The sequence below is a fragment of the Sus scrofa genome, chromosome 5, assembly GCF_054392235.1.
Source record: "Sus scrofa isolate SSC_HxYL_T2T_F1_AM1 chromosome 5, Sscrofa_HxYL_maternal_Yorkshire_Landrace_v2.0, whole genome shotgun sequence".
Lineage (NCBI taxonomy): Eukaryota > Metazoa > Chordata > Mammalia > Artiodactyla > Suidae > Sus > Sus scrofa.
The window spans coordinates 22,492,258-23,645,690 of NC_139387.1; the positions used below are offsets into that span (position 1 = coordinate 22,492,258).

General features: G+C 36.1%; 69 protein-coding genes, 1 long non-coding RNA gene and 22 pseudogenes across 85 annotated transcripts in view; 36 read left to right on the forward strand and 56 right to left on the reverse strand.

The window, feature by feature from the left end:
* The first annotated feature begins 17,460 nt into the window (after positions 1 to 17,460).
* Positions 17,461 to 22,120, forward strand: LOC100524142 (olfactory receptor 9K2-like). The gene has a single exon (XM_084957834.1). It carries the CDS (start codon positions 19,909 to 19,911, stop codon positions 20,848 to 20,850), a length of 942 nt encoding a protein of 313 aa, XP_084813960.1. The 5' UTR covers positions 17,461 to 19,908; the 3' UTR covers positions 20,851 to 22,120.
* A 17,857-nt stretch (positions 22,121 to 39,977) lies between these two features.
* On the forward strand, positions 39,978 to 47,590 carry LOC100525165 (olfactory receptor 9K2-like). The gene has a single exon (XM_084957835.1). The coding sequence runs from the start codon at positions 40,248 to 40,250 to the stop codon at positions 41,286 to 41,288; it is 1,041 nt and encodes a 346-aa protein (XP_084813961.1). The 5' UTR covers positions 39,978 to 40,247; the 3' UTR covers positions 41,289 to 47,590.
* An 8,258-nt stretch (positions 47,591 to 55,848) lies between these two features.
* Positions 55,849 to 56,838, forward strand: LOC100512466 (olfactory receptor 9K2). Its single transcript, XM_003126219.4, has one exon. It carries the CDS (start codon positions 55,891 to 55,893, stop codon positions 56,836 to 56,838), a length of 948 nt encoding a protein of 315 aa, XP_003126267.4. The 5' UTR covers positions 55,849 to 55,890.
* Positions 56,839 to 76,906: 20,068 nt separating this feature from the next.
* Positions 76,907 to 77,902, reverse strand: LOC100737388 (olfactory receptor 9K2-like). Its single transcript, XM_005663867.3, has one exon. It carries the CDS (start codon positions 77,873 to 77,875, stop codon positions 76,907 to 76,909), a length of 969 nt encoding a protein of 322 aa, XP_005663924.3. The 5' UTR covers positions 77,876 to 77,902.
* Positions 77,903 to 86,583: 8,681 nt separating this feature from the next.
* Positions 86,584 to 87,519, forward strand: LOC100737424 (olfactory receptor 9S13-like; annotated as a pseudogene).
* Positions 87,520 to 95,578: 8,059 nt separating this feature from the next.
* Positions 95,579 to 98,359, reverse strand: LOC100737562 (olfactory receptor 9K2-like). The gene has a single exon (XM_084957837.1). The coding sequence runs from the start codon at positions 98,043 to 98,045 to the stop codon at positions 97,077 to 97,079; it is 969 nt and encodes a 322-aa protein (XP_084813963.1). The 5' UTR covers positions 98,046 to 98,359; the 3' UTR covers positions 95,579 to 97,076.
* Positions 98,360 to 106,236: 7,877 nt separating this feature from the next.
* On the forward strand, positions 106,237 to 107,172 carry LOC106510297 (olfactory receptor 9S13-like). The gene has a single exon (XM_013997599.3). The coding sequence runs from the start codon at positions 106,237 to 106,239 to the stop codon at positions 107,170 to 107,172; it is 936 nt and encodes a 311-aa protein (XP_013853053.1).
* Positions 107,173 to 130,333: 23,161 nt separating this feature from the next.
* On the reverse strand, positions 130,334 to 132,774 carry LOC100737467 (olfactory receptor 9K2-like). The gene has a single exon (XM_005663868.3). It carries the CDS (start codon positions 131,349 to 131,351, stop codon positions 130,401 to 130,403), a length of 951 nt encoding a protein of 316 aa, XP_005663925.3. The 5' UTR covers positions 131,352 to 132,774; the 3' UTR covers positions 130,334 to 130,400.
* A 5,102-nt stretch (positions 132,775 to 137,876) lies between these two features.
* Positions 137,877 to 870,720, forward strand: LOC146403204 (uncharacterized). Of its 3 annotated transcripts, none has more exons than XM_084955867.1 (3): positions 137,877 to 138,602; positions 825,657 to 825,881; positions 870,677 to 870,720. In XM_084955867.1, exon 1 carries the CDS (start codon positions 138,117 to 138,119, stop codon positions 138,555 to 138,557), a length of 441 nt encoding a protein of 146 aa, XP_084811993.1. In that variant the 5' UTR covers positions 137,877 to 138,116; the 3' UTR covers positions 138,558 to 138,602; positions 825,657 to 825,881; positions 870,677 to 870,720. The 3 variants fall into 3 exon arrangements, with proteins under 3 accessions (XP_084811993.1, XP_084811989.1, XP_084811992.1); XM_084955863.1 differs by lacking the exons at positions 825,657 to 825,881; positions 870,677 to 870,720 and adding exons at positions 595,648 to 595,721; positions 598,422 to 599,804 and having other exon boundaries at positions 137,877 to 138,597; XM_084955866.1 differs by lacking the exons at positions 825,657 to 825,881; positions 870,677 to 870,720 and adding exons at positions 180,356 to 180,517; positions 181,076 to 182,229 and having other exon boundaries at positions 137,997 to 138,597.
* LOC100512836 (olfactory receptor OR9H1-like) lies at positions 146,583 to 153,736 on the forward strand. Its single transcript, XM_003126221.3, has one exon. The coding sequence runs from the start codon at positions 146,583 to 146,585 to the stop codon at positions 147,528 to 147,530; it is 948 nt and encodes a 315-aa protein (XP_003126269.3). The 3' UTR covers positions 147,531 to 153,736.
* Positions 165,540 to 172,636, reverse strand: LOC100513011 (olfactory receptor 10C1-like). The gene has a single exon (XM_084957838.1). The coding sequence runs from the start codon at positions 170,502 to 170,504 to the stop codon at positions 169,563 to 169,565; it is 942 nt and encodes a 313-aa protein (XP_084813964.1). The 5' UTR covers positions 170,505 to 172,636; the 3' UTR covers positions 165,540 to 169,562.
* On the forward strand, positions 180,637 to 181,587 carry OR10A7 (olfactory receptor family 10 subfamily A member 7). Its single transcript, XM_021093110.2, has one exon. It carries the CDS (start codon positions 180,637 to 180,639, stop codon positions 181,585 to 181,587), a length of 951 nt encoding a protein of 316 aa, XP_020948769.1.
* On the forward strand, positions 191,435 to 193,873 carry LOC110260842 (olfactory receptor 2AP1-like). Its single transcript, XM_021093111.2, has one exon. It carries the CDS (start codon positions 192,932 to 192,934, stop codon positions 193,871 to 193,873), a length of 942 nt encoding a protein of 313 aa, XP_020948770.2. The 5' UTR covers positions 191,435 to 192,931.
* LOC110260843 (olfactory receptor 10A7) lies at positions 206,777 to 207,727 on the forward strand. Its single transcript, XM_085024865.1, has one exon. The coding sequence runs from the start codon at positions 206,777 to 206,779 to the stop codon at positions 207,725 to 207,727; it is 951 nt and encodes a 316-aa protein (XP_084880991.1).
* On the forward strand, positions 217,270 to 223,307 carry LOC110258864 (olfactory receptor 2AP1-like). Its single transcript, XM_084957840.1, has one exon. It carries the CDS (start codon positions 219,405 to 219,407, stop codon positions 220,368 to 220,370), a length of 966 nt encoding a protein of 321 aa, XP_084813966.1. The 5' UTR covers positions 217,270 to 219,404; the 3' UTR covers positions 220,371 to 223,307.
* LOC100623744 (olfactory receptor 6C74-like) lies at positions 232,124 to 233,059 on the forward strand. Its single transcript, XM_003360575.3, has one exon. The coding sequence runs from the start codon at positions 232,124 to 232,126 to the stop codon at positions 233,057 to 233,059; it is 936 nt and encodes a 311-aa protein (XP_003360623.1).
* On the forward strand, positions 251,551 to 252,749 carry LOC100623839 (olfactory receptor 6C74). Its single transcript, XM_003360576.3, has one exon. It carries the CDS (start codon positions 251,577 to 251,579, stop codon positions 252,516 to 252,518), a length of 942 nt encoding a protein of 313 aa, XP_003360624.1. The 5' UTR covers positions 251,551 to 251,576; the 3' UTR covers positions 252,519 to 252,749.
* Positions 258,544 to 267,510, forward strand: LOC100623928 (olfactory receptor 6C74-like). Its single transcript, XM_084957841.1, has one exon. It carries the CDS (start codon positions 265,697 to 265,699, stop codon positions 266,633 to 266,635), a length of 939 nt encoding a protein of 312 aa, XP_084813967.1. The 5' UTR covers positions 258,544 to 265,696; the 3' UTR covers positions 266,636 to 267,510.
* Positions 273,469 to 274,407, forward strand: LOC110258872 (olfactory receptor 6C74-like). Its single transcript, XM_021082114.2, has one exon. It carries the CDS (start codon positions 273,469 to 273,471, stop codon positions 274,405 to 274,407), a length of 939 nt encoding a protein of 312 aa, XP_020937773.1.
* Positions 292,135 to 293,073, reverse strand: LOC110258869 (olfactory receptor 6C74-like). The gene has a single exon (XM_021082112.2). The coding sequence runs from the start codon at positions 293,071 to 293,073 to the stop codon at positions 292,135 to 292,137; it is 939 nt and encodes a 312-aa protein (XP_020937771.1).
* LOC100154752 (olfactory receptor 6C3-like) lies at positions 308,912 to 309,850 on the forward strand. The gene has a single exon (XM_001927126.3). The coding sequence runs from the start codon at positions 308,912 to 308,914 to the stop codon at positions 309,848 to 309,850; it is 939 nt and encodes a 312-aa protein (XP_001927161.3).
* On the forward strand, positions 334,902 to 335,840 carry LOC100152670 (olfactory receptor 6C74-like). Its single transcript, XM_001926070.4, has one exon. The coding sequence runs from the start codon at positions 334,902 to 334,904 to the stop codon at positions 335,838 to 335,840; it is 939 nt and encodes a 312-aa protein (XP_001926105.4).
* On the reverse strand, positions 346,730 to 347,665 carry LOC100157506 (olfactory receptor 6C6-like). Its single transcript, XM_021082116.2, has one exon. It carries the CDS (start codon positions 347,663 to 347,665, stop codon positions 346,730 to 346,732), a length of 936 nt encoding a protein of 311 aa, XP_020937775.1.
* LOC100514232 (olfactory receptor 6C6-like) lies at positions 361,425 to 364,527 on the forward strand. The gene has a single exon (XM_021082104.2). It carries the CDS (start codon positions 361,425 to 361,427, stop codon positions 362,367 to 362,369), a length of 945 nt encoding a protein of 314 aa, XP_020937763.1. The 3' UTR covers positions 362,370 to 364,527.
* On the reverse strand, positions 369,718 to 370,883 carry LOC110258863 (olfactory receptor 6C6-like; annotated as a pseudogene).
* Positions 391,402 to 392,340, reverse strand: LOC110258871 (olfactory receptor 6C3-like). Its single transcript, XM_084955858.1, has one exon. It carries the CDS (start codon positions 392,338 to 392,340, stop codon positions 391,402 to 391,404), a length of 939 nt encoding a protein of 312 aa, XP_084811984.1.
* On the reverse strand, positions 399,420 to 410,685 carry LOC100153881 (olfactory receptor 6C6-like). The gene has a single exon (XM_084957843.1). The coding sequence runs from the start codon at positions 407,522 to 407,524 to the stop codon at positions 406,565 to 406,567; it is 960 nt and encodes a 319-aa protein (XP_084813969.1). The 5' UTR covers positions 407,525 to 410,685; the 3' UTR covers positions 399,420 to 406,564.
* On the reverse strand, positions 400,474 to 404,978 carry LOC146403205 (olfactory receptor 6C74-like; annotated as a pseudogene).
* On the reverse strand, positions 420,246 to 424,178 carry LOC146403206 (olfactory receptor 6C3-like). Its single transcript, XM_084955857.1, has one exon. The coding sequence runs from the start codon at positions 423,575 to 423,577 to the stop codon at positions 422,639 to 422,641; it is 939 nt and encodes a 312-aa protein (XP_084811983.1). The 5' UTR covers positions 423,578 to 424,178; the 3' UTR covers positions 420,246 to 422,638.
* Positions 435,584 to 436,555, forward strand: LOC100153519 (olfactory receptor 6C6-like). The gene has a single exon (XM_001927137.3). It carries the CDS (start codon positions 435,584 to 435,586, stop codon positions 436,553 to 436,555), a length of 972 nt encoding a protein of 323 aa, XP_001927172.3.
* Positions 440,776 to 443,383, reverse strand: LOC110258866 (olfactory receptor 6C6-like). The gene has a single exon (XM_021082109.2). The coding sequence runs from the start codon at positions 443,381 to 443,383 to the stop codon at positions 442,433 to 442,435; it is 951 nt and encodes a 316-aa protein (XP_020937768.2). The 3' UTR covers positions 440,776 to 442,432.
* On the forward strand, positions 462,502 to 463,437 carry LOC100157581 (olfactory receptor 6C2-like). The gene has a single exon (XM_001927159.6). The coding sequence runs from the start codon at positions 462,502 to 462,504 to the stop codon at positions 463,435 to 463,437; it is 936 nt and encodes a 311-aa protein (XP_001927194.2).
* Positions 469,841 to 472,905, reverse strand: LOC110258868 (olfactory receptor 6C4-like; annotated as a pseudogene). Its single transcript, XR_014803298.1, has one exon. The product of XR_014803298.1 is annotated as an olfactory receptor 6C4-like (transcript).
* Positions 482,446 to 483,381, reverse strand: LOC100154323 (olfactory receptor 6C2-like). 2 transcript variants are annotated; one of them, XM_084957845.1, is made up of 2 exons: positions 482,609 to 483,381; positions 482,507 to 482,564 (listed from the first exon to the last, which is right to left on the reverse strand). In XM_084957845.1, exons 1-2 carry the CDS (start codon positions 483,379 to 483,381, stop codon positions 482,507 to 482,509), a joined length of 831 nt encoding a protein of 276 aa, XP_084813971.1. The 2 variants fall into 2 exon arrangements, with proteins under 2 accessions (XP_001928749.3, XP_084813971.1); XM_001928714.3 differs by having other exon boundaries at positions 482,446 to 483,381.
* On the forward strand, positions 498,251 to 499,189 carry LOC100153110 (olfactory receptor 6C2-like). The gene has a single exon (XM_021091227.2). It carries the CDS (start codon positions 498,251 to 498,253, stop codon positions 499,187 to 499,189), a length of 939 nt encoding a protein of 312 aa, XP_020946886.2.
* On the reverse strand, positions 506,696 to 507,634 carry LOC100151915 (olfactory receptor 6C75-like). Its single transcript, XM_084957846.1, has one exon. It carries the CDS (start codon positions 507,632 to 507,634, stop codon positions 506,696 to 506,698), a length of 939 nt encoding a protein of 312 aa, XP_084813972.1.
* LOC100157159 (olfactory receptor 6C2-like) lies at positions 518,608 to 519,546 on the reverse strand. The gene has a single exon (XM_001928730.5). It carries the CDS (start codon positions 519,544 to 519,546, stop codon positions 518,608 to 518,610), a length of 939 nt encoding a protein of 312 aa, XP_001928765.5.
* On the reverse strand, positions 533,362 to 534,254 carry LOC146403207 (olfactory receptor 6C2-like; annotated as a pseudogene).
* LOC146403208 (olfactory receptor 6C2-like) lies at positions 548,889 to 556,638 on the reverse strand (annotated as a pseudogene). The gene has a single exon (XR_014804654.1). The product of XR_014804654.1 is annotated as an olfactory receptor 6C2-like (transcript).
* LOC100155959 (olfactory receptor 6C2-like) lies at positions 558,301 to 563,156 on the reverse strand. Its single transcript, XM_001928759.4, has 2 exons — positions 561,720 to 563,156; positions 558,301 to 559,450 (listed from the first exon to the last, which is right to left on the reverse strand). The coding sequence occupies exon 2, from the start codon at positions 559,261 to 559,263 to the stop codon at positions 558,301 to 558,303; it is 963 nt and encodes a 320-aa protein (XP_001928794.4). The 5' UTR covers positions 559,264 to 559,450; positions 561,720 to 563,156.
* LOC100513471 (olfactory receptor 6C2-like) lies at positions 564,717 to 569,192 on the reverse strand. The gene has a single exon (XM_084957848.1). The coding sequence runs from the start codon at positions 569,062 to 569,064 to the stop codon at positions 568,114 to 568,116; it is 951 nt and encodes a 316-aa protein (XP_084813974.1). The 5' UTR covers positions 569,065 to 569,192; the 3' UTR covers positions 564,717 to 568,113.
* On the reverse strand, positions 577,694 to 578,647 carry LOC100521089 (olfactory receptor 6C2-like). Its single transcript, XM_013997614.3, has one exon. The coding sequence runs from the start codon at positions 578,645 to 578,647 to the stop codon at positions 577,694 to 577,696; it is 954 nt and encodes a 317-aa protein (XP_013853068.3).
* LOC100625596 (olfactory receptor 6C2-like) lies at positions 585,793 to 589,225 on the reverse strand. Its single transcript, XM_084955859.1, has one exon. The coding sequence runs from the start codon at positions 588,408 to 588,410 to the stop codon at positions 587,475 to 587,477; it is 936 nt and encodes a 311-aa protein (XP_084811985.1). The 5' UTR covers positions 588,411 to 589,225; the 3' UTR covers positions 585,793 to 587,474.
* On the reverse strand, positions 594,790 to 599,950 carry LOC146403209 (olfactory receptor 6C2-like). Its single transcript, XM_084955862.1, has one exon. The coding sequence runs from the start codon at positions 599,137 to 599,139 to the stop codon at positions 598,261 to 598,263; it is 879 nt and encodes a 292-aa protein (XP_084811988.1). The 5' UTR covers positions 599,140 to 599,950; the 3' UTR covers positions 594,790 to 598,260.
* Positions 600,393 to 669,157, forward strand: LOC100738529 (olfactory receptor 6C2-like). Its single transcript, XM_084955855.1, has 3 exons — positions 600,393 to 600,623; positions 633,744 to 633,811; positions 664,929 to 669,157. Exon 3 carries the CDS (start codon positions 664,964 to 664,966, stop codon positions 665,912 to 665,914), a length of 951 nt encoding a protein of 316 aa, XP_084811981.1. The 5' UTR covers positions 600,393 to 600,623; positions 633,744 to 633,811; positions 664,929 to 664,963; the 3' UTR covers positions 665,915 to 669,157.
* LOC146403210 (olfactory receptor 6C68-like) lies at positions 609,443 to 610,381 on the reverse strand (annotated as a pseudogene).
* Positions 616,759 to 617,714, reverse strand: LOC110258870 (olfactory receptor 6C2-like; annotated as a pseudogene).
* On the reverse strand, positions 619,512 to 620,450 carry LOC146403211 (olfactory receptor 6C2-like; annotated as a pseudogene).
* LOC100512715 (olfactory receptor 6C68) lies at positions 633,586 to 634,599 on the reverse strand. The gene is given in 3 exon segments (XM_003126243.4): positions 633,586 to 633,828; positions 633,830 to 633,871; positions 633,874 to 634,599. Coding segments are annotated over 3 exon segments (936 nt in total). The 5' UTR covers positions 634,525 to 634,599.
* On the forward strand, positions 633,725 to 683,893 carry LOC110258988 (olfactory receptor 6C2-like). The gene is made up of 2 exons (XM_021082281.2): positions 633,725 to 633,811; positions 680,803 to 683,893. The coding sequence occupies exon 2, from the start codon at positions 680,838 to 680,840 to the stop codon at positions 681,783 to 681,785; it is 948 nt and encodes a 315-aa protein (XP_020937940.2). The 5' UTR covers positions 633,725 to 633,811; positions 680,803 to 680,837; the 3' UTR covers positions 681,786 to 683,893.
* LOC110258987 (olfactory receptor 6C2-like) lies at positions 643,175 to 645,654 on the reverse strand. Its single transcript, XM_021082278.2, has one exon. It carries the CDS (start codon positions 645,473 to 645,475, stop codon positions 644,537 to 644,539), a length of 939 nt encoding a protein of 312 aa, XP_020937937.2. The 5' UTR covers positions 645,476 to 645,654; the 3' UTR covers positions 643,175 to 644,536.
* On the forward strand, positions 672,928 to 673,540 carry LOC100738075 (small integral membrane protein 15-like). The gene has a single exon (XM_021082280.2). The coding sequence runs from the start codon at positions 672,951 to 672,953 to the stop codon at positions 673,173 to 673,175; it is 225 nt and encodes a 74-aa protein (XP_020937939.2). The 5' UTR covers positions 672,928 to 672,950; the 3' UTR covers positions 673,176 to 673,540.
* LOC146403212 (olfactory receptor 6C4-like) lies at positions 690,265 to 691,197 on the reverse strand (annotated as a pseudogene).
* On the reverse strand, positions 693,932 to 702,306 carry LOC110258989 (olfactory receptor 6C2-like). The gene has a single exon (XM_021082282.2). It carries the CDS (start codon positions 699,482 to 699,484, stop codon positions 698,546 to 698,548), a length of 939 nt encoding a protein of 312 aa, XP_020937941.2. The 5' UTR covers positions 699,485 to 702,306; the 3' UTR covers positions 693,932 to 698,545.
* On the reverse strand, positions 719,017 to 719,992 carry LOC100525397 (olfactory receptor 6C2-like; annotated as a pseudogene).
* LOC100519484 (olfactory receptor 6C2-like) lies at positions 726,228 to 730,956 on the reverse strand. 2 transcript variants are annotated; one of them, XM_084955861.1, is made up of 2 exons: positions 727,173 to 727,945; positions 727,071 to 727,128 (listed from the first exon to the last, which is right to left on the reverse strand). In XM_084955861.1, exons 1-2 carry the CDS (start codon positions 727,943 to 727,945, stop codon positions 727,071 to 727,073), a joined length of 831 nt encoding a protein of 276 aa, XP_084811987.1. The 2 variants fall into 2 exon arrangements, with proteins under 2 accessions (XP_020937936.2, XP_084811987.1); XM_021082277.2 differs by having other exon boundaries at positions 726,228 to 730,956.
* LOC100512207 (olfactory receptor 6C68-like) lies at positions 739,427 to 740,276 on the forward strand (annotated as a pseudogene).
* LOC110260846 (olfactory receptor 6C75-like) lies at positions 749,503 to 750,441 on the reverse strand. Its single transcript, XM_021093114.2, has one exon. The coding sequence runs from the start codon at positions 750,439 to 750,441 to the stop codon at positions 749,503 to 749,505; it is 939 nt and encodes a 312-aa protein (XP_020948773.2).
* Positions 759,976 to 760,911, reverse strand: LOC146403213 (olfactory receptor 6C2-like). Its single transcript, XM_084957849.1, has one exon. It carries the CDS (start codon positions 760,909 to 760,911, stop codon positions 759,976 to 759,978), a length of 936 nt encoding a protein of 311 aa, XP_084813975.1.
* LOC146403214 (olfactory receptor 6C2-like) lies at positions 774,431 to 775,369 on the reverse strand (annotated as a pseudogene).
* LOC100736637 (olfactory receptor 6C2-like) lies at positions 797,350 to 798,284 on the reverse strand (annotated as a pseudogene).
* LOC100512758 (olfactory receptor 6C2-like) lies at positions 804,367 to 805,302 on the reverse strand. Its single transcript, XM_084957850.1, has one exon. The coding sequence runs from the start codon at positions 805,300 to 805,302 to the stop codon at positions 804,367 to 804,369; it is 936 nt and encodes a 311-aa protein (XP_084813976.1).
* Positions 811,500 to 812,408, reverse strand: LOC146403215 (olfactory receptor 6C2-like; annotated as a pseudogene).
* On the reverse strand, positions 819,329 to 821,140 carry LOC100512943 (olfactory receptor 6C2-like). Its single transcript, XM_003135504.4, has one exon. The coding sequence runs from the start codon at positions 820,621 to 820,623 to the stop codon at positions 819,640 to 819,642; it is 984 nt and encodes a 327-aa protein (XP_003135552.4). The 5' UTR covers positions 820,624 to 821,140; the 3' UTR covers positions 819,329 to 819,639.
* Positions 828,287 to 829,233, reverse strand: LOC100154718 (olfactory receptor 6C2-like; annotated as a pseudogene).
* On the reverse strand, positions 831,425 to 840,702 carry LOC110260680 (olfactory receptor 6C2-like). The gene has a single exon (XM_021091772.2). The coding sequence runs from the start codon at positions 838,110 to 838,112 to the stop codon at positions 837,174 to 837,176; it is 939 nt and encodes a 312-aa protein (XP_020947431.2). The 5' UTR covers positions 838,113 to 840,702; the 3' UTR covers positions 831,425 to 837,173.
* Positions 844,471 to 845,412, reverse strand: LOC100152311 (olfactory receptor 6C2-like). The gene has a single exon (XM_084957851.1). It carries the CDS (start codon positions 845,410 to 845,412, stop codon positions 844,471 to 844,473), a length of 942 nt encoding a protein of 313 aa, XP_084813977.1.
* LOC146403216 (olfactory receptor 6C2-like) lies at positions 856,523 to 857,458 on the reverse strand. Its single transcript, XM_084957852.1, has one exon. It carries the CDS (start codon positions 857,456 to 857,458, stop codon positions 856,523 to 856,525), a length of 936 nt encoding a protein of 311 aa, XP_084813978.1.
* A 289-nt stretch (positions 870,721 to 871,009) lies between the features above and the next one.
* On the reverse strand, positions 871,010 to 874,510 carry LOC100513517 (olfactory receptor 6C2-like). The gene has a single exon (XM_084955868.1). It carries the CDS (start codon positions 873,737 to 873,739, stop codon positions 872,801 to 872,803), a length of 939 nt encoding a protein of 312 aa, XP_084811994.1. The 5' UTR covers positions 873,740 to 874,510; the 3' UTR covers positions 871,010 to 872,800.
* A 22,244-nt stretch (positions 874,511 to 896,754) lies between these two features.
* On the reverse strand, positions 896,755 to 897,686 carry LOC146403217 (olfactory receptor 6C2-like; annotated as a pseudogene).
* Positions 897,687 to 911,796: 14,110 nt separating this feature from the next.
* Positions 911,797 to 917,277, reverse strand: LOC110258128 (olfactory receptor 6C2-like). The gene has a single exon (XM_021081286.2). The coding sequence runs from the start codon at positions 913,235 to 913,237 to the stop codon at positions 912,299 to 912,301; it is 939 nt and encodes a 312-aa protein (XP_020936945.2). The 5' UTR covers positions 913,238 to 917,277; the 3' UTR covers positions 911,797 to 912,298.
* Positions 917,278 to 921,332: 4,055 nt separating this feature from the next.
* Positions 921,333 to 927,300, reverse strand: LOC100157938 (olfactory receptor 6C68-like). The gene is given in 3 exon segments (XM_084955896.1): positions 921,333 to 921,362; positions 921,365 to 923,260; positions 927,170 to 927,300. Coding segments are annotated over 2 exon segments (939 nt in total). The 5' UTR covers positions 922,274 to 923,260; positions 927,170 to 927,300.
* A 7,457-nt stretch (positions 927,301 to 934,757) lies between these two features.
* Positions 934,758 to 935,764, forward strand: LOC100737215 (olfactory receptor 6C3-like; annotated as a pseudogene).
* An 8,888-nt stretch (positions 935,765 to 944,652) lies between these two features.
* LOC100736743 (olfactory receptor 6C1) lies at positions 944,653 to 948,357 on the forward strand. The gene has a single exon (XM_021091759.2). It carries the CDS (start codon positions 946,344 to 946,346, stop codon positions 947,352 to 947,354), a length of 1,011 nt encoding a protein of 336 aa, XP_020947418.2. The 5' UTR covers positions 944,653 to 946,343; the 3' UTR covers positions 947,355 to 948,357.
* An 8,265-nt stretch (positions 948,358 to 956,622) lies between these two features.
* Positions 956,623 to 959,932, forward strand: LOC100620469 (olfactory receptor 6C3-like). Its single transcript, XM_084955881.1, has one exon. It carries the CDS (start codon positions 956,623 to 956,625, stop codon positions 957,577 to 957,579), a length of 957 nt encoding a protein of 318 aa, XP_084812007.1. The 3' UTR covers positions 957,580 to 959,932.
* The window catches only part of LOC110255239 (olfactory receptor 6C1-like), a 371,689-nt gene continuing 177,941 nt past the window's right edge, over positions 959,686 to 1,153,433 (reverse strand). For 3 of the 9 annotated variants that reach the window (XM_084955875.1, XM_084955874.1, XM_084955873.1), the window contains one exon: positions 1,112,982 to 1,116,826. In XM_084955875.1, the coding sequence (XP_084812001.1) occupies positions 1,115,869 to 1,116,826 (958 nt within the window). In that variant the 3' untranslated portion in view covers positions 1,112,982 to 1,115,868. Of the gene's footprint in view, positions 962,194 to 963,039; positions 964,825 to 1,005,777; positions 1,005,870 to 1,112,981; positions 1,116,827 to 1,153,433 lie in introns of those variants that run through there. The other 6 variants (XM_084955877.1, XM_084955878.1, XM_084955871.1 and 3 more) reach the window with 5 other exon arrangements.
* On the reverse strand, positions 970,113 to 974,113 carry LOC146403218 (olfactory receptor 6C3-like; annotated as a pseudogene). Its single transcript, XR_014803306.1, has one exon. The product of XR_014803306.1 is annotated as an olfactory receptor 6C3-like (transcript).
* LOC146403219 (olfactory receptor 6C6-like) lies at positions 980,907 to 986,067 on the reverse strand. Its single transcript, XM_084955916.1, has one exon. The coding sequence runs from the start codon at positions 984,913 to 984,915 to the stop codon at positions 983,980 to 983,982; it is 936 nt and encodes a 311-aa protein (XP_084812042.1). The 5' UTR covers positions 984,916 to 986,067; the 3' UTR covers positions 980,907 to 983,979.
* Positions 992,908 to 993,918, forward strand: LOC146403220 (olfactory receptor 6C6-like; annotated as a pseudogene).
* LOC146403221 (olfactory receptor 6C6-like) lies at positions 1,007,859 to 1,016,843 on the reverse strand. Its single transcript, XM_084957854.1, has one exon. It carries the CDS (start codon positions 1,008,816 to 1,008,818, stop codon positions 1,007,859 to 1,007,861), a length of 960 nt encoding a protein of 319 aa, XP_084813980.1. The 5' UTR covers positions 1,008,819 to 1,016,843.
* On the forward strand, positions 1,025,661 to 1,027,983 carry LOC146403222 (olfactory receptor 6C6-like; annotated as a pseudogene).
* On the reverse strand, positions 1,033,631 to 1,039,099 carry LOC146403223 (olfactory receptor 6C74-like). Its single transcript, XM_084955902.1, has one exon. The coding sequence runs from the start codon at positions 1,037,815 to 1,037,817 to the stop codon at positions 1,036,879 to 1,036,881; it is 939 nt and encodes a 312-aa protein (XP_084812028.1). The 5' UTR covers positions 1,037,818 to 1,039,099; the 3' UTR covers positions 1,033,631 to 1,036,878.
* LOC100627493 (olfactory receptor 6C1-like) lies at positions 1,041,876 to 1,108,334 on the forward strand. Its single transcript, XM_084955925.1, has 4 exons — positions 1,041,876 to 1,042,050; positions 1,042,190 to 1,042,229; positions 1,080,939 to 1,081,021; positions 1,104,213 to 1,108,334. The coding sequence occupies exon 4, from the start codon at positions 1,104,248 to 1,104,250 to the stop codon at positions 1,105,178 to 1,105,180; it is 933 nt and encodes a 310-aa protein (XP_084812051.1). The 5' UTR covers positions 1,041,876 to 1,042,050; positions 1,042,190 to 1,042,229; positions 1,080,939 to 1,081,021; positions 1,104,213 to 1,104,247; the 3' UTR covers positions 1,105,181 to 1,108,334.
* Positions 1,047,334 to 1,050,430, reverse strand: LOC146403224 (olfactory receptor 6C74-like; annotated as a pseudogene).
* LOC110260676 (olfactory receptor 6C74-like) lies at positions 1,061,624 to 1,071,192 on the reverse strand. Its single transcript, XM_021091763.2, has 2 exons — positions 1,069,479 to 1,071,192; positions 1,061,624 to 1,068,318 (listed from the first exon to the last, which is right to left on the reverse strand). Exon 2 carries the CDS (start codon positions 1,063,049 to 1,063,051, stop codon positions 1,062,113 to 1,062,115), a length of 939 nt encoding a protein of 312 aa, XP_020947422.2. The 5' UTR covers positions 1,063,052 to 1,068,318; positions 1,069,479 to 1,071,192; the 3' UTR covers positions 1,061,624 to 1,062,112.
* Positions 1,075,974 to 1,080,548, forward strand: LOC110260677 (olfactory receptor 6C74-like). The gene has a single exon (XM_021091765.2). The coding sequence runs from the start codon at positions 1,077,359 to 1,077,361 to the stop codon at positions 1,078,295 to 1,078,297; it is 939 nt and encodes a 312-aa protein (XP_020947424.2). The 5' UTR covers positions 1,075,974 to 1,077,358; the 3' UTR covers positions 1,078,298 to 1,080,548.
* Positions 1,080,939 to 1,142,979, forward strand: LOC110260570 (olfactory receptor 6C76-like). The gene is made up of 2 exons (XM_084955910.1): positions 1,080,939 to 1,081,021; positions 1,140,464 to 1,142,979. The coding sequence occupies exon 2, from the start codon at positions 1,141,653 to 1,141,655 to the stop codon at positions 1,142,586 to 1,142,588; it is 936 nt and encodes a 311-aa protein (XP_084812036.1). The 5' UTR covers positions 1,080,939 to 1,081,021; positions 1,140,464 to 1,141,652; the 3' UTR covers positions 1,142,589 to 1,142,979.
* LOC110260679 (olfactory receptor 6C6-like) lies at positions 1,080,940 to 1,081,929 on the forward strand. Its single transcript, XM_084955911.1, has one exon. The coding sequence runs from the start codon at positions 1,080,953 to 1,080,955 to the stop codon at positions 1,081,886 to 1,081,888; it is 936 nt and encodes a 311-aa protein (XP_084812037.1). The 5' UTR covers positions 1,080,940 to 1,080,952; the 3' UTR covers positions 1,081,889 to 1,081,929.
* Positions 1,087,326 to 1,091,296, reverse strand: LOC146403225 (uncharacterized). The gene is made up of 2 exons (XR_014803317.1): positions 1,090,828 to 1,091,296; positions 1,087,326 to 1,090,380 (listed from the first exon to the last, which is right to left on the reverse strand). It is a non-coding gene; the product is annotated as an uncharacterized LOC146403225 (long non-coding RNA).
* LOC100154757 (olfactory receptor 6C3-like) lies at positions 1,106,481 to 1,110,634 on the reverse strand. Its single transcript, XM_005655580.3, has one exon. The coding sequence runs from the start codon at positions 1,109,637 to 1,109,639 to the stop codon at positions 1,108,701 to 1,108,703; it is 939 nt and encodes a 312-aa protein (XP_005655637.2). The 5' UTR covers positions 1,109,640 to 1,110,634; the 3' UTR covers positions 1,106,481 to 1,108,700.
* Positions 1,128,937 to 1,132,333, forward strand: LOC100155964 (olfactory receptor 6C75-like). The gene has a single exon (XM_021091758.2). It carries the CDS (start codon positions 1,131,296 to 1,131,298, stop codon positions 1,132,331 to 1,132,333), a length of 1,038 nt encoding a protein of 345 aa, XP_020947417.2. The 5' UTR covers positions 1,128,937 to 1,131,295.
* Positions 1,150,693 to 1,153,433, forward strand: part of LOC106507488 (olfactory receptor 6C76) — a 4,683-nt gene continuing 1,942 nt past the window's right edge. The window contains exon 1 of the mRNA XM_084955887.1: positions 1,150,693 to 1,153,433. This exon is cut by the window's right edge and continues 1,942 nt beyond it. Coding sequence (XP_084812013.1) covers positions 1,152,234 to 1,153,175 — 942 coding nt within the window. The 5' untranslated portion in view covers positions 1,150,693 to 1,152,233 and the 3' untranslated portion in view covers positions 1,153,176 to 1,153,433.

Below are 1,153,433 nucleotides of genomic sequence, written 5' to 3' on the forward strand. Positions count from 1 at the left end.
TTGTGTGGTCAAGGATAATAGACTTGAGTGTGACTTGGGAAAGTCACTTAATTTGTTGAACATCCATTTCCAGATTGGTAAAATAAAGATGATATTTTCTGACTTATAGATTGATTATAGTTAGTGCTTTACAGTTTATGAAAATGTTTTACAAAAGTTACAACTTACATCATGTATAATGCTATGGTAGACAGTCAAGAGAGATTACTGATATGGGAATGCAAATTATACTAATAGGAGGATTTACATAATTAAGGATCTTAATCCTAACAAAATATCGAGGGATATTTAAGGTGGTTCTACCCACTTCCTAGGTTGGAAATCTGAGGTACAACATGAGAAATGATCACAGAACAAGTTGCGGTCAAAATGGAATTAGACTCATCATACTGAATTGTTTTTCAACCATTCCAATATACATAGTTGGCCCTCTGTATCTGTGAATTCTATATCCATGTCTACTGCAGACAAAAATCTTTGAAGAAAAATTCCAGAAAGTTCCCAAAAGCAAAACTTGAATTCACCCCATGACGGTAATTACTTACACAGTGTTTACATTGCATTAGGTGTTATAAATCATATAGAGATGATTTAAAGTATACAAGTGAGGTAAATCAGAAAGAGAAAGACAAATGCCATACGATATCACTTATAGCTGGAATCTAATACATGGCACAAATGAACCTATCTACAGAAAAGAAACAAACTCATGGACATGGAGAACAGACTTGTGGTTGCCAAGGGGAAGGGGGTGGGATGGACTGGGAGTCTGGGGTTAGTAAATGAAAAGTATTGCATCTGGAGTGGATAAGCAATGAGATCCTGCTGTATAGCACAGGGACCTACATCCAATCACTTGTGATGGAACATGATGGAGGGTAATGTGAGAAAAAGAATGTATATACATGTACAACTGGGTCACTCTGCTGTACATCAGAAATTGACAGATCACAATAAATCAACTATAATAAACATTTTTAAAAATGAAAATAAACTATACGAGAGGACATGCATAGGTTATAAGCAGATACTATCCCCTTGAGCATCTGTAGATTTTGGTATCCACAGGGGTCCTGGAACCAGTTCCTTGGGGATGTAGAGGGACAACTGTACTCCCTTATCAAAAGATAGTACAGCACTTGTTTCTTGACCATGCCTGAGCCTAAAGTGAGAATTCAATTATCCTGTGACCTCAGATAAGCAGAGACAGGACATTCCTCCCAAACTTTCCCACTCTCTTCATCAAGAATGTTTTGTGGGACCTATAAGACAAATTATTCCAAGTCCTAAGGAAGGTAAGGGGAAAAGAAACATTACTGCACATTACTGTGTTCTAATCAGTGACGTAACGGCGGGGTACTTCACATTCATCATTAAAAGTATAAGCCCAACAATAATTCCAAGAAAGAATGTAGTGAAAGAATCCAAATTATTTTACAATGGGAGAGACACTGAAGAATTTTCTGACATGAATTGTCAAATATTGGAAGAAGTGCTAAGTGGATCTTATGCAATTTTCTTTTCAATCAGTTTAGATCGTTATGGGGCAAATGAAACATGCCTAGTGATTATCATACATCCCTTTATTGCACCTTGCAGATATTGCCTTTTTTTAGAAATTGAAGGTTTGTGGCAACTCCGAGTAGAGTGGGTCCACCAGCACCATTTTTTCCCAACAGTATTTGCTCACTTTATGCCTCACTTTACGTCACATTTGTATGTACATTGTTTCTTTGGATATAATGCAATTGCATACTTCATAGACTACACTATAATGTAAATATAACTTTTGCGTGCACTGGGAAACCAAATAATTCTTGTAACTCCCTTTGTTGTGATATTCGATTTATATTGCGGGGTCTTGAACCTGCAATGTCCCCATGGTATGCCTGTATGTTAATGTAATATATACCTAGACTTTTGCTGTCCAATACAGTAGCAATTAATTACAGGCAGGTATTTAAATTTAAATTTATTAAAATGAAATAAAATAAAAATTCTGTTTACACGAGCCATATTTCAACGTTCAAGAGTCAAAAGTGGCTATGGCTACTTTACTGGACAGTGTAGATACTGATATGCAGAACAGGTATAGCAATGCATTAATGCAGAAAGTTTTGGACAGAACAAGATCCCCTCTAGATGAGAAATGGTGTAGTGAAGTGGATGAGACTGCAGGCTCTAAAAAATCAACGGATTTGGGCTTGAAACATAGCTTTCCCACTATTAATTCTATAATCTTGAGTAAGGTACTTAGCTTCTTTAAGCCTCAATTCACTGGTTTGAAGCAGGAGAATAAGAGAAGATTTTTCTCTCAAAAGGTTTTTATAAGGGTCAAAGGGCAGAATCCCAGGAAATTGGCAAACACTTGGCAAATGTTAACATAGTAACACACATCCTAGTTTTGAGAAAATGACTAGGTTTTGTTAGAAATAAGCATAAAAATGGTGTATACATGTTTGAGTTACTGGAGTTACAAAATAAACCAGGTGGGTGTGGGAGCTTCCCTAAAGTGGATATAGTAAAAATGTTATCCACTGTAAACTGTTACATTTAGAACGATGATCAATGTGGTCCTACTGTACAGCACAGGGAACTCTCTCCAAGAACACGGAGGAAGATAATATGAGAAAAATAATGTATATACATGTGACTGGGTCACTTTGCTGTACAGCAGAAATTGTACACATTGTAAATCAACTATACTTGAATAAAACAATTAAAAAATGTTATCCAAGAACATTGATTTGCTACCTCATTCAAAGTTGTACACCTGTGGATTCCTGTGACTTAGTACAGTGCCTCATACCCAGTAGTTCTATGGACCTTGGCTGAACTGGGGGAGAGAGGGCAGGAAGGAAAAATGAGATGACCCCATGCCTGTGTTTCTGCTAGACCATCATGTTGTTCATCAAACCAATACCCCTGCCTCTCCTGCCCCACTGAAAGTCATTGAGTGACCAACTTGACTGGTTTTCCCAGTGCAGAACTTTCCCTGTTTTAGAATGAAAGTCCTGCATTTTGGGAAATCCCTCAGGCCCAGGAAAACCAGGAAGGTTAATCACTTGACTGCATTTAGCCTGAACGAGAATCTGATAATAAAGTCAAATGAAAGGTTTATCGATTTCTATAGCTTAATATTACTTTACCATGAGCAACATCCATTCATTTTATAGTTAAGCTAAACAAATGAGGTTCAGCCAGAAAGTGAAAAAGCCAACTGATATCCAAATCGCTCCCATTCTGTTGTGGGGAAGGGGTTGGAAAATGAGAAGGTACCACAAGGAGATGTATCGGTTACAGGGAGCTGGGACTAGAGACAGAGGGGCAGGACCCAAGAAAAAAACTGCTTGCTGCTCAGTTTACATATTTTATTCCAGAGTCTCACTTCTCTTAGCGATAACCAGTATCTAGAGGCTCTGGGGTAGAGAAAGGACCTATGAAGGTTTTTTACATGATTAGGGGATAGAAGATAAGGTTCTAATCCAAGTTCTGCCCACTAACTGCTTGTCTGACTTTGGAAAAAGGCCTTAAGTTTTCAAAAATTCGATTTTCTCTTTGGAAGGTGAAAGGAAACTTCGGCTAATAGGATCCTGAAGTTCTTTCTAGAGCTAATGCTCAGGATTTCACATTCATCTTTCTTACCAGGGACAAATCAGTGTGGAAGCAGCATGATCGTGGGGACGTGCTGCCACCTCCTGGTATCTTGGGTTGTCTGCATGCATTAGTTGGGAACATTTCTGATTTATTTTACTACTATATTTTAATAGTACTATATTTTAATACTGTATTCTTCTAAAGGAACTCAGATATTTGCTTAATATTTAGAAGCTTTAGGATACAATACTTTATACTTGAGCTTTCATCTATGTACTGACCCTATATGTAATCACATATCATGTCTATAAACATTTTTTTTTAATAAAAAGATCAAGTCCATGATTTTTATTATAATATGTCTTGGTGTGGGCCTCTTTGGGTTCAACTTGTTTGGGGCCCTCTGTGCTTTCTGCATCTTGATATCAGTATCCTTTAGATTCGGAAAGTTTTCAGCCACAATTTCTTCAAATATATTTTCAATCCCCTTTTCTTTTTCTTCTCTTTTGGAGTTGCTATTATGTATAGATTGGCCCGCTTTATATTATCCCATAGGTCTCTTATATTGCTTTCATGGTTTTTTTTTTCCATTTGGTTTTCTGTCCGTTGTCCTGATTGGGTGACTTCCATTATTCTATCTTCCACGTCACTAATTCGTTCCTCTGCATTATTCGTTCTGCTCATTATTGCCTTTAGCTCAGTTTGCATCTCTGCAAATGAATTTTCTAGTTTTTCTTGGCTCCTCCTTATATTTTCTAGTTCCTTTCTGAGGGAATCTGCATCACTGTTCATATCCTCTCTTAATTCCTTCAGTATTTTCACTATCTCCCTTTTGAACTCAATGTCTGCCAAGGGGGAGGGGGAGGGAGTCGGATGGATGGGGTGCTTGGGGTTAATAAATGCAGACTATTGCCTTCTGAATGGCCTAGCAATGAGATCCTGCTGTGCAGTACTGGGAACTATGTCTGGTCACTTATGATGGAGCATGATAATGTGAGAAAAAAGAGTGTATACATGTATGTGTAACTGGGTCACCATGCTATACAGTAGAAAATTGACAGAACACTGTAAACCAGCTATAATGAAAAAAAATTAAAATCATTATATACAAAAATAAAAAGATCAGTCCACTTCATGAACTTATGGGATTTATTTTGCCATTTGCAGCAGCAACATGGGCGGACTTGGAGGACATTATGTTCACTGAAATAAGTCAGACGGATAAAGACAGTACTATATGATATCAATTATATGTGGAATCTAAAAAATACAGCTAATTAGTGTATATAACAAAAAAGAAGCAGACTCACAGATACAGAGAACAAATTAGTGGTCACAGTGGGGAAGGTAGGGAGGGGCAATGTATAGGTAAGAGAGTAAGACGTACAAACAATAAGTTTCAAGCATATATTGTAGGGAGTTCCCGTCGGGGCTCAGCGGTTAAAGAATCTGACTAGCATACATAAGGACACAGGTTTGATCCCTGGCCTTGCTCAGTGGGTTTAGGATCCAGCGTTGCATGAGCTGTGGTGTTGGTCACAGACGTGGCTCAGATCCTGCATTGTTGTGGCTGTGACGTAGGCCAGGAGCTACAGATCTGATTTGACCCCCTAGCCTGGGAACCTCTATATGCCATGGGTGTGGCCCTAAAAAAATAGCAAAAAAAAAAAAGAAAGATATATTGTAAAACATGGGAATATAGCCAGTATCTTATAATAACTATAAGTTGAGTATAACCTTTGATTCACTATATTGTTCCCCTGTGACTTTATATGTAATATTGTACAGCAACTATACTTTAGTAAAACAACAACAAAAACCTGAAAAATTCAGTTATTTTTATTATTATTTTTTTAATCTTTTTGTCTTTTGTCTTTTTAGGGCCACTCCTGTGGCATATGGAGGTTCCCAGGTGAGGGGTCTAATTGGAGCTGCAGCCACCAGTGTAAGCCACAGCCATAGCCACGCCAGATCCGAGCCGCACCTGCGACCTACACCACAGCTCATGGACACGCTGGATCCTTAACCTACTGAGCGAGGCCAGGGATTGAACCCGCAACCTCATGGTTCCTAGTCAGATTTGTTTCTGCTGCGCCATGATAGGAACTCTTCCAGTTGTATTCTTAAACTTAAACAAAGCATTTCTGTCATAGACATAAGCCAGTTTTTTTCTCCTGAGTAGTTTTTAGAAAATTCATTGTTCAGTATCACTCACACGCATCCCATTGTATAGAGAGCTTTGCTAGTGCAATGTCTTACTGCTGATAAGCATTTGGTCAGTATTTATTGTACGAGCTATTATGAGCAGATGTGACATGTACCGAGTGCCTTTTATGTGGTGGCATTCTCTAAGAACTTTACAAATATAGGTACTAAAATGTAGATCTAAGCACTTTAGAAGTATATTTGTAAAGGTATTCACTCATATCACTTCTATCTTGTATCTCTCTTCTCCAAAGTCTAATCAAGGAAGTTCTTACTGTGGAGTGGTGGGTTAAGAATCCAACTGCAGTGGCTCAGGTCACTGCAGAGGTACGGGTTTGATCCCCAGCTGTGGTGTAGGTCACAGCTGCAAATCAGATTCAATCTGTGGTCCAGAAACTTCCATATGTCACAAGTGTGGCCATAAAACAAACAAACCAAAGTCTAATCAAACTGAAGTGGGCTCTGGAGAAAACAGAACAGGGTAGCTGCCCTTTCAAGTTTGGGTCTTGGTCCTTGGGGCTCCAATGGCCCCACTCAGAGGAAAAGACACTTCAGGTTTGCTCTGCATAAAGTCACTGTGCCTTAAAAAACCCTGCACCTTGAGCCAAAAAACTGGCTGTTTTCCACCAGTAGCAATTGGTTGACTGGTGTGGGAGATTGTTGAGTTGGGAAGAGCTGCTGGCCACTTAATTGTTCATCTAAGCATGTGGTAAAATTACTCCTCCAAACTCCAACACGAACAGAGAAATGGTGCACAGTAGGAGCTCATTGTTGTATGCCACTTCTCTTTCTGTATATAGTGTCAAGCTTTTGGGGTAGAACATGATGGAAGATAGTATGAGAAAAACAATGTATATGTATGTATGACTGGGTCACTATGCTGTACAGCAGAAATTGACACAACACTGTAAATCAACCATACTCTAATAAAAATAAAATGAAATAAAAGGAAAAGTGGTAACCTAGAGTGTGAGATTAGGTCAGCAGGTCAAATTTGGGATTGGCTGATGTCACCTTATTTTGACTGGTATTGCATGTGGGTTAGGAGTAGTGAGGAAGGAAGAAAGTGATTTCATGTATCATTCAAGGACTAGAGAGTCAAGAAAAAGAGTAAGCCTGTGCTCAATTAGTTTTTGCTGAGACAGCCTCTCATTATATTTATTTTAATTCTTAATACAACTAAAATACTTCAAAAGTATGGAAAGTATTGAAAACAGTATGGCCATCTATTAGCTACCTCAATTTAGCAAATTTAACAATTTCTATTTTGGCTTCAAAGCTCTCTGTTTCTGTTTTTTTATTTTTTTTTTGTCTTTTGTCTTTCTAGGTCTGCACCTGCGGCATATGGAGGTTCCCAGGCTAGGGGCCAAATTAGAGCTGAAGCTGCCAGCCTACACCACAGCCACAGAAACACAGGATATGAGCCTCATCTGCAACCTATGCCACAGCTCACAGCAACACCAGATCCTTAACCCACTGAGCAAGGCCAGGGATTGAACGCATGTCCTCGTGGATACTAGTTGGGTTCGTTAACCATTGAGCCACGACGGGAATGCCTCTGTTTTTAAAATTAAACAATAAAGTCTTAAACTTTTGTCATTTTACTCTCTGTTTCATGCATAAATTTTTACTTTTGCTGTCTACATTTATAGATAATACATACTGTATTTAGTATAATTAACAGTTTATGAAAGTTATGTCCTTCTGTATATATGACTTCTTTTCATCAGTATGTTTGCAAGATGAACATATCCTGATATATACATATATGAGTATTTAAAGTTTATTTATATGAAAATCTGTAACATATGGATCAATAAATCACTCAACAAATATCGTATTGATCAGAATTTGTTTTTTAATTTTTTTATTAAAATGAAAATTTGTATACATCCGCTGTGCACATGTCTGAGAGCTTATTTGGTGTATATGCCTAGAAGTGTATGTATTTTCTACTTTGCTGGGTATTTATAAATTGCTTTCTAAATAGGTTGTGCCAGTTTATGCTTCAAGTATAAAACGCCCATTTTTCTTTATCCTCATTTGTCAGTTTGATAGGTGTAAGAAAGTAAGGATTTTAATATTTACATGATTATTGATGGTTTTGAGTGCAACTTAAAATTTATATTTGAGTTTCCTCTTATATGAATTGTCTAATATCATTAGCCCACTTATGTATTTAGTTGTTCCTTTTAAAAATAATTTTTAGTTATGAATTTATATGAAATAATTATGTGCTCTGAATAGTAATCCTTGGGTGGTTATGGGCACTGCATGTATCTTCCCCTAGCCTGCAAGCTGTTTTTAATATATCGTTTATAGTCTATTTGGTCATATAGATTTAAAAAAATTAAATATAGTCAAATTTATGAACTCATTACTAACTTAAGGATAGAAAGCTCATTTACTAAGTAAAAAACTCATAGGTAGAGAGTTCTAAACTATAATCGAATTCTTATTTCTTCCCGCCTGGGTTTAGGGAGATTCTCTTAGCATGTAGCTATCCCTAAGCCTTTTTTTTTTTTTTTTTCCAAACAAAGTAGAATTTGGCTTATGGCTCAGCCAGTGGGGAAGAGAAAGGAGGTGTGTGCAGGTGTGCCCTCATGAAGCTAGAAAACAGAGTCCTCCACAGGAAGTTTGACTTGTCTAGAACTCCAATCAGTGCTCCATGTCCATCAGTCTGGAAGTGTCTACCACAGTCCTTTGAAAACTGTTGGGATGGAAGTGTTCTAAAATTAGGTTGTGATGATGCCTGTAGAACTAGAAATATAATAAAACTCATTGAACTTAAAAAATAAAATAAAAAAGAAAATTGTTCTTATTTTTAAAATCGAAGCATAGTTAATGTATAACATTATATAAATTACAACACAGTGATTCACAATTTTTAAAGGTTATGCTCCACTTATAGTTATTTACAATATTTGGTATATTTCCCAGGTTGTACAATATATCCCTGTAGCTTATTTTATACATAGTAGTTTTAAAGGTAAACAGGATAGCACTTTGAGTAGGCTTGATCCTTGAAATGTAAATGTGTGTGCATGTGTGTGCGTGTGCGTGTGCGTGTGTGTGTGTGTGTGTGTGTGTGTACAGTATTTCAGGTCTTGTATGGATTCCCCTAATTTAATGCTTCTCTCACTTATTTGAAGTAAAGTTTACCCATTTGTAACCTCACTGACTGATTCCAGTTTTGACTTTGTTAGCACTTCAGTTATCTGCAAACAGTCTCTCTTGTTAGATAACATGCTGAAATTTCTCTCCCATCTGTCTTTCCAGTCATGTTATATGTACTGAATCAAATAAGAAATGTTTAGCAGCAAATAACTAAAGACTCACTGACAGGAGCTTAAACTTTAAGAGGTCTATTATTTCACATAAAAAAATTGCTGGAGACACCCTGATTCCAGGGTGGGTTCACTGGCATGAGGACCTCATTCAGGACACAGGTTCACCTCTACTTTCTGCTTTCCATCCTCAGCGGACAGGTGGGTAACCAAGAGTGGTGTGTCAAACAGTTTGGGCAGAACCAAGGTGGGTAGACCATTTTAATTTTTTTTTTTTTTTTTTTTTTTTTTTTTTTTTTTAAAACTGCATAACGATTTATTTGTTGTTGTTGTTGTTGTTATTATTATTGTTGCTATTTCTTGGGCTGCTCCCGCGGCATATGGAGGTTCCCAGGCTAGGGGTTGAATCGGAGCTGTAGCCACCGGCCTACGCCAGAGCCACAGCAACGCGGGATCCGAGCCGCGTCTGCAACCTACACCACAGCTCACGGCAACGCCGGATCGTTAACCCACTGAGCAAGGGCAGGGATCGAACCCACAACCTCATGGTTCCTAGTCGGATTCGTTAACCACTGCGCCACGACGGGAACTCCGACCATTTTAATTTTAATTCATTCTTAAGATAATCATTTATGAGCTCATATATTCAAAATTAAATTCAGTTTTTTTTTAAAAAACCTCATGTTGATAGGACTTTCTATTAAAATGGTTATGAGAGTCCTTAACACTGACATCCCCTTCTGAATTCCATTTATTCTCTGCATCTGATAACATAAATTAATTTTTGAGGCCTAAGTGATAGAATCAATGACAGTATAATAAAAGTCATGTAATAAATTCCTTATGAGGCTGTAATTCAGCATAGGAAGATTATCGGTCAAGAGAGTTTTCTAGGGATAACTGTTAAGGTTAAAGAAGAACAATTTGGATTTAGTAATTGCTAAATGATAATCTATTGGAATCCAATATTGAGTCCTATAAGATGGAATACTTAATAGGCCTTCTTGGCTCTGCAGCTTGGAGATTAGATGGAAGAATTAATGATTTATCTCACATCAGCCTGTGCCATGAACAATAAATAAATTTTTGTTGTGATTTAAAAAAAAGAATTAATATATTTTCCTCTCCTCCTTCTTATATTCACTTTAGCTGCTCTGAAATCTGTTTCTATTCATACCTAAATTAGATCTTTAAAAATGCTGAAATGATAAGATATTTGGTTTTTTTTTTTTTGGTCTAAAGACAATTTAATGCTAACATATTAAAAGGCTATTTCCAATGGCTTATGTGAACAATATATTCACAGACTAAAATATCCTGTATATCCCATGGTTGAATAACTGTGGTTCTGTTTGGTTTCTTTCTTTTTTTTCTTCTTAGGGCTGCATCTGCAGCATATGGAAATTCCGAGGACAGGGGTCAAATTGGAGCTGTAGCTGCTGGCCTACATCACAGCCACAGCAATGTCAGATCTGAGCCGCAGCTAGACAAAATCTTTGAAACACTACCTTTTTTCTTTTTTTGTCTTTTTGCCATTTCTTGGGCTGCTCTGCGGCATATGGAGATTCCCAGGCTAGGGGTTGAATTGGAGCTGTAGCCACCAGCCTATGCCAGAGCCACATCAACGCAGGATCTGAGCCGCGTCTACAACCTACACCACAGCCCAGGGCAACACCGGATCCTTAACCCACTGAGCAAGGCCAGGGATCAAACCCGCAACCTCATGGTTCTTAGTTGGATTCATTAACCACTGAGCCACAACAGGAACTTCTGAAACACTACTTTTTAATGCATCAGACAACAAAGTGGTCCTTGGGACACGAACAAGAGGAATATTACAAGGCTGCCCCAGATAACTGGCTTGAGAGATTTTAGCTCAGGGGGTAGGGAGAAGGAATCCAAGCAGAGGCTGGTGGGTTCACTGAGTTAAAGAGACAGAGCTGAGCATTCAGATGAACCAAGGCAGAGTTTGCAGGATGTAGTACTGCCGAGATGGGAGCAACAAAAAGAGGGGTTCCCTGGATAACTGCAGAGGGTTTCCCTCAAGTAATCAGAAGAATATTTACTAGCACATGCATGTGGGGGAAAACATCCAAAAGGATTCATAGCAACAGTACTTAACCATAAACAGTGCTTAGCACAGTGCCTGTTCTCACCAGACCTCACAATTAATGGGGAATTGAAGAAAGCACTTAGGAAGGTCTTGGCTCAATAGTAGAGAATAATTTGCCCAGACTGAGCACTGCTCTGGACTCATCTACAAACTCACAAAAACAAGACCCAACCTACTTACATCCCAGATAAAAGCTCAAGAATATCTATGGAATACAAAAACATACAGCATCAAGTAGGAAATTATGATACATAGAAAGAAGCAGGAAAACATGATCCACATGAAAATAAGCAATCAGTGGGAACTTGTCAAGAACTAAGATAGATGTCGGAATTAGCAGGCAAGGACCCTGCAATCATGACCGAATTCGATTCGTTCTAAAAGTTGTGGAGGAATGTGGAAGGTTTTTAAAAGACTCAAATCAAACTTCAAGCTTTTTTTTTTGTCTTTTTGCCTCTTCTAGGGCTGCTCCCGCGGCATATGGAGGTTTCCAGGCTAGGGATCGAATAGGAGCTGTAGCCACCGGCCTACGTCACAGCCACAGCAACGTGGGATTCGAGCCACGTCTGCAACCTACACCACAGCTCAGGGCAACGCGGGATCCTTAACCTACTGAGCAAGAGCAGGGATCAAACCTGCAATCTCATGGTTCCTAGTCGGATCCATTAACCACTGCGCTACAACGGGAACTCCCTCAAACTTCAAGCTTTTAAGATAGCACAATGTCTGTGATGAAAAATACACTGTGAGATTAACAATATATGTCAGAAGAAAAGATAGTGAGCTTAAAGAAATAGCAATAGAAGCTCTACAAAATGAAATACAAAGAGAAGATAATGAAAAGGCCATCAGTAATATGTAGGACAATTTTAAGTGTTCTAAGATGTGTGTTATGAGAGTACCTGAAGGAGGAGGGAACAGGAAGAACAGTAAAAGAAATTAAGGCTGAAAATTATACAAATTTGATGAAAACTAGAAATCCACACACCTAAGATCTGCAGCAAACTTTAAGGATAAGAAACATGAACAAAATTCCAAAGGCAATAGTTTGCATCTATTAACCCCAGACCATTGTTTGGAATGGATAAGCAATGAAATCCTGCTATATAGTACTGGGAACTGTACCGGAGTCTAACTTATGATGAAGGATAATGTGAGAAAAAGAGTGTATATATATATGTATGTGTGACTCGGTCACTTTGCTGTACTGTAGAAAATTGATAGAACACTGTGAATGAGCTATAATGGAAAAAATAAAAATCATCTAAAAATAAATAAAAAATAAAATCTCCAAAAAAAGAAACATAAAAAAATTATACTGAGACATATCATGATCATATTGCTCACCATGAATGATAAAAAGTCTCAAGAATGGGAAGAAAGAAAACCATACCACATGCAGAGGAATAAAGCTAAGGATGAAAGTGGATTTCTTATAGAAAGCAACACATGTGAGAATACAGTGGCGAGAAGTCTTTTAAGTGCCAAAAGGAAAAACTGTCCAACTAGAATTCTGCATCCAGTAAAAATAATTTCAAAAAATGAAGCTGAAATGACATTTTCAAACATGGAACTGCACAAAGGCTTTATCCCCAGCGGATCCACACTATAAGAAATGTTAAAGGAAATTCTTTTGACAAAAGGCAAAGGATACCAGATAGAAATATGGGTCTACATAAAATAATAAGAAACCCACTGGGAATAGCAATTACATAGGTAAACATGTAAGGATTTTCTTATTATTTAAACATCTTTTAAAAACAATTGACTGGGGGAGTTCCCGTCATGGCGCAGTGGTTAACGAATCCGACTAAGAACCATGAGGTTGCGGGTTCGGTCCCTGCCCTTGCTCAGTGGGTTAACGATCCGGCGTTGCCGTGAGCTGTGGTGTAGGTTGCAGACGCGGCTCGGATCCTGCGTTGCTGTGGCTCTGGCGTAGGACGGTGGCTACAGCTCCGATTCGACCCCTAGCCTGGGAACCTCCATATGCCGCGGGAGCGGCCCAAGAAATAGCAACAACAACAACAACAAAAGACAAAAAAAAAACAAAAAAACAAAAAAACAAAAACAATTGACTGAACCAAAGGTTGCAATGAATGGCTGAATTTATAACATGTCTAAGAAAAATGTATGATAAAATTAGCAAAAATACTGGGAGGAAAGAACTAGAAGTAGATTATATCAAGTTCTAATATATATGGATTGGTATAGTATTACCTGAAGATAGGTCATGATGAATTTATAATGTATACTATAAATCTTAAAGCAACCAGCAACATAATACAAAAAGCTAGAGCTAATAAATAAAGGAGAAAAATGGAATAATAAAAATATTCAACCCATACTAAAGCAGAAAAAATATGGAACAAAGGACAGATGAGAGAGTAGAAAACAAATACTAAGATGATAGATTTCCCAAATATCGCATATTTGAAAACAGAGTATCAGAGAGAAAAGTCAAATATCAAGGACAATATTAAAACAGATTTAGATGACAGAGTATGACTATGGATCTCCAAATACAAGCAGGTAGGAACAAATTACCAACAGTCTCATGACTTGAATATTACTAGCCTCTGTGAAGGAGAAAGCAAATGAAGAAATGAGACTTCTAATAGACATGAGAACAGAAAAACTCAAAATAGCCCATACATATTCACTGGGAATCGTGGCAGACCAATCTGAAACTGGAAGATGTTTTACGGAATCTAATATAGGAGTATATGCAAGGGACCAAGGGTAAGGTCTAGGGGCCTGTGGCACTCGAGCCGACGTCAACTTTCGAAACAGATATATGGCACAAATGAACCTTCCACAGAAAGGAAAATCATGGACTTGGAGAATAGACTTGTGGTTGCCAAGGGGGAGAGAGAGGGAGTGGGATGAATTGGGAGCTTGGGGTTAATAGATGCAAACTATTGCCTTTGGAATGGATTAGGAATGAGATCCTGCTGTGCAGCACTGGGAACTATGTCTAGTCACTTACGATGGAGCATGATAATGGGAGAAAAAAGAATGAATACATGTATGTGTGACTGGGTCACCATGATGTAAAGTAAAAAAAAATTATATTGGGGTAATAACAATTAAAAAATTAAAAATTAAAAAAAAATCCAGACAATTGGGCTTCATTTTAGGACACAGTCCCACGTTGAAAGGAAATGATCCCAATTCTTTACTTACTCCCTTTGTCCATGCTCCTTGCTATGAAATTGTGCAGTGCGCTCCCAACCAGGGAAGGCTGCTCTGCCTCATTCCTGGATTCAGCCAAGGGATCACTTGCTTAGGCCAATGAGATATTAGCTTGAAAAGTGCTGGTACATTTCTGCTTTCTCTTTTCCCTCTCAATGACCACTATAAGAACATGCCCAGGGTTGCCTGCTGGAAGAGAAGATACATCAGAGAAGAGACAGGCTGCCTTAATCATCCTAGTGAGGCCATCCTCAACCAGCCAGTCATCAAGACCAGCATAGCCAAGATCAGCAGAGTTGCCTAGTGGAGGACCCCTGTCACTTGAGGTTCTATGGCACTGAGGTTTTGTGGTTGCTCTTTATACATGATTTTTGCAAAGCTAGTCTATGAGTATGCTAAAGAAAATTTCATTTTTTTTTGTCTTTTTGTCTTTTGTAGGGCTGCACCTGCGGCATATGGAGGTTCCCAGGCTAGGGGTCTAATTGGAGCTGTAGCCACTGGCCTATGCCAGAGCCACAGCAACGCGGGATCCCAGCCATGTCTGCAACCTACACCACAACTCATGGCAACGCCGGATCCTTAACCCACTGAGTGAGGCCAGGGATCGAACCCACAACCTCATGGTTCCTAGTCGGATTCGTTAACCACTGAGCCACGACAGGAACTCCAAGAAAATTTCATTTCATCATTTTATCTTGGGCACTACATTCTAAGACTTTGATAACTGAAATTCAGCATACCATATATTAAGAATGGCTACAGTTCTACATGTTTATTTCCTTCAAGCTCATTACTTCTTTCATGACTTCCTGTTTCTCAGTGAAATAGGTACATTCTGATATCTTGGCCCTCAAACTTGTAACCTATCTAGAACCATGTTCTCGGTTTACCGGAGGTGACAGAGCTTTGAGATAATGATTGTCATCTGAATTCCAATAGATTTGCTTATTAGTAGACTTTTGCTGATTAATTTTAATTATGAATACACTGGTAACATGGTCTGCAATACATTTTATAGTGTAATATGCAAGACAGAAATCATCCAGCAGAGAGAAAGATACTAGGAGAAAGGAAGGAGAATGAACCTAGAGAATATAAGACCATGAGTGGTCATGTAAGAGCATCAATAGATAAATTCAGTGCGATTGTAGAAGGCAGAAAAAACTGAGGAAAGGAAATTATGTACAATATATTATATCAACCTTAAAACAAGTTTTTCTATCAAGAAGTCCTGTCCAAAGAGACCCAGAGATGGTTCAAGGGGAGTTGTAGGAGTAGATATTATTCTTTCTTCTTGTTTCTTCCTATGTGGCCCTCATGGGATGGACCTGAAATTTGCCTTTGTTATCACCCCATAATTGACTTATTTTTAACCTCCCTCAGAGGGACTTTTTTGCAGCCAATACATGATGTAATTACCTGAAAAAGTAACTAAGGGCACCAGGATGCCTCCTGTTGCATTCTCCCAGGTCATCAGGGACTATTGCCACTCACTGGTGATTTTATCTTTGCCCTACTTAAATTCTATCTGGCTTTCATATTTCTCATTCTAAGACCTGTAAGATAGGTCCTAATGCAGGGGAGGCATGTGCATGCAGTGTGACTCTTCAGATTCAGGTGCACTTTCTTTTCAGTTTCCATAAAGAAACGCTCATAGAAGGAGCCTTACTATCACTTCTTTCATAATTAGATAATTACATGGGATTTTTAGGCAAAAACACAACTAAGGAAATGAAAAGGACATTCTTAATTGAAGAATGGGATATTAATAATCTTTGAGCAGAGCCAAAAACTGAGAATAAAATTATATATTTCAAAACAAGATTTTTTTTTTTTTATATCTCATGCAAAAATTTCACTCTTAAAATATGCCTCCTTTTGGGAGTTCCCACTGTGGTGCAGAGGAAACAAATCCAACTAGTATCCATGAGGATTCAGGTTCGATCCCTGGCCTTGCTCAGTGGGTCAGGGATCCGGCATTGTGGTGAGCTGTGGTGCAGGCTGGCAGGTGTAGCTCTGATTCAACCCCTAGCCTGGGAACTTCCATATGCCATGGGTGTGGCCGTAAAAAGACAAAGAGCTTCCTTCTGACATTGCCTTTAATTTTCTTTCTATGGCTTTACAACCTTTTTTCCATTTCTAGGATTAAAACCAGTAACTTTAGCATCTTTACATCTACCACTAGAAAATCACTGAAGAAAAGTAAAGTAAGATATATTCAGGTAAGAGATAAAATAAATTTATGTTTATTTCAATCATATAATTAGTCATCTATGAGTATTTGTTATGCATAAAAACTATTTTATGCTTGGTAAAACTTACTTAGTACAAATGATAGAAAAGGTAGCATCCACCTTAAAAATCACATCCCATTTCCTGGAAGGCGAATTGCAACATTCAGTTTTTTTCATAACAATTTGAAGGTAGGGAAAGCAGAGAATGCATTGTGTTTGTACTTTGGGATGAGAAATCTTTTCTGATATTTGTATATCTCCTTCTTCTAGGTGGTATAGAGTAGGTGGCCCACAGTGCTCAGTGACTTAATGAATGATTGGATGTGTAAATACTGGTCTTTTTTTTTTTTTTTTTTTTGTCTTTTTGCTATTTCTTGGGCCGCTCCCGCAGCATATGGAGGTTCCCAGGCTAGGGGTCGAATCGGAGCTGTAGCCACCAGCCTACGCCAGAGCCACAGCAACGCGGGATCCGAGCCGCGTCTGTGATCTACACCACAGCTCAGGGCAACGCCGGATCGTTAATCCACTGAGCAAGGGCAGGGACTGAACCCGCAACCTCATGGTTCCTAGTCGGATTCGTTAACCACTGCGCCACGACGGGAACTCCTAAATACTAGTCTTGAAAAAAAAGATCTCGAAACAATTATTTTCTGGTCACTTCATACTGGCTGATATAGCTTCAGACAATATGTAATTTGGTTAATAAAACTGGGAATTACAAATAAAACAAAATTTGCTGCTAAAATAATGCCAGATATTTAGTTGTACTATGCAAATTTGATAGCTTTAACAAGATATTCTTATTTTCTTTAAAAATCTCTAATCTCTTTTCTTTTCTTTCTTTTTCTTTTTTTTTTTGTTTTTGTTTTTTAGGGCTGCACCCGCGACATATGGAAGTTCCTTCTTAGGCTAGGGGTCGAATTGGAGCTGTAGCTGCTGGTCTGTGCCACAGCCACAGTAACGCAGGATCCAAGCCATGTCTGCAACCTATATTACAGCTCACAGCAACACTAGATCCTTACCTGACTAAGCGAGGCTAAGGATCGAATCTGTGTCCTAATGGATACTGGTTGGGTTTTTAACCCACTGAGCCACAATGGAAATCCTAATCTCTGTTCTGTTCCATTACACTTACATGTGACATGATGCCCCAAATTCCACTATTAAATCTTCATGCCTTTAGCTCTAGTTTTACAATAATATTTATGTGCAGACATCCTTATAGACGTGAACATGGGCATCCAATGCTTTCCTCAAAAATACATTTAATTATTTCAGTGGATTTCTATTTGTAAATGGAGCAGTGGGGTAAAGAAAAGGTCTAAGAATTATATTACTGAGCTGTTACCTGTTTTTTCCCCTTGTGAACTAACTTGCTGATTTTTTTAGAAAGGTGAGTGTTGAGTGGAAAGGACAAAGATCAGGTGATAAGATGATAAGACCAAAAGGAGCTGAGGGATTTGGGCAGAGGATCAAAAAGACAGGTGGTCATGTTTGTGAGGGAAGATGGTTGTGGGCTATGGTGAGTCTGCCATAGATGACAAATCAAAATGAATGCTTTTTGATCATTAGCCATTTTGACAGCTACACAAGCTCTCCCTCTGTTGGGTGAGTTTAAATAACAATTGATTGTAAAGTGAATAAAAGAAAGACCTGGCTGTATCACTTTATCAAAGAAAACAGGAAGTTTCCAAATTTATAGCACAAACAAATCAGACTACTTAACTGTGACAGATTCAAAGTAATTTATTTTGAAAAATTTAATACATTTATAGATACCTCTCTAAATGCAGGCATCATAAAATTAATTTTCAAAATTGTTATTTTTCTTTCCTAACCCTCAATTTTAGTCAATACATTGTTTTGAAATTTCCCTTTTTTCCCTACTTGTACAGATGTTTAAGATCAAATTGTCTTTCTCTTTATGACTTACTTCATCAGTATGAGAGTCTCTAGTTCCATCCATGTTGCTGCAAATGGCATTATTTTATTTTTTTATGGCTGAGTGGAATTCCATTGTGTATATATACCATATCCTCCTAATTCAATCACCTGTCGGTGGACATTTAGGTTGTTTCTATGTCTTGGCTATTGGGAACAGTGCTGCAATGAACATGCAGGTCATGTGTCTTTTTAAGGAAAGTTTTGTCCAATATATGTCCAAGAGTGGGATTGCTGGGTCATGTGGTAGTTCTATGTATAGTTTTCTAAGGTACCTCCATACTATTTTCCATAGTGGTTGTACCAATTTACCTTCCCACTAAGGGTACAGGAGGGTTCCCTTTTCTCCACACCCTCTCCAGCATTTGTTATATGTGGACTTATTAATGATGGCCATTCTGACTGGTGTGAGGTGGTATCTCATGGTAGTTTTGATTTGCATTTCTCTAATAATCAGTGATGTTGAACATTTTTTCATGTGCTTATTGGCCTCTATACAGTACAAAATTGACAGAACACTGTAAACCAGCTATAATAGAAGAAATAAAAATAAAAAGGGGGAAAATGTAAAGGATGTAAAAATATAAGAAAAAATTAAATGGAGATAACAAAAACAAAACTAACCTATAAAAAAAGATCAAATTGACTTCTTGTCAGATTTACACAGAAACTTGCAGGATCCTTAGATTTTTCTCAGCAGTATGTCTGAGCTTTATCCACTTCAAGAAACTGAAGATACATTCATTCTCAAGGTTTTAGTTTTGGATACCCAACCAAATCTCTTGCTAACCTACTTCAAACTCTCACCAACTGTTTAGTTATTAACCTATTTTAATCTCTAATGTCTATTCATGGAGTTTAAAATCACTCCTTAACTTGATCCTTCTATTGTAAACTGGAAGCGTTATTGAGGATAAAGTGAATTTGAAATTACAAATTAAAAATGAGAGCAAATAGTTACTTGCTCAAAACCTTTAGTAATATTAGACATCGCATAAAGCAAGTGAGAAACTAAACAGGTATAAATACAAGATGCTTTATGTGTGAAAGTAATACATGTTATAATGGAAAGAGCACTGGAATGGGAGAATCACATTGGAAAACTGTGAGTTAGGCAACTTACACATTGTGTTCCGATGGGCAATTACAGTATACCTTGGAGTCAGTTCCTATAAAAGGGTGCAGCAAATCATACCTGACACAACAGGATGTCACAAAGGAGATGATAACACAAGTTTCAATGTCTTCTACAAGAGAAAAAGCATATCTTGCGATTCAAGGAAATAGGCAGAAAATTCCATTTTTAACCTTGTCTTGTACCTCTTAGCAGGTTCTTGCCATGGGTGACAAGGGAGCAGGCAACCATTCAGATGTAACTGACTTCATTCTTGTAGGCTTCAGGGTCCGTCCAGAGTTCCACATTCTCCTCTTCCTCCTATTCCTGCTGGTCTATGGCATGGTCCTTTTGGGGAACATTAGTATGATGGCAATCATAGTGACTGACTCCCAGCTGAACACACCAATGTATTTCTTTCTAGGCAATCTCTCCTTCATTGACCTCTCCTACTCCACTGTTATTGCACCCAAGGCCATGGTCAACTTCCTCTCTGAGAAAAAGACTGTCTCCTTTGTAGGGTGTGCTACCCAGTTCTTCCTTTTTGCCTTCTTCATTGTAACAGAAGGATTTATCCTGGCAGCCATGGCCTATGACCGCTTCATTGCCATCTGCAACCCTCTTCTTTACAGTGTCCACATGTCAAGACGTCTTTGCACTCAGCTGGTTGCTGGATCTTATTTCTGTGGTTGGGTCAGCTCCATCCTCCAAGTCAGTATCACATTCTCAGTGTCTTTCTGCGCCTCCCGAGTCATTGACCACTTCTACTGTGACTCTTACCAAATTGAGAAGATTTCTTGTTCTAATCTCTTTATCAATAAGATGGTATCTCTTAGTTTGGCTGCCTTCATTATTTTGCCCACAATAGTTGTTATTGTAGTTTCTTACATGTATATTGTAACCACAGTCTTGAAGATCCCCTCTAGTGAGGGGAGGAAGAAAGCCTTCTCCACTTGCAGCTCTCATCTGGGGGTTGTAAGCTTGCTTTATGGCACTGTCTCCTTTGTGTATCTCACACCTCCAAGCAATCCTGAACTTCGTAAAGTGGCTTCAGTATTTTACATATTGGTCACACCCATGCTAAACCCTTTGATCTACTCTCTCAGAAACAAGGATGTCAAACAAGCTTTGAGAAAAATCCTGTGGAAGAAAAAACCTTTATCCTAATTCTACTGCCTTGTGATGTCCTCATTAATGGGCCCATTAATAGTTTCATCCTGATTTGCTTTTAGTATGGGGTCAAGCTTGAGTTATTTGAAGATCTTTTAAATTGCTCATCTCACAGATGAATTATTTTCAGTGAAGGAGTACCACTCTATCATTCACTCTTCCCTAAGAACAGTGTTATAGCTTGTGCATCAATAAAATTTGTAGTCATTCTATAAACAGAAGCATTCTCACTCTTTCCAGGTAAACTTTATGAGGTGAAGGAAAAAATTTTAATCTTGTTGAATTTTTTCCTTTCGGCCATTTTTAGATGTGGGCAGAAAAATTGCTTCAGTAGGATGTTAAGTTCAGGAAGTGTAATCTCTTGTATTTAGAAGTGTCAACCCAAGGCAGGATGAATCTTGAATTGTAAATATTTAATTCTTCTATGAAATTTATTCACAGTTGCTTGATTTGGGGCCCATAGTTCTTGAATAAAAATCATTGTATTTATTCAAAATCATGGATTTTGTTTGTGCCATGATGAGTTTATCCGAACTCAATAAATCATTGGTGTTTAATTGTATATTAGTCTTATTCATTTAAAATATTGATTATTGTTGACTTATTATCATATCAAAGATATGGAGAAAGGTACCCCATGTTCAATCTTCTAAAAACAGGGTATACAAATCCACAAAGGAAAGTCTTTAGTACTGATGCTTGATTTTGAGGGGTCAAAACACCAGTTTACTGTATTTTGTTCTCTTTGATAATTACTATTTATATACACACAATTCTTGTTTGCTTTGTATTTGATATTTTAATTCTTTGTGATTTTTAAATTTTCCTAATATTTGTTTTATTGGTATTATACTTTAGTGGAACTATTTGTATTTTTAAAGTAATATCCCTATTGCCACATTGTTATAATTTTCCTGATTCAGGTTGTGCTTTCAGATGCAAACTGTAGGCAATTCAATTCTCTCAATGTAATAAAATAACAGAAAACACTGCTGAAGAACAGTGCCAAGGTTTTACTTCTATTGTATCTTCTTTATTTGTGCATTATGTGATAAATTTGTTGATGAAAAGATGCAGAAGGCAGAAGTGAGGGCATGTAGTATAAGATGTGCTGTTTAATGTGTGTTTGCCAATGTCTACAATTTTAGAATATATCAGTAAAGCCAATAAATTCTGAAAGATCCCAGTGATCATAGAGAGAACATAACCCCTTGCAGAGGTTAGAAAAAGAGGAGCAAATAGGAAGGGATGGGGACTGGTAGAGCAGAGTACCTTGGTACCTGTCATACTATTAATAGGCTTCTTCTCTAATTCTTAGGTGTTTCAACTTAGAAAGATTCTTTAACCAAACACTAAATCAATTTTTTTTTTCTCACAGGACAAAAGAGTTTTGGTACTATTCTGAATGTGGTTCTAGGACTCAAAAATGTTTTTTCTCATTACTAATATTTCCAATAAGTCAATTATTATTATTTCACCATCTCTGCACTGCAGCTATACACATCCATTTTTATTTGCCAAATGAGGTTCATTTTCAAAAACATTGAAATTTGGCTAATATAAGCAAGAGGAACCTATTAGAAGGGTATGTGGAATAGAAAAGTTAGGAAAACAGTCTTGTAATTGGGTAGAAACCAAGGAATCCCAATAAATTAATTGTAGGAGAATCTGCAACCAGAAGTCAGTCTCGCTGAATGCTACACCTGAACATGTAAACTCCAAGCGTTTTCAAGGTTTGTTTCCCCTTTCCTGTAAATTTAAATTCTAATACACTCTACTGTATAGGCCAAGTTTTGGGTATATGTCTGCCCCTTTAGAGGATGGCTGAACCCTTGACTATGACTTTATTTAATTAGGAAAAAACAGAATCTTTAAACATAATGGCACACCTATTAAAATGTCTTAAATCCTAAGAGGAAAAAAAAATATAAGATTGGGTCACTATGCTGCACAGCAAAAAATGACACAACACCGTAAATCAACTATACTCTAATAAAAATAAAGTAAAAATGGAATTTAACCTCCATACCAACCTTAAATCTGATAATGCTAAATACTGCAGAATAACAGGAAATCTCATTCAATTCTTGCGAAGATGGAAAATGGTCCAGCAGACAATTTGGCAGCTCCTTATAGGGTAAAGATAGACTAATTGCACAAACTAGAATCCATGCTCCTAGGTATTTATCCAATGAATTAAAAAACTTATATTCATATAGAAACTCTCACGAAAATCCAGGGGATTTTCAGAGTAGTGGAACTAATCTTATATAGTACTGCTGGGGTGGATACAAGACTTTATTATCTGTCAAAGCTCACAGAACTTTATAGCACAAAGAGTAAAACCTTACACATAGAACTGTAAATAACCAAGTAGGAAAGGAGACACCCAGATGAAATGTAGACTGTGATAAAATAATCATATAGCATCAAATATATGACATAATATCACACAAGAGAGTGGCAGCTGGGGGAAAGTGCAGGCCTAAGGAACTTTGCAAACCAGCTTTTTGGCTGCAAACTATGGGACTGATTACAAAAGGAACAGTGCATAAACACTGCAGGCTGATTGATAATGTTGTTTCTCACAGGGGTACAGGTTTACAATTGTGAAAACTTAGTGCATGTACACTGGGATTGAACAAATGAGAGTAAATGGACAGCAAATGGTGGAGAACACCAGGTTTCTCACTGCTGGAATGGGAGGTTACAGATCAGCAAAAGAGAAGGCTAAAATGAAAGGTGGTATGCGATTAGATTAGCTGGGACATCAATATGAGCACCTCTTTAGATAAAGATAGATGAAGATAGGTCAATGCTGAAATAATTATAGATATATTTGCATACAGATATACATTGCATATATACATCTAGACACATACACACATATATTCTTTCTGTTTGTTGAGAGGGTCTAATAGCAATGACATCTCAGTAGTAATAAGCACACCTAGGACCCCACCTGTGGTTACTAACACCATTCTCCAAAAAAAGGAACTAGGAATCATTGGAGAAATGGTTGATTCTAAGGCTAGGGCAAGGGCCACCAAAGATGAACTTGAAGTACCAGAAAGTAAGGGAGTGCTTCTTAAAAATCAAGCATTTAAAAAGGACATAGGAATCAATTTGGAAGAGCTTCAAATGACCAAAGCTAGAAAAAATTGAGCAAGACACAAAGAACATAGTATTGGATTATAACTCAAAGTACAAAATAAATATCCAGAGTCCATAAAAATAATGACTGAAGAAATAAATCAATCAGAGAGAAGAGAAAAATTTCTATACAGAAGAATTCCCAATAATTTATGTATATAGCTTCCAACATCAAGGAGGTGGAATTCTGCCTCCTTGAGTATAAGACGCTCCTGGTGAGCTGCTCAGAGAGAGTAACAAGTGGAGGATGTGGCAAATAACTTTGTAATGGAGAAATCAGAAAAATGCTTATCTCAGCTGGATGATCACAGTTTATACCCTCAGTGATGTCATGTTGACAGTATGCACTTGCTAATATGATGTGATTGTCTCTGTGATTTTTTTTTTCTCTCCAAACTCACACTCAGTTTATCCAGGACAAAAATATCAGACAAAACAAATGGAAGGATATTCTATCAAATGACCGATCAGCAACTCAAAACTGGTATGGTCATCCAAAACAAGAAAAGTATGAGAAATTGTCTGAATCAAGCAATGCCTAGAAGATCTGAGAGTTAATGTGGTGTGCTGGATGAAATGTCAGAACAGAAGAAGGTCATTAAGAGGAAAAAAGTCAATGACATATGAATCAAGTGTGGAGTTTAGTTAGTATTAATATACTATTCTTGCTTCCTAAGTTGTAACAAATATTCCATTTTTTTTTAAATTTTATTTTCCCACTGTACAGCAAGGGGGTCAGGTTATCCTTACATGTATACATTACAATTACAGTTTTTCCCCCACCCTTTCTTCTGTTGCAACATGAGTATCTAGACATAGTTCTCAATGCTATTCAGCAGGATCTCCTTGTAAATCTATTCTAAGTTGTGTCTGATAAGCCCAAGCTCCCGATCCCTCCCACTCCCTCCCCCTCCCATCAGGCAGCCACAAGTCTCTTCTCCAAGTCCATGATTTTCTTTTCTGAGAAGATGTTCATTTGTGCTGGATATTAGATTCCAGTTATAAGTTATATCAAGACATGGAAACAACCCAAATGTCCATTGACAGATGATTGGATTCGGAAGATGTGGTATATATATATATATATATATACATATATATATATATATATATACACACAATGGAATACTACTCAGCCATAAAAAAGAATGACATAATGCCATTTGCAGCCACATGGATGGAACTAGAGAATCTCATCCTGAGTGAAATGAGCCAGAAAGACAAAGACAAATATTCCATATTAATGTAAGGTTTTATCAATATGGGAAACTTGGGAAGGTGTACGTAGGAACTCTCCATACTACCTTCGCAATTTTTTTCCTGTAAATATAAAACTATTATAAAGAAAAAAGTTTATTTAAATGAAAGTCATTATCATATTTTTCGGAAGTGGAAATTAACATGAGGCAGACTAAATTAAAGGAAAAAAAATCCACTATTGTTCAAAAGTTTGAGAGACAACCTCAAAATGCTGATTCTGAAACATGTATTTCTGTTTCTGACATGAAGTGATCATTCTAGGGGCTGTCAAAAAAAAAAAAAAAAGAAAAAGAAAAGAAAAGAAAAAAGAAAAAAACCAAAAATGCCCAACTCTTTCTTTTTTTCTTTTTGTCCTTTTAGGGACACACCCATGGCAAATAGAGGTTCTTAGGCTAGGGGTCCAATTGAAGCTACAGCTGTTGGCCTACACCACAGCCACAGCAATGTGGGATCCGAGCCGTGTCTGTGACCTACACCACAGCTCACGGCAATGCCAGATCCTTAACCCACTGAGCGAGGCCAGGGATCGAACCCGAAACCTCATGGTTACTAGTCGGGTTCATTAACCACTGAGCCACTACAGGAACTCTGTCAACTCTAAATAGAGAAAAAAATCTTGTGACAATATATTTAGGATCAAGTTAGAAAATTTGGGTAATATCTATTTTTCTCTCTAATTTTTTATGCACCTATCTTGATATATATCTATGGAATAAATGGTAAATTTAACTACCATTAACACACACTATATGCAGTAGGAAAAATGAAGAGGAAAGAAAATATACGGTACAACAAGTAATGACAATTAGTGACTACTTCTGTTTTTATTTTTGAAACTGATCACAAGCCCATAGCTTGACTTTGTCCAGTGTTGCTTGGTGGTATGATAACATTGAGACTGGTTTCAGTCACCTGTGGCAACTAATTTTGTCCACCAATGTCCAATGTGTTCAATGTCACATTCATTACTAATTACCATTGGATATAGTATAAAAAGAGGTATCTTAGATCTTCCAGCCATCTTTCGTTCTCCACTTTATGGCACCTTCTCTATCCCTCTTGATATCCAGTCTATGCCACAATTTACTTCATCATCAACTGGCATTTAGAATCTAAAATCAATAAGTATGTTAATTGCTGCTTCCAATTCAACTGAAATACGTTATGCTCCTGGTGGAAGTATTTTTCCATTGGGTACTAAAATCACTAAGCCAACAGATACTAGAGATGTAGACATAGGAATCTGATATTTTAAATGGGTCTTTAGGTGCAAATGAGAGATACGACTCATATTCTTAGTCTTTATTCCTCAGAACAGTGTATTCTTGTTATCAGTGTGATAGTACTATGCACTGATCATATGATAAGAGAAAATAATTGGATAATGATAAATAGCCTTCTAATCTTATTACGATTTGTCTCCTACCTTAAGATGTAATAGGATCGTCAATAAATGATTCCATTTTATAAATTAATTTCTTTTCTTGAGTAGTCAGGTACTTGAGAAGACAAAGGCATTTGGATAGCAAGCTCGATTTTTTTTTCCCCAGTTTTTCATTGGGAACTCTCAAAGTGGCCATAAATATAGGTTAAGAAAGGGCCCCAAAATTTGGCAGAAGCAGGTAAGCTAGGAGTGTGAATAACTTGCTAATGGAGAAGAGACTTGTGGTTGCCTGATGGGAGGGGGAGGGAGTGGGAGGGATCGGGAGCTTGGGCTTATCAGTCACAACCTAGAATAGATTTACAAGGAGATCCTGCTGAATAGCATTGAGAACTATGTCTAGATACTCATGTTGCAACAGAAGAAAGGGTGGGGGAAAAACTGTAATTGTAATGTATACATGTAAGGATAACCTGACCCCCTTGCTGTGCAGTGGGGAAAAAAAAAAAAAAAAAAAAAAAAAAAAAAAAAAAAAAAAAAAAGAAATTGCTCATGATTTCAGATTTAGTTTCCAGGTCAACTTTTTAAAAAATGTGATGATAGATTATATCCAGAAATGTCTATCTTTGTGACCAGTTTACGTAGGCAGCTCAAGATACAGGGTTTTATCAATGCCTTATGAGGGGGCAATTAGATTTCACTAAAGCCATTTTGAAAACTGGAAACTTTTTCTCAAAATAGTATTTGATTTTTGAGGGAGACAAACCTTTGCTTCAAAACTTGTTTCTTTTTATTTGAAATCTTATTGAGGCACATATTGTGGGCTCCTTGGAGCGTACTGATCTGTGACAAAAAGTTGTAGCTCCTTTGGATTTACTAGACTAGAGGAGTCCAGTAACAAAGTCTGGAGCTTATTAAAAAATATTTGGCAGGTCAAATGCTTTTTTTTTCTTGATATGTCTTAGTAAGGACCAGAAACAGCTTGCTTTGAAGCTGGAATGACCAATGATATATACTCAATGGTCTGTCCTATTTCAGAAATATATCAACTCTCCATCTCTATGTCATAAGTTAGTTGGCAGGAATCTCGATCAGCGTTCCTTTCCATGAGATATCACACTGGTCCATACATTGATAACAACATTATGCTGACTGGATGTAGTGAGAAAGAAGTAGCAACTACTCTACTTACTGGTTAAAACATTTGTAGTAGAGGATGGGAATTAAGTTCAACTAAAATTCAGGGGGCTTCTACTTCAGCGAAGTTTCTAGGTGTGGGGCCTATCAAGATATTCCTTCTTCTAAAGTGAAGGACAAGTTGTTGCATCTGGCTCCTCCTACAACCAGTACAGTAAAGTGACACAAAGCCTAGTTTGCTTTTTTTTTTTTTTTTTTTTTTTTGGATTTTGAAGACAACATATTCCTCATTTGGATGTGTTACTGTGGCCCAATTACTAACTGACCCTAAAAGCTGCTAGTTTGGGGTGGGGCCCAGAATAGGAGAAGGCTCTGTAACAGGTTCAGGCTACTTGTGTAAACTGCTGTAGTGCTTGGACCATATGATGCAGCAGATCCAGTGATGCCTGAAGTGTCAGGGTCAGAGAATGATGCTGTTTGGAACTTTCAGTCTCCATAGGTAAAGCACAGCATAGACCCTTAGGATTCTGAAGCAAAGCCCTCCATCCTCTGTAGATAACTATTCTCCATTTAAGACACAGCTTTTGGTCTTTTACTGGGCCTTAATAGAGACTGAGCACTTAATACTCAGCCTCCAAGTTACCATGCAAACTCAGCTGCCCATCTCTAACTAGGTGTTTGTCTGACTCACCAAGCCTAAGGTTGGGCATGCACAATTGCACTCTATCAATGCAAGTGGTATATAAACGATCAGGCTCAAGCAAGCCCCAAAGGTACAAGTCCCTTGAAGAAGGGACCCACATTCCACGATCCCCACTCCTGCCACACTGTCTTCTCTCTCCCAGCCTGTACCTATGGCTTCACAAGGAATTCTCTATGGTCAACTGAAAGAGGAAGAGTCCAACCTTGTTTACAGATGGTTTTGTGTTATAGGCAGGCAGCACCTGAAAGTGGATGGTGGCAGCACTATGGCCCCTTTCTGGGACATCCCTAGAAGGAAAGAGGTAGAGGGAAAACCTCCCAATGGGCAGAACTTCAAATAGTGCTCCTGTGCATTAACTTTTGCTTAGAAAGAGAAAGGGCCAGACAAGTAGTTATATACAAATCCATGAGCTGTGGCTAATGGTTTCATTGGGTGGTAGGATATTCAGAAGAAAGATGACCATAAAATTTGTTAACAAAAAAAGTTCATGAGCGTTTTCTCCTTATTTTTCTATAAATATATGTGTGTGTATGCCTATCATGTGACATAAGATGTACTGATTTTATACAACAGTATTTATATATTGTTTTTATGGTTTTCCAGCTTAATTGAGATAAATTTGACATACAATATTGTGTAAGCTTAAGTTGCACAATATGATAATGTGATATGTATATATGTTAAGAAATGATTATCACCATAATCACCATAGTAACACATCTATCACCTCACACACAGTTACCTTTGGAAATTTTTTTGTAGTGAGAACATTTAAGATCTACTCTCTTTCAGCTTTCAGGTATACAATAAGATATTGTTAACTGTAGGCACCATACAGTATATCGAGACTCTAGAACTTATCCATAACTGGAATTTGTACCTTTTGAACACTGCCAATCATTTCCCCCACCTCTCAGCCCTTCGGCAACCATTATTCTATTCCATTACTATGAGTTTGGCTTTTTTAGATTCCACATACAAGTGAGATAATACAGTATCTGTATTTCTCTGACTTATTTCATTTAGCATAGTGCCCTCAAGGTTAATCCACATTGTTATGAATGGCAGGGTTTCCTTATTTTTAATGACTGAATAATATTCCACCATATATATATGTGTATATACATAAATCACACAATATTTATATATATACAGATATACATTTATGTATATACCTACATAAAAATCTGTCTATTTATATCTATCTCATATTTCTTTATCCGTTCAATGTAAATTGTTTTCATATCTTGACTATTGTAAATAATGCTGCAATAAACATGGGGGTATATGTATCTTTTTAAGATAATGATTTCGTTTCCTCTCAATATATACCTAACGTGGGGTGACTTGATTTTATGGCAGTTGTATTTTTAATTATTTGAAGATTTTCTATACTGCCTTCCATAGTGGCTGCCCCTTTTCTCTGTATCCTCACCAGACACTTATTATCTCTTGCCTTTTTGATAATGGCCATTCTAACAAGTGTGAGGTGATACCTCATTTTGATTTTCATTTTCCCGGTGATGAGTGATGCTATGCACATGTTCATGTGTTATAGGTCATCTTAAATTTTACCATAGTATGTACCTGTGTTTTTCTCCGTTAAGTATTATGTTTTGTCTTCTGTGAGCCTTTTTTGTTTGAAATTGTTTATATATTAGGGCTGCAACTGTGGCATATGGAGCTTCCCAGGCTAGGGGTCAAATTGGAGCTGTAGCTGCTGGCCTACACCAGAGCCACAGCAAAGCGTGATCCTTAACCCATTAAGCAAGGCCAGGGATGGAATCTACATCCTCATGGATACTTGTCAGATTCATTACCATTGAGCCAAAATGGGAACTCTCAATTCTGGCAAATTTTTAATCAGTGCAGTTTTTTTTTTTGCTGTGACATATGATTCACTTTATCTATTTTTTTTTTAGTTTGTATAATGCTTTTTATTTTTTTCCATTATAGCTGGTTTACAGTGTTCTGTCAATTTTTACTGTACAGCATGGTGAACCAGTTACACATATGTATATATTCTTTTTTCTCACATTATCATGCTCCATCATAAGCGACTAGACATAGTTCCCAGTGTTACACAGCAGGGTCTCTTTGCTTATCTATTCCAAAGGCAACAGTCTGCATCTATTAACCCCAAGCTCCCAATCCAGCCCACTCCCTCCCCCTCCGCCTTGGCAACCACAAGTCTATTCTCCAAGTCCATGATTTTCTCTTCTGTGGAAAGGTTCAGTTGTGCCATATATTCGATTCCAGATATAAGTGATATCATATGGTATTTGTCTTTCTCTTTCTGACTTACTTCACTCAGGATGAGGGTCTCCAGTTCCATCCATATTGCTGCAAATGGCATTATTTTGCTTTTTTTTTTTTATGGCCGAGTAGTATTTCATTGTGTATATATACCACATCTTCCTAATCCAATCATCTGTTGATGGACATTTGGGTTGATTCCATGTCTTGGCTATTGTGAATAGTGCTATAAAGAACATGTGGGTGCATGTGTCTTTTTTAAGGAAAGTTTTGTCCGGATATATGCCCAAGAGTGGGATTGCTGGGTCATATGGTAGTTCTATGTATAGATTTCTAAGGTACCTCCATACTGTTCTCCACAGTGGTTGTACCAGCTTACATTCCCACCAGCAATGCAAGGAAGGTTCCTTTTTCTCCACACCCCCTCAGTGCAGTTCTTAAACATTATTAAACTCATGTCTAGCCTGGAGATAAAAAATAATGAGATGGTGCGGTATGCTTTAAGTTCAAAAGAAACATCTATTTATTTTAAGATTATGTATTTCTTTCTTTCCCTCCCAATTGCTCTGTGGGAAAGAAAATAACATGAAAAAGTTATTGACAGGCAGAAAAGTCTTTCCTAAAAAATATTTACATAATGATGGTCTTTGACTCTTTGCTTCCACTTTTACAATGACAACTAAGAAACGAAAATTGTAACAACAACAACAAAAAATTACCAAAACTTGGCAAAGCCTGCAAGGCATCATGTCAAATGGGCAGAAAAAAGTTACTCAGAAGTTCCTTAAATTTAAATCTATTGTAAACTATTCTCTGCCTGAAAAAAAAAAAAAAAAAAACCATGAGTATAATAAATCCCAGTGGGGAGATTCTAGGTCTGTTTGATGGGATCAGTAATAAAGGAAGTTTTTGTGCCATAGTTAAAAATGTTAAAACTTCAAGAAGAGAAGTTATAAAAGCACTGGTGATTGGGAGATATGTTTCTTCTCTATACATAGTTTCAACTCAAATGTCACAGATTATTTATAGATACACAGGCACCAAGTGACTTTTCTGTGTCAGCTCATCTCTTCTAACTTTTGAAACTGATAAAGCTCCTGGACAAAACTTATTGGCACCAAAAATACTTAATCAATATACTGGACAATTGTTTATATTAGCCACATATTCTGATACCATTCCTAAAGAATTTACACAGTGTGGATAATAGACCCCAGATACAGAGACTAGAATTATTTCTTCTTCATAATTTGAAAAAAAATCTTTATTTCCTAAGATAGTTTTGATGTTTGCTATCTTTTTTCTTTTAAATACACGGATTAAATGAAGACTCATTACACAAGGAATGTATAGATATAAGATATAACCAGTGTTACAAGGTGTGGAAATCAACTTTCAGGTGAAATACTACTAGAAAATTATAGTCCAAAGGCAGTTCTAGCACACACTGTAAACCCTGAAATTTGGAGGTAGCTAAAACTTTGTGGCACAACTCAACCCCTCATCTGTGATGAGAATATAAGAGTCAAAAGATAAAACACTTAGAAATTACTGGGAGGAAAACTTGTGTGGTGCACCTCTCTCATGGCCAACGAGGGTTTAAAGTGTGATATGCTTCCACCTTAAACTGAAGTCAAGACTGAAGTTTGGTCCTTATGACTAGAAGAGCATACTATCTGTCTTCTAACATGAGTAGGATACAGTGCACAGGTTTCCACCTATTATTTGAAGGGGCAAGAAATCAGCGGGCTAATACCCTGTGGTGGAGGAAAGCAGATGTGACTAGACAGAAAGCTTTTGCCCCCAGAGTTTTTCAGTGTGAGGTGTGTGAGCTTTCTCTGTAAACTAGATGTGAGTTATGTACCTTTTCTAAGCTGCTGTTCAATACACCTTCTTAGGGAAAGGGATCACAGATCTCAGTGGAGAGAATCTGTTGATAGAGGATTTCCAAATGCTGAGGCAAGAAGACTAAGTAACTAGTGAGAATTTAAAGTAATTATTCTCACCAAGGGAACCACAGGGGAGAGTTGCTCAGGAATTGGGAAGGGGTTTCTGAAGAACTAAAAATAACCCATTAGTGAAACAGTCATTTTTTTCAAGATGTACTTGGCATGCGAGCAATTATGATAGATTGTAACAGTGTCCATCACATAAGAATTTTGCTCTCCTTGTTCCTTCCTGCACACTCATTACAAAATGTATACAGGATGGGAGATGAGAGTTCCCAGTAAAGGAAAGAAAGAACTGAAGTTTGGTCCTATTCTGCTATTGCAAGAGTCTTCTGTTCAGCAAATTCCAAAGATGTGATATGTTGCAGGTCATAAGCCAGGTGTTAACCCACCTCTTTTGTGAATTTTACCTCATGGTATAACATACATTCATACATGGTATATATTATGTGTTTCATATATCGTTCCTCTCTTTTAATCTACCGATCTACATTTACCTATAGAAAGTATCATGGAAAAATCTTCCGAGGCGGGTCTAATTCCAACTTTCATTAGCTTTTAAAATGATTAATACTTTTAATTGTAACACCATTAAATGAATCGTATCATGTGTCAAAGCTATTCCTATTCAAAACACATACAAATATGTAAATATATATAAAGCACGTTACACAAATAGGCTTATTTTCCAGACACGTCTACTGTTAACATTGAAGTTTCTGTATATAACTATATAAATGCTATTATTTACTATTTAAAGGGAATTATACAGCATAGATAGGTTTTAAATTTAATTTTACCTATTTATTAATTTTATTTATTAGTTACATTATTTTTATCATTAGTTTTCTAAGATCTTCATTGTTTTTTTACTTCAGGTCTGGGTCAAGCTGCATTTTTTTCAATATTTAATTACATAAACATTTAACAAAGTTCTATGTGCCAGAGATGGTTATGTTGTTTCAAAATTTCTATTTTGTTATTTTCTATTAATTACTCTGAGTCTTTTGTCACATTAGATTTCAATATTAAACATATAGAATAGAAATCTATTTTATTTCTTTTAAACTAATGTCATCCATTCTGTTATCTAGGGATTTTTCTTTTGTAGCTAATGTATTCAGTTAGTCATTTAAACATGTGTGCTGCTGTTCAAAGCATACATACCAGAGGAAGTGACCAGTAACATGCAAAGGTTCCATGTTCAAAAAATGTCTACTTGATTTTGCTCTGGATCTCTTTGTAATCAATCTAAAATTTGGTTACATTTTGGAAAAGATCCAAAACTAATGATAAAAATTCTGTTTATTTTCCTCTGAAGCTATCTCAAGTTACTCCATGCAGCAGTACAAGGGTTTTTTCATAAGCAAAAATTTTTATTAAGTTCTTCAGCTGTCAAGTAGGATACTATCTCATCTGTTCATTCAGATGCATCACCAGGATACTTCTACTTCAACATGGGATTTAGGTTGGGGAGAAGAGGTCTTCAGATGTGGATAACTAATGTAGCAGTAAAAAGAGGGAGAGAGGGATGACTCTGGGAGTGATTTTCAAGCAATAAATGAGAAATATTGATGACATTTAATATAGGGAATAGAATAAGTTTAAGTATCACCATTCCAGGCCTTCATTAGAAAATAGAATCTATCTTCCCAATTCTGAAAAGCTTAAATATCACACATATTTAGAGCACTTATGCTATTATCATCATTGTAGTTATTACAAATTGCATATTTCAATCAAGTTGAATCCTATATAAATCTTTTTATACAAACTGACCACACCGTCTTAGTGTTATACGAACCTTTTTTTTTGTCTTTATAGGGCCATACTCTGGCATATGGAGTTCCCAGGCTAGGGGTCTAATCGGAGCTACAGCTGTCGGCCTCCACCACAGCCACAACAACGCCAGATCCAAGCTGCATCTGTGACCTACACTACAGCTCATGGCAAGGCTGGATCCTTAACCCACTGAGGGAGGCTAGGGATCGAACTCTCAACTTCAGGGTTCCCAGTCAGATTCCTTTCCACTGTGCCACGACAGGAACTCCTGTTTGACAAATATTTTAGGGCAATATCCTTGGTTTTTATGGAAAGTGACTAGGACATGCAGCTATATGAAATCTTCCTTTGCATGTAGTATAAACATATTATTTTTCTCATAACAATAAACTCTGAAAAGAAACAAGCCCTGCATGCAAAGTTTCCTTTAGAATTTAGTGCTAAGAAAACTCTGTTTTGCAGTGATGGTACAGCACTTCAACAATACAAAATTTTAAAATGACGTACAAGTACTTTTCTACTCAACTCTATTGCCATACTTTAAAGAAGGTACCTGAACTAAGTCAGAAAATATTCTAGCTAGTCTATAAAAAGTGTGTTCTTTCATTGGTTTTGTGTGGTGTTGTCATTTTTTATTTTGCTGATGAAAAATACGATACAGTTGCTTAAGAATGTTGTTTCTGCAGCTAGAATTACTGGATTAGTATTTAGGCTACCTCTTGATATCTCTATAAAGATAAAAATAGTACACAAGAGGTTAAGACTAGTAGATAAAATTGTTTTGAACTTTAAAATATGCAGTTTATGTAAAGTGCTTAGAAAAATGCCTGACAAATATTGAGTTTTCAATAAATTTAATAAATTATTTTGTCACTGCTTTTGTTGCAAGTGACTCCAAAAATCTTTTCAGAATAAGCAAATACAAGCAAATTCAATGAATGAAAAATAAATGAGCATCTATGATGCACTCCATATTGTGGTAATTGCCATCTGGCCTTGTGGAGAAATTCATTCCATTTTAAAGTAGCTGAAAATCCAGTTGGAAATGTCATATAATACATGTTAAATAATCAAGTATAACTAGTTATTATAAAATGTAATAACTATAAATCATATTTTAAAAAGTAGGAAGAAGTGGTGTGAAAGCTGGTTACCTTAGCAAGACAATGGTATATTTGGGGGAGATGTTAACTGAATCTTAGATTTTGGTAGGATTCAGAACTAGACTCAAAGAAAGAGACTGGGGGATAATTTAAATCAGGATGTTAAGCCTAGATTGAGCAAGGTGAATGGATGTAAAGTGAATTATCCCATTTAATTTCATGAGGTTACAATTTGGAGAGTAATAGAAAGCCTAGTTTGCTCAATGGAAAATTAGGAACGAAATCTCTTAAGAAAGGAGTAGCATGATTAGTGTTTCAGAAAAACAAATTCAGAAGCTTAAAAAATATTATAAATATAATCATGTAGGAGTTTTAAAATCACATTTAAGTCGGATGAGGAAGTTGCAGTGAAAATAAAGAAAAAAGATGAATCTGAGGATTATCTGAAGTACTAGATTAAAAACATTCTCTTACGAGTTCCCATTGTTGCTCAGTGGGTTAAGGACCCAACATTGTCTCTGTGAGGATGCAGAGGTGATCCCTGGCCTTGATCAGTGGGTTAAGGATACAATGTGGTTGCAGTATATGCTGCAGATGTTGCTTGGACATGGCTGTGGTGTGGGCCACAGCTGCAGCTCCAATTTGACCCCTGGATCAGGAACTTCCATATGTTGCAGGTGCAACCATGAAAAGAATTCAAATTTTTCTTAGATAATAGAAAATAAGTGTTATTACTTACAAAAATTTGATAGCTAGGATAGGAGCTCATCAAAAGTTGTCACCATTAGCCAATGCAGATTGTGTGTGTGTGTGTGTGTGTGTGTGTGTGTGTGTGTGTTGGATGAGAGGGAGGCAGAGAACTGGGGATAGACCTATGTGTTTTTCTGTTGGGAGAGTAAGAACATAAGAATAACATCTTCATCTTTTCAATAAATCTATTGTCAACATTTGACATCAGACTAGATCTAATCTATCACCTAAATTATCACCGCCTAATTACTGGTGATTTATACCTTTTTATGGCAAATAAGACTGAAAGTTATTTTGCATATTGCATCATATTAATCTTGCAGTCAAAAGAGACCTTTAGTTTTGCTTTTGTCTTATTTTGATCCTTTGCTAAACCAACTGTTTCCTGTTCTTGTTCTGTGGATTCCCCCTATATCTTCTATCTCTCCAACTATTTCTTTCCAGATTGCAGTATTTTATATTTAACCTCTTTTTATATTTTAGACTGTTGGCTTTATCCTATATTTCTGTCATAAAAATCAGTTTAAATGGATCTTGCCACTAAAAAGAGAGCCTAATTGAAAATAAAGATGCTGAATCAAGAAATAAGAAAACTGTGGGAGCAATAGCGTATTTATCTTTTTACATTTTGAAAGGGTGTTATTTAGAGGATCAAATAGAGATAATCAATGTTCCTTTTGAGAACAGAATTTTTGGGAAGAGGCTCTAACAATCAGATGGGTTGAAGTTGGATACAGAGAAGCAAACTTCAATCTAAAGGAAAAAAAATTTTCTAACAAGGAATCTTGTACAAAATAACTTTGTCTTTGTCCCAAGAGTATTGTTCAAGTGAAGAAATCACACTGAGTGATCTCTTTTAGTCCTCATGGGATGGCCCTGGAGTCTGTCCTTGTTACAAAATTATAATTGACTTCTTTTCCAGTCCTCTCTCATAGGGACTCCTCCCTCTAAAGTTCTGAAAAACTTTGTGCTGCAATTCTATGAAATAGTTTCCTGGGACTGGAAAAAACTCTGACTACTATGGATTCTAGTTGCTACTATTTTTGTAGGTCATTAGGGACCAGGGAGTCTTGTTGCTTGTCTTAAATTTCCATTTTCCTCCCATTTTCATTCTAAGGCCTGTGAAACATGTCAGCATGGAGGCGAAAGAATTTCAGGCAGTTTGATTTCATGGATTCACTGGCACCTAGCTCAATTTTGACAGCAAAGTACCCATAATTCTCTAAGAAAACTAAAGAGATTCCTAGTCTATCATCTTCAGTCTGTGTTCAGGAAGACAGATACAAGAGGTTTTCAAAATTATTTTAAAGAACAGGTGAACTTTAATAATAGGTAATGGAAATTTCTGGACCTATAGACAATGCCACTAATGAAGAATGGTCATGCCATGCTTAAGAGGGTTGTTACTCTATTGGGAAGCACACAGTATCTGAGAGGTTTAATTTTGACATTGTCATTGATAGTTTTTACCCTTCAACCACATCTTCTTTCCTAGACTGAAATAAAAAAAATTTTGAATCTTTGCAGTTTCACATGAAAAAGTTCAGAAGATAGAAAAGAAATCTAAATTCAGGTAAGAAAAATTATCAAAAAATTATATCTATTTTAGTCAAATAATAAGAGAGCTAAAACTTTTTATATGATTAAAATATATTTTTCTCGAATTTCTAAATGTGTTGTTCCAAGAATGAAAGTTAATCAAGATGAAAGCAAACTTTGATAATAAATCATATTCCATTGCTTGAAGGAAGATCATGGTTAAATAGACTGGTAATATGATAACTGATATTTATTGTATTAATAATGTAGAGTCTATGATTTCTATAAAAAGAATCTTCCACTTCTTAGAAGAATAAAAATTATACAAATCCTCCATTGTCTATTTCGATTATTTCTTGCCTAATATGGACTCTTTATAATTCTTCTATGAACAGAGGTGAATCTTTTCATAGTCAATATTCTATAACTTTGTGTAAAAGAAACATGTATGAGGAGTTCTCTTGCAGCACAGCAGGTTAAGGATCTGGCATTGTCACTGCAGAGGCTTGGGTCACTGCTGTGGTGCATTCAATCCCTGGCCTGTGTTCTTCCACAGGCTGCAGGTTTGGCCAAAACCAAAAGAAACATAATCTATATTATTCTCTATACTCTATTATTCTAGGTTAGGTTATCCTTGAAATATTAACATGTTAGCTTTATTTACATAGCATCAAAAAGATAACATTTGACTTGGTGTAAGAACTAAACTTCTTCTCCATCTTCTATTCCATCTTCTCCTCCTCCTTTTTAAATAGGAGCAAAGGGCAAGGCCTCTTAATCTTGTGGCTCTTTGCAGAAACAAGTTACAAGTGAAATGACTTGAGCATGTTTTAAAAGTGCTTCTTATTTTAAGCCTTCTTTTTCCAATTGCAAACCAACATAGGATGATTGATGTTTGAAACTGCTCCATCCAACTTTGTGCCCAAGTTTCATTCTTTAAGTTCTAGAATAAAATATAACTGTCTTCATGTGGGTCAACCTATAAATTTAATTTATTCCCTCATCCCCCAGTAAAACCAAATTACTATACAATTATTTGAAAGGATTTCAAATATATGGTAGAGCACTGGAGAGGTGGTAAAGAATGAGAATATTATTTTGTTTAGTCATTTTTTTCTTCTTATTTGAACTGTTATGAATTAACTTCATGTCCTTTTTTGAGGAAGCTGTTGGGAGAAGCAACAAATGAAGGAAACAGAGAAGGTCATGAAGGCTTTAGGATCGAAGGGATTTTTGCAGATCATAGAAAAACAAAACAAAAAAATAAAAGCTCTTATAATGAGGGAATTTTGAGGGTATAAATGAAACTGCATATTTTCTGATTGTTATTCCATTAATTTTAAATTTAGCAAAGACATTTTGTGGCTTGTTTGCTGGTTTTTATCATTCATACCACTCCATGGAAGGATAAATGGCTCTTGGTTTAAATGTCACCAAAGAAGAAAAGATGTGTAAAGTTATCCTTAATTGCTAGACAATTTAATTGACAAGTGTATTATTTCATAGAGAAAAAACAGAAATATTTAAAATTAACAGAAGTTGTCTTGGTTGCTTAACAGGTCACCCAAATCCAAACAGGTTAATTTGGATGCTTCTAGAAAACCAATACTTATTTGTTCTTAAAGCTGCTGAGCTCTAACCATCAGGTTAAGAGTTCAGTAAAATTTGCTATCTAATTTAATATATTCTTTTACACCATCAATATTTTTCATGGTTCCTTACTTTGAAGCTGCTATTTTTTTCCTTTATTTAGAAAGTTTGAGATGACATGGATGTCTTGACAGATTTGTGTAGAGAAAACCAGGTTCAATAAACTTCATAAGACAAAAAATAAAAAGGTATCACTCACATTTTACTTCTAGATTTAAATAAAATTAGATTAGTTCCAGAAACTGAAGGCTGATTTAATTTTAAAAGATCTTTGAGTAAGACAATCAGTTCTTTAGTAATTCATTCGCTCTTTCTTTAAAGTAAGAGCTCTTTTTGGTAGAGAGATCATATTGCCTTGGAATGAACTTTTAGCTACTTTTGCCTTCATTTTTTAATTATTGTGTCGAAGCAAAGAGAAAAATGAGTATTAAGTGATAAATTAAAATTTAGGGAAGTTTCTTTTTTCTGAGTATGAGTTTATCAGACGTTAATATTTTGAAATCATAGATGACATCTCAAAAAATACCTCATTTGACAAGATAGAGAAATACAAAGAAGTGTCCAACTCCATTGTGTTGAAATTAACACCAGACTTGAATTCAAAATGTTTCAGCTTGAGTTCAAATTTCATTTTTAACCAGTGGTGTTCCTTTAGGCAAGTCAAACTGTTTCATGTTTTTTTTTTCTGCTCATATGGATAAGTTTAATGGGATGATGGATATGAAAGTATTATGTCAACTATAAAGACTTTTAAAAGGTGGAGTGCTGTTTGTGATAGCAGAGTAGAAACTTTGTTGACTTTCTCTTATGCCTTTAAGCAGAAGTTTGCCATGGGTGACAAGGGAGGAGACAACCATTCAGAAGTGACCGACTTCATTCTTGTAGGCATCAGGATCCGTCCAGAGCTTCACAGTCTCCTCTTCCTACTATTCCTGATTATTTATGGGATGGTCCTTCTGGGGAACCTTAGCATGATTGGCATCATTGTGACTGATCCCCGGCTGAACACACCAATGTATTTCTTCCTAGGCAATCTCTCCATCATTGACCTCTCCTACTCCACTATTATTGTACCCAAAGCCATGGTCAACATCCTGTCCCAGAAAAAGACCATATCCTTTGTGGGTTGTGTGGCTCAGCTGTTTCTGTATGCACTTTTCATGGTAACAGAGGCCTTTGTTTTGGCAGCCATGGCCTATGACCGCTTCATAGCCATCTGCAATCCACTCCTTTATACTGTCCGCATGTCCAGAAGCCTCTGTATCCAGTTGGTGGCTGGTTCCTATCTCTGTGGCTGGGTCAGTTCCATTCTTCAAATCAGTGTAACATTCTCAATGTCTTTTTGTGCCTCTCGAGTCATCGATCACTTCTACTGTGATTCAAACCCAATTGAGAAGATCTCCTGTTCCAATGTCTTTATGAATAAGATGGTGTCACTTAGTTTGGCTATCCTCATTATTTTGCCCACAATAGTTGTGATTGTAGTATCCTACATGTACATTGTGTCCACAGTTTTAAAGATCCGCTCCAGTGAAGGGAGGAAGAAAGCCTTTTCCACTTGCAGTTCCCATCTGGGGGTTGTAAGTTTGCTCTATGGGACTGTCTCCTTTGTGTATCTCACACCTCCAAATAACCCAGAACTTCGGAAAGTGGCTTCAGTATGTTACATTTTACTCACACCTATGCTAAACCCTTTAATCTACTCTCTAAGAAACAAAGATGTTAAAGATGCCATGAAAAAAGTCATATGGAAGAAGAAAGTTTTACTCTAAAATAAGCTTCCTCTTATTTTACTGTTTCTTGCATCATTTCGTTTTGCCTCCACATCTCCTAGACTTATGCATTTAAAGCTCAGGTTTAAAAGAAAGCAAAAGCAAAACCAAAAACCTTAACTGCTTTATTCAATAGCATTAATACTATCCGATAAAGAATGCTACAAATTCATTTTTCACTTTTCCTTAAGGCAAGGTTAAATCTGAAAGTTCTGGACATCCATGAAAATTTGCTGTATTTCTACAAAGACTTATTTATTTCTCACTCTCCAGGTAATATATGTATGTAAATGGAGAAGTATAAAATTCTATTGTGTGTCTTCGCTGTATGCCTAAGTAAAATTTAGAAAATACATAGTAGAACAATTCACTTGGAAACTGTGTTACTCAACTGGTTTATATGAAAATGACAGTATAAATGCTAGTGCTGTGGGTTTTTTTTTTTTGATGTCATGCCAAAGATGTGTGGACATGTGTATAAAATGAAGAGGAAAAATAAAGGTAAATTAACCAGTAATTTGAATTAAAGGGGCCAAAGAAGAAGAAACATGGGAAGACTGAATAGATTTGGTTTTAAATTATGGAATTTTGTTTGGTTTTCCTTGAATGGCAAGGTCATCCTACTTTGCTGTCATATGATGAGAACATTTTATGATGTTCATGATATTTTACAGCTCTTATCCTCTATTAGGATTATCCTTTCAGGTAATACAGCTTATTGGTATGAATATGCAATTAATGAAAGTACTCTGTTGAAATAAAGTCAGTTTGAAAATCTCAGTTAAAAAAATCTCAAGGCTTTACAATAACCTCTATGGATAGCTGGATTATACGTACATGTAAATGTTTGTGTGCATGAATGTGTGTGTTTGTCTATGTAGGAGGGTGTTTGGATTATTTGACTATGGGGTCGTTTAAAGATGTAATTAGTCCCAAATATCAGATATCAATTGGGAAGAGAAAGGTGGTTAAAGCAGCATCCTGCAGATTTGACAGGTATTAAGGGAAGCCAAGTTCCAGAGAAAGTCATGCCAGGTTACCATTTTCACACTTGACATAAAAAATGCTTTAGCGAAACAATTACAATGCCTAAGCCTAGACAACATTAAATTCTGGACAAGAGCTAAACCTAGGAAATAGAATATAAGTACCAGTTTTGTCTGTATACTTGGCATTGTGAAAGCCTAAAATATGGATCTTTGACTAGGTCTTCTATTTTTCTGTTTTTGTTTAGATGGAAAAGCCTGCTTTCATGACTGCATAGTGATATGCATCTGTATGGGTTAATGTTTATTAGGGTAAGAGATTTAAGAAATAATTATTCTTATTTAATAGATAAAGAGAGAAGCTAGGTGACTTAATGAATCAATGTTATGGTTATCTCCTTTTTTCTAAACCTGTGAATCTACCATTTTTCTTGGTGCTCAGGTGCTACCATTTTTCTTGATATTCAGAAAAATATCATTTGAGAGCAAAATGGGAATCCAAATCAGCTTGATAAACTGCTTCTTGGCACTGATTATTACAAGTCCAGAAAATACTCTTTTTAGATTTAGGTTTTGCTTATTTTCAATGCATGCCTATTAGCCTTAGAAGATCCTTCTTTGATATATCTAACAAATGTGGGTTATTAAGGACTACTGGGAAAAGCAATAAAATATTGAATAAGCATACAGCCTAGATTCATTTCCTTTAGGTTTTAGCCTGGTAGGCTATATTTTCTGTCTTGTAGCCATAACAGATTACAGTATTCCATTGTATAACCTCAAAAGTGGCATTGCTTAAACAACACCAAATGTCACAAGAAATCTGGAAAAGTTGAAAATCAAGGTGGAGTGCTTTCAAAGGTGTTAAATTAAGCTCACTCTTATTTTCTTTTAATTGCCATAAACATTTTTCTTGGTGAATTTTTTTCTGGGCTCACAGGCCTTATATGAAAAGTAGTGCCTAACCAAACTTCTTCTTCTTTTTTTTTTTTTTTTGGCTGTGCCCACATCATGTAGAAGTTCCTGGGCCAAGGATCAAACCTGCACTGCAGTTTTGGTCTGTGTCTCAGCTGTGGCAATGCAGATCCTTAATCTGCTTCGCCATGAGGGAACTTCCTCTTACCAACCTTTTGTTGGCTTTTATTGACAGTGTTTTCTTTTTCAATGATGTATGGATTGTTTATGAAATACTATCACATACCAAGAGAGTCTGAAGATTATATTCCGCATCATATACATTAAAAAAGGTATTTTTAGGGGATTTTAAAACTATACACAAAATCCATATGGACAAGTCTTTCAATAGAGATATGATGTTGAGATGTTGAAGAGAGCATTAGACATCTTGAATGCTCTTATTTGTATTGCATTGACTCATCTTCTCAAGTTACAGGTTTTTGGACATGGCAGATATCGATTGTCTGACAACATTGGGCGCTGCATTTTGTCTTTAAGTTTTATGTATTGTTAGTGTTTACCTAATGTTTAGTGTAATGACGCAGAACTTTGTGAAGGCATTTACTATAATATTTTCCATTGCCAGGATGCTAGGATTCTCTAACTCAGATAATACAAAACTAAAAATTTCATAGATATAAGTTAAAATTACTAAATTAAACATCTGTGGATAAGCACTAAGAGCTCCATTTGTTTTTCCTTAGGACAGTTTCAACTTTTATTGTGAGATTTAAATTGTGGTGATCGAAGTAGCTGAACTGATTAGATATTGCAAAAATGTTGTAATTTGAATTGATTTTGGACTGTTACTCTCATGAAGTAGGTATGAGATGTCACTTTACTTATTCCATAATACTGGTATAAGGCATAAAATCAATAAAAGTTTCTGAGTGTGTATAAGTTATTGTCCAAGTGATATCAGTGAGGACAAAGCTACTTACTGTCAAGGGCTGCAGAGGGATGGGAAGAAGAGGGAAAGGATGGGATTTCAAAAAAGCAAGGTCTCCTGGAACTGAAAATGACATGAAAAAGGAATCCACTTCAACATCATTTCTGAGCCCTGCACAGACAATACCAGACCCTTAAATCCACTGAGCCATAGCAGGAACTCCATGTAATTTCTTAATTATTCTAATTTGGTTAAAAAAGACACCCCCCCCCCAAAAAAAAAACTTTACCCAAAGACCAATTTTCAGATTTCTTACTTTTAAAGAATATGAGTTCTAGAACAAAATACCTTCTTCTTCCTTATCAACTTTGAAACAATCATCACTTATTCACATTATCGGGCACTGTGATTATTGGTATTGGTTTCGTCAACTGCATGTTTTAGGCATCTTCTGTGGCAACCTACATAAGTGAACTTTGGACGACTTAAGTAAAAGATGAATAGTTAGACATTTAAATTTTCCTTTGCTCTGGTTGCACATACACAATGATAAGCCTGGAGAGGGTGAGTCCCTAGGCAGCATTTCAGGAAGTTAGAAAGTAAAAGACAGACAAAAAAATCTTCAAAGAGTATCCAAACATGTCAAATGTCACACTACTGAAAATACTTCAAGAAAATTTAGGCTCTTTGTCCCCATGCTGGATAATTCTGAGACAGGATCTAAACAGCCCAGAAATCTACAGAATGTTTGGGCATATGCTTTTCTTTAGTCTTTGGTTACCCCAAAATTAGTCACTGAAATATGTAAAGAAGGTTTGTTGGGGGGACTTCAGTTCACACCTTACTCAAGAGCATCCAGCCTTCTCTTCATTCCAGGGACTCTGTATGAATCAACTCAGGTCTAAGAATTGAGATAACGGGATCTGAATCATGGGGCTCAAGTTGGCTTTCTGTTGATCATATCTAATCTCTCTCTCTCCCTCCATCCCTCTCTCTCTCAGAAGATTGTCTACTTACTTTATCCATAGGTACTTCATGTTTAGCTAACCTTAGTTGCAGACATCCATCCTTTCTGATGAATAAGCTAGAGTTGCTGCTAGCACGTTAACCAAATCTTCCTTTGGTCTCAGTCTGATGCCACAATTTGAACCCTCTCACTCTTCTAGTTTCACTGCTGTCAGGAAGGCCATTTTAACTTTAATGTCTAGAGAGAAGTTTCACAGTTTCTTTGAAAGTTGCTGTTGGCTTTGTCACTGGTGAAGGGAAGGTTTTCTGATGCTTCAGGAGCACCCAACTAGGGTATGAGACCAGAACATCTATGGTTAATCCTCCTTTGCACTACTGCCTCCTAATGATAGTGAATTTCTATGTCTATAATTTTCCCAAAGTGTCTCAACTTCTATTAGACAGACCCAGTATTAGGTAATGAATTGCGTTTATCAACCCAATCAACTATTAGACCTCTACTTATTTAGCACACTAATTGTGAAATCGTTGGTAAGTAAGAATTCTGCCCAGTATCTCCCTACTCCTCAAGTAAAAGAGCCCTAAAAATTCATTCATACCAAAATACTTTGCACTTTGCCAATATGTATCCAAAAACATACTGAAAAACTTAAGCCAGTCTCCTACACATTCCGCATCTGCTTTGGAGCAGTATTTGTGTCTCAGTATGCTGGATTCTGGTGCTAGTAACTGAACTTATAAAATGCAAATGAGGAGTGGAATTAAAGGGGAATTATAGCTCCTTCCTTCACGGAAACTTCTCCAGGAAAAGGAGTAGCAGCATCTTAAAGTAAGCAGGGAATAGCTCTGTCAGGGAGGTTTGCTTCCTTATGCAAAAGTGATTAGGGTAGACTTTCAAAAATGTCAGAATTTTGAAATATTTTAAGTAATATTACAAACCCAGGAATCCTTAGTTAATTTTATAACAGATAATTGGAGGAATGATTCAACATATTTTGTGTTCAGCAAACCAAAAACTCACACTCTGGGTTTAGTTCTCTGCAGTTTCATCTCTGCAGCTAAATATAGGAGATTATCTTATAATAGTGAGAGAAGTTGCCTATCTAAAGAGAAGTTAACAATCTGAGATCAGTTTTTGCTTTAATGTGTCAGTACTCATCTCACAGTTTGTTGCAGACTTTGAATTAACCATGCCACAATTATGAGATATACTGGTCCATCAGTTTCTTGCTTTCAGTGGATACATGATTTCATTTAACCATATGGTAAGTTATAGACAATTTTGCCAAAAGTTATGAACCATCAAAGTTCTACTCTCAATATAAAATAAAGTTTACTTTTATTATAATCATATATTTTTTTTGTCTTTTGTCCTTTTAGGGCTGCACCCGCGGAACATGGAGGTTCCCAAGCTAGGAGCTGTAGCCACTGGCCTACACCAGAGCCATAGTAATGCCAGATCCAAGCCGCATCTGCGACCCACACCACCATGGCAATGCCGGATCCTGAACCCACTGAGCAAGGCCAAGGATCAAGCCCACAACCCCATGGTTCCTAGTTGGATTTGTTTCTGCTGTGCCATGACCGGAACTTCATAATCATATTTTCAATCAGATAAGAAATTCCCAAACCCTAGTTTTCCCTGAACTGATTATATCCATGCACTCTCTGGTACTGATTTTGGATATTTGTTTAAAGCTTTGTGTGCAATTAACAGAAACCCAGTTAAGTAACCTAGGCAAAAGTTATTTATTAGAAGGGTAAGGTTAACCAATAGGTTAACAACAGAATTGATAGAATGGCAGAAATTTCAGATTTGAAACAGGGTAAAATGAAATGTACTGCAGAGAACAAAGAAGTAGGACATACAGGAATGCTCTAGCAAGAACCAATCCGAAAGGAGTGTCACAAGTTGGAAGTGTAAGTTTTAAGTGTTATCATTCCGGGTCACTCTGCTAAAACTTCAAATTCCAGAAAGGAAGTACTCTATTGCCCTTTCTTTGTTATTGGTCCATCTATTTTCCAAGGGAAGATGAGACACCTAAGTTGAGTCCAGTAGACTGTATCAAATTGGAAATGGTTAATGCCTTAAAATTAAATTAGGTGTTATAAAGGAAGGAAAAATGGAAAGCAGATAGCAAAAGAGCAATACATAGCCACCATGCAGTTTGTAGTTCATAGCACTTTTCATGAAAAAGAGACAAGATTTTTTCAGATCCCTTCCCATTATAGGTTATTATAGGATATTGAGAATAGTTCCCTGTGCTATACAGTAGGTCCTTGCTACTGTTTACCTATTTTACACATAATAATATGTATCTGTTAATTCCAAACTCCCAATTTTTCTTTCTTTCCTCTCCTCCTCTGCTATCCCTTTGGTAACCATAAGTTTGTTTTCTATGTCTGTAGGTATTTCTTCTGTTTTGTAAATAAGTTCATTTGTATCATTTTTAAAGACTCCACACATAAGTGATATCATATGATATTTGTCTTTGTCTGAATTACTTCACTTAATATGATAATCTCTAGGTCCAACCATGTTGCTGCAAATAGTATTATTTCATTCTTTTCTTGGCTTAGTAGTATTCCACTATATACATATATATATATATATATGTGTGTGTGTGTGTGTGTACATATATATATATATGTGTGTGTGTGTCTTTATCCATTCATCTATAAGTGGACACTTGAGTTGCTTCCATGCCTTGGCTATATAGTGCTGCTATGGACATTGGGTGCGTTTGTCTTTTCAAATTATGCTTTTCTCTGAATATATGCCAGGAGTAGGATTGTAGGATAATATGGCAACTCTAAGAAACCTCTATACTGTTCTCCATAGTGGCTGCACGAATTTACATTCCCACCAACAGTGTAGGAGGGCTCCTTTTCATCCACACGCCAGCATTTATGATTTGTAGACATTTTAATGATGGCCATTCTATCTGGTGTGTGGTGATACCTCATTGTAGTTTTGATTTGCATTTCTCTAATAATTAGTGATGTTGAGCATCCTTTCGTGTGCCTGTTGGCAATCTGTATACCTTCTTTGGAAAAATGTCTATTTAGATCTTCTTCCCATTTTCTGATTTGGCTGTTTGCTTTCTGATATTAAGCTATATGTGCTGCTTGTGTATTTTGGAAATCAATCCTTTGTTGGTAGCACCATTTGCAAATATTTTTTTCCCATTCTATGGGTTGTATTTTCATTTCGTTTATGGTTTCCTTTGCTGTGCAAAAGCCTTCAAGTTTAATTAGGTCCCATTCGTGTATTTATTTATTTTTATTTCCATTACTCTAGGAGACAGATCCAAAAGCACATTGTTAGAATTTTATGTCAGAGTGTTCCACTTATGTTTTCTTCTTGGAGTTTTATGGTTTCTAGTATTACATTAAGATTTTTAATCCATTTTGAGTTTATTTTTGTATATGGTGTTAGAGAATGTTCTAATTTCATTCTTTTACTTGCAACTTTCCAGTTTTCCCAATACCACTTATTAAAGAGACTGTCTTCTCTCCATTGTATAATCTTGCCTCTTTTTTTCAGATTGATTGACCATAAGTGTGTGGGTTTATTTGTGGGCTTTGCATCCTATTCCATTGATCTATATTTCTGTTTTTGTGCCAGTACCATTCTCTTTTGACTACTATTATCTTTGTGGTATAATCATAAGTCAGGGAGTATGATTCTTCCAGCTCCATTTTTCTTTCTCATTTATTTCGGCTACTAGGATCTTTTATGTTTCCATAAAAATTAATTTTTTTGTCCTAGTTCTATGAAAAATGCAGCTAGTAATTTGATAGGAACTTTACTGACTCTGTAGATTGCCTTGGGTAATATGGTCATTTTAACAGTATTGATTCTTCCAGTCCAAGGACACATATATCTTTCCAACTATTTGTGTTGTCTTCAATTTTTTTTTATCAGTGTCTTATAGTTTTAAGAGTACAGGTCTTTTGCCTCTTTTATTCTTTTTTGATGCAATGGTAAATGGGATTGTTTCCTTAATTTCTCTTTCTGACATTTCATTGTCAGATTTCTATGCACTAATTTTGTATCCTGCTACTTTACCAAATTTATTGATGAACTCTAGTAGTTTTCTGATAGCATCTTTAGGATTTTCTATGTATAGCATGATGGCATCAGCAAATGGTGATAGTTTTACCTCTTGTTTTACAATTGGGAATGCTTTCATTTCTTTTTCTTTCCTGATTGTTATGGCTAGGAATTAAAATATATGTTGAGTAAAAGTGTCAAGGGAGTTCCCGTTGTGGATCAGCAGGCTCAGAACCCCAATAGTATCCATGAGGATGTGGGTTAAGGATCCAGGATTGCCACTAGGTACAGGGTAGGTCACAGACTCAGCTCAGATCTGGCGTTGGTGTGGCTGTGATGTAGGCTGGTGCCTGAAGTTCTTATCTGACCCCTTGCCTCAGAACTTCCATATGTTGCAGGTGCAGCCTGCCTACCACCTCCCCAAAAGTGTCAAGAATGGGCATCCATATCTTGTTCTTGATCTTAGAGGAAATGCTTTAAGTTTTTTCACATTGAGAATGTTAGCTGTGGATTTATCATATATGGCCTGTATTATGTTGAGGTATGTTCCCTGTACGTACTTTATTAAGAGTTTTTTTTTTTTAAATCATAAATGGATTTGTAATTCTGTCAAAAGCTTTTACTACATCTACTGAGATGATCACATGATTTTTCTTCTTCAATTTAATATGGTGTATCACATTGATTTGTATATATTGAACTATTTTTACACACCTAGGATAAAAATCCCACTTCATCATGGTGCATACTTCTTTTAATGTATTGTTGAATTTGGTTTACTAATATCATGTTGAGGATTTCTGCATCTATGTTCATCAGTGATATTGGCCCATAACGTGTGTGTGTGTGTGTGTGTGTGTGTGTGTGTGTGTGTGTGATCTTTGTCTATTTTTGGTATCAAAATACTATTGGCCTTTCAGAATGAGTTCAGAAGCACTCCTTTGTCTGCAATTCTTTGCAATAATTAGAAAAGACTAGATGTTAATTCTTCTCTAATTATTTACTACACTTCACCTGTGAAGCCATATGGTCCTGGACTTTTGTTTGCTGGAATTTTTTTTTTTAAATTACTGATTAAATTCCATTACTGGTAATTGATCTGTTCCTATTTTCTATTTTTCCTTGGTTCAGTCTTGGGAGATTGAACCTTTCTAGGAATTTGTCCAATTCTTCTAACTTGTCCATTTTATTGGTGTATAGTTCACAGTAATGTCTTATGATCCTTTGTATTTCTGTGGTGTCAGTTGTAACTTCTTTTTCATTTCTGATTTTATTTTTTCAGACCTTCTCTTTTTATTTTACATTTTTTCCAGTTTTTTTTCAAAGAACCAGTCTTAGTTTCATTGATTTTATCTATTGTATTTTGTTGTTGTTTATATTTATTTCTGCTCTGATCTTTGTTATTTCTTTCCTTCTACTAAGTTTGGTATTTGTTTCTTCCTTTTCTATTTCTTTTAGGAGTAAGATTAGGTTTTTTATTTGAGATTTTTCTTCTTTCCTGTGGTAAGCTAGTATCACTCCTATACATCCCAGCAGCACACTCCCCCCTGGTTATCAGAGCTTTGTGATCTAGGCATGCCCTGTGGGTCCTTCTGTTGTGGAAGGCTGACCTACTGTCAGCTGTTTTTTAGACATGGCTGGCCCCTGGTCCAGTTGGTTGTCAGGCCCTGACTTCTGCAGATGTTTCCAGCTATTAGTTGGCAGGGCTAGATCATGAGGATATTGAGTGCAGAACCCCGGGAGGCCCTGGAGTTAGTGCTGGTTCACTGGTGGTAGGGCCAGGGTCCAGGGGATCCTGGAGCTGGTGCCCACCCATTGGTGGGTGAAGTCAGGTCCTGGGGCTAGTGTTGGCCCATTGGTGGGCAAAACCAGTTCCTGGGGTCTGGCTGCAGGGTCCAGCGTTTCCAAAGCTGGTGTTCCTGGCCAGTTCCTGGCATAGCTTGCTTCAAGGTCTGGGGTATCTTGAAACTTGAGTTGCCCTGCTGGTAAGGGGTACAGAATTCTGGGGAGGCTGGCTGATGGGCCCAATGTGTCTCAGAGCTGGTACTGGCCTGCTGGTGGATGAGGCTGGGCCTCACCCAGTCCTGGACCTGATGCTGACTGTTGCTGGATGGGCTTGCCTCTGCCATGGTAGGCTGCAAGGCTTTGGTTCTCTTGGGGCTGGTGTGTACCTGCCAGTCCCGAGCCCTGAATGGGCTTGTTGGGGGAGTAGGATCAGGGCCCAGGCAATTCTTGGGTGGTGCTTGTCCATTGATGGATGGAGCTGGGGTTCTGAAATTGGGCTGCAGGGCCCTGGGGTTCCTGAGTCTAGTGCCTGCACACCAGTGTGTAGGGCTGGTCCCTGAGCCCTCTGATGGGCAGGGTTATGTCCAAGGGAAGCTGTGGTCAGGGAGTCTTAAGGAAGCCCATTTTCTGGTGGAAGGAGCTATTTTCCAGCCCATTTAGTTGCTTGGCATACCAGTAGTTGTGCCTTCAGGCCAGAGGTGTGTCTGGGTCCTCAGGGAGCTAGAAGAAGGATTCCAAAATGGCACTTGATAGCACCGGTGTCCACATGGTAGAATGAGCTCCCCCAAATGGCTGCTGCCAGTGTCTATGTCCCCAAGGTGAACTCCTGTTGCCTCCTGCCTCTCCAGGAAACTCTACAAGCCTAGAAGGTAGCTGATCCAGGCTCTTTTCAAATTACTGCATCTATTTCTTACAACCCTCTGGGTCTTCTGGCACCCAAAGCCAAACTTTCTAGAGACTCATCTTCTCAACTTCCTAATGCAGGAATCCTGTGCTGGAGACCCTGATATGAAGCTCATATCTCTTGCTCCTTGGGAAGAACCTCTACAATTATAATTACTCTCCTATTTGTGAGTGGCTCACCTGGGAGCATGGGTCTTGGCATACTGACACTCTAATCCTTTCACCCTTTTTGTTGTAGTTTTTTTCTTTATACTTTAGTAGTGGTAGATATTTCCTGGCAAGTTCTGATTTTTTTTAAAAAAATAGCTATTCTTTAAACAACTGTAACTTTGATATGCTCATATGAAGAGGTGAGCTCAGGGTTTTCTTACTCTGCTATCTTGGTAAGTCTCTGCTCAAATTGCTAGGATTCAACACTATTGTTCTATATGCTATATTGCAATTGCTTTGGTGTAAGGCACTCACTTTATAAGAAGAGAAGTACGGCAATGTACTCATACCCACGAGAGTCAACAGAATTATCAGGCACCAAGTTCAAACAGAGTCAGATAAACATATACAATGATGGAATCACTTATTTAAGAGTCAGTTGTTGAACCAAGTGACTGGCAATATTTTACAAAGCTGGGTAACTGTCATCCAGGATATGGTCTGTGCTCTGCATCAGCAACCAATTTATGAAGCTATTTTTTTCATAATCGGACTATGATGAATTCAAGTACAATGAGTCAAAGTGGGAATGCCAACTATCACTACGAAACCTACTAACCTACTCTCAAACTGTTTTCTTTACTGCCTGAGACATTTGTCTTTGTTGAATTAGATTAGTTACTAGCTAACAGAAGAATGCTCTTACTAGGGGACACAGCAATTTCTCCAGCCTCCTGGGCATACATTTCACTGAACCACAGGTAAACCAAAATGCTTTGTATTCTTCTGGGTAACTGATACTGATGAGCAAAAAATATTAATAGAAAGGAGACAAGAAAGCATATGGTAATAACCCAGGGAATTCTCCAGGATGCCTCCTAATAAAACTGTTAATAAACAACTATAGCAATTCAACATGACAAGATTACAAACGCGCAGATCTTTTCATCAGTGAAGGTTTGCATCACCTCATAAAGTAAACAACTCCTTGATACAGCGGCTATCACCAAGGGTAATATGGAAAGAAAAATATCAACTATTGTCTTCAACCAGTTGCACATAGAAGGGCTTTAGGAACCCCCGTCATTTTCTTCCTTTTGACCCATTCCCCTTCCCTTATTTACAAGATTTATTTGTGGCAGTTAGCATAATGATTTAATTTGTATAAAATACACATTGGGATTTTTTACTGATGTAGAGCAGTTTAAGAAATAATTTTGAAGTGTATATGGTGACTGTTGAAAAATTATTAACCTAACATATGACCCCTGGATAAGCATCATTGACTCAAAGTTACAAAATGAACATATCTTCATATCTAGTCAATCATGATTTATCCTTTATTTAACCAATTAGAGGGCATTTGTTGGGCTTTGCCCTACATCTTAGTCATGCTATTGTAATATTTACTATTAATTAGTATTGACACAATATATTTAAAAATAAATAAAGGGAGGTGAGTGAAAATGAACTTTATGACTAGGGACAAAATTTCTCCATAAGTTATGTTTCATAGTATAATATTTCTTTTCCTATCTTTTTTATTTGCCTACTGAAAACTGTGCTGCAATGATAAATTGAGATGTTCTTTTTTAGTGAAGAAATTAAGATTGAAAGATATTTTTGGTTCCTCCCAAAGGATTCTCCCAACAAGAAAAAAGCTCTTGTATGTATTTTGGCTCCTATTAGGCTTAGACTCCTTTCCTCCCCTTTCTTTTCTTTTTTAAATCTAGAGTCTCTGTGTTCCTCATGGACTTTGACTCTTGAGCCTAGACACCTCAATAACTAATTTGTTTCTTTCTCTCCCAGGAGGACTATTTCTCAGAAGGTGAGGGAAACCTCAATGCTGCAATTACACTGTTATGCCAAAACCAAAGCTATTGTGAATAACTGCTGTTGATATTTTGGCAGATGCTTAGAGATTCCAGATGGTTCAAGTGTCTCTTCTTAGATATGCAAGGCAATCTATTTTCCTTCTTAAAAGCATTCAAGCCCCAAGACTGGAGAAGAGAGACTATCCTGCAGCTTGATTCCTCAGGTTCACTTTGCATAACTACAGAATATAATTCCTGGAAATATTTCAGTATTAGCAAAGCATCATTTGGAAAAATCACTGATCTCTCTACTACAAAGGATGATAACATTTTCCAACAACAACTAGTATAACATTTTTCCAATAACAACTACTAAAGGAGAGGTTAGTACTTTAAATAGAGCAAAAAGAAAAATAAGTCAATTTTCTCTTTGGGAAGAATATAAAATTGGCACTATGAATATGCATTTGGAAATTCTGGGGGAGGAGGGGTTTATTTTATCTAGACATAGTGATTTTTCAGGACACATAGTCGTTTGTTAACTTTACTCTTTCTGTAATTAAAGCAATAACAAGACAAATACAGAATTCTGCTGCTTCCTTTTATAGAATCTGACAAATTAGCAAATGATATAAGGTAAGTGTACATTTTAAAACATATGCGTTTTTAATAAATGATCAGTCACAAACTGAATACTTATTTATTGGCTACTCTGAGAAAAACTCCCTTTTCTAAGTATAACTGTTTTCAATCATAAAGACAGTAACAATAGAGCTTGATAGGAATAAATCTCAAAAATTAAAATGATCTATTTCCTTGCCTCTAGGCAAGATAAAGTAATATAAATAAAAATATTATTTTTCAAAAAATATTTCACAACTATTTCACTGTTTCTTTTCACTGCTTAAATAGCTTATACTTCCTCAAGTATAATCTATTTAAAATCTTGCTACTTTATAATATAATTATGTGCATATTTAATTTTTGATGGAGCTGATGAATAACAAAAATATAATAAACATCATGCCACCTTCCTGGAAGTTACATTTTTCTCAGGCAAAATATTACACTTCTCTCAGATTTCTTTATGAAAGGTGGTAGGTACTGTGCTATGATTAAGAGTATGGATTCTGGAGCCAGGTTTCTTGGCTTCAAAATCCAATTCGGACCCTAGTAAGTGCCGTTCAACATATATTCTTTTTCTTTCTTCCTTTCTTTCAATCTTTCTTTCTTTCTTTCAATCTTTCTTCCTTTCTTTCAATCTTTCTTTCTTTCTCTTTCTTTTCTTTCTTTCTCTCTCTCTTTCTTGCTCTTTCTCACTCTTTCTCTCTCTTTCTTTTTTTTTTTTTTAAGGCTGCACTCACAGCATATGGAAATTCCCAGGCTAGGGGTTGAATGGGAGCTGCAGCAGCCTGCCTACACCACAGCCACAGCAATGCAGGATCCCAGCCACATCTGCAATGTACACCATGGCAATGCTAGATTCTTAACCGACTGAGCAAGGCCAGGGATCAAACTCGCATTCTCAGGGATATTAGCCAACTTCGTTTCAAGTAGTCTTAAAAAAAGTAATTGCACCTTTCAAGTAGTCTTAAAATTCAGTCACTTTCTTTGTATCACCTGGTACTCAAGTCTCTCCAAACTAAGTTTTCCTAAATTACACTACTGAAGCCCCTAATATTTCCAAACCCAGACACCAAAATTGCTTCCAAAATGTGATTTATTAAAATATTTGTGTGCTTTACCAATCACTATTTCATGACACTGAATTTATTGCCTAAATCTTGAGTTAGAAATGTGGACAGAAGTGATACTTGCAAATGTGAGACGTTATTTGGGTGGAAAGGCATTGCATTAGACTCAGAGGAAGAAGACCAAATTCTACAACCTGAATTAAGGTATAAAACTAACATTTTGATTCCTCCTAAGTTGAATTGGTTTAAATTTAAGGCACAGTCATTTCTGAAGGGTAAAATAAATGATAATTATATAATAGTTTTGTAAATCCTAATACTGTAAGAGATTATTTGTAGCTCGGATGAAAGACAGAGTTCACTTGTTTATTTTGCCTTGTGCCTCTCAGCAGGTTTCTGCCATGGGCATGGGGGACAGGGGAACAAGCAACCACTCAGGAGTGACTGACTTCATTCTTGTAGGCTTCAGGGTCCGCCCAGAGCTCCACACTCTCCTCTTCCTGCTATTTCTTCTGGTCTACACCATGGTCCTTCTGGGGAATGTTGGCATGATGGCCGTTATTATGACTGACCCCCAGCTGAAGACACCAATGTATTTCTTCCTAGGCAACCTCTCCTTCGTTGATCTCTTCTATTCGTCTGCTATTGCACCCAAGGCTATGATCAACTTCTGGTCTCAGAGCAAGACCATCTCCTTGGCAGGCTGTTTGACGCAGTTCTTTCTTTTCACCCTCTTCATTGTGACTGAGGGCTTTCTCCTGGCAGTCATGGCTTATGACCGCTTCATTGCCATCTGCAACCCACTGCTCTACTCTGTCCACATGTCAACACGTCTCTGCACTCAGTTGGTGGCAGGTTCCTACTTTTGTGGCTGCATCAGCTCCATTCTTCAGACCAGCATGACATTTACCTTATCCTTTTGTGCGTCTCGGGCCATTGACCACTTTTACTGTGACACTCGCCCACTTCGGAGAATATCTTGTTCTGATGTCTTCATCCATAAAATAATTTCTTTCTCCTTATCTAGCATCATTATTTTGCCTACCATCATAGTTATTATTGTCTCTTATTTATATATAGTGTCCACAGTTCTAAAAATACGCTCTACTGAGGGGCGTAAGAAAGCCTTCTCCACTTGCAGCTCTCACCTAGGAGTTGTGAGTATTTTGTACGGTGCTGTCTTTTTTATGTATCTCACTCCTGACACTTTTCCTGAGCTGAGTAAAGTGGCCTCCTTATGTTATACCCTAGTCACTCCCATGTTGAACCCTTTGATTTACTCTCTGAGAAACAACGATGTCAAAGCGGCTCTAAACAAACTTTTAGAGAAGAAAAGTACTATTCTATGATTATTATTTCATAGATACTCTGGCTGTTTACTTTGTGCTGCTTCTGGCCATTAGTGAAAGTTACTCTCTTGAGCACCATGAAAATATCACAAGCCTCTTCAAGCTTAGGTATCCTTCCCATGTGTTACTATTTTTCTCTCTGAGACACGGTCAATCCTAAATGTCCTGGACATTGGAGACGATCTGGACATTAAAGAAGCATTTTTTGTTTTTGTTTTTTCAAGATGAATCATCCCACTGATCACAAATAACATTTAATTTCACTGAAGTTATTTCTATTTATTTTCATGGAGTACTGCTGAACACGATTTCTATATGTTACTCCAGTGTTTAAGCAGGTATTTTGTCTGGCGCTGGTCTTTGGAATTGCTCCTTCCCATACACAAAATCACTGGTCACTGACAAAAGTGACCAACTTATTTTTTAATATAAAATATTTCTCAATTTTATTAATAGTTTATCAACCATGTTAGCTGGTATTAACCTGAAAGACTACTAGATATTTCTCTAGCAAAGATTAGTTTATTTGGAATCAGCAGAGATTTGCAATTTGTGGTCTGTAATCATGACAAGCCACATGCAAGTCCCTGACAGCAAGGGGAGGAGAACAGTTTTACAGAGGGAAGAACAAGTTGGGAGGGTATAGTGAACAAAGAGCACAGGGATTTTCATGGGATAAATCTTTGCCAGAGAAGAAGATGAATTTTCTTGTTGTTGTAACTGTTCCAAAGGAACAGACCAAAGGCTGAAAAACCTAGTACCATTTCAGAGAAAAAAGCCTTGTTCCTGAAAGAATGGGTGGATAGCTAGCAACCTTAGAAGAAGCAGCCTCTGTTAGGGAATGGGCTAAAGGCTAGCCAGTTTCAGTGAAACAGTCTGCTCTCAAATCATACCAAAGTGCCAAACGAGTACTAGCCTAAGGAAAAACACCTTAACCCCAAAGACAAAGCTTTTACATAGATTCCAATAAAGCCTGGAGAGCTTCAAACACAGAGGGGGCAAGCTCAGGTCTAGAAGAAAGACACACCTTCACACTCCAAGGTTGGTGAGAAAAACAATGAGCAACAAGGGGCTCAAATTGTGGCTGCTATACCTGTTTGCTCACTAGCCCCAGAAATGTTGGGAGCCTTCTCTGGTCCCTGTATAGGCCACTGAAATATTGACCTGAAACAAAGAGACTGTCAGATATTTTTCCAGGACACATGGGTTTCTTCTGGAGCAAGAGAAAATTGCAATTCAGGGTCTGCAACCACGGCAAGACACATGCAAGTCTCTGAATAACAAGGGATGGATGGAGAATGCTTTTCTAGAGGAGAAAAGAAAGGTTGGGGGCTATAGTGAACAAAGAGTCTTTGGCTTTCCAATGGCTAGTTTCCTGCTGGGCTCTGCTTTTGGAGTAGGATATGAGAGTGCCCTGTTCTGATCTTCCAACTCTATTTAATTGAAGCCTCTGTTATTAATTTTTTATAATCGTTGAATTTTCACTTTGAATCAAGTGTTCTATCAAGAGGAAGTAATAATAAGAAGATACAATAAGTAACCTTTATTAAATATATTAACTTGGAAGATTGTATATTGAATGTGTCAAGAACTGTGGAGTGCTCTGCTGTTGTTGGACCCTAGCACAAATTACCAAAGTGGGAAATAGAGATATACAAACATTTTTGAGCAATTATTCCCTCAAATTGATCTTTATAATTTTTTTCTTATTAACTATTTAATGAATATTGAATAAAAGTATGAAAGTTAGACAGTCATCAAAATAGAGTGTGATCCAAAATTTACTTACTATGCCTCTGTATCTTTATTCCTTTGATTAATTTTATTTACTCCCTGTGCAATATGTTCTGGTCTTGTGGTAGGCTCAGGTATAAATAATCTCATTCTTTAGGGAATTTAGAACTTAATGTGAGAGTCATATCCTTGGCTGGGCACTTAATCCTATTCTTGGATGGCCAGAGATGTGCATGTGAACAATAGGTATGGAGACTGCAAGGTGGGGTGCCTGAGAGTGGGTGGCTGGTAATCGGGCAAAGTCTTTGGGCTAAGTGGAAAATACTTTTAGAGGGCAGAGTAATAGTCAGGAAAACTGCTATATTGGTTCATGTTATTGACAGGGCTTGAAGTATGCCCATGTAAATTTTAAAAAGCTTATTTAGAAACTGCAGGTAAAATACAAAGGACATATTAACTGATTACTATGAGGGGAATGTACCAAAGGAAGTATGTCTCATCATTTCTGAACTTGAATGATGTATGTGGTGATGGTATAAGTACATAAAAGGTAAAGGAATTCTCAGCAAACTACAAATAGAGGGGAATTTCCTTCCCTTGAAAAATAACATCTACTGAAAACCTAGAGCTAAGATCATATTTAATGGTGAGAAATTAGAAGCTTTCTTGCTAAGATTAGGAAATCCCCACTACAAAACCTTTACCACATTCAATTATAAGTCTTAGCTAATTCAGTAGACAAGAAAAGGAAATAAAACATTATGGGCTGAGTTTACAAACCTCATATGTTGATGTTCTAACCCCAGTTCTGCTGTATGTGACTACAGGATGACCCTTGAACAACATGGGTTTGAATTGCATGGGTCCACTTGTACATGAATGCTTTTTCAATAAATTCATTAGAAAAAAATTTGGAGGTTTGCCAAAATTTGTAAAAACTTGAAGACAAACTGTATAGCCTAGAAATACTGAAAAATTAATAAAAAGTTAAGTATATCATGAACGCATAAAATGTATGTAGATAACTATTTGATTTTATCATTTACTACTGTAAAATATATACTAATCTATTAGACAGTTAAAATTTATCAAAACTAATGCACACAAATATCTACAGATCATACTTGGCTCCATTCCCAGTTTTGACATATATAAAATACACAAAGATGCAGTATTAAATCATAACTACAGGAAATTAATTGGGGTACTTAATGAACCACTGTAATACTTTTATGGTCATCCCCTGCTGCTGTTGAGGTGAGCTCAAGTGACATAAGTATCTGCTTAAAACACCATGTGACACTAATCATCTCCATGTAAGCAGTTAATCTCTCCAGTAAACTGGTTACCACTGTAAAAAGTGGCATCTCCCAGTTCTCCTGGTTTTTTCGTGTCTAGTACAATACCATAAACCTTGAATAAGACCATGAGAAACCTACAAAGTGCCACTAGTGATGTTGTAAGTGCTCCCCCAAAGCAGAGAAAAGTCATCCTATTACAAGAAAAGTTGAATTGTTTGATATATACTAAGTATTGGCGTCTGTGGCCATGAGTGCCTGCCGTTTAAGATGAGTGAATCCAGTGTAAGGACTATTAATACAAAAAGAAAAAGAAATCGGTGAAGCTGTTGCTGCAGCTATGCCAGATCTGGAGACCTTCCACTTTGGTGAAATGCTTTATCTGACATTAAAAAAGTAGCTTTCATGCAGGTGCAGGACTGCTATAAGAAAGCCCTATTTACAGATTCTAATTGGACTTAAGAAAAGGTAAAGTTATTATATGACAACTTACAAAGCAAAAGAAGGTGAAGGATCTAAAACAGGAGAATTTAATGCCAGCAAAGGATCATTTGATAATTTTAGAAAGAGGTTTGGCTTGAAATGTGTCAAGATAACAGGAGAAGTAACTTCTGCTGACCAAGAGGTAGAAGATGAGTTCTCGGATGCCATTAAGGAAATTATTGAGGAGAAAGGCCTGAACCAGTTTTTTAATTTTTATTTATTTTTTGCTTTTTAGGGCTGCTCCCCAGGCACATGGAGGTTCCCAGGCTAGGGTTTGAATCGAAGCTGTAGCTGCTGGCCTAGACCACGGCCATAGCAATGCCAGATCCGAGCCTCATCTGCAACCTACACCATGGCTCACAGCAACACTGGATCCTTAAACCACTGAGTGAGGCCAGAGATTGAACCAGCATCCTCATGGATCCTAGTCAGATTTGGTTTCGCTGCACCATGATGGGAACTCCCTGAACCAGTTTTTAATGCTCTATTCTGTTAAAAAAAAAAAAAAACCCACAAAAGATATTTATTAGTAAGGAAGAGAAACAAACACTAGGATTTAAGGTAGGAATGAATAAGGTCACTTCACTGTTTTGTTCAAATGCATTCAGGTTTATGATCAGGACTGCCCTTATCTATAAAACTACTAACCCCCAAGTCTTAAAGAGAAAAAATAAATTCCAGTTTATGATCTTGTGGTTGTACAGCAAGAAGGCCTAGACAAGTTCCACCCCCCCCTTCTTCCCCCCTGGATTGGTTCCATTGATGCTTTATCCCTAAAGTCAGGAAGTACCTTGCCAGTAAGAGTCTGTGTTCAAAAATTTTTTGATACTGGACTGTGTCACTGGTTACCTAGACCCCAAGAGTTAAACACCAAAGCTGTCTACTTGCCCTCAAACACAATGCCTCTAATTTAGTCCCTAGATCAGGGGACAAATAAATTTTTAAGGCTCATTACACATGGTGCCCTATGGAAAGGACTGTCAATGCTACTGAAGAGAACCCTGATAGAGAGAACGTCATGAAAGTCTGAAAGGATTACCCTACTGAAGAGGCCATCATTGTCATAAGGAAAGCTGTGTAAACCATCAAGCCTGAAACAGTAAATTCCTACTGGAGAAAACTGGGTCCAGATGTTGTGCATGACTTCACATGATTTATGACAGAGCTAATCAAAGAAATCATGAAAGACAGTGAGAATATGGGAAAAAAGGTGGTGGTAAAGGGTTTCTGGATATGGATCTTGGAGAAATTCAAGACCTAATAAATACCACACCAGAGGAATTAACAGAAAAGGACCTGATGGAGAAAAGTGCTTCTGAAACAGTGCCAGATGATGAGGAAGAAGCTGTAGAAGTAGCAGTGTCAGTAGACAAATGGACATTAGACAATTCCACAAAAGGGGCCTGATTATTTAAGACTGCTTTTGACTTCTTTTATGATATAAATCTTTGTATTATACAGGAACTGAAACTAAAGCAAAAGCTGGAGGAAGGATTGCTAAGTATAGAAACATTTTTAGAGAAATAAAAAAGCAAAAATGTCAGACATTGCATTTCTGTCAAATGACTCAGTGTGCCTGCCTCTTTGGCCCCCTCTTCCACCTCTGTCATCTTGGCCAAAACCAACCCCTCTTCTTCTTCCTTCTCCTCAGCATACTCAATGTGAAGACAAAGAGGATGAAGGCCTGGATGACAATCCATTTCACTTAATGAATAATAATCATCACGCGGAGTTTCTTTGTGGCTCAGCGGTAACGAACCCAACTAGCATCCATCAGGGCACAGATTCGATCCCTGGCCCCACTCAGTGGGTTAAGGGTCTGGTGTTGCCTTGAGCTGTGATATAGGTCACAGATGCAGTGGAATTCCGTGTTGCTCTGGCAGTGGTGTAGGCCAGCAGCTGTAGCTCTGATTAGATCCCTAGCCTAGAACTTTCATATGTCATGGGTGTGGCCCTAAAAAGACAAAATCATCATCATCATTGTGCTGTAATACAGGTAATAAATTTATCCATTGTGTATGTGTCATTGTATGAAACTCTAATAATTACACAGCAAGAACTGTATGAAATATTTTTTGTGTCATCATCATACCTAAGTATTCATTATATAGGACACTGTGTGCGAGACTTGCATTAAAGTGGACGGCCTAGGCACACTCACCTTACATAGGCATAAGGTGAGGAATATTTAATATAGAATTAGTAATGTGTAATTTTCTTACTGTTTTATAACTTTGCTTTCAAAAACTATATCATTGTACAGTAGGTGTCTATCTCTCTCATAACTGGAGGAACTGCTTATTAGCCTACCATCACAGGCAAGTGAGCTTTAAATAATGTAACAATGTTTCCAGTACTATATTATGAATATGACTATCATAAAAAGTTTATGCTGATTCATTCATTATCTGTGTAAGCTAGGCTACTTGAAGCAATTATACTGATTACACTGCTATCCTAAAACAATCATATTGCTGCTTCTTTGTTATCAATACATGAATCCTTACACTGGTAAATAAATATGAATATCTTGTTCACATTATCTTTCCATTTTCTTTTTTCTTTCTGGCCACACTTGTGGCATGTGAAAGTTCCTGGGCCAGGGATTGAACCTGCACTGCAGTTGTGGCCTGTGTCACAGTCGAAGCTACAATGGATTCTTAACACTCTGCTCCACATGGGGACTTCTATCTTTTCATTTTTGGTGTCTATTGTTAGTAATATGTAGCATATCTACAATGTTTTGTTATCATTTGAGACAATACTGATGTGAGTACTGACAAGATGATTCATCTCTTAGATAGATGACCTAAGCTTACAGTATTGATGTACAGTGTAGTAGTGTAAATGCATTTTCTCTTCCTTATGACTTTCAAATAACATTTTCTTTTCTCTAGCTTATTTTATTGTAAGAATACAATATACAATTATTGTATATAATATGTATAACATAAAATACCTGTTAATTGACTTTTACATTATTGGCTAAGCTCTAGTCAACAGTAAGCTATTAGTAGTTAAGGTTTGGAGAAGTCAAAATTTATATGTGGATTTGTGACTCTCTGTGGGGGGGTCAGTGCACCTATCTCTGTGTTGTTCAAGGGTCACCTGTGTTTGGAGATAGAGCCTTAAAAGAGGTAATTGAGATAAATGTCTTGTAGGCTCTGAGCCAATCTGACTGGTATCTCTATAAGAAGAGGAGATTAGGACATACAGAGAGATACCAGGCATGAACATGCACCAAAGGATGACCATGTGAAGAGGAAGCAAGAGAGTGGCCATCTGCAAGTGAAGAAGAGATGTTTCAGAGAAAACCCGACGTGCTGGCACCTTGACCTTGGACTTCCAGTCTCCAGACCTGGAAGATAATAACCGTGTTATTTAAGCCACCCCATCTGTGGTATTTTTAAAATAAACTTCAGACAATGGAATCCTATTTAGCACTAAAAAGAAATGAGTAGCTAAGCCATGAAAAGGCATGGAAGAACTGTAAATGCATATTAGTAAATCAAATAATCCAGTCAAAGGCTTACATACTCTATGATTACAACTATATGACAATCTATTATAACTTTAAAGTTCAGAATAGTTAAAAAATACTTTCTATATTTTCATTTTTTTATTTTTATTTTTTAGTGACTTTGCTGGACTGATTTTATTGAATTCCTTTGGCTCTAAGAAGCCGCTGGTGTCACTTCTCAAAGGCACAACCTTAGGCTTGTATTCAGTCATTCTTAGGTGACAGTGGTTTTATCAGGGCTACTTTTGGCTGTGTCTTCCCATGGTCATTTGTTGAGTGATGTACCTCTGTAAGCTTCTTATTTAGCAGATTGCCTCCACTAATTCTTGTTAATTGTTTTTGAAAAAATTTGGGACAAATATTGCCCTATAGTCTAAGCTAATTAAATTTGATCCCCTTTGTGGTTGTCACATATAAAAAGAACGCATACAACTCAAGAACAAAAACCAAACAACCCATTTAAAACCAGAGTAGAGGACTCAGACATTTTTCCAAAGCAGACATACAGATGACCAACAGACACACGAGAAGATGTTCCATACCCCTAATTATTAGGATGATGCAAATTAAAACCACAATGAGCTATCACCTCATGCCTGTTAGAATGGCTATTATCAAAAAGGCAAGAAATAACAAGTGCCAGTGAAGCTGTGGAGAAAAGGAAAACCTCAGATGTTCTTGGTGGAATGTAAATTGGTGCAGTCACTATGGAAGAAAAATGGAGATTTCTCAGAAAAATTAAGACTAGAGCTACCACATGATTCAGCTATTCCACTACTGGCTATTTATACAAAGAATATACAAACACTAATTTGAAAAGATATAGGTACCCCTATGTTCATCACAGCATTATTTACAATAGTCAAGAAATGGAAACAACCTAAATGTCCATAAGACAGATACATGGATAAAGAAGATGTGGTGTATATATAGAATGGAATAATACTCAGCCAGAAAAAGATAAAACCTTGCAATTTTTGACAACATGGATGGACCTTAAGGATATTATACTATGTGAAATAAGTTAAATGGAGAAAGACAAATACTGTATGACCTCACTCCTATGTGGAATATTAAAAAAAAAAAAACCCAAACTAAATGAACAAACCAAACCAAACAGAAACAAAAATGTAGAGACAGGGAATGGAGAAGTGGTCACCAAAGGGAAAGAGGCCAGGGTTGGGGGTGGAGGGAGGGACGGGATCGACTGTATGGGGATGGAAACTAGATTTGTGTTGGGGAGCACTCTGTAGTATATACAGAATTAGAAATATAATTTAGAATTTTATAAACAAATGTTACCTCAATTAAAAACATATTAAAGTAAAAAATTATGAATCTTGAAATCTATCAGCTCTCACAAAAAACCCCCCTTTTTTTTGGTCCCCTTTGCAAGGATAGTCTTTAGGGCCAGTCCGTGAAGTTTGTTCCAACTCCAAGAGGTCTTTCTTGGTTTGTCTTCTATGGTTCTCTCTATTCTCTCTGGTAAGCTTAGAGTTGGTCTAAAGTTTGCTTTTGGCACTCATGGAGCTACCAGCTTCCCCTTTTTAAATATTTTTTTAAAAAATTAAAATATAGTTGATTTACAATGTTGTGCCAAATTCTGCAGTACAGCAAAGTGACTAAGTTATACATATAAATATATTCTTTTTTACATTCTTTTCTATCAAGGTTTGTCCCAGGAGATTGGACATAGTTCCTTGTGCTATACAGTAGGACCCTGTTGCTTATCTTTTCTAAATGTAATAGTTTGCATTTACTAATCCCAGACTCCCAGTCCATCACTCTCCCTCTCCCCTCCCCCTTGGCAACCACAAGTCTGTTCTCTGTGCCCATGAGTCTGTTTCTGTTTTGTAGACAGGTTCATTTGCGTCATATTTTATATTCCATAAATTATATCACATATAAGTTATATATAATATTTTTCTTTTCTTTCTGTCTTACTTCACCTAGTATGAGAATCTATAGCTGCATCCATGTTGCTGAAAATGGCATTATTTCACTCTTTTTTTACGGCTGAGTAGTCCATTGTACATAGGTAACATGTCTTCTTAATCCATTCATCTGTTGATGAACATTTAAACTATTTCCATGTCTTGGATATTATGTATAGTGTTGCTAAGAACACAGGGGTGCATGTCTCATTTTCAATTAAATGTTTGTCTGGATATATTCCCAAGAGTAGGATTGCTAGATCATATGGCAATTCTATTTTTAGTTTTCTGATACTGACTGTTTTCCATAGTGTCTGTACCAATTTATATTCACATGGTGTAGGAGGGTTCGTGCAAGGTGGTTCCTCATTGTAGTTTTTATTTGCATTTCTCTAATAATTAGTGATGTTAAGCATCTTTTCATGTGCATACTGGCCGTACATATATCTTCTTTGGAGAAAAGTCTCTTTAGGTCTTCTGCCCACTTTTTGACTGGGTTCTTCATTTTTCTGTTTTTGAGTTATATAGCTGTTTGTCAATTTCATAGTCTCCTATGCAAAGATCTCCCATTCTGTGGGCTGTCTTTTTGCTTTTTTATGATTTCCTTTGCTGTTCAAAAGCTTTTGAGCTTTTGAGTTTAATTAGGTCCCACTGGTTTATTTTCATTTTTATTGTCATTATTCTAGGAGGTGGATCAAACAAGATCTTGTGATTTATGTCACAGAGTGTTCTGTCTATGTTTTCCTCTAGGAGATTTATAATGTCTGGCCTTACACTTAGGTCTTTAATCCATTTTGAATTTATTTTTCTGTATGGTTTTAGATAATTTTGTAATTTTATTCTTTTACATGTAGTTTTTCAGTTTTTCCAGCACCACTTATTGAAGAGACTGTCTTTCTGCCACTATATGTCCTTGCCTCCTTTGGCAGAGATTAGTTGATGACAGGTTCTTGGATTTATTTCTGGGCTTTCTATCCTGATCTACTGATCTATATCTGGGAAACATTAAATGCAGCAACATTCACATCATAGGGGTTCCAGAAGAAGAGAAAGAGAAAGAGCCAAAGAGAACATTTGAAGAGATTATAGCTGAAAACTTCCCCATTATGGGAAAGGAAACACTCATTCAAGTTGAGGAAGCACAAAGAGTCCCATACAGGATAAACCCAAGGAGAAACACATTGAGACCCATAATAATCAGATTGACAAGAATTAAATACAAAGAAAAAATATTAAAAACCACAAGGGAAAAGCAACAAATAACATTCAAAAAAAATTCCCATAAGAACAACAGCTGATTTTTTTTTTTAGCAGAAACTCTACAAGCAGAAGGGATGGAAAGATACCTTTAAGGTGATGAAGGGGAAGAACCTAGAACCAAGAATACTCTTCTCATCAAGGATTTCATTCAGTTTGACAGAGAGACCAAAAGCTTTTCAGACAAGCAAAAGCTAAGAGAATTCAGCACCTCCAAACAAGCTTTACAACAACTACTAAAGGAATTTCTCCAGGCAGAAAAGATAAGGCCACAATTAGAAACAAGAAAATTACAAATGAGAAAGCTCACTGGTAAAGGCAAACATAATATAAAAGTAGGAAATCACCCATTGACAGATATATCAAAACTAGCAAGCATGAGAATAGGGGAGGGCAAATGCAGAACATTGAAAATGCATTTGAAATTAAGAAATCAGTAACCCAAACTAATTCTGTAAATATATAGATTGCCATATCAAAATCTAATGGGAATCACAAACCAAAAAAACTACAATAGGAGTTCCCCTCTGTGGTGAAATGGGATAGACAGTGTCTCTTCAGCACTAAGACACAGGTTCAATCCCCAGCCTGGTACAGTGGGTTAAAGGATCTGGTATTGCTGCAGCTGCCATGTAGGTCACAACTGCAGCTTGGATCTGATTCCTGGCCTGGGAACTCCATATGCTGCTGAGTGTCCAAAAAAGAAAAAAGACCCTACAATAAACACACATATAAAAGAGAAAAAGCAAACTAAATACAACACTAAAGATAGGAAATCACAAGAAAAGAGAACAAAAGAGGAAGGGAAGTAAAAAGCAACCTTACAAATGTTTCCTCAGGTCAGTCTCCCAAAGCAACAGAAATAAAAGCAAAAATAAACCAATGGGACCTAATCAAACTGACAAGCTTTTGCACAGCAAAGGAAACCAAAAAGAAAAAAAGACAGCTTACAGAATGGGAGAAAATAGTTTCAAATGATTCAACTGACAAGGGCCTAATCTCTAAAATATATAAACAACTTAACACAACTCAACAGCAAAAAAGCCAACAACCCAATGAAAAAATGGGCAAAGGACCTGAATAGACATTTCTCCAAGGAAGACATACAGATAGCCAACAAGCATTTGAAACAATGCTCAATATCCCTGATTGTTAGAGAAATGCAAAATGAAAACTACCATGAGATACCATCTCACACCAGTCAGAATGGCCATCATTAATAAATCCACAAATCACAAACGCTGGAGGGGCTGTGGAGAAAAGGGAACCCTCCTGCACTGCTGGTGGGAATGTAAGCTGGTACAACCACTATGGAGAACAGTATGGAGGTATCTTATAGTTTTCTATCTTATAGTTATATCTATATCTTCTCATTTTCTGTCTTATAGTTTTCTATCTAAACTACACACAGAACTACCATATGACCCAGCAATTCCATTCTTGGGCATATATCCAGACAAAACTCTCCTTTAAAAAGACACACGCACCCGCATGTTCACTGCAGCACTATTCACAATAGCCAAGACATGGAATCAACCCAAATGTCCACGACAGATGACTGGATTAGGAAGATGTGGTATACATACACAATGGAATACTACTCAGCCATAACAAAGAACAAAATAATGCCATGTGCAGCAACATGGATGGAACTAGAGACTCTCATCCTGAGTGAAGTAAGTCAGAAAGAGAAAGACAAATACCATATGATATCACTTATATCTGGAATATAATATACAGCACAAAGGAATCTTTCCACAGAAAAGAAAATCATGGTCTTGGAGAACAGACTTGTGGTTGCCAAGGGGGAAGGGGAGGGACTGGGAGGGACTGGGAGCTTGGGGTAAATAGTTTCAGAATGTTGCCTTCAGGATGGATTAGCAATGGGATCCTGCTGTGTAGCACTGGGAACTCTGTCTAGTCACTTATGATGGAACATGTAATGTGAGAAAAAAGAATGTATACATGTAAGTGTAAATGGGTCACCATGCTGTACAGTAGAAAAAAATATAAGAAATGATAAAAAAATTAAGTGAAAGATAAACACTGTATGATATCACTTATATGTAGAGTCTAAAATATGGCACAAATGATCAATCTACAAAACAGAAACAGATCATTAAATGGACTTGTGTTTGCTTGGGGGCAGGGGGCGAAGAGAAGGGGATACAGGGAGCTTGGGGTTGGCAGATGAAAACTATTACATTTAGAATGTATGGGTGATGGGGTCCTACTGTACAGCACAGGGAACTGTTTCAATTAGAACACAATGGAAAATTAAAAAATAATGCATGTGTGTGAGTGGCTGGTTCACTTTGCTGTGCACCAGAAATAGAAGGAATATTGTAAATCAACTATACTTTAATAAAAATATTTAAACTCAAAAAACGAAAAAAGACCTAAATAATAAATCCATAAAAATTTGTACATACATATCTATAATGACATGGAATCCCTGTATTCTTGTTTGCATTTGCCCAAATGGACATTCTATCATGGTGGGCTGAGAAAGGCGGGGGAGGGAGTGGGTCCTGGATCAAATAAGTATATTCATATTGGCTTTATTCATAACATCTAAAAACTAAAGCATTCCAACTGCCCATCAATTTATGAGTGAAAAAAACAAAATGTGGCATATATGTAAAATGTAAAATGGAATACTCTTCAGCAATAAAAAGAGTGAGTTAATATAAACATGACAAGGTAAATAAATATCAAAATCATTTTACTCAGTAAAAGAAGGCTGAGAGAAAAGAATGCATAATGTGTGCATATGTATTTATGTGCAAAAAATCAGATCACTGATTATCTGGGAATGGAGCTGGAAGGAGGCATGATTAAAAAGGGGGATCACGAATCTTTTGGAGGTAATGGAAGTGTTCTATATATTGATATGGTGATGGTTTCATTGATGTATAAAACTGCTGAAACTCACAGAAATGTGCATTCAACGAATACAGTTTATTTCACACTTATTATTTCTCGATAAAGTATTTGAGAAAAATAATAAGCAGAGCTGCATTTTAGGATCCAAGGAATTTCACCTTATAGCACTGACTCAAAAATGTTTTATTTTGAACTGAAGATTTAATTTTGTCCTAAAAAGCACGAAACTACTCAAGATAATAGAAAGTATTTATTATAGAAAATCTTTATGTTAAAAGTAAGTTAAAACCTTTTAATATAATTGTTAGCGTAACAGCAGTCAAGTGAGTTTTTACCACCATAAACACTATTATTTAAAGTAAAAATCTCTACAGTTGAGTTATGAAATTTATATGATTTAATCCTTCAAGTAACACAAAGATGTAGATACTGTTATTATGTACCCAATTTCACATATGAAAATTAAAACACAGAGATGTTATAAAACTTTCTCAAAGCTACATAGGCATAAAAAGAATCTGAAAGCTTAGTCTGACTCCTGAGCCTATTTTCTTAACTATTAAGATACCGATTAACTATGATTACACTTATACTGTCTTTCTCATTTTATGAGGTTGCATTTTCCCAGTTAGAGATACTTATATATTAGAAGGTATTTTTCACACCCTACCTTATTCTCACTTTGCCAACCATCAATTAATATTTAGCTTAATTTATCTGCCATTTAAAAGGTACTCCCTCTCTTCACCATCTCTAATAAGACTGCCTTTGTAAGGAAATATTGAAAGGGCTTCTCTAAACCAAAAAGAAAGGAAGGAAAGGGAAGAAAAAAGAAAAGAAAAAAAAAAAGAAGAACAGGAAGAACTAGGACTGAGGAAACCGCAATCAGAGAGAAGTCACTCAAATAAGCCAGCATACAGATTTAATCATGAACATGCTTCAAACAAAACAAAATTAAAAAGAAAAAAATAAAAAAGAGTCATCAAAACCATAAAATGTGGGCAAGGGATGTTAGGAAGTAAATAACCCTTTTTGTTTGTTTGTATGTTTCTCTTCTTAATTTTAATATAGTAATGAAGTGTTTGAACTTACAGGACCATCAGGCTAAAACACACAATTATGGGAAGGGGTTAGCATACTTAAAAAACAGGGCAACCACAAGCAAAAACCAAATATTGCATTTGCAAAAAATGAAAAAAAATACACTCAAGCAGACAATAACAGGAGACCATCCAACCAAAAAAAAAAAAGGAAGAATGGAGAACCATAGAATCAACTGGAACACGAAGTTCAAATGGCAATAAATAATCATCTATCAATTATCACCTTAAATGTCAATGGACTGAATGCCCCAATCAAAAGACACAGAGTGGCTGAGTGGATAAAAAGGCAAAAACCTTCAATATGCTGCCTACAAGAAACTCACCTTAGGACAAAAGATACATATAGATTGAAAGTGAAAGGGTGGGGAAAAATATTTCACGCCAATAGACATGACAGAAAAGCAGGAGTCGCAACGCTCATATCAGACAAAATAGACTTTAAAACAAAAGACATAAAGAAAGACAAAGAAGGACACTATTTAATGATTAAGGGATCCATCCAAGGAGAGGATGTTACTATCGTCAACATATATGCCCCAAATACAGGAGCACCCAGATACATACAACAAATATTAACAGACATAAAGGGAGATATTGATGAGAATACAATCATAGTAGGAGACCTTAATAGCCCCCTCACATCAATGGACAGATCCTCTAGGCAGAAAACCAATAAAGCAACAGAGATCCTAAAGGAAACAATAGAAAAGTTAGACTTAATTGATATCTTCAGGACACTACATCCAAAAAAACCAGAATACACATTCTTCTCAAATGCTCATGGAACATTCTCAAGAATCGACCACATATTGAGACACAAAGCGAATCTCAATAAATTTAGGAGCATAGAAATTATCTCAAGTATCTTCTCTGACCACAATGCCATGAAATTAGAAACCAACCATGGGAAAAGGAAAGAGGAAAAACCTACTCCATGGAGACTAAACAACATGCTACTAAAAAACCAATGGGTCAATGAGGAAATCAAGAAGGCAATTAAAAACTACCTTGAAACAAATGATAATGAAGACACAACCTCTCAGAATCTATGGGATGCTGCGAAAGCAGTGCTCAGAGGGAAATTTATAGCAATCCAGCCCTTTCTCAAAAAAGAAGAAAGATCCCAAATCGACAACTTAACCCTCCACCGAAATGAATTAGAAAAAGAAGAACAAAAAAGTCCTAAAGTCAGCAGAAGGAAGGCAATTATAAAGATCAAAGAAGAAATCAATAAAATAGAGACTCAAAAAACAATAGAGAAAATTAAGAAAACCAAGAGCTGGTTCTTTGAAAAGGTGAACAAAATTGACAAACCCCTGGCCAGACTCACTAAAAACAGGAGAGAAAGAACCCAAATAACCAAAATTATCAATGAAAAAGGAGAAATCACAACAGATACAGCAGAAATACAAAAAACCATAAGAGAATACTATGAACAACTGTATGGCAACAAGTTTGACAATCTGGAAGAAATGGACAATTTTCTAGAATCTTACAGCCTGCCAAAACTGAATCAAGCAGAAACAGACCAACTGAACAGACCGATCACTAGAAATGAAATTGAAGAGGTCATAAAATCACTCCCTACAAATAGAAGTCCAGGACCAGATGGCTTCACAGGTGAATTCTACCAAACATATAAAGAGGAATTGGTGCCCATCCTCCTTAAACTCTTTCAAAAGGTTGAAGAAGAAGGAAAACTCCCAAAGACATTCTATGAGGCCACCATCACCCTCATTCCAAAACCAGACAGAGATACCACCAAAAAAGAAAACTATCGGCCAATATCATTGATGAATATAGATGCAAAAATTCTCAACAAAATCTTAGCCAACCGAATCCAACAACATACCAAAAAAAATTATACACCATGACCAGGTTGGGTTCATCCCAGGTTCACAAGGATGGTTCACCATACGCAAATCAATCAGCATCATACACCACATTAACAAAAAAAAGGTCAAAAATCATATGATCATCTCAATAGATGCAGAAAAAGCATTTGACAAAGTCCAACATCCATTCATGATCAAGACCCTCGCCAAAGTGAGTATAGAGGGAACATTCCTGAATATAATCAAAGCCATTTATGATAAACCCACAGCAAATATAATCCTCAATGGGGAGAAACTGAAAGCCTTCTCACTCAAATCTGGAACAAGACAGGGATGCCCACTCTCACCACTGCTCTTCAACATAGTTTTGGAAGTCCTAGCCACAGAAATTCGACAAACAAAAGAAATAAATGCATCCATATAGGAAGAGAAGAGATCAAACTGTCACTGTATGCAGATGACATGACACTGTACCTAGAAAACCCTAAGGACTCAACCCCAAAACTCCTTGAACTGATTAATAAATTCAGCAAAGTGGCAGGATATAAGATTAACATTCAGAAGTCAGTTGCATTTCTGTATACCAGCAATGAAACATTAGAAAAGGAATACAAAAAAATGATACCTTTTAAAATTGTACCTCACAAAATCAAATACCTCGGAATACACCTGACCAAGGAGGTAAAGGACCTATATGCCGAGAACTATAAAACTTTAATCAAAGAAATCAAAGAAGATGTAAAGAAATGGAAAGATATTCCATGTTCCTGGATTGGGAAAATCAATATTGAGAAAATGGCCATACTACCCAAAGCAATCTACAGATTCAATGCAATCCCTATCAAATTACCCATGACATTTTTCACAGAACTAGAACAAACAATCCAAACATTTATAAGGAACAGCAAAAGACCCAGAATTGCCAAAGCAATCTTGAGAAACAAAAACCAAGCAGGAGGCATAACTCTCCCAGACTTCAAGAAATACTACAAAGCCACAGTCATCAAAACAGTGTGGTACTGGTACCAAAACAGACAGACAGACTAACGGAACAGAATAGAGAATCCGGAAATAAACCCTGACACCTATGGTCAATTAATCTTTGACAAGGGAGGCAAGAACATAAAATGGGAAAAAGAAAGTCTATTCAGCAAGCATTGCTGGGAAACCTGGACAGCTGCATGCAAAGCAATGAAACTAGAACACACCCTGACACCATGCACCAAAATAAACTCCAAATGGCTGAAAGACTTAAATATACGACAGGACACCATCAAACTCCTAGAAGAAAACATAGGCAAAACACTCTCTGACATCAACCTCATGAATATTTTCTCAGGTCAGTCTCCCAAAGCAATAGAAATCAGAGCAAAAATAAACCCATGCGACCTCATCAAACTGAAAAGCTTTTGCACAGCAAAGGAAACCCAAAAGAAAACAAAAGGACAACTTACAGAATGGGAGAAAATAGTTTCAAATGATGCAACGGACAAGGGCTTAATCTCTAGAATATATAAGCAACTTATACAACCTAACAGCAAAAAAACCAATCAATCAATGGAAAAATGGGCAAAAGATCTGAATAGACATTTCTCCAAAGAAGATATAAAGATGGCCAACAAACACATGAAAAAATGCTCAACATCGCTGATTATAAGAGAAATGCAAATCAAAACTACCATGAGATGCCACCTCACACCAGTCAGAATGGCCATCATTAATAAATCCACAAATAACAAGTGCTGGAGGGGCTGTGGAGAAAAGGGAACACTCCTGCACTGCTGGTGGGAATGTAAACTGGTACAGCCACTATGGAGAACAGTTTGGAGATACCTTAGAAATCTATACATAGAACATCCATATGACCCCACAATCCCATTCTTGGGCATCTATCCGGACAAAACTCTACTTAAAAGAGACACGTGCACCCGCATGTTCATTGCAGCACTATTCACAATAGCCAGGACATGGAAACAACCCAAATGTCCATCGACAGATGATTGGATTCGGAAGAGGTGGTATATATACACAATGGAATATTACTCAGCCATAAAAAAGAATGACATAATGCCATTTGCAGCAACATGGATGGAACTAGAGAATCTCATCCTGAGTGAAATGAGTCAGAAAGACAAAGACAAATACCATATGATATCACTTATAACTGGAATCTAATATCCAGCACAAATGAACATCTCCTCAGAAAAGAAAATCATGGACTTGGGGAAGAGACTTGTGGCTGCCTGATGGGAGGGGGAGGGAGTGGGAGGGATCGGGAGCTTGGGCTTATCAGACACAACTTAGAATAGATTTACAAGGAGATCCTGCTGAATAGCTTTGAGAACTATGTCTAGATACTCATGTTGCAACAGAAGAAAGGGTGGGGGAAAAACTGTAATTGTAATGTATACATGTAAGGATAACCTGACCCCCTTGCTCTACAGTGGGAAAATAAAAAAATTATAAAAAAAAGAGTGCCTTTGTTAAAGGCACCATAACCTCTGACTTGAACGACCACACACTTTCTGTGACTATCGTCTTCTCCTCTGAGTCTTTATCTTCCATAAAACTATCAATTTTTGTAAAATGTCAGCTTGAACTCTATACTATATTTCTTACAAATTCCCCAAAGCATGGCGTCTGTACTTTTATTTTATAGAATAAATGTCATGTTGCGTGGCTTGTCATCTTGTCATATGGGTCTGCATATTTCCATGAATTCCCTTTTTTTTTTGGTCTTTTGCCTTTTTAGGGCCTCACCCATGGAGATTCCCAGGCTAGTGGTCTAATCGGGGCTGTTGCTGCCTATCTATACCAGAGCTACAGCAACACCAGATCTGATCCACCTCTGTGACCTACACCACAGCTCTTGGCAACGCCGGATCCTTCACCCACTGAGCAAGGCCAGGGATCATACCCGCAACCTCATGGTTCCTAGTTGGATTTGTTTCTGCTGTGCCATGATGGGAACTCCCTATGCATTTCCTTTTAAGTCTCATCTCTCACTCCCAGTCTTGTGCATTAAAAATCACTTACTATAGTTTACCAGATGGTTATTTATTTTCCTTTGCACAGAAACTTGTATATTTCCTCTTGCTCAGTTCTGTCTTTAAAAAGTGCCCTCATGGCATCTTCCCTGATCAATTAGACAACTCACCTCTACAGGCTCCATTTCCTTTGTATTTTCTATATATGTCTTTATTCACTGGGTTTACTGTAGGCACATTATCCTCTCTTCAGATATTTCCTTCACCTATTAATTGTAAGCTTAAGTACAGAAATTATTTATACCTATATTTTCATAAGGCAAAGAGGTCAAAATTCAAAAATATCACTTTTCTGGATTAGTCTCATAAAGGAAGATATATATGTGTACATACACACACACACACACATACACGCATATAATATACAAAGGAATCATCTTTAATTTTGGTTTATTTTCATTACACTTTTCTTACTAAAAGGGAGATTTTTTTTTTAAGAATAACCTATCTGATCATATATAAATGTGTTAGTCATCCACCCTTGGACAATTAAGACTGGCTCACATGTGCACTGCAGAGTATCCGATACATTCACAAAGCATTCAACAACTTTTTAGTAAATCTGATATTTTGTTTTGTCTGCTTATTATATCAGATTGTGTTACCTCTACCAAGTACATACATGTCCTCATAATATATGCTACTGACTCAAAATAAAAAATACATCCCAAACACCAACCTTACAGAGTCAGCAGCAAGTTTGGAATACTTGTCTTCCTAGAAACAAATTACATGGCAATCATTATTTTCACCCAAAATAACACTGAAGTGCAAAGAAGATGTACATCATGAAAGAATGATGAAGTACTGATTCCACTTCAAAGTCAACAGCCAGACAAATACAATCCGAATGTGTTCTTTGGCTATAAGCCCATTAAATTCAAATAAACTCTTTAAATATCTCTAAGATAAATGGGTGCACCTTTTTTAGTTAATGCTTCCGATATTGTCACAATATCCCAGATTTTCAGTTATATCACTGTTAAAATGGAACTAAATAAAAATATTTTTCCCCCCAGGATCTTTCCCAGAGCCTCTTTGACATCTCTGTTTCTCAGAGAGTAAATCAAAGGGTTCAACATGGGAGTGACCAGGGTGTAACACAAGGAGGCCACTTTACTCAGCTCAGGATATCCATCAGGGATGAAATACATAAAAATGATGGCACCATACAGTACACTCACGACTCCTAGGTGAGAGCTGCAAGTGGAGAAGACTTTCTTACGCCCTTCAGCGGAGCGGATTTTCAGAACCGTGGACACAATATACACATAGGACACAACAATGACAATTATGGTAGGGAAAATGATAATGATGCACAAGAAAAAAGAAACCATCCTATGAACATAGAGATCAGAACAAGAAATCCTCTGAAGGGGACGGTCATCACAGTAAAAGTGGTCAATGGCCCGAGACGCACAAAAGGATAAAGTAAATGTCATGCTGGTCTGAAGAATGGAGCTGATGCAGCCACAAAAGTAGGAACCTGCCACCAACTGAGTGCAGAGACGTGTTGACATGTGGACAGAGTAGAGCAGTGGGTTGCAGATGGCAATGAAGCGGTCATAAGCCATGACTGCCAGGAGAAAGCCCTCAGTCACAATGAAGAGGGCAAAGAGAAAGAGCTGGGTCACACAGCCTGCCAAGGAGATGGTCTTGCTCTCAGACCAGAAGTTGACTATAGCCTTGGGTGCAATAACAGACGAATAGAAGAGATCAACGAAGGAGAGGTTGCCTAGGAAGAAATACATTGGTGTCTTCAGCTGGGGGTCAGTCATAATTACGGCCATCATGCCAACATTCCCCAGAAGGATCATGGTGTAGACCAGCAGAAAGAGCAGGAAGAGGAGAGTGTGGAGCTCTGGGCGGACCCTGAAGCCTACAAGAATGAAGTCAGTCACTCCTGAGTGGTTGCTTGTTTCCCTGTCCCCCATGCCCATGGCAGAAACCTATTGAGAGGCACAAGGCAAAATCAATGAAACTGTGGCTGTGAGTCTGGTGCCATAAATCCTCTCTAAACTGTAGAAATAAATTATTTACCACCTAATGAGATACTGCACACAAAACAATTTTAAGTTCAAGAGGATGCAAGAATTTGGATTAGAGTTTACTAGGCTCCTGAAACTAGTAAGCAATGAAAGAAGTTATTTGGTTATTTTATTTAAATCAGACCTTTGTAAGGAACTCAGTAAGAAAGTAGCTTATTTTCTTGTGTAATTTTACTTACTTTCTGAATTTCTAGTCTTAATATCATTATAATTATCTTTATCTAAAATAAGAGTACTGCATATTATTTAAAATAGAAGTACTGCATGTCATATAATCTCTATGATCGTGTTTGTAGTCAGTATAATATAAAAGTTAGAGTCTGAATCATTACATGGCAGTAATACATATATTTAAAAATATTTTACCTTATTTACCTCAATATATTTCGTTTCCATTATCTTTGTAGTCATCTTTGAAATAGACCAAAAATAGACATTATGGTTACGTGGAAAACAATAACATCAAAGAAATCACCAAGTGTCGATAAAATTCTCTCAAGCTATTCCCAAATATTTTTCCTTTCCTAGATCAAACCGTTTACCCAATAAATTCATTTTATTGCCTCGTGAAAAATATTTCATTTCCATGAACAGTTGTTTAATTTTAAAATAGCATAATCCTTTAGCCCTCTTTTGGAGCAGAGAAAGAAAGTGGTGACATTCCAATCCTTACACAGTAATGAATGACTTTCTACCAAGGCGGCATCAATTCAATTCAAAGGATTTCACTCTTTAGACAATGCAAGTAACCTTCAGTAATGCACATAAAGGAACGTTCCTTTCCTGAATTCTAGTATACTTTACGTCTTAAAATAATGATAAAGGGGTAAACTATATGGATGTTTAAGTACCATAGCAACGTTGTGTCATCCAGAGCCCAAGATCATGTCCAGATTTATCAACAGTGGTCTGTACGATGCCCTTAATTATTCTCACCCCTCTGAAGTCTTCCTCAGGATATTTCAGCATTGAGGTTTTGCTCATCCTCTGTGATGCATTCCACTGGGAGATGAGTAATCATGAAGTCAATTACAGTGGCATAAGTGTAGACTCCAGGGCTGTTGTCCATGAGGACTGCACTCACCTCAGGTCCAAACAGTTTAATGATAGTCCAAATACAAGAATTCTTCCTTCTCTAGTTGTACATATCCTTTGGGAAATTTTTCTGGACTTTCTTTTCTTCACTGCCAAAGAAGAGCTTGCTGGTATTATCAGAGCACACATATTGCTAGATAGTGAAGAAGAGATTTAAAAGTCTGTACTATATGAGAAATAGTTTTAGATAAATATTTTAAAATAATGCAGTAAATTATATCTTCTGTGATTTTAAAGGGACAAAAATTCACTCTAAAGTATGTCTACCTGAATTTCTCCCTGCAGGCACAATTCATGATGTGACAAATGTCCTCTAAATCATAAATCTAAAGTCACATAATGATTGCTCATGTTATGTTTTCCTATATTTTAATACCAAACAGTTAGTTAGAAAATATAATGGAAAAATATCATTCAATGAAATTATTTTTAAGTCCTTACTAAAAAATATTTTGAGATCAGAACTATATTTAAAAATTCCTTTAAAACCACACTATGCCTAAAAGACTGCATTAAAATTAAAGACATAATACTCTATTTAATAAGCCTAGTATTATAAAAATGGTCTTTTTAAAGAATATTTTTATAAGTCAGCTTTAATCATTTTTATAAAATCATTTTTTAATTAAAAGGTATTTTTAGCATTTGTATGAGGTTTTTTTTTCAGTGTACAGACAGGAAAATCATATGGAACCAAGCTTATCTTTAGTATAATGCAGTATTAGTAAAAGTTTAATCAATGTGGAAGAGAAAGCAGTTTAGCTATTTTATTAATTTATTTTTAAATGATTTTTATTTTTCCACTATAGCTGGTTTATTTAGGTATTTTATTTATTTATTTATTTGTTTATTTATTTATTTATTTATTTAGGGTCTTTTTGCCATTTCTTGGGCCACTCCTGTGGCATATAGAGGTTCCCAAGCTAGGGGTTGAATCAGAGCTGTAGCCACCAGCCTACGCCAGGGCCACAGCAACGTGGGATCCGAGCCATGTCTGCAACCTACACCATAGCTCACAGTAAGGCCAGATCCTTAATCCACTGAGCAAGGCCAGGGTATGAACCCGCAACCTCATGGTTCCATACAGATTTGCTAACCACTGAGCCACGACGGGAACTCCTATTTAGGTATTTTAAACAGAAGATAATAATTAAGGTTAGTTAAAATCTGTTGACCATGTCTTTGTCTTTTTGAAATAAAGTTATTCAGGTCCTCTGCCAGTATTTTTTAAAATTTCTCTTAATTTGAGTTGTATGAATTCTTTGGGTATTTTGGATATTAACCTCTTATCAGATACATTGTTTGCAAATCTCTCTCCCATTCAGGAGGCTCCCTTTTCATTTTGTTGACTGACGCTGCAAAAGCTTTTGGGTTTGATGTAATTCCGTTTGTTTTATTTTTGGTTTTGTTTCCCTTACTAGAGGAGACAGGTGAAAAAATATATATTGCTAATAATTAGCAATATAGACACTGAATGATATTGTCAAAGAGCATACTGCCCATGTTTTCTACTAAGAGCTTTATGGTTTCAGGTTTTACATTTACGCTTTTAATCTATTTTGAATTTACTTTTTCATATTGTATGAGAAAGAAGTCCAGTTTGATTTTTTGCCTGTAGCTTTCTGGGTTTCTCAACATCACTTATTGAAGTGTCTATCTTTTCCCTATTGTGGATTGTCATATACGGCCTTTATTATGTTGGGGTATGTACCCTCATTGTTGACCATTTTTATCATGAATGGATGTTGAACCTCGTCAGAATGTTTTTGCATCTATAGAGATGATCATGTAAATTTTATTTTCAATTAGTTAATGAGGTGGTCACACTGAATTGTTGATACTGAACCTTGCTTACATGCTGGGAATAAATTCCACTTGAAGATGATGCATGATCCTTTTAAAGTATTGTTGAACTCTTTTCTGTTAATATTTTGTTGAGGATTTTTGCATCTATGTACAACAGTGATATTGGGCTATACTTTTTTCTTTTTGTGGTCTCAGGTCTGGTTTTGTTATCAGGGTGATTTTGGCTTTACAGCATGAGTCTAGAAGATGTTTCCTATTCTTCAATTTTTTGGAATAGTTTGAGAATGATAGATGTTACCTCTTCTTTATTTTTTTGTCTTTTTGTCTTTTTAGGGCCGCACCTGCGGCATATGGAGGTTCCCAGGCTAGGAGTCCAACCAGAGCTTTTGCTGCCGGCCTACATCACAGCCACAGCAACACGGGATCCGAGGAAAGTCTGCGAACCACATCATAGCTAACTGCAACGCCAGATCCTTAACCCACTGAGCAAGGCTAGAGATCGAACCTGCAACCTCATTGTTCCCAGTTGGATTTGTTAACCACTGCGCCACGATGGGAACTCCTGTTACCTCTTCTTTAAATGTTGGGTAGCATTGACCTGTGAAGCCACCTGAGCTGGACTTCTGTTCGTTGACAGGTTTTTATTACTGATTCAATCTCATTACTAGCAATAAGTCTGCTCATAATTCTTTCTTTTTTTCCCCCCTTTTAAATTTTCTTTGGCTGCACTTGTACCATGTGGAAATTCCTGGGCCAGGGAATGAACCTGCACCACAGCAGTAACCTGAGGCACAGCAGTGACAAAGCTGGATGCTTTAGCTACTGAGCCACCTGGGAAATCCCTCCTCCTATTTTCTATTTCTTGATTCAGTCTTGGGAGATTACACATTTCTAGGAATTTGTCCTTGTAAGTTATCCATTTTATTGCCAAATAATTGTTCTTGGTAATCCTTATGATTGTTCGTATTTCTGTGATGTTGCTTGTAACATATTCTCTTTTGTTTCTGCTTATGTATGTTTGGGTCCTCTCTTTTTTCTGATGTGTCTGGCTGAAAGTTTACCAATTTTATCTTTTCAAAGAACCAGATATTAGCTGCATTGGTATTTTCTGTTTTTTAGTCTTTTATTTAATTCTGCTATGATCTTTATTACTTCTTTCTTATTACTCACTTTGTAGTAGTTTTCCTTTTTCTCTATTTTCCTTTTTCTAGTTCGTTTAGGTACAAGATTAGAGAATTAATTTGAGATTTTTCTTCTTAAATGAGATAGGATTACATCAGTATAAACTTCCCTCTTAGAACTTTGTTTGTGCTTCCTATAATTTGATCATCACTTTTTCATTATAATTTGTCTCCAGTTACTTCTGATTTCTTCATTGACTCATTGGTGATTTAGTCGCATATTTTTTCACCTCCACGTGTTTTTTTTTTCCTTATAGTGAATTTCTAGTCTCATACCATTGTGGTCAGAAAAGATGCTTGATAGGATTTCAAGCCTCTTAAATTTACCGAGACTTGCTTCGTGCCTAGTATGTGACCTATCCTGAAGAATGTTTCATGTACACTTGAAAAGAATGTGTATTCTGCTGTTTTTTTTTTAAATGAAACTTCTGTATATCTATTAATTGCATCTTACCTAAGGTATTACTTAAGAACCATGCTTTTCTTAATTGACTTTCCATCTGGAAGATCTTTTGAAGTAAGTAGGATGTTAAAAGTCTCCTATTCTTATTGTGCTACTGTCAGTTTCTCCTTTTATGTTTGTTAATATTAGATTTATCAATTTAGGTGATCTATGTTGAGTATATATATATATTTACAATTGTTATATCTTCTTGTTTGAGCAATCCCATTATCACTATGTAATATCCTTGTTTATTTTGTTACTGTACATTTTAAAGTCTATTTTGCATATTCCACCTTACCTTTGTCTTGTTCCATTGGTATGAAATACTTTTTTTCCATCTCTTCATTGTCAGTCTGTGTGTGTCTTTAGATTTTAAATGAGTCTCTTGTAAGCAGCATATATATGGGTCTTTATTTTAAATCCATTCTGCCACTTTATGTCTTTAAAAAATAATTTTTATTAACACATAGTTGAATTACAATGTTGTGCTAGTGTCAGATGTACAGCAAAGTTATTCAGTTATCTACATATATTATATATATTAATTTTTTTACATTCTTGCTCACTATAGGTTATTACAAGACATTTAGTTCCCTGTGCTATATAGTAGCTCTTGTTAGTTATCTATTTTATATATGGGATTATATATATTTGAATTCCAAACTCATAATTTATCCTTCCCTCCTTCCCCTTTTGTTAACAATAAGGTTGTTTTCTAGGTTTGTGAGTCTATTTCTGTTTTGTAAATAAGTACATTTGTATCATTTTCTAAGATTCCACATAGCGATGATACCGTATGATATTTCTCTTGGTCTTTCTTTACTTAGTGTGATAATCTCTAGTTGCATCCATGTTGCTGTAAATGGCATTACTTCATTATTTTTATGGTTGAGTAGCATTCCATTGTATATCAGTACCACATCTTCTCAACCCATTCACCCGCTGATGAGCATTTAAGTTGCTTACATATCGTGGTTATTGTGAATTGTGTTGCTATGAACATAGGGGGTACATGCGCCTTTTCAAATTAGCCTTTTATCCACTATATGCCCAGCAGCTGGATTGCAGAATCATACGTAACTCCATTTTTAGTTTTTTAAGGAACCTCAATACTGTCCTCCATAGCGGTTTCACCAATTTATAGTCCCACCAACAGTGTAGGAGGGTTCATTTTTCTCCACATCCTCTCCAGCATTTATTATTTGTAGACTTTTTTGATGATGACCATTCTGACTGGTGTGGGGTGATACCTCATTGTAGTTTTGATTTTCATTTCTCTAATAATTAATGCTTTTTTTTCTTTGCTTTTCAGGGCCCACCGGTGGCATCTGGAAGTTCCCAGGCTAGGGGTCAATTCAGAGCTTCAGCTGCCAGCCCATGCCAGTCGCAGCAATGCTGGGATCTGAGCCATGTCTGTGACTCACACCACAGCTCATGGAAAAGCTGGATCCTTAACCCACTGAGTGAGGCCAGTGATCTAGACTGCATCCTCATAGACACTAGTTGGGTTTGTTACTACAGAGCTATGATGGGAACCCCTCTAATAATTAATGATGTTGAACATCTTCTGTAATTTTTCTTTTGGCATTATGATACAAAAATACATTACTGTTGAGAGAGAAATTAGTCCTTGAGGGGGAATACCTTGCGAAGAGAAGGCCCACCACTCTAGCTTCCCTCCCCTTGAGAGAATTTCTCTCAGGACCCATCCCAGGTATATTTGTTGGTTTAATCCATGAAAAATACAGTAAAGAAAAAAATAAGCTACAACTTTTTGCTAGTATTTGTTCACCTTAGTAATTTGAGTCATGATCTTAATAGTGAAGAAATGCAATTGACATTATAGAAAAACTTCCTGTTAAATGAAGGTTTGCTTCTTTTTTCATACAGTTGTTTCCTCATGAATGAATAATATAGTACATATAGTAGAGGCCATATATATATATATATATAGATAGATATAGATATAGATATAGCAATGTAGTATATATAGTGTATATATACATTTACATATAGTATATATATATAGCATATATTTGGTACATATGTATCCACACATGTGTATCATATATATAGTGCATATATATATATATATATATATATATATATAGTATATATAGTAAGATGGGAAGTAGTAGCCATCCTTGAGAATATAATTTATATTTTAGTTATTTATCCTCAACACTCATCTCTTTAAGATAACTTTCTTTATGTGATTCTTTTCAGTTTCCCACTGAAACCATTAATTTTATGTAAAATAACTTTAAGGAAAATATGCACTTGGTAGTTGGCTGCTCTGTCAAGAGTTTATTTTGCCCATTCCTCTGTCTTGTAAAATCTATCAGTCATCATTTCTAAAAACCGCTAATTTTTTTAAAAAAGTCAATATTGTAACCGGACCAAATTGATTTTTAGTATACTTTCATAGCCTCAATGAGCCTTAAAATAATTTTGTAATTACTGAAACCATAGCAATAATACCACCAAAAATTGTAAGAAACCTTATGGAACATTTTATAACTTAGGTCATACATAATTTTTCTTAGTGTAATTATATAATATATATTTATTTATGCAAAATTATAAATTTTTATTTTAAAACTATAAAAGACACTTATGTAGTATATCATTTTTTCAATTAATTTTTTAGTTTTCTTTTAATTTTATGATATATTATTGAATAATAAGCCATTATGCTGCCCAAACTCATCATTCTAAGTAAGTCTCTTCAATCTGTTTTGGACTAAATTTCCACATTTATAAAATTAGACTAAAAGATACTTTTTTTCTAGCTCTTACTGTATTTTGCTAAGGACACTTTATGGTCATTATAGCAAAAACCTAAATAAACATGATGCAAGATTTCTGTTTATTTATTTATTTTGGCTTTTTAGGGCCGCACTTGTGGCATATGGAAGTTCCCAGGCTAGGGGTCAAATTGGAGCTGCAGCTGTTGGCCATAGTCATGGCTAGAGCAACACAGTATCCAAGCCGCCTCTGCGTCCTACACCACAGCTCAGGGCAATGCCGTACACTTAACCCACTAAGTGAGACCAGGGATCGAACCTGCATTCTTTATGGATACTAGGCGGGTTTGTTACCACTGACTCACAACCAGAACTCTGCAAAGTTGTTTAAATAAGTATTTCTTATTTTTTTTCTTTTGGAGCCACTTTTCAATTGTTCTATGTGACTTCTACCTTTCATATGCACCAATCTTTGTATTTCTAATTTGATGTACCTGCTTCTGGAAGGACAGAAAAATCTCTCTTAAAGATCGTAGAATTCTATGCTTGTATTCCGATCTGCAAAATCCAAAGTAAGCAAAAGAGTTAAGAAAGGAAGGAAGGTAGGAAAGAATGAAGTAAGGAAAGGAAGCAATAAAAGTCTGATTTCATTGCGTTTAGGAAGTTTAAGCAAGAATCACTTCTGTTTTCAGCAGACAAATACTGTGCCACTAAGAGTATATGTCACCATGGGGCAAAAATAATAGAAGAAACAAGGATATGATGTTAGTGTGTAAAAGGATGATGCTTTTGTCCGGATCTGAAGGATTTCTACTAAGATAACAAAGACAGATACAATATTTATATATTATTTTTCCATAATAGATAAATTAAAAAGTCATTAAAAAAATAAAATGAGATCATGAATTGAACAAATTTCACCCCAGGTAAAATCTTAAGTGGATTATAATGTCTGAGAAATAGTACTAAGGGAGGCAACTTTCAAGACCAATAAGCTGATAATAAATCCAGAAAGGAAAGGTTCTTATTTCCAGGTATTTTCTTAGAATCTACATTTTCTCAAAGCACACTTGGACTGCAAATGTGCACTATTTGCAAATTAAGCCAATCTGAAAAAGGCTAACCAATCAGATTGAACTCTTCACCAAGTAGACTTTTTAAAAATAGTAACCTCAAAAAAGTAACTTCTTTAAAACAGTATAAAATATTTGGAACAATGTCATGTGAAATGAATTTTCTGGTTCCTACTTATTTTCATTACAACAAGTATTCTGATCATTCATTTGTTTCATGTTTACCATATTTCCAGTTCCACACGTCTCAGCTATGAAGAGTGAATTTAATAGGAACTACTCAGAGGTGACTGAGTTTATTCTGTTAGGTTTCAGAACTCCTCCAAAGTTACAGATCCTCCTGTTTCTGGTGTTCTTGCTGATCTACATGGTCACTGTGGTGGGAAATACCAGCATGATAATTGTCATAAAGATGGACTCCAGACTTCAGACGCCTATGTATTTCTTCCTCAGAAACTTGTCCTATTTAGACCTCTGCTACGCCACGGTCATTGCCCCCAAAACTTTAGCCAACTTCTTGTCAAGTGAATAGAAAATTTCTTACAATGGCTGTGCAGTACAATTTTTCTTCTTTGCCCTGTTTGTCACAGCTGAGAGCTTCCTTCTAGCTGTTATGGCATTTGATCGATTCTCAGCTATTTGCTCCCCGCTCCTGTATCCTACGCACATGTCTCAGAAAGTCTGTGTTCAGTTGGTAACTGGATGCTATATCTGTGGCTGTATCAACTCCATAATACAAACAGGTTTCACCTTCAGTTTGCGTTTTTGTGTAGAAAACAGACTGGACCACTTTTTCTGTGACGTCCCAGCCCTCCTCAAGATCTCTTGTGTCGAAACCTTTGTGAATGAGGTTGTACTGTTTCTTCTCTCCGCTCTCATCATCATCACCACCACAACAGTCATTCTGCTTTCCTATGTGTACATCCTCTGCACTGTCTTAAGGCTTCCTTCAACCCATGGCAGGAGTAAGACCTTCTCCACCTGTGGCTCCCATATAGCGGTGGTGAGTCTGTTCTATGGGACTGTGTTCTTCATGTATGGCCAGCCTGGGGCCATCTCCTCGCCAGAGAAAAACAAGGTTGTGGCTGTGCTCTACACACTTCTAATACCCATGCTCAATCCTCTAATATACAGCCTCAGAAACAGAGATGTGAAAGAGGCTGTGAAAAGAATATTACACAGGAAATGATTCCCTCACTGATATTTGTAAAACTATTATCATTGGACAAGGTTTGTTTTTGATGGGTCTTAGTCATCTTTGTTTTTGTAAAATGGTGATATCAAAGATATTTATTTATACGGCAACAAATATTTTTCTAAGTTTTAAAAATTATATTTCTTATATGTATAGAGATCATTATTTTATTTGCTTGGAATATGTGAAAATATTGTATGTTTTCAAATTAGGATGTGATCATATGATAATAGTTTCATTTGATTTTACTTAAGTAGTAAATATTATGGGTTTCTTTTATTAATTAAAATGACATTATATATATATATATATATATATGTGAAGTGTTCCTTCCTTTTTTTATTATACAAAGCAAGTAATCCGATATATGTTTGGACAAGATGACAGCACCATTGTGTAAGTGGCACAATGGAATAATAATAGTTGGCTACATAGAACACTTTTGATAAAAGGTCTATCCTTTTCCAAAGATCCAGGTGTGTACTCTGAATATTATCATTCTTTACTACTCATATAAAAAGGGGGCCTGTAATATAGTATCAGGCTCAATTCTTCACATGGAAAACATCTGTCAATAGCATTTTAATTTTTATTTCCCCTTTTCTTAATATCGAATTATATATTTTATCATAATAAAAGCTGTTACATAAAAATCGGGTACTATATGACAGATATAATTTTAATCACAATTTTCAAATGAGGAAATTGAGACTAAATTACTTGGTGTAGCCAAAACTCTACACCAGTATGGCTTCAGCATTGTAATTACCCAAATATACCTTCCAAACCACATGGAATACTCTAAAAATGTATCCTCACAACCTAAAAATCATTTCTGAATGGATGTATAGATATGGAGCCAGACTAGGCAATTATAACGAACTTGACCATTCCCCTTTTATTATGTTCGTAGACATTATTCTGTGTTTTCAACATCTTAATCAATTTTTGGTGTAGAGCAGTAAGACATGTGCATATGATTCTATTTATTGGACTTGCCTCTCTTTTAAATTCTTAATATACTTAGGCACTGCAAATCAATTACTTTTTAACAATAATTTTTATATATAATTTTAAAATATTGGCTAATAAAAAGTTGCTTTATTTTTTTATTTTACTTTTTAAAATTTTTTTGTCTTTTTGCTATTTCTTCCGGCTGCTCCCGCGGCATGTGGACGTTCCCATGCTAGTGGTCGAATCTGAGCTGTAGCCACCAGCCTACACCAGAGCCGCAGCAACGCAGGATCTGAGCCGCGTCTGCGACCTACACCACAGCTCACGGCAACGCCGGATCGTTAACCCACTGAGCAAGGGCAGGGATCGAACCTGCAACCTCATGGTTCCTAGTCGGATTCGTTAACCACCGCGCTACAACGGGAACTCCAAAAAGTTGTTTTAAATATATGATGTAGACTGAGGTATAACATTCCTATCATCAGGGATGGAGAGCAAAGTCTGAAAGAATTCTGTACAACACAAACCTTTTAAAAATAATTTTTAACGTCCTTTAGTCTCACATATTTTAGTTACTTTCTCATAACTGACTTAGTATTACTTAGTATAAAACACTAGGTTTTGCCACTTGTTTGTGTTTTTATGCCTTTCTAAGTGCTTCTGCGTTCCACTGGACATATTAAATAACTTTGTATGCTTTTCTCATATTAATGTCTCATTTCAATCTGAATATCAGTCGCATCCAAAATTCTAGAATGTAGAGGAAAAATTTCACCTCCTCTACATTATCAAGTGCTTTTATGCCTCTATCGAGGTGATATAATTATTTTAATCCCTTTTTCTATGAGTGTGGTGAAATACACTGATTTTCTAAAGCAAAGCCAACTTTGTATTCCTGGGCTTTAATCAACTTATATCCCAACATATTATGTACATTATATACTACTGAATCAGTTTCCAAATGCTTTAAAATCCTACTTTAATATGGTAGAGGCATTTACAAAATATTTTTCCCTAAAAGTAACTGCCTAATTGTTGTGAAGTCAAAGATACGATCCAGGCAAAGATGTGCTCAACTGCTCGGGATTCCTGGACAGTTCTTGTTCCAGGAACAAACTCTGGCTGTAGCTGCAGTTTGCTGCCATCTGGTGGCTGCTGTCCACTCTCACCAAATCTAAGGCAAAGATTCTAGGTACTGTGATAGAGTGGAACTTCCAGAATAACGGTTAATAAATCCAAGTATTCTCTGAGCAAAGGAGCTTGGGTGAAGATAGGTAGAAATGTAAAAAGCCTCCAAACACTTTCCTGTCTCCCGAGATAAGCTGTCTCTGGCATTGTCAGCCCTTTTCCCCTCCCCTCCTTTTGTCCTTTTCCTCAACAAAAATAGATCCTATAAGATCTCATTCTCTATTTCAATAAAGGAATGAATAGAAAATGGAAAACATTTGCCGATTATGGTATATCTGAATTTTCTTATGCTGAGGTACATTTTCACAGGGTCTATCGGAATTTTATTTAAAATTGTCGTGTATATGTTCGTCATTAAGGAGAAGCATTGTTTGGTTTCCTCATCCTAATCACTGCACATTTTGGACTCGAGCTTGTCCTAACATCGTTAAAAGATGGGGATTTTTTTTCTCCTTTTGTGTTCTGAAGAGAAGCTCTTAAAACAGTGAAATTTCTCCCTCTTTCAAGGTTTGCAAGAACTGACAGGAGTTGTCATCTGAGAAGGAGTTTTTATTATAGAAAGAATTGGGATTTATGAATCAATTGTTTTAGTAGTTACCAAAAGGTGTGCTGGTCAAAATATTTAACAGCTTCTTCAGTAATTTTTATCTAAAATGCTTCTATATCAGTAAATAAATCAGTGATACAAAACAGCCTCTTCTACCAACATGGGTCATTCTAAGGGTTTCCAAATTATTGATTATTTTTACAAACTTCTGTGAGAAACATTTGGTTTGACGTGCTATAACTGAATGTTGCCTGGGGCATAGTTTACGTGAGAGGATAAGAATCAAGCAAACTATGACAACAGTTGTTGAAATTAAATTGAAAGTTATTAGATGATTGGTGTTTGAAAAAGTACAATTTTCGTTCAACACAATTGTTCATAAGGCTAAATCTTCTGCAGGCTTCTGCTTAACTAATATCAATTACATTTAATTTTTTAATAACTTATCTTGTTCCTGATCTTTAGATGAAGTTTTTCAGTATTTCATCAAGAATGATATTCTGTATAGGTTTTTTTAAATAGATACTCTTTATCATTTTATCAAGCAGAGGAAAACTTCTGCGAATTGTTATCAGGAATGAATGTTGGGTTTTGTCAAATGCTTTTACTCCATCTCTTGAGATGATTAAATATATATATATATGTAGTACATATATGACATATTTTCTTATATTTAATATATTTGTTAATACAGTAAATTACATTTACTTTTTTTTTTTTGTCTTTTTTCTATTTCTTGGGCCGTTCCCGCGGCATATGGAGGTTCCCAGGCTAGGGGTCGAATCTGAGCTGTAGCCACCGGCCTACTCCAGAGCCACAGCAACACAGGATCCGAGCCGCGTCTGCAACCTACACCACAGCTCACGGCAACGCCGGATCGTTAACCCACTGAGCAAGCGCAGGGACCGAACCCGCAACCTCATGGTTCCTAGTCGGATTCGTTAACCACTGCACCACGAAGGGAACTCCCATTTACTTATTTTTGAATGTTAAATCAGCTATGCATTCCTGAGATAACTTCTAATTTATCATAATATTTTTTGATTCTTTGTTGGACTGAGTATACTAAAATTTCTTTTAGAAATTTTGCGTCTATGTTCACTACAGATATTGCCCTATAGTTTACTTTCCTTGTTTTGTCACTGTCTGGCTTAATTCAAACTTTACTTTGGTTTCACAGAATAAATTAGGAAGCGTTCTGGAAGTATTCCTTTATTTTAAAACCTTGGGAAAATGTGTGTCAAGTTTTTAGCTAAGTTTTTTTACTTAAATGTTTGGCAAAAGTCACAAGGGAACTGAACTAGAGGTTTTCTTTGTGGGTAGCTCATAACTACAATTTCAATTTTTAAAGTTGCACTTGAAATAAACTGGAGCAATCGTTGGAGTTTCCACATTTCTTTTCTGTCTTTTCAGGAATCAGTGTTCGTCATTGCCTACTCTCCAATATCTTGGAAAAGAATATAAATGTATGTGTGTGGGGGGGGTTGATATTATAGTAAATCTTATAATTTTCAGAGTATAGCTCTTTTTCCTCCTTAGGTAGGTGTATCCCAAGGGTTTTTTTTTTTTTGATACTTTATTTCTCTTTCTGATTGTTGTTAATATATAGAAATTAAAGCTATTTCTGAGTATTAATTTTGCAACCTGCAACTTCACTGAATTCATTGATGACCACTAGGAATTCTCTGGTAGTGTCTTGGGATTTTCTATGAATAGTATCATGACACCTGTAAATAGTGACAGTTTTACTTTTCTTTTTGCAATTTGGATTACTTATTTCTTTTTCTGCTCTGATTACCATAGCTAGGGCTTCCAAAACTATGTTGAATAAAAGTGGTGAGAATGGGCATATCCTTGCCTTGTTCCTGATCTTATGGAAAATGCTTTCAGCCTTTCACATTTGAATATGATGTTAGCTGTGGGTTTGTCATATCAGGCTTTCCCTCCATGCCGACCTTCTGGAGAGTATTTATAATAAATGGGTTTCTGCCTTTTCTTTTGAAGAACAGACTTACTTTATTAAACTCAAATTATTTCAGGGATGGCATTTTGAGTCTTGGGATCATTTCTCTTATGAGAAAAAATGGGATCATTTTTCATCCCATCCTCAAAATTTCTATGATCCCATGTTATAAATGATTTGGGTGTTATCATTCATAATCTAAGAACAATTAGGAATCACCACAGCAGGAGTCAATCATGTGCCTTTACTTATTTTGGAAAATCTAAAGTCTGATCATCTCCATCTTTGAGTACCATGGTCTCAGGTCTTTTTTTTCTCAATAGGTATTGTTCATTCTCTTTTCTTGACAGTAAAGCTACATGGATTATCTCTAGTAGACTCCATTCTGCCACTCTTACACTTTCAGGAGGACAGCCTCTTCCATGCCTTAGTTATTATTTCCAGCAATCCAAGTGAGATTCTTTCAAATTTTGTTTTGCTGCAAAGAACTACAGTTTTCCATTTTTGTGGGCAAGCCTTTTTCTTTTTTTCTTTATTTTATTTTATTTTATTTTATTTTCCCACTGTACAGCGAGGGGATCAAGTTATCCTTACATGTATACATTACAATTACATTTTTTCCCCACCCTTTGTTCTGTTGCAACATGAGTATCTAGACAAAGTTCTCAATGCTATTCAGCAGGATGCAAATCAAAACTACCATGAGATACCACCTCACACCAGTCAGAATGGCCATCATTAATAAGTCCACAAATAACAAGTGTTAGAGGGGGTGTGGAGACAAGGGAACCCTCCTGCACTGTTGGTGGGAATGTAAACTGGTACAGCCACTATGGAGAACAGTTTGAAGATACCTTAGAAATCTATACATAGAACTTCCATATGACCCCGCAATCCCACTCTTGGGCATCTATCCGGACAAAGCTCTACCTAAAAGAGGCACGTGCACCCGCATGTTCATTGCAGCACTATTCACAATAGCCAGGACATGGAAACAACCCAAATGTCCATCGACAGATGATTGGATTCAGAAGAGGTGGTATATATACACAATGGAATATTACTCAGCATAAAAAAGAATGACATAATGCCATTTGCAGCAACATGGATGGAACTAGAGAATCTCATCCTGAGTGAAATGAGCCAGAAAGACAAAGACAAATACCATATGATATCACTTATAACTGGAATCTAATATCTAGCACAAATGAACATCTCCTCAGAAAAGAAAATCATGGACTTGGAGAAAAGACTTGTGGCTGCCTGATGGGAGGGGGAGGGAGTGGGAGGGATCGGGAGCTTGGGCTTCCTTTTTTCTTGTTATGAGTATTCTTAGAGCTTATATTACTGTTGCTATTTCAATTGTATCATTCTTCATAGTATATGTGAGATATAATCATGTTATATATATATATGCATATATATAGTTCTAGGTTTTATATATATTAATTTAGTTAATGTACACAGTAACTCTATGTGAAGGTAGCATATCTCCAGTTTACAGATGAGGAATACATATGATTGAGAAAAGAAATGAAATAGTGGAGATTATGAAAAGTATATGTGAAAGTAAGAAATTTAAATATGTTTAGCACCATGTATAGGTGAGAGTATACATTCAGTTCAAGTTGAATATATATATGTATATACACACACACACAAATACATACACACACATATATATGTGTGTGTATATACATACACACACATATATATGTGTGTGTATATACATACACACACATATATATGTGTGTGTATATATATGTGTGTGTATATATATACACACACATATATATGTGTGTGTATGTATATACACACACATATATATGTGTGTGTATATACATACACATAATGTCAACAGATTTATGTAAAAAGTCAAATAAAAACAGTTTGAGACAATGAAGATATATAAGATACTCAGGTAACTGTGAATAGAGTAATAACATTTTAATGTAGTTTAGAGTTGTTTTAAGGTATTTCATAAGTATGTAATATTTTACATATTTGTACATATATGTAAACACTGAATAAAAATTTATAAAAGAAATAATAAAATAATTATAATACTAGTAATTCAACTAGCATTATGCTATTAGTGGACTAAGAAATGCATATTAAAAAATTCCTTGCAAGTTTGAAGAGTAAAAAGAAAAAAGTCACATATGTTCTTTGTGTTCCTTGTTCAATTATTATCAAATTAGTAGGTATGTCATTTTTATTCCTAAATATTTTGGGTTAGGAATTTTTTTAGAGTTCGATATGAATCATAAAACCTATCTGTCATGTAAATGCACAAAATGGACCTGCACTCTTCGTGTATACCCAACCATCTCCTCCTAAGAGAAAAACATGGTTACGGCTGTGTCCTGTGTTCTTTTCATCCCTTATATTCTCTGATTTATAGTCTAAAGAATAGGGAGGTAGAAATGCTGTGAAAAGGATATTGTTGAGAAAAATACATTTTCATTGATCTCTAGCTATCTACAAAACTGAATACGAGGGATTTCCTACTGTGGGTCAGCGAGTTAAGGACCCAGCGTAGTCTCCATGAGGACATCGGTTCAATTGCTGGCTTCACTCAGTGGGGTCAGGATCTGGTGTTGCCAAAAGCTATGCCATAGGTCACAGATGCGGTTTGGATCCAGTGTTGCCATGGCTGTGGCACAGGCATGAAGCTGTAGCTCCAATTTTACCCGTAGCCCAGGAACTTCCATACGCTACAGGTGCTACCATGAAAAGAAAAAAAGAAAAAAAATAAAGACTAAACTTAATGGAATAGTTTCAAATAAAGGTTGAATAACCTTCTAAAGTTTCATCTATGCAATAGCAAATGTCAAAGATTTCATTCTTTATAAAAAAGAAAAATTAATATTACCATACACACCATATACATATGTATATATAACACATCTTCATCCACTCATCTATTGATGACCACTTAGGTTCCTGATATACTTTGGCTATTGTGCATAATGCTCCAGTGATCACAGGTGTGTATATATCTCTTTGCATTACTGTTTTCTCCTAGTTTGGTGAGATTTCTTGGGTTATGTTTAGATTCTTTTCCCATTGTTTTTGTGTATAGATTTTGCTTGGTGATTACCATAAGGGTCATATAAAACTACTAAAAGTTGCTATTTTAAGATGATAGCAACTTATGTTTGAATGTTGTCTCAATAAATTTTTACTTACCCCATATGTTACCTTTTTGGTGTTGTTTTTACATCTTTTTATTTTGTATATAGCGCAACCAATTATTCCAGTTTTCTTCATTTTACTACTCTTGTGTTTTAATCTTAGTAGCAGCTTGATAAATGGTTAAACCACTATTTTACTATATATTTGTCTTTACCTGTGAGATTTTTTTTTTTTTTTTTTTTTTTTTTTTTACTTTTAAATGTTCCCTTGTTAATAGATAGTATTTTCCTCTTCAGGTCAATGAAGGCCCTTTAACACTTCATATGTGGCCAGTTTAGTGGTGATGAACTCATTTAATTTTGCTTGTCTGGAAAACTTAATCTCTCCTTCAATTCTGTATGATAATCTTGCCAAGTAGACTACTTCTGCTTGGAATTATTTTCCTTTCATCCCTCTGAATATATCATGCCACTCAGTCCCTTCTGTCCTGCCAAGTTTAAGCTGATAATTTCATGGGCCACTCTTGCATGTAACAAAACGGGTGCTTTTCTCTTGCTACTTTTAGGATTCTCTCCTTATCATTAGTTTTTGACTTTTTTGGTTTGTTTGTTTCATTCACAGCATAAGGAAGTTCCTGGGCCAGGGGTCAAATCTGATCTGCAGCTGCAACCTATGAAACGGATGTGGCAACAATGGATCTTTACCCAATGACTACAATGTCACCTCCACCACCCCAGACACAGGCTGCTGCCGAGGGTTCTGCAAATAAACACTGCCCTTTGGCCCCCTCCTCCCTTGGAACACGCGCAGCCCACCATTGCCACTGCTGAGGGCCTCATGGCATGTTTCTGCCACCGCTTCTGAGGATCCTGTGACCAGGCACAATCCTTCACCCCCACCTACCCTGGGAATGCACAAGCCTTGACATTGCTACTGCCAGGGGCCCTGTGACTGGGTGCTGTATCCTCCTCCCTAGGAGTCACTGTCACCACAGAGGGCCCTGCAACCAGCCGCAGCCCTTGTCACCACTTCCCCATGGATCGCTGCCACTGCCAAGGGACTGGTGACCAGGTGGAACCCAAATGTGCCACCCATTGCCCCCAACTCCGTGGAAGCATCAGGTACCTGCATATACCAGTTTATTACATCATATTGTGTTACCTCTACCAAGTACATACATATCTACCTAACATGTTTTTGACTCAAGATAAACACTACCCCAAACAAAAGGCTTTAAGAGTCAAGAGCAAACTGAATACATTCTTCCTAGAAACAAATTACATGGCAATCTTTACCTTTACCCAAAATGAAGACGAAGGACAGAAAAAGTCCACTCCATATTCAATAGGCAGACAAATATACTTCCAAGGTATTCCTTGGCTATAAGCACATGGGTTTCAAATAATTTTTTTTTGTCTTTTTGCCATTTCTTGGGCTGCTCCCATGGCATATGAAGTTCCCAGGCTAGGGGTCAAGTTGGAGCTGTAGCCACCGGCCTATGTCAAAGGCACAGTAACTCAGGATCCGAGCCGCATCTGCAACCTACACCACAGCTCATGACAATGCCGGATCCTTAACCCACTGAACAAGGCCAGGGATTGAACCTGCAACCCTCATGGTTCCTAGTCAGATTCGTTAACCACTGAACCATGATGGGAACTCCTCAAATAAACTCTCTTAAGAATAAATATTTCTATGATCAAAGGGTATATTATTTGAATCAGCACTTCCCCAAATTGTTATCGTGCCCATGTCTTTCAGTTATATCACTGCTAAAATAAAGTGAAATAAAAACATTTTTCCGCTCAGGATCTTTCCCAGAGCCTCTTTGACATCTCTGTTTCTCAGAGAGTAAATCAAAGGGTTCAACATGGGAGTGACCAGGGTATAACACAAGGAGGCCACTTTACTCAGCTCAGGAAAAGAGTCAGGACTGAGATACATAAAAAACCCAGCACCATACAATATACTCACAACTCCTAGGTGAGAGCTGCAAGTGGAGAAGACTTTCTTACGCCCTTCAGCGGAGCGGATTTTCAGAACCGTGGACACAATATACACATAGGACACAACAATGACAATTATGGTAGGAAAAATGATAATGATGCACAAGGAAAAAGAAACCATCCTATGAACATAGAGATCAGAACAAGAAATCCTCTGAAGGGGACGGTCATCACAGTAAAAGTGGTCAATGGCCCGAGACGCACAAAAGGATAAAGTAAATGTCATGCTGGTCTGAAGAATGGAGCTGATGCAGCCACAAAAGTAGGAACCTGCCACCAACTGAGTGCAGAGACGTGTTGACATGTGGACAGAGTAGAGCAGTGGGTTGCAGATGGCAATGAAGCGGTCATAAGCCATGACTGCCAGGAGAAAGCCCTCAGTCACAATGAAGAGGGTAAAGAGAAAGAGCTGGGTCACACAGCCTGCCAAGGAGATGGTCTTGCTCTCAGACCAGAAGTTGACTATAGCCTTGGGTGCAATAACAGACGAATAGAAGAGATCAACGAAGGAGAGGTTGCCTAGGAAGAAATACATCGGTGTCTTCAGCTGGGGGTCAGTCATAATTACGGCCATCATGCCAACATTCCCCAGAAGGATCATGGTGTAGACCAGCAGAAAGAGCAGGAAGAGGAGAGTGTGGAGCTCTGGGCGGACCCTGAAGCCTACAAGAATGAAGTCAGTCACTCCTGAGTGGTTGCTTGTTTCCCTGTCCCCCATGCCCATGGCAGAAACCTGCTGAGAGGCACAAGGCAAAATCAATGAAACTGTGGCTGTGAGTCTAGTGCCATAAATACTCTCTAAACTGTAGAAATAAATTATTTACAGCTTAATGAGATACTGCATATAAAACAATTTTAAAGTCAAGAAGATGCAGGAATTTGCATTAGCATTCCCTAGGCTCCTGAAACTATTATTCTATTAAGCAGCAAAAGAAGTTATTTGGTTATTTTATTTAAATCATACCTTTTAAAGGAGTGCAGTAAGAAAGTAGCCTGTTTTCCTGTGCAATTTTACTCACTTTCTAAATTTCTATTCCGAAATATATTTATAATTATCTTTATCTACATGTATTGCATATTATTTAAAATAGGAGTATTGCATATCATCTCAGTGATAGTGTTCATAGCCATTATGATAGCTATGTTAGTGTCTCAATCATTACATGGCAGTAACAAATAATTTTAACATACTTTACCTTATTTACCTCAATATAGTTTCCAATATCGTTTTGCCATCTTTGATTTAGACTAAAAACCTATGATATGGATATGTGGAAAACAGTAACATCAAAGAAATCACTAAGTGTTGATGAAATTCTCTCAATCTACTCCCAAATATTTGTTCCTTTCCTCAGATCAAAACCATTTACACAATAAATTCATTTTACTGCCTCATTATAAATATTGCATTTCCATTAAAAGCTATTTAATTTAAAGATAGTATAATCATTTTGAAGCAGAGAGAGAAAGTGGTGACATTCCAATCCTTACACAGTAGTGAATGCCTTTCTACCAAGGCTGCATCAATTCAAAGGATTTCACTCTTTTAGACAATGCAAGTTAACTTCAGTAATATACATAAAGGAAAGTTCCTTTCCTGAATTCTACTACACTTTATATGTCTTCAAATAATGCTAATGGGGTAACCATGGACATTTAAGGACCATAGCAACCTTGTGCCATCCAGAGTCCAAGATCATGTGCCAGATTATCAACAGTGGTCTGTACGATGCCCTTAATTATTCTCACTCCTCTGCAATATCCTTCGGGATATTTCAGCATTGTGGTTTTGCTCATCCTCTGTGTGGATTCCATTGGGAGATGAGTAATCATAACGTCAACCATGGTGGCATAAGTGTAGACTCCAGGGCTGTTGTCCATGAGGACTGCACTCACCTCAGGTACAAACAGTTTTCATCATAGTCCAAATACCGGAACTCTTCCTTCTCTAGTTGTATATATCCCTTGGAAATTTTTCTGGACTTTATTTTCTTCACTAACAAGGAAAAATTTTTAAATCCCTAAAGCATACATATTGCTAAGTATATATAGAGAGATTTAAAAGTTTGTACTATATGTGAATCAGCTTTGGATAAATGAAATATTTTAAAATATGTACTAAATTATATTTTTTATGATTTTAAAAAGACAAAAATTCATTCTAAATTATGACTACCTGAATTTCTCCCTGCAGGCAGATTTCATGATGTGACAAATGCCCTCTAAATCACAAATCTACCGTCACATAATGATTGCTTATTTTATGTTTTCCTATATTTTAATTCAGAACAGTTCAAAATATAATGGAAGAAATGATAGCTTTCAATAAAATTATTTTTAAATCCCCAGTCAAAATATTTATGAGATCAGAATCTGTATTTAAAAATTCCTTGAAAACTATAGATGCCTGAAAGACTACATTAAAATTGAAGACATAATTCAGATTTTCAAGAAACAATACTCTATTACATAAGCCTAGTATTATACAAAATGTCCTTTTTGAAAAATATTTTTACAAGTCAACTTTAATCATTTTTATAAAATCATTTTTTAATTAAAAGATATTTTTAAAATATTTCTGAGTTTTTTTTTTCAATGTAAAGACAGGAAAACGTTATGGAACCAGAGCTTATCCTGAGTATAATGCAGTATTAGTAAACATTTAATCAGTATAGGAAGAGAAAGCAGGTGAGGTATTTTAAAGAGGAAAATATTAATTAAGGCTAGTTAAAGTCTGCTGACCATGTCTTTGTCTTTTTGAAATATCACTATTCAGATCCTCTGCCTGTGTTTGTTTAATTTTTTTTAAGTTGAGTTGTATGAATTTTTTGTATATTTTAAATATTAACCTCTTATTCAGATACATTGTTTGCAAATATCTCTCCGATTCAGGAGGCTCCCTTTTCATTTTGTTAACAGTCTCCTTCATTCTGCCAAAGCTTTTGGGTTTGATGTAGTCCCATTTGTTTATTTTTGGTTTTGTTTCCCTTGCTAAAGGAGACATTAAAAAAATATATTGTTAAGACCCAGCAATATAGATACTTAACAATATTGTCAAAAAGCATACTGCCTATGTGTTCTCCTTGGAGTTTTATGGTTTCAGGTTTTATATTTAAGTTTTTGACCTATTTTGAGTTTATTTGTTCATAATGTATGAGAAAGTAGCCCAGTTTGATTCTTTTGCAGGTAGCTATCTGGGTTTCTCAACTCCACTTATTGAAAAGTCTGTATTTTTCCCACCAACGATTATCCTATATTATGTTGAGATATGTTCCCTCATTGTTGACCATTTTTATCATGAATGGATACTGAAACTTGTCAAAATATTTTTGCACCTATTGATGTGATCATGCAAATTTTCAATTCTTTCTTTTTTTTTTTTTTTTTTTTTTTTGTCTCTAGGGCCACACAGGGCAGAAGGAAGGAAGTTCTTGGACTAGGGATCGAATCAAAGCTGTAGCTTTCAGCCTATGCCATAGCCACAGTGAGGAAAGATTCAGGCCACGTTGCAACCTTATATTAGAACTCAAGGCAGCAATGGATTCTTAACCCACTGAGCAAGCCCAGGGATTGAACCCGCCTTCTCATGGATACTAATTAGGTTCTTTACCTCTAAGCCACAATAGGAACTCTATATTTTTATTTTCAATTAGTTAATGAGGTGATCACACTGAATTGTTGATATTAACCCTTCCTTGCATGCTAGGAATTAATCCCACTTAAAGATGAGGCATGATCCTTTTACGGTGTTATTGAACTTTTTTTTTGCTAATATTGGGTTGAGGATATTTGCATCTATGAATAACAGTGATATTGGGCTATACTTCTCTTTTTTTGATCTCATGTCTCATTTTGTCATCAGGGTTATGTTGGCCTTGTAGAATGAGTCTGGAATTTGTTTCTTCCTCTTTAATTTTTGGAACAGATTGAGAAGGATAGATGATACTTCTTTGTTAAATGTTGGGTAGCATTCACCTGTGAAGCCACCTGGTCTGGACTTCTGTTTGTTGATTGGTTTTTATTACTGATTCAATCTCATTACTAGCAATCATTCTGCTCATATTTTCTTCTTATTCTTCCTTTCCTTTAAATTTTTTTGCTGCACTTTCACCATGTGGAAATTTCTGGGCCAGGGAGTGAACCTGCACTACAGAAGTAACCTGAGGCACAGCTGGATTAAATGACAAAGCTGGATCCTTTAGCTACTGAGACACCAGGGAAATCCCTGCTCCTACTTCCTATTTCTTGATTCAGTGTTGGGAGATTGTATATTTCTAGGAATTTCTCCTTTTCTCTTAAGTTGTCCATTTTATTGCTATATAATTTTTCTTAGTGATCTTTATGATACTTTTTATTTTTGCAGTGTTGTTTGTAACATATTCTTTTTTGTTTCTGATTATATATGTTTGGGCCCTCTTTTTTTCTGGTGAGTCTGGCTATAAGTTTACTGACTTTGGTAATATTTTCATAGAACTAGATTTTAGGTGCATTTGTATTTTCTTTTTTTTTAATCTTTTATTAAATTCTGCTCAATCCTTATTATTTTTTCCTACTGCTCACTTTGTAGTGATTTGTTTTCATTTATTTTTCTTTTTCTAGTTCTTTTAGCTATAAGATTAATTTGAAATTTTTCTTCTTACCTGAGGTAGGATTGTACCAGTATAAACTTCCCTCTTAGAACTTCATTTGCTGCTTCCCATAATTTGATCATCACTTTTTCATTTTCATTCGTCTCTAGTTACTTTTGATTTCCTATTAACCCATTGGTTATTCAGCAGCATATTGTTTCACCTCCACATGTTTTTGTTTTTGTAGTTTTTTTCTTATAGTTAATGTCTAGTCTCATACCATTGTGGTCAGAAAAGACACCTGATAGGATTTCAAGCCTCTTAAATTACTGAGACGTGTTTTATGGCCTATTTTGTGATCTATCCTGAAGAATGTTTCCTGTACACTTGGAAAGAATGTGTATTCTGCTGTGTTTTTTTTAAATGAAACTTTTGTATATCTATTAATTGCATCTCATCTAAGGTGTCCATTAAGAACCACGCTTTTTTTATTGATTTTCCATCCAGAAGATCTTTCGAAGTAAGTAGAATGTTAAAGTCTTCTACTCTTATTGTGCTATTGTCAATTTCTCCTTTTATGTATGCTAATATTAGCTTTATGTCTTTTGGTGATCTATGTTAAATACATATACATTTACAACTGTTATAACTTCTTGTTGAAGCAATCCCATTATCACTATGTAATATCCTTCTCTGTCTTTTTAGTATCTATTTTACAGTCTGTTCTGTCTGCATTGTCAGGTGTCTTTGTTCTTGTTCCCTTGGCATAAAATACCAATATCTCCTCACTTTCAGTCTCTGTGTGTCTTTAGATCTGAAGCGAGTCTTTTGTAGGAAGCATATATATGGGTCTTTATTTTAAATCCATTCTGCCACTTTATGTCTTTAAAATTTTTTTTATCAAAATATAGTTAACTTTACAATGTTGTGCTAGTTTCATATATAAAGTTATTCAGTTATATATGTATATTATACATATTAATTTTTTTACTTTCTCTTTCACTATAGGTTATTACAAGATATTGAGTATAGTTCCCCGTGCTATACAGTAGGCTACTGTTGGTTATCTATTTTATATATAGGGGGATATATATATATATATGTATACACACACACACACACACACACACACACACACACACACACACATATATATGTTAATCCCAAACTCCTAATTTATCCTTCTCCCTTACCCTTTTGTTAATTGTACATTTGTTTTCTAAGTTTCTATTTCTGTTTTGCAAATAAGTACATTTGTATCATTTTTTAAGATTCCACATATAAATGATAGTGTATGACACTTCTTTTTCTCTGTCTGGCTTTCTTCACTTAGTGTGATAATCTCTAGTTGCATCCATGTTGCTGAAAATGCATTATTTCATTATTTTTTACGATTGAGTAGTATTCCATTGTATGTAAGTACCACATCTTAATCCATTCATCTGTTGATGAGCATTTAGGTTGTCTACACATCTTGGCTATTGTGAATTGTGTTGCTATGAACATAGGGGCACATGTACCTTTTCAAATTTACAGTTTTCTCCAGATATATGCCCAGCAGTATTCAGTATGATACTGTACTTCAACTCTATTTTTAGTTTTTAAAGTAACGTCCATACTATCCTCCACAGTGGTGTTTTCATGAACTTATATTCCCACCAAGAGTGTAGGAGGGATCCCTTTTCTCCACATCCTTTTCAGCAGTTATTATTTGTAGACATTTTGATGATGACCATTCTGACTGGGGTGGGCTGATACCCCACTGCAGTTTTGATTTGCATTTCTCTAATAATCAATGCCTTTTTTTTTTTTGTCTTTTTTGTGCCACACCTGCAGCATATGGAAGTTCCCAGTCTAGGGGTCAAATTGGAAAACTGGAGCTTCATCTACCAGCCACAGCAAGGCTGGATCTGAGCCATGTCTCTTGGCAAAGCTGGATCCTTAATCCACTGAGTGAGGCCAGTGATCTAGTCTGCATCCTCATGGATACTAGTCAGGTTTGTAACTGCTGAGCCATGATGGGAACTCTAACAATTAATGGTATTGAGCATCTTCTTCTCTCATTTTTTTTGGCATTATGATGAAAAGTACATTACTGATGAGAAAGAACTTAGTCCCTGATGAATACCTTTCAAAGGGCGGGCCCACCATTCTGGCTTCCCTCTCTGTGAGAGAATTTCTCTCAGGACCCATCCCAGCTATATTTGTTGGTTTAATCCATGAAAAATAAAGATAAAGATAAGCTACATTTTTTTCTCGTATTTGTTCTCCTTTTTATTTTGAGTCAGTGATCTTAACAGTGTAAGAATGCAATCCACATTGCAGAAAAACATCACAAAAGATTTGCTTCTTTTCAATAATTTTGCTTCCTCATGAATGAATACTATAGTACATAGAGAAGAGGCTTTAATAAAATGGGAAGAACAGCCTCTTGAGAATATATTTCATATTTTATTTATTTATCCTCAACACTCATCTCTTTAAGATAACTTTCTTTACATCATTTTTTTCAATTTTCTACTGAAATGAGAAACTTTATGTAAAATATGAATTTTATGGAAAACATGCACATGTTAGTTGACAGCTCTGGCACAGTTTATTTTGACCATTCCTCTGCCTTCTAAAATCTATCAGTCAACCTTTCTATTAGCCTCCAATTTTCTCCAAAAAGTCAATAATGTAACTGGAACAAATTGATTTTTAACATATTTTTATAGCCCCAATAAGTCTTAAAATAACATTATAATTACTGAAACCATAGCAATGACAACACCAAAAATTGTAAGAAACATTATGAGACATTTTATATCTTATATATAATTTTTCTTACTGCAATTATATAACTTATAAATATATTTATTTATACAAAATTATAAATTTTTATTATTTTAAGATTGTAAAAGACACTTATGTAGTATGTCATTTTTCATTTTTTTTTGTTTTTTTTGAAAATTTTATGATAGATTATTGAATAATAAACCACTATGCTGCCCAAACTCATCATTCTAAGTAAGCCTCTTCAATCTTTTTTTGTATCCACTTCCCCATTTATAAAATTAGATGAAAAGTTACTTCTTTTTTCTACTTCTCACTGTATTTTATATAAGGACATTTTATGGTCATTATAGCAAAAAACTAAATAAATATAATGCAGGCTTGTTTGTTCAATTTTTTTTTGTTTGTTTTTAGGTCTGCCCCTGTGGCATATGGAAGTTCCCAGGTTAAGGATCAAATTGGAGGTACAGCTGCTGGCACATCCGCACCCACAGCAATGGGGGATTTGAGCCAACATCTGTTTCCTATACCATAGTTCATGGCAATGCCACACAGTAAATCCACTGAGAAAGGCCAGGGGTTGAACCTGCATTCCTTATGTATACTACACGGGTTCCTTACCTCTGAGCCACAACCAGAATTCTGCAAACTTGTTTAAATATGTATTTTCTCTTTTTTTCTTTTGGCGCTATCTTTCAATTGTCCCATGTGCCTTCTATCTTTCATATGTGTTGATCTTTATATTTCTAATTAGATGTACCTGTTTCTGAAAAGACAGAAAATTCTCTGTGAAAGATCTTAGAATTCTCTGCTAGTATTCAAATCTACAAAATCCAAAGTAAGCAAAAGAGAGAAGAAAGGAAGGAAGGTAGGAAGGAATAAGGCAAGGAAGGGAAATAATAAAAATCTGAATTCATTGTGTTTCAGAAGTATAAGCAAGAATCACTTCTGGTTTTAGCAAAGAAACATTGTGCCACTAAGAGTATACATCACCTTAGGGACAAAAATATAATGTTATTGTGTAAAAGGATGATGCTTTTGTCAGGATCCGAAGTCTTTCTCCTAAGATAACAAAGACAGATACATATGTACATATTATTTTTCTGTAATTGATAAATTAAATGATCATTAAAAAATAAAATGAGAACATGATTGAACAAATTTCACTCCAGGTAAAACCTTAAGTAGATGATAATATCTGAAATTTCATCCACTAAGGGAGGCAACTTTCAACAGCAATAAGCTGATAATAAATCCAGAAAGGAAAGGTTCTTATTTCCAGGTATTTTCTTAGAATCTCCATTTTCCCAAAGCACACTCGGTGTGAATAGCTGCACTATTTGCAATTAAGCCAGTCTGAAAAAGACTAACCAATCAGACTGAACTCTTCTCCGAATAGACTTTTTACAACTAGTAACCTCTTTAAGTTCACTGATGCTCTCTTTATAAAATATTGGGAGCAATATGATATGAAAGGAATTTTCTGGTTCCTACTTATTTTCATTACAACAAGTATTCTGATCATTCATTTGTTTCATGTTTACCATATTTCCAGTTCCACACGTCTCAGCTATGAAGAGTGAATTTAATAGGAACTACTCAGAGGTGACTGAGTTTATTCTGTTAGGTTTCAGAACTCCTCCAAAGTTACAGATCCTCCTGTTTCTGGTGTTCTTGCTGATCTACATGGTCACTGTGGTGGGAAATACCAGCATGATAATTGTCATAAAGATGGACTCCAGACTTCAGACGCCTATGTATTTCTTCCTCAGAAACTTGTCCTATTTAGACCTCTGCTACGCCACGGTCACTGCCCCCAAAACTTTAGCCAACCTCTTGTCAAGTGAAAAGAAAATTTCTTACAATGGCTGTGCAGTACAATTTTTCTTCTTTGCCCTGTTTGTCACAGCTGAGGGCTTCCTTCTAGCTGTTATGGCATTTGATCGATTCTCAGCTATTTGCTCCCCGCTCCTGTATCCTACGCACATGTCTCAGAAAGTCTGTGTTCAGTTGGTAACTGGATGCTATATCTGTGGCTGTATCAACTCCATAATACAAACAGGTTTCACCTTCAGTTTGCGTTTTTGTGTAGAAAACAGACTGGACCACTTTTTCTGTGACGTCCCAGCCCTCCTCAAGATCTCTTGTGTCGAAACCTTTGTGAATGAGGTTGTACTGTTTCTTCTCTCCGCTCTCATCATCATCACCACCACAACAGTCATTCTGCTTTCCTATGTGTACATCCTCTGCACTGTCTTAAGGCTTCCTTCAACCCATGGCAGGAGTAAGACCTTCTCCACCTGTGGCTCCCATATAGCGGTGGTGAGTCTGTTCTATGGGACTGTGTTCTTCATGTATGGCCAGCCTGGGGCCATCTCCTCGCCAGAGAAAAACAAGGTTGTGGCTGTGCTCTACACACTTCTAATACCCATGCTCAATCCTCTAATATACAGCCTCAGAAACAGAGATGTGAAAGAGGCTGTGAAAAGAATATTACACAGGAAATGATTCCCTCACTGATATTTGTAAAACTATTATCATTGGACAAGGTTTGTTTTTGAAGGTTCTTAGTTACTCTTGTTTTTGTAAAATGACTACATCAAACATATTTATACATACAGCAACACATAGTTTTCTAAGTTTTAGAAATTGTAATTCTATAATATAGGTACAGAAATCATTATTTTACTTGCTTAGAATGTGTGAAAATACTGCATGTTCTCAAACTATGTTTTGATAATGTGTTAAATATTTTCATTTCAATTTTACTGAAGAACTAAATAGCAAGAGCTTCTCTTACTTATTAAAATAACATATGTGAAATATTCTTTACCTTTTTTTATTATAGAAAGCAAGTAATCTGATATATGTTTGGACAAGATGACAGCTCCATTGTGTAAGTGGCAAAATGGAATATTAACAGTTGGTTACATGGGACACTTTTTTTTTTTTGCTTTTTAGTACCACATTCTTGGCATATGGAATTTTCCATTCTAGGGGTCGAATCAGAACTGTAACTGCTGGCCTACACCACAGCCACAGCAACTTGGGATCCAGGATACCTCTGCAACCTACACCAAGCTCATGGCAATGCTGGCTCCTTAACCACTGAGCGAGGCCAGAGATCGAACCCGCATTCTCGTGGATCCTATTCAAGCATTAACTGCTGAGTCACGAAGGGAACTGCCTATAACACTTTTGAAAAAAGGTCTATCCTTTCTCAAAGTTCCAGGTTGTGCACTCTGAGTATTATCATTCATAAAGTTACTACTCCTATAAAAATGGGGCCCATAATATAGTATCTGAAGATCAGTTCTTCACATGGAAAATATGTGTCAATAGCATCCCAAGTTTTATTTCCCCTTTTCTTAACAAAAAATTATATATTTTATTATAATAAAAGCTGATACATAAAAATCAGGTACTCTATCAAAAATATCATTTTAATTACTATTTTCAAATGAAGAAATTGAGACTGAATAAGTTGGTGTAGCCAAAACTCTACACCAGTAAGGATTTAGAATTGTAACTACCCAAATAAACCTTTAAAAGCACATGGTATACTCCAAAAATATAGTCTCATAACCTAGAAACCATTTCTGAATGGACATATTGATACGAAGCCAGTCTGGGAAGTGTAACAAATCTGACCATTCCCCTTTTATGATATACATAGGTATTTTCTGTGTTTCTACTTCAACATGTTAATCAATATTTGGTGTAGAGCAGTATAACATGTATACACGATTCTATCCATTCGTCTCTCCTCTCTTTTAAATTATTAATATACTTATGCACTGCAAATCATATAAGCACTTTTTAACATTAACTTTTTTATATGATTTAAAAATATCAGTTAATATAAAAAGCTTTTTTTTCTAGATGATGTAGGCTGAGGTAGAACATTCCTGCCATTAGGGATGGAGAGCAAGTCTGAGAGTATTCTGTACAACACAAGTCTTCCTCAAATAATTTTTATCTTCCTTAAGTCTCCTCACATATTTTAGTTACTTTCTCATAACCGACTTAGCATAACTTAGTATAAAGCATTAGGTTTTGCCACTTGTCTGGGTTTGTATGCCTTTATACGTGTTCTTGTGTTCCATTAGACATACTGGATAAGTCTGTATGCTTTCCTCCTATTAATCTGTCTCATGTCAATCTAAATATCAGGCCCACCCAAAACCCTAGAGTGCACAGGGAAAATTTCACCTCCTCTACATTATCAAGTGCTCTTATGCCTCTACTGAGATGGTACAACGATTTTTAACCCTTTCTTCTAGGAGTGTGGTGAAATACACTGATTTTCTAATACGAAACCAACTTTGTATTTGGGGAATCTAATCAGCTTTGTCACGACACATTATGCTCTTTATTTACTGATGAATCAGTTTCCTAATGCTTGAAAATGGTGGAAGCAGTTCCAAAATGCTTTTTAGTTTTCCACTAAAAGTAAGTGCCTAATTACTGTGAAGTCAAAGACACCATCCAGGCAAGGATGTGCACAGCTGCTCCGGATTCCTGGACAGTTCTTGTTCCAGGAGCTAACTCTGGCTGCAGCTGCAGTTTGCTGCCATCTGGTGGCTGCTGTCCACTCCAACCAAATCTAAGGCAAAGATTCTAGGTACTGTGACAGAGTGGCACTTCCAGGAAAACGGTTAAAAATTCCAAGTGTCTCCTAAGTTATGTGGCTTCCATGCACATCATATTGTCCTGAGCAGAGGAGTTTGGGTAGAAATACCTAGAAATGTGAAAAGCCCCCGAACACCTTCCTGTCTCCCGAGATAAGCTGTCTCTGGCATTGTCAGCCCTTTTCCCCTCCCCTCCTTTTGTCCTTTTCCTCAACAAAAATAGATCTTGTAAGACCTCATTCTCTATTTCAAGAAAGCGATGAACAGAAAATGGAAAACATTTGCCGATTATGGTATATCTGAATTTTCTTATGCTGAGGTACATTTTCACAGGGTCTATCGGAATTTTATTTAAAATTGTCGTGTATATGTTCGTCATTAAGGAGAAGCATTGTTTGGTTTCCTCATCCCAATCACTGCACATTTTGGACTCGAGCTTGTCCTAACGTCGTTAAAAGATGGGGACTTTTTTTCTCCTTTTGTGTTCTGAAGAGAAGCTCTTAAAACAGTGAAATTTCTCCCCCTTTCAAGGTTTGCAAGAACTGACAGGAGTTGTCATCTGAGAAGGAGTTTTTATTATAGAAAGAATTGGGATTTATGAATCAATTGTTTTAGTAGTTACCAAAAGGTGTGCTGGTCAAAATATTTAACAGCTTCTTCAGTAATTTTTATCTAAAATGCTTCTATATCAGTAAATAAATCAGTGATACAAAACAGCCTCTTTTACCAACATGGGTCATTCTAAGGGTTTCCAAATCATTAATTGATTATTTTTACAAACTTCTGTGAGAAACATTTGGTTTGACATGCTATAACTGAATGTTGCCTGGGGCATAGTTTACGTGAGAGGATAAGAATCAAGCAAACTATGACAACAGTTGTTGAAATTAAATTGAAAGTTATTAGATGATTGGTGTTCGAAAAAGTACAATTTTCGTTCAACACAATTGTTCATAAGGCTAAATCCTCTGCAGGCTTCTGCTTAACTAATATCAATTACATTTAATTTTTTAATAACTTATCTTGTTCCTGATCTTTAGATGAAGTTTTTCTGTATTTCATCATTAAGAATGATATTCTGTATAGGTTTTTCATAGATACTCTTTATCAAGCAGAGGAAAACTTCTGCGAATTGTTATCAGGAATGAATGCTTGGTTTTGTCAAATGCTTTTACTCCATCTCTTGAGATGATTAAATGTATAGATTTAATATATGATATATTTTGTTTATTATATACATCTAATGTATTTTAATTTCTTAACACAGTAAATTTCAATGAGTTATTTTTGAATCTTAGATCAGCTATGCATTCCTGAGATAACTTCTAATTTATCATAATGTAATATTTTTTGATTCTTTGTTGGACTGAATTTACCAAAATTCTGTTTAGAAATTTTGCACCTGTGTTTACCACAGATATTGCACTATGTTTTTCTTTTCTTGCTTTCTCCATACCTGGGTTAATACCAACTTTACACTGGTTTCATAGACTAAATTAGGCATTAGTCCCTTTTTTAAAATCTTGGAAAATTTGTTTCAAATTGTTCGTTAAATTTTTACCTAAATGTTAGTCTCTCCATCTCTCTTTTATTTTCCAAGTCGAATTAAACTACTTTTCCAATCCGCCTGAGTAGCAGGAAGGGAGATATTTTAGGTTTTTTTTTTTTTTTTAATTACCAGTCTAACTAGAGACTTTCATGTGTATGGCCAATAGCATATACCCGTTGCTTCTCATTGAACAATGAAGAGTTACTGATGGCAATTAATTCCATATTTCCTATGAATAAAGCTGTTCTATGGTTGATAAAGTTGTGTGAAAAGGCTGTATAATGTTCAAGGAAGAAAGTTTTCTATTTCTGTTCCTTCTTTTTTCCCGATTTAATTTAATTAATTTATTTTTTGTCTTGTTAGGGCTGCATCCACGGCACATGGAGGTTCCCAGGCTAGGGGTCTAATTGGAGCTGTAGCCGCAGGCCTATGCCAGAGCCACAACAATGCCAGATCCAAGCTGTGTCTGTGACCTACACCACAGCTCATGGCAACGCCGGATCCTTAACCCACTGAGCGAGGCCAGGGATCAAACCTGAAACCTCATGGTTCCTAGTCAGACTCGTGAACCACTGAGCCATATGGGAACTCTCCTTTTACTTTTTTAATTTTAATTTTATATTGGAGTATAATTGATTTACAATGTTGTGTCAGTTTCAGGTATACTGCAATGTGATTCCATTACACATATACACATATCCATTTTTTTTCAGATTCCTTTCCATACAGGTTATAGAATATTGAGCAAGTTCCCTGTGCTATACAGTAAGTCCTTGTAGATTATTTATTTTACATAACAGTATGTGCATATGTTAATCTCATACTCCTCATGTGTTCTCCCTCTGCCTTTCCTGTTTAGTAACCATAAGCTTGTTTTCTAAGCCTGTGAGTCTGATTCTGTTTTGTAAATAAATTGGTATACATGAATTTTTTAGATTCTACATATAATACACAATAGAAATATTGTATATTTGTATCACATGTTCCTTATCCATTCCTCCGTCAATGGACATTTAGGTTGATTCTGTGCCTTGGGTATTGTAATGATATAATGGTAATTGTTTTGTTCTCCATGAAGATTGGGATGCGTGTATCTTTTCGAATTATGCTTTTCTCTGGATATACGCCCAGAAGTAGGACTGCTGGATCATATGATAGTTTTATTTTTAGTTTCTAAGGAACCTCTGTACTGTCCTCCATGGTGACTGCACCACTTTGCATTCCCAGCAACAGGGCAGGAGGGTTCCCTTTTCTCCACACCCTCTTGACCATTTATTGTTTGTAGACTTTTTGATAATGGCTCTTCTGATTGAGGTGAGGTGATACCTCATTGTAGCTTTGAGTTGCATTTCTTTAGTAATTATTGACCTTGGGCATCTTTTCAGGTGTTTTGGGGCCATCTGTATGTCTTTTTTTGGAGAAATATCTGTTTAGATTTTTTGCCCATTTTTTGATTGCACTGTTTCTTTGATGTTGAACTCTGTATGTTTTGGAGACACAAGATCCCTTGTTGGTCTCTTCAGTTGCAAGTATTTTGTCCCCTTCTAAGGGCTGTTTCTTTGTTTTGTTCATGGCTTCCTTCATTATGCAAAACCTTTTAAGTTTAATTAGATCCCATTTGTTTATTTTTGTTATCTTATTTTCTTTTTTATAGGAGGTGGTTCAAAAAATGTTACTGCGCTTTATGTCAAAGAGCATTCTGCCTATGTTTTCCTCTAGGAGTTTTATAGTATCTTGGGCTCATGTTCAGGCCTTTAATCCATTTTGAGTTTATTTTTGTGCCCGGGGTTAGAGATGTTCTAACTTCATTCTTTTACATGTCGCTGTCCAGTGTCCTCAGCACCACATATTGAGGAGACTATCATTTCTCCCTTGGATAGTCTTGCCTCCTCTGTTACAGGTGCGGGTGCAGGGGTACATCTGGCTTACTGTACTGTTCCATTCATCCGTATTTCTTGTGTTTGCACCAGACCCATACTATTTTGATGACTGTAGCTTTGTCATGTAGCCCGAATCCTGGGAGACTGATCCCTCCAGCTCTATTTTCTTTCTCAGGATTGCTTTGACTATTCAGGATCTTTTGTGTTTCCATACAAATTGAAATTTGTTTTTGGTTCTAGTTCTGTGAAAACTGCCATTGGTAATTTGACAGTGATTGCACTGAATCTGTAGATTGCCTTGGGTAGTGTAGTCATTTTGACAGTATTGATTTTTCCAATCCAAGAACAAGTATAACCTGTTTGTTTCATCTTCAAGACCTTTCATCAGCACCTTATAACTTTCAGAGTACAGCTCTTTTGCTTCCTTAGTTAGGTCTATTCCTAAGGTTTTTATTTTGTTTTTTTTGTTTTTTTTTTTTTATTATTTTCCCACTGTACAGCAAGGGGGTCAGGTTATCCTTAGATGTATACATTGCAGTTACAGTTTTTTCCCCCACCCTTTCTTCTGTTGCGACATGAGTATCTAGACATAATTCTCAATGCTATTCAGCAGGATCTCCTTATAAATCTATTCTAGGTTGTGTCTGATAAGCCCAAGCTCCCGATCCCTCCCACTCCCTCCCCCTCCCATCAGGCAACCACAAGTCTCTTCTCCAAGTCCATGATTTTCTTTTCTGAGGAGATGTTCATTTGTGCTGGATATTAGATTCCAGTTATAAGTGATATCATATGGTATTTGTCTTTGTCTTTCTGGCTCATTTCACTCAGCATGAGATTCTCTAGTTCCATCCATGTTGCTGCAAATGGCATTATGTCATCCTTTTTTATGGCTGAGTAGTATTCCATTGTGTATATATACCACCTCTTCCGAATCCAATCATCTGTCGATGGACATTTGGATTGTTTCCATGACCTGGCTATTGTGAATAGGGCTGCAATGAACATGCGGGTGCACGTGTCTCTTTTAAGTAGAGTTTTGTCCGGATAGATGCCCAAGAGTGGGATTGCAGGGTCATATGGAAGTTCTATGTATAGATTTCGAAGGTATCTCCAAACTGTTCTCCATAGTGGCTGTACCAGTTTACATTCCCACCAGCAGTGAAGGAGGGTTCCCTTTTCTCCACAGCCCCTCCAGCACTTGTTACTTGATGGTGTCCTGTCGTATATTTAAGTCTTTCAGCCATTTGGAGTTTATTTTTGTGCATGGTGTGAGGGTGTGTTCTAGTTTCATTGCTTTGCATGCAGCTGTCCAGGTTTCCCAGCAATGCTTGCTGAATAGTCTTTCTTTTTCCTATTTTATGTTCTTGCCTCCCTTGTCAAAGATTAATTGACCATAGGTGTCAGGGTTTATTTCCGGATTCTCTCTTCTGTTCCATTGGTCTGTCTGTCTGTTTTGATACCAGTACCACACTGTTTTGATGACTGTGGCTTTGTAGTATTTCTTGAAGTCTGGGAGAGTTATGCCTCCTGCTTGGTTTTTGTTTCTCAGGATTGCTTTGGCAATTCTGGGTCTTTTGTGGTTCCATATAAATGTTTGGATTGTTTGTTCTAGTTCTGTGAACAATGTCATGGGTAATTTGATAGGGATTGCATTGAATCTGTAGATTGCTTTGGGTAGGATGGCCATTTTCACAATATTGATTTTCCCAATCCAGGAACATGGAATATCTTTCCATTTCTTTACATCTTCTTTGATTTCTTTGATTAAAGTTTTATAGTTCTCAGCATATAGGTCCTTTACCTCTTTGGTCAGGTGTATTCCGAGGTATTTGATTTTGTGAGGTGCAATTTTAAAAGGTATCATTTTTTTGTATTTCTTTTCTAATATTTCATTGCTGGTATACAGAAATGCAACTGACTTCTGAATGTTAATCTTATATCCTGCCACTTTGCTGAATTTATTAATCAGTTCAAGGAGTTTTGGGGTTGAGTCCTTAGGGTTTTCTAGGTATAGTATCATGTCATCTGCATACAGTGACAGTTTGATCTCTTCTCTTCCTATATGGATGCCTTTGATTTCTTTTGTTTGTCGAATTGCTGTGGCTAAGACTTCCAAAACGATGTTGAAGAGCAGTGGTGAGAGTGGGCATCCCTGTCTTGTTCCAGATTTGAGTGAGAAGGCTTTCAGTTTTTCCCCATTGAGGATTATATTTGCTGTGGGTTTCTCATAAATGGCTTTGATGATATTCAGGAATGTTCCCTCTATACCCAGTTTGGCGAGGGTCTTGATCATGAATGGATGTTGAACTTTGTCAAATGCTTTTTCTGCGTCTATTGAGATGATCATATGATTTTTGACCTTTTTTTTGTTAATGTGGTGTATGATGCTGATTGATTTGCGTATGTTGAACCATCCTTGTGAACCTGGGATGAACCCAACCTGGTCATGGTGTATAATTTTTTTGATATGTTGTTGGATTCGGTTGGCTAAGATTTTGTTGAGAATTTTTGCATCTATATTCATCAATGATATTGGCCGATAGTTTTCTTTTTTGGTGGTATCTCTGTCTGGTTTTGGAATGAGGGTGATGGTGGCCTCATAGAATGTCTTTGGGAGTATTCCTTCTTCTTCAACCTTTTGAAAGAGTTTAAGGAGGATGGGCACCAATTCCTCTTTATATGTTTGGTAGAATTCACCTGTGAAGCCATCTGGTCCTGGACTTCTATTTGTAGGGAGTGATTTTATGACCTCTTCAATTTCATTTCTAGTGATCGGTCTGTTCAGTTGGTCTGTTTCTGCTTGATTCAGTTTTGGCAAGCTGTAAGACTCTAGAAAATTGTCCATTTCTTCCAGATTGTCAAACTTGTTGCCATACAGTTGTTCATAGTATTCTCTTATGGTTTTTTGTATTTCTGCTATATCCGTTGTGATTTCTCCTTTTTCATTGATAATTTTGGTGATTTGGGTTCTTTCTCTCCTCTTTTTAGTGAGTCTGGCCAGGGGTTTGTCAATTTTGTTCACCTTTTCAAAGAACCAGCTCTTGGTTTTATTAATTTTCTCTATTGTTTTTTGAGTCTCTATTTTATTGATTTCTTCTTTGATCTTTATAATTGCCTTCCTTCTGCTGACTTTAGGACTTCTTTGTTCTTCTTTTTCTAATTCATTTAGGTGGAGGGTTAAATTGTCAATTTGGGATCTTTCTTCTTTTTTGAGAAAGGCCTGGATTACTATAAATTTCCCTCTGAGCACTGCTTTCGCAGCATCCCATAGATTTTGAGAGGTTGTGTCTTCATTATCATTTGTTTCAAGGTAGTTTTTAATTTCCTTCTTGATTTCCTCATTGACCCATTGGTTTTTTAGTAGCATGTTGTTTAGTCTCCATGGAGTAGGTTTTTCCTCTTTCCTTTTCCCATGGTTGGTTTCTAATTTCATGGCATTGTGGTCAGAGAAGATACTTGAGATAATTTCTACGCTCCTAAATTTATTGAGATTCGCTTAGTGTCCCAATATGTGGTCGATTCTTGAGAATGTTCCATGAGCATTTGAGAAGAATGTGTATTCTGCTTTTTTTGGATGTAGTGTCCTGAAGATATCAGTGAAGTCTAACTTTTCTATTGTTTCCTTTAGGATCTCTGTTGCTTTATTGGTTTTCTGTCTAGAGGATCTGTCCATTGATGTGAGGGGGGTATTTAGGTCTCCTACTATGATTGTATTCTCATCAATATCTCCCTTTATGTCTGTTAATATTTGTTGTGTGTATCTGGGTGCTCCTGTATTTGGGGCATATATGCTGACAATAGTAACATCCTCTCCTTGGATGGATCCCTTAATCATTAAATAGTGTCCTTCTTTGTCTTTCTTTATGCCTTTTGTTTTAAAGTCTATTTTGTCTGATATGAGTGTTGCAACTCCTGCTTTTCTGTCATGTCTATTGGCGTGAAATATTTTTCCCCACCCTTTCACTTTCAATCTATATGTATCTTTTGTCCTAAGGTGAGTTTCTTGTAGGCAGCATATTGAAGGTTTTTGCCTTTTCATCCACTCAGCCACTCTCTGTCTTTTGATTGGGGCATTCAGCTCATTGACATTTAAGGTGATAATTGATAGATGATTATTTATTGCCATTTGAACCTCGTGTTCCAGTTGATTCTATGGTTCTCCATTTTTTTTTTTTTTTGGTTGGATGGTCTCCTGTTATTATCTGCTTGAGTGGTTTTTTTTTTCTCATTTTTTGCAAATGCAATATTTGGTTTTGGCTTGTGATTGCCCTGTTTTTTAAGTATGCTAACCCCTTCCCATAAATGTGTGTTTTAGCCTGATGGTCCTGTAAGTTCAAACACTTCATTACTATATTAAAATTAAGAAGAGAGACATACATATAAACAAAAAGGGTTATTTACCTCCTGACATCCCTTGCCCACATTTTATGGTTTTGATGACTCTTTTTTATTTTTTTCTTTTTAGTTTTATTTTGTTTGAAGCATGTTCATGATTAAATCTGTATGCTGGCTTATTTGAGTGACTGCTCTCTGATTGCAGTTTCCTCAGTCCTAGTTCTTCCTGTTCTTCTTTTTTTTTTTTTTTTCTTTTCTTTTTTCTTCCCTTTCCTTCCTTTCTTTTTGGTTTAGAGAAGCCCTTTCAATATTTCCTTTAACCTGGGTTTTGTGTTGCTGTATTCTTTTTTTGTTTGTTGGGAAAAATTTTTATTTCCCCTTCTATTTTAAATGATATTCTTGCTGGATAGAGTATTCTAGGTTGCATATTTTTTCCTTTGAGCACTTTAAATATCTCTTGCCATTCCCTCCTGGCCTGTAGTGTTTCTGTAGAGAAATCAGCTGATAATCTTATGGGGGTTCCCTTGTAGGTAACATTCTGTTTTTCTCTTGCTGCCTTGAGGATCCTCTCTTTATCACTAACTTTTGCCATTTTTATTATGATGTGTCTTGGTGTGGGTCTGTTTGGGTTCAGTTTGTTTGGGGCCCTCTGTGCTTCTTGTATCTTGAATCCAGTATCCTTTAGATTTGGGAAGTTTCCAGCAATAATTTCTTCAAATATATTTTCCATTCCCTTATCTTTTTCTACTCCTTCTGGAATTCCTATTATGCGTAGATTGGCCCGCTTTATATTATCCCATAGGTCTCTTATATTGCTTTCCAGTTTTTTGATTCGGTTTTCTGTCTGTTGACCAGATTGAGTGATTTCCATTATTCTATCTTCCATATCACTGATTCGTTCTTCTGCATTATTCATTCTGGTTTTTACTGCCCCTAGTTCAGTTTGCATCTCTGCAAATGAATGTTCTAGTTTTTCTTGGCTCCTCCTTATATTTTCTAGTTCCTTTCTGAGGGTATCTGCATTACTGTTCATATCTTCTCTTAATTCCTTCAGTATTTTCACTATTTCTCTTTTGAACTCCAGGTCTGTCAGACTGCCGAGATCTGTTTCATTGTTGACTGTTTTAGGTGAGTTCTCCTGTTGGTTTGACTGGGGGTGGTTTCTCAGCTTCTTCATCTTGCTTGTTGTTTTCTTTCTCCTGAGGGAGTTGTACTCTCCATGATCGGGCAGTGTTTGCCTTGTCACTGCCGTGGAATATTTCCTGAGGGCTGGCATTGTTGGTCAATCTTTTTTGAGGCAGTGTGGCTTTTCTGGAGTGTTGATGGGGCTAACAGTGTTTCTTTGAAGCAAAGGAGGACTTCCTGAGGGCAGACAGGACTGAGAGGTCCACACCGCGATGGTAGCAGATTTCACTTGGCCATGCAGAGCTTGCTCTGGTGTTTTTAGGCTGTGGGGTTCTTGCAGGGGGTTGGCGGTGTTGGGCAGCTGCTCTTTAGGGGTGCATCACCCCCTGGGGGCTGGAGCAGCTATCTGGGGCACTGAGAACCTGAGAGGATCTTCCCTAGGGCAGCCCAACTCAGAAGGACAGCCTGAGAATGTAGGTGGATCTTTTCACAGTCTGGCTGAGCTTGTTGCAGCTTTTCTGGGCTGCAGGGGGTCCTGCCTGGAGCTGGCAGTCCTATGCAGCTGGTCCACTAGAGCATCCCCTGGGGGCTTGGGCGGGTAGCAGGGCCGTTGGAAACCGAAGAGGCTCCTCCCCGGGGCAACCCGACTCAGAAAAACCGTCCGAGAATTAGGCCGATCTATTCACAGCCTGGCTAAGCTTGTTCTAGCTTTTCTAGGCTGCAGGCCTTTTCTTGGGGGCTGGTGCTGTTTGGTGCTGCTCTGCGGAAGTGTAGCCCCTCCAAAGGGCAAGCAGGCCTGTGCAGGGACAGCCCCTGCGGTGGTAGGCTTCAGGCAATTGTTGAGGCCAGCCCTCCTGGATGGCAGGCAGCCCCAGGTCCGTGAGAGCGTAGGGCGTGGCGGGGGTAGGGGGAGGGGATGCACTGGGAAGCAGAGTTTTCAGCTAGCTAGCGGGCCTGTAAGCTTGCTGTGGCGTGGGGGGTATTCCATGGGGACCCACCCCTTCTTGTCTCCCCTCCCCAGCACGGGCGCAGACCAGGCTCTTCTCCCAGGTTCCCTCTGATGTGGCTTTCCCCTTCCCCACTCCTGGAGTATTGCTCCCTTCCTCTGCGACAGCTTTGTTTTCTAGTCTCCCAGGCAGTCTTTGCCCCGTCAACTGGTTTCTAGACCTCCCAAGCAGTTTCCGCTCTGCCCCGCCCCCCTAGCCCGGGGACTAATCTCTGGAGCCGAGGTCTCGGTGCCCAGCCCCCACCCAGGCGGCGCCCCCCGGCCCTTTCTCGGGGACTAACCTTCTGGGGCGAGGTCTCAGTGCCCAGCCCCCCTCCCAGGCATCCCCCGGCCCTTTCTCAGGGATTAACCTTCGGAGGTGAGGTCTCGGTGCCCAGCCCCCACCCAGGCGTCCCCAGGCCCCCTCTCGGGGACTAACCTTCAGAGGCGAGGTCTCCGTGCCCAGCCCCCACCCAGGCGTCTCAATTTTTGGTGACTCTGCCCGTAGTTCAGATGGTCCGTAGGGTTCTTGATCGGCTTTTCCGTACTCCAACTTACTGCTACACTCTTCTCTGCATCTGGAGATTCCTCCGGTTCGTTTGATCTTTCGCCCGGTAGGTGACTTTCCAGGGTGTGGGATCCCTTTCTCCTCCGCAGTTCCCTTTCGGGAGCCCCCGTCTCGCTCGGATTCGCCTTCTCTCACTCTCCTCTTTTCTCCTGTTCTGCCCAATGATGTCATGAATTTCTTGCCGTTATTGGAGTTTAGGTTCCTCTGCCAGTGATTGGTTGCTGTTCTGTGTGAGTCATTTATTCTGTAGATGTGCTTTTTTTGTTGTGTTTGTGGGAGAGGGCGAGCGTGTCTTCCTACTCCTCCGCCATCTTGTCCTCTCTCTTATTTTGGTTTTGATGCAATGTTAAATGGAATTGTTTCCTTTATTCTCTTTCTGATTGTTGTTAATGTATAGAAATGAAAGATATTTCTGTGTATTAGTTTTATATCCTGCAACTTCCCTGAGTCATTGATGAGCCCTAGTAATTTTCTGGTAGTGTCTTTGGGATTTTGTATGTATAATATCATGGCATCTGCAAATAGTGACAGTTTTACTTTTCTTTTTCCCATTTGGTTTATTTCTTCTCCTGCTCTGATTGACATGGCTAGGACTTCCAAAATTATGTTGAATAAAACTGGTGAGAATGGACATCCTTGTCTTGTTCCTGATCTTAGTCAAAGCCCTTCACATCTGAGTATGATGTGTGGCGTTGTAGGTTTGTCATATGGGGCTTCCCTCCATGCCCACTTTCTGGAGAGGTTTTTTTTTTTTTTTATCATAAATGGGTTTCTGTTCTTTCTTTTGAAGAATAGTCTTACTTTATGTAAGCCAAATTATTTTAGGGATGACATTTTGAGTCCTGGGATCATTTCCCTTAGTTCTCAGCATTAAAGTAGTTTATAGCTATTATAAGGTTTTGCAAAAAGTTTGTTACTATGCATAAAAATATATGAGAAATTAAAAAATAATTACAATACTAATTATGCACCAAGCATTACACTATTAGTTGACTAAGTGATACATATTAAAAATACCTTTAAGAATGACGGGTAAAAGAAATCACATATGCTCTTTATGTTCCCTGTTCAATAATTATTATTTTAGTAGGTATATCTTGTCATTTTTCTTCCTAAACATTTTAGGTTAGAAATTTTTTCAGAGTTTGATATGAATCATAAAACTTATCTGTCATGTAAATGCACAAAATGGACTTTTGCTCTTTGTGTATACCCCACCTTGGCACATCTCACAAGTGAAAAAGCATGGTTATGACTGTGTTCTGTACCCTTATCACCCCTTATATCCTCTGATTTATAGTCTAAAGAATAGGGATGTAAAAAGGTTGTGAAAAGGATATTGTTGTGGAAAATATCTTTTCATTGACCTCCAGCTACCTACAAAACTGAAGACTAGAGATTTCCCACTGTGGGTCAGCGAGTTAAGCATCCAACATAGCCTCTGTGAGGATGCCAGTTCAATCCCTGGCCTAACTCAGTGGGTTTAGGATTTGGTGTTGCCGCAAGCTATGGCATAGGTCATAGATCTGGTTTGGAACCAGTGTTGCCATGGCTATAGCATAGGACTAAAGCTACAGGTCCAATTTTACCCCTAGCCCAGGAACTTTCATATGCTACAGGTGCGGCCGTGAAAAGAAAAAAAGAAAAGAAAAAACTAAAGACTTAACTAAAATAAATATATTCAATAACTCCTTAAATTTTTTTTTGGTCTTGGCGTTCCCGTCATGGCTCAGTGGTTAACGAATCCGACTAGGAACCATGAGGTTGCGGGTTTGATCCCTGGCCTTGCTCAGAGGGTTAAGGATCCGGCATTGCCATGAGCTGTGGTGTAGGTCACAGACCACAGACGTGGCTCGGATCCTGCATTGCTGTGGCTCTGGCGTAGGCTGGTGGCTACAGTTCCCGATTGGATCCCTAGGCTGGGAACCTCCACATGCCACGGGAGTGGCCCAAGAAATGGCAAAAAGACAAAAAAAATTTTTTTGTCTTTTGTCTTTTTAGGGCTGAACCCATGGCAGACAGAGGTTCCCAGCCTAGGGGTTAAATTGGAGCTGTAGCTGCAAGTCTACACCATAGCCACAGCAATGCAGGATCCAAGCCACATCTGCAACCTACACCATAGCTCAGGGCAATGCTAGATCTTTAACCCACTGAGCAAGACCAGGGATCAAACCTGCATCTTCAGGGATGCTAGTCAGATTTCTTAACCACTGAGCCATGACAGGAAATCCATATTCAATAATTTTTAATGGAATAGTTTCAAACAAGGGTTTCTAAAGGTCCATCTATGATACCACAAATGTCAAGATTAGATTCTTTATAAAAGCAAATAATATTATTATACCACACACATGTACGTATATCACATCTTTATTCATTCCTCTATTAATGAGCACTTAGGTTACTTACATATTTTTGCCCTTATTTGAATAAAGCTCCAATGAATAGGGGTGTATATATCTTTTTCATTACTGTTTTCTTTTCTCATGGTTTGTGACCCTTTTCTGTGTTATCTTTATCTTCCTGTCCCATTGTTTTTTTTGTATAGATTTTCACTTTGTGATTACCATGAAGGTCATATAAAACAACTAAAAGTTGCTATTTCAAGGTGACAGCAACTTATGTTTGAATGTATTTTAGAGTATTTTTACTCATTCCATGTGTCATCTTTTTGTAATTTATACCTTTTTATTTTATGTATACCTCACTTAATTATTCTAATTATTCTTTAGTAGCTTTCTAAATGGTTAAACACTACTTTTACTATATATTTGCCTTTACCAGAGAGATTTTTTACTTTTAAATGTTTCCTTGTTAATAGATAGTACTTTCCCTTTTCACCTTAAAGGATTCCCTTTAACACTTCTTATGGGACCAGTTTAGTGGTGATGAACTTCTTCATTTTTGCTTTTCTGGAAAACTTTTTAACCCACTGAACCACACTGTCACCCCCACTACCCCAGAGACTGAGGTGCTGTCAAGGGTCCTGCACCCAGGCACTGCCCGTTGCTCCCCACCTCTCTTGGAACATGTGCAGCCACTGCTGAGGGCCTCATGGCCACTGCTTTTGAGAATCCTGTGACCAGGCACAGTCCTTCACCCCCACCTTCCCTGGGAATGCACATGCCTTGCCATTGCTCCTGGATGCTGCCTCCACCTCCTTGGGAGTTACTGCCACTGAAGAGGGCCCTGCAACTAGGTACATCCCTCTGTCTGCACTTCCCCATGGGTCAGTGTCACTGCCAAGTTACTGGTGACCAGGTGCCACCCAGATGTGCCACCCATTTCCCCCACCCCCTTGGAAGCAGCATGTACCTGCACAACCAAAATCAAGGGGATAATGGCCTCAACACACTTAAGAAAGAGACAGCAAGCATCCAAAGCAACAGCAGCCCTAATGCCAAAAAAATACTAAACCCATACTAGCTACCCAGGAGTGCTCCTGCATATAAATAGCCCTCCAGGATTACAGTAGATAATCGTTTTACCTAAACTAACAGAGTTAAGAAAAATATAAGCAAAATGAAGAATCACATGGAACATTCTCTGGGATTGACCACATACTGATGTGCAAAACTAACCTCAACAAATTTAAGTATATAGAAATTACCTTAAGCATTTAAGTATATAGAAATTACCTTAAGCATGAAGACAGAAATCAACCATAGGAAAAGAAATGAGAAAATACTGACTACATGGAGACTAAACAACATACTACTAAAAAACCAATGGGTCAATGAGGAAATCAATAAGGAAATTAAAAAAATACCTTGAGACAGATGACGATCAAAACACAACCATACAAAATCTATGGGATGCCACAAAAATAGTGCTTAGAGCCAAGTCTAGCAATACAGGTTTTTTCAAAAAAACAAGAAAAATCTCAAATCAACAACCTAACCTACCACCTAAAGTAATTAGAAAAAGAACAAATAAAACCTAAAGTAAGCAGAGGAATAAATCATAAGGATCAGAGAGGAAATTAATAGAGATTTAAAAAAATAGAAAAATCAATACAACCAAGGGCTGGTACTCTAAAGGGTAAACAAAATTGACAATCCCCTGGCCAGGATCACTAAGAAGAAATGAGAGAGAACTCAAATAAACAAAACAAAAAGTGAAACAGGAGAAGTCTTAATACTGCACAAATATAAAAAACTATAAGGAAATGCTATAAACAATTACATGCCAACAAATTTGACAACCTAGATATGGACCGCTTTCTAGAAACATACAGCCTACACAACCTGAATCAAGAAGAAATAGTTTGAACATCCTGATTACTAGAAGTGAAACTGAATATGTAGTAATAATAAAAAAAAATACCTACAAACAAAAGTCCAGGACCAGACGGCTTTACAGGGGAATTCTACCAATCTTACAAAGAAGAACTTGAATGAATCCTTTTCAAACTCTTCCAAAAGACTGAGTAGGAGGGTACAGCCAAAGACATTTCAAGAAGCCACCATCACCCTAATAAGAAAACCAGACAAAAATACCACCAAAAAAGAAAACAGGCCAATATCTTTGATGAATATAGATGCAAAAATTGTCAACAAACTTTTAGCAAACAGAATCCAATAACAAAAAAAAAATCATCTACCACAACTAAGTGGAATTCATCCAAGTTCACAAAGATGGTTCAATATATGCAAATCAGGAATTCCTATCATGTAGTGGTAACAAACCTGACTAGTACCCATGAGGATGCAGGTTTGATCCCTGGCCTTGCTCAGTGGGTTAAGGATATGGCATTGCCAAGAGCTGTGGTGTAGGTTGTAGATGTGGCTTAGATCTGGCATTGCTGTGGCGGTCGCATAGGCAGGCAAGTACAGTCTGATTCAACTCCTAGCCCAGGAACTTCCATATGCTGCAGCTGTGGCCCTAAAAAGACAAAAAAAAAAATTTACACAAATCAATCAATGTAACACACTACATTAACAAAAGAAAAGTAAAAAACATATGATCATCTCAACAGATACAGAAAAAAACATTTGATAAAGTTCAACATCCATTCACAATAAAACTCTTACCAAAATGGGTATAGAGAGAACATATCTCAACATAATAAAAGCCATTTATGACAAACCCACAGCCAATATAATACTCAATGAAAAAAAGCTGACAGCCTTCCCTCTAAAATCTGGAACAAGACAAGGATGCCCATTCTTGCCACTGTTATTTAACACAGTATTGGAAGTCTTGGCCACAGTAATCAGAGAAGAAAAAGAAATTAAAAATGTCAAAATTGGAAGGGAAGAGGTAAAATTATCACTGTTTGAAGATAACATGATACTTTATATAGATAACCTTAAGGACTTTACCCAAAAACTACTCGATCTGATAAACAATTTTCAGCAAAATAGCATGATAAAAGATTAACATTCAGAAATTGGTTGCATTTTTTACAATAACAATGAAATATCAGAAAAGGAATGTAAACAAAAACACCTTTTAAAATCACATAAAAAGGAGCTCCTATTGTGGCTCAGTGGTAACAAACCCAATTAATATCCATAAAGACATGGGTTCAATCCCTAGCCTCGCTCAATTGGTTATGGATCCGGTGAGCTATGATGTAGGTCGCAGACATGGCTCTGATCTGGTGTTGATGTGGCTGTGGTGTAAGCCAGGAGCTACAGCTCTGATTCGAACCCTATCTTGGGAACTTTCATATGCTGCAGGTGTGACTTTACAAACAACAACAACAACAAAATAATACACATGCACAAATACCTAGGAATAAAATTGACCAAGGAGGTGGAAGACATATATGGAAGTAAGACTTATATACGGAAGTATAAACATTAAACAAGGAAATTAAAGAGGATTCAAGAAATGGAAAGATATCCCATGCTCTTGGATTGGAAGAATTAATATTGTTAAAATGACCATGCTACCCAAAGCAATCTACAGATTTAATGTGGTCACTATCAAATTACCCATGATACTTCTTCACAGAACTAGAACAAATAATACAAAAATTTAAATGGAATTATAAAAGACCCAGAATTGCCAAAGCAATCTTAGAGGAGTGGGAAACAGAGCCAGAGGCATAACTCTCTCAAACTTCAGACAACACTACAAAGCTAAAATAATCAAAACAGTGTGGTATGGGTGTATAAATAGACATCTGGATCAATGGAACAGAATAGAGAGCCCATAAATAAACTCAGATACCTACAGTCAATTAATCTTTGTCAAAGGAAGCAAAAATATAAAATGGGGGAAAGATAGCCTCTTCAGCAAGTGGTACTGGGAAAATTGGACAGCTGCATGTAAATGAGTGAAATTAGAACACCCTCACTCCATGCATGAAAATAAACTCAAAATAACTTAAAGACTTAAACATAAGATATGACACCATAAAACTCCTACAAGAGAACATAGGTAAAACATTGTCTGACATAAATCATACCAATGTTTTCTTAGGTCAGTCTTCCAAGGCAAAAAATTAAATTCAAAAATAAACAAATGGAACCTAATCAAACTTACAAGATTTGGCACAGCAAAGGAAACCATAAACAAAACAAAAAGACAATCTACGGAATAGGAGAAAATATTTGCCAATGATGCAACCGAGGAGAGCCAGATTTCCAAAATATACAAACAACTCATACAACTCAACAACAACAGAAAACAACAGCCCAACTGAAAAATGGGCAGAAGATCTAAATAGACATTTCTCCAAAGAAGCATATCGATGGCCAGCAGGCACATGAAAAGATGCTCGACATCACTAATCATTAGGGAAGTGCAAATCAAAACTACAATGAGGTACCACCTCATACCAGTCAGAATGCCATCATTAATAAGTCTACAAATAACTAATGCTGGAGAGGGTGTGAAAAAAAGGGAACCCTCCTACACTGTTGGTGGGAATGTAAATCGGTATGGCCACTATGGAGAACAGTATGGAGGTACCTCAGAAAACTAAATATGGAACTACCATGAGATCCAGCAATCCCACTCCTGGTCATATATCTGAACAAAACTTTCATTCAAAAGGATAAATGCACTCCTATGTTCATTGCAGCACTATCCACAATAGCTAAGACATGACAACAACCTACATGTCCATTGACAGATAAATAGATTAAGTGGTATACTAGATATATATATATATAGATATATATATATATACACACACACACACACATGCACACACACACACACACTCACACACACACAATGGAATACTGCTCAGCCATTAAAGAAAGAATGAAATAATAACCATTTGCAGCAACATAGATGCAACTAGAGATTATCATACTAAGTCACGTAAATCAGAAGGAGAAGGACAAATACTATATGATATCACTTATATGTGGAATCTAAAACATGGCACAAATGATCCTATCTACAAAACAGAAACTGATTCACAGACATATAGAACAGACTTGTGGTTGCCAGCAGAGAGGGTGGAGGGAGTGGGATGGACAGGGAGTTTGGAGTTAGTTGCCACAAATGATTACATTTAGAATGGATAAGCAATGAGGTCCTACTGTATAGCACAGGAAACTATATCCAGTCTCATGGGACAGACCATGATGGAAAATAATATTTTTTAAAAAAGAATGTATTAAAAAGAGTAAGAAAAAGACAAAGAATAAGGATTTGCTATGCAACACACGGAGCTAAATTCAACGTATTATAATAACCTATAATGAAAAAGAGTCTGAAAAACTACATATACATAACAATCATTTTGCTGTATACCTGAAACTAAAACAATACTGTAAATCAATTAAATGTTAATTAAAAAATTCCAGTCTCTTGGGACAGACCATGATGGAAAATAATATGAAAAAAAAATAATGTTTATATAAGTGTGACTGGGTCACTATGCTGTAAAGTAGAAGTCGACACAGCACTGTAAATCAACTATATTCTAATAAAAATGAAATAATTAAAAACTCAGTTTCTCAGGAAAAAAGGTAAAACTACTAGTTATATAATAAACAAATCCTGAGGATGTAATATACAACATGATAATTATAGCAGTTTATAATATTTGAACATTGCTAAAAGAATAAATCTTCTCATCCCAAGAAAAAAATCTGGTATATGCGTACAATGGAAAATAGAATATTACTCAGCAATGGAAAGAATAAGCTGCTTATACATGAAAAAATAAGGAAATCTCAAAATCATTTTACTCAGTGAAAGAAGCCAGAGGGAAAAGAGCACATACATAATCCAATTACATATCATTCAGATCATTGGTTATCTGCAAATGGGTTTGGAGGAAACATCGATTGAAAAGAGGCATAATAAATCTTTTGGAAGTGAGGGAATGTTCTGTTATCTTGATGTGATGATGTTTTCATTTATGTAAATATTGTCAAAACTCACAGAATTGTGCACTTTGAATGCTTACTCTTTGTCTTACACCAATTATTCCTCAGTAATTGTTTTGAAAAAAAATAATGAGCAGATCCTTTTTTAGATCCAAGGCTTTGCATTTTAGAGCAATGACTCAAAAATACCTCTTTTTTTGAATGAAAGTTTAATTTTCACATAAAAAGTCATAAGCTACACAAAGGAATAGAAAAGGATTATTCACTTATTTATCATAATTATATATAATGTCTTTATAGTTTATGATAATAAACAATGATACATACTATCATTAATTAATTTATCTAGATATTTCTTATATAAAAACCTGAAAGTTAAAAGTAGGCTAAAACTTTTTAATATAATTGTTAGTGTAGCAGCAGCTGAGTGAAGAGTCAACACCATGAATACTATCATTTAAATTAAGAAAATTTCCTTAGTTATGACACTACAATTAGTTATAGGTATAAATTTAATGGGATGTCATGAGTTTAAAGAAGTAATGATGTTTTAGACTACTGTGGAATTTAGGTTACTTAGGCATGTTTTACTAGCACTCCTTTAGGAGTAAAATACAGAATCTTTCACACAACACTCTGAGTCCTATAATGGAATGATCCTTCAATGAAAGAGGCTCCTGATTTTTTAAAATTGCAGCTCACCTAAATCTCAGACACAGGGGCTTTGCCCACTGGATATTAGTAATCTTATATTAAACTGAGATAAAAGAGTTACTGCAAAGTCAAGACAGTTGACTGTCAAGCACATAGGCAAAACTGCAATTTGAAAGCTCAGTTCGAATCCTGAACTTACTTTCTTAACTCTTGATGATTAACTGTTATTACTCGCATTTTCCTCCTCATTTATAAGGCAGCATTTCCTCAGTGAGAGGTGCTCAAAAATTAGAAGTCATTATTCACTCCCACCTCATTCTCTTTTTATTAACCATCAAACAATATCCAGCTTAGTTTACCCACAATTTTAAAGATTTTCCCTCTCTTCACTGTCTCGTGTAAGACTTTCATTCCTAAACCACCATAATCTCTTACTTGGACAATCACACACTTCCTGGGATTATCCTCTTCTCCCATGAATATGTGTCTACCACAAGCTACCAGTGTGATTTTTATAAACTGCCAATTTGAACATAATACATCCTGTAAAAAATCCCCAGTGCACCCTGCTTCCTACAGAGTAAAGGCCATCTGCCTTGTTTTGTTATATAGGACTGTGTGATTTACACGAATTTCCTTTTGAGTCTCTCATTTCCTTTCTTGTGTATGAAAAACCAGGATTTAACTTCGATTAGTTCAAATATAGGTATTTATTTTCCTTGGCACAGAAAATTTTCTATTTTATCTTGCTCAAGTCCACTTATGTTTTAAAATGTACTTGTGAAGTTTTCCCTGCTCATTCAGATCACTCATCTTTAGAGGCTGCACTCTTCTTGTACTTTCTATGTATGCCTTTATTCAATGGGCTTTATTCACCATATGACATTGTACCTCTCTATTCAGCTATTTTCCCCTTAATTATTGTGAGGTCAAGTACAGAAATTACTTATCCCTATGAATTTTTATAGGACAAAGAGAACTTGAGAATTCAATAAATACTAATTTGATGAATGAATTCTAAGGCATATACAAGAAGATATGAATCTTCTGTACTCTTGCTTATTTTTATTATAGTTTTCTTGTGAAAGTGGAGAATATTCAAAAATAACTTATACGTTTAGTAGATATTCAAGGGGGGGAGAAATAATAAGGACGCAGGTCAGAGAAACCATGAAATGAATGTTATTCATTTAGCCTCTGGACAATTAAGAGTTACTTATATGCCATCTTTCAGACTCTGTGCACTGCAGACTACATGATTCTCTCACTAAATGTTCAAACAGATTTATTCAGTAAATCTGATATTTTGATCTTTCCTGTTTATTACATCATATGGTGTTACCTCTACCAAATAAATACTTATCCACCTAACATATGAGTTTAACTCAAGATGAATAATACATCCCAAACAACAACCTTTAAGAGTCAGGAGCAAAGTGTGAATACAGTTTTCCTCTAAACCAATTACATGGCAATCCTTACCTTTGCCCCAAATGAAGATGAAGCACAGAGAAAGTCATTTCACTCCAAAATCAACAGCCAGACGAAATATATCCAAAAGGAATTCTTTGGCTGTGAGAACATGGAGTTCAAATAAATAAACTCCCTTAAGAATAAATATTTCTAAGATCATTGGTTTTTTTTTTTTTTTTTTTGAGTCAGTGCTTCCCAAATTGTTATAATGCCAAGGTCTTTCAGTTCTATTACTACTAAAATAAAGTGAAATAAAAATATTTTCCCCCTAAGATCTTTCCCAGAGCCTCTTTGACATCTTTGTTTCTTAGAGAGTAAATCAAAGGGTTCAACATGGGAGTGACCAGGGTGTAACACAAGGAGGCCACTTTACTCAGCTCAGGATATCCATCAGGGATGAAATACATAAAAATGATGGCACCATACAGTACACTCACGACTCCTAGGTGAGAGCTGCAAGTGGAGAAGACTTTCTTACGCCCTTCAGCGGAGCGGATTTTCAGAACCGTGGACACAATATACACATAGGACACAACAATGACAATTATGGTAGGAAAAATGATAATGATGCACAAGAAAAAAGAAACCATCCTATGAACATAGAGATCAGAACAAGAAATCCTCTGAAGGGGACGGTAATCACAGTAAAAGTGGTCAATGGCCCGAGACGCACAAAAGGATAAAGTAAATGTCATGCTGGTCTGAAGAATGGAGCTGATGCAGCCACAAAAGTAGGAACCTGCCACCAACTGAGTGCAGAGACGTGTTGACATGTGGACAGAGTAGAGCAGTGGGTTGCAGATGGCAATGAAGCGGTCATAAGCCATGACTGCCAGGAGAAAGCCCTCAGTCACAATGAAGAGGGCAAAGAGAAAGAGCTGGGTCACACAGCCTGCAAAGGAGATGGTCTTGCTCTGAGACCAGAAGTTGATCATAGCCTTGGGTGCAATAACAGACGAATAGAAGAGATCAACGAAGGAGAGGTTGCCTAGGAAGAAATACATTGGTGTCTTCAGCTGGGGGTCAGTCATAATAACGGCCATCATGCCAACATTCCCCAGAAGGACCATGGTGTAGACCAGCAGAAAGAGCAGGAAGAGGAGAGTGTGGAACTCTGGGCGGACCCTGAAGCCTACAAGAATGAAGTCAGTCACTCCTGAGTGGTTGCTTGTTCCCCTGTCCCCCATGCCAATGGCAGAAACCTGCTGAGAGGCACAAGGCAAAATCAATGAAACTGTGGCTGTGAGTCTAGTGCCATAAATCCTCTCTAAACTGTAGAAATCAATTATTTACAGCTTAATGAGATACTGCATATAAAACAATTTTAAAGTCAAGAAGATGCAGGAATTTGGATTAGCATTCACTAGGCTTCTGAAACATTTATTCTATTGAGCAGTGAAAGCAATTCTTTGGTTATTTTATTTAAATCATACCTTTGCAAGGAATTCAGTAAGAAAGTAGCCTATTTTCTTGTGTAATTTTACTAACATTCTGAATTTCTGTTCTTAGTATATTTACATTAACATTATGTTTATCTAAATTAGTATTACTCACAAAATAAATTAGGAACATTACATTTTCTCTAAAACAGTAGTACATATAATATCAATGACAGTGTTTGTTGCCATTATGATAGACAAGTCAATATTTGAATTAGTATACAACACTAATAAATATATTTAAAATATTTTTTCCTCATTACAACCTCAATTTATTATTTCCATTATTACTGTATCCATCTTTGAAAATAGAATAAAATAGGTAAGTTATTGGTATGTTAAATGTATAAACATCAAAAAATCACTAAGCCTAGAGAAAACAAAATTATCTAAAGCTGTTTCCAAACATATCTTCATTTTCTCAGATCAAAGCTGTTCCCTCAAATAAATGCATTTTTATTGACTCATGATTAATATTTAATTGCCATTAGTAATTTTTTAATTAAAAATACCACAATCATTTAGCCCTCTTTTTGAAGCAGAGGGAGAAGGTGGTGGCCATTCCAATCCTTACACAGCAATGAATGACTCTACCAAGGCTGCATCAGTTCAAAGGATCTCACTCTTCAGGCAGGGCAGGCAAGCTTAAGAAAAATATGCAAAGGAAAGGTCCTTTCTTGAGTTCTAGTATGCTTTATACATCATAAATTAGGAATAATAGGGTAGCCATGAATATTTAAGGCTATCAACCTTGTGTCATCCAGAGTCCATGGTCATGAGCGAGAGCATCAACAGTGGTAGGTATGATGGCCTTAGTTATTTTTAGGCCTGTGAAACCTGCTTCAGGATATATCAGCACTGAGGTTTTGCTCATCCTCTGTGATGGATTCTACTGGGAGAGGAGCAATCATAAAGTCAATTATAGAGACACAAGTACAGGCTCTAGGGCTGCTGTCTATGAGGACACTGACAAAGAAAAACTTTGTTGTAATGGCCACAAGCAGGCAAATTGATAGGCATAGAGAAACACTGAAAAGTTTGCACTATTTGAGAAGTTTTAAATAAATAATTACTTAAAATTAGGTAGTAAATTACTTTTGCTATGATTCTAAAAGGCAAAAATCACTCCTTCAGATTATGGTTTCCCTGTATTTCTTGATGCAGATATATTTCATGGTATACAAATTCCCTCTAAATCACAAACTCAAAGTTAGATAATGTTCTGCTAATTTTATGTTTTCCTATATTTAAATAGGTTAGATAATATAATGGAATAAATGATTATATTAAATAAAATTATTTTAAAAATCTCTAGTAAAGTAGAGTAGTACTTATATTTAAAATTCCTTAATAGCTAATGTGTGACTGAAAGGCTAGATTAAAACCAGAGACATTATAATCTATTTAATAAGCCTAATATTATAAGGACGTAATTTTTCCTAAACATTTCCATAAGTTAATTATAATCATATTTTTAGAAAATCCCTTTTTAATTAAAAATTATTTTTAGAATTTATCTGGAATTGTTTTGATCTAAAGGTTGAAAAATGATATGGGGTCAGAGCTTCTCTTTATTATAATACAGTATTATTAAGAGTTTGGTCAGTATAGGAAAAGAAAGTTTAGGAATGTTAAACAGGAAAATATTAATTAGGTTGAAATGAAGCCTATGAAATTTGGAAAGTCTGGAGGAAATTCTAGCTGAAACTCTTGTAATGACTCTTAGAACAACATAGCCCTAATTCACAAGGGAGGCTACTATTGTAGGTACAACTTAAAAATATAGTACTGTTAACTGTGATCCAAGGATTAGATATATAGAAGCAAAAATATGCCACTACTTTCTCATCCCTCAAAAAAGCTTCTTTAGAAAGTTGGAGGCTCAACAAGGCTTCAGAGAAAAGTCCCCAGGTTTCCACAGCTTCCTAACTGGTAGAAAAGTCAAAAGGAATAGAATCCTCATTGATCCCAAACGCACTGTGCCCTTCCAAATTCTGAGTCTGTATGGATGTAACTGGTGTAGTAAAATCTGTGTCAAGAAACTTAGTAGGAGGAGACATTTTAATCTTTTAATATCACCAACTAGAAAGCACATGGAAAAGAGCTTGGTATCTAATCTGTAAAATCTACCAGAATCCAATATATTTTTTCTCATTCCTAAACTTCCCACAGTAGCATTAGCAATAACAACATTCTACTGCTTATGAATGCGTAAGAAACACTGACATTCACAGTAAATGGGATAAACCCTAACAAATTCAAAGACTGAAATCATTAAAGGTAAGGTTTGTGTTTTTGTTTTTGTTTTGCTTTTTAGGGCCACACTTGCGGCATATGGAAGTTCCCAAGCTAGGGATCAAAATGGAGCTACAGCTGCTGGCCTATGCCATAGCTACAGCAATGTGGGATTCCCAGCCCTCTGCCAGGGATCGAACCCTCGTCCACATGGATACTAGTTGGATTCGTTTCTGCTGCGCCACAATGGAAACTCCTAAGTGTATGTTCTTTGACATAGTCAGCTTAATAACAGATAACTAGAAAGCATGGACATTAAAAATAAACACCGCTTAGAAGTCCATGGAAAAAATTAAATCAAACCACATTTTGATTTAGTTTGAACTAAACTGTAATAAGTTATGATATATATAAACTTCTGTGGTGCAGAAAAATAAACACTTGCAGGATACATAAAGCCCTATAAGTATTATAAAGGAGAAAGGCAGGAACATAAATAGATTGTCTATCTTAATAACATGAAAGAAAAAACAGGCTGTCAAAAAAAGTAAAAAAAGGTAAATAATATAGATAAAAATTAGTTAAATGGAAATGTATAGACAGTATAGGATGTTTAAAGGGATTACTATTGGGTTTTTGAAAGATTAGTAGGATGATAAAACAATAGCCAAATTAGAGGTAATACAGCAACAATGAATTGCGAGCGACAGAAGTAAAAAGGGGCTATTATGACAAATCCTCCTGTTATTAAAAAAGAGTATTGTAAATATTTTTATCTGAAATTGATGATATTTAAAATAAAGGCATTTTAAATAAACATAATAATCTATAAATGATAAATATAATTTTTTTTGGCCGTGCGTGTGCCATGTGGAAGTTTCTGGGCCAGGGATTGAACCTGCACCACAGCAGTGACCTGAACTACTGCAGTGATAACACCAGATCCTTAACCGACTGTGCCACAAGAGAACACTGATAAATATAAATTTTAATATTTCTATTAATTAGAAGATACAAATTACTATATATAAAATAGGTAAACAACAAAGTCCTACTCTGTAGCACAGGAAACTATATTCAATATCCTATAACGGAAAAGAATATGAAAAAGAATATATAAGTATGTGTGTGTATATATAATATGTGTGTATATATATATAAAAAACTGAATCATTTTGCTGTACACCAGAAGCTAACACATTGTAAATCAACTGTACTTCAATAAAAAATATAAACAAATTAAATATTTTAAAAATCTATTAAAGAAATTAAATTTTTATTAATAATCTTCCCATGAAGAACGGCCCTTGCCTAAATAGTTTCACTAGTGCTTATAAGCCCATTCTTACATAAACTCTTTCAGGAATGGCCATAAAGGAAATACTTCTTCACTATATTTATGAGTCTGGAAAAAGTTTCACATAGAAAAGAAAAGAAAAAATAGATAAATATCTCCCAGAAGCTTTAATTCAAAAGGTCTAAACAGAATACTGACAAATAGAATACACATAAAGAATAATAAAATCTCACCAAAGTGTATGTTTATAGTACAAATGCAAAGATCACTTAACACTTAAAAAACGAATTTAATATGTTTCCACATCTACCTATAAAGGAATAACTACTACAAGATTTGCTTATGACAAAAAAATCAATTCTGGAGAAAATATATGAATGAACTGTTTTCAATTACTGGACAATGAGCAGTGAATGACTATAACTCCTTAGAGAAAGGAAATATATTGTTAGCACTATGACCCTTGAGCAGGGGACAGTGATGGAAGCAGAGCCTGATGTACTCAGAGTGAAGGAGTTGGGGGCTGAATTTTATTATTTTATTTTAATTTCCAGAAGCTCAAATTTTTAATCCAAACTTTAAAAGGTCAACCGGGCCCATACAAAGGCTGCTGGAAGCCCTGGTTTCTACAGGGTCGCTAAAGGGGAGTGGGCCACACGCCCATGTGATGGAAGACTGGGATGAAAGTGAATGGGTCATGAGGGGAAGGGAGAACGAAGGTGGGGCACACAAGATGGGGGAGGGGAGAGGGACTATTGATGAAAATATTTTTGTTTGAAAATCGCATCAAAGTAACAAACCTGACTTTCTGGTGTTTGCAGTTCTCCTGCCTAAGTCTGCCCCACTAAATTAGAGCAAAGAGCACCCCAGTCCATACTTTAGTCAGCCCAACACAGATCTCTATCTAAAAAACAACCAGGAGAAAGACCTATTTGCTTCCACATTCACAGGCCCACCAGGCCCAGGCCCCAGCCCAGCCCCAGTGATGAATTGCCACCTCCCACCACAGCCACTGAGGGTCTTTAGGGTGCCTCAAGAGAGATCTACAGGAGTACTGCTGCCTGGCCCACGGGCAGGTGCAGCCAGACACTGGCTTGGTTTCAAACAAGCTGGCTTTTTGGTTTCAAAAGAGCTGTCAAAACAGCAAACTGAGTTTCACAGAGGACACCAAGGTTTCCTTGGCAACATCCCCAATGGATCCCTGCCTTCTTTCATGAGGAGACTTGGAATACTCATGACAAGGATTCTGACAATTGTTGAGGCTGACTGTGTGCAGATCCTGACCTCCCTTGACCTTGCATGGATAAAGGGAGCACTGTGGTGCTTGTTATTACTATTATTAATTACTATTATATTTGGCTGCACCCATACCATGTGGAAGTTCCTGGGCCAGGGACTGAACACCCACCACAGCAGCCAGGTGGCCTGTATACAGAATTATAAAGAGAAATCCAAATTGTAGCCTTAGATTGCTAATCAGTAACAAAATATTCTTCTCATCCTAGTCCTGCCCTGAACTCAGAGAGTGAGAAGGGAAAGGAAAAAGTTAGGCTAGCATTCCACTTCCCTGGTCCAGTTCCGACCCCAGCCCCCAACTCAAGATTCCTGCAGAGACCACTTGGCCACTTAATCAAAGACAGCATGTCCAGTCCCCACTCCACCCTCCAGCTGTCACTCTGGGACAGAACAGTGCTTTAAGACCTATATGCATTTTCTCTGAACTAGGAAAGCTTTTAAAGAGAACCAAAAAGGGATTTTTAATCTCTACCTTCAGGCAAATAGTTCAGGCAGCAGCAACTGCACCAGAAATAGGAGCCAATCCTCCCCACTGCCCCCCTCCACCCCCCCCCCCCATGTAAAAGGACAAGGAAGCAGGGGAGGAGACAGCAGCAGGGAGGAGCCACTGATCAGAGGGCTGGGAAGGGGCCCTGGCTGCCCTGTTCCTACAGAGCCTTCTGCCCTAGGCCCAGCTGTCACAAAGGCGTGGAAGAAAGTAGCTGAGCTTTCTCGAGGCCAAAGATTCTCCTACCCACATCCTGGCCACCACCAACTGTGGCACTTCCGCTAAGGTGACCAACAGTTTACAAATCCCTTCAGAGGTCTTTATCTCCACCTCAAATGCAGGCGGTAGGGACCATCGTTTCCATTCTACAGATACGGAAACTGAGGCACGCGTAAGATGAACAGCTAGGATCCATTCCAAGCATACATGCCTTTGGGAAGTCTCAGAGCCTCAGCTGAGAAAAGTCCCTGGACCCTGGGAAGTGCTGGACTAATAGCAAACCAGGAAGGCTCCTAGCCCCGGGTCCTCTGGCCTGGCTCCTTCAGCCCCTTCCCAGCGGGCAGGCAGGCAGCAGGGAGAAGCCCAGGTGGAAGTCCACTCCCAGCGCACGCGCGAACACTGCTCAGGTTTGGGGCTGCCTGTTGCTCCAAGTAAGAGGGGAAATTTCACTGTCGCGAAATGGGCCTTTCATTCTCCCCCCCCCCCGCCCCCCATGAAAATCCTCCTACTCGAAAGGATTTCCAGGCTGGGATGCGGCGCCTCCAGCCAGCCCTGAAGGGTCAGACTCTCATATTCATGACGCCGCAGGAGAGAAACTTTTTCGGAGTCTGGCGGGTCCCGCGCCCACTGCGTTTTCGGAACGGGGATAGGACAGGCCTGCATCACTGAACCAGAAAATCACCTCCCAAAGCCTCACTGCGGGTGGGCTGGGCATCTCCAGGCCCGGAGTCTGGATGCCAGCTGGCGGAGGGGTCCGCAATGGCGGCCACTCGCAGAGCGAGGGCCTGTGGGCCTGAGACCCGCGCTGCCCCGCCGGGGCCGTCCTTACCTTGCAGGCCTTTGGAGATGCGTCCGTGGTGCCAGGGACTGACGCGTCGCGACGGCCTTGTCGTCTGAGGCCTTGTGAGGCCCAGGAAGACAGCAGCGGGGCCTGACGTGATGGTGGTGGTGAGGCCTGTCGCTGCTGACTGCGCTGGACATGCTGCTGCCCAAGTCTCGGGTTCTGGCCTCCGCCCCGCCGCCCGCCAGAGGCCGGCTCCAGCATGCCTGGCCGTCGATAGAGCTGCGGGAGCCGCCTCTGCGCGCTCCTAGTCCAGCAGCAACAGCTCCGGGAGCTCTGGGTTCTCGCGGAGCTGGGTCTCTCGGCGCGCCTGGAGCTCACGCTGCTTCCGCGGAGAGGGGCCACCTCGTGCCACGCGGCGCTGGCGTGGTGGCGCCCGAGGAAGCGCTGCCCCCCGCACGCCAGCTTGACCCCCCTCCTGCCGGTGGTCGTCCAGGAAGCCGCAGATTTCAGGCAGCTCAGGGTTGGCGTCCTGGAGCCCCTGGTTCACGTCGCACGCCAGGCCGCGGGGCTCGGACAGGAGGCCCGTCTTCCAGGCCGTTGGCGCTGCGGATTCCTCGGCGGTGTCACAGGAGCTGAGCCAGGTGCCTGAGGAGGAGCCGTTCCAGTTTTCTTAAAGGTCTGGTGAGTTTACTATTTAATAATTTCTTCTTTCAGTTTTCTTTTTCTGTTGCGATACAAAACTCCTTAATGACTGGTCAGGAGACATTTATGTCTCTTGCAAAGGGAATGGCCAGTGCTTTGGTTTTACACCCCAAGAGAGAATTTCTCTCAGGACCCATCACGGGTATATTTGTTGGTTTAATCAATTTTTAAAAAGTACAGAAAAACTAAAGAAAAAGAGGCTGCTTTTTTTTTTTTTTCTATTTGCTCATCTTAGCAAATTTAAGTCATGGTGTAAACAATGAGGAAATGCAATCCACGTTGCAGACTTACTCCTCATTAAACTAGTATTTGCTTGTTCGCATACTTTTGTTTAGTCGGGAATTACTTGATTTCGTTTTTGGTAGAGGGTTTCATTTACAGGGGTGTAAGAATCATATGCATTCATGGACTGCCTTATATATGTTTATTTGCAAAACTTTTAGATGGTTGTAGTTACATTTCTTTTTTTTTTTTTTTTAAAGTTTCTGTTGAAACCAGAAATTTGTTTATGTAACAAATGAAGTGACTTTAAGTCTGGAGAATTGTCATTTTATTTTCATGATACTGTGTTACTGTGGTTTTTCATGGTGTTCAATGAGTTGTTTCTCTGCTGGTGCATTTGAAGTAGTGACCTTCCTTCGGTAGATAAAGCTGCTTTTTAAAAAACTTGATTATATTGATTTAACAAGTTAGTAATTAGAGGTCTTCTTGATTGTTTTCATTAAGTGGTACTGTGGCACCAGTTTTCAGTTTCTCTTACCTGAAATGCCTCTGGTTATTAAAGAATCGGCATTTTCCACCCTCCACCCCCTCTGCCAGAGGTGTGGCCTGGTGCCCTCCTGGTGGCTGCTTGTGCCTCCAGGGTCACTGGTGTCTTGCTGCTGCTGGTGTTGCTGCTGCTGTGGCTGACATTACCACCTGGGGCACTGGGCTGCTGCCTTTGGGGTCTCCAGGGACACAGGCTCTACCGCCACAAGGGGAGGGCAGAAGTGCAGGGGGAACTGTGGTCATGGACCCCTCTGCTGCGTCTGGAGTTGTCAAGTTCACAGGTTCTGCTGCTGTGGGCAGGGGGCCAGAGTCATGGGTGCCTTGGTGGCCAAAGAAATAGGGTTGCAGGCTCTACTGCTGCCTGATTTCTGTGGCTGCAGATGCTATTGCAGCCTGGAGGTCTGAGTGAAGTGTGTCACCTTCCCTGTTACTTGGTTCTCTGGGACAGCTAGGGATCACGAGCACCAACTCCTGTCATGCCCTGGTTCTGCCTCCTCAGTGTACTCCAGTCTACCCCACTTTTGAATATGCAGATGTGTGGAGTTCTCTGCTGTCCCGTTGTGTTGAGTAGAGGCACATTTGTTGAATGATGGATGTTTTACTGGTTGTAGATTGAAGGGGAGACACATGGTGAGCCAAGTGCTCATTGAAATGATTGTATCTGGTGTATCTTGTTAAAACTTTGATTTTAAACTTTTTTAATATAGCATTTTATAGCTGTGGCTTTTAAAGGCTTAAGCTTCTACCCCCGCCGTATACGGTACTCACCATATTCTGAAATGATCTCATTTACAATACTTGTTTAGATACATTATTGTACTTTACTTTTGCCATTTTAATATCCTCGTTCTTTCTATGTTTTTTTTTGATATTTTTCTATAAAGTAAAAATTACCCACTCACTTTCATCTTTGAGAAATGTAAGCCTAGGAGTTATTTAGAATGGAGGACTTGGACTAGATAATTAAAGATTGAATTCCAATACTAATTTGGTGCTTTGAATCTAAATATAAGAAGAGGAGTTCCCATCGTGTCTCTGGTTAACGAATGCGACTAGGAACCATGAGGTTGAGTGTTCGATCCCTGGCCTCGCTCAGTGGGTTAAGTATCTGGCGTTGCCGTGAGCTGTGGTGTAGGTCACAGACCACAGACGTGGCTCGGATCCCACGTTGCTGTGGCTCTGGCGTAGGCTGGCGGCTACAGCTCCGATTAGACCCCAGGCCTGGGAACCTCCCTATGCCGCGTGGATATGGCCCTAGGAAAGATGAAAAAAGACAAAAAGAAAAAAAGAAAAGAAAAAAGAAATGTAAGCCTAAATTATATGTATCACTTGTGTTTATATATAGGAATTTATTCTCCCTTTATGTGTTTACCCTCTCCCATTTAAAATGTAATTTCCAAATATAGCTGATCTATATAATATCTATTTAGGACTACAGAAGACAGTATTATAATTTTTCTTCAACCGACAAATATAGTTAGAAAACTCAACAGAAGTAAAGCCTATTGTATTTACTCACAATATGGTATATCATCCACATATATATTATACTTTGGATTTCAGCTTTTCTATCTATTTATAAATCAGATTTCCTTTTCCTCATCAAAAATGTAATTCTCTTAAAATGAAGAATTGCTCACATTCATCATTATAATGTATTTTACTTCAGTTTTATAATTTTTTTATATTTTCTTATTTTATGTATGTTCTATTTTTTATGTTGTTTTAAAGAAAATAATACTTCTGCTATTTTTGAGGAGTATAAACCTATATTACCTCTCTTGTGTCTATAATTAGCAAATGTATCACATTTTTACCTTTCAACTTTAGATTCAACAAATTATTAAAACTCATCTTTTACTTTTAGAAATAGTATTGTTCTTTCAGCCTTGTAAACTTACACGCATCTGTCAGTTGTTCTTCTGTGTAAACAAATGATCTGGAATGCAACAGAATTTTTCCAGAAAATATTATTGTATCATTTAACATAATAGAAATAGAGGTCATTGCAATTTTATAGATTTTAAATTATATACTTTATATGCCCATATGTAGAAAAAGTTTATTATTTTAATTCTTAAAAATCAAGTCACACTTATTAGAATCCTGTATTTCTCTGTGCTGTATCATATTTTCTTTTGCATTTTAAATATGTCGTAATTATTTTTGTTTCCTACAATAACAACTGAATGTCTCCTTAGCAGACTATATCCTATTTTCAGAGGCTTTCCAAGGGCTTAGAGTCTCATTTTGACTAAAAAATTTCATTTATTTAGACAATGTAAAATTAGTAAGAAAAAAATTTTGTAAAACATGAGGAAACATAGTAAAAAAATAAGTAGAATGGTCTGATCCAGGCAAGGATGTGCAGAACTGCTTAGGATTCCTGTTCTGGTTCCAAAAGTAAACACTAGCTGCAGTTTGCTGCCATCTGGTGGCTGTTGTCCACTCTAACTCTAAGGCAAAGACTGTAGATACTGTAATAGAATGGAACTTCCAGAACAATGGTTCAGAATTCCAGTTATATCCTAGTTAACATGGTTTCCATCCCCATCATATAGACCTGACCAGGGGATGTTGGTTGGAAGTAACTAGAAATGTCAAAGCTCCCAACACCTTCCTGTCTCGGAGATGAAGTTGTCTCTGGCATTGTCAGTCAGTCCTGTTTTTCCTCCCCTCCTTTTGTTCTTTCTCTCTCTCTCTCACACACACACACACACACACGAAGTATATGTGTGATATAGTAAAAATGTTGGCTTACATATAGAGTACTGTGTTTTACATATGTTAACATACTTAATCGACATAGCAACTTTATGAGAAGGTAGTATTGTTATCTCCAGGCTGCAAATGAGGAACATAGGGGACTGGAAAAACAAATAAAATAATAGAGATTGTGAAAATAAGAAAAAAAATATGTTTGACACTCTGTAGTGGGGAGAGATTATAAATGTTAGTAGAGTCGATATGTAAATATTTGAAGCTTAGTAGATTTAATGGAGTTCCCTGGTGGCCTAGTGGCTAAGGATCCCGTGTTGTCACTGCTATGGCTCAGGGCACTGCTGTGGCATGGGTACAATCCCTGGCCCAGGAACTTATGCATGCTATGAGTGTGGCCAAAAAAAAAAAAGATTAATAGATTTAAGTAAAAACTCAAAATGAAAACAGTTTGAGACAATAAAGATATATTATACAAAAATACTCAAGTGACTGTAAACAATAATAGGATTTGTTATAGAATTTTAAATTAGTTGGTAGCTATCATAAGGTATTTTACAAAAAGTTTAGTATGCACAACAGATTTATAAAGTAAATACATATAATGCTAATAATGTATGAAGTATTATTATTAGTTGATTGAGTGAAGTATAGTAGTAGATACCTTGCAAATAAGAAGGGTTAAAAAAAGGTCACATATGTTTTTTGTTTTCATTGACCAGTTATTCTTGACTTACTATGTTTAACTTATTCCTAACAATTTTAGATTAGAAAATTTTTTAGTTTGATATAAATTATAAAACCTCTCCATTATATAAATGTACAAAATTTTTAAACAAAATTTTTAAAAGTTTTTGTAAAATCTCGTTTCTTCAAATATTATATATGTAAAATATATTATAATCTCAGAAGTTTCTTCGAATATTATATATAAAAAATATACTCTCCACTTTTGGGAGTTCCTGTTGTGGCTCAGAGGGTTATGAACCCGACTAGTATCCATAAGCATATGGGTTCAGTCCCTGGTCTTGCTCAATGGGTTAAGGATTTGGCTGTGGCATAGGCCAGCAGCCGCAGCTCCGTTTCGACCCCTAGTCTGAGAACTTCAATATGCTGCAGATGCGGCCCCGAGAAACAGCAAAAAACAAACAAACAAAAAAACACACCTCTCTAGTTTTATGCCATTCTTTAAAAGGTCTTTTAGTACCCAAGATGAAACTGTACATTTGAAGTGAAAACGTAAAGAAACTAAAAGCATGCCTGGGAATTGAGAATGAGCCTGGTTTATATAAGCAGCATTTAGTGATCTCGTTTTAGTATCCATTGTCCATTGGCATCAGAAAAATAAGAATGAATTAGATTTATTACTTGTTTGTGTTGAATAAAGACAGACATTTCTGAAAGTGCTATTTGTAAGACAATGCAACAAAGATGAAAAATATACTTTCAGAAGAATCTTTATAGTTAATAAATGGCTTTGATTGAGTGAGAATATTGCTATTCTGCCCAGAAGCAATAAGACCAAATTCACTGGTCCTCAAACTTCTATGTAGGGACTAACTTCATTAGAGTCAGTTAAGAATCTTAAATAAAATACATAAATGAATGCTCCCTGCACTCATCTCCTAATAGACAATTTTCAGTATTGAGACTAATTAAGAATGAGGTGTGATCCAGGAATCAGTATTAACAGCAAAGCAAAACAAAATCTCCCAAGCTGATTCTGAGATATGGGGAAGTTTGGTAAACACTGACCTAATTGACCTCCAGAGCTCTTTTTAGTTTTCAAAAATATCCCACATTTATATATGTATATATATATAATTCTAATTTACTTTTTTGTTTTTAAGAATAGTGATATGGCTAGATCAAAGGATGTAGAACTTATGGTAGGTAAAATGCAGCGCTTGCTTATGGTAGGAGGAATTTTCAGTTCAGTCTTTGCATAATATAAAGATATTTCTTAATGTCAAACTGGAGATTCAGTCTAAGATTCTCTTGGCTCTAATAAATAAAAATGAAGTACATGATACTTAGAAATAAATAGATCTACTTTTAGTGTTATCAGATAGTTGAATAAATATATACTGTTAAGCATGTTTGCAATTAACTGAGGTTTTTGTTTGTTTGTTTGTTTGTTTTTTGCTAGCACCTGCTGCATATGGAAATTCCCAGACTAGGGTTTGAATTGGAGCCGCAGCTGCTGGCCTATGCCACAGACACAGCCGCAGCTGCTGGCCTATGCCTCAGACACTGAGACCTACACCACAGCTCATGGCAACACCAGATCCCCAGATCCTTAACCCTTTGATCAGGGCCAGGGATTGAACCCGCATCCTCATGGATACTAGTTTGATGCATTTCCACTACACCACAATGGAAACTCCCAAAATGAGCTATTAAAATTCTTCAGTGAAGCTCCTTTTGGGATCTGCTGGATCTCAAGTAAGGTACCTGATTTTTAAAAATCACAACTTTTTCTGAAGATACATACTTAATTTAGCAAAACCTTTTTCTGTTCAGTCTGTCATATATCTTAATGAGCACTTTCTATTTCTCAGGCTCTACCTATTTCATGTAATTTATATACATCACTTAATTTAATCCTTTCAATACTATCCTGTATTGGGGTAGATGTTCTAAGACATGTTTTGCTGATATGAAAACTGAGGTTCATGGAATTTGAAAAATTAACCCAGTGAGTGCAAGATGTGGATTAAAACTCAATTTATGTGAATTAAAATGCTACAATTGTAACTAATAAGATACTTTTGAATTCATAAAAAATAATTAACAGAGGCAAAGTCAGTTTCATTTTTTCTGACTTTATTGTACTTTTAATTTTATAAAAATTTCCATTTAAAGTATGACTTCAACTATGATATTAAGTTCCAAATGGGACTTTTTTTTTGTTATTGCAGAAATTAAAGACATTAATAACACATATTTATGGCATAAAAATTCTTTCCACTTGGATTGAATTTTTCAGATATATTAAAATTATTGATGTTTTATCTACGTCTTCAGTGTTTGCTATTAAGCATTGATAGTTATTTAAAAAGCGAAAAACAGAACTTGTGCAATACATATTTTGTTTTCCCTGTGTATTCGAGTTAATGTCTTTTGTTTGATTAGCAATGTATGCAAAGAAAAAAACACTTCTCTGAAAAATTAATCTTGCACTTCAACCATAAAAGTTTACTTCCATATAAAAAGAATAATCATGTATCTAAGATGTTAATATTTGACTGTAAAAATAAAAGATGTGCTGACGTTTGGCTGCCAGAAAGGGAGCAGAGCTACTAGCACTCAGTTAAGTAGTAATGGAGTTGGTGGTAGAGGTTGAAGGGTATGGGGTTATTGTAGTGGTAAGAATTGATTTGTCATTTCAGAAGACTTTCTTTAAGATTGGTGCTTCATTCCACCTCATGAAACGCTAATCCCTTGTTTCCCAGCTTTTTCATATATAGAAGAATGCTTTAAGACAGCCAAATTAACTGCATCTCGGGGTGGGAAAAGTAATTGACCTAAGTTTTCACTTGATAACCATTACTACAACAAAAATAACTTTTAGGAGCTTGTTTGCTTGTTGGTTTATTTGGTTAATATTTATTATGCATTTAGGATGCTCTAGTAACTGCAAGTATTGCTTTTCACACTCAGTTTCGTGTTATTCTCACAACAATCCCCTAAACTGGATATTACTTCCCTTTGATGGAAGAGGACTTCAAACCATTGAAAAAGAGGTGATCTTAGATTCATTTAACCTGAAAGAGGTAAACTTTGGACTCAGTCCATTTGATTCCAAAGCTCTAAAAATGTCATATAATAACTCATAACATCACTAACCCAGATGTCCTTTGCCTGTCCACATTTACTATATCGTATTGACATTAAATATATTAGGAAAATTATATATGATATATTTGGGTACTGGTACTTCCAAAAGTAAAGCTATTTTGTCAGGTGTGTTGCTAAGACAACCTCATTTCCATTAGCATTTTTTTTCTCTCATTTGCAGCAACATGGATTGACTTTCAGCGTATAATGCCAAGTGAAACAAGTCAGACAGAGATAAACAGACATTGTATATCACTTATATGTGGACTCTAAAAAAATATGACAAACTAGTGAATATAACAAAAAAGAAGCAGACTCACAGATATAGAGGACAAACTAGTGGCTTCCTTTGGGGAGAGGGAAGAGGAGAGGGACAATACAGGGGAAGGAGAGGAACAGGTACAAACTACTAAGTGTAAAATATATTGTACAACAAGGGGAATAGAGCCAGTATTTAAAGATAACTCTAGATGCAGTATAACCTTTAAAGTTATGAATTGCTATATTGTACACTTGTTACTCATATAATATTGTACAGCAATTAGACTTCAATAAAAAAAAATAACCAAAAGTGGACAAGGCTTTCTGTAAGGTCCATGATCATCCAATCATTTTCTCAGACTGGTCTCAGCTATGAAGAGTGAGCTGAATAGGAATTACTCAGAAGTGACTGAGTTTATTCTGCTTGGATTCAGAACATCTCCAAAAATACAGATTCTCTTATTTTTACTCTTCTTGCTTATCTATGTGGTCATTGTGGTGGGAAATATCAGCATGTTAGCTGTCATTAAAATAGACTCCAGACTTCATACACCTATGTATTTCTTCCTCAGAAATTTGTCCTATTTAGATCTCTGCTACTCCACAGTCATTGCTCCCAAAACTCTGGCTACTTTCTTATCCAAGGACAAGCGAATTTCTTACAATGGCTGTGCAACACAGTTCTTTTTCTTTGCTCTCTTTGTTGGGACTGAAGGCTTTCTTCTAGCTGTGATGGCATATGATCGCTTTTCAGCCATTTGCTCGCCTTTCCTTTACCCTGTCCGTATGTCCCAGCAGGCTTGTGTTCGTTTGGTGATTGGCTCTTACATCTGTGGCTGCGTCAACTCCATGGTACAAACAGGGTTCACCTTCAGTTTGCATTTCTGTGGAGAAAACAGATTGGACCACTTTTTCTGTGATGTCCCAGCCCTGATCAAGATCTCATGTGTTGACACTTTTATGAATGAGATTGTACTGTTTATTCTCTCTGCTCTCATCATCATCACCACCACAGTGATCATTCTGGTGTCCTATGCATGCATCCTCTCCACCGTCCTAAAGATCCCCTCAACCCATGGCAGGAGTAAAACCTTTTCCACTTGTACCTCTCACATTACTGTGGTGAGTTTATTCTACGGAACTGTATTCTTCATGTATGCTCAACCTGGGGCCATCTCCTCACCAGAGAAAAGCAAGATTATAGCTGTGTTCTATACTCTTATCATCCCTATGTTGAATCCTCTGATTTATAGTCTAAGGAATAGGGAGGTGAAGAATGCTGTGAAAAGGATAGTGTTGAGAAAAGTATCTTCTCATTGACCTCCAGCAATCTATAAAACTGTAGACTAGACCAAAATGAATATATTCAATAATTTATATATAATAGTTTCAACTAAAGTCATCTACATTTTTGGAGATTTAAAATTTATTTTATTTTTTAACATCAATAGATTCTTTTAAAATGAATTTTTAAAAACTGTAGATTTTTCATATTCTTACATAATTATTTTATGGTATAATATCTGTTACATAGATTTGTTCATGCTTTTTTTTTAGATGTATTTAAAATAGCAACTCATGGATACAGTGCCACTAAACAAATGCATACATTGAATGTATTAATATAATATCTGAAACTATATAAAAATATATACAAACATCTATTTATCGATCTATATATCTGGGGGAGAGAGAACGATGGAGACACTATTGAAATTTCTATGGAATTTGTTTTATTCAAATCATAGTCAAGTTTGCCAGTGTCCAGTCTTAGCAAATGTTAATTGAAAGTGCCATGGTGAGGAGTTCCCGTCGTGGCGCAGTGGTTAACGAATCCGACTAGGAACCATGAGGTTGTGGGTTCGGTCCCTGGCCTTGCTCAGTGGGTTAACGATGCGGCGTTGCCGTGAACTGTGGTGTAGGTTGCAGACGCAGCTCGGATCCCGCGTTGCTGTGGCCCTGGTGTAGGCCGGTGGCTCCAGCTCCGATTCGACCCCTAGCCTGGGAACCTCCATATCATATGCCGCGGGAGCAGCTCCGGAAAAGGCAAAAAGACAAAAAAAAAAAAAAAAAGTGCCATAGTGATATAAATTATTGACTTTGTCCAAATAATTATACAAAGGAATAGTACAAAGTATTACATCTATAATATCCTTAAATCATCTAACCATTAGTGATTTCACTGAGGAGCAAAAAATAAAAACAAAAAATGTGATATGGTTGCTGTAAAACTATCTTGTAATGGGAGTCTTAATAACAAATGTTCAAAAATTTCTCCAGTACTGCTTGTACTTGTTGGTCTCATTGCTTTTATTAATTCTACCCTATCATTTTTATAATTTATATATTGATTGAAAATTTTTATTTTCTTCTAGATTTGAAAAAATGTTGACATGGAGTGACATAAAATACTATCTCATAATCCTTTTGACATCTGTGATTATCTATGCTTTTATTTTCATATAAAATAATTCCTAGAATTTTATTCTATTATTTCCTTAATTAAATTTGCCAAGAATTTGACTTTATGCCATTAGAATTTTGAGTTCCATATCATTATTTTCAAAGTAGTTTACAATGTGATATCTAGCTGTTACATAGGTTTGCTGTTCTAGTTTTATTTTGTTTAGATGTACTCAAAATTACAACTCTAGGAGCTCCTATCATGGCTCAGTGGAAACAAATCTGCTTAGTATCCATGAGGGTGCAGGTTTGATTCCTGGCCTTGCTCAGTGGGTTAAGGATCCGGCCTTGCCATGAGCTGTGGTGTATCTTGGATCTGGTGTTGCTGTAGCTGTGGCATAGGCCGGCAGCTAGAGCTCTGATTCACCCACTAGCCTGGGAACCTCCATACGCAGGTGCAGCCCTAAAAAAGACAAAACAAAATTTGCAACTCAAATACTGTACTGTTAAGTTAATAATTATACACATTGCATTCATTAATCAATATCTGCATATACATTTGCATGTCTACATAATTGTTTTAATTTATTTATCTAAGGTTTTCTAGTTTTGTTAACTTTTGTTTATGAAATCATTAGTTGAATGTTTGGTTGGTTTATATTCTGTTTTTACTTCAATGAGTTATGTTTAAAACTTTGGCATAGTTTTCAATGTAACTGTTTTTGCCTTCATTAAAATATAGTTTTTCTTTACATTTTTGATGTTCTCTTTCATTGAAGGATTGTTTGGGTGAGGTTTCTTAGTATAGTAGATCCATTTCAATACTGTGTTTTTATTGTTGATTTCTAGTTTTATTATTAAATTCAGAAGATTTGAACTCAAAAAACCTTTATGGTGGAATTTCTCTAGTCATAATGTTTGCTTGATTAGCTATTACATTTTTTGTAAATATTTCACAATTTAAGGAAAGTATGTATATTCTCTTACATATTAACAAACTGAATTTTAAATGTATTAAATATAATATAGATCATCATATGGCTAAGTTGTGCTTATGTCAGGTAGCCATTGATGGTTTAATATTAGTCAATGCAGAATTAAATTTAACATATTAACTAGTAAAATATTTTTAAAAGTATGGTCTCAAAGGATATAGAAAGAATATTTGATAAATTGTAGCACTATTTTATGATTTTAAAAACTTAGTAAAATTAGAAAAATAACCAAACTTTATTAAGCTGTTAAATTATATTTATACGAACTGAATGAACATACATTTTAAATGGGAAAATATTAGAAGTATTTTCTTTAAAATTAGGAAAAAGGCAAAATGGCCATTATTTCCAGATGAAGTTCATATTTTATTAGAAGTCTAGCAAATGCAGTACGGTAATAAATAGAAATTTAAAGTATAATGGGGAAAAGGCAGTCTCTTTAACAACTGGTGCTGGGAAAAGTGGACAGCTGCATGTAAATCAGTGAGACAAGAACACCCTCTTCACACCATGCACAAAAATAAACTCAAAGTGGCTTAAAGACTTAAACATAAGCAAGACACCATTAAAGTCCTAGAAGAGAGTATAGGCAAAACATTTTCTGACATCAACTGTACAAATGTTTTTCTTAAGTAAGTTTCCCAAGGCAATAGAAATAAAAACAAAAATAAACCAATGGGACCTAATCAAACTTACAAGCTTTTGTGCAGCTAAGAAGACCATAAAATAAAGAAAAAAGACAACGTATGGAACAGGAGAAAATAGTTTCAAAGGTTGCAACCGAGAAGGGCTTAATCTCCAAAATATACAAACAGCTCATACAACTCAACAGCAAAAAGCAAACAACCCAACTGCAAAATGGGCAGAAGACCTAAACAGACATTTTTCTAAAGAAGACATATGGATGGCCAACAGGCACATGAAAAAAATGTTCAACATCACTTTTATTAGAGAAAATGCAAATCAAAACTACAGTGGTGTACCACCTCACACTAGTCAGGATGGCCATTATTAACAAGTCTATAATTAACAAATGCTGGAGAGATTGTGGAGAAAAGGGAACCCTCCTGAACTGTTGGTGGGGTTGTAAATTGGCACAACCACTATTGAAAACTGTATGGAGATACCTCAGAAAACTAAATATAGAACTACCATACAATCCATCAATCCCATTCCTATACATATATCCAGACAAAACTTACATTCAACAAATACATGCACCCGCTATGTTCATTGCTACACTATTTACAATAGCCAAGACATGGAAACAACCTAAATGTCTGCTGACCAATGAATGGATTAAGAAGATGTGGTACATATACACAATGGGATACTACTCAGCGATAGAAAATAATGAAATAATGACATTTGCAGCAACATGGATGGAATTAGAGACTCTCATACTAAGTGAAGTAAGTCAGAAAGAGAAGGACAAATATCATATGATATCACTTATATGTGGAATCTAAAATATGGCACAAATGAACATATCTACAGAAAAGAAACAAACTCATGGACATGGAGAACAGATTTGTGGTTGCCAAGGGGGGGAGAGAGAGGAAGTGGGATGGACTGGTAGTGTGGGGTTAGTAGATGCAAACTACTGTATTTGAAGTGGATAAGCAATGAGATCCTGCTGTATAGCACAGGGAACTATATCCATATACTTGTGATAGAACATAATAGAAGATAATGTGAGAAAAAGAATGTATATATGTGTATAACTGATCACTTTGCTGTACAGCAGAAATTGACAGAACATTGTAAATCAGCTATAATAATTTTTTTAAATAAGTAAATTATAAGGGGTTAAATATAAGATTAAACTGTCATTCACATATGATAATTTACAAAGAAAATCTGAAAGAAGGGTGTCTGAATTAACATAAAAAATCAATTGAGGGAGTTCCCATTGTGGCTCAGTGGATTATGTAACCTGAATATTATCCATAAGGATATGGATTTGATGTCTGGTCTCATTCAGTGAGCTAAGGATCTGGCGTTGCTCTGAGCTGTGGTGTAGCTTGCAGTTGCAGCTTGGCTCCTACATTGCTGTGGCTGTTCATAGGCCATCAGTTGCAGCTTCAATTTGACCCCTAGCCTGGGAACTTCCATATGCCACAGATGCGGCCCTAAAAAGAAAAAACAATCAATTGCATGTCCACACAACAGCAATAAACAAGTAGTATTTTAAAAGACTGCGCCATTTACATGTGTATCAGAAATTATTGAGGATTTAGGAATAATTTAGCAAAAGATATAAAAACCTTAATGTGGAAAATTGTAAAATTATTTAGATCATGTGGTAGAAAAGTATTGTTCAAAGATTGCAAACGGGGAGGGAGGAGTGACAGCAGCAAGATGACCAAATAAGACATCTCCCTTTCATGTTCCTTCTGAACAATGGTAATTTGGCATCCATCCAGGTACAAAAGTGCTTCTGTGGGATGTTAGGGATCTAGGTAGGAGATTGTGAAACCCAGTCTGGAGAAGAGCCATATTCATTTGTTTGTTTGTTTGTTTATTTTTGCTTTTGGGACCTGCACCTGCAGCATACGGAAATACCCAGGCTAGCAGTCTAATTGGAGCTGCAGCTGCTGGCCTACACTACGGCCACATCAATGTGGGATCCGAGTCACATCTACAATCCATTCCAGAGCTCATGGCAGGCAATGCTGGATCTTTAACCCACTGAGAAAGACCAGAGATTGAATCTGCATCCTCACGGATTCTAGTCCAGTTTGTAACCCACTGAGCCACAACTGGGAACTCCTGGAGAAGAGCCGTTTTTAGACTGCAGGCCCACATCCAGGTAGCTAACTCACTGATGTCCTGGGAAGAGCTCCATAGCCCTGAGGACTGAAATACAGCTCCTTTTGGCTTTGCCCTGTTACCAGCGCCATACCCCAAAGGATGTGGATTGGAGGGATCATGGGTCAGGTAATAGGTACATAGACTTCAGTCCTGACATAGCCCATTGACCAGTTCTGACCCCTCTCAGCCACAGTCTGAAAGCACTCAAGGGAAGACCACCAAATTCAGTCAGGATGTAAATTCTGAAATTTCCCTGTTACTGGACTCCAGCTCTTTCCAGAAGGAATCCATAAACAGTCCTTTTAGCCCAGGGACTGGGCAGAAGACACTTTGGTCTGCACCTCTAGAGATCCTGAAAGTGTCCTATATTTGGATCCAGGCCCATCATAGCTGTAGGTATAGTATAGTCCTGTAGGTCAAAGGGACCAGTGGGAGACACTCCTCTCTGCCCATATATCTGGTATCTGCTGACTAAGGACCAACCTATGGACCCTGAAGTGGATCCTCATACCAGTGTCACTCTACTGAAGAAGCTACTGGATGCTAACCCATTTACCCAAGGACCAGACAAGACTGATGCCTTCCCAAACTCCTGTTAACATGCACAACATTCAGGGATCACACTATAGGCCTAATGACAGCCTTAAACTGGCTCCAATCCAGTATAACTGAGATTCTGGAGGAAATCCCATTAGCTCAGGAAACTTACAGGGAGGGAACTTTACCTGCCAAAACCCAGGCATAAAGACTGAAAGATGTGCATGCTCCTTCAAATGCACACACACCTATTCAAGGCTATATGGATAAGAATAAGATATACATGCCACCAAGCAAAGAACCTAATAAAACAAGGAAAAGGAATAGGCCAGAGTCTTTGTTGGGGTCCCTGTGAGAAAGGTAAGGTGGAACAGGGTGAACAGTTTAGGATTGGATATTTTGAAAAATTTTAGTGGATTTTGTGCTATAAAGGCTCTACCTAGTTTCCTGTCCCTGAGATGATTAGGACAGAGGAATATGTTCTGCTAGGTGTGTGAGCTCAATAGAGGTGTTATGGCTCTAGATTGGTTAGTTTAACCAAGAAGGTGAACAATCTATTGACTAAAAACAATAATGTTGATAAAAGAAATTGAAGAAGACAAATAATGGAAAGATATCCTGTGTTCATGAGTTGGAAGAATTAATTCTGTTAAAGAGTCCATACTATCCAAAGACATTGGTAGATTTAATGGAATCCCTGTCAAAATTCCAACCACACTTTTCCCACAGAGTAGAAGAAAAGCAATTTAAAAATTTGTATGGAACCAGAAAAGAAAATCATAGACTTGTGTAATAGACTTGTGGTTGCCAAGGGGGACGGGGAGGGAGTGGGATAGTGGGGGAGCCTGGTAGTAGATACAAACTATTTATTGCCTTTGGAATGGATTAGCAATGAGATCCTGCTGTGTAGCCATGGGAGAACTATTGTCTAGTCACTTATTATGGAGCATGATAATGTGTGAAAATTGAATGTGTACATGTATGTGTAACTGGGTCACCATTCTATACAGTAGAAAAAAATTGTATTGGGGAAATAACTATTAAAAAATAATAATTTAAAAATCAAAAAAATTTACAATAATGAAAAATTTTAAAAAATTTGTATGGAACCACTAAAGACCAGATATAGTCAAAGCAATCTTGAGAAAGAATAACAAAGGTGGAGACATCATTTTCTGATTTTAAACTATATTACAAAACTCTGGTAATCAGACCAGTAAGGTACTGACATAAAAACAGATACACAGACCAGTGGAATAGAATTGAGAGCTCAGAAATAAACCCATGCATATATTGTCAATTAGTGTTTGACAAGGAAGCCAGGAATAGTCAGTGGTGATAGAATAGTCTTTCCAGTAAAAGATACTGAGAGAACTGGATCTTCACTTGCAACAGAATGAAACTGGACCACTGTTTTACACCACTCACATAAATTAACTCAAAAATGGATTAAGGACTTAAATATAAAACCTGAAACTATAAAACTCCTAGAAGAAAATATGCAGGAAAAAAACTCCTTGACATCAAACTTGGCATTGACTTATTGGCTATGACACCAAAAACATAAGCAACAAAAGCAAAAATAAACAAATGGGAGTACATGAAAATAAATACTCTTCACAGCAAAGAAAATAAGTCAGACAGAGAAAGGCGAATACTGTATGATCTCATTTCCATGTGGAACTTCTTTCTCTCATAGAAACAGAGAATAGAATGGTTTTTGCCAGGGACTAGAGAGTGGTAGAATGGAATAATGATGGTCAAAGGATACAAATTTCAAGTTAGAAGGTGAATATGTTCTGGGGATCTAATACATATCATGTTGGCTGTCATTAACAATATTATATTATATAGTTGCTATGTTATATATTATATTGAAAGTTGCTAGTAGACTAGATCTTACCTGTTCTTACTCCACACCCCCAACCAAAGGCAGTTTATGTGAAGTTATGTCTGTGCTAAATAACCTTATTGTGGTAATTATTTCATGATACATACATGAATCAAGTCATTATGTTGAATGCCTTAAATTTGCACAATATATAAGTAAGTAATATCAAAATAAAGTTGGGGTAATAAAATATACACACAGCATGGTGCTGTGTGGAAAACAGTATTTTCCTCATAATTTTAATGTAAACACATGATCCAATTTAACTTTTCTGAAACTTTCAGCTGAAAGAAAAAATTCAAAGGAAAAATATTTCAGGGAATAAATGTAATTTTTGTCTGTTGTGCCTGGGGGAGTACAAGTTCCTTTTCTTAGTTAAAAAATAACAGAGAGAGAAAATATAAAATTAACACAAAGAGCTTCCGTTATGTAAGAGTATATATATATATATATATATGGAAATGTAATATAATTAAGAATTTTTTTGCCCATCCGAGAGTGCTCTATAGAAGTAAAATGGAGGCTAAAGAGTATAAAATATATACAAGCAGAAAGTTATATACTGAGCTTTTAAAAATCTGTGTGGAAGGCACAATCAACCAATATGAAATGATAAAAATATGTTAGCACAAATTTCACAGAAGAGCAACTGATGTGACCAATCATTGGGATGTTGTATATCAATAGTTATCAGGGAAATTCAAATCAAGATTATAATAAAATCCCATTTTACACCCATTCAGTGGGAGAAATGAAGTCTGATGATGGGGAGAGAACATGGTCTGTAGGTGCATTCTCCACAGGAGGGATGTTGTCCCTAAGGGAGAAAACTTGTCTCTTGCTTGTGATGGAAAAAAATCTTTTCTATGTATAATATTCTTATGTATCATATCCTTTCCATTTATATATAAAATAAAAATTCTGGTATTATATATATATACAAGCAGTTATACAGTATGTTTTTGATATTAAATTTCATGGTGATGATTACAAAAATATGCAAAAATTGTCTTGGAGTGATAATGGAAAAATTAAGATCGACTCTGCAGGTGGTCTACAGGCTCTATTTTCCATTGCATTTCGTACTGTAAATAATTGGTGGAGACAGTTTTGGAAGAGTTTGTCATTATTCCCTATGGTGAATCACTTATATATCTTTAACCCAGAAATTCTGTTCCTGAATAGAACCCCAAGAAAATATTGTGCACAAGTATTGGAGAAGATATGTATGAGGATATTCACAATAACAGAGCTACCAAACATAAATACAGAAACAAATAAAATGCTCATCAATAGGATTGGTGATCAATGAAACATGGAGTATTTATGAAGTAGAATATTATGGGAACAAGTTAATGATAACTATATCCACAGTGAAAGTGAATTTCAGCAAAAATATATTATAGCGAGAAAAGTTAGTCCTGAAACATTACATACAGTATATGCTATGTTTGAAGGCTGGTTTCCGTGTCATTCTGAAAAGTTCCTATTGATCTTTGTTATTTATTTTCTAGCATAAGTGATGAATTCATAATTATGTTAATATTCAATAAAGAAATGCACACATGCATACACATATATTCATAAATTTGTAAATAGAGATTTTTAATGAGGAATGTTAAAGATGAAAAATGTACCCTTTAAGTCTATAACACTATTACTAGGAAAAAAGGAAAAAAGATGTGGTACAAAACAAATACAATGGAATATTACTAAGCCATAAAGAAGAATGAAATGATGCCATTTGCAGCAACATGATAGACCTAGAAATTATCATACTAAGTGAAGTAAGAGGGACAGAGAAAGACAAATATATCACTTGTATGTGGAATTAAATGATACAGATGAACTTATTTACAAAACAGACTCAGACATAGAAAAGAAACCTATGGTTACCAAAGGGAAAGTGGAGGAGGAGTCACTTAGGAGTTTGGGATTAAAATATGCACATTGCTGTATCTAAAATAGATTACTAACAAGGACCTACTGTATAGCACAAGAAACTGTACTCAGTTTATTGTAATAACCTATAATGGAAATTAATATAAAAATTTATATGTATATATAATGTAAAAGAATGTATATATACACACATTTGTTTCAATTTGCTATACCCTTGAAAGTAACACAACACTGTAAATCAACCATATATCAGTAAAATTTTTAAGAAAGGAAAAACGCATTGAAAAATTGAAAAGAAATCTTATTTTGGTTTCTATGATTTTGTTATTATGCTGTACCACTACAGCATATATCATCATGTTCATAGTACTTTCAACTTTGGTACTCTACCTTTCATTTGTAATAGAATCAGAGTCAGGGCAGTTTGCATATATATATATATGAGAAATAAATGGTTGACAACCACAGTAATTCTCTATTCTAGCTTTTTATTATTTTCCTTTTCTTGATATTCATTTTAATTAATTAAATATCAATACTTAGCTTATTTATGTATTATTATTTTTGTAGAATAACACAATTTTATATTTTTAATGCAAGGTATTTAAAAATCATAGTATTTTCAATATTGGTGTATTTTCATTTGATAATTTTATACATACTACTACATAAAATTATTTTCTGTTATCTCAAATTGCAAGTTTAATTTCTTAATAGAATTAAGGATTATTTTAGGTTTTGTTTGCTTTGTTTCAAAATTTGTTAATTTGAAGAAATTTGAGAAATTTCCTTTTTTTCTCTTTTTAAAATTTTTTTCATGTTTTGCTACAGTTTTTTTGAAAATTTCATATTGCCCTATATTTATGTCTTATAATGTTATTTTTTAAACTTAATGTGTTATCAAATCAATCATTTTCTATGGACAACTTTGGGGAAATGTGTTTTATGTTTGATAAATTGTTTAATATATATGTAACAGAAATTCATTGACTTTTCTTATTTCCCATATTTTAATTTGTCTACTTATTCTGTTGCTAATTATAGGAGTATATAAATATTCTATAATATAGTTCTAATTACAGTCAAATTATCCTTATATTTAAATTTTTAAAAGTACATTTTCTATGCTGTTCATATGAGATACATATTTGTTACTGTTTCCCTCTTGTGGATTGAACCAAAAACCAGTGTGAAGAAGAAAAACATGGCAATTTTTGAAGACTCACTTAAATGTGATAACTTGTGAATGACAAGCAAAATTGTGACTCTAAAGTGAGTACTTTAAGGGAGTTGGCAAATCTCTTGTTTTAGATGTTTGTTTCATTTTCTGTAAAATATGATAGGTATCTGGTCATCTGTGTTGAATATGATTCATCCAGGGGCATAGAGCAGGAAACGGAGCGTGCATTAGTTTGCATAGATTTTTAAATTTAGTCTTTAAAATAGTCTGTGATATAAGATTGGAATCCTTGAGAATTTTAAATAAGAAACCCTCAAAATGTGTTATGACTAGCCCATGTGCACATTTCTTATTGGTGTCAATTTACCACTAGAATCTAGCTCTCTTTATTCCAAATTCCATGTTTTTTTTTTTTCCACAAAACCTTACACAAGATAGATTAGATAAGAAAAGATATTTCTTGATACTTATCGTTCCCCCCCCCCAAATCCTGAGGATCTGTGTAACTGGTAAGAGAATTTTCAGATTAATTTTTTTAGAAGAGAGTGTCCTCTTAATTATGCAAGAGGACCAAATCCCTGTATGATACCCTTTCATCTGAGGTGTCTAATGTGTCTTCTGGAGTTTATAGTAAAAAGAAAGTTACATCTTTAATGCAGTAAACCCTGGAGACCAATCAGAAACTCACATAGTACTTTTCTCTTGTGGCCATTAATCATCTGTATCCCTGGAGAGTATTTATAAGAATATTTTAAATTAAAGATGAAGTCATCCTCGGGGCAGCACGTTTGGAGCCAGTTCTACTCGGATGGCTTCCAAAGAGTGTGATTCCCCATGGATGTCTAAAATAACCCTGCATTTTCACAGCTAAGTGTGCCAGTTAGAGAGATACCTGGGAGAGATGGAATCATGCCTTAGAGAGGGTTAATTGAGAAAATGGGGCTCCATTTGTCTCAAGGTACAGTGGGGGTGTAGTGTAGCTAATTTCTCAAACTTCTTCAGACAAATTGATCTGTTTTGCCATAATTAGTTATAGGTTACACCAGGGCAACCAGGTGATTCCCACTGGTAGAGGAAAACTTTTGTATCCTGCTGTGAATTATCTTAAATAAAGCCCATGTAAAATAATTCAGAATTTTAATCAGTTTCATTGGGCCCTATTAAAAAGTAAATTTAGGCAAAGAACAAAATTAGAAAGAAATTTAGGAAATCTCTGCGTAGGTGATTATAAGGCAAGACAAGCTTGAACTACTTTTAAGTGGTACAGTAGATGTTTAAAAATATAGAGTTAGAGACAAGTATTTACTTATGTTTTTATGCTTGTCATACCCACAGATACACGCAAGAATCTCTTGGGTGAATGTCGGTCTTTTTGGTGTCGTTTCCAAAGAGTTCATATGTTAAAAGTAATTTTAGTGTATATGAAAACACTATTATTTTCTGACTCCTTCCATCTTTTTGTTTTTTAAAATCTATTTGAAAGAGTGATTTATAGCCTCCTGTTTAAACTTATTTTACATTTCTTAATGTCTGGAAGTTAGTTTAGAACTTATTTTCATTTATTATTCTTTCAGTGGAAATAGTGGTCTTATATTATTCATCAGGTTTAATAAATATAATCTACAAAAAATGGGGAACATAAAAACTCTTTCTAAAACTTTTTTCTTTATATATGGACAAATTTGAATCATTGTTTCTCTTCTAACACACACATGTAAAGTAATATTTTACCCAATTCACACACACATGTAAGGTGATATTTTACCCAATTTCTTGGGATTTTAAATATGCATACTTAAATATATAACTTAAAAATCAGTTTGAATAGCGAGATGCAATTAAACCATTTCTCTTGAGAGGCTATTATTGGGACAATTAAAGAAGATATTTCCAATAGTCAATCAGATAAACACACTATAATCTTTACTTCATTCAGTTAATGTACTCATTATTTGTATTCCCTTCAAGGTCACATATATAGATTATAAATGTTTTATGTATATAATTTCCTCAGGGTTATTGTTTGATTGACTAGATTGAGCAGTTGCTTTGAACTACATTAGAATATGTTGTAGTATGATGAAGTGTTCTGAACTAGTTCTTTTAACCAGAGCTGCTATACAAAGAATAATGAATTAATTTCATCACTCATGATTCTAGGATTTGATAGCAACTAAATATCAAAATCATATCACAAGCAACCTTAATAACAATTAATTATACACAGGATTTGAGGAATGGCTACCAAAAAAATCCTCCAAATCTTCTCAAAGACACCTACTATATTCAACCATCTGAAGGAGTTTTCTTCCCATCACCCACCAAGTGTTTGGAATAAGTCTGGGAAGATAATTGTGGGGAGGAATTCTCTGACTGTGATGATTTAAATTGATAGATTTGAAAAAGTGATTTGGTGAAACTGATGAGTCTAATTTACATAAAACAATATGTAAGGTATTTTTACTTATATTTTCGGAATAATTAAAAAGAAAAACAAAGCTCTTCATCAAAAATAAGACATTTTATGCCTTCTGAATGAACCTATTTCTAGACACTAAATATTTGAGCTATAATTAAAATGTTTCTTTTACATTTTCCAGAACCTCATATCATTTAGAGGTGGCGGATTGATTATTTTAAGCAAGAGAGATAATGTTTTAAAATTTAAAGCTTTTCCCTAAAGTAGATAGAGATTGTTGTTATTTTTAAGTAAGAGAATTTCAGGGTTTTTTTTTAATTTATTTTTTATTTTGGTAAGTTAGAGCCGCACCCATGGCATACGGAGGTTCTCAGGCTAGGGGGTCAAATCAGAGCTACAGCTGCCAGCCTACACCACAGCCACAGCAAGGCCAGCTCTGAGCCGCATCTGCAATCTACACCACAGCTCACGCCAATGCCGGATCCTTAACCCACTGAGCGAGGCTAGGGATCTTACCTGAAACCTCATGGTTTTTAGTTGGATTCGTTTCTGCTACGCCATGACGGGAACTCCAAGAATTTCAGTTTTGATAATAGGTTATCAGATGATTATGGGACAGAAACTGATTATTCTTAGTGACAAGTTTAATTGTATTTGTCTATCTTATAACATTCATGCATATAAGTTATCCCCCCAAAGATTGGAAACCATATTTCACCTAAAGATGGAGGGTGGTGATCAGCAAGGAGGGCGACAATGGAGATTTAAATTTTAGTTACCTTCCTTTAGTGTCTAACACCTTCAAATGCAAAATGTGTTGTTTTTTAGGTCAGGGATCGGCCGTAACTAATTTAACTTAAACAGTTCAAAGGGAATCCTTTGTATATATTTCCTAAATGAATAACTAATTAGGATATACTTGAATAGTTTCATCAATTGAGAATTTTGTATTTTTGAAAGTCAGCTATTTCAGTTTTAAGTGACGTTTTCTTCATACTAAGCAGAAGGGTGCTTTCCTCTAGGTTCTTCCCACTGTTTTTAATTCTACCCTTTTCATCTTTGAGAATAAATTAAGCCTCTTGTCCTTTTCATGTATAATGATAACAGACTTCGGTTTTCTTGTATAATATTCAGCTTCCCTAATAACTTCCATCAAACCTTAAATATCATGACCAAACATAGCATTCCTGATCACCCTTGTGTTCTGGCTGTATTATTTTATCTGGGTCTTTCAAATGTACTAACACTTAGAATTGAACAGAATGCTTATTTATTTATTTATTTATTTATTTGTTATTTTAAAAATATATCAGTATTTAATTTTTTTTGTTTTTTTATAATGATTTTTATTTTTTCCATTATAGCTGGTTTAAAAATACTTATTTAGTTTGTGTTCCTTGAAAGATGGAGATACAGTCTGAGAATCTCTTGGATTGAATATTTTGGAAATCACTGATGGAATTGATGATGAGAGACAGTAGCTGTCTCTCCTCTTAAGCAGCTTATAAGTTATTTTGTATATTATAACTTCTGGGAAGTTATAAATGCTATTTTAGGTAATTGAATTAGGAGACAAAAAATGAATCATTTGTAACACACTCTTCCTTGGATGTATGCACAAAACAAAGAAGCAGAGGACGGAATGACCCACTTTCTTTGGGTAAATTTTAAATAATTAAATGAGGTAATATGTTTAATAAAATCGCATATGTAATATTATCTTGAGAGGTAAAATTTCACAAAGTATCAGATTTAAAAAAAAAAATAAAGATATTCAGACTTGATCTATGTTCAGATACAATCACTACAAATTCTGTCTACCAGATGGCACTGCTGGAGGGGCTTTTCCATGGCCAAGTCCAGAGTCTTCCTAACTCTATACAGTGAAATAAACTGCCTCTGATTTTAACAAGCTGGTAGGATGGGACTATATCTATATGTCATTACCTTCCTTAAAGGCATTTATTTGCAAGTTAGTATCTTGAAATTATTATATTGTTTATATTGTGAACACATATAATTTGGTATTAAACATACAAAATCCTATTCTGGGTTATTTTCCTTGCTGCGAAATTGGTCAGTGTTGCCAGATTAGTCAATAATTATTAACCAGTATTTGGCGTCTGCTTTTCCATGGTGGCAATTGTATATGGAAATTGAGAAAACATTATTTTTGAGTCTTATCTAAGCATTATTTTTAAAAATTCAAAAATTAAAACAGAACGACAGTGCACATATCCACATCTAGGAAAGGTTCTAGACACTTTAGTCTGTGTATTTGGGAAATTTTTCTTAAGTCAGGTGATCTGTCACAAAGATTACTTTTGCATCATATAATTTGTTCTGTTTTTTCTTTCTGAGGAAAATAAGAAAACCTCATAAAATTACATGTATGTGTAACTGGGTCCCCATGCTGCACAGTGGGAAAAAAAAGTGTATTGGGGGAAATAACAATAAAAAAAAAATCCCTAGGAATCCTGCCAAATGGATGCCTCTGAATTGTTTATCCTATAATATATGAGTGACATTTGTTAGAGAAATTTGCATCATTCTTGACTTACTCTTAAAGGATTTATGGATGTTTGATTAAGTAATGGAATTTATTGAAATCTATTTTAATTCATGAAATTTGTGGGGAAAACCGCTGAATATTTTAACCATATAAAGACATATCAAGCTAGAAGAAGACTGTGTGGAAATAATTAATCTTTTCTAGAAGAGTAAAAAGGTAGAGTTAAAAAAAATAGCAGTTCTCTGTCTCTAGAACTTCAGTTAAAATGGCTTTTGAATTACTGAAGTTTTCATTTACTGGCGAGGAATGCCTCATCTCTGAAAGATGTAAGCAAATGGTAGAAGAGAGGGGATCATTATGGTCTCATGCAGTAGAGAATTGCAGAGTTTGTATGACTAAAGCTGGGTTTGCTGGCCTGCAAGTCATCCTGACTCAAGATAATGCAGCTCTGGGCAGTGTTTTCCTCCCATCGACATCATAGTCACATTCTCCTCTATCCTTTTGCTCCAGCCTTCGGGAGCTCCAGAGATATATTCCCAAGTTCAAGTCTAATGGAAAAGGTATTACTGTCTTCCATCAACCTAAATAAGAATTAGTTTGATTGGACCTTTCTGAGTCATGTATCAGACTTGGAGCCAGGACCCTCTGTGAGGGTCACACGCCCACCTGTGCTCTATGGTGCTAGCATGTCATCTAAGAACTGGGAAACTGTGTCCAATGAAAAAGAAGGCAAAGGGACAATGGTTACTAAGAAGATAAAAATTTGAAAAATATCTCTTACAGATTAGGATTAATAAAGGATATAGAAACGAAAGGATCCTGAAATGTATGATTAAATCGATTTCTTCCCTCCATCTCAGGGTTGGAGGAGTGTCAAGAAAATGTACAAATGGAGCATTTTATACACTTCTAATTTCCTATCAAATTTCTGAAATTACAAATACAAACTCACTAAGCTAATTTTGGGATTGGGGGTAAGATTAGGTATATTAATACCATATGACTGAATTGATACTCTGTATCCGTGTTGTCGCTTTAGCCTCTGGTTTCCCACCCTCCTTTTATGCTTAAGAAGCTTTATTTACCCTAACTAGTTTATTCTTCAAGTTCTAACTTCCTGAGTTCTCTGTTTCCATTATCAACAGAAAGCTTATATTTGGGATGAGGCCTAATCAGGCCCTGGGTATTTAGATAGTTGCCTGAACAAGTTATATGCTTTTCCAGTGTGCTTGCAAGCCTCATCACTACATCTATCTTATGACAATTGGGGAGTTTCCTATGAACAATTAACCAAAACATTTTAAGCATGTTTTATAAATGATTTTTCGTCATCTCTGCAATAAGCAGAAAGTGAAATACTACACCATTTAGCCACTTCTGAGTGTTAACCCTTAAGAAAAGAGTATAATTTGAAGAAAAAATGCAATAGCATGCTCTTTAAGATCATGAATTTGTCATTTATAAATGGCGCTACCATCGGTTAGTTTCTTAAATGCTCTGAAATAAAGATCATTATTTCATCTTTATAATGGAAATAATAATACCCTAATTGAAATATTGAGAGGTCCAAGGGAGATAGACTCTGTAAAACACTCAGGAGAATATCTGGCCAAATGAATATTTGGTCTAATTATTACTGTCCACCCTCTTTTAAGGAGAGGTAGCTTGAGGTGAGATCAACACTATGTTCTCACAATGGCCAGTTGTCTAATTATAGAGAAATATTTGAAAAGTACAAGGTCCTTGGAATAATGTTTGGAGAAGCAGTATAAACTTGAGTATCTTAAATGGGTTAAAATCTTGAAAATAACTATACCATTTTTTTCTTACTTGTATACAATGAAATTAATTGAATGTCTAGAGTGATTAGGCTGTGAATTAAATTCTGGAATACAGTAATAAACAAGACATGGCCCTGCCTCCAGAAGGCTACAGTTAAGGGAAAACACAGATATTAATAGAAGAAACACAACTAAATGAACACTTAAAGCATGTTAAATATGGAAAGAAAACACAGGACCCAATGAAAGCTAGGCAGTGTCATAAAATATGTAAATAGGAAGAAGGAATGTCATTATGGAGATAAAGGAAAAAGATTTCATAAATAAGTGATTATTGAGTGGAGATTTGAAGGAAGAGTGTGGATTAATTCTATGAAGAGATGAGTTATTGGAGAGGGAGATTCTAGGGAGAGGAAGCACGATGAACCTTCTGTGCATGATGAGATGGTGTTCAGGAAACTAGAAGGAGTCATTGAAACTGGAACAGAGAGAACATCATGCTAGATAAGGTCTGTGAGAATAAAAAGGAACCAACTCATACAGAGACATTTTGGTCTCTGTTTTACAACTATCACCATGACTAAGGTCAGTCAGACTGGCTGTAGAGGGGGAAATGATGACAGTTTGGACTATGCCAGAGAAATAAGGAGAAGTGAATGGGTTTTTATGGTTCCTGTGTATAATTGTCATTATTTTGTGATAGGTTGAACATGGTGACAAAGAGAGCTATGCTACAAGGACAACCTTGAGACTCCTGTCTTCCATACAGAGTGGATGGGATATTAGTTTGTGCTAAAAATGGAAAATTTTTACATAGTCTTCAAGGTGGGGTTCACGCATAAGTTTGCTTTGGGCATGTTCAGTTGAGATGCCTTGAATTTCCATGTGAGATATCAACTAGAAACTGGACTTCAAATTTCAGATTGGTGCTATGGGATGTTAGCGGTTAATGCACTGAAATTAAGATGAAGCAGAACATTTTATTTTTTGCCACAGCCATGGCATGTAGTAGTTCCCTGGCCAGGGATCAAACCTGTGCCGCGGCAGTGACCCAAGCCACTGCAGTTGCAATGCCAGATCTTTAATCCATGGTGCCACAAGAGAATTCCCCGTGGGGAGCATTTTAAATGTCATTGAAACATGTATAATACTGGAGACTACATATTATGAACCAGCTTCAGGAATTGATCTTTATGTTCTTACAAATCATTTACTGAAGGAGTTGGGTAAATATGAACTTTTGAGGACAAAATGGGGTTTAAAATGATAACTATCTTTAAAAGCTTTGCAGGAAACATTATGCTAATAAGCTTTTACCAAATGATATTTACAATTTCAAATATGCCCAACACCTGTTCTTCCTTTATTTTTGAAATGACAGCTCCTTGCAATAAAAATGTTTCTTGATATGTGCTCTTAGAATGGCAAACATCTCCTTCTTCTATAACGTGAGGTTTGGGTTTAATGTTTCTAGTATGCATTAAAGGCTTTCTTACTAAAATAGTTGAAAATTTTTGAAAGAGTAGTAAAAGAACTCTGAAGGTAAGGTAAGTTTTATGTACATTGTATTTTATGAATTGATAGCTCAGCATATTAATTATGAGAAAATTACCAATTTTCCATTGATAAGATCCTCATTGTTTTTGGTAAATTCTCGTACTTGGGAAATAGTGTGGGAATAGGTGATTCTAGTCATTCAAATTTCTGCTTAAGCTAGGGTATAACATAAATGCTATATGTAACAGGCTTTCATATAACAGAATCAAATATTTGTAACAGAAAGTTTCAATTCGTTAGGAAAACAACTATGGAATGGCTTTAGTTTTTCCCAATCAACTGTTTCATATGGCTCTTTTGATTCCCCCTCTTATATATCTGAACTCTCTCTCAGTTTTGGTAACTTTCAGATGTCTTTTAATTATTGACATTTAGTGAATTGGTATTTTAAAACTTTCATCACACTTACTTCAGAACTCAGCCAATGCCTAACAGTTTCTAGACCCTATGATGTCCGGTAAATGGATGCCAGGGATGATAAATAGGAAAAGGGCACATTTCTTTACTGAGTGAGAAAAAGGCAATCGTAGGGTGTAGTTTATAGTGAGATCCAGTTGTTGCTATCGAAGCTGTTAGATTTCCATTTTTCTGATTCTTTGATTTCTTCCATCAGAGCTTTATAGTTTTTCTCGTGTCGATTTTATACATATATCGTTAAGTTTATGCATAGGTTGATTATTTTTTTCAAGTATTCGCTACTACATTCCTTTCAAACCCTGCTTTTAGAGATTCCTACAGTGAACCTCAAAAGTGCAGCAATAATAGGGTGTGAAACAGTTCTCCCATTTTTGTTCATAGAGTCCCCAGAGTCCAGCAGGTGCAAGCAAGGTATGTCTAGAACATTCAGTCATTTGAAGCTCCACTCAAATGGGAGTACTTCAGCTGCTCCAGGGGCCACATTTCAGCAAGCATCCAGATGGTCCAACTGCACCTTTTAATAGGCATTCTGATTTCTACAGTGATTCTCTTTGAAGCACGCTCAACCTGCTCAATATGATTTGGTGAGCTTGAAGCCCCCAGCCCCTTCCCATCTAGTGTGAGAAGCAGAAGGGAAAAAGCTCGTCGTGAACCTGCAGTTTAACAAGTACAACTGTTCCAACTTACCTCACACCCTCCTCAGTCAGCTTTATATACAGGTGGCTGCCACCCCAGAGGTGGCTGGGGTGATCTTCTGTCTTTTTAGGAAACCCACTTATTATTGGCTCATCCACAATCTTTTCAGAATTTAAAGACCCTCTTTCCTTGAGCTTTGTGCTCTTCTGGAATGGCTAAACAAGTGAAAAAGGTCCATTCCACACATGTCCCATCTTAAAAACATAGTTCCTGTGAATGTAATATTGAATTTACTTTATGATTTAAAAAATGCTTTAATAATTAAAAAACAGAATGAGTCAGATTGTATCATGATGGGGGTCTTGTGGAGGTACTGACTACTGAAGATTCTGGTACTTAAAAAAATCAATTTGGTCCCTGGGAGAGATGTTAAGTAGTCTTGATGTGGGGGAGCTGTGTTGGGCACGTCTCCCAGAAGCAGGCATGGACTGGGAGGCATCTCATGGGTGTCCACAGCTTTCTATTATGTAAGCTCGAGATCTGCACACGTCTTTTTTCTGAGGTTGCTTTTTTGGAGCCTCTCCTCATTCTTCTAAACCAGCTGTCAGTGTTGATATGTCTCATGGTATGTGTGGAAAATGGTCTTTTAAATTTTTACCTTGAGGAGGAACTCCTTTGAAGCTCAAGCAATAACATGGCACTCAAGTTTGGTAAAGAGATTTCTCTCATCTCTTTTCCTGGGAATTCAGCCCCACTCTGAAATCCAGGAGAACTGGAGGTTGAGAAATACGTAGCCACTACTTCTGTCACAAGCATGGATTTCTGAATAGTTTGGTAATAAGTAGCAACAGTCAGTCTTCTCTAAGTGGTTTTGGAGAACAGTGAGTGTTTAAAAATGAGGGCAAAGCAACAGAAGAGATCAGACCCTCTGTTATGACTTACAGTTGTTAGATTAACCTATATGTTTGTGTGCACGCATGCATGGGCGTGTGCCCACATGTGCATGTGCACACAGGTGAAGTATTTGTTTTGTGTCTCAGAGACAACTAACTAAGGGACTGCTTTGGAAGGGGAGAACCTCTGCTATAACACAGCTCTGCCTGTGGAGCCTCAGTCTCTCCTCTTCTCCCTCCCATCTGAGGTTATCACACTGTCCCATGTGTAGTTACAAACACTCACTCTCAACTGGAGAGAACACATTCGCATTGTTCAGTCATGGTACAAATATGAGTATATTTGCCCAGCTTCTACTTCTGGTGGTGTTTAGTCTCCGAGTTTAAAATGTCCAGACGTGTAATTCTAATTGATAAATATTGCACAGTCTGACCATCACTGTCCTGAAACTTAGGACATGGGTGATGATGAGACTAGAATGATAATGTGAACAAAGCATTATACTGCATGTTCAATGCAGAGAAAGACATAAAACATAGTGACAAAAACACAACTACAGTTTAAAATGCATGCATAGTAGCACAGGATGAGGAAACAAGGGCTCATGGTAAACTGGACAGAGATAGCAAACAGCACAATTTCAAATGGGAGGCATCAACAAAGCCAGTTTCACTACAGGCAAGCTGTCACAAAAAAAGCACTGGATCTTTCCTGTTCCACTTGGCTGAGCACATATTTAACATACATTTCTCTAAAACCCATTCATTCATAAGAAAACCTATAAAATTAATGGATAACAGCAAAGGAAGAATCTAATTTTGGATAAGGAATCAGTGTCCCTCATTGAATTTCCTAGTTAAATACTCAGAGGGTGTATTATAGTATACATCACTCATCAATATTTGTTAACAGTTGATTATTGAAGATGTGTGATCATTAAGATGTGCAGAGAACAGAGTAATTAGGGGAGTGTACTCCACTTAAGAAGTTAAATTATACAATCTTATACTTGTCACTGAATTATATTAATTACTTCATATTCATTTTGAATTTTTTCCACTAAAACATTACATTTTCCGTAGTCAAATGGTATGAAACATACTAACCTTAATGCTCTTACCATTGAAGAAGGGAAATATGAATGGTGTCCAGGACACCGGAGATGCTCAGCAGTTTTGTTGATTGAATATGGTTGATTGAATAAATGATAAACAGTTTAAATCATTTAATAAATATAAGGTAAACAAAAGAGCCTACCAAATAATTCCCACTTTCACAAAAATACAACAAACAATCCATGTCTTTATTGGTTCTCGTGCTGTGAGTACCTTAGTGACAATACATATTAGAGGGGTCATGAAACCTTGGGTAACCTCTCTGTACCATAGTGTAAGTTTCAGCTATGAAGGCTGGTTTAGGCCATTTGCCTGAGAGAGTTCCTGTGCATTAGTTTTTGGAAGGCTTCCTTCACTTCCTTGTTCCTCAAGGTGTAAATAACAGGGTTCAGAGCAGGCGTGACCACCGTGTACATGAGTGCCGTTGCTTTGTCTGATGCTGGAGTGTGTGCAGTCTTTGGTTGGAGGTAGGTGAACAAGGCAGTGCCATAGAACAGAGACACAACCAGGATGTGAGAAGAGCAAGTGGAGAAAGCTTTGCGTCTGCCGGCTGCTGAGGGGATTCTCACGATGGTCACCAGAATGCGCGCATAGGAGCACAGGATGAGGAAACAGGGGCTCATAATGAACAGAACAGAAACAGCAAATATCACAATCTCATTACGGGAGGTGTCCACACAAGCCAGTTTCACCACAGGCATGATGTCACAGAAAAAGTGCTGGATCTCTCCTGTTCCGCAGAAGGGCAGAGTGAAGATCCATGTGATCTGGGCTGCCTCCACCACGACCCCAGTGGTCCACGAGGCTGCAGCCAACCTGAGACACACTGGAGGGCCCATCAGGAGCGTGTAATGCAGAGGGTGACAGATAGCTATGAAGCGGTCATAAGCCATGGCTGCCAGCAGGCAGCACTCTGTCAGTCCCAAGATGCTAAATACGTACATCTGGGCTGCACAGCCTCCCACGCTTATGGTCTTGGTCTCCACAAGCAGGTGCACCAGCATCTGAGGCACCACGCTGGTGATATAGCACATCTCCAGGAAGGAGAGGTTCACCAGGAAGAAATACATGGGTGTGTGCAGGGCAGGGGTGACCCTGATCAAGCTGATGATGATGAGGTTTCCTCCCACTGTGAACAAGTAAATGGCTAAGACCAGCACGAACAGCACGGGTTGTAACTCTGCCAGAGAGGAAAATGCCACAAGTGTGAATCTGGTGCAGAGGGACTGGTTTCCACTCATCCTCGGCCCCGAGCCAGACCTCTGTGGAGACAGCAGAGAGGGCACCTAATATGTGAGGGAATCCAGACGCCTAGCCTACGTCTCTATGGAAGTCCGAAACAGGAGCTTTCCTAGGATCACAGGTCCGACATGAGAACCTCTCCATAGGAAACCCTTGGATACCTGGCTAAAGCTTTCAGCACAACTGCCCAATTTCAATGCATGCAGACTTTCTTCCTGATGTGGAGTTTTGGATTTTCACAGAAAGTTACATAAAGTAATTTCTTTAAATGACATAATCTGATTTTTTATCTTATTGTTATTCTAAACATATGTACATTGTAATATAGACCCATTACTCTTATGTGAGTTATATATATATAATATTAGAATGAAGTCATTCTAATTGTAAAGGAGGCACATAAAACCCAAGTGTCTCGAGGAAAATATAAAGCCACTGTATTCTGGTCTTCTGGATTCCACGGTTTTTCCTGAAAGCTCTACTAACGTGTCAGGACTTGGGTATAATTCTAGTCATTCACCTATTCGTTTTCTTCCCTATTTGGTTTGAAAAGGATGAGATCATAAGTAGGCCACTAAAATCCATGGAAATCAAACTAACAAGATCTCCTTTCTGTAACCCTAATGTCATTTAAGAGGAAATTTTGAATGGGAGAACATACCTAGAACCACAAGGAACTTTCTGTTTCTGGTTGGGCTTCTAGATATCTTACAAGTCCAACGTATAACATGGGGAAAGAACAGACAGTATTTCTGTTCTAACTAGAGACCATAGGGATTTCATCCAGTGCACAGTTTAATTATGTTTTTCTCAGGAGGAATTTGTTCCGAAGCAGCAATGATGAAGATTAATATAAATTTGGTTTCCATTATTTGCATTTTCTATTGCTTATCTATTGCTGTTTAGTTACATCACTTAAATTACAATGGGAAAACTAAAATTTTCTCATTGATTTTCATCTTGCAATGCACATAATTACTGAACTGTCTGGATATTTTCCACAACCATTGCCTTTAAACTTCTGAAATACACAGTGACAGGTCAGGTCTTTGTGATGTCAGTAAACTCCGTATAGGACACAGAGTAGTCTCCATATACCCACAACAGCATTTACTTCGTTCATTGTCTATAATTAAATTTTAATAAATGCACCTAATTAGGGAAACAAAGTTCTTTAGATACTACATTTAAATGAGATCATATGGTATTTGTCTTTATATGTGTGGTTTACTTAGCATAATGCCCCCCAGTTAAATCCATTTGGTCACAAATGGCAGGATTTCCTTCATGTTTTTATGGCCAAGCTGTATTCTTCTTTAATATTGGTCTTGCAATTATTTTTTTCATAGAAAGTGGTAGACTACAGAATTGGAGAAAATACTTGCAAACCATATATTCAATAAGGATATCCCAAATATATAAAGAACTCAGGCAATTCACTAGCAAAAAATAAATTCATTTAAAACATAGACAAAGGACCTGAGTGTCCATTTCTCCAGAGGAGACGTATAAATAGCCAATATGAACTCAGGCAATTCACTAGCAAAAAATAAATTCATTTAAAACATAGACAAAGCCAATATGTACATGAAAAGGTGCCCAACATCCCTCCTCATTGAGATATCATTTCATATCTCGTAGGATAATGATTATCAAAAAGACAGAGATAACAAGTGCTGTGGTTCCCCTTGTGGCTCAGCAGGTTAGGAACAAGACAGAGTATCCATGAGGGTGCAGGTTTGATCCCTGACCTCACTCAGTGGGCTTCGGATCTGGTGTTGCTGCAAGTTGTGGCCATGGGTCGCAGATGTGGCTCAGTTTCAGTGTTGCTGTGGCTGTCGTGTAGGCTGGCAGCTGCAGCTCTCATATGATCCCTAGCTCAGGAACTTCTGTATGCCGCAGGTGCCACCTTAAAAAGGAAAAAAAGAGAGAGAAAATAAGTGCTGATGAGAAAAGGGTATCCTTGTGTGCAGTTGGCTGGAATGTAAATTGGCACAATCATGATGAACAACAGTATGGGAGTCCTCAAAATGTTTAAAATAGAACAACCAGATGATCCAGCAGTCCCTCTAGTGGGTATATAGTGAAAGGAAACAAAATCATTATTTCCAAAAAAAAAAAAAAAAAAAAAAAAAAAGATCTGCACTCGCACGTCCGTTGCAGCATTATTTGCAGTAACCAAGATATGAAAACAACCCGAGTGTGTGTCTTTGACATGTTTTTATAGTCAACCATTGATGTCATAAAACAAAATAAATTGCTGATTCTACGTTTTTCTATTTAATCTCCATCTGAACTCTGTGTTGACTCTTTCTCAATCTTTGTTGACTAGTTCTGAAACCAGGGAAGAGGATTAAAAATATGAAATGTGTATAGCTGGCCCTTGAACAACAGAGGTTTAAATGGCACATGACCACTTATATATGAAGTTTTTCAAAAAGTACCTGCTACATACCTACAACATGATCCTCAGTTGGTTGAATCCACAAATGCATAACTGCAGCAGATATGGAGAATGGACTTATGTGAAGTTATCCAAGGAGTTTTGACTTCCAGCAGGGGAGGAGTGGTGCTCGTTATCCTCTGTATTGTTCAAGGGTCACTCGTATGGTTGGGTATAGGATATTTAAAAATGAAAAGCTCTCTCTCACGCTGTTTCACATCTCTTTTTGCCCTGAATAACTTGGTAAGAGCCACACATTTGGTGAAGTCATGACCAGATGAGAATGAGCCCCACCCAGTTATAACAACAAAATACGGACTTCAGTTCTCATGGTAATTTCTTATATCCTTCTCTAATCTCATAGAACATGCGTTTATGAGTGGTGCTGAACACAAAAGACTTGGGATGAAAGAGTGGAAAATGGCAACAGCATTTTCTAAGGCAGAAAAGAGTATTTAAAGGAGTGATTACGTATACCAAATATTTCTGAGAAGTTGAGAAAAAATAGATTTGAGTCATCTGTTTATTTTTAGCTACACACTGGCCAGTGCCAACTTCAGTAAAAAATACTTTTGAAGGAAAGGTAAGAGAAAAAAAACAGATTCAAGTTATTTATGAATAAATAGAAGTTGAGAAATGGAAAAAAAATGGAAACAACATGTTGGAGACACTTGCCCATGAAAGGAGCGAGAAAGGCAGAGTGATTGCTACCTAAGGAAAAAAATAATAGATAAGACAAGACTACTTATGATTGTTGTTCACTGTGTTTTTAAGATGAAGAACCAGGAGCATATTTGTTAAATAGATTTGAAGGAGTCATCTAAAATAAAATCCCTATGTATGTCCCCTGCATACACATTTTGAAAATAGAGTGGCATAACCTTATTTTTAGGGTTACTAATTGGCCCAATTTCAGTATTGTTGTGTCTTAGGGAACAGAGAGGCCCATGGAGAGAAGGGAATAGCCTGTCAGTCTATAGAATAGTCACATTTCTCAAGTTTTCCATCTTCTACAGGTGCAGTTCGTGGTACCCCAAAACAATTACAGTAGTAAAAATCAGAGATTACTGATAACTATTCAGCACAATAAAATGAGATATGCTTGTATAGTTACAATATTGTATATTAGATTCTTAGAACTTACTTATCTTATAACTGGACATTTATATCCTTTGTCCAACATGTCCCCATTCTTCCTATCCACCACCCTGCCTCTGGAAACTATTATTCTATTTTCTGTTTCTATACTTTGGCTTTTTAAAATTCAGCATATAAGTGAGATTGTATCTTGACTGCAACCTCGTTAAAAGTTCTGAGACAAATATCCCCAGATAAACTGTTCCTGAACTCCAGAACCACAACAATTGTGAGGTAATCATTATTTATTATTGTTTTAAGTATTGAGGTATTTGGTTACATGAATTTCATCAAATGAAAATTCAAACCATATAATTGGGAATCTGTGTCTCTTTCACTTTTCAGACTTACTGTGCCTGCCACCTGGTAGGTGAGCCAACAAATCTATAGGTAAAGAATCATTGATTTGTTTCCAGGAAAATTCAGAATTATAACAACCATTAAGAATTCTCAGGCAAAATAATTAAGATGGACTACCCACAAGATGGCAGTAATACATAGTCAGTGAATGCCTTGTATAATCTGATTTTAGGAATTATTTAATAAAGAAGTGAAATACTCTTGAGTGGTAATTTGGACATCTACACAGGGAGCTATGTTTTACCTGAATTTGGTGGGGAGGGGTAAAGATATTCATTTAGGAACAGATAAGGCAGAAATAACTCCATTGAAGTTCACTTCATCTTTAGATCAAGGGGTTTTCATCATCTTCTTCTTGAGATCTAATAAAAATTTTAGTTAAAAATTTTGAAAACAAAGCAAAAGCCTGAGACATGGGTCAGTAATGCACCATCTTTAATGCTGATTTTTCTTGCCCAGTGTTACAAATATATCCTTCATATTATACATATTTACAATGTGTATCTATTTATATATTTACAAATATGTAATTTTACATGTTTACAACTATTTATTACATGAAATAAGGTATGCAAATTATAAAATGCTGATGAAAGAAATCAAAGGTGACACAAACAGATGGAAAGATACACCATGCTCTTGGATTGAAAGAATCAGTTTTGTCAAATGGGTGTGCTCACCAAAGCAATCCCTGGATTTAATGCAATCCCTATCAAGTACCAATGACATTCTTTACAGAACTAGAACAAAACATTTTAAACTTTCTATGAAAACACAAAAGACCCCAAATAGTGAAAGCAATATTGAAAAAGAAAAATGGCACTGGCAGAATCAGGCTTCCTGACTTCAAACTATGCTCTAAAACTACAGTTATCAAAACAGTATGCTGATGGCACAAAAACAGAAATATAGATGAGTGGAAGAGGATAACAAGTCAAGAAATAAACCCATGCACCTATAGTCAACCTATCTATGACAGAGGAGGCACGAGCATACAGTGGAGCAAAGACAGTCTCTTCAATAAGTGGTGGTGGGAAGACTAGACAGGTAAACATAAAAGAATGAAATTAGAACATTCTCTAACACCATACACAAAAACTCAAAATGGATTAAAGACCTAAGCATAAGCCCAGATGCTATAAAACTCCTAGAGGGAAACAGGCAGAACTTGACATAAATTGCAGCAAGGTCTTGTTTGATCCACCTCCTAGGATAATGACAATAAAGACAAAAATAAACCAGTGAGATCTATTCAAACTTAAAAGCTTTTGCACAGAAAAGGAACCATTTAAAAAATGAAAAAACCCATAGAATGGGAGAAAATCTTTACAAATGGAACAGCTTTCTAGGGATTAATCTCCCAATTATAGAAACATCTCATGGATCTTTATATTAAAAAAAAATCCAAAAAACCCAATCGAAAAATGGACAGGAGATCCCAACGATATTTCTCCAAAGAAGACATACAGATGGCCAAAAACACATGAAAAGATGCTCAACACCACTAATTATTAGAGAAATGCAAATAAAAACCTGCTGAGTAGCATTGAGAACTATGTCTAGATACTCATGTCACAACAGAAGAAAGGGTGGGGGAAAAACTGTAACTGCAATGTATACATGTAAGGATAACCTGACCCCCTTGCTGTACAGTGGGAAAAAAAAAAAAAAAACTAATGAGGTACCACTTCATACCAGTCAGAATGGCCATCATAAGTGAGTCTACAAATAAATGCTGGAGCGGGTGTGGAGAAAAGGGAAACCTTCTCCACTGTAGGAGGGAATGTAAATTGCTACAGCCACTATAGAAAACAATATGGAGGTTCTTCAGAAAAGTATATATAGAACTACCATATGATGCAGCAATCCCACTCCTGGACATATATCTGGACCAAACTTGCATTCACAAAGACACATCCACCCTTATGTTCATCGCAGCACTATTCACAGTAGCCAAGACATGGAGGCAACCTAATTGTCCATCAACAGAGGACTGGATAAAGAAGTGGTATATATATATACAATGGAATATTGCTCATCCATAACAAGAAGGAAATAATGACATTTGCAGCAACATGGATGGACCTAGAAATTATCATGCTAAGTAAAGTAAGTCAGGCAGAGAAAGACAAATATCATATGATATCACTTATATGTAGAATCTAATAAAAATGATACAGAAGAACACTTAAAAAACAGACTCTTGATTTCAAAACCAATCTTACGGTTACCATATGTGAAACCACTGGCAGGAGAGAGGCATTGGGACAGTGGGAAAAAAGAATGGATATATTCATAAGTATGACTGACTCACTTTGCTCTACACCTGAAACTGATACAGAATTGTAAATCAACTATACTCCAATAAAATTAAATTTTTTAAAAAAGAGAAAAATAGATCAATTATATGTTACAACTTTTTCTTTGAAAACATTGCATATTCATTTTACTTAATTATTATTTTGTTTTATTTTGTTTTTTAGGGCTGTCCCTGTGGTGCGTGGAAATTCCCAGGCTAGGGGTCCAGTCAGAGCTGTAGCCGCCAGCCTACACCACAGCCACAGCCACTCCAGATACTAGCTGCATCTGTAACCTACACCACAGCTCATGGCAATGCTGGATCCTTAACCCACTGAGCAAGGCCAAGGATTGAACCCACATCCTTATGGATACTAGTCAGATTTGTTACCGCTGAGCCACAACAGAAACTCCCCATTTTACTTATTTTAAAGGTAGATATATCGAATCAAAAATTAAAAAAGGGATTTTTAAACTATTATACCATTGTTACTTAGTTTACTTAGAAAATAAAGATTAAGACATATTAATTTCCACAAATGTAGGAAGCTTCCCTTTTACTTTTCCAGAAGGAAGCAAAATTAATAGTAGTAACATTTCCTATTTAGTTATTTGTTAAATCTGCTTTTCATGTATACTTTAAACTCATGGGGCTCTTTTGAGGGTTTTTGCCCTTTAAAGATTTTGTTAAACTTTTTGAATCATTCTCATTATGCTAATTTATGACTTTTAAGTTAACTTTATTATGAGTTCGTTCTACGACCAAAATAGTAAAATAACAAGAAGATTCCCGGCAGCCTTGTTAGCTCATTACAAAATACTTCAAAGCAGAATGTTATGTCTCTGCCCACTAAATTAAAACAGCCCTTGAAATTAAAAGGATAAAATATTCTAAGAATTAAAAATTTTTTATCTCTTTATGGCAATAGCCATGTTAATATTATAAGATATTGCTTTCATGGAAAAATATATGAATCTTGGTAATGTTTCCAGTTTTCTCATAGTGAACCAAATCAATAGTCAAACTATTGAAGGCATAAAACAGCAATACAGTACATGCCAGTTATCAGCTTAACTTGCTTAGTTTAATCGTTTAAAAAGATCATTATAAGTAAAATACGTGTTTGAAGTAATACCATTTTTAGTGAATTAAAAATAAAGTTCAAAATAATGTAAATTTCAAGGATGTGGTAGAAGTTCACTCTATCAGTTTTGGACCAAAATCTACTCCACAAAAAAATACAAAACCTTTTTCAAGGAAAGCTTAAATATATATTTCTCATATCGTCATGGCCTAGCAATGTGTGAAATCCCAGGGGATTGACCAGTGTGGCCTATACACCCACCACAAATATCTATTATTAAGAAATGCATATGGAACTGCAGCCGTTGTGATTGAAAGGAAATATAAGCAGTTACGTGAACATTCGATATTCTCTCCTATGAGGTAAAGCAGGTATTTAATTGGCAATGGTCCCTTCTATTAATATCCCAGGGATCATTTCCCTAAGGCCTGTCGCATTTTTAAAATATTGTTCCTAGGATATATCCACCACTTAATGCCAGTGCAAAGCAGCTAGTCTGAGCTATTTGCTTAATTCTGACCATTTTAGTTACAGATTTCAAGATCAGTTGACAGTGCTCACAAAATACTAACTTACCTTTTAAAAAAGGCGTTAAATTTGTAATGAAAGAAGTATGGAGTTTTATTTGGTAAGATATATCCGGCTACAACTTTATGATTTGTTTCTCAATTTCTTAAAAAGTAGTTTTATTCGTGAATCTATGCATGACGCAAAAGTTTTCAGGAAAATAACTATAGGTGTTTACATGTGAAAGAAGGAGTAACTCGATGCTTTCTTAAAGTAAAAGAAAACAGAAAATAGTAGAGGTTTTGTCTAGAGAGCTATAGAATGCTGAAGAAGAGAGTACTAAGAAAACATGGTTGATATTTAAGAAATGCTGTGGATTATAAGCATACAAAGTATTTTCAATTCAGATATTGGGCTTATTTGCTCTCCAACTTTCACGAATTTACATTTTGGGTTGTTAGAAGTGCTGTTCCAGTTAAAAAACTTTTTTCCTCTTTTTTTTTTTAGGGCCACACCTGCAACATATGGAAGGTCCCAGGCTAGGCGATGCAGAATCCAAGCTGCGTCTGAGGCCCACACCACAGCTCAGAGCAACGCTAGATCCTAAACCCACTGAGCAAGGTCAGGAATTGAACCTGCATCCTCATGGATACTAGTCGGGTTCATTTCCGCCGAGCCACAGGGGGAATTCCCACTAGTCGGGTTCTTAACCCGCTGAGCTACAATGGGAACTCCTAGTTAGAGACATTTAATGATGATCTCAGCTTTAGGTTGTACTCCAGATACTGATGATGTAGTTGCATTAATGCGTAATCATTGTTATGAGAAAACAGGTATTTGTGAGAAAGCAGCTAGAATTAGAGATAAGGCATATTTTCTAGAAAATGTTGAGGCTGGCTTGCTGAATGGGAAGTGAAAAAAACTCTTTGGCCTCATTAGGGCATAGCCAGTTAAATTAGTGGACTTAAGATGAATGTCATTAAATTATTAAAATTTTGTTCAGCAAATGAAAGAGCACATCCTATTCTATATAGCAGTCATGACAACTACAGATTGCAAATTTTTACAACAGACGTCCGTAAATCTGTGGTAGCAACTGCAACATCAGTGCTAATGGGTTTTATTTATTTTTTTTAGAGGATTTATGCAAAGTAATCCGTATCCTATTTTTTAGGATAAAAAAGTATCCTATTTTTCAGGATAGTGAGAGACTGAGAGGGATAGTTGGAGTTGCACTCTGTGACATTATAAAGCTCTAGTTCTCCAAAATCTTACTGAATTTAAAGTTTCCATGCAAGGTAGAATATGTACGATGGTAATTATCAAATAAAGGAATGACAGTTTTCTATGATAGCCTTGTTTGCATCTCTGTTTCACTTTGTTTTGTGATCTTCTGCTGGCTCACCCTCCTACACTCCCAGACTCTACTCAACACATGTTATTTTTATCAAAGTCACAGTGCAGTGGGAAGCAGAGCTCTTTTGATGGATAGAAATTGAAATGAGTGTTGGAAGGAGGACCTCTACTGCAAGTCAGATTTATTCAGGATTTTGCCTTTTTTTAAAAGCCCAACTCAAGTGATATGACTATACCTATGTGCATAGTAAGAAACTGGGGAAACCTGGGCCCAGTGAAATGAAATTATAGTCCATATTATGGAGCATATGGTCCCATGTCCAAAATCACATAAACTAGCAGTCCCACGAAAGCTATGGAAAAGCACCAAAGTCATAAGTACGTGATGCTTATGTGTTTGCTTATGTTTATTTAGTAAATTTTCCTCATGTATACATACATGTGTATGTACATGTGTGTGTGCACAGCGATGAATCTATGTGTGTGTGCGTGGTGGATGGAGTGGTGTCAAGTGCACTCCATTGAGTAGAAACAAGTCATTTATGTCATCTGAGACTAGAAAAGCTAAACTAGCCCATAATTTATCTCTTTGCATCTGCGGTACATTTTAAGATGACTCTGTCATTAGCCGTCTAAACTCTTTCTACTTGATCCTGAAACACAGCATGCCTCCCGATGATGAACATGAGCTGCAGACTATGATTCCAGATGAGAGAGAAGAACTGCATGTAGGTGGAAAGCAACTAGTAGGCTTCATGCAGAGAAAGAATTTCTTTTCCTCCGGCTTGGTCTCACTGTAAACATTCCACTTCAGAGAAATAAAATGGTAAGGACAATTGAGGATAGAGATGTATTTATGGCTTTTCCTAATATATTTGGGGTTATATTTAAAGACGAGCCTTTGGTGCACATGCTTTGGTTCTTAGAAGTAAGCTAGTCTAAGATATGATTTGTGAAAATCACACCCAAGTGACTCAATTTATTCTTCTCGGCTTCACAAACAACCCTGAAATGCAAGTTTCCCTCTTTGTTTTATTCCTGCTCATCTATTTGGTCACTTTGTTGGGCAACTTCCTTATTGTCACTGTTACCAGTGTGGATCCTGCTCTTCAAACACCCATGTACTTCTTTCTCAGAAACCTGTCCCTTCTTGAAGTCTGTTTCACCTTGGTCATGGTGCCGAAGATGCTGGTAGATCTGGTGTCCTCAAGGAAGAGCATCTCTTTTGTAGGCTGTGGTACCCAGATGTACTTCTTTTTCTTCTTTGGCAGCTCTGAATGTTTCCTCCTCTCCATGATGGCTTATGATCGCTTTGTGGCCATCTGTAACCCTCTCCGTTATTCAGTCGTAATGAATAGGTCGCTGTGTTTGTGGATGGCTCTAGGTTCTTGGATGTCTGGTGTTCCTGTCTCTATGCTGCAGACAGCTTGGCTGATGGCCCATCCTTTCTGTGGACCAAACACCATAGACCACTTCTTTTGTGATGGGCCCCCAGTGTTGAAACTAGTCACCCAGGATACAACCATGTATGAAATGCAAGCACTTGCCTCCACACTGCTATTTATCATGTTTCCCTTTTCCCTCATTTTGGTCTCCTACACCCGTATTATTAAAACCATCTTGATGATGCCCTCTGCTACTGGCCGCCAGAAGGCATTCTCCACTTGTTCATCCCACCTCATTGTGGTATCCCTTTTCTATGGAACGGCCAGCTTGACCTACCTACGACCCAAATCCAACCAGACCCCTGAGAGCAAGAAGCTAGTGTCATTGTCCTACACTGTCATCACACCTATGTTAAATCCTATCATCTACAGCCTGAGGAACAATGAGGTGAAGGGGGCAGTTAAGAGGACTGTCACTCGAAAAGTCTTACGGAAGTTAGATGTGCCTTGAATTCTCCTGTGTAGAGTTTCTGTAAGCAAAGTAGGAGCACCAGAACCCATGAACAAAAGCTTAAAAGGAGTGGGGAGTTTGCTCTTATTTTGTCAGGGTCAGTTACCATGATGGGTGAACCTTATTGTCGCCATTGGAGTCACAGTTCAAGTTGGGATAACTGCGAACATCTTTATGAAGGGATTATTGACAAATCGTGGGGCAGCTCATATGATGGAAATTCCATATCTCTTGAGCTGAAGGAGAAGGAGAAGAGGTAATAACTGGAGCCTGGAGAAGAGTAGTCATCTCAGCCTAATTCTGCTCTCATTCTCTCAAATGTACTGCTGGTGCATGTTCTTAATCAAACCAAAACTGGGACAGAGTGCAGGAGTGTCCACTGATGCCACATGTATGGGATAGGCATCTGGAGCACAAGTCAGAATGGAAAGTGATGAAGAGTAAATGAAACCATCTACCACAAACCATTGTATATTCTGCAGCTAATGTGATGCAAAGACTAATCATGTACTGTGTTTTGAATGAATTTTGAACAAAGATATTGAAAGGTGGAGATTTGTAATTCCCAAGGATTCCTGGTGCAAATTCTTTATATCTGTGCCTGGTTTAAATGAGGTTACTTAATAAAATAACCTTAGTATTAATATTTGGTGATATGACTTTGGACTTCTTTGATCATTGGATAAAACAGCCGTTAATTTGCATTAACCAGCTATGGGTTAGTGTTTTTTTTTCATTTTATTTATTTATTTTTTTTATTTTACTTTTTTTATATTTAGGTCCACAGCCATGGCATATGGAGGGTCCCAGGCTAGGGGTCAACTAGGAGTTACAGCTGCTGGCCTACACCACAGCCACAGTGACACAGGATCCAAGCCACATCTGCAACCGAGGCAACTCTCAGTGGGATCCTTAACCCATTGAGCAAGGCCGGGGATCGAACCGGCATCCTCATGGATACTAGTTGGGTTCGTTATTGCTGAGCCACAACGGAAACTCCTGGCTACTACTTAGAATTTAAGCATCACACTTCGCTTGACAGTATTGTAAAAGTGAAAGAGTAAAAGTTAATAATAGCTCACAAGATTTATCACGTTACTGCCTTCAACAAATGCACTTGCCGTGACCCAAGAGATAAGTTCTATTACACATTTATTCTTTATGAAAGACAAATTAGGATCAGAAAATTAATTTGGCAAGCAAAGAGTTATTGAGAGGTGGCCACAAGAATTTGATTACAGACCCTTCTGAATTTAAAATCCAATATGTTAACCTCTTAAAAATCTCTGGTCACATTTTCGTCATGTTATGTCCCCACTTACATGGGAATTTCAGGCATGAAATTGCTTTGAGACAGCAGAGAAGACCAAATGAGATTGAGTCAGTTTAATTTTGGAAAATCTCATGTTTCCACAGGGTATACTGGCTTTGAGTATGCAATTTATGTTTGATGATATCAGTTACTCTAAGTCTTCATTAGCCCATGTTTTTCTTGATTGTCCAACTTTCTCTTTAAGCAGTAACAACCCGCAATCATTCTTTGTCAATTTTCAGGAAAATTTAAAAGTCATTGCAGGTTTCCAGGTTGTGACAACTCTTTTGGTTTGTGATTCCCTGAGGTTTGCATCCATTGAATGTAATGGGAGTTTGGGGTAGGAAATACTGGTTCCTTAAAATCTTTCTCCTTCAACAGCCTTTTAATTCCACAAGCCCAACTGAGATATTTTGAAATTAATATTGCTGAGTTCAGTGCCCATCTGGTAAGACCGTTGCATTGGTTTCTTGCTAGTTATGTGTGATTCATTTGGAGGCCGTGAGATTATAAACTCAAGCGAGTAGTGTTTAATTAACTAGCAGATAAAACATAGGCTGAAATAAAACAAACAATATATGAAAAGAGCTTAAGGGAACACCTGATATATAGCAAGCACTATCTGATACTTGGCAGTATTCTTGTTAGAATAGCTTAGAAAATATAGAGTGGGCCCCACATATTGAAGGATGTATTTTGGTTAAGCAGACGTTATCTTCTGATTGAAATGTGAATTAAATTCTTCTTATAAGATGAAAGCAGAAAAGTTTATAAGTCATGCATCTATTGCATATCTTATGTGATTTTTAATCCATGACTTTCTGCAGGGAATTTATAGTATACTCACTGTGTGTTGAATAGTTTATTAACATAGATGTAAATTACAGAATGGCAAAATCTTCACGTAGACTATTTTATAAAACCCTTTCAACCCCAATTTACAAGTTGATTTTTTTTCTTTAACGTTCCTAAAGCTAATTAATAGAGTCATTATTATACCTAGAGACATGACTGAAAAGATTGATTTGGGGGAGGTCCCCTTGTGGCTCAGTGGTAATGAACCCAACTAGTATCCATGAGGATGTGGGTTTGATCCCTGGCCTCACTTAGTGAGCAGGGAATCAATGTTGCCATGAGCTGTGGTGTAGGTTGCAGACCTGGTTTGGATCTGGCCTTGCTGTGGCTGTGCCTTAGGCTGGCAGCTGCAGCTCCGATTTGACCCCCTAGCCTGGGAACTCCCATATGCTCTGGGTACGGCCTTAAAATAGACCAAAAAAAATAATAATAATAAGATTGAATTGGTGAGTTGTTCTCCCAAACAATTGCTAGCTAACATTTTCATCACCAGCAGTAATTTCAGGATTTACTTTGGGCCAAATATTAGTTTATCCTTGTTGCTGTGGTGGTATGACAGAGTTTTTTTTTTTTTTTTTTTTGTTATAATGAAGAAATGTTTTACATAGAGCCCTTCCTGTGTTTATAATGCCAAAGACCATTTCCAAATACGTGCCCCATATTCTTCTTTACAGGCAATTCTGGAAATATGTCCCCTAAATGTCTTTAAATTTAACTGTTAGATGTTGTCCTCAGAGACTGAATCTGGCACACATAATTGGTGGTTTAGTTTACATATTATCCAATGCTGTTACATATGTGGGAGCTGAGGTAAGAAGGAAAAGTGATCAAATGTACCTGATATTTCAGTGAGGTCTAAAAAGTCCATCTTGGGCTTATTTCAGTGACACTCAAGTCAAATTAATGAATCCAGTGCAATATATAATATAGCTTTGTATTTATATTTTAATGCGAAGTAAATAAAACTGCCCTACAAGAGTTTTAGATTTGTTTAGGAGACATAAAATAGGAACCATTAGCTAGTAAAAACGCATTTGTGTAACGAAGGCATAAAGCAAAATTCTCAATCTCCAGAATCAATGCAGTAATAGCAAATACATGCACATTTACTTTTATTTATTTCTCTTAATGGCTGCAGCTGTGGCATATGGAGGTTCCCAGGCTGGGGCTGGAATCGAAGCTGCAGCTGCCAGCCTGCGCCACAGCCACAGCAACGCTGGATCTGAGCCACATTTGCCACCTATGCCCCAGGAAGGGGAAACACCGGATCCTTAACCTACTAAGCGAGGCCAAGGATCAAACCTGCATCCTTGGGGATACTGTGTTGGGTTCTAAACCTGCTAAACCAGAACAGAACTCCCCCCCACACATTTGTAAACTCTCATTGTAAATTAATATTGTGGGAGTTCCTGTCATGGTGCAGCAGAAGCGAATCCAACTAGGAACCATGAGGTTTTGGGTTTGATCCCTGGCCTCGCACAGTGGGTTAAGGATCTGGCATTGCAGTGAACTGTGGTGTAGGTCGCAGATGAGGCTCGAATCTGGCGTTTCTGTTGCTCTGGCGTAGGCTGGCAGCAGCAGCTCCTATTAGACCCCTAGCCTGGGAACCTGCATATGCTACCGGTACAGTCCTCAAAAGACAAAAGACAAAAAACTACATAAATAAAATTTAAAGATAAATGAATATTGATAGTGGGTATAGTGGATGTTCAAATAGTAGAGAGAATAAAATTTATGTCCAATGATGAATCACTGTGGAATGAAACCTGTAGACTTAGGAGTCAGAAATCACTTATTTGAATTTGGAATCCAATACTTCCTAACAGTTTATCCTCCCTGAACGTTCACTTCTCCCCATTTTTGTAGCAAAGTCACTTGAGTTTTTACTGTGCTGCCACAATTTACTGGGTTCATAAAAGAGGGGACTGTGATTTTTTATGGATCACTTAGCCTCTGGAGTCTTCGTTTTATGATTCTTAGGGGAAAGTAGAAACCATCTCCTATGGAGAAAATGGGAAGAGCAGATAGACTATATTTGACCAGTCTCCCTTATAGCTAGTTTGTGGGTGTGTAAGCTAAACTCAATTAATCACATTTTTGAATTGTCATTTACCCATGCAAAAAAATGGGACAGTGAGGATTCACATGAAGCCAGTGGCTCCTCTTGTTCAGGGACAATGGAGATTGCAGTGGCTGTGGCAGGTTCCAGTGGCCAGGGCTGGGAATGCCAGCTGAAGTCGTGGCATCTAGAGTCTGGTTGTGCCACAGAAGTGTGTTTATGCAGCTGATTCTGGAGCATTAATTTGGGTCTTCACTGTGGTCCTGTTTATTCTTGTATTTCCCTTCCCATTTTGTATGTGGTATGCTTCTAAATATATTTTCAGTGTTTCTCCTATGTAAATCAATCATCAGGATTCATTTTAAGATTTTTAAATGAAGAATTCTAATGGATAAAAATCAGTCAGGAAACAAATGTCATTTGACTGAACCTATGTGTAAGTTTCATCAAGGTGGCTCACATGGAAGCCTTTTGGAAGGAACACTGTGAATCTAGCAGCAAAAATTGTTGCATATGTTGGTATATTCGGGATATACTTCTATGTAGAGATAGAACCTCCACGTCATCATAAATTAGATGTGGATACTCTTCTGTGTGTGTCACTGGGGCCTCTGGAAAGGCTGCAGAAACCGTTTTAAGAAGGGCTTTTAAATGTGACTTTAAACACTACAATGGTATTTTTTATTTTTAGATTAGTTGAATGTGTTTTCATTTTTTTTTTTTAAAGATTTTTGAATGTGTTTTCTCTGTATCCAGCCATTGGCAAATTTGGGGAAAAATGTCTTCTAGATTTTAAAAATGAAAACTTTTTCCGTCAACTTTTAAAGTCCTAGTGTGCACCAGAACCATATACGAACAAGACAAAAGCAACATGTGGTGGAAGACACACTAATCTTAGTTTTGAAAACCCTAAGATGCATATACATCATATACATCAACTAATATTTGACCAGAGAGCCAAAAATACTTAATGGAGGAAAAGCAGTCTCTTCAACAAATGGGGTTAAAAAACTGGATATTCATATGTAAAAACGAAACTAAATCCCTAACTTACCCTGCTCACAAAAATGAACTCAACGTAGGTTAAAAACTTGAATCTAAGACAATAAACCATAAAACTCTTAGCAGAAAATATAGGGCAGAAGCTTTTTTGACATGGGTCTTGACAGTGGCTTTTGGATGTGACACTCAAAGCAGAGCCAAACAAAACAAAACAAAACAAAAAATGAACAAGTTGGACTTCTTCAAACTAAAAAGCTTCTGCACAACCCAGTAAACACTCAACAAAAGGAAAAGGCAGCCAGAGACTGGGAGAAAATATTTTCAAGTTATGTATTTAGTAAGAGGTCAATATAGTATCCAGAATATGTAAAGAACCCCTACAACTCAATAGCAAAAAGACAGTCCAATTAAAAATGGGCAAAGAATCTGAACAGGTATTTTTCAAAAGAAGATATTCAAACAACCAGCCTTTGAGAGGTGCTCAGTGTCACTGATCATTAGCGGAATGCAAATCAAAATGACAGTGAGATACCACCTCATGCCTGTTAGAATGGCTGTTATCAAAACTTAATAGAGATAGCCAATGATGGAAGGAAGAGGAGAAAGGGAACGCTTGTGAACTCTTGGTGGAATTATCATCTGGTGCAGCCACTATGGCAAACAACATGGAGGTTCCTCAAAAAGTTAAAAATGCAGCTACCGTTTGATCCAGCAATTGCATGTCTGTTTATTTATCCCAAATAAACAAAACCACTGTGTTGAAGATATATCTGCACTCCTATGTTGACTTCAGCTTTCTTGACAATAGCCAAGCCATGGAAACAACATACGGGTTCATTAGAGATGAATAGAGAAGGAAAATGTGGTGTGTAGAGAGGCACGCACACACAATGGAACCCTAGAAAGCCATAAAAAAGAAGGCAATCCTGCTATTTGCGACATGGGTGGACTTCGTGGGCATCATGCTAAGTGAGATTGTCGGACAGTTAAAGACAAACACTGCATGATTTCACTTATATGTGGAATTTAAAGAAAACCAGACTGATGGAAAAAGAGATCAGACTTGTGATTGTTCAGAGGCAGAGGGTTTGGGTGGGGAAATGGGATGAATTTCGTCAAAATGTACAATGCCCAGTTGTAAGTACTGAAGATGTACAGCATAAGAACTATAGTTAATCTGCTACGTGGTATATTTGAAAGTTGCTAAGAGAGTAAATCCTAAAAGTTCTCAATACAAGAAAGAAATGATTTGTTTCATGACAATAGGAGGTGAACGATGTTAACTGAACTTATTTTATGTGTATCAAAACTTTATTCTGTACACCTAAATTCGTATGGTATTATATGTCAATTACATCTCAAACCGGAAGCAAAGTAAATAAATAAAACTAGTGAAATCTAAAAGTAAAAGCATACATGCTGTTTATGGTTATTTCATTAACTGTCTCAGCGACTTGCATCAAGATCAAAACTATCAAAACTTGATCATATGTAAAAGAGAAGTTTCTAGAATTATATAATACAAAAATCTGACAATAATAAATAGTATGGCATAAATTATAAATGGCAAAGTAGTTGGAGATGCGTTAGGATAAATATGGAAGAGAAGTTTAAATTTAAGTTGCAAGAGAAGCATAAAGTGCTTGCCATAGGAATGCAGATAGTGGAGGACAAAAAGAATGAAGAGATCTGAGCTTGCATGTTAATTGGCATTTCCTTTTTTTATGTACCTGTTTATAGATTGGGCTTTTATATAATGTATGAATTTCCAGACTTATGCTTCTAGTGGGAATCAAGGAGTTTGATTTCTCTTAAGTACTTTTCATAAAGCACACACACACACACACACACACACACACACACACACACACACACACCCTGATTATAAAAAACACTGGTAGGTGCCAAAAACTTCCATAGGCAGACAGAGAAGGTAGTAACTACTTCTTAAATAAGAAGCGTAGTTCTTATATTACGCAGAATAGAAATGCTGAAGCAGAGTTGCAAACGGAAAAGTGATTCAATGAAAGCAATTTTTAAAAAATTTGGTAGCATCCATGTGACCTAGAGTGAAAGAGCGAGCCAAGAGAACAGAGGGAGATGAGTAATCACTTGTCCTGTCACAATACTGAGTTTAGTGCTAAAGAAGTCACATGAGGAGATAATATACCAAAGGAGGAAAGCATGGTATTTTTGCGGGTGTAAATCCAGGGGTGTTGAAGAGTGCAGTTGCCATGTTTCCCTGAGAATATATTGAAATAATGAACATGAGTATGTGTGTGAGAGTGTGGTGTCAGATAAGCAACAAGTGGCTATCTGGAAGAAGTTCAACTTGCATATGATATTTTTTTCATATTTCTATTTTGTGTGTAATATGATTACAGTCATTTGAGCCATAGGTAAATTTAGTATGTGTGTGTGTATATATATATATATACTCTCTATCTACCTATATATTTATATATATGTATATTTATATAAAAGCACTGAATATTTATGTATTATATGGTTTATTTGGTACAGTGCTTATTTTATAGACCCGATTATTTTTAAATATATGGTTGGTTTCTATGCTTCATTATTTATTTCTCATAAATTGAATTTACACTGAAGATTTACAGATGTAAACTGGGGATTAGAGAAATCATCTATATAATTCTTTAATTACAATTTATCTATATAATTTATGAAGAATAAGACAGAGTTAGGAATATAATGATAAAGGTGACATTTTGTTTCATTTCATTTTTCTTGCATTTCCTTTGCCTCTAAACACTATTAACTATTTTGTTTGTGATGGTTGTATGTGGCTCCACATGATTCAATTAGAAGTATTAATCAGAATGATTTTTCAGGGAGAGATTTCCCTTAATGTTAGTCCCTGAAGGTGAAATGTTAGAGTGGACTCGATGTCCTTAACTGAACACTTAAGAGGGCCTTTCAAATAGTATATTTCAAATGCTTGAAAGAAGTGAAATGCTAACTTGGAGTTTGCTCACACTGTGACCTGTCAGCCTTCCCTTTTTCTATACTGAACTATTTGGGGGTTGATTCAGGGGAAAAGAATAGGTCCTTCAAAGACTATTTCTCGTAAAAGGTTAAGGAAGTATGACATCTAGGATGGCTCGTGGCTAAAGAAAATCGGTAGAAAATAAGATTCAGGTTAAAAGATGCAATCAATACATATTTATATAGGATTCTGAATATGTGCTAGTCACTTTCATACAGCATTCAGAAAAGTCCTTCCCTTAGAGGAGCTTACATTTTAATGAGGGTGATAGACAGTAAGCACATAAGCAAATAAAGAAGTAGTAGAATTTAGGAGTGATGTGAATAATAAAAACCTTCTCTGCATACAGTATCAAGGTTAATGTGTCAGACGGTGCCTAAGTGGTGGCTGTGTTGTGTGGCATGGTCAGGGACGCTTCCTCAAGGCATGCCTGTTTCTGAGATCCGAGTGACGTGAGGGACCTAGGCATGTGATGTCTGGAGAAAGAACACCACAGAAACAGGAACAGCAGGTGCAGAGTTGGCAATGCTCTTACTGACCAAGAAATACCAAGAGATACACTCCGAGCAAAATGAATAAGAAAAACAGGGATAGATAAATGCTAAGAGTAAGGGAAGGGTAACAAAGGCTTGGCAGAGGATTGCAACCTGCACAAGTGCTCTACATCAGGACTGCCTTTTACTTCTTTTTACCTGCTTATCTGACCCACCTTTGTTGGGAGGGAAAGCCAGGCTGTTCCTAAGGGTTTTGAGGCAGGCAAATTCTGATGGCCCAGGGATGGTTTCCCAGTGGGCCCTAAAACTTTATATTCCCCATTTCAGCCACTTCAGAAGGAGCTGATTTGGATCAAAAGTAGAACTGGTTTACCTGCTTAAGGTAGGCAAGGTCTGGGGACAGCTGCATTTAACTAGAGATGTAGCATCTTTTTATGGTGCTGTTTGTCTACCTCTCATGTTTGCTTGTTGACATAACTGCCCACACATTCTTTTTTTTTTTTTTTTTTTTTTTGGTGTGTGTAAAATTTTGACTGACCTAAACAAATACAGGTTAAAGTCTCAAAACATTACAGTTTAGAAGTGAACTGTATTTTCGGGCAGGAACTGCTACAGTGTACTCACACTGAATTAGAGGTTAAAGTGGTAAAATAAATCAAATCGCATTGTTTTCTGTTTTTTCCCATTTTTACTTTTCATGGATTCAGTTGTCTTAATTGTCCTTCTAAATGTAATTTAGAACAGTGCTCCATAAATAAATAGATAGATAGTTCTTAAAGCCTTGGTTTCACCACGGGAGGACACAGAGGCTAAACTTGAGAGTTATATATAATTCATTGTGGAGATGATTTTACTTTGAAAGAAGGAATTCATAACTAATGTTATCCAGCAATATTTGGGAATGTTCTTCAACATCTCCTCAACTCCAAATAAATCTTTTTTTTGGTCTTTTTTGTCTTTTTAGGGCTGTACGCATGGCATGTGGAGGTTCCCAGGCTAGGGGTCAAATGGGAGATGGAGCTGCCGGTTTACACCACAGCCACAGCGGCTCGGGATCCAAGCTGCATCTGCAGCCTACACCCCAGCTCATGGCATCGCCGGATCCTTAACACACTGAGCCAGGCCAGGGTTTGAACCTGCGTCCTCATGAATACTAGTCAAATGCGTTTCTGCTGAGCCACAATGGGAACTGCTAAATCTTTTTTTAAATCAGTGTCTTAGCAGCAAATCTTTTGAAGACACCTTTTTTTTGGGGGGGTGGGGGCAAATGAGTCTTATTTGCATGAAGTATTTATTCTTTGATCATATATGTATACAGGTGTATATAAAATATTATTGTTTTGAAAATAGCACCAATCTTAGTTTTAAAGGATTATCATCTTTTATGATGCTGAAATACATGTTTGTTATATTTTTTCTTTTATGGTATTTTGTTCTTTTTTAATTAGACGATGCTATTGTTCATTTGAAAATGTTTTTGCTCTAAGTTTTGAATTCTTTTATTTATATACTGTTTCTATATGTAGGAATTATCTACAGATTTTTTGGTCAAAATACTATTTAAACCATGAAAACTTCAGAATATTCATGTGCTTTTAGTGCATTAGACTGGGTTTGCTAATTTGTTGAGGATGTTTGTGTCTGTGTTCATCAGTGATGGTGGCCTGTGATTTTCTTTTTTTAGTGTTATCTTTGGTTTTGGTATCAGGGTGAGGATAGTCTTGTAGAGTGAGCATGGGAGTGTTCTTTCTTCTGCAATTTTGGGGAAGAGCTTCAGGCTCATCGGTATTAACGCTTCTGTAAATACTTGGTAGAATTGGCCCATGAAGCCGTCTGGTCCTGGACTTTTATTTATTTATGTATTTTTGGAAGTTTTTAAATCACAGTTTCAATGTAGGTACTTGTGATTGGTCTGTTCATCTTTTCTTTTTCTTCCCGGTTCCGTCTTGGACGGTTGTACCTTCATGAGAGTTTGTCCATTTCTTTTAGGCTGTCCACTTCATTGGCATGTAGTTGCCTGAAGTGGCGTCTTATGATCCTCCTTTTGACCTTCAGTAGATGCACAGAATTATTGTTCAAAATGATCAAGCTGAAATAAACAAAAACACAAAACAACAGAACCCAGAAAACAATCAAGTTCAGTTTTATTGCTGAGGTCATACCTTGGATTATGGGTATTTGTTGGCTAGTGAACTAAGAGATTAAAAGCTAATTTCAGAAATGCCAAAGAAAGCGTACTCTCAAGCTTTTCTTTAGATTTGTCTGTGCACATATGACAGTGTCCGATACTTTAGAGAGGGAACTTAGCATAGAAGGAATAAGAAGGAAAGTGCAGCAAGTGGGAAAATAATGAGAAACACCTATTAATACACTTTAGAAGGAATAGTTGAAAGTGTCCCTAAGAAGCAGAACCATTGTTCCCCATGAGTCAAAATAGGAAAGTGTCCAAATTGTTCCATTAGCCGATGTGTCATTTAAGAAATAAGGAGAGGGCGATTCTGAGTTTTCAAGTTTGCTTCCAAGTATTTTGAGTTTGCTAAAACCTGGAGACTTTTGTTTTATTCCAATCTTTATCATTACTATTATGTTCTCCAGTAATTTGTCTGAAGTTAATGATGGGAAACCAAACATCAGTGAGGGAGTTCATCCTTCTTGGATTGACAAGTGACGCCAAGCTTCAAGCTGTGATTTTCCTTTTTCTGCTCTTAACTTACATTTTAAGTATCACAGGAAACTTGACCATCATCTTTCTGACTCTGCTGGATTATCGCCTTCAAACTCCGATGTATTTCTTCCTCCGGAATTTTTCCGTTTTGGAAATATCTTTCACCTCCGTCTTTGTTCCCCAGATGTTAGTCACTATTGGAACTGGAAACAGGACCATCTCCTTTGCTGGTTGTTTCGCTCAGTATTTTTTTGCCATCCTTCTGGGAGCAACTGAATTTTACCTTTTAGCTGCCATGTCTTATGATCGCTACATTGCCATTTGCAAACCCCTGCATTACACAGCTATAATGAGCCGAAGACTCTGCTTTCAACTTGTGCTGTGTTCCTGGTTCTCTGGTTTTTTAGTCGTCATTGTGCCACATGCAATGACTCTCCAGCTGCCTTTCTGTGCCTCCAACATCATCAATCATTATTGCTGTGACTATACTGTACTGTTGCATTTATCCTGTTCAGACACACATTTAATAGAAGTGATCGAGTTTGTCCTTGCTTCCGTTACCCTCGTCTTCACCTTGATGCTAGTGATTCTTTCCTACACATACATTATCAGGACAATTCTGCGAATCCCCTCTGTTCAACAAAGAAAAAAAGCTTTTTCTACATGCTCCTCTCACGTGATTGTGGTCTCCCTTTCTTATGGAAGCTGCATCTTCATGTATATAAATCCCTCTGTAAAGGATGCAGCCACTTTTAATAAGAGAGTGGCTGTCTTAAATACCTCTGTTGCTCCTCTCTTGAACCCTTTCATCTATACACTACGGAACAAGCAAGTGAAAATGGCCTTCAGAGATATGGTCAGTAAGATAACAATTTTTTCCAGAAAGTAAGACTCCCTGACATTCATTATTAAAACAAATAACAAGTGTTTGGAAGACAGTAAATGTACATTATTGTCATTTAAAAATATGTTCCATATTAAATAATTAATATTTCTACCTGAACACTGATACAATAAAACTTCTTATTTAATTAAGCTGATTTTATCATAACTTTACTGTTCTTAAAAATTTAGAGGTGTGTGTGTGCATGTGCATCCTCTAGCCCTTGTGTGCTTTTTTTCTTCACTTGCGTCTCACTTTTAAAGAGCAGATTTGGAGGAAGTTAGAACTGGACATATACATTTTAATAGCCTGTATTTTTACAACCAGACTTTCTTAATGTTCATTACCGTATTGTCCTCCATCTCTCTCTTCGTAACTGAATGATTAAATACATACACTAAAAAATTTGCTTTAGCTTGTTAAAAATATCTTAGGTGATATATGAGTGAATCAACATAATTTAGTTGATTGTTTTCAAATTATAATATTCAGATTTAAAGTCTTTTCATAGTGGTTATTTAAAGAGAACCTAGGCCTATTCATTGAGGTAAGAAATTTCTAAGGAAGGGAAAATTAAAATATTTTTTTAACATTGATGGGGAAATGCTTACAGATGATTTATGCACAGATTAAACTGAATGAACCCATGAAAGCACTCAAGTGATGTTTCACATTTAAGCTAATTTGGAGTGTGTCATTATAACAGATTTCATATAATTTGGTGCTGTTCATGTCATCCTTCTGATTATCATTTACAGGAATATAAGATAAATCTACAATAACATTGTGTATGCTGTTAATGATGTTACAGCCTTAACTGATATTTTTTCCGAAATTTCATGCTAAACTTTAAATGTTTACAATCTGATATCCTTAGGCAGGGCCTCCATTGCAAGAAAAAGATGGCATTTACTGATCATTTATTGTCCGTATTGAATTTTGAGATATGGGCCAGATTCATAAGTAATTTTAAAACGTTAGGAAGCTCCAGATACTTCTACTGTAATCCCTTCAAAATTCAGATGAAGAAAATTGAGTCTGAGAGTTGTTAGCAAACTTTAACTAAGACACATAATTAATTGGTGCCAATTTTGTACTCTTGAATTGCTTTTAATACTGTAGAATCTACCATGTCGCAAAGAAGTTAGTAAAGTGATGTGTCTTGGGATAGGGTGCATTGCCTAAAGATAACGTTTTTAAAATAGTACACAAAACCAGTTTGTGGAATTGCTTTGGGAGATTTCACCATGAAAGTGAATCGAACATTTAAACCTAGTGACTGAACAGAACAGGCTGTATCTCACTCAGTTCTTCTTAGAGAGTAAGAGGAACAATAACTTGTTGAAAATACCACTATGTGCAGTGTCCTTTATTAGGAAATAGTGTTAAGTCTTCTGGCTCCTGCCTGACTTAGGTTGAAGCTGAGTGTTTATAAAAGATCAGAAATATGTAGTATAGGAATTTAGAAAATTGACAGACCTGAGGAAATTGTTTTATTGCATGCATTTTTCAAACTTTGATAATTTTCTGATTAAACTGGAGTCATGCATTAATAATTAATTTGGTAAATTTTTAAATTTATTCTTACATCCTAGACCTTTTTCCAAAGTGGTGCTATTTTGCTTCTAATAAAATGCTGACATTATGCTCAAATATGTGTTATCCAATAAAAATGTGATGTCAACAAGAGGAGTCTTGTTAGCATTATAATTACAAGGCTATAGCCATCTCTGTGCTGGTACAAAAGGTATCATTTAGATTAACTTCATTTAAGCCAAACATCCCTTCTTTCATTGTAGCGAATTACTGTCTTAGCACTCCTATTGTCAAAAAATCCATATCCTATAACTTATAGCAGTGGCATTGTGAGATTTCACATGAATAAAGCTGCCTTCTGCCAAAGTTTGCACTTGGGCATCTTAACATTGTTTGTGAAATTTCGGGATTTATGGCACCCATTAGCGTTTAAGTTCTCAGTGAAACTGTGAACCCAAGTTTAAAACATCAGTAGTTTAAATAGATATTAAACTTCATAAAGATAATTTTCTAATTGGGAGAAGGAGGTAAATATGAAGCAGTTAAGTCAATTAAGGAGAATCGTAGCATCCGCCAACCAACGACATTTTATCGGCTGACAGGCATTTAAAATCTTTGCCTATAAAACAGCAGCATAGCTAAGCCTTCAAAACACCTGAGCTGAGATTTGAAACATCACTCTTATAAGGTGAGAGGGAATGCATAGTTTGGAGCCCACATGGTGTAATTGCTAGATTAACAATATTGTCAGAGGAATGTAACAAATCATATCCTACATGACATAATATTTGCAATGTCATTGAAGGGTATGTCTGAAATTCCCAATATAGAAAACCAAGGAAAATGTGGCTTCTTCTCAAGGGAAAATAAAACCAGCAGACATCAATACTGAGATGGCTGTACTTAACTCTAAAGGGTTCAGACACGTGTCTGTAACTAGGCTCACTTAATGAATAAACTTCAGCAGAAAAATACAGGAAGGAACATGATAAAAACATTTATAACTGAAACGTACAATATCTGAGAAAAATCACTTATGGGCATAAAAGCAGATGAAAATGGTAAAGAGTCAGGGAACTTCAAAAAGTCCTAAGGGAGAGTGGCTCAGGTGGCACAGTAGGAAGACCTTGAGCTCACTGTCTGCCACAGAAGTACCAAAATAACCGTTTACAGAGAAACCATCGGTAATAATGACCTAATGACTAGCAGAAAAAGTTTTTTTTTTTAATTAAGAAATAACTTTAATAGTTACTGTTATCTTTAACAGACTGGAGTGAGAGGATAATAAGAATAACATTTGCATTTCTGTAAATATAAAAGATTTCATTTTGTGAATATTTTTTATTTATTTTTATTTATTTTTATTTTTTTATTTTCCCACTGTACAGCAAGGGGGTCAGGTTATACTTAAATGTATGCATTACAATTAGATTTTTCCCCCACCCTTTCTTCTGTTGCAATATGAGTATCTAGACATATTTCTCAATGCTACTCAGCAGGATCTCCTTGTAAATCTATTCTAAGTTGTGTCTGATAAGCCCAAGCTCCCGATCCCTCCCACTCCCTCCCTCTCCCATCAGGCAGCCACAAGTCTCTTCTCCAAGTCCATGATTTTCTTTTCTGAGGAGTTGTTCATTTGTGCTGGATATTAGATTCCAGTTATAAGTGATATCATATGGTATTTGGCTTTCTCTTTCTGGCTCATTTCACTCAATATGAGATTCTCTAGTTCCATCCATGTTGCTGCAAATGGCATTATGTCATTCTTTTTTATGGCTGAGTAATATTCCATTGTGTATATATACCACCTCTTCCGAATCCAATCATCTGTCGATGGACATTTGGGTTGTTTCCATGTCCTGGCTATTGTGAATAGTGCTGCAATGAACATGCGGGTGCATGTGTCTCTTTTAAGTAGAGCTTTGTCCGGATAGATGCCCAAGAATGGGATTGCGGGGTCATATGGAAGTTCTATGTATAGATTTCTAAGGTATCTCCAAACTGTTCTCCATAGTGGCTGTACCAGTTTACATTCCCACCAGCAGTGCAGGAGGGTTCCCTTTTCTCCACAGCCCCTCCAGCACTTGTTATTTGTGGATTTATTAATGATGGCCATTCTGACTGGTGTGAGGTGGTATCTCATGGTAGTTTGGATTTGCATTTCTCTTATAATCTGTGATGTTGAGCATTTTTTCATGTGTTTGTTGGCCATCTGTATATCTTCTTTGGAGAAATGTCTATTCAGGTCTTTTGCCCATTTTTCCATTGATTGATTGGTTTTTTTGCTGTTGAGTTGTATAAGTTGCTTATATATTCTAGAGATTAAGCCCTTGTCAGTTGCATCATTTGAAACTATTTTCTCCCATTCTGTAAGTTGTCTTTTTGTTTTCTTTTTGGTTTCTTTTGCTGTGCAAAAGCTTTTCAGTTTGATGAGGTCCCATGGGTTTATTTTTGCTTTGATTTCTGTTGCTTTTGGGAGACTGACCTGAGAAAATATTCATAATGTTGATGTGAGAGAGGGTTTTGCCTATGTTTTCTTCTAGGAGTTTGATGGTGTCCTGTCGTATATTTAAGTCTTTCAGCCATTTGGAGTTTATTTTTGTGCATGGTGTGAGGGTGTGTTCTAGTTTCATTGCTTTGCATGCAGCTGTCCAGGTTTCCCAGCAATGCTTGCTGAATAGACTTTCTTTTTCCCATTTGATGTTCTTGCCTCCCTTGTCAAAGATTAATTGACCATAGGTGTCAGGGTTTATTTCCGGATTCTCTCTTCTGTTCCATTGGTCTCTCTGTCTGTTTTGATACCAGTACCACACTGTTTTGATGACTGTGGCTTTGTAATATTGCTTGAAGTCTGGGAGAGTGATGCCTCCTGCTTGGTTTTTGTTTCTCAAGATTGCTTTGGCGATTCTGGGTCTTTTGTTGTTCCATATAAATGTTTAGAAAAAGTTTTTTTCCACAACTAAAGATATAAGAAGAAACCACAACAAGATGAATAGGAGGGGCAGAGACTCAGGGTAGTCAAGACACACACCCACAGTGAAGTGATTCACAAGTGGTTGATTAATCACCACTGCAGAGATTCTCCCCATGGAGCAAGGGCTGAGAGTCACACACTGGGCTCCGCAGCTCGGAAGTCCTGCACTGAGATGACAAGACCCAGAACATTTGGCATTTATATGGGCAATTAATCTCCAACAGTGTAGCCAAGAATATACAATCAGGAAAAGATAGTGGTATTGGGAAAACTGGACAACCACACGTGAAAGAATCAAACTGGTTTGCTCCCTCACACCATGTGCACAAATAAATTCAAAATGAAGTAACGCCTTTAGAAAGTCCTGAAACATAAAACTTCTAGAAGAAGACCTAGGCAGTTCTCTTTAATGTGGGGTCATAGCAGTAATTTGTGATAATTCTCCCAAGGAAAAGTATAGAAGGGCAAAAGTAAACATTGAAGTAAAAACTCCTTTTGCATGGTGAAGGCAACTGTCCACCCACAGAAATGAGCACCCTACTGAATTGAAGGTTATTACTAAGAATATATTCCATTGTTTGATATCCAAAATATACAACTCAGCATTAAAAAAACAATGACGTATTAAAACTTGGGGAGAGGATCTGAATAGACATTTTTCCAAAAAAGACATCCAGATGGCCAACAAGCACACGAAAAGATGGTCAGCATCAGTAATTACGAGGGCAATGCAAATCAAAACTGCCATGAACTATGCTCACACCTAGCAGAATGGCTAATATCTTTAAAACATCCGGTTACAGTTGTTGAGAGGATGTGGAGAAAAGGGACATTGTGTGCACTGTTGGTGGGGTTGTAATTAAGTGCAGCCACTATGGAAAACAGTATGGCGATCTCTCAAAAGATTCAAAACAGAGCTACCATATATGATCCAGAAATTCCACCCCCGACTATATCCAAATAAAAATAAAACAAAAACCAGAATATACCTGCATCCCTATGTTCTTTGCTGCATTATTTACCATAGCCACAATATGGAAGTAACCTCAGTGTCAGTCAATGAATGAGTGATAAAGAAGGTGTGGTATCTATATCTATAACTGTATTTTATCTGTGTTTCTATCTACCTGTCCTCAATATAGCTATACACTGGAATATTACTTAGCCATACAATAGAATGTAATGTGCCGTTTGTGACAACATGGATGAAGCTAGAAGATATTATGCTAAGGGTAGTAAGTCATAGAGAGAGAGAAAATGATGTATGATTTTACTTATATTTGTAATGCTTTAAAAATGAACAAATATAGCAAAACAGAAACAGAGTCATAGATACAGAGAACTGGTAGTTGCTAGAGGGGAAGGGGTGGAGGAAGGAGTGACATACATGAGAGAGATTAAGATGTACAAACTTTCAGTTTGAAAATGAACATCATGAGTATGCCATGTGGATTGTGGTATATATAGTCAGTAATTACATAGTATCTTATAATGGTGAGAGCTGACAACTAAACTTTTCATGGTGATCATTTTGAAATGTATAGAAAAATGGAATCACTGTATTGTGTTCCAGGAGCTAACATGGTGTTCTAGGTCAATAATACTTTAAAAACAAACAAACACACAAACAAACAAACACACCGCAACCCCGCATAAGGCTATCAGCTGATTTCTCAGAGAAAACTCTACAGGCCAGATGGGAATGTCAAGATATATTTAAATGTCTGAAAGGGAGGAATATGCAACCAAGAATACTCTATGCAGCAAGGCTCTCATTCGTATTCAGCAGAGAAATCAAAAGCTTTACAGATAAGCAAAACCTAAAAGAATTAAGCCTCACCAAGCCAGCTTTCTAACAAACACCAGGGGAACTTCTCTAGGTTGAAAAGAAAAAAAATGCCACGACTAGAAACAAGAAAATTATAAATGGGAAGGCTCACCAGTAAATGTAAACACAAAATAAAAGTAGGAAGCCATCCATAGACGAATATGTTATCCAAACCAGCAATCATGAGAAGAGGAAAAGATGAATGCAGACTACTGAAAAAGCTTTTGAAATGAAAAGACCAGCAACTTAAAACAATGTTGTGTATGTATAAAAAACAATTATATATCATCATATATTTTATTACATATTATTTAATATATATTAATATATAACAATTATGTTATTATAAAATTACATGTGTGTATATATATATAAATCTAGAGCAAAGCCTCATGGGAACAACAAACCATAAAACACCTGACACACCCATAAAAATGAAAAAGCAACTGAAATATGTCTGTAAAGAAAGTCATCAAGTCACAAGTGAAGAGAGCAAAAGAGGAAGGGAAACGTCCAATGGTACGAACTCCAAACAATTAAGAAGATGGCAATATGTACATGCATATTGATAGTTACCTTGAAGGAGAATGAATGAAATGCTCCAACCAAAAGACGTACACTGGCTAAATGGATACAAAAACAAGACTCATGGATATGCCGTCTACAAGAGACCCACACATACAAACTGAAAGTGAGGAGCTGGAAAAAACATATTCCATGCAAATGGAAATCAAAAGCGAGTGGAGTAGCAATACTCATATCAGACAAAATATATTTTAAAATAAAGAGTGTTACAAGAGACAAAGGACACTACCTTGATTGGTCGAGGGATAAATCCAAGACGAAGATAGAACAATTGTAAATATAAGTGCACCAACACAGGAGCAACTCCATATACATCAGGCAGTTGGTAACAGGCATAAAGGAGGAATCAACAGTAACACAATAATAATGGGTAAGAGTGGGGGAACTTTAATACCCACTTGCAGCAATGGAGAGATCATCCAGACAGAAACTCCATAAAGAAACACAGGCCTTAAAGGACACAGTAGACCAGACAGACTAAATTGGTATTTGTAGACCATTTCACCTAAAAGCATCAGAATACGCTTTCTACTCAAGTGCACATGGAACATTGTCCAGGATAGATCATATCTTGGGCCACAAATAAAGCCTCAATAAATTTAAGAAAACTGAAAGCATATCAAGCATTTTTTTCTGACTGCAAAACCACGAGACTAGAAATCAACTACAAGAAAAGAACTACGAAAAACAGAAACACACGGAGGCTAAATAATATGCTACTAAACAACCAATGGATCCCTGAAGAAATCCCCAAGAGGAAATCAAAAAATTTCTAGAGAAAATTGACCACGAAGAAGCCACCATGGTCCAAAACCTGTGGGATTCACAGAAGCAGTTCTAAGAGGGAAGTTTATAGCAATATAATCTCCCCTCAGGAAACAAGAAAAATCTCAAATAAATGGCCCAACCTTCCACCAAAAGCAACCAGAGAAAGCAACAAAGTTAGCAGAAGAAATTGAAGAGGGCAAAGAGATGGAAAGATATATCATGCTCTTGGATTGGAAGCATCAACATTGTCAAAATGACTGCACTGCTCAAGGCAATCTGTGGATTCAGTGCAATCCCTGTGAAACTACCAATGACATTTTTCACAGAACTAGAACAGAAAATTTTTTAGTTTGTAGGAAAACACAAAAGACAACGAATAGCTAAAGCAAGCTTGAGAAAGGAAAACAGAGCTGGAGGAATCAGGCTCCCCAACTTCAGACTTTACTACAAAGCTGGTCGTCAAACAGTATGGTACTCGCACAAAACCAGAAATGCAGATGAGTGGAATAGCATAGAAATCTCAGAAACAATGCATGCACCTGTGGCCAGTCAATTTATGACAAAAGAGGGGGTTCTCACTGTGGTGCAGTGGGCTGAGAGTTTGACTGCAGTAGCTTAGGTTGCTGTGGAGGTGTGGGTTCAATCCCCCACCCAGTGCAATGGGTTAAAGATTTGGAATTGCCACAGCTGTTGCTTGTATTCAGTCCCTGGTCTGGGAACTTCCGTATGCCACGGGTGCATCCATTAAAAACGAAACGAAACGAAACCAAACCAAACCAAAACAAAACAAAAAAACTACAACACTATAACCCAGAAAGCAGGAATATACAATAGAGAAAAGATAGCCTCTTCAATAAATGGTGGTGGGAAACCTGGACAGCTACATGTAAAAATGAAATTAGAACACTATCTGGCACCATGTACAAAAACTCAAAATGGATTAAAATCTAAGCATAAGCCTGGATACTATAAATCCCAAATATGTAAAGAACTCAGGCAATTCACTAGAAAAAACCAAATTCATTTAAAACATAGACTAAGGACCTGAGTGTACATTTCTCCAGAGGAGACGTATAAATAGCCAACATGTACATGAAAAGGTGCCCAACATCCCTCCTCATTGAGATATCATTTCATATCTCGTAGGATAATGATTATCAAAAAGACAGAGATAACAAATGCTGTGGTTCCCCTTGTGGCTCAGCAGGTTAGAAACAAGACAGAGTATCCATGAGGGTGTAGGTTTGATCCCTGACCTCAGTCAGTGGGCTGCAGATCTGGTGTTGCTGCAAGTTGTGGCATGGGAATCTGAGTCGCAGATGTGGCTCAGATTCAGTGTTGCTGTGGCTGTCGTGTAGGCTGGCAGTATGCTCCCTAGCTCAGGAACTTCTCTATGCCACAGGTGCGGCCCTAAAAAGGAAAAAGAGAGATAATGAGTGCTGATGAGAAAAGGGTATCCTTGTGTGCAGTTGGCTGGAATGTAAATTGGCACAATCATGATGAACAACAGTATGGGAGTCCTCAAAATGTTTAAAATAGAACAACCAGATGATCCAGCAGTCCCTCTAGTGGGTATATAGTGAAAGGAAACAAAATCATTATTTCCAAAAAAAAAAAAAAAAAAAAATAGATCTGCACTCGCATGTCCATTGCAGCATTATTTGCAGTAACCAAGATATGAAAACAACCCGAGTGTGTGTCTTTGACATGTTTTTATAGTCAACTATTGATGTCATAAAACAAAATAAATTGCTGATTCTACGTTTTTCTGTTTAATCTCCATCTGGACTCTGTGTTGACTGTTTCTCAATCTTTGTTGACTAGTTCTGATACCAGGGAGGAGGATTAAAAATATAAAATGTGTGCAGCTGGCCCTTGAACAACAGAGGTTTAAATGGCACATGACCACTTATAATGAATTTTTTCAATAAGTACCTGCTACATACCTACGACATGATCCTCAGTTGGTTGAATCCACAAATGCATAACTGCAGCAGATATGGAGGATGGAGTTAAGTGAAGTTATCCAAGGAGTTTTGACTTCCAGCAGGGGAGGAGTGGTGCTCGTTATCCTCTGTATTGTTCAAGGGTCACTCATATGGTTGGGTATAGGATATTTAAAAATGAAAAGCTCTCTCTCACGCTGTTTCACATCTCTTTTTGCCCTGAATAACTTGGTAAGAGCCACACATTTGGTGAAGTCATGACCAGATGAGAATGAGCCCCACCCAGTTATAACAACAAAATACGGACTTCAGTTCTCATGGTAATTTCTTATATCCTTCTCTAATCTCAAATGAATCTTGGTAATGTTTCCAGTTTTCTCATAGTGAACCAAATCAATAGTCAAACTATTGAAGGCATAAAACAGCAATACACTACATGCCAGTTATCAGCTTAACTTGCTTAGTTGAATCATTTAAAAAGACCATTATTAGTAAAATACATGTTTGAAGTAATACCATTTTTAGTGAATTAAAAATAAAGTTCAAAATAATGTAAATTTCAAGGATGTGGTAGAAATTCACTCTATCAGTTTTGGACCAAAATCTACTCCACAAAAAATACAAAACCTTTTTCAAGGAAAGCTTAAATATATATTTCTCATATCGTCATGGCCTAGCAATGTGTGAAATCCCAGGGGATTGACCAGTGTGGCCTATACACCCACCACAAATATCTATTATTAAGAAATGCATATGGAACTGCAGCCGTTGTGATTGAAAGGAGATATAAGCAGTTACGTGAACATTCGATATTCTCTCCTATGAGGTAAAGCAGGTATTTAATTGGCAATGGTCCCTTCTATTAATATCCCAGGGATCATTTCCCTAAGGCCTGTCGCATTTTTAAAATATTGTTCCTAGGATATATCCACCACTTAATGCCAGTGCAAAGCAGCTAGTCTGAGCTATTTGCTTAATTCTGACCATTTTAGTTACAGATTTCAAGATCAGTTGACAGTGCTCACAAAATACTAACTTACCTTTTAAAAAAGGCGTTAAATTTGTAATGAAAGAAGTATGGGGTTTTATTTGGTAAGATATATCCGGCTACAACTTTATGATTTGTTTCTCAATTTCTTAAAAAGTAGTTTTATTCGTGAATCTATGCATGACGCAAAAGTTTTCAGGAAAATAACTATAGGTGTTTACATGTGAAGGAAGGAGTAACTCGATGCTTTCTTAAAGTAAAAGAAAACAGAAAATAGTAGAGGTTTTGTCTAGAGAGCTATAGAATGCTGAAGAAGAGAGTACTAAGAAAACATGGTTGATATTTAAGAAATGCTGTGGATTATAAGCATACAAAGTATTTTCAATTCAGATATTGGGCTTATTTGCTCTCCAACTTTCACGAATTTACATTTTGGGTTGTTAGAAGTGCTGTTCCAGTTAAAAAACTTTTTTCCTCTTTTTTTTTTTAGGGCCACACCTGCAACATATGGAAGGTCCCAGGCTAGGCGATGCAGAATCCAAGCTGCGTCTGAGGCCCACACCACAGCTCAGAGCAACGCTAGATCCTAAACCCACTGAGCGAGGTCAGGAATTGAACCTGCATCCTCATGGATACTAGTCGGGTTCATTTCCGCCGAGCCACAGGGGGAATTCCCACTAGTCGGGTTCTTAACCCGCTGAGCTACAATGGGAACTCCTAGTTAGAGACATTTAATGATGATCTCAGCTTTAGGTTGTACTCCAGATACTGATGATGTAGTTGCATTAATGCGTAATCATTGTTATGAGAAAACAGGTATTTGTGAGAAAGCAGCTAGAATTAGAGATAAGGCATATTTTCTAGAAAATGTTGAGGCTGGCTTGCTGAATGGGAAGTGAAAAAAACTCTTTGGCCTCATTAGGGCGTAGCCAGTTAAATTAGTGGACTTCAGTAAATGTCATTAAATTATTAAAATTTTGTTCAGCAAATGAAAGAGCACATCCTATTCTATATAGCAGTCATGACAACTACAGATTGCAAATTTTTACAACAGACGTCCGTAAATCTGTGGTAGCGACTGCAACATCAGTGCTAATGGGTTTTATTTATTTTTTTTAGAGGATTTATGCAAAGTAATCCATATCCTATTTTTTAGGATAAAAAAAGTATCCTATTTTTCAGGATAGTGAGAGAGTGAGAGCGATACTTGGAGATGCATTCTGTGACATTATAAAGCTCTAGTTCTCCAAAATCTTACTGAATTTAAAGTTTCCATGCAAGGTAGAATATGTACGATGGTAATTATCAAATAAAGGAATGACAGTTTTCTATGATAGCCTTGTTTGCATCTCTGTTTCACTTTGTTTTGTGATCTTCTGCTGGCTCACCCTCCTACACTCCCAGACTCTACTCAACACATGTTATTTTTATCAAAGTCACAGTGCAGTGGGAAGCAGAGCTCTTTTGATGGATAGAAATTGAAATGAGTGTTGGAAGGAGGACCTCTACTGCAAGTCAGATTTATTCAGGATTTTGCCTTTTTTTAAAAGCCCAACTCAAGTGATATGACTATACCTATGTGCATAGTAAGAAACTGGGGAAACCTGGGCCCAGTGAAATGAAATTATAGTCCATATTATGGAGCATATGGTCCCATGTCCAAAATCACATAAACTAGCAGTCCCACGAAAGCTATGGAAAAGCACCAAAGTCATAAGTACGTGATGCTTATGTGTTTGCTTATGTTTATTTAGTAAATTTTCCTCATGTATACATACATGTGTATGTACATGTGTGTGTGCACAGCGATGAATCTATGTGTGTGTGCGTGGTGGATGGAGTGGTGTCAAGTGCACTCCATTGAGTAGAAACAAGTCATTTATGTCATCTGAGACTAGAAAAGCTAAACTAGCCCATAATTTATCTCTTTGCATCTGCGGTACATTTTAAGATGACTCTGTCATTAGCCGTCTAAACTCTTTCTACTTGATCCTGAAACACAGCATGCCTCCCGATGATGAACATGAGCTGCAGACTATGATTCCAGATGAGAGAGAAGAACTGCATGTAGGTGGAAAGCAACTAGTAGGCTTCATGCAGAGAAAGAATTTCTTTTCCTCCGGCTTGGTCTCACTGTAAACATTCCGCTTCAGAGAAATAAAATGGTAAGGACAATTGAGGATAGAGATGTATTTATGGCTTTTCCTAATATATTTGGGGTTATATTTAAAGACGAGCCTTTGGTGCACATGCTTTGGTTCTTAGAAGTAAGCTAGTCTAAGATATGATTTGTGAAAATCACACCCAAGTGACTCAATTTATTCTTCTCGGCTTCACAAACAACCCTGAAATGCAAGTTTCCCTCTTTGTTTTATTCCTGCTCATCTATTTGGTCACTTTGTTGGGCAACTTCCTTATTGTCACCGTTACCAGTGTGGATCCTGCTCTTCAAACACCCATGTACTTCTTTCTCAGAAACCTGTCCCTTCTTGAAGTCTGTTTCACCTTGGTCATGGTGCCGAAGATGCTGGTAGATCTGGTGTCCTCAAGGAAGAGCATCTCTTTTGTAGGCTGTGGTACCCAGATGTACTTCTTTTTCTTCTTTGGCAGCTCTGAATGTTTCCTCCTCTCCATGATGGCTTATGATCGCTTTGTGGCCATCTGTAACCCTCTCCGTTATTCAGTCGTAATGAATAGGTCGCTGTGTTTGTGGATGGCTCTAGGTTCTTGGATGTCTGGTGTTCCTGTCTCTATGCTGCAGACAGCTTGGCTGATGGCCCATCCTTTCTGTGGACCAAACACCATAGACCACTTCTTTTGTGATGGGCCCCCAGTGTTGAAACTAGTCACCCAGGATACAACCATGTATGAAATGCAAGCACTTGCCTCCACACTGCTATTTATCATGTTTCCCTTTTCCCTCATTTTGGTCTCCTACACCCGTATTATTAAAACCATCTTGATGATGCCCTCTGCTACTGGCCGCCAGAAGGCATTCTCCACTTGTTCATCCCACCTCATTGTGGTATCCCTTTTCTATGGAACGGCCAGCTTGACCTACCTACGACCCAAATCCAACCAGTCCCCTGAGAGCAAGAAGCTAGTGTCATTGTCCTACACTGTCATCACACCTATGTTAAATCCTATCGTCTACAGCCTGAGGAACAATGAGGTGAAGGGGGCAGTTAAGAGGACTGTCACTCGAAAAGTCTTACGGAAGTTAGATGTGCCTTGAATTCTCCTGTGTAGAGTTTCTGTAAGCAAAGTAGGAGCACCAGAACCCATGAACAAAAGCTTAAAAGGAATGGGGAGTTTGCTCTTATTTTGTCAGGGTCAGTTACCATGATGGGTGAACCTTATTGTCGCCATTGGAGTCACAGTTCAAGTTGGGATAACTGCGAACATCTTTATGAAGGGATTATTGACAAATCGTGGGGCAGCTCATATGATGGAAATTCCATATCTCTTGAGCTGAAGGAGAAGGAGAAGAGGTATTAACTGGAGCCTGGAGAAGAGTAGTCATCTCAGCCTAATTCTGCTCTCATTCTCTCAAATGTACTGCTGGTGCATGTTCTTAATCAAACCAAAACTGGGACAGAGTGCAGGAGTGTCCACTGATGCCACATGTATGGGATAGGCATCTGGAGCACAAGTCAGAATGGAAAGTGATGAAGAGTAAATGAAACCATCTACCACAAACCATTGTATATTCTGCAGCTAATGTGATGCAAAGACTAATCATGTACTGTGTTTTGAATGAATTTTGAACAAAGATATTGAAAGGTGGAGATTTGTAATTCCCAAGGATTCCTGGTGCAAATTCTTTATATCTGTGCCTGGTTTAAATGAGGTTACTTAATAAAATAACCTTAGTATTAATATTTGGTGATATGACTTTGGACTTCTTTGATCATTGGATAAAACAGCCGTTAATTTGCATTAACCAGCTATGGGTTAGCGTTTTTTTTTTTTTTTTTTTTTTTTCACTTTTTTTATATTTAGGTCCACAGCCATGGCATATGGAGGATCCCAGGCTAGGGGTCAACTAGGAGTTACAGCTGCTGGCCTACACCACAGCCACAGTGACACAGGATCCAAGCCACATCTGCAACCGAGGCAACTCTCAGTGGGATCCTTAACCCATTGAGCAAGGCCGGGGATCGAACCGGCATCCTCATGGATACTAGTTGGGTTCGTTATTGCTGAGCCACAACGGAAACTCCTGGCTGCTACTTAGAATTTAAGCATCACACTTCGCTTGACAGTATTGTAAAAGTGAAAGAGTAAAAGTTAATAATAGCTCACAAGATTTATCACGTTACTGCCTTCAACAAATGCACTTGCCGTGACCCAAGAGATAAGTTCTATTACACATTTATTCTTTATGAAAGACAAATTAGGATCAGAAAATTAATTTGGCAAGCAAAGAGTTATTGAGAGGTGGCCACAAGAATTTGATTACAGACCCTTCTGAATTTAAAATCCAATATGTTAACCTCTTAAAAATCTCTGGTCACATTTTCGTCATGTTATGTCCCCACTTACATGGGAATTTCAGGCATGAAATTGCTTTGAGACAGCAGAGAAGACCAAATGAGATTGAGTCAGTTTAATTTTGGAAAATCTCATGTTTCCACAGGGTATACTGGCTTTGAGTATGCAATTTATGTTTGATGATATCAGTTACTCTAAGTCTTCATTAGCCCATGTTTTTCTTGATTGTCCAACTTTCTCTTTAAGCAGTAACAACCCGCAATCATTCTTTGTCAATTTTCAGGAAAATTTAAAAATCATTGCAGGTTTCCAGGTTGTGACAACTCTTTTGGTTTGTGATTCCCTGAGGTTTGCATCCATTGAATGTAATGGGAGTTTGGGGTAGGAAATACTGGTTCCTTAAAATCTTTCTCCTTCAACAGCCTTTTAATTCCACAAGCCCAACTGAAATATTTTTTTTTATCTTTTTTTTTTTTTTTTGTCTTTGTTGTTGTTGTTGTTGTTGTTGTTGCTATTTCTTGGGCCGCTCCCGCGGCATATGGAGGTTCCCAGGCTAGGGGTTGAATCGGAGCTGTAGCCACCGGCCTACGCCAGAGCCACAGCAACGCGGGATCCGAGCCGCCTCTGCAACCTACACCACAGCTCACAGCAACGCCGGATCTTTAACCCACCGAGCAAGGGCAGGGATCGAACCCGCAACCTCATGGTTCCTAGTCGGATTCGTTAACCACTGCGCCACGACGGGAACTCCCCAACTGAAATATTTTGAAATTAATATTGCTAAGTTCAGTGCCCATCTGGTAAGACCGTTGCATTGTTTTCTTGCTAGTTATGTGTGATTCATTTGGAGGCTGTGAGATTATAAACTCAAGCGAGTAGTGTTTAATTAACTAGCAGATAAAACATAGGCTGAAATAAAACAAACAATATATGAAAAGAGCTTAAGGGAACACCTGATATATAGCAAGCACTATCTGATACTTGGCAGTATTCTTGTTAGAATAGCTTAGAAAATATAGAGTGGGCCCCACATATTGAAGGATGTATTTTGGTTAAGCAGACGTTATCTTCTGATTGAAATGTGAATTAAATTCTTCTTATAAGATGAAAGCAGAAAAGTTTATAAGTCATGCATCTATTGCATATCTTATGTGATTTTTAATCCATGACTTTCTGCAGGGAATTTATAGTATACTCACTGTGTGTTGAATAGTCTTATTAACATAGATGTAAATTACAGAATGGCAAAATCTTCACGTAGACTATTTTATAAAACCCTTTCAACCCCAATTTACAAGTTGATTTTTTTTCTTTAGCGTTCCTAAAGCTAATTAATAGAGTCATTATTATACCTAGAGACATGACTGAAAAGATTGATTTGGGGGAGGTCCCCTTGTGGCTCAGTGGTAATGAACCCAACTAGTATCCATGAGGATGTGGGTTTGATCCCTGGCCTCACTTAGTGAGCAGGGAATCAATGTTGCCATGAGCTGTGGTGTAGGTTGCAGACCTGGTTTGGATCTGGCCTTGCTGTGGCTGTGCCTTAGGCTGGCAGCTGCAGCTCCGATTTGACCCCCTAGCCTGGGAACTCCCATATGCTCTGGGTACGGCCTTAAAAAAGACCAAAAAAAAAAAATAATAATAATAAGATTGAATTGGTGAGTTGTTCTCCCAAACAATTGCTAGCTAACATTTTCATCACCAGCAGTAATTTCAGGATTTACTTTGGGCCAAATATTAGTTTATCCTTGTTGCTGTGGTGGTATGACAGACTTTTTTTTTTTTTGTTATAGTGAAGAAATGTTTTACATAGAGCCCTTCTTGTGTTTATAATGCCAAAGACCATTTCCAAATACGTGCCCCATATTCTTCTTTACAGGCAATTCTGGAAATATGTCCCCTAAATGTCTTTAAATTTAACTGTTAGATGTTGTCCTCAGAGACTGAATCTGGCACACATAATTGGTTGTTTAGTTTACATATTATCCAATGCTGTTACATATGTGGGAGCTGAGGTAAGAAGGAAAAGTGATCAAATGTACCTGATATTTCAGTGAGGTCTAAAAAGTCCATCTTGGGTTTATTTCAGTGACACTCAAGTCAATTTAATGAATCCAGTGCAATATATAACATAGCTTTGTATTTATATTTTAATGCGAAGTAAATAAAACTGCCCTACAAGAGTTTTAGATTTGTTTAGGAGACATAAAATAGGAACCATTAGCTAGTAAAAACGCATTTGTGTAACGAAGGCATAAAGCAAAATTCTCAATCTCCAGAATCAATGCAGTAATAGCAAATACATGCACATTTACTTTTATTTATTTCTCTTAATGGCTGCAGCTGTGGCATATGGAGGTTCCCAGGCTAGGGCTGGAATGGAAGCTGCAGCTGCCAGCCTGCGCCACAGCCACAGCAACGCTGGATCTGAGCCACATTTGCCACCTATGCCCCAGGAAGGGGAAACACCGGATCCTTAACCTACTAAGCGAGGCCAAGGATCAAACCTGCATCCTTGGGGATACTGTGTTGGGTTCTAAACCTGCTAAACCAGAACGGAACTCCCCCCCACACATTTGTAAACTCTCATTGTAAATTAATATTGTGGGAGTTCCTGTCATGGTGCAGCAGAAGCGAATCCAACTAGGAACCATGAGGTTTTGGGTTTGATCCCTGGCCTCACACAGTGGGTTAAGGATCTGGCATTGCAGTGAACTGTGGTGTAGGTCACAGATGAGGCTCGGATCTGGCGTTTCTGTTGCTCTGGCGTAGGCTGGCAGCAGCAGCTCCTATTAGACCCCTAGCCTGGGAACCTGCATATGCTACGGGTACAGTCCTCAAAAGACAAAAGACAAAAAACTACATAAATAAAATTTAAAGATAAATGAATGTTGATAGTGGGTATAGTGGATGTTCAAATAGTAGAGAGAATAAAATTTATGTCCAATGATGAATCACTGTGGAATGAAACCTGTAGACTTAGGAGTCAGAAATCACTTATTTGAATTTGGAATCCAATACTTCCTAACAGTTTATCCTCCCTGAACGTTCACTTCTCCCCATTTTTGTAGCAAAGTCACTTGAGTTTTTACTGTGCTGCCACAATTTACTGGGTTCATAAAAGAGGGGACTGTGATTTTTTATGGATCACTTAACCTCTGGAGTCTTCGTTTTATGATTCTTAGGGGAAAGTAGAAACCATCTCCTATGGAGAAAATGGGAAGAGCAGATAGACTATATTTGACCAGTCTCCCTTATAGCTAGTTTGTGGGCGTGTAGGCTAAACTCAATTAATCACATTTTTGAATTGTCATTTACCCATGCAAAAAAATGGGACAGTGAGGATTCACATGAAGCCAGTGGCTCCTCGTGTTCAGGGACAATGGAGATTGCAGTGGCTGTGGCAGGTTCCAGTGGCCAGGGCTGGGAATGCCAGCTGAAGTCGTGGCATCTAGAGTCTGGTTGTGCCACAGAAGTGTGTTTATGCAGCTGATTCTGGAGCATTAATTTGGGTCTTCACTGTGGTCCTGTTTATTCTTGTATTTCCCTTCCCATTTTGTATGTGGTATGCTTCTAAATATATTTTCAGTGTTTCTCCTATGTAAATCAATCATCAGGATTCATTTTAAGATTTTTAAATGAAGAATTCTAATGGATAAAAATCAGTCAGGAAACAAATGTCATTTGACTGAACCTATGTGTAAGTTTCATCAAGGTGGCTCACATGGAAGCCTTTTGGAAGGAACACTGTGAATCTAGCAGCAAAAATTGTTGCATATGTTGGTATATTCGGGATATACTTCTATGTAGAGATAGAACCTCCACGTCATCATAAATTAGATGTGGATACTCTTCTGTGTGTGTCACTGGGGCCTCTGGAAAGGCTGCAGAAACCGTTTTAAGAAGGGCTTTTAAATGTGACTTTAAACACTACAATGGTATTTTTTATTTTTAGATTAGTTGAATGTGTTTTCATTTTTTTTTTTTAAAGATTTTTGAATGTGTTTTCTCTGTATCCAGCCATTGGCAAATTTGGGGAAAAATGTCTTCTAGATTTTAAAAATGAAAACTTTTTCCGTCAACTTTTAAAGTCCTAGTGTGCACCAGAACCATATACGAACAAGACAAAAGCAACATGTGGTGGAAGACACACTAATCTTAGTTTTGAAAACCCTAAGATGCATATACATCATATACATCAACTAATATTTGACCAGAGAGCCAAAAATACTTAATGGAGGAAAAGCAGTCTCTTCAACAAATGGGGTTAAAAAACTGGATATTCATATGTAAAAACGAAACTAAATCCCTAACTTACCCTGCTCACAAAAATGAACTCAACGTAGGTTAAAAACTTGAATCTAAGACAATAAACCATAAAACTCTTAGCAGAAAATATAGGGCAGAAGCTTTTTTGACATGGGTCTTGACAGTGGCTTTTGGATGTGACACTCAAAGCAGAGCCAAACAAAACAAAACAAAACAAAAAATGAACAAGTTGGACTTCTTCAAACTAAAAAGCTTCTGCACAACCCAGTAAACACTCAACAAAAGGAAAAGGCAGCCAGAGACTGGGAGAAAATATTTTCAAGTTATGTATTTAGTAAGAGGTCAATATAGTATCCAGAATATGTAAAGAACCCCTACAACTCAATAGCAAAAAGACAGTCCAATTAAAAATGGGCAAAGAATCTGAACAGGTATTTTTCAAAAGAAGATATTCAAACAACCAGCCTTTGAGAGGTGCTCAGTGTCACTGATCATTAGCGGAATGCAAATCAAAATGACAGTGAGATACCACCTCATGCCTGTTAGAATGGCTGTTATCAAAACTTAATAGAGATAGCCAATGATGGAAGGAAGAGGAGAAAGGGAACGCTTGTGAACTCTTGGTGGAATTATCATCTGGTGCAGCCACTATGGCAAACAACATGGAGGTTCCTCAAAAAATTAAAAATGCAGCTACCGTTTGATCCAGCAATTGCACGTCTGTTTATTTATCCCAAATAAACAAAACCACTGTGTTGAAGATATATCTGCACTCCTATGTTGACTTCAGCTTTCTTGACAATAGCCAAGCCATGGAAACAACATACGGGTTCATTAGAGATGAATAGAGAAGGAAAATGTGGTGTGTAGAGAGGCACGCACACACAATGGAACCCTAGAAAGCCATAAAAAAGAAGGCAATCCTGCTATTTGCGACATGGGTGGACTTCGTGGGCATCATGCTAAGTGAGATTGTCGGACAGTTAAAGACAAACACTGCATGATTTCACTTATATGTGGAATTTAAAGAGAACCAGACTGATGGAAAAAGAGATCAGACTTGTGATTGTTCAGAGGCAGAGGGTTTGGGTGGGGAAATGGGATGAATTTGGTTAAAATGTACAACGTCCAGTTGTAAGTACTGAAGATGTACAGCATAAGAACTATAGTTAATCTGCTACGTGGTATATTTGAAAGTTGCTAAGAGAGTAAATCCTAAAAGTTCTCAACACAAGAAAGAAATGATTTGTTTCATGACAATAGGAGGTGAAGGATGTTAACTGAACTTATTTTATGTGTATCAAAACTTTATTCTGTACACCTAAATTCGTATGGTATTATATGTCAATTACATCTCAAACCGGAAGCAAAGTAAATAAATAAAACTAGTGAAATCTAAAAATAAAAGCATACATGCTGTTTATGGTTATTTCATTAACTGTCTCAGCGACTTGCATCAAGATCAAAACTATTTGGGACTTTCCTTGATCATATGTAAAAGAGAAGTTTCTAGAATTATATAATACAAAAATCTGACAATAATAAATAGTATGGCATAAATTATAAATGGCAAAGTAGTTGGAGATGCGTTAGGATAAATATGGAAGAGAAGTTTAAATTTAAGTTGCAAGAGAAGCATAAGTGCTTGCCATAGGAATGCAGATAGTGGAGGACAAAAAGAATGAAGAGATCTGAGCTTGCATGTTAATTGGCATTTCCTTTTTTTATGTACCTGTTTATAGATTGGGCTTTTATATAATGTATGAATTTCCAGACTTATGCTTCTAGTGGGAATCAAGGAGTTTGATTTCTCTTAAGTACTTTTCATAAAGCACACACACACACACACACACACACACACACACACACACACACACACACACACACACACACCCCTGATTATAAAAAACACTGGTAGGTGCCAAAAACTTCCATAGGCAGACAGAGAAGGTAGTAACTACTTCTTAAATAAGAAGCGTAATTCTTATATTACGCAGAATAGAAATGCTGAAGCAGAGTTGCAAACGGAAAAGTGATTCAATGAAAGCAATTTTTAAAAAATTTGGTAGCATCCATGTGACCTAGAGTGAAAGAGCGAGCCAAGAGAACAGAGGGAGATGAGTAATCACTTGTCCTGTCACAATACTGAGTTTAGTGCTAAAGAAGTCACATGAGGAGATAATATACCAAAGGAGGAAAGCATGGTATTTTTGCGGGTGTAAATCCAGGGGTGTTGAAGAGTGCAGTTGCCATGTTTCCCTGAGAATATATTGAAATAATGAACATGAGTATGTGTGTGAGAGTGTGGTGTCAGATAAGCAACAAGTGGCTGTCTGGAAGAAGTTCAACTTGCATATGATATTTTTTTCATATTTCTATTTTGTGTGTAATATGATTACAGTCATTTGAGCCATAGGTAAATTTAGTATGTGTGTGTGTATATATATATATATATACTCTCTATCTACCTATATATTTGTATATATGTATTTATATAAAAGCACTGAATGTTTATGTATTATATGGTTTATTTGGTACAGTGCTTATTTTATAGACCCGATTATTTTTAAATATATGGTTGGTTTCTATGCTTCATTATTTATTTCTCATAAATTGAATTTACACTGAAGATTTACAGATGTAAACTGGGGATTAGAGAAATCATCTATATAATTCTTTAATTACAATTTATCTATATAATTTATGAAGAATAAGACAGAGTTAGGAATATAAAAGGTGACATTTTGTTTCATTTCATTTTTCTTGCATTTCCTTTGCCTCTAAACACTATTAACTATTTTGTTTGTGATGGTTGTATGTGGCTCCACATGATTCAATTAGAAGTATTAATCAGAATGATTTTTCAGGGAGAGATTTCCCTTAATGTTAGTCCCTGAATGTGAAATGTTAGAGTGGACTCGATGTCCTTAACTGAACACTTAAGAGGGCCTTTCAAATAGTATATTTCAAATGCTTGAAAGAAGTGAAATGCTTACTTGGAGTTTGCTCACACTGTGATCTGTCAGCCTTCCCTTTTTCTATACTGAACTATTTGGGGGTTGATTCAGGGGAAAAGAATAGGTCCTTCAAAGACTATTTCTCGTAAAAGGTTAAGGAAGTATGACATCTAGGATGGCTCGTGGCTAAAGAAAATCGGTAGAAAATAAGATTCAGGTTAAAAGATGCAATCAATACATATTTATATAGGATTCTGAATATGTGCTAGTCACTTTCATACAGCATTCAGAAAAGTCCTTCCCTTAGAGGAGCTTACATTTTAATGAGGGTGATAGACAGTAAGCACATAAGCAAATAAAGAAGTAGTAGAATTTAGGAGTGATGTGAATAATAAAAACCTTCTCTGCATACAGTATCAAGGTTAATGTGTCAGACGGTGCCTAAGTGGTGGCTGTGTTGTGTGGCATGGTCAGGGACGCTTCCTCAAGGCATGCCTGTTTCTGAGATCCGAGTGACGTGAGGGACCTAGGCATGTGATGTCTGGAGAAAGAACACCACAGAAACAGGAACAGCAGGTGCAGAGTTGGCAATGCTCTTACTGACCAAGAAATACCAAGAGATACACTCCGAGCAAAATGAATAAGAAAAACAGGGATAGATAAATGCTAAGAGTAAGGGAAGGGTAACAAAGGCTTGGCAGAGGATTGCAACCTGCACAAGTGCTCTACATCAGGACTGCCTTTTACTTCTTTTTACCTGCTTATCTGACCCACCTTTGTTGGGAGGGAAAGCCAGGCTGTTCCTAAGGGTTTTGAGGCAGGCAAATTCTGATGGCCCAGGGATGGTTTCCCAGTGGGCCCTAAAACTTTATATTCCCCATTTCAGCCACTTCAGAAGGAGCTGATTTGGATCAAAAGTAGAACTGGTTTACCTGCTTAAGGTAGGCGAGGTCTGGGGACAGCTGCATTTAACTAGAGATGTAGTATCTCTTTATGGTGTTGTTTGTCTACCTCTCATCATGTTTGCTTGTTGACATAACTGCCCACACATTCTTTTTTTTTTTTTTTTTTTTTTTTTTTTTTTTTTTTTTGGTGTGTGTAAAATTTTGACTGACCTAAACAAATACAGGTTAAAGTCTCAAAACATTACAGTTTAGAAGTGAACTGTATTTTTGGGCAGAAACTACTACAGTGTACTCACACTGAATTAGAGGTTAAAGTGGTAAAATAAATCAAATCGCATTGTTTTCTTTTTTTTCCCATTTTTACTTTTCATGGATTCAGTTGTCTTAATTTTCCTCCTAAATGAAATTTAGAACAGTGCTCCATAAATAAATAGATAGATAGTTCTTAAAGCCTTGGTTTCACCACGGGAGGACACAGAGGCTAAACTTGAGAGTTATATATAATTCATTGTGGAGATGATTTTACTTTGAAAGAAGGAATTCATAACTAATGTTATCCAGCAACGTTTGGGAACATTCTTCAACATCTCCTCAACTCCAAATAAATCTTTTTTTTTTTGTCTTTTTTGTCTTTTTAGGGCTGTACGCATGGCATGTGGAGGTTCCCAGGCTAGGGGTCAAATGGGAGATGGAGCTGCCGGTTTACACCACAGCCACAGCAGCTCGGGATCCAAGCTGCATCTGCAGCCTACACCCCAGCTCATGGCATCACCGGATCCTTAACACACTGAGCCAGGCCAGAGTTTGAACCTGCGTCCTCATGAATACTAGTCAGATGCGTTTCTGCTGAGCCACAATGGGAACTGCTAAATCTTCTTTTTTTAAATCAGTGTCTTAGCAGCAAATCTTTTGAAGACACCTTTTTTTTGGGGGGGTGGGGGCAAATGAGTCTTATTTGCATGAAGTATTTATTCTTTGATCATATATGTATACAGGTGTATATAAAATATTATTGTTTTGAAAATAGCACCAATCTTAGTTTTAAAGGATTATCATCTTTTATGATGCTGAAATACATGTTTGTTATATTTTTTCTTTTATGGTATTTTGTTCTTTTTTAATTAGACGATGCTATTGTTCATTTGAAAATGTTTTTGCTCTAAGTTTTGAATTCTTTTATTTATATACTGTTTCTATATGTAGGAATTATCTACAGATTTTTTGGTCAAAATACTATTTAAACCATGAAAACTTCAGAATATTCATGTGCTTTTAGTGCATTAGACTGGGTTTGCTAATTTGTTGAGGATGTTTGTGTCTGTGTTCATCAGTGATAGTGGCCTGTGATTTTCTTTTTTTAGTGTTATCTTTGGTTTTGGTATCTGGGTGAGGATAGTCTTGTAGAGTGAGCATGGGAGTGTTCTTTCTTCTGCAATTTTGGGGAAGAGCTTCAGGCTCATCGGTATTAACGCTTCTGTAAATACTTGGTAGAATTGGCCCATGAAGCGTCTGGTCCTGGACTTTTATTTATTTATGTATTTTTGGAAGTTTTTAAATCACAGGTTCAATGTCAGTACTTGTGATTGGTCTGTTCCTCTTTTCTTTTTCTTCCCGGTTCCGTCTTGGACGGTTGTACCTTCATGAGAGTTTGTCCATTTCTTTTAGGCTGTCCACTTCATTGGCATGTAGTTGCCTGAAGTGGCGTCTTATGATCCTCCTTTTGACCTTCAGTAGATGCACAGAATTATTGTTCAAAATGATCAAGCTGAAATAAACAAAAACACAAAACAACAGAACCCAGAAAACAATCAAGTTCAGTTTTATTGCTGAGGTCATACCTTGGATTATGGGTATTTGTTGGCTAGTGAACTAGAGATTAAAAGCTAATTTCAGAAATGCCAAAGAAAGCGTACTCTCAAGCTTTTCTTTAGATTTGTCTGTGCACATATGACAGTGTCCGATACTTTAGAGAGGGAACTTAGCATAGAAGGAATAAGAAGGAAAGTGCAGCAAGTGGGAAAATAATGAGAAACACCTATTAATACACTTTAGAAGGAATAGTTGAAAGTGTCCCTAAGAAGCAGAACCATTGTTCCCCATGAGTCAAAATAGGAAAGTGTCCAAATTGTTCCATTAGCCGATGTGTCATTTAAGAAATAAGGAGAGGGCGATTCTGAGTTTTCAAGTTTGCTTCCAAGTATTTTGAGTTTGCTAAAACCTGGAGACTTTTGTTTTATTCCAATCTTTATCATCACTATTATGTTCTCCAGTAATTTGTCTGAAGTTAATGATGGGAAACCAAACATCAGTGAGGGAGTTCATCCTTCTTGGATTGACAAGTGACGCCAAGCTTCAAGCTGTGATTTTCCTTTTTCTGCTCTTAACTTACATTTTAAGTATCACAGGAAACTTGACCATCATCTTTCTGACTCTGCTGGATTATCGCCTTCAAACTCCGATGTATTTCTTCCTCCGGAATTTTTCCGTTTTGGAAATATCTTTCACCTCCGTCTTTGTTCCCCAGATGTTAGTCACTATTGGAACTGGAAACAGGACCATCTCCTTTGCTGGTTGTTTCGCTCAGTATTTTTTTGCCATCCTTCTGGGAGCAACCGAATTTTACCTTTTAGCTGCCATGTCTTATGATCGCTACATTGCCATTTGCAAACCCCTGCATTACACAGCTATAATGAGCCGAAGACTCTGCTTTCAACTTGTGCTGTGTTCCTGGTTCTCTGGTTTTTTAGTCGTCATTGTGCCACATGCAATGACTCTCCAGCTGCCTTTCTGTGCCTCCAACATCATCAATCATTATTGCTGTGACTATACTGTACTGTTGCATTTATCCTGTTCAGACACACATTTAATAGAAGTGATCGAGTTTGTCCTTGCTTCCGTTACCCTCGTCTTCACCTTGATGCTAGTGATTCTTTCCTACACATACATTATCAGGACAATTCTGCGAATCCCCTCTGTTCAACAAAGAAAAAAAGCTTTTTCTACATGCTCCTCTCACGTGATTGTGGTCTCCCTTTCTTATGGAAGCTGCATCTTCATGTATATAAATCCCTCTGTAAAGGATGCAGCCACTTTTAATAAGAGAGTGGCTGTCTTAAATACCTCTGTTGCTCCTCTCTTGAACCCTTTCATCTATACACTACGGAACAAGCAAGTGAAAATGGCCTTCAGAGATATGGTCAGTAAGATAGCAATTTTTTTCCAGAAAGTAAGACTCCCTGACATTCATTATTAAAACAAATAACAAGTGTTTGGAAGACAGTAAATGTACATTATTGTCATTTAAAAATATGTTCCATATTAAATAATTAATATTTCTACCTGAACACTGATACAATAAAACTTCTTATTTAATTAAGCTGATTTTATCATAACTTTACTGTTCTTAAAAATTTAGAGGTGTGTGTGTGCATGTGCATCCTCTAGCCCTTGTGTGCTTTTTTCTTCACTTGCGTCTCACTTTTAAAGAGCAGATTTGGAGGAAGTTAGAACTGGACATATACATTTTAATAGCCTGTGTTTTTACAACCAGACTTTCTTAATGTTCATTACCGTATTGTCCTCCATCTCTCTCTTCGTAACTGAATGATTAAATACATGCACCAAAAAATTTGCTTTAGCTTGTTAAAAATATCTTAGGTGATATATGAGTGAATCAACATAATTTAGTTGATTGTTTTCAAATTATAATATTCAGATTTAAAGTCTTTTCATAGTGGTTATTTAAAGAGAACCTAGGCATATTCACTGAGGTAAGAAATTTCTAAAGAAGGGAAAATTAAAATATTTTTTAACATTGATGCGGAAATGCTTACAGATGATTTATGCACAGATTAAACTGAATGAACCCATGAAAGCACTCAAGTGATGTTTCACATTTAAGCTAATTTGGAGTGTGTCATTATAACAGATTTCATATAATCTGATGCTGTTCATGTCATCCTTCTGATTATCATTTACAGGAATATAAGATAAATCTACAATAACATTGTGTATGCTGTTAACGATGTTACAGCCTTAACTGATATTTTTTCCGAAATTTCATGCTAAACTTTAAATGTTTACAATCTGATATCCTTAGGCAGGGCCTCCATTGCAAGAAAAAGATGGCATTTACTGATCATTTATTGTCCGTATTGAATTTTGAGATATGGGCCAGATTCATAAGTAATTTTAAAACGTTAGGAAGCTCCAGATACTTCTACTGTAATCCCTTCAAAATTCAGATGAAGAAAATTGAGTCTGAGAGTTGTTCTAAGGCACATAGTTAATTGGTGCCAATTTTGTACTCTTGAATTGCTTTTAATACTGTAGAATCTACCATGTCGCAAAGAAGTTAGTAAAGTGATGTGTCTTGGGATAGGGTGCATTGCCTAAAGATAACGTTTTTAAAATAGTACACAAAACCAGTTTGTGGAATTGCTTTGGGAGATTTCACCATGAAAGTGAATCAAACATTTAAACCTAGTGACTGAACAGAACAGGCTGTATCTCACTCAGTTCTTCTTAGAGAGTAAGAGGAACAATAACTTGTTGAAAATACCACTATGTGCAGTGTCCTTTATTAGGAAATAGTGTTAAGTCTTCTGGCTCCTGCCTGACTTAGGTTGAAGCTGAGTGTTTATAAAAGATCAGAAATATGTAGTATAGGAATTTAGAAAATTGACAGACCTGAGGAAATTGTTTTATTGCATGCATTTTTCAAACTTTGATAATTTTCTGATTAAACTGGAGCCATGCATTAATAATTAATTTGGTAAATTTTTAAATTTATTCTTATATCCTAGACTTTTTTCCAAAGTGGTGCTATTTTGCTTCTAATAAAATGCTGACATTATGCTCAAATATGCGTTATCCAATAAAAATGTGATGTCAACAAGAGGAGTCGTGTTAGCATTATAATTGCAAGGCTATAGCCATCTCTATGCTGGTACAAAAGGTATCATTTAGATTAACTTCATTTAAGCCAAACATCCCTTCTTTCATTGTAGCGAATTACTGTCTTAGCACTCCTATTGTCAAAAAATCCATATCCTATAACTTATAGCAGTGGCATTGTGAGATTTCACATGAATAAAGCTGCCTTCTGCCAAAGTTTGCACTTGGGCATCTTAACATTGTTTGTGAAATTTCGGGATTTATGGCACCCATTAGCGTTTAAGTTCTCAGTGAAACTGTGAACCCAAGTTTAAAACATCAGTAGTTTAAATAGATATTAAACTTCATAAAGATAATTTTCTAATTGGGAGAAGGAGGTAAATATGAAGCAGTTAGGTCAATTAAGGAGAATCGCAGCATCCGCCAACCAACGACATTTTATCGGCTGACAGGCATTTAAAATCTTTGCCTATAAAACAGCAGCATAGCTAAGCCTTCAAAACACCTGAGCTGAGATTTGAAACATCACTCTTATAAGGTGAGAGGGAATGCATAGTTTGGAGCCCACATGGTGTAATTGCTAGATTAACAATATTGTCAGAGGAATGTAACAAATCATATCCTACATGACATAATATTTGCAATGTCATTGAAGGGTATGTCTGAAATTCCCAATATAGAAAACCAAGGAAAATGTGGCTTCTTCTCAAGGGAAAATAAAACCAGCAGACATCAATACTGAGATGGCTGTACTTAACTCTAAAGGGTTCAGACACGTGTCTGTAACTAGGCTCACTTAATGAATAAACTTCAGCAGAAAAATACAGGAAGGAACATGATAAAAACATTTATAACTGAAACGTACAATATCTGAGAAAAATCACTTATGGGCATAAAAGCAGATGAAAATGGTAAAGAGTCAGGGAACTTCAAAAAGTCCTAAGGGAGAGTGGCTCAGGTGGCACAGTAGGAAGACCTTGAGCTCACTGTCTGCCACAGAAGTACCAAAATAACCATTTACAGAGAAACCATCGGTAATAATGACCTAATGACTAGCAGAAAAAGTTTTTTTTTTTTTTTTAATTAGAAAATAACTTTAATAGTTACTGTTATCTTTAACAGACTGGAGTGAGAGGATAATAAGAATAACATTTGCATTTCTGTAAATATAAAAGATTCCATTTTGTAAATATTTTTTTCTTTTTTTAAATTTTTTTTATTTTTTTATTTTCCCACTGTACAGCAAGGGGTCAGGTTCTCCTTACATGTATACATTTCAATTAGATTTTTCCCCCACCCTTTCTTCTGTTGCAGCATGAGTATCTAGACATAGTTCTCAATGCTATTCAGCAGGATCTCCTTGTAAATCTATTCTAAGTTGTGTCTGATAAGCCCAAGCTCCCGATCCCTCCCACTCCCGCCCCTCCCATCAGGCAGCCACAAGTCTCTTCTCCAAGTCCATGATTTTCTTTTCTGAGGAGTTGTTCATTTGTGCTGGATATTAGATTCCAGTTATAAGTGATATCATATGGTATTTGTCTTTGTCTTTCTGGCTCATTTCACTCAGGATGAGATTTTCTAGTTCCATCCATGTTGCTGCAAATGGCATTATGTCATCCTTTTTTATGGCTGAGTAGTATTCCATTGTGTATATATACCACCTCTTCTGAATCCAATCCTCTGTCGATGGACATTTGGGTTGTTTCCATGTCCTGGCTATTGTGAATAGTGCTGCAATGAACATGCGGGTGCACGTGCCTCTTTTAAGTAGAGTTTGGTCCAGATAGATGCCCAAGAGTGGGATTGCAGGGTCATATGGAAGTTCTATGTATAGATTTCGAAGGTATCTCCAAACTGTTCTCCATAGTGGCTGTACCAGTTTACATTCCCACCAGCAGTGCAGGAGGGTTCCCTTTTCTCCACAGCCCCTCCAGCACTTGTTATTTGTGGATTTATTAATGATGGCCATTCTGACTGGTGTGAGGTGGTATCTCATGGTAGTTTTGATTTGCATTTCTCTCATAATCAGCGATGTTGAGCATTTTTTCATGTGTTTGTTGGCCATCTTTATATCTTCTTTGGAGAAATGTCTATTCAGGTCTTTTGCCCATTTTTCCATTGATTGATTGGTTTTTTTGCTGTTGGGTTGTATAAGTTGCTTATATATTCTAGAGATTAAGCCCTTGTCTGTTGCATCATTTGAAACTATTTTCTCCCATTCTGTAAGTTGTCTTTTTGTTTTCTTTTTGGTTTCCTTTGCTGTGCAAAAGCTTTTCAGTTTGATGAGGTCGCATGGGTTTATTTTTGCTCTAATTTCTATTGCTTTGGGAGACTGACCTGAGAAAATATTCATGATGTTGATGTGAGAGAGGGTTTTGCCTATGTTTTCTTCTAGGAGTTTGATGGTGTCCTGTCGTATATTTAAGTCTTTCAGCCATTTGGAGTTTATTTTGGTGCATGGTGTGAGGGTGTGTTCTAGTTTCATTGCTTTGCATGCAGCTGTCCAGGTTTCCCAGCAATGCTTGCTGAATAGACTTTCCTTTTCCCATTTTATGTTCTTGCCACCCTTGTCAAAGATTAATTGACCATAGGTGTCAGGGTTTATTTCTGGATTTTCAATTTTGTTCCATTGGTCTGTCTGTCTGTGTTGATACCAGTACCACACTGTTTTGATGACTGTGGCTTTGTAGTATTTCTTGAGGTCTGGGAGAGTGATGTCTCCTGCTTGGTTTTTGTTTCTCAGGATTTCTTTGGCGATTCTGGGTCTTTTGTTGTTCCATATAAATGTTTAGAAAAAGTTTTTTCCACAACTGAAGATATAAGAAGAAACACAACAAGATGAATAGGAGGGGTAGAGACTCAGGGTAGTCAAGACACACACCCACAGTGAGGTGATTCACAAGTGGTTCATTAATCACCACTGCAGAGATTCTCCCCATGGAGCAAGGGATGAGAGTCACACACTGGGCTCCGCAGCTCGGAAGTCCTGCGCTGAGATGACAAGACCCAGAACATTTGGCATTTATATGGGCAATTAATCTCCAACAGTGTAGCCAAGAATATACAATCAGGAAAAGATAGTGGTATTGGGAAAACTGGACAACCACACGTGAAAGAATCAAACTGGTTTGCTCCCTCACACCATGCACACAAATAAATTCAAAATGAATTAAAGCCTTTATAAAGTCCTGAAACATAAAACTTCTAGAAGAAGACCTAGGCAGTTCTCTTTAATGTGGTGTCATAGCAGTAATTTGTTATAATTCTCCTAAGGAAAAGTATAGAAAGGCAAAAATAAACATTGAAGTAAAAACTCCTTTTGCATGGTGAAGGCAACTGTCCACCCACAGAAACGAGCAACCTACTGAATTGAAGAAGGTTATTACTAAGAATATATTCCATTGTTTGATATCCAAAATATATAACTTAGCATTAAAAAAACAATGACGTATTAAAACATGGGGAGAGGATCTGAATAGACATTTTTCCAAAAAAGACATCCAGATGGCCAACAAGCACACGAAAAGATGGTCAGTATCAGTAATTACGAGGGCAATGCAAATCAAAACTGCCATGAACTATGCTCACACCTAGCAGAATGGCTAATATTTTTAAAACATCCGGTTACAGTTGTTGAGAGGATGTGGAGAAAAGGGACATTGTGTGCACTGTTGGTGGGGTTGTAATTAAGTGCAGCCACTATGGAAAACAGTATGGCGATCTCTCAAAAGATTCAAAACAGAGCTACCATATATGATCCAGAAATTCCACCCCCGACTATATCCAAATAAAAATAAAACAAAAACCAGAATATACCTGCATCCCTATGTTCTTTGCTGCATTATTTACCATAGCCACAATATGGAAGTAACCTCAGTGTCAGTCAATGAATGAGTGATAAAGAAGGTATGGTATCTATATCTAAAACTGTATTTTATCTGTGTTTCTATCTACCTGTCCTCAATATAGCTATACATTGGAATATTACTTAGCCATACAATAGAATGAAATGTGCCATTTGTGACAACATGGATGAAGCTAGAAGATATTATGCTAAGGGAAGTAAGTCATAGAGAGAGAGAAAATGATGTATGATTTTACTTATATTTGTACTCCTTTAAAAATGAACAAATATAGCAAAACAGAAACAGAGTCATAGATACAGAGAACTGGTAGTTGCTAGAGGGGAAGGGGTGGAGGAAGGAGTGACATACATGAGAGAGATTAAGATGTACAAACTTTCAGTTTGAAAATGAACGTCATGAGTATGCCATGTGGATTGTGGTATATATAGTCAGTAATTACATAGTATCTTATAATGGTGAGAGCTGACAACTAAACTTTTCATGGTGATCATTTTGAAATGTATAGAAAAATGGAATCACTGTATTGTGTTCCAGGAGCTAACATAGTGTTCCAGGTCAATAGTACTTTATAAACAAACAAACAAACAAACAAACAGCAACCCCGCATAAGGCTGTCAGCTGATTTCTCAGAGAAAACTGTACAGGCCAGACGGGAATGTCAAGATATATTTAAATGTGTGAAAGGGAAGAATATGCAACCAAGAATACTCCATGCAGCAAGGCTCTCATTCATATTCAGCAGAGAAATCAAAAGCTTTACAGATAAGCAAAACCTAAAAGAATTAAGCACCACTAAGCCAGCTTTCTAACAAACACCAGGGGAACTTCTCTAGGTTGAAAAGAAAAAAAATGCCACGACTAGAAACAAGAAAATTATAAATGGGAAGGCTCACCAGTAAATGTAAACACAAAATAAAAGTAGGAAGCCATCCATAGACGAATATGTTATCCAAACCAGCAATCATGAGAAGAGGAAAGGATGAATGCAGACTACTGGAAAAGCTTTTGAAATGAAAAGACCAGCAACTTAAAACAATGTTGTGTATGTATAAAAAACAATTATATATCATCATATAATTTATTACATATTATTTAATATATAACAATTATGTTATTATAAAATTACATATATATATATAAATCTAGAGCAAAGCCTCATGGGAACAACAAACCAAAAAACAACTGACACACCCATAAAAATGAAAAAGCAACTGAAGTATGTCTGTAAAGAAAGTCATCAAGTCACAAGCGAAGAGAACAAAAGAGGAAGGGAAAAGTCCAATGGTAAGAACTCCAAACAATTAAGAAGATGGCAATATGTACATGCATATTGACAGTTACCTTGAAAGACAGTGAACGAAATGCTCCAACCAAAAGACGTAAACTGGCTAAATGGATACAAAAACAAGACTCATGGATATGCTGTCTATAAGAGACTCACACATACAAACTGAAAGTGAGGAGCTGGAAAAAACATATTCCATGCAAATGGAAATCAAAAGCGAGTGGAGTAGCAATACTCATATCAGACAAAATATATTTTAAAATAAAGAATGTTACAAGAGACAAAGGACACTACCTTGATTGGTCGAGGGATAAATCCAAGACGAAGATAGAACAATTGTAAATATAAGTGCACCCAACACAGGAGCAACTCCATATACATCAGGCAGTTGGTAACAGGCATAAAGGAGAAATCAACAGTAACACAATAATAATGGGTAAGAGTGGGGGAACTTTAATACCCACTTGCAGCAATGGAGAGATCATCCAGACAGAAACTCCATAAAGAAACACAGGCCTTAAAGGACACAGTAGACCAGACAGACTAAATTGGTATTTGTAGACCATTTCACCTAAAAGCATCAGAATACGCTTTCTACTCAAGTGCACATGGAACATTGTCCAGGATAGATCATATCTTGGGCCACAAATAAAGCCTCAATAAATTTAAGAAAACTGAAAGCATATCAAGCATTTTTTTCTGACTGCAAAACCATGAGACTAGAAATCAACTACAAGAAAAGAGCTACAAAAAACAGAAACACACGGAGGCTAAATAATATGCTACTAAACAACCAATGGATCCCTGAAGAAATCCCCAAGAGGAAATCAAAAAATTTCTAGAGAAAATTGACCACGAAGAAGCCACCATGGTCCAAAACCTGTGGGATTCAGCAGAAGCAGTTCTAAGAGGGAAGTTTATAGCAATATAATCTCCCCTCAGGAAACAAGAAAAATCTCAAATAAATGGCCCAACCTTCCACCAAAAGCAACCAGAGAAAGCAACAAAGTTAGCAGAAGAAATTGAAGAGGGCAAAGAGATGGAAAGATATATCATGCTCTTGGATTGGAAGCATCAACATTGTCAAAATGACTGCACTGCTCAAGGCAATCTGTGGATTCAGTGCAATCCCTGTGAAACTACCAATGACATTTTTCACAGAACTAGAACAGAAAATTTTTTAGTTTGTAGGAAAACACAAAAGACAACGAATAGCTAAAGCAAGCTTGAGAAAGGAAAACAGAGCTGGAGGAATCAGGCTCCCCAACTTCAGACTTTACTACAAAGCTGGTCGTCAAACAGTATGGTACTCGCACAAAACCAGAAATGCAGATGAGTGGAATAGCATAGAAATCTCAGAAACAATGCATGCACCTGTGGCCAGTCAATTTATGACAAAAGAGGGGGTTCTCACTGTGGTGCAGTGGGCTGAGAGTTTGACTGCAGTGGCTTAGGTTGCTGTGGAGGTGTGGGTTCAATCCCCCACCCAGTGCAATGGGTTAAAGATTTGGAATTGCCACAGCTGTTGCTTGTATTCAGTCCCTGGTCTGGGAACTTCCGTATGCCACGGGTGCATCCATTAAAAACGAAACGAAACGAAACCAAACCAAACCAAAACAAAACAAAAAAACTACAACACCATAACCCAGAAAGCAGGAATATACAATAGAGAAAAGATAGCCTCTTCAATAAATGGTGATGGGAAACCTGGGCAGCTACATGTAAGAATGAAATTAGAACACTATCTGGCACCATGTGCCAAAACCCAAAATGGATTAAAGATCTAAACATAAGACCGGATACTATAAAGCCTTAGAGGAAAACACAGGCAGAACACTCGACATAAATCGCAGCATAATCCTTTTTGATTTACCTCCTGGAGTGATGAAAATAAAAACAAAAATAAACACATGGGGCCTAATTAAACTTCACAGCTCTTTCGCAACAAAGGAATCCATGAACAAAATGAAAAGACAACCAAAGAGTGGGAGAAAATATTCGCAAGTGAATCAATCAACAACGGATTAATGTCCAAAATATACAAACATCTCATAAGCTTTATATCAACACAACCCAGTCAAATATCCTGCCGAATCTAAGGAGTCATTGTATGGATGCCTGGATGACTGGATGCCATAAAACTCTTAGAGGAAAGCATAGGCCGAGCACTCTCCAACATAAACCACAGCAATATCTTCTCAGATCCACCTCTTAGAATAATGACAATAAAAACAAAAATAAACAAATGGGACCTAATTAAACTTAAAAGTTTTTGCATAGCGAAGGAAACCCTAAAGAAAATGAAGACAACCCACATAATGGGAGAACATATTTGCAGATGAAGCGACCAATAAGGGATTAATCTCTAAAATATATAAACACCTCCTGCAGCTAAATACCAAAAAAAAAAAAAAACCCATCAAAAAATGGGCAGAAGATCTAAACAGACAGTTCGCCAAAGAAGACATGCAGATGATCAAAAAACACATGAAAAGATGTTCAACAGCAGTAATTATTAGAGAAATGCAAAACTATACTACTATGAGGTACCACCGTATACCAGCCAGAATGGCCATCATCAAAATGTCTACAAATAATAAATTCTGGAGAGGATGTATAGAAAAGGGAACCCTCCTACACTGTTGGTGGGAGTGTAAATTGGTACAACCACTATGGAAAATAGTATGGCAATTCCTCAAAAACCCAAAAATAGAATTACCTTTTGATCCAGCAATCCCACTCCTGGGGCATCTATCCAGAGAAAACCATGACGCAAAAAGATACATGTACCCCAACTTTCATTGCAGCACTATATACAATAGCTAAGACATGGAAGCAACCTTAATGTCCATCAACAAAGGAGTGGATAAAAAAGATATGGTACATATACACAATGGAATATCACTCAGCCATAAAAGGGAATGACATAATGGAATTTGCAGCCACATGGACGGACTTAGAAATTATCGTGTTAAGTGAAGTTAGTCAGACAGTGAGACACAAATAGCATGTGCTATCATTTATATGTGGAATCTAAAAAAAAAGTATACAATGAACTTCTTTGAAGAACAGAAACTGACCCACAGACTTTGACAAACTTGTCATTATCAAAGGAGACAGGTTGGTGGGGGAGGAATGAGCTGGGGTTTGGGATAAAAATGTTGTAACATTGGGATGTGATGATGGTTGCACAACTATAAATATAATAAAATTCATTTAGTGTTTTTTAAAATAAATACTAAGATGATGTTATTATACTTTGGTACTAACAGCAAGAATCTCCAGAGCCTTAAAGATTCCCTGGAGAAAAATTTATTTTTCAAATTCTCTCTGGTACGTTTTTATTAATTTATGAGTTTTCATTTTTATGTACCTTTGTTCACAGAGTTTATCCTACCTCTAAGGCTTTATTCTACTTCCTAATCTGTCTTCAATGACATGCTGAAGATCTAGCCTCTCTTTTAATATTCTTTCTTATAGAGTAGATATCCCCCAACTGATCCAAACCCCAGAGAAACCTTCCCTCCTATTAGAGTAAACTTGAGTCTTATTTACCCTTAAGCTTATGGAACACTATGCATTGCTATTTTCACACATGCATCCTGGCCTCTCAATACATTGGTAAACTGCAATAGTTAGGGACCTTGTCTTAATGACAAAATGCATTCTCCATGGACCTAGACATGGTTTAATAAATGTTTACTCTTAATAATGAAGTCATAAAAGAAGCAGAGCTGATAATGAAGTCATCAAAGAGGAAACATGCCTCAAGGGTTGAAATGTTTATACCCAGGAGTTTTAATGGAATTTAGCTTAATAAAAGCTTATGAAATTCTCAGCCACATAATCAACTTCATTTGAATTGGCTTAGTTTTTTACTTACAATGTTATTTCTGGGAAGACAGTATTACTTGTAAGAGTCCAAACACTTGCCCAGTCACTAATCATTAGAATAAAATTTACTGTATTCTCTCTCAGTAGAGATAAATTACAAATTTGCTGTCTTAAGTCTATACATCAGTTAAGAAGCCAAGAGCTAAATAGAGTTCACTGTCTCATTTGAAGAAAAATCCATCTTAATGGTAGGTTTTTCTCTTTATCATCTTCCCTTACTGTCTTACCTCTCTTCTACTTTTTTTTTGTCTGCCTTCTCTTCTTCTCAATTCCATTTTCCCTCTCTCTGAACACTGTTCACTTATTTTGCATTTCACTTTATTATTCTCTTCCAATTTTCATCAAATCTGTTCAGTTTTGTTCAATCAGGTTGTGCTCAGATAAGTTTAATATTAATCAGAATAGAAGGTGGTAAAAGAGAAGAGTGACAGCAAAAGTGAAGAGATAGAAATAGGGACAAAATGCATGACATTGATTTATATAAATAGATAATCAGAAAGGACTAAGACAAAGAGATTTAGTTGAGTAGATGTGGCAAAAGGCTAAACAACTGAAGAGGTATGGATATAATTATTCTGAATTACTTCCATTATGTATCTTAAGCCTAGAGCTGGATTTCTGTTTTCAACCATCACAAACATTTATATACCATTTGCTTCTCTATTGCCCTTACTGTCAACTCCTTGAGGTAATAATATTTATATAGTCATCAGTCATGAGTGTAAGTAGTATGACATTTCAGCCTTTGCGTATGGAAGAATGAAGAAAGTCATTTTTCATATACATGATCAGCTCTTTGCTTCATTATCATAAATATAACTAAATCAGAATATCAAGGTGGCAGATAAGATATTCTTTTATTTCATCAGACTTGTAGAAAATATTTGCTTTTTCTCAAAAGCAAAGTAACAGCTTTTGCAAAAGTTAATCTTACATTATATATATCCAAAAAATACCCCTCTAGTAATTACTCATATTTTATGTTGCTATCTTCATATTTTACCTGTAATTTTATATTTTTTTCTCACCATTTTTACCAGAGCAAAAGCAGATCAGAAGGCAACAATGGAAAACCATACAGCAGTGACAGTGTTTATCTTAGTAGGATTGACAGAGGACCCAAAATTGAAGATCGTGCTATTTATCTTCCTGCTTCTCACCTACTTGCTAAGCATCACAGGCAACTTGACCATCATTACCCTCACTTTGCTGGATTCTCATCTCAAGACCCCTATGTATTTCTTTCTTCGAAATTTTTCCTTCTTAGAAATTTCTTATACAACAGTCTGTATCCCAAAATTGCTTGTTAGCATGGCAACTGGTGACAGAACCATTTCCTATAACTGTTGTGCAGCTCAGTTATTTTTTGCCTTCCTTCTTGGTGCATCTGAATTTTATCTCCTGGCTGCCATGTCCTATGATCGTTATGTTGCCATCTGTAAGCCCCTGCATTATACTACCATCATGAGCAACAAAATCTGTACCCAGCTAGTCCTTAGCTCTTGGATGGCTGGTTTCCTCATCATTTTTCCAGGGCTCATTTTAGGCTTAGGCCTGGATTTCTGTGACTCCAATATCATTGATCATTTCTACTGTGACACTGCTCCTCTCCTGCAAATCTCTTGCACAGATACACATTTGTTAGAAATGATGAGTTTTGTCTTAGCTTTGGTGACTCTCCTGATCACTTTGGTGTTAGTGATTCTATCATACACATATATTGCCCTGACAATTTTGAAAATTCCTTCTACCAACCAGAGAAAAAAGGCCTTTTCTACTTGTTCTTCCCACATGATTGTCATCTCCCTCTCATATGGCAGCTGCATTTTTATGTACATTAAACCCTCGGTCAAACAGAGGATATCCTTAGTGAAGGGAGTTGCCATTCTCAATACCTCCGTTGCCCCACTTTTGAACCCTTTTATTTATACTCTAAGGAACCGGCAGGTGAAGCAGGCATTTAAGAACTTGCTACAAAGAGTTCTGTCTTTATTCAAGTAAAGTTGTAAGGAAGTATACCAGAAAAATTAGTAACTCAGGGCAATGGCAAAGGAAGTCCCTGGATTGGGTTCCAATTTTCTTATTGCACATCTAATATTTGTCTTTTCACTTCTTGTGAAGTGTCGTGGTACTTATATTAGGTGTTGTTTCACAGTAATGTCTTCCCTTTCAAAATACCAAAACTTTCCTTTTTGGTTCCATTATAAACATTCTCAAATATGACTGCTTTATTTCCCCTTTTTTCATTTAAAAATAGCAAATATTTGAAAGGTTATTTTAATCAACTTTGTGTATCATTTCATGGAAACTGTAAATTATTTCTATATTCATGTAGTTTATTTTGTTCCTAGATTTGATTTTCTATAAAATCCTAATAAGTTCAAAACAGTTATATAATGTGGCTTCTTTGAGATTTTGTTTTTCCCTGGCTTTATATCCTGATACACATTTTCTATTTTTTTAAAGATATTAAAAGTGAGAAGTTGAGATTAAAATATTAATATCATTGAGAATTTTAAAAAACACCCTATGCTAGTGTAATAAAAATCATACAGTATATTATATTGCATTTTGCAGTTGTTCTATATAGGTAAAAAATATTGAATCACATGTGCATACTAAATCTAGGTAACTTTGATTAAGAGTAAAATGCAGCCTAGAGAGATCATATTTGATACTTTACCAGCTCTTCCTTAGTCATATTGGAACTATGTTTCTTAGATTCTACATGATAACACAAATTATATAACTAATAATATGATAATACGCAGTTAATCTATTTTGGGATAAAAGTATAAAATACTGGATGAAACATGTAACATTTCTTATTAATTGATTTATATTATCATGTATATTTAATTTATACTCTTAGGAAAACAGCAAAATAGACCTCATGAATCCTTTTCTTTAGAAGCATGTAATTTAGTTATAAATAAAAAAATAGTTAAAACAGAAATAAGAAAATCACATCACTTTATTTAATTGTACCAGGTAGTTAAAGTGAGATCATAAGCATGTAAAGTTTAATTTAAAAAGGCTTTTGATAAAATTAAAATTGTATATTTTAAAATACTTAAAAAGCAGGTGTCTATAGGTAATTACCATTTTAAAGGAAATATAGGGAAATATAGGGCATGATGATCATGTTAAATAACATCATAATAATCCACACTATTCAGTTTAGAAAGTGGCATATTCTAAAAAGTTCCCTGGTAACCTAGTGGGTTAAGGATCTAATGTCACTGCATGTGGCTCAGATCACTGCTGTGGCACAGGTTAAATCCCTGGTCTGAGAACTTCTGCACGCTGTGGGCATGGGCAAAAAAAGAAAGTAGGTGTTTTTCTTTTTTTTTGTTTTTTTTTTTAGGGCCATACCCGCGGCATAAGGAAGTTCCCAGGCTAGGGGTTGAATTAGAGCTGTAGCTGCCAGCCTACACCACAACCACAGCCACGGCAATGTGGGATCCAAACCGTGTCTGTGACTTAATCACAGCTTATGGCCAGATCCTCCACCCACTGAACGAGGCCTGGAATCTAACTCGCATTCTTATGGATACTAGTCAGGTTTCTTAGCGCTTAGCCACAATGGGAACTCCAAAGTGGTGTATTCTATATTAAAATAACACAATTATGTCAACAAACCAAAAAACATAAAAATGATGCTAGGAGATATTATTCTAGATTTTTTTTAAATGAAGAAATCCATTAAATGAAACATAAGGACTTCAGATTGATACTAACAATCAAATAAACTACAAAGTGGCATTTTTAAGGGATTGGGTGATTTTAAAATATATAGAGTATGATAATGTCATGTTTTAAAATTTCTTGTCTGTTAAATAATGAGGTATGTAGGGATGAGATGATACGGTATCTGTTGTTTGTTTTAAAATTGTGCTCTAAAAATATTCGAGAGATATAAACTAAAAAAATCATAATGTTTGTAATAGTTGAAGCTGGATAATGGGTTCATGGGTGCTCATTATACTGTTATCCCTACTGTGCATATTAATAAATTTACATAACAAATATTTTATAATACAAATTAGCTGAGGAAAAGTTAGGTATATGACGTAGTTAAAGGTTCCAATTTATGTAATTTTTTCAACTATCTCCCAATCTATTTCACACATTTGATTAACTTATCCATGTGCTTTTCTTAATTTTCAAATATTATAGCAATAAAGAAGACTCTTGGGGTTAGTAAATGTAAACTATTACATTTAGAATGGATAAACAATTAGGTCCTACTGTACAGCACAGGTACCTGTATCCAGTCTCCTGATGGAAAAGAATATAAAAAATAATGTGTTTGTATATATACATATATACATATATATATATATGTATATATACACACACATACACATGTGTGTGTGTGTAACTGAGTCACTTTGCTGTATAGCAGAAATTGGCACACATTGTAAATTAACTATACTTTAATAAAAATTTTTTTAAAAGAAGACTCAGTATATAAGTGAAAAAGGGAGAACTAATGTATTAATTCAATGAAAAGTCTTATTCCTTTATGTATTGTTTACTGGAAATATTCCATACAATTCTAAACTCCGATCACCCCAATTTCTGCAACTATTGAACATGATACTAAAGATAGTTACACAGCAATAGTGGTGACAGACACTTTTTACTTATGAATAAGACTTCCCTTCCAAATCCCTAATAGTGGTCTGCTATATAGTAAGGTAGGCTAAAAATATTATTTAATATTATTTGGGTCATTAATAAGAACTAAGACTTTTATGCAGACATCATTTTCTGAATTTTCAAAATCAAAACAAACAAAACCTATAACATAAATTATCCTTATTTTATCTTGTAAAAAAATGAACTTCAAAGAGTTACAGTGTATCACCCCATTTTACATTGCTACTTAATAAGAGAAACAGTATTCAAATTCATTTCTCTTTGATTCCAAAGCCAATGTTCTATTCAGTACTAGCACTCCCTGATCAGTTTGCAGCAAAGAGTGGTTTTTAGAAATGCAATGATAGCAATGACTTCGGTGTAGGGATTGTGTTTTGAGGTGCAAAAGGATACTTTCAGGCTCTTAGACACTCAGGTGCAAAAAGAGACTCTTAGTAACCTGATGTAGTACCAGATACATCCAGTGGTATTGCAGTTTACTGTAGTGTCTTGTCATTTAATGCATGTGTCATGACATTTAAAAAGCTGGAAAGTATAATAGGCTTATACTTGAAGGATGCTTCTTCATGTTTACCATATGGCCTGGTATAGAGTTACATTGTTAAAGTTCATAGATACTTATTTCTGTATTCCCAGGATAATTTTATGGGAGAATCTCTCTCTCTTTCTCTCCGCCTCCCCCTCTCCCTCTCTTTCTCCCTCTTTCTCTCTCACACACACAGACACATATACATTTATCTTTAGCTCTATCTCAATCATTTTTTAAATTTATTTATATTGATGGAATGACTTCCATAAAGTATACAAGGATCCATAAACCACAGTTAGCCAATTAGGTCATTGGCCTCCCTGATTACTTCAAGTTTGCGCTTTAAACCTAGGCTTCAAAAATGATCATTTTCTTTCCATAAACAAGGTATCAATTAGTTGGGCATGAGGCCAAAGTCAGTTCAGTAAAACTCAATTCAATAAATGTATGTAAATATGAATGAGATTATGCTTTTGCTATAATTAGAGCTATAAAATATTAACCTGGATCATTGGGAGTCACTAAAGACAGCACATTTACATGACTATGAAGTCAGTAGAAAGGAAATCAGGGCCAAAAAAGAACTGGGAAAGTATAAATACCAATGACTTAATTTGATTTCCTGTAACCAACCTTAGTCAAAGCTAGCATCCCTTGGAATTTCAGGATGGATTTTTTTACACTCATAATGAAAGTGAGTCTATCCAATTGTCCTAATATATGTTAATCTCTGTACCACTGTGTACCTCTTAGTTCTTGTCAGCTTTCCAGAATTTTCTTGTCCTGATGAAACTAGAAATACAAATATATTCAGGATGTTAGTTAATAGCTTTTATCAATGCTTGGTAGGCTATGATATGTGTTTTTATTTTCATGGTGATATGATTATACTATTACTAGGGTCTGCTCACCCACACTCAGTAAAGCCAATCTGCTGACATTAGGCTGTGGTAAAGGAAAGTGCAGGCACTGAACAAGGAGTAGGGAATGGCTAGTGCTTAAAAAACTTACTCTTCCTATTGAGTTTAGGGAAGCAATTTTAAAGGCAAAGTGAGGGAGGGGAGTCCAGTCACAGGATGCATGATCAACTTGAGCATAATTCTCTGATTGGTCGATGAGGAGGTAACAGAACTGTGTCACATGGGTTAATATTATCAGTCCTCAGGCTCTAGCGGGTCTATGAGCTGTGTGCTCATGGTCATCATGCCACTGACTTTGTGCATATGTTAGAGGTTTTAGTATCTGTGAAATAACTGAGGAATGAACATCAGACACTCTTACCTAGGTCCTTCAGGGAGGAGCTAAAAGATTCTATGACTGCTATATGGTTATTCTGTTGTTAAATTTTTACCAGTTCTCCTGATCCAGCTATTTCTGTCACTGCATGTTCACAGTTCTTTGAATCATTAATTCATGAACCAAACTTTTTGACTCAGGAGAGGCCTGGGAGACTTCAGCTTTTCTACAAATAAGAGGCAGGCGCATGACACTGTGGGGGCTTGTCTGTCCTGGGAAGGCCACATAGGATCATAATCGGTTATAAAACAAGATATTTACATTAGCTTGGTAAAAGTTTTCCTAAATAAAAAAGTTTATTGTATAACAATCTGTCCTGAAAAATATCAACAAAACACTTGATGTCATTAGAGAGCAAAAACAGCACCTAGGATGTGAGAAGCCTGGCTCTTAGGGAGAAGGATACTTACTTAAGGATCCCATATACTCTAACAACTTTCTATTGGAATCTCTTGCTCTTTTGTATGTAGTTCATGGTAAATATACCAAATGATGGTGGGTGAAAGCTTTCTTCTCTCACATGAGGCTGGAGGGAAACAAATTGGAATCTTTACCTATCAATGTAACCAGAATTTTCTTGGAGAGAAAAGAACCTATATAAAAAGCAACTGAAAACTAATGATCCTGACATTTTGCAGTGTTTTTTTTTTTTTTTCTTTTTCCTGAACACATTTAGTCAGTCTTAATCCTCAAGCAACAGAAGCCTCAGACCACAAGAATAAAGCAGTAGCTAATGCATTAGGAATCTCAGAAGGGAGTTCCTTGATGTCTCAATGGGTTAGGGATCCAGCATTGTCACTGCTATGGCCCCAGAATTTCCACATGCCACGAGTGTGGCCAAAGGGGTTGGGGGGGAGAAGAAGAATATCAAGGCTTATCATAAAAGGCCACATTTTATCTTCAGATACTAGGAGACAGCAAGAATTTCTTCTAAGCCTTGATAAATACATAGGTTTTTATTTCAGAGGACTTAAATCTTATATGCTAAGAATAAACACAATGAATTCATCATTTCTCAAAAAAGCATGAAAAACAGATTGAATACTCTCATTCCTTGATTGAACAGGGTTGTCTGCCTTTACTTGTGTGCATAAACAAAATCAAGGGTATAGGAATATATCATCATCCAGAAGCGTTACCATTTGAATACAGTTTTTTTTTTTTTCTTTTTCTGTCTTTTTAGGGCTGCACCTGCAGCATATGGAAGTTCCCAGGCTAGGGGTCAAATCGGAGCTGTGGCTGCCGACCTATGCCACAGCCACAGCAACACAGGAATCTGAGCCATGTCTGTGACCTACACCATAGTTTGTGGTAACCCCATATCCGTAACCCACTGAGCGAGGCCACGGATTGAATCCACATTCTCATGGTTACTATTCAGGTTTGTTACTGCTGAGCCACAACAGGAACTCCTGCATACAGTTTTGAGTATTGCATAAAAAGTTACACTCATACCAGAATGAGATTCAAATGACCAAAAGTAATGTAAATAATAGAAGTAGAAGGAAACCCAAGAAGATCTACACATATTTAGTATACCATCTGTAAATAGCTAATATTTTCATTAAGGAGCTAAGAAATAATCATCTTAAATATTTGGTATATGGACAATAATTGATAAATATCAGAGCTGTTGAACGGAAAATAATTTATTTTAACCTATTAACTCTTTGGGATCATATATCAAACCTCTTCCATAAGATTCACTGTCTGACCTACAGTGGGGTCAGGATCCTGGAAGTGTTCTATCTTGATGATTCACTATTCCTCGTGTAATTTCTCATGGCTCCAAAGGACTTGCCATCACATCTGCATTTAAACCCTGAGAGGGGGTAATGAAGAAGAGGAGGAATATCCACTTTTATCTGAAAAGAATCCATGGAAGTTGAACAAGGCGTCTTCATTTACATCTTTTGGACAAAATTTAGTTACGTGGCCACAACAAGTTGCAAGGAAGCCGGTATATATATATTCTTTCACTATAGAAAAAGTAGAGGATGCTTAGTTATAAATATCAGTTTAAGATCCAGTAGAAAGTATCATAAAGACCATTTAGAGAAAATACAGCTTTCAGAAAAGAAACAGGTCGTATAGGACACGAAGTGACAGATGTGTCTGGAGAATTAACAATGGTGCATTTAGCCCAAAGCACACCTTTTTCCTGTGACTAAGTCCTCCATCTTACATAGTCACTTTTTATTACCAATTAAAATAAATATTTCTGTTCTGTTTCCAAAGCCCTATCAATATATTTGAGATTTCAAAACTTTAGTGTTTGGGAGGGCAAATATATACTAGGAGAATCAACACTGAATTCTCTGGACACATAGCTAAAGCAATTTTTTAAGATGTATATTCTGTTGTTAAAAATATGTAGTGCCTGAAGAGTACATTTGTATATAAATTTTGGATTCCTTTAGAATGGTTTCCTTGAATCTCATATCCCCCTGCGATTTCTTCATAATCTTTAGATGTTTTCCATCAGGATGCAGAAAACATAAATACTCCATAGGATCGAGTATTGAGTAATTTTATATGGCATTGTGTGTAATACTTAGAAATGTATTTTTTATCTATCTATCTATCTATCTATCTATCTATCTATCTATCTATCTAATCAATCATCTATCTATCTACAGCAGCACCTGAGGCATATGAAAATTCCCTGGCTAGGGGTTGAATAAGAGCTGCAGCTGAGTCCTCTGCCACAGCCACAGCAACACTGGATTTGGACCACATCTGCAACATATGCACCATTGTGAATTCACCAGAGAAACATCAGGTCCTTAACCCACTGAGCCACAGTGAGAATTCAGAGAAATTTATTTTAGATATAAATAAGTTGTAATGGGGACATTAAATACACCAGTCAAAAAAATCTTTAAAATCCTCAGATTACAAAGCAATTACATTTTACATTTTAAAGTTGCCATAAATAGATGAGAAAAAATAAGATAGAGAGGAATGGACTATCACTGCGCTGTGTTCAGTATGATAATGAAACACTTAAATATTGTAGCAGAGATGATTTTGTTAGAGTTCATCCCCGTGTATATCTTAAAAAAGATGTTGGAGATTTTAATCATTTTTTGCAGACTTCCTTAGGGCTCAAAATGAAGAAAAGATTGGTATGTCTAAAGTTTATAGACATTTCCTGTAGATATATTTTGACCCACTTCTGTTCTATTTTTACCATTAAGCACCTTTTTTTTTCTAACCTTTTGATTTAGGAAAAATGGTGACAGAGGGCATATGGAATACAGTGATAATTTAGTATTGAAAAACTGTTCTTTTAAAATTTATCTGATGTTCACAATATCCAATTAGCTAAACATCACTACATTCATGGGACTGATTTCTAATGGTTTCATAATGTCAATTTCAAAATATTTTTACAGTGTGTCTTGGGATTTTTTGGTGTGTGATTGTTAAATCTAGACAAAGTTAATTTGACATGGTAAAATTATGACTGGGTATATGCATTTATGCTATTACTGTCATTGAACTATTTGTGTAAATGAAAAAAATTATAGTAGATTGCTTAATAATTATATGGATGTATAAGGAATGTCTAGGAATAATAAAAGCCACTTCTTGTTGCATTTGTCTACATTATAAACATTATTTTGACAGCAAATATCAATCTTTTGTCTTAGAATTCTCATGTAAACTTCTGTAAAAATTACTAGAAACAACTTTTATTTGTCTTTTCATGCATATATATATATATATGTTTTTTTCAATAATGATTGATATTCTCAGTACAGGAAAACACTGTCTTCTGCCTTTTATAAAACCTTAATGTTGTGTGTGTTTGATTATGAAGATACCCAGGAAGAAAACTTAATCTTGATTCCCAATTTTTGGGCTATACAAATCTGAACACCTGGACCATCTCACATAATATATATTAAGTGTTGCTAATAGTTATATATAGTTAATATTTCATTAGTTACCTTCAAGTATCCTTGTGATAGGGAAATGCGAGCCTTCTGATATTTTGTCAACAATTCTGAGATTCATATGTTTTTGAAATTTACCGAATTCTCTGTCCTCATCTTTTGGTCCACACCAATCTCAAATTATTCATCTTGAGACTCTGTGACAGAGAGTAAAACATTAAGTGAAAATGATTAGAAGCAGTTGGAGAGAAATTTTATTGCTCCAGATTTTCTCTTTACAATATTTTTGCCAATTTTTACTTACTAAATTACATATTTTAACTTACTCATTTACCTATTTTAACTCAAAAACTACTTATTTACATATTTTCAATTTTCTTTTAACTGTTCCCTCAAACTCACTCTTCTCTCTAAAAATTCTTCTTACCACTCTAGGTTTCCATAAATCTTTGTCCTTTTCTTTCTCTTCTCTACCTCTTAAGCCTCCTACAACTTCCTGAGTACTTATTTATATATTTATATCTGCTCCAGTATCCTGTATTCTCATTTTCACTTGTTTTTAACTGGTCTACTTTCAGAATCACAACATGCAGAGGAAAACTCCAATTTCTTGTTACACAGACTGAAATTCCCAGACTATTTTTGCTGATATTGTTTTTGGGTACATAATGGGGAGTTTGAGGGTGGTAAAGAGATCGAGTGAAAGGGAATACTCTTAAGGACAACAAATAATCATGTTTCCTATGTCTTATATTCACTTATCTGAAATTGGATCTTATTAGTCATCAAAGTGAATGACACAAGAAATAAGCATTTGAGTTTGATTGAGTAAAACGGTATATCAGTGATGGCTAGGACTCTGTATGTATGTGTATGTGTGCATGTGCAAGTGTGTGTGTGCATGCATGCATGTGTGTGTGTGATAAATGCAAAACCTGGGCTGAAATACTTAAAATGACAGATATCATTTTGTTTTTATTAAGCAAATCTCTTGTTTTCCTCTTTAGTTCTTCTTTTGTGTTAATTTAATTTTATTGGAGTATAGTTGACTTACAATGTTGATTTGTTTCAGGTATAGAGCAAAGTGATCAGTTATACGTATAAATATATCCATTCTTTTTTGCCATATAGGTTTTACAAATAATTCAGTTGATTTTCCTGTGCTATACAGTAAGTTCTTGTTAATTATCTATGTTATATAGTAGTGTGAATATATTATTTTCACCCTCCCAATTCCTCCCCCTCCCCCCAGTAGTTCCACCTGTGGTAACCATGAGCTTAATTTTGAAATCTGTGAGTTTATTTCTGTTTTATAAATAAGTCTTTTTCTATCTTTTAAAAATTAGATTCCACATATAAGTGATATCATATATTTGTCTTTCTCTGACTTCGCTCAGTTTGGTAATCTCTAGGTCCATCCATGTTGCTGCACATGGATTATTTCATTCTTTTTTACAGCTGAGTACCACATCTTCTTTATCCATTTCTCTGTCAATGGATATTTTAGTTGCTTCCATGTCTTGGCTACTGTAAATAGTGCTGCAATGAACCTTGGGTGCATGTATATTTTCAATTATGGTTCTCTCTGGATATATGCCCAGGAATGGGATTGCTAGATAATATGGTTGTTCTATATTTAGTTTTTTAAGCAACCTCCATCTTATCTTCCATGGTGGTTGTAACAATTTACATTCCCACCGGCGATTAAGGGGGGTTCTCTTTTCTCCACACCCTCTCCAGAATTTATTGTTTGTAGACCTTTTAGTGATAGTCATTCTGACTGGTGTGAGGTGATACATTATTGTAATTTTTACTTGCATCTCTCTAGTAATTAGTGATGTTGAACATCTTGTCATGTACTTTTTGGCCATCTGTCAATTAGATCTTCTTATTTTTTGATTTTTTTTATATTGAGCCATAAGAGTTTTTAAATATATTTTGGAGATTAAGCCCTTGTTGGTCACTTACTTTGCCAAGATTTTCCCCCATGTATACATTTATACCTAAGTTTTTCAAACTTCCTCTTTGTTTATGAATTCTAGTTAGTGAGGAATATAAAATGTTTTTCATTTAAATTATATTTAATGTAGCATGCAGTGCAATATATATACCCTACTATTATTAAAAGAACAGATGAGAATTCAAAGAATAATGAGATTTTATGAACAATTTTATGCCAACAAATAGGTAATTTACATTAGATGGATAAAATCCTTATAAGACAAACTTCCAAGGCACCTAAGAAGAAATATATAAGTTTAATACCCTATATCTATTAAAGTGATTTCAAGACCAGAGGAAGACATCAGCAGACTTGAAATACAGACCAGCATTTCTGGTGAACACAGATACAAAATACTCAAAATATGTATTATATTATTTTTAAATGTATAAATAGAATTACACTCTGTGACCAGGCAAGATTTATTCCAGGTTTGTAAACCTGGTTTATCATTTGCAAATCAATTTATGTGATCTATGAAATCACTAATTTAAAAATAAAATCATTTGAGCATAAAAATAGATGAAGTATTTGAAAAATTCCAGTGTCCCTTTGTGATTAAAATTCTCAATAAACTAAGAATAGAGAAGAGCTTTTAAAAATTTTTAAAGAATATCTATAAAAAACCTACACCTTACGTAATATTTAATGTTAGCATTCTCCCCATACCAGAGGCATGATCCATGAAAAAACTCTTGAATAATCTAATTTTCATTAAAATGCCAAATGCTTATGAGGATGAGGAGCAGCAAGAACTCTCATTTATTGCTGGTTGAAATGCAAAATGGTACAGCCTCTCTGAAAGACAATCTGTCCACTCCTGCAAAACTAATCATATGTTTACTGTAATTTCTAGTAATCGTGCACCTTGATATTTATCCAAAGAAGCTGAAACTATGTCCACACTAAAACATGCATCCTGATGTTTTTAGCAGCTTTATACATAATTATAGAAAGTTGGAAGCAAATCAGAAAATCAGATACTCTCCAGTAGGTGAATAGATAAATAAGCTGTTGTACATCCAGACAGTGGAAAATTATTCCAGACTGAAAATAAGTGAGCTTTCAGTCTTGAAAATATATGGAGAGACTTTAAATGTGTATCACCAGGAAAGAAGCCAATAGGAAGAGGCTATATATTGAATGATTCCAACTATACGACATTGTGGAAGAGGTAAAAATATTGAGACAGTAAAAATATCAATGTTGTCAGGGGTTGTTAAAGGGAATGGGAATGAATGTGAGAAGAACAGTGTATTTTGGAGGCATTGAAAATACCCAAATATTGTGTTAAATGATGGATACTTGCCATTATGTATTTGTCAAAACCCAACAATAATACTCAATGCTACTTAATGTATAATAGCAAGAGTAATCATAATGTAACCTGTGGACTTTAGGTGACTATGATGTGTCAATGTAGCATCATCAGGTATAATAAATGTACCACTCTAGTGGGGGATGGTGATAATCATGAATGAAGACTATGCATGTGAGGACAGGGGATATATGGAAAATTTCAGAAAATCTTTAATTTCTTCTGAACCTTAAAATGCTCTAGAAGTAATAAAAACTCCCTAGTATCTAGACAGATGAAAAAATATCTGTTTTGCATAACCAGTTACACATTTTTCCGCATCTTATTGAGAATAAATTGAGTGTGCTATGCTGATGGAGAAGACCATCACAACATTTTGGAGTGGGCCAGGTACACACCACCTAAACACACAATCGAGGAATAGGAGTTCTCTTGTGGAGCAGAGGGTTAAGGATTCAGTGCTGTCACTGCAGTGGCTCGGGTCCCTGGCCTGAGAACTTCTGTATGCTGTGGGTGAGACCAAAAAGAAAAAATAATGGAGGAATATATAGGAATCCAATTTCTCAGTGTATCATGGAAACAAGAAGACAATGATATAATGGCTTCAAATTCTGAAGATACACACATATTCACACTCAATATTTTATACACAAAACACCAGTCATAAGCTAGACAGAATAAATATATTTTCCTGTCTTCAAATTCTAAAAAAAAATATCCATACTGCACATTACGGAGAAGTACTTTACCAATGTGAGGATGTAAACGATTAAACTGTTAAAGAAAAAGGTATAAATGAATGAATCAGAGGAGGAATGCTTTAGAAACTTAAGCTCACTTTCTCACCCTTTCACAGTCCATATTAATGCATTGACATCATTATCTAATGTAAGACTTTCAAATGTTAGATATTTTGGTGGCGATTGTTTAATAGTACTAACTCTTTCACTTTGGTTTCTCCACCTTTGGACTGAGCTCATGAATTTTAGGGTATCAGATAAGGAAAAGTTGAATAAGAGGTGTATATATCTTAGGAAAGTAGTTGTTGGAGATTTTCATTTTTCACTTTCTTTCCAATACTTCTATACAAATGGTCCATACAAATAATACCAGTAGAAAATATTTTGAAGATTTATTATAAAAACCAGAACTACTTCCTCTATAATTCCTCAGAGCTAGCCACTTACTATTTTGCTTCATTCTTTTGGTACATGTATTAATTTCAAATTAATGTGCATATTACTAGTAATTCATATGTTTTTAGATGAAGACGAAAAACCTGTAACTACACTTGGAAACAAGAGAAAGGTAAAATGTATTTGTGAGTATAGGAAACAGTCATTTCAATGTAAGCGATGTGCATCAGACCTACAAACAACACAGACTAGTATGGCTGGGGGCAAAAAGTGTTCCAGGACAGATGGTGCTGAGAAGAAAAATGAAGATGAGAGTTTGCCTCAGGTATTTGTATTTTTTGAGGACATAGCTGCACTTCTGGATTCTAGCCTGAGATGGGAATACTGAAGAGTGGCAGTTAAATAGCTATGCAATTATTTTAATTGAAAATTGATCCCAGTGGAAATAAAACATGGTTAAGTAGAGACACATAATGTATACCAAGATGTGGCTCGGCTTGAGAAGTAATTATGTTGTCAAAACAGTGTAAATTAGAATAAAAATAAAACTGATAATGACATTTATGAAAATATAATAAAAAGACAAGAAATAGAAATGAATTAGGAGAAGCAAAAGATGTAAGAAAAGAAAATGCTAATTTTTCATACTGGAAATCCAATAATTAATCTAAACTGAAAATATCTTTTAATATATGAAAAGGAATGCATATATATATATATATATATATATGTATGACTGGGTCACTTTTCTGTATAACAGAAATTAGGACAACATTGTAAATCAATCATACTTTAATAAAAATGAAAAAAATAAATAATGTCATTTAAGGACTAGTAATAGATATGAAAGGGGAAAAAAAACAATAATGGCAATTCTGGAAAATGACTTAGGGTAGATGAGGGCTAAGCCAGGAGGATACTAATTTTTATCAACAGAGTTCCAGAATTTTTGACTTTTTGAACTTTGTGTATGTATGCCTTAATGAAAACAAAAAGCTTGTGAGAAAATAGAATGTGTACATGTATGTGTAACTGGGTCACCATGCTGTACAGTAGAAAAAAAAAGTGTATTGGGGAAATAATTTAAAAAATAAAATAAAGCGATTTTATTGAAGTAGTATTTTGTGTTGAAGGAACACCACAATAATTGAGCCACTTTATATATATACACAATTCTACAGAAAGAGGCAAAATGAGGAGTTATCTGTATTAATATGTATATGGATTAGCCAAGACAAAGAGGGCAGCTAACCAGGAATTTAAGATCATTTATTCAATTGGAAAGTGATCCTTGTTGTGTGATGTAACACTTGGATGTATTTTTGTCTTTTTAAAACATTTATCTTAAAGTTATTTTCAAATGCTTCCACAGCTGTATAATTTTTAGTTTTCAGTGCACTTATTTGAAAATTGTGATGAGCTATATCAGAATATTTTTATAGAGATGATATTCTGAATTGAATGTTAAAAGATTAGCTCATCATTTTTCTCTATCTTCCCCAAATTTTCCCTATGCTCAGTTCTACTTTCTCTGTCTTATTTAGTGACTTTACCTTATTTCCTATTCCATCTTGGTCAGAATTCTAGAATAAACTTCAGCTGCTCTCCTGTCAAAATAATTCAATTTTGAATTCATCTACACATGTTTATTCAATTACCACTTAATACAGAGACATTCCAGAGCCTAAGTATGTATGGATGAAAAAATATAACAGACAAGTCCCTGATGCAACTGGAATTCTGTAGGGGATTAAAAGGTGAAGAAATGACATGTAGAAATAAATATGTTGTCAAAACAGTGTAAGGCATGAGATTAGAACTATTTTTCTTTTCACAAAGAGTTATGAAGCACAAATGGCTGAGATAAAGACTATGAAAAGGAAAATTTCTCTTTTCAAATGGTTACCCCTATGAAAAATGACTTTTTTAATGGAGATAGGTCATTTGAAGTCTGAAATTTAGAGGTAGAGTGAGAGCAGATATAGGGATAGAAGTGGCAGAGAGCTTGATGATTGGAACGAGTCAGTGTTGTAAATGATAACCTAATAAGTAAGGAATGAGTGGAAGGGCATAAAGATAGGACAGGCTGTGAGGACATAGACCAAGGATTCTTCGCTGGCTATTTAACAACCTACAGTTCAATTAGATTTCTTGACATAATGTACACATAGGCATGGCATAATCTAAATTAAATTTTATAGGACAAACTTTTATCTTCTCTGTAGGAAATGAATTGGATGAGGGAAGGAAGCAAAGATTATTTAGAAGGCTGTGACAGGCTGTTAATAAGATCAGCGGGAAGGTAATGGTAGATTGGATTGGAATAGTGGCAGACACCCCAACATAAATGACATCTTTCTTTTTTAAGATTTTTTTTTTTTGTCTTTTTGCTATTTCTTGGGCCGCTCCCGTGGCATATGGAGGTTCCCAGGCTAGGGGTCCAATCGGAGCTGTAGTCTCCGGCCTACGCCAGAGCCACAGCAATGCGAGATCCGAGCTGCGTCTGCAACCTACACCACAGCTCACGGCAACGCCGGACCGTTAACCCACTGAGCAAGGGCAGGGACCGAACCCGCAACCTCATGGTTCCTAGTCGGATTCGTTAACCACTGCGCCATGACGGGAACTCCTAAGATGTGTTTTTGTTATAGATGTACAAGGTAATTTAGTTTTCTTTAAAACTCCTATGGTTTACAACCTATTGCTGCCTCAAAAAATGTTTTGTTTTATTCTCAGTTGAGTTTACAGATTATAATTTCTCCAGTTAATCATTTTTCATATATTTTTAACATCCTGGTACATGTCCTCCAGGGTAAAGTTTCCTTTTTTTAAAAAAAAAAAAGTATTTTGAATCAGATAATCCTCATGAGACAAGTGGCAAAGTGCATAAAAAGGATTATACTTACAAAGTACAAAACAAGCAAATGGGCTTTTGATGTAGGACAGAACCATCTCAAAATAACAAAGAATCTGAAATCTCTTTTTAACTCTCCTTTCTAGACTATTAAAATATATTTGTTTTGTGTATAATCGCGATAAATATATTCCACTTTAAATACAATGTAATTTGGAGAACATTTCCTGTTTAAAACAAATAAGAAGCAATGAAACTAAGAAGTATCTTGCCATGCTAAAATCTTTGAGCTCATTCATTTGAGTGTGTGTTGCTAGAGCTAATGTGTTTTTGGATGAGAATACAAGATAAAAATATGGGTTAGCACAAAATCTCAAAACATGATGGATAGACAACATGAGGAATTGCCTCTGTCCTAGGACTCACATCAAAAGAAGAGTCAAGAATGAAATCGCTACTAAAGACATTAAGGTTTGGGAAAATGTCTGTTTTTTTATTTTAATTATAATAACTTTATTGCATGAAATTGGAAAAAAATGTTTGAAATAGTAAGGCATGAGATTAGAACTATTTTTCTTTTCACAAAGAAAACATTAAACGGACAGTTTTGAAAGTTACACTGAAGAACACAGTTTTAAATAAGAAATCTTTGAACTTTTCATTTCTTGGAATCTCACTTTGAATAGTGTTGTTCTTTATAGTATCCAACAGAATCTTAGGAATATTCTTTATTAAATGAATATGTTGTGTCCCTCAGATATTTATAAATGCATATTTAATTAGTATCAGGGTCAGAGTAAGTATTGGCGATTATGATACTGGGAAAACAGTTTAGTTCTGAATTGGTGAAATTATTGCTATATTTATCAAGCAGTCATACTGAGTTTAGTAGTATTTAAACATTTCTTGAACTGTTCAATTTTCATACTATAAAGGAATCTCTTGTCTCTTACCTATAAATTGTCAATGCAGTTACAGAACCCCCTGTGACTCTGAGAGTGGTGAGAAACAATGGCTATTTCACTTTCATGCAACAAGAATTTATTTTAGGAATATAGGAGGAAAAGTAATGTCACATAGTTTGTAGTATTTTTTATTTATTTAGAATGTTGTAAATTTAAATTTAGACTAGAGAGTAACCATATATGAATCCACTTCTGACATTATACTAGGGTACTCTATATATAAACTCATCATTATTAATTGATGTTTGCTTATGCTTTTCACCTTTTAAATAGACTAAATTTGTACTTCACAAATATCATTAATGAGTATAAATTTTACTTAAGTGGTCAGAATATGGACAATTTTAGAAAATGGTCCATTGAAAAAAATAGAAAGCAAAGGAAAAAAAGAAAGGTCTGAAGTGAAAGAGGGAAGTGGTGTGGTGTAATCACTGGAGATGTTTGCTTTTTTTTTTTTGCTTTTTAGGGCCGCACCCACAACATATGGAGGTTCCCAGGCTAGGGGTCCACAGCCACAGCAATGCCACAGCCACAGCAACACCAGATCCAAGCCGTGTTTGTGACCTACACCACAGCTCATGGCAACACCCGATCCTTAACCCACTGAGCAAGGCTAGGGATCGAACCTGCAACTTCATGGTTCCTAGTCAGATTTGTTTCCACTACACCACAATGGGAACTCCAGATATTTGCATATTTTTTAAAACCAGAACTGAAATATAGAAAACGTTAAGAAAAAAATACAGTTTAACACATGACCCAATATTCTTCCAAAGGAAAGTATTGTCATTCTGTAGAAAAAAAAATTGGTGGGATAGACTTTTGGGGTGACAAATATCAAGCCAGGTATGTCTGGCTAATATTTTATTATTTTAACAAGCTCATTTCCTAGAACCCTCCTCAGTCGCTGGAGATATTCAGTAAAATGTGCTATACAACATTATATACACTGTGCAGGAGAATACACTTGATACCTGCTTGGGTATATGTCAGAGAAGAGAGAGCAACCAGGGTGAATGGGATGAAAGTAAACTCAAATTTCCGGGAAAAATGGGAAAAGCAGAACTAAATGTGGTCCTGCGGATGTAAATCTTGAAGTGTATAGAAGTTTGGTGAAGGTAATGAATTCCCACTGGATATGGGCAAGGGATGTTTAGATCAAGTTATGTTAATTTTGAAAGGCAGATACCTCAGGTGAATTCTGACTTAACAGAATTATAAAGTCTTCCATAAAGTGTAATGAACACTGAAAGAAATGTTTGGCAAAGGAAAATGAATCATTCTTCTGTCAAATGAGAAATATGAAACTTCACTTTCCTCAAAGCAAATGGCTTTCTGAAGATCTTCTGAGGCTCTGTGTAGCTTTAGGATTGTATGACCCAAAAAGATAATTTCATTACTTTGTATTTTCATTAGAATAAAGAGAAATTATTCTTTTAATAAAAAAGAAGAATGAATCACCAGATGATGTAAATAATTTAATGTAAGCTAAATATTGGAAATATTTGCAAGTATAAAAGATACAAGTTAAATACTTTTTCTCTCTTTTTTTCTTTGCTTCTATTTCTGTATGACTTTATCAATGTTTTCCTTTAAGGATGCCTAGATTTATGACACTTTAGGAAAGAAAAACCCTCCCAGAGTTGCCTTGAGTTAGTCAAATTTTGAAGAAAAACTGTATGAGCAAAATTTTTATAGGCTGTTACTGCTGACCAGAAGAATACTGAAGGGGGTTGGCTGTGAGTAGCAACGTTTTTATGGAGGGTTTCAAGACAGTAGGATTCTCATTCAGCCTTTCCCCTTTGATTCTCACTTCTTCTTTTTTTTTTTTTTTTTTCATAGAAGTCAGCTATGAGAAACCACACAACAGTAACAACCTTTATTCTTCTAGGACTGACTGACGATCCACAATTACAGGTGGTTATTTTTCTTCTCCTTTTTGTTACTTACATGCTGAGTGTTGCTGGAAATCTAACCATCATCACCCTTACCTTGCTAGATTCACACCTCAAGATGCCCATGTATTTCTTTCTTCGAAATTTCTCATTTTTAGAAATCTCATTCACGACTGTCTGCATCCCCAAATTTCTTGTCAGTATGGCAACAGGCGATAGGACCATTTCTTACAACAATTGTGCAGCACAGCTCTTTTTCACTATTCTCTTGGGTGCCACCGAGTTTTTCCTCCTGGCCGCCATGTCCTATGACCGCTACGTGGCCATCTGCAAACCTCTGCATTACACGGCCATCATGAGTGGCAGAGTCTGCCACTTTTTAATCTTTGCTTCATGGTTGGCTGGTTTCATAATAATTTTTCCACCACTCCTTGTGGGTCTCCAGCTTGATTTTTGTGCAGCCAACACTGTGGATCATTTTTTTTGCGATGTATCTCCTATATTACAGCTCTCTTGCACAGACACAGATAAAGTAGAATTAATGATGCTTTTCTCAGCCATTTTGACACTCCTGGTTACTCTGGTGTTAGTGATTCTCTCCTACACAAACATCATCATGACTATTCTGAAAATACCTTCTTCTCAAAAGAGGAAGAAAGCCTTTTCTACGTGTTCTTCTCACATGGTGGTTGTGTCCATTTCTTATGGCAGCTGCATCTTCATGTATGTGAAACCCTCTGCAAAGGAAAGAGTGTCTTTAAATAAAGGGATAGCTCTGCTCAGTACTTCTGTGGCCCCCATGTTGAATCCTTTCATATATACACTGAGAAACAGACAAGTGAAAGATGCTTTTAAGCACATGATCAAAAAGATGGACGTTTTCTCAGTGAAGCAGTGAAGTGAACGAACTTTTCATATTCTTTTCCACTATGGTTTATCTCAAGATATTGAATATAGTCCCTTACAGTATGATTTTATTGCTTATCCATTCTATATACAGTAGTTTTCATCTACTAACCCTAAACTTCTACCCCCTTCTACCCCCTTTCCCTTGGCAACCGCAAGTCTATTCTCTATGTCTGTGAATCTGTTTCTGTTTAGTAAATAAGTTCATTTGTGTCCCTCTTCTACCCCCTTTCCCTTGGCAACCGCAAGTCTATTCTCTATGTCTGTGAATCTGTTTCTGTTTAGTAAATAAGTTCATTTGTGTCATATTTTAGATTCCACATATAAGTTTTATCATATGGTATTTGTCTTTTCCTTTGTGACTTATTTTTATTTCTTTTTTTTTCTTTTTTTTTTTTTTTGTCTTTTTGCTATTTCTTTGGGCCGCTCCCGCGTCATATGGAGGTTCCCAGGCTAGGGGTCGAATCGGAGCTGTAGCCGCCAGCCTACGCCAGAGCCACAGCAACGCAGGATCCGAGCCGCGTCTGCAACCTACACCACAGCTCACAGCAATGCCGGATCGTTAACCCACTGAGCAAGGGCAGGGAGCGAACCCGCAACCTCATGGTTCCTAGTCGGATTCGTTAACCACTGCGCCACGACGGGAACTCCCTGACTTATTTTTCTTAGTATGATCATCTCCAGGTCCTTCCATGTTGCTGCATATGGCATGTTTCATTTTTTAAGGCTGAATAATATTCCATTATATGTTATTTTATATCATTCACTGTAGCCATGTCTTGGCAATTGTGAATAATGCTGCTATAGCCATAGGGCTGTGTGTGTTTTTTTGATTTATAGTTTTGTGTGCATATACATCCAGGAGTAGGATTGCTATGTTATATGGCAACTCCAGTTTTTTGAGTAACCTCCATACTGTTTTCCATACTGATTGCACTAACTTACATTCTCACCAACAGTGCAGGAGGGCTTCCTTTTCTCCACATCTTCTTCAGCATATGTTATTTATAGGATTTTTAATGATGGCTCTTCCGACCAGAGCGAGGTTGTTGGTATCTCTTTATAGTTTTGATTTGCGTTTCTCTAATAATTAGCAATGATAAGCATCTTGTCATGTGCCTATTGGCCATCTGTGTGTCTTCTTGGAGAAATGTCTGTTTAGTTCTTTTGCCTATTTTTCAGTTGGGTTGTTTGTATTTTTGTTGTTGAGCTATTTGTGTATTTTGGAAATTAAACCCTTGCCAGTCACATCTTTTGCAAATATTATCTCCATTCTATAGGTTTTTCTTTTTGCTTTGTTTATGGTTTTCTTGGCAGTACAAAAGCCAGTGTGTTTGATTAGGCCCCATTTATTTGTCTTTGTTTTTATTTCTATTGCCTTGGGAGACTGACTTAAGAAAAAATAGGTGAGAATTATGTCATAAAATTTTGCCTGTGATATCCTCAAGAAGTTTAACAGTGTCATGTCTTATACTTAAGTCTTTAAGCCATTTTGAGTTTATTTTTGTGTATGGTGTGAGGGTGTGTTCTAACTTCATTGATTTATATGCAACTGTCCACCTTTTCCGACATATCTTGCTGAATAGACTGTGTTTTCTCGACTGTATATTTTTGCATTCTTGTCAAAGATTAATTGACCATAAGTATGTGGGTTTATTCTGGGTCCTCTATTCTGTTACATTGATCCATATGTCTGCTTTTGTGCCAACACTATGCTGTTATGATTACTATAGCTTTCTAGTGTTGTCTGAAGTCTGGGGCAGGTTATGCCTCCAGCTATGTTCTTTTTCCTAAAGATTGCTTTTGGCAATTCTGGATCTTTTATAGTTCCATATAAATTTCAGGATTATTTGTTCTAGTTCTGTGAAAAATCTCATGGGTAATTTGAGGGATCACATTAAACCTGTAGATTGCTTTAGGGAATTAATGTCCATGCAAGTTTTAATCTTAGTAGCAAAATAAAGTACAAATCTCTCTGTCCACATGTCACATAGGATGCAAATGAACAGTAAGATCTTTATAGAGAATTTCATATATTTTAAGGATTGACATAAATAAAATTGAGATTTTATTAGATTAGAGTACTTTATTTCTCTCTTTTTCTTTCTTTCTTTTCTTTTCTTATTTTGTCTTTAGGGCAGTACCTGTGGCATATGGAGATTCCTAGGCTAGGGGTCCAATCAGAACTGTAGCCACCAGCTGATGCCACAGCCACAGCAACACAGGATCCAAGCTGCTTCTGCGACCTATACCACAGCTCATGGTAATGCTAGATCCTTAACCCACCGAGCAAGGTCAGGGATCAAACCTGCATCCTCAGTGATTTAGGCATAAATACATACATATAGAGTGGTTGGTCATGTGCAAAGAAAATCATTTTCACCCTTTTCCTTTTTTATATCATTTCTCAGTGTAAATAAAATTTTTTTTCCCAAGAAGACACATTTAAATTCATATGGTGAATATTTATCTATCACTTAGTTTTTACACAGTGTACATAGTGGTGACCTTATGGGCAATTTCCGACTGGTAGGATTATCAATTTTTTCACTTATGAAATTTTTATACTTAACTTGTTACATCATTGAATTGTTTCAATACATTTTGAATGAAATATTACTTTATTATGCTTCCAGCTTAGCAGATAATTTAATATGAATTTTATGATAATTAATGAAATGCGTTGTCTAAATATTTAAATAAATATTAAATGGGACATTTAGAAGGGGAGAATATTCAAGAAAGTATTTCAACTAGGGACCATTTTTGTATAAGTGGTTTCCATAAAACCCTCATACTTTAAGAATATCTTATTTGACAACAGAAGTTGACACATAAAAGAAGTACTTCTCAACTTTCTATATTTGGCTTTCTTTTACAGATTTTTTTTAAAGGCATCATAACTTAAATTTATGTACACACACTTTTCCACATTGTAGATATCAACAATGTCCAAGAAAAGTATCTTCAAAATGTTTGCAATCTGGCATAAGCCAAGATTTCTCATATAGTCTTGTGAGCGTGCTTGTCTAAGTCTTAAGTTGTTGCCAAAAGCAACTATATGGAGTATTTATTTTGCATTTCTAAATATTAGTTTGCTTATTGACTATATTTATTCTTTAAAGATGAATTGGAAGCCTGTTTAACTCTTGTTGAAGTCTGATATATAGGCAAACATAAAAATAAAGACTATAACTTCCTCTTTTTCCTCCATACCCCAAAATAATTATGGATAACTTAGAGAAATTCAGAAACCTACCTTTAAACTTTTACTAGGTTTATAGCTATTTAGACTCATATAAGCCCTTTTAATCTTTCATTCCTAGACAATAGGTATGGAAAATGCAAAATAAAATAAAACTTAGGCCAATTATATGATGCCAAATGGATAGTAAAAGTAAAATTCCCTTTAATTGAAATTATGATTTGTGGAAAAATGTTACTTTTGTAAATAACAGACATAAGGTTGCATTTTATAAACATATGATTCTCAAATTGTGTTAGACGTAAAAATATTAAAAATTCACTTGAAGAGATGAGGAAAAGAACAAAGAAAACTAAAAATTTTAAAGGAAAGATACTGGAATTCCCCTTGTGGGCTAGCAGGTTACAAACCCAACTAGTATCCATGAGGATGTGGGTTCGATCCCTAGCCTTGCGCAGTGGGTTAAGATTGCCATGAGCGGTGGTGTAGGTCACAGATGCAGCTTGGATTCCACCATTGGAATAGCTGTGGTGTAGGCTGGCAGGGGCAGCTCTGATTCAACCCCTAGCTGAGAACTTCCATGTGCTGCAGGTGCAGCCCTAAAAAGGCAGATATAAATACATAAATACATAGAAAGAAATGAAGATCACAGCATAAATTAACAAAATAGAGACCAGAAATAAATAGAAATGGTCAGTGAAACCAAGCGCTTTAAAAGATAAATGAAGCTGATATACCTTTAGCCAGACTCATCAAGAAAATAGAAGGCTAAAATCAATAAAATGTGAAATGGAAGAGAAATAATAACGAACCACACAGAAATATGAAGGATTATAAGAAATTGCAAGAGCAATTATATGCCAATAAAATTGACAGCCCAGAAGAAGGGAGAAAATTCCTAGAAAGGTACACTCTCCAAGCCTGAGCCAGGAAGAAATAAAAAATATGAACAGACTAATTACCAATGATGAAATTGAATCGGTTAAAAAGACAAAAAACTTGCCACGAACAACTGTCCGGGACCAGGTGGGTTCACAAATGAATTCCACAAATATTTAGAGAAGAATTAATTCCTGTTCTTCTCAAAAATTTCAGAAGGAATGTTTCCAAACTCATTTTACAAGGCCAGCATCACCCTCATACAAAGACAAATTAAAAATATTGCAAATAAAGAAAACTATAGGCTAATATCACTGATGAGCATAGGTGCAAAAATCCTTAACAAAATGTTAGCAAACTTAATTGAACAATACATTAAAAAAACATACACCATGATCAAGTGCGATTTATTCCAGTGATGCAAAGAGAGTTCTATATCCGCAGATCAACCAATGCAATACATCGTATTAACAAATTAAAGAATTAAAATTATTATCTCAATAGATGCAGAAAAAGCTTTTGACAAATTCAACATTTATTTATGATAAAAACTCTCAAAAAACTGGATACAGAGAGCCCATTTATCAACAAAATAAAGGCCATGTATGACAAGCACACAGATAACATCACAGTAAATTGTGAAAATTAGATAACATTTCCCATAAGATTAGAAACAACACAAGGATGCCCACTCTTGCCACTGTTATTTAACATCCTATTGGAAGTCCTAGTCAGAGCAATCAGACAAGAAAAAGGACAGATTGGAAACAAGGAGGTATATTCTCACTGTTTACAAGTGACATGATGCTATAAATATATCCCAAATATACCATCTAATAACTAACTAGAATTCATCAATGAAATCAGTAAAGTTTCAGAATACAAAATTAACATGTAGACATCTGTTGCCTTTCTAAAAACTAACAACAAACTATCAGCAAGGGAAGCTAATAAAATATGCCCATTTACAATTGCATCAAAAGAAAAAAATATCTAGGAGTAAATCTAAGGAGGAGGTAAAAGACCTATTCTCAGAAAATTATGACATCAATGAAAGTGAAGATAACACAAATAGATGGAAATATGTACCATGCTTATGGACTGAAAGAATTAGTAACCATGATATTCAAGCAAATATACAAATTCAATGCAAGCTCTACCAGAATACCCATAGTATTTTTCACAGACCTGGAACAAATAATCCTAACATTTACATAGAATGAAGAAGGACCCAGAATTGCCAAAGTAATCCTGAGACACAAACATGGAGCTGGAGATATAACACTTCCAGATTTCAGAATAAACTATAAAGCCACAGTAATCAAAGCAGTGTGATATTGCCACAGACACAGAAACAGACACATAGATCAATAGAACAGAATAGGGAGGCCAGAAGTAAACCCACGCACCTGGATCAGTTTGCAACAGAGAAGATAAGAATGTTACCTCCTATTCTGGAGCATTCCTTCACACCATACACAAAAATAAACTCAAAATGGTTTAAAGACCTAAATAAAAGACATGACTCCATAAAACTCCTAGAAGAGAACATAGGCAGAATACTCGGACATAAATCATAGCAATATTTTCTTATAGCATTCTCCCAAGACCAAAGGAAAAAAAGGAAAAATAAACAAATGGGACCTGTTCAAACTTATAACGTTTGCTCAGCAAAGGGAACCATTGACAAAAGAACGAGACATCTTATGGAATAGAATGGGAAAAAAATATTTTCAAACAATGTGACTGATCAGGGGATAATGTCCAAAATGTACAAATATCTCATACAACTCAATATAAAAAACAATCCAATCAAAAAATGAGCAGAAGAACTGAATAGACATTTCTCCAAAGAAGACACACAGATGGGTAACAGGCACTTGAAAAGATGCTCAGCATTGCTAATTATTAGAGGAATGCAAATCAAAACCACAATGAGTTTTGACCTCACGCTAGTCAGAATGGCTGTCATCAAAAGGTATACAAATAATAAATGCTGGAGAATACGTGGAGAAAAAGGGAACTCTCATACACTGTTGATAGGAAGATAAATTAGTGCAGCCACTATGGAAAACAATGTGGAGGTTCCTTGAAAATCTAAAAATAGGTCTACTATGTGATTCAGCAGTTCTACTCCGGTGCTGAAGTAGAAAACTCTAATTCAAAAGATACACGCATTCCAGTGTTCACAGCAGCACTATTTCTAATAGCCAAGACAGGGAGTAACTCAAGTGCCCATCAACAGATGGTTATCTTAAGAACATGCAGAATATATATACAGGAATATAACTCAGACATAAAAACCAAAATATGTCCATTTGCATCCACATTGGTGGGCCTAGAGACGACATGACATTTAGTGAAATAAGTTGGAGAAAGGAAAATACCAGAGTACTACTTTCATGTGGAATCTAAAACATAATACATGTGAATCCATATACAATACAGAAAAAGACTCACAGACATAGAAAACAAACTTATGGTCACCAAAGTGGACAGAGAAGGAGGGAAGAAAAAAATTAGGAATACAGGATTAATGTATACAAGCTACTATGTAAAAAATAGATAAGCACCAAGGGTTTACTGTATATAGCACAAGAAATTATACTCATTATTCTGTAATATCCTATAATGGAATGGAATGTGCAAAAATACCGAATCACTATGCTGTACACCTGAAATTAATACAGTATTAATATTGCAAATCATCTATACTTCAATAAAAATGATTAAATAAATAAATAATAACTTCCACCCTCCCAACCTCACCTCTCCCAAATAAAAACAGAGAAAAAGTAAAGCTACCTAACTTCTCATCATTGCTGGGAGGAGTCCGTAGTGATAGATATTTTTAACTGATATCTTAATGTTATATTAGTTTCATGTGTATATCATAATAATTTGATATTTATTTACACTGAAAACTTATTTCCATAATATATCAGGTTAACATCCTTCACCGTACTTATGTATAATTTGTTTTTTGTGATGAGAATTCTTGATATCCTCTCTTAGCAACTTTCAGACCTGCAAGACAATATTATTAACGATAGTCATCATACTGTACATTGCATACCTATGACTTAGTTATTTTATAACTGGTAATTTTTACTTTTGACCCTCTTCACCCATTTTGACAACCCTCGAGTAACCATCTCTGGCACACATCATTCGCTGTATCTATGACGGTTTTTTTCCCCCTAGATTCCAGACATAAATGAGATCATCGGATATTTGTGTTTCTTTGCATGACTTATTTCACTTAGCGTAATGTGCTCAAAGTCTGTCTTGTAGTCAGAAATGAAGCTTGTCTTTTTCAATGGCTGATTAATATTCCACTGTATACGTATACGTCACATTTTCTTTATCCATTCATTCATGATGGGCACTAAGGTTGTTTCTATATCTTGGTGGTTGTAAATAATGCTATAATAAATATGAGGTGTTTATATCTCTTTGAATTAGTGTTTTCATTTTCTTTGGATAAATACCAGAAGTGGGATTACTAGATCATATGGTCATTCCCTTTTAAATTTTTGACAAACTAAAATATTTCCCATAGTGGCTGCCCTATTTACATTCCCACCAACAATGCATGATTGTTCTATTTTCTCCACATCTTTGCCAATACTTGTTATTTCTTGTCTTTTTGATAATAGCCATTCTAAAAGGTGTGAGTTGGTAATTTCATTATAGTATGGTTTGCATTTCTCTGATGACGAGAAATCTGAGTATGTTTTCATGTATCTGTTGGCCATCTGTATGTATTTTTGGAAAAATGTCTATTCAGCCCTTCCGCCTATTTTGACGCTTTTTCAGGTTAGAGATCAGCTAGTTACAGCTACACCATTGTGGTTCTTAATACTAATCTCTCGCAAGTGTTCAGCCCTCCAGAACATCTGAAGTTTGACAACATTTATTATGCAAACAACTCGGCAAAAATCAGTTTTCTTCTCTCTCATCTGTTTCTGATCCACACACCTTGGTACGAGGTTAGAGTCATTGAATTCACCCTCTCCCAGAAAGGAATTCTCTCCACTCATTTCTCCCTGGGTAGGGATCAGAATAGGAAGTTGGAGAGATATACACACCTATTTTGAAAATTCAGTATTCCATCTGGATCCTCCTTGGGAATGACATGTTTATTCCCCTGACAGCATTCCCGGATCAATCTGGTTGACACCCCTTCCAACTGGCAACACGAGGGTGGGAGGAGCTTATGGATTCGAGCTTAATTCTGGTTAAATTTTATAAAAACACACTTGTCCTTCAGTAACCTCTTTCAGAAAAACGATATGAGTATGTGGAGGGGATGTTGGAAACAAAGATGAAATTATAGCTATTGGAATGGGGTGCCAGATTTTATGCAAATGGAGAAAGAGAATAACCTGACATCTAGTGCTGAGAATACCTTAGACATCAGCAGGCATGAAGTGGGAAGGATATTAATGATCTTTGTCATCAAGAACTGTTTCTGGGGCCATTCTCTAGAATAAAAACACTCCACTGTAGATCTCTTGAACAGCTGCAAGCAACTTAATTTTTTTTTTTTGACTGGTCTTCCATCCTTATACAGAATAAAATAATTATGATAAAAGAGACATAGAAGAGCTCTCTAGCCCCTCCAGGATCTCACACCCACCCTCCTCACCTTCAGGAGAAATACCTCTGGATGTCTTTCCCACCCCTATTCTTAACCATGTGTAAGGCAAACAGATACCACATGTCTGATGGCATGAACAGAGAGACTCCGTTAGATTAAATCCATTTAAGCAGTCGAGTTACAAAATTGGGAGCCCTAGGCTTACTAACCAGCTGAAAAGTTATGTTGGAAATACTGGTAACTGGCAATCTGAAAGGGTATATGTTTAATTTGTGTGCACCCTGCAAAATTGTCAACACTTTCTTTCGAAGAACCACGTGCACTCCTGGGTTTGTATTTCTTGTGTGAAGGTTAGACACTGGACTGCCTCTCTTCTAAAATATTTGTGACTTGCAGCTTAGAAGTAAGGGAAGAGACCTGTAGCTCAACCAGAGAACTCAGCAGAGTGATGTACTTATGGGAGATTTCAACAGAAGTCAAGTTGGTTTAGAAATGAGGGAGGGCTTTGTTGGCAGGAAACTCCACACACAGTTCTAGATCTCTTGTGTTAACTCTTGTCTTAGACTGTGTTTTCCAGAAGGTTTTATAGGAAACAGCTTTGGCAGACTTTTGTTTTCCTTCAGAAAATTATCTTAAAGACATTGTCTTTTAGTTGGGCAAAGTTAGGCAGATTTTTCCCTTTAAAAGACTGGGAATTCACTAAGCTTGGGGCTCCCCAGCTGTGGATAGAGGTACATATTGTACACACCATCCCGTAAGGACCCCCATAGAATTTAGGGGAAAAGAGAAACTGATGAGACCATGAAACTCCTGTATTCTGCTGTGTAGTGAGTAATAAATTCTCTGTCCCTGAGGCAACAGGCTGTCTTTTCTGTCAATACCTGTGAAATGGTGGTGGGCTAGCCTGTTAGCCTCAAAGTAGAATAAAACTTGAGACTTTTCTTACATTTTAATAATATAATAGATAGAGTGTGAGAAAGCTAAATATTCCCATGGCTTAAAAATTAGTTTATTTTTTATCTCATTTAAATGTTCGGGCAGGTATTCCGAAACTCTTCATAAGGTGATTGTGTTTCTATGCTGATATGTGCTGTCATGGTGTCAGGAAATTGAGTGTGTTCTCTCCTGTTGATTCACCATTCCTAGTATGACTGCTTGTACTTCTGGTCAAAATACTTCCATCCATCTGCCTTATAACAGTGAGATGGGGTAAAGTGGAAGAGAAGAGCAAACTTTACTAAATGATATACCTGGAAGTTGCATAAAGTATCTTTATCCACATCTTTTGGACAGACTTTAGTCACATGACCAGAACAAGCTAAAAGTAAGGCTACCTGTATACATAGATAGATTCTATTAATATTGAAGAAATGGAGAGTGCTTAGTTATTATGAACTATTAGTTTACATTTTACTAGACAATACCTCATGGACTCTTTTGAAGAAAAAAACCCTGAAAAGAAAAATCTTTCCCCTTTCTACTTCAAAATCCTTATCTTTGTATCTGGGATTTCAAACCCTAAATGTGTGAAAGGGCAGTCATATAAAAGGGAAATCACACTGAATTCTCTGGAAACACAAAGTATGTTTTTAAAATGTGTGTATATATTTTTACTTTTTTAATTCATGTAGTTCCTGGGGAGAAGCCTTGTATAACAGAAATTTTTTGTCCTTTAGGAAATGGTGTTCATGAATTTCATTCTCCTGAGAATTCTCCATGATCGTCAGATATTTTCTTTTAGGGCACAGAATGCATAAATACTCCATGCTCTCAAGAGTATGTTAATTTGTATGGCACTCTGGGTAGTACTTAGAAAAGTATTCAGTATACAATAGAGAAATTAATATAGTAGCCTAAAAATCTGATAAAAGTTCTCATCAAACTATTTCCAACTTTGCAATATAGGCAGTAAAAATAATCACAGATTAGGGAGTGGAATGAAATCCAGAGAATATCAGTGTGCTCTGTTCATCAAGATGCTAAAGAAGCTTAATATTGAAGCAAAGATGTTTTTTCTGAATAAATATGTGTATATATCTTCTGTAAAAAAGACATTGAATTTTTAAGAGTTTTTTGGCAGAATGATTTAGGACTCAAAATATGGAAAGAATTGGTATGTCTAAAATATAAAGACAATATTTCTTATAATAATATTATAATTTGTGTAATATTATACATATGTATGTTTTTTACATTAGTTCTATTTTTACATTTAACTTTATTTTTTCCAACCTGTGAAATTCTGATTTAGGGAAAGTGGTGAAAGGAGAGTAATGCAACATAATTAAATTTAGTATTGAAATCCTTTTTATTTTTTAAATGTAGCTCATATTCACAATATTTATCACAGATAAACATAACTGCATTCATAGCCCTTCTTTCTAATGGTTCTTAATGTGATTTTTCTTTTTTTACAGTTTTGGTTGGTGGATAGTTGTTGTGTATGATTGGTGGAGACAGAGAAAGGATTTAACATGATAAATTTCTTATTAGATGATCTAGATATATGCATTGTACAATTGTTGCCATTATGGTAAATTGTGTAAATGGGATAATTTTATAATAACAGGTTGCAGCACAATTATCTGAATGTTCCAGGAATGTCCAAGAAAAATGTCATCTCTTTTCATTCATGGATGTCTGTATATTAATGCATATGATTTTGAATGCAAAATTCTAATTGTTGTCTTTAGTGAAACCATGCACATGCTCTTTACTTTATCTCTGTTTGGGCTATTTCCTCTCCTGGGTATACCTTCTCTCATTTCTTTTTCTAAATCTCTTTCAAAGACCTATTTTAGAACCCAACTTTCCTCCTATAAACGCATCTAAATCTAATGGAAACAATTTTTGTTTGTTTTATATGTTTATTTTTATTTACATATTTTTCATATAATGTATATTTTAGAAGTGGAAATAATTCTCTTTATGTCCTCAAGACAGAACACATTGGTTCAATGCTCATCACAAAATCTTAATCATCTTATGCTTTTGATGGTGAAGAAACCAAAGAATGAAATTTTCCTTAGAGAGATTGTTAAACACTTTTTTAAGGAAATACACAACATTCTGGCTTCTAATTACCTGTAGAAAATGTTGTACTTCTAAGAGGAGGACTTTAGAAAACACACACTCTCAATTAATCCTGATGTCCAATTTACTAGATGTGCAAACCTGAAAAAATTGACCTTCTCACTTAACATAAGCCAATGATGAGAATAGTTATCTCTAAGTAATATTTCTTTAAGTGCATGTTAGCCAGGCATTTAATATCCGTATAATGGGGAAAGATGTGCCTCTTAAAATTTGTATCACCCTACTATGTAATCGATAATGGATTGAAATTTACAAAATAATCTATTTTAGGCTATGTCGATCTCAAAATTATTCATGTTTTCAGTCCATATTTTAGACATAGAACAAAAATGTAAGTATAAAGAATGCAAACAGATGGAGAGAAATTTGACTGATAAACTTTACCCCTATTAATATTTATTTAATAACTTACACATTTTTGATCCTATTTTAATTTTTCCCTCAAACTCACTGCCCTACCCCCTAAAACCCTTCTTACCTCTCTTGGTTTCCATAGAGCTTTATCACTGTCTTCATTTTTCTCTTAACTTCCTCCACTTCATACAATTTCTTGTCATAATTATGTATTTCTCTTTGTTTCCGTATCCCTAACTCTTATTTCTCACTTGATTTCACCATGTCTGTCCTGAGATTCATACTGTTTCCCTAAAGAGGAAAACTGCAGTTTCTCATTATGCATACTGACATTACAGACTGTACTTGATTTTGTTTTTGGGTACAAACTGGAAGAGTGGGTTAGAGCAGAGATTAAGGAGATGGAAATAGTACTAAGAACAGAAGATAAAACTGTTTCCAATGCCCCATTTTAATTTACATTAAATTGGATCACGTTAGCCATGAAAGCAAGTGAGGCTAAAACCAGGCATTTGATTTCGGTTAGTTGAGTAAAATGAGAAAGTGTACCAGCTCTATTTATTGATGATGAATAGGAGTATATATGTGAAATGCAATACATAGGCTTGAAATGCAAATACGATTTTGATTCTAGTATGGAAACTTTCTTAATTGAATAGTAAATGGCATATATCTCAACTCTTGCATGATAGTGAGAGAAAAGGCATTTTTTTTTCTATGCTTTAAAAGTTCTCTCTAGTCCTGATTGATTTACATAAAACAGTCAACAATTACTACTGTTGTATAGGTTATTCTCTAGAAGAACTGCAATCTAAAGTTTTAATTAATCTGTCCAGATACTTTGCAAATGAAATGATTACTCTTGCTGTCAAAATCGTCTTTAAAACATGAGTGAGCATTGTGTTGCTGTACATGAAAAATTGCTTTGCAAACTTTACCATAAACAATGATCATCTCTGTTATTTTTCCATTGAGTTTATAACTTTTTCTTCCTTTTCTTCTATTCAGACATGGCATCGGTCAGAAAGCAGTAATGGGAAATCATACAAGAGTGATAGTGTTTATTCTGGAAGGTTTGACTGATGACCCACAGATGAAAGTTATATTATTTATCTTTCTTCTTCTCACCTACTTGCTAAGCATTACTGGAAATCTGACCATCATTACACTCACCCTGGTGGATCCTCACCTCAAGACCCCCATGTATTTTTTCCTTCGGAACTTTTCCTTTTTAGAAATTTCCTATACTACTACATGCATTCCTAAACTGCTGGTTATCATGGCAACTGGGGACAAAACCATTTCCTATAACAGTTGTGCCACTCAAGTGTTTTTTGCTTTCCTTCTTGGAGCATCGGAATTTTACTTGCTGGCAGCAATGTCCTATGACCGCTATGTTGCCATCTGTAAGCCCCTGCATTACACAACCATCATGAACAGCAAAATCTGCATTCAGCTTGTCCTCAGTTGTTGGTGTGCTGGCTTTTTTGTCATCTTCCCACCACTCCTCTTAGGCCTGCAGCTCGATTTCTGTGACTCCAACATCGTTGATCATTTCTACTGTGACACCACTCCCCTCTTACAGATCTCCTGCTCAGACACACAGTTGTTAGAGACTATGGGATTCGTCTCAGCTGTGGTGACACTTGTGGTCACGTTGATAATGGTGATAATATCGTATACCTATATTGCCTTGACCATTCTAAGAATCCCTTTAGCTAGTCATAGGAGAAAGGCTTTCTCAACCTGTTCTTCTCACATGATTGTGATATCCCTTTCTTATGGCAGCTGCATCTTCATGTACATTAAACCATCAGTCAAGCAAAGGGTATCTTTTTCCAAGGGAATTTCAGTGCTCAATACCTCTGTAGCACCACTTCTGAACCCTTTCATCTATACCTTAAGGAATGAACAAGTAAAGAAAGCCTTCATGAATATGATACACAGAATTATTTCTTTCTCAAACAAATGAATATGCTACTGTCCTATGTCTAAATGAAATTAGCAGAGGAGTATCAGACAACAGACAATGGTATATCCAGTGGTAACTTCCAATAGGTATTTCTTCCTTTTATCTCTCGTTTCTACAGTATTCATCTTTATCTCTTTCAAGCTTTATTTTCACACAAGTTTTGTGCTACAATTTTCGTCTTCTTTATATTCTTCAATAGAGCCTTCGTTCTCATCTCAATTCCTTATTTCTGTATATATGAAAGAAATTGAGATAATTTTTTTTTTTTGTCTTTTTGCCCTTCCTTGGGCCGCTTCCATGGCATATGGAGGTTCCTAGGCCAGGGGTTTAATCGGAGCTGTAGCTGTTGGCCTGTGCCAGAGCCACAGCAATGTGGGATCTGAGCCGTGTCTGCAACCTACACCACAGCTCATGGCAACACCGGATCCCCAACCCACTGAGCAAAGCCAGGGATCGAACCCACAACCCCATGGTTCCTAGTCGGATTTGTTAACCACCAAGCCAGGACGGGAACTCTGAGATAAATTTTTAACTTCCGTCTTTATCTCTCAATTCTAGTCAAGCCTAAAAAGTAACTTTTCATTTGAACTATATTTAAGGCAGCATGTGATTCCATGTTTATTACTGTCTTTTAGTTGTGATCATTTAATATCTACTTAAAAATCATATTCATTATCTTTGTGTAATACTAACAATTTCTTGGTGTGTATTCTCTTTAAAATAATTAAAAGAGACTTTTGATTGCTAAGAGGCAGGAGAAGGACTGAGAGTTTGGGATTAGCAGATGTAAACTATTATTATATATACGTATATGATGAATAAACAACAAGGTCCTACTATATAGCACAGGGAGCTATCTTGAGATAAACCATAACAAAAAAGAATATGAAAAAGGATATAAATGTACAACTGAGTCACTTTGCTGTTGGCAGAAATTACCACAACATTGTAATACTTCAATAAAATTTTAAAAAATAGACTCCCTTCAAAAAGTAATTAAAGGAAAATTGTAGTAGAAATTACTATAATATTGATACTCATCTTTAAAAATGTTTGCTTATTAAAATATGATTGTATTTAAATACATTCTTAGGAATTATTTATAAGAAAGCATATTTGAAGCTTACTATCTTAAGAGCAAAATAATAGAGAGGAAGAAAACTACATATAGCATGTAATTGAATGGACTATTTTCTATGCTTATCTGGAAATTGCAAAATCAACTTTATCTTAAAGGATGGTTGAATAATGAAAATAATTTCAAGAAAAGTGTACATTTAAACAAATTATTACATTTTTTATGTTTTAAGTATACTATTTTATCTATTTTGTGACAGTAAATCTAATGACCCTGAAACATTATCAAACTTTGAGAAATTTTAAGAGCACGAAAAATGAAAAATGTATTTATATAATATTTTGAGACAGTCTAATAAAAATAAAACCTCACACTCTCTGTATGTTCTGATCAATTTTGGTTCAGTTATGTGTTCATTGGAGTACATTTTTTAAAAACGCATTGTTCAAGGTAAAGCATTAATTTATCAGTAAGCTATTCTGAAGGACATATTTTAAATATCTGTCCTTTACTATTTATTTAACATAGAGAATGTTTTCTAATCCTTGATGAGGAAGACATGTTGAAACTAAGATATTCCCACTCTTACTTCTTCCTTTATCAAGGAAGATTAAAATTTTATCATCTGCCTTCTCTGTTATCTCAGTTTGTCTGTGAAACATCACTCTACAGTATTTCTGTTTGTACTACTACCATTGCCCTTTTTAATCCTGAATCTCCAGATAGGTAGCCACTGCTGTTTTTTAATTATTATTATTAAATTGTCTCTAACAATTAACACAACTTTAAAATACAGGTGCAGATTATTTCTTGAGAAGGCTTCCATGTGAAAGGCTAAAGGCTTTATCCATACATACTTTCACTTTTCTGCTCTAGTGAAGTAGACTGAACAACAAATATGTTATTAAGAGAAAACCTCAATGTCTTGACTACTCAATACATTGTAGAAATTGGTAGGTGTTTTTTGTAAATCATAATTTTGGAAACAATACTCTGATATAATAATTAATATCAGCATTATGCATAAGAGCAAAGATTGCTCAGTGAAGCTATTAGTAAGAGTGATCAAGAAAGCAATCTTACTTATAATTGCATCAAACGACTAAAAGAGAAAGACAAATACCATATGCTATCACTTATATCTGGAATCTAATACACGGCAGAAAGGAACCTTTCCAAAGAAAAGAAAATCATGGACTTGGAGAATAGACTTGTGGTTGCCAAGGGGGAAGGAGAGGGGATGGGAGGGACTGGGAGCTTGGGGTAAATAGATGCAAAATGTAGCATTTGGGATGGATTAGCAATGGGGTCCTGTTGTGTAGCACTGGGAATTCTGTCTAGTCACTTATGACGGAACATATAATGTGAGAAAAAAGAATGTATACATGTATGTGTAACTGGGTCACCATGCTGTACAGTAGAAAAAATATGCATATATAAATAAATGATAATAAATAAATAAATTAATTAAAAAAAAGAATAAACCAGGGAGGTAAAATACTTCTACTCTGAAACTATAAAACATTGATGAAATATATGGAAGATGATACAAATAAATGAAAACTATCCTGTGTTTATGGATTGGAAGAATGTCTTTAAATAATTAAAATTAATAATTTCAGTGAAGGGATAAGAAATTAACAATTCAAACAGTTGGTATTAAGAGTTCAAAGAATACTTAGCCAATAATTGGAAGCAGAACAGAGAATTGTTAGAGAAGATATACGGAACATAGTAAAGAAATTAAACAATTATGTCGTATCAGTCCAAGGAAACAGGTTTTGATAATAATGTAGATTTGCTAGAGTATGATGAAGACAAATATCACAGAGGTTTAAACCAAAAAATTAATTGTATCTTATTTGAATGTGTACACTAGTATGTCAAAACTCTTCCATAAAACCATTGTGTTTCTAAGCTGTATGGGCTATAATGATGTCAGGAACCTGAATGTGCTCTATCTTGTTTACTTGATATGTCTACTGTAATTGATCCTACTCATGGTTCCAAATGGCTTTGCCATCACATATGCATTTTAACAAATGGCTTTTCCATCACATATGCATTTTAACAGGGGTATAAGGATGAAGAGGAGAGAAGACTTTTAGCAAAGGATGATCCATGGAAGTTGCACAGGTATCTCTGCTTACATCCATGGGACAGAATTTAGTCACATGAACACAAGTTGCAAGGAGGGTGAGCAATATAAATAGATAAATATTCTAATAACAGAAGATGCTTCGTTATTATAAACTATTAGTTTGAGTCAGTAGATAATATCACAAAGACTTCTTGTAGAAAAAAACTTCCGGAAAAGAAACAGGTCATAAAAGACCTGAAATGTTAGGTAGTCTCGAGTATTACTAATGTTTCATTTATCTTGAGGTACAATATTTTCTTTGACAAGCTAATTTCTCTGTCTTATAATGTCACTTTTAATACTAACTAAAACAATCTTTTCTTTTTTGCTTCCAAATGCTTATTCGTGTATTTATTATTTCAAAAAGTGAGTGTAAGGGAGGACAAACATGGGACTCTTTACTTGAATTCTCCAGAGACATAGTTAAAGAAGATTTTCTAATAAATATTTTTATTTTTAAAAAATATGTAATACCTTGGGAGAACACGTGTGTAACATAAAAATATTTTATCCTTTGGGACTGATGTTCTTGTAGCTCATATCCTCCTGAGAATTCGTCATGATCTTTATGTATTTTCCTTCAGGGCACAAAAGCATAAATACTCCATGTGCTTCAGGTTAATCAGTTTTGTATGGCATTGTGGGTAATACTTAGAAAAGTATTCAGTACATAAATAAGTAAATTTACTACTGGGAAAATTTAACATACTAGTCAGATAATTTGAAAAAAAAAAAGAAAATAGCTAAACAAAGCATGTTCAAGGTTGCCATAAATAGATAAGAAATTAATGATCATAGATTGAGGAGTAGAGTGAGATCCATTCAGAGAGGAATGGAATATCAGTGAGCTCTATTCAGCAGGATGATAAAAAGAGTTAAACACTGAAGTAGAGATTCTTTTTTCTTAATAAATCTGTGTAAATATCTTCTTTAAACAGATGTTTGAACTTGTAAATATTTTTGCACACTGATTCAGACTCAAAAAGATGAAAAGAATTGGTATGTCAAATATTTAAAGACCGTATTTGTTATTAAATATGTTTTAACCCACTTTTGTTCTATTTTGGACTTTAAATATTAACCTCCTTTCTAAATTTCTTAATTTTGAATTTTGGAAAATGGTGAAAGAAGGCATATGGAGTGCAATGATATTTACTATTGAAAAACTTTTCCATTAAATTTATATCAGATGGCATATCTAAGACAACTCAACATAACTGCATTATGCCTGATTTCTATTGGTTTTGTGGTGTGAACTTTAATTTTTTAACAGTGTGTGATGGGAATGGTTGGAGTATGTAATTACCGAATTTAGACAAAGAAATAATTTGACATGGTATAATTCTGCTTTAGGTGTTTAGACATGCTTTCCTGCTATTGCTGCATCGAAATGTTTGTATAAATGAAGAAAAATTTATAATAGATTCCTTCATAATTATGTGAATCTAAAATAAATGTCAGGGAGTTCCTGTTGTGGTTCAGTGGTAATGAACCCAGCTAGTACCCATGAGGATATGATTTCGATCCCTGGACTCACTCAGTGGGTTAAGGATCCAGAGTTGCTGTGAGCTGTGGGGCAGTTCACAAATGTGGCTCGGATCTGGTGTTGCTGTGGCTGTGGCAGAGGCAGGCAGCTAAGCTCCAATTTGACCCCTAGTCTGGAAACTTCCATACCCTGCAGGTACGGTCCTAAAAGGACAAAACCCAAAAAACTAAAGGATAAGATAAAATAAATGTCAAGGAAAAATAACGGTAATTTATTTTACCCATATGTTTCTGCATTAATAACTACAGGATTTTGACAGCAGATCTAATTTCCTTATCTTAGATTCTTCCTATAAACTTCTCTTGATATTCCTGGAAACAACTTTTATTTGTCCTTAAAGGTTTATGTTTATTTATATACTTGCCTTTTCAAAAATAATAATAATACATGTTTCAGTGGTTTGGAAATAATAATCTGGACATCCACAATACAGAAAATATTATTTTATCTCGTTCCATCACAAAACTTTAGTAATTTTGTGTTTGATTATGAAGATTCTGATAAAGCAACCTTTCCTTAGAGATATCAGTTTTTTAATCAAAAAGCACTAAAATTATTTGTATAACATATTGCACTTTTAAGAGGACAGATTTAGAAAATACACTCTTTCAAACTTCAGCCTGATTTGCCAGCCGTACAACTCTCTGACTTAATATATGTCCAGTGTTGGGAAGAGTTATCCATGGTTAATATTTCATTAATTACATGTTAGTCATATATTTGAATACCTTATGAGTGGGAAATGTGTGTCTGCCAAAATTTTGTCAACATTTCTGTGATTCATTATGTGTTTCAAATTTACCAGATAGTCACACTCTTCATCTCTTAGGCTATGCTGACCTCAAAATTGTTCACTTATTTAATCGGTATTTTATACAAAGATTAAAATGGTAAGTATGGTAAACAGAAGCAGATAGAGAGAAATTTCATTGGTCAACATTTTTTTTGTTTTCGTTTGATTTTTTTTTTTTACTTAAAAAGGTGTATATTTTTACTTACTTACCATCTTTAACTTTTAAAATGTCCACTTGCTTATTTACATATTTTAATCATCTTTTAATATTTTCCTCAAACTCACTATCCTACCCCTAAAAATTCTTCTTACCTTTCTAGATTTATGTAAATTTTATCTTCATCTGCCTCTTCCCTTCACCTCTCATATCTCATACAATTCCTGAACATATAGATAAATATTTCTGTCCTCTCTTGTATCCTGTATTCTCATTTTCACTCTGTTTTACGTGGCCTATTCCCAGAAGTATAATATTCATAAGAAAACTACAGATTTAATAACATACAAAAATTATAAGAGTGTTTCTGCTGATTTTTATTTTGGAGTAAAAAGTAAGGAGAATGGGGTTGTTAACAGATTGAGGAAATGGAAATACTAAGATTAGGAAATTAATATATCACTGATGTCTTATATATACTTCTCTGAGGTTGGATGTCATAGCTATGATGGCAACTGGGGACAAATTTACAAAATGACACAAAAATCAGGCATTTGACTTGATTATTTGATTAGAATTGTAAAGGTGTACGAGGCACATGTGTGTATGTGTGCTTGTGTGTTAAATGCAAAATATGGGCTAATTTACTTGTAAATACATAATTTTTCTTTTATTATGCAAACTTCTTGATTCAACAGGAATTGGTATCCATTACACCTCATGCACACAATATAGAGTGAAAAAAATATTTTTCCATGTTTTAAAAGCCTCTTTAATTTCCCTCTAATTCATCACATAAAACAATTAACACTTGCGATCATTATTTGGTTATTTTCTAGTAGAATTGCAAACTGCAGATGGAATTCTCCGTCCAGATACTCTGGAAAAGCAAACTAATGTTATTACTGGTATGCCTTCTATAAAACGTGAATGAACTTTATGTTATTCTATCTGAAGTATCATTTTTCTAACTTTAAACATATTTTGAATGTTAATTTTTAATTGAAATGCCTTTCTTCTTTTGTTCCTTCATTTGTTTTTTCCTTCTGTCCTTTCCTTTATTCCTTTCTTTTTCTTTTTCTTTTTTCCTATGTAGACCTGGAAAAGTAAAGGAAATTAATGGGAAACCATACAAAAGTGACAGTGTTTATCTTAGCAGGTTTGACTGATGACCCACAATTGAAAGTTGTATTATTTATCTTCCTTCTTCTCACCTACTTGCTAAGCATCACTGGCAATTTGATCATCATTACACTCACCCTGGTGGATCCTCACCTCAAGACCCCCATGTATTTTTTCCTTCGGAACTTTTCCTTCTTAGAAATTTCCTATACTACTACATGCATCCCTAATTTCCTGGTTATGATGGCAACTGGGGACAAAACCATTTCCTATAGCAGATGTGCTGCTCAGGTATTTTTTGTCTTCCTTCTTGGAGCATCGGAATTTTACTTGCTGGCAGCAATGTCCTATGACCGCTATGTTGCCATCTGTAAGCCCCTGCATTACACAGCCATCATGAACAGCAAGATCTGCATTCAGCTTGTCCTCAGTTGTTGGATCGCTGGGTTCTTTACCATCTTTGTACCTCTCCTCTTAGGCCTGCAGCTCGATTTCTGTGACTCCAACATCGTTGATCATTTCTACTGTGACACAACTGCCCTCATGCAGATCTCCTGCTCGGACACACATCTCATTGAGACGGTGGGATTCATATCTGCTTCAGTGACTCTGGTGGTCACGCTGGTGATGGTGATAATATCATATACCTATATTGCATTAACGATTCTAAAACTCCCCTCAAGTAATCAGAGGAGAAAAGCTTTCTCAACGTGTTCTTCTCACATGATTGTGATATCCCTTTCTTATGGCAGCTGCATCTTCATGTATGTTAAACCTTCAGTCAAACAAAGAATATCTTTTTCCAAGGGAATTGCACTACTCAATACCTCTGTAGCACCACTTTTGAACCCTTTCATCTACAGCTTACGGAACCAGCAAGTGATAAAAGCCTTTATGAATTTGGTACACAGGGTTGTTTTTTTCTCGGAGAAGTGAATATACACTTTCACTATATATGAAAGAAAATAACATAGGAGTCACTTATAATAACAGTGTATCCATTTGTAACTTCAAATAGATATTCCCTTTTTTCCCTTTAATTTCTATGATATTCTTCATCTTTTTAAGCTTTATTTTCACAAAAATCTTAGTTCCGAAGAGTTAATTTTCTTTATATTCTTCAATAGATATCTTGCCTCATCTCACTTCCTTTTACTCCAGATATACGAACAAAATTGAGCTAATTTTTTTCAATCTCTCGTTTTTGAATTCAAAGATTTTCCTTTAAATTGTATTTAACGTAACATGCAATGTAAACACTATCACCATCCTTTATTTATACTTACAACCTCTTAAGATATCCATTTATATCTTTTGCAATTCTACCAATTTATTGGTTTACACACTGTTTCATAGAGTGAAAAAAAAATATTTTAGCAGAGATTTACCATTAGTGTTGAAGCTCAAATTAAAAATTGTTTGCCATTAAAAATATGATTCTTGTGGTGAAGTACTTTCCTTATAAATTAGTTTGTTTCTATTTGAGAATTGTTAAAATTTACAAATATTGCAATTATAGATGAAAATGTTTTAGCTTACCGGTTTAGTTTGAAAATTAATAATGAAATACAATAATTATTGGATGTTTCCATACCCAAAAAAACTGCCTTCAGTAACATGGAATGGGTCTAAAACTGCTTAGGATAACTTACAAATGAGGGTAAGAGTCTTCACTCAGTGTATTCATTCTTTGCAGATTGTCATGGCTATGGATAAATAGATATGTAAATATATCTCCTACCAGGGAAACCAAAAGAGGATAATAAACTAATCATTTCCCTAAGGATTTTTAACTGTAGGTCATTATTTTCTGGAATTTGGGCACTCAAATCAATGTCTGTGTCATGACTAACATTTTAATATATTAAGAATTTTTCAATATTTTTTTCACCGATACACATCATGTTTCCTGATTTTTTCCAGAAATGTGTATGCATCAGTCCATACATTTTATTTCATTTCCTTTTAATTTTGACTATAGATCTTGATTTTTTTGAAAAAAAAAATAGCAACTAAATTAGCATAATAAGATATAGCTAGGAACAAAGTATACATAGTATGTAAATCTTTTTTGTCAGGGCTGCACCCATGGCACATGGAAGTGCCCAGGCTAGGGGCCCAGTAGGAGCTGCAGCTGCCAGCCTACGCTACAGCCACAGTAATCTGAATTCTGAGCCTTATCTGTGACCTATACCATAGCTCATGACAATCCTTAACCCACTGAGCAAGGCCAGGGATAGAACTTGTGTCCTCAGGGATACTAATTGGGTTCATTACCACTGAGCCATGATGGGAACTTCCATGGTATGTAATTGACAGGACAGTTTTATAGATTTCTGTACAATTTGTTAATGAATAACTTACACGATACATGTCATGAATATTATTTTAGGGATAATGCACACAAAAACAATTCATTACATTTTCCTTGATCATTTATATATCTGCTTTTTCCATTTTGAGAAAATATATCTAATGATCCTGGAGTTCTGTTTAACTTTTTGAAATGTTAAGGGCACAATTTGTGAAAAAATATATTTGTAACATATTGAGTCAATTTTATACCACTAAAACCTAAGGCTCTTAGTATTCTTTTTAGTTTGAGTTCTGTTATATGGGAGCCAAAATGAGTTTGCTTCGAAAAGTACTGTTAAAGTGAAACCACTAATTTATAATGAAGCTGTTCTGAAGTGCTTTACTTACGTATTTTAAAATGTTTGCCATCTATTAGTTATTTAAAAGAGAGCATGGTCTACAACTCTTAATTAGAGTCTAACACTTTTAAATTAAAACGTCCCCATTCCCACCCTTCCCACTCCCAGGCAGCTTAAAATTACATCATCTGTCTTCTCCATTAATTCAGTCTATGACATATTACCTCATATTATATCTAATAGTACCATTACCATTGAACTCTGAATTTGAATCCCTAGATAGTTTAACAGTGCTTTTTTTTTTTTTTTTAAATTGGCTTTTGAGCAAGTAATACAACTTCTTAAATAGAGGTACAACTTATTTCTTAAAAGAGCTTCCACCTGAAATGACTAAAGTTCTTTACCCTGAAATGCTTTCAGCTTGTCTGCTCTAATGAGGAAAGCTGAACACAAACACAATATTAAAATAACATCCCTTTTTGACCATTCACTAAATTGCAGGTACTGGTAGGTGTTTTATAAGTAACACTGGAAACAGTGGTGTGATATAATAATTACTGGTGGCACTGGGCACAAGAGCAAAACTTAGCTCAGTAAGGACAAGATTACTTTGAAAGAGAGAACTAAACAATAGAAAAGTGAAAACTTAAACTCAGGAATTCTTAGTCTTCATTACTCCAGGAATTCTTAGTCTTCATTACTCCAAAATTAATTATGTAATGATTAGTGAAAGAATGCTAGTAGTAATGATTTGAAGTAATGATTAGTAAAAGAAGAAAAATAATACATGAAAGTGGGGGAGAAATGAATAAAATTAAAATTCTTCCTAACAGAAGCTTAAATTAAGTCCTTAGAGAACGCAATGAAATAAGTACGTAATAGAAGTTCTAACTATAGAGTATATAACACAATCTGAAAGAGTTAAATAACAATATGAAAGTAATGAGAATAGTTATATGGGTAAATACAGGACTCAACAATTTTTAAAAATTTTAATTTCCATCTTAAATAGATATTTCTCCAAGGAAGACATACAGATGGCCAACAGGTCATCTACTACTAGAGAAATGCAAATCAAAAGTACAGTGAGGTATCACCTCACACCAGTCAGAATGGCCATCATCAAAAAGTGTAAAGCAAGAAATGCTAGAGAGGGTGTGGAGAAAAGGGAACCCTCCTACACTGTTGGTGGGAATAGACATTGGTGCAACAACTGTGGAAAACAGTATGGAGGTTCCTCAAAAAACTGAAAAGAGAACTACCAGATGATCCAGCAATCCTACTCCTGGGCATATATCCAGAGAAAAGATACATGCGTTCCCGTGTTCACTGCAGCACTATTTACAATAGCCAAGACATGGAAACAACCTAAATGTCCATTGGTAGAGGAATAGACAAAGAGGACATGGTATGCATGTGTACACATATATACGATGGAATATTATTCAGCCACAAAAAGAATGGAAATAATGCCATCCTTGCAGTGACATGGATGGACCTAGAAATGATCATACTTGGAGAAGTAAGGTAGACAGAGAAAGACAGATGCTATATGATATCACTTACATGTGGAATCTAATAAATAATATAAATGAACTTATTTCTAAACAGAAACAGACTCACAGGCCTAGAAAACAAAGTTATGGTTGCCAAAAAGGAAGGGGGGCAGATAAATTAGGAGTATGGAATTAACACATAACATACTGCCATATAGATAAACAACAAGATTTTACTGGATAGTACAGGGAAATATATTTAATGTATTATAGTAGCCTATAATGGAAAGAAGTCTGAAAAAGGAATCACTTCGCTGTACATCTAAAACAACATTGTAAATCAACTGTACTTCCATAAAAAGAATTTAAACTTCAAGAATAATTCTGTTAGATATTATATACATTTTTTCCTTTTTTAAATAACAGTTTTATTGAAATATAGTTTACCTACCATAAAATTTACCCTTTTATAGTACAGCAAAGCTCCTTTTAGGAAAGAGTTCCTGCCTAGATCTGGGACTTTTTAGATAATTAAACACCTACAGTGGAACATCTGACCATGATCCAGCAGACGAGAATGTGACTTAAGCTGCTCATCACGAAGTGGACACTATATGATCCACAAATTCATGAGGTCAGATGTGACCAGCACTGGACTATCATTGAGAGGAAGTGATATATAGGATCAGGCACTGATGGGCACATCATTGTAAAATGCCTCGTGCTGGTAATGGCCACAAGTGCCCAGACATGACCTCGGATATGACCTTTGTTGTGTTTTCCTTGGGTCGAACCTCCCTTGTTTTTTGCCACTTTTATGAACCTCGTTTTCTAGCCTCTATTGTTCTTCTGGCCACCTCATATCTTTCCAGTAAATTCATTTTCAGCTTAAGTTAGCCAGAATTAATTTACACTCTTTGCCCCAAAGAGCCCTGATTAATATGAAGAGATGTAGCTTTTGGATTTTTTTTTAATTTTAGAAATTTTGCAAATTCAATTCACATGCAAAAAGACAAATGAATATATAAACTAGCATTTATGTTCATTTAGCACTTACCCTTAAATTTTAGTATTTATCACTGTAAATGTTGATAACAAAGTCTGGAGTTTTTTGGTACCTTGATTTTTTTCTTGATCTAGATGAAAGGACTTCTTAAATTTCTCCCATCTGTTACTGTTGTCTAGAATTCTGTTTTTCCTGACTTTGTCATACTTATTTCAGTTAGTCCTGTTTGTTTGTTTGTTTGTGAGCTAGGTTGAGTTTGATATATTTTTTATTCTGTTTACTCCTCTATCTTTCATTCTTAGAGTTACTTTTAAATTTTAAAGGGCCTATTTTATTTAACATCTGTAGAGTTAATAAAAACTATTCCTCTCTTCACAAGCAGTACAAGGGGCTTAAAACGCTTTAACTTCAATCAACCTTTGATCCAGTTTCACAAGGCATTGTTTCCCAATGTCTATTTCAAATCCATAAATCAGGTATTATTTTTGATTTGCACAGTGATCCATTTTTAGATTAACTATTTTTACAAGGTACCATGTTCATTACTTATTCTTGCATCTCGAATAGCCAAGACATGGAAACAACCTAAATGTCCATGGACAGATGAATGGATTAAGATGTTATACATATATACTATGGAATATTACTCAGCCATAAAAAGACAAATTAATGCCATTTGCAGCAACATGGATGGATCGAGAGATTCTCATACCAAATGAAGTAAGCCAGAAATAAAAAGACAAATACCATATGATCTCACTTATTTGTGGGATCTAAAACATGGAACAGATGATCGTATCTAAAAAAAAAAACAAAAAACAAAACAAAACAGATTATGGCCAAGAAGAGCCAATTCGGGGTTCCCAAGGGGAAAATGGGAGGGAGTGGGATCGACGGGCATTTGGGGGTGTTTTTTTGGATGCACACTGTTACATTTGGAATAGATGGGCAATGGGACCTACTGTACAGCACAAGGAAATGTGTGTGATTGGGTCACATTGTTGTACAACAGAACTTGATGAAACATTGTACATCAACTATACTTCAATAAAAAAAAGAGTTAGTATTTGTAAAGCACTCTAAAGAGAGCTCGGTACATACTAAGTGATCAATAAATATTAATCACTATTATGTTAGATAGTCTAGGTGAGCATACCCAGGAGACTTTACTATCAGCAAACATTCACTAAGGATGGTTTTAAAAGAAAGTATTCATTAAGCAGAAAGCTGATCCTAAATAGACAATCTGAGATACAAGAATAATGAACAGAATACCTTGTAAAAATAGTTAAATCTGTACATATTTTTTTCATATTTTATTGCAGTGTAGTTGACTTATGATGTTGCGTTAGTTTTAGCTGTACGGTAAAGTGAACCAGTAATACATAAGTTCTTTTCAGATTCCTTCCTATTTAGGTTATCCCAGATATTGAGTAGATTTGCCTGTGCTATACAATAGGTCTTTGTTAGTTATCCCTTTTATATATAGTAATGTGTATGTGTTGATCCCAAACTCTTAATTTATCCCCTCCCCTGTATTTCTTCTTTGATAACTAGAACTTTGATCTCAAAATGTTTCTATTTTGTAAATACGTTCTTTTGCATCATTTTTATTAGATTCCTCATATAAATGATATCATGTGATATTTTTCTTTCTCTGTCCGATTTACTTTGCTTAGTTATGATAGTATCTAGGTCTATCCCTGTTGCTACAAATGGCATTATTCCATTTTTTATGGCTGAGTAATATCCCACTATATGTATGTACCACACCTTCCCTTTCCATTCCTCTGTTAATGGACATTTAGTTTGCTTTCACATCTTGGCTTTCATGTAAATAATACTGTAATAAACATTGGGGTGTGTGTGTCTCTCCAAATTATGGCATTTTGCAAACATTCACTCAGGGGTGAGATTGCTGCATCATATGGTAATTCTATTCTTAATTTTTAAGGCACCTCCATACTGTTCTCCTTTGTGGCTGTACCAATTTACATTCCCACCAACAGTGTAAAAGGGTTCCTTTTTGTCCACACCCTCTCCAGCGTGTATAGTTTGTGGACTTTTTGAGGATGGGCATCCTGACCAGTGCAAAGTGCTTCCACGTTATAGTTTTGATTTGCGTCTCCCTGATAATTAGTGATGTTGATCATCTTTTCATGTGCTTTTTTGGCCACCTGTCTGTATTCATTGGAGAAATGTCTCTTTAGATCTTCTGATCATTTTTTATTATTATTTTTGTTTCTTCTATAAAAAGCTGTATGAAATGTTTATGTATTTTTGAGATTAATTCCTTGTCGGTCACTTCATTTGAAAAGATTTTTCCCATTCTGGGAGTTGTCTCTTTCTTTCTTTCTTGGGAGATATGGTTTCCTTTGCTGTGCAAATGCTTTTATTTTTTTTTTTTGTCTTTTTTTTTTTTTTTTTTTTTTTTTGTCTTTTGTTGTTGTTGTTGCTGCTATTTCTTGGGCCACTCCCGCGGCATATGGAGGTTCCTGGGCTAGGGGTTGAATCGGAGCTGTAGCCACCGGCCTACGCCAGAGCCACAGCAACGCAGGATCCGAGCCGCGTCTGCAACCTACCACAGCTCATGGAAACACCAGATCCTTAACCCACTGAGCAAGGGCAGAGACCGAACCCGCAACCTCATGGTTCCTAGTCGGATTCGTTAACCACTGCGCCACGACGGGAACTCCCGCAAATGCTTTTAAGTTTAATTAGGTCCCATTTGTTTATTTCTGTTTCTATTTTCATTCCTCTAGGAGGTGGATCAAAAAAGGTATTTCTGTGATCTATATCAAAGATTGTTCTACCTATGTTTTCCTCTAACAGTTTTATAGTATCTGGCCTTACATTTAGGTCCTTAATCCGTTTTGAGTTTATTTTTGTGTATGGTGTTAGAGAATGTTCTAATTTCTAATGTAAGGGCAGATACTATAAAACCATATCCGTTTTCCCAGCATCACTTATTGAAGAGACTGTCTTTCCTTCACTGTATATTCTTGCGTACTTTGTCATAGATTAGTTGACTATGGGTACTTGAGTTCATCTCTGGGCTTTCTGTTCTATTCTACTGATCTCTATTTCTGTTTTTGTGCCAGAACCATGCTCTTGACCACTGTAACTTTTTAGTATAGTCTGAAGTCAGGGATCCGGATTCCTCCAGCTCTGTTTTTCAAGGTTACTTTGGCTGTTGAGGGTAATTTGTGTTTCCACACAGATTAAAAAAAAATTAGTTTTAGTTCTCTGAAAATGTCATATACAAGAGAGTGGTTAACTGTTGTATGTTAGCCTTGTAGTCTATAACCTTACTATTATCATATTGTTCCAAGAGGTTGAGGTCAGTTTTTTTTTTTTTTTTTAGATTTTCTGCATAGACAATCATCTCATCCTCAAAGAAAGACCATTTTACTTCTTTCTTCTCAATCTGTTTGCCATTTATTTCCTTTTCTTAACTAACCACTTTACCTAGAACCTCCTAGGTAAAATGTTGAAAGTAGTGATTGGGGGCACATTCTTTGCTAGTACCTAATGTGTAGGGTACTACTTTAGGGAAAATGTTGAGTGTTTCAACATTATTTTAGGGGTTGAATTGAATCTGTAGCTTGCCTTGGGTAGTATAATCATTTTGACAATATTGATTCTTCCAAAACAAGAGCGTAGTACATTTTCCATCTCTTTGTGTCATCTTTAAGTTCCTTTATCAGTGTCTCATCATTTTTAAAGAACAAGTCTCTTGTCTCTTTATGTAGGTTATTCCTAAGTATTTTAATCTTTTTGATGTGATAATAAATGGGATTGTTTCCTCAATTTCTCTTTCTGATCTTTTGAGTTGTTAGTGTGTAGGAATGCAAGGGATTTCTGTGTACTAATTTTGTATCCTGCAACTTTACTGAATTCATTGATGAGCCCTAGTAGTTTTCTGATAGCATATTTAGGAATTTTTATATGTGGTATCATGTCATCCGCAAACACTGACACTTTTACTTTTTCCTTTCCAATTTGGATTCCTTTTATATCCTTTTCTTCTCTGATTACTGTGACTAGGACTTCCAAAACTATGTTGAATTAAAGCAATCAGAGTGGACGTCCTTGTCTTCTTGATCTTAGCAGAAATGCCTTTAGCTTTTCACTGTTGAGAATGATCTTAGCTGTGTTTTTGTCACATATGGCCACTTAACAATGGCACTTCCCCCCCTGTGGCTGCCCAGGACTCCTCTTCAAACATTCCTGGTTGTAGCCCTCTGTCCTCCCACCTCTCCAGGCTGTTTCCCCACAGTCAACATCAATCCTCTCCCAGGGCCTGTTCCCCAAACCCCGTGTTCTGTACCCAGCCCCCACCTGTATCCGTGGACCTGCAGTTCAGGCTGAGGCCTGCAGGGTGGTTGCACAGAATATCTATAAGAGTCTCCTTTTGTTCTTCCTGCCACAGACAAGCTGTTGTGCCCTCCACTCCTCTAAGCAGCTGAAACTCCTCTCCTTTCCCAACTGATCTCCGCACTGGCAAGGAGACTCCGTGTAGTGTGGGAAACGCTGCTATCCTTCAGCTCCCTTCCAGGGGTGCAGGTCCAGATCCACTTCCTCCTCTCTTTTGATTTGTTTTCCTTTCATCTTACGCAGTTACATAGATATATACCTCTTGTTCTTTTAGGTGTTTGAGTTCTTCTGCCAGTGTTCAGTAGGTGTTCTTTGAGGGTCATTCCATTTGTAGATGCATTCCTGATGTATTGTGGGGGAAGGTGAACTCCACATCCTCCTGCTCTGCCATCTTGACCCAGTTCTCCTACTTTGCCTATGTTTTCTTTAAGTTGTTTGTTTTCATGTGGTTGCATTCTAAGCTTTCTTTGTATATTTTGAAAGTAAGTTCTTTATCAGATGTGACTTTTGTAAATATTTTCTTCCACTCTGTTGACTGTCTTCTCCTTATCTGGCATTGCCTTTTGTAGACCAGAAATCTTCAAATTTAATGCTAATTACCTTATTCAAGAGTTCTTTCATGAATTGTGCCTTTGGTGTCCATCTAAAAAGTCTTCACCATGTCCAAGGTCTTCTAGATTTTCTCCTGTTATATCTTTTGGGATCTCTATAGCTTTACACTTAGATCTGAAATATTTTTTGAGTTAGCTTTTGTGAATAGTATGAGATCTGTGTCTAGATTCACTTTTTTTTTTTTTTTTTTTGCTTGTGGATGTCCATTTGTTTCATAATCATTTGTTGAAAAACTAGCTTTCCCTTAAACTCTTCTGTCAAAGACCAGTTGAGTATATTTATTTGGGTCTATTTCTGGATTCTCTGCTCTTTTCCCTTAATTTATTTGTGTACCATTTCTCTAGTATCACACTGTATTGATTCCTATAGCTTTATGGAACAGGTTGATGTTGGGTAAAGTCAGATGTCTAAATTTGTTCTTCTCTTTTAGTATTGTGTGTCTCTTCTGAGTCTTATGTCTCTTCATATATAAATTTTAGAATCAGTTTTTTGGTATTTGTAAAATAACCTGCTGCATTTTTAATCGAGATTGCACTGAATCTATAAATCAAATTGGAAAGAAAAGATGTCTGAACAATATTGAGTCTTCCAGTTCATGAGCATGGGATAGCTCTCCATTAATTAATTCTTTTATTTCATTCTTCAGTTTTGTAATTTTCGTCATATAGAGATTGTTATATATTATTAGAGTTATATCTAAGTATTTCATTTTTGTGGGTCATAATGTAAATGATGCTTTGTTTTTAATTTCAAATTCCATTTTTTTTTATTGCTGGTATACAAAAGAGTGGATGACTGTTGTATGTTTAACTTGTATTCTCTGCCTTACTATTATCTCTTATTGTTCCAAGAGTTTGGAGTCAATTATTTCAAATTTTCTACATAGACAAACATCTCATCTGCAAACAAAGACCATTTTATTTTCTTTCTTCTCAATCTGCATGCCATTTATTTGCTTTTCTTAACTTATTGTTTTACCTAGAACTTCCAGTACAGTGCTGAAAGTAGTGATTGGGGGAATTCTTTCCTAATATCTGATCTATGGGAAAAGTGTTGAGTTTCTCAACATTGAATGTTATGTTAGATGTAGATATTTTACAGATACTTTTTAAACTTTTTAAAAAGTTCTTCTATATTCTTATTTTAATGAGAGCTTTTAATTACAAGTTGATGTTGGAATTTTTCAAATACTTTTGTATCTGTTTATATATTCACATGAATTTTTTTTTCTTATTGATTTCATGGTGAACCAGGTTTACAAACCCGGAATAAATCCCACTTTGTCACAGAGTATCATCCTTTTTATACATTTAAAATCAATATAACATATATTTTGAGTATTTTGTATCTGTTCACAATACATATTGGTCTGTAGTTCAAGTTTACAGATGTCTTTCTCTGGTTTTGAAATTACTTTAACAGATAGAGGGTATTCAATTTATATATTTCTTCTTATGTCCCTTGGAAGTTTCTGTCATAAGGATTTTATCCATTTAATATAATTTTTCTATGTGTTGACATAAGTTGTTCATAATAACTCATTATTCTTTTAATACCTGTGGGGCCTGTAATGATGTCATCTTATCAATGCTAAAATCAGTTAGTTGTGCCTTCTCATTTCTCCATGATGATTGTGACCAAAGATACAGCAATTATATTTATCATCTAGAGATTTGTTTTTTGTCTTCACTGGTGTTTCTATAATTTTCTGCTTTCTATCTCATAGAGTTCTTCTCTGGTTATTCAGTGGTTATCGTACAGTATTTGGCAAATACTTCTGAAACAATTGGATATTCAAATATCATCAAATTAATTTTGATCTATGCTTAAACTATATTAAAAATTACTATAGTTCAGTACAAGTTGGTAGGATATTTTGCTGAGCATAAAGATCAGGTAAGGAAGTGGTTTGCAAACCCAAATAGAATATTCGTAGGACATTGGAACATAGAATAAAGCTCTCCAAAAGATGGGGAAGAGTAATGATCTACACCCAAGGAAATATTTTACTCTTTGGTTCCAGTAGTTATAAGGAATTTAAGAATATAGACCAGTGTAAATGAGATGTCCAAAAAGAGGAATTTGGGGGGAAGAAGGGTATTAAAAATTTTAAATAGGGATTCAGCATGTTAAGAGGATAAGTTCATCATGATTAACCTTCTAATTGTGAAATAGAAACAGGAAAATAACAATTTGCAGTAAAATTTAATCTGTCAGTTCAAGGCAAATGACCTCTATCTCCATCGTTGATTCTTATTCCCCTTTTATGAATCTTAGCAAAACTACAATAAGCAAGGGCAGTGAGTTGTTTTTTTCTGTAAAGCTGAAAACCAAAGAAAGGCACTTTTGCAGAATCCTAACCATGATAAAGTATTTATTTTCCCTTGCACAAAATGTCACCTGATAGCTAAGAGACCATCGTGTCCTAAGAAATATCCACTCTTTAGGAACTTGTATAGTTCCCAAATGCCTGAACACAATGCCCGATTGATTCCAGTTTGATTCCTTACTATATGAATTTTTTAAGAAAGTTATTTATTTATTTATTAGTCATGACCATGGCATGTGGAAGTTCCCAGGCCAGCAATCAAACCAGTTCCGTAGGAGAGACCTGAGCCACACAGTGACAATGCTGTATCCTTATCCAATAGGCCACCAACGAACTTTGTATGAATATTTTAAAGCAGTAATTAATTAATTAATTAATTTGTTGCCATGGTGTGCAGTGGCCTGATGTGGGATCTCAGTTCCCAGATGTGGGATTGAACCTGGGTTGCAGCAGCGAAGGGGCCAAGTCCTAATCAGGAGACCACTGGACGTTCCCAATTTATTTTAAAGAACATGCTGGTCTTTTGAATGATACTTTCTAATGATATTAAAGAAAGAATAATTGAACTATATCAGCCTCTTGGAATAGACCATGATGAAAACAATATAAAAAAAGTTTATATATATGTTATTACTGAGTCACTTTGCTGCACAACAGAAATTGCCATGACATTGTAAATCGGCTATACTTTCATAAAAAAAAAGAATGATTGAAATATGTTCTAAGTGTCACTGTCAACTATAACTCATGTTCCAAAGACTTTTCTTCAGCAAAAGACTTTTAAGTCCATGCTATAACTACATGTGTTATATTTCATTTTTCCATCCAGTTTCTGAAATTAACTTATAAACCCCGAAGAGTGTTCATTTCTTTTCCTCAATACAGAAAATCCCATTATGTTTTAATCAGTATCCTACTTTTTGTTAAATGTTTCAATCTGTATATAAATTTGATTTATTGTTTTATCTTTAATCCAATTAATAGGTTTATGCTTTCAAAATCTCTATTATATATAAGAAGAATCAATTACAGGAAAGAAACAGTTACAGGAAAGTAAAACAAAAAACAAAAATGCTTTCCTTTACCATCTTTCTTGTGATACTTGAGAGATTTTTGTATCATTTATAATTAATAATTCCTTTAACTCATTTCCTTTTTTTTTTTTTGGTCTTTTTGCCTTTTCTAGAGCCGCTTCCACATCATATGGAGGTTCCCATTCTAGGGGTTGAATCGGAGCTGTAGCTGCCGGCTTACGCCAGAGCCACAGCAACATGGGATCTGAGCTGCTTCTGCGACCTACACCACAGCAAACAGCAACGCCGGATCCTTTACCCACTGAGCAAGGCCAAGGATTGAACCCGCAACCTCATGGTTCCTACTTGGATTTGTTAACCACTGCGCCATGATGGGAACTCCTAACTCATTTCTTGTACAAATCGTAAGAAGGAGATCTATATGTACTAGTGATATTCAAAATCAGGATTAGGTATTTGTTGTCATTATTATACTGGCCAATTCCTCATGAGGCAGTGGTAGTCAATAATTTTTTATGATACTTTATTATTTTTGGAAATATCTACATTATTTTAACTCTCGGTTTTATATTTTTTATACAGTTGATTATTTTGACAATTACAAACTGTCTGGAACTATTCATACAGAAATTTTAAATATGTTCTAATAGAATTATCCTGGAAGTTAAATTTGTCAAAAATTGAGTCTTATCCATATAACTACCCATGTTACTTTTCACATTATCATTTAACTCTTTCATTTTCTATCACAGGTACTCTATATCCAGCATTTATATGGTGCATTTATTTAATTTTTTTCTCAAAGATCCCAATTTAAGCATCTCTTAGGAAGAATTTTAATTTTACTTACTTCCCCACTTTTCATAATCCACCTCTGTGTATTGTTTTTCTTTTCTTACTAATCACTTCTAATCATTACTACTAGTAGTCTTTTACCAATACTTATATAAATCAATACTCCTCGATAGGAATACTGAAATCTAAGTCTTCCTAAGCTTAAATTTTCATCATTCCATTTTTTAAGTCTGTCTTTCAAAACAATCTTATCCGTACTGAAATATATTTTGCTCCTATATGCAATATATAAAATTCTACTACTACTAATTATTATATCTGAATTCTAAGTCCCAAATTACACATAAGTGCCCGTAATTTAGTGAGTGGTCAGCAAAATGGAGATCTTATTTTTATACCATGCTTGCTGTTCAGCATCCTTCACTAGAGCAGAAAATCTGAAAGCATTTCAGGGTAAAGCATTTCAATGTTTCAGGTGCAAGATCACTTAAGCAATATGTTGTACCTGTATTTATGAAGCTCTGTTACTTCTTTAAGAGCCACTATTTCAAAAGAGAACTGTTAAGCTCCCTGGGGATTCAACTTCAGAAGCTAACGATCGTGGTTATTTTAGATGTAATATGAGGTGATATGTAAAAACTAACTGAAGTAGAAGAGAAGGCAGATGATGTAACTTTAATCTGCCTAGGCTTGGGAAGAGTGGGAATGAGGAAGCTTTAATTTAGAAGTGCTGTTGATCTAAACAGACAATTCTCCAAAGAAGACATACAGATGGCCGAGAAACACATGAAAAGATGTTCAGCGTCACTCATTATTAGAGAAATGCAAATCAAAAGCACGACGAGGTACCACCTTACACCAGCCAGAATGACCATCATCCAAAAGTCTACAAACAAGAAGTGCTGGAGAGGGTGTGGAGAAAAAGGAACCCTAGTACACTGTTGGTGGGATTGTCAATTGGTGCAACCACTGTGGAAAGCAGTATGGAGACTCCTCAGAAAACTAAACAGAGAACTACCATTTGATCCAGCAATCCCACTCCTGGGCATCTATCCAGAGAAAACCACGACTCACAAAGACACATGTACTCCAGTGTTCACTGCAGCACTATTTGCAATAGCCAAGACATGGAAACAACCTAAATGTCCATCAACAGAGGAGTGGATCAAGAAGATGTGCACATATACACAATGGAATATTACTCAGCCATTAAAAAGAATGAAATACCAGCATTTTTTTGCAACATGGATGGACCTAGAAACTATAATGCTAAGTGAAGTCAGCCATACAATGAGACACCAACATCAAATGCTTTCACTGACATGTGGAATCTGAAAAAAGGACAGACGGAACTTCTTTGCAGAACAGATACTGACTCACAGACATTGAAAAACTTATGGTTTCTGGAGGAGACAGTTTGGGGGGTGGGGGGATGTGCCGGGGCTGTGGGATGGAAATCCTGTGAAATCAGATTGTTATGATCATTATACAACTACAGATGTGATAAATTCATTTGAGTAATAAAAAAAATGAAAAAAAAATAGAAGTGCTGGTAGAACCTTACTAAGATTTGTAGAGTATCTTCTATATTAAATAAGTATTAGACGACAGACATTTAAAGATGTGTAAGTAAAGCATTTCAGAGTAGTTCCATGATAAATTAGGAGTTTGACTTGGATAGGATGTTTTCTAAGCAACTCAGAAGGACAGTGTGATCAATTTTAAATGTTATTCCTTGGAGAACAGTCTATTCAGGTCTTTTGCCCATTTTTCCATTGGTTGATTGGCTTTTTTGCTGTTGAGTTGTATAAGTTGCTTATATATTCTAGAGATTAAGCCCTTGTCCGTTGCAACATTTGAAACTATTTTCTCCCATTCTGTAAGTTGTCTTTTTGTTTTCTTTTTGCTTTCTTTTGCTGTGCAAAAGCTTTTCAGTTTGATTAGGTCCCATGGGTTTATTTTTGCTTTGATTTCTGTTGCTTTGGGAGACTGGCCTGAGAAAATATTGGAAGATGTACAGATGGCCAGCAAACACATGAAGAAATGCTCAATATCGCTGATTATAAGAGAAATGCAAATCAAAACTACCATGAGATACCACCTCACACCATTCAGAATGGCCATCATTAATAAGTCCACAAATAACAAGTGCTGGAGGGGCTGTGGAGACAAGGGACCCCTCCTGCCCTGTTGGTGGGAATGTAAACTGGTACAGCCACTATGGAGAACAGTTTGGAGATACCTTAGAAATCTATACATAGAACTTCCATATGACCCCGCAATCCCACTCTTGGGCATATATCCGGACAAAACTCTACTTAAAAGAGACACATGCACCCGCATGTTCATTGCAGCACTATTCACAATAGCCAGGACATGGAAACAACCCAAATGTCCATCGACAGAGGATTGGATTCGGAAGATGTGGTATATATACACAATGGAATACTCAGCCATAAAAAAGAAGGACATAATGCCATTTGCAGCAACATGGATGGAACTAGAGACTCTCATACTGAGTGAAATGAGTCAGAAAGACAAAGAAAAATACCATATGATATCACTTATAACTGGAATCTAATATCCAGCACAAATGAACATCTCCTCAGAAAAGAAAATCATGGACTTGGAGAATAGACTTGTGGCTGCACGATGGGAGAGGGAGGGAGTGGGAGGGATCGGGAGCTTGGGCTTATCAGACACAACTTAGAATAGATTTACAAGGAGATCCTGCTGAGTAGCATTGAGAACTATGTCTAGATACTCATATTGCAACAGAACAAAGGGTGGGGGGAAAAATGTATACATGTAAGGATAACTTGACCCCCTTGCTGTACAGTGGGAAAAAAAATAAAGTGTCAATAAAACAGTCCTATCAGGTGAAAAAATAATAAATGCTATTCCTGAAATCATATTCATATTCATGACACATATCCTTGAAGATCCAGCTCATTAACTAGTTATACAGAAACCTGTAAAATTGTCCTGTCACTTATGTACTGTATATATTTTCTTCTTGTTATAACTATCATTTTACTCTTTTAGTGTTTTTCAGACTTTTTTTTTCAAACCAAGATCCGTAGTTAAAATTGAAAGGAAATGAAAAAGAAGTTATGACCCAAAGCACACACACTTCTGAGGGAAAAAAAATGAAAATTATGTGTACCTCTGAAAACATTTTTTACTATATTTAAGATAGTCATAGTTTGGTCAAGGCAGAGAAATTGATTTGAGTTACCCAAATATTCACTTAATGACTTACAGTTCAACAAATACTTAATAAAAGCTTTAGTTTATTCTATCACTTTGGTTTCCCTGATAGGAGATAACAGCTATATAACTATGTATCTGTATCTATGTCCATCTGAAAAGAATAAAGACATTGACTAGCATTGTTTTCTTTATTTAACAGTTATTTACAAGCAGCCTTCAAAGAGTTCAGGTATCCCAAGTTACTTGAAGAGAGAATGTTGGGATATGGAAACACCAAATAACCACTATATTTCATTATTAATTATTTAAAAATAAGCCACACTTTTTCATCTATAATTTAAATGCTTATAAATGCTAACAATTCTCAAATAGAAACTAAAAAACTTTCAAATGGAAACTTTCTATGGAAAGTATTTTAAAACAATGATCAATAAACAAGTATTTTCTAACTTGAGCATTAACACCAAAAGCTAATAATTACTACACATTTTTTTATTTCATTAAATATTGTATGCACCAATGCATTGGTAGTATTGCAAAAAGATATAAATGAATATTAGTTTAAAGAATGTTGTTAAGTACAAATAAAGGGTGAAATTTATGTTTAAAATACATGCTACATTCGATTTAATTTAAATGAAAAATAGTTGATATTCTTGACTAACTAGAAATCTTAGACAGAAAGATGGTTTGAAAATTTAGATCAGGAATTCCTGTCCTGGCACAGTGGAAATGAGTCTGATGAATATCTATGAGGATGCCAGTTTGACCCCCGGCCTGTCTCAGTGGGTCGGGGATCCGGGATGCCGTGAGCTGTGGTGTAGGTCACAGAAGAGGCTCCAATCCCACGTTGCTGTGGCTGTGTCATCAGCCGGCACACACACACACACACACCAAAAAAAAAAAAAAAAGATCTTAGGTCAACTTTTTACAAATAATAAAGGAGAAGAAATGAGATGAGAAAAAAATCTCTATTGAAGAATATAAGGAAAATTGTCTTCACTGGAACAAACATATTTGTGAAAATAAAGCTTGAGAGAGAGAAAGACCAATGGCTAAAAGGAGGAAATATATACTGGAAGCTTTAGTTGGATACACTGTTATTATAAGCTCTTTTGTTTATTTCCTTTGCATATAGAACAAACATTCATCTTTTTGAGGAAGAAACAGCCCTGTGTGTCATATTCATGAAGGCTTTTTTCACTTGTTGGTTCCGTAGGCTGTAGATAAAAGGATTCAACAGTGGTGCTACAGAGGTACTGAGCACTGCAATTCCCTTGGAAAAAGATATTCTTTGTTTGACTGAAGGTTTAACATACATGAAGATGCAGCTGCCATAAGAAAGGGATATCACAATCATGTGAGAAGAACACGTTGAGAAAGCTTTTCTCCTCTGATTAGTTGAAGGGAGTTTTAGAATCGTTAATGCAATATAGGTATATGATATTATCACCATCACCAGTGTGACCACGAGAGTCACTGAAGCAGATATGAATCCCACCGTCTCAATGAGATGTGTGTCCGAGCAGGAGATCTGCATGAGGGCAGTTGTGTCACAGTAGAAATGATCAACGATGTTGGAGTCACAGAAATCAAGCTGCAGGCCTAAGAGGAGAGGTACAAAGATGGTAAAGAACCCAGCAATCCAACAACTGAGGACAAGCTGAATGCAGATCTTACTGTTCATGATGGTTGTGTAATGCAGGGGCTTACAGATGGCAACATAGCAGTCATAGGACATTGCTGCCAGCAAGTAAAATTCCGATGCTCCAAGAAGGAAGACAAAAAATACCTGAGCAGCACATCTGCTATAGGAAATGGTTTTGTCCCCAGTTGCCATCATAACCAGGAAATTAGGGATGCATGTAGTAGTATAGGAAATTTCTAAGAAGGAAAAGTTCCGAAGGAAAAAATACATGGGGGTCTTGAGGTGAGGATCCACCAGGGTGAGTGTAATGATGGTCAAATTGCCAGTGATGCTTAGCAAGTAGGTGAGAAGAAGGAAGATAAATAATACAACTTTCAATTGTGGGTCATCAGTCAAACCTGCTAAGATAAACACTGTCACTTTTGTATGGTTTCCCATTAATTTCTTTTACTTTTCCAGGTCTACATAGAAAGAAAAAAAAAAAAAAACAAGAAAGTGATACTTTCAATGCAAAGAATAACAGTGGTAACTAGTGTTGTCAGTAAAGTTAGCAAAATTCTATTTCAGATAGGATACACAGTGCTCATTCATGTTTTAACAGTGGCTATGCCAGAAGAGCAATAGTTGCATTTCCAGCGGTTCTGAACAGATAATTCAATCTTAACTTGGGATTCAGACACAGAATAACGTACATGATTGTAGTAAATGTTAAAGGGAATTTTGTGTTATTTTATTTTATTTTTTTGTCTTTTTGTCTTTTGTTGTTGTTGCTATTTCTTGGGCCGCTCCCGTGGCATATGGAGGTTCCCAGGCTAGGGGTTGAATCGGAGCTGTAGCCACCGGCCTACGCCAGAGCCACAGCAATGCGGGATCCGATCCGCGTCTGCAACCTACACCACAGCTCACGGCAACGCCGCATCGTTAACCCACTGAGCAAGGCCAGGGACAGAACCCGCAACCTCATGGTTCCTAGTCGGATTCGTTAACAACTGCGCCACGACGGGAACTCCGTAAATGTTAAAGGGAATTTTAAAGCATAGAAAATCCTATGACATTCTTGATTTTATTGCAGGAGTTCATATGAATGCCATTTACTTTTCAATTAAGAGCTTTGCTTAATAAAATAAAATGATACCTGTCATTTTAAAACCTCACCCGATGTTCTTTGTTTAACAGACACACATGCACACATTCATACACAGTCCTAACCATCATTGATAAACAGGACTAATATACCTAAATCATTTTTACTCATTCATCAAATTCAGGTACCCAATTCCTGTGTCATTTACTCTGATGACTAATGAGATCCAATCTCAGATACATGAACATGAGATATGGAGAATGTTTATTCGTTGTCCTTATTAGCATTTCCTTTTCCTCAGTCTCCTTGCTGTTCTCACATTTCCCATTTTGTACCCAAAACAAAATCAGCAGAAGTAGTCCAGAATCTCAGTCCATGTAAACAGCAATTGGAGTTTTCCTCTGCATATTGAGATTCTGCGAGTAGACCAGGTACAAATAAGTGAAAATGAGAATGCAGGGTATTGGAACAGACAGAAATAAATAAACATGTGCTCAGGAAGTTGTGGGAGGCTTTAAGGTAGAGAAGAGAAAGAAAAGGACAAAGATTTAAGGAAACCTAGAGCGATAAGTTTTTAGAGAAGAGTGAGTTTGAGGAAACACTTAAAAGAAGATTGAAAACATATAAATAAGTCCTTTTTAAATTAAAATAGTTAAATGAGTAAGTAAATTATGTAACTGAAAATATGTAAATAAGTCGTGTTTAAATTAAAATACTTAAACGAGTAAGTAAAATATGTAATGTAGTAAGTAAAAATTTGGAAAAAAAGTGTAAGGAGAAAACTGCGACCAATGAAGTTTCTCTCCAGCTGCTTCTAGTCTTTTCCACCCACCGTTTTATTCTTTTTCATAAGCAGAGACTAAAAAGATGAACAATTTGAGATCTGGGTAGTCCCAGAGATGAGGACTGAGAATTTGTTCAATTTCAAACACATATGTATCTCAGAATTGTGGACAAAAAGTTAAGGGAGTCATATTTCCCCATCACAGGGATGCTCAAATATAAGACTAACATTTAATTAAAGAAATATTAACTCTAGGTAACTATTCACAACACTGGGCATGTATTGAGACTGTTCTATTGTTCAGGTTTGCGTAGCTAACAAATTGAAGATCTGGATTAAGTTCAATAAAGTGTATTTCCAAAGTTGTCCTCTTAAAAGAACAACATTTTGCACCAATAGTTTTAGATCAGATATAGTGTATTTCTGTAACAAAGAAAATCTATCCAAGAGGTTTTCCTTCCTGGTTATTTTTATCATCACACATAAAAAGACTAACTCGTTATGATGGGCACTAGATAAGACAATGTTTTCTAGATCAGAAATATCAATACTATTATTTCCAAACTCTAAAACATACTTTAGTACTGAAAACACACACACATACATATGTATATACATATATATGTATAATAAGCATGAAAGGACAAATAAAAGTTGTTTCCAGTAGCATATACAGAAGTTTTTAGGGTAATTCTAAGGTAAAAGAAGTTATCTGCTTTCAAAATTACATTAATAATATAGACATATGCAACAAGATATGACTATTATTATTCCTGGGCATTTGTTATACATTCATATATTCATGAAGCAATGTATTATATATATTTTTTATTTACACAAATGGCTCAGTGGCAACAATTGGAGGAATGCGTAAATCTAAACACAAATCAGAATTTCACTGTGTCAAATGATTTCTTTTTCCAGAATTAAGACTCACACGTGGCAGACAATCCCAACACACGGTAAAAATATTACAACATTCACATTACACAACCATTAGAAGTTGGGCCTATGATTGTGATTGTGTTTAGCTGTGATAAATATTGCGAATTTCAGATAATTTTTCAAGGAGAAATTTTTCAATACTAAATTACCACGATATTCCATTTGCCTTCTTTCTTCATTTTCTGTAAATCCAAATGTAAAAGGTTAGAAAAGAAAGGTTCATACTTCACTATAAAAATACAACAGACAGGAAATACGGTCTTTAAATTATAGACATAGCAATTCATTTCATCTGTTTGAGTCCTAAAACAGTCTGCCAAAAATACTTAAAATCGCCAGCATGTTTTTTAAGAAGATAAATACAGAGATTAATTCTAACAAAATCATCTCTGCTTCAATATTTAACTCTTTTATCATCATGCTGAACACGGCACAGTGATGTCCATTCCTCTTTGAATGCATCTCAGTCTACTCCTCAGTCTGTGGTTGGTTTTTCTCATCTATGACAATTTTGTAAATGTAGATGCTTTGTAATTAGAACTTTTTTCTTTCCATATTTTTTGACTATTGTATTAAATTTTCCCATAAGACAACTTATTTGTATCTAAAATACATTTCTAAGTATTACCTACAGTGCTGTACAAAATTAATCAGCGTGATTCCATGGAGTACTTATGTTTTCTGTGCCCTGTTGGCAAATATCTAAAGATGATGAAAAATCTCAGGAGGATATGAGATTCAAGGAAACCATTCCCAAAGAATCAAAAATGATATGCTATACAAGAGTCTTCCCCAGACACTAAATGTTTTTAACAGTAGAATTATGTGCTTAAAAACCAAACCAAACCAAACCAAACCAAACCAAACCAAACCAAAAGACCCTGTTTTAACTACATCTCCCGAGAATTCAGTGTTGATTTCCCTAGTAATATGTTTCCCTTCCAACACATTCAAGTTTTGAAATCTCAAATATAATGACAGGGATTTGGAAACAGAAAGGGAAAACTTACTTTAGTTGGTAATAGCAAGTGACTTTATAGGACGGAGAACTTGGCCTGTCACAGAATAAAGTGCTCCTCAGGCCGGAGGCACCACTGTTAATTCTCCAGACACATCTACCACTTCGTGTCCTATGTGTCCTCAGTTTGTTTTCTCTAAAATAGTCTTTGTGATATTTCCTATTGGATCTTAAACTCATATTTCAGAACTAAGCATTGTCTTCCTTTTCTATAGTGAAGGAATATTCATCTCTGTATATACCCAGGTTCCTTGTCATTTGTCCCTGTGACTAAATTTTGTCCAAAGAATGTACATGAAGGAGCCTTATTCACCTTCTATGGATTGTCATCAGATAAAAATGGTTATTCATCTCTTCCTCTTTACCCCTCTCTGGAATTAAAAGCTGATATGATGGCAAGCCAACTGGAGCCATGAGTAATTATTACGAGGAATGGTGAATCATCAAGACAGAGCACATCCAGGATCCTGACCCCATTGTAGGTCCTATCACCAGAGACACACAACGATTTTTATCGAAGAGTTTCAACATGACAGTCCAAACCTTTAGGTAGATTAAATTAAATTACTTTTTGTTTAAACTTCTATTATTTGTCAATTATTGTCCAAATACCAATTGTTAAATCGTTTGTTTCTTAGCTCCTTAATGAAAGTACTAACTATTTACAGGTTGTGTGCTAAATATGTGTAGATCTTCTTAGGTCACTTTCTATACGTTTCATTTTCATGACTTTTGGTCATTTGAAACTTCTTCCATTATGCTTATAATTTTTTTTACGCTATTCCCAAAATTGTATGCCAGTGGTAAAGGGTCTAGATAGAGATTTATCTCCACAAATAAGATTTAATTTATGCACACAAGTAAAGGCAGACAACCTTGATCAAAACAAGGAATGAGATTATTCAGACCTGTTTTTCATACTTTTTGAGACATGATGGATTCATTGTATTTATTCTTAGGGTATAAGATTTAAGTCCTCTGAACTAGAAACCTACTTATTTACCCAGGCTCTTTCCAATTAGTAATCATAAATGGCAACATTTTGTTTTCAGAGACTAGGAGACAGCAAGAATTTCTTTTAAGATTTCTTAATCTGTTGGGTGCTGCTTTATACTTGGGGTCTGAGGCTTCCATTACTTGAGAATTAAGATAGATCAAATGTGTTTAGGGAAGAAACACTGAACAATGTCAGACTTACTAGTCTTCAGTTTCTTTTTTTTAAGATTTTTATCTTTTCTATTATAGTTGATTTACAATGTTGTGTCAATTTCTGCTGTACAGACCCAGACGTACATATACATGTATGTACGTATATACATGTATTGTTTTTTTCTCACATTGTCCTCCAGTTGCTTTTAATACAGGCTCTTTTCTCTCCAAGTAAATTCCTGCTATGTTACAGAGCGTTCCAGCTTTTCAAATGGCATGTCACATGTGTTAAAGGACAAGATACTGCTATAAATTTTAATATCAGCCAGAGGTAATCAGATTACTAAGAGTCGCTTTTATACCCGAGTGTCTGAGAGCCTGGAGTCTCCTTTTGCACCTCCAAACACAGTCCCTAAACTGAAGTCGTCATTACCTTGGCATGCTTATAAACCACTCTTTGCTGCAAACTGATCCAGGAGTGTCGGCACCAAATAGAACATTGGCTTTGAAATCACACAGAAATAAATTTGAATTTTGTCTCTCTCTTGCTAATTAGCAGTGTGATCCTGGGTAATTTATTGTAACTCTTTGAAATTCATTTTTCTCACAAGGTAAAGTAGGATAATTTATGTTACAAGTGGTTTGGTTGTGTTTTGTTTTGATTTTGAAGATTCAGAGAGTGCATATAGACACGAAGGATGATGCCTGGCATAGAAAGCTTAGTCCTTATTATAAGACCCAAATAATATTTTCTAGTCTATCTTACTCTACCAGCCTGCTGTTACAGGATTTGGAAGGGAAGTCTTATTCATAAATTAAAAAAAAAAAGTCTATGAGCACTAAGCCTGTGTGACTGTCTTTAGTATCACATGCAAAGTTGTAGTTGTAGAAATTGGGGTGTCTGGGGTTTAGAATTTTATGAGACTTTAGCAGGTAAACATTATAATGTTCAGGTAAACATTACGTAAAAGAGTAGGACTTTTCATAGAATTAATGCATTCGTTTTTCCTTTTTTTGCTTATATGCTAAAATAAGTCTTCTTTAGTGCTATAAGATTTGTAAACGTAAGAATGGGGCTAGATAGGAGTTCCCGTCGTGGCTCAGTGGTTAACGAATCCAACTAGGAACCATGAGGTTGCGGGTTCGACCCCTGGCCTCGCTCAGTGGGTTAACGACCCGGCGTTGCCGTGAGCTGTGATGTAGGTCGTGGACTCGGCTTGGATCCCGTGTTGCTATGACTCTGGTGTAGGCCAGTGACTGCAGCTCCGATTCGACCCCTGGCCTGGGAACCTGCATATGCCGTGGAAGCGGCCCAAGAAATGGCAAAAAGACAAAAAAAGACAAAAAAAAACTAAAAAAAGTATAATGGGGCTGGAAAAATTACTCAAGTGTATCAAATAAATTAGGAGATAGTTTAGAAAATTCTGCATATTGGAGCATGAGCCAGATTATATACCTTCTATCTAACTTTTCCTCAACTATTTTTTTATAAAATATTTATTATGTAAATTTATAAGTATATACCATAGAGAGAATAATATAAGGAATATTCATGAACCATAATTCAGCTTCAGCTGTTGGAAACATTACGCTATTTTTGTTTAGTCTGTATCTCTCTACTATTTTTAAGAATACAATTTTGAAACAAACAGCAGATATCGTATTATGTTATCCCTAATACTCCATTATTTAACAGTTAAGGGATTTTAAAAACAAAAGTCCAATGATATTATCGCACTCTACATGCTTAAAAATTACCCAACCCCTTAAAAAAATGCCACTTTGCAGTTTCTTTAGGTTTTAGCATTAATCTGAAGTCTCTGTTTCACATCATTTTGTCTCAATTTAAAAAAAAATTAGAATAATATCTCCTAGCATCTTTTTTCTGTGCTTTTGGTTTGTTGGAAAAATTGGATTATTTTCCTATGGAACATGCATGCCCCTTTCTAAACTGAATAGTTTGGATCCTTATGACGATGTTATTTAACGTGATCATCTGTGCCCTGTATTTCCTATAAAATGGTAGTTGCGTCTGATTTTTAAGTGGTTTTTAAATATACAACTTCAATTTTATCAGAAAACCTTGATACTGGCTACCTATGATCCCACTCTTATTATTGGTACGCTTAAACTAACATTTGATTTTCTGGTTTCTGTTAGAACTCTTTTTTTTTTTTATTTCCAGCTAGATTACATGCTTCTAAAGAAAAGAATTCATGTGGTCTATTGTTGTTTTATTAATAGTATACGCTGAATATACTATAATTAGCATATTTAGTATAAATTAATTTTAGTATTAATTAACAAGGAATATTACACTTTTCATCCAGTAGTTATATTATACCTTCAAATTAGTGTTAAAATATCTCAAAATAAATTAACTGGTTATTATTTTTTAGTATTGTTAGTAATATTATTGTGGTATTATGTAGACTCTAAGTAACAGGGTTAGTTCCAAGATGAATAGGAAAGAGCTGGGAAAGTATCAAGTGTGATCTCTTTAGGCTGCATTTTATGTTATCTTTCTATCTCTCTAATGTTTTCAGAGCATAATTTTAAAACAAATAAAAGACGCAATATACTGTCATCATACATGTTCCATTATTTAACAGAAAAAAAAATTTAAAACATAACTCCAATGACATTATCACATTCTACCTATTTTTTATGTGCTTGTCTTTTTAGGGCTGTACCTGAGGCACGTGGAGGTTCCATGGCTAGGGGTCGAATCAGAGCTGCAGCTGCTGTCCTACAGCAGAACCAGATCCTAACCACATCCATGGCCCAAGCCAAAGCTTGCACAATATCCAGACTCTTTAACCCACTGAGCAAGGCCAGGGATCAAATCTGCATCCTCATGGATAGTAGTTGGGTTCCTAACCCACTGAGCCACAATGAGAACTCCTCAGTCCACATATTTTGAAGTTACTTTAACAAGTATAGGATATTCAACTTATATTTTCCGCCTTGGGTGCTTTGAAAGTTCATGTTTTTCAAGGATTGTATCCATTTAATATAAATGATCTATTGTTGGCATAAAGTTGCTCGTAATAGCTCATTATTCTTTTAATATCTATAGGATCTCTAGTGATGTCAATCTTATCAATCTTAAAATCAGTTAATTGTATCTTTTCTGTTCTCCCTGATAATTTCACCTGGAGACATAGCAATTATTTTCACCTTCTAAAGATTTGCCTTTTGTCTTCACTAGTGTTTCTATAATTTTCTGCTTTCTATCTCGTAGAGTTCTTCTCCAGTTATTTAGTGGTATAGCACTGTGTTTGGCAAATACTTCCCAGACAGTTGGGTATCCAAACACCAACAAATTAATTTTGATCTATTCTCAAACTATGTTGAAAGACTAATCTAGTCACCCAGTTCCCATGAGGTGAGTACCAGTGGGTAGCACCCTTTGCTGTGCATAACGACCAGGTAATGAATGGTTTGCCAACCACAGCAGAATAGTCATGGGACAGAGGATCATGAAATTCTGAAACTCTCCTCAACATGGGAAAAAGTCAGTACTTACACTCTAGGCAATTGTTTAGTCTTTGGTCGCAATAGTTATCAGGAATTTAGGAATATAGATTAAATGAGATTTACATAAAAGAAGTTTTGGAGGAAGAATACATTAATTTTAGTTAGGGATTCAGCACCATAAAGAGGATAAGTTCTCCATCAAGCTCCTCCTTCTAATTGTGAAATAGGATCAGGAACCTAACCCTTTGCAGTAAAGTTTAATCTGTAAGTTTAAGCCAAATGAACTGTATCTTCATGATTGGCACTTATTTCGATGTTATGAATATTAGCAAAACTACACAGTAAATGTAATTAAAATAACAGCAGACATGGGTTTTTTTTTTAAGGCTGACAACCAAAGAAAGACACTTTTTCAGAATCCTAACCATGAGAGAATATTTTTTCCTTGCAGAAAATGTCACATGATAGCTAAGAGATCATCATAGCCTAAGAAACAGCTACTCTTTAGCAACTTGTGTAGTTCCTATTTGCCAAAACACAATTTTCCTGAATGTTTCTAATTTGGCATCTTACTTCCTGTATGAATATTTTAAAGAGCACATTAGTCTTTTGGATTACAGTTTCTGGTGATAATAAGAAAAATGTGTCAATTATAACCCATGTTCTAAAGACTTCCCTTCAATTATAAGGACTCGTAAGTTCCTGTTATATCCACAAAATGTTATATCTACATTTCATTTTTCCACCCAGTTTCTGAATTTAACTTCTAAAACCTGAAAAGTGTTTATTTCTGTTCGACATAGAAAATGTCATATATTTAATATTTGTAATCAGTCTCCTACTTTTTACTGAATGTATCAGTCTGAAAACATATTTTAGTATTGATCTTTAATCCAGGTAATCAGTTTATGCTTTTACAATCTGTTATATATAAAGAAAGAACTATAGGAAAGCTTAGTAAAATAGAAATCAAAGTTACTTTCTTTTAGGAGCTCCCTCTGGTGCAGAGAGTTCAGCAGCAGCTTGGGAATGCTGGGACTCGGGTTCAAACCCCATCCAGCACAGTGGATCTGGTGTTATTGCAGCTTAATTGGAGGTTGCGGCTTGGATCTGATCCCTGGCCTAGGAGCCCCATATGACATAGGGTGACCAAAAAAAAAAAATTACTTTCCTTAATCATCTTCCTTATGGAACATGGGGGGAATGTGTGTACATTTATAATTTATAATTCCTTCAGCTCATTTATTGTAGTACAAACCATGAGAAGTAGATCAGCATATCCAAGTGATTTTCAAAACCAGGGTCAGTTATTAGTTGCCATGACTATACTGGTCAATTCCCCATGAGGCTGTGGTCTTCAGTAATTTCTTACAATCAATCTTAATATGTTATTTTGGAAAAATCTACATTACGTTTAAATCTTTAAGCGCTATTTTTTTTACACACGATCATTTTGTCATTTCTAAACTGGCTAGATTTAGGCACATAGACATTTCTTAAAAATGTGTCTTAACAGAATAATCCTGGAAGTTAAAAAAATGTTGAAAATTGTTGAGTTCTGTACTTATGCATATATCCACCCATATTACTTTCATATTATTAACTCTCTCATTTTCTGTTACAGGTACTCTATATCTAGCACTTCTGTGATGTCCTTATTTAATCGCTATCTTGAAGGTCTCAATTTAGCATCTGTTAGGAAAAATTTTAATTTTTTTCATTTCATCATTTTTCTTGATCCACCTCCCTGTATTATTTTTCTCCTCTTAAAAATCATTACTTCTAATCATTACTACCAAAATCTTTTACAAATCATCCCGTAATTCATTACTCCTCAAGTGGTGCACTGGGAACTCGGGTTTCCTGAGTGTAAATTTTCACAATTCTGTTTTTTAGCTGTGCATGTTTCAAAATGATCCTTTCTAAACTATCTTTTGCTTCTTATTAGAATGCTAATACAAACTATTACATCCTAATGTTGTTTCCAGAATTATATATAAAACACCTACCAGTACCTGCAATTTAGTGAGTAGTCCACAAAATGGAGATCTTATTTTAATACCATGTTGTTCAGCTTCCCTCACTAGAGTAGAGAGGCGGAAAGCATTTCAGGGTAAGGCATTTCAGCATTTCAGGTGGAAGATGGCTTAAAGAATAAGTTGTACCTGTATTAAGAAAATGCATCACTTATGAAAGAAATGATTTTTAGAAACAGCATTATTAAACTACCTGGGAATTCAAATTCAGAGGCCAGTGGCTGTAGTTCTGTTATCTATCAGGATGATGGGATGTGTCACAGCCTAACCAAGGTGGCAGAGAAAACAGCTGATAATGTAACATTAATCTGTTTGGGAGTGGGAAGAGTGGGAATGGGGAAGTTTTACTTTAGAAGGGCTCAACCTTATTAAGAGTTGTAGTACATCTTCTATGTTAAGTAAGTAGTAGATAACAGACATTTAAAAATCCATAAGTAAAGCGTTTCAGGACAGCTAAATGTTAAACTAGGGCTTTAACTTGGATAGTATGTTTTTTAAGCAAATCCATCCTGGTTCACACAGAACCAAAACTAAAAAGAATATTGAGAACATCTTAAGTTTTACTTGTATAAGATTGTCTCAATAAGTTACATATTTTTTCACATTCTGTGAAATCATTTGATACATTTTCTCAAAATGGGAAAAGGAGCGTATAAATTATGAAGCAAAATGTAATCAATTCTTTTAAAAGATAATATTCTTGAAATTGTATTCGTGACACTTATCTTTTAAGATCCAGTTCATTAACTAGTTGTACAGAAACCTGTAAAACTGTCCTGTCACTTACATACTATATGTATTTTTCTCCCTGGCTATATATCATTCTGCTCTTTTAGATAGTGTTTTTCAAACATATTTTATGCAGGTCTTTGAATTTTTCTGCCAGTGTTCAGTAGGTGTCCTTGCGAGAACTGTTCCATTTGTGGATGTATTCCTGATGTGTCTGTGGGAGGACATGCACTCCACATCCTCCTGCTCTGCTGTCTTGACTCAGTCTCTCCTGTTACTGTATATTTTTAAATGTCTGGTTGGGTAAATTTTTTTCTCAGTTTTAAACATTTTATTGAATTATAGTTAATTCTTTTTTTTTTTTTTTTTTTAAGGGCTGTACCCACGGCATACAGAGGTTCCCAGGCTAGGAGTTGAATCTGAGCTGTAGCTGCTGGCCTATGCCACAGCTACAGCGATGCAGGATCCGAGCTTCATCTGTGACCTATCCCACAGCTCACAGCAATGCCGGATCCTCAACCCACTGAGCAAGGCCAGGGATTGAACCTGTGTCCTCATGGAGGCTATTCAGATTTGCTTCCGCTGAGCCCCAACGAGAACTCCTGAGTATAGTTGACTTAAAATGTTGTGATAATTTCTGGTGTAGAAGAACTTGATTCAGTTATACACATACACACATCCATTCTCTTTCAGATCTATTTTCCCCACATAGATTATATACCTCAGTGTGCCTGTGCCAACCCAAACCCCCAGACCATCCGCCTCCCACACACACACATACCTGTCTCCTTAGGTAACAGTAAGTTTTTCAAAGTCTGTGATTCTGTTTCTGTTCTGCAAATAGGTTCATTTGATAAATTTATATTTTTGTCTTATTTAATTGTTCAGACCGAAATGTTGAAACTCATATAAAAGAGTTGTGTTTTTCTGTTGGTATGGCCTACAATGGTGTCAGGAACTTGGATGTGTCCTATCTCGTTTATTTGCCATTCCTACACTAACTGGTCCAAATGGTGTGCCATCAGATCTGCATTTCAACCATGAGCAGGTAAAGAGTAAGGGGATGGAAATCTCTTTTAGCAGAGGCTAAACCATGGAAGCTGCACTAGCGTATCTCCATTTACATTCTTTGGAGAAGTTAGTCACATGGCCACAACAAATTGTAAGGAAAGCTAGCTATAGAAAGAGGTGGTAAGAATTCTATTAATTTAGAAGAAGTGGAGGATGTTTAGTTACTGTGAGTTTGGCTTAAGATCAAGTAGAAACTATCACAAAGACTATTTGGAGAAAAGCTTTCAGAAAAGAAGCTGAAGTTATAGAGGACATGAAATGTTAGGTGTGTATGCGGTATTAACATGTTGCATTTACCTTGAAGTACAATAAATTTCTGCATCTCTTTGTGTCACTTTTCATTACTAACTAATCTTTTCTGTTTTGTTTCCAAATGCTCATCTATACACTTGGGATTTTAACACAGAAGATGTGGAGGGCATACAGATGTTAGAGAAATCTAGATCAAAATCTCTGGAGGCAGAAGTAAAAAATTTTTTTTCAATATATATTTTAATGTTTAAAACTCTTCAGATCCTGGGAGTAATACCAGGGTAACAGAAATTTTTGATCCTTTGGGATTGGTGTTCTTAGATATCATACTCTCCTGAGTGTTTTCCATAATCATTAGATATTTTCCTTCAAGGCACAGAGAATGTAAATACTACATGGGATTAAGTGTTGAGTAAAAAGTTGCCAAAAATAGATGAGAAAAATATAATCATAAATTGAGAGATAGAGTGAAATCTATTCATAGAGGAGTGATTTATCAGTGTGCTCTGTTAAGCAAGGTTTAAAAAAAGGAGTGAAATATTGAAGTAGCGATGATTTTGTCTGAACAAATCTGTCTATATGTCTTCTTCAAAAAAGATGGGGATTTTAAGTATTTTTGGCAGACTGATTTAGGACTCAGTAAGATGAATAGTCTTGGTATGTCTAAGATGTAAAGATCGTATTTCCTGTTAGATGTGTTTTCACCTACCTTTGTTCTATTTTTGCCATTATTGTTAACCTCCTCTTCTCTAACTTTTGAATTACTGATTTAAGGGAAATTGTGAAAGAATATACAAGCCATACTATCATAATTTGGTACTGAATAACTTCTCCTGTTAAAAGTTTTTCTGACATCCACCATATCTAACACAAGTAAACATCAGTGCATTCATAGACATGACTTCTATTCGTTTTGTAATGTGAATTTTGTTAATAGTGTGTGTTTAGAAGACTTGGTGTGTGCAATTTTTTTTTCTTTCTCGGTCCTCCCATGGCATATGGACGTTCCCAGGGCCAGGGATCAAATCCAGGCTGGACCTGTGACCTACGCCAAGGCTGCAGCAATACTGGATCCTTAACCCACTGTGCCAGGCAGGCGATTGAACCCATACCACCGCAGAGACACCTAACCTGCTGTGCCACAGTAGGATCTCTGAAATTGTTGAAGCAATCTGATGTAGTATAATTCTGATTTAGGTCTTTAGATGTCAGCATTCTGGATGTATGCATTCTTACAATTGTTGACATTGAGTCATTTGTGTAAATGAAAAAAACATAATAGATTGCTTCATAATTATGTGAATGTGAAAGAGATGTCAGGAATAATAATAGCCATTTCTTTTACCCATATATGTCTGTCTACATTAACTACATTGTTTTGACAGCTGATCTCATTTCTCATTTTCTTATCTTAGCATCCCCCTGTCAACATCTCTGGATATTACTGGAAACAACCTTTAGCTCTGTGTGTGTGTCTGTGTGTATATGTATGTATGTATATGTGTGTGTGTGTATATGTATATGTATATATATACACACACAGATACACATGCCTGTATCCACAATACAAAAAACATTGTCTTAGCTGGTGCCCATCACAAAAACTTAGACATTTTTAGGGGTTTGTTGATGAAGATACTGAGGAAGAAAAATTTCTTTGGAGATACCATTAATCTTTTTTATGAAAGATATATGCTACATCTGATCTAAAATTATTTGTATAAAGTGTTTCACTATTTTTTTTTTTTTAGTCTTGTCTTTTTAGGGTAGCATCCGTGGCATATGGAGATTCCCAGGCTAGGGGTCGAGTGGAGCTACAGCTGCCGGCCTACACCACAGCCACAGCAATGCCAGATCCGGGCAGCATCTACAACCTACAGCACAGCTCATGGCAGTGCCAGATCCGCAACCCACTAAGCAAGGCCAGGGATTGAACCTGCAACCTCATGGTTCCTAGTCGGATTCGTTTCTGCTGTGCCATGATGGGAAGACAACTTTGGAAAATACATTCTTTCAAACTTCATCCTAATCTCCAATCGGCTAGCCATACAACCCTGAACAATAGGACTGTCACATGTAATGCATACCCAATGTTGAAAATAATTATCTACAATTAAATCTTGAATCGCATGTTTACTATATATTTGAATATCCTTATAACAGGGAAATGTATGCCTCCTAAAATTTTGTCAACACTTTTAAGATTCATTATGTGTTTAAAATTTAGCATATAGTCACACTTCATCTCTTAGGCCATGGTGTTCTCAAAATTGTTCATCTGTTTGTGTTTTATTAGACAAAGTTGGAAATGGTAAGTGTAAAGAGTAGAAGCAGATAGAAATTTTATTGCTGACATTTTTGACTTACTTTTATTTGCTAATTTTTCAAATTAGATTACAAATAGTTACTTACTAGTTTACCAAATTTCATTTAAAATTTAACTTATTTACATATTTTAATCTATTTTTAATATTTTTCTCCAATTAACAATCTTATCTCTAAAAATCATTCTTGCCTCTCTAGGTTTTTATAAGTTTCCTCTTCATATTGTCTTCTTTCTACTTCTCACACCTCATACAATTTCCTGAACACATACTGTATATTTTAATGTCCTATATTCTCATCTTCACCCTATCTACCTGGTATACTCTCAGAATCATTCTTGTAAGATGTATTGAAATTATTATAATGTCCCTGCTGATTTTGTTTCAGGTTACAAAGTAGGAAGTGTGGGAGTTGGTAACAGAGATCAAGGGAATGGAATTACTGATAAGGGCAGAAAATAAATACATTACTGACAACTCATATTCACTTCTCTGAGGTTGGATCTCATTAGCCGTGAAAGTAGATGACACATTCAGACATTTGAGTTTGATTAGTTGAGTAAAATGGTAAAAGTGTACCAGCCATACTTATTGATGATAAAGCTAGAAGGGGTGTGTGTGTGCGGGTGTGTGTGTGTGTATCAATTAAATGCAAAACATGGACTCATGTCCTTGTAATAACAGGTACCATTTTACTTTTATTACACAAACCTCTTATTGAAAAGGAAATGGCATTCATCCCTTCTTATGCAATATCAAATATGGAAAAAAGTATTTTTCTCTTCTTTAAAAGTCCCTCCAATTATCCTTCAGTTTATTCACAATCAACAATCAGTACTATCATGTAGGTTATTGGGTGGCAGAATTGCAAACTAAAGATTGAATTCTCTGTCCAGATACTCTGGAAATGCCAACTCTTGGTCTTCATGGCGTAAACAACTTTAAAATATGAATGAGGAGTTCCCGTCATGGCGCAGTGGTTAACGAATCCGACCAGGAACCATGAGGTTGCGGGTTCGGTCCCTGCCCTTGCTCAGTGGGTTAACGATCCGGCGTTGCCGTGAGCTGTGGTGTAGGTTGCAGACGCGGCTTGGATCCTGCGTTGCTGTGGCTCTGGCGTAGGCTGGTGGCTACAGCTCCGATTCGACCCCTAGCCTGGGAACCTCCATATGCTGCGGGAGCGGCCCAAGAAATAGCAACAACAACAACAAAAGACAAAAGACAAAAATAAATAAATAAATAAATAAAATATGAATGAGCATTTTATTGTTCTGTTTGAAACATCATTTTGCTAACTGCCTTAAACACTAGTAATCACTGTTGTTTTTCATTGGGATCATTCTTATCTTCATTTTTTTTCTTTTTTTCTTTTCTTATGTAGACCTGGAAAAATAGAGGAAAGTAATGGGAAACCATACAAGAGTGACTGTGTTTATTCTAGCAGGTTTGACTGATGACCCACAACTGAAAGTTGTATTATTCGTCTTCCTACTTCTCACCTACTTACTAAGCATCACTGGAAATCTGATCATTATCCTACTCACCCTGGTGGATATTCACCTCAAGACCCCCATGTATTTTTTCCTTCGGAACTTTTCCTTCTTAGAAATTTCCTTTACTACTACAAGCATCCCTAAATGTCTTGTAATGATGGTAACTGGGGACAAAACCATTTCCTATAACAACTGTATTATTCAGCTGTTTTTTGTCTTCCTTTTTGGAGCATCTGAATTTTACTTGCTGGCAGCAATGTCCTATGACCGCTATGTTGCCATCTGTAAGCCCCTGCATTACACAGCCATCATGAACAGTAAAGTCTGCATTCAGCTTGTCCTCAGTTGTTGGCTTGCTGGGTTCTTTACCATCTTTGTACCTCTCCTCCTGGTTCTAAAGCTTGACTTTTGTGCTTCCAACATTGTTGATCATTTTGGGTGTGACCCAACTGCCCTCCTGCAGATCTCCTGCTCAGACACGCATCTCACTGAGACCATGGGATTCCTCTCAGCTGTGGTGACACTTGTGATCACGCTTGTAGTGGTGATAATATCATATACCTATATTGTATTAACAATTCTAAAACTCCCCTCAAGTAGTCAGAGGAAAAAAGCTTTCTCAACATGTTCATCTCATATGATTGTGATATCCCTTTCTTATGGCAGCTGCATCTTCATGTATGTTAAACCTTCAGTCAAACAAAGAATATCTTTTTCCAAGGGAGTTGCAGTGCTCAGTACCACTGTTGCACCACTTTTGAGCCCTTTTATCTACAGTTTACGGAACCAACAAGTGAAAAGAGCCTTTGTGAATATGATACATAGGACTGTTTCTTTCTCAAACAGGTGAATATGCTATTGCTCTATGTGTAAAGGAAATCAACAAAAAAGTCTCTGTTAATAACAGTTTGTTTTTAGCTTCTTCCCTTTTTCTCTTTCATTTGGTATTGATCTTTCTCTCTTTTCACACTTTGTTTTTGCAAAAATCTTTGATCCAAAGAAGCTAATTTTATTTATAGTCTTCAGTAGAGAGTTTTTTCTCATGCAATTTCCTTTCCCTCTGATTATATGAAAGAAGTCAATCTAATTTTTTTAGTCTGTCTCTTTTGTCTCTGAATTCTAGGTAATCAAGACTGTAAGATATTTTTCATCCAAATTATATCTAATATAGCACAGAATGTAAATGTTACTGCCATCCTTTATTTCTATGTAGTTACTATCTAATTAAGACTAATATTTTTTATAATGGTACCAATTTATCGGTGTACACTCTAATGAAATGAAAGAAAATTGTAGCAGAGATTAGTGTTAATGTTCAAATTAGAAAATATTTGCTTTAAAAAAATGATTGTTATATTACTGTCCATATAAACTAGTTCTTTAGTGTCTCTTTGAAAATCATTAACATTTACACACATTCAGAAGTATTAACATTTGCAAGTATTTCAATTATAAATGAGAAAGGCATTATTTTACTGGTTTATTTTAAAAATCAATGATGAAATTCAATAGTTATTGAGTTTGGGGAATAGTTATACCCAATAAACTCTGTCTTCAACAACTTGGGATCCTTCTAAAGCTAGTTGTAGCATGAGTGTAAATGTTGGATTTAGGAGAACAATGCTAAAAAAATTTATTTATTCTTTTATGGGTATTGCAGCCATGGACATAAAGACATATAGCTAAATCCCCTACCAAGGAACCAAACAATAGAATTATCTAAAATTTCCCTTAAGAAATTCTGAAATGCTGGTAATAATCTGGATTTGGGACATCAAAGCAATTTCTGCATTTGACCAGAATTTTAAGGGCACGGAATGTGAAAAAAAGATATGTTTCATATTGAGATAATCTTATACAAGTAAAACCTAAGATGCTCTCAATATTATTTTTAGTTTTGATTCTGTTATGTATGAATCAGAATGAGTTTTCTTAAAAAAAATACTAAGTTAAATCACTAATCTATCATGGAGCTATCCTGAAATGCTTTACTTACAGATTTTTAAAAGTCTGTTATCTACTACTTACTTAACATAGATGTACTACAACTCTTAATAAGGGTCTAGCACTTCTAACTTAAAACATCTCCATTCCCCCTCTTCCCACTCCCAAGCAGATTAACGTTACATCATCTGTTTTCTCTGCCACCTTGGTTAGGCTGTGACGTATCCCTTCACATGGTATATAATAGAATGGTCTCTGAATTTGAATTCCCAAGTAGTTTCATAGTGCTATTTCTAAACATTATTTCTTTAACATGTGACACATCTTCTTAATTCAGGTACAACTTATTCCTTAAGCCATCTTCCACCTGAAATGCTTTACCTTGAAATGCTTTCAGGTTCTCTACTCCAGTGAGAAAAGCTGAACAACAAACTGATATTAAAATAAGATTTCCATTTTGTTGACTACTCACTAAATTACAGGTACTGATAGGTGTTTGTATACAATTCTGGAAACAGTGATGCGATATTATAATTGTTATTAGCATTATGCATAAGAGCAAAAAATAGCACAGTAAGAACAAGATAATTTTGAAAGATACAGAACTAGGAAATAGAATTGGGAAAAAGCAAACTCAGGAACCCTAGTTTCCAGTACACCAGCTGAGGTGTAAGAAATAATGTGATGATGAATCAAAGACTACCAGTAGTAATGATTAAACATAATGATTAGTAAAAGAAGAAAAAAATACTTGTGGATGGATCAAGAAAAATGGATTAATTAATAAAATTAAAATTATCCCTAACAGAAGCTAAATTGGGACTTGGAGTTGAATAATAGTGTAAAAGTAATATGCACAATAGTATAGACAAGTATAGAACTCAAGAGTTTTCCTCAATTTTAACTTCCAGTATAATTCTGTTTTGTAAATATAGCCTGTATTTTAACAATCTGTTTGGCAAATATAGCCAGTATTTAAATGGCAAAATAAGGCTTCAAGTGTAAAGAAAATGCAGAATTGAAAGAGTTAAAATCAATGAAGATATTTCAAAAAATAATAAAGATCAAAAAAATTATAGAGGACCACTGCCTCATGAGGAATTGACCAGCAAAATAATATCGTCAAATGCCTAATTCTGCTTTAAAAATCACTTGTTTAATCAGACCTACTCCAGTGGTTTGACAACAATACATGTGTTGAAGAAATTATGAGTTGTAAGTGGTGAATAACCCCTTACATATTATAAGGAAGATAAAATTAAAGAAGTATTTTTTATGTCTTATATTTAGCTTTCCTATAGTCATATATCTTTCCGTATGTAACATAGATTTAGGAAAGCATCAACTCATTTCTTGGACTAAATATAAATTGATTAAATAAGTGGGTATATCTATATATTTAACAAAAAAGAAGAAGAATTTAAAAACCATAAATAAATGAGGTTTGTCTGTAGGGTAAAAGAAATGAACACTTCAGGGTTATAAATTAAATTCAGAACTGAATGGGCAAATGAAATAATGAAACTATAACATTTGTAGCCATAATCTGGACTTAAACATCTGTTTTTGAGGGAGAGATTTTGGAACAACTAACTGCAAATTAGTTGGCACTAATACTTAAAATTTATTTCAATTAAATTTTCTTCTATATCATTAGAAAATGTAGTTCAAAATGCATATGTGTTTACTCCTTAAAATATTCACATGGTAGGAGTCAAACTGAAAACAGTAAGATGAATTGTGGCAAATAGTAACTATTCAAGTTATCAAAGAAGAGAGAAATCAGGATATCCTGATATGTAAACCAGTTTGTTATAGGACTTTAAATATCATGTGTTATTTATGCAGAAAAAGAATACATGCTCATGAGCAGGATTCTGAAAATGTGTTTTTCCTTGGTAGTCAGTTAAAAAAAAAACTTTATTACTTTAAAGTATTCATCTTTATTGTGTAGTTTTGCTAAGATTCATAAATGAGAAAAGCAGTTATTGGAGATAGAATTCATTTAGCTTGGCCTGACAGATGAACTTTCAGCAAATTGTTTTTTTTTTTTTTTTTTTTTTTCCTGTTTCTGTTTTGCAAGAACAGCAATGAGCATGATGGAGAACTTTTCCTCATTATCCTACTGAATCCCTTCCTAAAGATTTTAATGTATTTTTTTCCTCTAAAATTTCTCCTTCTTAAGAATCTCATTCACAGGGAGTTCCCATCATGGCTAAGCAGAAATGAATCTGTCTAGCATCTATGAAGACACACATTTGATCCCTGGCCTTGCTCAGTGGGTTAAGGATCCAGCATTGTCGTGAGCTGTGGTGTAGGTTGCAGACACGGCTCGGATCCCGTGTTGCTATGGCTGTGGCATGGGCCAGCGGCTACAGCTCCAATTTGACCCCTAGCCTAGGACCCTCCATATGCCTCGGATGCGGCCCTAAAAAGTCAAAGAAAAAAAAAAAGAATCTCATTCACACTGGTCTGTGTTCCTAAATCCCTGTGAGCACAGACTAAACAATTTTGTAAGGAATGAAGTAGTCAATTTTTCCCATCTTTTTCTTTTCTCCCTAAACATACTTGATTAATCCTAAGCATCAAGCAAGGAAAACTGAGAGCACAAGTGGAAAGCAGCACCTGCTGATGAAGAATCTCAAGAAATCCCTGCTGTTTGCTAGTGTCTGAAGACAAAATTTGACATTTATGATTTTCCAGGGTGCAAGTTCCTGGGTCAGTACCTAGACTCTTAGTTCACAACACTGAAATCATATATTCTAAGCAGAAGTACAATGAATGTATCATTTCTCACATAGCATGAAACACATATTTGAATAATCTCATTACATTTTGGTTATGCTTTTCTGCTTTAACCTGTGTGCTAGAATAAATAATATTTATAGAATTAATCATCACACAGTGCCTTTAACATTTGCATAAACTTTTGAAAATCCAGTAAAAAAAAATCGTAGTCATACCAGAGGGAGATACATAGCTCAAAATCCATGAAAATCACAGAAATAGAAAGAGACCCAAGAATAGACACATGTATTTACCTTACAGTTTGTAAATAATTAGAATTAATAATTTCAATAAAGAGCTAAATTACTAATGATTTTAAAAATTGATATTGAGTTCAAGGAATACTCAGCCAATATTTGGAAGCAGAGGAGGGGATCATGAAAGAAGACACAGGAAACACAGTAAAGAGATTAGACAAATATAAAATATCAGTCAAAGGAGACAGGTTTCTCTCACACAGATTTTCTAGAATATGAAGAATACAAATATCACAACAGTTTAAACAAAAATCATTTATGTTTATCTCATTTAAATGTTCAGGCTGGTATGTTGAAACATCCACAAAATCTTTGTATTTTCCTTATTGGCTTGGTCTACAATGGTACCAGGAATCTGAATTAGTTCTATCTTGTTTACTAACAATTCCTACTCTAATTGATTATACTCTTGGCTCCAAATGACTTGCCATCACATCTACATTTCAGGAGTTAGAGGGAATAAAGTGAAAGAAGAAAAAATCTTCCTTTATTAGAAGATGATCCCTGGGAATTGCACTGAGTATTTTCATTTATTTTCCTTGGACATAATGTAGCCACATGGCTTCAACAAGTTACAGGAATGCTAGCCATATACATAGATATATATGTTCTATTAAGATGGAAGTTTAGTCTACTTAGGTATCATGAACTGTTAGTTTAAGATACAATAAAAAAATTGCAAAGGCTATTTGACGAGAAGGCAACTTTCAGAAAAGAAACTGAGGTCATATAGGACATGAAATATAGGAGTGTCTGGAATATTAATAATGTTGCATTTAACTTGAGGTACAGTGTTTCCTTGAGAGGCTAAATTCTTCATCTTATAGCACCACTTTTTATTACTAACTAAAATTATGCTTTGCTTTTCTGCTTTCAAATTACCTATGTATTTGGGATTTCAAAACATAAGTGTTTGGGAGGACAAACATATTACAGAAACCTATACTGAATTCTCCAGGGAAACAAAGTACTTTCAATAATACAGGCTTTATTTTTTAAAAAATATGTAGTGCCTGAGAAGAACCCTGATACAACTTGTAAATTTTTGATGCTTTGGGATTGGTGTTCTTGGATGTCACATATCCTCCTGAGAATTCTTCATAATCTTTGGATATTTTCCTTCAGAGCACAGAAAGCGTTAAGTACACCATGGGATCAAGTGAAGACTGGCATTGTGGGTGATGCTTAGAAAGGTATTCAGTACATACATAAGTGAATTATAGTAATGGGGAAATTTTTGACACTAGTCAAAAAATCTGATGAAAAAAAGAACTGTTTAAACTATGTACAAAGTTTTCATAAATAGATACGGGTCTATTGAGGGATAAAGTGAGATCCACTCAGAGAAGAATGGAGTCTCAGTGAGCCCTATTCAGCATGATAATAAAGTAGTTAAATATTGAAGTAGAGGTGATTTTGTCTGAATAAATCTCAGTATATATCTTCTGTAAAAAGATATATGAGTTTTTAAGTGTTTTGGGCAGACTGCTTTGGGATTGAAAAAAGACAAAAGAATTGAAAAATGTGATATCCTCCTGGTTTATTTAAGGAGAAGAATGCTAACTCAAGGGACTTACTCTTTTCAGTTGGTCATTAATAAACATAAATAGATATATAATGATATCTCTTACCAGGGAAACAAAAATTATAGAATAAATATTTTCTTAAGGGATTATGACCTGTAGATCATAAACTGGAATGCTGATTTAGAGCAATTTCCATGTCATGATCAAAATTTTAAAATATTAAATATTATAAAAATATTTCCACACAAATTGTTTCATGATTTTTCTCAAGAAATGTGTGTGAATTGGACCATAAGTTCTTTTTCATTTCCTTTTGATTTTAACTATGTTCTTGATTGGAATGCAATGCATTTGACAAATACTATGTAAAAGAGCACAATTACCTAAATGTCCAATGACAAATGAATGGATTAAGAAGATAATGGTATATAGACATGATGGACTATTATTTGGCCATGAAAAGGACAGAAATAACAGCATTTGCAGCAACATGGATGGACCTAGAAACTATCATGACAGTGAGACACCAACATCATATGCTGTTGCTTATATGTGGAATCTAAAAATGTATACAATCAACTTCTTTGCAGAACAGAAACTGATTCACGGACTTTGAAAAACTTATGGGTTCCAAAGGAGACATGTTAGGGGATGGGGGGTTGGGCTAAGGTTTGGAATTCAAAAATTATAAAATTAGGGGTTGTGATGATTGTTGTACAACTATAAATGTAATAAAATTCATTGAGTGTACAAAGAAGACAAATACAATTTGATATCACTTATATATGGTGTCTAATATATGGCAAATTCAACCTCTGTACAGAAACTAATGGACATGGAGAACAGACTTGTGGTTGCGAAGATGAAGCAGGAGGGAGTAGAAGGGACTGAGATTTTGGGGTTAGTCAATGCAAACTACTGCATTTGGAATTGATAAGCAATGAGATCCTGCTCTATAGCACAGGGAACTATATCTGATCACTTGTGATGGAACATGATGGAGGATAATGTGAAAAAAAGAATGTATATAAATGTATAAACTGGGTCACTTTGCTATGCAGAGGAAATTGACAGAACACTGTAAACTATAATAAAAAATTAAAAATAAAAGAGCACAATTAAATATCTCTAGGTAGAAAAATACATATAGTATGGCACAATTAAATATCTCTAGGTAGAAAAATACATATAGTATGGAAAAATACATGTAGTATACTATGGGTTACAGTACAGTTTGTTAATGAACTAGATCTTAAATGATATGTGAGTCATGAATATGATTTCAGTAATCATAGTTATTTAAAGAACTGGTTACATGTTTTCCTTGATCATTTATATATTTACCTGTTTCAGTTTTGAGAAAATACATCTAATAACCCTCGAGCACTATCTAACTCTTAGAAATTTTAAGAACATGGAAAGCCAAAAAAAGCATTATAACATTTAAGACAATCCAATACAAGAAAAGCTTAAGGCTTTCTCAATATTCCTTTTAGTTTTGACTCTGCTTTGTGTCAATCAGCATGAGTTTGCTTAAAAAAATACCTTAGCAGTAAAATTCTGAAATGCTTTACTTATATATATTTAACTGTCTGTGATCTAGTAGTTATTTACCATAAAGATGTTCTATAACTTTTAATATGGGTCTACCACTTCTAAACTTAGACTTCCCCATTTCCACTCCCAGGCATCCTAAAGTCACATTATCTTCTTCTCTGACACTTTGGTTAGTCTATGACATGTCACCTCCTGTTATATCTAGTAGAACCATTACCAGTGACCTCTGGATTCTGAATCCCCAGGTAGTTTAATAGTGTTATTTTTAATTGAGTATTGAACATGTGACACAACTTCTTAAATACAGGTACGATTTATTAATTAAGACAGCTTCTACTTGAAATGCTGAAATGTTTTACTCTGACATGCTTCAGCTTTTCAGCTCTAGTGAGAAGAATGAGCAATAAATATCATAAAATTGGAGGAAGTAAGATGGCGGAAGAGTAAGAGGTCACACTCACCTTCTCCCACAAACACATCAAAAAACACATCTACGTGTAAAATGACTCACACAGAACATCAATTGAATGCTGGCAGAAGAACTTAAACCTCCAAAAAGGCCAAGAAACTCTTGACATAACCGAGTAGAACAAAAGAAAAAAAAAGAGAGAGAGAAGGAATCAGGACCACACTAGCCTTCCAGAGAGGGAGCTGTGAAGGAGAAAAGGAACCCACACCCTGGGAAGCTACCTAACCGACGGAAGGATCAGCCGAGTTGGAGGGATCTCAAAGTCACCAAGGCAAGTGCAGCAGCAGGTCTGAGATCGGAAAAGCAGAGTGAGAGCCGCACAGATTATCTGAACCACTGGCACAGACACCACAGCCTGAGATGCTCAGCTAGGGGCTGAGTGTTGAGACATAGGCTCCAGAGGTCAGTCCCTGGGAGAGGGTTGGGGTTGGTAGTGTGGAGACAGCCTAAGGGGCTAAGGAACAGTGTGAAGGGGAAGGGGAATGGTAAGCTAAGGGCTGGGGAGTGGAAATTCAAGGCAGAGGGAACCCAGGAGAAGGTCCGGACCCCCAGGAGAGACAAGGCGCCATTGTTGGGGAAGACCAGAAGAGGAAGGGCAGGCTGCCACAGGAAACTCCTTGAGCCAGAGCCTGTGTGTGGGCCTGTCAGCTTGCAGAAGGTGGAGCATGCCTGGTGTAGCCCTCCCCCCACGACCAGAAGCCGCTTGCTAGCCCACCCACATCTCCAGCAGCGGGAAGCCCCTTGCTAGCCCATGGCAGACCAGACCTGCAGGTGGCAGGAGCAAACCACTACAGTTATCCCTAACTTCAGAGGTGGGCATGACCCATCGCTGCTGGGGATACCTGAACAAAAATCAATTGCAGCATCAACCACCTCAGAGGGCATCACAGAGAAGGACATTATGAGAGACCACCACTTGAGGATGCTCTCACTGCACCAGGAGCACACCCGCCCTGCAGCTGCCACTGCCAAATGTTCCCTGGTGTAGCACCCCACAACCAAAAGATGCTTGCTAGCCCGCCCACATCTCCAGCAGTGGGAAGCCCATTGCTAGCCTGTGGTGGACTGGACCTGCAGGTGATGGAGGCAAACCACCACAGTTATCTCTGGCTCCAGAGGTGGCGGTGGCCCGACACCACTAGGGGTTGGTGAACAGGCACCACTTGCAGCCCCATTCAACTCAAGGGCATCACAGAGGAGTGCATTGTGACCAAATACCAACTCTTGATGCTCTCGCACCCTTGAGAACACACCAGCCCTGCTGCTGCCACTGCTGAATGTTCCAGGCAGTATCCATATGTCAGATCTCTGTTACTTCAGACAGATCACTTCATGCATGGTCTACAGGTGGTGGAGGCAAACCACTGCACTTATGAGTGATGCTAGAGGTGATCATGCCCCCCCTACCACTAGGGGTCCCTGAACCCTGCACCACCTGCAGTTCCAATCACCTCAGAGGAGGACATTGCAATCAAACACAAGCTATTGTTGCTCTCATGCCCCTGGGAACTCACACACTCTGCTACTGCTACTGCCAAATGCTCTGGTCACTTTGCATATCCTCCTAGAGCTCAGTACCACTTCCCAGAGCCCTGAAAATAGGAGCAGCCTGTGCCACCTTCATGCAGGTCTTTGCTTCTGCTGACAGCGCAATGACCAGGCACTAATTCCTGCCTAAAGCATCGCCTCCTTCTCCTTGAAAACACAGTGAGCATCCTGGGGATAACAGCCTGCTCACACCAAAGAAACAGACAGCAAGCATTAAAACCCCCACATCAAAAATAAATAGTAACACCCCCCAAAAATACAAAGGGGTATCCTTACATAGAAATAGCCTTACAAGACTACAGTTTGGCTTCCCCGAATTCACAGAAAAAGAAAAACACAAGCAAGAGGAAGAAGCTCAGAAATGATTCCCAGTTAATGCAACAGGAGAATTCACCTAAAGCATCCAGCAATGAAACAAACCTATGCAGTCTGACAGACTTTGGGTTCAAAAGGGAGATAGTGAAAATACTGAAGGAATTAAGAGAGGACATGAACAGTAATGCAGATTCCTTTAGAAAGGAACTAGAAAATATGAGGAGCCAAGAAAAACTAGAAAATTCATTTACAGAGATATGAACTGAGCTAAAGGCAATAAAGAGCAAAATGAATAATGCAGAGGAAAAAATTAGTGATGTGGAAGATAGAATAATGGAAATCACCCAATCAGGACAGCAGACAGAAAACCAAGTCAAAAAATATGAAAGCAATATAAGAGACCTATGGATAATATAAAGTGGGGCAATCTATGCATAATAGGAATTACAGAAGGAGAAGAAAAAGAAAAAGGGATTGAAAATATATTTGAAGAAATTATGGCTGAAAACTTAACAAAACTAAAGGATACTGATGTTAAGATACAGGAAACACAGAGGGCCCCAAACAAGTTGAACCCAAACAGGCCCACACCAAGACATATTATAATAAAAAATGGCAAAATTAAAGATAAAGAGATGATTCTAAAGGCAGCAGGAGAAAAGCAAAGCAAAATTATAAGGGAACCCCTATAAGGCTATCAGCTGATTTCTCTACAGAAACACTACAGGCCAGATGGAGTGGCAAGATATATTTAAAGTGCTGAAAGGAAAAAAATTGCAGCCTAGAATACTCTATCCAGCAAGAATATCATTTAAAATAGGAAGGGAAATAAAAAATTTTCCAACAAACACAAGCTAAAAGAGTACAGCAATATGAAAACCATTTTAAAAGAAATACTGAAAGGGCTTCTCTAAAAAAAAAAAAAAAAAAAAAAAACAAACAAACACTAGGATGGAGGAAACCACAATTGGAAAGCAGTTACTTAAATAAGCCAGCATAAAGATCTAAACATGAAGATGTTAAAAAAAAAGACATCAAAATCGTACAATGTGGGGAAGAGAAGTAAGAAAATATAGATTCTTTTTTTATTTTAATGATGTGTTTGAGCCTATATGACTATCAGGCTAAAGCAAACAGATGTAGGAAGGGGTTAACATACTTAAAAAACCAGACAACCACAAATCAAAACCAAACATTGCATTCACAAAAACTGAAAAGAAAAGTACTCAAGCATAAAAAAAATGGAAACCATACAACCAAAAAAAAAAAGAAAAAGAAGATGAGAAACATAGAATCAACTGGAAGAAAAGGTCTAAAATGGCAATAAACACATATCTATCAATAATTACATTAAATGTCAATGGACTGAATGCTCCAATCAAAAGACAGAGTGGCAGACTGAAAAAAAAAAAGCAAAATCCTTCAATCTGCTGTCTATAAGAAACTCAACTTAGGGCAAAGGATACATATAGATTGAAAGTGAGAGGATGGGAAAAGATATTTCATGCCAATGGACAAGACAAGAAGACAGGAGTTGCAATACTGATATCGGAAAAAATAGACTTTAAAATGAAGGCCATAAAGAAAAAGAAGGACACTATTTAATGATTAAAGGATCCATTCAAGAAGAGGATATTATAATTGTCAATATATATGCCGCTAATATTGGAGCACCCATGTACATACCACAAATACTAACAGACATAAAAGGAGAAACTGATGGGAATACAATCATAGTAGGAGACTTTAACACCCCACCCACATCAATGGAAAGACCCTCCAATCAGAAAATAAATAAGGCAACAGAGATCCTAAAGGATACAATAGAAAAATTAAACTTAATAGACATTTTCAAGGCATTATATACAAAAAAAATCAGAATACACATTCTCTCAAGTGCAAATGGAAGATTCTCAAGGATCATTCACATACTGGGGCACAAAGCTAACCTCAACAAATTTTAGAGTATACAAAAATTTTCAAGAGTTCCCGTCGTGGCTCAGTTGTTAACGAATCCAACTAAGAACCATGAGGTTGCGGGTTCGATCCCTGGCCTTGCTTAGTGGGTTAAGGAAATGATAATGAAGACACAACCACTCGAAATCTATGGGATTCTGCAAAAGCAGTGCTCAGAGGGAAATTCATAGTAATACAGGCCTTCCTCAAAAAAGACAAAAAATCTCAAATTGACAACTTAACCCACCATCTAAATGAATTAGAAAAAGAACAAACAAAACCTAAAACCAGGAGGGAGGAAATCATAAAGATCAGAGAGGAAATCAATAAAATAGATTGACAAAATCAATAGACAAAATCAATTAAACCAAGACCTGGTTTTTAGAAAAGGTAAACAAAATTAACAAATCTCTGGCTATACTCACCAAGAAGAGGCGAGAAAAAACCCAAATAAACAAAATCAGAAATGAAAAAGAAGAAGTCACAATGGATACTACAGAAATACAAAAACCCATGAGAAATACATATCAACAATTGTATGCCAAGAAATTTGACCAAAACTGAATCAAGAATAGATAAACTGAACAGATGAATCACTAGGAATGAAACTGAATATGTCATAAAAACACTCCCTACAAATAGAAATCCAGGACCAAATGGCTTCACAGGCAAATTCTACCAAACATACAAAGAGGAATTTATACCCATCCTCCTAAACCTTTTCCAAAAGTCAAAGAAGAAGGAATACTCTCAAAGACATTCTATGATGCTACCATCACCCTAACTACAAAACCAAAGATACCACCAAAAAAGAAAACCAAAGGCCAATATCTTTGATGAATATAGACACAAAATTCTAGCCAGCTGAATACAATAACATATGAAAAAGATCATACACCACGACCAGGCGAGATTCATCCCAGGTGCACAAGGATGGTTCAACGTATGCAAATCAATCAACATCATACACCACATTAACAAAAGAAACATCAAATACCACATGATCATCTCAGTAGATGCAGAAAAAGCATTTGACAAAGTTCAACATCCATTCATGATAAAAACACTTACCAAAGTGCATATAGAGGGAACATTCCTTAACATAGTAAAAGCTGTTTATGACAAAATATAATATAATATAATATAATATAATATAATATAATACTCAATGAAGAAAAACTGAAGCCTTCCCACTAAAATCTGGAAGAAAACAAGGATGTCCACTCTCACCACTGTTATTCAATATAGTACTGGAAGTCCTAGCCACAGCAGTCAGACAAACAAAAGAAATAAAAGGCATCCAAATAGGAAGAGAAGAGGTAAAACTGTCACTGTATGCAGATGGTATGATACTATACATAGAAAACCCTAAGAACTCAACCCAAAAACTACTTGAACTGATCAACAAATTCAGTAAAGTAGCAGGATATAAGACTAATATTCGGAAATCAGTCACATTTCTGTATACTAATAATGAAATATTAGAAAAAGAATACAAAAATTCAATGTCTTTTAAAATTGCATCCCCAAAATTCAAATATCTGGGAATAAACCTGACCAAGGAGGCAAAAGACTTATGTGCTAAGAACTATAAAACATTAATCAAGGAAATTAAAAAGGCTGCAAAGAAATGGGAAGATATTCCATGCTCCTGGGTTGGAAAAATTAATATTGTGAAAATGGCCATACTACCCAAAGCAATCTACAGATTCAGTGCAATCCCTATAAAATTACCCATGACATTTTTCACAGAACTGAAACAAACAATTCAAAAATTTATATGGAACCACAAATGACCCAGAATTGCCAAAGCAATTCTGAAAGACAAAAACAAAGCAGGAGGCATAACTCTCCCAGACTTCAGGAAATATTACAAAGTCACAGTCATCAAGAGACATACAGACCAATGTAACAAAATAAAGAACCCAGAAATAAACCCAGACACCTATGGTCAATTAATCTTTGACAAAGGAGGTAAGAACATAAAATGGGAAAAAGACAGTCTTTTCAGCAAGTATTGCTGGGAAACCTGGACAGCTGCATGCAAATCAATGAAACTAGAACACACCATGCACCCAAATAAACTCAAAATGGCTGAAAGACATAAATATAAGACAAGACACCATCAAACTCCTGGTATAGAATATAGGCAAAATATTCTCTGACATCAAACAAGCGAGGAGAACAGCTTATGCTCAAAAGGCCCAAGCTCCCTGATAATTTCAGGGAAGGGCTTTTAAAGGTAGTGTGATGGAGGCAGCCTGGGTGCATGTTCAGCCTTTTCTCTATTTGATCTCTGGTTGGTTGGTGTTGGGCAACAAGGGCAAGTTTCCAGGAGTATTAATCTTCTGGCCCCAACTAGTCTGAGGTCTGTGTCTTGGAGTCAGCAATTTTCTTCTTGGGTGGGGGGACTGGTTTCTATTAAAAACAACTTAGGAATGTGGGTCATATTTTTATATCCTTTAAAGGGAACTGGGGATTCAGTGACTCCGCTATTAATAGTCTAAATTGTTACCAGCCCAATAACTATTCTATGTTTCTATGTGTTCACATTTTCCTAATCAGTAACTCTTTGAGCCAGTCTTTTTGAGACTCAGAAAAGGCCTGGGAGACTAAAAGATATTCTTTTTCCTTGAAAAGTTGGAAAAACAGGGGCTCATATGTGGTTTCAGTATTAGTTGGTGAGATAACAAGATAGGGAAGAATTATCAGCCCTGAATGTAGAGAATAGAGATCCAGGAAAATAAAGTTGGCTTTTAGGTCCAATTTTCCCTGAGGGAATTACTGATTCAGAATTAATGACTGGGGGAATCAAGTGAAGGTCAGTGTTTTTGTTTTGTTTTATTGTGTTTTGTTTTGTTTTTCAGGTGTCTGGGTCCAGGGAGTCATAGATAGGGAAATTCAGAGGAACACCTCTAGTTTTAGGTTTGAGAAACTCTGGTGGGCAGACTCTCAGGTAGTTGAGCTTCAAATCATCTGAGTGTGTACACTGGACTGAGATTCTCCTGGATAACTAAGGGCATGTGGTACCTGGAAAAATCAAAATGTAGACATGTCTGGAGTAATTATCATCATTTTAAGCCACATTTGTTTTTCAGTGACACATCAAATGAACACACTGGAATAAACCCTGTGGTAATGGATTGATGTACTGGTGTCTATTCATTTTACTTGATATAGATAAATAGTGATAGACACAGATATATAGATAGATAAACAGGAGGAAATATAGGTATAAATATTTAACTGTATTGATATATAGATATATACACACACATTGATCTGTATGTTATAGATTCCTTTGATTATGTGTGTATATTTATTTTACAGAGAAAATTAAGTCCAGTGGAAACAAAATATTTTTTAATAAATTTCACCAAGATGTGACTCAGCTGGAAAAAAATTACACTGTCAAAATAATGTAAGTTAGAATGAAAATCTAACCAATAATTATAATAAAAACTCTTATGGAAAATTAAGAGGAAATGGAACAAGAAAAAAAATGAAATTGTGGGCAAGGAAACAAGATGGAAGAATAGAAAGATGCTGAGATCATTTCACCATACCAACACATCAAAAAATCACAGCCGTGTATAGAGAAACTCTCACTGAGAATGACCTGAAAGACTAGCAGAAGGTCTCTTCTACAACTAATGTTATAAAGCATGATCCAGACAGCATCTGGAAAGAGGGAAAAAGAAATGATCTAGTCAGGACCCAGGCCCTTTGAGAATGATCCAGAAGGGGAGGGAGATTTCATAGGTTCAAGGATCCTTTCTAGAGTTCTGAATGCCCTATTGGGCACCCCAGCCCTGGGATCAAGCACCAAGAAGATGAGCCCTCTTAGCTGTTTGAAAACCAGGAGGGCTTACTGGAGGTTTTTAGGAAACCAAGAAGAGTGTGTATAGAGACTTACTTGCAACCATTCCCAGTGCAGAGGCAACAGATTGAAAACTGCATGATGCTCTTGTCAGCCTGCCTGAACTGCCCCAGCATGCTTCCCAGATTGCACCTGGCCTTTCAGCTCTGGCACTGCACCAGTCAAGATGGAGACTGCTGTTGTACAGGAGAGAAACAGGGCTCATTCCAAACTGTGGCACAACCCTTCAGGCCCTAGCTGCAAGAGAGACCACCATTTAGCCTTGGAGAAGCTGCAGCTTGCTGCACCTGGCTCTGGTTCTAACCCCTCCAACACCAGCCTTACCCCACACCAAGGTGGTGGCTCCAAGCACACCCTGCGAGAAGATGTAACACATGCTCATTCCAGACCCAGCTGTCCCATCAAAACCCCTGGGCACACACAGACTGCACAGAGATGCTCCCACACAAGGACACAACTTTGTTCCCAGGGAAGGTAACTCTTTCATCTAATTTCATAGAAACAGAGAATGTTAAAATGAAAATACAGAGGACTATGTTCCAAACCAAAGAACAAGATAAAATCATGGAAAAGAATACCTAATGAAATGACGATAAAAAAATTATCAGGTAGAGTTTAAAGCTGTAGTAATAAAAATGCTCATTGAATCCAGGAAAAGAATAGAGGAACAAAGTGGGAACCTCAACAAAGAACTAGATAATGCAAAGTAGAACCAATCAGAGCTGAGGAATGCAATAATTAAAAGATAAAACTAGAGGAAATTTATAGCAGATGGGCTGGTAGATAGAATGGTGGAAATCCCTATTTTATTTTTTTACAGAAAAAGAAAACAAAATTCATTTAAAGTTAGGACAACATAAGGGAACTCTGAAACAACATCAAATATGCTAATGTTTGGATTATAGGGGTTGCAGAAGGAGAAGGGTGAAAGAAAGGAGCAGAAAATGTATTTGATTAAATTATGTGTGGATACTTTCCTAACCTGAAGAAGGAAGCATTATCCAAGTCCAGGAAGCACATAGAGTATCAAAAAGTTGACCCAAAAGAATCCACACCAAGACATAGCACAATTAAAATGGCAAAAGTTGAGAGTTCCCTTTGTGGCTCAGCAGGTTAAAGACCTCATGAGTATCCATGAGGATGCAGGTTCGATCCGTAGCCTCGCTCAGAGAGTTGAGGATCCCTTGTTTCCATGGCTGTAGTGTACACTTGCAGCTGTGGCTCTAATTCGACCCCTGGCCTGGGAACTTACATCGGCTCCAGGTGTGGCCCTAAAAACAACAACAAAAAAGTGCTTGACAAAAAACAAAAAGACACACACACACACACACTCAAAATTATACCTCCAAACTGACAAGTACATGAAAAACAACTTAAGACATAAATAATCAAATGCCAGAGAGACAAAGGAGATCTCTTGTATAAATGCAGTGCAGTATCCTGGATTAGATAGTGTTTTAGAAAAGGTAAATTTGTGAGAAATAAATGAAATACAAATAAATATAGGATTTTTGTTAGGAGTAATGCACAAATCCTCGTATTTTTTGTATGTTTATTTATTTATTTTGACAATACTGTGATGCTGATACAAAATATTTGCATTAGCAGAAACTGGCTAAATTTTCCCATATAAAAGAGTTTATGGGAAAAAAATCTTCCTCCCAAACCAACAAAAATTATTTGATGTAATTAGAAAGCAAAAACACCAACTAGGATTTGAGGAGCCACAGTTTTGGAGAGAAAGATGCCCAGTAAGAGGAATATATTCTCACCTATTCCAAAAGCCTCTTGTCCCTTCTAACATAATGGATAGTAAATGTCTGAGCAGAACATGGTGAGCCATTGCCTTTTTCACCTGCCATTGAGGAGAACCAAATGGGAATCCATACCTGTCAATGCAACCAAGACTTGTCTTGGATAGAAAAGATCCCCTGTAAAAGGAAACTGAAAGTTAATGAGCCTTATATTTAGCAGTGTTTTTCTTCCTAAACACATATGATAAGTTCTAAGTGTCAAGCAGTGGAAGCCTTATATCCCAAGTGCAAAGTGTCATCTAACTGATAAAGATTTGATATAGAAATCCCTGTTGTGTCCTAGTGTCTGAAGACAAAATTTCATATTTACCAGTTGCCAAAATGGAGGATCCTGGGTCAAAACCCAGACTTTGAGTTCAGAGCATTGAAATTTTGTACTCTATGAAGAAGCTCAATGAATCCATCACTTCTCTAAAAGCATGGAATGCAGAATTGAATAATCACATTCCTTGTTTTGGTCAAGATTATCTCCCTTTACCTGTGTGCCAGAATAAAATAAATCATGTTTGTAGGATAAATTATCAACCAAACTTGTAACATTTCCATACAGTCTTGCATATACATTAAATAATTCGCAAGCATACAGAAGGAAGGTTCAAATGATCAAAACCCATGAAAATAAGAGAAATAGAGAACGAAGATGATCTGCATATAATTACTGATAAATTTATACATAATTAGAATTAATTATTTCAATCAAGAGCTAATAAATTAAAGACAAATAATTGATATTAAGATTAAAAGAATATTTATCCAGTATTTGAAGGAAGAACAGTGGCTCATGAAAGAAGGCATATGTGACATAGTAAAGGAATTAAACAAATAGGAAATATCGATCTCAAGGAAACGATTTTAATAATGTAGATTTTGAGAATATGAGAAACACAGATATCAAAGAAGTCTAAACCAAAAATAATTTATTTTGGCCTTACTTAAATATTCAGGCTGGTATTCCTAAAATCATTGTGTTTTTATGTTGGTATGGTCTACAATCATGTCAGGAACCCAAGTGTGTTCCGTCTTTTTTATTCACCATTCCCATTGTGACTGATCACAGTCATGCCTCCACAATGGCCTGCATCACATCTACTTTTCCACAGGGAGGGGGATAAAGAGGAAGAGAAGGACAAATCCCTTTTACCAGAGGTTGAGCGGTACAAGTTGCCCAGGTGTCTCCATTTACATCCTTTGCACAGACTTTAGTCACAGAGCCACAAGTTGCAAGGTAGGCCAGGTATTTACATAAATAGTCTTATTAGTATAGAAATAGTGGGGAGATTGCTTATGTATTATTAACTATTACTTTAAGATCCAACAGAAAATCTCAAAATGAGTATGTGGAGTAAAGACATCTTTCAGAAAAGACACTGAAGTCATATAGCACATGAAATGTTAGGCGTGTCTGGAGTATGAATAATGTTGCATATATGCTATGGTACAAAGTTTCCTTGACAGGCTATGTTCTTCATATTATATTGCTAATTTTTATTACCAACAACAAAAAAATATTTTATTTTCTACTTCCAAATCCAACCTATGAGTTTGTGATTTCAAAACATGAGTGCATGGAGGGAAAACACATTTTATTTATTTTTTATTTTTAATTTTTTTTCCCACTGTACAGCATGGGGATCAAGTTATCCTTACATGTATACATTTTTCTCCACCCTTTGTTCTGTTGCAATATGAGTATCTAGACATAGTTCTCAATGCTATTCAGCAGGATCTCCTTGTAAATCTATTCTAGGTTGTGTCTGATAAGCCCAAGCTCCCGATCCCTCCCACTCCCTCCCTCTCCCTCCGGGCAGCCACAAGTCTATTCTCCAAGTCCATGATTTTCTTTTCTGAGGATATGTTCATTTGTGCTGGATATTAGATTCCAGTTATAAGTGATATCATATGGCATTTGTCTTTGTCTTTCTGGCTCATTTCACTCAGGATGAGAGTCTCTAGGTCCATCCATGTTGCTGCAAATGGCATTATGTCATCCTTTTTTATGGCTGAGTAGTATTCTATTGTGTATATATACCACCTCTTCCGAATCCAATCCTCTGTCGATGGACATTTAGGTTGTTTCCATGTCCTGGCTATTGTGAATAGTGCTGCAATGAACATGCGGGTGCACGTGCCTCTTTTAAGTAGAGTTTTGTCCGGATAGATGCCCAAGAGTGGGATTGCAGGGTCATATGGAAGTTCTATGTATAGATTTCTAAGGTATCTCCAATCTGTTCTCCATAGTGGCTGTACCAGCTTACATTCCCACCAACAGTGCAGGAGGGGTCCCTTTTCTCCACAGCCCCTCCAGCACTTGTTATTTGTGGATTTATTAAAGATGGCCATTCTGACTGGTGTGAGGTGGTATCTCATGGTAGTTTTGATTTGCATTTCTCTCATAATCAGCGATGTTGAGCATTTTTCATGTTTTTGCTGGCCATCTGTATATCTTCCTTGGAGAACAGTCTATTCAGGTCTTTTGCCCATTTTTCCATTGATTGATTGGCTTTTTGCTGTTGAGTTGTGTAAGTTGTTTATATATTCTAGAGATTAAGCCCTTGTCCGTTGCATCATTTGAAACTATTTTCTCCCATTCTGTAAGTTGTCTTTTTGTTTTCTTTTGGGTTTCCTTTGCTGTGCAAAAGCTTTTCAGTTTGATTAGGTCCCATGGGTTTATTTTTGCTCTTATTTCTATTGCTTTGGGGGACTGACCTGAGAAAATATTCATGATGTTGATGTCAGAGAGTGTTTTGCCTATGTTTTCTTCTAGGAGTTTGATGGTGTCCTGTCGTATATTTAAGTCTTTCAGCCATTGAGTTTATTTTTGTGCATGGTATGAGGGTGTGTTCTAAAACACATTTTAGAGAAATCTGTACTGAGATCTCTGGAGATGTAGTTAAAGCTGTTTCTTTTTCAAATTATACTTTTACTTTTAAAAATATTTAGTGTTTGCATAATGCTGTTTTGATCTTTTGGGATTAGCGTTCTTGGAGTTCATATCCTCTTGAGAATTCATCATAATCCTTAGTATTTTCCTTTGGAGCACTGAAAGCATAAAAACACCATGGGATCAAGTGTTGATTAATTTTATATGGTATAGTGGGTGATACTTAGAAAAAAGTAAGTAATTTACATCAATAAGTGAATTATACTATGGGAAAATTTAATAAACTAGTGCTAACAAAAGCATGTACATAGTTGCTCTAAATAGATTTAAAAAAAAATCACGCATTGAGAAGTTGAGTGAGATCCCTTCAGAAATGGATGGACTATCAGTTTTCTGTGTTCAGCATGGTGACAAAAGTGTTAAATATTTAGCAGAGATGCTTCTCTCTGAACAAATCAGTGTTTACATCTTCTTAAAAATACATCCAGTATTGTAAGCATTTTTGGCAAGCTGATTTAGGATGGAAAATCATGAAAAGAATTGGTATGTCAAAAACTTTAAAACCATATTTCCTATTAGATATGTTTTAACCCACTTTTGTTCTGTTTTTACCATTAAGTATTAACCTCCTTTTTCTAAGCTTTTAAGTATTGTTTTAGGGAAACAGTTGAAGGAAGGCATATTAATATTCAAAAACTTTTCCTTTTTAAGTTTATCTTACATTCAGTGTCTAACACAACTAAACATTTTTGCATTCATAGACTGACTTCTAATGGTTTTGAACTGTGAACTTTATTAATGTTTTTACAGTGTGCGTTGGGAAAAATTTCTGTGTGAAATTGTTGGAGTTTAGACAAAGATAAATTAATACCATAACATTTTGATTCAGGTGTTTAGATATATGCATTCCTACAATTGTTGAGTCATTTGTGTAAATAAAGAAACATTTAAAATACATTGCTTCATACTTATGTGAATATAAAATGGATGCCCAGGGAAATCAATAGTCTTTTCTGTTACTCATATTTATCTGCATTATTAATTTCATGATTTTTGACAGCAGATCTCATTGCCTTATCTTAGAATCCTCCTGTAAACTCCTCTGGATATTACTGGAAACAAATGTTATTTGTCCTTATATGTTTAATTTTACTTATATTTTTGCTTTTCAGTAATAATGTGCATTTAAGTATTTGCCTTTTCAATAATATTTTAGAGATTAGAAATAAAACCCTGATATTCTCAACACAGAGAAATTTGTCTTATCTCTGCTCATCACAAAACCTTAATCACTTTATATGTTTGATGATGAAGATACTGGGGAAGGAATATTTCCCTAGAGATATCATTAATCTTTTTGTTGTTGTTAAGGAAATACACTATATCTGGTCCAAAACTATTTGTACAAAATATTTAATTTTTAAGAAGGCAGCTTTAGAAAACACACTTTTTGTGTTACATCCTGAAACCCAATGTAATAGCTGTACAAACCTTAACAGTATAACTCTCTCAGTTGCTATATGTTTAGTTTTGAGACTAGTTGTATCTAGTTAATATTTCATTAATTACATGATATCCATACATTTGAATACCTTATGATAAATGTATGTCTCCTAAAATTTTGTCAATATTTCTGAGACTTATTGTGTTTAAAATTTACCATATATTCCTTATCTCTTAGGCATGTTGATCACAAAATTGTCCATCATGTTAGTCTGTATTTTAGACAAAGAGTAAAATGGCAAGTGTAAAGATTAGAATTAGATGGAGAGAAATTTCATTTGTCAACATTTTTTTCTTACAATTTTTATTTACTAATTTAACTTATGAAGTTACATATTTTAATTCCTAATGTACAAATTTTTGTTTTATTGAGTTTTAATTACTATTTACATATTTTTAATCTTTTAAAAAGTTTTTACTCAAACTCACTATATTATCAATAAAAACCCATCTTACCTTTCTAGGTTTCCATAAGCTTTGCCTATACCTTTCTCTCTTTTTAAATTAAAATATAGTTGATTTATAGTGTTCTGTCAGTTTCTACTATACAGCATAATGACCCGGTGATATGTACACATACATTATTTTTCTCATACTATCTTTCATCATGTTCTACCCCAAGAGATTAAACATAGTTCCCTGCGCTATAAGTAGGAACCCATTGCTTGTCCATTCTAAATGTAATAGCTTGCGTCTACCAACTCTAAACTCCCAATCCATTCCATTCCCTCCCCTCCCCCTGGCATCCACAAGTCTGCTCTCCATGTCTGTGATCTGTTTCTGTTTTGTAGATAGGATCATTTGTGCCATATTTTAGATCCCACATAGAAGTGCTATCATATGGTATTTGTCCTTCTCTTTCCAACTTACTTCACTTAGTATGAAAATCTCTAGTAGCATCCGTGTTGCTGAAAATGGCATTATTTTGTTATTTTTTATGACTGAGAAGTATTCCATTGTGTATATGAGACACGTATTCTTAATCTAGTCATCTGATAATGGACATTTAGGCTGTTTCTATGTCTTGGCTATTGTGAATAGTGCTACAATGAACACAGGGGTTCATGTATATTTTTGAATGAAAGTTTTGGCCAGATATATGCCCAGGAGTGGGATTTCTGGATCATATGGTAGTTCTGTATTTAGATTTCTGAGGTACATCTATCTATACTATTTTCCATAGTGGTTGTACCAATTTACATTGCCACTAGCAGTGGAGGAAGGTGTCCTTTTCTCCTCACTTACTTCAGCATTTTTTTTTGAAGACTTTAATGATGGTCATTCTGACTGGTGCAAGGTGGTATCTAATTGTAGTTTTTATTTGCATTTCTCTAATGATCAGGGATCTTGAACATTTGATCATGTGCCTACTGCCTAACTGTCTTTGGAGAAATATCTATTTAAGTCTTCTGCCCATGTTTTGATTTGGTTGTTTGACTTTTTGTTGTTGAGTTGTATGAGCTGTTTGTATCTTCTGGAGATTAGGCCCTTGTTGGTTGCATCATTTGCAAAGCTATTCTCTCTTCTGTTGGCTGTCTTTTCTTGTTTTAAATGGTTTCCTTTGCTGTGCAAACAATTTTGTGGTTAATTATGGCCCAATGGTTTATTTTTGTTTTTATCGTCATTATTCTAGGAGGTGGATCAAATAAGATATTGCTGTGATTTATGTTAAAGAGTGTTTTGTTCTGCTTATGTTTTCCTCTAGGAATTTTGTAGTATCTAGCCTTTATTTAGATATTTAATCCATTTTGAGTTTATTTTTGTGAATGGTGTTAGAGAGCATTTGAATTTCATTCTTTTACATGTAGCTGCCCAGTTTTCCCAGTACCACTTATTGAAGAGACTATCTTTCTTCCACTATATGTTCATGCCTCCTTTGTCATAGATTATTTGACTATAGGTGCTCAGGGTTATTTCTGAGCTTTCTATGCAGTTCCATTGATCTATATTTCAGTTTTATGACAGTACCATATCATTTTGATAACTATAGCTTTGCAGTATAGTCTGAAGTCATAGAGCCTGATCCCTCCAGCTCCATTCTTCTTTTTCAGTATTTCTTTGGCTATCTGGGGTCTTTTGTGTTTCCTTACAAATATCAAAATATTTTCTTCTAGTTCTGTGAGGAATGTCCTAGGTAATATGATAGGGATTGCATTGAATCTGTAGATTGCCTTGGGTAGTATAGTCATATTGAAAATATTGATTCTTCCAATTCAAGAGCATAGTCTATGTTTCCATCTCTTTGTGTCATCTACCTTTTTCTTCCTTTTAATTCCTCACAGCTCATACAACTTTCTGAACACATATTTACATATTTCTCTCTGCTCCTATATCCTGTTTTTTCTTTTCCACTTTATCTGGTCAATTTTAGAATCAAAACATGTAAAGGAAAACTCCTATATCTTGCTACACGTACTCAGATTACCAGGGTGTTCTTGCTTTTATTTTTTTGGGGGGTAATACAAATTGGGAAGGGTGGGGATGGTTACATAGATTTAGATAATGGAAATACTAAAAGGATAGCAAATAAATACATTACCCATATCTATATTAATTTATCTGAAAATGGCTCTCATTTATCGTGAAAGTAAATGATATATGAATCAGACATTTTATTTTGATTGAGTGAAATGGTAAAAGTGTAATAAACCTATATGTTGGTGATGGTTAAGGATTGTATGTTTCCGTGTCTGTGTGTGTTTGTGTGTGTAGCTGTTAAATACAAAACCTAGGCTGTTATACTCCTCTGACAGGTATTCATTTGCTTGTATTATGCAAACCTCTTAATTTAACAAGAAATGGCCTCTATCACAACTTTGGCCCAAAACTGAGTGGAAAATATTGTTTCTATGCTTTAAAAGTTCCTCCAATATTCCTTTAATTTATTTACATAAAATCAATAAACCATAGTATGATTATATATGTTATTATGTGATAAAATTGAAAACTAAACATTGAATTCTCTGTGCAGATACTCTAGAAATTCAAACTATTGCTCCTCTTGGCATAACAACTTTAAAAAACTGTGTAATTTTATTTTATTTTATTTTATTTTATTTTATTGTCTTTTTTTTTTTTTTTTTGCTATTTCTTGGGCCGCCCCTGCGGCATGTGGAGGTTTCCCAGGCTAGGGGTCGAATCGGAGCTGCAGCCACCGGCCTACACCAGGGCCACAGCAACGTGGGATCCGAGCCGCGTCTGCAACCTACACCACAGCTCATGGCAATGCCGGATCCTTAACCCACTGAGCAATGGCAGGGACCGAACCCGCAACCTCATGGTTCCTAGTTGGATTCGTTAACCACTGCGCCACAACGGAAACTCCATAATTTTATTTTAAATGTCACCTTGCTGACTTCTCCTTAAACAGTATTTATTCCTGTTATTTTCCCAATGAGATCACTGTTTTATTTCTTTCTCCTTTTTTTTTTTTTTCTCTATAGACGGGTAAGTAAAGGACATTAATGGGAAACCATACAAGAGTTACAGTGTTTATTCTAGCAGGTTTGACTGATGACACTCAATTGAAAGTTGTATTATTTATCTTCCTACTTCTCACCTACTTGCTAAGCATCACTGGAAATCTCGTTATCATCATACTCACCCGGGTGGATATTCACCTCAAGACCCCCATGTATTTTTTCCTTCGGAATTTTTCCTTCTTAGAAATTTCCTTTACTACTACAAGCATCCCTAAATGTCTTGTAATGATGGTAACTGGGGACAAAACCATTTCCTATAACAACTGTATTATTCAGCTGTTTTTTGTCTTCCTTTTTGGAGCATCTGAATTTTACTTGCTGGCAGCAATGTCCTATGACCGCTATGTTGCCATCTGTAAGCCCCTGCATTACACAGCCATCATGAACAGTAAAATCTGCATTCAGCTTATCTTGTGTTGTTGGCTTACTGGTTTTTTTATCATCTTTATACCTCTCCTCCTAGTTCTAAAGCTTGACTTTTGTGCTTCCAACATTGTTGACCACTTCCTGTGTGACCCAACTCCCCTCCTACAGATCTCCTGCTCAGACACACATCTCATTGAGACAGTGGCATTCATCTCAGCTGTGGTGACACTTGTGGTCACGTTAGCAGTAGTGATAATATCATATACCTATATTGTATTAACAATTCTAAAACTCCCCTCAAGTAATCAGAGGAAAAAAGCTTTTTCAACGTGTTCTTCTCATATGATTGTGATATCCCTTTCTTATGGCAGCTGCGTCTTCATGTATGTTAAACCTTCAGTCAAACAAAGAGTATCTTTTTACAAGGGAATTGCCCTACTCAATACCTCTGTTGCACCACTATTGAATCCTTTCATCTATAGTTTACGGAACCAACAAGTGAGAAAAGCCTTTATGAGTCTGATACACAGGATTGTTTCTTTCTCAAAAAAATGAATATGCTGTTCCTCTGTGTGTAAAGGAAATGAAGAAAGGAGCCTCTAATAATAACTATGTAATTGAATGTAGCTTCTATTTGTTGCTTCATTTCTTTAATATTCATCTTTCTTTTCACAGTTCATTTTCACAAAAATATTTATTCCAAAGAAGTTAATTTTCTTTACATTTTTCAAGAGGTGTTTTCTCATCTCATTTCTTTTTCCTCTGAATTTATGAAAGAAGTTGACCTAAGTATTTCAATGTCTTTTTCATCTATGATTATTAGCCAAGCATTAAAATATTTTTATTTAAATTATATATAACATACAATGTAAACATTATTACCATCCTTTATCTATACTTAGTTACAACCTACTTAAGACATTCATTTATGTGTTTTGTAATTTTACCAGTTTATTGGTACATACACTGTTTAATGAAATGGAAGAATAATGTGGCAGAGATTACCCACTAATGCTGATGGTCATATTAGAAAATGTTTCGCTTAAAAAATGATTGTTATGTTAAAACACTTTTTACAGAAACAGTTGTCTAGTTTCTCTTTGGAAATCAACTTTTACAAGTATTTCAATTTAGATGAAAAATACGTTGTCTTATTGGTTTAGTTTAAAAATTGATATTGAAATATAATAGTTATTTGGTGATTCCATACCCCAAAAACCTTCATTCACTAATTTGGGATACTGCTGAAACTTATTGGACACTTTCTAAATAACAGTAAATTAGGGCAATGATGCTGGCTCATTGTATTTATTCTTTTCAGATTTACATAAATATAGACATATAGTTATATAGCTATGATTCCTACCAGCAAAACCAAAACAGTAGAATAAACTAAACATTATCCTAAAGATTTTTAAACTAGGTCATTATCTGAATTTGACTCACTCAAACTGCTTTCTGTGTCATAACCAATATTTTAAAATATTAAAAAGAATAAGAATATATATGCAGATATATATCATGTTTCATGATATTTCCAGAAATATGTATGCATTAAGCTGTAATTTATTTTTAATTTTCTTTTGATTTTAACTGTGGGGTTTTGATTTGAGTAAGACATTGTTTTTTCCATTTGAATAAGACAGTTTTTTAAAATTTTATTGAAGGATAGTTGAACTATATTTTGTATAAGTTTCAGGTGTACAGAAGAGGAATCAATGATAAATATATATATTTATAAATGTACATGTGTATATATATATATGTATATGTATTTATCCATTCTTTTTCCCCATATAGGTTATGAAATAAAACATGTTTGAATAATACTATTTAATAAAGCAAAATAAAATATATCTTGGAAAAATTACTTATAGTTTGTAGTTTAATGAACAATTTTACAGATTTTTATACAACTTAATAAACTGCTCATAAAAAATATGAGTCATAAATATGATTTCAGTAAAATCATGGCTATTAAAATAATTGTTTACCTGTTATCATTTGTGTGCCTATCATTTGTGTGCCTATATTTTTCCAGTTAATGATCCTAGGGTACTTTTAACTTTCAGAAATTTTAAGAGCACAGAAAATGAAAAAAACACATGTAGCATATTGACACAATCCAATAGAAGTAAAACCTAAGGTTCTCTCAATACACTTTTTAGTTTTTATTCCGTTATGTGTCAACCTGGATGGCTTTGCATAAAAATACATACTCTCTGGATTAAAGCACTAATTTATCATTCAGGTATTATGAATGCTTTACTTATGTATTTTAAAATGTCTGTCTATAAATTTTGGAGATTAATCTCTTATGAATCGATTTTTTCTCCCATTCTGTGGGTTGCTTTTTCATTTTGTTTAGGTTTCCTTTGCTGTGCAGAAACTTTTAAGTTTGATTAGGTCCCATTTGTTTATTTTTCTTTTTACTGTCATTACTCTAAGTGGATCTGAGAAGATGTTGCTGTCGTTTATGTCAGAGAGTGTTTGGCCTATGTTTTCCTCTAAGAGTTTTATATTTTCTGGTCTTATATCTAGGTCTTTAATCCATTTTGAGTTTATTTTTGTGTATGGTGTTAGGGAGTGTTATAATTTCATTCTTTTCCATGTGGCTGTCCAGTTTTCCCAGCACCACTTATTGAATAAGCTGTCTTTTCTCCACTGTATATTCTTGCCTCCTTTGTCATAGATGAGTTGGCTGTAGGTGTGTGGGTTTAATTCTGGGCTTTCTATCTTGTTCCACTGATCTATGTTTCTATCTCTGTGCCAGTATCATACGGTTTTGATGACTACTGCTTTGTAGTATAGTCTGAAGTCAGGGAGCCTGATTCCTCCAGCTCCATTTTTCTTTTTCAGAATGTCTTTGGCTATTCTGGGTCTTGTGTGCTTCCAAACAAACTTTAAAATATTTTGATGGAGTTCTATGAAAAACATCCTTGGTAATTTGATAGGGATTGCATTGAATCTGTAGATTGCCTTGGGAAGTATAATCATTTTGATAAAATTGACTCTTCCAGTCCAAGAGCATATGTCTTTCCATCTATTTGTGTCATCTTTGATTTCTTTCACCAGTGTCCTATAGTTTTCAGAGTCCACGTCTTTTGTCTCTTTAGGTAGGTTTACACCTAGGTATTTTATTCTTTTGGATGTGATGGTAAATGGGATTGCTTCCCTAATTTCTCTTTCTGATCTTTCATTGTTAATATATAGAAATGCCATCGATTTCTATGTATTAATTTTGTATCCTGTGACTTTGCCAAATTCATGGATGAGCTCTAACAGTTTTCTGGTGTGTTTGGCCAAATTCATGGATGAGCTCTAACAGTTTTCTGGTATGGTCTTTAGGATTCTCTAGGTATAGTATCATGTCATCTGCAAATAGTGATAGTTTTATTTCTTCCTTTCCAATTTGGATTTCTTCTATTTCTTTTACTTCTCTGATTGCTGTAGCTAGGACTTCCAAAACTATGTTGACTAGTAGTGGCAAGAGCAGACATCCTTGTCTTATTCCTGATCTTAGTGGGAATTCTTTCAGCTTTTCACCATTGAGAATGATGTTAACTGTGGGTTTGTCATATATGGCCTTTATCATGTTGAGGTAGGTTCCCTATATGCCCACTTTCTGAAGGGTTTTTATCAGAAATGGGTGTTGGATTTTGTCAAAGGCTTTTTCTGCATCTATTGAGAGGATCATATGGTTTTTATTCTTCAGTTTGTTAATGTGTATCACACTGATTGATTTGCAGACATTCAAGAATCCTTGCATCTCTGGGATAAATCCCACTTGATCATGGTGTACAATCCTTTTAAAGTATTGTTGGATGTGGTTTGCTAGTATTTTGTTGAGGATTCTTGCATCGATGTTCATCAGTGATATTGGCCTGTAGTTTTCTTTTTTTGTGGTATCTTTGTCTGGTTTTGGTATCAGGGTGATGGTGGCCTCATAGAATGAGTTTGGGAGTATCCCTTCCTCTGCAAGTTTTTGGAGTAGTTTCAGCAGGACAGGTGTTAGCTCTTCTCTAAATGTTTGATAAAATTTATAAACACTTCCCATCACTCAAAACCAAAAAAACAACTCCATCAAAAAAAAAAATGGGAAGAAAATCTAAACAGACAGTTCTCCAAAGAAAACATACAGATGGCCAAAAAACACATGAAAAGATGTTCAGCATCACTCATTATGAGAGAAATGCAAATCAAAACCACTATGAGGTACCACCTTACACCAGCCAGAATGGCCATGATCAAAAATCTACAAACAATAAGTGCTGGAGAGGGTGTGGAGAAATAGGAACCATATTACACTGTTGGTGGGATTGTCAGTTGGTGCAACCACTGTGGAAAACAGTATGGAGATTCCTCAGTAAACTAAACAGAGAACTACCATTTGATCCAGCAATCCCACTCCTGGGCATCTATCCAGAGGAAATCATGACTCAAAAAAACACATGTACTCCAATGTTCATTTCAGCACTATTTGCAATAGCCAAGACATGGAAACAACCTAAATGTCCATCAACGGAGGAATGGTTCAAGAAGCTGTGGTACATATACACAATGGAATATTACCCAGCCATTAAAAAGAACAAAATACCAGCATTTTTAGCAACATGGATGGACCTAAAAACTATCGTGCTAACTGAAGTCAGTCAGACAATGAGACACCAACATCAAGTGCTATCACTGACATGTGGAATCTGAAAAAAAGGACACAATGAACTTCTTTGCGGAACAGATACTGACCCACAGACTTTGAAAACCTTATGGTTTCCAAAGGAGATAGTTTAGGGGGTTGAGAGATGCACTGGTGGTGTGGGATGGAAATCCTATAAAATTGGATTGTGATGATCGTTGTACATCTATAAATGTAATAAATTCATTGAGTAATAAAAAAAGAACAAAAAATAAATAAATAAAATGTCTGTCATCTACTAATTTACCAACGAGGATGTTCTGTAACCTAAGATGTCCCCATTCTCACTTTGTCCCACTCCCAGGCAAGTTAAAATTACATCATCTGTCTTCCCTGTTATCTCAGTTTGCCTATGAAAATTTACTTTACATTATATCTGTTAAAACCACTACATTGACCACTTTATCCTGAAACCCCAAATAGTTTACTACTGCTGCAATTTTTGGTTTGTTTTTTATTAAATTGGGCCTCTAACAAGTAGCACAACTTTTAGATACAGGTACAACTTATTTCCTGAGTGAGCTTCACCTAAAATGCTTTCAGTTTTTTGCTCTAGTAAAGTAAAAAGAATAAAAAATATATTAAAATAAGATCTTAATTTTGTTGACTACCACCTAAATTACCAACACTTGTAGGTGTTTTGAATAAATCATGTAATTATGGAAATAACAGTATAATATAATTATTATTAGTGTCATACATAACAGCAAAAGATAGTTCCATGAGACTAAGTTCAATTTGAAAGATACAAACTAAAAATAGTGAGTATTTAAACCCAGGAATGCTTCATGTTTGTTATTCCAATAGGAAAGCTTGATGTCTTTACACATTTATCTGAAGCCTATTCTCCAGACACTGCTTAGAAGTTTAGTAGAGGACATTTATTTTCTTTATATTTTGAGAATGTACACTGAAATACATTAATTATATTCCATTTACCCAGCTTGCAACAATCCTTACCTAAACTTTCCTGCTTTTCAGCTTTTAATAGCTTCTTGCCTCAAAATCAGTTAACTTGTCCTGATCCCTCTAAGTTCTTAATTTAAATATCTCCTTTCTTAAGAACATTGTATGTCTTTTCCAAGCACAGTCACTCAATTCTCTGGGAAAATTCACCACTGATATGTTGTCTTTGGAGTAAATAAATGGCTTCTATCCTATAAAGATCATTGTAACTTGACAATTATCTGCCCCCAAATTTAGCTGTTTTGAGTTAGCTTTTCCAAAATAAATTCTTTTTTCTTTTTACCTTTTTGTCTGTCTGTCTGTCTATCTAGGGCTGCACCTGCAGCATATGGAAAGTCCCAGGCTAGGGGTCAAATCAGAGCTAAACCATAGCCAAAGCAATGGGATCTGAGCCACCCCTGTGACTTACATCACAGCTGAAGGCAATACCAGATCCTTAATCCAGTGAGTGAGGCCAGGGATAGAACTTGCATCCTCATGGATACCAGTCAGGTTTGTTACAGCTCAGCCATGATGGTAACTCCCCCAAAATAAATTCTAGTAGATATGTTCTACTTTATCTGATTATGGTGATAGTGTTGTTTTTGTTCATTCATCAAATTAGTCTTCCTGAAGCTAAATAAAATGCCTATGATTAGAAGGCTCTTATTTGTTACTCAAAATAAAACTATGGATACTACCATGCTTTTTCTCAAGAAGTTTCTCAACTTATGATCAATTAAAAATGACGTAAAATTCTTTCTCCTTCAATTAAAAATTTTATTTGTGAATTTCTTATTTGAAAGACAATATTGATATTTTATTAAGGTGGAAATAATTTAAGGTTAAATCCTATTAGCATTAATAAATGATTAGAGTCTCTAAAAGGCACAGATAATCCATGCAAAAAGTAAGTCATAGGCAATAATCTGTTTTCTTCTGAATTTCACAAATGTATTTTCCTACAATTTAGAATGTATTTTTCATGTTTAAGGCTCTCTTTTTCAATATGGTATAATCACTATATTCAAATTTTTTTAAAAATCACTTCATTTTTTATTAATGGGTTATAATTTGAAATTTATAGTTGCAGATACTCTCTTTTCTCATTTAATTTACTAAGATTAAGTTATTTATGTTATTAATTGTGAAAAGTTGAATTAAACTTTTGATTGTGATCAAACTACTTGATATATTCTTTTCCTGGCAATCTGAATTTGAAAATCATTTGCCTATGTTTAACTCTTATTGCCACCATCACATTTTTATTTTACATTCTATCCTCGACTCTTTTATTGGTTTGCTGCTCACCAACTCAGTAACCTTTCCCTCTCAGAATCTACCTTTGTAAATTAATGAATCATCTTTTTAATGTCATTGTAATGAATATCAATAATATATAGAATGATTGATCACTGCCTTCTTAATATAATTTATTTGCCCTGGTTAAATGAGCCATTATTATGTGTGTTTCTCTGATCATAGAGTAGTTCTTATTTCTTTTGCTGGTTCCTCCTGTGACTGATTCCTAACTTATAGGATTTCCAGTACTCTAGGGTTCCATCTAAATGTCTTTATTCTCTTTTATACTCCACTGATTTTCTATAATGATGGATCACGTCTTACTAGAGACACATGCAGAGAGAGAAAGGGATAGAGAGAAACAACTGAAAATTTTCCAGAAGGATTGACAAATGCCAAAATATATGTTGAAGAAGCTCAGAGAACATAAGCAGGGGGACAATAAGGTACATCAGTTTAAAATTGATGAAGAACCAAGGCAAAAATGTTGAAGGCATTCAAGTGAAAAAAACGTATTACATACAGATGATCAAGAATAATATTTAAGCCTGGGTTCTCATCAGAAGCAATACAAGCCAAGACAATTGAGCGATAACCTAGAGTTGCACATACAAAAATGACGAGAAAGAAAAGGTTTCTCAGGCTAAAACTGAGGGACTGCATTGTCAACAAACCTACCCGACAAGAAATGATTTCCTATGGACGAAAACAAAATAACATAACTAAAAAAAATTTAAATGTTCTCAAAGAAATGAAGAGCTTCAAAATTGGAATAAAACAAGGTAAAATATAATACTTAATTGCTCCGAAATATATGTGACTAATACAGCAATGATAATATATCAAATGTCTACAGGAAATTGAAATATTTGGCAAAATGTCAAAAGGGATGGGGGGATGGACTGGGACTATATGGTTATAATTTCCCTCTCCCTCATTTGAACTGGGAGAATATTTTGAGGTAGACACAGATTATTTCGAAATATATATTCTAGACCACTGAACAAAACAAAAAGTTTTTAAATTCCTCACATATTGGCAAATTAGAAAACATTCTTTAAAATATACTATTAGGGTGTAAGTTTCAAGGGTACATTAAAAATTTATGGACATTGAATCCATAGTGATATAAATAAATATGAGAGAAGAAAGAAATCTTCCTTACTAATGAAGTCTGCGTGATAATGGCAAATACTTCTTCCAGAAATGGGGACTTATTTATCCCTCTCTCCTCCTTTGATATGGATTATCTTAGTGATTCACTTCCAAGAAAAAAGTATAAACAGGAAAAAAATAGCCTTTTTTTTTTTAAACTGGAAAACCTTTCCTTAAACAATTTATCAAGGAAACTGTAAACTTCTTTGTGTTGTTTTGTTTTTCACAAGAAAGGGTATTTTAAGGGTTGCATCGAGAAATGAATTGCAAATTAAAATTTTCCCATTTAGTAACCACTCACAGTGAGCCCAGAGGATGTTATAACAGCATTTATATTCTATACTTTGTTCATGTTTATGTGTGCTAGGCACTATTCTAAGTGACATAAAAACAAACAGTGATCTCAGTAATTTTGTCACTCATTCTTCTTACACAGATGACGAAAAAGAGGTGTAGAGAGTTTAACAATTTTTCCCATAATTCTAGTGGTTTTTAACTTACAAATTAAAGATGACTCCACATGTAGTTTTCTTAGCAAAACACACTGTCCTATCTAATCTATTTAAATTCCTCATGATTTTTTTTTTTTTGCTGATCCCAATTATTAAAAAATGAAACAAAATGAGTTTCGTTTGGGTTATCAAGGAAGATGACATTCCAGGTCCTAGTCCACAGCTACACTTAGTGAGGAAAAAACTGAGAGTGTTAAAATGATAATTAGTTCCTAATAAATGAGAGAACAAGATGAGTCTTCCAAAGGAAAAACAAACAAACAAACAAATAAAAACACATTAAAGCCAACCAATGGCTGAAAGGGAACCTGAATAAAGGCAAGAAAATTTAATTAAAACGTTTCACACAAATCCTTCTCCATTTTCTCTTGTGCCAATATCCTGAGGTATTTTCTTGAGGAAATACAGTAAAAAGAAATTTTCTGAGGACATGAGGGAAAAAAAATTACTTTTAATTCAGATAAAATTCATGTAACAAACATTTCACCTAAATGGTGAAATATTTAAAATACTATTTAAAATAGTTTTAGTATATTTACCATGTTGTGCAAGCATCACTATTATATAATTCCAAAGCATATTCATCATCAAGAAGAAATCTCACCTCCTTAAATAGCAATTCCCTTCCCTCTCCACAACCCTGGACAACCACTAATCTGCTTTCTGTTTCTATAGACTTGTCTATTCGAGACATTACACATAAGTGGAATCACACAGTATGTGGACTTTTGTGTCTGACTTTCTTCACCAGAAAAATGTTTTCAGGGATCATCCATGCAGTAACATGAATCTATACTTTTTTCCTTTGTCTGGCCAAATAATGTCTCATTGTACATATATACCACCTTTTGTTTATCTGTTCATCCCTTAAAGGATATTTGAGATGTGTCTACCTTTCAGCTATCATACCTGGTTCTTCTATGAATATTTGCATACAAGTTTTTGTGGAAATATGTTTTCAACTCCTAGAAATAGAATTTCTTATTTGTATGGTAACTCAATATTTAACTTTTTAAGGAAGTGCCAAACTGTCTTATAAATAGCTACACCACTTTACAGTCCCACCAGCAATTCTGTACATCATCAACACTTTTTATTTTATATGTATATCTTCACAGCTATGAAGTGGTATGTCATTGTGGTTTAGATTTGTGTTTTTTTAATGACTACCAGTCTTGGGTTTGGTAGCTTTTTTCTTTTTCTTTTTTTTTTTTAGATTTTGTTGAGGTAGAGTTGATTATAATGTTGTAGTTTTTAGTAGGTTTTTTTTTTAAGAGCTTATTACAAAGCAAACTCTCTGTGGATAGAGGCTTTCAGATATGAATATAATAAAGTTGACCTACTTTCCATGAAAAGCAGCTGGAAAATAGTGTTGGCTTAAAAATTGCAAAGTGAATCAGAACACAAACCTGAACTTAAATTATTTCTAATAGGGCCACATGGATAATAGTTATACCATCAAATGTCTTAGGGATTTTTTAAATTTGCATTTCTCTTATGTCATGTTATGTCCAATATGGAAACCTATATATTTTAGGGATTTCTTTGTAGATTTTTTTTTAATTGGACAGGATAACAATAAATCTCTTAAAAGGTATTAAAATACAAGTGAGTTTGTTCAGGAGTAAGCAGAGGAGAAGTCCCCAAAAGACCCAACTTTAAAAAAAAAAACAAAAAAATTGATTTCATTAATACCAGATATGCAAGTGTTTAGTAGTTCCCCCACTTTATTCTCCAAAATATCTCCAGAACCAGCTACCTGAGCTTAGCATACATGTCCACTATCGCATTTTACCTCTCAAGTAACTCAATGAATTTATAAGACTAGCTCTCCATGCTGTTTTCCTAACTCCAGCATCTAAAAACCTGTCCTCAATACAGTTAACACAGCAATCTTTCTAAAATAAAAATCTGGTCACAGAGATTCTTAGATTCAAATGAAAGCTCTCAATGAACCACCTGCCTCATAATCACCTACAGACCATAATTCTCCACTGTACTCCAGGCAAGATGAGAATAGTTTTTATGGATGAGAATATGGACTTTGCATTTAAAAAGCTAACCTGGTGGGTGATTCCTATTCATTCCATTTTTCAGGACTTTACACCTACCAGATAAAGTCAAGTATAATTTAGTCCATATACCTGTTTGTGATTTGAAGCCCCCCTTTTTTTTTTCTTTCCTTTTTAACTGTTGTCTCCACTAAGGCAACCATTGCCTCCAGGTCTTGAGAGTTCTAGATCAGATAGATGTAGATCTAGAGTCACCTTATACAGAGAGTCTCATATCATTCTGAAAGTAACCTTTTAAATTATTATACATGGCACCTATATTGTAACTAGAGAAACTTAGCAACAAAGATTATGAGAAGCTTGATTTGTCTTGTTTTAGGCTCACACATAGGTCTTGTTTTAAATCTTGGATGATTGGTCCAAAGGCTATTCTCAGAATTATCAGGCTTGTGATATTGGCCAGTGGCATATGAAGTACTTCCCAGAGCCCCAGTTATAGTACATGATGTTATACTCATGTCTATATAATTTTCTTATGATTAATTTGTGATTAAAATATGTTTCTTCTAGAAGTCAGTCCAATGTTTTGTAGAATAAATGATAAATAACGTCTCTGATGATAACTTGAAGAAAAAAAAAACTCTTATTGTAAAAAGTAAAGAATACTAATTATAAACATCAATAGAAAGAAAAGGTGTATTGTGCTGAAAGACTTAGTTAAAATTTTATAAGACTGAGTAATTGAAGGACAGATTAAGGAAACTAAAGAATGAATAACAACTTTTCATTTATATTTTCTCCAAGGTTTTATAATAATAAATCTTACTGAAACAGAACGGAGATCTTTTGGACTGTATCCTTGAAGGCTTGTTTCACTTGCTGGTTCCTTAGAGTGTAAATGAAGGGATTTAATAAAGGGGCAACTGAGGTATAGATAACAGCTACTCCTTTGGATAAAGTCACCCTTTCCTTTGCTGATGGCTTCACGTAAATAAAGATACAGCTGCCATAAGTAAGGGAGACTACAATCATGTGAGAAGAACAAGTGGAGAAAGCCTTTGACCTTTTTTGAGCAGAGGGAATTTTTAGAATGGTCTTGATAATATATGTGTAGGAAAAAATCACTGACAGCAACGTGACCATGAGTGTTATAGCAGCTGAGGCAAATGAAATCAATTCAATGATATGAGTGTCTGTGCAAGAAATCTGCAGCACAGGGGAAGTGTCACATATGAAATGATCAATTACTTTGGAAGCACAGAATTCCAGTTTCAATCCCAAGACCAGTGGTGGAAAGGTAATCAGAAAGCCAGCTGCCCATGAACTGAGTACAAGTTGATAGCACACTTTTTTGCTCATAATGATTGGGTAATGTAGGGGTTTGCAGATTGCTACATATTGATCAAAAGACATGGCAGCTAGCAGGTAAAATTCTGTAACACCTAATAAGAAAAAGAAGAATAACTGAGATGCACAACCATTGTAGGTAATTATTTTGTTTTTAGTTATGATGCTTATTAAGAATCTGGGAATGCAGACTGTGGTTAATGAAACTTCCAAGAAGGACAAGTTTTGGAGGAAAAAATACATGGGAGTCTTGAGGCGGGGATCCAGCAAGATAAGAAGGATGATGGATAAGTTCCCCATCACACTCAACATATAGTTTAGAAAGAGAAATATAAAAATCACAGTTTGTAACTGTGGGTCATCAGTCAGTCCTAGGAGAATGAACTCTATTTCTCTTGACTGGTTCTTCATTTCAGTTTTGAGTCCTATTAAATAGACGTAAAGAAACAACTAAAAAAGCTGATGTAACAGGACTTCGTAAGAACTACAGACATAGAAAAAAAAAACATACTCAGAAATGTAAATAAGTTTAAATGGTTGATCAATTTCACAAGACAAAGGATACCTAAAACTATATCACAGATTAACCTAAACATCGTCTATTTTGCTGCTCTATTTAAGCCACAGTTACATTTCTAACTATACTAAATTCTTTCTCCCCATTTCAACTTGAAAGACAATTCGAATTTTAGTTGACCATTTCCAAATGAGCTAGTTCCTCTTTACATATTCTAAATAAAGAGAACAAAAGTATTACTTGAAATGTCTTTTCTATGTGTATTTCCTAAATTTCCAAAAACGTTTTTATATCTATTAAATTATGCCAGTGTCAATTTGAAATGTTAATTTTAAAAATCCTTAGCTCATCAAAAGAGTTTTTAGATATATGAAGCTAGTGAAAATAATAACAGTTACATATATTCTCTATGACTGAAATACTCTAATTGATAGCATTAATTACTTATCCTAGTGATAACTGTCCATTTTTCTTTATTTTATTTCATTTAATTATCATCTCTCTCTTTGTTCTCTATACATTAATCTACTCGTAATCAATTGCATTTTATCAAGAAGTATTGAATATTGCCTCTATATACAAGTAGGAAAATACATGACATTTCAAAAGTCAGTGGAAAGTAACTGACTTATACTTACAAAATTGTTTTTATTTATGATATAGATATTTATTCCAAATTATGAGTAACTTACCGTATCCAGGATACAATGATACGATTTTTTTCCTCTGTGGGAATGTGATAGAAACAATGAGTCAAAATACTTATGAATATTTGTCCTTTTATAAAATACTCAATTCTTTCAAGAGGAAATGTAATTCTAGTGCTTTTCTGTTGAGTGTTCTAAACAGACATGAAAACAGAAAATATATTCATCCACTAATATCTTCCACTTTTACTTATACTCATTAAAATTATGAGACCCAAATATTAAGTATAATTAAATTTGAATCATCTTTTAGATCAAATAATATTCATTTTCTTTTTTAAGACTTATGCTTAAGCAAAGAAAAATATAAAATTTCTAACTGAAATGAAATGCAACGCTCTAAATGAAAAGATACTATAGGAAATCTTTAAGATGAAAGGAACCCAAATTTATAAAAAAGAATTATTGATTCCAATTGTACATTAGCAGAAGGTAGAGTTTTTATCATTTCACTCATAAGAGACGCAGGGGATTAATTGAAATTAAAAGAGAAAAGAAAAAAGAAATGCACTCTGGAGACTGCTTTCAGGAAAGACATACCAATTAAAAATTTTTTTAAGTAAAGAAAGGACAAGGAAAAGAACAGAAAACAGAAAGAAAACCCAGTGAGTTGCTTTGCATTTAAAACTGGAAGGACCTTCTCCCAAAAGCGAACTAGAAATGCTTTAAAATTAAAATACTTGATGCCAATAAGAATTTCAGATATTCCAGTTCCATGGCATGATATGGCCAGTTCTACTGGTGAGAAAGTTTATCCCAAACAGGAACCTCTGTCACGTTTCCAATAGGCAGTAACTTAGAATTTCATTAACTTGAATGTGACCCACCGCCAAAACTGAGTGGGCAGTATGAAATGGTTACCTGTTTACTTTTTTTGAAACTATGTGAAACATAAATGAAGAATACACAACAAATAAACAAGGAACATTAATTTCTGAGCCACTGATCTCCATTTGCTACTCAATCTAATAAGAGTGTGTATTTACAACAAAAAAGAATATTCTATGGAGAAATGTCTATTTAGATCTTCTGTCCATTTTTCAGTTTGGTTGTTTGGTTTTTGTTGTTGTTGAGTTGTATGAGTTGTTTGTATATTTTGGAGACTAGGCACTTGTCAGTTGCATAATGTGCAAAGATTTTCTCCCATTCTGAGGGTAATTTATTTATTTATTTATTTTTAATGGTTTCCTTTGCTGTGCAAAAGCTTTTGAGTTTGATTAGGGCCCATTGGTTTATTTTTGTTTTTATTGTCTTTATTCTAGGAGGTGGATCAAACAAGATGTCGCTGTGATTTAATCAAAGAGTGTTCTGTTTATGTTTCCCTCTAGGAATTTTAAAGTATCTGGCCTTATGTTTAGTCTTCAATCTGTTTTGAGCTTATTCCATTGTATTTATTTGATGTGCAATTTAAAAAAAAAAATGTCACTTAAGATGATGACCATTCCTCCAGAGATGTTTCACTTTTGATTTTGCTAGGTACCACATGCCCTTAGTAATTCAGGATAATCTCAGTCCAGTGCACACACACACACTGTGATGATTGAAGCTGAACTACCTAGTCTTGTAAGAATCTGCCTACCAGAGATTCTCAACCTAAAGCTAGAGGTGATCCCCCAGTCACTCAGAGGTGCCCTATCCCTGACTCTCTGGACCCAGGCACCCATCAAAAACACTGACCCTCCCTTCATTTCTCAGTCGTCACCTCTGAATCAGTAATTCCCTCAGGGAAAAGGAGACACAGAGGCCAAATTTATTTTCCTGGATCTCCAGTCTCTGTATTCTGCCCTCATAATCTCCCCTATCTTGTTATCTCTCCAATTAATATAAAGTACATGATTTTCATATTCCCATTCCTTCTGTTTGCCTAGTGAGGGTTGACATATATTCAAAGTTATCTGAAATTACATTCCTTCACAATGATGTTAATGACATTTTCCTAAAAATAGAGGGTTAAACCCATTTTCACATATTTCATGCACTGTGAAGTTAAGCCAGTTTTATATAGATAGGTTACTCTTTATAGTTTCATGGGAATATATATATATATTTTTTGGGGGGGTCTTTTTGCCATTTTTTGGGCCGCTTCCGTGGCATATGGAGGTTCCTAGGCCAGGGGTCAAATCGGAGCTGTAGCTACCAGCCTGCCCCAGAGCCACAGCAACGCGGGATCCAAGCTGCGTCTGCCACCTACACCGCAGCTCACAGCAATGCCAGATCCTTAACCCACTGAGCAAGGCCAGGGATTGAACCCACAATCTCATGGTTCCTAGTCAGATTTGTTAACTACTGAGCCACGATGGGAACTCCTCATGGGAATATTTTTATATATTGCAGGTACGAATCATTCTGCTGCAAATACTGCCTCTCAGTCTGGGACTTTGTTGCTTACATTTTCAATTTTTTCTGATGTTTTTGAAAAATTACCTCTCAGTAATTTCTCTGCCTTAAATGCCTTTAAATTCCAAATTTTAAATAATTATTTTGCTGTGTATACAATTTTAATTTGATGATTATTGATCTTTCTATATTTTTAAGATACTATTAAATTATCTTCGTATAGAAAATTACCATATGCCTCTAATCTACTTTTACTTTCTGACTGCCCTTCAAATCTTTTCTTTTTTACCTTTGCAGCTTCAGCATTTCATTGTGATTTATCTACTCATGGATTTTTTATTTACATTGCCAATATTTATTTGATTTCCTAAAGATGCAAGTTGCTTCTTTTATTACTTGAGGACAGTGAGCAACCAATATCTTGTACTGAAAAATTTCCCTATATTAGATATTTATTTTATACTTCTGGATATCCAAACATATGTTAGAATATTTCATTATATGTACAGTGTTTTGTGAACTCTTTCATATTTATATGATCTTGCCTTTTCCCAATATTCAAAATAATTTTTGGGATGATGTTGAGCTATTATATCAACAGGAAAATCAATTCTTGGTTTAATCTATATACAAAATTGTATTTCAATTGCTTTTCTTTTCATTTGAATAAGTCTATTTTTTCCAAAACCTTTTATTTTTCTTTTTCTTCTTCTTCTTATTAAAGTATAGTGTATTTACTAGCCAAGACACAGAAACAACATAAATGTCCATCAACATATGAATGGATTAAGAAGATGTGGTACATATATACAATGGAATATTACTCAACCACAAAAAGACAAACTAATGCCATTTGCAGCAACATGGATGGATCTCTAGAAACACTCATGCTAATTAAATAAGCCAAAATCTTTTCTTCACTATTCTCTTATCCCTATATGAAATTGCCTTACTCTATGTTAATTCTTTATGTGATTACATATGATTTTATAGATATTTGTGATTTTCCTTTTATTTTTATGGATCCAGTTGGTAGTTTATTGCTGCTGCTTAAGATCACTTATATTGACCTGCTATGCACATATTGAGTTATTTTACTCCAAGTACAATATTTAGAAAGGTATTTGTGTGTCTATTTGAGTTCTTTTAGGAGGATTGGCACTTGCTGCTGCAGATATTTGAGTGCTAATCATTAGACCCCTGTTAAATAAACTTTGATTGGTGGTTATCAAATTTTGGGGGTGTATTCAGTCTACTTCCACATATGTCTAAGGGTAGGGATGAGAATAGAAATTCTAAAGGAAGGTATATATATATACACATATATACACATATATACATATGTATATATGTGTATATCTAAGGTCAAGGGAGCAAGTGGCCACATCTATCTCTCTTTGGAAAGGATGTTATAATTTTTATTCAGGTTTTGATGAAGATGGCTTTCTCTACTTCCCACTCAATATATCTACATGCAACTCAATTAACTACTGCGTATGCAACCCACATGTGCTTTGTTACCCATTTTATGAAGTCCAGTAAAATCCAATTCCTGGTCCAACACTTGTTTCCTCTCTCATTCCCCTGATGATGATCTATTTCAAAACTCATTCACTCTATCTAAATAGTGCAGATTTCACTCACCTCCCACCAGCTCAGCCATTCACATTTTTAATTTCCTTTTTAATTTATTACAGAGTTTTTAGGGTTTTTGTATCAGGAAGATTTTGTTTAAGACATCTGACTGCCATATTTTAGAAAGTGAAAGCTTTTCTCCTTCCATGTGTTCCTAAGGCTGGAGTTTTATTAATATTATTGACACTCTCATTATGTATATAATGCCATTTCTTTTACTGAGCAGTGTATTCATTTTCTTAATCACAAATTTTGAAAAACATGGAGGGCTTAAAACTGTGAAAATTTATTCTTTCACGGCTCACTGCCCAGTGTGTGATATGAGGTTCACTGGACCAAAACCAAGGAGTTATCAGGGCTGTATTCCCTCCTGAGGCACCAGGGAGGCTCCACTTCTTATCTCTTCCTGCTTCTGGGGGCTGCTGACTTCCGCTGGCTTGTGGTCACATTCATTACCCAGCTGCTGCCTCTGTGTTCACATTGCCCTCTTCTGTCAGTGTCAGATATCCCTCTGCTTCTGTTTTATAAGGACACTTGTAATTGCATTTAAATTCCACCTGGATAATCCAAACAAGTCTCCCCATTTTAAGATCTTTAATTTATTCACATCTGCAAAGAGCTGTTTTGGATATCAGATAACATTTATAGGTTCTAGGGATTAGGTCCTATTATTTTGGGGGACCATTTTTAGCCTACCTCTAATATTACATTGTTATATTATGCCCTGACTCACAGATTTACTATTGTCATTATTCTTATCTTAATTAGCATGATAAGAATTAGTTGATTAATACGGAGGCTTAGATTATAGCCAGAGGTAAAGTTAAGATGCTTATGATGATTTCCTGTGGAAATCAACTTTCAAAAAAATAATATATCCTGATTGATAGCATCAGATTTGTTTTATTTAATTCTCCAAGTTTCTTTCCTTATCTTTATAGTCCTTAGGGAGTGTGATAATTAAATTGACAAATGATGGTATGTTTGGATACTGGTAAATGCTAAACATATACAAATATCTCACCAAAACTAAGCATACCTCTATACTAGAAAAATACTCTTAGTCTCACCTTTTAGCCAACTATGAAATAAATGCTGGAATGATCAATTAACTTCACAGTTATAGTAGAAGTACAATGTTTCAATCTGGGATTGGAAGGATTTCCACAGAGACTATCAGTGAGTGTTATACTGATTCATATCTTTTGAAAAATAATAGTTATTTGGTGGCATTTATTGATTTCTTTCTAATTGTGAAACTAGACAAATGCATTACTGTGATAAAGCAGAGAAGTTGCCAATAGGGTTAGAGGAAATTCCTTTTTGGCTGAATCTGCTGCCTAGTGAATCAGACATGAAACACTGCAAAATGTATATAACAAAACAGTAACAGAATCATATTTATAAAGGACCAACTGTTGTTTACCAGTGGATAAATAGAAGGGAATGGAATGAGATAGGAGTATGAGATTAAAAGATAAAATCTACTATGTACAAAAAAATAATAAGGGTATATTGAATATATCAGGGAAATGTATCCATTATTTTGGAATATCTTTAAAGGGAGTATGTCTTTATAATATTGAATCACTGAGTTGTACACTTGCCTATAATATAATATTATAAATCTATAGCAATAATGAATCAATCAGTTAATTAAAAACAAAACAAAAGGAGTTCCCCTCATAGCTCAGCAGTAATGAACCCAATTAGTATCCATGAGCACATGGATTTGAGCCCTGGCCTCACTCAGTGGGTTAAGGATTCAGCACTGCTGTGGCTGTGGTGTAGACTGGAAGCTAGAACTTGGATTTGACTCCTAGTGTGGGGGTCAATGCTGCTAGCACAGCCCTAAAAAAAAAAAAAAAAAAAAAAAGAGAGAGAGAGAAAAGAAAACATTTCACCAATCATATTAATATCTAACATAGTTCTTTTTTAATTCCAACAAAGAAAAAAATCAATGTTAAAGATGATCTTTAAAATTTAGAATATCTCCATTACAAGAAATTGTGTACAAAATTAGTAGAGAATACTAATAGTTATTTAAAACCTGATACCTAATACAAAAGATTAAAGTATATTGACTTTGAATATGAATCTATTTTAATCAAATACATTCTTTATTAGAGTTTACAAGTGTGTCATGAAAAGGAGTAGATCATTGAAATAATTTTGGGAAGATGTTGGCATAGGGAGCACCAGGTATCTGTCTCATCACCTACACAACAATAATAGCACTAGCAGAATCTGTGTCTTGTGATCAGTTTAACACTCTAAGGCTTACAATTTCCGGGGGAAGACTGGAATGAAAAATTGCTCTTAATTTCTGTAATTTTTGCTTTTAGCACAGTAACAGCTGCCCATCCCACACCTCCCCACCCATGGCAGGCAGCTATACACATGTTCTTGGTGCAGCTTGCACATGGCTTTCAGGAGCCGAGATGGGCAGAAGATTGTGTTCTTCAGATATTAAGGGTCTGTATTCTGATACCTGGCTTTGGCTTCTAATCACAGAGGTGCAGATAAAAGATGGCTATTGATGTTATATGTCCCCTTGGTTTTTTTGTTTGTTTGTTTGTTTTTCAGGACTTTTGTTAACTAAAAACTTTTATTTTTTAATTTTTTAAATGATTTTTTTTCCATATGGCTGGTTTACAGTGTTCTGTTGTAAGCTCTTTCTCTTTGACCGAATGACTTTCCCCTCTCCCCTTTGTATGCCAAGAATATTCTAAATTAAAATTCATATAAAGGAATATTTAGAAAGCAACTGTGCTTACCCAAGGAAAGGCACAGGCTAGAAGACAACTGAGAAGACCTCATGGTTATACTCAGAAAAAAAAAAAAAAAAAAGGAGTTCCTGTTGTGGGGCAGTGTAAACGAATCTGACTAGTATTACTATCAGGTATCAAATGCGGCTTTGATACCTGGGCTTATGCAGTGGCTCGGGTCCTGCATTGCTGTGGCTATGGTGTAGACCTGCAGCTATAGCTCCGATTCAACTCCTAGCCCCCTAGCCTAGGAACCTCCATATGCTACCCTAAAGAGCAAAAAATAAAAAAGCAAAGGAAAGTTTATACTCAGCCTGATACTTGGCACAGAGGATGCCCACAACAATCTAAACAAAACAAAAACAGAAAACAATAACAAAAAAACCAGCAGCTCTTGAGCAAGAGGAGGAATCTGAATCCCAGAGTTAGCACATTCAGATTCAAATGTCTAGTGCTCAACAAAAAAAATCACAAGTCATAAAGAGAAACAAGTATGGTTCATTCAAAACAAGTCAACAGAAATTGTCCCTCCAAAAGACTTAGTGGCAAATCTACTAGACAAAGTCTTTAGGACAACTGTATTAAAGATGCTAAAAAGGGAGTTCCCGTCATGGCGCAGTGGTTGACAAATCCGACTAGGAGCCATGGGGTCGCGTGTTCGATCCCTGGCCTTGCTCAGTGGGTTAAGGATCCGGCGTTGCCGTGAACTGTGGTGTAGGTTGCAGACTCGGCTCGGATCTTGCGTTGCTGTGGCTCTGGTATAGGCCGGTGGCTACAGCTCCGATTTGACCCCTGGCCTGGGAACCTCCATATGCCGGGAGAGTGACCCAAGAAAATGCCAAAAAGACAAAAAAAAAAAAAAAATGCTAAAAGAAACTAAAGGAAGATGTGGAGAAATCAAGAAAGCAATGTATGAACAAAATAGGAGCATTGAAAAATGAAATAGAAAACCTAAATGAAACCAAAAGGAAATTATAGAATGGAAAATTATAACTAAAATGTCATAAACTATATTATTTTTTACAAAAATATAAAACAACTCCAGCTTTGTTTATTATACCTACTTATAAAGATGAAATAAATACTGCACCCGAATTCAAAATAATTAATGTTCTTAAAAATACATGAGATATTTACAGAATTGACTATTAACTTAGCATAAAGAAAGTTCCAAAGCATCCCACAGGATTAAATTCTTGGATAAATATGTCATACAGACGTCTCCCTCATTCACAGGAAATACATTCCAAGATCCCCAGAAGATGCCTGAAACCATGGACAATACTGAACCCTAAACATATTATTTTTTTTCCCATACATTCATACTTATGAAAAGTTTAGATAATTGATTAGGCACAGTAAGAGAATATCCCAATTGCCAGCATCACTCTTGTGCTTTGAGGTCATTATTACGTAAAATGTGTTACTTGAACAAAAACACTGTGATCCTACAGCAGTTGATCTGGTAACAAGATGGCTTCTAGGTGATCAGTGAGTGTGTACTGAATACAGTGTGGATACTTTAGATAAAGGGGTGATTCACCTCTCAGGTGGGACAGGGCAGGGAGGTGTGAGATTTCATCATGATACTCAAAATGGCATTAAAATTTAATTAAAAATGTATGAACTGTTTCTGGAATTTTAAATTTAAATGTATATACCCACTTTTGGCTGGAGGCTACCAGATTGGATAATACCGATCTAAGTAATCTTAGCCATAGTCTAAAGGAAAGTAATAAATTACATTCAAAAATATTTGATAGGCAGATTATCAAATATTGAGATAGAAATTAACGCAAAATAGTTGACCTTTTTGGAGTGAATAGTTCATGAACTTCGACTAACATGCAAAGACCTCTACAATTAACATAGAAAACGTTTCCATTGCCCTGAAATGTTCCTTCATGACATTTCAGCAGTTAATCACCTCACACCCTTAGCCTTAGCCCCTGAACACACTAATCAGATTTCTGTCCGTATGGTTTACAGTTTTCCGGAATTAGAGAAATGGAATCATAAAGTATGTAGATATTTTACATGGATTCTTTACCTTAGAATAATATGTATAATATTCAGTTGTGTTTTTTATGTATCATTCATTTATCCCATTGTATTGTACCCCAGTTTTCTAAAGCATTCACCAGCAATGGACATTGGACTATCTCCAGGTTTGGGCATGAACATAAAATATATTTCATAGATAACATTTAGTTCACCTGAAGAATCAAAAAATTTCCTCAAAAATATACTCCAAGACTTGCCTTATTAATTCAATAATAAATTATCTTTAATTACTACTGATCAATAATATGTATACACCACTAGGAGCCATAGTGTAAAATGGTTTACAATAAAGTCTGAAACTGCTCTTCCTGCCATTTGGAAGCATAGCACTGTCTTGTGTTGCTGTAAACCAGCTTAAGATTTTCAAATGCTGACCCAGGGCAGAAAACTGCTGATGATTCTGTTAAAAATTTCATTGATTTTCCTAAATCACTTATGACACACCTCTAGGATACTTTCACTTTGGCTTTTATGTAAGTAGATTATAATGGAGTCTTTTATTACTAACAAGTAATACTTTGGAAACTCTGATCCCCAAAGAAAGTTTTTTTTTTTTTCTGTTTTATTTCAATAGATCCCTTGAGACTGTATTTAAAGAGAAAATTATAAAACTGTAGCATAAGTGTACGGAAGGTAAAGTGGAATAGCTTTCTTGGAGCAATTGCTTATCTTTCATCAGATGATGCCCTAAGTTTTTTCCAGTTGTTGCTTTTCATTTTATTTTATTTCACTTTAAAGAGTAACTATTTTGAGGTTTTGAATGAAAATGATTATGAAAACTAAACTTCGAAAGATGCAACTTATCTGGAATACAAGTTGGAGGTCCATTAAAATTTTTGAGATTTGAATTCTGAACCCCAAAGTGAGTACAGATTTGAGGGAATATGGAAATTCTTTGCAGAAGCACAGTATATAAACTTTGTCACCTCCCACTAACATCACCAGTTAGAAATACCCAGATTAGATAATAAAATATGATTGTAAAAGAGAGCGAATCATAATTATGTATATTAACATACAGCTCTTCCATGCACACATGGAGAACAATAGATAAACAGAGCAAAGAAGGTAAGTTTACTATAATTTTAGCTTAAGGTCTAAGTCAGAAATTAAGTCAAATGCACAGTTAAGTCAAACTTAGGGAGTTAATTTTGATTAGGGGATTATTATGTTGTAGTTTTTTAATGTTAGCATGGTTTTAAGGTTTGTAGGATAATAGTTATTATAATCTATTTCATTCACATACAATTGCATCTGAATTTCAGTGTCTCTGATTCTTATTATAAATTGTTTCCCTGGATAAAGGGATGTGAAGAAAATACAAAACTAAGCAACTCTTTTCTAAAATTTGAGGTGACATAATTCTAGAAGAATCTGTTAGAACCACATGGTAAAAGAAATTGTATGAATAACTCCTAGAACACACTTTTTCAAATCAAAGGCAGAATAAAGTCATAGTGAAACCATAAATATGTATATTTTATAGCAAAAGCTTGTGCCCACTTAGTAGCTAAAGATCACAAGTCTTCAGTTTCCATTAAAAACATTAAAGCTATTTACTAATCATGATTTTGATAATCACATTAAGCATTTAAAGTCTTAGTTTAATTTTATTTTTCAAATATAAAAAATATTAACAAAACAAATGAAAAAGAGTAAAGTTAACAAATAATGCTTGAATGATTCATTTCCTTTAAAAGTCCATAGGTAATATATATAATGAAATATACTAACATGTTTGATATAAATGGGACAGTACAACATTCTGATGGTAAATTGAATTCTTATAATAGCATAGGTAGTAATATAATTTTGTGGTATTCAGTATGGAAGAAGTAAAAAAAAATAGTGTCTGAACTTATGCATATACATATAGGAAAACCTCTCAAAAAGGTTAAAGGAAAAAAAGATATTTTTATTAAATTTTTTTGTCATGTTTTGCTTCATATGACATACATAGTGGAAAACAACTGTCCATTACAGAGAAAAACCGGTCAAAAGAAGTTTATAATAATAACTTGGACTCTCAGTACAGAGAAGATGTCAAAACTATTGGAAGTAAGGTTTTTAATTACTAAAATCAATATTACCTTAGTCATTGACCATCACAGGAATTGTTAAGTAATTCTAGATTCTGATTTTGAAAAAAACATATTGATAGTCATTTCTTTTTCAGTCAAATTTCTGAAAATTAGTGAATTAATATATAATATTATTTAAGCTTCAAGTGTATGACATAATGATTCATAATTTTTAAAGATTAAACTACATTTATAGTTCTAAAACATTAGACATATTTTATGCACTAAATCTTAGTAGCTTATTTAGTTTATACATAGTAATTTGTACCTCTTAACCCCCTACCTCTTTCTGGCCCCACACCACTTCCCTCTCTCCACTGATAACCATTAGTATGTTACATATATCTGTACTGCTTCTTTTTTGTTATATTCCACAGTTTGTTTTATTTTTTAGATTCCACATATAAATGATATCATATAGTATTTGGCTTTCCCTGTCTGACTTATTTCATTTAGCATAATACCTTTCAAGTCCATCCATGTTGTAGCAAATGGCAAAATTTCTATCTTTTTTAATGGCTTAGAAGTATTTCATTGCATAAAGAAGATGTGGTATACAGATCTGTCTATCTATCTATCTAGATATACAGGCATATATATATATATATATATATATATATATATATATATATATACACACACACACACACATACACACACACACACACATATATATGTTGATAGACACTTAGGTTGCTTCCATATCTTAGCTATAGTAAATAATGCTGCTGTGAACATTGGAATACATATATGTTTTGGAATTAGATATTTGGGTTTTTTTAAGATATATACCCAGGAGTGAAACTGCTGAGTCACAAGGTGGTTCTACTTTTAATTTTTAGATGAACCCCATACTGCTTTGCACAATGGGGCTGAGAAAATTTACATTTCCACCAAAAGTGTGCAAGGGTTACCTTTTCTACACAATCTCACCAACATTTGTAATTTGTAGTCTTTTTGATGATAGACATTTAGCAAATGTGAAATGACATTACACTGTGGTTTTAATCAGCATTTCTCTGATGATTAATGATGTTGAACATCTTTTCATGTGTCTGTTGTCCATCTGTATGTCTTCTTTGGAAAAATTGTATTCAGGTCTTCTGTCCATTTTTTAATCAGATTGTTTGGTTTTGTTTGCTTGTTTGTTTGTTTTCTAACCATACCTGCAGCAGGCAGAATTTCCTAGGCATGGGATCAAATTCACTGCATAGATATATCCAGAGCAACAACAATGACAATGCCAGGTCCTTAACCTCATGAACAATGAGGGAACTCCAAATTTTTTGTTTTTTGATGTTGAATTGTATGAGTTGTTTGTATATTTTGGATATTAACCTCTTATTGATCATATTATTGGCAAATATTTTGTCCCATTCAGTGGTTGTCTTTTTGTTTAGTAGATGTTTTCCTTTAGGTTTAATTCAGTCCAACTTTATTATTTTACTGTTGTTTCCTTGCTTTAGGAGACAGAGCCTTGATACTCAATTCTATGAAGACAAAACCAACTTACTGCATTTGCACAGGTTGAATAAAAGTTAAAGAAAAAATATATGTAACATAATTGATATTATTTTATTTAAATCATACATGCAGAGGAGAGTGCACTTGGTAGGAATGCTCATAAATGCAGGTTAACAAAAAATATCAAGTTCTAGAGGAAAAATAATGAAGAGAAGTAATGGAAAGAATTTAGAATTCACTGTACCATGTAATTATATGTTACTGACATTTCATACTGGAGAAAACATTTCCAAATGTATAAATGTGATGATATATACCTTTTTATGCTTTAAGTTACTGTATTTATTTGTATATATGTGTGTGTGTGTATATATATATATAAATTCATGAATGTATTTTTCAGTTAATATATGTATTTAGCTTATGTGTATTTTGTCTATATATATACTTAGGCCATTTACATACATTTAGGCTTATCTATCTATATATTTAAGTTTATATATACTTATCTATAGATTAATTAATATAATATTATATGCACATAGGTGTTCAATTTTTTGTGTTTTCCTGTAAAGTTTTGTTGTCTCCCATAGAGTAATGAAGAACCTATCAGTTGAAATAGATTTCATTCTCCTAGGGTTGACAGATGATCCACAACTGCAAATTATGATTTTCCTGTTTCTGTTTTTCAACTACGTCTTGAGCCTGATGGGGAACTTCATCATCATCCTCCTCACCCTCCTGAATCCCCATCTCAAGACCCCAATGTATTTCTTCCTTCGAAATTTTTCCTTCTTAGAGATATCATTCACGACTGTTTGCATTCCACGATTCTTGATAAGCATTCTCACTGGAGACAAATCAATTTCCTACAATGGTTGTGCAGCACAATTATTCTTTTTTCTTTTATTAGGAGTTACAGAGTTTTACCTTTTGGCTGCCATGTCCTATGACCGCTATGTTGCCATCTGCAAACCTCTCCGTTACCCAGTCATTATGAACAGCAGAGTGTGCCACCAGCTTGTCCTCAGCTCTTGGGTAACTGGCTTCCTAATTATATTTCCTCCTTTGGCCTTGGGACTTCAGCTGGATTTCTGTGCTTCCAAAATAATTGATCACTTCCTCTGTGATAGTTCTCCTATCCTGCAACTCTCTTGCACAGATACACATAACCTAGAATTGGCATCTTTTGTCTTAGCTGTGGTGACACTTGTCGTCACTTTGCTGTTAGTGGTCCTCTCCTACACATACATCATCAAAACCATTCTAAAATTCCCTTCTGCTCAACAAAGAACAAAGGCCTTTTCCACCTGTTCCTCACACATGGTTGTTGTCTCGATTACTTATGGGAGTTGTATTTTTATGTATATGAAACCATCAGCAAAGGAAAGAGTGACCTTAACTAAAGGTGTAGCCGTGCTCAATACATCTGTTGCTCCTTTACTAAACCCCTTCATTTATACCCTAAGAAATCAGCAGGTTAAAGAAGCTCTCAAGGATGTGCTTCAAAGGTTTTGTCAGTTTCAAAAAAAAATGAGATGAAAGGTAGGCATCAATAAGATGTTGTTGAAACATGAATGGAGGAATAGAGTACAAGTTTCAATACATTATATCTATGCCATTTCTTCCCCCAAAATGATTCGTATTGTATTCGGTTTACTCAGCCTTCCTGAGTATTTGCGCAAATATTGACACCTATGCGACAATAAAGATGGAAACATTTCCATTGTACCAAAGAGTTCCCTTCGCCTCTTCACCCTCATGCCTTCTTTTCTTCCCACTATTGGATCCAAGAACCCTCTGACATCATTTCAGCCACTGTAGATGAGTTTTGCCTTTTTTTCGGTTACTTTGGATGAGTTTTGCCTTTTCTGGAATCTCTTTAAAAGGAACCACAGAGTGTAAACTGTATGTCTGTCTTTCTCAACATAAAGTTTCTGAGGTCTACCCATATGCCAATGCTTATATCCTTGATTCATTCTTTTTTTTTTTTCTGGTTTAACTTAGAAGAATCCCTTGTGTCCTTTTGTCATAGCTTGCTTTCTCTCCCCTAGCCCACACCTTGGCATTCTTATCTAAGGAATCTCTCCTCAAGACTGAATCACTTGTTGTAAAACCCAAGTTAATGTGCCCCAATGCGCACTGTGGCCAAACAAAGGGAAACATTGGCATATCCAGCAGAGAAGGTTTTATTGCAAGGGCCATTCAATGGGTGGCTCACGTTCAAAAGATCCAACCTCACCAATGGGTTTCAGGGAAGAAGTTTTTACAGATAAAATTTGGGGAGAGGGCTGCAGTATGTAACCTCCTCCTCTGGTTGGTTGGTGGTGAGGTAACAGCATAGTGTTCCAAGAATCTCAGTCATTGGCCTTCTAGTTCCAACCAGTCTGTGATCTACGGGCCTGTTTGAACTCTGCCCAAAGTTTCTATCTTCTACCTGGGTGATGGTCTTAGTTCCTGTACAGGAACTCAGAGATATGTATCACTTTGTTCTCACATTGCCTGAGGAGGAACCAGGACCAGGCCTATCAGGCACTATTATTTATTTCTGTATTCCCCCACTCCCCTAATTGGTAACTATTTGGATTTGTCCTTTGAAACTCAGGGAAGGTCTAGGAGGCTGTGAGCCTTTTTCCTACAAACAAAACACAAGGTACCTGAAAAGGCTTTTATGCCTGAGAGGGCCTGACGGGGTCCTTCCTGACTTTGCATTTAGTTTGACCAGCGTGAAAAGTCAGTACATACTGTATTTTGAAATGCCTTTCTCTGAAAACCTCTATTGCCTCATAATGTCCTTTGAAATAACTTGTCTGTCAAAAGGAAATTTACTGAAACAGCTGCTCCTCTCTATCTTGGTGACTCTACTGCTCACATTCTGTTCTCCAGGGCATAGTCCCTAAAGGAGAAAGAGAGGAATGTGTCGAGGAACACTGCTGACTGTTTTGTACTCATTTGAGTTTATCCCAATTCTAAATATATCTCCTCTGATATTTTTTAATGCCACAGGTTCTAAGATGCAACTTCTTTTAAAGAGCTAGGAAAATCATGTTTGAATAATGTATAGAATTCTATGAAAGAAACTAATATCAAAGGTCTCAGATTGAAGCCCTGTAGAAGTGGTTCAGGAAAGCTTTGAGAGACATGGCAGTGGCTTTCAGTGATTTTTTCAGAAAGCACCAACTCATAGTCTTATCAGTAAAAGTGGTAGTTCTCCCTGACCAAGAATCCTCTTGGAATCTCACCTCTTCTCACCATGCTGACCACAAATATTTCTGAAGCATAATAGCCTCTGCTTCTCTCCCAGTTTCCCAATTTTGTAACAATACCTCTCATGAATAAACTGTAAAAAGAACCAAAGAGGGGAAAAGTCTCTGGGAAAAGGTATCTTGGTTTCTCCACTTTACTTAGAGAAGAGCTAAGAAAGTTGTAAATGGGAGTTCCCGTCATGGCACAGTGGTTAACGAATATGACTAGGAACCATGAGGTTGCAGGTTCGATCCCTGGCCTTGCTCAGTGGGTTAAGTAAGGATCTGGTGTTGCCGTGAGCTGTGGTGTAGGTCGCAGATGTGGCTCGGATCCCATGTTCCTGTGGCTCTGGCATAGGCTGGTGGCTACAGCTCTGATTAGACCCCTAGCCTGGGAACCTCCATGTGCTGCGGGAGCGGCCCTAGAAAAGGCAAAAAAAGAAAAAAAAAGACAAAAAAAATTGTATATGATGACTTGGCAACAGACAATTCAATCTAGATAACTTGAAAATAAACCAAAGACATGGTCTTAGATATTGCATTTATCACTGGCTCTGCCCAACAAGTGATGTTAGTATTGGGGGCAAGTTAGAGCAGATGAGTTCTCCTTGTACTTTATTATTCAACTTACCCCCATTAAATAGGACACTATTTAAAGATTCTGGAAATGTATATGATCATGAAATACAATTGTGAAAGTTTAAATCCATGTAATCCATTCATATTACTTCAGACACTTTGGGGACCCAGGTTGAAAATTATGTTTCTACAGGATTAAAGTGTTCTGATGATGGGAAGAATCAGAAAAAGAGTGAAAAAAGTAGGAAAATAAATTATATTGTATTAATGTAATTTTCCCAAGAGGCTCACACAGGTCTAGGTATTAATCTCTAGAATTATGTCTCAGTGAGAACAAGACATCTGCTACAAGCTCTTTTAGGATAAACTCTTTGTGCCCAGCAAATCCCAGACCCTGGAAAGAGAACTATGCTCATTGTTCGTTCATTCATTTATTCATTATCTCAACAAATACAGAGCTCTAAGAGCTTGAAATAATTACAGAGGAGGACATGCCAGAAATACTTGTAAAAATTAAATATTTGTAGCTTTTTTGATTATGGAGAGAGGGGTTCCTGGAATAAAAGTGTCTTAATAAGGAGATCTTAAAGCATATGATAGAGAATTATGAGTCTAGTGGATTGAGGACATTTTTTTCTTAAACATTCTTCTGTTTACTTCTTACTACTTATAGAAATAAAACAGCCAAAATCAACTAACCATGAGGAATTCAGGTTGCAACTATTAAACATTTAAAGATTCTTGCTAGTTCAGCAGGGCACTGTTAGCACCATGGAAGCATGACATTCCCTAAGATTTCATAAAGTCTGGAGAGATTTCCTTAACAATGTCCATATTTATGCTTGAACTATTTTGAATACCATGACCTTTGTTAGTAAATAAAAGGATTGAATTCAAGGCTACACATTCCATGACTTAAACTGTAATCTTGCTCCTAAAGGAATGAAATATGTTAACATGCAAGCTCTCAGAAGAAGTAGAAAGCAGAGTAGATCATTGAGAAAAACAATTTATTAGTATTAGAAGATTCTCAGAATCATTCAATGATAATATAATAATCAAACTAGTAATAAGTAAAAATGACTTGAAATGTGGGGTGTTAAATAAGAATTCCGCATTACCTGTGGATTGCTACAAAGGTGAAAACACAGGGCATGGTATATCAGATTCTCAGATAGCCACCAACCACTGGTACAGATCATATATGTTGAGCTTACCCACAAGTGGACTTTATAATTATGAACAAAGATGATGGGATAGAAAAATGTAATACTATCATCTCTTAAGGCAAGTTAGTAGATGAAGCAGGTGCACAAAGAAAATGTATTTTTCTTGTCTGGAAGCTGCTGAAATATGGACTATGCAGAGCCACACTGGTGTGGAAAGGGGAAGACTCTGTTCATTATTTCCTGTATCAGAATTAGTTAACATGTATTTTCCAGGTGAAAAAGAAACTGGAATTGAAAGACTGGCTATGAGAATTAATCTTACATCAGCTAATGATTTTAATTGACACTATGTTGTGGTGAAATAACTTTGGATTAATTTCATCCCTCGGTTTTAGTAAACAGTCAGAGATGTAGACAAAAGGCATGTATTATGTGGTATTTATTTTCTATGATGACTCATTTTGGGTCAGAACACTTTTCAAAAGGTGTACTGAAGTATGGTATGCAATGAACTGCATATATTTATAGCGTAGAGGTATAAGCTTTGCAGTGTATATAATACTTCCTATTTTCTAAGAATTACAGAAGTCTGAAACTATCAGTGCAGTCAGGATGATGAGCACATGTGATGATGATCATCTTGATTATATTCTGTGGTAAACTTGAACTTAAATTGTTGCCCATATTTTATTTGGTAATTCTTCTTATGATTATTGAATTTTAACATTCTTCGTGGATTCTAGATGCAAATACATATACATAAAAGTGTATCTTCATAATCAAAATCAGATAATGCTGTAATTTTACACTATGAAGATATAATACAGGCCTTCAGAAAATGAAGAACAGTTTTGTCTGAAGATCAGGCTGTTTCAGACATTCTGAAGAATATAAAATCCCATTTAGTTGAAATCTGGCCTTTCTTCCTACTTCCCACACCCATTTTTTTTTTCTCTCTCTCTCCGTCTTTTTCCATGCTTTTTTTATGTGTGTGTATGATCATCACAAATAAAACATGAAAATGTGGAAACTCTATGTCTCTCTAGAGAAAATGTGAGAATGGTCTTTAAGAAAAAAAAAATAATTCTTAGAATTACTGTAACTTCAGCATAAAATAGCTCCTGTCAAAGCAATGCTTGACCATTATCACATGCCCTTCTGCTTTTCCACTTGGAACACAGTCCTAGGCTGTCTGGCTGAGAGTGTTAAGTAAGGAGTAAGCTTTCCAATAACATGAGAATATAATTCTTGGAAAAGATTTAATTAAAAAAGATTCCTTGATATAGTTACTGGAAAATATGCACATAGGGCCATCCTTCTATCAAATAATTCAGTTGAGTTTCTCAAGGGGTTACTGGGAAAGTGGATGGAGGATGTTCCAGGACCTGAGATATGAGAACATCAGCACTCACATGTCACATTCTGAACAGTGAGGGCTCTGTCTTGTGGAGAGAAACTTCCATTATCAGTGGATGGAGGGAAAGGAAACTGTGACTATCATGTTACTAAACAAAATACTAAAGAACAATACACTGTAACAGTTATAATTTAGTTTCTGGATTAAAAAAAAATCTATGGTACTATTCCCAGAGATAAGATAAAATATTATTTTTCTTTATTTGGCTTTTTGAGAAGAAATTTGCTTACTGGTGAACACATATACACACATAAACAGACAAATATTTCTAAGGTTTTTCATCCATGCAGGAGTTTGTTATTTTCAAAACAGGACCCCAGAAAACCATGACATCTGAAGGGAGAAGGGTCTTTGAGCAAGAGGAATGATTGCAGGTTGAGGGAAAAACTTGGTAACACATCATTTCCCTATCAGATAAGTGGATAACTTATGAACTATTAACAATCTTTTAAAATGATTAGAATCTAAGCCATACTTTATATGTATTAAGTCAGAAATTCAACAAATAATAATTATTACAACAAAACATGTAAAATATCTCTGTTTCACCTCGATTTTCCATTTGCTTTAGAAATCTGGTCCTTTGTAGCTATATATGCATTTTTTTGGTAATTTCTGCATGACCTAAAACTTTTATGAGATAATTATAAAATGCTTACTTAAAATCATTCACTGTATATTTGGTGAATGTAGAAACTGGGAATGAGTAAGTATATGGACAGCTTAAACTCCATAAGAAGTAAGAGGTAAACAGAAGAACATTTAAGAAAAATGTGTCCTCAGTCCATTTAGACACTTATGATCCTCTATCATATGATATAAGATTTAAACATAATTATTTTATTAAGACGCTTTTTTTCTATGAACCCCTTTGTCTGTAGTCAATACAAAATACACATGAGTAAGAGAATGCAGAAATAAACAATAGTGCCTGGCTTATATGTCTATGCACTATTTCTGCATTCCTTCACTCATGTGCTTGTATGTCCAGTGATTGGATGTGCTTGTATGTTCCTCCTCAGGGGATGTACAGAGCAATTGATACATATCTCTGAATTCCTCTCTAGGAACAAAGGCCATCATCCAGGTGGAGGATGGTAACTTTGGGCTGATCTCAAACAAGCCCATAGATGCCAGACTGATTAGAACCAGAAGGCTGATGATTGGGACTCCCGGAACACTACCCTATCACCTCACCAACAACCAATCAGAGGAGGGTTACACACCCTGCAGGCCTCGCCCCAAATTTAGACTATAAAAACTTATTCCCTGAAATTCATAGGTGCATTCAGGTCTTTTGAGCACGAGTCATCTATTGCAACACCCTTTCTCTGCCTGAGACTCCAGTGTTTCCATTTGTTTGGCCCTACTGTGCGTCAGGGCACATGAACCTGGGTTCGACAAATGATTCAGTCGTGGGGAGAGATTCCTCAGAGAATAAGAATACCAAGGTGTGAGCTAGGGGAGAGAAAGCAAGCTATGACAAAGAACACCAGAGATTCTGCTAAATTACATCAGAAAAAAGGAATGAACTAAGAATGTAGGCGTCGACATGGGTAAACCTCAAAAAGTTATGTTGAGTAAGTGAAGCCAGACATAAAGTTTACACACTGTGGTTTCTTTCATAAGGAATTCTAGAAAAGGCAAAACTCATCTATAGTGGCTGAAATGACATCAGAGGGTACTTAGATCCAATAGTAGGAAGAAAAGAAGGCATGAGGGTGAAGAGGCAAAGGGAATTACTTGGTACAATGTAAATGATTCCATCTTTATTGTCACATAAGTGTCAATATTTGTGCAAATACATTGTTTTTAAAGTGATTGTAGTGTGTGCATTGGTGGTATAGTGGTGAGTATAGTGTCTTCCACAAAATGATTGGATGAGCTTGTATGTTTGGTATACTTAACAACTTTGATTAAATTGATACAATTAGAATGAATCTGAACATTTTCAATTTACAAATGCTTCAGAATATATGTAAAGATCCCAAACCCAGATGTAAACATATACCCTAAAGTTCTTTCATGGATCACCTCACTTGTAGGCCAAAAACAAGAGTGGTATACAAGCAACATGAATCAAAGTTCATTTATTTCTATAGAAAACAACTGAAAATGTTTACATATACCAAATTTAATAATTGTATCTCTCTAGGTAAAACTTATTAGTAGAATCTAAGTTGCACATTTTATATACCTAAAACTGTTGATTTCCTTTTATTTCTTTATTCATTTTGCAAAATTCTGCATAAATGGTAATTTCTCTTGGAAGGCTACATTGATCTTAGCAATTAGCACACATAGGTTGATATAATTAATGCAGTGTATCTTACAAGATTCATTTTAGAAAACAGTTCCTACATGAAGGTATCATTTATGAGAAGAAATATTTCTAGACAAAAATTGATTCAATATTTTCATTGAAGAAGTTGGTTTGGGGGAGTTCCCTGTTGGCCTAAGAAGTTAAGGAGTAGGTATTGTCATTGCTGTGGCTTGGGTTTGCTCCATCGGCTGGAAACTTTCACCTTTGCTGATGGTTTCATATACATAAAAACACAGCCCCCATAAGTAATAGAGACAATAACCAGGTGTGAAGAACAGGTGGAAAAAGCCTTTTTCTTTGTTGAACAGAAGGGAATTTTAGAATGGTTTTGATGATGTATGTGTAGGAGAGGACCACTAACAGCAAAGTGACAAGTGTCACCACAGCTAAGACAAAAGATGCCAATTCTATGAAACTTGTGCAAAAGAGCTGCAAGACAGGAGAACTGTCACAGAGGAAGTGATCAATTATTTTGGAAGCACAGAAATCCAGCTGAAGTCCCAAGGCCAAAGGAGGAAATATAATTAGGAAGCCAGCTACCCAAGAGCTGAGGACAAGCTGATGGCACACTCTGCTGTTCATAATGACTGGGTAACGGAGAGGTTTGCAGATGGCAACATAGCGGTCATAGGACATGGCGGCCAAAAGGAAAAACTCTGTAACTCCTAATAAAAGAAAAAAGAATAATTGTGCTGCACAACCATTGTAGGAAATTGATTTGTCTCCAGTGAGAATGCTTATCAAGAATTGTTATGAATGAAACCTCTAAGAAGGAGAAATTTTGAAGGAAGAAATACATTGGGGTCTTGAGATGGGGATCAGGAGGGTGACGAGAAGGATGATGAAGTTCCCCATCAGGCTCAAGATGTAGTTGAAAAACAGAAATAGGAAAATCATAATTTGCAATTGTGGATCATCTGTGAATACTAGGAGAATGAAATTGGTTCTTCATTACTCATTTGTAAGCCTTATCAAAAATTTACAGGAAAAGACAAAAAGTTGAACATATATATGCATATAATATTATATTATTTAACCTATAGATAAATATATATTAACTTCAATATATGTATAGATTAGCCCAAATATATGTTAATGACCTAAATATATGTAAACAAAATGCACATTATATAAAACATATATTAACCTCAATATACATTCATTAATACATATATGTACATATAAACCAGTAACTTAAAGCAGAAAAAGATATATATCATCTAATTTATACATTCGCAATTGGTTTCCAGTGAGAAATAACAATAACACATAATTATATGCTATGGTGAATTCTAAATTATTTCCATTAGTTCTCTTCTTCATGGTTTTTCCTCTATAACTTGATATTTTTGGTTAACCTGCATTTATGAGCATCCCTACTAAGTGCACTCTCCTCTGCATGCATAATTTAAATAATAATAATATCAATTAGGTTAAATGTATTTTTTTCCTTTCACTTTTATTCAACCTGTGTAAATGCAGTAATTTGGTTTTGTCTTTGTAGAATCTGTCTCCTAAAGCAAAGGAAACAAAAGTAAAATAAACAAGTTGTACTGAATTAAATTTATTTATTTATTTATTTATTTATTTATTTATTTTTATTTTCCCACTGTACAGCAAGGGGGTCAGGTTATCCTTACCTGTATACATTACAATTACAGTTTTCCCCCACCCTTTCTTCTGTTGCAACATGAGTATCTAGACAAAGTTCTCAATGCCATTCAGCAGGATCTCCTTGTAAATCTATTCTAAGTTGTGTCTGATAAGCCCAAGCTCCCGATCCCTCCCACTCCCTCCCCCTCCCATCAGGCAACCACAAGTCTCTTCCCCAAGTCCATGATTTTCTTTTCTGAGGAGATGTTCATTTGTGCTGGATATTAGATTCCAGTTATAAGTGATATCATATGGCATTTGTCTTTGTCTTTCTGGCTCATTTCACTCAGGATGAGATTCTCTAGCTCCATCCATGTTGCTGCAAATGGCATTATGTCATCATTCTTTTTTATGGCTGAGTAGTATTCCATTGTGTATATATACCACTTCTTCCGAATCCAATCCTCTGTCGATGGACATTTAGGTTGTTTCCATGTCCTGGCTATTGTGAATAGTGCTGCAATGAACATGCGGGTGCATGTGCCTCTTTTAAGTAGAGTTTGGTCCAGATAGATGCCCAAGAGTGGGATTGCAGGGTCATATGGAAGTTCTATGTATAGGTTTCTAAGGTATCTCCAAACTGTTCTCCATAGTGGCTATACCAGTTTACATTCCACCAACAGGGCAGGAGGGGTCCCTTGTCTCCACAGCCCCTCCAGCACTTGTTATTTGTGGATTTATTAAAGATGGCCATTCTGACTGGTGTGAGGTGGTATCTCATGGTAGTTTTGATTTGCATTTCTCTTATAATCAGCGATGTTGAGCATTTTTTCATGTGTTTGTTGGCCATCTGTATATCTTCTTTGGAGAAATGTCTATTCAGGTCCTTTGCCCATTTTTCCATTGATTGATTGGTTTTTTTGCTGTTGGGTTGTAGAAGTTGCTTATATATTCTAGAGATTAAGCCCTTGTCCGTTGCATCATTTGAAACTATTTTCTCCCATTCTGTAAGTTGTCTTTTTGTTTTCTTTTGGGTTTCCTTTGCTGTGCAAAAGCTTTTCAGTTTGATTAGGTCCCATGGGTTTATTTTTGCTCTAATTTCTATTGCTTAGGGAGCCTGACCTGAGAAAATATTCATGATGTTGATGTCAGAGAGTGTTTTGCCTATGTTCTCTTCTAGGAGTTTGATGGTGTCCTGTCGTATATTTAAGTCTTTCAGCCATTTGGAGTTTATTTTTGTGCATGGTGTGAGGGTGTGTTCTAGTTTCATTGCTTTGCATGCAGCTGTCCAGGTTTCCCAGCAATGCTTGCTGAATAGACTTTCCTTTTCCCATTTGATGTTCTTGCCTCCCTTGTCAAAGATTAATTGACCATAGGTGTCAGGGTTTATTTCTGGATTCTCTATTCTGTTCCATTGGTGTGTCTGTCTGTTTTGGTGCCAATACCACCCTGTTTTGATGACTGTGGCTTTGTAGTATTTCTTGAAGTCTGGGAGAGTTATGCCTCCTGATTGGTTTTTGTTTCTCAGGATTGCTTTGGCAATTCTGGGTCTTTTGTGGTTCCATATAAATGTTTGGATTGTTTGTTCCAGTTCTGTGAAAAATGTCATGGGTAATTTAATAGGGATTGCATTGAATCTGTAGATTGCTTTGGGTAGTATGGCCATTTTCACAGTATTGATTTTCCCAATCCAGGAACATGGAATATCTTTCCATTTCTTTACATCTTCTTTGATTTCTTTGATTAAAGTTTTATAGTTCTCGGCATATAGGTCCTTTACCTCCTTGGTCAGGTGTATTCCGAGGTGTTTGATTTTGTGAGGTGCAATTTTAAAAGGTATCATTTTTTTGTATTCCTTTTCTAATGTTTCATTGCTGGTATACAGAAATGCAACTGACTTCTGAATGTTAATCTTATATCTTGCTACTTTGCTGAATTTATTAATCAGTTCAAGGAGTTTTGGGGTTGAGTCCTTAGGGTTTTCTAGGTATAGTATCATGTCATCTGCATACAGTGACAGTTTTATCTCTTCTCTTCCTATATGGATGCCTTTTATTTCATTTGTTTGTCGAATTGCTGTGGCTAGGACTTCCAAAAGTATGTTGAAGAGCAATGGTGAGAGTGGGCATCCCTGTCTTGTTCCAGATTTGAGGGAGAAGGCTTTCAGTTTTTCCCCATTGAGTATTATATTTGCTGTGGGTTTGTCATAAATGGCTTTGATTATGTTCAGGAATGTTCCCTCTATACCCAGTTTGGCGAGGGTCTTGATCATGAATGGATGTTGGACTTTGTCAAATGCTTTTTCTGCATCTATTGAGATGATCATATGATTTTTGACTTTTCTTTTGTTAATGTGGTGTATGATGCTGATTGATTTGCGTATGTTGAACCATCCTTGTGAACCTGGGATGAACCCAACCTGGTCATGGTGTATAATTTTTTTGGTATGTTGTTGGATTCGGTTGGCTAAGACTTTGTTGAGAATTTTTGCATCTATATTCATCAATGATATTGGCCGATAGTTTTCTTTTTTGGTGGTATCTCTGTCTGGTTTTGGAATGAGGGTGATGGTGGCCTCATAGAATGTCTTTGGGAGTATTCCTTCTTCTTCAACCTTTTGAAAGAGTTTAAGGAGGATGGGCACCAATTCCTCTTTATATATTTGATAAAATTCACCTGTGAAGCCATCTGGTCCTGGACTTTTATTTGTAGAGAGTGATTTGATGACCTCTTCAATTTCATTTCTAGTGATCAGTCTGTTCAGTTGGTCTGTTTCTGCTTGATTCAGTTTTGGAAGGCTGTAAGATTCTAGAAAATTGTCCATTTCTTCCAGATTGTCAAACTTGTTGCCATATAGTTGTTCATAGTATTCTCTTATAGTTTTTTGTATTTCTGCTGTATCCGTTGTGATTTCTCCTTTTTCATTGATAATTTTGGTTATTTGGGTTCTTTCTCTCCTCTTTTTAGTGAGTCTGGCCAGGGGTTTGTCAATTTTGTTCACCTTTTCAAAGAACCAGCTCTTGGTTTTATTAATTTTCTCTATTGTTTTTTTGAGTCTCTATTTTATTGATTTCTTTTTGGATCTTTATAATTTCCTTCCTTCTGCTGACTTTAGGACTTTTTTGTTCTTCTTTTTCTAATTCGTTTAGGTGGAGGGTTAAGTTGTCAATTTGGGATCTTTCTTCTTTTTTGAGAAAGGCCTGTATTGCTATAAATTTCCCTCTGAGCACTGCTTTCGCAACATCCCATAGATTTTGAGAGGTTGTGTCTTCATTATCATTTGTTTCAAGGTAGTTTTTAATTGCCTTCTTGATTTCCTCATTTACCCATTGGTTTTTTAGTAGCATGTTGTTTAGTCTCCATGGAGTAGGTTTTTCTCTTTCCTTTTCCCATGGTTGGTTTCTAATTTCATGGCACTGTGGTCAGAAAAGGTACTTGAGATAATTTCTACGCTCCTAAATTTATTGAGATTCGCTTTGTGTCCCAATATGTGGTCGATTCTTGAGAATGTTCCATGAGCATTTGAGAAGAATGTGTATTCTGCTTTTTTTGGATGTAGTGTCCTGAAGATATCAATGAAGTCTAACTTTTCTATTGTTTCCTTTAGGATCACTGTTGCTTTATTGGTTTTCTGTCTAGAGGATCTGTCCATTGATGTGAGGGGGTAATTAACGTCTCCTACTCTGATTGTATTCTCATCAATATCTCCCTTTATGTCTGTTAATATTTGTTGTATGTATCTGGGTGCTCCTATATTTGGGGCATATATGTTGATGATAGTAACATCCTCTCCTTGGATGGATCCCTTAATCATTAAGTAGTGTCCTTCTTTGTCTTTCTTTATGTCTTTTGTTTTAAAGTCTATTTTGTCTGATATGAGCGTTGCGAATCCTGCTTTTCTGTCATGTCTATTGGCGTGAAATATTTTTCCCCACCCTTTCACTTTCAATCTATATGTATCTTTTGTCCTAAGGTGAGTTTCTTGTAGGCAGCATATTGAAGGTTTTTGCCTTTTTATCCACTCAGCCACCCTGTGTCTTTTGATTGGGGCATTCAGTCCATTGACATTTAAGGTGATAATTGATAGATGATTATTTATTGCCATTTGAACCTCGTGTTCCAGTTGATTCTATGGTTCTCCATTCCTCCTTTCTTTTTTTTTTTTTGGTTTGATGGTCTCCTGTTATTATCTGCTTGAGTGTATTTTTTTTTTTCATTTTTTGCAAATGCAATATTTGGTTTTGGCTTGTGGTTGCCCTGTTTTTTAAGTATGCTAACCCCTTCCCATAATTGTGTGTTTTAGCCTGATGGTCCTGTAAGTTTAAACACTTCATTACTATATTAAAATTAAGAAGAGAGACATACATACAAACAAAAAGGGTTATTTACCTCCTAACATCCCTTGCCCACATTTTATGGTTTTGATGACTCTTTTTTATTTTTTTCTTTTTAATTTTATTTTGTTTGAAGCATGTTCATGATTAAATCTGTATGCTGGCTTATTTGAGTGACTGCTCTCTGATTGTGGTTTCCTCAGTCCTAGTTCTTCCTCTTCTTCTTCTTTTTTTTTTCTTTTTTCTTTCCTTCCCTTCCTTTCTTTTTGGTTTAGAGAAGCCCTTTCAATATTTCCTTTAACCTGGGTTTTGTGTTGCTGTATTCTTTAAGTTTTTGTTTGTTGGGAAAAATTTTTATTTCCCTTTCTATTTTAAATGATATTCTTGCTGGATAGAGTATTCTAGGTTGCATATTTTTTCCTTTGAGCACTTTAAATATCTCTTGCCATTCCCTCCTGGCCTGTAGTGTTTCTGTAGAGAAATCAGCTGATATTCTTATGGGGGTTCCCTTGTAGGTAACATTCTGGTTTTCTCTTGCTGCCTTTAGGATCCTCTCTTTATCACTAACTTTTGCCATTTTTATTATGATGTGTCTTGGTGTGGGTCTATTTGGGTTCAATTTGTTTGGGGCCCTCTGTGCTTCTTGTATCTTGAACCCAGTATCCTTTAGATTTGGGAAGTTTCCAGCGATAATTTCTTCAAATATATTTTCCATTCCCTTATCTTTTTCTACTCCTTCTGGAATTCCTATTATGCGTGGATTGGCCCGCTTTATATTATCCCATAGGTCTCTTATATTGCTTTCCAGTTTTTTGATTCGGTTTTCTGTCTGTTGACCGGATTGAGTGATTTCCATTATTCTATCTTCCATATCACTGATTCGTTCTTCTGCATTATTCATTCTGGTTTTTACTGCTCTTAGTTCAGTTTGCATCTCTGCAAATGAATGTTCTAGTTTTTCTTGGCTCCTCCTTATATTTTCTAGCTCCTTTCTGAGGGTATCTGCATTACTGTTCATATCTTCTCTTAATTCCTTCAGTATTTTCACTATTTCTCTTTTGAACTCCAGGTCTGTCTGACTGCAGAAATCTGTTTCATTGTTGACTGTTTTAGGTGAGTTCTCCTGTTGGTTTGACTGGGGGTGGTTTCTCAGCTTCTTCATCTTGCTTGTTGTTTTCTTTCTCCTGAGGGAGTTGTGCTCTCCGTGATCGGGCAGTGTTTGCCTTGTCACTGCCGTGGAATATTTCCTGAGGGCTGGCATTGTTAGTCAATCTTTTTTGAGGCAGTGTGGCTTTTCTGGAGTGTTGATGGTGCTAACAGTGTTTCTTTGAAGCAAAGGAGGGCTTCCTGAGGGCAGACAGGACTGGGAGGTCCAGACCACGATGGTAGCAGATTTCACTTGGTCATGCAGAGCTTGCTCTGGTGTTTTTAGGCTGTGGGGTTCTTGCAGGGGGTTGGCGGTGTTGGGCAGCTGTTCCTCAGGAGTGCAGCACCCCCTGGGGGCTGGAGAAGCTATCTGGGTCACTGAGACCCTAAGAGGCTCTTCCCTAGGGCAGCCCTACTCAGAAGGACGGCCTGAGAATGTAGGCGGATCTTTTCACAGTCTGGCCGAGCTTGTTGCAGCTTTTCTGGGCTGCAGGGGCTCTTCCAGGGGGCTGGTGGTTCTGAGCAGCTATTCCGCGGGAGTGGGGAACCCCTGGGGGCTTGGGCGGGTAGCAGGGCCTCTGGAAACCCAAGAGGCTCCTCCCTGAGGCAGCCTGACTCAGAAAGACCATCTGAGATCTTTTCCCGACTCGGCCAGGCTTGTTGCAGGTTTTCTGGGCTGCAGGGGGTCCTGCCTGGAGCTGGCAGTCCTATGCAGCTGGTCCACTAGGGCACCCCCTGGGGGCTTGGGCAGGAGCAGGTCCGTTGGAAGCCCAAGAGGTTCCTCCCTGGGGCAGCCGGACTCAGAAAAACCGTCTGAGAATTAGGCCGATCTATTCACGGCCTGGCTAGGCGTGTTCTAGCTTTTCTGGGCTGCAGGCCTTTTCTCGGGGGCTGGTGGTGTTTGGTGCTGCTCTGCGGAAGTGTAGCCCCTCCAAAGGGCAAGCAGGCCTGTGCAGGGACACCCCCTGCGGTGGTAGGCTTCAGGCAATTGTTGAGGCCAGCCCTCCTGGATGGCAGGCAGCCCCAGGTTCAGCGAGAGTGTACGGCGTGGCGGGGGTGGGGGGAGGGGATGCACTGGGAAGCACAGCTTTCAGCTAGCTAGCGGGCCTGTAAGCTTGCTGTGGCGTGGGGGGTATTCTATGGGGACCCACCCCTTCTTCTCTCCCCTCCCCAGCACGGGCGCAGACCAGGCTCTTCTCCCAGGTTCCCTCTGAGGCGGCTTTCCACTTCCCCGCCCCTAGAATATTGCTCCCTTCCTCTGTGACAGCTTTGTTTTCTAGTCTCCCAGGCAGTCTCTGCCCCGTCAAATGGTTTGTAGACCTCCCAAGCAGTTTCCGCTCCGCTCCACCCCCCCCAGCCCGGGGACTAACCTCTGGAGTCGAGGTCTCAGTGCCCAGCCCCCACCCAGGTGTCCCCAGGCCCTTTCTTGGGGACTAACCTTCGGAGGCGAGGTCTCGGTGCCCAGCCCCCACCCAGGCGTCTCAATTTTTGGTGACTCTGCCTGTAGTTCAGATGGTCCGTTCGGTTCTTGATCGGCTTTTCCGTACTCCAACTTACTGCTACACTCTTCTCTGCATCTGGAGATTCCTCCAGTTCGTTTGATCTTTCCCCTGTGTAGGTGACTTTCCAGGGTGCGGGATCCCTTTCTCCTCCGCAGTTCCCTTTTGGGAGCGCCCGTCCTGCTTGGATTCACCTTCTCTCACTCTCCTCTTTTCTCCCGTTCTGCCCAGTAATGTCACGAACTTCTTGCCGTTATTGGAGTTTAGGTTCCTTTGCCAGCAATTGGTTGCTGTTCTGTGCGAGTCATTTATTCTGTAGATGTGCTTTTTTTGTTGTGTTTGTGGGAGAGGGCGAGCGTGTGCCCCTACTCCTCCGCCATCTTGTCCTCTCTCCCTGAATTAAATTTAAAAGGAAAATGTCAATAAAATGTAAAGACAACCACTGAATGGGAGAAAATATTTGCCAATAATATGATCAATAAGAGGTTAATATCCAAATTATATAAACAACTCATACAATTCAACATCAAAAAAATTATCTGGAGTTCCCTCATGGTGCATGATATTAAGGATCTGGCATTGTCATTGCTGTGGCTCTGCTTACATCTGTGGAGTGTGTTTGATCCCATGCCTGGGAAATTCTGCCTGCTGCACGTGTGGCCAGAAAACAAACAAAACCAAACAAACTTATTAAAAAATGGGTAGAAGACCTGAATAAAAATGTTTCCAAAGAAGACAGACAGATGGACAACGAACACATGAAAAGATGTTCAACATCCTTAATCATCAGAGAAATGCAGATTAAAACCACAATGTGATATCACTTCACACATGTTAAAATGGCTATCGTCAAAAAGACCACAAAAAAACAAATGTTGGTGAAATTGTGGAGAAAAGGTAACCCTTGTACACTTTTGGTGGAAATGTAAATTGTCACAGCCATTGTGGAAAGAGGTATATAAAAATTAAAGACAGAACTGCCTTATGACTGAGCAATTTCACTCCTGGGTATATATCTGAAAAAAACCCAAAATATCTAATTTCTAAAGATATATGTATCACAGTGTTCATAGAGGCATTATTTACAATAGCCAAAATATGGAAGCAACCTAAGTGTCTATCAACAGATGTAAGATATAAATGGTAGATGATAGCTAGCTAGCTAGCTAGATAGATAGATATAGATATAGATATGGAATACTACTCAGCCATTAAAAAGAATGAAATAGTGCTATTTGCACAACATGGATGGACTTGAATGGTATTATGCTAAGTCAAATAAGTCAGACAAAGAATTCAGATGCTACATGATATCATTTATATGTGAAAGCTAAAAAATAAAATGAACTAGGGAATATAACAAAAAAGAAACAGCACAGATATATAGAACATACTAATGGTTATCAGTGCAGAGAGGGAAGGTGGGTGGGGCCAGAGAGAGGTAGGGGGTTAAGTGGTACAAATTACTATGTATAAACTAAATTAGCTGAGATATAGTGCATAAAATATGTCTAATATTTTAGAACTGTAAGTGTAGTTTAATCTTTAAAAATTGTGTGTCACTATATTGTACACCTGAAACTTAAATATTATACATCAACTGTACTTCTCTAATTTTTTTAAAAAATTTGAATGAAAAAGAAATGAGTATCAAGATGGTTTTTCAAAATCAGAGTCTAGAATTACATTACAGTTCCTGGGATGGTCAATGACTAAGGCAATATTGATTTTAATAAAGATCCCACTTTAACAGTTTTTACATCTTCTCTGAACTGAGAGTCCACATTATTACTATCAGTTTTATTTTGATTGGCTTTGCTCTATGGTAATGGACAGTTACTTTTCACTATGTATGTCATATAAAGCAACACATGACAAAAACAAATCAAAATATTAATTTAATCAAAATATTGTCTTTTTTTCAATTAATGTTTTTGAGATGTATTCCTATATGTGTTACATAATTTCAGGCACTGTTTTTTTTTACCTCTTCCATATTGAAGACTACAAAATTATATTACTCCTTATGATTTCTATTATAAGAATTCATTTATCTTTAGAGTGTTTTATTATCCCATTTATATTAAACATGTTAGTCTATTTCATTATATATATCACCTATGGACTTTTTAAAGAAATGAATTACTCAAGCACTGTTTATTAAATTACTCTTTTGCATTTGTCATATTGATATTGATATACTATTTATCATTTTTTATATTTGAAATATAAAATTAATTACAGCAATTAGTAACATTTTAATAATAATCATTTATTATTATTAAAACAATACTATTTTAATAATTATTATTGAATACATTATTTTAATAATAACTATATTACATTAATTACATACATGCCTAATGTGATTTTCCAAAGCAGTATTATTAAATGGCATTAATATTTTTAATAGAAACTAAATACTTGTGTTCTTTAGCTACTAAATGTTCACAAGCTTTTACTGTAAAATATACATATTTATGTTCTTGCTATGACTCCCATCTTTGCTCTGCCTTTGATTTGAAAAGTGTGTTCTAGGAGTTAGTCATACAATTTCTGTTGCCACGTGGATCTAACAAATTCTTCTAGAATTATGTCACCTCAAATTTTAGAAAAGAGTTGCTCAGTTTTGTGTTTCCTTCACATCCCTTTATCCAGGAAAATAATGTATAATGAGAACCAGAGAAAATGAATCTCAGATGCAACTGTATGTGAATGAAACAGATTATAATAACTACTAACATACAAACCTTAAAATCACTCTAACATTGAAAAAATTATAAAAGATTATAAAATTTAAAAATTGTAAAACATAATAATTCCCTAGTCAAAATTAACTCCCTAATTTTGACTTATTTGACTTAATTTCTGATTTTGATGTTAAACTAACATTATAGTTGATTTACCTTCTTTGCTCTGATTTATCTATTGTTCCCCTTTGTGTGCATGGAAGAGCTGTATGTTAATATACATAATTATGATTTACTCTATTTTACAATCATATTTTATTATATAATCTGGGTATTTATAACTAATGATTTTTATGGGAGGTGACAATGTTTACATATTGTGCATCTGTAAAAATTTCCACATTCCCTCAAATTTGTACTCACTTTGGGGTTCAGAGCTTAAATGTCAACAATTTTAAGGGACCTCCATCTTGTATTCTAGATAAGTTGCATCTTGTGAAATTTTATTTTCTTAATCACTGTCATTCAAAAACCTCAAAATAGTTATTCTTTGAAATTAAATAAGATAAAATAAAAAGCAACAACTGGAAAAAACTTAGGGCATCTTCTGATGAAGGATATGCAGTTGTTCCAAGAAAGCTATTCCACTTTGTCTTGTGTACACTTATGCTGCAGTTTTATAATTTTCTTCTACAGTCTCAAGGGAAATAAAATAGAAACAAACAAAAAACCCTTTTCTTTAAGGATCAGAGTTCCCAAAGTATTACTTGTTAGTAATAAAAGACTCCATTATAATCTACTTTAAATAAAAGCCAAAGTGAAAATACTCCAGAGGTGTGTAATAAGTGATTTAGGAAAATCAATGAAATTTTTAACAGGATTATCATCAGTTTTCTCTCCTGGGTCAGCATTTGAAAATCCTAAGTTGGTTTACAGCAACTCAAGACAGTGTCATGCTTCCAACTGGCAGCAAAAGCAGTATTAGACTTTATTGTAAACCATTTTACACTATGGCTCCTAGTGGTGTATACGTATTATTGATCACTAATAATTAAAAATAATTCATTATTGAATGAATAAGGTAAGGCTTGGAGTATATTTTTGAGGAAATTTTTTGATTCTTCAGGTGAACTAAATGTTATCTATGAAATATATTTTATGTTCATGCCCAAACCTGGAGATGGGCCTATGTCCATTGCTGGTGAATGGTTTAGAAAATTGTGTTACAAACATACACTGGGATAAATGCATGATCCTTAGAAAACACAAATGAATAATTAGATAATTTATTCTAAGTGAAAGAATCCATATAAAATATCTACATACTCTATGACCCTATTTCTATAATTATGATAAAACTATAAACTATAGGGACAGAATCTGATCAGTGTGTTCAGGGGCTAAGGGTGAGAAGTGATTGACTATAGAAGTGTCATGAAGGAACGTTTCAAGATAATGGAAATATTTTCTATGTTGATTGTAGAGGTGTTTGCATGTTATTAAAACTATACACTCCAAAAAGGTCAACTTTTTTGCAGTTAATTTCTATCTCAATAGTCTGCCTATCAAATGTTTTTGAATGTAATTTATTACTTTCCTTTAGACTATGGCTAAGATTACTTAGATCGGTACTATCCATTCTGGTAGCCTTTAGTCAAAAGTGGGTATATACTTTTAAATTTAAAATTCCAGAAATAGTTCATAAGTTTTACATTAAATTTTAATGCCATTCTGAATAGCATGATGAAATCTCATGCCTTCCTTCCCTGTCCCACCTGAGATGTGAATCACCCCTTTGTCTAGAGTATCCACACTGTATTCAGTACACACTCACTGATCACTTAGAAGCCATCTCATTATCAGGTCAACTGCTGTAGAATCACAGTGCTTTTGTTCAAGTAGCGCTTTTAACTTAATAATGACCTCGAAGCACCTGAGTAGTGATGCTAGCAATTGGGATATTCTCTTACTGTGCCTAATCAATAAACTAAACTCTTTCATAAAAAAATATGTCTAGGGTTCAGTATTGTCCATGGTTTCAGGCATCTTCTGCAGATCCTGGAATGCATTTCCTGTGAATGGGGGTGGCTACTGTATGATGTAACATAAATGTGTTTTTGCTTCATAAATTAATTTACTAAATTAAAAGAAAAATAAATAAAATAATGAAAATAAAATAAATATTCAGTCACATTAGCCACACTTCAGATGTGTAAGAGCTATAGATGGCCATTGGTTGCCATAGTGAACAGCACTGACTTAGATAATGATTTTTAAGTTTTGTATTTCCTAAACATGAATTTAATTATATGACTTTCCCACAAATATTATCTTTAGATATCTCATAATTTTGATAATGCTACATATTCTTGTCACATGGTTCAAAATTTTCTCTAATTCCTCTCTGATTCCTTTCTTGACCAGTTGACTATGTTTATAAATATTACTTAATTTCCAAATATTTAGTGACTTTCTAGTCCTTTGTCTATTAATGATTCTTAGTTCCATTAAAACCATAACACATACATCCAAGAATTTAATCCTGTGGAATGCCTTTGGAACTTCCTTTATGCTATACTAATAGTCAATTCTGTAAATATTTCATGTATTTTTGAGAACATTACTTACTGTGAACTTGGGTTCAGTGTTTCACATTTATAAGCAGGTAAAATGAACAAAGCTGGAGTTTTTTATATTTTTGTAAAAAATTATATAGTTTATGACATTTTAGTTATTTTAATTTTCAATATTATAATTTCCTTTTGGTTTCTTTTAGGTTTTCTATTTCATTTTTTGATGTTTCTATTTTGTTCATACATTGCTTTCTTGAATTCTCCACATCTTCCTTTAATTCTTTTAGCAGCTTCAAGACAGTTGTCCTAAAACCTTTGTATAGTAGATATGCCACTAAGTCTTTTGCAGCGACAGTTTCTGTTGACTTATTTTGAATGAAGCATACTTTATTGCTTCTCTTTATGACCTGTGATTTTTTTGTTGAACACTAGACATTTGAATCTAATTTGTTAACTCTGGGATTAAGATTCTTCCCCTTGCTCTGAGCTGCTGTTTTTTTTGTTATTGTTTTCTGTTTTCATTTTGTTTTGATTGTTGTAGTCATCCTCTGTGCCAAGTATCAGTCTGAGTATAAATATAAGGTTTTCTCAGTTCTTTTCTAGCCTGTTCATTTTTCTGAGTATGCACAGTTACTTTCTAAATGCTCCTTTATATGAATTTTAATTTAGAATGTTCTAGACATATAAAGGGCAGAGGGGAAAGTCATTTCAGTCAGAGAGAAAGAGCTTACAGCTACAAGGAGATGAGTTATAGCAATAGCCCTCTGTCTTTTACCTGCATCTCTGTGACTAGAAGCCAAAGCCAGGTATCAGAGTACAGATCCCTAATAGTTGATGAATATTGGAGAAAGGATCTTTTACGCATCTTGGCTCCTGAAAGCTGTGTGCAAGCTGCTCCAAGAATAATGCGTATAGCTGTCTGCCATGAGGTTGGGAGGTGTGGGATGGGTGGCTGTTACTGTGCTAAAAGCAAAAATTACAGAAATGAAGAGCAATTCACTGCAGCCTTCTTAGATATAAGCTTTACTTAGAGTACCAAACTGATTATAAGACACAGACTCTGCTAGTGCTGTTGTTGTCTATGTAAAGTGACAGGTTCCTGGTACTCCCTATGCCAACAACTTCCCAAAATTATTTCAAAGATCTACTCATTTTCATAATACACTTGTACACTCTAATGAAGAACATCTTTAATTAGAATAGATTCATATTCAAAGCCAATATACATCTTTCCTTTGGCATTAATCAGTGTATCAGGTATCGGTTTTTTTTTTTTTTTTTTTTTTTTTTTTGGCTTTTTGCTATTTCTTGGGCCGCTCCTGTGGCATATGGAGGTTCCCAGGCTAGGGGTCGAATCAGAGCTGTAGCCGCCAGCTTACGCCAGAGCCACAGCAACGCAGGATCCGAGCCGCGTCTGCAACCCACACCACAGCTCACGGCAACGCCGGATCGTTAACCCACTGAGCAAGGGCAGGGACCGAACCCGCAACCTCACGGTTCCTAGTTGGATTCGTTAACCACTGCGCCACGACGGGAACTCCAGGTATCAGGTTTTAAATACCCATTATCTACTAAATTTGCACACAATTTCTTATAATGGATGCATTCTAAATTTTAAAAATCATCTTTAGCATTGATTTTTCCTTTGTTGGAAGTATAAAAAAACTATATCCATTAGGTATAAATATGGTTTGTTGAAATTATTTTTGTTTTGTTTTTAATTGATTGATGATCATGTTTGAATTATAATATTATAATGTATGACTTTCAGGTGTACAACTTAGTGATTCAATATTATATATACATACTCATTTAAAATTATTACAAAAGCAACAAGAATAAACTACTGAATAGTTCCACAAATATAAAAAGTCATATATATCTATAAAATCATATGTAATTATTTAAAGAATTACAAGAGGGTAAGGCAATTTTATGTTGCAATAAGAGAATATTGAAGAAAAGTTTTTGGAAAAAAATTGACTCTTTCGAATGAAAAGAAGAACAACTGAAATAAAATATTGTATGTAGATTAAACCAGGAATTGATATATTTGAAAGTTATTACATAAAAAGGAAAATATTTCTCAAAAATTATTCTGAATAGTGTGAAAAGGAAAGATCATATAAGTATGAAAGAGTTAACGAAACACTGTATATATAGTGAAATATTCTAACATAAGTTAGATTGGATATCCAGAAGTAGAAAATAATTAATTAATTTTTAAATTGTTATTATTTAAATTATTATTATAAAATCTTGGAGAAAATATAAATAAAAAGTTGTTACTCATTTTTTATTTTCCTTAATCTGTCCTTCAGTTGTTTAACCTTCTCATAATGTTTTTACGAAGCCTTTCATCTTTCTATTGCTGTTTGTAATAGGTATTCTTTGCTTGTGACAATAACAGTCTTTTCGTCAAGTTATCAACACGAATTTTAAATATCATTTACTCTACAAAACATGGTACTAACTTCCAGAAGAAACATATTTTTTTAACATAGGGATTTTTATTTTTCCCATTATAGCTAGTTTACAGTGTTATGTCAATTTTCTACTGCACAGCAAGGTGACCCAGTCACACATACATGTATACATTTTTTTCCTCACATTATCATGCTCCATCACAAGTGACCAGACAGAAGAAACATATTTTAATCACAAATTAATCTTAAGAAAATTTTATAGACATGAGTATAACATCGTGTACTATAACTGGGGCTCTGGGAAGTACTTCAAATGCCACTGACCAGTATCACAAGCCTGATAATTCTGAGAATAGACTTTTGGACCAATTAACCAAGGTTTAAAACAAGACCTATGTGTGAATCTAAAACAAGACAAATCAACATTCTCATAATCTTTGTTGCTAAGTGTCTCTAGTTACAATATAGGTGTCATATATAATGCTTAATTTAAAAGGTTATTTTGAGAATGAAATGAGCCTCTCTATATAAGGTTAGATATACATCTGATCTAAAACTCTCAAGAGACATTAGCTGCCCTGGAGGCAATGGTTACCTTAGTGGAGATAGCAGTCAAAAAGTAAAGAAAAAAGATGGCTTCAATCATAAACAGGTATATGGACTAAATTATACTCAACTTTATCTGCTAGGTGTAAAGTCCTGAAAATTAGGTTAGCTTATTTAAAGGCAAAGTCCACGTTGTCATGCATATAGTGTATTCTCAACTTGTCTGGAGTACAGTCGAGAAATGTGGTCTGTAGGTGATTATGAGGCAGGTGGTTCATTGAGAGCTTTCATTTGAATCTAGGAATCTTTGCGATCAGTTTTTTATTTTAAAGAGCTTGCTGTGTTAACTGTATTGAGGACGGGTTTTTGATGCTGGAGTTAGGAAGACAGCATGGAGAGATAATCTTGTAAACTCATTGAGTTACTTGAGAGTTAAAATGCGACAGTGAACATGTATGCAAAGCTCGGGTAGCTTGCTCCCTAGATATTTTGGAGAACAAAGTGGCACAAACTGTTAAACACTTGGATATCTGGTATTAATGAAATTACTCTTTTTCTTTTAAAGTTGGGTCTTTTAGGGACTTCTCCTCTGCTTACTCCTGCACAAATTCACTCATATTTTAATACCTTTTAAGAGTATTACTGTTATCCTCTCCAATGGAAAAAAAAAAAGACCTATAAAGAAATCTCTATCCATGTTGCTGCAAATGGCATTATTTTGTTCTTTTTATGACTGTGTATATATACCACATCTTCCTAATCCAATCATCTGTCAATGGAAATTTAGGTTGTTTCCATGTCTTGGATATTGTGAACAGTTCTGCAATGAACATGCAGATGCATGTGTCTTTTTCAAGGAAAGTTTTGTCTGGATATACGCCCAAGAGTGGGATTGCTGGGTCATATGGTAGTTCTATGTATAGTTTTCTAAGGTACCTCCGTACTATTCTCCACAGTGGTTTTACCAGCTTGCATTCCCACCAACAGTGCAGGCAGGTTCCCTTTTCTCCACACCTCCTCCAGCATTTGTTATTTGTGGACTTATTAATGATGGTCATTCTGACTGGTGTGAGGTGGTATCTTGTGGTGGTTTTGATTTGCATTTCTCTAATAATCAGTTATATTGAGCATTTTTTTCATGTGCTTGTTGGCCTTCTACATATCTTCCTTGAAGAAATGTCTATTCAGGTCTTTGTCCATTTTTCAATTGGGTTGTTGGCTTTTTTGCTGTTGAGTTTTATAAGTTGCTTATATATTTTAGAGATTAAGCCCTTGTCAGTTTCATCACCTGAAACTATCTTCTCCCATTCCATAGGTTGTCTTTTTTTTTTTTATGGTTTCCTTTGTTGTGCAAAAGTTTGTCAGTTTGATTAGGTCCCGTTGGTTTATTTTTGCTTTTATTTCTGTTGCCTTGGGAGACTGACCTAAGAAAACATTTGTCTGGTTGATGTCAGAGAATGTTTTCCCTATGCTCTCTTCTAGGAGTTTTATGGTGTTTTGTGTTATGTTTAAGTCTTTAAACCATTTTAAGTTTATTTTTGTGCCTGGTGTGAGGGTGTGTTCCAATTTCATTGATTTACATGCGGCTGTCCAGTTTTCCCAGCACCACTTGTTTCCATTTTATATTCTTGCCTCCTTTGTTGAAGATTAAGTGACTGGGTGTCTGGGTTTATTTCTGGGTTCTCTTTTCTGTTCCATTGGTTTCTATGTCTGTTTTGATACCACACCGCTGTTGATTAGAGAAATGCAAATCAAAACTACCACCTCCCACCTGTCAGAATGGCCATCATTAACAGGTCAACAAATAACAAATGCTGGAGAGGGTATGGAGAAAAGGGAACCTTATTACACTGTTGATGGGAATGTAAATTGGTACAACCACTGTGGAAGACAGTATGGAAGTACCTCAGAAAACTAAATATAAAACAACCATATGACCCAGCAATCCCACTGTTGGGTGTACATCCAGACAAAACTTTCCTTGAAAAAGACACATGCACCCACATGTTCATTGCAGAACTATTCACAATAGCCAAGACATGGATATAACGTAAATGTCCATTGACAGATGATTGGATTAGGAAGATGTGGTATATATACACAATGGAATACTACTCAGCCATAAAAAGAACAAACTAATGCCATTTTGCAGCAACATGGTTGGAACTAGAGACTCTCATCCTAAGAGAAGTCGGAAAGAGAAAGGCAAATACCCTATGATATCACTTATATCTGGAACCTAATATATGGCACAAATGAATCTTTCTACAGAAAAAAAACTCATGGACTTGGAGACCAGACCTGTGGTTGCCAAATGGGAGGGGGGGGGAGTAGGATGGACTGGGAGTCTTGGGTTAATAGATGCAAACTATTGCATTTGGAGTGGATAAGCAATGAGATCCTGCTACATAGCACAGGGAACTATATCTACTCACTTGTGATGGAGAATGATGGAGAATGATGTGAGAAAAAAAGTATATGCATATATGTATGACTGGATCACTTTGCTGTGCAGTAAATTGACAGAACAATGCAAATCAACTGTACTAGAGAAAATAAAAATCACAAAATAAAAAAATTAAATCTGTGTTACTTGTTAGAGACCCAATTTAATAAAAAAAATGCAGCAGTAGTAAACTACCTAGGGTTTCAGAATAAAGAGGCCTATGTAGTGGTTTTAGTAGATATGATGTGAAGTAGTACCTCATAGACTACCTGAAATAACAGAGAAGACAGGTGATGTAATTTTAACTTGCCTGAGAATGGGAAGAAGTGAGAATGGGGACGTCTTAGATTAAATGTACTAGATCCTTATCATCCTCTTTGGTAAATAAGTAGTAGATGGGACAGTTTAAAATACGTAAGTAAAGCATTCATTATACCTGAATGATTAATTAGTGGTTTAATCCAGAGATTATGCATTTTTATGCAAATTCATCCAGGTTGATACATAACAGAATCAAAACTCAAAAGATTATTGACAGAACCTCAGGTTTTACTTCTATTGGATTGTCTCAATATATTATATGTTGTCTTGGGGGTTTTTTTGTTGTTTTCTGTGTTCTTAAAATTTCTGAAAATTAGATAGTACCCTAGGATTATTATATCTATTTTCTCAAAATGGAAAAAGTTTAGGAGTTCCCGTCTTGATGCAGTGGAAGTGAATCCAACTAGGAACCATGCGGTTGCGGGTTTGATCACTGGCATTGTTCAGCGGGATGAGGATCCAGCGTTGTGGTGAGCTGTGGTGTAGGTTGCAGACACAGCTCGGATCTGGCGTTGCTGTGGCTCTGGTGTTGCTGTGGCTCTGGTGTAGGCCAGCAGCTACAGCTGTGATTAGACCCCTAGCCTGGGAACCCCCAAATGCCATGAGTGCGACTCTAAAAAGGACAAAAGACAAAAAAATAAATTAAAAGGTTAAAAATGATAATGAAAACATGTAACCAATTATTTTAATAGTCATCATTTTACTGAAATCATATTCATGACATATATCTTTTACAATCCAGTTTATTAAGTTGTACAAAAATCTGTAAAATTGTTCAGTAAACTTCGTACTATATGTATTTTCCCCTGCATTTTATTCTGCTTTATTAAGTAGTATTTTTCAAACAGGTTTTATTCCATAACCTATATGGGAGAAAAAGAATGGATATAAATATATATATACATTTATGCATATATATGTTTATAACTTATTTTCTCTGATGTACACCTGAAACTTATTCAATCCTCAACTGTCCTCCAATAAAATTTTTAAAAATGTTTTATTCAAATCAAGACCCATGGTTAAAATGAAAAGGAAATGAAAAAGAAATTATGGTTTAATGCATATATATTTCTAGAAAAAATTCATGAAACATGGTGTATATCTATGAAAATATTTTTATTGTTTTTAATTTTTTTTGTCTTTTGTCCTTTTACGGCCACATCAATGGCAAATGGAGGTTCCCAGGCTAGGGGTCTAATCAGAGCTATAGCTGCCAGCCTACACCAGAGCCACAGCAACGCCAGATCCAAGCCGTGTCTGCAACCCACACCACAGCTCACAGCAATGCTAGATCCTTAACCCACTGAGCAAGACCAGGGATTGAACCCACAACCTCATGGTTCCCAGTCAGATTCGTTTCTGCTGCTCCACAATGGTAACTCCTGTTTTTAATATTTAAAAATTTTGGTTATGACACAGAAATTGATTTGAGTCAGTCAAATTCAGACTATGACCTACAGTTTAAAAATTCTTAAGATAATGTTTAGTTTATTATACTGTTTTGGCTTTGCTGATAGGAATCATAGCTATATAACTACATATCTATATTTATGACAATCTGAAAAGAGTGAATACAATGGGTCAACATCATTACCCTTATTTACTGTTATTTACAAAGTCTCCAATAAATTTGAGCAGTATCCCAAATTATTGAATGGAGGTTTTAGGGGATGGATGGAATCACCAAATAACTATTGTATTTCAATATCAATTTTCAAACTAAACCAGTAAGACAACTAGTTTCTATGGAGAGTGATTTAACATAACAATTATTTTTTAAGAGAAATTTTTTCTAACTTGATCATTGAGATTAATGGTTAATCTCTACTACATTGTATTCCTTTCATTAAACAGTGTGTGCACCAATAAAATAGTGGAACTACAAAAAACATAAATGAATGTCTTACATAGGTTGTAAGTAAGTATAGTAAAGCATGGTAATAATGATTACATTATATGCTACATTAAATATAATTTAGATAAAAATAATTTAATGCTTGGCTAATAAAAATGAAAAGACTTTGAAAAACTTAGGTCAACTTCTTTCATATATTCATAGGAAAAGGAAATGAGAAAAAAATACCCATTGAGGAATATAAAGAAAATTAGCTTCTTTAGAGCAAAGATATTTGTGAAAATGACATGTGAAAAGAAAGATGAATATTAAAGCAATGAAAGCAAAAAATAGACATTACATTCAAAAACACTGTTTTTAGTAGAGTTTCCTTTGTTCCTTTCTTTTATACATAAAAAAGACAGCAAATTCATTTGTTTGAGAGAGAAATAACCCTGTGTATCATATTCATAAAGGCTTTTTTCACTTGTTGGTTACGTAAACTGTAGATGAAAGGATTCAATAGTGGTGCAACAGAGGTATTAAGTAGGGCAATTCCCTTGTAAAAAGGTATTCTTTGTTTGACTGAAGGTTTAACATACATGAAGATGCAGCTGCCATAAGAAAGGGATATCACAATCATGTGAGATGAACATGTTGAGAAAGCTTTTTTCCTCTGATTAATTGATGGGAATTTTAGAATTGTTAATGCAATATAGATATATGATATTATCACTACTGCTAATGTGACCACAAGTGTCACCACAGCTGAGATGAATCCCATAGTCTCAATGAGATATGTGTCTGAGCAGGAGATCTGCATCAGGGGAGTTGGGTCACACCCAAAATGATCAACAATGTTGGAAGCACAAAAGTCAAGCTTTAGAACTAGGAGAAAAGGTACAAAGATGGTAAAGAACCCAGCGATCCAACAACTGAGGACAAGCTGAATGCAGATTTTACTGTTCATGATGGCTGTGTAATGCAGGGGCTTACAGATGGCAACATAGCGGTCATAGGACATTGCTGCCAGCAAGTAAAATTCAGATGCTCCAAGAAGGAAGGCAAAAAAACATTGAACAAAACAGTTGTTATAGGAAATGGTTTTGTCTCCAGTTGCCAGCATAACCAACAATTTAGGGATGCATGTAGTAGTAAAGGAAATTTCTAAGAAGGAAAAGTTCTGAAGGAAAAAATACATGGGTGTCTTGAGGTGAATATCCACCAGGGTGAGTATAATGATAATGAGATTTCCAGTGATGCTTAGCAAGTAGGTGAGAAGAAGGAAGATAAATAATACAACTTTCAGTTGTGGGTCATCCGTCAAACCTGCTAGAATAAACATGATCACTCTTGTATGGTTTCCCATTAATGCTCTTTACTTACAAATATCTACATAGGATAAAAAAAATAGAAGGGAAAAAAACAGTGATCTCATTGGGAAAAGAACAGGGATAAATATTGTTTAAGCAAAAGTTATCGAAGTGACATTTCACATAAAAAACACAGTCCTCGTTCATGTTTTAATGATGGTTATGCCAGGAGGAGAAATAGTTTGCATTTCTAGAGTATCTGCACAGAGAATTCAATGTTTAGTTTCCAATTTTACCACATAATAACCTATGTAATTATATTAATGGTTCATTGACTTTATGTAAATAAATTCAAGGAAAATTGGGGGAACTTTCAACATGGAAAAATGCTTTTTCCACTTAGTTTTGGACAACAGTTGTGATACAGGCCATTTCTTGTTAAATTAAGAGGTTTGCATAATACAAGCAAATGACTACCTGTCAGAGGAGTATATCAGCCTAGGTTTTGTATTTAATAGTTACACACACACACACTCACACACATTATCTAAATCTCTGTTACCATCTCTACTCTTCCCAATATGTATCCCTCACCCCCCAAAAAAAAGAAAGAACATCCTGGTAATTTTAATGTGTGTAACAAGAAATAGCAGTTTTCCTTTATAGGTTTTGATGCTGAAACTAGACCAGATAAAGTGAAAAAGAAAAAAAATAGGATATAGGAACAGATGGAAATATATAAATATGTGTTCAAAAAGTTGTATGAGATGTGAGGAATTAAAAAGAAGAAAAAGGTAGATGACACAAACATTTGGAAACATAGACTATGCTCTTTGATTGGAAGAATCAATATTGTCAAAATGACTACTACCCAAGGCAATCTAAAGATTCAATGTAATCCCTATTAAATTACCAAGAACATCCTTCATGGAACTAGAATAAAATATTTTAAAATTTGTATGGAAACACAAAAGACCCCAAATAGCCAAAGCATTATTGAAAAAGAAAGACAGAAATGGAGGAATCTTGTTCCCTGACCTCAGACTCTACTACAAAGCTACAGTTACCAAAACAGTATGGTACTGGCACAAAAACAGAATTATAGATCAATGGAACAGGATAGAAGGCCCAGAAATAAACCTGAGAACCTTTAGTCAACTAATCTATGACAAAGGAGGAAAAAACATACAGTGAAAGAAGGAGAGTCTCTTCAATAAGTGGTGCTGGGAAAACTGAACAGCTACATGTAAAAAACAAAATTCAAATACTTTATAACACCATATACAAAAATAAACTCAAAATGGATTGAAGAACTAAATATAAGGCTAGATACTATAGAATTCCTAGAGGAAAACATAAGCAGAATACTATTTTACATAAATCACAGCAATATCTTGTTTGATCCATCTCCTAGAATAAAGACAATAAAGACACAAAAAAATCAGTGGACCTAATTAAAAGATTTTGCAAGCAAAAGAAACCATTTAAAAAAGAAAAGTTAACCAATAGAACTGGAGACAATGTTTGCAAATGATGCAACCAAAAAGGGCCTAATCTACAAAATACACAAACTACTCATACAACTCAACAAGGAAAAAAACAAACAACCCAATCGAAAAATGGGTAGAAGACTCAAATAGATATTTCTCCAAAGAAGATGTATAAATCACCAGTAGCCACATAAAAAGGTCCTCAACATCACTAATTATTAGAGAAATGCAAGTCAAAAGTACGACAAAGTACCACTTCACACCAGTCAGAATGGCCATAATTAAAATATCTTTGAAAAACAAATGCTGAAGAGGGTGTGGAAAAAAGGGAGCCCTCCTTGACTGTTTATGGCAACATAATTTAGTACAACTTCTATGGAAAATAGTATGGAGGTACCTCAGAAAACTAAATGTAGAACTACCATATGATGCAGCAATCCCACTCCTGGGCATATATCTGGTCAAACTTTCATTCAAAAAGATACATGCACTTCCGTGTTCTTTGCAGCACTATTCACAATAGCCAAGACATGAAAAGAACCTAAATGTCCATTATCATTTAATCCAGATGAATGGATTAAGAAGATGTGGTACACATATACAATGGAATACTACACAGTCATTAAAAGAATAAAATAATGCCCTTTTCCACAGCATAGACACAACTAGAAATTCTCATACTAAGTGAACTAAGTCAGGAAAAGAAAGACAAATAAAATATGAAATAATTTATATGTAGAATCTAAAATATGGCACAAATGGTTCTATCTACAAAACAGAAACAGATCACAGATGTGGTGAGCATCTTGTGGTTGCTGGTGAGCAGGGGGAGGGAGTGGAATGGACTGGGAGTTTGGGGTCAGTAGCAAACTACGACATTTAGAATGGATAAGCAATGGGTTCCTATGGTATAACACAGGGAACTAGGTTCAATCTCTTGGGGTAGAATATGATGGAAGATGCTATGAGGAAAAAATGTGTATATACATATCACAGGGTCATTTTGCTGTACAGCAGAAACTGACAACATTATACTAAGTCAACTCTAATTTTTTAAGAAAAGAGAAAAGTATAGGCAAAGCTAGAAAGGCAAGATGGATTTTTAGTGAAAACATAGTGAGTTTGAGTAAAAACGTTTTAAAAGATTTAAAAAAGTAAATAGTAATTAAAATTTAATAAAACAAAAATTTATAAATTAGTACTTAAAATGTATAACTTAGTAAGTGAAATTAGTAAATAAAAATTGTGAGAAGAAAATGTTGACCAATGAAATTTATCTTCATTTGCTTCTCTTCTTTAAACTTGCCATTTTACTCTGTTTAAAATACAGATTAAAATGATGAATAATTTTGTGATCAACATGCCTAAGAGACAAGGAGTTTTGGTAAATTGTAACTACATAATCAGTCTCAGAAGTATTGAGAAAATTTTAGGAGGCATATATTTCCCTATCATAAGGTATTCAGATGTATAGCTAACATGTAATTAAGGAAACATTAACTAACTACAACTGATTTCAACACTGAACATATATCAAGTGAGAGAGTTATATTGTTTAGGTTTGTACCGCTATCAAATTGGGTATCAGGATGAAGTTTGAAAAGTGTATTTTATAAAGCTGCCTTCTTAAAAGTGAAATATTTTGTATGAATACTTTTAGACCAGATATAGTGTATTTCTTTAACAAAAAAAGATTAATGATATCTCTAGGAAAATTTTCCTTCCCCAGTATCTTCATCATCACGCATATAAAATGATTAAGGTTTTGTGATGGACACTAGATAAGACAATTTATTTCTATGTTGAGAATATAAGGGTTTTATTTCTAATCTCTGAAATATTTATTATTATTATTATTGAAAAAGCAAATATGTAGTTATTATTGAAAAGGCAAATATGTAAATAAAAATAAACATATAAGGACAAGTAACATTTGTTTCCAGTAATATTCTGAGGAGTTTACAGGATTCTAAGATAAGACAATGAGATCTGCTGTCAAAATCATGAAATTAGTAATGCAGATAAATATGAGCAACAGAAAAGACTATTATTTTCTCTGGGCATTCATTTTACATTCACATAAGTTTGCAGCAATGTATTGTAAATGTTTCTTTATTTACACAAAATGACTCACCAACAATTATATAGGAAGGCATATATCTAAACACCTGAATCAAAATTTTGTGGTGTCAGAGTTCCTGTCATGGCTCAGCGGTTAATGAATCCGACTAGGAACCATGCGGTTGCAGGTTCAATCCCTGGCCTCGCTCAGTGGGTTAAGGATCCGGCATTGCCTTGAGCTGTGGTGTAGGTCGTAGATGCGGCTCGGATCCCGCATTTCTGTGGCTGTGGTGTAGGCTGGTGGCTACAGCTCCGATTAGCCCCCTAGCCTGGGAACCTCCATATGATGTGGGTGTGGCCCTAGAAAAGAACAACAACCACAAATTTATGGTGTCAAATTATCTTTGTCTCAACTCCAACGATTTCACTCAGAAATTCTTCCCAACACACACTGTAAAAACATTAATAAAGTTCACATTTCAAAATCAATAGAAATCAGCCTATGAAAGCAAAAATGTTTAGTTGTGTTAGATATTGTGAAAGTGAGATAAATTTAAAAAGGAAAAGTTTTTGAATACTAAATTATCAATGTATCCCATACACCTTCCTTCAATGGTTTCCATAAAACAATATTTAAAAGGTTAGATAAAGGAGGTTAATCTTAATGGTAAAAATAGAACAAAAGTGGATTAAAATATATCTAATAGGAAATATGATTTTAGAATTTTTGACTTGCCAATTATTTTCATATTTTTCAGTCCTAAATCAGGTTGTAAATAATATTTACAATTTCAGATGTATTTTAAGAAGAAGTAAACACAGATTTATTCAGAGAGAATCCTCTCTGATCAGTATTTACCTCTTTTGGCACCATGCTGAACAGAGCACACTGATGGTCCATCCATCTCTGAAGGGATCTCACTCAATTTCTCAATATGTGATTTATTTTTTTAATCTATCTAGAGCAACCATGTACAGGCTTTGGCTAGCATTTTTTTTTCTTCAGATTTTTTGACTAGATTTATTAAATTTTCCCATAGTATAATACTTATTGATGTAAATTACTTACATTTTTCTAAGTATCACCCACTATGCCATAAAAATTAATCAACACTTGATTCCCATAGAGTATTTATGCTTTCTGTGCCCTGAAGGAAAATACATAAGGATTATAGTGAATTCTCAAGAGGATATGAAACCCAAGAACAGTAATCCCAAAAGATCATGAAGGCATTATACAAGTGTTCTCCTCAGGCATTAAATATTTTTAAAGTGAAATCATATATTACAAAAAAAAAACAGTTTTAACTGTGTCTCCAGAGATCTCAGTATGAATTTCTCCAAAATTTGTTTTTCTTCCATGCACTCATGTTTTGAAATCACAAATGCATAGGTTGGATTTGGAAGCATAAAATAAAATACTTTTGTTGTCTTTGGTAATGAAAATTAATATAAGATGAAGAACTTAGCCTGTCAAGGAAACATTGTACCTCAGGATATAAGCAACATTGTTAATACTCCAGATACACCTAATATTTCATGTGCTATATGACTTCAGTTTCTTTCCTGAAAGCTGTCTTTACTCCACATACTCATTTTGATATTTTCTGTTGGATCTTAAAGTAATAGTTAATAATACATAAGCAATCTCCCCACTTCTTCTATATTAATAAGACTATTCATGTAAATGCCTGGCCTTCCTTGCAACTTGTTGTGGCTCTGTGACTAAAGTCTGTGCAAAGGATGTAAATGGAGACACCTGTGCATCTTCTACCGCTCAACCTCTGCTAAAAGGGATTTGTCCTTCTCTTCCTCTTTATCCCCCTCACTGTGGAAAAGTAGATGTGATGCAGGCCATTGTGGAGGCATGACTGCGATCAGTCACAATGGGAATGGTGAATAAACAAGACGGAACACACTTGGGTTCCTGACATGATTGTAGACCATACCAACATAACAACACAATGATTTTAGGAAAGTTTCAGCATACCAGCCTGAATATTTAAGTTAAGACCAAAATAAATTATGTTTTGGTCTAAACTTCTCTGATATCTGTGTTTCTCATACTTTCCCAAATCTGTATCATTTAAATCTATTTCTTTGGACTGATATTTCCTATTTAATTCCTTTGCTATGTCGCATATGCCTTCTTTCATGAGACACTCTTCTTCCTTCAATTATTGGATAAGCATTCCTAATACCAATTATTTAAGTCTTTAATTTCTTAGCTCTTTATTGAAATAATTAATTCTAATTATTTTATAAACTGCAGTAAATGTATGTATATCATCTTTTTCTATTTTTCTTATTTTCCTGGGTTGTGATCTTTTGAAACTTCTTTTGGTATGCTTGTGAATTATTTAATGTATATGCAAAACCGTATAGTCATTAAAAACTTGGATGATGATTGAGCCTACAAACATGATTTAATTTATTCTGGCACACGGGTAAAGGAAGATAACCTTGACCAAAACAAGGAATGTGATTATTCAATCCTGCAGTCCATGCTTTTAGAGACGTGACGGATTCGTTGTGTTTCTTCATAGAGTGCAAGATTTCAGTGCTCTGAGCTCAAAGTCTAGGTTTTGACCGAGGATCCTCCATTTTGGCAAATTGTAAATATAAAATTTTGTCTTCAGACACTAGAAGATAGCAGGGATTTCTGCCTCGAATCTTTATTATTTAGATGATACTTTGCACTTGGGATATAAGGCTTCCACTGCTTGACACTTAGAATTTATCATGTTTATTTAGGAAGAAAAACACTGCAAAACCTCAGGTTCATTAACCTTCGATTTCTTTTTACAGGGGGTATTTTCTATCCAACACAAGTCTTGGTTTGCATTGACAGGTGTGGATTCCCATCTGGTTCTCCCCAGTGACACATGAAAGAAGGCACTGGCTCACCATGTTCTTCCCAAACATTTACTACATGTTATGTTAAAAGGAACAAGAGGCTTTCAGAATATGTGGAGAATATAGTTCCTCTTACTGGGCATCTTTCTCTCCAAAACTGTGGCTCCTCAAATCCTAAGTGGTATTTTTGCTTTCTAATGACCTCAAGTCATTTTCGTTGATGGTTTGGGAGGCAGATTGTTCTTCCATAAACTCTTTTACATAGGAAAATTTAGCCAGTTTCCGCTAATGCAAATATTTTGTATTAGCATTCCACTTTGTCAAAATAAATAAATACATGTACCCCCCCATTTAAAAAACACCAAGAACACAAGGGTTGGTGCACTACTGTTAACTAAAATCCTAACTTTATTGTATTTCATTAGTTTTTCACTAATTTCCCTTTTCTATAATAACACTGTCTAATCCAGTTTACTGAACAGCATTTACACAGGAAGTCTCCTTAGTCTCCATTTGATTATTTCTGTCTTAACTTGTTTTTCATATACTTTCATATACTTCTCGGTTTGGAGTATTTGTGTGTGTGTATGTGGGTGTGGGGTGTGGTTGTGTTTTATTTTCTTTTTTTGTCAAATACTTTTAAAAATTATCTTCTACTTGGGTTTTTCTCTCTTTAACTTTTGCCTTCTTTTTCTTCCTTTTTTTTTTTTTTTTTGCTTTTTAGAGCCATATCTGGAATACATGGAAGTTCCCAGGCCAGAGGTTGAATTGGAGCCACAGCCGCCAGCTTATGCCACAACCATGGCAATGTGGGATCCTCAACCCACTGAGCAAGGCCAGGGATTGAACATGTATGCTCATAGATAATAGTTGGGTCTGTAACCTGTTCAGCCACAAAGGGATCGCCTGTCCAACTTTTGCCTTTTAATTGTGCTATGTCTTGGTTTGGGTCTCCTTGGGGTCAAATTTTTGATACTCTCTGTGTTTCCTGGACCTGTATAACGCCTCCTTCTTCAGGTCAGGAATGTATTCAGACATGATTTAATCAAATACATTTTCTGCTCTTTTCTTTCACCCTTCCCCTTCTGCAATCCCTGTAATCCAAAAATTAGTATGCACGATGTTACTCCAGAGTTCCCTTAATCTATCCTCATCAAAATAAATTTCATTTTCTTTTTGCTGTTCTAATAGATGAGTTTTACTCTTCTCTCTACCACATCATGTATGTATTTTTCTATATCAGATACTCTGCTGTAAGTTTCTTCAAGTTTACCTTTTGTCTAGTTTTTTGTTGAGGGTCTCACTTTGTCCTCTATTCTTTTCTTGGGTTCAGCGAGCATTTTTATTACAATAGCTTTAAATTCTATCTGGTAAATTTCTTATCTCCATTTCATTAAGTTTTTTTTTTTTTTCCCCCAGGACTTTATCTTGTTCTTTGGTTTGGAACATAGTCCTCTGTCTTTTCATTTTAACGTTCTCTGTTTCTATGAAATTAGATGAAAGAGTTACCTTCCCGGGGAACGAAGGCATGTCCTTGTATGGGAGCATCCCTGTGCAGTCTGTGTGTGCCCAGGGGTTTTGATGGGACAGCTGGATTTGGAATGAGCATGTGTTACATCTTCTCCCATGGTGTGCTTGGAGCCACCACCTTGGTGTGGGGTAAGGCTGGTGTTGGAGGGGTTAGAGCCAGAGCCAGGTGCAAAGTGGGGCTTCTCCAAGGTTATATGGTGATCTCCCCCATGGCCAAGAGCAGGGCTGGGGCCTGATGGGTTGTGCCACAGTTCAGAATGAGCCCTGTGTCTCTCCTGGATAGCAGCTGTCTCCATCTTGGCAGGTGCAGTGCCAGAGCCGAAGGGCCAGGTGCAGTCTGGGAAGCATGCTGGGGCAGTTCTGGCAGGCTGACCAGAGCACCAGGCAGTTTTCAATCTGTTGCCTCTGCACTAGGAATGGGAGCAAGCAAGTCTCTATACACACTCTTCCTGGTTTCCTGAAACCCTCTAGTAAGCCGTCCTGATTTTCAAACTTGCTAAGAGGGCTCATCTTCTTGGTGCTTGGTCATGTTCATCAGTGAAATCGGCCTGTAACTTTCCTTTGCTGTGCAAATGCTTTTAGGTTTACTTAGATGCCATTCATTTATTTTTGTGTTGTTTTCATTACCCTAGGAGGTGGATCAAAAAATATTGTACTGATTTATGACAAAAAGTGTTTTGCCTATGTTTTCCTCTAGGAGTTTTATATTATAAGACCTTACATGTAGGTCTTTAATCCATTTTGAGGGTTGTGTGTGTGTGTGTGTGTGTGTAGGTGTGGTTTTAGAGTAGAATTTCAAGAATGCTGTCCGTCCACTTCTATAATTATTTCCAGCTCTTAGAGCTCTAAAAGTATTTATTGAGGTGAATAATGAATGAGTGAAAAATGAACATAGTTCTCTAAGGTCTGGGATTTCCTGAGTATGAAGAATTTATCCTAGAAGATCTTGGAGCCGAGGTCTTGTTCCCCTGGGACATAATTTTAGAGATTAACATCCAGACCCATGTGAAACTCATGGGAAAGTTAAATTACTTTAATAGTAATGTAATTTACTTTTCTACTTTACCCCTCTTTTCCTGATTCTTCCTTTATCAGAAGATGTAGAGCAATCCTGTAGACACATAATTTTCAACCAGGGTGCCTAAGGTGCCCAAAGTAATAGGAACTCATTACATGGATTTCAAATTTCATAATAACGGAATCTTCAATAGTATCCTAGTTAATGGGAGTAAATTGAATAAGAAAGTGCAAGAGAAATCTCATCTGTTCTAACTTGCCCCCGATACTGACATCACTTGTTGGGCATTACCAGTGATAAAAGCAATTTCTAAGGCAATGTCTTTGGTTTATGTTCAAGTTATCTATATTGAATTGTCTGTTGCCGGCTCATGACATACAGCTTTCTTAGCGGTGCTCTACGTGGAGTGGAGAAACCAGGATACCTTTACCCAGATACTTTCCCCCTGTTTGGTTCTTATTTACAGTATATTCATGAGATGTATTGTTACAAAATTGGTAAATTGAGAGAGAAGCAGAGGCTATTATATTGGAGAAGTATTTGTGTTCAACCTGTTGAGTAGAGATGAGATCCCTAGTGGATTCTCAGTCCAGAAAAACTACCAACTTTACTGCTTAGGCTACAAATCAGTGCTTTCTCAAAAATTACCGAGAGCCACTGCCATGTCGCACAAAGCTTTCCTGAACCACTCTCTACAGGGCTTCAACCTGAGACCTTCGGTATTAGTTTCCCCAGTAGTAGTCTAAAAACCTTTGTACAAACACTGTTTTCTTACCTCTTCAAAATAAGTTGAGTCTTGGAATCTGTTACATTAAAAAATAGTAGAAGATGTAATTCCCAATGTGGCTTAGTTGAAACAAGCCAACTACTATCCATGAGGATGCAGCTTCAATCCCTTGCCTGGCTCAGTGGGTTAAAGATCTGGCATTGCCAGGAGCTGCAGTATGGGTCACATAAGCAGCTGGGATCTGGTGCTGCTGTGGTGTAGGCTGGCAGCTACAGCTCCAGTTTGACCCCTAGCCTGGGAACTTTCAGGTGTTGCAGGTGTGGCCCTAAAAAATAAAAACAAAATAAATAATAGAGGAAATTCATTTGTAATTTGGATGGACTCCTAAATGAGCAACAAAATGGTTGGTGGTTCATTTCTTTCTCATTAAGGGACAATTCCTGATGCTCCAACTGTGTTGGAGACTAGGAAGTGAACAGTAAAGGCACTAGGATATAAAAGAGTGACCTCTTTCAATCACTTTCCTTCTGACAGACAAACTATACTCCAGAAGCATAAAACAATAAATGTTTTCAGTGACTGTTATTTCAAAATATGATGTGGACTTTTTACACTAGTCAAAGTAAATATTTCAGTCTCAGGGAGAGATTCCTATGTGAATAAATATACCGAGATGTAAGAATAGGGTTGAGAATGCAAGCTATGAGAAAAGGATACCAGCGATTCTGCTAAATTACATCAACAAAACGGAATTAACTAAGGATACAGACATCAGCATGGGTAAACCTCAAATACCTTATTTTGAGTAAGAAAAGCCAGACATCAAGTTCATGCTTTGTGTGTTTTTAAAAAAATTCAAGAAAAGGTATAACTCGTCTATAGTGACTTGAAAGGGTGTTAGTGGGCACCTGGATCCAATGGTGGGATGACTCTGAAGGAGCAATGGGAATTACTGCACTGCTTAATGTCAAGCCTCTATTTTTATTGTTCCTTGAGTATCAGTATTTGCTCAAATCCATTATTTTAAAATTATAATATGTGCTTGCATGTATGATACACTTTTCCCAATTTTCAATTGTGGGTCATCTGTCAGTCCTAGAAGAAAAATTTCTATTGACTGGAGTAAAAAATGAAAAAAGAAATTGTGGTCTAGTTAATACACATATCTTGAGAAAAAATCATGAAATGATGTGTATCTATGGAAACCTTTTTTTTGAGGTTTTATATTTTATAATTTGGTCATGACGCAGAAATTGCTCCAAAAGAGCCAAATTCCAGTTTTTGACTTAAAGATCAAAATTCCTTAAGAAAATATACCTCTGGTAGGAGATACTACTATATATATCAATGTATCTTTCTTTATAATAAACCAAAAAAGAATAAATACATAAAGTTAGCATTTTTCTCCTTAAGTAAACCTTAACAGTAACAAATTTTTCAGCTATAATTTAGCACTTGTAATGTTAAAATTTCTCTAATAGAAACTAAATACTAGTTTCTATGGAAAATGTGGTAATATAATTGTTTTTTTACATAATAAAATTGGGGGGGTGGCTGTGTCCACAGCCATGAATTGAACCCATGACAAGGCAGTAACCCAAGCCACTGCAGTGACAATGCTGGATCCGATCCCTCTGAGCCATTAGAGAACTCTTAAGTAAACATTTTCTAATTCGAGCAGCAACACTAATGGTTAATCTCAACTATAATTTTCTTTCATTTCATTAAATAGAGTGTAAAAATAAATTGGTAGAACAACAAAACCATATAATTAAATGTTAGCCATAATTAGGCTGTAACAAAGTACCAATCAAGATGGTAATAGTATTATACAACATGCAACATTAAATAAAATGTAAATTAAACACATTTTATATTTTTGGCTAACTAGAATCTAAAAACAAAGGAAACAAAAAAAATAGCTCACTTTCAAATATTCAGAGAAAAAGGAATTGAAAAGAAACAAAATATCTATTGAAAAATATCAAAAAAAATCTTCCTTTGAACTAAGATTTTTTTGTCAAATAAAGCTTGAAAAAAGACAAAGATGAATATCGAAATGAATATATATAAAAAAGAAAATCTGTATAGAAAGCTACCATGAATACACTGCTATTATTAGAGACTCCTTTGTTCATCTGTGCAATAACATATTCATTTGTTTGAGAAGGAAATAACCCTGGGTATCATATTCATGAAGGCTTTTCTACTTTTTGGTCCATAAACTGTAGATGGAAGGGTCAAAAAATGGTGCACAGAGTGGGGCAGGGTGCACCACAGTTCCCTTAGAAAAAGATACCCTTGTTTTGAAGGGTTAACATACATGAAGATGCCCCTGCCATAAGGAAGGGATATCACAATCATGTGAGAAGAACATATTGAAAAAACCATTTTTTCCTCTGTTTACGTAAGGGGATTTTTAGAATTGTTAATGCAATATAGGTATATGACATGGTCACCGTTACTAACGTGACCACAGGTGTCACCGCAGCTGAGATGTATCCCATTGTCTCAGTGAGATGTGTGTCTGAGCAGGAGATCTGCAGGAGGGGAGTTGGGTCACGGTAGCAATGATCAGCAGTGTTGGAAGCACAAAGGTCAAGCTTTAGAACTAGGAGGAGAGGTACAAAGATGGTAGGGAACCCAGCAAGCCAACAACAGAGATGCACATTTTACTGTTCATGATGGTTGTGTAATGCAGGGGCTTACAGATGGCAACATAGTGGTCATAGGACATTGTTGCCAGCAAGTAAAATTCAGATGCTCCATAAAGGAAGAAAAAGAAAACAATTGGTCAGTATAGCTGTTATAGGAAATGGTTTTGTCCCCAGCTGCTGTCATAACCAACAATTCAGGGATGCATATACTAGTAAAGAGAATTTCTAAGTAGAAAAGGATTCTGAAAGAAAATATACATGGGTATCTTGAGGTGGCTATCCACAAGGCTAAGTATGTGTGCCCTTTTCCCCTCTCCTTCCTTTGAATGTCTAGGACATTCAAAAGTAAATGCATATACAGTGAAAATTAGAAAGTAAATCTGCATGCTCCAGAAGCATTGAATGGTAGTTTTCAGTGACAGTCATTTCAAAATATGATATGGACTTTTTACAGGAGTCAAAGTAAATATTTCATTCTTGGAGAGAGGTTCCTCAGAGAATAAGCACACCAAGATGTATGAATAGGGGAAGGAAACCAAGCTATAAGGAAAGGACAACAGAAATTGTCCCAAATTACATGGGAAAAATGGAATGAATTAGGGATGCAGGCAACGGCATGGGTAAACCTCAAAAATTTTATGTCGAGTAAGGAAAGCCAGACATCAAGCCAAACATGCTTGGTATGTTTTTAATAAAAAATTTAAGAAAAGGAGTTCCCGTCATGGCGTAGAGGAAACGAATCCTACAAGGAACCATGCAGTTGTGGGTTTGATCCCTGGCCTCACTCAATGGGTTGAGGATCCGGTGTTGTCCTGGGGTGTGGTGTTGGTGTTCGGCTACAGTTTGGATTAGACCTCTAGCCTGGGAACCTCCACGTGCTGCGGGTGCGGCCCTAGAAACACACACACATAAAAAAATAATTTAAGAGAAGACATAACTCATATATAGTGTCTGAAAGGATGTCACTGGGTACGGGAATCCGATGATAGGATGAGCAGAAATGACTGTGAAGAGGCTGAAGGAATTATTGAATTACTAAATGTAAATGCTCTCTATTTTTATTGTTCTATGGGTCTCAATATTTGTTCAATCTATTGGTTTAAAATTATTTTATGTGCTTGTATGATCAATAGACTTAATAAACTGGATTAAATTAGCAACTGGAATGAATCAGGACATTTTAAATTTACAAATGGAATAAAATACATGGAAAGCTCTCCAAACTCAAATATAAATAATTGTACCTTGAATTTCTTTCATGGGTTATCATTTGTAGGCCTAAGATTCTAATATTACATAAGCAAATTTAACCAAAGCCTGGAGTTCAATTATTTCTGCAGAAAAAAATAACTATTTAATCATTGAATCTCTCTAGGGGAAACTTATAGAATCTAAGTTCCTTTGCACAATTTATACCTCTGAATACAGCTACTTTAAAATATTTATTTCCTTATTTATCTTTAAGTGTTCAGTATCAATGGTGATTTCTCTTGGAAAACTATTTTGATCTTTAAAGTCAATCTGAGTTCTACCTTTTTTCATCATAAAATCACTTGCATCATATAATATTTATCAGGTTGTGAATTTGTCTTTCACAGTTTTAGCAGAGCAAAATATTAGAAGCAGATGCAATGCTTAGCAAGCAGCACACATATGTTGAAATAATAAGGCTCAGTTTTAGAAAGGAGTCAGCACAGTACATGATAGTGCATTGATGAGAAGACAGTTCTAGTCAGAGATGGAATTTAATATTCTGCTTGAAAAAGGCAGTTTACTAATAAAGAGTAAAATAGTCTCCTCAGAGAGAACAGAGAGAAGTGTAAAGATAAGGCAGACTGACTAAACCTAATGGCATAAATCATTAAAGGGAAAAATGGCATAGCTTTGAACTAATGAATTGAAAATTGTATTCCGTTTCCCCACTCATGTTTCAGTAACAACTTATTTATGTGTACATTTTGTTTCATTGTTTTGAAGATAACAAAACCTTTGAAGCATATCCTTGAGAGCGTCTTTCACCTGCTGATTCCTTAGAGTATAAACGAAGGGGTTTAGTAAAGGAGCAACAGAGGTATTGAGCACGGCTACACCTTTAGTTACGGTCACCCTTTCCTTCGCTGATGGTTTCATGTATGTAAAGATACAACTCCCATAAGTAAGAGAGACAACGACCATGTGTGAGGAACAGGTGGAAAAGGCCTTTGTTCTTTGTTGAGCAGAAGGGAATTTTAGAATGGTTTTGATGATGTATGTGTAGGAGAGGACCACTAACAGCAAAGTGACGACAAGTGTCACCACAGCTAAGACAAAAGCCATCAATTCTATGAAGCTTGTATCTGTGCAAGAGAGCTGCAAGACAGGAGAACTGTCACAGAGGAAGTGATCAATTATTTTGGAAGCACAGAAATTCAGCTGAAGTCCCAAGGCCAAAGGAGGAAATATAATTAGGAAGCCAGCTACCCAAGAGCTGAGGACAAGCTGATGGCACACTCTGCTGTTCATAATGACTGGGTAATGCAGAGGTTTGCAGATGGCAACATAGCGGTCATAGGACATGGCGGCCAAAAGGAAAAACTCTGTAACTCCTAATAAAAGAAAAAAGAATAATTGTGTTATACAACCATTGTAGGAAATTGATTTGTCTCCAGTGAGAATGCTTATCAAGTATCGTGGAATGCAGACTGTTGTGAATGAAATCTCTAAGAAGGAGAAATTTAGAAGGAAGAAATACATTGGGGTCTTGAGATGGGGATCCAGGAGGGTGAGGAGGATGATGACGAAGTTCCCCATCAGGCTCAAGATGTAGTTGAAAAATAGAAACAGGAAAATCCCAATTTGCAATTGTGGATCGTTTGACAATCCTAGGAGAGTGAAATCTATTTCCATTGATTGGTTCTTCATTTTTTTTTTTTTCTCTTCTCAAAGCTAGAGAAAACAAAAATGATGTTACAAGTTGGAAAACATTTTTCTTCACTCTCAGCCATCGAATTTTACTTATTCAGAAACACATCTGTGATTAAATGTTTTCTAAAATCTACTTTGTTTCCATCAAAATGAACATGCCAGTCAGTCTAAAGTCAGTTATCTTCATATAAATGCTGTGATTTTCCCTTGACAAGATTTAAGTTCTATTTACTACTTAATAGAGGATTTAGTCATTTGAAATTTAACTCCAGAGTTGAGTTAGTGTTAATCATTGACCCACCTTTAGAAAGCCTTACCCTAACAGACTATTTAAATATTCATATTTTTTATTTCCCGAATTTTGCAAATATCTCAAGTAATTTTGATGCCATTTATTCATCAAGTTTCATTTATATTTCTTTCTTATTTTTAGTAAAATTTTCTTTCAGTTAATTTTTTTAACTTCATCTTTGTTTTTCATCATTATGAGTGGTCTTTAAATTAAATATTTAAAAAATTCTCAGAATTAGCAATGCCTTAAATCTGTATGACTTAGGAAACAAAACAGACAAAGCTAAAATTAGTGTCCCTATATTTTTATCATTCTTTTACTTTACTTAATTTATAATAATCATATGTTACTTTCCCTAGTGCTGTACAGATTATGTTAAGAAGCTGTATCTTTTCATTTGAATATAAAATTATTTTAAATAATTGCAGTTCTTGTCACTAAGTTGTGCTACAGCAATATTTCATAGTTACTAATTATAATTTGGTCTTGCTAATTATATTCATTGTAGCAGAGCAAGACTGCTTTGTCCTAGCAAATTTTCGTAATTGGCAGACAATATTCAAAAAGCTTTCTTGGACATCCTGTCCTAGTGCAGCAGAAAGGAATCTGACTAGGAACCATAAAGTTGAGGGTTCAATCCCTGGCCTCGCTCATTGGGTTAAGGATCTGGCATTGCGATGAGCTGTGGTGTAGGTCACAGACTGGGCTCGAATCTGGCATTGCTGTGGCTCTAGCGTAGGCCAGCAGCTACAGCTCCGATTAGACCCCTAGCCTGGGAACCACCTTATGCTACAGGTGAGGCCCTAAAAAGACAAAAGACAAAACAAACAAAAACCTTTCTTTATGCCTTTTTAAATATGAGCTGTCATAGAAAATATCAAATATCACATATTTTCCTTTTCCTTTCTATTGAATTTATTCAAATATGTTCATTTACTTTTCTAGATAACATTATTCTTTACATAAACATATTATTTTTAAAGTTACTGAATCACTAGAATCTTTGTTTTAAACATATTTGAATGGTTGCCATCAGTTTTAATATGTTTACTAGTCATAAACAATATGGTAAGTTCTTATATTACAACATAAAAATATTTCTATTTGACTTTCTCTTCAGTTTTTCCATTAATTACTCACCTTTCATGATATTAAAAATCTGAATCTACATTTTTTATTCATTATATGTAAAAGTTTTATGACACTATAGACTAAATATAGCAAATAAATACATAACTTTTTTTTTTTTTTAATGGCTGTACCCAAGGCATATGGAAGTTCCTATAGTACAGGTGTGACAAAGCCAGATCCTTTAATCCACCATGCAGGGCTGGGGATTGAATCTGCACCTCCTCAGAGACTCAAGCAGCTGCAGTTAGATTCTTGACTCAGTGTGCCACAGCAGGAGCTCCTGGACATTACTTCTTTATTTCATTTCCTACTTTTTGTAATCTTCTAAGTTTTACTAAACACACTAATTGTCTTCAACTTTAAACTCAGTATAAATGTGCTTGCTAAATTTCTACAAGATGTAAAAAGTAGCTGCTGTCCAATTGTCCCTCCATGATGTACCCAATACAACCACAAATACACATTAGATAAAGCAAATGACTTAAAGACATCTGTGTATTGAGAGAAAGGCCCAGGCAAACATAAAAGTACATGTTACTGTATTTTTTATATATACATAGTGAAATGACATAGAAAATTTTAACTCTCCATCAAAAGGAATAGATCAAATAATATAAAGACAAAGTTAATTTCTTACTAGTACTTGCAAAAATTTTCCCCAATGTCTGATTCAGAAAAAAGGTTAAACTTAATATTTGACTTACCTTACACAGAGTATATTGAAATTTCTTTTTTGTTGTTGTTATGGTATATGTTAAGATATAGAGACCAACTAAATTAAGAGTGATGATTATCATTTCAAGACAGTAATCAATTATGAAAGGAAAAATACCCATTTGTCCTTCAGAAGGATTCAAATTAAACTTGAGGTGTTTTATTTATTTTTCAAAATATTTCACGTTTGTCGTTTAAGTTCACATTTACTATATCTCAGTATTCAGACACTAAAGAGCACTGACTTATCTCTAACACCTTTTCCATTTTGGTTAAATTTTCAGAAAGTTTCCTTAACCTTTAATAGAAAGTGTTATATCAAAGGTCAAAATCTAGAAATAAATACAACGTTTAAGTACATCTAAGCTTAACAGATTAAATTTAACAGATCCCCTGAGTCTAACTAAACTAAACTTTTATCTCTTAGCTTAATAAAGACACAAGGGAACCTACTGAAGTTAGCAAACATGATATGTAAAATCCTTCCCAAGAGGCTGGTATTAAGACGGTACTATTTAGTGCAAAATATCTACTCAGTTTTTTTGTTTGTTTCCTGATGTAGGAAATAAATAACAAAATCATCAATTGTTTCATAATCCTAAGGTATATGAGAAAAACCTGCTCATCTACTTTTCTTCAATGAGAAACTTTCTCTTGCTTACTAAAATAACTACACCAACAACAGGCCCATAGCAGACTTTAATGTTACAAATTGATTCAATCTTAAAATGAGGGGTTTTGTTGTACATTTACTGGAATGTTAAGGTTTTTTTGTTTAATTTTAAAAGTGCTTATTTTTGAAACATGAAAAAATAAGACTACGGTGGTACATTTAGTGTGTGACAGTGAGAGCCTATTCAGGAGAACTTAAATATCTGAAACACTGGGACTCTATTGCTATAAAAGAGTATGCTCAAAATATACAAATAATTGTGGAAGAGTTCAAGCTGTAAAATATTACAAAACAAAGTTTTCTGTGGCTTTGTCAAGCTCCCACAAAAGTCATCCAAAGCGCATAAAAAAAAAATACTGGTGTTAGAAAGAAAAATTGCTTTCTTAAGAATTCCATTCATTTCTTAAGGAAGCTTTGGGTCTATTACAGGACTTTAGAGTTAAATGGCAGCCCAGATACTTTTCTCTTATACAGAAAACACATCAGATCAATTCTTTGGAGGAAATCTATCCTTTCTCAGTTGATCTGTCTTTGAATCTTTGCTTAAAAAATCAATTATCTAAAGAGATGTTGTCTATTTCTGGACTTCCTATGATGTTCTATTGATCTATTTATTTGCTTTAGGACAATGCCACACTGCAGTGATTACTGTAGCTTTATAATAAATGTTAAAATTAGGTAGTGTTAGTTCTGCAATATCATTCTTTTCTAAAGTTCTCTTGGTGATTCTAGGTCCTTTGCATTTCTATGTGAATTTAAGAATCAGCTTGTCAGTTTCCACATGCACCCCAAAAAAACCAACTTCATGAGTTTTCCGTGAGATTGCATTGAACATACACATCAATTTCAAAGTAACTGACATCTTGAAAATAATGAGAGTCTGACCTACCAAAACTGTATCTGACCCATGAACATATTTTATCTCATTTAATGTTGAGTCATCTTAATTTTTCTCAGCCATGTTGTGTAGTTTTCAGTGTCATGTCTTACACATTTTGGATTGACACGTGCATATGTCAAGCTTTTATAAATGATGTTTGCATTTAAAAATTAATGGGCATATTATGTAGAAGTAGGATTAATTTTTATATTCTTTATTGTGCAAGTTTTTTAAAAACTCATTTACTAAACATGGTAACAGTTTTGTAGGCATCCTTGGATTTTCCCACTTCGACAAATTATGTCATCCAAGTCAAGTCGGTTTATATCTAATTTTTTCAATCTGAATGCCTTTTATTTTCCTAGACTTTTTGTACTAGCTAGAACTTCCATTTGAATGTTGAATAAAAGTGAGAAAAGTGAACATCCTTGTTTGTTTCCCTGATCTTAGAAAGGAAGTGTTATTTTTTTAACTTAAGTATGCTCTGAGCTGCAGGTTAATGTTAAGTCCTTCATCAGTTTAAGGGAGTTCTCTCATATTCCTAGACTGCTCAGTTTTTCCCAGCCATGGATATTGGCTTATCAGTATCAAATCATTCGTCTATTATGTTTAAATGATTTTTCTTTTGCTTGTTGATACAGTGAAATACATCTTTTTTTTCCAATATTAAACCAACAATGCATTACTGAGATAAAACTTATATTATCATTTTTATATTTTTGATGCAATTTGATATAGTTTTAAAATTTTCTATATCTGTATTCATGAAGATGTGAACTGTCTTTTTTTGGCACTTGCCACCAATCTCTACATGGAGTAAAACATGAGCCACTACAGTTGCTGACCTACAGCACCTCATGAGCAGAGCTCAGGCTGGAGACCAGGAGTGAGGCACTCTGTGCTCTGGGAAAACTGGAAGAACAGGTCTTCAGATAGTTAGATATTTTTAGGAGATTTTATGAGCCCAATTTTTGCTTCTCTTCATATCTAGAAAAACACTAAAATCCCTCAGTCATGACTGATGTCTGTGACTAGTAGTGACCTTCGCAAGACCAGCAGCAAACTTCTGCATGTGCATGGTTGCATGCACCTCCCCCTTTCACCTTTATGACTTATATATTGATATTTCCCCTTTCCTCTTTGGGGCATTTCAGATAGTTCTGAAATACTGCCTTCCAAGCTCAGTTAGTGGACAAAACAAACCTCTTTGAGAATAGCCACTCCCAAGGGTGGGCCAGTGAGCCCCTAGGGAACTCAAGGAAAGAAACAAAGACTGGCCCACAGCTGATGTGCATATCGAAGGAGTGATTCTTGTAAGCCCAGGCTTTTACTTCTTCCCAAAGAAACTGGTTTTCTGTAAATCTTCTGTAAAACTGGTTTTCTATAAATCTTTTCTTCCTACTACCTTCCCTTTGTTGCAAAACTCCTGTATCCTAGCTTCCCCCCTCACCTCTTCAAAGTGATTTCTCAGGGCTACCTAAAATGCTATCCCCTGGGGTTAAGTCCTAATTTCACCCCAAATAGAACTTAACTCTCAACTTTCAGGTTGTGCATTTTTTTTAAGTCAATATTTCCAACATCCCTTACTCACACTCCAATCTTTTTTTCTAAAAGATTTAGGTACTTGAGAGACAAATATATTTTTATGAAACCACCAGAATTAAGCTTGAATCCTCGAGGCCCTCTAGTAGCCTGGAAGGTGTGCCAACCAGGCTGATCTGGGAATGTTGTTAGGGGAAAGAAAAATGTTATTCCCAAGAATGATCTAGATGGAAGCTTGAATTTTTAAAATAGGACTGTAGAACTCCCCACCTCCTCTATCCTGCTTATTACCCAGGAGGAAGATACATGGAGAGAATTCCTTGATGGGAACAGTGGGATTCCCTGACCACACTTCCTTACCTGGGTGTGTGGATCAGGAAAAGATGAGAGAGATCAAGACATGGACACTGACTTTTGCTGAGTAGCTTGCACAGTAAATGTCAAACTGCAGATGTCCTGGAGGGCTGAATACTTGTCAGAGATTAGGCTAGAGCTTCCCTGAGTTCCAGGGGCAGATTCAGATGGTTACTAATTAGGGAAATGAGGGAATGCAGAAGCAAAGGAAAGGTAGTCAAGACACATAGTGTAGAGAAAGGGCAGCGCCTTCAGAGGATGTGCACAGAAATCTAATACCTCTGAGTTTTTCTTCAGGTGCTGGGTTCCCACCCAGGTGGAGGATGGTAACACAATCATGTGGACACAATCCTGTGGACCCCAGACTGGTTGTGAAAGGGCTGGAATAGGCACAGGTAGATGTAGAAGTCCCAATAAAGGATCCTAGAGAGGAAAACTTAGGGGACATTGGGAGATCACTATAAATTAATAAATTGCTCAAAAAAGCCATCACAACAGGGCACCCTTGCTTGACTAGTGGAGGTGTGAGAATTGCCTCAGGTCATTGGTTGGGGGTGGGATGAGGCCTCATTCAGATTCAGACCAAGGGCAGGAGTTTGAGGACCACCCTTCTGCTGATTTGAATACACACCTTACAGGGTACTAAGGAGAAGCTACTAGTCCTAGAAAGGAAGAGGCAGTCTTTCCAACCCCCACTTCCCTTGATTGCTAGAACTGTAGCCCACGAGATTGAATCCTTGGGGCAGAGCCTCCTTGCCTGCCCTCTTGCATCTCTCATCAGTGTCCTACCTAAATAAATCTATTTCTTGCCTATCACTTTGTCTCTTGCTGAATTCCTTCTGCACAGAGGCCTAAAGAACCTGAGCGTCTTTAAGTCCAGACATCGGGTGAGTGATTCTAGTTTAAAACATGGGTTCAAGTCCCAATCTGGGTTTTGGCCGGTTTCGAGTCCCGGCACATGGGTTCAAGTACCAATCTGAGTTTAGGCTGGGTTTGAGTCCTGGCATGTGGATTCAAGTCTCAATCTGGGTTCTGGCTAGGTTTCAGGCCCTTAGTGCAGTCAGTTTCAGTTGGAGCCAGGCTGAGGTTCCTAGAACACCACCCTTACCTCACCACCAAGCAATCAGAAGAAAATTATACACCCTGCAGACTGCCCCAGATATATATGCATTTAAAATTCTTCTCTGAGACCCACAGGGAGTTAGTACATATAAAGCATGAGCCACCTGTTTTCCTTCCTTGACTTTTTTTTTTTTTTACTGAAGTATAGTTGATTTGCAATGTTGTGTTAATTTCTGATGTTCATCAAAGTGATTCAGTGATACATATACACATATCCATTCTTTTTCAGATTATTAGTGTTTTTTTTTTGTAAAATTATTTTCCATGAGTCTTGCAATATACCTTTCTCTGCTCCAAAACTGACTTTTCAGTTTGCTTGACTTCACTGTGTGTTGAGCATAGGAACTTGGTTTGGACAATAACCTTGGTTTCCAATGATGAATGAATGGATAAAGAAAATGGGATATATATGTATGTGTGTGTGTGTGTGCATATGTGTATATATACACACATATATATAATGCCATTAAACAAGTTAAATCTTGGCATCTGTGATAACATGGGGTATTTGTGTATATTGTGAAATCATCACCACCATAAGTATAGTTAACATCCTTCATAGTTATAAATTTTTTTCTTGTGATGAAGACTCTTAAAATCTACTCTCTTAGCAACTTTCAAATATGCAAGATAGTATTATTACCTCTATTCCCTATGTTGTACATTGCATCCTTATGATTTAATTATTTATAACTGGAAGTGTATAACATTTGACACCTTAACCCATTTTGCCTGACAAGCACCAATCTGTTTCCTATATCTATGAACTTGCTTTTTTTCATTTCTTTTCTTTTGTTTTCTTTTATTTTTCTTCTTCTTCTTCTTTTTTTTTCTTTAGAGTCCACATACAGCAGACATCATAGGGTATTTGCCTTTCTCTGATATATTTCACTAAGCATAATGCCCTCAAGGTCCTTCCCTGCTGCCACAAATTCCAAGACTTTGTCCATTTTTAATGGCTGAATAACATTTCATAATTTTTGGTAACCTGTGTGTTCACTTTCATTTAGTTCAAAATTTTAAAATTTTCTTTTGAGATTTCTCTTTGTTCCATGTGTTATTTAGAGATGTTTAATCTTCATGCACCTGGGATTTTCCAATTCCCTTTCTGTCATTCTGTCTAATTTAACCCCATTGCTGTCTGAGAGCAGACCTTATATGATTTACATTCTTCAAAATTTCTTGAGATGTGTTTTATGGCCCCAAATGTGGTCTGTCCTGAAAAGTGTTCGCTGTTGTTGAGTTCATGTTTGTCGCTACTGATTTTTTGGTCTGCTGGATTGGTTCATTTAGAGATGAGCTTTGATCTCCCAACTATGATAGTGAATTTATCTATTTCTCCTTGACTGTCTTTCATTTTTTTTCCTTCCTGTAGTTTGATGCCCTGTTATGAGGTACATGCTCATTTAGAACTCTTATAAATTCATGGAGAAATGACCCCTTCATCATTATGTAATGCTCTTCTTTATCAATGATTATTCCTTTGTTTGAAGTCTGATCAGACTGCATTTAATACAGCCACTCCTGATTTCTTTGATTAGTGGTAGCATGATATATTTTTCTCCATCCATTAACTTTTTGTCTATATGTGTTTTTATATAAATTAATTTCTTGTATGAAACAAGAAATGGATTGTATATTTGATTCACTCTGACAATTGACAAGAGACCAGCTCAGCAGGTTGGGGCTGAAGAACAGGTGCCGTGAAACTTAAGGAAAAAAGTTAACATAAAACAAGACACAGAGACATTTATCTTAAGTAAAGGTGGGAACTGGGGGACTCAAGGTCTCAGAGACTAAGAATGCCTCCTCAAGAAACCACACTGCTTTTATTGTGTTCTTTAGGATTACATCAAGTGAGGAAGGAGCTATAGGTGCAGGATATAGTTTTTTTTTATTATTTTATAAGTTCTTTTATTATTTTAAAAGTCACATTGCTGGTAGATGGTTAAGCTTTTACTCTGACCTTTAGGCATTTAACAATCATTAGCATTTAAGGAAGCTTGGCGTCAGCTGTCTATGCATAGCATTCCAGAGAATCATCACTGTGCTTCTGCAAAGGGCGTGCCTATCTGTGGCAACCCAGCGTGCCTAGGTTTGCACCTTGGTTCTCTTTGCTAATTCATATTCTGCTAACTACAGCTCATAAACCACTTGGGGCCATGAGGTTCCTCTTTCTCTTATTCTTTAGAGGACATATCATGCTTGTACAAACAGCGTGCCTGTCTGCACAGGTCCTGTGTGCCTAGACCAACATATTATGTCCTCATTCAGCTGACCCTATGAATAACTTATGCGTTTAGGTCTTTGTTCTTAAGCTTAAGTCATTTACCAGCACTGTGACTGTTTTTCAAGCAGGAAGATGGGTAAAGTAAAGCTGGACAAGATGGAGTTTTCAGCAAAGAGGCTAAGAAAATATTGTAGAAACGTGTCTTGCGACAATATATGTATATGATATTATCACCATTACCAATGTGATACTGGAGTCACTGGAGCAGAAATGAATCCCACCCTTTGAATGAGATGAGTGTCTGAGCAGATCTGCGCCAGGGGAGTTGTGTCACAGTGGAAATGACCAACTATGTTGGAAACACAGAAATCAAGCTGTAGGCCGAAGGGGAGAGGTACAAAGACAGTTAAGAACCCAGCAATCCAAGAACAGAAGGCAAGCCAAATGCAGGTTTTACTATGCATCATGGTTGTGTAATGCAGGGGCTTAACAGATGGCAACACAGCAATCATTGTACATTGCTGCCAGCAAGTAACATTCAGATCTAAGAAGGAAGATTTGGAGTTCCCATCATGGCGCAGTGGAAATGAATCTGACTAGGAACCATGAGGTTGCGGGTTTCATCCCTTGCCTCTCACAGTGGGTTAAGGATCTGGCATTGCTGGTGTAGGTTGCAGATGAGGGTCGGATCTGGCGTTGCTATGGCCCTGGCGTAGGCTGGTGGCTGTAGCTCCGATTAGACCCCTAGCCTAGGAACCTCCGTATGCCATTGGTGCGGCCCTAAAAGGACAAAAAAGACAAAAAATAAATAAATAAAAAATAATAAGAAGAAGGAATATTAAAAAATGCTGGAGCAACACATCTGCTATAGGAGATAGTTTTGTCCCCAGTTGCCATCATAACTGGTAATTGAGGGATGTGTATACTAGTAAAGTAAATTTCTAAGAAGGAAAAATTCTGAAAGAAAAAATACATGGATGTTTGAGGTGAGGATCTACTGGGGTGAATTTGATGATGATCGAATTGCCAGTGATGCTTAGTAGGTAAGTGAGAAGTAGAAAGATAAATAATACAACTTTCAATTGTGGGAGATCCATCTTTGTGCAGCAGAAAGGAATCTGACTAGGAACCAGGATGTTGTAGGTTCAGTCCCTGGCCTCGCTCAGTGGGGTAAGGATCTGCCTTTGCCATGAGCTGTGGTGTAGGTTGCAGACGTGGCTCGGATCTGGTGTTTCTGTGGCTCTGGTGTAGGCTGGTGGCTACAGCTCCAATGAGACCCCTAGCCTGGGAACCTCAATATGCCGCGGGTGTGGCCCTAAAAGGACAAAAGACAAAAAAAAAAAAAAAAAAAAAAAAAAACTTTTAATTGTTGATCATCAGTTAAACCTGCCAAAATAAACACTGTCACTTTTGTATTACTGTCCTCTAAAAGAGGACATCTAAAGAGCACAATAAAAGCAGTGTGGTTTCTTGAGGCAGGGCGCTCTTTGTCCCTGAGACCTTGAGTCCCCGGCTCCCACCTTTACTTAAGATAAATGTCTCTGTGTCTTGTTTTATGTTAACTATTTTTCCTTCAGCCCAAGTGGCACCCAACTTGCCAGGGCCAGCTCAGCAGGATGGGGCTGAAGAACAGGTGCTGTGGAACTTAAGGAAAAATAGTTAACATAAAACAAGACACAGAGACATTTATCTTAAGTAAAGGTGGGAGCCGGGGGAGACTCAAGGTCCCAGGGACCAAGAGCGCCCTGCCTCAAGAAACAACACTGCTTTTATTCTGAGATCAAGTGAGGAGTGGCTATGGGTGGATGATACAGGGTTTGTTTACTATTGTATAAGTCCTTTTACTATTTAAAAAGCCACTTAGGTGGTAAAAGGTTAAGCTCTTACTCTGACCTCTAGGCACATAACAGTTCTTAAGCTTAAGTCACTTATGCCTTTAGGTCTTTGCTCTTAAGCTTAAGTCATTTATCAGCACTGCCGACTGTTTTTCCAAGAAGGAAGATGGGATAAAGTAAGACAAGAAGATGGGATAAAGTAAAGAAAGACAAGATGGAGTTTTCAAGGAAACATGTCTTGCAACAAAAATACCCAGTGCAATTTCCAGGGATCTTCTAGTGATAAAGGGAGTTTTTATCTTCTTCAGTTTATTCTGACTCTTGAAATGTAGATGTGATGGCAAGTCATTTGGAGCCATGAGTATGATCAATTACAGTAGGAAGTGCTAGTAAACAAGATAGAACTAATCCAGATTCCTGGTACCCCTGTAGACCAAGCCAACAAGGAAACACAATGATTTTGTGGATGTTTTGTCATACTAGCCTGAACATTTAAGTGAGAGAGACATAAATTATTTTTTGTTTAAACCATTGCGATATTTGTATTCCTCATACTCTAGCAAATCTGTTAGAAAAACCTGTTTCCTTTGACTGATGCGTTGTATTTATTTAATTTCTCTCCTATGGTCCCTGTGTCTTCTTTCATGATCCCTTATGCTGCTTCTGATTATTGGCTAAGTATTCCTTGAACTCAGTATCAATTTTTTAAATCATTAAATAATTTACTTCTTTATTGAAATTATTCATTCGAATTATTGACAAACTGTAAGGTAAATACATGTTTATTCTTGGGTGTCTTTCTGTTTCTGTGATTTTCATGGATTTTGGCCTATCTCCTGTGATGATTATGAAATTTTTTTTTACTGGATATTCAAAACTGTATGCAAATGTTCAAGGTGCTGGTTGATGATTAATTCTACAAATATAATTTAATTTATCCTAGTACAGGTTAAAGCACAAAAGCTTAACCAAAATGGAATGAATATGCGTTTCATGCTATGGGAGTAATGATGGATTCATTGTACTTCTGCTTGGAGTATATGATTTCAGTGCTGTGAACTAAAAGTCTAGGTACTGACCCAGGATCTTCCACTTTGGCAAATCATAACTGTCGAATTTTGTCCTCAGACACTAGGAAACAGCAGGGATTTCTTGAGATTCTTCATCAGTAGGTGCTGCTTTGCACTTGTGGTTTCTGGTTTGTTTGCTTGAACTTGGGATTTATCAAATATGTTTAGGGAGAAAATAAAAGGATGGGAAAAAATTGATCACTTATTCCTTAAGAAATTGTTTAGTCTGTGGTCACAGTGGTTATCAGAGGTTTAGGAATATAGACCATTGTGGATAAGATTATTAGGAAGAAGAAATTTTAGAAGAAAAAAATACATGAACATCTTGAGGAAGGGATTCAGCTGGACAAAGAGGAAGAGTTCTCCATCATGCTCAACATTGTTCTGACAAAACAGAAACAAGGAAAAAACCAATTTTCTGAAAGTTTCATCTGTCAGGCCAAGCTGAATGAACTCTATCTCCAATAACTGGTTCTTATCCCCTTTTATGAATTTTAGCAAAACTACGCAATAAAGATCATTAGTTTTTTAACTGACAGACAAAGGAAAACACTTTTTCAGAGTCCTGCTCAGGAGCACATATTTTTTCTGCCTAAGTATCACATGATATTTAAAGTCCCGTAACAAACTGATTTACAGATCAGGATATCCTAAGATTTCTCTCCTCTTTGATAACTTGAATGGTTCCTATTTGCTACAGTTTGTCTCATTGTTTTCAGTTTAATTCCTACAATACGAATATTTTAAAGAGTAAAAGCATATGTCTTTTGAATTATGCTTTCTAATGATATTGAAGAAAAAAATAATTGAAATAAATTCTAAATGTTAGTGCCAACTAGCTTTCAGTTAGTTGTTCCAAAATCTTCCCCTCAAAAACAGATGTTTAAGTCCAGTTTTATAGCTACAAATGTTGTAGTTTCACTGCTTCATATTCCCATCTAGTTCTGAATTTAATTTATAATCCCTGAAGTGCTCATTTCTTTTACCCTATAGAAAAACCTCATTCATTTATTATTTTTAAATTATTATTCTTTTAGCTAAACATATTGCTATACCCACTTACTTAATTTATATTTAGTCCAAGAAATGAGTCAATGCTTTCTAAAATCTATGTTATATATGGCAATAAATATAAATATAGGAAAGCTAAAGAAAACACAAATAAAAATTGTTAATTTTCTCTTCCTCATAATATGTAAGGGGGTATGCATCTCTTGTAATTTATAATTCCTCCAGCACATCTATTGATGTCAAACTACAGTAGTAGGTCTGATTCAACAAATGATTTTCAAAGCAGATTAGGTATTTGTTGAAATTATTTTGCTTGTCAATTCTTCATGAGGCAGTGGTCTTAGATAACTTTTTATGATCTTAACTGTATTATTTTTTGAAATATCTTCCTTGCTTTTAAGTCTTTTAATTCTACATTTTCTTTACACTTGAAGATTTATTTTGACATTTAAATACTGGCTATATTTACCAGATGAATTTTTAAAATATATATTCTAGCAGAATTATGCTGGTAGTTAAAATTAATGAAACTGTTGAGTCCTGTATTTATCCATAGGATTATACATACTACTTTTACACTATTATTCAACTCCAAGTCCCAGTTTAGCTTCTGTTAGGGATAATTTTAATTTTATTAATTAATCCATTTTTCTTGATCCATCCTCATATATGATTTTTTCCTCTTTTACTAATCATTACTACTAGTAACCTTTAATTCATCATGACATTATTCATTACTTCTCAACCGGTGGACTGGAAAACCAAGTTTCCTGAGTTTGCATTTTCACAATTTTATTTTCTAGTTCGGTATCTTTCAAAATGATCTTGTTCTTACTGGGTTACTTTTTGCTCTTATGCATAAGAATAATAACAATTATAATATCACATCATTGTTTCCAGAATTATATATAAAACACCTACTAGTACCTGTAATTTAGTGAGTAGTACACAAAATGGAGATCTTATTTTAATACCATGTTATTCAGCTTCCCTCACCAGAGTAGAGAGGCTGAAAGCATTTCAGGGTAAAGCATTTCTGCATTTCCAGTGGAATACGGCTTAAGAAATACGTTGTACCTGTGTTAAGAAGATGTGTCACTTGTTCAAGAAATAATTTTTAGAAACAGCGCTATGATACTACCTGGAAATTCAAATTCAGAGACCATTTTATTATATACCATCTGAAGGGATACGTCACAGCCTAACCAAGGTGGCAGAGAAGACGGATGATGTACATTCATGTGCTTGGGAGTGGAAAGAGTGGGAATGGGGACGTTTTAATTTAGAAGTGCTAGACCCTTATTCAGGTGGTAGAACATCCTCTGTGGTAAGTAGTAGATAACAGTCATTTACAAATCTATAAGTAAAGCATTTCAAGATAGTTCCATGACAGATGAGTGATTTAACTTAGTATTTTTTTTAAGCAAACTCATCCTGATTCAAACATAACAGAATCAAAACTACAGAGAATATTGAGAACATCTTAGGTTTTATTTGTATAAAATTATCTCCAATATGATATATATATATTTTTTCACATTCTGTGCTCCTAAAATTCTGGTCAAGCACAGAAATTGTTTTGATGTCCTGCATTTCAAAATTTCTTAAGGGAAATTTTAGATAATTCTGCTATTTGGGTCCCTTGGTAGGGGATTTAGCTATATATCTTTATGTCCATGTCTAGAACATTCAGAAAAGAATAAAAACATTTTATTAGCATTGTTTTCCTTAATCCAACATGTATACTCACTCTCCAGCTAGCCTCAGAAGGATCTCAAGCAGTTGAAGAGAGTGTTTATTGGGCATAACTATTCCCAAAACTCAGTAACTATTGAATTTTATTACTAATTTTAAAAATAAACCAATAAAAAATGAAGTTTCATGTGTAATTGAAATACTTGTAAATGTTGATTCTGAAATAGACACTAAACAACTAGTTTATATGGACAGTAATATAACAATCATTTTTTAAAGGTAAATATTTTCTAATTTGAACATCAACACTAACAACTAATCTCTACTAAAATTTTCTTTCATTTCATTAGAGTATACACCAATAAATTATTAGTATTACAAAAATATAAATGAATATTAGTCTTAAGTAAGTAGTAACTACATACAAATAAAGGATGGCAATAACATTTACATTCCATGCTACATTAGATATAATTTGAATGAAAAAGGGGAGAGGCTTAAAACAAACTTATTAATAGAGAGTGCTTTGTTCATTTCCTTTACACATAGCGCAAAAGCATATTCACTTGTTTAAGAAAGAAGCAACCCTATGTATCATATTCATAAAAGCTTTTTTCACTTGTTGGTTCCGTAAACTGTAGATGAAAGGGTTCAAAAGTGGTGCTACAGAGGTATTGAGTAGTGCAATTCCCTTGGAAAAAGATATTCTTTGTTTGACTGAAGGTTTAACATAAATGAAGATGCAGCTGCCATAAGAAAGGGATATCACAATCATGTGAGAAGAACACGTTGAAAAAGCTTTTTTTCTCTGATTACTTGAGGGGAGTTTTAGAATTGTTAATACAATATAGGTATATGATATTATCACCACTGCAAGCGTGACCACAAGTGTCACCACAGCTGAGACGAATCCCATGGTCTCAATGAGATGTGTGTCTGAGCAGGAGATCTGCAGGAGGGCAGTTATGTCACACCCAAAATGATCAACAATGTTGGAAGCACAAAAGTCAAGCTTTAGAACTAGGAGGAGAGGTACAAAGATGGTAAAGAACCCAGCAAGCCAACAACTGAGGACAAGCTGAATGCAGATTTTACTGTTCATGATGGCTGTGTAATGCAGGGGCTTACAGATGGCAACATAGCGGTCATAGGACATTGCTGCCAGCAAGTAAAATTCAGATGCTCCAAGAAGGAAGGCAAAAAACAGCTGAATAATACAGTTGTTATAGGAAATGGTTTGGTCCCCAGTTACCATCATTACAAGACATTTAGGGATGCATGTAGTAGTAAAGGATATTTCCAAGAAGGAAAAGTTCTGAAGGAAAAAATACATGGGGGTCTTGAGGTGAATATCCACCAGGGTGAGTAGGATAATGATCAGATTTCCAGTGATGCTTAGCAAGTAGGTGAGAAGAAGGAAGATAAATAATGCAACTTTCAGTTGTGGGTCATCCGTCAAACCTGCTAGAATAAACATGGTCACTCTTGTATGGTTTTCCATTACTTTCCTCTATTTTTCCAGGTCTATGTAAGGAAAAAAAAAAAAGGAAGGAAAAAGAAAAGAAGATAACAATGATCCCAATGAAAAATAACAGTGATTACCAGTGTTTGAGGCTGTTAGCAAAGTGATATTTCAAATAGAACAATAGAATGCTCATGCATATTTCAAAGTTGTTTATGCCATGAAGACCAAGAGTTTGCATTTCCAGAGTATCTGGACAGAGAATTCAATCTTTAGTTTGCAATTCTACCACAAAATAACCTATATGAGAGTATTGATTGTTGATTGTGAATAAACTGAAGTATATATGGAGGGACTTGTAAAGAATAGAAAATACTCTTTTCTATATTTGATATTGTACAAGATGGGATGAATGCCACTTCCCTTTCAATTTAGAGGTTTGTGGGTTTGATCCCTGGCCTCACTCAGTGGGTTAAGGATCCAGCGTTGCCCTGAGCTGTGGTGTAGGTCGCAGACATGGCTTGGATTCCACGTTGCTGTGGCTCCAGCATGGTCCTGCAGCTACATCTCCGATTAGACCCCTAGCCTCGGTACCTCCATATGCTGCTACAGGTGTGGCCCTAAAAGGACAAAAAAAAAAAAAAAAGAGGTTTGTGTAATAAAAGTAAAATGGTACCCATTATGACAAGGACATTAGCTCATGTTCTGCATTTAATTGACATATGCACCTCTAGGTATCATCAATAAAAACGGCTAGTGCACTGTCACCATTTTACTTAGCTAATCAAACTCAAATGTCTGAATGTGTCATTTACGTTCATGGCTAATGAGATGCAACCTCAGAGAAGGGAATGTGAGATGTCAGTAATGTTTTTTTTGTTTTTTTCCCTAATTATTAGTAATTCCATTCCCTTGATCTCTGTTACCAACCCCCACACTTTCTACTTTGTAACCTGAAACAAAATCAGCAGGAACATTATGATCATTTCAGTACGTGTTAGAAGAATGATTCTGAGAGTATACCAGGTAAATAGGGTGAAGATGAGAATACAGGACATTAAAGTATACAATATGTGTTCAGGAAATTGGATGAGGTGTGAGAAGTAGAAAGGAAACAATATGAAGAAGAATCTTATAAAAACCTAGGCAGGTATGAGTGATTTTTAGAGATAGGATAGCGAATTTGAGGAAAATATTTAAAATAGATTAAAATATATACATAAGTTTAATTTTTAAATTAAAATTGGTAAATCAGTAAGAAAAAAGTTGTAATTTAATTCGAAAAATTAGCAAATAAAAATAAGTAGAGACTGTTGGTCAATGTATTTTCCATATAACTGCTTCTATCCTTTCCACTTAGCATTTTCAACTTTGTCTAAAACACAAACTGAACAGCTGAACAATTTTGAGACCAGCATGGCCTAAGAGATGAAGAGTGACTATTTGGTAAATTTTAAACACATAGTGAATCTCAAAAGTGTTGACGAAATTTTAGGAGGCATACATGTCCCTGTCATAGGAATATTCAAATGTGTAGTAAACATGTGATTCAAGAACTATTAACTATTTTCAGTATTGGGTGTGTATTACACAGGACAGTCCTATTGTTCAGATTTGTATGGCTAGAGATTGGAGATCAGGATGAAGTTTGAAAGAATTTATTTCCAAAGTTGTCTTCCTAAAAGTGAATCATTTTACAAAAATAATTTTACACAAATATTTCTTTCATAAAAAAGATTAATGATATCTCCAAGGAAATTTTGTTTCCTCAGTATCTTCATCACCAAACCCCAAAAAATGTCTAAGGTTTGTGATGCACACTAGCTAAGACAATGTTTTCTGTACTGAGAATATCCAGGTTATTATTTCTAGTCTCTAAAACATACATTAGTATTGAACTAAATGTTGTCTCCAGTAATATCCAGAGATGTTGACAGGGGGGTGCTAAAATAAGAAAATGAGAAATGAGATTAGCTGTCAAAGTCATGTAGTTAATGATGTACATAGACAGATATGGGCAAAAGAAATGGCTATTATTCTTAACATCTATTTTACATTCGCATAACTATGAAGCAATCTATTATAAATGTTTTTTTTCATTTACACAAATGTCTCAATATCACCAATTAAGAATGCATATATCTAGGAGATCCCATCATGGTTCAGTGGTTAACAAATCCAACTAGGAACCATGAAGGTGCGGGTTCGATCCCTGGCCTTGCTCAGTGGGTTAAGGGTCCGGCATTGCTGTGAGCTGTGGTGTAGGTCACAGACACGGCTCGAATCCCACATTGCTGTGGCTGTGGCTGTGGCGTAGGCCGGCGGCTACAGCTCCGATTAGACCCCTAGCCGTGGGAGTGGCCCAAGAAAAGGCAAAAAGAAAAAAAAAAAAAAAAAAAAAAAAGGCGTATATCTAGAATGCAAATATCTAAAGACCTAAGTAAAAATTTTTACTATGTCAAATTACTTCATGTCTTAATTCAACAATTTCAGAGGTTCCACTGTGGCACAGCAGGTTAGTTGTCTCTGTGGTGCTGTGGGTTCAATCTTCTGCCTGGCAAAGTGGGTTAAGCATCCAGTGTTGCTGCAGCTGTGGCATAGGCCACTGCTGCAGCTCAGATTTGATCCCTGAACCCAGGACCGTCCATATGCCATGGGTGGCCTGAGAAAGGAAAAAACAAAACAAAACAAAACACAAGTACACACACCAACTCTTCTAAACACACACTATAAAAAATTTACAAAATTCACATTATAAAATGAATAGAAGTCATGTCTGTGAATGCAGTGATGTTTACTTGTGTTAGATATTGTAGATGTCATAAAAATTTTAACAGGCGAAGTTATTCAGTAATAAATTATGATTGTATTCCACGTATCTTCTTTCACGGTTTTCCTTAAATCAGTATTTCAAAGCTTAGAGAAAAGGAGGTTAATATATTATGGTAAAAAGAGAACAAAGGTAGATGAAAAACATATCTAATAGGAAATATGATCTTTAAATTTTAGACATACCAAGTCTCTTCATCTTTTTGAGTCCTAAATCAGTCTTCAAAAAATACTTAAAAGACATATATACATATTTCTTCAGAAAAAAATCATCTCTGCCTTAATATTTAACTCCTTTTTATTTACCATACTGAACACAACACATCGATATTTCATACCTCTCTGAATGGATTTCAGTCTCTCAATTTATCATTTTTTTTCTCATCTATTTTTGACAACTTTGTAAATGATTTATACTTAGAATTTTTTTTCAGATTTTTTGACTAGTGTGTTACATTTCCCCATTACTATCATTTAATTTTTATGTATTGAATACATATCTAAGAATTACCCACTATGACATATGAAGTTACTCAACACTTAATTGCATGGAGTATTTATGCTTTCTGCGCCCTGAAGGAAAATATCTAACAATAATGAAAAACTCTCAGGAGGGTATGACATCTAAGAACCCCAATCCCAAAGGATCAAAAATGAATATTTTACCCTGATTTTCCTCCCTGGAACTGAAGAATTTTAAAAGTTAAAATATATGTTGAAAAATTTGCTTTACTTCTGCCTCCAGAGACCTCAGTCTAGATTTCTCTAACATCTGTATGCTCTCCACATCTTAGGTTTTAAAATCCCAAACGTATAGATAAACATTTGGAAACAAAAAAGAAAAAATTATTTTAGTTAGTAATGAAAAGTGACACAGAGATGGAGAAATTTGTTTGTCATAGAAAATATTGTACATCAAGGTAAATACAACATGTTAATACCACATACACACCTAACATTTCATGTCCTATATAACTTCAGTTTCTTTTCTGAAAGCTTGTCTTTTCTCCAAATAGTCTTTGTGATAGTTTCTACTTGTTCTTAGGCCAAACTCATAATAACTAAACATTCTCCACTTCTAAATTAATAGAATTCTTACCATCTCTCTATATAGCTAGCTTTCCTTTCAGTTTGTTGTGGCCATGTGACTAAATTCTCCAAAGAATGTAAATGGAGATACCCCAGTGCAGCTTCCATGGTTTTCCTCTGATAAAAGAGATTTCCATCCCCTTGCTCTTTATACCTGCTCACGGTTGAAATGCAGATCTGATGGCACACCTTTTTGAACCATGCATTTGACCAGTTGGTGTCGGAATGGCAAATAAACAAGATAGGACACATCCAAGTTCCTGACACCATTGTAGGCCATGCCAACAGAAATACACAAATATTTTACATGAGTTTCAACATTTCAGTCTGAACAATTAAGATAAAAATATAAATGTATCAAATGATTAGAAAGAGAAACAGAAACAGTGTCTGTTTGCAGAACAGAAACAGACTCACAGACTTTGAAAACTTATTTTTACCCAAGGAGACAGGTGTGTGTGTTGGGGGTGGTGGTGCATGAACTGGGGGTTTGGGATTGGCAGAGGCATATAATCTATATGAGAAAAGAATCCAAAAGAGAATGCATGTGTGTACATGTATAACTGAATCACTTTGTTCTATACCAGAAGTTATCACAACATGGTAAATCAACTATACTTAAATAAAATGTTTAAAAATGAAAAAACATTACCCAACCAGACATTTAAAAATATATACTAACTGGAGAGACAGAATCAAGACAGCAGAGTAGGAGGAAGTGGAGTGCACGTCTTCCCACAGACACATCAGGAATATGTCCAAAATGCAAAAATTCTCACAAGGACACCTTCTGAACACTGGCAGAAAAACTCAAAGACCTGCATAAAATATGTTTGAAAAACACTATCTAAAAGAGCAGAATGACATATATCCAGGGAGAAAAATACATGTAGTATGTCAGTGACAAGAAAATTTAACAGGTTTCTGTACAACTAGTTAATGAACTGGATCTCAAAAGATAGGTTTCGTGAATACGATTTCAGGAATATTATCTTTTAAAAGTATTGATTACAATTTTGCTTCATCGTTTATATGTCTTCTTTTTCTATTTTGAGAAAGTGTGTCAAATGATCCAGGAGCAGTATCTAAATTTAGCAATTTTATATTTCACAGAATGTGAAAAAAATTTGGAACAACTTATTGAGACAATCTTATACAAGTAAAACCTAAGATGCTCTCAACATTCTCTTAAGTTTCGATTCTGTTATGTGGGTTAAAAAACATACTCTCCAAGTTAAACCCCTTATTTATCATGGAGCTATCCTGAAATGCTTTACTTATAGATTTTTAAATGTCTGTTATCTACCATACTTAACACAGAAGATGTACTACATCTCTTAGTAACGGTCTAGCACTTATAAATTAAAACTTCCCCATTCCCACTCTTCCCACTCCCAGGCAGATTAATATTATATCATCATCTGTATTCTCTGCCACCTTGGTTAGTCTGTGACATATCCCCTCACATGATGTCTAGTAGAACTACAACCATTGACCTCTGAAATTGAATACCCAGGTAGTATTGTGGTGCTGTTTCTAAAAATTATTTCTTGAAAAAGTGACACATCTTCTTAACACAGGTACAACTTATTTCTTAAGTGATCTTCTACCTAAAATGCTGAAATGCTTTACCTTGAAATGTTTTCAGCCTCTCTACTCTGGTGAGGGATGCTGAACAAAAAACATGATATTAAAATTAAGATTTCCATTTTGTTGATTACTCACTAAATTACAGGTACTGGTAGGTGTTTCATATATAATTCTGGAAACAACACTATGATATAATAGTTTTTATTATCATTTTAATAAGGAGAAAATGATAGTTCAGAAAGGATCATTTTGAAAGATACAGAGCTAAAAAAAAAATTGTGAAAATGCAAACTCAGGAAACCTGAGTTCCCAGTGCACCACTTGAGGAGTAATGAATTATGGGATGATTTGTAAAAGATTATTGGTAGTAATGATTAGAAGTAATGATTATTAAGAGGAGAAAAATAATACAGGGAGGTGGATCAAGAAAAACAGGGAAATGAAGAACATTAAAATTCTTCCTAACAGATACTAAAATGGAGACCTTTAAGAAACCAATTAATTAATTACATCATAAAATGCTAGATATAGGGTACCTATAATAGAAAATGAGAGAGTTAATAATATGAAAGTAGTATGGGTAGATATATGGATAAGTACAGAACTCAACAATTTTCAACATTTTTAACATCTAGGATTATTCTGTTGGACATATTTTTAAGAAGTATCTATATGACTAAATCTACACAGTTTAGAAATGACCAAACAATTGTAAAAAAATAACTCCTAAAAAGTTGAAAATAATGTATATTTTTCCAAAATAACATTAATATTGTAAGAAATTACTGAAGACCACTGCCTCATGGGAAAGTGACCAGTATAGTAATGGCAACCAATACCTGACCCTGGTTTTGAAAATCACTTGGATATGCTGATCTCTTTTTTTTTTTTTTTTTTGTCTTTTGTCTTTCGTCTTTTTAGGGCTGCACCCACAGCATATGGAGGTTCCCAGGCTAGGGCTCTAATCGGAGCTGTAGCTGCTGGCCTACGCTAGAGCCACAGCAATGCCAGATTTGAGCCCAGTCTGTGACCTACTCCACAGCTCATGGCAACGCTGGATCCTTAACCCACTGAGCGAGGCCAGGGATTGAACCCGCAACCTTGTGGATACTAGTCAGATTCATTTCCCTTGCGCCACAACGGGAACTCCCTGATCTACCTCTTATGGTTCCTACAGCAATAAATGAGCTGAAGGAATTATAAATGGTACACATATCCCCCCATGTATCATAAGGAAGATGATAAAGGAAAGTAATTTTTTTTGTTGTTGTTGCTGCATGGCATATGGAGTTCCTAGACCAGGGATCAGATCCGAGGTGCAGCATCCAACTAAGCTGCAGCAATGCTGGATGCATTGTGCCTGGTGGAGGATGGAACCCACATCCCAGAACTCCCAAATTGCTGCTGATCTTGTTGCACCCGTGGGAGCTCCTAAAGGAAAATAATTTTGATTTCTGTTTTACTAAGCTTTCCTATACTTCTGTCTTTATATATAATAGATTTTAAAAGCATAAACTCATTACTTGGATTAAAGATCAAATAATAATATAAATATGTTTGCAGATTGATAGATTTAGTAAAAAGTAGAAGACTGATTACAAATATTAAATATATGACATTTACTATGTTGAACAGAAATAAATGCCTTTGAGTTTATAAGTTAAATTCAGAACCTGGGTGGAAAAATGAAATGTAGATATAACATTTTGTAGCTCTAACAGGAGCCTAAGAGTCTATTATTGAAGGGAAGTCTATAGAAGATGGGTTATAATTGACACGTTTAGAATATATTTCACCTACTTTTTCTTATTAGCATTAGAAATTGTAATTCACATGATGAATGTGCTCTTTAAAATATTCATACAGTAAGTAAGGTGTCAAATTAGAAACATTCAGGTAAGTTGTGTTTTGGCAAATAGCAACTACACAAGTTGCTAAAGAGTAGCTATTTCTTAGGGTATGATGATCTCTTAGCTATCATGTGACATTTTCTGCAAGGAAAAAATATTCTCTCATGGTTGGGATTTCACAATGGTGTCTTTCTTTGGTTGTTAGCCTTAAAAAAATGGCTACTGTTATTGTAATCATCTTTACAGTGTAGTTTTGCTAACATTCATAAAATAGAAATAAGGGCCAATCATGAAGATACAGTTCATTTGGCTTAAACCTACAGATTAAACTTTACTGCAAGGTGTTATTTTCCTATTTCTATTTCACAAGTAGAAAGGGGAGCATGATGGAGAACTTATCCTCTTTATGGTGCTAAATCTCTAAGTAAAATTTTTAATGTATTTTTCCTCCAAAACTTCTTTTATGGAAATCTCATTCACACTGATCTATATTGCTAAATTCCTGATGACTATTGTGACCAAAGACTAAACAATTTCCTATAGTGTAAGTAGTGAGTTTTTCCCATGTTGGGGGGAGTTACAGAATTTCCTGTTGCTATGCCCTATGACTATTTCGTTGTGGTTGGCAAACCATTTTGTCAACCACAATAGAATAGTGGTTGGCACTACTGGCAACCAGTATTACTTGGTCATTATGCACAGCAAATTGTGCTGCCCACTTGTACTCCCCTCATGGGATTAATCTTTCCATATAGTTTGAACCTAGATCAAAATTAATTTGCTGGTGTTTGGATATCCAATTATTTTGGAAGTATTTGCCAAACACAGTGCTATACCACTGAATAAGTGGAAAATACCTCTGTGAGATAGAAAGCAGTGAATTATAGAAACCCCAGTGAAGGCAGAAGACAGATCTTTACAATAGAAATATAATTGCTATATCTCTAGTTGGATTATCAGGCTGAATTGAGACTTGTTCTTCATTATTCTTTTGTGAATCTTATCAAATCTACATAGGAAAAGAAGACTAAAAGTTGAACATGAGAGAGATATATAGATATATATGAATATGATATAACAATATAAATTAAAATATATATTAACCTATATATGTATAAATATATGACCCTACTTACAAATTTGCATAAATGAATATAAATTAATCTAAATGAATACATAAAATATATATTAAATAAAGTATATTTTAACTATATACTTAGGTAAACACATATCTCTGGGCAAAAGTTCTCTCCAATCTGAAATTGTCAATGAATCATAATTACAATCAATTCTAAAATCTTTCCCATCCATTCCTTCTCTTCATCATAATATTCTAAGTATTCTTCAGAAGCGTTTCTCTGGAACCTGAGTGTTTTTCGTTAATGTGCATTTCTGAGCATCCCTCCCAGGTGGACTCTACTCTACATATATTATTTAAATAAAAGAATATCAGTTATTTTATATGCATGTTCCTATTTTATCATTTTTATTTCACCTGTGCAATGCATTGAGTTGGTTTGTCTTTGTAGAATAAGTATTAGGACAATTTTAAAAAAAGATTGGAGTTCTGGTGGCTCATCAGGTTAAGGATCTGGCATTGTCACTGCAGTGGCCGGCATGCCTGCTCTGGTGTGGGTTTGATCCCTGGCCCAGGAACTTCCGCTGCCACAAGTGCAGCTAAAAATAAAAACAAAATAAAACAAAACAAAACAACACAGACTACGAGTTCCATTATAATTCTTGTGATGGTCAATGACTAAAGCAACATTTGTTTCCAGTAATCAAAAATTCTACTTGTAATAGTTTTGAAATCTTCTCTGCACTGAGATTACACCATTATTACAATCAATTTTCTTGACTGGCTTTGCTCTACTCAAATGGATACTCATTTTCCAGTACACAAAGCAAAATATTACAAAATGGAACACTTCAAGGAAAAATATTGTGTCATTTTACTTCAATTAAAGTAAAAATAAAGCACTATTTTTCTTTACATCTTCTATATTCTTTATAGACTATTGAATACCTCAGAAATTGTAATTTCCCTGCTTTTCTACATATAAGATTTCTATTTACTTCCATGTTGCACTAACCCCCTTCGTGTTAAATGTGTTAGTCTCTTTCATTATGCGCATTAAATATTTCTTTGATTTTTCGAAATCACTTATGACATCGTTCTGGGATACTTTCACTTCAGCTTTTGTTTAAAGTAGATTACAATGGTGTCTTTCCATTTGCAATAATTCGTTCTTTTGGAACTCTGATCCCCAGAGAAGAGATTTTTTTTTTCTTGTGTTTTATTTCAGTAGATCCCTTGGGCATGTAGTAATTAAAAAATAATAAAACTACAGCATTTTTATAAGCGCACGAAAGGCAATGCGGAATGTCTTTCTTGGAATAGTTGCTTATCTCTCATTATATAGTGCTCTGATGTAATTTTCAGTAGTTGCCTTTTATTTTGTGTTATTTCAGTTTACTTTGAAGAATAACTGTTTTGAGGTTTGGAATGGCAGCCAATGTAGGAACAAAATTTCACAAAATGCAATTTATGCAGTGCCGAAGATGGAAGTGTACTGAAGGTTGTAGTCTACTAAGGCTATTGGCACCTGATTTCTGAGTACAAAGTGAGTATGGATATGTGGAAGGAATGTGGAAAATCTTTACTAAAACAAATATATGCACATTGTCTCTTCCCATGAAAATCACTGATAATAAATAAACATTCAGGTTAAATAAAAACTATGATTGTAAAAGAGTAAAATCAAAATTTGTTATGTTAACTTACATCTCTTCCATGAACACATAGGGAATCAAGAGATCCAACAGATCCAAGAAGGTTAAGTCAACTATAATTTTAACAGGTTCAGAATCTGAAATTAAGTCAAATGCACAGTCAGTCAAATTCAGGGAGTTACGTTTGATTATGGAATTTTTAAGTTTAAAAATTTTATAATGATAGCATCATTTTATGGTTTGTGTATTAATAGGTGTTATAATCTATTTTATGTACACATGGTTGTATCTAATTTTCACTTTCTTTGAATCTCTTTATGAATTAAACATTGTCCTGGATAAAGTGATGTGAAGAAAATACTGGCAATTCTTCTCTAAAATCTGAGTCAATGTATTCTAGAACAGTTTCTTAGTCCCACATGGTAAGAGATATTGTATGGCTAAATATTAAAACACACCTCTTCAAATCAGATAAAAGGCAAAGATCGGAGTGATTGCAAGGATATAAATAAATATTGCTATAATAAACGCTTGTGACCACTTAGTAGCTGAAGACCAAATGTCTTTAGTTGCCATTAAAAACACTAAAGCTATTCACTAATATCTGCTTTGGAAAATCACATGAAGCAATGAAGACTTAGTTTTTCTTTCAAGTAAGATAAAAATTAATAAGTAGACAAGGTAGTACCATTAATAATGCAAGTGTAACACAATGCATCTAACAAAGATTGATTTAGTAAATCACTTCTTTTAATGCATATAATGAGAGAGACTAACACATTTAACATGAAGAGGGTTAGTACAACATGGAAGTAAATAGAAATCTTATATGTAGAAAAGTAGGGAAATTACAACTACTGAGGTATTCAAAAGTTTTATAGAGAATATGGAAATGTAAGTAAAACATCAGCCTAAATATGTATTCAAATAGAGGAATACATCTCAAAAGATTAATTGAAGTAAAAATGACACAGTGTTTTTCCTTGAAGTGTTCCATTTTGTAATGTTTTGCTTTATTTGCCACATATACTGGAAAATGAGTATCCATTTGAGTAGAGCAAAGCCAGTCAAGAAAATTGATTGTAATAATGGTGTAATCTCAGTGCAGAGAAGATTTCAAAACTATTACAAGTAGAATTTTTGATTACTGGAAACAAATGTTGCTTTAGTCATTGACCATCACAAGAATTATAATGGAACTCGTAGTCTGTGTTGTTTTGTTTTGTTTTATTTTGTTTTTATTTTTAGCTGCACTTGTGGCAGCGGAAGTTCCTGGGCCAGGGATCAAACCCACACCAGAGCAGGCATGCCGGCCACTGCAGTGACAATGCCAGATCCTTAACCTGATGAGCCACCAGAACTCCAATCTTTTTTTAAAATTGTCCTAATACTTATTCTACAAAGACAAACCAACTCAATGCATTGCACAGGTGAAATAAAAATGATAAAATAGGAACATGCATATAAAATAACTGATATTCTTTTATTTAAATAATATATGTAGAGTAGAGTCCACCTGGGAGGGATGCTCAGAAATGCATATTAATGAAAAACAACTTCCAGAGGAAATATTGTGAAGAATATTAGAATATTATGATGAAGAGAACTAATGGATAAGAAAGAATTTAGAATTGATTGTAGATGTAATTATCATTCATTGACAATTTCAGATTGGAGAAACCATTTTCCCAGAGATATATATTTACATAAGTATATAGTTAAATATAGATTTAGTTAATATATATTTATTTTATATGAATTTGTTTAGATTAATTTATATACACTTAGGCAAATGTATGTATTTACTAAAATCCCTATGTATTTATACATATATAGGTTAATATATGTTAATTTATATTGTTACATTCTATTCATATATATGTATATATATGTTTCATGTTCAACTTTTAGTCTTCTTTTCCTATGTAGATTTGATAAGATTCACAAAAGAGTAATGAAGAACCGATCAATCGAAATAGAGTTCATTCTCCTAGGATTGACAGATGACCCACAATTGCAAATTGTGATTTTCCTGTTTCTATTTGTCAATTACACATTGAGCCTCATGGGAAACGTAATCATTATTCTCCTCACCCTGCTGGATCCTCGCCTCAAGACACCAATGTATTTCTTTCTTCGTAATTTCTCATTTTTGGAAATCATATTCACAACAGTATGTATTCCCAGATTCCTGGTAACCATTGTGACTAAAGAAAAAACCATTTCATATAATAATTGTGTAGCTCAATTGTTTTTTACTCTTTTACTGGGAGTTACAGAGTTTTACCTTCTGGCTGCCATGTCCTATGACCGCTATGTTGCCATCTGCAAACCGTTGCATTACCCCATCCTCATGAATAGCAAAGTGTGCTATCAGCTTGTCTTCAGCTCTTGGGTAACTGGATTCTTAATTATATTCCCCCCATTGGTGATGGGACTCAGGCTGGACTTCTGTGCTTCCAGAGTAATTGACCACTTTATGTGCGAAACTTCTCCTATCCTACAAATCTCCTGCACAGATACTCGAGTCCTAGAACTGATGTCTTTTATCTTAGCTGTGGTGACACTTGTGGTCACATTGATATTAGTGATTCTTTCTTACACTTACATCATCAAGAACATTCTGAAATTCCCTTCCACACAGCAAAGGACCAAAGCTTTTTCCACCTGTACTTCCCACATGATTGTTGTCTCCCTGACATATGGTAGTTGTATCTTTATGTATATGAAACCCTCTGCAAGAGAAAGGGTAACTGTATCCAAAGGTGTAGCTTTGCTGTACACTTCCGTTGCCCCTTTACTAAATCCCTTCATTTACACCCTAAGGAACCAGCAGGTGAAAGAAGTCTTCTGGGATATGTTACAAAAGATGTATTTCCCCAAAAAAACTATTATAAAAAGGCCAAAAATAATAACCTTACCATAAAAGCAAACCAAAAATGTTTCGTGCATTTCTTCTGATCATGTTTTTCTGCCTCATTGCTTATCTCATGGAGGAGATGCTCTTGAAGAATCTTTTAGCTCAGCTTCCTCTTTACATTTTATTTTCCCTAATGACTATTTTTCACCCTGTTCTAATAACTTACTCCCTCAACCCATATTTCAGTTTTTAAATAATAACTCCCTATTGAATCTCTGTTTCTAGAAACTATGATTTGAATAAAATATGCCTTTTTAAATATACCTTGCTGTAAGTAATTTGTTAGCAACTAATTATCATATATTTATTGTGTATCTATCTTTTTGCAGACATTATGAGGGCCCAATGCTTACTTTAAGAAGCTTGCATTGCCTAAATAAATCAAAATCATAACCTCGACACTGCTATGCAGTATATAATGAGTGTCGAAGTAAAGGTCAACAAAAATATCCTGGGGCGTATAGGATGGCGTCTCTGATTTTGGGGGTCAGGGAGACGTGTTCAAAGCTTCACCACACCGTCTGGGACACTGCCCAGGATATCTAAACTTTTATGCCTCCGTTTCTTCACATGTAAAGTAGAAATACAACTCACACCTTAAAGTTCAGTAAATATATGCTATTAGAAATGCTTAGCACTCTGTAGAAGAAAACAGTTAATTTGAACTCTTCAAAAACATGCTGCCACTAATACTTCATATGGTTTTAAGAAGAGGTAATAACATGGAAGGACCTGTGTGCCAGAATAGCATTTTGGACTCAAATTTGATATATCAGTAATTTTAAGAGTTTTGTGTGTAACCAACCCTTAGGGAGTCTGATAAATGTAATTTTAAGTTATCACTTCTAATGTGCCCAAGACATTATGTCTAGGAAGTCATTCATTTATCATATGTTTTATACATACCCAGGTCTTTATTTGATGTACTTATCTTTATTTCATACTTAAAAAAAGGGAAGAAAAAGAGAGAGAGAATCATTGAAAGTACATGTGAGGTATGAGTTTTAACATTCATGTTTCCTGTTTGGGGAAGGTTATTCTTGGAAAATAATACTGATTATGAATAATGTTAGAGTCAAGAGTATAAATGAGGGAGCTGTTGCTTTCAGCTCTTGTGAAATATTGAAGTTTGGTATATAAATGTGACATTGGGCCTCCAACATGAGATCTTTAGGAAAAAAAAGAATGAAAGCTTTTTTAAAAAACTTTAGATTGTGGGGATAGTGGTGTGGGAGGAATATTACTCCTTCTTATCCACTCCCCATTTCCACACTCACCACACATACACTGAATAATTTTTAAGGAAACATTTTGTAATTATCTCATGAAAGTTTTAGGTCACACAGAAATTGCCAAAAAATGCATGTATAGCCTCAAAGGACCAAATTTTTCAATCAAATGGAGAATCAAGGTGAACTAAAAAAGAGATATTTTGTATCTTTCATTGAAATAATTATTATCGGTTGCATTTCTGGCTTAAAACATATAAACCATGGCTTAGATTCTAATTTTTAAAAAAAAAATTGTTCACAGTTCCTTAAGTCATCCACTCATCCGATAGGAAAATAATGTGTTACCAATTTTTCCCTCAACCTCCCATCACTCCTGTTGCTCAGAGACCCTAATCCCCTCAAATGCCATGGGTTCCTGGGGTCCTGTTTTGACAAATAATAAATACCTGTATGGATGAAAAAACCTTAGAAATATTGGTGTGTGTGTGTGTGTGTGTGGTGTTCACCTGTAAGTAAATTTCTTCTCAAAAAGGCCAAAACAAAGAAAAATAGTATTTTATCTTATCTGTTTGGGAGTTGTGCCAATGATTTTTTTAAACAGAAACTATATTATAACTGTTACTTTATGGTTCTTTAGTATTTTGTTAAGTAATATAATAATCAGATTTGCCTGTCCCTAAGCCGCAAATAATGGAAGTTTCTCTTCATTAAGACAGAGCCCTCACTGTTCAGAATGTGACATGTGAGTGCTGATGTTCTCATAGCCCAGGTCCTCCACCCACTTTCCCAGTAACCCTTTCAGAAGCTCTATCAAGGAGTATTTTTTAGTTAAACCTTTTTGAAGAATTATATTCTCATGTTATTGGGAAGCTTACTCCTTACTTAACACTCTCCGCTGGACAACCTAGGACTGTGTTCCAAGTGGAGAAGCAGGCATGCAGGTGATACTGGTCAGTCATTAATTTGACATTATCCATTTTATTCTAAACCCAGAGTAATTCTAAGAATTAAATTTTGCTCTTAAAGACGATTATCACATTTTTTCTAGAGAAACATACAGTTCCCAAATTTTCACGTTTTATTCGTGATGATCATACATTTACATAAGAAGAGCATTGAGAAAAGGGAGATGGGGGGATAAATGGGTATGGGAAGTAGAAAGAAAGGTTAGATTTCAAGTAGATGGTATTTTATATTTTTCAGAATGTCTGAAACAGCCTTATCTTCAGACAAAACTGTTCTCTGTTTTCCGAAGGCCCGTATTACATCTTTATAGTGTAAAATTACAGCATTATCTGATTTTCATTATGAAAATACACTTTATGTATATGTCTTTGCATCTAAAAGGCACAAAGAATGTTAAATTCAATAATCATAAGCATAACCCACATAAAATATGGGCAACAATTTAAGGATTAAGTTTGCCGCAAATAACATACAAATGGCAAATAAACATAATGAAGAGGATCCTCATTATTATGTGATCATTATCATGATTGTGGTGATGGTTTCACCCTAATAATTCTTGTAATATATATAATATATGATATAATTATAATATATGAAATATTGCATAAATTTCAAAGCTTATCACCATATACTCTATGTAAGTTCATTGCATATCATAGTTCAATGAATCTTTAAAAAAGTGTGTTTACCAAAAAATGAGTCATCATGAAAAATAAATCCCACATAATAAATATGTGCCTTTTCTCTATATCTCCCACTATTTTCTCGTATTGAGTTATTAAATTAATCCAAAGTTGCTTCATTGCAACATGGTGTCAATTAAAATCATTAGCTGATGTAGGATTAATTCTCAAAGCCACTCTTTCTCTCATCCCAGTTCCTTTTACCCCTAGGAAATATTTGTTAAATAATTCTGATCTGTGAAACAGTGAATATAGTCTTCTCCTTTGATAACACTAGCTTGGGGCTGCATATTCAAAATCTTAGCAACTTCTAGCCAAGAATGACACATTTTCTTTGTGCAGCTATTCCATCTCTTGATTTGCCTTATGAGGTTATCATAACTTTTCTATCTGACCCTCTTTGTTCACGATTATAATCAATATATCTGCTTATTGGTAAGCCCAGCATAAATGCATCTGGTAGCAGGTGTCAACGGCTATTTGAAAATCTGATATAAAATACCCTGTGTTTGGCCCTTTACAGCAATCTGTGGGTAATGGAAATTCTTATTTAACACCCCACATTTCAAATTAACTTGAGTGCAGTAACAGGGCTTGGTTATTTTGATTTACTACTAAGTGTGATTACTTTTATTACCATTTGAATGATTCTGAGACTCTTTTAATACTAATAAGCTATTTTCCCAATTATCTAGTCTTATAATTCTGTTTTCTATTTCTTCTGAGAGCTTCAAGTTAGAGATTTCACTCCTTTAGGAATAAAGTTAGGGTTCAGATCATGCAACATGTAGCCCTGAATTAAATCATTTTATTCACTAATAAAAGTCACACTATTCAAAATAGTTCAAATACAACTATGGTCATTATTAAGAAAGTCTCTCCAGAGTTTATGAAGTCCTAGGTAAAACAAACATTTACCTGGAATGCCAAGTCCACATGATGCTAACAGTGGCCCACTGGACTAGCAAGAATCTTTAACTATTTAATAATTGCAACTTCAATTCCTCATGTTTATTTGATTTGGGCAGCTCTAACTCCATAAGAAGTAAGAAGTAAATGGAAGAACGTTTAAGAAAAAAATGTCCTCAATACATTAGACAATTATGATCCTCTATTATATGGTTTAAGATCTAAACATAATTTTTATTAAGACACTTTTGTTCTGTGAACCCCTCTCTCTGTCATCAATACAAATACAAATGAGTGAGGGAATGCAGAAATAAACTTGAGTGCAGTAACAGGGCTTGGTCCTGGTTCCTCTTCAGGGGATATGCAGAGCGATTTGATACAAATTTCTGACTTCCCCTCTGGGAACTAAGGCCATCATTCAGGTGGAGGATGGTGACTTTGGGCTGATCTCAAACAAGCACATAGATGCCAGACTGGTTGGAACCAAAAGGCTGCTGATTGAGATTCCTGGAATACTACCCTGTTACCTCACCACCAACCAGTCAGAGGAGGATTATACACTCTGCAGCCCTCTCAAATTTTGCCTATAAAAACTTCTTCCCTGAAACCCACTGGTGTATTCAGGTCCTCTGAGCACGAGCCACCCATTGTACTACCCTTGCAATATACTTTCTCTGCCTGAGACTCCCGTTTGTTTGGCCCCTCTGTGCCTCAGAGCACATGAACTTGGGCTCAACAAATGATTCAGTCTTGTGGAGAGATTCCACAGAGAATAAAAATACCAAGGTGTGAGCTAGGGAGGAGAAAGCAAGCGATGACAAAGGACAGCAGAGATTCTGCTAAATTACATCAGAAAAAAGGAATGAACTAAGGATATAGTCATCCGCATGGGTAAACCTTAAAAACTAAGTAAAGCCAGACATAAAGTTTACACTCTGTGGTGTCTTTTAGAGATTCCAGAAAAGGCAAAATTCATCCGTAGTGACGGGAAAAAAGCAAAACTCATCTGCAGTGGCTGAAATGATGTCAGAGGGTACTTGGATCCAATAGTGGGAAGAAAAGAAGGCATGAAGGTGAAGAGGCAAAGAGAACCCTTTGGTACAATGAAAATGTTTCCATCTTTATTGTCACATAGGTGTCAATATTTGTGCAAATACATTGTTTTAAAATGACTGTAGCGTGTGCATTGGTGGTATAGTGGTGAGCATAGTGCCTTCCTTAAAATGATTGGTTGTGCTTGTATGTTTAGTATATTTAAGAATTTTGATTAAATTGATAAAATTAGAATGAATCAGGACACTTTAAATTTACAAATGGGTTAATGTATATGGGAAGACCCCAAGCCTAGATATAAAAAAATTATACCCTGAAGTTATTTCATGGATCACCTCACTTGTAAGCCAAAGACAACAGTGGTATAAGAGCAACTTTAACTGAAGACAGCAGTGGTATACAAGCAAATTGAACCAAATTTCAATTATTTCTATAGGAAGCAACAACTGAAAATGTTTACATATACCATATTTAATAATTGCATCTAAGTAAAACTTCTTTAATAGAATCTAAATTGCATATTTTATACATCTGAAACCGTTGATTTCCTTTTATTTCTGTATTCCACATAAATGGTAATTTCACTTGGAAGGCTACACTGATCTTACCAATTAGCACACATATGTTAATATAATTAATGAAGTATATCTTACAAGATTCATTTTAGAAAATAGTTCCGACATGAAGGTATCATTTATGAGAAGAGATATTTTCTAGACAAAAATTGATTCAATATTTTCATTGAAGAGGTTGGTTTTGAGGAGTTCCCTGGTGGCCTAAGAAGTCAAGGCCTGGACATTGTCACCATTGTGGCTCGGGTTCGATCCCTCTCCTGGGAATTTCCACATATCATGGGCACACTCCCCCTCCCCCCCAAAATTAAAATGGTCTATTCAGAAAGAGCAGAAAAAAGTAGAGATCAGGAAGGCTAAGTAAACCCAATACAATATGAATCATTTTGAGGGAAGAAATGGCATAGCTGTGAAGTAATGAATTTAAACTTGTACTCAGTTCCTCCATTCATATTTAACAATATCTTATATATGTCTACCTTTTGTCCCATTGTTTTGAAACTTTTGAAGCACATCCTTGAGAGCTTCTTTAACCTGCTGATTCCTTAGGGTATAAATGAAGGGGTTTAGTAAAGGAGCAACAGAGGTATTGAGCACGGCTACACCTTTAGTTACGGTCACCCTTTCCTTCGCTGATGGTTTCATGTATGTAAAGATACAACTCCCATAAGTAAGAGAGACAACGACCATGTGTGAGGAACAGGTGGAAAAGGCCTTTGTTCTTTGTTGAGCAGAAGGGAATTTTAGAATGGTTTTGATGATGTATGTGTAGGAGAGGACCACTAACAGCAAAGTGACGACAAGTGTCACCACAGCTAAGACAAAAGCCATCAATTCTATGAAGCTTGTATCTGTGCAAGAGAGCTGCAAGACAGGAGAACTGTCACAGAGGAAGTGATCAATTATTTTGGAAGCACAGAAATCCAGCTGAAGTCCCAAGGCCAAAGGAGGAAATATAATTAGGAAGCCAGCTACCCAAGAGCTGAGGACAAGCTGATGGCACACTCTGCTGTTCATAATGACTGGGTAACGGAGAGGTTTGCAGATGGCAACATAGCGGTCATAGGACATGGCGGCCAAAAGGAAAAACTCTGTAACTCCTAATAAAAGAAAAAAGAATAATTGTGCTGCACAACCATTGTAGGAAATTGATTTGTCTCCAGTGAGAATGCTTATCAAGTATCGTGGAATGCAGACTGTTGTGAATGAAATCTCTAAGAAGGAGAAATTTCGAAGGAAGAAATACATTGGGGTCTTGAGATGGGGATCCAGGAGGGTGAGGAGGATGATGACGAAGTTCCCCATCAGGCTCAAGATGTAGTTGAAAAACAGAAACAGGAAAATCCCAATTTGCAATTGTGGATCGTTTGACAATCCAAGGAGAATGAATTCTATTTCCATTGATTGATTTTTCATTACTCTTTTGTGAGCCTTATCAAAACTTTACAGAAAAAGAAGTCAAAAATTTGAACACATATATGCATATAATATTATATTAACTAATCCATAGGTATATATAAACTTAAATGAATATATAGATTAGCCTAAATGTTTGTAAATGACCTAAATATATATAAATGAAGAACACATCAGCTAAATATATATATTTACCTAAGTATACATTCATACATATATATGTGTATGTATAAATAGAGTAGCTTAAAGCAGAAAAAGGTATATATCATCTAACTTATACATTTGGAAACGGTTTCTCCAGTATGAAATGCCAATGCCATATAATTACATGCTATAGTCAATTCTAAATTCTTTCCATTACTTCTCTTCTTCATGGTGTTTCCTCTAGAACTTGATATTTGTTGTTAACATGCATTTATGAGCATCCCTACCAAGTGCACTCTCCTCTGCATGCATAATTTAAATAAAATAATATCGGTTATCTTAAATGTACTTTTTCTATCACTTTTATTCAACCCATGCAAATGTAGTAAATTGGTTTGCATTTGTAGGATTTAGTATCAATGATCTGTCTCCTGTTCCCATCGTGGCGCAGTGGTTATCGAATCCGACCAGGAACCATGAGGTTGCGGGTTCGGTCCCTGCCCTTGCTCAGTGGGTTGACGATCCGGCGTTGCCGTGAGCTGTGGTGTAGGTTGCAGACGCGGCTCGGATCCCACGTTGCTGTGGCTCTGGCGTAGGCCAGTGGCTACAGCTCCGATTCGACCCCTAGCCTGGGAACCTCCATATGCCGCAGGAGCGGCCCAAGAAATAGCAAAAAGACAAAAACAAAACAAAACAAAACAAAACAAAACAAAACAAAACAAAAAAAAAAGGATCTGTCTCCTAATGCATGGGAAAGAAAAGTAAAATAGTCAAGTTGGACTGAATTAAACTTAAAGGAAAACATCAACAAAACAAAAGGACAACCACAGGATGGGAGAAACATTTGCCAATAACATGATCAGTAAGAGGTTAATATCCAAAATATATAAATAACTCATACCATTCAATATTAAAAAAACAAACACTCTGGAGTTCCTTGTGGCTCAGCAGGTTAAGGTTCTGGCATTGACATTGCTGTGGCTCTGCTTACATCTGTGGAGTAGGTTTGATCTCATGACTGGGAAATTCTGCCTGCTGCACTTGTCGTCAGAAAACAAACAAAACAAAACAATCTGATTAAAAAATGGGCAGAAGACCTGAATAAAAATTTTTGTAAAGAAGATATACGGATGGATAACAGACACATGAAAATATGTTCAACATCATTAATGATCAGATAAATGCAGATTAAAACCACAAAAAAGTGATATCACTTCATACTTATTCAAATGGCTATCATCAAAAGACCACAAATAACAAAATGTTGGTGAGATTGTGGAGAAAAGGAAACCCTTGCATACTTTTGGTGGAAATGTAAATTGTCACAGCCATTGTGGAAAGAGATATGGAGGTTCTTCTAAAAATTCAAGATAGAACTACTATCTGACTGAGCAATTTCAATCCTGGGTATATATATCTGAAAAAAAAAAACCCTCTAATTCCAAAAGATATGTGTATCCCAATGTTTATAGCAGCATTATTTACAATAGCTATGATATGGAACAACCTAAGTGTCTATCAACAGATTATATAAATATAAATATATGTATATATATATATATATAAATACTACTCAGCCATTAAAAAGATTGAATTTTTTTCAATTTGCCACAACATGGATGGACTTGAATGGTATTATGCCAAGTGAAATAAGTCAGCCCAAGAAAGCCAAATGCTATATGATATAATTTATATGTGGAAGCTGAAAAAAATAATAGAAACTAGGGATTATAATGAAAAAGAAACAGCACACATACAGGGAACATACAAATGGTTATCAGCGCAGAGATGGAAGTGGGGTGGGGCCAGAGAGACATAGGGGATTAAGGGGTACAAAGTACTATATATAAACTAAATAAACTACTAGGATGTAGTACATAAAATATGTCTAATATTTTATAACTATAAATGTAGTTTAATCTTTTAAAAATTGTGTCACTATGTTTTACCCCTGAAACTTAATTAATATTGTACATCAACTGTGCTTCACTAATTTTTAAAGAAAATTTGAATGAAAAAGAAAATGAGTATCAAGATGATTTTTCAAAATCAGTCTAGAATTACATTACAGTTCCTGTGATAGTCAATGACTACGGCAATATTGATTTTAGTAATTAAAGATCCTAATTCTAATAGTTTTGATATTTTCTCTGTACTGAGAGTCCACATTATTACTATCAGTTTTTTTAGAATGGCTTTGCTGTACAGAAATGGACAGTTGCTTTCCACTGTGTATGTCATATAAAGCAAAGCATGACAAAAACAAACATTTAAATAAATAATTTAATGACTACAGTTGAGATGTGTTCCTATATGTGTCTGCATAATTTCAGGCACTACATTTTTTTACTTCTTCCATATTGAGGACCATAAAATTATATTACTCACCATGATCTCTATTACAAGAATTCCATTTCTCTTTAAAGTGTTGTAGTATCCCATTTATATTAAACATGTTGGTTTATTTCATTATATGTTACCTATGGGCTTTTAAAAGAAGTTAATTGCTCAAGCACTGTTTTTAGCTTTACTCTTTTGCATTTATCTTGTTCACATTGCTGTCCTATTTATTACTTTTTTATATTTGAAAAATAAAATTAAATTAGGACTTAACATGCTGAATTTGATTTTCTGAAGAAGCATTAGTAAATAGCTTTAATGTTTTTGAAAGGCAGCTGAAGACTTGTGATCTTCAGCTACTAAACAGTCACAAGCTTCTACTGCAAAATATACATATTTATGTTCTTGCTATGACACCCATCTTTGTTCTACCTATGATTTGAAAAGGTGTGTTCTAGGAGTTAGTCATACAATTTCTGTTACCATGTGGATTTAACAGATTCTTCTAGAATTATGTCACCCGAAATTTTAGAAAAGAGTTGCTCAGTTTTGCATTTTCTTCACATCCCTTTATCCTGGGAAGCAGTTTATAATGAGAATTAGAGACAATGAAACTCAGATGCAAATGTATGTGAATAAAATAGAATACAATAACTTTTAACACACAAACCTTAAAATCACTCTAACATTAAAAAAAATTTTAAACATAAAAATTCCCTAGTCAAAATTAACCACCTAATTTTGACATTTGACTTAATTTCTGATCTTGAAGTTAAGCTAAAATTTTAGTTGACTTACCTTCTTGGCTCTGTTTTATCTATTGTTCCCCCATGTGTGCATGGAAGAGATGTATGTTAACATACGTAATTATGATTTACTCTCTTTTGCAATCATATTTTATTATCTAATCTGGGCATCTATTACCAGTGATTTTTGTGGGCGGCGACAATGTTTACATATTGTGCTTCTGTAAAGAATTTGCACATTCCGTTAAATTTATACTCACTTTGTGGTTCAGAACTCAAATCTTAACAATTTTAAGGGACCTCATCTTGTATTCCAGATAAGTTGCATCTTGAGAAATTTTGTTTTCATAATCACTGTCATTCAAAACCTCAAAATAGTTATTTTTTAAAATGAAATAAAATGAAAAGCATCAACCGAAAAAAAAAAACTTAGGGTATCAGCTGATGAAAGATACACAATTTTCTCAAGAAAGCTATTCCACTTTGCCTTCTGTACACTTATTCTGAAGTTTTATACTTTTCTTCTTACTATGGTCTCAAAGGATCTATTTATATAAAACAGAAAAATACCCCAAAACATTTCTTTGGGGATCAGAGTTCCCAAAGTTCTTCTTGTTAGTAATAAAAGACTCCAGTGTAATCTACTTCCAATAAAAGCTGAAGTGAAAGTATCCCAGAGGTGTATCATAAGTGATTTAGGGAAATCAGTGAAATATTTAACAGCATTATCAGTAGTTTTCTGTCCTGGGTCAGAATTTGAAAATCCTAAGCTGGTTTACAACAACATAAGACATTGTCGTGCTTCCAAATGGCAGCAAAAGTAGTTTCAGACTTTATTGTAAACCATTTTACACTATGGCTCCTTGTGGTGTATGCATATTATTGATAAAGATCAATTAAAGATAATTTATTATTGGAGTTCCCGTTGTGACTCAGTGGTTAATGAACCCAATTAGTATCCATGAGGACGTGGATTTGATCCCTGGCCTTGCTCAGTGGGGTAAAGATCCAGAGTTGCTGTGAGCTGTGGTACAGGTCTCAGACACAGCTCAGATCCCATGTTACTGTTGCTGTGGTATAGGCTGGCTGCTTCATCTTTGATTTGACCCCTCACCTGGGAACCTCTGTGTGCTGTGGGTGTGGCCCTAAAAGGACAAAAGACAAAAAAAAAAAAGATTAATTTATTATTGAATTAAAAATGTAAGTCTTGGAACATTTTTTGAGGAAATTTTTTGATTCTTCAGGTGAACTGGGTTTTATCTATGAAATATAATTTATGTTAATGCCCAAACCTGGAGATGGTCCTATGTCTTTTACTGGTGAATGCTTTAGCAAGTTGTGGCACAAATGTACATTGAGACAAATGCATGATACATACACAAAAAAACAATTGAATATTTCATATATTATTCTAAGTGAAGAATCCGTATAAAATATCTACATATTCTATAACTCCATTTCTACAACTCTAGAAAACTGTACACTATAGGGACAGAAATCTGATCAGTGTGTTCAGGGGCTAAGAGTGAGACGTGATTGACTGGAGAAGTGTCATGAGGGAACAATTCAGGGTAATGGAAATATTTTCTATGTTGATTGTAGAGGAGTTTGCAAGGTAGTCAAAGTTCGTGAACTATGCACCCAAAAGTTCAACCTTTTTTTTTTGGAGTTATTTTCTGTCTTATTAATCTGCCTTTCAAATATATTTAAATGTAATTTATTAGCTTTTTATTTTATGGCTAATATTACTTAAATTTGTACTGTCCAATCTGGTAACTCTAGCCAAAAGTGGGCATATACATATAAATTAAAAATTCCAGAAATTGTTCATAAGTTTTACATTGTTTTAACGCCATTCTGAGTAGCATGATGAAATCTCACACCTTCCTGCCCTGTTCCACCTGAGATGTGAATCACGCCTTTGTCCAAAGTATCCACACTGTATTCAGTACACATTCATTGGTCACTTAAAGGTCATCTTGTTACCAGGCCAGGCTGCTGTGGGATCACAGTGTTTTTGTTCAAGTAACATTTTTTACTTAATAATGACCTGGAAGCATAAGAGTAGTGATGCTGGGAATTGGGATATTCTCTTACTGTGCCTAATAAATAAACTAAACTTTTTCATAAGTATGTATGTATAGGAAAAATATAAGTGTTTAGGGTTCAGTATTATCCATGGTTTCAGCCCTCTTCTGGGGATCTTGGATTGTATTTCCTTTGAATGGGAGAGACTACTGTATGATGTGACACAAATGTGTTTTGCTTCATAATTGACTAAATTAAAATAAAAAATAAAATAAGAAAATAAAAAAATTCAGTTCCTCAGGCACACTAGCCACATTTCAGATGCTTAAGAGTATTAGATGGCTATTGGTCACCATAGTAAAGAGCACTGACTTGGATAATGAGTTTTAAGTTCCGTGTTTCCTAAAGCGTTAATTTAATTACACAGCTTTCCCACAAATAGATCTTTAGCTATCTCATAATTTTGATAATTCTACATATTCTTATCACATGCAGCCATCTGAGCTGCGGTGTCAGACACCATTTTGGACAGACAGCCCATTGCAGGCTTCTTATCATTCCCATACCAGTTACCATTTGATTACAACTCAATGACAGACTCAAGAAGGAACCACCCTCTTGTTCTCAGTCAACCTCAAGAACCATAAGCAATAACAAGGTGATGTTTTACAACACAACCATTAGGAGCAACATAAAAACAGCAATTGATAACTGAAACAGCAGGGCAGAGAAAGGGCTACTTGGGATAAGAGGAATGAGCAGAAATTTAGCTATTTTCCCAAGTCTAGAGAAATCATATTGGACATTTCAGGGGCCAGAAGACATGTAATTTCTTTCTTTTTATGGTTGCACCTGCAGCATATGGAAGTTCCTGTGCCAGGGGTTAAATATGAACTGCCCCTGTGACCTATGACACAGCTGCAACAACACTGATTTGTAACCCACTGTTCTGGGCCAGGGATTGAACCCATGCCTCAGCAATGACCTGAGCCACTTAAGACAGATTTTTAACTCATTGCACCACAGCAGGAACTCCTTTTTTTTTTTTAACATTGTTTTGTAACATTATGTAATTTTCATATGTAAACGTTGCATGTCTAATTTTGTAGTCACTATAGCATACTAACCACCAAAAATTAATTTTTTGTGTGTATCTCTTGTAGTTTTTTGATTAGTGGTTACCATGGGGTTCATCTATGTTGATTTATAACCATATCTATGTTTTAAATATGTAGTCCTTTAAGTTCAATCACATTCTAAAAGATCTACATTTTTTTTACTCCCTTCACCCACATTCTGTTTTTGATGTCATATTTTACATCTTATGTTTAACCCTTTATTGATTTTTTAGTTATACTTGATTTTATAATTTTTTATCTTTCACTCTTCATATTAGCTTATTTAAGTTGTTGATCCTCAGCCTTTACTATATATTTGTCTTGACTACTAGGATTTTTCCTTTCTTATAGATACTTCTTGTTGTAGCCTTTTCTTTTCTACCTTAGAGAAGATCCGTTAACATTTCTTTTAGGATAGATTTAGTATTGATGAGCTTTAGTTTTTGCTTATCTAAGAAGTTCTTTATTGCTCCTTCAATGCTAAATGATAACCTAAGTCCCCAGGCCAGTGAGCAAACCTGCACCACAACAGTGACCCAGGCTGCTGCAGTGACAACACTGAATTTTTAACCCACTGTGCCACAAAGGAACTCCCCTTTTCAGCACTTTGAATGTATCTTGCCCTCCCTTCTGGCCTGCAAATTTTCTGCAGAAAAATTAACTGATAGACTAATGGGGGTTCCCTTTAAAATGACTCTCTGCTTTTTTCTTGTTGCCTTTAGAATTCTCTTTTCATTTTTAACTTTTTTTTTTTTTTTTTGGCCTGCACCTGTGGCATGTGGGAGTTCTTGGGTAAAGATAATTAGTGGTTAAAATTGATTAATGGTTAAAAATTCATTAATGGTTTAAAAAAATCTTAGCAAACTCAGAACAGAAATGTACTTCATTGATTTGTTTTTAAAATATCTACAGCAAGAGTCCAGAAACAAACCCATGCACATATGGTTAATTAATCTATGACAAAGGAGGTAAGACTATACAAGGGAGAAAAGACAATCTGTTCAAAAAGTGGTGCTGGGAACACTGGATAGTAACTGTCTCTCTCTGTAAAAGAATAAAATTAGAACATTCTCTACTACCATATACAAAAACCAATTTAAAATGTATTAAATACCTAAAAAACCATAAAACTCCTAGGGGAAAACATAGGCAAAACACTTTTTGACATAAATCGTAGGAATATTTTTCTGAATCTTTCTCCTAAATCAAAGAAAGTAAAGAAAAAATGATCAATTAAATTTCTTGATTAACAGAAAACAATAAAACAAAAACAAACAAACAAAAAAACCAAATGAGGCCTACTTTAAACCTTTTACACAGCAAAGGAAAACAACAAAAAAACAAAGAAACACATATATAGAAAAAAAAAACTAATGGCTTCTAATGGGGAGAAGGAAGGAGAGGGTGACCGTATGTGGGCAGGGGATAAAGAGGTAAAGAGGTACAAAGTACTATGCATAAAATTAGCTGCAAGAATATACTGTATAACAGGGATTATAGCCAATATTTTGAACTATAAATGGAGTATAACCTTTAAACATTGTGAGTCACTATATTGTACACATGTAACATATAATATTTTACATCAATTATAATTCATTTTGGGGAGTTCCCATCGTGGCCCAGTGGAAACAAATCTGACTAGGAACCATGGCTGTGGGTTCAATCCCTGGCCTGGCTCAGTGGGTTCAGGATCCAGCGTTGCTGTGAGCTGTGGTGTAGGTCACAGATGTGGCTCAGATCTGGGTTGCTGTGGCTCTAGCGTAGGCTGGTGGCTACAGCTCTGATTACCCCCCTAGCCTGGGAACCTCCTTATGCTGTGGGTGCAGCCCTAAAAAAGGCAAAAGACCAAAATAGAATTATACTTCAATTAAAAAATAGAGTTCCCGTTGTGGCGCAGTGGTTAACGAATCCGACTAGGAACCATGAGGTTGCAGGTTCGATCCCTGCCCTGGCAGGTTCGATCCCTGCCCTTGCTCAATGGGTTAACGATCCGGTGTTGCCGTGAGCTGTGGTATAGGTTACAGACGTGGCTCGGATCCCGCGTTGCTGTGGCTCTGGTGTAGGCCGGTGGCTACAGCTCCGATTGGACCCCTAGCCTGGGAACCTCCATGTGTTGCGGGAGCGGCCCAAAGAAATAGCAAAAAGACAAAAAAAGAAAAAAAAAAAAAGCTACAGTAAACACCATAGTGAAATATAGAATACTTGCTTATATCTCTTTTTATTGAGATAGAAATATGTTTATCATACATATTTATGCAAAAGTAAGTTAAAATGCTGTCTAATATTATACTTAAAATATATGTGTATATGTAAATATGGAGAAAGTGTGAAAGGACAATAACCAAAACAATAATGTTTATTTCTCAATGTTAGCTATTTCATGATTTGTGTTAGCCTTTTATCTCTATTTGAATTTTCTATATCATAGCTATAATATGCCTCTAATTTTAGGTAAAAATGCCTCTAATTTTTAGGTTAGTCATTACATTGCATAAGCCATGTCTGAACAAATAATAAGGAATATGTTTCTGATTTGCAAACAGAATCTTACTTTTCCATGTTGGGATTGAATTTGTTGTTATTACTTCATTTTTTCTCTCAAAAGACTTAATCCCATTGGTGCTGGCACTGGAATTCTTTTGCCAAAATTATATTTAGATTGAGAGAGACCTTTGAATCAGGGCCTCCAAGGACCTTTTATTCCCCAGTTGTTTTCTGTGAATATGTTGCAGATGGAGGATGTAAAGACCTTTAGTATAAAAATCTGTTTTTCCACAGACAATCAAATTGCCATACAGAAATCAGAACCCTCAAGTTTGTAGAGCTCATTGAAAGCATCTCAATTCCTCCTTGTTTTTTGAACTTTTTATCTTTCTTTCAGCTACTCAGTTTGCATAGAAAATTTTCCTAATTTAAAAATAGGATGGAATATCTTGTATTTCAGAGACCAAAACACATTCACAATACTCACAGTGGGTATGTGTGTGTTCCTAATGACAAGGGGCTAGCAATGAACTTCGAAGTTCTTACTATGTATTTGTGTGGAGGTTCACTTATATCATTTGAGGCAGTGCTTTCAAATGAAACAATGAAGAATGGGAAAGGTAAGCACTGGATGTTTTACTAGTCAGGAATCTTTCCATTTGTAACTGATGGAGAAGGTATTTATCTCATTCTATGTGATACATTTCATTCTGTGTAATATATTTCACTCCAGGAAAGGAAATTAAGTACCAAAGTTTTAATTTTTTTGATTTTTTTAAGGAAAACCAGCAATTTCTGAGTTTATTTAGAGAGGAATAAGCCCTTATCAGACTGAAAATGTCAGCAGGATTCATTTAAAGAATCATTAAATTGAGGGAGTTCCCGTCGCGGCGCAGTGGTTAACGAATCCGACTAGGAACCATGAGGTTGCGGGTTCGGTCCCTGCCCTTGCTCAGTGGGTTAACGATCTGGCGTTGCCGTGAGCTGTGGTGTAGGTTGCACACATGACTCGGATCCTGCGTTGCTGTGGCTCTGGCGTAGGCCGGTGGCTACAGCTCCGATTCAACCCCTAGCCTGGGAACCTCCATATGCCGCAGGAGTGGCCCAAAGAAATAGCAAAAAAGACAAAAAAAAAAAAAAAAAAATGGGGGGGGGCAGTTACCGTGGTTTGATTGCCATACAGACACAATTCCCCATATCTCTTACAATCTCTCACTTTGTCTATCACTCCACAGTTGCCTCTTTTATCTCTCAAGCATGCATCTATATACCTATTTATTTCATTTATCTTCATTATTAATAGTTCAGATTCCATTTTCCAAAATTTCCCTTTCTTTCCGTACAGTTTCATATCCTTGATACAGGGAATAGACCTTTCAGAGGATATTTGTAGGAAATGATTAAAAAAAGGAAAGCTGGTGTTCCCATCATGGCTCAGTGGTTAATGAACCCTGCTAGTGTTGATAAGGACACGGGTTCCATCCTTGGCCTTGCTCAGTGGGATAAGGACTTGGAATTGCCATGAGCTATGGTGTAGGTCGCAGACAGATCTTGGATCCCACATTGCTGTGGCTGTGGTATAGCCCAGTGGCTACAGCTCCAATTCAACCCCTATCCTGGAAACTGCCACATGCCATAAGTGCAGCCCTAAAAAGACAAAAAGACTAAATAAATAAATAAATAAGGGAAAGCTATTTAAAAATCAATCTAATCTGGTCCATGAGGATTTAAAAAAAAATGCTTGATTGAGAGAGGACTTAAAATTTTTTAACAATTGTGGTCAACAGAAATATAATGGAAGCCAAATTTGCAATTAAAATTTTTCAATAGTATCAATAAAAATGAAATAAAACAGTGACACTTAAAATGCGTGTTTTCTTTTATATCAGTATATCTAGAATTGTATAATTTCAGCATTATTCATGATGAAAGTACTAATGAGATATTTTATATTATTGTTTTCTTACAAAGTCTTCCAAATATTATGGGCATTTTACAGTTACAGCCCATCTCAATCAGACCAGGCACATTTTCAGTTCTCAACCTCCATATATGGCAAATTGTTGCTGTATTAGACAGTAAAGACATAAAATATTGACTGAAGACAGCAAAGAGTTGAATAGACCAATGTGTTAGATTAGGCATTGCATTGCTCTTGCCTAGATCTTAAGTGACTGTGTAGTTGGCCATTGGTCTTACTACCACATTGTTCAATAATTTGAGTAGATTTTGTATTAAGAAAGAGAAGAGGAGTTCCCATCGTGGCTCAGTGGAAACGAATCTGACTAGTATCCATGAGGACACAGGTTCGATCCCTGGCCTTGCTCAGTGGGTTAAGGATCTGGCATTGCTGTGAGCTGTGGTGTAGGTCGCAGACACGGCCCGGATCCTGTGTTACTGTGGCTGTGGTATAAGCTGGTGGCTACAGCTTCCATATGGCCCTTAGTGTGGGAACTTCCTTATACCATGGGTTCAGCCCTAAAAAGCAAAAAAAAAAAAAAAAAAAAAAAAAAAAGAGAGAGAAAGAGAGGACATCGGTTACCTGCTTGGACACTATGGCATGGGGGATAAATCCAGAATATTTGGTCATTTTTTTCTCTTCATCAGAGTGGATTTTAAAAGCATTATGTAATGTTAATATGGTATAAAATATTATTTAATAGGTACTGAGGAAAACGTCTCGTAAAAGGCTTTTCTTTGCCCATCATCTCCTAAAAATATTCTACAGCTTTCTATTACTAAGGTGAAAAATCCTACTTTAAAGTTTCATTTATTTGTTTACATTTAATATTTCTGTTTAAATGATTCTGGTTGTGAAAGGGTAAATCCCAGTATTTCAGCAAATTCTATCATACCAAACACTATGCCTATCACTGTTGTCAATAGATGCTGGTATAATGGTGACTATAAGCTATTTGAGTTTCTTTCCCAAGTGAAGGTTTTAGCTGGTGGTAAGTGAGGAGGAGACAAAATTTCAGGATATGTTAATTACTAGGAAGAAGACGAAAGACAGCCGGTGCCAATGTGGTGGTCAGGGAAGGGCCTGTAAGTTGGTGACATTTTAGCTGAGCCCACTGTGACAAGATGCATCCGAGAGTGTGCAGACAGAAGAAGAACAATCAAGGAAGACGCCTCAGTTTGTGCAAAGGCTCAAAGTAGGGCTGCCTTGAACATCGGAGAGAAAGCCAGGTAGATAACCAGGGAGTGGTCAGAGTGAAAAAGATCAGAGATGGCTAGGAGGTGTGGCTAGAGATGGATAGAGAGCTATTGTCACATTTTGTGTACGGAGGGATTATAGGAGCATTTGACATACAAATTGCTATTAAATATGGATTCTACATATATATGTATATTCATACGTATATAACATACATCTATCCATTTGTATCTATCAATTATCAAAATGTTAAAATTAAGATGACATTTCAACTATGTAATTGAACCTTATCCCATTGGGGAATGTGTAGATATGAAGGTAAGAGGACAGCATGGGGTCCTTTATCATTTGAAAGTTGGTATAAGAGAAGGATGTTGAAAGGAGGGAGCAGTGAGCTATGAATACTATCAGGAGTGAGGCAACAAAGAAGTCAAGAGGAAAAAAAGTCTTTGAGGAAAAGATGTTTAAGTATACTTGAATATGAAAAACTTGAGGATTGATGCCTGGTTACTTCATTTGTTAATAAGAAGTGAGAGGTTTCTTTGATAGAAGGCTTTTTGATGGCGTAGTAGGGTGGAGGTGAGATTGAAGTAGGAAGAAAGGTGAAATGAGGAATTTCTGCTTAAGAGATAAAATGTTTCAGTGATGGAAGATGAATCGGTTCTGGAGATCTGTTGTGTAACACAGTGACTATGGTTAATTCTGCACTGTATACTTAAAAATGTGTTGAAAGGAGTTCTCGTTGTGGTTCAGCAGGTTAAGAACCCAACAAGTATCCATGAGGATGTGAGTTTGATCCCTGGCCTTGCTGAGTGTGTTAAGCATCGAGTGCTGCCGCAAACTGCTTCAGCATAGTTCGCTGGTGTGCTGGGATCCCATGTTTCCATGGCTGTGGCATAGGCCTCAGGGGCAGCTCCATTCAACCCGTAGCTTGGGAAATTCCACATGCTGCAGGTGCAGTCCTAAAAAGAAAAAAATTGTGTTGAGAATGGCTCTCACATTGTTTTTATCACTGTGAAAATGTCACTGGAGAAGAAATAGTAAACATTAATGTTCCAATAACAACAAAAATTCTTTCCGTGAGAGAAAAAAAAAGGTGTACAGAGAGCAAGGGAATTAAAGACTGAAGATAATTCTTTGGAGGAACTTTTCTGTTAAATGGAGCGGAGAATGAGGTGATAGATAGGCAGTAAGGCAGTATGAGGGTTTTTCTCTTTTTATTTAGAGATAATTTCAAATTTACAGAAAACTTGCAAAATTAGTCATTGTGCCAAGAATAGATGACTATCTAGGTGTATCTACTGTTAATATTTTCCCCATTGACTCTATCACTTCCTATTTATCGCTCTTCATAATATTTTTATGACACATTTGAAGTTAAAATATGTATTTCATGGCTCTTTGATGCTTTACTACTAGATACTTCAGTGTATATGCCCTAAGAACAGGGATATTCATCTCAAAGCCACAGTGTGTATCAATTTCAGTAAGTTTAGCACTGATACAATTCTTTTATCTAATTTTCTATTTATATTTCCATTTTGCCACTGAACCAATAATATCCTTAATATGATTTTTTTCTCCCTTCTTCCCAGGATCCAGTCTTGTGTCAGGTATCGTATTTAATTGTCATGATTCTCTAGCCCCCTTTATTTGGAACAGTTCTACAGCCTATGCATTTTTTTGAGGCAAATTTTTTATTAGAGTACAGTTGATTTACAGCATTGTATCCATTTATGCTGTGCAGCCTAGTGACCCAGTCATACATATGCATACATTCCTTTTCTCATATTACCTTTCTTCATGTTCTATCCCAAGAAATTGTATATAGTTCCCTGTGCTGTATAGCAGGATATCATTGTTTATCCATTCTAAATGTAATAGTTTGCATCTATTAACCCCAAATTCCCAGTCCACTCCACTTCTACCTCTTCCCCCTGGGCAACCGCAAGTGTGCTATCCATGTCTCTGAGTCTGTTTCTGTTCTGTGGATAGGATCATCTGTACCATATTTTAGATTCTACATATAAGTGATATCATATGGTATTTGCCTTTCTCCTTCTGACTTACTTCATTTAGTATGAGAATCTCTGGTTCCATCCATGTTGCTGCAAATAGCATTATTTTGTTCTTTTTTATGGCTGAGTAGTATTCCATTGTGTATATGTACATCTTAATCCATTCATCTGATGATGGACATTTAGGTTGTTTCCATGCCTTGGCTATTGTGAATAGTGCTGCAATGAACATATGGATTCACGTATCTTTTTGAATGAAAGTTTTGTTTGGGTATATGCCCAAGAGTGTGATTGCTGATCATATGGTCATTCTATTTTTAGTTTTCTGAGGAACCTCCATACTGTTTTCAATACAGGTTGTGCAAATTTACATTCCCAACAAGAGTGTATGAAGGTTCCCTTTTCTCCATACCCTCTGCAGCATTTATTTTTTGTAGACTTTTGATGATGATCATTCTGACAAGTGTGAAATGGTACCTCATTGTAGTATTGATTTGCATTTCTCAAATAATTAGTGATGTTGCACATTTTTTCATGTGCCTCTTGGTAATCTGTATGTCTTTGGAGAAGAAAGTTCTTCTGCTCATTTTTCTGTTGGACTGTTTTTTATTGTTGTCGTTGATTTGTATGAGTTGTTTGTATATATTGGAGATTACGTCCCTGTTGGTTGCTTTGTTTGCAAAGATTTTCTCCTATTCTGTGGGTTGTCTTTTCTTTTTCTAATGGTTTCCTTTGCTGTACAAAAGCTTTTGAGTTTAATGATGTCCCATTGGTTTTTGTTTTGTTCTGTTTTCATTGCCATTATTCTAGGAGTGGATCAAAAAGATTTTGCTGTGATTTATGGCAAAGGGTTCAACCTATGTTTTCCAATAGGAGTTTTATAGTTTCTGGCCTTGCATTTAGGTATTTAATCCATTCTGAGTTTATTTTTGTATATGATGTTAGAGAACGTTCTAATTTAATTATTTTACATGACGCTGCCAAGTGTCCCAGCACCGCTTTTTGAAGAGATTATCTTTCCTCCACCACATCTTCTTAATCCTTTCGTCTGATGATGGACATTTAGGTTGTATATTCTTGCCTCTTTTGTCATATATTAGTTGACCATAGGTGCTTAGATTTATTTCTGGCCTTTTATCCTATTCCTTTGATCTGTATCTCTGTTTTTGTTCCAGCACCATAATGTTTTGATGACTATAGCTTTGTAGAATAGAGACAGACATTTTTGTACAATGCAATCTCCCTTGTCCTGTCCTATTCTTCCCCCACCCCCACAATAGAATTTCCTTAGTTTGGGTTTCTCTGATTGTCTCTCATTAGATTCATGTTATTCATTCTTAGCCAGAGTACTCTACAGATGGTATTATGTCATCCTCAGGGTGACCAATCTGATTCCCAGGTCAAGTTGTCCAATTTATCCATCATTACTTCCTTTGTAACTAATAAGCAGTCTATGAGAATATACCTCAAGACCATGCAAGTATCCTATTCCTCAACAAAAATTTCCCTTTAATTTGCATCTTTTGATGGTTTTTACCTGATTTGGTCTTTACAATAATGATTTCAAAAACTTTTCCTACTTTATCTGTATCTACCAGCTTGTCCTTGATGTTTTATAAGTAAGACCCCACCCTTTTCTTCCAAAATAATCCATTGATTCCTTATATGCTGTCATGAATTCCTAGTTTTCAATGGCTTATAGTTTACTACTGTACCTAATAATTTTGGTGCTCAAATTCCCACATTTGTCAATGGGCCCTCTTTCAAGCTGGCTTGTGCGGACTTTGTGACAAGTCCCATTGTTTATTTGAGCACTTCCTTAATTTTGGCATGATAAGGTGTTGCATGCTCATGTTGCACCTACTCTACCTCAGTCCTGGATAAGGCAAATTTTTAGGGAAAACTGGCTTACTTTGGTGGGGAACAGATGCCAAAATCTGGGCCCTTAGGTGAGCTAATTGCTACTGGGGTGTCTTTTCTTAGCTATTTTTAGTGGACTAAGGGAATGTAAGCATCGTGTACACATAGACTACAGCATACAAAATTATGCACATATATGCCTACAAATATCCTTGCACATATGCATATTTTTAAAATTTAATTTTATTTGGAGTATAGTTAACTTACAATGTTGTATAAGTTTCAGCAAAATGTATCAGCTATTATACATATATAGACATTCTTTTTTCCTATATAGGAAATTTACCACAAATCATTGAGTAGATTTTCTTGTGGTATACAATAGGTTCTCATTAATTGTCTGTTTTATACACTACGATGTATGTGTTATTCTCACCCTCCCAGTTCTTCCGTCCTATGAATGGCTTCATTCATGGTAACCTTAAGATTAGTTTTGAAATCTACGAATTTGTTTCTATTTTATAAACAAATTCTTCTATATCATTTTATTAGATTCCACATATAAGTGATATTATATATTTGTCTTTCCCTGACTAACTTCACTCAGTATGATAATCTCTAGGTCTATCCATGTTGCTGCAAATGACATTATCTCATTCTTTTTTATGGCTGTGTAATATTCTATTGTATATATATGTACCATATCTTCCTTATCCATTCCTCTCTTAACATTAAGGTCTCTTCCATGTCTTGGCTATTGTAAATAGTTCTGCAATGAACGTCTTTTCGAATTACGGTTTTCTCTGGATAGATGCCCAAGGAGTAGGATTGCTGGATCATATAGTATTTCTATATTTATTTCTTTAAGAAACCTCCATACTCTCCTCCATAGTGGTTGTACAAATTTACGTTCCCACCAAGAGTGTAGGAAGATTCCATTTTCTCCACACCATCTCCAGAATTTATTGTTTGTAGAATTTTCATGATGACCATTCTGACTGGTGTGAGGTGTTACCTCATTATAGTTTTGACTTGCATTTCTCTAATAATTAGTGATGTTGTTCCCCTTTTTATGTGTTTTTTTGGCCATCTGTCTGTCTTCTTTGGAGAAATGCCTATTTAGATTTTTGCCCATTTTTGATTAGGTTTCTTGGGTTTTTTTTGATATAAAGCTGCAAGAGATATTTGTATATTTTGGAGATTAATTCCATTTTCTCCTATTCTGTGGATTAACTTTTCATTTTTAAAAAATGGTTTCCTTCATCTATGCATATTTAGATTATTTAAACCTTCACATACACATTTTAGAAATTATTAGATTATATTGAGACCTGTAAGAACAGTTCATCCACTCAAGATTCTTTCTTGTTTGTCTCCAATCAGTATGTATCTTTCTAATTTCTTGGCAAAAACTCTGAAAATCACCCTTTTCTCATTTGCTCAGTCTGATAGTAAATCTAAAATATTTCAGCAATTTTGCCCATACTATTACAAAAACATTGCCCACTAAAAAGAGTTTAGGATTTATTTAAAATTCTTCCTGCCCTACCTCAGACCAAAATAGTGCAGATATAATCAGATATGTGTCTGGACTAGTCCTTTCTTTCCCCCTCATTGCTGTGATTATGGTGTATGAGATTAGGTATTGTGATACAAATGGGTGGATATTTTTCTATTTAATTTCAATTTCAGGTACTCCCTCCTATCTTTTTCTTTTTTCTTTTTTTTTTTTTTTTTTTTTGTCTTATTTTAGCTATTTCTTGGGCCGCTCCTGCGGCATATGGAGGTTCCCAGGCTAGGGGTCTAATAGGAGCTGTAGCCACCGGCCTATGCCAGAGCCACAGCAACGCGGGATCCGAGCCGCATCTGCAACCCACACCACAGCTCACGGCAACGCCGGATCGTTAACCCACTGAGCAAGGCCAGGGACTGAACCGGCAACCTCATGGTTCCTAGTCAGATTCGTTAACCACTGCGCCATGACGGGAACTCCCCTCCCATCTTTTTCAATTTAAATTTATTTTATTTTTGACTAGACCTATTAACATGTTTCTGAAGGTCAAAACTATATGACAATGACAAGAAATTTTATTCAAAGAATATGCGATAGTAGTGTTACTCTCTGATTAGTAGGATTTTTAAAAAAGGATTTTATAAGGAATACCAGAGCATGTTTTATGTTGATTAAATTAATCTAGGAGTATGGAGGAAATTAATGATGTAACACACACACACACACACACACACAGAGGTGCTACCTGAAAGCTAAATTCCTTCTTGAGGTGATTAGATATTGGCTTCAGAAAATTAGAAAAATATACCTGAGTGGAATTGCTGGATCACATGGTACTTCTGTATTTAGTTTTTAAGGAACCACTATAAACTTTTCCATAGTGCCTGCACCAATTTACATTCCTATCAACAGTGTGCGAGTGTCCTGATTTCTCCACACTCTTGCCAATATTTGTGTTCTTTTTGATGATGGCCATTCTGACAGGGGTGAGGTTATATCTCATTGAGTTTTTGATTTGCATTTCCCTGATGACTAGTGATGTTGAGCATCTTTTCATGTGTCTGTTTTCCATCTGTATGTCTTTAGAAAAATGTCTATTCAGATCTTGTGCCCATTTTTTTTCAGCTATTTTTTTTTGATATTGAGTTTTGTGAGCTCTTTATTTTGGATATTAACTCTTTATTAGAAATGTCATTTGCAAATATCTCATTCAATAGGTTGTCCTTTGGTTTTGCAATGGAAAGACTTTCAAGTTTAACTATAGGAACTTAAGAAAGTATTTTTTAAGAAAGAAAATTAGAAAAATAATATTGATACTTGTTTCCCAAGGACTATTATAAGCATGTTAAATGATTTAACTCATTTAAAATTCACAGTTACTCTATAATGTAGTATCATCATTAACCTCTTCTTACAGATTAGGAAGTTGGAAACAGACTGATAAATGACTTGTCCAAGGTTGCTCATGTAGACATATGATTTGCACTCACACAAATTGGTTCTAGCTTCTCTGTAGTATATTCAGTGGAGTTGAAGGCATCACTCCTGAAAATCTATGAAAGACTGTTTTTCAAGTTATAGAAGGAGCAGCATATGACTATTTTGTTATTTGTAGTCACAATTTGATTCTGTCATATTTGACATTGTTCCTCAGATGCAGTTTCTGTGACTTTTATGTGAAGATTGGGCAATAGTATGAAGACAGTGATGAGAAACCATTCAGCAGTAACAACATTCATCATACTGGGTTTGACAGATGACCCACAACTAGAAATTCTGGTTTTTATCTTTCTGCTGATCACATATTTGTTCAGTGTGATTGGGAATCTGACCATAATTTCTCTGGTCTTGGTGGATTATCATTTAAAAACAGCTATGTATTTTTTCCTTCAAAATTTCTCTTTCTTAGAAATCTCATTCACAACTGCCTGTGTGCCCACCTATCTGCACATCATATCAAGTGGGGACAAAACCATCACCATCAATGCCTGCTTCAGCCAAATCTTTTTTATTGCCCTCTTTGGAGCTACAGAATTTTTTCTCTTGACAGTGATGTCCTATGACCGCTACGTGGCCATCTGCAAACCCCTGCATTACATGAGCATCATGAACAGCAGAGTCTGTAGGAATCTTATCCTCTGTTGTTGGGTATCTGGCTTATTGATTATCCTTCCACCCCTTGGCCTGAGTCTCCATTTAGAATTCTGTGACTCAGTTATTGACCATTTTGTTTGTGATGCTTCTCCAATCCTGAAGAATTCCTGTTCAGATACATGGTTCATAGAACAGCTGGTCATAGTCTGTGCTGTGTTGACCTTCTTGGTGACCCTTGTGTGTGTCGTTCTGTCCTACATATACATCATCAGGACGATTCTAAGATTCCCATCTCTCCAGCAAAGGAAAAAAGCCTTTTCCACCTGTTCTTCCCACATGATTGTGGTTTCCATGACCTATGGCAGCTGCATCTTTATGTATATCAAACCTTCAGCCAAAGATGAAGTGTCCATCAATAAGGGAGTATCCCTGCTCACTACATCTGTTGCCCCTTTGTTGAACCCCTTCATTTATACCCTGAGAAATAAACAAGTAAAGCAGTCTTTCTATGACACTCTTAAAAGATTTGTGTTTCATTCAAAAAAGTAGCAGAACTGCATACTGGGAATTAAAATTAAATTAAAAGATATATCATGAGAATGTAGGTGGAAACGGAAGCCATGAGGATGACACATTTTGACAGACATTAAAGAGAACTGAGAAGAAAGAAAGCTGACAGTCCCAGCATCTGTGCATGGGCATTTCTCTTCTCCCTTAAACTGTTAAAACTTTCAATCTCTTCTTAACTGGTAATTCAATCAAGTCTTCATAATCATTTCAAATAAGCATTAGTCATTAGTCTTTCATGTCGCTATTCTGTACATGTCATTACTTTCCCCTTTTTGCTACACAACCACTTTTGAAGAGTCTTCCCTTTGTAGGAGGAAAAATGCATCAATTTGCAGGAAATGCAGACAACCTTCATCTTCATATCAGCTTTGTCAATGCTGTCCTCACAATAAATAACACAAGAATAGGTACAGAAATAAGAATACCATAATATTCCTTTCCCTTTCTTATCTGAATGTGTTAAAATAATGTAAAAACAACTGACACCCCCTCATCCAGCAATGCAAAGAGATGTTGCAATATAGCCCTTCAAGATTATTGAAAGATTTCCTCCTTCAGTAATTTTTCAAAGAAAACAAGAAAAGCCAGATGCAAAACAAAAACTATTGGCTTAAAGTCATCAGATTGCTGCTGAGAGTACAAGATTCTGCAAAGGTTGAAACTGTTGAAAAGTGAGGTGATTGTAGATGGATACTTTTGCCCTTAGAGGCATTTTCAGGTTCATGGCTATGTATGTTTTCTTTTGTTTATTTTTTTGTCTTACTTGTTTAAAAGTTAAAAATATACATTACATAATTAGTTTGTTATCATTTTATGTTTCATATTATTTGCATCATCCTTCTATGTTTGTCCTTTTATTCGAATATTTCTTTTAAAAATGTTTTCCAATTTGTCTTTTGATGAAAAGTTGGGGGTGACTGTTAAGGTTTTGCTCTTAGGAATCAAAAATGTTCACAGAAAATAAAGTCAGAGGCTTATATAAATACCTGGGAACCTCATTTGAGGGTAGAATTGACTTCTGGGACCACTGATAAGAGGGGATGGTTGTGTTAAAATGCTGTAGGCCCTACTGGGAGGCAACTGAACATGAGCCATAATAAGGTGGCTTTAAAGTGAGGGTCCCGAATTTCCTGTTGTCCTGAAGTGTGCTATTGTCCAGAAAAGAGCAAGAAAACCCTTGAGTCGTTTCTACAAATGAAGGTGTGTGGGAGTAAACCAGGGCTCTTCTGTTCTATGAATGGAATTTTTGTGTCAAGTATAATTCTACTTTGCCTTTTAGTTAACTGTGGGTTTTAGGGAAACACAATTGTTTGACTGAAAAGGAATTAGCTCTCTTCTCCTCTTGGGTGGTGGTTACATAAGTGTTTACAGTTTATTACATGGTACTTTTATGTCTTAGTTATTTTTTTGTATATTTAAAAATAAAAATTCTTTATGGAAGAAAATGTCCTTTGTGTGGCAAGCCTTCTGAGGTCAAATTTAAATGTAAAATTTCCTGTCAAATTTAAATGTCTGATTTCTCTTTTCTAAGTTAAAAATTTTATTATGGTTGACTTACAATGTTGTATTAGTTAACTGAAAAAAAGTGAATCAGTTATACATATATGTATATCCTTTCTTGTTTACTATATAGGTTATTACAGAATATGAGTAGATTTCCTTGAGATGTACAATAGATCCTTGTTAGTTATTGTTTTATTTATAGTACAGTGTATATGTTAATCCCATCCTCCTAATTTATTCCTCCCCCCATCATTTCCCCTTGGTAAACATAAGTTTGATTTTGAAATCTGTGTTGTTTCTGTTTTATAAAAAAATTCTTTTGTATCATTTTTATTAGATTCTACATATAAGATATCATATATTTGTCTTTCCTGTATGACTTACTTCACTTAGTATGATAATCTCTTGGGTCCATCCATGTGGACATTATTTCATTCTTTTTTATGGCTGAGTAATATTCCATTGTTTACATGTACCATATCTTCTTTATCCATTCCTCTATTGATGGAAATTTAGGTTGCTTCCATGTCTTGGCTGTTGCAAATACTGATGCAGTGAACGTTGGGGTGCGTGTACCTTTTTGAATTATGGTTTTCTCAGGGTATAAGCCTGAGAGTGGACTTGCTGGATCATATAGTAGTTCTATAATTAGTTTTTAAGGAATCTCCATACTGTTCTCCATAGTGGTTGTACAAATTTACATTCCCACCAAGAATGTATGAGGGTTCCCTTTTCTCCACACCTTCTCCAGAATTTATTATTTGTAGAATTTTGATGATGGCTATTCTGACTGGTGTGGGGAGATACCTCACTGTAGTCTTGATTTGAATTTCTCTAATATTTAGTGATGGTGAACATCTTTTCATGTGCTTTTTGGCAATCTGTCTGTATTCTTTGGAGAAATGTCTCTTTAGATCTTCAGACCATTTTTTGATTTTTGTTTGTTTGATATAAAGCTGCATGAGATATTTGTGCATTTTGGAAACTAATCTTCAGTTGCTTCATTTGCAAAGATTTTCTCCCATTCTCTGGGTCACCTTTTTTTGTGTGTGTATGTGTGGTTTTCTTTGCTGTGCAGAAGTTTTTAAGTTTAATTAGGTCCCATTTGTTTGTTTTTATTTTTATTACTCTAGGAGGTGGATTCAAAAAGATACCGATGCAATTTATGTCCAAGAGTTTTCTGTTTATGTTCTTCTCTAGTTTTATAGTATCCAGATTTATAGGGCATAATCCATTTTGAGTTTATTTTCAGGTGTGGTGTTAGAGAAAGTAAATGTCTGATTTCTTAAGGCATAAATGTTCCTTATCTATCTTGTCACAGCATACACAGAGATATCCATCTTTGCCTAGTATAGGACCTCTATTATTATTTCTTTTTGTTAATCTTCTCTTCACCTGTTACACCTATTATCTAGGTTTTGGTATATATTCTTGTCTTTTGGTGCCTGTCTATCTACCCACCTACATTTCTATTGAATCTGGTATCTTTATATTTTCTGTTATCTATCTAATCTCTTGTTTCCTGTTGTTTTATGAAAGAATTTATCAGAGCTGATATTCTAGTTCACTATTTTTGTTTTAGTTCTATGTCTCCTGGTATTAGCCTCATCTGTTTTATTCTTTATTTCTTTTATGTTTTTCAGCAGTATTTTTAACCTATATATTTTTATAATGTTTTATCCTTCATTTTACCAGTATCATTCTTATCTTTTTGAGAAAATTATACTTATTTTAAATTCTTGATGTTTCTGTTCTAATAATTCTTTGTGTCATATTATATCTTATGTATATTCTTGCCCCTGACTCCTACCTCCAGCCCACAGTGGATATAGTCCTCTGATTGTTGGTAGTTTTGGCTTGTGAACTTATGACTCTCCATAGCTTCCTCTATACAGTCTAGTGATGTTTATGTGCCAAATTTCATGAACTTATGGATGAATATAAAGGAATAAAAGGATGATCCTCAAGCTAGAAGGCCCAAGTCATTACAGAACTGTTCTTACTTTATATGGCTTCTCAAAAAAAAATCTCTTTTTTCCCTTTTGTATATTATTTTAAACTCTTTACGAGAAGCAGCATTGGCAGAAGACAACCTGTTTAGACTTGTAATTCCTGAAGTCACAAGCTGTGGAGGCTTAGGGAGAGAGGATAGAAGAATGAATGCCTGGCGTGGTACATTAGGCCTCACTCATTTTTATCATCTCCTCACCCTAGCACTGCTCTGAGATTGTCCTGAGAATACTAGGTAGGTAAAGCTGTTTCTTTTGATTCTTGTCTACAGTGGTGATAGGAAGGATAATCCACCAACTTACACATTTAGACAGTAACATTCCAAAAGTTCAGCTGCAGAATCAGTAAATTCATTTCTTTGGTTTTCTATGACTTGGGCTACATTCCAAGTAAGTATTAGCATAAAGCTACCTAGGTGAACAGTTTTAGAAAATCGTGACTTATCTTTTTTTTTTTTTTTTCCTTTTTCTTTTTTTGGACAAGCACGTTTAGGAGGTGACAGAGTCCTTCCCAAATTTATTTCTAGGTGCTTATGTTGTGAAGGCTGGGTGAAGCCCTGGCTAGTGTTCTTAAACTTTGACTTACACCGAATACTCCTCTTTATCTCAGCTTCATCCAAGGCACATGGAGTGGATGATTGTCCAGCCCTAACAAGCTGCTGCCGGTTGTTCTCTTGGCTTTATTTGAAGTGTATTGAGACCTTCACTGACCCGGCTATCAAAGGATGCAACTGGACATAAGAGGAGTGGAAATAAGCTAGCCTTGCTGCAAAGGGATTTCAAGTAGAATGGCTAACAATGTTTTAGTCCCAGTTATGTTAAACCAATCAATGAAAAACCTATTTTTACCAGTTTAGCCTAGCAACTCAACTGGCTTTCTTTCTCCTTTCTTCTCTTCCTTCCTTCCTTCACTTTTTTTTTGACCATGGCCACAGCATGTGGAACTACCCTGGGCTAGGGATGAAACCTGTGCCACAACAGTGACCTGAGCCACAGGAACACTGGATCCTTAACCCACTGTGCCACCAGGGAATTCCAAGCCTGAGTTTCTGGACAAGGATATTGGTTACCATTATCATTGTGTTATAATGGATATCATTTTTAAAACACAATAAATAATGGCGTAAATTTTTTTATACTTATTTAATGCTCAAAACTGTCATGTAAGATAGTCACTATTATTATCCACATTTTAAAATTGAGAAAAGTAAGCCCTAGGGAGGTAAAAAATTGTTGTAAGGAGACTCAGGTAGAAGGTTGGGCATCTGAGATTTGAACTGAAGCCTGTATTTTCAACCACTATATAGCATTTTGTTTCACTTCACCATAGATTTTGGTAGAAATGTGGATTTGGGAGAACTTGGTGACTCAGGGGTTGCTGTTTAAGAACATTTCTCTAATTAATAGCTCAGGGGATTTGGAATGAATTGAAAGTTATCACCAACACCTGGCTTAGCCACCAAGGAAACCCAGCTAATTCAAAATACCAATGGCTTTATATAAAAGGCTGTTTATTAAAAATATTATATATTCTTCAAGATTTTCTGTGGTTCTGGAAATTTTCTCTCACAATCAGTCCCATACAGTTTGTTCATTAAGTCCTCCTTCTGTTCAGAATTATTACTGCACATAAAACATGTGAATACATCACATCATGTTTGTACCCTAAATAGTAATTGGTATTCTGCAATGAATTAAGGTTATTACGGAACTATGTACAAGTATTCAGATTTCCAAAATGTCCTAGGTTCCATTGAAGTTGAGGCTGTATTCAAATTCAGTTTGTTGTTACCTTGAATCCATGTGTAGATTTTTGATAGGGTCGTTTATTCCTAGTTAGTTGCAAAAACTCATAATCTGGAACCTTCTGGGTATAAAACTGTATTGCTACTTTATATTCCTTTTCACTTTATGAATGAGGCATCCATGGCTTATGTGGGAAAAAATGCAAAAATTTGGGGAAAAGTTAAACAAATGAAGTCATATCACAGAATTTATCCTTTATAATACCTAACAAAGGAGACAAAAAGATGAAAATGAAGTCAAAATAGAAAGAAATTACTGGAGACTCTCAAAGAGAGAGTGTGGCAATCTCAGCCATTAACATAAAAACATGTCAGCTATGAAAACTGACATTTGTTTAGGAGGAGTGAGAGGAGTCTGACTTTGCCTCTAGAAATTTCTTCTAACCAAAAACTTCTAGATAATGGAGGTGTAAATTGACAAAATCTTGAGCATTTTTACCTCACTTGAGGAAAAGTGGACCAAATGCCTTTTTGTGTTTTATGGAAGAATGAAGTTGCAATGGCTTCAACTGAAAGATAAAGAAAAAGGTAAGGAGAATAAAAAATATCGACACTTTGAAAGAAGCATCAGAACTCCCTAATCAAGACTAATGCCCCAGCTAGATTTCCTTTAAAACAATGCTAATAATATACCTGCCTTTCTTAAAACTACTGGGGACTCGTCAATGTCCAACTAACTCCACACTTTATAATAAATACCTTTATGAGCTGGCCTCTCTCACTGTAATTTTTTATATTCCCATTCTTCTAAATGAGCAATCTGTTTTGCCTCTTAAATTTCAAGTAATTTCCAGAAAACAGTTAATGCTTCCCAATTACTCTATTTTGGGAGTCTCATTCATCCTTCTCTAATAACACCATATTATTTTATTTTCTGTAAACTTATGACATCAATTTACAGTTTCTACACATTCCTATCACAGTATACCATTGATTCCTTGAAATTAGGACTTTAGGTCTTTCATATTTTTATCCTCAAGTGCCAATGCAGCACTTGAAATAGAGTAGACACTGAATACATATTTATTAAATGAAACATATTTTCCTGGAAATATATCTTCTTTTTTAAAGCTTCACAATCTTTTTGATGGTGTCTTTGAATGCTTGCTTCACTTGCTGATTTCTTAGCGTGTAAATGAAGGGATTCAGCAACGGAGTAATTGAAGTAATGAGGACAGCTATTGCTTTGTTGAAAGAACCTTCTTCTTTTGCAGAAGGATTAATGTACATAAACATGCAGCTGCCATAAGAGAGAGAGATGACAATCATGTGGGAGGAGCAAGTGGAAAAAGCCTTTGTCCTTTGCTGGGCAGAAGGGATCCTCAGAATGGTCCTGATAATAAATGTGTAAGAGAGAGTCACCAGAACCAGAGTAACCACCAGAGTCACAACTGCCAAGAAGATGACCGTCAGTTCTAAGAGGCTTGTGTCTGAGCAGGCAAGCTCCAGGAGGGGACCATAGTCGCAGTAATAGTGATTCAGAACATTGGAGGCACAGAAATCCACCTGGCTCATCAGGAAGATTGGGGGAAAGATAGCTAGGAATCCCCCAAGCCAGGAGCAGAACACAAGCTGGATGCAGACTCTGCTGTTCATGATGGTCAGGTAGTGCTGGAGTTTGCAGATGGCCACATAGCGGTCATAGGACATAGAAGCCAGGAGGTAAAACTCCGTTGCCCCAAGAAATATAGCAAAAAAAATACTGCATCAAGCAGCCAGCAAAGCTGATGACTTTATTTCCTGTTGTCAAGCTGGTCAGAAATCTGGGAATAAAAATGGATGTGAAGCAAACTTCTAAGAAGGAGAAATTCCGGAGGAAGAAGTACATGGGGGTCTGGAGGTGGGGGTCTACCAGAGTGAGAATGATGATCGTCAGATTTCCTAGGACACTTAGCAGGTAGGTGAGGAACAGAAAGATGAATACCACCACCTGGACCTCAGGTTGATTTGTGAGCCCCAAGAGAATAAACTCAGTAAATGTGGTTCGGTTTTTCATTGTTGACCTTTAGGGGCTCTAAAGGGAAAAGGTGAGAATGATGAAAACCAATGTTTCTTGAGGTAGGAGAGGTAAAGCTGATTGTAATTGACCAAATCAGGTCAAATATAACTTTCCATTCAATTGGCCCAAACCTGTGTCCTGCTGGACTGGACTGGACTCCAGGGATGTCCCATATCTTGTGTAAGTGACCTTCATTCCCAGTCTTTCTGGTTTTCTTTTTCTTTTTTCTTTTGGGAGCCACACCCATGGCATATGGAAGTTCCCAGGCCAGGGGTCGAATTGGAGCTCCAGCTGCCAGCCTCCCCCACAGCCACAGACACATGGGATCTGAAGCACATCTGAGACCTAAACTACGTATGGATCACAGCAATGCTGGATCCTCTACCCACTGAGCGAGACCAGGGCTTGAACCCACATCCTCATGGATACTAGTTAGATTCGTTTCCGCTGCACCACAGTGGGAACTCCTATTGCCGGTCTTTGTAATTCTTCAAGTTGATCTATTCCTGGACATATCACAGAATTTGTTGCAGAATAATTACTCAATTTTGCTTCAGAAGAATAATTTTTGAACCTATCTTTCTCTCCCCAAATGTTTATGATATCTCTGCATTTAAGTCACTTTTATCTGAATTTATAAATCTCTTATACTTCTGTGCACTTGGTAGATACATATCCATCTGATTCTGTTCCTTCCCTTTCCCCTCCTCATGCTTTTTTCCCCTTTCTGTATCTTGCCTCCTCTCCCTGTACAATTTGATGTTTTAGTGGATACTTGCCATAATCCTCATCTCCATTACTATACAAATCTCTGACTCCCTTGTTTCAGCAAGCAACAGAAATTTCCCCAAGCAGATAATGCTGAAGATCTTGATGCATAATTGACTTTTTCGATAGCCTCACTTCTTTGGTAGGATGACTTTGTAATAGGGCTTTAGGACTCTTAAATCTTTTTAGTTCAGTATTCTCTCATTTTATTTTGACTACATGGACAAGTCTCAGCATTAAATCATATTAATCAGCATTTATTTATTTCTTTGCCATTTTCAAAGTCTCCTACACACTAATTGGGGGTATGTCTCTGAGAATAGAGATCTGGAGAGATCCACAGATAGTATCTCAGAGTATATATTTTTGTTGTTGTTCTTTTGGGGCCGCACAAACGGCATATGGAAGTTCCCAGGCTAGTGGTCGAACTGGAGCTGCAGCTGCTGGCCTACACCACAGGCACAAACATGCAGCATTCGTGCCATGTCTGTGACCTACACCATAGCTCACAGCAACGCTGGATCCTTAGCCCACTGAGTGAGGCCAGGGATCAAACCCGCATCCCATGGACACTAGTTGTGTTTATTACCTCTGAGCCACCACAGGAATGCCTCTCAGAGTAGGTTTTGCACAAAATCTTGAGGAATCCTCAGTGACAAACTAAGGGTGATAATTTATCATGCCTCAAATTTTCTTGGCATATAGAAACCAAGAAGAGGGATGTTGATGTTTCTGACAGTAAGAGTCCTTTGTAGATAAATTGATAATCCTCAAAGTAGGAAACTGTACGCATCTTTAGATTTTTCTGATTAAGAAGCAAAGACAATGTAAAAGGCCCCTCTAATTCACATGCATATGGCTGAGAAAAATCATATCTTGAAAATCATTCTTTGCAATTTCCCCATTGTTCTGTACAGCTTTTGGAGGCATTGCATTGACCTGTACCCCCTACAGCCGTGCCTTGCTTTTTTGTACTGACCTGTGGTCTTTGGCAAGTCCTGCATTTTCATCTGTATTTTCACAGTTGATTGATTTCATGATCCATGTTTTTAGAATAATAGCACCACTGACTTTAAAAACAGGCAATGCTTACACCTTAAACCTCTGAATGACTGCAGTAGGCTGTTTACCTTGTTGTTCCTAAGAGGGATGTCAGAGATGAGATGTGCCATGAGAGTCTCCAAGTAGCATAAAACTGAACGTGTTTTTCTTTTTATCAGCTTCCCATGTACTTTTGATGCTTCTCTTAATGGAAGTACCCAAGTTTGTGCAGCTTAACTAGGAAGGAAGGGTCTGACCTTCCATTCTATGAATCTAAACCAGAATCAAAACATAATTCCTTGGAGTCAGAGTCCTGCACTTGTGTAATAAAAAAGAAAAAAGCAAATAATCCCTCTGTCCTGGCAATGGTAGAGTTAGAAGAGGAAACTTTAATAGGTGGAAAATTACTTAATTGTGTTCTAAGAGAGGTTATTGTGAAATCCTTACAAGGCAAGACATGGGCTTCTTCGCATTTTCTATGTTAGCCAGAATGACACAGGTTTTATTTGCTCTTTTTAGAGCAGACACTTGGGAATCAATTTCCTAAAGAAGCTAAAGATGCCCTGTGGACCCAAGTTCAGAAGGTGCAAATAAACCTCAATTGTTACAACTTTGAGAACAAGTTGTTAACATGTGGCTGCAGAGAGAGGTTCCTGAGAGACCATGATAAGGGTTCCAGGAGAGAATCCGCTACCGCCCTGAGGTTTGTGAAGTTGAGGGCAATGGAGTGAGAGCCATGGGGATTGGCTTGCCTGCCCTAGCCATTGTTCTTATTATTTCCCCTTTAATAACTCATTTGGGCCAGTGCTTATATCTGATATAAATGAGTGTTTCTTCACAGTGAATGGCCACGACCTTAATGCCATGGTATCCTCCATTAAGATCTGCATACCTAGTATTGCTGGTATTAAACATATTGCTGGGACTCCCTCTGATCAGCAACTGGAAACTATTTTGCGGATTGAGATTTGGCTAATATGTTCTGTTCTATGTATAGGTCTACAGCCTCTCAGTAGAATTTGCCTTCACCTTTGAAGACACAACACATTTTTACTTTCCTCACTATGAGATATTTCAAAAGCCCTGCCAGTGCACTTAACTTTGTAGGCAAAAATTTAACCACATTCAGCTTATTCCCGGAACAGACATTATATTGATAACATTATCTGCAAAGAAATTCAAGTAATATGCTCACATGTATAAACAAACACTTGTCACAGAACTTTCTGATCAAGGTTGAGCCACACTGCATTCTGTAAAATTCAGGCCTTGCTATTTCCCTAAAATTTCTAAACTTTACTTATCAGCATGGGGATAAGTCATACTTGATGCACTAAGGAACTAATTCTTAGGTTCATCAGCACTTACTACTTTAAAGGAGTCTCAGCATTTACATGTTTAATTGGGTTTAAGAGGCAGCATATTCCTCATTTACAAATTTTATTGAAGCCCGTTATGCCCTTGCTCACAAACTGACTCATTTTGTTTTATTTTTCCTTTTAAAAATATAATTAGTCAATTGACTACATTACATTAATTCAGCGTAATGAGTTTTATGTATGTATATATATATATGACAAAATGACCACAAGACAATGTCTCATTGACATCTGTCATGATGACATAGTTACAGAATTTTCCCCTTGTGATAAGAATTTTTAAGATCTACTCTTTTTTAGCAGCTTTCAAATATGCAATACCATATTATTAACTATAGTTCCCATACTATCCATGACATCCTCATGACTTATTTATTTTACAATTGGAAGTTTGAACATTTTGAATCATTTCACCCATTTTTTCCCACCCCAGCCCCCACCTTTGGCAACCATTGGTCTGTTGTCTTCTCTTTGAATTGGGCTTTTTCTTTTTTAGATTCTTCATATAAGTAAAGTCAAACAATATTTGTCTTTCTCTGTCTCATTTATTTCAGTTAACATTTAAAGTCCATTCATGTTTTTGCAAATAACAAGGTTTCCCTATTTTTTATGGCTGAATATTTTTATATGTCATATTTTCCTTATCCATTCATCTGTCGATGGACATTTAGGTTGATTCTATATTTTAGCTATTGTAAATAGGGCTGCAATGAATCTGGAGACACACATCTTTTTGAGTTAATGTCTTCATTTTCTTCAGATAAATATCCAGAATTGGAATTGCTGGATCATATGATAGCTTTATTTTTTAATTTTTTGAGGAAATTCTCTGCTGTTTTTCATTGGCTCACTCTGGGCCACCCAACAATAGAGGCTCCAAATTGCAATAACAACAGGTACTTTTTTAGAGCTCTCCCCTCTTCTGCTCCTCAACAGAGACCCTTTCATTACAGGGGCTTCAACAGCCTTCTCTCAGTCCTTCCAGTCTGTGGATCAGCCGTGGTTTATGGACTTGAGGTGCAAAAAACTATCTTCCTTGGCTGCACCTTACACACTATTAGGATGGCGTCTGCTGGCTGTATAGTGAGCCCTTCTGGGAAGAAATGCTTTCACAAATCCTCAGCCTGTGACTCTTTGTAGTCAGCTGGCCACTGTGCCTTGGGTCCTTGAGGCAGCACCCCACAAACTTGGCATGGCCACAGAGGTCTCATGATTAAAATGAAAATGCCACATATAGAGCCAAACCTGGGCCCTCTAGCACATCCTCCCTACAGGAGGAAATGGTTTCCATGTCCTCAGTCCTTTGCTAGATGCAATGGTACCTGAAGAGGCCACCCTCTCTCATATCCACTGACCCCCTGAGGAGCCGTTGGGATCAACTGAGTGATCAGGAAATGGATTTTGTATACTTTATAGCTTCAGCACCACCATCACAAACAGTAGAGCCCCCGGAGAAGCTGCTACATTCTATTCCCTAACCAAAGATGGAAGCCAGGGGTCAGCACAGTCATCTTAATACTAGAGGATGTTCTGGCCAACAGTTGGCCCCTGTCCCATGCCTATAGGCTCTTGGGCCATTGCCAGCAGTAACGGTCTGGTCTGGCCAATGGTGGCAACCACAATTCCAAGCTGATTGCCCTTCTCTGTTGGGGAAAAGAACTCCAGGAATTTCTTGTCTCATGGATACCCCAAATACAAGTTAAGTCCACATGTGTTCTCCACATCCTAAAATTCAATTTTCAGAGACTCATTACAATGCACAGTTGGTAAATTGGCTTGGATTTCTGAGACGCATACGGTTACAACCTCAGATCTAATGTCACTAACTTTGCCCTGGGTAGTCTGTGGACACAGGAAATACCAGGCCATAGTGTGGCTTCTGCCCTGAAGGCCTGAGAAGAATGAAGGGGATGTTCCCTCTCCTGTGCCATCGATAATGTAGTGCCTAACCTATGCACCTTATGTGGGAAGATGTACCACGGCCCTTATAGTGGAGGAGGATTGGTTCCCTGGGAGACTGTTCCTTAGCCAATGGCAAATAGATTTTATGTGTCTTCTGAATAGAATGTTATTCTCTAATAAAAATTACACTAGGTTCCTCTTCTTTCCTATTGCCCAATTAAATACTCTACATTTATTTGTTCAAATAATTATGAAGCTTGTTAGATTTTCTTTTCTTTTCTTTTTGGGCCGGCACCCGCAGCATATGGAAGTTCCCAGGCTAGGTTAGGCGTCGAATTGGAGCTACTGCTGCTGGCCACACCACAGCCACAGCAATGCAGGATCTGAGCCATGTCTATGACCTACACCACAGCTCATGGCAACACCAGATCTCTGACCCGCTGAGCGAGGCCAGGGATCATCTTCGTGGATACTTGTGGGATATGTTTCCGCTGCACCATAGTGGAAACTCCCAAGCTTGTTAAATTAAACAGTGCTTCTCGCATTGCAGTCAAGCCTGTGGTAACAGATCCTTTGAATATAAGACTGCTTCATTGTGATGTTTACCCCCAGTCTTACCAAAATCCTACATTGCATTGGGAAAAGTTCCCTGGAACACTGAAAATTATTTATTTTTAATTTGGATCGATTCGCTTTGGTAACAATTTCATTGAATACATGATAAAGTTTCCCACTTTCTTCCCATAATTAGTGTTTTCAATTAACGTTAACATGAAGAGTTTGAAGACAACCTGTGCAAAACTACCTACACTCACTGTCACTATGGGACCTAGAAGAGTGATTGAGATTTGGGTTTTTCCTTCATCAACTCCCTATTTAGTAAATTTAAAAATATATTTGAGACACTTTGAACTTACATTTGGAACAAAGCTCATTCAGTCTTAATTCAGGACAGAGATTCAAGACGTGAATCTGTGTCCCCTCATCCCCCAAACTCTCCACCAAAAAGTGGCAAAAAAGACTTAAATAACAGGTAATAAGATGAAGTAACTTAACACTGATATTATTTGATTTCTATGATGCTAGAGTGTATTATTGGGTCGTGGTGTCTTTTCCGTCACCTCTTTTTCTTCCGTCTCTTTAGCAGTAACAGCTCCCTAACTGATGGTTATGTCTGTCCTTTCCAAAAGCTAAAGTGACCATGGCAGGAAAATTCTAATTTCATGTCCCTTCAGAATAACAACATATCGGAAATGAGCATTGATTACCTTTCTGCATAATTATAATAAACGGAAATTCACATTTTAAAACTGACTGAACTCACTCTCTGCCTGTAGTTGGAGAATATGGAAAAAGCTGTCATGACAAATTACACACTTACTTTTCTGATAGTTTTCTATCAGAGGCTTTTGAGGGAAACACAGTCTGAGGAGCACTGTGTTGGAGAGGAGGTTCGTGTCCACTTCTGCTTCCACTTTCACAGTCCACCTGCCCCAGCTCCCAGTCTCACCCTCCATACAAGCCTGTGCGAACACACACACACATACGATGCATAAGCATTTCTGTCTTCTTTTTAAAAAGAGACTCTAATTACACAATATATCAGATCTGTTGTCTCACAGTTCTCTGATGCGTTAAATATTTTTTAGCTTTCTACTTCTTTGTATGTTTTATACAGATAATTGTTACTGCTGTTTCTTCCATTTATCCAAAATTTTCCTCTGTAATATCTAACTGATATTAAAATCATTTGATACATATAGTGTCCTCAGATTGTGTAGTTTTCATCTTTATAAATTTGATTTGGCTATTTTTAAACAATTTTAATATTTTGCGTAAATATTCTTTTATATTCTTCAACATATGGGGTACAAATATAACTACTGTTTTAACTGTATTCTATTTTAACTATATCATCTCTGGCATTTTTGGGTCTATTTTTATTCATCGTTCTCCTCATTATAGATTGTATTTTCCTGTTTCTTTGCATGTCTGGTGAAATTTGATTATGTTAGGCATCATGCATCTTAACTTCTATGTTAATATGTGTTAATCTGGACAGAGACGTGTTTAGCCTAGGGATTTCTTTCCTCAATACTGAGGCAAATCCTTCTGAATAATACCCAGTAAATTATGGGATTTTTAATTCTGTTTGGTGTGAATAGGATCCATTTCCATTCTTATGTGAGCTCAGAATATTGTTCTTTACAATTCTTTGGTGATTCTTGTCTTAGGTAAGGTCCTTATGTCTATGTGCTGATCAGTACTCAGTTGAATGCTCTTAAGGGCCAAATAGATCACCAGTTATCTCTCTGCATGCCTCTTTCATGTGAACTTTAGCCTCCCTGGACCACCACCTGCATATTCTCGACTTTGGGCCTGATGGGCTCCTCCCCCAATGCACTGTCTCCAGGAAGTAAGCTGAAGTAACCATCTCTCAGATATCACTGTCCTCAATTGCCTATGTAAATTATATGGAAAATTGTGGTTTCATATATTTTGCTGGTTGTTTACTGGTTTAAATAGAGAGGACATATGTGTTCCCTGTTAATTATTTCAGCTTGAGCTCATTATCTTTTCATGCTTTCTTCCACATATTAAAATATTTTCTGAAGTTCTAGATTTTTGAAAATCTAGCATGACTAATAATCATAATTTGCTGATTTGCTTCAAAGTATTCTATAAACATTTCCTTTCTTTGATAATGATCAATATGTTTTATCTTAGATTCACAGATGTGGAGAACAAACTAATGGTTACCAGTGTGGAGAGGGAAGAGGGGAGGAGCATGACAGGGGTAGGGGTTGAGAGGTACAAACAATTATGTATGAAATCAGCTGTAAGAATATGTCCTATAACACAGGGAACGTAGTCAACATTTCGTATAACTGTAAGGAGTATAACCTTTAAAACTGTGAATCAGTAGTTACTGTTGTGGCTCAGCAGGTGAAGAACCAGACATGGTGTTCATGAGGATACAGGTTTGATCCCTGGCCTCACTCAATGGGTTAAGGATCCAGCATTGCTGCAAGCTGTGGCAAAGGTCACAGATGTGGCTCAGATCTGAACTTGCTGTTGGCTGTGGCTGTGGTATAGGCTGGCAGCTGCTCTCTGATTTGACCCCTAGCCTGGGAACTTCCTTATGTCCCAGATACAGCTGTAAAAATTAAATTTAAAAAATTAAAATTGTGGAGTTCCCATCATGCCTCAGTGGTAACGAGCCTGACTATATCCATGAGGATGGGGGTTCAATCCCTGGCCTCCCTCAATGGGCTAAGGATCTGTCATTGCTGTGAGCTCTGGTGTAGATTGCAGATGCAGCCTGGATCCTGCATTGTTGTGACTGTGGTGTAGACTGGCAGCTGCAGCTCTGATTCAACCCCTAGCCTGGGAACCTCCTTATGCCTCAGCTGTGTACCTAAAAAGCATATATATATATTAAAAAAAGCTGTGTATATAAAAAGCATATCAAGACCCATCCTCACCTTATGTCTTTGCTTTGAGCCCAAAACACAGTGTCAAGGTCAAAAAGCCTCCAGGGCAGTGGGTACACAGTATGGCCTGGAAGAAGTTACCATAAACATCAGAGGAATTTCAAGACTGCTAGTATATATCAACATAAACCTGAGGAATATCTATGGGAGTATAAAATAAGGGTTTGGGATCAGGGTAAGGTGAGAGTAACATTGGACAGAGTTGAATTTACTGATGTGAATGCTAGTCTCTCAAATGGTTGGACATGGCTCCACTTGGCCCACATGTGCCCTACAATGAATGACGTAAAAATTCCAGAACTTTCTCCCTATGCTGTTGAGGAAAGCATCCAAAGACTCTACTGGAGAAGATTTATTATGTAAGACGTGCTTGTCTACTCCCTAACAGAAGCCTAGAAAATTTCAAGGGATAGTCCATTCAACAACCTTTGAGAAATACATTGTTGACCAGGAGACTTGGCTTCCTAAACTGCTCTATGGTGACTGCTCTTAAAGTCCAGGGATGACAATGGGGAATAGCGGTTTTGAAAAGCGCTCTTTAAATTCAATGGAATGAGGGGACTCTGGAGATTCGGGGCCAGGTGGCAGCGCTTCAACTCAAGAGATAAAATAAGCATGGTTACCATAGTGGCCAATAGGGCTTAAAGATTTGATCTATAGTGATATCTGGTGTTGACTAAATGATTATACTGCCTCTAAGACTAAAATACATGGGCAGTCACAATGGGGAAAGAATGTTCTCTTCCATAAATGCTGGGATAAACTGGATATATACATGCAAAAGAGTGAAACTGGACCCATATTTACACCATACACAAACATCAACTCAAAATTAATTTAAGACTTAAAATGTTAATATCTGAACATGTAAAACTCCTAGAATAAAATGTAGGGAAAAACTCCTTGACATTGTCCTTAGCAATAATTATTTTTGGATATGACACCCAAAGCTCAAACAACAAAAGCAAAATTAAACAAGTGAGACAAATCAAACTAAAAAGATTCTGCACAGCAAAGGAAACAATCAGCAAAATGACAAGACACGAGTCTATGGAATGGGAGAAACAGAGCAAATATTTGCAAACCATATATTGGATATCCAAAATATATAAAGATCTCCTAAAATTCAATAACAAAACCCTCAACAACCTAATCTCAACAAAGGATCTGAAGACATTTTCCCAAAGACACATAAATGGCCATCAGGTACATAAAAAGATGTTCAGTATCACTAATCTTCAGGGAAATGCAAATTGAAAATTCAACAAGATACTGTCTCAAACCTGTTAGAATGGCTGCAGTAAAAAATATTACAAATGTTAATAACAAGTGTTCATGAGTATGTGGAGAAAAAGGAACCCTGGGATTCTCTTGGTAGGAATAGGTAAATTGGTATAGCCATTATAGAAAACAATATGGATTTTTTTTTCTAAAAACTAAAAATAATACTCTCATATGACACAGCAGTATTTCTTCTTGGGTATATATTCTAAGGCAACAAAAATCATGATTTCAAAGAGATAGCTGCATTCCCACATTTATTGCAGCCTTAGTAAATAAACCAAGCATGAGTAAACAGCCAAGATATGGAGACCACTTGAGTCATGGATGGATAAATGGGTAAAGAAGAGGAGGTATATACAAAGGAATATCATTCAGACAAAAAAGTAAGACCTTTCTACCAGTTTCAACAACATGACTAGAGTTTGAGGACATTATGCTAAGTAAAGTAAGTCAGACAGAGAAAGACAAATACTGTGTGATATCACTTACACGTAGAATCTAAAAAAGTGCATAGGAACAGAGACCAGATAGGTAGTTGCCAGAGGCCGGGGGAAATGGGTGAAGGTGGTCAAAGATACAGATTTCCAGTTCTAAGATAAATGAGCCCTGAGTTTCAAATGTACAGCATGTTGACTTTGATTAATGATACTATATTGTATTTAATGAAACTTGACAAGAGAGTAGATATTAAAAAATTCTCATGCAGAAAAGAAAATTGTAGAGCCATTATACAAAGCAGAGGTAATTGGTGTTAACTAAACATTATGATAATCTCTTTGCAATATATACATATGTAAAATCTTCATGGTATACAGCTTCAACTTATATGACATTATTTGTCGATTATATCTAATAAAATTAGAAAAAAAGGGCTCTAATGCCCAAAATAAAAGCGTTAAAAAACCAAAAAATATATCAGTTTAATGATAAATTAGTTTCATCTCAGTCTGTAGTAATGAGGTTCCATTAAAAAATGAGAGAGAGTTCCTGTCATGGCTCAGTAGTTAACAAGCCCAACTAGTATCCATGAGGACTAGAGTTTGATCCCTGGGCTTGCTCAGTAGGTTAAGGATCGGGCATTGCTGTGAGCTGTGGTGTAGATCACAGACATGGCTCAGATCCCGCGTTACTATGGCTGTTGTGTAGGCCAGTGGCTACAGCTCCGAATTGACCCCTAGCCTGGCAACCTCCATATGCCATAGGGGCAGCCCTAAAAAGCCAAAAGACAAAAATCAATCAATCAATCAATCAATAGAAAAGAGAAACAAATTATCTCTACCCATTATCCTGTTTTAGAAACAGTGGATGGTAGAATAGGAAGGAATCATGAGATAAATAATATTTGACCTGGAAAAGCTATACATTTAAAGAAACAATTGGAAAAAGACCACTCTTATTTTGGTTACTGCATTTTTGTGATTCAGACATAAGCATGATGAGGTATTATTGAGACCATCTGGAAATTTATTTTCATGCTCACTTAGAAGAGTGAACAACAATGAAAGGTCTATTTTTTTGAGCTTTATTGAAGTATAGTTGATTTAAAATGTTGTGATAATTTCTTCTGTATAACAAGTGACTCAGTTATGCATGTACCCACAGCCATTGTTTTTCAGAAAGGTGTATTTGAATTAAGGCTACAGTGCTTTCTTCAGTCCATGGTTCTCAGAGTAATAGAAAAGAAGCTTTGGTGGTAAGTTAGACTGTAAGTTCAGGACTGTACGGTTGATTTGAATTAGAACACAGTAAAAGATGAAATATTTATATGTGTAAATTTTAAATTTATACAATCTTTTTCATTTCCTAATTCTTTGAAAGAAAAGCCATCTTTTTTATTAAGTCCCTGAAGGCTTGTTTGACTTGCTTATTCCGTAGCGTATAAATGAAAGGGTTCATCAGAGGAATAACCGAAGTGTTGAGCAGGGACACCGCCTTATTAATGGCCACTCCTTCCTTTGCCGGTTTAATATAGATAAAGATGCAACTTCCATAGGTTATGGAGACCACAATGATGTGGGAAGAACAGGTGGAGAAAGCCTTTTTTCTCTGCTGGGCTGAAGGGAGCCTTAAAATGGACTTGATGATGTAGGTGTAGGACACAATCACACAGACGAGTGTGACCAGGAGGGTCAGCACAGCCATGATTAAAACAAGTTGTTCTACATATTGAGTGTCTGAGCATACAATCTTTAGAAGAGGAGATGCATCACAGCCAAAATGGTCAAGGAGATTGGAGTCACAGAAATCTAGCTCAACTCCTAGGCTGAGAGGTGGGAGTATGACAATTAACCCAATCAGCCAACAGCCAAGGACAAGAACGGTGCATATCCTTCCATTCATGATGGCGGTGTAGTGCAGGGGCTTGCAGATGGCCACATAGCGGTCATAGGACATGGCGGTTAGGAGAAAAAATTCTGTTGCCCCAATGAGGATGATGAAAAATAACTGGATGATACAAGCATTGTAGGTCACGCTTTTGTCCCCAGTTGTCATGCTGTACAGGAATCGAGGAACACAGACAGTTGTGAATAATATCTCTAGGATGGAGAAATTCCGAAGGAAAAAGTACATGGGTGTTTTAAGGTGAGAGTCCACCAGAGTGAGGAGGATGATGACCAGATTTCCAACAACAGTGAAAATGTAGGTCAGAAACAGGAATACCGAAAGAAACACCTGGAGTCGTGGGTCATCTGTTAATCCTAGTAGGATGAAGGAAGTGATAGCAGAATGATTTTTCATCACATTTGTCAGATACATAAGTCTGTATTAATAAATCATAAATTTTGAATCTGAGGAATAAAATGTAAAAATAATATTTCAATAAGCTATGTATTGAAAAGTAGTGAAACAAGCCAGTGGAAACACATTTTAGAATTTTCCCTTGGTAATCAATAATCACGATGTTAGTGAGTGCATCATGCTTCATTTCCTTGGACTCTGTTTTCCCTTGCTCTTCAGACTGTAGTTTATGAAAAATATTCATCTTCGGAATTTGGTTTATGGAAGTGTCCACTGCAGCCCAGGACAATTAAAAAGTAGACCTCCCAGTCCCCAGAGATTTGGCAGCCATCTTGGTCCTCCCGTCCTCAGTGTAGAGCAGGAGATCCACAAATGACCGTTAATATAAAAAATGGATAAAAATGTATTTTCCCACTTGTCATTACAGCACATCAACATATCATTCTCATACCTTAGAGCAATTACCATCAGTGGCTTAGTCATACTATTTTCTGTGCTTTGCAGCATTTGTCCCCTTCAAATAATTTCTTCATCCCCCAGCATCCTAGATAAGATTTTACTGTTTGGATGACCTGGGAGCAGTATCAGAGAGTTATCTGGAAATTTCCTGAGTCCCATCCTCTTCCAGCTTTCTTCTTTGCACTCCTTTCACAATAGATAATATGGTAAAATGTTAGAGTTTGTGTCTCTCTTGTGAATCAGTTTGACCAGCCTCTGTTTTGTTTCCTTCCTTGAATTCCTGTTTCAAAATCTGTCCATTGTCTAATGTCTCCCCCTTCCTAAGCCTTCCCAAACCCTAGAAAGGGGGATGTTTGATGGTTTCCCCCAGGGAACAGAATCCTGTCCTTAGGCTTTGCACTAAGATCCTTACAGAATCTCACTGGGGTTCTGTAGTTTATGCATAGACATTTTAGCTCCCAAATGCCTTCTGAGGCTGCTTTCCAACTCCCTTAATAACATAAAATCTACATCCTCCAAGATGCAGATGAGGGAGAATATTTCTTGGGGAAGCACTGCCTTCTTTGCCATGATTTCTTTCTCCGAAGACACACCTTACCATTGGGAATGTCGTTAATCACAGCTACCCTATCAGTGCTACAGGACATCTCTCTTTGTTCTCAGCAGCCTGGCCCAAGAAGAGACTCACATTCTGTGCTTATTCCCCCAAAGAACGGGTGTTGTCAGGCATTAACATTAACAAAGACTAAATATGACACAGAGAATAAATAAAACTTGCTATTAAGTGTGAATATTCTTAAAAGCTGAAAACCCACAATCCATCCTTAGGCGCTTCCCTACAAGGTTGCCTCCCTGTGTTGCTTCCTTTGAGGATCACGGCAAACAGCCATCATTTCATCACCTTCCAGGAAGCCCTTGAGCAGTTTTTCATTTCTCACATTTCTCCTCTATTCACTCACTCTCTCAGGGATGAGGGTATATTGAACTTCTAAGAAATATCAGCGCTGGAATTTAAGCCAGTTCAAATTGGATCCAAAGATTCCATGTTTCCAGAAACATTGTCATTTCAGAAGTTGGGGCAATTGCTCATCCTTAGTCAGTTCTAATAGTCACAAAATGTTAGCTTTTCAAATGATTCCTAACTGCAAATGATATCTCCAGGGTATCTGGGTTACTTCAGTAAAATGGCTAGATGGTATCTTCTTAGGAGATATCAATTCTTTTGTAATGTGATTTTTTTTATGCGATGTTTAAGATATTCCCTAGGAAATACCTTAAGTGCTCTTTCCCTCTTGGCCTAGGGAAGGCAACCTGTCTTTTCTATTAGGAGGATTGCCAGGATGTGATAGGATTTAGCAACACCTTCCTAGAAAAATCCTGCTGACCTTCTCTTGTAGCATAAAGGGTTCGCCTGAGTGTCGGCCACTTTTACATAAGGTGTGCCTGTGCAGGGATTGCTCTCTGAGGCTGATGTGGTGGTTTCCTGAGAGCCACACATCTTCCCACTTAGTGCCTCCAAAGTTGTCCTCAGCTCCTTCTTTCTACCCGTGGACCCCAATGCTCATGCTGCCCAATACACTGACTCCCACTTAACATTGCGGGGTGGTACACCGCTGCATACCATAAAAATATATAACCTTGTGCCTCAGTTCAGAGGACATGGTGGAATGAGATTTGCAAATAACTTCACACCACTGTTTGAATGCTTACTTTAAGAAGAAAATCATAACACAAAGGCAGTATATTTAATACTGTTGTTTTAGGCTATGACTGTTTCATTTCTTGCTATCAAGGAATCATTTTGAAATATGGAGAATTGTTATTTATTATTTTTGTCTTTAAAGATAATAGCATTACATTAATGCCAATAAAATAAAAACACATATTTATTCTCTACATTCATCTAGAAACAAAAGACAACTATAAGAAAGCAAGCAAGGCTTTCTAGAATCACATCACGCAGAGTTCCTCATTACTCATATCTTGTTGAATTTATTTACAATCTGTTTCTACATATATAGTTATATAAGGCAGTTATTTATACTTTGTGAAATTAATTTTATATGTAAATAATATTTGATATTTTCCTCACTTAACCTCACTTTATTCATGCAGTTGGTTTTAGAGTACTTACCATGTCTTTGCCTCATGTCATTAAATATTCTTTAAAAACACAGCTTTCAGAGTTCCCGTCGTGGCTCGGTGGGGTGTTATTGAACCCGACTAGGAACCATGAGGTTGCGGGTTCAATCCCTGGCCTTGCTCAGTGGGTCAAGGATCCGGCATTGCCATGAGCTGTGGTATAGTTTGCATATGCAGCTTGGATCTGGCGTTGCTGTGGCTGTGGTGTAAGGCTGGCGGCTACAGATCTGATTATATCCCTAGCCTGGGAACCTCCATATGCTGTGGGCTCGGCCCTAGAAAAGACAAAAAAACAAACAGCTTTTCATATTATATTCCAATATGTAAAGAAGAAAATGATAGTATTTTTAATATTGAGCATCAAAATTTTTTCCATTTTTTCTAAAATAATCTTTTAGTCGACATTCTTATATATAACTCTTTTCTTTTAAAACACATCAGAGTTCACTTTTAAGAACTGGTCAAAAAAGAAATATTGATTAAAGGGCTTCCCACATTTAGTGCTAAACTAGTCCTTTAAGAAATATGTGCCCATGTGTAGTTTCACTCTTTGTAAGTGAGAATCTTGATTTCCCGAAGCCTTAGGAATTTGAGAATTATTGCTTTGGAGATTGTTTTTAACGTATTTTACTAAAAAGATATCCTGATATTTGGATTTTATTGGTATATTTCTTGTAAGTGAGGTTTACCACTTTATTTTAATTATAGTCATTTCATTCCAAAATAATCATCATTATGTTTATCTGATCTTATGATGTTTTCAATTAATAACAAACGAACCTATTTTAAATCTTTTTTTGTGCAGTTGTGGGGTGGCTTCTGGTGCATGTGGAAGTTCCCAGGCCAGGTACTGAACCTTTGACACACCAGTAACCAGAGCCATAGCAATGACAATGCTGGATCCTTAACCCACTGAGCCACCAGAGAACTCCTTTTACTTTTTTTGCTGTTTTTACATTTTACATATGTGAGTTATTTGAGTGCACTAGTAAAAGAACAATTAACTTCAGAGGCTCTAAAATCCTAGAATGTAGTCTGACCTAATTAATGTAACTTTAATTATTATGGATTTGGACAGGACTGAGGCAGCCCAAGGGATGCACTGGAAATGTTTAAGGATAAGTTAAATAATCATTTAGCAGAGTGATGAAAAGGGGTGGTTGCCCCTTTGAAGCTGTTTATAACCCTCATGTTCTAAGAGACCATGAAAACATGAGGAATACCTTTTTGAGATTCATTTTTGGCCCCTCTCATTATGCCATGGCAGTGCCAACACTTCTGTGTACATAACTGGTCTTACCCTTAAGTCTAATCTCTTCCAAGATCACAACCCAAGAGTCATGTTCAGATTGATTACCATGTTACATAGAACAAAGTGGCAGCTCAAAGATTACTTTTCAAACTCTCTCTGAATATGAAGGTACTTCTTGGACTCAGATTCCAGCAGAAAGTTTTAAACTCACTGCCTTTCCCCAAGGGCTGCTTTTGCACACCTTCCATGGTTCTAGTTCTCAAGCATTCAGGTACATAAATGACAAACATTTCATACTTACTTTCTGGTGGTTCCCCATGACTTTTCAGGAAATTTAACTCAAAGTTCCTTTGTGAGTCTGAGAAACAGTAGGTGCTAGTAAGTATAATTTTGAGTTGACTTTGCCCTACTTTTAAGCCCTGCATACTCTTCCAGATAAGAGTGTCTGCAAATGCAAGGTAATGTGCACTGAGCTACCAAACATCACCACGTCGCAAATGGAATCTGATGAGAGTGCCTATCTCTCATGTGACTGTTATAAATACTTCCCTTAATGCTGTGACTGAAAGAATGGAAACAATGGTAAATAAATACTGGAAACTCTCCCTGGCTGTGAAGTGAAATGGGCTGAGTTTTTGAATACATTTTCCTTGATAGAAATGGCATGTGTTGGTTTTATATGCTTGAGTGCATAGGGAATAATTAAGGGAACAAACAAAAATGCCCTTAGTGACCCTATTCAAACCACTGATGAATATGTGGTAAAATTATCTTTGGCGGAAAAAGAAGAAAGAAATTAATCACCTCTCATATGGCAGGGTCCACAGAGATGAGAAATGAAAGCATAATAGCATCAGTTGCAGGGGAAAAAAATGTCAGATGATAAAATGACAATCAGATTCTCATCCTTTTTACATGGTCTAAACACTGGGGGTCAGCTGATGAATTTTGTTACAATACACCCTCATGTGATCTACTCAAGTCAGTCCTCCAAATATCTACTTCTTAGGTTTTTGTTTGTTTGTTTGTTTTGTTTTTTTAGGGCTGTCTCTATGTCCTGTGGCGTCTCCCAGGCTTGGAGTTGAATTGGAGTTGTAGCTTGCAGCTGCAGGCCTATGCCACAGCCACAGCAAAACCAGATCCTTAACCCACTGTGCAAGGCTGGGGATTGAACCTGCATCCTCATGGATGCTAGTCAGGTTCTTAACCCATTGAGCCACAACGGGAACTCCTTCTGCTCAGTAGTTGTTGGGTTTTTTTTGTTGTTGTTTTTTTTGTTTTCCCTTTTTAAAGGCTGGATGTGCAGCACATGGAAGTTTCCAGGTTAGGTGTTGAATGGGAACTACAGCTGCAGGCCCACACCATTGCCACAGCAATGCCAGATCAGAGCTGTCTGTGACCTACACCACATCTCTCACAATGCTGGATCCCCAACCCACTGAGCGGGGCCAGGGATGGAATCCAAATCCTCATGGATGCTAGTCAGGTTTGTTTCTGCTGAGCCACAGTGAGAACTCCTCATTAGTTTATAAGCCATCTTATTTCAATGTTTTGGAGAGTTAATATTTAATGATATCATTCTGTTCATCATGTAATCCAGTTCATCCATTGCTCTTATTTCAAGGTAGAACTAATCAGTATTGTCATATTAATCACTGTAATTTCATATTCAAAACATGCTGGGACTGTGTTACACACACACATGTCATTCTGCTTGTCAAGAACGCAGGGTCTGAGTGTCTTATGTTCAATATACACTGTTTGGTTATGAATCCAGAGCTTGCTCCCACGTTTGGACACTGCTAACAGAGCCAGCTTTTTATGAAGCTAGGTAGCCCAGCTGGGAATTCAGATAACTGAGCTGGAATCATAGAATCCACATGTGCGTGTAATTTCCTGTGCTGCCCTGGAGCCTCCTCCCCATCCATGGTAAACCGTGAAAATTCCATAGGTCCTGATAGCATCACGCCCTCCAAAGCAGCGATACTGGAGCTTTTCCTGGGCAGAGGGAAATTCAGACTGAAGTAGGAATGGAGAGGCCAAGGGCATCAGGGATTCAGAGAAGAACAGCTTGGAGAAACGGAGGCAGGGGCACATTCGCAGGGGTGTCTTTCTGCACTTCCTGTCCTGGCCTCTCCATCTGTTTTTTTATATTATTGTCAGTATAGTTTTCTTCTTTTTCAGAGGAGTGGTTTTATTATTATTATTATCATTATACTTGGGCCTCTGCTGTCCATATAAATTTTAGAATCGCATTGTTAATTGACACAAAAATAATTTGCTAGGATTTTGATGGAGTTTGTTTTACATCAAAGGATTGATTTGAAAACAATTTACATTTTAGAGTATGGAGTCTTCCAATCCATTAACGTGGCATTCCCATTCATTTAATTTCTTTTAATATTTTGTAGGATTTTCTTTGAAGTGCATATGGGTCCATGTCCGGCTGTGGGCTGTGGTGGTCTGGCCACCATCAGAGATAACTGCCCCTTCCCTGCTCAGATGCTGCTTTGGGTCTGGGCCTCCTCTGTGTCTCCTGGCTGAGTTCTCTGCTTGGTCGTGGCTGCCCTTGCTCCACCATGTTGCTGCATTGTGAAGCAAGAGTTCTTGCTTGTGTGCTTGCTGGGCTCAGGCCTAGGCACCTGTCATCCTCAATGTGTTCTCAATCCACCCTCCCTGCCCTGTCTTGGGAGCATCCAAGCATTGTGCATTCCTCACAATCAGAGTCTAAGCTTCCCAAAGCCTCCTGTTAGTCCCATGGGCCCTCCTATATGCCAAGGGTTTGTCGGCATTGTCAGACCTTGGGGCTGGGGCAATATGTGGCTCACACTGCCCACTCCCAGGGAGGATCTATGCCTACGTAATCTGCCCTCTCCTCTGATCCCTCCCAGGGGCACAGGTCCCAACCTGATGATCGCTTTTCTTTCCTTCCTCCTCGATTCTGGGTGGTTCTTTCTTATAGAGTTGTTTGTACAGGAGTCTTTCTGCCAGTGTCCAGTTAGTTTTCAGGGAGACTTGTTCCACATGTAAATGTATCTCTGGCATATTCATGGGGGAGATGAATTCTGTGTCCTCCTGCTCCACCTCGTGATCCAATTCCCTGTAGCAAGTAACTTCTGAATACAAGGAAGGAGTAAATATACTTAGCAAATGATAAAAGTGGAGCCTTTGAAGATGAATCCATAGATCCTAATAACCATGCAATGTGCTCTCCAGAGACAGAATAACTGGAAAGGAAAATTAGATGCAATTATAGAGAAAAAAAATTCCTCGTTGGTCAATAACATTTTAATCACCAAGTGAGAATCAAATAAAAAGGAAATGATTACCTAATGGTAAATTAAGAATATATATAAATAGAAGAAAAGAGAAAAAACTAAACACTTCACAGAGTACTCTCCCCAATATTCTGTGATAATTTATGTGGGAAAAAAAAAATCTGAAAGAGAATGGATGTGTGTACATGTATAACTGAATCACTTTGTTGTACAGCAGAAATTATCTCAACCTTGAAAAACAACTATACCTCAATAATACTTTGAAAAATAATTTAAACAATCCTAAACACTTCTGAAGAATAATTATCTGTCAGTGTACTGTATTGCATTGTATTAAAGGATCAATATATGAAATAGTTTCATCATTGGAAGTCCTAGTAAAAGAAAATGAAATTGCTCCAGGAAAATGATTTCTAATAGAAAATTATACACGTGGGAAAGGAACCATTCATGTTTGAGACCAAATTAATGCAATTTAAGAAATTAAAACTATCAAAATGTTTTATTTTATTAAAACCAATAGAATTATGTAATGGTATACTCCACCAAGAAAGAAAAAAATGCTTTCATCCAAGAGATGAAAATATCTTTAGGGTAACAGGAGTAGGGTAGTTACAGATATGAATAACATTTATTCTTAAAACTAAAATAACATTTATAATAAAAAGAAAACCTTGGAGTTCCCATCGTGGCACAGTGGTTAACAAATCCGATTAGGAACCATGAGGTTGCCGGTTTGATCCCTGGCCTTGCTCAGTGGGTTAAGGATCCGGCATTGCCCTGAGCTGTGGTGTGGGTCGCAGACGCGGCTCGGATCCACGTTGTTGTGGCGTAGGCTGGTGGCTACAGCTCTGATTGGACCCCTAGCCTAGGAACCTCCATATGCCATGGGAGTGGCTCAAGAAAAGGCAAAAAGACAAAAAAAAAAAGAAAGAAAGAAAACCTTACCATCGCAACATAGAACATGAGTCAACAGTCTCCTATTAAATAGTTCAGAAGAAGTGGAAAAAGGAAAAAAAAGCAGTCTAAAAGATTTTCCTTATTAGGAATGAGGATCTAGATAGCAGCTCTTCCTAGATATTGCAAGAAAAATCAAAATTAAATATGTGTATTAAAGTATTAAGGGAAATCCATGACCAAAAGAATGTGCTTAATACTTATGAACTGTACTCTTGAAAGTAGTTGAGATGGTCAATTTTACATTATGTGTAATTTACCAAAATTATAAAAAAATAAAATGAGAAAGTATAAACTTTGAAATACCCTCAAATATATCTTGAGAGTAACCACACATAATACAAAAACACAGGTAAATCCTCTTCAGAAGATGTCAAATATAATGAGAAATATAGGAAGACAACTATCAAAGTCAATCTTGAAATATTTCACTTTAGTATTCAACAAACATAATTTAAAAATAGAAAAGCGTAGCTCATTTTAAAAATGAAGAATTGATATGAAAGAAAGTTATGAAGGATAGATATGAATATATGTGACTCAATGAGAAAATATGAATTTATTTCTGAAAAGTAACTTGAAATTTTATTTGTTTATTTGTTTATTTTAGGGCAGCAGATATGGCATACAGAAGTTCTCAGGCTAGAGGTTTGAATCAGAGCTATGGCTTCCAGCCAACACCACAGCAATGCCAGATCTGAGCCATGTCTGGAGCCTACATCACAGCTTGCATCAACACCAGATCCTTAACCCAATGAACAAGGCCAGGGATTGAACCCACATCCTCATGGATACCAGTCTCATTCTTGACACATGGAGCCGCAACGAGAACTCCAGTTTTCGTATATTTTTATTTTAATTCCTTCTGATATTTTTCTGTCTTCCCTGCCAAGAATGTTGTAGACAAAGATATTTGATAAAAATGCATTGTGTGTCACAACTGATCATTGATTTTAAAAAGAAACTGCAAAGATTTATAATAAAAATTGTAGAATCATATAATCGTTTTGAGGAAGTCATTTTTTTATGATAGTGAAACATGTTTTTAGACATCACAAAGTTTCACTGGTTAGAATTGATTTCAAATTATGATGGAATGCTCCAAGAAGGAATATGACATAGTTCCCCAAATGATGACACAAATTTATAATTATTGAGATTAAAAAAGTTTATTGAAAATTTTATTTATAAATTAGCTTGAGAAACAACTGGTATAGAAAGTTTCACATTTGTGAATCTACCAATTAATATGAATATTTTTACATAGGAGATTTCTGGAAAGGTATAACCTGAGATATTATGGGTGGGTATTATATTAAGTTCAAATTTTATATATTTTTAGTTTAATATTGTAATAAATAGCAATGCAATTAAATTAATTAATTTATTATTACTTTTTTGGTCACATCGGGTCCTATGGAAGCTCCCAGGCCAGGGATCCAATCCAAACCAGAGTGGTGACCTGTGCCACATCTGTAGCAATGCTGGATCCTTAACCCACCATGCCACAGTGGGAACTCCATAAATAACAATTTTAAACAATAAAAAGAAATTACTTTACTCTTTATAATAAACAGCAATTACTAGATATTGCAAGAAAAAATAAGTGTGTTAAAGATGAAGGGTAATACACAACAATAGGAATGTACTTAGTACTACTGAACTGTACCTTTAAATTGATAGAGATGGTAAATTTTATGTTATATGTAAATTACCAAAATTATAAAAAACAAAAGGAGAAAGTATAAACAACCCAAAAATTATACATTATGGGTAACCACAAATAAAATTTTGTGTCTAGTTTATAATAACTAGCAATTACTTAAGGTAAAAATGGAGAAAGGGGACATTATTCTTTTAGCAGCTATTAGTAACTGTAGATGTTTTTAAACAAGAGGAAGGGAATGTAGACTTATTCTTTGTCATCTTATTTTCATTTTGTGTGAATGTCCTGTGTTGAATGTCATTGTGGAATCTTCAGCTCTCTGAGGACACTGTCCCCATGGCTACGTGTTTCACAATCTTTGCCAAATGATTGCTCAAAAGATTCATAAATGACTTTAAAACCTAATTCACCTAGGATTCATGTTTATCACTTGGATTCATGTTTGGCACATAAAACAAACATCAGTCTTCTTACCGTCAGAAATTCTCATTTTTGTTTAGGAAGGTTCAGTTATGATGTCTCTCCAAACAGAAACAAGTTCTCGATATTCCTTCAGACCTTGGAGCAGCAATTACAAATACCTTGGTAGGAAACGTTTGGCCAAAAGGTAGAACCAAAAGGATCTGATATATCATTGGCATCCCCGAGCTGCCTGTGAGGTGAGGATGGGTCAATGAGTAAGAGTGACCCCCTAGAAGTCCATGTCCAAGCCTGTGAAAACATATTCCTCATCCTTCTAACTCTCAGAAATAAATAACCAATTGAAACCATTATGTCTGTGGTCTTTGAGAGACTTAGAAAATTATATTTCTTTTCTTTTCTTATTTTTTGTATGGCTGCTCCTGTGGCATATGGAAGTTTCCAGTCCAGGGAATAAATCCAAGCCACAGCTGCAACCTCTGCTATAGCTGTGGCAGTGTCAGATGCTTTAACCCACTGTGCTGGGCCAGGGATGGAACCCACACCTTTGTAGCAACTCTAGTTGCTGCAGTCAGATCCTCAAACCATTGTGCCTCCACAGGAACTCTGAAAATTATTATTTCTTAAAAACAGTTTTGTATTTATTACCAAAATTAGTGATGTGAATAGTTAATTGAATTTTGATTATAAGAAAAAACAATTCATAATATTGAATTGATTGTGGAGACTGATAAGGCTGGGTTTATGCATTAATAAATAGCAGGCAACCTAAAAACAGGTGCAGTGAAGGACTTCTAGAAGCAGCCTTGAATTGGAAATTATCTGCTGTTATGATTAATATCCCTGCCTTTTTAAAATGTTCAGTACTCTAAAAGGCAAGAGGAGTAAGATACAGCAGTCAAATAATTGTGTCAACTTAATTTTCAAGATATTTAACAGCAGGGACAGGGCCTGAAGTTTCCAGAGTTGCATATGTTTGGAAGTCTCAAGCCTGAAGCAAAGAGAAGTAGGTGGGCTGTATATGCAATCTTCTTCTATATTTGAGTCCATTATTCTGTTTTATTACTGTCATTATTTAATCTATTGTTAATATTTGTTCAGTTTATTGTTATATGCATGATGTGCACATACTTGGGAGAGCTGGAGCTCATCCTAAATCACATTTTAAAACAAAGTCCATCCACCGTCTCTTTAATGGAGCCTGTCCACTCTGGGAGATTCATTATGGGAAATGGGCATATGAGTATCCCCTACTTCTGCAGGAAAGGAATATTTTTATAGCAATCAACTAACACCCTCACACAGTCAGTTATTTGGAATTTCTAAAGAAATTGTGGGGTTTTTTTAAAATTATTTTAATGTTTTTTATTTTTTCCATTATAGATACTTTACAGTATTCACTCAATATTTTTTTTTTTTTATTTTTACGTGGAATGTGGTTCACTTATGATGGAGCAGGATAATGTGAGAAAAAAGAATGTATACATGTATCTGTCAATTTTTTAAAAACTTTATTGATAGCCTTGAACAAAAATTGGAAAGTGAAGACATTTGAGCAGTTGTTAGTGTATTGAGTTGGTGCTGGCTGAACACCCACCACAGAGCAGTTGTTGGTTCAAATCTAGAATTCAGGAGTCCTCATTTTCTGGTGTTAATATGTTTCTGACAGGCATATTGAGGGAACATGAATAGAAGCCATAAAAGGAAAGTTATTTCTCTGAGAAACACCGTGATAAGTCAGTTAACACTTTTTGACCTCAATGCAGACGTATATATGAGCTGAGTAGCTAGGTCGTATTGTGATTTAAGGGCCTCTTAGAACATTTCCTCCACCGAATATAAAAGCCAACAAGAATCCCTGGAATTATAGGCAGGGATATGGCAAAGGTAAGAGGTGTCAGAGTTTTAAAATTGAGTCTGTGTATTAAACAATATAAATTGTTTAACCACTGATTAGATCTGAGGGTAAAGTGAAATACAGAATTAATTCTATATCTCAGACTTCTTCAGTTCATGGTTATTGTATTAAATGAGATTAATATCCTATTTCCACTAATTTTTTTGCATCCTCTCTTGAGCATAGGGTGTGACAAAACACACAGAAAGGTCTTAATGTGGTTTGGGAGATTTAGAGACTCCTCTGAAGAGTCCCAACAGAAAACAGAGAAACAAGTCACTGAATGCTGGGTATGAGTCAGAATGAGCAGGGGGAGTGAGATACAAATGTTTAGATGACAATACTTTCCAGACAGGTAGTCCATGTAAGATGTCTACAATACCTGACTTTCCCCATGGTGTGCTTTTAGACCTACTCTCCATAACTTCAAGACCAACCGACCAACCAGCCAACCAACTGACCATGTTTGAATCAGGGAAACAACAAAATTAAGTAAAAGTACCTGTCAACCAAGTTTCAAGATACAGTTACATTAAGACAATGATAGCTTGTTCTCAGTTGTTAATGTAGGGCAATCAGTGTTGACTTTGGTTTTAGTATAATCAACAAGGAGTATGGCAGGAGTTATGGCAAGAGGAGCAGTTGATGAGGCATTCCATTGTGAACATGTTCACTTAGAGAGAGGGTGAAATTAGCAGGTGAAGATGTTTAACATTTAAAGAGATCACATCAGGGAGTTCCCATCATGGCACAGGGGAAACAAATCCGACTAGGAATCATGAGGTTGCGGGTTTGGTCCCTGGCCTCACTCAGTGTGTTAAGGATCCGTCATTGCCATGAGCTGTGGTGTAGGTCACAGACATGGTTCAGATGCCACGTTGCTGTAGCTGTGGCTGTGGCATAGGCTGGCAGCTGCAGCTCTGATTCAACTCCTGGCCTGAGAACCTCCATATGCTGCGGGTGCAGCCCTGAAAAGACAAAATAAATAAATAAATAAAGAGATCACATCAAAGATGCAATGGTTAGGAGTTTTCACTGTGGTGCAGTGGGTTAAGAACCTGAATGCAGAGGTTCAGGTTGCTGTGGAGGCACAGGTTTAATCCCTCCCCCAGGATCTTCCATATGCTGCGAGTGTGGCCATAAAAAAAAAAAAAGATTTGATGTTTAAAAATTATCAAATTTTAAATGATAAATGGAAGTCATGGGATTTAATTAATTTCCAGGGAAAACATATAGATAAAGCTGAACAGGGGAAGAGATAATTTTCCATGGGAAACCAGATGGGCAAAACAACAACCAGGAGTGTGGATACGGTGCAAACAAAGTATCTGGAACAATATAAGTAGGAGGAGTGATTGATAGCACCAAATGCAACAACAGGTGTAAACAAAATGACTCTACTTCCTTGAAACCTAAAGAAAGAACAGTTAAACAGTTAAACTTGCCAAGTGTGGTTTCAGTGGAGTGGTGAGTTCAGAAAACATACCATAAGCAGTTGAGGAATAGGTTGGAAGTCTGGAATTAAAGACAATTATTAAAACTTAAGGATAGAAGTGAGATTGAATAATATCGTTAATACTTGTAGAGCTGATTATAACATCAGAGACTTGATAACAAGGGGTCTTGAGTGTTTCAGGCAAATATCAGATTGAGTTAAAAACATTAAGAATAGTATCCTTGAGCTTCGCATTGAACATCTTTTAATTTGGCGAATTTGGTATGAGTCAAAATACTCCCTGTGTTGTGCACCAAGGTGGACAATCAGTGACAATCAGACAAAGACATAAAGAATTCGAGGAAGTCATGGGAAATATTTAGGAAAGGAATTTCTTAATACAGGAATTATCCTTTGTAGAGTAAATATAGGTTTGATCATGGCAGTGGAATAGAGTCTTCAATTGCTTTGTCAAATGAATATGGAAACCCTTATGTGTTTTCATTTTATCCAGGAAAAAAGAAGCCAACAACAATCCCTGGAAATAGGGTCAGGGATTTGGCAAAATGAAGATGTATCAGAGAATGTAGATAATTAAAACTGGGTAAAATCTGAGTTAGTGATAAGGGAAATATTCTTTGAAAAAAGATACCCTAAAGTTTGTGATTTCATTGTTCCTGGGTGACAAGTATAATATGAAAAAAAAAACTATTCCAAAATATAAATTAAAAGAATGGCATTCCTTAAAAAAAATTTCAGGGAAATTTATACTTTACTTGGAATATATCATTTAAAGTTGCTCTAAAAATTAAATATATTTTCAAATACAGGTTATGACTGTTTAGTAGACTGTGAAATCATTTCGATGATATTTATATTTATTAATTTTAAATTGAAATATAGTTGACTTACAATATTATATTAGTTTCAGGTGTATGGCATAGTGACTCAATATTTTTATGGATTGTATAGAAAACATCCCAGAGCAGAGTGTCCAATTTTCTTGAAATTTTGGTTTCAGACACATGTAAGAATATATTTGTGTGTGTGTGTGTGTGTGTGTGTGTGTGTGTGTGTGTGTGTGTGTGTGCATGTACACTGGACTGTCATATAAAATGTCTATCGTATTGTATGTTGTGGTCAAAAAATGTTTGGAAACCAAGTTTCTAACCTATCAAATGATAAATCAACAGAGCTGACTGACAACATCAATTACTTTAAACTATCAAATAAAAAAATGCATGTAAAATACATTGCCCGGCTTTCCTAAACAAAAGTCATTCAAAACATTTTTCTCACCCTCTTCTCAGGTCTTACCTTCTTCAGTTTTACATGCAGATTGGGCAGAACTCAGGACCCAGCAATGAGAAACCACACGTCACTAACCCGTTTCATTCTCCTAGGATTGACAGATGACCCACACATGCAGATTTTGATTTTTCTATTTCTCCTTCTCACCTACATGTTGAGTCTAACTGGCAACCTGATCATCATCCTCCTCATATTAGTGGATTCTCATCTCAAAACTGCCATGTACTTTTTTCTCCAAAATTTTTCCTTCTTAGAAATCTCCTTCACTTCTGCCTGCATTCCTAGATTCTTGTACAGTATATCAACAGGTGACAGGGCCATTACCTATAACGCTTGTGCATGCCAACTATTTTTCACAGACGTGTTTGCAGTAACAGAATTTTTTCTCTTGGCCGCCATGTCTTTTGATCGCTACGTGGCCATCTGCAAACCCCTGCATTACGTGACCATCATGAACCAGAGGGTCTGCCAAAGGATTGTCTTCTGCTGTTGGATGGCCACCTTGTTGATCATCTCCCCACCGTTTAGCTTCGGACTGGCCCTGGAATTCTGTGACTCTACTGTCATTGACCACTTTGTCTGTGATGTTAATCCACTCCTGAAGATCGCCTGCTCAGAGACAAGGTTCATTGAACAGATGACTCTTGCTGGCACTGTGCTGATCTTTATCCTGACTCTAGTATGTGTGGTTTTGTCCTACGTGTATATCATCAGAACAATTCTAGGATTCCCCTCTGCCCAGCAAAGGACAAAAGCCTTTTCTACCTGTTCTTCCCACATTATTGTGGTTTCCATCACCTACGGCAGCTGCATCTTTGTCTACATCAAACCTTCAGCAAAAGATGAAATGACCATTAATAAGGGAGTGACGATACTCACTACTTCCATTTCCCCCATGTTAAACCCATTTATTTATACTCTGAGGAACAAACAAGTGAAGCAAGCCTTTAACGACTTAGTCCAAAGAATTATATCACTCTCAAAGAACTAGGGGAATGTTGAAGTCAGGATCCCTAAGAAATTTTCTTGTGTGTCTCTCCTATCGTGTCTCTCTCTGAACTAGATTTAGTCTTCCGTTCTATATTGATTTTGATCAGGTCACTCCTGTTCTCTTCTTATAAACCAAACTCTTTCAGGATTATAAACTTTATACAAAAGAGAAAACAGTTGTTTCAGGAAATCTAAGGATGACCCCACTCTCAACTTTTCCTCATCAGTGCTGAAATGATTGCACATCATTTTTCCAAAAAAAAAAACCACCAAAAAACCCAAAAAACTTAGTGAATTATCCTTCCTTACAGAGAGAAATAATATTAAGAAGAAATAGTACTTTTAATATTAAAAAGAAACTAAGTGTGACAAGGAAAATAGTTATAAAAATCCCAAAACGTATTTTAAAATTAGGAATAAGTATAAAGATTTAGGATTTCAAAACAGCATTTACTACTGAGGAAACTTTAGAATCACAAGTTACATATTTATTGAATGGATCCAATTCAATACAAAAGTTATTCAAAAATTATTAACAGGATATGTATTAAAATAAATAATCAGCAAATCAGATATACGGGATGGAGAAAAATATTACAGTATAAATACTAATATCAATGACATTCTCTTTTTTAAAAAAATTGAAGGGTACTTGGTTTATGATGTTTCAGGTGTACATGTATGTCATTCAGTTATAATATGTACAGATATATCTATTCTTTTTCAAGTTCTTTTCCACTATAGGTTAATACAACATACTGAATATAGTTCCCTGTGCTATACAGTAGGTACTTATTTTTTTAATCTATTTTGTATGTAGTAGTGTGTATCTGTTAATCCCAAATTACTAATTTATCCCTCCCTCCTTTCCCACTTTGGTAACCATAAGTTTGTTTTCTATGTGTGTGAGTCTATTTCTGTTTTGTAAATGAGTTCTTTTGTATCATTTTTTTAGATTCCACATATAAGTGATTTCATGATATTTGTCTGATTTATTTCACTTAGTATGATAATCTCTAGGTCCATCAATGTTGCTGCAAATGGCATATTTTCATTCTTTTTTATGGATAAGTAATATTCCATTACATATGTGTATCACACCTTCTTTATCCATACATCTGTCAATGGACATTTAGGTTGTTTCCATGTCTTGGCTATTGTGAATAGTGCTGCAATGAATATTGGGTTGCATATATCCTTTTGAATTAGAGTTTTCCTATTTTTGATATATATGGCCAGAAGTGGGATTGCTGGCTCATATGGTAGCTCTATATTTAGTTTTTTAAGGAATGTCTGTACTGTTTTCCACAGTGCCTATACCAATTTGCATTCCCACCAAGTGTGTAGGAGGGTTCCCTTTTCTCCATACCCTCTGTAACATTTATTTTTTGTAGACTTTTTTTCATGATGGCCATTTTGACTAGTGTGAGGTAACACCTCATTCCAGTTTTGATTTTTATTTCTCTAGTAATTAGTGATATTAAGCATCTTTTCATGTGCCTGTTGATCATCTGTGTCTTCTTTGGAGAAGAGTCTATTTAGATCTTCTGCCTCTTTTTCAATTTTTTTTTTTTTTTTTGAGCTGTATAGGCTCTTTGTACCTTTTGGAAATTAATTCCTTGTTGGTTTTATCATTTGCAAATATGAAATGATTTCCTTCTTGAAAATGAAAACTATAGTCATTTCAAATTTTCACCCAGTGATAGTTCTCAAAGAAAAATTGACACTTAATTAGTTGTTAAATTCTTCACCAACTTGAACTTCTATAGGCCAGCATATTTAAACTTCCTTTGTCATTGCTCTCTTACTTGAGGCTCCTGATCATACCATGGCCCTGGTAGGCAAGAATTTTCCACTTATTTCAAACACCCAATCTCAGGGTCCTCCAGTTTAAATGACATTCCACAGGGACTCTCTTGCTGTCCTTGTCTTAATCCTCTTCTACCAACACTACCAGAAAGCCTGGATTAATCCTACTCATCCACATTTGTGTTATTACTTATCTGCTGCTCTCATATCACTTAATTTCATGGTTGCTTACTTATCCTTATTCTACTTTAATATAGTAAATAGCTTAGAGAAGTCTATCTTATATGCCAAGTTCTAGGATGTTTTATGCTTGACATTCAGACAAATATTAGTTATATAATAGATAATCTTTAAACATGAAGTTTGATAATTTTAAATTTTTTGTATTAAAGTACAGCTGATTCACAATGTTCTGTCACTTTTTGCTGTATAACAAAGTGACCCAATCATACAAAAATATGATGTTTGATGCTTCTGATAATGCAAATGAGAATTTTTATATGAAGATCAAAAATAAAAAAGTTAATGCATGACATTAATCTGTGAACAAAAGAAGAAAGGAAGGTATGGTAACAGTATCTGTCCTGTTAAAATGTTTATTTTTAAATTTCCTTAAATTTAAGTTGAAATAGATTAAAAGTCAAAAGTTATGAAAAGTCATAATAATAATTAACCTGAAAATTACCCTAAAAGTGATTTATAGTCATAAAAGTCCATTAAAAAAGTGTAGAGAAATAAAAGTTTAGAAAAATGAACTATTGCTAACAAGTAGCATAAGTAGGATCCAAGATTCATTTTATTGATTTTGAAAGGAAAAGTTTGTTCAGCTAAATGTATGTGCTTCTCCAGAGACATCACGAGTATTTCCAGGAACAGCCCAAGAAATACCTCCTTGTACCACAGTTCCTGTTGTGGCTCATCGGGTTGAGAATCCGACCAGTATCCACGAGGGTGTAGGTTCTAATCCTGGCCTCGCTCAGTAGGTTTAATGGCAAGCTGTAGCTTAGGTTGCAGATGCGGCTCAAGTCCTGCATTTCTGTGGCTGTGGCATAGGCCAGCAGCTGCCACTCTGATTTGACCCCTAGCCTGGGAACTTCCAATTGCCACAGGTGTGGCCTGAAAAAACAAAAACAAAACCAAAAAACCCATCTAGTCCTAAAATTAAGCAAGCTGCATATCATAAAGCAACTACAAAGATAAAATTAAAATGTAATGCCTTTATACACATATATTATTAATACTATGATAATAAATGGTATTAATTATAATTGAATAATATACAATAAAACTGTGATTATATTAAAAAAATAAGATTACCAATACTCAGAATTAAAGAGCAAGTGAAAGTGAAAAATAAAGTAAAAAAATAAAATAGGAAAAAAAATAAAAATGGCCTTGTAATTTGGACCTTCAAGCTCACTGAGAAAAGTCTGCCTTCAGGCACTTTTTTTGGTGCTAATCATCTGTTCTCCTATGACACAGATGTCTACTGTGAGTCCATCAAGACACTAGAAAGCTCTCCAGGAATTTCTCAAAATCTTAACAGTGCTTGAGGGTGGCCTTCCAAGTACAGTCCCCATCTGACCAAAAATATTCGGTGGCATTCCAGATTTCAACCAGAAAGAAAGCATGTGGGCAGGTATCCTAACCTTGTGCTTATGGCTGTAGTTTAATTTCAGATTTCTAAAATATTTAGCTTCTCTGATTTTTTTTCCCCCTTAGAGCTGCACGTGCAACATATAGAAGTTTCCAGGCTAGTGTACAAATCAGAATGGCAGCTTCTGGCCAACACCACAGCCACAGCAACACCAGATGCAGGCCACATCTGAGATCTGCACTACATATCATGGCAACACTGGATCCTTTAACCCATTGAGTGAGGCCAGGGATTGAGCACATATTCTCATGGATACTTGTTGGATTCTTAACCCACTGAGCCACAATGGGAAATCCTCTGACTTCTTTAACCAAAGGGGCAAAATCATTTTTCACACAAGCCTGCTTTATCCTCGGTGCTCACAGCTTAGTCAAACATGTACATCGTATCCATATTAGTTTTCTAAAGGATAACAAGGCTGTTGATTGGTATTATTTAATCACACATTCCTCAGTATGAGTTCAGAACAAATTGAGAACTAGGCACAGGAGTCAAATAAGTCTAAATAGTTGTTTCATTCTTGATTAATGTAGATCGAAGAATATGGTTAAGATGAGAGAGTTTTCTTAAACTGGCCAAATTTACCTGCCATGTTAGGAACCAGACACTTCTGCCTCAGCCCTAGAGATGAATCAGTGCAGATGGAGGGAAGAAGACAGTGCCTGTTCACAGGGCACCAGCCGTGAGCAGTGATGTTATCTCAGTCTCGACTAGCAGGTACATTTGCTAGAAAATTATTCAGTCATCCAAATTTTTAAGCCATTTTCAAATGTCATTTTTAAACATTCACAGCAGGAGACCAGATGTAATGAACAGACAGGTACCCATTGTCTAGATTCCATAATGATTAATTTATTAAAATTATTGTTCTCTATCAAGCTCTGCTCTTTTATTTTTGAGTATCATTTTACCTTACAGCATTCATTTTATTTCACTCACAAGTTTATCAGTAAGTGTATCGAACTGAAAAGAAAATTGTCTTTTACACACCACCATCAAGCCATTGTCCCACATATCAATATTATCAACAAATTGTAATAGACTCTCCTATTCAGAGTGTCTTCATATTTCCCTGGTTTACATAAAGATGCTTTGTTTTCTGTTTCTGTTTGTTCACTTAGTTGTGTGGATCAAATCCAAACGAAGTTCACATCACCTTTGGTTTCTACGTTAATTACAACATTTTTATTCTTCAGGGAAGAGGTAAAGATTTTGTGACTGCCATATGGCTGATTTCCTGTTTAAATTCTTACCACTTTTCCTGGACCAACTTTGAATTGGATTACTATATGTTCACATCCTTTCAATCATTAATTCCTGAGCCAGGCTTCTGTGACTCAGGGGATACCTGGAAGATTACAGCTTTTCTACAAATCAGAGGCAGGCAGAGGACATGGGGGAGGGATCCCCTGAGTCTCCTGCTCAGTTATATATATATATAGTGTCTATATCACATTTTACTTTGCAGAATCAGCACCTGTTTGACTGCAAATACAGGGTGATCTTGGACTCAATACTAGAGTGTACATACTTCCTTGTATCTTACATAATAACACTGCCCTCACTGTTACTATATCTGTTTAGTTGACAGTCCAACATGCAGGTTTACTTGCTACAAAATGTGAATTTGTCCTAACCTTCCTAGTTTTAAACAGAGACCTTGGACAGCTATTTTTAAAAATCAAATTGTGTCTTAATCTCTAGCGTCTTTCAATTCTAGTCTCATGACAATTCTAGGCATCTTTCTCTAGTCTCATGATTTTAGTAATCAATCTTGGAATAATTTTAGGCATTAGCTAAGTATGTTGGCTATTTTTTCTCAGAATAACCAGTTAGAAAAACACTGTTGACTGAAAAAAAAAAAAAGCCACAACCTAAAAGTTGAGATTTATGCTTTATTTGGTGGCCTTACTAAGGCCTATAAAGTCAGGATGCAGGCTCTCAGATAGCTCTAAGGAACTGTCCAAATAGGTAAGGGAGGAGCCAGTATTTTTTTGCTGGAAAATAGAAAAAAAAGACATGTAGTTTTTTGTTCAGTAATCAAAAAATGACTGCTAGTTGCAACAGCAGACATCTCAAGTTACTGATTTTAGTGCTTTTCTATATGTGGGAAGATGCAAGAATCTGGGCTTATTTAGCCTATTCCATTGACATGCATTTTTATCCTATGGGAGGGCTGCAATGGCTGATGGCTTGATGACTGCAACATCTCTTGTTTACTTAAATGCCAGGTGGCATTCTTTGTCCACAGCCTTCAAGTTTAAAGCTTTAATTTTGACAGGCATTTTATATGTTAAATCTGTAGATTCTTGAGAAATATTTTGCATCTTATCTTTATTATTGACTAAAATATAGAGTTATAGTGTGAAATATTTTTTCAAACTCATCATCATATGTACATTCATTTTTGTTCTATTAATAGAGCCAAATCTGTTAAATTTCACATAATAAGTTTTCCAACTTACTGAATTGAATAAATCTGGGAAACATTTTTTTCCCTATTCTCAGATACTCCTGTAAACCAATTCAAAATTCCAAAGAAATATAAAGGAGAAAGATTATATTATAACACATAATAAGGGTGAAAAAGTAAGTTGGTATATATATGGCAAGCCAGTTCTCAGCTGGATTTTAGAGAAAATTCAAAAACTTATCTCTGTCAGAGACTTGGAATTTGACTTCTGGCATTCATTTGATTGTTCCTTCAATGAGTTGCAAAACTCACTGTTTGTCTTATGGAATTTTAACTCAGGTATTTACACTTTTTTTTTTATAAGGTATAGCAATAGTTTACTTTAAAATCAACTTGGTTAATAGAAAGAAAAAAAATTCTACTGACTTCACTGACCTTGCTGAGATTTAGCCTGTATTGCGATCATTACCAGTAACATCACCATGTGCTCAGCGAACTAGACTAGACTATTAAAGTGCAATTTAGTATTATATGGGAAAATAAGTATTACATTCTAAATAGGAATGTTTTAGATAGAGAAAATAGCTTTATTCAACTGGGAAGATTCTGTGGAAGAAGCAAAACATACTTTAGGCTTTGAAGTAAGGCAATGAAGTAATTTCTTACATTGTAATTCAACTCACAGGCATCTATAGATGATATCTGTTTAATAAATTAAAAAACTTAGAATTTTAATTAAAATATTTTCATTTGTGGTCATATAGAATTTGATTACTTTTTTTCTTATCGCATAAACAAGGACTGTAATTTATTGTCTAACTGAATAAAAAAGTATTTCGTAAACTAAATTATTATAAACTATATCTCCAAATTCTTAATTTGTACAATCTGCTAACACATTAAAAATAAATGCAAAACATTTTCAGAGCATAATGTTATGTGTAATGTAACTGAACTTTTTTTTTACTATATAATTGATTTTGTGGTTTCTGTCAAATGGTCATTTTTTTTCCTAAAAATATGATTCCGCATACAAACATTCTGTTTACATGCCAAGTTCCAAAAAGGTATCCAACTATTTGCATAGCAAAGTCTCATAAACTTTTATATTTAGATTTGTTCTCTTGTTGTTGTGGTCTCTAAGTTAGATTGAAGAAAACCAGAATAAATTTTTTTTTGTCCTGGTTCTGTCTGTTCATAAGGTGACAGCTATTGCAAAGCAAATGATGTTCCCAACGATTTTTCAATGAAAAGTCATCATTTCAGGTGCTATGCATTTAGTTCTGTGTACATCTTTCTGCTTGGACTATACAGCTATGGAAATGAGGCTGCTTCTGTTCAGTAGAATCCTTTGGAAAATTGTGATCAGAGTCTAGATTTGGAAATCAAACCTCTTAAAGCATTTTTAAAATGGCATCTAACACACAAGCTCATATAGAGCCTTATTGAAAACATTTGTATCACACAAATTTTAGATTATATAAGATAATTTTATTATTATATAATTTTATGTTAGATTATATTATGCTAATAAGTCTAAAAATATGTGCAGAAGATGACATTCTAAAACAAGATTAAAGGGGGAACATTTTAATTCATTTTTTTCCTTCATACTTTTTAGAATTTTCTCATTTGTTTGAACCAAATAAAAATTTTTGGACCATGTCCTTAAAGGCCTGTTTCACTTGCTGGTTCCTTAGGGTATAAATGAAGGGATTCAATAGAGGGGCAACGGAGGTGTGGAGCACAGCTACCCCTTTGCTTAGAGTCACTCTGTCATTTGCTGATGGTTTTATGTACATGAAGATGCAGCTTCCATAAGAAATGGAAACTACAATCATGTGGGAAGAACAGGTAGAAAAGGCTTTGGTCCTCTGCTGAGCAGAAGGGAATTTGAGAATTGTCTTGATGATAGAGCCATAGGAGAGAATCACTAATGTCAATGTGACCATCAGTGTCACCACAGCCAGGAGAAAAGACATGAGCTCTAGGAAATGTGTATCTGAACAAGAGATCTGTAGGATGGGAGAAGAGTCACAAATAAAATGATCAATGACATTTGAATCACAGAATTCCAACTTGAGGACCAAGATCACTGGAGGAAAGATGAGCAGGAATCCAGTTGCCCAGGAGCTGAGTACAAGTTGGTAGCAAACTTTGCTGCTCATAATAGTGGTATAATGTAGAGGTCTACATATAGCTGCATAACGGTCATAGGACATGGCAGCCAGAAGGTAAAATTCAGTTACTCCCAAAAAGAAATAGAAAAATAACTGAGCCATACAACTCATGTAGGAAATAGTCCGATCCTTTGTCACAAGGCTCTTCAGGAACCTTGGAATACAAGAGGTTGTGAAGGAGATTTCTAAAAAGGAGAAATTGCGTAGGAAGAAGTACATTGGTGTCTTAAGGTGGGAATCCAGCAGAGTGAGAATAATGATGGTTAAGTTTCCAGTCACACTCAACATGTAGGTAACAGATAGAGAGAGAAAAATTACAATTTGCCACACAGGGTCATCAGTCAGACCCAAAAGGACGAACTCTGTCTGCACTGAATGATTCCTCATTTCTCACTTATGGTCTAAAGTAGACAAGAAGAGTTAAAAAAAAATAATGGTCAGGATTAACTATTAGAATCAATCAGAAAGAACGAAAAAGACAAGAGAGAAGCTAACATTTGTTGATCACCGACAATGTGCTAGGAACTGTTTGGAGATGCACATGAAGTTTCTTATTAATATCTCCAAAGACTCTCTTTGAATAGAGTATTACCATCCCCACCTTGTGGAGAAGAAAACTGAGGCTCAGATTAAAGACTTTGTTTGGGGTATTATATCTACGTGCCAGCATTCTATCAGAAAGCTGGTGAATCTTTAAACATAAATACCCATGACACAACCGATATAATCCATTTGAATCCCCTGGGTGAGTTCTAGGCATTTGTATTTCTACAAACTTTTCAAGTTCATAGCAAAATGGAGAAGTACTGCATTATTAATTTAGCTCAAAATTGAACTTAAAGCCTTGTATGTTCTACATCTTTGCTCTTTTTTAACTTTATCATACCAAATACAGACTGTAAGATCTGGGCCTTGAGCACATGGATAGATTTCAGAATGTTTGTGAACGCCCTTAAGTTCTATGGAAATGATGAGGAGGAGGGGACATATAAGGGTTTTTTGTTTTGTTTTGTTTTTTGTTTTTTGTCTTTTGTCATTTTAGGGTCGCACCCGCAGCATATGGAGATTCCCAGGCTAGGGGTCTAATTGGAGCTGTTGCTGCCGGCCTATGCCAGAGCCACAGCAATGCCAGATCCGAACCGCATCTGCGACCTACACCACAGCTCATGGCAATGCCGGATCCTTAACCCACTGAATAAGGCTAGGGATTGAACCTGCAACCCCATGGTTCCTAATCGAATTCATTTCTGCTGCACCAATGACGGGAACTCCAGGTTTTTTTTTTTTTTTTTTTTTTTTTAATAAAGGCAAATGACACACAATATGTTTAAGACTCACTACCATATATATTACTGCTTCAAGAATGGCAACGACAAGAACATAATTCAAAATCCATCTCAGGTGGGTGCCAAATCAGAAAATTGCAGACTGGACTTAAAATTCATAAAACATAGTCACAGCATCTAAGAGAGTTCATAGGTAATTTTTCTAATCTTGACATAAAGATAAAATTCTCTCTGCAAAATGAAGAAAGATATCTATTTACCAAGGTTTTACTTTTAGGAATGCAATTATGATAGTTAATAGATTTTACAAATAAAAATATAGAACATAAATATAAATAAAAGGGAGAAATCCTGCTATACATTTGGAAACAGACATAGTCTTGCAACCACATTTTCAATAGCAGTTTTCAATTCCCTTAACATAATTTTGAAATCAGCTGCATTATTTGTAAGACCTATATCAAGACTTTTCTTTGTTTTCAGAATGTTTTGTTAGCCAGATTGCATTTGACTTTGGCTTCTTCCATATGGAGTTCACCATTAACATGATTCCTAAGAAACATAAAAAAACCCAAAACACAAATAAGTAAAAAAAAAAAAGCATTTTCTGTTTTTTAAAATTATCTTTTTTTATCTGTGAAACTGAATTGCTGGTGACTCTTTTTCTCAATATGGTCAACTCTTCAGTTGTTTTCTGAAACCTATCATAGACCTAAAATTTTTATATCATTTTGTTTTATTTCCTTTTCCCATGGCAAAATTTATGCCAGCTGAGGACAATTACACATTGCTTCCTTAATAGTTTTCTCCTAGTTTGATTAAAAAAATAAAATTTGACCTGGTCCAGAGGGTTTATCTGAATATCCCAGTGATTTCCAGAATCAAATTTAAAAAGACTTAGAATAATTAAAGACAGTGTATGTGTCTAAAGCTGCTTTGTGTTTATTGGCCACCAAATGAAAGCAATGAATTCCTTCTTGCATCTATTCTTCCATAACCAGAATCTTGATAACTTCTATTTATTTATTAATGAATGGCAAATATATCTCTAGGAAGATATAACCAGGTGAAAAGAGATTGATAATTAAAATGTGGCAAAGTTATGACCAAAGAGAAGCTTTCTGTCTTTTGATAGATTTTATTAGTCTTCTATTTTTTTTCAATGTATCCAATCTATGTTAAATGTAAACAATCAATCAGAAAAAGCAATGAACAGATTTAGATGTATTTCATGAATAGGAACCCTTTATGCATTTTATACATTTATACAAAAAAAGATGTAAAACCATTAACCAGAAAAAAAAATCAAGCTGCTTATAAATATCTGCCTTTGATTTCCACAAAATTACCTTAATTTACAATTAAAAATAGAAGATCCAAACTCCAAAGCACTTACCTTAGTTCCTGTATTTTCTTCTAGGATGTGAAAGGGAGAAAAAAAATGCTAGTAATGAATTTTGAGTGTACTCAAATCTAGACAGTATATCAGGAAGAAATGGAATGAGAAATTACTTTTAAGTTTCACTTCAATGCAAAAATGTGGATTGTGCTCTGTGCTTCTCTAAAATTTTCACCTCCCACCTCACTCTTTATGTAAGTTTGAACTTAGGCCAACATTCTAGACTTGGGCCATAGAAACTTCTTTATTTTGTTCTATCTCAGGTAAGATAAGTTATCTAGCATTTACTGTGAATATATACAAATGGCATCATAGGCTTTATTGATACAATACATTCTTATATTCTTTGCATTTGGAAATGGAAGTAGAAAAAAATTCAGGGCTATCTGATGGAGTGTTAGCATATCCTCCAAGTAGGGAGATATTTCATAGTTGATTTTGCACTGTGAAAAGTAAGCTTTCTTTTATTGCTTTTTTAATTGCATACTTAAGGGACTCATTGAGAAAAGAAAAAAGAAGAAAAACAGCACAAAGGAAAACTTTCCCCTGGGGTTTATGAACAGAAGACATGGATTATGTGTAATAAAACTGACTTGTACAGCATGCTGTAATAGAATGTGAAAGGTCAGTATACTTACAGAGAATTGAGGTTATTAAAAATCTGTAAAACAGTGATGAAGAGCAAACGGTGGGTCAGGATCACATTCACATTACTGTTCAAAGATTAACTTTAATATTTCAGTGTAAGGGTATAAAATTCCATTAAATTTGCCATATTGAACAAAATTTTTCCCTTCAAAAGTCCTTGGTGAGAAGGTTGACAAGTTACTGATTTATCATGAATTGTGGTCTTCGCCAAGCTAATTAATTTGGGGATCAGTTGCCTCAGTATATAAGACCCAACCCAAGGAGACCAGTGCTTAAGACCCCAAAGAAACGTTACTGAAAGAAAATAAGCCTAAATGATGATGTGAGAATTATATCAAGGAGTTTAAAGTAGCATAGGGCACTTCCAGTGGCTCGAGAAATGACAGTAAGACATTCATAACTTTCAGGTATTTCTCCCAAGTATGTGAAAACTATTAGAAGAAAGGATGTTCCAACCATGGACTTGCTATATTTGAAAGAAACAGAAAACTCCTAAAGTGGAAAAGAAATGCAGCATAATCCCACTGACATACCTTAATAGAGCTGGCAAGGGCTGGATATCCCTATCCTGCCCCTCCCCCATTCCCTCTCACCACTGATAACCTCTAGTTTGTTTTCTATATCTGTGAGTCTGTTTCTCTTTTGTTATAGCCATTCATTTGTTTCATTTTATAGATTTCACATATAAGCGATAATATATAGTATTGCCTTTCTCTGCCTGACCTATTTCACTCAGCATAAAACCATCCAGGTCCTTCCACAATGAGAATCACTTTGCATCTATAGGAAGAGCCATAATCCAAAAGACCACAAATAAACCTTGGTGAGGATATGGAGAAAAGGGAACCCTAGTACACTGTTGCTGGGAATGTGAAGTGGTGTAGCCATTATGGAAAACGGCACGGAGATGCCTCAATAAACTAAAATTAGAATTATCATACAATCCAGCAATTCCACTTCTTGGTATTTGTCTGAAGAAAAGGAAAGCATTAATTTGAAAAGACACAGGCACCCCAATGTTCATAGCAGCATTATTTACAATAGCCAAGACCTGGAGGCAACCTAAGTGTCTATCAAGAGATGAATAAAGGATATGTGGTATACATATACAATGGAATATCACTCAATCATAAAAAGAAAGAGAGATTTTCTTTGAAATATCAGTATTTGCTACATTTCAGAAAATCAAATTGAAAGATATTTTAATCTTTTTTTTCTGAACAAATTTTGATATCCAAGGGGAGGGCAAGAGGGTGGCAGGAGATGGTAGTGAGTTGCTTTGTTCTTTCTCAGGTTTTATTTTTTCCAGCTTTATTGAGATATAATTGACACATAAAATCATGTAAGTTTAAGTTGTACAACATATTTATTTGATACATTTATAAATTGCAAAATGGTTATAACCTTAGCATTAGCTAACACATCCATCACGTCACATAATTACCATTCTTTTTTGGTGGTGGGATCATTTAAGATGTTATTCTTTTAGCAACTTTTAGTATTATACACTATTATTAATTATAGGAACTATCCTGAGATCCTCAGAACTTATTTGTTTGATAACTGAAATTTGTCTAACTGATAATGCAAAATTTCAGTTATTTCTTCAGTTTATTTCTTCCATCTCCCTTGCTACCATTCTACTCTCCTTTTCCATGAATTTGGCTTTTTCAGATTCCATGTATATGTGATCTCATAAGGTATTTGTCTTTTTCTGACTCATTTCACTTACCATAATGCCCTCAAGGTCAATTCACATTGTCACCAATGGCAGGACTTTCTTCTTTGTCATGATTTCAAATGTATTTCAATCATGACAAAGAAGGAAGTCCTGCCCTCTTCCACTGCCCTCTTCCTCAGTCCACTGCCCTCTTCCTCAGTCCACTAGGTGCTCCTCTACTGAGGTTTCTTCCAGTGACTAGCCAAGTCACATCACATCTCTCTGTTATCCCACTTTTCGCAGAGAGTGATTGAAAAGTTTCCATGGCAGATGAAATGGGTGGGGAAAAAGAGATGCCTTTTTACCTTTCGTATAAAATTATGAAGAATATCTTGATGAGCTGCTGTGACAAAGTTAGCTTCTCCTGCCCAGTATTTTCCATATTTATAGCAACTGAACCCCAATTTTACTAAGGGTGTAAAGTACCCAGATATAATACTACCCAGCCCCCTTACAGTTTGTATGACCATATGACTAAGATTATGGCCAATGATATAAGAGCTGATGTATCAAGTGTATTTCTGAAAAGGCTTTTAAGATGAGGTCAGAACTGGGATGTGCTTTTTTCCCCTTTTCCATTTCTCCTTGTTTACTGCAATGTGGACACAATGTCTAGACCTCTGGCAACCACCTAGGACCATGGGGTAACTTAGGACTGTGAAACAGAGGCTAATGGAAGATAAGAAATGTAAGAGGACTCTGGATTCCAAATGACTGTTAGCCTACCTTCAGACTTCTCCATGAGATGAAAAACTAATTTCTAATGTGTTGAAACAATAGCTATTTGTGTTTTCTTCTAAATGCAGCTGAGTGATACTCCTACCTGTTTTTGGATGTGGGCTATGACTGAAATATCTCCTTCTGTGGAAGAAATATCATGTATTCATTGCTTGTTTCAAGCTTCATCCGTGTCTATCTAAACATTTGTTTCATGTCTCAGAGTCCCAGTCTTTGCAAAGAGTTCCCTTACCTTAGCATAAGGTACCTGGTTAAGTTGCAAATTTATTTTATTCTTATCATTATTATTATTATTACTACTACTAATGTTATTATTATTATTATTATTATTATTACTTGCTTTTCAGAGCCACTCCTGTGGCATATGATTGTTCCCAGGCTAGGAGTCATACACCATAGCCAGCCTACACCATAGCCAGAGTAATGCCAGATCTGAGTTGCATCCACGACCTACACCACAGCTTGCAGCAATGCAGGATCCTTAACCCAATGAATGAGGCCAGGAATCAAACCCCATCATCATGGATACCAGTCGGGTTCTTAACTTGCTGAACCACAACAGGAACTCCAGGTTGCAAATTTAATTGTAGTTGAAGCTGCAATAACTTTAAAGAATGTCTTTGCAACCGCTGGAAATTTTATTTTTGTTTTCCATTCATGCTTTCATTTGTCTTTTTCTCAGAATGTCCTTAGGGCCAGACATCCCTCCCAACCCACAATTACATGTATATATATGAAATTCAGAGGTCTCCAGGCCAAGGATGGAATGCCTGCTACAGCAGTGACCTGAGTCACAGCATTGACAACACAAGATCCCTAAGCTGCTGCACCACCAAGAAACTCTCAATTTATTTCTATTTTAACTAAACTTTTGATTTGAGATAATTGTATATTTGCATGCATGGACTTGTATGTGTAGATCAAGTAATTATTCTGGTAGTTACTAATGTGTCCATTTTGATTTTTAGATATGCAGCAACCACAGAAGTAATTACTAGGTGGAACTGTAAATCCTTTGGATCCACTGCAAAATGATTAGACAAGATTTCATCACTTGGCCTCCAAACACACAAGCTATAGGGACATTTGTTTTCTGTGGTGTTAGAATCAGTTCCAATAGAACTGAAAAGTCAATTTCAACAGAACTTGAAAGAATTTGGGAGTCCCTTTTTTTTTAGGTCTAAAATTACTCTGCTAAGTGATCACACCTCTTTGGGGAAGGACTGATAAATTTGTCTATATTTTCTGTGGCTTTGCAGCATCCTTCCTCAAGAAGACATGATAGATTTGGTAGTTGGAAACTGGCTCAGGTATGAAATTGAGTTAGAGACTGAATTTCCATTGAGATGGCTTCCCTCAGCTTTCTTGAACCTTCTTGATTATATAGATCAAAAATACCTTCTTTTCTGCCCATGTCAGTCTTATGCTATTAGATGTTGCCATGGACACCTGCAAGACAATGACCCTGGATTACCATTCCATGGTAAACAAAATTAGGAAGATGGAGTCCACTTTGCTCTTGACAGTTAAATGTTGTTGGCTGGTCTCTGGCACTCTGAATCTTGCCATTCGTAAAGAACAGGCTCTCTTACCAAAATCCTTGGTCTGCAAAGAACAGTCACTACTGAGTTCCCAGAGATGCTGGTGTTGTCTCTACCAGAACACTACTTACTTGCTTTGTGAAGGGAATTTCCTTTGGCTTCTCACAGCTGGTGTGTTCTCTGGTTTTAGTTAGTAAAGCCAGTCTAGCATTCCTAAGTCTTTGAGACTTTTTGCACCATTTTAAAACATGATGTAAAGCTGTTGTAGTTCATTTCCTGCAAGCTCCGGTGTGTCCAAACTTCAAGGACTGAGGATATAGCAATCCTTGCTCTGGGTGTTTTTGCCAGGATGCTAAGATATATCAATACTTTCTCCCTTATTCAGCATTTTGCTTAACCCTCACTCAACTCTAGCACCTTCACAATCCATTCTTAAATATGTTATCTTGACTCCTGCAGTACATGTTAGCTTTTTTGGTGAATAATTATTTCCCTTCTGTAAAACGAAAACTGCTTTCCTAGAAAGGCCAAGTTGAGACCTGGTTCTAGGTATTGTTATAAAAGCCATGGCTTGAAGTGAGGGCAGATTTTAAGGAAACTAAGTATTATCTTCCAATGCACTTGCCTCAGGTGAGGACTTTCATATATATTCCAAGTAGAAGGAGGCTGCTATTGTATAGCAAGGAAGAGGGGGATTGAAGATTCAATACTTGCTTCGGGTTTCTCTATGCTTTTTGCATAATCAATAATCACATTCATCCCTAAAACTCAATTACCAGTTTTCTCTTTTTTTCTTTACAACTTCTTATACCTTTTGAGCAAAACTTTTACTGTTTTCATTTAGGAAACTTGTGGTTTAAATAATTTCAGCATTATAGTTGAAGTCTGCATGATCTCTATGTAATTTCCATGAATTGCTGTTTTGGTTGCCTTTCGGGTAAATTTTCCTCTGTCGATGGACATTTATTTAGGTTGTTTCCATGGCTTGGCTATTGTAAATAGTGTTGCTCTGAACACAGGGGTGCATGTATCTTCTTGAATTATGGTTTTATCTGGAGTGGTCTTTTTTTTTTTTTTTTTGGTCTTTTTGTCTTTTTGCTTTTTCTAGGGCCACTCCCACGGCTTATGGAAGTTCCCAGGCTAGGGATCTCATCGAAGCTGTAGCCAACGGCCCACGCCAGAGCCACAGCAACGTGGGATCCAAGCCGCGTCTGTGACCTACACCACAGCTCATGGAAACCCCAGGTCTTTGACCCACTGAGCGAGGCCAGGGATCAAACCCACAACCTCATGGTTCCTAGTTGGATTCATTAACCACTGAGCCACGACGGGAACTCCTGGAGTAGTCTTTTTGATGATAGCCATTCTGACAGATGTGAAGTGATATATCATTGTGGTTTGATTTTCAGCTCTGATAATTAATGATGGTGATCATCTTTTCATTTGCCTGTTGGCCATCTGTATGTCTTCCTAGGAAAATGTCTATTCAGGTCTTCTGCACATTTTTTTTAATTGGGTTATTTTTTGATGTTCGACTTTGTGAGCTGTTTATATATTTTGGATATTAACACCATATCAGTCATGTCCTTACAAATATTTTCTCCCAAGTAGGTTGTCTTTTTGTTTTGTTGATGGTTTTCTTTGATGTATAACACTTTTAAGTCTAATTAGATCTCATTTGTTTATTTTGCTTTTCCTTCCATTGCTTTAAAAGATGGATGCAAAAAAGAATATTGCTAGGATTTAAGTCAAAGACTGTTTTGCCTTTGTTTTCTTTTAGGAGGTTTATGGTTTCCAGTCTTAGAAATTTAATTTGAATGGATTTCAGATTAGGAAAGAACAAATAATTTTAGTAACTTAATGATACATGCTTTGAGATGCTAATGTATGAAAACTTGAATCATCAATTTTGGCATTCCTTTTCTTCTTGGAGAAGGTGATTCTTTTGATTGGGTCATTGAAAGCTTGTTTTTCTTGCTGGTTTCTCAAGGTGTAAATGAAGGGGGTCAACAGAGGAGCAATAAAAGTAGTTAGTTCAATTACAACCTTATTAATAGCAACTGATTCCTTTGCTGAAAGTGTGCTGTGGATGAAGATACAGCTGCCGTAGGTGATAGAAACCACAATCACAAGGGAATAATAGATAGGAAAGGCTTTTCTTCTTTGCTGAGGCGACAGAAATCTTATAATAGTCTTGATTATGCATATGTTGGAGAGAACTACAAAAAGAAATGTTGTAATGAAGGTCAGCACATCACAAACTATAACCATCTGCTCAATTACCCATGTGTCTGAGCATGAGAGCGTTCAGAAAGGGAGAGCCATCACAGAAAAGGCTATAAATGACATTAGAGCCACCGAATTCCAGATTTTGGCTCAAGCTAAATGGTGTAAGTATGATTAACAAGGCAGCCATCCAAGAACAAAACATGACTCTTCTGCAGCCTGGTGCTCATGTGGTGGTGTAGTTCAGGGGTTTGTAGATGGCAACGTAGTGACCACAGGACATGGTGGCCAGAGGGAAAAATTCAGTTACCACCAAGCGTTTAGTAAACAATGCTTGGATGGTACAAGCACAGTAGGTTATACAAGTATCTAGGAGTACAAGCTGATGTGAATAAGATCTCTTAGAAGGAAAAACTATGTAGCAAAAAGTACATTGGTGTTTATGGTGAGAATCCACTAATGTAAGTAGGATTTTAGCCAGGTCCCCAGTTACAGTCAACAAGTAGGTAATGAGAAAAAGTAAAGGCAGTTGTGGATCATCTGTTAGTACTAGCAGAATAAATGTTGTGAATATGGTTCCTTAAATTTGACTTCTGATTTTGGTCCAATCTTTATGAGAAAATCAGTGATTTTGTTAGAACAGAAAATGTCAAAATCCATTGGTGATAAATAATGACAGGTAACCTTGAGCAGGTTCACATAAAATGTATTCTTTAATTTTGTGATCAATATTGTAACTATACTGGTGGACTTTCTATCATTTTTACAGCTTTTAAGGATAAATTTCTTATAGATCAGTTTAACTGTATCACAATATAATAATTTATAGATTCTGTATCTCCATTGCATTTTTCCAAATTTATTTAAAAATTTTGTCCATGTTCTGGATTGGTTTAATTGACAGTGTATTGTGATGCCATCAATAATATTTTTTTTTTTTTTTTTTACTGTTCTACCTTCTTACCTATTTTGAAGGTGAAATCTTAGAGCTCACTAACTGTTTCATACCATTGCTGGTAGCTTGGTCCTTGATAAAACACAATTACACAGTAAATAATTTGGACTCACTATAGAGGCTCTCCAAAATCCATTCATTAATTATTATTTTATATTCAATCCCTATAGCAAAATATTGATTTTTATATCTGATTTTAATATATGAGTATGCATCTGTGTGAGGTAAGTCTCCTGGAGCGTAGAAAACAATGGAAAAGGATTGAAAATAGATCTGGATAGGCCTAGAGAAAATTCCCAAACCTTCTGGAAGGACATGTCCTTTGCCTATTTTAATGCTATTGTGTATTTGGCCATCCTCAATCATCAAAACTAATGCTAGAGCTTAGTTCCACCCAACTGTGTCTAAAATTTCATGTATGCATGGCTGAGGTAGTGGTGCTGAGTCTTTATTTTTTCTTTTTTAGATTCAGAATACAACTTTCTTGTAGTAATGTTAATTCGTTTTGAACACATTTCTCATAAGTTAGGCAGTAATTTTTGTTTTGTTTTGCATCATGTTTGTTTTTCACCATTTAGAAATTTTGTAGTTTTGGTTAAGTTGGAAAGAAGGTAAAGTAATTAATAAATTTACTATGAACATATAGTTATTTTTTGATAAAGTGGTTAGCTCGTTTATAAGAAGAGTAAAGAATAAACTGATATTGGTCTGAAGTCTAAAGGATGTTTTAAGGAAATTAGCCTAGATTAGAGCACAGATGAGAAAGACAGGATAATTTTGTCTTAGTGAATTTATATTTAGGAACCTCCATCTTTTGAAAACTTCATTCCTAGATTTCAGCATTCTTTTACTTCTTTGAGGGGAATGTGATTCTTTTGAATGAGTCCCTGAAGGCTCGTCTCACTTGTTTATTTCTCAGAGTGTAGATGAAAGGGTTCAACATGGGGGCGATGGAGGTCATGAGCACTGTCACAGCCTTATTAATAGCCACGGATTCCTTTGCTGAAGGCTTGATGTAGATGAAAATGCAGCTGCCATAGGTGATAGAAACCACAATCATGTGAGAAGAACAGGTAGAAAAGGCCCTTTTCCTTTGCTGAGCAGAGGGGAACCTTAGAATGGTCTTGAGAATGTATACATAGGACAGAACAACACACAAAAGTGTTGTGATGAAGGCCAGCACAGCACAGGCTATCACCATCTGCTCCAAAAGCCAAGTGTCTGAGCATGAAATCTTTAAGATAGGAGATGCATCACAGAAAAAGTAATCAATTGCATTAGAGTCACAGAATTCAAGGTTTACTATCATGATAAGTGGTGGGAGTATGATCAGCATTCCAGCTGTCCAGCAACAGAGGACAAGCCTTCCGCACACTCTGCTGTTCATGATGGCCACATAATGCAGGGGTTTGCAGATGGCCACATAGCGGTCATAGGACATTGTGGCCAAGAGATAAAATTCGGTCACTCCAAGTGCATCAATAAAAAACACTTGAATAACACAAATATTATAAGTAATTGACCGGTCCCCTGTGGCTATGTTGTACAAATACCTAGGGATACAAGCAGATGTAAATGAAATTTCTAAAAAGGCAAAATTCTGTAGGAAGAAGTACATGGGGGTTTTCAGGTGAGAGTCCACTAAAGTGAGGGATATGATGGCCAGATTCCCAGTTATACTCAACATGTAAGTGAGAAACAGAAACATAAAAATTGGAATCTGAAGTTGAGGGTCATCTGTCAGTCCAAGGAGAATGAAGGCTGTTATTGTTTGGTTTCTCATCATTGATCTCCAATGTCTTTATTGCTTTCAAGAAAAATTCAGCAAGATTTCAAATGCATAAAGGAGTATCAAAGGCAAGAGGGGCAATACTCTCCCTTGTCAGGCTGTAGAGTCACACTGTTGATTCCTCCTCTATGACCAAGACAGAACAGATTAGTAATAAAATCATGGTTAAAAAAAATCCTCTCAGGAGTTCCCAATGAGGTGCAGTGGGTCAAGAATCAGACTGCAGCGGTTTGGGTTGAGGTGGAGGCATGGGTTTGATCTCTGGCCTGGTGCAAGGGTTAAAGAATCCAGCATTGCTGCAGCTGTGACCTAGGTCACAGCTGTGGCTTGGATTCAGTCCCTATGTTGTGGGTGCACCATAAAAAAACAATCCTCTCAGAGAGCTGAGGATCCAAAGACATCTGCATGAAATAAACTATAAAGTCTTACTCACTTCCTGGGAGAGGAATGACCCTAAACTATCGGCATCTATAGCAGAGTTCTTAAAAATGAAGGGATTTGCCATAGGTAAGAGAACAAAGGAACCAGCCAGAATGTTAATACACTTATAGTGGCTGCATAAGGGCTTTTGTGTAGACAAAATTTCAAGTTTCCCCAGAGGGAATATTCACTTACCCCTTCCCACAAATTCACACTAGAGGTATTATATCAAAGTTTCAGAGGGGGAACAGATATTGTCCCAAATATAAATAAAAAGTCCTCAGAATACATTTCAAATGCAGGATAAGGAATGAGACAGAGAACTGAGAAAAACCCTTCCAAAATATGGCACATCTACACAGGATATGGGATAGCCTGTTCCAAAACTGGGATAGTTTATCAAGGCAGAGGAAAATCCTCCTGGAATCCAGAAAGCTGGGAATGGACTAAAAAGCAAACTCACCAAAATGAGGTCAACAGAATAACATCCTTATCATGCTGAAAAGAATAACAAAAAAAACTGTCAATCTAAAATTATTTGGGAGTTCCCATCGTGGCTCAGTGGTTGACAAATCCGACTAGGAACCATGAGGTTGCAGGTTTGATCCCTGGCCTTGCTCAGTGGGTTAAGGATCCTGTGTTGCCGTGAGCTGTGGTGTAGTTTGCAGACGCGGCTCAGATCCCGCGTTGCTGTGGCTCTGGTGTAGGCCGGTGGCTACAGCTCCGATTCGACCCCTAGCCTGGAAACCTCCATATGTCGTGGGAGTGGCCCAAGAAATGGCAAAAAGACAAAAAAAAATATTTGTATAGTATCCAGTCTTGAACTTAGGTCTTTAATCTCTTTTGAGTTTATTTTCGTATATGGTGTTAAAGAATGCTCAAATTTCTTTCTTTTGTATAAATACTTCACATTTATCATAATTATGTCAGTGGAATTTCCAGGACAAGGATATTCCTAATTTTAAAGCATTTGAACAATGTTACCCAAGTGACATCCATAATGTTTTTATTAATATTATACATCTGGTCCACTATATGAATGCTTGATTTTTTGCCTACATGAAAATCACTACTGTGTTTTACTGAAACAAAGTTTTAAAGTGTATTGACACTTGGTTTGGAGTAGGACTTGTTAGTGGCTCTGACATCACCCATGAAATATTTCTTATTATGTCTGTGTGTAAAACTTTCTCATAAAATAGACCAGTACAGAATTTTTTCTCCTCCTACCTTCTGCAGATAAAAAAGTTTTCCTTGGAGTTTTCTCTTTGTTGTTTCCAATTATACTTTATCAATGCATTCTTCTGTAAGAGACTAACAAAACAAAAGCGTAAGGGCCTCATACAATGGGGTTTTGGACCAGACTGTTCCATCATAGTAAGTTATTACTAAATATTTATAATAGCAGCTAATCAAAAATTTCCAGTGGCCATAGTTTTCTTAAATTGAGAGTTTAAAGAAAATTTCCCCATTTAGTTTGTTATGTGAATGGTTTCAATTAGTTTCTTTAAAACACTGTCTTTGTATTGATATTGAGCTCTGTCAGTTCCCACTTTGTATACAGTTCCCACAGTTAAAACTGCTGTCCTGTTAGGGAGAGAGGACCGAACTAGGGCCATAGTTTTCTGCGGAGCTGTTAGGCTCACCAGCCTACTCTTGTGATGTATTTGATGGCACTAGGTCTGCAAGCCACCCATACTCTCCATCATCCTATCCTCAACCTAGACGTTCCTAGAGCATCATGTGAAAATGTTCTCAACTCTGAGTGATCTGGGCAATATTCAACAAACTTTTCTTTTCCTTTTCTTTTATTCTCTTACTTAAAACCTATTAAAAGGAGACTTTTGGGAAAACAACAGACCCCGAAATGTGACTGTTGAGTTATTGGCTTTCAGAAATTATTCTCATTCTAAAAATGTTTGTGGGTCATTAAATAAAGCAATTCTTGTCATATGCTTTTATATATCTATCTATATCCGTATCTATCAATCTAATGAAATCATAATGTTTTGGTGAACTATCTACACAAATATCATGCACCCTTGATGAAAACTTGCCAATCAATAAAGCTTTTGATTGTTTAAGTACAATTAAATAAGTACAATCATTTAAGGAGCTTTTTCATTACAATATTGGTGAAAACAGATACAATTTGTTGCTCAGGAGAAACTGTCATCTAGATTTCTCAAAGGGAAAAATGAGGGAAATTATAAGCATCATACTTACTTTTCCAAGTGCCAATACTAGTGTCAGCTGATTCATCACCCACAGTAGCCCCGAAGGTTAAAAAGATAAAGAGAAAAATGTTAAGTAAAACACTATTCAGAGGCTTTTAAATAATGATGAACTGTTTTTGGTTGAAGAAATGATAATTCTCATTGCTCTCATTTTATACCAATAAGATTGCCTTTTCTGGGAAAAGAGCTTTGCTGACAAAACTGAAACTAAGTATATAAACATGATTTCTTAGCGTCTTAGGGTAAGGAATCACTAATGAATCCCTTGGGTAAGCCACTCAGCAAGACGCCTGAAAGAAGCAACAGTGGGACATTTCCTTAGAGACACGAATTCAAAAATAACATCAGACACACATTAAAAGAGTGAAAGTCTGTTGATAAGGAACCGGATAGACTTCTCTTTGTTTTTGTATCATTTATAGCAGCTAAATTATCACAAAAGACCTTTTTTTCTTCTTTATTATTTTTATTATATTTACTTGAAAGGTAAAAATACAGATAATTAAGAAGGGAAAATATAAATAACTGCAGAATGGTATACTCATTTTTAATATTTTTCAATATATATTTTCAATAATTTTTTTAAAACACACATTCTATGAACAAGTTCAAAAATGTAATCGCCATTCTGTTGGCATTATGCTGTAAGGATTCTACTGCATAGATGGTTATATGACACTTGAAGGTAGACGGTGGTAAATTGAAGATATATACTATAAATCCTAAATCAAATACAAAAATAATGAAACCAAGTGTAGTAGCTAGTAACCCATCAAGGAATATGTGGTAGGCAGATAATCTCCTCCAACCTCCAAAGATGTTTTTGTATGAATTCCAAAATTTATTAATATATTAACTTACATATTAAAAAGTAAGTTTATAGATGAAATTATGGTTGTTAATTGTCTGCCTGTAAGATAGGGAAATTATCCTGGATTATGTAGGTGGGCCCAAAGCAATAACGAGGGTCCTTAAGCGAAAGAGGAAGGCATAAGAGAACAGAGATATTTGATCATAGGAACGTTTATAGAGAGACATGATGTTGCTGACTTTGAAGTTAGAAGAAGGTGTCCATAAGTTAAAAAATTTGGGCAGTCTCTTGAAGCCGAAGAGTCAAGGAAAAATATTCCCCACCCTAGAACTTCCAAAAAGGAACGCCTTGATTTTAACCCAGTGAGACTCACATTGGACATCTAACTCAAAAAAGGGTTAGATGAAACTTTTGTGTCATTTCAAGCTACTAATTGTGTTATTTGTTACAGTTACAGTAGGAAACTAACACAGGAGATGAAAGCAAAACTACAAAATTCACTTAATCCAAAAGTATGCATAAAAAAAGAGCAAAAAGGGGAGTTCCCTTCATGACTCAGTGGAAACAAATCTGACTAGTATCTGTGAGGATAGGGGTTCAATCCCTGGTCTCACTCAGTGGGTTAAGGACCTGATGTTGCCATGAGCTCTGGTGTAGTTGGCAGATGTGGCTCAGATTCCGCATTGCTGTGGCTGCGGTGTACTCTGGTGCTCCAATTCGATCCCTCGCCTGGGAACTTCCATGTGTCATGGGTGCAGCCCTAAAAAGCAAAAAAATAAATTAATTAATTAATTAAATAAAGGAAAGAAAATAGGTAAGAGAAGAGATAGTACACAAAACAAAAAGCAATTGGCCAGGTGATAGATTTAAACTTGGACGTATAAAAACTGGATTAAATGATCTAAATATCCCAGCTAAAAGGCACAGATTATCGTATTGAATAAAACAGCAAAACCAATACAAGTTGTATGAAAGAATTCCCTTTTAAATATAAAGAGCATAAAATTAGAAGGATAGTAGTGCATATCCCTTCCTAGTACTAATCAAAAGAGGTCTGGAGTGGCTATATTAATATGAGACATATTAGATTTTAGGGCAAAGTTTACCAGAAATAAAGAAGGTTATTTCACAATGACTAAAGAGGTGAGTTTATTAAAATGACATATAAATTCTCAAATTTAATGCTCTTAATAACAGAGTTTCAGAGTACATGAAGCAAAAACTGATAGATTACAAGAGGAAATAGTATTTCAACTACTATTATACATTTACAGTAGGATATTTAAATAAAATAATTGGTAGAACCAATGAACAGAAAATCAGTAAGAATATGGAATACTTGAGCAAAACTGCAAACTAATGACTAATGGATAAAACAGAAGATCAATATGGAAATTGAATACTGGAAGAATTCTGTAAACCACTGAGACCTAACAGGCATTTGTAGAACTTCCCACACAAAAATAACAGAATGTATGTTCTTTTCAAATGCAAACTGAAAATTTGTCAAGAAAAACCATATTCTGAGCCATATGATAAATCTCAAGAAATGTAATACATTCAGTTCCACAAATAGTGTGTTCTGACAACCATAGAATTACACTGTAAATAAAGAGAAATTTCCCCAAAATTTCCAAATATCTATAAGGTAAAAAGCACACTTAAAAATGAATTTATGTTTCAAAAAAGAAATCTAAGGGAATATTATATAGAAGATGGCTTCACTGATGAATTCTACCAAATATTTAAAGATTTAAGGCCAACCCTTCTCAAATTCTCCCAGAATTTTGAAGAAAGGGGAAACACTTTCAAATTCATTTTACAAGGTATTATTATCCTGATTATCAAACTAGATAGAATACTACCAAAAAACTACAGGCCAATATTTCTGCTGAATATTGATGTAAAAATCCTTCACAAAAAATACTACTAAACCAAATTCACCAGCACATTAAATGGATCTTACACCATGTCCTAGTGGGATTATCCCTGGCATACAAGAATGGTTCAATATATAAAAATTAATGTGTGATACATGTTGTATTGAATTGGAATTCTCAATGTTGTAAAGACATGAATTTTACCCAAATTGACCCATATATCAAATACAGTCTTAAATCACTGAAGAGTATTTTTTACTTGCTTATAAAAATTGCCAACATTTTTAAAGTGTTATGAAAAATAAAGGGCCAAAAAGAGCCCAAGTAATCTTAAGGAAACAGAAGAAAGTTGTTTGAATTACAATACTGACTATAAAAACTTATTTTAAAGCTGCTATAAATAAAACAGTAGCATACTGATTCAAATATAAGTATATCAGTGGAATTAAATGAAAAAGACTCATTCATGAATCAATTGGTTATGACAGGCTTGCCATTGGATGCAAGTAGAAAAGATCAATGGTCATTCTTTTCAGAAAATAATTGTGAGTTACTTGGATAGTCACGTGAAAAAACTGAACATTGTTCCCTACCTCAAGCCTTATATAAAAGTTAATTTCAGATGGGCAATTAGCCTTCATTTGTAAGATACATGAGTGAAAATTACAGTCTAGAACATTGAGGTATACCTCCCTGGTACTGGGTTCTGCAAGGATTCCTGAAACGAAAAATAAAGAGCCCTAACAGAAATGAAATCATGAATTGACTTCACTACAGTTAGGAACTGGAGTTCAGTTAAGAACCCGATATAGTGTCCATGAGGATATGCGTTTGATCCCTGGCCCCACTCAGTGGGTTAAGGATCTGGCATTGCTGCAGGCTGTGGCATAAGTCACAGATGCAGCTCAGATCCGGTGTTGCCATGGCTGTGGCATCGGCCTGCAGCTGCAACTCTGATTCTGCCCCTAGCCCAAGAACTTCTATATACTGCAGGTATGGTTGTAGAAAAAAAAAAAAAAAAACAAAATTAGGAACTTTTGCTTTTTAAAGTCAAGATAAAAAACAATAGGAAAATCAAAACAGAGATAATCAAAAATATGTCAGTACATAACCCTGACAAAGGACTGGTATATAGAAGATCACAAAACTCCAAAAAAAAAAATTAAAGAGGAAAGAAATCTAATAAAAAGTACACATTTTTTGAATAGGCGTGTCACAAAATAGGAAGTCTAATATCCAAAAAGCATACAATAAGGTGTTCAATATCATTAGTTAAAATATGGCTAAACTGGAAAAGTTACATGTTAGCAAGAATGTGGAGCAATTATTATCTTTATCCATTGCTGATAGAAGAATAAATTGGCACACTATTTTCAAAAATTTTGACAGTGTCAACTAACCTGAGAATATGGCTACAATATACCCTATCAATTCTACTGCTAGTTCTATATTCTAAAGACATGAGTGTGTATGTCTGCCAAAAACATGTAAAGGGAATTCTTAGCAGCCATTATGACTCATACTAGGAACCAGCCCAGATATCCATGAAGAGAAAATGATTAAATTGTGTTGTATTTTTATAATCGATTACAACATAAATTAAAAGAATAAACTATTGCTACAACTTGTCACAGACATAATGGGAGCAAATGAAACCAGACTCAAAAGAGCACATTCTCTGCATTCCTATTCATACAATGATCACGAACATACAAAACTAATCTTTGGCATTTTATGTCAGTATAGCAGATTTATTCAGAAAGATATTGAACTGAAGAGGCATGAAAGAGGTTTCTGTGAGGCTGAAAATATGCTATATCTGGGTCTGTGTGATGGTTACATGAGTAACTACACTTACAAAAATTCAGCAATCTGTACACATTGAATTATGTTCCTTTTTTTTTTTTTTTTTGTCTCTTTGCCTTTTTTAAGCGGCTCCTATGGCACGTGGAGGGTCCCAGGCTAGGGATCTAATCAGAGCTGTAGCTGCCGGCCTATGCCAGAGCCACAGCAATGCAGGATCCGAGCCACCTCTGTGACCTACAACACAGCTCATGGCAATGCCAGATCCTTGACCCACTGAGTGAGGCCAGGGATCGAACCCACAACCTCATGGTTCCTAGTCGGATTCATTAACCACTGAGCCAAGACCGGAATTCCTATGTTCTTTATTATAGATTTCATATATGCTACAACTTCATGTTTTAAAAATATTTATTCTTAGAGATACATACTGAAATATTATAGGTGAGATAATATGTGTATCTGTTTCAAATAATCAAGTAGGATTTGTGAGGAATGGACCAGTTTGTAGATGAGACAAGATTGGCTATAGACAGATACTTGACAAGGTGATGGGTACAGCAGGGGGCATTATGCCGTTTTCTCAATTTATGTAAGTTTAAAATTATGAGAAATAAAGTATCCCCTTAAGCCATTGCCTGGCAGAGAGTAAGCACTCAAAAATATGTTTTATTTTTTTAATTTTTTAATTAAAAATTTTTTTAAATTAATTTATTTATTTCTCTGCTCTACAGCATGGGGGCCAAGATACACTTACATGTATACATTTTTTTTCCACCCTTCATTCTGTTAAAATGTAAGTATCTAGACATAGTTCTCAATGCTACTCAGCAGGATCTCATTGTAAATCCATTCCAAGTTGTATCCGATAAGCCCAAGCTCCCCATCCCTCCCACTCCCTCCCTCTCCCCCTGGGCAGCCACAAGTCTATTCTCCAGGTCCATGATTTTCTGTTCTGTGGAAATGTTCATTTGTGCTATATTAGATTCCAGTTATAAGTGAAATCATGTGGTATTTTTCTTTATCTTTCTGACTTATTTCACTCAGTATGAGAGTCTCTAGTTCCACCCATGTTGCTATAAATGATATTATGTTGTTCTTTTTTATGGCTGAGTAGTATTCCATTGTGTATATATACCATGTCTTCCGAATCCAATCATCTGTCGATGGACATTTGGGTGTTTCCATGTCTTGGCTATTGTGAATAGTGCTGCAATGAACATGCGGGTGCACGTGTCTCTTTTAAGGAGAGTTTTGTCCGGATAGATGCCCAAGAGTGGGATTGCGGGGTCATATGGAAGTTCTATGTATAGATTTCTAAGGTATCTCCAAACTGTTCTCCATAGTGGCTGTACCAGTTTACATTCCCACCAACAGTGCAGGAGGGTTCCCTTGTCTCCACATCCCCTCTAGCACTTGTTATTTGTGGACTTATTAATGATGGCCATTCTGATTGGTGTGAGGTGGTATCTCATGGTAGTTTTGATTTGCATTTCTCTTATAATCAGCGATGTTGAACATTTTTTCATGTGTTTGTTGGCCATCTGTATATCTTCCTTGGAGAACAGTCTACTCAGGTCTTTTGCCCATTTTTCCATTGATTGATTGGTTTTTGCTGTTGAGTTGTATAAGTTGCTTATATATTCTAGAGATTAAGCCTTTGTCAGTTGCATCATTTGAAACTACTTTCTCCCATTCTGAAAGTTGTCTTTTTGTTTTCTTTTGGGTTTCCTTTGCTGTGTGTGCAAAAGCTCTTCAGTTTGATTAGATCCCATGGGTTTATTTTTGCTCTTATTTCTGTTGCTTTGGGAGACTGACCTGAGAAAATATTCATGATGTTGATGTCAGAGAATGTTTTGCCCATGTTCTCTTCTAGGAGTTTGATGGTGTCCTGTCGTCTATTTAAGTCTTTCAGCCATTTGGAGTTTATTTTCATTGCTTTGCATGCAGCTGTCCAGGCTTCCCCGCAATGCCTGCTGAATAGACTTTCTTGTTCCCATTTTCTGTTCTTGCCTCCCTTGTCAAAGATTAATTGACCATAGGTGTCAGGGTTTATTTCCGGGTTCTCTCTTCTGTTCCATTGGTCTGTCTGTTTTGATACCAGTACCACCCTGTTTTGATGACTGTGGCTTTGTAATATTGTTTGAAGTCTGGGAGAGTTATGCCCCCTGCTTGGTTTTTGTTTCTTCAGGATTGCTTTCGCAATTCTGGGTCTTTTGTGGTTCCATGTAAATGTTTGGATTGTTTGTTCTAGTTCTGTGAAAAATGTCATGGGTAATTTGATAGGGATTGCATTGAGTCTGTAGATTGCTTTGGGTAGTATGGCCATTTTTACAATATTGATTTTTCCAAATCGTGAACATGGAATATCTTTCCATTTCTTTACATCTTCTTTAATTTCTTTGATTAAAGATTTATAGTTCTTGGCATATAAGTCTTTTACCTCCTTGGTCAGGTGTATTCCAAGATATTTGATTTTTTGAGGTGCACTTTTATAATGTATTGTATTTTTGTATTCCTTTTCTAATATCTAATTGCTGGTATACAGAAATGCAACTGACTTCTGAATGTTAATCTTGTATTCTGCTACTTTGCTGAATTTATTAATCAACTGAAGTAGTTTTGGGGTTGAGTCCTTAGGGTTTTCTATGTATAGTATCATGTCTGCATACAGTGAGAGTTTGATCTCTTCTCTTCCTATATGGATGCCTTTTATTTCTTTTGTTTGTCTAATTGCTGTGGCTAGGACTTCCAAAACTATGTTGAATAGCAGTGGCACTGGTCAGCTGTTCCACAGGAGTGCAGCACCCCCCAAGGGCGGGAGCAGCCAGCTGGGCCGCTGAGAACCCATGGGGCTCTTCCCCAGGGCAGCAGGGATTGGCAGGATCACAGGGCAATGGAAGTAGATTTGCACAGCCAGGCCAAGCTTGTACTAGCTTTTCTGGGCTGCGGGCCTTTTCCTGGGGGCTGGCGGTGCTGGGTGCTGCTCTGTGGGGGTATAGCCCCTCCAGAGGGCAGGCAGGCCAGGGCAGGGAAAGCTCCTGCAGTGGTTGGCTTCCTGCAAATGGTGAGGCCAGTCTTCTGGGGTGGCATGCAGCCTCAGGTCCAGCACACTGTGCACAGGGTCGGTGGAGGGGGGATGCACTGGGAGTCAGAGCTTTCTGATAGCTGGAGGGCAAGTGAGCTCATTGTGGTGTGGGGAGTATTCTATGGTGGCCCACCCCTCCTCCTCTCCCCTCCCTAGCACTGGCGCCTTGTCTCTCCTGCAGATCCAGCTCTTCTCCCAGGTTCCCTCTGATGTGGCTTTCCACCCCTCAGCCCTTAGCGTATTGTGCCCTGCATCCACAATGCTCAGCTTCTAGTCTCCCAGGCAGTCTCTGCCCCGAGAACTGGACAGACCGGTTCCTGGTCCCCAAGTAGTCTCAGCACCGCCCACCCCAGCCTGTTCCCATTCCCAGGGACTAACCTCCGGAGCCGGGGTCTCGGCGCCCAGCCCCCACCCAAGCGTCGGTTTTTGCTGACTGTGCCAGTAGTTGAAATCAGACTTACTGCTGCGCTCTTCTCTGCATCTGGAGATCCCTCCGATTCGGTTGATTTTTCCATGGAGTAGGTGACTTTGCAGGGTGCGGGAACACTTTCTCCTCCACAGTTCCCTTTCGGGAGCACCCATCCAGCCCCGATTCCCCTTCTCTCACTCTCCTCTTTTCTCTTGTTTTACCCAGTTATGTCATGAGATTCTTGCCGTTATTGGAGTTTAAGTTCCTCTGGCAGCAATTAATTGCTGTTCTGTGCAAGTCGTTTAACTTGTAGATGTGGTTTTTTTTCTTGTTTGTGGGAGAGGCTGAGCGTGTCCTCCCACTCTTCCGCCATCTTCGAATTCTCTTTTTATTTTTTTATTTTTTTGGATTTGCCATAGTAGCTCAGCAGAAATGAACCCAACTACTATCGAAGAGGATTCAGGTTTAATCCCTGGCATCACTCAGTGGTTAAGGATCTGGCGTTGCCACAACCTGTGGTGTATTTGCAGATATGGCTTGGAATTGGCTTTGTTATTACTGTGGCTGTGGCCGGCCACTGGAGCTCCAATTTGACCCTTAGCCTGGGAACTTCCTTATAACATAACTGTGGCCCTAAAAAAAGAAAAAAGAAAAAAGAAAAATCTGTTTTTGATATTATTTTTAAAAACACTTTTGGACATTAAATGCAACTTAGGAGACTAGTTGTCTGGCATTTTGGAACAAGGCCTGTAGAAGAGTGACTTTTCAATCTGGGCCCTCAGGTAAGCTCTTAGTGGGCCAAGAAGAGCAGAGAAAGGACTCTTATTCCTGCAGTGCAGGCCTCCTTCAAGACACCTGTTTCAAGATAGGTGAGGGATATTATTGCAATCTAAATTTCTAGAAACTTAAACTTTTGAATAACTCAGTAGTCATTAAGTTCACTGATGTCTACTTGGAGATACCCAGTGTGGGTCAGATCAGGGATTTAGGACAAGGAAAATATAATTGCAAATATTGTCAAACAAGCAGTGAGGGCATGGACTAGGCTAATTAAGGGAATGTAAGAAGGTTGGGCAAAGACACAGAAAAGATGTGGAAAAAAAATGAGTCACCCAGAGAGAGCTTTTGTAGCAGAAAGAGAAAGATACAATTTATATTAATTGTATCTTTTCAGTTGATACAAAGAATTGCCAAAAAGCTCTACCTGCATAGGAAAAGTTTCCCAAAGTCTCCCAACTCATTTCACTCTGGTGCTCTTTCTAACCACTTAATACAATGAGCGTTGCTCTAAGCAGCAGCATGGCTCAAACATTCAGATTCCCATTATTTATATTAATTTATATATATTTAGAAGTTCAGCTCTTTTTGAAGGAAAATTAGAGCTATTCTAGTGTTCATAAAATTTTCATTCAATAGCTCTTTCAGTTTTTATTCCACAGATTAATTTCATTTTTTAATTTTCAGTCTAATATTAAAAAGATGTATTGCATTTCATAGTTTAAGCTTAACATTTTTCTTATTTTTTTTACTTGTAGAAGTTTTAATACATGTAGAGTTTGCTTGAGGATCTTTTTGAAAATATATTGCTCAGAGTGTTTCTCTGGTGAAGCTCACTTAAGTCAAAAACAAAACCTTGGGTCAAAAATACAGAATGTGAATTTTGGGTCTAGCAACCAGCTTGGTTAACTGAAGCATTTTAATATAAACAGAACATGAGCCATACCATACGTGTAACTTAGAATTTTCTAGTAGTCATATTGTAAAATAAAAATGAATTGATTTTAGTGTTATATTTTATAAAATCCAACATATTAAAATATGATTATTTCAACCTGCTGTTGCTATAAAATACTTTTTGAGATGTGTCACAGTCAAGTTCCTTGAAAGGGTATTGACATCTTGTTCTACTTGCGTGTTTCTCAAGGTATAAATTGTAAAAGTTAATAAGAGGCAAACTCAACCAAAATAGAAGCAAGGAGACTTGAATGGGGTTTCTTAAGCCCTAGGACAATAGCAGAGCCCAACAACAAGAAGAAAGACTTCCTCTTCTTGCCTGGCCAGAGCTCAGCCAATGAGAGAGGGTCAGGATTCAGCCAATGAAAAACCGTGCACTCCTTGTTTACTACAGTCCTCCCAGCTTCCCTTCCCCTCTTTAAAAGCGTCTTCCTCTTCTTGCTGTGTGAGGACTTGCATGTGGATCACCATGGTTGCAGACCACAAATCAAAATTCTTCTTTTTTTTTTGCTGGAGAAATAATTGGTAGTCTGTGTATGTCAACAAAATGAAGTTCAGCATAGGAAGTAGTAAGCGCTAGTCACACCCATGGAGTTGCAATCATATTTGTGCCAAATCTAGATGCATTCCATGTTTTTCACTTATTTTCACTTTTTAGATTTTTACTATCTTCTAATTATTTTAGCTTGTTACCAGAAAATCCATACAGTTATAGATAAAAATATAGAAGCAAACACAGATGTAGCTATATATCCAGTTTCCTCACAAATTTACTTAGAAGAACTATTAACACTTTAAATTCACATGTTTTCTGTTTAAATTGATCTATTAGTCTGTCATTTTTAGATATTCAATATTGTAAGGGACTATTGTCATAATTCAGCTTCTGCATTAAGATATGATAATTTGGAAGAGTTTCCTTTTTTTTTAACTGAAAAAAACCTGTTTTTGTTATTGTTCTTTGTGATGTTTATATTTTATTAAATGCCCTGGTCTTGGATCCCTTCTAAAATATAAGACATATAATGGCAATAAATTTGTGGGTTTTCTAGTCTCTTTTCCAGTACCAGTTTTTTTTTTGTGCTCAGCATCAAAAAACACTCTTGAAATCTAGAAAAGTAAAAGGCAACAGCATAATTACCCTATATGAAATGTAAAATGAACTCATTGTTTTTGTTTCTTTTGTTGTTAGAAGTTTTGTAGTCTTGTTAAGATATAACTTCATGGTTTTGTTTCTTAGAAATGTATTTTCTATTGTTTTTAAGAGAGGTACCTGAGACAGTTTCCATCCTAGGATAGGAATGATTTGAAAACTTAAAGACACATGCTTAGGAACTAATGATCTTTTCATGAAAACTTTTTTATTCTACGAATGACTTACATTAGATCTTTGAGAATAATGCAATTCTTTTGATTGCATCATTGAAAGCTCATTTAACTTGCTTGTTTCTCAAGGTGTAAATGAAAGGATTCAGCATGGGAGCAATGGAAGTAGTGAGTAGTGTCACACCCTTATTAACAGCCATTGAGTCCTTTGGTGAAGGTTTAACATAGATGAAGATACAGCTTCCATAGCTGATGGAGACCACAATTATGTGGAAAGAACATGTAGAAAATGCCTTTTCTTTTTCCTTTGCTGGGCAGAAGGGAATTGCAAAATGGTGTTGAGGATGTGTACGTAGGATAGAACCACACACACGAGTGTCATGATAAAGGCCAACACAGCACAGACTATGACCATCTGCTCCATGAGCCACGTTTCTGAGCATGAGATCTTTAGGAGGGGGGCTGCATCACAGACAAAATGGTCAATGACATTGGAGTCACAGAATTCCAGCTTTAGGCCCAGGCTGAGTGGGGGGATGATGATCAACAAGCCAGCCAGCCAGGAACCAATGATGAGTCTCCTGCAGACCGTGTGGTTCACGATGGTCACGTGATGCAGGGGTTTGCAGATGGCCACATAGCAGTCATAGGACATGGCGGCCAGGAGAAAAAACTCAGTTACAGCAAAGAGATCAGTAAAAAATAGTTGCGTAGCACAACTGTTGTATGTGATGGTCTTATCACCTGCTGATATGTTGTACAAGTATTGGGGAATACAAGCAGATGTAAACGTGATTTCCAAGAAGGAGAAGTTTTGTAGGAAAAAGTACATGGCAGTTTTGAGGTGAGAGTCTGTGGAGGTGAGGGAGATGATGGTCAGGTTCCCAGTGACGCTCAGCGTGTAGGTGAGAAACAGGAAGATGAAAACCAGAGTCTTCAGCTGTGGCTCATCTGTGAGTCCCAGCAGGATAAAAGTTGTTACTGTGTGGTTTCTCATCATTGAGGCCTGCCTCCTGCTCAGTCTGCATTTATGATTCAGAGACATTTGATATGAGGAGAGCAATGCTAATATCACATAGCAGTAATTAATTGCTCAACAAACTACACAAAACCATGCACTTAAAATTTGGTTGTAAATAGTATAATAGTAATTATTCCTAGGTTCCATCGAGGTATGTTCTGGTAATTTCAAGGTATATATTTTAAAAAATCAAGTTTCTTTATCTATATCACACTCCAACATGAGTCTTGTTCATTGCTTTTTATTCCCAAGTTATGTTTCATTTTTATCGGCACAAAGGTTTGGAATTGCTTATTTAGTTACATTTTACAGCTAACTGATGCAAAATCCTAAAAACAATTCTTAAACTTAAATGTTTCAATTTTTTTTTCATGGTAGTTTGGTTCTTCTCAAAGTGCAAGTATAATATAGATAGTTTGGGCTTTCCATATTCATTGCTTGAGATCTGAGTGCTAGCATTATTACAATTTTTTAAACTTTTGTTTTCTTCTCTAAAAAACTTCTCTTCATTCACCTCTTCCCTTGTCTCTCCCTCATGACTTTCTCGCTAAAATTTATAATATTTGTTATTATTGTGCAGAACACAGTGTTTTGGCAAGAAATTAGTTGTTTACAGTGTTAAGATACATTGGGTATGATAAGATTATATGTCACAATCACAATTGTTTATAACTTTTAACCTGTTGGGTTAAGCTTTTTTTTTTTTTGTCTTTAAAAATTTTTTAATTATAGTTTATTCACAATGCTCTGTCAATTTCTGCTGTACAGCACAGTGACCTGCTGGGTTAAGTTTTAAACATTCCAACATCTTGGTACCAATGTCATTAGGTACAAAAAGTTCAGATTTGGAATACAAATTAGATTCCACAATCACTGTTTGTGTTCCCTGTGATTCAGTTTTTCATCTATGAAGTGGAAATAATAACATTACCCTTTATATGCTATTAAAATTGAAATCTGTAAACATCGGAATTATATAAACACTTTTAGAAGTGCTTAATAATAAATAATAAACATATTATCATTCCTTCAATGTCCTGATTCACAGTGATTTTCCTTTTGTTATTCACCATGTATTCATTCTTCACCACTTTGTAAACACACTTTTATCCCCACCATTCTAATGAAACAATTTTTGACCAAGTTTATCAAAAACTCTTTTTTCGGAATAAAATAGTGGCAGATTGATACATAAAATGTGTACATTTGACCACAAACTACTCATAACATTTTCTCATAACTTATCTTTACATTACACCCATTGTTTTCCTCCTACCTTCTTATTTATGTTTTCTGGTTGTTTATCTTCTTGATTGTCTCTTTTACGTTTCTGTTTCTCAGTCTTTTAGTTCCTTTAATGTAACAAGTACACGTGGAGGATATATTCTTAAACTCCTAATTGCTTAATTTCCAAAAAATAATTGTTATTTGGAAACTTGGGACTGTTGGCAGATGCACCTGAAACATAAAAATGTCTACCTTTCCCTCCTTTATTTTTCCTTGAATTTCTTATAGTCAAGCTAATAGATTTGGCCGACTATTAAACTAATTACTTTATCTATCTGGAGAAAATTTCCCTCTGAGAGTGCTTATTCACTTTTCTCTATTCAAAGCCCCACTTTCACTTGGGATGCAAATAATTGGTCATTGGTTTTTAGTTTAAATATCTATTTTGGAACTTCATGAAACTCTAATAGAAGGGCTGGTTGTCATTTGGAGCAATCAATTCCTAAACAAGGGATATCTCTTGTCATGCAGGGCAGTCACAGCTAAAATGTTTAGCCACCCAATCACGAGGGTAAGCAACCAGTGCACTCAGATCCATTATGTACCCGTCTAACCAGTTTCTCTTTCACTTTCAGTACAGTTTTTAATAGATTACATAAGATATTCAACACTTAATTATAAAATAGATTTTGCGTTAGATGATTTTGCCCAAGTGTAGGCTAATGTAAGTGCTCTGAGTGTGTTTAAGGTAGGCTAAACCAAGCTATGAAATGCCATAGGTTAGGTGTATTAAGTGCATTTTCAACTTAGGATATATTCAATTTATGATGGGTTTTATGCAACCCTCTTGTAAGTTGAGAAAGATAAGTTCTACCCTGAGATGGTACACTGTTTGGAGATTAAAGTACTTTTAAACTAGAATAGCATTTATAAATCACTCAGCTCTGTATGTACCCAATGCCTAAAAAAGGATTTAATGGCAAAAATATAAAGTCAAAATTTCCACTTTAGGAATAGTTGTGTATTCAAGAGGTGCCAGAGACACCTTTTTTATTTTTTCAATAATTTTTTATTTTTAAATTTTAAATAATTTTTTAAATCTCTCCCTTTCTTATTTTTTAAAACAAAGGCATGAACTTCAGTCGAGAGTTGCCGAACATTTCAACCGATAAGTTTAAAGAGGACTGGGAAAGACAATAAAAGCAGAATCAGAAGTAGAGCAGACACAGCAAGATCAATTAGCATAGAAGAAAGAGATTTGTGACCCACAAAACTATCAGTATTAGAAAACAAATCAGATGCTCTATTTTGAGCACCGAAGGCTTGTTCCCCCTGATTTATATCCAATATTTCTTGATGTAATTTAGAAATATCCAATCCAAGGTCAGAATGATTCCAAACTCCCTCAAGATGATTTTTAATTTTATCCCAGGTGTAGCGAGATGTATTTACCTGGAGAGGAGTAACACAAATCCATTTAAAATCCATGTGACAACGAAGAGCCAATTTAACTTTAAGAGAAACTATTTCCTGTCCCATTGCCATAACTGCCTCTTCTAAAGCATCAACCTTATCATTTAATTTTTTATCAACAATTTCTTGTGTAGTTAGAGCCAAAGTAATATTTCTAGACAATTGATTGGCAAAAGTCACAGTATGTGCTTGTTTTGTTAAAGCAACAGCTGATACTGTTAAGGAAGTAATTATAGAAATTAAGGCAGTAATTCCTAATATAAGAGCAGCAACAAATCGTTTGGTTCGTGTTAACTGATTATTAAGTAGCTGTAATGCCCTTAATCCCTGATTATCATACCAATCACCAGTAATATTTACAGGAACCATTACATATGGAGGCTGTCTTACAATAAGCATAAACTTATAATTACCAATATTAGGACCAATACAATTTGTCAAAGTACAATTATCACATTGAGTAGTATAAATATTTTCTTTTTTACCAATTTTTACATCAAAAGATTTTGAAAAAAGAAAAGCTTAAGGAGCTTGTAAACAAGCTTTTACAAAATAAGTATCTTTATTATCAGGTCTGTGTAAAATCACAGGTTTAAGAACAGCAATCGCTTTCCATAAGTGAGGTTGAATTTTATGCCGATTTCCAAACGGAGCAGTAAGAATGGGAGGCACCCATCCATCATTAGTGATTTTACTTAAAGCGATGGGTTTAGGTACACTGTTGTCATTCCATCCACATTTAACTTTATTTTTGTTTAAATACCCATGATAGTCTACTTGTGGATCTGAAATACATCCTTGTACTTGCCAATAATCTAAAGACTAAGGTGCCATGGCATCTGTTTCTGGACGATGAAGATTAGGCCTCGTAGAATTATACATACACTGTTTCCAAGGTGGAAACCCAGTATTGAAATCAATTCCATCCCAAACTCTTTGAGACCTAGAGTCCTCAGACCATGGTGTACAATCAGGATCATTTCAAGGATGACGGTTATGAAGGGGCTCATAATTTGAAATTTGGATAGGATAACTATAAACATATTACGTTCAGTCCCAGGGCTGAGAAATACCAGTGACCAGCAAGGATGAGTTTTGGGACCTTTAGCAACAGGCAGTGCACCTATAGCAACCATACCTGCTGTTTGAGTAGGTATATAGCCCGGGACGTTAGTAGGTCCAGGACCATTAGGAGTTAATGGTAAAGCAAAACAAATCGGCAATGCATGAGAGCTTCCAAAAAATGAGTAATTAGAGGAACTAGCCGTAGTAATTTCAAAAGGAGAGGGAGGAAGCCCCGGTCCCCCTAACAGGTCAGACTGGATGTATGTACTTGAATCATTTCATTATCCCAAGTAACAGGCTGGAAGCTAGGCTGGTTGGGAAAAAGGGCCCAATATGAGTGAGCAGAAACATTATTTGTTTGCCAAGCAAGAATTAGGAGCATAGCAAGAAACATAGTTGTAGGGTTTAACTGTTGATTTTGAGCTCTCACCAGCCCCTCAGCCTCCTCAACAAGTCTTTCTATTTGTTCTCCGGTAGGTGGTTGAACAGTACGTGCCACTCTTGCAGGGCGACCTGGTCGTTGGCGGTGGTGGTTGAGGTTTAAAGCTCTCAGCCGTGTGGAAAGATATCTTTGTATTCATTCTTTTTGGAGTCTCCTTCTTTCTGTCTCATTAGGATAGCATTTCATTTTTGTTGGTTGTGGAAGCGACATGTCTAATCAACTGGTCTGGTATCCACGTGGGTGATGTGGTCTTCAGCAATGCAGGACACATCAGCCCCCGGGTCTGTAAGTCCTTTAATGACAACCCCTTGAACTTTTAGATCTTCAAAGGGCCTTCGGGTAGAAATTTCTTGGACCCAAAAGGCTAGATCACTTGATCCAAATCCTTGGTTTCCTCGAGGAGCACTTAGTTCATGACAGTGCCTTCTTCTGGAAACCATGGACATTGTTCCTGCACAAAATGTAAAAATCTAGCAATCTGAGAGTTAGTAACTTTTACACCTCTTTTATTCAACATATGAAGTAAGATGTCAACGAATAACCATCTCTCCTTAGATTCCATATGACCCATCTTTTATATTCTTGCAAAATTACTCACCCCTACTCTCCCTGTCTAGACCTACAGAGGGGTCCCGGGCACCCCAGGTGAGAACCTAACCATCCCAAAACTTACTTTAAATGCTCACCCCTTCAGGTCCCTGTCCCGGCACCACTTGCCGGAGACCAGCTCCAGCAGCCAGGGAGTGCACACCCTGCCGGGGATGGACGGTGTCCACACGGAGACAGCCTCTTTGTCCCTTCTTTCAGGGCACTGAACTGCTCGAATTTCACTGGCATAGGTGATTGTTTATATAGTTTAGTTGTGGATTACATCATAGTTTCCAGATTTTATGGCACAGTAGATATACATTATGTTCTAAGAATTTTTTTAACAAACCAAAATTAATGGGCATAAAACATCATGTGTAAATGGATACCAAACATCATGTGGAAAAAACATCATGTGAAAATAAGGAGATTCGGTACAAAGCATCTTGTGGTTACTACCTATTATTATGTTAAGTTAATTGTTAACAGCCAGAAAGGTCACAGACATAAGAATCTGACATTAACAAAGTTCATTTTTAAATTAAAACCTAGGGTAAAAACTTCAAAGTATTATGGCAAGGGGACAGAATAAGAAGTTATTTTTATTTCTAAATCAACCAATTTATTAAAACTTAAAAGCTTCCCAGGAAATTAAAAACAAGATTTATTATTATTATGTTTTTCACCATGAATAATGCATACCTAACCTATTTTTGACCTATTGTGTACCCCAAAATACCTCACTCTAAGACCTGTTGTTACTTATAACAAGCTAATGAATATAATTTCTTATTTTAACTAAATTAGATTTGAATGGGGGGAATTCTACCAGGGTGAAACTCGTTCTATTATTGTTCCATTTATTGAGTCACAAGTCAATATAGGAAAATAAAAATAACAAACAAAACAACAGGAGAGACTGAAACATCCAAGAAATAGTTTCCATTCTTGCGCTGCTAAGCAGCCCCTTCGTTTTGTTGTTGCTAGGTCAGCAGGTGAACCTTATTGTCTTCTAGGGCCTGTCCTCGGAATTGGGCCCTACAGGCAGGCATTTCCTTGTTCAGGAACCTGCCCTCGGGATTGCACCGTTCAGACAGGCCTTTATCCCGATCAGGAGCTAGCCCTCGGAATTGTACCGTTCAGGCAAGCTCCCTTGCTCAGCTCCTTGTATCTTCTTGGCTCCCTGAAAAAAGGAATAGTTGTATTTCATTGATTCCACTTTTGCCTTCCTGATGCATCTCTCAGTAGGGTATTATAACCAGAAGCCAGACACTTTGTTTCTCTAAATTTTGGTGATATATTATCCACAGAATTCCCCCACCACCACCAATTAACACAAGCTAAATACTAGAGGTGTGCTTCAAATATTTTCAAAATTGAATCAATGCTCCCCCAGTGGAAATTTTCCTACAATTTGTGCTATAGCCTTCGTTTCATTTATTATGTGAAAAGTTTTGGTGTACTACTTATAACGTTCCCTCCATGTTAAGGTGGGGTAGCGTGGGTTCTGATCATGTGGCTAAGTTCCAGAGTTAAATCTTAGGAGTGAGCGTCAATATCATAGAGAAGTAGCCTGGACTTGCTCATGGTTTGCATGAGAGCTAGGATGCACACACGGAATGTTGGACCACACTTACAAGAGGTCATCTTGAGATGCAGTGAGGAATCATTTCTGCAGCCCACCCTCCTCACTGACTTTTCTTCTTCTCAGTGTACAGAGACCTTTGCTTATCAGTGGCAACTAATGCAGCCCAACTGAATCTGAGTCATATTCAGTTATAAAGCCATTTTTCCTCCCAGTTATTAAAATTTTATTTCCTGGCGTTCCCATTGTAGTGCAGCAGAAATGAATCCAACTAGGAACCATGAGGTTGCAGGTTCGATCCCTGGCCTCGCCCATTGGGTTAAGGATCTGGCATTGCCATGAGTTGTGTTGTAGGTCGCAGACATGGCTCAGATCTGGCATTGCTGTGGCTGTGGCATAGGGTGGTAGCTGCAGCTCTGATTCAACCCCTAGCCTGGGAACCACCATCCATATGCCTTGGGTGCCACTCTAAGAAAAAGGAAAAAAAAAAAAATCCAAAAAACAAAACAAACAAAAAACCTTCATTTCCATGAGAATTCTCCTCTTAACAATGCAGATGTTGAGTAATGAAGTCATCTGAATTGTTATTGACTAATGTTTATATTATATTTAAGAGATTTAGAAATTTGGTATCTAATGAGATAATAGAACATGAGCCAAGTTGTCAATTGACTTTTTTGTTTTGTTTTGTTATTTTGGGGGGATTATTGCTTCTGTACTACCTTTACATGACTTTCTACTAATTGTTGAATAAAAATGATCACATCAGTGATAACAAACTTTCCAATAATAGGACACTAAAAACAACATTTATTTACTACCCATATTAAAATTGATATTTCTCATTTTACACAGAGAACACCCATTCTCAGAGAAAAATATCACTCAATCCCACCAAGAGAGAATATAACTGAAGAGACAGACATCATATTCATACTTTAGCAGATAATCATAGCCTCCCTTGAAGAGTTGTTTAATTATACTTATGGCTACTAGTTTGAAAATGAAAGTCACGTTGAAAACTTGCATGAGAGTTCCTGCGCACTCCTCATTGAGTCCATGCCCACAGTTATGGAAACCTTGAATGATTCGAGTTTGTGTTTTCAATCCGTTGAGTAAACTTCAAGATAGATGTGCTGTCATAAATCCAGGAAATGTTTTCTTTTCTCTTTTTCACTAACAAGAAATACTAATACAAAGGAACCTCCAGCAGTTTTGGAAGAGTTGATGTCATGAGTTATCTTTGCTCTGAAAGAAGTTTTTCTAGTTTCAAGCTCAATATTTGTTTATTTGCCAAAGCTGGAAAAAAGTAACTTATGAACAAAAGAGTCCTCAGTGACCAGGTTCAAAAACCATTAATGAATCATTTGTGTAAATAAACTTTGAGGGAAAAAAATCAGACAGCACAGTAACTTGGGGAGACAGTCGTTGGAGACAGGCTTTGGAATCATTTGAAAGAGACTGGTAGGAAAACAAGAAGAATCTGATTTTTTAAAAGTTCAATTTCTTGTAATTAATCACTATCATACTAGATCTCTCTTTTCTTCTTTATCAATTTTAATAAAATGAATAATTACATATTCCTAAGACATTTGATAAAATAATGAAAAACAAGAAAATACCAGGCTGACCAATAAGGAAAAAAGCTTTTTACAAAAGATAGCAAATGCTAATACTTTGGAGCATATCCTTACATATTTTTCCTCCTACAAATATGCCACTATGTATCACATGCAGTCTTTACAAATATACGAACATTACTTCAAAAAACATGCATTGAGATACATAGCTTGTCCCATGCTATTTTGAACTTTGATATACAGGAATCTATTTTTAACCTAATCATTGACCTGAATCATTTAAATTTTGATTCATTTCTGTCCATTGTATTAGTGTAACATCCAAGTTTAAATCAAACTTTGTTGTTATGAATTTATACTCTATCATTTTTCACCATTTAAAAATGCATTTCTATGGTTATCCACCAGTTTATTTTGTCCCTTATGAATCAGTTTACATTCTTTTTCATTTTTATAATTATAAAAATATTTAAAAGAAGAATAATTATACAAACTAATTTTGGGAATATTGTCAGAATAATTGATAGATGTAAAATTTCTTCAGTAAATTGGACATTTCTCTTTGGAATTATAATGCACTAGTCACATAAGGAAAAGTAATAAAAACTTACCTTTAAGACAAGAATATGTGAGAACTTTTGGATATACACTCCTGTTATCATTAGCTGTTAAGATGTCCTTTACAGCACATGAGGATCATCAATTTGACCAAAGTGTGATCTGAATCAAGACTGAGTGGCAGGATTTTTGATGGTATAATCTGCATAGAGTATGCCTATTTTAGTTGTACAGTTTGATGAATTTTAGCAAATTCACTCACCTCTGTAATCAGAACCACATTAAGAACAGAACGTTTCTGTCTCCCTCAAAAGTTTCTCTAATACGTTTTTCTTCTTATCATTCCCCATAGCTCCTATCTCAGGCAAACACTCATGTACTTTCTGTCATTATGGAGTCAGTTTACAAAAAGCCTACTGTGTTTTCTGGAGTTTTATACTGTTAAATTATATAGTACATATGCTTTTGAGCCTGAACTTTCACTTAGCATAAAGTTTTTTGAAATTCCTCCTTGTTATTGCATGTATCTGTAACTCATTTTTAAATTAAAGCTTTATTTAAAAGGGTGAGGAGTTCCCATTGTGGCACAGCAGAAATGAATCCGACTAGGAACCATGAGGTTGAGGGTTCGATCCCTGGCCTTAACCCCTTGCGGTGGGTTAAGGATCTGGCATTGCCATGAACTGTGGTGTAGGTTGCAGATGTGGCTCAGATCTGGTGTTGCTGTGGCTGTGGCGTAGGGCGGCAACAACAGCTCCAATTAGACCCCTAGTCTGGGAACCTTCAAATACCGTGGGTACGGCCCTAAAAAAGACATAAAGACCAATAAATAAATAAATAAATAAATAGGTGAATAACATAAAATTTATTCTTTTAAAATATATAATGTGGTGGATTTTAGTACATTGATAGCATTTTTTTAATCATCATTATAAAATGTTTTAGGATGTTTTTATCACTCCTCAAAGAAAACCATTAACAGTCACTTCCATTTTCCTTACTTCTAGTTGCTGGTAACCAATAATCTATATTCTGTCTCTACAGAATTGTCAATTCTGGAATTTTTTCATGAATGAAATAAGATATGTAGTCTCCTGTAACTGGCACTTTTACCTAGCATAATGCTTTCAAGGATCATTCATGTTGTAGTATGTATCAATCTTCATTTTTTTTTTTTAGACAAATAATATCCCACTGTGTTGATATATCACAGTTTATCCATTCATCCAGTGATAGGCATTTTTTTCATTTTCTGGCTAATATTATGAATACTACTACTCTGAACATTCAGGTTCAAGTTTTTGAGTGTATATACATATATATATATATATATTATATATATATATTTTCAATTCTCTTTGGTATGTATGTACTAAAGAGTAGTAGTAGGTCATTTTGGTTACTCTATGTTTAATTTTTGAGGAAAAAATTACCATCCCAAAATTACAAAATTTTATTCCAAAATTGCAGTACTATATTATGAATAGTGAGCCATGAAAGATTGTTGCAAGATCTTCATATCCTTTACAATTTTTTTTTCTTTTACGGCTGCACCTGTGGCATAAGGAAATTCACTGGCTAGGGGTTGAATCCGAGCGACAGCTGCTGGCCTATGCCACAGCTCAGTAAGGAGGGATCCAAGCCGCATCTGTGACCTGCACCACAACTCACAGCAACACCAGATCCTTTAACCCACTGAGCTAGGCCAGGTATGGAACCAGCATCCTCATGCATACTGGTTGGGCTTTTTACCCCTGAGCCACAACAGGAACTTCCTGTCTGTCTGGGTTTTTTTTCAGTTTGCTTTTGTCATCCTAGTGTGTGTGAAGTGGCGTCTCATTGTGCTTTTGATTTGCATGTCCTTAATGACTACAAGTGTTGGTGTTCAGCATAATGACTTGAGTTATGTCTGCTGTGAAATGATCACCACAATAAGTTTAGTGAGCACCCATCATTTCATATAGATACAAAATTAAATTAATAGAAAAGAGATATTTGTTCCTTGTGATAACTCATTCTCATTCTCATCACATAAATAACTATAAATAATGTGTTCTCATCACATAAACGAATAAATAAAAAGAGAATTCCTTCCTTCTGAGTTTACTCTCTTAACAAGTTTCAAGCACAGCATATAGCAGTGTTAACTATAATTGCCATGTTCTACATTCCATCCCCAGCACTTATTGTTTACATAACCTATAGTTGTACTTTTTGACAACCTTCATCCAATCCACTACAAATCTTGTCTCTTTATCTCTGAGATTTTTGTTTGTTTTTTGCTTTTGTTTTTTAGATTTCACATATAAGTAAAATTATACAGTATTTGTGTTTCACTGTCTGACAACTTCTCTTAGCGTAATTCCCTCAGGGTCCATCCATGTTGTTGCAAATGGCATGATTTTCTCCTTTTCTATGGCTGAATAATATTCCATTGAATAATGTGTAACATGTACACCTTCAAGGGGTTTTCTTCTTTGCATGTTTTTATTTTCAGTGAACTAGTTTTAACAAAATAAAGTGTAATTTATTTTTTTTTCACTTGGCAATAGACATTTGATATCCTATCATTTTGTAGATAGAAATCCATTTGAAAAAAAGTTTCTTTATTTACACCCCTATATCAAACTCTCACATAAAAGTGGGATTGTATAATCAGTGTTTGATTTTGATTTTTTTCTTTTGTCTCATTCTACATGTGATTATTGATGATTGCATCACTTAGTTTCTGTTTCAGATAAACTGAATTAAAACTTGTCTTCCTTTAATATTCTATTTGCTTAGTAACTATCTACAGATAAATAAATGTTTCTACAATACATAAGTAATCTATAGTTAAACACATACACATTCTCATGTTAAAATTTTCCAACCCAGAATATTAATGGCCTTTCTTTTGTTTTAATTTTATATTCTTTTAAGAGAGTCCATGCATTCTTTATAGTACATTTACTTTTATGTTAAATTTATTCCACTGTTATTAAAATTTTGACTATCATGACTAAAATAAAACTTGCTCATTTATTTCCTGTTGCTTATTTCTATCACCACCTACTGCTTTTTAAATAATTTCCATCTCTTTCAGCTAGGACATCAAATTCCATTATTAATTCCCCTACTTTCCAATTCGAGTTTCTTGAGTTTTCTGGATCTATAAGAATGTCCTCAGGTTAAAAAAGCAGCTATATCTAATTTCATCAATTTTAAGACATCAATTGTAAAACATACTATGTATCTCTATTGAAAAGAAAATGTTGCCGGGTAAACTATGAACAATGATAGATGTCATTCATTGTTTGACATATCCCGATTTCAGAAAGGCAAAATGTGAATAAAATAATTTAAAATCAGAGGTAATAATCAATAGTTTTTATTTATTCTTTCCAATATTTATCCTTATTATTTTGTTTTCTAGAGCTATTATATCCCCAAGATCTTCCAATAAAATATTGGCCATTTCTGTTTTACTCATCACATTCATTCAGGAAGAGTTTACCTATGCTACTGGATTTTTTAAATAATTTGTTTCATTTTCTACCCATAAAAGTTAAAGTTTCCACTTACTATTTTTAATTTTTTACTTTTTCAAGTTTAGTAGCATATGTATAAATTCCTCTCTTTGGGGCTATCTTACATTTTGTAAATAATAAATATAGTTAAGATGACAGAATTCCTAGTCAATAGCAGGAAAGCAAACAGCCAAATTGGAAAATAGGCAGAAGACCTAAATAGACAGTTCTCCAAAGAAGGCATACAGATGGCCAACAGGCACATGCAAAAATGCTCAATATCACTATGTATTAGAGAAATACAAATCAAAACTACAATAAGGAACCACCTCACACCAGTTAGAATGGCCATCATTAACAAATTGACAAATAACAAATACTGGAGAGGGTGTGATGAAAAGGGAACCCTCCTACATTTTTTGTGGGAATGTAAATTGGTATAACTAGTATGAAAAATAGAATGGAGGTACCTCAGAAAACTAAACATAGAACTACCATAAGATCCAGCAATCCCACTCCTGGGCATATATCCGGACAAAACTTTCATTTTAAAAGATATATGAACCCCTATGTTCATTAAAGCACTAGTCCCAAGAGCCAAGACATGGAAACAACCTAAATGTCCACTGACAGATGACTGGATTAAGAAGATGTGGTACATATACACAATGGAATACTACTCAGCCATAAAAAGAACACAGTAATGTCATTTGCAGCAGCATGGATGAAATTAGAGACTCTCATACTAAGAGAAGTAAGTCAGAAAGAGAAAGACAAATACCCTATGATATCACTTATATCTGGAATCTAAAATATGGCACAAAAAAAAACCTATTTACAGAACAGAAACAGACACACAGATGTGGAGAACAGACTTGTGGTTGACAAGGGGAAGAGGGAGGGAGAGGGATAGACTTGGGGTTGGGGTTACTAGATGCAAACTATTACATTCAGAACGGGTAAGCAATGAGGTCCTACTGCACAACACAGGGAACCATATATCCAGTCATCTGTGATAGAACGTGATGGAAGATAATAAGAGAAAAAGAATGAATATGTATATTTATGACTGGGTCACTTTGCTGTAGAGCAGAAATTGACAGAACATCATAAATCAACTATATTTACTCTAATAAAAAAATTAAAAAAAAAAAACAGACTTCCTTTACTACAGCTTTTCCAGTGTTTCAGATGATTTGTGATGGTATGCCTTCATTGAAGTGCTTTCCAGATATTAGTTAATTTGTTAATCAGTGAATCCTTTCCAGCAATTAGTTAATTTGATAAAAATAACTTAATATCTCAAAAATAATATTTGTGTATTTTTTTCAGCTCTTTATATCTATTATTTAAATGCTTATAACAGAATTTGGATTACAAAAGCTTAATTTGTGTTAGATATTGTCATCGGCTATAAAATACACTGGGGAATGTTTTTCTCTTGACTCACAGCAGAAAATACTTTCCAAAAAAAAAAAAAAATGTAATCTTTCTGTGAAAATGGGCATGGTTTTCCAATCCAAATTTCATTGAATATGCAGCTCTTATTTCACCAAGTGCTCCAACCGCACTAATCCTGAGACTTCAGACCTAAGTCTCTGTGAGCCGTAGTGCAATCCAAGCTCCCGTAACCCCTGTCTATACTCTCCTGAGCACCCTTTCCATTCATAATTATTGCTCTACTTTTCATTGTGTCTTTATTTCTGAAATCTTCAATTTACAACTTTTCAATGATTTCAGCTATGCACACAAAGGAATATTTTTTAAAAATTTATTCAGTATTTCTGTGTGTTCATAACAGATATATAGATTTTCATCTATTTTCTCAGTATTGAGAAATGCTGTTATCTTTTCTAAGTATTTTAAATTATATGCTTGTTCACCTACTTTAAACATTTACATAAAATTCCTCTTATTACATGTTTACATATCATTTGTGTGTATATTTTAGAAGAGCTACACAAATTTTTACCCTATATTTTAATGAGTTGTGATTTTATTGTGTTTAACTAATATTACGAATTTAATTTCCTTCCAAAATATTTTTTAAAGAAATTGACATATAAACTATTGGATACTGATTTGAATAATGAAAATACAAAAATGGCTTTAGCAACGCTTAATAGAATCTAGGGATGAGAAGTATTGAGAAAATTGATATGACCAGTGTAATTATTAAAAAATAACTTCAAAAGATTAAAAAAAGATACAAACTTCAAAAATATTCAAAGATTACAAACTTCAAAAATATAATATTATGGAGTTGCTGTCGAGGCGCAGTGGTTAACAAATCTGACTAGGAACCATGAGGTTGTGGGTTTGATCCCTGGCCTTGCTCAGTGGGTTAATGATCCGGCATTGCTGAGAGCTGTGGTGAGGTCGCAGATGCGACTCAGATCTGGTGTTGCTGTGGCTCCAGCGTAGGCTGGCGGCTACAGCTCTGATTAGACCCCTAGCCCGGGAACCTACATATGCTGTGGGAGTGGCTCAAGAAAAGGCAAACACACACACACATACACAAATAGAATATTAGTGGCCATTTATTCTTGACTTGAGATGGTATTTTAAAAATATTATTTTCTTTTACTTAGTTGAGACCAAGGCAATTCTTTTGATTGAGTCTTTTAAAGGCTTTCTTCACTTGATTGTTTCTCAAAGTATAAATGAATGGATTCAAAGTAGGTGAAAGAGAAGTAACAAGCAGTGAAACAACTTTGTTAATGGTCACTTCTCCCTTTGCTGTAGGATTCATGTAGATGAAAATGCATGTTCCATAGATGATGGAAACCACAATCATGTGGGAAGAGCAAGTCAAAAAAGCCTTTTTCTTTTGCTGCACAGAAGGGAACCTAAAAATTGTGCTGATGATATAGGCATAGGACAGAACTACACAAGTGAGAGTCATATTCAGGCTCAGCACAGATTATAAGCCATGAGCCATGTGTCTGAGCATGAGATTTTCACTAAGGGAAACGCATCACAGCCAAAATGATCAAGCCTGTTAGAGTCACAGAATTTCAGATTTAAACCCAGGCGAAGTGGTGGGATTAAAACACACAGACCAGCCATCCAACAAGAGCTGATGAGAATCCCACAGACTCTGCTGCTCATGATGGTCACATAATGCAGGGGTTTGCAGATGGCCACGTAGCGGTCATAGGACATGGCGGCCAGGAGAAAAAACTCTGTTACTCCACAGAGGTCAGTGAAACACACTTGAATGACACAAGCGTTATAGGTAATGACCTTGTCACCTGTTGCTATGCTATACAAATATCTAGGAACATAGGCAGTTGTGAATGAGATCTCCAAGAAGGAGAAGTTTTTTAAGAAAAAGTACATGGGTGTTTTGAGATGGGAATCCACAAAGGTGAGTGTGATGATGGTCAGGTTTCCAGTTACACTCAGGGTGTAGGTGAGAAATAGAAAGATAAAAATCCGAACCTGCAGCTCGGGGTCATCTGTCAGTCCCAGCAGAATGAATGTTGTTATTGTTCGGTTTCTCATCCCTGACTTCTGACTTCTCTTCAGTCTGTAGATGATATTCAGAGAAATTTGCTTAGAGATTACAGATCATTTTAACTGATTTAAAATTTAATGTATTCAAGCTTTTATACTTTGTTACATATAAATGTATATATTTACATTTTATGTCTATCCTGTGCTTAGGGTTTTCCCATATGACTAAGCAGATTTTTGGGGAGGTATAATTTTATGAGTAGCACAAATGTCCTATTACTCTCAAGAATTCTCTATTCAAGGAGTTCCTGTTGTGGCTCAGTGAGTTATAAACCCAAATGTATCCATGTGGGTGCAGGTTTGATCTCTGGCCTCTCTCAGTGGGTTAAGGATCTGGCATTGCCATGAGCTGTTGTGTAGATGGCAGATATGGCTCAGATATGGCGTTCCTGTGGCTGTGGCATTGGCTGCGCAGCTGCAGCTCCAATTTTACCCCTAGCCTGGGAACTTCCATTTGCCATAGGTGCAGCCTGAAAAAGGAAAATAAAAACAAAAAAATAATTTTCTACTCAGAAACTAAATCATGAAATTTCAACCTTGATTTAATGTCTTTTCTTGAAATTTTGGGTCTTTTTCAAAAAACAGTGACAGTATAACTCGGGTTCACCACATAGACTCTAGAGCAAAAGTTGAGATCTTTGTTCCAAAAAAATTTTTGTTCATTGGTTTGTTTTTCAGTTAAGTGTGCTTTATTCTTATTAAAGACATAAACCCTGCTACTCATCCTCTACTCCCTGTTACACAGTCATCCCCACATTTTTTCCTGAATATGTGCAATACTTTTGTTGAGTTCATGTGTTACCTCTACAGCTGTCACAGAGATGACTGCCTTCTCTTCCTTCTTTCAATCAAGGAACTACCTTCACTGATGCTGCATAATAAGGACTCAAAGGCTCCTAGCATACAATCAGTATTTCAAATCTTGAGGTTTTGTGACCTCAGTGAATAAAATATAGTTCCCCTTTGTATATCTAGTTTGTTGGTTTCATGAGCTGATTCACGTTGTTGTTTCACATATTGCATTCTCTTCTCACTGACCTTGGGGCAGAATTGATTATGACTATTTACCCAGCTCACAATGTTTCCAATAGAGAGAAAAATCACTAGCTGAGGATTATGCCTCACTCAAAAGTTAGAATTTTCTTAAGACATTTATTCTCTTTTTCAACAACTATCAAGTATTTGTATCAAATTGAGATGTAAAAGGGATATACATACATATACATTTCCAGCCCACCTACCTTCCTTTCATCTTTTCTCCTAATCTCTCGGGTGATAGGTGCTTCATTGTGAAATCATACTCAGAACTTCAAACTTTGAGTAAAAATTTCAGATTGTATCTGTTTCTGTCCGAGACATTACGACTTATTCTATAATGGAAGATAGTAAACAAACTATCAAAAAGTGTGAGCATCTGTTTCCTGATTGTCCCATCTGTCAAACCAATGCTCAAAATGAACACAGGAATCGCTAATGAAAAGTTGTCATTTTAAGTGTATGAGAGGGCATTCTGATCTACTTCTATATACAGGAAGACACTATTTTTAATTTGAGGTTGATAGCTAGTCAAAGTTACCTTGAATATTTCTACATTCAGTTAGATACAGATTTTTAAAAACATACCTTATTCATAGACAACTCCCAGGCTATGACATTTATCTACACAAGGGAAATTCATTCTAAAAATTGACATCTCAAAATCTAATCTTAAATACATAAAAAATGTGAATTATTACTGCAATCCATTTTTTTTTTTCTTTCCAGAGTAAAATATAAGCTAGAACCTATGAAGGGAATCACAATCAAAGAGACAACTTCATCATACTCACTTTTCTGTTCATAAATCAGTATCTGTTGGTTATCGAAACATAGCACAATTAAGACTACAATGTTAAAAGGTCATATTTTAATAAAGGTCTGTATGTCTTTACTTCCATTGGCATAGCTGGGAATGCCTGGAACTCTCTTTGTTCACCATCTCCAACAAAGTGGAGACGTGTGTGGGATGGACTTAGTTCTATTCAAAATCTCCAAATATTTTCTTACTATCTTCATTATTGAAACAAAAATAAATTATAGTAAGGGTCAAGGAACTCTCTCCACTGGTGGAGGCGATGAATTCTAAAGCATCAGGACAGAGAGAAATGCTTTTACACTGTAAATATGACTTTCCTTTATAATTTGCAAAAAGTGCCACTGAGTAACAAAAAGCCAATAGTCCTTGTGACCTACATCAAGGGTTGTTACTTAATTTTCTGAGTAATGAAGTTTGGGAAAAACACAAGTAACACAGGTGTCAGTGGGGACTGTGTCCTTGGAGACAGGAAGATGTTATAGCAGCACGTAACACAGGTTGGGAGGACAACTGTGTCATTTCAACTACATAGCTAATTTTAAAAGAAAACTTTCACAATAGTAAGGCATTTTGAAGATTTTAATTCTTTTTACATTAATAAAATCCTTTATTATATCAATGTTTTATTATCATTGGAAAATTTACTTCAGATAAGAAAAAGTTTATAAAATTACCCATCTACTAGATAACATAATAGATCTTATCCTTCCAAATATTTCTTTCTCTGAATAAACTGACTATATTATAAACATTATTTATGAATACATAAAAATTTGCAATCATATATTGTAATTGGATCCAAAACATGCTTTCATGGTTGCACAACTATATGAATTTGCTTATTGTCACTGAATTTTATATTTAAAATTTGTAAAAAGGGTAGATTTTGTCATGTATATTTCATGATGATAATTTTTCTAATTATTCACCATTAATAATGTTGGTTCTATGAATATTTCAGCCATTTTAAAACCAATACCTGAATTATATGTACAACCATTTTTATTTTCTGAAATTATCAACCATTCTATCAAAAGTATGTCATACAAATTTTTTTCATGTGTGAAAATAATTTATAGAAGTGAAATTTATTGATAAAATATTATTTTACTTAGAAAATTTGTGTAATATTATAGAAGCCATAAGATTTGTTGAATCAAACATTTGCTACTATAATTAAATTTTAATATAAATTATTTTTATTTCAATACCTCTTCATACCTTATTCTTTTAAATATGTTATACATGTATTTTAAGTTTTTGAGTCATTAAAAGTGTCAGTATTGATTTCTAGCATATAGTTCATAGTTTTATATAGTCAAGTCTATCAAGTGTTTTTGCTCTTTAATTTTTAACTGTTATTGTGATGTAATTGGCATACAATGAACTGCACTATTTAAAGTATACAATTTGATGTTTTGCGTATGTGTATGCTCAAGAAACTCTTGCCACAATCATGCTAATAAATATCCATCACTTCCCAAAGTTTCCATGGGCCCCCTTTTAGTCCCTTTTCCTGCACATCCCTTACTGCTGCCACTCACAGCAAGTCACCCATCTGTTCTCTGTCATTAGAGATTAGTTTGCCTTTTCTAGAATATTATATGAACAGAATCATCAGTATATATTCATTTTTCAAAAAACATTTTTTACCTTTACTGAGGTACAAATGACAGCAATTATATGCATTAAGAAGTAAAATCAAATGGATTCTCATAAATATACATTGAAGAATACCCACCACAATGAAGCTCATTAGCATTCATTGCCTCCGTTACCACTGCTTTTTTTTCTAAACTGGTTTATTTTTGCACTTTAAATTTAATACCATTTAAAATACAACCTGTTTGTTGTGTGAATAAAAAAATAAAAATTTTTCCTTTGAGATTTTTTTCGTGTGACTGAAGTAATTATTAAATAAATCATGCTTTTCCTAATGAACTGAAAAGTCTTCTTTATATAACAAGCAAAATAAGCCTTTATATAAAAATAAGTGCTATTTATTATCTATACTTGCATGATCTCAAATGTCCTATTGAACATTTTGTTTTTTCTTTTTTTAATTTTCCGCAGCTGTTTTAATTTTAAAAATAAGTTTGAGCATATAAGAAGATATTTTCTATTATTTGTACAATTAAAGCGTATTTCTGTTTTTGACAATTCTGAACAAATGATAGTCTACTGAAAAAGTGAATGAATTATCTTGACCTCTGTAGCGAAAAACATCAGTTTTGAACCATTGGTAATATAAGTAGTGAAATTCTGATCTTTTGATCAGAACAGGAACACAGGTACAAAAGTAACTGGATCTGGGTCTAACATTTGAAATACAATTAAGAATGATACTGCAATATATTTGGAAGTCCTGCCTTTTTGGAAAAGTCACAAATGACATTTTCACATTGTTCTTGATTTGCAGAATATCCTATCTAACTTACTTTTTAATGGTTTTTATTTTTTCCATTATAGTTGGTTTACAGTGTTCTGTCAATTTTCTACCATACAGCAAAGTGACCCAGTCACACATACATAAATACATTCTTTTTTCTCACATTATCATGCTCCATCATAAGTGACTAGATACAGTTCCCAGTGCTATACAGCAGGATCTCACTGCATATCCATTTCAAAGGCAATAATTTGCATCTATTAACACCAAGCTCTCAGTCCATCTCACTCCCTCCCCCTCCCCCTTGGCAACCCCAAGTCTGTTCTCCAAGTCCATGAGTTTCTTTTCTGTGGAAAGGTCCATTTGTGCCATATATTAGATTCCAGATATAAGTGATATCATAGGGTATTTGGCTTTCTCTTTCTGACTTACTTTGCTTAGTATGAGAATCTCTAGTTCCAACCATGTTGCTGCAAATGGCATTCTCTTGTTCTCTTTTTATGGCTGAGTAGTATTCCATTGTGTATACATACCACATCATCTTAATCCAGTCATCTGTCAATGGACATTTAGGTTATTTCCATGTCTTGGCTATTGTGAATAGTGCTGCAATGAATATAAAAGTGCATGTATCTTTTTCAAGGAAAGTTTTATCCAGATACATGCCCAAGAGTGGCGTTGCTGAGTCATAAGGTAATTCTATGAATAGTTTACTAAGGCACCTCCATACTGTTTTCCATAGTGGTTGTACCAAGTTACATTTCCACCAAAAGTATAGGAGGGTTCCCTTTTCTCTGTACCCTCTCCAGCATTTGTTATTTGTGGACTTATTATTGTTCATTTTTTCTTATGTCAATGCCATATTAATTTGACCATTGATCTATAACATGTTTTGATATTATATAAAGTAAGTTTCTGTTCACTAGTATATTTTTTTATATGTGTTGTACTTTCATAAAATGTAATTCTTTCATAACAGCTTTGAGATAATTTGTGCAAATAGAAAAATTTTAAACTGATTCTAATTAAAGTCGTGTTAGATCTAAATATTTAGAGTGGGCAAATTGGTATTTTTGAATGTAACACTTTGAATCCATAATAAGACCTATTCCTTGGCAGTCATATTGATTGCTTTAATGTAACAGCTTATTGCTGCTGTACTGTCACTGTCTTTGGTTTCCTTTTATCCCTTCTTCATCTAAGGTACTAAATGTTCTTATTAAGCCTGTAATTCTTCTATTATATTTCATTGACTCTAATTAAGTCCGTGTCATTATTTCCTGTACTTTATTTAATGAGAATATGTTAGTAATTAAAATATGCACAATATTAAGATGGCAATCATGATAAGGCGCATTTACTTTTCAAAGATGTAAAAATTTAAAATGTGGCTTTCCTAATTTCTAACTACAGTAGTTTTATAAATTCATTCTGATAATCCCACGTATTTTATGATTTATCTTATGGCATTTTGAAGATGGCAATGAAATGCTGAATATTAGTGATAAAAGTGAGCAAACTCATCTTTTGTTTCTCATTTGCTTTTTTTTAATTAAGTATAGGAAACAATAAAATTATGCAAATTTTATTTTTTTAGAAAATTTTATCTTATTTAATAGTCCATCATATTCTCATTTTACTATAAATTTATTAGGGATTATTGATTTTTATCCAGTGGTCGTTTGATTAATTATTCAAAACCCGTATATAATGTCCCTTCCTTAATTTTTTGTTACAACAAAATTAAGCTGTATTTCATATATAAGTATATACATACATATGTATTTCTTTATCTATATACCTTTTATTGTCTCTATCTACCTATCTCCACTTTTGTATTATTGAAATAAATTTTGATCATAGTATACTTTTTGGCATGTTTTTAGATTCTATCTGAAAGAGTATCAGTGATTTTGTTTAATAGTTCATCTTATCACATCAAAACCAGATGTTTGTCAAAGATAAGACGTTTTCATAAAATTCAAAGGGAGAGGTTTTTTTTATTGTTTGTGTAATTGAAATTGTAATGTGATTATCTAGTGTATTGGCATGGTTAGTTTTGAAGTACTCTGGTTCTTTTATCCCTTTAAATGTAAATTTTATTTGCTTTCTTATATGTTTTATGGAAATTGATACATTTGTTTTCCATATTGTGAATTAATTTTTAAAATTCTGTTTTGCTAAAATGTTATTCATTAACTCAGGGTCTTCACATATTTTTATTGTTGTTGTTGAATTGCTATAATATAGCCATAAAGTTATTCTAATTTGCACTGCATTAATATCTATATTTTCCTTAAGATTTGTAACCTGGAGTTCCCGTTGTAGCACAGCAGAAACGAGTCCAACTAGGAACCATGAGGTTTCAGGTTCAATCCCTGGCCTTGCTCAGCAGGTTAAGGATCTGGCGTTGCCATGAGCCGTGGTTGTAGGCCACAGACACGGTTCAATCTGGCGTTGCTGTGGCTGTGGTGTAGACCAGCAGCTGTAGCTCCATTTCAACCCCTAGCCTGGGAACCTCCATATGCTATGCTGCGGGTGCAGCTCTAAAAAGACAAAAGAAAAAAAAAAAAAAAGAGAGAGAGAGATTTGTAATCTTACACATTTTGCTCTCTCTGTTTTGTATTTATTCACATTTCTGAGAAGTTTGTCAGTTTTCTTGACATTTATAAAAGAATCAACTTAGAGATTTATTAATTATTTAAATTTTCCTAATCTATTCTTAGTAAGATCCATGTTTACACACTTTGAATTAATTTTATGGATTTAAAGTTTTATAATGAGCAGAAAGAAGTTGCTTTGTTTTTTGTTCCATTTGTTTTTTTATAATTATGAATATATTTATTGATGAATAATTATTTGATTTCTTCTGAGTATAGCTTTTTATATTTCTATTAATTATTGTGAAGTGTCTCCATCTCATTGCTTATGAGAGTTCCAAAGAGTTAATTAGAATTTTTTATTTAATTTTTATGTATAGTATTAGTAGCTTATTTTTATAGAATTTGGGCTATAAAGTCTCTCTCTTGGATAGAAAGAGGAACTAAATAATAGCCACCATGTCCTCATTTATGTCACATAATAAAAGAAGAAATAGAAGAATTTCTTAGAGAAAATTGCTAATTTTACAAGAGTGGCCTTTTTTTTTTTTTTTTTTTTTCTTTTACTCTTGGGTCATATTTTTTAGTCTGGACTGTGTTTCATTTCTTTTGCCATTTGGAACCTGACATTTCATCTGCCATCTCCATATGGACTTTTAAACCCAAGTATCTGACCCATACTCCAAAAGCTTCCCCCTTTCCATCCTCATTTTTTTCTTTCCTGAGAATCCATGGGCCATAAATGGAATTATTTATATTAATTTCTGATAACTTTGTATCTTTGATATCTTGTGATTTCCCACATTTTAATTTTCTCTCTTAGCTATAGTCAAAAAAATACTTGTGAGATTTTAGCCAATTTTTTTATTTTTAATTTGTTTTCCTAAAATGCCTTCACACTTCCTATTTGGTATCTTACCATAAAATTTCAATTCTTAGTTGAATTTTTGTAGAATTTCGTGCACATTTGAGTACAGTAATCACTAATATTATGCTTCCAGTTTTATGGAAGATTAAATAATTGTTTTTATTACTAACATAAAATTTAATTATATGGGATTATACTTATCCGCAAATAAATATATGAGAAATATGCTTTTATTTTCTTTACTGAGACAAATCTCCTTCAAGAAATTGAGTAAAAACCTAAGGAAATAATTGAGTTCATTAAGATACAATGTAAATAAATCTAGGAGTTCCTGTCGTGGCTCAGTGGTTAACCAATCCGGCTAGGAACCATGAGGTTGTGGGTTCAATCCCTGGCCTTGCTCAGTGGGTTAAGGATCCGGCCTTGCCATGAACTGTGGTGTAGGTTGCAGACTCAGCTTGGATCCCGTGTTGCTGTGACTGTGGTGTAGGCCGGCGGCTACAGCTCCAATTCAACCCCTAGCCTGGGAACCTCCATATGCCACGGGAGCAGTCCTAGAAAAGGCAAAAAGACAAAAAAAAAAAAAAAAAAAAAAAAAAAAAAAAAAAAAAAAAAAGATACAAGGTAAATAAATAAATCTAAAGAGGATCAGAGAAATAAAACATAACTGAAATAAGATTATTAAATAAAAAAGAACAGTATAAGTTTCAATAGAAAGGTTTAGCAGCCATTTATCTTTTAACTTTATTGATTACTATTTTCTTTTACTTTTTAAATAATGATGCAATTCTTTTTATCGAGTCATTGAAGGCTTTCTTCACTTGCTTATTTCTCAGTGTATAAATAAATGGATTTAATGTAGGCGAAATGGAAGAAATGAGTAGTGAAGCCACTTTATTAGTAGTCACTTCTTCCTTGGCTGTAGGATTCATATAGATGAACATGCATGTGCCATAAGTGATGGAAACCACAGTCATGTGGGAAGAACAGGTGGAAAAGGCCTTTCTTCTTTGTTGGGCAGATGGAAATCCTAAAATTGTCTTCATGATATACATATAGGATAGAATTACACACATAAGAGTCAAAATGAGGGTCAGCACAGCACAGATGAAAACAGTTTGTTCCATGAACCAGGTGTCTGAACATGATATCTTGAGGAGAGGAGAAGCATCACAGAGAAAATGATCAACAACATTTGAGTCACAGAATTCCAGATTTAGCCCCAGGCTGAGTGGGGAGATTATGACCAACAATCCTGCCACCCAAGAGCAAAAAACAAGCCTCTGGCAGACTCTGCTGCTCATGGTGGCCACATAATGCAGGGGTTTGCAGATGGCCACGTAGCCGTCATAGGACATGGTGGCCAGGAGGAAAAATTCTGTTACTGCACAGAGGTCAGTAAAAAACACTTGGATGACACAAGCATTATATGTGATGATATTGTCACCTGTTGCTATAGTATACAAATATCTGGGAACACAGGCCGTTGTGAATGAGATTTCTAAGAAAGAGAAATTTTTTAAGAAAAAGTACATAGGTGTTTTCAGGTGGGAATCCACAAAGGTGAGTGTGATGATGGTCAGGTTCCCAGTTACACTCATCGTGTAGGTGAGACATAGAAAGATAAAAATCAGAACCTGCAGCTCAGGGTCATCTGTCAGTCCCAGCAGAATGAAGGTGGTTATTGTATAGTTTCTCATCACTGATGACTTCTGTCCAGCCTGCATGCCCAATAATTCAGAGGTTATTATTTAGGGTATCTAACTTGTGTAAAATCTAATTTAATCAGCTCGATATTCAGTATATTTTCATATTATATTTAAATCACAATATGCTTATGCTGTAGTTCGCGTCATGTCTCAGTGGTTAATGAACCTGACTAGTATCCGTGAGGATGCGGGTTTGATCCCAGGCCTCACTCAGTGGGTTAAGGATCTGGTGTTGCTATGAGCTGTGGTGAATGTCGCAGATGCATCTTGGAAACTGCATTGCTGTGGTTGTGGCGTAGGCCGGCAACTGCAGCTCTGATTTCACCCCTAGCCTGGGAAATTACATATGCCATGGGTGCGGCCCTAAAAAGCCAGAAAACGAACAAACAAAAAAAACCCAATATACATAGAGGCGTATGCCTGGATATATTGCTAATATAGTGCAATTTCAGGAATAGCAAAATGCTGTTTGCCTCCCCACATTCTTCCATATTCAGAGCTATGTAAAAAAAAAATCATTAAATTATGCTTCTGGTTAACAATTTTGTCTTTGTCAAAATGGGACAGTAAATCTCTGCTCCAGCTTTCTAAGACTTTTCTTTTTTTTTTCTTTTTTTTTTTTTTTTGGTAGATAAGTTGTTTTCTCCTATGAACAAAGGGAGACATTACACAGAGACTATGTATAAGCTTCTCTCCTTCGACTTCCTTCCACATTTCTCTATCAATGTATAAGCTGTTATTTAAAATACCATTCAGTAAACACAATTTTGTTGTATTCTTCTTCTTTTTTTTTTTTTGTCTTTTTGCTATTTCTTGGGCCGCTCCCACGGCATATGGAGGTTCCCAGGCTAGGGGTCCAATCGGAGCCGTAGCCACCGGCCTATGCCAGAGCCACAGCAACGCGGGATCCGAGCCGCATCTGCAACCTACACCACAGCTCACGGCAACGGAGGATCGTTAACCCACTGAGCAAGGGCAGGGATCGAACCTGCAACCTCAGGGTTCCTAGTCGGATTCGTTAACCACTGCACCACGACGGGAACTCCTGTTGTATTCTTAAAGGAACTACTTTGATAAAGGAACTGTAAACTTACACATATGATTTTTCTAAGTTATCTTTGTGCCTGCTTGGATTCTTAGACCTCTTAGTTGCTCTTCCCTTCTGACTATACACCTCTCTCCATTTAATCCACAATTCCTACCATTTTATATAACATCTTTCACCTAAGGAAGACTAAATTTCTGTTTCCAGCAATGAATTTTTCTGACTTAATATTATTGACTTGAATACCAAGCACACCTGCTTATGTATTGAACTGACTCACAAACACCTGCTTGTACAAACCACTCATGTCCGTTTCAGTGTCACTAAAACAGAAGCTATGATCATCCACGTGGTTGGGTGCTCTCTTCCCTCTGCCCGTATTAACCATGTATTCTGTGCTAGTTAGTATAGTATTAACCATCCATTCTGTGCCAGTTATTATAGTAAGTATTAACCATGAATTAACCATGTATTCTGTGTCAGTTATTATAGTATTAATCATCCATTCTGTGCCAGTTGTTATAGTAAGCACTTACCTTGTATATTTTGCCCTGTATTTTGCAACTTAACTGAGTAAATGTAATCATCACTGATTTTCATTTGAAGTAAAACTTCCTCTGATACATTTTGTGCAGTTCTCATAAAGAATATTTTCTGAATAAAGTTATATACCCCAAATTTATCAAGTACACACAGACAAAAATATTTCTTCATATTTATGCTTAAATTCTGATAATGAATATTTTTATTAATTTTTTGTAAATCTGAGTCTATGACTAGGAAATTTTATAGGTATTTTGCTTTTCCATTTATTTATTTATTTCTGTAGCTAGATTTTATTTATAAGAAAGTAAATTTCCTTTTAATATCATTTAAACAACATTTTCCTTATCTCAAGGCACAAATATTCTAAGACAGAGAGAAAATAGTAAATGAGTAACTTAAAAATATGCAATAAAATTTGAAATTTGGGGAAGCATCTTTTGGGTGACTTCTATTTATCCTGCCACTCATTTTTTTATATTTTTCATTAAAAAATTATATTATGGTTGATTTACAATGTTGTATCAATTTCTGCTGTACAGCAAAGTAACCCAGTCATACACATATACATTATTTTCTCATGTTATCTTCCATCATGTTCTATCATAAGAGAGTGTATATAGTTCCCTGTGCTACAGTAAGAGCTTTTTCCTTTTAAAGAAGAGTTTTTTTTTTTTAAGGCGCACTATGAAATAATCTTTATTTATTTATTTGTTTTTGGTCTTTTTGTCTTTTTAGGGCCGCACCCGCAGCATATGTAGGTTCCCAGGCTAGGGGGTCTCATTGGAGCTGTAGCCGCTGGCTTATGCCACAGTCACAACAATGCCAAGATCCAAGCTGTGTCGGTGACCTACACCACAGCCCACAGCAACACTGGATCCTTAACCCACTGAGCAAGGCCAGGAATTGAACCCGAAACCTCAGGGTTCATAGTCGATTCGTTAACCACTGAACCACAATGGGAACCGCTGAAATAATCTTTACAACTATGACAAAAGCTATAACAGCCTTCTCTTCCCTCCCTGGTTTTTCAATTAAGTAACTGTATTTTCATTGACACTGTGTTTCTTTCTTCACTGTTATCTATTAATGCAATGTTAATTCCAGAGATATCCTGGGTTTTCTGATGCTAAATTTATGCCCAATGCTACTGCACAGTAATTTGCTTGGGCTTTCAGAATTAATTATTGTGGTGGGGTAATTGAAAGTTCTCAATTTTCACTATATCCTAGTGCTTGTTATCCTATGCCAATTTTTGAAAAAGTTTCCCTTTGAAACCACAATTTATTTGTTCATGAAGACTTTCTCTTCATTGCTTTTTAACTATGTTTTATTCATACTGAAGCAGGAGAAGGGCCATATCTTCTGGTTTGCCCAGTTCATAGTATTAAACACACACTGGCAGACACCAGTGTGGGGACAAAGTGCTGACCTACGGCTCATAGTTTGCCTGAAAACTAGAACCCTCCCAGAGAATTTTGGGACATATGCAATATATATATATATATTAGATTAATTTCAGAAGTAGTAGAGAATGATGGTTGCAGTCTACCAAGTCTTGGGGGTCATCCTTTCTCTTTATCTCTCAGGCTACATATGCATCACTATGTAACAACTCAGCATGCTATTGACATTACTCAGTGTTCAAAAACGGTATTTTTTTCTTACAAGATATTATACAGTATTATAAGATATAATTCAATAAACTAATTGACACTGACATATAACCAATAGATTTTGGTTCATCTATCTTTCAATAAACATGTGGAAGGAGGCAGGGATTGCCAATGAGAGAAGAAGGGAGAAGTACCCACACTCACACATTCCTACGCAGAGCTTGTATATTTTTCATTTTGAGGTTGTGGTATGGCTTATGTCATTTCTGGGTATACATTGTATTAGGATTCTCATTTATATATCCACCTACTTATATTAAGACATCTCACATATATTTTTGAAGTCTTTATACCATATATAAATCATAGCTTATATATCTGAATTTAATGCAGGCAGTTGAACTATTTTTTCTCAGAGAAAAGTATGACCAAAGTTAAACAAAGGGAAATATTACTAATGTTGAAAAACTTATTATACTTACCTTTCTGTGAGTCAATTATAACTTCCTTAAGGTGATTAAAATAGCAATTCCTAAAGCCACATATGTGAAAATGGTTGGTTTTTATGAAGATTTTAATGTGAACTTCTGTTCACTTTTGCTCATGCATCATTTTTCACCTTCACATGATTTTTGAATGTGTAGAAAGCTCCCTGAGATTGTTGTCACCAATAAATAAATAAATAAATAAATAAATAAATAAATAAATGGATTGACTTTCTCAGGAAAGGCCTAAAAAATATTTTTATGTATAAATTAACATTTAAAAGGTTAAAAAAAAGTTATCCCAGTGGCAGAGACTCTCTCCTCTTTTGAAAGAGTTGGTATTTCTATATCTTTGGACAGAGAAAAAGGTTTGAACAATACCAACCTTATCTTTTCTTTTTTTTTCCCCAGTTTTTTCTCTCTTCAAATAAATGAATTTCAAAAAGGTCCTTGGTGATTTACCCTCAGAAGTCACTAATGACTCTTTGGAGTAATTTTATTTGGCAAAAGCAAAATAACTGACAAAAAAAAAAAGTGCTTTGGCTCCAGTGTCCTTGGGGACAAAGAGGATAACAAGTATCAGGTTATTTTGTTCATTTTCTTACTTTTCTTAATAGTTTTACAAAGGAAAATCAACACACAGTAAACTGCACATATTTAGAGTGTACAATTTTAAAATTTGATGTATGTACACTCCTGTGAAAACATTAATACCATAAAAAGAGTGAAAATGTCCATCAGCCCCAAGGGTCCGTGGGCATCTCTGTTCTTCCCTGTGCCCTCTCCTTCCTGCCCTTCCCCACTCAGGCAGCCACTGATAAGTTGTCTATCTCTGTGCACTAGTTTATTTTCTTATAGCAGTTTAAGTAAACACAAGGATGCAATATTGTAACTTCCATTTCATTTACAATTACATTTGGATCTACATTTCATTTACAGTTATCATTACAATTGCATTTACATTGCAATTTACATTTCAACAGACGCAGTGAAGAGTAGCCATTTCCCACAGGTTCTAATAAGTAGGAAGGGTAAGAGGTCTTTTCAACAGCCCCACTATCTCAATATCACTTCATTTTGGCATGGGCTGCAAATGAGCTTGACTAAATTTTTATATATTTATATATTTGTCTCTAAATTTGATTTGCTCATAGGCAAATTATCTATTCCAATTCTTCACTTCCTTTTGGATTATTTGTATATCCTGTTTCTATATGTAAGAGCTCTTTTTATAATTTAAATATTAATCTAGCACATGTTTTTTTGGATTTACTGTACAATGTCTTTTGATTTATAAAATGTTTTATTTTTAATTTTTATTTTTTACTGTATTTATGGCTGTTGTTCTTTATTGCTGTATTCTTTCCAAAAGTATTTAATAATTTACAGTGCCATCAAGTATGACTACTTGATAATTCCGTTTTGAAAATTACTGTACTAAAAAGCTGTGATTTTGCTATTTTAGTAGATATAAAATGCTATTTTAAAGATTTTTCTCTTGTATTTCTTTGTTTACTCTCAAGGATAAATAATTTTTTCCATGTATTTGTTTACTAACTGTATTTCCTCTGGGTAGAAAAGATCGTTTTCCTTTTTCCCCATTTTTATTGAAACAAATCGACATATTACATCGTGTACAGGAAGTGTTTTAAATTACATATACTCGGAAGTATAACACTATTTTATTTTATTTATTTATTTTATTTTTTGCTTTTTAGGGACTCACATGCAGTATATGGAAGTTCCTAGGCTGGGGTTCAAATTGGCACTGCAGCCGCCGGCCTACGCAGAGCAGCAGCAAGGCTGGATCTGAGGCAGGTCAGCTACCTACACCACAGCCCATGGCAACGCAGAATCCCTAACCCACTGAACAAGGCCAGGGATAGAACCCATGTCCTCATTGATACTCGGGTTCATTAACTGCTGAGCCACTGCAGGCAACTCCTTTCCTTTATTTTAGTGTTCTTTTTCCATTGAGAAGTGTTTTAACCGTGCATCATGTATTTTCTTCCAGAAAATAAAATACACACACGCAGTATATGTGTGTATACATGATCCATCTACTGATCTACGGATAGATCCATCTATAGATAGTATCAGTCATTTAAACCATTGTGCACGTTGTAAAAAAATAGGTCTAACAAATTTACTTACAGAAGAAGTTGTAGTCACAACATTCATTAAATAATTCTTTTCACACTGAATTTAAATTCCATCTTTGTAATTGAACATATTACCTTACTTATACACATCTTTTTCTGTTTTTGTTTTGTTTGTTTGTTTGTTTTTTGTTTTAGGACACCCCATGGCATATGGCGTTCGCAGGCCAGGGATCAGATCCCAGCCATAGTTGAGACCTAACCCAGATCCACTGTGCTGGGCCAGGGATGGAGCCTGGGTCCTAGCACTTCCAAGACACTGCTGATCCCATGGTGCCACTGTGGATACTCCTTTTTCTATATTTTTTTGCTCTGTGCATTAACTATTCCTCCACCAATACATATTTTAAATTTATTTCAGTGGATCTTATTTGTACATTTGTGGGATATTTGTGAGTTTTATTTTTCCAAGTGCATCTGGAAATAATTATATGTGATTAATAGCATAACTGTTGGAATTTAATGAGAATTGCATTAAATTTTTATGTTAGTTTTAGGTGAATTATAATACTTTTGGTCTATTGCTTTGCATCCAAGAATGAGATAACTTTTAAAATTATATATTTTCATGATTTTATATCTTTAAATGGATTTTATCTCTTTCTTCATTTAGAAAACCGTGTTTCACTTCTTAGTGAAGTCCCTTTGTTATTGTTATGATTTAAATTAGTTACTTAGTTTGCTTTTCAGGTTTTATTGGTATACAGAAGTAGACCACTTTTTTTTTAAAATATAGTCCTTACTTAACCAACTTAAATGCTTTTCTAAATTCTATTGTCTATTAGTTTCTTGCATTTATACCCTCTTCAGTGTTAGCAGAAGAGTTTGTATGTCTTTCTATGAAATTAAAATATTAATCCATAGGCATGATTTCTTTTACTGATACAGACATAAAAGATGCTGCCAATTAACTTACCATGTAAATGCTTAGCTGTCATACATTATAAACACCTTTTGTATTCAGAATTAGCAATACTTAAAACATGCATATTCAAATTGCAAAAAGTTACTTTTGTATTTTTGTCTAGTATTTATAATGACTTTTATTTTCTTATGACTTTTTAATATCATACAAAACAATGCTGAATAACAAGGAGGAGACTCAGCATCCATATTTATTTCCTGATTTACATTTACAATGTATTGGTATTTTATTTTTTCAAAATATTTTTATAAATAGTTTTTTTAACATATTCCTATTTTACTTGTGATTTTTCATGACTATTAAATTTTATTAAAGGTTTTTAAGCATCTACTTATCTATTCTTATGATGTCTAACTTTAAAAATTCATATGATAAAGTGTGTGGATAGATTTTACAGAGATCTAGCTTTTCATGGTAGATTAAAATATAGTTGTTCATAATCTTTTTTCTTTTAATATTTTCCTAAAATGTACTTACAGATATTTTATATAGAAAAATTCTATTTTTACACTTAAAAATGCAATTGTGTTGTTTTCTTTTTCTATGATTTGGAATGGATCAATTTAAGCCGAAACTAATTAGGATTTTTTTTTAAAGTTAATGAGAGTTTTTAAAAAAAATTTATCCTGTTTCTACATTAAAGACAGAAATTTATTCACTTCCCCAGTATATTTTATCAGTATTGCTTTATTCAGATTTGTAATTTCTTTTTTTCCTGTCTTGCCAAGAATTTTTTATTGCTTCTAATTTTTCTGTCTTTTGTTGTCAAATTGAATGCAGCATGTATTTACATGTATTTGAATTTCTTAAGTATTGATATTTATATCTTGTTTCTAATTATTAATCTTTAATATGTTGCTTTCTGCCTTTTTCCCGATATTTGGGATGTAAGATTATATTTTCCACAGTTTTAAGAAAACCAGTCTCCGATTTGTTCACTTTAAATTTTACAGTTAACTGCTTTTGCTTTTTATTTTAAACTTTCATTGTTCAGTCTTCTTTGTTTCATTATGTTATTTTTTAATTGTTTCGGATGAGTATGAGTCTCTTTGTTTTCAATCTACTTAAAAAATAATATAAAATGTGTGTAGGTACATAAATTACTCTCAAGTAAAAATTTATATACACAAATGTACCTTATACTACAGATTTTTAGAGATATATATGCTTTAAAAACAGATTTTTAGTGTGTTGTGTCTTGTTAGATATGCTATAATTTCACCCTCAAATTTTTAATTGATATTTAATTGGTATTATGCACTTAATTTTAAAGGATTTATTTTAAATATTTACATTTTGAATTTTATGTCTGATTTGTAGACTTTAAAAACTCCACTTGCATGCATCTACAATCAGGATTTAAGTTATGTTAGGGGATCCGTTTCTCTTCTTTTCTTTTTTTTTTTAAGCTGGTGGACAAAAATATTCAAGTTTTTCTGAATTTGTGGTTGGTAGATTGTATTATAATTCTATGTTCCATTGAATGTGCATCAATTCATTAATTGAAGTTTGACTTTACTGTGCCATTTCTAAATTTTTTCATCATGTGACTGTTGAGATCTTATATTCCATTTCTATTTAAATTCATTCTGTTCGGATGCATTTTAAAGTATCTTTATTCACTCTTCTCCAATCTATGCCATACTTAGTGTCAGGATCAAGCTGTTTTGTTTTCTCTCTCTCACCCAGGGATTTCCGTTATTTGCTATAAGATAACAAAACACTGAAAATGATAAATTTGTACTGACAATTTTTCAGGTATTTGCTCCGGTTAGAATTTTTACAGTATTTCAATTGATCATATTTTTCTTAGTTCTGGAATTATAACATATTCTTACAAAAATGTGTGTTTTTTATTACTGCATTACACCCATTTATAAATTTTAACTCAAATTTTATTATAAACATATCCATGTGGATGGAATTGTTAAATAGATACGGAAGAGAAGAGTCAAACGGTAATAGTTCCCCATCAGTAAAGTTAAAGAAATTGCAAAATGTTAATAAAACTGGAAAAGAGATTATCAAAAACTCTAGTATGATTAGAATTTTACCAGAAATGTTGAAGGAATATTCATGCTTTCATCATGATGAATCAAGTACCTTTTGTCTTACTTTTTGAAGAATGCAATCTTTTGATCAAGTCATTCAAGGCTTTCTGCACTTGCTTGTTTCTCAGGGTATAAATAAAAGGGTTCAACGTGGGTGAAATAGAAAAAATGAGCAGGGAAACTCCCTTATTAAGAGCCACCTCTTTCTTGGCTGAAGGTTTGATGTAGATGAATATACAGCTGCCATAAGTGATGGAAACCACAATCATGTGGGCAGAACAGGTCGAAAAGGCTTTTTTCCTTTGCTGAGAGGAAGAGAATCTTAGAATTGTCATGATGATATAAATGTAGGACAGAACTACACACACAAAGGTCAAGATGAATGTCAACACAGCACACACTAAAATCATTCTCTCTATGAACCGTGTGTCTGAGCATGATATCTTTAGCAGAGGAGTGGCATCACAGAAAAAATGTTCGATGACATTAGAGTCACAGAATTCCAGATTGAGGCCCAGGCTTAGTGGGGGGATTATGATGCACAAACTAGCCATCCAACAGCTGATGATTAACCTATTGCAGACTCTGTTGTTCATGATGGTTACATAGTGCAAGGGTTTGCAGATGGCTACATAGCGGTCAAAGGACATGGTGGCCAGAAGAAAAAATTCCGTTATCCCAAAAAGGTAAGTAAAAAATATTTGAGCAGCACAAGCAGCATAAGTAATGATTTTGTCACCCGTTGCTATGTTGTACAAAAATCTGGGAATACAAGCCGTTGTGAACGAGATTTCTAAGAAAGAGAAATTTTGGAGAAAAAAGTACATGGCTGTCCTAAGACGGCAATCTATGAAGGTGAGGGAGATAATGGTCAGATTCCCAGCTGCACTCAACATGTAGGTAAAGAAAAGGAAGATGAAAATCAGAACTTTCATTCGTGGGTCATCAGTCAGTCCCAGAAGGATGAATGTTGTTATTGTGTGATTTCTCATCATGGATTCTTGCTTTCTGCCCAATCTGCAGGAAGAATTCAGAGATACTTGAAAAGAGTGCAATGAAGCCAAAATGAGGACTCAGCAATGGCTAGAAATGCCCCCCCAAAAAACCCCAAAAAACAATAACAAAAAAACTGGCTTGACTGTCTTGAAGTGAACATCTTGTTTACGAGTAGTATTTTTATTGCGGATACAAGTAGTAACTGTATTCTAATCCTTGCCTTGGTCTCTGATCATATAGTTTTATTTTTGTTCACAATGCTTATGGCTTAGCATTTCTAGCCATGAGTTATATAAGCTAGTGGTCGAATACCTTGTAATTCTGAGAGAATTTTCTAAAAATTTTTCCTCAGCTTGCTCCAATTAATTACAGACATCACCTTCAATTATTTTCGGCCTTCATTCAGTGCCTCCCGTGCTTGGATTTCCCGATGTCAGTGAACAAATAGGAAATTCCCCTCACAGAATGGAAATTATTTTATGTCATTATACATTTTATTGTCTTCCTTCAAAATATACTCTTCCTACTGACATGTAGCAGGCTCAACTTTCACACACACACAAATTGTGTCCTCAGTAAAGCTTCAGGGTTTGCAGATACTACTATGGGAAGGAAATGGCTTTGGTTTTTCTTTGCTTGAGGACTTTTGAAAGCTTCCCTCAAATTAAGGGCAACCCAGGGTACAACCATAGGCAAGTGAATCTGGGATGTTGTGAAAAACACTCCACAGCTCAACTTCTTCTCCTTGTCCTAGTCATGGGCACTTAGGGCATCACTGTGACCCTGAACTCATCCTTTCACACTGCAGTGCATTTTCAGGGTTCTAGAAGTAAATATTTTTTTCTCAAAATTAATGAGGTTCATCCATGAGATTCAGTTTCTCCTCGATATTACACATCAAGGATGTTAAACTTAGAATGCAGTGCATTCATTTCTGTTTATTTAGACTTCCTCAAGAACCAGCATTTGTAGTGAAGGGAGGGATGCCAAATGAGATGATAAATCATGAGTGTGTATGACCTCGTTTTACATGGGAGTGATGACCTCATCTGTGTATGTGTCCATGTCTATTTGTATTTTTTGTTTTTGTTAAGTTGTGAGTGAAAATAAGGTAGGCATTTACTGTCTTGATATTTCTCAAACTATACTGTACTAACTAATGCTTTTTTTTTTTGTCTTTGGTCCTTATACAACTGCACCTGCGGCATACGGAGGTTCCCAGGGTAGGGGTCTAATCAGAGCTGTTGCTGCCAGCCTACACCAGACCCACAACAACGCCAGGTCTGAGCCGCATCTGTGACCTATACCACAGCTCACAGCAACACCAGATCCTTAACCCAATAAGCGAGGCCAGGGATCGAACCTGCAACCTCATGGTTCCTTGTCGGATTCATTTCCGCTGCGCCACAATGGGAACTCCAACTAATGCTTTAAAATCAACCTGTCCCATGGTTTTTATCTATTCAAAGTTAATTATTTTTTAAATTACATCTAACATAATTTTTAGTTCCATTACCATATGTCAAAATTTACCCTAAAAGCTTTGATTTGGTAAAGATGGATTTATGCATTTTTTTAGCATAGGAATTTATGACTGTATCTTAAAAAGGACAATGAAAATAAAGACTTCAGTGTACTTACTTTTTTGCCAGTCAGTCATAACTTCAAGTAGTTGTTTAGCAACATTACTTAAAGATAACCTCTATTTGTGTCTTTCTGGTCTCTATTGCTCATAATCTCACTCTATATTCATGTGCCATTTGGGATGTGTAATTCTATTATTCATCACCAAATACTATAAAATTTTCCTCATACATAGCGGCTCTTACAAGTCTAAGAAACACTTTGTCTTGCTGAAAATAAAAACAGCTCTGAGACTGAGAATTACCAAGAATTCTCTCAGGTTTTAGAGATCTTGATATCCTGACTTCCTGGGCTGGGAGAAGTTGATGATACATTAATAAGATTGATGTTTCTTTTATTTAGCACACTTACAACTTAATGAATCAACAGAAGGGTGCTCAGAGACCCAGGTTCAATAAAAAAACTATGGAATCTTTGTGTCATAATGTTGGCCAAAAGCCTAAAACATGCAGTTCTGAGGAGTAGGAGCCACAGGGGAAAGCAGAAGGAACATCTTAGGGATTGGAGCACAGACAATAAGAATGAGATAAGGTGAAATTCTAAATAATTTTTATTTATATTTGTATCATCCAAATCACTCTGAGGATCAAAGAGCCCAGCTTTTCTCTTGCATTTACCTTTCATGTGAATAAATAAAACTATTCCAAGAATTAATCAGATAAAATCTACATGATATCATAATCTAGAGATAACTAATGTTAATACTCTGGAAAAATATTTTCAGATTATAAATCAGCAACTTTATCAAAAGATATTATATTTAATATTTAAAAATATGTAAACAATGATCATAACTTGAATTTGCTTAATAAATTATAAAGATAAATATAAATCTTTTTTTAGGGACCTATTTAACATCTCAAATTTAATTAAATTTAGTTCCATTATATTTTGTCACTATAATAGTGGATTAAAACAAACAAGTTCATTGTATAAATAACTATATTTTTGCTATTATTAAATGAATATATGAATATAACTATATATTTAATAAATAAATTGATATTACATGTAGTTTTTGGAGGATTCCATTTTTATAATTTTTTGAAGAGTCTGTATTATTTTAGTGAAAATATTTTTGTATTCTAGCTAGCTACTACAGAAGAGAAATTCCTACTTAAGAAATACATACAAACCAGGAGTTCCCATTGTGGCTTATCAGGTTATGAACCTGTAATAATACTGTTTGTGAGGATGCTGGTTTGATCCCTGGCCTTGCTCAGTGGATTAAAGGTCCAGTGTTGCCACAAGCTGCAGCATAGGTCCCAGATGCAGCTCAGATCTTGCATTGCTGTGGCTGTGGCACAGGCCTGCAGCTGCACATCCAATTCGACCCCTAGCCTGGGAATTTCTTATGCTGCAGGTCTGGCCCTAAAAAAAACAAACAAAACACACAAACCAAATTGTTTGAAATATAATACCTGAATTAAGAAATTTACTGGATGACTTTAATAGCATTATAAATAATACCGAATAAAAGGCTTTGTAGTTATTATAAAAAAAAGTAAAGATATTGAAGACAGAAGTAGATTAAAAACCTACAGGATGATATTATGTGATCTAACATGTTAGATCAATTGGAGTTAAGAATTATACATGGCAGAGGCTGGGCAGGAAAGACAGAAAAGTATTGGAAGAAATAAAAATATATGAAAATGGGAATTCTGGAGTTCCCGTCGTGGCGCAATGGTTAATGAATCCGACTAGGAACCATGAGGTTGCGGGTTCAGTCCCTGCCCTTGCTCAGTGGGTTAACGATCCAGTGTTGCCGTGAGCTGTGGTATAGGTTGCAGACGCGGCTCGGATCCCGTGTTGCTGTGGCTCTGGCATAGGCCGGTGGCTACAGCTCCGATTTGACCCTTAGCCTGGGAACCTCCATATGCCGCGGGAGCGGCCCAAGAAATAGCAACAACAATAACAACAACAACAAAAAAGACAAAAAAAAAAAAAAAAAAAAGAAAATGGGAATTCTTGTTGTGGCTCAGTGGGTCAAGAACCTGACTAGGATCTATGAGGATGTGGGTTCAATCCTTGGGCTTGCTCAGTGGGTTAAGGATCTGGCATTGCCATGAGCCGTGGTGTAGGTCACAGATATGGCTCGGATACAGCCTTGCTTATGGCTGTGCAATAGGCTGGTAGCTGCAGCCCTGATTCAGTTCCTAGGCTGGAAACTTCTTTGTGTTACAGGTGTGGCCCTAAAAAATAAAATTGTATGAAAATGTACAAAATTGATGATAAAACAAAACAGGTCAATAATCACCAAGAGGGATAAAAACAAAGGAAATCACACCAATGACCATAATAATCCTTATCATAATTTGAGTTAAATTCCTCAAACATATAAAAATATATACCATGCTCTTGGATTGGAAGAATCCATACTGTCAAAATGACTATACTGCCCAAGGCAATCTACAGATTCAATGCAATCTCTATCAAGTTCCAAAGACATTCTTCACAGAACTAGAACATAATATTTTAAAATCTGTATGGAAACACAAGAGACCCCAAATAGCCAAAGCAATATCGAAAAAGAAAAATGAAAATGGAGGAATCAAACTTCTTAACTTTAGACAATACTATAAAGCTATGGTCATCAAAACAAAATGGTACCAGCACAAAACCAGAAATATATTCCAATGGAACAGGAGAGAAAGCCCAAATATAAACCCTAGTACCTATGGTCAACTAATCTATGGCAAAGGAGGACAGAAAATAAAGTGGAAGAAGGATACCCACTTCAATAAATGGTGCTGGGAAAACTGGAAACCTACATGTAAAAGAATGAAAGTAGAACACTATCTCACACCATATACAAAAATAAACTCAAAATGGATTAAAGACCTAAATATAAGGCCAGACAGTATACAATTCCTAGAGGAAAACATAGCCAGAATGCTCTTTGACATAAATCACAGGAATATCTTGTGTGATCCACTTCCTAGAATAATAACAATAAAGACACAAATAAAGCAATGGGACCTAATCAAACTCAAAAGCTTTTGCACAGCAAAGGAAACCATTAAAAAAAAAAATGAAGGACAACCCACAGAAGGGGAGAAAATCTTTGCCAACAATACAACAGACAAGGGCCTAATCTCTAAAATATACAAACAACAGATGCAACTCATAAACCAAAAAACCAACAATCCAATTGAAAAGTGGGCAGAGCACCTAAACAGACATTTCTCCAAAGAAGACATAGGGATGGCCAATAGGAATATGAAAAAATGCTCAATATCACTAATTATTAGAGAAATGAAAACCAAAACTACAATGAGGTAACACCTCACACCAGTCAGAGTGCCCATCATTAACAAGTCCACAGACAACAAATGCTGGAGAGGGTGTGGAGAAAAAAGTACTATCCTCCAATGTTGGTGGGAATGTAAATTGGTACAACCATTATGTAAAACAGTATGGAGATACTTCAGGAAACTTAATAAAGAGCTAACGTATGATCCAGCAATTCCACTGCTGGGAATGCATCCAGACAAAACTTTAATTAAAACGATATATGTACCCCTGATAGCCAAAACATGGAAACAACCTAAATGTCCATTACAGATGAATGGATTAAGATGTGACACATATATCCAATGGAATATTACTCACCCATAAAAAGACAAACTAATGTAATTTGCAGCAACATGGATGGATCTACAGACTCTCAAACTAAATGAAGTAAGCAGAAATAATAAGGCAAATACAGTATGATATCACTTGTTTGGGGAATCTAAAATATGAAACAGATGATCTTATCTAAAAACAAACAAACAAACAGCAGAAAAAGATCCTGGTTTAGAAGAGCAGACTCAGTATTCCCAAGGGGGGAAGTGGAGGGAGTGGGATGGATGGGCATTTTGGGGGTATTTTGGATGCAAACCGCTATATTTGGAATGGATGGAGAATGGGATCCTACTGCACAGCACAGGGAAATGTGTGTTATTGGGTCACTTTTTTGTACAACAGAACTTGATGAAAGATTGTAAATCAATAATAATAATAAAAATATTCCTCAGAACAAGTGACATGAAAATCTCAATAAAGCAGGTCTAAGGACAGATAATCTCAGATTCCTCATTGAAAATGATTCAAGCTAGAAGATAGGGAGAAAAATATCTTTAAAGCTGAGCTACACTGAAAAGGGACCAGGCTGTAAATTAATACAGTTCTGGGTTAGATGTGGTGCTGCTGGGAGAACACTGGCATGATATTGTCCAATTTAAGGATTAATAATAACAGTAATATCTGCTAAGCACCAGAAACTTTTCAGCGCTCTTTATGTGCATGATCTCATGTCTTCACAGCTCTATATATGCTGCAGCTACCATTGTTTTCACTTTGCAGACCAAGAAATCAAATTCCTATAGTTGCACAACTCACCTAATGTCCTGCAACCAGTAATTGGTAAGATTAGGATTAAAATCAAGGCACCCTGATTCTAGTGGTTGTGGTTATTTTTCATAATTGTATTATTGTATTTCAATTACTGTATATGTAAAGTGATGAATGAAAATCCTGTTGGGTACACAGAGCAAAAGAGGAGCAGAGGTGAGGAGATAGTTTGAGCTTCCTTTGTCTTCCCTGAAAGCAGGAGGAGCAATTCAGTTTATAGGAGTAGAGTGAATGTCTCTGATAAAATTCCACCTGACTTCATATATCCTCAATGACTAGGTTGTTTTTCTTTTTCTTCACAACCACAGGAGAGGTTATCTGTTGCTATGTGATCTCATAAAGTCTCAAAAGTATTGTTTGGAAGAATAATTTTGTGTACTTTTTTTTGGCCACACCCATGTCATGTGGAAGCTCTCAGGCCTGGGGCTGAACTAGCACCACAGTTGCAACCTGTGCCACAGCTGTGGCAATGCCAGATCTTTAACCCACTGTGCCACACAGGAACTTTCAATGTCTACTTTTTAATAGGATTGAAGGGGCAATAAACTCAGAAAGTATCCATACTATTATATTTTGCCATAAACAGAATAAATAAATACAGACTTAGTATGGACAGACTTTATGCAAAAGGATTATTGCAATAGGGGTGGAGGGTTTGGGAAAATGGGAAGAAAGTGCGCTTTGGGAAGAGGCCAGGGAAAGATTTCCCCAGGTGTTGACATTATGATGTGAGCCACAGGGGAAGTCCCCAAGGCATTGCCACTATGCTGAGATCCAAAGGATGAATGGGATTTATCTAAAGGACAAGCTAAAGAAGGAAAAGAACAATATTTCAGGAGTGAACAAGAATCTAGAAATAAAATATTAGAGAGACAAATGTATTCCACATGCCCAGACACAGAGGACTAGGGAGAGAAATATGGAAAGTTATGAAGAATGAGATAAATAAGAGTATGAAGAGCTTCATACTCTCAAGAGTTTTCCTTGAGAATTAATACAGAGGTTCATACTTTTTTTGGTCTTTCTCACTTTATGCTACTGATCTCTGATCAGTATGAACCCGAGTTTTCCATACACTTTTCCAGTTGAGTATTATTGGGATTTGTTCTTGTATTTGTGCAAAACATAGCTACTTTCTCTCTCTCTCTCTCTCTCTCTCTCTCTCTCTCTCTCTCTGTTTCAGTGTTTGGCCTGCTTCTTCCATTTGCAAAACAGCCCATTTGTTTTGCAATACTTTCTAAAAAGTATTTAAAATTTTTTAAAATTGAAATGCTGTGTTTTATTAGTTCCAGATGTACAGCAAAGTGATTCAGTCATATATATATAATATATATGATAAAATGTATATCCTTTTTACATTATTTTCCATTATAGTTTATTTCAAGATACTGAATATAGTTTCCCATGTTATGTAGAGAATCTAGTTATTTATCTATTTTACATATAGGAACTGATATCTGCTAATCCCTTTTTATTGAGGTGTAATTGAAATAAAGAATTATATCAGTTTGGGGTATGATGATTTGACATTTGTATATATTGTGAAATGATTAGCACAATAAGTATTGCTAACATCGGTCAGCTTATCTAGATATAGAATTTTTCTTTATGTGAGGAGAGTTTTTAAGATTTTAGAAAGGGGATTTTTTGTACTAACATCTGGAGAATGATCCTGCTGGGTATGTGGATGCCAGCATCTCTGTCGTCACCATCATCATCATCATCTTTCACGTACTTGCACAGTTGAGCTGTTTGCTGAATAGGTGACAGTGGTTTGAAGGTGTAATTTCTTTTGTCCTCCTGGACAATCTCTTTTAATGGCAGATGGTACCACAGCCCATTTGTTTTGCAAGGAGGGGAAAAAATAAACGGGTTAGTATCTGTTTTAGCTCCAAGAACAAAAATGTTTTTAGACAATTTGTCTGACTATGATGATTTCAAAGATACAAAATCATGTAAAAACTTAAGGCCCATTAATCTAGTGTTCCCCAAACTATTTACAGTGCAGAATTAGCATTTAACTACTTTCAATTTGTTGCATACTCATATTTTTGTAAATACAGTACAGATGAATTACCTTAAAAAGAATCAAAAAAGGCATAAGTTTGAAGTTCAATTTTTTTATTGTTATGTTCACCAAATATTTGTCACATTGTTTTTACAGTATATAATGCTTACTTTCTCTTTCTGTATTTATTGTTCATCAAAAATAGTTTACTGATCTGCTTTGGTCCTATGCTAAAGACCATACCAAGCTGGGAGTTCCTGTTGTGGCGCAGTGGTCAACAAATCCGACTAGGAACCATGAGGTTGCAGGTTCCATCCCTGGCCTTGCTCAGTGGGTTAAGGATCCGGTATTGCTGTGAGCTGTGGTGTAGGTTGCAGACGCGGCACGGATCCCGTGTTGCTACGGTCTGGCATAAGCTGGTGGCTACAGCTCCAATTCGACCCCTAGCCTGGGAATCTCCATATGCCGCAGGTGTGGCCCTAGAAAAGGCAAAAAGACAAAAAAAAAAAAGAAAGAAAGAAAAAAAAAAAGAAAGAAAAGGCCATACTAAGCTGTCATAATAATTTGGATCCACAATTTCAGTATTTTCCTATTTCTTTGAGGAAAAATGCCATTCTTTTGACTGAATAACTGAATGCCTGCTTCACTTGCTTGTTCCTCAGGGTATATATAAAGGGGTTTAGCATTGGGGCAACAGAAGTGGTGAGCACTGACACACCCTTATTAATGTCCACTTCTTCCTTTGCTGAGGGCTTAATGTAAATGAAGATGCAGCTTCCATAGGTGATGGATACAACAAGCATGTGGGACGAACAGGTGGAAAAAGCCTTTTCCCTTTGCTGGGCAGAGGGGAATCTTAGGATTGTCTTGATGATGTATACATAGGAAAGAACTACACACACAAGGGTCATGATGAAGGTCATCACAGCGCAGGCTATAACCATCTGTTCTATGAACCATGTGTCTGAAGAAGAGATCTTGAGGATAGGTGATGCATCGCAGAGAAAATGATCAATGATGTTAGAGTCACAGAACTCCAGATTTAAGCCTAGGCTAAGTGGAGGGATTATGATGAACAAACCTCCAGCCCAACAGGAGAGGACAAACCTTCTGCAGACTCTGCTGTTCATGATGGTCACATAATGCAGGGGTTTGCAGATGGCCACATAGCAGTCATAGGACATGACGGCCAAGAGAAAAAATTCTGTTGATCCAAAAAAGATGACAAAGAATAGCTGACTAGCACAGGCATTATAAGTAATGGTCTTGTCTCCAGTAGACATGCTATAAAGGAATCTGGGGATACAGACTGTAGTGAATGAGATCTCTAAGAAGGAGAAATTTTGGAGGAAAAAGTACATGGCAGATTTAAGCTGAGAATTCACTAGGGTGAGGGAGATGATCGTCAGATTGCCAGTCACACTCAGCATATAGGTGACAAGCAGGAAGATAAATAGCAGAGCTTGAAGCTGTGGGTCATCAGTCAGTCCCAGCAGAATGAATGTCATCAGCCTTGTATGGTTTCTCATCATGGGCTGCGGACTTCAGCCCAATCTGTTTAGAAAATTGAGATCGATATTGAAAAAAGTGGTACCAAAAATCATGTTGTAAATGGACAAGAGAACAGCTCTGCCATGTGGCTCACAATCCCCTAAGAGCAGTTTTTCTTTATAAAATATTTTATTAGTAAATATAACAAAGGACAGTGCATAAAAATGGGTGGAGCTTAAATAATATGTATTAAAGAAACAAGAATAGAACGCAACTTGCACCACAGAAGCCCTTGCGGGGCTTTCCCTGATTACCACTGCCTCTCAGCCTCCTAGAGCTAAGGGAAATTTCAGTTATGCGATAATGACATTCTGTTCTTTAGAGATTTCTAGTATTATCCGCATGCTTGAAATTTAGCTATTTTAAACTGCATATAAACGGAAGTGTAGGAGTTCCCATTGTGATTCAACAGTTAGGGAACCTGACTGGCATCCATGAGGACACGGGTCCCATTCCTGGCTCAGTGAGTTACGGATCCGACGTTACTGTGAGCTGTGGTGTAGGTCACAGAGGTGACTCGGATCCTGCATTGCTGTGGCTATTGCATAGGCCGGTGGCTTCAGCTTCCATTCGACCCCTAGCCTGGGAACCTCCATATGCTGCGGATGTGGCCCTAAAAAAAAAAAAAAAAAAAAAAAAAAGAAGTGTACTGAATGAATATAGTCTTTTCTGTCTAGCTTTTCTTAACTTTACATTCTAGAAATTCATTCATGTTTTTATTTGTAGAAGTGGTTCTTTTTTTTTTTTTTTTTTTTTTTTTGTCTTTTTGTCTTTTTGCCATTTCTTGGGCCGCTCCCATGGTATATGGAGGTTCCCAGGCTAGGGGTCGAATCGGAGCTGTAGCCGCCAGCCTACGCCAGAGCCATGAGGTTCCTGCAACCTCATGGTTCCTAGTCGGATTCGTTAAACACTGCACCACGACGGGAACTCCTAGAAGTGGTTCTTTTCTTTTCTGGAATCTGAGGACTGTATTATGAATACACCCTAATTTATTAAGGTACTCCTCTATTGTTATCTGTGCTTCCAATTTGGATTATTATAAATAATGTTGCTATGAATCTTGTTCTGTGTGAACCCAATTTGCCATGCTTTAGTCACATACATGTCTCTCAAGACAAAATTTTGAACTTCTTCTTTCAAAGATCACATTCTCTGGAATTTATTCTGCTCTCTGCTTAATAGCACTGATACATTTAGAAATCTTTAAAGAAGTAAGCACTTCTGGAGTTCCTGTGGTGGCGCAGTGGTTAACGAATCCGCTTAGGAACCATGAGGTTGTGGGTTTGGTCCCTGCCCTTGCTCGGTGGGTTGGCGATCCGGCGTTGCGGTGAGCTGTGGTGTAGGTCGCAGACGCGGCTCGGATCCTGCGTTGCTGTGGCTCTGGTGTAGGCCGGTGGCTACAGCTCCGATTCGACCCCTAGCCTGGGAACCTCCATATGCCGTGGGAGCAGCCCAAGAAATAGCAAAAAGACAAAAAAAAAAAAAAAAAAAAAAAAAAAAGTCAAGCACTTCTTTCTTGCTATGCTCCTTTATCAAACTCCTTTGACATCAATTGACATCTATATGTTTCTGATTTCTAAGTCTCTATCTCTAATTATAACTATGTCCTTGTATTCCAGGCACAGGGCCAAATGGCTACTCAGCACCTGTTCGAATGGCTCAAAAGTTTTCATAGCCTATTTTAGAGTGTTCATGTGTATTTCCTAAAAAAACAGCTAATACTGAGTTCCAGTTATGGCTCAGCAATAGCGAACCAGACAAGTAACCATTAGGGTGCAGGTTCGGTTTCCAGCCTGGCTCAATGGGTTAAGTATCCAGAGTTGCCTTGAGCTGTGGTGCAGGTCCCAGATGCAGCTCAGATCCTGTGGGTTGCTATGGCTATGGTGTAGGCCACTGGTTGCAGCTCCAATTCAACCCCTAGCCTGGGATCATTCATATGCCACACATGCAGCTGTTAAAAAATAAAAAATTAAAAAAAAATGCTAATAAGTATTGAGCATTGTAACATGCCTTATATGGATTCTTGTCTGGAACTTTCTCTCCTTCAATTGTTTGTGTTTCCTTCTCTACCTTATCTCATGAATATATCATCACTCCTGCTCTGCAACCATTTACCCTTGGAGAAACCCTTGTTTGAAATGTGTATAACCAGATTCAAGGATGAGTTTGCATGGAATTTCATCAAATTTCAGGCAATCTTTCTAAAAGTCAAAACTGGCCATGCAGTAATGATGTATAGAAGAGTTTATATGAACATTTGATCCCTAACAATGCACTACTTTTATGTTTCTAAGTGGAATATCTCATATCGAAGATTACATGTGCCTCAATGTTTTGTGATCATTCCACTAGTGACAGCATTTGCTTGTCATAAACCGAAATGATTTATTGGTACATCTCAGCGCAGTGGTTTGTCTGGTTAGATTCCCTCCTACTGTCTCCAATGGCTAACTGACATATCCTTCACTCATGTGGGGGGTTACATGAATTCCTTTGAGAAATTATCTTGAGCCACCTTGGTCTGGGTTAAGTGCCTTTTGTTCCCCTTGCAACCCTCTGCTTATTACTATCTTAGCATTCAGCAGGAGGAAATAATTTTGTTGAGATTCAAGACTATGCTTCATTCAAATTATATCCTGCAATTAGTGGAATTTCAGATTTATAATCAAATTTTCAAAAAAATTTTACTCTAAAACATATGCATCCCACATTTAACCTACTAACTTCAAACACACTTTTTGCTTCCTTGTTCAATGCAATTGACATTCCTTTTTAAAATGTCTTTAACAGATGTTTCCCATAACTCTGAACATGGGAGCTATTGCTCTAGCTTATTTTGGTGGAGGAGTTACTGCTAATCCCTCTGGCATTACTCTAGGCCATGACCTGTGGATGCTGAGAGCTCATACTGATGACCACAGCAATAGCTGCCTCCCTCTTTCTGTTTAATTTTCTATTCAGAGTTTTCTCTTTTTTGATGTCACTTACTACTTCTCAACACACCTCACTGAGAAATTACAAACTGAAATCAAGAATTTGTAATTCTGTATATCGGTTTCTAGCTGTTTCCTCTTTGGAAACAGCTACTCAAATATTCAAATATTTCCAATTGGCAAGTGTATCTCAAAGGCTGTCATTTTCCTACATTGCTAACTGAAAGGCATCCCTTGGACGCCTTATGAATAGTTTCACTTGGTTCTTTCCTTTTTTTCCTACCGAGGTGAAGGCAGGAAGCAGCCCCCACTCTGTGCCCAGATTCTACTATTCAGCACCTCATGTGTAAAATACCATGTCAAAGAAATGGAACTAATTTAATTCCTGAGAGGTGGTATTTAAAGACCATAAAGGGACCAACCATCATAGACCACCTGAAGTTATAGGAATGAAATGTATCTGTTCACAGGTATCCTCCCTCTGCTGACACATTGTTGGCAGAGCAGTGTTCTTTGTTGCAAACATATTTTTTTTTCTCCCAGTATGATCATTATCGTGCCTAGATACAAGTTTAACAAACTAATTTATAGTGAAGTACAAGGTCATGATCTTTAATTATTCTTAAGACATACTTTTTGTTGTAAAATTTACAAGTGGGTAGATTAATTACTATTGGATACACACACACACAAACACACATCTCTCTGCAATGCGTGTGTCTATATATTTATCATTTGCATGAGTGAATGTGATATTGAAAAAGGTTGCTTCTGGATGTTCAAAAGATCATGCTACACTGGGATAATTTTACTAATGCCTAAGCAGGCTGACATTTGATTGTAATGGGTTTATTTCATCACTATAAAAAATTACCTTCTTTAATTTCTTAAAAAGACCTTTTCCTAAAATATCAAATCGTCTTAGTTTTCAGAGGCAAGCATCATTCTATCTCTATGTCAAGGTGAGGCAAGTGACCAAGGCGAACATACTTACTCTTTGGTCATCATAGCTTCAGAGACTCATTTCACCCAAATTCCTCAGGGTGACAAAAAGCAACCCCAAATGCGTCCATGGAAATAGTGGGTGCACTGCCAATCATCCATTTTCATAAGTCCATGCTCACACTCACAGGTGGAGGTTTCCTGAGTTTTCTATCTCTAGATCCTTACTTCGAGATTTTCTCAAGCTTTTGAACTTGCTTTAAATCTCACACTCTTTTCTTTAAGTAAACACTCTTCCCTTTAAGAAAAAAGGCTAGAGGGTGCAGGACCCCTCTCTGGTTTGTAGAGAACCTGATGTTATGATTCCTTTGAAATGCTATCATTTTTTTCATGTACATACCTAAGTGAGTAAATATTTATGTCCTTAGTGACTGGTTCGAAAATCACTAAGGAATCTGGTGTGTAATTAACTTTGGGGGAAAGAAAAACTCCTGAAGGAACAGTGGGGACAGTGTTCTCAGAGATGGAAAGCAATGTGAACCTCATCATAAATCTTTTTAAATTATAAGGAACAAGTTTCCTTACTCACTAATTTTTTTATGAATCTTTCATTCTAATTGTAAAAATAATTCAAATAATCAAAAAGGAAATACATATAAAATTACACATGGTAAAGAGACAGTTATTGGTATTTGTATATGTACACTGAGGCATCCTACGTTTTGTATCTCTGTGCATGTTTGTTAAGCACATTTAAAATGGGAGAGCATTTTATAAAATTGAATCATAAAATTTCTATTTTTTAGATTTGTATACACAGGGCACTAAGTATCCCTTCACTAATTTATACACGCTTCAGCACAAAAAATTCCTGTGAAGGGAAAAAAATTGTAGTTCCCTGGTGGCCTAGCAGGTTAAGGATTCGCCATTGTCACTGCTGTGGCATGGGTTCGACCCCTGGCTTAGGAACTTTCACATGCTGCCAACATAGTCGGTAAAAATCCCTGTGTGTAGCATTCATTTCATCAATGCTCGGTTACTTTTTAAAACAATCTCTGACTTTTAACACTTTTTTACTCTTCATTAAAATTACTGCAAGGTACTCATTGTATGTACTTATTCTCTGTTTCACTCACTGCTGTAAATTTATTCTTGATTTTTAACAATTGACATATTTCCACAAAAGTAATAATTTAGAAAGCATTATAGAAATGTATCATAAATTATTCCAAATGGCCTTTATAAGATGCATCATTATTTGGATTTTGTTTCGTATTGCAAAGTGCTGTCCCAAAAGGGAACACCAAAACTTGCCAGTCTCAAGCCCACTCATTTCCCCAGGCCCAGTCCCTAGACACTACATTTTCTTAATTTCATTTTCAAATTGTGAATTACTAGTGTATAAAAATGCAATTTATTTATTTTATCGATCACATATCCTGCAAACTTGTTGAACCTAGTAGTTCAAATAGCAATGTGGATTTTGTGGATTTTTTTAATACATGATCATGTTACAAAATAAAAATAGTTTTACTTCTTTTCCGGTCTTTATTTCTTTTTTCCTGTTCTAACTGCCTTTGTAAAAATCTCTGGTATAATGTTGAATAGAAGTGGTTAATGCAGACATTCTTCGTCGTACATCATGCATAATCTTTTTTTTTTATGTTTCTGGATTTGAGTATTTTGTAGAGGATCTTCGTATCTATATTCATAAGGACTGTGTATTCATAAGGTCTTTAGTTTTATTTTGCAACGTGTATGTCAGGTTTTCAGATCATGATAATCCTGGCCTCATAAAATTAGTTGGGAAATGTTTTCTCCAGGAGTTTGTGGAAGACTGATATCAATTGTTGTTGAAACATTTGGCAAAATTCACCATTGAACCCGTCCATGTCTTGTGTTTGCTTTAAGAGAAGATTTTTTTTTTAATGACTAATCTATCAATATCTCTACTTGTTATAAATCTATTAATCTTCTTAACTTTGGTGTTTTGTGTCTTTCTAGAAATTTGTCCACTTCATCTAGATTATCTAATAGGTTTATGCTTGTTTTTGGTATTTCCTTAGACTCCTTTTTATTATTGTAATATTTAGTAATGTACTTCTTTTTCTTCTTTTTTTTGGGGGGGAGGTGGGGGACGTAGTTACAGTATATGGAGGTTCCCAGGCCTGGATTGAATCAGAGCCACAGCTGCCAGCCTATGCCACAGCCACAGCAAAGCCAGATCTGAACCACATCTACAACCTACACCACAGCTTGTGGCAACACCAGATCCTTACCCCACAGAGTGGGGCCAGGGATTCAACCTGAATCCTCATAGATACAAGTTGGGTTTGTTTCTGCTGAGCCACAATGGCAACTCCTTTCTTTTTCTTCTTGATTTTAGTAATTGGAGTTCTGTCTCTTTTTCTTTTATCTTGTTCAAAGATTTTAAATATTTTCCAATTTTGTTGATATTTTCAAATAACCAACTTTTGGTTTTCTTGATTTTCTCAAATACTTTTCTCTTCTTAAATTTCCATTCTAATCTTTTTTTAGGTCCTTCATTTTGCTTGTTTTGAGTTTAGAATGCTTTTCTTTCTTTCTTTCTTTCTTTCTTTCTTTCTTTCTTTCTTTCTTTCTTTCTTTCTTTCTTTCTCTGTCTGTCTTTCTGTCTTTCTGTCTTTCTTTCTTTCTTTCTTTTTTCTTTTTGTCTTTTTAGGCTGCACCCTAAATATGGAGGTTCCCAGGCTAGGGGTCGAAAATTGGAGCAGTAGCTACTGGCCTACACCACAGCCACAGCAACAGCAATGACAAAACCAAGCTGAGTCTGTGACCTGTACCACAGCTCATGGCAACACCAGATCCTCAACCCACTGAGCGAGGCCAGGGATCAAACCTGTGTCATTTTTATGACTATTATGACTGATAATAGTATTTTCTTATTGATTTCCTGTTGCTTATTGCTATGACTGTCTATTGATTTTTAAATAATTTCCATTTTTTATATAGAACACCAAATTTCTCTATTAATTCCACTAGTATCTTATTAGAGTTTCATGAGTTTTCTGAGATATGTAAGAACGATCCAAGGATTAAAAAAAAAACAGATATATCAAATTTCATTAATTTTAAGACATGCAATTATACTGTGTATGATTATTGAAAAGGAAATATTGTTGAATAAACTGTGAGCAATGGTAGATATCATTCATTTGTATGACATAACTCCATTTCAGAGAAGCAAAATGTGAATAAGACTTTTAAATCAATTAAATGCAGTAGTTTTATTTCTTCTCATTCAGATTTATCCTGATGATGTTTTTCTCATATTATTGCATGTCCAAGATCTTCCAGTAAAATATTGAACATTTTCATTTTCTTACTCATCATTGGGGTGGAGTTTTTCTATGCTGTTGGACTTTTCAAAGAACTGCCTTTTGAATCTCTTTAGCTGACTTCATTGATTTCATTATCTACCCACAGGAAGTTACATTTCCATTAACTTTGTTAATTTTTTAATTTTTTCAAATGTATTAGGATGAGTGTAAGTTCTCTTTTGGGCTAGTTTACATTTTTGTATGTAATGAATACATTTAAGATAAGAGAATTCCTATCGACAGCAGCTTTTTCGGTGTTCCAAATAATTTGTGATATGTTTGCATTTTATTGCCTTCCAGATAGCAGTTAGTATGTTTGGTGTAAATGCCATTGTTTCTAAGGAATTATATTTGTGTGGGTTTCTCAACTCATTGTATGTAATACTTTAGATTATTGTGACAGAATTTAGACTAATAAAAGCATAATTTGTGTAAGATGTTGGCACAGGTATCAAACACACTAGGGAATGTTTTTCCCTTGACTCACAGCTCTATAAGCAGCAGACAATACTTTCCAAAAAAAAAAGTAATCTTTCTGTGAAAATGAGCATGGTTTTCTTTTTCTTTTCTTTTTTTTTTTTTGGCTTTTTAGGGCTGCACCCATGGCATATGGAGGTTCCCAGGCTAGGGGTCGAACTGGAGCTGCTGGAGCTGCCTGCCTACACCACAGCCACAGCAACATCAGAGCCAAGCCACATCTGCGACCTACACTGCAGCTCATGGCAACACCAGATCCTTAACCCACTGAATGAGGCCAGGGATCGAACCCACAACCTCATGGTTCCTAGTCAGATTCACTTCCTCTGCACCACGACAGGAACTCCGAGCATGGTTTTCCAATTCAAATTTCATTGAATGTGCAGCTCTTGTGTCACCAGGTGCACCTATAGCACTAATCCTGAGACTTCAAACCTAAGTGGCTGTGATCATAGTGTGACCCATACTCCCATAACTTCAGTCTATGTTCTTGTGAGCACCCCTTCCTTTCATAGATATTGCTCTATTTTTAACTACATTATTGTTTCTGATACATTCTATTTACAACTTTGCAATGATTTCAGCTATGTATTCCAAGGAATATTTATTATATTTTTCCACTATTTATGTGTGTTAATTGAGTAATATGTATTTTTCTTTAGTTTATCAATATTGGAAGTGCTGTGGTTCTCTTTTACATTAATTTTAAATTATGTGACATTTGCTTTAGACATTTATGTAAAATTACTCCTATTATATGTCTTTCATATCATCGTTGAATATATTGAGAAGATCTACAAAAAATTTTACCTTCCATTTTCCAGAGTAATGGCTTTTATTATATATTAAAGCAATCTTTTCAAAATGATTCTTTTTAGAAGTTGACATGCAAAAATGTTAGATATTGGTTTGAAAAAGACGATGCAAAAATGGCTTGATTGGGGCTCAATAGAAGCTAGGCTAAAGAAATGCTGAGAAAATTAATGTGACTCACATGTATATTATTAAAAAGCAAACAAGATTACAAAATCCAAAAATAAACATTGTAACTGTTTGGTCTTGGTTTTGAGGTGATGGTTTAAAAACATTATTTTCTTTTACATAGTTGAGACCAAGGAAATTCTTTTGATTGAGTCCTTAAAGGCTTTCTTAACTTGATTGTTTCTCAAAGTATAAATGAATGGGTTCAGTGTAGGCGAAAGAGAAGTTACAAGCAGTGAAACAACTTTATTAATGGTCACTTCTTCCTTTGCTGTGGGATTCATGTAGATGAAAATGCACGTTCCATAGGTGATGGAAACCACAATCATGTGGGAAGAGCAGGTCGAAAAAGCCTTTTTCCTTTGATGCACAGAAGGGAACCTAAAAATTGTCTTGATGATGTAAGCATAGGACAGAACTACACAAGTGAGAGTCATATTCAGGGTCAGCACAGCACAGATTATAACCGTCTGTTCCATGAGCCATGTGTCTGAGCATGAGATTTTCACTAAGGGAAACGCATCACAGCTGAAATGATCAAGCCTGTTAGAGTCACAAAATTTCAGATTTAAACCCAGGCTAAGTGGTGGGATTAAAACACACAGACCAGCCATCCAACAAGAGCTGATGAGAATCCCACAGACTCTGCTGCTCATGATGGTCACATAATGCAGGGGTTTGCAGATGGCCACGTAGCGGTCATAGGACATGGCGGCCAGGAGAAAAAACTCTGTTACTCCACAGAGGTCAGTGAAAAACACTTGAATGACACAAGCGTTATAGGTAATGACCTTGTCACCTGTTGCTATGCTATATAGGTATCTGGGGATGCAAGAAGATATGAATGAGATCTCCAAGAAGGAGAAATTTTTTAAGAAAAAGTACATGGGTGTTTTCAGGTGGGAATCCACAAAGGTGAGTGTGATGATGGTCAGGTTTCCAGTCAAACTCAGCATGTAGGCTACAAATAGAAAGATAAAAATCAGAACCTGTAGCTTGGGGTCGTCTGTGAGTCCCAGCAGAATGAATGTTGTTATTGTTCGGTTTCTCATCACTGACTTCTGACTTCTCTTCAATCTGTAGATGAAATTCAGAGAAGTTTGCTTAGAGATTACAGACCATTTTATCTGACTTCAAATTTAATGTATTTGAGCTTTTATATTTAATTATATATAATATTATATGTAAATATGAACACTTACGTTTTATGTCTATCACGTCCTTAGAATTTTCCATTGTGACTAAGGATGCTGAGGAGGTGCACTTTTATGGGTAGTAATAGCGTCTTTTGACTCAAGAATTTTTCCCTATTCAGAAATAATATCACGAAATCAAAAATACTTCCATAAAGAAAAAAGGGAAAGGGAAAAAATTTGCATTCTTTATTTCATGTATTTTCTTAACACTTTGAGTAAAGTGTGCTAATATAACTTGGATTCGCTCTATAGACTCAAGAGCAAAAGTTGAGGTCTTTGTTTCAAAATAAAATTTCACTTGCCGGTTTGCTTTTAGTTTCAGTGTGCATAATTCTCACAAACAACCCACACACTGTTGCTTGCCCACAACCCCCCGTTTCACAGTCTACATGCTCTTTTCTGTGTTACTTTTTACTGCTGATACAGTGATGACTGCCTTCTCTTCCCTCCAGCATCTTCCAGTCGCGGAATCATCTTCATTGATGATACACCAGTAGGGACTCAAATTTTCTGATATAAAGTTAGTGTATATTATTTCATGTCTTGAGATTTCCTGACATCAATTAATTAAATATTCTCCCTCATGTTTTATCAGTATATTTACTTTCTTGTTTAACTTATCACATGCTCTTCTTGCTGACGTTGGGCAGGGTTGACTGTGACTGTTTCCAATACACACACACACACAAATCATGAACAGAGGATTATGGCTTACTCAAAAGTTAAAAATCTTCTTAGGAAATTTACCCTCCCATTCAACAACTATCACGTATTTATGTCACATTAAGATATAGAAGGGATACGCATACATACATATATATTTGCAGCCCACCTACCTTCCTTTCACCTTTTCTCCTAATCTCTCAGATGTTGTATGCATCGTTATGAAATCTCACTCTGCCCTTCAAACTTTGACCATTACACAATTCTCCAAATATATCTGTTTTCATCACAGACATTACAACATATTTTATACTAGAAAAAAAACAGGTTGACAGTAAAGTTTAAGTACCTGATTTCTGATTATTCTGTCTTTCAAACAAATGTTCGGTATGAACACAGGGATCTGTGATGTGATGAGTCATTTCAGTCATTATGTTATTTGGGGGGGTATAGGGAGAGGAATGCAAGGCTAGGCTTATATACCTCAATATACAGGAAGACACTATTTTTAATTCGAGTTTGGATAGCTATTCAAAGTTACCCTGAATATTTCTTACAGTAAGTTAGATACAGATTTTTTTTTACATATCTTATGCATAGAAAACTCCCAGGAAATGACATTTATCTATACAAGGGAAATTTGTTCTAAAAATTGACATCTGAAAATATACCTTAAATACATTAAAAACATAAATTATTACTGCAACCCATTTTTTCTTTCCAGAAGAAAATATAATCTAGATCCTACAAAGGGAATTGCAATCAAAGAGACAAACTTTATCACACTTACTCAGAGCTTCTGTTGGTTGTTGAAACAGAGCAACATTACCACTACAATGTTAAATATTATATTTTAATAAAGCTATTTATGTCTTCACGTTCATTGGCTTGTCTGGGAATGCACAGAACTTCTTTTGTTCACCCTCTCCAACAAATTGGGAAGACTTGCTTATGATGGTGGTTTTAGCACTTCTATAAACGTCCAAATATTTCTTTACTCTCTCCATCACTGAAACAAAAATAAATTCTAATAAGAGTTTTAGAGCTCTCTCCACTGGTAGAGGGGATCAATTTTAAATCATCAGGACAGAGAGAAATGCTTTTATAGTGCCAAATGTGAATCTCCTTTTTAATTTGCCAAAAATGCCACTAAGTGAAAAAAAGCAAATCATCCTTGCTGACCTATAATCAAGAGTTGTTACTTAGTTTTCTGAGTAATGAAGTTTGGGAAAAACACAAGTAACACAGGTTTCAGTGGGGACAGTGTCCTTGGAGACAGGAGGATGTTAAAGCAGCACTTGACACAGGTCAGGAGGGCAACTCTCTCATTTCAGTCACATTGCTCTTTAAAAATAAAACTTTCACATCTTAGAGTTCCCATAGTGGTGCAGTGGATAGGAATCCAACTAGGAATCATGAGGTTGTGGGTTTGGTCGCTGGCCTTGCTCAGTGGATCCGATATTGCCATGAGCTGTGGTGTAGGTTACAGACAAAGCTTGGATCTGGCGTTGCTGTGACTGTGGTGTAGGCTGGTAGCTGTAGCTCGGATTAGACCCCTAGTCTGGGAGCATCCATATGCCACGGGTGTGGCCCTAAAAAGAGAAAAAAAAATCTTTCACACCTAGAAAGACATTTTGAAGTTTGTAATTCTTTTTATATTAATAAATTCCTTTATTATAGTAACATTTTGTTATCATTGGACCATTTTAATCAGACAACGAAAAGGAAGTTTATAATTACACAAGAGTACTGCTTACATTATAGATTCTGTCTTTCCTGATATTTTTTTCTCTGAATACACCATCACATAAATGTTATTACTGAATACATAAAAATAAGCAATCATATCTTGTAATTGGATACAAAATATGCTTTCATGGTTGCATAACAATATGAATTTACCTACAGTCACTGAATTTTACACTTAAAAACTGTCAAAATGCTAAATTTTGTTATGTACACTTCACAACAATAAAAAATACCTATATATTTAAGCATATCTTAAATTTATGATTTTTGTTCAATTATTCACTATTAATAACATTGGCTCTATGGATATTTTTAACATTTTAAAACCAATATCCTAATTAAATGTATAATTATTTTTATTTTTCAAAATTACCAAACTTTCTATTGAAATTATGTTCATAGAAATATTTTTTTCATGTGTGAGAATATTTGTAGAAGTGTAATTTCACTTAGGAAATTTATATATTATCATAAAATTGTTTTATATCAAACATTTGCCAGTATAATTAAATTTTAATAGAAATTATTTTATACCTATTCGTATCTTGTTCTTTTAAATATGTTATATATGTTTCTTAAGATTAGAAGTCTTTAAAAGTGTCATGACTGATTTTTGGCATATAATTCAGAGTTTCATGCAGTCAAGTCTAATGTTTTTGCTCTTTAATTTTTAACTGTAGTATTGAGATACAATCAACATACAATGAACTGCACTATTTAAGGAGTACAGTTGATGTTTTTATATATATATGCCCAAGAAAGTAACACCACAGTCACACTAATAAATATCCATTGTTTCATGAAGTTTCCTTTTTACTCCCTCCTTCCTGTCCATCCCTTACTGGTGCTGCTCACAGCCAATCACCCACCTGTTCTCTGTCATTAGACACTAGTTTGCCTTCTCTAGAATATTCTTTGAATGGGATGATACAGTATCTATTCATTTTTTTAATTGTTCTTTTTCACCTTTACTGAGGTACGAATGACAAAAATTAAATGTATTTAAGGTGTAATATGGTTTGTATAAATACACATTGAGAAATAAGCCACCACAGGGAAGCTCATTAGACTTCATTACCTCAAACAGTTACCATTGGTTTTTTGTTTGTTTGTTTGTTTTTTCCTTTTCATCCCCTATTTCTCTGGTAACCACCTGTTTGTTTTCTGTGAGTCTGTTCTGTTCTGTTATGATTGTTCCTTTTTTTTTTTGTTTTAGATTCCAAATACAAATGAAATCATACAATATGTGTCTTTATCTGTTTTGTTTCACTTAGCATAATGTCTTCTACCTAAGTCCATGATTGTTGTCACAAATAGCAAGATTTCATTCTGTTTTATGGCTAATATTCCATTATATACATATGTACACACACAAACACAATCTTACGTATAATATAATCTTATTGCTTCATGAATTTGAAACACAAAGCCCAAGAATGTGCTCTTTCCTCTATTCATCAAGGGTCCTCCTAAAAGCTAAAATTTATCTCTGTCTAAATGAGGGATGGTATCAGGTGTTCAAGGAAAGATCAAGGATGGAAAGAAGGTTAGTTACAAATATTTTAAAAACTTTTGTCCCCCTCCCCCAAAACATTGGGATGTATTAACCATATCTGGGCTTTCTGAAAATTATTTTGATGGCATTGATTTTAAAAGGCTGAGTGGGGGCAGGAAAGATATATGTTGAGTATATCAATAGGCTTTTTCAATATTTCAACAATGAGATAAAGACATTCAAAGTAAATCAGTGCTGTGAGAGTAGAAAAGGATTAAATTAATAAGGTGTTAGGGATACAAATATGACAAAACCTGGTGATAAAGAAAAATGGGGGAGAAAAAGAAGAAATATAGAATGTGACTCTAAGAAATTTAGGATTAACAGGGAGGGAGTGAAAATAGTGGTGCCACATTTAAAATCTCTATACAGGAGTTCCCGTCGTGGCACAGTGGTTAACGAATCCGACTAGGAACCATGAGGTTGCGGGTTCGATCCCTGCCCTTGCTGAGTGGGTTAACGATCCGGTGTTGCCCTGAGCTGTGGTGTAGATCACAGACGTGGCTCGGATCCCACGTTGCTGTGGCTCTGGCATAGGCCGGCGCGTTGCTATGGCTCTGGCGTAGGCCGGCGGCTATAGCTCCAATTCGACCCCTAGCCTGGGAACCTCCATATGCCGCAGGGGAGCGGCCCAAGAAATGGCAAAAAGACAAAAAAAATAAAAAAATAAAATTTCTATATGTGTATCTAGTTTATCCTCAAGGGAAAATGATTAGATAAGAAAATAAGAATTATCAATAAAGTAAATATTGATGGATATTGTTCTTCTACAGACAGAGTTTTAGATACTTAACCTCAGTTATCTAAATTAATCACTACAGTCATAAGATGTACATACTATTTTTTCCTGAATTTTGCACATGAGAAAAGTAGAGAATTCAGGCAAATTGCCCAAGAACACTCAGGTAGACGATGGCAGATTTGAATTTGTACACTGTAAATTTGACCTTGATGTCCCAAGGTAAGTGGATTATTGAAGCCAGAAAACTGTAAATGGATTTACCCTACATATATATATATATAAATGTGAGAATAATCAGACTGTTTGAAGTCACATTATTTAGGAGAATATCTTAGAAAGAGAGGGAACAGAGTGAATGAAAGCACTGCCTGGAAGACCTCAGGTGCGCTGACAGTCATTGACAAAATGTTATATTGTATTCAAGGAATTAGAGGAATGTTGAAATAGGGTCCATAAGCCTGCTTTTCTGTGTTTACCCCATTTTTCCTCTTCTTGAACTGTATTTCTTCTTACAGTTAGTACCTATTCTTTACTTCTCCTTCTCTATATTTTTAATAAAGGCACATGAACCCAAAGTGTTTAAGAATTGATAACCACACATCTACATACATGAATAGATGTCTACTTCGAGAATCACAATGATAACAACAATATTCATGACCCACGACAATACCAGGGTCCATCTGGAAGTTGAAGACAAGATCTACAAATGGTAGAAGATAATCGCAGTAGCTTACAGGTAAAAGATTTTGGACAATTTAGTCCAATCTTTTACACAAAGCTGAAATCTCCTCCACAAAATTTAGATGTCTATTTATCTAGGACTTTAAGATTGAATTAATAATTAGTATTACTTGGGAAGAAAATAAATTTTAGGATATAAACTTAAGAATGACATCTTTCTGCGAATACAAAAAACATGCAAACTATTACAACCATATATGAAACAATAGCTTTCAGTCTCCCAAACAGATTGTAGAAATAAGCTGCCTTGTTTTTAAGACCTATAATGAGATTTTTTCTTGCTAAGAGAGCTTAACTAGAAAAAAAAAAATCCCAAACCCTTTTCCCTTCTTTATGTTTAACTTGATCTGTGAAATCTTCTACTGCTATTGATGACTCTATTTCTCAATTTGTTCCCTCTTTCAGCTGTTTTTCAAATCTCTTTTATACAAAAACACTTACCTTTGGGGGTTTTGTTATTTTTCTCAGTTTACATCATTTCACAATTTATACCTGCCCAGAAAAATGACTTATTTCTTCTTTGTATAATTCCTTCCCAGTTTGACCAAAGACACTGGACTTGTCTAGAGGTTTGTGTGAGCTTCACAAGTGAGAAAGATTTACTGCAATCTTGATAGTCCCTATATCTAGATCTGTTTTGTCATTTTTTAACTTCAAAGTGAAAGAAAATGTAGTTTTTTCACATCTATTTTTATTCAGTCAGCATCTACACAGGCTTAAGAGTAAAACATATTGAATTGAAATTCAACAATCAAGGGTTCGAATCCTGCTGTTAAGGAAAGAAAAGAGTAAGAGCAAGTCAGATTTATAGAACCTTGGTCAATCTGTGCTTGGGCTAAGTAGAGGGGAAAAAACGAAATAAATAAGCAATAGCAAAAACTTAAGAACTAATTAAAAGACACTAGTGAGTTAATATGAAGATGTACTACAAAGTTCTGCCATCCTTAGAATCAATCACCCATGGCTGATTAAAAAAATTTTTTTCTCTTCTAAATCTATAACTCAGGTTGTGCTTGGGGAAAACATAACCTTGAATTAAATGTCCATATATCTTAAATCAATTTTGAGTTAATTCCAATTTGACATAAAATGTAAGAGAGTGGTGATATATGACTGGCGTCATGTTCTCTATTTCCTCTCAATTTGTATTGCCTTATTTTTTTTCTGAAGCATTCTTGTATGCTTTATAAGTCGTGATAGGAATTCCCATTGTGGCGCAGTGGAAACAAATCCAACTAGGAACCATGAGGTTATGGGTTTGATCCATGGCCTCTCTCAGTGGGTTAAGGATCCTGTGTTGCCATGAGCTGTGGTGTAGGTCACAGATGCGGCTCAGATCTGGTGTTGCTGTGGCTGTGGTGTAGGCTGACAGCTGTATTTCCAAATAGATGCTAGCCTGGTAATCTCCATATGCCGCAGGTGCAGCCCTAAAAAAAAGTTCATGATAATTTCTGTATATTCATAGTGTAATCATGTATTGCTAAATAATGCATTGTACCCTTTTCCATGATAATTCTCTACTATATTATAGAATTAAATTTTTTGTTGTTAATAAAATGATTTATCACTCCTGTTGAAGATTTTTATGCATTAGTGTCTTAACTGATGCTTTGAAAAATAATACATGCATATTTTTAAAGGCTTTCCTTGAAGTCACACTGCTATTATACTAGAGAGGTTGCACCATATACTGGAATGGACATGTACCTTGTAGGTAAGTGTTGCTGGGAGCAAATAATATTTTTTAGCAATTACTAGCAATACATAGCTTTGCTAGATCTATTCAAATATATTTTGTACAAGAGAGCAGAAATAAAACCAAAACTTTAAAAACACTATGGAGATGTGAGGAATGGGAATGAGAAATGGAGATACAAGAGAAAAATAAAAAAGCAAAATAAAGAAGTCAGAATGATTAAACATAATTGTAATAAAGCAAGGAACAAGAGATATGATTATCAATGCTTTACATATGAGAAGGAAATGGTAGTCATTAAATTTCAATTTTGCCCTTCTTCAAAAATTTACTTTGGAGAGTTACTTTGAGAATTAGCAAATATATTTTTGTAGAAAAGTTTATTGCTCTCATTATATGATTATCACTGCTATAATGAGTGAAAAATGTGAAAAGATTTCAAAATTAAAGTAAAAGATTTGCAGAGCACTTTGTTAATCAAATTCCTTTTAATTCCACATAAATCACACCCACCTTATTTCTCTCTGTATGGTTCCGGATCACTTAAGAGTTATTATAGATATTACCTCTCTACAAGATTACTCTTATTGTTTCCTATGGGATTTATTCAAGTGTTATTTATTAAACATTAATTTGAAAAGCAACATTAATCACCATTGGCTTCCCAGGGCATCATAAGCACACTAAAGACATAGTAGTATACTTGAGAGAAAATGTTAGGGAATTATGAAATATAAGGGGGACACAGTGTCTGTGGAAGAGGGGGAGCAAAAATGGCTACCTCTCTCCCCAGCCACACCCTCTGCAACGTGTCTCTCTGGACTCATTCACACATAAGTAATTTCATTTCTCTCCCTGAACCTCAACTGGTCCTGTGACCTGCTTGGCTCATTGAACTGTGGGTGGAAGGGATGTTGTGTCTAGGACGTCAGAGCCCGTGTGTGCTTCCACTGTCTCTCCCGGAGCCCCAGGATCCTACCATGTGACCAAGTGTTAACTAGAGGATAAAACTATCTGGAAGAGAGTTCAGTTATATCAGTAAGGAGACATTCAGCATCTACAGTTGTGAATGAGGCCTTACTGGACAGCAAGACGCAATCATCCATAGTGACAATTCTCCGAAGAAACCCAGCTAAGATCAGATGATGTCTCCTCAAATAGGCAGAAACAGCCTGTGGGCCCAGAAACTCAAGTTTTAAACCACTGGTTTTGTGATGATTAGTTATTTCATAAGAACTAACTGTAGCATTTGACAGGTACATACATGCGGGGTTACAAACACAGGACTAAAGTACTAAGCGGGTTAGAGGGGGATGCAGGGAAGAAAAACTTTATAAGAGGTGACACCCTGTGCACAGGTCTAGAAATGACAGTCAAAAACACTCCAGTCTGGACCACTGAGGTTTATGGTGAGAAGTGTGAAAGACTGTAAGGAATAAAATAACCACATGTAGAGAATTTTTCTTTGGGAAATATTAGTGAAGGTCACATTTCATGTTTTCTCAATGTTGAAGAAAATCTTTGAGGAAAGAGTTATGACTTCATATTGGATCCCTTGCCTATAACCCAAGGCTTCCATGTATTTTGCTGGTTTACTTTTACTGATGTTTAGCACTTTAATTCGTTGAGATTTGCTGGCTCCTGTCGACTTAACTTAGCTATATTTAGGACTTGCATTGAATTATGTATTTCAGCACCAGTCTTGCTTTGTCATCCTAAAGATGGTTTTAAATGTCTCAGCAGGTTTTATCAGATCACTGCCACCTAGGTGACGAATTACTGTAGCGGCTCTGTTCTTTCACTTTAGGGAGAATCCAGAGACTCTAAACTGGAAATCTTTGGGGTTTAAAGTTTCTTTTACAAGGTAGACATGGATCTCCAGCTGTCTAAACCCATAGTGTTAAAAATATATTCCTTTTTGCTCAAACTAACTCAATATTTTGAAAAATTATCTTATTCCTTCTTGAGAAGAGTAGCTGTAATCGTACATAAACTTTTTGGATGTTTGGTTTTAAAGAAAGCAATGGATTTTATAGCGCATTATATTCCTGTTAGTTCAAGAGTTCAATTTGCTTTTTTTACACATAAGATTTAATAGTTCTTTTACTGATCAGAGCCAGGTTAGAGTTTAGGTAAGGCCCTTTTCCTGGAAATTTAATTTCATGCTCTCTTGATATGAGATGTTATCTTGGAGAAAATTTATTTACAATAAGACTTGAAATGACTCATCTTGTTTATTTTGACAAGCACTGAAATGATGACTTGCTAGTAAAGATTTAGGAGTAACAGTGTTATAAGCTTTTGCTATGAACAGATAATAGAACAGAGTATAATAGTTAAGAATTGAAGATTATGGAGTTCCTGCTGTGGTGCAGCAGGTTTAAGATCCAGCATTGCTGCAACTGCTTTAGGCTTCAGCTGCAGCCTGGATTCAGTGCCTGGCCTGGGAACTTCCATAGGCTGCAAGTGTGACTGAAAAAGAAAAAAAAAAAGAAAATTATGACTTTAAGGTGTACTACTCATATATTTATATTTATATTTTATGAGACTTTCAACTTTATTTCTTTGAGATCAATGAAATTCTTTTGATTAAGTCTGTGAAAGCTCGTTTCACTTGCTTGTTCCTCAGGGTATAAATAAATGGGTTTAACATGGGGGAAACTGAAGTAGTGACCACGGACACACACTTATTAATTGTGACTTCATCCTTTGCTGAAGGTTTGACATAGATGAAGATACAACTGCCATAGGTGATAGAAACCACTATCAAGTGAGAAGAGCAGGTAGAGAAGGCCTTCATCTTTTGCTGGGCAGATGGGAACTTTATGATGGTCTTGATGATGTAGGTATAGGACATAACTACACACAGAAGTGTCATGATGTCAGTCAGCACAGCAAGGGCCACAGCCATCTGTTCTATGAACCATGTGTCTGAACAAGATATCTTCAGCAGAGGAGAAGCATCACAGGCAAAATGATCAATGATATTAGAGTCACAGAATTCCAGGTTTAAGCCCAGGCACAGTGGTGGAAATATGACCAACCAACCTGCTATCCAACAGCAGCCGACAAGCCATCCACAGACTCTGCTGTTCATGATGGTTGCATAATGTAAGGGTTTGCAGATGGCCACATAGCGGTCATAGGACATGGCGGCCAGGAGAAAAAATTCTGTGGCTCCAAAAAGGAAGACAAAAAATAATTGAGCCATACAGGCATTATAGGAGATAGTTTTGTCCCCAGTTGATAAGCTGTATAGGAACCTGGGGATGCAGACTGTAGTGAAGAAGGTTTCTAAAAAGGAGAAGTGTTTGAGGAAAAAGTACATGGCAGTTTTAAGGTGAGAATCTACCAAAGAGAGTATAATGATGGTCATATTCCCAGTTATACTCAGTGTGTAGGAGACAAACAGAAATAGAAAAATGAGAAGCTGCATTTGAGGATCACCTGTCAGTCCCAGAAGTATGAATGTAGATAATGATGTACGGTTTCTAATGGCTGACTCGTACTTCTTCTCAAACTCCTCACCAACTCAAGTGACTTTGAACTGAGAAAACTTGTGTGAAATTATGAGGCCATGACCATTGCCTAAACAAATCCAATCAATATAATGAATAGTCGTTTTCTTCTTTGACTTGATAATGTCACATCAAAAGTCAGGAATTCTCTTCTCTTTGCTGTGCATAATATGTGTCCTCAAGATCGTGTTTTTCTGACATCAGTTTGTACTGCAGTCCATATCTTTATACCCTCTTGTCTGTTCTTACATCTCTATTTTTCAATTCATCTAAATCCTGCCATTTATTCTCTGAAGTGTTTTTAGCTATGGAATTAGAAAGCATTATCCATGTGATACAATTTTGTGGATATTAGTGTTCTTTTGCTCCTAATGATTCTTCACTACTCATCAGGTTGAATGGACTCAGAAGTTCCTTGGAAGTGTTGGTTCCTATTAAATGTTCAAAAACGGCTGAGCTTGACATTATCTACAGGCCGTGTGTGCAGTACTAGAATGTTTGCTTTTACTGCAATGACCAAAGTAGTTACTTCAGTTTTTTGGTGTCACAATTGTCATTCAAATAACACCCAATGTTTTCCAGTTTTGCTGTTTGTCTCTAAATTTCTAAATGAATATGCACTTTTCCTTCCATTTTCCCTCTGACAGAACATCCTATTTCATAAGTACTGAGATAGGAATTTACCTACTACAGTGTTGGGTAAAGAAATTAGTATAAATGGAAGAAAAAAAAAAAGAATTTAACCTTAATTGTTTATACTTCTGAGGTCATGAAGGCCAAGGGAAGAAAGAATGAGACAGGAGTTGGAGGAGGAGACCAACCACTCATGACCCTTTCTTGTCAAGTAGTAACTTGAAGTGGATCCTGCAACAGAAAAGAGACGTTAGTGGAAAAACTGGGAAAAATCCAAATAACGTGTGCACTTAATTAAATTAACTTTTCAATTACTCTTTCGCTCCTCTAAGACCCTTCCCCCCAGGGCCAACCCAAGCCTAAGCCGCAAGCCTAGCCCTCCTGGACCTCTGGGGGCTCACAGACCTCCTGGAGGTCAGACCAGGGGCTGTGCCTGCTCAGCCCCTGGGCACCAGATCGAGTCGGGAAATGTGTGTGTGGCCCGATGCCGCCGAACCGGCAGGTGGCGCTAAGAGAGCGCGCGACGCTCCTTGCCCTGGAGGCAGTAGCAGGCGCAGCACCAGCGATGGAGGAAGCCTTCTCCCCGCCTGCCCCGGCCTGGCCAGGACACCGAGCTGTCCTTAAATGCGTATTTTAGTTATTAGTATTTGTGTACAGGTTTCATTCCTGACAGTTAAAAATCACACTATGATTATGCAGGATGCTACCGTTCGGAGGAGCCGGGGGAAGGCTCTCTAAGAACTAGCTGCAGCGTTTTGTCAACTCCTCTGTAAGTACAAAATTATTTCCCGATTAAAAAATTACCAACTCGAAATTTTTTTTAAAAAAATTAAAAAAAAAAAGAAAAGAAAAGAAAACAAGCTGACCGCAGTTACTGAGCACGTTGTGTGTGCCGGGCGGTTTGTTGGGGCAGGTCTTCACATGGGTTATTTGTCTAGGATTTTCATTTTATAAACCAATTGTCTGTGCCTCAGCCGTGTTTTTGCAGTAATGTCGATTTTATTCTGTTTATGAGTAGGTGGGATATTATTTGAAGTTAACGTTTACAGTTGAAAATGTGGATTGATACTAATTAGAAACACCTGAGTTGTTGCATGGATTCGGCCTCTACCGCCAAGTCAATTATAGCATCGACTCCTAAGACGCGAAGTGCATGAGGCTTTTGACCCCTGAGGATACACTCGTGTGAGGAAGGTGTCTGTATTTAGAAAGAGTGTCCCCTGTGAAACAGCTCTTCAGAAAGTGTCCACCGAAGAGGGACATTCGCTTTCCACCAAGCAGAGCAAAATGTTTATACTTTGGGTGGAGTCTCTTTCCTGTTCCTCTGCTCCTGAGGAGCTTCCCACCCCTGCTCAGCGGTGAATGAACCCACCTAGTATCCAGGAGGAAGCGGGTTCGATCCCTGGCCTTGCTCTGTAGGTTAACCATCCTGTGTTGCTGGTGAGGTGTGGTAAAGGTCTCAGGCACAGCTAAGATCCTGAATTGCGGTGACTGTGGTGTAGGCCAGCAGCTGTAGCTCATGTTCCACCCCTAGCCTGGAAACCTCCATATGCCTGGAGTGCCGGCCCTAAAAAGACAAAAGAGGGGAAAAAGAAAAAAAAAAATTTGTGTGTATTCTTCTGACTCAGAACAAGCAGTCTGTTTCTCATTTAGTGAAATTTCAATTCTGTTTTATGGAAGAGAGAATGTCGCATTCTATAATATAAATATGTAATCCTAGATGGGGGGTACCCAATTTTTATCAATACTGTCCTAGCTTTATTGAGCTGTAGTTTATATAAGAATTGCACATATTTAACATGTATGCCATATATTGTCTCTATTCTCCTTCATTTTTTTTTTTAATGAGCTCTTTAAAACATAAAAATCGTGCTTTGCTCCCTGGCGGTACAAAAAAAAAAGGCTACATGTCTGATATAGCCCTAGAATGAAAAAAAACTGTCATTTGAAATGTTTTGCTTGGGTCCAAAAGTGTAATATATTTGGTCTTTTCTCTGATTACTTAACATAACAGCTAGCTCAAGTATTTCCTGTCCTTCAGTCATTGTCTGGATACTTTGTCATTTTCCTACATTGTTGAATCAAAAGGCATTTGCCTTAGAGGCTTCAGCTAAATAGTTACATGGAGTTTCACTTTGTTTAAAAATTACCTTGCTAATGCTTAGGAAAGGCAGATAATCTGCTCCACCTTTGTGCCTAGTCTCACAGTTTAGACTAAAGAGTTTATAGGACAGCAGAAGAAGGGAAGAACAGGGAATGGTTTGCCTAAAAGTTAGCCTCCCCACCTCAACACCAGGTTTAAGGTCATAAAGGGATAACCCAGCATTTCCAGTGGGGGTAAAAATGAATTGTATGTGCAGCCCTGATAGTCCCTTCAGGTTGTCACCACAGCTCCGGATATCTGACTCCCTCTCAAGCACCTCAAGCAGCTTGTATGTACTGAGGAGAGCGTTTTTTCTTCCCAAAATACCACTGTTTTCTCCAGTCCTTCATATTCCACAGTCTCCAGGATACTGTCATGAAATTAATTGACCTCGATATGATACAGAGATGAAAAAATTGAGTTTCCATTAAAATGCAAAAGACTGTTAGAGGATGGGGTCTCCAACTGATAAAACATGAGCAAGTGGGTCACTGAATGGAGATATAATTGGCATATTTTATACCCAGTTTTTGTTTCAAGTGAGGGTGAGGTTATGGTATAGAATACGAAGGAGTGTCCCTCTAACATTCCGCTACATTTAGTTGAATTTCAATGTAGTGATACGTTAACAACAGCTTATCAACGACTGCCATATACTTGCCACTCATATTGTAAAGACACACGTCATAAGCAGTTGTTGGAACCTTTCATAAAATATAAAAATAATCAGTTATTTTGCTATAGACACTTTCATCTGAGCATCATTCTAGACTTCAGAAAATGAAAAAAAGTGGTAAAAAATACTTCTCTGGAAGTTGTCGCCTCAGCTGTTTGCTGAACCGCAAAGTTGCAAAGGGTGAAAAAAGTCATTCAGGAATGTCTTCTGGTGGAGAGAGGTGGCAGAGGGGCAGGGGGGCTGCTTGTTTTTAGGAGCAAACGCATACTCACAGAGGGCTCTGCAGTTGGAGAGTTTTCACCAAGTCCTCCACCACCCATACAAAATAAAGAGTTTTCCAACACAAAGCCGTCCTCTTCCTGAGCCCAAGTGCTCTTTTCTTTACTCTGTAACTGCAAAGCTAACAGAAGTTAAAATGGCCAGGTAGGCATCTCTCTCGGTTGTTGGGAAAATTGCTGTTCTGCTACTTCTGGCAGAGGGCCATATTTCTAAACTGACAGAATTTCCCTTTTGAAAAAGAATTGACCCCGTTTTCAGTTAAGTGAAACAAACAAACATGGCATTGGTGGTCCTAACTTAAAATAACGAATGAATCTCTTGTGTAATAGACCTTGGGGATAGAGAAAGAGCGAACTGGGGAAAATGTCCTCAGGGACCCAGCTGTAAATACTAGCATCAGAATCAGGCCAGGCAATAATAACTAGTAGGTGACCAGACCAAAATCAAACTTCTCTTCTTGTATTTCAATATCATGTTAGGCATTTGTAGGAAGATAAAGATAATTTTTCAAATTTCTTAATCCTGTAAAATGTATAATTCATGCTTAGTATAAACATAACATATTCAAATAATGGTAGAGGAAAAAGACTTTATGCAAAGAACAGGAAAAGTGATAATGTTGATATTTTTCAGAGATACCTCCCAGATTTTTACATTACTTTGGTTTGTATACTTCATGGGCCTTTTTATTGCTAAATTTATATATGATCCTATTCTATTACATTAAAATGTTAACACGTATTTTTGCATTTATATTTACATATATTTTATATTCATGTTCGTATGTTTTTCTATTTTATACGCACAGGTTTAGATGCTTTTTCTTTGACTTGATTTTAGTATGTCTGTGTGGAGTTTTCATATGTTTTGGTGGGGATCAATGGGATTTTTTTATAAGATTTTTATTTTTTCTATTCTAGTTAATTTACAATGTTCTGTCAATTTCTGCTGTACATAAAGTGACCCACTCATATATAATTCTATATGGTTTCTTGCTTATGTTTAAGTCTTTAGGCCATTTTGAGTTTATGTTTGTGCATGGTGTGACTATGTGTTCCAGTTTCATTAATTTACATGCAGCTGAGCAGTGTTCCCAGCACCACTTGTTGAAGAGATCATCTTTTTGCCATTTTATATTCTTGCCTCTTTGTCAAAGATTAATTGACCATAGGTATCTGGGTAAATTTCTGGGTTGTCTATTCTGTTCTTTTGGTCTGTATGTCTGTTTGGGTACCAGTGCCACACTGCTTTGATTACTGTAGCTTTGTAATAGTACCTGGAGTTTGGGAGAATTATGGCTTCTATTTTTTTTGTTGTTGTTGTTCCTTGGGATAGCTTTGGCAATTCTGGGTCATTTATGGTTCCATATAAATGTTTGGATTGTTTGTTCTAGTTCTGTGAAAAATATGGGTAATTTGATAGGGATCACATTTAATCTGTAGATTGCTTTAGGAATATGGCCATTTTAACAGTATTAATTCTACCAACTCAAGAGCATGGACTCTATTTCCATTTCTTTGAATCCTCTTTAATTGCCTTGATTAATGTTTTCTACTTCTCAGCATATAAGTGTTTCACAAGCTTAGTCAGTTAACTCCTAGGTATTTAATTTTTTGGGGTGCAATTTTAAACGGTATTGTATCTATATTTCTTTTCTCGTATTTCATTGTTAGTATCCAGAAATGCAACCGATTTTTGAATGATAATCTTGTATCCTACTACTTTGCTGAATTCATTGATCAGTTTGAGTACTTATGGTGTGGAGTTCTTAGGATTTTCTATATATAATATATCATCTGCATAGAGGGACACTCTTACCTCTTGTCTTCCAATTTGGATACATTTTATTTATTTTGTTTGTGTGACTGCTGTGGCTAGGACTAACAATATTATGTTGAATAAAAGTGGTGAGAGTGGGTATCCTTGTCTTGTTCTGGATTTTGGCAGGAAGGCTTTCAGCTTTTCTCCATTGAGTATAATTCTGGCTGTGGGTTTGACCAGAATGGCTTTGATTAGGTTAAGGTATGTTTCCCTCTATACACACTTTGGTAAGAATTTTTATCATAAATGGATGTTGGATTTGGTCAAGTGCTTTTTCTGTGTCTATGGAGATGATCATGTGGTTTTTGACTTTTGTTAATGTGGTGTATGACATTGATTGATTTGCCTGAGTTGAACCATCCTTGTGAATTTGAGATGAATCCCACTTGGTGGTGGTATATGATCTTTTGATATGTTGTTGGATTCAGTTGGCTAAAATTGAATTGAGAATCTTTGCATCATTTTCATCAAAGATATTGGCCTGTAATTTTCCTGTTGGTAGTATCTTTGTCTGGTTTTGGTATTAGAGTGATGGTGGCTTCATAGCCACCATCTTTGGCTAGGGTTTGGAGTGTTCCTTCTTCTTTAGCTTTTTGGGAAAGTTTAAGAAGGATGGATATAAGTTCTCTGTGTGTTTTGTGGAATTATTCTGTGAAGCCATCTGGCCCTGGACCTTTGTAGGGTGTGCTTTTATTACGTAATGAATTTCATTTATTGATCGCTATGTTCAGTTGATCTATTTCTTCTTGATTCAATGTTGGTGGGCCGTAATTCTCTAGAAAGTTGTCCATTGCTTCTAGGTTGTCAAATTTGTTGGCATATAATTCTTCATAGTATTCTCTCTTTTATTTTTATTTATTTATTTTGTTTGTATTTCTGCAGTATCCATTGAGATTTCTCCTTTTTCATTCTTATTTGAGTTCTTTCTCTCCTATTCTTGGTGAGTCTGTCCAGAGGCTTATCAATTTTGCTTTTCCTTTCAAAGACACAGCTCTTGGTTCTATTGTGTTTTGAATATTTTATTGATTTCCTCTCTAATCTTTATGATTTCCTTCTGCTGACTCTAGGTTTTGTTTGTTCTCCTTTTGCTAATTCTTTTTGGTGGTAGATTAAGTTGTTGATTTGAGAGTTTTTTCTTTTGTGGAGAAGGTGTGTATTGCTCTGAATTCCCTCTTTTGCAGCATCCTATAGATTTTGAATGGTTGTGTTTTCATTATCATTTGTCTCTAGGTATTTTTTAATTTCCATGTTCATTTCCTCTTTGACCTGTTGGTCTCCTTTGTTCCTTTCTTTTTTTGGTTGGATGATTTCCTTTTATTTTCTGTTTGTGTCCTCTTCTTTTTAGGTTTCATGAATGTAATGTTTGTTTGGTTTTGATTTGTGGTTTTTCTGTTTTTAAAGTATGTTAACCCCTTCTTATATCTGCTTGCTTTAGTCTGATAGTCATATAGGCACAGACACATTCTGAAAAAAAAAAAAAAAAGGTGTAGATGTTCTTGCCTTCCTTCCCCAAATTTTATGATTTTGAAGTCCTTGTTTAACATGTCTATGTTTGTCCCTTTGCTGTTCCCCTGTGTTTACTTTCACCTTTACAATAAGTGTGGTTTTTTGTTGTTGTTGTTCTTTTAGAACTGTATACTGGTTTCTTGAAGTGATTGCTTTCCAGTTGTGATTTCCTCCAACCTTATTTCTTCTTCCTTCTTTTTTATTCAGAGCACCCCTTTCAGTATCTTTTAGCATGAGTTGGTATTGGTGTTGTTTTAGTTTGTTTGTTTGTTTGTTTGTTGGAGAAATTCTTCATTTCTCCTTCTATTTTAAATAATATCCATGCTGGGTAGAGTATTCTAGGCTGCAAAGTTTTCCATTTTAGAACTTTGAAAATATCTTGCCGCTGTCTTCTGGCCTGTAGTGTTTCTGTAGAGAAATCACCTGATTGCCTTATGGGGGCCCCCTGATAATTAACTCGTTGTTTTTCTCTTTTTGCCTTTAGAATCCTCTCTTTGTATTTAACGTTTGGCATTTTTATTATAATATATCTTGATGTTGGCCTGTTTGGGTTCAACTTGCTTTGGGCCGTCTCTGCTTCCTAGATCTTCCTATCTGTTTCCTTTAGATTTGGCAAGTTTTCAGCTATAATTTCTTCAAATATATTTTCTTTCTTTCTTCCTTTTTTTTGAGGGGGCCATATCTGCAGCATATGGAGGTTCCCAGGCTAGGAGCTGAATCAGATTTATAGCTGCAGCCCTACACCACAGCCACAGCAAAGCTGGATCTGAGACACACCTGCCACTTACACCACCACAACTCACAGAAATGCCAGATCCTGACCCCACTGAGCAAGGCCAGGGATCAAACCTGTGTCCTCATGGATGCTGGTCAGATTTGTTTCTGCTGAGCCATGAAGGGAAATCCCCAAATATATTTTCAATACCCTTTTATTTTTCATCTCCTCTAGGGATCCCTATTATGTGTAGAGTGGCCCACTTTATATTATCCCAGAGAACTTTTTAATCGCTTTCATACTTTTTCATTTGGTTTCCTCTCTGATGTCCTGAGTGGGTGATTTCCATTATTCTCTCTTGCAGGTCATTAATTCATTCCTCTGCACTGTTCATTCTGCTCTTCAGTGTCTTTACCTCAGCTTGTGTTTCTGGGAATGAATTTTCTAATTTTTCTTGGCCCCTCTATATATTTTCTAGTTCCCTTCTAAAGTCGTCTGCATTGCTGTTCATATCCACTCAATTCCTTCACATTTTCTCTGACTTCCTTCAGAACTTTCATTGTCTCTTTTTGAACTCAGTGTCTGTAGGACTACAGAGGTCTTTGTTTGTTCCTTCACATGAATTCTCCTGTTCTTTTAACTGGGAATGGTTCCTGAGCTTCTTCCTTCTGTTTATATTTTTCTTATTCTGTGAATTTTGAGAAAAGAACTACTGTAGTCTTGGAGGACTATTTATATGCATGAGCACCCCTGGGTATTTTGCGAGGGCTTACTCTTTACTTTTAGGGTCCTGTGCCTGCTTCCAGGGAGGTGGAGGCAATGGGCAGGGCTAGTAGCCAGTGCCTGGTTGCTGGGCCCTTGACAGTGGCAAGGACCTGTGTGAAGGTGGCACAGGCTGCTCCTAGTTGCAGGGCCCTGGGAAGTGACTCTGATCCTCAGGCAGGGGTAGGAAGTGCCCAGAGCATTTGGCAGTGGCAGCCAAAAGTTGTGTGTCTTCCCAGGGAAGTGAGAGCATCAACTGGTCGTGCTCAGTTGCAGTGCCCTCCTGTGTGCTAACCTCTGAGGTTGCTGGGGCTGCGAGTGGTGCCTGTTCACAGACCCCTAGTGGTGGCATGCCCTGCTGACCTCTGGTGTCTGAGATGACTGCTGTGGTTTGCTTCCCACTGCTGGAGACCATGCAAGAGGCATTACATCCTGCTCAGCCCCCTGCTGTCCTTAACCCAAGCAAGAGGTGCCTGGCCACCTGTAGCCTACACGTGAGGGGTCCCATTACCCATAGCCCACACAAGTGGCACCTTGACCCCTGTAGCCTTTGCCAGAGGTGCCCCGGCCTCTGAGAGTCCAGACATTTGCAGAGAAAGATATTCCTATAGCATTTGGCCCCTCCTCCTCTTGCCCTCCCTTACCATGGTGCCTTGCTTCTCCTGTGGACCAGACCTCCTCCTGGGTTTCCTCGGCTAATTGTAGCTATTCTAATAAGCTTGTCACTCATTTTAGTTATAATTGGAATATCCTGAATGACTGATGTTACTGATTTCTTTCCATGTATTGGCTATTGGCTATTCATGTAACTTCCTTGAGGAAGGATCTACTAAATTTTCTCTGCCATTTTTATTTGGTTATTATGATTGAACGTTAATGGTAAATTTTTAAGGATGCTTGCATTTGTGATCATGAGGGGTGCAGGTTTACAATTTCATTCTAGTTTCCTTCTAGGTGTTGGTATCAGATTGATGTGAATTTCTTAGAATGAGTGAGAAACTATTCTTTCTTCATGTGTTGTGTAAGAATTTTCATAGATTGGATTATTGATCCCTTTTATAGTAATCACCAATAAGACCACATGATTTTGGAGTTTTCTTTGTGAAAAGATTTTTGGGTATAAATTCAGTTTGTAAAATAAAGATGTATGCAGATGTTTTCTTTGTTTTGTGTCAGGTGTGACATTTGTATTTTTTCAGGACCTTTCCCATTTCATCTAAGTTGTCAACTGTATTGGTTTAAGAGTGCTCATAATTTTCCCAAATTAATGTGTCGACATATGGAGGCTCGACAGATTGGTGATCATTTCATGCTTTATAAAAATATTGAATCACTATGTTGTACACTTGAAACTAATATTGTCTATCAATTATAATTCAATAAAATAGAATGACATCTCTACACCAATGTTTTAAAACATCTGGAAAAAAACTTCTAAAGTGAGAAAAAGGGATGATTTATCTGTGATGGGTTCGGGGCAAAGGATTAAAATTAATATATGTTTTCCCCATAAATCAGTGTTTGATAATTAGTTCCTTAGTATATGAAGGGAAAATTGATGATTAAATGCCAGTGAGGTCATCCTGATTGATCTATAAGTTACAAAATTACACTCTTGGTTGTCAGCTTAATGAAAAAATAAGGTTGGATGTGTGTCTTTTGAGTTGGTTCATCAAGAGATGTATTTTACTTTCTTAAAAGAAATGCAGTTTTTTTGAGTGTGTCATGAAAGGCTTGTTTAACTTGCTTATTCCTCAGAGTATATATAAAAGGATTCAGCACTGGTGAAATGGAAGAAACGAGCAATGCCACACCTTTATTGAGATTTACCTCTTCTTTGGCAGATGGTTTGATGTAGATGAAGATGCAGCTGCCATAGGTGATGGAAACGACAATCATGTGGGAAGAACAGGTGGAAAAGGCTTTTTTTCTTTGTTGGGCAGAAGGGAATTTTAGAATCATCCTGATGATATTTATGTAGGAGAGAACTACACACACAAGAGTGATGATGAAGGTCAGCACAGCAGAGGCTATAACCATCTGCTCAATTAACCAGGTGTCTGAGCATGAGATCTTCAGGAGAGGAGATGCATCACAGATAAAATGATCAATGAGATTAGAATCACAGAATTCCAGTTGAATATCTAAGCTGAGCAAAGGGAGGAAAATCAGAAGTGCTGCCCCCCAACAGCAGACAACCATCGTTTTGCAGAGTTTGTTGCTCATGATTGTCATATAATGTAGGGGTTTACAGATGGCCACATAGCGATCATATGCCATGGTTGCCAAGAGAAAGAACTCAGTTATCCCAAAGAGGTCTGTAAAAAATAATTGAATGAAACATGCGTTATAGGTAATTGTTCTGTCCCCAGTTGATATACTGTATAGGAATCTTGGAATACAAGCGGTTGTAAATGAGATTTCTAGGAAAGAGAAATTTTGGAGGAAAAAATACATGGGGATTTTAAGGTGGGGATCCAGCAGGGTTAGGGTGATGATGGTCAGATTTCCGGCTACACTCAATATGTAGGTGAGAAATAGAAAAAGGAAAAGCAAGAGCTGCAGCCGAGGATCTTCTGTCAGTCCCAGAAGGATGAATGTTGTTATTGCAGTGTGGTTTCCCATCAATGACTCCTGGATTTTGCCAACCCTGCATGAAAATGACATAGACTTGAACTGCAGACTTCAGTGACACAGTCAGCCAGTGATGAGCACTCTCTTGCATATTTGACTCATCCAGCACCCATGATTTTTCTTGTTGATCCAAGGAATGCATTTCCTGGTTTCCAGTGAGCTGAGCTCCCCAGTCTATTTATACCTAAAGGGGACAAGTGGAATTATTTTATAAGTATTAGTTGTTGACTTAGAGTCTAACTTTTCCTTTAGTAAACTCCTAAAATTAATTTATAATGAATTAAGTATTTTTAGATCCTAACCTGGGTTGTCCTTTTTTTTATTATATTGAATTATTTATCATTTCATATATTACAGCTAATTTTTAATACTGTCAAATGTTTTCCTTCAATTCATATGTGAAATTAAAAAAATAAAAATTACCTTCAGTTTCATTCCCTTGTTGTAAAATTTGGGAAATATTAAAATCCTAAAATAAAGTTTCCTATCAGGACCCAAACTAAGCTTTTCAGTTCTCTCTAAAATAATTTTTTTTGGCTTTCTGTTGTTTGATCAGTCATTATAAAGGTAAAAGCGGTTTTAACTCTAAAACATCCACTTGTATAATTTCGCAGGCTTTACTTCCTATAGATGTTATGTTACTTCTTGGATCACACTGTGCAGTACATCCTGGTTACTTTGCTGCACTTTCATCTCTTTGTGAGGTTATGCTGAGTGTATGAGTGAAAGGACACAAAAGCTGTGCTTTGATGCTTCATTTAACCCCTCAGATTGAAACACTATACTGTGGAGAAGCTGTCAAGACAATAGTTGCCGAATACTCTCTCCGTGAAACTCTTTACTCCATTCTCACTGCTTTCAAGTCCACATTTTTTGCCTCTGTTTTTACATTTTGCATTTACTTCTCAACCTCTTATTCTCTGGATTTCAGTGTCACCTGTCTTTATTAAGCCCTCCATCATGTATTTTCTTATAACCTAATTCAGTAGAAACCATAATATGAATCTAATTCCATATAAGCATAATAATACATGCTTAGAAGTCTCTTGCCATGGTCCATGCACTGGTGTGAACATATTACAGATGTAATGCATATAAGCCTTAGAATATCCTGTGAGGTAGGGAGGTATATAATCTCCATTTTAAAAAAGGGAAAAATGGGTCACAGAGAGATAAAGTGTGTGGCCACTGTTTCCTAGATACATGGTAGCCACCCAGAAGGGCTCCAGAGTCTCAGGCCTGAATCATTGCACTCTGGTTATTGATGCACTTTTACTTGAATATCTTGGATTCATGACAACAGTATTTGTATTGGTAATTAAAACAAAGGTAGTGTTTTTATATAATTCATTGTCAAAACTGAGGTGCTTGAGAAGCAATGATAGGCGGGAATAATAAATAATTAGATTGATTGATGCACCTGATATGAATGGGCTGTTGAGGGAAAAATCTCAATGAGTGCAGTCACTGAATTCATGTGTAGTATCAGGGCTGATGAATATTAAACATCACCCAAGTGCAGCCAGCGGGTTTTCCTCTCTATATTTTTTTCTTTTGTCTTTTTATGGCTGCACCCACAGCATACGAAAGTTCCCAGGCTAGGGGCTAGATCAGAGCTGCAGCTGCTGGCCTATTCCCCAGGCACAGCGATGCCAGATCCATGCCACATCAGTGACCTACACCACAGCTAAAGGTGATGCAAGATCTTCAACCCACTGAGCAGGGCCAGGGATGGAGCCTGTTTCCTCATGGATACTAGTTGGGTTTATTATCATTGAGCCATTGTGGGGACTCCACCATTTTATTGTTTATTCCTGTTGGTATATTGATTCTTCCATGTTGGCTCAGTATTTCTTTCAGTGAAATATTAAGGCCGAAGAATAGGGATTATATTATCCTAGGTTAAAAGATCAATAGCTAGCTGAAAGTTATTTTTCATCTATCCTCTATTGTATTGACAGGTAATCATAGTTTTCTAACCTGTAAGTAAGGTCTTCAGGGATCCACATTCTTTTACCTTTACTAAATGCAAAATGGATTTCCTATTAATAAGCCATTTTCCTGTGTTTTTATAATATTTTCCTCAGAAAGTACTGATACTTGTATTAGGGGAACTTTAAAAATTTTTTTTCCCTTTATTTACTAACTTTAGAAATAATTAGTTGTTCCCCTAACACCATCCACATATGACCAAGGAGATTTTTTTTATTTAAGGTATAATTGACATGTAACATTAGATTAGTTTCAGGTATATAACAGATCACTGCATACATTGTGAAATAATTATTTCACGGTTTAGTGTAGTTAACACCCATCACCTATATAGTTACCAAACATGTTTTTCTTGTGATGAGTCCTTTTATAAGATCTACTCTCTTACTCACTTTCACGTATGCAATACAGTATTATGACCTCTAGTCTCCATGCTGTAAATTCCATCCCCAAAACTTATTTACTTTATAACTGAAGTTTCTATCCTTTGAGCCCCTTCATCCATTTCTCCCACGACTCTGCACTCCTGTCCTCTGAAACCACTAATGTATTCTTTGTTTGTCAGCGAGGATTGTTGTGTGTGTGTGTGTGTGATGTGTTGTTTCTTTGTTTCTGTGTTTTAGATTCCACATATAAATGAGATCATATGGTGTTTGTCTTTTTCTGTTTAATGTATTTCACAGAGTTTTGAACAATGTCTTTCTCTCTTTCATCTGAGCCCGTAAACCCTGTCTGCTTCTGCTGTAGGCTCAGTATACAGGATAGTTTCCATGGTAGACAGGTACCATCTCAGGGAGGGATATTAATTGAGTCTCAGGATAGATCAAGTTTGATGGAAAGCTAATACGCTCTTGAAGATTGCATTATCATCGATGGTGACCATGGTTCACACTGAGAAGCTCTGTCCCATTTTCTTTTTCTCATTAACTCAGTTCACCACCCAGCCGTTCTCCTGATATTTGACTCAGCTTTGTTTGGGTCTTAAAACTAATTCACATTTAATAATCAATAGTTTGCTTGTATCTGAATCTAGTCTTACATAAATATTAAATATTTGATAATGCCAACATATTCAAATTGACCAATTATTTAAAATTATTTATTTTACAAAGTATTTTATTTATGCAAAAAATAAAATTTCAGTATGTGAGTCTGCAATTGATTTGTGTGTGTGTGTGTACTCATGATTTTATTTTTGTGTGTCCATATGTATTTGTGGGAGTTTTTATTTCTGAATATTCCTCAACCAGGCCTGTCCTCAACCAGGCCTGTTAATGATTTCTAGGGCCATCACTCTAGAAAAAAATAATTGTATCTCATAAATGACTACAGGATAGTCCCATCAAATGCTAATTGTATTGGTTATTTAAGTCTATCATGTTGCTTAAAGAGAGAAATCTATCATGGCATTTCCCATCAACCTCCCACTTCTGCCAGAACACATGCATACAATGCTGTGAAAAATAACTGAGGCCTCAAACATTTTCATACTTACTCTTTAAGCAGTAAAATAGTTCATGGCATCCGTTGACCATTTATTTGAACATTCTCATAATGAGAACAGGCTAAACAGGAATATGCTAGTAGAGACCTGAAAGCAAAGTTTTCTGAGGAACCGCACTCAGCTAGGAAATCCCTGGAAATGCCCAGAGCCCTCCTACATGATAGAGAATTAATAAGAGAGCCTCTGCCATTTTACCCCAAGAATATGTGTTCTTCTCTTTCTAGATTAAAAAGGGAAAGAAAAAGAAAAAAAGGAATGTCTAGTCTCTAGGGTTAGGCATTCCCTGGGCTATTGAGCAATTATGGACAGCTGATCTTCTGAATTTATTCATCAGACAACCATAGTTGGCACCAAATATTATGGCTAGTTCATTTCTGTATTCTACTTATAACAAGAGTCATTAGAGTAAACAAAGAAAAGAGTCCTTGGAGACCCAGCTTTGAAAGTCATTAAGGAATTTTAATATACAATGTTGGCCGTCAACTTCACAGCAATAGGGACAGTGCCCTTAAGATCAAGAAAATGCAGCAATAGCATTAGATACATTGTGGTGATGCAGGCTAATAGAAGTCAAATGATGAAGTGATATTTTTTCTGTCTTGTCTAAGGCAATGAAACTGACCTGAGAAAGCATTTTCTCTTTCTTTCAATTAAGTAACTCACTGGTGTCCTAGTGATTAAGAATTCATTATTGTCACTGCTGTGGCGTGGGTCCCATCCCTGGCCTGGGATCTTCTGCATGCCAGGGCTTGGCCAATAAAATCAAGGAACTCATAAACATTATGAAAAATATGAAGGTAAAAAGGAAAAAAAAGTGGCATAGAGATTACCACTGTAAATAAAATATTTTAGAAAAGCAATGTCATAGATTTTCCCACTCAAACATAAGTACATAAGTAAACTTGCAAAAAAAAAAAAAATGTAACCTACCATTTTCACCCAACCAATGATGGTTGTCTTTAGTTATCAATATGAGGAGATTTATGGCAATTATTAATGATTGAATGTATATAATTTTAATCTCTATTTGATAATAAGTGCCACCAGTTTGGTGGTACTTACCACTATGCCACAGCAGTGGCAACATTTACTTCTTAATCACTAGGACACCAGTGAGTTATTAATTGAAAGAAAGAGAGAATGCTTTCTCAGGTCAGTTTCATTGCCTTAGACAAGACAGAAAAAATGTCATTTCATCATTTGACTTATATTATCCTGCATCACCACAATGTAAACTTAAGTTGTTTACATTTCTTATTTTTAATAATAAAACACTTTAAAGTTTTCAATAAATATATTTGTTCCCATGACTGCTTTTACACCAGACCAGTCCTGTAGGAGAAATTCTTAGCAGTAGGTAGAAAAGTTTTTATATTTGTATGGATTTTGATACAGATTTCTCATCAGTTGTGTTAAAAATATATGTAATCACAATCCAGAAATAAAAATCAGGAGTGTGAACACGATACATGTGTAGTCTTAATAGATTGTCCTAGAAAAAGGCTCAGCATCTTTCTGTGTACTAAAAGAGTTCTCTGCAAATACACAAAAATAGAAGATCAGTAGACAGTTCAGTTCATCACTTTGATTCCCTTAGTATAAAGGGACATCAGTAGAGGGTCCTGGGGGAAATTGTCTCCAAGAAAGAGTAGAGATGTCAGAGTATAATGAACGATAAAACCACCTTGACTACAGCAGCAGACTCTTGAGAGGCTGAGTGAGACTTTAAGAAAAAAGCTGGGAAGGTGCCCTTAGATATTTGATAAGTTCCAGATAAACAAGCCCAAAGCTCATTGAATTCTCTTTCTTCTTTTGTGTCCTCCAGTCACTATCACGTTTTTCTTTTTATGTTTTCTGAATCCCAGCCATTAATTTCTGTTGACATTTGTTGAGAACCTATTATATATTCTGTGCACTATTCAAGGTGGTAATATTACAGCAGTGAACAAAGTGGGCAGAATCACTACTGGCTCCTGTTGGCTTAACTTAGCTATGTTTGGGACTTGCATTATATTATATATTTCTGCAGTAGTCTTGCTTTGTATCATAAAGATGGTTTTATTATCTCAGCACATTTTATCAGATCACTGCCACGTGGGTGATGAGTTAATGTAGAGGCTGTGTACTTCCACGTTAGAGAGAATCCAGTCACTAAACTCTAAATCTTTGGCTTTAAAGCTTTTTTTTTTTACAAGACAGATATAGACCTCCTGGTGTATAAACCCGTAGCATTGGAATACATTCCTTTTTACTCTAACTCATTAATATTTTGGAAATTATCTTATTCCTGTTTGAGAAGAGCAACTGTATTTGTATTCTTTTTAGAATTTTGGTTTTAAAGAAAGTAATGGATGCTATGGCTTCATTATTATCCTGTTAGTTCCAGAATTTGATTTTTTATTTTGCAATTAAGATTTAATTTTTTTTAATCGAATAGAGCCAGGTTAGAGTTTAAGTAAGGCCCTTTTCCTAGAAATTTTATTTCATGTTCTCTTGATATGGCATGTCGTCTTGGGGAAAATTTATTTACAACAAGAGTTGAAATGTCTCAGTGTGTTTATTTACAAAAGCATTGAAATGATGATTTGGGGGCCAAAATTCAGGAGTAACAGTGTTATAAGCATTTAATGTGAACATACGGTAGAACAGGGTACAGTAGGTAAGAACTAAAGATTATGGAGTTCCTGCTGTGGTGCAGCAGGTTAAGGATCCAGCATTGCTGCAGCTCTGGAACAGGCTGCAGCTGCAGCTCGGATTCAGTGCCTGGCCTGGGAACTTCCATAGGCTGCAAGTGTGGCAGAAAGAGGAAAAAAAGATACTTGAAGAGTATGACTTTAAGGTGCACTGCTCCTTTTGTATTTACATTTCTATTTTATGTTGCTTTCAACGTTCTTTGCTGCTTTGAGATCAATGACAATCTTCTGATTAAGTCTGTGAAAGTTTGTTTCACTTGCTTGTTCCTCAGGGTATAAATAAATGGGTTTAACATGGGGGAAACTGAAGTAGTGAGCACGGACACACACTTATTAATTGCGACATCATCCTTTGCTGAAGGTTTGACATAGATGAAGATACAACTGCCATAGGTGATAGAAACCACTATCAGGTGAGAAGAGCAGGTAGAGAAGGCCTTCATCTTTTGCTGGGCAGAAGGGAACTTTATGATGGTCTTGATGATGTAGGTATAGGACATAACTACACACAGAAGTGTCATGATGTCAGCACAGCAAGGGCCACAGCCATCTGTTCTATGAACCGTGTGTCTGAACAAGATATCTTCAGCAGAGGAGAAGCATCACAGGCAAAATGATCAATGATATTAGAGTCACAGAATTCCAGGTTTAAGCCCAGGCACAGTGGTGGAAATATGACCAACCAACCTGCTATCCAACAGCAGCCGACAAGCCATCCACAGACTCTGCTGTTCATGATGGTCGCATAATGTAAGGGTTTGCAGATGGCCACGTAGCGGTCATAGGACATGGCGGCCAGGAGAAAAAATTCTGTGGCTCCAAAAAGGATGACAAAAAATAATTGAGCCACACAAGCATTATAGGAGATAGTTTTGTCCCCAGTTGATAAGCTGTATAGGAACCTGGGGATGCAGACTGTAGTGAAGAAGGTTTCTAAAAAGGAGAAGTGTTTGAGGAAAAAGTACATGGCAGTTTTAAGGCGAGAATCTACCAAAGTGAGTATAATGATGGTCATGTTCCCAGTTATACTCAGCATGTAGGAGACAAACAGAAATAGAAAAATGAGAACCTGCATTTGAGGATCATCTGTCAGTCCCAGAAGTATGAATGTAGATAATGACATATGGTTTCTCATCACTGACTTGTCCTTCTTCTCGAACTCCCCACCAACTCAAGTGACACTGAACTGAGAAAACTTGTATGAAGTTATGATGCCAAGGCCATAGTGTAAAAAAAAAAAAAATCCAATCAATGCAATCAATAGTCATTTTCTTATTTGGCCTGATAATGACCCATGAAATGTGAGGAATTCTCTTCTCTTTGATGTGCATAATAAGTCTCCTCAAGATTATCTCTTTCTGACATCAGTTTGTACTGCAGTCCATATCTTTATACCCTCTTGTCTGTTCTCCCATCTCTATTTTTCAATTTATCTAAATTCTGCCGTTTATTCTCTGAACTGTATTTAGCTGTAGATTTAGAAAGCATTATCCATGTGATATAACTTTGTGGATATTATAATGTCTTTTTGCTCCTATAAGTCTTCACTACCCATCAGGTTGAATGGACTTATGAGTTACTTGGAAGGGTTGGTTACTATTAAATGCAAGTAAGTGGCTGAGTTTGACATTATATAGAGGCTATGTGTGCAGTGTTGGAATGTTTGCTTCTACTGCAATGACCAAAGAAGTTATTTCATTGTAGTTTTCTTTTGGTATCAGAATTGTCATCTGGATACCACCCAGTGTTTTCCAGTTTTGCTCTTTGTCTCTAAGTTTCTACATGAATACCCAATTTTCCTTCCATTTTCACTCTGACAGAACACTGTTTTATACATGCTACATCAACAAGATACCTACTCCAGTATTGGGTAAATAACAGTATAAATGGAAAACAAACAAACAAACAAAAAAACAGTGGAATTTAACCGCAATGTTCATACTTTTGAGGTCCTGAGGGCTGAGTGAAGACAGGATGAGAACACAAGTTGGAGGAGACCAAGGGGTCATCATGATTTCTTGTCAAATAGTAACTTGGACTGGATCCTGCAACAGAAAGGATGTTAGTAGGAAAACTGGGAAAATCCAAATAACGTCTGTGCTTAATTGATTTATTGTATTTTTATTTAATTATTTTTCAATTAATCTTTGACTCTTCTGGAACCCCCAAGTCTGAGCTGCAAGCTTGGCCCTCCTGGATTTCCCAGGGACTCATGAACTTCAGCCAGGTCCGTAGCCTGTTGTGCTTGCTCAGCCCACAGGTGCTGGGATAGTGAGTCAGGAAACATGTGTGAGGCCCAGCTTCCGCCTATCTGATCTGGGACACCAAGAAAGCCTGCAAAATGTGCTGCAGCGGTGGGGGCATGGGCGTTGGAGGTGGTGGCATCATCGCTGCTTGCCCAGGACTGGTTTGGGACCACGAGCCATCCTTAAATGTGTATTTTAGTAATTAGTGTTCCTTCCATAACGTGAGTAATTGAACTACAATTATGCAGGGTGCTTACCATTAGGGGGAGCTGGCTGAAAGATATCTGGGAAATGTCTGCACTATTTTTTCACCTTTTCTGGAAGCACAATTTTACTTCATAATGAAAAATTTACCAATTAGAAAGAAAGAAGAAAGAAGACTGCATGGCCACACCTAACGGTATGGGAGAAAAATGTCGTCCACTGTGTTTCCAGGGATGATGGCTAGGGCTAAGACACACAGAAATTTCTGCCAGGTAGACTAAACATCATCATCCAGAGTTTAGTTTTGATGAAGAGCAAATGTTGGAGTAGTCAGAGTTCAGAGTAAGCGAGTTTACAAAGAAGGGTTCATGGGATGATGACTGGAGAATAAGTGATATAGAGATAATAAATAGTATCTGAAACTTGAGGTTTTGTGCCTCTCCAAGCTTCGTTTGATTTGGATTTATTCATTCACTTTCCCTTTACATCTTTGACAGGAGTTCAGCTTTTTTAATCAAGTCAAGGAAAGCTTGCTTCATATGCTTGTTTCTCTGTGTGTAAATGAAGGGATTCAACATTGGTGACATAGAGGTAATATGGAGTGAAATTCCTTTATTAATAGCTGCCTCGTCCTTGGCTGAGGGTTTGACGTAGATGAAGATGCAGGTGCCCTAAGTAATGGAAACCACAATCATGTGGGAAGAACAGGTAGAGAAGGCCTTCTTCCTTTGCTGGGCAGAGGGAAACCTTAGAATAGTCTTGACGATGTAAATGTAGGAAAGAACTACACACATGATGGTGATGATGACCTCAGCACTGCACATGCTATAACCATCTGTTCTGTCCCCCGTGTGTCTGAGCAAGAGACCTTCAGAGAGGAGAAGTGTCACAGCAAAAGTGATCGATGACATTCGAGTCACGGAATTCCAGGCCCAAACCCAGCCTCACTGGTGGGAGTGTGATCATTAGTGCTGCTACCCAACGGAAGAGGATGAAGTTCTTGCAGACTCTGTTGCTCATGATGGCCGCGTAATGCAGGGGTTTGCAGATGGCCAAGTAGCGGTCATAGGACATGGTGGTCAGGAGGAAGAATTCTGTCCCTGCAAAGAGGTCTGTAAACAACAGTTGACTGGCACAGTCATTATGAGTGATGGACTAGTCCCCAGAGGATACGCTGTACAAGAATCTGGGAACACAAGCAGTTGTGAATGAAATCTCTAAGAAGGAGAAATTTTGGAGGAAAGAATCCATAGGTTTTTTTTACAGTGAGAATCGATAAGAGTGAGGGTGATGATGGTTAGGTTTCCAGATAGACTCAACATGTAGGAAAGAAAGAGAAAAATGAACAGCAGAATTTTCAGTGGAATGTCATCTGTCAGCCCCAGCAAGATGAAGCTTGTTACTGTGGTTTGGTTTTGCATCATTGCTTATTATCTCTTGCCCAATCTTCTTGAAACCAAATATGGAAGACGTTGTAGGAAAAACTCCAGAGCCCTGGCTACTTTCTAACCTCGAAAGAAGTGAATCTGAGAGTGATTCCTATGCAATTGTTTCATGGAGAAGCAAGCACAGAGTGCATGACAGTGTTTCATCACCCCTTTGTGAGACACAAACTGACTATTCATTTTTCTTTTTTTTTGGCCCCACTTGCGGCACGCAGAAGACCCAGGCCAGGGATCGAACCTGTGCCACAGCAGTGACAACGCTGGATCCTTTACCCACTAGGCGACCAAGAACTCCTGAATATTCATTTTTAAATCCTGTTATTTCATACTGCGGCTTCAAATGAACGTACAGCTTAGCTATAATTAGTGTCAGTTCAGCATATCACCTTATTACTATCAGTGGAAAAAAATCCCCTTTAATAAGTTGCTTTATCAAGTCTGGTTACCCTAAACTTCCCATCTTTGGACATGCTTCTTGAAGACAAGTACCTCTCCCCAACCCTAACCATGTTCTTTGTTAAGAAAATCCTAAGGCTAAAGTTCACATGTGTGTGGATTATTAAACTGGCAGGTATCACATAGTTTATCCTGTTTGAGCATATTCAGTCCAACTTATAGAAGGTGTGCCCAAGACATCTTTACTTGATATATTTTCTTAAAGATTCATCTAAATGTGTTCTTGTCCTGTCTGGGAAGTTCCCACGTGGCACAGCAGGTTGAGGATCAGGATCCAGTATTGCCGTAGCTGTGGGGCAAGTTGCCACTGAGGCGTGGGCTTGATCCCTGGCCTGGGAACTTCCACATGAAACAGGTGTGGCAGCAAACACACTCACATACACACACACACATAAAACAAAGAAAACAAAACAGACGTGTGCTCTAGTCCAAACACTTCAAGTTTTCCTGGTTGAAATTTTATTTCAAATGTGTGTACTTAATATTCGTTATATTCATCCTTGGCTGTATTTTCCTGCCACTGTTGGGATAGACTATGTTATGTATTTTAATGCTACCTAGGATATCCTTGTGTTACAAAGAATTTCTCCCCAGTTTACAAGCTGAAGTCTGGAATTGTATCATTGGGTGGATTACTTTGTTTTTGATTCCTTTAACAGTGAAACCCCTAATGCATTCTAACAAGCTTGTACAGTTTCCTATTTGCTAGAACTTGAGAGTTTCGTTTCTCTTTTCTAATCAAAGGGTTCTCAGTAAGAGCAGTTTTTTGATATTAAAATCCTAAACTGGTTTCTATAAACATTTGAAAAGCTGTATCCATGATATTTGAAATGTTTTTGGTCAAACTTGTTTCAGCTTGAAACTCGCTGAGTCACACTTTTATAAAAGACATTTAGCTGTATCAGTTTTAAGAAGCCTCGATCACTTCTTAATCATACTTCAGCATTTTTACTTATGTTCCATCTATGTGATAATTGTGTCCTTTGCCCTTTTAACACTTTTTACCTCAATTCATCTAATGTTTGCACCAATTTAACTACTCTAGACAAGGTCACCAATAATCTCTCTCATGTTTCACTCATTAAACATAATTGAGTCTTCATTTACTTCAAACTCTCTGTATAAACTTCTAACTTATGAAAGTGATGACAGCATAATTTCCACTCTCTCACATGTTCCTGAATTTCTTCCTACCTCTCTGTCTGTTCTTTTTCATTCTCCTTCGTGGTGCCTTTTCTTTTGCAAATCATTCTGCTTGTTGATCAGCCTGAAATCTGTTTCTAGAGGCAGTCTTCCTTCACTCTGCTCTTTGTGTAGGAGAGTCTCATACGTAAAATAACTTCAGATAAGCTGATGATTTTCAAATATATATCTGTGGGAAAAATACATCTTACAGTCTAGAGGCTTCAACATTCAGCTCATTCTTGGGCATCTAGATGAGATTTAGAGGGTTGAGTTTAGACTTTGCCTTTTTCCTTTCTGAGTGTCCTTGGGCACTTTGCTTAACATGTGTAACTTGTGCATTTTTGCAAGAGCAGAATTTAAATTAAAAATACTATATACTTCTTAGTGTAGGACTAATGAGTGTAGATAATACATATAATATCTACAGCTGCATCTAGGACATGGTGAACCTTCATTACTCTTTAAGCATTCTGATTTTGTTTTCTTAGTGTTTCCTTTCAAGAGTCCTCTAGATGTGTACATTTCAAGATTTTCAACATGGCACTCATTCTTGTGTTTCCTTCCCTATCCATCCTAAATCACATAAGATTTTATCTATTGAGAAACTAAGATATGGCTGATTTTGCTGTAGGTACTAATGCTAAAAAGAGCAAACAGGTAACTCTATTGATCTCTAGTTATGCGTGGAATACATATTTCCACTGAGTCCATTCTCTTCAACCTTCACTCTTCTAAAACTAAATAACATTTCAAACTACTCATTTCTTTTTCAGAGCTATCTAAATTAATTCATTGCTATCTCAGTTTTAAACAGATAAGTCTGTAGTTCCTGTTGTGGCTCAGCAGTAATACACCTGACTAGTATCCATGAAGATGAGGATCCATCCTTGGCCTCATTCAGTGGGTTAAGTATCTGGTGTTGCCTTGAGCTGTGGTGTAGATCACAGACACAGCTCAGGTCTTGCATTGCTGTGGCTGTGATTTTGGTCAGCGACAACAGCTCTGTTACAATTCAGCCCCTAGCCTGGGAAAGTCCATATGCTGTAGTTGTGGCCATAACAATAAATAAATAGATAAATAAAGAGATGGATGGATGGATAGATAGATAGATAGATAGATAAATTGTGATATTTGGCTGGGACCAAGAAACTAGAATGTTGAATGAAGGAAGAAACTGAATTACCAAAGAACATATTTACTCTAATGGAAAGTAATCGTGGCTTTAGTTGTATAATCCCGACAGTCCCAAAGATGAAACTGAATGTTTAAATGGGCTCAAATATGTGCACAGATGCCCTTCTCAAGAAGACATACATATTCACAGGCAGTTTTTTATGATGGATAGTGCTCTCTGACTTGCCAACAGCCTCTCATTAAAGATTCTTTTCCTCTTTCAACCTAGGAAACAGTTTCTTCGATCTCAAAGCTGAAAAAAAGTCATGTATTTTAAATGTCTGTGGAATATAAGATGATTCTTAGAAGATTTTGAAAAAAAATAATTTCTGATCTCTCTTGGCAAAGAGATTTTTTACACAGTGAAGATGAATATTTCATTATCTCAGGCTCTTTTGGATAAGCAGGAGCCCTCTGTGTGGATAAATAAGACTCCTTTGTGACTAAAGTTCTAACATGACCAAAGGATCTAATGTGCACTGAATTTTGACAAAATACCTAACACAGGCAGCACTGGGAATCATGTCATTGGAGACAATAAGAGGCAGCAATTTTAAGGACACATTCTAGTGCAAAATACTAACTTTCTGATGAAAAAATATTTATGGATACTTTTCCTCTCATGGATGATAAAGTGTTATAAAAATACAATAAATTTGCTTCATGTCTGTTTTTGTTTTTTGCTTTTAATTTTATTTTTTTATTATTACTCAAATGAATTTATCACATCTGTAGTTGTATAATGATCATAACAATCTGATTTCACAGGATTTCCATCCCACAGCCCAAGCACATCCCCCAACCCCCCAAACTGTCTCCTCTGGAGACCATACGTTTTTCAATGTCTGTGAATTAGCATCTGTTTTGCAAAGAAGTTCAGTCTGTCCTTTTTTCAGATTCCACATGTCAGTGATAGCATTTGATGTTGGTGTCTCATTGTATGGCTGACTTCACTTAGCATGATAGTTTCTAGGTCCATCCATGTTGCTAAATATGCCGGTATTTCGTTCCTTTTAATGGCTGAGTAATATTCCATTGTGTATATATACCCATCTTCTTGATCCACTCCTCTGTCGATGGACATTTAGGTTGTCTCCATGTTTTGGCTGTTGTAAGTAGTGCTGCAATGAACATCGGAGTACATGTGTCTTTGCGAGTTGTGATTTTCTCTGGATAGATGCCCAGGAGTGGGATTGCTGGATCAAGTGGTAGTTCTCTGTTTAGTTTTCTGAGGAATCTCCATACTGCTTTCCACAGTGGTTGCCCCAATTTACAATCCCACCCACAGTGGAATAGTGTTCCTTTTTCGCCACACCCTCTCCAGCACTTACTGTTTGTAGACTTTTGGATGATGGTCATTCTGGCTGGTGTAAGGTGGTACCTCAGAGTGGTTTTGATTTGCATTTCTCTCATAATGAGTGACGTTGAACAACTTTTCATGTGTTTTTTGGCCATCTGTATGTCTTCTTTGTAGAACTGTCTATTTAGATCTTCTGCCCATTTTTGGATGGGGTTGTTTGTTTTTTTGGTATGGAGCTGCAGAAGTTGTTTATAAATTTTGGAGATGAATCCCTTGTCAGTGGATTCACTTGCAGAGATTTTCTTGCATTGTGTGGGTTGTCTTTTTGTGTTGTTTAGGGTTTCCTTTGCTGTGCAGAAACTTTGAAGTTTGTGTAGGTCCCATTTGTTTATTTTTGTTTTTGTTGTCAGTACTCTGAGAGGTGGATCTGAGAAGATCTTGCTGTCATTTATGTCAGAGAGTGTTTGGCCTGTGTTTTCCTCTAAGATTTGATAGTGTCTGGTCTTATATGTAGGTCTTGAATCCATTTGGAGTTTATTTTTGTGTATGGTGTTAGGGAGTGTTGTAATTTCATTCTTTTCCATGTGACTGTCCAGCTTTCCCAGCAGCACTTATTGAACAAGCTGCCCTTTCTCCATTGTATATCCTTGCCTCCTTTGTCATAGATGAGTTGGCTGTAGGTGCATGGGTTGAATTCTGGGCTTTCTATCCTGTTCCACTGATCTCTATTTCTGTCTTTGTGGCAGTACCATGCGGTTTTGATGGTTGTTTCTTTGTAGTATAGTATCAAGTCCGGGAGCCTGATTCCTCCAGTTCCATTTTTCTTTTTCAGGATATCTTTGGCTATTCTGGGTCTTGTGTGCTTCCAAACAAACTTGAAAATATTTTGTTTGAGTTCTGTGAAAAATGTCCTTGGTAATGTGATAGGGATTGCATTGAATCTGTAGATTGCCTTTGGTAGTATAGTCATTTTGATAATATTAAATCTACCAATCCAGGAGCATGGTATATCTTTCCATCTATTTGTGTTATCTTTGATTTCTCTCATCAGTGGCTTATAGTTTTCAGAGTACAGGTCTTTCGTCTCTTTAGGTAGGTTTACTCCTAGGTATTTTATTCTTTTGGATGCGATGGTAAACGGGATTGCTTCCCTAATTTCTTTTTCTGCTCTTTCATTGTTATTGTATAGAAATGCTGTCGATTTCTGTGTATTAATTTTGTATCCTGTGACTTTGCCAAATTCATGGATGAACTCTATCAGGTTTCTGGTAGAGTCTTTAGGATTCTCTAGGTATAGTATCATGTCATCTGCAAATAGGGGTAGTTTTACTTCTTCCTTTCCAATTTGGATTCCTTTTATTTCTTTTACTTCTCTAATTGCCATGGCTAGGATTTACAGAACTATGTTGAAGAGTAGTGGCGAGAATGGACATCTTTGTGTTGTTCCTGATCTCAGTGGGAATTCTTTTAGGTTTTCACCATTGAGAATGATGTTCACTGTGGTTTTGTCATATATGGGCCTTATCATGTTGAGGTAGGTTCTCGCTATGCCCACTTTCTGAAGGGTTTTGATCAGAAATGGGTGTTGGATTTTGTCAAAGGCTTTTTCCACGTCTATTGAGAGGATCCTATGGTTTTTATTCTTCAGTTTGTTAATCTGGTGTATCACACTGATGGATTTGTAGATATAGAAGAACCCTTGCATCCCTGGGATAAATCCAACTTGATCATGATGTATAATTTTTTTGATGTATTGTTGGATGTGGTTTGCTAGTATTTTGTTGAGGATTTTTGTATCGATGTCCATCAGTGAAATTGGCCTGTAGTTTTTTTTTTTTTGTGGTATCTTTGTCTGGTTTTGTTATCAGAGTGATGATGGCCTCATAGAATGAGTTTGGGAGTATCCCTTCCTCTGCAATTTTTTGAAATAGTTTCAGAAGGAGAGGTGTTAGCTCTTCTCTAAATGTTTGATAGAATTCGCCTGTGAAGCCATCTGGTCCTGGACTTTTGTTTGTTGGAAGATTTTTAATCACAGTTTCAATTTCAGTATTTGTGATTGGTCCATTCATCTTTTCTCTTTCATCTTGTTGTAGTCTTGGAAGATTGTACTTTTCTAAGAATTTGTCCATTTCCTCTAGGTTTTCCATTTTATTGGCATATAGTTGCATATAGTAGTCTCTTATGATCCTTTGTATTTCTGTGATGTCCGTTGTTACTTCTCCTCTTTTTTGCTTGATAAGTCTGGCTAGGGGTTAATCAATTTTGTTGATCTTTTCAAAGAACCAGCTTTTCGTTTCATGGATCTTTTCTATGGTTTTCTTTGTTTCTATTTCATTGATTTCTACCCTGATCTTTATGATTTCTTTCCTTCTGCTAACTTTAGGTCTTGTCTGTCCTTCTCTCTCGAGGTGCTTGAGATGTAAAGTTAGCTTGTTTATTTGAGCTTTTTCTAGTTTCCTGTGGTGGGCTTGTATTGTTATAAACTTTCCTCTTAGAATGGCTTTTGCTGTATCCCATAGGTTTTGGAGTGTCGTATCTTCATTGTTATTTGCTGCTAGGCATTTTTCAATTTCCTCTTTGATTTCTTCAGTGATCCATTGGTTGTTTAGTAGCATGTTGTTGAGTCTCCACGTGTTTGTGTTTTTTGCAGTTTTTTTTCCTTGTTGATTTCCAGTTGTATAGCATTGTGGTCAGAAAAGATGCTTGATATGATTTCAATTTTCTTAAAGTTACCGAGGTTGGATTTGCAGCCCAGGATGTGATGAATCTTAGAGAATGTTCCATGTGCACTTGAGAAGAATGTGTATTCTGTTGCTTTTGGATGGAATGTCCTATAAATGTCTATGAAGTCCATCTGGTCTAATGCATCATCAGGGCCTGTGTTTCCTTATTTATTTTTGGTCTGGCTGATCTGTCCATTGCTGTAAGTGGGGTGTTAAAGTCCCCCACTATGATTGTGTTGTTGTCAATTTCTCCTTTTAAGGTTGTCAGCAGTTGCCTTATATATTGTGGTGAACCTATGTTGGGTGCGTAGATATTTAAAATTGTTATATCATCTTCTTGGATTGATCCTTTGGTCATTATGTAATGTCCTTCTTTGTCCCTTAAAATATTCATTTTAAAGTCTACTTTGTCTGATATGAGTATTGCTACTCCAGCTTTCTTTTGATCCCCGTTTGCATGAAATATTTTCTTCCTTCCTCTCACTTTCAATTTGTATGTATCCCTAGAAGAGAGGTGGGTCTCTTGAAGACAGCATATATATGAATCTTTTTTTTTTTATCCATTCAGCCAGCCTGTGTCTTTTGGTTGGGGCATTTAGTCCATTAACATTTAAGGTAACTATTGATATGTATGTTCTTGTCTATGTCTATTTTTGATTGGAAAATATATATGTTTGAAATTTGTATATATGTGTAGTTTTCTAAGTCAACAACTGTTAATATTTACATGGTGAAAATATAGGTTTGCATCATAATTTTGTTCATTATAGTCTTTATGGATAAATCATTATTTAATAAAGTTCCTCATATTTTACTTATAAAATTATATGTTAAAAATTTTATATAGACATCCTTTTTTTAAAAACATAATTTATATTGTCAGAAGAGGAATTCCTAAGGCAAAAGCCACTTACGTTTTGGAATTTCGAGGTATATAATCACACTTTACTTCCAGTGTGTAATACTACTTCTGTACACAAGTGTTTGGTTCACTCATTGGCAACTTGAGATTATGGGACCTGAAGGAATTGCACCTTGATTCCTTGCTTGAGTTCTGCGTCAACTAGAGAGAGAAAGTAGGCAAGTAAATATGGAGTAAACTACCAGTTTTATTACAGAGGTGTTGAAAACATGGCTTAGAACATCCCAATAAGAATATCTTGAGTTGGTCATAGCTTTCAGATAGGCAGTGCTAGAAATCCAAGTCCACTCCAGCACCTTGGACAGACCCTTTTACTGCAAGATTTTAAACAGTCTGAAATCTGCCTGTAGAAAAGCTAGTGTAACAGAGGAAAGGGAACAGGATGGATTGAAGGTATCATATCTTTGTTCAAAATCCACCCATCAGGGGAAGGTTAGGGAGGAGGGAATTTAGGATATTGAACAAATAAACTATTGAACAATATCCATGTTTTAGAAATAAAGCATTAGAGTACCTACCTGTCTTTACAATCTAATTGTAAATATATTTATCTAGGTTTTATTAAGTATAGATTATATATTTTCCATATAGATTATAGATTTTTAAATAATTAAAATTATTTAAGATTGCAAATCTGACTGGTTTCACTGTTTAAATTAGAATAGTTTGCATTTTTCATTGAAAAATTCTATGAATCATGTTTTTTAAATTTTCAGGAATTAGTCTATATTAAATACACCTCCAATTGGAGAGTACATGAAGTGTAGGGACTATGTTTTTCTTCCTGATATTGACCACATTCCTAATATTTTTTTCTGAACCAAATTGCCTTAAAATTTAAGCCCTTGGTTAACAATGCCATATGGTTATATCACTCAAAGGAGAAAATCACTTCCTTTAAGATAGAATACCTTCCTCTTTCCCAGCTTTCTTCTTCTTCTTTTTTTTGGGGGGGGGCATGTCCAAGATGTAAAAGCTCTGGGGCCAGGGATCAAAGCGACACCACAAATGTCACTGGTGCCACAGCAGTGTCAATGCCAGATCCTTAACCTTCTGTGCCACCAGGGAACTGCTAGAAAGACACCTTTGCATGGCCTAAAAATGTTAATGAAAAATGAACCTTTCTACAGAAAAGAAAATTATGGACATAGAGAACAGACTTGTGGTTGCCAAGGGGGAGGGAGTTTGATGGAATGGGAATTTGGGGTTAGTAGATGCAAGCTATTGCCTTTGGAATGGATAAGCAGTGAGATCCTGTTTTATAGCACTTGGAACTATATCTAGTCACTTATGATGGAGCATGATAATGTGAAAAAAATGTATATGTGTATGTGTGACTGGGTCACCTTGCTGTACAGTAGAAAATAGACAAAACACCGTAAATCAGCTGTAATGGAAAAAATTAAAATCATTATAAAAAAAGGAAATTTACCTCCTATTCTTTTTCCAATACCAAGTACTTAAATTTGCTATCTAAAACAGGCCATTTAAGATCAAATACTATAGATACTTTGGTACTAAAACTTCCTAGGTAGAGATATTCCAAATTTATGGTTAATAATTCTTACAGTATATAGATTCTTACAATATATAGGCTTAGTGTCCTTAGAAATTAGTTCTAGAATGTTAATTTGTGAAACAAAATTCTCTCACCCTTGTGCATTACACGTATAAAGAAGATTACAAAATCATCCTCCCCAAGTTTTAATTCTGTATATTCTTTTTTTGTTCCCAGCAGTTTTCCTGGTATGTATACTTGATATATAAAAATGCACGTATTCAATGAAGACAGTTAGCTGAGTTTACACCTATACCTACATCTCCGAAACCATAGCCACAATCAAAGTCATGAACACTCCACCACCTTTATTTTCCAGTAGAGGATAGTTGATGTTTGGCTAGAATTTGGATTTTTTGTTTGTTTGTTTGTTTGTTTTCAAAAACTAAAGCCTGCATTGGTATTTTCTAAATTGGATTAATCCCTTCAAGGACTTAAAAGATGTCCGTCTAGCTTGGCCACTTTCAAAGAATCTGAAATGATAATCAGATAATACATTTATTATGACACCTCTTTATTCTTTATTCCAGCATACAGACAATTTATTTTTCTTAAAAGTCAATCCTTTTAGCAGTTATGTCAAAAATCTAACTTTCTGAGAAATGCCTGTTTTAAAAATGTCCATATATTTAAACCCTGAGAGATATTTTTATTTTGCAGATGATATGTATTTAACTTTCCAATTTATTGTCTCATCCAGTGTTCTTCATTTCTCATGGCATCGTTAAGAGTACATGTCACTATTTCTCTTAGTTGTAAAATCAATTTATTGTTTTTTTTTTTCTTTTAGTGTAGGTATACTGTGATGAATTCACTTAGTTTTTGTTTTCCTGAAAATTTCTCAGTTTCCCTTTAATAATACTTTGATATATAACACATAACTCATAACAAAAAGTGTAATGAGGGTGCAGAATTAAATTTTACTGGTTAATAATTCCTTATAAATACATATCCAGCTAAATAACCACCACCTGGATAAAGATATAGAATTTCACCAAGAGTCAAGTTAATTCTCTGTCAGTCAAGATTCTACCAAAGGTAGCCACTGTTCTAAGTTCTCTTATTATATTTTACTCTGGCTTGTTTATGAGCTTCATCTAAAGGAATTAATATGCTATGCCTCTGTATCCATCTTATTTTGTGCAACATTTTTTGGAGTGTTTGTGACATTGAAAAAGTTGTAAGATATAGCAATAGCTTGATCTTTTTTAACGCCGTAGGTTGACTCAATGTATAAGCACGCCAAAGTTTATTTGTATTGCTGGTGATGTCCATTGAAGTTGCCATATCTTGCTTATTTTTAATAGTCCAGTAAGAAGTTCTTATATATAATTTTTATTTACATATGCATACATTTCTGGTGGTAACATACCTAAGATTTTATTTGCTTGTCGTGTGGTATATTTTACAAAGTGCTTGTATCAGTTACACTCCTGTGAGTAGTGTGTTAAGTACACCACATTTCATTAGCACTGTGGATGAGTGCCTGTATGTGTGCCTATAATCATATCTGTGGTCCATGTTCTTTTTTTTGTTTTTTTGTTTTTTTGTCTTATGTCTCTTTAGGGCCGCACCTGTGGCATATGGAGGTGCCCAGGCTAGGGGTCTAATCAGAGCTGTTGCAGCCAGCCTATGCCAGTGCCACAGCAATGCCAGATCCCCAGCAATGCCAGATCTGAGCTGCATCTGCAACCTACACCATAGCTCATGGCAATGCAGGATCCTTAACCCACTGAGCGAGGCCAGGAATCACACCCACAACCTCATGGTTCCTAGTCAGATTTGTTTCCGCTGCACCACGAGGGGAAGGCCCTATGTTTCATGTTCTTAATTGCCATTTAAGTATTTCTTTACGTGAAGCTCCTCTTGAGGTTATTTTGCTCATTTTCTTTGCTTTTTAATCAACATTATTGGGGTATAATTGATAAAAAGATAATATATCCACTTAAGAAAGTAAAGTTTGAGAAATTTTCAAAAATAAATCCATATAAGTAATCACCACACCACAAGATATATGAAAGTTCTTTATCATCCCGAAACATCCCCTCATGATGCTTTGGAGACAGTGCACTCCATTCTGATCTCTCAGAAGTTCCTGGGGTAGAGGTTGAATCAGAGCTGCAGCTACAAGGCCTACAGCACAACCACAGCAATTCTGGATCCAAGCAGCAGCTGTGACCTATACCACAGCTTGAGTAATGCCAGTCCCTTGTCCCATTGCATGAGGCCAGGGTTGAAGCCTGCATCCTCATGGCCGCTATGTTGGGTTCTTAATCCACTGAGCCGTAAAGGGGAACACGCATTCTGATCTCATTTGATCACTGACCTGCTTCTGTCACTATGGATTTTGTTAATGTTGTTGTTGTTTTAGAATGTTAAAACTATGAAATGCAGCATGTGTGACATCTTTTATTCAGAATAATATTTTTGAAATTTTCTATTTTCTTTGTTCTAGCAGTTTATTCCTTTGGGCAATTGAGTGGTTTTCCATGGTAGGAATATACCAAAATAGGTTTCTCTGTTCTGTGATGAACATTTGGGATGTTTACACTTTCGAGCAGAGTGAATCCGGGTGCTACAAACATTCATCTATTTAATTTTGGGGATGTCTGTTTTCATTTTTCTTCAGTAAATAACTAGGAGAGCATTTATAAGACATACAGTAACTAGGTTTAACTTCATATGAACCTGCCGGAATATTTTCCCAACTGGTCGTATCAGTTCATGTGTGTCCACCATCACTGCATGATGGTTCCAGCTGCTCTGTGTCCTTGTTTGACTTACGTTGTCAGCCTGGAGTCTAACTGTAGCTGTTCTAATGAGGGTGTGAGTCATTTTAGTTATAATTTGAATTTTTCTGATTATTGGTTTTATTGAGCTCGTTTCCTGTGCCTATTAACTATTCTTGTAACTTCCTTTATGAAGTGTCTACTGAGTATTCTTGACCATATTTATTTGGTTTTTATTATTGAGCTTTGATAGTATTGTTAAAGATACTTGCATCTATGAGCATGAGGGGTCTACACTTTCATGGTGATTTCTTTGTCTAGTATTAGTATCTGATTTATGCAGATTTCTTAAAATGAGAAAGTATTCTTTCCTCATGTGTTTTGAAAGAATTTTCATAGATTGGATTATTTATCCCTTTGATGCACCAATGAGGCAACATAATTTTGGAGTTTTCTTTGTGAAAAGATTTTTAGGTATTAATTCAGTGTGTAAAATAGAAAGAGATGTATGCAAATGTTCTGTTTATTTTTGTGTGAAGTTTGTAATTTGTATCTTTCAAAGATATTTCCCATTTCATCTAAGATGTCAACTATATTGGTGTCCCAATGCTCAAAATTTTCCCTAATTACTATGTTAACATCTCAACAGATGGATGATAACTAGACTTATTGTGGTGATCATTTCATCATGTATAAAAATAGAGTCATTATGCTGTACACTTGAAAGTAATATTTTATGTCAATTATAATTCGTTATTAAAGAATGTTATCTCTACTCTGATATTGTAAAAACCCTGGGAAAAACATCTAAAAGAAGAAAAATCAATGACTTAATTATGATAGGCTCTGTGTACAGGATTAAAAATGATGTATTTTGTTCCTCACAAAGCAATGATTAATAATTAGTACTTTAGTTTATGAACTGAAGTGAAAATGAATGATTAAATGCCAGTGAGGTCATCCTGATTGGTCTATAAGCTAAGAAAATATAGTATTGGTTGTTAGCCTTATGAAAAAAAATAAGGTAGATGTGCATTTTTGGGTAGGTATATCAAGAGATACATTTTACTTTCCTAAAAGAAATGCAGTTTTTTTGAGTGAGTCCTGAAAGGCTTGTTTAACTTGCTTATTCCTCAGAGTATATATAAAAGGATTCAGCATTGGTGAAATGGAAGAAATAAGCAATGCCACACCTTTATTGAGATTTACCTCTTCCTTGGCAGATGGTTTGATGTAGATGAAGATGCAGCTGCCATAGGTGATGGAAACGACAATCATGTGGGAAGAACAGGTAGAAAAGGCTTTTTTTCTTTGTTGGGCAGAAGGGAATTTTAGAATCGTCCTGATGATGTTTATGTAGGAGAGAACTACACACACAAGGGTGATGATGAAGGTCAGTACAGCACAGGCTATAACCATCTGCTCAATTAACCAGGTGTCTGAGCATGAGATCTTCAGGAGAGGAGATGCATCACAGCCAAAATGATCAATGAAATTAGAATCACAGAATTCCAGATGAAAACCTAAGCTGAGCGGAGGGAGGATAATCAGAAGTGCTGCCAGCCAACAGCAGGCAACCATTGTTTTGCAGAGTTTGTTGCTCATGATTGTCATATAATGCAGAGGTTTACAGATGGCCACATAGCGATCATATGCCATGGTGGCCAAGAGAAAGAATTCAGTTACCCCAAAAAGATCTATAAAAAATAGTTGAATGGCACATGCATTATAGGTAATTGTTCTATCCCCAGTTGATATACTGTATAGGAATCTTGGAATGCAGGCAGTTGTAAATGAGATTTCTAGGAAAGAGAAATTTTGGAGGAAAAAATACATGGGGGTTTTAAGGTGGGGATCCAGCAGGGTTAGGGTGATGATGGTCAGATTTCCGGTTATACACAATATGTAGGTGAGAAATAGAAAAAGGAAAAGCAAGAGCTGCAGCCGAGGATCTTCTGTCAGTCCCAGAAGGATGAATGTTGTTATTGCAGTGTGGTTTCTCATTAATAACTCCTGGATTTTGCCAGCCCTACATGTAAATATCAGAGAGATATGAACTGCAGAAGATATAATGACACAATCAGCCAGTGTGAGCACTCTCTTGCATATTTGACTCATCCAGCACCCATGAGTTTTACTTGTTGATCCGAGGAATGCATTTCTTATTTTATGGTGAGCTGATCTCCCCAGTCTATTTATACATAATGACAAGTGAAATTAATTATAAACTTTAGTTTTTGAATTACAGACTAACTTTTCCTTTAGTAAACTCCTAAAATTAATTTATAATGAATTAAGTATTTTTAGCTCCTACCCTGGGTTTTGCATTTTTTACTATATTAAATTTATTTTTCATTTAATATATTATAGGTAGTTTATAGTACTGCCAAATGTTTTCCTTCAGTTCTTAAGCAAAGTTTTAAAAACATAAATTAACTGCACTTTCATTCATTTGCTTTAAAGTTTGGGAATTATTTAAATCCTAAAATAAAGCTTTATGCTATAATCCAAACAGGACATTTCAATCCTTTCTTAAGAATTTTTTATATTTTAATTTTTATATTTGCTTTCTAATGAGTGATCATTCATTTTCAGGGCAAAACATGTTTTGACTCTAAAACATCCACATTTGTAGTTTTGTGGTTCTAGTCAAAGCTTCAGTTCCTGTATCTTACATTACTTCCTGGATTACATTGTGCAGTACAACCTGGTTACTTTGTTACACTTTCATCACCTTCTAAGGTAATGCTGAGTATAATGTATCAACTTCTGCAGGATATAAAAGCTGTATGTTGATGCTTTATTTAATTACTTGAAATATATTTTGAAACATATTGAAGCATATTTGATTGAAACATATTTACACACCATATTTTGGAGGAGAAGTCAAGACAAAAGTTGCTGAATATCCTCCCCATGAAACTCTCTTTCCTCCTGTTTCATTTCTTTCAAGTCCACATTTTTGCCTCTATTTTTACATTTTGTATTTATTTCTCAGTGGCTTACTCTCTGGCTTTCAACCTCACAGTTTTGATAAAGCACTCCATTATGTATTTTCCTATGAATTAATTCAATATAAATATAAATTTATTTCCATACAATCATAATAATAACATGCTCACACATCTCTTGCTATGGTCCAGGCACTTGTCTAAGTATATTACAGATGTCATCCATACAAGCATTATGATATCCTGTGAGGTAGGGATTTGTATGTTCTCCACTTTAAAAATGGGAAATCTGGGGCACAGAGAGATAAAGTCTATGTCCACTGTTTCCTAGATGAATAGTAGCCACCCAGAAGGGCTCCAGAGTCCTGGCCTGAATCACTGCACTCTGGTTATTGATACACATTTACCTGAATATCTTGGTTTCATGACAACATTATTTGTATTGGTAATTTAAACAAAGGTACTATTACTATATAATTCATGGTCAAAACCAAGATACTTGAGATGCAAAGAGGAGAAGGAGTAATAAATAATTATGTTGATGCTTCTGATGCAGATGTGCTCTTGAAGGAAAAATCTAAATGTGTGCAGTCACTCAGTTCGTGCGGCTGATGGGGCTGCACATCACCAAAGTGCAGCTAGCTAATTTTCTATCCTATTCTTTATTCCTTTATACAAATATTGATTCTTCCATGTTGGTTCAATATTTCTTTCAGTGAAATATTAAGGCTGGAGAGTAGGGACTATATTGTTCTGGCTTAATAAGATCAAGGTCGGTGAGAATCATTTCTCACATATCCTCAATTATACTGATAATCGTAGTTTTCTAACCTATAAGTAATGTCCTCAGGACTCCAGTCTTTTGCGTTTACTGAATACAAAATGCATCTCCTAGGAATAAGCTATTTTCTCGTGTTTTTAGAATATTTTTCTCAGAAATTACTCATACATGTACTATCAGAGCCTTTTTTTTAAAGAAAATTTCCCTTTATTTACTAATTTTTAAAATAATTAGTTGTTCCTTTAGCATTGTCCACATATGACCAAGGAAATTTTTTTTAAATTAAGGTATAGCTACATTTTAATGTTATATTACTTTCAGGTAAGCAACATAATAATTCAATGTTTGTACACTTTGTGAAATATCATCACATTAAGTATAGTTAACATCCATCACTTTATATGGTTACCAAACATTTTTTTCCTTGTGATGAGGACTTTTAAGATCTACTTTCTTACTTTCAAATATGCAATACATTATTAGTAACTGTAGTCACCATGCTGTAAATTCCATCCCCATGACTGACTTACTTTTTAGCTGAAGTTTCTATCCTTTGAGCCCCTTCTACCATTTCTCCTCCTACTCCACACTCCCCACCTCTGAAACCACCAGTCTGTTCTCTGAATCTGTGAGTCTGGTTTGTTTGTTTATTTTTGTTTTATAGAGTCCACATATAAGTGAGATCATACAGTGTTTGTCTTTCTCTGTTTATTTCACAGAGTTTTGAACAATATCTTTCTTTCATCTGAGCAAGTAAATCCTACCTACTCTACTATAGGCTCAGTATACAGGACGAAGTCCCCATTCTAGCCAGATGCTATCACAGGGAGGATATTAATTGAGGCTCAGGGTAGATAAAGTTTAATGGAAAGCTAATACCCTCTTGAACAGTGCATTATCATCTGATGGTGACCATAGCTGACATTGAGAAACTCTGTTCTGTTTTTTTTCTTTTTCATTAAATCACTTCACCTCCCAGTAGTTCTCTTGGTATTTGACTCAGTTTTGTTCGGGCCTTGAAACTATTTCATTTTTAATAATCAATATTGTGCTTTTATCTTAATCCAGTCTTACATAAGTATCAAATATTTAACAATGCCAACCTATTCAAATTGACGAAGTCCTGCTTTAAGTATTTAACTTTAACAGAGTATTTTATTTGTGTAAAAGATGAAAAAAATGAATAAAATTTCAGTATGTGAGTCTGCAGTTGGTTTGTGTGTATGTACACTTGGATTTTATTTTTTGTGTGTCCATGCGTGTTTGTGGGATATTTTATTTCTGAATATTCCTCAACCAGGCCTGCTAATGATTTCTGGGGCTTTCATTCTAGAACAAAAACTGTATCTCATAAATGACTGAAGTATAGTCCCTTCAAATGCTAACCATATTGGTTATTGAAGTCTAACCTTTTGCTTAAAGAGAGAACTCTGTCATGACATTTCCCATCCACCTCCCACCTTCTGCCAGAATACATGCATACATGCTGTGAAAATAACTGAGGCAGAAACATTTTCATACTCACCCTTTAAGCTGTAGGTTACTTCATGGCATCTCTTGACAGTTTATTTGAACATTCTCGTAATGAGACACAGACTGAACAGGAATATGCTAGTGGAGACCTGAACACCCAAGTTTTCTGAGGAAACCACACTTGGCTAGAAAATCCCTGGAAATACCCAGAGCCCTCCTATATCATATATCACACCATGTACTTCCTATTCCATAGAACTTCTATAAGAGAACTGTGCCATTTTACACCAGGAATATATACTCTCCTCTTGCTAGCTAAAATAAAGTAATGGCTGTTCTAAAGGGCTGGGTATATCATAGGCTATAGAGTGATCAGGGTTAGTCAATCTTTTAAACTCATTGGTTAGGAGAACATATTTGGCACCAAATAGTGTGGCTTGTTAATTTATGTATTCCACCTATAACAAGAATCATTAAAGTCAAAAAACAAAAGAGTCCATGGAGACCCAGGTTTGAAAGTCACCAAGGAATATTAATATAAAGTTTTGGGCATTAACCTTATGGCAGTGGAGACAGTGCCCTTAAGGACAAGAAAATGAAAGAATAATATTAGATACACCATGATGGTGCTGGCTAATATAAGTCAAACAAGGAAATGTTTAATTTTTTTCCTATATAGTCTAAGGCAATGAAACTGGCAGATAAAATCTTCTCTCCTTTCCTTATGTAGTTCATGGATATTATGAAAAAATGTAAAGGTAAAAAGGAAAAAATGACATGGAGATTACCATTGTAAGTTATTTTATAAAAGTAGTGTCTGAGATTTTCTCACTCAGACCTAAGTGCATAAGTAAACCTACAAAAACTGCGGTAATCTAACATTTCATCCAACCTGTTATGGTCGTCCTTAATTATTAACACATGGAGATTTATAGCAATTTTTAATGACTGAATTTATATAAGTTAATCTCTCTTTTATAATAATTACCACCAGTTTGGAAACTTATGCTGTTCACATTTTTTGTAATAAAAAATACTACTGTAAAGTTTTTATGTAAATATCTTTGCACACATGACTGCTTATACTCCAGACACTTCCTCTACGAGAAATTCTTAGTTGTAGGTAGACAAGTTTTTATATTTTTATGGCTTTTGATATTGATTTCCCATCAGATGTATTAAAAGTATATGTAGTCCCAGTCCAGAAATAGAAATCATTAGTATGAATGTGATTGGGTGGATAATCTTTTTTTTTTTTTTTTGTCTTTTGTCTTTTGTCTATTTAGGGCCGCACCCCTGGCATATGGAGGTTCCCAGGATAGGGGTCTAATTGGAACTTTTGCTGCCAGCCTACACCACAGTCACAGCCATGCCAGATTCGAGCCGCATCTATGACCTACACCATAGCTCATGGCAATGCCAGATCCTTAACCCATTGAGCAAGGCCAGGGATTGAACTGGCAACGTCATGGTTCCTAGTTGGATTCGTTTCTGCTGTGTCATGACGGGAACTCCTGGGTGGATAATCTTAATATATTGTCTTAGAAAAAGACTGAGCATCTTTGTACTAGAGAGAGGTATCTGCAACTCCACAAATATAGAGATCAGTAGGCCGTTCAATATATAATCTTGTCTTCCGTAGTATAAAGGGACATCACTAGAGGCTTCTCCAGTAAGGATCAGAGATGTCGGAGAATAATGAATTAAAAAACCACCTTCACTACTTCAGTAAACTCTTGAGAGGCTGAGTGAGACCTAACAAAAAAAGGTAGAAAAGTTCACTCTAGCAAGAGCTCCTAATGTTAATTTTTCACTCCCAGAAACACTAAGCAAGTGAGTATGTCCCAGTGATTATCTGGGTAAAAAAAAAATAAAGAAAGAAAGAAAAGAAAAGAAGAACTGCCCTGTGCTTTTTTTGTGGCCATCTGCAAGTGCACGGATTACATGACAGTGTCTGGAGACGCCTTCACCTGCTGTTTTCTGGCAGCAGGGAGCATCATCCTCATTTCAGTTACTTCAGATTTCTCCTTGGATGTCTGTGAATGTTTTCTTTAATCACTTTTGTTCTCTAATGTATAGTCTATGCTCAAAAATCCCATGATCAGAATCCTGGTTCATAAAGCATGTAGTTGCAGAGGTTGCTGTTGTAATACTCATTATTACTTTATTTATGTATATCTATCCTATCTGTACACCATTAGGACAATTTTAATCTAAAGGATTGTTTTCTCCTGTTTTGCACCCATTATTGTATTTTCTCTGACTGAAGAAATTGAGCTTAAATGTTTATCAACTTTCAAACAATGAAGACATGTATACAAAGAAAGATTTCAATATTAGTGTCATCTAGTAAATTCAGTTGAAGCCATTTTTTATATGCTGAGAAATAAGGCAGAAAAATAAGAACATAACATAATCCAAACAATTGTCTTTTAAAGAAAGCAGTAAACATTTCCTAAAGCCTTGTGTTAGTTTTTTATTGCTGTGTAACTTAGGACCACCAACTTAGTGGTTTAAAACTGCATGCTTAATATCTCATAGTTTCTGTGCATCAGAATTCCAGGCACAGCTTTGCTGGGTCTTCTGCTTAGGATCTTTAATCAAGGGGTGAACTGTGTTGTTCATATGGAGGCTTAACTGAGAAAGGATTTGCTTCCAAGTTCATTCAGGTTGTTTTGAGAATTTATTTCATTATACTTGAGGGCCTGAATCTTTGTTCTATAATCATGGTATATCTATCTATCCATTCATTTAGACTGCTAAAATATTTTTTCACCAATGATCAATGGGTTGCATTAGAGAGGTCTTGGATACCTTTTGTTGGGCTTTTTTTTTTTCTTACATATTTAGTATTATTTGATGCTTTGGTGTTTTTGTTTTTTTTGTTTTTGTTTTTGTTTTGTCTTTTCTAGGGCCACACCTGTGGCATATGGAGGTTCCCAGCCTAGGGGTCTAATCGGAGCTGTAGCTGCTGGCCTGCGCCACAGCCACAGCTACGCTGGATCTGAGCCACATCTGCAACCTACACTATAGCTCATGGCAATGCCAGATCCTTAACCCACTGAGTGAGGCCAGGTATCAAACCCACAACCTCATGGTTCCTAGTCAGATTTGTTAACCACTGATCCATGACGGGAACTCCTGATGCTATATTTTAATTAACTTTCAAATTACTGCATTTTATTGACCTTGTATCTCTTAAACTTACTGAAATAGTTACAGTAGATTTTTGAATATATTTTTAAGAATTTTCTATATAAATAGAAATGCACATATGGGTCTTTCTGATATTTCCCTAGTGTTCCCCTATGCATTGGTGCTCTCTTTGCTCATTATCTTCTGTACCAGCCTGCATCCAGGTCATTTGCCTTGTCTGTCCTTCCAAACAAGACTATGCAGTCATGCACTTCACATTCCTACAGTTCCAGCAGACACAGTTCAAATCCCATCATCTTAAAAACATTCCCATGTGCATATAACCTTTATTATGTAACTCTGAATTCATCCGTTTAGTGATTCACCTCCAAATTAAAATAGTGCAACAGTAGTGTTTTTTATTATTATTATGTGCCAAAGTAATGTGACTCTGGGAAGCAAGTTTAGGGTAATAGTGCAATCATTTTTCATAGATTTTTAAATAAAGAAAGGTTCAGAATTGGTCTAAAACAGCAGTCCAGTAGAAGTATAATGTCAGCTTCATAGGTAGTATAAAAATTTCTAGTAGCCACTTTAAAAGTGTTCACAATGGCAAAATTAATATAACAATATATTTATTTAACACTGTATATCTAATGTAGTTCAATTCAGCATGTATTCAATATAAAATTATTGAGCTACATTAAATTCTTTTTTTCACTAAAAAAAAGAAATGCAATGAAATATTAAGGTAGTTTATGTCTTTCTGTTCAATCTGGACTTTTTTTCTTGCCTTATTCCTTTGGTTAGAAACTCTAGCACAGTAATGAATAGAAGTGGTGAAATTAGACCTTCATATCTTGGTACTGTTCTTAGAAGGGAAGAATTCATTAATTCACCATTGAATGTGATGTAAACTATATGTTTTATATGTCAGCTTTAAACCATCATTTTAATTAATTATCTGACTTTGAGTAAATAATGTTCAATCTAATTTTAACTTTTTTTTTTTTAATGGCTGCCCCTGTAGCGTATGGAAGTTCTCTGACCAGGGATTAAATCTGAGCTAAGGCTGCAACCTACACCACAGTTACTGCAACATCAGATCCCTTAACCTACTGTACTGAGCTGGATATTGAATCCATGCCACCTCAGCAACCCTAGCCACTGCAATCTGATTCTTAACCCACAATGGGAACTCCCTTATTTTAATTTTGAAATGGAAATTGCCAGTATCTACTTTAAATACCTAGGACATAAAAGTTTTTTTTTTTTTTTACATTAGACAAAATATAGGAATTAATAAATATACTTTTTTAAAAAATAGTTAAAAATTTCAGCAGGATTTAGTAAGAAGTATTCAATAATTTTTATCTTGGATGGTCTCTTCATGTTAAGGTGGCTTTGCCCAAAAATGAAAGGCTGCTTGTATGCAAATGGAGGGCAGGCTGCTCTTGTGATGACGCAGCCAGAGAGCACTAATGAGATATTATGCAAACTAGACAATATTGTACATTTATGGCACAAAAAATAGTTTGGCACAATGGTGGGCAGGCCAAGCAGATGGCCTTACCTAGAATTCAGTTGCCAATACAAATATATTGCTTGATTTTAAATTGTACATGTACAACTTTGAGAGTTGTAAATAAGTCTGTTTTTTTTCAGGGAAGGTGGAGGTGAGATTCTAGATTTATAAAAATTGGTAGGCTGAATAAAATTTCCTGTGAAATGGCCATGCAATTGAATTCTCCATTTGCGATAAAACAGTGTTATGCTTCTAACTTTAGTTGTTAGTATGAGCTTAAGGTGGATAGAACAGGCCGAGTTTTCCAAGATCTCATCCTCTGAAATTCTGTTTTGAAGTACATTCAGGGACGAAAGGGAAGATTGCAGAAGGATGGACAAATTGCATTCTTTCACCAGGCCAAGTGTAAGAGTTATGCCTGGAAACAGCTGGGGAGATGAAAAGATTGTTAGTTGCTTAGCAACCTACCTCTCATTATTTTTTCCCAAATGACACAAGATTATAAAAATGTAGAAGTAAATTCTACACCAGGGGTGGGCAAACTTTTTCAGTCAAAGGCCAGGTAGTAATCATTTAAGGCTTTGGGGACCATGAGGTCTCTATTAAACTACTTCAATCCTCCATTAAAAGCAGTCAGTGATACTATGCAAATGTGTGGGAGTGGACATGTTCCAATAAAACTTCATAAGAACCACTGATGTGTGTATATATAACTGAATCACTTTGTTGTATGGCAGGAAATATCACAACATTGTATATCAAGTACAGTTAAATAAAATGTTAAAAAAGAAAAAAAAGAGGACTGGTGGTGGATAGATCTTACCCTCAGGCCTTAATTGTCTGACTCTTGACGTACAATGTGGTCCTAACTGCTAAGGTACTTCTAAGTCGTTTTCCCAGGTGTTTAGCAGGGGGCCTGTGGTGGAAGAGATGTTTACAATGTCTCTTTATATTGGCTGGGCCAAGACCCCTGCCCCTCAGAATGCTTAACCTCCAGTATCTCTGGTGAACATAGACTACACTTGCCCTACATGTCTTCAGCCAATCACTCAGCCAAGGGTATATGGCAAACTTCTGCCCAGATTCTGGTGCAGTGTAGCTGTGACTGGTGGATACTAACTATTTCAGCTGACCTGATGTTTTCCAGCCAAGCTCAGAGACAGTCATGTTGAGCTTCATCTCTAGCTCATAGTGTGGACTGAGCCACTGCTAATTGTAGACTTATAATTACTGCAATGAAATTCCCTTCTCTAGAGGGAAATTTAAGCTGCTTGTCAAAAGTTTCCTCTTATAGTTGATTTAATTTCATGATTTACGGGAGAAAACATGGTCTCACACTGGTTACTCTGACAGAGCTGGAAGCAAAAGCACTTTTCTTTCAAATGTTGTTTATTTTTTGTTTTGTTTTTATGAGTGCTTGCATGCTATTGTCCTTCAAGTGTGGTTTAAAATTCTCTCCTGTTTCTTGATATTAATCTACTAAATATTCTATATCATATTTGTTTCCAGATGCCAGATACTTATTTTCTTATTTGGTTTACAATATCTTTTTAAAATTTATTTTATTATTTGTATTAAAGTATAGTTGATTTAGTGTCGTGTCAGTTACTGCTGTACAGCGTGGTGACCAAGACACACACGCACACACATATATGTATTTATTTATTCTTTTTCTCATACTATCTTCCATCAATATCTTTTAACTTTACTTGACATGCTTAGAGTTCTTTCATTTTAAATGTTGTCATGTTAGTACCTTAAAACAAAGATGAAATATTTCATTCTATATTGAAGAAAGAAATATTTACATATGCAAATTGAAGGAGTTCAGCAAAATTCTTTGTTCCAAAAATTTCCCAGGAATCATAGGTATGATATTTAACATGGTATGCAGTTTCTTTTAGCTAATATTGGGAAGGTTTAGTGTGAGATGAAGGAAGATTTTGTTGCATGGAAATAAATTCTCTTCTCCTAATGATATAAATAATTTTGGTTGAGAGGGAGTGGATTTGTTCCATGTAGGTTCACAAATCAAGATTTGAAGGATTCATAAGAAGTGTCCTCTTACTGAGCTAGTCAGGATTTTCAGAAAAAAAAATGTTAAGTAATAAATCTATCATTTTCATTTGATTACTTAAATTCAGCTTGCTCTTACTTGTGTAATGTAAATGCAATTTTTTTGATCGTATCATTGAAAGCTTGTTTCACTTGCTTGTTCCTCAAAGTATAAATAAAGGGGTTCAACAATGGAGCAATAGATGTAGTGAGCACAGATACTCCTTTGTTAATGTCCACCTCTTCTTTGGCTGAAGGCTTGATATAGATAAAAATACAGCTGCCATAGGTAATGGAAACAACAATCATGTGAGAAGAACACGTGGAGAAAGCCTTCTTTCTTTGTGAAGCAGAAGGAAATCTGAGAATTGTCCTGATGATATATATGTATGAAAGAACAACACCTATCAGTGTAATGATGAATGTCACGACTGCACAGATTATAACCATCTGTTCTATGAACCATGTATCTGAGCATGAGATCTTAAAGAGAGGAGATGCATCACAGCCAAAATGATCAATGGCGTTGGAGTCACAGAATTCCAGCTGGAGGCCCACACTGAGTGGTGTGATGATGATCATCAACCCAGAGGTCCAGCAGCAGAGGATAAGGATGGTGCAGACTCTGCCGTTCATGATGCTCATGTAATGCAGGGGTTTGCAGATGGCCACATAGCGGTCATAGGACATGGCAGCCAGGAGAAAAAACTCGGTGGCTCCAAAGAGTCCAATAAAAAATATTTGACTGGCACAGGCATTATAAGTAATGGTATTGTCCCCACTTGATATACTGTACAGGAATCTGGGGATACAGACTGTTGTGAATGAGATTTCTAAGAAGGAGAAGTTTCGAAGAAAAAAATACATAGGCGTTTTAAGATGAGAATCTGTGAGTGTAAGAATGATAATGGTCAGGTTCCCAGTAACGCTCAGCACGTAGGTAAGAAATAGGAAGATAAAAATCAGAACTTGTAGCTCTGGGTCCTCTGTAAGTCCCACCAAGATGAATGTTGTTATGACCGTGTGATTTCTCATTATTACCTTCGGTGTTCTAGGCGATCTGTGTGTAAAAAGTCAAACTACACAGAAGAAAGGAAATAATGAGTCAGAAATCGGTGAAATAGAAAACGGAAAAAACAAGAGAGATGATTACTAGAATCCAAAGCTGATTCTTGGAGAGGATGACTAACATGGATAAACTGTGATGGAGACTGATCTGGAAAAAAGAGAAAAGATGAAATTTATCAGGAATGTGAGAGGTGACATCATTACAGATAATACATTACATATTATAATATATATTATATTATAATATTATACATACATCATTACAGATTATTAAAAAGATTAAATACATCAATACAGATACTAAAAAGATTAAAATGGAATATTTTGGAAAGCTCTGCAAAGTAGATTTGGCCATTTAAGTGAATGAACTAAGTCCATGAAAAATATTATCTACTTAAGCTAATTCAAGATGAAACATCTAACCAGTGTAGCCCTATCTCCAGTATTAAAGTCAAAAAATGCATACTTAAATCATCCCACAAGGAGAACTGCAGCCTCAGATGGCTGAATCGTAGATTTCTACCAAACATTTAAAATCACATAGAAAAATACCAGCATTTTACCAATCCTCTCATACAGTTTTTGGAAGCAAATATTTAACATTATCTGATGGAATTTCCAATGTGCATAGATAAGATATAAATGATAACCCTAATAAAAAAGGGAAGAGTAAAGGCTATACATATATTTACAAATAAATATCAGGATACATTCTTTACTTATATTTCAAGGTTCTACTTGACAGAAGTTATTTACTCCCGATCCTCATAGAAGATACTATGATGATGTTGAAGGTACTTTCTTCCACAGGAGTTTGTATCATGCCTCCCTGACCCTTCAGTGCACCAATTTTTGAGCAGTAGAATGCAGTTGCTCAGGCTGGGCGTTTCATCAGCTCACCTGGTCACAGCTCCATGACTGTTCATTCAAATTTTTGCTAATATAGGTCACTTACAAAATGGGAATTATAGACAAGTAACTCTAAGGTAATGAGGCTTTTAAAAAGTTCTGGATATGAGCTAAGGATAATTTTCTATTGTGTTGTATTTACTTGAACTTTTTGCTGTAAAGTCCCTTGATTGTGTGTGGGGGATACTGTTTTTTATTTTACTGATAGTACAGAGGGCAAACTACTTAGATAGTTGTCTAGATAGACTAGGATTAGCCTTTTGTCTGGATGTTGTGTTATTGGATGGTTAGTTTCAACCACAGCTGGCTCCTGAATACCTTCTTTGACCAAATTGTCTCCGATGGAACCTATGTAATGAAAGGCAGATTCAGATTCTCTAGACATTATCAGTGAGGACAAACACTGATGTAGGTTCATGGGTGAATAATTTGGTCTAAATGCTATTCCCTCTCCTGCTTTGTAGATCCACCGTTGAAATACAGTAGCTCAAATTGAGAAACACAGGATCGTTTTCCCCTAGAGCCCACCTTCCTTCCTTCTTGTGATCATCTGTTCTTCATTTCCCATTGTAACCTGTAGCAAAAGTCTCTACTGCCTTAACCCAAGATGAAAAACCACCTTTTTGTCCTTTTAGTCACATACTTCAGAAACATGTCTCAGAAACATTCTTACAAGTTATATTGCAGGTGTATCTTACTAATTTGTATCAGCAATTTTTGTTTAATATGCCTAGATGTCAAAAATATCTGTTTTTAAAAAGACAAGATTTTCTAGATGAAATATCAAGCCAAGTTTTATTGAGTTGGAGAGATATATTTAAGTATTTGAGAATATGTGTATCTGTGCACATGTACATGTGTCACTGTGGGAGCAATAGATGTTACATTATATGGCCGTCAATATTGACTGTATTATTGCCCACCCACTTAGCAAATTTATAAAACAAGCTTAGAAATTTCTTAATTGCTGCCATGATGAATATTCTTGAAAATGACATTCAAGAAGTGAAATTAACTCCCCATATCCTTGTGAACTTTTCAAATTAAAAAATACACATGCACATAGTTCATATAAATGTACATTTGTATATGAATGTTTGTCTAATATAGATATACACTTAGGAAAGAGAGTGATTTTGATGATTTTTCTAAATTACAGAATAGAAAAAGAATTAATTTGAGAAATATGCACATACTTACACATTAATCTGTCATTCAGGCTTCAGTTTTTGTTTTCTCCCAACAGATTCTCTTAATTAAATAAGAATTATTAGTGGTGACATAGATTTAGCCTAGTGATTCTTTCTCTCTTAACTTTCACTCAAAGATAACATTGGAAATGCATCAATAATCTATATGAATTTCTATGTTCCTGTGTCTAACATTTACCATGAATGACTGCATCAGTCTAAATTTGAAAATGGACATTTCTTCATCATCTGAACTGCTAGATGGAAGGAAAGACTAGTAAACAAACACAAGAAAACCAGAAATTCTCTCTGATTCTCGAAACGTTGATGGTCTGATCCAGCAATTCGAACACAAAATGATTATCTGAAAAGTTTCACCACGGATGTGGCTGAGGATGCTTTCTTTATATGATCAACCTGGAGCAGATAAGAGCAACTAAGGTTAAAAAAAGGGTCCTTGAGGACCCTGCATCAAAGTCACTAATGAATGTAAAATATAATAATATAGAAAAACAAAACAAAAAGCTAACTAATGCACCTAGGAATTGGGACTGTGTCCTTGGAGACTGGAAGATGCATTCCTAACACACAAGGTCAGGATGCATCATCAGTCTACTAAATATTTGCCAAAATAATGATCCAAATAATATTTTATTCATGTTAACTCACAGTTTGTAATTGCTAATATTATAGCATAATTTCAAATATTTATTGGTAATTGGTGCTTTATCGATGAAAAGAACATGACTACCTTTCACTGATTTTGCATTAAAGTTATTTTTTAGTCTTTTCCAAGATCTTTGCACATATTCAGGATATTAAGTCTTTGCACGTCTTAGAGTTTGCAAATCCGATTTTATGATTTGTTATTTAACATCTAATACAATTTATGGTTGGTGGTGATCAATTGGAAATTTGGTTACATTGTAGTAAAATATACTTACCTTTGTTTTATTCTTTCTGAATCTGTTGCCATTATGTGAGAAGCTTTACTGATCCTAATCTTGTCATATACTTCTATTTTATTCCAATTATTTTATTATTTTATGTTATGTTATTTGCATTAACTCTGCATTCAACATGCACCAGTCAAGCAGATAAGGAGGTTTCCACAGAAAATACTATGTAGAAAGCTCACATAGTGAGGTGGGAGGGACACAGCCCAGGTGAGCATGGGATGGGGGAAATCAAGTGGAAAGGGTTTCATGTGTCATGAGGTTTTGAAATGGTGATTTCAAAAATTTTCCATTCCCTCTGTATGAATAATTTGGCATTAGAATGCTTCTGTTGTTTCTCTTTTTCAGTATACATCCATATTCACATCACTATCCATACCAGTATCTGTACTTATATTTTTTGTCCCTAAGAAATCTTTTTAAAAATATCACGATCCTTTGTTTTTATGGTAATTTTCTTTTTAGTACTCACCGTTTTGCAAATTTCGCCTTCAAGAAGGCTTGTGTTTCATTTTGGAATCCCGCCTCAGTTGTGGAGCATAGTGATGCTATCAAAATGCTTGGATCTTTCAAAAGACAAAGCAAAAAAAAAAGTATATTAAGAAATCATTAGGGGGAGTTCCCATCGTGGCTCAGTGGTTAACGAATCTGACTAGGAACCATGAGGTTGTGGGTTCGATCCCTGGCTTTCCTCAGTGGGTTAATGATCTGGCGCTGCCGTGAGCTGTGGTGTAGGTTGCAGATGTGGCTCAGCTCCCACAGTGCTGTGTGGCTCTGGCATAGGCTGGCAGCAACAGCTCCAATTCGACCCCTAGCCTGGAACCTCCATATGCTGCGGGAGCGGCCCCAGAAAAGGCAAAAAAAAAAAAAAAAAAAAAAGAAAGAAAGAAATCGTTAGGGAGTTCCCTGGTGGCCTAGTGGTTAAGAATCAGGTGTTGTCACTGCTGTGGCTTGGGTAACTACTGTTATGCAGGTTCATTTCCTGGTCTAAGAACTTCCATGTACCACAAGCGTGGACAAAAAAAAAAAAAAAAAGAGAGAGAGAGAGAACAGAAACCATTAGTTTACACTGCCGCTTCTAATTTCAATTCAACACCATTGAATTATTTTCCCATTCATGTTTGATTCCCTCCCACTTCTTTTTTTCCAACCTATGGTGACATTGCTGGTTTGCAACATCAGTATATTTCCTAATTTGCCCAATGCTCAAATTCACAAAAAATGAAATTGGAATTATCCAATCAGTACCGCCAATGATAACACACAAATTATATGAAGTTAAAGATGTGTTTGTAATCCTTTTACCCTTTAGGTTCTCCCGCATAGTATAAATCATCAGGCCATTTTATTTTATTTTTTGATTGGTATCATGTTTTTAAAATGTAGGTATAGTTTTTAATACTGTTGTTTTATATGTACATATGTCATGTATATATTATTCTTTTGCCTTAAAGGTTATTACAAAATATGTGCTTACAACATATTGAGGTGTTATACAGTAGATCCCTATGTTACATAGTAGGTCCTTGGTGGGTTATCTGTTTTATACATAGTAGTGTGTATATGTTTATCCCAACCTCTCTCCGCCATCCCTTTCCCCCTTAGTAAACCTAAGTTTGTTTTCTATGTCTCTGAGTCTCTTTCGTTTTTGTAAATTAGTTCATTTGTATAAATGTATTTTTTAGATTCTTCCTGTAAGCAATATCATGTGATATTTGTCTTTCCCTGACTTACTTGGTATGATAATCTCTAGGTCTATCCATGTTGCTGCAAATGATGTTATTTTTTTCGTTTCTATGGCTGAGTAATATTCCATTGTATATACAGAGAGATATATAGATATGGATAGATATATATCATCTTTATCCTTTCATCTGTCAGTGGACAGTCAGGTTGCTCCTATGTCTTGGCTATGGTAAACTGTGTTTCAGTAAACATCAGGGTTCATGTATCTTTTCAAATTAGAGTTTTCTCCAGATATAGGCCCAGTCGTGGGATTGTTGGATCATATGGCAACTCTACTTTTTGGTTTTAAAGGGATCTCTGTACTGTTCTCCATGGTGGCTATTTACATTCCCACCAACAGTTGTAGGAGGGTTCCCTTTTCTCCACATTTATTATTTATAAACTTTTGATGATGACAAATCTGACTAAAGTGACCTGGTACCTCCTTGTACTTTTGATTTGCCTTCCTCCAATACTGAGCAATGTTGAGCATTTTTTTGTTTCATGTTCTTATAGGCCACCTGTATGTCTTTCTTGGAGAAATGTTTAGGTCTTCTGCCCCTTTTTTAATTGGGCTGTTTGTTTTTTGGTAATGTGCTATATGAGCTTTTTGTATATTTTGGAAATTAATCTCTTGTCAGTTGCGTTGTTTGCAAATATTTTCACCCATTCTATAGGGTGTCTTTTTGTTTTGTTTATGGTTTCCTTTTCTGTACAAAAGATTTTAAGTTGAATTAGGTACCAGCTGTTTATTTTTGTTTTTATTTGCATTACTCTAGGGGTTGGATCTGAAAAGACATCGATGCGATTTGTATCAGAAACTGTTCTGCCTATGTGTTCCTCTAAGGGTTTTATAGCATCGAGTATTTTATTTAGATCTTTAATCCATTTTGAGTTTATTTTTGTGTATGGTGTTAGTGTTCTAGTTTCATTCTTTTACATGTCACAGTCCCGTTTCCTCAGCACCACTTACTGAAGAGACTGTATCTTCTCCATTGTGTATTCTTGCCTCCTTTGTCATAAATCAACCATAGGTGCATGGCTTTATTTACCAGAGCATGATATTTTAAAAAGTTACATACTAAATTATTTGCTTGTTTCTTTGTTTTCCACACCTTTGGTTTTTTATTCAATGTGAAATACATTTATTTCATTTAATTATATTTATCTTCAATTTCATTTTTTCTTATGATACTTTAAACTTTAATATGTATAAAAAAACTTCATGATTTCATCTCTTTCAAATTTTGTCCGTATATGATATGTACAAGAAATGTACATTTACATTGAAATGTAAATATTTCAGTTATTTTTTATCATTAAAAATATTCAACATTTCAAATTTGAGGTTTGGTTAGAGGCACTAGATTATCTATCTATCTATCATCTACTTGTAATTTTACTATCCATTTACTTAATTAGAAGTATTGCATAATGGCTAACAAATTATACTTTGGAATCAAAAGATCTGATTGCAATCCTCTCTCTGTAATTTCTTAGTTTTGTTTTGACTGTGAGCAAGTAAAATGATTTCCCTAAATCTTTTTTCAAAAGCAAAAAAAAAAAGTTCATAACTTTGTGTACTTTGCCTATTGAAGATTCAATTAAACAATGTTAAGACAGCAGTTAGCAAGGTACATCGTGCATAATAAGATGGGTGTGATAATAATGGTGGGTGTTATAATAATTAGTAGTTCTTCAAAAAACTTGAACATGGATGGGTGCACATCCTCAAAATAGTCATGCTCAAATCATAGTATTATGCAGAAGTTCTAATTTTTTCCTAATATTAAACAGAGGTCTTTAAAAAAATAAATAGGGGTAATATTTGTGGTAGGTATCCACATGCTCCTCTCCTAGTGATAATTCACTTGTTGAAAAGGGAAAGAACCTCAAAAGAAATTGTCTTAGCACATCTTCCATATGAACCAATATAAACTGCTAGTTTGCAGTGTTTAAATGACTCATTTGTTGGTGGCTTTTTTTTTTCTTTCTTTCTTTCTGTTTTTTTAGGGCCACACCTGGGGCACATGGAAGCTGCAGCTGCTAGCCTATGCCACAGCCACAGCCACAGCAACACCAGATCTGAGCCACATCTGCCACATCTATACCACTGTGGCAGCACCAGATCCCCAGCCCACTGAAGAAGGCCAGGGATCAAATGTGCATCCTCATGGATACTAGTTGGGCTCTTAACCCGCTGAGCCACAATGGGAACTCCCTAAATGACTCTTTCAAAATGAATATTTTTTAACGCGAATAATCTTGGCCAGGGCTGTACCACCCTGAACGCCTGATCTCATATGACAATGTGGTAATTCTAGTGATATGTTATCATACTTGAAGCAGTAAGTTCGTTTTTAATTAAATGATAAAAGACAAAGGCCAAGTGGTGTTTTTGTACTCTTCCGAGTATTTTTTCATCTTTCCTATTTCTCCTTAGAGACATCATCTCCTTAGGTTTCCTGTGGAAAAGCACTCACTCCTTTTAAATAATTTGAAACTAGCAGGTATTTCCCATGTTTTAAACTAGCTAATCATCTCATCTATAATAATCTTTATGAATGTTTGTGAAGTGGGATTAGTTGCACACAAATCTTAGGATTTATCTGGTATCAAAAAGAAGAGTTTATTATAAATCTTTATTATTCAAGACATAAATCCTGCCATATATGTGGTAGTGAAGAAAATGATTACTAAAATGGTCACACTTTAGCTCTCTGGAATTAACCTGAACAATTAATTTATATTGTTTTTCAGCCTACACAATTAAATATTGTTTTCCAGTAAATATGTTTGTCTTTTATTATGGGGATCCTTGATCATGTAGTCTAGAGGAAAAAAAAAATACCATCATATTCCACTAATGGTCAGTAAAACAGAGTCTTACTTTTCTTTTGTAAATTTAAGAGTAATTACAGCTATCATTGTAAATTACGTACAAGGAAAAGACGGAGATTTAAAGGTGATGTTTTATTATTTCTCTTTAGTAGAAATAGAATTTATTTCTCCTCATCTGTTTGATGAGTCCACAAATGCAAGAGCATGAAAGTTGAGCTATGCATTTGCACCCATTTCCGATACTTAGCAGCTTAAGCCAGACTGCCCTGTGGAGTCGAGGAGGGAGTGATTATCACCGGACTGCTCTCCAGACAAACAGAACCTCAACACCCCCAAAAGTCCATCACACATAATAAAAATGGAGGATATTTTTCCTGGACAATTGACTTCACATGTTTTAATACATTTTTTAAAAATAGAAAAAAAAAAGCTCTTTAGGGAGTGCTAATTCTGATCAACATTTTAAACTAATTGAGCTATGAAAATTTGTCATTTATAATTCATGATTACCAAATTTGTACTGGTTGCTGAACAAATATCTGCCTCTTAATTTTGAAATTACTCTGATATTAATAGTAAAAGTAGAGGGATGTTCAGTATATTTTTCAGAAAAGTAGAAAATAGGGTAAGGGCAAGGACATAGTAACAAAATGAACAGGGCCCAAGGAAGATGAGATCAAGGAAGGAAATTTAGATTCATCTGTGGTTCTCTAAGATCTACCATTTCCCAGCAGCCTGGAGCTAATTCACTGGACAGTTAGTACAAGAGGAGAAGAAATGTGCTAAGAAATATGAAATGAAAAACAATTTGCTAAAGTAATAAAATTGTTAATCTAAATGATTCGTGAATTCCTATAATGAAGTACTGGGCCAACTGATATAGAAGGAAAAATATTATGTAGTCAGTAAAAAACAGAAAGCTTCAGAACAGGCAAAAATACTGATTGGCAAAACAGTTTCTGAGAAGAAATGCAATTAAAACCTTTATTTACAAGAAAGAAAGCATTGTATATTGCATGATGTAGTTTATTTTTTCTTTCTATCAGTGTGTATGTTCCAAGTTTGTTTGGAAACAGTCTATTGCAAAGATTAACAAAGATTTCTTCAGGGTAAGAGGAAAATAAAGGGCCTCACTAGATATATTTTAGTTGAAAATATGTCTTTAAAATATACAACCAATCAATAATCTGAAATAACTGAGTTTTTTTTTTTGCCTTTTAAAAGTGACAAGTTAAAGAATTTAAAAAAGTTTTATTGAATGATTTCCTTTGATAGGATATTATTAATAAACATATTTTTGATGAAAAAATATATGTACTCTAATTTAATATATCACTGAAATAGTACTTTTTTCCATCTACTGTTGTTTTTGTATATATTTGGGGAAGACCTACCTGAATTTACCATATGTATACAGCTGTAAAAATAGGGTGAGTTTTTATAAACTTTTTTGTAATTTTGTATCTAAAATATATTCAGAATATTTTAATGAGAATATATATCCATAAGAGTCCTTACTTCAAAGTGTAATTATCTGAATGCATAAATTATTTAAGGAACTCCTTGTTTTAAAATACTTAGCCTGTTTTTTATTTTTAACCATTCAACTCTGCCATGACCTCTAGCTTATATCTAATTTGGAAGTTGAATTGCTCTTTGAGAAAGGTAGGTTTCCATTATATGTCTTAGACATTTTTTTCTCTTTTAGAAATTTGATTGTTTTCCTTCATATCACTAAACTATTTATATCTTATTGTTGTAATAGTTTTGGTGTATTATCTTAGATGATCTTTAAAAATTTATTCTTAAACGATAAAAGGCAGGTTCAAGCTTTCATCTTAAGCTTGTCCTTTGTCTCAGTAGCCATAACTGAGTTCTTCTTCCTCAGCTCTTTAGCTGCATTATTTGTGGATGGGCACAGTTGTGGGTTAGTTTGTACCTGCTAATAGGCCCCCAGCATTGCTATACTTCTATTCCATCCTTGGCCATCTGAGATTCTGAAAACCTGCAATTACAAACACTGTTGTCCCATCCAAACTTCCTACACCAGTGCCTCTTTAGATTCATAGTTACTGTTTGGGTGTACGAGTGTTTACTGGGAATGTGACATAGGTAATGTGATAAGACCATGATTTTTCACTCTCACAGACCTGCATCTGGAAAATAGGATTAGACTCTGGGTATCTGTAACTGAGTGGAGACTGTGATGGCACTTTCTGTGTTTTCTCTTTTCTTCTCATGACCTCCATTATGTGTGGCAAAATGTTGACGTTCTAAATATACTATTAATTTTTGGTAAATGTGTTTATATATGTTTCGTCTTCAGTTTCATTTTTTCCTTGATTCAGCTGGCATTTATTTTGTTATGATATTAGACACATACACTCTCTCTCTCTCTCTTTTTTTTTTTTTTTTTTTTTTTTGTCTTTTTAGGGCCACACCTGCAGCATATGGAAGTTGCCAGGCTAGGGGTCAAATCGGAGCTGTGGTTGCTGGCCTGTGCCACAGCAGCTCCAGATCTCTGCTGTGTCTGAACAGTTCACAGAATTTCCAAGAAGCTATAATTGGGCTCTAATCAAATGTCATTTTAATATGAAATCTAAAGTTTTGGAATTTAACTGTAGGTCTTAATTCTTTATTCTGGCATAATGATATTTTGATGAAGTTAATGATTAAAAATGAATGAACTATTTTTGAATCCTGAACCAAGAATTTATCTAACTTATTTAACAATGGACCGATTTGGAATCAGTTATAATTGACTGGAAGGTTGTATATAAGGCTGAAAAAAATCAACCTTTTCAGGATTTTACAGTCAATTCAGGATTTTGCAGATCAATTCCAAAACTGACTTCTATAGTAATAGTTTTTACAGCGCAGTTCTGGACCGTATCTTTAACCTGATGTAAATGGGTGTGTTAGTACACATGGATCGTTATATATATCATATCTTAGAAATAGGAGTTCCCGTCGTGGCGCAGTGGTTAACGAATCCGACTAGGAACCATGAGGTTGCGCGTTCGATCCCTGCCCTTGCTCAGTGGGTTAATGATCCGGTGTTGCCCTGAGCTGTGGTGTAGGTTGCAGACGCGGCTCGGATCCTGCGTTGCTGTGGCTCCCGCGTAGGCTGGCAGCTACAGCTCCGATTCGACCCCTAGCCTGGGAACCTCCATATGCCGCAGGAGCGGCCCAGGAGCGGCCCAAAGAAATATCAAAAAGACAAAAAAAAAAAAAAGGAAAGAAAGAAATCTACTTATATGGTTTCTTATTTTTTACCTTTTTATTTCTAGAATTTGTTTGAAATCACAAAAGAGAAATGAGGTACCATACAAGGCAGATAGAGTTTGTCCTTCTGGGACTGACGGACAATCCTCAGTTACAGATTGTAATTTTTTTATTTCTGCTTCTAAACTTCATGTTGAGCATGCTAGGAAACTTAAGCATCATTGCCTTCCCTCTACTGGATTCCCATCTTAAGATCCCTATGTATTTCTTCCTCTGTTAATTTCTCTTTCTCGGAAATTTCCTTTACAAGTGCTTGCATCCCCAGATACCTAAGCACCCTTGTAACCTGGGAAAAGACCATTTCTTATAATAGTTGTATATCTCAGTTGTATTTTTATATATTCTTGGAGGCTACAGAGTTTTTCCTTCTTGCAGCGATGTCCTATGACCGCAGTGTTGCCACCTGCAAACCTTTGCATTATACATCCATCACGAGCAGCAACATTTGTCAATCAGCTTGTACTCAGTTTTTGGGCACCTGGATTCTTGGTCATTCTCCCTCCACTGATTTTAAGTCTTAGCCCGAATTTCTGTGCTTCAAACGTTATTGGTCATTTTGCTTGTGATATTTCTCCCATCCTGAAACTTCCTTGCTCAGACACAGGTTTCCTAGAAATGATTGCATTTTCTTAGCTGTGATGACCCTCACTGTCACATTGTTGTTGGTTCTTCTTTCTTACTCTTACATCATGAAGACAATTCTAAAATTCCCCTCAGCTCCACAAAAGAAAAAAGCCTTTTCTACCTGTTCTTCTCACATGATTGTTGTGTCCATCACTTATGGTAGTTGTATATTCATCTGCATAAAACCATTAGCAGATGAAAGAATCACTTTAAGCAAAGGAGTAGCTGTGCTCAACACTTCAGTCACCCCTTTGCTGAACCCATTCATTTATACTTTCAGGATCTAGCAAGTAGAACAAACTTTTGGAGATGCATTTAGAAAGATATTTTCTGCTTCAGAGAAGCAATACTGTTTACTGAAATAATTAACATGGAAACATAAAACGGTGTCAAACAGAAAGTTATTTTGACACTTTGAATTTAAGAATTCATCTCTGCTATTTACCTGATCTTAGAATCTCATTCCATTCTAAACATTCTGAATTTAATTTTTTGTTCTTCATAGGAAGTGAATTCTTTCTATGTTAGAAATATAAAATTGCAAAGTTAATACTCTCTAATAGCATGTTAAAATAAAACAAATGGTTTTGATTGTATTATGGACTATCAGTTCTAGAAGAGCTGTACCTCTTAAGTACTTTAAGTAATTTAAATGAATGTACCATGTTTTGTTTAAAAGCCATTATTGTTTGAGATTCTTAAATTGGATTTTGTCATGGTTAAATATGCTGAAGATGTTCCAAGAGATCTTACTCTTTAAAAGAGTGATGTAGAGAATTAATTTGTCAAGTGATTCTTTGAGGTGCCAATTGTCAACATAGTAAGAAAGCATAACATCCCTTGAAATGAGGCACACAGTTCATCTGTGTGATTTTATATTAGTATTTATGTTGGTTAGATTTTTCAAATTTCAGGAGATAATAAAACATGGTCTAATATGCAACTAGTTTATGTCTCATGCAGTCTTTTCCAAGAGCATATAAGAAAGTTAAATTGAACATGGCAATGAACATATTTAATACATAGGAATATATGATGAATTTCATGATGTCATATAATTATTCATTTTTAATTCTGTACAAATTTCCCACACTAAATCAAATATAAATTTCTCAAAATTCAAATGACTTCCTTAAGGATAAAATTATGTTTCATTTCCTCCAAAACTGGGGTATGAATTTTTTTTTCACTCCAAGTGTCAGGGCTAAGAACGCATAGATGTCACAACGCATAGATGTAATTGTCCTAATGTATATGTCATACTAGTTGGTTTACACCACAATGGTGATTAAACTCTTTGCACAAGATTCCATATCTTCCATTTGTACTTGTTCTTGTCTATTTCTATAGGTACCACACATTTCTCTAGTCAAATATCTTGAAAATATTTATCTGTTAATTATAATGACAATGGCAAAGAAAACATGAATGGATTAAATAAAATTGTTTTCCAGATTATTGATAGGTTCTGCTCTTCATAGTAAATTATAAGAAGGTAGACTTTTAGAAAGATACTTGCAAGATTAAAAAGACTGTTTCTTAAACATCAAGATAATGATTGTTGCCATCAGTCTGCCTGGAATAACTGGAGAGATAAATGTGTAGAGTAATGTCTGCATAAACTTCTCATAATTATTCATTATCTCTACAGCCTCATTGAAAAAGAGGTAAAGCTTATTTCACTTGGTATGAAAATCTCTAGTTGCCTCCATGTTGCTGTACACAGCATTATTTTGTCCTTTTTTATGGCCGAGTAGCATTCTCTTGTAAATATGTAGCATATTTTCTTAATCCATTCACCTGTTGATGGAAATGTAGACTGTTTCTGTGGCTTGGCTGTTGTGACCAGTGCAGCAATGAACATAGGGGTGCATGTATCTTTTCGAGTGACTGTTTTGTCCAGAAATATGTCCAAGGGTGGGCTTGCTGGGTCATATGGTAGTTCTATAATTAATTTTCTGAGGAACCTCCATACTTTTTTCCATACTGGTTATACCAATTTACATTCCCACCAACAGTGAATGAGGATTCTCTTTTCTCTACATGCTCTCCAGCATTTATGTGTTCATTTGTTAATGTTGGAAATTCTGACATTGTGGTTTTAATTTGTATTTCTCTAACAATGAGTGATGTTGAGCATTTTTTCATGTGCCTACTGACTAACCTTATGTCTTTGGAGAAATGTCTTCTTAGGTCTTTGCCCATATTTCAATTGGGTTTTTTGGTTTTGAGTTGTATGAGTTTTTTGAATATTTTAGAGAGGCAAACTGGGACATTAGGAATCGATAAGCATTGGGGTCCTACTGTACAGCACAGAGAAAAATGTCCAATCTCTTGGGTTGGAAATGAAGGAAGATATTATGAAAAAATATTAAAAGAATGTACATATATGTATGACTGGGTCACTCTGCTGTACAACAGAAATTGAATAAACATTGTAAATCAACTATAATTTAATTTTAAAAGTGTTTCCAAAAAGGAAAAAGAAGTAAAGCCATGTGTTATATACTCCACTTTCAGCTCTGATGCAGGTAGTCTGCCCCTAAATGTCAGTAACACATCTCCCATCCAACATCCTCTTATAATATGACTTTGACACTCCTTCCAAGGAGAAGTAGAATTTAAATTCCTTCCTTTGAATTTGGACAGAAGCTGGTGACTACTCTAACCAGTAGAGTTGGTACTGTGTCATACAAGGTTAGGTCATTAAAAAAATATGGCTCTTGTCAAATCCCTCTATTTGGGGAACTTACATTTGGAGCCCAATCACCATGCTGTGAAGAAGCCCTAAGTGGCTCTGAAGGGAAACCACATGGAGAAGTGTGTGTTTGAAGACCAACCCTGAAACTGAGGCCTCACCCTGACAGCCAGGTTCATTGAGCTGCCAGACATGTGAGTGAAGGTGTCTTAAGAGGATTACTGTTCTCAGTCTTCAGGTTTTTCCTATGAGGCCCCAGTCACGATAGAACAGAAGTAAAACCTGGTGTACACTCAGTATAAATTCCTGACAACAGGATCTGCGAGCATAGGAAATGGTTGCTTTATGCTAAAGTATTGAAGTGATTTTTTGTGGTGATCTCCTGGCCTGTAAGTGCTTACAATCGATGGAAATCATACCCAAAGTAATCCACAGCTAAAAGAAACCTGCAGTTGATTAAATGATCAATGTTAATAATTAATAGGAATGTAGCTTATATTTGTCAAAACTCACCAAATTGGATACTTAAGATTTTTATATTTCTCCATGTGTAAAGTTGGAAAACCCCTATATATCCTAGCTCCCCGACTTGCCTTCTCAGAGCAGTTTGTTTCTCCGGGCTATTTGAGATGTTCCCTCTGGGGCTATAGGCCTCATTTTGTCCTGAATAAAACTCAGCTAGCTCACAACTCTCATGTTGTGCGTTTTTTTTAAGTCAACACTGTGATCCAGCTTATGTATTGTATTGATCAAATCCTCATTTTGTTGTGGGAATTTGGCCTCTGTCTGTTGGTGCTGTGTTGAAATGCAGAAACAGAGTTTTGGGTAAAGGAGAAAAAAATAGCTTTATTGCTTTGCCAGGCAAAGGGGGGGGGGGTTCCCAGCAGACTAATGCCCTGAAGACTGTGCCCCCATGTTAGAAAGAATTGCAAGGAGTTTTTTAGTAAAAAAGAGATAAACAGGTTTTCATATAGGAATCAGGGTTTGGACAAACATGCATTCTTCTTTCTTTGGGGAAATCTTAGTCATCAAAGCTGATGTCAGGAGATCTTGGTATGGTCATGATGGCTGTCTTCTGGGTTGTTGCCTAGAATAACAGTACTTGGGGAAAGGGCATATTGCTCAGAGAAGAGAACAAACTAGGAAAGTCCCGGCAAAACATCACGTGCTATTAATCTTTAACCCACAGGCAACTGTGCTCAGGGTGCCTGATCTTTAGCTTATGGGTGATTGTATTTAGGGTGCAATTAAGTCAGGGAGAAGGACAAGGAAGGAGTCTAGGCTGTTTGGTTTTAAAGTATTCTTTTCTAAAAGAAGCATAAGGAATATAACTTTTCTCTTAGATGTATACGATGTCTATATTATTTTGTCTATTCCTTGAGAAGGAACCAGGATCCTGCCCCAAGGCTGTACTATTGCTTGATGGTTCCTCCGTTGTGTTTGCATCCTCTTCCTTCCCTGATCAGCAGCTGTCTCAACCTGCCCCTGGGATCTCAGGGAAGGTCGTGGTGGCTGAATGAGGCCCATTTCCTAAGAGCAAGTGATGGAGGACACAGAAAGGCTTTTACGCCCTGGAACCCCTCCAGGCTGTGCTCAGTTTCAATTTCATATACTCATTTCTTTTTCTGCTTGTTCCGTTAATTACTAAGAGAAATATAGTAAAAGCTTACTACTCTGGGAGTTCCCACCATGGTACATCTTAGGTGGAAAATGAAACAGGGCCTAAAAGAACAAAAACATCAGCATAACCCAGCTGAATCCAGACTTGCAGATTCCTTCTTATTGAACAGGCTCTTGTAATGGCTTGAGTTTCCTAAAACGAAGATAGCCCCAAGGCTGTAGACTACAAGGCTCAACAAAATGACCTCTGTGTATAAAAAAAAAAACAAAAAAAAAAACAAAAAAAAAACGAGTACTCCCTTGTGGCTGTGGGGGCAGCACTGAGCCTTGCATGCTCAGAGCTCCAGTCCACTCTGTTAGTAAATGAATAAACCCTGTTTGCAATCTTACTCCTCCAGCCTCTGCCTCCTTCTTCCTGGCTGATCTAACAGTGCAGTGGGTTAAATGATCTTGCATTGTCTCTGAGGCAGCTTGGGTTCCTCTCCAGCCTGGCAATTGGGTTAAAGATCCAGTGTTGCTGCCGCTCTGGTGTAGGTTGTAGATCACAGCAATGGCTCAGATTTGATTCCTGGCTTGGGAACTTCCATATACCCTGGGTGCGGCCAAAAAAGAAAAGAAAACAAAACAAAACAAAAGAACTTGTTGCTCTGTTTCTGCCTCTGGCTGTTAAACCTTGAAGATTTTTACACACAAACTTATAAACACACACACCTTGTAAATATATATAAGAATTGTTTTGTCTTTATCTGAATTCCTGGCACAGAGCTCCTAAAACTCTTCAAATTTTCTGATTGATAGGGGTGTATTTTGTTACCCTGAGTTTAAGGCAAAAAGGAGACTTACGGTGGGGACCCTAGGTAGCCTCAGAATGGGGCTGGTCATTAGAAAGACCCAGTGACTAGAGGATTGAAGCTTTCAGCCCTGTCCACTGATCTCTGGGGAGGGTGAGCAAGAGATGGTGATGATACTTAAATACTATAAAAGGGGGGAGTTTCCAGGTTAGTGAACACATTGAGTGCTGGGAGGGTTGAGCCAGGAGATGGCATGGATACTATGCCTCTCCATCCCCCACACCTTGCTCTTCCACCTGGCTGTTCCAGAGACTTATCTTTTATGATAAACTAGTCGTAGTAAGTATAGCAGTTACATAGTACTATAGGCAATATTTAGAAGAACAAACACCAAGATAATTTTCTTTCTGGAATTGACAGTTTCTATGTTTTTTCTAGTTTTTAAAATCTGTTTTTGAATTTTTCTGTATTAAATATTTTTATGAATATAATTTTAGATAAGATGGCTATCTTCCTATTGCATTGCATAAACCATGTGTGAACAAATAATTAACAAGATTCTGATTGGTCACTGGAATCATTTTGGTTTTTTTTTTTTGAATTGTTTAGATTGCATTTGTTACTATGATTTCATCTTTTTCTAAGGAAATTATCCTCATCAGTGCTTGGCCTAGGGCTTTTTTTGGAGGGGGGGAGAATAAATTACATTTTAAATTCAATAGAGAGTTTTGAATGAGGTCCTCCAAGGATGTTTTAACTCAGTTTTCTTCTTGCCTGTTACAGTTGAAGGAAATAAACTCTTTGACCAGAGAAAATGAGAATGTCTGCTTTTGCAGAGGCGTAAAGGCTTTTGAATTCCTCCTTGCTCTTTGGACTTTATCTTCTTTCAGTTACCCAGAGTGCACAGAAGTATGTCTTAATTTTAAAGTAGGATCATATTTCTTATACGTTTAGAGACTATATATATATATAAATATACAGTGACCACTGGTTTCTGGGGGCAGGGGACTAGGAGTGCACTTCGATAATCATACTGGTCCTTTTTTGTTAATCTGTGAAGCTCACTAAGGTCATCTGAGGTAGAGTTTTCTGGTGAAACAATGAAGAATGTCCAAGGTCAATAATGGGATGTGTTCCAGCAGGCACATTCGCATAGGTAATTTATACAGCATGTTTGTGATTATGTTTCCTTCTAGTAAAAAAAAAAAATGAATTACTAATTTCAGTATTTCTTTTTGATATTTTATTAAGAAATCCAGTTATTCCTGAGATTATTCATAGAGTCATGAATCTTCCCTAATTGAAAATACGCACAGGGCTCATTTTATGTATCATGTTGATACAATCCCACGTACAGTGATTGATCCACACACAGGAAACGTTTTCCTAATCTTTCTCTCTCTTTCTTTGTCTGTCTCTGTCTTTCATTTATCTATTATGTGTACATGATACAGGTAAGTATTTGGGGAGTGGTCTTAATACTCCATTGAAAGATAAATTAAATAGAAAAGAATTGCATTCATAATGAGAGGTAAATTATATGCTTGGAAGATAAGATATTTTATTTTTGAGTGTGTAGATTAATATGTTTCCTAAAATAAAAACTATATAAATGGTTTGTCACTTCCTACTAGTATTTTTATTCTTTCTTTTTAAAATATAGGCCATACCAGAGAATATTTGTATGCTGATGATATGAATCTAGAAAAGTAGAAGAAATTGGTGTGTGTGTGTGTGTGTGTGTGTGTCTGAGAGAGAGAGGAGGGGAAGAGAGAGGGTTTGGGGGGGTACAGAGAAGAGAGATAATGCTTCTTATACAGGTAAATGCCTTCTTGAGATAATGAAAGATTGGCTTCAGGAGAAAAAAATGTATACTGTTAATTATTTGCGAAGTACAATTATATACATGTTACATGGTTTCTCTCATTTAAAGCTGACCTTAACCCCATAATGCAGTATTCCTGGGGATCCAGTTTACAGCTTGGGAAGCAAGGAGTACACAGAGATCAAATAACTTGCCCAAGGTCACGAGGCTCACAGAGAGATAGGACTTGGTCCCAGACAAACTGTTCCAAGGTCCATACGCTTAACCGCTGGGTGTTACTGTGAGACCTCTGTTGTCTAGAAGGAGGGAAAGCAAAGTTGTCTTGATATCCTTCAACTATTTATACCTTTCGACCCTTTAAAAAATTAAACTAAAATAAGCATGCATGTAAGCCGTTTGCTGAGGAGAGTCGTGGAAATAAAGGAATAACAGAGGAACTTAGAGAAATTCAGGAGAAAGGGCCATTGAATGACTTATTTTCTGGGAGAAATCTGACTTGAGGGCTCTGAAGGGATTATGCACCCAGACCATAATCCCATCCTCAGTATATATGCATTTTCTCAGGTAACACAACTTGAAGCAAAGGAATTTTAGGATTTAGCTTTTGAGTGCAAGTGTTGAAAAACAGTCTGTGACCCATACAAGTATAGCTCAGAAGCGGCCAACTCCTGATCCAACAGGAGAAAGCTCAACCAAAATAGGAACTTAAAGTGAGTTGGAAACAGAACTGTGAACTGGGAAATCCTAGAATATGGAAAACAATTTCAATAGCAGTAATCTTCAAGAGAAACTTTCCATCAGCTTAGCCTCCCCGTGGTAGATTTCAGTGGACTTGAGGGAATTCCCTCATCAAAACCTGATCACGAAGTTACACAAGGAAGTGTGTGTGTGACTGGATTTGTTTGGTGTTGGTAAGATGCTGTCTGATTCGGTCATATTTTGATGTTGCTTCTCAGATTGCGTTTCTGTGACTTTTATGTGAAGATTGGGCATGAAGCCAGTGATGAGAAACCATTCAGCCATAAGAACATTTATCATACTCGGTTTGACAGGTGACCCACAACTGGAGATTCTGGCCTTTATCTTTCTGTTGATCGCATACATGTTCAGTGTGATTGGGAATCTGACCATAATTTCTCTGGTCTTGGTGGATTCTCATTTAAAAACAGCTATGTATTTTTTCCTTCAAAATTTCTCTTTCTTAGAAATCTCATTCACAACTGCCTGTGTGCCCACCTATCTGCACATCATATCAAGTGGGGACAAAACCATCACCATCAGTGCCTGCTTCAGCCAAATCTTTTTTTTTGTCCTCTTTGGAGCTACAGAATTTTTCCTCTTGGCAGTGATGTCCTATGACCGCTACGTGGCCATCTGCAAACCCCTGCATTACATGAGCATCATGAACAGCAGAGTCTGTAGGAATCTCATCCTCTGTTGTTGGGTATCTGGCTTATTGATTATCCTACCACCCTTTGGCCTGAGCCTCTGTCTGGAATTCTGTGACACTGTTATTGACCAATTTTTCTGTGATGCTTCTCCAATCCTGAAGAATTCCTGTTCAGATACATGGTTCATAGAGCAGCTGATTGTATTCTCTGGCGTGTTGACTTTGATAGTGACCCTTGTGTGTGTCGTTCTGTCCTACATATACATCATCGGGACGGTCCTAAGATTTCCGTCTGCCCATCAAAGGAAGAAAGCCTTTCTCACCTGTTCTTCCCACATGATTGTGGTTTCCATGACCTATGGCAGCTGCATCTTTATGTATATTAAACCTTCAGCCAAGAATGAAGTGGCCATTAATAAGGGAGTATCTCTGCTCCCTACATCTGTTGCCCCTTTGTTGAACCCCTTCATTTATACCCTGAGAAATAAACAAGTAAGGCAGTCTTTCTATGACACCTTTAAAAGACTTGCCAATGTTTCAAAGAAATTTTGATTGAAATATATTTTGATCTTCATATTGGGAATTCAAATTAAAACAATAAGCATCAACGTATGGATGGAAACTGAGGCACTGGAGTTGTGTAATCCCCTAATGTTGAGGAGCAGTAGAGTGTTGAGAAGCAAGTCAGAACCTTGATAGTCCTGGCATCATGCAGGTGGACAGTTCTCTACTTTTCTGAAACTTCTGTCACCTCGTTCCACATTTCAATGCATTCTTTTTAGTTTTCTCAAATACACGTCAGTCATTGGTCTTTTGTATTGAATCTATTCTTTCCATGTTGTGCTTTCCTCTCTTTGTAATACAACCTTTTTCTAAATACTTGCCATTTTCAACAGGATAAAAAACATGGATTCTTAGGAACTGTAAGTTGTCTTCATCTTCAGATGAAGATGCCTCCTTAATCCTGCCTCATGATAAATACCTGGTTTTTCAAAAATTATAATAAATAATATTCCTTGCCTCTGCTAATCTGAACTTATTAAACCATATGCCCCCCAACATAACCTAAATACAAACATAGCCAAATAGTCTTTAAAGATAATTGGCAGACTTCCTTTTCTGAGCACAAGCAAAATGATGCTGTTCTTTTCTTTTTCTTTTTTTTTTTTTTTTTTTTTTTGTCTTTTTGCCATTTCTTGGGCCGCTCCTGTGGCATATGGAAGTTCCCAGAGCCATAGCCGCCAGCCTATGCCAGATCCAACTCGGGAACCAAGCCGCATCTGCAACCTACACCACAGCTCCCGGCAACACCAGATCTTTAACCCACTGAGCAAGGCCAGGGATTGAACCCGCAACCTCATGGTTCCTAGTCGGATTTGTTAACTTCTGAGCCATGACGGGAACTGCAATGATGTCCTTTGCTTTAATTGCACTTTGCAGATACGGCATTTTTAACAAATTGAAGTTTTGTAGCAAACCTTTGTTGTCAAATGATGGTTAGCATTTCTTAGCCGTAAAGTATTTTTAAATTAGGATATGTACATTGGTTTTTTTTTAGACACAGTGTTATTGGACACTTCACAGGATTCAGTATTGTGTAAGCATAACTTTAATATCCACTAGGAAACCGAAAAAATGTGACTCATCTTATTATGATATTCACTTTTATTGTGGTGGTCTGGAACTGAACCTGCAATCTCTCCAAGACATGCCTGTAATTGTCTCAAAAACAACAAATATGGGTAAAACACAAAAGCTATTGACTTAGAGACATCAGACTGTGTTTGAAACAAAAGGGACCAGAGAGGCTAAGATTCTGGAAAGGGCAGACTGTGGAAGGATGAACTGATTGTAAATAGCTCCTTTTGCCCCTGAGGTCATTTTCAGATTCATGACTGTGGGTGGATTAAGGACATTTTGCAAATTCTTTGTACATTCCTGATCAGAAGAAGTAGTTTCTTTTCTCTTCCTTTTAATTTCGACTGGCCCTATGACTTGACTTTGACCATTAGCATGTTGTAGATGTGAAGTCGTGTCACTTCATAGATTAGGTCACTGGAGACATGTGGATTCTGCCTTCTTTTTTGGAACATATGCTCTGTAGGAGTCCAGGAGTTATGTGAGAAGCTTGAATACCCCGAGACTGCCATGCAATGAGGAAGCCCAAGCTAGCCTTGCAGAGAGGTGGTGTAGAGAGAGGTATCTGGTTAGCCACCATCTCATCTAGCCATGTTAGCTGCAGTGACACGTGTCTCAGAAACCTTCTTGGATATCTGCTCAGCTGTGTCTTTACATGCAGTCACCGCTGATTACAACAAAATGAAAGAGTCATTTGAGAACCACTCAGCTGCCCCTATCCACTCTTATAACTACTAGTGATAACATTTTGTCTTATCCACTAAAATATGGGGAGATACATTGCACAGCAACAGATATTCAAAAACAAGGTAGAGGGAACGTGCTTTGCCTGGTTAGTGGACTACAGGGAGCCAGCAGAACACTCCATGGTCTCCTAAGGCTAGAGAAACCATATTAGCTACTGGAGAAACAGAAATGAAAAATCTCAAACTGTAGAGTTTTGGGATTTTTCCTTTCTGTATGTACAGCATATTCAAAAAATGTTAACTAAAATCTTAAAAAAAGACAAGGCTTGGATATAGGAGTAATGGATCAAAAACAATTTGAACCCCAAAGAAAATATATTGCACTTTCAAATAATATAAGAATGATAGTAGTGGACATACATGTAATGATAAGACATGATTGATTAAGAAAGCTAGTTTTCAGTCAGACTGTTAAGTGCCTAACTTTTTATATATTATTGCTGATTCTGAAATCAATATTTCATTTTGAGAAAATGAGACTCCTGGAGGTTAGGTAGTTTTATAAGTGATGGATTCATAATCAAATCCACTTTTATATGACTCCAAAGTTGTGTTAATATCAGTACACACATCTTAAATTGCCTCAGAGAAGTGCATTTTTTAAATGAGGTAATTTGAAGGCTGACTTGAGAACAGTCTACATTTACTGAGATCAGCAAAATTTAACTGTTGACAGTACTAAAACTTTCAGAAAAATTTTCTTTGTTTAAAGGTTTAAGAAAAATTACTTGATATAGTACTCTTTACCAGTTAAAAAATGGTCAGAAGATCTAAACAGACATTTCTCCAAAGAAAGCAGACAGATGACTCAAAGCACATGAAAATCTGCTCAATATCATTAATCAAAACTACAAAAATACCAGTCAGAATGGCCATGATCAAAAAGTCTACAAACAATAAACCTTGGAGAGGGCGAAGAGAAAAGGAAACCCTCCTACTCTCTTGGTGTGGATGTACATTGATACAACCACTATGGAGAACAGTATGGAAGTTCTCTAAAAAACTAAATATAGAATGACCATATGATCCAGCCATTGAACCCCTGGGCATATATCTGGAGAAAACCATAATTCAAAAATATACATGCACCCCCTGGGCTGCGGGATGGAAATCCTGTGAAATCAGATTGTTATGATCATTATACAACTACAGATGTGATAAATTCATTTGAGTAATAAAAAAAATGGAAAAAAAAACCCAATAGGGCCTAAGAAGAGATGTGAGAGATGTAAGAAGAGATGTGAGACAGAACAGGGATTCTAGATACAGATCCATACATATGACTTCAACTGATCTATTTCACAAAGTTGCCAGGGTAATTCTATGGGAAAAGCATAATCTTTTCAATAAAAAATACTGGAGCAATTGGACATCCATATGCAAAAAATAAATAAACGTCAACCACAAAAAATATATATATATATGTATACATGCACCCCAATGTTCATTGCAGCACTAAATAGCTAAGACATGGAAGCAACCTAACTGTCCATCAACAGAGGAATGGATAAAGAAAATGTACATATAAACAATGGAATATTACTCAGTCATTAAAAACATTAAAATCATGCCATTTGCAGCAAACTGGATGGACCAAGAGATTATCATACTAAGAGAAGTAAGTCAGACAGAGAAAGACAATATCACATGAGATTACTAATATGTAGAATCCAATGCAAAGTGATACAAAAGAACTTACAAACAGAAACGGACTCAAAGAGTTTTAAAACAAACTTATGGTTATCAAAGGGGAAATGTTGGGGAGGAGGGGTCTTGGATAAATTAGGAGGTTGGGATTGACATATACACAATACTCTATGTAAAATAATGAGGTAACAGGGACCTAACGTGTGGCACAAGGAAATCTACTTAAAACTATGTAATAGCCTATATGGGAAAAGAATCTGAAGAGGAATGTATATAGGTATATTTATAACTGAATTACCTTGCTGTATACCTGAAACTAACACAACTTTGTAATTCAACTATACTCTAATAAAATTTTAAAAATGGATGTTGGAATTTGTCAAATGCATTTTTGCATCTATTGATATGATCATGTGGTTTTTGACTTTTTGTTGTTAATGTGGTGTATGACATTGATTGATTTGCATATGTTGAACCATCCTTGTGAACTTGGGATGGATCCCACTTGTTCACGGTGTATGATCTTTTTTTATATGTTGCTAGATTCAGTTGCCTAAAATATTGTTGAGAATTTTTGCATATATATTCATCAAAGATATTGGCCTATACTTTTCTTTTTCAGTAGTATCTTTGGTTTTGTTATTAGGGTGATGGTGGCTTCATAGAGTGTCTTTGGGAGTGTTCTTTTTTCAACCTTTTGGAAAAGTTTAAGAAGGATGGGCATAAGTTCTTCTTTGTGTGGTATAATTCACCTGTGAAGCCATCTGGTCCTGGACTTTTATTTGTAGGGAGTGTTTTATTACATACTCAATTTCATTTCTCGTGATTAGTCTATTCAATTGATCTATTTCTTCTTAATTCAGTTTTGGCGGGCTGTATGTCTATAGAAAGTTGTCCATTTCTTCTAGGTGGTCAAATTTGATGGCATATAATTGTCCATAGTATTCTCTTATGGTTTTTTTGTATTTCTGCTCTATCCATTGAGATTTCTCCCTTTTTGTCTCTCTATACTGAAAATGAAATATTAGAAAAGGCATATAAAAATACAATACCTTTAAAAATTACACCCCAAAAATTAAATACCTGGGAATAAACCTGACCAAGTAGGTGAAAGACATCTATGCTGAGAATAATAAAACATTAATGAAGGAAATTAGAGAGGATTCAAAGAAATGGCAAGATATTCTATGCTCCTGGATTGAGAGAATTAATATCATAAAAATGGCCATAAGCAATCTACAGATTCACAGTGATCCCTATCAAATTACCCATGACATTTTTCATAAAACTAGAACAAACAATCAAAAAATTTATATGGAACCATAAAAAACCCAGAATTGCCAAAGCAATCCTGAGGAAAAAAAAACCAAGCAGGAGGCATAATTCTCCCAGACTTCAGGCAATATTACAAAGCTACAGTAATACAGACAGTGTGGTACTTGTACAAAAACAGACATACAGACCAATGGAACAGAATAGAGAACCCAGAAATAAACCCAGACCCCTATGGTCAATTAATCTTTGACAAAAGAGCAAGAACAAAATAACGGGAAGAAGACAGTCTCTTCAGCAAGTGGTGATGTGTAAGCTGAACAGCTGTGTGTAATCAGTGAAAGTAGAACACAGAACACACCCTCACACCATGAACAAAAATAAACTCAAAATGGCTTAAGGACTTAAACACAAGACAAGACACCATGAAACTCCTAGAGGAGAACATAGGAAAATATTCTCTGACATCAACCATACAAATATTTTCTTAGGTTGTTCTCCCAAAGCCACAGAAATAAAAACAAAAATAAACCAATGGGACCTAATCAAATTTACAAGCTTTTGAACAGCAAAGGAAACCATGAAAAGAAAAAAGACAACCTATAGAATGGGAGAAAATAGTTTCAAATGATGCAACTGACAAGGGCTTGATCTCCAAAGTATACAAACAACACATACAACTCAACAGCAAAAACAACAACAGCAACAACAAACAACCCATTTGAAAAATGGGCAGAAAATCTGAATAGACATTTCTCCAAAGAAGACATACAGTTGGCCAACAGGCACATGGAAAAATGCTCAAGATTACTAATTATTAGGGAAATGCAAAACAAAACTACAATGAGGGACCATCTCACACTGGTCAGAATGGCCATCATTAGTAAGTCTACAAATAACAAATGCTGGAGAAGGTGTGGAGAGAAGGGAACCCTCCTACATTGTAGGTGGGAATGTAAATTGGTACAATCACTGTGGAAAACAGTATGGAGGTACTTCAGAAAACTAAATACAGAACCACCGTATGATCCAGCAATCCCACTCCTGGGCATGTACTCAAAGTATTTATTGAAAAACATACATTCAGGAGTTCCCGTCATGACACAGCGGAAATGAATCTTACTAGGAACCATGAGGTTGTGGGTTCAGTCCCTCGCCTCACTCAGTGGGTTAAGGATGCGGTATTGCCATGAGCTGTGATGTAGGTTGCAGATGCAGCTCGGATCTGGCCTTGCTGTGGCTGTGGTGTAGGCCAGCATCTATAGCTGCGATTTGACCCCTAGCCTGGGAACCTCCATATGCTGTGGATGCGGCCCTAAAAAGCAAAGCAAAAAAAAAAAAGGGAAAAGTATGCACGCACCCCTACATTCATTGCAGCACTATTCACAATAGCCAAGCCATGGAAACAACATAAATGTCCATCAACAGATGACTGGATTAAGATGTGTCTATACACAACGGAATACTACTCAGCTATAAGAAAACAATATAATGCCATTTGCAGCAACATGGATGGAACCAGACTTTCATACTAAGTGAAGTAAGTCAGAAGGAGAAAGACAAATACAATATGGTATCACATATCTGGAATCTAATATATGGCACAAATGAACCTATCTACAGAAAAGGAACAAATTCACTGACATGGAGAACAGACTTGTGGTTGCCAAGGGGGAGGGGGAGGGAGTGGGATAGACTGGAAATTTAGGGTTAGTATATATGCAAACTATTGCATTTGGAATGGATGAGCAACTAGACTGCTGTATAGCCCAAGGAGCTATATCTGATCACTTGTGATGGAACATGATGGAGGATAATGTGAAAAAAAGAATGCATATATATGTATAACGGGGTTACTTTGCTGCACAGCAGAAATTGACAGAACATTGTAAATAAACTATAACAAAAATAAATAAAATTTATAGGGTGAGTGGGGAGTGCGGGTTGGAGCTCAACATTCAGGGCGTGATGTAGGAGAGGCTGGTGGTACCTGCTGCCATGGTCTTGCCCCCATGCCTAGGGGTAGTGGGTACTGAGCCAGCTGTGCGAGGTGTGGTGGGGATGACCCTGCATACCCGGGGAAAGCCCGCTGTGCGAGCCCTGCCGGCCTGCGCTCCCAGGGGTGGAGGGTCGGTCTTTTCAACTCAACCAGAACATAGAATTTAAGCCTTGGCTCAGAAGCGTATGGTAGAACTAAAGCCTGTGATAACTAAGGGTCACCTGACATTGTGATTGGCTAATAATCCCAGGACAAAATACTACTCAAGCATAAGACCGCTACAAAGATGTTTGATATAAAAGCTTGGGCTGAGTATATTGTAGAATGGCCTGCAATGGGCCCACATGGCTTCCTTACAACAGTTATTTTGGCTCTTACTCCACTGTTTCCAGCAAGTGCTGTACTGTCCTGGAAATTGGCCAGGGTGATCGAGGCCAGGGAAAAGGAGCAAAAGAAGAAGCAAAAACGTCAAGAAAATACTGCAAAAGCTAAACAACTAAAAAAAGATTGAAGGAATGAACAGGCTCTGCAACTAGAGGAAAATCGTTTGGAAAATTATGCAGCTTTGGAAGGCACTAAGGTTTCTTTTCTGGACCTTATGACAGTATTATTTAGTAAAGGAAGTCTAAGCATATGGAAGAATCATGTTAGTTCTCACCTGTACTATAGCAACTTTTAGGCTTTGGTGTGGAAGTCTATAGACAGTTATTGTAAATTGGCATTTATGCTACAAATTCTTTTTAGTCATTTGCCTTTTTGCAGCCTAAGTACTAAAATGAAAACATCCTGTAGAGAAAAATGACTTTAGAATGTGAACTCTATTCAAATAATGGCTTAAAATGGGGTCTTGTTCTGGACAAAGGAAGTTAAAAATGTAAAAATGAGAATTGTCCTAAGATGACAAGTGTGCTTTAGGTGAAAAGAGATACAGTATATTACTTATATCTTTTATCATAATTGTTCATTTCTTGGAATAGAATCATTTCTGGCTTTCTGAGAGCAAAATAATATTCAATGAGTATTTCTATTTTCTTCATTTTTCTCATTTTGGCTTTTGAGATACTGGTAATTATTAAACTTTCTGCATTTTTTAAAATCTAATTTTATACAGAATTCTCTTATTATCTTAACTATGTAGAATAACACTTACTGGATATAACAATTTTTGTACTTATGAACACTGCCATTTTCTTAAAAGTGACTTGTCGAGTCAAGTAACACTGTGATTTAAAGCTTGCAGTAAAAGGCCAAATTTTGTAGTACCTCAGAACCAGCTTATTCTCACTTGTGCTAAGTAGGAATGTGAAGTAGTTAAAATGTCTGATCAGGAGTTCCTGTCCTGGCTCAGCAGTTAATGAACCTGACTAGCATCCATGAGGACGTGGGTTTGATCCCTGACCTCACTCAGTGGGTTAAGGATGCGGCATTGAGGTGAGCTGTGGTATAGGTCGCAGATGTGCTTGGAAGCAGCATTGCTGTGGCTGCAGCTCTGATTGGACCCCTAGCCTGGGAACCTCCATGTGCCGCAGGTGTGGCTCTAAAAAGACAAAGAACAACGCCCCCCCCAAATAAAATGTCTGATCAGATAATTTCCTGGTTATATAGATACCATGTTTGTTTTTATTTCCATTCTTTGTTTCAATTCACATGGTAGTGACACCCTATACTTTTTGGTCAAACAGGTTCATGGTGGAAATTAATATTTCAAATTCCTTATAAGGAATTTTTAAAGAATCACAGTTAAGTCATATTTAACAAGTGGTAAAGAAGGACTTATTTAACATTTGGAAAATTTTCAGCATAGTAGTTATTGGGTAGAAAGTGTAAATTATGTCAAAATGAGAAGGAGCTAAAGGCTATTTCCTTTAATTAGGGAGTATAACTGGAACTTTTTAACATGGCTTTTATAAATGCATGGATAATAATTTCATTAGCTGTTGGTAATTAATAGCTCATTAATGTTTTCCTCACCTCTGATAATGAATTTCACATAATAGAAAATTGTCCAATAGCTTTAATTTAAAAATGAAACTAGATATTGAAATGTTTGATACTTTTTTATAAAAAAATAAAATTTATAAAGACATAGTCTATTTAAGAATTTTTCTTTTTTAACCTTATCGAGGTATCGCTGACAAAGAAAATTTCAAGCCATTTAAAGTGTACATCACGATGATTTGATATACATGTATATTGTGAAAGCACTCCTCCCATCTAGTTAACACATCTATGAACTCACATTTATTTATTTTTTTGTTAAGGACAATTAAGTCCTTTTGTCAGCCATTTTCAGTTATACAGTATTATCAACTATAGTCACCATGTTATAAATTATATTATCAGAACTTATTCATCTTAGTTGATTGTTATTTATTGTTTTTTCAATAATAGCTATCATAACAGGCTTGGGGTGATATTTCATTGTGGTTTTGATTTGCATTTCTCTGATGATTAGTGATATTGAGCACATTTTCATGTGCCTCTTGGCCATCTGTATGTCTTCTTTGGAAAATGTCTATTCAGATCCTCTGCCTTTTTTTTTTTTTTGTCTTTTTGCTATTTCTTGGGCCACTCCCACGGCATATGGAGGTTCCCAGGCTAGGGGTCTAATCGGAGCTGTAGCCTCTGGCCTACACCAGAGCCACAGCAACACAGGATCTGAGCTGCGTCTGCAACCTACACCAGAGCTCACGGCAACGCCGCTGGATCCTTAACCCACTGAGCAAGGCCAGGGATCAAACCTGCAACCTCGTGGTTCCTAGTCAGATTTGTTAACCACTGTGCCATGATGGGAACTCCCCCCTGCCCATTTTTACATTGGATTTTTGTTTGTTTGTTTTTGTTTTGTTATGGAGTTGTATTAGTTCTTTCTTTTCTTTTGGAGTTCTTTATTAATTTTGGATATTAACCCCTTATCCAATATAGAACTTGCAAATATTTTCTCCCATTCAGCAGGTTGCCTTTTCATTTTGTTGATGGTTTCCTTTTCAGTTAGATGCAGCCCCGTGTTGGTTCACAACCTTAGGAGTTTTTTTTTTCCAGTCCAATTGAAATTCAAAACTGGCTCCCATATGGAGGGCAGGGAGATGGTGGTTTTAATAAATAAAAGAACTTCCATACAAGGCTTGTGTTGGCTGGCCATATGCTGAGTAGATTTGTGCACCCATCCACAAGGATCTTAACAATTTATAGAGGTATTACTTTGGTTCAGTCATATTTTTAGTCCTGATGGTCTCAACAGCACATTCTCTCAAGTTTTCATCCCTGAAACAGCTCCAGCTATGGGAATGGTGTGCAGAACGTTCATTCAAAGGATAACAGAGGGGTAAGGAGCCTCTGATTCCCAGGGTCCAGCTTACAAGTCAAGCAATGGTCACACCCTCTAGGTGATCTCTTGTTTATATTTGCTTTAGTTGCCTTTGATTTTGGTATCAAACCCAAAAATTCATTGCCAAGACTAATGTCCACAAGCTTACTGCATAGGTTTTCTTCTAGGAGTTTTTGATTTTAGAACTTGTGTTTAAGACTTTAATTCATTCTGAGTTAATTTTTGTGTATGGTAGGAGACAGGGGTCCAATTTTGCTGTCCAGTTTTTCCAATACTCTTTTTTTTTAAGTTTTTACCTTTTTTTTTTTCTACTGTATTGAAGAGACTGTCCATTCCCCATGGTATATTCCTAGTTCCTTTATCATAAGTTAATTGACAATTTTGAGTCAGTTTTTGTCTGGGCTCCCTATTTTGCTCCATTGACTTATACATCTGTTACTTATAGCAATAACAATAATTTTACTTATTTGATAATTATAGCTGTGTGTATGCTATATATGCTTAACACTGATTTAAAAATGCAAAAAAAATATGTTGTGTTCATTAAGGGAATGAATAAATGGTCAAAAAACTTCTCACAAAACACCCCCAGCCTATTTGACTGAAATAACATGATCTACAAATCATGCAAAGAGAAATCACCTTACAAACTCTTCCAGTAAATAGGATATGTATTCCCAACTCATTGTAGCATCAAACTCAATACTCAAACCTGACAAGTACTGTCAGGAAAGAAAATTACAGAAGAATCTCAGTCAAAAACATAGATGAAGAAATCCTAAAGCAAGTATCACTAAACTGTACTCTGAAAGCTATAAGACATTGATGAAAGAAATCAAAGATGACACAAACAGAGGGAAAGATATGCCATGCTCTTGGATTGGAAGAATCAAAATTGTCAAAGTGACTGTACTACCCAGTGCAATCTACAGATTCAATGAAATCTCTATCAAATTACCAAGGACATTTTTCATAGACTAGAACAAAATATTTTAACGTTTGTTTGGAAGCACAAAAGACCCAGAATGGCCAAAGCCATCCTTAGAAAGAAAAAGGGAGCTGGAGGCGTCAGGGCCCCTGGCTTCAGACTATACTACAAAGCCATAGTCATCAAAACAGTATGGTACTGGCACAAAACAGAAATATAGAAGGGTGGAACAGGATATAAATCTCAGAATTAACCCCTCCCACCCACACACCCATGGTCAACTAATCTATGACAAAGGAGGCAAGAATATACAATGGAGAAAAGACAACCCCTTCAATAAATGGTGCTGGGAAAACTGGACAGCTACATGTAAAATAATTAAATTAGAATACTTTCTAATACCATACACCGTAACACCAAAAATAAACTCAAAATGGATTGAAGACCTAAATATATGATGAGATACTATAAAACTCTTAGTGAAAAACACATAGCCCACTCTCTGACATAAACCACAGCTATATCTCCTCTGATCCACCTTATAGAATAATTACAATAAAAAAGTAAACAAATGGGATCTAATTAAACGGAAACATTTCTGCACAGCAAAGGAAATCCTAAACAAAATGAAAAGACAACCCAGAGAATGGGAGAAAATCTTTGCAAGTGAATCAACTGACAAGGGATTCATCGCCAAAATTTATCAACATCTCCTGTAGCTCAATAACAAAAAAACCAAACAACTCCATCAAAAAATGTGTAGAAGATCTACACAGACAGTTCTCCAAAGAAGACATACAGATGGCCAAAAAACACATGAAAATATATTCAACACCACTCATTATTAGAGACATGCAAATCAAAACTACTGTGAATACCAGCTGACACCAGCCAGAATGGCCATCATCCAAAAGTCTACAAACAATAAGTGCTGGAGAGGGTGTGGAGAAAATTAACCCTATTACACTGTTGGTGGGAATGTAAATTGGTGCAAACATTATAGAAAACATTATGGAGATTCTTCAGAAAACTAAAAATATAATTACCATTTGATCCAGCAGTCCCACTCCTGGGCATCTATCCAGAGAAAACCATGACTCAAAAAGACACAAGTACTCCAAAGTTCATTGCAGCACTATATACAATAGCCAAGACATGGAAGCAACCTAAATGTCCATCGACAGAGGCTTGCCTGAAGAAGACGTGGTACATCTTCTTTAGATGTGGAGCATTATTCATCCACAAAAAGGAAAGAAATAATGGCATTTTTAGCGACGTGGATAGACATAGAAATTATCATGCTAAGTGAAGTTAGTCAGACAGTGAGACAACAACGTCATATGCTATCACTTATATATAGAATCTAAAAAAAGGATACAATGAACTTTGCAAAACAGAAACTGACTCAGACTTTGAAAAACTTACGGCTACCAAAGGAGACAGGTTGGTGGGTTGGGGGATGGGCTGGAGATTTGGGATGGAAATGCTATAAAATCAGGTTGTGGTGATCATTATACAACTATAAATGTAATAAAATTCATTGAGGTAAAAAAAAAAACAAAAAACAAAAAAACCATACCTCCCCCGGCCCCCACAAAGAAAGTATCAGTAAACCAAGTCAGTAACTTATTAAAAGTATAATGTAGTTTGACCCAGTGTATTCATCTCAGAAGTATATGGTTGGTTTGATATCAGAAAATCTATTCATGTGTCACCACTTTAACTGAGTTAATGTAAAAACATAACGATCTCTATAGATGTAGAAAAGGCATGGGTAAAAATCAATATCCATTAATGATTACAAAAATCTTAGCAAACTAGGAACAGGAAGGCACTTCCTTAACGCATTTAAAGAAAATGTATAGTAAACACCATACTGAAATATAAATACTAGCTTATGTCTTTTTTAATTGAAATAGATGTTTACTGTACATTTTTAGGTAAAAAAGTAAATTTAAATTAAAATGCTGTGTGTAATATTATACTTAAAATACATGTGTATATAAATATGGACAACATTTGGAAGGACAAATGCCAAGACAAAAATATTTATTTCTGAGTGTTAGAGGTTCTAAATTTTTCAGCTCTTTTTTTCTACTTTTGAATTTTTCTATTTTAAATATATATTATGTGTACAATTTTGGTAAGAAAGCTGTTTTCTAACTCATTGCACCCTTAAACCATGCGTGAATAAATAATGAAAAATTGTTTCTGATTTGTAATTAGAATCTTATTTTTCTACGGCTGGATTTAGTTTGTTGCTACTATTGCACCTTTTCTCTCTAAGGACATTAACCCCATTGGGGCTTGGGTTGGGACTTTTTTTTCCAAAATAATTTACATTTTAGATTCATTAGAAACTTTTTTCATTTAGGGCCTCCAAGGACCCTCTTATTCAGTTTTTTTCATGCAAGCAATTGTCAATGAAGGAAATAAAAGGTGTCTTTATTGTGAAAATCTGTTTGCACACAATCAGAACTCCCACTTTTGAAAAGCTAGACAGGTGTCTTCCGTTTATCTTTTGAATGCTGTTATCTTCCCTTTAGTTATACAGAGTGCATAGAAATATTTCCTAATTTAAAAATAAGGTGACGTGGCATTCCCGTTGTGGCCCAGTGGTTAATGAATCCACTGGGAACCATGAGACTGCAGGTTTGAACCCTGGCCTCTCTCGGTGGGTTAAGGATCCAGTGTTGCCTTGAGCTGTGGTGAACTTCGCAGATGCGGCTCAGATCCGGTGTTCCTGTGGCTCTGGCGTAGGCTGGTGGCTACAGCTCTGAATGGACCCCGGGCCTGGGAACCTCCATATGCCATGGGTGTGGCCCTAGAAAGAAAAAAATAAATAAAAATAAGGTAAGTATCTTATAGTTGAGAAACCAAAATGTATTCACGGTGAGGATGGATTCCTAAGGGCCAGAGCTGAGAAATACAATTAGATGCTTCTACTGGTATATTTTTGTTCAACAGGATGTTCACTTATTGTGAACCATTTGAGGTACAATTACAACTGAAACAATGAGGAATGTCAAAGGTATGTTTTACTAGGACCTTTCTATTTGCAACTGACAGACAAGATTTTTATGTTTTATTCTGTAGTGTATTTTTTCACACCATATGTTCACTCCAGGAAAGAAATAAAGTACTAGTTTCAAACTTTATCTTTGATGTTTCATTAAAATATTTCACTAATTTCTGAGATTACTTATGGAGCAAATGAACGTGCATCACATTGAAATGTGGCCAGGACTCCCTTCATCTATCATTAAATTGGTGGAGTCTCTGGTGCAGTGGTTTGATTGGCATGTGGAAACAACTTCCTAGATGTCTTCGAAACACTCATTTTGTCTTTCTTTATATATGAAGTGTCTATTTATATATCTGTCTATTCCATTTATCTCAATTACCAACAGTAAATATTCAGCTTTTAAATTTCCCTCTCTTTCAGCGGTAGTACCTGCCAACTACCTGTCTCTTAAGACCAGGCTAATGTTTCCCTCATCTCTCCTTCTTTTTATAATATTACAACCTTGGCATTGTACTGGAGAACTCTACTTAGTGGGAGCTGATTCTACTCACATCACAAGGAGAAAAGTGAATTTCATTTCCTTGATGTAGGGAATGTACGCTTCAGGGATATTTGTTGAGGACAGTAAAAGACAGTGAAATCTTTAGACACCAAGCCAATTTGGTCCTATGGGGATCCTGTTTAATTCTTCAATGGGAAGAACTTGTTCTAGCTTCTCTGTAGCATATTTGGTGAAGTTGAAGGCATCACTTCATGAAAGACCAATTTTTCAAGTTTTAGAAGGAGAAGCATGTGACTTGTCAAATTGTTGTTCGTAGTCCCAATTTGATCCTATTGTATTTGACATTGTTCCTCAGATCGAGTTTCTGTGACTTTTACATGAAGATTGGGCATGAAGCCAGTGATGAGAAACCATTCAATGATAACAATGTTCATTATACTGGGTTTGACAGATGACCCACAACTGGAGATTTTGATTTTTGTCTTTTTGTTGATCACATATGTGTTCAGTGTGATTGGGAATCTGACCATAATTTCTCTAGTCTTGGTGGATTCTCATTTAAAAACAGCTATGTATTTTTTCCTTCAAAATTTCTCTTTCTTAGAAATCTCATTCACAACTGCCTGTGTGCCCACCTATCTGCACATCATATCAAGTGGGGACAAAACCATCACCATCAGTGCCTGCTTCAGCCAAATCTTTTTTTTTGTTCTCTTTGGAGCTACAGAATTTTTCCTCTTGGCAGTGATGTCCTATGACCGCTACGTGGCCATCTGCAAACCCCTGCATTACATGAGCATCATGAACAGCAGAGTCTGTAGGAATCTCATCCTCTGTTGTTGGGTATCTGGCTTATTGATTATCCTTCCACCCCTTGGCCTGAGCCTCCATTTAGAATTCTGTGACTCAGTTATTGACCATTTTGTTTGTGATGCTTCTCCAATCCTGAAGAATTCCTGTTCAGATACATGGTTCATAGAGCAGCTGGTTATAGCCTGTGCTGTGTTGACCTTCTTGGTGACCCTTGTGTGTGTCATTCTGTCCTACATATACATCATCAGGACGGTCCTAAGATTCCCGTCTGCCCAGCAAAGGAAAAAAGCCTTTTCCACCGGTTCTTCCCACATGATTGTGGTTTCCAAGACCTATGGCAGCTGCATCTTTATGTATATCAAACCTTCAGCCAAAGATGAAATGGCCATTAATAAGGGAGCGTCTCTGCTCCCTATATCTGTTGCCCCTTTGTTGAACCCCTTTATTTATACTCTGAGAAATAAACAAGTAAAGAAGTCTTTCCATAACACTCTCAAAAGATTTGTGTTTCATTCAAAGAAGTAGCAGAACAGCATACTGGAAACTCAAATAAAATAAAATATTCATTATTGGAATATAGATGGAAATTAGAGCCATAGTAGTGATGTATTTGAAAAAATATTAAAGAAATTTGAGAATGTTTAAGAAAGAATGCTGAGGGAACCCATCCTTATGTCGATGAGATTTTTCTGACTGTGGATTAAAGATTGTTTCGAAATTTCCATGCCTTTTTCCCCCACCATGAGATGTCCTTTACTTCCTCTCCTTTTAAACTTGTTTGGTCTATGAATTCATTTTGATCATGAGAATGTGGCAGGAATGAAGTTGTTTGACTTAAGAGGTAAGATTTTCAATGTCCACCTTCTTTTTTTGGAACACATGCTGGTGAGGGCAGAATCCAGGTGCCAAGTGAAAAATCTGAATACCCCGATATTGCCAAGCAGTGAGAAAGCCTATGCTAGACCCATGGAGAGAACATAGCGAGATGCCTGGTCAATCCCATCTCTTGCAGCCATCTGAGCTGTGGTGTCAGACATCATCTTGGACAAACAGCCCACTGCAGGCTTCTTATCGTTCCCACTCCAGTTACCATTTGATTACAACTCCATGGCAGACTCAAGATAGAACCACCCTCTTGATCTCAGTCAACCTCTGGAACCATGAGCAATAACAAGTTGATGTTTTAAGACGCAACCATTAGGAGTGACCTAAACACAGCAATTGGTAACTGAAACATCAGGGCAGAGAAAGGGCTACTTGGGATACGAGGAACTAGCAGAAATTTTGTTATTTTCCTAAGGCTAGAGAAATCATATTGGACATTTGAGGGGCCTGAACACATGTAATTTCTTTCTTTTTATGGCTGCACCTGCCCCATATGGAAGTCCCTGGGCCAGGGATTGAATACAAACTGCAGCTGTGACCTATGCCACAGCTGCAGCAATGTTGATCTGTAAACCACTGTCCTGGGCCAGGGATTGAATCTGTGCCTCAGCAATGACCTGAGCCACTGCAGTCAGATTCTTGACACATTGCACCAGAGCAGGAACTCCCCTTTCTTTTTGAGTATTGTTTTGTACCAGTATGTAATTTTCATTGTAAACATTACACTTCTAATTTTGTAGTCCCTATAGCATACTAACCACCAAATATTTAATTTTTTGTATTATAGTTTTTTGATTAGTGGTTACCATGGGGTTCATCTATGTTGACCTATAACTATAGCTACACATTTTAAATATGTAGTCATTTAAGTTCAATCACATTCTAAAAGATCTTCATTTTTAACTCCCGTCCCCACATTCTGTGTTTTTGATGACATATCTTACACCTTTATGTTTGTTCCTTTATTGATTTTTTTTAGTTACATTTGATTTTATAATTTTTAAAATATTTTGCTCTTCATATTAGCTTATTTAAGTGGCTGATCCTCAGCCTTTACTATGTATTTGTCTTTACCAGTGGGATTTTTCCTTTCTTATAGATACTTCTTGTTGTAGCCTTTTCTTTTCCACTTAGAGAAGATCCTTTAACATTTCTTTTAGGATAGGCTAAAAGTATTGATGAACTCTTGGTTTTTGCTTGTCTAAGAAATTCTTTATTGCTACTTCAATACTAAACAATGACCTAAGTTCCCAGACCAGGGATCTAACCTGCACCACAGCAGTGACCCAGGCTGCTGCAGTGACAACACTGAATCCTTAACCGACTCTGCCACAAGGGAGCTCCCCCTTTAGCACTTTGGCATTGCCATGAGGTGTGGTGTAAGTTGCAGATGCGGCTCATATCCTGAATTGCTGTGGCTGCGGTGTAGACTGGTGGCTGTAGTTCTGATTTGACCACTAGACTGTGACCCTCCATATGCCGCAGGCGCAACCCTAAAAAAAAAAAAAAAAAAAAAAAAAAAAAGATCAAGTTCCTTAATCAACAAAACCCAACAAAATAAAAACAAAAACAAAGAAAAAACCCAAATGAGATCTACTTTAACTTTAAAATTTTACACAGCAAAGGAAAACATTGATGAACTGAAAAGACAGCTAACTGAATGGGAGAAAACATTTGCAAATGATGTGATCGATGAAGGGGTTAAAATCCAAAATACATAAACAGCTCATACAACTCAACATCAAAAACACCCAAAGAATTAAAAATAGGCCTATGATCTGAATAGACATTTCTCCAAAGAAGTTATACCCACAGGCACAGGAAAAGATGCTCAACATCACTAGTCATCAGGGAAAAGCTAATCCAAACCAGGGTCAGATATCAGCTCCCATCTGTCAGAATGGCTATCATCAAAAAGAACACAATTAACAAATGTTGGTGAGGATGTAGAGAAAAGGGAGCCCTCAGACACTTTGGAGAGAATGTAAACTGGTGCAGCCACTGTGGAAAACATTATGGAGGTTTCTCAGGAGACTAAAAACAGAACTACCTTATGACTGAGCAATTCCGCTCCTGGGAATATATTTAACCCCCCACCCCCGCAAAAAAAAAAAAAAACAGTAATTCAAAAAGATACATGTGTTGCATGTTCGTAGTAGTGTTATTTACAGTTGCTAAGGCATGGAAGCAACCTGTGTCCATCAGCAGATAAATGGATACAGCAGACGTGGTACGTTTATGTAATGGAATACTATTCAGCCATAAAAAGAATGAAATTTTGCCATTTGAAACAACATGGAGAGATATGGAGGGTATTATGTCAAATGAGAGAAATCAGATGAGATAAATACTGCATGTTATCATTATATGTGGAATCCAAAAAATACAACAAACCAGTGAATATAACAACAAAAACAAAAAAGAAACAGACTTACAGATATAGAGAACAAACTAATGGCTACCAGTGGGAGAGGGAAGGGGAGAGTGACAGTATGTGGGCAGGGGATAAAGAGGTACAAAGTATTATGCATCAAATTAGCCACAAGAATATACTGTAACAGGGATTATAGCAAATATTTTATAACTATAAATGGAGTATAACCTTTAAACATTGTGAATCACTATATGTAAACCTGTAACATAATATTTTACATCAATTATATTTCAATTAAAAAATGGAGTTCCCTGGTGGCCTGTGATTCCAGATTTGGTGTTGTTATTGCTGTGTCTCAGGTCCAATCCCTGGCCCTGGAACTTCCACATGCTGTGGGCACAGCCAAATAACAACAAAACAAATACCAAAAAAAAAAAAAAAAAAAAAAAACCTACAGTAAACACCATAGTGAAATATAAAATACTTGTTTCTGTCTCTTTTTATTGAAATAGAAATATGTTTACATACAGATTTATGCAAAAGTGAGTTAAAATGCTGTGTCTAATATTATACTTAAAATATATGTAAATATGGAAAAAGTTTGGAAGGAAATAACCAGGAAAATAATGTTTATTTCTTGATGTTAGATTTTTTTCATGATTTGTCTTAGCTTTTTGTATCTCTGAATTTTCTATATCATAGCTGTAATATGTGTGTAATTTTAGGTAAGAAGGCTATCTTGGTCATTGCATTGCTTAAGCCATGTCTGGGCAAGGTCCTAGGAAATAGGTCCTGGACTTTGGGGAACCCTAACCTCCTTCAATGGCAGCCCTCTGTAACAACTATAGTGGAAAAGAAGCCCCGTTTTTAAGAAATGAATTCCTCCCAACTTGATTTATACATTTAAAGCAACCCAGTCAAAATCCTAGCAGGTTTTTTTTTTTTTTTTTTTTTTTTTGGTGGGTATCAATCGATAATGGATTCTAATGTGTAGATAAAAGGAAAGGCAAAGGAACTTGAAAGCTGTTGTTTGGAAGGTCTAAACAGTTTTGCAAAGAATAACAAAATTGTAGCATTCACACTATCTGATTGCCAGTCTGTAATGCAAAATAGACTCTTTTTAGTCTGTGTATGTGATCAGTTTGTCCTATATTTTTGTTCAGTGGGCTGTGATCATAACTGAATTTTCAACAGGAGTCATTTCAATCTCCCAAAGATCTCCCATAGATCTTCTTGTTATTTTTTTCTTCCTTTTGTCTGCACCTATAGCATGTAGAATTTCCTGGGCCAGGGATTGAACTCATGCCACAGCTTTGACCTAAGCTGCTGCAGTGACAACGTTGGATCCTTAACCTACTCTGCCACAAGAGAACTCCTCTTCTTGTTTTTTATATTGGATGATCCAATTGCTGAATCATTTGCCATGGCACATGCTGCTCAACTTTGAAGATACTGGATATTACATTTCATGTATGTTGTCAGACGAAATCTGAGATAAGAGTTATTACTAAAGTTTGCAGGTTATTTAGTTGTTATAATCATAGATTTCCAAATCTGGGCTACGAAAGCATGTTTTTGGTTAATTTATTTGTATCTACCTTAGATAACCATGTGTTTTAAAACATGGACAGGGAGTTCCCCTTGTCGCTCAGCAGAAATGAAGCCGACTAGTTTCTAGGAGAATGCAGGTTCAATCCCTGGCCTTGCTCAGTGTGTTAATGATCCAGCATTGCTGTGAGCTGTGGTGTAGGTCACAGATGCTGCTAGGATCTGGCATTGCTGTGGCTGTGGCGTAGGCTGGCAGCTCTATCTGTGATTTTTTTTTTTTTTTTTTTTTTTGGTCTTTTTGCCTTTTCTAGGGCTGCTTTCCGCAGCATATGGAGGTTCCCAGGCTAGGAGTCTAATCGGAGCCGTATCTGTCCGCCACAGCCACAGCCATAGCCACAGCAATGCGGGATCTGAGCCACGTCTACGAAATACACCACAACTCATGGCAATGCCGGATCCTTAATCCACTGAGGAACGCCAGAGATCGAACCCACAACCTCATGGTTCCTAGTCAGATTCGTTAACCACTGCGCCATGACGGGAACTCCTCTATCTCTGATTTGGCTCCTAGCCCGGGAGCTTCCATATGTTGTAGGTGCAGCCTTAAAAAGAAAAAAAAATGGATATGTTTTGTTTGACCTTACTAGAATAATTTATCTTTGTACAGCAGGAAATGTTTACAATACTACATACACTGCCTTGACTGAAGTAAATCTGAGGTTGTTTTCCTTCCATAGCTGAGATAGTTTGTCTTTACCTCTCAGCAAAACACAATGCAGGAACTCCACAAAGCCATCTATTCTTTATTGATTGAACATTCCATAGACATTGGCACCATGATTGGTGGTGAGCCTACTAAGGTTCAGGTTGATCTGTTTAGACTAAACTCTCCAAGTTTTTAAAACACTTTCGGAAAGCAGAAGCCAAAGAAGGTTTAAGCCCATCTCTGGAAGATGTAATGAAAAGAAATCTCATTATGCACCTACCTTCCTTGCAACATTCTTGTTCTCCCAGGTAAACAAAATGCCATTGAAGAAATACTCCGATGAATCCAAAACACAGGATTAACGAACAAAGAAGGGGCAGATTGGGGATTAATTATATGAATGCTGGTCTACTTGTTTTCATCTCCATCTCTAGCTTGTCCAGAAAAATTCCTCGACTATATAGAATGAATGTATTCTTATGTGGATCAGAATGACTGGAAGACTTCATAGCAATCAATAGAACATTCCAAACTTTATATCTATACATTTTATATGAACACTCTAGAGGTCTGCTAGCTTTGAAGGGACTAGACATTCAATTTTTTGTACAATCCAATCTTTGTGAGTTTATGGAAATAATGATAAGGATTTCCCAAATTTTACATGAATCCTGGGTAATAGTCAATTGTTGGTGGGTACCACTCACTATTTCTTGAGGTTCTAATCTGGAAAATAATAGCTACTCTGTTTGTAGCATCTAATATAATCTTTATTTGAGACTAGATTATCTTTCTTTATGGGTCTCAAGAATTGTTTCTACATGTTTAGACGTTATTGATTAATTTTATAATAACAAAAATTTATTTTGAGTCATAGGTTTTGATTTATCATCTTTTTGTAATGTTCTCCCATTATTGTAATTCTTATTGAGGGGTTATATCCCATTATCTTCTTTTGAAAAATTACATCTCAATTCACATTTTAATCCATTAACCAGCAGTGAATATAGGATGGCTATTGAACATGCATAGAAGGCCCCTCGTCTAGATGGAGTAGGAAGAAGGAAGCTTTAGGAGTGAGGGCTTTAGGATGAAAGAGGACTCAGTAGAATACTTAATAGACTTAAACATTTGAAAACAAGATAGGGCAAATAGTGCCAAATAAAAAGGTAATTAGATGCTGCTAGAGAATCAAAGGGCTCTTCAAGAAAAGATGTAATTGTATGGCACTGCTTGTCTTCATGGTGAGCAGAGAACTTGATTTATATAAGAACATTGTAAATACTGTTCAAAAATGACCTAATATTAGTATTACTAGGAATACAAGGAAGTAGGAGAGGAGAATTTTATATGAGGGCTGAAACCTCATCTTTTATAACAGGAAATATGTCTAAAATCAAGAAATAGTTCTCCGAATTCATTATTTAAAACATAAATGTGACCAACAGAAGAAAGGGTTGAAGACATTGAAAGAGGTAGATCTGAGATATGCTCTGAGTATAGAGAGGCATTGGTACTACTTGACTTTTTAAATACATGCACTTATGACTTTGAAGCAATATATGTGTAACTGATTATGCTCATCGAAGATATAATTATCTGTCAGGTCTAAGAAAGGTCTGAGGAAAGGCGTAAGCAAAGACTGGGGTTAATCTCTCTTGCACTTATGACTTTGAAACAATATATGTGTAACTGATTATGCTCATCGAAGATATAATTATCTGTCAGGTCTAAGAAAGGTCTGAGGAAAGGCGTAAGCAAAGACTGAGGTTAATCTCTTTAAAATGTTCAAAGTCTCCCATCTGTAGGTTTAAAACACAACTGGGGAAACTCTTTGGAAAGAATCAAAAGACACTAATTCTAGGAGGAATATCAAATAGCACAGATGGCAGATTACTATTATGGCAAGTGGCACACTAGATTCTTCTACTTGCTAGGCAAAATGTTGACATTTAATGAATTTACCTAGAGAGTCAAGATTTTTCTTGTTCTCATTAATTCCTTCACTGTCCACCTTGAATGTCTAAAACTCATTTCTTTTTAAATTAGGTACGGCAGTCTTTTTCTTCTCCCTATGACCAGTAGTATTCTGGCACTGCTAGACTGAAGTGATTCTGACCTTCGATTAGAAAACTTTGAAAGAATATAGGAGCTTTATAGACACGATGCTGCCAATTCTACTGGCTTTGCTTCCAGTTCTGACAATTTTTAGGGGTCTGATTCCTGACTTCCGGGGGAGGTTTTACTTCTTTTCTAGAGCATCTATTTCTTCCTTCCCTCTCTTGCTTCTTCTCCCTTCTTCTTCCTCTTCCTCTTCCTCTTCCTCCTCCATCTATCTGATGGCTACTATGGGCAGGCTTTATTTCAGAATATCTTTGGTTAAAAGCTACTTCTAAGGGGGTTTCCTGTTTCTGTGCTCTTAAGTTACTCTGAGACTAAAGCCAGGTCTTTCTGTCCAAACTCATGTTTTTCCTTGCACTGCTTGCCTGAATTTACTTTCAAGCTAATCGTACATTTCACATGCTCTGAAGTTGAGTCCATGGGTACACTGATGAATACTTCTCATTTGTTCATTTTTTTCATCTGTGTTTTCTAAACAAACGTGATTAAATATAACTTGTGATTAAACTGACAAATATTTTCCTCTTTAAGCCTTGCTTTTGGTTTATGGCTTTATCCATCATGCAGCCTTCCAAGTTGGAAAACTATCTCACCTCTGTCATCTATCCACTAAATTGTTTGAATTGAGATTATAATTGTGTCCTTTTTCTCTATTCTCATGTAGAGTGATAAGACTTTTAACATCATTTGCTTGAATGCTGTTCTCTTTTTTGCTGTGCCCATGGCATGTGGAAATTCCCAGGTCAGGGGTAGAACCTGTGCTATGCAGGGACCCACTGTGCTGTCAGTGCCGGATCCTTAACCTGTTGTGCCACAAGGGAACTCCCTTGAATGCTATTCTTGATGAATTGCTTGTCACCCATATTGTTCATAGGAGTTGATCTAATCTCTGCTCTATTATATTCCTCAGAAGACCAAACTGATAATATTACTTTCTAATAGTTTCTCTTGGCTCAATAATGCCTGGCTCACTCCTAAATGTGCGATAAATATCTTCATTATTTGGTTCCTACAATTCACTCTAAATTAATATCCTCCTACTGTTCCCATTATAAGCTATTTTTGCCTCTCACATGTCATCTCAAAAGTGAAATGTCATGAAATCAAGAGTAAAGTTATTTGCTTCAAACCTTTTTTTATGGCATCCCATTTTTCCCTTTGTAATAGCATTTAATAAGTTTGATTTTAATTTATTAGCTTTTATATCTATGATACTAGACTGGAGGTTCTCAGAAATTGAGAACCATGTTTCTTGTATTTCTATTCCCATTGCCCAGCCTGTCACTTGAAATATAGTAAACACTTAATAGATATGTATTAACTCAAATATTTCATGGTTTACTTTTATTCATTAAAATAATAAATTCTGATTAGTAAGACTTCACAATTTTTTTTACTGTGTTCTTAAAAGCTTGCTTCACCTGCTGATTCCTTAGGGCATAAATAAAGGGATTCAACAAGGGGCTAACTGAAGTCATGAGCAGAGATATTTCCTTGTCAGAGTTTCCTCCTTTTTTTGGTGATGGATTAATGTACAAAAAGATGCAGCTTCCGTAAGAGAGAGAGACGACAATCATGTGGGAGGAACAAGTGGCAAAGGCCTTTGTCCTTTGCTGGGCAGAAGGGATCCTCAGAATGGTCCTGATGATAAATGTATAAGAAAGTGTCACCAGCACCAGAGTAACCACCAGAGTCACAACAGCTAATAAGATGACAATTAATTCTAAAAGGCTTGTGTCTGAGCAGGCAACCTCTAGGAGAGGTCTATAGTCACAGCAGTATTGATTCAGAACATTGGAGGCACAGAAATCCATCTGGCTTACCATGATGAAGGGTGGCAAGATACTCAAGGCTCCCCCGAGCCAGGAGCAGAACACAAGCTGGATGCAGACTCTGCTGTTCATGATGGTCAGGTAGTGCAGGGGTTTGCAGATGGCCACATAGCGGTCATAGGACATAGAAGCCAGGAGGTAAAATTCTGTTGCCCCGAGGAGGATGGCAAAAAAATACTGAGTCAGGAAGCCAGCAAAGCTGATGACTTTATTTCCTGTTGTCAAGCTGTTCAGAAATCTGGGAATAAAAATGGATGTGAAGGAAACTTCTAAGAAGGAGAAATTTCAGAGGAAGAAGTACATGGGGGTCTTGAGGTGGGGGTCTACCAGAGTGAGAATGATGATCGTCAGATTTCCCAAGACACTTAGCAGGTAGGCGAGGAACAGAAAGATGAATATCACCACCTGGAGCTCAGGTTGATTTGTGAAGCCCTGCAAGATAAATTCAGTAATTGTGGTTCGGTTTTTCATTGTGGACCTTCGGTAGATCTACAGGAAAAAAGGGAAGGACAGTGGTAAAAACTGAAGAGTTTCTCATGGTAAGAAAAAATGAAGTTAATTGCAATCAACAGAATCAGGTCATATCATCAACCCCTCTTCCAAATGGGCCCAAGCTGTCATCCCATTGTACTAGGCTTAGCTTGTTGGAAGCCCCAGGGCCCCTATGTAAGTGGCTCCATTCATACGGTTTTAATTTTTTTTTGCAAGTTAATATTTTAATGAATTAATATTTTCATGTTAAAACATGAATATTAATTGATTTAAACACAAAGACTAAAACACACACAGAAATGTGCATGGAAAATTCATACAAGAGAATAAAGATATCACAATATAAAATATTGATTTGATTCATAAAGCTTTGCCACTTCTCCTATTCCTGGGTTCTTAGCAAAGATATGTCACATAAGACCGACTCTTGTCTGTACTTGTCCTTTCTTGGGAAATATCCATAAATTTCCTACATTTATGTATTTTTAGCTGACTTTAGTTTTCTCTCATTTCTATGTTCTTAGTATCATTGTTTCTTTGTTTGTCTTTTCCTTTGGGTTCCCCTTCATGTACTAACTGACACTTCATCATGTCTGTAACTGACCCTCATCTCCTTCACAGTCTAGCTTCCTGATTTCCTTTTTAAGCAATCTGTGGAAATTCTCCCAATACAGATGATGCTATAGATCCCACATCCAAAGTTGAGTTTTTACTCTCTCTCTGCATTTTTTAGGATGAATGTCTAATTGGCCTTTAAGATTCGGAGACTCTTGTTTCAGGACTCTGTCGTTTTTATACTATAAGTCTTTCCCCATGTCCAGGATTCTGCCATCACTAAGTTGCATTGATAAACATTGTCGTATGCTTCGTGGTCACATTCAGAGTCTTCTGGGCTCCGATTTGGCACCCCTCTGGGAAGGGATATTGTGGCAGTCCTAGGACACATCTCTCAGAATGGATTTTTCTCTATGCTTTAAAGAGTCCTGAATGGTACCTAGGGGTAGAGGTTGGTTATAATCTCAAACATTGGTATTTCCACTAATTTTAGAAGAAAGGGACCTGGAAATTGAGACTAGTATTGTTGATTACAGTTGTCCTTTGTGGATAAATTGGTGGTCCACAGGGAAGGAAATTTTGATAGGTTTTTTTTTTTTGCCATCTTTAGCCTTATCTGATTATGAAGATTCCTGTGACAAAGGATATTTTAAGGGATCCTCTAATCCACATGCAAAGTTATTTAGAAAAATCACTTATTGTCAGGTGTCATTGATATTTTCCCTCATGGCCATACATGAATACTGAGGGGCCAAGCAGGTTTTAAACTTTGATCTGGTTTTCTCAGGGTCTTTCACTCCTGGTTGCACTCCCCTATGAATTTTAACAGTAGATTTGCAATTTCTTCCAGACTTTAGAGTGATATAGTTTCATGGTCTATGTCCCCAAAATGATCACACACATCAGTGTTTTTGGAAACTAGAAACATAAAGTGTCCCTACTCTTCCAATCTGACTGCAGTGGTCTGCTAACTTTATTGATTCTAAAATCTGAACCAAAGATGAGTGGCCACATAAGAGTCTATAAATGGTTAAAAAAATCAGCTTATTTTCTATATTCTCTCTGACCATACCCTGACATGATTTTTCATGGAAGTACCTAACCTTACAAGGGCTACCTAAGTAAGAAAGGAAGTATTCCTTTTTATATTTCTCTAAATAAGTCAAACTGGAATTAAGTCTCAGTTCTTGAGAGATAAAGTTTTATTTAGGAGGACAGCAAACCAGAAAATTTAAGAGTAGCAGTGATAGAATTAAAAAGGAGAATTTATCAGCCTGCAAATCCCCTAGTTTTCTGATCTATAATACATTATGTTGCTGTCCTTAGAAGCCAAGATATGGACTTGTCTGCAGATTCCATGTTAGCCAGGATGACCCGTGACCCAGAATTTATCTGTTCCTTTCAGAGTAGGCACATGGGGATCAATTTCCTGATGAACTAAAGGTGCCCTGTGGACTCAAGTTCAGAAGGTGCTAATGAACATCAGTTGTTGATAACATTGTAAGCGAGTTGTAGATACATATCTGAGAGAATGAGAGCTATCAAATTATGACACTATACATCTTAAATCACACAATGTTATATGTCAATTATTTTCAATAAACCTGGAGAAAAGAGCAAAAAAAAAAAAAAAAAAAAGAAAGAAAGTACAATGAGAGAATCAGCTACAGCTTAAATCTGAAAGAGAATCTGAAAGCAATGGGGTGAGAACTTTGAGGATGTTTAGAATAATTATCACTTGGTCATCACCAAAATTGAATTGTTGCCCCAATTGGAGGGTTATCAAAGAGCCCAACATTGTCAAGATAGACTATAAATTATTTTTGTGAAATCCGCAAAATCAGAGATCCAGTCATTTGCAGGGAGCTGAGTGGCCCTGCAAAGTACTTGCAAATTCATCAGAAACCAAGCTGTCTCTCCAATTATGATTAAGTCATTCATCCATTATCTACCCCAAAGTATAAACAAATATTATCTTACTTTCTTGTCCATTCCTTTCTTCTGGTTCCTCATTTGATATTAGAAGAATAAAGTACAAAGATTATACTCAAAAAGGAGAAAACATGTGGCTTAAAAACTTTGTTTTGGATAAAGATTGTGTTTTCAGAAGTTTCAAAAGATAAAAAAAAATCAGTGGTAATACTAACACCAGGAATATTAACAGCAAGACCAATGAGAACAATGTGAATAACTATACTTATTAAGTACTTTCTTGAACATGCGTCCTCTTGGATATTAGATTTGTTTTTACTGAGCCACCACAGGAACTCTGAGCCTGGTCTTATTTTTATCTATATTTACACATAAAAAAATTTCAGCAAATGAGATTGCTTACATTTACAACTTTATCATCTAAGTACAGATCCTTAAACAATATCGTTTAGCGCTGCCTGTTTTCAAACTTTATAAAAACAGAATTACATTGTATATATTCTTTCCTGTCTTGCTTCTTTCATTCAGTTTTAGGATTAATATTCATCTCGTAGCTGTGACTCGTTCATTTTCATTATAGTATTCCATTTTTGAACTTGCCACACTTCATTCATTCAGTTGATAGGGATGTAGTTTTCATTTGGGGGGAAATATGAAATAAGCAGCTTTACTGACACATATCTGAAATTTTCTCTTTGAAATACATCCAGGAGTGGAACTGCTGGGTAATTGGCCATACATAATTTCAACTTTCCTAGTAATGCCAAACTGATTTCAACGTGGCTGAATCCTTTACGATATCACCACCTCTCGTGTATCCAATTGCTCTCCGCTCTGTGGCCTCCTTACCTGGCACTTGATCGTCACTGTTACCTGGCTGACTGGTGTGCAGTGGAACTCAAGTGCTTTTCGCTTTTCTGTGGTCATTAGCGTAGGCGAGGAATGTTCTATACCCACACTGGCCATTTATATTTTTTTGAAGTTCCTGTTGCAGTCTCTTGTCCACTTTTTCACTGGGTTGTCTGTTTTTTTCCTATTGATATGTTGGAATTCTTTATATCGTCTGAATATAATTGCTTTTGGGGCCATGTGAGTTGCAGATATTTTCTCTTTTTCACTCTCTTAACGGTGGGTTCTGTTTGGTGAACAGAGTCTTAATTTTAAAGCGGTTCAGTTCATCAGTTGTTTGTTTTATCTGATTTCAGAAATTCTTTTCTACCCCAGAGCCATGAAAATATTCTCCTATTATCATCTTCTTAAATTTTTTGCCTTTCAGGTATATGTCAATAGTTCATTTGGAATTGACTTCTCCTGTAATTGACATCCGATTTCACTTTCCCCCACATAGACATTGAATATTTCCGGTACTGTTTGTTGTTAAGACTGTCCTTTCCCCATTGCAACGATATCTTTACCATAAGTTAAGGCCTCACATATATATGAATCAGTTTCTAGGATCAATTGTATTCCATCAGTTTATTTGTATTCCTGCAACAATAATGTGCTGTCTTTTTTTTTTAATTTATTTTTTATTGTAATTTCCCCCAACACTTTTTTTTATTCCCACTGTATATCATGGGAACCCAGTTACACATACATGTATACATAATTTTTTTTCTCCCATTGTCATGCTGCCTTGTAAGTATCTAGACATAGCTCTCAGTGCTACACAGCAGGACCTCATTGTTAATCCATTCCAAAAGCAATAGTTTGCATCCATTAACCCAAAGCTCCCAATCCCTCCCACTCCCTCCCCCTCCCCCAGGGCAACCACAAGTCTATTCTCCAAGTCCATGATTTTCTTTTCTGTGGAAATGTTCCTTTGTGCTGTATATTAGATACCAGATATGAGTGATAGCATATGGTATTTTTCTTTCTCTTTCTGACTTACTTCACGCAGGAGGAGAATCTCTAGTTGCATCAAATGGCATTATTTTGTTCTTTTTTATGGCTGAGTAGTATTGATCAACAAATTCAGCAAAGTAGCAGGATATAAGATTAACTTTCAGAAATCAGTAGCATTTCTGTATACTAACAGTGAAACTTGAGAAAAGGAATACAAAAACACAATACCTTTTAAAATTGCACCCCAGAAAATCAAATACCTGGGAATACACCTGACCAAGGAGGCAAGGGGCCTATATGCTGAGAACTATAAAACAATTAATCAAGGAAATTAAAGAAGATGTATAGAAATGGAAAGATACTCCATGTTCCTAGATTGGAAAAATTCATATTGTAAAAATGGCCATACTACCCAAAGCAGTCTACAGATTCAATGCAATCTCTATCAAAATACCCATGACATTTTTGATAGAACTAGAACAAACAATCCAAAAATTTATATGGAACCACAAAAAAAAAAAAAACAGAATTGCCAAAATAATGTGCTGTCTTAATTGATATAGTTTTAGAATAATTATTGACTTCTGGTAGAATAATTTCCTTCATTTTGTTATCCTTCTTTTAGAGTGTGTCATTCTTTTTTGTCCTTTGTAACTAACCAGAAATTTTTCTTTTTTTATCAGAAATGTTTCTATCAATTTTACAAAAAAAGAATTGGAATTTTTATTGAGATTGCACTGAATCTATTGTAAACTTGTGGAAATTGTTATATTTAAGACATTAAAATTTCTAGCTCATAATTGTGGTATGATACGTCTCTCCATGTATTTAGATCTTTAAAATATCTCCAAATAAGAGTTCCCTGGTGGCCTAAAGGTTAAGAATTCACTGCCATAGTTCAGTTCCATCCCTGACCCAGGAACTTCCGCATGCCATGGGCATGGCCAAAAAATCTCCAAATAAAAACTTATATTTTTCTCCAAGAAATCTTGTGTATATTTATTCATAACTAGTTCATTTTTAAATGGTATCTCTTTTGCAGTTTCATATTCTACTGGTTTGTTTTGGTATATAGATATGTCATTGATACAAAATACACTAACTTTAAATTGAAACTATGGTATTAAAACTCTAATACTATTCTATTGTTGGGTGTTTAATATTTATCTTTATTCATTTTTATCCTGAATATACCCATGGAGTGCTCTAGGTCAGAGACAGATTTCTTATTAATTACCTCTCAATAAATAAAAAATATATTGGATCCCCTCACCTTAGGTCTTATCACTGGGCAACATGATGACAGCCAAGCCAGACATCCTATGTAAGGAGCTGTACATCCATCGGCAAAGGATGAGGAAAAATGATTCTTTTCTTATAAGGGGAAAGGAGGCAACTGCTCTCTCCCTTCCTGAAAGGGTCTTCTCTTTCCTTCAGGCACTTGGGAGGTAAATAAAATATCTCCAAGAGTTAGACCCATGCAAGTCTTAGATTTTACAATGTAGAGATGTTTCCAAGTTCCTGAGTTTCATTCTTCCTTGGTTTGTGAATAATTAGGGAGACAGTCCTAGTTTTCTTGGCACCTTGGGACCAATCTTGGGACCTTGCTCTTGGCTGTAACATCTGACTCTCTAGGGGAGATAATCAAAAAATTATTATCTTTTTGGACCAGAGCAATTAACCAGATAAATGGCTATAAACCCAGTTCTTAAGACAGGTGAAGAGTCTTGGCCTTTTATAGGAAACATAAAAAAAAATCTATAGCCTTTTATAGGAAACATAAAAAAAATCTATGGCCTTTTATAGTAAACATAAAAAAACTAGGGAAAATTTATACTCCAGCCTTTATCTTTATGCTCTTCTAGATTCATATATATCTGTTTTTCACTCTACTCTTTCTTTTCCTTCCTTTTCTTTTTTCATTTCTTTTCTCTTCTTTTCTTTTTACAGCAGCTCCTGTGGCATATGGAAATTCCTGGGCCAAGGGTCCAATCAGAGCTGCAGCAGAAGGCCTATGCCACAACCATGGCAACATCAAATCTGAGCTGAATCTGCAATCTGTGCAGCAGCAAGGGCAAATCTGTAATCCACTGAGAGAGGCCAGGGATTGAACCCTCATCCTTACAGAGACAATGTTGGGTCCTTAACCCACTGAACCACAATGGGAACTCTCTAATGTTTCTTGGTGAAAAGAACCTTCCTAATTGTAAAGCAGTTCAATTTTCCAGTCTTTTTTTGATTAATGATTAATGCTTTCTGTTTTTAGTTTAAGAAATATTCTTCATCCCAAGATCATGGAAATACTCTGCTAATTTTCATCTAGAAACTTTATGATTTTTCTCTTCACATTTTTTTAGGTTCAGGTTTGTCTATTAAGGAGAATGCATTGAGGTGTTATGATTAATCACCACACTATGTTTTCTAGAGATACAGTCATCAATGTCAAAGTGGCCAGCAAGCAGGTGCATGACAGAAAGCATCCTAGAAGGAAACACATCTATAAGGAAATAAATCTGAGCATTTGACTTCAAAAATAATTTTCCTTAAAAAAGCAGCTTTATTAAAGTATAATTGATATACAAAAATGTATGGATTTAATGTATACAATTTGATGAGTTTGGACATATACACACACCCATGAAACCATCATCCCTGATGTTCCTGGGAGATTTGGGACTCAAATCAGGACATACCAGCCAGTAAAAGAAGAATAGCTGAGCAGCAATATAATGGTAAGATGATGCTGCTTACATTTCCTGGTTCTATAACTAGTAATAGGCGTATTGTTTTAAATATTTACAGCAAAGTTTTGGCCATGTATTTCTGGGACTAGATTGAGCGAAAAAGGATTATTAATACATGTACTAATAGATGGCACTAAATGTAACAGAATGGGGTTGTGATATATAAAACCATGACTAACATACCAAGAGTGAGAAATAAAATAGAGCTAGGGAATTTATTTACAATGTGTCATTCTGAAGTCAGTAGTCCTTTAGTTCTTTGCCACAGCTGCAATGCTTTTGATCATGTCTTTGAAAGCTTGTACCACTTGCTTGTTCCTCAGAGTATAAATGAAGGGATTCATTACCGGTGCCACCGAGGTGGTAAGCACTGACACAACCTTATTCATAGCTACCCCTTCTTTTGCAGATGGTTTAATATAGATGAATATACAGCTTCCATAAGTGATAGAAACCACAATTACATGGGAAGAAGAGGTAGAAAAAGCCTTTTTCCTTTGCTGGGCAGAAGGAAATCTGAGAATGGTCCTGATGATGTAGGTGTAGGACAGAATTACACACACCAAGGTGAACAGGAGGGTCAGCACAGCCAGGACCAAGACAAATCGCTCTATGAAGGCTGTGTCTGAGCAAGTAATCTTCAGGATGGGAGCAGCATCACAGCCAAAGTGATCGATGACATTCGAGTCACAAAACTCGAGGTCCAAGCCCATTATATAGGGTGGGAGAACGATGATCAGAGCAATCACGTAGCAGCCAAGAAGGAACCTGATGCAGACTGTGCTGCTCATGATGGTGGTGTAATGCAGGGGTTTGCAGATGGCCACGTAGCGGTCATAGGACATGGCACTCAGGAGAAAAAACTCGGTCACACCCAGCACGATAATAAAAAATAATTGAGTGGTGCATGCATTGTAGGTAACAGTATTGTCCCCTGATGCCATTGTGTAGAGGAATCTGGGAATGCAGACAGTTGTGAGGGACACTTCCAAGATGGAGAAATTCCAGAGGAAAAAATACATGGGTGTTTTGAGATGGGAATCTACCAAGGTGAGAGTGATGATGGTCAGGTTCCCAACAACACTCAACAGGTAGGTTAGAAACAAAAAGATGAAAAGCAGAATCTGTAGATTTGGGTCATCTGTAAGTCCCACTAGGATGAATGTTGTTATTGCTGTGGAATTTTTCATCCCTGACTCCTGACTGTGGCTAGGTCTGTGTGGAAAAAAAAAAAAAGAGAGAGAAATTAGATCAGAGAAAAAGACGATCACACTATTTAGTGGTTATTAATTAGTATGAAATGAAAATATTAGCTAAGCCAAGATTTTATTTTATTTACCTGTTAATCAAGAATGCTATTGAAGTGGCAGTTAATTGATAGTTAATTATTGATTGCTGGTGGATTTCCATTCCTGAGCATTACACTGGATGCCAGCCGAAGTCTCTTATTAAAGATTCTTATTAGTATATTGATATAGTATTAATTCAATAGTAGAGGGATTATTTGATTAACAACCTCATGGAAATGAAGCCAAATTATACTATCTATGTTAATGAATGGAAAAACACTATCATAAAAATATGCATGGTTTGGAGTTCCCCTGTGGTGCAGTAGATTAAGGATCTGGCATTGTCACTGCCGTGGCTCAGGTTGCTGCTGCAGCTCGAGTTCTATCACTGGTCCAGGAACTTCCATATGCCAGAGCATGGCCAAAGCAAAATATGCATGGTTTGTAATTTCATGGAAATAATACCTTAAAGTGTGCTCATCATCTTGGTCCCATGTGAGATGCAGGGGTGATTATAGTTAAGGTTGTGAAGTTAAAATTTATCTCCTCTTAGCCTCTGCTTCCTAGCTTGTGATGGTAATACACACTCTTCTTTAAAGCTCCTCTCATCTCTCTGCACTCATCTCCTTTAAAGTACCTCTCACCTATCTGCACAAAAGCACTCTCATAAGCCTGTTTTAAAAACAGAGCCAGAATAATTTTTCATAACCTTCCATGAGATCCATTTCTCTGTTTAAAACACTCTCTGGAGTTCCATTTCCCTTGGAATAAAATGCAAACTCCTTACTCTGATTTAAAAGCTCATGATCTCACTGCCATGAAAGTCTCCTAATCTGTCTCTTACTTATCCAGCTGTACTGGTCTCCTTGAAGATGCCTAGTTTTTTCCACCCCAGGTCTTTTGCAATGTTTTCTCCCTCCTAGAAATGCTATTTGCATTCTTGTATGGCTGGATCTTATTTTTCAGCTGCCAACTTAATTATAACCCCTTGGAGATGTGTTTCTGGAGAAGCCTATCTGTGTTCTTTCTACCTCCAAAGTGATGAGCACATTCTCTGTTTATATCTTTTATAATAATTTGTAATTATGGATTCATTTACTTTTACCTTCATCCACTGCTCGAGAGCAAGCTCCATGAGGACCCATGCTTATCTATTTTGTCCGCCACTGTAAATACAGGACTAAATTTTTACCTGGCACATAGCAGATAATCAATCTGTTTTTCTTGAGTAAATGAGACCAGGCATTTTGTCTTTGATAACTGATTGGCTAATTCCATTTAAACGTGTAATTGAAAAGTTACATCTTTGGTCTATTTACATTTTAGATTTTCAATTAAGGACCTCAGTATATTGAGGAAATTTTTATTTTTTATATTTTTGCTTTCTTAGGGCCACACCTGGGGCATATGGAAATTCCCAGGCCAGGGGTCTAATTGGAGCTACAACCGCCGGCCTACACCACAGTCACAGCAATGCGGGATCCAAGCTGTGTCTGCGACCTACACCACAGCTCATGGCAATGCGGGATCCCTAACCCAGTGAGCAAGCCCAGGGATCGAACCCGTATCCTCATGGATCCTAGTCGGGTTCGTTAACTGCTAAGCCATGAAGGGAACTCCTGAGGCAATTTTAGAAATCAGAAAAATAAATGGTTGCTTTCAGTCACAATTCCCCATAATGATACTGGGCAATTTCATTTCTACCTAAGAGTAAATGAGAACTAATCTTTTAAAGCTAGTTGGGGATAAGAGAGGTGTCCTGGAGGGAGGACTGTAGATGAAAGAGGCGGCCTAGAAGTAAGGTCTCCATTTTTGTTCATCTCTTAGCCCCATTTTCTCAGAAGGAGCTTGTCCGGGGCCAGTGGAGACCCAGCTCTTAGGTCGCCTCTGAGCCCATCTGGGTTAATTAGAGGAGGTAGGGGTTAAGCATGTGGATTCTGGAATAAGATAGGCACCAGGGCTTGATATTTGGGTCCAAACCTTGGCCATGAAACCTCGGGAAGTTCAGGAATGGGCTCTGTTTCCTAGTCTGTGACATGCAAATAATAGCTGTGTGTTCTTTATGGGTTAGTATAAAGATTACATACAGTAATTCTTTTAGGCTCTTAGCATCCTTCCTGGAATAGGACAGACATTAAATATGTTCTATTTCCTCTTTCTCTTTCTTCCCCCAGCACCTGCTGCCTCTCCTTGTATGAACAGGGTTGGCCTACTGTCTCACACTTTCTCTTACCTTAGATTTGGGCTCCTCTCCTTTCTATGTTCCGTATATGTATTTTAAGTTTTCTGCTATATTTGAACTTAAATTCAAAATTATAAGGTGCTCTTACATTTGGAAAAAACCTAACATTTGTTGAAACATCTGTTCTTCATGGATGTAATTGAACTACATTCAATACAACATGTGACTTCATCCCCTGAACTTCTTTTACATTTCTAATCTACACTGTTCGTACTTTCTAATTTGATTCCCTGCCCAAATCTCTTAGTTTGAACATTGTTCCTTGGGATATTCACTTCATATCCTCTCAGTCACCACAGTCGTAGTCTCTCCTGAGCTTATTATTGTAGGGTCATCTTCTTCTTTCATCCCCTTGCCTTACTTGAGAACTTCCTTGCAATTCTCCCCACTAATTTATAAGAAATCTCTTTTATGCCCTGTATGCGCCATCTGATGCTTTCTCTTTGAACTATTTTAAAGGGACAAGAAAAAAAAAAAAAAAAAAAAAGCTAAGTCAAATGGGTGCCAGGTTACTATAAATAAAATGATTCAAGCCTTAAGAGAGCCTTATCAATTGAGAGATGTAATGCACCTTAATAATTATTTTTGCCTAGCCCCTAAGTTGAAAGGTAGAAATCAGAGGATGAGCAGTCACCAGGCTTATTAGGAGCAAGGTCTAGGGAAGAATCAAGGTTTCCTCAGTCTGATTTCCATGGTTTTTCCCACTCTTCCAAATTAGGAGAGAGTTTCAGGAATTTTTTCTTGGTTTCCCTGGTTTCTAGGAAGTTTGCCACATCTAATGTGCTTCCTTATCTTCCTGGAGCACCCAGACAATTCTAGTTGTTTCCTTAGTCTCTATTTTACTTTGGGGAAAATTTACCATCAGGGCTATAGGAGATCTGGAAAATAAATTCACCTTATGTCTTAGAAGCTGAGAATCATATTTATGTTACTCACATCAGGTATAGTTATGTTTTTAATTGAAGAATAAAACCCTAATGAAGAAACTTCTGGGGTAAGAATAGGTTTTTAATGGAGATACTAGGGCCAAGTTTCCTCTTTCATGTGCATTCAATTTAATTCACAAACCTCTCCAAGGAAGGTAATAATAGGTAACATTTCTAAGGCAGATACTAAATGTTATTTATTATGTTTAACCTTTAGATCACCTTATTTAATTCTCAAATCAACTCTCTGAGGCTGGTTGTAAATTAGTCTTCATTTTGGAACTGAGGAAACCAAGATCCAGAAATATTTAGAACTGTGCCCGAAGTCATTGACTTGGACGTAGTAAAGCAAGAGTCTGGATCCAAGTAGCCTGAGTGCAGAATGCCAACTCATAACTATTACAGAACACTCCCTTCTCAACTATTTATTTGACTGATTTATTTATGCTGTTTTTTATTTTGAGAAAATGACCAACATTGTCTTTCTGATGCTATATGTCAAGTAACCTTCTGGGAATGAAGTGGATCAGTGTAGGGGTTATGGTAGAGAGATAGATGGTCTTCAACAATTGTAATTACATTTGTAGAAACTGGAAAGTTTCCCATTTGCAGTCATTATCTCTAGGGCTTACAATTTCTCTCATCACTGGCATGGAACAGGATCTTCCCAGGAGACCTCAATTTGTTTGGAACATGAATGGTTTTCTCTTGGATATTTCAGCGTATTTCCTATGATGATCTTGAGGTGAGTTTCCCCTGAGATTGGGGAAAGGTGGCTCTTCTCTTCCCAGCGAGTGTGCAGTATCATTTTCAAAAATGTGCTCAGATCACACTTCAGAGCCTTCTGTCCCTGGATTTATGGACATGAGTCTAACTTGAATGTGTAATAAATGGCTAGTCTGTTAACTGCTTTCTTCTCAGGTACAGCGAAACAACTCAGGGAATGACCACACCAGACAAGATGTTGAAATTGAGTAGCATTCCTATTATCCTTCCTTATCTTCTGATCTGGATTCCCACACATGGTGTCTACCAAGCTCTCCTCCACCTGGGCTAAGCCCCATGCACCCATAACATTCTAACTTTGGTCCTTGCAAAAAATCCATTGGTAGCATAGTCTCATCTGGAACATTTTGGGTAAACTCATGCAGAATAGCATATGAGAGTTCATTGATTTATTGTGGTGGCTTACTAATAACTCATTGCTTTACCCTTCAAGTATGCTTTCTGGTACTGCTTGTTAAATATTGGGGAGTCTCTCTAATGGTAGATATTCAAGTTGTGTAGCAAAAAAGAAACATTAGGGAAGCATTGTTGCTGGATTAGGAGAACAGGAAGACTCTCCCTGGATCCCATGCATGGACGACCATTTTCTTCTCCTAAAAATTTACTGTCTTACCCTTGGAATTTTTCCAGAGAACATTTCTGAAGTCTTACTAAAATTCAAATGTCATTAGTTAGAGAATAGAGTAGCATCTGGGTATCACGATTGATTCCTATTGTGAAACAATCTTCCTAATTATTCAGCACCCAAGTTCTGAAACACGTAGGTCAAAGCCTTCTGCCCTGTAACTTTGAACTACTTGGGTTTTGGAGGGTGAGCAACTGGTATGACTAAGTAAATCATACTCACCTTTCAGATTGCTGCTCATGGCTTCTGTGAGCAATTTAACCACAAAGATCCTTAGGATAACTCAGAGGTGAGAAGAGCTCGTTAGCGATGATGTATCCTGCAATATTTTTCAGGCACCCACACACTTGCACTCACTGGCACGTCTGTGAGTGGGCAGAGGTCTCTTAGGGTTTCATTGCCCACAATTTCCCAGGGGTCTTTCCCAAATGTCCTTTACCTTCTATAGTCTTGAAAAGGATACCAAATAAAGAATATTTTCTGACTCAAATTCTAGGAAAAAATACTCATATGTTCCGTATAGTTGAAAGAATTAAAGACTCTTGGCATGGTGAGAAATTCTCTTTGGTTTTGGCAAAGTTGATATCTTGACCTCTTCAGAGGAAGACTCCCTGAAAATTATATATTAACAAGAATAGCATGAGTTATATCTGCTCCTCAATAGGTGTGTAGGGATCATCTGATTAAACAGACAATAGGACCCCTTGGGATCCTAGGTTCAAAAGCTGCTAATTAACCTATTGTGCCATGAACTTGGTAAGGAAAAAATAGCACTTCTCAATTGGGACTGTGTCCTTGGAGAAAGGAAGATGCAACAATAGAATAGGAAATAAGTGCAAAGCAATAAGTGTTTATTGCTAACCAAGCACAAGTATGGTTTCTTAAAAATTTTGTAAATTAAAGTATAGTTAGTTGATTTACAATGTTGCATGATTTTCTGCTGCAGAGCAAAGTGATCCAATCATACATATATATATATCCATTCTTTTTCTCATATTATCTTCCATCATGTTCTATCACAATAAACTGGATATGGTTCCCTGTGCTGTACACAAGTGTGGTTTCTTTTGATTTTTCTTCTCATTGTTGAAGGGATGCTTCTGCTGAGTTTAGAGAAGAAGCCTGTCAGGGATGCCCTGAGATGCTGGACTAGGGTGAAGCCTTAGGAGAAAGAGCTCTTCCCCTGGCCTGGGGCACTCATTCACCTCACGTGTGTTTTGCTCAATTATATGACTCATTGCTGTGAATACTCAGGATATTGTACAGTCACTGTCCCACTGTTTGCAATAAACTTTACTGTCAGATTAATAGTAATTAACCTGAGTGGGAAAGAGCAAAGCTAAATATTTCAGGTCCACCTGAACACTCCAAGATCCACTTCTATTCATAGCTTGATGAGAGTTATCATGAATGTATTGACTTTTATTAATTTTTTCTATAATTAGTAAATCAGTGAGAATAAAATAAATTTAGTGTACCTATGAAAATAAATTTATTTTTCTCCTTTTGTAATTGGAGGTAATGACATGATATTAGTAGATTTACTAATGTTAGACCATGTTTTCATCCCTGGAAGAAACCAAAACTTGGTCATCATTTAAAAAAAACTTTTTATTGAAGTAGAGTTGATTTACATTGTTGTGAAAATTTCTGCTATACAACAGAGTGATTCAGTTATATGTGTACACACATCCATGGTCATTATTTTTTTAAATTAGCAAAAGCTCAACTTGCTAATATTTTACTTAGTATTTTTTGGGGGGGTTAATTTACTTAGTGTTTTTGTATATGTGTTCTTGAGTGAGTTCGTCTTTCAGATTTCCTTTCTTGCAGTTTTCCTACATATTTTAAGTTGGAGGTTATATTAGTTTCCCAAAATAAATTGAGGAATAATTACATTTTTTCCAGGTCCTAAAAACTTTTTTTAAATTATCTGTTTCTTGATAATTAAAGTATTAAGTGTAAAATATTTGGGACTAGTGTTCTCTTTGTTGGAAAATTTGAAACTATTGATTAATTTCTTTACATTTTAAACCACTATTTAGTTTTTTATTTTATTTTAGAGGTCATTTTAAAAAGAGGAAGTAGTTCATTTACTAAAAGAGGAAGCAGTTCAATTACTAAATTTTAGTAATGTTTTTATGGGATTTTTATCTTTCTTGTCTAAGTTGTATCTGTCAAGTAGCCTTTTCCATTTTTAATATTTTTTGTATCCTCTTTATTATGTCTTATCAATTTTACTAGAAGATGAAAACTATATTAGTTTTTCGGGGGGAGAGGCTCTATTAATTTCCTTCATACTGTATCTTTGTTTTCCATTTCATTAATTTCTGCTCCTATCTTTACACCTCATCCTATATATATATATATATATATATATATATATATATATATATTTTTTTTTTTTTTTTTTTTTTTTTGCTATTTCTTGGGCCAGTCCCGTGGCATATGGAGGTTCCCAGGCTAGGGGTCGAATCAGAGCTGTAGCCACCGGCCTTTGCCAGAGCCACAGCAATGCAGGATCCAAGCCGCATCTGTGACCTACACCACAGCTCATGGCAATGCCAGATCCTTAACCCACTGAGCATGGCCAGGGATTGAACCCGCAACTTCATGGTTCCTAGTGGGATTTGTTAAACCCTGAGACATGACGGGAAATCCAAAAGGAAGAACAATTTGGTAAAAATTCAAAAAGCACAGTGCTGATTCTCCATGTTAATTATCTGTTTGTGTTAAGATCAGTGTATTTCCAGTCATCCAGACTTAAACCATATGAGAAATTCACACTTTGCTTTCATCTCACATTAATGTCTGTAAATATCATTATTTCTAATTTACATATTTGCCCTAAACATTTTGCCCAGATAGAGAAGTTACCCCAAAGAGTTTTGAAGGACAGTCTCATACATTTGTTTGATCCAGTTTTCTTATAAGAAAGGCTCTCTGCTTACTTCTCCACCTTTCTAAATCTTTTCTGAGTCTAAGGAGAGTTCAATACCCTCATAGATTCTGCCTGAATAGAAAGCACTTTTGTGTTCTGGTTACATGCCTGGGCTCTAGATTCAGATTATCTGGGTTCAAATCTCAGGCTCTCGATCAGTTTTGTGTCTTAGGCTCTACACCACAGTCTCTCTATTTGCAATACAAGAATGATGCTAATAGTATGTTATTATTAATTAATAATACTATGTTGATAATGATAATAATGAACATACAGAGTTTTATTTGATTCTATTATTACCATACATATTACTTAGAGCAATGTCTGGCTCATAGTAAATATCATGAATGCTACTATTATTTTACTTGCCGCAGGGGTCTTCCTTCTATATTGAAAGCACTTTTGATCTGTGCATTCATATGGCACTTCGACCCCTCTGTGACTGGCATATACACAGTGCAGTATATGGAATGGTTGGCCACCGTGGACCTGCTGCATAGCACAGGGAACTCTGCTCGCCATTCTGTGATAATCTATATGGGGAAAGAATCAGAAAAAGAATGGATATATGTGTATGTGTAACTGATTCACTTTGCTGTACACCTGAAACTGATACAACATTGTCAAGTAATTGTGCTTCAACAAAACTTAAAAAAATTACACATGCCCCTTTGTGAAATTTATTGTATTTTTTTTAAAGTTACAGATTTTTTATATTTTAAATGTTTACATGTACAATTCTGATTCCCATCTTTCCTTCTTTCTTTAAACTATGCACCCAATATCAGCCTGTAGCTTTGTATTTCTTCCCAAACTCAAAGGCTACACAGGAAATCCCATGCCGCACTCCAAGGGTTGCCCCTAGAGGTGGGAGATGTATTACACTTGCTTTACCGCAATCTAGTAAAAGAGCATAATGACAATTTTAGAGGAAAAATAACAGAAAAAACTCCCACAATTCCTAACATTTCAGTACTTAATGTAGTTTTTATATGCTCCAACATGTCATTTTTAAAAAGTGATATAAATTCTCCTTCTACACACTTATTAGTCTTATCCTGGTGAAATTTCCACAAGTAAGTTAAAAACATTTTTTTTAGAGTGTGCAGGAATGCCGTTGTTTTCTTTTTTTTTATACTTTTTTTTTTATTTTCCCACTGTACAGCAAGGGGATCAAGTTATCCTTACATGTATACATTACAATTACATTTTTTACCCACCCTTTCTTCTGTTGCAACATGAGTATCTAGACATAGTTCTTAATGCTATTCAGCAGGATCTCCTTGTAAATCTATTCTAAGTTGTGTCTGATAAGCCCAAGCTCCCAATCCCTCCCACTCCCTCCCCCTCCCATCAGGCAGCCACAAGTCTCTTCTCCAAGTCCATGATTTTCTTTTCTGAGGAGATGTTCATTTGTGCTGGATATTAGATTCCAGTTATAAGTGATATCATATGGTATTTGTCTTTGTCTTTCTGGCTCATTTCACTCAGGATGAGATTCTCTAGTTCCATCCATGTTGCAGCAAATGGCATTATGTCATTCTTTTTTTATGTCTGAGTAGTATTCCATTGTATATATATACCACCTCTTCCGAATCCAATCATCTGTCGATGGACATTTGGGTTGTTTCCATGTCCTGGCTATTGTGAATAGTGCTGCAATGAATATGCGGGTGCACGTGTCTCTTTTAAGTAGAGTTTTGTCCAGATAGATGCCCAAGAGTGGGATTGCAGGGTCATATGGAAGTTCTATGTATAGATTTCTAAGGTATCTCCAAACTATTCTCCATAGTGGCAGTACCAGTTTACATTCCCACCAACAGTGCAGGAGGGTTCCCTTTTCTCCACAGCCCCTCCAGCACTTGTTATTTGTGGATTTATTAATGATGGCCATTCTGACTGGTGTGAGGTGATATCTCATGGTAGTTTTGATTTGCATTTCTCTTATAATCAGCGATGTTGAGCATTTTTTCATGTGTTTGTTGGCCATCTGTATATCTTCTTTGGAGAAATGTCTATTCAGGTCTTTTGCCCATTTTTCCATTGACTGATTGGCTTTTTTGCTGTTGGGTTGTATAAGTTGTTTATATATTCTAGAGATTAAGCCCTTGTCAGTTGCATCATTTGAAACTGTTTTCTCCCATTCTGTAAGTTGTCTGTTTTCCTTTGGGTTTCCTTTGCTGTGCAAAAGCTTTTCAGTTTGATGAGGTCCCATGGGTTTATTTTTGCTCTAGTTTCTATTGCTTTGGGAGACTGACCTGAGAAAATATTCATGATGTTGATGTCAGAGAGTGTTTTGCCTATGTTTTCTTCTAGGAGTTTGATGGTGTCCTGTCATATATTTAAGTCTTTCATCCATTTGGAGTTTATTTTTGTGCATGGTGTGAGGGTGTGTTCTAGTTTCATTGCTTTGCATGCAGCTGTCCAGGTTTCCCAGCAATGCTTGCTGAATAGACTTTCTTTTTCCCATTTGATGTTCTTGCCTCCCTTGTCAAAGATTAATTGACCATAGGTGTCAGGGTTTATCTCCGGATTCTCTATTCTGTTCCATTGGTCTGTCTGTCTGTTTTGGTACCAGTACCACACTGTTTTGATGACTGTGGCTTTGTAGTATTTCTTGAAGTCTGGGAGAGTGATGCCTCCTGCTTGGATTTTGTTTCTCAGGATTGCTTTGGTGATTCTGGGTCTTTTGTGGTTCCATATAAATGTTTGGATTGTTTGTTCTAGTTCTGTGAAAAATGTCATGGGTAATTTGATAGGGATTGCATTGAATCTGTAGATTGCTTTGTGTAGTATGGCCATTTTTACAATATTGATTTTTCCAATCTAGGAACATGGAATATCTTTCCATTTCTTTACATCTTCTTTGATTTCTTTGATTAAGGTTTTATAGGTCTCGGCGTATAGGTCCTTTACCTCCTTGGTCAGGTGTATTCCGAGGTATTTGATTTTGTGAGGTGATTTTAAAAGGTATCGTGTTTTTGTATTTCTTTTCTAATATTTCATTGCTGGTATACAGAAATGCAACTGACTTCTGAATGTTCATCTTAGATCCTGCTACTTTGCTGCATTTATTAATCAGTTCAAGGAGTTTTGGGGTTGAGTCCTTAGGGTTTTCTAGGTATAGTATCATGTCATCTGCATACAGTGACAGTTTTATCTCTTCTCTTCCTACATGGATGCCTTTTATTTCTTTTGTTTGTCGAATGGCTGTGGCTAGGACTTCCAAAACTATGTTGAAGAGCAGTGGTGAGAGTGGGCATCCCTGTCTTGTTCCAGATTTGAGTGAGAAGGTTTTCAGTTTTTCCCGATTGAGTATTATATTGCTGTGGGTTTATCATAAATGGCTTTGATTATACTCAGGAATGTTCCCTCTATATCCACGTTGGCGAGGGTCTTGATCATGAATGGATGTTGAACTTTGTCAAATGCTTTTTCTGCATCTATTGAGATGATCATATGGTTTTTGACTTTTTTTTTTGTTAATGTGGTGTATTATGCTGATTGATTTGCATATGTTGAACCATCCTTGTGAACCTGGGATGAACCCAACCTGGTCATGGTGTATAATTTTTTTGGTATGTTGTTGGATTCGGTTGGCTAAGATTTTGTTGAGAATTTTTGCATCTATATTCATCAATGATATTGGGCGATAGTTTTCTTTTTTGGTGGTATCTCTGTCTGGTTTTGGAATGAGGGTGATGGTGGCCTCATAGAATGTCTTTGGGAGTATTCCTTCTTCTTCAACCTTTTGAAAGATTTTAAGGAGGATGGGCACCAATTCCTCTTTATATGTTTGATAGAATTCACCTGTGAAGCCATCTGGTCCTGGACCTTTATTTGTAGGGAGTGATTTGATGACCTCTTCAATTTCATTTCTAGTGATCGGTCTGTTCAGTTGGTCTGTTTCTGCTTGATTCAGTTTTGGCAGGCTGTAAGATTCTAGAAAATTGTCCATTTCTTCCAGATTGTCAAACTTGTTGCCATACAGTTGTTCATAGTATTCTCTTATGGTTTTTTGTATTTCTGCAGTATCCGTTGTGATTTCTCCTTTTTCATTGATAATTTTGGTTATTTGGGTACTTTCTCTCCTCTTTTTAGTGAGTCTGTCCAGGGGTTTGTCAATTTTGTTCACCTTTTCAAAGAACCAGCTCTTGGTTGTATTAATTTTCTCTATTGTTTTTTGAGTCTCTATTTTATTGATTTCTTCTCTGATCTTTATAATTTCCTTCCTTCTGCTGACTTTAGGACTTTTTTGTTCTTCTTTTTCTAATTCGTTTAGGTGGAGGGTTAAGTTGTCAATTTGGGATCTTTCTTCTTTTTTGAGAAAGGCCTGGATTGCTATAAATTTCCCTCTGAGCACTGCTTTTGCAGCATCCCATAGATATTGAGAGGTTGTGTCTTCATTATCATTTGTTTCAAGGTAGTTTTTAATTTCCTTCTTGATTTCCTCTTTGACCCATTGGTTTTTTAGTAGCATGTTGTTTAGTCTCCATGGAGTAGGTTTTTTCTCTTTCCTTTTCCCATGGTTGGTTTCTAATTTCATGGCATTGTGGTCAGAGAAGATACTTGAGATCATTTCTACGCTCCCAAATTTATTGAGATTCGCTTTGTGTCCCAATATGTGGTCGATTCTTGAGAATGTTCCATGAGCATTTGAGAAGAATGTGTATTCTGATTTTTTTGGATGTAGTGTCCTGAAGATATCAATGAAGTCTATCTTTTCTATTGTTTCCTTTAGGATCTCTGTTGGTTTATTGGTTTTCTACCTAGAGGATCTGTCCATTGATGTGAGGGGGGTATTTAGGTCTCCTACTATGATTGTATTCTCATCAATATCTCCCTTTATGTCTGTTAATATTTGTTGTATGTATCTGGGTGCTCCTATATTTGGGGCATATATGTTGATGATAGCAATATCCTCCTCTTGGATGGATCCCTTAATCATTAAGTAGTGCCCTTCTTTGTCTTTCTTTATGTCTTTTGTTTTAAAGTCTATTTTGTCTGATATGAGTGTTGCAACTACTGCTTTCCTGTCATGTCTATTGGCGTGAAATATTTTTCCCCACCCTTTCACTTTCAATCTATATGTATCTTTTGTCCTAAGGTGAGTTTCTTGTAGGCAGCCTATTGAAGGTTTTTGCCTTTTTATCCACTCAGCCACTCTGTGTCTTTTGATTGGGGCATTCAGCCCATTGACATTTAAGGTGATAATTGATAGATGATGATTTATTGCCATTTGAACCTCGTGTTCCAGTTGATTCTGTGGTTCTCCATTCTTCCTTTCTTTTTTTTTTTTTTTGGTTTGATGGTCTCCTGTTATTATCTGCTTGAGTGTATTTTTTTTCATTTTTTGCAAATGCAATATTTGGTTTTGGCTTGTGGTTGCCCTGTTTTTTAAGTATGCTAACCCCTTCCCATAATTGTGTGTTTTAGCCTGATGGTCCTGTAAGTTCAAACACTTCATTACTATATTAAAATTAAGAAGAGAGACATACATACAAACAAAAAGGGTTATTTACCTCCTAACATCCCTTGCCCACATTTTATGGTTTTGATGACTCCTTTTTATTTTTTCTTTTTAATTTTATTTTGTTTGAAGCATGTTCATGATTAAATCTGTATGCTGGCTTATTTGAGTGACTGCTCTCTGATTGCGGTTTCCTCAGTCCTAGTTCTTCCTCTTCTTCTTCTTCTTTTTTTTTTTTTCTTTTCTTTTTTCTTCCCTTTCCTTCCTTTCTTTTTGGTTTAGAGAAGCCCTTTCAATATTTCCTTTAACCTGGGTTTTATGTTGCTGTATTCTTTAAGTTTTTGTTTGTTGGGAAAAATTTTCATTTCCCCTTCTATTTTAAATGATATTCTTGCTGGATAGAGTATTCTAGGTTGCATATTTTTTCCTTTGAGCACTTTAAATATCTCTTGCCATTCCCTCCTGGCCTGTAGTGTATCTGTAGAGAAATCAGCTGATATTCTTATGGAGGTTCCCTTGTAGGTAACATTCTGTTTTTCTCTTGCTGCCTTTAGGATCCTCTCTTTATCACTAACTTTTGCCATTTTTATTATGATGTGTCTTGGTGTGGGTCTGTTTGGGTTCAGTTTGTTTGGGGCCCTCTGTGCTTCTTGTATCTTGAACCCAGTATCCTTTAGATTTGGGAAGTTTCCAGTGATAATTTCTTCAAATATATTTTCCATCCCCTTATCTTTTTCTACTCCTTCTGGAATTCCTATTATGCATAGATTGGCCCGCTTTATATTATACCATAGGTCTCTTATATTGCTTTCCAGTTTTTTGATTCGGTTTTCTGTCTGCTGACCGGATTGGGTGATTTCCATTATTCTATCTTCCATATCACTGATTCGTTCTTCTGCATTATTCATTCTGGTTTTTACTGCCCTTACTTCAGTTTGCATCTCTGCAAATGAATGTTCTAGTTTTTCTTGGCTCCTCCTTATATTTTCTAGTTCCTTTCTGAGGGTATCTGCATTACTGTTCATACCTTCTCTTAATTCCTTCAGTATTTTCACTATTTCTCTTTTGAACTCCAGGTCTGTCTGACTGCAGAGATCTGTTTCATTGTTGACTGTTTTAGGTGAGTTCTCCTGTTGGTTTGACTGGGGGTGCTTTCTCAGCTTCTTCATCTTGCTTGTTGTTTTCTTTCTCCTGAGGGAGTTGTACTCTCCATCATTGGGCAGTGTTTGCCTTGTCACTGCTGTGGAATATTTCCTGAGGGCTGGCGTTGTTGGTCAATCTTTTTTGAGGCAGTGTGGCTTTTCTGGAGTGTTGATGGGGCTAACAGTGTTTCTTTGAAGCAAAGGAGGACTTCCTGAGGGCAGACAGGACTGGGAGGTCCACACCACGATGGTGGCAGATTTCACTCGGTGATGCAGAGCTTGCTGTGGTGTTTTTAGGCTGTGGGGTTCTTGCAGGGGGTTGGCGGTGTTGGGCAGCTGTTCCTCAGGAGTGCAGCACTCCCTGGGAGCTGGAGCAGCTATCTAGTTCACTGAGAACCTAAGAGGCTCTTCCCTAGGGTAGCCCAACTCAGAAGGACAGCCTGAGAATGTAGGCGGAGCTTTTCACAGTCTGGCCAAGCTTGTTGCAGCTTTTCTGGGCTGCAGGGGCTCTTCCAGGGGGCTGGTGGTGCTGAGCAGCTATTCCGCGGGAGTGGGACACCCCCTGGGGTCTTGGGCGGGTAGCAGGGCCGTTGGAAACCCAAGAGTCTCCTCCCCGGGGGCAGCCTGACTCAGAAAGACCATCTGAGATCTTTTCCCAACTCGGCCAGGCTTGTTGCAGGTTTTCTGGGCTGCAGGGGGTCCTGCCTGGAGCTGGCAGTCCTATGCAGCTGATCCACTAGGTCTCGGTACCCCTGGGGGCTTGGGTGGGTAGCAGGACCACTGGAAATCCAAGAGGCTCCTCCCCAGGGGCAGCTCGACTCAGAAAAACTGTCCGAGAAGTAGGCAGATCTATTCACGGCCTGGCTAGGCTTGTTCTAGCTTTTCTGGGCTGCAGGCCTTTTCTCGGGGGCTGGTGGTGTTTGGTGCTGCTCTGCGGAAGTGTAGCCCCTCCAAAGGGCAAGCAGGCCTCTGCAGGGACAGCCCATGCGGTGGTAGCCTTCAGGCAGTTGTTGATGCCAGCCCTCCTGGATGGCAGGCAGCCCCAGGTTCGTGGAGAACGTAGGGGGTGGTGGGGGTGGGGGGAGGGGATGCACTGGGAAGCACAGCTTTCAGCTAGCTAGCGGGCCTGTAAGCTTGCTGTGGCATGGGGAGTATTCTATGGGGACCCACCCCTTCTTCTCTCCCCTCCCCAGCATGGGCGCAGACCAGGCTCTTCTCCCAGGTTCCCTCTGATGCAGCTTCCCACTTCCCCGCCCCTAGAGTATTGTTCCCTTCCTCTGCAACAGCTTTGTTTTCTAGTCTCCCAGGCAGTCTCTGCCCCGTCAAATGGTTTCTAGACCTCCCAAGCAGTTTCTGCTCCGCCTCACCCCCCCAGCCCATTCTCGGGGTCTAACCTCTGGAGCCGAGGTCTCGGTGCCCAGCCCTCACCCAGGCATCTCAATTTTTGGTGACTCTGCCTGTAGTTCAGAAGGTCCATTCGGTTCTTGATTGGCTTTTCAGTACTCCAACTTACTGCTACACTCTTCTCTGCATCTGGAGATTTCTCCGGTTTGTTTGATCTTTCCCCCGAGTAGGTGACTTTCCAGAGTATGGGATCCCTTTCTCCTCCTTAGTTCCCTTTCGGGAGCGACCGTCCCGCTCAGATTCATCTTCTCTCACTCTCCTCTTTTCTCCCGTTCTGCCCAGTAATGTCACGAACTTCTTGCCGTTATTGGAGTTTAGGTTCCTCTGCCAGCAATTGGTTGCTGTTCTGTGCGAGTCATTTATCCTGTAGATGTGCTTTTTTTGTTGTGTTTGTGGGAGAGGGCGAGCGTGTCCCCCTACTCCTCCACCATCTTGTCCTCTCTCCCTGAAATTTATTGTATTTTTAACTTTTAATGGTTGAATATTTTTTGTATGGCATTGTTGCCCTCAGGTAGGTTAACTTTATTGCATTTTTTTTTTCTTTTTAGGGCCGCACCTGTGGCATATGGAGGTTCCCAGGCTAGGAGTCCAGTCGCAGCTACAGCTGCCGGCTTACATCACAGCCACAGCAACGCCAGATCGGAGCCATGTCTGCAAACTACACTGCAGGCCACGGCAATGCCGAATTCTTAACCCACTGAGCGAGGCTAGGGATCAAACCTGCAACCTCATGGTTCCTGGTTGCATTCGTTTCCGCTGTGCCATGCCGGGAACTCCCAGGTTTATTGCATTTTTTATACCATACAGCAAAATGCTGGACATATATTTAAATATTTATTAAATTATAAACAAAACATGAGTTAAAGGCCAGAGGATTTCTAGGGTTCTTTATATTCCCAAGGGACACATTCACTTTTTGGAGGTTTTTAAATATCCAAAGTAATGTTTTATTTCCCCTCTCTTCAGAGTGGCCACCTTGGGATCAATTGTGCTGACAAACAATACATTCCCTGGGGACTCTGGTTCTGAGGGAATAATAAAGATCCTTTGTTGCCATCTCCAAGAACAAAAGTGAAATAGAGAAGTCATTCCAGAGAGACGGGTAAGAAAGTTGCAATGAGAGTATCAAACACAGGTCATCAGCAGACTAAGAAGAATGAGAGGTGGAACAATGGGGTTGAATGACATCCTTGTTTTGAGCAGCCAGCAAAAGAGATCTTTAAGTATTCTTTCAAATCCATCACTTGAGTGGCCACAGGTTTTTGCTCAGCATGGAGAAAATCATTGCCATTTAAATCGAGGATTGTGTTTACTTGTTAATAGGTTTTTTTTTTTAAAGAACAGTTTTAGATTTACAGAAAAATGGAGAAAATAGTAGGGATGATTCCCATATAGTGTGTACCCAGTTTCTCCTTTTAAAATCTTATATTATTATGATACATTTGTTACAATTCATGAACTAATGCATTATTATTAAATAAAGTCCATAGCTTACATAGATTTCCTTGGTTTGTACCTAGTCTTTTCTCTATCCATGTTCTCATCTAGGACACGACATTAGTTAGTTGTCATGTCCCCTTAGGCTCCTTCAGACTGTGACAGTTTCTCAGACTTCCTTTTATTTGAAAACCTTGCGGTGTTCCCTTTGTGGCTCAGTGGTTAATGAACACAACTAGGAACCGTGAGGATGCCAGTTTGATCCCTGGCCTCGCTCAATGAGTTAGGGATCCAGTGGTGCCATGAGCTGTGGTGTAGATCGCAGACATGGCTTGGATCCCGCGTCACTGTGGCTGTGGTAGCTCTGATTCGACCCCTAGCCTGAGAACTTCCATATGCTGCAGGTGAGGACTAAAAAGCAAAAAAAAAAAAAAAAAAAAAGAAAGAAAGAAAAAAAAAGAACTTTGATAGGAGGATTACTGGTCAGGTATTTTGTATGATGCCCCACAGTTGGAAATCAACTGATGATATTAGGGATGGAGTATCAATATAAATTTTTAGAATACTTTTTTATCAGAGATTTGTCTCTTCTCTCGCCTTTGGTAATTTATCCAACCATTTATTTATATCAGTATGGGCTTTTTGTGTTTTAGAAATTTTAAATAAAAAAGAAGAAAGGCCTTGGGAGAATAGATTCCTATTTTCCGTAAATATTTTCAAAGTAGAGAAGAAACTTGTACATACTTCGGAATGAACAATTGTAAATATCAAAATTAAAAGTACTTTTGAGAAAGTAGGTGATGTTTAATAAACATAGATAATGCTGTGAAAGCACAAAACTTTATTTTCATAATTACAGAGCTAGGAAATAGTAAAAAGACTATCAGTGAAAAGAGATAATTTTAATTATTTGGTCCAAGATCTCTGCATGACTGTTACCTGTTTGTCCACCTTTCTCCCTCTACTCTTTCATTTTCCCCCCACACAATACCTGGATTTAATCTTCAGTAGTCAGGTTAGGCTAAGCAACCAGACATTCCTTAGAATGTCTTCCCCAGGAGTACCTGTCGTGGCTCAGCAGAAACAAATCTGACTAGCCTCCATGAGGACGCAGGTTTAATTCCTGGCCTTGCTCAGCGGGTTAAGGATCCCATGTTGCTGTGAGCTATGGTGTAATTTGCAGACATGGCTCAGATCTGGCATTGCTGTGGCTGTGTTGTAGGCTGGTGGCTGCAGCTCTGATTCGATGTCTAGCCTGGGAATCTCCATATGCTGTGGGTGTGGCCCTAAAAAGACAAAAAAAAAAAAAAAAGAAGAAGAAGAAGAACGTTCTCCCCAAATTATGAACTTTTTTGATGTTTTGATCAATCCTCCTGATCTCCTTAAATCAAGGAATAATGTAAGTCTGGATATTGGAGAACTTATCTAACCAAAACCTACTTACCCTACCCTTAAATTCAGGGCTTGTTCTCCTTGGGTCTGTACCTAAGCAACATCAATGGCAATGCCAGTAGAAGACTCCAGCACTTAGAAGCCTTGTTCTTTCTCTTCTGTAATCATATATTTCAGGATGCAGTACAACCAAATAAGTTTTGGAAAGGCCAGTAGAAATATTTTTGGTAGATAAGTTGGCTTAAAAGAAAGACTATAACGGAGTTCCCCTCGTGGCTCAGTGGTTAATGAATCTGACTAGGAACCATGAGGTTGTGGGTTCGATCCCTGCCCTTGCTCAGTGGGTTAAGGATCTGGTGTTGCCATGAGCTGTGGTGTGGGTTGCAGATGTGGCTCGGATCCCGCGTTGCTGTGGCTCTGACATAGGCTAGCAGCTACAGCTCCAATTTGACCCCTAGCCTGGGAACCTCCATATGCTGTGGGTTCGGCCCTAGAAAAGGCAAAAAAAAAAAAAAAAAGAAAGAAAGAAAGAATATAACTATCTTCATTAATTTTGAATTTTCCCCATTGATATCGTCTACTCATTCCTGAAAAATGAACATTTTGAAATGAGAAAGAGAGCTCTGGAGTGTGCATTTTTCTTTTAGGTCATGTTTTAAGCTTTGGTAAAGAGTATTTAATTACTCCTATACATCTGGACACTAGATACTTAAGTCTTCCCAAGGAGTGAGAAATGCTCTTTGGGCAATTATAGCCCCCATGATGAGAAGGCCATATGACCAGAAATACAACTTCATTTATCTACGTTTCCTTTCTATGATATTGAGTATTTCAGAAATCTAGTTGCTGGAACGCATTTATGGAAGATACCATTCCTAATAAAATAACCTTGAAAGAAGGAGAGGTCAATGGCTTGATTTTGGCTTTTGGATTATGAGAGAAGAATGTTCCTGGGGGAGGATTAGCCTGAATAGGAAGAAATTCTTTTTATTTTGCGAGTTCAAGAATGTTGCTCTTGGGTCCTTCAGATTTAAATTTAACTTAGTCTCAAAACTCACCAAGAGTCTCTTACTTCTTTGTGAGAAATACCATCCTTTTTACTGTGCCTTTGAAGGCGTCTTTCACTTGTTTATTTCAAAGTGTATAAATGAACGGATTAAGCAAAGGGGCAACTGAAGTGGTGAGAACAGACACCCCTTTGTTAATCACCACTCCTTCCTTTGCCAAAGGTTTGATGTAGATGAAGATGCAGCTGCCATAGGTGATGGAAACCACAATCATGTGGGAGGAGCAGGTGGAAAAGGCCTTTTCCTTTGCTGGGCAGCGGGGAATCTTAGAATGGTCTTGATGATGCATGTGTAGGAGAGGACCACACACACTAAGGTAATGAGGAGAGTCAGCACAGCGAAACTCAAGACAATTCTCTCTATGAGCACAGTGTCCGAGCAGGTTATCTGTAAAACGGGAGATGTGTCACAGCCAAAATGATCAATCTCATTGGAGTCACAGAATTCCAGCTGGAGGCCCGCGCCAAGGGGCGGGAGGATGATCAACAGGCCGGCAAACCAGCAGCAGAGAACGAGGGTAGTGCAGACTCGGTTGTTCATGAGGGTTGTGTAGTGCAGTGCAGGGGCTTACAAATGGCCACGTAGCGGTCGTAGGACATAGCGGCGAGGAGAAAAAATTCTGTGGCTCCAAAGAGGACAACAAAAAATAATTGGGTGGTGCAAGCATTATAGCTAACGGTATTATCTCCAGTTGTCATAGTATACAGGAATCTGGGAATACAGACAGTCGTGAATGAGACTTCTAAGAAAGAGAAATTTCGGAGGAAAAAATACATGGGTGTTTTAAGATGAGGATCCGAAAGTGTGAGGGTGATAATGATGAGGTTCCCAGCCACACTCAACATGTAGGTGAGAAGCAAAAATGCACAAAGCAGAACTTAGAGTTTTGGGTCCTCTGTCAATCCCAGCAGGATGATTGTGGTTATTACCGTATAATTTCTCATCACTGCCTCCTGCTAAGTCAAGGGGGATTCCACCTGAAGAAAGAAGCATCATAAGAAGCTGGTATTTGGATCTGAATGAATCATCCCAGCAAGCCAGCTCACATGCGCTTTCTTCCTTTACTTAATAATAAATTTGTTAACATAGCAGTGCTTTTGACATCTTACTAAGAGGCATTTATAGACAGTATCTATTACAGATCTTATGTCTATAAGAGAGATAGATAATTCTAGAATGGAATTAGATAATTCTCTGATTCGAAAGCATATGCACAAAGATAGAAACAAGTGTATAGTATGTCTGATATGCAGTTTTCCAACAGTATTGCCTTGATGTTGTGTGTCCTTCTGAAGAAAATGATATCACATTTGAAATTTGTTCTCTCCCATCTTCATCTTTCTTTGTTTTCCATACCATACCATACCAAAATGCTCCACTTTCAAAACCAAGAAGGATCTGTTCATTAGTATTTTTGGGGTGTTTTAAATTAGAGCATTTTTTAGAGCAATATCATGTTCGTAGCAAAGTAGAAGGTAAAGTACAGAAATGTCCCACATTCCTCCTGCTTCCACATACGCATATTTTCCCCATTATCAACATCTCCCACCAGAGTGGCTCATGTTACAACTGATGAACCTACAGGGACACATCACAATCACCCCAAGTCCTTTAGTCTAGCTATGGCTCAGTCTTGGTGTTGTATGTCCACGGGTTTGGACAAACGTATGATGAGCATTTTATGTTGATCATCTCATGTGATTACACCAACCTTTAATAGCAGGACATTCACTTTAAAATGTTAGTTCTTCTCTTTGCCCTTCAAAGAATCTCTAAAGAGGGAGAAAAAATGTGCATCTTTGCTCAGTCACCCTATATTTAGGCAAACGAAAGTATTTCTATGCCAGTTTGGGGACAGCTTAAGCAGAGGGTTTCCTAAAGTGGAATACAGAAAACATTTCTGGAATGTGACTATCAAGCAGACCGAACCCTGCTGTGGTGCTCTGGGTCATGGGCAGAGCTGAGAGGGGATGGCCTGAGGCAGCTGCTTTCTTTGCCAGCCTGACCAACCTGTGCTTTTTACAGCCGGCAGCCCTCAGAGTCTGTCTCAGGTCCAGCTTGGTGACCACCCGATTGAACAATTTCTGCTGCTCACCTTCCCCAAATCACCTCTCCCCCCTAAGTTACCAACCTGCTCCCTTGTGTTCTCTGAGTTTAGACATATGTAACTTGACCAAGTGCCAGCTAGAGACAAAGGGACCCATATGAGCCAATCTTTGTAAACAAAGTACCCTGTCTTTCTCATTGACCTGTATGACGGTCCATTTCAGCCCCTCCCAGGAGTTTTAAGCTGCCTTGTACTCTAATTTATATTATTTCAGGAATCCCATTAGAGGCTCAGGAAATTCCCCTCTCCTTCATGTCAACATTTACCTGCACGGGAGATTCATATTTCAAGCAACTTACTCTCAGGTCTCCATCCTGTAAAAGAAAACGAGTAAATGTGTTCTTACCGGGGATATCAGTTTTTAATAATAATGTAAAATACTGACCTGTAATAGGTACTAGAGTTTTATTAGGGAGGTTTATTATTATTAAAGGAGCAAATTTAGGAATAATGCAAAAGTCTGCAGGGAAACCCTACACACTTCTACATAAGAGGAAAAACTGATTTCTTATGTGTGATTTCTCCAACTGACCCAATGTGTGCATTCTGAGTAGAGAATAAAAAATACCCGAGGTTCCTCTTATTTCCTATTGTCCAATGAAACAACCTACATTTATTCATTCAAATAATTCATGAAGCTTGTTAAATTAAACAGTGCTTCTGGCATTGCAGTCAAGCCTGTGGTAACAGATCCTTTGACTATATGACTGCCTTTTTTTGGTGTTTACCCCCAGTCATACCAATATTCTACATTGTGTTGGGAAGATTTCCCTGGGAGAATGAGAATACTTCTTTTTTTTTTTTTTTTCCCACTGTACAGCAAGGGGATCAAGTTATCCTTACATGTATACATTGCAATTACAGTTTTTCCCCCACCCTTTCTTCTGTTGCAACATGAGTATCTAGACAAAGTTCTCAATGCTATTCAGCAGGATCTCCTTGTAAATCTATTCTAGGCTGTGTCTGATAAGCCCAAGCTCCCGATCCCTCCCACTCCCTCCCCCTCCCATCAGGCAACCACAAGTCTCTTCTCCAAGTCCATGATTTTCTCTTCTGAGGAGATGTTCATTTGTGCTGGATATTAGATTCCAGTTATAAGTGATATCATATGGTATAGAGTACTTCTTTTTAATTTGGATCAAGTTGGTAACTATTTCATTGAATACATGATGAATTTTACTACCTTCCTCCTATAATTAATGTTTTTCAATTAACATTAACATGGAGGGTTTGAAGACAACCTGTGCAAAACTGCCTACTCTCACTGTCACTGTGGGACCTAGAAGAGTGATTGAGATTTGGGTTTTTCCTTCATCAACTCCCTATTTAGTGAATTAAAACAATATATTTGAGACACTTTGAACTTACATTTGGAACAAAGCTCAGTCAGTCTTCATTCAGGACAGAGATTCGAGAAGCAAATCTGTGCCCCCCATCCCCCCAACTTCCACCAAACAGTGGCCAAAAGGACTTAAGTAACAGGTAATAAGATGAAGTAACTTATAACACTGATATTATTCGATTTCTGTGATGCTAGAGTGTATTATTGGGTCGTGGTGTCTTTTCCGTCACCTCTTTTTCTTCCGTCTCTTTAGCAGTAACAGCTCCCTAACTGACGGTTTTGTCTGTGCCTTCCAAAGGCTAAAGCGACCATGGCAGGAAAATTCTAATTTCATGTCCCTTCAGAATAACAACATATCAGAAATGAGTGTGGTTTACCTTTCTGCATAATTATAATAAATGGAAATTCACATTTTAAGACTGACTGAACTCACTCTCTGCCTATAGTTAGAGAATATGGAAAAAGCCGTCATGACAAATTACACACTTACTTTTCTGATAGCTTTTTATCAGAGGCTTTTGAGGGAAGCACAGTCTGAGGAGCACTGTGTTGGAAAGGAGGTTCATGTCCACTTCTGCTTCCACTTTCACAGTCCACCTGCCCCAGCTCCCAGTCTCACCCTCCGTACAAGCCCATGTGAACACACACACACACACACCCCTCTCTCACAGGAAAGTTTGACAAATGACAGAATTCTCCTGGATTTTCAAGGCCTCTGGTGTAATGAGCCCTGTCTCCGTTTTCTCTTCCTTCACCAAGCCGAAAACTACACCTGACACTACAATTCCTAGTTTTTCTGCTAACTCAAGGGGAAAAAAAAAGATGGTGCAGAGATAAGGAAGCTTTCTCTTGAGTTTTGAGGGCCTAGCTGATCTTCCTGGGCCGGGAGGCAGGCCTCCCTGCAAATTCTGTAATTGCAACATTTCTTTTATAGGTTTAGTCTGCTAGGAGTGTGCAGGGAACCTCTGAGTTCACAACAAAATAGTCCTTAGTGACCCGGTTGCAAAAGGTACTAATGAATTGGCAGCAGTCTAATAAACAATGTAAAAGACAGGTAGCAATGGGAACAGTGTCCTCAGAGACGCTGCAGGTGGTCTGATATCTGAATGCCATTTTGATTTCTTTGTGGAATCTTTATGTGTTTCCTAGAATCAGACAGTTTGGGCATTTTCTATATGTTATTTACTTTTGACGTAAATATCAGATAAAATGAAAAATAAAAACCCCTCCCTCGTTTCACAGATGAGGAAACTAAGGATCAGAGAAGTGAATGGTCAAGATGCCCCATGGGGTGTGGCAGGTTTTGTTCAAAAGTTTATCTGAATTCAAAGATCCTGCTTCTTCCTCCGTACTACCCTAGACAGCTGTTGCAACATTTAAGAGCCTCCATAGCATTTAAATTTCAAACTTGATGTTCTAGTGCTAACCCACCTCTATTTTCACCCTTTCTCCTTCTACTTATGACTTTCCAGGTAGGCAAAGAAACTACTCCTGGTATTTGAATTAATGCAAAGTTTGTCCTCCCACGTACTGGATAAAACCTGCCTGGTTCCAGGATCTGTTTCTTGTTTTGCTGTGCCTTATTCCCGACCCATGAATATGAATAAAGCTTTTCCTTTGACTATCTCTGCTGTCATTTCTGAACGTCCTTGCTCTTGCTGCTCATGTTGATCCTGGTGTCAAATGATGGAGCAGAGGTAGGAACGGCCTGTAGTGGAGCAGGTGTCTCTGCTGTCCCCCTCCTCAGGCTGCTCATTACTTTACAGGGGTTTCTCACACGGAATAGACACGTCCCATCACACCTCTCTGTGATCCTTCTATTGGCCCTACTTGGCCTGCATGTGCCCTACACTGAATGAAGTAGAAATTCCAGAACTTTCTCCATATGCTGTTGAGGAAAGCATCCAAAGTCTCTACTGGAGAAGATTTATTATGCAAGACTTGCTTGTCTACTCTTTAACAAAAGTCCAGGAAATTCCAAGGGATAATCCATTCAACAGCCTTTGAGAAATACATTGTTAACCAGGAGACTTGGCTTCCTGAGGTGCTCTGTAGTGACTATTCTTAAAGTCCAGGAATGACAATGGGAAACAATGGTTTTGAAAAGAGCTCCTTAAATTCAGTGGGATGAGGGGACTCTGGAGAGTAGGGGCCAGGTGGTGGCAGCACTTAAACTCGAGAGATAAGTGTGGTTGCCATGGTGTCCAATAGGGCTGAAGATTTGATCTGTAGTGATGTCTGGTATTGGCTAAATTATCATGCTGCCCCTAGGACTAAAATAGATGGGCAGTCACAATGGGGAAAGAATAGTCTCTTCAATAAATGGTGGGATAAATTGGATATCTACATGCAAAAGAATGAAACTGGACCCTTATTTTACACCATATATAAAAATCAACTCAAAATTAATTTAAGACTTAAATCTTAAGACCTGAATATATAAAACTCCCAGAATAAAATGTAGTGAAAAACTCCTTGACATTGGCTTTGGAAATAATTATGTTTGGATATGACACCAAAAGCTCAAGCAACAAAAGCAAAGTTAAACAAGTGAGACTAAACAGACTAAAAAGATTCTTCACAGCTAAGGAAACAATCAATAAAATGACAACGCAGTCTATGGAATGGGAGAAAATAATTGCAAACTATATATCAGATATCCAATATATATAAAGATTTCTTAAAATTCAATAACAAACCCCTCCACAACCTGATTTAAATGAAGGCTAAAGGATCTGAATAGACATTTTCCCAGAGAAAACATTAAAAAGGCCATCAGGGAGTTTCCATTGTGTTGCAGCAGAAATGAATCTGACTAGGAACCATGAGGTTATGGGTTTGATTCCTGGCCTCGCTCAGTGGGTTAAGGATCTGGCATTGCCATGAGCTATGGTGTAGGTTGCAGATGTGGCTCGGATCTGGTGTTGCTGTGGCTGTGGTGTAGGCTGGAGGCTACAGCTCCGATTCGACCCCTAGCCTGGGAACCTCCATATGCCACAGGTGCAGCCATAAAAAGACAAAAAGCCCCTCCCCCCAAAAAGGCCATCGGGTACATAAAAAGATGTGGAATATCAATAATATTCACAGAAATGCATATGGAAACCCCAATGAGATACAGCCACACACCTGCTGCAATAAAAATATTGCAGTTGTTGATAACAAGTGTTCATAAGTATGTGGAGAAAAGGGAACCCTGGGACTCTCTGTTGGTGGAGTTTCCTCTAAAAACTAAAAATAGTACTCTCATATGATATAGCAGTATTTCTTCTGGGTATATACTCTAAGGCAACAAAAATCACTATTTCAAAGAGATATCTGCCCTTCCATGTTTATTGCAGCCTTAGTAAATAAACCAAGCATGAGTAAACAGCCAAGATTACCAGTTGAGTCATAGATGGATAAATGGGTAAAGAAGAGGAAGTATATACAAAGGAATATCATTCAGCCAAAAAAATAAGAAAATTCTACCATTTTTGACAACACAACTAGATTTTAAGGACAGTATAAGTAAAATAAGCCAGACAGAGAAAGACAGAATCTAAAAAAATGCATAGGAACAGAGACCAGATTTGAAGTTGCCAGTGGCTGGGGGAAATGGGTGAAGCTGGTCAAAGACACAAATTTCTGGTTATAAGATAAATAAGTCCTGAGGTTGAAATGTAAAGCATGATGATTATAGTTAATGATACTCTATTGTACTTAATGAAAGTTACCAAGAGACTAGATCTTAAAAAATTCTCACACAGGAAAAAAATTGTACAGCCATTACAGAAAACAGAGGTAACTGGTGTTAACTAAACTTATGATAATCACTTTGTAATATACACACATGTAAAATCTTTATGGAGTACACCTTAAGCTTATACAATGTTATTTGTCAATTATATCTAATAAGATTGGAAAAAATAAAGGTCTATAATGCCAAAAATAAAAAAAACAAACAAAAAATGTTTCCATTTAATAATAAATTAGTTCCATCTTAGTCTGTAGCAAGGTGGTTTGTATTAAAAAAAAGAGAAACAAATTACATCTACCCATTATCCTGTTTTTGAAACAGTGGATGCTAGGAAAGAATCCCAAGATAAATAATTTTTGACCTGGAAGAACTTAAAGAAATGAATGGAAAAGGACAGCTCTTTTTTTTTTTTTTGTTACTGCATTTTTGTGTTTCAGATGTAAGGAAGATGAGGTACTATTTGGACCTTCTGGAAATTTATATTCATGCTCACTTATAGACGTGAACAACAATGGAAGTTCTATTTTTTAAGTTTTATTGAAGTAAAGTTGATTTACAATGTTGTGATAATTTCTGCTGAAAAAGAAGTGACTCAATTATACATGTACCCACCGCCATTATTTTTCAGAAAGGTCTATTTGAATTAAGGCTACAGTGCTTTCTTCAGTCCATGGTTCTCAGAGTAATAGAAAAGAAACTTTGGTGGCAAGTTAGGCTCTAAATTCAGGACTGTACCCTTGATTTGAATTAGAACACAGTAAAAGATGAAATGTTTATATGTGTAAATTTAAAATTTATACAATCATTGCCTAATTCTTTGAAAGAAAAGCCATCTTTTTTATTGAGTCCCTGAAGGCTTGTTTGACTTGCTTATTCCGTAGTGTATAAATGAAAGGGTTCATCAGAGGAATAACCGAAGTGTTGAGCAGGGACACCGCCTTATTAATGGCCACTCCTTCCTTTGCCGGCTTGATATAGATAAAGATGCAACTTCCATAGGTGATGGAGACCACAATGATGTGGGAAGAACAGGTGGAGAAAGCCTTTTTTCTCTGCTGGGCTGAAGGGAGCCTTAAAATGGACTTGATGATGTAGGTGTAGGACACAATCACACAGACGAGTGTGACCAGGAGGGTCAGCACAGCCATGATTAAAACAAGTTGTTCTACAAACTGAGTGTCTGAGCACACGATCTTTAGAAGAGGAGATGCATCACAGCCAAAATGGTCAAGGAGATTGGAGTCACAGAAATCTAGCTGAACTCCTAGGCTGAGAGGTGGGAGTACGACAATTAACCCAATCAGCCAACAGCCAAGGACAAGAACGGTGCATATCCTTCCATTCATGATGGCGGTGTAGTGCAGGGGCTTGCAGATGGCCACGTAGCGGTCATAGGACATGGCGGTTAGGAGAAAAAATTCTGTTGCCCCGATAAGGATGACAAAAAATAACTGAATGACACAGGCATTATAGGTCACGCTTTTGTCCCCAGTTGTCATGCTGTACAGGAATCGAGGAACACAGACAGTTGTGAATAATATCTCTAGGATGGAGAAATTCCGAAGGAAAAAGTACATGGGTGTTTTAAGGTGAGAGTCCACCAGAGTGAGGAGGATGATGACCAGATTTCCAACAACAGTGAAAATGTAGGTCAGAAACAGGAATACCGAAAGAAACACCTGGAGTCGTGGGTCATCTGTTAATCCTAGTAGGATGAAGGAAGTGATAGCAGAATGATTTTTCATCACAGTCGTCAGATACATAAGAAGTCTGTATTAATAAATCATAAACGTTGAATCTGAGGAATAAAATATAAAAATAATATCTCAATAAGCTATGTATAGAAAAGTAGCCAAAGAAGCCTGTAGAAGCAGATTTTAGAGCTTTTACTTGATCATCAATGATCACGGTGTAAGTGAGCACATCGTGCTTCATTTCCCTGGACTCTGTTTTCCCTTCCTTGCTCTTCAGACTGTAGTTTATTAAAAATACTCATCTGAAATTTCATGTCTGCTCCCACAAATTTAAATGTAGATCTCATAGTCCCCGGAGATTTGGCAGCCATCCTGGTGTCTCCGGTCCTCAGTGTAGAGTAGGAGATCCACAAATGACCATTAATAGAAAAAAATGGATAAAAATTTGTTTTATCCATTTGCCATTAAAGCCTGTCAATGTATCATTCTCATACCTTAGGGTCATAAAATACCACCAATGGCTTATTCACACTATTTTCTGTGCTTTGCAACACGTGTCCCCTTCAAATAATTTCTTAATCCCTCAACATCCTAGAGAAGCTTTTATTGTTTGGGTGACTTGGGAGCAGTATCACGAGTTATCATGAAATTTCCTGAGTCCCATCCTCCTCCAGGACTTCTTCTTTGCACTCCTTTCATGATAGATTACATGCTGAAATAATAGCATATTCATGTTTTTCTTGTGACGTTTGTGTTTCTCTTGCGAATCAGTTTGACCAGCCTCTGTTTTTTGTCCTTTCTTGAATTCCTGTTTCAACGTTCATCCATTGTCTAAGGTCCCACCCGTCCTAAGCTTTCCCAGAACCCTAACAAATTGAATGTTTTGATCGTTTTCCCCAGGGAACAGAGTCCTGCCCTTAGGCTTTGCACAATCCTTACAGAACCTCCTATTTCAGCTCCCAAATGCCTTTTGAGGCTGCTTTCCAGCTCCCTAATAACATAAAATCTATATCCTCCAAGATGTAGAAGAGGGAGGATATTTCTTGGGGAAAGCGCTGCTTTCTTTGCCATGATTTCTTTCACTGAAGACCCACCTTACCATTGGGAATGGCTGTAATCACTGCTACCTTGTCAATGCTTGAGGACATCTCTTTGTTCTCAGCAGCCTGGCCCAAGAAGAGACTCACATTCTGTGCTTATTCCCCCAAAGAACGGGTGTTGTCAGGCATTAACATTAACAAGGACTAAATATGACACAGAGAATAAATAAAACTTGCTCTTAAGTGTGACTATTCTTAAAAGCTGAAAACCCACAATCCATCCTTAGGCGCTTCCCTACAAGGTTGCCTCCCTGTGTTGCTTCCTTTGAGGATCAAGGCAAATGGCCATCATTTTTTCATCACCTTCCAGGAAGCCCTTGAGCAGTTTTTCATTTCTCACATTTCTCATCTATTCACTCACTCTCTCAGGGATGAGGGTATATTGAACTTCTAAGAAATATCAGCACTGGAATTTAAGCCAGTCCAAATTGGATCCAAAGATTCCATGTTTCCAGGAAAGTTGTCATTTTAGGATGTGGGGCAACTGCTCATCCTTTGTCAATTCTCATAGTCACAAATTAATTAAAATGTTAACTTTTCAAATGTTTCCTAGCTGCGAATGGTACCTCCAGGGCATCTGGGTTACTTCAGTAAGTGACTAGAATGGTATTTCCTTAGGAGATAAATTCCTTTGCAATGTGAACGTTTTTTATGTGATGTTTAAGATATTCCCCACGAAGTACCTTGTGTGCTGTTTCCCTCCTGGCCCGGGAAAGGTATCCTGTCTTGTCTGTTAGGTTGGTTGCCAGAATGTGATAGGACACCTTCCTAGGAAAAGTCTGCTGACCTTCGCTTACAGCATAAAGGGTTTGCCTACGTGTTGACAACATTTAAATAAGGTGTGCCTGTGCCAGGATTGCTCTCTGAGGCTGATGTGATGGTTTCCTGAGAGCCACACATCTTCCCACTTAGTGCCTCCAAAGTTGTCCTCAGCTCCTTCTTTCTACCCGTGGACCCCAATGCTCATGCTGCCCAATACACTGACTCCCACTTAACATTGCGGGGTGGTACACCGCTGCATACCATAAAAATATATAACCTTGTGCCTCAGTTCAGAGGACATGGTGGAATGAGATTCGCAATTGAACTTCACATTACTGTTTGAATGACTGCTTTAAGAGGAAAATCATAATAGAAAGAAATTATATTTAATTCTGTAGTTTTAGGCTATGACTGTTTCACTTCCTGCTATCAAGGAGTCATTTTAAATTATGGAGAATTGTTATTTATTATTTTTGTCTTTTGAGATAATAACATTACCTTAATCCCTCACAATAAAATAAAAATATGTATGTATTCTCTACATTCACCTAGAACTGAGACAAATATAAGAAAGAAAGCAAGATTTCCTAGAATCACCTTGTACAGAGTTCATCATTTTTCATATCTTGTTGAATTTATTTACAATCTGTTTGTACATATATTAGTTATGTACAAAGGCAGTTATATATAGTTTGTGAAATTAATTTCATATGTAAATAACATTTGATATTTTCCTCACTTAACCTCACCTTTATTCATGCAATTATTTTTATAGTACTTAGAATGTATTTCCTCATGTCATTAAATATTCTTTAAAAACACAACTTTGCTTATTATATCCAAACATATAAAGGAGAAAACAATAAAGTTAGTAGTTTTAATATTGATAATTAAAATTTCTTCCACTTGTTATAAAATAATCTTTTAGTGGGCATTCTTATATATAAAACTTTTTTTTTTAACTCATCAGATTTCACATTTAAGAACTGGTCAAAAAGAAACATTGAATAAAGGGCTCCCCATATTTACTGCTAAGCCAGTCCTTTAGGAAATTTGTCCTCATGTATAGTTCCACTATTTGTAAGTGAGAATCTCTATTTTCTGAAGCCTTAAGGATTTGAGCATTACTGCTTTGGATTTTTTTTTTTTTTTTGTCTTTTTACCTTTTCTAGGGCTGCTCCTGCGGCATATGGAGATTCCCAGGCTTGGGGCCAAATTGGAGCTGTAGCCACCGGCCTACACCAAAGCCACAGCAATGCGGGATCCGAGCTGCGTCTGCAACCTACACCACAGTTCATGGCAATGCCGGATCCTTAACCCACTGAGCGAGGCCAGGGATCGAACCCACAACCTCATGATTCCTAGTCGGATTCGTTAACCACTGCACCACGATGGGAATTCCTGGATATTATTTTTAATACTTTTACTAACAAGATAATCCTGATTTTTTTTTTAATGGGTATTCTTCTTGTGAAGTTTGCAACTTTATTCTAATTCGTAGTCATTTCACTTCAGAAACACCATTATATTTATCTGACCTTATGATGTTTTCAATTAATAACAAATGTACTTATTTTACATTCCTTTTTTTTTTGTTGTTGTTGGCGCTTGCTTCATTTGGAAGTTCCCGGGCCACAGCAATAACCAGAGCTACAGCAGTGACAATGCTGGATCCTTAACCCACTGAGCCACCAGAGAACTCCTTTTACTTTACTTTTTTTGTTCGTTTTTATATATTTACCTATGTGAGTTATTTGAGTGCACTAGTAAAAGAACAATTAACATCAGAGGCTCTAAAATCCTAGAATGTAGTCTGACCTAATTAATGTAACTTTAATTATTATGGATTTGGACAGGACTGAGGCAGCCCAAGGGATGCACTGGAAATGTTTAAGGATAAGTTAAATAACCATTTAGCAGAGTGATGGAAAAGGGTGGTTGCCCCTTTGAGGCTGTTTCTAACCTCATGTTGTAAGGGTCTATGAAAACATGAGGAATGTTTTTTGAGATTCTTTTTTGGCCCCTCTCCTTATGCCATGGCAGTGCCAACACTGCTGTGTACATAGCTGGTCTTATCCTTAAGTCTAATCTCTTCCAAGATCACAGCTCAAGAGTCATGTTCAGATTGATTATCATGTTATATAGAACAAAGTGGCAGCTCGAAGATTGCTTTTCAAATCCTCTCTGAACACAAAGGTACTTCTTATACTCACATTTTCCAGCAGAAAGTTTTAAACTCACTGCCTTTCCCCAAGAGCTGCTTTTACACAATTTCCATGGTTCCAGTTTTCGAACTTTTAGGCACATAAATGACAAACATTTCATACTTACTTTCTGATGGTTCCCCATGACTTTTCAGGAAATTTAACCCAAAGTTCCTTCATGAGTCTGAGAAATACTGGGTGCTAGTGACTGTAATTTTGAGCTAACTTTGCCCCACTTTTAAGCCCTGCATACTCTTCCAGGTAAGAGTGTCTGCAAATGCAAGGTAATGGGCAGTGAGCTACCAAACATCACCACATCGCAAATGGAATCTGATGAGAGTGCCTGTCTCTCATGAAACTATTATTAATACTTCTCTAAATTCTGTGATTGAAAGAATGGAAAACAATGGTAAATAAATGCTAGCAACTCTCCCTGGCTGTGAAGTGAAGATGGGCTGAGCCTTTTTTGTAAAGAGATGGATTACTCTATACATTCTCATTAATAGAAATGGTAGGTGTTTTCTTGGTTTGATCTGCTTAAGTGCATAGGGATCAATTAAGGGAACAAACAAAAATGTCCTTGGTGACCCTATTCAAACCACCAATGAACCTATAGTAAAATTACCTTTGGTAGAAAAAAAAAGAAAAAAATTAACACCTGTATGGCAGTGTCCACAGAGATGAGAAATGAAATCATAATAGCATCAGTTGCAGGGCAAAAAGAAAGTCAGATGATAAAATGACAATCAGATTTTCATAGTGTTCTTTTTACATGATTAAATGCTGGGGGTCAGCCAACGAATTTTGTTATAAGACACCCTTAAGTGATCTACTCAAGTCAGTCCTCCAGATATCTGCTTATTAATTTTTTTTTAAGGGCTGCATCTGTGTCACATGGAAGTTCCCAGGCTAGGGGTCCATATGGAAGTTCCCAGCTTCCAGCCCACACCACAGCCACAGCAACACCAGATCTGAGCTACTTATGTGACCTATGCTACAGCTCACTGCAATGCCTGATCCCCAACCACTGAGCAGAACCAGGGATCCAACCCATGTCCTCATGGATACCAGTCAGGCACATTTCTTCTGAGCCACAATGGGAACTCCTGTGTTTTTTTTGTTTTTGTTTTTGTTAAACTGTCTTATTTCAGTGATTAGGAGTGTTAATATTTAATTATTTCATTCTACTGATCATGTAATACAATTCATCCATTGGTCCTATTTTAAGGTAGAACTGATTAATATCTACATATTCATTGTTCACTGTAATTTCATGTTCAAAACATGCTGGGACCATGTTCAGTCCACAGGTGTCATTCTGATTATCAAGAATGCAGGATCTGGGTGTATTAGGTTTATACATATACACTGTTTAATCATAAATCCAGAGATGGCACCCATCTTTCCCTGGTGCTCAGCAGGGCCAGCTTTTCATGAAGCTCGTTAGCTGAGAACTCAGATGTCTGAGCTGCAGTCATAGAATCCACATGTGAATGTCACTGCCTGGAGCCTCCTCCCCATCCAAGGTGAACAGTAAAAATTCCATAGGTCCTGATAGCATCACAGCCATCATACCTACTGTGGAAATAGCTTCAGATCTTTTATAAATGTGGGTCAGCTATTGACAGAGAAGGGTGGGTGCTTCCAAAGCAGCAATAGGGGAGATTTTCCTGGGCAGAGGGAAATATGGGCTGAAGTAGGAAAGGAGAGGGCAGGGGTGTCAGGGATTCAGAGAAAGACAGGCTTGGAGAAACAGAGGCAGGGGCACATTTACATGGGTGTCTTTGTGCACTTCCTGTCCTAGTCGCTCCATCTGTTTTTCTATACTATTATCAGTATAGTTCTCCTCTTTTTCAAGGGAGTGGCTTTGTTTGTTTGCTTTTATTCTTGGGCCTCTGTATTTCCATATAAATTTTAGAATCAGATTGTCAAATTACATAAAAATAATCTGCAAGGATTTTGGTGGAGTTTGTTTTATATCAAAGGATTGATTTGAAAACAATTTACATTTTAGAGTATTGATCTTCCAATCCATTAACATGGCATCCCCACGCATTTAATTTCTTTTAATATTTCATAGGATTTTCTTTGAGGTGCGTATGGGTCCATGTCTGGCTGTGGGCTGTGGTGATCTGGCCACCGTCAGAGATAACTGCCCCTTCCCTGCTCAGATGTTGCTTTGGGTCTGGGCCACCTGTGTCTCCCGGCTGAGTTCTCTGCTCCACCGTGGCAGCCCTCACTCCCCCGTGGAGCTGCATTGTGAAGCAAGGGGGGCTGGAGAGTTCACTGGGCTCACATCCTCAATGTGTTCTCAATCACCCTCCCCACCCTGCCTTGGGAGCATGCAAGCATCTTGTAGTCCTCACAAGCAGAGTCTAAGCTTCCCAGAGCCTCTTGTTAGTCCCACGTGTCCTCCTAGATAGGCAAGGGCTTGTCTTCCCTGTCAGACCCCAGGGCTGGGGCACCCAATATGTGGCTCACACTGCCCACTCCCAGGGAGGATCTCTGCCCATGTAATCTGCCCTCTCTGATCCCTCCCAGGGGCACAGGTCCCAACCTGATGATCACTTTTCTTCCCTTCCTCCTCAATTCTGGTTGGTTCTTTCTTTAGTTTTTGTACAGGAGTCTTTCTGCCAACCTCCAGTTAGTTTTCAGTGAGACTTGTTCCACATGTAGATGTATTTCTGGTGTATTCACGGGGGAGATGAATTCTGCGTCCTCCTACTCCACCATGTGATCCAATTCCCCGTAGCAAGTAACTTCTGAATGCAAGGAGAGCGCAGAGATACTTAGCAAATAGTAAAGTGGAGCCATTGAACATGAATCTGTAAATTCTAACATCCATGCGTTGTGCTCTCCAGAGAAAGAATAGCTGGGGAAAAAAAATTAGATGCAATTATAGAGAAAAAATTTCCCCTTTGGTCAATAAGATTTTAATTACCAAGTGAGAATCAAAAAAAAGGAGAGGGAATGATTACCTAATGGTAAATTAAGAATAAATTTAAATAGGAAAAAACCCTAAAACACTTTACAGAGAACTCTACCCAATATTCTGTGATAATCTATGTGGGAAAAGAGACTGAAAGAGAATGGATATGTGTATGTATAATTGAATCACTTTATTGTACAGCAGAAATTATCACAACCTTGTAAACCAACTATACTTCAATAAAACTTTAAAATATAAAATTAAAAATTAAAAAAATCCCTAAACACTTCTTAAGAATAACTATCTCTCAATGTATTGCATTTCATTGCCTTAATGGATCAATATATGCCATAGGTTCATCATTGGAATTCCTAGTAAAAGAAGATGAAATTGCTCCAGGAAGATTATTTCTCATAGAAAATTATACAGTTGAGAAAGGAACCATTCAAGTTTGAGACAAAATTAATTCAATTTAAGACATAAAAACAATCAAAATGTTTTACTTTTATTGTAACCAATAGAATTAGGTAATGGTATATTTCAGAAAGAAAGAAAAAAATGCATTCACCCAAGAGAGGAAAATATCTTTAGGGTAACAGGAGTAGGGTAGTTACAGATATGAATAACACTTATTCTTAAAACTAAAATAACATTGGTAATAAAAGGAAAATATTACCATCTCTTCTCATAAGACATCAGTTAATAGTCTCTAATAAAACAGTCCAAAACAAGTGGAAGAAGAAAAAAAATAAGGCTAAGTGATTTGCCTTATTAGCAATGGGGACCTAGATGTCAACTCTTCCTAGATATTACAAGAAAAATCAAAATTAAATATGTGTGTTAAAGTATTAAGGGTAGGAGTTCCTGTTGTGGCGCAGTGGTTAACAAATCCAACTGGGAACCATGAGGTTGTGGTTCAATCCCTGGCCTTGCTCAGTGGGTTAAGGATCCGGCGTTGCTGTGAGCTGTGATGTAGGCTGCAGACGTGGCTCAGATCCTGCATTGCTGTGGCTCTGGCATAGGCTGGTGGCTACAGCTCCAATTCGACCCCTAGCCTGGGAACCTCCATATGCCACGGGTGCGGCCCTCAGAAAGTCAAAAAAGAAAAGAAATATTGCTTAGTTCCTCAAATGATGATGCAAATTTATAATTACTGAGATAAAAAAGTTTATTCAAATTTTTAATTATGAATTAGTTTGATGAACAACTTAAAATTTTCATATTTGTGAATATACTAATTAATATGAGTAATCTTACACAGGAAATTTCTAGAAAGGTGTAATCCGAGGTATTATGGGTGGTTATTATATTGGATTTACCTTTTCTATTTTTGTCAGTTTAATTTTATAATAAATAGCAATTTTATTTATTTCATATTTTATTATTTTTTTATTTTTTGGCCACAACTGAGGCACATGGAAGTTCCCAGGCCAGGGATCAAATACGAACCAGAGTGGTGACCTGTGCCACATCTGTAGCAATGCTGGATCCTTAACCCACTGCCCCACAACGGGAACTCCATAAGTAGCAATTTTAAACAATAAATAGAAATTACTTTACTCTTTATAATAAAAAGCAATCACTAGATTTTGCAAGAAAAAATACGTGTGTTAAAGATAAAGGGTAATACACAATAATAGGAATGTGCTTAATACTACTGAACTGTACTGTTAAATTGATAGAGATAGTAAATTTTATGTTATGTATAAATTACCACAATTATAAAAAATAGAAGAAGAAAGTATAAACAAAAACCAAAAAATATATATTGAGGGCAACCCCAAATAAAATAAAATTTTGTATCTAGTTTATAATAAATAGCAATTACTTAAGGTAAAAATAATTAAATGAAGGAAGGGAAAATTATTCCGTTAGCAGCTATTAGTTAACTATAGATGTTTTTGAACAAGAGGAAGAGAATGTAGACTTATTCTTTGTCGTTTTGGTTTTATTTTATGTAAAAGTCCTGTGTCAAATTCATCGTGGACTCTTCAGCTCTCTGAGGACACTGTCCCCATGGCTGCATGTTTCAGGATTTTTGCCAAATGATTGCTCAGAAGATTCATAAGTGATTTTAACACCCAGTTTACCCAGGATTCATGTTTATTCACTTGGTTTCATGTTTGGCACATGAAACAATCATTAATCTTCTCACTGTCAGAAATTCTCATTTTTGTCTAGGAAGGTTCAGTTATTGTGTTTCTCCAAACTGGAGAGAGTTCTCGATATTCCTCCAGACCTTGCATCTGCAATAACCTTTCAAAATAACACAAATACTTTGGTAGGAAAGTCTTGACCACAAGGTGGAAATGAAAGAATCCGATAAATCAGTGCCATCCCAGAGTCGCCTGTGAGGTGAGTATGGGTGGATGAGTAAGAGTGACCCCTAGAAGTCCACATACAAGCCTATGCATAGTTTTCATCCTTCTAAACCTCAGGAATAAATAACCAAGTGAAACCATTATGTCGGTGGTCTTGGCGAGACTTAGAAAATTATTTTTTCTTTTCTTTCTTTTTTTCTTTTTTTCTTTTTTTCTTTCTTTCTTTCTTTCTTTCTTTCTTTCTTTCTTTCTTTCTTTCTTTCTTTCTCTCTCTCTCTCTCTCTCTCTCTTTCTCTTTCTTTCTTTCTTTCTTTCTTTTTCTTCCTTTTTTAATGGATGCACCTGTAGCATATGGAATTTCCCAGGCCAGGGACTAAATCTGAGCCACAGCTGCGACCTCTGCTGTAAGCTGTGGCAAGGCCAGATCCTTTAACCCACTGTGCTGAGCTGGGGATGGAACCCGCACCGCTGTAGCAACTCTAGCTGCTGCAGTCTGATTCTTAACTCATTGCGACTCGGCAGGAACTCTGAAAATTATTATTTCTTAAAAACAGTTTGATATTTATGACCAAAATTAGAGAGATGTGAATAGTTAATCAAATTTTGATTATAAGAAACAATAATTCATAATGCTGAATTGATTGAGGCAACTAAGGCTGAGTTGATGCATTAATAAATAGCAGACAACCTAAAAGCAAGTGCAGCGAGGGACTTCTAGAAGCAGCCTTGAACTGGAAATTATCTGCCGATATGATTAAGAACCTTGCCTCTTTAAAATGTTCAGTACTCTAAGAGGCAAGGGAAGTAAAACATACCAAACAATTGTGTCAACTTAATTTTCAAGATATTTAGGAGCAGGGACAGGGGCTGAAGTTTTCAGAATTGTGTAAGTCTAGAAGTCTCAAGACTGAAGCAAAGAGAGATAGGTGGGCTGTATATACAATCTTCTTCTACATTTGAGTCCATTACAGCTCACGACAACACCATTTCCTTGACCCACTGAGCGAGGCCAGGAATTGAACCCGCAACCTCATGGTTCCTAGTCGGATTTGTTAACCACTGAGCCATGATGGGAACTCCAAATAATAATTTTTTTTAACATCCTCTCTAGAGTATAAGGTGTGACAAAACACATAGAAAGGCCTTAATGTGGTTTGGGAGATTTGGAGACTCCTCTGAAGAGTCTAAATAGAAAACAGAGGAACAAGTCCCTGGATTCTGGGTATAGATCAGAATCAGCAGGGGGAGTGAGAGACACAAATGGTTAAATGACAATACTTTCCAGACAGGTAGTCCATGTAAGATGACTACAATCCCTGACTTTCCTCATGGTGTGCTTTTAGAGCTATCCTCGATAACTTCAAGACCAACCGACCAACCAACCAACAGACAAAACCTCCCCCTGTTTGAGTCAAGGAAACAGCAAAATTAAGTGAAAGTACCTGCATTGTCAATAGAATTGCAAGATACTGTTACATGAAGAGAATGGTAGCTTGTTCTCAGTTGTTAATGTAGGGCAATCAGTGTTGACGTTGATTTTAGTGTAGTGAGCAAGGAGTATGGCAGGAGTTATGGCAGGAGGAGCAGTTGATGAGGCATTCCATTGTGAACATGTTCACTTAGAGAGAGGGTGAAATTAGCAGGTGAAGATGTTTAACATTTGAAGAGATGACATCTAAGATGCAACGGTTAGGAGTTCCCACTGTAGTGCAGTGGGTTAAGAATCTGACTGCCGTGGTTCAGGTTGCTGTGGAGGAGCGGGTTTAATCCCTCACCCAGGAACTTCCATATGCTGCGAGTGTGGCCATTAAAAAAAAAAAAAAAAGATGTATGACATTGCGAGTCAGTATTTTTATAGATCACATAGAAAATGTCAGAAAGCAGAATGTCTAATTTTATTGACATTTTCATTTCAGACATACGTAAGTATACATTGGTGTGTGTGTGCATGTACACTGGACTGTCACATAAAATGTCTATCGTATTGTATGTTGTGGTCAAAACTGTTTGAAAGCCAATTTTCTAACCTATCAAATGACATATCAACATAGCTGAAAGCATGAATTATTTTAAACCATCAAGTAAAAAAAATGCATGTAAAATACATTGCCCAGCTTTCCCAAACAAAAGTCATTGTATACGTTTTTCTCACCCTCTTCTCAGATCTTACCTTCCTCAGTTTTACATGCAGATTGGGCAGAACTCAGGACCCAGCAATGAGAAACCACACGTCACTAACCCGTTTCATTCTCCTAGGATTGACAGATGACCCACACATGCAGATTTTGATTTTTCTATTTCTCCTTCTCACCTACATGTTGAGTCTAACTGGCAACCTGATCATCCTCCTCCTCATATTAGTGGATTCTCATCTCAAAACTGCCATGTACTTTTTTCTCCAAAATTTTTCCTTCTTAGAAATCTCCTTCACTTCTGCCTGCATTCCTAGATTCTTGTACAGTATATCAACAGGTGACAGGGCCATTACCTATAACGCTTGTGCATGCCAACTATTTTTCACAGACGTGTTTGGAGTAACAGAATTTTTTCTCTTGGCCGCCGTGTCTTTTGATTGCTACGTGGCCATCTGCAAACCCCTGCATTACGTGACCATCATGAACCACAGGGTCTGCCAAAGGATTGTCTTCTGCTGTTGGATGGCCACCTTGTTGATCATCTCCCCACCGTTTAGCTTCGGACTGGCCCTGGAATTCTGTGACTCTAATGTCATTGACCACTTTGTCTGTGATGTTAATCCACTCCTGAAGATCGCCTGCTCAGAGACAAGGTTCATTGAACAGATGACTCTTGCTGGCACTGTGCTGATCTTTATCCTGACTCTAGTATGTGTGGTTTTGTCCTACGTGTATATCATCAGAACAATTCTAGAATTCCCCTCTGCCCAGCAAAGGACAAAAGCCTTTTCTACCTGTTCTTCCCACATTATTGTGGTTTCCATCACCTACGGCAGCTGCATCTTTGTCTACATCAAACCTTCAGCAAAAGATGAAATGACCATTAATAAGGGAGTGACGATACTCACTACTTCCATTTCCCCCATGTTAAACCCATTTATTTATACTCTGAGGAACAAACAAGTGAAATAAGCCTTTAACGACTTAGTCCAAAGAATTATATCACTCTCAAAGAACTAGGGGAATGTTGAAGTCAGGATCCCTAAGACGTTTTCTTGTGTGTCTGTCCTATCCTGTCTCTTTCTGAAATATAGTTAGACTTCCATTCTATACTGATCTTGATCAAGTCACTCCTGTTGTCCTCTTATAACCCAACCTCTTTGAGAATGATAACCTTTACAAAAAAATGAAAACAGTTGTTTCACGAAATCTAAGGATACCTCACTCTTAACCTTTCCTTATGAATGCTGAAAGGATTACACATCATTTCTCAAAAAAAAAATAAAATAAAAACCAAAAAAACCTATGGAATTATTTTTCCTTATGGAGAGAAATGATGTTAAAAAGAAAGAATAATTTTTTTTGGTCTTTATCAAAATTTCCAGGGCCGCACCTGCGGCATATGGAGCTTCCCAGGCTAGGGGTCTAAGTGGAATTGCAGCTGCCGCCTATTCCAGAGCCACAGCAATGCCAGATCCGAGCCCTGTCTGTGACCTACACTACAGCTCATGGTGACGATGGATCCTTAACCAACTGAGCGAGGACGGAGATCAAACCCACAACCTCATCGTTCCTATTCGGATTCATTAACCACTGAGCCATGATGGGAACTCCAAGAAAGAATAATATTAAAAAGAATTTAAGTGTAAGAAGGAAAAAAAATTCTCAAAATTCCCAAATATATTTTAAAACTAGGAATAAGTATAAAGATTTAGGATTTCAAAAAAGCATTTAGTAATGAGGTAACTTTAGAATCACAATTTACATATTTATCAAATGGATCCAATTCAATACAAAAGTTATTCAAAAATCGTTAACAGGATATATATTAAATTAAAATAACAAGTCAAATATACAGGAGATGGAGAAAAAAGATTATAATATGAATACTAATATCAATGAAATGATTTGCTTTTTTAAAAAATTGAAGGGTAGTTGATTTATGATATTTCAGGTATATATAAAAGTGATTCAGTTATATATACATCTATTCTTTTTCAGATTATTTTTCATAATATGTTATGACAACATACTGAATATAGTTCCCTCTGCTATACAGTAGGTACTTATTTTTTTTTAATCTGTTTTATACATAGTAGTGTGTATCAGTTAATCCTGAATTACTAATGTATCCCTCCCTCCCTTCCCCCTTTGGTAACCATAAGTTTGTTTTCTATGTCTGTGAGTCTATTTCTGTTTTGTAAATAAGTCCCTTTGTATCACTATTTTTAGATTTCACATATAAGTGATATCATGATAGTTGTCTTTGACTTACTTCACTCAGTACGATAATCTCTAGATCCATCAATCTTGCTGCAAATGACATTATTTCATTATTTTTTGTGGCTGAATAATATTCCATTGCATATATGTCCCACACTTTCTTTATCCATACATTTGTCAATGGACATTTAGATTGTTTCCATGTCTTGGTTGTTGTGAATAGTGCTGCAATGAATTTTGGGGTGCATGTATCTTTTCGAATTAGAGTTTTCCTGTTTTTGATATATATGTCCAGAAATGCGATTGCTAGATCATATGGTAGCTATATATTTAGTTTTTTTAAGAAATGTCCATGCTATTTTCCATAGTGGTTACACCAGTTTACATTCCCACCAAGTGTGTATGAAGGTTCCCTTTTTTCCACACCTCTGCAACATTTAGTGTTTGTAGATTTTTTTTGATGATGGCCATTTTGACCAGTGTGAGGTAACACCTCATTCCAGTTTCAATTTGTATTTCTCTAGTAATTAACCATGTGCTTGTTGATCATCTGTCTTTGGAGAAATGTCTATTTAGATCTTCTGCCTCTTTTTTTAATTTATTTATTTTTTATTGAGCTGTATAGGCTATTTGTACCTTTTGGAAATTAATCCCTTGTTGGTCTTATTGTTTACAAATACGAAATGATTTCCTTCTTGAAAATGAAAACTTTAGTCATTTCAAGAGTTCAAATTTGCACCCAGAGACAGCCCTCAAAGAAAAATCAGCATTTAATTACTCGTTAAATTCTTCACCAACTTGAACTTCTATAGGCCAGCATATTTAAACTTCCTTTGATCATTTCTCTCTTACTTGAGGCTCCTGATCATACCATGGCCCTGTTAGGCAGGAATTTTCCACTTATTTCAAACACCCAATCTCAGGGTCCTCTGGTTTAAATGGCATTGCCACAGGGGCTCTTCGGTGTCCTTGTGTTACTAATCCTCTACCAACACTACCAGAAAGCCTGGATTAGTCCTACTCATCCACATTTACGTTATCGCTTATCTGATGCTCTCATATCTCTTACAAAACTACAATTTCATGTTTGCTTATCCTTAATCTAATTTAATACAGTAAATACCTTGGAGAAGTCTATCTTGTATACCAGGTTCTAGGGTGCTTTATGCCTGACATTCAGACAAATATTAGTTATGTAATGGTTTTTCAGCATGATGTTTGATACTTTAAATTTTTTTTATTAAAGTATAGCTGATTTACAATGTTCTGTCAATTTCTGCTGTACAGTAAAGTGACCCAGTCATACATAGATATGATGTTTGATACTTCCGATAATGCAAAATGAGAATTTTTACGTGAAAATAAAAAATGCAAAAGTTAACATTTGGCATTAATCTGTGAACAAAAGATGAAAGAAATGCATGGTAATAGTATATATCTTATTAAAATACTTAAAAATTTCTTTAAATTTAAAATGAAATAGAAAAAAAGCTAAAATGTATTAAAAACTCATAATAATAATTAAGCTAAAAATTACCCTAAAAGTGATGTATAGTCATAATTTATGCTGGAAAAATGTGGAGAAATAAAAGTTTAAAAAAGTGAGCTATTGCTAGCAAGTGGCCTAACCAGGATCCAACACTCATTTTACTGATTTTGAAAGGAACTATTTGTTCAACTAAATGTATCTGCTTCTCCAGAGGCATCAGGATGATTTAAAGGAACAGCTCAATAAATACCTACTAGTATGAGTTCCTGCTGTGGGTCATCAGGTTAAGAATCCAACTAGTATCCATGAGGATGCAGGTTCTATCCTTGGTCTTGCTCAGTAGGTTAAGTGGCAAGCTGTGGTGTGGGCTGCAGATGCGGCTTGGATCTTGCATTTCTGTGGCTGTGTGTAGGCTGGCAGCTACATCTCTAGCCCTTAACTTCCATGTGCCATAGGTGCAACCCTAAAAAGAAAAACAAACAACCCCTACTTGTACTAAAATTAAGCAAGATGCATATCATAAACAAAGTGCAAAGGTAAAATTAAAATGTAATGCATTTATACACATATTATTAGTACTATGGTAATAACCAATGGTATTAATTATTATAATTGAATAATATACTATAAAACTATGATTCTATTGTAAATAAGATTACCAATATTCAGAATTAAAGAGCAAGTGAAAATGAAAAATAAAGTAAAAGCAAGAGTAGAGGGAAAAATATAAGCTGGCCTTATAATTTGGATCTCCAAACTCATTGAGGATAGTCTGGCTTCAGGCAATTTTTTTGGTGCTAATCTCTTCTCTATGACACAGACTTCTAATGTGAGTCCATGAAGACACTAGAAAGTCCTCCAGGAATTTCTCAAAATCATAAGAGTGCTCAGGAAAGCCATTCCAAGTTCAGGCCCCTTCTGACCAAAAATATTCAGTGGCCTCCCAGATTTCAACCAGAAAAAAAGCATGTGGGCAGGTATTCTAACCTTGTGCTTATGGCCGTAGTTTAATTTCAGATTTCTAAAATGCTTAGCTTCTCTGATTCTTTTATTTATTTATTGTTTTTGTTTAGGGCTGCACATGTGGCATATGGAAGTTCCCAGGCTAGGGGTCAAATTAGAGTCACAGCTGCCTGCTTATACCACAGCTATAGCAACGCAGGATATGAGCTGCATCTGTGATGTACACACCTCACCGCAATGCAGGGTCCTTAACCCGCTGAGCAAGGCCAGGGATTTCATCTGCATCCTCACAGATAATAGTTGGATTTGTTACTCCTGAGCCACAAGGGAACTCCTGAGCTTCTGTGATTCTGCTCTAATTTATGCTACCAATCCAGTTTAAATCTAGGATTAGCTAGCTAGCTAGCTAGCTATCATCTATCATCTCTCTACCTATTTACACACACACTTTAGTTAAGATTTAATCTTTGCTTTTTTTCTCCATGAGAGAGTTCCTTAGCTTACCTACACCACTAAGATGGAAAGTATAGAATTTGCCTTCTGAATATCAAGTCCTCAGTGGTATCAGCTTATGTAACTATGGTCATACCACTGCTTTCTGACTTTTTCTTCTTCCTTTTTTTTTTTTTTTTTTTTTTTTTTTTTTTTTTTTTTTTTTCTTTTTAGTGCCACATCTGCAGCATATGGAACCTCTCAGGCTAGGGGTTGAATCAGAGCTGCAGCTGCTGGCCACAGCCACAGCCACAGCAATGCCAGATCCAACCCATGTCTGTGGCCTACACCACAGCTCATGGCAACACTGGATCCTCTAACCCACTGAGCGAGAACAGAGATTGAACCCATGGATAAGTATCATAATTTTTAAATTTCCTTTTCTTCTGACATGTAAAGATGTTTCAGACTCAGTTTGTGTGCCTCCTACTCCTAACCTGGAAAATTCTTCTCCAAGAAGCCCTGCTCCCTCTCAACAGGAAATAGCTTTTAGAAACTATAACCTGCTGTCAGAATTGCTTGCAATCTAACATGAATGATGGGCCCCAATTAGTGCCAAAGAATCTGCGTGTTTAGTTTCTTCCCTTAGAATGAAAATGGACTCAGAAAATGGGTTATCTTCATGCTTCTACCTATTAACAAGCAGCTCAATATGTGAGATACATATGCCAAACTTTATAGCTGCTACATTTTCAATAATTTCTGAAAATGTCTCCATTATTTATTAACTAGTATAAGGCATGGGCTGTTTTAGTTGTAAATTTTCTGCCTCTGTATATGGTCCAACTCAAGTTTGTGTGCCTAATGTGCAGTCAGGCCAAACAAACAAAAAGTCAGGGGTTGGACTGAAGAAAGTTTTATTGGAGGGCCAAGCAAGGGGAACTTGGCAGCTTGAACATCAGTGGGGTTCAGGGAAGCATTTTTTTCTTTTTAGGGCTACAGATGTGGAACATGGAGGTTGCCAGGCTAGGGGTCAAATCAGAGCTGCAGCCACCAGCCTACACCACAGCCGTGCCAGATGCAAGACTCGTCTGCCACCTACACTGCAGCTCATGGCAATGCAGGATCCTTAACCCACTGAGTGGAGCCAGGGATCAAACCTGCATCCTCTTGGATACTAGTCAGGTTCATTACTATTGAGCCACAATGGGAACTACAGGGAAGCATTTTTAAAAGGCAAGGTGAAAGGTGGGTGAGTAATAAGGTGTGTGACGTGTTTGTGCTCCTCTCTGATTGGTTGATGGTGAAGTAACAGGGTAGTATCTCAGGGGTTAATAGTGTCAATCCTCAGGCGCCAGTAGGTCTGGGGGCTGTGTGCTTCTGGCCATCAAGTAGTTAACTTCTTCCATTTGGTGGGGGCTTTATCACCTGTAAAGCAGCTTTGGAAATGTACATCAGATACTGTTATCTAAGTACTTCAGGGAGGAACCAAAGATTGTGTGACTGCCGTATGGCTGATTTACTGTTTAAATTCTTACCACTTCTCCTGGTACACCTGTTATTGTTATCACTGTAGGTTCACATCCTTTCAATCATTAATTCTTGAGTCAGGCTTCTGGGACTCAGGGGATACCTGGAAGGTTACAGCTTTTCTACAAATAAGTGGCAGGCAGATGACCTGGAGGGAGGGATCTGTCCTGGGACGTCCCCATAAACTCCTGCTCAGTTATATATGTAGTGTCTATATCATATTTTAATTTGCAGGATCAACAAACTGCAAATACAGAGTGATTTTGGAATCAATACTAGATTATAAACATTTCTTTGTATCTTGTATAATAATGCTCACTCTTACTGTGTGTGAAAATGTTCAGTTGACAGCCAAACATTCAAATTTACTTGCTACAAAATATGTATTTGTCCTAACCTTCCTAGTTTTAAACAATCTTGGACAGCTATTATTTTTAATCAAATTGTGTCTTAATCTCTAAGAAAAACATGATTATAAGCATCTTTCTCTACTCTCATGATTTTAGTAATCAATCTTGGAATAATTTTAGGAAGTAGATAAGTATGTTGGCTATTTTTTTTGTCAGAATAACCATGCATAAAACACTGTAGGGAGTTCCCGTCATGGCTCAATGGTAACAAACCCAACTAGTGTCCTTGAGGATGAGGGTTCAAGCTCTGGCCTCGCTCAGTGGATTAAGGTTCTGGCATTGTGGTGGCTGTGGTGCAGGTCAGCAGTTACAGCTCTGATTTGACCCCTAGCCTGGGAACTTCCATATCCCGCAGGTGCAGTCCTGAAAAGACAAAAAATTAAAAAAAAACAAATCCACAGACAAACAAAAAACCCACTGTCAACTGAAAAAAGCACACCTAAAAGTTGAGAATTATACTTTATTTGGTGCCTTACTAAGGACTCTAAAGCCAGGATGCAGACTCTCAGATAACTCTAAGGAACTATTCCAAAGAGATAAGGAGGAGTCAGTGTATATTAGTTTTTGCTGGAAAAAAAAAAGAAAAAAAAACAGAGTTTGTTCAGTAATCAAATATTATTGCTAGTTGCAAAAAAAAGCCCAGATATTTTGAGTTAATGATTTTAGTGCTTTTCTGTATATGGGAAGACATATACAAGCGTATATGCAAAAGTCTGGGCTAATTTACATTATCTTTTGATGTGTCTCTTAACCATAGAGTGTCAGTGGAGGGGGAGCTGCAATGGCTAATGGCTGGATGGCTGCAACATCTTTTGTTTAGTGAAATGGCAGGTGACATTCTTTGTCCATAACAGTCAAGGTTAGGGCTTTAATTTTGAGAGGAATTTTATATGTCAAATGTGTATATTTTTGAGAAGTATCTTTCATCTTAGCTTTATTAGTGACTAAGATACACAGTTATAGTGTGAAATACATTTTCAAACTCAGTATCATCTGTACTTTCTTTTTTGTTCTAGTAATAGAGCCAAATTGGTCAATTTCACATAATAACGTTTCCAAGGGATTGAACTAAATAAGTCTGGGAAATATTTTTTCCCACTCTCAGATTCTCCTCTAAACCAATTCAAATATCCAAAGAAATATAAAGATTATATTGTAAAAACAAATAATAGAGGTCAAAAAGTAAGTACTGCTTATTTTACATAAGCCCATTTTCAACTAGATTTTAGAGACAATTCATTACCTTATTTTTTTCAGAGACTTGGAATTTGACTTCTGGCATTCATTTGATTTTTCTTTCAATAAGTTGCAAGCCTCATTATTTATCTTATGGAATTTTTATTCATGTATTCACACTTTCTTTCCCACATCTCTTTTGTTCAAGGTATAGCAATAGTTTACATTAAAATCAACTTGGTAAGTAGAAAAAAAATTCTACTGACTCCACTGACCTTGCTGAGATTTATAGCCTGTATCGCTATCATTACCAGTAACATCACCAAAGGCCCCAAACTGGAATATTAAAGTACAACTTAGTATTATATGGGAAAAAAATTATTACATTCAAATAAGGAAAGGCTTAGATAGAGAAAATAGCTTTATTCAACTGGGAAGATTCCGTGGAAGAAGTGAAACATACTTTAGGCTTTGAAGTAAGGCAATGAAGTAAATTCTCACCTTATAATTCAAATCACAGGCATAGACAGACAATATCTATTTCAGAAATGCAAAAATTTAGAATTTTAATTAAAATATTTTCATTTGGAGTCAGATAGAATTTGATTACTATTTTTTCTATCTTCTTTTTTGTCTTTTCTAGGGCCATACCTGCAGCATATGGAGGTTCCCAGGCTAGGGGTCTAATCAGAGCTCTAGCCGCTGGCCTACGCCAGTCTGTGACCTACACCAGAGCTCATGGCAATGCAGGATCCTTAACCTATTGAGCGAGGCCAGGGATCGAACCCACAACCTCATGCTTCCTAGTCGGGTTCGTTCACCACTGCTCCACGACAGGAACTCCTCATGATTACTATTTTTTCTTATTCATCACATAAACAAGGATTGAAATTTATTATCTCACTGAATGAAGTATTTTGTAAAATTATTATAAAGTATATCTTCAACTTACTTTATAATTTGTACAATCTGCTCACATTAAAAAATATGAACCGTGAAATTCTCAGAGCATAATGTTATATCTAATATGATTGAACTATTAATTTTACTAAATAATTGATTTCGTGGTTTCTTCCAAATAGTCAGTTTTTGTTCTAAAAATATGATTCCAGATACAAACATTCTATTTACGTGACAAGTTCTTTTTTTTTTTCCTTGCTTTTTAGGGCTGCACTCATGACATATGGACTTTCCCAGGCTAGGGTTCGAATTGGAGCTGCAGCTGCTGGCCTCCCCTGCAGCCACAGCAACATGGCAATGGTGGATCCTTAACCCACTGAGTGGGGCCAGGGATCGAACCCGTGTCCTCATGGATGCTAGTCACGCTAACTACTGCTGTGCCACGACAGGAGCTCCTACATGCCAAGTTCTAAAAGTTATCTAACTATTTGTTTAGCGAAGCCTCATAAAATTTAAGTTTGATTTTTGCTCTTGTTGTGGTCTGTAAGTTGGTTGGAAGAAAACCAGAAAAATTTTCTTTTTTGTCCTGTTTCTGTCTGTACATAACATGAAAGCTATTGCAAAACAAATGCTGTTCCAAAAGATTTTTCAAAAATGGATCATCATTTCAGGTGCTATGCATTTAGTTCTGAATACATCTTCCAGCTTGGACTACAGATATGGAACTGAGGCTGATTTTGTCCAGTAGAAACGTTTGGAAATTGTGTTCAGAGTCTAGATTTGGCAATCTACTTATTAAAGCACTTTTAAAAAGTATCTAACACACGAGCTTATACAGAACCTTATCAAAAACATCAGTTTCATACAAATTTTTGATTATATAAAATTAATATAGATTTGTTTATTGTATAATTTTATGCAGGATTATATTATGCTAATATAATCTAAAAATATGTACAGAATAAGACAAACTAAACCAAGAGTAAAGGACAACATTTAATTCATTTTTTTCCTTCATACTTTTTAGAATTTTCTCATTTGTTTGAACCAAGTAAAAACTTTTGGACCATGTCCTTAAAGGCCTCTTTCACTTGCTGGTTCCTTAGGGTATAAATGAAGGGATTCAATAGAGGGGCAACTGAGGTATGGAGCACAGCTACCCCTTTGCTTAGAGTCACTCTGTCATTTGCTGATGGTTTTATGTACATGAAGATGCAGCTACCATAAGAAATGGGAACTACAATCATGTGGGAAGAACAGGTAGAAAAGGCTTTGGTCCTCTGCTGAGCAGAAGGGGATTTGAGAATTGTCTTGATGATAGAGCCATAGGAGGGAATCACTAATGTCAATGTGACCATCAGTGTCACCACAGCCAGGAGAAAAGACATGAGCTCTAGGAAATGTGTATCTGAACAAGAGATCTGTAGGATGGGAGGAGAGTCACAAATAAAATGATCAATGACATTTGAATCACAGAATTCCAACTTGAGGGCCAAGATCATTGGAGGAAAGATGAGCAGGAATCCAGTTGCCCAGGAGCTGAGTACAAGTTGATAGCAAACTTTGTTGCTCATAATAGTGGTATAATGTAGAGGTTTACATATAGCTGCATAACGGTCATAAGATGTGGCAGCCAGAAGGTAAAATTCAGTTACTCCCAAAAAGAAATAGAAAAATAACTGAGCCATACAACTCATGTAGGAAATAGTCCGATCCTTTGTCACAAGGCTCTTCAGGAACCTTGGAATACAAGAGGTTGTGAATGAGATTTCTAAAAAGGAGAAATTGCGTAGGAAGAGGTACATTGGTGTCTTAAGGTGGGAATCCAGCAGAGTGAGAATAATGATGGTTAAGTTTCCAGTCACACTCAACATGTAGGTAACAGACAGAGAGAGAAAAATTACAATCTGCCACACAGGGTCATCAGTCAGACCCAAAAGGACGAACTCTGTCTGCACTGAATGATTCCTCATTTCTCACTTATGGTCAAAGTTAGACAAAAAGAGTTAAAAAAAATAATGGTCAGGATTAACTATTAGAATCAATCAGAAAGAACAGAAAAGACAAGAGAGAAGCTAACATTCGTTGATCACTGACAATGTGCTAGGAACTGTTTGGAGATGCACACAATTTTCTTATTAGTATCTCCAACAACTCTCTTTGAATGGAGTATTACCATCCCCACCTTTTAGAGAAGAAAATTGAGGTTCAGATGAAAGAATTTGGGATATATATCTAAATGCCAGAATTCTATCAGAAAGTTGGTGAATCTTTAAAGATAAATACCCAAGACATAACCAATCTAATCCATTTGAATACCTTGGGTGAGATGTAGGAATTTCTATTTCTACAAACTTTTCAAGTTCATAGCAAAGTGGAGAAGTGCTGCATTAGTAAAGCATCTTGTAATAGAATGTGAAGGGTCAGTATACCTACAGAGAATTGCGGCTGTTAAAAATCTCCAAGACAGTGAACAAGAGCAAAGTGTGGGTCAAGATCTCATTCATTGTATTGTTCAATGATTAATATTTCAGGTTCAGGATATAAAATTCCATTAAATTTGCCACATTGGACAGAACTTTTCCTTCAGAAAAATCCTTGTTGAGATTTTTGAAAAGTTAGTAATTTTATCATGAGTTGTGGCCTTCTCCTTGCTAATTAATTTGGGGATCAGTTACCTCAGTATATAAGACCCTACCCAGGGAGACTGGTACTTAAGACCCAAAAGAAACATTACTGAAAGAAAATAAAGGCTAAGTGATGATATGAGAATTATATCAAGGAGTATAAAGGAGTATAGGGCACTTCCAATGGCTTAAGAAAGGACAGTCAGTCATTAATAACTTTCAGGTATTTCTCCCAAGTATGTTAAAACTATTAAAAGAAAGGATGTTCCAACCATGGACTTGCCATATTTGAAAGAAATAGAAACCTCCTGAAGTGGAAAAGAAATGCAGCATAATCCCACTAACGTACCTTAAGGCAGGATGGCAAGGGCTGCCTATCCCTATCCTGCCCCTCCCCGCTTCCCTCTCACTACTGATAGCCACTTGTTTGCTTTCTATATCTGTAAGTCTGTTTCTCTTTTGTTATATTCATAGGTGTCATAGGTATTGTTGATACATCTGTTCCATTTTATAGATTTCACATAGAAGTGATAATACACAGTATTGTCTTTCTCTGACTTATTTCACTAAGGATAATACCATCCCATCCAGGTCTTTCCACAATGAGATATCACCTCACACCTATAGGAAGAGCTGTTATCCAAAAGACCACAAATAAACCTTGGTGAGGATATGGAGAACAGGGAACCCTAGTACACTGTTGCTGGGTTGCTGGGAATGTGAATTGGTGTATCCATTATGGAAAACAGCATGGAGGTTCCTCAAAAAACTAAAAATGGAACTCTAGCAATTCCACTTTTGGGTATTTGTCTGAGGAAAATGAAAACATTATTTCGAAAAGATACATGCACCCCAATGTTCATAGCAGCATTATTTACAATAGCCAAGACCTAGAAGCCACCAAAGTGTCTCTCAACAGATGAATAAAGACTATGTGGTATACATGTACAATGTAATATCACTCAGCCATAAAAAAGAGTGAGAAGTTGTCTTTGAAACATCAACATTTACTCCATTTTAGAAAATTAAAATGAAGAATTTTCTAATCTTTTTCTTTTTCTGAACAAATTTTGATGTCCAAGGGGAGGGGAGGAGGGTGGCAGGAGGTGATAGTGAGTTGCTTTGCTCTTTTTCAGGTTTTATTTTTTCCAGCTTTATTGAGATATAATTGGCATATAAAATTGTGTAAGTCTAAGTTGGTCGCATGTTGATTTGATAGGTTTATATGTTGCAAAATGATTATAACCTCAGCATTAGCTAACACATCCGTCATGTCACCTAATTCCTATTTCTATTTGTGTGTGTGTGTGTGTGTGTGTGGTGAGATCATTTAAGATGGTTCACTTTACTTACTTTTCCAAGTGCCAAAACTAGCATCAGCAGACTGATCACCCACAGTAGTCCTGAAGGTAAAAAAAGAGGAAAATGTTTACAAAGAATCATATGAGGATTTCCCATCACTCTTATTCACTAGTAGTCCAAGATGGCTTGGAGCTCTGTGAGTTTCTCATCTCCAACACACTGCAAATATTTTCTGTCTGAAGCCTTTTCATTTATTAATGTAGGAGATATCTTTAGGTCTCTCTCCATTAGAAAGTAAAACACTATTCAGAGGCTTCTAGAGTATGAGGAACTGTCTTTGATTTGAAGAACTGACAATTCTCATCACTCTAATTTTATACCAGTGAGATGGCCTTTTTTTGGGGAAAAAACCCATTGTTGACAAGACTGAAACTAATTGAAAAATCACTAATGAATCCCTTGGGTAAGCCACTTAGCAAGAATCCTGAAAGATGCAACAGTGGGGATGGTTCCGTAGAGACATGAATTCAAATATAACATCAGACACACATTGAAAGAGAGAAAGTCAGTTGATAAGGAAGTAGACAGACTTCTCTTTATTATCTTATCATCTATAGCAGCTCGATGACCACAAAAGACCATTTTTATCTCAGTATTATTTTTATTATATTTACTTGAGGTAAAAATACAGATAATTAAGAAAGGAAAAATATAAATGCAAGTTAGTATAATCACTGTTAATATTTTTGAATATATATTTTCAATAATTTTATGAACAAGTTCAAAAAATGTAATTGTATTTCTTTATGGAGAAATACAGCCGCATAATGAGAATTTCATATGATTCAACCTAACATATATCTATTTATCTTGAATTTTAGAATGTTATATAAAACACCATATTTATATGGAAATCATATAGAACATATATATATAATAAGTTTCATCTTTCAACCTCATATATTTCTATATTTACAGGAATAGCTAATATAGAAATGTTTTTTGCATGTCTTATACATTATATTTTCCCCTAATGGTAAGATGGCAACTTATTTCGATGAACAACTTAGAATGGAGAAGCAATGAGATCCTACTGTAGAGCACAGGGAACTATTTCCAATCTCTTGGGGTAGAACACGATGGAAGATTGTATGAGGAAAAAAATGTCTTTACGTGTGAATGGGTGGCTATGCTGTACACCAGAAATTGACACCACCCTGTAAATCAATTATAAATTAATAAAAATAGTATAAAAAACTTATGGCTTCACTGAAGAATTCTACCAAACATTCAAAGAATTAAGGTCAACCCCTCTCAAATTCTCCCAAAATTTTGAAGAAAGGGGAAACACTTCCAAATACATTTTTAAAAATATTATTCAGATTATCAAACCAGATAGAATATACAAAAAAAATACAGGCCAACATTTCTGATGAATATTGATGCAAAAGCCCTTAACAAAATGCTGGTATGCTAAATTCAACAGCACATTAAATGCATCTTACACCATGTCCAAATGGGATTTATCCCTGGGATGTGAGAATGTTTCAATATATAAAAATTAATCTATGTGATACATCGCAGTAGCAGAATGAAAGGTAAAAATAACATGAGCATTTCATTAGAGGCAGAAAATGCCTTTGACAAATTCAATTTACAACCATGATTAAAATTACTCGACAAACTGACTGCAGAAAAAGGTACTTCACATAATAAAGGCAATATATGTGAAACCCAAAGCTAACATCATCCTCAATGGTGAAAAATGGAAAGTTTTTCTCTAAGATCAGAACCAAGACAAAGATATTTATTTTTGTCACTTATATTCAAAATAATATTGTATGTCTTGGTCAAAGCAATTAGACAAGAGAAAGAAAGACAAGACATTTAATAGAAAGAAACAAGTAAAATCATCTCTGCATGTTACTTGATCTTATTTGCAGCAAATGCAAAATACTCCCCTAAAAACCTGTTAGAACTAATAAGCAAATTCGATTGCTGGATAAAAATTAATATATGCTAACATATAAAAATCAGTTACAATACTAGCAAACCAAATTCAACAATATATTAAAAATATCATATATCATGATCAAGTGAGATTTACCCTGTAGATGCAAGAAAAGTTTCAATATCTGGAAATCAATCAATGTGATACAACTCTGAAGTCAGTCTCTTGTGAGTTGTGAATATATATGTTGTTTTTTTCATCCATTCAAACACTCTGTGTCTTCTGATCGAAGTATTTATTCCATTTTCATTTAAAGTAATTGTTAATATGTACTCACTGCATTTTTGTTGTTTTACGGTTATTTTTCTAGTTCTCTGATCTTTTTTCTTCTTTTGCTCTCTTCCCTTGTGACTTGACAACTTTACTTAGTGTTATGTTTATATTAGTTTCTCTTTATTTTTTGTTTGTTATATGTATTTTTGGTTTGTGGTTACTGCGAGGTCCATATGTAACGACTTATTTATGTAGCAGTCTATTTGAAGTTGATGGTCGCTTGAGTTTGAGCACATTTTAGAGCACCACATTTTTACTCTCCCCCACGATTAATTTTTTGACACCATATTTTACATCTTTTCATTTCGTGTTTCACTTACCTAATTTTCTGGTTATAAATTATCTTACCGCTTTTGTCTTTTTATATTCATACTGGCTTTATAGGTGGTTTATTACCATTACTCTGCCTTTACCAGTGAGATTTTTTAATCTACTAATTTTCTTGTTTGTAATTACGGCTTTTTCTCTCTGTTTAAAGAAGTTCCTTTAGCATTTCTTGTAAGCCTGATTTAATGGTATTAAATTCCTTTAGATTTTGCTTTTCTGGGAAACTCTTATCTCTCCTTCAATTGTGAATGATAACTTTACTAGGTTATTCTTGGCTGTAAGTTTTTCCCTTTCGTTACTTTGAATATATTGTGCCAGTCCCACCTAGCTCCTGCAGTTTCTGTTGCAGAATCAGCTTGTAGTCTTATATGGGTTCTATTGTAAATGTTATTTTGTCCTTGCTGCTTTTAAGATTCTCCATTTTTCACTTTTGATCTTTTAGTTACAATGTATAATTTAATTGTAATGACCCAGTGTGGGTGTCTTTGTGGTTCTCTGTGCTTCCTGGACTTGGATGTCCCTTTCCTTTGCCAGGTTAGGGAAATTTTCAGTCATTATTTCCTCAGATAGTTTTTCTGTCCCTTTCTCTCTTATCCGTCTATTTCCCTGACAAGAGAATGTTAGTAAGTTTGATGTTGTCCTAGACTTCCCTTAATCTATCCCTATTTAAAATGTTTTTTTTTTCCTTTTGTTGTTCTACTACCCTGTCTTCAAGATCACTAATCTGTTCTTCTGCATCTTCTAATCTGCTATTGATTCCCTCTAATGTATTTTTCAAAATTTCTTTTATTATATTCTTTAGTTCTGATTGGTCCTTTTTTATATTTTCCGTTTGTTGAGAGTCTCATGAGTGAGTTCATTCTTCTCTCAAGTTCAGTGACCATCTTCATGACTATTACTTTGAACTCTTTATTTGGCAAATTACATATTTTCATTTTATTTTTAGTCTTATTCCTGGGAGTTTTGTCTTGTTCCTTCATTTGGAAAGTAGTCCTTTGTCTCTTTATTTTACCTAAGCATCTGTGTTTGTTTCTATGATTTAGATATATCAGCTATATCTCCTCATCTTGAATGGGTGACATTAAGTAGAAGATGGCCTGTGATGCCCAGTGACACAATCCTCCTGGTCACTATTCAAGTGCTCCAGGGGTATTCCTCATGGGGGCTGTGTATGCCCTCATATTGTGGTGGGGTTCAATTTCTGTGGCTATGCTGATGAGTGGGGTTAGACCTCAGGTTGGCTGTCTTTGAGGCTGAGCTGTGATTTTTGCAGACACCCTTGTTTTACAGGGCTGATCCTCCAAAGCCAGAACCTCTCTAAAGGGGCACTGGCACTGGTCAGGGTGGTGACCTGGATAGCACAGAGTTGGAACCCCTTTCCAGGGGAGACTGGGGGAGGCAGTACTTCAGATATTGCCAGGGAAGGGCACTTGGTGATAGATTGATGGAGAATAATAGAAACGACCCTCACCAGTGTTGGTCCAGCAAGGTGGAGAATGAAATGATGGTGCCTGTCTGCACTTCCATCCTGGAGATATTTCCACCAGATCCCTGCCCCTCTTCCAGGTTCCCCAAATTTTGTCAATGAACCTCCTCATATGATTCAGGTTCTTTTCAAGCTTCTGCCTCTGCACTGGGACTTTGAGTGAGTGAGTTTGTGTAAGAGATCTTTGAGAGCAGAGTCTTGGTTTTTCACCACCCTCTGGCTCTCCTGAACATAAGCCCTGCTGGTTTTCAAAGCCAGATATTATGGAGTTCATCTTCCTGATACATCTTCAGAGCTGGATAACTCATTAGGGTGAGCTCTAGACCCCTTTCTTCTTAGTGAGAACTTCAGCAATTGTTAGATCCTTCCTAATTGTGGGTCACCACACCAGGGGTGTGGATTCTGACTGGACTGAATTTCTTCTCCTCCCACTTGTCTTGATGTGGCTTTTTCTTCATACCTTTAGTGGCAGAAAATCTGTTCTGCTATTCTTAAGGTCTTTCTCAGGGGTAATTATTCTATATGTAGCTGTAGTTTTGATGTGTCCATGGGAGGAGGGGAGCATAGGATCTTCCTAGTCTTCGATCTTAATCTGGAACCCCACCCATTTGATTCTTTTACAATTGTTTTTTCATGTAAGAGATGGGCATTTTTCTTTAATAAATAATTCTTTTTTTTTCAGGTATTGTGAGACTTGTTCATTTAATATATTTGAGAGTAATGCATTCAGTATAATTTATTTATTGCTTTTATATGCACTGACTTATACATAAAGTTTTTGTATTTATGAAAGATTTTAGATACATAATATAAAAATTTTTAATGAAATTGGTGCTGTAAAAGTGAAAGCTTAGGTCAGTACAGTAGGCTGGATATAGAAATACTCCCGCCGGGAGTTCCCGTCGTGGCGCAGTGGTTAATGAATCTGACTAAGAACCATGAGGTTGCAGGTTCGATCCCTGCCCTTGCTCAGTGGTTTAATGATCTGGAGTTGCCATGAGCTGTGGTGTAGGTTGCAGACGCGGCTTGGATCCCGCGTTGTTGTGGCTCTGGCATAGGCCAGGGGCTACAGCTCCGATTCAACCCCTAGCCTGGGAACCTCCATATGCTGTGGGGAGAGGCCCAAGAAATGGAAAAAAGACAAAAAAAAAAAAAGAAAGAAAAAGGAAAGAAATACTTCAGCCTTGTTTTGTAAGTTTGTGTGATGGTAGTGGGGGATGGTGGAGTTGGGAAGAAGAAATGTAAATTGGAATCTAAATGAAAAGTAGAAGTATAATGGAAGAATGAGGGGGAGAGTTTTTTTTTTTTTTTTTAAATAGAGGCAATAGCAAATGTAAAATCCTGGTGATACCAAGGAAAATCCAATGATGGCCATAAGGCCTGCATCCCAGAAAGACTGGAGAGAACTTAGTATGAGAAATTATTTAGCAGTTTTATGAGCTCTTTTGAGAAAAACTGATAGGCATTTTGCAGCCTTCTAATCCATAAGCCATTTATTTCATGAAGAAATTACCCATAACTTTAATTATAACTTTTTATTCAGATTCCTTTTCAATTATCTTAGAATTCCATTTATAATACTGGTTAGTTTTTCTTGATTTTTTTTTTCCCACTGTACAGCAAGTGGGTCAGGTTATCCTTACATGTATACATTGCAATTACAGTTTTTTCTCCCACCCTTTCTTCTGTTGCAACTTGAGTATCTAGACATAGTTCTCAATGCTATTCAGCAGGATCTCCTTGTAAATCTATTCTAAGTTGTGTCTGATAAGCCCAAGCTCCCGATCCCTCCCACTCCCTCCCCCTCCCATCAGGCAGCCACAAGTCTCTTCTCCAAGTCCATGATTTTCTTTTCTGAGGAGATGTTCATTTGTGCTGGATATTAGATTCCACTTATAAGTGATATCATATGGTATTTGTCTTTGTCTTTCTGGCTCATTTCACTCAGTATGAGATTCTCTAGTTCCATCCATGTTGCTGCAAATGGCATTATGTCATTCTTTTTTATGGCTGAGTAGTATTCCATTGTGTATATATACCACATCTTCCGAATCCAATCATTTTTTTTTTTTGTCTTTTTAGGGCCACACCCATGGCATATGGAAGTTCCCAGGCTGGGGGCTGAATCAGAGCTGTAGCTACCAGCCTACACCACAGCTACAGCACTGTGGGATCCAAGCTGCATCTGCAAACTACACCACAGCTCATGGCAATGCCAGATACTTAACCCACCAAGAGAGGGTGGGAATCGAATTTGCATTCTCATGGTTATTAGTCAGATTCATTTCCACTGAGCCGCAATGGGAATTCTGTTTTCTTCGATTTAAAAAAAAATTGTTTACATGGAAATTTATTGCTTAATTTGGTTATGTTTTGAGTTTGATTATTCATATTTTATTTTAGAAATTGAACACTTTTGACAATCTTAATAGCTTCTTTAATTTCTCAATTGCAATTAACATTTTAACACTGTACTTATAATTTCACATCCATTTAGAAAAGATTTTCTCCTTAAATTATTTGATATTATTTATCCTGTACAAATTGTGAATCTTTTAATTTTTAAATTTCAACACTTTATATGTGTATGTGTTTTCATTTATTTATGAATAAATTGCAGGATCTTACATATCAAATTCTGCTGTCATTTAAAATGACATTTATTTGGATATGTACTTATTTAATTTTCTTTATTTTTTAAATAGAATCACATTCTTCTTGCCAATTTTTTTTTTTTAAATTAGTGATATAGGATTATTAGTGAGCTAAATATGTTCAGGGGTATTAGCAATTGAAAAGAAGTCTGGATCATGACCTGCCAAGAACAAAGCACTCAATAAATTTCAATTTAATCAATTAAAAATTTTAGCAACATTTACATTGGAAGATTGGAAGAACACTTTCAAGTGTTTTTACAAGTTCAAGAAAATATAATAACCTTTATATCCTTGTTTGCTTTGCATTTAAATTTTTTTCTTCACTTAAATTTTGTTTGTTAGATTAAAATAAAATCAGGGTGATTTTTAGTATAAAATTATTATCAGATCTTTTGTTTTGTTTTGTTTTTTGTCTTTTTGGGCCACACCCATGGCATATGGAGGTTCCCAAGCTAGAGGTCTAATTGGAGCTGTTGCTGCCGGCCTATGCCAGAGCCACAGCAATGCCAAATCTGGCCATGTCTGACCTACACCACAGCTCACAGCAACACCAGATCCTTAACCCTCTGAGCAGGGCCAGGGATCAAAGCCGCAACCTCCTGGTTCCTAGTCAGATTTGTTTCTGCTGCGCCAAGATGGGAACTCCCTATCAGATCTTCTGATTGGGATCTTACCCTGCAAGAGGTTTATTTGCAGGGGGATTAAGGAGGTGAATTCATGTGGTAGAGGATGTTCATTCTGGGTACAATAAATGCTTGAGACAGATTTGGTGCATAATGGCTTATGTTCGGCTTGATGTTTTATTTCTGAACTTGAACATTCTCTTACTTCTTGGAGATTAGTGCAAGTTTTTTGAAGGAGTCACTGAAGGCTTGTCTCACTTGTTTGTTTCTCAGAGTGTAGATGAAAGGGTTCAACATGGGGGCGATGGAAGTCATGAGCAATGTCACAGCCTTATTAATAGCCACGGATTCCTTTGCTGAAGGTTTGATGTAGATGAAGATACAGCTTCCATAGGTGATAGAAACCACAATCATGTGAGAAGAACAGGTAGAAAAGGCCCTTTTCCTTTGCTGGGCAGAGGGGAATCTTAGAATAGTTTTGAGGATGTAAAGGTAGGACAGAACAACACATACCAGAGTCAGCATGAAGGTCAGCACAGCACAGACAATAACCAGCTGCTCTATTAGCCAAGTATCTGAGCATGAAATCTTCAAAATAGGAGATGCATCACAGAAAAAATAATCAATGACATTTGAGTCACAGAATTTCAAATCTAGGAACAGAGTCAGTGGTGGCAGTATGATCAACAAGCCAGAGATCCAACAGCAGAGGACAAGCCTCCTGCAGACTCTGCTGTTCATGATGCTCATGTAATGCAGGGGTTTGCAGATGGCCACGTAGCGGTCATAGGACATGGCAGCCAGGAGAAAAAACTCGGTTACTCCAAAGACATCAGTAAAAAACACTTGAATAACACAAATATTGTATGTAATTGACCTGTCACCTGTTGCTATGTTGTACAAATATCTAGGGATACAAGCAGTTGTAAATGAAATTTCTAATAAGGCAAAATTTTGTAGGAAATAGTACATGGGTGTTTTAAGGTGGGAGTCCACTAAAGTGAGGGATATGATGGTCAGATTCCCAGTTATACTCAACATGTAAGTGAGAAACAGAAACATAAAAATCGGAATCTGAAGCTGAGGGTTATCGGTCAGTCCCGACAAGATGAAGGTTGTGATTGTGTGGTTTTTCATCACAGACTACTGAACTTTATTCCTTCCCTATAAAATTTAAAGATATTTCTTTTGATATTTTATTTGAATAAATTGGTATTAAAGCTAGATAGCCATAAAGAATGACGACTAGAAACTTAATTTACATGCAGTTTCTTTTATAAAGCAGAAATTGATGTGGCCAATATTTATTGTTTCCTTACTTTTGTGATAGATTTTAAATGCATTAAAAAATTGTCTACCATCCCATATTCCCCTTTTTTACATTTTTAATCTATATCCAAGACTGAAATGTCTTATGTAAGAAGATTTCACTCAATGTATTGTGATTCAACAAACAAGATTTCTTCTTATAGCTAAGATTTCTCCTCTATTTCAAAAGTGAATGTTTAAATATAATCATTTCTTTCCTTGAAGATTTAATCATGATAAAATGTAAATATGCAACAACTAACCTCAGCTCTATATAGGCTTTGTGGATCTGTGACTTGTATTTTACATTTTACCACTAAGTCCAAACATGTGTTTATGTTGTTTTGTCTCATGCTTTAACAAGCATCTTCCATGTTGTCGAATGACTCCTCTGACTCTACTTATATTTCCCTGCTAGAGTGAATTTTACACTCAGTGTCCACTGGGTGTACAATTCAGATTATTTTAAAGCACAATTTATTTGCTACCTATGAAGAAATGTTTGGCTCTGTAAGAGCAACTGGGAAAAAAAAACACATATTCCTCTTAAGCTTCCAGTCTCTTAAGTACTAACTCTGACACCTTGTTACCACTAAGTTTGAAATCAAATTTAATTCTTTTTTTTTTCTTTTTGTCTTTTTGCTATTTCTTGGACCGCTCCCGCGGCATATGGAGGTTCCCAGGCTAAGGGTCGAATCGGAGCTGTAGCCGCCAGCCTACGCCAGAGCCACAGCAACACTGGATCTGAGCCGCGTCCGCAACCTACACCACAGCTCACGGCAATGCCGGATCCTTAACCCACTGAGCAAGGGCAGGGACCGAACCTGAAACCTCATGGTTCCTAGTCGGATTCGTCAACCACTGCGCCACCACGGGAACTCCTCAAATTTAATTCTAAATATACTCTCCACGCACCTGTCTCAACTCTCTCCATAAGTCTATGTTTTAAGAGCACCATGGAGATTAAGAGCAGACCTTCTGTAGAGAGATCATCATAATTCAACACCTGGCTTTCCAACCTGTGTTGGTGTGAACTTAGGCAAGTGTCCGGACCTCTCAGGGCTTTAGTTGTTCAATCTATAAAATGAGGAAAATAATGATATCTACAATATACAGTTGAAATGGTTAGAAAAAGTAATGCATTTATAATAAAATCTGATACATAGTAGGTGCTTCATAAATGTCATCTATTATTTTCTGGTTTCCTACCGATAATTTATGTGATGTGCCCTGAAACCCACAAAGTCCAAAGTGGGACTTTTGCTCTGTGTAACTCATACCGTCTTTCTATTCCATGTTCCTTATGATTAAAAGAATATAATTAAAATTCCCTGTACTGGGGATTTACCATGTGATAGGTATTCTAAGTAAGCACTTCATAATGATTATGTCTGAAAAAAAATCTCCCCTTTGATCTCTCCTTCTACTCTGATCTTTTCTTCCCAGTCTCCCAAATTGTCTGGCCACAACTATTCATTTGTGATTTTCACTTTGAGCAGTGAAACAGTGTTCTCAAACTATTGCCTGTGTTAGCTGGACCTTGTCTGTGCTCCCATAACAAATAATTGTTACTTCCGTCTTGTCACTTCCTTTAAGAAAGTAAGTTTGTTGAAATCAGGAGCCATTGTCTTTTCACTGGCATAGGTACCAAGGCTAACACAATCCTAGACTCATACTCAGTAGTTAGATATGTTGTTGTATAAATACATGCTTATCTTCTTCATTTGCTGCACATTCAAACCTATCTTCTGTCCTGTCTGGATTTTATCTTGAAACTGCTTTGTCACTGATTTTAATTATTTAAATTTTATATGTCCTTGTATTTAATATGGAGGTTTTTTTTTTACACTTGAAATAGCAGTTTTGCTAATTAATAAAGTCATGTATACCCCTGAATTACCACCCTCTTTGCTTATGTTATTACCTTCCATGCTGGCCAAAGTATTAACTGGCATCTCTTCCTTGTTTTAGCTATCAGGCAGATAAATAGTTGTATTCTTCTTGGTGGCTAGTTTTGCTTTCTTGATGAATCTCTCAGTAAGATACTCGAACTGTAGGCTAAAAATGTTGCATATATGAATATATATTTTTCCCAAGCTATTCATCTTAAAATATATTAGAAATATCTTTACATCTCTATAAAATAAATGTACTTAATTTAACTTATTTAATTTCAATCTATTGTATTTGTGCAACTCCTGTCTTTAAATCTCTGTTTTCAGTAAATTCTTATTATTTCAAAATTTCACCTATAGAGACCTTCAAATCTCTATTTCTGGTAAATTCTTATTATTTCAAAACTGTACCACAATTTTAAGCAAATTTGCAACACATTTTTATGTATTTTTGTTTTTTTCAATTGATAAAATGAATACAAAAGGCATCTTTATATTAGCATTATTGCACGATTTCACAATAATTCCTGGAAAAAAATTACGTGGAAAAAGGAGATATTCACTGAGAACTTTTGTATACATTTACAAGATATGATCTATACACTTTGTATCACTTTTTCCTTCAGCTCACTGTGTGGCTGTGTAATTGTCTCCACACTGAAATTACTACAGAGTTATCATGTGCCTTTTTTTTCGAGATGATGATGATTGTCTTTTCGGGGCCACACCTGTGGCAGGTGGAAGTTCCCAGGCTAAGGGTTGAACTGTAGCTGGCCTACATGACAGCCATAGCAATGCGGGATCTGAGCTGCACCTGCAACCAACACCATGGCAATGCTGGATCCTTAACCCACTGTTAAGCCAGGGATTGAACCCACATCCTCATGGATACTAGTTGGGTTCATTACCTCTGAGCCACAATGGGAATGCCTTTTTCAATATTACTGACACTTATTTGACATAGGTTTTGGGTCTTAAGTCACACAATTTATACAATGGACCAGACATGTGTTCATCTACATTTAAGGCTTTCATCTTTGTCTTGTGGAGATAAAGATTTTCCCCCAAAATTTCCACTCATGTTTATTCAATGCACATTTAAAAAGTATTTTATAACCAGAATTTAAGAACTTTCAGATTTTCGATATAGCTTAATAGTTGTAGAGTTCTTCCTCAGCTCTTACACTAATGTTTTACTAATGTACTCAAATTTTTTTTTAGTTTTGAACTAGTATCTGCAGTTCAAAGAGATATATAAATGTATCATATAAATGAATAGAAAGCCAATTTGCTTTTCAATTCCCTAGGGCAGTTCTCTTTGTTACATGATTGGCTCTCATTTGCTCCCTTAAAATATTCTCTTTCTTAAGAGATTCGGGCAGGATCATTTCTTACTGTATGACCGGTTACTAGAGTTAAACCTAAAGGTTCATTGTAACCCCAGTGGTTACAGTGGGAAAGGAGAGATAGCAGTGCTTTTCTGAAGAACGTTGACATTCCTAGGAACTGTAGGAGCACGGCAAAATAACTACAACAGATACTTTAATTAAGGGCAAGACTATTCTTTTCAGTCTCCTAACTTCCTTAATCCATTACTCCTCAACCCTGTGAAACCCAGAGCTTTACATGATAACGTGTTCTTTCCTAAGGTAGCCCTTACACCAAAACATTATTCAGTTATTGTATTCATTAATAATAACAGTTTTTAAGAAGCAAAGTTAAAAAATATTTTGCATCTTTCAGACATTCATATTTTTTAAAAGTCTGAGAAAAACTAATTTTTCAATGTTATTAAATAAGTCATCACATTGGGTGATTTTAATGTAATACCCTTTTTTTGTTCTCTTTAAAGAGGCAAGTGATAATGTGAGAAAATAGCATGTGTACATGTGTGTATAACTGGGTCACCATCCTGTACAGTAGAAAAAAAAATTGTATTGGGGAAATAACAAAAAGAAATAAAATAAATAAAATTAAAAAAAGATAAAAAGGCAAGTGAGAGTGTGATAGAGATAATTTTGCGCTGCATATTATTCACATTATCTTTACGTAAACTGTAAAAATCAGCATTCAAAAAATACAACACAGAAAGATCTGTGGATCTTTATATAATAACTCAAATATTAATTACATCTGGTTTTGGTAGATGATGTCAAATCTGCTTCTCAGAGAAAATCGTCAAGTGAATTTGCTAAAGATGGAAGTAAATGCAAAAGCCACTCTACTCACTCTTCTGAGAGTTAATCACAGCTTGAGCTGATTCTTTAGCAAGAGTCTTAATTTGATGAAGATGTATTTGAAAAAGTTTGTGTGGGATTTACTCCGCCCTCAGTTTATGACTCCACTTACCTGACCGGTGCTGTGGGTGGGCCTAGAACTCTGAGGTTTTTCCTTCTCCAACGCACTGAGAAGATTTCAAACGTAGAACTTGCTAGCAAATATTTTCTAGCTCTCTCTTGATTGAAAGTAAAATATCATTCAACTTCTCCTCCTCTTGCTTTGAAATAGTTGATATTATGGCTTTTCTGGATAGGGTAAGAGGCATTTACACTAGTAAGATTTGTATTTGATGTATTTGCTAAACCTTGAACTAAATAATAAGCAACTGGGTCCTTGGTGACCCAGATTCAAATGTCATTAATGAGTCCCCTTTGTAATGAACTTGGACAAAAATCTTGAAAGATGCAACAATGGGGGCAGTGTCCTTAGAGACATAAAGATAAAACAATAGCAACAGGCACAGGTCAAGATAAAATAGTAAAAAACCACAAGGTCAAGAAGTAATGTATTTTCCTGCGTTTCTTCCTTACCATCTATTGAAGCTGAAAAGTCACAACCCTAACACACTTGCTACTTTTTTTCAATAATTAAATAAGATAACAAAAGAGGAAATATTGGAAAACTCAAAGCAAGTGATAATTCTTTTTAATCACCTAAGGAAATATATAAATATGAATATTTAAAAAACAAAAATACTATTTTCATCTCTCTCAGCACTTCCTACGATGTGGTTTTATGTATATATTCATTGAAAGAGTTTGCTTTTAATTCAAATAAAGGTACATTTTCTTTCCACAATAAACACATTTGTGGACATTATAATGTATAATTTTTACATCAAAGATACTTTTATTTTCTTTTGCAATACACACTGGTTTGGGAGTTAACTGCTGCTTTTCATTTTTCATATTATTTTCATGGATTAATCCTTGCACTTAAAAAACCCTGTAGCATATGCGCTAGTAATTTCTTGAGCTGTGGGTTGTAAATGGTACCTTTTATTTCATCTTAGATTATTAGAGGGAGGAAGAGAGAGAGAGAATGGGCCAAAGAGAGCAAATAACATATTGATCAAATAAGAAAACATATAGCAGAGTTCCCCATCGTGGCTCAAGCAGAAACGAATCTGACTAGCATCCATGAGGATGCAGGTTCCATGTGCCTATTAAATGAATAATGGGTGTGAAGTGTTCAGCATTGGGAAATATAGTTAATAATTTTGTGATATCTTTGTATGGTGACAGATGGTTACTAGACTTATAATGGTGATCATTTTTTTAAAAAATGCTTAATTTTTTTTTTTTTTTGTATTTCTAGGGCTGCATCTGTGGCTTATGGAAGTGCCCAGGGGTTGAATCAGAGCTACAACTACTGGTCTATGCCATAGCCACAACAATGTCAGATCTGAGCTGCATCTGTGACCTACACCACAGCTCAGGGCAGCGCTGGATCCTTAACCCACTGAGAAAGGCCAGGGATCAAACCCACATCCTCATGGGTACTAGTCAGGTTTGATGCTGCTGCTCCACCACAGGAACTCCTGAATGATGTTCCTTTTGAAATGTATAGAAATATATACTATGTTGTGTACCAGGAATTAACATAGTGTTGTAGGTCACTTATGCTTCAAAAACAAACAAACAGAAAAAAACCAAACAGACAAACTAGTAGAATAAGAGATCATATTTGTAGCTAATTCAAATGGGAGTGAAAGTTGGATTAAGGCAGTCAAAAGGTAATTTAAAAAAAAAGTTAATTAAATTGATAAACTTCTTGCAATTTTGGCCAAGAACAAGGGAAAGAGAAAATAATGGAAATTATCATACTTAACAATTCAAAATAGGAACATCAGTACATCCCTAACAGGTATAAAGACTAATAAACATCATAGAGAACTTTAGGCCAATAAAATAAACAATTTACATAAAATAAATATATTAATGTTCAAAACACAGCTGAAAAAACTGTGACCAAAAGAAAAAGAACAAAAGAATATTTCAATATAAATCATTGAATCCATAATGAATAACATCACACACACATGCAAAATTCAGTGCAAAGTAGCTTCATTAATAAGTTCTTCCAAGCATTTACAAAAATAAACAATACCAATTTTACACAAACCGATCCAGCTAAGAAGAAAAGGAGGCAAAATTCTCAACTTGGCTATGAGGGAAGAATAACTTTCATGCCAAAACCGGAAAAGATTTTTGCAAGAAGTTGAATTACAGGCTGATGCAGTCACAATCAACAGAAAAATCATTAAATAGGCATCATCAAGGTAAACAGAGTAATAACACAGTAAAGGAGACACAGAACCGTGAAGGGAGGTTTATTACAGTAATGATAAACTATACTATTCACTCTTATAGGTTGGTTTAAATTTTGAAAATTAACAGATGTAATCCACATTATTCAGAACAAGGGGAAGAAAATGTTTTCATGTCAATAATGCAGAAAAAAGCATTCTATAACATGAAATTACCATTCGCTATTAATAATTCTTGCATACTTGGAACAGAAACGCTTGTTAGTTTGGTGAAGGGAATGTAGAAAACCTCATGTTGTTTTGAATATTGAGAACTTTTCTGTTGAAATGAAGGGTGTGATGGGATGTCCGTTCCCTCCATCCCCATTTATCATTGAACTAGAGATCCTAGAAAGGGCTATAAAGACAGGATAAATAAATATAATGGTCTGCCACTATCTGTATATTATTTGATTGTGGGTTGACATATTTAAAAGACACGACAAGTGTATCATCGGAATATATTACTGAACTTAAAAACCAGCAATTACTAAATTTGGAAAGGTTGCTCAACAAGTCAATACACAAAGCCAGCAGAACCTCTATACACTAGCCATAAAAACTAGAAAACATAAATTAAAAATCCACACAAAAATCAACATAGTTTGGTGAAAACCACCTTGGAATGCATCTACCAAAATACCTAGTAAAATGCCTATCCATACTGCGCAAGGCCTCTGTACACTTAAATATTTTTGAATGTAAAGAAGACACCAGTGGGTTGGGGCCTACCATGCTTTAATGGATTGGAAGTCTCAATGTTGTAAAAACATGAAGTTTACCCAAATTGGCCTACATGTCAAATGCAATCTGAAAATCACTGAAGAGAATTTTTTACTTGTTCATAAAAATCGCCCAGGTTTTTAAAGTTTTATGAACCACAGAGGGCCAAAAAGAACCAAAGCAACCTCAAGGAAACAGAAGAAAGTTGTTTGAATTACAGTACTTACTATGCAAATTTACCTTAAAACTTTCTCCATAAAAGAGTAGAGGACTGATTCCAAGATAAGCAGATCAACGGAACTAAATGAAGAAACCTGAAAAGACTCACTTATGAATCACTTGATGATGACAGGGTTGTGACGAATGCAAGGAGAACAGATCAATGGTCATTCTTTTCAAAAAATAATGCTGAGGTACTTGCATAGCCACATGAAAAAATTGTGTTGTTCCCTACCTCAAGTCATAGATAAAGGTTAATTTCAGATGGGCAATTAACCTTCATTTGTAAGATACATGAGTGAAACTTACAGAATAGAACATGGATGTCTATCTGCCTGATATTGGGGTATGCAGATTCCTGAAACAAAAGCAGAGAGCCCTAACAGAAATGAAATCATGAATTTGACTTCACTAAAATTCGGAACTAGAGCTCCCACTGTGGCTCAGTGGGTTAAGAACCCCACATAATGCCCGTGAGGACGTGTGTTTGATCCCTGGCCTTGCTCAGTGGGTTAGGGGTCTGGCATTGCCACAAGCTGTGGCATAGGTTTCAGATGTGGCTCAGATCCTCTGTTGCCATGGCTGTGGCACAGGCCTGCAGCTGCAGCTGTAGCTCAGATTCGACCCCTAGCCTGAGAACTTCCATATGCCACAGCTATGGTTGTAGAAAACAATAAATTAAAAACAAAATTAGGAACTTTTGCTTTTAAAAGTCGACATAAAAAAAATAGGAAAAAGAAGACACTGATGAGTTTAAAAAACATCAATCCAGACCGCTAAGCACTGATATACAGACGATTCACAAAACTCCAAAAAAAAATTAGAAATCTCATAAAAAGGACAAATTTTTTGAATAGGCACTTCACAAAATAGAAAGTCTAATATCCAGCAAGCATTCAATAAGGTGTTCAACATCACTAGTGAAAATATGGCTAAACTGAACAAAATTAGATGTTGGCAAGAATATGGAGCAGTAATAAATTTTATGCCTTGCTGACGGAAGAATGAATCGGCACACTATTTAAAAAAAATGTTTGACAGTATCAATTAAGCTGAGAACATGGCTACCACATAGCCCATTAATTCTCCTGCTGGCTCTATGTTCTAAAGACATGAGTGCATACATCTGCCGAAAAACGTGTAAAGGGGATTCTTAGCAGCTTTCTTTATGACCGATAATGAGAACCAGCCCAGATATCCAGGAAGAGAAATGATGAAATTAATTTGCTGTATTTTTATAATTGATTACAACTTATAAATTAAAAGAACAAACTACTGCTAACATCACCCCGTGTACAGCTGTCATAGACATAATGGGAGCAAATGAAACCAGCCTCAAAAGAGCACATTCTCTGCATTCCTATTCATATGAGGATCACAAACATACAAAACCAATCTTTGGCATTTTAAGTCAGTATGGCAGATTTATTTGGAAAGAGGCTGATCTGGAGAGGCATGAAAAAGGTTTCTATGAGGCTGAAAATATGCTGTCTCTGGATTTGTGTGATGGTTACACGAGTAGCTACACTTACAAAAATTCATCAAGCTGTACACATGGAATTATGTCCTTTACTCTACATTACATCTATGCTACAACTTCATGTTTAAAATGTAATTGTTTTTAGAGACACATACTGAAATACTGTAGATGAACTAATATGTGTATCTGTTTCAAATAATCAAGTAGGGGTTGTGAGGAATGGACCAGCTTGTAGATGAGACAAGATTGGCGATAGACAGATACTTGACACTGTGATGGGTACGGCAGAGTGCATCATGCCATTTTCTCAATTTATGGAAGTTTAAAATTATGAGAAAATAAGTATCCCCTTAAGCCATTGCCTGGCACAGAGGAAACACTCAAAGATATTTCTTTTTTTTTTTTTTTTTGGAGTTCTCATTGTGGCTCAGTGGAAATGAACCCGACTAGTATCCATGAGGATTCAGGTTCAATCTCTGGCTTTGTTCAGTGGTTAAGGATCTGGCATTGCCACAAGCTGTTGCATAGTGTGCAGACATAGCTCATATCTGGTGTGGCTGTGGCAGTGGCATAGGCCAGCAGCTGTAGCTCTGATTCGACCCCTAGCCTGGGAACTTCCATATGACACCCCTGTGGCCCTAAAAATAATCTTTTTTTGATATCAGGATTTTAAAAAACAATTTTGGACATTTCATGGAACTTAGGAGACTAGTTGTCTGGCATTTTGGAGCAAGGTCTGTAGGAGTAGTGACTTTTCAGTTTGGGCCCTTGGGTAAATTCTTAGTGGGCCTGAGCAGCAAAGGCCTGTTATTCCTACAATGCAGGCCTCCCCCAAGATACCTGTTTCAAGATAGGTGAGGGGTATTCATGCCATCTAGATTTCTAGAAACGCAAGTTTCTAATAACTTAGTAGTCATTAAATGTATGCTGATCTCTCCTTGGAGACACCCCATGTTTTTCAGATGCGGGTTTTAGGACAAGGAGAATATAAATGCAAGGATTGTCAAAGTGGGGTGAGGGCATGGTCTAGGCTAAGTGAGAAGGTTGGGCAAAGACACAAAGATGATGTGGGACAAAATGAGTCACCCTAGAGTCACAGCTTTTGCAGCAGGATGACCTGGATTTATTGCTGTGGAACAGCTGATACAAAGAATTGCCAAAAAGCTCAAATATTCAGATTCCTATTAATTACATTAATTTATATGTATTTCACAACTTTTTCAACTCTTTTGGAAGGAAAATTAGAGTATTCTAATGGTCCCAACATTTATATTTTCTTTCAGTAGCTCTTTTAGTTTTTATTCCACAGATTAATTTCCCTTTTCATTATCAGCCTTATACTGAAAATATGTATTGCATTTCCTAGTTTAAGCTTTCTGTGAACATTTTTATTACTTAAGTGTTGCTTATACAGGTTTTAATACATGTAGAGTTTGCTTGAGGAGCTTCTTGAAAATATCTTGTTGAAAGCATTTCTCTGGTGAAGTTCCCTTAAGTTAAAAACAAAAGTTTGGGTCAAATAAACAGAATATGAATTGTGGGTCTGATACCCAGCTTGGTCAATCTGAAGCATTAAATAGTTAAACATATATTTAACTTATTAAATATAACATGTTTATATTTATTTACTTATTTCAGAGTTTAAACTTTTTTAAATTAATTTTTATTTTTAAATTTTTTTTATTATTATTTTATTGTCTTTTGTCTTTTCTAGGGCTGTACCCGTGGCATATGGAGGTTCCCAGGCTAGGGGTCTAATCAGAACTGTAGCCGCCAGCCTACACCACAGCCATAGCAACACCAGATCTGAGCCGAGTCTGTGACCTACACCACAGCTCACGGCAATGCCAGACCCTTAACCCACTGAGTGAGGCCAAGTATCGAACCTGCAACCTCATGGTTCCTAGTCGGATTCATTAACCACTAAGCTATGATGAGAGCTCTGTATTTTTTTATTTTTTATTCTTGTTACTATTATTTTTTTCATAGTTATTCCCCAATACATTTTTTTTTTTTTTACTGTATAGCATGGTGACCCAGTTACACATACATGTACACATTCTATTTTCTCCCATTATCATGCTCCATCATAAGTGACTAGACATAGTTCCCGGTGCTACACAGCAGGATCTCATTGCTAATCCATTCCACAGGCAATAGTTGGTATCTATTAACCCCAAGCTCCCCAACCACATCAAGCAATTTGCAGCAACATGGATGGAACTAGAGACTCTCATACTGAGTGAAGTAAGTCAGAAAGATAAATACCATATGATATCACTTATATCTGCAATCTAAAATAAGGCACAAATGAACCTTTCCACAGAAAAGAAAATAATGGACTTGCAGAATAGACTTGTGGTTAACATATTTATATTTAAAATAACACACAAATATAACATGTAATATATAAATATAAATTTAACATGAGCCACATGGTAACTTAGGATTTTCTAGTAGCCATGTTATAAAACAAAAATGAATTAATTTTAGTATTATATTTTATTAAATCCAGTATATGAAAATATGATTATTTCAACCTGCTGTCACTATAAAATACTTTTTGAGATATGTCACCCTCAAGTTCCTTGAAAAGTGGACTTCCCATCATGGCTCAGCCATTAACAAAACCGACTATCATCCCTGAAGACTTGGGTTGGATCCCTGGCCTTGATCAGTGGGTTATGGATCTGGCATTGCTGTGAGCTATGGTGCAGGTCACAGATGCGGCTCAGATCCTACATTGCTGTGGCTGTGGTGTAGGCTGGCAGCTACAGCTCCAAGTGGACCCCTAGCCTGGGAACCTGCATATGCCACAGGTGCATGCCTAAAAGATAAAAAAAAAAACAAAAACAAAAAAAATAGCAAATGGAAAAAAAATTTTTTTTAAAGTACCTTGAAAAGTCTTGTTCTCCTTGCATGTTCTTAAGGTATAAATTGTAAAAGTTAATAAGTGGAAAACTCAACTAAAATAGATTCAAGAAGCCTCGAATGGGGTCTCCTAAGCCCTAGGACAATAGCAGAGCCCACCAAGAAGAAGAAAGACTTCTCTTCTTGCCTGGCCAGAGCTCAGCCAATGAGAGAGTGTCAGGACTCAGGCAATGAGAAACCATGCTCTCTTTGTGTACCACAGTCCTCCCAGCTTCCTCTCGAAAAATGTCTTCCTCTTCTCGTGGTGTGAGGACTTGCCTGTGGATCACCACGGTTGCAGACTACAAATCAAAATTCTTTTTTTTTTTTTTATTTTGGAGAAATAATTGGTAGTCTGTGTAACTCAACAAAATAAAGTTCAGCATAGGAAGTAGTTTGCACTGTCCCACCCTTATGAATAGCCAGTCACTTCTTTACGAAGGATTAATATGGATGAAAGTACAGTTTCCATGATTTTACTTTGAGTTGTAGCCATTTTTGTGCCCAAATTAGATGCGTTCCCCGTTATTCACTTGCTTTCACTTTTTACATTTTTACTCTCTTCTAATTATGTTCGCTTCTTACCAGAAAATCCATATAGTTATAGATAGAAATATAGAAACAAACACAGATGTAGACATATAACCATTTTCCTCACAAATTTACTTGGAGAAACTAAGCACTTTAATACCACAGGTTTTCTGTTTATATTGATGTGTTAGTCTGTGGCTTTTAGGGCATTCCATATTGTAGGAGACTCTGTCCATAATTCAGCTTCTACATTAAGATACGACAATTTGGAATAATTTCCTTTCCTTTTCTTTTTTTTTTTTAAATCTTTTTAGGACCACACCCATGGCATATGGAGCTTCCCAAACTAGAGGTCGAATTGGAGCTGCAGCTGCCAACCTACCGCACAGCCACAGCAACATGGTATCTGAGCAGCTGCATCTGAAACCTGCACCACAGCTTATGGCAGATCCTTAACCCACTGAGGGAGGCCAGGGATGGAACCTGCATCCTCACGGATACGAGTCAGATTCATTTCCACTGGACCATGATGGGAACTCCTTGTTTCCCTTTTTTAACTGAAAAATATTGTTTTTGTTGTTGTTCTTTGTGTTGTTTATATTTCATTTAATGCCCTGGTCTTGGATCCTTTCTAAACTCTAGGACATGTACTGGCAATAAATTTCCAGTCCTATGTTTTGGTGCTTGGCATCAAAAACACTCTTGACATCAAGAAAAGAAAAAGGGAACCAGCATAATTACCCTATTTGAAATATGTAATGAACCTGTTGATTTTGCTTCTTTTGTTGTTAACAGTTTTACTTAGCATTCTAACAAGGAAAGGCTTGTAAGGTGTAACATCATTTTTTCATTTTTTAGAAATGTATACCATTTTCTTTTTAAGAGAGGTACCTGAGACAGTTTCCATCCTAGGAAAGGAATGATTAGAAAACTTAAAGACACATAATGAGAAACTAATGATCTTTTCATGAAAAACTGATCATTCTACATTAGTGAATTCTTTTAGTTCTTTGAGAGTAATGCAATTCTTTTGATTGCAACATTGAAAGCTTGTTTCACTTGCTTGTTTCTCAAGGTGTAAATGAAAGGACTTAGCATGGGAGCAATGGAAGTAGTGAGTAGTGTCACACCCTTATTAACAGCCAGTGAGTCCTTTGGTGAAGGTTTAGCATAGATGAAGATACAGCTTCCATAGCTGATGGAGACCACGATCATGTGGGAAGAACATGTAGAAAATGCCTTTTTTTTTTCCTTTGCTGGGCAGAAGGGAATTGCAAAATGGTCTTGAGGATGTGTACGTAGGATAGAACCACACACACGAGTGTCCTGATAAAGGCCAACACAGCAAAGACTATGACCATCTGCTCCATGAGCCACGTTTCTGAGCATGAGATCTTTAGGAGGGGGGCTAAATCACAGACAAAATAGTCAATGACATTGGAGTCACAGAATTCCAGCTTTAGGCCCAGGCTGAGTGGGGGGATGATGATCAACAAGCCAGCCAGCCAGGAACCAATGATGAGTCTCCTACAGACCGTGTGGTTCACGATGGTCACGTAATGCAGGGGTTTGCAGATGGCCACGTAGCGGTCATAGGACATGGCGGCCAGGAGAAAAAACTCAGTTACTCCAAAGACATCAGTAAAAAACACTTGAATAACACAAATATTGTATGTAATTGACCTGTCACCTGTTGTTATGTTGTACAAATATCTAGGGATACAAGCAGTTGTAAATGAAATTTCTAATAAGGCAAAATTTTGTAGGAAATAGTACATGGGTGTTTTAAGGTGGGAGTCCACTAAAGTGAGGGATATGATGGTCAGTTCCCATGACACTCAGCGTGTAGGTGAGAAACAGGAAGATGAAAACCAGAGTCTTCAGCTGTGGCTCATCTGTGAGTCCCAGCAGGATAAAAGTTGTTACTGTGTGGTTTCTCATCATTGAGGCCTGCCTTCTACTCAATCTGCATTTATGATTCAGAGACATTTGATACACAGAAAGTGGTTATCCATGAAGGGAAAAACTAGCAAACAAACTTACTTTCATTTAAAAAATATCTTGGGAGTTCCTGTCGTGGCACAGTGGTTAACGAATCCGACTAGGAACCGTGAGGTTGCAGGTTCGATCCCTGCCCTTGCTCAGTGGGTTAAGGATCAATCGTTGCCATGAGCTGTGGTGTGGGTTGCAGATGCGGCTTGGATCCCACGTTGCTGTGGCTCTGGCGTAGGCCGGTAGCTGAAGTTCCGATTGGACCCCTAGCCTGGGAACCTCCATATGCTGTAGGAAGCGGCCCTAGAAAAGGCAAAAAGACAAAAAAATAAAAAAATAAAAAATAAATTAAAAAAATATATCTTTACAAATATCCTCAGATTCCTAGATTCTACAACTGTGCATTTTTGGTCATTTTAGGTGATATTTAAAAAAAAAAAAAAAACATCAGGACTGCTATATCTATACCATATTCCAAAATATTATGGGTGCTTCCTTCTCATCACATATTTATATACATGTATTATATGTGTATTTTACATATAATGAAAATATGTTTTATTTTATCTATATCTTGGATCCCTTATAGGTAGATTTGACTGCTAATGTTCTGTGAGAGCAAGAGGTCACTGATTAAAATGTAAAGCTGAATCCCAAACTTTCCTCGTCACCTTCATGTGTTTCCTTCAAGTCTTGTTATTGAAAAAGTACAAGTGTGTCATGAATAGTTTGAGTCTCTCTACAAGCTGTCTGCATCCAATACTGAGGATACGGAGCCCTAGTATCCCAATTTAAAAACTTAGTGTTTCCTTTAAACAACTTCTTTCTTCCTCACCCATTCCCCTGACTCTGTCGCATAATTTTCTCTTTATAATTACACTAGTTCCTCCTGCAGCGCAGAAGATAAGAAGTGTGTTGATAACAAATATATTGCATAGAAAGAAAAATGTGTTGGTATAAAATATACAGGGATGTAAAACAAATTACAATTTTTCTCTGTTTTGAATCCGTTTTGTTAAAGTTGAAAAACATTCCAAAATATTATTAATATCACTTATATAAAAAATTAAGGTTAAACTCAAGCACACTCTTTGAGCATGGCTAGTTTTCCCTGTGACTCAGTTGTGTCATTGACAAAATGGAAATAATTACAGTATCCTTTGTGTGTATATATATATATATATAAAATGTTGAAAAATCAAGTAAGTTAATGGATAAGGTCCTTATAAAAGTGCCTGGCTAATAATGAGCAATGAATATATTTTACCTATTTTTATAATTTAGTCCACAATGATTTTCCTTTCAATTACCAGACTTTTTTTTTCTATCTTACTTTTTATTTTTAGAGAGTTTTCCAGCTTTGTTGAGGTATAATTAAAGTACACAAAACCACACATATTTAAAGAGTGCAATCCTGTCAGTTTTGCCATATATACATGCTAGTATCATGACCTCTCAAATATTTCCATCTCCCCTTGAATTTTCCTTGGGTGCTTTTGAGTCTCAATTGCCAGACCTTTAATTATTAATATAGTATAAGAATATTTTTGTGCCCATGACTCTAATGAAACAATTTTTGCTAACGTTCGTCAAACACTTTCTTTTTCCTGTTAAACTTGAGGAACGTTCTAAGTAAATGTTAACCATACAATATTCATGGCATTCTCTCAGAACTTTCCTTTATAGCAGATAAGTGTTTTTTACCCATCATCTTTTTGCTTTCTAATTTCTAGACTTTTTTTTTTCCTGAACTCTATGTTGATAGTTCTAAGCATTTCTTTACTCCTATTTTTTTTTTTTACTGAAGAAATTTGAAAGGTATCATTGTGTAAATTTAAGGGGTATGGCATGTTACTCTGATACATTTATAACTGTGACATGATTATTGATGTAGCAATATTCATCACATTACACAATTATAGTCTAATATGATTGTCTATATCAGTAGACTATGATTGTCTATATCAGTAGACTATATCTTTATGACTTATTGACTACTTGTTACAAGTTTTTACCATCCAATTTTACTTCTTACCATACACACTCTCTTTGGGTGTTTTCTTAAACTCCTAAACTCCAAAATAATTGATCTTCGGTCATATACACAAATGTACACCAAATACACGTCCAAAATGAAATACTTGATTTTCCACACTCTCATCCTATTTCTCTTCCTTTTTTTTAAAAAAAAATAGTCAAAGTAGCATTTTATATTTATTGGATCCTTACTCTATGCTAGATATTGAAATAAGCACTTCACATGGATGATCTACCTGGAAGCATCTTCCTTCCAGGGCTCAGTGTTTTCCCATTCCATCTCTGTCCAACATCTCCAGTTTTGCTGGAAAAGCAGGCACTCAGCCACTGGATTCTAGTTTCTCGTTCTCAGAAATTGTGGAAGTTGGGAGTTCCCGTTGTGGCGCAGTGGTTAACGAATCCGACTAGGAACCATGAGGTTGCGGGTTTGATCCCTGCCCTTGCTCATTGGGTTAACAATCCAGCGTTGCCGTGAGCTGTGGTGTAGGTTGCAGACGCGGCTCGGATCCCGCGTTGCTGTGGCTCTGGCGTAGGCTGGTGGCTACAGCTCCGATTCGACCCCTAGCCTGGGACCCTCCATATGCTGCGGGTGCGGCCCAAGAAATAGCAACAACAACAACAACAACAACAACAACAACAAAAAGAAATTGTGGAAGTTGTTAATTCATTATAGCATACAAATTATGTTACTTTTAGATGAACTATTATTAATTGCTGCTTAAGGTAATCTTACCAATGACTATACACTATCTAAGATTAAAGCACTCTAAAAATGATGTTTAATGAATACCCATATTAGAACTTCTGATGCTAAATTTTGTAGTCAGGAAAGATTAATTCATTCGAGGCAAATATGATCCAAGTTTCAAAAAGAAATGTCAGAATATGTAATACTTACACTCTGGCAGTTAATCATAGCCTCTCTATATTAATTGTTTAACTATAGCTATTCTTGTAGCTACAACCTGAAAATGAAAATAATGTTGAATAGTAGTATGAGAATTTCTGGTTTTCCACAGATTGAATCTGGTCACTCCTGCAGTAACAGCAGCTTGAGATTTCCTTGAGATTTTTTTCTTATCTGTGGTCAAATACATCCATTTCCTCTCAATAGATTCAGGGCCATTGCAAGCTTAGCAAGTAGCTTTTTTTTTTTTTTTTAAACTTTCAATAATTGAAAAGAAAATCAGGTTCAAAAGAACTCCTAGTAGTTTTGGAAAAGTTGATGTTGACGTTCTGAACCATTCTGCTCAGAGAGAAAGTTTTCCAATTCCAAGCTTGGTATTTATTTCCTTTGCCACATCAGCAACAAAATTAGTAAATGGAAGGGTCCTTGGTGACCCAGGTTCAAAAATCACTAATGAAGCATCTGTGTAATCATTTTGTGTCCTCTGACCTTTGGTTAAAGGAAAGCAAACAGCCCTAACACAGCAACAGTGGGGAAAAGGGCTTTAGAGATAGGAAAAGCAACAAAATTATTTCAGAGACCGGTAGGACAACTGAGCCTAATTAAAACCAAAACCTAGTCCAATTTCTTTTAACCCATTCTTCTGAAAGGTAGTTAAAGATGAAAAATCTCTCTCTTTCTGCCTTTTCTATTTGTTATAAACAAATTGATTATATGTGAAGATGCTTTATTAGATGTACCACAAAAATTAAACTGAAAAAGAATAAAGAGTAAAGACTTGAAAGTTGACAGAACATTATAAATCAACTATATTTTAATTTTAAAAAGACTTCAGCTAGAGGTCACCAGTGGTAATATTTTGGAGCCTGTCTTTCCACACTTTTCCTCCTGCAAACATACCCATGTATATCACATGTAGTAATTACAAATGCATGAACATTAATTTAAAAACAGTTCTGTAATAGCATCCACAGATTGACATACTTATTCTACTTAGATATGTGTGAACCTACTTTTATCCCAATAATTATTTGTCTGCATCCCTTTAAATCTGTGTAACTTCAGTCCGCTGGATTAATGTAACTTCAGCATTTAACCCCAAATTTATCCCTGTTGTAAATATATGCTTTTTCCAAAGTTTCACTATTGTAAAATATAACCCTATGGATGATTATGCAGATTCTAATTACCTTCAATCATTTTAGCTTCTTTTCTATTTTTTATAATTATAAACATTTTACAGGAAAAATCCTTTTGAAAATCGTTTTTTTGTATGTTGTCAGACAAGTTGAAGTGCAATTTCTTGAAGATATTGATATTCATATTTAGAACTATAATCTACCAGTACAAATATTCATGTTTTCTTTGTCAATTTATCCATCACTGGACACTTATGTTGTTTCCATGTTTTGAGTATTATAAATAATGCAGCAATGAATGTATGGGTGCTTATAAGTTTTCTTTCATGTTGCTGTTTTCGATTCCTTTCAATAAATAGGCCGAGGTGGAAGTGGTAGATCTCGTGTAGTTCTATCTTTAATGTTTTGAGGGGCCTCCCTACTGGTTTCCATGGTGGCTGTGACATTTTACATTTCCACCCTAGGGCACAAGGGTTGCCCTTTCTCCACAGCATTTTCACCAACAGTTACCTCTTGTCTTTTCTAAAACAGCCACTCTGACAAGTGAGGTGATATCTCAATGTCTCAATGTGGTTTTTCTTTTCTTTTTTTTTTAAGGGCCGTACTCTCGGCATGTGGAGGTTCCTGGGCTAGGGGTGGAAACAGACCTACAGCTTTTGGCCTATGCCACAGCCACAGCAACGCAGGATCCGAGCCACTTCTGCAACCTACACCACAGCTCACAGTAAAACCGGATCCTTAACCCACTGAGCGAGGCCAGGGATGGAACCTGCAACCCCATGGATACTAGTCGGATTTATTTCCACTTCGCCACAATGGGAGCTCCTCAGTGTGGTTTTGATTTGCATTTCCCTGATGAATAGTGATGTTGAGCACATTTTCATGCACCTGTTGTCCAGCTATATAATATGTCTTTGGTAAAATGTCAATTTAGGTCGTTTCCCCCTTTTAATACAGATTGCATTTTTTGTTCGTTTGTTTGTTTTTTGCTCTTGAGTTGTGTGAGTTCTTTATGTATTTTTGATATTCACCCCTATCAGATACATGGTTGATAAGTATTTCCTTCCATTTGGTAGGTTGTCTTTTAATTCTGTTGGTGATTTTCTTTGCTGTGGAGAAGCTTTTCAGTTGGATGTAGTGCCACTTGAATCTTTTTGCTTTTGGTATCAAATCTAAAAAAGTCATTGCCAAGGCCAATGTCTTAGAGCTTACCCACTATGCTTTCAAGTCTTTGATCCTTTTAGTTTTTGTTTGTTGTTTTGGCTGTGCCTGCTTCACGCAGAAGTTCCTGGGCCAGGGATAGAACCCCAACCACAGCAGTAACAATTCTAAAACTTCACTGCTAGGCCACTAGGGAACTTCTCAAGTCTTAAATCCATTTTGAATTGATTTTTGTCTATAGTATAAGAAAGGGGTCCATTTTAATTCTTTTGCAGTTGGAAATCTAGCTTTACTGAAGCAAATTCTTTGCCCATTGTCTATTTTTGGATCTTTTGTGAAATTTAATTAACCATGTGTGGGTGGGTTTATTTTTGGACTGTCCTAATCCATTGACCTATGGGTCTGTTTTCACACTAATGCCATATCATTTTGATTACTATATCTTTGTAATATAGATGAAAAAACAGAAAATGTGATGTCTCCAGTTTTGTTCTTTCTCAAGAATGCTTTGGCTACTCATAATTTTTGTGGTGCTTACAAATTTTAGGATTGCTTGTTCTATTTCAGTGAAACATTCCTCTGGAACTTTTTTAGGGATTGTACTGACAAGGTCAATTGCTTGTGGTAATATGGACATTTCAAAAATATGAATTCTTGTCTGTGAGCATGACATATCTTTCCATTTCTTTGTACCTTCTTGAGTTTCTTTCATCAGTGTCTCATAGTTTTCAGTGTACATATCTTCATCTCCTTGGTTAAATTTATTGCTAAGTATTTAAAGTTTTTGGTACCATTGTAAATAGGGTGGTTTTCTCAATTTCTTTTTCAGATATTTCATAATTATTGGCTAGTAATACAACCGATCTTTGTATATTGGTTTTGTATCCTGCAAATTTACTGAATTTGTTTATCATTTCTAAAAAAATTTACTGGAGTTTAAAGGGTTTTCTGTATGTAATATCATGTCATGTACACATAGAGAACATTTTCCTCCTCTGCTGCTGATTTGAAGCCTTTTATTTTTCTTGCCTAAGGTTTCTGTCTAGGACCTCCAGAAGTATGTTGAATGGGAAAGGTGAGAGTGCATGTCCTTGTCTTATTTCTGATCTTAGAGGAGACGTTTCAGGTTTTCAACATTGAGGATGATGTTAGCTGTGGACTTGTCATACATGGCCTTTACTTTATTGAGGTATGGTTCCTCTGTATGTAGTTTGTGGAGTGTTTTCATCATGAGAAAGTGTTGAATTATGTTAAGTGGCCAAAGAAAGTACTCAGTATGCACATGTTAAGTGGATCAATGAATAAACCATTTGAAAGCTTTTGATTGTGAGAAACAAGGGTATTCATTACTTCTTCTTTCTCTGGAAAATGTGAGAAATTATCAACTTACTCTTTTCCCTCTTGGTATTTCTAATTTGGATATTTACTTCTGATTTATTTGTTGTGTTTCAATTTTTTGATATTCCTAGCTTGAAGGTGAAGCCAGAGTTGGAATTTTAAAAAGCTATGAACTTGTATGTTTACAGAATAATCTTGAAAGAGGTTTTTGAGGAAGATGTCACTAGATCAGGATGAATGAGAGTGTTTTGAATAAATTTACCTGATGGCAAAATTTGGTAAGTTCATTAGGTGTTTATTTAACTTCGCATTCTTTTATTTCTTGGAAAATATCACAATTCTTTGGATTGAATTATAGAGGGCATTTTTGCCGTGCTTGTTCCTCAGTGTGTAAATGAAGGGGTACAGCACTGGAGCGATGGAACTAGTGAGCCGTGTCGCTCCCTTGTTAATGGCCACTGATTCCTTGGCTGAAGGTTTGATGTAGAGGAAGATGCAGCTCCGTAGGTGATGGAAACCACCATCCTATGGGGAGAGCAGGTGGAAATGGAAAAGGCTTTTTTCTTTTGCTGGGCAGAGGGGAATCTTAGAATGGTCTTGATGATATTAGTGTAGGACAGAATTACACACATAAGTGTCATAAGGAGGGTCACCACAGCACAGATTACAACAGTCTGTTCCATGTACCAAGTATTAGAACAAGAGATTTTTAGGAGGGTAGATGCATCCCAGATAAAATGATAAAGGTTATTAGAATCACAAAACTCCAACAACATACCAAAAAAATTATACACCATGACCAGGGTGGGTTCATCCCAGGTTCACAAGGATGGTTCACCATACGCAAATCAATCAGCATCATACACCACATTAACAAAAAAAAAGTCAAAAATCATATGATCATCTCAGTAGACACAGAAAAAGCATTTGACAAAGTTCAACATCCATTCATGATCAAGACCCTCGCCAAAGTGGGTATAGAGGGAACATTCCTGAATATAATCAAAGCCATTTATGAGAAACCCACAGCAAATACAATCCTCAATGGGGAAAAACTGAAAGCCTTCTCACTCCAATCTGGAACAAGACAGGGATGCCCACTCTCACCACTGCTCTTCAACATAGTTTTGGAAGTCCTGGCCACAGCAATTCGACAAACAAAAGAAATAAAAGGCATCCATATAGGAAGAGAAGAGATCAAACTTTCACTGTATGCAGATGACATGATACTATACCTAGAAAACCCTAAGGACTCAACCCCCAAACTCCTTGAACCGATTAATAAATTCAGCAAAGTGGCAGGATATAAGATTAACATTCAGAAGTCAGTTGCATTTCTGCATACCAGCAATGAAACATTAGAAAAGGAATACAAAAATACGATACCTTTTAAAATTGTACCTCACAAAATCAAATACCTCGGAATACACCTGACCAAGGAGGTAAAGGACCTATATGCCGAGAACTATAAAACTTTAATCAAAGAAATCAAAGAAGATGTAAAGAAATGGAAAGATATTCCATGTACCTGGATTGGGAAAATCAATATTGTAAAAATGGCCATACTACCCAAAGCAATCTACAGATTCAATGCAATCCCTATCAAATTACCCATGACATTTTTCATAGAACTAGAACAAACAATCCAAACATTTATATGGAACCACAAAAGACCCAGAATCACCAAAGCAATCCTGAGAAACAAAAACCCAGCAGCAGGCATAACTCTCCCAGACTTCAGGCATATTACAAAGCCACAGTCATCAAGACAGGTGGTACTGGTACCAAAACAGACAGACAGACCAATGGAACAGAACAGAGAACCCAGAAATAAACCCTGACACCTATGGTCAATTAATCTTTGACAAAGGAGGCAAGAACAGAAAATGGGAAAAAGAAAGTCTATTCAGCAAGCATTGCTGGGAAACCTGGACAGCTGCATGCAAAGCAATGAAACTAGAACACACCCTCACACCATGCACAAAAATAAACTCCAAATGGCTGAAAGACTTACATATATGACAGGACACCATCAAACTCCTAGAAGAAAACATAGGCAAAACACTCTCTGACATCAACATCATGAATATTTTCTCAGGTCAGTCTCCCAAAGCAATAGAAACTAGAGCAAAAATAAACCCATGGGACCTCATTGAACTGAAAAGCTTTTGCACAGCAAAGGAAACCCAAAAGAAAACAAGAAGACAACTTACAGAATGGGAAAAAATAGTTTCAAATGATGCAACTGACAAGGGCTTAATCTCTAGAATATATAAACAACTTATACAACCCAACAGCAAAAAAGCCAATCAGTCAATGGAAAAATGGGCAAAAGACCTGAATAGACATTTCTCCAAAGAAGATATACAGATGGCCAACAAACACATGAAAAAATGCTCAACATCGCTGATTATAAGAGAAATGCAAATCAAAACTACCATGAGATACCACCTCACACCAGTCAGAATGGCCATCATTAATAAATCCACAAATAACAAGTGCTGGAGGGGCTGTGGAGAAAAGGGAACCCTCCTGCACTGTTGGTGGGAATGTAAACTGGTACAGCCACTATGGAGAACAGTTTGGAGATACCTTAGAAATCTATACATAGACCTTCCATATGACCCTGCAGTCCCACTCTTGGGCATCTATCCGGACAAAACTCTACTTAAAAGAGACACGTGCACGCATGTTCATTGCAGCACTATTCACAATAGCCAGGACATGGAAACAACCCAAATGTCCATCGACAGAGGATTGGATTCGGAAGACATGGTATATATACACAATGGAATACTACTCAGCCATAAAAAAGAATGACATAATGCCATTTGCAGCAACATGGATGGAACTAGAGAATCTCATACTGAGTGAAATGAGCCAGAAAGACAAAGACAAATACCATATGATATCACTTATAACTGGAATCTAATATCCAGCGCAAATGAACATCTCCTCAGAAAAGAAAATCATGGACTTGGAGAAGAGACTTGTGGCTGCCTGATGGGAGGGGGAGGGAGTGGGAGGGATCGGGAGCTTGGGCTTATCAGACACAACTTAGAATAGATTTACAAGGAGATCCTGCTGAATAGCATTAAGAACTATGTCTAGATACTCATGTTGCAACAGAAGAAAGGGTGGGGGGAAAATGTAATTGTAATGTATACATGTAAGGATAACCTGACCCCCTTGCTGTACAGTGGGAAAATAATTAAAAAAAAAAGAATCACAAAACTCCAGATTGAGGCCTAGGCTAAGTGGGGGGATTATAATCGATAGACCAGCTACCCAGCAACAAAAGACCAGTCTTCTGCAGAATGTACCACTCATGATGGTCCCATAATGCAGGGGTTTGCAGATGGCCATGTAGCGGTCATAGGACATGATGGCCAGGAGGAAAAAATTAGTTACACCAAAGAGGTGAGTCAAAAATACTTGGCTGGCACAGTCATTATAGGTAATGACGTTGTCACCTGTTGCTATGTTATATAGGTATCTGGGAATACAAGCAGATGTGAATGAGATCTCCAAGAAGGAGAAATTTTGTAGGAAATAGTGCATGGCTGTTTGAAGGTGGGAATCCAGCAAGATGAGGGAGATGATAGTCAGGTTCCCAGTTATGCTTAGCAGGTAGGTGAGAAAGAAAAAGAGAAAAATCAAAGCCTGCAGTTGAGGGTCATCTGTCAGTCCCAGCAGAACGAATGCTGTTACTGTGCTGTTTCTCATTGCAGACTGCTGAGTTCTGTTAAGTCTGCATATGACGTTGAGACACTTTATTACGGATTCTTTTAACAGTCTGAAATCTATCATAGTCATCTTTTGCTTATTTACTGTTATTTCAAAAATATTTATAACTCAAATGCACTCTCTGTAAGGGACTACTTTTGACTCCAGTGGGTCCGTTGTGTCCTAGGAGCAAGGACACCTTTTGACTTTTCAAGAATTCTTTCTTTTTTTTTTTTTTTGACTTTTCAAGAATTCTGTTTGATGTAGTTGCTTGACACTTTGCTGCTTATGAAAGTATTAAGATCTGTCAGACCATTCGGATTCACTGTGCACACTCAGCAGACACTTGAAGTCTCTGTTCCAGCTCAGTGATTAAAGAGTTTTGTTTTCTGTTCTTGTTTTTAAATTGTATACACATCCCTCTAATGTGAATACCTCTAAACTCTATCATGTGTGCATGTACACGCACACACATACATCTTTAGCTCTGCTTCTGGCACCACCTTCTTCCAAGCTTTCTCTGTCTCTAACTAATCACTTATAATTCACCGTGATGTGCAATATTGAATGTTTTCATGCACAATATACTTGACCTTATGCACAGTATACATTGATATTTTCATGAAACGCTCTGGCAAATAAACTTCCAAGATATTACAGATGGTGTATTTCCCTGACCCTTTTATCATTCTGTTGGTATTCTTTCACCTTTTTCCACTTCTTTCCATACTAATATTCCCTCCATATATTCATTAATGCCTATGTTCTGAAATGTCAGCTTTCAGGTGGTCGTTTCTAAATATGTACCTTTATTTTGTAATACTCTTTATTCTCAGATGCAACCTGACATATCTCTTGGAACATTTTGCATGGACTATGTCACAGATAAAACTCATGATCCTCTATTGCTCTTCCTTTTCCTCTTCAAATGTTCCTTTCAACAAAGATAATCGATTACATTTGTTGATTACAATTCCATGGGACAGATATTTTCATCAATACTTCGCACAGAACGTCCATTTTCTGTCTGTAACTCTCCTGAACAACTTCTATCCTTCCATCGGTTTTCAGTTTAATCTTTAAGCCCCCTGGAAAGTTTCCTGCAAGTCCGATGTCTGTGCTATCTCTAATGCCGGTTGCTGTGCTTCTGTAGAAAATAATGTTTGCTGTTCTTCTGTAGAAAATAATGTTTGCTACCATTTTAACATTTAAGAAGGAATACTTATGTGTGAGGATCATGAAATATGTACCTTTTTTCATCGCACCACTAACACAATCTCAGATAGATTCAACTGTCCAGTAAATGTTTCTAAATGAATTTATCTATCACAGGTTTTCCGGACACTTACGAAATTTTTTTTTTTCCATTCTGTTTGAACTTCTAATTCAAACACTTTTTTTTTTTTTTTTTTACTTTTGGATGGGATTGTCTTTTTTTTTTTTTTTAATTGCTTTCACTGTGGATAAAAGAAAAACTGCCTTCTCTGCTGTCTTCCAGTAAAATTGTGTTGATGGAGTTTTTACCACTGAGCGAGTCTCTGTGAGATGTTAAATTCAGAGAGCATGAACTTTTTTGATTTGGAATGTGTGTTAATAGCTTTTCTACAGAGCATTTTAAGGCATTGACAATTAAGTACATTAGTGGGAACTCAAATTTTTTATTTTACTATCACTCCTTTGGGTTTAAAATTTCCCTAAAAAATGATTTCTGCAAAATTTCCCCTGGACACCCCAATTTATTTGTATGTGGACTCACTTTATCGTGTGAACTAATATAGTATTTTGTAGCAATATAGGCCCTGTTCAGTTCTGACTACCTTAGCTGGCAAATCCAGTTAAGGGCTCAGGGTTACAGTACCCGACATAAGTAAGAAGAAATGAATGAGGTTCATGGGTGGCCTGACCGAACACTCTAAGAGAAGTGGAAAAATGTCAACAGCTACATCAGAACTAATTGAGATGGAGGGGAAGTGTTTCTGCTGCTCATTTCCTACCTTTCTCCAACCCTCTTTCTAATCTCTCAGGCAGCACAGGCATCGTGTTACTGAATGAAATTAGCTGTATCACTGCCATTGGCTATTACTCAATGCTCCAAAAAGTCTGTTTTCTTTTTCTCCTAAAGTATCACAAAGTGTAATAAAACAAGCCTTGAATAGGATATGGTGAAATGAGAGTATCTGACTTTGGTCTGTTCTACTTTCAAAAGTTATATTTGAAATGAAGAGAATCTAATAAGGATAGTTTCGGTCAATGCGTCTTTCTTGAGGATAAATGAGGAATATACTTATACTTACACAATTAAGTGAATATATACTTTTTTTTTTTTTTCTTTTTAGGGCCTCACCTGTAGCATATGGAATTTCTCAGGCTTGGGTGGAATCAGAGCTGCAGCTGCCGGCCTATATCACAGCCACAGCAATGCAGGATCTGAGCCACATCTGTGACCTATGCTGCAGCTTGTGGCAACACTGGGTCCTTAACCTACTGATTGGCCAGGGATTGAACCCGCATCCTCATGAATAGTGGTTGGGTTCTTAATCTGCTGAGCCACAATGGGAATACAGTATATGATATTTTTTGATGTAACATTGATGATATGGTTAATATGTTTCTGGATAGTTATCAAATTTTAATTTGTTCAAATGCCAGAGTATTCTTATGCATAAAATCTGCCAAAAGTACCACATTCTAAAAAAAAGGAAAAAAAAAAAATCTATGTTTGGCCGAATATAGAAGTTGATCCCTCACATTTCCACTTTTTAAAAGTTAGGTAAAGCATAGTAAAACTTCTATCACACAAAAGCAAATACAACTGAAATGACAAATATCACTTACTCTTACAAATGTCATAGTTTCTATTGGTTGTTTAAACACATGAAGTCTTAAAACTCCTAAATTGAAAATGGTTGGGATGAAGATGAAGATTTTTTTTTTTTTTTGCTTTTTTTCTTTTTCCTAGGGCCGCTTCCCATGGCATATGGAGATTCCCAAGCTAGAGGTCTAATCAAGCCGCCAGCCTATGCCACAGCAACACCAGATCTGAGCCGCGTCTATGACCTACACAACAGCTCATGGCAACGCCAGATCCTTAACTCACGGAGCAAGGCCAGGGATCGAACCCACATCCTCATGGTTCCTAGTCAGATTTGTTAACCACTGTGCCACGACGGGAACTCCAAGGTGAAGATTTTCATGTGAACTGGTTATTTTCGTTTATGTATCCACTGTTGCATTCACCACAAATCAAAGATGCCTCTTAGAGATTCCTCTCAGAAGTATCCATATTCAACCAATTACATGGAATTCCTTATTGTACTATTAGAACCTCCCTCAAAAATAGAAAGAAATTTAACAATCTTAGATGACGGCTGTGGCATTTCAGAAATCTTTTTCCTCTAGTTTCAGGAAAGTGGTTATGCTGACCTCTCAGGGCTGTGAACACGTTTACTCTATCTAGGTTGACAGTTGCTTTATTTGATAAAAATGCAACCAAGGGAATAAACAAAAGATTTCTACTGACCCAAGAACAAAGCCACTAATGAATCTTTTGAGTAATAAAATGTGGTAAAAAATAATGGTAACTGTGGCTTTTATGGCTTCTTTGGAGACAGTGTCTTTGGAGATAGGAAGGTGAAATGGATAAAGGCCAGTAGGATAACAGAAGAGTCAGGTTATAAAACTCAAATTTAGCTCCTTCTTACTGTCCCATAACATTGAAAGATACATGACCTATAGGAGAATCATAAAGAAACTATGTTTCTCATTTACTGGTTTGTTATATAAATTACTTATTGTATTTGGGAAATTTTAATTAGACAAGAAATTTTTAAGAATGTGTTCAATCATATAACACATACAGATTTTTCTTCAAATGTATCAATATATTTACAACTACAATAAAAAAATAAACATTAACAATGCAATATGTATAACTGGATATATAAATCAGTGTTCTAAATTGACAGAACATTGTAAATCAACTATAATGGAAAAAATAAAAATCTTTCCAAAAAACAACAAAAAAATCAATGTTGTTAAGCCACTAACCATAATCTAATATACATATAATTATATATGAATCACTTATTCTTATTCATTTATGCTCAGTATCTTAATGTTCCATCAGCTTTTAAAACCAATTTACTGTAAATTGTTGTCCTTTTAAATTTTCCATGCATTTATGGTCCACCAATTTATGACAAAGGAGCCAAGTATATACAATGTGGAAAGGACAGTCTCTTCAATAAATGGAGTTGGGAAAACTGGATAATCACACACAATAGAATAAAAATGGACCAGCGCTACTTTACACATTGTACAAAAATTATCTCAAATGGATTAAAGACTTGAACATAAGACCTGAAACTGTAAAGCTCTCAGAAGAAAACACTGGTGATAAGCTCCTTGATATAACCCTTGGTGGTGGTTTTTTTTGGATTTGAAACCAAAAACAAAGGCAACAAAAGCAAACATAAATAAGTGAGACCTCATCAAACCAAAAGGCTTTTGGACAGGAAACCATCAACAAAAGGGAAAAGGCAGCCTACTGAATGGGAGAAAATGTTTGTCAGTCATTTCACTGATAAGGAGCGAATAGCCAAAATATATAAAGAATTCATAAAACTCCATACCCCAAAATCTCTAAACAAATCCAACTAAAAATGGACAGAGGATCTGAATAGACATTTTTCAAACGAAAATGTATAGATGGCCCACAGGACCCTAGAAAGATGCTCAGTATCACTAATCAACAGCAAATACAGATTAAAAATCACAATGAGACATCACCTTATGCCTTTTAGAATGGCTGTCATCAAAAAGACAAAAGGTAACACATGCTGGTGAGGATAAGGAGAAAAGGCAACACTTGTGCTTTTGGCAGGAATGTGAATTTGTGCAGCCACTATGGAACATAGTATGCAGATTTCTCAAGAATTTAGGGAGTTCCCTGGTGGCCCAGTGCTTAAGACTTGGAGCTTTTGCTGATGTGGGCCTGGGTTTAACCTCTGGTCTAGGAATGGAGATTCCACAGCAAGCTGAGAAAACCATGTCTAAAAAAAAAAAAAGAGACGAAAAGAAAAGGAAAAAAAGAGAGAGACGAAAAGAAAAGAACAAGTGTTTTCTTTCTGTAGTTTCCCAGTGGCCTAATGCTTAAGGAATCAGTGTTAACACTGCTGTGACTTGGGTTTGATCCCAGGGCTGGGAACTTCTATATGCCACAGGCATGGTCAAAAAAAAAAAAAAAAAATTAAAAAAAAATCACTATAATATGATCCAGGAATTTCACTTAAGGGTATTTCTTTTTTTTTTTCTTTTTGTCTTTTTAGGGCTATACCCACAGCATATGGAAGTTTCCGGGCCAGGGGTCCAATCGGAGCTGTAGCCACTGGCCTCTACCACAGCCACAGCAACTCAGGATCCGAGCGGCATCTTTGACCTACACCACAGCTCATGGCAACACCAAATCCTTAACCCACTGAGAGAGACCAGGGATTGAACCCGCATCTCTGTGGATGCTAGTCGGGTTCGTTAACCACTGAGCCACAATGGGAACTCCACTTAAGTGTACTTCTATGAAGGAAACAAAACCACCAGTCATAAAGGTATCTATACCCTCATGGTCATTGCAGCCTTATTTATAACAGCCAAAACATGGAAGCAACTTCTTTTTTTTTTTAATGATTTTTATTTTTTTTTCATTATAGCTGGTTTATAGTGTTCTATCAATTTTTACCTGTACAGCATGGTGACCCAATTACACATACATGTATATTCTTTTTTCTTACATTAGCATGCTCCATCATAAATGATCAGACATAGTTTCCAGTGCTACACAGCAGACTCTCATTGCTAATCCATTACAGAGGCGATAGTCTGCATCTATTAACCCCAAGCACCCCATCCATCCCACTCCCTCCCCCTCCCCCTTGGCAACCCCAAGTCTATTCTCCAAGTCCATGATTTTCTTTTCTGTGGACATGTTCATTTGTGCCATGTATTAGATTACAGGTATAAGTGATATCATATAGCATTTGTCTTTCTCTTTTTGACTTACTTCACTTAGTATGAGAGACTCTAGTTCCATCCATGTTGCTGCAAATGGCATTATCTTGTCCTTTTTTATGGCTGAGTAGTATTCCATTGTGTATCTACACCATACCTTCCTAATCCAATCATCTGTCAATGGACATTTGGGTTATTTCCATGTCTTGGCTCTTGTGAATAGTGCTGCAATAAACATGCGGGTGCATGTGTCTTTTTCAAGGAAAGTTTTGTCCAGATGGAAGCCCAAGAGTGGGATTCCTGGGCCATATGAAAGTTCTATGTACATATTTCTAAGGTCCCTCCATACTGATGTCCATAGTGGTTGTGCCAGCTTACATTTCCACCAAGAGTGCAAGAGGGCTCCCTTTTCTCCACACCGCCTCCAGCACTTGTGATTTGTGGACTTATTCATGAAGGCCATTCTGACTGGAGTGAGGTGGTATCTTGTGGTAGTTTTGATTTGCATTTCTCTTATAATCAGTGATGTTGGGCATTTTTTCATGTGCTTGTTGGCCATCTGTACATCTTCCTTGGTGGAATGTCTATTCATGTCTTTTGTCCATTTTTCCATTGGATTGTTGGCTTTTTTGCTGTTGAGTTGTATAAGTTGTTTGTATATTTTAGAGATGAAGCCCTTGTCAGCTGCATCATTTGAAACTATTTTCTCCCATTCTGTAAGTTGTCTTTTTGTTTTCTTTTTGGTTTCCTTTGCTGTGCAAAAGCTTGTCGGTTTGATTAGGTCCCACTGGTTTATTTTTGCTTCAATTTCTGTTGCTTTGGGAGACTGACCTGAGAACACATTTGTAAGGTTGATGCCAGAGAATGTTTTGCCTATGTTCTCTTCCAGGAGTTTGATGGTGTCCTGTCTTATATTTAAGTCTTTCAGCCATTTTGAGTTTATTTTCGTGCCTGGTGTGAGGGTGTGTTCTAGTTTCATTGATTTGCATGCAGCTGTCCAGGTTTCCCAGCAATGCTTGCTAAAAAGACTGCCTTTTTCCCATTTTATGTTCTTTCCTCCTTTGTCAAAGATTAATTGAACATAGGTGTCTGGTTATCTATCTATCATCTATGTACATATCTATAAATACATATGTAAGAACATTTAAATTCTACTTTATTATAAAACTTCAATTATACACTACGGCGTTATCAACTATAGTCCCCTTATTGTACCTTAGATCCTCAAACATCATTCATCTTTTACCTGAAAACTTGTCCTTTTCTTTAAAACTGAACTTTCCCTATTTCTCCCACCCAGTAAATTTTGGTAGCCACTTTTCTTCTTTGTTTCTGAGTTTCACTTTATTTTTTAGATTTCATGTGTAAGTGATTCCATGCTGTATTTATCTTTCTCTGTCGGACTTATTTCACTTAGATAATGCCCTCAAGTTCAATCCACATTGCCATAAAGAGGCAGGATTTCCTTCTTTCTGATGGCTGAATAACATTCCATTGTATATGTGCAGGTGCATTTCTTTTGGAGGCTTTAGGAGGGAAACTCTTGGCTTATTTCAGTTTCTAGAGGCAGCATGTATTCTTTGGCTCCTGGTCTGTTCACTGTGTCAGTGCAACCTCTTGTTTCCACTGTCACATCTCCTACGACTAATTTGGTTCTTATTCCTGGTGATTAACCTGGGCCCACTCAAATAGTATAGGATAAACTTAAGATCCACCGCTTTGTCACATCTACCGAGTCTCTTTTCCATGTAAATAATCATAGGTCCAGGAGTTAGATATCTTTGGGGGGAGCATTAGTCTGCATTTTGCACATGTGTAGAATTGTCCAAGTGCTTCATCCTGTGCTGCAGGTCAATGGGAGATCCTGAAAGAGGGATGGTGCGTCATACAAAACACACAAGATGCTTTTACCTTTTAAAAATGGGGGACCAGGAGGCACTCTGTTCCGCTGAACAAAGGCCCTTAGGCTTTAGCCCATAAGACTTTTATTAGGGAAAGTGAAGTGTTTAGATTAGTGAGCAAGAGTAGGCATAGCAAATGTCAAAGCTATCTCTGAGTGAGATTTATAGCTGCACTATATCATAGATGTATACACCAGCAATAAAAAGTTGCAGGTGTATACATCTATGATATAGTGCAGCTGGCTAAAAAACAACATAGTTACATATAAGCCCCTTATTTTATTTTGACAGGAGACCCGGCACTTTAGAACTCTGTGTTGGCAGACATGCTTATTGGGCTTTTGCCATCACAGGCATTCCTTGGCTTATCATGCTTTTGCACAAACCAAGTTTGCTTTCTGCAGAGTTCAGCCGTTCAGTGGTCTCCAACATCCAAGAAAGACATAGTCAAGCTCTTCAGCTACTGGCGACTAGAGCTTATTCTAGCCCATGTCTTAGTTGAGCAGGTGAGGACAATTTATAGAGTTTGGGACAGTTACTACTCTATCTCTAAATATTTTCTTTTCTTTTTTTTTTTTTGCTATTTCTTGGGCCGCTCCCACGGCATATGGAGGTTCCCAGGCTAGGGGTCCAATTGGAGCTGTACCCCCGGCCTACGCCAGAGCCACAGCAATGCGGGATCCAAGCCACATCTGCAACCTACACCACAGCTCACGGCAACACCGGATTATTAACCCCCTGAGCAAGGGCGGGGACCGAACCCGCAACCTCATGGTTCCTAGTCGGATTCATTAACCACTGCGCCACGACGGGAACTCCTCTAAATATTTTCTTTCACGGAATTTTAATTTTTCAATAGAGAGACTCAGTGGAACTCTGTAATTGGCCCATATATTTTTGAAGTTATGAAAATAAATTTATTACATATATGTATTATAGCAGTTGTTTCAAACAGACATGAATTTTGAGAAATCAGGTTGTGACTTATTCATCAGGTCAATTCAGGGTGATTTTTAAATCTGGCACAAATGAACCTTTTAAAGGCACAAATGAACCTTTCCACAAAAAAGAAAATCATGGACTTGCGGAATAGGCTTGTGCTTGCCAAAGGGGATGGGGAGGGAGTGGGGTGGTTGGGGAGCTTGGGGTTAATAGATGCAGATTATTGCCTTTGGAATGGATTAGCAATGAGATCCTGCTGTGTAACGCTGGGGACTATGTCTAGTCACTTATGATGGAGCATGATAAAGTGCGAAAATAGAATGTGTACATGTATTTGTGACTGGGTCACCATGCTGTAGAGTAGAAAAAAAATTGTATTGGGGAAATAACAATTAAAAAAATAAAAATAAAAAAATTGGAATATCATTGATTTACAATATTGTGTTCATTTCAGGTGTGCAGAAAGTAGTTCAGTTATATACATGTATATTTTTTCAGATTATTTTCCATTATAGTTTATTACAAGATATTGAATATAATTCCCTGTGCTTTACAGTAAATCCTTGTGGCTGATCTATTTTATGGATATAGTTGTTTCTGTCCAGTAGGTCAATTTAATGTGCTGCTTATGGGAGGGGGAAGGATAGGCAACATCAGAGGCCAGACACCAAGATGAGCTTTAGGAATCCACCCTTATTTTTTTTTTCCATTTAGGGTGGTTGGGTTTTCTGTTCCACAGTGTTACTTTCTCCTTTGCTCATAGTCTGTTGTGTTGCTTCTTTTATTCACTGTACATTCAGGAAGGTTTTGGCTATTTCATTGCTCAACTCAAGCCAGAGTGATCAGTGTAAATGTAGTCATCTGGTAATTGAATTTTTAAATAATTAACTCTGCTGAAATAGAACAGATCCTGCACTCATGGGATAGGTATCAGTTACAAAGATTATGTAGTGCAGGAATTTCTGCAGAGTTGTGTGAAAATCTGGGAAAATCACTTAGAATAAAAATATTGTGTGAAAATTACAATTAATGGTCTTGAATAAATGAAAGCTCATCTTATTTGGTTAAAATATTGGAACGAGCCAGTGACCTCAGAACCTCTATACCCTGTGTATTGATCAAAGGAGCCTAATTAAGGCAGAATATTTAAATAAGACCTGACTGAAGGGATATCTGTGACTCAAGGTGGCCCAAGTTTTAATACAAATTCATGCATATATTCAAACTCATTAGTCAGGACTAGTGGCACTTTTGAGCCCATTGCCTTGGTTTCACTGGATCTTTCCTGGGAACACTAAAATTATTATACCTATGTATTCAGTTCTATATACCAATTCATATATAATTTCACTATTTATTATACTCATATTCAGTTCTATATACCACATCATATATAATCTCCCTACCTTCTTATGGAGAGTATGCAAATGCTCTTGACCTTCATTTTTCTTCAAACCTTTCTGCTCTTCTTTGTTCTGTGTTAAAGTGTAAGCTTTATTTTCGTAAACATTATATCAATATAAACTATTTTCTAATATAATGAGTGGTTTTCTTTATAAATTAGGAATGTTTATATTAAGAGGACCTGCTATATTTTACGTAATTTTTCTCTTAAAAATCATTTAACAGTTTTTCAGTTTTCATGGAGCAATACCTTTATTTAGTATATGTAATTTTCCTCAAGTGTCCATTGAGGACACTTTTTTTTTTTTTTGGCCACACCTGTGGCATATAATAGGTGCTGGGCCAGGGATCACATCTGAGCCAGAGTTGCAAACAACACCACAACTGTGGTAATGCTAGATCCTTAACCCATGGCGTCACAGCAGGAACTCCCATTGAGGACATTCTACAATTAAAATGGACATCACTACAGCATCACATATTATAAAAAAGGGGGGGGCTTTGGAGTAAGATATAAGTGGATTTGCATCATGAAGTTACCTCTTATTAGCAGGAAGTCTGCTAAGCTTTAATTTACTGACTTGTGAAGTGAAGATAAAATAACTTTAACATTTATTTTACATATAATAAAAAGTTGTATGTTTCTAGTGATTAGCTGCTGTAATCATTGTCGTCATGATATAAAGATGAATATATAAAGCCATAAACAGTATTATTACTTCAAGATTTACTTCCATCTTTAATATTAAGCCCATTTCCCCTAAACCATCTTTCTCTGAAGTTTATTGTTTAAAGACAAAAACAGAATAACTTAGAATGGGGCCTGGAATCAAAAAGCCCTCAAATGCCAGAGTTGGAAGAGATGATAAGTACGATTACTAAATCTAAAGTATTAAGATGAACTCATTGCTTCTGTTTGCAGTTTTATTAAGTCTCGTTTAAATGCAAAATGATTCTTTTGTTTCAGGGAAATGTATTATTATATTTTAGTATTAACAAATATAGTTCCAGTGAAGCTTCCTTGTTATGCAGAAAAAGGATTAAAAGCTTAAAGATATAGTTTAGGGATGTCTGATATATTCATGAACACAATTCTTTTTTTTTTTTTTTGTCTTTTTACCATTTCTAGGGCCGTTCCCACGGCATATGGAGGTTCCCAGGCCAATCGGAGCTGTAGCCACCGGCCTACGCCAGAGCCACAGCAATGCACGGTTCGAGCTGCATCTGTGACCTACACCACAGCTCACGGCAACGCCGGATCATAAACCCACTGAGCAAGGGCAGGGATCATGGTTCCTAGTCAGATTCTTTAACCACTGCGCCATGACGGGAACTCCCATGAACACAGTTCTTATACATTAGCAAGTTCTCTTATTTCTTTAAGAACAATGCAAATCTTTTGATTGTATCATTGAAAGCTTGTTTCACTTGCTTGTTTCTCAAGGTGTAAATGAAAGGATTCAGCATGGGAGCAATGGAAGTAGTGAGAATTGTCACTCCCTTATTAACAGCCAGTGAGTCCTTTGGTGAAGGTTTAACATAGATGAAGATACAGCTTCCATAGCTGATGGAGACCACAATCATGTGGGAAGAACATGTAGAAAATGCCTTTTTCCTTTGCTGGGCAGAAGGGAATTGCAAAATGGTCTTGAGGATGTGTACGTAGGATAGAACCACACACACGAGTGTCATGATAAAGGTCAACACAGCACAGACTATGACCATCGGCTCTATAGCCACGTTTCTGAGCATGAGATCTTTAGGAGGGGGGCTGCATCACAGACAAAATGGTCAATGACATTGGAGTCACAGAATTCCAGCTTTAGGCCCAGGCTGAGTGGGGGAATGATGATCAACAAGCCAGCCAGCCAGGAACCAAAGATGAGTCTCCTACAGACCATGTGGTTCACGATGGTCACGTGATGCAGGGGTTTGCAGATGGCCACGTAGCGGTCATAGGACATGGCGGCCAGGAGGAAAAACTCAGTTACAGCAAAGAGATCAGTAAAAAATAGTTGCGTAGCGCAACTGTTGTATGTGATGGTCTTATCACCTGTTGCTATGTTGTACAAGTACTGGGGAATACAAGCAGATGTAAATGCGATTTCCAAGAAGGAGAAGTTTTGTAGGAAAAAGTACATGGCAGTTTTGAGGTGAGAGTCTGTGGAGGTGAGGGAGATGATGGTCAGGTTCCCAGTGACGCTCAGCATGTAGGTGAGAAACAGGAAGATGAAAACCAGAGCCTTCAGCTGTGGCTCATCTGTGAGTCCCAGCAGGATAAAAGTTGTTACTGTGTGGTTTCTCATCACTGAGTCCTGCCTCCTGCTCAGTCTGCATTTATGATTCAGAGACATTTAATAGGAGAGTGATGTTAACATCCCATAGCAGTAATTAATCACTCAAAAAACTACAAAAAACCTTCTAATATGCAACTTAAAAATTTGGTTGTAAATATTATAATAATCATTATTAGGTTCCATTGAGGTATGTTTTGGTAATTTCATGGTATATTTTTTAAAAAATTAGGTTATTTTATCTGTGTCACCCTCCAACATGAATCCTATTTTTCATTGCTTTTTATTCACAAGTTGTGTTTCGTTTTTATCTGCACACGGGATTGGAATTACTTATTTAGTTTTATTTTCCTGCTAACTGATGCAAAGTCGTAAAATCAAATCTTAAGCTTCTTAAATGCTTCAATGTTTTTTCTTTGTAGTTTTGTTCTTCTTAAAGTGCAAATATAAGTAGGTAGTTTGGGGTTTACTATACATGCTTTCTATATTCATTGCTTAAGATTTGAGTTCTAGCATTGTTATAATTTTTTAAACTTATGTTTTATTCTCTAAACAACTTTCTCTTCATTCACCTCTTCCATTGTCTCTCCCTCATGACTTTTTCTCTAAAATTTGTAATCTTTGTTATTATTGTGCAAAGACAGTATTTTGGAGAGAAATTAGTTGTTTAGAGTGTTAAGATACATTGGGTGTGATAAGATTTTATGACAATCACAATTGCTTATAACTTTAAACCTGTTGGGTTACTTTTTTTGTCTTAAATTTTTTTTTAATTATAGTTGATTTACAATGTTCTGTCAATTTATGCTCTACAACAAAGTTACCTTTTGGATTAAGTTTTAAATATTCCAGCATCTTGGTACCAATGTCATTAAGTACAGAAAGTTCAGATTTGGCATACAAATTAGATCCCCAATCACTGTTTGCTTTCACTGTAATTCAGGTTTTCATCTGTGAAATGGAAATAGTAACAGTATTCCTTATATGCTATTAAAATTTAAACTTGTAAACATTTGAAGTATATTAATACTTATAGAAGTGCTCAATAACAAATAATAAACATATTATCACTACTTCAATGTCCCAGTTCACAGTGATTTTCCTTTTGTTATTCACCATGTATTCATTCTTCACCACATTATAAACACATTTTTATTCCCACCATTCTAATGAAACAATTTTTGACAGTTTATCAAAAACTTTTTTGGTATAAAATAGTAGCAGATTTCTATATGAAATGTGTGGTTTTTACTAGAAGCTACACATAACATTTTCTCATAACTCTATACGCATTGTTTTCTTCCTACCTTCTTATTTCTGTTTCTGAGTGTTTATCTTCTTGATTGTCTCTTTTATGTTTACATTTCTCAGTGGCTTTTCCTAGTTCCATTCACTTAACCAGTACACTTGGAGGATATGTGCTTGAACTCCTAATTGCTTAATTTCCAAAAAATAATTGCTCTTTAGAATCTCAGGAATGTAGTCGGATGCACCTGAAACAGAAAAACATCTACATTTCCCTCTTGTTTTATTGTCCTTGAGTTACTTACAGTCAGGCTAATAGATATGGCCAAGTATTGAACTAATCACTTTACATGGATTACCCATCTGGAGAAAATTTCCCTCATAGTATTTCTTCACTTTTCTCTATTCAAAGCCCTAATTTCATGTGGGATGCAAACAATTGGTCATTGGTTTTTAGATTCAATATCTATTCCTGGAACCTCATGAAACTATATAAGGGCTGGGTGTCATTCAGAGCCATCAGTTCTTACTCCTGTTTTACTACAGTCCCAGACCTAGGATGGTTCCACTTGAGATTTTTCAACTTTATGATGGTGCATTCAGTCAAACCATACATCATATTTTGAATTTTGACCTTTTCCTACATGAATGGTATCTCTGCAATGCAGGGCAGTGGCAGCTGCAATGTTTAGCCACCTGATCAAGAAGGTAAACAACCAGTACACTTAGAACCATTCCGTACCCATATAAACATTCAGGTACTTTCACTTTCAGGACAGCCTTCAATAGATTACGGAAGATATTCAACACTTAATTATAAAATAGACATTGTGTTAGATGATTTTGCCCAAGTGTAGGCTAATGTAAGTGCTCTGAGTGTGTTTAAGGTAGGCTAGACCAAGCCATGAAGTTACATAGGTTAGGTATATTAAATGCATTTTCAACTTATGATATTTTTATTTATGATGGGTTTTATGCAACCCCACTTTAGGTTGAGAAAGATTTGTTCTACGCTGAGAAGTTACATTGTTTGGAGATTAAAGTACATTTTAACTAGAATAGCATGCATAAATTACTTGGCTCTATATGTAGTCAATGCCTAAAAAAAGATTTACTGGCAAAAATATAGTCAAAATTTCCACCTGAGGAATAGTTGTTATGTTCAAGTGAAACAGTTATATGTTCCATTGATGCTGCTTTTGCTTTCCTGCTGCATCTCTCAGTGGGGTATTAAAACTAGAAGCCAGACTCTTTATTTCTCTAAATTTGTGGTGGTATATTGTCTACAGATTTTTCCCCTCAATTAACACAAACTAAATACTATAGTTGTGTCTCAAATATTTACAAAATTGAATCAATTCCTCCCCCAAAGCAAAGTTTCCTACAATTTGTGTAATAGCCTTGATTTCATTTATTATGTGAAAAGTTTGTTGTACTACTTTATAATATTCCCTCCATCTTGAGTTGGGGCAGTGTCAGTTCTGATCATGTGGCTAAATTCCAGAGTTAAATCTTAGGAATGAGACTATCACACAGAACTAGCCTGGACTTGCTCATTGTTTGCGTGAGAGCTAGGATGCTCCACGGAATGTTGGGCCACACCTGACACTTACAGGAGATCGTCTTGAGATGCAGCAAGGGATCGTTTCTGCAGCTCACCTTCCTCACTGATTTTCTTCTTCCCAGTGTGCAAAGACCTTTGCTTATCTGTGGCAACTAAAGCAGCCCAACTGAGTTTTCAGTTATCATATTTAGTTATAACACCATTTTTCCTTCCAGTCACTAAGACTTTATTTCCATGAGGTCTCATCTTAATAATGCAGATGTTGAGTAATTAAGTTATCTGACTTCTTATTGGCTGAGTAATGTTCATATTATATTATATTTAAGAGAGTTAAAAATTTTGGTATCTAATGAGATTATCTTAGAACGTGAGCCAAGTTGTCAATTGACTTGTTGTTGTTGTTGATTTGGGGGGGTTATTGCTTCTATACTACCTTTACATGACTTTCTGCTTATGGTGAATAAAAATGATCACACCAGTGAATACAAACTATCCAAGAATAGTACATTCTAAAAATAATGTTTCACTAATACCCACGTTAAAATTTATATTTCTCGATTTTATACAGAGAAAACCCATTCTCAGAGAAAAATATCACTCAATCCCACCACAGAGAACATAACTGAAGAGATAAGACTATATCATAGTCATACTTTAGCAGATAATCATAGCCTCCCTTGAAGAGTTGTTTAATAACACGTACGGCTACCACTTTGAAAATGAATGTCATGTTGCAAACTTGCATGAGAGTTTCTGCTCACTCCTCATTGAATCCATGCCCACAGTTATGGAAGCCTTGAATGATTTGAGTTTCTATCTTCAATCTGTTGAGTAAACTTCCCCAAGATAGAGGTGCTGTTATAAAATGAAGGAAAGATTTTCTTTTCTTTTTGTTACTAAAAAGAAATATTAGTACAAAGGAACCTCGTTTTGGAAGAGTAGATGTTGTGAAGTATCTTTGCTCTGAGAGAGGTTTTTCCAGGGTCAAGCTCAATATTTGTTTATTTGCCAAAGCTGGAAAAAAGTAACTTATGAACAAAAGAGTCCTTGGTGACCAGGTTAAAAAAATCACTAAGGAATCATTTGTGTAATAAACTTTGGGGAAAAAAAAATCAGACAATACAGTAACTTGGGGACATAGCCATTGGAGACAGGCTTTAAAAGAGATTGGTCAGAAAACAGTAAGAATCTTATTTTTTTTTTAAAGTTCAATTTCTTTTAATTAATTGCTACCACACTAGGTCTCTCTTTTCTCCTTTATCAATTTTAATAAAATGAATAATTACATATTCCTAAAACACTTGATAAGATAAAGAAAAATAAGAAAATACCAGGCTAACGAACAAGGCTTTTTAAAAAAGTTAGCAAAAATGTCAGTACTTTGGAGCATATCCTTCCATATTTTTCCTTCTACAAATATGCCTTTATGTATCACATGTGGTCCTTACAAATGTATGAATATTAATTCAAACATATATATATATATGTTTTCTAGGGCTGCTCCCACAGCATATGGAGTTCCCAGGCTAGGATTCTAATCAGAGCTGTAGCCACCAGCCTACACCAGAGCCACAGCAACGCAGGATCCAAGCCACGTTTGCTATGTACACCACAGCTCACGGCAATGCTCCTTAACCCACTGAGCAAGGCCAGGGATCGAACCCGCAACCTCATGGTTCCTAGTCAGATTCGTTAACCAGTGCACCACGACGGGAATGCCCAAAAAACATATATTGAGATACATAGCTTGTCATGTTATTTTAAATTTTGATATACCAGAATCTATTTTTAACCTAATAATATTGACCTGAATCATTTAAATTTCATTTCATTTCAGTCCATTGTATTAGTGTAATATCCAAGTTTAAATCAAACTTTGTTGTTGTAAATTTATACTCTCTATAATGTTTCACCCTTTAAAAATGTATTTCTATGGTTATCCACAAGTTTATTTTGTCCCTTATGAATCATTTTACATTCTTTTTCATTTTCACAATTATAAAAATATTTATAAGAAGAATAATTATACAAACTATTTTGGGGAATATTGTCAGAATAATTGATAGATGTAAAATTTCTTCAGTAAATTAGGCATTTCTTTTTAGAATTACAATGTACAAGTCCCATAGGGAAAAGTAATAAAAATTTCCCTTCAGAATAAAAGTATGTGAGAACTTTTGGACATACACTCCTGTTATCATTAGCTGTTAAGATGTCCTTTACAGAGCGTGAAGATCATCAATTTGACCAAAGTGCGATCTGAATCAAGACTGAGTGGCAGGATTTTTGATGGTATAATTTGCATATAATTTTAGTTGTACAGTTTGATGAATTTTAGCAAATGCACACACCTCTGTAATCAGAACCACGTTAAAAACAGAACATTTCTGTCTCCCTCAAAAGTTTCTCTAACATGTTTTTTTTGATGTCATTCCCCATAGCTCCTATCTCTGGCAAACACTCATGTACTTTCTGTCATTATAGAGTCAGTTTACAAAAAGCCTACTGTGTTTTCTGGAGTTTTATACAGTTGAACCATACAGTATGTATGCTTTTGAGCCTGGCACCTTTCACTTAGCATAAAGTTCTTGGAAATTCCTCCTTGTTATTGCATGTATCTGTAACTCATATTAAAATTAAAGCTTTATTTTAAAGAGTGAATTTTTTAAGATACACAATTTGGTGGATTTTAGTATATTAATAGTTTTTTTCTCATGATTTCAGCTATGTATTCAAAGGGATATTTGTTAAATTTTATTCAGTATTTCTATGTGTTCATTACAGTAATATGGATTTTCCTCTGTTTTCTTAGTATTGAGAAATGTTACATTTCTATGTATTTTAAGTTTTGTGCTTATTCACCCATTTTAAACATTTACATAAAATTTCCCTTATTACATGTGTTTTGATATCATTCAGGTATATATTTGAGAAGAGCTACAAAAATTTTTACCATAGATTTTCCCGACATTATGTGTTAAGCTAACATTATGTAGTTAATTCTTTCCAAAATAATTTTTAAAAGAAATTGACATACAAACTATCAGATACTGATTTGAATAATGAAAATACAAAAATGGCTTCAGCAGGGCGCAATGGAATTTAGGGATAAGAAATGTTGAGAAAATTGATATGAAAAATTTAATTATTAAAAACTAACTTCAAAAAATTAAAAAAAAGATTCAAACTTCAAAAAGATTCAAAAGATTACATACTTCAACAATAAAGTATTTGTGGCCACTTATTCTTATTTTTGAGATAGTATTTTAAAAATATCCTTTTCTTTTACTTAGTTGAGAGCAAGGCAATTCTTTTGATTGAGTCCTTAAAGGCTTTCTTAACTTGATTGTTTCTCAAAGTATAAATAAACGGATTCAAAGTAGGTGAAACAGAAAAAATGATCAGTGAAACGACTTTTTTAATAGTCACTTCTCCCTTTGCTGTAGGATTCATGTAGATGAAAATGCACGTTCCATAGGTGATGGAAACCACAATCATGTGGGAAGAGCAGGTCGAAAAAGCCTTTTTCCTTTGCTGGACAGAAGGGAACCTAAAAATTGTCTTGATGATGTAAGCATAGGACAGAACTACACAAGTGAGAGTCATATTCAGGGTCAGCACAGCACAGATTATAACCGTCTGTTCCATGAGCCATGTGTCTGAGCATGAGATTTTCACTAAGGGAAACGCATCACAGCCGAAATGATCAAGCCTGTTAGAGTCACAGAATTTCAGATTTAAACCCAGGCTAAGTGGTGGGATTAAAACACAGAGACCAGCCATCCAACAAGAGCTGATGAGAATCCCACAGACTCTGCTGCTCATGATGGTCACATAATGCAGGGGTTTGCAGATGGCCACGTAGCGGTCATAGGACATGGCGGCCAGGAGAAAAAACTCTGTTACTCCACAGAGGTCAGTGAAAAACACTTGAATGAAACAAGCATTATAGGTAATGACCTTGTCACCTGTTGCTATGCTATACAAATATCTAGGAACACAGGCAGTTGTTAAGGAGATCTCTAAAAAGGAGAAATTTTTTAAGAAAAAGTACATGGGTGTTTTCAGGTGGGAATCCACAAAGGTGAGTGTGATGATGGTCAGGTTTCCAGTTACACTCAGTGTGTAGGTGAGAAATAGAAAGATAAAAATCAGAACCTGTAGCTCGGGGTCGTCTGTGAGTCCCAGCAGAATGAATGTTGTTATTGTTCGGTTTCTCATCCCTGACTTCTGACTTCTCTTCAATCTGTAGATGATATTCAGAGAAATTTGCTCATAGATTACAGACCATTTTAACTGATTTAAAATTTAACATATTCAAGCTTTTATACTTCATCATAAATAAATATATATATTTACATTTTATGTCTATCCTGTGCTTGCGATTTTCCCATATACCTAAGCAGATTGTCAAGGAGTTATGATTTTATTAGTAGTTTTAATGTCTTTTTTACTCTTCAGAATTCTCTACTCAAGGAGATCTACTTCTATATACAGGAAGACAGTATTTTTAATTTGAGGTTGAATAGCTATTCAGAGTTGCCCTGAATATTTCTTACGTTAAGTTAGATACAGATTTTTTAAAACGTATCTTATACATAGAAAACTCCCAGGCTACGACATTTATCTACACGAGGGAAATTCCTTCTCAAAATTGACATCTCATGATATAATCTGAAATACCTAAAAATGTAAATTATGACTGCCAAGGATTTTTTCTTTCAAGAGGAAAATATAAGCTAGATCTTACAAAGGGACTTACAGTCAAAAAGACAAACTTTATCGTACTTACTCTACTGTTCATAAATCAGAGCTTCTGTTGGTTGTTGAAACATAGCAAAATTAAGACCACACTATTAAACATCATATTGTAATAAAGGTCTCTGTGTCTTCACTTCCATTGGCAGGTCTGGGAATCCCTGACCTCCCCTTCGTTAACCGTCTCCAACAAAGTGGAGGCTTGCGTGCGATGGACTTAGTTCTATTCAAACTTTCCAAATATTTTCTTACTATCTCCATCATTGAAACCAAAATAGATTAAAGTAAGGGTGGAGGAACTCTCTCCATTGGTGGAGGAGATGAGATTTACATCATCAGGACAGAGAGAAATGCTTTTACAATGTCCAATGTGACTTTCCTTTTTAATTTGCAGAAAAAGCCGCTAAGTGAACAAAAGCACATAGTCCTTGTGACCTGCAATCAAGAGCGGTTCCTTAATTTTCTGAGTAATGAAGTTGGGAAAAGCACAAGCACAGGTTTCAGTGGGGATTATGTCCTTGGAGACAGGAGGATGTTATAGCAGCACTTGATACAGGTCAGGAGGGCAACTGTGTCATTTCAGTTACATTGCTCATTAAAAAAAATAATTCTTTTTATATTAATAAAATTTTTTATTATATGAATGCTTTATTATCATTGGACAATTTAATTCAGATAAAAGTTTATAAAATTATACAAGGCTACTGCTTACTTTATAGATCTTATCCTTTAGACGTTTCTTTCTCTGAATACACGGACTGCATTATAAACATTATTCATGAACACATAAACATTTGTAGCCATATCTTGTAATTGGATACAAAAGATGCTTTCATTTTTGCACAATATGAATTTGTCTACTGTCACTGAATTTTACGCTTGAATTTTGCCGAAACGGTAAATTTTGTTATGTATATTTCATGACAATAAAAACATACACTTTTATATATTTAAACATAATTTATCACATAGTTTCAATTTGTTTTTTCTAATTATTCACCATTAGTAATGTTAACTTTTACTATTATAATTAAATTTTAATGTAAATTATTTTTATTTTTATACCTATACATATCTTATTCTTTTAAACATGTTATATATGTATTTTATATTCTTAAGTCTTTAAAAGTGTCAGTATTGATTTTTGGCATATATTTCATAGTTTTATATAGTCAAGTCTCTCAAGGGTTTTTGCTCTTTAATTTTTAACTATAGCATTGAGATATAATTGGCATACGGTGAACTGCATTATTTAAAGTGTACAATTTGATGTTTTGCATATGAATATGCCCAAGAAAATATTGCCACAACATCCATCATTTCCCAAAGTTTCCTGGGCCCCCTTTTAGTCCCTTCTTCCTGTGCATCCATTACTGCTGCAGCTCACAGCCATTCACCCATCTGTTCTCTATCATTACAGATTAGTTTATTTTTCTAGAATATTATATGAGCAGAATCATATAGTATATATTAATTTTTCTCTTTTTCATTGAAAATTGTTTTTCACCTTTACTGAGCTACAAATTACAAAAATTATATATATTTAAGGAGTAAAATCAGATGTTTTCTTCTAAATAGACACTGCGGAATAAGCCATCACAATGAAGCTCATTAGCATTATTACCTCAGTCACAACTGCTTTGTTTTTAAAAACTGGTTTATTTTTATACTTAAGATGTCATATCATTTAGAATACACTGTTTGGTGTGTAAATAAAAAAACATTTTTCTTTGAGTTTTTGTTGGTGTGTGTGTGACTGAAGTAATCATTAAATAAACCATGGTTTTCCTAATAAACTGAAAATCCTTCTTCATATAACAAGCAACATAGTCTTTGTATAAAAACAAATGCTATTTATTATCTATACTTTCATGATCTCAAATGTTCTACTGAACATTTTATTTTTTCTTATGCCAATGCCATAGTAATTTGATTTCATTGATCTATAGTATGTTTTGATATTATGAAGTTAATTTTTGTTCACTAATATTTATGTTTTATTGATGTGTTGTACATTCATAAGATCAAATTCTTCCATAGCTGCTTAGAGACACTTTGTACCAATAGAAAAATTGAAGACTACTTCTAATTAAAGTTGTGTTAAATGTATATAGTAAGAGTGGACAAATTGATATTTTACAAGGTAACACTTTGAATCCAGAACAAGACCTACTCCTTGGCAGTCATATTGATTGCTTTAAGGAAAGGGCTCATTGCTGCTATGCTGTCACTGACTTTGGTATGCTTTTATCCTTTCTTCATCTGAGTTACTAAATGTTCTTATTAAGTTCGTAAGTCTCCCTTTAGATTTTGTTGACTCTAATTAAGTTCATGCCATTACTTTATGTACTTTCATTTTATGAAACAATGTTAGTGATGAAAATATGCACGCTATTCAGATGGCAGTCATTGAAAGACACAATTACTTTTCAAAGATGTAAAAACTTAAAATGTGGCTTTCATGATTTCTAACTACAGTAATTTTATAAATTCATTCTGATAATCCCAATTATTTTATGATTTCTCTTATGGCATTTTCAAGATGGCAGTGAGATGCTGAATATCAGTGATGCAAGTGAGCATCCTCATTGGTGTCTTTTGTTTCTCATTTGTTTCTTGTTTTTAATTAAGTATAGGAAACAATAAAATTATGCAGATTTTATTTTTAGAAAATTTTATCTTATTTAATAGTTCATCGTATTCTCATTTTACTTTAAATTTATTAGGAGAGATTATTGATTGTTATCCAGTGATCATTTGATCAATTAATCAAAACCCATATATAATGTCCCTTCTTTATTTTGTTGTTACAACAAAATTAGGCTGTATTTCCTATATATGTATATGCATACGTATGTCTTTATCTGCATACACATCTCCGTATCTATCTACCTATCTACCATCTATCATCTCCACTTTTGTATTAGTGAAATAAATCATGATCATAGTATACTTTTTGGCATTTTTAAAAATATTCTATTTGAAATAGTATCAGTAAATTTGTTTAATCATTCATCTTATCGTGTCATAACCAGATATTTGTCAAATATACGATGTTTTCATAAAATTCAATAGGGAGAGGTTTTTTATTGTTTGTATATTTGAAATTATAATGAGATGATCTAGTGTTTTGGCATGGTTAGTTTTGAAGTAATCTGTTCCTTTTATCTCTTTAATGTAAATTTTATTTGCCTTATATTTTTTTATGAAGATTGGTATATTTGTTTTCCACATCTTTTTTTTTTTTTTTTTGTCTTTTTGCTATTTCTTGGGCCACTCCCGCAGCATATGGAGGTTCCCAGGCTAGGGGTCCAATCAGAGCTGTAGCCACCGGCCTATGCCAGAACCACAGCAACACGGGATCTGAGCCGCGTCTGCAACCTACACCACAGCTCACGGCAATGCCGGATCGCTAACCCACTAGCAGGCGCAGGGACCGAACCCGCCACCTCATGGTTCCTAGTCGGATTCGTTAACCACTGCGCCACGCTGGGAACTCCTGTTTTCCACATCTTGAATTATTTTTTAAAATTCTATTTTGCTAAAATTTTGTTCATTAACTCCCAGGGTCTTCACATATTTTTGTTGTTGTTGTTGAATTGTTATGAGTATATCCATAAAGTTATTCTAATTTGCACTGCATTAATATTTATATTTTCTTTAATATTTGTAACCTTATACGTTTTGCTCTCTCTGGTTTGTATTAATTTATGTTTCTGAGAAATTCATCCATTTTCTTGATATTTTTAAAAGAATCGACAGGTATTTATTTATCATTTAAATTTTGTTAACTTTTTATTCTTAGTAAGATCCATGTTCTACATATTTTGAATTAATTTTATGGGTTTAAAAATTTTATAATGAGCAGGAAGAATTTGCTTCGTTTTGTGTTCCTTTTGTTTTCTTTTAACTATGAGTATATTTATAAATGAATATTTCTTTGCTTTCTTCTGAGTATAGCTTTTTTTATACTTTCTATGAACTGTTATGAAGTGTCTCTATCTCATTGCATATGTATTTTTTAACGTCCAAAGAGTTAATTTGAAGGTTCCGTATATAAGGTACTATATATAAAGAGTTAAATTTCTGTATTTAAATCTTTATTTATTTATTTATTTGTTTATTTTTTTGCTTTTTAGGGCTGCACCCATAATATATGGAAGTTCCTAGGCTAGGGGTCTAATTGGAGCTACAACTGCCAGCCGATGCCACAGCCACAGCAACTCCAGATCCAAGCCACGTGTGCGACCTGTAGCACAGCCCATGGCAATGCTGGATCCTTAACCCACTGAGTGAGGCCAGGGATCGAACCCACAACCTCATGGTTCCTAGTCAGATTCATTTCCACTGTGCCAGTAGCAGAACTCCTAATTCTTAATATGTAGTATTAATAGATTATTTTTTATAGCATTTGGGCTGTAAAGTCTCTCTCTTGGATAGAAAGAGGATCATAATAGTAGTCCCCACGTCCTCATTTGTAGCTCATGATTCAGGAAGAGATGGAAAATTTCTTAGAGAAAATTGCTCTTTTTATGAGACAGGCCATTTTTTCCCTATGTTTATACTGATGGGCTTTACTGGTGATTTTGAGTGCAAATCTTCCTATTTTTCCTTTTTCTAGCCATTATCTGTTTACACTGCTAGGCAATGTGAGACTGATGTTAATTGTCATTGGGGATTCTCTGCCTCACAATCCTATGTACAGTTTTCTGAGTGCGTTGTCATTTTTGGATGTGTGCTGTTCCTCAGTTGTCACTCCAAAGCTGGTGATCAATTTCCTGTCAGAGAATAAAGACATTTCATATCTTGAAAAAAAAAGTGGCCATTCTTTTTTTTTTAGTCTTAAGTCACATTTTTGAAGTGTTCATCAGTTTCATTTTTTTCCCACCACTTGGAACCTGACACTTCATCTCCCATCTCCATATGGACTTTTAAACCCAAGTCCCTAACCCATAATCCAACAGCTTCCCCTTTCCATCCTCATTTTTTTCTTTCCTGGAAATCCAAGGGCCATAAATGGGATTATCTATCTTAATTTCTGATTGCTTTGTATCTTTGATACCTTGTGATTTCTCACGGTTTTAACCTTTGCTTAGCTGTATTCAAAAAAGCACTTGTGAGATTTTAGCAATTTTTTTTTGTTTTTAATGTTTTTCTAGAGTATTAGAAATGTTATTACTCTCTTTCCGAATTGTATTTTCACACAATGCCTTTGTTCTTCCTATTTAGTATCTTATCCTACAATATGAATTGCTAGTTGAATTTTTGTAGAATTTTATGCGTATTTGATTATAGTAATCACTAGTATTATGCTTCCAGTTTTATGGAAGACTAAAGAATTGTTTTTGTTATTAACATAAAATTTAATTATAGGGGATTATGTTTATCTACAAATAAATTTATGAGAACCATACTTTTATTTTCCTTACTGAGACAAATCTCCTTCAAGAAATTGAGTAAAAACCTAAGGAAATAATTGAATTGATTAAGCTGCAATGTAAATAACATCTAAAGAGGATCAGAGAAATAAAACATCACTGAATACAGATTGTAAAGTGATAAAGAACATTATTAGTTTCAATAGAAAGGTTTAGCAGCCATTTATCATTTAAGTTTATTGATTGCTATTTTACTTTCTAAATAGTGACGCAAAATTCTTTTTATCCCGAGTCATTGAAGGCTTTCCTCACTTGCTTATTTCTCAGTGTATAAATAAATGGATTTAACATGGGTGAAATGGAAGAAATGAGTAGTGAAGCCACTTTATTAGTAGTCACTTCTTCCTTGGCTGTAGGATTCATATAGATGAACATGCATGTGCCATAAGTGATGGAAACCACAGTCATGTGGGAAGAACAGGTGGAAAAGGCCTTTCTTCTTTGTTGGGCAGATGGAAATCCTAAAATTGTCTTCATGATATACATATAGGATAGAATCACACACATAAGAGTCAAAATGAGGGTCAGCACAGCACAGATGAAAACAGTTTGTTCCATGAACCAGGTGTCTGAACATGACATCTTGAGGAGAGGAGAAGCATCACAGAGAAAATGATCAACAACATTTGAGTCACAGAATTCCAGATTTAGCCCAGGCTGAGTGGGGAGATTATGACCAACAATCCTGCCACCCAAGAGCAAAAAAACAAGCCTCTGGCAGACTCTGCTGCTCATGGTGGCCACATAATGCAGGGGTTTGCAGATGGCCACGTAGCGGTCATAGGACACGGCGGCCAGGAGGAAAAACTCTGTTACTGCACCGAGGTCAGTAAAAACTACTTGGATGACAGAAGCATTATATGTGATGATATTGTAACCTGTTGCTATATTATGCAAATATCTAGGAACACATGCCATTGTGAATGAGATTTCTAAGAAGGAGAAATTTATTAAGAAAAAGTACATGGGTGTTTTCAGGTGGGAATCCACAGAGGTGAGTGTGATGATGGTCAGGTTCCCAGTTACACTCAGGGTGTAGGTGAGACAGAGAAAGAAAAAAATCCGAACCTGCAGCTCAGGGTCATCTGTCAGTCCCAGCAGAATGAAGGTGGTTATTGCATAGTTTCTCATCACTGATGACTTCTGTCCAGCCTGCATGCCCAATAATTCAATAATTTTATTATTTAGAGTCTCTAACGTGTGTAAAATCTAATCTAATCAGCTCAGTGTTCAGTATACTTTAAATCACAACATGCATCTGTGTGGACATGTTCCGAATAGAGTGTCAATTCATGAATAGCAGCGTTGTTTGCCTCCCCACATTCTTCCATATTCAGAGCCACGTAGAAAAACTCACATCATTAAATTATGCTTCTGGTTAACAGTTTAGTCCTTGTCCAAATGCTGATATGTCCTGTGTAATTTGGACTTACTCTAAAGAATCCTGACCAGGACATGGAATCTCTGCTCCAGCTGTCTACGACTTTTCTATTTTTGTTGTTGTGGATAAGTGTGTTTTCTCCTATGAACAAGGGTAAACATTACACAGAAGACTCTGTCTAAGCTTCCCTCCCTTGGCGTCCTTCCACATGTCTCTATCAATGTGCCAAGTGTTACGCAGAATACCGTACATTAAACACAATTTTATCGTATTTTTACATCTCTTCTTGTTTAAGTTTGATATCTTGTATCTCTTTGCTCCGTGTTCCCTGTAAGTTATCCATCTTTGCCTCCAGTTTATTTCCAATGTCTTGCATCATCTTCAGCATCAACAGTCGAAAGTCTTTTTCCTGGAGGCTGAGAATCTCCTCCCCATCACTTAGCTGATTTTCTGGGGTTTTTCCTTTCTCCCTCATCTGAGTTATAGTTCTCTGTCTTTTCATTTTTGTAGGTTTTGGTGTGGTGACCTTTTTACAGATAATAGAGTTGTAGCCTCTCTTACTTCTGATGTCTGCCCCCCTGTGGCTGAAATCGGTATGGGGGGCTTGCTGTAGGCATCCTGATGGGAGGGGCTGATGCCTGCCCCCTGGTGGGTGGAGCTGATTCTAATCCCTCTGGTGGGTGGGGCTTAGTCTCTGGATGGGACTAGAGGCAGCTGGGTGCCTGAGGGGTCTTTAGCCTGTTTACTGAGGGGTAGGGCTGTGATCCCACCTGGATAGTTGTTTGCCCTGGGGCTTCTCAGCACTCACTGATGGGTGGGGCCAGATTTTCCCAAAATGGCCACCTCCAGAGAAAGGCACAGCTGCTGAATATTCCCAGAGTTTTGCCTTCAATCTCCTTCCCTCACAACAAGCCACGTTCATTCCTGTTTTCCCAGGATGTGCTCCAAGAACTGCAGTCAGGATTGACCCAGATTCCTATGGAGACTTTGCTTTGCCCTGGGACCCAGTGCATGTGAAAGTCTGTGTGCGCCTTTTAAGAATGGGGTCTCCGTTTCCCCGTGGAGCTCCTGCGCACAAGCCCCACTGGCCTTCAATGCCAGATGCTCCGGGGGCTCTTTCTCCCTGTGCCAGATCCCCGCACATGAGAGTTTGATGTGCGGCTCAGAACTCTCACGCCTGTAGGTGAGTCCCTGTGAACCAGTTAGTTTCCAGTCTGTGGGGCTTCCCACCCGGGAGGTATAGGGTTGCTTATATTATGTAATCACCCCTCCTACCTCTTGACGTGTCCTCCTCTTTTTCTTCTGGAGTAGGATATCTTTTTTAAGGTTTCTAGTCCATGTAGGTGAAGAATGCTCAGTCTTTAGTTGTGAATTTTGTTGTTTTTAGGAGGGAAGTTGAGCTCCAGTCCTTCTATTCTGCCATCTTAATCCCATCTCCTTTATCTATTTTTAAAAGAAACGCTCTCTTATAAAGGAACTGTAATCTTACACATATGATTTTTCGAAGTTATCTTTGTGCCTGCTTGGATTGCTTGGACCTCTTAGTTCCTCTTCCCTTCTGACTAAACACCCCTCTCTTATCCTCTGATAAGTTTTGTGCAATTCTCATAAATACATTACCCCGTGCATCCATTTTTGTGTCCTCATAAACAAGAAACAAGAAAACAAGAAAACTTAGCACTCTGCTAGTTCTTAGCAGAGAACATGTTTGCTGGGATCACGTCCTTCTTACCCTGAGAGCAGCAACAATGAACATGATTCCACAAGTGTTGTCAATGTCTAAAGAATATTTTCTGAATAAGTTTACATACCCCAAATTTATCCAGTACACACAGACAAAAATATTTCTTCTTATTTATACTTAAATTCTGATACTGAATTTTTTATTAATTTTTTGTGTAAATCTGAGTCTATGATTAGAACATTTTGTAGTTATTTTCTGTTTTCCATTTAATTGCTATTTCTGTGGCTACGTTTTATTCATAAGAAAGTAAATTTCCTTTTCATACCATCTTAACAACCTTTTCCTAATCTCAAGGCTCACATATTCTAGGACATAGAGAAAACAATAAGAAAATTAAAAATGTGCAATAAAATTTCTGACTTGGGGAGACATGCTTTAAGGTGACTCCTATTTATCCCTGCACTTGCGGGGTTTTTTTAAATTTTTTATTTAAAAACTTTTTAAAAATTATATTCGGTTTACAATGTTATATCAATTTCTGCTGTACAGCAAAGTGACCCAGTCATACATATATACATTCTTTTTCTCATATTATCTTCCATCATATTCTATCCTAAGTGACTGTGTATAGTTTCCTGTGCTATATAGTAGGAGCATTTTCTGTTTAAAGAAGAGCTGTTTTTGGAGTGCCCATCATGGCTCAGCAGAATCAAAGGTGACTGGTATCCATGAGGATGCAGGTTCAATCCCTGGCCTCACTCAGCGGGTTAAGGATTTAGCGTTGCCATGAGCTGTGGTGAAGTTCACAGATCTAGCCTGCATCTGGCATTGCTGCGGCTGTGGTATAGGCCAGTGGCTACAGCTGCCATTCGACCCCTAGCCTGGGAACTTCCATATGCCGAGGGTGTGACTCTGAAAAGACAAAAAAAGAAAGAAAAGAAGAGCTGTTTTTATTAATTATGACATACTCTGAAATAATCTTTACAACAAAGACAAAGGCCATAACAGCCTTCTCTTCCCTCCCTGGTTTTTCAGATAAGTAATTGCATTTTCATTTACACTGTGTTTCCCTCTTCACTGTTATCTATTAATGCAGTGTTAATTCCAGAGGTCATGCATTTTATGATGTTGTTGATTGTGCCCAATGCTACTGCACAGTAATTTTCTCAGGCATTCAGAATTAATGACTGTGGTGGGGTAATTTAACGTTCTCAGTTTTCAGTGTGTCTCAATGCTTTATAATCCTGTGTCAATGAGCAGAAAGTTTTCCCTTTGAAATTGTAGTTTATTTGTTCATGAAGACTTTCTCTTCATTGTTTTTTAACTATATTTTATTCATACCGAAGTAGGAGAAGGGCCATATCTGATGGTTTGCCCAGTTCATAATGTTAAAGACACACTGGCAGTCAGTCACCAGGGTGGGGATGAAGTGCTGACCTATGGCTCACAGTTTGCCTGAAAACTAGGACCCTCCCAGAGAATTTTGGGACATATGCAATATATATATTAAATCCATTTCAGAAGCAGTAGAGAATGATGGTTGCAGTCTCCCTGCTTTTTGGGGTCATCCTTTCTCCTTCTCTCCGGCTGCACATGCATCACTATGTAACCTTACTCAACTCGGCATGCTACAGACGTCACTCAGTGTTCAAAACTAGTTTTTCTTACAGGATATTATATACAGTATTATAAGGTACAATACAATAAAGTGACGCTGACATGTAAGAAACAGATTTTGGTTCATCTGTCTTTCAATAAATATTTGAAAGAAGGCAGGGATTGCTAATGAATGATGAAGAGAGAAGTACACACACACACATACCCACACGAGGGCATGTATACTTTCCAATGTGAAGTTGATGATATGGCTTATGTCATTTTTGGATATACACTATATAAGGATTCTCATTTATATATCTACCTATTTATATTAAGACATCTAATACATATTTTTGAAGGCTTTGAAATACACAAATGATAGATTATATCTCTGAATTTAATGCAGGCAGGTGAAATTTTTGTCTCAGAGAAAAATATGACTGAGGTTAAACAAAGGGAAACAATACTTAAGTTGGAAAACTTATTATATTTACTTTGCTGTCAGTCAATCATAACTTCCTTAAGTTGATCAAAATAGTAATTCCTGAAGCCACAGAGGTGAAAATGGTAGGTCTGATGAAGGTTTTCTTGTGAATTTCAGTATCTTTGCACAGAGGAAAAGGTTTGAACAATACCAACCTTATCTTTTCTTTTTTCCTTTTTTTTTTTTGTTTAGTTTGCTGTCCCTGCAAATAAATGAATTTAAAAAGGTCCTTGGTGATTTACCCTCAGAAGTCACTAATGACTCTTTGGAGTAATTTTATTTGACAAAAGCAAAATAACTGACAAAAAAAAAAGTGCTTTGGTTCCAGTGTCCTTGGGGACAAAGAGGATAACAAGTATCAGGTTATTTTGTTCATTTTCTTACTTTTCTTAATAGTTTCACTGAAGGAAAATCAACACACAATAAACTGCACATATTTGGAGTGTACAATTTAAAAATTTTGACATATGTACACGCCTGTGAAAACATTAATACCGTAAAAAGAGTGAAAATGTCCATCAGCCCCAAGGGTCCATGGGCGTCTCTGTTCTTCCCTGTGCCCTCTCCTTCCTGCCCTTCCCCACTCAGGGAGAGCCACTGATAAGTTGTCTGTCTCTGTGCACTAATTTGTTTTCTTATAGAAGTTTAAGTGAATACAGCGATGCAATATTGTAACTTCCACTGCATTTCAATCTACATTTTATTTATAGTTACCATTACAATTGTATTTACATGTAATTTACATTTCAACAGACACAGTGAAGAAAAACCATTTCCCACAGGGTCTAATAATCCGGAAGGGTAAGAGGTCTTTTCAACACCCCCACTATCTCAATATCTCTTCATTTTGGCTTGGACTATAAATGAGTTTGATTAAATTTTTATATATTTTTGTATTTATATTTAAACTTGATTTGCTCATAGGCAAATTACCTATTCCTATTCTTCACTTCCTTTTGAATTATTTGTACATCCTATTGTTTCTGTATGTAGAAGCTCTTTTTATAATGTAGATATTACTCGAGCCCATGCTTTTTTTGGATTTAGTGCATGGTGTATTTTGATTTACAACATGTTTTATTTTTTACTGTATTTATGGCTCTTGTTCTTTATTGCTATATTCCTTTCCAAAAGGATAGCAGAATATACATGCTTTTCAAGTGCACACTGAACCTTTGTCAAGATAAACCATCTTCTGAGCCATACAATACATATCAATAAATGTAACACATTCAGTCCCACAAATAGTGAGATATGTGTATCAATTGTATGTTTTCAATTGATACAGGACTTGCCAAAAAGCTCTGCCTGCATCTAAAGAGCTTCCCAAAGTCTCAGATCTCATTTCACCTTGGTGCTCTTACTAACCACTTGATACAGTGAGTGTTGCTTTAAGCAGCAGCATGGCTCAAATATTCAGATTCCCATTTTTTATATCAATTTATACATATGTAGCAGTTCAACTCTTTTCGAAGGAAAATTAGAGCTATTTCAGTGGTCACAACATCTATATGTTCATTCAATAGCTCTTTTAGTTTTCCACAGATTAATTTCACTTTTCATTATCAGCCTTCTATTAGGAAGATGCATTGCATTTCATAGGTTAAGCTTACTGTGAATATTTCTGTTATTTGTGTTACTTATAGGGGTTTTAATACATGTAGAGTTTGCTTGAGGAGTTTCTTGAAGATATCTTGTTGAAAGTGTTTGTCTGGTGAAGACTTCCTTAAGTTGGAAACAAAATTTGGAGTCAAATATACAGAATTTGAATTTTGGGTCTAGTAAGCAGCTTGGTTAATCTGAAGCCTTTCAGTATAACATGAGCCACAGAGGTAACTTGGGATTTTCTAGTAGCCATATTATGAAATAAAAATGAATTGATTTTAGTGTTATATTTTAGAAAATCCAACATATCAAAAGAGGATTATTTCCACCTGCTACTGCTATAGAATTCTTTTTGCGATAGGTCAAGTTCCTGGAAAGGTTATGAACATCTGTTCTACTTGTGTTTCTCAAGGTATAAACTGAAAAAGTTAATCAGTGGAAAAGTCAACCAAATAGAAAGAAGTAAGAAGCCTTGAATGGGGTTTCTTAAGCCCTAGGACAACAGCAGAGCCCAAGAAGAAGAAGAAAGACTTCCTCTTCTTGCCTGGCCAGAGCTCAGCCAATGAGAGACTGTCAGGACTCAGCCAGTGAAAAACCATGCACACTTTGTGTACTATAGTCCTCCCAGCTTCCTTTCCCCTCTTTAGAATTGTCCTCCTCTTCTTGTTGTGTGAGGATGTGTATGTGGCTCACCATGGTTGCAGACTACAAATAAAAATTCCTTGTTTTTTTTGTTTTTTTGTTTTGTTTTGTTTTTGTTGTTTTTTTGCTGGAGAAATAATTGGCAGTCTACGTAAGTCAACAGAATGAAGTTCAGTATAGGAAGTAGTAAGCACTGTCACATCCTTTGAGTGCCAAATCTAGATGCATTCCAGGTTTTTCACTTACTTTCACTTTTTGCAGTTTTACTATCTTCTAATTATTTTAGCTTGTTACCAACAAATCCATAGAGTCATAGTGAAAATGTAGAAGCAAACACAGATGTAGCTATCTATCCCTTTCCTCACAAATTTACTTCGAGGAGCTATTAACACTTTAAATTCACATGTTTTCTGTTTAAATTGATCTGTTAGTCTGTCATTTTTAGATATTCAATATCGTAGGGGACTATAGTTAGAATTCAGCTTCTACATTAAGATACGATAATTTGAAATAGTTTCCCTTTTTAACTGAAAAATACTATTTTTGTTATTGTTCTTTGCGATGTTTATATTTTATTGAATGCCCTGGTCTTGGATCCCTTCAAAGCAATAAGACATTAATGGATTTTCCAGTCTACTTTCCAGTACCAGTTTTTTTTTTTTCTGCTTGGCATCCAAAAAGTCTTAAAATCTGGAAAAGAAAAAGGCAATCAGCACAATTATCCTCTTTGAAATATACAATGAACTTGTGGCTTTTGTTTCTTTTGTTTTTAGCAGTTTTGTCAAGGCTTGCTAAGGTGTAAGTTCATTCTTTTGTTTCTTAGAAATGTATTTTCTCTTCTTTTTAAGAGAGGAAACTGAGACAATTTCCATCCTAGGATGGAAATGATTTGAAAACTCAAAGGCACACACTGAGGAACTAATGATCTTTTTATGAAAAACTGATCATTCTATGTTAGTGAATTCTATTAGTCCTTTTTGAATAATGCAATTCTTTTGATTGCATCATTGAAAGCTTGTTTCACTTGCTTGTTTCTCAAGGTGTAAATGAAAGGATTCAGCATGGGAGCAATGGAAGTAGTGAGAATTGTCACTCCCTTATTAACAGCCAGTGAGTCCTTTGGTGAAGGTTTAACATAGATGAAGATACAGCTTCCATAGCTGATGGAGACCACGATCATGTGGGAAGAACATGTAGAAAATGCCTTTTTCCTTTGCTGGGCAGAAGGGAATTGCAAAATGGTCTTGAGGATGTGTACGTAGGATAGAACCACACACACAAGTGTCATGATAAAGGCCAACACAGCACAGACTGTGACCGTTTCCTCTATGAGCCACGTTTCTGAGCATGAGATCTTCAGGAGGGGGGCTAAATCACAAAAAAAATAGTCAATGACGTTGGAGTCACAGAATTCCAGCTTTAGGCCCAGGCTGAGTGGGGGAATGATGATCAACAAGCCAGCCAGCCAGGAACCAATGATGAGTCTCCTACAGACCATGTGGTTCACGATGGTCACGTGATGCAGGGGTTTGCAGATGGCCACGTAGCGGTCATAGGACATGGCGGCCAGGAGGAAAAACTCAGTTACAGCAAAGAGATCAGTAAAAAATAGTTGCGTAGCGCAACTGTTGTATGTGATGGTCTTATCACCTGTTGCTATGTTGTACAAGTACTGGGGAATACAAGCAGATGTAAATGCGATTTCCAAGAAGGAGAAGTTTTGTAGGAAAAAGTACATGGCAGTTTTGAGGTGAGAGTCTGTGGAGGTGAGGGAGATGATGGTCAGGTTCCCAGTGACGCTCAGCATGTAGGTGAGAAACAGGAAGATGAAAACCAGAGTCTTCAGCTGTGGCTCATCTGTGAGTCCCAGCAGGATAAAAGTTGTTACTGTGTGGTTTCTCATCACTGAGTCCTGCCTTCTACTCAGTCTGCATTTATGATTCAGAGACATTTGATATACATAGAGTGGTTATCAATGAAGCAAAAAATATGAACTCAGTTGCATTTAAAAACTATCTTTACAAATATCCTCAGATTCCTAGGTTCTACAACTGTGCATTTCTGGTCATTATAGGGGAGACTTAAGAAAAGTCAAGATTGCTTTATCTATACCATAGTCCAAAATACTATGGGTGCTTCCTTCTCATCACATTTTATATTTTATTTCCATTTTCTGTCTTATTTGATATATATCTTGGATTTGACTTTCTCTCCCATTTAGATTTGACTGCTAATGTTTTGTGAGAGCAAGAGGTCACTGACTAAAATGTAAAGCTGAATCCCAAACTTTCCTTGTCACCTTCATGTGTTTCCTTGAAGTCTTGTTACTGAAAAAGTACAAGTGTTTCATGAATAGTTGAGTCTCACTATATAGGCAGTCTGCATCCAATAGTGAGGATACGGAGCCCTAGTATTACAATTTAAAAAGTTTGTATTTCCTTTAAAGACCTCCTTCTTTCTTCCTCCCCCAGCCCCCTGACTCTCTCTCATAATTTTCTCTTTAAAATTACACTAGTTTGTATTGTGGTGCAGAAGACAAGAAGGGTTTTGAAAACAAATATATTGTATAGAATGACAATATGTGTTGCATATAAAATATACAGGGAGGTACAAAAATCATGACAAATTTTCTCAGTTTTCAATCTGTCTTGTTAAGATTGAAAAACATTCCAAAATAGTATTATTAATATAAGTAATATAAAAAAATCAAGAGTAAACTCAAGCACATTCTTCGAGCATGGCTAGTTTTCCCTGTGACTCAGTTGTGTCATTGACAAAATGCAAAAAATAACAGTATCCTTCGTATATGATTATGATGTTGAAAATTTAAGTTAATTTATAAAATACTTCTGAAAGTGCCTGGCTAATAATGAGCAATAAATATATTTTACCTATTTCTCTGATCTTGTCCACATGATTTTCCTTTTACTTACCAGACATTCAATTATTAATAGAGCATAATAATTTTTTGTTCCCACGAATCTAACGAAACAGTTTATACTAAGGTTCGTCACTTTTTTTTTCTTGTTAAAGTTGAGGAAGTTCTAAGTAAACGTTCACCACACAATATCCATAGCACTCTCTCATAACTTACCTTAATAGCAGATAAGTGTTTTTTCCCCATCGTCTTTTTGCTTTCTAATTTCTAAATGTTTTTTTGTTTTGCTGAACTCTATGTTGATAGTTCTAAGCATTTCTTTAGACTTTAAAAAACTTTTTACAGACTAAATCTGACATATACCACTATTTAAATTTAAGGTGCATGGCATGTTACTTAAATACATTTATAATTATAATGTGATTATTGATGTAGCAATATTTATCACACTACACAATTATAGTCTAATATTATTGTCCATTTCATTATATGGTGCATTAGATATCTATGACTTATTGACCTCTTGTTACAAGATTTTACCCTTAAATTTTACTTCTTAACATACGTACTCTCTTTGGGTATTTTCTGTCTATTGCCCAAACTCCAAAATAATTGATCTTCAGTTGTATACACAAATGTACTCCAAACACAAGTCCAAAATGAAATGCTTGATTTTATTTTCCTTTTTCTTCTTTTTTTTTTTTAAAATAATCAAACGTGTTTTATATTCATTGGATATTTACTATATGCTAGATAATGAAATAAACACTTCACATGGATGATCTACCTGGAAGCATCTTCCCTCTGGGGCTCCATGTCTTCCCATTCCATCTCTGTCCAACACCTGCTGGAAAAGCAGGTACTCAGCCCCTGGATTTTAGTTTTTAGCTTTCAGGAATTGCGGAGGTGTATTAATTCATTATAGGGTACAAATTATGTTACTTTTAGATGATCTAGTATAATTGTTGCTTAAAGTAATCTTATCAATGCCTATACACTATCCATGATTAAAGCAGTTTAAAATGATGTTTAATGAATACCCATATTAGAACTTCCAATGCTAAATTTTGTAGTCAGGAGACTAATTCATTAGAGGCAAATATGATCCAAGTTTAAAAAAAAAGTCAGAATTTGTAATACTTACATTCTGGTAGTTAATAATAGCCTCTCTCTATTAGTTCTTTACAACTATTCTTGTAGCTACACCTTGAAAATTAATATGATGTTGAATAGTAGCATGAGAATTTCTGGTTTTCTGTAGATTGAATCTGGTCATTCCTACAGTAACAGCAGCTTAGGAATGCAAAATTTTCTTGAAATCTTTATCTGTGGTCAAATACAGCAATTTTCTTGCAATAGATGCAGTGCCATCACAAGCCTAGGAAATAGCTTTCTTTCTTTCTTTCTTTTTTTTTTTTTTAAACTTTCAATAATTGAAAAGAAAATATGTTCAGAAGAACTCCTAGTAGTTTTGGAAGAGTTGGTGTTCTGAACCATTCTGCTCAGAGAGAGGGTTTTCCAATTCCAAGCTTGATATTTATTTCATTTGCCACTTCTGCACCAAAATTAGTAAACAATAGAGTCATTGGTGACCCAGGTTCAAAAATTGCTAATGAAGCATCTGAATAATCATCTTGTATCATCTGACCTTTGGGTAAAGGAAAGAAAACAACCCTAACATAGTAACAGTGGGGAAATGGCCTTTAGAGATAGGAAAAGCAACAAAATTACTTCAGACTGGTCGGATAACTGACTCTAATTAAACCAAAACCTAGTCCAGTTTCTTTTAGCCCATTCTTCTGAAAGGTAGTTAAAGATGTGAAATCTCTCCCTTTCTGCTTTTTCTATTTGTAATAAAATGAATTAATTACATGTTAAGATGTTTCATTAGTTGTATACCAACAAAAAATTAAACTGAAAAAGATTAAGATCGACTTAAAAATTGACAGAACGTTGTAATCCAACTATATTTTAATTTAAAAAAGACTTCAGATAGAGGTCACAAGTGGTAATATTTTGGAGCATCTCCTTCCATACTTTTCCTTCTGCAAATATCTCCATGTATATCACATATAATAATTACAAACGCATGAGCATTAATTCAAAAATACTTCTGTACTAGCATCCACAGATTGACACATTTATTCTACACTTAGATATGTGTGAACCTACTTTTATCTCCATAATTATTTGTCTGCATCCCTTTCAGTCTATCAAATTTCAGTCCATTGGATTAATGTAACATCAACATTTATCCCTAGATATATCATTGCTGTAAATATATGCTGTTTCCAAAGTTTCACTGTTGTAAAATATAACCCTATGGATAATAATGCTATTTCTAGTTACCTTAACTCATTTTAGCTTCTTTTATGCTTTTTAGAATTACAAAAGTATTACAAGAATCCTTTTGAAAATAGTTTTGTGTATTAAAAGAGATGAAGTGAAATTCCATCAAGATATTGATAGTCATATTTACAACTCCAATCTACTAGTACAACTGATCAGGTTTTCTTTATCCATCAAAGGACACAGGTTGTTTCCATGTCAACTATTATAAATAATGCATCGATGAGCGTGTGGGTGCTTATATCCTATTGAGGTACAGTTTTTGGTTCCTTTCAATAAATAGGCAGAGGTGGAATTGGTGGATCTTGTGTAGTTCTAGTTTTCATTTTTTGAGGGACCTCCCTACTGGTTTCCATGGTGGCTGTGCCATTTTACATTTCCACCCTAGTGCCCAAGGGTTGCCCTTTCTCCACATTCTCACCAACAGTTCTTATCTTTGTCTTTTTTAAAACGTCCACTCTGACAAGTGAGGTGATGTCTCAGTGTGGTTTTGATTTGCATTTCTCCAGTGATTAGTGATGTTGGCCACATGTTCATATACCTGCTGGCCATCTGTGTGTCTTCTTTGGAAAAACGTCTGTTTAGGTCTTCTACCCCTTTTAAAATCAGATTGAATTTTTGGTTTGTTTGTTTTTTGCTCTTGAGTTATAGGAGTTATTTATGTATTTTAGATATTCATCCCTACCAGATATATGACTTACAACTATTTTCTTTCATTTGGAAGGTTGTCTTTTACTTTTGTTTGTGATTTGCTTTGTTGTGGAGAAGCTTTTCAGTTTGATGCAGTCCCACTTGTTTGTTTATTTATTTTTTTCCCCTTTGGTGAATTCTTTTTTTTTATTGCTTAGTGAATTTTATTACATTTATAGGTGTACCACAGTCATAATGGACATGCTGTAAAATTTGGCTATGATGATTGTTGTTTATTTTTGCTTTTGGTGTCAAACCTAAAAAACCACATCATTGCCAAGACCAATGACAGAGATGCTTTCAAATCTTTAATCCTTTTAGTTTTTGTATGTTTTTGTTTTGGCTGTGCCTGCCACACACAGAAGTTCCTGGGCCAGGGATAGAACCTTCACCATAGCAGTAACGACTCTGAATCCTTACCTGCTAGACCACTAGGCAACTCCCCATGTCTTTAATCCATTTTGAATTGACTTTTGTCCATAGTATAAGATAGGGGTTTGTTTTAATTCTTTTGCAATTGGAAATCTAGTTTTACTGCAGAGATTTCTTTTCCAATTGTATATTTTTGGATCCTTTGTGAAATGTAATCAACCATATCTGGGTGGGTTAACTCTGAACTGTCCTATTCCATTGATCTATATGTCTGTTTTTATACTAATGCCATATCATTTTGATTATTATATCTTTGTAATATAGATTAAAACAGAAAATGTGGTATCTCCCATTTTGTTCTTTCTCAAGATCGATTTGGGTACTCATAGTCTTTTATGGTACTTAGCAAATTTTAGGATTGTTTGTTCTATTTCAGTGAAAAATTCCCCTGTGCTTTTTTAAGGGATTGTTTTGACAATGTCAATTGCTTTGTGAAATATGGGTATTTTAACAATACTAGTTTTTATTGGTGAACATGAAATATCTTTCCATTTATTTGTGTCTTCAGTTTCTTTCATCAATGTCTAATAGTTTTCAGTGTATGGAACTTCATCTCCTTGGTTAAATTTATTGCTAAGTATTTAAGTTTCTTGATACCATTGTATATAAGATTGTTTTCTTAATTTCTTTTTCAGATAGTTCATTATTATTAGATCAGGGAAGATACATGCACCCCTATGTTCATTGCATCACTATTCATCATAGCCAAGACACCAAAACAACCTACATGTCCATTGACAGATGAATGGATTAAGGAGATGTGGTATATATACACAATGGAATACTACTCAGCCATAAAAAAGAAGATAATGCCATCTGCAGCAACATGGATGCAACTAAAGGTTCTTATACTAAGTGAGGTAAGTCAGAAAGAGAAAGACAAATACCATATGATATCACTTACGTGTGGAGTCTAAAATATGGCACAGGTGAACCTATGCACAGAACAGAAACAGACTCATAGACATGGAGGTCAGACTTGTGGTTACCCAGGGAGAGTGGGAAGGAGTGGGATAGACTGGGAGTTTGGGGTTAGAAGATGCAAACTCTTACAATCAGAACAGATAAACAATGAGGTCCTTCTGTAAAGCACAGGGAACTATATTTCCCATCACTTGTGATAGAATGTGATGGAAAATAATATGAGAAAAAGAATGACTGGGTCACTTTGCTGTAAAGAGGAAATTGACAGATCATTATAAGTCACTTATACTTTAATAAAAAAATTAAACAAAAAACACCACACAATACCTTTTGACCTCAGCTTTTCCAGTGTTTCAAAAAATTTGTGATGGCCTGCCTTCATTGCACTGCTTTCCAGGTATTAGTTAATTTGTTAAGCAGTTAATCCTTTCTAGCAACTAGTTAAAGTGACATAAATAACTTAAGTTCTCAAAAATTACATTTGTGATGTTTTTCAGTACTGTATATCTATAGCTTAAATGCTTATAACAGAAGTTGGATTATAAAACTTAATTTGTGTTAGATGTTGGCATGGACTATGAAATACACTTGGGTGTGTTTTTCCCTTGACACAGCTCTAATAAGTATCAGATAATACTTTTCAGAAAAAAACATAATCTTTCTGTGAAAATGGGAATGATTTTCCAATCCAAAGTTCATTGAATGTGTAGCTCTTGTGTCACCAAGTGCTCCCAATGCACTAATCCTGAGACTTCAAACCTAAGTGTCTGTGATCCGTAGCACAATCCGTGCTCCGCTAACAACTGTCTCTGCTCTCCTGAGCACCCCTTCCTTCCATCATTATTGCTCTACTTTTTTTTTTTTTTTTTTTTTTTGTCTTTTGTCTTTTGCTGTTGTTGCTATTTCTTGGGCCGCTCCCGCGGCATATGGAGGTTCCTCAGGCTAGGGGTTGAATCGGAGCTGTAGCCACCGGCCTACGCCAGAGCCACAGCAACGCGGGATCCGAGCCGCGTCTGCAACCTACACCACAGCTCACGGCAACGCCGGATCGTTAACCCACTGAGCAAGGGCAGGGACCGAACCCGCAACCTCATGGTTCCTAGTCGGATTCGTTAACCACTGCGCCACGACGGGAACTCCTATTGCTCTACTTTTCATTGAATCTTTGTTTCTGAAATCTTCAATTTACAACTTTGCAATGGTTATTTCAGCTATGTACTCAAAGGGATATTTTAAAAAATTTATTCAGCATTTCTGTGAGTTCATAACAGTAATAAAGATTTTTTTCTCTTTTCTCAGTATTGAGAAATGCTTTTATCTTTTCTGTGTACTTTAAATTATATGCCTGTTCACCCATTTTAAACATTTACATAAAATTCCTCTTATTACATGTGTTTAGATATAATTTGTGTGAATATTTGAGAAGACCGACACAAATTTTTACCCTCTATTTTAACTGAGTTATGATTTTATTATGTGTTTAACTAATATTATGAATTTAATTTTTTTTTTGTCTTTTTGCTATTTCTTTGGGCCACTCCCACAGCATATGGAGGTTCCCAGGCTAGGGGTCCAATGGGAGCTGTAGCCACCGGCCTATACCAGAACCACAGCAACGCGGATCTGAGCTGTGTCTGCAACCTACACCACAGCTCATGGCAACGCCGGATCGTCAACCCACTGAGCAAGGGCAGGGATAGAACCCGCAACCTCATGGTTCCTAGTCAGATTCGTTAACCACTGCGCCACAACGCGAACTCCTGAATTTAATTTCTTTCCAAAATATTTTGGAAAAGAAATTGACATATAAAGATCAGAGAATGATTTGAATAGTGAACATACAAAAATGGCTTTAGCAAGGCTCAGTGGAATCTAGGGATAAGAAATATTGAGGAAATTGATATGACAAGTGTAATTGTTAAAAAATAACTTCAGGAGTTCCCGTCGTGGCACAGTGGTTACCAAAACTGACTAGTAACCATGAGGTTGCCGGTTTAATCCCTGGCCTTACTCACTGGGTTCAGGATCTGGTGTTGCAGAGAGCTGTGGTGTAGGTTGCAGACATGGTTCAGATCCAGTGTTGCTGTGGCTCTGGCAAAGGTCGGCAGCTAAAGCTTGAATTAGACCCTAGCCTGGGAACCTCCATATGCCGTGGGTGCAGCACTGAAAAAGACAAAAAAACAAAGCAAACAAACAAAAAACCCAAAAAACCCCTAAACTTCAAAAGATTAAAAAATATCTAAACTTGAAAAATATTCAAAAGATTACAAACTTCAAAAATGCAATGTGAGTGGCCGTTTATTCTTGACTCGAGATAGTATTTTAAAAACATTATTTTTTTCTACATAGTTGAGACCAAGGCAATTCTTTTGATTGAGTCCTTAAAGGCTTTCTTAACTTGATTTTTTCTCAAAGTATAAATGAATGAATGGGTTCAATGCAGGTGAAATAGAAATAATGAGCAGGGAAACGACTTTAGACTTTATTCATGGTCACTTCTCCCTTTGCTGTAGGATTCATGTAGATGAAAATGCACGTTCCATAGGTGATGGAAACCACAATCATGTGGGAAGAGCAGGTCGAAAAAGCCTCTTTCCTTTGCTGGACAGAAGGGAACCTAAAAATTGTCTTGATGATGTAAGCATAGGACAGAACTACACAAGTGAGAGTCATATTCAGGGCCAGCACAGCACAGATTATAACCGACTGTTCCATGGGCCATGTGTCTGAGCATGAGATTTTCACTAAGGGAAACGCATCACAGCCGAAATGATCAAGCCTGTTAGAGTCACAGAATTTCAGATTTAAACCCAGGCTAAGTGGTGGGATTAAAACACAGAGACCAGCCATCCAACAAGAGCTGATGAGAATCCCACAGACTCTGCTGCTCGTGATGGTCACATAATGCAGGGGTTTGCAGATGGCCACGTAGCGGTCATAGGACATGGCGGCCAGGAGAAAAAACTCTGTTACTCCACAGAGGTCAGTGAAAAACTCTTGAATGGCACAAGCATTATATGTGATGACCTTGTCACCTGTTGCTATATTATACAAGTATCTGGGAATACAGGCCGTTGTGAATGAGATTTCTCAGAAGGAGAAATTTATTAAGAAAAAGTACATGGGTGTTTTCAGGTGGGAATCCACAAAGGTGAGTGTGATGATGGTCAGGTTTCCAGTTACACTCAGGGTGTAGGTGAGACAGAGAAAGAAAAAAATCCGAACCTGCAGCTCAGGGTCATCTGTCAGTCCCAGCAGAATGAAGGTGGTTATTGCATAGTTTCTCATCACTGATGACTTCTGTCCAGCCTGCATGCCCAATAATTCAGAGATTATTATTTAGAGTCTCTAACATGTGTAAAATCTAATCTAATTAGCTAAGTGTTCAGTATACTTTCATGTTGTATTTTAAATCACAACATGCATCTGTGTGGACATGTTCCGAATAGAGTGTCAGTTCACGAATAGCAGTGTTGTTTGCCTCCCCACATTCTTCCATATTCAGAGCCACGTAGAGAAACCCACATCATTAAATTATGCTTCTGGTTAATAGTCTAGTCCTTGTCCAAATGCTGATATGTCCTGTGTAATTTGGACTTACTCTAAAGAATCCTGACCAGGACGTGGAATCTCTGCTCCAGCTGTCTACGACTTTTCTATTTTTGTTGTTGTGGATAAGTGTATTTTCTCCTATGAACAAGGGTAAACATTACACAGAAGACTCTGTCTAAGCTTCCCTCCCTTGGCGTCCTTCCACATGTCTCTATCAATGTGCCAAGTGTTATGCAGGATAAAGTACATTAAACACAATTTTATCATATTTTTAAAAAATGCTCTTATAAAGGAACTGTAAACTTACACATATGATTTTTCTAAGTTATCTTTGTGCCTGCTTGGATTGCTTGAATCTCTTAGTTCCTCTTCCCTTCTGACTAAACACCCCTCTCTGTTTAATCCACAATTCCTACCATTTTATATAACATCTTTCACTTCAGGAAGACTAAGTTTCTGTTTCCAGTAATGATTTTTTTTCTGACTTAACATTATTGACTTGAATACCAAGCACATCTTCTTATATATTGAACTGACTCACAAACACCTGCTTGTACAAACCACTCATGTCCGTTTCAATGTCCCTAAAACAGAAGCCGTGATCATCCACGTGGTTGGGTGCTCTCCTCCCTCTTCCCGTATTAACCATATATTCTGTGCTGGTTATTATAGTATTAAATATCCGCTCTGTGCCAGTTATTATAGTAAGTATTAACCATGTATTAACTATGTATTCTGTGCCAGTTATTATAGTATTAACCAAACATTCTGTGCCAATTATTATAGTAAGTGCTTATCTTGTATACTTTGTCCTGTATTTTGCAACTTAACTGAGTAAACCTAATCATCTCTTCACTGTTATCTATTAATGCAATGTTAATTCCAGAGGTCATGGGTTTTCTGATGCTAAGTTTATGCCCAATGCTACTGCACAGTAATTTTCTAGGTTATTAAGATTTAATTACTGTGGTGGGGTAATTGAATGTTCTCAATTTTGAGTGTGTCTCAATGCTTATAATCCTATGTCAATAAGAAAAAGTTTTCCGGAGTTCCCGTCGTGGCGCAGTGGTTAACGAATCCGACTAGGAACCATGAGGTTGCGGGTTCGATCCCTGGCCTTGCTCAGTGGGTTAAGGATCCGGCATTGCCGTGAGCTGTGGTGTAGGTTGCAGACGCGGCTCGGATCCCGCATTGCTGTGGCTCTGGCATAGGCCGGTGGCTACAGCTCCGATTCATCCCCTAGCCTGGGAACCTCCATATGCCGCAGGAGCGGCCCAAGAAATAGCAACAATAACAACAACAAAAAGACAAAAGACAAAAAAAAAAAAGAAAAGTTTTCCCTTTGCAATTGTAGTTTATTTGTTTATGAAGACTTTCTCTTCATTGCTTTTTAACTGTTTTTTATTCATACTGAAGTAGAAGGGCCATATCTGATGGTTTGCCCAGTTCATAATGTTAAACACACACTGGCAGTTACCAGTGTGGGGATGAAGTGCTGACCTACCACTCATAGTTTGCCGGAAAACTAGGACCCTCCCAGAGAATTTTGGGACATATGCCATATATATACATATATGTATTAGATTAATTTCAGCAGTAGTAGAGAATGGTAATTTTGGGGGTGACATATGCCATATATATATATATTAGATTAATTTTGGAAGTAGTAGAGAATGGTAATTGCATTCTATCAACCTTTGGGTGTCATCCTTTCTCTTTATCTCTCAGGTTACATATGCATCACTATGTAACTTCACTTAGCATGCTACAGACATTACTCAGTGTTCAAAAACTATTTTTTTCTTATAAGATATTATATAGTATTGTAAAATATTATTCAATAATCTCATTGACACTAACATGTAACCAATAGATTCTGGTTCATCTATCTTTCAATAAACATTTGGAAGGAGGCAGGGATTGCTAATGAGAGATGAAGGGAGAAGTACCCACATTCACACATTCCTACGCAGAGCTTGTATTTTTTCATTTTGAGGTTGTGGTATGGCTTATGTCATTTCTGGGTATACATTGTATTAGAATTCTCATTTATATATCCACCTATTTATAGTAAGACATCTCCATATATTTTTGAAGTCTTTATACCATATAAAAATGATAGCTTGTGTATCTAAATTTAATGCAGGCAGGTGAACTATTTTTCCTCAGAGAAAAATATGACCAAAGTTAAACAAAGGGAAATATTACTAATGTTGAAAAACTTATTATACTTACTACTTACTTTTCTGTCAATCATAACTTCCTTAAGGTGATTAAAATAGTAATTCCTAAGCCACATATATGAAATGGTTGGTTTTATGAAGATTTTCATGTGAACTTCTGCTCATACATCAGTTTTCACCTTGAGGATTTTTGAATGTGTAGAAAGCTCCCTGAGATTGCTGTCTCCAGGAGATAAATAAATTTAAAAAAAGGATTGACTCTCTCAGGAGAGGCCTAAAAAATATTTTTGTGTATCGATTAACATTTAAAAAGTAAACATAGTGGGAGTTCCTGTCGTGGCTCAGTGGTTAACAAATCCGACTAGGAACCATGTGGTTGCGGGTTCTATCCCTGGGCTTGCTCAGTGGGTTAAGGGTCCGGTGTTTCTGTGAGCTGTGGTGTAGATGGCAGATGTGGCTTGGATCCCATGTTGCTGTGGCTCTGGTGTAGCCCAGTGGCTGCAGCTCCGATTAGACCCTTAGCCTGGGAACCTCCATATGCCATGGGTGCAGCCCTAGAAAAGACTAAATAAATAAATAAAAAATAAATAAAAGGTTAAAACATAGTGATCCCAGTGGCAGAAACTCTCTCCTCTTTTGAAAGAGTTGGTATTTCAATATCTTTGGACAGAGAAAAAGGTTTGAACAGTACCAACCTTATCCTTTCTTCCTTTTTTTTTTTTTTTTTTTTAGTTTGCTGTCCCTGCAAATAAATGAATTTTAAAATGGTCCTTGGTGATTTACCCTCAGAAGTCACTAATGACTCTTTGGAGTAATTTTATTTGACAAAAGCAAAATAACTAACAAAAAAAGTGCTTTGGCTTCAGTGTCCTTGGGGACAAAGAGGATAACAAGTATCAGGTTATTTTGTTCATTTTCTTACTTTTCTTAATAGTTTCACTGAAGGAAAATCAACACACAATAAACTGCACATATTTAGAGTGTACAATTTAAAAATTTTGACATATGTACACTCCTGTGAAAACATTAATACCATAAAAAGACTGAAAATGTCCATCAGCCCCAAGGGTCCATGGGCGTCTCTGTTCTTCCCTGTGCCCTCTCCTTCCTGCCCTTCCCCACTCGGGCAACCACTGATAAGTTGTCTGTCTCTGTGCACTAGTTTGTTTCCTTATAGAAGTTTAAGTGAATACAGCGATGCAATATTGTAACTTCCATTGCATTTCAATCTACATTTTATTTATAGTTACCATTACAATTGTATTTACATTGCAATTTACATTGCAATTTACATTTCAAAAGACACAGTGAAGAAAAGCCATTTCCCTCAGGTTCTAATAATCAGGAAAGATAAGAGGTCTTTTCAACACCCCCACTATCTCAGAATCACTTCATTTTGGCTTGGACTACAAATGAGTTTGTCTAAATTTATATATATTTATGCATTTATCTTTAAATTTGATTTGCTCATAGGCAAATTACCTATTCCTATTCTTCACTTCTTTTTGAATTATTTGTATATCCTGTTGTTTCTATGTGTAAGAGCTCTTTTTTATAATTTAGATATTACTCGAGCCCATGCTTTTTTTGGATTTAGTGTATGGTGTGTTTTGATTTATATAATGTTTTATATTTACTTTTTATTTTCATTTTTTACTATATTTATGGCTATTGCTCTTTATTGCTATATTCCTTTCCAAAAGTATTGTACTAATTTACGGTCCCATCAAGTATTTCATTCCAATGTTGAAAATTATTGTACTAAAAAGCTGTAATTTTGCTGTTTTAGTAGATATAAAATGCTATTTTAAAGATTTTTCTCTTGCATTTCCTTGATTACTCTCAAGGGTAAACAGTTTTTTCCATGTATTTGTTTAATAACTGTATTTCCTCTTGGTATGAAGATCATTTTCCTTTTCCCCCCATTTTATTGAAATAGATCAATATATAACATTGTGTACAGGAAGTGTTTTAAAGTACATATATTCCAAAGTATAGCACTCTTTCCTTTATTTTATTTTGTTTATTTTTATTTTTGCCTTTTAGGGCCACACTTGTGGTATATGGATATTCCCAGGCTAGGGGTTGAATGGGAGCCACAGCCACCAGCCTAGCCAGAGCCACAGCAACGCTGGATCTGAGTGTCGCTGCAACCTACGCCACAGCCCATGGCACGCAGGATCCCTAACCCACTGAGAGAGGCCAGGGATCCAATCCGCATCCTCATGGGGACTAGGGTTCGTTAACCGCTGAGCCACAAAGGGAACTTCTGTCCTTTGTTTTAGTGGTTTTTTTTGTTTTTTTTTTCTTTTCCATTGAGAAATGTTTAACCATGCATCATGTATTTTCCTCCAGGAAATACATACACACTGTATATGTGTGTATACACGATCCATCTACCGATCTATGGATAGATCGATAGATAATATCAGTCATTTAATCTATTGTACGTGTTTTGAAAAATAGGTCTAACATATCTACTTACAGAAGTTGTAGTCACAACATTCATTAAATAATTCTTTTCACACTGAATTTAAATTCCGTCTTTGTAATTGAACATACTACCTTACCTGACTTGTAGAAATCTTTTTCTGTCTGTTTTTTTTTTTAGGATGCCCCATGACATATGGAATTCCCAGGCCAGGGATAAGATCCCAGCCATAGTTGAGAACTAACCTAGATTCTTAACCCACAGTGCTGGGCCAGGGATGGAGTCTGGGTCCTAGCACTCCCAAGACACTGCTGATCCCATTGTGCCACAGCGGGAACTCCTTTTTCTGCATTTTTTTGTTCTATGCATTAAGTATTCCTAGACCAAAACATATATTAAATTTATTTCATTGGATCTTATTTGTACATTTGTGGGATACTTGTGAGTTTTATTCTTCTAGGTGCATCTAGAAATAATTACATGCGATTAATAGCATAACTTGGAATTTTAATGAGAATTGCATTAAATTTTATGTTAGTTTTAGGTGAATTATAATACTTTTGGTCTATTGCTTTGCATCCAAGAATAAGATAACTTTTAAAATTATATATTTTCATGATTTTATATCTTTAAATGGATTATGTCTTTTACTTCATTCAGAAAAATGTGTTTTACTTCTTAGTGAAGTCCCTTTGTTATTGTTATGATTAAAATTAGTTACTTATTTTGCTTTTCAGATATTTATTGGTATACAGAAGTAGACCACATTTAAAAAATATATATATTCTTTACTTATCCAACTTAAATTCTTTCCTAAATTCTATTATTTGTCTATTAGTTTCTTGCATTTATACCCTTTTCAGTGTTAGCAGAAATGTATGTATATCTTTATATGAAATTAAAATATTAATCCATAGACATGATTTCTTTTACTGATACACACATAAAAGATGCTGCCAATTATCTTACCATGTAAATGCTAAGCTGTCACACATTATAAACACCTTTTATATTAAGATTAGCAGTGCTTAAAATATGCATATTCAAATTGCTAAAAGTTATTTTTATATTTCTGTCCAGTATTTATAATGACTTTTATTTTCTTGTGACTTTTTAAGATCATACAAAACAATGTTAATTACCAAGAATGAGACCAGACATCCATATCTGATTCCTGATTTACATTTATAATCTATTGGTTTTTTATTCTTTAAAATATTTTTATGAATAGTTTTTTTTAACATGTTCCTATTTTACCTGTGATGTTTCCTGACTATTAAATTTTACCAAAGGTTTTCAAGCATCTATTTATCTCTTCTTATGATGTCTAACTTTGAAAATTGTTACGATAAAGTATATGGATAGATTTTACCGAGATATAGCTTTTCAAAGTAGATTAAAATCTAGTTGGTCATAATTTGTTTTTTTCTTTTAATATCTTCCTAAAATGTACTTACATATATTTTATATAGAAAAATTCTATTTTTACACTTAAATGCAATTGTGTTGTTTTCTTTTTCTATGATATGGAATGGATGAATTTAAGCTGAAACTATTTGGAGTATTTTTAAAATTAAGGAGAAAAAATTTTAAAAAACAAATTTATCCTCTTTCCACATTAAAGGCAGAAATTTATTCACCTTCCCAGTAAATTATATCAGTATTGCTATATTCAAATTTGTAATTTTTTTTCATGTTTTACCAAGAATTTTTTATTGCTTCCAATTTTCCTGTCTTTTGTTGTCAAATTGAGTGCAGCAAATATTTATATCTATTTGATTCTCTTATGTACTGATATTTATATCTTGTTTCTAATTCTTAATCTTTAATATGTTGCTTTCTGTCTTTCTCCTGATATTTGGAAGGCAGGATTATTTTTTCCACAGTTTTAGCAGAACCAGCGTCTGATTTATTCACTTTAAATTTTACAGTTAACTGCTTTTGCTTTTTATCTTAAACTTTCATTGTTCACTTTGTTTCATTTTGTTATTTTTAGAATTGTTTAGGATGAGTATGAGTCCCTTCATTTTTAATCTACTCTCAAGTAAAAATTTATATACACAAATGTACTTTATACTACAAATTTTTATAAATATGTGTGCTTTAAATACAGATTTTTAGTGTGTTATGGCTTGTTAGATATGCTGTAATTTCAGCCTCAAATTTTTATTTGATTTTTAATTGGTATTGTGCACTTAATTTTAAAGGATTTATTTTAAATATTTATATTTTGGATTTTATGTCTGATTTGTAGACTTTAAAAACTCCACTTGCAGACGTCTACAAACATGATTAAGTTATGTTAGGGAATCTGTTTCTCTTCTTTTCTTTTTTTTAAGCTGGTGGACAAAAATACTCAAACTTATCTGAATTTGTGGTTGGGTGGATTGTATTATAAATCTCTATTCCATTGAATGTGTATCAGTTCATTAATCATAGTTTTACTTTATTGTGCCCTTTCTAAATTTTTTGATCATGTGACTATTGAGATCTTATATTCCATTTCTATGTGGTATTTAAATTCATTCTGTTGTGTACATTTTAAAGCATCTTTTTTCACTCTACTCCAATGTATGCCACACCTAGTGTCAGGCTTAAGCTGTTTTGTTTTCAATGTACTTTTTTTCTCTCTCACCTACAGATTTCTGTTATTTGCTATAAAATAGCAAAACACTGAAAATGATCGTTATTAAATTGTACTGACAATTTCTCAGACATTTGCTCTGGTTAGAATTTTTACAGTATTTTAATCAATCGTATTTTTCTTAGTTCTGGAATTATATTCTTACAAAAACTTGTGCTTTTTATTACTGTGTTACACCTCATTTATAACTTTTAACTCAAATTTTATTACAAACATATCCATGTGGATGGAATTGTTAAATAGATATGGAAGAGAAGAGTCAAATGGTAATAGTTCCCCATCAGTAAAGTTAAAGAAGTTGCAAAATGTTAATAAAACTGGAAAAGAGATTATCAAAAACTCTAGTATGATTAGAATTTTACCAGAAATTTGAAGGAATATTCATGCTTTCATCATGATGAATCAAGTACCTTTTTTCTTACTTTTTGAAGAAGAACGTAATCCTTTTGATCAAGTCATTCAAGGCTTTCTTCACTTGCTCGTTTCTCAGGGTATAAATAAAAGGGTTCAACGTGGGTGAAATAGAAGAAATGAGCAGGGAAACTCCTTTATTAAGAGCCATCTCTTTCTTGGCTGAAGGTTTGATGTAGATGAATATACAGCTGCCATAAGTGATGGAAACCACAATCATGTGGGAAGAACAGGTCGAAAAGGCTTTTTTCCTTTGCTGAGAGGAAGAGAATCTTAGAATTGTCATGATGATATAAATGTAGGACAGAACTACACACACAAGGGTCATGATGAATGTCAGCACAGCACACACTAAAATCATTCTTTCTATGAACTGTGTGTCTGAGCACGATATCTTTAGCAGAGGAGTGGCATCACAGAAAAAATGGTCGATGACATTAGAGTCACAGAATTCCAGATTGAGGCCCAGGCTTAGTGGGGGGATTATGATGCACAAACCAGCCATCCAACAGCTGATGATTAACCTATTGCAGACTCTGTTATTCATGATGGTTACATAGTGCAAGGGTTTGCAGATGGCTACATAGCGGTCAAAGGACATGGTGGCCAGAAGAAAAAATTCCGTTATCCCAAAGAGGTAAGTAAAAAATATTTGAGCAGCACAAGCAGCATAAGTAATGATTTTGTCACCTGTTGCTATGTTGTACAAAAATCTGGGAATACAAGCCGTTGTGAATGAGATTTCCAAGAAAGAGAAATTTTGGAGAAAAAAGTACATGGCTGTCCTCAGATGGCAATCTATGAAGGTGAGGGAGATAATGGTCAGATTCCCAGCTGCACTCAACATGTAGGTAAAGAAAAGGAAGATGAAAATCAGAACTTTCATTCGTGGGTCATCAGTCAGTCCCAGAAGGATGAATGTTGTTATTGTGTGGTTTCTCATCATGGATTCTTGCTTTCTGCCCAATCTGCAGAAAGAATTCAGAGACACTTGAAAAGAGTGCGATGAAGACAAAATGAGGACTCAGCAATGGCTAGAAATGCCCCCCCCAAAAAAAAACCTCAAAAAACAAAAAAACAAAAAACTGGCTTGACTGTCTTGAAGTGAACATCTTGTCTCGAGTAGTATCTTCATTGTGGATATAAGTATTAACTATATCTTCATTCTTGCCTTGTCTTCCAACGAGATAGTTTTGTCTTTGTCCATAATACTTTTGGCTTAGTATTTCTAGCCATGAGTTATGTAAGCTAGTGGTCAAATACCTTGTGATTATGAGAGAATTTTCTAAAGGTTTTTCCTTGGCTTTCACCAATTAATTACAGAGACACCACCTTCAATTATTTTCAGCCTTCATTCGGTGCCTCCTGGGCTTGGATTTCTCTATGTCACTGAACAATTAGGAAAGTCTCCCCACAGAATGGAAATTATTTTATGTCATTATGTATTTTATAGTCTTCCTTTAAAATATACTCTTCCTACTGACATGTAGCAGGCTCAACTTTCACACACATACAAATCGTGTCCCCAGTTAAGCTCCAGGATTTCCAGATACTACTATGAAGAAGGAAATGGTTTTGGTTTTTCTTTGCTTGAGGACTGAAAGCTTCCCTCAAATTAGGGGCAACCCAGGGTACAACCATAGGCAAGTGAATCTGGGATGTTGTGAAAAACACTCCACAGCTCAACTTCTTCTCCTTGTCCTAGTCATGGGCACTTAGGGCATCACTGTGACCCTGAACTCAGACTTTCACACTGCAGTGTGTTTTCAGTGTTCCAGAAGTAACGTGGCTTATTTTTCAAAATTAATGAGGTCATCCATGAAACTCAGTTTTTCCTTGATATTACACATTAAGGATGTTAAACTTAGGATGCGGTGCATTCATTTCTGTTTATTTTGACTTCCCCAAGAACCAGAATTTGTAGTGAAGGGAGGGATGCCAAATGAGATGATAAATGATGAGTCTGTATGACCTTGTTTTACAGTGATGACCTCATTTGTGTGTATGTGTCCATGTCTATTTGTATTTTTTGTTTTTGTTAAGTTGTGACTGAAAATAAGGTAGGTGTATACTGTCTTGATATTTCTCAAACTATACTGTACTAACTAATGCTTTAAAATCAACCTGTCCCATGGTTTTTATCTATTCAAAGGTAATTATTTTTTGAAATGACATCTAACATAATATTCAATTCCATTACAAAATGTCAAAATTTGCATTAGCAGCTTTGATTTGGTAAAGATGGATATTATGCATTTTTTAACATAGGAATTTATGACTGTTTCTTACAAAGGACAATGAAAATAAAGACGTCCATATACTTACTTTTTGGCCAGTCAGTCATAACTTCAAGTGGTGGTTTAGCAATATTACTTCTTAAAGATAACCTTTATTTGTGCATTTATGGTCTCTATTGCTCATAATCTCACTCTATATTCACGCTCAGTTTGGAATGTGTAATTCTATTTTTCATCACCTAATTCTATAAAATTTTCCTCATACACAGTGGCTATTACAAGTCTAAGAAATACTTTGAAACAGCTCTGAGACTGAGAATTACCAAGAATTCTCTCAGGTTTTGGAGATCTTGGTATTCTGACTTCCTGGGCAGAGAGAGGTTGATACATTAATAAGGTTGGTGTTTGCTTTACCTAGCATACTTACAACTTGAACCAACGAAAGGGTGCTTGGAGATCCAGGGTCAATAAAATCGCCATGGAATCTTTTGTGTCATAATGTTGGCAAAAAGCCTAAAATATGCAGCTCTGAGGAGTAGGAGCCACAAGGGAAAGCAGAAGGAACAGCTTAGGGATTGGAGCACAGACAATAATGAGATAAGGCACAATTCTAAATAATTTTTACTTGTATTTGTATCATCCAAATCACTCTGAAGATAAAAGAGCCCAGATTTTCTTTTGCATTTACCTTTTATGTGAATAAATAAAACTATTCCAAAAATTAATCAGAAAAAATCTGCATGATATCATAATCTAGAGATAACTAATATTAACACTTTGGAAAAATATTTTCAGATTATAAATCAACAACTTTATCAAAATATATTACATTTTGATACCTATAAAAGGTACCTAAATTTTGATACATTTTGAAACCTATAAAACTCTTTGTGAGGATGCTGGTTTGATTCCTGGCCTTGCTCAGTGGATTAAAGATTAAAAATGGGCATAACACCTAAATAGACATTTCTCCAAAGAAGACATATAGATGGCCAAGAGGCATATGAAAAAAGTGATCTGTATTACTAATTATTAGAGAAATGAAAACCAAAACTGCAATGAGGTACCACCTCACACCAGTCAGAATGGCCACCATTAACAGGTCAACAAATAACAAATGCTTAAGAGGGTGTGGAGAAAAAGGTACCCTCCTCCAATGTTGGTGGGAATGTAAATTGTTACAAACCATTATGGAAACAGTATGGAGATACTTCAGGAAACTAAATATAGAGCTAACATATAATCCAGCAATTCCACTGCTGGGCATATTTCCCAAAAAAAAACTTTCATTAAAAAGGATACATGCACCCCTATGTTCATAGCAGCATTATTCACAATAGCCAAGACATGGAAACAACCTAAATGTCCATTCACAGATGAATGTATTAAGAAGATGTGACACATATATACAATGAAATATTAGCCATAAAAAGACAAACTAATGCAATTTGCAGCAACATGGGTAGATCTAGAGACTCTTATACTAAATGAAGTAAGCCAGAAAGAATAAATAAGGCAAAAACCATGTGATACACTTGTTTGTGGAATCTAAAATATGGAACAGATGATCCTATCTAAAAACAAACAAACAAATAGCAGAAATAGATCATGGCCAAGAAGAGCAGACTAGGGGTTCCCAAGGGGGAAAGGGGAGGGAGTGGGCGGATGGGCATTTTAGGGTTTTTTGGGATGCAAACTGTTATATTTGGAATGGATGGGATCCTACTGTACAGCACAGGGAAATGTGTGTGATTGGGTCACATTTTTGTACAACAGAACTTGATGAAAAATTGTAAATCAATAATAATAATAAAAATATTCCTCAGAACAAGTGATATGAAAATCTCAATAAAGCAGGTCTAGGGACAGATAATCTCAGATTCCTCATTAGAAATGATTCAAGCTAGAAGGTAGGGGAAAAAATATCTTTAAAAGCTGAGATTCACTGAAAAGGGACCAGGCTGTAAATTAATACAGTCCGGGGTTAGATGTGGTGCTGCTGGGAGGACACTGGCAAAATATTGTTCAATTTAAGGATTAATAAAACAGTAATATCTGCTATGCACCGGAAACTTTTCAGTGCTCTTTATGTGCATGATCTCGTGTCTCTACAGCTCTATTTATGCTACACCCACAATTGTTGTCACTTTGCAGACCAAGAAATCAAATTACTATAGTTGTACAACTCACTTAATGTCATGTAACCAGTAATTAATATTAGGATTAAAATCAAGGCACCCTGATTCTAGTGGTTGTGCTTTAGTTTTCATAATTGTATGATTGTATTTCAATTATTGTATATGTAAAATGATGAATGAAAATCCTGTTAGGTACACAGAGCAAAATAGGTGCAGAAGTGAGGAGAGAGTTTGACCTTCCTTTGTCTTCCCTGAAAGCAGAGGAGCAATTCAGTTTATAGGAGTAGAGTGAATGTCTCTGATAAAATTCCACCTGACTTCATATATCCTCTATGACTAGGTTCTGTTATTCTTTCTCTTCACAACCACAGGAGAAGTTATCTGTTGCTACGTGATGTCATAAAGCCTCAAAAGTATTGTTCGAAAGGACGATTATGTGTACTTTTTTTTGGCCACACCCACGGCATGTGGAAGCTCCCAGGCTTCAGATTTTTTAGTTAATTTATTTAGTTTTTATTACTCAATGAACTTATTGCATTTATAGTTGTACAATGATCATCACAATCCAATTTTATAGGATTTCCATCCCACAACCCCAGCGCATACCCCCACCTCCCCGAACTGTCTCCTTTGGAAACCATAAGTTTTTCAAAGTTTGTGAGTCAGTATCTGTTCTGCAAAGAAGTTCATTCCGTTCTTTTTTCAGATTCCACATGTCAGTGAAAGTATTTGATGTTGGTGTCTCATTGTATGACTGACTTCACTTAGCATGATAATTTCTAGGGCCATCCATGTTGCTAAAAATGGCCCAGGCCTCGGATTGAACCCACACCACAGTTACAACCTGTGCCACAGCTGTGGCAATGCCAGATCCTTAACATACTGTCCCTTATGGGAACTTTCAATGTCTGCTTTTTAATAGGGTTAAAGAGGCAATAAACTTAGAAAGTATGCATACTACTATATTTTGCCGTAAACAATAAATAAATCCAGACTAAGTATGGACAGACTTTATGCAAAAGGATTATTGCAGTGGAGGTGGAGGGTTTGGGAAAATGGCAAGAAAGGATACTTCGGGAAGAGGCCAGGGAAAGATTTCCCAAGGTGTTGACATTATGATGTGAGCCACAAGGGAAGTCTCCAAGGCATTGCCACTATGCTGAGTTCAAGGATAAATGGGATTTATCTAAAGGACAAGCTAGAGAAGGAAAAGAACAGTATTTCAGGAGTGAACAAGGATCCAGAAATAAAAAAATTAGGAAGACAAATGTATTCCATATGCCCAGCCGCAGAGGACTAGGGAGAGAAATGTGGAAAGTTATGAAGAATTTAATAAATAAAAGTATGAAGAGTTTTATACTCTCAAGAGTTTTACATGAGAACTAATACAGAGATTCATATTTTTTTGTTCTTTTCACTTTGTGCTACTGATCTCTGATCAGTATGAACCTGAGTTTTCCATATACTTTTCTAGTTTAGTGTTATTGGAATTTGTTTTTGTATTTGTGCAAAACATAGCTACTTTTTTTCTCTCTCTTTTCTTTTTTTTTTTTTTTGGCCGCACCCCAGGCATGCAGAAGTTCTTGGGCCAGGGATGGAACCCGAGCCACAGCAGTGACAACACCAAATCTTTAACCACTTATGCCACCAGGGAACACCAAAATATAGCTATTTTTACAACTGGAGTTTCAGTACATGTTTCCATGTTTCCATGTTTCAGTGCTTGGGCTGCTTCTTCCTAAGAGGTTTTTTTTTTTTAATTTTCCTTTTTATTATAAACACCCATTGATGATTTATCTCCAGCTCTGTAATGTTAGTCTTCCTCTTTGATGATACATTTATTTCTGTGTAGAGTACATTTTCTGATTTTAGAAAGTATGTAAAAATTTTTAAATTGAAGTAGTATGTTACTACTTAGTTTCAGGTATACAGCAGAGTGATTCGGTCATATATATATAATATATGTAATATAATGTATGTATCCTTTTCACATTCTTTTCCATTATGGTTTATTACAAGATATTGAATATAGTTTCCTATGTTATGTAGAGGTCCTAGTTATTTACCTATTTTACATATAGGAATTGATATATGCTAATCCCTTTTTATTGAGGTATAATCAAAACGAAGAATTATATCAGTTTCGGGTAGGATGATTTGACATTTGTTTATATTGTGAAATGATTACCACAATAAGTATGGTTAACATCGGTCAGCTTATCTAGATATAGAATTTTTCTTTATGTGAGGAGAGTTTTTAAGATTTTAGAAAGGGGATTTTTGTACTACCATTTGGAGAATGATCCTGCTGGGTATGTGGATGATCTGTCGTCACCATCGTCATCATCATCTTTCACGTACTTGCACAGTTGAGCTGTTTGCTGAAGAGGTGACAGTGGTTTGAAGGTGTAATTTCTTTTGTCCTCCTGGACAATCTCTTTTAATGGCAGATGGTACCACAGCCCATTTGTTTTGTAAGGAGGGGAAAAAATAAACCAGTTAGTATCTGTTTTAGCTCCAAGAACAAAAATGTTTTTAGACACTTTGTCTAGCCACCATGATGATTTCAAAGATACAAAATCATGTAAAAACTTAAGGCCCATTAGTCTAGTATTTCCCAAACTATCCATGGTGAAGAACTTGCATTGAACTACCTTCAATTTGTTGCATACTCATATTTTGTAAATACAGTCCAGGTGAATTATTTAAAAAAGAATTTAAAAAGGCATAAGGCTGAAGTTCAATTTTTTTTTTATTGTTAGGTTCACCAAATATTAACTTTGTGACATTGCTCTTATAATATATAAAGCTTACTTTCTCTTTTTCTATTTATTTTTCATCAAAAAGAGTTTGCTGATCTGCTTTTGTCCTAAGCTAAAGACGACACCAAGCTGTCATAATAATTTGGATCCACAATTTCAATATTTTCCTATTTCTTTGAGAAAAATGCCATTCTTTTGATTGAATAACTGAATGCCTGCTTCACTTGCTTGTTCCTCAGGGTATACATAAAGGGGTTTAGCATTGGGGCAACGGAAGTGGTGAGCACTGACACACCCTTATTAATGTCCACTTCTTCGTTTGCTGAGGGCTTAATGTAAATGAAGATGCAGCTTCCATAGGTGATGGATACAACAAGCATGTGGGACGAACAGGTGGAAAAAGCCTTTTCCCTTTGCTGGGCAGAGGGGAATCTTAGGATTGTCTTGATGATGTATACATAGGAAAGAACTACACACACAAGGGTCATGATGAAGGTCATCACGGCGCAGGCTATAACCATCTGGTCTATGAACCATGTGTCTGAACAAGAGATCTTGAGGGTAGGTGATGCATCACAGAGAAAATGATCAATGACGTTAGAGTCACAGAACTCCAGATTTAAGCCTAGGCTAAGTGGAGGGATTATGATGAACAAGCCTCCAGCCCAACAGGAGAGGACAAACCTTCTGCAGACTCTGCTGTTCATGATGGTCACATAATGCAGGGGTTTGCAGATGGCCACATAGCGGTCATAGGACATGATGGCCAAGAGAAAAAATTCTGTTGATCCAAAAAAGATGAAAAAGAATAGCTGACTGGCACAGGCATTATAAGTAATGGTCTTGTCTCCAGTAGACATGCTATAAAGGAATCTGGGGATACAGACCGTAGTGAATGAGGTCTCTAAGAAGGAGAAATTTTGGAGGAAAAAGTACATGGCAGATTTAAGCTGAGAATTCGCTAGGGTGAGGGAGATGATCGTCAGATTGCCAGTCGCACTCAGCATATAGGTGACAAGCAGGAAGATAAATATCAGAGCTTGAAGTTGTGGGTCATCAGTCAGTCCCAGCAGAATGAATGTCATCAGCCTTGTATGGTTTCTCATCATGGGCTGCGGACTTCAGCCCAATCTGTTTAGAAAATTGAGATTGATATTGAAAAAAGTGGTACCAAAAATCATGTTGTCAATGGATACCAGCAAAAAACTTCACTGAATGCAGTTCTCATAGATTCTCATCTTGGACTTAACAATAAACCCTGAATAGATGGCTGTCCTCAGCACTTACTGAAGTGTATTCCACAGTTGGCTGAGGGATGTTTTCTCAAAATTGTTTTTATTGCATTAGAGATCTTCTTCTTTCTTTTCCGGCTGCACCCATGGTATATGGAAGTTCCCTGGCCAGGGGATGAATCTGAGCTTCAACTGAGACCTATGCTAGAGCTGAGGCAATGCCAGATCCTTAATCCATGGCACCACAGTGGGAACACCCTGGGGACCTTATTTTTATAGCTCTTCCCACTTTCTCCAACTATTTTTTTTTCCTATTGATTTTGACATTGTGAATGCATTTGTTTTTTAATTTAACTTTAATCACAGGAGCAGAAGAGATTGTTGATGTAGGTGGTGATTTCACTGGTAGTCTAATATCCTTTTTCTTCCTATAATTCTTTACTACTCACCAGTTGAATTAAAAAAATCACCACCAGTTTCACACCATCGCTTGAAGTTCCGATTCTTTATTAAATGCATGTGCAGAACTTGATCATCTTGTCTCTGTGTGCCTCTGTAATAGAAGTTGGTAAAACTTGACACTGTTGTGTCTAAAGATAATTTTTTTTTGTCCTTTTAGGACTGAAGCCCTGGCATATGGAAGCTCCTAGGCTAGAGGTTGAATGGGGCTGCAGCTGCCAGGCCATTACCGCAGCCACAGCAACTCAGGATCCAAGCTGCATCTTTGACCTACATCTCATCTTAGGGCAAAGCCAGATCCACTCACCCAGTGAGTGAGGCCTGGGATCCAACCCGTGTCCTTATGGATACTAGCTGGGTTAATTACCCCTGAGCCACAGCGGGAACTCCTAAAGAGAATTTTTAACAAAAAAAGCAAAGAGATTCCTAAAGACACCACCTTTCTGTTCCTATCTGCTAACAATCCCTAAGTTTCTAAGATGAACCCAATTTCTACTCTTGTTCAATCTACAGTAAAGCAGGGTCTTGATGCACTAATATAAGAAATATACCACCTGGGAAGGTGGTAAAAATTCAAAGGCCCAGGCTTTATCCCACTTTAATGAGCTTTGGCATCTGAGTTCTTTATCTCTCTAGGTGATTCAGAAACACATCAAAATTTGAGAACCACTTTCTTTGGTCATTAATCTATACATACCAAATAATGTAACTGCTATTACTTCCTATTACATTTACAATGTGATAAAGCTGAAATCCTGCCAATTGTCTTAATATCTAGGTGACAGGTTCAAATTCGATTTAAAATAACAAATCCATTCTGCAAGGGCTCTGTCGCTCTTAACTCACTGCTTTGTTTCTTCTCATTCACCAAGATTTCCCATAAAATATAAGAGCTGAATAAGTCTCTGCCAGTTCTAATGTGGATTCTGCAGGCATGTTTTAGTGAGACTGCTTTTAAGAAGGTCATCTCTAATGGCCTTCTGTCTAAATACAATATACACCTTTTGTTGGGTTGAACTGTGTGTACTTACTGTTTTTACATATCTGAAGGACAGATCAACCTAATGCTTGACCTTTCTGTTGGGCTGCATCTTTAATTTACTTCCTTCTTTTCATCTTCCTTACAATTGTGTACTATTTGTTAAGTATAAAAATATGTTTAAAAACTACCAATACTACCCACCATGGACGGTGGCAATAATGCTACTGTTGCAAGAAGGGCAACCCCTTCAAGGCCCCTAGAAGGTACTCTTGCCTAACCCTCAGAAATGAATCATCTGGGGAGAAATGGGTGCTGACAAAGCCAGAGACGTTATTGGGCAGGGGCACCTGGGCAGAGAGCACCAGGGTAAGGGAACCCAGGAGAACTTCTCTGCCATGTGGCTTGCAATCTCCTAATAGCAGTTTTTAATTTATAAAATATTTTTACTAGTAAGTATAACAAAGAGGAGTGTATAAAAATGGGTGGAGCTTAAATAATATGTATTAAAGAAACAAGAATAGAACACAACTTGCACCACAGAAGCCCTTGGGGGGCTTTCCCTGATTACCACTGCCTATCAGCTCCTGTAGCTAAGGGAAGTTTCAATTTCGTGATAATAACATTCTGTTCATTAGAGTTTTCTAGTATTGTCCGCATGCTTGAAATTTAGTTTAGCTATTTTAAACTGCATAGAGATGGAAGTGTACTGACTATAGTCTTTTCTGTCTAGCTTTTCTTAACATTATGTTCTAGAAATTCACTGATGTTTTTATTTGTAGACGTGGTTCCATCTTTTCTGGAATCTGAGGATGGCATTATGAACACACCCTAATTTATTAATGTACTCCTCTGTTGATTGTTATCTGTGCTTCCAATTTGGATTATTATAAATCATGTTTGCTATGAATCTTGTTGCATGTAAACACAATTCACAATGCTTAAGTCACATACCTGTCTTTCAAGACAAAATTTGAATTTCTTTCAAAGATCGCATTCTCCAGAATTTATTCTGCTATTTTCTCAACAGCATTGATAGATTTAGAAATCTTTAAAGAGGTAGGCACTTCTTTGCTTACCATCTTCATTGATCAAACTCCCTTGACATCAATTAACATTTGTATGCTTCTGATTCCTAAGTCTCTATCTCTAATTACAACTATGTCCTTGTATTCTACGCACAGAGCCAAATGGCTACTAGTGACCTGTTCAAATGGCTCAAAAATTTTCATAGCCTATTTCAGAGCATCTGTGTGTATTTCCTAAAAAAAGAGCTAATATGGAGTTTTAGTTTTGGCTCAGCATTAACAAACCCGACAAGGAACCATGAGGATGAGGGTTTGGTACCTGGCCTGGCTCGATGGGTTGAGTATCCGGAGCTGCCTTGAGCTGTGGGGTAGGTTGCAGGTGAAGCTCAGATCCTGTGGTTGCTGTGGCTGTGGTGTAGGCCACTGGCTGCAGCTCCAATTCGACCCCTAGCCTGGGACTTTCCATATGCTGCACATGAGGCCCTTAAAATAAAAGAGAATAAAAAAAGAGGTTATAAGTATTGAGCATTGTAACATGCCTTATATGGAGTCTTGTCTGGAACTCTCTCTCCTTCAATTGTTTGTGTTTCCTTCTCGACCTTATCTCATGAATATATCATCACTCCTGCTCTGTAACCATTTACCCTTGTCTCCAAGGGTAATTATACCCTTATTCGAAATGTGTATAACCAGATTCAAGGATGAGTTTGCATGGAATTTCATCAAATTTCGGGCAATCTTTCTAAAAGTCAAAACTGGCCATGCAGTAATGATGTATAGAAAAGTTTATATGAACATTTGATCCCTAACAGTACATTGCTCTTATGTTTGTAATTGGAATATCTCATATCAAAGATTACATGTGCAACAATGTTTTGTGATCATTCCACTGGTGATAGCATTTGCTTGCTATAAATCAAAATGGCTTATTTTTATATCTCAGTGCGGTGGTTTGTCTGGTTAGATTCCCTCTAACTACTGTCTCCAATGGCTAACTGACATATACTCCACTCATGTAGGGGGTTACATGAATTCCTTTGAGAAATTATCTTGAGCCACCTTTGTCTGGGTTAAGTGCCTTTTGTTCCCCTTGCAACCCTCTGCTTTTTACTACCTTAGCATTCAGCAGGAGGAAATAATTTTGTTGAGATTCAAGACTATGCTTCATTCAAATTATATTATGCAATTAGTGGAATTTTAGATTTATAATCAAATAAATTTATACTCTAAAACATACACATCCCACATTTAACCTACTAACCTCAAACACATTTTGGCTTCCTCATTCAATGCAATTGGCATTCCTTTTTAAAATGTCTTTAACAGATGTTTCCCATAACTTTGAACATGGGCGTTACTGCTAAAGCTCATTTTGGTGGAGGAGTTACTGCTAATCCCTCTGGCATTACTCTAGGCCATGACCTGTGGATGCTGAGAGCTCATACTGATGACCACAGTGACAGCTGCCTTCCTCTTTCTGTCCAAGTTGCTATTCAGAGTTTTCTCTTTTTTGATGTCACAACTTCTCAACACACCTCACTGAGAAATTACAAACTGAAATCAGGATTTGTAATTCTGTATATCGGTTTCTAGCTGTTTCCTCTTTGGACCTAAATCACTTACCCCTGATGCTACTCAAATATTTCCAATTGGAAAGTGTATCTCTAAGGCTGTCATTTTCCTACATTGCTAACTGAAAAGCATCCCTTGGAGGCCTTATGAATAGTTTCACTTGGTTCTTTCCTTTTTTTCCTACCCAGGTGAAGGCAGGAGGCAGCCCCCACTTTGTGCCCAGATTCTACTATTCAGCACGTCATGTGTAAAACACCATGTCAAAGAAATGGAACTAAGTTAATTCCTGAGAGGGGGTATTTAAAGACCATAAAGGGACCAACCGTCATAGATCACCTGAAGTTATAGGAATGAAATGTACCTGTTCACACGTATCCTCCCTCTGCTGGCACATTGTTGGCAGAGCAGTGTTCTTTTTTGCAAACATATTTTTTTTTTCCTTCCTAAGTAGGATCATTATCTTGCCTGGATACTTAGGACCAAATTTAACAAAGAGATTTATAGGAAAGTGCTGGGTCATAATCTCTACTTATTCTTCAAAGATGATTTTTGTTGTTAAATTTACAAGTGCATAGGGTAATCACTGTTGGAACACGAACAGGTGTATCATGATATTGAGGAAAGCATATGTGTATGTTTCTGTGCACACACACATATACACACATTTCTCTACAATGTGTGTGTCTATATATTTATCGTTTGCATGAGTGAATGAGATATTGAGAAAGGTTGCTTCTGGGTGTTCAAAAAATCATGCTACGTTGGGATAATTTCACTAATGCCTCAGCAGGCTGACATTTATTTTAATGTGTTTTATTTCATCACTATAAAAATTACCTGCTTTAATTTCTTAAAAAGACCTTTTCATAAATCAAATCATCTTAGTTTTCAGAGGCAAGCATCATTCTATCTCTATGTCAAGGTGAGATAAGTGACCAAGGTGAACATACTTACTCTTTGGTCATCATAGCTTCCGAGAGTCATTTCACCCCAAATTCCCCAGGGTGACAAAAAGCAACCGCAAATGTGTCCATGGAAATAGTGGGTGCACTGCCAATCACCCATTTTTGTAAGTCCATGCTCACACTCACAGGTGGAGGTTTCCTGAGTTTTCTATCTCTAGAACATTTTGAGATTTTTCTCAAGCTTTTGAACTCGCTTTAAATCTAACACTCTTTTCTTTAAGAAAACACTCTTCCCTTTAAGAAAAAAGCTGGAGGGTGCAGGACCCCTCTGTGGTTTTTAGAGAACCTGCTGTTATGATTCCTTTGAAATACTAACATTTTTTTCATGTACATACCTAAGTGAATAAACATTTATGTCCTTAGTGACTGGTTCAAAAGTCACTAAGGAATCTGGTGTGTAAACTTATTGGGAAAGAAAAACTCCTGAAGGAACAGTGGGGCCAGTGTTTTCAGAGACAGAAATCAAAATGAACTTCATCATAAACCCTTTTAAATTACAGGGAACAATTTTCCTTATTTACTAATTTTTATGAATATTTCTTTTTAATTGTAAAAATAATTCAAATAATCAAAAAGGAAATACATAAAAATTACACATGGAAAAGAGACAACTATTGGTATTTGTATATGTACACTAAGGCATACTTCTTTTGTATATCTCTGTGCATGTTTATTAAGACATATAAAATGGGAGCACATTCCATAAAATTGAATCATAAAAGTGCTATTTTTTAGATTTGTAAACACAGGGCACTAAGTATCACTTCAGTAGTTTTTGTTTATTTGTTTGTTTTCTAGGGCCACACCCTTTGCATTTGGAGGTTCCCAGGCTAGGGGTCAAATCAGAGCTCCAGCTGCTACCTACACCATAGCTCATGGCAATGCTGGATACTTAACCCACTGAGTAAGGCCAGGGATTGAACCCAAAACCTCATGGTTCCTAGTCAGATTTATTTCTGCTGTGACACAGTGGTAACTCCTCACTTCAATAATTTATACAAGCTTCAGCACAAAAAATTCCTGCAGGGGAAAAAAATGGAGTTCCCCGTGGTCTAGCAAGTTAAGGATTCGCCATTGTCACTGCTGTGGTATGGATTCGACCCCCGGCCCGGGAACTTTCACATGCTGGTCTATAAAAATCCCTGTGTGTAGTGTTCATTTTATCAATGCTTGGTTACTTTTTAAAACAATCTCTGATTTTGAATACTTTTTTACTCTTCATTAAAATTACTGCAAGGTACTCATTGTATGTACTTATTCTCTATTTCACTCACTGCTGTAAATTTATTCTTGATTTTTAACAATTGACAGATTTCCACAAAAGTAATAATTTAGAAAACATTATAGAAATTTATCATAAATTATTCCAAATGGCCTTTATAAGATGCATCATTATTTGGATTTTGTTTCATATTGCAAAGTGCTATCCCAAAAGGGAACACCAAAACTTGCCAGTCTCAAGCCCACTCATTTCCCCAGGCCCAGTTCCTAAACACTACATTTTCTTAATTTCATTTTCAAATTGTGAATTACTAGTATACAGAAATGCAACAAATTTATTTTATTGATTACATATCCTCCAAAATTGTTAAACCTAGTCATTCAAATGGCAATGTGGATTTTGTGGATTTTCTATGAACATGATCATGTAACTTACAAATAAAAATAGTTAAAGTAGTTTCACTTCATTTTCTGTCTTTATTTCTTTTATTCCCCCCCTCTAACTGTCTTTGTAAAAACTTCTGCTGCAACGTTGAATAGAAGTGTTTAAAGCAGATATTCTTCATCATACACAGTACATAATCTTTTTTTATATTTCTGGATTTAAGTTATTTTTAGAGGATCTTCATATTTATATTCATAAGGACTATGTATTCATAAGGTCTTTAGTTTTATTTTGCCATGCTTATGTCAGATTTTGGGATCGTGATAATGCTGGCCTCATAAAATAAGTTGGGAAAGGTTTTCTCTTCTATTTTCTTCAGGGGGTTGTGAAAGACTGATACCAGTTGTTGAAACATTGGCAAAATTCGCCATTGAAGCTATCTATTTCTTGTGTTTGATTTAAGAGAAGCTTTTTAAAAAATTACTAATCTATCAATCTCTCTACTTGTTATAAATCAATTAATTTTCTTAAGTTTGGTGGTTTGTGTCTTTCTAGAAATTTGTCCATTTCATCTTGGTGATCTAATAGGTTTATGGTGTTTTTGGTATTTCCTTAGAGTGCTTTTTATTATTGTGACATTTAGTAACGTACTTCTTTCTTCCTTTCTTTTTCTTTCTTTCTTTCTTTTTTTTTTTTTGGTGGGGGGGGGCTGCAGCTGTAGCATATGGAAATTTCCAGGCCAGGGGTCGAATAGGAGCTATAACTGCCACTCTACCCCACAGCCACAGAAATGCCAGATCTGAGCTACATCTGCAACCTACACCACGGCTTGTGGCAATGCCAGATCCTTAACCCACTGAGTGGGGCCAGGGATTGAACCCGAATTTTCATGGATGTTAGTCAGGTTTGTTTCTGCTGAGCCACGACAGCAACACATTTCTTTTTCTTCTTGATTTTAGTAATTGGAATTTTGTCTCTTTTTTTTATCTTGTTCAATGATATTAAATATTTTCCAATTTTGTCAATATTTTCAAACAACCAATTTTTGGCTCTGTTGATTTCTGAAATATTTTTCTATATCATTTATTTCCATTCTGGTCTTTTCTTTGTGTACTTCTTTCTGCTTGTTTTGAGTTTAGAATGTTCTTCTTTTTACAGTTTCATTTTTATTGTGGGAATTTTATATTTTTCCAGTTTTACTGAGGGACAACTGACATACAGCACTGAATGTCAAGTTTAAGGTATTCAGCAAAAATGACTACTTACATACATTGTGAAATGATTACCAAAATAAGCTTAGTTAATTTCCATCTGATGTAGATAAAATTTTTTTCCTTAGAATGAGAATTCTTAGGACCTATTCTCTTAACACATTTCAAACATACCTTACAGCAGTGTTAACTATAATCAGCACGTTTTATGTTACATCCCCAGCCCTTATTCATCCTGGCATTTGTATCTCTTGGCCACCTTCATCCAATCCCTTCACATCCTTGTCCCCAAACTTCCCATCACCACTGCCCTCCCCCTTCTGGTAATCAGGAACATGACCTCTTCTTCTATGAAGTTAGTTTTGTTTTGTTTTGTTTTAGTTTTAGATTCCACATATAAGTGAGATTGCACAGTATTTTTCTTTCTCTGTGTGACTTATTTCACTTAATATAATGCCCTCAAGGTCCAGTCATGTTGGTATAAGTAGCATGATTTCGTACTGTTTATGAAATATACTAATATTCCATTGTATAACATCTAACATTTACACACTCAAAGGGGTTTTTCTTTTTTGCATTTGCTGTTTATTTATACTGAACTAGTGTTAACTGTGACTTACTTCTTTCATTTGGGAGTGGAATTTGATAATCTAGTATTTTGTAGATGGAAATGTATTTGAAAAATACGTTTCTTTAGTAATCTACTTGCTTAGTGATTTTATGCAATTAAGTAGATAATTAAGTGTTTCTGCAATACATAAACAACCTATACTTATACACATAGGAGTGCTCATATTAGAATTTTCCTACCAAGACTGTTGATTGCTTTTTTTTTAGCAGCTGCCTGCAGCACATGGAAGTTCCTGGGCTAGGGATTGAACTGGAGCTGCAGCTGCAGGCCTACACCACAGCCACACCGCAGCTAGGGGCAATGCCAAATCCTTAACCCAATTGCCTTAACCCAATGAGTGAGACCAGGAATCAAATCTGCATCTTCACAAACACTATGTCAGTTTTCTATCCTCTTGAGCCACAATGGGAACTCCTTGATTACCTTTCTTTTGTTATATTTTACATTCTTTTAAGTGATTTCATACTTTATGTGTACACTATACTTTTATGTTTAATTTATTCTCTTGGTATTACATTTTTATGACTATTATGATTGAAATAATGTTTTCTTATTGATTTCCTGTTGCCTATTTCTATGATTGTCTGCTGATTTTTAAATAATTTCCATTTTTTTAATCTAGAACACCAAATTCCATTATTAATTCCACTAGTGTCCTATTAGAGTTTCTTGAGTTTTCTGGGTATGTAAGAATGTCCCCAGGATTAAAAAACAGATATATCAAATTTCATCAATTTTAAGATATGCAATTATACTATGTATCAATATTGAAAAGAAAATGTTGAATAAACTGTGAACAAGTGTATGACATAACTCTATTTCAGAAAAGCAAAATGTGAATAAGACTTTGAAATCAATCAAATGCAATATTTTTATTTCTTCTCACTCATATTTACTCTAACGATTTTTCTTTTATTATTGCATATCCAAGATCTTCCAATAAGATATTGAACATGTTCATTTTTTTACTCATCAGTTCATTAGGGTGGGGCTTATCTATGCTGTCGGACTTTTCAAAGAACTGCCTTTTGATTTCTTTAGTTTACTTCTTTGATTTCATTTTCTACACATAGTAAGTTACATTTCCATTTACTGTTGTTAATTTTTTTTATTTTTTCAAATTTATTAGCATGCATATAACTTCTCTTTTGGGCTAGTTTACATTTTTATAAGCGATGAATACATTTAAGATAACAGAATTCCTACTGACTACAGCTTTTTCAGTGCTCCATATAATTTGTGATCTCTCTGCATTTCATTGCCTTCTAGATAGCAGTAAATAAACTTGGTGTAAATACCATTGTTTCCAAGGAAGTGTATTCGTGTGGGCTTTTCAATTCATTGTGTCTAAGAAGTTAGATTATTGTCACAGAATTTGTACTAATAAATCTTAATTTGTGTTAGATGTTGGCACAGGTATCAAACACACCAGGGGGTGTTTTTTCCTTGACTAACTCTATAAGCAGCAGACAATACTTTTCAGAAAAGATATCATCTTTCTATCGAAATGGGCATGGTTTTCCAATTCGAATTTCATTGAATGTGCAGCTCTTGTGTCACCAAGTGCTCCCACAGCACTAATCCTAAAACTGCAAACCTAAGTCTCTGTGATGTGTAGTGCAATGCATGCTCCCATAACCCCTGCCTATACTCTCTTGAGCACCCCTTCCTGTCATAGAATATTTCTCTACTTATACTTTTAATGATTTTTATCTTTTCCATTATAGTTGGTCTACAATGTTTTGTCAATTTCTACTATACTCCAAAGTGACCCAGTCTTTTTCTTTTCATTTTCTCATATTATCCTCCATCATGTTCCCTCACAAGTGACTAGATATGACTCCCTGCACGATACAGCAGGATCTCATTGCTTATCCACTCCAAATGCAATAGTTTGCATTTATTAACCCCAGACTCCCAGCCCATCCCACTCCCTCCCCCATTGCTCTACTTTTAGTTGTATCATTACTTCTGATACATTTTATATACAATTTTGCAATGATTTCAGCTATGGATTCAAAAGAATATTGACTATATTTTATCCACATTTATGTGTGCTCATTGACTAATATGTATTTTCCTTTTTTTCCTCAATATTGGAAGTGCTATTATTCTCTTTCGCATTTGATTTAAATTATGTGAACTTTTGTTTCAGACATTTATGTAAAATTACTCTTACTACACATCTTTCATATCATTGTTGTATATATTTAGAAGATCTACAGAAATTTTTACCCTACATTTTCCAGAGTAATGACTTTTATTGTATATTAATCTTTTCAAAATGATTCTTTTTGGAAGTTGACATGCAAAGCTCTCAGATATTGGATTGAAAATTAAGATATAAAAATGGCTTGAGTGGGTCTATATAGAAGCTAGGTTAAAGAAATGCTGAGAAAATTAATGTGACTCACATATATATTATTAAAAAGCAAACACAAGATTACAAGCTCCAAAAATAAACATTGTGACTGTTTGGCCTTGGTTTTGAGATGATGGTTTAAAAACATTGCGTTTTGTTTTTGTTTTTATTTTTTTACCTAGTTGAGAGCAAGGCTATTCTTTTAATTGAATCTTTAAAGGCTCTTTTAACTTGATTATTTCTCAAGGTATAAATAAATGGATTCAAAGTAGGTGAAACAGAAAAAATGAGCAGTGAAACCACTTTTTTAATAGTCACTTCTCCCTTTGCTGTAGGATTCATGTAGATGAAAATGCACATTCCATAGGTGATGGAAACCACAATCATGTGGGAAGAGCAGGTCGAAAAAGCCTTTTTCCTTTGCTGGTCAGAAGGGAACCTAAAAATTGTCTTGATGATGTAAGCATAGGACAGAACTACACAAGTGAGAGTCATATTCAGGGTCAGCACAGCACAGATTATAACCGTCTGTTCCATGAGCCATGTGTCTGAGCATGAGATTTTCACTAAGGGAAATGCATCACAGCCAAAATGATCAAGCCTGTTAGAGTCACAGAATTTCAGATTTAAACCCAGGCTAAGTGGTGGGATTAAAACACAGAGACCAGCCATCCAACAAGAGCTGATGAGAATCCCACAGACTCTGCTGCTCATGATGGTCACATAATGCAGGGGTTTGCAGATGGCCACGTAGCGGTCATAGGACATGGCGGCCAGGAGAAAAAACTCTGTTATTCCACAGAGGTCAGTGAAACACACTTGAATGAAACAAGCATTATAGGTAATGATCTTGTCACCTGTTGCTATGCTATATAGGTATCTGGGGATGCAAGAAGATATGAATGAGACCTCCAAGAAGGAGAAATTTTTTAAGAAAAAGTACATGGGTGTTTTCAGGTGGGAATCCACAAAGGTGAGTGTGATGATGGTCAGGTTTCCAGTCAAACTCAGCATGTAGGCTACAAATAGAAAGATAAAAATCAGAACCTGTAGCTCGGGGTCGTCTGTGAGTCCCAGCAGAATGAATGTTGTTATTGTTCGGTTTCTCATCACTGACCTCTGACTTCTCAATCTGTAGGTGATATTCAGAGAAGTTTACCTACAGATTACAGACCATTTAAACTAATTTAAAATTTAATATATTTGAGATTTTATATTTAATTATATATAATATTGTACATAAATAGGTATATTTATATTTACATTTTATTTCCATCATGTCCTTAAAATTTTCCTTTGTGCCCAAGGAGATGCTGAGGAGGTGCACTTTTATGGGTAGCAATAATGTCTTTTGAGTCTTAAGAATTTTTACCTATTCAGAAATGTTATAAAAAACTGCATCCTTGAATCAACTATACTTCAGTAAAAAAAAAAAAAAAAAAAGGAAAAGAATTTGCATCCTTATTTCAAGTATTTTCTTGCCACTTTGAGTTAACTGTGCTAACATAACTTGAATTCACTCTATAGACTCAAGAGCAAAAGTTGAGGTGTGCGTACCAAAATGAAATTTTGTTTGCTGGTTAATTTTTACTTTGAGTACTTAATTCTTACAAACAACCCACACCCTGCTGCTTGCCCACAGCCCCACATTTCACAGTCAACGAGCTCTTTTCGCTGCTACTTTTACTACCGATACAGTGATGACTGCCTTCTCTTCCCTCCAGCATCTTCCAGTCAACGAATTATCTTCATTGATGCTACACCAGTAGGGATTCAGTGGTAGTATTTTCTGTTATAGAATTAGTGTATGTTATTTCATGTCTTGAGATTTTATGACATCAATTAATAGAAAATATCCCCCCCTGTGTTTTACCAATATATTTTTGTATTGTATAAGTAACTTATTGCATGCTCATCTTACTAATGTTGGGCAGGATTGGCTGTGACTACCCAACTCCAGTGTTGACAGTATCCAAAAAAAAAAAAAAAAAATCATTAACAGAGAATTATGGCTTACTCAAAAGTTAAAATCTTTTTAGGAAAATTAGCCTCCCATCCAACAACTATCACATATTTATATATCACATTAAGAAGTGGAAGGGATATGCATACATGCATATATATTTGCAGCCCACCTACCTTCCTTTCATCTTTTGTCCTAATTTCTTTTTTTTTTTTTTTTTTTTTTTTTTGTATTTTTGCTATTTCTTTGGGCCGTTCCGCGGCATGTGGAGGTTCCCAGGCTAGGGATCTAATCGGAGCTGTAGCCACCTGCCTACGCCAGAGCCACAGCAACGCTGGATCCAAGCCGCGTCTGCAACCTACACCACCGCTCAAGGCAACGCCAGATCGTTAACCCACTGAGCAAGGGCAGGGAGCGAACCCGCAACCTCACGGTTCCTAGTCGGATTCGTTAACCACTGCGCCACGACGGGAACTCCTCTCCTAATTTCTCAGATGCTGTATGCATCATTATGAAATTTCACCCTGTCCTTCAAAACTTTGACCATTACACACTTCTTGAAATATATCCTTTTCATTCAAGACATTACAATGTATTTTATAATAGCAGTTAGTAGACAGGTTGACAAAGTTTAAGTATCTGATTTCTGATTATTCTGTCTTTCAAACAAATGTTCCATAAGAACACAGAGATCTGTAATGAGATGGGTTATCTGACCATTATGTTATTTTCTTGGGGGGAGACAGGAAGAGGAATGCAAGGATAGTTTGATAGACCTCAGTACACAGGAAGATACTTTTTTAATTTGAGGTTGAATAGTTATAAAAAGTTACCCTGAATATTCCTTACAGTAAGTTAGATACAGATCTTTTTTTTTTTTTTTTTACATATCTTGTACATAGAAAACTCCCAGGCAATGACATTTATCTATACAAGGGATATTCACTCTAAAATTGACATCTCAAAATATTAATCTTAAATACATTAAAAATATAAATTATTATTACAACCCATTTTTTTTCTTTCTGGAGGAAAATATAACCTAGATCCTACAAAGAGAATTACAATCAAAAAGACTAACTTTATCACACTTACTCTTCTGTTTGTAAATCAGAGCTTCTGTTGGTTGTTGAAACAGAGCAACATTACAACAACAATGTTAAATATTGTATTTTAATAAAGCTATTTATGTCTTCACATTCATTGGCGTGTCTGGGAATGCAGAGAACTTCCATTGTTCACTCTCTCCAACAAATTGGAAAGCCTTGCTTAGGATAGTTTTGGTGCTATTATAAGCCTCCAAATATTTTTTTACAATCTCCATCTTTGAAATAAAAATAAATTATAGTAAGAGTTGAGGAGCTCTCTCCACTGGTGGAGGGGATCAATTTTAAATCATCAGGAGAGAGAGAAATGCTTTTATAGTGCCGAATGTGAATCTTCTTTTTAATTTGCCGAAAATGCCACTAAGTGAAAAAAAGCAAATCATCCTTGCTGACCTATAATCAAGAATTATTACTTAGTTTTCTGAGTAATGAAGTTTGGGAAAAACGCAAGTAACACAGGTTTCAATGGGGACTGTGTCCTTGGAGACAGGAGGATGTTATAGCAGCACTTGATACAGGTCAGGAGGGCAACTGTGTCATTTCAGTTACATGGCTCATTAAAAAAAATCTTTCACATCTAGTAAGGCATTTTGAAGATGTTAATTCTTTTTATATCAATAAAATCTTTCATTATATTAGTGTTTTGTTATCATTGGACAATTTCAACCAGGCAAGAAAAAGGAAGTTTATAAAATTACACAAGGGAAGGGGTTATATTATAGATCCTATTTTTCTAGACATTTCTTTCTCTGAATACACTGTTACAAATGTTATTCCTGAATACTAAAAAATTGGCAATCATATCTTGTAATTGGATACAAAATATGCTTTCGTGGTTGGATAACAATATGAATGTACTTATGGCCACTGAATTTTACACTTAAAAACTGTCGAAATGCTAAATTTTGTTATGTATACTTCACCACAATAAAAAATACACTTTATATATTGAATCATACCTTAATTTTTCACATAATATAATTTTTTCCAATTATCACTATTAATAACATTGGGTCTATGAATATTTTGGCCATTTTAAAGCCAATACCTGAATTAAATATATAATTATTTTTATCCTTTAAAATTGCCAACCTTCTGTCAAAAGTATGTTCATACAAATATTTTTTCATGTGTGAGAATATTTGTCAAAGTGAAATTTCTCGATAAAAGTATTTCACTTAGAAAATTTGTACAATTTTATATTAACCACAAAATTAGTTTATATCAAACATTTGCCTCTATAATTAAATTTAATGTAAATTATTTTTATACCTATTCATATCTTGTTCTTTTAAATATGTTACTTTTTTAAAGATTTTAAGTCTTTAAAAGTGTCAAAACTGATTTTTGGCATTTAATTCATAGTTTCATGCATTTAGGTCTATCAAATACTTTTACTCTTTAATTTTTAACTATAGTATTGAGATATAATGAACATACAATGAACTGAATTATTTAAAGTATACAATTTGATGTTTTGTATATGTATATGCCCAATAAAGTATCACCACAATCACACTTCACACTTCACACACCACAATCACACTTCAGGAAATATCCATCATTTCCTGAAGTTTCCTTTTTTTCCCCCTTCCTTCCTGTCCATCCCTTCCTGCTTCTGCTCACAGCCAATCACCCACCTGTTCTCTGTTATTAGAGATTAGTTCGCCTTCTCTAGAATATTATATGAATGGAATTATACGGTATATATTCATTTTATTTTTTCATTAATTTTTTCACTTTGAGGTACAAATCACAAGAAATATGTGTGTTTAAGGTATAAAATCAAATGGTTTCTTATAAATATACTTTGAGAAATACCCACCACAATGAAGCTCATTAGTATTCATTACCTCAAACAATTACCATTTTTTTTTTTTTTTGGTCTTTTTTGCGTCTTTTTTTTTAGGGCTGCACCCGCGGCATATGGAGATTCCCAGGCTCCAATCCGAGCTGGCAGACTATGCCAGAGCCACAGCAACACGGGTTCTGAGCTGCGTCTGTGACCTACACCACAGCTCAGGGCAATGCTGGATCCTTAACCCACTGAGCGAGGCCGGGGGTCAAACCCGCATCCTCATAGATGATAGTGGGGTTCCTTACCACTGAGCCATGAGGGGAACTCCTCCATTGGTTGTTTTTGTTTGTTTTTTCCTTTTCACCACCTACTCCTCTGGCAACCAGCTGTGTGTTCTCTGTGATTTTGTGTCTGTTCTGTTCTGTTTGCAATTGTTCATTTTATTTTAGATTCCAAATATAAGTGAAATCATTCAGTATATGTCTTCATTTTATTTCACTTAGCATAATGTCCTCTACCTAGGTCCATGCATCTTGTCAGGAATGGCAAGATTTCATTGTATACATATGTACCCACACACACAATCTTATATGCAATATAATCTTATTACCTCATGAACTTGAAACACAAAACCCGAGAATGTGCTCTTTCCTCTATTCATCATGGGTCTTATTTAAAGCCAAAATTTATCTCTGTCTAAATGAGGGATGGTATCAGGGGTTCAAGGAAAGATCAAGCATGGAAAGAAGGTTAGTTACAAATACTTTAAAAACTTTTGTCCCCCTCCCCCAAAACATTGGGATGTATTAATCATATCTGGGCTTTCTGAAAATTATTTTGATGGCATTGATTTTGAAAGGTTGAGTGGGGGTGGTAAAGATATATGATGAGTATATCAATAGCCTTTTTCAATATTTCAGCAATGAGATAAAGACATTCAAAGTAAATCAGTGCTGTGAGAGTAGAAAAGGAATAAATTAATAAGGTATTACAGATACAAATATGACCAGACCTGGTGATAAACAAATATGGGGAGAAAAAAGAATATAGAATGTCACTCTAAGAAGCTTAGGATTGACAGGGAAGGAGTGAAAATAATGAGTATTACATTGAAAATCTCTATATATGCACATCTAGTTTATCCTCAAGGGAAAATGATTAGATAAGAAAATAAGAATATTCGATAAAGTAAATAGTGATGGATGCTTGTACTGCTACGGACAAAGTTCTAGATACTTACCTTCAATTGTCTAAATGAATCAGTACAGTCCTAAGGTGTACATATTATTTGTACCTGAATTTTGCACGTGAGAAAAGTAGACAGAGAATTTAAGCAAATTGCCCAAGAACACTCAGATAGATGATGGCAGACCTGAATTTGTACCTTCTGACTTTAATGTCCCAGGGTAAGTTGATTACTGAAGTCAGAAAACTGTCAGTGTATTTGCCCTACATATATGTAAATGTGAGCATAATCAGCCTATTTGAAGTCACATTATTTATGAGAATATCTTAGAAAGAGAGGGAGCAGAGTGAAAGAAGGCACTGCCTGGAAGACTTCAGGTGCACTGACAGTCAATGACAAAAAAAATTATATTGCTTTCAAGGAATTAGAGGAATGTTGACGTAGGGTTCAATAGCCTACTTTTCTTTTTTTTTCCCCATTTTTTCCTCTCCTTATTTCTTCTTGCAGTTAGTACCCATTCTGACCAATTCACCCTTCTCCTTAAAGATTATCATCTCTATATTTTGAAGAAAGGCACATGAACACAATGTTTAAGAATCAATAATCATATATCTACATACCTAAATAGATATCTACTTCAAGAATTGCAATGATAAAAACAATATGCAGAACTCATGGCAATACCGGGGTCCGTTAGGAAGTTGAAGACGAGATCTACAAATGGTAGAACATAATGGCAGCATCTTACAGGTAAAAGATTTCAGAGATGATTTTGTCCAATCTTTTACCCAAAGCTAAAATCTCCTCCACAAAATTTAGATGTCTATTTATCCAGGGTTTTAAGACTGAATTAAGTATTAACTTAGGGAGAAAATAAATTTTAGGATGTAAATGTAAGAATGAAATCTTTCTGTGAATACAAAAACCACACCAACTATTACAACCACATATGAAACAACAGTATTCAATCTCCCAAACAGATTGTAGAAATAAGCTTCAGCCTTGTTTTAAGACCTATATCAACATTGTTTCTTTATAAGAGAGCTTTTTTAGAAAAAAATCCCCAAACTTTTTTCTCTTCTTTATGTTTATCTTGGTCTATGAAATCTACTGCTATTGATGACTCTCTCAATTTGTTCCTTCTTTCAGCTGTTTTAAAAATCTATTTTATACAAAACACTTTCCTTTTTGTGTTTTGTTATTTTTTCTCAGTTTACATCATTTCAGAATTCGTGCTTGCTTAGAAAAATGATTTATTTCTTTTCTGTATAATTTCTTCCTAGTTTGAGCAAAGAATCTGAACTTGTCTAGAGGTTTGTGTGATCTTCACAAGTGAGAAAGATTTCCTGAAATCTTGATAGTCCCTGTGTCTGGATCTTTTTTATTATTTATTAACTTCAAAATGAAAAAAATGTAGTTTTTCACATCTATTTTTATTTAGTCAGCATCTACACAGGCTTAAGAGTACAACATAACTGAATTCAAATCCACCAATCAATTGTTCACACCCCATTGTTAAGGAAAGAAACCCGTAGGAGCAAGTCAGATTTATAGAACCAACCTGTGCTTAGACCTAAGCAGAGGGGAAAAAATGAAATAACCAAGCCATAACAAAAACTTGAACTAATTATAAGAAACTATATAGTGAGTTAGTACAAAGAGATACCACTGAGTTTTGTCATCCTTGGAATCAATCACCCAAGGATGATTTTTTAAAAACCTCTTTCTCTTCTAAATCTGTAACGTACAGGTGGTGCTTGGGGAAAACATAACCTTGGATTGAATGTCCATATAACCTAAATCAATTTTGAGTTAATTTTAATTTGTCATAAAATTAAGGAGGTGGTGATATATGACTGGCTTCATGTTCTCTATTTCCTCTCAATTTGTATTGCCTTATTTCTATTCTGAAGCATTTGTATTTGTTTTAGAAGTTCATGATTATTTCTATATATTCACAGCATAATCATGTATTGCTAAATAATGCATTGTGTCCTTTTCCATGAAAATACTATATTTTTATAATTAAATATTGTCATGATTAATAAAGGGATTTCTCACTCTTGCTGGAGACTTATGCATTAGTGTCTTAACTGATGCTTTAAAAAATAATACTTGTATACTTTTAAAAGGGATTCCTTGAAGTCACACTGCTATTATACTGGGGAGGCTGTACCATATACTGGAATGGACATATAACTTGGAGGTAAATGCCACTGGGAATAAATAGTATTTTTCAGCAATTACTATAAATACATTGCTTTGTTAGATCTATTCAAACATATTTTGTTAAAAAAATGCACAAATAAAAATAAACCTTTAAAAGCATTGAAGAGGGTTGCCTTATTGAGGTCTGAGGAATGGTAATGGGAAATGGAGATAAAAGAGAAAAATAAAAAAGCCAAATAAGGAAGTGAGAATGATTAAATACAATTATAATATAGCAAGGATCAAGAGATATGATTATCAATATTTTACACATGATAAGGAAATGGGAGTCACCAAATTTCAATTTTGCCCTTCTTCAAAAATTTACTTTGGAGAGTTACTTTGAGAATTAGCAAATATATATTTTTTGTGGAAAAGTTTATTGCTCTCATTATATGATTATTACTGCTATAATGAGTGAAAAATGTAAAAAGATATTTTAAAATTAAAACAAAATTTTCAGAGTACTTTCTTAAGAATCAAATTCCTTTTAATTCCACATAAATTACACCCACCTTATTTCTCTCTGTATGGTTCCGGATCACTTAAGAGTTATTATAGATATTACCTCTCTACAAGATTACTCTTATTGTTTCCTATGGGATTTATTCAAGTGTTATTTGTTAAAGATTAATTTGAAAAACAACATTTTTTTTTATTTTCCCACTGTACAGCAAGGGGGTCAGGTTATCCTTACATGTATACATTACAATTACAGTTTTTCCCCCACCCTTTCTTCTGTTGCAACATGAGTATCTAGACATAGTTCTCAATGCTATTCAGCAAGATCTCCTTGTAAATCTATTCTAAGTTGTGTCTGATAAGCCCAAGCTCCCGATCCCTCCCACTCCCTCCCCCTCCCATCAGGCAACCACAAGTCTCTTCTCCAGGTCCATGATTTTCGCTTCTGAGGAGATGTTCATTTGTGCTGGATATTAGATTCCAGTTATAAGTGATATCATATGGTATTTGTCTTTGTCTTTCTGGCTCATTTCACTCAGGATGAGATTCTCTAGTTCCATCCATGTTGCTGCAAATGGCATGATGTCATCCTTTTTTATGGCTGAGTAGTATTCCATTGTGTATATATACCACCTCTTCCGAATCCAATCATCTGTCGATGGACATTTAGGTTGTTTCCATGTCCTGGCTATTGTGAATAGTGCTGCAATGAACATGCGGGTGCATGTGTCTCTTTTAAATAGAGCTTTGTCCGGATAGATGCCCAAGAGTGGGATTGCAGGGTCATATGGAAGTTCTATGTATAGATTTCTAAGGTATCTCCAAACTGTTCTCCATAGTGGCTGTACCAGTTTACATTCCCACCAACTGTGCAGGAGGGTTCGCTTTTCTCCACGACCCCTCCAGCACTTGTTATTTGTGGATTTATTAATGATGGCCATTCTGACTGGTGTGAGGTGGTATCTCATCATTGTTTTGATTTGCATTTCTCTTATAATCAGCGATGTTGAACATTTTTTCATGTGTTTGCTGGCCATCTGTATATCTTCTTTGTAGAAATGTCTATTCAGGTCTTTTACCCATTTTTCCATTGATTGATTGGTTTTTTGGCTGTTGAGTTATATAAGTTGCTTATATATTCTAGAGATTAAGCCCTTGTCAGTTGCATCATTTGAAACTATTTTCTCCCATTCTGAAAGTTGTCTTTTTGTTTTCTTTTTGGTTTCCTTTGCTGTGCAAAAGCTTTTTAGTTTGATGAGGTCCCACTGGTCGATTTTTGCTTTTATTTCTGTTGCTTTGGGGGACTGACCTGAGAAAATATTCATGAGGTTGATGTCAGAGAGTGTTTTGCCTATGTTCTCTTCCAGGAGTTTGATGGTGTCCTGTCGTATATTTAAGTCTTTCAGCCATTTTGAGTGTATTTTTGTGCATGGTGTGAGGGTGTGTTCTAGTTTTATTGCTTTGCATGCAGCTGTCCAGGTTTCCCAGCAATGCTTGCTGAATAGACTTTCCTTTTCCCATTTGATGTTCTTGCCTCCCTTGTCAAAGATTAATTGACCATAGGTGTCAGGGTTAATTTCCGAATTCTCTATTCTGTTCCATTGGTCTGTCTGTCTGTTTTGATACCAGTACCACACTGTTTTGATGACTGTGGCTTTGTAGTATTTCTTGAAGTCTGGGAGAGTTATGCCTCCTGCTTGGTTTTTGTTTCTCAGGATTGCTTTGGCGATTCTGGGTCTTTTGTGGTTCCATATAAATGTTTGGATTGTTTGTTCTAGTTCTGTGAACAATGTCATGGGTAATTTGATAGGGATTGCATTGAATCTGTAGATTGCTTTGGGTAGGATGGCCATTTTCACAATATTGATTTTTCCAATCCAGGAACATGGAATATCTTTCCATTTCTTTACATCTTCTTTGATTTCTTTGATTAAAGTTTTATAGTTCTCGGCATATAGGTCCTTTACCTCTTTGGTCAGGTGTATTCCGAGGTATTTGATTTTGTGTGGTAAAATTTTAAAAGGTATCGTATTTTTGTATTCCTTTTCTAATGTTTCATTGCTGGCATACAGAAATGCAGCTGACTTCTGAATGTTAATCTTATATCCTGCCACTTTGCTGAATTGATTAATCAGTTCAAGGAGTTTTGGGGTTGAGTCCTTAGGGTTTTCTAGGTATAGTATCATGTCATCTGCATACAGTGACAGTTTGATCTCTTCTCTTCCTATATGGATGCCTTTGATTTCTTTTGTTTGTCGAATTGCTGTGGCTAAGACTTCCAAAACGATGTTGAAGAGCAGTGGTGAGAGTGGGCATCCCTGTCTTGTTCCAGATTTGAGGGAGAAGGCTTTCAGTTTTTCCCCATTGAGGATTGTATTTGCTGTGGGTTTATCATAAATGGCTTTGATTATATTCAGGAATGCTCCCTCTATACCCACTTTGGCGAGGGTCTTGATCATGAATGGATGTTGAACTTTGTCAAATGCTTTTTCTGCGTCTATTGAGATGATCATATGATTTTTGACTTTTTTTTTTGTTAATGTGGTGTATGATGCTGATTGATTTGCGTATGTTGAACCATCCTTGTGAACCTGGGATGAACCCAACCTGGTCATGGTGTATAATTTTTTTGATATGTTGTTGGATTCGGTTGGCTAAGATTTTGTTGAGAATTTTTGCATCTATATTCATCAAAGATACTGGGCGATAGTTTTCTTTTTTGGTGGTATCTCTGTCTGGTTTTGGAATGAGGGTGATGGTGGCCTCATAGAATGTCTTTGGGAGTATTCCTTCTTCTTCAACCTTTTGAAAGAGTTTAAGGAGGATGGGCACCAATTCCTCTTTATATGTTTGATAAAATTCACCTGTGAAGCCATCTGGTCCTGGACTTTTATTTGTAGGGAGTGATTTTATGACCTCTTCAATTTCATTTCTAGTGATGGGTCTGTTCAGTTGGTCTGTTTCTGCTTGATTCAGTTTTGGCAGGCTGTAAGATTCTAGAAAATTGTCCATTTCTTCCAGATTGTCAAACTTGTTGCCGTATAGTTGTTCATAGTATTCTCTTATGGTTTTTTGTATTTCTGCTGTATCCGTTGTGATTTCTCCTTTTTCATTTATAATTTTGGTTATTTGGGTTCTTTCTCTCCTCTTTTTAGTGAGTCTGGCCAGGGGTTTATCAATTTTGTTCACCTTTTCAAAGAACCAGCTCTTGGTTTTATTAATTTTCTCTATTGTTTTTTGAGTCTCTATTTTATTGATTTCTTCTTTGATCTTTATAATTTCCTTCCTTCTGCTGACTTTAGGACTTTTTTGTTCTTCTTTTTCTAATTCGTTTAGGTGGAGGGTTAAGTTGTCCATTTGGGATCTTTCTTCTTGTTTGAGAAAGGCCTGTATTGCTATAAATTTCCCTCTGAGCACTGTTTTCGCAGCATCCCATAGATTTTGAGAGGTTGTGTCTTCATTATCATTTGTTTCAAGGTAGTTTTTAATTTCCTTCTTGATTTCCTCATTGACCCATTGGTTTTTTAGTAGCATGTTGTTTAGTCTCCATGGAGTAGGTTTTTTCTCTTTGCTTTTCCCGTGGTTGATTTCTAATTTCATGGCATTGTGGTCAGAGAAGATACTTGAGATAATTTCTATGCTCCTAAATTTATTGAGATTCGTTTTATGTCCCAATATGTGGTCGATTCTTGAGAATGTTCCATGAGCATTTGAGAAGAATGTGTATTCTGATTTTTTTGGATGTAGTGTCCTGAAGATATCAGTTAAGTCTAACTTTTCTATTGTTTCCTTTAGGATCTCTGTTGCTTTATTGGTTTTCTGTCTAGAGGATCTGTCCATTGATGTGAGGGGGGTATTTAGGTCTCCTACTATGATTGTATTCTCATCAATATCTCCCTTTATGTCTGTTAATATTTGTTGTATGTATCTGGGTGCTCCTATGTTTGGGGCATATATGTTGATGATAGTAACATCCTGTCCTTGGATGGATCCCTTAATCATTAAATAGTGTCCTTCTTTGTCTTTATGTCTTTTGTTTTAAAGTCTATTTTGTCTGATATGAGCGTTGCGACTCCTGTTTTTCTGTCATGTCTATTGGCATGAAATACTTTTCCCCAGCCTTTCACTTTCAATCTATATGTATCTTTTGTCCTAAGGTGAGTTTCTTGTAGGCAGCATATTGAAGGTTTTTGCCTTTTTATCCACTTAGCCATTCTGTGTCTTTTGATTGGGGCATTCAGTCCATTGACATTTAAGGTGATAATTGATAGATGATGATTTATTGCCATTTGATCCTCGTGTTCCAGTTGATTCCATGGTTCTCCATTCTTCTTCTTTTTTTTTTTTTTTTTTTTTTTTTGGTTGGATGGTCTCCTGTTATTACCTGCTTGAGTGTATTTTTTTTTTCATTTTTTGCAAATGCAATATTTGGTTTTGGCTTGTGGTTGCCCTGTTTTTTAAGTATGCTAACCCCTTCCCATAATTGTGTGTTGTAGCCTGATGGTCCTGTAAGTTCAAACACTTCATTATTATATTAAAATTAAGAAGAGAGACATACAAACAAACAAAAAGGATTATTTACCTCCTAACATCCCTTGCCCACATTTTATGGTTTTGATGACTCTTTTATTTTTTTCTTTTTAATTTTATTTTGTTTGAAGCATGTTCATGATTAAATCTGTATGCTGGCTTATTTGGGTGACTGCTCTCTGATTGCGGTTTCCTCAGTCCTAGTTCTTCCTCTTCTTCTTCTTCTTCTTTTTTTTTTCTTTTCTTTTTTCTTCCCTTTCCTTCCTTTCTTTTTGGTTTAGAGAAGCCCTTTCAATATTTCCTTTAACCTGGGTTTTGTGTTGCTGTATTCTTTAAGTTTTTGTTTGTTGGGAAAAATTTTTATTTCCCCTTCTATTTTAAATGATATTCTTGCTGGATAGAGTATTCTAGGTTGCATATTTTTTCCTTTTAGCACTTTAAATATCTCTTGCCATTCCCTCCTGGCCTGTAGTATTTCTGTAGAGAAATCAGCTGATATTCTTATGGGGGTTCCCTTGTAGGTAACATTCTGTTTTTCTCTTGCTGCCTTTAGGATCCTCTCTTTATCACTAACTTTTGCCATTTTTATTATGATGTGTCTTGGTGTGGGTCTGTTTGGGTTCAGTTTGTTTGGGGCCCTCTGTGCTTCTTGTATCTTGAATCCAGTATCCTTTAGATTTGGGAAGTTTCCAGCAATAATTTCTTCAAATATATTTTCCATCCCCTTATCTTTTTCTACTCCTTCTGGAATTCCTATTATGCGTAGATTGGCCCGTTTTATATTATCCCATAGGTCTCTTATATTGCTTTCCAGTTTTTTGATTCGGTTTTCTGTCTGTTGACCAGATTGAGTGATTTCCATTATTCTATCTTCCATATCACTGATTCGTTCTTCTGCATTATTCATTCTGGTTTTTACTGCCCCTAGTTCAGTTTGCATCTCTGCAAATGAATGTTCTAGTTTTTCTTGGCTCCTCCTTATATTTTCTAGCTCCTTTCTGAGGGTATCTGCATTACTGTTCATATCTTCTCTTCATTCCTTCAGTATTTTCACTATTTCTCTTTTGAATTCCAGGTCTGTCTGACTGCAGAGATCTGTTTCATTGTTGACTGTTTTAGGTGAGTTCTCCTATTGGTTTGACTGGGGGTGGTTTCTCAGCTTCTTCATCTTGCTTGTTGTCTTCTTTCTCCTGAGGGAGTTGTACTCTCTGTGATCGGGTAGTGTTTGCCTTGTCACTGCCATGGAATATTTCCTGAGGGCTGGCGTTGTTGGTCAATCTTTTTTGAGGCAGTGTGGCTTGAAAAGCAACATTAATCACCATTGGCTTCCCAGGGCATCATAAGCACACTAAAGACATAATAGTATACTTGAGAGAAAATGTTAGGGAATTATGAAATATAAGGGGGACACAGTGTCTGTGGAAGAGGGGGAGCAAAAATCGCTACCTCTCTCCCCAGCCACACCCTCTGCAACGTGTCTCTCTGGACTCTTTCACACATAGGTAATTTCATTTCTGTCCCTTGAACCTCGACTGGTCCTGTGACCTGCTTGGCTCATTGAACTGTGGGTGGAAGGGATGTTGTGTCTAGGACGTTAGAGCCCATGTGTGCTTCCACTGTCTCTCCTGGAGCCCCAGGATCTTACCATGTGACCAAGTGTTAACTAGAGGATAAAACTATCTGGACGAGAGTTCAGTTATATTAGTAAGGAGACATTCAGCATCTACAGTTGTGAATGAGGCCTTACTGGACAGCAAGACCCAATCATCCACAGTCACAATCCTATGAACAAACCCGGCTAAGATCAGATGATGTCTCCTCAAATAGGCAGAAACAGCCTGTGGGCCCAGAAACTCAAGTTTTAAACCACTGGTTTTGTGATGACTAGTTATTTCAAAAGAACTAACTGTAGCGTTTGACAGGTACATATATGAGGGGTTCCAAACACAGGACTAAGCAGGTTAGAGGGGGATGCAGGGAAGAAAACTTTATATAAGAGCTGACACCCTGTGCACAGGTCTAGAAATGACAGTCAAAAACACTCCAGTCTGGACCACTGAGGTTTATAGTGAAAAATGTGAAAGACTGTAAGGAATAAAATAACCAAATGTAGAATATCTTTCTTTGAGAAATATTAGTGATGGTCACACTTTATGTTTTTTCAGTGTTGAAGATAATCTTCAAGGAAACAATTATGACTTCATATTGGATTCCTTGTCTATAACCCCAGGCTTCCAAGTATATTTCTAGTTTAATTTTCTTGATGTTTAGGACTTTAATTTGCTGGTTCCTATTGGCTTAACTTAGTTATATTTAGGACTTGCATTGTATTATGTATCTCAGCACTATTCTTGTTTTGTCATCATAAAGATGGTTTTATTGTCTCAGCAGGTTTTATCAGATCACTGCCACCTGGGTGATGAATTAATGTGGAGACTGTGTTCCTTCACTTTAGAGAAAATCCAGAAACTCTAAATCTTTTCGCTTCAAAATTTCTTTTACAAGATAGACATGAATCTCCAGGTGTCTACACCCATAGTGTTAAAATCCATTTTGTTTTGCTCAGACTCATTAATATTTGAAAAATTATTTTATTCCTGCTTAAGAAGAGTAACTATAATTGTACATAAACTTTTTGGATTTTTGGTTTTAAAGAAGGCAATGGATACTCTGGTTCCACCATTTTCCTGTTAATTCAAGAGTTTGATTTTTTTTTTTTTGAACATAAGATTGAATAGAGTCAGGTAAGAATTTAGGTAAAGCCCTTTTTTGGAAGTTTAACTTCATGCTCTCTTGATATGAAATGTTGTCTTGGAGAAAGTTTATTTTCAACAAAAGTTGAAATGACTCAATTTGCTTATTTTAACATGGATTGAAATGATGATTTTGGAGACAAGATTCAGGAGTAACAGTGTTATAATCATTTAATATGAACAGACAGTAGACCAGGGCACAATAGTTAAGAATTGAAGATTATGGACACAGTTCCTGCTGTGGCGCAGCAGGTTAAGGATCTGGCATTGCTGCAGCTGTGGCACAGGTTGCAGCTGCAGCTTGGATACAATGCCTGGCCTGGTAACGTCCATAGGCTTCGAGTGTGGCTAAAAAAGAAAAAACAAAGAGTTGAAGATTATGACTTTAAGGTGAACTACTCTTTTTGTACTTATATTTTTATTTGATGCTGACTTTCAACATTCCTTTACGTCTTTGAGATCAATGAAATTCTTTTGATTAAGTCTGTGAAAGCTCGTTTCACTTGCTTGTTCCTCCGGGTATAAATAAATGGGTTTAGCATGGGGGCAACTGAAGTAGTGAGCACGGACACACACTTATTAATTGCGACATCATCCTTTGCTGAAGGTTTGACATAGATGAAGATACAACTGCCATAGGTGATAGAAACCACTATCAGGTGAGAAGAGCAGGTAGAGAAGGCCTTCATCTTTTGCTGGGCAGAAGGGAACTTTATGATGGTCTTGATGATGTAGGTATAGGACATGACTACACACAGAAGTGTCATGATGTCAGTCAGCACAGCAAGGGCCACAGCCATCTGTTCTATGAACCGTGTGTCTGAACAAGATATCTTCAGCAGAGGAGAAGCATCACAGCCAAAATGATCAATGATATTAGAGTCACAGAATTCCAGGTTTAAGCCCAGGCACAGTGGTGGAAATATGACCAACCAACCTGCTATCCAGCAGCAGCTGACAAGCCATCCACAGACTCTGCTGTTCATGATGGTCGCATAATGTAAGGGTTTGCAGATGGCCACGTAGCGGTCATAGGACATGGCGGCCAGGAGAAAAAATTCTGTGGCTCCAAAAAGGATGACAAAAAATAGTTGAGCCATACAGGCATTATAGGAGATAGTTTTGTCCCCAGTTGATAAGCTGTATAGGAACCTGGGGATGCAGACCGTAGTGAAGAAGGTTTCTAAAAAGGAGAAGTGTTTGAGGAAGAAGTACATGGCAGTTTTAAGGCGAGAATCTACCAAAGTGAGTATAATGATGGTCATGTTCCCAGTTATACTCAGCGTGTAGGAGACAAACAGAAATAGAAAAATGAGAAGCTGCATTTGAGGATCACCTGTCAGTCCCAGAAGTATGAATGTAGATAATGATGTACGGTTTCTCATGGCTGACTTGTAGTTCTTCCAACTCCTCACCAACTCAAGTGACCTTGAACTGAGAAAACTTGTATGAAATTATGAGGCCATGACTATTGTGTAAAGAAAAAATCCAATCTATGCAGTGAATAGTCATTTTCTTCTTTGACTTCCTTATGTCCCATCAAAACTCAGGGATTCTCAGCTCTTTGATGTGCATAAGAGTTCTCCTCAAGATCATGTTTTTCTGACATAAGTTTGTACTACAGTCCAATATTTATACTTTCTTGTGTGTTCTCACATCTCTATTTTTCAATTAATCTCAATTCTGCCTCTCATTCTTTGAAATGTATTTAGCTATAGAATTAGAAAGGATTATCTCTGTGTTATGATTTTGTGTATTATAATGTCCTTTTGCTCCTAATAATTCTTCATTACTCATCAGGTTGAATGGACTCATAAGTTACTTGGAAGTGTTGGTTCCTGCTAAATGCAAATAAATGGCAGAGTTTGACATTGTATACAGGCTATGTGTGCAGTATTGGAATGTTTGCTTTTACTGCAATAACCAAAGAAGTTATTTCATTTTATTTTACTTTTGGTATCATAACTGTGTCATCCAAATAACACCCAATGTTTTCCGGTTTTGCTATTTGTCTATAAGTTTCTATATGAATACCCAATTTTCCTTCCATTTTTCACTCTAACAGAACATCGCGTTTGATAAGTATTACATTAACGAGTTACTACAGTATTGGTTCAAGAAATGATTACAAATGGTAACAAAAGAAAAAAAACAAAACAAAACCCTCAAGAATTTAACCTCACTTGTATATACTTTGGAGGTCATGAAGGCCAGAGGAAGACAGGATGAGACACAAGTTGGAGGAGGAGACCAAGGAGTCACGATGATTTCTTGCCAAGTAGTAACTTGAGCTGGATCCTGCAACAGGAAAGTGACATGAGTGGAAAAACTGGGAAAAACCCACGCAATGTCTGTACTTAATTAATTTTAATATTATTTAAATTATTTTTCAATTAATCGTCCCCTCCTCTGAGACCCCCACCCCAACCCCTAAGCCTGAGTCTCAAGCCTGGCCCTCCTTGCTTCTGTGGGGACTCACAGACCTCAGGGAGGTTGGCCCTTGCGCTGAGCAAGCTCAGCCCCTCGGCTCCAGATCAGGAGTCGGGAAATCTGTGTGTGGACCTGCAGCCGCCGATCCGACAGGGGGCGCCCAGAGAGCGCGCGACCCTCATTGCAGTGGAGGAGGAGGCACCGGCGGCGGCACCAGGTTTGGAGGCGGTGGTCAGCCCGCCGCCCGCCGCCCGCCGCCCGCCGCCTGTCTCGGCCTGGCTGCGACCCTGAGCTGTCCTTATATGTGTATTTTAGTTTCTATAGTGTGTATAGTGTTCCTTCCTTAGGGTTAATGCACTGGGCAGGGTGCTGCCGTTAAGGAGAGCGGGCTGAAGGATGTCTAAGAACTAGCTGCACTATTTTTTCAACTCTTCTGTAAGTACAAAATTATTTTGTAATTAAAAATTTACCAACTGGTACTAAAACAGAAAGAAAACCAGAAAAGCAGACTGCAATTGCTGAGCACTTTCTATGTGCCGGGCGGTTTGTTGGGGCAAGTTTTCACATGTGTTTGTTATTTGTCTGGTATTTTGTCTCTAATCCGATCGTCCGTGCTTCACCTGTGTTTTTGCGGCGATGTCGAACTCGAAGTAGGTAATATATTATTTGACATTAACGTTTACAGTTGAAATTGTGGATTGATACTAATTAGAAATACCAGAATTGCATGGATTCTTCCTGCACCTAAAAGCCAAATTGTGGCATCGACTACCTGAGGTGCTTGAGGCTTCTGACCCACTGACAGTACACGCGTGTGGTGAAGGTGTCTGTATTTAGAAAGGAATGTTCCCTGTGCAACAGCTCTTTAGAGTGTGTCCAGCAAAGAGGGATAGTCACTTTCCACAAAGCAGAGCAAAATATTTATAATTTGGGTGGAGTCTCTTTCTTGTTTCTCTGTTCATTAGGAGCTTCCCACCCCGCCTTTACCTTCACTGGAAGTTACTAGGCGGATACTAAGTTTGGGCTTAATGTCTCTTCCTGAGAAAAAGTTTCTTGAAACTTCATTGTCTGAGTTACATGCCTCTTGTTTTTGCCTCTTTCACGCATAGTGCCTCTGTCTCTATCACTGGACCTGTGAGTGTCATTTTGTTGACATTGGGCTCTTCAGAGTCTTGTTCCCTGAGATTCCACAGTAGCTGACCCTATTCAGCATTTACTAAGAGCTCAATAAATATGTTTATTTTAAAGTGAATAAATTTTATATGTATTCTTTGGACTAGGAACAAGCAGTCTGTATCTCGTTTAGAGGAATTTCCATTCTCTTTGACATAAGAGAGAATGTTGCATTCTATAATATAAATATGTAATCCGGGATGGGGGTCCCCAATTTTTATCTACAAAAGCTCAGTTAATTCTTTTTTTTAGCTTTATTGAGGTGTAATCGATATAAGAATTGCACATATTTATGGAGTTCCCGTCCTGGCTCAGTGGAAATGAATCTGACCAGCATCCATGAGGACTCAGGTTCGATCCCTGCCTTCGCTCAGTGGGTTAAGGATCTGACGTTGCTGTGGCTGTGGTGTAGGGCAAGAGCTACAGCTCTGATTTGACCTGTAGCCTGGGAACCTCCATATGCCAGAGTGCAGCCCTAAAATAGCACGCCCCCAAAAAAGAATGGCATGTATTTACTATATATGCCTATTCTCCTTCATTTTTTTTTTCAAAGAGCGCTTTAAAACATAAAAATCATTCTTTGCTCCCTGGCAGTACCAAAAAAGGCAACATGCCTATATAGTCCTAAAGTGAAAAAAATTGTCATTTGAATTTTTTTTGCTTGGATCAAAAAGGGTAATATATTTGGACTTCTCTCTGACTATTTACATAACAGCTAACTCAAGTATTTCCTGTCCTTCAGGCATTGTCTGGATACCTTGTCATTTTCCGACATTGTTGAATCAAAAGGCTTTTGCCTTAGAGGCTTCAGTTAAATGGTTACGTGGAGTTTCACCTGGTTGCTTTAAAAATTTCCTTCCTAATCATTAGGAAAGGCAGATATCAGCTTCCATTTTTGTGCCTAGTCTCACAGTTTAGCCTAAAGAATTTATAGAAAAGCAGAATAAGGGAAGAACAGGGAATAGTATGCTTAAAAGTTAGCCTCCCCACCTCAACACTAGGTTCAAGGTCATAAAGGGATAACCCAGCATTTCCAGTGGGGTCTGCAGCCCTGATACGACCCTTCAGTTCTAGTCACCACAGCTCCAGATATCTGACTCACTCTCAAGCACCTGGAGCAGCTTGCATGTACTCAGGAGAGCATTTTTTCTTCCCAAGATGCCACTGTTTTCTCCAGTCATTCATATTCCACATTCTTAAGAACATTGTCATGAAATTAATTGACCTTGATATTGCTATAGAGATGAAAAAATTGAGTTTCCATTAAAATATGAAAGACTGTTAGAGGATAAGGTCACCAACTGATTAAACATGAGCAAATAAGTCCCTCAATGGAGATACAATTGATGTATTTTAAACAGTTTTTTTTTTTTTTAAATGAGGGTGAGGTTATGGTAGAGAACAGGTAAGAGTTCCCCCTAACATTCCACTGCATTTGATACATCAAACAGCTTCTCAATGCCTGTCCTATACTTGCTACTCATATTATAAAGACATACTTCCTAAGCAATTGTTGAAACCTTTCATAAAATATAAAAATCATCAATTATTTTGCTGTAGACACTCTCCTCAGAGGAGAGCATCATTCTAGAGTTCAGAAAGGGAAGAGAAAATGATGAAAAAAAAAATACCTCTCTGATAGTCATAACATCCTAGGTTTCAGGACAGAATGTCTTATGGTGAAGAGAGGTGTGTGTGGGGGGGGTGGGGGTGGGCTGCTCATTTTGGAAGCGGACTCATACTCACAGAGGGCTCTGCAGTTGGAGAGTTTTCACCAAGTCCTCCACCACCCACACAAGATGAAGAGTTTTCCAACACAAAGCCTGCCTCCCCCTGGCCCAGGCACTCTTTTCTTTACTGTGTAACGAAGGTAACAGTAGGTAAAATGGCCAGGTAGGCATCTCTCACTGTTGTTGGGAAAATTGCTGTTCTGATACTTCTGGCAGAGGGACTTATTTCTAAACCAACAGAATTTCCCTTTTGAAAACAAATTGATCCGATTTTTAGTTAAGTGAAACAAACAAACATGTCCTTGGTGGTCCTGACTTAAAATAACTCATGAATCTCTTGTGTAATAGACTTTGGGGATAGAAAGACAAAGGGAGAACTGGGGAAAATGTCTTCAGAGACCCACCTGTAAATACCAGCATCAGAATCAGGCCAGGTGTGCAATAGTAACTATCAGGTTTCAAGGCCAAAAGCAAACTTCTCTTCTTGTATTTCAGTATTATGTTAGGCATTTGTAAGATAATGATGATTTTTCAGATTTATTAATCCTATAAAATTTATAATTAGTGCTTAGTGTAAATATATAACTATTCAAAAATAAAGAGGAAAACATTTTATCAAAAGAAAAGGCAAAGAGATAACATTGTTGATATTTTTCAGAAATACCTCCCAGATTTTTATAATACTTTTTTTATATATCATGGGCCTTTGTATTGCTAAATTTATATATCATCTTATTCCATTACATTAGAATGTTAATATGTATTTTTGCATTATGTTTGCATATATTTTATATATATTCATGCTTGTATTTTTTTATTTGTTTTAAACGCATATTTAGATGATTTCTGTACACTTTGATTTTGGTATGTCTATACTAAAAAGAATGTTTTCTTTTTCTTTTTTGGGGGGTTAATAGGATTTTTTTGGGTAAGATTTTAATTTTTTCTATTATAGTTGATTTACAAAGTTCCATCAATTTCTGCTCTACAGCAAAGTGACCCAGATATATATTTGGGTTGTTTCCATGTCTTGCCTATTGTGAATAGTGCTGCAGTGAACACGTGGGTGCATGTATCTTTTTCAAGGAAAGTTTTGTTGGGATATATGCCCAGGAGTGGGATTGCTGGGTCATATGGTGGTTCCATATTTCTTTTCTTTTCTTTTTTTTTTTTTTTTTGTCTTTTGTTGTTGTTGTTGTTGCTATTTCTTGGGCCGCTCCCGCGGCATATGGAGGTTCCCAGGCTAGGGGTTGAATCGGAGCTGTAGCCACCGGCCTACGCCAGAGCCACAGCAACGCGGGATCTGAGCCGCGTCTGCAACCTACACCACAGCTCATGGCAACGCCGGATCATTAACCCACTGAGCAAGGGCAGGGACCGAACCCGCAACCTCATGGTTCCTAGTCGGATTCGTTAACCACTGCGCCACGATGGGAACTCCCCATATTTATTTTCTGAAGCACATCCATACTATTTTCCATAGCGGTTGCACCAAGTTACATTCTCACCAAGAGTGAAGGAGGGTAGCTTTTTATCCACACCCTCTCCAGCATTTATTATTTGTTGACTTGTTAAAGATGGCCATTCTGACTGGTGTGAGGTGATACCTCCTTATGATTTTGATTTATATTTCTCTAATAATTAGTGATTTTGAGCATTTTTTCATGTGCCCGTTGTCCATCCGTATATCTTCTTTGGAGAAATATCTGTTCAGGTCTTCTGCCCATCTTTTAATTGGATTTTTTTTTTTTTTTTTTTTGCTGTTTAGTTGTGTAAGTTGTTTGTATATTTTAGAAATTAAGCTCTTGTCTGTTTCATCATTTAAAACTATTTTCTCCCATTCCGTAGGTTATCTTTTTTTTTTTTTTTTTTTTTTTTTTTTTTTTTAATGGTTTCCTTGCTCTGCCAAAACTTGTCAGTTTGATTAGGTCCCATTGGTTTGTTTTTGCTTTTATTTCTGTTTCCTTGGGAGTCTGACCTAAGAAAACATTTTTCTGGTTGATGTCAGAGAATGTTTTGCCTATGTTCTCTTCTAAGAGTTTGATGGTGTCTTGTCTTATGTTTAAGTGTCTAAGCCATTTTGAGTTTATTTTTGTGCATGGTGTGAGGGTATGTTCTAGTTTCATTGATTTACATGCAGCTGTCCAGTGTTCCTAGCACCATTTGCTGAAGAGGCCATCTTTTTCCCATTTTATATTCTTGCCTCCTTGGTCAAAGATTAGTTGACCATAGGTGTCTGGGTTTATTTCTGGTTTCTCTGTCCTGTTCCATTGGTCTGTGTATCTGTTTTGGTACCAGCACCACACTGTCTTGATTACTATAGCTTTGTAATACTGTCTGAAGTCTGGGAGAGTTATGCCTCCAGCTTGGTTTTTGTCCCATAAGATTGCTTTGGCAATTCTTGGTTTTTTATGGTTCCGTATAAATTTTTGGATTATTCTAGTTCTGTGAAAAATGTCATGGGCAATTTAATAGGGCTCACATTGAATCTGTGGTTAATGTTTGATTAATGTTTTATAGCCTCAGCATATAAGTCTTTCACATCCTTAGTCAGGTTTACTCCTAAGTATTTAATTTTTGGGGTGTATTTTAAAAGGTATTGCATTTTTGTGTTCTCTTTCTAAGATTTCATTGTTTGTATACAGAAATGCAATCCATTTCTGAATGTTAATGTTGTATCCTCCTACTTTGCTGAATTCATTGATCAGTTTGAGCAGTTTTTGTGTGGAGTCCTTATGATTGTCTATATTTACTATCATGTCATGTGCATACAGTGAAACTTTTACCTCTTCTCTAATTTGGATATGTTTTATTTCTTTCTTTCTTTTTCTTTTTCTTTTTTTTTTTGTCAGATTGCTGTGGCTAGGACTTCTAAAACTATGTTGAATAAAAGTGGTGAGAGTGAGCATCCTTATGTTGTTCCAGATTTTAGTGGAAGGCTTTCAGCTTTTCTCCATTGAGTATTATGTTGGCTGTGGGTTTGTACAAAATGGCTTTGATTATGTTATGGTATGTTCCCTCTCTACCCACTTTTGTAAGGGTTTTATCATGAATGGATGTTGGACTTTGTCAAATGCTTTTTCTGCACCTAGTGTGATGGTCATGTGGTGTTTGACTTTTCTTTTGTTAATGTGGTGTATGACGTGGATTGATTTGCGTATGTTGAACAATCCTTGTGAACCTGGGACGCATCCCACTTGGTCATGGTGTATGATCTTTTTGATATGTTATTGGATTTGGATGGCTAAAATTTTGTTGAGAATTTTTGCATCTATATTTATCAAAGATATTGGCTTATGGTTTTATTTTTGGTGGTATCTTTGTCTGGTTTTGGAATTAGGGTGATGGTGGAATCATAGAATGTCTTTGGGGGTGTTCCTTCTTCTTCAGCCTTTTGGAAAAGTTTAAGGAGGATTGGTCTAAGTTCCTCTTTGTATGTTTGGTAGAATCACTGCGAAGCCATTTGGTGGTGGAGTTTTGTTTGTACAGAGTGTTTTTATTACATATTCAATTTCATTTCTAGTGATCAGTCTGTTCAGCTGATCTGTTTCTTCTTGATTCTGTTTTGGTGAGCTGTAAGTCTCGAAAAGTTGTCCATTTCTTCTAGGTTGTCAAATTTGTTGGCATATAATTGTTCATAGTATTTTCTTATGGTTTTTTTTTCTTTTGTATTCCTGCAGTATCCATTGATAGTTCTTTTTCATTTCTTTTGTTCATTTGGTTTTTTTTTCTCCTCTTCTTGGTGAGTCTGTCCAGAGGTCTGTCAATTTTGTTTACCTTTTCAAAGAGCCAGCTCTTGGTTTTATTGATTTTTTTACTATTGTTTTTTGAATCTCTATTTTATTGATTTCCTCTCTTATCTTTATGATTTCCTTCCCCCTGCTGACTTTAGATTTTTTGGTTCCTCTTTATGTAAATAATTTCAGTGGTGGGTTAAATTGTCAATTTGAGATTTTTCTTTGTTTTTGAGGAACGCCTGTATCACTATGAATTTCCCTCTAAGCACTGCTTTTGCGGCATCCCATAGATTTTTAATGGTTGTATCTTCATTATTGTTTGTCTCAAGGTATTTTTAAATTTCTGTCCTGATTTCCTCATGGCCCATTAGTTTTTTAGTAGCATGTTTTTTAGTTTCTATATAGTCAGTTTTTTCTCATTTCTTTTCCTGTGGTTGATATCTGATTTCATGCCATTTCATGGTCAGAGAAGATGCTTGAAATAATTTCTGTACTCTTAAAATTCGTTGAAGTTAGTTTCTTGCCCCAGTATGTGGTCAGTCCTTGATAATGTTCCATGTGCACTTAAGAAGAATGTTTATTCTAATTTTTTTTGGATGTAATGTCCTGAAAATGTCAATTAAGTGTGAATATTCTGCTGTGTCATTTAGGATCTCTGTTGCCTTATTGATTTTCTTTTTTTTTTAAATTTTATTTATTTATTTTTGTCTTTTTGCCATTTCTTGAGCCTCTCCTGCGGCATATGGAGGTTCCCAGGCTAGGGGTCTAATAGTAGCTGTAGCTGCCGGCCTACACAAGAGCCACAGCAATGCAGGATCCGAGCCGCACCTGCGACCTACACCACAGCTCATGGCAACGCCGGATCATTAACCCACTGAGCAAGGGCAGGGATCGAACCTGCAACCTCATGGTTCCTAGTCGGATTCGTTAACCACTGTGCCACGACGGGAACTCCGCCTTACTGATTTTCTGTCTAGAGGATCAGTCCATTGATGTGAGTGGTGTTTTAAGGTCTCCTACTATTATTGTATTCCTATAATTTCTCCTTTAGGTCTTGTGTAGGCCGGCAGCTACAGCTACTATTAGACCCCTAGCCTGGGAACCTCCATATTGTTGTATGCATCTGGGTGCTCCTATATTAGGGGCATATATATTGATCATTATAATATCCTCTTCTTGAATGAATCCTTTTATCATTAAATAGTGTCCTTCTTTGTCTTTCTTTATAGGCTTTGTTTTAAAATCTATTTTGTCTGATATGAGTATTGCAACACTTGCTTTCCTGTCTTGTGCATTGGCATGAAATATTTTTTCCAATCCCCTCACTTTCAATTTGTATGTGTCTTTTGCTCTAAGGTGAGTCTCTTGTAGACAGCATATTGTAGGCTCTTGCTTTTTGATCCAATCTGCCAATCTGTGTCTTTTGACTGGAATATTTAGTCCATTGACATGTAAGGTAGTTATTGATAAATACATATTTATTGCCATTTTAAACCTTGTTTTCCAGTTGGTTTTATGTTTCTCCTTTGTTCCCTTCTTTTTTTGGTTGGATGATTTCCATTTATTTTATGCTTGTGTAATTTTTAGTTTTTGTGAATGTAAAGTTTGGGTTTGATTTGTGGTTGCCCTGTTTTAAAAATGGCAGTTTCAAAAGGGGGTTAAAAAGTATGTTAACCCCTTCCTATATCTGCTTGCTTTAGCCTGCTAGTCATATGGTTTAATCATATTATTGAAAAAAAGAGTCTATATCTTCTTACTTTGCTTCCCCTCATTCTATGATTTTTAAGTCCTTTTTTTTTTTAACATCTTTGTGTTTGTCCTTTTGCTGTTTCTTGTGTGTGTCATCACTTTTACAGGAGGTTTTTCTTTTTTCCTTTTAGATCTGTATACTGGCATATTTAATAAGTGATTACTTTCCAATTGTGATTTTCTCCATCCTATTTCTTCTTCCTTCTTTTTTATTTAGAGAAGCCCTTTCAATATTTCTTGTAGAATGGGCTTAGTATTGCTGTCCTCTTTTATTTTTATTTATTTTTATTTATTTTTTTTTATTTTCCCACTGTACAGCAAGGGGGTCAGATTATCCTTACATGTATACATTACAATTACATTTTTCCCCCACCCTTTCTTCTGTTGCAACATGAGTATCTAGACATAGTTCTCAATGCTATTCAGCAAGATCTCCTTGTAAATCTATTCTAAATTGTGTCTGATAAGCCCAAGCTCCCGATCCCTCCCACTCCCTCCCCCTCCCATCAGGCAGCCACAAATCTCTTCTCCAAGTCCATGATTTTCTTTTCTGAGGAGATGTTCATTTGTGCTGGATATTAGATTCCAGTTATAAGTGATATCATATGGTATTTATCTTTGTCTTTCTGGCTCATTTCACTCAGTATGAGATTCTCTAGTTCCATCCATGTTGCTGCAAATGGCATGATGTCATCCTTTTTTATGGCTGAGTAGTATTCCATTGTGTATATATACCACCTCTTCCGAATCCAATCATCTGTCGATGGACATTTGGGTTGTTTCCATGTCCTGGCTATTGTGAATAGGGCTGCAATGAACATGCGGGTGCATGTGTCTCTTTTAAATAGAGCTTTGTCCGGATAGATGCCCAAGAGTGGGATTGCAGGGTCATATGGAAGTTCTATGTATAGATTTCTAAGGTATCTCCAAACTGTTCTCCATAGTGGCTGTACCAGTTTACATTCCCACCAACAATCAATCAATGGAAAAATGGGCAAAAGACCTGAATAGACATTTCTCCAAAGAAGATATACAGATGGCCAACAAACACATGAAAAAATGCTCAACATCGCTGATTATAAGAGAAATGCAAATCAAAACTACCATGAGATACTACCTCACACCAGTCAGAATGGCCATCATTAATAAATCCACAAATATCAAGTGCTGGAGGTGCTGTCCTCTTTTAGCTTTTGTTGGAGAAATTCTTTATTTCTCCTTTTACTTTAAATGATCTTCTTGCTGGGTAGAGTATCCTAGGCTGCATTTTTTTCCCTTTTAGAACTTTGAATATATCTTGCCCCTCTCTGCTGGCCTGTAGAGTTTCTGTAGAGAAATCAGCTGATAGCCTTATGGCAGTTCCCTTATAATTAACACTTTGTGCTTCTCTTGCTGCCTTTAGAATCCTCTCTTTATCTTCAATGTTTGCCATTTTTGTTATAATATGTCTTTGTGTGGGCCTGTTTGGAGCCAATCTATTTTCTTTAGATTTAGAAAGCTTTCAGACATAAGTTCTTCAAATATATTTTCAATCCACCTTCCTTTTCCTTCTCCTTCTGGAATCTTAATTATACATAGATTGGCCTGCTTTATATTATCCCATAGATCTCTTGTATGCGTTCATGTTTTTTTCATTTGATTTTCTGTCTGCTGTCCTGATTGAGTGATGTAGACTATTTTATCTTCCAAATCTCTAATTTTTCCTCTTCATTGTTCATCTGCTCTTCAGTGTCTTTAAGTCAGTTTGCTTCTCTACAAATGAATTTTCTAATTTTTCTTGGCTCCTCCTTTGATTTTCTAGTTCCTTTCTAAGGTAATCTGCATTACTGTTCATATCTGCTTTTAATTTCTTTGGTATTTTCACTGTCTCCTTTTTGAACTTGGTGTTTGTTAGAATGCAGAGGTCTGTGTCATTGTTAGTTCTTTCAGGTGAATCCTCCTATTTTAACTGGGAATTGTTCTTGAGCTTCTTCATTTTGCTTATATTTTTCTTATTCTGTGAGTTTATGGAAAACCACTACTGTAGTCTTGGAGGGTTATTTATATGTGTGAGCACCCCTGGCTATTTTGTGAGAGCTTACTTTTTATTTTCAGGATGCCATGCATGATTCCAGGGAGATGGAGGCATTGGGCAGGGCTAGTAGCTAGTGCCTGGTTGCTGTGTCCTTTACAGTGGCAAGGACCTGCAGTAAGGTGGCTCAGGCTGCTCCTAGATGCATGACCCTGGGAAGTCACAGTGGTCATGCAGCTTTAGGTGGTGCCTGGAGCACTTGGCAGTGGCAACAGCAGGGCATGTGTATTCCTAGGGGAGTGAGAGCAGCAGTGGTTGGTGATCAGTTATGGTGCCCTGTTCTTTGCCAAACTCGAGATGCATTGGGCCACAGGTGGTGCCTGTTCACAGACCCCTAGTGGTGGCAGGCCTGAAATGACCTCTGTGGTTTGCTCCCACGGCCTTTAGATCACACAAAAGGTGCCACATCACATTTGCCTCCCCCCCTTTAGCCTGAGCAAGAGGTGCCTGGCTACCTGTAGCCCACACAAGAGGTGCCCTGTCACCTATAGCCTGTGCAAGTGGTGCCCCACAACTCGTAGCCTGCACCAGAGGCACCCTGCCCTCTATGAGTCTGCACGTGTACAGGGAAATTTATTCCTATGGTGGTCATCCCCTCCTTCTCTCTCCCTCCCCTACAGTGTCACCCTGCTTCTCCTGCAGGTCTGGACCTCCTCCTTGGTTCCCTCGGCTGAGGTGCTTGGCTCCTCCGCCTGCAGTGCACTGTTCCTGTCCCCACACAGCCACGCATAGTCCTCTCCTCAGAACTGACTTCTGGAACCTGAGTCTCAGTGCCCAGCCCCCACCCGAATGTCTCAGGCTCTGGGGTCCAGGGGAGGTTGTACCAGTGGTCTGTGTGGCTCTCACTCTCCTTTGCCCTTCTCAGTCCAGCTGCTGCACTTTTCACTGCAACTTTGAGGTCCCTCTGTCTCGGCTGATGTCCCTGTCAGTAAGGTGGCTTCCCAGGCTGTGGGTTCCTTTCCTCATTAACGACTCCCTCTCAGGAATGCTAGTCCCATCCTCATTTCTTTTCTCTATCTCTCTCTCTTTTTTCCCTTTGTTGTACCCAGTTATGTGGAGGGTTTCTTGCCCTTTTTGGAGGTTTAATGTCTTCTGCCAGTGTTCAGTAGATGTTCTTTGTGGATTTTTCTACATTTAGATGGTTTATTTTTATGTGTTTGTGGGAGAAGGTGAACAGCACGTCTTACTCCTCTGCCATCTTGATCCTGCTCTCTATGTGTAGTTTTCTTTGAGTAGCATTTTTATTGGGTTCCGTGAGTTTCTTAAATACACAGATTTCTTTCCCAATATTTGGGAGGTTTCTAGCCACAAATTCCCTATTTTTTGTCCTGCCCCTCCTTGCTATTTTTCTGGGATTCAAATTACACATATGATAGACTTAAACCATAGGTTGTACCATAGGTCCCAGAATGATCATAAATTAAAAAATACTCTATTTTGGAGTTCCCGTTGTGGTTCAGTGGTAACAAGCCTGACTAGTATTCATGAGGATGTGGTTTCAATCCCTGGCCCTGGATTTATGCTTGAGCTGTGGTGTAGATCACAGATATGGCTTGCATCTGGTGTGACTGTGGCTATGGCATAGGCCATCAGCTGTAACTCTGATTTGACCTGTAGCCTGGGAACTGCCATATACTGCAGTGCGGCTGTAAATATAAAAATAAAAAACGATCTCTCTTTTATAATGATTACAACTCTGTTCTAATTTTAGAATTACTGCCTTTTTCACCTATAATTTCTATTCTGCAATTAAGCCCATATTATGACTTTTTTCAGAAGTGTATTTTTCATATTTAAGAATTTCCTTTTAATAATTTGTACTTTTTCTTTCTCTTCTGAGAAATCTTAATTTTTCACTACCTTTCTTTATCTCAGAAAGCAGTTATGTAGATTGATTTAAAGTCTGTGTGTAATTCTACTAATGTCTGAGTCATCTTGGATTTGGCACTGCAGATTGACATTTCCACAGGTGATTGTCTCTTACCCATTCTTTGTGTATCTAGTAATTTGGATTGTATCTGTACGTTGTGATCATGACCCTGCCTAAGCTCTGGATTCTGTCATATTCACCTGGGAGATGTGAATGATTTCTTTTTTAAAGCTAGCATTAAACCCTAAATTCAAGCTAAATTCAAGCTCAGTCTTGCCTCTGTCATTTTGACTGAACTCTCAGTTTAGTATTTTATTCCTTCACTAAAGCTTTTTCTTTTTGTTGTTTTTTTTTGAACCTTGAGTATATGGTTCAGGGTTCATCTGGAAATGTGTGCATGCTTATATACATAGCTAAGGTATGCTCTTCTCTGACTCTCTTCTGAATTCGTGCATCTGTCTCAGACCTGCCCAGATACTTCTCCATGGATTCTGTCATTATATAGAGTATTCTGTAAATGTCAGTTAGTTCCAGTTGGTTGATGGATTATGGGAATATTTAATATCCTTTATGGTTTTCTATCTTGCAGTTCTCTCTATTTTCAAGTGAGCAGTATTTAGGTTTTCACCTGTAATTGTAGATCTGTCTATTTTTCATTATTTTTAAGTTCTATTGTTAAGTGCTCTGTTAGTTTTGCTAGTGCTCCCATAACAATGTAACAGTAGGGGAGTAGAACAACAAAAATATATCCTCTAATAGTTCTGGATGCTAGAATTCCAAAATCAAGATGTTGGTAGGTTTGTTCTTCTTTCTGAGGGCTCCAAGGAAGAATCTATTCCACGCCTCTCTCCTAGCTCCTGGTGCAGTCAGTTTTCTTGGTGTTCCATCTGCAGATTTGACAATCTAGTTTCTGCCTTCATTATCACATGACCATCTTCTTCCTTTGTATCTTTTTCCTCACATCATCTCATTATTTGTGTCTGTCTCTGCATGAAAATCAACCCTTTTTATAAGAACATCTGTTATATTGGAATGGTGCCCATTCTAATGACCCTGTCTTAACTTTATAGGAGGTGCGGCTGGAGGAGGGGCTAGATCTAGAACCAGGTGTGTGAGTTAGGGTTTCTCTTCTGCTTGGTGGCCATCACCTCCCTTTTGGGGACTTGGTCAGGTCCCAGGTTGCTGGAGTAGAAGGCCTGAGAGTTGGGTTCAAGCTGGCACCTTTCCCTTTAAGATTGTGTTCTTCCCCCCTTCCAAGCACCAGCACCTTCATCTCAGAGCGGGAGCAGTGCTGCATCAAGAGGGGCTGATTTGCACACTCAGCGAAGGTCAGGGTATAGACTGTGGTCTTGCACCAGAATCAGGATCCTGGACTGCTCTAATGGGCTGCTTATGGAAGCACCAGTAATGATTGCTCCTGTATGGTTCGAGGTCATTTCTGGTCTGAGCTGCTTTTGTGTCTCACAGCTGAGCCATGCCAGCCCTCACCCAATGTGGAACTATGTCATGAAGGTAGTGGGCCTGGAGCAGTAGCCCAGCTGAGTTTGGAGTGTATGCATGGACAGTCTTAGGAAACCAGCCAGCCATGTGTGCAGTGTCAGTATGTCCTCTCCTTCCTGCTCTGGGAGTAAACAAGCCTGTATGAGCCCCTCATGAGCAGAGTCTAGGTTTTCCACAGCCTTTCTGTTATTACCACTGTCCCTGAGCACCACTCATACCTCCTAAGGGTCCTTGCTACTGTCAGGACCAAGTGCTACCTACAGGCCCTGCCCATTGCCCCCATCTTCCTGGAAGAAGTACAGGCTATATACCAGTACACGTCCTATCAAGGAAATAATAGCCTGAACACACCGAGGAAAGAGACAGACCGCATCCAAACCAAAAGCAGCCCTCATGTTGAAAAAAAAAAGTTAGCCCTCACAAGCTACCCAGGGGGATGTTCCCACATGAATAGCCCTCCAAGACTACAATAGGTAATTATTTCCCCTGAACTCACAGAATAAGAAAAATATAAGCATGAAAATACTGAATGAATTAAGAAAAGATATCAACAGTCATACATATTACTTTAGAATTATGAAAAATTATATTAAATTAAAAAAATTATGAAAGCAATTTAAGAGATGTAGAGAATTGTATAAAGTGGGCCAATCTGTGCATAATAGGGATTCCAGAAGAGGAAGAAAAAGAAATGGGGATTGAAAATATATTTGAAGAAATTATGGCTGAAATCTTTCCAAATTTAAAGGAAACAGATATCAAGATACAGGAAGCCCAGAGGGCCCCAAACAAGTTGAACCCAAACAGACCCACACCAAGACATATTATAATGGCAAAAGTTAAAGATAAGGAGATGCTTCTAAAGCATCAAGAGAAAAACAAAGAATTAATTATAAGGGAAATCCCATAAGGCTATCAGCTAACTTCCCTACAGAAATGCTACAGGCCAGCAGAGAGGGGCACGATATATTCAAAGTTCTAAAAGGGAAAAATTTGTAGCCTAGAATACTCTACGAAGCAAGATTATCATTTAAAATAGGAGGAGAAATAGAAAATTTCTCTGACAAACACAAACTAAAAGAACACAGCAATAATAAACCCATTCCAAAAGAAATAGTGAAATGTTTGATCCCTGGACTGGGTCAGTGGGTTAATGATCTGGTGTTGCCACAGACTACAGTATAAGTTGCAGATGTGGCTCAGACCTGGTGTTGCTGTGACTGTGGCATAGGTCTACAGCTGCAGCTCCAATTCCAACCCTTGCCTGGGCCCTTCCATATGCTGTTGGTGTGCCCTTTGCTAGAATGGCACAATTGGATAAAAAAACAAGAGCCTACAGTATGCTCCTTGCAAGAGATCACCTTGGGGCAAAGGGCACATATCAACTAAAAGGGCATGGAAAAAGATATTTCATGCAAATGGAAATGACAGGAATGTGGGAGTTGCAATACACATAGCAGACAAAATTGACTTTAAAACAAAGGCCGTAAATATAAAGAAGGCCACTATTTTCCTGGTCTGTAGCACAGGAAACTATATCTAGTCACTTGTGATGGAACATGATGGAGGCTAATGTGAGAAAAAGAGTGTGTATGCACACACACACACATACATATACATATATATGACTGGGTAACTTTGCTGTACCACAGAAATTGATAGAACATTGTAAATCAACTTTAATAGAAAAAATAAAAATCTTAAAAAAGGACACTAGATAATGATAAAAAACTCAATTCAAGAAGAGGCTATTGCATCTGTCAATATATATGCTCCTACTGTAGGAGCACCCAAATACATACAAAAATACTAACATACACAAAAGGAAAAATTGATCAAAATACAATAATAGTAGGAGACTAACACCCCAGTCACATAAATGGAAAGGTCCTTTTAGACAGAAAATCAACAAGGCAACAGAGATCCTCAATGACATGATATGGCAGTTAGACACAACTGATATTTTCAGGACATTACATTCAACACCCCCCCCCCCACCGAATATACATTCTTTTAAAGTGCACAGGGAACATTCTCTAGTATTGACCACATAATGGGACACAAATTAACCCCAGCAAATTTAAAAGTATAAGAATTATTTCAAGCATCTTCTCTGACCTCAGTGGCATAAAACTAGATGTCAGCCATGGGGGGAGGGGAGAAAAAACTGACTACATGGAGATTAAATAACATGGTACTAAAAAAAACAATGGGTCAACAAGGAAATTAAAAGGGAAATTAAAAATACCTTGAGACAAGCATCAGTGAAAACATAACCATTGAAAATCTGTGGGATGCTGCAAAAGCAGTTCTTAGAGGGAAGTTCATAGCAATACTGGCCTTCCTCACAAAAGAAGAAAAATCTCAAATCAACAACCTAACCTACCACCTAAAAGAATTTAGGAAAGAAGAAAACAAAACCTACAGTCACCAGAAGGAAGGAAATCCTAAAATCAGAGAGAAAATCAATAACATAGAGATTAAAAACAGTAGAAAAAACTGAATAAAATAAAAACAAAATCTTTCCAAGGGTAAAAAAATTGTCAACCCCCTGGCCAGACTCACCAAGACAAAAAAGAGACCCCAAGTAAACAAAATAAGAAATGAAAAAGGAGAAATCTCAACTGATATTGCAGAAATACAAAAAAACACTGTAATAAAATATTATGAACAATTATATGACAACAAATTTGACAACCTTGAAGAAATGGACAACTTTCTAGAAACATACAGCCCACCAAAACTGAAACAAGAAGAAGTAGATCAGAACACACTGATCACTAGAAATGAAATTGTATCTGTCCTAAAAACACTCCCTACAAACAAAAGTCCAGGACCAGATGGCTTCACAGGTGAATTCTACCAAACATACAAAAAAGAACTTATACCCATCCTTCTTAAACTTTTCCAAAAGATTTAAGATGAAGGAATACTTCCAAAGACATTCTATGAAGCCACCATCACCCTAATACCAAAACCAGACAAAGACACTACCAAAAAAAATTATAGCCATCTTTGATGAAGATAGATATAAAAATTCTCAACAAAATTTTAGCCTACTGAATCCAGCAATATATAAAAAAGATCATATACCATGACCAAGTGGGATTCATCCCAAGTTCACAAGGATAGTTCAAAATATGCAAATCCATCGACATCATACACCACATTAACAAAAGTCAAAAACCACTGATCATCTCAATAGATGCAGAAAAAGCCTTTGACAAAATCCATCTGTTTGTGATTAAAAACTCTTACCACAGTAGGTATGAAGGGAACATGCCTTAACATAATAAAAGCTATTTATGACAAACCCACAGCCAGTATAATACTCAATGGAGAAAAGCTGAAAGTCTTCCCATTAAAATCTGGAAGAAGACAAGGATTCCCACTCTCACCACTTTTATTCAACATAGTATTGAAAGTCCTAGCCACAGCATTCAGACAAACAAAATAAATAAAAAGTAGTCAGATTGGAAGAGGAGAGGTAAAATTGGCACTGTATGCAGATGACACGATACTCTATGTAGGAACCTCTAAGGACTCCACACAAAAACTATGTGAACTGATGAATGAATTCAGTAAAGTAGCAGGATACAAGATTAGCATTCAGAAATAGGTTGCATTTCCTTATACTAACAATGAAATACTAGATAGGGATATACGTAATACCTTTTAAAATTGCACCCCCCAAAATTAAATACATGGGACTAAACCTGACCAAGGAAGTAAAAGTCTTGTAGGCTTAGAACTAGAAAACATTAATCAAAGAAATTAGATTCAAAGGAATAGATATCTCATGCTCCTGAATTGGAAGATTTAATATTGTTAAAGTGACTCTACTACCCAATGAAATCTCTGTGTTTAATGGGATCCTTATCAAATTACCCATGACATTTTTCACAGAACAGAACAATCTCTCCAAAAGTTTATATGAAACCATAAATGACCCAGAGTTGTTACTGCAATCCTGAAGAAAAAAAAAAGCAGGAGGTATAACTCTCCCAGACTTCAGATGATATTGCAAAGCTGGAGTAATCAAGATAGTGTGGTACTGGTACAAAAACAGAAATATAGATCATGTGGTATTTGTCTTTCTTTCTGACTGACTTCACTCAGTATGACACAGTCTGTAGTTCTATCCATGTTGCTGTAAATGGCATTATTTTGTTCTCTTTTATGGCTGAGTAGTACTCCCTTGTGTATATGATATCACTTATATCTGGAATCTAATATACGGCACAAATGAACCTTTCCACAGAAAAGAAAATCATGGACGTGGAGAATAGACTTGTGGTTGCCAAGGGGGAGGGGGAGGGAGTGGGGTGGATTGGGAGTTTGGGGTTAATAGATGCAAAACTATTGCCTTTGGAAAGGATTAGCAGTGAGATCCTGCTGTGTAGCACTGGGAACTGTCTAGTCACTTATGATGGAGCATGATAATGTGAGAAAATAGAATGTGTACATGTATGTGTAACTGGGTCACCATGCTGTACAGTAGAAAAAAAATTGCATTGGGGAAACATATGCTAAATAAGTTTAATTTAAAACAATAGTGAACCAATTAAATTAAAATGAACTGGGAAAAAAAAGAAATGTGGATCAATTAATCTTTGACAAAGGAGGCAAGAATTTAACTTGGGGGAAAAAGTCTTTTCAGCAAGTGGTACTGGGAAAATTGGACAGCTGCGTGTGAATCAGTGAAGCTAGAGCACACCCTCACACCATGCACAAAAATAAACTCACATTGGCTTAAAGACTTAAACATGACACAAGACACCATAACACTCCTAGAAGAGACTGTATAGGTAAAACATTCTCTGACATGAACCATGCAAATGTTTTCTTAGGTCAGTCTCTGAAGGCAATAGAAATTCAACAAAAATAATCCCCTGGGGACCTAATCAAACTTAAAAGGTTTTGCATAGCAAAGGAAACCATAAAAAACAAAAAACAAAAAATAAACAAAAAACTGAAATGACAACCTACGGAATGGGAGAAAACAGTTGGAAATGATGCAACTGCAAGGGCTTAATCTCCAAAACATGCAGACAACTCATACAACTTAAAAACAAAAAAGCAAAATGCTTTCAAAAAATGGGCAGAAGACCCAAATAGATATTTCTCCAAAGAAGACATAAGGATGGCTAGTAGGCACATGAAAAAATGCTCAACATTACTAATTATTAGAGAAACATAAATCAAAACTAAAATGAGTTCCCACCTCACACCTGTCAGAATGGCTATCGTTAATACATCTACAATTGACAAATGCTGTAGAGAGTGTGGAGGAAAGGGAACCTGCGTGCACCGTAGGTGGAAATTTAAATTGGTGCTACCTATATGGAAAACAGTATGGAAATTCCTCAGAAAACTGAATGTAGAACTATGAGAGTTCCCATTGTGGCTCAGCTTACTAGTATCCATGAGGATGTGGGTTCAAACCCTGGCCCTGCACAGCGGGTTAAGGATGTGGTGGTGTTGTGAGCTATGGTGTAAGTCACAGACGTGGCTTGGATCTGGTCTTGCTGTGGCTGTAGGCTGGCAGCTGCAGCTAAGATTCAACCCCTAGCCTGTGCTGGGAACTTCCATATACCACAGGTGTGGCTCTGAAAAAACAAACACCCCTCCAAGAAAAAACCCAAAACAAGACAAAACAAACAAAACAACCCTATGATCCAACAATCTCTCTCCTGGGCTTATATCTGGACAAAGCTGCAATTCAAAAACATAACCCATGTGCACTCATATGTTCATTGCAGCACTATTTACAATAGCCAAGGCATGGAAACAACTTAAATGTCCATTTACATATAAATGGATTAAGAATATGTGGTATACAATGGAATACCACTCGCTGTGGAAAAGAACAAAATAATGCCATTTGCAGCATTTTGGATGCAAGTAGAAATTCCAATACTAAGTGAAGTAAGTTGGAAAGAGAAAAACAAATACTGTATATTATTATTTACATGTGAAATCTAAGATGTGGCACTAATGAACCTAGGTACAGAACAGAAACAGACTCACAGACATGGAGAAGAGACTTGTGGTTGCCAAGGGGGCAGGGGAGGAGGAGGGAATTGGATGGACTGAGAATTTGGGGTTAGTAGATGCAAACATTTAGAATGGATAAGCAATGAAGTCCTACTGTATTACACAGGGAACTATATCCCATCTCTTGTGATGGAACATGATGGAAGATAATATGAGAAGAAAATGTGTAAATACATGTATGACTGGATCACTTTGCTGTGGAGCAGAAATTGGCACAACATTTTAAATCAGCTGTAATAAAAAAGACACTAAAAATGTTTGTTGTCCAGGGAGTTCCCAGCGTGGCTCAGTGGTTAACGAACCCAACTAGTATCCACGAGGACACGGGTTTGATCCCTGGCGCCTCTCAGTGGGTTAAGGATCCAGTATTGCCATAAGCTGTGGTGTAGGTCGCAGATGTGGGCTTTGATCCTGCATTGTTGTGGCTTGGCAGAGGCCCACAGCTATAGCTCCGATTTGACCCCTAGCATGGAAACCTCCATATGGCACTGGTGTGTCCTGGAAAAGACATAAATAAATAAATAAATAGTTTGTTGTCCAAAAGAGGGATAATAAATAAATAAATAAATAAAATAAATGGTTTGTTGTCCAAAAGAGGGGTAGTCAAAGGCAAGAAGTGAAAAATGGGGTCAGAAGTGATAGTTGGGTAAATCAGTAAGTTGTTCAGACAATTTTTGAAGAATACTATGAAAGAAGGTGAATTATTAAGGTTCACTGAATAATTAATGGTGAAATATCCATTGTAGGGTGTGAGAATGTCACTTTAGCTACACCTGCCCATCTTGAAATGCTAATTCAGATTGATTCAATTTATTTTAGCCTGGAAGACTGTGAGTGGTAAATATTTGTGCAGGGGGCTAAGTTTAGTCTCTCAGTTACGTTTCTGGAATCTAAAAGAGATTGGCTGAGGAACCAACATCTACTCGCACAAACTCTTGAGGATATCTTGAACATATTTCTTCTGACCAAGTTACATACTTCACTGCTACTAGTGATCATAAAGTGTTGAGAAAACCAGTATTGCATAGGTGTGTTATATTCTACAATGTCTTCATTGCAAGTGGACTCATTGAAAATTGGAAGGGGCAGTATAAACACTGGTTCTTCAGAAGGAGTGGTTGGCAAATGTTGAAAGGGTTGAATTTTATTTAAATAATCACCTCCTCACAATAAAATGAGAGGAAGTAATACAGGTACTTCCTGGAATGTTTTATAGGACCAGAAGATGTGGAAGAAGGTGGAAGTATTTCCTCTTCATTTAGTGTATATTGTCTTCAATATTATTTTTCCTCATATGGTTTGTCAGGTCAGATTTGAATTTATGCATGTCCAGGGAGGAGAATGCCAAGGGTCAAGCCATAGTATCCACATCATTAAATTTAACAGCATATACTTGTAGTGATACTTCAGGTGGGTCACAGTTTCGCCCATGCAGCCAAACTAGAACTGGCTGTGAATATGGCCCCCTTACTAAGTGGCAGGAACACTTCTGTGACACATTACCTGTTGAATCCTATGACAACTCCCTGCAGGTGGGGCAGAGGAGAAGCATCACCAAGCTTGCTGTGACTGTCCATCCTTTGGGTGAAACCTACAGCTAGGATGGGGAAAACCAGACTCATTCATCATCACTATGAGCTCCCAAGGTCATTTAAATGTGAGCATCTGGCAGGTAGGTGAGGAAACATGGAGAGTGGACCACGTATTGGGTGTTCTGATGGGGCAGGTCTGGAAAAGGTGAGCATCACTTCCACACCCCTTCTGTGAGCTACGACATAGGCAGCATAGCCACACCTAACAGGACGGCAGAGAAATGTGGTCCACTGTGGTTCCAGGGATAACAACCAAGAGGATTGGCAAACAGCAATTTCTGCCAGAGAGAGTTAACCTCATCATCCAGAGTTTAGTTTTAATGAAGAGTAAACAGTGGAGTAAAGTTCACAGTAAGTGAGCTTAAACAGAAGAGATCATGTCATTATGACTGGAGAATAAATGATATAAGAGAATGAATAGTATCAGAAATTTCAAGTTTTTGTGCCTCTCTATCCTTCCTTTGATTTGGATTCATTGACTTGGTTTCCCTTTACATCTTTGAGAGGAGTGCAGTTTTTTTAATCAAGTCAAGAAAAGCTTTCTTCACTTGCTTGTTTCTCAGTGTGTAAATAAATGGATTCAGCATTGGTGAAATAGAAGTCATGAGGAGTGAAATTCCTTTATTAATAGCTACCTCGTCCTTGGCTGAGGGTTTGACATAGATGAAGATGCAGCTGCCCTAAGTAATGGAAACCTCAATCATGTGGGAAGAACAGGTGGAGAAGGCCTTCTTCCTTTGCTGGGAAACCTTAGAATGGCCTTGACGATGTAAATGTAGGAAAGAACTACACACACGAGGGTGATGATGAACGTCAGCACTGCACACGCTACAACCATCTGTTCTGTCTCCCGTGTGTCTGAGCAAGAGACCTTCAGGAGAGGAGAAGCGTCACAGCAAAAGTGATCAATGACATTCGAGTCACAGAATTCCAGGCCCAAACCCAGCCTCACTGGTGGGAGTATGATCATTAGTGCTGCTACCCAGCGGAAGAGGATGAAGTTCTTGCAGACTCTGTTGCTCATGATGGCCGTGTAATGCAGGGGTTTGCAGATGGCCACGTAGCGGTCATAGGACATGGTGGCCAGGAGGAAGAATTCTGTCCCTGCAAAGAGGTCTGTAAACAGCAGTTGACTGGCACAATCATTGTAGGTGATGGACTTGTCCCCAGAGGATATGCTGTACAAGAATCTGGGAACACAAGCAGTTGTGAATGAAATCTCTAAGAAGGAGAAATTTTGGAGGAAAGGATCCATAGGTGTTTTAAGGTGAGAATCGATCAGAGTGAGGGTGATGATGGTTAGGTGTCCAGATAGACTCAACATGTAGGAAAGAAAGAGAAAAATGAACAGCAGAATTTTCAGTGGAAGGTCATCTGTCAGCCCCAGCAGGATGAAGCTTGTTACTGTGGTTTGGTTTTTCATCCTTGCTGATTGTCTTGCCCAATCTGCTTGAAACAAAATATGGAAGACTTCATAAGAGAAACTCCAGAGTCCTGGCCATTTGTAACCTCAAGAGAAGTGAATCTGAGAGTGATTCCTATACAGCTGGTTAGTGGAGAAGCAAGCACAGAGAAGATGACATTGTTTCATCACCTCTTTGGGATGAAGACAGATCACAAAGAGGTGATTTTTCTTTTGTTTTTGGCCCTACCTGTGGCGTGTAGAGTTCCCCGGGGCCAGGGATTGAACTTGTGCCACAGAAGTGAAAACGCTGGATCCTTTACCCACTAGGCCACCAAGGAACTCCTGACTATTCATTGTGAAATCCTGTTATTTCATACTGTTGCTTCAAATGAACCTACAACTTAGCTATAATTAGTGTCAGTTCAACATATCACCTTATTAATATCAATGAAGGAAGTCTCTTTTAATAAGTTGATTCAACAAATCTGCTTTACTCTAACTTCCTTTCTTCAGATCTTCTTCTAGCAGAAAAGTAACCCCTCCTCCCTGCCCCCCAAAAAAACCTCTGACAATGGTCTTCCTTAAAAAATAAACCAACGCTAAAGTTTATATGTGGGTTTATTATTAAACTGGCCGTGAATCTTATCAGGTAGTTTATCCTATTTCCACATATTCAGTCCAACTTTTCAGAGATGTGTCTAAGGCATTTTTACTGATGTATTTTCATAAAGATTCACTTAAATGTGTCACATTCCAGGAAGTTCCTGTGTGGCTCAGTGCGTTAGGGATCCAGCATTGCTGCAGCTGTGGGGCAGGTTGCAGCTGTGGTGCAGTTTTGATTCCTGGCCTGGGAACTTCCGCATGCTGAGAGCGCAGCCAAAACAAACAAACAAATAAACAAACCAAATGAATAAATAAATGCATGTCCAAACCCTTTGAAGTTTTCCTCATTGAAAATTTATTTCAAAATATGTACTTAGTATTTGTAATACTTAGTATTTGTAATGTTTATCCATGACTATATTTTCCTCCCACTGTTAGGAGAGAATATGTTCTGTATTTTAATGCTTCTTAGGATGTCCTTGTGCTACAGAGAATTTCTCCCCAGCTTACAAGCTGAAGTCTGGAATTGTATCATTGGGTGGATTCCTTGGTTTGTGATTCCTTTGATGGTGAAAAGCCTAATGCATTCTAACTAGCTTCTTCAATTTCCTATTCTCTAAATCTTGAGAGCATTCTTTCTCTTTTCCCATCAAAGGGTTCTCATTAAGAGTAGTTTTTTGATATTAAAATTTAAAATGAACTCTGTTATTTCCTTCTAAACACATTTGACAGGTATTTCCACTCCTTGTATATATTTTATAGTAATATATTTGCTTCAAGATTTATCACAGCAAGGTATGGGAATGTTAAGAGGATGTTTATAGAGCTGAAGCGCTACATCCCTGATTTTTAAAATGTTTTTGTTCAACCTTGTTTCATCTTGAAACACACTCAGTCACATTTTCATAAATGACACTTAGCAATATCAGCTTTAACAAGAATTGGCTCTTTCTTTTTTTTTTTTTTAATTTCCCCAATACATTATTTTTTTTTCTCCTATACAGCAAGGTGACCCAGTTACACATACATGTATACATTCTTTTTCTCACATTATCATGATCCATCATAAGTGAGTAGACATAGTTCCCAGTGCTATACAGCAGGATTAATGATACTTCTGCATTTTTACTTACATTCTGTCTGTGTGATAATTGTGTCTTTTGCCCTTTTAACCATTTATCCATCAATTCATCTGATTTGTGTACCTATTTAACACATGTTGCTGAATTTCTTCCTACCTCTCTCTGTTCTTTTTCATTCTTCTTCATGGTGCCTTTTCTTTTGCTAATCATTCTGCTTGTTGATCAACCTGAAATCTCTTTTCTAGAGGCAGTCTTTTCTTTCACTCTGGTCTTTGTCTAGGAGAGTCTCATAAATAAAGTGACTTCAGATAAGCTGATGATTTCAAATATTTATCCGTAGGGAAAATACATCTTAGAGTATTCAGATTTCAACATTCAACTTATTCTTGGGCATCTAGATCAGACTTAGAGAGTTGAATTTAGACTTTCCCTTTTTCCTTAGAGTTGTACATCTTAGGGTTGGACTGATGGGAATAGATAATACAGCTGCGTCTTGAACATGGTGAACACTCATTACTGTTCAAGCATTCTTATTTCATTTTCTTATTATTTCCTTTTGAGAGTCCTATACATGTATAGATTTCAAGATTTTCAACATGGTGCTCATTATTCTGTTTCCTTCCCTGTCAATCCTAAGTCATGTAAGGATATACCTCTTGAGAACCTATGATATGGCTGGTTCTGCTGTAGGTACTAAGGATATAAAGAGTGCACGGGTAACTCTATTGATCTGTAGTGATATATGTAGTACGTATTTCTAGTCAGTCCAATCCTATCAATTTTGTCTTTCTAATACTAAATAACATTTCAAAATACTATTTTATTTTTCAGAGATATCTAAATTAAATTTCTACTATCTCAGGTTTTTAAATAGATAAGTCTGTAGTTCCCATTGTGGCTCAGCAGTAATGAACCTGACTAGCATCCCGAGGATGATGATTTGATCCCTGGCCTCACTCAGTGGGTTAAATATCTGGTGTTGCTTTGAGCTGTGATGTAGGTTGCAGGCATGGCTCGGATCCTGTGTTGCTGTGACTGATGTAGGCCGGTGGCTACAGCTTAACTTCCATATGCTGTGGGTGCTGCCCTAAAAACAAAAAAACAAACAAACAAGCAAGCAAGCAACTAAGTAAATAGATAGACAAGTCTGCTATTTGGCTGAGACCAAGACAGTAGAATGTTGAATGAAGGAAAAATTGATATTACCAAAGAAGAACGTACTTACTCTAATGGAAGGTAATAATGGCTTTAGTTGACTGTATAATCCTGATAGTCCCGAAGATGAAATGTTTCAGTGGACTCAGATATGTGCACAATTGCCCCTTGCATGAAGACATATATATTCCATAGGCAGTTTTTTTATAGTGGATAGTGCTCTCTGACTTGCCAACAGCCTCTTATTAAAGATTCCATTCCACTTTAAACCTAGGAAACAATTTCTTAGATCTGAAAGATGAAAAGTCATTTATTTTTTAAGTGTCTGGGAAATATAAGGTGATTCTTAGAAGATTTTGCACAAGACAGTTTCTGATTTCTTTCAGCAAAGAGATTTTTTTACTCAGGGAAATAAGATGAATGTTTCATTATCTCAGACTCTTATGGATGAGCAGAGCCCTCTGTGTGGATAAATAAGAGTCCTTTGTGCCTAAATTTCAACCATGACTAATGAATCTAATATGCACTGAATTTTGGCAAAATACCTAACACAGGCATCAGTGGGAATCATGTCCTTGGAGACAATAAGAGGCAGCAATTTTACGGACACATTCCAAGTGCAAAATAAGGACTTTTTTTTTTTTTTTTTTTTTTTTTAGTCTTTTCTAGGGCCGTACCATGGCATATGGAGATTCACAAGCTAGGGGTCCAATCTGAGCTGTAGCCACCGGCCACAGCCACAGCCACAGCCACACTGGATCTGAGCCATGTCTGCGACCTACACCACAGCTCCTTAACCCACTGAGCAAGGCCAGGGACTGAACTCATAATCTCATGGTTCCCCGTCGTATTCGTGAACCACTGAGCCATGACGGGAACTCCATAAATAATAACTTTCTGATGAAGAGATATTTGTGGATACTCTTCAACTTATAGATAACAAAGTGTTAAGTAAACACAACAAAGTTACTTTATGTATATGTTTTCAATTGGAAAATATATTTATCTATATTTGAAAACTATATATATATATATGTATATAGTTTCTAAGCCAATAATTATAAATATTTACTTGGTAAAATATAGTTTTGCATTATAATTTTTCTGCATTGTACTCTTAATGAATAAACCGTTATTTAATAAAGCTTCTCATATATAACTTGTAAAATTTTATATTAAATATTTTGTATAAATATCCTTTATTTCCTTAGTTTATATTATAAGAAGAGGAATTCCTGAGGCAAAAGCAACTTACATTTTAGAATTTTTATGTGCATTATTACATTTTGCTTCCAATGTGTGATACCACTTATATAAGCAAAAATGTTTGGGTCTGTCTTTGGCACCCTTGGGATCATAGGACCGGAAGGAATTCCTCCCTTATTCCTTGCTTGAGTTCTGAGTCAACTAGAGAGAGAAAGTAGGCAAGTAATTTCAGATTAAAATAATAGTTTTATTACAGAGGTTTTGAACTCATGGCTTTAAGCATCTCAATAAGGAAATCCTGTCTTAGTCATAGACATCAGATAGGCAGTGCTAAAAATCCGAATCTACTCCAGCACCTTGGACAGAGCCTGAGATCTGTCTGTAGAAAAGCCAGAATACAAGAGGAAAGAGAATGGGACGGATCTAGTGAATCATATTCTTGCTCAAAATCCACCCGTCAGGGGGAGAATAGGGAGAAGGGAAGTCAGGAGATTGCACAGATAGATTATTGAAAAAAATGTCAACACCTTAGAAATGAAGTAGGTTACAACTTGCCTGTCTTTACAATCTAATTGTTAATAGATTCATCTAAAAAGTATTTAATTGTGCATTATATGTTTTCTATACCAATTATAGATTTTTAAATACTTAAAATTATTTAAGATGATAAATCTTACCACTTTCATTGTTTACAGTACTTAAGAATATTTTGCAGGTGTTCACTGAAAGATTGTATGAATCATGTAATTTTTAACTTTCGGAAAATTATTCTATAATAAACTGCACCTTCACCTGAAGGGAACATGAAGAGTAGAGACTATATAGTTTTTCCTAGTATTTACCACATTCCTAATATTTTTCCTTTCTGGTCGTAATATGCTTAAGATTTTAATTGCTAGTCAAATGGTATATTTTATAAAGTGCGTGTCCCAGTTACACTCCTGTGAGTAGTGTGTGAGTACTCCACATCTCATTAGTACTGTGTATTGCCTGTATGTGTGTATACAGTCATATCTCAGTTTCATGTGTTTAATTGCTATTTAAATATTTCTTTTAATCAATGTTATTGAGGTGTTATCATGGTATAATTGATAGAATACATCCATTTTAAGTGTAAAATTTGAGAAATTTTGAAAAGCATATCCATGAAAGTAATTACCACATCACAAGATATGTGAAAGGTCTTCACCACCCCAAAACATTTCCTCGTGATGCTTTGCAGACAGTGCACTCCCTTCTGATCTCCAGGAGTTCCTGGGATAGAGGTCGAATTGGAGCTGCAGCTGTAGGCCTATAGCGTAGCCATAGAAAAACTGGATTCTAGCAGCAGCTGTGACCTATACCACAGCTTGACGCAACAGCAGTACCTTATCCCACTGAGAGAGGCCAGAGATGAAACCTGCATCCCCACGGACACTGTGTTGGGTTCTTAACCTGCTGAGCCACAAAGGGAACACCTATTCTGATCTCAATCATTGACCTGCTTTCTATTGCTATGACTTTTTTTCTTGCTCTAGAATGTTAAATTTATTGAATATAGCATGTGTGACATCTTTGGCTCAGCATAAAGTTTTTGAAATTTTCGATTTTATTTGTTCTAGCAGTTTATTCCTTTGGGCAGTCGAGTGTTTATCCATTGAATGAATATGCCAAAATAGGTTTATCTGTTTTTTGATGAACATTTTGGGTGTTTACACTTCTGAGCAATATGTATCCAGCTGCTGCAAACATTCATGAATGTAATTTTGGGAGATGCCTATTTTCATTTTTCCTAGAAGATAAGAAAATAAACTAGAAGAGCATTGTGAAGACATATGATGACTAGGCTTAACGTTATATGAACCTGTCAGAATGTTTTCCCAAGTGGTTGTATCACTTCACGTATGTCCGCCAGCACTGTTTGATAGTTCCTGTTGCTCTCTGTCCTGCTTGTAACTTCTATTGTCAGCCTATATTCTAATTGTATCCAGTCTAATAAGTGTGTGACTCATATTAGTTATAATTTGAATTTCTCCATGACTAATGCTGTTGAGCTTTTTTCCATGTGCTTATTGGCTATTCGTGTCACTTCCTTTATGAAGTTTCCACCCGATTTTCTTGACCATTTTTATTTGGCTATTCTTACTGAGTTTTGATGGTAAATTGTTAAGGATGTGTGCATCTGTGATCATGAGGGTTGTTTGTCTACAGTTTTATTCTTGTAATTTCTTTGCCTGGTATTAATATAAGATAAACGTGAATTTCTTAATGTGAATGAGAAAGTATTCTTGCTTCATGTGCTTTGAAAAAATGTTCATAGATTGGATTATTTATCCCTTGGAGAGTATTCACCAATGAGGAAACATGATTTTGGTGTTTTCTTTGTGGAAAGATTTTTAGTTATTAATTCAATTTGTAAACAGAAATGTAAGCAGATGTTCTGTTCTTTTTGTGTTGAGTGTATTTTTTATCTTTCGAAGAACTTTCCCATTTTATCTAAGTTGTTGACTATACTGGTTTTCATAATTTTCCTAAATTAATTTGTTGACATGTGGAGGCTCAATAGGCAGATGATAACAGGAATTCTAGTGGTGATCCTTTCATCATGTATAAAAATATTGAACCACTGTGTTTTACATTTGAAACTAATATAGTGTTGTATACCTATTATAACTCAATAAAAAGAAAGACATCTCTACACCAATGTTGTAAAATATGTAGGAAAGACAACTAAAAGAAGAAAAAGAAATGACTTAATCATGATAGGTTCTGGTTAAAGGATTAAAAATGATGTATTTTGTTCCTTGTAAAGCAGTGTTCAATAATTAGTTCTTCGGTATATGAAGAGAAAATTAATGATTAAATGCCAGTGAGGTCAACCTGATTGCCTATAACATTAGGGAATTACAATATTGGTTTTCAGCTTTATGAAAAAAATAAGGTGGCTGTGCATTTTTTGAGTTGGTTTATCAAGAGATACATTTCACTTTTTTTTTTTAGGGCCACACCCACAGCATATGTAGGTTCTCAGGCTAGGGATCAAATGGGAGCTGTAACCACCAGCCTACATCACAGTCACAGCAGTGCCAGCTCTAAGCCACATTTGCAACCTACATCACACCTCACTGCATCGCTGAACCCTTAACCCACTAAGCGATGCCAGGGATCGAACCTGCATCCTCATAGATACTCGTCAGATTGGTTTCCTCTGAGCCACAATGGGAACGCCACATTTTACTTTCTTAAAAGAAATGCAATTTTTTTTGAGTGAGTCATGAAAGACTTGTTTAACTTGCTTATTCCTCAGAGTACATATAAAAGGATTCAGCATTGGTGATATGAAAGAAATAAGCAGTGACACACCTTTATTGAGATTTACCTCTTCTTTTTCAGATGGTTTGCTGTAGCTGAAGATGCACCTGCCAAATGTGATGGAAACGACAATCATGTGGGAAGAACAGGTAGAAAACGTTTTGTTTTTTTTTTCTTTGTTGAGAAGGGAATTTTAGAATTGTCCTTATATGTGTAGGAGAGAAGTACACATGCAAGAGTGATGATGGTCAGCACAGCAGAGGCTATAATCATCTGATAAGGTAACCAGGTAAGTGAGCATGAGATCTTTAGCATAGGAGACGTATCACAGGCAAGATGATCAATGACATTAGAATCGCAGAATTCCAGATGAAAACCCAAGCTGAGTGGAGGGAGGATAATCATAAATTATGCCACCCAACATCAGACAACCATTGTTTTGCAGGGTTTGTTGCTCATGATTGTCATATAATGCAGGGGTTTGCAGATGGCCACTTAGCGATCACTGGCTATGGTTGCCAAGAGAAAGAGTTACATTAACCCAAAGAGATCTATAAAAAATAGTTGAATGGCACATGCATTATAGGTAATTGTTCTGTTCGCAGTTGATAGACTGTATAGGAATCTTGGCAATTGTAAATGAGATTTCTAGGAAAGAGAAATTTTGGAGGAAAAAATACATGGGGGTTTTAAGGTGGGGATCCAGCAGAGTTAGGGTAATGATGGTCAGATTTCCGGTTACACACAATATGTAGGTGAGAAATAGAAAAAGGAAAAGCAAGAGCTGCAGCCGAGGATCTTCTGTCAGTCCCAGAAGGATGAATGTTGTTACTGCAGTGTGGTTTTCCATCAGTGACTCCTGGATTTTGCCAGCCTTACATGTCAATGTCAGAGAGATTTGAATGCAGAATTCAATGACACCATCATCCAGTGATGAACGCTCTCTTGTGTATTCGACTTACCCAACATGCATGAGTTTTACTTTTTGACCTGAGGAACATATTTCCTATTTTATAGTGAGCCGAGCCCCCAGCCTCCTCCTTATGCATAAGGACCAAGGGAAATTATTTTATAAATTTTGGTTGTTGAATTACAGTAACTTTTCCTTTAGTAAAACTCCTAAAATTAATTTATAATGAATTAAGTATTTTTAGCTCCTACCCTGGGTTTTGCATTTTTTAGTATATTAAATTTATTTTTCATTTAATATATTATGATACTGCCAAATATTTTCCTTTAATACAGGATCAAAATTAAAAAAAATAGTAACTTCAGTTTCATTCCTTTTCTTCAAAGTTTGGGAATTATTAAAATACTAAAATAAAGTTCTAAACCAGGACCCAAGCAAGGCATTTCAATTCTCTTTAAAATATAGAGGGTTTTTCTTTTTTTGTTTTTTTTGCTTTCTAACGAGTGATCATTCATTAATAGAGTAAAACATGTTTTGACTCTAAAACATCCACATGAGTAGTTTTGCTGTTCTAATCAAAGCTTCACTTCCTATACCCTGTGCTCCTTCTTGGATAACATTCTGCAGCACAACCTGGTTACTTTACTGCCCTTTCATTACCTTGTGAGGTAAAGCTGCGTATAATGAATGAACTGCTGAAGGACATAAAAGATGTCCTTTATTGGTGCTTTATTTAATGCCTCAGATTGAAGCATATTCATACACTGTACTGTGGAGAAAAAGTCAAGACAAAAGTTGCTGAATATCCTTTCCATGAAACTCTCCTCCTTTTGTTTTCATGTCTTTCAGGTCTACATTTTTGTGTCTGTTTTTACATTTTGCATTTATTTCTCAATCACTTACTCCTTCTCAACCTCACAAGCCTTGATAAAACACTCCATCCTGTGTCTTCCTGTGACTTAATTCAGTATGATTCTTGATATCGATATAATTCAATATAGTCGTGATAATACATGCTTACAAGTCTCTTGCTATGGTCCAGGCACTGGGGTGAATATATTACAGATATAATCCACATAAACTTTAGGATATCCCGTGAGGTAGGGAGGTGTATGTTCTCTGTTTTCAAGATGGTAAAAATGGAGCACAGAGAGATAAAGTCTGTGTCCACCGTTTCCTAAATATTCAGTAGCCAGCCAGGAGGGCTCCAGAGTCCCAGGCCTGAATCACTGCACTCTGTTTATTGGTGCACATCTACCTGAATATCTTGGTTGCATGATGACGGTATTTGTATTGGTAATTGAAACAAAGGTAGTATTGTGATATAATTCATTGTCAAACCGAGATAGTTGAGAAGCAAAGAGTGGCCAGAATAATAAATAATTATAGTGATGCCGCTGAGGTAGATGGGCTGTTGAGGGAAAATACTAAATGCGTGCAGTCACTGAATTCATGTGGAGCAGCAGGTCCGATGGAGATTAAATGTCTCTAATAGCAACTAGCGGATTTTCCATTTTATTGCTTCATTGTTCTTTTGTTGTTTTAGGGCTGCTCCCATGGCATATGGAAATTCACAGGCTAGGGGTAAAATCAGAGCTGTAGCTGCCGGCCGATATCACAGGCACAGCAGTGCCAGATCCTCAACCCACTGAGCGGGGCCAGGGATCAAACCTGCATCCTCAGGGATACTGCTTGGGTTCGTTATTATTGTGCCACTACGGGAACACCACTGTTTTATTCTTTATTCCTGTTAGTATATTGATCCTTCCATGTTGGCTCAGTATTTCCTTCAGTGAAATATTAAGGCTGAAGAGTTGGGACTGACTGTATTCATTTAGGTTAATAAGATCATTAGATAGGTGAGCATTATTTCTCATCTGCCTCCAATTACATGGATAGGTAATCATAGTTTTCCAACCTGTAAGTAATGTCTTTGGGGATCCAAATTCTTTTACCTTTACTAAATGTAAAATGGATCTCCAAGGAATAAGCCATTTTCTTGTGTTTTTACAGTATTTGCTTCGAAAAGTACTGATACTTGTACAAGGAGAACTTTTTAAAAAAATTCTTTCCCTTTATTACTAATTTTAAAAACAGTCGTTCCTCTAGCATCATCCACATATGACCAAGGAGATTTTTTAAAAATTAAGCTATAAATGATATTTAACATTAGATTAGTTTCAGGTATATAATATAATAGTTCACTGTATACATTGTAAAATAATTATTTCACGATTTAGTCTAGTTAACACCCATCACCTATGTAGTTACCAAACTTTTTTTTTCTTGTGATGAGAACTTTTAAGATACACTCGCTTACTAACTTTCAAATATGCAACTATAGTCTCCATGCTGTAAATTCCATCCCCATGACTCATTTGCTTTCTAACTGAAGTTTCTGTCCTTTGAGCCCCTTCATCCATTTCTCCCGCCTCACTTTACTCTTGTTCTTTTAAAGCACTAATCTGTTCTCTGTATCTGTGAGCGTGGGTTATTTGTGTGTGTGTGTGTGTGTGTGTGTTGTTTATTTGTTTCAATTGTTTAGATTCCAGATATAAGTGAGATCATACAGTACTTGTCTTTCTCAGATTAACTTATTTCACACTTTTAAGCAATGTCTTTCTCTCTTTCATCTGAGCAAGGAAACCCTGTCTTCTGCTACTGTTGGCTCAGTATCCAGGATGGAGTCTCCAGGGTAGACAGATGGCGTCACAGGGAGGGATAGTAATTGAGGCTCAAGATAAGTAACGTTTGATGGAAGCTAATACCCTCCTGAACAGTGCATTGTCATCTGACGGTGACCATAGCTCACACGAGAAGCTCTGTCCTGTTTTCTTCTATTTTCATGAACTCAGTTCACTACCCAGTAGTTCTCTTGGTATTTGACTCAGCTTTGCTTGGGTCTTAAAACATCTCATTTTTAATAATCAATATTTTTCTTGTATCTGAATCCAGTATTACATAAATATTAAATATTTAATAATGTCAACACATTCAGATTGACTCTAAACTTTCACAGAGTATTTTATTTGGGCAAAAATTAAAAAATGAATAAATTTTCAGTATGTGAGTCTGCAGTTGATGTGTGTAGGTGTATGTGTGTGTGGGTGCTTGGATTTTATTTTTTGTGTGTCCATGTGAGTTTGTCGATTTTATTTATGATTTAGGCCCGAATCATAACCAGGCGTGCTAATGATTTCTAGGGCCATCCTTGTAGAACAAAAATTGTATCTCATACATGACTATAGGATAGTCCCTTCAAATGCTAACTGTATTGGTTATTGAAGTCTAAGCCTTTGTTTAAAGAGAGAACTCTGTCATGACATTTCCCATCCACCTCCCACCTTCTGCCAGAACACATGCATACATGCTGTGAAAATAACTGAGGCAGCAAACACTTTCAGACTTAACCTTTAAACAGTAAAGTATTTCATGGCATCCGTTGACCATTTATTTGAACATTCTCATAATGAGACACAGGCTGAACAGGAATATGCTAGTAGAGACCTGAAAGCTAAGTTTTCTTGGGAAACCACACTCAGCTAGAAAATCCCTGGAAATGCCCAGAGCCCTCCTACACTATAGGGCATTTCTAGAAGAGGGCCTCTGCCATTTTCGTGTTCTTCACTTGACAGCAAGGAAAAAAAAAAAAAAAAGAAGAACGAAAGAAAGATAGAAGAACAGAAATGCCTAATCTCTAGGGCTAGGCATATCTTGGGCTTTGGAGTGATTAGGGATGGTTGATCTTCTGAATTTCTTCATCAGGAGAACGTATTTGGCACCAAATATTATGGCTAGTTAATTTGTGTATTCTACGTATAACAGGAGTCAGAGTAAACAAAGAAAAGAGTCCTTGGAGACCCAGGTCTGAACGTCATCAAGGAATATTAATGTAAAATTTTGGCTGTCAACTTTACAGCAACGGTGTCAGTGCCCTTAAGATCAAGAAACTGCAACAGCAGAATTAGATATACTGTGGTGATGCAGGCTAATATAAGTGAAATGATGAAATTATTATTTTTGGTATTATTTCAGGCAGTGGAACCATTCTCTACTTTCTTTTGGTTAAGTAATTCACTGGTGTCCTGGTGGTTAAGAATTGTGTTGTCACTGCTGTGGTGTGGGTTCCATTCCTGTCCTGGGATCTTCTGCATGCCAGGGCATGGCCAGTAAAATTAAGTAACTCATGGACATGATGAGAAATATGGAGGTAAAAGGGAAACAAATTACATAGACATTAGCACTGTAAATTGTTTTATAACATCAGTGTCATATATTTTCCCACTCAAACATATGTACCTAAGTAAACTCGCAAACATAGTTGTAATCTACCTTTTTCACCCAACCAATTATGGTTGTATTTAGTTATCAATATAAGGAGATTTAGAGCAATTTTTAATTGTACAATTTTAATCTATCTTTGATAAATACCACCAGTTTGGAAATTGAAGTTGTTTACACTTCTTTTTTAATAATAAAAATGCTACTTAAAAGTTTTATATAAATATTTTTGTTCCCATGGCTGCTTATACACCAGACCATTTCTATAGGAGTAATTCTTAGTTGTAGGTAGGACAGTTTTTATATTTGCATGGCTTGTCACATAGATTTCTCATCAGATGTGTTAAAAAATCTATGTTGTTCCAATCCAGAAATAAAAATCATTGGTATGAACGTGATTGGGTGGATATTCTTAATAAATTGTCTTAGAAAAGACTCAGCATCTTTCTGTGTACTAGAGAGAGTATTCTGCAACTCCACAAAAATAATAGATCAGTAGATAGTTCAATTCTTCTTTTTTTTGTCTTTTTGAGGGCCTCACCCGCAGCATATGGAGGTTCCCAGGCTAGAGGTCTAATGGGAGCTGTAGCTTCCATCCTATATCACAGCCACAGCAACACCAGATCCAAGCCACATCTGCGACCTACACCACAGCTCATGGCAACGCCAGACCCTCAGCCCGAGCGAGGCCAGGGATCGAACCTGCAACCTCATGGTTCCTAATCAGATTTGTTTCCGCTGCACCACAGTGGGAACTCCAATAGTTCAATTCTTAACTTTGTTTTTCTTCTTATTAAGGGACATCAGTAGATGGCCTTGGGTAGAATTGTCTCCAATAAAGATTAGAGATGTCAGAGTTTAATGAATGGAAAAAGACCTCCACTCCAGCAACAGACTATTAAGAGGCTGAGTGAGACCTTAAGAGAAAAGCTAGGAATGTGCCCTTAGGTATTTGATGAATTCCAAATAAACAAGCCCGAAGCTCATTGAATTTGCTTTCTTCTTTGGTGTAGTCCCTTTGCTATCATATCATTTTTCTTTTTATATTTTCTAAATCACAACCATTAATTTCTATTGACATCCATTTCGAACCTGTTATATATTCTGTGCACTGTTCGAGGGGGTGATGGTACAGCCGTGAACAAATCAGGCAGAATCACTACTGGCTCCTGTTGGCTTCACTTAGCTCTGTTTAGGACTTGCATTGTATTATGTTTTTCGGCACTAGTCTTTCTTTATCATCATAAAGATGGTTTTAAAGTCTCAGCAGATTTTATAAGATCACTGCTAACTGGGTGATGAATTAATGTAGAGGCTGTGTTTTTTCACTTTACAGAGAATCTGGTGACTCTCAACTCTAAACCTTTGGGCTTTAAAGTTTCTTTTACAAGGTAGACATGGACCTCCAGGTGTATAAACCCGTAGTGTTAAAATCCATTCCTTTTTGCTCGAACTAACTCATAAATATTTTGAAAAATTATCTGATTCCTGCTTGAGAAGAGTAACTATATAATTGTGTATGTACTTTTTGGATTTTTGGTTTTCAATAACTCGGTGGCTACTATGGCTTTGCTATTTACCTGTCAGTTGAAGAATTTGATTTTTTTTATTTTGCACATAAGATTTAATAGTTCTTTTATGGATCATATCCAGATTAGAATTTAGCTAAGGCCTATTTTTTTTTTTTGAAATTTAATTTCCTGCTCTCTTGGTATGAGATGTCATCTTGGAGAAAGTTTATTTTCAACAAGATTTGAAATGACTAAACTTGTTTGTTTCGACAAGCAATGACGTGATGATTTGGGAGACAAGATTCAGGAGTAAAGGTGTTAGGAGCATTTAATATGAACATATGATAGACCAGGGTACAATAGTTAAGATTAAAGCTAATGGAGTCACGCTGTGGTGTGAAGGTTGAGGATCCAGCATTGCTGTTGCTGTGGCAGAAGCTGCAGCTGCAGCTTAGATTCAGTGCCTGGCCTGGGAATTTCCATAGGCTGCAAGTGTGGCTGAAAAAGAGAAAAAATAAATTGACAATTATAACTTTAAGGTGCACTACTCTTTTTGTACTTATATTTTTTATTTGATGCTGACTTTCAACATTACTTCTTTGAGATCAATGGCATTCTTTTGATTACATCTGTGAAAGCTTGTTTCACTTGCTTGTTCCTCAGGGTATAAATAAATGGGTTTAACATGGGGGAAACTGAAGTAGTGAGCACAGACACACACTTATTAATTGCAACATCATCCTTTGCTGAAGGTTTGACATAGATGAAGATACAACTGCCATAGGTGATAGAAACCACTATCAGGTGAGAAGAGCAGGTAGAGAAGGCCTTCATCTTTTGCTGGGCAGAAGGGAACTTTATGATGGTCTTGATGATGTAGGTATAGGACATAACTACACACAGAAGTGTCATGATGTCAGTCAACACAGCAAGGGCAACAACCATCTGTTCTAAGAACCATGTGTCTGAACAAGATATCTTCAGCAAAGGAGAAGCATCACAGGCAAAATGATCAATGATATTAGAGTCACAGAATTCCAGGTTTAGGCCCAGGCACAGTGGTGGAAATATGACCAACCAACCTGCTATCCAACAGCAGCTGACAAGCCATCCACAGACTCTGCTGTTCATGATGGTCGCATAATGTAAGGGTTTGCAGATGGCCACGTAGCGGTCATAGGACATGGCGGCCAGGAGAAAAAATTCTGTGGCTCCAAAAAGGATGACAAAAAATAGTTGAGCCATACAGGCATTATAGGAGATAGTTTTGTCCCCAGTTGATAAGCTGTATAGGAACCTGGGGATGCAGACCGTAGTGAATAAGGTTTCTAAAAAGGAGAAGTGTTTGAGGAAGAAGTACATGGCAGTTTTAAGGCGAGAATCTACTAAAGTGAGTATAATGATGGTCAGGTTCCCAGTTATACTCAGCGTGTAGGAGACAAACAGAAATAGAAAAATGAGAAGCTGCATTTGAGGATCACCTGTCAGTCCCAGAAGTATGAATGTAGATAATGATGTATGGTTTCTCATGACTGACTTGTAGTTCTTCTCAACTTCTCACCAACTCACATGACCTTGAACTGAGAAAACTTGTATGAAATTATGAGGGTGTGGCCATTGTGTAAAAAAATCCAATCAATGCAGTGAATAGTCATTTTCTTCTTTGACTTCCTTATGTCCCGTCAAAAGTCAGGAATTCTCAGCTCTTTTATGTGCATAATAGATCCCCTCAAGATTTTCTTTTTCTGAAATCATTTTATATTACAGTCCATATTTTTCTACCTCTTGTATGTTCTCCCATCTCTAGTTTTCTGTTAAGCTAAATTTTGCCATTTATTCTCTCCAATGTATTTAGCTAAAGTGACCTTAGTGGAAAAACTGGGAAACTCCTAATTATGTCTGTATTCATATCTTTTAATTTTATTTATGTTTCAGTTAGTCTTTTTCCCCTCTGACACCGCAAAGCTTGGCCCTTCTGGCATCCCTGGGGACTCACAGACCTCAGCGAGGTCCACAGCCCCTAGGTGTTGGGATATGGAGTCAGGAAACCTGTGCATGGCACCACCATCGCAGATCCGACAGGGGGTGCCCAGAGAGTGTGCGATATGCGCCTTGGGGGCAGAGGTGGTGGTGGTGCTTACCCAGCCAGGCCTGGCTTGGGACCCTGAGCCATCCTTAAATGTGTATTTTAGTTTTCAGTATTTGTGTATAGTGTTCATTCCTTAGTGTTAATAATTGAACTGTGGTTGTAGAGGATGCTACCATTAGGGCGAGCTGGGTGAAGTCTAGCTAAGAATTACATGCACTATTTTTTCAACACTTGTGAAAGTGCAATTTTATTTCATTGTTAAAACTTACCAACTAGAAATAAAAAAGAAAGAAAGAAAACCAAAAAAGCAAACTGCAATTGTGAGCACTTTCTATGTGCTGGGCAGTTTGTTGGGGCAAGTCTTCACATGGGTTATTTGTCTGGTGTTTATATTCTCTAATCTGATTGCATTTCAACCGTGTTTTAGCAGTGAAGTCGATTTTATTCTGTTTATAAGTAGGTTGGATATTATTTGAAATTAACGCTGACAGTTGAAATTGTGGATGAATATTAATTAGAAATGCCCGAATTGCACGGATTCTGTCTCTACCTACAAGCCAAATTATAACATCAACTCCTAAGACCAGAAGTGCTTGAGGTTTTTTGACCCGCGGATAGCACACTCCTGTGATAAAGGTTCTATATTTAGAAAGGAATGTTCCCTGTGAAACAGCTCTTTCGAGTGTGTCCAGCAAAGAGGGACATTCACTTTCCACAAAGCAGAGCAAAATATTTATAATTTGGGTGGAGTCTCTTTCTTGTTCCTCTGTTCATTAGAAGCGCCCCACCCCGCCCTTACCTTCACTAGAAGTTACTAGCAGGATACTAAGTTTGGGCTTAGTGTCACTTCCTGAGAAAAAGTTTCTTGAATCTTCATTGTCTGAGTTACATGCCTGTTGTTTTTGCCTCTTTTGCACATAGTACTCATGTCTCTATCACTGAGCCTGTAAGTGTATTTTTTTGCTATTGGGCTCTTCAGAGTCTTGTTCCCTGAGATTCCACAGTAGCTGGCCCTATTCAAGAGCTCAATAAATAACTTAATTTTTAAAAGAATAAGTTTTTTATGTATTCTTTGGACTCAGAACAAGCAGTCTAAATATAATAAAATTCAGTGAGTAATTAAAAAAAAAAAGAACAAGCAGTCTGTTTCTCATTTAGTGGAATTTCCATTCTCTTTTATATGAGAGAATGTTGCACTCTGTAATATAAATATGTAATCCTACATGGGGGGGGGTTTCCAATTTTTAGCTGTGAAGGCTCTATTAATTCCTTTTTTAGCTTTTTGAGGTGTACTTGATATAAGAATTGCACATATTTAATGTATATGCCATATATTGTCTCTCTTGCTTGGTCTCCTTTTTTTTTTTTTTTTTTTTTTCCAAAAATGAGCTCTTTAAAACATAAGAATCATTCTTTGCTCCCTGTAAGTACCAAAAAAGGCGACATGTCAGATATAGCCCTAGAGTTTAAAAAAAAAACCTGTCCTTTGAAATGTGTTGATGGATCAAAAAGTAGAATATATTTGGTCTTCTCTCTGATTACTTACATAACAGCCAATGCAAGGATTTCCTTTCCTTCAGCCACTGTCAGGATACCTTGCACTTTCCTACATTGTTGAATCAAGAGGCATTTGCCTTAGAGGCTTCAGTTAAATGGTTACATAGAGTTTCACTTGGTTTCTTTAAAAATGTCCTTCCTAATTATTCAGAAAGGCAGTTATCAGCTTCCACATTGTGCCTAGTCCCATGGTTTAGTCTATAGAGTTTATAGAAAGGCAGAATAAGGGAAGAACAGGGAATAGTATGCTTAAAAGTTAGCCTTCCCACCTCAGCACCAAGTTCAAGGTCATTAAGAGAGAACCCAGCGTTTCCAGTGGGGTAAAAATTAATTGTATATGCAGCCCTGATACTTCCCTTCAGTTCTAGTCACCATGGCTCCAGATATCTCACTCACTCTCAAGTGCCAAGCAGCTTGCATGTACTCAGGAGAGCATTTTTTCTTCCAAAATACCACTATTTTTCCAGTCATTCATATCCTGCATTCGTAAGAACTCGGTCATGAAATTAATTGACCTTGATATTGATATAGAGATGAAAAAATTGAATTTCCATTAAAATATGAAAGACTGTTAGAGGATAAGGTCACCAACTGATTAAACATGAGCAAATAAGTCCCCCAATGGAGATACAATTGATGTATTTTAAACAAAGTTTTTTTAAAATAAGGGTGAGGTTATGATAGAGAACACGTAAGAGTTCCCCCTAACATTCCGCCACATTTAGATAAATTTCAATATATTGATACATAAAACAGCTTATCAATGACTGTCCTATACTTGCTACTCATATTGTAAAGACACACTTCATAAGCAATTGTTGAAACCTTTCATAAAATATAAAAGTAATCAGTTATTTTGCCATAGACACTTTCCTTAGAGGAGAGCATCATTCTAGAGTTCAGAAAGGAAAAGAAAATTGTAATAGTACTTCCCTGATTGTCGTAACATCCAGTGTTTTCAGAACCGTAAAGTTGCAAGAGTGAAAAACGTCATCCAGGAATGTCTTCTGATGGAAAGAGGTGGTGGATAGAGCTGCTCATTTTTAGGAGCCGTCTCATACTCACAGAGGGCTCTGCAGTTGGAGAGTTTTCACCAAGTCCTACACCACCCACACAAGGTGAAGAGTTTTCCAACACAAAGCCTGCCTCCCCCTGAGCCCAGGCGCTCTTTTCTTTACTCTGTAACTACGAAGATAACAGTAGGTAAAATGGCCAGGTAGGCATCTCTCTCTGTTGTTGGAAAAATTGCTGTTCTGATACTTCTGGCAGAGGGCCATATTTCTAAACCAACAGTATTTCCCTTTTGAAAACAAATTGACCCAGTTTTCAGTTAAGTGAAGCAAACAAACATGTCCTTGGTGGTCCTGACTTAAAATAACTCATGAATCTCTTGTGTAATAGACTTTGGGGATAGAAAGACGAAGGGAGAACTGGGAAAATGTCTTCAGAGACCCACCTGTAAATACCAGCATCAGATGTGGCCAGGCGTGCAATAGTAAGTATTGGGTAACCAGGCCAAGGGCAAACTTCTGTCTTGTATTTCAGTATCATGTTAGGCATTTGTAAGATGATAAAGACAATTTTTTGAATTATTAATCCTGTAACTTTGTAATTCTTGGTTAGAGTAAACATAACTATTCAGAAATGCAGATGACATGGTACTATATAGAGAAAACCCTAAGGACTCCACCCCAGAACTACTTGAGCTGATCAACAAATTCAGCAAAGTAGCAGGATATAAGATTAACATTCAGAAATCTGTTGCTTTTCTGTATAGTAACAATGAAATATTAGAAAAGGAATACAAAAATACAATACCTTTTATAACTGCACCCCAAAAAATCAAATACCTGGGAATACACCTGACCAAGGAGGTAAAGGACTTATATGCTGATAACTATAAAGCATTAATTAAGAAAATTAAAGATGTAAAAATTAAAATTCTATTCTTCTGGGTTGGAAAAATGAATATTGTAAAAATGGCCATACTACCCAAAGCAATCTACAGACTCAGTGCAATCCCTATCAAATTACCCATGACATTTTTCACAGAACCAGAACAAACAATCTAAAAATTCATATGGAATCACAGAAAATAAATTAACAAAAAAAGTCCCAGAATTGCTAAAGCAATTCTGAGGAACAAAAACCAAGCAGGAGGCATAACTGTCTAAACTTCAGGCTCTATTACAAAGCCACGGTCATCAAGAGAGTGTGGTACTGGTACCAACACAGATGTACAGACCAATGGAACAGAATAGAGAACCCAGAAATAAACCCAGACACCTATGGTCAATTAATCTTTGACAAGGGATGCAAGAACATAAAATGGGAAAAGATAGTCTTTTCAGCAAGTATTGCTGGGAAACCTGGACAGCTACATGCAAATCATTGAAGCCAGAAAACACCTTCACACCATGCACAAAAATAAACTCCAAATGGCTGAAAGACTTAAATATAAGACAAGACACCATCAAACTCCTGGAAAAGAACAGAGGCAAAACACTCTCTGACATCAACATCATGAATATTTTCTCAGGTCAGTCCCCCAAAGCAATAGAAATAAGAGCAAAAATAAACCAATGGGACCTCATCAAACTGAAAAGGTTTTGCACACACAGCAAAGGAAACCAAAAAGAAAACAAAAAGAGAACTTACAGAATGGGAGAAAACAGTTTCAAATGATGCAACTGACAAGGACCTAATCTCTAAAATATGCAAACAGTTTATACAACTCAACAGCAAAAAAGCCAACAATCCAATGGAAAAATGGGCAAAAGACCTGAATAGACATTTCTCTAAGGAAGATATACAGATGGCCAACAAGCACTTGAAACAGTGTTCAACATCCCTGATTATTAGAGAAATGCAAATCAAAACTACTATGAGGTACCACCTCACACCAGTCAGAATGGCCATCATTAATACGTCCACAAATCACAAATGCTGGAGGGGGTGTGGAGAAAAGGGAACCTTTCTGCACTGTTGGTGGGAATGTGAGATGGTACAGCCACCATGGAGAACAGTGTGGAGGTATCTTAGAAAGCTAAGATACCTACCATATGACCCAGCAATCATATCCAGACAAAACTTTCCTTAAAAAAGACACATAGACCCGCACGTTCATTGCAGCACTATTCACAATAGCCAAGACATGGAAACAACCCAAATGTCCATCAACATATGATTGGATTAGGAAGACATTGTATATATACACAATGGAATACTGCTCAGCCATAAAAAAGAATGAAATCATGCCATTTGGAGCAACATGGATGGAACTAGAGACTCTCATCCTCGTGAAGTAAGTCAGAAAGAGAAAGACAAATGCCATGTGATATCACTTATACCTGGAGTCTAATATACGACACAAAGGAACCTTTCCACAGAAAAGAAAATCATGCACGTGGAGAATAGACTTGTGGTTGCCAAGGGCGAAGGGGAGGGAGGGGGGTAGATTGGGAGTTTGGGGTTAATGGATGCAAGCTGTTACCTTTGGAATGGATTAGCAATGACATCCTGTTTTGTAGTATTGGGAACTATTTCTAGTCACTTATGATGGAGCATGCTAATGTGAGAAAATAGAATGTGTGCCTGTATGTGTAACTGGGTCACCATGCTGTATCGTAGAAAAAAAATTTGTATTGGGGAAATAATTTAAAAAATAAAATAAATTAAAAAATATATACATTCAAATAATTACCACATCACACATTACATGAAACGTCTTTGTCATCCCAAAACATTTCCTCATGACGTTTTGCAGACAGTACACTCCATTCTGGTCTCATTCAGTCACTGACCTGCTTTCTGACACTCTGGATTTTTTTTCTTGCTCAACAATGTGAAAACATGGAATATAGTGTGTGTGACACCGTTTGCTCAGCATAAATATTTTGAAATTTTCTATTTTATTTGTTCTAGAGGTTTATTCCTTTGGGCAGTTGAATGGCTTTCCATTGCATGAATATACCACAATAGTTTTCTCTGTTTTTTGATGAACATTTTGGATGTTTACACTTTTGAGTCCTATGAATCCAGCTGCTGTAAACATTCATGCATGTAATTTGGGCAATGTATAGTTTCATTTTTCTTAGGTAAATAGAGAATTTGCTAAGACATATGATAACCAGGTTTAACTATATATGAACCTGCCAGAATGTTTTCCCAAGTGGTTGTATCACTTCATGTATGTCGACCATTCCTTTGTGAAGTTCCAGTTGTTCTCTGTCTTTGCTGTGACTTATAGTGTCAGCCTATATTCTAATTGTAGCCATTCTAATAAGTGTGTGTGGCTCATTTTAGTTATAATTTGATTTCCTGATGACTAGTGATATTGAGCTCTTGCCATGTGCTTGTTGGCTATTCATGTAACTTCCCTTATGAAATGTCCACCAAGTTTTCTTGACCATATCTGTTTGGTTATTATTATTGAGCTTTGGTAGGAAATTGTTAAGGATGTTTGAATTCTGCGATCATGAGGTTTGTTGGTCTACATTTTTATGCTCATAGTTTCTTTGTCTGGTATTAGAATCAGATACATGTGAATTTCTTAAAATGAGTGAAAAAGTATTCTTTCTTCATGTATTTTGAAAGAATTTGCATAGATTGGATTATTTCTCCCTTGGATCGTATTCACCAATGAGGCAACATGATTTTGGTGTTTTCTTTGTGAAAATATTTTTGGGTATTAATTCGTGGGTGAAACAGAAATGTATGCAGATGTTCTGTTTCTTTTTGAGTCAGGTTTACAATTTGTAAGTTTCAGAGAACCTTTCCATTTCATCTAAGTTGTTGACTGTATTGGTTTCATATTGCTCATAGTTTTCCCAAATTAATTTGTTGATATCTGGAGGCTCAAAAATGGATGATAACCTGATTTCTTGTGCTGATCATTTCATCATGTATAAAAATATAGAATCACTATGCCAATGTAATATATTGTATGTCAATTATACTTGAATGAAAAAGAATGCCATCTCTACACCAATACTGTAAAATAGGTAGGAAAAACGTCTAAAAGAGGAAAAAGAAATGACTAAATTATGATGGGTTCTGGTTAATGGATTAAAAATGATCTATTTTATTCCTCACAAATCAATGTTCAATAATTACTTCTTCAGTATATGGAGGGATTGTAATATTGGTTATCAGCTTTATGCAAAAATAAGGCCGCGGTGCATATTTTGAGTGGATTATCAAGAGATATTTTTTACTTTTTTCTGCTTTATTTATTTATTTATTTTTGGCCTGCACCCACAGCACATGTAGGTTCTCAGGCTAGGAGTCAAATGGAAGCTGTAGCTGCCAGCCTACACCATGCAACAACAATGCCAGATCTAAGCCACATCAATGACCTACATCACAGCTCACAGCAATCTTTCGAGTTGGTTTATCAAGAGATACATTTTACTTTTTTATTTATTTATTTATTTATTTATTTTTGGCTTTTTGCCATGTCTTGGGCCGCTCCTGCGGCATATGAAGGTTCCCAGGCTAGGGGTCTAATCAGAGCCGTAGCCACCAGCCTACAGCAGAGCCACAGCAACGCAGGATCTGAGCCACGTCTGCAACCTACACCACAGCTCACGGCAACACCAGATCGTTAACCCACTGAGCAAGGGCAGGGACCGAACCTGCAACCTCATGGTTCCTAGTCAGATTCGTTAACCACTGTGCCACGACGGGAACTCCCCAGATGATTTATTTTTATTTTTATTTTTTTTGTCTTTTTGCCATTTCTTGGGCCGCTCCTGCGGCATATGGAGGTTCCCGGGCTAGGGGTCGAATCTTAGCTGTAGCTGCCAGCCTACGCCAGAGCCACAGCAACGCAGAATCCAGGCCGCATCTACAACCTACACCCCAGCTCACCGCAACGCCGGAACCTTGACCCACTGAGCAAGGCCAGGGATCGAACCCGTAACCTCATGGTTCCTAGTCGGACTCTTGAACCACTGCACCATGACGGGAACTCCCATTTTACTTTTTTAAAAGGAATGCAATTTTTTTTTGAGTGAGTCATGAAAGGCTAGTTTAACTTGCTTATTCCTCAGAGTATATATAAAAGGATTCAGCACTGGTGAAATGGAAGAAATAAGCAATGCCACTCCTTTATTGAGATTTACCTCTTCCTTGGCAGATGGTTTGATGTAGATGAAGATGCAGCTGCCATAGCTGATGGAAACGACAATCATGTGGGAAGAACAGGTAGAAAAGGCTTTTTTTCTTTGTTGGGCAGAAGGGAATTTTAGAATCGTCCTTATGATGTATATGTAGGAGAGAACTACACATGTGAGAGTGGTGATGAGAGTGAGCACAGCACAGGCTATAACCATCTGCTCGATTAACCAGGTGTCTGAGCATGAGATCTTCAGGAGAGGAGATGCATCACAGATAAAATGATCAATGAGATTGGAATCACAGAATTCCAGATGAAAACACAAGCTGAATGGAGGGAGGATAATCATAATTGTTGCCAGCCAACAGCAGACAACCATTGTTTTGCAGAGTTTGTTGCTCATGATTGTCATATAATGCAGGGGTTTGCAGATGGCCACATAGCGATCATATGCCATGGCTGCCAAGAGAAAGAACTCAGTTATCACAAAGAGATCTGTAAAAAATAATTGAATGAAACATGCATTATAGGTAATTGTTCTGTCCCCAGTTGATATACTGTATAGGAATCTTGGAATACAAGCGGTTGTAAATGAGATTTCTAGGAAAGAGAAATTTTGGAGGAAAAAATACATGGGGATTTTAAGGTGGGGATCCAGCAAGGTCAGGGTAATGATGGTCAGATTTCCAGTAACACACAATATGTAGGTGAGAAAGAGGAAAAGGAAAAGCAAGAGCTGCAGCTGAGGATCTTCTGTCAGTCCCAGAAGGATGAATGTTGTTATTGCAGTGTGGTTTCTCATATTGACTCCTGGATTTTGTCAACCGTAAATGTCAATGTCAGAGAGATTTGAATGCAGAATTCAAAGACATCATCCACTGATGAACACGCTCTTGTGTATTGAACTCATCCAACATGCATGAGTTTTACTTTTAGATTGGAGGAATACATTTCCTATTTTACAGTGAGCTCAACCCCTTAGTCTATTTATTCATAATGACAAGTGAAATTACTTTATACATTTTGTTTAGTTTATAGTTTAACTTTTCCTTTAGTAATTTCTCAAAATTAATTCATAATGAATTAAATATATTATCTCCTACACTGCATTGTGCATTTTTTATTTACATTTATTTTTCATTTCATATATTAAGCAGTTTTTTATACTGCCAAATATTTTTCTTCAATACAGAAGCAAAATTTTTAAAAAGTTAATTCAGTGTCACTCTTTTGCTTTAAATTTTGGAATTGTTAAAATACTAAAATAAAGGTTTTGACCATGACCCAAAAAAAGCCATTTCAATTCTCTCTAAAATATAAAGGTTTTTTTTTCTTTCTAATGAGTGATCATTCGTTATAAGGGCAAAACATGTTTTGACTCTGAAACATCCACATTTGTAGTTTTGTGGATTTAAAAACTTCCGTTTCCATGTCTTGTGTTACCTCTTGGGTTACATGATGCAGTACAACCTCATCACATATTGCACTTTCATCGCCTTGTGAGGTTATGCTGAGTGTAATTAATGAACTTCTGAAGGATGTAAAAGCTATACTTTGATGCTTCATTTAAGCACTCAGATTGAAACATATGTACACACCGTGTTATGGAGAAAAAGTCAAGACAAAAGTGACTGAACATCCTCTCGAAGCACCTCTCTTTCCTCCATTCGCATTTCTTTCCAGTCCACATTTTTGCCTCTCTTTTTACATTTTGCATTCATTTCTCAATCACGTAGTCTCTGGTTTTCAAGCTCAGCAGCCTTGATAAAGCACTCCTTCATGGATCTTCCTGTGGATCAATTCAAGATAAATCATAATTTAAATGTGTTTCAGTGTAATCCTAAGAATACATGCTTACAAGTCTCTTTGTGTGCTCCAGGCACTGGTCTAAGTCTCTTACAGGTATCACGCGTACAAACCTTAGGATATCCTGTGAGGTTGGGAGGTATGTTGTCTCCATTTTCAAAGTGGGAAAAGTGGGGCACAGAGAGATAAGGCCTATGTCCACTGCTTTCTGGATATTCAGTATCCACTCAGAAGGGCTCCAGAGCCCTGGCCTGAGTCAGTGTACTGTGGTTATTGGTGCACATTTACCTGAATGCCTTGGTTTCATGATGACAGAATTTGTATTTGTAATTCAAACAAAGGTAGTATTACTTTAGAATTCATTGTTAAACCCAGACACTTGAGCAGCAGTGAGGGGCAGGAGTAATGAATAATTATGGTGCTGCATCTGTGGTGAATGTGCTCTTGAGGGCAAAAATCTAAACGTGTGCAGTCACTCAGTGCGTGTGGCGGATGGGGCTGCACGTCACCAAAGTTCAGCTAGCTAATTTTCCATTGTGTTCTTTATTCCTGTTGGTATATTGACCCTTCCATGTTGGCTCGGTATTTCTTTCTGTGAAATATTACGTCTGAAGAGTAGAGACCATATTATTCTGGGTTAATACGATCAAGGTGGTGAGAGTTATTTCTCATGTATCCTCCTTTACATGGATAGATAGTCATAGTTTTCTAACCTGTAAGTAATGTCCTCAGGGTTCCAAATTCTTGTAACTTTATGAAATGCAAAATGGATCACCTACGGATAAGCCATTTTCTCGTTTTCAGAATTTTTTTCTCAGAACATACTGATACATGTACTGTGAGAGTTTTTTTTTTAATTTTTTTATTTTTGAGGGCCTCATCTGTGGCACATGGAAGTTCCCAGGCTACAGGTTGAATCAGAGCTACAGCTCCAGGCTGTGCCACATCCACAGCCATGCAGGATATGAGCCACATCTGCAACCTACACGACAGCTCATGGCAATGCCGGATCCCTGACCCACTGAGCAAGGCCAGGGATCAAACCCTCATCCTTATGGATGGATTCTAGTTGGATTTGTTTCTGCTGTGCCACAAAGGGAACATCTCTTTCCCTTTATTTAGTAATTTTAAAAACAATTAGTTGTTCTGCTAGCATCATCCACATATGACCAAGGGGATTTTTTAAATAAATAATTGATATTTTATATTATAATAGTTTCAGGTATACAACAAAATAATTCACTATTTGTAGATGTTGTGAAATAATCACCACAGTAAGTCTGGGTAATATCAGTCACCAATCACTTTTTTCTTGTGATGAGAACTTTTAAGAGCTGCTCTCTTCCTTTCAAACATGCAAGACACTGTTATTAGCTGTAGTCACCATGCTGTAAATTCCATCCCTGTGACTTATTTACTTTATCACTGAAGTTTGTATCCTTTGAGCCCCTTCACCCACTTCCCTGCTGCATCCCAATGTCCACCTCTGAAACCACGAATATCTTCTCTGTATCCATGAGCTTGTGTGTTTGTTTTTGCTTTGTTTTTTAGATTCCACGTATAAGTGAGATCATATGGTGTTTGCCTTTCTTTGTTTAACTTATTTCACAGCGTTTTGAACAATATTGTTCTTTGTTTCATCTGAGCAAGTAAACCCTGTCATCTGCTACTGTAGGCTCAGTATACAGGATGCAGTCTCCAGCGTAGACAGATGCTATCACAGGGAGGGATATTAATTGAGGCTCAGGATCGATCAAGTTTGATGGAAAGCTCTTACCCTCTTGAACACTGCATTATCATCTGATGGTGACCATAGCTCACATGAGAAGCTCTGTCTTGTTTTCTTCATTTTTCAAGAACTCAGTTCATCTCCCAGTAGTTCTCTTGGAATTTGACTCAGCTTTGTTTGGGTCTTAAAACGGTTTTGTTTTTGGAGTTCCTTTTGTGGTTCGCTGGAAATGAATCTGACTAGTATCCATGAGGCCTAGGTTCAATCCCTGGCCTTGCTCAGTGGGTTAAGGAACGGTCATTGCCAAGAGCTGTGGTGTAGGTCACAGATGCATGTTGGATCTGGCATTGCTGTGGCTGTGGTGTATGCTGGCGGCTACTGCTCTGATTTGACCCCTAGCCTAGGAACGTCCCTATGCCAGGGGTGAGGCCCTAAAAAGGCAAAAAAAAAAAAATCATTTTTAATCGTAAATATTTAATCTTAATCCATTCTTTAAGTATTGAACTTTCACAGAGCATTTTATTTGTGGAACAGATAAAAAAATGCCTACGATTTCCATATGTGAGTGTGCAGTTGATGTGTGTGTATGCATATGCACACTTGGATTTTAGGTATTGTGTGTTCCTATGTGTTTGTGGGAGATTTTATTTCTGAATATTCCTCAACCAGACCTGCTAATGATTTCTAGGACCAGCGTTCTAGAAAAAAAAAAAAAAAAAACTTGTATCTCTTAAATGACTGTAGGATCATCCCCTGAAATGCTAACTGTATTGGTTTATTTAAGTCTAACATTGTGCTTAAGGAGCGAAATCTATCATGACATTCCCCCTCCACCTCCTACCTAGTGCCGGAATATGTGCAGACATACTGTGAAAGCAACTGAGACGGTAAACCTTTTTATACTTACCCTTTAAGCTGTACAAGTTACTTCATGGCATCTCTTGACAGTTTATTTGAACATCCTTTTAATGAGACACAGGCTGAACAGGAGTATGCTAGTGGAGACCTGAACTCCAAGTTTTCTCAGGAAACTACCTCGGCTAGAAAATCCCTGGAACTACCCAGAGCCTCCTATATCACATACCATAGCATGTACCTGCTGTAGCATAGAACTTCTTTCCTAAGAGGACTGTGCCATTTGACACCAGGAATGTATGTTCTTCTGTTACTAGTTAAAATAAAGTAAAGCCTATTTTAAAGGGCTGGGTTATCATAGACTGTTGAGTGATCAGGGTCAGATGATCTTCTAAACTCATTGGTCAGGAAAACATATTTGGCACCAAATATTGTGGCTTGTTACTTTATGTATTCTACCTATAGCAAGAATCATTAGCGTCACCCAACAAAAGTGTCCTTGGAGACCCAGGTTTCAAAGTCACCGTGGATATTAATATGAAGTTTTGGCTGTGAACCTGACGGCAGTGGGGACAGTGCCCTTAGGGACAGGGAAATGCAAGAATAATATTAAATCAGTGTGATGGTGCTGTCTAATGTAAGCCAATAAAATATCCAATAAAATGTCTAACTTGAAACATCCGTGCAGAAGTAAACCTGTAAAATCTGTTGGAATCTCCCATTTTCATCCAGCCTGTTGTGGTTGTCCTTAATTATTAACACTGGGAGATTTATAGCAATTTTTTATGACCAAATTTATATAATTTTAATCTCTCTGTGATAATAATCGCCACCAGTGTGGAAACGTTACTTCTTTACATGTCTTTTTTACAATAACAAAAGGCTACTCTAAAGGTTTTATATAAACATCTTTGCACACATGACTGCTTATACTCCAGACAGTTCCTCTATGAGAAATTCTTAGTTGTAGGAGGACAAGTTTTTCTATTTGAATGGCTTTTGGTATGGATTTTTCATTAGAGGTACTAAAAGTAAATGTCATCCCAGGCCAGGAAAAGAAATCATTAGTACGAGTGTGATTGGGTGGGTAACCTTAATGCATTGTCTTAGAAGAAGACTCAGCATCTTTCTTTGTACTAGAGAGAGTTTTCTGCAACTACACACATATAGAAGATCAGTAGACAGTTCAACTCATAATTTTGTTTTCCTCAGTTTATGGGGACATCAGTAGAGGATTCTGGGGAGAATTGGTTCCAATAAGGATTAGAGACGTCAGAGAATAATGAATTAAGAGACCTTGTTCCTTACTGCATTAAACTCCTGAGAGGCTGGGTGAGACCTTAAGCAACACGTTGGGAAAGTGCACCACAGCAGGAACTCCTCAGGTTAATTTTTCACTCCGAGAAACCCTCAGCAAGCGAATGTGTCGCACTGATTATCTGGGTAAAAAAATAAGAGGAGAAGAATTGTCCTGTGTTTTTGATATGGCCTTCTGCAAAGGCCTGGATTACATGACAATGTCTGTGGAGGATTTTATCTGCTGTTTTATGGCAACCAGTGATGATCATCTTCAGTTCAGTTATTTTAGATTTCTCCTTGGATGTTTGTGAATCTTATCTTTAATCACCTTTTCCTGTAATGTAGAGTGTCTCCTGAAACATCACATGATCATAATCATGGCTCATAGAGCATATAGTTTCAGAGATTGCTCTTGTGATATTCCTTATTATTTATATATGTATATCTATCGTATCTGTATACTTTTAGCACAGTATTAATCTTAGAAGATTGTTTTCTCTTGTTTTGCACACATTAAATTTCAGTGATTTAAGAAGTTGACCCTTAATGTATATCAACTTTCAATCAATGAATGTATATATATAAAGATATTACACTAATAATTTCTGTATTAATGTCTTCTAGTAAATCCATTTTGAAGACATCTTTTATATGTTGAGAAATAAGCAAGAAGAATAGGAACACAACATAACCCAAACAATTGCATTTTAGTGAAAGCAGCAAACATTTCCTAAAGCCTTGTATTGGCTTTTTTTTTTTATTAATTATGCCCACCTATTTTGTCATTTAAAACCACACACATTATCTCATCGTTTCTGTGCTTCAGGATTCCAGGCACAGCTTTGCTGGGTCTTCTGCTTAGGATCTTTAATCAAGGTGGGAACTGTGTTGTTTTCTTAACTAGAGGCGAATCTGAGAAAGGATTTGCTTCCAAGTTCATTTGTGTTGTTGTGGGAATTTACTTGATTATACTTGTAGGCCTGAATCTTTGTTCCATAATCATGGTGTATCTATCCATTTATTTAGATCCTTACAATATTTTTCAACAATATTCAATAGGTTGCATTATAGAGGTCTCAGATTTCTTTTGTTGGTTTTTTTCTTAAGTATTCAGTATTATTCGATGCCATATTTAAATTAACTTTCTGATTATTTCATTTTATTGACCCTGTATCTCTTAAATTTATTAAAATAGTTACGGTAGTATTTTTGAGTAGGTTATTGAGAATTTTCTATATAAATAGCAATTCAGTAAATTCTAAGGACAGCTTTGTTCCTTTCCAATCTGGACTTTTTTCTTGCCTCATTACATTGGTTAGAAACTCTAGTGCAATAATGAGTAGAAGCAGTGAAATTAGACATTCTTATCTTGCTACTTATTTTAGAGGAAAAGGATTCGGTAATTTACTTATGAAAATGATGTAACTTGTATGTTATCTGTGTCAACTTTAATCCTTCATTATAATAGATTATCTGATTTGATATATACAATGTTAAAATTTTTTAAAATTTTGAAAAAAGTTTCTAGTACCTACTTTAAATACCTAGAACAAAGTTTTTTTTTTAACTTTAGTAAAAGATTGAAATTAGTAAATGTACTCTTTTTAAAAAATAGTTAAAATTTCAGCAGAATTTAATAAGAACTAGCCTCAACTAATTTTTATCTTGAATAGTCTCTTCAGGTTAATGTGGCTTTGTCCAAAAATGAATGGCTGCTTGTACGTGAATGTGGGCAGGCTGCGCTTGTGATGACTCAGCCAAATAGCACTTATGAGACTCTCTCCAAACTTTAGGGATGATGTCTTACATTTATGGCCCCTAAAATAATTTAGCAAATGACGGGCAGTAGTAACTCAATAAATACGGCCTACCCAGATTTCAGTTGCTTTAGGGAATGTATTTCTGGGGATGAATTTTGAATTGTACATATACAACTTTGGGAGTTGTAAATAGGTCCATTTTTTTTCTTTGTTTTGGTTTGCCTTTTCTAGGGCTGCTCCCATGGCATATGGAGGTTCCCAGGCTAGGGGTCTAATTGGAGCTGTAGCTGCCGGCCTATTCCAGGGCCACAGCAATACAGGATCTGAGCCACGTCTCCAACCTACACCACTGCTCATGGCAAGGCCGGATCCTTAGCTCACTGAGCAAGGCCAGGGATCAAACCCACAACCTCATTGTTCCTAGTCAGATTCGTTAACCACTGAGCCACAACGGGAACTCCGGTCCATTTTTTTATGGCACGTTGAGGTGAGATTCTAGACTCATAGGAATTGGGAGGCTGAACAAAATTTTCCTGTAAAATGGCAAGGCATTTGTTCTCCATTTGTTATAAAATACTATTGTGTTTTATATATAGGATTATGAAGAGGAAGAGAGTAATAAATGCACAGGCATTTCAATTAGTGTCATATTTTCAGGTAATGCATTTTTGAATAAATAAATTAAAATTATGTCTGCTTTATACACCAAACAAAGGTGTTTTCTTTAAAATGATTTAGCAGGTCTTTAGAATGACCTTTAAGAAGATTTTAAACATTTTTATATAAGTCTAGTCATAATGTTGAACTGATTTTTTGTGATTGCCTTGAATGGAAAGCAAGTATTTCTCTGACTCTATTGCTTTCCTATGGCTGGATGAGTAGTAATAGGAAGGGGTTTTTACACAATCTCTGCTATAAGAGTGCAGTGTTCACACTGTGCCTTTCTTTCTTAGCCTCGGTTTTCCCCCTAATATCTAGTTCATGGAATTATTGTGTTGATGAGACAATCCATGCAGAATGCCTGGTAGATGGTATGTTAAAGCCACCACCCCTACTTCTTTCTCTCCTTCATTTTCTTCCTCCTGTTTTTCTTTTTGCTCCACAATTTGCTCTGACACTTATGCTAATGTACGAGGCCTTAATCCGTGGCCATTGCAGCTATTGTGTTCCTTTCTTGCATTTTTATGAAGCTGATGGACTTTGGTGTCTCTGGCAACCTGTTCAGTGTTCTGTAGAGAAATACTAAGGGAAGAGTTCAGAGACTACACTTTTGGACACAAGGTAATAGGTATTCCACTGTTCTTTCTCAGCTATCTTTAAGTAATTAATTGGGCAGCCATTTCCTTTTGTAAATGAAGAGTTTATGTCTTTACTTTTCCTCCAGCCTAAGGAATAAAGGAATTTTCCATGGAAAAACTGATTAGTTTTATATGAATTTTTTCGCTTAGTTTTTTCAGTTTCTCTAACCCACAAAAAACCAAAAGGTGTGTTCTCCTAACATCTGGTGCATCAAGGCATGGTATTTCTGTCAAGACAGTAGCAAGTAATGGCATCTGACTACAATCGAAAGGCTATTAAACATGGTTAATAGGAATCTCTATTAGAAAAAGGGCACTAATCAGTGCTCAAGGGAAGAAATAATTAATTGATGATCGAATACTGTTTAAGATAGCATCATAAAGGGAATTCAGCCTTCTGAACCAAACTGAAAAAATTCTGTTGCTCTTAGTGTTTCGTTGTGGCATCCTAAGTCAGAGCACTGTTCCTGATTCCCAAACTCTCCTCCCTTTCTGACCACCAGTTCTTATCTTCTGTGATACTGAGATATTATGTGAATGTTTTGGTAAACCACTTTCATTCAGGTGTATTTTCTGTTTAATATTTTTCAAGGGATATTTTGTATTTATAATTAGCTCACTATCATCTGATGTCAGTGACACCATTGCTGATAATTTGCCACTGTAATGAAGTCTGTTGTAGTTCTGTATGGGTATAAATGTGTATTGTCTCAGAAGAGTGACATTGTAGGGTGGGTTACTTCTGTTTATTGCTCTGGTTCTTGTGAGTACTCGTGAATTCATTCAAAACATATTGAGAACCTAGGATATGGCTAGTTCTGCTGTAGGTACTAAGGATAAAAAGAGTGAACAAGTAAACCTGTTGGTCTCTGTTGATAATGTAATAAATATTTCCATGAGTGGAACCCCTTCACATTTCTTTCTTCTAATAATAGACAACATTAGAGGTAGTATTTTCTTTTTCAGAGATATTTAATTAATGTATTGCTATCACAGATGTTTAAATAGATTAGTTTGATATCTTTTCTGAGACCAAGGATCTGGAATGTTGAATGAAGAAAAAAACTGAAATTACCAAAGAAGAACATACTTACTGTAATGGAAGGTAATCATGGCTTTAATTGATTGTATAATCCTGAGAATCCCAAAGATGAAACTGAAAGTTTAAGTGGACTCAAATACGGGCACATATATCCCTCTTGTGAAAACATACATATTCACTGGTAGTTTTCTATGGTAGATAGGGCCCTCTGAGTTGCCAACAGACTCCCATTAAAGAGTCTATTCCACTTTAAACCTAGGAAACAACTTCTTATAGCTCCAAGCTGCCAACAAAGTCATTATTTTAAATGTCTGAGAAATATAAGGTAAATTTTAGAAGATATTGACAAAAGTAATTTCTGATTTCTCTTGATTAAGATAGATGTTTACCCATCAAATAAGATGAATATTTCATTATCTCAGACTCTTATAGATGAGCAGAAGCTCTCTGTGTGGATATAGTCCTTTGTGACTAAAGTTCAACCATGACTAAAGATTCTAATATGCATTGAAGTTTGGCAAAATACCTAATACAGGCAGCAGTGGGAATCATGTCCTTGAAGAAAATAAGTGGCAAAAATTTTATGGACATATTTGTAGTACAAAATAATAACTTTCTGATGAAATATATTTGTGGATACTCTTCAACTCATAGATAACAAAGTGTTAAGGAAACACAACAAAGTTTCTTTATATCTATGTTTTAAATTGAAAAAATATGTACATATATATTTAAATATATATATGTATGTATTTAAAAATATATACATATATTATAAAAATATACACATATATATAGTTGCTATGCCAATAACTGTAAATATTTGCATGGTAAAAATATAGGTTTGTATCATAATTTTTCTGTATTATACGCTTTATGAGTAATCCATTATTTAATAAAGTTTCTCATACTGAACTTGGGAGGTAGCTCTGCTCACCACTATACCACCAATGCTATCTCTCATATTTAACATGTAAAATTATATGTTAAATACTTTATATATGTATCATTTGTTTCCTTAGTTTATATTATCATAAGAGGAATTCCTGAGGCAAAAGCCACTTAGATTTTTGAGGTACATTGTCACACTTTACTTCCAATTTATAATACCACTTATAAAAACAGACTAAGTTGTGAACAAGTGAGTCTTTCTCTAATCTTAAGAAAAATGTGAAGAATTCATTATGATGTTTTAGACTGGACCTGAGGTCTCCATTACTCAACAGCATAGGAGAAGTCAGGCTTGTCTTTAAGGTTTTCTATCTTTCCACTGAATGATGGCAGCAAATCTGATCATAATTAGAATCACTACCATTTATTCACTCAATAAGTATTTTTGACAGTATGTATTAAGATCAAGTTAGGTTCTGAGAATAGAGATGTCAAAGGCAGCTTTTTGCATAATTTTCACTTCTTACAAGAAAGTGTGAGATTTCTACATTGTTTTTGAAATCTCAGATTCCCTTTTTCTTGTTCAATACAAGCAATATTCTCTCCCAGCATTATCATATTACTTACTGCTTTGGTCTGAAAAGGCATTTATAATACTCACAATAATTATTTGAAATATACTTAGTTACTCTTTAATTCAGGAGTTCCATAAAACATATAAATAGTTCAAATTAAATGGAAATTGGTATTATCTAAAGATCTTAAAATAATAGCAACTTTCTGAGGAAAGATTTTAAAATTACTTTTACTGTTGCTTTGGAAGACAAATGAATTTATTTATGGTATATGATGCAGCAATTCTCAAAACATATTGCAGAAAGTGACTATTAAAAAATAATTTGACTAATGTGCCATAAACATGCTCATCTTTAATTATAAATGTTGCATTCGTATTTATATGGTGTTAATCTGTAAGTGAAAATTTTATTTAAAAAATAATAAATCATGGACAACCTGTTATTAAATAAGGCTACATGGAAAGTTAATGTACAGGACCTCATCTTAACTTGATTATATCTGCATAGACCCTCTATCCAAATAAGGTCATATCTACAGATTTCAAGATCGGGCATGAACTTTTCGAAGAGCACGATACAAACCAGTATAGTGCTGAAAACATTCTAAGAACAATTTTAAAAAACAAATTATATCTCCATTGATATAAATATCCTAATCATTTTATTTAACTTAATAGAGGAAATGTTCACTTATTGATTTGTCTTACAATTCCAGTGAAATCACTAATGTTTGACATCTTCCACGACTTACTAGATATGTGTACATAGAAACATTTTTAATTTTTATTTTTTTAGAAGGATTTTTATTTTTTCCATTATAGCTGGCCTACAGTGTTCTGCCAATGTATTTTTTCCATTATAGCTTGGTCTACAGTGTCATGTCAATTTTCTACTGTATAGCAAAGTGACCCAGTTAATTTTTAAGCTTAAAGGTATATGCAGTATTTATCCATTTTTCTCTTCACACTGATACACAAATTGAAAAGTAACAACTTGCCTCAGAACCTAGCTACTCTGTCACCCAGTTTGTAGCCCCATGCATTTTCCATTTGTGCATTCTTCTCTCTTAGCTATTAAGCTTTATGAAAAAAAATACTTTATTCCCTTGTAGTTCTGCCCCACATTTATCTTTTGCATGAGACAACTGATCCAAAAGTATATTTCATAAATGTACAGGAAAGCCTCTCCTGTTCATCCTAACCTGTTCAATTAATTCCCAGCTCTGCTGGATGTACATTCTTTCTATTTGGCTTGCTAAAATCATGACATTACCTTCTCCATATTTCAGACAGCCATATTTTTGCTGTGAATAATAGAATAAGTACAAGCATTGCTTCTCTGCCAGACACCTGCAAAGGTCACACTAAGCAAATGTGATTAAATTTTTCTCTATTTTATGATGATTCTTGGGAAATAGTTTGGGAAATGAAAGTAGAATATCAGAAACCTTAAGAAGCTGTGGAAACATGCTATCAACTTCTTCAATAAAATTGGTCTAGAAGTTTAAGAAGCAATATTTAAAGAAAGAACTGCCAGGGATATGGCAACACTGGGTATTATGAGTGTAGGTTTTTAGATCTCACATCACTCTGGTTGCACTAATGGCTTCTGTTTTGAGTCTAAGTGTTTTGACCTAAAAAGAGAGTCATGCACTGATCTCCTGGGAACAAAGCAAAGTCCAGGCCATATCTCTGCCATATCACAGACCAGGAGGGATTTCTGGAAGCCACTCTCGGCACTCTCAGTAGCCACCTATCTCTCCTCTATAGTGAATCTCCTTTGAGAATGGTTACACATCTTTGTGTCCCAGAGAGGACCTAAATGTTGACTTCTCCAAACAGTCACTTCCATTAATCACAATTACTTACTATTTCATGAGTGATCAAATAATGTGAAATCACAAAAATAGAACCCTTAATGTATCAATGATGATATTGATCTCGATGAATTCTTCTGTTCATCTCCTCCCTTTAATATACTCTCCACCTAAATATCTTTAAAAGAAGAAAAAAAGAGAAAAAGAGAGAAATGAACCACACGGTGATCACAGAGTTTGTCCTCTAGGCCTTTCGGATGATCCCGACCTTCAGGTTGTGATTCTCCTCTTTTTATTTGTCACATATGTATCAGGTGTCACTGGAAACCTGACCTCATCACCCTGACCCTGGTGGACCCCCATCTACAGACGCCAATGTATTTCTTCCTCCGGAACTTCTCTTTCTTAGAAATCTCCTTTACTACTGTATGCATCCCCAGATTTCTGGGTGCGATTATCACCAGGGATAAGACTATTTCTTATAACAACTGTGCAGCTCAACTCTCTCTATTTTCATGGGTGTGACTGAGTTTTACATTCTAACCGCCATGTCCTAGGACCGCTATGTTGCCATCTGCAAGCCTCTTCATTACACGACCATCATGAACAGGAAACTGCATCCTGCTTGTGCTCTGTGCATGGCTGGGCAGGTTTCTGACCATTTTCCCTCCCCTTATGCTTCTCCTCCAGCTGGATTACTGTGCGTCCAATGTCATTGACCACTTTGCATGTGACTATTTCCCCCTTTTGCAATTGTCTTGCTCAGATACATGGCTCCTAGAAGTAACCGGTTTTTACTTTGCTTTGGTTACCTTGCTGTTCACCTTGGCCCTAGGGATTTTATCTATGTGTACATTATCAGGACTACTTTGAGAATTTCATCTGCCAATCAGAGAAAAAAGGCTTTCTCCACCTGTTCCTCTCACATGATTGTCATTTCCATCTCTTATGGAAGCTGTATATTCATGTATGCTAGTCCCTCGGCCAAAGAAAAGGCATCACTGACAAAAGGAGTAGCTATTCTCAACACCTCTGTTGCCCCCATGCTGAACCCCTTCATCTACACCCTGAGAAACCAGCCAGTAAAACAAGCCTTCAAAGACATGGTCTATAAAGCAGTATTTTCTGCAAGGAAATGAATATTTTGGTTAAAAAAAAAAGACACTCTAAAGAGCATACACTCTCTGTATAACTACACTTGCTCTTTTTATTCTCTTTACACTCCGCATTACAGTTAATATATTTTTCCGATCCATTTGTTCCACTTCCATGCCTAGGAGTGTCCACTGCGTTGTTTACTGACATTTGGAAATATAGTAAAAGTTATTTCTCCTTCAGAATTTTGTGAAAATGAAATATATTTCTTTAGTAGATATATTATAATACAAAGTAAAAAATGTTTTTCATTATGTCAATATCAATCCCTAAAAGGTACACATAATGTCACATTGTACTTCTAACATAGAGTTTCCAAATTAATGTGTAATTTCTTCCATATTTTCAAGATGAATAGTGATAGCTTTTTAAGGTTTAAAGAATCTACCTATTTCATATTGTAGAATACTAAATTCAATCCATAGATGAAATATGTACAGAGTAGTGCACTTTAAAGGAAGCTTTATTCTTTGTGAAATTGAGTGCATATATTCAAGAGAAATATTGATCAGGATATTGTATATTATTTATAGAACTTCTGTGTTCTCTGTCATTTTTAGAAAATGTTTATTAAACATTTCAAAATACATGCAATAAAACTAAAATACTGCCACTTTCATGAATTCAATGATCATACTTAATGGCAAATATTCTGAATTCTTTGCCTGGTTTTTATATACGTCCATTTCCTTAGGGTCTATTTTTGGAGATTTATTTTGTTTATTTGATTGGGCTGTTTCCTGTTCCTTCATGTCCCTTGTAACTTGGTGTTTCTCTACACATTTGAGAACCATCACCTCTCCCAATCTTTTTTTTTTTTTTTTTTTTTTTTGTCTTTTTGAGGGCCGAACCCTCAGCACATGGAGGTTCCCAGGCTAGGGGTCTAATCAGAACTGTAGCCTCCGGTCTACACCAGAGCCACAGTAACGCCAGATCCGAGCCACATCTGCCACCTACACCACAGCTTACGACCACACAGATCCTTAACTCTCTGAGCGGCCAGGGATCGAACCCGAAACCTCATGGTTCCCAGTCGGATTCATTTCCGCTGCACTGCAACGGGAACTCCCCAGTCTTTTTAAGCTGGCTTGGTTCAGGGGAAACCATCACCATTCAGCCCACCTAGAGATTCTGAGAGCTTCTCAAATCTTTTCTGAGAATGTGTCTTCTCAGATTGTGTTTCGAGATTCCTAACTAGAAAATTTTGTCCATTTTTTTACGCGGAGCTCATAATCTCTTACTCCCTGTCTTCCTCCGTAACTCAGCTCCTTGAAGTAAAGGCAAGTGATGCAGCTCTTTGTTGTTCTCAGTTAGCCCTTAGGCATCTAGAGATGTCAGGTCCCAGAGGGGCTCCATGAGGAGCTAGATAGACATGAGTCCTTCAGGCGACCCTGAAAGGCTCATCTGTGGGACACACATTCCCCACTGCACACAACTCTTTCTCCACTGGGAAGAGTCACTGAGTTGTACTGACCTCAGTCTGCTCTAAATGGGTCCTCTGGAGCATAACATTTTCCAGAGAATCCTCTTACAGTGTCATAAGCCATACTTTCTTTCAATTACTTCTTTCTAAATTAGTTTTTTTTTTTGTTTGTTTTGTTTTTTTTTTGTTTTTTGGTCTTTTTAGGGCCACACCATCAGCATATGGAGGTTCCTAGGCTAGGGGTCAAATCAGAGATACAGCTGCCAGCCTAGGCCACAGCCACAGCCACAGCAACGCCAGATCCGAGCCACATCTGCGACCTACACCACAGTTCATGGCAGTGCCATATCCTTAACCCACTGAGCAAGGCTAGGAATCGAACTCGCAACCTAGTCGGATTTGTTTCTGCTCTGCCACAGTGGGAACTCATTAAATTAGTTAAATTTAACTTAATGGCCTACAATGTGATCAGAGTTTTATAAGAATTTCTTGTACACTTGGAAATTATATGTAATTGTAGTTGAGTGCAGTGTTCTGTTTGCATTAGCCAGTATACTCAAGTTCATTAACCACATGATTTAAATCTGTACTTTTACTGTTGCTACCATTACTGAATTATTTACATCTCCCCAAACAACTATGGAGCTCACTCTTTCTGTTTGTAGTTATGTCATGTTTTTATTTGTAGAAATATTAATCTGTGTTTTTATGCAGACACAAATTTGGAATTATTATATTTTCTTGGACATAACTTTTTATTATTACAAAAACATCAGTTTCTCTCCAGATAAAGTGCACTTTTTTTTCTGGAAAGTCAGCATTGACTAATATTGGTAACACTATATCAGCATTTAAAAATTATATATATATTGTTTACATGGCATATAGTTTATCTAACAGTGATATACTTTCGAGTGGATCCTAGGATATTGTGCAGAATGCCTGTAATCAGCTACCTATTTTTTATATCTTGGTCAGCTAGTTACTAGTTATTCACAATCGAGGCCAGTACATATGGAGAGAGGAAGAGGATGTAATGCAGTAGAAATTTGCTTTGAAGAAGTCTCAGTTCAGAAGCTTTACTGTGCCTTCTGGACCTGCTCAAGCCTGACATCCCAAGCACTATCTCCCTTTGATGAGAGTTTGCTGCCGTAAATGACCAGGTTTATGGATCAGAAGGGCCAGTAACACCCAGTTCATTATGGGAGCTCAAACCACATGGTGAATTGACGCCTTATGATTTGGCATTTGGTCTCTACTGGGAGCCAGTAGCAAGCAAGAAAGTGTTCAAAGGGAGAGTGTTTATCTGCAAAAGGCTGTTCCATAATCACATTTGCGTTATGAATCTCCACTGTGGCAAAGCCTTATAGCATCCCATTTGTCACTGACACTTCAAATGGCATTGGGATTTCTTGGTTATTTGATCCAAGTGGAAGGGCAATGATACCAAAAACAATTCTAAATTTAACATGGAAGAACAAGCATACAATTATAATTAAGAAATCTTGAGAAACAAGAGCAATGTGAGAGGACTGACAACATAAATATGAAAATATTAGGCTAACAACGAAAACATACCTAGGAAAAGAAAGAGAGATCAATGGAGTAAAAAAAGTGACGCAAATCTAATTATACTTCATTCCATAGTTTTAACTTTTAAAATTTTCTTATTTACATATTCCAAAGATAAAATTAAATGAGCAAAATGGGGTGAGTCCTTAAAACCAAATATACACAAGTGAACATAGCTTTAAGACAAATTTTTAACCACATAGGGACAAGTAATTTTTTTAAGACAGTATTTTGACCATTGGCCATCAATAGGATGGGGACTGCAAAGAAAAATTAAGTTTATATATATAGTCAGTTTGTTTTTGTAATGATAGTAGTGTGGCAATTCAGAGACTATTTTGTGTGTGTTGTAGAACTGTGTATTGATAGGTTAATGGATTTTTGTTGGAGCTAGGTTTCCCACCATGGAGAAGGAGAGATACAAAGAAGAAGTTGAAAAACTGTGGATAGACTGGAATAAGACATGTCAGTGTGACACAATGTTTTTTTTAATGTATTTCCTTTCTCCATTTCATGGAATTTCCAAGGAGTAATGATAACTCAGTACCAAAGACCACACAAACCATCCAAATCTTGCACTCTGAGTACCATTTCATACTAAAATAACCTCTGAAAACTGGAGAAATGGGGATTCCAGATTGATTCCAGGGCTAAACATTTAAAGGACAAGATGAGCTGGAGTATCTTCTTGGTCCAAAAAAAATAAGTGCTCAGAAAGTGTAGGAACATGTCAAATGATAAAGGATTCACTTAGAAGGAATTCTAACCGACAGTATTAGGACAATTGGGGCACTGGAATAACTAATTATAAAAATAGGTAATAACATGTTAGGCAGAAAAACACTGTAAATAAATTAGAAAATTTGTAACAGGATTAGGGAAGATAATGCCATTCTTCATGACAAAATTCCAAGTGATAGATGGAGGAGTGGTAGCTTTAGAAAAATAGCCATCATATTAATGTTATGGTATTATATATTGCCATTAATAATTAGGTTAGAGAATAAATAATAATGAATGATTATAGTAGATAAAGATTTCTTAGGAAATGTAATATTTATGCAGTCAGAATATCCCAGCACTGCACAAAATATCACTGCACAGTAATTTTTAATTACTCAGAGAAGTGAAGTACCTTCACAGTGGAGAACTTGACAGTCGAGAACACATTAACACATTTAATAAATATCCACATTATTGACAGTATAAAGCTGACATGAAATAGCTCTTAATATGAGGCATTGAGATGTTTCAGTCCCATTGATTCTTACAAATAATACACAGTCTTAGTTACAGTGTCTTTAACTGCAGTACAATTACTCAGGTTTCCTCCCCGTCTTCCTATTCAGGATTGCCTTGACAGTACTGTCTTTCAATTTTTTTTGCAGTTATGTGCATCAAGAAAATACATAAAATAAGTGTCTAACAAATTTAATTATGAAAAAAATGTGCACACATGTAGCCAACCAACAGGAAGAATGAGAATAGATTATCAGATACCTGGAAGCCCTAATCATGCTGCCTATACTCACTTGGAATATTTTCTTTGAACTCCTTTTTATTGGACCTATTGATATTACTAGTGTTAGGACTGATATTGGTTTTTAACTAAATACTTCAGAAGTTTTTTCAATTCTTTGAAATTCTTTGAAATTTTTGATGCTTGGTTTATTTTGAACTAGTTTATGACCCAGAATATGGTTATCTTTGGAAAATATTAACTAGAAAACAAAATAATGTAGGGAAGAGTAGCATCAGCAAGATGGCAGAATAAGGAGGCTTCAGCCTTATATCCCAAATGAAACATCAATTTAACAACCATCCATAGGAGGGAGTTCCCGTCATGGTGCAGATGAAAGGAATCCAACTAGGAATCATGAGGTTGAGGGTCCAATCCCTAGCCTCGCTCAGTGGGTTAAGGATCCAGCGTTGCCGTGAGCTGTGGTGTAGGTGGCAGATGCAGCTCCGATCTGGCATTGCTGTGGCTCTGGTGTAGGCCAGCAGCTATAGCTCCAATTAGACCCCTAGCCTGGGAACCTCCAAATTCCACGGGTGTAGCCCTAAAAAGACAAAAAAACCCAAAAAACTAAACCAAAAAACCAAAAAAGCCAAGCATCCATAGGAGAAAGTACCTTCAGGTGAGTTCTAGCATCGAAGAGAGAGGATATACAACACTGGTGGAGCACAGAAATGAGAAAAGAGACATAGCAAAGGTCAGAAGACCATTTTCACATTTTGTGAAGACCTCTTTTTAACTCGCTTGAGCAAATAGCAGGGAGCATGACTGGTGGATTGAAGGGGAGTATGGTGACTTTGGGAAGAAACTGTCAAAGTGCCTTCCAAAGTGGCTGTCCCATTTTGCATCCCCACTAGTAATAAATGAGAGTTCCTATTGCTCCACATCCTTACCAACATTTGATATTGTCAGTGTTCCAGATTTGGCCATTCTAATAGGTGTACAGGAAAGTCTTGTTTTATTTTCCATTTCTCTGATGATTTATGATGTGAACATGTTTTCATATGCTTATTTACCATCTGTGTATCTTCTTTGGGGAGTGTCTGTTAAGGTCTTTTGCCTGTGTGTTAATCAGGTTATTTGTTTCCTTATTGCTGAATTTTAAGAATTCTTTGGTTATTTTGTATAACACTTGTTTGTTAGATGTTTCTTTTGCAGATATTTCTTCCAGTCATTGCCTTTTAGAGAGACCTTGTATTATTCCTGTATTTTAAAATTTTTGGTGTGTTTGATGGTCCAAAATGTGGTCTATCTTGGTAAATTTTCAGTGTGAGCTTGAGAATAATGTGATTTTTCCTGTTACTGGGTATTTAGAGGTGTCAGTTTTAATCAGTTGGTTGATAACATTTCTGACTTCCGTGTCCCTGTTGATTTCCTATCTGATGAGTATGTTCATTTCTGATCAATGGGTGTTGACATCTCCAACCGTGATAGTGTATTCATCTATGTATTTGTACTTCGATTAGTTTATTCCTCCCATAATTTATCTGTTGTTAGGTGCATGGTCTTTGAGAATTTTTATGTCTTCTTTGAGAACTCATCCCTTATCAAATGTAGCATTGCCACATAAGATCAAGTTATCCCAGTATTTTAATCAGCAAAGGGAGAAAAAAAAGGCTTATTCTTCAGAGAAATTTTGATTCAGGAAATTCAAGAAACCTCTTCTACGGCCGTCGCACATTTAGATAGTTTCTCATTTAGAGAGTATGCAAAATATCACATATGCTGCTGGCCTACCTCTCATACCCTTTTGTCTATTTGTACATTACCCCCAAGTTTTCTGTTTCGATATTTGTGCACACGTTGGTAACATGTTTATAAACTGTAGTGTATTTTCTTCCTGGCCCCTGTTGGCACATTTGACTCACTGGAGTATCTCCCATGAGCCCTGGGCATAAATGTAGATGAGACAACATGTGGCTTATGCAGGTTAAAATCCATGCAGAAGTCATGTCCAGAAAGGCCCAAAGTAACTGCATATCTTGCTTCTCTTCAATAGTTTTGCTCTCATAACTACAAAGGAAAATGCATCAAAAAGTCTTAGCTACAGAAATAAAATAATTCCATATGTGCTCAGATAGACTGATTTTTAAAAGTGCTGGGTTTCTTAACCTAAAACTGAAATAGTTGCTGATATTTCTTTTTCATAATTTCAACCAACTGATGTGATGCATTTGTATGACAAATAGAGGTAAGATTGTAAAGTTGAAGCCAATGAAAACTTTCCTTTTCTTAGCACTGATGTATTAATTCTTAGTTCAACTTTTCATCAGGTTCAGTGGAATAATTTGGGGTTGCCGTTTCTTTCTTTGTATATTGAGGGTTATTAAAAATGAGCATAGTTACATTTCCTATTTCTCATACTAACTCGTTTCTTCAGTGATTTTTATAAAATTACTCTGAGTTTGGTCTTACTCATTGAATATAGATTTGATAAGTAGCACATGCTTCAGTTTCAGGCAGAGAAACTCTAGAATTCTAGTTTTATCATTAAATAACTATATGATCTTATTTGTATTAAACTGTCAATGTCAATTTCTCCACACTCAACATAGGGTTATTGTAATGAGTGAATGACAAAGCTTGAGCATTGCTCTCTCAAATGAGTTTCCTCAAAAATGGTTATTATTGTTTCATCGTGGGACTATTTTTCTCAGTTATGATACTTGGTTTTATTTTTAGGAATAATAAAGATAACAGTACTGTGTGGGAGTACATGCTATAAAATTTTTAAACAACATAATTTTACTTTTAATTTAAATTAGCCTTCACAATAATTCCATGAACTAATTATTCTTATTTTCACAGTGGGAAAAAAACCCCTCAAACTCAGAAAGAATTGTATTTTTAATCCATTCCTTTTGTAATGGAAAGCCTAGCGGTTTCTCCAACAACCCCACACATTATAAGTTAAAATTAAATCCTGATGCGGTATTTTTATAAGAATTTCTCCTTTTTAAGTTGAAAATTATCTTCAAATGTAGATACTAGTTAAACTGAGACAATCAAGAAATAGAACTTCTCTATGAAAACCCACAGATTTTGCAAATGATTTAGAAGATTTCAGGTTTTCCTTCATTACTCCTATGCAGACTGCTTTGATCTGACTGATTTGATCTGACTCCCCTTTTCCATGAGGAAAAAGCAAGGCCATTTTTTTTTTTTCAGAGGACTCAGAGAAATAGAATTCTGAACTAATTGTAGGAGAATTAATTGTAATTTGAGGCAGTCTTTTTTGGGGGGGGGACGATTTTTTAATAAAAATGCTATGTTTCTCAGATTTTAAAGAGAACCCTCTGTACTTTTTATACTTGTTGCATAAATGGAGACTTCTGCTCCTAGGACTTCTTCTGGCTGCTTGTAATGTGTCTTGAAGAGGCAGTGTTAAGGTAATAATCTGCAAATAACCTGAAATAAACCAATAATCTGTTCTCTTCTGTGACAAATTAACCCAGCATAAAAACCTAACACCAAGCAAAAGAACGTCATGTCAGAGACAAAGACAGAGATTCGGAAAACCTTGAGCTAATATTGAGGGTGCAAATTTCCTTGAGGATATACATGTTCACAGCATTTCTTATGACTTCTTAGCGTCTTAATATAAGAAAAGGGAGTTCAGCACACATAGAGAATGTGGGAAGATAATTTAAGTTTCAAATTATACCATGGAATTTAGGCCACCCACTTCTCACAATTTAAATAAGATAAGGAAAAACAATCTCTTAATCTTTAGTAATCATTTAAATAATGTTGTTTCTTTAAATTAGACAATGTGGGGGACACCATTGTTCTTTTCTCTAAGAGGACATCCTTACAATTGACTGTGGAATGGAGGAAATGTCCTGAAAATCATTTCCAGTTGTTTTATTTTACACAATGGCAAGCATTTGCTTATTGAGTAGGTGAAGTCTCCCTTTCAGTGAGCTACAAGCCTGATTCAACAATGAGATATCCAAGACATTCAAATTCTTTAAGAAGAAAGATACAGGAAGGAATATAAAGCTTGGGATCAGAAGTTCCATAGACGAGGAAAACAATGTGGATGGGTAGGTAGAAAGGAAAATCTGAAATGATGCCTTAGAGACTTGGCTGTGTTCTTCATTACTTCACCCAGACACCCCAGGAGTGGTTGACAGATCACATCCCAGAAATGATTAAAGAACAGAGTCAACCACAGCTGTTGGTCACAGAGGATTTTCATTTGAGAACAATGACTTTCATGTTTATAAATGTCCATTATATACTTGAATTTCCATAATTTGTTTACGGGGTATGTAATTGTGATGTCTGTTTTTCTTGTAAGTGTTCTTAAGACTTCTCTCGTCCCTGAGGAATAGCAAAAGAAAGAAAATGTTCATTTTCTTGTGAATTTCACATGCTTTCCCGTTAGCATTGTCCACCATATGTCTTAGCTAGAATTTTCCTTAAGTTGACAGGAGGAACACTTTTTGCTATTAAGTGAAGTGAGTGAAAAAAAGGGCTCAGGATTTTAAGGGGAAAAAAAAAAACACGAGAAATTTCAGAGTATTATGATGCATTGCACACTACAAATCATCAAATCTATATCTTGAAATTAAATATTCTATCGCAAAAGCTTCTCTCCTGACACTGTAATGTAAGCTGTACTTGTTAATGAGAATTCACAGAATGAGTGGTAGTAAAATGAACTGGTTCATATACAGAGGACACTCTTCGCTACCTTTCACCTTTAATGGTATCAGCCTTACTGCTTCACTAAGATAAAATAGAAGGCTTCCATTATTATTTCATGGCCTACTCCAATACACTGACAATATAGAGCCTCTGTTAAGTGAATGCTGTTGTATATAAATGGGAAAATATAGATATATTTAGGGAGTTCTCTTGCAGTGCAGAGGGTTAAAGATCCAGTGTTTCACTGCAGCTGCTTGGGCTCCTGCTATGGTGTAGTTTCAGTCCTTGGACTGGGAACTTCCATATGCCATGGGTGTGGCCAATAAATAAATAAATAAATAAATAAATAAATAAATAAATAACATGAGACAGAAAGCCTGTATATATACAGAGACAGCGGGAGAGAAAGGGGTGCTGGAATTACTGATATCATTTAGATGGTAGACGTTTTCAAGAAAATACGTTCTCTGAAAAGTAGTGTCTAGTTTCAGATATCCATACAATTTAGTTTCCTTAGCCCATGACACAGATCCAGTCTGCTCAGTGTGCACTCTGCCTCCTCTCTACTCTGGACTAATACCTGATGATGTCATGGTAATAAGCCTGTGGCTTCAGGTGAGAAGGACTGGGTTGGGAAGGTGAATGTGAGTCAAAGCAGATACTTGAAAATCTGTGACGTAGTTAAATTTTTTTTTTTTTTTTTTTTTTTGGTCTTTTTGCCATTTATTGGGCTGCTCCTGCAGCATGTGGAGGTTCCCTGGCTAGGGGTCGAATCAGAGCTGCAGCCACCGGCCCACGCCAGAGCCACAGCAACTTAGGATCCAAGCCACATCTGCAACCTACACCACCGCTCACGGCAACACTGGATCGTTAACCCACTGAGCAAGGGCAGGGACCGATCCCGCAACCTCATGGTTCCTAGTCGGATTCGTTAACCACTGCGCCACGACGGGAACTCCTGTCACATAGTTAAATTTTAACTCCAGTGACTTTCATATTAAAGGCATACCCATGTGAGTGACTGTTTTCTTGGCATATTTGGCTTTTCTATATTATACCTGCAAATAATAATACAAAAAATTAGGTGACAGAACCTAGGAAATGAGATGCCTTTACTGGGGTTGAAGAAAAGACAAAGACGTTTCCAGTGGGAAGGATATCCTTAGGGGAGGCTTTTTAGTCAACAGTAGAATTTCTAGTCAGTATTTCAAATACTTAGAAAGCCTCAGTAAAAATCCCTGCTCTTCCCATTGTGGGTATGTGATTTGGATAAGCCTCTTAAAAATCCTTTTAGGCTGGTTCCAATCTGTAAAATAGGGGGTTTATTAAAAAAAAAAATTACATGTGAAACACAGAGCCTGACATACAGTAAAAACTTACTTTAAAACAAGTTATCTATTTCCATTAAATTGTTTCTAAATCTCTTAATTTAGCTTGGCATAATAAGTTTACTTCTGAAGACAAATCTCAGTGTTATCCATGGACAACCTCCTTTTCTATAAGTCTTTTCTTTGTGCCTCCTCTAATAGGTTACACAAGAGAAGAGCAAAAATGAGAAACTACACAGTAGTAACAGAGTTTATCCTCCTGGGACTGTCAGATGACCCACAGCTTCAGGTTGTGGTCTCTGTCTTTCTGCTCATCACCTACCTGCTCAGCATCACTGGGAACCTGACCATCATCACCCTGACCCTGCTGGATCCCCACCTCCAGACCCCCATGTATTTCTTCCTCAGAAACTTCTCCTTACTAGAGGTGTCATTCACAACTGTCACTATACCCAGGTTCCTGAGCACCATTCTTTCAGGAGATAAAACCATTTCCTTTAATGATTGCATGGCTCAGTTATTTTTTTTCATTCTTTTAGGAGTCGCTGAATTTTACCTTTTGGCTGCCATGTCCTATGACCGTTATGTCGCCATCTGCAAACCTCTGCATTACTTGGCCATCATGAATCAAAGAGTCTGTGTGCTCCTTGTCTTCTCTTCATGGCTAGTTTCATTCTTAATCATATTCCCTGCACTCATGTTGCTCTTAAACCTTGATTACTGCAAGTCTAATATTATTGACCATTTTACCTGTGATTATTTTCCCCTCTTGCAACTTTCTTGTTCAGATACAAAATTCCTAGAAATAATGGGGTTTTCTTGTGCTGTGTTTACTCTGATGTTCACGTTGGCTTTGATATTTCTGTCCTACATATATATCATCAGAACGATTGTGAGAATTCCTTCTACTAGTCAGAGGACAAAGGCCTTTTCCACGTGTTCTTCCCACATGATTGTCATCTCCATCTCTTATGGCAGCTGCATTTTTATGTATATTAAACCCTCAGCAAAAGACAGGGTGTCTCTGAGCAAGGGAGTAGCCGTGCTAAACACCTCAGTAGCCCCCATGCTGAACCCTTTTATTTATACCCTAAGGAATCAGCAGGTCAAGAGAGCCTTCATGGACATGGCAAGGAAGGTTGCATTTTTCTCTAGAAAATGAAGAGAGAAAAGTACTGTTTCATATTTTAGAGGCATAATGAAGAGCAATTAAATGAAAATTCAGGCTTTTCAAAATAAATTACTTTCCACATAACCTCCCTAGACTTATTTTTCATTGCTTATATTTTATTGCCACCAGGTTGCCAAGGATATTTGTATATATCTTTTTTCTTTTTTTCCTTTTCGTGTAAGTTATTTTTCATTTTTTTTTTTCCATTCAAATTCCCTTCCTTTTCTCATGCACTTTCTTTCCTTTGTGCTGGTTTTTCTAGTCTGTAACTATGAGACTGGCCTCATTTCCTTCTTTGAATTTTTTTTTTTTTTATGGCAGCACCCAGGGCATATAGAAATTCCTGGGCAAGGGATTAAATTTGAGCCACAGCTGTAGCACCACTGGATCCTTTAACCCACTGCACTAGGCCATGGATCAAACCTGCACCTCACAGCAACCTGAGCCGCTGCAGTGGGATTCTTAATACACTGTGCCACAGTGGGAGCTCTAAAATATTTTTTATTTTCTTTTTTTTCCACAAAAATTCTTAGAAAATTATAGAAAGATAGGAATTATAAAAAGGAGTACACAAGAGAGAAGTGTGTTTTATGAATTCATGGGAAACATTCTTTTCAGAAATTTCAGAAATATTAGGTTATGTTTATCTTTACCTTTACTATGCAAAGACTGTAAACATTGTCTGACAGTCTTACTAGGATATTACAGATACTGTCCTCACCACAGTGTGGTCACTTAGTTACTATGTGAAAATCAATACAACTAAAAGATAATGTAAGTGTATTTTCTTGAGAAATCAAACTCTTTTTCATTACGCATTTTAAAATATTCTGTGCCATATAATTTATCAATTCAAAAATATATTATGAATACATATTTTCTTAGGGAAAACTGTGAAATAGCACCCTGTCTCTTTCTTTGGAATTCCATAATTAACATATATACTGTAACAATTCTTTAAAACCCTGAAGAAATAAATATATTGGATACCAAATATGACTATACTTTCTGTGAATTCAGTTGTATTTTAAATGCTTCATGTCAAGTTGGCCCTTTTGATAATCAATAGCTAAGGGTTTTTAGGAGTTCCCATCATGCCTCAGTGGTTACCGAACCTGACCAATATCCATGCAGGCATGGGTTGGATCCCTGGCCTCGCTCAGTGAGTTAAGGATCCGGTTTTGCCATGAGCTGCAGTGTAGATTACAGACTCAGCTCGGATCCCACATTGCTGTGGCTGTGGTGTGGGCCAGCGGCTACAGCTCCGATTCAGCCCCTAGCCTAGGAACCTCCATATGCCAGTAGTGCAGCCCTAAAAGAAAGAAAAAAAAAAAAGCTAAGGGTCTTTATAACTTTCTCATACTTACAGCTATTTTGAGATAATTGTTTACACATACAATTCATTTACTCACTTACCTAAAAGGCAAGCCTAACTAATAGGAATAAAGAAGCTAACAATGGCAAAGTTTTACTGAAAGTACGATTGAGATTCTTTTGTTAGCAAAATCTTATGTTCACTCCATTTTTTAAAATTACTCAGATGAATTTATCACATCCGTAGTCGTATATGATCATAATAATCCAATTTCACAGGATTTCCATCCCATAACCCAAGCACATCTCCCAAACCCCCAAAGTGTCTCCTCCGGAGACCATAAGTTTTGCAATGTCTGTGAGTCAGTATCTGTTCTGCAAAGAGGTTCCGTCTGTCCTTTTTTCAGATTCCACGTCAGTGGAATCTGAAAAAATAGCATTTGATGTTGGTGTCTCATTTGTGTGGCTGACATCACTTAGCATGATAGTTTCTAGGTCCATCCATGTTGCTAAAAATGCTGGTATTTCATTCTTTTTTAATGGCTTAATAATATTCCAGGAGTTCCCGTCGTGGCTCAGTGGTTAACGAATCCGACTAGGAACCATGAGGTTGCGGGTTCGGTCCCTACCCTTGCTCAGCGGGTTAATGATCCGGCGTTGCCGTGAGCTGTGGTGTAGGTTGCAGACGCGGCTTGGATCCAGTGTTGCTGTGGCTCTGGCATAGGCCAGCAGCTACAGCTCCAATTCGACCCCTGGCCTGGGAACTTCCATATGCCGCGGGAGCGGCCCAAGAAATAGCAAAAAGACAAAAAAAAAAATATTAATAACATTCCATTGTGTATATGTACCCATTTTCTCGATCCATTCCTCTGTAGATGGATATTTAGGTTGTTTCCATATCCTGGCTATTGAAAAGAGTGCTGCAGTGAACATTAGACTACGTGTGTCTTTGTGAATCGTGGTTTTCTCTGGATAGATGCCCAGGAGTGGGAATGCTGGATCAAATTGTATTTCTCTGTTTAGTTTTCTGAGGAATCTCCATACTGCTTTCCACAGTGGTTGCCCCAATTTACAATCCCACTAACAGTGTACTAGGGTTCCTTTTTCCCCACACCCTCTCCAGCACTTCTTGTTTGTAGACTTTTGGATAATGGCCATTCTGGCTGGAATAAGGTGGTGCCTCATAGTGGTTTTGATTTGCATTTCTCTCATAATGAGTGATGTTGAACATCTTTTCATGTGTATTTTGGACATCTGTATATCTTCTTTGGCGAACTGTCTGTTTAGATCTTCTGCCCATTTTTTTATGGGGTTGTTTGATTTTTGTTATGGAGCTGCAGAAAGTGTTTATAAATTTTGGAGATGGAGATGAATCCCTTGTCAGTGGATACATTTGCAAAGATTTTCTCGCATTGTGTCAGTTGTCTTTTCATCTTGTTTAGGGTTTCCTTTGCTGTGCGGAAACTTTGAAGTTTGATTAGGTCCCATTTGTTTATTTTTCTTTTTATTGTCAATACTCTGATAGGTGGATCTGAGAAGATGTTGCAGTCATTTAAGTCAGAGAGTATTTGGCCTATGTTTTCCTCTAAGAGTTTGATAGTGTCTGGTCTTACATCTAGGTCTTGAATCCATTTGGAGTTTATTTTTGTGTATGGTGTTAGGGAGTGTTCTAATTTCATTCTTTTCCATGTGGCTGTCCAGCTTTCCCAGCACCACTTATTGAACAAGCTGTGCTTTCTCCATTATATATCCTTGGCTCCTTTGTCATAGATGAGTTGGCTGTAGGTGCATGGGTTGAATTCTGGGCTTTCTGTCCTGTTCCACTGATCTCTATTTCTGTCTTTGTGCCAGTACCACACAGTTTTGATGATTGTTGCTTTGTAGTATAGTCTGAAGTCCAGGAGCCTGATTCCTCCAGCTCCATTTTTCTTTTTCAGGATGTCTTTGGCTATTCTGGGTCTTGTGTGCTTCCAAACAAACTTGAAAATATTTTGTTTGAGTTCTGTGAAAAATGTCCTTGGTAATGTGATAGGGATTGCATTGAATCTGTAGATTGCCTTAGGTAGTATAGTCATTTGGATAATATTAACTCTTCCAATCCACGAGCGTGGTATATCTTTCCATCTATTTGTGTCATCTTTGATTCCTTTCATCAGTGGCTTATAGTTTTCAGAGTACAGGTCTTTTGTCTCTTTAGGTAGGTTTACTCCTAGATACTTTATTCTTTTGGATGTGATGATAAGAGGGATTGCTTCCCTAATTTGTTTTGCTGCTCTTTCATTGTTAGTGTATAGAAATATCGTTGATTTCTGTGTATTAATTTTGTATCCTGTGACTTTGCCAAATTCGTGGATGAGCTCTAACAGTTTTCGGGTAGAGTCTTTACGGTTCTCTAGGTATAGTATCATGTCATCTGCAAATAGTGAGAGTTTTACTTCTTCCTTTACAATTTGGATTCCTTTTATTTCTTTTACTTCTCTGATTGCCATGGCTAAGTCTTCCAAAACTAGGTTGAAGAGTAGCGGTGAGAATGGACATCCTTGTCTTGTTCCTGATGTCAACGGGAATTCTTTCAGCTTTTCACCATTGAGAATGATGTTCACTGTGGGTTTGTCATATATGTCCTTTATCATGTTGAGGTAGGTTCCTACTATGCCCTCTTTCTGGAGGGTCTTTTTCAGAAATGGGTGTTGGATTTTGTCAAAGGCTTTTTGTGCATCTATTGAGAGGATCCTATGGTTTTTATTCTTCAGTTTGTTAATCTGGTGTATCACACTGATGGATTTGTGGATGTTGAAGAACCCTTGCATCCCTGGGATAAATCCCACTTGATCAAGATGTATAATCCTTGTAGTGTATTGTTGGATATGGTTTGCTAATATTTTGTTGAGGATTTTTACATCGATGTTCATCAGTGAAATTGTCCTGTAGTTTTTTTTTTTTTTTTTTTTTTTGTGGTATCGTTGTCTGGTTTTGGTATCAGGGTGATGGTGGCCTCATAGAATGAGTTTGGGAGTGTCCCTTCCTCTGCAATTTTTTAAAATAGTTTCAGAAGGAGAGGTGTTAGCTCTTCTCTAAATGTTTGATAGAATTCACCTGTGAAGCCATCTGGTCCTGGACTTTTGTTTGTTCACTCCATTTTAAGAGTTATAGTATGGCATTGTATTGGAAAATGTGCTTATTATTTTAATTTATATAATGATCATGGAAGATCATGTAGTTCTGGCCCTGAAGTGTTATTTTTCTGTTTTCCATGAAGTAAAAAACTGAAATAATAATGAAGATTATAGGAGTTCCTGTTGTGGCACAGCAGAAATGAATCTGACCAGGAACCATGAGGTTGAGGGTTCTATTCCTGGCCTTGCTCAGTGGGTAAAGGATATGGCATTGCCATTGCACTGTGGTGTAGGTTGCACATGGCTTGGATCTGACATGGTATGGCCGTGGTTGTGTCCTGCAGCTGTAGCTCCTATTCAATCCCTAGCCTATAAACCTCCAAATGCTGTGGGTGCAACCCTAATAAGCGCACGTGCACGCACACACACACACGCACACACAGAAGATCACTCAAAAATATACTAAATTTTTAAAACCAATTTTCTTAAAAAGAAAGGCTATAATTGTGATTAGTTGAGCCAAATTCTTCCTAATATTCATGTACTATACTTAATTGAGAGACTCATTTAGAATCTGCTGAAAAGCAAAGATGAGAACTTATAATAAAATACTGAAGAGATTTCCAGTTTGCAGGAATGTCATGAAATTACTTCCTTTTGCTGAAACTATAATTTCTAAGCTTAACTGGAAACATTTGAAAATATTGTCATTTAGCCTTGATAGATAATTGTGGGTTCTTAATCACTCAATAAAATAGACCAGAAAGTGCAGATAGGTGTAAACCTGGGAATGAAAAGAACTGTAAAATTATCACAAAATATATGCAGGAATTTAATTTGATATTATCATACGATTCACCTCTCTGAATAACCCTATATACAGCCTCCTTAGTGGTTATTATAAATGTTTGGACTCGGCATGAGCATTTTGATTATCAGTATCAGAGGTCAATCAACTTTCTGTAAAGGGCAATATATTAATAATATGGACTTTGCAAACCATAGTGTCTGATGCAATTACTACTCCCCCTCTGTAGTGTGAATGCAGCTCTAATGTGTAAATGAAGGGGCTTAAGTGTTTTCCAATTAAACTTTTAATAAAAATAGGTGCTGAGCCAAATTTGGCCCATGGATCAGTTTGCCTCCAGACCCCCATCCAAGACTTTCCCGTGAACATTGACCATATGTTATTTCTCATTTAATATAAGGTAATTTCACTAAAATTTGAAAATTCAACAACAGATATAAGATTTTAAAATTTAACTCCAACTTCTATTTTTTTATTAGGAACGTGAATGAAATCAGTCTTATAAAATATTGAGGTTAACATTTCTAACTCATTTTTGGATTCTTTGTTGTCCTCTGTATCAAAAGATAACATGAGAAGTGAAAAATCACCAGCAATTTGACTCATAAATTAGAAGATAAAGTACTAAGAAAAATAAGCAAAATGACCATTTCCTGTTATATATGATTTTATCTCAAAGGTAATTTATCTTTAGAAAATCTATTTGAGGAATTTACTGCATTAAAATATTAAAGAAGAAAATAAAGGTTAAAAAAAGCAAATCACACATCCTCTGATAAAATGCAATGGTCAACTCATGATTTTGGAAAGTCTGTTAGTAAAATAGAACAAAACATTGTTTCGGTAGTATGAAAGATCGGAATATATCATCACAAGTAGATATGCTTTTTGCTCCTTGTTTGGCTTTAATTTGAACAAGTCAACAAAAAAACCTGATATTTTGGGACAGTTGGATATATATGAGCATGTGCAAGGGAAAAAAATGATACCAAAGGTTTTTTGTTGTTGTTGTTAAATTTGCTAGCCTTGAAATTGCATCTTGGTTAAGAAAAAAAAAAAAAGCCCAAAACATGCATTTTAGTAATTCATACTGAAGATACACAGGAGTGAAATGGTATGCTGTTTAAATTCTGGTTTAAAATATATTAAAATTAAAAAAAACTTTTAAAAAGACAGGTAAAGCAAATATAAAAAGTCTTCATATATGTTGAATCTACTTGATCAGTACATGAAACTTATTTCTCTAGTTCTCTATCCTAGTGTATATTTGAAAATATTCATAATTTTAATTATAGTAAGCATCATTCTTAATGTTTTAAACTGTATTAACTGCCTTGGTGAAATCAGTTCCAAAATGATAAAAGTCTCTGCTTTTATTCAGTACTCTGCTGGAGGTTCTGTCCAGGGCACTAGCATAAGAAAAATATGTTTAAAAATATTGGAAAAGGGGAAAAAACATCTTTCTTTGCAACAACATGATTTTATTTAAAATTACAGTAGCTCCTCATGTCCAATGCTTTTCAGTTTCTCTTCCTTTACAAAATACTTATTAATGTGCGGAATACAATGGAACTTACGAGTCAATGAGCTTCATGCTTTCTGTCTATATCTCTCACATTTTCACCCCATGGAAGCAGGATTTTTGTCTGCTTTGAAGACAAAATGGTGCTGGAGCTGCCTAGACCACATTCCATGAGCCAGTTGTGGATGTGTCTCCTCACCTCTGCCTTCTGCAAGGGCACATTGGTAGCTTGAAATCTGCCATGGTGGGAGGCTTTGCTTTTATTTTTGTATCCAAATAGAGTTTTTTCATATTTTTATCAAATTCTTTAAGAGTAATGCATGTGGCAGTCAGTTTTTGAGATTTTATTGGCTACCAGGAATTGACTGTACACTTAAATTATTTAAATGTACTTATTTATTCAGAAATATCTATTGAGTACACACGCATGGCAGATGTCTTTTTTAAATGGGTAGTATTAGTCAATTCTGGTAAATGTCTAACTGCCTTTTAAGGGGTGGAGGTGAGGGGCTGATTTGTAGGGTTTGTCAATTTCTGTGATATAAAGTCAACATTCAAAGGATATAAGCACACTAACTCTCCTGATGAAAAGTCCAGAATTTCTGGGAGAAAAAAATGTGGATTCCTTAAATACAATCATAGAAGAGTTAAATCGAAATCGAATTTCCACAGACAATATCACATGAATTTGACTCATTCGCCTCAATTAATTTGCTTTCTTATGCTTTCTTATCCATATGTATGAAAAGATTCACCTGTATCTGTTAATGATGCCTCATTCACACTCTTAATGAATTCCCCTGAGACAACAAGAAAGACACAGATAAAATAAGTCCAGCTCCATGTGTGTGACATACTCAGAGAAGAACATTCCTATTGTCTATTTTCTGAAGCAGTGTTTATAGGATAATATTACTAAAATTGTATAGATATATAACATAGACTTACAAAGAATTCATTTAAACTCTTTGCATTAGTACAAAGAAAATGTTTTAATAAATAGTGTTTTGTATTATATGAAAAGGGGCGAATGTAAGAATGCTTTATTGGTCCACGTAGGTGTAACTGAGTTTTTGGGTAAGAGGCAAAAAGCCAGTATGAGTCGTATTATGATTAAAATGTTCCCCCAATTTTGCACAATCAGGAATCAAGGATATTATGGGTCAAATGTATAATGAGAATTATAATCCTTGAGAGCCATGACAAAGTTAAATCACCATATTTGTTTTGAGAATACAATAGAAACCAAGTAAGCTGCTAACTCAATTTACCAGCTCTGAAATTATATAAACATGGAGACAAATTAGATGATTCAATATGAACTAAATCATCAAGAGGAATCAGGAAGTAAGTAAATTTGTTTTTATTCAGTTTTAGTATATATTATTCAATTTTACTCAAATATTTTAAAGTATTATTTGCACGTGTTTGTGGTGTTTGTGAATTTATGAATCTTTTGATATTATAAAGCAAATGATTGTTTACTCCCAAGAAGACTATTAATGAACTTCTAAAGAAGCAGCACAGCGATGTCTTGAGTTGTTCATTAATTTTTTTCTAAGTTAAATGGTTCTCTGTTATAGAAATAAGACATAAAAAAAGACATCCCCTATTTAAAGGAGATCTGCTTCCTGGTAAATGTTTTGACCTTCCACTTGTTCATTTGCTAAAGCAATGGTTTAAAAAAAAAAAAAACACCCAACAACAACAACAAAAAATGACTGTACATTGTATGAAGTAAACTGTTTCTAGGCAATTATTTATTGTAGTAGCAGAAGTTACCTTTTCTTATTCTTCTGGCATTTTCATCCCAAAAGGAAAACAAAAAAGGATGTGGGAAAGTGATAGCATCAAGTAAACCCTTAAAAACATGATTTGGAGAGAATGTCAACAAAACATTCCCCTGGATAAACACTTATGTTCTAAAGTGAGGTGACTGCTATGTTGACTAGCGGTTTAAACTTGTGAAAGTTTCTTAAACTATGTGTGTCCCAGTTTCTCAAAATAAAAATGTGGAGGTAGGCCTATGTAGCCTCTGTTAAGCTTTCAAACTGTATTTAGAATATCTACAATCCATACAGGTCCATACGGTTTTTGTCATACTGAAGGAAAGGAGAAGAATCAATTAAAATATTTTCCTATTTTTTACAAAAGAAGCTAAATATTGTAAAGAATAAGTTTAAGCTTAATTTTAAAGAAACTATAGAGGAAATAGCTCTATTTAAATGTAATCACAAGATTTTTATTTTGTCCATGGCCTGTGATGATGTATTTTCAAAGAAGAGAGATCAGTATTGAACTTGAGATAATATTCAATACTTGAATGAAAGGTCAAAAGGAAATTAGTTACTGGAGAGGATCAAATGTTTTTAAATTTCATGCGTTTTCATCATAGATACTTTAAAAATGTTATATACTTTCCTCAAACCTATGTAAACTATTTTATGTTCTATAAGGGAATGCACATTTTCTGTTCTCAAGGGGGAAACAGGATTGGCAATGAAAAACCACACAGTACCCACAGAATTCATTCTTCTGGGCCTCTCAGATGACCCAGAGCTTCAGACTGTGATTTTTCTCTTTTTAATTATCACATATATATTAAGTGTCGTGGGAAATTTGGCCATCATCACTCTCACCCTGGTGGACTCCCATCTACACACCCCTATGTATTTTTTCCTCAGGAACTTCTCTGTATTAGAAATTTCCTTCACAACTGTCTGCATTCCTAGATTTTTGGGCACAATTGTCACCAGGGACAAAACTATTTCATACGGTAATTGTATAGCTCAGTTGTTTTTCTTCATCTTCATGGGAATCACTGAATTTTATCTTCTAACGGCCATGTCCTATGATCGCTATGTCGCAATCTGCAAACCCCTGCATTATACAACCATCATGAGCAAAAGAGTCTGCACACTGCTTGTCTTTTTCGCTTGGCTGGCAGGATTCTTAAATATCTTCCCGCCAGTTGTTCTTTTTCTCCGGTTAGATTATTGTGGCTCCAATATCATCGATCACTTTGCTTGTGACTATTTCCCCCTCCTGCAACTATCCTGCTCTGACACATGGCTCCTGGAAGTGATTGGTTTCTACTCTGCCATAGTGATTCTGCTTTTCACCCTGGCATTGATCCTTCTATCCTACGTGTTCATCATGAAGACAATCCTGAAACTGCCTTCTGCCAGTCAGAGAAAAAAGGCATTTTCTACATGCTCCTCTCACATGATTGTCATTTCCATCTCTTATGGGAGCTGCATATTCATGTATGCCAACCCTTCAGCAAAAGAAAAGGCGTCCTTGACCAAAGGAGTAGCTATTCTGAACACTTCTGTTGCTCCCATGATGAATCCATTTATATATACCCTGAGGAACCAGCAAGTGAAGCAAGCCTTTAAAGATACTATCCAAAAGATTATGTTTTTTTCAAGTAAATGCAAGTATTTGTGGCATTAAAAGAATAAAGTTCTTGTCAATGCTTCTATTATTCATACTTTCTCAAAACTCTTGCTTTCACAATAGCTATATATTTTTCCCTGTGTCCATTCCCATATTAAAATTTCCCCCACTTTGAATCCAGTACCTTGGATAAAGTTGAATATTGCTTCAGAATTTCTATAATTTGTTTTACTCAAAAGTATTTGGATGACATATAAAACACAGGTTAATGTTACGATTTTGAGAAGTGATTTTTTTTTTTTTTTTGTCTTTTTGCTATTTCTTGGGCCGCTCCCGTGGCATATGGAGGTTCCCAGGCGAGGGGTCCAATCGGAGCTGTAGCCACCGGCCTACGCCAGAGCCACAGCAACTCGGATCCGAGCCGCGTCTGCAACCTATGCCACAGCTCATGGCAACGCCGGATCGTTAACCCACTGAGCAAGGGCAGGGACTGAACCCGAAACCTCATGGTTCCTAGTCAGATTCGTTAACCACTGCGCCACGACGGAAACTCCCAGAAGTGATTTGTTTTTGAAGAGACATAGGCTATTTAGTTTGATGTAAAGGGTGTGAGGATAGATGTGAATTTCTGAAGTTTTCCTTCTTACCTGGTAATAGAAATGAATATTTTCAGGAAATTTCGATTCTCTATGGCATTTTTGTGAAATCAAATTACCACAATCACAACAGGATTGGAAATAAAATATAAATATCTACTTATATATTTAAAAAAGATTAGAAAGTCATTTATAGTCTACTTTTTATACTATTAATAACATAGCTGATGGTAATGAGAAGGAGAAAAACAGGGAGAAGTATAAAAGATAAAATTTTTTTCAGCGATTGCTAGATTCCAGACTTATTCTAATTATTTTCTCTTTATGGGCTCATTGAATCCTGCCAACAACTTTATGAGGCACCTGTGATTGTTATTCTTCTGCAGAAATCTTTATACTTTCTCTGGATATATTTTATAAGCTTTCCCTCACTTATGTTCATAATAAATAAAATAAAGGTTTGAGTTAAATTTTAAAATCTTACATGTATATCAATCACCACATTGTAAATAAAATATACTTCAGTAAAACTCTAAAAAGAATCTTACCTCTATTATTAAATTTTCACATTTTAATCATATTATTTTATATTAAATAAGAAATACTATATAGGTCAATGTTTATGGAAAAGTCTTACATGGGGGGGGGCAAACTATGATTCCTGGCCCAAATTTGCTCAAAACCTATTTTTATTATAAGTTTTATTAGAACACACCCCATTCCATTCATTGAAAGGTTGTTGATAGCTGCAGTTACACCCCAAAGGGAGAGCTGAGTAGTTGCATCAGGGAAACTACAGCCTGTAAAGCGTAAACTATCAATATATTGCCCTTTATTGAAAAGTTTTTGTTAACCTCTGATATTGATAATCAAAATGCTCATATATATTCCAAACATGTACAATACCTATTAAGGAGTTTGTCTATAGAGTTTTTGAGAGCTGACTCATCTGATAATACCAGCATAAATTTCCTCATAACTTTTGTAATAATTTTACAGTTCCGTTAATTCTCCTATCTATACCTATCTGCAGTGTATAGTATATATTTATTGAGTGATTAAGAACTCACAGTCAGCAATCAAGTCTAAATTTCAATATATTCAAATGTTCCAATTAAGCTTAGAATTTATAGTTTCAGTCTGAAGGAAGCAAATAGTAATGCCAAGACCTCCCTGCAAACTGGAAATCTCAGTGTTGTTTTGTACGTTGTTTTGTTTGTTTCTCAGCAAATCATGGATATGAGTCTCTCAACTGAACATAGTACATGAATGTCATGAGGAATTTGGCTCAATGAATTATGATTGCAGTCTTAGCAAAAATGGTTAAAAATTTAGGATGAGTTTGAGTATTTTAATGTAGGATGAATTTGAGTATAAACTTAATTATTATTTTAATTTTTGACTTCATGGAAAACAGAAAAAAAAAAGTTCATGGCCAGAATTGCATGATATTGTGTGATTGTCATCTAAATACTGATGATTTCATTTTCTAGAAGATGTCCTACTCTAATATTTAAAATAGAATGAACATAAGATTTTTCTAATGAAAAGAAATGTATTTAATATAAAGACTTTGCCATTGTTAACTTCTTTATTCATGTTAAGAAGACTTGTCTTTTAAGCGGAAAATTAAAGAAATCGTATGTGTAAGTGATTATTTCAAAATAGCCACAAATATGAGAAAGTTACAAAAGCCCTTAGTATTGATGATCAAAAAGACCAACTTAACATCAAGCATTTATTTACACATACAACTGACCACTGCAAATATAGTCATATTTAGTATCCAGTAATATTTATTTCCTCAGGATTTTTAAACAGTTTTATGGTATATAAGTTAATTTTGGAGTTCCCAAAAAGGAAGGGAGCTATTTAATCATTTTTCATAAGCAACTATGTATTCATAATAGATTTTTTGGGGGCCACACCCACAGCAGGTGGAAGTTCCTGGGCCAGGGACTGAACCTGCACCACAGCAGCAACCTAAGCCACTGTAGTGACAACACTGGATCCTTAACCTGCTGTGCCACAAGGGAACTCCAATAATAGATTTTTGAATTGATAAATTATATGGCACAGAAATTTAACAGTCAGTAATGAGAAATATTTCTTTACTTCTTGAGAGTATATACTTACTTTATTCTAGTTACACTGTTTTTCACATACTAAGTGGCCACACTATGGAGTGGATAGTACCAGTAATATTCTGATATGATGATCAGATTACATTTAAGGTCTTTGTGTATTAAACTAAAAGTAATGTTAAACATGATTTACTAATTCCTGAATTTCTAGACAAAATGTTTCCTGGTGAAATCATAAAACATAGTTCTCTCTTTTGTGCTCTTGCTGTGCCACTTTCTGTCTTTCTAATTTTTTAAGAATTATTGTGAAAAAATTGGCATTCAGAAGAGTTTCAGAGAAGGAAATGAGGCCAGTCTCATAGTTACAGACTGGAAAGACCAGCCCAAAGAAGGAACGTGTGTGAGAGAAGGAAGGGAATTTGAATGGGAAAAAATGAAAAATAACTTATATGAGAAGAATTAGAATTAGAATGGAAAAAAAGAAAAAATGTATATGCAAATATCCTTGGTAACCTGTTGGCAATAAAAGTATAAGCAATGAAAAATAACTCTAGGGAGGCTATGTGGAAATTAAAGTATTTTGAAAGCCCAAATTTTCATTTAACTGCTCTTCATTATGCCTCTAAAATACAAAAGAGCACTTTAACTTTTTCATTTCCTGGAGAAAAATTCAACCTTCCTTGCCAAGTCCATGAAGCCTCTCTTGACCTGCTGATTCCTTAGGCTGTAAATAAAGGGGTTCAGCATGGGGGCTACGGAGGTGTTTAGCACGGCCACTCCCTTGCTCAGAGACACCCTGTCTTTAGCTGATGGATTAATGTACATGAAGATGCAGCTGCCATAAGAGATGGAGATGACAATCATGTGGGAAGAACACGTGGAAAAGGCCTTTGTCCTCTGACTAGTAGAAGGAATTCTCACAATCGTTCTGATGATATATATGTAGGACAGAAATATCAAAGCCAACGTGAACATCAGAGTAAACACAGCACAGGAAAAACCCACCATCTCTAAGAATGTGGTGTCTGAACAGGAAAGGTGTAATAAGGGGAAATAATCACAAGTAAAATGGTCCACAGCATTGGACTTACAGTAATCAAGTTGTATGAACAGCATGAGTAATGGGAATATGATTAAGAATGAAGCCAGCCAAGAAGCAAAGACCAGCAATATGCAGAGTCTAGGATTCATGATGGCCAAGTAATGCAGAGGTTTGCAGATGGCAACATAACGGTCATAGGACATGGCAGCCAAAAGATAAAACTCAGTGACTCCCAAGAGAATGAAAAAAAATAACTGAGCCATGCAGTCATTAAAAGAAATAGTTTTATCTCCTGAAATAATGGTGCTCAGAAACTTGGGTATAGTGACAGTTGTGAATGACACCTCTAGTAAGGAGAAGTTTCTGAGGAAGAAATACATGGGGGTCTGGAGGTGGGAATCCAGCAGGGTCAGGGTGATGATGGTCAGGTTCCCAGTGATGCTGAGCAGGTAGGTGATGAGCAGAAAGACAAAGACCACAACCTGAAGCTGTGGGTCATCTGACAGTCCCAGGAGGATAAACTCTGTTACTACTGTGTAGTTTCTCATTTTTGCTCTTCCTCTCTTGAGTAACCTTCAGGAGAAAACACAAAAGGACTTAAAAAGTGGGGATTATCCATGTATAGCACAGGAATTTATCCCTGCAATAAACATATGATGCCATACTAATTTAGCCTGAGAAATTTTAAAACAACCTAATGAAGATAAAGTTATTTAAAGGAATTTTTTCCAGGCTCTGTGTTTTACATACAGTTTTTCTTTATAAGATCCCTATCTTAACAGATTGGAACAAGGCTAAAAAGATTTTTTTAAATCTTATCCAAATGACACACAGTAAATGGGAAGAACAAGGATTTTAACCTAGGCTTTTTTAAAACATCAGGAATACTGGAGTAGAAATGCCTCCTGTTGACTTTTTGTTTGTTTGTTTTGTCTTTTTAGGGCTGCACCTGAGGCATATGGAGGTTCCGAGGCTAGGGATTGAATCAGAGCAGTAGTTGCTAGCCTACACCACAACGACAGCAATGCCAGATCCGAGCCATGTCTGTGACCTACGCCACAGCTCAGGGCAACGCCTGATCCTTAACCCAAGAAGCAAAGCCAGGGGTGGTACCTGAGTCCTCACAGATGCTAGTCATATTCATTTCCATTGAGCCACATTGGGTACTCTCCCTCCTTTGACTTTTAAAATGCTTTCCCTAAAGGAAGTCCTTTCCATTGGAAAACTCATTTTCTGCATCCCCAGTTAAATCATATCATCCTAATCTATCATCTAATTTCTTGTATTATAATTTGATAGTATAGAATAGAAAAGCCAAATACGTCAGGAAAATGGTCATTCAGATAGGTATGTGTAAAACATGAAAGTCGTTGGAATGAAATCTAACCATGCGACAGATTTCGATGCTTCCCTCTGACTCATTCACCTTCCCACCTTCCTACTCCTCATCTGAAGCCAGAGGTGATGGGTTCATTACCATAATGTTTTCAGGTATTAGAGAGTCCAGAGTAGAGAGGAGGCAGAGTGGACATTTAGTAGATTGGATCTATGTCATGCACCAAGGAAACCAAATTGCACAAATACCTAAAATCAGACATTATCCTTCAGAGACCATGTGTTTCTGGAAAATGTATGCCCTCTAAATCATAGTATTCTCTCTCTCCCCACCTGTCCCTCCTTCTCTTTGTTCACACAACACACACACACACACACACACACACACACACACACACACACACACACACACACACACACACACAGGCTTTCTATCTCATGTCATTTATTTTGGCCACACCCGTGGCATGTGGAAGTTCCCAGACCAGGGACTGAACCCATACCATAGCAGCAACCCAAGCCTCCACAGTGAAAACAGCTGAATCCTTACCTCACTGCACCACAAGAGAACTCCCCCATGTAACATTTTTATGTTTTTTCCTTTTATCCCACATCAACTTTCACTTAGTAGGAGCTCTGTTTTTTCAGTGTATTGGAGTAATCCATGTAATAGCAATGAAAACCTTTTATTTTTCTTCCCAAATAACAGTAATAATGCATTTATTTTAAAAGTTATCTACGAGTTCCTTCAATTAATTGACCAGTTCATTTTAATATCACTCATTCTGTGAATTCTCATTAACTCCTATAGTTTACATTCCAGTGATAGAAGTTTTTGCAATAGAATGAATATTTAATTTCAAGATATAGATTTGGTGAAACTATTATGAAATTTTTCAAATTTTTTTCCCTTAAAATCCTGAGCCTTCTTTTTGCTCACCTCACTCTATAGCAAAAAGTGTTGCTCCTGTCAATTTAAGGAAAATTCTAGCTAAGATATATGATGGACAATGCTAATGGGAAAGCATGTGAGATTCACAAGAAAATGAACATTTTCTTTCTTTTGCTATTCCTCAGGGACTAGAGAAAAAGTCTTAAGAGTACTGACAAGGAAAACAGATGTCACAATTACACATCCTATAAACAAATGTATGGCAATTCAAGGATGTGATGGACATTTACAAACATAAGTCATTGTTCTCAAATGAAAATCCTCTGTGACCAACAGCTGTGGTTGACTCTGTTCTGCAATCATTTCTGGGATGTGATCTGTCAACCACTCCTGGGGTGTCTGGGTGAAGTAATGAAGAACACAGCCAAGTCTCTAAGGCATCATTTCAGATTTTCCTTCCTACCTACCCATCCACATTGTTTTCCTCGTCTGTGGAATTTCTGATCCCAAGCTTTATATTCCTTCCTGTATCTTTCTTCTTAAAGAATTTGAATGTCTTGGATATCTCATTGTTGGATCAGGCTTGTAGCTCACTGAAAGGGAGACTTCACCTCCTCAATAAGCAAATGCTTGCCATTGTGTAAAATAAAACAACTGGAAATGATTTTCAGGACATTTTCATAGTAAATTGCAAGAATGTCCATAGTCAGTTGTAAGGATGTCCTCCAGAGAAAAGAACCCCCGAATTGGTACCCCCGAATTGTCCAATTTAAAGAAGCAACATTATTTAAATGTCTACTAAAGATTGAGATCTTTTTTCCTAATTTTATTTAAATTATGAGGAGTTGGGTGGGAGGCTCCCTAAATTCCGTGATATAATTGGAAACTTAAATTATCTTCCCACATTCTCTATGTGTACTGAACTCTCCTTTCTTATATTAAGACCCCTAAGAAGTCATAAGTATCTTTGTGAACACATACGTCCTCAAGGCAATTAGCACCCTCAACATTACTGGGTAGTTTTCCAATTCTCTATCTTTCTCTCTGACTTGACAATCTTTTTCTTGGTGTTAGGTTAATATGCCAGGTGAATCTGTCACAGAAGAGAACAGAATATTGGTTGAATTTGACTATCTTGAGTAAACTTTGATTTTATAGCCACCTGTCTGTTTCTGGAATGATTCATTCTGCTCCATCTGTGTTTGCTGACTCTCAATACCATGTAAGAACTTCATCATGACTACATGACAAAAATTCATAAGAAGAATCAATTTAGATTACTTTCAGATTATACTCTAAGGCTGCCTTTAAGTAGTCCTACAATTAGTCCTACAATTAATTCTCTGAGTCCCCTTAAAAAAAAAATGACCTTTCCTTTTTGCTAATGGCAAAGGGGAGTCAGGTCAAACCAGTCAGTCAAAGCAGTATGAAGAAGAATAATGAAGGAAAAACTGTAATCCCCTAAATCACTTGCAAAATCTGTGGGTTTTTATAGAGATGTTCTCTTTCTCTCCTGATTGTCTCAATTTGTTAACTAGCATCTGTATTTGAAGGTAATTTTTAACTTAAAAAGGAAAAATTCTTTTAAAATGTATAACATCAGAATTTAATTTTAATTTATAATGTGTGGGATTATTGGAGCAACCCCTAGCTTTTCCATTTCAGGAGAAATGTATAAAAAATACAACTGTTTCTGAGTTTTAGATTTTTTTTTTACTAGGAAAATAATAATAGTTCATGGAATTATTACAAGGGATAATTAAAAGTAAAATCCAGTTATATAAATTTTTATCTCATACACTCACACCGTAAATACTGTCATCTTTATTATTTCTAAAAATAAAATCAGTTATCACAGTTGAAAAAGATAGTCCCACTGTAAAGTAATAATAACATTTCTGAGGAAACTCATTTGAGAGATAATGTTAAAGCTTTGTCATCGACTCATTACAATAACACTATGTTGAGTGTGGAGAAACTGACATTGAGAGTTTAAATAATATAAGCAAGTTCATACATCTAGGTAATGATAAGACTGGAATTCTAAACTCTTTCTGCCTGAAACTGATGCATGTGCTACTTATTAAACCTATATTCAATGAGTAGGACCAAATTCAGAGAGCAATTTTTCCAAAAATTAGTAAAGTAATAAATTAGTACACCAAACAGGAAATGCAACCATGCTCATTTTTCATTTCTTTGGTATCTACAGAAAGAAATGGCATCCCCAAATTATTCTACTCAATGTGATGAAAAGTTGAGCTAATAAATAATGAATCAGAGCTAAAAAAAAGGAAAAGTTTTCATTGGCTTTAACATTACAGTCTTACCTCTATTTGTTATACAAATGCATCACATCAGCTGGTTGAAATTATGGAAAAAATGCAACTATTTTGGTTTTAGGTTAAAAAATCCAGCCTTTCTAAAAATCACTCTCTTAATACATTTCCAATTATTTTATTTCCAGAGCTCTGATTTTTTGATACATTTTCTATTGTAGTCAAGAGAGCAAAAATACTGAAGAGAAGCAAGATACGGAGTTACTGTGGGCCTTTCTGGATATAATTTCTATGTGGATTGTAACCTGGATAAGCCATGTGATATTTTCTCTACCGTATATGCCCAAGGCTCAGGGGAGATACTCCAGCGACTCAATGTGCCGAAGAGGGCCAGGAGGAAAACACGCTTAGGATTATAAACATGTTATCAACATTAGTACCAACACCGAAACAGGAAACTTGAGGAACAATGTCCACAGAGAAAAGGGACGTGAGAAGTAGGCCAGCAGCATATGGAATGTTTTGCCTTATGTTTATGTAAAAATAAACAAATGTGCAAAAGTTTTAGAAGAGGTTTCCTGAATTTTCCTCATGAGGATGTCTCTGAAGATTTTTTTTTTTTAATCTTACTGAGTAAGATACTGGGATTTTAAGTGGAAATATTACATTTTCTATTCTTATAGAGTAAAATGTCTCCATAAGTGGATCCTTAAGCTTTTACCTGTCAACTAAATTATTCAAAAATTAGAGAACAATTAAAAGAAGTGTGAGATGGAATGTAGTGCTCAGTGCTCAGTGACTTCCCATTGAAAGGTATGGGAAAAATTGGATAAAATACCCATTAAACTCTTTAGTCTCTTCCAAGAATCTTTTCAGTTCATTTTTCTGTAACTGTAATGATGCTAATTGTTGAGGCGGATCTACCATCCAGAGGTCCCTTTACTTGGTGGGTTGGGTTCCAGCGGATAATGAAATCAAAAAATTTTACAAGAATTTTACAAGAATTTATAAATCCTATTTCTTTCAGTCTAATTTTAGAAATGACAAAAAAGGAGTTCCCCTTGTGACTCAATGGGTTTAGAATCTGACTAGTATCCATGAGGATGCAGGTTTGACCTATGGCCTTGCTCATTGAGTTAAGGATCCAGTGTTGCCCTGAGCTGTGGTGTAGGTCCCAGACATGGCTCAGTTCCTGCATTTCTGTGGCTGTGGTGTAGGCCAGCAGCTGCAGCTCCAATTAGACCCCTAGCCTAGGAGCTTCCATATGTCGCAGGTACGCTCCCCCACCCAAAAAAAGAATGTAAAAAAAACCACCAACCAAAAAGTCTGTTAATTCAATCACTTTGTTATGCATTCAACAAATACTTGTTGAAGACTTGCTATCATTAGATACTATGTAAACACTGGAGATACCATGGAATCAAAATAGAAGTGATTCCCACCTTCTCTCAGCTTACCAAAAACAAGGGCATGCCACTGAGGGAAAATAATTTGACCAATGTCACATAACTTAATTAAGAGCTAAGTTCTAAACAGATATAAGTAAAGCAACCTGTCTCTTAATTCAGAACTTTTCATGTCTTTGTTGTCACAACTGAGAACCCCGGGCGTGGAGGGAGCCAGAGGGTCGGGCTCTGAGTCGACTACATTGTGGAGCATGACTATGGTTCTGTACATGATGAATTAACTATTCAGGTTGGGGAAAATCATCCGGGATGTGTGAAAACTGGGAGGAAGGATGGCTGGAAGGAGAACTGAATGGGAGCAGAGGAATGTTTCCTGACAATTTTACTAAGGAAATTAAGAGGGAGACAGAATTCAAGGGTGAAAATTTGCCTATCAAATGGGAAAAGCAAGGGAATGTTTCAAGTCTTGTACAACGAACCAGCACCTGTGGACTTCTAGCTGGAGGAATTCAGCCACATGCACAAACGAAAAACATTAAGAAGAAAACCAATAAACCTCAGTGTAAGGTTGACTTTGACTACATTCCACAAAATGAGGCTGAAGTGGAGCTGAAATTGGGAAACATTATCAATATTAGTGAAGAAGCAGAGGAAGGCTGGTGGGGTGGAACCCTGAACCCTGAACAACAAGTCGGCACTGTTTCCCTCAAACTTTTGGAAGGAATTAGAGGTAACAGATGATGGCGAAACTCATGAAGCCCAGGAGGATTCAGAAACAGTTTTGACTGGGTCGACCTCTCCGGGAATGGGAATGAAGCCACATCTGGATCAGTTCCTACCCAGCCAAAGAAAATCCAAGGAATTGGATTTGGAGATATTTTTAAAGAAGGCTCTGTGAAACTTAGGACAAGAACATCCAGTAGTGAAACAGAGGAGAAAAAAACAGAAAAGCCCCTAATCACACCCTGGGAACCTCCTTGTGCCGCGGGTGTGGCTCTAAAAAGACAGAAGACAAAAAGAAAGAAAGAAATAATGAGTATATGAACTATTACAGCTATAGAAAAATGTAGGGGAGGGCAAATTTTTTTAACATATTTTGTTTTGCCAATATGAAAAAAAGAGGCCTTATTTCTCATGTGCTGGGATTGCAAACTTTTTGTTTAGTTTGCTTGAAAATACTACTGAATCTGTATAAAGGAAAAAAATTCGCACTAGTTTTTTTATTGAAACTTGTAGTATTATTTTTAAAAAGATCTCTACTATAAATATGGTGATATCTTTACAAATAATCCGTAAAATATACTATTTGAGAGGGACAGGTTATCTTTGTAGTAGTGATAGTCACTACTTTTCCCCTAATACATAAGGGATATAAACTTGGTATGTATATATTTTTTACATTTAGCTTCTTACCCAGGATTACACTGTTGTGCCTGTTTGTTTGCAGTGTTGTTTATACTTTGGGTGATGAAATATGAGTTTCCTAGCTCCAAACCAGGTTACTTACCCATGCATATAGTAATAACTAATGAAATAAAATAATTTCTGCAACTGGAATAATCAAAATAATTTAAACTTTTGGAGTATTTTATATTGCACTGTAGGATTCACAAAAGGAACTTAGTTAAAATGTATTGGCTTGTTAAATATATTGGGGAAAATGTGAGCTATATTTTAAATTCATTAGGTTTAAGGAACTAAAAAAAAATGTCAGTTTAACCCTTAACTACAGCACATATAATATGCAAACATCAGCCTTACTGCTGTACTTCTCTGCTTATTTTACAGGCTCAAATATTACTCATTTCATGATCTTGAGATTTAATTCTTCATGCCCCTCCTTTAGATTTTTAATAATGGTAATGTTAGAAAAACAAAACTCCAAAACTTTGAGAACTTCCGTATGTGGTTTCATACTTTGACAAGTTATCATTATGTACTATTCAGGTTTTACATTGTGTAATTTATGTAACAGACTAACTGGTGGAGATATTTGGCTGTCATTTAGGTACCAACTTTATAAAGAATGTTCAGTATATCATAAAGTGTAATATTACAGCTTATTTAAAACCAAATATAATTGGCCATATTCAGAAAAAAAACTTTTCTACTGCATTAAGTATTTTTTTCAATCGGCAGACTTACTCCTTTGTACTAAGTAATTTATGTGATTTATCCCATCATTTCTTGATTATTTTTTGATTATGATGTTTTTACTAAAATAATACTTTCAATATTATCTAATTTTTCTGCTGAATTACATGTTCATCAAAAATTGTACAAAAATCTTGTGTGAAAATACTTGTTAAATATTCTAAGTTATTCTGAGTCACCTAACATTTGATAAAATTATGTTTGGAGATTAAGCTAATTTGAGGCTCATGATGATCTAATCATATTACAGCTAATCATTATAACTAGCATCACATCACAGCTAATCTGTATAACTGCATATCCACTAAAAGAGCCATTTTTATATTAATCTTTAATTTTTATTAAATTTTTCAAGTATACATAACTTTTATTAGTTTTAGGGATCAAAAGTTTCAAAAACCATTTTTACCTTGCTAAGTAAGTGCTAATGTTACTGCAAGAACATCAGAGGAAGAGAGTTTATCATGATGATTTAAAAAATAGAGTTCTAGGAGTTCTTGTCATGGTGAAGTGGAAATGAATCCGACGAGGAACCATGAGGTTGCGGGTTCAATCCCTGGCCTCCCTCAGTGTGTTAAGGATCCTGCGTTGCTGTGAGCTGTGGTGTAGGTTGCAGTCGCGGTTTGAATCTGATGTTGCTGTCTGTGGCTGTGGCATAGGCCCGGGGCTACAGCTCCAATTCAGCCCCTAGCCTGGGAACCTCCATATGACATGGGTGCAGCTCTAAAAAGCAAAAAATAAAAAAGAAATAAAAACAAAAAATAAAAATAAAACAGAGTTCTAATATAAGAGAATTAGGTTCAGGCTTTGCTATTTATTCATGTTGTGTGCTAGAAAATTTATAAAAGCTTTACTGTCTTCATTTCAAAAATAGGATTATAAAACTCAATCTGCACATTATTAGAAGAATTAAATAAAAACTAATATGTGGAGGCTTATGTTTCTATAAGATGGAGTAGCTTGAGGCAGATCAATACTCATGCAAAAAGCATATAGAAATGCGATTCTAAAGACAAAAATAATGCTTTCAAAGACATCTGACACTTCCAGTTTTCAGGTATGTGTGTAAGAACTTGGAGATAACCACACGATTCTAACAACAGGAAAAAAGATGAACAGACTGAAAAATCAACAACTTTTTGCATCTACAGAGCAGGAAGGACACAGGGTAAACAACTGTACTCGAGTAAGGTGAATTGGACAGGTGAATACAGGTAGTCAAGACTTATTGGAGCAGAGACTCAATGGTGGAAACTGCCATAGGCACCCGTGCCACCATAGGAAAACCTGAGTCTGTTAACACATGAGTTGCTGGAGATTTAATGTGGTCAACCTGGAGAGTTAAAATCTCTAAAGAGACCAGTAAAAAGTGAAACCTCCACAAAATTGTGAGATTTGCTTCCAGAAGCATGGCCACGTTCAAAAATAAACATCACAGAAAATCACCTAATGCTTCTGGCAGGGAGCAGAAGAAAGGAGCCATTTTGAAACACATCAGAGCATTCTGTTCCTAAAAAGGTCCAAGGAAAACTAGTTAACCAATGCCTAACCAGCTGGGACATTGTCCAAACCTAACTGAACTGGGAGAAAAGAAATACCCAACTCTAGTACCCTCCAGCCTTCCATGTGAGAGAAGAAATATCCAAATCAAACCCACTGTAGTCATTCTTTTCCATCTAAGCAGGGAGAAGAAAAATAAGGAGCATTTGTGAAGTTTATAGTCCAGAGGCATAGGCTTACATAGGACTAAGACCTAATCATAGGACCAGAGAATGCTTCCCCTCACTCCACACCTAAGTACTCCATTTCTATAGACCTATTTAAACCAGTACCATTTACTCAGAATATTACACGTAGTTGTTAAGAAAAATATAGAAGGCATACCACAAGACAAAAAAAATTTTTTTTTCGACGATAAAGAGAAAGATTCAGAACCAGACATGGCAAGGATGTTAGGATTATCAAACTGGGAATTTAAGACAACTGTAATTAATAATATAAGGTCTTGATCAGATAAAGCAGTCAGAATGCAAGAACAGACTGCCAGGGGAAACAGAGCATTGAAAAATTTTAAAAGGGCAAATAGAAATGCAATAGATGAAAAGCACTGTAACAGAAATAAAAAAAAATGCTTTTAATGACTTCATTAGTAGATAGGATTTGGCTGAGGAAAGACTATCTAGCTATAACATATGTCAACAGTCTCCTCAAAAACTAAAAGCAAAGAGAAAGAGTGGGGAAAAAAAAAAAAAGAATGGAATATCCGAGGACTGTGGCACAACTAGAAAAGAAGTAGCATATGTGTAATGGAAATACCAGAAGGAGAAGAAAGAAAGAAAGTAACAAAAGAAATACTTGAAACAAAAAGGACTGAGAATTTCTCATAATTAATATCAGACAGCAAGCCACAGATCCAGGAAGCTCAGAGAAGACTGATGAGAAGAAATGCTGAAAACTATACTGAGGCATATCATTTTACAAAGAAGAGAAAGCCAAAGATAAAGAAAAAATCCTGAAAGAAGCCAAAACAAAAACAATGCCTTAGTTATAGAAGAGCAAAGAGCAGAATGCCATATAAGTTCTCCTCAGAAACCATGCAAACAAGAAGAGAGTGAAGTATTTAAATAGTTGAGAGAAAAAAAAAAATCAACCAACCTGTAATTCTGCACCCTGTGAAATTATCTCTTGAAGGAGAAATAAGGAATTTCTCAGAGAAACAAACATTAAGTGAATTTGTTGTCAGAACACACAGCTTGAAGGGAATGTTATAAGAAAATTTTTAGAGGGAAGGAAAATAATATATCAAACTCAGATCTACATAAATTTTAAAAAAGCAAGAGAAAAGGAATAAGTAAAGGTAAAATAAAAACTAGGTATTTGATCTGTTAAGGTACTGACGTGATTCATGCAGTAGAAAAATCTGATTTGAAAATGAATTTTAATTAATTTTAATGTGTCCTGTTAGCAGGGACGTAACCTGGGAAGTAACATAAAGGAAGAAGAAGAAGAATGGAAAGGAGAAACAGCAGCAACAAGATGCTATCAAAGGAGAGTAAATGAAATTATATAAAATGTTCAAATAAACAACAAAAGGCAAGAAAGAATGGAAGACAAAAGTAGCAATAGAGAAAAAGGGTATAAAATAGAAAATAGTAATGATGTAGTACATAAACACCTGAAAAAGAATTCAAAGTACGTTTCATAAAGATGCTCACTGAGTTCAGGAAAGTGGCAGTGTTTTAGTTTTACTGCATTATTTTGATTTTTTTAAAAAAAATATTATCCCCAAATGATAGCTAGCATGAATACCCTATAAATAATATATAATATCTGATCAATATTTACCTTGAAAATATGCACTCAATTTCACAAAGTATAAAACTCTTATCTTTAAAGTGCAATGCACTAGTACATATTTTTGGACTGAATTTAATATACAATAATACAGAATATGTAGATTCTTTAAACCTTAGGAAAATATCAATGTTCATCTGAAAATACCCAATTACACACTAATTTTGAACCACTACTTTTGAAGTACAATGTGACAGTATACATACCTTTTAGGAATTGATATTAACAGAATTAAAGCTATTTTTTACTTCGTGTTATAAAGTATCTCTTAAATATATTTAATTTCCAGAAAATTCTGAGGGAGACTTAAATTTTACTATATTTTCAAATGTCAGTAAACAACGCAGTGGAGAAACTTAGGCATGAAAGTGGAACAAATTGATTGGAAAGATATATTAACTGTAATGTGGAGTGTAAGGAGAATAAAAAGAGCAAGTGTAGTTATACAGATAGTGAGGAATTTCAAGATTTAATAAATGCTCTTTAGAGTGTATTTTTTTTTTAACCAAAATATTCATTTCCTTGCAGAAAATACTGCTTTATAGACCATGTCTTTGAAGGCATGTTTTACTGGCTGGTTTCTCAGGGTGTAGATGAAGGGGTTCAGCATGGGGGCAACAGAGGTGTTGAGAATAGCTACTCCTTTTGTCAGTGATGCCTTTTCTTTGGCCGAGGGACTAGCATACATGAATATACAGCTTCCATAAGAGATGGAAATGACAATCATGTGAGAGGAACAGGTGGAGAAAGCCTTTTTTCTCTGATTGGCAGATGGGATTCTCAAAATAGTCCTGATAATGTACATATAAGATAAAATCCCTAGGGCCAAGGTGAACAGCAAGGTAACCAAAGCAAAGTAAAAACCAGTTGCTTCTAGGAGCCATGTATCTGAGCAAGACAATTGCAAAAGGGGGAAATAGTCACATGCAAAGTGGTCAATGACATGGGACGCACAGTAATCCAGCTGGAGGAGAAGCATAAGGGGTGGGAAAATGGTCAGAAACCTGTCCAGCCACGCACAGAGCACAAACAGGATGCAGAGTTTCCTGTTCATGATGGTCGTGTAATGAAGAGGCTTGCAGATGGCAACATAGCGGTCATAGGACATGGCGGTTAGAATGTAAAATTCAGTCACACCCATGAAAATAAAGAAAAAGAGTTGAGCTGCGCAGTTGTGATAAGAAATAGTCTTATCCCTGGTGATAATTGCGCCCAGAAATCTGGGGATGCATACAGTAGTAAAGGAGATTTCTAAGAAAGAGAAGTTCCGGAGGAAGAAATACATTGGCGTCTGTAGATGGGGGTCCACCAGGGTCAGGGTGATGATGGTCAGGTTTCCAGTGACACCTGATACATATGTGACAAATAAAAAGAGGAGAATCACAACCTGAAGGTCGGGATCATCCGAAAGGCCTAGAGGACAAACTCTGTGATCACCGTGTGGTTCATTTCTCTTTTTCCCTTTCTTTTCTTCTTTTAAAGATATTTAGGTGGAGAGTATATTAACGGGAGGGGAGGAATGATATCATTCATCAAGATCAATATCATCATTGATACGGTTCCCAAGTATTCTCTATAATTCATGAAGGTGTTATTTCTATCAACTTTGCATTGTCATAGTACATATTCGTGACTCCTGCTTTATGTTCTAGTTTTCTTATTTTAAATGTAGCAGAAGTTAAGAAGACCTCATACAATAAGTCACATTATTGAGAATTGATAAATGAAATCAATGCTTTTTGCTTTGTTTTGTTTATGCAAATCATTGAATTTTTGTTGAAATAATCATATAAATATGCATTTTTCTTTTTTCTATGATGTGCATATTAGCAGATATTATCACCTAAAAACAGAAATGGATTATCTCACTTCTATCAAAAATAAAAATGAAACTTAGAAGAATAAAGTAACAACTGATTACTTTTATGAAATAAATCAATTAATGATTTTCTTAGCAAATAAAATAAACTTTAAATGTTTAATTATAAATTAATTTAATTTACATTAATATTAATTAATGTAATTATAAAGATAATATGAGAACATTCTATACATATTGTATATGTATTTACAACAAATAGAATAAATCTCCTAATTATTTTATTTAATTAATAGAGAAGATATTCACTTACTGATTTGTCTTATAATTCCATTGAAATCATTGATATTTGACATCTCCCATGATTGCTAGGAATGTATATATAGAAATATTTTTATTTTTGTGCTTAAATGAATTGGCAGTACTTATCTATTTTTCACTTTGCACTGATACGCAAATTGAAAAGTAACTACTTGCCTCATATCTTAGCAGTTCTCTCACCCAGATTGTAGCTCAGTGCATTTTCCATTCAAACATCCTTCTCTCTTAGCTAATAAACTTTCATAAAAAATGTTTTATTTCCTTGTAGTTCTGCCTCACATTTATCTGTTGCATGAGACAACTGATCCTATGGTGTATTCCAGAAATGTATAGAAAAACCTCTCCTCACCATCCTAACCTGTTCAATTAATTTCCAGCTCTGCTGAATATACATTCTGTGTATTTGGCTTGCTGAAATCATGACAGCTACCTTCTCCGTATTTCAGACAGCCGTATTTCTGCTGTGAATAATTGAATGCAAAAGCATTGCTTCTCTGCCAGACACCTGCAAAAGTCACACTAAGCAAACGTGATTAAATTTTTCTCTATTTTATGACGATTCTTAGGAAATAGTTCAGGAAATGAAAGTAGAATATCGGAAACCTTATGAAATTGTGGAAATATACTATCATCCACTTCAATCATGTTGGTCTAGAAGTTTAAGAAACAATATTTAAAGAAAGAACTTCCAGGGATGTGGCAACACTGGGTATTATGAGTGTAGTTTCTTAGATCTCACATTGCTCTGATTACACTAATAGATCACATTTTTGAGTCTTGGTATTTTTAACATGAGAAGAGAGTCAGGCACTGATCTCCTGGGAAGAAAGCAAAGTCCAGGCCACATCTCTGCCAAATCATAGACCAGGAGGGATTTCTGGAAGCCACTCTTGGCAGCCACCTCTCTCTCCTCTATAGTGAATCTCCCTTGAGAATGGTTACACATCTTTGTGTCCCAGAGAGGACCTAAATGTTGACTTCTCCAAACAATCACTTCCATTAATCACAATTACTTACTATTTCATGAGCAATCAAAATAAGTGTGAAATCACAAAAGTAGAACCCTTAATGTACTTTATATTTAATCAGCTTCTTGGTACATAAAAATGTTCTACATGTATACTTTTTGTTGTTTATCCTGAGGCTTTGTTATTGTTGGGGCTTCAAAAGCAAGGTTATTTCCTAATTTAAATTAATAAGTATTATAATGCACACATTGTGCTCACAGTTTTTAAAAGATGCTATTACTTAGGTTAACTATTTTAGTTATTATCAATAGCCATATTTAATTGCTATGCCAGTATTTCCATCTTATTGTTCATCTTGGCCTTTGCCTTTATCGTATTGATTTTTTTGCATTATTGATTGTCGGTAAGTGTCTAGAGCCACTACTTTATTGTCTTATCAAATGGCTCTTTTCGTAGTCTGCCACTTACCAGTGGCTTATTCATTGTTACAGTTTATGCAGAAAAGGCCAGACGATGTCTACTTCATTTCTTTTTCAGTACTCAGAGTTGGTTCTCTGGTGTCTTTTTGTTCATCTTTATGAACACATGGATTTACAAATTTGTATTTAGGTCACGTTAGTAAGTGACATCACTGCTTCTTGAGAGCGCTTTAGCCAGCTCTTTGGTTGGCTTCTCACTGTTTCGGACATTATACCTTTGCTCTTTGATAGCTTCCTTCCCGTCATAAATGGCATGTTTTTCCAGACTCAAAGAGTATTCTTTACATTGGTAAGGAAATGTTAAGATAAGAATCTGGGTACTATTTCTGATCATTGCTGTGAGATTGATTGCCCTTTCTAGGTATTTTTAGTGGATCGAGCCAGCAAATATGTATTTTTTTAAAAGCTATAATATTCATGAGTGCATCCTAAAATGCATCATTCCAATTTAGGATTACTGGACTTTTCCAAAACCCTCTTTTTCATACATTTGTATTTCCTTTCATAATGAGAACCTAGTTATCAGTAGAATTAGACAAAACTGTAAATCACATCAATCTTCATTTGCTGGCATTACACAGACAACGGAATTAGAATAACAATGACAGCACTACACCCACAAGATCATTCCTACCTAGGGACAATTTAAAGTATTTTTAGCTATTCTATGCCCTCAGATTAAATCCCACTTAGATGTATAGTACAATTACAATATTTAAGATTTCTTTGAATAAGACCGCTTTGTGTGATTATCTCACCAACTAAATACACGTTTAATTATATTTATTCTAGTCAATTTTATTTTTCAGAGAATCTTTCTGTATATTTAATGGATTTGTAACTAATCAATATAGTTACAAAATCACATAGTCAAACTACATAAAATTTTAAAAGTCTGTCTTCAAACACTGCTATTTCCAACCTATTTCTTTCTTTTTCTAAATGGAACTCTTTTTTTAAAAAGTTCTTTGATTTATATGTCCATTGTTTATTTTTTAAACATAAGCTATTGCATATGCAAATTAATATTTTCCCTTCTTAGGGAAATATGTATACATTTTTCCATTTTGTTTCATCAGTCAATATATAATGAGGATATATTTTATCTATAACATCAATCAATAGATCAATAATTATCAGTATATAATGAGGACCATGCTACAGTAGTATAGAGATGTATGTTATGCCTTTTACAGGTAAAAGTGTGTAAATACTATTGTTTATTCAAAAAGCAGTCAATAATGTATAGAATTCTGACTTTGTCTATTAAACTCTTTTCTTTCCGATGTATTGAGGTATAATGGGCGTGTAGCACTGTGTACGTTTAAGGCGTACAACATGATTTGACTTACAAACTTCAGGAAACATTTATTAAACAACCACCATCTCATATAGATACAAAATTAAAGAAGCAGAAAAATATTTTTCCTTGCGATGAGAACACTTTGTATTTACTCTCCTAACATGTCTGTGTAACATAACAGCACTGCTCATTATATTGGTCATGTTGTGCTTTACATCTCAAGCATATCATGCCATTCCCTTCTGGCTTGCAAAGTTCTTTTTTTTTTTTCTTTCACTGCTTTTTAAAATTCGCTCTTTATCTGCAACTTTTTCCATTTTAGTGAAGATACATGTCTGGGTTTGAGTCTCTTTGGGTTCATCTTGTTTGGGACTCTCTTTGCTTCCTGGACCTGGATATCTATTTCCTTCTTTAGATTAGATAAGTTTTCAGCCATAATTTCCTCAAGTATATTTTCTGCCCCTTTTCTCTTTTCTTTCTGGAACTTTCATAGTGAGAATGTTAGTACAATTGATTCTCATTGGATTTTTTTTTCTTTTTCTATTCTGATTGGTTGATTTCCAGTATTCTTTCTTTTAGGTTGCTTGAGTGTTTTTGTATCTCCTAATCCTCTTTTAATTCATTTTAGTGTATACTTTATTTATTATTGTATTCTCCAGCTCTGACTGGTTCAGTCTTATTTTTATCTAGTTCTTTGTTGAAATTCTTACTGTGGGAGATCCTGCTACTGCGTAGAGGGTTACGAATCTGACTACAGCTGCTCAAGTCGCTGTTGAGGCACAGGTTGTATCGCTGGCCTGGCCCAGTGGGTTAAAGGATCTGGCATTGCTGCAGATGTGGTGTGGGTCACAACTGCAGCTCCATTCAGTCCCTGGCCTGGGAACTTCCATATGCTGTTGGTGCAGCCATGAAAAAAAATAAAAAGGAAAGAAATTCTCTCTGTGTTCCTCTATTCTTTTCCAAGTTCAGTAAAGTGTTTTTTTTTTTCCTTTTAATTACCATTGCTTTGAACTTTTTATCATGTAAATTACTTATGTCTATTTCATTAGAATCTTTTTTTGGGTTTTATCTTTCCTTTGGAACATATAGCACCAACCTCTTTTTATTTTATTTTTCCCTTTTTGCCTCTACGAAATTAGGTGAAATAGTTAATTACCTGTCCTAGTCTGGAAGCCATGTCCTTGTGTGGGAGCGTCCCTATGCAGTCTGCCTGTGCCCACTGGCTTTGGTAGGAGAGCTGGCTCTGAAATGGTCACTGGCTTCTCTTGGGGTGTTCTGGCAGCCATCTCCTTGAGGCTTTAAAACCCCTGCATGTCTTACCTGTTGCAACATGTTTTCAGAGCCTATCCTTCTTTTTTAACTTTTTTATGGTATGATTCAACTCTAAAATATTATACAGTCTATCATGAATTCTTAGTGACCTGTTCTTCTTGGGACATCCACATATTTAAAAATTCTGTACATATTTGTTTATATTCAACACTTCTGTTGCTTGGCTTTTTACATTTTCATCTATAATACATCCAGAATTTATTATTATACGAGATATGACGGATACTTTTATTTGCTTTTCAGTTGAATATCCAGCTGCCCTATAACATCAGTGGGCTGGAGCCAATGGAAGACTTTGAACAGTGATTTACTAAGAGGGTTGATGTCATGTTATCCCCTTTTAGTAAAGTTTCTAGCCCAGAAATCTCATTAATAACATGCATGTGTAACAATTCAGCTGGAAAAGTGACTGCATCTTTTGAAATATCACCTTGGTCTGAGAAAATCATACCTCTAATATTCCAGAAATAGAAAGGTCTTCATAGTGCCTTTAACATAAAATGTCTAATTTTAACAGGGCCAAGCCTTGTGTGATTTGACCCCCTCCTACCATTCAGACTCACTTCATACCACCCATCTTCACTTTTTCATTGGCACATAACTGTGTTGTTTGTTTGTTTTAATAATCTGACAATTTCTCTTCTCCTTCAGAAGATTCACAGTCATATACATTCTTCTGCCTCCTGGAGGTGGTTTCTTTGGCCCTTCAATTCACTTCTACTTTAATTTTACTCTTCATGGCACCCTTCTTTGAATCTTTGATTTTCTCAAACTCTTCTATGCTTCTGTAATGTGCAGTGCTTCCTCTTTGCAGTAATAATTAATTTTAATTGCTACCAAGGTGTCATTCTTGCTAGATTATAAGTTTCACAATGTAAGTCTCAAGATGCATGTGTCATTTTTTAATTAAATTTATGAATTAATTAAAACTATATAGTGGCTAGTGTATTGAATAACACAGATTATAGAACATTCTCATTAATTCAGATACTTGTTCTGGACAGTTATTTCCCTTTCTGTTAGTCTTTTTTTCTGGGGGTGGGGGTGCTAACCATGGCAGTGGAAGTTCCCAGGCCACAGATCAACCCACACCACAGTGGCAGCCTGTGGTGCAGCTGCAGCAATGCTGGATCCTTAATCCACAGCTCCATATGGGAACTTCCCCCTTTCTGTCATTCTTAAAATAGCACCTTACTGAAAGATGCCTATCATCTTTCTGAAAGCCAGGCCTGTGTGAACTTTACTCTGAGCTCATCAACTGGCACATCATTTCTTGTAACTGCTAGGCATTTTCTCTTTCTTTCTTTCTTTCTTTCTTTCTTTTACACACACACACACACACACACACACACACACACACACTTTTCTTAAGGTTTTATCTGAATCTCATGTAATCTTTGAAATCTTTCCTGTTTGCAAAGCCAGGATTAAGTGCTGTCTCTTCTCTGCCTTCCTAAAACTTTGTACTCTTATCTCACTTTGTTGTAATTAATTATACATTTGTCTGTTTCTATTATAAAGCTACTTATTAAAACAATGGGCTTTGTTCACTTCACCTTTATATATCTAAAGCCAAGAAGAGGTATACAATTAAAAATTATTGTGATGTATTTATTATCTATATCCACACACACATATATATATATATAAATGACTAATCAATTTTGTTAAGAATTTTTGTATCAGTGGTCATGGGAGACATTGATTGAGCTGTAGTAGTTTCCTCTTCTTATAATTAAGTTTCCTGGTTTCACATTAGGGTAATATTAAAAAAGAGTTGGTGGAGTTCCCATTGTGGCTCAGTGGTTGAGAACCCAACTAGTATCCATGAGGATGCAGGTTCAGTCCCTGGACTTACTTAGTGGGTTAAGGGTCTGGCCTTGTCACAAGCTGTGGCTGGGATCCTGCATTCCGGTGACTTTGGCATAGGCCAGCAGTACTGATTCAACCCCTAGCCCAGAAATTCCCATATTCTGCAAGTGCAGCCTTAAAAGAAGAAAAAAAAGTTAAAGTTTTCGTATTTTGGGAAGAGTTTTAATTACACAGTCACACTCTGAAATAGAAATGGCGATATATTCATGCCGACTTCAGTGAGTTTTAGGGTTTGTGTTTTTCAGGAATTGGCCAATTTCATGTAAACTATCAGATTTTTTTTTCTTTTCTTTTTTCTTTTTTTAAGGCTGCATCTATGATATATGGAAGTTTCCAGGCTAGGGTATGAAGTGGAGCTGCAGCTGTTAGCCTATGCCACAGCCACAGCAATGCCAGATCCAAGCCTCATCTGCTACCTACACCATAGCTTGCAGCAATGCCAGATCCTTAACCCGCTGAGGGTTAAGGGATTGAACTTGCAGCCTCATGGATACTAGTCAGGTTCTTAACCTGCTGAGCCACAATGGGAACTCATAAGCTATCAGATTTAAGGGCATAATGTTGTTTGAATTTCTGAATCATATGGTAACTCAGCAGTTAACTTTTTAAGGAAAGTGCAAAACATTTCACAAATAGCAGCACCATTTTACATTTGTAGCAACAATGTGTGAGGGTTCCACTTTCTGAGCATCATAAATAACACTAATTACATTTATGTATCTATGTATCCTGGTGGCTGTGGAGTGGTATTTCTCTATGACTGCTCACCACTGTACTAATCTTGGGCATCTTTTCATCTGCTTTTTCTCATTTGTATACCTTTGGAGAAATGTCTAGTCAAGTCTTTTGCTTATATTTGTTGAATTTTTGGTCTTTTAATGGTTCAGTGAGAGGAGTTATTTTATACATATTGAACAAAATAAGTGCAAATATTATACAAAGAAAATAACATTTGGTTTTCATGGATTGTAGACAATATTGTTAATTCAGATGGCAATACTTCCCAAGCTGATCTATAGATTCAGTGTAAGGCTTATGAAAATTTCAACCACTCTTTTCACATAAATGGCAAGCTAATCCTAAAATACATATGGAATTGCAAGGGAATTGAAAAGGACCCAGAATAGCCAAAATGCTGAAAAAGAGGAACAAAGTTGCAGGAGTAGTATTTTCCAATTCGAAAACTTACTATAAAGCTACAGTAATCAAGAGAGGGTGATACTGGCGTTAACAGTTGACCTACAGATCAAGGGAACAGAACAAAGAGCGCTATAGTAGACATTAATGATCAACTGATTTTTAACAAAGGTACCAAGGTTATAACTGGATACCTACATGCAAAAGAAAAATTTTATCACTGTCTCACAGCATATCAAAAATCAACTCAGAAAAGAAAGACCTAAATATGGGCACTAAAATGATAAATCTCATAGAGGAAACTGTGGTTCATAACTCCCTGTAACTTTGATCAGGCAATGTTTTCTTAAAGATGACACCAAAAGCACAAACCACAAAAGAAAAAATGGCCTAATTTGACTTAAAATCAAAGCTGTAGTGATCAAAGGACACAATGAAGAAAGTGAAAACACAAGCCAAAGAAGCCAAAAAATATTTACAAATCAAGTATCTAATAAGGGTTTAGTGTTTTATTAAGAACTTATTGGAAAGTAAACTCTAGGTTGATGAAGATTTCAAAACCTTGAATATAGTAACGTGGACTCACTCCCTTATTTTCAACATAGAAAAGCAGATTGATAACAATGCTGGCTTAAAAACAGTAGAATGATCCAAAATACAACATGCAGCTTAAATTTTTTCTACCAGGGACTCGTGGACAATAGATATACTATCAAAAAATTACCTTAGTGATTTTTTTCACTTATTTTTCCCTGATGGAATATTACATGCAGGATAGACATCTTTATATTTGGGGGATTTTTTTTGAAGGCTTCTTTTTATCTGACAGTATATCAATAATACTTCCTTCTTAAAAGGCATTAAACATATAAGTATGTGCAGGAGTGAGCAGAGGGAAAATCCCAAGAAAACTCAACTCATTTTTTAAAATCGCCTTTAATTTATTCCAGAGATCCAAAGGTTTAACAGCTTCCTTCAGCTTGTTCCTCTAAATATCTCCAGAGGTATCACAGTGAGCTTTGGATTCATGGGCCATTATTGCATTTTAACTCACAAATAACTCCTGTAGTTTAAAACATTAGCTCTTGTCTTCCTGACTCCAACATCTGAAAAACCTATCCTTAATACAGTCAACAGAGGAATCTTTCTAAAAGAAATACCTGATTACATAGGTTCTTAGATTTTAAAAGTACACTGTCCTTTGAATCATCAGCCTCAGAATCACCTAGTAGACTGTATTCCTATTCTGTGTTCCAGTTAAGTCAAAAACATATTTTAGGGATGAGAATATGGACTTTGCATTTAAATATGCTAAGCTGGTGGGTGATTCTTATTCATTCCACATATTCAGGACTTTAAACTTACCAAGTAGGGATCTGGTACAGTTTTGGACATACAAGTGTCTTACAATTTGTAGGCTGCCTTTTTTTTTCTTCCTTGGCTGAATATTATCTCAATGAAGCAACATCTTCACCCAAGGGCAGCTAATACTTATTAAGGGTACAGTCTAGACCAGAGGCAGATCTTGAATTACTTTATATGGTGTCTCATTTCATTCTCAAATGAACTTTATAAAAGTAGAGTTATCATTATTACATGTATTTCACAACTGAACAGATTGAGCAACAAAGAATTTGAGAGACTTGATCAAACTCACATATACATCTAAATTTCAACCTTGGATGACTAGCCAAAAGTATAAAACTTTGAATTATCAGGCTTATGATACCAGCAAGTTACATTTGAAGTACTTTTCAGATCCCAGTCGTAGTACATGGTATTATACATATGTCTATAAAATGTTCTTATGATTAATATGTAATTACTATCATCTTATTTAGGTCAGTACTATGTTTTATAGATAAAATTTAACATTTGTGTTGATAACGTGAATAAAGGACTCTTTTGTAACATAGAAAATAATGATAATAATAAACAGTATTAGGAAGAAAAAGGGCATTGTATTAAAAGGCTTAGTTAAAATGTTTTGAGAAGGCTAAATAATTGAAGGACAGATTTAAGGATACTTTAAAATGAATAACAATTTTGTTTTTTTCTCCAATATTTTAAACTTAATTTTTCCCTCATTTATTGAAATAAACAACCTTTTGGAGTGTATCCTTGAAGGCCTGTTTCACTTGCTGGTTCCTTAGAGTGTAAATGAAGGGGTTTAATAAAGGGGCAACTGAGGTATAGATAACTGCTACTCCTTTGGATAAAGTCACCCTTTCCTTTGCTGATGGCTTCACGTAAATAAAGATACAGCTGCCATAAGTAAGGGAGACTACAATCATGTGAGAAGAGCAAGTGGAGAAAGCCTTTGACCTTTTCTGGGCAGAGGGGATGTTTAGAATGGTCTTGATAATATATGTGTAGGAAAGAGTCACTAACAACAATGTAACCCCCAGAGTTACAACAGCTGACACAAATGAAATCAATTCTAGGAGGTGAGTGTCTGTGCAAGAAATCTGCAGCACAGGGGAAGTGTCACATATGAAGTGATCAATTACTTTGGAAGCACAGAATTCCAGTTTCAGTCCCAAGACCACTGGTGGAAAGGTAAGCAGAAAGCCAGCTGCCCATGAACTGAGCACAAGTTGGTAGCACACTTTTTTGCTCATAATGATTGGGTAATGTAGGGGTTTGCAGATTGCTACATAACGATCAAAAGACATGGCAGCTAGCAGGTAAAATTCTGTAACACCTAATACGAGGAAAAAGAATAACTGAGATGCACAACCATTGTAGGAAATTATTTTGTTTTTAGTCACAATGGTTATCAAGAATCTGGGAATGCAGACTGTGGTTAATGAAACTTCCAAGAAGGAAAAGTTTTGGAGGAAAAAATACATGGGAGTCTTGAGGCGGGGATCCAGCAAGATAAGAAGGATGATGGATAGGTTCCCCATCACACTCAACATATAGTTTAGAAAGAGAAATATAAAAATCACAATTTGCAATTGTGGGTCATCAGTCAATCCCAGCAGAATGAACTTTAGTTCTCCTGACTGGTTCTTCATTTCAGATTTGAGACCTATTAAATAGATAGACGGAAACAGCTTCAAAAGCTGATGTAACAAGACATCTTAAGAACTGTAGACACAGAAAAATAATTCAGAAATGTAAATAAGCTTAAAAGTTTGATACAATTTCACAAGACAAAGGATACCTAAAATTATATCATTTGTTACCATAAACATCCTCAAACTTGCTGCTCCTTTATAACTACACTAAATTCTTTCTTTCTCTCCATTTCAACCTGAAAGATAATTTAAATTTTAGTTGATAATTTCCCAATGATTTGAATTCTATTTAAATGTTCTACACAGAACATAAGTATTACTAGAAATGATTTTCTATGTATATTTCATAAAGTACTAAAAAATTTCTTATAACATCTTGACAGTTATACCAGTGTCAATTTTCAGTATTTAAAAACTCATAGCTCATTAAAACACTTATTAAAGATATGGAACACATAAAAATAATAATAGTTACATATTTCCTCTGTCATGGAAATATTCTAATATATGCCATTAACTATTTTCTCCCAATGTTATATTTTTCCATTTTTCCTTTATCTCTTTTCCTAAAATTGTTTTTTCTTTGGTTTTAAATATATCAATTTTCTCATAATCACCTGAATGTTCTCAGGAAGAACTGAATATTGCATCTGTATAAAAATGAAGAAAATATGACAATTCAAGTGTCAGTGAAAATTACCTAACTTGTATTTACAGAATGGCTTTTTTTTTTTTTGACTTAGACATATATATATACTAAATTATATGTGACTTACCACTTCCAGGTTATATTAATATAATTCCTCCTATGGGACTATGATAGGAATAAGTACCAAAAACAAATGATAAATATTCTCACTCTTATTATAAACTATTCAGTTGTTTGAAGAGTAAATTTAATTACAGTGCTTTTCTGGAGAAGGATTCAAAGAAGAGATACAATCTGGAAATTATGTTCACATGCTAAAATCTTTCACTTTTAATCACATACATAAAAATCATGATGTAGATAGTACAGATAATTTAATTAGAATATTCTTTTATGTCAGAGAAGGTTCATTTTCTATTTTTTTAAAAACAGAAAAAATATTTCATAAAAATTCTAATTGAAAATGTTGTACTCTAAATGAAAAGATGTTTTAGGAAATCCCCCAATGAAAGGAACGTAAAATTTGCCACAACCAACTGTTGCTTCAAATTGTACACTAACAAAAGCTGCAGTTTTATCATTTTGCCCATTAGAGGCACAGGGGATTAATTGAAATTAAAAGAGGAAAGCAAAAGAAATGCCCTCTGGAGACTGCTTTCAGAAAGGACATACCAATTAAGTTTAAAAAAAGAAAGAAAAAAGTAAAGAAAGGAAAAAGAAGAAACAGAAAGCAAAGAATTAAAGAAAAATCAAGCAGAAAAACCCTGTGAAATGCTTTAACTACAAAACTGATGGGATATTCTCTCAAAAGAGAACAAGAAATGATTTAAACTTGACATATTTAAAACATTTAATGCCAACAAGAATTTCAGATATTCCTCTGCCATGGGACAAAGTGATGAGTTCTACTGGTGAGAAAGTTTACCTAAAACGGAAACCCCTCTCTTGTTTCCATTAGGCAATAACTTGGAATTTCATTAACTGGATTATGACTCTTATTTACTTTTATTTTGAAACAATATAACACATAAAGAAAAATACATAACAAGGATCTTTTATTCCTAAGCCACTTGTTGCTCCATCTGCCATTCCATATACTTATGTGTATTTATAAAAAAAGAATATTCTACTAGCTAAGCGCAATAAAAACATTATTGTCAAGATGTTAATTATGATATGTTATTAACACCAAATCCTCCAATCTTATCCAAATGTAGAAAATTTTCCCTTTATAGAAAAAAAGAATATAGTTTAATTTAGAACTGCATGTTTTGTCTAATTTTTATATTTTAGTATCCTTTTATTTGGAATAGTTTCCTAGTCTTCTGTTAACTTTCAAGAATGTTGTTTGGAAATCATTTCCCAGTAATTATATATTATATCCTTCAGTTTTTGTCTAAAGTTTCTGCATGACTCTATTCAATTTATGAACCTTTGGCAGAAATGTCATAGAAGCGATGATACCTTCTCATTGGATCCTATCAGATATTGTGCTATTTCATAATGTTCCCATTATTTATGATGATGAGACTTTATTTCTTGATTAATATAGCTATTTATAAGACTGTCCACCATAGAGCTACTCTTCTACCTTTAAAATTAGGACCTCTTTGAGCTCCTGTCATGGTGCAGTGGAAATGAACCTGACTAGAATCCATGATGATGGAGGTTCAATGCCTGGCTTTTCTCGGTGGGTTGGGGGTCTGGTGTTGCTGTGAGCTCCAGCAGCTATAGCTCCAATTCAACCCCTAGCATGGAAACTTCCATATACCAGGGCATAGCTCTAAAAACCAAAAAAATAAAAAATAAATAAAAATAGTAACTATTTTGTGTAGGTACGTTAAATACTACATAAATAGCTCAACCATTGAAAAACTTCAAGTTTATAGATAATTTACATCTTTACACATTTATGTCTTCCAATTTTACTCATTATTATTATTACTTATTTTAATGCTCAATTGCCCCAGAGTTGGCCAGTATAAGTCACTTCAAGATATTTTTTTTTGTCCTTTTATCATACCCCCTCAATTTTTAAAGGCTTCTTTATTTTCTGGCACCAGAAATTGCTGTGATATCATCTTGTACCTTTTCTGTACCAACCTTGGCATAAGCCATTTCTTGAAGGGGTCTTAGTTGTGTTTAGTGAAGAAAATTATTTTGAAGGGAAGATCTAGGTTCTATGGATGCTCTATGCACTCATTCGTACACAGAATCAATGTTCCCAGGCCCTCACAGTGGACAGATTAACAGAGTCCCATGTACACACACCAATATATATACACACACAGATACACAGATACACACACATATATTCATACTTATATTCGTTTTTATAATCTCTCACTAGATGTTGAATAACATGAACAAGCACTGGTACATTAATCCAGCACCATAGAGCTTATTCCATTGTATTTATTTGATGTGCAACTGAAAAAAGTGCAGCCATTCCTCCAGAAATGTTTAACTTTTGAGTTTGCCAGGTACCACATGCCTTTAGTAATCCAGGATAACCTCAGTCCAAATGCACATGTTGAGACGATTTGAAGCTGAACTACCTAGTACCTGTGAGAGTTTGTCTACCGAAGTTTCTTGATCTAAAACTAGAGGTGTTCACCCAGTCCCTCTGAGGTGCCCTATCTCTGGAGCCAGGCACTAGTCAAAAAACCTGAACTCTTCTCCATTTCTCAGTCATCACTTAGGAGTCAGTGATTCCCACAGGGAAAATGAGAGTCAAAAGGCAAATTAATTTTCCTGGATCTTGATTCCCTGTTTTCTGGCCTGGTTATTCTTCCCTATCTTGTTATCGCTCCAATTAACATTGAAGCCATATATGAGCTTCTCTTTCCCTGTCTTGGCAGAATCTGTCTTATGTAGTCAGTTTGGAACTCTAGAGTCTATGCAAGCTGGAAACTTTCAGTAGAAGGCTGAGGTGATGAATTTCTGTTAATTTCTGTAATTCCAGTTCCTAGCCCACTAACAGGAAACCGCCCTGAACCCTTCAACCCCATGGCTCACAGCAATGCACATGTTCTTGGAGCAGTTTGCACCCAGCTTGCAGGAGTCAAGATAGGCAAAAAGACTGTGTTCTTCAAATACCAGGGATCTGTACTCTGATGGACTGCTACTAAAGGACTAGAAAGTCACCAAATATTTGGAAATTAAGTAATATACTTCTACATAGTCGATTAGTCACAAGAGGAATCAGAAAGAAGATGGAGAAAATTGTGAACTACTCAAAAATGAAATGTAGCATATCGAAGTTTTGAACTACCTAAAGACACAGAAAATTGGTATAATTAAATGTATGCCTTAGAAAAGACAAAAGCAGGAGTTCCCATCGTGGCGCAGTGGTTAACGAATCCGACTAGGAACTATGAGGTTGCAGGTTCGATCCCTGGCCTTGCTCAGTGGGTTGATGATCCGGCATTGCCATGAGCTGTGGTGTAGGTCGCAGATGCGGCTCAGATCCTGTGTTGCTGTGGCTCTGGAGTAGGCTGGGTGGCTACAGCTCCAATTCAACCCCTAGCCTGTGAATCTCCATATGCTGCAGGAGCAGCCCTAGAAAAGACAAAAAAAAAAAAAAAAAAGAAAAGGCAAAAGCTAAATATCAATGATCTAAGTCACTGTTGTCCCATATGATAGCCACTAGCCACCTACAGCTTTAAGCACTTGAAATATGGCCAGTATGAATTTAATATTCATTATTTTAAGTTTAAATGTATATACCTGCAGGTGGCTAGGGGTTATCAGACTGGACAATACAGATCCATGTAATCTTACCCATAGCCTAAAAAATGAAGTGAGTTGTGTACAGATTATTGAGACAGAACTTAACTACAAAAATTGACCTTTGGGGGTATTATTTAGTGATCTTTGACAAACATATACAGTGTCATGCAACCATTACTACAATCAACATATAAAGTGTTTCCACCACTCTAAAAAGTCCTCTCAAGACACTTCAGTAGTCGATCGCTTCTCAACATCCTTAGCCTCTAAAACCACTGATCATATTTCTGTCACAATAGTTCAGTGTTTTCTAGAATTACAGAAATGGATTCCAAGTATGTATAATATTGTATCTGGCTTCTTTTACATAGCATAACATTTCTAATATTCAGTTGTTTTTATATATATATATCATTAGTGTACTCCTTTGTGTGTGTATACTTTACTCGTTTGTGTGTGTATACTGTGCTCCTTTGTGTGTGTATACTGTGCTCCTTTGTGTGTGTATACCACAATTCCCTGTGCCATTCACCAGCTGATAAACTTTGGACTGTCTCCAGGAATAAGGATTAACATAAAATGCATTTCATAGATAAATTGAGTTCACTTGAGGGATCAAAAATAATTTCATCAAAATCTACCCCAAGCCTCATCTCAGAAATCTATTAAAAATTATTCTTAATTATGAAGTATGAATAATGTATATACATCACTACATGCCCAAATGTAAAACAGTTTACAGTAAAGTCTAAAATTGCTTCTACTGCTAATTGGAAGCATGGCAGTGTCTTGCGTTGCTGAAAACTGGCTTGGGATTTTTGAATGTTGCCCCAGACCAGTGACCTTATGATGAGGTCACATTACTTTGATTTTTCTAAACCGCTTAAGACACTGCTCTGGGATACTTTTACTTTAGCTTTTGTTTAAAGTAGATTACAATGGTGTTTTTTCATTGGCAATAATTCTTTTAGAACTCTGATCCCCAGAGAAGAGATTTTTTTTTCTTATGTTTTATTTCAATAGCTCCCTTGGGAATGTAGTAAGTAAAAAATGATAAAAACACAGCATTTTTATAAGCACCCAGATGGCAATGTGGAATCTCTTTCTTGGAACAGTGGCTTATCTCTCATTATATAATGCCCCGGGATTGTTTTCAGTGCTCTCCTTCTATTTTATATTATTTCAATTTACTTTGAAAAATAACTATTTTGAGGTTTGCAATGACAGCAATTGTAGGAACAAAATTTCACAAAATACAGTTTATTTAGACTAGAAGATGGAAGTCTACTATAGTTATTGGCACCTGATTTCTGAGCGCAAAGTATGGATATGAAGGAATGTAGAAAAATATTTACTAACACATGATATGTACACATTGTGTGAAAAATCACTGATAATAAACATCCAGGTTAGATAGTAAAATATGATTGTAAAAGAAAGTAATGTCAAAATTTGTTGTTAGCATATGGCTGTTCCATGCACACATAGGGAAACAAAAGATACAAGAGATCCAAGAAGGTAAGTCAACTATAATTTTAACAAGTTCAGAATCTGAAATTAAGTCAAATGCACAGTCAGTCAAATTCAGGAAATTAAATTTGATTATGGAATTTTATGTTTAAAATTTTTATAATGATAGCATCTTCTTGTGGTTTGTGTATTAACAGGAGTTGTAATCTATTTTATGTACACATGGTAATATCTAATTTTCACTTCCTTTGATTCTCTTTATGAATTAACTATGGTCCTGGATAAAGTACTGTGAAGAAAATACTGGCAATTCTTCTTTAAAATCTGAGATAATGTAATTCTAGAACAGTTTGTTAGACCCACATGACAAGAGAAATTGTATGACTAAATCATAAACACACCTCTTCAAATCAGATAAAGGGCAAAGATCAGAGTTTGATTGCAAGGATATATAGATGTTTTACAATAAATGCTTGTGGCCACTTAGTAGCTTAAGAACACATATCTTTACTTGCCATTAAAAACACTAAAGCTATTCACTAATATCTGCTTTGGAAAATCACATGAAGCATTGAAGACTTAGTTTAATTTCTTTTTCAAAAAGATAAAAATTAAGTAGACAAGAGAGTAACATTAATAATACAAGTGTAACAAGATGCATTTAACAAAGAATGGTTTAGTAATTCACTACTTTTAATGTATATAAAGAAACAGACTAACATGTTTTAACATAAAGGGGGTTAGTACAACATGGAAGTAAATAGAATCTTATATGTAGAAAAGTAGGGAGTATTACAGTTTCAGAGGTATTCAATAGTTTCAAAAAGAATATGGAAGATGTAAGAAAAATAGTGTCCCAAATTATGTAGACACATATAGCAATACATCTCAAAAGATTAACTGCAGTAAAATGACACAATATTTTTCCTTAAAATATTCAGTTTTGTAATGCTTTACTTTATTTGTCACATATACTGGGAAACAACTATCCATTTGAGGAGAGCAAATCCAATTAAGAAAATTGATAGTAATAATGCTGTAATCGCAGTGCAAAGAAGATTTCAAAACTTTTCTAAGTAGAAATTTTTTGTCTTTTTTTTTTTTTTTAGAGCCGCACCCACGGCATATGGAGGTTCCCAGGCTAGGGGTCCCATAGGAACTGTAGGCACAGGACTACGCCAGAGCCACAGCAATGCTCGATCTGAACAGTATCTGTGACCTATACCACAGTTCAAGGCAATGCCTGATCCTTAACTCAATGAGTGAGGCCAGGGATCGAAGCCGTGTCCTCATAGATGCTAGTCAGGTTTGTTAACCACTGAGCCATGATGGGAACTCCATATTTTAGGTAGATATTTTAATTAATGGAAATAAATACTCCTTTAGTCATTGACCATCAAATGAATTATAAGAGAATTCTTAGTCTATTGTATTGTATTTTGGGTTTTTTTTTTTTTTTTTTTTTTGGTTTGGTTTGGTTTTTAGCTGTGCCTGCAGCATGTGGAAGTTCCTGGGCCAGGAATTAAACCCAAACCATAGCAGCCATGCTGTCCACTGCAGTGACAATGCCAGATCCTTAACCTGATGAGCCACGGGTGAACTCCAATCCTGGTTTTTTAAAATCATTCTAATACTTATTCTACGAAGACTTAATTCACTGCACAGGTAAAATAAAAATGATAGGAATATGCATATAAAATAACTGATATTCTTTTATTTAAACAATACATGTAGAGTGGAGTCCACCTGGGAGGGATGGTCAGAAATGCATATTAATCAAAAACACTCAAGTTCCAGGGGAAAACTTGTGAAGAATATTAGAATATTGTAATGAAGAGAACTAACAGATGGGAAAGAATTTAGAATTGATTGTAACCGTAATTATGCATCATTGGCAATTTCAGATTGGGGAGAAACTTTTGCCCAGAGATATATATTTACATAAGTGTATAGTTAAAATATAGATTTAGTTAACATATATATGTGAATCCACTTAGGTTAATTTATGTGTATTTATGCAAATATATATATATATATACTTAGGTTCTTATATATTTATACATATATAGGTTAAAATATGTTAATTTATATTGTTATATTCTATTCATATATATGTTTCATGTTCAACTTTTAGTCTTCTTTTCCTATGATAAGATTCACAAAAGAGTAATGAAGAACCAATCAATGGAAATAGAGTTCATTCTCCTAGGTTCGACAAATGACCCACAATTACAAATTGTGATTTTCCTGTTTCTATTTGTCAATTACACATTGAGCCTCATGGGAAACGTAATCATTATTCTCCTCACCCTGCTGGATCCTCGCCTCAAGACACCAATGTATTTCTTTCTTCGTAATTTCTCATTTTTGGAAATCATATTCACAACAGTATGTATTCCCAGATTCCTGGTCACCATTGTGACTAAAGAAAAAACCATTTCATATAATAATTGTGCAGCTCAATTGTTTTTTACTCTTTTACTGGGAGTTACATAGTTTTACCTTCTGGCTGCCATGTCCTATGACCACTATGTTGCCATCTGCAAACCGTTGCATTACCCCATCCTCATGAACAGCAAAGTGTGCTATCAGCTTGTCTTCAGCTCTTGGGTAACTGGATTCTTAATTATATTCCCCCCATTGGTGATGGGACTCAGGCTGGACTTCTGTGCTTCCAGAGTAATTGACCGCTTTATGTGCGAAACTTCTCCTATCCTACAAATCTCCTGCACAGATACTCGAGTCCTAGAACTGATGTCTTTTATCTTAGCTGTGGTGACACTTGTGGTCACATTGATATTAGTGATTCTTTCTTACATTTACATCATCAAGACCATTCTGAAATTCCCTTCCACACAGCAAAGGACCAAAGATTTTTCCACCTGTACTTCCCACATGATTGCTGTCTCCCTGACATATGGTAGTTGTATCTTTATGTATATGAAACCCTCTGCAAGAGAAAGTGTAATTGTATCCAAAGGTGTAGCTTTGCTGTACACTTCTGTTGCCCCTTTACTAAATCCCTTCATTTACACCCTAAGGAACCAGCAGGTGAAAGAAGTCTTCTGGGATATGTTGCAAAAGATGGTGTGTTTTCCCAAAAAACAATTATAGAAAGGCCAAAAATTGTAACCTCACCATAAAAGCAAACAAAAACATATGTTTTGTGCATTTCTTCTGAACATGTTTTTCTGCCTCATTGCTTATTTCATGGAGGAGATTTTCTTGAAGAATCTTGTAGCTCAGATCCCCATGTACATTTTAATTTTCCTAATGACTCCTTTTCACCCTGCTACAATAACTTACTCCCTCAATCCATATTTCAGTTTTTAAATAACTCCTTATTGCATCTCAGTATCTAGAAACTGTGATTTGAATAAAATATGCCTTCTATAAGTATACCATGCTGTTAAGTAATTTGTTAACAGCTGCATGCAAAGCAATGAGACTAGAACACACCCTCACACCATGCACAAAAATAAACTCAAAATGGCTGAAAGACTTAAATATAAGACAAGACACCACAAAACTCCTGAGAGAACATAGCCAAAACACTCTCTGACATCAACATCATGAACGTTGATGCAATGCAAGAGGCTTGCATTGCCTAAATAAATCAAAATCATAACCCCAACATTGCTATATAGTATATAATGAGTGTTGCAGTGAAGGTCAATAAAAATATCCTGGGGCATATAGGATGGCGTCTCAGTGATTTTGGAGATCAGGGAGACACGTTCAAAGCTTCACCACACAGTCTGGGACGCTGCACAGAATATCTAAACTTTTCATGCCTCAGCTTCTTCACATGTGAAATAGGAGAACTATATAACCCACATCTTAAAGTTCAATAAATATATGCTATTAGAAACAGCACTCAAAAAAGAAAACACATATTTTGAACTGTTCAAAAACATGCTGCAACTAATACTTGATATGCTTTTAAGAAGACATAATAACATGGAGGAACCTGTGTGCCAGAATTGTGATTTTGGACTCAAAATTGATATATCAGTAATATTGAGAGGTCTGTGTATAACCATCCCTTAGTGAGCCTGATAAATGTATTTTTTAAAATTTATTTATTTTTATGCTGTACACCATGGGGCCAAGATACACTTACATGTATACATTTTAGCCCCCACCCTTTGTTCGGTTACAATATGTAAGTATCTAGACATAGTTCTCAATGCTACTCAGCAGGATCTCATTGTAAATCCATTCCAAGTTGTATCCGATAACCCCAAGCTCCCTATCCCTCCCACTCCCTCCCTCTCCCCCTGGGCAGCCACAAATCTATTCTCCAGGTCCATTATTTTCTTTTCGGTGGAAACATGCATTTCTGCTGGATATTAGATTCCAGTTATAAGTGATATCATATGGTATATGTCTTTGTCTTTCTGACTCATTTGACTCAGTATGAGATTCTCTAGTTCCATCCATGTTGCTGCAAATGGCATGATGTCATTCTTTTTTATAGCTGAGTAGTATTCCATTGTGTATACATACCATGTCTTCCGAATCCAATCATCTGTTGATGGACATTTGGGTTGTTTCCATGTCTTGGCTATTGTGAATAGTGCTGCAATAAACATGCGGGTGGATGTGTGTCTTCTAAGTAGAGTTTTGTCCAGATGTATGCCCAAGAGTGGGATTGCAGGGTCATATGGAAGGGCTATGTATAGATTTATAAGTTATCTCCACACTTTTCTCCATAGTGGCTGTACCAGTTTACATTCCCACCAACAGTGCAGGAGGGTTCCCTTGTCTCCACAACCCCTCCAGCACTTGTTATTTGTGGACTTATTAGTGATGGCCATTCTGACTGGTGTGAGGTGGTATCTCATGGTAGTTTTGATTTGCATTTCTCTTATAATCAGCGATGTTGAACATTTTTTCATGTGTTTGTTGGCCATCTGTATATCTTCCTTGGAGAACAGTCTATTCAGGTCTTTTGCTCATTTTTCCATTGGGTGATTGGCTTTTGTGTTGTTGGGTTGTATAAGTAGCTTATATATTCTAGAGATTAAGCCCTTGTCTGTAGCATCATTTGAAACTATTTTCTCCCATTCTGTAAGTTGTCTTTTTGTTTTCTTTTTGGTTTCCTTTGCTGTGTGTGCAAAAGCTTTTCAGTTTGATTAGGTCCCACTGGTCGATTTTTGCTTCGATTTCTGTTGCTTTGGGGGACTGACCTGAGAAAACATTCATGATGTTGATGTCAGAGAGTGTTTTGCCTATGTTCTCTCAGGAGTTTGGTGGTGTCTTGTCTTATATTTAAGTCTTTCAACCATTTTGAGTTTATTTTTGTGCATGGTGTGAGGGTGTGTTCTAGTCTCATTGCTTTGCATGCAGCTGTCAGGTTTCCCAGCAATGCTTGCTGAATAGACTTTCTTTTTCCCATTTTCTGTTCTTGCCTCCCTTGTCAAAGATTAATTGACCAGAGGTGTCAGGGTTTATTTCTGGGTTCTCTATTCTGTTCCATTGGTCTGTCTGTCTGTTTTGATACCAGTACCACACTGTTTTGATGACTGTGGCTTTGTAATATTCCTTGAAGTCTGGGAGAGTTATGCCTCCTGCTTGGTTTTTGTTTCTCAGGATTGCTTTGGCAATTCTGGGTCTTTTGTTGTTCCATGTAAATGTTTGGATTGTTTGTTCTAGTTCTGTGAAAAATGTCATGGGTAATCTGATAGGGATTGCATTGAATCTGTAGATTGCTTTTGCAGTATGGCTATTTTCACATTATTGATTTTCCCAATCCATGAACATGGAATATCTTTCCATTTCTTTACATCTTCTTTGATTTCTTTGATTAAACTTTTATAGTTCTCAGCATCTAAGTCCTTTAACTCCTTGGTCAGGTGTATTCCGAGGTATTTGATTTTGTGAGGTGCACTTTCATAAGGTATTGTATTTTTGTATTGCTTTTCTAATATTTCATTGTTAGTATACAGAAATGCGACTGATTTCTGAATGTTAATCTTATATCCTGCTACTTTGCTGCATTTATTAATCAGTTCAAGGAGTTTTTGGGTTGAGTCCTTAGGGTTTTCTATGTATGGTATCATGTCATCTGCATACAGTGACAGTTTGATCTCTTATCTTCCTATTTGGATGCCTTTTATTTCTTTTGTTTGTCCAATTGCTGTGGCTAGGACTTCCAAAACTATGTTGAAGAGCAGTGGTGAGAGTGGGCATCCCTGTCTTGTTCCAGATTTGAGTGAGAAGGCTTTCAGTTTTTCCCCATTGTGTATTGTATTTGCTGTGGGTTTGTCATAAATGGCTTTGATTATGTTCAGGAATGTTCCCTCTATGCAACACTTTGATAGGAGTTTTTATCATGAATGGATGTTGGACTTTGTCAAATGCTCGTTCTGCATCTATTGAGATGATGATGTGGTTTTTGACTTTTCTTTTGTTAATGTGGTATATGATATTGATTGATTTGCATATGTTGAACCATCCTTGTGAACCTGGGATGAACCCTACCTGGTCATGGTGTATAATTTCTTTGATATGTTGTTGGATTCAGTTGGCTAAGATTTGGTTGAGAATTTTTGTGTCTTTATTCATCAAGGATGTTGGCCGATAGTTTTCTTTTTTGGTGGTGTCTTTGTCTGGTTTTGGAATGAGGGTGATGGTGGCCTCATAGAATGTCTTTGGGAGTGTTCCTTCTTCAACCTTTTGAAAGAATTTAAGGAGGATGGGCACCAGATCCTCTTTATATGTTTGGTAGAATTTGCCTGTGAAGCCATCTGGTCCTGGACTTTTATTTGTAGGGAGTGTTTTTACGACCTCTTCAATTTCATTTCTAGTGATCGGTCTGTACAGTTGGTCTGTTTCTTCTTGATTCAATTTTGGCAGGCTGTAAGATTCTAGAAAACTGTCCATTTCTTCCAGATTGTCAAATTTGTTGGCATATAGTTGTTCATAGTATTCTCTTACGGTTTTCTGTATTTCTGCTGTATGTGTTGTGATTTCTCCTTTTTCATTTCTAATTTTGTTTATTTGGGTTCTTTCTCTCCTCTTCTTAGTGAGTCTAGCCAGGGGTTTGTCAATTTTGTTTACATTTTCAAAGAACCAGCTCTTGATTTGATTGCTTTTGTCTATTTTTTTTTTTTTTTTTTTTTTTTTTTGCTATTTCTTGGGCCACTCCCGCGGCATATGGAGATTCCCAGGCTAGGGGTCTAATTGGAGCCATAGCCACCAGCCTACGCCAGAGCCACAGCAACACAGGATCCGTGCCGCATCTGCAACTTACACCACAGCTCATGGCAACGCCGGATCGTTAACCCACTGAGCAAGGGCAGGGACCGAACCTGCAACCTCATGGTTCATAGTCAGAGTCGTTAACCATGCGCCATGATGGGAACTCGTGTCTATTGTTTTTTGAATTTCTATTTTATTGATTTCCTCATTGATCTTTATAATTTCCTTCCTTCTGCTGACTTTAGGTCATTTTTGTTCTTTTTCAAGTTCGTTTGGGTGGAGGGTTAAGTTGTCAATTTGGGATCTTTCTTCTTTTTTGAGAAAGGCCTGTATTACTATGAATTTCCCTCTGAGCACTGCTTTTGCAGCATCCTATAGATTTTGAGAGGTTGTGTCTTCATTATCATTTGTCTCCAGGAATTTTTTAATTTCCTTCTTGATTTCCTCATTGACCTATTGGTTTTTTAGTAGCATGTTGTTTAGTCTCCATGTAGTAGGTTTTTTCTCATTTCTTTTCTCATGGTTGATTTCTAGTTTCACGCCATTGTGGTCAGAGAAGATACTTGAAATAGTTTCTATGCTCCTAAATCTGTTGAGGTTAGCTTTGTGTCCCAATATGTGGTCGATTCTTGAGAATGTTCCATGTGCACTTGAGAAGAATGTGTATTCTGATTTTTTTTGGATATAGTGTCCTGAAGATATCAATGAAGTCTAACTTTTCTATTGTTTCCTTTAGGATGTCTGTTGCTTTATTGGCTTTCTGTCTAGAGGATCTGTCCCTTGGTGTGAGTGGGGTATTAAAGTCTCCTACTATGATTGTATTCCCATCAATTTCTCCCTTTATGTCTGTTAATATTTGTCGTATGTATCTGGGTGCTCCTGTATTTGGGGAATATATGTTGATGATAGTAATATCCTCTTCTTGGATGGATCCCTTAATCATTAAATCTTGTCCTTCTTTGTCTTTCTTTATGTCTTTTGTTTGAAAGTCTATTTTGTCTGATATGAGTATCTCAACTCCTGCTTTCCTGTCATGTCCATTGGCATGAAGAATTTTTTCATACCCCTTCACTTTCAATCTATATGTTTCCTTTGCTCTAAGGTGAGTTTCTTATAGGCAGCAGATTGAAGGTTTTTGCTTTTTTATCCACTCAACCACTGTGTGTCTTTTGATTGGGGCATTCAGTCCATTGACGTTTAAGGTGATAATTGATAGATGATTATTTATTGCCATTTTAAACCTCGTGTTCCAGTTGATTCTATGGTTGTCCATTCTTCCTTTCTTTTTTTTTGGTTGGATGGTCTCCAATTATTTTCTGCTTGAGTGTTTTTCTTTTCATTTTTTGTAAATGCAATGTTTGGGTTTGGCTTGTGGTTGCCCTGTTCTTTAAATATGCTAACCCCTTCCTATAATTGTGTCTTTTAGCCTGATGGTCCTGTAGGTTCAAACACTTCATTACTATATTAAAATTAAGAAGAGAAACAAACAAAAAAAATTTTTTAACAAAGAGTCTATTAATTTCCTTACTTCCCTTGCACACATTTTATGACTTTGATGACTCTTTTTTTACTTTTTAATTTTATTTTGTTTGAAACATGTTCATGATTAAATCTGTATGCTGGCTTATTTGAGTGACTGCTCTCTGATTGTGGTTTCCTCAATCATCCTAGTTTTTTCCTCCCTTTCTTTCCTTCCTTTCTTCTTGGTTTAGAGAAGCCCTTTCAATATATCTTTTAGCCTGGGTTTTGCATTGCTATATTCTTTTAGCTTCTGTTTGTTGGAAAAAAATTTTATTTCTCCTTCTATTTTAAATGATATTCTTGCTGTGTAGATTATTCTAGGTTACATATTTTTTTCCTTTTGGCACTTTAAATATCTCTTGCCATTCCCTCCTGGCCTGTAGAGTTTCTTTAGAGAAAACAGCTGATAACCTTATGGGGGTTCCCTTGTAGGTAACATTCTGCTTTTCTCTTGCTGCCTTTAGGATCCTCTCTTTATCATTAACTTTTGCTATTTTTATTATACTGTGTCTTGATGTGGGTCTATTTGGGTTCAACTTGTTTGGGGCCCTCTGTGCTTCCTTTATCTTGAAATCAGTATCCTTTAGATTTGGGAAGTTTCTAGTGATAATTTCTTCAATTTTCCATCCCCTTTTTCTACTCCTTCTGGAATTCCTATTATGTGTAGATTGGCCTGCTTTATATTATCCCATAGGTCTCTTATATTGCTTTCATGTTTTTTCATTTGGTTTTCTATCTGCTGACCTGTTTGGGTGATTTCCATTATTCTATCTTTCACATCACTGCTTCGATCTTCTGCATTATTCATTCTGGTTTTTACTGCGCTTAGTTCAGTTTGTATCTCTGCAAATGAATTTTCTAGTTTTTCTTGGCACTTCCTTATATTTTCTAGTTCCTTTCTGAGGGCATCTGCATTACTGTTCATATCTTCTCTTAATTCCTTCAGTATTTTAACTGTGTCCCTTTTGAACTCCAAGTCTGTCAGACTGCAGAGATCTGTTTCATTCTTGACTGCTTTAGGTGAGTTATCCTGTTGGTTTAACTGGCTGTGGTTTCTTAATTTCTTCACTTGCTTGTTGTTTTCTTTTTCTTGGTGGAGTTGTACTCCCTGTGGCGGGCAGTGTTTGACTTGGCACTGCTCTGGAATGTTTCCCGAGGGCTGGCATTGTTGATTGGTCTTTTTTGAGGCAGTGTGGCTTTTTCAGGGGATGGGTGGGGCTGACAGGGTCTCTCTGAAGCAAAGGAGAACTTCCTGAGGGCAGACAGCACTGGGAGGTCTGCACTGCGATGGAAGCAGTTTTCACACGGCCTGGCAGAGCTTTTTCTGGTGTTTTTGGGCTGTGGGCCTCTTCCAGGTGGCTGGCAGTGATGGGCAGCTGTTCCACAGGAGTGCAGCACCCCCCTCTGAGGGTGGGAGAAGCTTGCTGGGCCACTGAGAACCCAAGGGGCTCTTTCCCAGGGCAGCTGAATTGGCAGGACTACCTTGGGATGGAGGCAGATATTGCACTGCCGGGCCAAGCTTGTTCTAGCTTTTCTGGGCTTCCGGGGCCCTCGCAGCGGCCTGGTGGTGCTGGGCAGATGTTCCACAGGAGTGCAGCACCCCAGGAGTGGCTAGCTGGGCCACTGAGAACCTAAAGGGCTCTTCCCCAGGGCAGCTAAATTGGCAGGACCACCTAGCGATGGAGGCAGATATTGCATGGCCAGGCCAAGCTTGTTCTAGCTTTTCTGGGCTGCGGTCATTTTCCAGGTGGCTGGCAGTGCTGGGTGCTGCTCCGTGGGGGTAAAGCCCCTCCAGGGGGCAGGCAGGCCAGGGCAGGGAAAGCCTCTGCAGTGGTTGACTTCCTGAAAATGGTAAGGCCAGCCCTCTGGGATGGCAGGCAGTCTCAGGTCCGGTGCACGAACATCGGGTAAGGGGAGGGAGGATGCACTGGGAAGCCCAGCTTTCTGATAGCTGGTGGGCAAGTGAGCTCCCTGTGATGTGGGGAGTATTCTATGGCAGCCCACCCCTCCTCCGCTCCCCTCCCTAACACTGGTGCCTTGTCTCTCCTGCAGATCCAGCTCTTCTCCCAGGTTCCCTCCAATGTGCTTTCCACTCCCCAGCCCTTAGCATATTGCTCCCTCCACCCTTGACTTTCTGGACTCCCAGGAAGTCTCTTCCCCACCAATCCGACAGACTGCTTCCTAGACCCCCGGGGCAGTCTCTTCCCTGAGAACCCTACTGACCAGTTCCTAGTTCCCCAAGCAGTCTCTTCCACCCCAGCCTGTTCCCAGGGACTAGCCTCCGGAGCTGAGGTCTCAGTGCTCAGCCCCCACCCAAGCATCTCCATTTTTGGTGACTGTGCCAGTACTTCAGATGATCTGTTCGGTTCTCACTCTGCTCTCCGGAACTCAGACTTACTGCTGCGCTCTTCTCTGCATCTGGAGATCCCTCCGATTCAGTTGATTTTTCCATCGAGTAAGTGACTTTCCAGGGTGTGGGATCCCTTTCTCCTCCACAGTTCCCTTTTGGAAGTGCCTGTCCAGCCCCGATTCCCCTGCTCTCACTCTCCTCTTTTCTCTTGTTTTACCCAGTTATGTCACGAGCTTCTTGCTGTTATTGGAGTTTAGGTTCTTCTGCCAGCAATTATTGCTGTTCTGTGCGAGTTGTTTAACCTGTAGATGTGTTTTTTTGTTGTTGTTGTGTTTGTGGGAGAGGGCGAGCATGTCCTACTCTTCTGCCATCTTGTCTCTGATAAATGTACTTTTAATGGGCCCAAGTCTTTATGTCTAGGAAATCATTCATATATCCTATGATTAATATACATACCCAGGTCGTGTCATTTTGAGGTACTCTTTGTTTGACACATTCAAAAAGAAAAAAAAGTATAATTTGAAAATACATGTAAAGTATAAACTTTAATATTCAAGTTTCCAGTTTGGGGAAGGTTATTATTTTATTTTACTTTTTCGCTTTTTAGGGAAACACCTGTGGTATATGGAGTTTCCCAGGCTGGTAGTCTATTTGGAGCTATACCTGCTGGCCTATGCCACACCCACAGCCACAGCAATGCAGGATCCAAGCTATGTCTGCGACCTACACCACAGCTCACAGAAATGCCAGCTCCTTAACCCACTGAGCGAGGTCAAGGATCGAACCCACAACCTCATGTTACTAGTCGGATTTGGGAACTCCCTGGGAAGATTATTCTTGAAAATAATACTGAATACATATAATCTTAGAGTCAAGGGTATAAATGAGGGAGACATAGCTTTCAAGTCTTGGGACATTTTGAAGTTTCGTATATAAATGTAACAGTGGGCCTCCCATACATATAATAGAGTCAGAGAACTTTAGGGAAAAAAATGAGAGGTTTTTTAAAACTTGAGGTTGTGGGGATAGTGGAGAGGGAGGAATATTACTTCTCCTTATCTACTCCTCATTTCTACATTCACCACGTATACACTGACTATTTTGAGAAGCATTTTATAATTATGTCATAAAAGATTTAGGTCACACAGAAATTACCAAAAAATCCATATATGGTCATAAAAAAACAGATTTCTCAATCAAATGGAGGATCAAGGTGAACTAAAAAATAGCGTTTGGTATGTTTTATTGTAATAATTATTATTTTTTGCATTTCTGACTTCATAATATAAAGTATGGCTTAGATTCTAATTGTTTTTAAAAATTGTTAACAGCTCCTTAAATCATCCACTTATCTGATAGGGAAATGATGTGTTACCAAGTTTTTCCCTCAACCTCCCACCACTCCCCTTGCTTAGGGACCCTACTCCCCTCAGTTGTCATGGGTTCCTTAGGTCCTGTTTTGACAAATAATAAATACCTGTATAGATGAAAAACCTTAGAAATATTTGTTTCTTTATGTTAATGTGTGTGTGTGTTCACCTGTAAGTAAATTTCTTCTCAAAACATCAAAACCGAGAGAAATATTATTTTATTTTCTCTGTTTGGGAATAGTACCACTGATTTTTTGACCGGGAACTAAATTATAACTGTTAGAGTTTATTGTTCCCTAGTATTTTGTTAAGTAATATCATAATCAGGGAGTTCCCATTGTGGTGCAGCAGAAACGAATCTGACTAGCATTCATGAGGACATGGGTTCGATCCCTGGCCTTGCTCAGTGGATTAAAGAATCTGGTGTTGCTGTGGGGTAGGTCTCAGAAACTCGTCGGATCCCGCTTTGCTGTTGGTGTGGCATAGGCCTGTAGCTACAGCTCCAATTCAGCCCTTACCCTAGGAACTTCCATATGCCCTAAGTGTGGCCCTAACAAAAAGACAAAATATTATATATATATATATATATATATATATATATATATATATATATATATATTTAATAATCAGAGTTACCTGTTCCTCCATCCACAAATAATGGAAGTTTCTCTCCACAAGACAGAGCCTTCGGTGTTCAGGATGTGACATGTGATTGCTGATGTTCTCATAGCTCAGATCTGGGAACGTCCTCCACTCACTTTCCCAGTAACCCTGTAAGAAACTCCACAGAATTTTTTGGTAGAGGGATGGCCCTATATGCATATTCCCCAGAAATTCTATCAAGGAATCATTTTTAGTTAAATCTTTTCAGAGAATTATATTCTCATGTTACTGGGAAGCTTACTCTTTACTTAACATTTTCAGCTGGACAGCCTAAAACTGTGTTCCAAGTGGACAAGTGGAAGTGCATGTGATACTGGTCAGTCATTATTTTGACCCAAGTCATTTTATTCTAAACTTACAGTAATTTAAGAATTACATTTTGCTCTTAAATAAAGGTGATTTTCACATTTTCTCTAGAGAAACACACAGCGACCAAATTTTAAAATTGGATGTGTGATGATATACATTTAGATAAAAAGAGCATGGAGAAAGTAGGAGAGAGAAAGGGAGAGAGAGAGAAATGGGTGCTGGAAGTAGGAAGAAAGGTTAGATTTATCTAGATGGGATTTTGTATTTTTCAGAATGTCAGAAGCAGCCTGATCTTCAGACAAAACTCTTCTCCATTTTCTAAAGCCCTGTATTATATCTTGATAGTATAAAATTATAGCATTACGTGGTTAAAATTATGACAATACACACATATATATGTTTGTATCTAGAATCCACAAAGAATGTTAAATTCAATAATCTTAAGAAGAATAACTGAAATAAAATATGAGCAATAATCTAAAGAGTAACTTTGTCAGAAAAAGCACACAAATGGCAAATAAACATAATGACAATGATCCTCATTATTATGTGATCATTATCATGATTGTGGCGATGGTTTCAGCCTTATGTAATTCTTAGAAAATATGAAATATTACATAAATTTCAAGATTACCACTGTACACTATGAATATAAGTTCATCATATATCATAGTTCAGTAAAACTTTAACGAAGTGTATTGAGCCAAAGCGAATCATCCTGGAAAATAATTACCACATAATAAATATGTGTCTTTCGTCTAAATCTCCCAATGTTTTCTAAGACGGAGTCATGAAATTAATCCAAAATTGTTTCACTGCAACATAGTATCAGTTAAAGCCATTAGCTGATGTAAGATTAATTCTCGAGGGCATTCTTTCTCTAATCCCGGTTCCATAACACCTAGGAAATATATGGTAAATAATTCTGACCTGGGAAATAATGAATATAGTCTTTTCCTCTGACAACACCAATGTGGGTCTGCATATTCAATAATTCAGCAAATTCCAGCCAAGAAAGACACCTTTTCTTCTCGCAGCTGTTCCATCTCTTAACTTGCCTTAAGAGGTGAGAGTATCACATCTTTTCTATCCCACCCTCTTTGTTCATGATAAGGTCAATACTTCTGCTTGTTGGTGAGCACAAAATAAATGCATCTGGTACCACGTGTTGATGGCTATTAGAGAATCTGAAATATCATGCCCTGTGTTTGTCCCTTTATAGCAGTCCATGCGTGATGGGAAGTTCTTATTTAACACCCATATTTCAAGTTATTTTGCTTTATTACTAAGTTTGATTACTTTCAATAACATTGAATGATTTTGATAATCTTCTGATACTAACAAGTTGTTTTTCCCAATGATCTCCTCTTATAATTCTGTTTTCTATTTCTTCTGAGAGCTTCATGTTAGAGATTTCATTCTTTTAGAACCAAGGTTATAGTTTAGATCATGGAACATGTAGCCCTGAATTAAACCATTTTATTCACTAATAAAGGTCACAATATTCAAAATAGATCCAGTATAAATATGGACATTGTTAAGAAAATCTCTGTGGAATTTATGAAGTCCTAGGTAAGACAAACATTTACCTGGAATGCCAAGTCCACATGATGCTGACAGTGGCTACCACTAGTTGCAAACTTAAATTCCTCATGTTTAATTGATTTGGGCAGCTTTAACTCTGTAAGAAGTAAGAAGTAAACAAAAGAACATTTAAGAAAAAAAATCCTCAATCCATTAGACACATATGATCCTCTAATATATGGTTTAAGACCTAAGCATAATTTTTTTTAGTAAGACACTTTTATTCTATGAATTCCTCTCTCTGTCATCAATACAAATATAAATGAGTGAGGGAATGCAGAAATAAACAATAGTAAAGTGATAGGGCTTGGTCCTGGTTCCTCCTCAGGGGATGCACACAGCAATTTGATATATATCTTTGAGTTCCTCTCCAAGAACTAAGGCCATCACCCAGGTGGCACATGGTAACTTTGGGCTGATCTTAAAAAAAGACCATAGATGCTAAACTGGTTGGACCCAGAAGGCTGATGATTGAGATTCCTGGAACACTTATCTGTTACCTCACCACCAACCAGTCAGAGAAGGATTACACACTCTACAACCCTCTCCCCATATTTTGCCTATAAAAACTTCTTCCCTGACACCCACTGGTGATTTCAGGTCTTTTGATCATGAGCCACCCATTGCATGGCCTTTGCAATAAACGTTTCTCTGCCTTAAAGTCCAGTGTTTCAAATTGTTTGTTTTCTGTCTGTGGGAATCAGGGCACATGGAATTGAGTCTGACGAATGATTCAGCCTTGGAGAGTGATTCCTCAGAGAATAAGAATACCAAGGTGTGAGCTAGGGGAGAGAAAGCAAACTATGACAAAATGAATCCAGAAATTCTGCTAAATTACATCAGAAAAAAAAGTGATTGAGCTAAGGATTTAGGCATTGGCATGGGTAAACCTCGAAAACTTATGTTGAATAAGTGAAGCCAGACATACACTTCACACTCTGTGGTTTCTTTTATAAGAGATTCTAGAAAAGGCAAAACTCATCTATAGTGACTGAAATGACATCAGAGGCTACTTGGATCCAATAGGGGGAAGAAAAGAAGGAATGAGTGTGAAGAGGCAAGGGGAAGTCTTTGCTACAGTGTAAATGTTTCCATCTTTATTGTCATATAAGTGTCAATATTTGTATGACTATGTTGTTTTAAAATGACTGTAGCATGTGCATTTGTGGTATAGTGGGGAGCATAGTGCCTTCCATAAAATGATTGGACATGCTTTATGTTTGGTATACTTAACAACTTTGATTGAATTGATACAATTAGAATGAATCAGGACATTTCAAATTTACAAAGGGTTTAAGATATCTCTGAAGATCCCTAAACCTAGAAATAAACAAATTATACCCTTAAGTTCTTTCATAGTTCACCACACGTGTAGGCCAAAAACAACAGTAATATACAAGCTGCTTGAACCAAAGTTCAATTATGTCTATATTATTTCTAAAACAACAACTGAAAGTATTTACATATACCATATTAATAATTTCATCTATCTCAGTAAAACTTATTTAGTAGAATCTAAGTTCCTTTGCACATTTTGTATTCCTGAAACTGCTGATTCCTTTTATTTCTTTATTCATCTTGGAAGATTCTTCATAAATGGAATTTCTCTTGGAAGGCTACATTGATCTTACCAATTAGCACACATATCTTGATATAATTAAGAAAATATACAAGATTCAGTTTAGAATATAGTCAGTATATGAAGGTACTATTTATTAGAAGAGATATGTCTAGACAAAGATTGAATCACAATTTTGCTTTGAAGGAGATGGTTTTGGAGATTACCCTGGTGGCCTAAGAAGTAAGGTCTAGGCATTGTTACTGCTATGGTTCTGGTTTGATCCCTGGCCTGGGAACTTCCACCTACCATGAGAATGCGCCCCCCCACCCCCGGCAAAAAAAAAATGGTGGTTTACTGTGAAAGAATAAAATGGTCTATTCAGAAAGAACAGAAAAAAGTGCATAGCTCAGGAAGTCTGAGTAAATCCAATACAATATGCATCATTTTGAGGGAAGAAGTGGCATAGATATAAAGTACTGAATGGAAACTCGTACTCAATTCCTCCATTCATGTTTCGAGGATACCTTATCGATGTCTACCTTTCATCTCACTGTTTTGTAACTGACACAACTTTTGAAGCACATCCTTGAGAGCATCCTTCACCTGCTGATTCCTTAGGGTATAAATGAAGGGGTTTAATAAAGGAGCAATGGAGGTATTGAGCAGTGCTACACCTTTAGTTAAGGCCACCCTTTCCTTTGCTGATGGTTTCATATACATAAAAATACAACCCCCATAAGTAATGGAGACAACAACCATGTGTGAGGAACAGGTGGAAAAGGCCTTTGTTCTTTGTTGAGCAGAAGGGAATTTTAGAATGGTTTTGATGATGTATGTGTAGGAGAGGACCACTAACAGCAAAGTGATGACAAGTGTCACCAGGACTAAGACAAAAGCCAACAATTCTATGATGCTTGTATCTGTGCAAGAGAGCTGTAGCATGGGAGAACTGTCACAGAGGAAGTGATCAATTATCTTGGAAGCACAGAAATCCAGCTGAAGTCCCAAGGCCAAAGGAGGAAATATAATTAGGAAGCCAGCTACCCAAGAGCTGAGGACAAGCTGGTGGCACACTCTGCTGTTCATAATGACTGGGTAATGCAGAGGTTTGCAGATGGCAACATAGCGGTCATAGGACATGGCCGCCAGAAGGTAAAACTCTGTAACTCCTAATAAAAGAAAAAAGAACAACTGTGTTATACAACCATTGTAGGAAATTTTTTTGTCTCCAGTGAGAATGCTTATCAAGAATCGTGGAATGCAGACTGTTGTGAATGAAACCTCTAAGAAGGAGAAATTGCGAAGGAAGAAATACATTGGGGTCTTGAGATGGGGATCCAGGAGGGTGAGAAGAAGGATGATTAAGTTTGCTATCAGGCTTAAGATGTAGTTGAAAAATAGAAACAGGAAAGTCACAATTTGCAGTTGTGGATCATCTGTCAGTCCTAGGAGAATGAATTCTATTTCCATTGATTGATTCTTCATAACTCTTTTGTCATCCTTATCAAAACTTTACAGGAAAAGAAGACAAAAAATTGAACATATATATGCACGTAAGATTGTATTAATTAATTTATAAATAAATATATACTTAAATACATGTATAGGTTACTTAAATGTATGTAAATGACATAGATATATGTAAATGAAATACACATTAGCTAGTTATATTAATCTAAATATACATTCATATCTTTTTTTTTTTTTTTGTCTTTTTTGTCTTTTTTGTTGTTGTTGTTGCTATTTCTTGGGCCGCTCCCGCGGCATATGGAGGTTCCCAGGCTAGGGGTCGAATCGGAGCTGTAGCCACCAGCCTACGCCAGAGCCACAGCAACGCAGGATCCAAGCCGCATCTGCAACCTACACCACAGCTCACGGCAACGCCGGATTGTTAACCCACTGAGCAAGGGCAGGGACCGAACCCGCAACGTCATGGTTCCTAGTTGGATTCGTTAACCACTGCGCCACGACGGGAACTCCTACATTCATATCTTTATATATATGTACATATAAATACAGTTACTTAAAGCAGAAAAAGGTATATGTTGTCTAATTTATACACTTGGAAATGGTTTCTCCAAGGTGAATTGCCAAAAACATATAATTAGATGCTACAGTCAATTCTAAATTCTTCTACTACTTTTCTTCTTCATAATTTTTCCTCTAGAAGTTGATTTTTTTTTTGGTTAACATGCATTTATGAGCATTTTTATTCAACCTGTGCAAATCCAGTAAGTTGGTTTTTCTTTATAGAATTGAGTATCAAGGATCTGTCTCCTAAAGCAAAGGAAACAAATGTAAAATTGACAGAACAAAGACAACCACTGAATGGGAGGAAATATTTACCAATAATATGATCAAAAAGAGGTTAATGTCCAAAATATATAAACAACTCATACAATTCAACATCAAAAAAAGCAATCTGAAGTTCCCTCATTGCTCAGCAGGTTAAGGATCTGGCATTGTCACTGCTGTCATTGCTTACATCTGTGGAGTGTGTTGGATTCCAAGACCTGTGAAATTCTGCCTGCTGCAGGTGCAGCCAAAAAATAAACAAACAAATATAACCAAACAAACAATCTGATTAACAAATGGGCAGACTATCTGACTAAAAATGTTTCCAAAGAAGACATACAGATGGACAACAGACACATGCAAAGATGTTCAACATCATTAATCCTCAGAGAAATGCAGATGAAAATCACAATGTGATATCACTTCACACTTGTTCAAATGGCTGTCATCAAAAAGACCACGCATAGCAAATGTTGGTGAGATGTGGAGATAAGGAAACCCTTGTACCCTTTTGTGGAAATATAAGTTGTCTCAGCCATTGTGGAAAGCAGTATGGAGGTTCCTCTAAAAATTAGATAGAACTACCTTATGAGTCAACAATTTCAGTCCTCAGTATATATATATGAAATAAAACAAAAACTATAATTCCAAAAGATATATGTATCCCAACGTTCATAGCAACATTATTTATAATAGCCAAGATATGGAAGCAACCTATGTGTTTATCAAAAGAAGTGGTGTATATATAAAAGCAGTATTACATGTATACATGTAATACTACTCAGGCATTAAGAAGAATGTAGTTTTGCCCTTTGCCACAACATGGATGGATGTGAATGGTATTATGGCAAGTGAAATAAGTCAGACAGGGAAAGCCAAATGCTCTATGATATCATTTATATGTGGAATCTAAAAAATAAAACAAAAATAGAGAATATAACAAAAAGAACCAGCACAGATATACGGAACTATATCTAATGGTTGTCAGTGGAGAGAGGGAAGGGGGGTGGGGCAAGACAGAGGTAGGGGATTCAGAGGTACACATTACTATGTATAAACTAAGTAAGCTACTAGGATATAGTGCATAAAATGTGTCTAATAGTTTATAATTATAAATGTAGTTTAGTTTTTAAAAATTCTGAGTCACTATGTTGTACACCTGAAACAAATAATATTGTACATCAAGTGTACGTCACTGATTTTTTAAAAATTTTGAATGAGAAAGAATATGTGTACCAAGATGATTTTTCAAAATCAGAGTCTAGAATTACATTAAAATTCCTGTGATGGTCAATGACTAAGGCAATATTGATTTTAATAATTAAAATCCCACTTATAAAAGTTTTGATATCTTCTCTGTACTAAGAGTCCAACATATTATCATTTTTTTTGCCTCACCTTGCTCTACAGAAATGGTTCCACTATGTATGTTATAAAAAGCAAAAATGACAGAAACAATCATTTTACTAAAAATATTTGTCTTTTTTTCAGTTAAACTTTTTGAGATGTGTTCCTATATGTATCTGCATAATTTCAGGAACTATTTTTTTTACTTCTTCCATATTGAATGCCACAAAAAATATATTACTCTCTATGCTCTCTCGTATAAGAATTCCATTAATCTTTAGAGTGTTATACTATCTGATTTATATTAAACATGTTAGTCTATTTCATTATAAATATTACCTGTGGACTCTTAAGAGAAATGAATTCCTCAAGCACTGTTTGTTAACGTTACTCTTTTGCATTTGTCTTGTTCATATTGCTGTCCTATTTATTACTTTTTTATATTTGAAAAATAAATTAAACTAAGTCTTACATGCTTAATGTGATTTTCCAAAGCAGTATTAGTAAATAGCTGCAATGATTTGAAAGGCAACTGAAGACTTGTGATCTTCAGCTACTAAGTGGTCACAAGCTTTTACTGTAAAATATACATATTTATGTTCTTGCTGTGATTTCCATCTTTGCTCTACCTTTGATCTGAAAAGGTGTGTTCTAGGAGTTAGTCATACAATTTCTGTTACCATGTGGGTCTAACAGATTCTTCTAGCATTATGGCACCTCAAATTTTAGAAAAGAGTTGCTCAGTTATGTGTTTTATTCACATCCCTTTATCCAGGGAAACAATTTATAATGAGAATCAGATAAAACAAAACTGAGATGCAATTGTATATGAAGAAAATAGAGTGCAATAACTATGAACACACAAACCTTAAAATCACTCTACCATTAAAAAATTGTAAAACATAAAAATTCCCTCATCAAAATTGTCTCCCCAAGTTCGACTTATTTGACTAAATCTGATCTTGAAGTTAAGCTAAAATTATAGTTGACTTACCTTCTCGGCTCTGTTTTATTTACTGTTCCCCTCTGTGTGCATGGAAGAGATGTATGAAAGCATAAACAATTATGATTTACTCTCTTCTACAATCATATTGTCTAATCTGGGTATTTATAACTAGAGATTCTTGTGGGAGGTGACAGTGTTTGCATACTGTGCTTAGTAAAATTTCCACACTCCCTCAAATTTGTACTCCCTTTATGGTTCAGAACTCAAATCTCAACAATTTTAAGGGACCTCCATCTTGTAGTCCATATAGGTTCCATCTTTTGAAATATTGTTTTCATAATCACTGTCATTCAAAACCTCAAAATAGTTATTTTTGAAAATGAATAGAGATATAATGAAAAGCAGAAACTGAAAAAAAAGAAAACTTGGGGCATCATCTCATGCAAGTTACACAATTGTTCTAAGAAAGCTATTCTACTTTGCCTTTTGTACATTTATGCTGCAGTTTTATAATTTTCTTCTTACTATAGTCTCAAGGGAGCTATTGAAATAAAACAGAACAAAAATCTACAACTTTTCTTTGGGGATCAGAGTTCCCAAAGTACTATTTGTTAGTAAAAAAAGACTCCATTGTAGTCAGCGTTCATTAAAAGCTGAAGTGAAAGTATCCCAGAGGTGTATCATAAGTGATTTAGGAAAATCAGCGAAATTTTTAACAGGATTATTAGCAGTTTGCTGTCCTGGGCAGCATTTGAAAATCCTAAGCTGGTTTACAACAACACAAGACATTGCTGTGCTTCCAATTGGCAGCAAAAGCAGTTTTAGATTTTATTATAAACCATCTTGCACTATGTCTCCTAGTGGTGTATACATATTATTGATCAGTAATAATTAAAGATAATTTATAATCAAATAAGTCTGGGAGTATATTTTTGAGGAAATTTTTTGATTCCTCAGGTGAACTGAATTTTATCTATGAAATATATTTTATGTTAATGCCCAAACGTGGACATGGTCCAATGTCCATTGCTGGTGAATGGTTTAGCAAATTGTGGTACAAACATACAATGGGATAAATGAATGATACATTAAAAAAAAAACACAATTGAATATTATATATATTATTATACATGAAAGAATCCATATAAAATATCTACATACTCTATGAATCTATTACTACAATTCTGGAAAACTGTAAACTATAGGGACAGAAATCTGATCAGTGTGTTCAGGGGCTAAGTGTTCGAATTGATTGACTACAGAAGTGTTATGAGGAAACAATTCAGGGTAATGGAAACATTTTCTATGTTGATTACAGAGGTGTTTACATGGAAGTCAATGTTCATGAATTATACACTCCAAAAAGGTCAACTTTTTTGCAGTGACTATCTCAATAGCCTGCCTCTCAAATGTATTTGAATATAATTTTACTTTTTTAAGACTATGGCTAAGTTTACTTAGATATGTACTGTCCAGTCTGGTAGCCTCTAGCCAAAAGTGGGTATATACATTTAAATGTAAATTCCAGAAATAGTTCATATGTTTTTAATTAAATTTTAATGCCATTAAGGGGAGTTCTGGTGGTGGCTCAGTGGAGACGAATCTGACTAGGAACCGTGAGGTTGTGGGTTCGATCCCTGGCATCACTCAGTGGGTTAGGGACCTAGCGTTGTCATGAGCTATGGTGTAGGTCACAGATGCAGCTCAGATCTGGCATTGCTGTAGCTGTGACATAGGCCAGCGGCTACAGCTCCAATTAGACCCCTAGCCTGGGAACCTCTATATGCTGTGGGTGCGGTCCCCCAAAAAAGAAAAAAAAATTAATGCCATTCTGAGTAGCATGGTAAAATCTTACACCTTCCTGCCCTGTCCCACCTGAGATGTGAATCATCCCTTTATGCAAAGTATCCACACTGTATTCAATACACATTCATTGGTCACTTAGAAGCCACCATACCAACTGCTGTAGGATCACAGTGCTTTTGTTCAAGTAACACTTTTTACTTAACTATGACCTCAAAGCACAAGAGTAGAGAGGCTGGCAATTGGGATATTCCCTTATGGTGCCTAATCAATAAACTTTTTCATAAGTGTGTATGTATAGAAAAAAATATAGTATGTTTAGGGTTCAGTATTGTCCATGGTTTCAGGATCTTCTGAGGATCTTGGAATGCATTTCCTGTGACTGGGGGAGACTACTCTATGATGTAACACAAATGTGTTTTGCTTCATAAATTGATTTGCTAAAGTAAAAGAAAAATAAATAAAATAATGAAAATAAAATATTCACTTCCTCAGTCACACTAGCCACATTTCAGATGCTGAAGAGCTATAGATGGCCAGGAACTACCATAGAGAAGAGAAGAGCACTGACTGAGATAATGATTTTTAACTTTTGTATTTCCCAAAGCATGAAGTTAGTTATATAACTTTCCCACAAATAGATCTTTAGATATCTCATAATTTTGATAATGCTACGTATTCTAATCACATGGTTCAAAAATTTATCTAAATCCTCTGATTCCTTTCTTGACCAGTTGACTCTGTTGATAAATATTACTTAATTTCCAGATGTTTGGTGACTTCTAGTCCTTTGTTTATTAATGATTCTTATGTAGTTCCATTATAATCATAAAGCATGCATCCAAGAATTTAATCCTGTGGAATGTCTTGGAACTTCCTTTATGCTATGCTAATAGTCATTTCTGTAAATATCTCATGTATTTTTAAGAACATTATTTATTTTGAACTTGGGTGCTGTATTTCATATTTATAAGCAGATAAAATGAACAAAGCTGGAGTCCTTTTATACTTTGTAAAAGCTAATGTAATTTATGACATTTTAGCTACTGTAATTTTCAATTCTACAATTTTGTTTTAGTTTCCTTTAGGTTTTCTATTTTGTTTTTTTGATGCTTCTATTATGTTCATACATTGATTTCTTGACTTTTCCACATCCTCCTTTACTTATTTTAGCATCTTTAAGACAGTTGTCCTAAAGTCTTTGTCTAGTAGATTTATCACTAAGTCTTTTGTAGGGACAATTTCTGTTGACTTATTTTGAATGAACCCTACTTGTTTCTCTTTATGACTTGCAATTTTTTTTTTTTTTTTTGAACACAAGACATTTGAATCTATTGCAGTAACTATGGGGATTCAGATTCTTCCCCTTGCTCAGGGCTGCTGTTTTTGGTTGTTATTTTCTGTTTTCATTTTGTTCTGTTTTGATCATTGCAGGCATCTTCTGTGCCAAGTATAAACTTAAGGTCTTCTCAGTTATCTTCTAGCCTGTGCCTTTCCCTGGATATTCACAATTACTTTCTAATTATTCCTTTTTATGAATTCTAATTTAGAATGTTCTAGACATACAAAGGGGGAGGGGAAAGTCATTCAGTCAAAGCAATAGAGCTTATAACTACAAAGGACATAAAATAGCATAGGCATCTGTCTTTTATCTGTACCTCTATGTTTAGAAGTGAAAGCCAGGTATCAGAGTACAGATCCCTAATATTTGGAGAACAGTATCTTTTGCCCATCGTGGCTCCTGCAAGCTGCTCCAAGAACATGTGTATAGCTGCCTGCCATGGGATTGGGAGTTGTGGGATGGGTGGCTGTTACTGTGCTAAAAGCAAAAATTACAGAAATTATGAGCAATTTTTCATTCCAGTTTTTCCCTAGAAGTTGTAAGCCTTACTCTAGAGTTCCAAACTGATTAAAAGACAGATTCTGCTAGTGCTATTGTTGCCTAGTTGAAGAGACAGATACCTGGTGCTCCCTACTCCAGCATCTCCCCAAAATTATTTCAATGATATCTACTCATTTTCATGACACACTTGAAAACTCTAATAAAGAACATATTTGATTATAATAGATTCATATTCAAAGTCAATATACTTCTTTTTTTAGCATTAATCAGTGTATCAGGTATCAGATTTTAAATAACCATTCTCTACTGATTTTTTACATGATTTATTATAATTGATGTATTTTAAATCTTAAAAACTGTCTTTAATATTGATTTTTCCTTTGTTGGAGGTAAAAAAAAAAACCTGTATCCATTAGATATTAATATGGTTGGGTGAAATTATTTTTGTTTTATTTTTAATTGATTGATTATTATATTTGAATTATAATATCATTACAATGTATTTTTTCAGGTGTACAACTTAGTGATTCAATATTATGTAGACATACTCCATTAAAATTATCACAAAACCAGCAATAATAAACTATTGACTAGATCTATAAAAATAAAAGTCACTTCTATCAATAAAATCTTATTTACTTAATTAAAAAAGAGTAAGACAATTTTATGTAGGAATAAGAAGATACTGAAGAAAAGATTTTGGGAAAAATAGACCTATTCAAATGGAAAGAAAAAGAATTGAAATAAAATGATGTATATAGATTAAATCAGGAATTGATGTATTTGAAAGTTATTACATCAATAGGAAAATACTTCTCAAAAATTATACTGAACAGTGTGAAAAAGCAGGGTCGTATAAGTATGAAAGAGTTCACAAAACCCTGTATATCTAATGAAATATTCTAACATATGTTTGATTGGTTATCCAGAAGTAGGAAATAAACATCTAGAATGGGGAAATTTTTTCATTAAGAGATAATGGCTACTAAGTGTCTGCAATTAACAAAAGACAGCAATTTGCATCTTTAGGAAACCAAGTAAGTACTGCACAATAAAAATTAAAAGAAATCCATGAATAGGCAAATCACAATGTAATGCTGAAGCTGCAAAGGTAAAAAGAAGATTTGCAGGGCAGTAAGTAAGTAAAGATAGATTAGAGGCATATGGAAATTTTGTGATACAAAGATAATTTAAAGGTATTTTAAAAATAGAAAGATCAGTAACTATCAAATTAAAGTTCTCTTAAAGACTTAAATGTAGGATAAGACACCATCAAACTCCTAGAAGAGAACATACACAAAACATTCTCTGACATCAACCAGACAAATGTTTTCATAGGTCAGTCTCCCAAGGCAACAGACATAAAGGCAAAAATACACTAATGGGATCTAATCAAACTGACAAGCTTTTGCACAGTGAAGGAAACCATAAAATAACCAAAAAGACAACCAATGGAATGGGAGGAAATAATTTCAAATGATGTAACTGACTTGGGCTTCATCTCTAAAATATGCAAAGAACTTCTACAACTCAACAGCAGAAACCCCAACAACCCAATTAAAAAGTGGGCAAAAAATCTATATAGACATTTCTCTAAGGAAGATATACAGATGGCCAACAGGAAGATGAAAAAATTCTCAACATCACTAATTATTAGAAAAATGCAAATCAAAGCTACTACAAGGTACCACCTCACACCAGTCAGAATGGCCATCATTAATAAGTCCACAAATCACAAATGCTGGAGTGGGTGTGGAGAAAAGGGTACCTTCCTACACTGTTGGTGGGAATGTAAATTGGTACAACTGTGGAAAATAGTATGGAGGTACCTCAGAAAACAAAATATAAAACTACCATATGACACAGCAATCCCACCCTTAGGCATATGTCTGGACAAAACTTTCCTTGAAAAAGATACATGCACCCATAGGTTCATTGCAGCACTATTCACAGTAGCCAAGACATGGAAACAACCCAAATGTCCATTGACAGATGAATGGATTAAGAAGATGTGGTATGTATACACAATGGAATACTACTCAGCCATAAAAAAGAACAAGATAATGCCATTCACAGCAACATGGATGGAACTAGAGACTCTCACACTAAGTGAAGTAAGTCAGAAAGAGAAAGCCAAATACCCTATGATATCACTTATATCTGTAATCTAATACATGGCACAAATGAACCTTTCCACAGAAAAGAAACTCATGGACTTGGAGAACAGGCTTGTGGTTGCCAAGGGGGAGGGGAAGGGAGAGGGATGAATGGGGAGCTTGGAGTTAATATATGCAAACTTGCATTTGGAGTGGATAAGCAATGAGATCCTGCTGTATAGCACAGGGAACTATATCTAGTCACTTGTGATGGAACATGATGGAGGATAATGTGAGAAAAAGAAAGTATATACATATGTTTGACTCTATCACTTTGCTGTACATTAGAAAATTGACAGAACACAGTAAACCAGGTATAATGTAAAAAATAAAAATCATTTTAAAAAGTAAATAAGTAACCATTTCATACTGCCCTCTCAATTTTGGGGGTGGGTCACAATCAAGTTAATGATATTGTAAGTTATTGCCTACTAGGAACTTGAGAGAGGTTCCTGTTTGAAGTAAACCTTCTCACCAGTAGAACTGGACATATTGTACCATGGAATTAGAATATCTGAAATTCTTATTGGCATTAAATGTTTTCATTTTAAAGCATTTCTAGTTCTCATTGGGAGAATATCCCTCCAGTTCTGTACTTAAAGCAAATCATGGGGTTCTCTTTCATTCTCTGTTTTCTGGACTTTCTCTTTTCGTCTATTTACTTTAAAAAAATTAATTTGTATGAACTTCCTGAAATCAATCTCCAGAGACCATTTCTTTTTCTTCCCTCTTTTATTTCAATTAATCACATTGTGTCTCTTACAAGTGGAATGATAAAAATGTGGCTTCAGTTAATGTACAGTTGGAAGCAATAATTCTTTTTTATAAATTTGGATTCCTTTCATCTTAAAGATTTCCTAAAGTATCTTTTCAGTTAGAGTACTGTATTTTCATTTAGAAATTTTATGATATTTATTCCATTGAAATGTATAAGTTTAAAAAGGCAGAAAATGAATATTATCTGACCTAAAGAGGTTTCTAATTTAATTATCCTTAATATCTGGGTCTCACAATTTTAAATGAGTGTGAGTAAAAGTGGAAGATATTAGTGGATGAATATAATTTCTGTTTGCATATTTGTTTGGGACCCTTCAACAGAAAAGCACTGGAATTACATTTCCTCTTGAAATAATTGAGTATTTTATAAAAGGATAAATATTCATAATTATTTTGACTCATTGTTTCTGTCACATTCCCACAGAGGAAAAATTGGTCACTATATCCTGGATAGGGTAAGTTACTTAAAATTTGGAATAAATACCAAGATCATAAATGAAAAAAAATATTTTAAGTAGAGGTCAAGTGATTTCCACTGACTTTTGAAACTCAGTTCATGTTTTCTTATATATAGAGGCAATATGTAATAATTCTTGATAAGAGGCAATTGATTATGAGAAAACTAATGTATTGAGACCAAAGAAAGAGATAATTAAATGAAATAAAATAAAATGGAAAGGAATCACTAGGATAAAATCATTAATGGTATCTCTTATGGTATATCAATCATAGAAGAATATATGTAATTGTTATTTTTATGAGCTTCATATATTTAAAGAGTCTTTTGATGAGTTAAGGATTTTTTATTTTTTTATTTTTATTTTTTTAATTTATTTTTTTTTACTTTTTTATTACTTAAATGAATTTATCACATCTGTAGTTGTATAATGATCATAACAATCCAATTTCACAGGATTTCCGTCCCACAGCCCAGGCACATCCCCCCACCCCCCAAACTGTCTCCTCCAGAGACCACAAGTTTTTCAATGTCTGTGAGTCAGCATCTGGTCCGCAAAGAAGTTCATTGTGCCCATTTTTTAGATTTTACATGTCAGTGAAAGCATTTCATGTTGGTGTCTCATTGTATGGCTGACTTCACTTAGCATGATAGTTTCTAGGTCCATCCATGTTGCTAAACATGCTGGTATTTCGTTCTTTTTAATGGCTGAGTAATATTCCATTGTATATATGCACTACATCCTCTGTATCCACTCCTCTGTCGATGGACATTTAGGTTGTTATCATGTCTTGGCTATTGAAAAGAGTGCTGCAATGAACATTAGAGTACATGTGATTTAAGAGTCATGGTTTTCTCTGGATAGATGCCCAGGAGTGGGAATGCTGGATCAAATTGTATTTCTCTGTTTAGTTTTCTGAGGAATCTCCATACTGCTTTCCACAGTGGTTGCACCAATTTACAATCCCACCAACAGTGTACTAGGGTTCCTTTTTCTTCACACCCTCTCCAGCACTTCTTGTTTGTAGACTTTTGGATAATGGCCATTCTGGCTGGAATAAGGTGGTGCCTCATAGTGGTTTTGATTTGCATTTCTCTAATAATGAGTGATGTTGAACATCTTTTCATGTGTTTCTCAGCCATCTGTATGTCTTCTTTGGAGAACTGTCTGTTTATATTTTCTGCCCATTTTTTGATGGGGTTGTTTGTTTTTTTGGTATGGAGCTGCAGAAGGTGTTTATGAATTTTGGAGATGAATCCCTTGTCAGTGGAGTCACTTGCAAAGATTTTCTTCCATTCTGTGGGTTGTCCTTTCATCTTCTTTAGGGTTTCCTTTGCTGTGCAGAAACTTTGAAGTTTGATTAGGTCCCATTTGTTTATTTTTATTTTTATTGTCAATACTCTGATAGGTGGATCTGAGAAGATGTTGCAGTCGTTTATGTCAGAGAGTGTTTGGCCTATGTTTTCCTCTAGGAGTTTGATACTGTCTGGTCTTATATCTAGGTCTTGAATCCATTTGGAGTTTATTTTTTGTGTATGGTGTTAGGGAATGTTCTAATTTCATTCTTTTCCATGTGGCTGTCCAGTTTTCCCAGCACCACTTATTGAACAAACTGTCCTTTCTCCATTGTATACCCTTGCCTCATTTGTCATAGATGAGTTGGCTGTAGGTGCATGGGTTGAATTCTAGGCTATCTATCCTGTTCCACTGATCTCTCTTACTGTCTTTGTGCCAGTACCATACAGTTTTGATGATCTTGCTTTGTAGTATAGTCTGAACTCTGGGAGCCTGATTCCTCCAGCTCCATTTTTCTTTTTTAGGATGTCTTTGGCTATTCTGGGTCTTTTGTGCTTCCAAACAAACTTGAAAATATTTTGTTTGAGTTCTGTGAAAAATGTCCTTGGTAATTTGATAGGGATTGCATTGAATGTGTAGATTGCCTTAGGTAGTATAGTCATTTGGATAATATTAAGTCTTCTAATCCAAGAGCAATTGTATATCTTTCCATCTATTTATGTCATTGTTGATTTCTTTCATCAGTGGCTTATAGTTTTCAGAGTACAGGTCTTTTGTTTCTTTAGGTAGGTTTATTCCTAGTTATTTTATAGTTTTGGATGCAATGGTAAATGGAATTGCTCCCCTAATTTATTTTTCTGCTCTTGCACTGTTAGTGTATACAAATGCTGTCAATTTCTGTGCATTAATTTTGTATCCTGTGACTTTGCTTAATTCATGGATGAACATGAATAGTTTTCTGATAGAGTCTTTAGGGTTCTCTAGGTGTAGTATCATGTCATCTGCAAATAGGGGTAGTTTTACTTCTTCCTTTCCAATGTGGATTCCTTTTATTGCTTTTACTTCTCTGATTGCCATGGCTAGGACTTCCAAAACTATGTTGAAGAGTAGTGGCAAGAGTGGATATCATTGTCTTGTTCCTGATTTCAGCAGGAATTCTTTCAGCTTTTCACCATTGAGAATGATGTTCGTTGTGGGTTTGCTATATATGGCCTTTATCATGTTGAGGTAGGTTCCCATTATGCCCACTTTCTGAAGGGTTTTGATCAGAAATGGGTGTTGGATTTTGTCAAAGGCTTGTTCTGCATCTATTGAGAGGATCATATGGTTTTTATTCTTCAGTTTGTTAATGTGGTGTATCACACTGATGGACTTGCGGATATTGAAGAACACTTGCATCCCTGGGATAAATCCCACTTGATCAGGATGTACAATTCTTTTAATGGATTTTTGGATGTGGTTTGCTAGTATTTTGTTGAGGATTTTTGCATCGATGTTCATCAGTGAAATTGGCCTGTAGTTTTCTTTTTTTGTGGTATCGTTGTCTGGTTTTGGTATCAGGGTGATGGTGGTCTCATGGAATGAGTTTGGGAGTTTCCCTTCCTCTGCAATTTTTTCAAATAATTTCAGGATAGGTGTTAGCTTTTTTCTAAATGTTTGATAGAATTTGCCTGTGAAGACATCTGGTCCTGGACTTTTGTGTGTTGGAAGTTTTTTAATCACAGTTTCAATTTCAGTTTTTTTGATTGGCCCATTCGTCTTTCCTTTTTCATCTTGGTTTAGTCTTGAAAGATTGTACTTTTCTAAGCATTTGTCCATTTCTTCTAGGTTTTCCATTTTATTGGCATATAGTTGCATATAGGAGTCTCTTATGATCCTTTGCATTTCTGTGGTGTCTGTTGTTACTTCTTCTTTTTCATTTCTAATTTTGTTGATTTGAGTCCTCTCATTTTTTGCTTGATAAGTCTGGCTAGGTGTTTATCAATTTTCTTGATCTTTTCAAAGAAGCAGCTTTTCGTTTCATTGATCTTTTCTATGGTTTTCTTTTTTCTATTTCATTGCTTTCTACTCTGATCTTTATGATTTCTTTCCTTCTACTAACTTTAGGTCTTGTCTGTTCTCTCTAGAGCTGCTTGAGATGTAAAATTAGCTTGTTTATTTGAGCTTTTTCTTGTTTCTTGAGGTGGGCTTGTATTGCTATTAACTTTCCTCTTAGAACGGCTTTTGCTCCATCCCATAGGTTTTGGAGTGTCATATCTTTGTTGTCATTTGCTGTTAGGTATTTTTTAATTTCCTCTTTGATTTCTTCATTGATCCATTGGTTGTTTAGTAGCATGTTGATGAGTCTCCACGTGTTTGTGTTTTTTGCAGTTTTTTTCTTGTTGTTAATGTCCAGTCGTATAGTGTTGTGGTCAGAAAAGATGCTTGATATGATTTCAATTGGCTTAAAGTTACCAAGGTTGGATTTGTAGCCCAGGATGTGATGAACCTTAGAGAGTGTTCCATGTGCACTTGAGAAGAATGTGTATTCTGTTGCTTTTGGATGGAATGTCCTATAAATATCTATGAAGTCCCTCTGGTTCAATGTATCATTCAGGGCCTGTGTTTCCTTATTGATTTTCTGTCTGGTTGATCTGTCCATTGCTGTAAGTGGGGTGTAAAAGTCCCCCACTATGATTGTGTTATTGTTGATTTGTCCTTTTAAGGTTTTTAGCAGTTGCCTTTTATTATTGTGGTGAACCTGTGTTGGGTGCATAGATATTTAAAATTGTTATATCATCTTCTTGGATTGATCCTTTGATCATTATGTAATGTCCTTCTTTGTCCCTTAAAATATTCTTCATTTGAAAGTCTATTTTGTCTGATATGAGTATTGCTACTCCAGCTTTCTTTGATCCCTGTTTGCATGAAATATTTTCTTCCTTCCTCTCACTATCAATTCGTATGTTTCCCTAAGTGAAGTGGGTCTCTTGAAGACAGCATATATATGGGTCTTGTTTTTGCATCCATTCAGCCAGTCTATGTATTTTGGTTGGGGCGTTTAGTCCATTCACATTTAAGGTAATTATTGATATGTATGTTCTTATTGCCATTTTATTGATTGCTTTAGATTTGCTTTTGCTCCTCTTTTTTCTTCCTTTTTCTCTTGTTCTTTTTGGCCTAGAGAAGTTCCATTAGTGTTTGTTGTAAAGCTGCTTTAGCGTTGCTGAATTCTCTCAGCTTTTGCTTATCTGTGAAGGTTTTGATTTCTCCTTCAAATATGAATGAGAGCCTTGCTGGGTAGAGGAATCTTGGTTGGAGGGTTTTTCCTTTCATCACGTTAAGTATATCATGCCACTCCCTTCTGGCCTGCAGAGTTTCTGCTGAAAAATCTGCAAATAACCTTATTGGGGTTCCCTTGAATGTTATTTGCTTCTTTTCCCTAGCTGCTTTCCAGATTTTCTCTTTGTCCTTAATTTTGGTCAGTTGGATTAATATTTGTCTCTGGGTGTTCCTCCTTGGATTTATTTTATATGGTACTCGTTGTGCTTCCTGGATTTGAGTGAGTGGTTCCTTTCCCATGTTAGGGAAGTTTTCGGCTATTATCTCTTCGAATATTTTTTTTGTCTCCTCTCTCTCTTCTCCTGCTGGCACCGCTATAATACGGATGTTGTTGCGTTTCACGTTGTCCCAGAGTTCTCTGAGACTCTCTTCATTTGTTTTCAATCTTTTTTCTCTTTTCTGTTCTGCATACGTAATTTCCACTCATCTGTCCTCCACCTCACTTATTCATTCTTCGGCCTCCTGTGTTCTGCTGTTAGCTGCTTCTAGTGATTTTTTTATTTCAGTTATTGTATTTTGCATCTCTTCTTGTTTAAGTTTGATATCTTGTATCTCTTTGGTCAGTGTTTCTTGTAAGTTATCCATCTTTTTTCTCTTTTCTGTTCTGCATCCGTAATTTCCACTCATCTGTCCTCCACCTCACTTATTCATTCTTCGGCCTCCTGTGTTCTGCTGTTAGCTGCTTCTAGTGATTTTTTTATTTCAGTTATTGTATTTTGCATCTCTTCTTGTTTAAGTTTGATATCTTGTATCTCTTTGGTCAGTGTTTCTTGTAAGTTATCCATCTTTGCTTCCAGTTGATTTCCAATGTTTTGCATCTTCTTCAGCATCAACAGTCTAAAGTCTTTTTCCTGGAGGCTGAGAATCTCCTCATTGCTTAGCTGATTTTCTGGGGTTTTTGCTTTCTCCCTCATCTGAGTTATAGTTCTCTGTCTTTTCCTTTTTATAGGTTTTTGGTGTGGTGACCTTCTTACAGATAATAGAGTTGTAGCCTCTCTAACTTCTGGTGTCTGCCCCCTTGTGGCTGAAGTCTGTATGGGGGCTTGGTGTAGGCTTCTTGATGGGAGGGGCTGATGCCTGCCCACTGGTAGTTGGAGCTGATTCTAATCCCTCTGGTGGGTGGGGCTTAGTCTCTGGATGGGATTAGAGGCAGCTGTGTGCCTAAGGGGTCTTTAAGTAGCCTGTTTACTGAGGGGTGGGGCTGTGATCCCACCTGGGTAGTTGTTTGCCCTGGGGCTTCTCAGCCTGACTGATGGGTGGGGACATATTTTCCCAAAATGGCCACCTCCAGAGAAAGGCACTGCTGGTGAATATTCCTGATAGCTTTGCTTTCAGTGTCCTTCCCTCACAAGCCATGTTCACTCCTGTTTTCCCAGGATGTCCTCCAAGTACTGCCGTCAGGTTTGACTCAGGTTCCCAGGGAGACTTTGCTTTGCCCTGGGACTCAGTGCACGTGAAAGTCTGTGTGTGCCTTTTAAGAATGGGGTCTCCGTTTCCCCAGTCCTTTGGAGCACATGTGCACAAGCCCACTGGCCTTCAATGCCAGATGCTCCAGGGCTCTTTCTCCCCATGTCAGTTCCCCACACATGAGAGTTTGATGTCCAACTCAGAACTTTCACTCCTGTAGGTGAGTCTCTGTGAACCAGTTAGTTTTCAGTCTGTGGAGCATCCCACCCAGGAGGTATATGGTTGTTTATATCATGAAATCGCCCCTCCTACCTCTTGATGTGGCCTCCTCTTTTTTCTTCTGGAGTAGGGTATCTCTTTTAAGGTTTCCGGTCCATTTGGGTGGAGATGGCTTAGCCTTTAGTTGTGAATGTTGTTGTTTTTAGCAGAGAAATTGAGCTCCAGTCCTTCTATTCTGCCATCTTAATCTCCCAGCCAAGGATTTTTTAAATAAACATTGCAAATTGATGCTGGTGTAATTTTCTAGACATTATAAAAACTTTCAGAAATTTAGGAAATAGACATAGTAAAGAAAAAGAGAATTACCATACAGTATAACTTAGTTCCAGAATGTAAAATATGGAACAGATGATTCTATCTAAAAATAACAAGCAAACAATCAAAAAATAAAAACAGAGCATGGCCAAGAACAGCAGACTTGGGGTTTCTGGGGATGGGTATTAGGGGAGGGATGCGCATTTTGGGGGTTTGGGAGATGAAAAATTTTATACCTGTAGTGGATAAGCAATGGGATCCTACTGTAGAGTACAGGGAGATATCTGTGATTGGGTCACTTTCGTGAACAACAGAACTTGAAACATTGTAAATAAACTATATGTTAATAGTAATAATAAATATAAAAATAAAAAGACATTTTAAGTAATATTTATGTTCTCTTTATTTAGAATATTTAAAGAGGAAGAAGCTTATTTGGAAGTGAGCAGCTAAAAGTTAAATTCTCTTTCAAGTTGAAATGGGGAGAAATAATTTAGTGTAGCTATAAAGGTAAATGTGGCTTAAGCAGACCAGCCATTTAGAAGATGTTTAAGTTAACCCATGATACAATTTTAGGTATACTTTGTCTTGTGAAATTGGGTCAAACTTTCAATCTTATTTACATTTCTGAATTATTTTTGTCTGCAGTTCCTAAGATGTCCTGTTAGATCAATGTTTGGAGATGTTTCTTTATTAAATAAGACTCAAAGTTGAAATGAAGAACCAGTCGGGAGAGTTAATGTTCATTCTCCTGGGACTGACTGATGACCCACAATTACAAATTATGATTTTTATATTTCTTTTTCTAAACTACATGTTGAGTGTGATGGGGAACTTATACTGTCATCCTTCTTATCTTGCTAGTTCCGTGTCTCAAGACTCCCATGTATTTTTTCCTTCAAAACTTTTCCTTCATGGAAGTTTCTTGAACTACCATCTGCATTACCAGATTCTTGATAAGCATCATGACTAAAGACACAATCACTTCCTACAATGGTTGTGCCTCTCAGGTTTTCTTCTTTCTTTTTTTCATTAGGTGTTACAGAATTTTACCTCCTGGCTGACTTGTCTTTTTTTTTTTTTTTTTTTTTGTATGTCTCCTCTTATTTTATTATTATTTTTAAATAGTTATTTCCCCAATACAATTTTTTTTCTACTGTACATGGTGACCCAGTTACAAATACATGTACATGTTCTATTTTCACACATTATCATGCTCCATCATAAGTGACTAGACATAGTTCCCAGTGCTACACAGCAGGATCTCATTGCTAATCCATTCCAAAGGCAATAGTTTGTATCTGTTAACCCCAAGCTCCCCAATCACCCCGCTCCCTCCCCCTCCCCCTTGGAAACCACAAGTCTGTTCTGCAAGTCCATGATTTTCTTTTCTGTGAAAAGTTTTTTTGTGCTTTATATTAGATTCCAGATAGAAGTGATATCATATGGTATTTGTCTTTCTCCTTCTGACTTACCTCACTCAGGATGAGAGTCTCTAGTTCCATCCATTTTGCTGCAAATGGCATTATTTTGTTCTTTTTTATGGCTGTGTAGTATTCCATTGTGTATATATACCACATCGTCCTAATCCAATCATCTGTTGATGGACATTTGGGTTGTTTCCATGTCTTGGCTATTGTGAATAGTGCTGCAATGAACATGCATGTGCCTGTGTATTTTTTAAGGAAAGTTTTGTCTGGATATGTGCCCAAGATTGCGATTGCTGGGTCATATGGTAGTTCTATGTATAGATTTCTAAGGTACCTCCATACTGTTCTCCATAGTGGTTGTACTAGTTTACATTCCCACCAACAGTGCAGGAGGGTTCCCTTGTCTCCACACCCCCAGCATTTGTTATTTATGTGCCTTATCTTTTGATTGTTATGTAGCAATCTGCAAACCACTACATTACCCAATCATTATGAACTAAAAAGTGTTACTACTTGTACTCAGATCATGGCAGCTGGCTTTCTGATTACCTTTTCACCACTGGTCTTGGAATTGAAATTGCAATTCTGTTCTTCCAAAGTAATTGATCACTTCATATGTGACAGTTATGTGACAGCACTTCCCCTGTGCTGCAGATTTCTTGCACAGACACTCATATCATAAAATTGATTTCACTTGTCTCTGCTAGTGTAACACTCACATTGCTGTTAGTGATTTTTTTCCTACACATATATTCTCAAAACCATTCCAAACATCCCCTCTGCCCAGAAAAAAACAAGGGCTTTTTCCATTTGTTCTTCTCACATGATTGTAAGTCTCCCTTACTTATGGCAGCTGTATCTTTATTTACATGAAGCCATCGGCAAAGGAAAGGGTGACTTTATCCAAAGGAGTAGCTGTTATCTATACCTCAGTGGCCCCTTTATTAAATCCCTTCATTTTCACTCTAAGGAACCAGCAAGTGAAACAAGCCTTCAAGGATATACTCCAAAAGATTTTCTTTTTTTTTAATAAATGAAAAAATTATAATAAAATCTTGGAGAAGAATTTAAATGTAAAAGTGTTATTCAATCTTTAGGTTTCCTTAATCTGACCTTCCGTTATTTAGCCTTCTCATAATGTTTTCACCAAGCCTTTCAGCACAATACACCTTTTCTTTCTATTGCTATTTATACTTAGTTCTCTTTATTTGTTATGATAGGAGTCTTTACTTCAAGTTGTCAACACAAATGTTAAATATCATTTACTCTACAACACATGGTACTAAATTCCAGAAGAAACATATTTTAATCACAAATTTACCATAAGAAAATTGTATAGACAGGAGTATAACAGCATGTACTATCTCTGGGGCTCTAGAAAGTACTTCAAATGCCACTGGCCAGTATCATAAGCCTGGTAATTCTGAGAATAGACTTTTGGACCAATCATCCAAGATTTAAACCAAGACCTATGTGTGAGCCCAAAACAAGACAAATCAAGTTTCTCATAATCTTTTGCTGCTCAGTGTTTCTAGTTACAATATAGGTGTCATGTATAATACTAAATTTAAAAGCTTACTTTGAGAATCAAATGAGATTCTATATTTATGGTGATTCTAGATCTGCATCTGGTCTAGAACCCTCAAGAAACAGTAGCTGCCCTGGAGGCAATGGTTGCCTTAATTGAGACAATATTCAAAAAGGGGAAAAAAAAAAAAAACAGGAGACTTCAAATCAAAAAACATGTACAGACTAAATCATACTCCACATTATCTGGTAAGTGTAACGTCCTGAAAATTGGAATGAATAGGAATCACCCACCAGGTTAGCTTTTTAAATGCAAAGTCCACATTCTCATCCATAAAATGTATTCTCATTTGCCTGGATGGAGCACAGTAGAGAAATACGATCTGTAGGTGATTATGAGGCAGGTGATTCGTTGAGAGATTTTGTTTGAATCTAAGAGTCTATGTGATCAGATTTTTATTTTAAAAAGATTGCTGTGATAACTCTATTGAGGATGGGTTTTTAGATGCTGGAGTTAGGAAGACAGCATTGAGAGCTAGTCTTGTAAATTCACTGAGTTATTTGAGAGGTAAAATGCAATAGAAAGGTAGCTGTTTCTGGAGATATTTTGGAGAACAAATTGGGGAAAACTCTTAAACACTTGGATGTATGGTATTAATGAAATTAGGCTTTTCAAAAAAAATTGTGTGTTTTTTGGACTTCTCATCTGCTTACTCCTACACAAACTCACTCATATTTTAAAACTTTTTAAGGGTATTATTGTTATCCTCTACAATTAAAAAAAAAAAAAAGACCTAGAAAGGAATCCTTAAAATATATAGGGTTCCATGGAGTTTACGTTGTGGCAAATCGGAAACAAATCTGACTAGGAACCATGAGGTTGCAGGTTTGATCCCTGGCCTCACTCAGTGGGTTAAGGATCTGGCATTGCTGTGAGCTCTGGGGTAGGTCACAAACATGGCTCGGATCTGGCCTTGCTGTGGCTGTGGTTTAGGCTGGCAGCTGTAGCTCCAATTTGATCCCTAGCCTGAGAAACTCCATGTGCTGCTAAGCAGCTCTAAAAAGCAAAAATTAAAAAAAAAAAGGAAAGAAAAATCTATCTATCTATCTAGCTAGCTAGCTATCCATCTATCCATCCATATAGGATTCCATATGACATAAGAGAAATATAAGTGAAAAATCCCTAAGGTGTTTGATGGTATAACTATTATCCATGTGGCCTTAATAGAAATAATTTAAGTTCAGATTGGAATTCTGATTCACATTTCAGTTTTTAAGCCAACTTATTATCCATCTGCTTTTTATGAAATGTGAGTTGGCCTTTTTATATTCAAGTCTGAAAGCCTCCATCCACAGAGAGTTTACTTTTTAAGAAGCTCTTAAAAAAAACTGCTAAACTATACATCATTGTAAATCAACTATTCCCCAATAAATCTTAAAAAAAAGAAAGAAAAAATCCTCCTAAAACCAAGACTAGTAGTCATTAAAAAAAGGCAAATCTAAACCACAATGGCACACCACTTCATAGCTACTAAGAGAATATATACACACACACCCACACACATATAAATAATAAAAAGTGTTGATGATGTACAGAATTTCTGGTGGAATGTAAAGTGGTGTAGTTATTTATAAGACAGTTTGGCAGTTCCTTAAAAAGCTAAATATTGAGTTACTGTACAATTAAATTATATTTCTAGGAATTGAAAACATTTACACAAAAACTTGTACAAAAATATTTATAGAAGCACCATGCATAATAGCTGAAAGGTGGACACATCTCAGATATCCTTTAAGGGATGAATGGATAAACAAAAGGTGGTATAGCCATACCAGGAGACATTATTTGGCCATACAAAGGAACTGCATGGATGAACCCTGAAAATATTTTTCTGGTGAAGAAAGTCAGACACAAAAGTCCACATATTATGTGATTCCACTTATGTAAAATGTCCTGAATAGACAAGTGTATAGAAATAGCAAGTAGATTAGAGGTTGTCTAGGTTTGTAGAGAGGGAAGGAAATGGCTCTTTCAGGAGGCGAACTTTCTTCTTGAGGATGAAGATTCTCTGGAATTATATAATAGTGATGCTTGCACAATGTGGAAAATATAGTAAAACTATTTTAAATAGTGTTTCACTTTAGGTGAAACTTTTGTTACATGAATTTTATCTGAAATAAAATACTGCCAAGGAAAATAATTTTTTCCCTCATGTCTTCAGAACTTCACTGAATTTTCCCAAGAAAATATCTGAGGATATTGACACAAGAGGAAAAGTAGAAGGATGTGTGAAACAATTTCATTTTATTGCATTATTCAGGATCCCTTTTCAGCCATCATTTGGCTTTAATGTGCTCTTTTTCTGTTCAGTACAGTTTGCAAGACTCATCTCATACTCTCATTTATTAGGTGCCACTGATCATTTTAACACTTTCAGATTTTTCCTAAGGTAGCTATGGATTAGGACCTGGTGTCTCATCTCCTTCCTTGGTAACCTAAAATAAACTAATTTTGTGGAGTTATCCTGAATTTGTCAGTTGAATATCATGGCAATTCTGAAAAAATCTTCAACTTTCTACACCTCTTTTTCCTCATCTTCTTTGTAACAGGAATGAGTAATAAAATTACCTAGACCATGGTTTTTTTGTTTTGTTTTGTTTTGTTTTAATGTCACTTAGAACAGTGCCTAGCAAAATTAAATAGGAATAAAGTAGTGATTATAAATGCAGTCACAAAAATTCTCTGGGCACACTGTAAATGGTTACTAAAGGACAAATTTTAATTTGTAATTTTTTTCTCTCAAAATTGATGCACTGCTTAAAATATACTTGTGAAAAACAAAACAAAACAAATGAAAGAAGATTATAGTTTCCTTGATAATATGTTTAAGGAAAAGTTTTCCAGTTTTTTTTAAGGCTATTTATTTCCTGTCTATACTTTTTTCTTGGAAGTGAGTCATTAGATAATCCATATCAAAGGAGGAAAAAGGGATAAATAAGACCCTATTTCTGGAAGAAGTATTTGCCGTTATCAAGCGGACTTCATCAGTAAGGAAGATGTGTTTCTCCTCTCACACTTATTTATATCACTATGGACTCATGTCCACAAATCATTACCCTTGAGACTTACACCTTAATAGGATATTTAAAATAATGTTTTCTAATTTGCCAATATGTGAAGAATTTTAAACCTTATTTTTTCCTCAGTGGTCTAGAACATATATTTCAAGATAACCTATGTCTACCTCAAAATCTGTTACTCCACTTCACATGAGGGGGAGAGAATTTATGACCATATAGTCCCAGTCCATCCCTCTCATCCATTTTGCCATTTTGCCAAATATTTCAATTTCCTATAGACATTTGATATATTATTATCATTGCTGCTTCTGTCACATATATTTTAGAGCAATTGAAAATTATATTTCCCCTTATTTTGTTCCAACTTTAAAGCTCTTTATTTCTTTGAGAACATTTAATTTTTTTACTTATTTTTTTTTGTTTTCATCCATGGGAAATCATTTCTTGTCAGGTACATTTGTTGACAATGCATTCCCTCAGTTTTAGCCTATCTCAGAAACTTTTTCTTTCTCATTTTTGTATGTGCAACTTTAGGTTATCACTCCATTGTCTTGGCTTGTATTGTTTCTGATGAGAATCCAGGCTTAAATGTTATTCTTGATCATCTGTATATAATATGGTTTTTCACTCTGAATGCCTTCAACATTTTTGCCTTGGTTTTTCATCAGTTTTAAATTGATGTGCCTATCTCCCCCCCCCCAACTTGTATTCTCTGAGCTTCTTCAATGTATATTTTGGCATTTGTCAATAATTTTGGAGAATTTTCAGTTATTTCTCTCTCTCCCTCTCTCTCTCTCTGAGTATAAAGAGAATAAAGACATTTAGATGGAACCCTACAGAACCAAGGATCCTGTAATTTAGGAACCAATCACAGGAGAAAACAGAAAAGAAATAAGAACTTATATGATCAGAGAAACACATATAATAATGTCTCATTTAACCAGGGCACATAAATTATATTAAGGCAGTGATCAATCATTCTAATATTATTGATATTCATTACAATGACAGTAAAAAGGATGATTCATTAATTTACAAAGGTGAATTTTGAGAGGAAAAGGTTACTCAATTTATGAGCAGCAACCAATAAAAGAGAGTTGAGAGGGAATGTGAAATAAAAATGTGATGATGGCAAGAAGAGTATAAACATAGGCAAATGATTTTCAAATTCAGATTGCCAGGGAAAGAATATTTCAAGTAGTCTGATCACAATAATAATATCATAAATAACTTAATAATCTTAGTAAATTAAATGAGAAAAGAGAACATCTGTAACTGTAAATTTCAAATTATAACCCATCAATAAAAAATGAAGAGTGATTTGTTAAAAACATGTGAATATACTGATTATGCCATATTGGGAAAAAGAGGCCTGAACGTGAGAAATATATTCTAAAATTTAGGAGACTACATTTATGAAATTCAGAAAAAAAACACAGATTATTGTCTATGACTTATTTTTTTTTGCATGGATTATCTGTACCTTTTAGAGACTTTAATAATTCATTAATGCTAATCGGATATACCTTAAATTATTTCCACCTTAATAAAATATTGATAATGTATTTCAAATAAGAAATTTACAAATACATTATTTATTTGGAGGAGAAAGAATTTTATGTCATTCTTTAATTGACCATAAGTTGAGAAATTTCTTTGGAAAAAGCGTAGGAGTATCCATAGATTTATTTTGAATAACAAATAAGAGTCTTTTAATCATAGGTGTTATATTTAGGTTCAGGAAGAATAACTTGAAGAATGAACAAAAACAAGACTATCACCATAATCAGATAAAGAAGTGCATATTTTTAGAATTTATTTTGGGGAAGTTCTCATCATGGCTCAGCAGTAACAATCCTGACTAGTATCCACGAGGATGCGAGTTCTATCCCAGGCCTCACTCACTGGGTTAAGGATCCGGTGTTGCCCTGAGCTGTGATGTAGGTTGCAAACACATCTCAGATCCTACATTGCTGTGGCTGTGGAGTAGATGTGCAGCTACAGCTCTGATTTGACCCCTAGCCTGGGAATATCCATATGCTGTAGGTGCAGCCCTAAAAAGACAGAAAAAAAATATTTTGGAAAAGGTAACTAAACAGCTAAATTTGGAGGCAAGTAAATGTCAAGTTACAATGATTTTTGTAGGATAGAAGCCATTGATTTACTCAAAAGACAGCACATCAGGGGTGTAGTTTCCCAGAGAACCTAGTGACTATGTCTGGAAAAGACACATAATGTTTTTAAGAAAGGAGATTAATTAATTAATTAATTATTGTCTTTTCTAGGGCCGCACCCATGGCATATGGAGGTTCCCAGGCTAGGTCTAATCAGAGCTATAGCCGCCAGCCTACACCACAGCCACAGCAACGCCGGATCCAAGCCGCAGAACTCCAAAAAAGGAGATATTTAAATGAAGAAGTTAGAGGGATTAGGACAAGTTAATTGATTTTGAGGCAAGAAGCTATTAAAAATTGAAAAGGAGGAAATTTAGGTAAGGATGATTGCAAGCTGGTAAAAATAATGTGATTAATACTTTTTAGCGAACATTTGCAGTTCTCGGAAAATAAAGAAAATAAATGTCCTCTGCCAAACTTCTTAGCGATGTCTGGAAAATAGGCTTAAGATAAATGTGTAAAGACATCAAGCTCTTCCACTGGAGTAATGAACCTTCCTGAGTTTAAATACTTACTATTTTTAGCTTGTAGCTTTCAAACTGATCTTAGCCTCATGAAGCTATCTTTTGCTCCTCTGTATGACACTAATAATAATTATCATATTATATTCTTATTTCCATAATTACATGATTTATTCAAAACACCTACAAGTGTCAGTAATTTAGGTAGTAGTTAACAAAATTAAGATCTTACTTTAATATATTTTTTGTTCTGTCTACTTCACTATAGCAAGAAAGATGAAAGCATATTAGGCGGAAGCTCATTCAGGAAATAAATTGTACCTGTATTTAAAAGGTTGTGTTAGAGTTCCTGTCGTGGTGCAGTGGAAATGAATCCAACTAAGAACCATGAGGTTGCAGGTTCGATCCCTGGCATCGCTCAGTGGGTTAAGGATCCCACATTGCCATGAGCTGCGGTGTAGGTCGCAGATGCGGCTTGGATCTGGCATTGCTGTGGCTCTGGTGTAGGCCGGTGACTACAGCTCCGATTAGACCCCTAGCCTGGGAACCTCCATGTGCCATGGGTGTGGCCCTAGAAAAGTCAAAAAATAAAAATAAAAAAATAAAAAATAAAATGTTGTGTTACTACTTAGAGACCCAATTTAATAAAAAAAAAAATGCAGCAGTAGTAAACTACCTGGGGTTTCAGGATAAAGAGGCCAATGCAGTGGTTTTAATAGATATGATGTGAGGTAATATTTCATAAAGGTAATATTTCATAAACAAACTGAAATAACAGAGAAGATAGATGATGTCATTTTAACTTGCCTGGGAGTGAAGAATTGAGAATAGAGACGTCTTAGGTTAAATGTAGTAGATTCTTATTAAGAGCTACAGAACATCCTCTTTGGTAAATAAGTAGTAGATGACAGACATTTTAAAATACTTAAGTATAAAGCATTTCATAATACCTGAATGATAAATTAGTGCTTTAATCCAGAGAGTATGTATTTTTATGCAAATTCATCCAGGTTGACACATAACAGAATCAAAACTAAAAAGAGGATTGAGAAAACCTTAGGTTTTACTTCTATTGGATGTCTCAATGTGTTGTTATGTGTTTTTTTGTTTGTTTGTTTCCTGTGCTCTTCACATTTCTGAAAGTTAGACAGTGCTCCAGAATTATTAGATCTATTTTCTCAAAATGGGAAAAGATAGGTATACAAATGATAATGAAAACATGTAACCAATTATTTTAATAGTCATCATTTTACTGAAATCATATTCATGGCTCCTATATCTTTTACAATCCAGTTTATTAAGTTGTACAAAGTCTGTAAACTTACTCAGTAAACTACTTACTATGTGTATCTTTCCCCAGCTATATTTTATTCTGCCTTATTAATAAAGTAGTGTTTTTCAAACATGTTTTATTCCATAACCTATATGGGGGAAAAGAATGTATATATACATATATACACACACACACGTATATACACACACATATATACACACACACACACATATATACACACGTACATATACACATATATATTTATAACTAATTCACTCTGCTGTACACCTGAAACTTATACAACATTGTAATTTAAGTATCCTCCAATAAAATAAAAAAAAATGTTTTATTCAAATCAAGACCCATGGTTAAAATCAAAAGGAAATAAAAAATATTATGGCCTAATGCACACATATTTATGGGAAAAAAATTAAAAATGTGATGTATACCTGTGAAACTATTTTTATTACATGTAATATTTCAAAATTTTGGTTATGACATAGAAATTGATTAGAGTTAGTCAAATTCAGACTGACCTATACTTTAAAAATCCTTAAGATACTGTTTAGGTTATTCTACTATTTTGGTTTTGCTGGTAGGAATCACAGCTCTATAAATATACGTCTATATTTATGAAAATCTGAAAGGAATAAATACAATGAGTCATCATCATTACCCTTATTTAACTGTTATTTACAAAATGTCCAATAAGATTCGGCAATATCCAAATTATTGAATGGAGCTTTTAGATATGGAAACACCAAGTAACTATTGTATTTCAATGACAGTTTTTAAATTAAAACAGTAAGACAATATATTTTTCATCTATAATGGAAATACTTGTAAAAGTTAAACAATTTCCGAAGAGAAACTAGACAACTAGTTTCTATGGAAAGTGATTTAACATAACAATCATTCTTTAAGAGAAAATTTTTCTAACTTGAGCATCAGGATTAATGGTTAATCTTGGCTACATTATTCTTCCATTTCATTAAATAGAGTAGGCACCAATAAACTGGTAGAACTACAAAAAATACAAATGAATGTCTTAAGTACGTTGTAACTAAGTACAGTAAAGCATGGTAATGTTTACACTGTATGCTACATCAAATATAATTTGAATAAAAATATTTTAATTATTGGCTAATGATAATTCACAGATGAAAAAGACATTGAAATACTTAGGTAAACTTCTTTCATATATTCAGAGGAAAAGGAAACGAGATGAGAAAAAAGTCTACTGAAAAATATAAAGAAAATTAACTTCTTTGGAAAACAAAGATTTTTGTGAAAATAAAGTATGAAAAAGATGAATATTAAACCAGTGAAGGCAAAAAATAGAAATTACATTCAAATGCACCATTATTATTAGAGTCTCCTTTGTTTGTTTCTTTTGCACATAGAACAATATCATATTCATTTTCTTGAGAAAGAAACAATCCTGTGTATCATATTCATAAAGGCTTTTTTCACTTGTTGGTTCCGTAAACTGTAGATGAAAGGGTTCAAAAGTGGTGCTACTGAGGTATTGAGCACTGCAATTCCCTTGTAAAAAGATATTCTTTGTTTGACTGAAGGCTTAACATACATGAAGATGCAGCTGCCATAAGAAAGGGATATCACAATCATGTGAGATGAACAGGTTGAGAAAGCTTTTTTCCTCTGATTAGCTGAAGGGATTTTTAGGATTGTTAATGCAATATAGGTATATGACATTATCACTACTGCTAATGTGACCACAAGTGTCACTACAGCTGAGATGAATTCCATAGTCTCAATGAGATGTGTGTCTGAGCAGGAGATCTGTAGGAGGGGAGTTGGGTCACACAAGAAATGATCAACAATGTTGGAAGCACAAAAGTCAAGCTTTAGAACTAGGAGGAGAAGTATAAAGATGGTAAAGAACCCAGCAAGCCAACAACACAAGATAAGCTGAATGCAGATTTTGCTGTTCATGATGATTGTGTAATGCAGGGGCTTGCAGATGGCAACATAGCGGTCATAGGACATTACCACCAGCAAGTAAAATTCAGATGCTCCAAGAAGAAAGGCAAAAAACAGCTGAACAAAACAGTTGTTATAGGAAATGGTTTTGTCCCCAGTTGCCATCATAACAAGAAATTTAGGGGTGCATGTAGTAGAAAAGAAAATTTCCAAGAAGGAAAAATTCTGAAGGAAAAAGTACATGGGGGTCTTGAGGTGAATATCCACCAGGGTGAGTATGATGATAATGAGATTTCCAGTGATGCTTAGCAAGTAGGTGAGAAGTAGGAAGATAAATAACACAACTTTCAGTTGTGGGTCATCAGTTAAACCTGCTAGAATAAACCCGGTCACTCTTGTATCATTTCCCATTGATGTCCTTTACTTACACATGCCTACATAGAAAGAAAAAATAGAAGGGAATAAAACAGTGATCTCAATGAGAAAATAACAGGTTTAAACATTGCTTAAGGAAAAGTTAGCAAAGTGACATTTCAGACAAAATAACACAATGTTCATTCATGTTTTAAAGATGGTTATGCCAAGAAGAGCAATAGTTTGCATTTCTAGAGTATCTGGACAGAGAATTCAATGTTTATTTTGTAATTTTACCACAGAATAACCTATTTAATCATAGTAATGCTTCATTGATTTTATGTAAATAAATTAAAGGAACATTGGAGAAACTTTCAACATAGAAAAATGCTTTTTACACTTGGTTTGTGCAAAAGTTGTAATAGATGCCATTTCTTATTAAGAGTTTTGCATAAAACAAGAAAATAAATATGTCAGAAGAGTATATAAGCCTAGGTTTTGTATTTAACAGTTACACACACACACCCACACCTCAACCATCATCCTTGTTGATATTTCCATTATATAAATCTGTTACCATCTGCACCCTTCCCAGTTTGTACCCCCACCAAAATAAATAGATAAATAAATATAAAAGCAAGGACATCCTAGTAATCTAAATATGTGTAACAAGAGATAGCAGTTTTCCTTTGCATGTTTTGATTCTGAAACTAGACCAGATAAAGTGAAAATGAGAAAACAGGATATAGGAGCAGATAGAAATATAAAAGTATGTGTTCAAAATTGTATGAGGTATGAGGAATTAAAAAGAAGAAAAAGGCAGATGACATAAACAGATGGAAACATATACATACCATACTCTTAGATTGAAAGAATCAATATTGTCAAAATTACTGTACTACCCAAGGCAATCTACAGATTCAATGCAATCCATATCAAATTACCAAGGACATTCTTTACAGAACTAGAACAAAATATTTTAAGATTTCTATGAAAACACGGAAGACCCCAAATAGCCAAAGAAATACTGAAAAAGAAAAACAGAAATGGAAGAATCAGGATCCATGACTTCAGACTCTACTATAAAGCTACAGTTTTCAAAACAGTATGATACTGACACAAAGCAGAAATATAGATCAATGAAACAGGATAGAAAGCCCAGAAATAAATCTCAGCACCTATAGTCAACTAATCTATTTCAAAGGAGGCAAAAACATACAGTGGAAGAAGGATAGTCTTTTCAATAAGTGGTGCTGGGAAAACTGGACAGCTACATGTAAAAGAATGAAATTCAAACACTTTCTAACACCATACTAAAAAAAAAAAAAAAAAAAAAAAAAAAAAAAAAATCCCAAAATGGATTGGAGCTCTAAATAGAAGCCTAGATATTCTAAAATTCCTAGATGAAATCATAAGCAGAACGCTCTTTGACACAAATCACAGCAATATCTTATTTGATCCATCTCCTAGAATAAGATGATAAAGACACAAATAAACCAATGGGAGCTAATTAAACTCAAAGGATTTGCACAGCAAGGGAAACCATTTAAAAAATGAAAAGACAACCAACAGAATGGAAGAAAATCTTTGCAAATGGTGCAGCCAACAAGGGCCCAATCTCCCAAATATACAACTATCACACACAACTCAACAAGAAAAAAAACGAACAACCCAAGCAAAAAATGGGTAGAAGAACTAAACAGACAGTTCTCCAAAGAAGACATACAGATGCCCATTAGGCACATAAAAAGATGCTCAACATCACTAATATTAGAGAAATAAATAACAATTGTAGGAAGAAAATGTTGACCAATGAAATTTCTCTCCACCTTCTTCTATTTTTTACACTTGCCATTCTACTCTTGGTCTAAAATACAGACTAAAACAATTTTGAGATGAACATGCCTAAGAGATGAGCATTTGGTAAATTTTAAATACATAATAAGTCTCAGAAGTATTGACAAAATTTTAGGAGGAATACATTTCTCTATCATAAGGTATTCAAATGTACAGCTAAAAAGTAATTAATAAAATATTAACAAGCTACAGTGAGTCTCAACACTGAACCTATATCAAGTGAGAGAGTTATATTGTTCAAGTTTGTACAGCTATCAAATTGCGTATCAGGATGAAGTTTGAAAAGTATATTTTCTAAAGCTGCCTTCTTAAAAAATGAAATATTTTGTACAAATAGTTTTAGACCAGATATAGTGTATTTCTTTAACAACAACAACAAAAAAAAGATTAAAGATATATCTAGGGAAATTTCCCTTCCCTAGTATCTTCATCATCAAACATATAAAATGATTAAGGTTTTGAGATGGGCACCAGCTAAGACAATTTTTTTCTGTGTTGAGAGTATCAGGATTTTATTGCTAATCTCTAATATGTATATTATCATTATTGAAAAGGCAAATACATAAATAAAAATAAACATATAAGGACAATTAACATTTGTTTCCAGTAATATCCAGAGGACTTTAAAGGAGGATTCTAAGATAAGGCAATGAGATCTGCTGTCAAAATCATGTAATTAATCATGTAGATAAATATGATTTTTTCTGGACATTCATTTTACATTATTTTTCCTGGACATTCATTTTACATTCACATAATTATGGGTCAATGTATTGTAGATGTTTATTTATGCAAATGACTCAACAACAACAATTGTAGGAATGCATGTATCTAAACATTTGAATACAAATTTCATGATGTCAGATTATCTTTGTCTAAATCCAACAACACCACTCAGAAATTATTCCCAACATACTCTATAAAAATATTAATAAAGTTCACATTTTGAAATCATTAGGAGTCAGCCTAAGAATGCAATAAAGTTTAGCTATGTTAGATATTGTGAATGTGAGATAAATTTAAAAAAGGAAAGGTTTTTGAATACGAAATTATCACGTATCCCATATGCCTTCCTTCAACAGTTTCCCTAAGATGATATTTAAAATGTTAGAAAATGAAGGTTAATACTTAATGGTAAAAATAGAACAAAAGTGGGTTAAAACATATCTAATAGGAAATATGGTTTTAGAGTTTTGCGCATAGCAAATCTTTTCATGTTTTTCAGCCCTAAATCAGCTTGCCAAAAATACTTACAATTTCAGACATATTTTTAAGATGTATACATGATTTATTCAGAGAGAATCATCTCTGGTCAATATTTAACTCTCTTGTCATTATGCTGAACAGAGCACACTGATGGTCCATCCTTCTCTGAAGGGATCTCATGCAACTTCTCAATGTGTGATTTTTTAAAAAATCTATTTATAGAATTTATGTACATGATTTAATTAGCACTTTTTTTCTTCAGATTTTTTGACTAGCTTTTTTTAAAATTTTCCCATTAGTATAATTTACTTATTGATGTAAATTACTTATATTTTTTCAGGTATTACCCACTATGCCATTAAAATTAATCAACACTTAAGCCCATGGAGTATTTATGCTTTCTGTGCCCTGAAGGAAAATACATAAGGATTATGATGAATCCTCAAGAGGAAATGAAATCTAAGAACACTAATCCCAAAATATCAAAAATGTGTTATATGAATGTTCTCCCCAGACACTAAATATTTTTAAAAGTAAAATTATATATTAAAGAAAAACAGCTTTATTATGTCTCCAGAGATCTCGGTACAAATTTCTCCAAAATTTGTTTTCCTTCCATACACTCATGTTTTAAAATCACAAATGCATAGGTTGGATTTGGAAGTAGAAAAAAAAATATTTTTCTTGTTGGTAATAAAAAGTAACAATATAAGATGAAAAAGTTAGCCTGTCAAGGCAACATTGTACCTCAGGATATATGTAATATTATTAATATTCCAGGCACACTTAACATGTCATGTGCTGTATAACTTCAGTTTCTTTTCTGAGAGCTATCATTTCTCAAATAATCATTGTGGTATTTTCTGTTTAATCTTAAACTTCATAATAAATAAGCATTCTCCACCTCTTCTACAGTAATAGACTTTATTTATGTAAATACCTGACCTTCCTTTCAACTAGTGTGGCTCTGTGACTAAAGTCTGTGCAACTTCTGTAGGTCAACCTCTGATAAAAAGGGTGTGTCTTCTTTCTCTTTATCCCCCTCACTGCAGAGAAGTAGCTATGAAGCAAGCTGTTGTGGAGGCATGACTATGCCTATCAGTCACAGCAGGAATGGTGAATAAACAAGACGGAATACAGCTGGGTTCCTGACATGATTGTAGACCATACCAACATAAAACCACAATGATTTTAGGAAAGTTTCAGCTTACCAGCCTGAATATTTAAGTAAGACCAAAATAAATTATTTTTTGTTTAAACTTCTATGGTATCTGTGTTTCTCATACTCTACCAAATCTATATTATCAAAATCTGTTTCCTTGGACTGATATTTCATATTTGTTTAATTCCTTTTTATGTCACATAGGCCTTCTTTCATGAGCCACTGTTCTTCCTTCAATTATTGGGTAAGTGTTCCTTTAATCTTACTACCAATTATTTGTCTTTAATTTCTTAGCTCTTTATTGAAATAATTAATTCTAATTATTTATAAACTTTGCAGAAAATACATGTAGATCATCTTTTTTTCTCTACTTCTCTTATTTTCATGGGTTTTGATCATTTGAAACTTCCTTTGGTATGCTTTTAATTATTTACAAGCACTGAAAAATTTCAGACCTTTTACAGGGGATCTTTTCTATCCAAGAAAAGTCTTGGTTGCACTGACAGGTAAGGATTTCCATTTGGTTCTCCTCAGTGGCATATGAAAGAAGGCACTGGTTCACTGTGTTCTCAGACATTTACTATCCATTATGTTAGAAGGAACAAGAGGCTTTCAGAATATATGGAGAATATAGTTCCTCTTACTGAGCATCTTCCTTCCAAACTGTGGCTCCTCATATCCTAGTCAGTATTTTTGATTTCCAATGACATCAAGTAATTTTTATTGTTGGTTTGGGAGGTAGATTTTTTTTTCCCATGGGAAAATTTAGCCAGTTTCTACTAATGCAAATATTTTATATTATCATTACACTATTGTCAAAATAAAGACATACCCAAAAAATAAAAACCACAACAACATAAGGATTTGTGCATAACTATTAATGAAAATCCTAAATTTATTTGTATTTTGTTAGTTTCTCACTAATAACACTATCTAATCTAGGATACTGCACTTCATTTACACAGGAAGGCTCCACACAGGTAGTCTCCTTAGTCTCATCTGGCATTTGATTATTTCTGCCTTAACTTGTTTTTCATGCACTTGACTGTTTGGAGGAATCTGTCTCTCCATCTAGACAATTTCACTGGCAGAATCCTTGATGCAATCAATTTGAAATTGTTAGACTCTATTGAAGACTTGCAACATCCAGTAGAAGGCTGTGATTATAAATTGCTTTTACTTTCTGTGATTTTAGTTCCTTAGCCAGGGAGCAGAAACCCATCCTGCACCCCTCAATTGCATGGTAGGCAGCTATGTACGTGTTCTTGGAGCAACTTGCACACAGCTTTCAGGAGCCAAGATGGGTGAAATGATCCTGTTCTTCGAATATGAGGGATCTGATCTGTGATCCCTGATTTTGGCTTCTGACCACAGAGCTGTAGATGAAAGACAGGCTGTCTTTGTTACTAAACCTCCCATAGTTGTAAACTCTAGCCCTCTGGCTAAAGTGACATTCAAGGCATTTAAAGATGGTTATCCTTTTCCTCCTCCATCCCTTGAATGTTTAGGACATTCAAAAGTAAATGCATATAGAGTGAAAACTAGAAGGTAACTGTGCATGTTCAGGGAGAAGAGAAGAGAGGAGAACTTCAGTGTATAATCAGGATGATAGTTGGCATAGAGTATGCGTACAACACTTCAAGGATGAAAGAAAAACAGAAAACAATAACAAAAAGTAGCAGCTCTGGCAAGTGGAAGAATCTGAATCCTGAAGTTACCACTTTATTGAATTCAGAGGTCCACTGTTCAACAACAACAAAAAAATCACAAATCCTAAAGAGAAGCAAGAAAGTATGGTTCATTCAAAACAAATCAACAGAAACTGTCCCTGAAAAAGTCTTAATGGCAGATCTACTAGACAAACACTTTAGAAAAACTGACTTAAATATGCTAAAACAAAAGCTAAAGGAAGACGTGGAGAATTCAAGAAATCGATATATGAATATAATGGAAACATCAAAAAAAGAAATAAAAAACTAGAGGAAGCCAGAAAGAAATTACACAACAGAAAATAAATTATAACTGAACACAACATCAGATCAATTCTTTGGAAGAAACCTATCCTTTCTCAATTGATGTCCTTGAATCTTTGTTTTAAAAAAACCAGTTATCTAAATAGATGTTGTCTATTTATGAACTCTCTATGATGTTCTACTGATCTATTTATTTACTTTAGGATGGTGCCACACTGCAATGATTACTATAGCTTTATAATAAGTATTAAAATTAAGTAGCGTTAGTTCTCCAATATTGTTCTTTTCTAAAGCACTTTTGGTGATTCTAAGTCCTTAGAATTTCTATATGAATTTATGAATCAGCTTGTCAATTTCCACATGTACCCAAAAAATCAACTTCATGGGTTTTTAGTGAGATTGCACTGAATGTATAGATCAATATCAAATTAACTGATATCTTGAAAAAAATGAGTCTGCCCTATGGAAACTGTATCTGACCCATAAATATATTTTATCTCTTCATTTAATTTTAGATCCTCTTAGTTTTTCTCAGCCATGTTGTATTTTTCAGTGTAATGGGTTGCACATTTTGCATTGACATGTAAATATGTCAAGCTTTTATATGATTGCATTTAAAAATTAATTTGCAAATTGTGCAGAAGTAGGATTAATTTTTAGATTGACTCTTTATTACACAATTTTCTAAACTCATTTAATAATCATAGTAACAGTTTTATAGGCTTCCTTTGATTTTTCCATTTTGACAATTACATCATCTGAATAAAGTTAGTTTGTATCTAATTTTTTTTTATCTGAATACATTTTATTTATTTTTCTAGACTTGTTGTACTGGCTAGAATTTCCAATTTAATGTTGAATAAAAGTGAGAAAAGTGAACATCCTTGTTTGTTGGTTTCCTGATATTGGAAAGAAAATGCTTACTTTTTTAACTTAACTATGCTCTTAGCTGCAGGTTAATGCTAAGACCTTCATCAGTTTGAGGAAGTTCTCTTACACTTCTAGATTGTTCAGAGTTTTTCTCAGCCATGGATATTGGATTATTAATATCAAATTATTCATGTTATGTTTAAATGATTTTTCTTTTGTTGACACAATGAAATACATCTTATTTTCTAATATTAATCCAACAATGCATTACTGAGATGAAATTTAGTTATATTATCATTTTTATATTTTGGATGCAATTTGATGTAGTTTTAAAGAATTTCTATATCTGTATTCATGAAGATGATATATTTTTATTTTAATTTCTTGTCTTCTTTTGATATCTAGGTAATAATGGCTTAAAAATGAATTGGGAATTTTTCCCTCCCATTCAATTTTTTGGAAGAATGTGTATATAACTAATTTCTTAAAATTTTTGGAAGAACTCACCAAATCTGAATATTTTTTCCCTAAGGGAAGGCTGTTAACCATAAATCAGTTAGGTTACATAAGTGTTGTCAATTTTGCTGAAGGAACCCAAGTTAAACCTACATCTTTCAGATTACCAGTTACCAATGCTTCCAGCATAGCCTTCCAGCGGGCTGGTGAGGCTTAGGCTCCCAATTCAGTAACTTGTTTCAGTACTTAATATTTAATCCAATCTGTCTCATATTTGTTCATGCCATCAGACATGTAGCATTTGTCTGGCTCACTCACTGGCTGAGAGTAGGGGTGGGAAAGACATCCAGAGATGTTTTACCTGAGGATGAGGAGGGTCGGTGGGAGAGTCTAGAGGTGCTAGAGAGCTTCCCTATTGTCTGTTTTTTATTTTAACCAAGCATTCTGGGTGAGGATGGTAAGCCAGAGGTCAAATAAATTTTTGGAATGGTTTTCTTTTAAGGAAGGCTCCAGTGACAGTTATTAATGACAAAGATCATTAACACCCTTCCCACTTCATGCCTGCTGAAGTCTAAGGTATTCTCTCACTAGATGCCAGGTTATGCTTTCCCTCCACTAAGAAGAAACCAGAGCACTCCATTTCAGCAGCTATAAATTCATCTTTGTGAACTGAAGATTGGCACTTGCCATCAGTGTAACCCAGCTAGTGCACTGTGGGGATCTTAGGCACACAAGCCTTTCTTTGTCCTCCATTTCTCCTTTTTAGGGAATAAATTCAAACTCCATGACCTTCCCTGAATTCCAAAGGGAATTACTAATCAGGGAATGGAGGGGATGCAGAGACCAGGGAGGAGCAGTGCAGCCTTGGAACAGGGTCCTGGTTCCTCAAGGAATATGCATAACAGTATCTTTAAGCCTTTCTGTGGACTAAAACCCCCAACAAATGGAAAAACTACTTTATAATGCATTCTTCATTCCTGGAAGAAGGAGGACCACCAGAACCAGTCCTGGGGCCACTAAGCACAAGCTCTGAGAAGCAATTCAAGCGTGCCTCTACTCTGATCCTTATCTACAGCCCTGATCCTTATCCCACTCCCCAAACTATAAAACTATCTCCTAAACCCTGCCAAGGGGGGCACAGTCCTTAATGCATTAGCCTGCTGTGCCCCCCATTGCCTGGCAAAGCAATAAAGCTTTTTCTCCTTTACCCAAAACTAGGTCTCTGCATTTCAGTTCAGCACTGGCAGACAGAGGCCACATTTCAGCAACATCAGCCAAACATGGAGTAAAACATAAACCACTGCAGATGCAGAGCTACAGCACCCCCTGAGCAGAGCTCAGGGTGGAGACCAGGAGGAAGGCACTCTGTGCTCTGGGAAAACTGGAAGAAAAGGCCTTCAGATAGATATTTTTAGAAGATTTTATGAGCCCAATTCTTGCATCTCCTCATATCTATAAAAACACTAAAATTCTTCAATGATGACTGATGTCTATGACTAGTAGTGACCTTCATGAGACCAGCAGCAGACTTCTATACAATGTGTGCATGGCTGCCTGGACCACTCCCCCTCACCTTTATGACTTATATCTTGATATTCCTCCTTTCCTCTTTGGGAGGAAATATCCGAAATACTGCCTTCTGGGCTGTAGTTAGTGGACAAAACAAAGGATGTCGTGGTCGTCTGTGACAACAACCCTCCCAAGGGTGGGCCTTTGAGCCCTGAGGGAACTCAGGAAAGAAACAAAGACGACTTGCCCACAGCTGAGGTGCATATCAAAGGAGTGATTCCTATAAGCCCAGATATTTACAGCTTCCCATAGAGATGGGTTTTCCGTAGATCTCCTGCAAACCTGGTGATCTATAAATAGAGATTAGTCTAGTGCTTCCCTGAGTTTCAGGGGCAGATTCAAATAGTTACTAATTAGGCAAATGAAGGAATGCAGAAGCAAAAGAAAGGTAGTCAAAACACAAGAGTGTAGAGAAAGGGCAGCACCTGCTTCCTCCTCAGGGGATGTGCACAGTAATCTGATACTTATCTCTGAGTTCTTCTACAGGAGCTGGGTCCCCAGCCAGGTGGAGGATGGTAACACAATCGTGTGGTTGCTGGCTGCAGCCAGAAGCCTGACCACTGAGGTTCCTGGAACACCACCCTACCTCACCACCAACCAATCAGAAGAAAGTTATACACCCTGCAGACTGGCCCAGAAATTTGCATTTAAAACTCTCCCCTAAAGCCCATCAGGGAGTTAGGACTTTTAAAGCATGAGCTACCCATTCTCCTTCGTTGACTTTTTTTTTCAGTTTTTAAAATGTTACTGAAGTATAGTTGATTTACAATGTTGTGTTAAGTTCTGCTCTATAGCAAAGTGACTCAGTGATACATATTGCACATATCTATTCATTTTCAATTTCTTTTTGATTAAAGAAACTTCCGTGACTCTTGCAACTTACCTTTCTCTGCTGCAAAACTGACTTTTCAGTTTGTTCAGCTTCACTGTGTGTTGAGCACAGGAATTTGGTTTCGACAACAACCTTAGTTTCCATTGATGAATGAAAGGATAAAGAAAATGGGGCATGTATGTATAGAAGGGAAGCCATTAAACAAGGAGTGGGGAGATCCCCTTGTGGCGCAGTGGTTAACGAATCCGACTAAGACCCATGAGGTTGCGGGTTCGATCCCTCGCTTTGCTCAGTGGGTTAAGGATCCGGCATTGCCCTGAGCTGTGGTGTGGGATGCAGATGCGGCTCGGATCCCGAGTTGCTGTGGCTCTGGCGTAGGCCGGCGGCTACAGCTCCATTCGACCCCCTAGCCTGGGAACTTCCATATGCAGCAGGAGCGGCCCAAGAAATGGCAAAAAGACAAAAAAAAAAAAAAAGAAGTGAAAGCTTGGCATTTGTGACAATGCGGGGGTATTTGTGTATATTGTGAAATCATCACCACAATGAATCTACTTATCATCTTTCATAGTCAAAATTTTTTTTTCTTGTGATGAGAACTTTTAAGATCTACTCTCTTAGTAACTTTCAACTAAGCAAGCTAGTATCATTACATAGACACCATGTTGTAAATTGCATCCTTACGATTTAGTTATTTATAACTCAAAGTGTATAGCGTTTGACCCTTTAACGTATGTTGCCTGGCAACCAAAAATCTGTTTCCTATATCTATGAACTTGCTTTTGTCATTTGTTTTCTTTTTTCTTTTTCTTACTTTTTTTTTTCTTCAGATTCCCCATATAGCTGAAATTATAGGGTATTTGTCTTTCTCTGTCTGATTTATTACCCTTAGCATAATGTCGTCACGATCCTCTGTGCTTTTTAAAATCATCTTATCATTACTGAACGATCTTCTGTCCCTATGCTAATAATTATTATACTACACTGTTGTTTCCACATTACATATAAAAGAGCTACAACTGCATCCACTCTAACGGTTCATCTCAGCCACAATTTTCTTTCATTTCATTAAATAGAATGTAAAAATAAATTGGGTGTATAACAAAAGGATGTAAATGAATGTTAGCCTTAAACAGGTTATAAGAAAGTATAAATAAAATATGGCAATAATTATTACAGACTAGAATTTAAAGACAAAGGAAATTGAAAAAATCACCTTGCTTTTAAATATTCAGAGAAAAAGGAAGTGAAATGAGAATAAATATCCATTGAAGAATATAAGCCAATTAGCTTATTTGGAACCAAGATTTTTTTGAACCACAGCTTGAAAAGAGACAATAATGAATATCAAGGAAATGAGAAAAGAAGAAAATATGTACAGGAAGTTAACACCGAATATATTGTTATTATTAGCAAGTCCTTTGTCCATTCCTTTACATATAGAACATTCATTTTTCCTTTTAGAAAGAAACAACCCTGGAGTTACCATCGTGGCTCAGTGGTTAACGAATCCAACTAGGAACCATGAGGTTCCGTGTTTGATCTCTGGCATCACTCAGTGGGTTAAGGATCTGGCGTTGCTGTGGCTGTGGTGTAGGCCGGCGGCTATAGCTCCAATTTGACCCCTATCCTGGGAACCTCCATATGCTGTGGATGTGGCTATGAAAAGACAAAATGAAAGAAAGAGAGAAAGAGAAAGAGAGAGAGAGAGAAAGAGAAGGAAAGGAAAGGAAAGGAAAGGAGGAAGGAAGGAAAGAAAGAGAGACAGAAAGAAAGAAAAAGAAAGAGAAAGAAAGAAAAAGAAAGAAAGAAAGAAAGAAAGAAAGAAAGAAAGAAAGAACCCTATGTGTCATATTCATAATGGCCCTTTCACTTTTTGGTTCTGTAAGCTGTAGGTGAAAGGATTCAACAGTGGTGCAACAGAGGTACTGAGTAGTGTAATTCCCTTGAAAAAGATATTCTTTGTTTGACTGAAGGCTTAGCATACATGAAGATGCAGCTGCCATAAGAAAGGGATATCACAATCATGTGAGACGAACACGTTGAGAAAGCTTTTCTTCTCTGATTAGTTGAAGGGAGTTTTAGAATCGTTACTGCAATATAGGTATATGATATTATCACCATCACCAGTGTGACCACGAGAGTCACTGAAGCAGATATGAATCCCACCGTCTCAATGAGATGTGTGTCCGAGCAGGAGATCTGCATGAGGGCAGTTGTGTCACAGTAGAAATGATCAACTATGTTGGAGTCACAGAAATCAAGCTGCAGGCCTAAGAGGAGAGGTACAAAGATGGTAAAGAACCCAGCGATCCAACAACTGAGGACAAGCTGAATGCAGATCTTACTGTTCATGATGGTTGTGTAATGCAGGGGCTTACAGATGGCAACATAGCGGTCATAGGACATTGCTGCCAGCAAGTAAAATTCCGATGCTCCAAGAAGGAAGACAAAAAATACCTGAGCAGCACATCTGCTATAGGAAATGGTTTTGTCCCCAGTTGCCATCATAACCAGGAAATTAGGGATGCATGTACTAGTAAAGGAAATTTCTAAGAAGGAGAAGATCTGAAGGAAAAAATACATGGGGGTCTTGAGGTGAGGATCCACCAGGGTGAGTGTAATGATGGTCAAATTGCCAGTGATGCTTAGTAGGTAAGTGAGAAATAGATAAACAATACAACTTTCAATTGTGTGTCATCAATTTAAAATTGCCAGAATAAACACTGTCACTCTGCAGTTTTGCATCACTGCCCTCTACTTTTCCAGGTTACATAGAAAAAACAAAAAATGAACAGAAAGAAAGAAAGTAATGATCCTAATAGAAAAATAACAGTGACAGTGCTTAAGGTAAAGTTAGTAAAGATGTTTCAGATAGAATACACAATCCCAATCTAGTTTGCAGTTCTACTAGAAAATTACCTATAAAATGATCACGATTGTTAATTTTTTATATGAATAAATTGAAGGGAAATTAGAAAAACTTTATTTATTTTTTATTTTTTTTTATTTTTTTTTTGGCCTCAGAATTTCCTGGGTCAGGGATTGAACCCAAGCCACAGCAGCAACAACACTAGATCTATAACCTGCTGAGCCACTTGGAACTCCATAGGAGAACTTTTGAAAAATAGAAAAATAGTTGTTTTCCTTGGAAAGGATTAAGATGGCGGAACAGAAGGACTGGAACTCAACTTCTCTCCTAAAAACAACAAAATTCAAAACTAAAGGCTAAGCCATCTCCACCCAAATGGACCAGAAACCTTAAAAGAGATACCCTACTCCAGAAGAAAAAAGAGGAGGCCACATCAAGAGGTAGGAGAGGCGATTTCATGATATAAACAACCCCATTCCTCCCAGGTGGGAAGCTCCACAGACTGGAAACTAACTAGTTCACAGAGACTCCCTTACAGGAGTGAGAGTTCTGAGCACCACATCAAACCCTCACCTGTGGGGATCTGGCATGGGGAGAAAGAGCCCCTGGAGCATCTGGCATTGAAGGCCAGTGGGGCTTGTGTGCAGGAGCTCCATGGGACTGGGGGAAACGGAGACCCCATTCTTAAAAGGCACACACAGACTTTCTTGTGCACTGGGTCCCAGGGCAAAGCAAAGTCTCCGTGGGAACCTGAGTCAAACCTGACTGCAGTTCTTGGAAGATATCCTGGGAAAACAGTGGTGAATGTGGCTTATTGTGAGGGAAGGACATTGAAAGCAAAGCTCTCAGGAATATTCAGCAGCTGTGCTTTTCTCTGGAGGTGGCCATTTTGGGAAAATCTGGCCCCACCCATCAGTCAGGGCTGAGAAGCCCCAGGGCAAACAACAATCCAGGTGGGATCAGAGCCCTGCCCCTCAGTAAGCAGGCTACCTAAAGACCCCTCAGGCACACAGCTGCCTCTAATCCCATCCAGAGACTAAGCCCCACCCACCAGAGGGATTAGAATCAGCTCCACCCACCAGGGGGCAGGCCTCAGCCCCTCCCATCAGGAAGCCTACAGCAAGCCCCCCATATTGACTTCAGCCACAAGGGGGGCCAACGCCAGAAGTAAGAAAGGCTACAACTCTATTATCTGTAAGAAGGTCACCACACCAAAAACCTATAAAAAGGAAAAGACAGAGAACTATAACTCAGATGAGGGAGAAAGCAAAAACCCCAGAAAATCAGCTAAGCAATGAGGAGATTCTCAGCCTCCAGGAAAAAGACTTTAGACTGTTGATGCTGAAGATGATGCAAGACATTGGAAATCAACTGTAGGCAAAGATGGATAACTTACAGGAAACACTGACCAAAGAGATACAAGATATCAAACTTAAACAAGAAGAGATGCAAAATACAATAACTGAAATAAAAAATTCCCTAGAAGCAACCAACAGCAGAATACAGGAGGCAGAAGAACAAATAAGCAAGGTGGAGGACAGATTAGCAGAAATTACGAATGCAGAACAGAAAAGAGAAGAAAGATTGAAAACAAAGAGAGTCTCAGAGAACTCTGGGACAACATTAAACACACCAACATCCCTATTATAGGGGTGCCAGAAGGGGAAGAGAGAGAGATGGGAACAGAAAGAATATTCCAAGAGATAATAGCTGAAAACTTCCCTAACATGGGAAAGTAACCACTCACTCAAATCCAGGAAGCACAATGAGTACCATATAAAATAAACCCAAGGAGGAACACCCAGAGACAAATATTAATCCAACTGACCAAAATTAAAGACAAAGAGAAAATCTGGAAAGCAGCTAGGGAAAAGAAGCAAATAACATTCAAGGGAACCCCAATAAGGTTATTGGCAGATTTTTCAGCAGAAATTCTGCAGGCCAGAAGGGAGTGGCATGATATACTTAACGTGATGAAAGGAAAAAACCTCCAACCAAGATTACTCTACCTAGCAAGGCTCTCATTCATATTTGAAGGAGAAATCAAAACCTTCACAGATAAGCAAAAGGTGAGAGAATTCAGCAACACTAAACCAGCCTTACAGCAAATATTAAAGGAACTTCTCTAGGCAGAAAATAAAGGACAGCAACAGGAAACGAAAATTCCACAAATGACAAGGCTCACCAGTAAAGGTATATATACAGTAAAGATACGAAATCATCCATGCACAATTATACCACCAAAATCAGAAATCATGAGAAGAGGTGGGTGCAAACGCAGGATACTGGAGATGAACTTGCAATGAAGAGAACAACTTAAAACAATCTCGTATACATATAGACTTATATCAAAACTTCAGAATAACTGCAAACCAAAAATCTACAATTGATACACAAACAAGGAATCTCTGAAGAAGTATACCTCATAGTAAATAAGTGCATGATCCCCCATGAAGGGGGTCATTTGACATCATTCTTGGAATGCTGAAGTCTTAGATCTGATAATGATTTCCTCTCCATCAAAGAATTTATGATAATTATATAAATAATGCAACTGTACAATTAAATAATACAGTTCTACAATTGTATTATTAATAACCATTTCTCTCCATGGTACAATGTAAGGTCTATGTCTTGTTTATCACATCACCTAGAATGGTGTAATGCCTATATTGAAGCATCAATAAGATGTAACAAATTGTGAGGACATATTTATATAGTTACACTGTTTTTTAACAAATTTATGCATTTTATATTTTACTTATTTTCAGAGTGTGTATTATTTTTGTTATTCTTACCAGTTATGTTATTCTTTTTATTATGCTATATAAAATATTTAATGGTATGTAAAGCTTTCTTCTTTATAAATTTTAGTTGCATAATATACACAATTTTAATATAATGCTAAAATTTTTAAAGAAAAATTGAAATGTAATAGATAATACTAAATAGTAAAGATGAAAGCCATACAAAATGGGATAATGTATAGAATAAACTTCCTATTTGTCTCAGCATATTTTTCCATTCCACTTCTCCAGAGGGAGTCACTTAATCTCTTTCTTAAGATCAATGATATAATAATCTGTGTGAATGTAACTGTGTTTAAATATATGTATTTCATTCTATAAAAAAATTAAAATTAAAATTTAAAAAAAAGATAAAAAAGAAAAACAAAGAAAAAGAAAAATAGTTGTTTTCCTCTAGATGATGTGCAAGCATTGGGACTGTATGCTATTCCATGTTGAATTGGAGTTCCCATCGTGGCTCAGTGGTTAACGAATCTGACTAGGAACCATGGGGTTGCAGGTTCGATCCCTGGCTTCGCTTGGTGGGTTAGGGATCCGGCGTTGCCGTGAGCTGTGGTGTAGGTTGCAGACGCGGCTCGGATCCCACGTTGATGTGGTTCTGGTGTAGGCCAGCGGCTACAGCTCCAATTAGACCCCTAGCCTGGGAACCTCCATATGCCACAGGAGCAGCCCTAGAAATGGCAGAAAGACCAAAAAAAAAAAAAAAAAGAATTTGCATAATAAAAGCAAAATGATACCTGTTGTTATAAGTACATAAGCTCATATATGCATTTAACACAGACAAACACACACACACAGGTCTAGCTATCATCACTAAACCATGCTAGTATACTTTTACAATTTACTCAACTAATCATAATCAAATTACTTTGTTTTTGTGTCCTTTACTGTCTTGGCTAATCACCCCCATTCATCCCACTTTGTATCCCAAAACAAAATCAGCAGGAACAATCTGATAATTTCAGTATGTATATAAGAAACTGCAGTTTTCCTATGCACATTTCTATTTTGAGAATAGATTGAGTAAAATAAAGTGAAAGTGAGAATACAGGATATAAGAGCAGATAGAAATATATAAACGTGTTCAGGAAATTGTGTGGGTTGTGAGAGATAAAGGGGAGTGAAAGATAAACACAAAGCTTTTTGGAAAGCAAGAAAATAAGAATGTTTTATTTAAATATTTAAAGTAGATTAAATGTGTAATAAGTAAAGATGTTTAAATTAAAATTGGTAAATTTGTAAGTAAAATACGTAACTTAGAAAGAAAATCAACAAACAAAAATTGATAAGTAGGAAACGTGGACCAATGACCTTTCTCTCCATCTGCTTCCATTCTTTACACTGACCGTTTAAACTTGGTCTCAGATACAGACTGAAGAGATGGACTTTGAAATAAGCATGACCTAAGTGATGACTGCGTATCTGTTAAATTTCAACCATATAATCAATCTCAAAAGTGTTGAAAAAAAATGTAGGAAGCACATTTCCCTATAATAAAACTATTCAAATATATGACTAACATATAATTAACAACTCTTCTTGACACCAGGCATATAATAAGTGAGACAGTCCTGTTGTTCAGGTTTGTATACATAGAAAATTGGGGCATTAGGAAAGTTGTTTTTTATTTATTATTTATTTTGTCTTTTCTAGGGCCACACTCATGGCATATCAAGGTTCCCACCAGGCTAGGGGTCTAATTGGAGCTGTAGCCACCGGCCTACACCACAGCCACAGCAACTTGGGATCTGAGCTGCATCTTCGACCTACAGCACAGCTTGTGGCAACATCGGATCCTTAACCCACTGAGCAAGGTCAGGGATCGAACCTGCAACCTCATGGTTCCTAGTCGGATTCGTTAACCACTGAGTCACTACGGGAACTCCAAGTTGTCTTTTTAAAAGTTAAACTTTTATACAAATAATTCTGGACCAGACGCAGTGTATTTCTTTAACAAAAAAGATTAATGATATCTCTAGGGAAATTTTCCTCCTGGGTATCTGTATAACCAAACACATAAAATAATTAAAGTTTTTCAATGGGCACTGGATAAGAAAATGTTTTATGTTGAGGATATACATAATATAATTTCCAACCTCTGTAACAACACACATTATTATTGAAAAGTCATATATTAAATAAAAATAGGTATAAAAAGGACAAAGATGTGTAGTTTCCAAAAATCAGAGAATTTCAGGGGAGTTCTAAGATAAGGAAATAAGATCTGCTGTCAAAATTATGTAGTTAATAATGCAGACAAATACAGTTAAAATAAATGAGTATTATTTTTCCTGGACATTTCCTTTGGATTCACATAATTATGAAGTAATCTATCATAAAATTTTTTTTCATTTCTTCAAATAGCTCAATGACAACAATTGTAGGAATTCATATATTAAAAAACTAGGTCAAAATGATAAATTCAAATTCTTTGTCAAAATTCAACAGTTACACACACTACTCCCAGCACAAACTGTAAAGAAATGAACAAATTTCGCATTAGAAAGCAGACCTATGTATGCACTAATATTTAGTTGTGTTGGATACTGTGACCAACCTGATAAATTTTAAAAGGAAACATTTCCAGTATCAAATTATCACTGTACTCCATATATTTTCTTTCACCATTTTTCCTAAATCAGAACTTGAAAGGCTATAAAAGGAGGTTATTTTTTTTAATGGTAAACATAGAACAAATTAGATTAAACGTAACTAGCAGGAAATATGGTCTTTAAACTTTAGACATACCAATCTTTTACCTTTTTTGAATACCAAAGCAGTTTTCCAAAAACACTTAAAAAGTCAAATATCTTTTACAGAGGATATATACTGAGATTTACTCAGACAAAATCATCTCTAATTCAATATTTAACTACTTATCATCACGCTGAATAGGGCTCACCAACATTCCATTCCTCTCTGCATGGATCTCACTCTACCCCTCAATCTACCCATATCTATTTAAGATAACTTTGTACTTGGTTTGATCAGTGCTTTGTTTCCTCAGATTTTTTGACTAGTATATTACATTTTCCCATTACTACAATTTACTTATTTATGTACCGAATACCTTTCTAAGTATCACCCACAATGCCAGTCTTCATTGATCCCATGGTGTTACTTATGCTTTCTGTGCTCTGAAGGAAAATAGCCAAAGATTATGAAGAATTCTCAGGAGGATATGAGATCCAAGAACACCAATCCCAAAGTATCAAAAATGTACAAGTTATACCAGGGTTCTTCTCAGGCACAACGTGTTTTTAAAAAAATAAAACATGTATTATAAAAACTATTTTAACTCTGTCTCTGGAGAATTCGTATAGATTCTATAATATCTTTGCCTCCCACACACTTTATGTTTTGAAATCCCAAATACATAGGTCATTTGAAAGCACACACACAAAAAACAAAGCATGATTTTAGTTGGCAATAAAAAGTGACACCTTATAGTAAGATGAAGAATTTAGCCTGTTAAGGAAACATCGTACCTCAGGTTAAATGCAACATTAGTAGTCTATGCCCTAGGTGACCTCAGTTTCTTTCCTGAAAGTTGCCTTCTCTCAAAATAGCTTTTGGGATTTTTTTTTAAATTATTATTGGATCTTAAACTAATAGCTCATGATAACTAAATAGTCTCCACAACATCTATCTTAATAGAATATTTATCTATGTATATAGCTACCATTCCTGTAACTTGTTGTAGACATGTGGCTACATTATGTCCAAAGGATGTAAAGGAAAATACCCAGTGCAATTTCTTGGGAATCCTATTCTAATAAAGGAAGTTTTTTTCTTCTTCCACTTTATTCTCTTATGATGGCAAGTCATTTGGAGCCATGAGTATGATCAATTACAGTAGGAAGTGCTAGTAAACAAGATAGAACTAATCCAAGTCAACAAGGAGAACACAATGATTTTGTGGATGTACCAGCCTGAACATTTAAATGAGAGAAACATAAATTATTTTTTGTTTAAACAATTGTGGTATTTGTATTCGTCACACTCTAGAAATCTGTTAGAAAAACCTGTTTCCTTTGACTGATATTTTATATTTATTTGATTTCTTTACTATATTCCCTGTGTCTCTTTCATGATTCATTTTCTGCTTCCAATTATTGGCTAAGTATTCCATGAACTCAATATCAATTTTTAAAATTGTCAATAATTTAGCTCTTTAATTGAAATTATTCTAATTATTTACAAACTCTAAGGTAAATACATGTGTCTATTCTTGGGTCTCTATTTCTGTGATTTTTGTGGATTTTGGGCTTTGTATCTCCCTCTAGTATGATTATATTTTTTTTTTACTGGATAGTCAAAACTGTATGCAAGTGTTAAAGGCACAGGGTGATAATTAATTACACAGATATAATTAAATTCATTGTAGCACACAGGTTAAGGAAGAAAAGCTTAACTAAAATGGAATGAGGTTATTCAAATACGTGTTTCATGCTATGGGAGAAATGATGGATTCATTGTACTTCTGCTTGGAGTCTATGATTTCAGTGTTGTGACCTAAAAGTCTAGGTATTGACGCAGGCTCTTCCACCTTGGCAAGTCATAAATATCAAATTTTGTCTTCGGACATTAGGAAACAGCAGGGATTTCTTGAGATTCTTTATCAGCGGGTGCTGCTTTGCACTTGTGGGTCTCTGTTTTCCTTGCTTGATGCTTAGGATTTATCAACTATGTTTAGGGAGAAAACAAAGAGATGGGAAAAAATGGACTACGAATACCTTAGGGAATTGTTTAGTCTGTGGTCACAGTGGTTATCAGGGATTTCGGAATATACATCAGTGTGAATGAGATTCTTAAGAAGGAGAAATTTTAGAGGAAAAAATACATTAAAATTTTGAGGAAGGGATTTGGCTGGAAAAACAGAAAAAATTCTCCATCATTCTCAACCTTTTTCTTGCAAAACAGAAATAGGAAAAAAAGCAATTTGCCAAAAGGTTCATCTGTCAGGCTAAGCTAAATGAACTCTGTCTCCAATAACTGGTTCTTATTTCCCTTTTATGAATCTTACCAAAACTACACAATGAAAATGATTAGTTTAAAGTAATAAAGTGTGTGTGTGTGTTTTTTTTTTTACTGACAACTAAAGAAAAACACTTTTTCAGAATTCTGTTCATGAGCATGTATTTTTTTCTGCATAAATATCACGTGATATTTAACGTCCTCTAATAAACTGGTTTACAGATCTGGATATCCTAAAATTTCTCTCCTCTTTGATAGCTTGAATAGTTCCTATTTGGCAGAATTTGTCTTATTGTTTTCATTTTGACTCCTACCATATGAATATTTTAAGGAGTAAAAGCATATGTTTTTTGAATTACACTTTCTAATTATATTGAAGAAAAAATAATTGAAATAAATTATAAATATTAGTATCAACTAACTTTTACTTGGCTATTCCAATCTTTCCCTCAAAAACAGATGTTTAAGTCCAGGTCCAGGTTATATTTACAAATGTTATAGTTCCATTATTTCATTTCCCCACCCAATTCTGAATTTAATTTATAATCCCTGAAGTATTCATTTCTTTTACCCTGCAGAAAAACCTCATTTATTATTTTAAAATTATTATTCCTCTTTTTGCTAAATGTACCAATATACCCACTTATTTAATCAATTTATATTTAGTCCAAGTAATGAGTTGATGCTTTACAAAATCTATGTTATATATGGGAAGAAATATAAATATAGGAAAGATAAATAAAAGACAAAAAATACTTTCTTTAATTTTATCTTCCTTATAATATGTAAGGGGTTATGCATAATTTATAATTCTTTCAACACATTTATTGTTGTCAAACTACAGTATTCTGATTAAACAAGTGATTTTCAAAGCAGAATTAGGTGTTTGTTGAAATTATTTTGCTGGGCAATTCTTCATGAGGAAATGGTCTTCTATAATTTCTTATGATCTTTATTATTTTTAAACATCTTCATTATTTTTAACTCTTTTTCAATTCTGTATTGTCTACACTTGAAGATTTATTTTGTCATTTAAATATTGGCTATATTTACCAGATTTTTAAATATATTTATATATATATATATATATATTTATATATATATTTATAACACAATTATACTGGAAGTTAAAATTGATGAAAACTTTTGAGTCCTGTATTTGTCCATATTGTTATTCATATTACTTTTACAGTGTTATTCAACTCCAAGTCCCAATTTAGCTTCTGTTAGGGATAATTTTAATTTTATTAATTAATCCATTTTTCTCGATCCATCTTCGTATATTGTTTTCCTCTTTTACTAATCATTACTTTTAATCATTTCTACTTGTGATTTTTTTATGGATCATCACATTAATTATTACTCAACTGGTGTACTGGAAACTCAGGATTCCTGAGTTTACATTTTCACCATTCTACTGTCTAGTTCTGTGTCTTTCAAAATGATCTTCTCATTACTGTACTCCATTTTGCTCTTATGCATAATGCTAATAAAAATTATAATATCACATCATTGTTTCCAGAATTATATTTAAAACAGCTACCAGTACCTGTAATTTAGTGAGTAGTCAACAAAATGGATATCTTATGATAATATTATGTTTGTTGTTCAGCTTCCCCCGCTAGAGTAGAGAGGCTAAAAGCATTTCAGGGTAAAGTGTATTTCAACATTTCAGGTGGAAGATCGCTTAAGAAATAGGTTGTACCTGTATTAAGAAGATGTGTCACTTGTTTGAGAAATAATTTTTAGAAACAGCACTACGACACTACCTGGGAATTCAAATTCAGAGGCCAATGGTTGCACTTCTATTAGATATCATATGAAGAGATATGTCATAGACTAACCAAGGTGGCAGAGAAGACAGATGATGTAACATTAATTGGCTTAGGAGTGGGAAGAGTGGGAGGGAATGGGGACGTTTTAATTTAGAAGTGCTAGACCCTTATTCAGAGTGGTAGAACATCGGGAGTTCCCGTGATGGCGCAGCGGAAATGTATCTGACCAGGAACCATGAGGCTGTGGGTTCAATCCCTGGCCTTGCTCAGTGGGTTAAGGATCCGGCGTTGCCGTGAGCTGTGGTGTGGGTCGCAGATGTGGCTCGGATCTGCATTGCTGTGGCTGTGGTGTGGGCCTGTGGCTGTAGCTTTGATTGGACCCCTAGCCTGGGAATCTCCATAAGCCAGGAGTGCAGCCCTAAAAACACACACACACACACACACACACACACACACACAAATTCTATGTTGGGTAAGCAGTAGATAACAGATATTTTAAAATATATAAGTAAAGCATTTCAGGATAGCTCCACAGATTAGTGATTTAGCATAGACAGTATTTTTTTTTAAAGCAAACTCATCCTGATTCACATGTAACAGAATCAAAACTAAAAAGAATATTGAGAGCACCATAGGTTTTACTTGTGTAAGGTGGTCTCACTATGTTACAAATCTTTTTTTCACATTCTGTGCTCTTGAAATTCTGGTCAAACACAGAAATTGTTTTGATGTCCCAAAACCAGATTATTATCTGCATTTCAAAATTCCTTAAGGGAAATTTTAGGTAATTCTACTATTTTGGTTTCTTTGGTAGGGGATATAGGAATATATCTTTATGCCCATGTCTATGAAACTCAGAAAGAATAAATACATTTTATTAATATTGTTCTCCTTAATTCAACATTTACATTCACTCTCCAACTAGCGTCAGAAGTATCCCAAGTAGTTGAAGACAGTGTTTATTGGGTATAACTATTCCTCAAACTTAATAACTATTGTATTTCATTATTAATTTTAAAAATAAAACAGTAAAATAATGCATTTCCCATTTATAATTAAACACGTGTAAAAGTTAATAATTTTAAATACTTATAAATGTTAAAGATTCTCAAATAGAGACCAAACAACTGGTTTATATGGAAACATAACAGTCTTTTTTTGTTTGTTTGTTTTTTCTTTTTTCTGGGGCTGCACCCACATTTTATATTCTTTTTTTTTAATTTTTTTTTTGTCTTTTTGCCATTTCTTGGGCCGTTCCTGCGGCATATGGAGGCTCCCAGGCTAGGGGTCTAATCGGAGCTATAGCCACCGGCCTACGGCACAGCCACAGCAACGTGGGATCCAAGCCACGTCTGCGACCTACACCACAGCTCACGGCAACGCTGGATCCTTAACCCACTGAGTGAGGCCAGGTACCAAACCAGAAACCTCATGGTTCCCAGTCGGATTCGTTAACCATTGAGCCATGACAGCAACTCCAACAGTCATTTTTTAAATAAATATTTTCTAATTTGAACATAAACTCTAATAGCTAATCTGTTACAATTTTCTTTCATTTCATTGAATAGAGTGTACATCAATGAATTGAAAGTATTACAAAAATATAAAAGAATATTAATTAGTCTTAAGGGTAGGTAGTAACTAAATACAAATAAAAGATGGTAAAAATATTTATATTCCATGCTACATTAGATATAATTTAAATGAAAAATATTTTACATTCTTGATTACCTAGAATTCAAAGACAAAAAAAGACTGAAAAAACTACATTAACTTCTTTCATATAATCACAGGAAAAGGAAATTAGATGAGGAAAAAGTTTCTATTTAAGAATATAAATAAAATTAGCTTCTTTGGAACAAAGATTTTTGTGAAAATAAAGTGTAAAAAGAGATAAAGATCAATACCAAATGAGAGAGAGAAAGGGAAGAAGCTAAAAACAAACTTATTAACAGAGACTCCTTTGTTCATTTCCTTTACACATAGAGCAAGAGCATATTCACTTGTTTGAGAAAGAAACAATCTTATGTATCATATTCACAAAGGCATTTTTCACTTGTTGGTTCCGTAAACTGTAGATGAAAGGGTTCAAAAGTGGTGCAACAGAGGTACTGAGCACTGCGATTCCCTTGGAAAAAGATACTCTTTGTTTGACTGAAGGTTTAGCGTACATGAAGATGCAGCTGCCATAAGAAAGGGATATCACAATCATGTGAGACGAACAGGTTGAGAAAGCTTTTTTCCTCTGATTACTTGAGGGGAGTTTTAGAATTGTTAATACAATATAGGTATATGATATTATCACCACTGCTAACGTGACCACAAGTGTCACCAAAGCTGAGATGAATCCCATGGTCTCAGTGGGATGTATGTCTGAGCAGGAGATCTGCAGGAGGGCAGTTGGGTCACACAGAAAGTGGTCAACAATGTTGGAAGCACAAAAGTCAAGCTTTAGAACTAGGAGGAGAGGTACAAAGATGGTAAAGAACCCAGCGATCCAACAACTGAGGACAAGCTGAATGCAGATTTTACTGTTCATGATGGTTGTGTAATGCAGGGGCTTACAGATGGCAACATAGCGGTCATAGGACATTGCTGCCAGCAAGTAAAATTCAGATGCTCCAAAAAGGAAGACAAAAAACAGCTGAATAATACAGTTGTTATAGGAAATGGTTTTGTCCCCAGTTACCATCATTACAAGACATTTAGGGATGCTTGTAGTAGTAAAGGAAATTTCTAAGAAGGAAAAATTCCGAAGGAAAAAATACATGGGGGTCTTGAGGTGAATATCCACCAGGGTGAGTATGATGATAATGAGATTTCCAGTGATGCTTAGCAAGTAGGTGAGAAGAAGGAAGATACATAATACAACTTTCAGTTGTGGGTCATTGGTCAAACCTGCTAGAATAAATATGGTCACTCTTGTATGGTTTCCCATTACTTTCCTCTATTTTTCCAGGTCTACATAAGGAAAAAAAAAAAAAAAAACAAGAAAAGAAGATAACAATGATCCCAATGAAAAATAACAATGAATACTACTGTTGAAGGCAGTTAACAAAGATATATTTCAAATAGAACAATACAATGTTCATTCATGTTTTAAAGATGGTTGTCATGAAGAACAAGAGTTTGCATTTCTGGAGTATCTGGACAGAGAATTCAATCTTTAGTTTGCAATTGTACCACAAAATAACCTTTATGATGTATTGATTGCTGAGTCTAAATAAATTAAAGGGTCATTGGAGGGACTTTTAAAGATAGAAAAATGTTTTATCCACATTTGATATTTGGCAAGATGGGTTGAATATTGTTTCCTTTTCAATTAAGAGGTTTGCGTAATAAAAGGAAAATGATGCCTGTTCTTACAAGTATATTAACCCATGTTTTGCATTTAACTAGCATACACACAGCACACATTCACACACACACACACACACAGCTAAAAGTTGTTTGCGGTAACATTCAGAGATGTTGACAGGGGATGCTGAGATAAGATAATGAGAAATGAGATCAGCTGCAAAATCATGTCATTAATAATGTAGACAGACATATATGGGTAAAAGAAATGGCTATTATTATTCTTGACATCCCTTTTACATTCACATGATTATGAAGCAATCTATTTTAATTTTTTTTCATTTATGCAAATGACTCAATGGCAACAATTGTAAGAATGCTTCGCTCTAGGATGCTGATATCTGAAGACTTAAATCAGAATTATACCATGTCAAATTTCTTCTTGTCTTATTTCAACAATTTTGGAGGTCCCACTGTGGCACAGCAGGTTAGTTGTCTCTGTGGTGGTGTGGGTTCAGTGGGTTAAGGATCCGGCACAGTGAGTTAAGGATCTGGTGTTGCTACAGCTGTGGTGTAGGTCACAGCTACGGTCAGATTCAATTCCTGGCCCCAGGAACTTCCATAAGCCATGGGTGGGCTAAGAAAGAAAAAAAAATTGCCCACACCAACTCTTCTAAACACACACTTTAAAAAAATTAACAAAATTCACATTATAAAATGAAAAGGAGTCATGTCTATGAATGCAGTGATGTTTAGTTGTGTAAGATATTGTAGATGTGAGAAAATTTTTAACAGGAGAAGTTATTCAATATCAAATTATGATTGTATTCCATGTTATCTTCTTTCACAATTTTCCTTAAATCAGTATTTCGAAGGTTGGAGAAAAGGAGGTTAATACATAATAATAAAAATAGAACAAAGGTAGGTGAAAACATATCTAACAGGAAATATGATCTTTGAACTTTAGACATACCAAATCTTTTCATCTTTTTGAGTCCTAAAGCAGTCTGCCAAAAATACTTAAAATCTCCATCTTTTTTGAAGAAGACATATATACAGATTTGTTCAGAAAAAAATCATCTCTGCTTCAATATTTAACTCCTTTTTTTACGATGCTGAACACAGCACACTGCTATTCCTTTCCTCTATAAATGGATTTCACTCTACTTCTCAATTTATAATTTCTTTCTCATCTATCTTTGCCAACTTTGTAAATATAAATGATTTATAATTAGAATTTCTTCAGATTTTTTGACCAGTGTGTTACATTTCCACATTACTATAATTTACTTATATATTGATACATTTCTAAGTATTACCCACTGTGCCATATCAAATTACTCAACACTTAATTATATGGAGTATTTATGCTTTCTATGCCCTGAAGGAAAATAGCTAATGATTATGAAAATACCTCAGGAGGATATGACATCTAAGAACACCAATCCCAAAGGATCAAAAATTTCTATGTTACACTGGTATTCCACTGGGAACTGAAGAGTTTTAAAAGTTAAAATATATATTGAAAATTTTTCTTTACCTCTGCCTCCAGAGATTTCAGTCTAGATTTCTCTAACATCTGTATACCCTCGACATCTTGTGTTAAAACCCCAAATGTATAGATAAGCATTTGGAAACAAAAAAGTTTATTTTAGTTAGTAATGAAAAATGACACAAAGAGATGAAGAAATTTGTTTGTCATAGAAAATATTGTACTTCAAGGTAAATACAACATGTTAATACTGCATACACACCTAACATTTCATGTCCTGTATGACCTCAGTTTCTTTTCTGAAAGCTGTCTTTTCTCCAATAGTCTTTGTGACATTTTCTATTTGATTTTAAGCCAAACTCATAATAACTAAACATTCTTCACTTTTACAGATTTTTGTAAAATAGAATATATAAACAACTTATACAACCCCACAGCAAAAAAGCCAATCACTCAATGGAAAAATGGGCAAAAGACCTGAATAGGCATTTCTCCAAAGAAGATATACAGATGGCCAGCAAACACATGAAAAAAATGCTCAAAATCATTGATTATAAGAGAAATGCAAATCAAAACTACCATGAGATACCACCTCACACCAGTCAGAATGGCCATCATTAATAAATCCACAAATAAAAAGTGCTGGAGAGGCTGTGAAGAAAAGGGAACCCTCCTGCACTGTTGGTGGGAATGTAAACTGGTACAGCCACTATGGAGAACAGTTTGGAGATACCTTAGAAATCTATACATAGAACTTCCATATGACCCCGCAATCCCACTCTTGGGCATATATCGGGACAAAACTCTACTTAGAAGAGACACATGCACCCGCATGTTCATTGCAGCACTATTCACAATAGCCAGGACATGGAAACAACCCAAATGTCCATCGACAGATGATTGGATTCGGAAGAGGTGGTATATATACACAATGGAATACTACTCAGCCATAAAGAAGAATGACATCATGCCATTTGCAGCAACATGGATGGAACTAGAGAATCTCATCCTGAGTGAAATGAGCCAGAAAGACAAAGACAAATACCATATGATATCACTTATAACTGGAATCTAATATTCACCACAAATGAACATCTCCTCAGAAAAGAAAATCATGGACTTGGAGAAGAGACTTGTGGCTGCCTGATGGGAGGGGGAGGGAGTGGGAGGGATTGGGAGCTTGGGCTTATCAGACACAACTTAGAATAGATTTACAAGGAGATCCTGCTGAATAGCATTGAGAACTTTGTCTAGATACTCACGTTGCAACAGAACAAAGGGTGGGGGAAAAAATGTAATTGTAATGTATACATGTAAGGATAACTTGATCCCCATGCTGTACAGTGGGAAAATAAAAAAATAAATAAATAAAAATAAAAATTTAAAAAATCATAAAATAGTAAATGAAATGGATCTGAAAAGATATGTGTCATGAATACGATTTGAAGAATACAATCTTTTAAAAGAATTGATTACATTTTGCTTCATCATTTATATGTCCTCTTTTCCCATTTTGAGAAAGTATATCAAATGATCCTGGAGCACTATCTAAATTTAAAAATTTTAAATTTCACAGAATGTGATAAAAATATGTAACCCAAGACAATCTTATACAAGTAAATCCTAAGGCTCTCTCAACATTCTTTTTAGTTTTGATTGCTATATGTGAACAAGGATGAATTTGCTTAAAAAACACACTATCCAAGTTGAACCCCTAATTTATCATGGAGCCATCCTGAAATGCTTTATTTACATATTTTAAAGTGTCTGTTATCTACTACTTACTTAACATAGAAGATGTACTACAACTCTTAATAAGGTTGAGCACTTCCAAATTAAAACTTCCCCATTCCCACTCCCAAGCAGATTCATGTTACATCATCTGTCTTCTCTGCCACCTTGATGAGTCCCTTCACACGATATCTAATAGAACCACAACCATTCACCTTTGAATTTGAATTCCCAGGTCGTTTCCTAGTGCTCTTTCTAAAAGTTATTTCTCAAACAAGTGACACATCTTCTTAATATAGGTGCAACTTATTTCTTAAGCTGTCTTACACCTGAAATGCTGAAATGCCTTACCTTGAAATGCTTTCAGCCTCTCTACTCTAGTGAGGGAAGGTGAACAACATGATATTAAAATAAGATTTCCACACTAAATTATAGGTACTGGCAGATGTGTAGATATAATTCTGAAAAGAGCATTATGATAGAAAAAATTATTATTAGATTTTAATAAGAAGCAAAAGATAGTTCAATAAGGGTCATTTTGAAAGATATAGAGCTAAAAAATAGAATCATAAAAATTTAAACTCAGGAGACCTGAGTTTCCAGTGCACCACTTGAGTAATGAATTATGAAATGATTAGTGAGATATTCCTGGTAGCAATGATTAGAAGTAATGATTATTAAGAGGAGAACAACAATACAGGGAGTTGTATCAAGAAAAATGGGGAAATGAAGAAAATTAAAATTCTTCCTAACAGATGCCTAAATGAGACCTTTGAGATAGCAATTAAATAAGTACATGATAGAAATGCTAGATATGGAGTGCCTGTAATAGAAAATGAGAGAGTTAATCATGTGAAAGTAATATGGGGAGATAAATAGATTGGTACAGAACTCAACAATTTTCAATATTTTTAAACCTTCAGGATTATCCTACTAGGACGTATTTTTTTTTAAAATCTATATGACTATATCTAGCCAGTTTATAAATTTAAATTACCACTTAAAGAGTTAAAAGTAATGTAGTTGCTTCCAAAATGATGTTAAGATTATAAGAAATTACTGAAGACCACTGCCTCATGGGGAATTGACCAGTATAGTAATGAAAACCAACACCTGATTGTGGTTTTAAAAATCACTCAGATATGCTGATCTACTTCTTATGGTTTGTACAACAGTAAATGAGCTGAAAGAATTATAAATTATAAATGGTGCACACATCCCCCATGTATCATAAGGAGGATGATAAAGGAAAGTAACTTTTTTTTTTTTTTGGTCACCCCACAGCATATGGAGTTTCCAGGCCAGGGATCAGATCCAAGTCACAGCCTTGAACTAAGCCAGAGCCACTCTGGGTCCACTGTGCTGGGAGGGGGATTGAACCTGTGTCCCAACACTCCTAAGCAGCTTCCAAACTCGTTGCACCACAGCAGGAACTCCTAAAGGAAAGTAATTTTGATTTCTATTTTACTAAGCTTTCCTATAGTTCTTTATATATAAGATATTTTAAAAGCATTAGCTCATTACTTAGATTAAAGATCAATAGGAAAATACACATGCAGATTGATACATTTAATAAAAAGTAAGAGATTGATTAAAAATATTAAATATATGAGGAGTTCCCATCGTGGCTCAGTGGTTGACAAACCTGAATAGTAACCATGAGGTTGGTAGGTTCGATCCCTGGCCTCACTCAGTGGGTTAAGGATCCAACATTGCCGTGAGCTGTGGTGTAGGTCACAGATGCAGCTCAGATCTTGCATTGCTGTGACTGTGGTGTAGGCCGGCAGCTACAGGTGTGATTCGACCCCTAGCCTGTGAACCTCCCTATGCCCTAGGTGCAACCCTAAAAAGACAAAAGACAAAAAATAAAATAAAAAATAAATATATTAAGTATATGAGATTTTCTATGTTGAAAAAAATAAATACCTTCAGGGTTTATAAGTTAAATTCAGAAATTGTGTGGAAAAATGAATTGAAGCTGTAACTCTTGTAGGTATAACAGGAACTTAAAAGTTTTTATTGAAGGGAAGTCTTTGGAACATGGGTTGTAACTGACACATTTAGAATGTATTTCAATTACTTTTTCTTTAATATCATTAGAAATTGTAATTCAAGTGACTGACATGCTCTTTAAAATAACTCCTTAAAATATTCATACAGTAAGGAGTAAAATTAGAAACAATCACATTAAGTTGTGTTTTGGCAAATAGGAACTATACAATTTGCTAAAAAGTGACTGTTTCTTAGGATGTGATGATCTCCTAGCTATCATGTGACATTTTTTGCAGGGAAAAAATACTCTCTCGTTGTTAGGATTCTGCAAAAGTGTCTTTCTTTGGTTGTCAGCCTTAAAAAAATTGGTCTGTTACTTTAATCATCTTTTTTATGTAGTTTTGCTAAGATTCATAAAATAGAAATAAGTTCCAATTAAGAAGATACAGTTCATTGACTTAAACCTACAGATTAAACTTTACTGCAAATTGTTATTTTCTTGTTGCTATTTTACAAGCAGAAGTTTGTACATGATGGAGGACTTATCCTCTTTATTGTGTTAAATGCCTAACTAAAATTTGTTGTTGTTGATTTTTGTTTTTTTTGCCTTTTCTGGGGCCGCTTCCGCGGCATATGGAGGTTCCCAGGCTAGGGGTCTAATTGGAGCTGTAGCTGCCGACCTACGCCACATCCACAGCAACAATGGATCCAAGCCATATTTGCGATCTACAGCACAGCTCACGGCAATGTCAGATCCTTAACCCACTGAGTGAGGCCAGGGATCGAACCCGCAACCTCATGGTTCCGAGTCAGATTCATTAACCACTGAGCCATGATGGGAACTCCCCCTAACTAAAATTTTTAATGTATTTCTTCTTCCAAAATTTCTTTATGGAAATCCCATTCACACTGATCTATATGCCTAAATTCCTGATGACTACTGTGACCAAAGAGTAAACAATTTCCTAGAGTGTATGTAATTAGTATTTCCCATCTTTTGGGGAGTTTCATAATTTCATGTTCCTATATCCCATGACTATTCTATTGTGGTTGGCAAACCATTCATTACCTGGTCATGATGCACAGCAAAGTGTGCTACCCACTTGTACGCCCCTCCTGGGAACTGGGTTACTAGATTAATCTTTTAATGTAGTTTGAACCTACATCAAAATTAATTTGTTGGTGTTTGGATATCCAATTGTTTTGGAAGTATTTGCCAAATACAGTGCTATACCACTGAATAAGTGAAGAAGAAATCTATGAGATAGAAAGCAGAAAATTATAGAAACACCAGTAAAGACAAGAGGCAAATCTTTAGAAGATAAATATAATTGCTGTATTTCTAGCTGGAATCAGCAGGGAGAATTGAGAAGGTACAATGAACTGATTTTAGTATTGATAAGATGACATCACTAGAGATCCTACAGATATGAAAAGTATAATGAGATATTATGAGTAACTTTGTGCCAAATATAGATCATTTATAGAAAATGGATGAAATCCTTGCAAAACATAAACTTCCAAAGTGCCAGAGAAGAAAGGTTTAAGTCAAATATCCTATACTTGTTAAAGTTATTTCAAAATGTGTAGAATGAGGAACTCCCATTGTGGCTCAGCAGGTTAGGAACCTGACTACTATCCATGAGGATGCAGGTTCGATCCCTGGCCTCACTCAGTGGGTTAAATGATCTGGCTCTTGCTTCAGCTTGGGCCACAGATGCATCTCAGATCTGGTGTTGCTGTAGGACAGTGGCTGTGGCTCCAATTTGACCCTTAACCTGGGAACCTCCATATGCCTCAGGTGAGGCCCTAAAAAGACACACACACAAATATGTAGAGTGTGACAAGTCATTTGAATTATATTTTAAAATTTCTTTTCTGTTAAATAATGAAGTATTTAGGGATGACAGTATATGGTATCTTTTGTTTGTTTTAAAATTATGCTCTAAAATATTAGAGTTATAAAGATAAGATGAAATGCAGCCTAGAGAGATCCCACTTGACACTTGACAAGCTCTTCCCTATTCATCTTGAAACTGTATTCCTTCGATTCTATATAATAACATGATATTACTAAAAATACTAACATAATAATAGCCAGTTAATTTATTTTGAGATATTTTAAGGCTAACTTGAAGTTATACAATAACTATTAGATGAAAGTTAATTAAAATTAATTGTTAATAATTAATTTATACTATTGCATATATTTAGTATATACCATTAATAGAACAACAACAAAACAGAGCACATGAATTCTTTTCTTTAGAAGCATGTAATCTAGCTATAAATGAAAAAAGAGTCCTGGGAGTTCCTGTCATAGCTCAGCAGTGAAGAACCCAACTATTATCCATGAGAATGTGGGTTTGATTCCTGGCCTCTCTCAGTGGGTTAAGGACCCAGTGTTGTCATGAACCATGGTGTAGGTTGCAAACATGGCTTGGATCTGACATAGTGGTGGCCGTGGTGTAGGCTGGCAGCTACAACTGCTATTCAACCCCTAGCCTGGAGACTTCCATATGCCATGGGTGTGGCCCTAAAAAAAGACAAAAAAAAAAAAAAAAAAAGACTCCTAACATAAACCAGAAAATCAAATGCTTATTTATGTGTACCAATAATGAGTGGGATCATAGGCATGTAAAATTTAAAACATTTCTGATAAAATTGAAGTTGTATATTTAAAAACCACTTAAAAAGCAGATGTCTACATGTAACTACCATTTTATAGGAAATACAGGGCACAGATGATCATGTTAAATAACATCATAAGGATCCAAACTTTTCAATTTAGAAAGTCACATGTTCAAGACTAAAATAATCCAATTATTCCAACAAACCAAAAGCATATAAAAAAGATGCTAGGAGATATTATTCTAGATTTTTAAAAATCTTGTGACAAAATCATCAAGTGAAACATACAGACTTCAGATTGATATTAATAACCACATAAACTGCAAAGTTAGAATTTTTTTTCAGGGGTTGGGTAATTTTTATATACATAGAGTGTGATAATGTCATTGCACTTTTGTTTTAAAATTCCTTAACTGTTAAATAATGGAGTATTAGGGATGAAATAATATGATGTCTTTTGTTTCAATATTGTGTTCTTAAAAATAGTAGAGAGAGTCTAAACAAAAATAGCATCATGTTTCCAACAGTTGAGGCTGAATTATGGTTCATGAATATCCCTTATACTATTGTTTCTATAGTATATATTAATAAATTTACATAATGAATATTTTATAATAAAAATTACCTGAGGAAAAGTTAAATAGAAGGTATATAATATAATATGGTTAATGCTCCAACTGGAAGAATTTTCTTCAATTATCTCCTACTTTATTTGATATATTTGAGTAACTTATCCATGCCCTGTTCTTACATTTTCAAATATTATAGCAATAAAGAAGACTCGTTTTAACCTACAAGCCAAAAAGGAAAAATGAGTGCACTAATTCTATAAAAAGTGTTACCCCTCTATGTAATGTTTACTGGGACAAAATACCATAAAATTCTAAACCCCGAACACCCCAATTTCTATAATTTTGCATGTGATACTAAAGCAGTTACACAGGGATAGTGGTCACAGATTTTTCTTTTTTTTATTTATGAGTAAGACTTCCCTTCCAAATCCCTAACAGTGGCCTGCTGTGGTAAGATAAGCTAGAAAATATCATTTAATAATATTTAGGTCTTTAATAAGAACTACTGTTTCTGTGCCTGGCATCATCCTTGGTGTCTGTATGTACTATCTGAATTTTTAAAATCAAAACAAAACACAATGACTTATAAATTATCCTATTTAATCTTGTGAGAAAAATGAACTTCAAAGAATTAGAGTAAATTACCCAGGATCACACTGCTAATTAGCAAGAGAGACAAAATTAAAATTTATTTCTGTGTAATTCCAAAGCCAATGTTCTATTTGGTACCAACACTCCCTGATCAGTTTGCAGCAAAGAGTGGTTTACAAGCATATCAACACAATGATGACTTCAGTTTAAGGACTGTGTTTGGAGGTGCAAAGGAGACTTCAGGCTCTCAGAACTTGGGTATAAAAGAGAATCTTGGTAACCTGACATAGTACCAGGTTATAATTTTCAGTGGTATTTTTCATTTAACACATGTGACATGCCATTTGAAAAGCTGGAAAGCTCTGTAACATAGCAGGAATTTTCTCTGAGAGAAAAGAGCCTGTATGAAAAGCAAGTGAAGACTAGTAAGTCTGATATTTTTCAGTGTTATTCCCTAAACATAGTTGATCTATCTTTACTCTCAAGTAATGGAAGCCTGAAATCACAGGATAAAACAGCACCTAACAGATTAAGACATCTTAAAAGAAATTTTGCTGTCTCCTAGTCTCTGAAAACAAAATGTTGCCATTTCTGATTTACTAATTGAAAAGAGCCTGGCTAAATATATAAGCTTTTAGTTCAGAGGACTTAAATCTTACAGCCTAAGAATAAACGCAATGAATTCAGCATATTTCAAAAAGCATTAAAAACAGATTTGAATAATCTCATTCCTTGTTTTGATCAATGTTGGCTCCCTTGTGTGCATAAACTAAATCCTATTTGTGGGGATAAAACATTATCTAGACCCTTTCTCATTTGCATACAATTTGGGGTATAGCGTAAAAAATTCATAAGCATTATGGAAGAAGATTTGAATGACCAAAAGCAATGTAAACAACACAAATAAAAATAGAGCTAAGAAGATCTACATATATTTAGCGCACAATCTGTAAATAATTAGTTAATATTTTCATTAAGAAGCTAAGTAATAAATTAAATGGTATTTGGACAGTAATTAACAAATATCAGAACTGTTTAAACAAAAAAATAACTTAATCTATTTAAATGTTTGGACTGTCATGTTAAACCTCTTCCATAAAAATCATTGTGTGTCTATGGTGATATGACCTACAATGGGGTCAGGATCCTGGATGTGCTCTGTCTTGATGATTCATCATTCCTAGTAATAATTACTCATGGCTCCAACTGGCTTGCTATCACATCTGCATTTAAATCCTGAGAGGGGGTAAAGAGGAAGAAGATGAATAACTACTTTTATTGGAAGATAATCCATGGAAATTGGATAAGGCTTCTTCATTTATATCCTTTGGACAGTATTTAGTCACATGACATAAATTACAAGGAAACCAGGTATATACATAGATGAATATTCCTTCACTATATAGAAAAGGTAGACAATGCTTAGTTCTGAAATATCAGTTTAAGATCCAATAGAAAATATCACAAAGATTATTTAGAGAAAAGAAACTGAGGTCATATAGGACATGAAGTGGTAGATGTGTCTGGAGAACTAACAGTGGTGCATCCGGCCTGAGGAGCACTTTATTCTGTGACAGGCTAAGTTCTCCATCTTATGTAGTCACTTGTTACTACCAATTACAGTAAATTGTTCTTTTGTTTCCAAATCCCTGTCAATATATTTGGGATTTCAAAACTTGAATGAGTAGGAAGGCAGACATAAACTAGGGAAATCAACACTGAATTCTCTGCAGATACAGTTAAAGCAGGGTTTTTTGATAGCTTGTTTTCTTTTGTTTTAGATACATAATTCTACTGTTAAAAACATTTAGTGCCTGGGGAGAACTCTTGTATAGCATATAAATTTTTGATCCTTTGGGAATGGTTTCCTTGAATCTCATATCCTCCTGAGATTTTTCATAATCTTTAGATATTTTCCATCAGGGCACAGAAAACATAAGTACTCCATGGAATCATGTTGATTAGTTTCATATGGCACTGTAGGTAATCCTTAGAAATGTATTTTAGATATAAATAAGTAGATCGTTTTAAAGAGAAAATTTAATACACTAGTCAGAAATCTGGAAAGAAAAAGCTCTAATTATAAATCTTCTGCATTTACAAAGTTGCCATAGATGAAAGAAAACAACCATAGACGGAGAAGTAGATTGAGATGCATTCAGAGAGGAATGGACATCACTGTGCTGTGTTCAGCATGATAATAAGAGTTAAATATTGAATCAGAGATGACTTTGTTAGAATTAATCTCTATATTTATCTTCTTAAAAAAAGATGGAGATTTTAACTAATTTTGGCAGACTGCTTTAGGACTCAAAAAGATGAAATGAATTGGTAGGTTGAAAATTTAAAGACCATGATTTTCTATCTGTTCTATTTTTATGATGAACTATTAACCTCTTTTTCTAACCTTTTACATTTTGATTTATGGAAAATGGTGAAAGGAGGCAAATGGAATTCAGTGGTAATTTAGAATTTAAAAATTTTTTCTTTAAAATTTGGAGTCCCATCATTGTGCAGTGGTTAACGAATCCGACTAGGAACCATAAGGTTGTGTGTTCGATCCCTGGCCTTGCTCAGTGGGTTAAGGATCCAGCATTGCCGTGAGCTGTGGTGTAGGTTGCAGACTCAGCTCGGATCCCACGTTGCTGTGGCTCTGGTGTAAGCTGGTGGCTACAGCTCTGATTTGACCCCTAGCCTGGGAAACTGCACATGCCGTGAGAGCAGCCCAAGAAGTGGCAAAAAGACCAAAAAAAAAAAAAAATTATCTGTCATTGACAGTATTTATCACAACTAAACATAATTAAACTCATAGGCCCAACTTTTAATGGTTGTGTAATGTGAACATTATATTTTTACAGTGTGTGTTGGGATTAGTTGCTGTGTGTGATTGTTAAATCTGGACAAAGAAATAACTTGACATGGTAGAATTCTGATTATGTGTTTAGATGTATGCATTCCTACTATTGTTGCCACTGAGCCACTTGTGTAAATGAAAAAATTATAATGCACTACTTTATGATTATATAAGTGTATAAAGAATGTTCAGGAATAATAATAGTCACATCTTGTGGCATATGTCTACATTATTAACATGATTTTGAGAGCAGATCTCTTTTTTTCTCTTAGAATTGTCCTAAAAACTTCTGTATATGTTACTGGAAACAACTTTTATTTGTCCTTCTCATGCTTATTATATATATATATATATATATATATATATATATGTTTTTCACTAATAAAGTATGTTTTGGAGGTTGAAAATAATAATATTGGTAATCTCAATAGAGAAAAAATTGTCTTCTCTAGGGCCCATCCTAACAAGTTGAGTCATTTTATACAAGATGATAAAGATAACCCGGAAGGAAAGTTTCCCTAGGTATATCAATCTTTTTTGCTAAAGAAATAAACTATATCTGGTCTAAAACTATTAGTACAAAATGTTCTTCTTTTAAGAGGACAACTATGGAAAATACACTTTCTCAAAGTTAATCCAGCTCTTCAATTTGTTAGCTGTACAAACCCGAACAATAGAACTGTCTCACGTAATACACGCCCAGGGTTGTGAATATTCACCTAGAGTTAATATTTCTGTAATTACAGGCTAGTCTTACATTTGAGTATCCTTGTGATGGGGAAATGTGAGTCTGTTGACTTTCTGTCAACAATTCTGAGATTCATATGTGTTTGAGATTTACCAAATTCTCAGTCCGCATCTCTTGGACTGCCCCGATCTCAAATTGTTCATGTTTTCAGTCTCTATTTATGACAAAGAATAGAATGGTAAATGGAAAGGATTAGAAGTTGCTGAAGAGAAATTTCACTGGTCCAAATTTTTCCCTTACAATATTTTTTTCTGAATTTTTACTAAGTTACATATTCTTACTTGTTTACTTAATTTAAAAACTACTTATTTACATATTTTCCATCATCGTTTAACTGTTCCCTCAAACTCACTCTTCTATCTCTAAAAACTCTTTTTACCACTCTAGGTTTCCATAAATCTTTGTCCTTTTCTTTCTCTTCTCCACCTTTTACGCCTCCTACAACTTCTAGAGCACATGTTTATATCTTTCCATCTCCTCCAATACCCTGTATCCTCATTTTCACTTATTTGTACCTGGTCTACTCTCCGAACCACAATATGCAGAGGAAAACCCCAATTTCTTTTTACACAGACTGAAATTCTCAGACTATTTCTGATGATTTTGTTTTGGCTCCAAAATGGGAAGTGTGAGGATGTCAAGGAGATTGAAAGAAAGGAAATATTAATAAGGTTAAACAAATAAATATATTCCAAAAGCCTCATATTCACTTATCTGAAATTAGATCTCATTAGTAGTCAAAGTAAATGACACAAGAATCAGACATTTGAATTTGATTAATTGAGTGAAATGGTATAGCTATTTTAGCCCCATTTCTCAATGATGGCTAGGACTGTGTATGAATGTGTGCATGTGTGTGTTTACGTTAACTACAAAACATGCACTGAAGTGTTTAAAATGATAGGTATCATTTAATTTTTATTAAGCAAATCTCTTAAAAAGGAAATGGCATTCATATGAAGTCTTACAATAAAATCGAGTGGTCATAGCATTTTCTATGCTTTAAAATTCACTTTAATATTTACTACAATCATATATGTTATTCTGTGTTTGAATTGCAAATTAAGATTGAATTACCTGTTCAGAGCCTCTGGAAATGCAGATTATTGTTCTTCCTGGCGTAACCACCGTTAAAACATGAATGAGCACAGTGTATTCTATCTGAAATATAATTTTGCTAACTTTACCTTAAACACTAGTTACCACTGTTTTTTTCCATTGGAATTATCACATTCTTTCTTTATCTTTTTTTTTTTTTTTTTTTTTTTGGTCCGCTTTTTTTCTTTCTTTTTTTTTTTTTTTTTTCCTATGTAGACCTGGAAAAGTAGAAGACAGTAATGGGAAACCATACAAGAGTGACAGTATTTATTCTGGCAGGTTTGACTGATGACCCACAAATGAAAGTTGTACTATTTATCTTCCTCCTTCTCACCTACTTGCTAAGCATCACTGGCAATTTGACCATCATTACACTCACCCTGGTGGATCCTCACCTCAAGACCCCCATGTATTTTTTCCTTCGGAACTTTTCCTTCTTAGAAATTTCCTTTACTAGTACATGCATCCCTAATTTCCTGGTTATGATGGCAACTGGGGACAAAACCATTTCCTATAGCAGATGTGCTGCTCAGGTATTTTTTGTCTTCCTTCTTGGAGCATCGGAATTTTACTTGCTGGCAGCAATGTCCTATGACCGCTATGTTGCCATCTGTAAGCCCCTGCATTACACAACCATCATGAACAGTAAGATCTGCATTCAGCTTGTCCTCAGTTGTTGGATCGCTGGGTTCTTTACCATCTTTGTACCTCTCCTCTTAGGCCTGCAGCTTGATTTCTGTGACTCCAACATAGTTGATCATTTCTACTGTGACACAACTGCCCTCATGCAGATCTCCTGCTCGGACACACATCTCATTGAGACGGTGGGATTCATATCTGCTTCAGTGACTCTCGTGGTCACACTGGTGATGGTGATAATATCATATACCTATATTGCAGTAACGATTCTAAAACTCCCCTCAAGTAATCAGAGGAAAAGAGCTTTCTCAACGTGTTCGTCTCACATGATTGTGATATCCCTTTCTTATGGCAGCTGCATCTTCATGTATGCTAAGCCTTCAGTCAAACAAAGAGTATCTTTTTCCAAGGGAATCGCAGTGCTCAATACCTCTGTTGCACCACTGTTGAATCCTTTTATCTACAGCTTACGGAACGAACAAGTGAAAAAAGCCTTTATGAATATGACACACAGGGCTGTTTCTTTCTCAAAAAAATGAATGTTTGTTCTCTGTGTAAAGGAAATGAATAAAGGAGCCTATGATAACATCAGTGTATCCAACTGTAGCTTCCAATATATATATTTCCTCCTTTTTTTTTTCATTAGTCATTCTCTCTCTCAAGCTTTATTTTCACAAAAAATTTTGTTTCAGTGAAGAAAATTTTCTTTGTATTCTTCAATAGAGATTTTTTTGCTCATTTCTTTTCCTTTAATATATGGAAAAAGTTGACCTAAGTTTTTCAAACCATCTTTATGTCTAATATTTCTAGTCACTCAAGAAGATAAAGTATTTTTCATTTAAATTATATTGAATGTAGCATAATTTATTGTAAACATAAATTCCATACTTTATTTGTATTTACTTATGACATTCTTTAAGCTAATATTCATTTATATCTTTTTTGCAATACTAGCAATGCATTGGTGCATACACTATTTAATGAAATGAAAGGATATATAGTAATGATTTGTTTTTAGCGTTGATGCTCAAATTAGAAAATATTTGTTTATTGATCATTGTTTTAAAATACTTTCCACAGAAACTTGTTTTTTAGTTTTTATTTGAGAATTATTAGCATTTATAAGCATTTGAATTGTAGATTAAAAAGTGTAGCTTATTTTTGAAAAGTTAATGAAATATTGTGGCTATTTGGTTTTTCCATACACCAACATTTCCCTTCAATAACTTGGGGTACTTCTGAAGCTCACTTAAGGTTAAATAAACAATGCTTATCAATGTCTTTATTCTCTTCAGATGGACATACACAGAGATACATAATTATATAGCTATATGTCTTATCATGGAAACCTAAGTGATAGAATAAACTAAAGCTTTTTTTAAGGATTTTTGAACTGGAAGTCATTAAGTGGATATTTGGGGAACCCAAAATATCCATCAAGTGACTCAGTGAGCATCAAGTGACTCAGGAATAAAAGATCCTTGTTGTATATTTTTCTTTATCTTTTATATTGTTTCAAAATAAAAGTAAATAAGAGACATAATAAAGTTAATGAAATTGTAGCCTATTGCCTACTGGAAACAAGAGAGGGGTTTCCGTTTTGAGTAAACTTTCTCACCAGGAGAATTCATCACTTTGTCCCATGGCGTTGGAATATCTGAAATTCTTGTTGCCATTAAATATTTGAAATATGTCAAGTTTAAACCATTTCTTGTTCTCTTTTGAGAGAACATCCCATCAGTTTTGTAGTTAAAGCATTTCACAGGGTTTTTTTGCTTGATTTTTCTTTAATTCTTTGCTTTCTGTTTCTTCTCTTTTTCCTTTCTTTAATTTTTCTTTCTTTTTTTTAAACTTAATTGGTATGTCCTTTCTGAAAGCAGTCTCCAGAGGACATTTCTTTTGCTTTCCTCTTTTAATTTCAATTAATCCCCTGTGCCTCTTATGGGCAAAATGATAAAACTGCAGCTTTTGTTAGTGTACAATTTGAAGCAACAGTTGGTTGTGGCAAATTTTAGGTTCCTTTCATTGGGAGATTTCCTAAAACATCTTTTCATTTAGAGTACAACATTTTCAATTAGAATTTTTATGAAATATTTTTTGTTTTTAAGAAAATAGAAAATGAATCTTATCTGACATCAAATAGTATTCTAATTGAATTATCTGTACTATCTAGGTCTGATGATTTTTATGTGTGTGATTAAAAGTGGAGGATATTAGCAGATGCACATAATTTCAAGATTATATCTCTTCTTTGAATCCTTTTCCAGAAAAGAACTGGAATTAAATTTATTTTTAAAACAACTGAATAGTTTATAATATTATAAGGGGGGTAAAGTTTACATTTATATTTTGGTACTTATTCCTATAATAGTCTCATAGAAGGAATTATATTAATATAACCTGGAAGTGGTAAGTCACATATAATTTAACATACATATGTCTAAGTAAAAAAAAAGCTATTCTATAAGTACAAGTCAGGTAATTTTCTCTGACACTTGAATTGTCATGTTTTTTTTTCATTTTTATACAGATGCAATATTCAATTCTTCCTGAGTACATGCAGCTGATTATGAGAAAATTGATATATTTAAAACCAAAGGAAAAAATAATTTAAGGAAATGAGATAAAGGAAAAATGGAAAAATATAACATTGGGAGACAATAGTTAATGGCATATATTAGAATATTTCCATGATAGAGAAAATATGTAACTACTAATATTGCTATATGTTCCCTATCTTTAATAAGTGTTTTGATGAGCTACGGGTTTTTTAAATAAATACTGCAAATCGATTCTGGTATAATTGTCAAGATGTTGTAAGAAATTTTTCAGTACTTGATGACATACACATAGAAAATTCATTTCTAGCAATACTTATGTTCTGTTTAGAATATTTAAATAGAATTCAGCTCATTGGGAAATTATCAAGTAAAATTTAAATTATCTTTCACATTAAAATGGGGAGAAAGAAAGAATTTAGTGTAGTTATAAAGGAGCAGCCAATCTGAGGATGTTTATGCTAACAAATGATGTAATTTTAGGTATCCTTTGTCTTGTGAAATTGATCAACCATTTAAACTTATTTACATTTCTGAGTATGTTTTTTTTTCTATGTCTGTAGTTCTTACGAAGTCCTGTTACATCAGCTTTTTTAGTTGTTTCTTTACGTCTATTTAATAGGACTCAAAACTGAAATGAAGAACCAGTCAAGAGAAATAGAGTTCATTCTCCTAGGACTGACTGATGACCCACAATTGCAAATGGTGATTTTTATATTTCTCTTTCTAAACTATATGTTGAGTGTGATGGGGAACCTATCCATCATCCTTCTTATCTTGCTGGATCCCCGTCTCAAGACTCCCATGTATTTTTTCCTCCAAAACTTCTCCTTCTTGGAAGTTTCATTAACCACAGTCTGCATTCCCAGATTCTTAATAAGCCTCATAACTAAAAACAAAATAATTTCCTACAATGGTTGTGCATCTCAGTTATTCTTTTTCCTTGTATTAGCTATTACAGAATTTTACCTGCTAGCTGCCATGTCTTTTGATCGTTATGTAGCAATCTGCAAACCCCTACATTACCCAATCATTATGAGCAAAAAAGTGTGCTACCAACTTGTACTCAGTTCATGGGCAGCTGGCTTTCTGCTTACCTTTCCACCAGTGGTCTTGGGATTGAAACTGGAATTCTGTGCTTCCAAAGTAATTGATCACTTCATATGTGACACTTCCCCTGTGCTGCAGATTTCTTGCACAGACACTCACCTCCTAGAATTGATTTCATTTTTCTCATCTGCTATAAATCTCATGGTCACGTTGCTGTCAGTGATTTTTTCCTACACATATATAATCAAAACCATTCTAAAAATTCCCTCTGCTCAAAAAAGGACAAAGGCTTTCTCCACTTGTTCTTCTCACATGATTGTAGTCTCCCTTACTTATGGCAGCTGTATCTTTATTTACATGAAGCCATCAGCAAAGGAAAGGGTGACTTTATCCAAAGGAGTAGCAGTTATCTATACCTCAGTTGCCCCTTTATTAAACCCCTTCATTTACACTCTAAGGAACCAGCAAGTGAAACAGGCCTTCAAAGATACACTCCAAAAGGTTGTTTATTTCAATAAATGAGGGAAAAATTAAGTTTAAAATGTAAAGAAAAAAAATAAAAATTGTTTAAAATTGTTACTCATTTTAAAATTTCCTTAAATGTGTCCTTCAATTATTTAGCCTTCTCAAAACATTTTAACCAAGCCTTTTAATACAATGCCCTTTTTCTTCCTAATACAGTTCATTATTAGCATTCTTTTCCATATTACAATGAGTCCTATCTTCAAGTTGTCTACAGTTATTAAACTTTATCTGTAATGCATAGTACTGACCTAAATAAAAAGTTAATAATTATATATTAATCATAAAACATTTTATAGACATATGTATAATAGCATATACTACCACTGGGATCTGAGAAATAATTTAAAATTAACTTCCTGGGATCACAAACCTGATAATTCAAAGTGTTATACTTTTGGCCAGTCATCCAAGATTGAAATTTAGATGTATATGTGAGTTTAATCAAGTCTCTCAAATTCTAATTTTTTTTTTTTTTTTTTTTTTTGCCTTTTTAGGGCCGATCCTACAGCATATAGAAGTTCCCAGGCTAGGGGTTGAATTGGAGCTACAACTGCCAGCCTACACCACAGCCACAGCAATGCCAGATCCCAGCCTTGTCTGCGAGCTACACCACAGCTCATGGCAATGACAGATCCCCAACCCACGAGGCCAGGGATTGAATCCGCAACATCATGGCTTCTAGTTGAATTTGTTTCCACTGTGCCACGATGGGAACTCCCAAGTCTCTCAAATTCTTTGTTGCTAAATTTGTCCAGTTGTGAAATACATGTAATAATGATAATTCTTATTTTATAAGGTTCATTGACAATGAAATGATACCTCTATATCAAGTAATTCAAGATCTGCTCCCGGTCTAGACTGTACCCTCAATAAGTGTTAGCTGCTCTTGGCTGAAGTTGTTGCTTCATTTGAGTTAATCAGCAAGACAAGAAAAAAAAAAAAAAAAAAAAAGGGCAACTTACAAATTGTAAGAGACTTGTATGTCCAAAACTGTACTAGATCCCTACTTGGTAAGTTTAAAGTCCTGAATATGTGGAATGAATAAGAATCGCCCACCAGCTTGGCGTATTTAAATGCAAAGTCCATATTCTCATCCCTAAAATATATTTTCAACTTACCTGGAATACAACATAGAAACACACTCTGTAGGTGAGTCTGAGGCCGGTGGTTCATATGAAAGTTTACTTTTAAAATCTAAGAACCTCTGTAATCAGGAATTTCTTTTAGAAAGATTCCTCTGTTAACTGTATTAAGGATAGGTTTTTCAGATATTGGAGTCAGGAAGACAAGAGCTAATGTTTTAACAACATGAGTTATTTGTGAGTTAAAATGCAATAATGGCCCATGAATCCAAAGCTCACTGTGATATCTCCGGAGATATTTAGAGGAACAAGCTGAAGGAAGGTGTTAAACCTTTGGATCTCTGGAATAAATTAAGGGAAATTTAAAAGCATGAGTTGAGTTTTCTTGGGGCATTCCCTCTGCTCACTCCTACACATACTCACATGTGTTTAATGCCTTTTAAGAAAGAAGTATTACTGATATACTGTCAGATAAAAAGAAGCCTTCAAAAAAATCCCCCAAATATACAGATGTCCATCCTGCATTTAATATTCCATCAGGGAAAAATAAGTGAAAAAAATCACTAAGGTATTTATTTGATGGTACACCTATTATCCACGTGTCCCTGGTAGAAAAAATTTGAGAGTTGTGTTTTAGATCATTTTACTATTTTTAAGCCAGCATTGTTATCAATCTGGTTTTCTATGTCGAAAATAAGGGAGTGAGTCCATGTTACTATATTCACGTTCTTGAAATCTTCATCGACCTAGAGTTTACTTTCCAATAAGTTCTTAATAAAACACTAAACCCTTATTAGATACTTGATTTGTAAATATTTTTTGGCTTCTTTGGGTTGTATTTTCACATTCTTCATTGTGTCCTTTGATCACTAAAGCTTTAATTTTAAGTTAAATTTAGCTATTTTTTATTTTGTGGTTTGTGCTTTTGGCATCATATTTAAGAAAACATTGCCTAATCAAAGTTACAGAGAGTTATGACCTACAGTTTCCTATAAGAAATTTATCATTTTCATTCCTATATTTAGGTCTTTCTATTCTTTTGAATTGATTTTTGATATGGTGTGAGACAGTGATAAAATTTTTTTTTTGCATGTAGGTACCCAGTTATATTCATGAATTGTTGAGAAGACAATTACTTCAGCATTGAATAACCTTGGTACCTTTGTTAAAAATAGATTGATCAGGGAGTTCCCATCGTGGTGCAATGGTTAACGAATTCGACTAGGAACCATGAGGTTGCAGGTTTGATCCCTGGCCTTGCTCAGTGGGTTGAGGATCGGCGTTGCCGTGAGCTGTGGTGTAGGTTGCAGACATGGCTTGGATCCTGCGTTGCTGTGGCTGCGGCATGGGCAGGTGGCTACAGCTCTGATTCTACCCCTAGCCTGGGAACCTCCATATGCCACGAGAGCAGCCCAAGAAATGGCAAAAAGACAAAAAAAAAAAATCAGTTGATCATAAATGTTTGGTTCTACTATAGGACTCTTTGTTCTGTTCCCTTAATCTATATGTCAACTGTTATGTCAGTATCACACTCTCTTGATTACTGTAGCTGTATATAGTAAGTTTTCAAATTGGAAGATATTACTCCTGCAACTTTGTTCCTCTTTTTCAGTATTTTCGCTATTCTGGGTCCTTTTCAATTCCCTTGCAATTCCATGTATATTTTAGGATAAGATTGCCATTTATGTGAAAAGAGTGGTTGAAATTTTCATTAGCCTTACACCGAAACTGTAGATCAGCTTAGGAAGTACTGCCATCTGAATTAACAATATTGTCTATAATCCATGAACTCAGAGTGTTATTTTCTTCACACAATTTTTTGTTGTTGTTGTTGTTGTTGTTGTTGTTGTGTTGTTGTTGTTGCTATTTCTTGGGCTGCTCCCGCGGCATATGGAGGTTCCCAGGCTAGGGGTCCAATCGGAGCTGTAGCCACCGGCCTACGCCAGAGCCACAGCAACGCGGGATCCGAGCCAAGTCTGCAACCTACACCACAGCTCACGGCAATGCCGGATCGTTAACCCACTGAGCAAGGGCAGGGACCGAACCTGCAACCTCATGGTTCCTAGTCAGATTCGTTAACCACTGCGCCACGACGGGGACTCCTCTTCACACAATTTTTGCACTTACTTTGTTAAATATATATAAAATTACTCCTACCACTGAACAATAGAAACACCAAAACTTCAACAGATATAAGCAAAAGACTTGACTAGACATTTTTCCAAAGACAAATGAAAAAAAGCAGATGAAAAAATGCTCAAGATCTGTACAGTTGTCAGTAGTCATTAGAGAAATACAAATCAAAACCACAATGAAATACCACTCTACAGCCACGAGGATATATAGATACATAAATGTAATTAGTGTTATTTATGATGCTCAGAAATTGGAACCTGCATACATTGTTCCTACAAATGTAAAATGGTGCAGTTGTTTGTAAAATACTTTGGCACTTTCGTTTAAAGTTAAATGTCAAGTTACCATATGATTCAGAAATTCTACTTTTAGGTGTTCCTGTTGTGCAGCATCAATGAATCCAACTAGTATCCATGAAGATGCAGGTTCCATCCCTGGCCTCACTCAGAGGGTTGGGGAACTGGCATTGCCATAAGATGTGGTGTAGTTCCAGATGAGGCTTGGATCTGGCGTGGCTGTAGCTGTGATGTAGGCCAGCACCTGCAGGGCTATTTCAACCCCTACCCTGAAAACTTCCATATGTTGCAGATGCAGCCTTAAAATAAATAAATAAATAAAAGAATAGAAAACAAGATCTGATAGCTTAAATGAAATGAGACAGACAGTTCCTGAAAAATCCAAACCCCAAAACTCACAGAAGAAGGCATGAATATCCCTATTTCTATTTCAGAGTGTGAATGTGTAATTAAAACTCTTCCCAAAATAAGAAACTTTAACTCTTTTTTTGTTTGTTTGTTTTAAGGATATGGAACTTCCCAGGCTAGGGGTTAAATCAGAGCTGCAGCTGCCAGCCTATGCCAAAAGCCACAGGAATGCAGGATCCCAGCCACGCCTGTTGACCTATGCCACAGCTTAAGATAATGCCAGATCCTTAACCCACTAACGAAGGCCAGGAATAGAACCCATATTCACATGGATAGTCAGGTTCTTAACTGCCGAGCCACAGTGGGAACTCCACTAACTCTTTTAATATTACCCAAATTTGAAACCAGAAAAATTGATTACAAGAAGAGGAAATTACTACAGCTCAATCAATATCTCCCATGGACACTGATGCCAAAACTCTTAACATAACTTGATTAGTAATTCATATATATATGTATATCTGGATAGTACACCACAGCCATTTTTCTTTGTTTTTTTTTAGTTATTTCCCCAATACAATTTTTTTTCTACTGCACAACAAGGTGACCCAGTCACACATGCATGTATACATTCTATTTCCACACATTATCATGCTCCATCATAAGTGACTAGACATAGTTCCCAGTGCTACACAGCAGGATCTCATTGCTAATCCATTCCAAAGGCAATAGTCTGCATCTATTAACCCATAGCTCCCCATCCACACCATTCCCTCCCCCTTAGCAACCACAAGTCTATTCTCCAAGTCCATAAACTTTTTCTGTGGAAAGGTTCATTTGTGCCATATTTTAGATTCCAGATATAAGTGACATCATATGGTATTTGTCTTTCTCTTTCTGACTTACTTCACTCAGTATGAGAGTCTCTAGTTCCATCCATGTTGCTGCAAATGGCATTATTTTGTCCTTTTTATGGCTGAATAGTATTCCATTGGGTATATATACCATGTCTTCTGAATCCAATCATCTGTTGATGGACATTTGGGTTGATTCCATATCTTGGCTATTGTGAATAGTGCTGCAATGAATATGTGGGTGCATGTTTCTCTTTTAAGTAGAGTTTGGTTCGGATATATGCCCAAGAGTAGGGTTGCTGGGTCATATGGTAGTTCTATGTATAGATTTCTAAGGTACCTCCACACTGTTCTCCTTAGTGGTTGGACCAGCTTACATTCCCACCAACAGTGCAGGAGGGTTCCCTTTTCTCCACAGCCCCTTCAACATTTGCTATTTGTGGACGTATTAATGATGGCCATTCTGACTGGTGTGAGGTGGTATCTCGTGGTAGTTTTGATTTGCATTTCTCTAGTAATCAGGGTTATTGAGCATTTGTTATTTGCTTGTTGGCCATCTGTACATCTTCCTTGGAGAAGTGTCTATTCAGGTCTTTTGCCCATTTTTTCATTGGGTTGTTGGATTTTTTGTTGTATAAGTTGCTTGTATATTCTAGAGATTAAGCCCTTGTCAGTTGCATCATTTGAAACTATTTTCTCCCATTCTATAAGTTGTCTCTTTGTTTTCTTTTGGGTTTCCTTTGCTGTGCAACAGCCTGTGAGTTTGATTAAGTCCCATTGGTCGATTTCTGCTTTTATTTCTGCTGCTTTGGGAAACTGACCTGAGAAGACGTTCATAAGGTTGATGTCAGGGAATGTTTTGCCTATGTTATCTTCCAGGAGTTTGATGGTGTCTTGCCTTATATTTAAGTCTTTCAGCCATTTGGAGTTTATTTTTGTGCATGGTGTGAGGGTGTGTTCTAGTTTCATTGCTTTGCATGCAGCTGTCCAGGTTTCCCAGCAATACTTGCTGAAAAGACTGTCTTTTCCCATTTTATATTCTTGCCTCCTCTGTCAAAGATTAAATGTCCATATGTGTCTGGGTTCATTTCTGGCTTCTCTTTTCTGTTCCATTGGTCTGTCTGTCTGTTTTAATACCGGTACCACACTCTTTTGATGACTGTGGATTTGTAATATTGCTTGAAGTCTGGGAGAGTTATGCCTGCTGCTTGGTTTTTGTTCCTCAGGATTGCTTTGGCAATTCTGGGTCTTTTGTGGTTCCATATAAATTTTTGGATGGTTTTTCCTAGTTCTGTGAAAAATGTCATGGGTAATTTGATAGGGATTGCATTGAATCTGTAGATTGCTTTGGGTAGTATGGCCATTTATACAATATTAATTTTTCCAACCCAGGAGCATGGAATATCTTTCAATTTCTTCCCACCTTCTTTTATTTCCCTTGATTAATGTTTTATAGTTCTTGGCATATAAGTCCTTTACCTCCTTGGTCAGGTGTATTCACAGATGCTTGGTTTTTTCGGGTGTGATTTTATATGGTTTTGTATTTTTGTATTCCTTTTCTAATATTTCATTTTTAGTATACAGAAACACAACTGATTTCTGAATGTTAATCTTATATCCTGCTACTTTGCTGAATTTGTTGATCAGTTCAAGTAGTTTTTGGGTAGAGTCCTTAGGGTTTTATACATATAGTATCATGTCATCTGCATAAAGTGACATTTTACCCCTTATCTGCCTATTTGGATGCCTTTTATTTCTTTTGTTTGTCTGACTGCTGTGGCTAGGACGTCCAGTACTATGTTGAATAGCAGTGGTGAGAATGGGCATCCTTGTCTTGTTCCAGATTTTTGTGGGAAGACTTTCAGCTTTTCTCCATTGAGTATTATACTGGCTGTGGGTTTGTCATAAGTGGCTTTGATTATTTTAATGTTATGGTTTGATAATATTCCCTCTATACCCACTTTGATAGGAGTTTTTATCATGAATGGATGTTGGACTTTGTCAAATGCTCTTTCTGCATCTATTGAGATGATCATGTGGTTTTTGACTTTTCTTTTGTTAATGTGGTATATGATGTTGATTGATTTATATATGTTGAACCATCCTTGTGAACCTGGGATGAATCCCACCTGGTCGTGGTGTATGATCTTTTTGATATGTTGTTGGATTCAGTTGGCTAATATTTTGTTGAGAATTTTTGCATCTATATTCATCAAAGATATTGGCCGATAGTTTTCTTTTTTGGTGGTATCTTTGTCTGATTTTGGAATTAGGGTGATAGTGGCATCATAGAATGTCTTTGGGAGTGTTCTTTCTTCTTCAACTTTTTGAAAAAGTTTAAGGAGGATGGGTATCCTCCCGTTAGATTTCTGTGCTTCCAGTATAACTGATCACTTCTCTTGTGACTCCTCATTTTACAACTCTCATGCCCAGATCCATGGCTTTTAGAAATGATTGGCGTTTACTATGCTTTTGTTACTTTGCTCTTCACATTGGCTTTAGTGATTATGTCCTATATGTACCTTATTAGCACCATTTTGAGAATCCCATCCACTAGTCAGAGGAAAAAGGCTTTCTCCCCATGTTCCTCTCACATGATGGGCATTTCCATCTCTTATGGAAGCTGTACATTCATGTATTTTGCCGTCAGCCAAAGAAAGAGCTTCATTGCCCCAAGGTGTAGCTATTCTCAACATTTCAGTTGCCGCCATGTTAAACCCTTTTATTTATACCCTGAGGAACCAGCAAGTAAAACAAGCCTTCAAAAACTTGGTGCATGCCAGCCCCCTGCAAGAGCCCCCACTGCCCAAAAAAGCTAGAACAGCTCGGCCAGGCCGTGAAAAGTCTGCCTACATTCTCAGGCAGTCCATCCTAGTCAAGCTGCCCGGGGGAAGAGCCTCTTGGGTTCTCAGTGGCTCAGCTATCTGTTCCCTCCCTCAGGGGGTGCCATACTCCTGCAGAACAGCTGCCCAGCACCGCCAGCCCCCTGCAAGAGCCCCACAACCCAAAAACATCAGAGCAAGCTCTGCCCAGCCGAGTGATCTGCCTCCATCGTGGTGCAGACCTCCCAGTCCTGTCTGCCCTCAGAAAGTCCTCCTTTGCTTCAGAGAGACCCTGTCAGCCCTGCCTACCCTCCAGAAAAGCCACACTGCCTCAAAGAAGACTGACAAACAACACCAGCCCTCAGGAAACATTCCACAGCAGTGACAAGGTAAACACTGCCCAGCCACTTTTAGTGAGTACAACTCCACCAGGAAAAAGAAAACAACAAGCAAGATAAAGAAGCTGAGAAACCACCCCCAGTTAAACCAACAAGAGATCTCACCTAAAGCAGTCAACAATAAAACAGATCTCTACAGTCTGACAGACCTGGAGTTCAAAAGGGAGACAGTTAAAATACTGAAGGAATTAAGAGAAGATATGAACAGTAATGGAGACACCCTCAGAAAGGAACTCGAAAATATAAGGAGGAGCCAAGAAAAATGAGAAAATTCATTTGCAGAGATAAAAACTGAACTAAGGGCAGTAAAAACCAGAATGAATAATGGAGAAAAATGAAGCAGTGATGTGGAAGATAGAATAATGGAAATCACCCAAACAGGACACAGAAAACCAAATGAAAAAACATGAAAGCAATATAAGAGATCTATGGGATAATATAAAACAGGCCAATCTACACATAATAGGAATTCCAGAAGGAGCAGAAAAAGATAAGGGGATGGAACATATATTTGAAGAAATTATCACTGGAAACTTCCCAAATCTAAAGGATACTGAGTTCAAGATAGAGGAAGCACAGAGGGCCCCAAACAAGTTGAACCCAAATAGACCCTCACCAAGACACATCATAATAAAAATGGCAAAAGTTAGTGATAAAGAGAGGATCCTAAAGGCAGCAAGAGAAAAGCAGAATGTTACCTACAAGGGAACCCCCATAAGTTATCAGCTGATTTCTCTACAGAAAATCTACATGCCAGGAGGGAACGGCAAGAGATACATAAAGTGCTAAAAGGAAAAAAATATGCAACCTAGAATAATCTATTCAGCAAGAATATCATTTATAATAGAAGGGGAAATAAAATTTTTTTCCAACAAACAAAAGCTAAAAGAATATAGCAATACAAAACCCAGGCTAAAAGAAATACTGAAAGGGCTTCTCTAAACCAAAAAGAAAGGAAGGAAAGAAAGGGAGGGAAAAAAAGGGGGGGGGGGACTAGGACTGAGGAAACCACAATCAGCGAGCAGTCACTCAAATAAGCCAGCGTACAGATTTAATCATGAACATGTTTCAAACAAAATAAAATTAAAAAGAAAAAAAAGAGTCATCAAAATCATAAAATGTGGGCAAGGGAATGTTAGGAAATAAATAGAACCCTTTTTTTGTTTGTTTGTTTCTCTTCTTAATTTTAGTATAGTAATGAAGTGTTTGAACCCTCAGGACCATCAGGCTAAAGCACACATTATAGGAAGGAGTTAGCATACTTAAAAAACAGGGCAACCACAAGCCAAACCCAAACATTGCATTAGCAAAAAATGAAAAAAAAAACAAAAACAAAAACAAAAACAAAACACTCAAGCAGATAATAACCGGAGACCAACCAACCAAAAAAAGAAAGGAAGAATGGAGAATCATAGAATCAACTGGAACACGAGGTTCAAAATGCAATAAATAATCATCTATCAATTATCACCTTAAATGTCAATGGACTGAATACTCCAATCAAAAGACACAGAGTGGCTGAGTGGATAAAAAGGCAAAAACCTTCAAAATGCTGCCTCCAAGAAACTCACCTTAGGACAAAGGATACATATAGCTTGAAAGTGAAGGGGTGGGGAAAAATATTTCATGCCAATAGACATGACAGAAAAACAGGAGTTGCAATACTCATATCAGACAAAATAGACTTTAAAACAAAAGACATAAAGAAAGACAAAGAAGGACACGATTTAATGATTAAGGGATCCATCCAAGAAGAGGATGTTACTATCGTCAACATATATGCGCCAAATACAGGAGCACCCAGATACATATGACAAATATTAACAGACATAAAGGGAGAAATTGATGGGAATACAATCATAGTAGGAGACGTTAATACCCCACTCACACCAATGGACAGATCTTCTAGACAGAAAACCAATAAAACAACAGACATCCTAAAGGAAACAATAGAAAAGTTAGACTTAATTGATATCTTCAGGACACTACATTCAAAAAAATCAGAATACACATTCTTCTCAAATGCACAAGGAACATTCTCAAGAATCGACCACATATTGGGACACAAAGCTAACCTCAACAGATTTAGGAGCATAGAAACTATTTCAAGTATCTTCTCTGACCACAATGGCATGAAACTAGAAATCAACCATGGGAAAAGAAATGAGAAAAACCCTAGTACATGGAGACTAAACAACATGCTACTAAAAAACCAATAGGTCAATGAGGAAATCAAGAAGGAAATTAAAAAATTCCTGGAGACAAATGATAATGAAGACACAACCTCTCAAAATCTATGGGATGCTGCAAAAGCAGTGCTCAGAGGGAAATTCATAGTGATGCAGGCCTTTCTCAAAAAAGAAGAAAGATCTCAAATTGACAACTTAACCCTCCACCTAAATGAATTCGAAAAAGAAGAACAGAAGAGACCTAAAGTCAGCAGAAGGAAGGAAATTATAAAGATCAAAGAGGAAATCAATAAAACAGAGATTCAAAAAATAATAAGAAAATTAATAAAACTCAGAGCTGTTTCTTTGAAAAGGTAACCAAAATTGACAAACCCCTGGCTAGACACACTAAAAAGAGGAGAGAAAGAACCCAAATTACCAAAATTATAAACGAAAAAGGAGAAATCACAACGGATACAGCAGAAATACAAAAAAAACCATAAGAGAATACTATGAACAACTATATGCCAACAAATTTGACAATCTGGAAGAAACGGACAATTTTCTAGAATCTTACAGCCTGCCAACACTGAATCAAGAAGAAACAGAGCAACTGAACAGACCCATCACTAGAAATGAAATTGAAGAGGTCATAAAAACACTCCCTACAAATAAAAGCCCAGGACCAGATGGCTTCACAGGCAAATTCTATCAAACATATAAAGAGGATCTGGTGCCCATCCTCCTTAAATTCTTTCAAAAGGTTGAAGAAGAAGGAACACTCCCAAAGACATTCTATGAGGCCACCATCACCCTCATTCCAAAACCAGACAAAGATACCACCAAAAAAGAAAACTATCGGCCAACATCCTTGATAAATATAGACATAAAAATTCTCAACAAAATCTTAGCCAACCAATTACTATATCGAATCCAACAACATATCAAAAAGATTATACATGATGACCAGGTAGGGTTCATCCCAGGTTCACAAGGATGGTTCAACATATGCAAAACAATCAACGTCATATACCACATTAACAAAAGAAAAGTCAAAAATCATATGATCATCTCAATAGATGCAGAAAAAGCATTTGACAAAGTCCAACATCCATTCATGGTCAAGACTCGCCAAAGTGTTGTATAGAGGGAACATTCCTGAACATAATCAAAGCCATTTATGACAAACCCACAGCAAATATAATACTCAATGGGGAAAAACTGAAAGCCTTCTCACTCAAATCTGGAACAAGACAGGGATGCCCACTCTCACCACTGCTATTCAACACAGTTTTAGAAGTCCTAGCCACAGCAATTAGACAAACAAAAGAAATCAAAGGCATCCAAATAGGAAGAGAAGAGATCAAACTGTCACTGTATGCAGATGACATGATACTATACATAGAAAACCCTAAGGACTCAACCCAAAAACTACCTGAACTGATTAATAAATGCAGCAAAGTAGCAGGATATAAGATTAACATTCAGAAATCAGTCGCATTTCTGTATGCCAACAATGACATATTAGAAAAGGAATACAGAAATACAATACCTTTTAAAAGTGCACCTCACAAAACCAAATACCTCGGAATACACCTGACCAAGGAGGTAAAGGACTTATATGCCGAGAACTATAAAACTTTAATCAAAGAAATCAAAGAAGACGTAAAGAAATGGAAAGATATTCCATGTTCATGGACTGGAAAAATCAATATTGTAAAAATGGCCATACTACCCAAAGCAATCTACAGATTCAATGCAACCCCTATCAAAGTACCCATGACATTTTTCACAGAACTAGAACAAATAATCCAAACATTTATATGGAACAACAAAAGACCCAGAATCGCCAAAGCAATCCTGAGAAACAAAAACCAAGCAGCAGGCATAACTCTCCCAGACTTCAGGCATATTACAAAGCCACAGTCATCAAGACAGGTGGTACTGGTATTAAAACAGACAGACAGACCAATGGAACAGAAAAGAGAAGCCAGAAATGAACCCAGACACATATGGACATTTAATCTTTGACAGAGGAGGGAAGAACAGAAAATGGGAAAAAGAAAGTCTATTCAGCAAGCATTGCTGGGAAACCTGGACAGCTGCATGCAAAGCAATGAAACTAGAACACACCCTCACACCATGCACAAAAAATAAACTCCAAATGGCTGAAAGACTTAAATATATGACAGGACACCATCAAACTCCTAGAAGAAAACACAGGCAAAACACTCTCTCACATCAACATCATGAATATTTTCTCAGGTCAGTCTCCCAAAGCAATAGAAATTAGAGTAAACCCATGGGACCTCATCAAACTGAAAAGCTTTTGCACAGCAAAGGAAACCAAAAAGAAAAAAAAGACAACTTACAGAATGGGAGAAAATAGTTTCAAATGATGCAACTGACAAGGGCTTAATCTCTAGAATATATAAGCAACTTATACAACTCAACAGCAAAAGAGCCAATCAAGCAATGGAAAAATGGGCAAAAGACCTGAATAGACTGTTCTCCAAGGAAGATATACAGATGGCCAGCAAACACATGAAAAAATGCTCAACATCGCTGATTATAAGAGAAATGCAAATCAAAACTACCATGAGATACCACCTCACACCAGTCAGAATGGCCATCATTAATAAATCCACAAATAAAAAGTGCTGGAGGGGCTGTGGAGAAAAGGGAACCCTCCTGCACTGTTGGTGGGAATGTAAGCTGGTACAGCCACTATGGAGAACAGTTTGGAGATACTTAGAAATCTATACATAGAACTTCCATATGACCCCGCAATCCCACTCTTGGGCATATATCCGGACAAAACTCTACTTAAAAGAGACACATGCACCCGCATGTTCATTGCAGCACTATTCACAATAGCCAAGACATGGAAACAACCCAAATGTCCATCAACAGATGATTGGATTCGGAAGACATGGTATATATACACAATGGAATACTACTCAGCCATAAAGAAGAATGACATCATGCCATTTGCAGCAACATGGATGGAACTAGAGAATCTCATACTGAGTGAAATGAGTCAAAAAGACAAAGGCAAATACCATATGATATCATTTATAACTGGAATCTAATATCCAGCACAAATGAACATCTCCACAGAAAAGAAAATCATGGACTTGGAGAATAGACTTGTGGCTGCCTGACGGGAGAGGGAGGGAGTAGGAGGGATCTGGAGCTTGGGGTTATCAGACACAACTTAGAATAGATTTACAAGGAGATCCTGCTGAGCAGCATTAAGAAGTATGTCTAGATACTCATATTGCAATAGAACAAAGGGTGGGGGAAAAACATATACATGTAAGAGTAACCTGATCCCCATGCTGTACAGTGGGAAAAAAATAATAATAATAATAAATTTTTTTAAAAAACTTGGTGCATAAAGTCATGTTATCTAGAAACCAGTGAAAGAATGTATTAAGATGATTGAATGTCATTGTGAAGACCCTATTTGATGAAGGATGAAATTTTAACTTCCACAAAATCCTCAATATCCATCTCAGATCCATGCAATGCTGAGTTTACTTGCTTATGCTTCCTTTTTAACCTGCAAGCGACTATGTTGTGTCTTCCTTTGAAACTATCTGTAGCTTCCATGTAATCATTGATTTGCAATTTAGAATTAAAAAAAAAACAGTGGCTGTAGCACATAAATTATCTCACTGTTTATTCTGAATGATAAAAATATTTTATACTGCAGTCTAAAAGGAATAAACATTGTTTTACAGCTTACTCTTAAATTTTCTTTGTTTCCAATGTTTCTTTCTTAAAATTTATGAAATATGAAACAAATTAAATATCTGCAACAACTATATTTTTTGCACACTATCTGCAGTGTCTGTCTAATTCGTCCCACTCCTCTGATACAGTTGAATATTTATTTTTCTACTTACAAATAATTTGAAGTTTATAATATCTCATAATTCTTAGTTATGCTGAAGGCAAGTATTATGTCCTATTTTATATACTCTCCTTGTTTATCCGTATTTTTTTTTTTTTTTAAGGGACATTCCTGCAACATAGGGAGGTTCCCAGGCTAGGGGTCTAATCGGAACTGTAGGCGCTGGCCTAGACCACAGCCACAGCAACATGGGAACTGAGCCGCATCTGGGACCTACACCACAGCTCGGGGCAATGCCGGATTCTTAACCCACTGAGTAAGGCCAGGAATTGAACCTGCAACCTCATGGTTCCCATCGTGGTGCAGCGGATTCGTTTCTGCTTTACCACGATGGGAACTCCTATCTGTATTTTTTAAAAAATATATAAAAGAGGAATATTTAGGCAGCCACCAGTACTCCCATGTGACCTGAATGTATGATAAGAATTTCATAAATAAACTCTTTTCTATTGGGAACCTTTATTCTGTACAATATCCTGAACCAGGTATATCTATACCATATCTTTAATCTTCATGGCTGTATGGAAAATGAGACATGATTATCTCCTTTATTAAAATGTATAAATTTGTGCTCAGAAAAATTGAATCTAAACTCTTGAGCTATAGAGGCAATATGATAGCTGGCTTTAAAAAAAAAAAAAAAAAAAAAACCCAAAGTGAACAAAAAACTTGCCTATGCTTGATTTTATACTTATTTGAAACTCTGTAAGGACTTTCAAAGTTTACGTAGATTTACTAAGGACCTGCACAATTCTACTGATATTTTCTCAGGCACGTCATTTCATTTGGGCATGACTGTTAGACTAGATTAGCTATGGTCTAGTCATAGAAGGTACTAACTCAATATTTATTATACTTGGCATATACATTACAACATTAAGTAATCAAAACAAGATATACTACAGCTTCCTTTGGTGGTGAGCAAGAGAAGGAGCAGGAAAAATGTATGAAGTATTATCAGTATTATGGTACCAAAAATTCTGATTAGAAGGCAGATTAAAAATAATGGAAAATATACATATTAAAATTTATGAATGTACTTCGTACAATGTGGTAGATTACCAGTTTAAAAGAAATTGCATGGAGCATTGGGTAGAGATCTGCATTACGAATTGAGATAATTGGTTGCTAATCTCTGAAAAACAATGTCAAGAGAAACAGACCTCACACAATGTCATTGTTTGCTTGTTATCATTTTTTTCTGTCTCCTTGGACACTATCTCCCAAACTTCCTTTTCTAATTTCAATAGTAATGTGTAGTATGGATTCTATTCCTTAGTGTTTTGTGAACATTCTTGTTCTGGCAATTCTGATTCACTGAATTAGTCCCCTTTGAGCCCAGCGGGAGAGAGAATAGATACAACATTAAATAGCTTGTGCTACTTAAAATCTATGTAGAGCCCATACCATAGAGTTGTAAAACATGTTCTGATATATTATTCTCTTTTATGTATATTCTCCTTTCTTTCTCTATAGTCAAAGAAACATATGCCTGGCTGGATAAAATGAGTAATTTAGGATAAGAGCATTGACAGTAGAAAGCAAATTTGTCTAAAGAGAGGAAATGTTTTTGGAAATGCTGTTTTCCCTAGATTGCAACAATGGCAGTCGCTAATATTCTTTTCATTCCTGACATTCTGAGTGTTAGTGAGCCTGCATGAGAATCAGAGGTAAGTTGAACATATAGATGACAGTTTCCCAAACTTTGTCAATGAATCCTTACCTATCAGTTCAACTTTTAATCAAATTAAAAGCAAGAGATTCGAGTTATATTTTGCACTTGGATATGCTAAACAGTGTAAAAAGAGCTTCATTTATTTTATGTTATTTTATCATATCGATTTATTAACCCTCTATTAAATAAGGGGCAGGTAATTACTATCTCTGTGTGTTTCTAATTGAGTACAGGCTTTGTAGTAATTTGTTTAAAAGAATAGACTTTAATTTCAGGTAGACTGTTGGTTAACTATTTTAATATATCTAAGGTACATAACCTCACTGAGCCTAGTTCTTCATTTGGGAATAAAGATAAAAGTTTTGTAGGTGTGTTATAATGGCTAAATAAGGTGAAATACAGAAGTTCTTAGTTTTCCATTATAACAAACAATGCCTTTGCTAAGTCACAATTATTATGAATATCCTTCCCAGAGTCGGGAATCAATTACAACTAGAAAAAAAGAAATTAAACAAAATAGGTCTTCTTAAAGCATATTAAGTGCCACACGATTTTTGAGAGGATTTTCACTTATATTATTGCAATTAGTTCTAAAAGACACCCTTGAAATTTCAACTCCACTTAAACAGAGAATATTGAAGCTAAAGATATTAAATAACTCATCTAAAGTCATAAATCCATTAAGTGGCCCACTTGTATTTTTAATCCAGGTTTCTCTAATTGTAAATAAAGTATATACTTCCTGTGATAATAATTTATCCTAGCATGTAATAAATTAAGATATTAGTAGCATTTTGATACCATATTTTTATTAGTTTATTCACTTTTCCTTCTGTTTTTAAAATTATAGATGGCTAGCTAATGAACTGAAAGTGAGTGGTTATGAGTTGATGTTCACCAAAAATCCCAACAGATAGGAATGTTACTATTTCTGAAATTATTATTAAATGTGATTTGACAATCTCTTATCTCTTGTTTTGTCTCTGTTGACACTAGTATGTGTGCTGAGAATTGAATCTGCCCATCACTATTGAAATAAAGAAATATAACTTATTCATATTTTTCCAGGGAAGTAGTCATCTAAAATAATTGTGAAAAAATAAAAAATATCTAATAAAACAATCCCTCCAATGACTCGAAGGGTTCTCCTGAGGAGTCCTGACTTCATTCAAGACAAGAGAAATTCTCTCTTTTTTTTTGTATTTTTGCCTTTTCTAGGGCCGCTCCTGCGGCATATGGAGGTTCCCAGGCTAGGGGTCCAATCGGATCTGTAGCCACCGGCCTACGCCAGAGCCACAGCAACATGGGATCTGAGCCACGTCTGTGACCTACACTGCAGTTCACGGCAATGCCGGATCCTTAACCCACTGAGTGAGGCCAGGGATTGAACCCACAACCTCATGGTTCCTAGTTGGATTCGTTAACCACTGAGCCACAACAGGAACTCCCAAGACAAGAGAAATTCTTAAATGAACCTAGTGTCATGTCCCAAAGCCCAGTATGATTAAGCAGTGCCCAAGGTAAATTTAGGGTAATTAAGAAGCCAAACTACATGTTATTCTCAACACAGAATTAAACAATTTCCCCTTTCTTATTATATTAACCTAAACCTGAAAAAAAAACAAAAAAAACAAAAAAAACACCTCTTTAGGGAGTTCCCACTGTGGCTCAACAGGTTAAGAACCCAACATAGTGTCCATAAAGATGTGGATTCCATCCCTGGTCTCACTCAGTGGGTTAAGGATCTGGCTTTGCTACACTTTGCAGTGTAGATCACAGATGTGGCTTGAATTCAGTGTTGCCATGGCCATGGCATAGGCCTGCAGTTGCAGCTCCAGTTCACCCCCTAGCCAGGAACTTCCATATGCCACAGGTGTGCAGCCATGAAAAGAAAAAACAAACAGAAAAACAAAAAAAAAAATTCTTTAAATTAACAAAGTAGATAGAAAAAATGATATGATGAATAAAGCATACTGCTAAAAATTTCACAAATCATAGCAAAGCAGTATTTGTGAAGTTTTCAATGTCCTATAATGAGGTTTAACTGAGGAAGAGAACTAGTAGACAGAGAAAAGTTTATGAAATAATTAGACTTTCAAAATCATTGCATTACTAAGATATTTTTCATCCCAGTGTAGCAGAAAACAAAACAAGATTATTTGTTTTGTTATTAAAAGCAAAAACAATAAAACATACCAGAAATAACATGGAACCAATCTAAGTCTCTTAGCTCATATCTTCTGGACCTTTGAACACAATCTATCTTTTGTTTATTTATTTATTTTTCTTTTTGTCTTTTTAGGGTTGCACCCACGGCATATGGAGGTTCCCAGACTAGGGGTCTAATCAGAGCTGTTGCCACCAGCCAATGCCACAGCCACAGCAATGCCAGATCTGAGCCCCATCTGAACCTATATGGCAGCTCACGGCAATGCTGGATCCTTAACCCACTAAACGAGGCCAGGGATCAAACCTGCAACCTCATGGTTTCTAGTCAGATTCGTTTCCGCTAAGCCACAATGCGAACACCTGTATCTTTTAATATAGAGTCTCTTTCTCACCTTGGGTGTCAAAGAAATTGTAAGTTTATCTAAAGGGTCATTATCAATGTTAACTTGATGGTAGGGATTTAGGAAGGACAAGACATAGCGGTGTTTTAGAATGAAATCTTGAAGATATTTGTAATCACCTTATTTACCAAAGGTGCAGTATTACTGTCAACTTTTATTTTGAATAACTCAGAATCCGTCTCAGGAATTCTTAGAAAGCAAGTTAGAATTAGTTTTGATGAAATAGGTGAAAGGAAAGATAAAGCTTAATAAACTTCACCATGTTCTTCCAGGCAGAAATGTGAACTTGCACTCAGAAATAAAAGCTGAAGGAGTTCCCACTGTGGTGCAGTGGGATAGGGATCCAACTGTAGCAGCTTGGGTTGCTATGGAAGCATGGGTTCAATCCCTGGCCAGCCTGCCCCAGTGGGTTAAAGGATCTGGTGTTGCCACAGCTATGGCATAGGTTCCAGCTGTGGCTTGGATTAAATCGCTTCCATATGCTGCGGGTTTTGCAAGAAAAAGACAGGAAGAAAGGAAGGAAGGAAGGGAGGGAGGGAGGAAGGCAGGCCGGCTGTAGAGATGGGTTAATGCTTGGAGCTATCTTTCGTGCTCTGCACGAATACATCCTCTGGTGTCTTTAGGCTCTAGAAATCATTAAATATTGAAGTATATTTCTCCCAAAAGTCTGGCGAATGAAGGAATAAATACTGATAATTTTTATCAGGCTTATTTGATGTTGGTAAATGAATATAATCCATTGAATTTTCATAAACATTTTCCCAAAAATTATAAATACCACTCCCAATTTTGTGACATGACATCATCTCTTGCTAGAGTTTCCTTAAGCCTGCTTTCCCTGGTCCTGGAAGACTGGCCACATAAATGCTTTCCATTGATGCTCACGTGAACTCTCCCACAACTCTTCATACATTCCTTCACAAGTTTAGTTAATAGAACAGGTGTAAATCATTCTATTATTATTCACAAAAGCGTTAAAATTAATAGGAAACTTAAGAGGAAACTCGAATATGTACAAAAGTCGAAGTAACATTAAAAATAGATTGCAGGGGTTCCTGTTGTGGCTCAGCAGTACAGAACCCAACTAGAACTTGGATCCATGAGGATGAGGGTTCAATCCCTGGCCTTCCTCAGTGGGTTAAGGATCCAGTGTTGCCAGAGCTGTAGTATAAGTCACAGATGCAGCTTGGATCTGGCATTGTGGTGGTTGTGGCCGTGGCACAGGCTAGCAGCTACAGCTCTGATTTGACCCCTTGCCTGGGAACTTCCATAGACTGCAGGTGAGGCCCTAAAAAGACAAAAATGAAAATAAAAATACAGTGCAATGGCACACTGTTCACCATGTAATAGTAGTAATGTAATTAAAGAGAAATCTGGATCTCCAAAGCCGGTAAGTTACTACAGAAATTTTATCTCATTTTTTTGATGCAAATGTGTTTTGTGACTTCGAGGTGTTATGAAAAACTAGTGTTTTCATTAGAAAGCCAATTTCTGATGCAGGAAGAGCAATGTTACCAAGCAAGAGTAAAGTTAAAAGGCTGACTTGTAAAGAACTTAAGGACATTAATTTTGAAATAACATCTTACAAAATTTTCTTTTAAATTGTTTATCAGGAACTTTTAGGAGTTCCCTTCGTGGCACAGCAGAAACGAATCCGACTAGGAACCATGAGGTTTCGGGTTAGATCCCTGGCCTCGCTCAGTGGGTTAAGGATCCAGCATTGCCATGAGCTGTGGTGTAGGTCGCAGATGTGGCTCTCATCTGGCGTTGCTATGGCTGTGGCATAGGCCAGCAGCTACAGCTCCAATTAGACCCCTAGGTTGGGAACCTCCATATGCTGTGGGTGTAGCCCTAAAAAAAAAAAAAAAAAAAGATAAGAGACAAGAGACAAAAAAAAAAAAAAAAACTTTAGCTTCCTTTATAAGTTCTTTGTTATAAATTTACTCAATACAGGGAATTTATGAAAGCAGATAATGTATCGTGAATGCAGGTAAAGTAAGAAAACACAGTTTGTTTTTGTTTTTTTGTTTTTTTTTTAAAGGTAGAACCAATGTGACATATACCTTAGAATTTGGCATAAAATGGAGAACTGTAACTGAGGGCAGTGTGTGATTCAACGACAAACTCAACATTAATTACTTAATTAGACAAGTGTTTATTTTAAAGCTGCTGTCACTATATTAGGCACTGGATTGTGTAGCAACAGCTTGGAAGGTAAGGCTATCCTACACAGAATAGAGAGGTGTGCACAGGAGATTTAAGGAGATTTATAGTATGTGCATTGGGTTTGAAAGGATGATGATGAGATTCCTATAGAACTCATACAATGGGTATTACACCTGGTGTTTTGGGAATAAGGAAGAATGTGATTTGCACATCATTGAAAACTGCTACTCACAATGCTAGTCACATAATATATTTTGTTTAATACAAGCTTCACAATCTTTCTTTACCTAACTGGGGAGCAGAGAAGGGAAGTGGCCCCTGGTAGCAATGTTAATGGGCTGTAAATACCTAAGACTCCTTAAGGTGGTGATCAAATCCTAGCAGAAGAGGAGAGAAGCAGATTGTGGAAAGTGGGGGAGTGCTGATGGGTGGAGAAGGCAGACACACCGTGGTGGGAAAGGTCATCACGTACACAGAGAGGAAGAAGAAGGTATTCTCCGGAGTACCTGACAGGTCCTGTACGATCAGGTGATTCTAGTTCATTTTCGTTGTGGTGGTTTTTACTGTTTCGATGTGATTCTCCTGGTGCTAAATTTATTCATTACTACTTATCTTAGACATTACTTTTTATAGAGAGCAATATCTAAATCCACAGGTTTTCAGCTCTGTGGCTGGGGAATGTTTTCTCCATTGAACAGAGCCTTATATGGCTCTTATTAGATGTTAAGCATTTTTCTAAATGCTTCACATACATTCACACATTTAATGCTCACAATAACTTTATGAGATAGAGTTATACACAGTGGATAAAGTATGTATTTATAGGTGAAGCACTGAAGTAAGTGCCACACCTAGTAAGTGGCTTGGATTCATATCTACAGATCCTCACTTGCTTATGGAAATATCAACAGTAAATCATTTAATTTTATTTTTTAAAAAAGAAAAACTAAGAGTCACTATTTCAAAAACATACAAATAAGCATACTTTTACCCCTGCTTTCTGGAAGGGCACTTATCTAACTCCTTCACAATGATAATTTTAGCAAAATAATAATGATAATTTTCATAATAGCCAGGGAACCATATCCAATCTCTTGGGATAGAACATGAGGAAGATAATAAGAGAAAAGGAATGTGTATATGTGAAATTGGCACTAGCATTGTAGATCAAATATACATTAATTAAAAAAAATATTTTAAGTAGTATTCCAAATAGAAAAGCAAATGCATCATATAAGAATAAAGTCCATAATGATGACACATGGTTAGGCTGAAACATTATAAAGTGCTGCCAAGGACTCAGATGTAATCAACCTTCAGCTTATATTATTTTCTACCTGCTACTCCCCTCTGTCCTGAATATCTGCAGTTGCTGGTGGCAATGACTTTAGCATTTCTGACTTCCAATGAGGTAGGAGAAGTGGTTGGAAAAGCTGAGTGTTAGCAAAAGGTGATAGGTAGCTAAGGACAAAACATTCGCTTTTTATTAAAAAAAATATGGTATCTTTCCCATTTTTGAGGATTCTCAATATGATTAAATGTTAAAGCTACACAGTATGGGAAAACTTGTGTAGGGAATAACACCGTAGCACAAAGGTTGTTCTCAAGAAACCTGATGAAAATTTAAAGATAATATTTGGAGTCAGAAAGGCCTTGGAGCAAATCCTTGCCCTACCACTTCAAATGCCAGCATATTTAAATTTTTAAACCTGCCTTCAGCAAAGTTTTCACTTATAAAAGAGAGGAAATGAAAGTAATATTGTCATTATCAGTTTGTGTTAAATTTTCCGTGAGTGAAATGACATACTATTTTGTCAAATCCTAGCTCCACAATTGAATATTTGGTAATCCACTCTTCCAGTTTGTTCTTTGCACTTTCTCCTGTAGGAGTGGCAGAAGAAAAACAGACAAGCAACTGAAGAATGAAAAACCATACAGAAATAACTGAGTTTATCCTCCTGGGACTGTCAGATGACCCACAGCTTCAGGTTGTGGTCTCTGTCTTTCTGCTCATCACCTACCTGCTCAGCATCACTGGGAACCTGACCATCATCACCCTGACCCTGCTGGATCCCCACCTCCAGACCCCCATGTATTTCTTCCTCAGAAACTTCTCCTTACTAGAGGTGTCATTCACAACTGTCACTATACCCAGGTTCCTGAGCACCATTCTTTCAGGAGATAAAACCATTTCCTTTAATGATTGCATGGCTCAGTTATTTTTTTTCATTCTTTTAGGAGTCGCTGAATTTTACCTTTTGGCTGCCATGTCCTATGACCGTTATGTCGCCATCTGCAAACCTCTGCATTACTTGGCCATCATGAATCAAAGAGTCTGTGTACTCCTTGTCTTCTCTTCATGGCTAGTTTCATTCTTAATCATATTCCCATCACTCATGTTGTTCTTAAACCTCGATTACTGCAAGTCTAATATGATTGACCATTTTACCTGTGATTATTTTCCCCTCTTGCAACTTTCCTGTTCAGACACCAAATTCCTAGAGATGGTGGGTTTTTCCTTTGCTGTGTTTATTCTATTGTTCACATTGGCATTAATAATTCTGTCCTACATATATATCATCAGAGCGATTGTGAGAATTCCTTCTACTAGTCAGAGGACAAAGGCCTTTTCCACGTGTTCTTCCCACATGATTGTCATCTCCATCTCTTATGGCAGCTGCATTTTTATGTATATTAAACCCTCAGCAAAAGACAGGGTGTCTTTGAGCAAGAGAGTGGCTGTGCTAAACACCTCAGTAGCCCCCATGCTGAACCCCTTTATTTACAGCCTAAGGAATCAGCAGGTCAAGAGAGCCTTCATGGACTTGGCAAGGAAGGTTTGCATTTTTTTCTAGAAAATGAAGAAAGAAAAGTACTGTTTCATATTTTAGAGGCATAATGAAGAGCAGTTAAATGAAAATATGGGCTTTCAAAATATAGTACTTTCCACATAGCCTCCCTAGAGTTATTTTTCATTGCTTATACTTATGTTGCCAGCAGGTTCCCAAGGATTTGCATATACATTTTTTTATTTTTCCTTTTAAATTCTAATTCTTCTCATGAAAGTTATTTTTCAATTTTTTCCCCATTCAAATTCCCTTCCTTTTCTCATGCACTTTCTTTCCTTTGTGTTGGTCTTTCCAGTCTGTACCTATGACACTGGTATCATTTCCTTCTTTGAAACTTTTTTTTTTTGTCTTTTTGTCTTTTCTAGGGCTGTACCTGTGACACATGGAGGTTCCCGGACTAGGGGTCAAATTGGAGCTATTGCTGCTGGCCTATATCAGAGCCACAGCAATGCAGGATCCAAGCCACGTCAGCAACCTATAGCACAGCTCTCGGCAATGCTGGATCCTTAACTCACTGAGCGAGGCCAGGGATCGAACCCGCAACCTCATTGTTCCTAGATGGATTCGTTAACCACTGAGCCACGATGGGAAATCCTGAAACTTTTTTTAATTCCAATTTTTTTCACAATAATTCTAAAAAAAAAATTTAGAAAGACAGAAAGTGGCAGAGCAAGAGCACATAAGAGAGAACTGTGTTTTATAATTTCATCAGGAAACACTCTAGAAATGAAGGAATTAGTAAATCATGTTTAACATTACTTTTAGTTTAATATACAAAGACCATAAAATGCAATCTGATCATTATATTAGAATATTACTAGTACTACCCACTCCATGGTGAGGCCACTTAGTCACTATGTGAAAAACAGTTATAACTAGAATAAAGTAAGGATATAATCTTGAGAAGTCAAAAAATATTTCTCATTACCAATTTTTAAATTTTCTGTGCCATATAATTTATCAGTGCAAAAGTCTATTACTGGAGTTCCCTTATGGCACAGCAGGTTAAGGATCCAGTGTTGTCACTACAATGGCTTAGGTTGCTGCTGTGGTGCAGGTTCAGTCCTTGGCCCAGGAACTTCCACATGTGTGGATATGGCCAAAATAAAATCTATTATGAATATGTAATTGCTTATAAAAAACTATTAAACAGCTTCCCCTCCTTTTTGGGAACTCCATAATTAACTTATATGCCATAAAATTGTTGAAAAATCCTGAAGAAATAAATATCACTGGATACCAAATATGACTATATTTGCTGTGGTCACTGTAAATAAATGTTTGATGTTAAGTTGGCTTATTATTATTATTTTTTTTTGTCTTTTTGCCTTTTCTAGGGCCACACTCACAGCATATGGAGGTTCCCAGGCTAGAGGTCTAGTCAGATCTGTAGCCGCCAGCCTATGCCAGAGCCACAGCAATGCAGGATCCGAGCAGCATCTGCAACCTACACCACAGCCCACAGCAACACAGGATCCTTAAACCACTAAGTAAGGCCAGGGATAGAACCCACAACCTCATGGTTACCAGTCAGATTCATTAACCACTGCGCCACGATGGGAACTCCTAAGTTGGCTTTTTGATCATCAATAGCTAAGGGCTTTTGTAACTTTCTCATATTTGCGGCTATTTTGAAATAATCACTTACACATACGATTTCTTTAATTTCCCACTTAAATGACAAGTCTTCTTAATAGGAATAAAGAAGTTAATAACGGCAAAGTTCTTATGTAAAATACACATCTTTTTGTCAGAAAAAATCTTATGTTCATTCTATTTTACGCATTAGAGTAGGGCATCTTCTTGGAAAATCAACTTAAGAGTATTTATATGTCAATCACACAAGATCATGCAATTCTGGATGTGAACTTTTTTTTCTGTTTTCCATGGAGTCTAATACTAAAATAATAATAAGGTTCATCCTACATTTTTAAACCATTTTTTGGTAACATTGTAATCAATTCATTGAGCCAGATTCTTCATGATATTCATGTACTATGTTCAGTTGAGAGATGCATATCCATGATTTGCTGAAAAACAAAACTTACAAAAAGAGATTTCCAGTTTGCAGGGAGGTCTTGACATTATTATTTGCTTCCTTCATGCTGTAACTATAAATTCTTATCTTAATTAGAGACATTTGAATATACTGAAGTTTAGACTTGATTGCTGATTGTAAGTTCTTAATCACTCAATAAATATATACCACACACTGTTGATAGGTATAGAGAGGAGAATTAAAAGAACTATAAATTGTTACAAAAGTTATGAGGAAGTTTATGCTGGTGTTATCAGATGATTCAGCTTTCAATAACTCTATATACAAACACCTTAACAGTTATTTTAAATCTTTGGAATATATATGGGCATTTTCATTATCAGTATCAGAGTTTAACACACCTTTTCTATAAAGGGCAATATATTAACAATTTAGACTTTGTAGGTTATACTGTCCCTGATGCAACTACTCAACTCTTCCCTCATAGTGTGACTGCATCTGTAGATAATCTGTAAATGAATGGATTGAGGTGTGTTCTAATGAAACTTTTAATAAAAGTAGGTTTTGGTCCAAATTTGGACCATGGATCTTAGTGCTCCCCCCATCTTAGATTTTCCATAAACATTGACCCATATAGTATTTCTTATTTAATATAAAATAATTTGAATAAAATGTGAAAATAATTGATGTAAGATTTTTTAGAGTTTTATTGAAATACATGTGATTTACAAATATTGCGATATAGATGTAAGATTTTAAAATTTAATTCCAACCTTTATTTTTTATAATGAACATGAATGAGAGCAAGCTTATAAAATATTTCCAGAGAAAAAGACAAGGTAAACATTTCTGCAGAAGAATAACAATTACAGTACCTCATAAAGTTGTTGGCAGGATTCAATGAGCCAATAAGGAGAAAAGAATTGAAATAGGTCTGGAATCTAGTAATTGCTGAATAAAATTTTATCTTCTACTTTCCTTTTTTCTCCTCCTCCTCATTATCATTAAAAGCATTATTATTAGTATAAAGAATTTGAATATATATGTTTCTAATCTTTTTAAAATATTTAAGTAGATATTTACATTGTATTTCCAACTCCCTGGTAATTGTGGTTATCTGATTTCACAAAAATGTCATAGAGAATAAAAATTTCCTGCTAATATTCATTTCTGGTCTCATTTCTTTCCTTCAGGTAAGAAGGAAAACTTCAGAAATTCACATCTATCTTCACACCCCTTTCATCAAGCTAAATAGCCTATGTCTCTTCAAAAACAAATCACTTCTCAAAATCGTAACATTAACCTGTGTTTTATATGCCATCCAATACATTTGAATAAAACAAATTATAGAAATTCTGAAGCAATATTCAACTTCATCCAAGGTACTGGGTTCAAAGTGGGGGAAATTTTAATATGGGAATGGACACAGGGAAAAATATATAGCTATTGTGAAAGCAAGAGTTTTGAGAAAGTATGAATAATAGAAGCATTGACAAGAACTTTATTCTTTTAATGCCACAAATACTTTCATTTACTTGAAAAAAACATAATCTTTTGGATAGTATCTTTAAAGGCTTGCTTCACTTGCTGGTTCCTCAGGGTATATATAAATGGATTCATCATGGGAGCAACAGAAGTGTTCAGAATAGCTACTCCTTTGGTCAAGGACGCCTTTTCTTTTGCTGAAGGGTTGGCATACATGAATATGCAGCTTCCATAAGAGATGGAAATGACAATCATGTGAGAGGAGCATGTAGAAAATGCCTTTTTTCGCTGACTGGCAGAAGGCAGTTTCAGGATTGTCTTCATGATGAACGCATAGGATAGAAGGATCAATGCCAGGGTGAAAAGCAGAATCACTATGGCAGAGTAGAAACCAATCACTTCCAGGAGCCATGTGTCAGAGCAGGATAGTTGCAGGAGGGGGAAATAGTCACAAGCAAAGTGATCGATGATATTGGAGCCGCAATAATCTAACCGGAGAAAAAGAACAACTGGCGGGAAGATATTTAAGAATCCTGCCAGCCAAGCGAAAAAGACAAGCAGTGTGCAGACTCTTTTGCTCATGATGGTTGTATAATGCAGGGGTTTGCAGATTGCGACATAGCGATCATAGGACATGGCAGTTAGAAGATAAAATTCAGTGATTCCCATGAAGATGAAGAAAAACAACTGAGCTATACAATTACTGTATGAAATAGTTTTGTCCCTGGTGACAATTGTGCCCCAAAATCTAGGAATGCAGACAGTTGTGAAGGAAATTTCTAATACAGAGAAGTTCCTGAGGAAAAAATACATAGGGGTGTGTAGATGGGAGTCCACCAGGGTGAGAGTGATGATGGCCAAATTTCCCACGACACTTAATATATATGTGATAATTAAAAAGAGAAAAATCACAGTCTGAAGCTCTGGGTCATCTGAGAGGCCCAGAAGAATGAATTCTGTGGGTACTGTGTGGTTTTTCATTGCCAATCCTGTTTCCCCCTTGAGAACAGAAAATATGCATTCCCTTATAGAACATAAAATAGTTTACATAGGTTTGAGGAAAGCATATAACCTTTTTAAAATATCTATGATGATAATAATGCATGAAATTTAAAAACATATGATCCTCTCCAGTAACTCAAAGTTCCATCTGACCTTTCATTTGAGTAATGAATATTATCTCAAGTTCAATACTGACCTCTCTTTAAAAATACATCATCACAGGCCATGGACAAAATAAAAATCTTGTGATCACATTTAAATAGAGCTATTTCTTCTAAAGTTTCTTTAAAATTAAGCTTCGAATTATTCTTTATGATATTTAGCTTCTTTTGTAAAACATATGAAAATATTTTAATTGATTCTTCTTTCTTTCAGTATTATAAAAACCTGTAGGATTGTAGATAATCTAAATAACAGAGTTTGAATGCTTAACAGAGGCTATGCAGGCATCCCTCCACATTGTTTATTTTGAGAAACTGAGGCACACATAATTTAGGAAACTTTCACAAGTTTAAACTGCCAGTCAACATAGCACCTACCTCACTTTAGAACATGTGTTTATCCATGGCAATGTTTTGTTGACATTCTCTCCAAATTATGTTTTTAAGGGTTTAGTTGATGCTCTCACTTTTCCACATCCTTTTTTGTTTTCCTTTTTGGGATAAAAATGCCAGAAGAGGAGTTCCCGTCGTGGCGCAGTGGTTAATGAATCCGACTAGGAACCATGAGGTTGCGGGTTCAGTCCCTGCCCTTGCTCAGTGGGTTAAGGATCTGGCATTGCCGTGAGCTGTGGTGTAGATCGCAGACGTGGCTCGGATCCCGCGTTGCTGTGGCTCTGGTGTAGCCCGGTGGCTACAGCTCCGATTCAACCCCTAGCCTGGGAATCTCCATATGCTGCGGGAGCGGCCCAAGAAATAGCAACAACAACAACAACAACAACAAGACAAAAGACAAAAAAAAAAAAAAAAAAAAAAAAAAAAGCCAGAAGAATAAGAAAAGGTAACTTCTGCTACTAAAATAAATAATTGCCTAGAAACAGTTTACTTCATACAACACACAGTCTTTTTTTGTTGTTGCTGGGTTTTGTTTTTTGTTTTTTTTTTTTTCTTTTTTTTTAAAAAAAAAAAAACATTGCTTTAGCAAATGAACAAGTAGAGAGTCAAAACATTTACTAGGAAGCAGATACTCCTTTAAATAGGGGATGTCTTTTTTATGTCTTATTTCTGTAACAGAGAACCATTTAACTGAGAAAAAAATTAATGAACAACCCAAGACATCACTGTGCTGCTTCTGTAGGAGTCCATTAATAGTCTTCTTGGGAGTAAATGACTATTTACTTTTCAGTATCAAAAAGGTCATAAATTCAAAAACACATGCAAACATACTTCAAAGTATGTGGATGAGATTGAATAATATACATTAAAATTGAATAAAAACTTTACTTACTTCCTGGTTCCTCTTGATGATTAGTTGCAAAGTGTATTATCTAATTTGTCTCCATGTTTATATAATTTCAGAGCTGGTAAATTGAGTTTGCAATTTATTTGGTTTCTGTTGAATCCTCAAAACAAGTATGGTGATTTAACTTTGTCATTGGCTCTCAAGGATTATAATTCTCATTATACATTTGACCCACACCATCCTTGATTCCTGATAATGCAAAATTTGGGCACTATTTTACTATAATACAGCTCATCCTGGCTTTTTCCCTCTTACCCAGGCTTCTGTACAAACTCAGCTACACTTGGGTGGACGAATAAAGCATTCTTACATTTGCCCCTTTTCATATAATACAAAACACCATTTATTAAAACATTTTCTTTGTATTAATGCAAAGGGTTTAAATGAATATTCTGGAATTCTATGATTATTTATCTATACAATTTAAGTAATATTTTCCTATAAACACTGCTTCAAAAAACAGAAAATAGGAATGTTCTTTTCTGTGTATGTCACACACATGGAGCTGGACTTATTTTATCTGTGTCTTTCTTGCTGTCTCAGGGGAATTCATTAAGAGTGCTAATGAGGCATCGTTAAGATACATGTGAATCTTTTTTATACATATGGATAAGAAAGCAAAAAAAGCAAAACAAGTCAAATTCATATGATATTGAGTCTGTGGAAATTCAATTTAGATTTAACTCTTCTATGATTGTATTTAAGGAATCCATATTTTTCTCCCAGAAATTCTGGACTTTTCATTAGGAGAGTTAGTGTGCTTATATCCTTTAAATTTTGACTTAACATCACAGAAATTGACAAACCCTACAAATCAGCCCCTCACCTCCACCCTCTGAGAGGCAGTTGTTGAACATTTACCACATTTCACTAATATTACTTATTTAGAACATGTATCTGCTATGTGGTGTGTACTCAAAATATATTTTGAATAAATAAATGTTTAAATAATTTGGTATATAGTTAATTCCTGGTAATCAATAAAATCTCAAAAACTGATTGCCACATGCGTTACTGTTAAAGAATTTGATAAAAATATGAAAAAACTCTATTTGGATACAAAAATAAAGGCAAAGCCTCCCACCATGGCAGATTTCAAGCTACCAATGTGCCCTTGCAGAAGGCAGAGGTGAGGAGAGACGTCCACAACTGGCTCATGGAATGTGGTCTAGGCAGCTCCAGCACCATTTTGTCTACAAAGCAGACAAAGATCCTGCTTCCATGGGGTGAAAATGTGAGAGATATAGACAGAAAGCATGAAGCTGACTCATAAATTCTATTGTATTCCATACACTAATAAGTATTAATGTTAATGAGAATTCACATTAATATTATTAATGTACAATTTTTCACATTGTACAACCATGACTGTTGTACAACCATAAATGTAATAAAATTCATTGAGTAATAAAAACAAGTATTTTTTTTTAAGGAAGAGAAACCTGAAAAGCCTTAGAAGTGGGAGCTACTATAATTTTAAATAAATTTACGTTGTTGCAAAGAAAGATTTTTGTTTCCCCCTTTCCAATATCTTTAAATATATTTTTCTTGTGCTAGTACCCTGGATAGAACCTCCAGCAGAGAAGTGAATAAAAGCAAAGACTTTTTTTATCTTGTAACTGATTTCAACAAGGCAGTTGCTACTGTTTTAAACATTAAGAGTGATGTTTGCAATAATTTTAAAATTATGAGTATTTTCAAATATACACTAGGATAGAGAACAGGAGAAATAAGTTTTATATACCAATCAGGTAGATTCAATAAATATGGAGATATTTTTATATTTGATTTACCTGTCTTTTTAAAAGTTTTTTTTTAAATTTTGTTAATATACTTCAAACCAGAATATAAACAGAATACTTTTTCACTCCTGTATATTTTTATTAATTCCTAAAATACATGTTTGGGTTTTTTTTGCTTAACCATGATGCAATTTCACAGAAAATTTAACAAAAAAATCTTTGATATCTTTTATTACCTTGCACATTCTTGTATATACCCAACTGTCCTAAAATATCATTTTTTTTGTCGACTTGTTCAAATTAAAGCCAAACAAGGAGCAAAAAGCATACCTAGTTGTGACGATATATTCAGATCTTTTATAATACTGAAACTGTTCTGTTCTGTTTTACTGAGACTTTCAAAAATCTTGACTCAACAACTGCATTTTATCAAACGTGAATATTTTTAAGCTTTATAACCTTTTTTATTTTTCCTCTTTAATATTTAAATGTGCTTAATTCCACAAATAGATTTCCTAAAGATAAATTACCTTTGAGATAAAATCATATGTAAAAAGAAATGGTCATTTTTCTAATTTCTTTGCTAATTATCTTCTAATTTATGGATCGAATTGCTGCTGAATTTTTACTTCTCATGTTATCTTTTGATATCAAGGACAACAGAGAAGTCCAAAAATGAGTTAGAAATATTTACCTCATCTTTTTCCCTGGAAAAAGTTTATAAGATTGCTCCCACTCACATTCCTAATAAAAAAATAGAAGTTGGACTTAAATTTTAAAATCTTACATCTATTGTTGAATTTTCAAATTTTAGTGAAATTACCTTATGTTAAATGAGAAAGAACATATGGTCAGTGTTTACGGGAAAGTCTAGGATGGGAGTCTGGGGGCAAACTGTGATCCATAGGCCAAATTTGGCTCACCACCTATTTTTATTAAAAGCTTTATTGGAATACACCTATGCCCGTTCATTTACACATTAGAGCTGCATTCACACTACAGAGGGAGAGGAGTAACTGCATCAGGAACACTACAGTCTGCAAAGTCTATATTATTAATATATTGCCCTTTACAGAAAGTTGGTGGACGTCTGATACTGATAATCAAAATGCTTACACAGATTCTGAACATTTACAATAACTAATAAGGAGTTTGTATATAGAATCACACAGAGAGCTGAATCATATGATAATATCAGCGTAAATTCCCACATTAGCTTTTGTGATAATTTTACAATTATTTTCATTCCCAGGTCTACACCTATCTGCACTTTCTGGTCTATTTTATTGAGTGATTAAGAACCAGAATTATTAATGCTAAACGTCAGTATTTTCAAATGTTTCCAGGTAAGCTTAGAAATTACAGTTTCGTCATAAAGGAAATAATTCCGTGACATTCTTGAAAACTGGAAATCTCTTCAGCATTTTATTGTAAGTTCTTATCTTTGCTTTTCAGCAAATTATAAATGAGTCTCTCGCTTCAGTATAGTACATGAATATTATGAAGAATTTGGCTCAACTAATCGCGATTACACTCTTTCTTTTTAAGAAAATTGATTCTTAAAATTGAGTATATTTTTGAGTAATCTTCATTATTTCAGTTTTTGACTTCAGGGAAAACAGAAAAATAACAGTTCAGGGCCAGAAATGCAGGATCTTGTATGATCATTATATAAATTGTAATACTCAGCACATTTTACAATACAGTGTCATACTCTTAGGGTTAAAACAGAGTGAACACAAGATTTTTCTAACAAAAGAATCTCAATCGTACATACCTTAAAACTTTGCCATTGTTAACTGCTTTATTCCTATTAGTCAGGCTTGTTTTTAGGTAAGTGATTAAATGAATTGCATGGGTAAGCAATTATCTAAAAATAGCCATAAGAATGAGAAAGTTATAAAAACCCTTAGCTATTGATTATCAAAAAGACCAACTTAACATTAAGCATTTATTTAAAATACAACGGAGTCACAACAATTATAGTCATATTTGATAGCCAATATATTTATTTCTTCGTGGTTTTTAAAGAATTGTTATAGTATATATGTTAATTATGGAATTCTGAAGAAAAGGAGGGGGTGCTACTTGATAGTTTTCCATAGGCATCTATGTATTCAGAATATATTTTTGAATTGATAAAGTGGCAGAGAAAATTTTAAAATGGGTAATGAAAAACATATAAGAAAATATAGTTATATTATCTTTTAGTTGTACAGATTTTCACATAGTAACTAAGTGACCACACTGTGGAGAAGACAGTATCTTTAATAACGTAGTAAGACTGTCAGACAATGTTTACAGTCTTTGCGTACTAAAGGTAAAGATAAACATAACCTAGTATTTCTGAAATTTCTCGAAAGAATGATTCCCGTGAAGTCATAAAACACAGTTCTTTCTTGTGTATTCCTGTTCTGATTTTTTTCTGCCTTTCTTTAATTTTCTAAGAATTTCTGTGGAAAAAAAATGAAATTAGAAAATATTTTAGAGCTCCCACTGTGGAAGAGTGAATTAAGAATCCCACTGCAGCGGCTCAGGTTGCTATGGAGGTGCAGGTTTGATCCATGGCCTAGTGCAGTGGGTTAAAGGATCCAGTGGTGCTACAGCTGTGGCTCAAATTTAATCCCTTGCCCAGGAATTTCTATATGCCCTGGGTGCTGCCATAAAAAAAAAAAAAAAATTCAAAGAAGGAAATGAGGCCAGTCTCATAGTTACAGACTAGAAAGAACAGCACAAAGGAAGGAAAGTGCATGAGAGAAGGAAGGGAATTTGAATGGGGAAAAAAAATGAAAAATAACTTACACGAGAAGAATTAGAATTTAAAAGGAAAAAAGAAAAAAAAAGATATATGCAAATATCCTTGGGAACCTGCTGGCAATAAAATATAAGCAATGAAAAATAACTCTAGGGAGGCTATGTGGAAAGTAATATATTTTGAAAAGCCTGAATTTCATTTAACTGCTCTTCATTATGCCTCTAAAATATGAAACAGTACTTTTATCTTTTCATTTCCTGGAGAAAAATGCAACCTTTCTTGCCATGTCCATGAAGGCTCTCTTGACCTGCTGATTCCTTAGGCTGTAAATAAAGGGGTTCAGCATAGGGGCTACTGAGGTGTTTAGCACGGCCACTCCCTTGCTCAGAGACACCCTGTCTTTAGCTGATGGATTAATGTACACGAACATGCAGCTGCCATAAGAGATGGAGATGACAATCATGTGGGAAGAACACGTGGGAAAGGCCTTTGTCCTCTGACTAGTAGAAGGAATTCTCACAATCGTTCTGATGATATATATGTAGGACAGAATTATTAATGCCAACGTGAACAATAGAATAAACACAGCAAAGGAAAAACCCATCATCTCTAGGAATTTGGTGTCTGAACAGGAAAGTTGCAAGAGGGGAAAATAATCACAGGTAAAATGGTCAACATTAGACTTGCAGTAATCGAGGTTTAAGAACAACATGAGTGATGGGAATATGATTAAGAATGAAGCCAGCCAAGAAGCAAAGATCAGCAATATGCAGAGTCTAGGATTCATGATGGCCAAGTAATGCAGAGGTTTGCAGATGGCGACATAACGGTCATAGGACATGGCGGCCAAAAGACAAAATTCAGTGACTCCTAAAAGAATGAAAAAAAATAACTGAGCCATGCAATTATTAAAAGAAATAGTTTTATCTCCTGTAATAATGGTGCTCAGGAACCTGGGTATAGTGACAGTTGTGAATGACACCTCTAGTAAGGAGAAGTTTCTGAGGAAGAAATACATGGGGGTCTGGAGGTGGGGATCCAGCAGGGTCAGGGTGATGATGGTCAGGTTCCCAGTGATGCTGAGCAGGTAGGTGATGAGCAGAAAGACAAAGACCACAACCTGAAGCTGTGGGTCATCTGAGAGTCCCAGGAGGATAAACTCTGTTACTACTGTGTAGTTTCTCATTTTTGCTCTTCTCCTGCATAACCTATTAGAGGAGACACAAAGAAAAGACTTAAAGAAAAGGAGGTTGTCTTCAGAAGTAAACTTATTATGCCAAGCTAAATTAAGAGATTTAAAAAACAATTTAATGGAAATAGATAACTTGTTTTAAAGTAGTTTTTACTATATGACAGGCTCTGTTTCACATGGAATTTTTTTTTTTTTAATAAAACCCCCATTTTACAGATTGGAACCAGACTAAAAAGATGTTTAAGAAGCTTATCTAAATCCCATATCTCAAATGGGAAGAGGAGGGATTTTAATGAAGCCTTTCCAAGTATTTGAAATACTGGCGGAGAAGGGCTACCTGTTGACTTAAAAAGCCTCCCCTGAAGGATATCTTTCTGAGTGACTGTTTTCTTGGCATATTTTACTTTTCTATATTATACTAGCAAATAATACAAGAAATTAGGTGACACAATACAGGAAATGAGATGCCTTCACTGGGGTTGAAGAAAAGACAAAGGGGAGGCTTTTTAAGTCGACAGATAACACTTCTACTCCTGTAAGATCCCATTTCTGGGATATGATCTGTCAGACATTCCTGGGATGTTTTGGTGAATTAATGAAGAATACATCCAAGTCTCTAAGGCATTATTTCATATTTTCCTTCCTAAATACTCCTCCAGATTATTTTCTTCATCTATGGAACTTATGATAACAAGCTTTATATTCCTTCCTGTATCTTTCTTTTTAAAGCATTCTAATGTCTCGAATATGTCATTGTTGAAAGTGAGAAATAACCTATTCAATAAACAAATACTTGCCATTTTGTAAAATAAAACAACTGGAAATGATTTTCAGGACCTTTCCTCCATCCCATAGTCAATTGTAAGGATGTCCTCTTAGAGAAAAGAACAATGGTATCCCCCACATTGTCTAATTTAAAGAAACAACATTATTTAAATGTTTACTAAAGATTAAGAGATTGTTTTTCCTAATTTTATTTAAATTATGAGAAGCTGGGTGGAAGGCTCCCTAAATTCCATGGCATAATTGGAAACATAAATTATCTTCCCACATTTTCTATGTGTACTGAACTCCCTTTTCTTATATTAAGACCCTAAGAAGTCACCTAAGAAGTCATAAGAAATGTTGTGAACATGTATATCCTCAAGGAAATTTGCACCCTCAATATTAGCTCATGGTTTTCCGAGTCTCTGTCTTTCTCTCTGACTTGACGTTCTTTTTCTTGGTGTTAGGTTTTTATGCTAGGTTAATTTGCCACAAAAGAGAACAGATTATTGGTTTAATTCAGGTTCTTTGCAGATTATTACCTCAAGACTGCCTTGAATAGTCCTACAATTAGTTCAGAATTCCATTTCTCTGAGCCCTCTGAAAAAAAAAAAAATGGCCTTCCTTTTTCCTCATGGAAAAGGGGAGTCAGATCAAATCAGTCAGATCAAAGCAGTATAAAGAGGAATAATGAAGGAAAGCCTGAAATCATCTAAATCACTTGCAAAATCTGTGGGTTTTCATTGAGAAGTTCTATTTCCTGATTGTCTCAGTTTAACTAGTATCTACATTTGAAGACAATTTTCAACTTAAAAAGGAGAAGTTCTTATAAAAATATGGCATCAGGATTTAATTTTAACTTATAACGTGTGGGGTTTTGGGAGCAACATCTAGGCTTTCCATTCCAAAAGGAACGGATTATAAAAACAACTCTTTCTGAGTTTTAGGTTTTTTTTTTTTTTTTTCACTGTGAAAATAATAATAGTTCATAGAATTATTGTGAGAGCTAATTTAAAAGTAAAATTATATTATTTAAAAATTTTATAGCATGTACTGCCACACAGTAAATATTGTTATCTTTTTATTCCTAAAAATAAGATCAATTATCATATTAAGATAGTCTCACAATAAAATAGTAATAAGAATTTTTGAGGAAACTCATTTGAGAGACAATGCTCAATCTTTGCCATTCACTCATTACAATAACCCTATGCTGAGTGTGGAGAAGTTGACATTGAGAGTTTAATATAAACAAGGTCATACAGTTGGTTAATGATAAAACTAGAATTCTAAAGTTTTTCTTGCCTGAACCTGAAGCAGGTACTACTTATCAAACCCATATCCAATGAGTAAGCCCAAACTCAGAGAGTAATTTTCTGAAAATCACTAAAGAAATAAATTAGTATGATGAACAGGAAATGTAACTATGCTCATCGTTCATAACCCTTGATATATAAAGAAATGGCAACCCCAATTTATTCCACTGAACCTGATGAAAAGTTGAACTAAGAATTAATAAATCGGTGCTAAGAAAAGGAAAGTTTTCACTGGCTTCAACTTTACAATCTTACCTCTATTTGTCATACAAATGCATTACATCAGTTGGTAGAAATAATGAAAAAAAAATATTGGCAACTATTTTGGGTTTAAGTTAAGAAATCCAACATTTCTAAAAATCAGTCTATCTCAACACATTTGTAATTACTTCATTTCTGTAGCTAAGATTTTTTGATACATTTTCCTTTGTAGTCATGAGAGCAAAAATATTGAAGCAAAGCAAGATGTGGATTTATTTTGGGTCTTTCTGGATGTCGTTATCTATACAGATTTTAACCTGCATAAGCCACACGTCTTATCTACATTTATGCCCAGGGCTCATGGGAGATACCTCAGTGAGTCAAATGTGCCAACAGGGGCCATGAAGAAAATACACTACAGTTTATAAACATGTTATCAACATTTGTACCAATATTGAAATAGGAAACTTGAGGATAATATACAAATAGACAAAATAGTGTGAGAAGTAGGCCAACAGCATATGGAATATTTTGCATACTCTCTAAATGAGAGAGTATCTAAATGTGCAACGGTTTTGGAAAAGGTTTCCTAAATTTCCTGAATAAAAATTTCTCTGAATAAGCCTTTTTTCCCCCCCCTTTGCTGATTAAAATACTGGGATGACTTCTTACGTGGCAACGTTACATTTGATAAGGGGCAAGTTCTCCAAGAAGTCATAAAAATTCTCAAAGACTATGCACCCAACAACAGATAAACTATGGGAAGCCATAAACTAATAGAATTACAAATGTATAGATGAATACACTATCACATTTGAAGACATCAACACCCATTGATCAGAAATGAACATGCCCATCAGACAGAAAATCAATAGGGACATAGAACTCAGCAATGTCATCAATCAATTGGTTAAAATTGACATCTCTAAAGTACTTTATCCAGTAACAGGAAAATCCATGTTCTTCTCAAGCTCACACGGAACATTTACCAAGACAGACCACATTTTGGGTCATCAAATACACCAAACAAATTTAAAATATAGAAATAATACAAGGTCTCTGTAAAAGGTAATGCCTGGAAGAAATATCTTCAAAAGAAACATCTGACAAACAAGTGTTATACAAAATAGCCAAAGAATCCTTAAAACTCAGCAATAAGAAAACAACCAACCTGATGAACAAATAGGCAAAAGACCTTAAAAGACTCTCCCCAAAGAAGATATACAGATGGTAAATAAGCATGAAAACATGTTCGCATCATAGGTCATCAGAGAAATGCAAATTAAAACAAGACTTTCCTGTACACCTATTAGAATGGCCAAATCTGGAACACTGACAATATCAAATGCTGGTGAGGATGTGGAGCAATAGGAACTCTCATTTATTACTAGTGGGGATGTAAAATGGGACAGCCACTTTGGAAGGCAGTTTGACAGTTTCTTCCCAAAGTCACCATACTCTCCCTACAATCCAACAGTCATGCTCCCTGCTATCTGCTCAAGGGAGTTAAAAACAGGTCTTCACAAAATGTGAAAATAGTCTGACCTTTGTTAATGTTTTTTTCTCATTTCTGTGCTCTACCAGTGTTGTATATCCTCTCTCTTGGATTCTAGAGCTCTCCTGAAGGTACTTTCTCCTATGGATGGTTGTTAAGTTGATGTTTCTATTGGGATATAAGGCTGAAGCCTCCGGTTTTTTTTTTTTTTTTTGTCCTTTTGCCTTTTCTAGGGCCGCTCCCGCGGCATATGGAGGTTCCCAGGCTAGGGTCTAATTCAGAGCTGTAGTTGCTGACCTTCGCCAGAGCCACAGCAACAAGGGATCTGAGCCTTGTCTGCCATCTACACCAGATCTCACGGCAATGCTGGATCCTTAACCCACTGAGTGAGGCCAGGGATCAAACCCACAACCTCATGGTTCCTAGTTGGATTCGTTAACCACTGTGCCACAACGGGAACTCCAAGGCTGAAGCCTCCTTATTCTGCCATCTTGCTGATGCTACTCTTCCCTACTTTAGTTTGTTTTCTAGTAATATTTTCCAAAGCTAACCATATTCTGGGTCATAAACTGGTTCAAAATAAACCAAGCATCAAAAATTTTAAAGAATTTCTAAGAATTGAAAAAAAATCTGAAGTATTTAGTTAAAAACCAATAACAGTCCTAATACTAGTATATATTAATAGTTCTAAAAAAAAGGAGTTCACATTAAATATTCCAAGTGAGTATAGGCAGTATGATTAGGGCTTCCGTGTGTCTGATAATCTATTCTTGTTCTTCCTGTTGGTTGGTTAAATGTGAGCACATTTTTTTCATAATTAAATTTGTTAGACAGTTATTTTATGTACTTTATTGATGCACATAACTTCAATAAAAATTGAAAGACAGTACTCTCAAGGTGACCCTGAATAGGAAGACGAGGAAGAAACCTGAGTAATTGTACTGCAAATAAAGACACTGTAACTAAGACTGTGTATTAGTTTTAAGAATCAAGAGGACTGAAACATCTCGATGCCTCATATTAAGAGCTATTTCATGCCAGCTTTATATTGTCGATAATATGGATATTTATTAAACTTGTTAATGTGGTTCTCCACCATAAAGTTCTCTACTGTAAAGGTATTTCACTCTCCTAATTAAAAATTACTTTACAGCGATATTTTGTGCAGTGCAGGGATATTCTGACCACATAAATATTATGTTCCCTAACAAATTTTTATCTATTATACTCATTCTTTATTATTTATTCTCTAATCTATTATGGCAATATATAATAGTATAACATTAACATGATGGTTATTTTTCTAAATCTACTATTCCTTCTACATTTATTAGTTGGAATTTTATCATAAAGAATGGCATTATCTTCTCTAATCCTATTACCACTTTACTAATTTATTTTGAAGTGTTTTTCTCCTTAACATGTTATTATCTATTTTTATAATTATTTCAGTACCCCAATTGCCCTATTGTCAGTTAGAATTCTTTCTACGTGAACACTTTATCATTTGTCATGTTGCTACACTTTCTGAGCATTTTTTTGGGAGAGACCAGTAAGATATTCCAGGTCTTCTTGTCCTTAAAATATTTAGTCCCCCATTTCCCCAGTTTTCAGAGGTTATTTTAGTAAGAAATACTAAAGTACTTAGAGTCCAAGATTTGGATGGTTTGTGTACTTCTTGTTATTAAGTTATCATTTTTCCTTGGAAATTTCATGATGGAGAAAGGAAATACATTAAAAAACATTGCATCAGAGGAGTTCCTGTCGTGGCTTGGTGGTTAACAAATCCAACTAGGAACCATGAGGTTGCGGGTTCAATTCCTGGCCTCGCTCAGTGGGTTAAAGATCTGGTGTTGTCCTGAGCTGTGGTGTAAGTGGCAGACATGGCTCAGATCCCATGTTGCTGTGGCTACGGCGTAGGCCAGTGGCTACAGCTCTGATTAGACCTCTAGCCTAGGAACCTCCATATGCCTTGGGTGTGGCCCTAGAAAAGACAAAAAAAAAAAAAAAAAAGACAAAAAATATTGCATCACACTGACATGCCTTATTCCAGTCCAACAGCACAGAGTTCTTCAAGTTCTTTTATACTACATGTATCTCTCCTTCTCTACAGTGAGAAAGCTGGCTCCAACAAAAAATCCATTAACCTATCAATTACTCAATTCTACAACACATACAAAGTAGTTTCTGAATGTTACACCTCAATTATTATAAAAACAAACTGACTATATAAACTTAATTTTTCTTTGCAGTCCCCATCCTACTGATGTCCAATTGTCAAAATACTGTCTCAAAAAATTACTTGTATCCATTCTTCGTTCTTTTCCCTATTTCGTTAACAATTTTTTTTACAGCTATGTTCACTTGCATATATCTGGTTTTAAGATCTCACTCCATTTTTGATCACTGAATTTTATCTTTGGACTATGTAAATAAGAATATTTAAAAAGTTAAAACTATGGAATTAGGTATATTCAGATTTGTGTTACTTACATTTAAATTCCATGATCTCTCTTTCTTTTCCTGTCTGAGTATGTTTTCATTATGTTAGCCTTACATTATATTTGAATATTTGTATTGTTCGTCCTCTCACGTTGCTCTTGTTTCTCAAGATTCCTTAATTATAATTGTATGCTTGTTTTTCCACGTTAAATTTAGAATTGCTTTTACTATTAGTGCCCTTCCACTTGGATCAAATCACCAAGAAATGAAGTGTCAGTGACAAATGGAATGCTATAAGGCTTTGTCACAGTGGAGATTCATAACACGAAAGTGATTATGGAACAGCCTTTTGCAGATAAACACTCTCCCTTTGAACACTTCCTTGCTTGCTACTGGCTCCCAGTAGAGACCAAAGGCCAAATCATAAGGCGTCAATTCACCATGTGGTTTGAGCTCCCATAATGAACTGGGTGTTACTGGCCCTTCTGATCCATAAACCTGGTCATTTATGGCAGCAAACTCTCATCAAAGGGAGATAGTGCTTGGGACGTCAGGCTTGAGCAGGTCCAGAAGGCACAGTAAAGCTTCTGAACTGAGACTTCTTCAAAGCAAATTTCTACTGCGTTACATCCTCTTCCTCTCTCCATATGTATTGGCCTCGATGGGGAATAACTAGTAACTAGCTGACCAAGATATAAAAAATAGGTAGCTGATTACAGGCATTCTGCACAATATCCTAGGATCCACTCAAAAGTATATCACTGTTAGATAAAATATATGCCATGTAAACCATATATATATGTATATATTTATGTATATAATTTTTAAATGCTGATATAGTGTTACCAATATTAATCAATGCTGACATTCCAGAAAAAAAGTGCACTTTATCTGGAGAGGAACTGATGTTTTTCATAATAATAAAATTTTTTTTCCAAGAATATATAACAATTCCAAATATGTGTCTGTATAAAAACACAGTGTTAATATTTTTACTAGTGAAAATATGACATAACTACAAACAGAAGGAAAGAGCTCCATAGTTGTTTGGGGAGATATAAATAATTCAGTAATGGTACCAACAGTAAAATTACAGATTTGAATCATGTGGTTAAAGAATTTGAATAGACTAGCTGACTCAAATAGAACCCTGCACTCATCTACCATTACATATAATTTTCAAGTGTATGAGAAATGCTTAGAAAACTCTGATTACATTCTAAGCCATTAAGCGAAATCCAACTAATTTAGAAAGATGTAATTTAAAGAAAGTATGGTTTATGACACTATAAGGGGATTCTTTGGGACACGTTATGCTCCCAAGGACCCATTTACAGCAGACTGAGGTCAATTCCACTCAGTGATCTTCCCCAGGGGAGAAAGAGCTGTGTGTGGTGGGGAGCATGTATCCCACACCTGAGCCTTTCAGGGTCTGCTGGAGGACCGGGGTCTGTCTTGCTCCCCTTGGGGCCCCTCTGGGACCTGACGTACTCTAGATGCCTAAAGGCTGTTGAGAACAAAGAAGAGCTGGGTGGTGTGCCTTTGCCTCAAGGAGCTGAGTGACAGCAGACAGAAACGGAGGGAGCAAGAGATTATGAGCTCTATGTAATAAAATGGACAAAAATTTCTAGTTAGGAATCTCTAAACACAATCTGAGAAGACGCATTCTCCGAAAAGATTTGAGAGGCCCTCAGAATCTCTAGGTGGGCTGAATGGTGATAGTCTCCCCTGAACAAGGCCAGCGTAAAAAGACTAGGAAAAGTGATGGTTTTCAAATGTGTAGAGCAAGCAACACCAAGTTACAGGGGACATGAGGAACAAGGAAATGGCCCAGTCAAATAAACAAATCTCCAAAAATAAACCCTAAAGAAATGGAGGTATGTATATATACCGGGCAAAGAATTCAAAGTATTTGCCATAAATATGATCATTGAGTTCAGGAAAAGTGGCAGTATTATAGCTTTATTGCATGTATCTTGAACAGTTTAATAGACCTTTTCTAAAAATGACAGAGAGCATAGAAATTCTTTACATAATATACAATATCCTGATCAATATTTAACTTGAAAATATGCACAACATTTCCCAAAGTACAAAGCATGGAAAAACTAAGGAAAAAACCTTATATGTAAAGTGTTACAAATTTTGCTAATTTCCTTTTAATTTAATGATGATGATGAAACCAAACCAAGTCAAATAAAAAGCAACAAGAAAGAAACATAAAGATTATCTTTGGCCTCTTGAAGCGCTGGGATTCAAAGTTCTTCCCACTACAAACAAGTCCAGCTTCAAAGCCTCACTGCCTGGGCTAAACAGATACGTGGGGAACCCGTGGACCAGTTTGGGGAGTTTTTGGGGAGCAGGGAGGGACAGGAAACTGTGGAAAGCATTACAAAGCCTGCTTCTCCCTGGCAGGGGAAAGGGTAAAGTCACAGGAAGGAACAGAGTGGAACAGTAATACGGCGGAGCTCTTGTCCTTCAGTTCTCCTCCTAGAGGCAGCACTAAGGGGCCTGCTCCTGTGGCTGCAGGTGGTCAAGGGTCCAGGCAAACAAGGACTCGGGACGTTGCCAGCCAAGCTGAGAACCAGCAGAAGTCTGTGAGCTTTGGGGAAACCCACTGTGGATTTAGGCCATATTTTTAAGCATCAGAGTAATAGAGTGGCTTTCTTTTCCACAGCTGTAAAAAAGTTGAGGGGTAGGATCTTCATTGTTTTATGTTTTCTTTTTAAAATTATTTTTATTTTTTAAAATATATTTGACACACAGGAGTTCCTGTCGTGGCTCAGTGGTTAACGAATCCAACTAGGAACCATGAGGTTGTGGGTTCGGTTCCTGTCCTTGCTCAGTGGATTAAGGATCTGGCGTTGCCGTGAGCTGTGGTGTAGGTCGCAGACGCGGCTTGGATCTGGTGTTGCTGTGGCTCTGGCGTAGGCCAGCGGCTACAGCTCCGATTAGACCCCTAGCCTGGGAACCTCCATATGCTGCAGGAGCGGCCCTAGAAAAGGCAGAAAGACATATATATATATATATAAATTTGGCATACCATATGCTATTAGTTTCAGGTGTACAACATAATGATTCGATACTTGTCTATATCACAAAATGATCACTTCAGTAAGTCTAGTTACATCCCACATAGTTATAATTATTTCCTTCTTGTGATGAGAACTTTTAAGGTCCACTATTTTAGCAACTTTCAAATATGCAACACAGAATCATTAGCTATAGTCACCATGCTTTGCATGATGCTAATTTATTTTAACTAATTTGCTGGTTTATTCTACCACCACGAGGGAAACTTATGTTTGGATCAATTCTCATGGCACATATCCAGAGAAAAATAAACATAATTTGACATTATGCTGAATTTATTGAAATGAGAGTATTTATCAGAAATTCGTGGATGTGCCATGACAACTTGAATATATGGGAGAGGTTCCACAGGGTTCTCAGGTGGCTATTAAATTGACAATTTTAAGTTAACCTATAACAGAAGTTGAAATACCACACATTCCTTAAAAAGCATAAAAAGCTAAATACCATAAAAAACAGGGTTTTAAATCAGTAGATTGAAGAGGTATATAGATTGGAATGCATTCAACATGTTCAAAGCTATTCATTAACTGAAGAGCAAACTATTCTGTAAGATGTCCAAGGTTGAAACGTGTACAATGTCTTTGCAATGTCTTCTTTTTTTTTCACCTAAGAAAAAGGGAAGGCAGGGTGGATAATTAAAGTAGGAGATGCTTCTATTGAAGCATCCACTAAGCATCACTGCGAAGGTCTTCCTTAAGTTTTGGAATCATGAGACCTTTGTACCCACAAACTTTTACACACATTCCCAGCTGAGGTTAAATAGGGTGATTCTCCACTTTCTTTTTTCAACCCTTGTGCCTTAGACAAATGTCCTTTTCATGGCCTATATAATGCAATATTTTTTTACATTTTTGTGTTATTTTATTGGTGACTTTATGGCTTAAACAGTGCTCAAAGCCTAGTACTAAAGCGCTAATTTCTTAAGAGCATGTATACTCCTATAACCCATTATTGAAAATAGATATAAAAGCAGATTCTACTAAAATTTCTGAGAGTACATTAATTCCTATGGTCAATGGAGATTTAAGTTATTTTTTTAAATTGTTCTTAAAGTATTTGTTTTCAGGAGTTCCCGTCGTGGCGCAGTGGTTAACGAATCCGACTAGGAACCATGAGGTGGCGGGTTCGATCCCTGCCCTTGCTCAGTGGGTTAATGATCCCGCATTGCCATGAGCTGTGGTGTAGGTTGCAGACGCGGCTCGGATCCCGGATCCCGCGTTGCTGTGGCTCTGGCGTAGGCCAGTGGCTACAGCTCCGATTCAACCCCTAGCCTGGGAACCTCCATATGCCTCGGGAGCGGCCCAAGAAATAGCAAAAAAAAAAAAAAAAAAAAAAGTATTTGTTTTCAGTACTATACTCGTCTGCATCATGCTCTTCAAAAAGTTCACGCCCACTTGAAATCTGTAAATATGACCTTATTTGGAGATAGGGTCTACGCAGATGTAATCAAGTTAAGATGAGGTCCTGTACATTAACTTTCCATGTAGCCTTATTTAATAACAGGTTGTCCATGATTTATTATTTTAAATAAAATTTTCACTTACAGATTAACACCATATAAATACAAATGCAACATTTATAATTAAAGATGAGCATGTTTATGGCACATTAGTCAAATTCTTTTTTAATAGTCACTTTCTGCAATGTTTTGAGAATTGCTGCATCATATACCATAAATAACTTCATTTGTCCTCCAAAGCAACAGTGAAAGTAATTTTAAAATCTTTCCTCAGAAAGTTGCTATTAAGATCATTAGATAATACCAATTTCCATTTAATTTGAACTATTTATATGTTTTATGGAACTCCTGAATTAAAGAGTAACTAAGTATGTTTCAAATAATTATTGTGAGTATTATAAATGTCTTTTCAGACCAAAGCAGTAAGTAATATGATAATGCTGGGAGAGAATATTGCTTGTATTGAACAAGAAAAAGGGAATCTGAGATTTCAAAAACAATGTAGAAATCTCACACTTTCTTGTAAGAAGTGAAAATTATGCAAAAAGCTGCCTTTGACATCTCTATTCTCAGAACCTAATTTGAGCCTAATACATATTGTCAAAAATACTTATTGAGTGAATAAATGGTAGTGATTCTAATTATGATCAGATTTTCTGCCATCATTCAGTGGAAAGATAGAAAACCTTAAAGACAAGCCTGACTTCTCCTATGCTGCTGAGTAATGGAGACCTCAGTCCCAGTCTAAAACATCATAATGAATTCTTCACATTTTTCTTAAGATTAGAGAAAGACTCACTTGTTCACGACTTAGTCTGTTGCCATTCAGAAACTAATCTCTACGACTTGGTTATTGTTTCTACTTGTGAAGTTGTGGATTGTGATGAAAACGCAAATCTTTCTACATATCTTTTGTGCCCTGACTTTAGGCCACTATCACCTAAATATTTTATTCTAAATTATACACTAATTCAGGCCATTGTTTATTGTGTGGTGTCTTGAGAACACCAATCTCCATGGTTGCCTTTTGTTTACTTATCAACTAGTTCCCCTGAGTCCCCTGTAATGGAGCAGATAAAATTATGACGGGCCTGCATAACATTACTTCTGCACAAAAGATTGTACCATCTTGCCCACCAAGCTTGGAATGACATTCCATCAGACTTCATTTCAACTCTAACTTATTTCAAATACCAAGATAATACTTCTTTAGGTGACAATAGGTAGGATATCCTGGGAACTTAGATTCCTGGAGAAATTTGCACTGGTATTTAGCAATGGATTGTAATTTACCCTATTTGTAAACATTGCAGAGGAGCTCTTAGAATTATTCTTTATTATTGGTATTTTGGATATTTGATTACAAATATACGATGAGAGAGGAGAAGCAGATTGCAAAGGTTTTTGAAAAATCCCAAATCATTAGTTTAAACAAATTAAAGATGCCTTTAGAAATGATATTGATTAAACCAGTCATATTTACCCTAAAAGTAAGTACTTCTTTGATAGTTTCTTTCAGAAATATATTTTTGCTTTAATAGTGTATAGTTATGTTTATACAATTAATCTCAATTATTCACACATTGTTTAGATAAAATTAAACCACTTCATTTATATGAAAGATATAAAGAAAATTTTCAAGCTACTAAAACAGCAATTACAAGCAATATTTTATTATAATATAAATATTTTGTAATTTTATAGGACTTCCATGATTTTTTGTGTTCTTGCCTACATGGCTTTTCATTATCATTGTTTGTATAAGCAATATCATAATACCATGTAATCAACTTGTACAAGATTCTAAACTATTTTTTGATGTGTTTTAACACTGAGCAGATATACTTTATGTTTTAGCTTTGCATAATATGAATTTTATTCATGAAGATTAGCATTCATCATATAGTGGCAAAAGACCCAAAAAAAGCATATTTTATTACCACAAAGAAAACAGATGATTGAAAGTGGAAATATGTCCCTACCAGCAATTTTGTAAGTAAAAATTTTGAGTAAGTTCATTAACATATTAAATATAATGGCTGATACTGAGAAAATAGTATTCTTTTAAAAGCTCTGAAACCTCTAAAAAATATAAGAAAACAAATGAGGCATTACAGACTTAGACAGTCTTTCTAGACATTAAGTATTTAAAAAATTAGATTATAGAACATCCAACACTTTAAGGGAAAATAATAACTTTTTCCCATTTTCAAATATTATTTGAACCACTGAATTTTGGAAATATCAATTGTGCATACACTAATACCAATATATTAAAAAAGTTTTAAAGATTTTTTTTTTTATAGAAGGTTTAGATTCAGGGCAAACTTGAGAGTAAGATACAGAAATGTCCCATATACCTCTTCCTCCCACAGAGTCATAGCCTCCCTCATTATCATCCACCATCAGAGTACTACATTTGTTACTAGTTATGAATCTACATTGACACAAATATTTAAAGTCCATATTTTAACTTAGTTTGCTTTTAGGAGTGAGAAATTTATGGTTTTGTATGATCATAAAATGTCATGCGTCCACCATTATACTTTTCCACAGATTATTTTCATTGTCCTGAAAATTCCCTAGATTGAAGGTACTCACAGCCCCTCCTTTGTAAACACCCGACATTCATCAAAAATTTTACTGTCTTACACTACGTCTTCAGCAACTATCATATTGCAGACATCATACATATGTACTCTTTTCATATTGGTTTCTTTCACTTAGTAAAATGCATTTAGAGAACTTTATTATAACTTCCCGTTAATGATGGTTAGTGGAGCAAACAAACAAATCCTGCAGAATACCAAGAGTTACATTAGAGGAAAACAAAGAAAAAGAAAAGAAGAAAGAAAGAAAAAAGAAAGAAAGCAGAAAGATAAAAGAAAGCAAAGAAGGAAGGAAGGGTCTTTGCCTTTCCAAAACTTATTTCGAATGTTAACTATTGCCTTTTATCATCCGTAGAGAAAAGAATATGCAATATTGTGGAGAAGTGCCAAAATGATTTTTGGAAATAAGCAGGAATGCTTGACAGTTCTAAAAATAAAATTAGGACTTAAGTAAAAGTACTTCTTTACATATACTATGTAATATACATATGCATATATATCATAGATTCATGGTAGATAAGAAGTAAATTAAATGTATTAAAAGTGATGTATTTACAACCTGCAATACATCTTTATAGCAGACTGCTATCTAAAACTAGAATGTCTTGCAATACAGACATTGGAGTTAGATGGGAACTCACCCCCCTCCACTCATTAAATACCTCTCTCTGTATACTATTATCAGGGACACATTAATCTACCAGACAACTGAGTTGTTTCCACAGATTTTAAGAGTTCCAGTGAGTAAAGAGAAAGAAATGCTTACACAAAATCAACAAATTAAAAATGTATATGAAGAAAAAAGCAACAAAAAAAAATCTTCAAGGGTATTGTGGTGTGCTGGAGGTAAGCACTCGGAGTCTTATTTGAGGTTTCAATCTCAGAGATTTCAACCTCTTTTTTCCCTTGTTTTCAGGACTATATTGAAATATTTAGCACACAGAGATTTACACTGAAACGTGTGAGAATGCAATGAAGGAAATGTAGGATAGTGAAGTAACATATGGCATAAGAATTACAAAGTTTAAGTATTTTCTTTCCAGGTACTACAAAATCATTTTTCTCTAAAAGCCCAGGCAGCAATATTTTTAAATGTGTGTTCATGTGTGCACGATCATGTGTGTATGCATGTGTGTCTCTGCCAGTGTTACAGTTTTTTGTGTCTTCATCTGTTTTACAGCTAAAACAAAGAAGGAAAATAATGAGAAATTACACTGAAGTAACAGAGTTTATTCTTCTTGGATTGACGGATGATCCGCAGTGGCAGGCTGTACTCTTCACACTCCTGCTTGTTACCTACATGCTGAGTGTGACCGGGAACCTGACCATTATCGCCCTCACCCTTTCAGACCCCCATCTGCAGACGCCAATGTACTTCTTCCTTCGAAACTTCGCATTCCTAGAAATATCCTTCACGTCTGTCTGCATTCCCAGATTCCTTGTCACTCTCGTGACGGGGGACAGAACCATTTCTTATGATGGTTGTGTGGCGCAGCTGTTTTTCCTTATCTTCTTGGGGGTGACAGAATTTTACCTCCTGGCCGCCATGTCCTATGACCGCTACGTGGCCATCTGCAAACCTCTCCATTATACCATCATCATGAGCAGCAGAGTCTGTGCACTTCTTGTCTTCAGCTCATGGCTTGCAGGATTCCTGATCATCTTTCCACCAATAATCCTGCTGCTGCAGTTGGAGTTCTGTGCCTCCAATATAATTGATCATTTCATCTGTGATGCTTCTCCAATTCTGCAGCTGTCCTGCTCCAGCACTCGCCTGCTAGAACTCATGGCATTTTTTTTAGCTGTGGTCACACTCATGGTCACGCTAACACTAGTTATTCTCTCCTACACATATATCGTCCGGACGATTCTGAGACTTCCTTCCACAAGTCAAAGGAAAAAAGCCTTTTCCACATGCTCCTCCCACATGATAGTTGTCTCCCTCTCTTATGGCAGCTGCATCTTCATGTACATTAAGCCTTTGGCAAGGGAAAGGGTGACTTTAAGCAAAGGAGTGGCTGTGCTCAATACCTCAGTGGCCCCGCTTTTGAATCCTTTTATATACACTCTACGAAATCAGCAAGTGAAGCAAGCCTTCAGGAACATGGTCCAGAGAAGGGCCTTTTCTTCAAACCAATGAATATTTAAAAAAAAAAAAAAAAAAAAAAAAAAAACCTCTGAAAACAAAGCAAAATGAAAAACTCTCTATATCACTCTACATAAATTCTTTCAAAACCTCATTTTGCTCTTTCAGTTATAGTTATATATCATCAATGCCTCTTACTAGCCTAAAACAAGGTCTTAACTATTTAAAGTTATATAGAGAAGATCAATGTTTACTTTGTAACAAAAGTGTAGATGTCAGCAATCTCCATTGTTTCTCATTTCAAAGCAAGGTAAATTATAGGTTCGTGCAAAAATACAGTATGTTGTAAGAAGCTTACTACAACCACATACAAAAATAAAATTTATTTCATAGGAAATAAAAATATGTATCTTAATTAACATCTCAAATTTCTCCTGTGGCACCAAGAAAACATGTTCACAAGTTTAAAGCATTATTAAACTATGTCCTTAATTTATCAATAATATATAATTAAAAGGTGTTGAATAATTAAAAATAAATTTAAGATAAATGTGGTGTCAGAATTATTATTTGAAATGAGACTGTATAGATTTTTATATTAGTTTTCCAAGAAAATAAGAGCAGTTTTTATGCAACAGAGGAGGTTTAATTTATCTTTTTTTCCTTTGATAATATTTTCTTTGTAAAAGGATAAATTATTTGACTAAAGGTTTCATCTTTCTGCCAGTCATATTTGAAAAGGAAAACCGTGGTCTATGAAGGCAAATCAAGCTTCTGATAAAAATCATATTTATATCCATACTCTTTCAAATAATACAAAAATGGTGTTTCAAAAGACATGGACAAAATGAGAAACAGAATCCAAAATGGTGTGAGACAATGAGACTCTAGAGAGTATCTTGGAAATGATGCTACAGAAAGTATTTATGCATTTGTTTTCCTTTCTTAGCAAATCTATAATACTTTCTTTTTTTTTTTTTTGTCTTTTTGTCTTTTTGCTAAACGTTTCTTGGGCCGCTCCCGTGGCATATGGAGGTTCCCAGGCTAGGGGTCAAATCGGAGCTGTAGCCTTCGGCCTATGCCAGAGCCACAGCAACGTGGGATCCGAGCCGCGTCTGCAACCTACACCACAGCTCATGGCAACGCCGGATCCTTAACCCACTGAGCAAGGGCAGGGACTGAACCTGCAACCTCATGGTTCCTAGTTGGATTCGTTAACCACTGCGCCACGACGGGAACTCCTACAATACTTTCTTTATCTTTCCACTATCTCTTTCACAGAAGGGTCTCCTACAATACTTTCTTTATCTTTCCACTATCTCTTTCACAGAAGGGTCTCCTACAATACTTTCTTTATCTTTCCACTATCTCTTTCACTCATATCCAAGAAAATGCCACTGGGAAGTAGTATTTGATTACTGGAAACAATGTGCCCAAACCTAGTTCCCACAGTTAATGAGGCAGTTACAAAAAATAAAATTGCGTGCAAGCATTTTGAATGACATTATGACATCAGGTGAGGAATGTTGTGGAATGAATTGAGATACATCAATTTCTCTCTTTGAAACCTAGCTCTTAGTCATACTTGGGTTGAAGTTATTATTCTGTCAAGATGGAATCTCATGCAGCCTCTCTGCACATTTAATAAATTAATTATATTCAACTTTTGAGCTGCCCTAAAAAAAAGAGTACTTTAAATTAATATTAATTACTTGGTATAAAATGGCATATGCATCTCAAAATTAATGGGGGGAAATGGGAAGCAGAGAGAAGAGGTTATTAGGGAGCAAAGACCTTTCTCTAGAAGTGCTTGATTTCTTATGTCATTGATTCTGATTTCTTTAAAGTACAAAGGAGGTCTCTTGTGGCACTGCGGGTCTATAGGGTCCAGTATTGCTACTGAGGCCTTTTGGGTCGCTGCTGCAGTGCAGGTTCAGTTCCTGGCCTGGGAACTTCCATATACCACAAAGAAAATAAGATAAAATAAAACACTGATCAAAAATTAATCTCTTACACAATGAAAAATTCTTACACAAGCATATCAAAATCAGTGTCCATCATGGACGCTAGTTTCTTATATATGGTCCAGTAATCATGTCCTTGGCATTTACCCAAAAAAGCTGAAAACTTATATCTACATACAAAAAAAACATCCAGACAAATGTTTATAACAACTTTATTCCTAATTGACATTTGGAAAGCCACCAAGATATTCTTCAGTAGGTGAATGGATAAATGGACTGTGGTACTTCCAGACAATGGAATATTACATAGTGCTAAAAGAGATGAGCTATCAAAATATTAAATAACATGGAGGAACATTAAGTGCACATTCTTTAGTGAAAGAAGCCAACCTGAAAATGCCACATACTTTATGATTCCAACTGCATGACATTCTAGAGATAGTAAAACTATGGGGATGGTAAGAAGATCAGTGGTTGCCAGGGTTTGAGATTGGGGAGAGGGATGAATAGGTCAAGTACAGAATATGTTTAAGATATTGAAAATATCCTGTGTAATATATAATGATGGATACATGTCATTTTACATTTGTCTAAACCATAGACTCTGTAACACCACAAATGAACAATAAGGACTTTAGGCAGTTTACATGCTGTTGCAGGTTCATCAGTTTTGACAAATGTACTACTCTGGTGCATATCGATAATATGGAGCATATTGACAATGGGGGAGGCTATGCATGTGTAGGGACAGCAGACCTATGGGAAATCTCTGAATCTTCCTCTCAATATTGCTGTGAACCTAAAAGTTCTCTTTAAAAACAGTGTTTAAAAAGAAAAAATGACTCTATGCTCAAAAGCTTGAAATTTTAAATGAGACCAATTTTTTTTTTTTGGAAAAATACAAACTACCAAACTCACACAAGGAAAAAGATCATCTGAATATATTTATTTGAGTTAAAGAAATTTCATTGATAATTAACAACATTCCAAGAAGAAAAGTCTTTTCAGCAAGCATTGCTGGGAAACCTGGACAGTGGCATGCATATCAATGAAACTGGAACACACCCTCACACCATGCATGAAAATAAACTCAAAATGGCTGAAAGACTTAAATATAAGGCAAGACACCATTAAACTCCTGGAAGAGAACATAGGCAAAACATTCTCTGACATCAACCACATAAATATTTTCTCAGGTCAGTCTCCCAGAGCAACAGAAATAAAAGCAAAAATAAACCAATGGGAACTAATTAAACTGACAGGCTTTTGCACAGCAAAGAAAACCAAAAAGAAAACAAAAAGACAACTTAAGGAATGGGAGAAAATAGTTTCAAATGATGCAACTGACAAGGGCTTAATCTCTAGAATATACAAGCAACTTATACAACTCAACAGAAAAAAAGCCAACAACCCAGTGGAAAAATGGGCAAAAGACCTGAATAGACATTTCTCCAAAGAACATGTACAGATGGCCAACAAGCACATGAAAAAATGCTCAACATCCCTAATTACTAGAGAAACGCAAATCAAAACTACCATAAGATACTACCTCACACCAGTCAAAATGGCCATCGTTAATACGTCCACAAATCACAAATGCCGGAGGGGTTGTGGAGACAAGGGAACCCTCCTGCACTGTTGGTGGGAATGTAAGCTGGTACAACCACTATGGAGAATAGTATGGACGTACCTCAGAAAACTATACATAGAACTACCATATGACCCAGCAATCCCACTCTTAGGCATATATCCAACAAAACTTTCCTTAAAAAAGACATATGCACCTGCATGTTCATTGCAGCACTATTCACAACAGCCAAGACATGGAAACAACCCAAATGTCCATCGACATATGATTGGATTAGGAAGATTTTGTATATATACACAATGAATACTACTCAGTCATAAAAAAGAATGAAATAATGCCATTTGCAGCAACATGGATGGAACTAGAGACTCGAATACTGAGTGAAGTAAGTCAGAAAGAGAAAGACAAATACCATATGATTATCACTGATATGTGGAATCTAATATATGGCACAAATGAACCTTTCCACAGGAAAGAAAATCATGGACTTGGAGAATGGACTTGTGCTTGCCAAGTGGGAGTTCGGAGTTAATGGATGCAAACTATTGCCTTTGGAATGGATTAGCAATGAGATCCTGCTGTGTAGCACTGGGAACTATGTCTTGTCACTTATGATGGAGCATGATAATGTGAGAAAATAGAATGTATACATGTATGTGTAGCTGGGTCACCTTGCTGTACAGTGGAAAAAAAAATTGTATTGGGAAAATAAGAATTAAAAAATAAATAAATACAAAAAAAAAACCTAAAACAAAACAAAACAATAAAGATATCACTTGTGACAGAAACAATCATTAGGCTTTTCTTCATTAAAACTTAAAATTTCTGGAGTTCCCGTCGTGGCGCAGTGGTTAACGAATCCGACCAGGAACCATGAGGTTGCGGGTTCGGTCCCTGCCCTTGCTCAGTGGGTTAACGATCCGGTGTTGCTGTGAGCTGTGGTGTAGGTTGCAGACGCGGCTCGGATCCCGCGTTGCTGTGGCTCTGGCGTAGGCTGGTGGCTATAGCTCCGATTGGACCCCTAGCCTGGGAACCTCCATATGCCGCGGGAGTGGCCCAAGAAATAGCAACAACAACAACAACAAAAAGACAAAAGACAAAAAGACAAAAAAAAAAACTTAAAATTTCTGCTGCAATAGGCACTGTCAACATAGTGAGGACAAGCCATAGACTGGAAGAAAATACTGGAAAATACATAGTTGATAGAGGACTGTTTATCCAAAATTTACCAAAAGAAGCCTCTTAAAATTCAACAATAAAAAAATGAACAACCTAAATAAAAAATGAGAAAAATATTCCACAGACACCTCCACAAAGGTGAAATATAGAAGGAAAATATATCAAAATATGTTTAGCATCACTGTCATTAGGTGACTGCAAATTAAAACAGTGTGCTACAGCTATGCACATACTATAATGGCTCATTTGTAATGACTCATCGACAACAGCACTTGCTAGAGATAATGCAGAGCAGCAGGAATTCTGATACTCTCATTTATTGCTAATGGTAAAACAAAACGATATAATCACTTTGGAAGACATTTTGCACTTCGTAAAATCTAATTAGTCTTTCGTATGATCCAGCAATTGAAGTCCCTGATGTTTACCCAACTGATTTGAAAACTCATGTCCAAAAAAAAAAAAAAAAAGCCATGCAAATATTTCACAGAAGCTTTATTGATAATCACCATAAACTAAAAGTATCCAAGCTGCTCCTATATAGATAAATGGATAAACAAACTGTGGTCCATTCACTGAGAGAAAGAATGAGTTATCAAATAATGAAAAGACATGGATGACACTTAAATCAGTAATTCTAATTGAAGCATTTGAAAAAGTAATATACTGTATGACTCCAATACATGATCTTCCAGAAGAAGGAAAACTACATAAAATGTAAAAAGATCAATGGTTTGCAGGAGTTGTTGAGAGAAAGGGAAGTTTACATAGGTGAGGTAAATGAGGACTCCAGGCAAAGAACCTATTCTGCATATAATTCAAACAGTGAATTCATAGTACTATGCATTTGTCAAAATTCATAGAACATTGCATTACAAAGAAATCTTAATTTATCAAAATGTTTGAAAATAATCATGTGGTTAAGTGATCACAGATGAGATGTAGAAAGTGACCCCCCTCCAAATTACAGTATTTTAAATGTATGATCTTATTAAAGGTGATAGGATGTAATGTTGCTGACCCAAGAAACTTAAGAAATGATTGAAATCTCCAAGACAAAAAATGAAAAAGGATCATGAGTACAATATTCTAGTTACTAAAGTGGTTCCCCATCATGGTATAGATCAATAATTTTGATAATGCTATCCATGTATGTAGAAATTGAACAATTAAGTAAATAAATGGTAGATGATGTAGCCAGGATTCTCAGTTTTGTAGTGGAAGGTTACAGAGGAGCAAGAACAACCTATAATAATCTATGTAGTAATGAAGATATCATATCAGTATGGATCCATTTTTAGCTTAATACAGATTCAGAAGGTAACACAGAGTAATATTTACACATACATATTTATGCACAGGTTAGTAGGCTCACATATATTTCCTGGTTCTATCCTCCTATAGGACCAAGAAGCAGGGACACCACAGTAATGAACACACCAGAGCTGAGATATTGGTTCCTAATACCATTCTCCAATAAAAGGAACCAGGTATCAGTGGAGAAATGTCATATTAGACGGATGTGGTAAGGAACAGAGAAGACGACCCTAAAGCATCTTAGAGTTCCAGAAAGGAAATGATTTTTTTTTAAAGCATTGTAATGGCTCTATGTCAAAGGAAACAATAGCCAACTGAAAGAGCTCCCAGGGGTCAAAGCTGAAAAAATTTAGCAACAAAATAAAACAGCATTAGGTATAACTGAAAGTACAAAACAAATATCCATGAATCCAAACTGACATAAATCAATAATTGAATAAATTAATAAATGGGGAAGAATATACAAATTACCCATGGAAAGGAATCCCAAATAATTCATATAGATAATCCACCTTCAATAGAGAAGAACTTAATTCCCACCCTTTCAGTGTGAGCTGCACAGAGTACTTTCCTTCTGAAGAGTAGGGTGTAGAAAGTGGAGGCTGAAGGGGGAAAGCAACTTTATGGTGGAGAACCCTAACAGTACCTCTGCTCCCATCGGCAGCGATAAATCACGTTGAGAGTAGGAAAAAATAAGAATTATAAAAACAGCATACAAATTTCGTTTGCCTCATTCTCTACTGCAAAGGAAGCGATACTTAAAAAAGTTTTTCAGATAATCAATTTCATGAGTTTTCTGTGTGTATTTTATCAGTCCCTCAGTTTTTTTTCTTTTCTTTTTTTTTTTTTTTTTGCTTTTTAGGGCCACACCTGCAGCATATGGAGGTTCCCAGGCTAGAGGTCCAATAGGAGCAACAGCTGCTGGCCTACACCGCAGCCACAGCAATGGCCAGATCCGAGCCACGTCCATGACCTACACCAGAGCTCACGGCAACGCCGGATCCTTACCCACTGAGCAAAGCCAGAGATCGAACCCACAACCTCATGGTTACTAGTTGGGTTCATTAACCACTGAGCCATGATGGGAGCTCCCAGTCTCTCAATTTTTATTGTATCTTGTGAATGTTTCTATTCTGATTGTAGCTTGCCTGAGATAGATACTCAATATATATAAGAAATAAAATGCTTGCATAGCACATTTTATACCCTTGCAACCCTTTCCTCTTGCTATTTTTTTTTCTTTTTTATTGGTAGCATATGGAAGGTCCCAGGCTAGGGGTTGAATCTGAGCTGCAGCTGCCAGCCTATACCACAGCCACAACAACTCTGGATTCAAGCCACATTTGCAACACACACCACAGCTTGGGGCAACATCATATCCTTAACCAGGATTGAGGCCAGGGATCAAACCTGCATCCTCGCAGACACTCTATTGGGTTCTTAACCCGCTGAGCCACAATAGGAAATTCTCGTCTTGCTATTTTCTGTATTTTCACCAGTTTAAGTTAATTGAAACATACTGACTTGGCAGACATTTATTTCAATTAAAAATAGATATTGACAATATGAAATTGTCAATATGAAATCCAAAATTTCAAAGACTGCTGTTTCTCTGCTGGTGTTCCTTGCATTATACACCTCTCTTCTTAATACTTTTTAAAAAAATTATTTCCCAAGGATACCCAATTAAAATTATTCACCTAAATTTAGAGTGAAGTAATCATCACCATCTCCAGAGGCATTTTAACACCATTTAACTGCAAGAATCCCCTGTGACTATTTTTGAGGAAAAGGCAGATAAAATGAATCTTTGTTTTGGAGACAATGGTTAGAAAGCCTAGTCTTCACAGTAGAAGGTAAAGAAAGTAAAACAAGAATTAGAACCATCTCTCATTCAAAAGGTACTGAGAATCAAGTAAGATATTGCATTACTAGGTTTTCCTTGCGTCTAAGGTTAGGTCATTGCTATTTTTATGGAACTGGGGGGGAAACCAGAAATACTAAATGCCTGGCCTTAGACTGTGCAATTCGGGATAGTTCTTTACATCTCAAGGATTCTCTTTCTCATAAATTTCTACTCATAGGCCATGCAGCTAACCTCTTTCCCACAGCTCTTATTACTTGATTCTCTTTCAGGAAGGTTCGAGCTCTCTCCTTATGTACTAAGAATTTCACTTCATTAACCAGCAAAATACCTAACTTTGGAGTTCCTACTGTGGTGCATGGAGTTCAGGATCCAGAGTTGTCTCTGTGGTGATTCAGGTTCATGAATTAACTACTTGTGATGGCCCACAGAGCTTTGCCACCATGTCACCGACCCTTTTGTGGATCACATGTTCCAGGAAGTCCTGAATACCCTGCTTTTCTTCTTAATGTAACACCTGCCACCAGCAACTGGGACTATGTCACCTTCCTTTCAGTGCCTTCAGGAATATACTTTCAATTGAATATGCTTTCAATTCCCATTCTTCAATATGTTTCATCTCACTCTATACAACCAAGATCATTCTGCCAACTTCCACCTACCTACTATGTAAGAAACAAGCTGTGAAATCTATGAAATACTCCAAATGTAAAGCATCACACACTGACTCTCAAAAGAAAGCAACAGAATACTTGAGTTTGAACAGTCAAATTGCTACCACATGGGATTATGCAATTGTGAGTACATTTTTCATTTCTCATCTCATTGATTTTTTTTCCATTTTATACTCAATTTATAATTTAGCTCAATTAACTTTGGTTGTAAGAATCTCTTCTAAAATGAAAGATTATTACGTAATTCTCAAAAGAAAAAATTGTCTTGGTATTGTTTGTTTAGGAGTATATAAATATTAATTTTGATGTCTCTGGCCCTTTCAGTAAGTTACTAATTATCTACGTAGGCAGGAATGACATTATAGACCTTGAAAAAATTATGGAAAATAACTCTCGAAAAGGACAAACTTCAAAATGTTTCATTTTCAGAAAAATCATTAGAACATGTGGTGACTGAACATTAGAACATGTTGTAGAGGTCTACCTAATTTTTCTACACATATGATCAAACTTTTAAAAGAAAGTACAATACATTTGATAGGTATATTTCTATACAAATGTGATTATTAGTCCGATCAAATTGACTCACTGTGATCTATAAGATACAAGTTTTTCTGTCCTGGCTTAGATAGATTTTCAGAATTCAGTAAAATCTGGTTAATAATTTATCACTCCATTATATTATACATTTCTTAAACCAGCAGAGGAGATTTTAAAAAAGTAATCCTATGTTCACTAAGTCTTGTTTCTTGTTTGCATTTATAAGCCTGGAAGAAGCAATTAAGAAATGAAAAATCAGACATCTGTAAATGAGTTCATACTTCTGGGATTAACAGATGATCCAGAGCTAAATGTTTTGATTTTTCTATTTCTATTTTTCACATATATACTGAGTATAACTGGAAACCTGACAATTATCACCCTCACTCTGATAGATTCACACCTCAAAACTCCCATGTATTTCTTCCTTAGGAACTTCTCTTTCCTAGAAATCTCATTCACCACAGTGTGTATTCCTCGATTTCTGGTCAGCATTGTAACAGGAGACAGGGCCATTTCCTATCATTCTTGCATGGCCCAGGTCTTTTTCTTCATACTCCTTGGTGCAACAGAATTTTTCCTTCTGACTGCTATGTCCTATGATCGGTACGTGGCCATTTGGAAGCCCCTGCATTACATGACAATAATGAACAGCAGAATCTGCAACCAGCTTGTCGTTAGTTCTTGGCTGGTTGGATTTCTCATTATCTTTCCACCTGTGATCATGGGACTTCAGCTGGATTTCTGCGACTCCAACATCATTGACCACTTCACCTGTGACACTTCTCCCATGCTTCTAATCTCCTGCACAGACACAGCATTCCTAGAGCTCATGGCATTTTTCTTGGCAACATTCACGCTCATGGTAACCATAACACTGGTGATTCTTTCTTATGCATTCATCCTTAAAACAATTCTGAGGATCCCCTCTGCTGAGCAAAGGAAAAAGGCCTTTTCCACTTGCTCCTCACACATAATTGTTGTCTCCATTTCTTATGGAAGTTGCATTTTCATGTATGTTAAAACTTCCGCCAAAGAAGGAATGGTTATGACCAAGGGGATAGCAGTGCTTAATACCTCTGTTGCCCCAATGCTAAATCCTTTTATTTACTCCCTAAGGAACCAGCAGGTAAAGGAGTCCTTTAAGAAGCTGGTCAAAAAATGCTTCTTAGATAAATTTTAATCAGACAGAAATTCATGCCTTGAACTTTACGTGGAACCGATGTCTAACACAACTATTAATATTATATTTCTCCATCTGATATTATCTTCCACTTCCTTTTCCTTCAGGTTTTATTCTCCTTTTATTCCTTTTGATCTCACTTACTTCATCTATATTTTTATTTATTTTTTAAGATCAACATGAGTACTTTTATTTGTCTGTAATAATTAGACCTCACACCTTGCAATGGGATCTAGGAACCAAGAGTGTTTCCTAGTTTAACTAATGATAATGCCATTATATCAGTTATCTTTTTATATGTACATACCCTGAAATTTTTCTGAGCTTGAGTGATTTGATATAACATAAATGAGAACGGGAATTTAATAAAAATTCCAGAATTTAGTTTTAATAATCACTGAAGGACTTTCTTTCTGGACATTAATCAAGAGTTACAGAAAAGTTATCATTAAGGAATTCTAAAAAGATGATTTCTCCCAGGACCAAGCATGAGGCATTAAAATAAATATATCTTAGAGTTCCCACTGTGGCTCAGTGGGTAAAGAACCCAACATAGTGTCCATGAGAATACATGTTCCATCCCTGGCCTCACTCAGTGGGTTAAAGATCTGGTGTTGCTGCAAGCTGCAGATGCATAGGTCACAGATAGGGCTCAGATCCAACACTGTTGTGGCTGTGGCACACACTGGCAGCTGCAGCTCCAGTTCTAGCTAGCCCCAGAACTTCCATATGCCCCAGGTACGGCCCTAAACAGAAAAAATAAAAAACCTGTCTGTGTGATAAAGTCTCCTACATCCAGTGTGCCTGTTCTACTTATCCTTGTATCTCCTATAGTTTTTACATAATAAATGTTGATCTTTGCTATTTGGGGCATAGGTATTATATCTTCATTGTGAAGTCCAGGCTTTAATACTACAATATATTTAATACTTTTTGTACTAAATTTCAGAGTTACTCTAAGCATGGTATTGACATTTCTGTAACACCCCAATACCCACACAATGAAACGTCTTTAGGAAACTATTCAGATGGTTGATCCACAACCCATTATTTTCTTTCGATTTGTTAAGAGTGAGCCTGGAGCTCATTTGAGGCTCCTATGGAAAGAACCTCCTAGGGAAAGAAGGCTTTTGCTTCTCTTAGGAATTTTCTCTCTGAAGTTTTTGACAATTAAAACCATATATTTTTATCTCCCAGATAGTTCTAAAAATTTCTGATGCACTGACGTTACCCTAAAACGTTTTCCACTGTTGACAGAAATAGAGTTATACATAATCAAAAACAGGTGAACATTAACAAATTCTGAGAATATGAATGCCTAAAACATCCATATGATATTTACATTTTCTTGTCTCAGCAAAAACATTTTCTATCTCTCCTTGTAAAAAGTGTTTTGCTCGGAGTTCCCATGGTGCCTCAGCAGTTAATGAACCCGACTAGGATCCATGAGGATGCAGGTTCCATCCCTGGCCTCGCTCAGTGGGTTAAGATCTGGTGTTGCCATGAGCTCTGGTGAAGGTAGCAGACATGGCTCAGATCCCACGTTGCTGTGGCTGTGCCATAGGCTGGCAGCGATAGCTACAATTCGACTCCTATCCTGGGAACCTCCATATGTCATGGGTGTGGCCCTGAAAAAGAAAAAAAAAAAGTGTTTTGCTCAGTTTGATAGTAACTTCGTTTAGAATTGGGAAATATAATGGCCTTTTCTGAGGCATCATAGGTGTGAATTTTTCAGCTTTTCCAGAATTACCTTTGTGTTTATCTCTTTGCTTGATAAGACTTTTTATTTTTTCAGTAGTTGTTTTGGAGATTCTATGGAAATATAAATATTTGCTTTGCATATGCTGATGTAGTTATGACTCAAGTAACATGGTACTCAGTCAAGTCCAGATCTTTGAAAGCATTTGGCAGAAAAATAGTGTTTTGGTAAATGTTTAACAACCAGTTCTCAGAAAAATATACACAAACATATTATAAACGTTACTAATATAATATACAATAAGAAAACATACAGTAAACTTCACTGTAAGTTCTATATGCTCAGTTGACTTTCAAAGAATGGTTTCACTGACTTTCACCAAACTCATGACTATTTCCAAACTTTGGCTGCCAATCCACCACATTTTGACAAATGGCTTTGAATTTGACAAGGCACTCAAATGCACAATTATAGTCAGAAGTTTCAATATACTCAATAATTGGTATAAAAATGTCTATCTAAAAAACTAGTAAATATATAGGAGATTTGAACAAACATCAATCTAATTGACACTTTTAGAATATTCCACCCAATATCAAAAGAATACTCACTCTTTGCAGTAACACACAAAACATTATCATAATGGGCTATAGTCTGGGTGACAAAAAAGTCTCAAGAAATTCACAACACTCAAGCCATACAATGTATGTTTACTGAAGACTGTGTAATTAACATAGAAATAAATATGTAAAGACCTGGAAAATCCACTAATATTTGAAAACTAATATATCAATATGTAACCTATGGGTCAAAGGAAATCAAAGAAAAATTAAAGGGCAGTTTAAATAAAATAACATGAAATTACAACATATCAAAATTTGTAGGGTGCAGCAAAAGCATTACTTTAAAAGAAACTTACAATTCCTTTGTGGTGCAGTGGCTTAAGGACCTGGCCTTGCCACTGCAGCAGCCCAGGTCACTGCTGTGGCACAGGTGCGATCCCTGGCCCAGGAACTTCCACTTCCTGTGGGCATGGCCAAATAAATAAATAAATGAAGTCTACTTTAAATCGTCTTCCAAAGGCCTTTGCAGAAATAAAAGAAACTTAAGATTCTCAAATTATATTAGAAGAAAAGGAAATTTTCAGATCAATGATCTTAACTTTCCATCTCTATAAACTAGAAAAACAGGAGAGCAAATCAAACTCAAAGCAGCCAAATAAAAGGAAATAATAAAGATCAATGTGGAAATCAATGAAAAAGATAACAGAAAAGTAAATAAGAAAATAAGAAGGAAAATGAATCTGGCTCTTTTAGAGTGCCATTAAAACTGACAAATTTCTAGCCACATTGAGAGGGAAATTATTGAGTGAATAATGTGGAGACTGTGAATTTCTATTTTTGCTTTTGGCCATGCCCAAAGCATGTGGAAGTTTCTGGGCCAAGGATCAAACCACACCACAGTAGTGATCTGAGCTGCTGCAGTGACAATGCTGACTCTTTAATCCTCTACATCACAAGGGAACTCCATAAGGTGGATATTTTGGACAATTTAGGCTGGTTAATTTAAAAACAAGTGAAATGGTAAAATTCCTGGAAAGACATAAATAATAAAAGTTCATTAAGAAAAAAATAAATATAACAGTCCCATATCCATTGTGGAAACTGCACATCTGATAAAAAAAAAAAAAAAAAAAACCTCTCAGCGAGTAGATCTAATGGCAAATAACCAAGGACATACAAAATATAATTTAAAAAAAGAAAAAGAAACTACAGCTAACATTTTACTTCACTGTGAAAACCTGAAGTATCTCAAACCAAGGAAAACATAAGACCTGGATGTTCACTCTTCACATGGTACTGTAGATCCTCATTTATACAACCAAGTAATTAATAGTAATAATAATAATAAGATATGAAAGCATTCATATTGGAAAGGAAGATGCAAAACTGAATTTATTTGCCAACAGCATAAACACCTACATAGAAAAGCCTATGACTTCTTGTTTTAGCTCCAACATGTAAAGAGCTTAGAAATTCTCACCTCTGCTTTACAACAAGAAAAAGGTGAAAAAAACTCAGTATTAATAACTTCATCTGGATCCAAAAGAGACATGAAGCTGCAGAGCAAACTGCACCCTAAAATCTGGAGCAAAAGAAGAATCCTGAGTCACAACTAAGACTACTTGCTCGTCACATGATACTGGCTGGAATCACGAGTAGGTAGGAACACTGTATTAGTAATTATGACACACTACTGGAGACAAGAGCTCATTATCATGAGAGTGAAAATTATCTAAGGATTGTCATAAAAAGGACGTCCCCACTTTTTTGTAGGTTTTGCCTCCTCTAATCCCACCATGTTCTCAAGCTGAAAATCTGAGAAAGATCACCTCCTGATTCAGACGAGAAAGGGGAACCATTCTGAAATAATCCCAGAATACTCTTCAAAGGTCTACATTCCAAGGAAAAAGTTGTACCAGAAACTTACAAAGGCCCAGAAACACAGGCACCCTATAAGCCTGAGATTTAATCATACGAATGCTATTCTTCTTCTATTCTCTTGTGCTATTCTTTACAACTTAAAACCACAACAACAGAAATCAAAGTATCTCCCTCAAAAATACTTAAGTTTCAGAAGGAAATCTTTACAGTGGAGAGATCTGGATGATATCCGTTAACCAAGTTTAATAGAGTTAGTTAGCATCAGTGATAAGACATAAGGATATCACACAGTCTCTCTAAATAACACACCGAAAAGGCCATACTCCCTCTGTAGTATTCTTCACACACACACACAAAATTATAGCTTCATATAATTCCTAGAAAACATCACACAAACAAAATTGGGAGTTATTCTACAAAGTACATGACCAATACTCTTAAAATACGTGAAGGTCATGGAAAATGAGGAAAGACTTAGGACCTTTCACAGATTAGGAAAAGCTTAGAAACCTGATCTCTAAAACAATGAAGGACTACAGACTTGACCCTCAACAGGTAAAGGGCATTGAGAGAAACACTGATGAAATCCGAATAAAAGCTGTACTTTAACTATTAGTAGTATAACAAAATTAGTTTCTTCGTTTTGCTAATGTTTCATGACTATATAAGATGTTGCCCTTATAGAGAGCTGAGCAAAATATATAAGGAGCTCTGTACTATTTTTACACATCTTTTACATCTAAATTTATAAAGACATTTTAAAATCTGGTGCTTAATCCCATCTTCCTAAATGTAAGAAATCATTCAACTAGTCACAGACAAACTCCTAAAATTGCATGTGCTGTGGCTACACCTTCTCCCTCTTATTCAAAAAGGACATGTCTTTGGATTCCTTTCCATTTATCCAACAGGGGACACTTTGCTTGTTCCTATGCTTGGCTAAATGTAAATAATGTGGCAGTAAACATGAAAGTGCAGATACTTGTCAAGTTAGTCTTTTTAGTTCCTTCAGGTAAATACACAGAAATGGAATTTCTGCATTATATGGTAATTCTATTTTCAGTTTTTTAAACCCCGGCCCACCCCCATACAGTTTTCCCTAGTGGCTGTACCAACTTATACACCTGCCAACAGGGCAAAAGAATTCCCTTTTCTCTACATCCTCTCCAATACTTGCTACTTGGCGGGTTGATAACAGCCATTTTACCAAGGATGAGATGACATCTCATTGTGGTTTTGATTTGCGTTTCCCTGATCATCAGGGATACTGAGAACATTTTCATGTACCTGTTGGCCATCTGTATGTCTTCTTTGGGAAAATATCTATTCAGATCCTCTGCCTACTTTCTATTTGGGTTTGGATTTATTTGGGTTTTGCTGCTGAGTTGTATGAGTTATTCATATATTTGGGGTATTGACCCCTTGTCACATACATGGTTTGCAAATATTTTCCCCCATTTTTCAGGCTACCTATTCATTTTTTTTATTCTTTTGCTGTGCAGAAGCTTTTTTATTTTGATGTAGTTCCACTTGTTTATGTTTGCTTTTGTTGCTTATGCCAAAAAAGTGTGGTCAAGAACAAAGTCAAGGAGCTTTCCATCTGCTTTCTTCTTTTTCTTTTATGAATCATTCATGAAAAAGTGACACTAAATAATTGACAAAAATATTCTTTCCAGGTGAATTTTTTTTCCCAGAGGTTTAGTTCTATACCGTTTCTTTACTGTGAGAAGGAAGGAAGGAAGGAAGGGAAAAAGAGAAGAAAATTCAGTCAAATATCACTGAGTAGATCCACTGTTCAAATGTCAGAGATTTCCTGGCTGAGGTTGGTATAAGAATGAGATAATTCCCCCAGAGAGCCTCATGCTATTAGGTTTTATCTTGAATACCAATGCCTGATAATAGAGCAGTATTTACCATAATCATTACCTCCAGTCCTATAAATGGTCCCTATTCTGCAAAGTAACAGCTATTGTTTTAGCTTTGATTTTCTTGGTAGAGCATTGACCACATGGTCTGGCATCCCCATGACACCATTAATTACATCCTGGAATTCATTAGCTGATTAATTTAACTAAAATTCAAGTGTAAAATACCCACTCAGGTCACACATTTTATCTATTCTCTCTAAATCCAAGAATGCAAGTATCTATAACATTTTAAATCTCTCAACTAACAATGCATAACCTTCCACAGAGAACCTCGGCTATACTTAAAAAAACACTCATCATTGTTTGTACTACAGAATCACCTAGGTTGGGATTTCTTCTATTTCCCAGTTAAATTTCTACCTCATATTCATGTTTTCTGATTGAAAGTTGCAAGACAGCCAATGAGAGTCTCTCTTCTTTTAAAATACTAATTAGGAAAATAATTTGAAAAATAATCAAGGAAGAGATAATGTTTTCATCAGCTTTTCTCTTTGTTTCATTCAGAGTCTAATATTGTAGGTAGAACTCTATATCCTTCCAATACATAATGACTCCCAAGGGGACCTCATTAAAAAGTGTTGCTAAAATTAATTGCATTGTAAATGCACTAGTTTTCCATCTCTAGAGAGGTTTTATATTTCCCTCAAAAAGAAACTCTTTCTGTGACCTTATATTCAAATATATATATTATCCCCCCCCCCACACACACACACATACTCTGTTTCTTTTGGAGAAGAGCTTTTTGGAAAACTGTGCCACTGAGCAGTTTCAGAAAATTCGTGAAACACATGACATTTAAATTTCCAAACAAAATATTTTTGGAAGTTTGTTCATTGGATTCCTTACAGACTGATTATTTGACTGAGAAATGGATGGTTTATGACAAGGAATATCTGAACAAAAATCTTTAAATTTGAAATAGTGAGTACACAAATGTAAATTAGTTTATAAAATGTGTAAAAATGAAGGAAGCCTTTATATCTAAACATTGCATTTCTCTTCCCATAGATAATCAGAAAAATATTTCAGCTTAAACTATGATTTGGCTCCATCAAGGACTAGCATGAAAATATGTTTCTTCTTTATCTGCAATGTTAATTATCTTTAGAAATCATATAATGCTAATTACTCTCTTTGAAATGCAGCATGGGGACATTATGTCAATTCTTATTTTCTCTTCCTATAGCATCCTAAATTTGTCACAGCTGAGATCATACATATATCACACTTGCCTGTAGAGGGACTCAGAATTTTTTCAGCGAGTTCTAATCTTATGTGACCAAGTATAGTCATACCAGCCACAGGATGCATTATCCCATGTTTCTGTCATTCACATAGTCCTAACAACCCACACCTTGATTCTGTTATGAAATCAGTCTACCCTCAGAGTTCAATTATCATCAATCTGCTAGAAAGTACTCTTTCTAGTACTGGTAGCAGGCACATCAAGATATTGAGCATCTACCTCACTGGGATTCCAAAATTCCCATGACCTAAAAGTTCCCATTTTGTGGACAATCATTATTCCTAGTATCTGTATCTGTCAGGATTGACTGGTTCTGATTAGTTGATGCATAAATGCTGAGCTAAATCCATACAGCTAATGAAGTCTCTGGATTTTGAGGCCACTTCTAATCAAGGTTGGATACACATTACTCAATTATTAATGTGGCATTTAATTCATCAAAAAATGAATCAGAATCAGTGTTAAGCACTAGGAATAATGCAGTGGCAGACAGACATGGATGCTAACACCTATATATACTTCTCATGTGACCTTGGGCAGGTTACATACCACCTCTGTACCTCAATTTCCTCAGCTGCAAAGTGAGTCTCTTAATAGGACCTACCAAGAACATTTTGTGGCAGAGGGTCAAAGCTTCTCGAGATCTTTGCTATAATATTAATGATAAAAATAAAAATAAAACTGTATAATTTGTTATATATATTGTATAGTTTGTTATATATATTGCTATTATTGCTGTTATTACTTTTCTTCCAATACACTTTCTTTCCTAATCAGAACCTTATTTCTCCATGAAGCATCAGGCTACTGCTTGTCTTATGATTTATGGTAATTGAGTGCATTTAGTCTGCATTCAGTACTTCACACTACTCATCCATCTTTGGACAATATGTAAGTATTTTCAGTTTATTTTTAACTGATGTTTCAACTTATTCATTAAAAGCACTGATTACTACCTTCTGTTGTCTTCCCCTCTCTATATATATTCATTATATATAGGGTATATAAACTCTACATAATATGTGTGTTCCATAGTTAAGTCTGTAAACTTAAATGTAAAAAGATTTCAAATAGTGATTTTTATCATTTAAAAAATATGTGGAATGTGGTATGCTTTCCTTAATGTTGGTACATTTACAAGGCCTGATGCATATTCCTGGCGTGGGAATCCAAGATAGTTCTAAATAACATATGCCAAGTATGTAAATAATACATATGGGTACTTCCAAGCTTCATTAACATATTTCGTGAACATATTGTTTGATACTGAACTATTAAATTTTTAAAAATTATTTTATCGGTAATTTTGAAACAATTGAGTGAAAAATCACTAAGTTTATTGCATTTTCCTGGTTTTTAGTTAATCAAGAATAAAGATAGGGAGTAAGAGGCTCCATTAATTTTGGGAAATAGAATAGAGTAATGGAATTGGAAATATGAATTATATTTACATAAGCCATTGTTTAATATAAATTAAAATTTATAATACATTAATGACTCAATCTCTAGATTTTTTTACAGAGACAAAGGAAATAAATAAGACAACAAGGGTAGAAATCACTACTTTTCCCAAAGAATACATAGATTATTCCCTGGAAAATATTAAATAGGGCTGGGCTGATCACTGATTTCCATCATAGGTAAGAATTTTATGCCTGGAAAAGTTAACATAAGAAAAGCATAATTTCCTCTATATTTTAGCTAAACAATGAAGCATGAAAAGAGCTCAGGTTCAATCACTGTATTTCCCAAGTAACAACAGAAATAAATGGAGGCAGAGTAAACACAGAGCAATGAATCGGAGGGCAATATGAAGAGTAAGAAGATTGATGTTAAGCAGAAGGCACACCTGCAATATGTGTACAGATATAGGGAAAATAGAGACTATAAATATAGAAGGCTATATACATTCTGTGAAAATACAATCATTACAAAAAATCATTACCAAAAGGAGTGACAGATATAATTTAGGCTTGTCTAATGGACTTATACTTTGTCTTGATTTTGCCAGTAAGATTTGTCAAAAATCAACCACCTGGGAGTTCCCGTTGTGGCTCAGTGGAAACGAATCTGATGTATCCATGATGCAGTTCAATATCTGGCCTCTCTCAGTGCTCAGTGGGTTAAGGATTCTGTGCTGCTGTGAGTTGAGGTGTAGGTTGCAGACATGCCTTGGTTCTGGTGTTGCTGGGGCTGTGCTGTAGACCAGTGGCTACAGTTCTGATTCAATCCGTAGCCTAGGAACCTCCATATGCTACGGGTTCAGCCCTAAAAAGACACACACACACATACAAAAAAAAAAAAAAAAAAAAAAAACCACCACCAGAAATGAGAAACAGAACATCCGTGACCGAGTTCATCCTCCTGGGTCTGACCGACAATCCAGAACTACAGGCTGTGATTTTCTTCTTTTTACTTCTCACCTATGTGCTGAGTGTTACTGGAAACCTCACTATCATCGTTCTCACCCTGCTGCATTCCCACCTGAAGACCCCCATGTATTTTTTCCTCAGGAATTTCTCCTTCTTAGAAATCTCATTTACGTCCGTCTGTAATCCGAGATTTTTGGTTAGCATTCTAACAGGCGACAAATCTATTTCCTATAATGCTTGTGCTGCTCAGCTCTTTTTCTTTATCCTCCTTGGCTCAACAGAGTTTTTTCTCCTGGCCTCAATGTCCTATGACCGTTACGTGGCTATCTGCAAGCCCCTCCACTACCCAACCATCATGAGCCACAAGGTCTGCTACCAGCTCGTAGGCAGCTCTTGGCTGGCGGGTTTCCTGGTGATCTTTCCACCACTGACCATGGGGCTGCAGCTGGATTTCTGTGACACCAACGTCATCGACCACTTCACCTGTGATTCTGCTCCTTTACTGCACATCTCCTGCACAGACACAAGCACTCTAGAGCTCATGAGCTTTGCTCTGGCTGTGCTGACTCTCATGTCCACCTTGACGCTGGTCATCCTCTCCTACTGCTACATCCTCAGGACGATGCTGAGAATCCCCTCAGCCCAACAGAGAAAAAAGGCCTTTTCAACCTGCTCCTCCCACATGATTGTTGTCTCCATCTCTTATGGAAGCTGCATCTTCATGTACGTGAAAACCTCAGCAAAGGAGGGGGTTGCTTTGACAAAGGGGGTGGCCGTGCTCAACACCTCTGTGGCTCCTATGCTGAATCCATTTATTTACACCTTGAGGAACCAGCAGGTGAAACAGGCATTTAAGGACCTTACAAGAAAGATACTTTCCTCAAAAACATTGACCTAACACAATTTATAACCAAAACGCACAGCAACTGTTAGCAGAGAACCAATAAAGAATTCGGAGTTGCCGTCGTGGCGCAGTGGTTAACGAATCCGACTAGGAACCATGAGGTTGCGGGTTCGGTCCCTGCCCTTGCTCAGTGGGTTAATGATCCGGCGTTGCCGTGAGCTGTGGTGTAGGTTGCAGACGCGGCTCGGACGCGGCTCGGATCCTGCGTTGCTGTCCGATTCAACCCCTAGCCTGGGAACCTCCATATGCCGC

Excerpts from the sequence above, each read along its gene's own strand:
- LOC100738075 (XM_021082280.2), top strand. The coding sequence starts at position 672,951 with ATGTTTGATATAAAAGCTTGGGCTGAGTATATTGTAGAATGGCCTGCA.
- LOC100153110 (XM_021091227.2), top strand. The coding sequence starts at position 498,251 with ATGAGAAACCACACGTCACTAACCCGTTTCATTCTCCTAGGATTGACA.
- LOC100620469 (XM_084955881.1), top strand. The coding sequence starts at position 956,623 with ATGAAAAACCACACAGTACCCACAGAATTCATTCTTCTGGGCCTCTCA.
- LOC110258871 (XM_084955858.1), bottom strand. The coding sequence starts at position 392,340 with ATGGGAAACCATACAAGAGTGATCATGTTTATTCTAGCAGGTTTGACG.
- LOC100154323 (XM_001928714.3), bottom strand. The coding sequence starts at position 483,381 with ATGAAAAATCATTCTGCTATCACTTCCTTCATCCTACTAGGATTAACA.
- LOC100736743 (XM_021091759.2), top strand. The coding sequence starts at position 946,344 with ATGGACAACCTCCTTTTCTATAAGTCTTTTCTTTGTGCCTCCTCTAAT.
- LOC146403219 (XM_084955916.1), bottom strand. The coding sequence starts at position 984,915 with ATGAAGAACCAGTCAGGAGAACTAAAGTTCATTCTGCTGGGATTGACT.
- LOC100154757 (XM_005655580.3), bottom strand. The coding sequence starts at position 1,109,639 with ATGAAAAACCACACAGTACCCACAGAATTCATTCTTCTGGGCCTCTCA.
- LOC100157581 (XM_001927159.6), top strand. The coding sequence starts at position 462,502 with ATGAGAAACCATTCAGCAGTAACAACATTCATCATACTGGGTTTGACA.
- LOC146403221 (XM_084957854.1), bottom strand. The coding sequence starts at position 1,008,818 with ATGAAGAATCAATCAATGGAAATAGAATTCATTCTCCTAGGACTGACA.
- LOC110258987 (XM_021082278.2), bottom strand. The coding sequence starts at position 645,475 with ATGAGAAATCACACGGTCATAACAACATTCATCTTGGTGGGACTTACA.
- LOC100737388 (XM_005663867.3), bottom strand. The coding sequence starts at position 77,875 with ATGGGCATGGGGGACAGGGAAACAAGCAACCACTCAGGAGTGACTGAC.
- LOC100512466 (XM_003126219.4), top strand. The coding sequence starts at position 55,891 with ATGGGCATGGGGGACAGGGGAACAAGCAACCACTCAGGAGTGACTGAC.
- LOC110260843 (XM_085024865.1), top strand. The coding sequence starts at position 206,777 with ATGATTTGTGAAAATCACACCCAAGTGACTCAATTTATTCTTCTCGGC.
- LOC100737467 (XM_005663868.3), bottom strand. The coding sequence starts at position 131,351 with ATGGGGGACAGGGGAACAAGCAACCACTCAGGAGTGACTGACTTCATT.
- LOC100737562 (XM_084957837.1), bottom strand. The coding sequence starts at position 98,045 with ATGGGCATGGGGGACAGGGAAACAAGCAACCACTCAGGAGTGACTGAC.
- LOC100157506 (XM_021082116.2), bottom strand. The coding sequence starts at position 347,665 with ATGAAGAACCAGTCAAGAGAAATAGAGTTCATTCTCCTAGGACTGACT.
- LOC100513011 (XM_084957838.1), bottom strand. The coding sequence starts at position 170,504 with ATGAGTGGAAACCAGTCCCTCTGCACCAGATTCACACTTGTGGCATTT.
- LOC110260846 (XM_021093114.2), bottom strand. The coding sequence starts at position 750,441 with ATGAGGAATCATTCAGTGCAGACAGAGTTCGTCCTTTTGGGTCTGACT.
- LOC100152670 (XM_001926070.4), top strand. The coding sequence starts at position 334,902 with ATGGGAAACCATACAAGAGTTACAGTGTTTATTCTAGCAGGTTTGACT.
- OR10A7 (XM_021093110.2), top strand. The coding sequence starts at position 180,637 with ATGATTTGTGAAAATCACACCCAAGTGACTCAATTTATTCTTCTCGGC.
- LOC110258872 (XM_021082114.2), top strand. The coding sequence starts at position 273,469 with ATGGGAAACCATACAAAAGTGACAGTGTTTATCTTAGCAGGTTTGACT.
- LOC100623928 (XM_084957841.1), top strand. The coding sequence starts at position 265,697 with ATGGGAAATCATACAAGAGTGATAGTGTTTATTCTGGAAGGTTTGACT.
- LOC100627493 (XM_084955925.1), top strand. The coding sequence starts at position 1,104,248 with ATGAAAAACCATACAGAAATAACTGAGTTTATCCTCCTGGGACTGTCA.
- LOC110260680 (XM_021091772.2), bottom strand. The coding sequence starts at position 838,112 with ATGATGAGAAACCACACAATAACAACATTCATCCTTCTGGGACTGACT.
- LOC100512758 (XM_084957850.1), bottom strand. The coding sequence starts at position 805,302 with ATGAGAAACCGAACAATAACAACATTCATTCTGCTGGGACTCACAGAC.
- LOC146403209 (XM_084955862.1), bottom strand. The coding sequence starts at position 599,139 with ATGCAGCTTCTCATTTTTCTATTTCTGTTTGTCTCCTACACACTGAGT.
- LOC100738529 (XM_084955855.1), top strand. The coding sequence starts at position 664,964 with ATGAAGCCAGTGATGAGAAACCATTCAGCCATAAGAACATTTATCATA.
- LOC100519484 (XM_021082277.2), bottom strand. The coding sequence starts at position 727,963 with ATGTATCTGACGACTGTGATGAAAAATCATTCTGCTATCACTTCCTTC.
- LOC146403204 (XM_084955867.1), top strand. The coding sequence starts at position 138,117 with ATGCTGCTGCCCAAGTCTCGGGTTCTGGCCTCCGCCCCGCCGCCCGCC.
- LOC100513471 (XM_084957848.1), bottom strand. The coding sequence starts at position 569,064 with ATGATGAGAAATCACACAATAACAACATTCATCCTTCTGGGACTGACT.
- LOC100514232 (XM_021082104.2), top strand. The coding sequence starts at position 361,425 with ATGAAGAACCTATCAGTTGAAATAGATTTCATTCTCCTAGGGTTGACA.
- LOC100512943 (XM_003135504.4), bottom strand. The coding sequence starts at position 820,623 with ATGTCTCTGAATCATAAATGCAGACTGAGTAGAAGGCAGGACTCAGTG.
- LOC100513517 (XM_084955868.1), bottom strand. The coding sequence starts at position 873,739 with ATGAGAAACCGTACATCATTATCTACATTCATACTTCTGGGACTGACA.
- LOC146403216 (XM_084957852.1), bottom strand. The coding sequence starts at position 857,458 with ATGAGAAACCGAACAATAACAACATTCATTCTGCTGGGACTCACAGAC.
- LOC100151915 (XM_084957846.1), bottom strand. The coding sequence starts at position 507,634 with ATGAGGAATCATTCAGTGCAGACAGAGTTCGTCCTTTTGGGTCTGACT.
- LOC100525165 (XM_084957835.1), top strand. The coding sequence starts at position 40,248 with ATGTCAACTATAAAGACTTTTAAAAGGTGGAGTGCTGTTTGTGATAGC.
- LOC110260570 (XM_084955910.1), top strand. The coding sequence starts at position 1,141,653 with ATGAAAAATCAGACATCTGTAAATGAGTTCATACTTCTGGGATTAACA.
- LOC100512836 (XM_003126221.3), top strand. The coding sequence starts at position 146,583 with ATGAAGAGTGAGCTGAATAGGAATTACTCAGAAGTGACTGAGTTTATT.
- LOC110258128 (XM_021081286.2), bottom strand. The coding sequence starts at position 913,237 with ATGAGAAACCATACATCATTATCTACATTCATACTTCTGGGACTGACA.
- LOC110258864 (XM_084957840.1), top strand. The coding sequence starts at position 219,405 with ATGATGGGAAACCAAACATCAGTGAGGGAGTTCATCCTTCTTGGATTG.
- LOC110260842 (XM_021093111.2), top strand. The coding sequence starts at position 192,932 with ATGATGGGAAACCAAACATCAGTGAGGGAGTTCATCCTTCTTGGATTG.
- LOC100155959 (XM_001928759.4), bottom strand. The coding sequence starts at position 559,263 with ATGCAGGCTGGACAGAAGTCATCAGTGATGAGAAACTATACAATAACC.
- LOC100155964 (XM_021091758.2), top strand. The coding sequence starts at position 1,131,296 with ATGTGTGCACGATCATGTGTGTATGCATGTGTGTCTCTGCCAGTGTTA.
- LOC110260679 (XM_084955911.1), top strand. The coding sequence starts at position 1,080,953 with ATGAAGAACCAGTCAAGAGAAATAGAGTTCATTCTCCTAGGACTGACT.
- LOC100154752 (XM_001927126.3), top strand. The coding sequence starts at position 308,912 with ATGGGAAACCATACAAGAGTGACTGTGTTTATTCTAGCAGGTTTGACT.
- LOC110258988 (XM_021082281.2), top strand. The coding sequence starts at position 680,838 with ATGAAGCCAGTGATGAGAAACCATTCAATGATAACAATGTTCATTATA.
- LOC110258869 (XM_021082112.2), bottom strand. The coding sequence starts at position 293,073 with ATGGGAAACCATACAAAAGTGACAGTGTTTATCTTAGCAGGTTTGACT.
- LOC100623744 (XM_003360575.3), top strand. The coding sequence starts at position 232,124 with ATGGAAAACCATACAGCAGTGACAGTGTTTATCTTAGTAGGATTGACA.
- LOC100153519 (XM_001927137.3), top strand. The coding sequence starts at position 435,584 with ATGAAGAACCGATCAATCGAAATAGAGTTCATTCTCCTAGGATTGACA.
- LOC100521089 (XM_013997614.3), bottom strand. The coding sequence starts at position 578,647 with ATGATGAGAAACCATACAAGGCTGATGACATTCATTCTGCTGGGACTG.
- LOC110260676 (XM_021091763.2), bottom strand. The coding sequence starts at position 1,063,051 with ATGGGAAACCATACAAGAGTGACCATATTTATTCTAGCAGGTTTGACC.
- LOC146403223 (XM_084955902.1), bottom strand. The coding sequence starts at position 1,037,817 with ATGGGAAATGATACAAGAGTGACCGGGTTTATTCTAGCAGGTTTAACT.
- LOC100152311 (XM_084957851.1), bottom strand. The coding sequence starts at position 845,412 with ATGATGAGAAACCATACAAGGCTGATGACATTCATTCTGCTGGGACTG.
- LOC100623839 (XM_003360576.3), top strand. The coding sequence starts at position 251,577 with ATGAGAAACCACACAACAGTAACAACCTTTATTCTTCTAGGACTGACT.
- LOC100157159 (XM_001928730.5), bottom strand. The coding sequence starts at position 519,546 with ATGATGAGAAACCAAACAATAACAGCCTTCATTCTCCTTGGACTGACA.
- LOC110258989 (XM_021082282.2), bottom strand. The coding sequence starts at position 699,484 with ATGAAAAATTCCACAGCAATAACAACATTCATCCTAGTGGGACTTACA.
- LOC110258866 (XM_021082109.2), bottom strand. The coding sequence starts at position 443,383 with ATGAAAAATCAATCAATGGAAATAGAATTCATTCTCCTTGGATTGTCA.
- LOC100153881 (XM_084957843.1), bottom strand. The coding sequence starts at position 407,524 with ATGAAGAACCAATCAATGGAAATAGATTTCACTCTCCTAGGATTGTCA.
- LOC106510297 (XM_013997599.3), top strand. The coding sequence starts at position 106,237 with ATGAAGAGTGAATTTAATAGGAACTACTCAGAGGTGACTGAGTTTATT.
- LOC146403213 (XM_084957849.1), bottom strand. The coding sequence starts at position 760,911 with ATGAAAAACCACACAATCACAACCTTCATCTTGTCGGGACTGACCGAT.
- LOC100625596 (XM_084955859.1), bottom strand. The coding sequence starts at position 588,410 with ATGAGAAACCGAACAATAACAACATTCATTCTGCTGGGACTCACAGAC.
- LOC100524142 (XM_084957834.1), top strand. The coding sequence starts at position 19,909 with ATGGGTGACAAGGGAGCAGGCAACCATTCAGATGTAACTGACTTCATT.
- LOC110260677 (XM_021091765.2), top strand. The coding sequence starts at position 1,077,359 with ATGGGAAACCATACAAGAGTGACAGTATTTATTCTGGCAGGTTTGACT.
- LOC146403206 (XM_084955857.1), bottom strand. The coding sequence starts at position 423,577 with ATGGAAAACCATACAAGAGTGACCATGTTTATTCTAGCAGGTTTGACG.